The sequence below is a fragment of the Phyllobates terribilis genome, unplaced genomic scaffold, assembly GCF_046119375.1.
Source record: "Phyllobates terribilis strain yellow unplaced genomic scaffold, ASM4611937v1 Scaffold_317__1_contigs__length_2197502, whole genome shotgun sequence".
In the NCBI taxonomy this organism is placed as follows: Eukaryota; Metazoa; Chordata; class Amphibia; order Anura; family Dendrobatidae; genus Phyllobates; species Phyllobates terribilis.
This window is the reverse complement of record NW_027363077.1, coordinates 1012524-2165956: the sequence shown is the minus strand read 5'-3', so window position 1 is coordinate 2165956 and position 1153433 is coordinate 1012524.

Below are 1153433 nucleotides of genomic sequence, written 5' to 3'. Positions count from 1 at the left end.
TGTAGATATGCAGCACAGGGATAGGATAACTCCCCACGGGAAGAGTGTAGCCTCAGAGCAGGTAATAGGATGCTGGGGGTGATGGTGCAGGCCGCAATAATAAAGGTCCAGAGTCTACTTCAAACAGTCCAGGGTCTTTATTGTAGGTGGTACTTATGACTCAACAGGAGTACAGGGTAGGAATGGGCCTGGGTGTCTGAGAACATTCAGGCGAGCCCCACTGGTCAGGGTGAGTGGGTAGGCCTACCGTTCTCTCTGCCCTTGCTGACTATCTCCCCCTTTAGTGGTGTGATAGCCCACGTCCCTGAGCTGGCAGTGTACTACACCTGTATGGCTTGCGACTCGGGCCTTAGGTACCTGTTGCTTCTCTGTGCTGTACCAGTCCCTCTGTGTGGCGGAGCCTCCAGGCTTCTCAGGCCAAGGGACCTAAAATCCCTCGCAGGTAGGTTATCTGCTGCCGGGCTTGCAACCCTGACAGCCTCGGATCCCAGTGTCCGGTTATGTAGTTCTCTCTCTCAGGGTCCCTTCTGCCTTCTTGTTTCTGGAGCCTTTCTACTCCTCTTTCTCTCCACCTTTCTTCCTTCCTTCTCCTTCTCCTCTTCTCCTTCCTGGCCCCGGCCTCTTCTCTAGGCCTGCCTCGTGGAGCTGAGCCCAAGCTGAGCCTCAGCTCCCTGTCAGCCCTCTCTGGCTGAACTTCTTCCCTCTCTGAACTAACCGACTGAACACTCTCCTAAGATGGCCCCCACCTTTTATCTGCTTCACTGTGTCTGAGCTCAGGTGACCTGCAACCAATGAGCTCCTTCCTATGCTCCAGAAACTGTCCCCTTCTGCTCCTGCATCACCGGGTTCTCTCCCCCCTCCCCACTCCAGCCAGGGACATGGTCAGTTGTGCCTGCAATAAATGGGAGCATCTGCGAACTGTCCCCCGGAAATGAGGAGTGTGTGTATGCAGCTAACTGAGCCTTGGTCCATACTCCATCCTTACCTGGGAGTGGAATATCACACCTCTGGTTAAGGTGCAATACCCCTGTAGCGACCGAACCCTCTGGGCGCTACAACTGCATCACTCTCTCATCCTTTGAACAGAACTGACAGCCAGAGAGCAGCAGCAGATTACACTTCTTTAGGGTGTCCCTTTCGTCTGAAGGAAGTGAGAGTGAAATGGCTACTGACTGCGTGATATGAGGTCACTCGAGTCCTGGGAGACTAAGCGCAGACTTGGGTAGAACAGCAACAGCACAAAAGGTGATTATAGCTGTTTTATATGTAGGAAATATTGTGATTGAGAGCTGTTTGAGTAGTGGACAACCCTTTCTATATAGCTGACATTTTATCTCTAACAGTCGCAGTCAGAGCTTCGTTTCGGCCGCAGCTGTTAACCATTTAAATGCCGCTGGCTCCCATTTGCACTCTGGGATGAGGCCGATGAGTTAAAATGAAAGCTGGTGGCATGCTGAAGGTCCCTGTCTCGACTATATTTGAACTGATCTGAATCAGAGCTTTGAAGGAAACTGGTATTTTCACTATATAGCATAATAATGTGGTATTGCACCGTGTCATAGAAAATATTGCAATTTCTGAAGCCACTAGTAAAGGAGCATTCCTTCACCCCTCTCACCTCCTCTTTTGCAATAGGACAAAAGAGGGCAATCTAAGCAGCCCATATGCAGAATGCCCAGTTGACAAGTAGGAAAATTAGATGTAGCTGGATAGTGAACTATGGGGGAAGGCATCGGCGAGATCTTACAATATCCCACCGCTGCCACCAATTTGTCAGGGATTTGCACACACAGACTATCCTGATTACTCACTATGTAGTTACCGGCAAGCAAGCCGTGAGCGTATGGCGTACACGCCTCCGAATTTCAACGCATTGAATGTGTATATGCCCCCAAACGATCATTGCCAGCTTCACGATAACCCAATTAATAGTATTCACTGCCACCACCGATCAGTTCTAAATACAGGCCTGATCGGACTCCTGCTTTCTGGTAGCGTATGGCTTCGGGGGAGGAACGATTACAGAACAGAAGAAACAGGACTAATACATTTTATATTTAATCCAAAAGGAGGCAGGGTTTATGAAAAAATATACAAAGGATTTTACAAAGAGGGACAGTACAATACATATACAGTTACACAAAATAAAAGGTATTAATGGAAGAACTTACTAGACAGATCAGAGACTATTCAATTTACCTGGAGGAGAGGTGCTCCAATGGACTGTTATGGAGCAGGACCTGTGCTTACAAATATGTATCTCACGGCATGAGTATAGACCCATATTCAGCTGGATCTTTTATGCTGAAGGGGTGGCCCTGCCCACACACTCCCCTGTGATGACCTCACGTGGGCTCATCTCTGTCCATCATGGTTTTATGAAATCTATAATTTCTGAAATAACTTCTCACTGGTTGATCACAGAAGTTAGCAAGTGATGCCATCTTTTTTTAATGTGATTTTGCCTTGAGAAGAATATTGAAAATTTAACCCCATGTCAATCATTGTGCCCTGTTTGGCGGGATTATAGAGGTCTACAGCATACAGTTGTAACTGGACACTTCTGCAGCTAAGAAGGGAGGGGGCAGAGAGACAGCGAGTGACAAATGTGTCACAGCAGCTCTCAGCCAAGAAGCTGCCACAGCAAGACCCCCTTTGGACCCCAGCCATGCAGCATGCCCTTTGTGTCAGATACAGTATTCCCATAACTCGGTATTGAATTATAGCATGTCCTAGTTATTCATAATCTAGATTTTCGAGATCCCAAGAGAATGGGAAATGTCACGGTCATAGAAATATTGAGAATCTCTTTCTCCCCCTCCGAAATCCCACTCACTATTCCCTCCTCCCCTATCTACCATTTGTCAAAGGAGCAAGAGCTTACACTCTTCCCAATTGCCCATATGCAAATAGCGGGATCCACCAAGTGTTCAGGCTAATCACCATATAAAATGGAGACAGGAGTGATGAATTGACACCTGGGTGAAAAGGATACAGCTCCTAGAATTCCTTTGAAGCTTAGCTCATCTCCATTTGCACATGTATTCAAGCTGCAGTCTGGTAGGCACTGAAATGAAATATGGAATATCAGAGTTTCTATAACACTGATTGTGATAGGATACATATTTTTAGTGGCAGGGTTAGCTAAGGAACAATATACATATTTTTCCTTATCTGAGAACAGTACGGGTGCGCTATGATGCAAGAAGGCAGGAATGACCAACCGAAGATATGTCATGTCTAGTCTCTAAAGAAAGGTAAATTTGTAATAAGAAATGTGATATTACATGGAAACTTCTGCGATCAACCAGCGAGGAGTTATTGTGGAAGTTAGAGATCTTAATAAAACCATGAAGTGGTGCCAAGCCCACAGTGAAGTCATGACAGGGGAATGTGTGGGCAGGGCCCCTTTCAGCATAAAAGTTCCAGCTGTAGTTGAGAATATAGTCATGCCGGGAATTATATATTTTATAAGCAGAGGTCCCATTGTCTGTGTAGAACTGTACCAATCTGACCTTACACGTCCTCGAGGGGGTGCGGAATGTCATGATGGTGCAAATGACAGATCCGTACCACGTGCTCCGTCTCACGTAATTGTGACGTCAGGCAGGTGGTGGGGTGTGGATTCATCAGTTCCGACAGTGGTAGGATTCTGTGGGGTCCCTCCTGCTGCCAATTTCTTTGCATTGGTGGCAAGCGGTGGGATCAAGATAATAGTGTGTGTGTGTAACGCATACTCAGACACTTAAGATCAGCTCAGCACTAGACAGTCCGAGTGCAAATACTGTAAGGTGTGTGTGGGTGCATCAGGTGGCAGTTCGGTGTCACTGACCATAGAGGATGGCCAGTGGCACCAGGGCCAAAACCAAGGAGATGGCCAATGCACCATATGGTGTTGAGGAGGTGGAAGACCACGTTACTCTAAGAGAAGGGGAGTCCAACTTAGGCCCCCCAGAGAGAGATTCACCAGTGGTCGGTCCCGCAGTGGGCTACCCACCACCTGACCCCCTCATACAAGTTTCCCTAGCGAGTCTCCAGGTTGGAGACAGGGCCACCTATGAGACCCTCATGGCAGAACGTCAGCGGGAGCACGAGCACCAGAAAGATGTGTTCCAGCTCCAACTGCAGGCCCCAGCCAGTCGCAAGTCCCCTGAGATCCGAGTCCCGAAGCTATGGACGAATGACTTCTCCCTTCTGCACAAAGGAGGGGGCTTGGACACTTTCTTGCTGGCATTTGAAAAAAACTGCCATCAGTACCATCTGCCTGAGGAACAGTGGGTCTGGTTCCTAACCCCTCAGCTTAGGGGTAAGGCCCTGGAAATCTTTGGGTACTTGCACAGTGAGACCACCCTGAGCTATGAGGACTTCAAGCAGGCTCTGGTCTGGCAGTACAACTTGACTCCTGAGTCATACCGGAAGAAGCTCCAGAGTATACAGTGGTGTCCTGCAGACTGCTGGGTCGATCACATGTGGGCCCTAATGAGAGCAGTTGATCCTCGTCCCAGAATCTGTCCACTGTTTTGTGTGTGAGTGGGGGTGGTGGGAGGTCCCTTGACAACTTTCAGACTGTTACCATAGGCCACGCCAGAGCAATGGGACTGTGAGACACCGGTGCTGAGATGACCCTTGTGCGGCCCGAACTGGTGTCACCCTAAGATTTGATACCTGATAAAACTTTCGCCGGCTCCGGGATTGGAGGCATCAAGCCGGCGCTGTCCATCGCCAAGGTGTATGTGATCAATTCTGCATGCTGTATGAAGTTGTATTCAAACGTTCAAGTAAAGTTCTTTTTTATAAAATGGAGTGGAAGTTCCCTAATGTGTGTGCGGTGGTTCCTGAGGTGGAAGAACCGAAGACAGCAGAGATCTGCGACCAAAACGTGAGTGTTACACACCACATACAGAGCACAGGAGAATTGGGACATGTGTCTTTATCAGGGAGCCAGAGTGTGGGAACACAGCAGCCCCTCACCACAACTACCACCCTGAGCCCCTCACACCTCTCTCCCCATGGGGGACGAGATCAATCAAGTCAGCTGTGATGAGGCCTCAGAATGTGGCCATACGGCAGGCTGGAGAAATTTGTCCTGTGAGGTTGTTGCAGAGGGGGCAGACAAGGGGCAAACAGCTGCAGAGGGCGGGGCAGTTCCAGGAGAGATAGGGCTCCCAGGTAAGGCCGCATGGTAGGGTTCCTCCACAACCAGGATGTTAGAGGGCCAGGGTAGTCCTTTTAGACCAGATGCTTGGTCAGAAGCAGAGGAGAAACGGGCGCTACCCGCGGTCTCAGCGGCCATAGCCACTGTTACTTGCAGTGGCGGCACCCGGGCCCTAGTGGCCCCTCGGGAGTCCGACGGCTTCTCCCCTTCCGACCAAGTGGCTGCCGGGTCAGACGGAGGCCAGGAGACGTGGCAGGTTTGTCTATTCTGGCCATGTCCAGTCAGGGGTTTCAGGTGGCGTTAGAGACTGACAGCCTGAAGCCTCGTGAGGAGCGGGCGGCACAGCCTCCCTCGAACTCGGTCCTCCAGTGGGTGGTCTGGGACCAAGGATGGCTATACCGGGTAGCAGTCCAGCGAGGCTCACCGGAGGCGTGGCCCAGGGATCGACAGTTAGTGGTACCCTATCCGTTCAGGGTGGAGTTTGTTGCAGATGGCACACGAAATTCCGATGGCTGGACATCTAGGGATCCATAAGACCAAGGCCAGGCTAGCCCAGCATTTCTAATGGCCAAGGTTGGGGGCTGAGGTAACTGTCTACTGCCGTTCGTGTTACACCTGTCAGAGGGTGGGGAAGGTGGGGCGGTGGCCCAAAGCCCCACTGGTAACTCTGCCCATCATCGAAGAGCCTTTCAGGAGGGTGGCTGTGGATTTGGCTGGCCCGATGGCCACTCCCAGCAGCTCAAGGAAACGCTTCATACTGATGGTAGTAGACTATGCCACCCGGTACCCGGAAGCGGTAGCCTTGTCATCCATTCGGGCAGACAAGGTGGCTATCGCCTTACTGAAGATGTTCTCCCGAGTGTGTTTTCCCCAGGAAATGCTCACCGACCGGGGAACCCAGTTCATGTCGCAGCTGATGGAGACCCTCTGTAAGCAAATACAGGTGCAAAATCTGGTGACCAGCCCATACCACCCACAGACCAATGGCCTGTGCGAACTGGCACTCTGAAGCAGATGCTTAAGATGTTGGTTGACTCCTAGGGGCACGACTGGGCGCGGTACCTCCACACCTGCTCCTTGCCTACCGGGAGGTTCCACGGGCCTCAACGGGGTTCTCCCTTTTGAGCTCCTGTACGACTGGCGTGCGCGGGGCGCCTGGCTCTGGTGAAGGAGGTCTGGGAAGGGGACTTGGCCTCCCCTGGAGTGTCAGTCATTGAATGTCTTACGCTTCCATGACAAAATGCAGGCCTTGGCACAGCTGGTGCACGACAATGACGCGAGCCCAGGCCGACCAGAAGTGATAGTACGACCAAAATGCTTGTGAAAGGACCTACCAGCCCTCCATGTGCTCGCCAGAGGTAGCCTGACCGCCATTAGGTACCGAGATGAGATCCTCAGACCCCTTGTGAGACCTTATGCTGGTGCCCTGGGTGAAACCTAATGCAGGACAATGCCAGACCTCATGTGGCTGGAGTGTCAGCAGTTCCTGCAAGATGAAGGCATTGAAGCTATGGACTGGCCTGCTCATTCCCCAGACCGGAATCAGATTGAGCACACCTGGGACATCATGTCTGGCTCCATCCACCAACGTCACGTTGCACCACAGACTGTCCAGGAGTTGGAGGATGCTTTAGTCCAGGTCTGGGAGGAGATCCCACAGGAGACCATCCGCAACCTCATCAGTAGCATGCCCAGGTGTTGTAGGGAGGTCATACAGGCACGTGGAGGCCACACACAATACTGAGCCTCATTTTGACTTGTTTTAAGGACATTACATCAAAGTTGGATCAGCCTGTAGTGTGTTTTTCCACTTTAATTTTGGGGGTGACTCCATATCCAGGCCTCTATTGGTTAATAAATTTGATTTCCATTGATGATTTTTGTGTGATTTTGTTGTCAGCACATTCAACTTTGTACAGAACTAAGTATTCAATGAGAATATTTCATTCATTCAGATCTAGGAGGTGTTATTTGAGTGTCTCCTTTATTTTTTTGAGCAGTGTAGTATAAATATGCTCCAAGATAATTCTGCAGTATTTCACAGTCAAATCCAATGGGAGTAAAATATAAAAAATAACCTTTATTCAATATTTTAAAAAGATATTAAGTGTCCAAAATCCGTGACAAATTTCCTAAAATTATCCTAAACATAGGACTATTGTGTATGGTTTTAATTTATCTCACCGGCTAACCATTTATATATATTGTCTTGTTGGGAGGCCAGGGATTAGTCACAATTCCTAGGGGTATCTCTTTATTTATATGTATAACTCCCTTTTCAATTTAGCCTCTGGCTATTAGAAATCATGCCATCTCATTTCTCCTCATTGTGAGTCTGCAGTCTGATAATGGCATTAATAATATTCATTTTACCATGTCCTGTGCTATTCTCTTCAGAACGGCTTTATAGTGCTGCCGTCATATACCGGTGCGGTGCTTGTTTCTCCTGATCTAGGAGCTTTATATTGAGGTAGCCTGGCTAATCATCTCTTGTAGTACTTTCTATAGAAATGCTCAGCCCTACGCGTTTCATCATTCTTATGAGACTCTCATCAGGGGCTCACAGTCTATGATCTTTTTTTGGTTTGATAGTTTTGTAATAAACTTATCGGCAGGGTTGCCGGCAGCGTCTGGCGGCTAAACCAGCGTGACTTTATAGGAAAGTTGGTGCCCCCTCTTGTGCGCCCCCCCTTCTGTCATCCAATCGAGTGACTCGGGTGCGTTGCAGGCGTATCATGTTTCGATCATATAATCATGCAGGGACTCGTCTCATTCTTCCAGTAGGATCTTTTTCTCACAGATGTCTTGGCTGCACTGCGATCTCACAGTATTAATATGTCTTTTATATCTAGGGAAGGAGACTGGTATATTGCATTGCATCTTATAATGTAGTCTCTACGAGTTTGTTGCGATATGAGTTAATAGTGTTTGTTCGTAGTTTGTCATTTGTTTGGTTTACAGACAGATCTGCCTGTTTCATGTGCTACCTCGTCCCACCTACACTTAGATCGATGCAGAACTTCCTTTCATCGTGACAAATGCCATCTGGCTATGTCACTGCTTCCGCACCAGCAAACGCTTGCGGACGTCTATTTCCTCAAAGTTCATTTCATTTGATCGTATCAATATGTCCATAATAGACATTGGGATGACTTTTATTCTGATTGTATCGATGTATCTGTATTATTAAGTCTTCAGATGAGTATTTTATAATATAAAAACAAAGGAAGAAATTCTGATGAAATTTGTCCTATTGTTATTAAACTTCAATTTGTTCAAGAGGTCATTTTTAGTGTTGAGCGAGCATGCTCGACACTGCTCAGTACTCGCCCGAGCATCTCACTACTCGGGATGTTCGGAGAGCACCGAGCATTTCCGGGTTACTCGGGCGGGAGCTCGGGTCTCCGCCCTGCATATTTGGCGCTCTTTACCGAGCCAATGAACATGCAGGGATTGCCAGCCAGTCACTGTAATGCCGCAGCCATGTTGTTTGTGGGCATTACAGTGATTGGTTGGCCGCATAGCGTCACCTCGAGTATTTAAAACCGGGCGCCGCCATCTTGGAAACAGTCGCTCCGGATCAGACAGTGTAGAGACAGCGCTGCTGATTTAGGGAGAGATATAAACTGCGAAATAGTTAGTGTAGGGTCTGTAAAGGCTGCCAGATCAAACAAACAGTCCTTCTCAGGACTAATATCCATCCCAGATACCAGGCAGGCAGGCTGTATAGGAGACACAGTGGTTATACCAGCAAACGCTGCATTACAGTCCTGTGTGCTCCTGTTGCTGAAATTGCTGGACTTAGCTCCAGGTCTCAGGGGACAGGAAAAATCCTTTTTTTTTTTTTTTTTTCCTCCTTCACACTGTACAAATACCCATCTTATTAACCTTTTGTTCCCCCCCCCCCCCCCCCAAAAAAAAAAAAAAGCGTGTCTGATTTTTCAGACACAAATATATCTGTTGAAAATAGTCAGGTGTAGGCTAGAGAAACAGAAGTGTTGTTTTGCACTTCCACGGTTCAAACCTCTGTATTATCCACTTTGGCCCATTTGTATCTAAAAAAAAAACATGGTTTGAGTGTGTCGCTCACTGTTCAGCCGCAATTATATCTATTTAAAAAAGTCTGGTATACCCCAGTAAACAATAACTGTGGTTTTGCCATCCCACGGTAAAAAATCTCTATTATTCAGGTTTTAGTAGTTTTTACGTAAAGAAAAACAGTAATAGTTTCTCCCTGATTGTTCAGATTGTTTAAAAGAGTCGGGTGTAGGCCAGAGAAATAGAACTGTGGTTTTCCTCTTCCACGGATCTAATCTACTTTTTATTACCCTTTTTCCATTGATAGTGTGAGTGTAAGCTATTTTACTTCCTTTACAATGGGCAAGGCGCGTGGCAAGGGACGTGGAACTGGACGTTCTGGTGATGGTTTGTGCAGAGGACGGGGCCGTGGCCAAGGTGAAAACGTGCCACAACCAACGCCACATCTTCTCGCTCCCACTTCTTGACCGAATTATTAGGGAAGCACAGAACAACACCAGTATTGAGAACTGATCAGTGTGCACAGGTTATTAATTGGATAGCAGATAATACTTCCAGTTACATGGGCACCACCACCTCCGCTCTGTCTTCCACACAGTCAGCTCTTAGTAGCCGTGAGTCTCGACCGCATACTCCTCCTCACCCTGATGCTCCTTCCTCCCACCATGCTGAGTGTCGTCAGACAGCAATTGATCCCACACTTGGACACTCTGAAGAGCTGTTCACTGGTCCATTTCCATATTTGTGCCCCTCGCCTGATAAGCTTGTGGTGGAAGAGGAGATCCCATGTAGCGATGCCCAAATATTTGAACAGCCACGGCCAGAGGAAGTCGACGCTGCCAATTTGTCACAAGAGGTGGACGATGGCGAGACACAATTGCCAGGAAGTGAGGAGGAGCATCGTGGTGCGCAAGTGGAAGAGGAGGAGGTGGTGGATGATCTAGTAACTGACCCAACGTGGCAGGAGGACATGCAGAGTGAGGCCAGCAGCACACAGGGGGAGGGAGGCAGAGTACCTCAACAGGCAGGAAGAAGCAGTGTGGTGGCCGCAGACAGAAGGCGGGCAACCGTTCCCCGTAACACCAACACGAGGGACGTTGCCAGTACAAGCGGTAGGTCTTCCAGAGTCTGGAATTTTTTTAAAGACTCTGCTGATAGCCCCAAAAAGGTCATATGTTCCACCTGCCATGCCAGCATCAGCAGGGGTGACAAAACTACCAGCCTGACCACCACCAGCATGATCAGGCACATGGCAGCAAAGCACCCGACTTTGTGGGGCGAAACCCAGGGTCCACGACCAGTGTCAGCGGGTGTCACCACTGCTTCTTCTACTGTTGTGCGTGCAATAGAACCCCCTGTTGTGTGTGCAAGGCAATCCCTTGTCCACACTGCATGTAAAGATTCCCCCTCCTCTCAGTCTTCACTTGTTATGGCAGTTTCTCAAGAAACAGCATCCACGTCCACGTCCCACCGCAGCGTTCAGTTGTCCATATCCCAGACCTTTGAACGAAAGCGGAAATTCGCAGCTAACGCCCCACAGGCCACAGTCCTAAATTCGCACATTTCACGACTGCTTGCATTGGAAATGCTGCCTTTTAGGCTGGTGGAGATGGAATCCTTCCGCAATCTTATGGCGGTGGCCGTCCCTCGGTACTCGGTCCCCAGCCGACACTATTTTGCCCGGTGTGCCATCCCCGCACTACACAAGCACGTGTCCCAAAGCATCTGCCGTGCCCTCAACAACGCAGTTACTGGGAGAGTCCACCTGACAACAGACACATGAACAAGTGCTTGTGGCCAGGGACAGTACATCTCTCTGACGGCACACTGGGTAAACATAGTGGAAGCCGGGACCCAGTCGGACCTTGGGACGGAACACATCCTTCCCACACCGAGGATTGCGGGCCCTATGTCAGTCATAGTTGCCCCCATAGTTTATAGCTCCTCCTCCTCCTCCATCGCCTCCATCTCCGCCTCCATCTCCTCCTCCATCTCCATCTCCTCCTACTGTTCAGCCTCCTCCTCCATCTCCTCCTCCTCCATCTCCATCTCCTCCTCCTGTTCAGCCTCCTCCTGTTCAGCCTCCTCCTCCATCTCCATCTCCTCCTCCTGTTCAGCCTCCATCTCCATCTCCTCCTCCTCCTCCATCTCCTCTTCCTGTTCAGCCTCCTCCTCCATCTCCGCCTCCTCCTCCTGTTCAGCCTCCTCCTCCATCTCCTCCTCCTGTTCAGTCTCCTCCTCCTGTTCAGCCTCCATCTCCATCTCCTCCTCCTGTTCAGCCTCCATCTCCATCTCCTCCTCCTGTTCAGCCTCCATCTCCATCTCCATCTCCTCCTTCTGTTCAGCCTCCATCTCCATCTCAGATATCACCACATCAGTTACAAGCTGGAAGCACTGCAGTACTGCCTCCGCCAAGTGGCAACAGGCTGTGCTGAAACTCATAAGCTCAGGTGATAAACCTCACACTGCTTGTGAGTTGTGGACAGCTGTGAAAGAGCAGGCAGATCTGTGGCTGAGACTGCTGAACCTACATCCCGGCATGGTCGTGTGTGACAATGGCCGTAACCTGGTGGCGGCTCTGAGGTGAGATCACACACGTACCATGCCTGGCTCATGTGCTTAACCTCGTGGTTCAGCGGTTTCTTAAATCATACCCCGAGTTGCCAGATCTGCTCGTGAAAGTACGCCGCCTGTGAGCTCATTTTTGCAAGTCTGCTACAGCTTCCGCCGCCCTTGCTGTGTTGCAGCAGCGTTTGCAGCTTCCAGCACACCGACTGGTGTGTGATGTCCCACACGTTGGAACTCTACCCTCCACATGTTGCAAAGGATTTGTGAGCAGAAGAGAGCAGTTGTGGTGTACCAGATACAACAAGGCCGTCGATGTTCAGGTCAGACTCCACACATAAGACCTCAGGAGTGGACCTGGATGTCTGACATATGTACCATCCTGACAAACTTTGAGGAGGCCACCAAGATGGTGAGTGGCGATGACGCCATCATTAGTGTCAGCATCCCACTTGTCTGTCTTTTGCAACGCTCTCTGCAGAGAATTAAAGAGGAGGCATTGCAGCCAGAGTATGATGAGATGGATCAAGAAGCCGTAGTGGGCGATTACACACAGCCCAGCCTCATCTCATCCCAACGTGCATTGGGGGACAGAGGGAGAGGAGGAACAGGAGCTGCTATCAAGTGCTGTAGATGGTAGTACCTGTACAAGTGTTATACCGTCGGTTCAGCGTGGGTGGCCTGAGGACAGGGGGGAGGAGGAGAGCATGGTCAGTCGTCATCTTGGTGAGGACAAGGAAATCTTGCCCATTACCAGTCTAGCACGCATGGCTGACTTTATGTTGCGCTGCCTTAACTGTGACCCTCGCGTTGTCAAAATGTTGGGTGACAGTCATTACTGGTTGGTGACACTTGTAGACCCCCGCTACAAGGAGAACTTTCACTGTCTTATTTCTGAGGTGGAGAGGTCTACAAAAATGGGCCTGTACCAGAAGGCCCTTGCTGCAGAACTGTTAAAAAAAAAAAAAAAAAAAAAAAATTCCCATCTGAACACGCTAGCGGCAGAGGTCACAGTTCGTTGACCAACCAAAGCGTACAAGCGAGAGAGAGGCAACTCCAATCTAGTAGAGGCAGGGGAACACTGTCAACGTTCTGGGACAGTTTTCTCAGACCCTGAGGCGTGGGGTACTCTCACAAGGAGTGGAAAGTTTCAAAAGATGGTGAGGAAGTACCTTGCCGACCGTACCAGCGTCCTTCGTGCCTTTTAATTATTGGGTATCCAAGCTGGACACTTGGAATGAACTCACTCTGTACGCCTTGGAGGTCCTGGCCTGCCCTGCCGCTAGCATGTTATTGGAGCTTGTTTTTAGTGCCGCTGGGGGAATTATAACTGATGAGCACACTCTCCTGTCAACTGACAATGCTGACAAGCTGACCCTTATCAAAATGAACAAGGGCTAGATTGGGCCAGACTTCTCATCACCACCAAGTGACAGCAGAGTAACATAAAGTCAAATCCACGGTGTTATTTCGGGAGGTGTATTCCCATGCACCACTTCACACCCACACATGGGTATACGCTTCCTCATTTCGGCTGTTTTATGTTCTTCTCCTTATCCTCAGCCTCCACCACCACTATACCACCAGGGTGACCGTGGTCCGTGTTGCCATTATTGAAAGTTTCTCCGTCCTTATTTTTGTCAGCTTTTGCTTGGAAGGCATAAGCAAAGACTGTGGGAGACCCACTCCCCAATAATGGGAATACTATTTTTAAGATGCTGTACTGTCTGGCTCTTGTAAGGGGCATTAAAAGCATCTTGTTATACCACTCTGACCTCCACGTCTCTTGTAAGGGGCATTAAAACCGTCTTGTTAAGCTACTGGGACCTCCACGAGTCTTTGAACGGGCTCTGCATTTCCTCCTAATTTTTTGAAGCTTTTGCTTGGAAGGCATAAGCAAATACTATGGGAGACCCACTCCCCAATAATGGGACTTATGTTTGTAATATGCTGTACTGCATGGCTCTTGTAAGGGGCATTGCAAGTTCCTCATAATTTTTGGAAAGCCTTCCATTCACTGCTTAGGCTAACAGTGTACAGGAGACCCAGTTGGTATAAATGGAAAAAACTGTTTAGTTAAGGCCCTCTGACCTCCATGTCATTTCCAAGGGGCATTGGAGTGCCTCAAAATTTTTGGTAGGCATTGCACTCACTGTATGCCCTATAACTGTGTAGCCGAACTGCTCCTTTTTGTTACAGAAACATATCCTACAAGACATATGTGGTTGACTGGCCTGATATTGATGTGAATGGTCCCTGTTCCTCCTTCTCCTTTGCCACTACCTCATCCATCATTTTTCACCTGAAGCTTTGTTTTAATGGGAGTCATAGAACTGTGATAGTAGCAGGAAAACATCCAGAAATCCTCGGAGGAGGTAGGATATGCGTCAAAACGCTGACCACCTCAGGCCTAGCCGCTACTACATACATGCGCTTGCATTCCAAGAAAACAAAGCAGATGCTAACTTGTATCATCATCATCATGGTCCTCACCTTGGCACTCTCAACTCCCCTGATGGAGAAGCCAGGGCCCACCAGAGGAGTCTGGTTCTCTGGTGGTCTCGTCCAATGCTGCCCTAAAGCAGGCCGGGCTAAGAAAAGTGTGTGGGGGGAAGTTGACAGGAGAAATGGGGGCGGCTGGGGACCGTTTATGCAAGCAAGCAGTATGGTATTGCAGCCTGGGGGTGGGTGGGTGGCAGGCTGCATACTTGCGCTTGCATTGCAAGGAATGGGAGAGGTACAATTGAACACTGCCCTGGGACAAGGACTTGAACGGGTATAGTTGCAAGTCTGCAACGACAGGTGCAGGGTGGGAGGCATCTTCGCATGTACCATGAACAGGGGTTTGGCATGCACACACTACAGCGGAATAGGCTGTCCTTCCCACTAAATGCACTGGGGAGGGCACAGGTAATGTTTTGGTATACGCGCTTAATCTTATGTATAAGGTACAGAGGGACAAATAGGGGCGGCTGGGGACTGAGTTTGAATACCTCGCTGCCGAAGCAGCCATGAGGTAGTGGCCAGCTTCGGCCTCCTCCAAACTAAAAGGCCCCATTTCAAGTGCAAGCTAGCAGTATGGCATTGCAGCCTGGGGGTGGGTGGGTGGCAGGCTGCACATTTATGCTTGCATTCCAAGAAAACAAAGCAGATGCTAACTTTCATCATCATGCTCCTCACCTTGGCACTCTCAACTCCCCTGATGGAGAAGCCAGGGCCTACCAGAGGAGTCTGGTTCTCTGGTGGTGTCGTCCAATGCTGCCCTAAAGCAGGCTGGGCTAAGAAAAGTGTGTGGGGGGAAGTTGACAGGAGAAATAGGGGCGGCTGGGAACGTTTATGGACACCCGGCTGCCCCCAGGCGGCTGGGGACCGTGTGTGGACACCCGGCCGCGGGGCGGCTGGGGACCCAGTGTGGATGCCCGGCTACCTGGCGGCTGGGGACTGAGTATGGATTCCAGGCCGCCAACGCAGCCATGACGTGGTGGCCAGATTTCGCCTCCATATGCCTAAAAGGCCCAATTTCAAGTGAAAGCAAGCAAGCAGTATGGTATTGCAGCCTGGGGGTGGGTGGGTGGCAGGCTGCATACTTGCGCTTGCATTGCAAGGAATGGGGGAGGTACAATTGAACAATACCCTGGGACAAGAACTTGCACGGGGATAGTTGCAAGTCTGCATCTTCTGACGCGGCAAGGATCATTTCTGATGGGCACACTTTTAGGCAGTGACCTGGGTGTCAGAGATGCTTCCAGGGGTATTCCCCATGCTGTTCCCATGTATTTTCAGCACTGTATGCATGTGTCACACAGCACATGGTCAGATAAGGTTGTAAAATGTTAAAATGACATTTCCCGGTGAATGCATTTGTCACGGTTGAAAGCAATACAAAAGTGCAAAAACTTCTAAAAAAATGCTACTTGTTAACATAGCCCAAGGTGTGGAGGAGTATTTTTTTGGACGGGGTTATTTATTTTACCTTATACACAAGTCTTTACCCTGGAAAGGAAGTTCCTTAACATATTTCACAGGAAAGCAGTTTCAGTTTCATTTTTGAATGTTTTATTGTGAGCCCTTAAAAGTGGCTTAATACCTCTGACCACGTTGTTGACAGCAGTGACCTGGGCATCAGAAATGCTTCCTGGGGCGATCCCCATGCTGTCCCCATGTCATTTGAGCACTGTCACTATCGTTTTGGGCACTTGTTAGGCTTTTAAAAGACGGCCGGGAGTGCCATGCCAAAAATGCTCAGGTCTCCCATAGACTAACATTGGGCTCGTTGCTCGGGTCGAGCACCCGAGTATCACGGCGAGCTCGGCCCGAGATTTGAGCACCCGAGCATTTTAGTGCTCGATCAACACTAGCGTGCACAGCTGCTGGTCCTCAAACCGGGTGGACCAATCGAAGCCCGGCGCGCCGTACACCCACTCAGGTGCCGGAGGTGGAGGCTCCGCGAGGGAACCCAGCAGAAGGTTCCTGACTTCAGTGCCTGGGAGTGGAGGTTCCGGGAGGGCAACAAGTGGAAGGTCCTCAGTCAGTGCCCTGGGGTGGAGGTTCCGGGCTGAGCAGCTGCTCCAGGGAGGGCATGGCGGGGTACGGAGAGTGTTGGTGTAGGAAGCCCAGGAGCAGGTCGGCGCTTGCAGCGTCTGGGACAGGGGATTTCTTCCCACCTGCTCCTGTGCTGCACACGGCCTCCTGGTATTCAGCGGGTTCCGCTGGGTTGCCGCTGCTGGCATCCTGTGCTGCTCTACACCGTGCTGCAAACTTCTCCAACAGCTCGCTCCTCCACTTGGTAACTGCTGCTTGCTGGGCCTGGTCCACTTGTTGGCTCAGCTCCAGAATCTCACTCTGGAGGAACTCCGCGTCCTCCGGGGATAACTTACTGGCTTCTCCCTCCAGGGTGAGGGGGGTCGCTTGCCACGGCAGCAGGCCAGAGGCGGAGGCTTGATCCTGACTTCCGTCCATGTTGTCTGCCGGGTGCGGTCTGTCTAGACCAGGGTTCCCCAACTCCAGTCCTCAAGGCCCACCAACAGGTCATGTTTTCAGGATTTCCTTAGTATTACACAGGTGATAATTGCATCACCTGCACAGGCAATAATTCCATCACCTGTGCAATACTAAGGAAATCCTGAAAACATGACCTGTTGGTGGGCCTTGAGGACTGGAGTTGGGGAACCCTGGTCTAGACTGGTTAAGACCACACCCTGTCTCCATTCCTTCTTTCCTCCTCCTCCTCCTCCTCTTTCGGGGTCGGTCCCATGGCAATCTGCTGTCGGTCACTCCTTGTGACGGCCTCCCTGCCTTGACGGACACATCTATGCGGACAGTCACAGTTGCAAGGGGCAGGGTATGCTTTTGGCGCCATTCTGGGACCCGGCCCACGATGGGAGGTTCCATACTGTTGTCTTTGATCACGCACATAATGGCGCCCGTTCTTCTGGGGCGGGCACCACATCAGTATCATTACACAGTTCTTTAGGCACACTTCACCCACCGATAACGGGTTGGTCACTTATCTTGTTCATGACTCCAGAGCTGACGCGCCCCCTGGCAGCTGGGCCTATGGATGCCGGTATAGGGGATATCACCGTGGCTGGCCCGGTCCGTGACCCAGGGCGGTCAGTAAAAAGGGGAAGATATTGGAGGATCTGGGGAAAGTGTTTGTGACGCCACCTGTGGAAGGCAGCCAAAGGGAGCTGCCGCTGCGGAGCAGTCCTCTGGAGCTGATGTTACGGCAGCAGGGATGGTGTGGCTCTCCACAGGTAGAGCTTGCTCCTGGGCAGTGTAAGGCAGTGAAAGTTGCACTGGGCGTTGTAGTGCAGGGAGGGAAAGATGGCGCAGATAAAGAATGGACTGAGGCAGTGCGATGCAGTCATCCGAGTCTTTTCTCACAGTTCTTATGACAGTTCCATTGGTGCACTGTACAGTTGTCAGCCTCCCCACGTCGCGCTGCGTTCACCAGGCAGGGGTTCAGCACTTCCTCAGGTAGATTAGGAGCACCTGACAGAACTCCACTTTCTGTGTTCCTAGCTAGACAGTCTTCACACTGGGTCTGTCTCCCTCCTGCCCTGTGCTTCCCACTCTCAATCCCATTTGGGTGCTCTGAAGCCCCTCCTGTACGTTGGAGTTCCCGGACCTGCTTGTCCCTCACGGGGATTAGAATGAGGCTTCAGCAACTGACTATATAAGCCAGAAGCCTCCCAGCCAAGACCTGGAGTTACACGGCTGGACCAGGGGTCCGTCCCCTTCCTGCAGCTTACGATCCCTGTCTTCTGACAGATGCGGGGCATACGGGTGCCGTCCTGCACTCGCCGTACCCCCTAGGATCCCTTCCTTAGATCGGAGCCTACTCCTCTGCTCCCCTCCTGGGCCTCTAGCACTGGGCCCTGCTTGTGGAGCAGAGCTCCTAAAGAGACTCTGATCCCTGACTGTTCTCCACTGACTCCTCTACCGAACTCTCCTGCCACCCTAAAATGGCTCCCCTTTATATACCTACTACTATAGTGCTCCCTTAAACTACTTCCTCCACCCACACCCACTACTGGTTCCCCCTACCTCTGGGTTCCCCCTACTCCAGCCTGGGACAGGGCTCAGCAGTTGCGCTCATGCATGTTGCCCCTCCAGCCGGCCTGGAGCAGTGTAGTGTTGAATGCGGGTGTTGGGGTTCTGGGCAGCACTCCCTCCTCACCTGAGAGAAGGAGACTCCACACCTCTGGGTGAGGTGCACTATCTCTGTGGTGACTGAACCATCAGGGGCACCACAATTACAAGTCCCATTGTTTTCTGTTTGATTAAAGTGGGCTAATATCTGGCTAATCTAGCTGCCCTAACAAATGTTCAGTTCAAATACCCGCTCCTTGTTCTCTAGGCACAAATTGCTTAGAGGCAGGCGATTACCCTCCTCCCCACAGAACACATGAGAACTCATCTGTATGTTGGGAGAGATGGCTGCTAGCCAAATAGTGTATGGCCAGGCCACAGCTATGCCACAAGGACTTGGCTGACTCAGTTTCAGTAGAGAGGAGCGGTGTTCGACTCGAACTGTTCGCCAATCTCAACTTCGAGCTGTTTTGGGCGGTGTTCGAGCCGTTCGGCGAACACGAACAATTTGAGAAAAATTCGGCTGTTCGAGGTTATGTTCGATAACTGTTCGTGCACCAAAATCATAACTGGATTTTTTCTCAGTAATGCTGAAAATTAATGTAAATACGCAGTTTGAGTGTACAGCGGGGTGGGGGGAGGGGCAGGGGATGGATCTCTGCATAAATAATGAAGATCTCCATTTTTTTTTCTCTTTCCCGCATTTACAGTAGGGAGGTGCAATCTGTCAGCCTATCAGCAGCGCACACACGGAGCGAACTGCTTTTTTTCACACAAGCAAGGGCATGTCATTGGCAGTGTATGTCACATGTCCTTGCCCTATAAGACCCAGCCATTTTCCCCGTCACCACCATTTTCTCACTGCTGCAGCTGCGTGTTAGACTGCACTGCTGTTGCTGTGTGCGCTATACTTTGTGTTAATTTCAAGCCAATTTTCGCACAAATCTACAGATAGCTTGGGAGTAGGGAATAGTTGTGATTGCAGTCCTTTTGAGGACTAGGTTACATCAGTTCCTATCACTTTTTGCCAGGCAGGTCTGTACTAGTGCTGTGCAAGTTTTTTTCACAGCATTTGGCTAAATCTAGCAAAGCAAATCCTTTTTGGCCTCTTGCAGTGTGTGTTAGTCAGTGGAGTAGCCTATCTGTGTTGCAAGCTACACCACCTGTGTATAGAATGCAAATTTTTTTACTGCACCTAGTGAAGGAAAACCTTTTGGGCATAGCATCATTCTATTAGTCCATCTATACTTACCTACACCAGGTTGGAAATTCAAAATAATTTTTATCTGCATCTTGCTCTGAAAAAAAAATATTTTGGCTTGTAGCAGTGTGTGGGACTTGTTCTATTAGTCCATCTATACTAACCTCCACCAGGTTGCAAATTCAAAATAATTTTTTTCTGCATCTAACCCAGCCAATACTTTTGGGCTAATACCACAGTTTGGCCACTCAGCTCTGCTCGGTTCCCATTCATTGTTTTTGTGCAAACAACTCCAGAGTTGTCAATTAGTTAACCACCAAAATGAGTGGAAAAAGGCCTGCTGCTTGTGGAAAGGGGAATAGGCATGTTGGGAAGGGAAAGAAAGGTTGTATCCATGGGGTAGGTGTTAAAGCAACAGTAACATCTGCTGAAGAAAGACAATCTTCCAGCCAAACTAAGATGTCTACTTCTTTTAGCGGACAATGTGAGAAGATCCCTTTCTTACGGCCACGCCAATCGCTACAAATTCCAGATGAGGCACAAAAACAGCATGTGCTTCAACAGATATCAAGTGCTCCTTTAAGTGGGCTCTCCTCCACCTCAACTTCAACATCACAAATACTCCAGTCCTCAGAGGTGTCACCCCAATCGCACTTGCTTCCTCACAGCTCCCAAGTCTCCAGCTGCCAGTCTTAGTATGGGGTAACACAGATGGTGGAGTCTGCAGAGCTGTTTACTCATACTATAGCCTGGGAATTAGAGGTCGGCTGCAGAGCTTCTGTGAATCCAGACGAGGAAATGATCTGCACTGATGCCCAGAATCTTTGAGTCGGATCCAGGACCAGAGGCAGAAGGTTCTGACCATAATGTAGACCCTCGTTCCCAAACTGTAACTCCTGTTGGTGGAGACAATGAGGAAGATGATGATGAGACTCATATACCTGATTGGAGCGACAACTTTAGTTTTTTGTCAGGGCAGGAAGAGGTTGGCTCTGAGGACGACGGGTGTGATAACACACAGGGTGATGATGATGAGGTTGGAGATCCCACTTACTGTCAACCCACAGTTAGCCAGTCGATGAGGTCAGCAGAGGAGGTGGAGGAGGATGCTAGTGACGACGAGGTCAGGTTGCGCCTTCCTGGACAGACGTAGTACTGGAAGCACGTCAACAACTGCATCCTCAAACACAACTCTGCCTCTGACCACAAGTCGTGGTGGCTCTTCAGGTCGCATGGGTGCTAAGCCTTGCATAGCCTGGGCATTTTTTCAGATCGATAAGGATGACCCAACTTGTGTTATCTGTAACATTTGTCAGCAAAAGCTAAGTAGAGGCCAAAAAATACATAGTTTGAGCACTTCATGCATGAACCGGCACATGGATATGAAGCATAAATTGCAGTGGGAAGCTCACTGTGCTACAATGCGGCCTAGCCGGCCGGGCCAACCGCCGTCTGCCACATCTTGTGCATCCGCGGCCTCTTCATCCTCTGTGACTGGGGGGACAGCAGTCACACCTGTTTTGGGACGCAGACCTGCCACCTCTTTACCTGCAACAGCCAGCGTGATTGGCAGGTCATCATTTTCTTTGGAGGTGGAAACACCAGCTGGTGTTCAGCGCTGTCCGACATCGATAGCACCACCTTTGGATCAAGGCAACCTAACATGTCCGCCTGCATCTTCCTCACGGACCGGCAGTTTGCCGGGGACACCCTTCTCAACCTCGTCTAAGCACAACAGCCAGCCCTCGGTCCCTCAGATGTGGACAAGTAAAAGACCATTTCCTCCTAGCCATGAGAAAGCTAAGAGGTTGAATTTCACCATCTGCAAGCTTTTGGCTACAGAAATGCTGCCTTTCCGCCTGGTGGACACAGAGGATTTTCGAGACCTTATGTCTGTCGCAGTGACCCAGTACCAGATGCCCAGTCGGCACTACTTCTCAAAGAAAGGTGTGCCTGCGCTCCTCCACCAGCATGTTGCACACAACATCACCGCTTCTTTGAGAAACTGTGTGTGACAGGGTGCATTTCACCATAGACACTTGGACGAGTAGGCATGGACAGGGGCGTTACATGTCGCTGACTGGGCTCTGGGTAACTATGGTGACAGCAGGACAAGGGGCTGCTGTCCAAGTCTTGCCGTCCCCATGAGTTGTGCGTCAATCCTCTTTATCTCGAATTTCCTCCACTGCTTCTGCCTCCTCAACCTCCTCTCGGTCCTCCACCTGCACCCAAAGCCTGTCTGGTCATTCCACAAGCTTTCTAACTGCGCAGAAGGGATCCTGCACACCTCCTTACTATGCTGGCAGCAGGGCTCAACGTCATCAGGCGGTTTTTACTTTGAAATGTCTGGGAAATGTGAGTCACACAGCTGAGGAGTTGTGGTCAGCTCTGGAGAACCAATTTCATGAATGGTTGTCTCCACTGGACCTGAAACCAGGGAAAGTCGTGTGCGACAATGCTGCAAACCTGGGTGCGGCCCTTTGCCGAGGCAATGTCACACGCGTGCCTTGTATGGCTCACATGTTGAACCTGGTTGTCGAGCAACTTTTAGCCCACTATCCCGGACTAGATGGCCTTCTGCAGAGGGCACGGTCGCTGTGTGCTCGCTTCCGCCATTCGCATCCCGCAGCTCAGCGACTTACATCTCTACAGAAGTCGTTGGGCCTGCCACTTCACCGGCTAAAATGCGATGTGCCTACCCGGTGGAATTCAACTCTGCACATGTTGCAGCGACTGTGGCAGCACCGACAAGCCCTGGTGCAATACGTTCTGACGTATAGCCTGGGCCAACGAGATCCAGAGGTGGGGCAAATCACGCTGGAGGAGTGGTCTCAGATCAGGGACCTATGCACCCTTCTGCACAGTTTTGAAATGGCGAAGAAGATGTTTAGTGCTGACGATGCCATTATCAGCATGACTATTCCGGTGATTTACATGCTGGAGCACATGTTAAACAGAATTCGGAGTCAGGTGGTGGCAGAAGAGGAGGTGGAGGAAGTAGAGGAGGAGGAGTTGCATGAGGAAGGGCTAACATCTGCAAGGTCCAGATGGTCGGCAGCACCAAGGCGGCAGGCATGTGAGGGTGGGGGAGATGGTTTTACCAGGGCGCATGGTAGCAGCCAAACTAGTGAGGAAGGTGCAGGAGTGGAGGACGAACTGATGGAAGACTCATCAGATGAGGGAGACCTTGATCACATTTCTGTTGTGCGAGGTTGGGGGGAGAGGGCAGAGGAAGGAAGCATGATTGTTACCTCGCCACCAACACAACAGGGACTTGGTGCTCCTGGATGCGCAAGACACATGAGTGCCTTCTTGCTGCACTACCTGCAACATGACCCTCGAATTGTGAGAATTAGAAATAATCCTGACTACTGGGTTGCCACACTCTTAGATCCCCGGTACAAAAGTAAATTTGCAGAAATTATTCCTGCCATAGAAAGAGATGCACGCATGCTGGAGTATCAGCAGAGACTGTTTCAGAATCTTACATGTGCTTTTCCACAAAACACTAGTGGTGCACGTAGTGAGTCTCACAGTTCCAACTTGCCAACCGTGGGACCGTCGAGTGTTCAGCACTCAAAACTTAACATAAACACAGTATCTGCTGGTAACATCAATTTTGCGGAATCATTTCACCACTTTTTTAGCCCATCCTTTGCAAGGCCACAGGAGACAAGAAGTCTGACATAGTCAACGCCTAGAGACGATGGTACAGGAGTATATCCAAGTAAACATTGAAGCCATGACTGTGTCACTGGACCCTTGCTCTTTTTGGGCTTCCAATCTGGATAAATAGCTGGAGCTTGCCACTTACGCCTTGGAGATCTTGTCATGCCCCGCAGCCAGCGTTCTGTCTGAACGTGTGTTCAGCGCTGCTGGTGGTGTGCTGACAGATAAGCGCACGGGGCTCTCCACTGATAATGTAGACAGACTCGCGTTCATAAAGATGAACAAATCATGGATCCGAAACGACTTTTCTACCCCTGTGTCATGCTGGGGAGAGTAAAAGCTTGATGATTTGTTAAAATCACCTCACCAACCGTTATAAGCTTTCAAATTACTAATCATGTTTATCTGTATCTTGGCTGGAAAATAATTTGGGCCTTGTAGCAGTTTGCAGTACTAATTCTATTAGGCCATCTATACTAAGCTCCACCAGCTTTCAAATTACTAATAATTTTTTGCTGCATCTAGCCCGGAAAATAATTTTGGGGCTCCGAGATGCGCAAGACACATGAGTGCCTTCTTGCTGCACTACCTGCAACATGACCCTCAGATTGTCAGAATTCGAAATAATCCTGACTACTGGGTTGCCACACTCTTAGATCCCCCACACTCTACGATCAACCTTTTCATTTTAATAAAGAGCAAAAAAATGGTCATTTTTGAAATTATAAGCATTAGCCGGTTATTACAAACTGTAATCAAACAGTTTTCAGCTCAAAAAACTTTATTCTAGGTGATGTTACATTTGCACATAGGACCCCTTGTTCGAAAGGAGCTTCTGAACTCTCTCGTCCATTGAATTTGTCAGGTTTTGGATGGTTTCTGCTTCAATTGTTTTGCATGAGGACAGAATACCCTCCCAGAGCTGTTGCTTAGATGTGAACTGCCTCCCGCCATTATAGACACTCCTTTTGATGATGCTCCAGAGGTTCTCAATGGGGTTGAGGTCAGGGGAGCATGGGGGTCACACCATAACTTTGTCCCCTTTTATGCCCATATCAGCCAGAGATGCAGATGTTATGTGCAGCATGAGACGGTGCATTATCATGCATGAAAATGATCTTGCTGCGGAATACACGGTTCTTCTTCTTGAACCATAGCAGGAAGTGCTGTTTGAGAAACTCCACATACATTATGGAGTTCATATTTACCCCTTCAGGGATCCTAAAGGGGCCGACAATCTCTCTCCCCATGATTCCAGCCCAAAACATTACTCCACCTCCTCCTTGTTGGTGCCGTAGCAGTGTTTGCATGGGGTGTCCATCAACCAGCCATCCTCCACTCCATCCATCTGGACCATCGAGCGTTGCACGGCACTCATCGGTGAACAAAACAGTTTTGAAGTCAGTCTTCATGTATTGTTTGGCCCACTGTAGCCCTTTCTGCTTGTGTACATTAGATAGAGGAGGTCGACAGGATAACTTACGCACAGCTGCAAACCTCTGAGGACCCTGCATCTTGTTGTTCGGGGGACGTTGGAGGCACCAGCAGCTTCAAAAACTTGTCTGCTGCTATGACAAGGCTTTTTTGCCGCTGCTCTTTTAACCTGACGTAATTGCCTGTAGGAAAGAGTCCTCAATTTTCCCTTATCAGCACGCACACATGTGTACTGTGAATCAGCTTCATACTTTTTGATTATGCGATGATCAGGATGAAGTGTCTTGGCAATGTTGATTGTAGTCATGCCTTGACCTAAACAATCCACAATTTGTTGCTTCTCAGCAGCCGACACATCCTTTTTCTTTCCCATTTTGGCAGAAAATGTAGGCTGCTTAATAATGTGGGACAGCCTTCTTAAGAAGTCTTGCCTTTCATTGGACACCCCTGCCAAACTAATTAGCACAGGTGTCTGCAATTGCTTACAGTGATATAAAGAGCCCTGACACACATCACCATCAATGAGTTTAACTGACAAACAAACAAATTCTTCCCTTATCACTCCTAAACACTTTTTGCATAATAATTTGGAACACCGTGTACATGTGCTTTTCCACAAAACACCAGTGGTTCACGTAGTGAATCTTACAGTTCTAACTTGCCAACCGTGGTCTGTATGGAGTTGTTCAATAAAGGGCCCAAAATTAAGATAACCTAGACGGGAGAGGTCTCTATGAATACGAATTCCTAAGTATTTGATACCCTGTGAGGGACAGGCAAAGGGAAAGTTGGACTGGATGGAATCCTGTATGGATTTGAGGAGAAAGACATCGAGGGCCTCAGACTTCGCTGCATTGATTTTAAAATTTGACCATGTAACAAAGTGATCTATTTCAGCCATAACAGCAGGGATGGATATATGTGATTGAGTGCTATATACTAGGACATCATGAGCAAATGCGGAGCACTTGTACTCTGTGCCTGCCACCTCAATCCACCTAATATTGGGGTTATGGCGAATTGATGAGAGCAGGTGCTCCATCACTAGGATGTATAAGAGAGGGGACAGAGGACATCCCTGCCTTGTCCCATTGGTGATTATGAAAGGTGATGAAAATGTTCCATTCATCTTCAGCCTAGGTGACGTATTGCGATACCGGGCTGTGATTTTGCCTATGAAAGGGTCCCCTAGATCCCTACCCCAAGCTTTTTAAGAAAATAATATATGGCGTACCAGGAGACTCTATGGAATGCTTTCTCAGCATCCAACGAGAGTATCTAATTACAAATTTTTAACTGTATCTAGCCCAGGAAATACTTTGGACCTAGTAGCAGTGTCTGCTAGTCAGCGGATTATCCCAACTGTTAAGCAAGCTGCACCACCTGTAGTTTGGACACTTAATTTTTTCAAAGGAAATGCCTCGGGCCCCCGGGACACTCAGTGAAGAGCATCGGGGAGGCACCCCAAGGCACAGGGCCTGGGACTGGCGGTAGGACGCCTTGCGGTGGACCGCCGAGCTCGATCTTATAAAAGCTTTTTAACTGCAGCAGCTTTAGTGGACGCTACTAGAGCTGGAATTCCCGCGGCTGCTGGCAATCCTTGTAAAAGGATTTAAAGTGTACTCATTCAAATTAGAGAGACAATTTAAATTAAAAAGCTTAGACCTGTCTCCACCGCAGGGGGGCTCGCTCGACCCACCAGCGGACAGGCACCAGTATTGGGAGAGGGTGCTAGCCGTCAGGGTCCACCGCAGCTCTGGCACAAACCCGGCGTCACGGAGGTCGCACGGGCAGGAACGGACTGGCCGTGTTAGCTTCGCATTTTTTTGGCTTTAGAAGGGCATGACATGCCTATATCTGTGTCTCCCCCTCCTTTTACTCCTCCACCTCTTTTCTTTTCGCATGACTATTTGTACTTGTCACTTTTCCATGTGTTAGTTGTGTCTACTGAGCAGTTTGTCAGCTTTTGGACACCTTTTGAAGGTGTTTTCTATGTGTTTTTGTTTGCCTGCCATTGGTTTTAACAGTGTTCGAAGGTGTTCGGCGAACATACGGGTGTTCGACGAACCGAACTCGAACACTACGGGGGTGGCTCAACACTACTTTTCAGATCCTATATGGAGAACCTAATGGTAAACCCTGGATAAATGAAGCTTGTGACCTGGTTCCTGTTCCCCACTAGGTTTCTGGCACTTCTGATAAGACAGACGAGCAGCAGTACCCCGACACTGAGAAGTTTGTTCCCTACAATCCTGCAGGTAACTTTTCCACACTTTGCTGTACCTATTGCCTGCCATTAGCCACTGGCCATTACATTTAATTTTGAGCATCAGAATCAATTCTAATACTTGCATCTGAAGCTGGATGGGGTTAGTGAATTTGTCACCAGGATTTTGCTGCCCCATCTGAGAGCAGGGTGATTTAGGGGCAGAGATCCTGATTACAGTGATGGATCGCTTGGTGCAGTTCAGAGTAAGGCTATGTTCCCATGCTGTGGAAATGAAGCAGAAATTTTCTGCTTCATTTCTGCATGTCCTCTCCCGGATAAACGCATGCGGAATTGCCTTGAGTTTTTAATTGCACTGCAAAGGCAATTCCGCTTGCGGAAACGCAAAATTAATGAGCGTGCTGCGGATTTTTCCCCGCCGGAAAAACGCTGCGGAAAAAAACGCAGCATGGGCATTGAACTTGCGTAATCACATTGGGGACCATGGGGGGCGGATAACATAGCGCTAAAAAAGCCTTTACGCTGCGGAAATTCTGCAGCATATCCTCTTGAAAAACGCTTCGTGGGCACATACTCTGTGTCTGCTGCAGATCTAATTCTCTGAATGCTGGGCTCTGTATAACCCCACCCACACCACTGATAGGCAGAAAGCTACCAATGCACAGTGTACAGAGCTATTCATCAGTTGTGGGGACAGGGTTGGACTACATGGCAGCAGCTTTACTAGTCCTCTGGTGGCAGTCTCCTGCTGGTGGAGGATCACTTATCAAAACTACATCAGTCAGCCCAGAGAGCAACATGTCGTTGGAATTGGGGATCTTTGTCCACACGTTGTGCTGTGCTCAGATCAGGTGGCAATAAACCTAGTGACATTCCCTTTGTCAGGCAAAATGTATTTTTGTCCTAGTTTTAAAAATGTTGAAAGGACAGCCAGAGATGTCTTAAATCTCCGTCCCCTGTTCACTTGGAAGGGACCTCCATAGAACTCTACTCTTGCTTCCCCCAAACAAGGAATTTTTATAACCGCCATAAACCTCAGCCCAGGGCAAGCATACTGGTTTACACTGGATTTCCCCTCCAAAGCCCTATTGTGTAACTGTACAAACTTTTAATGTCAAGTTTAATAATGCACATGACTGTCACAAACACATGGACCACATTTTTGGGATGCTCGCCTTTTTCCAGTTATGATGGTGTATCTTTCATAACTGGGAAACCACCAGAAACCTAGGAAATGGTTTCTGAGCTTCTGAACGTCATAGAAATATTATATTTGATATCAATCTCCGTCAATATTGGTGACGGCAAACTTGCCTTTGGAAGTGCATTGAGGTGAAGGGTGTATTGCTGGAAAAGGGGAAAAAACAAAACAAAACCTCTTTAAATCTCTTAATTTGCGAGTGTGAACGAGCGGAGTGTGACCAGAGCGTAAGTGTGTGACTTATTTTTCAGTGACTTGGATTCAGGAAGTTTGGAAGGCAGGACTTTGGACTGAATTGCTGTCTGTATTTCATTAATTCTTTGCTTTTCTTTTTACTTAACATTCTGTCTATTGCAATCCCCATTAGGAAATGAGCTCCATTATTGACAATGCTATCCAGTGTACATCTTGCCACATGTAGGCAATCCTGAACAGCCGGTCGTGGTTGCTTACTGCTGCGCGAGATGTGAGCACGTTGTGCGTTTGGAAGCCCAGATACTGGATCTAAATGAGCAGCTGGCAACACTGAGATCCATTGACAACATGGAAAGGAGTCTGCTGCTCACTGAGCAGCCGCTCACTGGGGTAGATGTGGGGGAGGGTGGTAGTCTGGAGCTGCAGGACAGTGAGGCCGTTAGTTGGGTGACAGTTAGAAGGGGGGGTAGAGGGAAGAGTGCAAGGGAGGCTAGTCCTGATCTGGCACACCCCAATAAGTTTGCAAAGTTGGCAGATGAGGGGAGTGATGGTACAGGGGTAGCACTGCTGCAGCAAGGCATGTATCCTGAAAGCCGGAGGAGTGTCAGCTCCAGTAAAGAGGGAAATAGGAGAGTAGGGCAGGCCAGGCAGGTGCTGGTAGTGGGCGACTCAATTATTAGGGGAACAGATAGGGCAATCTGTCACAAAGACAGGGATCATCAAACAGTGTGCTGCCTAGCTGGCGCTCAAGTCCGGCACATCGCTGATCGGGTTGACAGATTACTGGGAGGGGCTGGTGAGGACCCAGCGGTCATGGTGCACATTGGCACAAATGACAAAGTTAGAGGTAGGTGGAAGGTCCTTAAAGATGACTTCAGGGAATTAGGCTGCAAGCTGAAAGCAAGGACCTCCAAGGTGGTATTCTCTGAAATACTACCGGTACCACGTGCCACGCCAGAGAGGCAACGGGAGATTAGGGAGATAAATAAGTGGCTCAAGAACTGGTGTAGGAAGGAGGGATTTGAGTTCCTGGAGAACTGGGCCGACTTCTCAGTTGGCTACAGACTCTACGCTAGGGACCGGCTGCACCTTAATGGGGAGGGTGCAGCTGTGCTGGGGGAGAAAATGGCTAGAAGGTTGGAGGAGTGTTTAAACTAGGGATTGGGGGGGGGGTATTCATTTTATAGGTGGGGAAGATAGTGCAGATAGTGACCTGGGCACAAATAAATTGGGGGTGGGGTTAGAACAGCCAATAAAGTAAGAAGGAATAGAGGTACAGAGAGATACATAAAATGCATGTACACTAATGCCAGAAGCCTCACCAACAAAATGGAGGAATTAGAATTAATTTTGTTGGAAAATAATTATGACATGGTAGGAATATCTGAGACGTGGCTGGACGAGAGCCATGACTGGGCAGCTAATTTACAGGGCTATAGTCTGTTTAGAAATGACCGTACAAACAAGCGAGGGGGGGGGGTGTTTATATGTAAAATCATCCTTAAAACCTGTCTTGCGGGAGGATATATGTGAATCTAATGAAAATGTAGAGTCCCTGTGGGTGGAGATAAGGGGAGGGGGAAAAAATAATAAATTACTGATAGGGGTTTGTTATAAGTCTCCAAAAATAATGGAAGTAGCGGAGAATATCCTCGTAAAGCAAATAGATGAAGCAGCGACTCAAGGAGAAGTCATTATTATGGGAGACTTCAACTACCCTGAAATACGTTGGGGGACAGAAACATGTACTTCAAGCAAAGGTAATAGGTTTTGACAACTATGAGAGACAATTACCTTTCACAACTGATTCAGGACCCAACAAGAAGGGGGGCACTGCTAGACCTAATATTAACCAATAGGCCAGACCGCATATCAAATATACGAGTTGGGGGTCACTTGGGTAATAGTGATCACAAAATAATACATTTTCATGTAACCTTTAATAAGATGTGTAGTAGAAGGGTTACAAGGACACTAAACTTCAGGAAGGCTAATTTCCAACGGTTGAGAGATGATCTTAGTGCAATAAACTGGGACGATATCCTGAGACATAAAGCTGCACAAAGCAAATGGGAGACATTTATTAACCTCCTGAATAGGACCTGTGCACAATATATACCCTTTGGGAATAAACATGCTAGAAATGGGAGGAAACCACTATGGCTAAATAGAGCTGTAAGGGGCACAATAAGTGACAAAAAGAAAGCATTTAGAGAACTAAAGCATGTAGGTAGTGATGAGGCATTAAATAAATATAGAAAATTAAATAAATTATGTAAAAAGCAAATCAAGGCGGCAAAGATTGAGGCAGAGAGAATCATTGCCAGAGAAAGTAAAAATAACCCCAAAATATTCTTTAACTACATAAATAGTAAACAACTAAAAAATAATAGTGTTGGCCCCCTTAAAAATAGTCTGGGTGAAATGGTGGATGAGGATGAGGAAAAAGCCAATATGCTAAATGATTTTTTTTTCAACCGTATTTACACAAGAAAATCGCATGACCGAAAACATGATTAGTGATAACAAAAATTCTCCATTAAATGTCACTTGCTTAACCCAGCAGGAAGTACGGCGGCGTCTAAAAATCACTAAAGTTGACAAATCCCCAGGCCCAGGTGGGATACACCCGCGAGTACTGCAGGAATTAAGTAACGTCATAGATAGACCATTATTTTTAATCTTTAAAGATTCAATAATAACAGGGTCCACACGACTGGCGTATAGCAAATGTGGTGCCAATATTCAAAAAGGGGACAAACTGAACTTGGAAATTTATCGGCCAGTAAGCTTAACCTCTACTGTGTGTAAAATCCTGGAGGGTTTCCTAAGAGGTGCTATAATAGAGTATCTGAAGAAGAATAACCTCATGACCCAATATCAACATGGGTTTACGAGGAACCGTTCCTGTCAAACTAATCTGATCAGTTTTTATGAGGAGGCAAGTTCGGGACTGGACCAAGGAAATGCAGTGGATGTTGTGTATATGGACTTTTCAAAAGCTTTTGATACGGTTCCACACAAAAGGTTGATACATAAAATGAGAACAATGGGGATAGGGGAAAATATATGTATGTGGGTTAAGAATTGGCTCAGTGATAGGAAACAAAGGGTGGTTATTAATGGAAAACACTCAGACTGGGTCTCAGTTAACAGTGGGGTACCACAGGGGTCAGAATTGGGCCCCCTTCTTTTTAACATATTTATTAATGACCTTGTAGGGGGCATACAGAGTAATATTTCAATATTTGCAGATGACACTAAACTCTGCAGGGTAATCAATACAGAGGAGGACAATTTTATATTACAGGAGGATCTATGTAAACTAGAAGCTTGGGCTGATAAATGACAAATGAGCTTTAATGGGGATAAATGTAAGGTAATGCACTTGGGCAGAGGAAATAAAATGTATAATTATATGCTTAATTGTAAAACACTGGGCAAAACTGTAACTGAAAAAGACCTGGGTGTATTGGTGGACGACAAGCTCACGTTTAGTGGCCAGTGTCAGGCAGCTGCTGCAAAGGCAAATAAAATAATGGGATGCATTAAAAGAGGCATAGATGCTCATGAGGAGAACATAATTTTACCTCTATACAAGTCACTAGTGCGACCACACTTAGAATACTGTGTACAGTTCTGGTCTCCGGTGTATAAGAAAGACATGGCTGAACTAGAGCGGGTGCAGAGAAGAGCGACCAAGGTTATTAGAGGACTGGGGGGTCTGCAATACCAAGACAGGTTATTACACTTGGGGTTATTTACTGTGGAAAAAAGAAGGCTTAGAGGTGATCTTATTACTATGTACAAGTATATGAGGGGACAGTACAAAGACCTTTCTACTGATCTTTTTACTCTGAGGCCTGAGACGGGGACAAGGGGGCATCTTCTACGTCTGGAGGAAAGAAGGTTTAATCATAATCACAGACGGGGATTCTTTACTGTAAGAGCAGTGAGACTATGGAACTCTCTGCTGCATGATGTTGTAACGAGTGATTCACTTTTTAAATTTAAGAAGGGCATGGATGCCTTTCTTGAAAAGTATAATATTATAGGTTATAAATACTAGATTCCTTGATAGGGCGTTGATCCAGGGAACTAGTCTGATTGTCGTATGGAGTCGAAGGAATTTTTTTCCCCAATGTGGAGCTTAGTGTTTTCCACATGTTTTTTTTTTCCCTTCCTCTGGATCAACATGTTAGGCTATGGGTTGAACTAGATGGACTTAGTCTTCCTTCAACCTTAAAAAAAAAATAAAAAAATGATGTATTCATCTTGGATGTGGGGCTCCCCCATACCAAGATATGGAAGATGAAGGATTTTTATGTCTTGTGCAGCTGGGTGGGTTCACAAAACAGAGCCCCCGCGTGAGGTAAACAACATGGGTGTGTCCTAGTGTTTTGCCTCCTTACTAAAAACCAGAATGTCCATGTTGGCTCATTCCAACCCAGGGACGTCAGATGCAAGCACTCCTCGCTGCATGGAGGAATCACACCTAATTTCCGGGGAGCCGTCCCGCCACAGAATCTGAGACCATCACCTCGTGGCGCAGGTTTTGCTATTATTTACCCCTTTTATTTTAATAACTGTTTTATGCATATATGTAAATTGTCTTTTATAAAATCTTGTATATCTTTTGTAAACACTGCCAACTTTCGGGAGTAAATTATTATTTACCAGCTTCGTTCTTCTTGTCCTATGTCGAGCAAACACGTTCCTCACCCGCTAATTCACGTTACCGAACGGGTACCCGATCCACCTGTTAAGAGATCGGTGGTGGCAGCATACGGTGTATTTATGTGATATTGTGGTTGAGGGTGGTGGGATTGAGGTATATATACGTTCCTGGACGGAACTGGTGGTATATATACGTCCTGTCACATCACGTGCCACAATAGTCGACATAAATGAGAGCAGCTGCGCCCTGTTGCTTATCCTCAGTCAATACCGTGTTTGACCAGCAGGATAAGGGGGCGCCAGAGGGCTGCAAAGTCTGACTAAGTTTTCCTGACACCCTTTAAATGCAGTTTAGGGCCATCTCTGTTGCACTCTTACTCTCTATTAGCTGCAGTGTCCCATCTGCCTAATGCTGCCACAGATCTCATGGCTGCAGTATCCAGATCTTCAGCAACTTGCTGACATCGTGTCAGTTAATCCAATGAGTGTTTGCAGTGACAGCAATGTCTGTTAGCTGGGTTTCTGATGCTGCTCAGTTGTGGAGGAGAGCAGACAGATGTCAGTGTGGTGTTCGGAGGCTCCTGAGGCCCCTGCACATGACTTCATGAGTGCCAGAGATCCAGCATGTGATCTTGTGATCTTGTGGTCTTGGGCTCCAGTATACAGGTGGGACTTTGCAGCTATTTGGGGGGGCGGGGGAGAAGGGCACAACACTGACGTGTGCAGTGAAGGTGGTTAAAGTTCATTGACGCTAGATGACTCATTTTGGTGCGTTGACCCCATAGGCAAACTAGGAATGTCAAAGAACCAATCAAGAACAACCGAACAAAATTGTCAAATTATGCATAAATAGGAAATTAAAAAACCTATAATAAATACACGGTTAAGTAAGACACCCTAGAGACAGGCACTCACACCAATGTACATACAATAGTTAAAATCGAAAAATATAGAATAGATGTATACTACCAGGAGTAGTTCTAGAACCACCCACCAGGGGTAGTTCTAGAAGCGCCCACCAGGAGCAGTATTAGAACCGCACACTAGAAAGTTCTAGAACCGATCATGGCACCAGGGGTAGTTCTAGAACCGCCCTCCAAGGGTAGTTATAGAAGATCACATCGGCATCAGGGGTAGTTCTAGAAGTGCCCACGAGGGGGGTAGTTGTAGAAGTGCCCACGAGGGGGGTAGTTGTAGAAGTGCCCACGAGGGGGGTAGTTGTAGAAGTGCCCACGAGGGGGGTAGTTGTAGAAGTGCCCACGAGGGGGGTAGTTGTAGAAGTGCCCACGAGGGGGGTAGTTGTAGAAGTGCCCACGAGGGGGGTAGTTGTAGAAGTGCCCACGAGGGGGGTAGTTGTAGAAGTGCCCACGAGGGGGGTAGTTGTAGAAGTGCCCACGAGGGGGGTAGTTGTAGAAGTGCCCACGAGGGGGGTAGTTGTAGAAGTGCCCACGAGGGGGGTAGTTGTAGAAGTGCCCACGAGGGGGGTAGTTGTAGAAGTGCCCACGAGGGGGGTAGTTGTAGAAGTGCCCACGAGGGGGGTAGTTGTAGAAGTGCCCACGAGGGGGGTAGTTGTAGAAGTGCCCACGAGGGGGGTAGTTGTAGAAGTGCCCACGAGGGGGGTAGTTGTAGAAGTGCCCACGAGGGGGGTAGTTGTAGAAGTGCCCACGAGGGGGGTAGTTGTAGAAGTGCCCACGAGGGGGGTAGTTGTAGAAGTGCCCACGAGGGGGGTAGTTGTAGAAGTGCCCACGAGGGGGGTAGTTGTAGAAGTGCCCACGAGGGGGGTAGTTGTAGAAGTGCCCACGAGGGGGGTAGTTGTAGAAGTGCCCACGAGGGGGGTAGTTGTAGAAGTGCCCACGAGGGGGGTAGTTGTAGAAGTGCCCACGAGGGGGGTAGTTGTAGAAGTGCCCACGAGGGGGGTAGTTGTAGAAGTGCCCACGAGGGGGGTAGTTGTAGAAGTGCCCACGAGGGGGGTAGTTGTAGAAGTGCCCACGAGGGGGGTAGTTGTAGAAGTGCCCACGAGGGGGGTAGTTGTAGAAGTGCCCACGAGGGGGGTAGTTGTAGAAGTGCCCACGAGGGGGGTAGTTGTAGAAGTGCCCACAGCACTGCGGGTAGTTCTAGAGCTGCACACTAGGAGTAGTTTTAGAAGAGCTCACCGGCACCAGGGGTATTTCTAGAACTGCTCACTAGAGTACTTCTAGAACCACCTACCAGGAGCATTATTAGAACTGGACACTAGTAGAAGTTCTAGAACCACTCACAGCACCAGGGGTAGTTTCAGAACCACCCACCAGGGGTAGTTCTAGAACCGTCCACCGGCACCAGGTGTAGATTTAAAAGCGCCCACCAGGAGCAGTATTAGAACCGCACACTAAAAGAAGTTCTAGAACTGCTCACGGCAACAGGGGTAGTTCTATAACCGCCCACCAGGTGTAGCTCTAGAACCGCCCACAGACACCAGGGGTAGTTCTAGAAGCGCTCTATGGGTAGTTCTAGAACTGCATATTAGCAGTAGTTCTAGAACTGCACATTAGAGGTAGTTCTAGAATCGCCCACCTGCACCGGGGGCAGTTCTAGAACCGCACACGAGGAGTACTTCTAGTAGCGCCCACCAGGGGTAGTTCTAGTAGCGCCCACCAGGGGTAGTTCTAGTAGCGCCCACCAGGGGTAGTTCTAGTAGCGCCCACCAGGGGTAGTTCTAGTAGCGCCCACCAGGGGTAGTTCTAGTAGCGCCCACCAGGGGTAGTTCTAGTAGCGCCCACCAGGGGTAGCTCTAGTAGCGCCCACCAGGGGTAGTTCTAGAAGCGTCCGCCGGGGTTAGGTCTAGAAGCGCCCACCAGGAGCAGTATTAGAACCGCCCACCACGGGTAGTTCTAAAAGCGCCCACCAGGAGCAGTATTAGAACCGCCCTCCAGGGGTAGTTCTAGAAGCGCCCACCTGGAGTCGTTCTAGAAGTGCACTCTGGCACCAGGGATAGTTCTAGAGGCGCCCACCGGCACCAGGGGTAGTTCTAGAACTGCATACTAGGAGTACTTCTAGAACCGCCCACCAGGGTTAGTGCTAAAAGCGCCCACCAGAAGCAGTATTAGAACCGCTCACGGCGCCAGGGGTGGTTCTAGAACTGCCCGCCAGGGGTGGTTCTAGAACTGCCCACCAGCACAATGGGTAGTATTAGAACCACAATCTAGAAGAATTTCTAGAACCGATCATGGCACCAGGGGTAGTTCTAGAAACGCACACCGGCACCAGGGGTACTTCTAGTACTGCACACTAGGAGCACTTCTAGAACCGCCCACCAAGGGTAGGTCTAAAAGCGCCCACTAGGAGCAGTATTAGAACCGCACACTAGAAGTTCTAGAACCGCTCACGGCACTGGGGGTAGTTCTAGAACGGAACACTAAGAGTACTTCTAGAAGCGCCCACAAGATGTAGTTCTAGAAGCGCCCACCTGGAACAGTATTAGAACCGTACACTACACTGCGGGTAGTTCTATGACTGGCCACCAGGGGTAGTTCTATGACTGGCCACCAGGGGTAGTTCTATGACTGGCCACCAGGGGTAGTTCTATGACTGGCCACCAGGGGTAGTTCTATGACTGGCCACCAGGGGTAGTTCTATGACTGGCCACCAGGGGTAGTTCTATGACTGGCCACCAGGGGTAGTTCTAGAAGCACCCATCGGCACCAGTAGTTTCAGAACCACCCACCAGGGGTAGTACTAGAACTGCCCACCAGTACAATGGGTAGTACTAGAACTGCCCACCAGCACAATGGGTAGTACTAGAACTGCCCACCAGTGATAGTATTAGAAGCGCCCACCAGGAGCAGTATTAGAACCGCAATCTAGAAGAAGTTCTACAACCGATCATGGCACCAGGGGTAGTTCTAGTACTGCACACTAGGAGTACTTCTAGAACCGCCCACCAAGGGTAGGTCTAAAAGCGCCCACCAGGAGCAGTATTAGAACTGCACACTAGAAGTTCTAGAACTGCTCACGGCACCAGGGGTAGTTCTATAACCGCCCACCAGATGTAGCTCTAGAACCGCCCACAGACACCAGGTGTAGTTCTAGAACTGCACACTAAGAGTACTTCTAAAAGCGCCCACCAGGGGTAGTTCTAGAAGCGCCCACCGGGCACCAGGGGTATTTCTAGAACTGCTCACTAGAGTACTTCTAGAACCACCTACCAGGAGCATTATTAGAACTGCACACTAGTAGAAGTTCTAGAACCACTCACAGCACCAGGGGTAGTTTCAGAACCACCCACCAGGGGGAAGTTCTAGAACCGTTCACCGACACCAGGTGTAGATCTAGAACCGCCCACCGGCACCAGGGGTAGTTCTAGAACTACATACTAGGAGTACTTCTAGAACCGCCCACCAGGGGAAGTTCTAAAAGCGCCCACCAGGAGCAGTATTAGAACCGCACACTAAAAGAAGTTCTAGAACTGCTCACGGCACCAGGGGTAGTTCTATAACCGCCCACCAGATGTAGCTCTAGAACCGCCCACAGACACCAGGTGTAGTTCTAGAACTGCACACTAAGAGTACTTCTAAAAGCGCCCACCAGGGGTAGTTCTAGAAGCGCCCAGCGGAGGTAGCTTCAGAACCGCTCACCGGCACTAGGTGTAGTTCTAGAAGCACCCCCTAGGGGGAAGTTCTAGAACTGCACACTAGGAGTAATTCTAGAAGAGCCCACCGGCACCAGGGATATTTCTAGAACTGCTCACTAGAGTACTTCTAGAACCACCTACCAGGAGCATTATTAGAACTGCACACTAGTAGAAGTTCTAGAACCACTCACAGCACCAGGGGTAGTTTCAGAACCACCCACCAGGGATAGTTCCAGAAGCACCCTCCGGCACCAGGGGTAGTTCTAGAACTGCATACTAGGAGTACTTCTAGAACCGCCCACCAGGGGAAGTTCTAAAAGCGCCCACCAGGAGCAGTATTAGAACTGCACACTAGAAGAAGTTCTAGAACTGCCCACCAGGACTAGTTCTAGTACCACTCACGGCACCGGGGTAGTTCTAGAACTGCATACTAGGAGTACTTCTAGAAGCACCCACCAGGTGTAGTTCTAGTAGCGCCCACCAGGGGTAGCTCTAGAACCCCCCACGGGCACCAGGGGTAGTTCTAGAACTGCATGTTAGCAGTAGTTCGAGAACTGCACACTAGAGGTAGTACTAGAACCGCCCACCTGCACCAGGGGTAGTTCTAGAACCGCACACTGAGTACTTATAGAAGCACCCACAAGATGTAGTTCTAGAAGCGCCCACCTGGAACAGTATTAGAACCACACACTATGGGTAGTTCTAGAAGCGCCCACCAGGGGTTTTTCTAGAAGCGCCCATCGGCACCAGTAGTTTCAGAACCACCCACCAGGGGTAGTTCTAGAAGTGCCCACCAGCACAATGAGTAGTACTAGAACTGCCCACCAGTGATGGTATTAGAAGCGCAATCTAGAAGAAGTTCTACAACCGATCATGGCACCAGGGGTAGTTCTAGAAGCGCACACCGGCACCAGGGGTAGTTCTAGTACTGCACACTAGGAGTACTTCTAGAACCGCCCACCAAGGGTAGGTCTAAAAGCGCTCACCAGGAGCAGTATTAGAACCGCACACTAGAAGTGCTAGAACCGCTCACGGCACCGGGGGTAGTTCTAGAAGCGCCCATCGGCACCGGGGGTAGTTCTAGAACCGTCCATCGGCACCGGGAGTAGTTCTAGAACTGCACACTAAGAGTACTTCTAGAAGCGCCCAGCGGGGTTAGTTTCAGAACCGCTCACCAGCACTAGGTGTAGTTCTAGAAGCGCCCACCGGGGGTAGTTCTAGAAGCGCCCACCGGGGGTAGTTCTAGAAGCGCCCACCGGGGGTAGTATTAGAACTGCACACTAGAAGTTCTAGAACTGCTCACGGCACTGCGGGTAGTTCTAGAACTGCACACTAGGAGTACTTCTAGAAGCGCCCGTGAGGGGTAGTTCTAGAAGCGCCCATCGGGGGGTAGTTCTAGAAGCTTCCATCGGCAACGGGAGTAGTTCTAGAACTGCACACTAAGAGTACTTCTAGAAGCGCCCACCGGGGGTAGTTTCAGAACCGCTCACCGGCACTAGATGTAGTTCTAGAAGCACCCACGAGGGGTAGTTCTAGAAGCACCCCCAGGGGTAGTTCTAGAGCTGCACACTAGGAGTGGTTCTAGAACCGTCCACCGGCAGCAGGTGTAGATCTAGAACTGCATACTAGGAGTACTTCTAGAACCGCCCACCAGGGGAAGTTCTAAAAGCACCCACCAGGAGCAGTATTAGAACCGCACACTAAAAGAAGTTCTAGAACTGCTCACGGCACCAGGGGTAGTTCTATAACCGCCCACCAGATGTAGCTCTAGAACTGCCCACCAGGAGTAGTTCTAGTACCGCTCACGGCACCGGGAGTAGGTCTAGAACTGCCCACCAGGGGTAGTTCTAAAAGCGCCCACCAGGGGTAGTTCTAGAAGCGCCCACCAGAGGTAGCTTCAGAACCGCTCACCGGCACTAGGTGTAGTTCTCGAAGCGCCCACGAGGGAGTAGTTCTCGAAGCGCCCACGAGGGAGTAGTTCTCGAAGCGCCCACGAGGGAGTAGTTCTCGAAGCGCCCACCGGCACCAGGGGTATTTCTAGAACTGCTCACTAGAGTACTTCTAGAACCACCTACCAGGAGCATTATTAGAACTGCACACTAGTAGAAGTTCTAGAACCACTCACGGCACCAGGGGTAGTTTCAGAACCACCCAACGGCACCAGGGGTAGTTCTAGAACTGCATACTAGGAGTACTTCTAGAACCGCCCACCAGGGGAAGTTCTAAAAGCGCCCACCAGGGGTAGCTCTAGAACCCCCCACGGGCACCAGGGGTAGTTCTAGAACTGCATGTTAGCAGTAGTTCGAGAACTGCACACTAGAGGTAGTACTAGAACCGCCCACCTGCACCAGGGGTAGTTCTAGAACCGCACACTGAGTACATATAGAAGCACCCACAAGATGTAGTTCTAGAAGCGCCCACCTGGAACAGTATTAGAACCGCACACTACACTGCGGGTAGTTCTAGAAGCGCCCACCAGGGGTAGTTCTAGAACTGCATATTAGCAGTAGTTCTAGAACCGCCCACCTGTATCAGGGGTAGTTCTAGAACCGCACACTAAGAGTACTTCTAGAAGCGCCCAAGAGATGTAGTTCTAGAAGCGCCCACCTGGAACAGTATTAGAACCACACACTACACTGCGGGTAGTTCTAGAAGCGCCCGCCAGGGGTAGTTCTAGAAGCGCCCGCCAGGGGTAGCTTTAGAAGCGCCCACCTGGAACAGTATTAGAACCGCACACTACACTGCGGTTAGTTCTAGAAGCGCCCACCAGGGGTAGTTCTAGAAGCGCCCACCAGCACCAGAGGTAGTTCTATGACTGCCCACCAGGGGTATTTCTAGAAGAGTCCATCGGCACCAGTAGTTTCAGAACCACCCACCAGGGGTAGTTCTAGAAGTGCCCACCAGCACAATGAGTAGTACTAGAACTGCCCACCAGTGATAGTATTAGAAGCGCAATCTAGAAGAAGTTCTACAACCGATCATGGCACCAGAGGTAGTTCTAGAAGTGCCCACCAGCACAATGAGTAGTACTAGAACTGCCCACCAGTGATAGTATTAGAAGCGCCCACCAGGAGCAGTATTAGAACCACAATCTAGAAGAAGTTCTACAACCGATCATGGCACCAGGGGTAGTTCTAGAAGCGCACACCGGCACCAGGGGTAGTTCTAGTACTGCACACTAGGAGTACTTCTAGAACCGCCCACCAAGGGTAGGTCTAAAACCGCTCACCAGGAGCAGTATTAGAACCGCTCACGGCACCAGGGGTAGTTCTAGAACGGGACACTAGGAGTACTTCTAGAAGCGCTCACCAGAGGTAGCTCTAGAAGCGCTCATCGGCACCGGGAGTAGTTCTAGAACTGCATACTAGGAGTACTTCTAGAACCGCCCACCAGGGGAAGTTCTAAAGGCGCCCACCAGGGGTAGCTCTAGAACCCCCCACGGGCACCAGGGGTAGTTCTAGAACTGCATACTAGGAGTACTTCTAGAACCGCCCACCAGGGGAAGTTCTAAAGGCGCCCACCAGGAGCAGTATTAGAACCGCACACTAAAAGAAGTTCTAGAACTACTCACGGCACCAGGGGGGTAGTTCTATAACCGCCCACAGACACCAGGTGTAGTTCTAAAACTGCACACTAAGAGGACTTCTAGAAGCGCCCACCGGGGGTAGTTCTAGAAGCGCCCACCGGGGGTAGTTCTAGAAGCGCCCACCGGGGGTAGTTCTAGAAGCGCCCACCGGGGGTAGTTCTAGAAGCGCCCACCGGGGGTAGTTCTAGAAGCGCCCACCGGGGGGGGGGGAGTTCTAGAAGCGCCCACGGGGGGGGGGGTGTGTCCCTGGTGGGCAGACGGGCCCCGATCACCTGTCCCTGGTGGGCAGACGGGCCCCGATCACCTGTCCCTGGTGGGCAGACGGGCCCCGATCACCTGTCCCTGGTGGGCAGACGGGCCCCGATCACCTGTCCCTGGTGGGCAGACGGGCCCCGATCACCTGTCCCTGGTGGGCAGACGGGCCCCGATCACCTGTCCCTGGTGGGCAGACGGGCCCCGATCACCTGTCCCTGGTGGGCAGACGGGCCCCGATCACCTGTCCCTGGTGGGCAGACGGGCCCCGATCACCTGTCCCTGGTGGGCAGACGGGCCCCGATCACCTGTCCCTGGTGGGCAGACGGGCCCCGATCACCTGTCCCTGGTGGGCAGACGGGCCCCGATCACCTGTCCCTGGTGGGCAGACGGGCCCCGATCACCTGTCCCTGGTGGGCAGACGGGCCCCGATCACCTGTCCCTGGTGGGCAGACGGGCCCCGATCACCTGTCCCTGGTGGGCAGACGGGCCCCGATCACCTGTCCCTGGTGGGCAGACGGGCCCCGATCACCTGTCCCTGGTGGGCAGACGGGCCCCGATCACCTGTCCCTGGTGGGCAGACGGGCCCCGATCACCTGTCCCTGGTGGGCAGACGGGCCCCGATCACCTGTCCCTGGTGGGCAGACGGGCCCCGATCACCTGTCCCTGGTGGGCAGACGGGCCCCGATCACCTGTCCCTGGTGGGCAGACGGGCCCCGATCACCTGTCCCTGGTGGGCAGACGGGCCCCGATCACCTGTCCCTGGTGGGCAGACGGGCCCCGATCACCTGTCCCTGGTGGGCAGACGGGCCCCGATCACCTGTCCCTGGTGGGCAGACGGGCCCCGATCACCTGTCCCTGGTGGGCAGACGGGCCCCGATCACCTGTCCCTGGTGGGCAGACGGGCCCCGATCACCTGTCCCTGGTGGGCAGACGGGCCCCGATCACCTGTCCCTGGTGGGCAGACGGGCCCCGATCACCTGTCCCTGGTGGGCAGACGGGCCCCGATCACCTGTCCCTGGTGGGCAGACGGGCCCCGATCACCTGTCCCTGGTGGGCAGACGGGCCCCGATCACCTGTCCCTGGTGGGCAGACGGGCCCCGATCACCTGTCCCTGGTGGGCAGACGGGCCCCGATCACCTGTCCCTGGTGGGCAGACGGGCCCCGATCACCTGTCCCTGGTGGGCAGACGGGCCCCGATCACCTGTCCCTGGTGGGCAGACGGGCCCCGATCACCTGTCCCTGGTGGGCAGACGGGCCCCGATCACCTGTCCCTGGTGGGCAGACGGGCCCCGATCACCTGTCCCTGGTGGGCAGACGGGCCCCGATCACCTGTCCCTGGTGGGCAGACGGGCCCCGATCACCTGTCCCTGGTGGGCAGACGGGCCCCGATCACCTGTCCCTGGTGGGCAGACGGGCCCCGATCACCTGTCCCTGGTGGGCAGACGGGCCCCGATCACCTGTCCCTGGTGGGCAGACGGGCCCCGATCACCTGTCCCTGGTGGGCAGACGGGCCCCGATCACCTGTCCCTGGTGGGCAGACGGGCCCCGATCACCTGTCCCTGGTGGGCAGACGGGCCCCGATCACCTGTCCCTGGTGGGCAGACGGGCCCCGATCACCTGTCCCTGGTGGGCAGACGGGCCCCGATCACCTGTCCCTGGTGGGCAGACGGGCCCCGATCACCTGTCCCTGGTGGGCAGACGGGCCCCGATCACCTGTCCCTGGTGGGCAGACGGGCCCCGATCACCTGTCCCTGGTGGGCAGACGGGCCCCGATCACCTGTCCCTGGTGGGCAGACGGGCCCCGATCACCTGTCCCTGGTGGGCAGACGGGCCCCGATCACCTGTCCCTGGTGGGCAGACGGGCCCCGATCACCTGTCCCTGGTGGGCAGACGGGCCCCGATCACCTGTCCCTGGTGGGCAGACGGGCCCCGATCACCTGTCCCTGGTGGGCAGACGGGCCCCGATCACCTGTCCCTGGTGGGCAGACGGGCCCCGATCACCTGTCCCTGGTGGGCAGACGGGCCCCGATCACCTGTCCCTGGTGGGCAGACGGGCCCCGATCACCTGTCCCTGGTGGGCAGACGGGCCCCGATCACCTGTCCCTGGTGGGCAGACGGGCCCCGATCACCTGTCCCTGGTGGGCAGACGGGCCCCGATCACCTGTCCCTGGTGGGCAGACGGGCCCCGATCACCTGTCCCTGGTGGGCAGACGGGCCCCGATCACCTGTCCCTGGTGGGCAGACGGGCCCCGATCACCTGTCCCTGGTGGGCAGACGGGCCCCGATCACCTGTCCCTGGTGGGCAGACGGGCCCCGATCACCTGTCCCTGGTGGGCAGACGGGCCCCGATCACCTGTCCCTGGTGGGCAGACGGGCCCCGATCACCTGTCCCTGGTGGGCAGACGGGCCCCGATCACCTGTCCCTGGTGGGCAGACGGGCCCCGATCACCTGTCCCTGGTGGGCAGACGGGCCCCGATCACCTGTCCCTGGTGGGCAGACGGGCCCCGATCACCTGTCCCTGGTGGGCAGACGGGCCCCGATCACCTGTCCCTGGTGGGCAGACGGGCCCCGATCACCTGTCCCTGGTGGGCAGACGGGCCCCGATCACCTGTCCCTGGTGGGCAGACGGGCCCCGATCACCTGTCCCTGGTGGGCAGACGGGCCCCGATCACCTGTCCCTGGTGGGCAGACGGGCCCCGATCACCTGTCCCTGGTGGGCAGACGGGCCCCGATCACCTGTCCCTGGTGGGCAGACGGGCCCCGATCACCTGTCCCTGGTGGGCAGACGGGCCCCGATCACCTGTCCCTGGTGGGCAGACGGGCCCCGATCACCTGTCCCTGGTGGGCAGACGGGCCCCGATCACCTGTCCCTGGTGGGCAGACGGGCCCCGATCACCTGTCCCTGGTGGGCAGACGGGCCCCGATCACCTGTCCCTGGTGGGCAGACGGGCCCCGATCACCTGTCCCTGGTGGGCAGACGGGCCCCGATCACCTGTCCCTGGTGGGCAGACGGGCCCCGATCACCTGTCCCTGGTGGGCAGACGGGCCCCGATCACCTGTCCCTGGTGGGCAGACGGGCCCCGATCACCTGTCCCTGGTGGGCAGACGGGCCCCGATCACCTGTCCCTGGTGGGCAGACGGGCCCCGATCACCTGTCCCTGGTGGGCAGACGGGCCCCGATCACCTGTCCCTGGTGGGCAGACGGGCCCCGATCACCTGTCCCTGGTGGGCAGACGGGCCCCGATCACCTGTCCCTGGTGGGCAGACGGGCCCCGATCACCTGTCCCTGGTGGGCAGACGGGCCCCGATCACCTGTCCCTGGTGGGCAGACGGGCCCCGATCACCTGTCCCTGGTGGGCAGACGGGCCCCGATCACCTGTCCCTGGTGGGCAGACGGGCCCCGATCACCTGTCCCTGGTGGGCAGACGGGCCCCGATCACCTGTCCCTGGTGGGCAGACGGGCCCCGATCACCTGTCCCTGGTGGGCAGACGGGCCCCGATCACCTGTCCCTGGTGGGCAGACGGGCCCCGATCACCTGTCCCTGGTGGGCAGACGGGCCCCGATCACCTGTCCCTGGTGGGCAGACGGGCCCCGATCACCTGTCCCTGGTGGGCAGACGGGCCCCGATCACCTGTCCCTGGTGGGCAGACGGGCCCCGATCACCTGTCCCTGGTGGGCAGACGGGCCCCGATCACCTGTCCCTGGTGGGCAGACGGGCCCCGATCACCTGTCCCTGGTGGGCAGACGGGCCCCGATCACCTGTCCCTGGTGGGCAGACGGGCCCCGATCACCTGTCCCTGGTGGGCAGACGGGCCCCGATCACCTGTCCCTGGTGGGCAGACGGGCCCCGATCACCTGTCCCTGGTGGGCAGACGGGCCCCGATCACCTGTCCCTGGTGGGCAGACGGGCCCCGATCACCTGTCCCTGGTGGGCAGACGGGCCCCGATCACCTGTCCCTGGTGGGCAGACGGGCCCCGATCACCTGTCCCTGGTGGGCAGACGGGCCCCGATCACCTGTCCCTGGTGGGCAGACGGGCCCCGATCACCTGTCCCTGGTGGGCAGACGGGCCCCGATCACCTGTCCCTGGTGGGCAGACGGGCCCCGATCACCTGTCCCTGGTGGGCAGACGGGCCCCGATCACCTGTCCCTGGTGGGCAGACGGGCCCCGATCACCTGTCCCTGGTGGGCAGACGGGCCCCGATCACCTGTCCCTGGTGGGCAGACGGGCCCCGATCACCTGTCCCTGGTGGGCAGACGGGCCCCGATCACCTGTCCCTGGTGGGCAGACGGGCCCCGATCACCTGTCCCTGGTGGGCAGACGGGCCCCGATCACCTGTCCCTGGTGGGCAGACGGGCCCCGATCACCTGTCCCTGGTGGGCAGACGGGCCCCGATCACCTGTCCCTGGTGGGCAGACGGGCCCCGATCACCTGTCCCTGGTGGGCAGACGGGCCCCGATCACCTGTCCCTGGTGGGCAGACGGGCCCCGATCACCTGTCCCTGGTGGGCAGACGGGCCCCGATCACCTGTCCCTGGTGGGCAGACGGGCCCCGATCACCTGTCCCTGGTGGGCAGACGGGCCCCGATCACCTGTCCCTGGTGGGCAGACGGGCCCCGATCACCTGTCCCTGGTGGGCAGACGGGCCCCGATCACCTGTCCCTGGTGGGCAGACGGGCCCCGATCACCTGTCCCTGGTGGGCAGACGGGCCCCGATCACCTGTCCCTGGTGGGCAGACGGGCCCCGATCACCTGTCCCTGGTGGGCAGACGGGCCCCGATCACCTGTCCCTGGTGGGCAGACGGGCCCCGATCACCTGTCCCTGGTGGGCAGACGGGCCCCGATCACCTGTCCCTGGTGGGCAGACGGGCCCCGATCACCTGTCCCTGGTGGGCAGACGGGCCCCGATCACCTGTCCCTGGTGGGCAGACGGGCCCCGATCACCTGTCCCTGGTGGGCAGACGGGCCCCGATCACCTGTCCCTGGTGGGCAGACGGGCCCCGATCACCTGTCCCTGGTGGGCAGACGGGCCCCGATCACCTGTCCCTGGTGGGCAGACGGGCCCCGATCACCTGTCCCTGGTGGGCAGACGGGCCCCGATCACCTGTCCCTGGTGGGCAGACGGGCCCCGATCACCTGTCCCTGGTGGGCAGACGGGCCCCGATCACCTGTCCCTGGTGGGCAGACGGGCCCCGATCACCTGTCCCTGGTGGGCAGACGGGCCCCGATCACCTGTCCCTGGTGGGCAGACGGGCCCCGATCACCTGTCCCTGGTGGGCAGACGGGCCCCGATCACCTGTCCCTGGTGGGCAGACGGGCCCCGATCACCTGTCCCTGGTGGGCAGACGGGCCCCGATCACCTGTCCCTGGTGGGCAGACGGGCCCCGATCACCTGTCCCTGGTGGGCAGACGGGCCCCGATCACCTGTCCCTGGTGGGCAGACGGGCCCCGATCACCTGTCCCTGGTGGGCAGACGGGCCCCGATCACCTGTCCCTGGTGGGCAGACGGGCCCCGATCACCTGTCCCTGGTGGGCAGACGGGCCCCGATCACCTGTCCCTGGTGGGCAGACGGGCCCCGATCACCTGTCCCTGGTGGGCAGACGGGCCCCGATCACCTGTCCCTGGTGGGCAGACGGGCCCCGATCACCTGTCCCTGGTGGGCAGACGGGCCCCGATCACCTGTCCCTGGTGGGCAGACGGGCCCCGATCACCTGTCCCTGGTGGGCAGACGGGCCCCGATCACCTGTCCCTGGTGGGCAGACGGGCCCCGATCACCTGTCCCTGGTGGGCAGACGGGCCCCGATCACCTGTCCCTGGTGGGCAGACGGGCCCCGATCACCTGTCCCTGGTGGGCAGACGGGCCCCGATCACCTGTCCCTGGTGGGCAGACGGGCCCCGATCACCTGTCCCTGGTGGGCAGACGGGCCCCGATCACCTGTCCCTGGTGGGCAGACGGGCCCCGATCACCTGTCCCTGGTGGGCAGACGGGCCCCGATCACCTGTCCCTGGTGGGCAGACGGGCCCCGATCACCTGTCCCTGGTGGGCAGACGGGCCCCGATCACCTGTCCCTGGTGGGCAGACGGGCCCCGATCACCTGTCCCTGGTGGGCAGACGGGCCCCGATCACCTGTCCCTGGTGGGCAGACGGGCCCCGATCACCTGTCCCTGGTGGGCAGACGGGCCCCGATCACCTGTCCCTGGTGGGCAGACGGGCCCCGATCACCTGTCCCTGGTGGGCAGACGGGCCCCGATCACCTGTCCCTGGTGGGCAGACGGGCCCCGATCACCTGTCCCTGGTGGGCAGACGGGCCCCGATCACCTGTCCCTGGTGGGCAGACGGGCCCCGATCACCTGTCCCTGGTGGGCAGACGGGCCCCGATCACCTGTCCCTGGTGGGCAGACGGGCCCCGATCACCTGTCCCTGGTGGGCAGACGGGCCCCGATCACCTGTCCCTGGTGGGCAGACGGGCCCCGATCACCTGTCCCTGGTGGGCAGACGGGCCCCGATCACCTGTCCCTGGTGGGCAGACGGGCCCCGATCACCTGTCCCTGGTGGGCAGACGGGCCCCGATCACCTGTCCCTGGTGGGCAGACGGGCCCCGATCACCTGTCCCTGGTGGGCAGACGGGCCCCGATCACCTGTCCCTGGTGGGCAGACGGGCCCCGATCACCTGTCCCTGGTGGGCAGACGGGCCCCGATCACCTGTCCCTGGTGGGCAGACGGGCCCCGATCACCTGTCCCTGGTGGGCAGACGGGCCCCGATCACCTGTCCCTGGTGGGCAGACGGGCCCCGATCACCTGTCCCTGGTGGGCAGACGGGCCCCGATCACCTGTCCCTGGTGGGCAGACGGGCCCCGATCACCTGTCCCTGGTGGGCAGACGGGCCCCGATCACCTGTCCCTGGTGGGCAGACGGGCCCCGATCACCTGTCCCTGGTGGGCAGACGGGCCCCGATCACCTGTCCCTGGTGGGCAGACGGGCCCCGATCACCTGTCCCTGGTGGGCAGACGGGCCCCGATCACCTGTCCCTGGTGGGCAGACGGGCCCCGATCACCTGTCCCTGGTGGGCAGACGGGCCCCGATCACCTGTCCCTGGTGGGCAGACGGGCCCCGATCACCTGTCCCTGGTGGGCAGACGGGCCCCGATCACCTGTCCCTGGTGGGCAGACGGGCCCCGATCACCTGTCCCTGGTGGGCAGACGGGCCCCGATCACCTGTCCCTGGTGGGCAGACGGGCCCCGATCACCTGTCCCTGGTGGGCAGACGGGCCCCGATCACCTGTCCCTGGTGGGCAGACGGGCCCCGATCACCTGTCCCTGGTGGGCAGACGGGCCCCGATCACCTGTCCCTGGTGGGCAGACGGGCCCCGATCACCTGTCCCTGGTGGGCAGACGGGCCCCGATCACCTGTCCCTGGTGGGCAGACGGGCCCCGATCACCTGTCCCTGGTGGGCAGACGGGCCCCGATCACCTGTCCCTGGTGGGCAGACGGGCCCCGATCACCTGTCCCTGGTGGGCAGACGGGCCCCGATCACCTGTCCCTGGTGGGCAGACGGGCCCCGATCACCTGTCCCTGGTGGGCAGACGGGCCCCGATCACCTGTCCCTGGTGGGCAGACGGGCCCCGATCACCTGTCCCTGGTGGGCAGACGGGCCCCGATCACCTGTCCCTGGTGGGCAGACGGGCCCCGATCACCTGTCCCTGGTGGGCAGACGGGCCCCGATCACCTGTCCCTGGTGGGCAGACGGGCCCCGATCACCTGTCCCTGGTGGGCAGACGGGCCCCGATCACCTGTCCCTGGTGGGCAGACGGGCCCCGATCACCTGTCCCTGGTGGGCAGACGGGCCCCGATCACCTGTCCCTGGTGGGCAGACGGGCCCCGATCACCTGTCCCTGGTGGGCAGACGGGCCCCGATCACCTGTCCCTGGTGGGCAGACGGGCCCCGATCACCTGTCCCTGGTGGGCAGACGGGCCCCGATCACCTGTCCCTGGTGGGCAGACGGGCCCCGATCACCTGTCCCTGGTGGGCAGACGGGCCCCGATCACCTGTCCCTGGTGGGCAGACGGGCCCCGATCACCTGTCCCTGGTGGGCAGACGGGCCCCGATCACCTGTCCCTGGTGGGCAGACGGGCCCCGATCACCTGTCCCTGGTGGGCAGACGGGCCCCGATCACCTGTCCCTGGTGGGCAGACGGGCCCCGATCACCTGTCCCTGGTGGGCAGACGGGCCCCGATCACCTGTCCCTGGTGGGCAGACGGGCCCCGATCACCTGTCCCTGGTGGGCAGACGGGCCCCGATCACCTGTCCCTGGTGGGCAGACGGGCCCCGATCACCTGTCCCTGGTGGGCAGACGGGCCCCGATCACCTGTCCCTGGTGGGCAGACGGGCCCCGATCACCTGTCCCTGGTGGGCAGACGGGCCCCGATCACCTGTCCCTGGTGGGCAGACGGGCCCCGATCACCTGTCCCTGGTGGGCAGACGGGCCCCGATCACCTGTCCCTGGTGGGCAGACGGGCCCCGATCACCTGTCCCTGGTGGGCAGACGGGCCCCGATCACCTGTCCCTGGTGGGCAGACGGGCCCCGATCACCTGTCCCTGGTGGGCAGACGGGCCCCGATCACCTGTCCCTGGTGGGCAGACGGGCCCCGATCACCTGTCCCTGGTGGGCAGACGGGCCCCGATCACCTGTCCCTGGTGGGCAGACGGGCCCCGATCACCTGTCCCTGGTGGGCAGACGGGCCCCGATCACCTGTCCCTGGTGGGCAGACGGGCCCCGATCACCTGTCCCTGGTGGGCAGACGGGCCCCGATCACCTGTCCCTGGTGGGCAGACGGGCCCCGATCACCTGTCCCTGGTGGGCAGACGGGCCCCGATCACCTGTCCCTGGTGGGCAGACGGGCCCCGATCACCTGTCCCTGGTGGGCAGACGGGCCCCGATCACCTGTCCCTGGTGGGCAGACGGGCCCCGATCACCTGTCCCTGGTGGGCAGACGGGCCCCGATCACCTGTCCCTGGTGGGCAGACGGGCCCCGATCACCTGTCCCTGGTGGGCAGACGGGCCCCGATCACCTGTCCCTGGTGGGCAGACGGGCCCCGATCACCTGTCCCTGGTGGGCAGACGGGCCCCGATCACCTGTCCCTGGTGGGCAGACGGGCCCCGATCACCTGTCCCTGGTGGGCAGACGGGCCCCGATCACCTGTCCCTGGTGGGCAGACGGGCCCCGATCACCTGTCCCTGGTGGGCAGACGGGCCCCGATCACCTGTCCCTGGTGGGCAGACGGGCCCCGATCACCTGTCCCTGGTGGGCAGACGGGCCCCGATCACCTGTCCCTGGTGGGCAGACGGGCCCCGATCACCTGTCCCTGGTGGGCAGACGGGCCCCGATCACCTGTCCCTGGTGGGCAGACGGGCCCCGATCACCTGTCCCTGGTGGGCAGACGGGCCCCGATCACCTGTCCCTGGTGGGCAGACGGGCCCCGATCACCTGTCCCTGGTGGGCAGACGGGCCCCGATCACCTGTCCCTGGTGGGCAGACGGGCCCCGATCACCTGTCCCTGGTGGGCAGACGGGCCCCGATCACCTGTCCCTGGTGGGCAGACGGGCCCCGATCACCTGTCCCTGGTGGGCAGACGGGCCCCGATCACCTGTCCCTGGTGGGCAGACGGGCCCCGATCACCTGTCCCTGGTGGGCAGACGGGCCCCGATCACCTGTCCCTGGTGGGCAGACGGGCCCCGATCACCTGTCCCTGGTGGGCAGACGGGCCCCGATCACCTGTCCCTGGTGGGCAGACGGGCCCCGATCACCTGTCCTGGTGGGCAGACGGCCCCGATCACCTGTCCCTGGTGGGCAGACGGGCCCCCTACACCTGTCCCTGGGCAGGATCACTGTCCCTGGTGGCAGACGGGCCCGATCACCTGTCCCTGGTGGGCAGACGGCCGCGATCACCTGTCCCTCTGGAGGTCAAGGACGCCCGGGCCCCGTATCACCGTTGCCCCTCCACCTGGTGGGCAGACGTGCGCCCCGCGGAAGTATCATTTAATCCAATCGCCATATAAAACGTTAAATTATTGAACCCATAATATTAGCACCATAACAAGTATTTACCCCTTTAATAACCATATAACATACCCAAATAATGATTTTAAAAAAGAATCAAAATCTTCTATGTTCCCCAAACTTTTGTCAATAAAAACATGAGCTTCACTCACACAAACTAAATCCTCATTTTGCTTTACCAATAGGAAAATATTTGGCCACAGGAAATAGTGGGAAACGAGTTATTTTCTTTGTTGCAAAATGAAACAAAATAAAATGTTTTCACCACTAAGATAAAAACAAACTATACAACTATATATTTATCATAGGTCTGAAATGTGGAGAGAAACAAAATCTGTGTTGGGATGAAATAATGAGATAAAAGCAATTCCACTATTGTCTTTTAAGGATTTGTTTTTAGATTATAATATAATTCTCCAGGTCATTGAGATAACCGCAATACCAAACTCAAGGTGTTTTGTCTCCCACGGTGGTTAAACAACTATGTAACAACACTAAAGAAATTGGTTTGGGTCACCATATTCTGAGACCTTTTACATTTTTTTTTCTATTGATGGACCTTTGTGAGGGCGTGATTTTGCGTAGCTTTTATTGATACAATTTTGGGGTATAGTAAAAGGTTTGCCCAGGTTTGGGGCGCCATCTGCAGTCAGACTTGTGGCTCCTTAAAGTGCACAGTGTGCGAGCGGACAGAATTTCTCTAGTACTGGCGCCGCAAGATTGCAATTTGCATACACTCTATCACGTGCCGACTGGATGTGTTCAGCCTCTCTCAATACAAGTGAATTGATCTGTTTTTGATACCTTTTTGGGTTGCATTAAATGTCATTGCTTTTGATTGTGTTTTTTTTGTGAAGAAGAGCATTTCATTTTATGTTTTGGGGGATATTTTAACATAACGGTTGAAGTATAATTTAAACGTTCATATTTTTCAAAACTTTTTCAATTTTTACTTTATTTTTAAGTTAACTTAGTGGACTTATGTGATCATTTAACCCCTTATACTATATTTTGTAATTTTGTATTATTGCAGTATATGCATGTAGTTTAATTGACATTCTCTTGTGAAGCCGAGCTTTATAGGAGTACTAAGATGGCAGTGATTGAATCCTTCTTTAAGGCCCCTGACTGCCGTGGTAAATCTTCGGCAATCACTTCTATGGGGCGATGGGAAGAGGTACATGAGTGAAGTAGCTACCAGGACACTTAAATGCCTCTGTTAGTGATTAGCCATGGTATTGACTGAACGGCAGCATTTAATGCTCCCTCCCTCCTGCATCTGACACAGCGGGCACGATGACGACACTTCATCGCGCTCCATGCTGTGTCAGATAGTGTAGCTGCTGAGGTGAGTATATGCGCTGCAGAGACTGAAGCAGTGGGGGAACAAGGAGCGGTGAGTATTGTATTTTTCTTAAAAAAAATCAGTGAGTACGTGGTGCCCATAATACTGGAAAACTGTGGGCTGCGTTTTACCCTATGGGGGGTGGGGTTGTGTTTTACCCTATGGGCGGGGGTTTGCGTTTCACCCTATGGGGGGGTTGTATTTCACCCTATGGAGGGGGGGGTTGAGTTTTATCTTATGGGCGGGGGGGTTGAGTTTTACCCTATGGGCGGGTGCATATTACTGTGTGGAGGACCATGGGGAAGTGAATTATGCTCTGTGGAGCACTATAGTGAGTATTTTATTGTATGGAGGATTATGGTGGCGTGTTATACTATGGGGGGCCATTATAATATTTGAAGGGTTGTGTGGGGCCATTATACAGTATGCAAGCAATTATACAGTGTTAAGGTTTGTGTGGGGTCCATCATGCTTGGATTGAAGTGAATATCCAGCTCCAGTAAAAAAACAAATGGATTGCTGTGACACCATTTAGCTGTAGTTGGGGGTTTGGAAGGTGTAGAAAATGTGCAACACCGAACGCGTTTCAAACACTCTGCATGTTCTTAGACTCATATTTTGTGCACCTTCCAAACCCCCAACTACACCTAAATGGTGTCACAACAATGCCATTGTTTCAATCGTTCTTATAAAGACTTTTTTTGTACTGGATTTGGATGCACCTTGCTTCTACATCTGGCAGAGACTGGATCCTGTGCTTCGTTATATGGAACCCACTGGGAATCCTTCAAGGGTGAGCTGAATATTACTCTGACCTATGTGGTGTCCATCATACTGTTTGGAGGGCTAGTGCAGACTATTATACAGTGTGGGGCCATTATACTGTATGTAGGCCCATTACTCTACATGGAGGGCTGTGTGGGGGTCACAGTTGGGGGATTGCTGTGTTGTGGTCACCTTACTTTGCCTTGGGAGTTGAGGGGGGGCATAGTTTGATGACCCTACTGTACATGTGGAGGCTAAGGTAGAGGAATTCACCATGGGGGGTATCATACTGTGTTTGGGGGGCACTTTTGTTGGCAACATACATTATGGTGGCAATGAGAGGGGAATCTAGGACTTCAGCAGGGGGAAAATTACTATGTAAAGGCTGGAAAGTTGTGACACTGACAAATATAATTTTTTTAAAAATATCTTTTGAAGGGGGAGGCCTCAACTCAAACTTCTGCTATGGGCCCGATGATTTCTATGTACGCCCCTGCCCCACAGCATCAATATACGCGCACAGCACTGCTACAGCAATACACAGAATTAACAAAATGAAGGTGAGTGACCCCCTAACCTATTAGCCCCCTGTGCAGCTGCACTGGTTGCACCAATGATATCCACTTAGTCTAGTAAAATCTGTCATCCCTCATCAAAGCTGAGCAACAAACTCTCCTAGTTACCCATAGCAATCAGAGATTAAAAGGGTATTCCCATCTCCAAGATCCTATCCCAATATGTAGTAGGTGTAATAATAATATTAGAAAAAACCTCAATTAGAAATGTAGAATAGTTTTTCTGCTTCGCTGTGTCTTTCCTCATGTGCAGGCATTGCAGGACCTTAGGTATCCATGGTTACGACCACTAGCAACTAGATAACTGGTGGTTGTAAGCATGGATATCTAATATTATTATTATTACACCTACTACATATTGGGAGAGGATTTTGGAGATGGGAATACCCCTTTAATAAAAGCTGAGCTCTGACTGGTTGCTATGGGTAACGAGAATAGTTGTAATGCTGCTACATAATCTCCATAATTTCTCACCTTTCTCATCAGTCAGGTGGATGTGACGGGGTCCTGGGTCTCCTCCTCCGCTTCCATCCGCTCAGTCTTGTCATGGCTCAGTGAAGGCTAAGAAGCGGGTTATTCTGTTCTTCTTGGCTTCTCCTGTCCCTATTCTCCAATCGATTCTTCTTGCCTTCCTTGTGGTTTGTGAGCTCCCGTGTGTCTCCTCTCACCTGCGCTCCTGTGTATATAGGCACCTGCCATTGTGATGTCATCGCTATGTCATAGATTCCACATTCCGGCACCTGCCATTGTGATGTCATCGCTGTCATGGATTCCACATTCCGGCACCTGCCATTGTGATGTCATCGCTATGTCATAGAATCCACATTCCGACACCTGCCATTGTGATGTCATCGCTATGTCGCCATGCTTCCACATGCTGGTATGTGCCTCTGTGATATCACAGCTTTGGCCAATATGGCTGTAGTCCTGGGGCAGCATAAGTCACATGACTGGTACAAGTCGTATGGTTCAGGACATTGCAGTCCAATTGAAGAAATCATTGCTTGATTACAATCCGGTTTTCCACACAATTTACCTCACACACATTATTTACACCAGTGCATTATTAATGGCCGTACAGAACTAGGCCTCAAAAAGGCTGGGTTTATTGAGGTCCTGACAAGACCAGGTAATGAAGGGTTTATTACAGGGTTTGATATGGAGGTTGGATGTGGAACTAGGAATGTGATAGGCTGGTGGTGGAGTTCTAGTGAGATTTATATAATAGGAGGGCAGCCATCTTTGGCGTGACATTCAGCGCTGGCTTCACTTTCCTCTCCTACAGACATCATTGACATCTGGAGGAAGTGGGAGAGCAGCTGCAGCGGTCAATTCCTCCAAAGTACGAGAGAGTGAAGACACCTCTGATTGGCCGCAGGGATCGCGGACCCCGGGAGAGCCAGTGCTGACACTGCTGGAATGGCACAGAGTAGAATAGTTATTATTTTACTGAGGGGAAACAGTGATTGAGAAGTTGTCTGAATAGTGGAAAAGCCTTTTAAGTTTGGGGGTGGCGCGTTCTCATGAAGCCTCAGCACCTCCTGATGGTGTTTAGGTTTTCTACAATAGGGGGCTAGTTAATGTTGTGACTTCGTTGCCACCTGCTGGTCATTCGGTGCAATGCAGCGTTTACTTTATTATTATTATTATTTTTCATTATTGCAGGCTTCATCAGAGGTCGTTAATCCAGAAGATACTTTGCATCAGGTCCTCAGAGTGCCCAGAGTCAGTTAGGATGGACCATTAGTGGGTTGTGGTGATGACCTCCGGTGAGACATGCCAGTTACACGCTTTCACACCTCACGTACGGTGACCTGGGTACATCTTTTAGGCCACCGGGTGTTGCAGTTGGGACCACAGTGTGAGGGGCCTGTAGCAGCATGGTCTGTTAGGGTTGATGATGCAGAAGGATGTGTTGGGACTTGGCCAGTGGCAGCAGAGACTGTTACCAAAAATAGGCTTGTCCGTCTGCAACAAAGTCTGACTTGGGAGCGTGCGTGTATGCTTTCAAGGACCATTAGGGCCTCATTTAAAAAATGGAAGTTAAAAATATTTGGAAAAGGAAAACTGCAGCTATATCTACTTTACTGCCACTTCAGTGTTTCGTCACTGAAATGTGGGAGCAGGGAAAAAGCATAGGGAGGTGGAGGGTGAGCAATGTAGGAGGGACTTTTGGAAATTGGCGACAGGCATCGATTATTCTCAGCAGGGTGCTAGGTGAGCAGAATCCTGAGCACTGTTCAGATCTGTTCTGTAGTGATAAGCTAACGTGCTCCGATAAGGCGTTATCCGAGTATTCTCGGGTGCTAAGAGTATCTTCGGTGTGCTTGAAAAATATGTTTGCGTCACCGCGGCTGCATGTCTCACGGCTGTTAGACCGCCGCAATACATGCAGGGCTTGCCAGTTTGTGTGCAGCCGCGGCGGTGTGAACATATTATTAGAGCACGCAAAAGATAATCTGTTAGCACCCGAGCATGCTCAGATGACACCTTATCCAAGCACGTCTGCGCAACACTACTGTTCTGTTATCTTGATGCCAATTGGGAGGCTTATAGTGTGTATAATAATGATACTGGCCACTGGATGCCATACCATAATGATACTGGCCACTGGATGCCATACCGTAATGATACTGGCCACTGGATGCCATACCGTAATGATACTGGCCACTGGATGCCATACCGTAATGATACTGGCCACTGGATGCCATACCGTAATGATACTGGCCACTGGATGCCATACCGTAATGATACTGGCCACTGGATGCCATACCGTAATGATACTGGCCACTGGATGCCATACCGTAATGATACTGGCCGCTGGATGCCATACCGTAATGATACTGGCCGCTGGATGAGCTTGATAGCAGAAGTCGATGCAGACTTCTGGACAAACCAGGTCTTCATAGGTAATTGAATAAAATGGAGGTTAATTTAGAATAAACTTACAATTAAAAAAGGTATAGATAAGGCTAAGATATAAAAACACTTATACAGAAACCTCTATGAATGAGGAGTGGGTCGGCCTTCTTGTAAGAGGTTGAAGTATTTAAATGTAAATTTCTCTCATGCATGGAGTTTCCACGCACGCCCAGACAATATAATGAAATGACATGGAAATCTGTATTCCAAGCAAAACATCCATATTCACAGGTGATTAGAATGAGAGAAAAATGTATTTTGAATAATAGTTACAGTTCAGAGATGGAGATGAGACATAAATTGTGTATACAGGACCCCTATGAATGAGAGAGGGACCTACTCTGTTACAGAAGAGTGCAGTATCTAAACCAAAGTTCTGGCTCACAGTAACAAAGTTTCCATGCATGTTCAGATTAAACATTACAATTCTTAGTTCTCAAGGATAAGTCTGTTGCAGGAGACCTCCAGACACCTGGTTTCTGTGAGTACATTTTATCTATAGAATAACATGGTACAGAACTTTCTAACAATATCTGCAGGCTCAGCCTCGATTTCCTTTACAGAAACAAAACATGATTTAATAAAGCTAGACTATATCAGACGTATCACAAGTAATAGAACATATTGGAAAATTATGGATTATAATTACTGTATTGATTATTTTCTTTATTAGAAATATTTAAAGTAAAATATAATTAGTTCTTAAGCATAAATCTGACAAGGAGGCTTCCAGGCGGTTTGTTTCTGGAAGAATATCTGATCTATAGAGCAATGTCTTACAGAACCTTCTGACCATATCTGCAAGCTTAGCACAGAGGCAGATCTGTTTCCCGGCACCCGGAGCAGGAATTCAGTTTGGCGCCCCCCACACACACCGCTCATGCAGTTTGAATAGTAGTCATGTGACCGCTCATATACGATTTGCTTTTTGACAGTCACGTGACTAACTACTCTTCCTAATTCTCTCAATTTCAGTCAAAAACTACAGCCCCTATTTCATGAAGAGAAGCAGGATCAAAGGCTAGTTATCACATAACCGTAAGTATGAAAATCACATACGAGTGGTCATGTGGTGTCTGCTGGACCCAGCTAGCCGAGCTGAATCCTGACATTGAGTATATTACACGCTATTAGGATTGGGCATGCTACAGTACTTAATTGTATAATTAAAAGGGTTGTCCAGGTTTGTGATTAAAGTCGGAAGAACTCTAGGTGACTGCAGACTTCTGAATACTCGCAGCGCATGCACTGTACACTTTCACCTTTCCTCCAGTACAGGAGAATCCTGAAAGGTCATGTGCGTGCAAGTATGAGATTTTCATACTTCTGGCCACATTCCAACTAAACGTAACCAGCCTCACTCAAGTAATTTGTATAGAATGAGGCCATGCATGTCTAGTCGGCATGTGATCATGTGTATGCAATTCGCATAATTGTGGTTTCAAGACTTCCTGCTCTCACCACTAGCACCAGAGAATCCTGACCGCATGCAGTGCACATGCGCACGGTGAGAATTCAGAGGTATGCTGTCAGTGATTGCAGACTTTCATCACAAACTTGAACAAACCCTTTAATTTTCCTAAAACAAATAAAAACAGTAACTCTTCTCAGACAGCACAACACTTTATTAACATGGCCATGTATCATGTAATCTTACAAGTTATGGACTGTTCCTTGTGTACAGGATCAGAACCAATAACTGCACAAAAATACATCAATAGAACTACCAGCAGTATGCAGAAATACAGCATCACAACCCTCATCAGTACAGTACAACATCACCAGAACCACCATCAGTACATGTACTGTCTCCTATTTGGTATGCCCTCACACTGTCTCTTCATGTTACCCCTTTCCCCACATTACCCAGTCTCTATTATGTGCCCGCACAAACTTTTCTCCCCCTACTCTGTCTCCTGACACATCCCTCCCTGTTCCTTATATTATTTCCACACACCCATTCCCCCTTGCTCCTCACCCCCGCTCACTATGCTGGGGGTGAGGAAAGGGCAGCAGTGTTTACCTGGCCAGATCTTCAAAGCCAAATGCACTACCAGGATGCAGCAGACCCACATAAAGATGACGGATATGTGTGACGCTGGAAGCCCTACCCTGGGGGATGGGGGACTCGGAGCTGGGTCCTATGTTGTCGATGGGGTGCAGCCGTGGGCCGGACCTGCTCCGTGCCCAGGGCCGTCACATTAAAAAAGGATGGTACGGGCTTAACCGAGTTGAGTGGCTGATCTCGACTACGCCACCTGTGGCGCCTGGTGGAGGTCACCAGCGCTGCTGCAGTCCGCTGAGGCAGGATGTTATGGCAGCCGTCGTTGGTACTACTCCCCCACAGGTGGAGCAGGGCCTCAGGGCAGAGAGACAGGATGGAGGGGGTTGTAGTATAGGAGGTCTGGTGCTGCGTAGTGCGGTGTAATGCAGAATAAAGAGTCCGGAGGCCATAGGGGTTAACTTCCAGGGTTTTTACTCACGGTGGAGATTGCAATTGAAAGGCTTCTCCCTGCTCCTCGCGGAGTTCTGCGGTGACAAGAGACGGGGGGGGTTCCGACAACCTCCGAGTAAGTCCAGTGTTCAATCAGGACCCCGCACCAGAGTGTTCTTAGACTTCAGACAGAGTCCTTTCCTGTCTGTGTGTGTGTGTGTGTGTAGATAGGCTGGGTCTCACTCTGAACTTCACTCAGAAAAAGGGTACGGATGGCATCTCTGCTCCTTCCGTTACCCGGTGGGTTCCTCAGGGCCTACCGGGCTTCCCTGACCAGGACATAGAGTAGCAAGGTCAGGTGTCGGGGGCCGGTACCCCTCTTGCAGCCGGAATCCCTCTGAATAGATCAGGATGGCGAGGACAGGTGGCGTATACCGCTCCGTCTGCATCCCCCCCGGGATCCATTTGCGGTGGAGCTACACTCCTAAGCTCCAGGCCTTCTTGGTCATGGTCCTTGACCGGGCTGAGGCATACATTATCTGCAACCTGCCCCTCGACCCAAGGCCAGGACACGAGGGCCGTGTCTCCATCCGCTGCAGGTCCACACAGGATTCACGCTCAGGGAGGGAAATCACGATCAAAGAACCCAGAACCAAAAATGGCTGTGTATTAAATATGAAATTTAAAGTGTCACTAAAATGTGAATCCTCCACCCTCACCCAGTAATTGGTTCCCCTATCTCTTGGTTCCCCAGTCTCCCAACTTGCAGTAGGGGCAGCACCTAGTGCCGAATAGCCCCCTCTGGTGGGAGAAGTGTGGTGTTGGATGTGGAGCTGGGGTCCTGACCATCGCACTGTTCTTACCTCAAAGGAGGAACACTACACCCCATTAAAGAGGTGCAGCATCCCTGTGGCGGTCGAACCCTCAGGGGCGCCACAGATACACAGGTGCAAAATACTGATGAAACAATCACTCACAACCTACCATTTCATGGAGGGGGTGACTGCCTAGTATTAGAATTGCACAAAGATAGGCTTGTATAGGGTGCTGTTTCCACTAGGGTAGTGCACAGTATCCGGCTTACAGCCTATTAGTTACGCCCATACTATTTGACTAGGCGGGCTGCCTGGTACTATCCAAGTGCACCCCCTAGTACCGGGAAGCCCGCCTAGTCGAATAGTATGGGCGTAACTAATAGGCTGTAAGCCGGATACTGTGCACTACCCTAGTGTGAACAGCACCCTATACAAGCCTATCTTTGTGCAATTCTAATACTAGGCAGTCACCCCCTCCATGAAATTGTAGGTTGTGAGTGATTGTTTCATCAGTATTTTGCACCTGTGTATCCGCCATCTTAAAATGGGAGACCCAAAAAAAAATGACGTGGGTTCCCCCTATTTTAATAGCTAGCAAAGGCTAGGCAGACAGCTGGGGGCTGATATTAATAGCCCAGGAAGGGTGCCATGAATATTGGCCCCCTCCCAGGCTAGAAACACCATCCCTCAGCCGCCCCAGGAATGGCGCATCCATAGGATACGCCAATTCTGGCACTTAGCCTCGCTCTTCCCACTGCCCTGTAGCGGTGGCAGTGGGGTAATAGGGCTGGGGTTGATGTCAGCTTATAATGCCAGCTGACATCAAGCCCAGGTTAGTAATGGAGAGGCGTCTCTAAGACGCGCCCATTACTAACCCCATAGTGAAAGTGAATAAAACACCAACACCCAGAATAAAATCCTTTAATTGAAATAAGCACACAATACTTTAATATCCTAAATTAAACTCTACTTACCATCACGCCCATTCCAGCTGAAGCCAATGTCTCCTGCAATAGAAGTAAAATAATTAACAAACCTCATCTTTACCTTTCCATGGTTCCCACGACGGCTCCAGCTCTGCTACATTGAGATGGCAGGCTGGATCGTAGCAGAATGCTGCCATCCAGCCTGTCATCCCGGAGACACTGAGAAGCCTATCCATAGTAACATGGAAACTACTAAACCAATTTTGACGCCTCACTGTTTTATATAGTATAAATATGCTCCAAGATAATTCTGCAGTATTTCACAGTCAAATCCAATGGGAGTAAAATATAAAAAAATAACCTTTATTCAATATTTTAAAAAGGATTTTTTTTTAAGTGTCCAAAATCCGTGACAAATTTCCTAAAATTATCCTAAACATAGGACTATTGTGTATGGTTTTAATTTATCTCACCGGCTAACCATTTATATATATTGTCTTGTTGGGAGGCCAGGGATTAGTCACAATTCCTAGGGGTATCTCTTTATTTATATTTATAACCCCCTTTTCAATTTAGCCTCTGGCTATTAGAAATCATGCCATCTCATTTCTCCTCATTGTGAGTCTGCAGTCTGATAATGACATTAATAATCTTCATTTTACCATGTCCTGTGCTATTCTCTTCAGAACGGCTTTATAGTGCTGCCGTCGTATACCGGTGCGGTGCTTGTTTCTCCTGATCTAGGAGCTTTATATTGAGGTAGCCTGGCTAATCATCTCTTGTAGTACTTTCTATATAAATGCTCAGCCCTACGCGTTTCATCATTCTTATATGAGACTCTCATGGTCATCAGGGGCTCAGTCTATGATCTTTTTTTGGTTTGATAGTACGATGGTTTTGTAATAAACTTATCGGCAGGGTTGCCGGCAGCGTCTGGCGGCTAAACCAGCGTGACTTTATAGGAAAGTTGGTGCCCCCTCTTGTGCGCCCCCCCTTCTGTCATCCAATCGAGTGACTCGGGTGCGTTGCAGGCGTATCATGTTGCGATCATATAATCGTGCAGGGACTCGTCTCATTCTTCCAGTAGGATCTTTTTCTCACAGAGATGTCTTGGCTGCACTGCGATCTCACAGTATTAATATGTCTTTTATATCTAGGGAAGGAGACTGGTATATTGCATTGCATCTTATAATGTAGTCTCTACGAGTTTGTTGCGATATGAGTTGTTAATAGTGTTTGTTCGTAGTTTGTCATTTGTTTTGTTTACAGACAGATCTGCCTGTTTCATGTGCTACCTCGTCCCACCTACACTTAGATCGATGCAGAACTTCCTTTCATCGTGACAAATGCCATCTGGCTATGTCACTGCTTCCACACCAGCAAACGCTTGCGGACGTCTATTTCCTCAAAGTTCATTTCATTTGATCGTATCAATATGTCCATAATAATAGACATTGGGATGACTTTTATTCTGATTGTATCAGTGTGTCTGATTGTATCGATGTATCTGTATTATTAAGTCTTCAGATGAGTATTTTATAATCTAAAAACAAAGGAAGAAATTCTGATGAAATTTGTCCAATTGTTATCAAAGTTCAATTTGTTCAAGAGGTCATTTTGTGATTTTAAAGTATAATAACTTTAATAGTTTTGGTCCTATAAGGCGCTGATTTGATAGTTATGTGGACCAATATCCATTATAAAGAACATGGACTGGATTCTTCATATTATATTTTAGAGAGTTTTTAGGTCTAGCGAGGTTCAAGAGGTTTCATAGGGGGTGAAAATGTTATTATGTGTCAATGAAACATGAGAAGGACAATGTTTCATTTATGTAGTGTGGGTTATAGGATTTCATTCTATGGATCCATCTACTTTCTTTCTGAAGCAGCAGTTGGTCCCAATTACCTCCTCTCGGGGGGGCGTACTACTTCGATGGCTTGAAAGTATAAAGAAAACGGGTCCAAGGTGTGTTTCTCACGCATGTGTCTCGAGAGCGTTGTGTCCTCCCTACGTCTGACATAACCGATATGGTCCAATATCCGTCTCCGGAACTCTTTTGGTTTTGCCGATGTAGTTCATCGGACTTTGGCGAGTTGCCATATAGATTACTCCTTGCGTCTTGCAGTTTGTGAATTCGTGATTTTGGTCTTCTAGTTTGGTTGTGGCACTGATACATTTCTTGCTTTTACAGATGTATTTGCAGGCTTTGCAGTCACCACATCTATAAGTCCCCGTGGTGTCACTGCTCAGCCACGTTGTTTTGCCCGTGTTGTCCTCCACAAAGTGGCTGCGCACAAGGTGATCTCGAAGGTTCCTGCCTCTCCTGTATGTGACCCTGGGGCTCTCAGGGACCACATCTTGCAGATCTTTATCTGATCTCAAAATTGCCCAAAGATCATAGAGTATGTTAATCACCCCCTGATTTCGGTCGTCGTAGGTTCCTATTAGATGGATCTCATTATCTTGTTGTTCTCGTGCTTTAGGGGTCAATAGAGAATTTCTGTCTCTTGTAAGGGCGTTGGCCTAGCACTTTTTTAGGATATCCCTTTTGTAGGAAGCGTTTTTGTAATTCCCTCGATTTTATCATGTACTCATTCACCGTTGAGCAATTTCTCCTTAGGCGTATATATTGGCTTTTCGGTATTCCTCTACGTAGGGGAGCCGGATGGTAGCTCTGCCAGGATAGTAACCCACTTGTGGCTGTCAGTTTTCAGTGTTGTGGTAACCGGCCTTGGTTGGTATTTATTATTGTAATGTCAAGGAAGTTTAAATTGTGTTTCTGAATCTCACTGGTAAAATACAAGCCTAACTGGTTCTGGTCTCACTGTTGTACTTCAATACATCTACATTTGGCTGTGGAGATCTATGAATGATTACTTGAGTCAGGTAACCTAATGACTAGTAGATTCACAGCCATCTGGATAAAAAATCCTGTTATGTGACGTTGTGCTGCCACCTAGTGGCTTCCCATTCTTTTACATAACCGTCTACACCACAGGTCTCAAACATGCGGCCCGCGGGCCACATGTGCACAAAGGAAGCAGAGGGAACGGAGGACAGGTGAAAGGAATCTTTTTTTTTTTTTTTTTACTTTGTGTGTGAAGAACAGCGCAGAGGACAATTCTACTAGATGGGGACCTGGATGGGGCATATTACTGCAAGATGGGGACCACAAGTATGGGGCATATTACTACAAGATGGGGACCACCAGGATGGGGCATATTACTACAAGATGGGGACCACAAGTATTGGGCATATTACTGCAAGATGGGGACCACCAGGATGGGGCATATTACTACAAGATGGGGACCACCAGGATGGGCCACATTACTGCAAGATGGGGACCACCAGGATGGGGCATATTACTGCAAGATGGGGACCACCAGGATGGGGCATATTACTGCAAGATGGGGACCACCAGGATGGGGCATATTACTGCAAGATGGGGACCACCAGGATGGGGCATATTACTACAAGATGGGGACTACCAGGATGGGCATATTACTGCAAGATGAGGACTACCAGGATGGGCCACATTACTGCAAGATGGGGACCACCAGGATGGGCCACATTACTGCAAGATGGGGGCCACATTACTGCAAGATGGGGACCACCAGGATGGGGCACATTACTGCAAGATGGGGACCACCAGGATGGGCATATTACTGCAAGATGGGGACTACCAGGATGGGCCACATTACTGCAAGATGGGGGCCACATTACTGCAAGATGGGGACCACCAGGATGGGCCACATTACTGCAAGATGGGGACTACCAGGATGGGCCACATTACTGCAAGATGGGGACCACCAGGATGGGCCACATTACTGCAAGATGGGGACCACCAGGATGGGCCACATTACTGCAAGATGGGGGCCACATTACTGCAAGATGGGGACCACCAGGATGGGCCACATTACTGCAAGATGGGGACCACCAGGATGGGCCACATTACTGCAAGATGGGGACCACCAGGATGGGCCACATTACTGCAAGATGGGGACCACCAGGATGGGCCACATTACTGCAAGATGGGGACCACCAGGATGGGCCACATTACTGCAAGATGGGGACCACCAGGATGGGCCACATTACTGCAAGATGGGGACCACCAGGATGGGCCACATTACTGCAAGATGGGGACCACCAGGATGGGCCACATTACTGCAAGATGGGGACCACCAGGATGGGCCACATTACTGCAAGATGGGGACCACCAGGATGGGCCACATTACTGCAAGATGGGGACCACCAGGATGGGCCACATTACTGCAAGATGGGGACCACCAGGATGGGCCACATTACTGCAAGATGGGGACCACCAGGATGGGCCACATTACTGCAAGATGGGGACCACCAGGATGGGCCACATTACTGCAAGATGGGGACCACCAGGATGGGCCACATTACTGCAAGATGGGGACCACCAGGATGGGCCACATTACTGCAAGATGGGGACCACCAGGATGGGCCACATTACTGCAAGATGGGGACCACCAGGATGGGCCACATTACTGCAAGATGGGGACCACCAGGATGGGCCACATTACTGCAAGATGGGGACCACCAGGATGGGCCACATTACTGCAAGATGGGGACCACCAGGATGGGGCATGTTACTACAAGGTGGGGACCAGGATGGGGCAAATTACTAGATGTTTGCCAGAATTACTATATATGGTGCTAATTCTGAAACTATATTACTCTATGTGGCCAAAAGAGGGAAACAAAATTGTAAAAATAAAGCATGAAAAAATATTTTGCCACTAAAAATGCTGCTTTATATATAAACTAAATATATAAACTAAAGTAAACACAAAAAGTGCACATTTATTATCGCCATATCCGTAACGACCCAAGCTATAAAAAAGTAAAATAAACACAGCAAAAATGTTCAGACGGTGTATACAAAAAAAATGGCATCACTAAAAATGTCACTTTGACCTGCAAAGAATGCGGCCCCCCAAATTCCAATTTTTTCCATATGCGGCCCATATACCCAGCCGAGTTTGAGACCCCTGCTCTACACTGTCCGTGTGGAATGTCCATTGGACGCACACATTTTTGGATGTCGTTGTATTTACAATGTGATTGGACATTTTTGCTAATATTTATAAGCTGTATGTAGAAACAGGAGGTCAGTTTTCCTTGTAGGAGTCATAAGTCACTGCAAAAGTCCCTGGCAGGGGGATGAGAGCGGCTGGGTCAGGAGGGGACCCAGCTAATTCTACATAGAGCAGAGAAAAGAGAATAATTAGCCCAGTAGAAAGGTATAATGAGCAGCTGTAAGTGCAGTGCTGTATAATCTGATTACAATATAGTAAGAGGATAAGCTCTGATGGGAGAGGGTCTTTAAGCCGGTCATGTATTGGGTAATGAGTTGGGGTGTCAGTCTCCATCAGTGCTGGCTGAACACTGACTATCCTGCTCAGATTACTACACATGGCGCTGCTCCTCCTCCCTGTAGTATGGGCTCCGCAGGACGGGGCCGAGGCTCCAGATTCTACCTGCACAGCAACAAGGTCCCAACACTTCTACCTCTATAACTTGCCTAATGCAGACGCAAACCTGCAGCCTTTCCACTGAGATCTTGTCGGCCTTCTACACTGCCATGGCTTTGTCTGCACAATGTAGCTTAAAGGGATTGTCCACTTCTTAAGCATCCTAGAAGTCTACAATATAAGGTCGGTATTCCTCTAACCCTCTGCCTTATTTGGCTGCCATTGAAGGCAGTCAGCGAAATGGGTTCAATTTTCTATAGAAGTGGCAGAATTTAACCCCTTCCTGACCATGTTATTTCCCGGCTCTGCATTTTTCTTATTCTTCTAAGAGCAGTAGCTTTATTTTTCTGTCAATACAGCCATATGAGGGTTTTTGTTTTTATGCCGTTCACTGATCAGGTTAATTATTTTTATATTTTGATTGGATAACGCCCATATGTTTTATTTTAAAATGGGTCATAGAGGGGCAGGAGTGATTTGAATGTTCAGATTAAACTTTTTCCTTTTTGTCCCCTTAGGCTGTGTGCCCACGATTCCTTTTTAAGTGTTTCCGCAGCGGCAAAAACGCTGCAGAAATGCTTAAAAAACGCATGGTAGAAGGCCTGCCATGTTCCCCAATGATGATCCGCATGTGCTGTGCACATGCTGTGGAAATTTCCGCTGCGGATTATCATTGAGGAAAAAAAAACAGCACTACCAATTATTTTGCGGAAGTGCTGCGTTTTCGCCACCATTATATAGTAACATAGTTTTTAAGGTTGAAGGAAGACTAAGTCCATCTAGTTCAACCCATAGCCTAACATGTTGATCCAGAGGAAGGCAAAAAAAACCCATGTGGCAAACACCAAGCTCCACATTGGGGAAAAAAATTCCTTCCCGACTCCATACGACAATCAGACTAGTTCCCTGGATCAACGCCCTATCAAGGAATCTAGTATTTATCACCTGCAATATTATACTTTTCAAGAAAGGCATCCATGCCCTTCTTAAATTTTAACAGTGAATCACTCATTACAACATCATGCGGCAGAGAGTTCCATAGTCTCGCTACTCTTACAGTAAAGAATCCGCGTCTGTGATTATGATTAAACCTTCTTTCCTCCAGACGTAGAAGATGCCCCCTTGTCCCCGTCTCAGGCCTCAGAGTAAAAAGATCAGTAGAAAGGTCTTTGTACTGTCCCCTCATATACTTGTACATAGTATTAAGATCACCTCTAAGCATTTCTTTTTTCCACAGTAAATAACCCCAAGTGTAATAACCTGTCTCGGTATTGCAGACCCCCCAGTCCTCTAATAACCTTGGTCGCTCTTCTCTGCACCCGCTCTAGTTCAGCCATGTCTTTCTTATACACCGGAGACCAGAACTGTACACAGTATTCTAAGTGTGGTCGCACTAGTGACTTGTATAGAGGTAAAATTATGTTCTCCTCATGAGCATCTATGCCTCTTTTAATGCATCCCATTATTTTATTTGCCTTTGCAGCAGCTGCCTGACACTGGCCACTAAACGTGAGCTTGTCGTCCACCAATACACCCAGGTCTTTTTCAGTTACAGTTTTGCCCAGTGTTTTACAATTAAGTATATAATTATACATTTTATTTCCTCTGCCCAAGTGCATTACCTTACATTTATCCCCATTAAAGCTCATTTGCCATTTATCAGCCCAAGCTTCTAGTTTACATAGATCCTCCTGTAATATAAAATTGTCCTCCTCTGTATTGATTACCCTGCAGAGTTTAGTGTCATCTGCAAATATTGAAATATTACTCCGTATGCCCCCTACAAGGTCATTAATAAATGTTAAAAAGAAGGGGGCCCAATACTGACCCCTGTGGTACCCCACTGTTAACTGAGACCCAGTCTGAGTGTTTTCCATTAATAACCACCCTTTGTTTCCTATCACTGAGCCAATTCTTAACCCACATACATATATTTTCCCCTATCCCCAATGTTCTCATTTTATGTATCAACCTTTTGTGTGGAACCGTATCAAAAGCTTTTGAAAAGTCCATATACACAACATTCACTGCATTTCCTTGGTCCAGTCCAGAACTTGCCTCCTCATAAAAACTGATCAGATTAGTTTGACAGGAACGGTCCCTCATAAACCCATGTTGATATTGGGTCATGAGGTTATTCTTCTTCAGATACTCTATCATAGCATATCTTAGGAAACCCTCCAGGATTTTACCCACAGTAGAGGTTAAGCTTACTGGCCTATTATTTCCAAGTTCAGTTTTTGTCCCCTTTTTGAATATTGGCACCACATTTGCTATACGCCATTGACTTGCATTAGAACGCATGGACTACGCATCACTGTATTTGTAGATGCGCAATCCACGTGTTCCAATGTGCGGATGGTACCCAGGTCTAGAGGAGAGAAGACTCTCCTCCAGACCCAGGTACCATAGAAACTGTGAAAAAAAGAATAAAATAAAAAATAAATATGATACTTACCTTCTGGCGGCCCCCGTTGCGCTCCTCCTCTCATGCCGGCAAATCGCGATGGACTGAAGGACCTGCGCTGACGTCATATTCTTGTGACTGGTCACGCGACGCTGACGTCGGCAGGTCCTTCAGTGCACTGTACCGCGATCTGCCGGCAGTCAGCACCGAGTGAAGCAAGACTCCGGGGCCCATCACAAGGTAAGTATAGATTTATTTTTTATTTTTTTGACATTCTCTCGGGTCACACTCCATTTGCATGGATTTATATAGTGTGACCAAGTTGACAAGCACTTTCCAAGTGACGCTAAAATCGCTTGAAAAGCGCTTGTCAACCCGCATGCAGAAATGCATGTGAAGAACGCTTCACATCCGCATGTCCCTGGCAGGAAAAACGCATGTACTATCCGCATGTACAATCCGCATGCGTTTTGTCTGCCAGGAGAGATGCAGAAAGGCTCAGGAAAAATCCGGAGCATTTCTGCATCGTGGGCACATAGCCTTAGGGGACGTGAACATGCAATCATCTGGTTTCTTGTGTTATGTACAGCAATACTGCAGTATATAGCCAGCATTCACAGATCTGTCATGACAGGCATGGGTCTTTTCAGCAGACTCCTTCCTGGCAGTGATGGCATCCCACGATCGTGTTACAGGGGCACAGTTGGGCACATGGCATGACTCCCTTCTCAGTTCGCTGTTAATGCTGCTGTCCATCTCTAACAGGTGGAGCTCTGCTCTACATGTGGCTATTAAAGGCAGATGATGGCTAAATATCACAGCCATCATCTTCCAGGCAAGAAGTCAGAGCTGGCATATGATGTAACTGCAAATCATGTTGGTAAGGGGTTAAAGTGCCACTTCAGTGGGGTTTTGACACGTGAAATACTTTTAGTGCAGAAATGACGTAGTCCTTTTGGGCATGAGGGTTGGGTGCTGGGATTACTAGTACACCTGACATCCAGGTGGGCATAATTCTGTTCCTTGTGTATTGGAAGACTTTTGCCTCTGCAGCTTTGGTGTTGGCAATCTTTCACGCCCATTGATGCTCCATATGGTTGGCTCAGGAACCGTCCTCACATGATCTATATTTCCCTAAAGTAAAGTCACTTGTCAAAAGCCACCAGGACAAAGTGCGCGGTTCTGTATCATGTGGGAAAACATCAAGAAAAGCTCTAGGAAATGGCAACAAGCAAGTAATGACCCAGAAGAACGGGCAGCCTCTGAAAGGAGACCGGAAAGTGCCAAAGCCTGCGCCAATTGTTATACAGGTATAATGTATTACCGCAGCTCGGATCATACACCGCTCTTGTGTTCTCCCCTGTACTGATGTACAGACTTGTATCTACATAAAATTTGTTGTGCAATTTCCCCTGGGCACGCAGATACCCCATATGTGGGGAAAAAACACTGTTTGGGCTCACGGCAGGGCTCGGAAGGGAAGGAGCGCCATTTGACTTTTTGATTGTAAAATTTGCTTGAATAATTAGCGGACGCCATATTGTGTTTGGAGAGCCCCTGATGTGCCCAAACATTGGAGCTCCCCCACAAAGTGACCCCATTTTGGAAACTAGACCCCCCAAGGCACCTATCTAGATGCATAGTGAGCAGTTGGAACCCCCAGGTGCTTCACAAATTGATTCGTAAAAATGAAAAAGTGGAAAAAAAATACTTTTCCATTTTTATGAATCAATTTGTGAAGCACCTAGATAGGTGCCTTGGGGGGTCTAGTTTCCAAAATGGGGTCACTTGTGGGGGAGCTCCAATGTTTGGGCACACAGGGACTCTCCAAATGCAACATGGTGTCCGCTAACAATTTGAGCCGACAATTTGTTAGTGGACACAATGTTGCATTTGGAGGTACGACACAGAATTTGATAACATTAGGTCATCATATTGAATAAGTTGTCATTAGTCTTGAGCGCAAGTGCTCGCTACTTGAGTTTGCATCGGGTACTCGGGTATGCACCATGTACTGCGTGTGCTTGAGTGAAATGCTCGAGTCCCCGCCCGGATGTTTCACGGTTATTAGACACCCCAAAAAAAACATGCAGGGATCGCTCGTGCATGGCAGGCAATCCCCGCAAAGTTTTTTGGGCCATGAAGCATATGGGGCGGAGACTCGAGCATGTCACTCAAATACCCACGATACTCAATGCATACCAGAACACCCGATGCAAACTCAAGTAGCGAGCACTTGCGCTCAACACTAGTCGCCATATCGTCATCTTTTTTTCTTACTTTTGAAAAAAATCCCAACCCCATCACAACCCTAACCGTAGCACAACCCTAACCCTAGCACAACTCGAGAGTTTATTTTTTACGCCGTTCCTCATGCGGTATAAGTGATTAGATGACCTTATTCTTCAGGTCGGTGTGATTACAGAGATACCAGAATCATATGGGGTTTTTATGACTGACAGCTGTCACACACTAAAAGACGCATTTTTTGTAAAATCTAGTTTTTGCATCGCCATATTTTGAGAGCTATAATTTTTCCAGATTTTGGCAGACAGTCATTTGACGGCTTTTTTTTTGCGGGATGAGTTGACGTTGTTATTGGTGCCATTTTCAGGCACGTGACATTTTTTGATCGCTTTCTATTCCGATTTTTGGAGGCAGAATAAACAAAAACCAACAATTCAGGAATTGTTTTTTTTGTTTTTTTTTTATTCTGTTCCGTGTGTGGTAAAATTGATAAGGCAACTTTATTCTTCGGGTCAGTACGTTTACAGCGGTACCACATTTATATCGTATTTCTATGTTTTGCACTTTTACATAATAATAAAAGCAATTTTATAGAAAAAATTATTTTTTAGCATAGCTTTATTCTGAGAGCTATAACTTTTTTATTTTTTGGCTGATGGAGCTGTATGGCAGCTTGTTTTTTGCGGGACGAGATGACTTTTTCAGCGGTACCATTTTTATTTATATTTGTCTTTTTGATCGCGTGTTATTCCATTTTTTGTTTGGCGGTATGGTGATAAAGCATTGTTTTTTGCTTCGTTTTTTATTTTTATTTTTTAACGTGTTCACTGAAGGGGTTAACTAGTGGGACAGTTTTATAGGTCTGGTTGTTCCGGACGTGGCGATACCAAATATGTGTACTTTTATTGTTTTTTTTTTTTTTTTTATATATATATAATAATATTCATTGATGGGTACATTATATTTTTATTTTTGGTGGATTATTTTTTTTATTTTTTTATATATATATTTTTACAATTTTTTTTTATTTATTTTTTCACTTTCTGATAGTTTTTATACTTTATTACTTTGTCCCACTATGGGACTTTCACTTTTTTTTCTCTGATCGCCTGCATGGCACAGGAATGCAGCACCATCCCTGTGTCATGCAGGCTGTCAGCGCTGGACAGGGAGAAGATTTTTGGAGATGCACTGCGCATGTCCAAAAAATCTTCCTGCTGTCTGGTGACCCGGATGTTGTCATGACAACATCGGGTCATCATGGCAACATCCTGGAAGCCACGGCAGACAGCGCTGGAAGCCGGAAGAGGAGGTGAGTATCTGCGATCACCTCCCCTTGCCACCGCAATGCTGCGATCGACTTCGATCGCAGCATCGCGGGGGTTAATGTGCTGGGAGCGGTGCGTGACCGCTCCCTGCACATAGTACCGGGTGTCAGCTGTGACAATCAGTTGACACCCGGCGGCGATCGCGCCCGCACAGCCTGTATGCGCGCGCGATCGCCATGACGTACTAATATGGGTCTGGCTCTTAAGTCCCAGGGCACAGACGCGTATTAGTACGTCAAATGTTAAGGGGTTAACAATGCACATGACTGTCACAAACACATGGACCACATTTTTGGGATGCTCACCTTTTTCCAGTTATGATGTATCTTTCATAACTGGGAAACCACCAGAAACCTAGGAAATGGGTTCTGAGCTTCTGAACATCATAGAAATATCAAATTTGATATCAATCTCCGTGAATATTGGTGACGGCAAACATGATGTATCCATCTTGGATGTGGGCCCCCCCATACCAAGATATGGAAGATGAAGGATTTTTATGTCTTGTGCAGCTGGGTGGGTTCACAAAACCGAGCCCCCGTGTGAGGTAAACAACATGGGTGTGTCCTAGTGTTTTGCCTCCTTACTAAAAACCAGAACGTCCATGTTGGCTCATTCCGACCCAGGGACGTCAGATGCAAGCACTCCTAGCTGCGTGGAGGAATCACACCTAATTTCCGGGGAGCCGTCCCCCCCACAGAATCTGAGACCATCACCTCGTGGCGCAGGTTTTGCTATTATTTACCCCTTTTATTTTAATAACTGTTTTGTGCATATATGTAAATTGTCTTTTATAATATCTTGTATATCTTTTGCAAACACTGCCAACTTTCAGGAGTAAATTATTATTTACTAGCTTCGTTCTTCTTGTCCTATGTTGAGCAAACCCGTTCCTCACCCGCTAATTCATGTTACCGAACGGGTACCCGATCCACCTGTTAAGAGATCGGTGGTGGCAGCATACGGTGTATTTATGTGATATTGTGGTTGAGGGTGGTGGGATTGAGGTATATATACGTTCCTGGACGGAACTGGTGGTATATATACATCCTGTCACATCACGTGCCGCAATAGTCGACATAAATGAGAGCAGCTGCGCCCTGTTGCTTATCCTCGGTCAATACCGTGTTTCACCAGCAGGATAAGGGGGTGCCAGAGTGCTGCAAGGTCTGACCAAGTTTTCCTGACAATTGGTGGCAAGCGGTGGGATCATAGGACATTAGTGATCTGGTTTGAGCAATCATTCCTCTCACTAAAAACTTGCACGGTTCTTACCTGGACCCTGCACAAAAGTTTTGAAGATTGAACTCGGTGTTTATTAGATCTGAGACAATACTGTATGTGCAGCAGTCACCCCTACCCTTCTTCGTTTTTTCTTTCTATTTGTATTTTGGTGATTAAGGTCATTGTTGGGGAGTTCTGGTACAGCCAGCAGAAAATGGACACTCTTATTGGAATATGTATAACCAAAGGCATGGACCCCCTCGGCAAAAACAAAGAACAAATGGCTGATGCGCTGGCGCAACTGGAGGCAGAGCAAGCCCTTCTCCAGGGGTCAGCCAAGATATGGACAGTACTGCTGCAGGGGTCCCACCTGTAGACGCATGCCGCGTCAGCGACCAGGGCAGCCTGGACCCTTATCTGCAGATGGCTCTACAGCAACTTCCTGCAGAGGATCATGAAGGACGGCTGAAAGTAATTCAGCAGCACCAGGAGGCTGACGAGCGGAGGCCCAAGCCCAGTCAGAGGCAGAGAGAGCCGAGCGAGAGGCCGAGCGGCAGGCCCAAGCTCAGAAGGCCCATGAACTGCAGATGGCCCAGCTCAGGATCTCACCATCCACCTCACGGAACGGTGAGACCAACAATGCGACCCTGTTTAAACCCCGTCCAGAGCATTTTCCTGTGATGTTAAAGGACAGCGACCTCGACACCTTTCTGAGGGGTTTTGAAAAGACTTGCAGACAGTACCAGCTGCCTGTGGACCAGTGGGCCCGGTACTTAACTGCAGGGCTGCGAGGCAAAGCTCTGGATGTGTTTGTGGCTCTTCCTCAGGGCCTAGATGGGAACTATGATGCCATTAAGCAGGCCCTAATCCAGAGGTTCCAACTGACTCCTGAGGTGTACTGTAAAAAGTTCCGGAACCTCCAACGTGGACCGCACGACAGTTACAGCGATGTGGTGCATGGGCTCAGAACCAACTTCAAGCAGTGGATCCAAGGACTGTCAGCGACCACCTTTGAGCAGTTAAAGGACCTGATGGTGAAAGACCAGTTCCTGCATCTGTGTCCGACTGAGGTAATGGATCGGGAGCCACCAGATGCCAATAAAGCAGCGCAGATCGCAGACACCTACAAGGCCAACCGGAGGTGTGGAAGCCGGGCGTTGCCAGCTGGAAAAGGGGGTAAGCCATCAACCGCCATCCCTGCCCCAGCATCCGACCTTCTGGAGGCCTTGTCCCCGTTACCAACGCCCGGCCTGCATCTGATGCCCGCAAGTGTTATTTCTGCAACCAGACTTGTCATCTCAGCGCCACTTGCCCAGAGAAGCAGAGGAAGAACCCCCCATCCAAGGTCCCAGGGCCTAATGCATCAATTCTTTTGGTGGGTGGGCCGGTTGGGAGGGCCTGTGAAAACTTGCAGTCTGTCACTGTGGTGGATACTGTCACTGTAGGCCTCAAGGACACTGGGGCCGAACGAACCCTCATCCGACCCGAAATGGAGTCCGCTGAAGAGCTTATTCCAGGAAAGACCCTGACTGTCACCGGGATTGGTGGTGTCCGATGCCCCTTGCCCAGGTTTTTATTGATTAGGTTGCGGGGAGTGGGGTGAAGGAAGTGGGAGTATCTGAAAACCTGCCTGCAAATGTTTTGTTGGGATCTGATTTGGGGAGGATATTTGCTTATTATATCCCTGACACCCCTGCCCGATCTGATACAGTTGTTAAGGTTAATGCTGATAATGTGAATGTCAAAGCTTTACCTGATGATGATGCATTTGAAGGTACAGGAGAACTCAGCCATGTCACGCTGCAGGGTGATATTGCTGAAGATCCCCTAGCAGGAGCAAGTGTCAGTGCTATGGGTAATGGAGAGAGGCACGGGGACCATGAAGCAGGTGGTGCTGTGCCAGCGACCAGTGTCACAACAGACGGTGATCTGGCTGATGGTAGCTGCCCCATAAGTAGCACTGCGCCTGAGGTAATGGGGGAGGATGGGGAAGTGGCACGCATAGCCGCGCAGGCTGATGGGACGGTGTTATTCCCCGGGGAGACGGCCTATATAGCCGCTGTTACCCGCAGTCAGAGTGCCCAGAACGCAAGTAACGCCCTGCCTTCTGGACCCTCCTCGGACAGAGGAATAACGGAATCAGTTAGGGACCCAGAGCCGGTCCCAGTGAGGACGTGGCCTTAACCTCACTTCTGGCTTCCTCCAGCCAGGAGTTTCAAGCAGCTCTGCACTCAGATGCTAGCCTAGAGGCGTTAAGGAGCCTCGCTGAGAAACCCACCTCCGAGTCGGATAAGGAGAGGGTATTGTGGGACCATAGGAGGTTGTACTGGGAGACAGTTCCCTGTACACCCCAACAGGAGTGGCTGAGGGGAAGACAGCTGGTCGTCCCCTACCAATTCAGGGGTGAGTTGTTGCAGATCGCCCATGAGATTCCACTTGCTGGACACTTGGGGGTCAGCAAAACCAAGGCCCGGCTGTCTCACTACTTTTATTGGCCCAAAATGAGGACAGATGTGGTGAACTACTGTCACTCCTGTACCACGTGTCAAAGAGTGGGAAAGTCAGGGCCGGTTCCCAATGCCCCTCCTGATATCTTTGCCAGTGATAGAGGAGCCTTTCCAGAGGATTGTTGTGGACATTGTGGGACCACTGGCCATACCCAGCAGCTCTGGAAAACGTTTCATCCTTACTGTGATAGACTATGCTACCCAGTATCCGGAGGCAGTAGCCCTGTCCTCAATTAGGGCGGATAAGGTGTCGGACGCCCTCTTGGCCATCTTTTCGCGAGTAGGCTTCCCCAGTGAGATGCTTACCGACCAGGGGACCCAGTTCATGTGTTGCTTAATGGAGGCCCTATGTAAGAAAATGCAGGTGCAGCATCTGGTATCGAGCACGTATCATCCCCAAACCAATGGTTTGTGTGAGCGATTCAACGGTACCCTCAAACGGTTCTAGGAAGTTTCGCCCCCAGGTACATTTCGTCCCCAGGTACATTTCGCCCCCAGGTACATTTCGCCCCCAGGATGTTTTGCCCCCGGATGTTTTGGCCCCAAATTAGGCAGGGAATTTCGGCCTTGTGTTTTAGCCCTATGACCTCTTTCACAGTAGGCACTTTCCCAAGTGCTAAGCACTGGAAAATTGCTAAGAAGATTGCCAATTTTGAATATATAAGTCAATGGCTGGAAAAGCGAGGTGTTGTTTCGGCCAGCTCTTTTTATTTTATTACAGGAGCTATTTTTGAGCACTTAGCGTTCATCAATAGCCTGTATCTTATGGGTCATTACCGAGAGCGCTCACAAAAGTGCTCTCAAAAATGCTAGTAAAGCACATGCTTTGGAGTTCTAAAACAGTGGCAGCATAAGGGTGCTTTCACACTTCCACTACATATGTACTACAGGCCTCCTGTTCGCTTCTGTAATGCCGCCATTCCGCTAACCTGCAGCGGAATGAAAAGAAGAAAATGCTTTTCTTTTTGTTCTGACACTGATAGCGGAATGCGGTATTACGAAAGCGAACGGGCGGCTGCAGATCGCGGAACCCAGCCGTTCACATCTATGGGCAATGCAAGCAGAATGCCAGCATTCTGCCAGCATTGCCCCGGGGTCAGCTGGATGTCAGATCCAGAGCGGATCGACCTCTGGCGGCCCCAAACACGAGTGTGAAACCACTCTAAAATTACAGTGTGCAAGAGGCCTAAAATCAAAACAATTTTGAACTTTTACCTGACCCAGCACGGGCCTGCTTTGTTGCAAGTTTTGTTGCAGATGTAACAAGTAGCAGGTCAGGTGTCCTGCAAGTTACATTAGACTAGCTTTTATTCCATTTGTACATCAGAATATAGCAGTGTCTGAAATCTCCACAAAGAGAGAAGTGTACTGCCACAAAAAATCAGTCAGCTTCCACAGCAATTCACTTTCTACAACTATGAATTCAGTTCTGTCCAAACGTGGAAGGAGGAAGTTGGTCCATGAGAATCACATTTACTTATTTTCCAAACAAACCGCTGATGATGTCCATTCCATCTGGGTATGTGAAAAACGGTCGACTTGCATGGGACGTGTTTGGACCAATGAAGAATCTGGCAAAGTTGTGAAAGTAGTCAATCTTCACAGTCACGCAGCACCAGCTGCAAGACCTGAAGCAATCCGACTTGTTAATGTGGCAGTCACCAGGGCAAGGACAACACGGGAGACACCACAACAGATTCTCACAGACGTCGTTTCAGGAGCCCATTCTAATGTTGTAGCACTTCTCCCAAGGAAAGCATCACTGAAGAGAACAATACGATTAGCAAGGCAGCTTGGCAATATCCCAAGGTTCCCTCAAACCCTTGATCAACTTGTAATCCCCCAGGAGTTTCAGGAGATCAGTATTGATGGTGTCCAGCAGCAGTACCTTCTGCATGACTCTGGTAAGCTACTTAACTATTTAACATTGTATTAAAACAATTCCATTATGCATAATTTTTTTTTTAAACAAAAATATATCATTTTCCACTGGGACAATATATGTTGTCAAAAAGTATTGGTTGGCCCCTTTACACTAGATTTTGCTTCAGTTATGAAATCAGAAAATCTGGAGCAAAATGTGAGTTTTTAATGTGAGATATGAACAGAGGCTTCTGATTAGGATATTTTATTTTGTGAATTCATCCCAAAATTATCTGTTTGATGCTTGTTACACTTTTTCTGTTATTTCCTCTACTAATACTTTCATTTTAAATTAGGAAATGGACACAGCCGTATGTTGATATATGGAACAAGAGACAATCTCCATCTACTGGCACAAACTAAAGAGTGGTTTGCTGATGGCATGTTTTTCACTACACCAGCCTTGTTTAAGCAGCTTTACACAATCCATGTAGTCCATAGCGGCCTTGTTGTTCCGCTAGTGTGCACCTTGCTGACAGACAAGAGCTGTTCTACATACCAGAGGTTGCTGCAAGAGCTGAAGAACTTGCAGCCTGGACGGCAGCCACACAACCTGATGTTGGATTTTGAACTAGCTGCAATACAGGCATTTGAAAGTGAATTCCCCAACCTTGAGAAGACTGGTTGCTTTTTCCGCCTATCACAGTCGGTTTGGCGTAAAGTTCAAAATGAAGGACTCAAGATGCAATACCAAGGTGACCATGAATTTGCCCGTTGGATACGCATGATACCTGCCCTGGCCTTTATACCACCACAGAATGTTGTGCAATCATTTGAAGAATTGGTGGAAGATCCTGACTTTCCACAAGAAGCAATACCTATCGCCAACTATTTTGAAGACAGCTAATATCGGTCGAATGAATCGCAGAGGACGTCAAGCACCTTTGTTTCCAGTTCAACTCTGGAATGTGTATGAACGAACATTGAATGATCAACAGCGAACAAATAATGATGTCGAAGGATGGCACCGTAGCTTTCGAGAAACATGTGGTACTCTTTTCCAAAATATATACCGGTTCATTAACTGTCTGAAACATCAGCAAGAGCTCCATAGTTTTGAAATTATTCAGATAATAGCAGGAAATCCCATCGCTGCAAGAAACAAAAAGTATGCTGCAATTTCAGCAAGGGTTAAACGTATCGAGCAAGATTTCAATAATAGAAGCGTGATGGATTATCTGAGAGGCATTGCCTACAGCTTTGGATTTTAGTTCATGGTCACATATTGTATGTTTTGAGAGCAGTGTTTTTAGCTGTAAAATCATTCAAGCATTATAACCTGTAATTTGTCTTTTCTCTTTTTCTCTAATCCTTCCCCTCTATACCTTTTTATGTTTCTTGTTACAACAGTTTTGATATATACAGTTAAAGCATAACTCTCCAAAAAACATAAGTTCTGTTATAGTACCTGTGCCCATGATATTCATTTCCAAAGGAGACCTTCCAGCAGCTTCACTTCTGTGTGAAAAGTCTCCTCCAAGTTAAAGCTCCATGTGCTGCAGGATTTCAGTGGTGGCTAAGGAGGTTGTTTCTCCTTAGTAGCAGAACTTGTGGATGGATTCTAGAGGCTGTGGCTGCACAGGAGCATGCAACTACCGTAACAATAGATTCCCTATGATGTATAAAGGGCTGCTGGTTTACAGCCTTCTGCAGAGCCCCCCCCTATGTGTTCCGTCCTGTAACGGCTTTACACAGGCGGGGGGGAGCCCTCCTCTTGTCCAGGACAGAGCACATGAGCGGAGGGTGAAGGGGAGCTTTGCAGAGGGCTGTGAACAAGCAGCCCTGAATGTATCACAGGGAGCCAGGATCCGTTCTGCTACCAAGGGGGCTCGACCTCCTTAGTAACCAATGAAATCCTACTATTTTCCTGTCTGTTTGTAAAATGACTTATCTAGAAAACAATGTTTTAGAATAAAAAAAACTCATTTGATCAGAATTCTATATCTTAGACTCATATGGTGTATTATTAGTGATAAGCGAACCTGCCAAAGTTCAGTTCAGGCAGGTCTTTCCCGTATGCGAAAGATCCAGGAGCAAATTGCTAGAGACAAAACATCCTGGGGGCGAAATGTTCGGGGCGAAATGTTCGGGGCGAAATGTTCGGGGCGAAATGTTCGGGGCGAAATGTTCGGGGCGAAATGTTCGGGGCGAAACATCCTGGGGGCGAACTCCTGGGGGCGAAACATCCTGGGGGCGAACTGTGCGGGGGCGAAATGTACCCGGGGGCGAACTGCTGGGGGCAAAACATCCAATTCCCGGCCCCCACATAGTCCCCCATACAGAATTATGGGCACTACAAAGTCCTCTATAAAATGTAATGGGCCCTACATAGTCCTCTATACAGAATAATGGCCACACATAGTCCTCCATACAGAATAATGGGCCCCACATAAACCTCCATACAGTATAATGGGCCCCATAGATTGTTCCATACTGAAATGGCCCCATAGATTGCTCCATGCTGCATAATGGCCCCATAGATTGCTCCATATTGTATAATAGCCCCTAGATTGCTCCATACTGTAATGGCCCCATAGATTGCTCCATATTGTATAATAGCCCCTAGATTGCTCCATACTGTAATGGCCCCATAGATTGCTCCATACATTAATTGCCTCATAGATTGTTCCATGCAACATAATGGCCTCATAGATTGCTCCATGCTGCATAATGGCCCCATAGATTGCTCCACACTGTAATGGCCCCATACATTGCTCCCTACTGTATAATGGCCCCCTAGATTGCTCCATACTATAATGGCCCCACATGATGCTGCATACTGTATAATGGCCCCATATATAACTCCATACTGTATAATGGCCCCACATGATGCTGCATACTGTATAATGGCCCCATATAGTGCTGCATACTGTATAATGGCCCCATATAGTGCTCCATACTGTATAATGGCCCCATATAGTGCTCCATACTGTATAATGGCCCCATATATTGCTCCATACTGTATAATGGCTCCATAGATTGCTCCATGCTGCATAATGACCCCATAGATTGCTCCATGCTGCATAATGACCCCATAGATTGCTCCATGCTGCATAATGACCACATAGATTGTTCCATGCTGCATAATGGCCCCATAGATTGCTCCATGCTGCATAATGGCCCCATAGATTGCTCCATACTGTATAATGGCTCCATACTGCATAATGGCCCCATAGATTGTTCCATGCTGTAATGGCCCCATAGATTGCTCCATACTGTATAATGGCTCCATAGATTGCTCCATATTGTATAATAGCCCCTAGATTGCTCCATACTGTAATGGCCCCATAGATTGCTCCATACATTAATTGCCTCATAGATTGCTCCATGCTGCATAATGGCCCCATACATTGCTCCCTACTGTATAATGGCCCCTTAGATTGCTCCATACTATAATGGCCCCACATGATGCTGCATACTGTATAATGGCCCCATATATAACTCCATACTGTATAATGGCCCCACATGATGCTGCATACTGTATAATGGCCCCATATATAACTCCATACTGTATAATGGCCCCATATAGTGCTCCATACTGTATAATGGCCCCATAGATTGCTCCATACTGTATAATGGCTCCATAGATTGCTCAATGCTGCATAATGACCCCATAGATTGCTCCATGCTGCATAATGACCCCATAGATTGCTCCATGCTGCATAATGACCCCATAGATTGCTCCATGCTGCATAATGGCCCCATAGATTGCTCCATGCTGCATAATGGCCCCATAGATTGCTCCATACTGTATAATGGCTCCATACTGTATAATGGCCCCATAGATTGCTCCATACTGTATAATGGCCCCATAGATTGCTCCATGCTGTAATGGCCCCATAGATTGCTCCATGCTGTAATGGCCCCATAGATTGCTCCATACTGTATAATGGCCCCATAGATTGCTCCATGCTGTAATGGCCCTATAGCTTGCTCCATGCTGTAATGGCCCTATAGCTTGCTCCATGCTGTAATGGCCCCCTAGATTGCTCCATAAGTATAATGGCCCCCTAGATTGCTCCATAAGTATAATGGCCCCCTAGATTGCTCCATGCTGCATAATGGCCCAATAGATTGCTCCATATTGTATAATAGCCCCATAGATTGCTCCATACTGTAATGGCCCCATAGATTGCTCCATACATTAATTGCCTCATATATTGTTCCATGCAACATAATGGCCTCATAGATTGCTCCATGCTGCATAATGGCCCCATAGATTGCTCCATGCTGCATAATGGCCCCACATGATGCTGCTGCAAACTGTATAATGGCCCCATATATAACTCCATACTGTATAATGCCCCCACATGCTGCTGCATAATGTATAATGGCCCCATATAGTGCTCCATACTGTATAATGGCCTCATATATTGCTCCATACTGTATAGTGGCTCCATACATTGCTCCATGCTGTAATGGCCCCATAGATTGCTCCATGCCGTAATGGCCCTATAGATTGCTCCATAGGTATAATGGCCCCATAGATTGCTCCATGCTGTAATGGCCCCATAGATTGCTCCATGCTGTAATGGCCCCATAGATTGCTCCATGCTGTAATGGCCCCATAGATTGCTCCATGCTGTAATGGTCCCATAGATTGCTCTATACTGTATAATGGCCCCATAGATTGCTCCATGCTGTAATGGCCCTATAGCTTGCTCCATGCTGTAATGGCCCTATAGCTTGCTCCATGCTGTAATGGCCCCCTAGATTGCTCCATAAGTATAATGGCCCCCTAGATTGCTCCATAAGTATAATGGCCCCCTAGATTGCTCCATGCTGCATAATGGCCCAATAGATTGCTCCATATTGTATAATAGCCCCATAGATTGCTCCATACTGTAATGGCCCCATAGATTGCTTCATACATTAATTGCCTCATATATTGTTCCATGCAACATAATGGCCTCATAGATTGCTCCATGCTGCATAATGGCCCCATAGATTGCTCCATGCTGCATAATGGCCCCACATGATGCTGCTGCAAACTGTATAATGGCCCCATATATAACTCCATACTGTATAATGCCCCCACATGCTGCTGAATAATGTATAATGGCCCCATATAGTGCTCCATACTGTATAATGGCCTCATATATTGCTCCATACTGTATAGTGGCTCCATACATTGCTCCATGCTGTAATGGCCCCATAGATTGCTCCATGCCGTAATGGCCCTATAGATTGCTCCATAGGTATAATGGCCCCATAGATTGCTCCATGCTGTAATGGCCCCATAGATTGCTCCATGCTGTAATGGCCCCATAGATTGCTCCATCCTGTAATGGCCCCATAGATTGCTCCATCCTGTAATGGCCCCATAGATAGTTCCATACTGTAATGGCCCCATAGATTACCCCATACTGTATAATGGCCCTATAGATTGCTCCATGCTGTAATGGCCCTATACATTGCTCCATGCTGTGATGGCCCCATAGATTGCTCCATGCTGTGATGGCCCCATAGATTGCTCCATGCTGTGATGGCCCCATAGATTGCTCCATGCTGTAATGGCCCCATAGATTGCTCCATGCTGTAATGGCCCCATAGATTGCTCCATGCTGTAATGGCCCCATAGATTGCTCCATAAGTATAATGGCCCAATAGATTGCTCCATGCTGTAATGGCCCTATAGATTGCTCCATGCTGTAATGGCCCTATAGATTGCTCCATAAGTATAATGGCCCCATAGATTGCAACATGCTGTAATGGCCCCATAGATTGCTCCATACTGTAATGGCCCCATAGATTGCTCCATGCTGTGATGGCCCCATAGATTGCTCCATACTGTATAATGGCCCCATAGATTGCTCCATACTGTATAATGGCCCCATAGATTGCTCCATGCTGTAATGGCCCCATAGATTGCTCCATGCTGTAATGGCCCCATAGATTGCTCCATGCTGTGATGGCCCCATAGATTGCTCCATGCTGTGATGGCCCCATAGATTGCTCCATACTGTATAATGGCCCCATAGCTTGCTCTATGCTGTAATGGCCCTATAGCTTGCTCTATGCTGTAATGGCCCTATAGCTTGCTCCATGCTGTAATGGCCCTATAGCTTGCTCCATGCTGCATAATGGCCCCATGGATTGCTCCATACTGTAATGGCACCATAGATTGCTCCCTACTGTACAATGCCCCCCTAGATTGCTCCATAATATAATGGCCCCATATATTGCTCCATGCTGCATAATGACCCCACATGATGCTGCTGCAAACTGTATAATGGCCCCATATATAACTCCATACTGTATAATGCCCCCACATGCTGCTGCATAATGTATAATGGCCCCATATAGTGCTCCATACTGTATAATGGCCTCATATATTGCTCCATACTGTATAATGGCCCCATATATTGCTCCATACTGTATAGTGGCTCCATACATTGCTCCATGCTGTAATGGCCCTATAGATTGCTCAATGCTATAATGGCCCTATAGATTGCTCCACAAGTATAATGGCCCCATAGATTGCTCCATACTGTATAATGGCCCCATAGATTGCCCCATGCTGTATAATGGTCCCATAGATTGCTCCATGCTGTAATGGTCCCATAGACTGCTCCATACTGTATAATGGCCCCATAGATTGCCCCATGCTGTATAATGGTCCCATAGATTTCTCCCTACTGTATAATGGCCCCATAGATTGCTCCATGCTGTATAATGGCCCCATAGATTGCTCCTTAAGTATAATGGCCCCATAGATTGCCCCATGCTGTAATGGCCCTATAGATTGCTCCTTGCTGTATAATGGCCCCATAGATTGCTCCCTACTGTATAATGGCCCCATAGACTGCTCCATACTGTATAATGGCCCCATATATTGCTCCATGCTGTAATGGCCCCATAGATTGCTTCATACTGCATAATGGCCCCATAGATTGCTCCCTACTGTATAATGGCCCCAAAGATTGTTCCATACTGTATAATGGCCCCATAGATTGCTCCATGTTGTAATGGCCCTATAGATTGCTCCATGCTGTAATGGCCCTATAGATTGCTCTATAAGTATAATGGCCCCATAGATTGCTCCATGCTGTAATTGCGCCATAGATTGCTCCATAAGTATAATGGCCCCATAGATTGCTCCATGCTGTAATGGCCCCATAGATTGCTCCATAAGTATAATGGCCCTATAGATTGCTCCATAAGTATAATGGCCCTATAGATTGCTCCATAAGTATAATGGCCCCATAGATTGCTCCATAAGTATAATGGCCCCATAGATTGCTCCATGCTGTAATGGCCCTATAGATGGCACCATAAGTATAATGGCACCATAGATTGCTCCATGCTGTAATGGCCCTATAGATTACTCCATAAGGATAATGACCCCATAGATTGCTCCATAAGGATAATGACCCCATAGATTGCTCCATGCTGTAAAATGGCCCCATAGATTGCCCCATGCTGTATAATGGCCCCATAGATTGCTCCCTACTGTATAATGGCCCCATAGATTGCTCCATGCTGTATAATGGCCCCATAGATTTCTCCATGCTGTAATGGCCCCATAGATTGCTCCATAAGTATTATGGCCCTATAGATTGCTCCATAAGTATAATGACCCCATAGATTGCTCCATGCTGTATAATGGCCCCATAGATTGCTCCATGCTGTATAATGGCCCCATAGATTGCTCCATGCTGTATAATGGCCCCATAGATTGCTCCATGCTGTATAATGGCCCCATAGATTGCTCCATGCTGTAATGGCCCCATAGATTGCTCCATAAGTATAATGGCCCTATAGATTGCTCCATGCTGTAATGGCCCCATAGATTGCTCCATGCTGTATAATGGCCCCATAGATTGCTCCATACTGTATAATGGCTCCATAGATTGCTCCATGCTGTATAATGGCCCCATAGATTGCTGCATGCTGTAATGGCCCTATAGATTGCTCCATAAGTATAATGGCCCCATAGATTGCTCCATGCTGTAATGGCCCTATAGATTGCTCCATGCTGTATAATGGCCCCATAGATTGCTCAATAAGTATAATGGCCCTATAGATTGCTCCATACTGTATAATTGCCCCATAGATTGCTCCATGCCGTAATGGCCCCATAGATTGCTCCATAAGTATAATGGCCCCATAGATTGCTCCATACTGTATAATGGCTCCATAGATTGCTCCATACTGTATAATGGCTCCATAGATTGCTCCATACTGTATAATGGCCCCATAGATTGCTCCATAAGTATAATGGCCCTATAGATTGCTCCATGAGTCTAATGGCCCTATAGATTGCTCCATGCTTTATAATGGCCCCATAGATTGCCCCATGCTGTACAATGGCCCCATAGATTGCTCCCTGCTGTATAATGGCCCCATAGATTGCTCCATGCTGTATAATGGCCCCATAGATTGCTCCATGCTGTAATGGCCCCATAGATTGCTCCATAAGTATAATGGCCCTATAGATTGCTCCATGCTGTAATGGCCCCATAGATTGCTCCATGCTGTATAATGGCCCCATAGATTGCTCCATACTGTATAATGGCTCCATAGATTGCTCCATGCTGTATAATGGCCCCATAGATTGCTGCATGCTGTAATGACCCTATAGATTGCTCCATAAGTATAATGGCCCCATAGATTGCTCCATGCTGTAATGGCCCTATAGATTGCTCCATGCTGTATAATGGCCCCATAGATTGCGCCATGCTTTATTGGCCCCATAGATTGCTCAATAAGTATAATGGCCCTATAGATTGCTCCATACTGTATAATTGCCCCATAGATTGCTCCATGCCGTAATGGCCCCATAGATTGCGCCATGCTGTAATGGCCCCATAGATTGCTCCATACTGTATAATGGCTCCATAGATTGCTCCATACTGTATAATGGCTCCATAGATTGCTCCATACTGTATAATGGCCCCATAGATTGCTCCATAAGTATAATGGCCCTATAGATTGCTCCATGAGTGTAATGGCCCTATAGATTGCTCCATGCTTTATAATGGCCCCATAGATTGCCCCATGCTGTACAATGGCCCCATAGATTGCTCCCTGCTGTACAATGGCCCCATAGATTGCTCCCTGCTGTATAATGGCCCCATAGATTGCTACATGCTGTAATGGCCCCATAGATTGCTCCATAAGTATAATGGCCCCATAGATTGCTCCCTTCTGCATAATGGCCCCATAGATTGCTCCTTGCTGTAATGGCCCTATAGATTGCTCCATAAGTATAATGGCCCCATAGATTGCTCCATGCTGTAATGGCCCCATAGATTGCTCCATGCTGTAATGGCCCCATAGATTGCTCCATGCTGTAATGGCCCCATAGATTGCCCCATGCTGTATAATGGCCCCATAGATTACCCCATGCTGTATAATGGCCCCATAGATTGCTCCCTACTGTATAATGGCCCCATAGATTGCTCCATGCTGTATAATGGCCCCATAGATTGCGCCATGCTGTAATGGCCCCATAGATTGCTCCATAAGTATAATGGCCCTATAGATTGCTCCATCAGTCTAATGGCCCTATAGATTGCTCCATAAGTATAATGGCCCCATAGATTGCTCCATGCGGTAATGGCACCATAAATTGCGCCATGCTGTAATGGCCCCATAGATTGCCCCATGCTGTATAATGGCCCCATAGATTGCTCCATAAGTATAATGGCCCCATAGATTGCTCCATACTGTATAATGGCCCCATAGATTGCTCCATGCTGTAATGGCCCTATAGATTGCTCCATGCTCCATAATGGCCCTATAGATTGCTCCATACTGTATAATGGCCCCATAGATTGCTCCATAAGTATAATGGCCCTATAGATTGCTCCATAAGTATAATGGCCCTATAGATTGCTCCATAAGTATAATGGCCCTATAGATTGCTCCATAAGTATAATGGCCCTATAGATTGCTCCATAAGTATAATGGAACTATAGATTGCTAAAGTATAATGGCCCCATAGATTGCTCCATGCTGTAATGGCCCTAAAGATTGCTCCATAAGTATAATGGCCCCATAGATTGCTCCATGCTGTATAATGGCTCCATAGATTGCTCCATGCTGTATAATGGCCCCATAGATTGCTGCATGCTGTAATGGCCCTATAGATTGCTCCATAAGTATAATGGCCCCATAGATTGCTCCCTAAGTATAATGGCCCCATAGATTGCTCCCTACTGTATAATGGCCCCATAGATAGCTCCATGCTGTAATGACCCTATAGATTGCTCCATAAGTATAATGGCCCCATAGATTGCTCCATGCTGTAATGGCCCTATAGATTGCTCCATAAGGATAATGGCCCCATAGATTGCTCCATGCTGTATAATGGCCCCATAGATTAACCCATGCTGTATAATGGCCCCATAGATTGCTCCCTACTGTATAATGGCCCTATAGATTGCTCCATTCTGTATAATGGCCCCATAGATTGCGCCATGCTGTAATGGCCCCATAGATTGCTCCATAAGTATAATGGCCCTATAGATTGCTCCATGAGTCTAATGGCCCTATAGATTGCTCCATACTGTATAATGGCCCCATAGATTGCTCCATGCGGTAATGGCCCCATAGATTGCTCCATAAGTATAATGGCCCCATAGATTGCTCCATAAGTATAATGGCCCCATAGATTGCTCCATAAGTATAATGGCCCCATAGATTGCTCCATGCTGTAATGGCCCTATAGATTGCTCCATAAGTATAATGGCCCCCTAGATTGCTCCATGCTGTATAATGGCCCCATAGATTGCGCCATGCTGTAATGGCCCCATAGATTGCTCCATAAGTATAATAGCCCCATAGATTGCTCCATGCGGTAATGGCCCCATAGATTGCGCCATGCTGTAATGGCCCCATAGATTGCTCCATAAGTATAATGGCCCCATAGATTGCTCCATGCTGTAATGGCGCTATAGATTGCTCCATAAATATAATGGGCCCATAGATTGCTCCATGCTGTATAATGGCCCCATAGATTGCTCCATGCTGTATAATGGCCCCATAGATTGCTCCATGCTGTAATGGCCCCATAGATTGCTCCATAAGTATAATGGCCCCATAGATTGCTCCATACTGTATAATGGCTCCATAGATTGCTCCATACTGTATAATGGCCCCATAGATTGCTCCGTAAGTATAATGGCCCTATAGATTGCTCCAAAAGTATAATGGCTGCATAGATTACTCCATGCTGTAATGGCCCTATAGATTGCTCCATGCTTTATAATGGCCCCATAGATTGCCCCATGCTGTATAATGGCCCCATAGATTGCTCCCTGCTGTATAATGGCCCCATAGATTGCTACATGCTTTAATGGCCCTATAGATTGCTCCATAAGTATAATGGCCCCATAGATTGCTCCCTTCTGTATAATGGCCCCATAGATTGCTCCATAAGTATAATGGCCCCATAGATTGCTCCATGCTGTAATGGCCCCATAGATTGCTCCATGCTGTAATGGCCCCATAGATTGCTCCATGCTGTATAATGGCCCCATAGATTACCCCATGCTGTATAATGGCCCCATAGATTGCTCCCTACTGTATAATGGCCCCATAGATTGCTCCATGCTGTATAATGGCCCCATAGATTGCGCCATGCTGTAATGGCCCCATAGATTGCTCCATAAGTATAATGGCCCTATAGATTGCTCCATGAGTCTAATGGCCCTATAGATTGCTCCATAAGTATAATGGCCCCATAGATTGCTCCATGCGGTAATGGCACCATAAATTGCGCCATGCTGTAATGGCCCCATAGATTGCTCCATAAGTATAATGGCCCCATAGATTGCTCCATAAGTATAATGGCCCTATAGATTGCTCCAAAAGTATAATGGCTGCATAGATTACTCCATGCTGTAATGGCCCTATAGATTGCTCCATGCTTTATAATGGCCCCATAGATTGCCCCATGCTGTATAATGGCCCCATAGATTGCTCCATAAGTATAATGGCCCCATAGATTGCTCCATACTGTATAATGGCCCCATAGATTGCTCCATGCTGTAATGGCCCTATAGATTGCTCCATGCTCCATGATGGCCCTATAGATTGCTCCATACTGTATAATGGCCCCATAGATTGCTCCATAAGTATAATGGCCCTATAGATTGCTCCATAAGTATAATGGCCCTATAGATTGCTCCATAAGTATAATGGCCCTATAGATTGCTCCATAAGTATAATGGCCCTATAGATTGCTCCATAAGTATAATGGCCCTATAGATTGCTCCATAAGTATAATGGCCCTATAGATTGCTCCATAAGTATAATGGCCCTATAGATTGCTCCATAAGTATAATGGCCCTATAGATTGCTCCATAAGTATAATGGAACTATAGATTGCTCCATGCTGTAATGGCCCTAAAGATTGCTCCATAAGTATAATGGCCCCATAGATTGCTCCATGCTGTATAATGGCTCCATAGATTGCTCCATGCTGTATAATGGCCCCATAGATTGCTGCATGCTGTAATGGCCCTATAGATTGCTCCATAAGTATAATGGCCCCATAGATTGCTCCCTACTGTATAATGGCCCCATAGATTGCTCCAAAAGTATAATGGCTGCATAGATTACTCCATGCTGTAATGGCCCTATAGATTGCTCCATGCTTTATAATGGCCCCATAGATTGCCCCATGCTGTATAATGGCCCCATAGATTGCTCCATAAGTATAATGGCCCCATAGATTGCTCCATACTGTATAATGGCCCCATAGATTGCTCCATGCTGTAATGGCCCTATAGATTGCTCCATGCTCCATAATGGCCCTATAGATTGCTCCATACTGTATAATGGCCCCATAGATTGCTCCATAAGTATAATGGCCCTATAGATTGCTCCATAAGTATAATGGCCCTATAGATTGCTCCATAAGTATAATGGCCCTATAGATTGCTCCATAAGTATAATGGCCCTATAGATTGCTCCATAAGTATAATGGCCCTATAGATTGCTCCATAAGTATAATGGAACTATAGATTGCTCCATGCTGTAATGGCCCTAAAGATTGCTCCATAAGTATAATGGCCCCATAGATTGCTCCATGCTGTATAATGGCTCCATAGATTGCTCCATGCTGTATAATGGCCCCATAGATTGCTGCATGCTGTAATGGCCCTATAGATTGCTCCATAAGTATAATGGCCCCATAGATTGCTCCCTACTGTATAATGGCCCCATAGATTGCTCCAAAAGTATAATGGCTGCATAGATTACTCCATGCTGTAATGGCCCTATAGATTGCTCCATGCTTTATAATGGCCCCATAGATTGCCCCATGCTGTATAATGGCCCCATAGATTGCTCCATACTGTATAATGGCCCCATAGATTGCTCCATACTGTATAATGGCCCCATAGATTGCTCCATGCTGTAATGGCCCTATAGATTGCTCCATGCTCCATAATGGCCCTATAGATTGCTCCATACTGTATAATGGCCCCATAGATTGCTCCATAAGTATAATGGCCCTATAGATTGCTCCATAAGTATAATGGCCCTATAGATTGCTCCATAAGTATAATGGCCCTATAGATTGCTCCATAAGTATAATGGCCCTATAGATTGCTCCATAAGTATAATGGCCCTATAGATTGCTCCATAAGTATAATGGAACTATAGATTGCTCCATGCTGTAATGGCCCTAAAGATTGCTCCATAAGTATAATGGCCCCATAGATTGCTCCATGCTGTATAATGGCTCCATAGATTGCTCCATGCTGTATAATGGCCCCATAGATTGCTGCATGCTGTAATGGCCCTATAGATTGCTCCATAAGTATAATGGCCCCATAGATTGCTCCCTACTGTATAATGGCCCCATAGATAGCTCCATGCTGTAATGGCCCTATAGATTGCTCCATAAGTATAATGGCCCCATAGATTGCTCCATGCTGTAATGGCCCTATAGATTGCTCCATAAGGATAATGGCCCCATAGATTGCTCCATGCTGTATAATGGCCCCATAGATTAACCCATGCTGTATAATGGCCCCATAGATTGCTCCCTACTGTATAATGGCCCTATAGATTGCTCCATTCTGTATAATGGCCCCATAGATTGCGCCATGCTGTAATGGCCCCATAGATTGCTCCATAAGTATAATGGCCCCATAGATTGCTCCATGCTGTAATGGCCCTATAGATTGCTCCATAAGGATAATGGCCCCATAGATTGCTCCATGCTGTATAATGGCCCCATAGATTAACCCATGCTGTATAATGGCCCCATAGATTGCTCCCTGCTGTATAATGGCCCCATAGATTGCTCCATGCTGTATAATGGCCCCATAGATTGCTCCTTGCTGTAATGGCCCCATAGATTGCTCCATAAGTATAATGGCCCCATAGATTGCTCCATGCTGTAATGGCCCTATAGATTGCTCCATAAGGATAATGGCCCCATAGATTGATCCATGCTGTATAATGGCCCCATAGATTGCTCCCTACTGTATAATGGCCCCATAGATTGCTCCTTACTGTATAATGACCCCATAGATTTCTCCATGCTGTATAATGGCCCCATAGATTGCGCCATGCTGTAATGGCCCTATAGATTGCTCCATAAGTATAATGGCCCCATAGATTGCTCCATGCTGTAATGGCCCTATAGATTGCTCCATAAGGATAATGGCCCCATAGATTGCTCCATGCTGTATAATGGCCCCATAGATTAACCCATGCTGTATAATGGCCCCATAGATTGCTCCCTACTGTATAATGGCCCTATAGATTGCTCCATTCTGTATAATGGCCCCATAGATTGCGCCATGCTGTAATGGCCCCATAGATTGCTCCATAAGTATAATGGCCCCATAGATTGCTCCATGCTGTAATGGCCCTATAGATTGCTCCATAAGGATAATGGCCCCATAGATTGCTCCATGCTGTATAATGGCCCCATAGATTAACCCATGCTGTATAATGGCCCCATAGATTGCTCCCTGCTGTATAATGGCCCCATAGATTGCTCCATGCTGTATAATGGCCCCATAGATTGCTCCTTGCTGTAATGGCCCCATAGATTGCTCCATAAGTATAATGGCCCCATAGATTGCTCCATGCTGTAATGGCCCTATAGATTGCTCCATAAGGATAATGGCCCCATAGATTGATCCATGCTGTATAATGGCCCCATAGATTGCTCCCTACTGTATAATGGCCCCATAGATTGCTCCTTACTGTATAATGACCCCATAGATTTCTCCATGCTGTATAATGGCCCCATAGATTGCGCCATGCTGTAATGGCCCCATAGATTGCTCCATAAGTAAAATGGCCCTATAGATTGCTCCATAAGTATAATGGCCCTATCGATTGCTCCATAAGTATAATGGCCCCATAGATTGCTCCATGCTGCATAATGGCCCCATAGATTGCTCCATGCTGCATAATGGTCCCATAGATTGCTCCATGCTGCATAATGGTCCCATAGATTGCTCCATGCTGCATAATGGTCCCATAGATTGCTCCATACTGTATAATGGTCCCATAGATTTCTCCATGCTGTAATGGCCCTATAGATTGCTCCATAAGTGTAATGGCCCTAAAGATTCCTCCATGCTGTATAATGGCCCCATAGATTGCTCCATGCTGTAATGGCCCTATAGATTGCTCCATGCTGTATAATGGCCCCATAGATTGCCCTATGCTGTATAATGGCCCCATAGATTGCTCCATGCTGTATAATGGCCCCATAGATTGCTCCATGCTGTAATGGTCCCATAGATTGTTCCATAAGTATAATGGCCCCATAGATTGCTCCATGCTGTAATGGCCCTATAGATTGCTCCATGCTGCATAATGGCCCCATAGATTGCTCCAAGCTGCATAATGGCCCCATAGATTGCTCCATACTGCATAATGGCTCCATAGATTGCTCCATACTGTATGATGGCCCCATAGATTGCTCCATAAGTATAATGGCCCCATAGATTGCTCCATTAGTATAATGGCCGCATAGATTGCTCCATGCTGTAATGGTCTCATAGATTGCTCCATGCTGTAATGTCCCCATAGATTGCTCCATGCTGTAATGGCCCTATAGATTGCTCCATAAGTATAATGGCCCCATAGATTGCTCCATGCTGTATAATGGCCCCATAGATTGCCCCATGCTGTATAATGGCCCCATAGATTGACCCCTGCTGTATAATGGCCCCATAGATTGTTCCATGCAGTATAATGGCCCCATAGATTGGTCCATGCTGTAATGGCCCTATAAATTGCTCCATGCTGCATAATGGCCCCATAGATTGCTCCATGCTGCATAATGGCCCTATAGATTGCTCCATACTGTATAATGGCCCCATAGATTGCTCCATAAGTATAATGACCCTATAGATTGCTCCATAAGTATAATGATCCTATAGATTGATCCATAAGTATAATGGCCCTATAGATTGATCCATAAGTATAATGGCCCTATAAATTGCTCCATAAGTATAATGGCCCCATAGATTACTCCATGCTGTATAATGGCCCCATAGATTGCTCCATGCTGTAATGGCCCTATAGATTGCTCCATAAGTATAATGGCCCCAAAGATTGCTCCATGCTGTAATGGCCCCATAGATTGCTCCATGCTGTATAATGGCCCCATAGATTGCTCCATACTGTATAATGGCCCCATAGATTGCTCCATGCTGTAATGGCCCCATAGATTGCTCCATGCTGTAATGGCCCCATAGATTGCTCCATGCTGTAATGGCCCTATACATTGCTCCATGCTGTAATGGCCCTATAGATTGCTCCATGCTGTATAATGGCCCCATAGATTGCTCCATACTGTATAATGGCCCCATAGATTGCTCCATGCTGTAATGGCCCCATAGATTGCTCCATGCTGTAATGGCCCCATAGATTGCTCCATGCTGTAATGGCCCTATACATTGCTCCATGCTGTAATGGCCCCATAGATTGCTCCACGCTGTAATGGTCCCATAGAGTGCTCAATAAGTATAATGGCCCCATAGATTGCTCCATGCTGTAATGGCCCTATAGATTGCTCCATGCTGCATAATGGCCCCATAGATTGCTCCATACTGCATAATGGCTCCATAGATTGCTTCATACTGTATAATGGCCCCATAGATTTCTCCATAAGTATAATGGCCCTATAGATTGCTCCATAATTATAATGGCCCTATAGATTGCTCCATAATTATAATGGCCCTATAGATTGCTCCATGCTGTAATGGCCCTATAGATTGCTCCATGCTGTAATGGCCGCATAGATTGCTCCATGCTGTAATGGCCGCATAGATTGCTCCATGCTGTAATGGCCCCATAGATTGCTCCATGCTGTAATGGCGCTATAGATTGCTCCATAAGTATAATGGCCCCATAGATTGCTCCATGATGTAATGGCCCTATAGATTGCTCCATAAGTATAATGGCCCCATAGATTGCTCCATGCTGAATAATGGCCCCATAGATTGCCCCATGCTGTATAATGGCCCCATAGATTGCTCCATAAGTATAATGGCCCCATAGATTGCTCCATGCTGAATAATGGCCCCATAGATTGCCCCATGCTGTATAATGGCCCCATAGATTGCTCCATGCTGAATAATGGCCCCATAGATTGTTCCATGCTGTATAATGGCCCCATAGATTGCTCCATAAGTATAATGGCCCCATAGATTGCTCCATAAGTATAATGGCCCCATAGATTGCTCCATGCTGTAATGGCCCTATAGATTGCTCCATGCTCCATAATGGCCCCATAGATTGCTCCATAAGTATAATGGCTCCACAGATTGCTCCATGCTGTATAATGGCCCCATAGATTGCTGCATGCTGTAATGGCCCTATAGATTGCTCCATAAGTATAATGGCCCCATAGATTGCTCCCTACTGTATAATGGCCCCATAGATTGCTCCATGCTGTAATGGCCCCATGTAACGGGTCTGGGAGGCGGAACCTCTGAGCTACTATACAAGGGGGCGGTCCTTGTAAGGGAGCTGGTGGCGACCAGGCAGGCAGTCACAGCAGGTGACCGGGACAGTCTCTGGGTGTACGGGCAGGAGGTCACGGCAAGTGACCGGGACAGTCTTTGGAAGAACGGGCTGGAGGTCACGGCAAGTGACCGGGGCAGTCTCTGGGTGAACGGGCTGGAGGTCACGGCAAGTGACCGGGGCAGTCTCTGGGTGAACGGGCTGGTACGACCTGTGATGGCTGAACCTCCAGGTAGGCTAGCAAGGCAGATGGAGGATGTGTGCTCCCAGGTGAGCAAGCGAGAGTCTCTGGAATAGCAGGTGGTCACAGCACGTGACAGCGAAGCCTCCAGGTAGGCAAGCAAGGCAGATGGAGGATGTGTGCTCCCAGGTGAGCAAGCGAGAGTCTCTGGAATAGCAGGTGGTCACAGCACGTGACGGCGAAGCCTCCAGGTAGGCAAGCAGGCAGGTAGCAGATGTGCGCTCCAAGGTGAGCGGGCAAGAGTCTCTGGAATAGCTGGTGGTCACAGCACGTGACGGCGGAGCCTCCGGGCAGGCAAGCAGGCAGGTAGCGGAGAAGCGCTCCCAGGTGAGCGGGCAAGAGTCTCTGGAATAGCTGGTGGTCACAGCACGTGACGGCGGAGCCTCCGGGCAGGCAAGCAGGCAGGTAGCGGAGGAGCGCTCCCAGGTGAGCGGGCAAGCTGGTCCATAGACAGACTGACAGGAGTAGAAAGGCAGACCGTCGGACCTCAGTCTAGCAAGCAGGCAGGTAGCTGATGTGCGCTCCCAGGTGAGCGGGCAAGCTGGTCCTTAGACAGACTGACAGGAGTTGTAAGGCAGACCGTCGGACCTCAGGCTAGCAAGCAGGTAGCAGGAATAACTGGCAGGAAACAGACAGCAAACTGGCAGGACTCTGGCAGGAATCAGGCAGGTAACTGGCAGGTAACTGGCAACGGGACCTGAGGGCTGAAGCAGAGTAGAACAGTGCAACAACATTGCTCGGGCACCTCCATTTTGGAGGAGGTGCCTTATATATGGTGAAGTCCTCCGGCCATTGGCCGGGGACTCCTTAGGACGGCGCGCGCGGCCCCTTTAAGAGGGAGGGAGAGCGCGCGCGCGCGCCCTAAGCACAGTTGCCGGGAAGGAGCGCGCGCTGCCAGCAGAGCGGGAGGAGGACGCCGGGCACGGAGCAGGGAGGTGAGGGGAACAGCGTCCCTGCCTAGCAGAGGGCAGGGACGTCGGCGCTACACCCCATAGATTGCTCCATAAGTATAATGGCCCCATAGATTGCTCCATAAGTATAATGGCCCCATAGATTGCTCCATGCTCTAATGGCCCTATAGATTGCTCCATAATGATAATGGCCCCATAGATTGCTCCACGCGGTAATGGCCCCATAAATTGCTCCATGCTGTAATGGCCCTATAGATTGCTCCATGCTGTATAATGGACCCATAGATTGCTCCATGCTGTATAATGGCCCCATAGATTGCTCCATGCTGTATAATGGCCCCATAGATTGCTCCATAAGTATAATGGCCCCATAGATTGCTCCATGCTGTAATGGCCCTATAGATTGCGCCATGCTGCATAATGGCCAAATAGATTGCTCCATACTGCATAATGGCTCCATAGATTGCTCCATACTGTGTAATGGCCCCATAGATTTCTCCATGCTGTAATGGTCCTATAGATTGCTCCATAAGTGTAATGGCCCTATAGATTGCTCCATGCTGTATAATGGCCCCATAGATTGCCCCATGCTGTATAATGGCCCCATAGATTGCTCCATGCTGTATAATGGCCCCATAGATTGCTCCATGCTGTAATGGTCCCATAGATTGCTCCATAAGTATAATGGCCCCATAGATTGCTCCATGCTGTAATGGCCCCATAGATTGCTCCATACTGCATAATGGCTCCATAGATTGCTCCATACTGTATGATGGCCCCATAGATTTCTCCATAAGTATAATTGCCCCATAGATTGCTCCATAAGTATAATGGCCCTATAGATTGCTCCATTAGTATAATAGCCGCATAGATTGCTCCATGCTGTAATGGCCCCATAGATTGCTCCATGCTGTAATGGCCCTATAGATTGCTCCATAAGTATAATGGCCCCATAGATTGCTCCATGACGTAATGGCCCTATAGATTGCTCCATGCTGTATAATGGCCCCATAGATTGCTCCATGCTGTATAATGGCCCCATAGATTGGCCCATGCTGTATAATGACCCCATAGATTGTTCCATGCTGTATAATGGCCCCATAGATTGTTCCATGCTGTATAATGGCCCCATAGATTGCTCCATAAGTATAATGGCCCCATAGATTGCTCCATGCTGTAATGGCCCTATAAATTGCTCCATGCTGTAATGGCCCTATAAATTGCTCCATGCTTCATAATGGCCCCATAGATTGCTCCATGCTGCATAATGGCTCCATAGATTGCTCCATACTGTATAATGGCCCCATAGATTGCTCCATAAGTATAATGACCCTATAGATTGCTCCATAAGTATAATGGCCCTATAGATTGCTCCATAAGTATAATGGCCCCATAGATTGATCCATGCTGTAATGGCCCCATAGATTGCTCCATAAGTATAATGGCCCCATAGATTGCTCCATGCTGTAAAATGGCCCCATAGATTGCTCTATGCTGTAATGGCCCTATAGATTGCTCCATAAGTATAATGGCCCCATAGATTGCTCCATGCTGTATAATGGCCCCATAGATTGCTCCATAAGTATAATGGCCCTATAGATTGCTCCATAATGGCCCCATAGATTGCTCCATACTGCATAATGGCTCCATAGATTGCTCCATACTGTATAATGGCCCTATAGATTGCTCCATAATTATAATGGCCCTATAGATTGCTCCATGCTGTAATGGCCGCATAGATTGCTCCATGCTGTAATGGCCCCATAGATTGCTCCATGCTGTAATGGCGCTATAGATTGCTCCATAAGTATAATGGCCCCATAGATTGCTCCATGATGTAATGGCCCTATAGATTGCTCCATAAGTATAATGGCCCCATAGATTGCTCCATGCTGAATAATGGCCCCATAGATTGCCCCATGCTGTATAATGGCCCCCTAGATTGCTCCCTGCTGTATAATGGCCCCATAGATTGTTCCATGCTGTATAATGGCCCCATAGATTGCTCCATAAGTATAATGGCCCCATAGATTGCTCCATGCTGTAATGGCCCTATAGATTGCTCCATGCTCCATAATGGCCCCATAGATTGCTCCATAAGTATAATGGCTCCACAGATTGCTCCATGCTGTATAATGGCCCCATAGATTGCTGCATGCTGTAATGGCCCTATAGATTGCTCCATAAGTATAATGGCCCCATAGATTGCTCGCTACTGTATAATGGCCCCATAGATTGCTCCATGCTGTAATGGCCCTATAAATTGCTCCATAAGTATAATGGCCCCATAGATTGCTCCCTACTGTATAATGGCCCCATAGATTGCTCCATGCTGTAATGGCCCCATAGATTGCTCCATAAGTATAATGGCCCCATAGATTGCTCCTTGCTGTAATGGCCCTATAGATTGCTCCATGCTGTAATGGCCCTATAGATTGCTCCATAAGGATAATGGCCCCATAGATTGCTCCACGCGGTAATGACCCCATAAATTGCTCCATGCTGTAATGGCCCTATAGATTGCTCCATGCTGTATAATGGCCCCATAGATTGCTCCATGCTGTATAATGGCCCCATAGATTGGCCCATGCTGTATAATGGCCCCATAGATTGACCCCTGCTGTATAATGGCCCCATAGATTGTTCCATGCTGTATAATGGCCCCATAGATTGCTCCATAAGTATAATGGCCCCATAGATTGCTCCATGCTGTAATGGCCATATAAATTGCTCCATGCTTCATAATGGCCCCATAGATTGCTCCATGCTGCATGATGGCTCCATAGATTGCTCCATACTGTATAATGGCCCCATAGATTGCTCCATAAGTATAATGACCCTATAGATTGCTCCATAAGTATAATGGCCCTATAGATTGCTCCATAAGTATAATGGCCCCATAGATTGCTCTATGCTGTAATGGCCCTATAGATTGCTCCATAAGTATAATGGCCCCATAGATTGCTCCATGCTGTATAATGGCCCCATAGATTGCTCCATAAGTATAATGGCCCTATAGATTGCTCCATAATGGCCCCATAGATTGCTCCATACTGCATAATGGCTCCATAGATTGCTCCATACTGTATAATGTCCCTATAGATTGCTCCATAAGTATAATGGCCCTATAGATTGCTCCATAAGTATAATGGCCCCATAGATTGCTCCATGCTGTATAATGGCCCCATAGATTGGCTCCATGCTGTAATAGTCCTATAGATTGCTCCATAAGTATAATGGCCCCATAGATTGCTCCATGCTGTATAATGGCCCCATAGATTGCTCCATGCTGTATAATGGCCCCATAGATTGCTCCATGCTGTATAATGGCCCCATAGATTGCTCCATGCTGTATAATGGCCCCATAGATTTCTCCATACTGTATAATGGCCCCATAGATTGCTGCATGCTGTAATGGCCCTATAGATTGCTCCCTACTGTATAATGGCCCCATAGATTGCTCCCTACTGTATAATGGCCCCATAGATTGCTCCATGCTGTATTATGGCCCCATAGATTGCTCCATGTTGTAATGGCTCCATAGATTGCTCCATAAGTATAATGGCCCCATAGATTGCTCCATGTTGTAATGGCTCCATAGATTGCTCCATAAGGATAATGGCCCCATAGATTGCTCCATGCTGTATAATGGACCCATAGATTGCTCGATGCTGTATAATGGCCCCATAGATTGCTCCATGCTGTAATGGCCCTATAGATTGCTCCATAAGTATAAAGGTCCCATAGATTGCTCCATGCTGTATAATGGCCCCATTGATTGCCCCATGCTGTATAATGGTCCCATAGATTGCTCCCTACTGTATAATGGCCCCAAAGATTGCTCCATAAGTATAATGGCCCTATAGATTGCTCCATAAGTATAATGGCCCCATAGATTGCTCCATAAGTATAATGGCCCCATAGATTGCTCCATGCGGTAATGGCCCCATAGATTGCTCCATGCTGTAATGGCCCCATAGATTGCTCCATAAGTATAATGGCCCCATAGATTGCTCCATGCTGTAATGGCCCCATAGATTTCTCCATAAGTATAATGGCCCCATAGATTGCTCCATGCTGTAATGGCCCTATAGATTGCTCCATAAGTATAATGGGCCCATAGATTGCTCCATGCTGTATAATGGCATCATAGATTGCTCCATGCTGTTTAATGGCCCCATAGATTGCTCCATGCTGTATAATGGCCCCATAGATTGCTCCATGCTGTATAATGGCCCCATAGATTGCTCCATGCTGTATAATGGCCCCATAGATTGCTCCATGCTGTATAATGGCCCCATAGATTTCTCCATACTGTATAATGGCCCCATAGATTGCTGCATGCTGTAATGGCCCTATAGATTGCTCCCTACTGTATAATGGCCCCATAGATTGCTCCCTACTGTATAATGGCCCCATAGATTGCTCCATGCTGTATTATGGCCCCATAGATTGCTCCATGTTGTAATGGCTCCATAGATTGCTCCATAAGTATAATGGCCCCATAGATTGCTCCATGTTGTAATGGCTCCATAGATTGCTCCATAAGGATAATGGCCCCATAGATTGCTCCATGCTGTATAATGGACCCATAGATTGCTCGATGCTGTATAATGGCCCCATAGATTGCTCCATGCTGTAATGGCCCTATAGATTGCTCCATAAGTATAAAGGTCCCATAGATTGCTCCATGCTGTATAATGGCCCCATTGATTGCCCCATGCTGTATAATGGTCCCATAGATTGCTCCCTACTGTATAATGGCCCCATAGATTGCTCCATAAGTATAATGGCCCTATAGATTGCTCCATAAGTATAATGGCCCCATAGATTGCTCCATAAGTATAATGGCCCCATAGATTGCTCCATGCGGTAATGGCCCCATAGATTGCTCCATGCTGTAATGGCCCCATAGATTGCTCCATAAGTATAATGGCCCCATAGATTGCTCCATGCTGTAATGGCCCCATAGATTTCTCCATAAGTATAATGGCCCCATAGATTGCTCCATGCTGTAATGGCCCTATAGATTGCTCCATAAGTATAACGGGCCCATAGATTGCTCCATGCTGTATAATGGCATCATAGATTGCTCCATGCTGTTTAATGGCCCCATAGATTGATCCATGCTGTAATAGCACCATGGATTGCTCCATAAGTATAATGGCCCCATAGATTGCTCCATGCTGTAATGGCCCTATACATTGCTCCATGCTGTAATGGCCCTATAGATTGCTCCATGCTGTATAATGGCCCCATAGATTGCTCCATGCTGTAATGGCCCTATAGATTGCTCCATTAGTCTAATGGCCCCATAGATTGCTTCATGCTGTATAATAGCCCCATAGATTGCTCCCTACTGTATAATGGCCCCATAGATTGCTCCATGCTGTATAATGGCCCCATAGATTGCTCCATGCTGTATAATGGCCCCATAGATTGCTTCATAAGTATAATGGCCACATAGATTGTTCCATGCTGTAATGGCCCTATAAATTGCTCCATGCTGCATAATGGCCCCATAGATTGCTCCATACTGTATAATGGCTCCATAGATTGCTCCATACTGTATAATGGCCCCATAGTTTGCTCCATAAGTATAATGGCCCTATAGATTGCTCCATAAGTATAATGGCCCTATAGATTGCTCCATAAGTATAATGGCCCTATAGATTGCTCCATAAGTATAATGGCCCTATAGATTGCTCCATAAGTATAATGGCCTCATAGATTGCTCCATGCGGTAATGGCCCCATAGATTGCTCCATGCTGTAATGGCCCCATAGATTGCTCCATAAGTATAATGGCCCCATAGATTGCTCCATGATGTAATGGCCCTATAGATTACTCTATAAGTATAATGTCCACATAGATTGCTCCATGCTGTAATGGCCCTATAGATTGCTCCACAAGTATAATGGCCCCATAGATTGCTCCATGCTGTAATGGCCCCATAGATTGCTCCATGCTGTATAATGGCCCCATAGATTGCTCCATGCTGTATAGTGGCCCCATAGATTGCCCCATGCTGTATAATGGCCCCATAGATTGCTCCCTACTGTATAATGGCCCCATAGACTGCTCCATACTGTATAATGGCCTCATATATTGCTCCATGCTGTAATGGCCCTATAGATTGCTCCATAAGTATAATGGCCCCATAGATTGCTCCATCCTGTAATGGCCCCATAGATTGCTCCATGCTGTATAATGGCCCCATAGATTGCCCCATGCTGGATAATGGCCCCATATATTGCTCCCTACTGTATAATGGCCCCATAGACTGCTCCATACTGTATAATGGCCCCATATATTGCTGCATGCTGTAATGGCCCTATAGATTGCTCCATGCTGTAATGGCCCCATAGTTTGCTTCATACTGTATAATGGCCCCATAGATTGCTCCATGCTGTAATGGTCCCATAGATTGCTCCATGCTGTAATGGTCCCATAGATTGCTCCATGCTGTAATGGTCCCATAGATTGCTCCATGCTGTAATGGTCCCATAGATTGCTCCATGCTGTAATGGCCCCATAGATTGCTCCATGCTGTAATGGCCCCATAGATTGCTCCATGCTGTAATGGCCCCATAGATTGCTCCATGCTGTAATGGCCCCATAGATTGCTCCATGCTGTAATGGCCCCCATAGATTGCTCCATGCCGTATTATGGCCCCATAGATTGCTCCATGCTGTAATGGCCCCATAGATTGCTCCATGCTGTATAATGGCCCCATAGATTGCTCCATGCTGTATAATGGCCCCATAGATTGCCCCATGCTGTATAATGGCCCCATAGATTGCTCCCTACTGTATAATGGCCCCATAGACTGCTCCATACTGTATAATGGCCTCATATATTGCTCCATGCTGTAATGGCCCTATAGATTACTCCATAAGTATAATGGCCCCATAGATTGCTCCATCCTGTAATGGCCCCATAGATTGCTCCATGCTGTATAATGGCCCCATAGATTGCCCCATGCTGTATAATGGCCCCATATATTGCTCCCTACTGTATAATGGCCCCATAGACTGCTCCATACTGTATAATGGCCCCATATATTGCTGCATGCTGTAATGGCCCTATAGATTGCTCCATGCTGTAATGGCCCCATAGTTTGCTTCATACTGTATAATGGCCCCATAGATTGCTCCATGCTGTAATGGTCCCATAGATTGCTCCATGCTGTAATGGTCCCATAGATTGCTCCATGCTGTAATGGTCCCATAGATTGCTCCATGCTGTAATGGTCCCATAGATTGCTCCATGCTGTAATGGCCCCATAGATTGCTCCATGCTGTAATGGCCCCATAGATTGCTCCATGCTGTAATGGCCCCATAGATTGCTCCATGCTGTAATGGCCCCATAGATTGCTCCATGCTGTAATGGCCCCCATAGATTGCTCCATGCCGTATTATGGCCCCATAGATTGCTCCATGCTGTAATGGCCCTATAGATTTCTCCATAAGTATAATGGCCCCATAGATTGCTCCATGATGTAATGGCCCTATAGATTGCTCCATAAGTATAATGGCCCCATAGATTGCTCCATGCTGTATAATGGCCCCATAGATTGCCCAATGCTGTATAATGACCCCATAGATTGCCCAATGCTGTATAATGGCCCCATAGATTGCTCCATGCTGTATAATGGCCCCATAGATTGCTCCATAAGTAGAATGGCCCCATAGATTGCTCCATAAGTAGAATGGTCCCATAGATTGCTCCATAAGTAGAATGGCCCCATAGATTGCTCCATAAGTAGAATGGCCCCATAGATTGCTCCATGCTGTACTGGCCCTATAGATTGCTCCATGCTGTACTGGCCCTATAGATTGCTCCATGCTGTATAATGGCCCTATAGATTGCTCCATGATGTATAATGGCCCTATAGATTGCTCCATGCTGTATAATGGCCCCATAGTTTGCTCCATGCTGTAATGGCCCCATAGATTGCTCCATGCTGTAATGGCCCCATAGATTGCTCCATAAGTAGAATGGCCCCATAGATTGCTCCATGCTGTAAAATGGCCCCATAGATTGCTCCATAAGTAGAATGGCCCCATAGATTGCTCCATGCTGTAATGGCCCCATAGATTGCTCCATGCTGTAATGGCCCCATAGATTGCTCCATGCTGTATAATGGCCCCATAGATTGCTCCATGCTGTATAATGGCCCCATAGATTGCTCCATGCTGTATAATGGCCCCATAGATTGCTCCATGCTGTAGAATGGCCCCATAGATTGCTCCATAAGTAGAATGGCCCCATAGATTGCTCCATAAGTAGAATGGCCCCATAGATTGCTCCATAAGTAGAATGGCCCCATAGATTGCTCCATAAGTAGAATGGCCCCATAGATTTCTCCATGCTGTACTGGCCCTATAGGTTGCTCCATGCTGTATAATGGCCCTATAGATTGCTCCATGCTGTATAATGGCCCTATAGATTGCTCCATGCTGTATAATGGCCCCATAGTTTGCTCCATGCTGTAATGGCCCCATAGATTGCTCCATGCTGTAATGGCCCCATAGATTGCTCCATAAGTAGAATGGCTCCATAGATTGCTCCATGCTGTATAATGGCCCCATAGATTGCCCCATGCTGTATAATGGCCCCATAGATTGCTCCATGCTGTATAATGGCCCCATAGATTGCTCCATGCTGTATAATGGCCCCATAGATTGCTCCATGCTGTATAGTGGCCCCATAGATTGCTCCATGCTGTATAATGGCCCCATAGATTGCTCCACGCTGTAATGGTCCCATAGATTGCTCCATAAGTATAATGGCCCCATAGATTGCTCCATGCTGTAATGGCCCTATAGATTGCTCCATGCTGCATAATGGCCCCATAGATTGCTCCATACTGCATAATGGACCCATAGATTGCTCCATACTGCATAATGGCTCCATAGATTGCTCCATACTGCATAATGGCTCCATAGATTGCTCCATAAGTATAATGGCCCTATAGATTGCTCCATAAGTATAATGGCCCCATAGATTGCTCCATGCTGTAATGGCCCCATAGATTGCTCCATGCTGTAATGGCCCCATAGATTGCTCCATGCTGTAATGGCCCTATAGATTGCTCCATAAGTATAATGGCCCCATAGATTGCTCCATGCTGAATAATGGCCCCATAGATTGCCCCATGCTGTATAATGGCCCCCTAGATTGCCTCATGCTGTATAATGGCCCCCTAGATTGCTCACTGCTGTATAATGGCCCCATAGATTGTTCCATGCTGTATAATGGCCCCATAGATTGCTGTATAATGGCCCCATAGATGGCTCCATAAGTATAATGGCCCCATAGATTGCTCCATGCTCCATAATGGCCCCATAGATTGCTCCATAAGTATAATGGCTCCACAGATTGCCCCATGCTGTATAATGGCCCCATAGATTGCTCCATGCTGTATAATGGCCCCATAGATTGCTCCATGCTGTAATGGCCCTATAGATTGCTCCATAAGTATAATGGCCCCATAGATTGCTCCCTACTGTATAATGGCCCCATAGATTGCTCCCTACTGTATAATGGCCCCATAGATTGCTCCCTACTGTATAATGACCCCATAGATTGCTCCATGCTGTATAATGGCCCCATAGATTGTGCCATGCTGTAATGGCCCCATAGATTGCTCCATAAGTATAATGGCCCTATAGATTGCTCCATAAGTATAATGGCCCCATAGATTGTCCCATGCTGTAATGGCCCTATAGATTGCTCCATGCTCCATAATGGCCCCATAGATTGCTCCATAAGTATAATGGCTCCACAGATTGCCCCATGCTGTATAATGGCCCCATAGATTGCTCCCTACTGTATAATGGCCCCATAGATTGCTCCATGCTGTCATGGCCCTATAGATTGCTCCATAAGTATAATGGCCCCATAGATTGCTCCATGCTGTATAATGGCCCCATAGATTGCTCCATGCTGTATAATGTCCCCATAGATTGCTCCATGCTGTAATGGCCCCATAGATTGCGCCATGCTGTAATGGCCCTATAGATTGCTCCATAAGTATAATGGCCCTATAGATTGCTCTATAAGTATAATGGCCCCATAGATTGCTCCACGCGGTAATGGCCCCATAGATTGCACCATGCTGTAATGGCCCTATCGATTGCTCCATAAGTATAATGGCCCCATAGATTGCTCCATGCTGTATAATGGCCAAATAGATAGCTTCATACTGCATAATGGCTCCATAGATTGCTCCATACTGTATAATGGCCCCATAGATTTCTCCATGCTGTCATGGCCCTATAGATTGCTCCATAAGTATAATGGCCCCATAGATTGCCCCATGCTGTATAATGGCCCCATAGATTGCCCCATGCTGTATAATGGCCCCATACATTGCTCCATGCTGTATAATGGCCCCATAGATTGCTCCACGCTGTAATGGTCCCATAGATTGCTCCATAAGTATAATGGCCCCATAGATTGCTCCATGCTGTAATGGCCCTATAGATTGCTCCATGCTGCATAATGGCCCCATAGATTGCTCCATACTGCATAATGGACCCATAGATTGCTCCATACTGCATAATGGCTCCATAGATTGCTCCATACTGCATAATGGCTCCATAGATTGCTCCATAAGTATAATGGCCCTATAGATTGCTCCATAAGTATAATGGCCCCATAGATTGCTCCATGCTGTAATGGCCCCATAGATTGCTCCATGCTGTAATGGCCCCATAGATTGCTCCATGCTGTAATGGCCCTATAGATTGCTCCATAAGTATAATGGCCCCATAGATTGCTCCATGCTGAATAATGGCCCCATAGATTGCCCCATGCTGTATAATGGCCCCCTAGATTGCCCCATGCTGTATAATGGCCCCCTAGATTGCTCACTGCTGTATAATGGCCCCATAGATTGTTCCATGCTGTATAATGGCCCCATAGATTGCTGTATAATGGCCCCATAGATGGCTCCATAAGTATAATGGCCCCATAGATTGCTCCATGCTGTAATGGCCCTATAGATTGCTCCATGCTCCATAATGGCCCCATAGATTGCTCCATAAGTATAATGGCTCCACAGATTGCCCCATGCTGTATAATGGCCCCATAGATTGCTCCATGCTGTATAATGGCCCCATAGATTGCTCCATGCTGTAATGGCCCTATAGATTGCTCCATAAGTATAATGGCCCCATAGATTGCTCCCTACTGTACAATGGCCCCATAGATTGCTCCCTACTGTATAATGGCCCCATAGATTGCTCCCTACTGTATAATGACCCCTTAGATTGCTCCATGCTGTATAATGGCCCCATAGATTGTGCCATGCTGTAATGGCCCCATAGATTGCTCCATAAGTATAATGGCCCTATAGATTGCTCCATAAGTATAATGGCCCCATAGATTGCCCCATGCTGTAATGGCCCTATAGATTGCTCCATGCTCCATAATGGCCCCATAGATTGCTCCATAAGTATAATGGCTCCACAGATTGCCCCATGCTGTATAATGGCCCCATAGATTGCTCCCTACTGTATAATGGCCCCATAGATTGCTCCATGCTGTCATGGCCCTATAGATTGCTCCATAAGTATAATGGCCCCAGAGATTGCTCCATGCTGTATAATGGCCCCATAGATTGGTCCATGCTGTATAATGTCCCCATAGATTGCTCCATGCTGTAATGGCCCCATAGATTGCTCCATAAGTATAATGGTCCCATAGATTGCGCCATGCTGTAATGGCCCTATAGATTGCTCCATAAGTATAATGGCCCTATAGATTGCTCTATAAGTATAATGGCCCCATAGATTGCTCCACGCGGTAATGGCCCCATAGATTGCGCCATGCTGTAATGGCCCTATCGATTGCTCCATAAGTATAATGGCCCCATAGATTGCTCCATGCTGTATAATGGCCAAATAGATAGCTCCATACTGCATAATGGCTCCATAGATTGCTCCATACTGTATAATGGCCCCATAGATTTCTCCATGCTGTCATGGCCCTATAGATTGCTCCATAAGTATAATGGCCCCATAGATTGCCCCATGCTGTATAATGGCCCCATAGATTGCCCCATGCTGTATAATGGCCCCATAGATTGCTCCATGCTGTATAATGGCCCCATAGATTGCTCCACGCTGTAATGGTCCCATAGATTGCTTCATAAGTATAATGGCCCTATAGATTGCTCCATGCTGAATAATGGCCCCATAGATTGCTGTATACTGGCCCCATATATGGCTCCATAAGTATAATGGCCCCATAGATTGCTCCATGCTGTAATGGCCCTATAGATTGCTCCATGCTCCATAATGGCCCCATAGATTGCTCCATAAGTGTAATGGCTCCACAGATTGCTCCATGCTGTATAATGGCCCTATAGATTGCTCCATGCTGTATAATGGCCCCATAGATTGCTCCATGCTGTATAATGGCCCCATAGATTGCGCCATGCTGTATAATGGCCCCATAGATTGCTCCATGCTGTAATGGCCCCATAGATTGCTCCATGCTGTAATGGCCCTATAGATTGCTCCATAAGGATAATGGCCCCATAGATTGCTCCATGCTGTATAATGGCCCCATAGATTGCTCCCTGCTGTATAATGGCCCCATAGATTGCTCCATGCTGTATAATGGCCCCATAGATTGCTCCATGCTGTAATGGCCCCATAGATTGCTCCATGCTGTAATGGCCCTATAGATTGCTCCATAAGGATAATGGCCCCATAGATTGCTCCATGCTGTATAATGGCCCCATAGATTGCTCCCTACTGTATAATGGCCCCATAGATTGCTCCCTACTGTATAATGGCCCCATAGATTGCTCCCTACTGTATAATGACCCCATAGATTGCTCCATGCTGTATAATGGCCCCATAGATTGCTCCATGCTGTAATGGCCCCATAGATTGCTCCATAAGTATAATGGCCCTATAGATTGCTCCATAAGTATAATGGCCCCATAGATTGCTCCACGCGGTAATGGCCCCATAGATTGCCCCATGCTGTAATGGCCCTATAGATTGCTCCATGCTCCATAATGGCCCCATAGATTGCTCCATAAGTATAATGGCTCCACAGATTGCCCCATGCTGTATAATGGCCCCATAGATTGCTCCCTACTGTATAATGGCCCCATAGATTGCTCCATGCTGTAATGGCCCTATAGATTGCTCCATAAGTATAATGGCCCCATAGATTGCTCCATGCTGTATAATGTCCCCATAGATTGCTCCATGCTGTAATGGCCCCATAGATTGCTCCATAAGTATAATGGCCCCATAGATTGCGCCATACTGTAATGGCCCTATAGATTGCTCCATAAGTATAATGGCCCTATAGATTGCTCCATAAGTATAATGGCCCTATAGATTGCTCTATAAGTATAATGGCCCCATAGATTGCTCCACGCGGTAATGGCCCCATAGATTGCGCCATGCTGTAATGGCCCTATCGATTGCTCCATAAGTATAATGGCCCCACAGATTGCTCCATACTGCATAATGGCTCCATAGATTGCTCCATACTGTATAATGGCCCCATAGATTTCTCCATGCTGTAATGGCCCTATAGATTGCTCCATAAGTATAATGGCCCCATAGATTGCCCCATGCTGTATAATGGCCCCATAGATTGCCCCATGCTGTATAATGGCCCCATAGATTGCTCCATGCTGTATAATGGCCCCATAGATTGCTCCACGCTGTAATGGTCCCATAGATTGCTTCATAAGTATAATGGCCCCATAGATTGCTCCATGCTGTAATGGCCCTTTAGATTGCTCCATGCTCCATAATGGCCCCATAGATTGCTCCATAAGTATAATGGCTCCACAGATTGCTCCATAAGTATAATGGCCCTATAGATTGCTCCATAAGTATAATGGCCCCATGGATTGCTCCATGCTGTATAATGGCCCCATAGATTGCGCCATGCTGTAATGGCCCCATAGATTGCTGCATGCTGTATAATGGCCCCATAGATTGCTCCATGCTGTAATGGTCCCATAGATTGCTCCATTATTATAATGGCCCCATAGATTGCTCCATGCTGTAATGGCCCTATACATTGCTCCATACTGTGTAATGGCCCCATAGATTGCTCCATACTGTATAATGGCCCCATAGATTGCTCCATACTGTATAATGGCCCCATAGATTGCTCCATGCTGTATAATGGCCCCATAGATTGCTCCATGCTGTATAATGGCCCCATAGATTGCCCCATGCTGTATAATGGCCACATAGATTGCCCCATGCTGTATAATGGCCCCATAGATTGCTCCATGCTGTAATGGTCCCATAGATTGCTTCATAAGTATAATGGCCCTATAGATTGCTCCATACTGTATAATGGCCCCATAGATTGCTCCATACTGTATAATGGCCCCATAGATTGCTCCATGCTGTATAATGGCCCCATAGATTGCTCCATGCTGTATAATGGCCCCATAGATTGCTCCATGCTGTATAATGGCCCCATAGATTGCTCCACGCTGTAATGGCCCCATAGATTGCTCCATAAGTATAATGGCCCCATAGATTGCTCCATGCTGTAATGGCCCTATAGATTGCTCCATGCTGCATAATGGCCCCATAGATTGCTCCATACTGCATAATGGCCCCATAGATTGCTCCATACTGCATAATGGCCCCATAGATTGCTCCATACTGCATAATGGCTCCATAGATTGCTCCATACTGCATAATGGCTCCGTAGATTGCTCCATAAGTATAATGGCCCTATAGATTGCTCCATAAGTATAATGGCCGCATAGATTGCTCCATGCTGTAATGGCCTCATAGATTGCTCCATGCTGTAATGGCCCCATAGATTGCTCCATGCTGTAATGGCCCTATAGATTGCTCCATAAGTATAATGGCCCCATAGATTGCCCCATGCTGAATAATGGCCCCATAGATTGCCCCATGCTGAAAAAATGGCCCCATAGATTGCCCCATGCTGAATAATGGCCCCATAGATTGCCCCATGCTGTATAATGGCCCCATAGATTGTTCCATGCTGTATAATGGCCCTATAGATTGCTGTATAATGGCCCCATAGATGGCTCCATAAGTATAATGGCCCCATAGATTGCTCCATGCTGTAATGGCCCTATAGATTGCTCCATGCTCCATATTGGCCCCATAGATTGCTCCATAAGTATAATGGCTCCACAGATTGCTCCATGCTGTATAATGGCCTCATAGATTGCTCCATGCTGTAATGGCCCTATAGATTGCTCCATAAGTATAATGGCCCCATAGATTGCTCCATGCTGTATAATGGCCCCATAGATTGCTCCATGCTGTATAATGTCCCCATAGATTGCTCCATGCTGTAATGGCCCCATAGATTGCTCCATAAGTATAATGGCCCCATAGATTGCTCCATAAGTATAATGGCCCTATAGATTGCTCCATAAGTATAATGGCCCTATAGATTGCTCTATAAGTATAATGGCCCCATAGATTGCTCCACGCGGTAATGGCCCCATAGATTGCGCCATGCTGTAATGGCCCTATCGATTGCTCCATAAGTATAATGGCCCCACAGATTGCTCCATACTGCATAATGGCTCCATAGATTGCTCCATACTGTATAATGGCCCCATAGATTTCTCCATGCTGTAATGGCCCTATAGATTGCTCCATAAGTATAATGGCCCCATAGATTGCTCCATGCTGTATAATGGCCCTATAGATTGCTCCATGCTGTATAATGGCCCCATAGCTTGCTCCATGCTGTATAATGGCCCCATAGATTGCTCCATGCTGTATAATGGCCCCATAGAATGCTCCATGCTGTATAATGGCCCCATAGATTGCTCCATGCTGTATAATGGCCCCATAGATTGCTCCATGCTGTATAATGGCCCCATAGATTGCTCCATACTGCATAATGGCTCCATAGATTGCTCCATGCTGTATAATGGCTCCATAGATTGCTCCATGCTGTATAATGGCCCCATAGATTGCTCCATGCTGTATAATGGCCCCATAGATTGCTCCATACTGTATAATGGCCCCATAGATTGCTGCATGCTGTAATGGCCCTATAGATTGCTCCATAAGTATAATGGCCCCATAGATTGCGCCCTACTGTATTATGGCCCCATAGATTGCTCCATGCTGTATTATGGCCCCATAGATTGCTCCATGTTGTAATGGCTCCATAGATTGCTCCATAAGTATAATGGCCCCATAGATTGCTCCATGCTGTAATGGTCCCATATATTGCTCCATAAGTATAAAGGTCCCATAGATTGCTCCATGCTGTATAATGGCCCCATAGATTGCCCAATGCTGTATAATGGCCCCATCGATTGTTCCATGCTGTATAATGGCCCCATAGATTGCTCCATAAGTGTAATGGCCCTATAGATTGCTCCATAAGTATAATGGCCCTATAGATTGCTCCATAAGTATAATGGCCCCATAGATTGCTCCATGGTGTATAATGGCCCTATAGATTGCTCCATGGTGTATAATGGCCCTATAGATTGCTCCATGCTGTATAATGGCCCCATAGATTGCTCCATAAGTATAATGGCCCCATAGATTGCTCCATAAGTATAATGGCCCCATAGATTGCTCCATAAGTATAATGGCCCCATAAATTGCTCCATAAGTATAATGGCCCCATAGATTGCTCCATGGTGTATAATGGCCCCATAGATTGCTCCATGGTGTATAATGGCCCCATAGATTGCTCCATGGTGTATAATGGCCCCATAGATTGCTCCATGCTGTAATGGCCCTATAGATTGCTCCAGAAGTATAATGGCCCTATAGATTGCTCCATAAGTATAATGGCCCCATAGATTGCTCTTTGCTGTAATTGCCCCATAGATTGCTCCCTGCTGCATAATGGCCCCATAGATTGCTCCATGCTGTAATGGCCCCATAGATTGCTCCATGCTGTATAATGGCCCCATAGATTGCTCCATGCTGTATAATGGCCCCATAGATTGCTCCATGCTGTAATGGCCCCATAGATTGCTCCATAAGTAGAATGGCCCCATAGATTGCTCCATGCTGTAATGGCCCCATAGATTGCTCCATAAGTATAATGGCCCTATAGATTGCTCCATAAGTATAATGGCCGCATAGATTGCTCCATGCTGTAATGGCCTCATAGATTGCTCCATGCTGTAATGGTCCCATAGATTGCTCCATGTTGTAATGGCCCTATAGATTGCTCCATAAGTATAATGGCCCCATAGATTGCTCCATGCTGAATAATGGCCCCATAGATTGCCCCATGCTGTATAATGGCCCCCTAGATTGCTCCCTGCTGTATAATGGCCCCATAGATTGTTCCATGCTGTATAATGGCCCCATAGATTGCTGTATAATGGCCCCATAGATGGCTCCATAAGTATAATGGCCCCATAGATTGCTCCATGCTGTAATGGCCCTATAGATTTCTCCATGCTCCATAATGGCCCCATAGATTGCTCCATAAGTATAATGGCCCCATAGATTGCTGCATGCTGTAATGGCCCTATAGATTGCTCCATAAGTATAATGGCCCCATAGATTGCTCCCTACTGTATAATGGCCCCATAGATTGCTCCATGCTGTAATGGCCCTATAGATTGCTCCATAAGTATAATGGCCCCATAGATTGCTCCTTGCTGTATAATGGCCCCATAGATTGCTCCCTGCTGTATAATGGCCCCATAGATTGCTCCCTGCTGTATAATGGCCCCATAGATTGCTCCCTGCTGTATAATGGCCCCATAGATTGCTCCATAAGTATAATGGCCCCATAGATTGCTCCATGCTGTAATGGCCCTATAGATTGCTCCATAAGGATAATGGCCCATAGATTGCTCCCTACTGTATAATGACCCCATAGATTGCTCCATGCTGTATAATGGCCCCATAGATTGTGCCATGCTGTAATGGCCCCATAGATTGCTCCATAATTATAATGGCCCCATAGATTGCTCCACGCAGTAATGGCCCCATAGATTGCCCCATGCTGTAATGGCCCTATCGATTGCTCCATAAGTATAATGGCCCCATAGATTGCTCCATGCTGTATAATGGCCAAATAGATAGCTCCATACTGCATAATGGCTCCATAGATTGCTCCATACTATATAATGGCCCCATAGATTTCTCCATGCTGTAATGGCCCTATAGATTGCTCCATAAGTGTAATGGCCCTAAAGATTGCTCCATGCTGTATAATGGCCCCATAGATTGCTCCATGCTGTAATGGCCCTATAGATTGCTCCATGCTGCATAATGGCCCCATAGATTGCTTCATACTGTATAATTGCCCCATAGATTTCTCCATAAGTATAATGGCCCTATAGATTGCTCCATAATTATAATGGCCCTATAGATTGCTCCATAAGTATAATGGCCGCATAGATTGCTCCATGCTATAATGGCCCCATAGATTGCTCCATGCTGTAATGGCCCTATAGATTGCTCCATAAGTATAATGGCCCCATAGATTGCTCCATGATGTAATGGCCCTATAGATTGCTCCATAAGTATAATGGCCCCATAGATTGCTCCCTACTGTATAATGGCCCCATAGATTGCTCCATGCTGTAATGGCCCCATAGATTGCTCCATAAGTATAATGGCCCCATAGATTGCTCCATGCTGTAATGGCCCCATAGATTGCTCCATAAGTATAATGGCCCTATAGATTGCTCCATAAGTATAATGGCCCCATAGATTGCTCCATGCTGTAATGGCCCCATAGATTGCTCCATAAGGATAATGGCCCCATAGATTGCTCCATGCTGTATAATGGCCCCATAGATTGCTCCATAAGTATAATGGCCCTATAGATTGCTCCATAAGTATAATGGCCCCATAGATTGCTCCACGCGGTAATGGCCCTATAGATTGCTCCATGCTGTATAATGGCCCTATAGATTGCTCCATGCTGTATAATGGCCCCATAGCTTGCTCCATGCTGTATAATGGCCCCATAGATTGCTCCATGCTGTATAATGGCCCCATAGAATGCTCCATGCTGTATAATGGCCCCATAGATTGCTCCATGCTGTATAATGGCCCCATAGATTGCTCCATGCTGTATAATGGCCCCATAGATTGCTCCATACTGCATAATGGCTCCATAGATTGCTCCATGCTGTATAATGGCTCCATAGATTGCTCCATGCTGTATAATGGCCCTATAGATTGCTCCATAAGTATAATGGCCCCATAGATTGCGCCCTACTGTATTATGGCCCCATAGATTGCTCCATGCTGTATTATGGCCCCATAGATTGCTCCATGTTGTAATGGCTCCATAGATTGCTCCATAAGTATAATGGCCCCATAGATTGCTCCATGCTGTAATGGTCCCATATATTGCTCCATAAGTATAAAGGTCCCATAGATTGCTCCATGCTGTATAATGGCCCCATAGATTGCCCAATGCTGTATAATGGCCCCATCGATTGTTCCATGCTGTATAATGGCCCCATAGATTGCTCCATAAGTATAATGGCCCTATAGATTGCTCCATAAGTATAATGGCCCTATAGATTGCTCCATAAGTATAATGGCCCCATAGATTGCTCCATGGTGTATAATGGCCCTATAGATTGCTCCATGGTGTATAATGGCCCTATAGATTGCTCCATGCTGTATAATGGCCCCATAGATTGCTCCATAAGTATAATGGCCCCATAGATTGCTCCATAAGTATAATGGCCCCATAGATTGCTCCATAAGTATAATGGCCCCATAAATTGCTCCATAAGTATAATGGCCCCATAGATTGCTCCATGGTGTATAATGGCCCCATAGATTGCTCCATGGTGTATAATGGCCCCATAGATTGCTCCATGCTGTAATGGCCCTATAGATTGCTCCAGAAGTATAATGGCCCTATAGATTGCTCCATAAGTATAATGGCCCCATAGATTGCTCTTTGCTGTAATTGCCCCATAGATTGCTCCCTGCTGCATAATGGCCCCATAGATTGCTCCATGCTGTAATGGCCCCATAGATTGCTCCATGCTGTATAATGGCCCCATAGATTGCTCCATGCTGTATAATGGCCCCATAGATTGCTCCATGCTGTAATGGCCCCATAGATTGCTCCATAAGTAGAATGGCCCCATAGATTGCTCCATGCTGTAATGGCCCCATAGATTGCTCCATGCTGTAATGGCCCCATAGATTGCTCCATGCTGTAATGGCCCCATAGATTGCTCCATGCTGTATAATGGACCCATAGATTGCTCCCTGCTGTAATGGCCCCACAGATTGCTCCCTGCCGTAATGGCCCCACAGATTGCTCCCTGCTGTAATGGCCCCACAGATTGCTCCCTGCTGTAATGGCCCCATAGATTGCTCCCTGCTGTAATGGCCCCATAGATTGCTCCATGCTGTAATGGCCCCATAGATTGCTCCATGCTGTAATGGCCCCATAGATTGCTCCATGCTGTAATGGCCCCATAGATTGCTCCATGCTGTAATGGCCCCATAGATTGCTCCATGCTGTAATGGCCCCATAGATTGCTCCATGCTGTAATGGCCCCATAGATTGCTCCATGCTGTAATGGCCCCATAGATTGCTCCATGCTGTAATGGCCCCATAGATTGCTCCATGCTGTAATGGCCCCATAGATTGCTCCATGCTGTAATGGCCCCATAGATTGCTCCATGCTGTAATGGCCCCATAGATTGCTCCATGCTGTAATGGCCCCATAGATTGCTCCATGCTGTAATGGCCCCATAGATTGCTCCATGCTGTAATGGCCCCATGGATTGCTCCATGCTGTAATGGCCCCATGGATTGCTCCATGCTGTAATGGCCCTATGGATTGCTCCATAAGTAGAATGGCCCCATAGATTGCTCCATAAGTAGAATGGCCCCATAGATTGCTCCATGCTGTATAATGGCCCCATAGATTGCTCCATGCTGCATAATGGCCCCATAGATTGCTCCATACTGTATAATGGCCCCATAGATTGCTCCATGCTGCATAATGGCCCCATAGATTGCTCCATGCTGCATAATGGCCCCATAGATTGCTCCATGCTGTATAATGGCCCCATAGATTGCTCCATAAGTAGAATGGCCCCATAGATTGCTCCATGCTGTATAATGGCCCCATAGATTGCTCCATGCTGCATAATGGCCCCATAGATTGCTCCATGCTGCATAATGGCCCCATAGATTGCTCCATGCTGCATAATGGCCCCATAGATTGCTCCATGCTGCATAATGGCCCCATAGATTGCTCCATGCTGCATAATGGCCCCATAGATTGCTCCATGCTGTAATGGCCCCATAGATTGCTCCATGCTGTACAATGGCCCCATAGATTGCTCCATGCTGTATAATGGCCCCATAGATTGCTCCATGCTGTAGAATGGCCCCATAGATTGCTCCATGCTGTATAATGGCCCCATAGATTGCTCCATGCTGTAATGGCCCCATAGTTTGCATTATACTTATGGATTGCTAGATAAGACAGAGGGCGCACGGTAGTGACGACAGACTCCGAAGACGCTGAAGACACAGGAGTTGCTGGGAACGGGAGAGGTAAGTATTTGAGGAGGGGGCCCCGATGCCAGCGCGCAGGGTAGGACTGGCCTGGTGTGATAGCGGGAAAAATTCCCGGTGGGCCCCGATGAGAGAGTTGGTAGCGGGGGCTCTTAAAAAGTGCGGGCCCTTTAAAAGCGCAGCCGAAGGAAATGTAGCGTCGCGTGCGGCGCTCATACTATTCAGTGGTGACAGCGGGTGACGCGCATAGTCACATGACTGGGGACGTGTTCTTGGTGGGCGGTGACACGCACCGCGCTCTGCTTTGCCGCTGGTGGCTGGCAGTGGTGTGTTGTCAGGTGACACGCTGACGTCGCGCTCTCCTCTCGCTGCTCCCCTGCCGGCTTTTGATACGCCGACGCCGCGCTCTGCTCTCCAGTCCCGGCTCCTGCTCCCTTGGAATTGGCCTTGTAACACCGGCTCCCGTCCGGGTATGGAACACCGCACCAGCACCGCGCACCGCCCTCTTCTCTCCTGCTCTCTTGCCTTTTAAGCCGGCTCCTGGGCTGAGTATGCGGTGACCAGCACTCTGCTCTCTCACCATAACCCTGGAAACAAGGCTGCAGGTCTGGCTACAGCTCTCCCTGCTTCAACTTCAAGTCAAGTGCAATATCCACGTTTTTCTGGGTGAGTGTTCCCAGCATTGGTCATCATCCATATATGGAGGGGTCGCAGGCTGGTCACATGGGGACATGGATGGGGACATGGGGCTGAAGGGGGGGCTGGTTGGACCCATGGGGACATGGATGGGGACATGGTGCTGAAGGGGGGGCTGGCTGGACCCATGGGGACATGGGGCTGAAGGGGAGGGGGCTGGCTGGACCCATGGGAACATGGATGGGGACATGGGGCTGAAGGGGGGGCTGGCTAGACCCATGGGGACATGGGGCTGAAGGGGAGGGGGCTGGCTGGACCCATGAGGACATGGATGGGGACATGGGGCTGAAGGGGGGGCTGGCTGGACCCATGGGGACATGGGGCTGAAGGGGAGGGGGCTGGCTGGACCCATGGGAACATGGATGGGGACATGGGGCTGAAGGGGGGGCTGGCTAGACCCATGGGGAGACATATGGATGGAGGCACGGGGCTGAAGGGGGGGCTGGCTGGACCCATGGAGACATGGATGGGGACATGGGGCTGAAGGGGAGGGGGCTGGCTGGGCCCATGGGAACATGGATGGGGACATGGGGCTGAAGGGGGGGCTGGCTGGACGCATGGGGGACATATGGATGGAGGCACGGGGCTGAAGGGGGGGCTGGTTGGACCCATGGAGACATGGATGGGGACATGGGGCTGAAGGGGGGGCTGGCTGGACCCATGGGGAGACATATGGATGGAGGCATGGGGCTGAAAGGGGGGGGCTGGTTGGACGCATGGGGAGACATATGGATGGAGGCACGGGGCTGAAGGGGGGGGGCTGGATGGACGCATAAGGGGACACATGGTGGTGAAGGGGGCCAAGTTGGGGACCTGGATGGACACATGGAGGTGAAGGGGGGGCAAGCTGGACACATTGGGACCTGGATAGACACATATAGGTGAAGGGCAGCAAGCTGGACACATGGGGACCTGGATGGACACATGGAGGTGAAGGGCGGCAAGCTGGACACATGGGGTCCTGGATAGATATATGGGGTGGGGTGGGATGCATATATGAGTGGGACAGGATGGATATATGAAGGGGGGCAGGCTGGACACATGGAGACCAGAATGGATATATGGGGGGGGGGTCAGGATGGATAGATGGGGGGCCACGCTGGACAAGGGACTTTATTACTGTTTAGGGGCCAGATTGAGGAACTTTATTAGTTTATGATGGCGAGTGGGGAACATTATTACTTTAGAGTCCAATTAGGGACATTATTACTTCTGTAATATAATTTTATTTTTAGGAAACTGTTTTCCGTAAGAGGGGACAAAAGGGGGGTCCTGTTACTGTGCAGGGCGCCACTATGTCGCTTTATTTCTTCAACTGGTGTAGTGTAGAAGCCTGGGGAAAAGTGGGAATGTGCTCTAAAAGAGATCAGTTATTGATAACTGTGTGTTATTTTCTGCAGAGATGATTCCTGGCTGGAAGAAGTGATGGTGGACTGTGCCAGATGAGGAAAAGCGAAGATGAAGAACTTCACCTAGAGACATCACTGGTGAGTCAGTGTATTACTGTACACTTACACTATATAGTATATACAGAGCTCCTGTGTATGTCACTGGTGACCAGTGTATTACCTATACACTATATACAGAGCTCCTGTGTATAATGTCACTCGTGATAACTGTATTACCTGTACACTACATACAGAGCTCCTGTGTATAATGTCACCGGTGATCACTGTATTACATGTACACTGACACTATATACAGAGATCCTGTTTATAATGTCACTGGGGATCACTGTATTACCTGTACACTGACACTATATACAGAGCTCATATGTATAGTGACAGTGTTGTTAGTATTGTGGTTTGTATTCCTGATCAGTAGTGTATTATTTGGTCACTATATGGTGGTAATATGTGGTCTGGTCATGGTGTGGTGATATTTGTCCCTTTTGTATGTGATATTATTGGTGTTGTTATAGTGGATTATGTTGTGTATGGCGGTCATTTGTTCTCGCTGAGATTAACTAGGAAAAGATTTTTTTCCATGAGGCCACGGCTTCACTATCAGTATTTGGTCAGTATTTTTTCTCAGTAGTGAGAGCCAAAAGCAGGAGTGGGTGATAAATACAGAATTGGTGACTTGTTTCTATTCTACCTTTTCTCTGATTGTTCCTCACCTGGTTTTGGCTCCCACTCCTGAGAAAAAATCCTGACTGAATACTGATAGTGGGGCTGTGGCCTTAGAGATGAAATACTTGGAGCAGAGCGTCAGAGATGCACTCACAGGGGTTCTCCGGGGAGAACAAGTAATCCCCTCTCCACAGGATAAGTGATAACTTATTGATTGGTGGGGGTCTGACTACTGGGACCTGCAGCGATCGGCAGACTGTGGAGCTTTTCTCCCCATTACACTGGAGCTCATGTGCGACTCGACCACTGATCCATTCATTCCCTCAGGGTCTGTGAGCGCTGCTCTTTTTTGGAAGCCCCCAAGAGAAAGAATGAGGCTGTGGTCAGACGTCCCACCTGTCGCTGCATTTTAAATGGGGATAAGTGTCCTGTCAGGGATAAAACTTCCCCATTCTTCCAATCAATAAGTGATCACCTATCCTGTGTAGCCCATGAATCTGTGATGACTTGTTTTAACCAAAGAAGCCCTTTCATGTAAACTACAGAAATTGTCCATCCCTGTTGTAGTCTGTGCAGAGTAGATGTGAGGAGCCGCCGGTCACTGCTCCACTATAACAGGGAGAGCAGAGAAGAGAGATCTGCATATTGCTGGAGGTGGCCCCTAGAGTCAGTGTCCCCTGTGGGCCCCAGACACCCCAGTCCGACCCTGCTGACATCTGATTAAGGCCTAAGGCCCCGTTCACATGTCAGGTTTTAATCAGTGTTTTTTTTCTAATTTTCATCTGATTTTGGTCAGTGTGTCAGTTTTTCTCCTCAGTGGGGCATATTTTTTTATATGTAAAGTAAAAAGCTAAAGGTTTCCTCGCCTCGCTTGCCCGGCCTATAGACACTGGAAAACAAGCAGTACAGGCAACATGGTTGGTTCTGGCCATTTTTCTGACAGACTCGTTGACTTCAATAGATGATCTTTATCTACAAATCGGATGAAAATCGGACCGGTCTCAGTTCTGATTTGCAGATCAATCGTCCACAATAAATAGAGCTGTAAACCTGTCCACGGTCTATAACGGAGCATATTCTACCTGCTAGAGAAATAACCAGACGTGAAAAGAGCCATGTGCTATTCTTACAGGGAAGGGGCCACGATTTTATGTTTTGTATTAATAATTATGTAATCAATTATTTTTAATACAAAATTAAATGTACCACTTTATTAGTTTTTTATTTATTTTTACATTGGCCACTAGGGGCTGCCATTTTTATTTGGGGGGTGTGTAAGAAGCGCTCTTACACACCTCATTTACAGCAGCCCTGGCTATAAGAGACAGTAGTCTGTCACCGACCCTTTCTCTAACATTAGAGGCCGCTCCTCCTGCCTCTAGCTGTGACCTGGGCACGCCCCCTTGGCTGTTCAGGTCGCAGCCGTGGGAGGAGATTGCAGCCATCTTTGTGGAGCCTGCAGTGTAAGCTGTACATTCCCCCTGTCGTCGCACGCACTGCTCAGTCAGAGCATGCCATGACAGGAACTGCCGGGGAGGAAATGCCTAGGAGTGGACGTCCCGAGTGAGTATCTGCAGCGGCGCCGTGCGGTGATCTCAGCCTCTCAGCTGTTATCACCGCCGACATCTTCAGGCAACACAGACACAGCGCTGCGTGGGAACGTGGAAGGTGAGTAGAAGCGTTTTTTTTTTTTTTTTTTTCCCTTCGCATTGAATATATGGGGGCATATACCCACCAGGATGGAGGGGGGGGCATATACCCACCAGGATGGATGGAGGGGGGGGGGGGGCATATACCCACCAGGATGGATGGAGGGGGGGGGCATATACTCACCAGGATGGATGGAGGGGGGGGGGCATATACCCACCAGGATGGATGGAGGGGGGGGCATATACCCACCAGGATGGATGGAGGGGGGGGGCATATACCCACCAGGATGGATGGAGGGGGGGGGCATATACCCACCAGGATGGATGGAGGGGGGGGGCATATACCCACCAGGATGGATGGAGGGGGGGGGCATATACCCACCAGGATGGATGGAGGGGGGGGTATATACCCACCAGGATGGATGGAGGGGGGGGCATATACCCACCAGGATGGATGGAGGGGGGGGCATATACCCACCAGGATGGATGGAGGGGGGGGCATATACCCACCAGGATGGATGGAGGGGGGGGCATATACCCACCAGGATGGATGGAGGGGGGGGCATATACCCACCAGGATGGATGGAGGGGGGCATATACCCACCAGTATGAAGGGGAGGATATATCCACCAGGATGGATGGAGGGGGGCATTTACACCTAACCAGGATGGATGGATGGATGGATGGATGAAGGGGCATATGCATTTACCCAGAATGGATGGATGGAGGGGCATATACATCTACCCAGGATGGATGGGGGGGGTGTGACGCCTAGCTGCGCTTGGTATCACAGATCTTAGCAGGGTGTATTGATGGATTCCTCCACAAGAGGCCCCCATAACCATTCACACATCTCCACCTTCCACCTCAGACCATCAGAGGGAGCCCGTTAGGGATAGATATATAAGGGAAGGTGGAGCCAGGCAGCAGTTAGTCTAGACTGGAGTCGACAGAAAGCAAACCTGTTGAGAGAGTTCCTGCAGTGCAAAAGCCTGAGAGAGGTCAGTCTGCAGTGGAGCACGTTCTAGACTCGGTTGTAGCTCAGAGAGGTGAGCTTTAGGTGTGCCGGCGCCATAAGATCGGTGAAGCGCGGCAAGCTGCCGTTAGTGTGTATAGCCTAGTGAGGGCCCGAGTAGGCCGAAGGCGAGTGGAGAGTTAATACATAGGGGGCAGAGGAGCTTAACTAGCTCACCCCGAAGAAGCAGTTACCGGACATCGGGTCCGAAGCTTACCGGGATCTTCACGACCCAGTAAGATATAACCAGAATCCCTGGAGAACTACAAGTCCCAGTATCGCAAAAGTGCTGATACGTAATAGAGCCAGGAGACACATAGGCCCCTTAAGTCGGGAGCGTGTAATCCAAGAAAAGGCCCTACCACAAGGTCAGCCAGCGCAGGACAGAGACAAAGTTAGGCCTTGCTCCAGGAAGGTCAGAAACTTACTACGCAGAGGCAAGAAACAGGAGGCCCAAAACCCGCTCATTGGGGAGGATCCTGACGTGCACCCTTCACCCTACAGTGCTCTGGGACGTGCCTGAATTTCCATCAGTAAAAGGTACTGAAGTGACAATCGTGTCTGTCCCTGTTCTTGCTCTGACCCGGCTGGGTCTCTCCGTCCTGCTTTCCCCGTCCATACGCTGCCCTGAGGCCTAGCTCCACCTGTGGGAAGCTATACCATCGAGCTGCCTTATCACCGGCCTCAGTGGACTGCGCAGCGCTGGTGATCCTCACCAGAAACCACAGGTGGCGTCACAAACTCTTTTATAAACTTCACAAATCACCAACCCTTTTAAAGGAGCGACCCCAGGGTACGGGCCCGGGAGCCGACCACCGCGACATCCCTAAAGGCCCGGGTACCGAGTCATACCCATTCCCCTGGGCTAGTCAGGGGCATATAAACCTACCCAGCATGGATGGATGGAGGGGCATTTACACCTACCCAGGATGGATGGATGGAGGGGCATTTACACCTACCCAGGATGGATGGATGAAGGGGCATATACACCTACCCAGGATGGATGGATGGAGGGGCATCTACACTTAACCAGGATGGATGGATGGAGGGGGCATCTACACCTAACCAGGTTGGATGGAGTGGCATATACACCTACCAGAATAGACTACCCAGGATGGATGGATGGATGGAGGGGCATCTACACCTAACCAGGATGGATGAATGGAGGGGGCATCTACACCTAACCAGGTTGGATGGAGGGGCATATACACCTACCAGAATAGACTACCCAGGATGGATGGAGGGGCATCTACACCTACCCAGAATGGATGAAGGGGCATATACACCTACCCAGGATGGCTGGAGGGGCATATACAGCTACCCAGGATGGATGGATGGAGGGGCCGATACACCTACCCAGGATGGATGGAGGGGCATATACACCTACCCAGGATGGATGGAGGGGAATATACACCTACCCAGGATGGAAGGGCATATACACCTACCCAGGATGGATGGATGGAGGGGCATATACACCTACCCAGGATGGATGGAGGGGGCATATACACCTACCCAGGATGGATGGATGGATGGAGGGGCCGATACACCTACCCAGGATGGCTGGAGGGGCCGATACACCTACCCAGGATGGATGGAGGGGAATATACACCTACCGAGGATGGATGGATGGAGGGGAATATACACCTACCCAGGATGGAAGGGCATATACACCTACCCAGGATGGATGGATGGAGGGGCATATACACCTACCCAGGATGGATGGAGGGGCATATACACCTACCCAGGATGGATGGATGGAAGAATGGATGGAGGGGTATTCGCATCTACCATGGATCGATGGAGGGGCAACTACACCTACCCAGGATGGATTGATGGATGGAGGGGCATCTACACCTACCCAGAGTGGATGGATGGAGGGGCATCTACGCCTACCCAGAGTGGATGGATGGAGGGGCATTTACACCTACCCAGGATGGATGGATGGATGGATGAAGGGGCATATACACCTACCCAGGATGGATGGATGGATGGAGGGGCATCTACACTTAACCAGGATGGATGGATGGAGGGGCATCTACACCTAACCAGGATGGATGGAGGGGCATATACACCTAGCAGAATAGACTACCCAGGATGGATGGATGGATGGAGGGGCATCTACACCTAACCAGGATGGATGAATGGAGGGGGCATCTACACCTAACCAGGTTGGATGGAGGGGCATATACACCTACCAGAATAGACTACCCAGGATGGATGGAGGGGCATATACACCTACCCAGAATGGATGAAGGGGCATATACACCTACCCAGGATGGCTGGAGGGGCATATACAGCTACTCAGGATGGATGGATGGATGGAGGGGCCGATACACCTACCTAGGATGGATGGAGGGGCCGATACACCTACCTAGGATGAATGGAGGGGCATATACACCTACCCAGGATGGATGGAGGGGCATATACACCTACCCAGGATGGATGGAGGGGCATATACACCTACCCAGGATGGATGGATGGAGGGGCATATACACCTACCCAGGATGGATGGAGGGGCAAATACTCCTACACTGGATGGATGGAGGGGCATATACACCTACCCAGGATGAATGGAGGGGCATATACACCTACCCAGGATGGATGGATGGAAGAATGGATGGAGTGGTATTCGCATCTACCATGGATGGATGGAGGGGCATCTACACCTACCCAGGATGGATTGATGGATGGAGGGGCATCTACACCTACCCAGAGTGGATGGATGGAGGGGCATATACACCTACCAGAATAGACTGCTCAGGATGGATGGATGGATGGAGGGGCATCTATGCTTACCCAGATTGGATGGATGGAGGTGCATATACACCTACCCAGGATGGATGGATGGAGAGGTATCTACGCCTACCCAGGATGGATGGAATGAGGGGCATATACACCTACCCAGAATGGATGGATGGAGGGGCATCTACCCCTACCCACGATGGATGGATGGAGGGGCATCTACACTTACTCAGGATGAATGGATGGATGGAAGGGCATCTACACCTACCCAGGATGGGTGGATGGATGGAGGGGCATCTACACCTACCCAGGATGAATGGATGGATGGAAGGGCATCTACACCTACCCAGGATGGGTGGATGGATGGAGGGGCATCTAGACCTACCCAGGATGTATGGATGGATGGAGGGGCATATACACCTACCCAGAGTGGATGGATGGAGGGGCATATACACCTACCAGGATGGATGGATGGGCATATACACCTACTCAGGATGGATGGATGGAGGGGCATATACACCTACTCAGGATGGATGGATGGAGGGGCATATACAGCTACCCAGGATGGATGGAGGGGCAAATACTCCTACCCAGGATGAATGGAGGGGCATATACACCTACCCAGGATGGATGGAGGAGCATATACACCTACCCAGAATGGATGGATGGAAGGATGGATGGAGTGGTATCTACACCTACTATGGATGGATGGAGGGGCATCTACACCTACCCAGGATGGATTGATGGATGGAGGGGCATCTACACCTACCGAGAATGGACGAATGGAGGGGCATCTACACCTACCGAGAATGGATGGATGGAGGGGCATATGCACCTACCCAGGATGGATGGATAGAGGGGCATATACACCTACCAGAATAGACTGCGCAGGATGGAGGGGCATCTACGCCTACCCAGAATGGATGGATGGATGAAGGGTCATATACACTCACCCAGGATGGATGGATGGAGGGGGAAATACACCTACTCAGGATGGATGGAGGGGCATTTACACCTACCCAGGATGGATGGATGGATGAAGGGGCATATACACCTACCCAGGATGGATGGATGGATGGAGGGGCATCTACACTTAACCAGGATGGATGGATGGAGGGGCATCTACACCTAACCAGGATGGATGGAGGGGCATATACACCTAGCAGAATAGACTACCCAGGATGTATGGATGGATGAAGGGGCATCTACACCTAACCAGGATGGATGAATGGAGGGGGCATCTACACCTATCCAGGTTGGATGGAGGGGCATATACACCTACCAGAATAGACTACCCAGGATGGATGGAGGGGCATCTACACCTACCCAGAATGGATGAAGGGGCATATACACCTACCCAGGATGGCTGGAGGGGCATATACAGCTACTCAGGATGGATGGATGGATGGAGGGGCCGATACACCTACCCAGGATGGATGGAGGGGCATATACACCTACCCAGGATGGATGGATGGGCATATACACCTACCCAGGATGGATGGATGGAGGGGCATATACACCTACCCAGGATGGATGGAGGGGCAAATACTCCTACACTGGATGGATGGAGGGGCATATACACCTACCCAGGATGAATGGAGGGGCATATACACCTACCCAGGATGGATGGATGGAAGAATGGATGGAGGGGTATTCGCATCTACCATGGATGGATGGAGGGGCATCTACACCTACCCAGGATGGATTGATGGATGGAGGGGCATCTACACCTACCCAGAGTGGATGGATGGAGGGGCATATACACCTACCAGAATAGACTGCTCAGGATGGATGGATGGATGGAGGGGCATCTATGCTTACCCAGATTGGATGGATGGAGGTGCATATACACCTACCCAGGATGGATGGATGGAGAGGTATCTACGCCTACCCAGGATGGATGGAATGAGGGGCATATACACCTACCCAGAATGGATGGATGGAGGGGCATCTACCCCTACCCACGATGGATGGATGGAGGGGCATCTACACTTACTCAGGATGAATGGATGGATGGAAGGGCATCTACACCTACCCAGGATGGGTGGATGGATGGAGGGGCATCTACACCTACCCAGGATGAATGGATGGATGGAAGGGCATCTACACCTACCCAGGATGGGTGGATGGATGGAGGGGCATCTACACCTACCCAGGATGGATGGATGGATGGAGGGGCATATACACCTACCAGAATAGACTACCCAGGATGGATGGAGGTGCATCTACGCAAACCCAGAATGGATGGATGAAGGGGCATATACACCTACCCAGATTGGATGGATGGAGGGGCATCTACCCCTACCCACGATGGATGGATGGAGGGGCATCTACACTTACTCAGGATGAATGGATGGATGGAAGGGCATCTACACCTACCCAGGATGGGTGGATGGATGGAGGGGCATCTACACCTACCCAGGATGGATGGATGGATGAAGGGGCAAATACTCCTACCCAGGACGGATGGATGGATGGAGGGGCATATACACCTACCAGAATAGACTACCCAGGATGGATGGAGGTGCATCTACGCAAACCCAGAATGGATGGATGAAGGGGCATATACACCTACCCAGATTGGATGGAGGTGCATATACACCTACCCAGGATGGATGGATGGAAAGGTATCTACGCCTACCCAGGATGGATGGATGGAGGGGCATATACACCTACCCAGAATGGATGGATGGAGGGGCATATACACCTATCCAGGATGGATGGATGGAGGGGCATCTACCCCTACCCAGGATGGATGGATGGAGGGGCATCTACACTTACCCAGGATGAATGGATGGATGGAGGGGCATCTACACCTACCCAGGATGGATGGATGGAGGGGCATCTACACCTACCCAGGATGAATAGATGGAGGGGCATCTACGCCTACCCAGAATGGATGGATGGAGGGGCATACACCTACCCAGGATGGATTAATGGATGGAGAGGCATCTACACCTACCCAGAATGGATGGATGAAGGGGCATATACACCTACCCAGGATGGATGGATGGGCATATACACCTACTCAGGATGGATGGATGGAGGGGCATATACACCTACTCTGGATGGATGGATGGATGGAGGGGCATATACAGCTACCCAGGATGGATGGAGAGGCCGATACACCTACCCAGGATGGATGGAAGGGCTTATTCACCTACCCAGGATGGATGGATGGAGGGGCATATACACCTACCCAGGATGGATGGATGGGGACGCATGGATTCCACTCAGTATCAGCAGATTCTTGACACTAATGTTCAAGAATCAGTGATAAAGTTGAAGTTACGCAGGGGATGGATCTTTCAGCAAGACAATGATCCAAAACACGGCTCCAAATCTACTCAGGCATTCATGCAGAGGAACTATTACAATGTTCTGGAATGGCCATCCCAGTCCCCAGACCTGAATATCATTGAACATCTGTGGGATCATTTGAAGAGGGCTGTCCATGCTCGGCGACCATCAAACTTAACTGAACTGGAATTGTTTTGTAAAGAGGAATGGTCAAAAATACCTTCATCCAGGATCCAGGAACTCATTAAAAGCTACAGGAAGCAACTAGAGGCTGTTATTTTTGCAAAAGGAGGATCTACTAAATATTAATGTCACTTTTCTGGTGAGGTGCCCATACTTATGCACCTGTCAAATTTTGTTTGAATGCAGATTGCACATTTTCTGTTAGTACAATAAACCTCATTTCAAGGCAGAAACATTACTGTGTCCAACAGTTATTACATATATCAAACTGAAATAGCTGTTGCAAAAACACCAATTTTTATAAAACATTAAGCTTAAGATTAATAGGGGTGCCCAAACTTTTTCATATAACTGTATGTTGTAATTATTTTTTTAATATGAACTATTGGCACAATAGTCAATGAATGTGACCTTTTTTCAGTCTCTATAACTATATAATGGAATCTTACTTATGGGCTATCTACTTTGTTTTAGGTTTTAAGCGCCACTTCTCTGACCGGACTTCTGGAAAAACTTCAGGACAGCAATGTGCTTCTGGATAAAATCATGAAAGGGCTGAATGCCTATCTGGAGAAGAAGAGGCTTTTTTCCCACGGTATAGTCCTTTCACTTGTTGCAATGATTCTATATACTCCTTAAAGAATTTTTTTTTTCTTATTTAAACGCATTGAAATCATTTTTGTAATTGGATTTCATTAATAATTTTGCACTGTTTGCCTTCTATTGGCTCTGTGTTGCGCTGGCTATTGGACTTATTTTTAATCTGTCTTTTTTCAGCTCCTCTTAGCCGATTTATGACCACAGATCACATCAAAGCTGAATGTGCAGGAAACAAAAAGCCTAACGGTGCAACATTTTTAATGAAACTGAATTGTCGCAAATACTCGCAATTAAATGGGTATTCCCATCTCCAAGATCCTATCCCAATATGTAGTAGGCGTAGTAATAATAATAATATTAGCAAATACCTCCAATTAGAAGTGTAGTATAGTTCTTCTGATTCGCTATGTCGCTTTCCCCATGTGCAAGGCATTGCAGTAGCTTCGGTATCCATGGTTACGACCACTCATATAGTGACAGTTATTTGCTAGTGGTCGTAACCTAAGCTACTGCAATGCCCTGCACATGGGATAAGCGACAAAGCAAATCAGAAGAACTATACTACACTTCTAATTGGAGGTATTTGCTAATATTATTATTATGACGCCTACTACATATTGGGGTAGAATCCTGGAGATGGGAATACCCATTTCAGTTAAATAAAAAAAGTTCCCAAAACTGGATAGCCCCTTTAAGCTAGCCATACGCATGAGATATGAGATACCCGTGGTCTGAATGGTTATTTGGCTACTTCTCCTGACTCCCACATATTCTGCTGAACAGTCATGTGTTTTTAATGGGGAGAGAGGAGAAAGTCGGTACTGGACACCTCCGGCAGCGGGTTATCTCCCCTGAGAACCAAAAGACCGGGTATTGAAATCCCATCTGCCCGATCCTTCTGGCCCTGACATCCTCTATCGGGGGAGAGTCAGGAGACCCCCATACACATCAGTGGGTAGGCCGGTCCTGCTGCAATCGTCAGGTTTAAACTTTTTTAATCCAATGTGTATGGGGACTGAATCTTTACTTTAAAGCTTTGCTTTTCTATTTTCTCACATAGACACTGATACAAATGGCGCCTGACCCAATACTTTATCATATTGTGCATTTTCGCTTTAGCTTTTTCTTCCTGTCCAACGACGAAATGCTAGAAATTCTCTCTGAGACTAAAGATCCTCTGCGGGTCCAACCACATCTAAAGAAGGGCTTTGAAGGCATCGCAAAGCTGGAGTTCCTTCCTAACCTGGACATCAAAGCCATGTACAGCACCGAGGGGGAACGCGTAGAGCTCATCCAGACCATCTCCACCTCCGAGGCTCGGGGGGCCGTGGAGAAGCGGCTCATCCAAGGGGAAGATGTCATGTTAAGGAGCGTGCATGATGTTATTGCTCGGTCACGAATGGTACGGATCTACCTACAGACCAAAAGCATTAATTGGAACTAATCTAGTACTTTTATATTTGTATAAGATTATTTGGCAGCAGTGAATGATTTGTGGATGATGTATCTCTTGCTATAGAGCCAGGTAGCAGATCTTCTACCTGCAATCGGTAGAAATGAATTTGCTAGATAATACTAGTAAGGTTGTCCCTCTCTTAAATGCTTCTGTCAACGTAATTTAACTTTGTTTTTTAAAAGGCGTACCCTGAGACTGCAAGAAAAGACTGGGTGAGGGAATGGCCGGGACAGGTCGTGCTCTGTGTGTCTCAGATGTTCTGGACAAGTGAAGAGCATGAAGCTATCGGCAGTGGCCCAGAGGTACGGCATAAGCTCCTTTACTGATCAAGGTTGCTTCACTAGAAACAGTCATGGCCGGAAGTGTTGGCACCCTTTAAGTATTTTCCATAAAATTATTGCAATTGCATGTGTATTTTTTGTTATACACATGTTTATTTCCTTTGTGTGTATTGGAACAACACAAAAAAAACTGAGAAAAAAAGGCAAATTGGATATAATTTCACACAAAACCCCAAAAATGGGCCGGACAAAATTGTTGGCATCTTTCCAAAATTGTGGGTAAACAATTTTGTTTCAAGCTTGTGATGCTCATTCAAACTCACCTGTGGCAAGTAACAGGTGTGGGCAATATGAAAATCACACCTGAAACCCGATACAAAGGGGAAAAGTTGACTCACTCTTTGCGTTGTTACGTGCCACACTAAGTAGGGAGAACAGAAAGAGGAAAAGAGAAGTGTCTGAGGACTTGAGAACCAAAATTGTTGACCAATATCATCTTTTTGTGTTGTTCCAATACACACAAATTAAATAAACATGTGAACAACAAAACATGTGTAATTGTAATAATTTTCTGGGAGAAATACATATATATACATTCATAGACAGACTTCATGTGTTCTCCTGCTAATAGACTGTCATATCCAGGGACGCAGCTTATAGGAGTTTCCAGGGGCGGATATACCATTGGTGCAACAGAGGTAAGGGGACCCACATTCACATCAAAAGATGCAAGTAGCTTCTTTCACAGCACGTTATTAGACTGCAAAGAGCCCATGTACTGTTCTTGCCCAGGGGTCTTCTCCTGGGGGTTGCAGTTGTACAGCGGCTCAATATCTTGAAGGTACCCAAAAGGCTCCATAGTATTGTTGGGATTTTGCATTGATTCATGCATCTTGTCTAGAGATGAGCAACTAAATTTGCAGGACCTTGGTCTAAGAGAGCAGGTTAGTAGTCTGTGGCTGTTGGATGGGAGCCTTGCTAACCGCCTCTTACATGCCGGCATCCCTGGCTCCTCTTTTGATTAGCCGGCCAGGCGTGATGTCATTTGTGCCTCACACCACAACTATGACATCGACATCAAAAGAGGAGCCGGAGATGCCGGTTCATGGAGCTCCGGTCCTGCGGCCGTGGAATACTGACCCGACTGTTGGACCAGAGTCCTGCAAATCCATTCGCTCATCTCTACTCTCGTCATATCTGCCAATAAGGGAAGACATTGTATGGGATTTCCCATAATACCAGCATAAAATTAATCCATCGGCATTGAGTTTTCCATGCTGTTTGTAGCAGGGTTTTATAGAGGTACATCTGGGTATTTGGAGCTCTGGGTTCAATCCAGATCTCCAACTTCTATAAAGATATGTTGTAAAATTGTTGTGTACATTATAAAGTGCCTGCATATTGTGGAGTTCTCAATCTAGTCTGCAGCTTATAATCTGTATAGATTTCAGCCCCCTTGCAATATGTATGTTCTATGAATGTTTCTGCAGATGATTTCACCGTTACATCCTTCTTGTAGGGCCTGAAAAACTCCTATGATAATCTGCAGCTCCAGCTAAATGATATTGTGGAGCTTGTGCGAGGAGGCAAATTGTCCCAGCAGACTCGCAGCACATTGGGGGCTCTCGTCACCATAGAGGGGCACGCTCGTGACGTGGGCATGGAAATGATCCAAACAGGTTTGTGCAAACATCATGGCTGGCACCAAACTTTCCAATACCATGTTCTATTTATCATACACTACATGGAGAAAGGCATTGTGCCCCCTCCACATTACACCTACAGGGGCTTTTATGGCCTCCTATTCTAAATCCATATACAGGATGTTAATATGGAGTCCGTCCCTCTACAGATATCACAGCTCAAAATGCAGAGCACCTTCATACATTTCACCCCATTCCTATGTTCTTTCCATATCTATGTTATATTCCCCCCTCTTTTCTTTGAGTTTTCATAGGACACAATTGATCTTGTCACAGTAAAGCAATCTTGGGGTGTACTTACAATGACGTCTATGGGGCAGTAGTCATTTCTGCATATTGAGATGGTGGTCACTATACAGTTATATGAAAAAGTTTGGGCACCCCTATTAATCTTAAGCTTAATGTTTTATAAAAATTGGTGTTTTTGCAACAGCTATTTCAGTTTGATATATGTAATAACTGTTGGACACAGTAATGTTTCTGCCTTGAAATGAGGTTTATTGTACTAACAGAAAATGTGCAATCTGCATTCAAACAAAATTTGACAGGTGCATAAGTATGGGCACCTCACCAGAAAAGTGACATTAATACTTAGTAGATCCTCCTTTTGCAAAAATAACAGCCTCTAGTCGCTTCCTGTAGCTTTTAATGAGTTCCTGGATCCTGGATGAAGGTATTTTTGACCATTCCTCTTTACAAAACAATTCCAGTTCAGTTAAGTTTGATGGTCGCTGAGCATGGACAGCCCTCTTCAAATGATCCCACAGATGTTCAATGATATTCAGGTCTGGGGACTGGGATGGCCATTCCAGAACATTGTAATTGTTCCTCTGCATGAATGCCTGAGTAGATTTGGAGCCGTGTTTTGGATCATTGTCTTGCTGAAAGATCCATCCCCTGCGTAACTTTAACTTTGTCACTGATTCTTGAACATTATTGTCAAGAATCTGCTGATACTGAGTGGAATCCATGCGTCCTTCGACTTTAACAAGATTCCCGGTGCCAGCATTGGCCACACAGCCCCAAAGCACGATGGAACCTCCACCAAATTTTACTGTGGGTAGCAAGTGTTTTTCTTGGAATGCTGTGTTTTTTTGCCGCCATGCATAACGCCTTTTTGTATGACCAAACAACTCAATCTTGGTTTCATCAGTCCACAGGACCTTCTTCCAAAAGGAAATTGGCTTCTCCAAATGTGCTTTTGCATACCTCAGCCGACTGTTTGTGGCGTGCTTGCAGAAACGACTTCTTTCGCATCACTCTCCCATACAGCTTCTCCTTGTGCAAAGTGCGTTGTATAGTTGACCGATGCACAGTGACACCATCTGCAGCAAGTTGATGCTGCAGCTCTCTGGAGGTGGTCTGAGGATTGTCCTTGACTGATCTCACCATTCTTCTTCTCTGCCTTTCTGATGTTTTTCTTGGCCTGCCACTTCTGGCCTTAACAAGAACTGTCCCTGTGTTCTTCCATTTCCTTACTATGTTCCTCACAGTGGAAACTGACAGGTTAAATCTCTGAGACAGCTTTTTGTATCCTTCCCCTGAACAGCTATGTTGAATAATCTTTGTTTTCAGATCATTTGACAGTTGTTTTGAGGAGCCTATGATGCCACTCTTCAGAGGAGATTCAAACAGGAGAACAACTTGCAAGTGGCCACTTTAAGTAGCTTTTCTCATGATTGCATACACCTGGCTATAAACTTCAAAGCTCAATGAGGTTACAAAACCAAAAAAAGTGCTTTAGTAAGTCAGTAAAAAGTAGGTAGGAGTATTTAAAACAAGAAAATGATAAGGGTGCCCATACTTATGCACCTGTCAAATTTTGTTTGAATGCAGATTGCACATTTTCTGTTAGTACAATAAACCTCATTTCAAGGCAGAAACATTACTGTGTCCAACAGTTATTCCATATATCAAACTGAAATAGCTGTTGCAAAAACACCAATTTTTATAAAACAATAAGCTTAAGATTAATAGGGGTGCCCAAACTTTTTCATATAACTGTATAGGAATGTTTTTGCATCTGTATGTGTCGGCATCCCCTGTATATGACTCATTGCCACAATTGATATTCTTTATAGTCAGTGGTTTGGATGGCCTAGGTGCGGTTTGTAATATTTTCTATCAATGGTGTGTGTGCCCTCCTCTGTGCGGTGTCCTTCCATAACCATGGATGTACTAATAAAGGGGTGTTATGTCAATTCCTTTAATGACCTTTTGTTCGGTTTCTTTGTAGGTATTATGTCATTCTCTGAATGGTCAGCCATTCTAAGCCTGAGCAGACATATGGCAATGTAATTGATGTGTGACTGACATTGTTCTTCCCTATGTTGCGGTGACATATTTATGCTGCCATTGTGCAGTATTTGTTCTAATTAATCATCCTAAAGGTGTTTAGTGGGGTTGAGGTTGAGAACGTGTGTGAAACAGTTCTGCTCTTCTATTCCCTTAGGGTTGGAAGCTACAATTGTTTAAAATGTCTTGTGCTGAAGCATTAAGATATCTTTTCACTGGAACTAAGGGGTCTAGACCAACCCCTAAAAACAAGGCCATACCCCCACCAGCAAACTGTACAGCGGGCACAATGCAGTTAATAGGGTAACGTTCTCCTGGCATTCACCAAATCCAGACTCGTCCATCAGATGCCAGTTAGAGAAGTGTGATCCGTCACTGCACAGAACAGGTCTCCTCCAGAGTCCTGTGGTGGTGGCTTCACACCACTCCATCTGACGCTCGGCATCGTGCTTGGTGATGTAAGGCTGCATGCAGCTGCTCGGCCATAAAGCTCCTGGCGGGGGCGCAGTGTTTGTGGTGATGTTGTTACCAATGGAGTCAGGAAAGCGTTCTGCCCTCTGCTCCTCAGCACTCAGTGACCCCGCTCTGTAATGTTCCGGGGTCTCCTGAGTTGCTGCAGTTCCTTCTACTCCTTAATAATATCACTCACATGTGATGGGGGAAGATTTAGGAGGGAAGAAATGTAATATCCAGACTTGTTACCCCGGTGGCTCCTATTACAGGACCGCGCTGGTATCAGAGAGCTCTGCACCACCAGCCGTTCTGTCATATGTTAGTAACAGCACACAGCATGGGAGGGTGGATGTTATACACCGGGGGGCGTGGGGATTGATGTTATACACTGGTGGGGGGCGAGAGTCTTAATGTTATACAAGGCCGAGGGGCCAGATGTTATACCCTAGGGGTACGAGGGGCTAGATGTTATACACTGAGGGGCAAGGGGACGGATATTATACACCAGGGGCGAGGGGACGGATATTATACACCAGGGGCGAGGGGACGGATATTATACACTAGAGCCGAGGGGATTGATGTTATACACTGGGGGTACGAGGGGCTAGATGTTATACAAGTCCGAGGGCTGGATGTTATACACTAAGGGGCGAGGGGACGGATATTATACACCGTGGGCGAGGGGACGGATATTATACACCGTGGGCGAGGGGACGGATATTATACACCGTGGGCGAGGGGACGGATATTATACACCGTGGGCGAGGGGACGGATATTATACACCGTGGGCGAGGGGACGGATATTATACACCGTGGGCGAGGGGACGGATATTATACACCGGGGGGAGGGAGCGAGGGTGCAGATGTTTTACACCGGGGCTGGGGGCCGGATGTTATACCCTGGGGGTCGGATGTTATGCAAAGGAGAGCTTGGGGTTGGATGTTATACAGTGGGGTTGAGGGGATGGATTTTATACACTGGCGGGGGGGCGAGGGGACGGATGTTATACACCAGGGGGAGGGAGCGAGGGGACGGATATTATACATCGTGGGCGAGGGGATGGTTGTTATACACTAGGAGCGAGGGGACGGATATTATACACCGGGGGAGGCGAGAGGCCAGATGTTATACACCAGGGGGATGGAGCGAGGGGACAGATGTTATACACCGGGGCTGGGGGCCGGATGTTATACCCTGGGGGCCGGATGTTATACACCAGGGGGAGGGAGCGAGGGGACAGATGTTATACACCGGGGCTGGGGGCCGGATGTTATACCCTGGGGGTCGGATGTTATGCAAAGGAGGGCTTGGGGTTGGATGTTATACAGTGGGGTTGAGGGGATGGATTTTATACACTGGCGGGGGGGGCAAGGGGACGGATGTTATACTAAACTAGGGGCGAGGGGCGGATGTTATACACCGGGGGAGGCGAGAGGCCGGATTTTATAAACTGGGGGCTGAGAGTCCAGATGTTATACACCGTGGGCAATGGGACTAAATGAAAAAAGCAGAATTCGGTGACTAGGAGTTTTGTCCTATAATGTATGGGCATTTGCCTTCCCTTTAGAAACTCTCCCTTGTGATTCTGCAGTGTCTTAGAGGTTGACTATCTTTTCCTACATTGCTCAGGAGTTTCTCATGAAACAGACTTCCAGTGGCTTGCCCAACTCCGCTATTACTGGGAGAATGAGAATGCGAGAGTGCGAATCATCAACTGCAATGTGAAGTCCGCCTATGAGTACCTGGGCAACTCCCCACGCCTGGTCATCACTCCGCTCACTGACAGATGCTAGCGGACTCTGCTATGATGTGATGGGTTATGCTCAGAAATCTTTTTGACTTTTGTATGATGCATGAAACTTATTAGAAAGTTTATTGATATTTCATACCAGTTCTTTCATGTTTCATTGGTAGATCGGTGCTTTTTATCTAAAACTTGGTGGAGCTCCAGAAGGTCCGGCCGGCACAGGAAAAACTGAGACCACCAAAGATTTGGCCAAGGAGCTGGCCGTGCAGTGTGTGGTCTTTAACTGCTCTGATGGTTTGGACTACATAGCAATGTGAAAGGTACATACAATGTTAAGCTGCTCCATTGCAGATAATAAACTGACTCCAACCGATGTTCTGCTGACATCTTTTGATTGTATAGTACAGACCAAAAGTTTGGACACACCTTCTCACTTAAAGATTTTTCTGTATTTTCATGACTATGAAAATTGTACATTCGCACTGAAGGCATCAAAACTATGAATTAACACATGTGGAATTATATACTTAACAAAAAAGTGTGAAACAACTGAAAATATGTCTTATATTCTTGGTTCTTAAAAGTCGCAGGTTAACAGCAGCTCAGATTAGAGACCAGGTCAATGCCACACAGAGTTCTAGCAGCAGACACATCTCTACAACAACTGTTAAGAGGAGACTTTGTGCAGCAGGCCTTCATGGTAAAATAGCTGCTAGGAAACCACTGCTAAGGACAGGCAACAAGCAGAAGAGACTTGTTTGGGCTAAAGAACACAAGGAATGGACATTAGACCAGTGGAAATCTGTACTTTGGTCTGATGAGTCCAAATTTGAGATCTTTGGTTCCAACCACCGTGTCTTTATGCAACGCAGAAAAGGTGAACGGATGGACTCTACATGCCTGGTTCCCACCGTGAAGCATGAAGGAGGAGGTGTGATGGTGTGGGGGTGCTTTGCTGGTGACACTGTTGGGGATTTATTCAAAATTGAAGGCATACTGAACCAGCATGGCTACCACAGCATCTTGCAGCGGCATACTATTCCATCCGGTCTGCGTTTAGTTGGACCATCATTTATTTTTCAAAAGGACAATGACCCCAACACACCTCCAGGCTGTGTAAGGGCTATTTGACCAAGAAGGAGAGTGATGGGGTGCTACGCCAGATGACCTGGCCTCCACAGTCACCAGACCTGAACCCAATCGAGATGGTTTGGGGTGAGCTGGACCGCAGAGTGAAGGCAAAAGGGCCAACAAGTGCTAAGCATCTCTGGGAACTCCTTCAAGATTGTTGGAAGACCATTTCCGGTGACTACCTCTTGAAGCTCATCAAGAGAATGCCAAGAGTGTGCAAAGCAGTCATCAAAGCCAAAGGTGGCTACTTTGAAGAACCTAGAATATAAGACATATTTTCAGTTGTTTCACACTTTTTTGTTAAGTATATAATTCCACATGTGTTAATTCATAGTTTGATGCCTTCAGTGTGAATGTACAATTTTCATAGTCATGAAAATACAGAAAAATCTTTAAATGAGAAGGTGTGTCCAAACTTTTGGTCTGTATTGGGTATATACTTTTTTTTTTAGTTTTTCCAAGGGCTGGCATCATCGGGAGCATGGGCGTGTTTTGATGAGTTTAACCGTATTGAGCTGGAGGTGTTGTCCGTGGTGGCCCAACAGATTCTCCGCATCCAGAGAGCCATCCAGACCAAGATGGACATGTTCAACTTCGAAGGAACAGATCTGAAGCTTAACCCAAATTGCTTCGTAGCCATTACCATGAATCCTGGCTACGCGGGACGTTCTGAGCTGCCGGATAACCTCAAGGTAAAGAGTCCCAGTGCCTTGCATCGGGTCCTTCCACAACATTTCTATAGGATTAAGCTCAGGACTATGACTCGGCCATTCCAAAACTTTATGTTTATTCAACCATTCTTTTGTAGAACGACTTGTGTCTTTGGGCCATTGTCTTGCTGCATGACCCACGTTTTCTTGAGATTCAGTACATGAACTGATATCCTGATATTTTCCTTTAGCATTTGCTGATAGATTTTAGAATTCATTGTTCCATCAATGATGGCAGCCGTCCTTGGCCAAGTGCAGCAAAACAGGCCCAAAGCATGTTACGATTACCATCTTTGTGTTTCATAGATGATAGGAGGTTCTTATGCTGTAATGCAGTATTTTCTTTCTGCAAACATATAGCTTCTCACTTAAAATCTCTATCTTGGCCTCATCCTTCCACAAAGCATTATTCCAGTTACCTATTGATGTGCCCAGGTGAGTTTTAGCAGTGACATTTTAAATCGCATTGCCTTTCTCCTTGCAATCCTGCCATGCTCACCATTGTTGTTCATTGTCCTTCTGATGGTGGACTCATGAACAATTACATTAGCTAATCTGAGGAGAGGCCTTTAGTTGCTTAGAGGTTACCTTGAGTTCCTTTGTGACCTCACAGACTGATGTAGCTTTAAGTCAAATTTATGCAGTAATACAGAAATTTTTGAGGGGTTCACAAACTTTCAAGTAAATACTACGTTTACAAAAGAAACATAAGATTTCATCAAAGGGATTATTCTCCCCCAAACCTATATGAGATTGTACATTTCCTATGTATAATCACAACACCTGATGCCCTCATTTCTGCAAGCTCCTTAATATTGATGTCCCGTTCTCCTATTTTCCAAAATGGACACAGTAGAGGTGTGGAGAGAGATTTGGAAAGTGTTAAAGGAGTATTCCCATCTCCAAGATTCTATCCCAATATGTAATAGGTGTAATAATAATATTAATAGCAAATGCCTCCAATTGGAAATGTAGTATAATTCTTCTGATTAGCTATGTCGCTTAACCCATGTGCAGGGCATAGCAGTAGCTTAGGTATCAATGGTTACGACCACTAGCAAGTAACTAACTGTTACTATGAGTGCTCGTAACCATGGATACCTAAGCTACTGCAATGTCCTGCACATGGGGGTAAGCAACATAGCTAATCAGAAGAACTATACTACATTTCTAATTGGAGATATTTGCAAACATTATTATTATTATACCTATTACATATTGGGACAGGATCTTGGAGATGGGAATACCCCTTTAACCACACTTTGACTGACTTTCCTCTGATGTGGAATAGACACATCACTTTTAGGTCTGGGGTGGAGGATAGTGTAAATGGGCATAATGGGTTCCCCGGCTCTATGCCTAGTTTACAGTAATTTAGTTTCATTTGTTGACTGACCCATCTGGTTTGCGCATTTCAGCTTCTTTTCCGGACTGTAGCAATGATGGTCCCCAACTATGCTCTGATTGCGGAGATCTGCCTTTATTCTTACGGTTTTCTGCACGCTAAACCTCTCTCGGTGAAGATGGTAATGACTTACCGGCTGTGCTCGGAGCCGCTCTCGTCCCAGTTCCATTATGATTATGGGATGCGTGCAGTAAAGGCTGTGCTGATCGCTGCTGGCAATCTGAAGCTGAAATTCCCCCATGAAAATGAAGATATTCTTGTAAGTTCTGAACTGTTGGTCGCTTTACATCTCGTATAGGATAGCATTACCATCTTACCGAGAAGCATTTGGATCACAAAAATTAGATCTGTATGATTTTATAGTAGCAGACAGAGACTTGCAAATAATTTCTGCACATTACTGTTCCTGGCTTGTTAGATCTCCTCTGTGCAAAAATGTCAAAAGTATAGTTGTTAAACACGTAGCTTGTTCATCTTATGGGACAGTCTTGATTTTTAACTTAAACACATGTATTTTAGGCTAAAAATCATTTTAACAATTGGGTTTTATTAAAAATGTTGCATCGCTTGGCTTTCACCGGCTTTTTGATTCCCTGCACATTCAATTTTGATGAGGTCTGTGGTCATAAATAAACTGAGAGGAGCTCAGAAAAAGACAGATAAAACATTTACAAACTCCGCGTCAGCCAGCAAAAACGAGTTCACTGACAGTATCTCACTTAACTCATTCTGCAGCCGGCAATTAACAGTAACACAAAGGCCACATGTATTCCCTATGGAAAAACAATTCTGCAGCATATTTTAGTGCAACTCAGCAGCGTTCCATTCCTCTTTTATCATTCCTGGAAATGTAGGAATTAATTGAAATCTGTCAATAACGAGTCCCCTACACAGTCTGACAATGTCACCACTGTTTGGGCACAGTCAGATTGTATAGGGTTGTCCCCTATATAGATTATATATACATTATATATCATTTACACATACATTTCCAGGAGGTATAACAGAGGGACGATACAATGTAGAGTTTTAGGAAAAGAGGTTTCATCCTTATTTTTTGGAGAATACTATTCTTTACTAATACAGACATACCACAAGAACTGACGGCTCCTTTGTAATGGGGTTCCTCACTTTTAATATTGTTTCATGTCATATTGTATATGAATTATTTTATCATTTAATCCTTTTTCATTCTATTTAGCTCTTGCGGTCAATTAAGGATGTAAACGAACCCAAATTTTTGTCTCCTGATATTCCTCTGTTCAATGGGATTACCAGTGACCTGTTCCCTGGCATTCAACTTCCGGAAGCCGACTATAAGGTATTAAAATATAATAGTGTCTTAAAGGGGTTTTCCAAGACTTAAAGAGGACTTGTCCCTCGCCATAAATATGTAAATGCCGCTGTTCTCCTGACTCTGGCATTGTTTTTCTTTTCTTCCTGCTCCTCTCCGTTCCTGACATCTGTCACTCTCCTCTAGCCCTTTAAGCCAACTGGGCAAGGCCTTCCTGAAGAATCCCACAGAGAGGACTTGATGACCACGCCCAATTGGCTATTAAAAATTATGAACTAGATTTCTATAAAGAGGCTATATCTCAGGAATGGAGAGGCGCAAAAGAAAAACAACACCGGATTCAGGAGAACAGCGGCATTTACACCAGGTAATAAAATTGCATATTAATGGCAAGTGATAGGTCCTATATAGCTGGCCAGCTATCATTTGGATGACCGTTATCTTTCCCGGCTCCCCCATATTCAGGAATGCTCGCTCCTGTTTTCTCTATGACAGAGTCGCTGCCAGAATCTTATGGCAGCTGCTAATTTCAGGGTCAGAAAGTAAGGATTGGGTGATTAAATTCCAACCGCCCGATTTTTATGTCCCCCAACATAATCTGTCATGAGGCCCCCATACACAGTAGATGGTAGACCAATCCCATTGAAATCACCCGATCCTGATCCACTGCTTTGGAATTGGGTTACATGACCTTGTCACTCATCGTCCGGTCCCATTAGTGCAACCTGGGCAGCTGCACAGGGGCACCAGAGGTAAGGGGGCTCACTTATACCTCCAATGCAGGATGATCTGATGTAGAAAAAAAAATGGTTAAAACATCTGTGAGTGATTTATCACTAGTTTAGTTGTAGGTTATGGAGACATTTTTTTTTAGATGAATGAATCGATTCGCAGGAGACTGATCCAATGGCCAGGTGTCATGGGTGCGTCAGATGTGACAGACAGTCGCCCTGCAGTTGGTTGCAGGAGATCCCTTCGTTTGGCATTACAGACATAGTAACATAGTTTTTAAGGTTGAAGAAAGACTAAGTCCATCTAGTTCAACCCATAGCCTAACATGTTGATCCAGAGAAAGGCAAAAAAAAACCATGTGGCAAACACTAAGCTCCACGTTGGGGGAAAAAAATTCCTTCCCGACTCCATACGACAATCAGACTAGTTCCCTGGATCAACGCCCTATCAAGGAATCTAGTATTTATAACCTGTAATATTATACTTTTCAAGAAAGGCATCCATGCCCTTCTTAAATTTTAACAGTGAATCACTCATTACATCATGCGGCAGAGAGCTCCATAGTCTCACTGCTCTTACAGTAAAGAATCCCCGTCTGTGATTATGATTAAACCTTCTTTCCTCCAGACGTAGAAGATGCCCCCTTGTCCCCGTCTCAGGCCTCAGAGTAAAAAGATCAGTAGAAAGGTCTTTGTACTGTCCCCTCATATACTTGTACATAGTAATAAGATCACCTCTAAGCCTTCTTTTTTCCACAGTAAATAACCCCAAGTGTAATAACCTGTCTTGGTATAGCAGACCCCCCAGTCCTCTAATAACCTTGGTCGCTCTTCTCTGCACCCGCTCTAGTTCAGCTATGTCTTTCTTATACACCGGAGACCAGAACTGTACACAGTATTCTAAGTGTGGTCGCACTAGTGACTTGTATAGAGGTAAAATTATGTTCTCCTCATGAGCAGCTGCCTGACACTGGCCACTAAACGTGAGCTTGTCGTCCACCAATACACCCAGGTCTTTTTCAGTTACAGTTTTGCCCAGTGTTTTACAAAAAATGCATAATTATATGCTTAAATTTCCTCTGCCACATCTTCTTAGCGGTCTCACTGTAGGACCCAGCGGCTACCTCCCTCCTGTTCTAATTGACAATCAGGCCTTGGTGTTTAAATACTTCCTGGTTGCTACACAGAGGTGCCAGTGATATTCACATGACCCCTTGTGAAGGCTTGGAGCAAGTGCAGTTCTTACTTCCTCTCTGGTGCTAAGAGGATGTGTGTGCCATCTTTCTGAAGTCGACTCTAGCTAAGCTACTTCCCCTGTGTCTGTCTCCCCTTGCTGTCTTTAGTTGTCAGTGGGGATCGACTAGTGCTCACCCCCCCTTCCCTATCCAGGGCCAAGCGCTAAGGAAATACAGGGATAGGTTCCTGTGCGGCAATTGGTGAGGAACCAATATAGAGTCGGTAGGGGAGACAGGGTGATTGCAGATCAGCCTAGGAGGTTTCCATTTCCCTCTTTCCCTAGTGTCTGGGCTCCCTTCCCCTCATCCCTTTGTGTCGCACTTTGTCTTTCCTACACTGTGCGTGACATCAGGTCAGTGGTGGGCACTGAATGAGACCCCTGAGAGCCACCTTATTTCTTCCTGCCCCCCGGCTCTTCTTCACATTAGCCGGCCTGGCATGACGTTATGGTTGCAGCATGATGTACACCAGGCCATATAATCAGAAGAGGAGCCGGGGATGCCGGCAGCTAAGAGGCGGCTCTCAGGGGTCCCGTCCAGCGGCCACAAAATGCTGATCTGGGTCCTGAAAATGTATTCTCCCACCTCTAATTGGATCCACTGTAAACAGACTGATGAAATATTTTACCTTCCTTTTGCTCAGGATTTCCTTGAATGCGCACAGGAGAGCTGTGCTGGACACAACATCCAGCCCGAGAAGGTCTTCCTGGAGGACATGATCCAGACGTATGAGATGATGATTGTCAGACACGGGTAAGCTGCAACTACAGAAGTCCATGGGACGGGGGATTTATTCTTCGCTGTTTCCATTTTATACAATGGACCATGCTGCATTTTGTTCATCCCGTACAGTTTTATGTTGGTTGGAGAGCCGTTCTCTGGAAAAACGAAGGTCCTCCACGTCCTCGCTGATACGCTGTCTCTTATGAATGAGCGAGGGTGCGAAGAAGAAAAAGTGATTTACCGGACAGTGAACCCTAAAGCCATCACCATGGGGCAGCTGTTCGGGCAGTTTGATCCAGTGTCACATGAGGTTCGTCTATGATTGGAATTATTGTTTATAATACTAATATCTTTGCTGAAAATGGGAAAATCTCCCCTTTTATGGCTTATGGACATGGTAGAAGGGGTTCCTTCAGAGACATAGACCCCAGCCATACATTGCCGGGCAATCATTTTTATTATGACTTACTCCCTGTTTGCACAAAAATTTTATTTTCCTCATCAGACATGGAAGCAACAAGTTGTATTATTTATGCCAGAAATTAGCATAAATTTGCATACTTCCAGCCACATTCTGACTAGACTGTGTCTGGCCTCACTCAATACACTTGCTTTGAGTGAGGTCACGCACTTCTAGTTGGCATGTGACCGCATATATGCAAATCACTTACTTGCGGTCTCTCCCGGTGCCGGCACATTCACTTCAATAGGGGCCACGTGTAGTCAATACATGTGTATCATCAATATCATAATCCCAGGCGTTCCCTTTAATAATCCTTTCAATTGTGGGATTGTATTGGATTTTATGGGAAGAGCAATTTTATTGATGCCTCTCTTCATTTGCAGTGTACCGATGGGATAGTCGCTAATACTTTCCGGGAGTTTGCGTTATCTGAGACCCCGGAAAGAAAATGGGTTATCTTTGATGGACCTATTGATACGCTAGGGTTAGAAAGTATGAACACAGTCCTAGATGATAATAAAAAGGTAACTCTCTATTTTACTTTGTGAAAACTTTTTTTTTTAAATTTAACCACTTCCCGACCGCCCACTGTAGATAAACATCGGCGCTGCCAGGGCTCTGTGCAGCGCAGACGCTTAAAAACGGTGGGTGGTCCCGCAGTGCTCAGCACCCCGAGGGTCCTGCAAGCGCTACGGGTGCGGTGCAGAGCGATAGCTCTGACAGGGAACATGATCGGGACCTGATTGGATCAGGTCCCAGTGATGTTAACCCTTTGCTGTCTTCTATATGCCGCGATCTATAGTGATCGCGGCATATAGAAGACAGCAGGAGGAGAAGGGGGTCTTCTACTTACCTCTCCGACGACCCCTGATACCTTCCAGGACCTGACGTTGCTATGGCAGCTGGAGGTCACATGACCGCCTCCAGATCTGCCATATATGGTGTCCTGCCAGGCTCAGCCTGCAGCTGAAGCCTGGCAGGAGACTCTGACTGTGAAACAGTCAGCAAAGATCTCATGTAATGTAATATATGTCTATTACATTACATGAGATCAGTGATCAGAAAAATAAAAATTAATGTCCCATACAGGTACTAAGTAAAAATGTAAAAAAAAAGTAACAAAAAATGTTTTCAAACTACTAAAAAAAAAAAAATCACAAAATAAATAAATAAAATATTAAACCGATAAATCCGTATATTTATGCAAAAACAAAAAAAGTACACATTTGGTATCGCTGCATCTGAAACAACCCGAGCTATAAAACTGTCACACTAATTAACTCTTTCTGTGCACAACGTAATAAAAATAAATAAAAAACAGAGCATGACACATGACTGTCGGCCCAAATATGGAAAAATTATAGCTCTCAAAATATGGCGACGCAAAAACTAGATTTTACAAAAAAAAGCGTCTTTTAGTGTGTTACAGCTGTCAGTCATAAAAACCCGATATAAATCTGGTATCTCTGTAATCGCACCGACCCGAAGAATAAAGTAATCTCATCACTTATACCGCATGAGGAACGGCGTAAAAAATAAATAAAACCAATTCTTCACCTGCTACTGATTTGTTTATTATGTCTCCCAATTTGCTCACCACACATCTAGATAAGTTCCCTAAGGGGTCTAGTTTCCAAAATGGTGTCACTTGTGGGGGGTTTCCACTGTTTAGGCACATCAGGGACTCCCCAAATGCGACATGGCGTCCGCTAATTATTCAAACAAATTTTACATTCAAAAAGTCAAATGGCGCTCCTTCCCTTCCGAACCCTGCAGTGTACCCAAATAGTGGTTTTCCCCCACATATGGGGTATCGGCATACTCAGGAGAAATTACACAGCAAATTTAATGGTGCAAATTCTCCTGTTATCCTTATGATAATGCAAAATTAGGGGATGAAAAACATTTTTTGTGGGAAAAATGTGAAAATTTTATTTTTACGGCTCAATATTATAAACTTCTGTGAAGCACCTGGGGGTGCAAGGTGCTCACCACACATCTAGATAAGTTCCCTAAGGGGTCTAGTTTCCAAAATAATGGCACTTGTGGGGGGGTTTCCATTGTATAGGCACATCAGGGGCTCCCCAAATGCAACATGGCGTCTGCTAATTATTCAAGCAAATTTTACATTCAAAAAGTCTAATGGCGCTCGTTCCCTTCCGAACCCTGCAGTGTGCCCAAACAGTGGTTTTCCCTCACATATGGGGTATCAGCGCGCTCAAGAGAAATTGCACAAAAAATTTAGGGGTTCATTTTTTCCTGTTACCCTTGCAAAAATATAAAAAAAATTGGGTCTAAAGTAATATTTTTGTGAAAAAAGTAAAATGTTAATTTTTTTCTTCCACATTCCAAAAATTCCTGTGAAGCACCTGAAGGGTTAATAAAGTTCTTGAATGTGGTTTTGAGCACCTTGAGGGGTGCAGTTTTTAGAATGGTGTCACTTTTGGGTATTTTCTGTCATATAGACCCCTCAAAGTGACTTCAAATATGATGTGGTCCCTAAAAAAATGTTTTTGTAAATTTTTTTGGAAAAATGAGAAATCGCTGGTCAACTTTTAACCCTTATAGCTCCCTAACGAAAAAAAATGTTGGTTCCAAAATTGTGCTGATGTAAAGTAGACATGTGGGAAATGTTATTTATTAACTATTTTGTGTGACATATCTCTCTGATTTAAGGGCATGAAAATTCAAAGTTTGAAAATTGCAAAATTTTCAACATTTTCGCCAAATTTCCGATTTTTTTCACAAATAAACGCAAGTGATATCGAAGAAATTTTACCACTATCATGAAGTACAATATGTCACGAAAAAACAGTCTCAGAATCAGCGGGATCCGTTGAAGCGTTCCAGAGTAATTACTTCATAAATTGACAGTGGTCAGAATTGAAAAAATTGGCCCGGTCGCTAAGGCAAAAACAGGCTCTGGCGCAAAGTGGTTAAACAATTCTCGACTGCCCATATGATGATGCCATGTGTTTGGAAGCTTCTAATAGTTTTTTGGGCAACATCTGAGTTAATTAGAGACACACCTGTGGATGTATTTTAATGCACACCTGAAACACACTGCTTCTTTGTGTAGCATCATGGGAAAGTGTAAATAAATCAGCCAAGATATCAGGAAGAGAATTGTGGACTTGCACAAGTCTGGCTCATCCTTGGGTACAATTTCAAGATATCTGAAGGTGCCTCGTTCATCTGTACAAACAATTATATGCAAGTACAAACAAGATTGGAATGTCCAGCCTGTAGCGCTGGCGTCCCTGCCCTCTGCTAGGCAGGGACGCTGCTCCCCTCACCGCTCTGCTCCGTGCCCGGCGTCCTCTCCCCGCTCTGCTGTCAGCGCGCGCTCCCGCCCGGCGTCCTCTCCCCGCTCTGCTGTCAGCGCGCGCTCCGTCCCGGCGTCCTCCTCCTGCTCTGCTCTCGGCGCGCGCTCCTTCCCGGCCCCTGTGCTTAGGGCGCGCGCGCGCGCGCTCCCCTCCTCTTAAAGGGGCCGCGCGCGCCGCCCTAAAGAGTCCCCGGCCAATGGCCGGAGGACTTCATCATATAAAAGGCACCTCCTCCAAAATGGAGGTGCCCGAGCAATGTTGTTTGCACCTGTGTCTCACCTGTGCTTCAGCCCTCAGGTCCCGTTGCCAGTTACCTGCCAGTTACCTGCCAGTTACCTGCCAGTTACCTGCCAGTTACCTGCCAGTTACCTGCCAGTTACCTGCCAGTTTCCTGCCAGTTTCCTGCTAGTTACCTGCCTGATTCCTGCCTGAATACTTGTTACCTGCCTGCCTGCCTGAGGTCCGACGGTCTGCCTTACAACTCCGGTCAGTCTGTCTAAGGACCAACTTGTCCGCTCACCTGGGAGCGCACATCAGCTACCTGCCTGCTTGCCTGAGGTCCGACGGTCTGCCTTACTACTCCGGTCAGTCTGTCTATGGACCAGCTTGCCCGCTCACCTGGGAGCGCTTCTCCGTTACCTGCCTGCTTGCCAGCCCGGAGGCTCCGTTGTCACGTGCTGTGACCACCAGCTATCTCAGAGACTCTTGCCCGCTCACCTGGGAGCGCATCTCCGTTACCTGCCTGCCTGCCAGCCCGGAGGCTCCGCCGTCACGTGCCGTGACCACCTGCTATTCCAGAGACTCTCGCTTGCTCACCTGGGAGCACCCATCTACCATCTGCCTGCTAGCCTACCCGGAGGCTCTGCCATCACAGGTCGTACCTACCCCTTTCCCAGAGACTGCCCTGATCACTTGCCGTATCTCCCTGTCCGTTCACCCAGAGACTGCCCTGATCACTTGCCGTATCTCCCTGTCCGTTCATCCAGAGACTGCCACCCGCTCCCTTACAAGGGCCGCCCCCTTGTATAGTAGCTCAGAGGTTCCGCCTCCCGGACCCGTTACACAGCCATCATACCACTCAGGAAAGAGACGGGTTCTGTGTCCCAGAGATGAACGTGCTTTGGTCCGACATGTGCATATCAACCCCAGGACAAAAGCAAAAGACCTTGTGAAGAGGATGGCAGAAGCTAGTAAGATTGTCAGAGTGACAATTCACAGTGAAACGAGTACTGTATCAACATGGGCTGAAAGACCACTCTGCCAGGAAGAAGCCATTACTCCAAAAGAAACATAACAAATCCAGATTAATGTTTGCAAATGCACACAGGAACAAAGACCTTAATTTTTGGAGACATGTCCTGTGGTCTGATGAAACTAGAATTGAACTTTTTGTGCATAATGACCATCGTTAAGTTTGGAGGAAAAAGGGAGAAGCTTAGAAGCCTAAGAACACCATCCCAACTGTGAAACACGGGGGTGGCAGCATCATGTTTTGGGGTTGCTTTGCTGCAAGAGGGACTTGGTCCACATCACAAAATACGTAGTTGACTTCATGAGAAAAGAAGATTGTTGTCAATACTGAAGCAACATCTCAAGACATCAGCCAGGAAGATAAAGCTTGAGCAGAAATGGGTCCTCCAAATGAGCAATGACCGGAAGCATACTGCCAAAATGGTAACAAAGTGGCTTAACCCCTTCGTGACCAAACCAATTTTTTTAAATCTGACCAGTGTCACTTTATGTAGTAATAACTCTGGAATAACATATCCCATAGCTTTTGAGACTGTTTTTTGTGACACATGATACTTTATAATAATGGTAAATTTAGGCTGATATGGTTTGTGTTTATTTATAAAAATATCAGAAACTTGGCAAAAATGTCTTAAAAATTGCACTTTTCAAACTATGATTGATTATGCCTTTAATCCCAATAGTCATACCACACAAAAACAGTACTAAATAACATTTCCCTCATGTCTGCTTTACATCAGCACCATTTGTAAAATGTTGTTTTATTTTATTAGCATTTTAGAAGATTTAAAAATGTAGCAGTTATTTTTCATTTTTTTCAAGGAAATTTACAAAACTTCTTTTTATAGGGACTTGTTCAGTTTTGAAGTGACTTTGAGGCTGCGTGCCCACTGTGCGTTTTTCAAGCGTTTTTGCTGCGGAATTTTCGAAGCGAAAATGCTTAAATGCTTGGTAATGCGTGCCCCATGGTCCTCAATGATAACCCGCATGTGCTGTGTGTTGGTATATGCAACAGTTGTGGACTTCTTTGTTTGTGTGAAGGAGGACTTTATGCTGATCTGACAGTAGATGGCGATGTTGTGTAAAGTTTCCTTGTTTACTGTATTGTAAAAGAAAAAAGTCTCTCTTGTATTTTCTATTTTGTTCTTACTTCCTGGTGCAGTACTGTGTAACTGTGCGTTTTTTCCTTTACCTCATGTTCTGAGAAGTAAAAGCTTGTTATCCCCTGTAATCTGCTCTGTGAAGTTTTATACTGCAACTGTGGGTATCCAGAAGCTGTGCAACACTGTGCACATGCTGCGGAAATTTACGCTGCGGATTATCATTGCGGAAAAATCTGAAGCATATCCATTAATTTTGCGGAAACGCGGCATAATTCCCGCCATTGACTTCCATTGAATTGCATAATTTCTTAATGACTACATGTACACATGTGGATATTAAGTGATTCAATGTGTGGTTGGTACCCAGGTCTGGAGAAGAGGAGACTCTCCTCCAGACCCGGGTACCATAGTACCTGTAGATAAAAAAGAATAAAATAAAAAATAACATTATACTTACCTTCTCATGGCCCCCGGTCTCCTGTATGGTGCGTCCGGTGTCTTCGGCGGCTCGTGGTGGTGTAAAAGGACCTTCCATGATGTCATTTAGTCATGTGACAGGTCACGTGACCATTGATGTCGGAGGTCGCTTGACCTGTCACATGACTAAATGACGTCATGGAAAGTCCTTTTACACCATCGCGAGCCGCCCAAGACACCGGACGCACCGGAGAAGGAGACCGGGGGCTATCGGAAGGCGAGTAGAATGTTTTTTTTGTTTACCATTTTTATTCTTTTTTTTAACTATTAACTTGGTCACACTATATAAATCCATGCCGGTTGCATGGATTTATATAGTGTGACCAAGTTGTCAAGCACTTTTCCAACTGATGCTAAAATCGCTTGGAAAAGCACTTGACAACCCGCATGCAAAAACACTTGACAAACGCTTCTACCTGGCGGGAAAAACGCATGTAAAATCCGCATGCATTTTTCCTGCCAGGGAGATACAGAAAAAATCTGGAGCATTTTTGCTTCGTGGGCACTTAGCCTGCGAGTCTTATATGTTGGAAACCACCCAAAAGTGTTACCATTTTAACCCCTTTAAAGCCCATGACGTACTAATACGCGTCTGTGCCCTGGGCTTTAAGAGCCTGACCCGTATTAGTACGTCACCGCGATCGCGCACACAGGCGATCGCCGCCGGGTGTCAGCTGATTGTCACAGCTGACACCCGGTACTATGTGCAGGGAGTGGTTCCGCACCGCTCCCAGCACATTAACCCCCGCAATGCTGCGATCGAAGTCGATCGCAGCATTGCGGAGGCAAGGGGAGGTGATCGGTATACTCACCTCCTCTTCCGGCCTCCAGCGCTGTCTGCCGCGGCTTCCCGGGTGTTGCCATGACTACTCGATGTCGTCATGACAACATCCGGGTCACCAGACAGCAGTAAGATTGTTTGGACATGCGCAGTGCATCTCCAAACTATCTTCTCCCTGTCCAGCGCTGACAGCCTGCATGGCACAGGGATGGTGCTCCATCCCTATGCTGTGCAGGCGATCAGAATAAAAAAAGTGAAAGTCCCACAGTGGGACAAAGTAAAAAAGTGTAAAAACTCCCAGAAAGTGAAAAAAAAAAAAAAATGTAAAAATATAAAAAAAAAATAATCCACTAAAAATAAAAATATAATGTACCCATCAATAAATATTATTATGAAAAAACAAACAAACAATAAAAGTACACATGTTTGGTATCGCCGCGTCCGTAACGACCTGGACTATAAAACTGTTCCACTAGTTAACCCCTTCAGTGAACACGGTAAAAAATAAAAATAAAAAACAAAGCAAAAAACAATGCTTTATCATCATACCGCCATGCAAAAAATGGAATAACACGCGATCAAACAGACTAATATAAATAAAAATGGTACCGCTGAAAACGTCATCTCGTCCCACAAAAAGCAAGCTGCCATACAGATCCATCATCCGAAAAATCAAAAAGTTACAGCTCTCAGAATAAAGCAATGCAAAAAAATATTTTTTTTTATAAAATAGCTTTTATTGTGTAAAAGCGCCAAAACATAAAAAACAATATAAATGTGGTACCACTGTAAACGTACTGACCCGAAGAATAAAGCTACCTTATCAATTTTACCACACCCGGAGCAGAATAAAAAAAAACAAAAAAAAAATTCCTGAATTGTTGGTTTTTGTTTATTCTGTCACCCAAAAGCTGGAATAGAAAGCGATCAAAAAATGTCACATGCCTGAAAATGGCACCAATAAAAACGCCAACTCATCCCGCAAAAAACAAGCCGTCACATGACTGTCGGCCAAAATATGGCAATGCAAAAACTAGATTTTACAAAATGTGTCTTTTAGTGTGTGACAGCTGTCAATCATAAAAACCCAATATGATTCTGGTATCGCTGTAATCTCATCACTTATACCGCACGAGGAACGGCGTAAAAAATAAACGTATAAAGTATTTTTTTTTCCACTTTTTCATTTTTACGAATCAATTAGTGAAGCACCTGAGGGTTCCAAGTGCTCACTATGCATCTAGATAGGTGCCTTGGGGGGTCTAGTTTCCAAAATGGGGTCACTTGTGGGGGAGCTCCAATGTTTAGGCACACAGGGGCTCTCCAAACGCAACATGGTGTCCGCTAACAATTTGAGCCGATTTTCCATTCAATTTGTTAGAGGACACCATGTTGCGTTTGAAGAGCCCCTGATGTGCCTAAACAGTGGAGCTACCCCACAAGTGACCCCATTTTGGAAACTAGACCCCCCAAGGCACCTATCTAGATGCATAGTGAGCACTTGGAACCCTCAGGTGCTTCACAAATTGATTTGTTAAAATGAAAAAGTGGAAAAAAAAAAACTTTTTCATTTTTACGAATCAATTTGTGAAGCACCTAGGGGGTGAGAAGCTTGTGGGAGGAAATCCCAAATGTTTCACCCAAGTCATTCACTTTAAGGACAATGGTACCAAATACTATTGAAATGGATGGAAAGTTTTGACTTTGTTTTAAGCATTTTTATTACTTACTGCATTCTCGCTCTCTCATTATTCTGGCATTTGGCAAATATTACAAATGATGGTAATCCTAATTGACCTAAAACAGGAAAGGTTTATTCTGATTTCATGTCAGATATTGAGAGAAACATGCATATACTGTATGTCTTTTTATATAGTGTATGGAAACTTCTGGTTTCAACTGTATATGAGATATTGAAATTTAATTGGTCATATTGTAATTTATTTTGAATGAAGTAAGTGAATTCCCACATTAATTTGACATTATATAATAATTTATATAACATTTAAATAAATCTCAGTGATTTCAACAATACAACAGGATGTTATTTTCTTATAATAAAAAAATTAAAATACAAAATTAACACCACAATAGAATTTTTAATATTGATTACTTTATCTGTTTCATTTATGTCTCAGTGTTTGAAAAAGGCCTTTTGCATAAGGCTGAAACGTTACATTGAATTTTGGGATTTCTTTATGAAATAAAGAATTGCATTATCATTATGAATATTTGAGTGCCGAGTATCTATATATACACTGGCATGCCAGGCATGTCAATCTCCACAAGGAGAAAAATGACCCTTTAGATCCCAGTGAGAAGCCTCTTATACAGTCAAATCGGATCTCATGCTTTGTACTGACGAGGAGCAATACCCTGAAACACCGTGGCTGCAAATTGAGATTCTGGTTTGCCTTTTATCCCAAGTCATGTGACAAGGCTCGTTAAAGGGTCGATATTGACTTTTAGGATTGCTACTTCCAATAGACTTGTCACTTATCTCACTTTTAGCAAATCAGAATATACCGTAGATCATATATAATAGAAATAATCATTATCCACTGTCTGTCTTTCCAAAAGTGATAATAGGAAGTGCAGCCATATCGGTTGTGACCTTTGAATTAATTTCTCAGAAACAGACAGTGAACAGTCATTTTGTCAGGATGTTATATCAATGACTAAGTCATTAGTTTCCAAGAAGCTGCTTTAAAATTGACAAACTACTTCTTCCTATTTTTGCAGCGGTGCAATATTGCCATCTTATTAGAGAAGAGCAGTTAAAGAGAATGTGTTATCAAACAATAACCAATTGTTTAAATTACCTTTTTACATGAAATTTATTATTTTTTTTTACTTTTTTTTCACTATAGTAACCATCTAAACTAAAAAAACACACCCACAGATCCTGCAATTATCACCCTGGCCAAAATTAGTTTCATATTTCCTGTTGTATGCAGAAGATTTTTCAGCAGTTTTATTATCATCAGTGAAAATGACAATGAAAGATGACACCTCTATATAAAGCAGATAAAGTAGCCACCATTCACAAGAAATGATAGTCACAGCTCACCTCCTCACCCTTCCTTCACAATGAGTCTATTCTTAGGACTAGTGGCCAGTGTGAAAATTGTAAGACTTCAGGATTGTTTTTTTTTGATTGTGATGTTAAAAAGTGAAAATCTAAAAAAAATGACATTTAAAGTAAATTTAATGTAATCCCTTCTCACCATGGACAGTTTTAGTTTTTGGGCTTTTTCTTTGTTCCTCGCCTTCTTTCTCCCCTTTCGTGTGACATAGCTGTATGAGGGCTGGTTTTTTACCCTACAATATACTGGAAAACTGGAACAAAAATTCCAAGCGAAGTTAAATGGGATTGCGTTTTTCATTGTATTTGGGTTTTGTTTCTAAGGTTTCATTGTGCAGTGAAAATGACCTGTGAACATGATTCTTCACGTCGAGCAAACTTGAAAAACCAGATATCAAACTTGTATAGTTTTATTTTGATGGTGAAAATATTTCAGAGATTCGGTCGATAGAGCTTTATGAGGGCTTGTTAATTGCTGAGGTTTTCATTAATAACATTTTTTGGGTTATATACGATGTTTCAATCCCACTTTTTCATGTACCAACATGGCAGCCATGGGGGCGGTCAGCAGGCTCATGGTTGCCACTGAAATCCATAAGCAGCACTTTCACTTAGTGAAGGGGGGTGGAAGGCAACATCCCATGGGCATCCAAAATGGTGAACCTCTGGGACATCGCACCTTAACTACCATGGTCAGGGATTTACTGCAGCATGTAAGGGGTTAACAGCAGCAACCAGAGCTGCTCTAATAGCGGCTTTTACAGACAAATACCGGCAGTATAACACAGCTGGAATCTGCAGGTATATTGCGGGTTGAGTTGCAGAGTCCACTCCACACACTCGCACTATACATGTAGGGCAGATAGGGGTTAAACAACAGAGGACACGTTCCTTTTAAGCACTTAAGAATGTATTTATTTTTTACTTTGCAGATAGTATACTGGCATATGCTTTGTACTTAAAAGGAATGTCTGCATTAGTTAATGTCTTTTTGTTAGAAGGGCCCCAATATGCTGACTAAAGGATGATCTGTTGCTGGCAATCTCGGCGATAAGCCATTTGTTGAAAAATCTGGCAACAAGCATTTAATTCTCCTGCACTGCCACCAAAGGAAACAGGAGGTACTGCACAGTATCCAGTGAAATCAATAAGCTGACTATGTAATGAATGAAGTACTGGGACCTTCAAAGTGGGAATGACTCCATGTAACTGCTCTCTAGTCTGCATAAAATGGGTTCAGGTTTACAACGGAGAATCCCCACTATTAACCTGTATAGTGCCCCAAGTATGTGCAAGTGGTTTCTAAACCAGACAACCTCATTAAGTCTCATAACACCTTTGTCAATAAACAGGTATTCTCAAGTTACTAAGTTGCTTTAATTAGTTAAACAGCATGAAAATACACAAGTTTGCCACTGACTTGCTTTTTCTATCTGCTGTCATTCTCCTGCAATGAGAGCTTTTATCTTACATAGTGTAAAGCTCATTTCCTTGGAGTTCAGCCACTAGTAGACCTTGGTAGAGAGTGTGCAGTAGTCACATTCCAGGAGAAAAGTTAATTCCTAACATACCGTTATCTCTGTCCAGCCCATTCATTTCTATACACCAGTTAGCTGCTCCCTGCCTTCTCCCTTTAGGCTTTTGACGAGATGCTCTTATCCATCCTGTAGAATCACAATTCCTGCACCCAGTATCTAGGCTCTCACTGTCTGTGGCTGTGTGCTTGCTCATCAGAGCTATCACTCAGGGAGAAGAGCCCGTCCTGCCAGAAATCAGGAAGTAAGGAGACTGCACAGCTCTGAGCTGCTCAAGAGATCACTTATGAAAACTCCTTTTAGGCATCAAACATTTCCTTTGTTCAAATAGAAAGAATATAGATCTACATATTTTAGAATGTGTATGAACTACATGTCTGAAATAAAAATAAATGATTCTAAATAATATATATATATATATATATTTATATATATATATAGTACAGACCAAAAGTTTGGATACACCTTCTCATTTAAAGATTGTTCTGTATTTTCATGACTATGAAAATTGTACATTCACACTAAAGGCATCAAAACTATGAATTAACACAGGTGGAATTATATACTTAACACAAAAAATTTGGGAAACAACTGAAAATATGTCTTATATTCTAGGTTCTTCAAAGTAGCCACCTTTAGCTTTGATAACTGATTTGCACACTTTTGGCATTCTCTTGATGAGCTTCAAGAGGTAGTCACTGGAAATGGTCTTCCAACAATCTTGAAGGAGTTCCAAGAGATGCTTAGCACTTGTTGGCCCTTTTGCCTTCACTCTGCGGTCCAGCTCACCCCAAACCATCTCGATTGGGTTCAGGTCTGGTGACTGTGGAGGCCAGGTCATCTGGCGTAGCACCCCATCACTCTCATTTTGGTCAAATAGCCCTTACACAGCCTGGAGGTGTGTTTGGGGTCATTGTCTTGTTCAAAAATAAATGATGGTCCAACTGAACGCAAACCGGATGGAATAGCATGCCGCTGCAAGATGCTGTGGTAGCCATGCTGGTTCAGTATGCCTTCAATTTTGAATAAATCCCCAACAGTGTCACCAGCAAAGCACCCCACACCATCACACCTCCTCCTCCATGCTTCACGGTGGGAACCAGGCATGTAGAGTCCATCCGTTCACCTTTTCTGCGTCGCACAAAGACACGGTGGTTGGAACCAAAGATCTCAAATTTAGACTTATCAGACCAAAGCACAGATTTCCACTGGTCTAATGTCCATTCCTTGTGTTCTTTAGCCCAAACAAGTCTCTTCTGCTTGTTGCCTGTCCTTAGCAGTGGTTTCCTAGCAGCTATTTTACCATGAAGGCCTGCTGCACAAAGTCTCCTCTTAACAGTTGTTGTAGAGATGTGTCTGCTGCTAGAACTCTGAGGAAGCCATACGGCGAGAGCGTGGGTTCGGGGATAGGCTGACGACCTGGTGCGGGCTGCACACACATGGGTATGCATTGTTTCTGACTGTTTCTCTGACTCTCTACTTTTTGAGGAAGCTCCTCTTATATTCATGCTTTTATGGCATGCCTAATACATTCTTTACTGAGGGCTCCCATGTATAGGTATCTCACCTGTCATTAGTGGCACATTATTGCAGGGACTGTGATTATACAATCTACTGGGTAATCTATTGCATAGAGCTTTTGCATGGAACATTGAATGGATTACTACTATTATTATTTATTTTTCTTTGCGCAAGACACCTGCACTTTATGATTCATTGGGGAGATTATTACATGGACCTCTGCACGTAATATTGTATGGACTACCAATATATGTTTAACCCCCCCCTTCCCCTTTTTTTTCTCTCTGCAAAGTGCCTGCTATAAGTACTGCCCCATTTTTGTCCAATAAATGCAGCTGATCTCTGCGACCTGTGTATGTGCTGTGCGCCTGGGCACTTCAGCCCTCACTGGGTACCCATCTTTACATCTTAAACTGTATGTTAAATTATGTATGCAAGTTTTTAAGAAATTGAATTAATAAAAATTGTTTTTTATCGCTAAACTCAATGTCCTTCTCTCTTTCTGCTAGAACTCTGTGTGGCATTGACCTAGTCTCTAATCTGAGCTGCTATTAACCTGCGATTTCTGAGGCTGGTGACTCGGATAAACTTATCCTCAGAAGCAGAGGTGACTCTTGGTCTTCCTTTCTTGGGGCGGTCCTCATGTGAGCCAGTTTCTTTGTAGCGCTTGATGGTTTTTGCAACTTCACTTGGGGACACTTTCAAAGTTTGCCCAATTTTTCGGACTGACTGACATTTATTTCTTAAAGTAATGATGGCCACTCGTTTTTCTTTAATTAGCTGCTTTTTTCTTGCCATAATACAAATTCTAACAGTCTATTCAGTAGGACTCTCAGCTGTGTATCCACCTGACTTCTGCACAACTGATGCTCCCAACCTAATTTATAAGGCAAGAAATTCCACTTATTAAACCTGACAGGGCACACCTGTGAAGTGAAAACCATTTCCGGTGACTACTTCTTAAAGCTCATCAAGAGAATGCCAAGAGTGTGCAAAGCAGTCATCAAAGCAAAAGGTGGCTACTTTGAAGAACCTAGAATATAAGACATATTTTCAGTTGTTTCACACTTTTTTGTTAAGTATATAATCCTACATGTGTTAATTCATAGTTTTGATGCCTTCAGTCCAAAATTTATCCAAAATTAATGGGTATGCTTCAGATTTTTCCGCAATGATAATCCACAGCGTAAATTTCCGCAGCATGTGCACAGTGTTGCACAGCTTCTGGATACCCACAGTTGCAGTATAAAACTTCACAAAGCAGATTACATGGGATAACAAGCTTTTACTTCTCAGAACATGAGGTAAAGGAAAAAACGCACAGTCACACAGTACTGCATCAGGAAGTAAGAACAAAATAGAAAATACAAGAGAGACTTTTTTTCTTTCACAATACAGTAAACAAGGAAACTTTACACAACATCGCCATCTACTGTCAGATCAGCATAAAGTCCTCCTTCACACAAACAAAGAAGTCCACAACTGTTGCATATACCAACACACAGCACATGCGGGTTATCATTGAGGACCATGGGGCACGCATTACCAAGCGTTTAAGCGTTTTCGCTTCGAAAATTCCGCAGCAAAAACGCTTGAAAAACGCACAGTGGGCACGCAGCCTCAAAGTCACTTCAAAACTGAACAAGTCCCTATAAAAATAAGTTTTGTAAATTTCCTTGAAAAAAATGAAAAATAACTGCTACATTTTTAAATCTTCTAAAATGCTAACAAAATAAAACAACATTTTACAAATGGTGCTGATGTAAAGCAGACATGAGGGAAATGTTATTTATTACTGTTTTTGTGTGGTATGACTATTGGGATTAAAGGCATAATCAATCAAAGTTTGAAAAGTGCAATTTTTAAAACATTTTTGCCAAGTTTCTGATATTTTTATAAATAAACGCAAACCATATCAGCCTAAATTTACCATTATTATAAAGTATCATGCATCACAAAAAACAGTCTCGAAAGCTATGGGATATGTTAAAGCATTCCAGAGTTATTACTATATAAAGTGACACTGGTCAGATTTAAAAAAAATTGGTTTTGTCATGAAGGGGTTAAGCCACTTTGTTACCATTTTGGCAGTATGCTTCGGGTCATTGTCCATTTGGAGGACCTATTTCTGCTCAAGCTTTAACTTCCTGGCTGATATCTTGAGATGTTGCTTCAGTATTGCCACATAATCTTCTTTTCTCATGAATCCATCTATTTTGTGATGTGCACCAAGTCCCTCTTGCAGCAAAGCAACCCCACAACATGATGCTGCCGCCCCCGTGTTTCACAGTTGGAATGGTGTTCTTAGGCTTCTAAGCTTCTCCCTTTTTCCTCTAAACTTAACGATGGTCATTATGCACAAAAAGTTAAATTCTAGTTTCATCAGACCACAGGACATGTCTCCAAAAATTAAGGTCTTAGTTCCTGTGTGCATTTGCAAACATTAATCTGGCTTTTTTATGTTTCTTTTGGAGTAATGGCTTCTTCCTGGCAGAGTGGTCTTTCAGCCCATGTTGATACAGTACTCGTTTCACTGTGAATTGTCACTCTGACAATCTTACTAGCTTCTGCCATCCTCTTCACAAGGTCTTTTGCTTTTGTCCTGGGGTTGATATGCACATGTCGGACCAAAGCACGTTCATCTCTGGGACACAGAACCCGTCTCCTTCCTGAGTGGTATGATGGCTGGATATTCCAATCTTGTTTGTACTTGCATATAATTGTTTGTACAGATGAACGAGGCACCTTCAGATATCTTGAAATTGTACCTAAGGATAAGCCAGACTTGTGCAAGTCTACAATTCTCTTCCTGACATCTTGGCTGATTTCTTTACACTTTCCCATGATGCTACACATAGAAGCAGTGTGTTTCAGGTGTGCATTAAAATACATCCACAGGTGTGTCTCTAATTGACTCAGATGTTGCCCAAAAAACTATTAGAAGCTTCCAAACACATGGCATCATAATATGGGCAGTCCAGAATTGTTTAAATACATAGTAATCTTAGTGTATGTAAACTTTTGACTTTGCAGTAAGTAATAAAAATGCCTTAAAACATTATCTCTCTCATTATTCTGGCATTTGGCAAATATTAAAAATGATGGTAATCCTAATTGACCTAAAACGGGAAAGGTTTATACTTATTTCATGTCAGATATTGAGAAAAACATGCATATGTGTCTTTTTATATAGTGTATGTAAACTTCTGGTTTCAACTGTATATATGTATATATGTGCACATCTCATTGCTATAGCAAATCAGTGGGAGTCATCAACAGTGATAAAGTAATAGAAAAAAGGAAGAAAATTGAATCCTTAGAGGAAAAGTAAGATAATTTGTCTAAAAAATGCCAGTGTAAGGAGGCGCATAAGCTCCCCGGGGAGCCATTGCATGGTTTATAAGCCTCCTTACTCTGGCATTTCACTCTCCTCACTGGGATCTAAGGGGTAAAGTTTTTCCTTCTGAAGTCTCTCACACAGCTAAATCAGATCTCATGCTTTGCACTGCTGAGGGGCAACACCCTGAAACACCATGGCTGCAAATTGAGATTCTAGTTTGCCATTTATCCTAAATCATGTGGCAAGGCTTGTTAAAAGGTTGATATTGACTTTTAGGATTGCTACTTCTAATAGGTGGCACTGAAAGAGGCAGTTTGCAAGTTTTAGGTGGAATTTCTCTTCAATAAAAATACTTTTTGATTACACCAGTGATTTTTTTCCTTTCTCTACAGACTGGACCAGTCATTGGGGAAGCCCTCACTGTTTCTTTCTGGATAGATTCCACTTCCTACCAGTATGAAATGGAATAAATGCTATGTTTTAGAGAAATTAACAATAGTAATGGTAATAATCTGACACCATATGATGGCAAATCCAAGCAATATGCCGTCATTTGTAACAATGGGAAAGCCTTTTTTTTAAGAGGTTGTCCAGAATAAGGATGCCATATTTCATCGCTTTGTGGAAGAATAGGTAAATCGTTTCTCATGTTATATTCTCTGAACTGTAAATCGTAAACGGTTTCACAAATTTGGTTGAATGCCAGTAGACCCAAAAAATGCTAATTTCTAATAGTAAATTTAAAAATGACTTTTTGTTACTTTTATTTATTTCCAGATAAAGTGAAAGATCGAGGCTCTAATACAATTGGGTCAAGATTGAACCGTGTCGAGGACAAGGTAAGAAAATAAGATAAAACCATATATATTTATATTATGCACAGCTACTACTTACACATACACACATGGAGTACAGGATATACAGACAATTACCACATACTACATACAGAAGATTTCTCACTCTCTGAAAAAGTGTAAAATACATAATGGTGCATCCAGACACCAATTCTACAGCGCTGCTCACACACTGCAGAGAGTCTAAATACCTGTGGTCATCTGTGACTTGCACACACAAGTTAAGGTGGCCACACACAATAACTAAAGTTGATTGCTGGTTCGGCCGTCCACTACCTCTCCCAACTCTCATACACGAGAAGGTTTGGCTTGGTTAAATGTTCATGTGTTTTCAAAGTGGAGAACTGTGAAAATCACTGCCAAACGGCTCTGGCAGCAGCTTATCACCTGAATAACAAAAGGGTCGGGCATTAAGGGTCAGGCAGTTTGAATTTTACCTCCTCTGACCTCATCTGTCAGGGAAGAGTCTGGATGTCCCCTTAGACTATTAGCTTAGTCTATTGTGTATGGAGGCTTAAAGGGGTTTTCCATTACTCAGACAACTCCTTCTCAATCCATATGTGTGTCCCCCAGTAAAATAATAACACCTATACTCACCTCCAGTGCCAGCACTATTCCAGCGGTGTCTGCACTGGCTCTCCTGGGGATTGCGTGTGTCATGGGTGTGTCAGAAGTGACAGACAGTCATCCTGCAGTTGGTTGCAGGAGATCTCTTCGTTTGGCCTTACAGACAACTTCTTAGAATATGTATCTCTACGACCCAGCGGCTAGCTTCCTCTGGCTAATTAACGCCCTGGCCTGGATGTATAAATACCTGTTATGAGCCAGAGGGAGGTGCCAGCGATATTCATTACCCCTTGTGAAGGCTTGAGCAAGAGCAGTACTTCTTCCTCTCTGGTGCTAGAGAACGTGTGCGCATTTGTCTGGAGTCGACTAAAGCTAAGCGATTTTCCCTTGTTTGTCCCCCCTTGTTGTCTTTAGTGTTCAGTGGGGATCAACTAGTGCTTTCTGTTCCCTAGCCTGAGCCTAATGGCAGGGAAAGACAGGCTGAGGTACGCGTGCGGCGATTGGTGAAGAACCAATAAAGGGACATTAGTGGAGACAGGGTGACACTAGATCAGCCTAGGAGTTCTCCACTCCCCACTTTCCCTAGTCTGGGTCCCCTTTCCCTTTTCCCTTTGTGTTGCACTTAGTCTTTCCCACACCTTGCGTGACAGCATGACATTACATCTCATGATTCCTAGGGGCAATCAGCGCTGACTTTACTCTCCCCACCTTTGGCCAACTTGCATACATCCAGAGGAAGTGAGAGCTGTTGCTGCTCTTACTTCCTCCGGATGTACAGGTATGTGCTATAACTGGAGGCAGGGAGAGTGAAGCCAGCGCTGATTGGCAGCAGGGATCACTTGACATAACAATGTCACGTGATCCCAAGGAGAGCCAATGCCGACACGGCTGGAACACTGGAGGGGAGTATAGGTGTTATTATTTTACTGAGGGCAAAAATATATTTATGGAGAAGGAGATGTCCGAGTAGTAGAAAACCCCTTTAAGTGTTGGCTACTACTTTCATGGATGTGGACAGAAAGCTCTTTCTGAGTTCATTAAGTAGTTCAATCTGACAAAGGTTTCCAATAGAGTTGGTGCGAGTCAATTCGCAGGACCCAGTCCATCAGCCACATCCATAATCTGTGACGGCTGCATCGGAGCCCTGAGAACCACCTCCTACATCCCGGCATCCACAGCTATTCTACTGATTAGCCGGCCTGATGCAATGTCACATATGCATCATGCTGTAACCATAAAGATGCAGCTAATCAGAAGAGAAGCAGGGAATCTTGGAAGGTAGAAGGCAGGTCTTGAGGCTCCTGTCCAGCATCCAAACATTACTGACGTGGCTGATGGACCGAGTGCTGCGAAAAGAATCGCACCAACTATAGTTTTCAATTAAAACAACAATGTCTAAATGGCTAACCAATATTGCATTAAAGGATCTATCTACTTTATTTCTCCCCAAAACTGTGCCTCTCTTGTCCATGGGGTGTGTCTGGTATTGCAACTCAGCGCCCCATTGATTTGGTTAGGGATAAGCTACAATATCAGGCAGCGCTCATGGGTAGTGTGAAATGTGTATGGAGTGTGGTCTGTATCTATGCTATTCTCTTTGTTTGAATTTTTTTTATACATTTGTAGGTAACTCAAATGGATCATAAACTCAATCTCATAACCGATATGATTCACCACCTGATAGCAAACCAACAAAGCGGTCAGTCTACCAACAGAACACCGCACCGGAGCAACTCTCTGAACGACGGGAGCAGCCTCTCCAGTACTCTGCCTACCTACCAACAGTTAACAGTGCCAAGACGAAACCAAGATAATGCATCTTGATGAACAAACACAAACTAGTTCTTCTACTGTCCTCAATGCAGATATTCATTATTTTAATGAATGCATTTATAAGCAGAAAGTAAAATGAATGATGAAATTAGACTGAGTATCGAGTAAGTGTGTAACACTGTAAAGGACGTCTTGTCTATTCTCTGTAGATCCTATCAGGGTTCATTGAAGGTTTCTTAGAGGAAGGGACATGGAACATATGTGTATTGCTCCATGTAGAAACATGCAAGAAAGCATCTGATACATTGATGAATCCTTTCTCAGGAAGATTGTAGCTCATCGGCCTGTGGGATCGTAAATCGCTACGGGTCGTGCTGTAAAACTGGCAATACAACTGAACAATTACCCTGATTTTTTTATTGTATTAAAATACACTTTTTACATTGATTTTCAATTTTTGGGGGGACTAAAATGAAAATTATTTTGAGAAAAATAGAAATAAATATTGTACTGTAGAAAATTACACTTCTTTTTTTTTACAATGTATTTTTGGTAAAAATGGTATTAACCCCTTAAGCCCCGCGGGTGGTTTGCACGTTAATGACCGGGCCAATTTTTACAATTCTGACCACTGTCACTTTATGAGGTAATTACTCTGGAACGCTTCAACGGATCCCCCTGATTCTGAGACTGTTTTTTCGTGACATATTGTACTTCATGATTGTGGAAAAATTTCTTCGATATCACTTGCGTTTATTTGTGAAAAAAACGGAAATTTGGCGAAAATTTAGCAATTTTCAAAATTTGAATTTTTAAGCCCTGAAATCAGAGAGATATGTCACACAAAAGAGTTAATAAATAACATTTCCCACATGTCTACTTTACATCAGCACAATTTTGGAACCAAAATTTTTTTTTGTTAGGGAGCTATAAGGGTTTAAAGTTGACCAGCGATTTCTCATTTTTCCAACAAAATTTACAAAACCATTTTTTTAGGGACCACATCACATTTGAAGTCACTTTGAGAGGTCTATATGACAGAAAATACCCAAAAGTGACACCATTCTAAAAACTGCACCCCTCAAGGTGCTCAAAACCACATTCAAGAACTTTATTAACCCTTCAGGTGCTTCATAGGAATTTTTTGAATGTGGAAGAAAAAAATGAACATTTAACTTTTTTCACAAAAATGTTACTTTAGACCCAATTTTTTTTTATTTTCACAGGGGTAACAAGAAAAAATGGACCGCAAAATGTGTTGTGCAATTTCCCCTGGGCACGCAGATACCCAATATTTGGGTAAAAAACACTGTTTGGGCGCACTGTAGGGCTTGGAAGGGAAGGAGCGCCATTTGACTTTTTGATTGTAAAATTTGCTTGAATAATTAGCGGACACCATGTTGCGTTTAGAGAGCCCCTGTGTGCCCAAACATTGGAGCTCCCCCACAAGTGACCCCATTTTGGAAACTAGACCCCACAAGGCACCTATCTAGATGCATAGTGAGCAGTTGCAACCCCCAGGTGCTTCACAAATTGATTCGTAAAAATGAAAGTGAAAAAAAAACCACTTTTTCATTTTTACGAATCAATTTGTGAAGCACCTAGGGGTTCCAAGTGCTCACTATGCATCTAGATAGGTGCCTTGGGGGGTCTAGTTTCCAAAATGGGGTCACTTGTGCGGGAGCTCCAATGTTTGGGCACACAGGGACTCTCTAAATGCAACATGGTATCCGCTAACAAATTGAATGGAAAATCGGCTCAAATTGTTAGCGGACACCACATTGCGTTTGGAGAGCCCCTCTGTGCCCAAACTTTGGAGCTCCACACAAGTGAGCCCATTTTGGAAACTAGACCCCCCAAGGCACCTTTCTAGATGCATAGTGAGCACTTGGAACCCCCAGGTGCTTCACAAATTGATTCGTAATAATGAAAAAGTGAAAAAAAAAACACTTTCATTTTTACGAATCAATTTGTGAAGCACCTAGGGGTTCCAAGTGCTCACTATGCATCTAGATAGGTGCCTTGGGGGGTCTAGTTTCCAAAATGGGGTCACTTGTGGGGGAGCTCCAATGTTTGGGCACACAGGGACTCTCTAAATGCAACATGATATCCGCTAACAATTTGAGCCGACAATTTGTTAGCGGCTATCATGTTGCATTTGGAGAGTCCCTGTGTGCCCAAACATTGGAGCTCCCCCACAAGTGACCCCATTTTGGAAACTAGACCCCCCAAGGCACCTATCTAGATTCATAGTGAGCACTTGGAACCGCAGGTGCTTCACAAATTGATTCATAAAAATGAAAAAGTGTTTTTTTTTTCATTTTTACGAATCAATTTGTGAAGCACCTGGGGATTCCAAGTGCTCACTATGCATCTAGATAGGTGCCTTGGGGGGTCTAGTTTCCAAAATGGGGTCACTTGTGGGGGAGCTCCAATGTTTGGGCACACAGGGGCTCTCCAAACGCAACATGGCGTCCGCTAACAATTTGAGCCGATTTTCCATTCACTTTGTTAGCGGACACCATGTCGCGTTTGGAGAGCCCGTGATGTGCCTAAACAGTGGAGCTCCCCCACAAGTGTCCCCATTTTGGAAACTATACCCCTCAAGGATTTTATTAAGGTGTATAGTGAACATTTTGAACCCAGAGGTACGGCACAGAATTTGTTTACATTAGGTCATCATATTGAATAAGTTGTCATTATTCTTGAGCGCAAGTGCTCGCTACTTGAGTTTGCATCGGGTACTCAGGTATGCACCATGTACAGCGTGTGCTCGAGTGACATGCTCGAGTCCCTGCTCCGCATGTTTCACGGTTATTAGACACCCAAAAAAAAACATGCGGGGATCGCTCGTGCATGGCAGGCAATCCCCGTAAAGTTTTTTGGCCGCGAAGCATATGGGGCAGAGACTCGAGCATGTCACTCAAATACCCACGATACTCAATGCATACCAGAGCACCCGATGCAAACTCAAGTAGCGAGCACTTGCTCTCAACACTAGTCGCCATATCGTCATCTTTTTTTCTTACTTTTGAAAAAAATCCCAACCCCAGCCCTAGCCCCAGCACAACCCTAGCCCAATCCTAACCCAAGAGTTTATTTTTGACGCTGTTCCTTGTGCGGTATAAGTGATTAGACGACTTTATTCTTCGGGTCGGTGTGATTATAGCAATGCCAGAATCATATGGGGTTTTTATGACTGACAGCTGTCACACACTAAAAGACGCATTTTTTGTAAAATCTAGTTTTTGCATCGCCATATTTTGAGAGCTATAATTTTTCCAGATTTTGGCAGACAGTCATGTGACGGCTCGTTTTTTGCGGGATGACTTGACGTTGTTATTGGTGCCATTTTCAGGCACGTGACATTTTTTGATCGCTTTCTATTCCGATTTTTGGGAGGCAGAATAAACAAAAACCAACAATTCAGGAATTGTTTTTTATTTATTTTTTTATTCTGTTCCGCGTGCGGTAAAATTGATGAGGTAGCTTTATTCTTCGGGTCAGTACGTTTACAGCGGTACCACATTTGTATCATTTTTCTATGTTTTGGCGCTTATACACAATAAAAGCTATTTTATAGAAAAAAATATTTTTTAGTATCGTTTTATTCTGAGAGCTAGAACTTTTTTATTTTTCGGCTGATGGAGCTGTATGGCGGCTTGTTTTTTGCGGGACGAGCTGACGTTTTCAGTGGTATCATTTTTATTTATATGCGTCTTTTTGATCGCGTGTTATTCCACTTTTTATTTGGCGGTATGGTGATAAAGCATTGTTTTTTGCTTCGTTTTTTTTTTTTTTTTTTTTTTACCGTGTTCACTGAAGGGGTTAACTAGTGGGACAACTTTATAGGTCAGGTTTTTCCGGACGCGGCGATACCAAATATGTGTACTTTTATTGTTTTTTTTTTATTTTTTTTATAATAATTATTGATGGGTACATTATATTTTTATTTTTGGTGTATTATTTTTTTTATTTTTTTATAATATTTTTGCACTTTTTTTTTTTTTTTTTTTTCCACTTTCACACAGTTTATACACTTTATTACTTTGTCCCACTCTGGGACTTTCACTTTTTTTTTTCTGATCGCCTGCATGGCACAGGAATGGAGCACCATCCCCATGCCATGAAGGCTGTCAGAAGTGCACAGTGTGAAGATTGCTTGGAGATGCACTGCGCATGTCCAAGCAATCTTCCTGCTCTCTGGTGACCCGGATGTTGTCATGACGACATCGGGTCGTCATGGCAACACCCGGGAAGCCTTTGCAGACTGCGCTGGAAGCCGGAAGAGGAGGTGAGTATCGCCGATCACCTCCCCTTGCCCCCGCAATGCCGCGATCGACTTCTATCGCAGCATCGCGGGGGTTAATGTGCTGGGAGCGGTGCAGGACCGCTCCCTGCACATAGTACCGGGTGTCAGCTGTGACAATCAGCTGACACCCGGCGGCGATCGCGCCCGCACAACCTGTGTGCGTGCGCGATCGCGATGACGTACTAATACGGGTCTGGCTCTTAAGTCCCAGGGCACAGACGTGTATTAGTACGTCAGATGTTATTAAGGGGTTAAAGAGTTAATTTTTCTTTGATTTCTGATCACAATTTTTTTTTTATGGAATATTTTTTGACATCTGATCAAATGTATTGTATTTTCTCAAAAATGTTGATATTTGCACATTGATTGGTTTAAAGCAGTGATGGCGAATCTTTTAGAGACCGAGTGCCCAAACTGCAATCCAAAACCCAATTATTTATCGCCAAGTGCCAACACGGCAATTTAACCTAAATATTGAGGTTTTACTGATACAAACAACTGATACCTCTGATCCTGTCTGTGGCTGCTCTATGCTGCCCTCGTCTGCTCTTTGTAAGAGACTGCAGAAATAAAGAATGTGCTCACCAACATCCTGGTATATATGCTGGCCCTCCCCTCAATCCTGGTATATATGCTGGCCCTCCCCTCAATCCTGGTATATATGCTGGCCCTCCCCTCAATCCTGGTATATATGCTGGCCCTCCCCTCAATCCTGGTATATATGCTGTCCCCCCCCCTCAATCCTGGTATATATGCTGGCCCTCCCCTCAATCCTGGTATATATGCTGACTCCCCCCTCAATCCTGGTATATATGCTGGCCCTCCCCTCAATCCTGGTATATATGCTGGCCCTCCCCTCAATCCTGGTATATATGCTGGCCCTCCCCTCAATCCTGGTATATATGCTGGCCCTCCCCTCAATCCTGGTATATATGCTGGCCCTCCCCTCAATCCTGGTATATATGCTGGCCCTCCCCTCAATCCTGGTATATATGCTGGCCCTCCCCTCAATCCTGGTATATATGCTGGCCCTCCCCTCAATCCTGGTATATATGCTGGCCCTCCCCTCAATCCTGGTATATATGCTGGCCCTCCCCTCAATCCTGGTATATTTGCTGGCCCTCCCCTCAATCCTGGTATATATGCTGGCCCTCCCTTCAATCCTGGTGTATATGCTGGCCCTCCCCTCAATCCTGGTGTATATGCTGGCCCTCCCCTCAATCCTGGTATATATGTAGGCCCTCCCCTCATCCTGGTATATATGCTGGCCCTCCCCTCAATCCTGGTATATATATCCTGGCCCTCCCCTCAATCCTGGTATATATGCTGGCCCTCCCCTCAATCCTGGTATATATGCTCCCTCAACCCCCCCCCCAGTCACTGTGCATCACATATTAAAAAAAAACCATAAACCCTCCTCCTCACCTTCCTTCTTCTCCCGCGCAGCGTCCTCTCCTGTAGTCGGCACATCTAGCTGAAGTGTATTGCAGCGCACGTACTAGCCAGCCCTCTGATTGGCCAGCCGATGTCATGCTGGCCTCTGATTGGCCGGCAGCCGCTTCTGATTGTCCGGAAGCCGCTAGCCTGTGATTGGCCGGCCAACGTCATGCTGGTCTCTGATTGGCCAGAAGCCGCAGGCCTCTGATTGTCTGGCCGAATTCATGCTGGCCTCTGATTGGCCGTCAGCCGCTGGCCTCTGTTGGCTGGCCAACGTCATGCTGGCCTCTGATTAGCCGGCAGCTGCTGGCCTCTGATTGGCTGGCAGCGTGTATTGCAGCGCACGGGCCTGGCTAGTTCGTGCGCTGCAATACACTTCAGCTCGATGTGTTTCCGTCCGAGAGAGATCACACATCTAGCTGCAGTAGTGGAGCTGGTGCCAGCACTCGGCGGCTCAGAGTTCTCCCCGCCGGCCCGATCCAGTAGCGCTAGTGCTGCGGCCATGGTGCCCACCAGGAGGGCTCTGCTGCCCCCTCTGCACGCTGCCATAGGTTCCCAGCACTGGTGTAAAGCATTTCTTCTTTTACAGCTGACGACCCAAAATTGGTGATTTTCGGAAAAAAAAAAAAAAAAAAATGGCCAGTCTGCATTATATATGGTGGAAGTGAGAATCTATCATCTGGATAAGGGGGTGGTCTTCACAGAGGGGTCTATGGAGAGATGTCACTTTATAAGGAGCACATAGCATGGAATACCGGGGGGAAGCCTTCTGGCTCCTTATGTTGCTCCAGTCCGGAATGCTCCACTATGGTCCATCCTTCTATAGTTCTTCTCTTACACTTTCTGCTGGTCGGTATATGGACGTATTCGCTCTATGCTGACAGGCGCTCCCTTAGTATAGCCCATGTAATGCACGGCACCACAATGTTGTAGGTTCTGACTACTGTGTAAAAAAACACCACCCAGAGACCGGCCAAAATCTTATAGTCTGGGTGTGAATACGCTGTAGGTAGAGCTACACTTTTGTTGTGGAAATTTTGGTCATTTTATTTACCTTTTTGCATTTACCCGAATGAGGCTTGTGAGAAATCCTTAAATATGCTGCAGATTTCTCCTGTATGATGCTGACCAATCATAAGCAAGCAGCAACACTCAAAGAAAAGAAGAACACGCCCCCACCATAGCTCAAAGCGGGTTTCTTAGGGTATAAAGCTACGTTCTCACTATGAGTTTTTAGTGAGTTTTTTCGCTGTATATTTTAGAAATAATGCAAGTAACCTATCTTAATGGGTGCAGAAATTCTGCAACATCAAAAACTCACCAAAAGCTCAACGTGGGAACCTAGCCTAAGATGTATAATGATGGAGAGTCCTGATCTCCTGGTCTAACCTTCTGCATGATTAGAAAGCAGAGGTAACAGCTCTTAGACAAGGAAGGAGCCGCACAGCTGAGTTTCTCTGTGTCACATTACAAACCCTTTTATTGACTCTCCTGATTATGGAGTGTGCCAGTATCACACTTATGTCTTCTGTGCTCAAGCAACTTGTATTCTCTCTGCAGTGATATTAGGCTGTTATTACACCTCACACAGGAGCAGTGTGTTCTGGGTTACTTCTATGGTGAAATGCAATGACAGTCTGCTCTAATCTCACTGCAGAATGAGTACAAGTTGAGCACAACGGATCTAAGTGTGATACTGACACTGTGCTCTCATTTCTGGACAGGTAGTATGAGAGTGCCATAAGAGGAGGAAAGCTGTTAGAAAGTTTGTAATGTTGCACAATTAAACTCTCTTGTGCTGCCCCTTCACCCACAGAGACCTTAACTGAAAGGTATTAGTCAGTTGTGTGCTCTAATCATGCAGGAGGTTAGCCCAGGAGACCAGGTCTGTATCCTTACATCTTAGACACTGAGAAATCTGCTCTAAGCTATGGTGGGGATGTGATCATCTTTCTTTTCAGTGTTGTCGTCTGCTTATAATTGGTCAGCATCATGCAGGGAGAAGAATTTCGCACCCCCAGTGAAAACTCTGATAACATCTACTTGGACTTAATTTTTTTAACTCATTAGGCGCCAAATACTTTCATTGCTAATATCTCCGCAAATGAAAGATAAAATAGAAAAAAAAAAACATGAAAAATTTGGTGACAGGTCCTCTTTAGGATAAGACAACCCCTTTAAATGTAAGAATTGAATTTTAGTCGAAAAAATGTATGCAACAAAAATGCCACATGTGATTTGATCCAAAAACATGCTGCATTTCAGGATGAGAGAAGCAAGTATTTGCATAATAAAGTTGAAAAGGGGTGTTCACTGTTATGATATTTATCACTTATACTTAGGATGGACCACCAAGATCAGATTGGTAGAGTTCCAACACTCTGCCACCCCATTGATTCCATGCTGGAGCTAGTAACAGCTGATTGGTGGTGTTAGGATTTGGACATCTATCAATCTGATACTACTGACTTATATTGATGCCTTCTCCTAATTGATAAGTGGTAGCATACCCCCTTAAAACAATACGTAGTTTTTATTTAGTTGTAAGATGAAAGTGACTCTACACATTAAGGCGTGTCATGGTCTGAGCACAAAATGATTCTAAGATTAGTTGCTGGCCTCTTGACCCGAACTTAAGGCCATGTTCATACATTCAGTAATTTGGTCAGTATTTCACCTCAGTATTAGGAAGCCAAAACCAGGAGTGGAACAATTAGAGGAAAAGTATAATAGAAACACGTCACTGATGAAACTTACTGAACGTGTGAAGGTGCCTAATAGAGACGCTGTGGAGAAGGACAGGAGCGCACACAAAATAGGGCAATAGCGTCTGATAAGGGGTCGGGATAATTGATGGCAGCGCTCACCTAGAGGTGTTGTGTGCAGTCACCACAGCTATAATGGTGTAGAAAGCCGCTGCTGCCCTGTGGCTGGAGGAAAGGTTCTTCAAGAGGTGGAATGGCAAAAATGGAAGCTGGCACATTTAGGTGGGCCGTGCTGCGGGAGTCAAGAGCTTGTTTTTTTTATACCTTGAGAAAGGCCCTGGTCCATTGCAGAAACGCATTGATATTAATAAAAAACGTTTGGGAATCCCAAGGCTCTTCATTCCCACAGTGCAGCCCACCTAAACGTGCCAGCTTCCATTTCTGCCAATGTGGCCTAATAGACGTATATGAGGCTGTCAAAGATCGGGGCAGGAGACTCGCAAACAGCTTGTGCATCACGATCTATGACACACAGATGTGTGAATACGCCATTACTCTCATATAAGATTACCTGCATCAAGTTTCAAAGGAGCAATTGTAACCCTCTTTCAATTATTTAACCCCTTAAGCCCCGCGGGTGGTTTGCACGTTAATGACCGGGCCAATTTTTACAATTCTGACCACTGTCACTTTATGAGGTAATTACTCTGGAACGCTTCAACGGATCCCCCTGATTCTGAGATTGTTTTTTCGTGACATATTGTACTTCATGATTGTGGAAAAATTTCTTCGATATCACTTGCGTTTATTTGTGAAAAAAACGGAAATTTGGCGAAAATTTTGCAATTTTCAAAATTTGAATTTTTAAGCCCTGAAATCAGAGAGATATGTCACACAAAAGAGTTAATAAATAACATTTCCCACATGTCTACTTTATATCAGCACAATTTTGGAACCAAAATTTTTTTTGTTAGGGAGCTATAAGGGTTAAAAGTTGACCAGCGATTTCTCATTTTTCCAACAAAATTTACAAAACCATTTTTTTAGGGACCATATCACATTTGAAGTCACTTGGAGAGGTCTTTATGACAGAAAATACCCAAAAGTGACACCATTCTAAAAACTGCACCCCTCAAGGTGCTCAAAACCACATTCAAGAACTTTATTAACCCTTCAGGTGCTTCACAGGAATTTTTTGAATGTGGAAGAAAAAAATGAACATTTAACTTTTTTCACAAAAATGTTACTTTAGACCCAATTTTTTTTATTTTCACAGGGGTAACAAGAAAAAATGGACCCCAAAATTTGTTGTGCAATTTCCCCTGGGCACGCAGATACCCAATATTTGGGGAAAAAACACTGTTTGGGCGCACGGCAGGGCTCGGAAGGGAAGGAGCGCCATTTGACTTTTTGATTGTAAAATTTGCTTGAATAATTAGCGGACGCCATGTTGTGTTTGCGCCGACAATTTGTTAGCGGATATCATGTTGCATTTGGGCAATTCATAGTGAGCACTTGGAACCCCAGGTGCTTCACAAATTGATTCATAAAAATGAAAAAGTGTTTTTTTTTTCACTTTTTCATTTTTACGAATCAATTTGTGAAGCACCTGGGGGTTCCAACTGCTCACTATGCATCTAGATAGGTGCCTTGGGGGGTCTAGTTTCCAAAATGGGGTCACTTGTGCGGGAGCTCCAATGTTTGGGCACACAGGGACTCGCTAAATGCAACATGGTATCCGCTAACAAATTGAATGGAAAATCGGCTCAAATTGTTAGCGGACACCACATTGCGTTTGGAGAACCCCTCTGTGCCCAAACTTTGGAGCTCCCCCACAAGTGTCCCCATTTTGGAAACTAGACCCCCCAAGGCACCTTTCTAGATGCATAGTGAGCACTTGGTACCCCCAGTTGCTTCACAAATTGATTCGTAAAAATGAAAAAGTGAAAAAAAAAACAATTTTTCATTTTTATGAATCAATTTGTGAAACACCTGGGGTTCCAAGTGCTCACTGTGCATCTAGATAGGTGCCTTGGGGGGTCTAGTTTCCAAAATGGGGTCACATGTGGGGGAGCTCCAATGTTTGGGCACACAGGGGCTCTCCAAACACAACATGGCGTCCGCTAACAATTTGAGCCGATTTTCCATTCAATTTGTTAGCAGACACCATGTCGCGATGGGAGAGCCCGTGATGTGCCTAAACAGTGGAGCGCCCCCACAAGTGTCCCCATTTTGGAAACTATACCCCTCAAGGATTTTATTAAGGTGTATAGTGAACATTTTGAACCCAGAGGTACGGCACAGAATTTGTTTACATTAGGTCATCATATTGAATAAGTTGTCATTATTCTTGAGCGCAAGTGCTCGCTACTTGAGTTTGCATCGGGTACTCAGGTATGCACCATGTACAGCGTGTGCTCGAGTGACATGCTCGAGTCCCTGCTCCGCATGTTTCACGGTTATTAGACACCCAAAAAAAAACATGCGGGGATCGCTCGTGCATGGCAGGCAATCCCCGTAAAGTTTTTTGGCTGCGAAGCATATGGGGCAGAGACTCGAGCATGTCACTCAAATACCCACGATACTCAATGCATACCAGAGCACCCGATGCAAACTCAAGTAGCGAGCACTTGCTCTCAACACTAGTCGCCATATCGTCATCTTTTTTTCTTACTTTTGAAAAAAGTCCTAACCCTAGCACAACCCTAGCCCTAGCACAACCCTAGCCCCAGCACAACCCTAGCCCCAAACCCAGCCCTAACCCTAGCCCAATCCTAACCCAAGAGTTTATTTTTGACGCCGTTCCTTGTGCGGTATAAGTGATTAGACGACTTTATTCTTCGGGTCGGTGTGATTACAGCAATGCCAGAATCATATGGGGTTTTTATGACTGACAGCTGTCACACACTAAAAGACGCATTTTTTGTAAAATCTAGTTTTTGCATCGCCATATTTTGAGAGCTATAATTTTTCCAGATTTTGGCAGACAGTCATGTGACGGCTCGTTTTTTGCGGGATGACTTGACGTTGTTATTGGTGCCATTTTCAGGCACGTGACATTTTTTGATCGCTTTCTATTCCGATTTTTGGGAGGCAGAATAAACAAAAACCAACAATTCAGGAATTGTTTTTTATTTATTTTTTTATTCTGTTCCGCGTGTGGTAAAATTGATGAGGTAGCTTTATTCTTCGGGTCAGTACGTTTACAGCGGTACCACATTTGTATCATTTTTCTATGTTTTGGCGCTTATACACAATAAAAGCTATTTTATAGAAAAAAATATTTTTTAGCATCGCTTTATTCTGAGAGCTATAACTTTTTTATTTTTCGGCTGATGGAGCTGTATGACAGCTTGTTTTTTGCGGGACGAGATGACGTTTTCAGCGGTATCATTTTTATTTATATGCGTCATTTTCATCGCGTGTTATTCCACTTTTTGTTTGGCGGTATGGTGATAAAGCATTGTTTTTTGCTTCCTTTTTTATTTTATTTTTTTTTTTACCGTGTTCACTGAAGGGGTTAACTAGTGGGACAGTTTTATAGGTCAGGTTGTTCCGGACGCGGAGATACCAAATATGTGTACTTTTATTGTTTTTTTTTTTTTATAATAATATTTATTGATGGGTACATTATATTTTTATTTTTGGTGTATTATTTTTTTTATTTTTTTATAATATTTTTGCACATTTTTTTTTTTTTTTCACACAGTTTATACACTTTATTACTTTGTCCCACTCTGGGACTTTCACTTCTTTTTTTCTGATCGCCTGCATGGCACAGGAATGAAGCACCATCCCTATGCCATGAAGGCTGTCAGAAGTGCACAGTGTGAAGATTGCTTGGAGATGCACTGCGCATGCCCAAGCAATCTTCCTGCTCTCTGGTGACCCGGATGTTGTCATGACGACATCGGGTCGTCATGGCAACACCCGGGAAGCCTTTGCAGACTGCGCTGGAAGCCGGAAGAGGAGGTGAGTATCGCCGATCACCTCCCCTTGCCCCCGCAATGCCGCGATCGACTTCGATCGCAGCATCGCGGGGGTTAATGTGCTGGGAGCGGTGCAGGACCGCTCCCTGCACATAGTACCGGGTGTCAGCTGTGACAATCAGCTGACACCCGGTACTATCAGCTGACACCCGGCGGCGATCGCGCCCGCACAGCCTGTGTGCGCGCGCGATCGCCATGACGTACTAATACGGGTCTGGCTCTTAAGTCCCAGGGCACAGACGCGTATTAGTACGTCAGATGTTATTAAGGGGTTAAAGGGATTTTTCCACAAACAAAATTCATTTTAATCAATAGATCTTGGAATAATAATAAGTTCCACAATTGGATGTGTTTAAATAAAATGTTCCTGTGCTGAGATAATCTTAGAAATATGCCCCTGCTGTGTACTGTGTAATGTCTGACCGTACAGGAACATGGTCTGAACATACCTCATCTCCTGGACGGGGAGGATGCAAAAGAGTATACAGACATTACAGCCAGGGATCACAGCCGATTCTTTATGTGAGGTAAAACAAGTTTTTAAACAGGCAGGGAAATGTTTTACCTCACAGAATCAGCTGCCATCCTGTGGTGTCCTGTCTGTATACTCTTTCGCTTCCTCCCATGGCCAGCTGTGTTATGTGCAGACCATGTTCACTCCAGTGGGAGTCTGTTTATGACACGACACAGTAAAAGTGCAGTCATCAGTAATGATGTCAGGTACAAAGCTATTATAGTAAGGCCCAGTGTAGTGTGGAAGTCCAATGTGACACTGAAGATGTCCGCCTAGAGATAGATGCTAGTTATTGAGCTGCAGCTGTTGATCCATGTAACGCATAGGTTCACCTTTATACACCATTTCACCCGTTTACCCAGATCATCAATCTTCAGAACGTCTTCAAATGTAGCATAAGTTTGTAAAAAATGATTCTGTACTTGTATCATAGCTCAAAGCTGCATTCACACTGAATTACTACTGAATGTAAAGGTGTGGGATGACACATGATTAGCTACAGCTTAGTTCTGCTGTACTGCTTTTTGTAGGGTCCTGTCCTGTGCTCCGGCCCTCCGTCTGTAGCTCCATTATGCATTCATTTGCTTTTCATGGCAAAAAAGGTGCAGCATGCAGCGCTATTCCTTACCATCCATACAATGCAGACCTCGAAGACCACTCAGCGGCTTGCGTCAATGGGATCCAGGGGTGCCATATGGCAATGGATCCTCAGGGATCCAGCATTGAATTTTATTTCCCCTAATAACTGACTTAATGATGCCCCTTCTAACACATCAGATGACTGTATGATGCCAAGAATACAAATAAAGTAAAGAGCATAATTGCTGTCCAGACACTGAACAAGCAGGCTATGCAGTAAAATTAAGAATGATCAATGGAGATATGGAAGAGAATAAGGTATAACTCAGGGCTAGTGCAAGACAAGCAATTCTATCTAGTAACAAAGTTGCTCAATTTATTATGTAGATTATAAATGGATGTAATATAAAATTGTTTTGCGGATGAATCGCTGCTCTGAGTGTTAGGTTTTCAAAGTGGTAAAAGGGTTTATCTGCCAGTAATGATATTTACCTGGGGACATCCACCTATTGGAGACAGGCCATTAAAACTGGCCAAACTTTCTCCTTACTTTCTTGGCCACTGAGGGGCTTTTTGGACAGCAAATGGTTGATAAGTGTTGGTAAGAGTTTTCGAAGTATCTACTATATAATTGTCTTATCCCGTCTGTCTGTCTGTCTGTCTGTCTGTCTGTCCAGGAAATCCCGCGTCGCTCATTGGTCCGGCAGCGGCCAATCAGCGCCGCGGGATTTCAGAAAAAAGATGGCGGCCGTTAGCGGCTCTTCTGCGGGACGGAGCTCAGCGGCGTTGCAGCCGGGAGATGAGCGCCGGTACCAGCAGGAGGACTCCGACCGCCGGACCCATCTGCGGGACGGAGATGCAGCCTTGAGATGAGCGGCGCGAGGCGCTCATGTCTCGGCCGGCAGCAGCGGAAGGACCGCCAGCGTCGCTGACATCCATGCGGAAGGGAGGACCGGGGAGCGGCGCTGCGGGTCGGGATACTTCTGCTGCGCCCGCTCATGTCCCGGGTTCTCGCAGCGGAAGTAGCCGCACAGGCAGCGCCGCTACCCGGCCCTCACCAAGACGATTCGATGATTGGTCGCGGTCTTCGAACCCGACCAATCACTGATCTTAGCGCAAAAGTTAAATACCGCTGTGCTGATTGGTCACCGATTTGGGCGCGAAATTTAAATATCGGCCGCAACCAATCAGCACAGTAGTGGTTAACTTTAGCCGCAAGATCAGTGATTGGTCGCGGGCCAAGACCGCGACCAATCACCGATTTGTGCGGCACATTTAAATAGCGGCTGCGACCAGTTGGATGTCAGCGCCGCTCCCCGGTCCTCCCTTCACACCCTTGCCGCATGGATGTCAGCGGCGCTGCCTGTGCGGATACTTCCGCTGCGAGAACACGGGACATGAGCGGGTGCTCGCAGCAGAAGTATCCCGACCCGCAGCGCCGCTCCCCGGTCCTCCCTTCACACCCTAGCCGCTGATGTCCCCACAGTATCAGCATGGTGTTACAAAGGTCCGGACATTTGTGTTAAAAATCGCTGATTGGTCGCTGGCGCTGCCCGCGACCAATCACCGATTTGGGCTCCACATTTAAACACCGCTGTACTGATTGGTCGCGGACGCTATTTAAATGTGCGCCAAAATCGGTGATTGGTCACGCCCAGCGTCGGCGACCAATCAGCACAGCGGTGTTTAAATGTGGAGCCAAGATAGGTGATTGGTCGCGGCCGATATTTAAATTTGGCGCCCAAATCGGTGATTGGTCGCGGGCAGCGCCAGCGACCAATCAACGATTTTTAACACAAATGTCCGGACCTTTCTAACACCATGCGGATACTGTGGAGAGATCAGCGGCTGGGGTGTGAAGGGAAGACCGGGGAGTGGCGCTGCGGGTCGGGATACTTCTGCTGCGAGCAGTCGCTCATGTCCCGGGTTCTCGCAGCGGAAGTAGCCGCACAGGCAGCGGCGCTCCCCGGTCCTCATTAATACGATTCCGCTCCCTGCTCCTCACCAATACGATTCGCTGATTGGTCGCGCTCTCCGCAGGCGACCAATCAGTGATCTTGGCGCTAAAGTTAAACACCGCTCTGCTGATTGGTCGCGGCCGCTGCCCGCAACCAATCACCGATTTGGGCGCCACATTTAAATAGCGGCCGCGACCAATCACTGATCTTGCCGCCACATTTAAACACTGCTGTGCTAATTGGTCGTGGACGCCAGCCGCGACCAATCAGCGAGATTGGCGCCAAATTTAAACAACGCTCTGCTGATTGGTCGCGGACACCAGACGCGTCCAATCAGCGAGATTGGCGCCAAATTTAAACAACGCTCTGCTGATTGATCGCGGTCGCTGGCCGAGATCAATCAGCAGTATTGGCGCCAAATTTAAACAACGCTCTGCTGATTGATCGCGGTCGCTGGCCGAGATCAATCAGCAGTATTGGCGCCAAATTTAAACACCGCTCTGATGATTGGTCCCCGCCGGCGACCAATCAGCGATTTTGGCGCCAAATTTAAACCCCGCTCTGCATCGCTTTGCTGATTGGTCGCGGCCGGCGACCGCGACCAATCAGCAGTATTGACGCCAAATTTAAACACCTCTTTGCTGATTGGTCGCGGTCGCGACTAATCAGCGATTTTGGTGCCAAATTTAAACACGCTCTCCATTCCTCACTAACACGGTTCGCTGATTGGTCGCGGCCGCCGCCCGCGACCAATCAGCGATTTTGGCACCAAATTTAAACAATGCTCTGCTGATTGGTCGCGGTCGCCGGCCTCGACCAATCAGCAGAGCGATGTAGAGCGGGGTTTAAATTTGGCCCCAAAGTCGCTGATTGGTTGCGACCAATCAGCGATTTTGGTGCCAAATTTAAACCCCGCTCTGTATCGCTCTGCTGATTGGTCGCGGTCGCTGGCCGAGATCAATCAGCAGTATTGGCGCCAAATTTAAACACCGCTCTGATGATTGGTCGCCGGCGGGGACCAATCAGCGATTTTGGCGCCAAATTTAAACCCCGCTCTGCATCGCTTTGCTGATTGGTCGCGGTCGGCGGCCGCGACCAATCAGCAGTATTGGCGTCAAATTTAAACACCGCTCTGCTGATTGGTCGCGACTAATTTAAATTTAAACACGCTCTCCAGTCCTCACTAACACGGTTCGCAGATTGGTCGCGGCTGCCGCCCGCAACCAATCACCGATATTGCCGCCAAATTTAAACACCGCTTTGCTGATTGGTCGCGGTTGCTTAACGCGACCAATCAGCGATTTGGGCGCCAAATTTAAACACCTCTCTGCTAATTGCGCCCCGTCGGCCGCTTACCTATTATAGAATACCCGATGGGTTCGAATCGGGTCACCATCTAGTATATGTCATAAGTGTCTATGGTTGGAGAACCCCTTTAAAGAAAAACATTGGTCAACAATTTTAGGAATTGTAAGGAAGGTTAGAAGATGTTTGGCTACGGTCACAGTCTGGCGGTTTCACATTTTATATAATTTAGGCTTTGCATGTGTTAGTTCACTATATCGCACCTCTGATCTCTCTATTGGACCATGTAAAACATAAAAAACCTATTGACAGGAGAAAGGATCTGCAGGATCGGTGATGGTAGTTACTGGGAACCCCACCAATCACTAGAGTGGGGATCCCTATCCTCTCTTATGGAGGAAATAGTATGGAGCCGTTGCCAGGCATGCGCACTGCCACACTCCATTCAGTGTCTATGGGACTGATGGGGACAGCCGACAACATCAGCAGCCGCGTATATATATATATATATATATATACACAGTACAGACCAAAAGTTTGGACACACCTTCTCATTTAAAGATTTTTCTGTATTTTCATGACTATGAAAATTGTACATTCACACTGAAGGCATCAAAACTATGAATTAACACATGTGGAATTATATACTTAACAAAAAAGTGTGAAACAACTGAAATTATGTCTTATATTATAGGTTTTTCAAAGTAACCACCTTTTGCTTTGATGACTGCTTTGCACACTCTTGGCATTCTCTTGATGAGCTTCAAGAGGTAGTCACCGGAAATGGTTTTCACTTCACAGGTGTGCCCTGTCAGGTTTAATAAGCGGGATTTCTTGCCTTATAAATGTGGGACCATCAGTTGTGTTGTGCAGAAGTCTGGTGGATACATAGCTGATAGTCCTACTGAATAGACTGTTAGAATTTGTATTATGGCAAGAAAAAAGCAGCTAAGTAAAGAAAAACGAGTGGCCATCATTACTTTAAGAAATGAAGGTCAGTCAGTGCGAAAAATTGGGAAAACTTTGAAAGTGTCCCCAAGTGCAGTTGCAAAAACCGTCAAGTGCTACAAAGAAACTGGCTCGCATGAGGACCGCCCCAGAAAAGGAAGACCAAGAGTCACCTCTGCTTCTGAGGATAAGTTTATCCGAGTCACCAGCCTCAGAAATCGCAGGTTAACATCAACTCAGATTAGAGACCAGGTCAATGCCACACAGAGTTCTAGCAGCAGACACATCTCTTCAACAACTGTTAAGAGGAGACTTTGTGCAGCAGGCCTTCATGGTAAAATAGCTGCTAGGAAACCATTGCGAAGGACAGGCAACAAGCAGAAGAGACTTGTTTGGGCTAAAGAACACAAGCAATGGACATTAGACCAGTGGAAATCTGTGCTTTGGTCTGAGCCGTGTTAATAATATGATCCCACCAATAGTGACTCTGTATGGCCAATTTGACAATAAACTGTGTTGGTATTGTACTTTTTATTTTTCATCACTAGATGGCAGTGCAGCAGTGTAAATGTGTGAGAGAATGGGATGATGGCGCCATTACTGATCATTATGTAAAATCAGGAGCTGACCTTCTTTATTGGTAAATCACGATGTAATTCAGGTTAATGATTCTTATGATTTTGCTAATAAAAACACTATTGCATTGTACACGTGTCGTTGTGTGATTGATCTAGATCCCAGCAGCCTCAATTGTCCGCTATTATTGAGAAGTCTTGGCTGCTAGATATGGCAGGAGGGGGGTCGGCCGCCACCAGCACCTATTTCAGTTAGAGGTGCATGCAAGGACACACATTCAGCTGAAATGTATTGAGACGCAGAGACCATCTGTGTCCCTGCACCGCAATACACCCTGCCAGCCAATCAGAGGCCGGCTGTTGACGTTGGTGTGCCAGTCACAGGCGGCACATGACCGTGACGTCATGCACCATGCCAGCAAGACGAAGTTAGATGCCAGTTCCTTCAAGTGCTATAGAAGAATACGCTGCGAGTTGTGGGAGTGGAGGAAGGGAAGAAGAATTTATTTATTTTTAAATGTATTGGAGAAGAACAGCAAACACTATTAATGGAAGGGGCACAGGATGGGGAACATTATACCAGGAAGGGTACAATACGAAAGCACAGCAACACACTGCAAGGGACAATACATATGCAGACACTGAGAACATAAGAGCTAAACTGCATTATTGCTAAATAAAATGTACTTACAAAAAATGAAGGATCTTAGCGCACAAATTGGCCAATTCATGTATGCCCATCAACCACGACAAGGTAGCCTCCGCATGATGGTTAACTAACCTCTTAAACATGCCTCTCTTGGGCTATAAGCCTACAATATTAATGGGCAAACATGCCTCTCTTGGGATAGAAACCTACAAATTTAAGTGGGCAGGTAGAATCCAACACTAATTAAAAGCACCCTTGGGCTGATGGGTGCTTATACCAGGAAGGGTTCCAGGATGGAGTGCATTATACCAGAAAGGGTTCCAGGATGGAGTGCATTATACCAGGAAGGGTCCCAGGATGGAGTGCATTATACCAGGAAGGGTCCCAGGATGGAGTGCATTATACCAAGAAGGGTCCCAGGATGGGGAACATTATACCAGGAAAGGGCCCAGGATGGGGGACATTATACCAGGAATGTGCTCAGGATGGGGGACATTATACCAGGAATGTGCTCAGAATGGGGTACATTATACCAGGAATGTGCTCAGAATGGGGTACATTATACCAGGAAGATGCCCAGGATGGAGTGCATTATACCAGGAGGTGCTCAGGAAGGGTAACATTATACCAGGAAGGTGCCAAGGATGTAGTGCATTATACCAGGAAGGTGCTCATGATGTAGTGCATTATAACAGGAAGGTGCTCAGGATGTAGTGCATTATACCAGGAAGGTGCTCAGGATGGGGAGCATTATACCAGGAAAGGGCGCAGAATAGAGCACATTATACAAGGAAGAGGCCCAAGATGTACAGTTGAAACCAGAAGTTTACATACAGTATATAAAAAGACACATATGCATGTTTTTCTCAATATCTGACATGAAATCAGAATAAACCTTTCCCGTTTTTTTAAATGCCTTAATACATTCTCTCTCTCCTTATTCTGGCATTTGGCAAATATTAAAAATTATAGTAATCCTAATTGACCTAAAACGGGAAAGGGCATCAGCGTTCCCATGTAACTTCCCAGGCCTATGCTCTATGTGAAAGTTGAAGTCCTGAAGAGCTAGGAACCATCTAGTTACCCTGGCATTGTTACCCCTCTTTTCCCTCAACCATCTCAACGGGGCATGGTCTGACAACGGGCACAGGACAGTGTATGGAACTATGCTTTAAACCTGCAGGAGGCGCTGAGGGCCATCAAACAGGTAGACCCTGACAGTGTGCGTGATGAAAACAGACTGTTAACTGAGCAGTTTATTGAGGGTTTACTGTCCAGCGCCCACCGAACCCAGCTGCGCATAGTGGCTCTGCAAAACCCTGACTTAGACTTTGCTAAGTTTAAGGACAGGGCCATCTGGGTGCTACGAGAACCAGCACCAGGTGGCGCTACAGCTCACCGCCGCCCAGATATCACCTACCACCAGGAGGTGGCACCCTTTTCCCCGAAGCCTGTAGGAGCTGATGCGCAAACTCTGGACAGTGCCCCGTCAACAGACCTGCACCATCAGGTCCAAGAGCTAACTAAAAGTGTAGCAGCACTAACCAAAACTGTACAGTCTTTGCAGGTGTATCCCAAAGGAAAGATCCAGCTGGCTTCCAGTCCGGAGGACACCCCGTGGCGCCAACAGAAGAGGATTCCACCATCCAGAGGGAGGAACAGCGACCGCTACGACCAGGACGGACAACCCATCTGCCGCCGCTGCAACCAGCCAGGACATTATGCAAGGTACTGTCATTTAAACGAGCAAAACCTGGGGCAGAGGGCCAACCCCCAGGCATAAGACCACCAGGCCCATCAAGCTGGCGAGACAAATATGTGGGAGGACGACCGGTCCTACCTATCGTGCTGGACGGCTTTCCAATGAGCGCGTTGCTGCACACTGGATCCCAAGTGACCACCATCCCCTACATTCTTTACTGTACTGACTCTGATATTACCCGCCATCCAGATGAACATTTGAGCATTTATGCCAGCAATGGTCAACCCGTACCTCAGGTGGGGTTCAAAGAAGTGACCATAAAGTTGGCAAAGTGGAACTGCCAGCACAAGGACTGATTATTGTCGACATTGATCGCCGAGAAAGTCATCCCATGATAACCATGGGCACTAATGTCATTGAAAATTGTCTTGCAGAGATAATTGTCTTGTTACAGCAGGTTGCGGAGACCGCCAGATCCAGCCAGCAGCCGGTTCTACAAAGAGAGATCAGAGCCCTGATGAAAAGACAACAGGTAGAACTGTCTGGTGGTGAAATTGGCAGTGTCAGGATGAGTGACCCATTCCCTATTGCCATGCCCCTAAGAAGTGAAATTATGATATAGTGCCGGGCAGCTATTGGTCTAAGGGGTAGAGATTACCAGGCCATGGTAGAGCCCGTCTACTCTGACAGTAGGCCCACCATTTTGACAGCCCGGGGGGTGGTTGATGTCCGCCATGGGAGGGTACCCGTCCGCATCCTAAACATTGGGGAGAGAGAAGTCCATTTGCCCCGGTATGCCACTCTAGCCAAACAGTTCACTGTCAACCAGAATTCTATAAAGACAGTGGAACCCTTGCCTCCATCCCAACAGGCAGAGGATAACGGCTCCAAGGAACAAATGGAGGACTGGTGCCAGAAGCTGCATGTGGGCACTGACTCCACCTCTCCACACTGAAAACAAGGAGTGTACCGGGTGGTACAGGAATACAAAAGGGTCTTCTGTAAACATCCACTTGACTTCGGGCAGGTAAAAGGGGTTCAACACCATATCCCCACGGGAGACCATCCACCCATTAAAGAAAGGTACCGGCCTGTACCCCCTGCACACTACCAAAATGCCAAAGGGATGTTGCGAGAAATGAAGGAGGCTGGGGTAATAAGAGACAGTTGTAGCCCCTGGGCAGCTCCATTAGTTCTTGTAAAGAAAAAGGATGGCGCTATGAGAATGTGTGTAGACTACAGGAAAATCAACCGCATAACACACAAAGATGCATACCCGTTACCCAGAATAGAGGAATCACTAGCTGCATTAAAGTCTGCTAACTATTTCTCCACTTTGGCTCTTACTAGTGGGTATTGGCAGGTTCCTGTAGCAGAGGTGGATAAGGAAAAGACCGCATTCACCTCCCTGATGGGCCTCAGCGAGTTCAACTGCATGCCATTCTGGCTCTGCAACGCCCCAGGAACCTTCCAGCGGTTGATGGAGTGCTATCTGGGACATAAGAATTTCGAGACAGTCCTGCTGTACCTGGATGACGTCATTGTATACTCCCAGACGTATGAGAACCATCTGAAGCACCTGGCGGAAGTGTTTGACTCACTGGCTGGCTTTGGTCTAAAGGTGAAGCCCTCAAAATGTCATCTGCTGAAGCCCAAGGTACAGTACCTGAGGCACGGGGTGAGCGCTGACGGTGTAGCTCCAGATCCCGATAAAATCACAGTAATCAAGGACTGGCCAAGACCCTCCACCGTAAAGGAAGTGCGGCAGTTCCTCGGGTTGGTAGGCTACTACCGAAGATTTATTCCAGGCCTCACCAAGATGGCAGCACCCATGCTGGACCTCCTGATAGGCCAGTCCAGGAAGGCCAAAAACCAGAAGCCGCCATTCAAATGGGACAAGCTGGAAGATGAGTCCTTCCACCAGCTGAAAATGGCCTTCACGGGGGACGAGATCCTGGCTTACCCTGATTATGGCCAGCCATTCATCCTCCACACGGACGCGAGCAACGTGGGACTGGGAGCGGTGCTGTCCCAGATCCAGCAGGGCAGAGAACGGGTAATCACTTATGCCAGCAGGAAGCTCCGGCCCTCAGAAAGGAACCCTGAAAATTACAGCTCCTTCAAGCTAGAGTTCCTCGCAGTGGTATGGGCAGTGACAAAGCGCTTTAAACATTACCTTGCCTCTTCCAAGTTCACCGTATTCACAGACAAAAACCCGCTGACACACCTGGACACTGCGAAACTTGGTGCCCTGGAGCAGAGATGGATGGCCCGACCCTCCAATTATGAGTTCACCATCAAGTACCGGGCTGGGCGCAAGAATGCCAATGCAGATGCACTGTCCAGGATGCCTAACTTGCCAGATGGGGGAGAAGACCCAGAAGAACTGGAAGAGATAGAAATCCCCGCTTTCCACCATCATGGGATAACTCAGTGCTCCCACTGTGTGAAAGACAGGTACTCTTCCACCAAAGAGGCCACGTTCAATCCCTTGCCCCACCACGGCTGGGCAGAAACACAAGACAGTGACCCGGCCGTCCACCTAGTCAAAGAGTTGCTGACACGAGCCAACTCATACCCTGACCCAGATGCTCCAGAGGAGACCAAACAGCTGTGGAAAGAGAAGAGTCAGCTGTTCATCTATGAAGGGAAGCTGTGTCGAAGAACTGTCAACTCCCAGACGCATGAGCTGGTCTGGCAGGTGGTAGTCCCGAGGCGGGACGCGTCTATGGTCTTGGAAGTGTACCACGATGGAGCAGGACACTTCGGATGGAAAAAGCTGGAAGTCCTGCTGCGTGAACGGTTCTATTGGGTCGGCATGAGAGGAGCAATCGAGAGGTGGCGTTGAGACTGCGGACCGTGCAACCTGAGAAGGAAAGACCGTGACAGCCAGGGCGCTCCCCTGCAGCCCATCATCACCAAGCAGCCGCTCGAACTGGTAGCCCTAGACCATGTGAAGCTGTCCCCAAGCAGGTCAGGCTATGTCTACGCTCTCACCATCGTAGATCACTACTCCCGGTTTCTGGTAGTAGTGCCAGTCAAGGACCAAACAGCTCAGACAGCAGCCAGAGCTTTCCAACAGCACTTCTGCCGCCCGCATGGTTACCCAGAACGTTTGCTAACTGACCAAGGTCCGGCCTTCGAAGCGGAGGTATTCCAGGAGTTCTGCAACCTGTACGGCTGCAAGAAGATCAGGACAACGCCTTATCACCCCCAGACCAACAGGATGTGTGAAAAGATGAACCAGGTGGTGATAGACCTACTGAAGACATTGCCCCTGGAGGAATGCAGTCTGTGGCCAGAAAAGTTGCTAGACCTAGTGGACCTCTACAATCATATCCCAGTGAATTCCACCAACTGCACACCAGCTTACCTGATGAGAGCGAGACCTGGTAAGCTGCCCATCGATCTGGATATGGGAGTTCTGACACCAGAGGACGCCTCACCAGACGCAGATTGGGACACTGAGCGGCAACAGCAATACTGCAAGGTACAGGAAAGTGTTGAAAGAAGTCAGTTCCAAGCAAGAGAAAGGCAAGAGAGGACTTACAATCAACATGCACCTGCTGCCCCCTTGTCTCCTGGAGAGCAAGTCCTAAAGAGGAAGAGGCGACTCCACAAGTTGGATGACCAGTGGGAAAAAGAGCCGTACACCATTCTACCATCAAGTCATGATAATACCAAGGTGTGCGTCATAAGTAAGGACGGAGGTGAGACAACAGCAACAGTTTCCAGAGACCACCTGAAGAAATGTCCCGAGCAGCTACAGCATGCTGAAGAAGGCCAAGATATCCCTCAACCCGCAGAGGAAGTGTAAGAAATGGTCAGCACGGTACTCAGAGAATTTCCCCGGTCATGGACACAAGTGAATAATGCCATTGTTGTGCCTGTCCTTACATTTCTCCAACCAGCACCTCAAGCACCTACAGAAGTCTCAGTAGAGTTGGAAGAACCATTGGCCCCGGAGACAGAAGATTCCTCATCAGCAGACCAGGAGAATCTACCCTCTGCTAGTAGCGAGCCTGTCGTACCCACAGTAAGCCAAAGGATCCGTAGGAAGCTGCCCAACCTACCAGTGACACCTCAAAATACCAGTAGTGCAGGTCACACAGTGCCCACCACACCAGGGGTAGGGGGGACCAGAGTGGAACACAGACAGACAGTGTGTTGCGCAGGTCCACCAGAATCACCAGAGGTCAAAATCCTGCTCGTTGTAAAATTTAAATGTAACTATAACTGTAATGTTGAATTGTTTTGTGTGTGTATTGAATATGCTTTTCCAGTTACCCTACAGGGTCCAAAAAGACTTTCAGGTTATGGACAATGAATAACCAAAAACTCTGCCTGTAAATAGTTGCACCTGTAAAGTGCCCCTTTGGTGCCAGACCACAGAACAAAAACCCGTGGAGGTGGCTGAAGATGTGGTAAAACTCCGGATCATCAATGCCCTGTAGCCCCCCTAGGGCCTACGTTGAGGGTTTGGGACAGGTCCCTCTGATTGCACCTTGTTTCAGTGAAATGGACACCTGGTTTCGGATGATACCGTGACCTTTAAAGACTCTAATGGTTGTAAATATGTTAATGTATTGTTACCTGTTGCATTTTTGCAAAATATGTTCAGTCCCGGAGCACTGAAATTTACTAGGGTGGAATGTGGCACCCCAGAGGGTCTGGTTGCCACAGTGGTAGTAATACCATGTCTGGGAGCAAAACAGGAGTTTCCTGGTCAGGGAACGCACTACATGCAACACCTCCTGCTCCAGACCAGAAAAGGGGAGGATCCTGCCCTATATAACTGGATCTGGAGGCGGGGTTAGTCAGTCTAGTGAGAGTCTAGTTCAGTGTCAGGAGTCAGTTAGGACTAAGGAGCAAGGAGCTGAGGACTGGAGCTGTGCAGAGCTCGTCCTGGCCAGTGGATACAGAAGACCTGACACCGGAGTCCGAGGCTGTGAGGATTGTATATCCAGCAGCAGAAACCGCAAGGCAGGAGATTGCAGGTCTCCTGGCTGACAGAAGCCCGGAGGCTCAGCCACACGAAAGGACCAGTACCACCACAGAGGAGCGAGGAATACACGGGATCCGAGTCGCCAGCCATACGGGTGAGCAGCACGTTACACTCAGGGACGTGGGCTACAGCACGACTATAAGCGGGATAGCCAAAAGAGTACAGTCGGAACGGCAGGCCTACAACTCCACCTGGCCAGGGGATTCTAGGATTGCTCCCAGACTGACCAGGCCCTCATCCCTAGCAAGTACTCCCGTTGGGGCCTATATAATTACCACCAGTAAAGACCCTAGGACTGCACTGCAAAGACTCCGTGTTATTATTACTGATCCAGGCACTATCACCACCATCATCCATACACGCTGCCCTGAAGCTACACTCTTCCTGTGAGGAGTTACACTACCTTGCTGCGCATACCACCAGCTTCAGCGGACTGCCCTGCAGCGGCGGTTACCAATAACCGCAATCCACAGGTGGCGTAGTCAGACTATCAATAACTGAGACACATAGATTACCCTGGTTTGACCGCCCTGGGTCACGGACCGGGTCGCTGCCACAGTGACTACAACCCCTAGCATCTACAGGCCCGGCTCCGGGTCTCCCCACGGCCCAGGGGGCGCGTCATTTATGTCACTTAATTGTGTGCCAGGCAGTGGAGCTGCTGAGGCCAAGCAGACATGCTGCACAGACCGGAGCAGTGGGGGAACGGGGAGAGGTGAGTATTGTATTTATTTTTTTACATCATTGAGAACATGGTGGTCACAAGGCTGGAGGGCTATGGGGGGTGCATTATAGTATATGTACTCTATGGGGCAGCATTATACTCTATGGGGGCTGCATTGTACTGTATTGAGGACTATGGGGAGTGCATTGTACTATATGAGGGCTGCATTATACAGTATTGAGAACTATAGAGAGTACATTATACTGTATAGAGGATTATGGGGCACATTATACTATATGGAGGACTATGGGGCATATTGTACTTAAGGAGCACAATGCTGCCTATTCATGGAGTGATTGGATTGTTTATGCCAAAACAAAGCTCATTGTTCTCAGCAGCACATCGTTTGGTGTAATCTGCAGATATACTGCTAATAAAATGATACTGTAAGGGGACAGATTGATCTACCAGTGACTGTTCTGTCCCCATCATTCTTCCTCAGCCGGTGTAAAGAACCCGGGAAACAAGCGTCGAATGACTTCAATATTGTCGATTGCGCTCGTTTAATGGCCTGAACTCAGCGCATGTAAATACAACCAAAATATTTCTGTGTGATGGTGCAATATGTGAGCATTTGGGGCCCCACTATCTCTAAAACAGGCCCCGAGTACAACCAAAGCTAGTCCATACATAGCCCATTCAAAAAGTGTGAAAATATATGTATATGTGGCACCCCAGGGGGTCTGGTTGCCACAGTGGTAGAAATACCATATCTGAGAGCGAGCATGGGTTTTCCTGGTCAGGAGCACATTTGCATGCAACGCTTCCTGCCCCAGTCCAGGGAGGGGAGGAACCTGCCATTTATAAACTGGATCTGGGGCGGGGTTAGTTAGTTAGTTCCAGAGAGAGGGACAGAGCAGCAAGGAGCCCTGTAGGAGACAGGAGCTGAGAGACAGGGACTGGAGCAGCAGAGCTCGTCCTGGCCGAAGACGCAGAGAACCGGACACCGGAGTCCGAGGCTGTGAGGATATTCAAATCCAGCAGCAGAAACCACCTGGCAGGGGATTTCAGGTCCTCTGGCCGTAGAAAGCCCGGAGGCTCAGTCACACGCAAGGGACCGGCACCGCCATCGAGGAGCGGAAGGAACCAAAGGCCCAAAGTCACCAGCCATACGGGTGAGCACCACACGGTACACTCAGGGACGTGGGTTACTACACGACTAGAGCAAGGTAGCCAGGAAGAGTGCAGTCAGACGGGAAGGCCTACACCTCCACCTGGCCAGGGGGATTCTTGTTCGCTCACAGACTGACCAGGCCTCTAATGCTAGCCAGTACTCCCAGCAGGGTCTCCTTCATCACCAACAGTAAAGACCCTGAACTGCACTGCATGGACTTTGAGTCATTTCTGCTGCGCCTATGCACCACAACCCTCACCATCTACACACGCTGCCCTGAGGCTATACTCCTCCCGTGGGGAGTTATACTACCCCCTGCTGCGCACACAACATCAGCCTCAGCGGTCTGCCCCGCAGCGGCGGTTCTCAGTGACCGCAATCCACAGGTGGCGTAGTCGGACATTTCAACATTAAAAACCAAGTAAACAGATCCTCCACTGGTTTGACCACCCTGAGCCACGGGACCGGGTCGCCGCCACGGAGACTACAACCCCTGACATCACACAGAGACCCGGCTCCGGGTATTCCCACACACATGGCCCAGGGGGCGCATCAACTTTGGCGTAGTCGGCAGGATCTCGTGCCCGCAACCACCGGGTACTGCGTGCCTGAAGAAAGACTGTGATACTTACCGTGGTGAAGTTTCCCGCCATCCGCAGACGTTTTACCGCCATCCGCAGCCATTTTCCCGCTATTGGGCGCCATTTTTGGGACGCCGCGCGGGAAGAAGAGGGGCGTGGACGCCAAAAGCGCGCAAGAGCTGAAGCCCCGCCTTACGTACTGACACTGCGCAAGTTCCTGGAAGGAGGCCAGCGGACACCGACGTCACCAGTGCGCGACGCAAGGTCCTCGACCCCGACGATCGCCTGCGGAGCCGCGGCCTACGAGAAGAAGCAATGGAAGGTAGGCCATGGTTAACTAGGGGGGAGGAAGACACCAGGAATGGAGGGAGCTCCTACCGCCAGCGCGGCTGCTGCCGCAGTGATGCCGTTCACGATGCCGTATATCCCTGGAGCGGCATGGTTACCCCAGTACTCAGGGGAGTCGCATACCCTGAGCAACTTTAAAGAAAGACTGTATAGCCTATTCAAAGTATACCCCCTGTCCGAGGAACATAAAGTAAGCATCCTGATAGGTCAGTTAATTGGAGCAGCCCAAAGAGAAGTGAAGTCCTGGTCAGCCAGGGAAAAGGGGACTGTAAAGGAAATACTGGCACTTTTGATACCCGCACCTCAGCAGAGATCAAGCTAAAATTTTATAGATGCAAACAGCGGGCACAAGACAGTATACGGTACTATGCTTTGAATTTGCAGGAGGCCCTGAGAGCCATTAAGTAGGCAGACCCTGACAGCGTGCGGAATGAGGATAAGCTGTTGACTGAACAGTTCATTGAGGGTCTACTGTCCAGCGCCCACCGAACCCAGTTGCGTGTAATGTCCTTGCAGAACCTTGATTTGGACTTTGCGCAGTTTAAAGACAGGGCCATCCGGGTGCTCCGAGAACCGGCACCAGGTGGCGCTGTAACCCACAGGCGCCCTGCTATCACCTATCACCAGGAGGCGGCACCCTTGCCTGCAGAGCCTGTGGGAGCTGATGCACAGGCTTTGGACAAAGCCCCGGCTGTAGACCTGCACCATCAGGTCCAAGATCTGACCAAAAGCGTTGCCGCGCTAACAAGAACTGTGCAGTCTTTACAGGTGTCTTCCCCAGGAAAGATCCAGCTGGCTTCCAGTCCGGAGGATGTCCCTTGGAGCCAACGGAGGAGGATCCCATCGTTCAGAGGAAGGCCCAGCGACCGCTCTGATCAGGACGGACAACCCATCTGCCGTCGCTGCAACCAACCAGGACATATGGCAAGGTACTGTCATTTAAATGGGCCCGACCTGGGGCAGAGGACCGACCCCCAGGCATAAGATCATCAGGCCCATCGAGCTGGCATGATAAGTACGTAGGGGGACGACCGGTCTTGCCTGTGGTGCTGGATGGCATTCCTATGAGTGCACTACTGAACACCGGGTCACAGGTAACCACCATCCCCTATGTGCTCTTTAAGCGGTACTGGAATGACTCAGATATTACCCGCTACCCAGATGACGATTTGAGCATCATCGCAAGCCATGGTCAGCCCGTGCCGCAGGTGGGATTCAAGGAAGTGACCATAAAGATTGGTAAAAGAACTGCCAGCGCAAGGACTGATTATTGTGGACATTGACCGTCGTGAAAGCCACCCTAAGATAACCTTGGGTACTAATGTTATTGAAAATTGTCTTGCAGAGATAATTGTCATATTACAGCAGGTTGCGGTGAACGCCAGCTCCAGCCAGTAGCATGTCCCACAAAAAGAGATCAGAGCCCTGATGAAAAGGCAGCAGGTAGAACTGTCTGGTGGTGAGATTGGTAGTGTAAGGATGAGTGACCCGTTCCCTATCGCCATGCCCCCAAAGAGTGAGATGATGATCTGGTGCCGGACTGCAATCGGGTTAAGAGGAAGGGACTACCAAGCCATGGTAGAACCCGTCTACTCAGACAGTAGGCCCACCATTTTGACGGCACGGGGGGTGGTCGATGTATGCCATGGGAGGGTACCCGTCCGCATCCTAAACATTGGGGAAAGAGAAGTATACTTGCCCCGGTATGCCACTCTAGCCAAATTGTTCACCGTTAACCAAAACTCCATAAAGGCCGTGGAACCCTTGCCTCCATCTCAACTAGAGGAGGGTAACGGCTCCAAGAAACGAATGGAGGACTGGTGTCAGAAGCTGCATGTGGGCACCGACTCCACTCCCTCACACCAAAAACAGGGAGTCTACCGGGTGGTGCAGGAGTGCGAAAGAGTCTTTAGCAAACACCCGCTAGACTTTGGGCAAGTAAAGGGGGTAGAACACCACATCCCCACAGGAGACCATCCACCCATAAAGGAAAGATACCGACCTGTACCCCCTGCACACTATCAGAATACCAAGGGGATGTTGCGAGACATGAAGGAGGCTGGGGTAATCAGGGACAGCTGTAGCCCCTGGGCAGCTCCACTAGTTCTTGTGAAAAAGAAAGATGGCACCATGAGAATGTGTGTAGATTACAGAAAGGTCAACCGTATCACACACAAAGATGCGTACCCGTTACCTAGGATAGAGGAATCTTTAGCTGCATTAAAGTCTGCTAACTTCTTCTCCACTTTGGATCTTACTAGCGGGTACTGGCAGGTTCCTGTAGCAGAGGCAGACAAGGAGAAGACCGCGTTCACCACCCCGATGGTTCTCAGCGAATTCAACTGTATGCCATTCGGGCTCTGCAACGCACCAGGAACCTTCCAGCGGTTGATGGAGTGCTGCCTGGGGCACAGGAATTTCGAGACGGTCCTGCTATACCTGGACGATATCATCGTGTATTCCAAAACATATGAGGACCATCTGAAACACCTGGCAGAGATGTTTGACGCCCTGGCAGGCTACGGCCTAAAGGTGAAACCCTCCAAGTGTCATCTACTGAAACCAAAACTACAGTACCTGGGACACATGGTGAGTGCTGACGGAGTAACTCCAGACCCTGATAAAATTACAGTGATTAAGGACTGGCCAAGACCCTCCAGCATAAAGGAAGTGCGGCAGTTCCTCGGGTTGGTAGGCTACTACCGAAGATTCATCCCCGGGTTCACCAAAATGGCAGCCCCTATGCAAAACCTCCTGTTGGGTCAGTCAAAGACCAAGAATCAGAAGCCACCCTTCAAATGGGACAAGCTGGAGGATGAGTCTTTCCGCCAGCTGAAGATGGCCCTCACGGGGGATGAGGTCCTGGCTTACCCTGATTACGGCCAGCCTTTCATCCACCACACGGACGCGAGCAACATCGGACTAGGGGCGGTGCTGTCCCAGATCCAACAGGGCAGAGAACGGGTAATTGCTTATGCCAGCAGGAAGCTCCGGGCTACAGAGAGAAACCCCGAAAATTATAGCTCCTTCAAGCTAGAGTTCCTGGCAGTGGTGTGGGCAGTTACAGAACGCTTTAAACATTACCTTGCCTCTTCCAAGTTCACCGTGTACACGGACAACAACCCGTTGACACACCTGGACACTGCGAAACTTGGTGCCCTGGAGCAGAGATGGATGGCCCGCCTATCCAACTATGAATTTACAATCAAATACCAGATGGGACGCACAAATGCCAACGCAGACGCCCTGTCCAGGATGGCGAACTTGCCGGACGGAGGGGAAGATCCAGAAGAACTGGAAGAGATTGAACTCCCTGCGTTCCACCGTCATGAGATTACCCAGTGTTCCCACTATGTAAGGGACAAGCACTCTGCCACGTTCAATCCCTTACCACACTACAGCTGGGCGGAGACGCAAGACAGTGACCCAGCCGTCCGCCTGGTAAAAGAGATGCTGACACAGGCTGATGCCCGCCTTGACCCAGACGCTCCGGAAGAGACCAAACAGCTGTGGAAGGAGAAGAGTAAACTGCTTCTCTACAAGGGGAAGCTGTGCCGGAGAATTGTTAACTCCCGGACACATGAGCTGACCTGGCAGGTAGTGGTCCCGAGACGAGACGCGGCTATGGTCCTGGAGGCATACCACGACGGAGCAGGTCACTTTGGATGGAAGAAGTTGGAGTTCCTGTTGCGTGAACGGTTCTTCTGGGTAGGCATGAGAGGGGCCATTGAGAGATGGTGCAGAGACTGCGGCCCGTGCAACCTGAGAAGAAAGGACTGTGCCAGCCAGAAGACTCCCCTGCAGCCCATCATCACCAAGGAGCCACTAGAACTGGTAGCCCTGGACCATGTGAAGCTGGCTCCAAGTAGGTCCGGGTACGTCTACGCTCTCACCATCGTAGACCACTACTCCCAGTTCCTGGTGATTGTCCCTGTCAAGGACTTAACAGCTCAGACAGCAGCTAGAGCCTTCCAGCAGCACTTCTGCCATCCACACGGGTATCCAGAGCAAGTGTTGACTGACCAAGGTCCAGCTTTCGAAGCGGAGGTCTTCTAGGAGTTCTGCAACCTCTATGGCTGCAAGAAGATAAGGACAACGCCCTATCACCCCCAAACCAACGAATTGTGTGAGAAGATGAACCAGGTGGTGATAGACTTGCTGAAAACGTTGCCCCTGGAAGAACGCAGTCTGTGTCCTGAAAAACTGCCTGATCTGGTGGACTTGTATAACCACATCCCAGTAAATTCCACCAACTGCACCCCGGCTTACCTAATGAGAGCAAGACCTGGTAAGCTGCTTATTGACCTGGATATGGGAGTCCTGACACCCGAGGATACATCGCCAGAGGCAGACTGGGATACAGAACGGCAGCAGCAGTACCGGAAAGTGCAGGAGAGTGTTGAGAGAAGTTTGTCTCAAGCAAGAGAAAGGCAAGAGAGGACTTACAACCAGCATGCTCCCGCTGTTCCCCTGGCACCTGGAGAGCAGGTCTTGAAGAGGAAGAGGCGGCTCCATAAGTTGGATGACCAGTGGGAGAAAGACCCGTACACAGTACTGCCCTCAAGTCATGAAAACCCGAAAGTATGCGTTATCAGTAAGGATGGAGGAGAGACCACAGCCACTGTCTCTAGAGACCACCTGAAGAAGTGTCCCGAGCAGCTGTAAAGCACTGATGAAGACCAAGATAGCCCTCAACCCGCAGAGGAAAGGGAAGAAATGGTCAGTACAGTACTCGGAGAATTTCCCCGGTCCTGGACACAAATTAACAACGCTATTGTGGTACCCGTCCTTACCTTTCTCCAGCCAGCCCCTCAAGGGCCTACAGAAGAGCAAGTAGTATTGGAAGAGCAACCGGCCCCGGAGGCAGAGGATTCCATACCAGCAGCCCAGGAGAATCAACCCTCTGCTAGTAGTGAGCCTGCTGTGCCCGTGGTAAGCCAAAGAGTACGCAGAAAGCTGCCCAACCGACCCGTAACATCTCCAAACACCTGTAGTGCAGACACTAGCGAGCCCACTACACAAGGGGTGGAAACAGGGGACCCAGAAATAACACCATCAGATAGTGTGTTACGTAGGTCAACAAGGAGCACTAGAGGTCAGAAGCCCGCTCGCTGGAGAATCTAGGAGAAATGATATATACCTGTATATTGCAAATGTTGTAATGTTTTATGTTTGTTACCTCAATACTGATTATGTTTCTCAAGTTACCCGACAGGGTCTATGGACGGACAGGTTATGGACAATGAATAACCGGAACAGTACCTTGTAAATAGTTGCACCTGTTAAGTGCCCCTTTTGGGCCAGACCACAGAACAAAAACCTGTGGAGGTGGCTGAAGACGTGGTCCAACGCCGGATCATCGATGCCCTGTAGCCGCCCCAGGGCCTACGTGGAGGGTTTGGGACAGGTCCCTCAAAATGCATCTTGGGTGACATGGACACCTGGTTACGGAAGCGCCGTGACCTATCAGGACTGAACTCCTTGTACATATATTGTTGTGTTATTGTTTATACCCTGTTATGTGTGTTTTCAAAAAAAAAAAGTGTTTAGTCCCGGAGTACTAAAGTTTACTAGGGGGGAATGTGGCACCCCAGGGGGTCTGGTTGCCACAGTGGTAGAAATACCATGTCTGAGAGCGAGCATGGGTTTTCCTGGTCAGGAGCACATTTGCATGCAACGCCTCCGGCCCCAGTCCAGGGAGGGGAGGAACCTACCCTTTATAAACTGGATCTGGGGCGAGGTTAGCTAGTTAGTTCCAGAGAGAGGGATAGAGCAGCAAGCAGCCCTGTAGGAGACAGGAGCTGAAAGCCAGGGACTGGAGCAGCAGAGCTCGTCCTGGCAGAAGACGCAGAGAACCGGACACCGGAGTCCGAGGCTGTGAGGATATTCACATCCAGCAGCACAAACAACCTGGCAGGGGATTTCAGGTCCTCTGGCCGCAGAAAGCCCGGAGGCTCAGTCACACGCAAGGGACCGGCACCGCCATCGAGGAGCGGAAGGAACCAAAGGCCCCAAGTCACCAGCCATACGGGTGAGCACCACACGGTACACTCACGGACGTGGGCTACTACACGACTACAGCAAGGTAGCCAGGAAGAGTGCAGTTAGACGGGAAGGCCTACACCTCCACCTGGCCAGGGGGATTCTTGTTTGCTCACAGACTGACCAGGCCTCTAATGTTAGCCAGTACTCCCAGCAGGGTCTCCTTCATCACCAACAGTAAAGACCCTGAACTGCACTGCATGGACTTTGAGTCATTTCTGCTGCGCCTATGCACCACAACCCTCACCATCTACACATGCTGCCCTGAGGCTATACTCCTCCCGTGGGGAGTTATACTACCCCCTGCTGCGCACACAACATCAGCCTCAGCGGTGTGCCCTGCAGCGGCGGTTCTCAGTGATCGCAATCCACGGGTGGCGTAGTCGGACATTTCAACATTAAAAACCTAGTAAACAGATCCGCCACTGGTTTGACCACCCTGAGCCACGGGACCGGGTCGCCGCCACGGAGACTACAACCCCTGACATCACACAGAGACCCGGCTCCGGGTATTCCCACACACATGGCCCAGGGGGCGCGTCATATATAAAGGCATATACGACTAGTAATGCTAACTGTAGAATACCATGCTACAAACATAACAAATGCTAATAAATGTACAGAAAAAGTAATGGATGATACATCAAGCTCATGTGTAGAAATGAAGCCTACCTAGTGATGTCCGGAGCCTCTCCGTAGACTTCAATAGGCAGCTTCTATTGTATTCCTCACTGAGTTATCAGTCTGTCTTGTCTTAAGCTTGATGGATTTTACCTATTCTTCAGAGGACGCTACATTCACAAATCCTTGTCTATTTCTATATCCTTGTAAAACAGAACCTTTTTCTCCCATGTGTCTCCGCATTGTCTCCATTTTATATCCGTGTTGTATAGATATATTTTTTCCTCATACATTTGTAAAAACTGGAGCAGGTAGACAGTCTGAACTTTTATTTATCCATTGATTATTAATGGATCTATTAAAAATGGATGAAACACTGATGGAGCACTAAAGGAAAAGAAAAGTCTTCAGTGCTTCATCCGTTGTACATGGATTTCCTTAGACTTTAATGGCTGAGTCTGATCTGCAAAATGAATGAGAATAGAACCTGCTCTGAGTCTCACGGATTAGACACGGAACTGTTATTAAAAAACAGACGGCACATGGACTAGTGCAATAAATGTCATGCCACGTTCACACATTCAGTATTTGGTCAGTATTTTACATCAGTATGTGTAAGGCAAAACCAGGAGTGGGTGATAAATGCAGAAATGGTGACGTGTTTCTATTATACTTTTCCTCTGATTGTTCCTCACCTGGTTTGGACTTAGAAATACTGAGGTAAAATACTGACCAAATACTGAACGTGTGAATATGGCCTGAAAGTGGTGGTCTGATATTTCATTAAATTAACCTGGTGTCTACAGCTCCGACTAGTGATGTAGAGGTGAATGAATCTCACTTTGCATTCCTATGAGAGTCACATCAAGGCTCATTATATAGAGAAATTGTCTTCCACACCGCGTATAAGATCCTGTAGGATTCTGAGAGTCAGAAGTAACGTGGGACGACCGAAAGACCAGAATGGAGTGGACAGCTCCCCAACAAAGCGATTGATAAAACTGATTTCCCCTATGAGCAAAGGAGCATTGCTTTAATCACAGCTATGGTTGAAAAAACCCAGTAAACAGTCTTCATTTTTCTCTTCTTCGCAAAAAAGCCTTTAAATTTGACAAGTCAATGATTTCCATTGTACTGACTGCAATAGTGTATGGCACTATTCCTGCAAGAGGATCCAAACTGAACCACCAGTGCAGGCCCGGGACAAGGGGTAGGCACCCGCCTAGGACGCTACCTCTCTGAGGGGGGAGCAGTTTAAGAAAAAAAATTGACATTATTGAACGCCTGCAGTCAACTGGCACCTTCCTCCTTCCGCAAACATTCAGCATACTGACAGCCGGTACACAGGAACAAAGGTGAGCGGAGTCAGTGGGTCACTAACACCGCTCAGCGCCTGCGACCCAGTTCTCATTCCCTCTCTGCATTGAAATGCATTTGTGTCTTTAAGACAATGTGAACGCTGCCCCCAGGACAGGAGCTGAGGAGCTGTAATCAGGTCGATGTTCTGGCGGTAATTCCCGGAATACGTAGGCTATGGACAGTCTGCCCCCTGTTAGAGGATGGCGCCACACAGGAATACGGCAGTAGAACAACCATCGGTTTTGTTACAAGCTGCATCTATTGTATCTCATTAATTGAAACCAAACGGCCCCCATTATAATTAAGCTATATTAGTTTCCATGACTATTCTTGGGTCTGACATTGTAAAGGAAGTGCTCATCAGAGCTTGTTACCTGATGGATCAGACGAGGAAGTTAGAGGTCCAGTTACCATAGTTTCTCACCTATTCCTTTTCTTGGGGGGGAAGCCATTTGCGTCATCTGCCTAAGGCAGCAAAATACCTTATCATGATATTAATAAAAATACCAAAAAGCATGTCTGTAATATAACCAAAAGCAACATAGATGTTTTATATATTTATTTTTATGCATAAAAGTTGTTAATATTATGCAAATATATAAAAAGAAAGTGTGTAGATACAGTCACTTTCTGTGGAAAGGAGCAGATGATGATGATTCCGCTCCTCAGGCCTCGGCCACTTCTACCGCTTTTGGACATCCAGGTCTGGATCACACATGAGAGAGGAGAAGAGCAGGAATGTGTGACTTGTGATCTGTGTAGTTGGAGTTTTCCTGGATTCCTACAGCATCGCGATCAGCCAAATGGCCTTCTGTCTGACCATGGTCAGGAAGGTGAAGGAGCAGCCGCTTCCTTCTGTCTGACCATGGCCTGGTAGAGGAAGGAGCAGCCGCTTCCTTCTGTCTGTACAAGACCAAGTAGGAGAAGGAGCAGCCGCTTCCTTTGTCTGTACATGGCCAAGTAGGAGAAGGAGCAGCCGCTTCCTTCTGTCTGTACATGGCCAAGTAGGAGAAGGAGCAGCCGCTTCTTTCTTTATGTCCATATCTTGTAGTCGTCTCCTTACCACCACATTGTAGATGAGTCGTCCAGATGGTGACATAACAAGTATGGCTGAAAGAAGTCCTTCAATTTCAGCCTTTAATTACTTGCTATGTTGATCCAGAGGAAGGCGAAAAATAACCCTGAGGACTCGTTGTTGCATCATCCTCATATCAAGGGAAAAAAATTCCTTCCTGACCCCAAATTTGGCGATCGGAATAAATCCCTGGATGTTTGGTGCTCAAATCTACTTGGATGTTATGTGGTGGAAGCTCGGTAGGTTTGTCACAGTCCGGTAAATAAGAAAGTCCAGTGTAATTGTCTCATCCGATTAATGTAAATCTTCATTCCTGGATGTTACTGGAATGGGGCTGATTTTTATCAGCCTAATACTCCTGCTGTAAGAAGAGAAATATACACGTCTGAGAATCAGCCCCTCACATACAGTATATACAGTACTAGGGGGATATAGCGATAAGGTGTATAGTGGGTGTGTTACTGGGTAGTGATAACACTTTGGATGTCTGTATGTGCTGTACTTACATAGTAATATGGGAATGGTGGGTCGGCTCTGCCGGACTCCACATCGCTCCAGTCTATAGAATAGAAAAACGGATGTGATCTGATGGACGATGTAATGGCAGATCGGGCAGATGGAGTTTTGCAGAGGAGCTAGAAAATGAAAACAAAGCATTAGTCATTATATTATGTATTATTACTGATAAATTATTGCACAATGTCTATGGACTGTCCATATCTTATCTTCTATATCTTCTTGTAATCCCCCATTATCATTGTCCATCTGATCTTACTCACTCGTTTTATGATATCCATGGTATGACAGCAGATCCCAGGTGGAAAAGAAGGGATGTCGTCATACAGAGACTGGTGGTATTCGTCCATTGTGCCTCTGGTATAGAATGGCCAGTCACCTACAGTCATCATATATAAGATGACGCCAAAGGAAAAGGAGTCTGCCAGATGGTTGTATCCTTCACCGTCCATTACCTATGGGAACATGAGATTGGAAAGAATCTGAATATACCGGGAAGGGGATTTACACACAGAGACTATGAGGACCGGTCTGTGATTAGATATGAGCAGAATACATTGGGATCAGATTATCCCTCAATCCTACTATCGACATCAATCACACAGAGATGTTCCTTACCTCGGGCGCTATGTAACCCTTAGTGCCAGCAGTATATTCCACTATGTCACCCTCAAATACATTCATGGCTGCTAAGCCAAAGTCTGATATTTTGATGTGTCCGGTGTCTTGGAGGAGGATGTTCTCTGGCTTCAGGTCACTGCAGGGAGAAGGAGCAGACACTGATTGTGAGGACAATTCATGGAAAGAACTTTCTACAATAGATATGTAAGGAGACAACAGAGAGTCACAGGTGACAGATTTATGAAGGTGAAATGATTACCTATGTATGACGCCGCGTTCATGCAGGAACTGGAGTCCGCACACCATCTCTGCCGCAAAGAGTCTGTGGAGTAGAAAGGATGGATCAGTGGTTACATGCACAATCATACAGAGAACATGAGGAGATCACACACGTGTCCTTTTCACATCATTAGCTTCTCCTGTTGTCATTGTCCATTGATCTAAGACTACAATGTGCCGGCAGCGGATTATTCACATTCAGTACCGGACATTTACCTTATTGTCTTTGTGTTAAACATCATTGAATCTTTCATGTGACCAAACAGGTCTCCTCCGACCATATAGTCCATGGCTATTTCATACTCCGTAGGTGTTTCCCTAAACGCCCGCATAGTCATTAGGTAGGGGCACCCGGCAGCCATTCTCAGGACTTCTAGCTCTGTAGAGATTAAGTCCTCACAAGAACTTTTGTCCATGATTTTGATGGCCAGCAGTCCTTCACTGACTGGATCTGATGCCAAGATGACCTGGAGAAAAATCACAACAGATCAGACCAAACTCTCATCTATTACTGTGTAGTAGTTCACTAGTTAATCCCAATTATCATTACATATGAGCATCCTGTAATGAATATGTACATCTCTCCTGTGTATCTGGTGCAGGATACATTGGGAACACGGACAATATAAATTGACACTTACTTTTCCATAGTTTCCTTTTCCAAGAACTTTCCAGAACTCGAGATTGGAAAAGTCTATAGGTTGGTCTGTGTGGACCAGTTCTCTTGGGTCAGAAATCTGTAAACTGGCATCATCAAGGCTTTGTGCCGGTATGTCCGTTGTGTCGTAGGGCGTCTTATCGATTCCATCTGCTGAGATGATATAAAAAATTTGAACCCCTTAGTGAACACATTATTGGAAATGAATACCTGAGCCTGCAGAAAGCCCCTGTCTTTTCCTCTTCGTGTTAAGACCAGCCTGGCTTTCATATGAGATTTTTAATTTAGCGATATACAGTTCTATCACAGTATCTAGTAGAAGCGATCAGAAAATCGCAGGTTCAAGTCCCCAAAGGAGACTAAAGAAAAGAAGTAACAAAAAAAAGTAAAAAAAATAATAAAATGTAAAAAAAATACTTCCCCATTAAGAATAATAATAATAATAATAGTAATAATTTGAATATCTAGTATAACCACATCCGGAACATTAATTAACCCAAACAGTAAACACTGAAATGAGAAAATAAATGTAAAGACCAGAATAGGGTTTTTGTGAGGGCGCAGTATACATCTAATAAATTGTAATAAAAGATATCACAATGTCTTGTCTACCCGAGAAAGTTATCTATAAAAGCTACAACTTGTCACGCAAAAAAAACCAAATCAAGTCCTCGCACAGCTCCATCCAGCTATCAAAATCCAAAAGATATAATGTCTCAGAATATAGGGACACAAACCAATTTATTTTTTATAAAATTCCTAATTTTCTTCTACCAGTTCAGTGAATTATAACCCCTATGCCTGTTCAGCATTATCATAGCTGTAACTGACATGGAGAATCATTCTGTCAGGTCATTTTTACCACTCAATGAACATCTAGAAAAAAAACAATGGCGGAATCACTTTTTCATTTTGAATTTTTTTTCCCCATTTTCCAGAACATTGAATGGTAAAATAAATAATCTTCAAAACTACAGCTCGCCCACTAAAAAATCAAGTCCACATACAGCTACATTGGGAGACAAATTAAAAAATAAATTTGTATGGGTTTTCGAAGGAGGAAGGAAAAAACAACGAAATGTTACCCGGTCAAGAAGGGGTTAACAAATATAGCTAAAAGAAAATATTATAATTTTAAATAGAATTATGCAAATGAGCAGGAAATGTCTAATATTTGGGCTCTCATTTATCAAAACTGTCCAATAATAAAAATGTCCCTGTTGTCCATAGCAACGAATCACAGCATAGATTCCATCTCTTAACATTCTATGGAACAATGAAAGCTGCATTGTGATTGGTTGCTATGGGCAACAAGGACAGTTTTTCTGCACTTTTGATAATTGATGCCAGTACATAATATTAGGAGTATAATCCTCCTCACCCCCAGTCTCATTACACTGAGCAGATCCATCTTACCTGGTCCATCTGTATCCAGTGATGTGTTTGGTGGAGAAACACTCAGCTGTTTGTTCTCTGGGATGGAGATGTTTTCAGCTGATGACCTCGACCTCCGTAATGCACCATTCCCATTTATAATGGGTTTAGCGTAGATGAGACGTCTTCTACATTGGACAACCCAGTCTCTGCTGTTCCTGATCCTCTTCTGGGCTGCTGCTCTTTGTAGTTTCGGTGCCTCCAGACTTTCAGATCTGGAGGATGTGACTTGTCTTGGTGTCTCTTGGAGAACCTCTTCCAGCTCTAACTCTGCGCTGATGTTTCTCCTCTTATTGAGGATGGCTTCTTTGTTTCTCCTCCGTATTTCAGGGACCAGATCTCTGAGTTTTTTCAAGGAGATAAGTATGGCCCTCTGAAGCTCAGCGGAGGCTGCAGAGTGAGACTCCGTGAGGGTCTCCATTTTCCTTCTCTCTGTAAGGATCTCATGTCTTTTGGTCTTTCTCATTTTGTCTAGAATTTGACGTTTGGACTCCATTTTTGAGGCGTCAGTGTCAATGTCCGGTAGTATAAAGTCTTTTCGCCCTAAAGCGAACAATAGTACCTGCTCTTCATTTATTCCTCTCTTCTCTCTGAGAACCCGATCTCTTTGGGCTCTTCTGTAATTATCCATTTTAAAATCAATTTTTGCTTCGTTTGTCACAAAAAACAAAAGGGGCTGCCTCACCCTTGGGAGTCTGTAAGGCAGTGGTTTCCCTTAGGACGGAACACTGGGATATAGAATGCAGTGATGTCATCACATCACTTGTGACATCATTTTTATTCTAATGTCACAATGATAGATAGATAGATATCAAATTTGAAGGATGGGGAACCAAACTTTTGCAGATGTATACATACAGTATACAGATATACACGGAGTGCACAATTTGTATTTTTAATGATTCATTTTAGTATTGAACAACTACAGTGCTGCTGGTTAATCATAAAGGTTAATAAAATCCGAAACCTGAATATTTACAAAAATAAAAGTGAAGTTTTGTCTTTCTTAGGCCACATTCACACATTCGGTATTTGCTCAGTATTTTGCATCAGTATCTGTAAGCTAAAACCAGGAGTGGAAGAATCAGAGTTAAAGTATAATAGAAACACGTGACTACTTCTGTATTTATCACCCACTCCTGGTTTTAACTTACAAATACTGATGTAAAATACTGACCAAATACTGAATGTGTGAATGTGGCCTTAGGGGAATATCTCTGTGTGCAGAACTGTTAATCAAAGAAATCAAAATGTTAAAAAATACATTTCTGACATTTAAAAAAATATATCTGTGATCATGACGGTGTATGGCCCAAATCGTTCTCCTGAAACCATCCCTCATATTAATTATTTTCTTTCTCCCCAAGCAGTGTCTCATACCACTTAGCTTATAATAAATGATACACAGGAGACTTTCTTTTTTGGATATAATTTGCCATATCGGCCATTTATTAACAAACAACAATAACCAATGAAAGAATTGGTGGAGGTCCTTGGGGCTACAAGATCCGGCACATGTAGAACAAAGCATTTTTCCATAGAATTATTTTACTCTCAGCCGTGACCCCAAGCTCAAGGGCACCACTCCACAATCAGTGGTAAAGGAAACACCACCACTGGCTCCAAGAGTACACCCCTGTCCAGAGCCCCACTAAGTGCCAGATCAGCCAATTAGTAATTCCATCCTGAAGGGAGCCATCTCTGTAAATTCCCACCCATAAAAAATTCCACCAACCCCAAAGACCCCCCCTGTAATGCACACGCCCGGGCTGAGCGGCGTGTGCGTGTGATTCCACTGGACCATGCCGGAGAGTGAATGCCTGGAGGGGCGTAACTAGGTATTCACCCGATCCGACCAGGGTCGCACGACGGCATAAGACGCCAGTGCACCAAGGAGGAACCGAGCAGAGGGACCAGGTGCTACTCCAGGACAGACCCCGGACACGGCTGTTGACCCACACAGGGGAATACAGGAACAGACTGGTTAGGCTGGCACACAGACTGGTGGGAATAGGCAGGCACGACTGGTATGCAGGCAGGCGGGTATGCAGGCAGGGGGGTACAGGCAAGCACGGCTAGAGTGCAGACAGGAAGGCACTAGCAGGTAGGAACACAGGCGGGATAGGACCCAGTACACACTGGGACTCTGGAACAGAACCACAGATGTGGCGGACAAACACAGCAGAGTGAGGCCGCCCAGAGAGGAGAGCGAGAGCAGGGCAGGACGAGACCGCCCGGAGCGGTGAGCAAGAGCAGGGCAGGACGAGACCGCCTGGAGAGGTGAGCAAGAGCAGGGCAGGACGAGACCTCCTGGAGAGGTGAGCAAGAGCAGGGCAGGACGAGACCGCCTGGAGAGGTGAGCAAGAGCAGGGCAGGACGAGACCGCCTGGAGCGGTGAGCAAGAGCAGGGCAGGACGAGACCGCCTGGAGCGGTGAGCAAGAGCAGGGCAGGACGAGACCGCCTGGAGAGGTGAGCAAGAGCAGGGCAGGACGAGACCGCCTGGAGAGGTGAGCAAGAGCAGGGCAGGACAAGACCGCCTGGAGAGGTGAGCAAGAGCAGGGCAGGACGAGACCGCCTGGAGCGGTGAGCAAGAGCAGGGCAGGACGAGACCGCCTGGAGCGGTGAGCAAGAACAGAGCAGGACGAGACCGCCTGGAGCGGTGAGCAAGAGCAGAGCAGGACGAGACCGCCTGGAGCGGTGAGCAAGAGCAGAGCAGGACGAGACCGCCTGGAGCGGTGAGCAAGAGCAGAGCAGGACGAGACCGCCTGGAGCGGTGAGCAAGAGCAGAGCAGGACGAGACTGCCTGGAGCGGTGAGCAAGAGCAGAGCAGGACGAGACTGCCGGAGCAGTGAGCAAAGGAGTCAGAGCAGAGCGAGACTGAGCAGGGGGAACAGGGCTCTGTTCACACGGAACAGACAGGAAGGGAAAGGCAGAGCCAGACACCCACAAGGTACCTGCAGTGAAGCAGCGAGTGGACCACAAACACACAAACGGGAGTACAGAGACAACAAGCAGGAGTTAGGTACGAGTTCAGACTCTGCAGAAAAAGGAAAGGAACGGACATAGAGGCAAAACAGGTAAAGGATAGGAGAGAGTTCAGACTGGAACTGAGTGTGCGGAAGAGACCGACACTGCAGCGGGATACAGGAGCGGGTCTGGGAATACGGCCCCCAGAGAGGCGGGACGAACAGGCAAGGAGCGTGTTCAGACAGGACAGACAAGATACAGGAGCAGGTCTAGGTAATCGGCCCCTAGAAGGCAGGAGGAACAGGCTAGGAGCGTGTTCAGACAGGACAGACAAGATACAGGAGCGGGTCTAGGTAATCGGCCCCTAGAAGGCGGGAGGAACAGGCTAGGAGCGTGTTCAGACAGGCCTGGAAATACAGCCTCCAGGATAGGCAGGCAAGAGAACACAGAACGGGACCTGGCACCTTCAGAGTGAAAGCACACACTGAATGAAACACAATGCTCAGGCGGGGATTGATTGGAGCAGCTGGGTTATATACCAGGTGACAGACAGCAATAGGCTGAGGACGCACAAGGGGTGTGACCCACAGCAGGTACAAAAAGCAGGAAGTGATCGGGCGCCGCCCTTAAGCAGCAGAAACAGACACAAACAGACAGCATGGAGGGAAGCCAGAGAGACATTCTGGACTGGAGATCAAGTGCGCGCTCTTGCACAGTGGGAGATGGACCACCATGCAAGGGCGCCGCCAGGTATGTTACACCCCCTACTGCCCCAGCCACTGTGACTCACAGTAAAAATTTATAACCTTCATCATAAGCCCGAGTCATAAAACATAACAATATACAGTACAGACCAAAAGTTTGGACACACCTTCTCATTTAAAGATTTTTCTGTATTTTCATGACTGTGAAAATTGTACATTCACACTGAAGGCATCAAAACTATGAATTAACACATGTGGAATTAAATAGTTAACAAAAAAGTGTGGAACAACTGAAAATATATCTTATAGTCTAGGTTCTTCAAAGTAGCCACCTTTTGCTTTGATGACTGCTTTGCACAATCTGGGCATTCTCTTGATGAGCTTCAAGAGGTAGTCACCGGAAATGGTCTTCCAACAATCTTGAAGGAGTTCCCAGAGATGCTTAGCTCTTGTTGGCCCTTTTGCCTTCACTCTGCGATCCAGCTCACCCCAAATCATCTCGATTGGGTACAGGTCTGGTGACTGCGGAGGCCAGGTCATCTGGCGTAGCACCCCATCACTCTCCTTCTTGGTCAAATAGCCCTTACACAGCCTGGAGGTGTGTTTGGGGTCATTGTCCTGTTGAAAAATAAATGATGGTCCAACTAAACGCAAACCGGATGGAATAGCATGCCGCTGCAAGACGCTGTGGTAGCCATGCTGGTTCAGTATGCCTTCAATTTTGAATAAATCCCCAACAGTGTCACCAACAAAGCACCCCCACACCATCACACCTCCTCCTCCATGCTTCACGGTGGGAACCAGGCATGTAGAGTCCATCCGTTCACCTTTCCACTGGTCTAATGTCCATTCCTTGTGTTCTTTAGCCCAAACAAGTCTCTTCTGCTTGTTGCCTGTCCTTAGCAGTGGTTTCCTAGCAGCTATTTTACCATGAAGGCCTGCTGCACAAAGTCTCCTCTTAACAGTTGTTGTAGAGATGTGTCTGCTGCTAGAACTCTGTATGGCATTGACCTGGTCTCTAATCTGAGCTGCTGTTAACCGGAGATTTCTGAGGCTGGTGACTCGGATAAACTTATCCTCAGAAGCAGAGGTGACTCTTGGTCTTCCTTTCCTGGGGCGGTCCTCATGTGAGCCAGTTTCTTTGTAGCGCTTGATGGTTACTGCAACTGCACTTGGGGACACTTTCTAAGTTTTCCCAATTTTTCGCACTGACTGACCTTCATTTTTTAAAGTAATGATGGCCACTCGTTTTTCTTTACTTAGCTGCTTTTTTCTTGCCATAATACAAATTCTTACAGTCTATTCAGTAGGACTATCAGCTGTGTCTCCACCTGCCTTCTGCACAACACAACTGTTGGTCCCAACCCCATTTATAAGGCAAGAAATCCCACTTATTAAACCTGACAGGGGACGTCTGTGAAGTGAAAACCATTTCCAGTGACTACCTCTTGAAGCTCATCAAGAGAATGCCAAGAGTATGCAAAGCAGTCATCAAAGCAAAAGGTGGCTACTTTGAAGAACCTAGAATTTAAGACATATTTTCAGTTGTTTCACACTTTTTTGTTAAGTATATAATTCCACATGTGTTATTTCATAGTTTTGATGTCTTCAGTGTGAATGTACAATTTTCATCGTCATGAAAATACAGTAAAATCTTTAAATGAGAAGGTGTGTCCAAACTTTTGGTCTGTACTATATATTTCCATTAGATATCTCTAAATTCCCTGAAAAAAGAGGGTGTGCAGGTGAGACTTTTCCCATTGCTGTCCCCACAGGAATGGCCCCTTTTCCCACACTTTTCCTTTTATACTCCCTTTTACTATCCCCACCCACTCCCTATTGATCCAATCCCATAGACCCCATTCAAACTTTATTTTTCTCTCCTGGCCCAATCACCGTCATGTGGGCCTCTGCTTATAAGTACGGCTCTGGCCCCTTTAATATAGCCGCCCTTCTGTTCACTACCAGTCATAAGCCGCCCATCCATGGAGTCTGTTGCAATCATCCTTTTCGGTAACACCAACCACAGCCTCCCAGACCCCGGCATTGGATGCATCGATACATAATGATTTAAAGATTCACAATTGGATTCAGGTCTGGGCATGAGTGGACGCAGACAATTCCACCTGTTTTGGAAGTGGTAGTGGCCCCTCTTACCTTTTGGACCCCTGTGTAGCTACACAAGTTGTACCCGGTTTGCACCTGGGTCTGGGGAAAGTGAGCTCATCAATGTTTTCATCATCCAGGAACTGCCTTCCCAGTATGGCACATGAGGAAGGGTATTGTCCTGCACTAGGAGGAACCAACGGTCCACTGCACCACGGTAAGGTCTGACATTGGCTCTAAGGATTTCATCCGTGTACCTAACAGCAGTCAGGTTGCCGTTGGCTATCACATGGTGCCCATCATGCTGGGTGACGGTGCAGACTGAATAACATTCACCACGGCATCTCCAGACTTTCACATCTATCACTTGCTCAATGTGAACCTGCTATCACCTGTACAGAGAACGTAGGACCTGACAATTCTGGTGTTCTCAGGTGTATGCCAATTGAGTTGCAAGGTGCTGAGCTGTGAGTAAGGTCCTATTACAGGACGTCGGGCCCTCATACCGCGCTCATGGAGTCTGTTTCTGACAATTTTGGGTGTAATGTGCTTCTGGTTATGTTGTAGGGCCTTTGCAGTCCTCCTGTTCATCCTTACACAAAGGAGCAGATATTGGTCCTGATGTTCAGTTGATGCTCTTCTACAGTTCTGCTCCATAAATTTAGAAGCTGCTTAAGGGGTGCACGTGTGTGGGGTGCATGTGTAGCACCCCTGAGGGTTCGGTCGCCACAGAGGTACTGCATCTCACCCAGAAGTGTGGTATCTCACCCTCAGGCAAGGAAGGAGTACAGCTCAGGACCCTAACACCTGCATTCATTACACCACACTTCAGAGGGCAGGGCGAGATTGCTCCTACAGGAGAGCACAATCCCTGGACCCTGGCTGGAGTGGGGGGGGGGGGCTAGTAAGGGGGAACCATGTAGTGGGTGTGGGTGGAGGACGTAGTTAAGGGGAGCACATAGAAGAAAGATATAAAATAGTGAAGCCATCTTAGAAAGTCAGTTCAGTCAGAGGAGGAGAGTGGAAGGTGCAGGGGCTCTGTAGGAGCTCTGCTCCAGAGACGGGCCTAATCAGTGAGGCTCAAGGTTGAAGAGAAGGAGAGAAGAGAGTAGATGGAGCAGAAAGGCTCCAGGAACAGAAGAGAGGACCCCAGGGGTACGGGCAATGCGAGAAGCCACCCGTGCGCCCGAATCTACCGGGAGGTTGAGGGGTCAGGCTGCACACAGGGAACCGGTCCCTCAACTAGTAGAAGATTGCACATCTCAGCTAGAAACCGGAGGCTGCAGAACTTTATGTCCTGTAGCCAACATTCCATACCAGTCTCACCAGGAAGGTAGCTATATAGGACCCAGGGGATGGAGCAGACGTTGCCCGCCAAGGCCCGCAGGTACTAGACTGGAACACTTGGTATGAGGTTCAAGGAGACAGCCAGAGAGAAGACACAGAAGGGGGTCCTGCTGTGTACTCCGGAGCTATCTGAGGGTGGACTGAGCCCCTCACTGAGTAAGCGCAGCACGACGAGGGAGATTGCTTTGGCGCCTGTAATCTGGACTGCAACAACTGTGAGTAAAGACCCTGGGACGGCACTATCTTGTCTCTGTGTTTCTTGCTGCGCCATCAACCCCTGCACTTCAACGCCCAGCACAACCTGCAACATCATCTACACTGCCCTGGAGCTAGCTCTTCCTGTGGAGAGCCGCACCATCCCTGCTGCAGTAACATCAGCTTCAGAGGACTGCTCTGCAGCGGCGGCTCCCGTTAGACGCATTCCACAGGTGGCATCATGAACTCTATAAAAACTCTATAAATCCCCTATACATAACCCCTTTTATTGACCGCTCTGGGTCACGGACCGGGTCACCGCCACTGAGATATTCCCCCAGCATCTACCGGCCCGGCACCGGGTACCCCACGACCCAGGGGGCGCGTCACATGCACGTGTCTTGCGCTGAATGTCATCGGCGCCAAGTGTGGGCAGTTATTACATTTGGCAGTTAGTCATTGCAGGAGTCAGGTAACCACACTTTATACCCTCTTTAACTATGCACTGAAAGATAGTACACATTCACAATAAGCAATATTTCTATGTGTTTTCACTCTCTCCCCTATAGTCCTCTACTTTCTACTAACCCCCTTAATACCTACACCTCGTAATGAACTGTTCATCTCTCCCCCCATCCTACCCCTTCAATTCACCTCCTCTTCAGAATTCTTCTTTAATATTCAATCCTCTGTCTCCAAACACAGACAGCCACTTCATGCTCTCTCCTGCTCCCACCTACTAACATTTTCTCTTCTCCTCTTCACTGCTGGCGATATCTCTCCAAATCCTGGCTTTCCTCACCACATCCCCACAGTCACTTCTACCTCCTACCCACAACCTACCACAAATTTCCATAACCTCTCTAACCTTATACCCATCCGTCCAGCCCCCGCTTCCCCAGTCCCACTAACAGGAGCTCTCTGGACGCTCGCTCTGTCTGCTACAAACTTTCCTACATCCATGATCTTTTCATTACTAACAAACTCTCCTTCCTCGGCATCACAGAAACCTGGCTCACCCCCTCTGACACAGGTTCTCCAGCTGCACTTTCCTATGGTGGATCCCATCTTTCCCACACTCCAGCGGCAATCATGGCTGAGGAATTGGTATCCTCCTGTCAGATAACTGCTCCTTCTCCCCAATTCCACTGTCGCCCTCTGTTACTTTCCCCTCTTTCGAGGCGCACTGTTTACACATCTACTCCCCCTCCAACCTCCAACTGGCTGTCATTTCCAGGGCCAGCCACCAATTTCTTCGACCACTTCACCACCTGGCTGCTTCACTTCCTTTCCGCTGACATCCCCACTATCATCATGGGTGAATTCAACATCCCCATTGACACTTCCCACTCATCTGTCTCTAAGCTTCTATCCCTCACTTCCTCCTTCCTCCTCAATGGTCTTCCGCAGCCACCCAAAAAGATGGCCACACACTGAACCTCATCTTCATCCGCCTCTGTTCCTTATCTAACCTCTCCAACTCACCTCTCCCTCTATCTGACCACAACCTACTAACATTCTCTTCCCTCTCCTCTCCAGGTGCACAATCCCCACTTGACAAACTTGCATACCCTTGCAGAAATCTCAAACACCTTGACCTACACTCACTCTCTTAATCCCTTCTCCCTCTTACAGACATAAGTTCCTTACACAATGCAGATGTTGCTGCTGCTTCATATAGCACCACAACAGCTACAGCTCTAAATTCGGTCACCCCCCTTACATATAACAAAGCTCGCACAATCAACAGGCAACCCTGGCACACCAGCCTGAAAAGAACTGAGACTGACCTCCAGGGTTGCTGAGCAGAAATGGGAAAAGTCCCACTCCAACGAGCACTCTATCGCATTCAAACAGTCCTTCACTACTTTCAAGTCCACACTCACTGCAGCAAAACAAACCTACTTCTCATCTCTCATAACTTCCCTGTCACACAACCCTAAACAGCTATTCAACACTTTCAATTCTCTCCTCCGCCCCCCATCGCCTCCTCCCTCTACTTTCATCTCAGCCGAGGACTTTGCCTCATTCTTCAAGCAGAAGATTGATACCATCAGACAAAGCTTTTTCCTAAAGTCCCCACAGCCCCTCCTCATATCTACTCAATCCTCCTCCTCCAAAACCAGCTTCTCCGCCAGTTCGGAAGATCAACTTTCCTCCTTACTCTCTAAGTCACACCTCACCACCTGTGAACTTGACCCTATCCCATTCCACCTCATCCCTAATCTTACAGTCTTCATCCCAACTCTAACCCACCTCTTCAACCTGTCACTAACAACTGGTGTCTTCCCCTCATGTTTCAAACATGCCTCCATCACACCCATCCTCAAAAAACCCTCCCTTGACCCATCCTCTCTGACTAGCTATCGCCCCATATCACTTCTCCCCTATGCCTCAAAACTACTGGAACAACACGTCCATTTTGAACTGTCCTCCCACCTCTCCTCCTGCTCCCTCTTTGACCGCTTACAATCTGGCTTCCAACCGCACCATTCTACTGAAACTACCCTGACTAAAGTCACCAACGACCTACTAACCGCCAAATCCAAGCGACACTATTCTGTCCTTCTCCTCCTGGAACTGTCATCTGCCCTTGACACAGTGGACCATTCCCTATTACTACAGACTCTCTCATCTCTTGGTATCAAAGACTTGGCCCTATCTTGGATCCAGTCATACTTAACAGACAGAACCTTCAGTGTTTCTCACTCACACACCACCTCCTCATCTCGCACCCTATCTGTCGGTGTTCCCCAAGGTTCAGTCATAGGACCCCTGCTCTTCTCCATCTACACCCTCGGCCTGGGACAGCTCATAGAGTCCCACGGCTTTCAGTATCATCTCTATGCTAACGACACACAGATGTACCTCTCTGGACCTGATATCACCTCCTTACTAACCAGAACCCCACAATGTCTGTTCGCTATCTCATCCTTCTTCTCTGCTAGATTTCTAAAACTTAACATGGATAAAACAGAATTCATCATCTTTCCCCCATTTCACTCAGCCCCCCCATCTGACTTTGGTGCCACAGACCCATATGGGTGCATGGATGGACTTCTCCACAAGAGGCCCTCACTACATTCACACACCTCCACCTTCCACCTCATACCAGCAGAGGGAGCCCTGATAGGGACATATAAAGGGAAGGTGGAGCCAGGCAGCTCAGTTGGTTAGTCAGAGTTAGTTAGTCAGAGTCAGTCTGAGTTTAGTCAGTGAATCATAGAATCATAGAATCATAGAATGGTAGAGTTGGAAGGGACCTCCTGGGTCATCTGGTCCAACCCCCTGCTCAAAGCAGGATTCACTAGATCATCTCAGACAGATGTCTGTCCAGCCTCTGTTTGAAGACGTCCATTGAAGGGGAACTCACCACCACAGTGCTCAGAGCAGAACAGAGCAGTCAGACAGAGAGAGTCTGAGAGCGTGCCGATGCTCAGAGGGCGGTGAAGACGCAGCACGTCAGCTGCCGAGTAGTGACGTCCCCGAGTGTGGCCGACGGCGAGGAAGAAAGGAGAGTGGAACCAAGGGGGCAGAGGAGCATTGTAAGCTCACCCCGTTATACATACCGGACTCTGGGTCCGTGCCTACAGGGACTCTTTACACCCAGTAGGGTCAACCGGAATCCCAGGAGGACTACAAGTCCCTGGCAAAACTTGAAAGCTAGACACACACAGGACCAGGAACCACGAAGGCCCCGACATCCAGGGAAAGTGGTTACCAACCGGAGGTCCTACTTCTGAGCAACAGGTGAAGTAACACATAATCTAGGCCCAGTTGCAGGCTGGCCAGGAGCATACACAGAGGCAAACACGGATCAGGAGGCCGCCTTATACCCGCTCACTGGGGCGAAGTCCTGAAGTGCACCTATCCTATGGAGTACCCTGGACCATACCTAACAATTGCATGAGTAAAGGTAACGAAGCAAATTCCCTGTCTCTGTCCGTTACTCCTACTGCGCCATCGTTCCCCCTGCATCACAACGCCCAGCGCAACCTGCATTGCTTACACTGCCCTGAGGCCTGCTCCACCTGTGGGGAGCCGTTCCATCTCTAGGTGCCCTAACATCTGCCTCAGAGGACTGTTGCAGTGCTGGTGATCCTCACCAGGTACCACAGGTGGCATTGTGGCGCCCCTGAGGGTTCGGTCGCCACAGAGATACTGCACCTCACCCAGAGGTGTGGTGTCTTCCTTCTCTCAGGTAAGATAGGTGTGCTGCACGGAACCCCAAACACCCACATCCAACACTACACCACTCCAGGCCAGCAGGAGGAGCAAGACGCAATGTAGTTTCTGCTGAGCCCCGACCCTGGCTGGAGTAGGGGGGAATCCAAAGGTAGGGGGAACCAGTAGTGGATGTGGGTGGAGGAAGCAGATACAGGAAGCACTTATACAGTAGGTATATAATAGGAAGCCATATTTGGAGTTGAGGCCAGTTAGTGAAGACTGTCTGGGAGCAGAGGCTCAGTCAGAACTCTGTTCCGCAAGTTAGGGCTCAGGATAGAGGCTCCGGAGTGGAGCAGGGAGTAGGCTCCATTCTCCAAAAAGGATCCCAGGTGGTACGGCGCGTGCAGGACGGCACCCGTACGCCCCGCTCCTGCCAGGTGTCAGGAGGGATCGGTTTGCTTCATTCTAATCCCCAGGGGGTCAGGTTGGTCCCGGATCCGATGTACAGGAAGGACTTCAGCATACCCCAGCGGGATTGAGAGTGGGCAGCGTAGGGCAGCGGTGAGAAGGACCAAGTGTAAAGATGGTCAAAGTAGGGTTCTGCCAGGCACTCCTAAGCTGCTTGAGGAAGGACTGAACCCCTGCCTGGTGAATGCAGCGCGACGCGGGAGGCCTTCACCTGTAAAGTGCACTTGTGAATTGCCTAAGAACTGTAAGTAAAACCTTGGACGACTGCATCGAACAGCCTCTGTCTGTTTCTTCACCGGCGCCATTTTCCATCACCGCACTACAACGCCCAGTGCACCATTCATCTATTTACACTGCCCTGAGGCCCGCTCCGCCTCTGGGGAGCTGTACCATCTTTAGCTGCCTTGACATCTGTCTCAGAGGATCGTCACCAGACACCACAGGTGGCGTCACGAACTCTCTGAACTTCTACTAATAATTGATACCCCTTTGAGCACTGACCGCCCTGGGCCAGTCACCGTGATAACCCTGGCGATCAGCTGCAGGCCCCCGGGGGCGAGTCAGCGTCACAAAATGTCCCTAACAATTATATCCCCTTTTTGCACTGACCGCCCTGGGTCACGAACCGGGCCAGCCACCGTGATATCCCCCCTGCAAGCAGCCATAAGGCCCGGCTGCCGAGTACCCCATGGCCCTGGGGGCGAGTCATATCCATCAAAATCAATGGCTGTCCACTTTCCCCAGTCCCATAAGCTCGCTGCCTCAGGGTAACCCTGGACTCTAACCTCTCCTTCAAACCACATATCAAAGCCCTTTCCTCTTCCTGCCGACTCCAACTCAAAAACATCTCTCGGATCCGCATATTCCTCAACCATGAATCTGCAAAAACACTAGTGCACGCCCTCATCATCTCCCGCCTCGACTACTACAAAATCCTGCTCTGTGGCCTCCCCGCTAACACTCCCGTACCCCTCCAATCTATCCTAAACTCTGCTGCCCGACTAATCCACCTGCCTCCCGCCTACTCCCCAGCCTCTCCTCTCTGTCAAATGCTTCACTGACTCCTCATTGCCCAGAGACTCCAGTTCAAAACCCTAACCGTGGCATACAAAGCCATCCACAACCTTTCTCCTCCATACTTCTGTGACCTAGTCTCCCGGTACACACCTACACGCAACCTACGATCCTCACAAGATCTCCTTCTCTACTCCCCTCTTATCTTTTCTTCTCACAATCGCATACAAGATTTCTCCCGTGTAACCCCCCTACTCTGGAACTCTCTACCCCAAAGCATCAGACTCTTGCCTACTGAGGAAACCTTCTAAAGGAACCTGAAAACCCACCTCTTCCGAAAAGCCTACAACCTGCAGTAATCATTGCTCCACCACACCGCTGCATGACCAGCTCTACCCTCACCTACTGTATCCTCACCCATCCCTTGAAGATTGTGAGACATCGCAGGTAGGGTCCTCTCTCCTCCAGTACCAGTTTGCCATTGTGTTTTTGTTCAAGATTTTTGCAATTGTGTTTGCTATGTATACCCCCTTTTTCACATGAAAAGTGCCAAATAATAATAATAATAATGTGCCACAGACAGTGTCCTGGAATCTCCTCCATGCTCTGGAGACTGTGCTGAAAGACATGGCAAACCTCTTTGTTATCCTTTAGGCACTGGACAACCTGTGCAACCTGAATGGGCTGCAGATACCGCCTTATGATAGCAGTATTTACAAGAACTCATGCAAAATGCAAAACTAGATACTATAATACCATTCCCTTTTTGGGGGCTGTCTTATTTTTGTCTCTCTGCTTCAAATTTCACAAAAAATTGGATTTTCCAGAACCCAAATTTTTGCAATTCAATGCTCATTAGGCATCAAGAGACATCATGACATCACTGGGTGACGCTCAACAGGACGTCATTTAAGTCCCAGTGAGCACTGGAGGTTCTGAAGAGTGAAGTCAGATGGGAGAAAGGGAGTAAGCGAGCCAGCGGAGGACTGGGCAGAGACAGGAGAGGTGCAACATAAGTATATTGTACTTCTTTTATAACCTGTCTGTTTATTGTGCCCTGCATTCTGGAGAGACCTCAGAGAGAAATAGAAAGATTTTGTTACATGCACACCGCTAGGTTTAGATAGGGGCGAGACAGGTTTCATGAATTCTTTGGAATCCTTGGGGAACTGTTTACTCAGGGCGACCATAGACCATGTGCTGCAGCTTCTCTCAGTCATACAGGGGTACTTGCCCTCAGGCACAGACATGTAACTGGATTCACTTGCTGACCAGACACATTTGACACGAGTCCTCATGAACAGTTAAACAGTTGCATTTAATGAAGCCGCATGTGACGCGCCCCCTGGGCCTTGGGGTACCCGGTGCCGGGCCGGTAGATGCTGGGGGATGTCACAGTGGTGGTGACGCGGTCCGTGACCCAGGGCGGTCAATAAAAGGGGTTTATTTATAGGGGATTTATAGTGTTTGTATAAAGTTTGTTACGCCACCTGTGGTATGCGGCTACAGGAAGCCGCCGCTGCGGAGCAGGTCCTCTGGAGCTGATGTTAGTGCAGCAGGGATGGTGTGGCTCTCCACAGGTAGAGCTAGCTCCAGGGCAGTGTGGATGTTATAGGTGGTGCTGGGCGTTGTAGTGCAGGGATTGATGGCGCAGCAATAATCAGTCCACAACTTAATGACGGTTTCCTCTTATCTTTACTGCTGGTGAGTAGACAAGCCGGGACTAGGGTACTGGCTAAAAGTGGAAGTCCGGGCAGCCTGGAAGCAAGTAAAGAATCCTCCTTTCCAGGTGAAGTTGGAGGCCTTCCCTTTCCAATAAACTCTTTGGCCCTGCTGCTTGTAGCTGTGCGGTGGCCCTCGTCCCTGAGTGCAACGGTTCTGTGCTCACCCGTATGGCAGGCAGCTCGGGCCTTGCTGGTGCGTCGCTCCCACGTGGCGGTGCTGGGCCCTGCAGTGCTGCTGAGCCTCCGGCCGTCTGATGGGGCCAGGAGACCTACAATCTCTTGCCCTCCGGTTTCTGCTGCTGGGCCTTCAGTGCCCCACAGCCTCGGACTCCGGTGTCCGGTTCTTCTGTGCTGGTCCTTCTGGGGTGAGCTGCCGTGCAGCTCCAGTCCCCAGCTCCTCTCTCTTCGATGTCCTGACTTCAACTCCTCACACTAAGTCTCACTAACCCCGCCTCCAGATCCCAGTTGCCAAGTGGAGGAACTCCCCTTGCTGGTCTTGAGCCAGGAAAGTGTTGCATGCTTAGCAAAACCTGATTAGGGGACCCCTGCTTACTTCCAGGCATGGCATAACCTCTTGTGAGGGAGGCAATGCCACTGTGGCAACCGGACCCCTGGGGTGCCATATTCCCCCCTAGTTAACTTCACTACTCCTGGACTGAGGATACCTTTAAAATTAACAATTAACAATTCAAACAGGTTACAACAGTCAAAAATTACAAAAACCCAACAAAATTTGAAAGCAGTCACTACAGCGCTTAGTCTTTACGCCACAATCCTGGTAACTGTAATTTGGCTGGTGGGAACTGCATCAACCCACTTTGTGTGTCGTCCCTGGGCATGGCTTCGGGGCACTCTTTCGTTGGGCCTGGTCTTCAGCCACACCTGCGGTTTATTTTCTAGGCCTGTTAGTAACTATATCCAACATTGTCCTGACCACACCTAGTCCTGTGGTCCAATTGTCCATAAATTTAACAAATATACTTTTCCATTTTATTTAACGGGTACAACTATATACAACATACACTTTTATTCTCTTACACTTTAGTTTCTGCAGCGGGCATGGAGCTGACCTTTTGAACGTCTCTGGTGTTAAGACTCCCATGTCTAAGTCGATGGGTAGCTTACCAGGTCTTGCTCTCATCAGGTAAGCGGATGTACAGTTGGTGGAGTTCACCGGGATGTGATTATATAGGTCCACCAAATCTGGTAACTTCTCTGGCCACAGGCTACATTCTTCAAGGGGCAACATCTTCAACAGGTCTATCACCACCTGGTTCATCTTTTTACACAACCCGTTAGTCTGGGGATGATACGGCGTCGTTCTGATTTTCTTGCAGCCGTACAAGTTACAGAATTCCTGGAACACATCTGTTTCAAAGGCTAGTCCTTGGTCGGTAAGTACCCGTTCAGGGTAACTGTGCGGGCGACAAAAGTGCTGTTGGAACGCTTTGGCTTCCATCTGAGCCGTCTGGTCTTTCACTGGCACTACTACCAAGAACCGGGAGTAGTGGTCTACTATGGTGAAAGCATAGACATAGCCTGACCGGCTTGGGGCTAGCTTCACGTGGTCCAAGGCTACCAGTTCAAGTGGCTGTTTGCTGATTATGGGCTGCAGGGGAGCCCTCTTGCTGTCACGGTCTTTTCGTCTCAGGTTGCATGGACCACATTCTCGACACCATTTCTTAATTCCTTTCCTCATGCCAGCCCAGTAGAATCTCTCACGTAGCAGGACTTCCAACTTCTTCCACCCGAAGTGTCCTGCTCCATCGTGGTACGCTTCTACGACCATTAACGCATCCCGCCTCGGGACTACCACCTGCCAGACCAGTTCATGTGTCCGAGAGTTGATGCTTCTTCGACACAGCTTTCCTTCGTAGATGAACAGTTTGCCCTTCTCCTTCCACATCTGTTGGGTCTCCTGTGGAGCATCTGGATCAGGGTGCGAGTCAGCTTGCATCAGCAACTCCTTGACTAGGCGGACAGCGGGTCGCTATCCTGCGTCTCTGCCCATCCATGGTGGGGCAATGGGTTGAACATGGCCTCTCTGTTGGCGGGGCGCTTGTCCCTCACACAGTGGGAGCACTGGGTCACCACATGACGATAGAAAGCGGGTATCTCTATCTCCTCCAGCTCTTCTGGGTCTTCTCCCCCATCTGGCAAGTTGGGCATCCTGGACATCGCATCAGCATTTGCATTTTTTTGCCCCGCCCGATACTTGATGGTAAACTCGTAGTTAGACAGTCGGGCCATCCATCGTTGTTCTAGGGCACCAAGCTTCGCAGTCTCCAGGTGCGTCAGCGGGTTGTTATCTGTGAAGACTGTAAATCTGGAGGAGGCGAGATAGTGTTTGAAGCGCTCTGTTACAGCCCAGACTATGGCGAGAAACTCCAACTTGAAGGAACTGTAGTTGTCGGGGTTCCTTTCCGTGGGCCAGAGCTTCCTGCTGGCATATGCAATCACTCGCTCTCTGCCTTGCTGTACCTGGGACAGCACCGCTCCCAATCCCACGTTGCTGGCATCGGTATGAAATATAAAGGGTTGGCCATAGTCGGGGTAGGCCAGGACTTCGTCTCCGGTCAGAGCCATCTTCAGTCGGGTGAAAGATTCGTCTTCTGGTTTATCCCATTTGAACGGAGGTTTCGGGTTCTTGGCCTTCTTGGACTGGCCTACCAGGAGGTCCTGCATGGGTGCTGCTATCTTGGTGAAACCCTTGATAAATCTTCTGTAGTAGCCTACCAGCCCGAGGAACTGCCGCACTTCCTTGATAGTGGAGGGTCTGGGCCAGTCCTTGATTACGGTGACTTTTTTAGGGTCTGGCACTACACCTTCGGCGCTTACCACATGACCTAGGTACTGCACCTTGGGCTTCAACAGGTGGCATTTGGACGGCTTTACCTTCAGCCCAAAACCAGATAGGGCTTCGAACACCTCGGCCAGGTGCTCCAGGTGGTCTTCATATGTCTTTGAGTAGACAATTACGTCGTCCAGGTAGAGCAGGACAGTTTCGAAGTTCTTGTGTCCTAGGCAGAACTCCATTAACCGCTGGAAGGTTCCTGGGGCGTTGCAGAGCCAGAATGGCATGCAGTTGAACTCGCTGAGGCCCATTGGCGTGGTAAACGCAGTCTTTTCTTTGTCCGCCTCTGCCACAGGAACCTGCCAGTACCCACTGGTGAGATCCAAAGTGGAGAAATAATTAGCAGATCTTAGTGCAGCTAATGACTCCTCAATTCTGGGTAATGGGTAGGCATCATTATGTGTAATGCGGTTAATTTGCCTGTAATCAACACACATCCTCATGGTACCATCCTTCTTTCTAACGAGAACTAATGGAGCTGCCCAGGGGCTACAACTATCTCTGATCACCCCAGCCTCCTTCATCTCCTGCAACATTCCTTTGGCACATTGATAGTGAGCTGGGGGTACAGGCTAGTACACGAGTCCTCATGAACAGTTGAACAGTTGCATTTAATGAAGCCACATGTGACGCGCCCACTGGGCCTTGGGGTACCCGGTGCCGGGCCGATAGATGCTGGGGGATGTCACAGTGGCGGAGACCCGGTCCGTGACCAAGGGTGGTCAATAAAAGGGGTTTATTTATAGGGGATTTATAGTGTTTGTATAAAGTTTGTGACGCCACCTGTGGTATGCGGCTACAGGGAGCCGCCGCTGCGGAGCAGGTCCTCTGGAGCTGATGTTAGTGCAGCAGGCATTGTGTGGCTCTCCACGGGTAGAGCTTAGCTCCAGGGCAGTGTGGATGTTATAGGTGGTGCTGGGCATTGTAGTGCAGGGGTTGATGGCACAGCAATAATCAGTCCACAACTTAATGACGGTTTCCTCTTATCTTTACTGGTGGTGAGTAGACAAGCCTGGACTAGGGTACTGGCTAGAAGTGGAAGTCCGGGCAGCCTGGAAGCAAGTAAAGAATCCTCCTTGCCAGGTGAAGTTGGAGGCCTTCCCTTTCCACTAAACTCTATGGCCCTGCTGCTTGTAGCTGTGCGGTGGCCCTCGTTCCTGAGTGCAACGGTTCTGTGCTCACCCGTATGGCAGGCAGCTCGGGCCTTGCTGGTGCGTCGCTCCCACGTGGCGGTGCTGGGCCCTGTAGTGCTGCTGAGCCTCCGGGCGTCTGATGGGGCCAGGAGACCTGCAATCTCCTGCCCTCCGGTTTCTGCTGCTGGGCCTTCAGTGCCCCACAGCCTCGGACTCTGGTGTCCGGTTCTTCTGTGCCGTTCCTTCTTGGGCGAGCTGCCGCGCAGCTCCAGTCCCCAGCTCCTCTCTCTTCGATGTCCTGACTTCAACTCCTCACACTAAGACTCACTAACCCCGCCTCCAGATCCCAGTTGCCAAGGGTAGGAGCTCCCCTTGCTGGTCTGGAGCCAGGAAAGTGTTGCGTGCTTAGCAAAACCTGATTAGGGGACCCCTACTTACTTCCAGGCACGGCATCACCTCTTGTGAGGGAGGCAATGCCACTGTGGCAACCGGACCCCTGGGGTGCCACACATGGCCAGTGCAATTTAAGTCTCTTGAGCAACAGGCTCCAGTAACAAACAGTTTCATCTTAAAGGCACATTAACAAACAGTCTTTCTTACTAGCACAGTACATCACAGATCAAGTCTCTTTAGCAGCACACTTCTATGCCCCATAACAGTAATGATCCCACCAGCAGTCCCCGGTCCACTGTGTCATAGGCTTTAGCCTCTAGTGCAGTGAGGTACGAAGGATGGTTAGAACGCAAGGATGAGTCCAGTCCTCAGATGTGGTGTTCAATCCTTGCTTCTGCTAAACAACAGTTAACTCCTTTCTCCACTACTTTCTCTTGTAGATACCACTAGCAATTAAAAGGCAGTCACAGTGGGAGAGTCCCAGAACCCTGATCAGCCTGGTGAAGAGGTCTGTATCTTTTAAAGGGTTTGTCCACTACTTTCATATTGATGCCTTATTTGTAGAATAGGGCATCAATGTATGATCGTCTGGGGTCCTGCACCCGACACCCCTGCCGATCGGCTGTTATTGGTGGCGGCAGCCGCCGGCAGGAAGTGCTTACCTGGCCATCAAGTTACAGTGGCCAGTGCTTGTTACTGCACATCTGCCTCCTATTCAATTCAATGGGAGGTGGATGTGCAGTATCCCGCGGCGGCCACTACAGATGGACGGCCAAGCACCGCAGGTAAGCACTTCTGGCCGGCGGCGGCACCGATGACAGCTGATCAGCAGGGGTGCCGGGTACGGCATCACGGACGATCATACATTGATGACCTATCTTTTGGATAGGGCATCAATGTGAAAGTAGTGGACAACTTCTTTAAGCTCGCTCTCCAGCTCAGAACTGACACTAACCAGTCTCACTGGGGCAGGCCTGACCACTCCCCTTAGCTGCACCTTGTTAACCCCCCTAGTTGCTGGATGCTTAAAGCGCACCTGCCAGCAGGATTGTGCTTAGTAAATTACATAGACTGACAGGTGGACTCCGTTACACTGAGTAAAATGATACCTTTCATGATGAAATCCGTCCAGCGGTTCTTTTGTAATCTTTATTTACAGTTCTGCCATAATGATATGCATGTGCTCTGGTGCTCTCATTATGTATTCATGTATTCCTATCTCTGGCCTCTGACAGGTCACTGTGCTTTCAGTGACCTGCCTACTATTTTAAATACTGACTGTGTAATTTCCCTGCCCATGTGAAATTTACATATCCCAAAATGGCAGCCCGATGCCCGCGCAGTAGCATCTTTCGGTTGCCGAGAGATGCTACTGCGCACATGCAGCGCCATATTTCTGCACCCACGCTCTTTTTCCAAAAGCAAAATGGTGCTTGTGCGTGCGCAGTAGTATCTCTTGGCAACCGAAAGTTGCTACAGCGCATGCCTGGGTGTTGGGCGGACATTTTGGGATATGTAGATTTCACATGGGCAGAGAAATTACACAGTGTAGCGCCGGCGTCCCTGCCCTCTGCTAGGCAGGGACGCTGTTCCCCTCACCTCCCTGCTCCGTGCCCGGCGTCCTCCTCCTGCTCTGCTGGCAGCGCGCGCTCCTTCCCGGCCACTGTGCTTAGGGCGCGCGCGCTCTCCCTCCCTCTTAAAGGGGCCGCGCGCGCCGTCCTAAGGAGTCCCCGGCCAATGGCCGGAGGGCTTCACCATATATAAGGCACCTCCTCCAAAATGGAGGTGCCAGAGCAATGTTGTTGCACTGTTTACTACTCTGCTTCAGCCCTCAGGTCCCGTTGCCAGTTACCTGCCAGTTACCTGCCAGATTCCTGCCTGATTATCTGCTACCTGCCTGCTAGTCTGAGGTCTGACGGTCTGCCTTACTACTCCTGTCAGTCTGTCTAAGGACCAGTCTGTCCGCTCACCTGGGAGCGCACATCAGCCACCTGCCTGCTTGCCCGAGGTCCGACGGTCTGCCTTCCAACTCCTGTCAGTCTGTCTATGGACCAGCTTGCCCGCTCACCTGGGAGCACACACCTGCTACCTGCCTGCTAGTCTACCTGGAGGCTCCGCCGTCACGTGCTGTGACCACCTGCCTGTCCAGTGACTCCTGCTCGCTCACCTGTGAGCGCTCATCTGTTGCCTGTCTGCTAGCCTACCTGGAGGCTCTGCCATCACGTGCTGTGACCACCCGCCTGTCCAGAGACTTCTGCCCGCTCACCTGGGAGCGCTCATCTGCCGCCTGTCTGTTGGTCTTCCTGGAGGCTCCGCCGTCACATGCTGTGACCACCCGTTCATCCAGAGACTCTCGCCTGCTCACCTGGGAGCCCACGTCTATCATCAGCCGCCACAGGTCGTACCAACCCTTTACCTAGAGACTGCCCCGGTCACTTGCCGTGACCATCTGCCCGTTCATCCAGAGACTGCCCCGGTCACTTGCCGTGACCTCCAGCCCGTTCACTCAGAGACTGTCCCGGTCACCTGCTGTGACCTCCTGCCCGTTTTCCCTGGTCGCCACCCGCTCCCTTACAAGGACTGCCCCCTTGTATAGTAGCTCAGAGGTTCCACCTCCCAGACCCGTTACAGTTTGCTCGGGCCATGGAACCCGGTGGCACCCAAGCTCCCTCGCTCTCGGACCTGTGTCATGAACTGTCCCATCAAAGGTCCCAACAGGAGTCCATCCTGGGTCACCTGCGGAATGTCAATACTCGCCTGGACACTCTGACTGCTCCACCAGCAACCCCCGCCAGTGCCATGTCTCGCAATCCGGCAGCTCCGCTGCCCACTAATACCATGGTATCCTACCCCGGACCCCGGCTTTCTGCACCTCCTCGCTTCGGAGGCGACTCCGCCCAGGCTCGGGGCTTCATAAATCAGTGCACCCTGCACTTTGAGCTATTGTCCTACCAGTTTAACTCCGACCGGGCCAAAATTGCATTCATCATGTCCCATCTCACCGGGGAGGCCCTGGCCTGGCTAAATCCTCTATGGGAGAGAGGAGACCCCCTGGTGTCCAACTTGCCTGCTTTTCTCACGGCTTTCCGGAAAGTCTTCGACGAACCCGGACGGAAGACCTCATCCGCATCATCACTGCTACGCCTCCGTCAGGGAAGTCTCACCGTGGGCCAATATGCCATACGGTTCCGTACCCTTGCCTCGGAGCTGGCCTGGGATAACGACGCTCTGGTATCCGTCTTCTGGGAGGGTCTGTCCGGCCGTATTAAAGATGAACTTGCCGGTCGGGACATTCCTACCACTCTCGATGACCTAATAACTCTTGCCACCCGGATTGACCTACGGTTCCAGGAGCGTGCCAAAGAGGTCACCCGTGAGAGGAGGTTACCATGTCTAGCTCCTACTTTTCAGAAACCCGTCACTCCCTCCGTCTCTACCCAGGTACACTCTCCTGAGTCTATGCAGGTCGACCAGACCAAGATGGTCAAAACCCGTCAGGACTTACGCCGTGCCGAGGGGAGCTGCTTCTACTGTGGCAGTAAGGAGCACCGGATCCGTGCCTGCCCGGAGAGGTCGGGAAACGCCTGTGTCTAGGTTCGCTCAGAGAGGTCAACCTAGACAAGAATAAATCCTCTCCATCTCTGCTGCTGTCAGTCTCAATCGTCTGCGGGGAGAACCGTTATTTCGAACTAGCCCAACTTGACTCTGGAGCAGCCGGGAATCTAATTTCACAGTCCCTGGTAGAGAAATACCGCATCCCCACCAAACCTCTGGCTGTACCCTTGTCTGTTGCTGCCGTGGATGGGGGCCTCTTACCACGCCCCATCCAACTCATCACCGAATCCATTACTCTGCAGGTGGGAATGCTGCATTCTGAGAGTATCTCCTTTCATGTTCTGCCTGGACTCTCTCACGCCCTCTTGCTAGGCCTACCTTGGCTCCAGAGACATGCACCCGTGCTTGACTGGCAGACCGGAGAGGTCCTTCGCTGGGGACAGGACTGCCATAAGACCTGTCTGGTTCCCGTCCATCCCGTCCGTCCTTCTCCTACCCCAGCTAATCTACCTGGACTTCCGATTCCTTATTGGTCTTATGCTGATGTCTTTAATAAAAAGGAAGCAGAGACACTACCTCCTCATAGACCATACGACTGTCCTATCGACCTGTTACCTGGTACTACTCCTCCCCGTGGGCGTATTTATCCTTTATCCGCTGCTGAGACCCGGTCGATGTCCGAATATATTGAGGAGAATCTGGCCAGGGGATTCATCCGGAAATCTACCTCCCCGGTGGGAGCAGGCTTCTTTTTCGTCAAAAAGAAGGACGGCTCTCTCCGTCCCTGTATAGACTATAGAGGCCTTAACCAGATAACGGTGAAGAATAAGTACCCCCTTCCGCTCATTCCGGAGTTATTTGATCGTCTGAGGGGGGCTAGAATCTTCACCAAACTGGACCTCCGTGGGGCGTACAACCTGGTTCGTATCCGTCAGGGGGATGAATGGAAGACGGCATTCAACACCCGGGACGGCCACTATGAATATCTGGTAATGCCCTTTGGTCTCTGTAACGCTCCTGCCGTCTTTCAAGAGTTGGTCAATGACATCTTCCGGGACCTTCTCTACTCCTGCGTAGTGGTGTACCTGGACGACATCTTGGTCTTCTCTCCGGATCTCCAGACTCACCGGAGGGACGTTCGTCAGGTCCTGCTCAGGCTCAGGCAGAATCATCTCTTCGCTAAATACGAGAAGTGCCTCTTTGAGCAGACCTCGCTTCCGTTTTTGGGCTACATTATTTCTCAGACCGGCCTACGAATGGATCCAGAGAAACTGTCTGCCATCGAGAAATGGCCTCGACCGGAGGGGTTGAAGGCCATTCAGCGATTTCTGGGCTTCGCCAACTACTACCGCCTCTTCATACCACACTTCTCTTCCCGGACTGCCCCAATTTCCGCGCTCACCCGTAAGGGTACTAATCCCAAAGAGTGGCCGCCCGAAGCAGAGGAGGCCTTTCTTTCCCTAAAACAGGCCTTCTCTTCCGCCCCGGTGCTGCATCGCCCGGACAGCAACAAGCAGTTCTTCCTGGAAGTTGACGCCGCCTCCACTGGAGCCGGAGCGGTACTTACTCAAAAATCATCTTCCGGGAGAATGGTAACTTGTGGCTTCTTCTCCAAACTCTTCTCCTCTTCTGAGCGCAACTATTCCATAGTAGACCGAGAGTTATTGGCCATCAAACTGGCATTGGAGGAGTGGCGTTACCTACTCGAGGGGGCTCTTCACCCGGTAATAATTTACACTGACCACAAGAACTTGGCTTACCTCCAGCATGCCCAGAGACTTAACCCGCGCCAAGCCCGGTGGTCCTTGTTTTTTGCTCGCTTTGATTTTGTTCTTCATTTTCGCCCGGCTGACAAAAACGTCAAAGCAGATGCCTTGTCCCAATCCTTTCTGGTGTCCGATCTCGAGGAAGAACCTAAACATATCATCGATCCCGCCAGAGTAATGCAGGTGGCTCCCGTGAGTCTAAATCGTCTCCCTCCCGGTAAGACGTTCGTATCAGTACCTGATCGGGAGAATATCCTACACTGGGGTCACTCGTCTAAACTAGCTGGCCACGCCGGTCAGAAAAAGACCCTCCAGCTTATTGCCCGGCACTACTGGTGGCCTACCCTGCACAAGGACGTAATAGACTTTGTTTCTGCCTGTGTGTCCTGCGCCCGCAACAAAGTCCCGAGACACCTGCCAGCCGGTCGCCTTCTTCCGCTTCCTGTGCCTGCTGCCCCCTGGCAGCATATTGCTATGGACTTCATAACTGATCTCCCCATCTCTGCCGGTTGTACGGTCATTTGGGTGGTCGCTGAACGCTTTTCCAAGATGGCTCACTTTATTCCCCTGCCTGGCCTCCCGTCTGCACCCGAGCTGGCTAAAGACTTTATCCGCCACATCTTCCGTCTTCATGGCCTGCCCCTCCACATCGTGTCGGATCATGGGGTACAGTTCACCTCTCGTTTCTGGAGAGCCACTTGTAAACTGCTAGACGTCACCCTGGACTTCTCTTCCGCTTACCACCCACAGTCCAATGGTCAAGTGGAGCGGATCAATCAGAACCTGACCAGTTACCTCCGGCACTTCGTTAATGCCCATCATTCTGACTGGGTGGATCTCCTACCATGGGCCGAGTTCTCCTATAACAATCACGAGAGCGAATCCTCCTCCAAATCCCCGTTTTTTGTAGTCTTCGGTCAGCATCCTCGGATTCCTTTTCCTGTCTCCACCTCTGTGGACAACCCGGCTGCGGAATCTCTCGTTAGCAAATTTTCCTCCATTTGGGAGAGTACCCGATCCGCACTCCTTCAGTCGTCCGAACGGATGAAAAGACACGCTGACAAAAAACGCCTGGATCCTCCACAATTTCGTCCTGGAGATAAAGTCTGGCTCTCTTCTAAATATGTCCGACTCAAGATACCTTCGTACAAGTTAGGGCCTCGGTTCATCGGTCCTCTGGAGGTCATCAGTCAGATCAACCCGGTGGCCTATAAATTAAAACTCCCAGCCAACTTACGGATCCCTAACTCCTTCCATGTATCTCTCCTCAAACCTGTGGTACTTAACTCTTTTTCCAAGTCTACAGGTACGCCTCCTGCTCCGGTTTCTGCTGAGGACGAGTTTGAGGTAGAGAACATTCTTGCCACCAAAAGGGTAAGAGGAAAGACCTTTTTTCTAGTAGATTGGAGGGGGTTTGGTCCTGAGGAGAGAACGTGGGAGCCCCGGGAGAACATCCATGCCCCTCTTATCCTAGCTAAATTTCTGTCTGGCCTAAAAAAGGGGGGGCCTAAAGGGGGGGGGTACTGTAGCGCCGGCGTCCCTGCCCTCTGCTAGGCAGGGACGCTGTTCCCCTCACCTCCCTGCTCCGTGCCCGGCGTCCTCCTCCCGCTCTGCTGGCAGCGCGCGCTCCTTCCCGGCCACTGTGCTTAGGGCGTGCGCGCTCTCCCTCCCTCTTAAAGGGGCCGCGCGTGCCGTCCTAAGGAGTCCCCGGCCAATGGCCGGAGGGCTTCACCATATATAAGGCACCTCCTCCAAAATGGAGGTGCCCGAGCAATGTTGTTGCACTGTTTACTACTCTGCTTCAGCCCTCAGGTCCCGTTGCCAGTTACCTGCCAGTTACCTGCCAGATTCCTGCCTGATTATCTGCTACCTGCCTGCTAGTCTGAGGTCCGACGGTCTGCCTTACTACTCCTGTCAGTCTGTCTAAGGACCAGTCTGTCCGCTCACCTGGGAGCGCACATCAGCCACCTGCCTGCTTGCCCGAGGTCCGACGGTCTGCCTTCCAACTCCTGTCAGTCTGTCTATGGACCAGCTTGCCCGCTCACCTGGGAGCACACACCTGTTACCTGCCTGCTAGTCTACCTGGAGGCTCCGCCGTCACGTGCTGTGACCACCTGCCTGTCCAGTGACTCCTGCTCGCTCACCTGGGAGCGCTCATCTGTTGCCTGTCTGCTAGTCTACCTGGAGGCTCTGCCGTCACGTGCTGTGACCACCCGCCTGTCCAGAGACTTCTGCCCGCTCACCTGGGAGCGCTCATCTGCCGCCTGTCTGTTGGTCTTCCTGGAGGCTCCGCCGTCACATGCTGTGACCACCCGTTCATCCAGAGACTCTCGCCTGCTCACCTGGGAGCCCACGTCTATCATCAGCCGCCACAGGTCGTACCAACCCTTTACCTAGAGACTGCCCCGGTCACTTGCCGTGACCATCTGCCCGTTCATCCAGAGACTGCCCCGGTCACTTGCCGTGACCTCCAGCCCGTTCACTCAGAGACTGTCCCGGTCACCTGCTGTGACCTCCTGCCCGTCTTCCCTGGTCGCCACCCGCTCCCTTACAAGGACTGCCCCCTTGTATAGTAGCTCAGAGGTTCCGCCTCACAGACCCGTTACACACAGCCAGTATTTAAAATAGTAGGCAGGTCATTGAAAGCACAGAGACTTGTCAGAGGCCAGAGATAGGAATACATGAATACAAAAGCAGAGCACCAGAGCACATGCATATCATTATGGCAGAACTGAAACTAAAGATTATAAAAGAACCACTGGACGGATTTCATAATCAAAGGTATCATTGGCACCCACCTGACAGTGTATGTAGTTTACTAAGCACAATTCTGCTGACAGGTACGCTTATCAACACCTTATGTAATATCTACCTGTCACACTCTTCCCTCCTTTTTGAATGTCGTCCTCGACATTTGCCTTCTACCTGGTTACCTTAACCAGCCTCTTGGAGTTGTGGTAGTTCTCCCCTAACTATCCTCAGATAGTGTTCCCCCAATACTGCCTCTTTACTTAAAGGTGAGTTGGTAGTTAGGCACTATGGACCCCTTTAAGCAATTTACACATACAGCACACTTACCCTATCTACATCTCTTGTCAATCGGTCTCCTGCAAGAAATACACAGATTTAACCACAATTTTAACCAACAACTATTCTTCAGCTGGAGCTTTTTGCTCGTCTTCAACCGGCTCTCCCTAACTACCACTCAACATTTTTCAAATTCAAGTGCAAAAATGTTAAATATAGCATAGTCTTTGTAAAATATTTGGCATGAAATAGAACACATATATTCAACACAACCCATTTTCTTGAGAGAGTGTGCCACTTTAAGAACACAGTCCTTTGTTTCTTAAGGCACGGGGTCCTCGGTCCTTCTAGGTAAGGACCCTGGAACAGGCAAGGGAGACAGTCCTTTAAAACGGGGGCAGAAACAATGTCCGTTTCTTGTAAACATCTAAGGCACAGTCCATAAAGTGAAATTTGGAAAACAGTTCCTGGACAGGATACGGCACAGTCCATAAGTTGAGAGTGAAGACTCCCCAACTCGCTTGAGGTGCCCGCATATCCAGCAGAAAAGGACACAACAGGTGCAAATAAAAAAAATAAGGCAAAACCAAAAATAAATATCAACTTGTCCAGCTACTACCGTAGTTTTTAATATACCATAGGCCTATCCGGCCTTAACAGGAAAGTAGTAGCGGTCCTTCTACTGTGGTCACAGTCTCTGGTGGCTTTACCAGTCTTCAAGGAAAGAACACGTCACATTACCTAGGCAGAGATGAGGAACTATCACTGGAACACGGCGTGCAACCAACACAACTCGGTGATTTTTTTTCTTTTTGAGAGAGAGCAACACTGTCCTAGTCCTTTTTATTCTTTGGTTGGCACCAGTCCACAGTAAATGGACACTGCGCGGCATTGATAGTGGGGAGTTGAACTGATGCTGGGAGGGGTTCCTCTCTTGCCACCCCAGCAGAAGTGGCCCCCTCCTTGGTTGTGGCCTGAGGGACAGGTTTGCTCTCCCAGTTGGGACGAATCCTGAAGCGGGGCCCAGTAGAGATGGGGAAGAGTCCTCTCATTTGACACGAAGCTCTTGGTTCTTCTGCATCTGCCCAATCCTCGGGGTGGTACTACTCCATTTCAACTATGCGGGAGACTGAAATGGCGTACCAGCCCCGAGGTCCCCACATCTTTAAGAATCTGACCTTGTCTCCTGGCCAGAGACTCCGGGTCCGTCCTAGGGCATAATCCCTCTCCACCGACCTCCTGTTGACAAATATGTCCAGGCGAAGCCAAATCCCTTTAGCTGATAAAAATTTATGACCGTACCTCTGATCATCCGATCCTCCAGGCAGTCCCTTCCCGGGTACTCTCTCCACTCCTGGGCACACTCCTCCATCCGTCTCTTCTCCTGGATGATCTTTTCTTTCCATGCAGCCAGGCGTTGTTGGAAGTTGTATTCTTCCTGTTCTTCTTTGGAGATGATGGGCACAGGAACAGACCTTTCAGCCTGGCCAGGCTGAGCAACAACATCGGCAGGTGGTGGGATAGGTGCCCCTGGTGGAGTAGGTGGTAGGGTAGGTACTGGTTTCCTGGTGTTGATAGGCAAGGGGAACGCATATGACTCCTGTTTCCTCCAGGCCCCCATCCTTTCACCTCCTCTGGCTATCCAGGCTATATCATGTATTTCCCGGATCCATCCCCTCACTCCCCCATACTTGGGATTCACACAGTAGGCCCTAGGGGGTGAGAATGGACCCCGCGGAGGTGGCAGTTTGGTCATCCACTGCTCTCCAGGTAATGCTAACAGAGAGTAATCCTCTTCCTCCGCTGGCGGCTATACGACCGGTCCCTGCTTGGTGGTGACCATCATATGGGTATGGAATGAGGCCGGGGGTTCCCTCACCCTTGCGCTGGGTGAGTGGCGGTCCCCGAGCGGATCATCACTACTGGTATCAGTTGGAGAGCGGGGGCTAGTGACTCACCGGCAGGAACACAGAGCGCCGCCATCTTCCTTCCGGTCCCGCTGTGCACGCTGGTCCCGATCAGAAGTCCCGTCCCTCTCTCGAGAGCGGAGGTCGGGGCGGACGTCACGGCCCCAGTGGTGGCTTCCAGTGCGGTGGGCCGGGTCACGGTCAGGGTACCTGTGGGCAGCAGGTCCTCCGGTGAGTCCGGTACTGGTCGGAATGGTTCTGGAACGAGCAGCGGTCCTTCAGGTGGGTCCGGTGCTGGGCAGGATTACGCGGTGGCCTGCGGCGGGATGACAGCCGGGGCTCCGGACATCGGCTCACGGTCCACAGTTGGTGGTGGGATGGGCACAGGGTCTGACGGCAGACCTCGGGGTCCCAACTCCTGCCTTCGGGCTGCCTCCGGATTCTGATGAGGCGGTGCGGCCGTGCCCTGGCCTGGCTGGGTATTGCCCGGTACCTCGCAGTTGTGGGTGAGGTGATGAAGGGCTGCGTCCTCCCCTGCTTCTCTTCTTGCTGCAGACTGCTGGGACATAGCACACCTTCCTAGCTCCGACATACTGGCAGGCACTATGACTCGCACTCTCCTCTCCTTTTCACTCCTGACCAGAATGGAGTTCTTCTGGCCAGAAGAGCTCCAGCTCACTCTTACTCCTCCTCCTCTGGGACAGTACCTCACTGGCCATTGGTCCAACATGCTGGTGGTTGGGGTGTCTTTTCTCTGAGGCCAGCCTTCCCCAGCTTGTTCCACTGCAGGAGGTTTGGCCCTGTTTGGCGCTCTTTTATCATATACTCCTACAAGATGGGATGTCCTTCTTCTTCCCCACTGTGCTTTTAACAAAAACAGACACCATTTTAACTGTACAACATGTGTCAAGTCTTGCATTTTGCAGGTGCCTGTTTCTCTGTATTTTATCTCCTTATTTCTTCCCAGTCATCACTGGCTGTCTTCCCTTTTCACTGGTATACCAGGGTTGAATTGAGGTGCTTTGCTGCTATGTTTTTCCAGACACTTTGCCTCTTCTTCCTCCTATACGCTAATTCCCGCTCAGGAATCCCCGTACGGGCCACCAATGTTACGTGCACACCGCAAGGTTTAGATAGCGGAGAGACAGGTTCATGAATTCTTTGGAATCCTGGGCGAACCGTTACTCAGGGTGACCATATACTGCAGTTTCTCTCAGTCATACAGGGGCATTGACCCTCAGGCACAGACATATAGCTGGATTCACTTGCTGACCAGACACATTTGACACGAGTCCTCATGAACAGTCGCATTTAATGAAGCCGCACGGCCAGTGCAATTTAAGTCCCTTGAGCAACAGGCTCCAGTAACAAATAGTTTCTTCTTAAAAGCAGATTAATAAACAGTCTTTCTTACTAGTACAGTACAGCACAGATCAAGTCTTTTTAGTAGCACACTTCTATACTCCCACAACAGCAATGCTCCCACCAGCATTCCCCGGTCCACAGTGTCACAGGCTTTACCTTCTAGTGCTGTGAGGTACGATGGGGCGATTAGAATGGAAGGATGAGTCCAGTCCTCAGATGTGGTGTTCAATCCTTGCTTTTGCTAAACAACAGTTTACTCCTTTCTCCACTACTTTCTACTATAGATACCACTAGCAACTAAATGGCAGTCACAGTGGGAGAGTCCCAGTATCCTCATCAGCCTGATGAAGAGGTCGGCATCCTTAAGGATATGTGCCCACGATGCCCAGCTCGCGGTACACTACACCGAAGGACCTGCCGTCACATGACTATGATGTCAGCGCAGGTCCTTCAGTCCACCGCGATCTGCCGGCAAGTGAAGACGATCGCAGCGGGGGCCATCAGAAGGTAAGTATAATATATATTTTATTCTTTCTTTTACAGGTTCTATGGTACCTGGGTCTGGAGGAGAGTCTCCTGTCCTCCAGACCCTGGTACCATCCGCACACTGAAACGTTTGGATTCCGCATCTACTGATGTAGTGATGCGGATTCCATGCGTTCCAATGAAAGTCAGTGGCGACAAAAACGCTGTGCTTCCGCAAAATATTTGGTAGTGCTGCGTTTTTTCCCACAATGATAACCCGCAGCGGAAATTTCCGCAGCATGTGCAAAGCACATGCGGATTACCATTGGGGAACATGGCAGGCTTTCTACCATGCATTTTTGCTGCGTTTTTGCTGCTGCGGAAACGCTTAAAAAACGCATCGTGGGCACACAGCCTTAAGCTGGCTCTCCAGCTCAGAACTGACACTACCCAGTCTCACTGGGGCAGGCCTGACCACTCACCTTAGCTGCACCCTGTTAACCCCCCTAGTTGCTGGATGCTTAACAACATCTTATGTAACATCTACCCATCACAAGTTTACCAGTAATTCAATTTGCGTTGAATACATTTGCCGCAAATCACATTTTCTGGCCGAATTCAAGTGAATTTGTCTCATTGAATTTTAGCAGTTTGACGCATCTCTAGTAGAGAGATAAATAGACACTCAGACATGAAGTACAGACAGATAGATGATAATGGATAGATGGATATTTTCTTTGTTTTTGCAACTACCTTTTAATAGTTTCCTACAACTCTACTGTAGTTCTAATACAGTATAATATCCTCAAAGCCCCCAATACTCAGTATAATGCTCTCTACACCAGGATGTCCGCATAGTTCCCATATCTATATATATAATCGTCTTATCCCGTCTGTCTGTCTGTCTGTCCAGGAAATCCCGCGTCGCTCATTGGTCCGGCAGCGGCCAATCAGCGCCGGGGGATTTCTAAAAAAAGATGGCGGCCGTTAGCGGCTCATCTGCGGGACGGAGCTGAGCGGCGATGCAGCCGGGAGATGAGCGCCGCGAGGCGCTCATCTCCCGGCCGGTATCAGCGGAAGGACTGCCGGCGCCGCTGACCTCCATGCGGAAGGGAGGACCGGGGAGCGGCGCTGCGGGTCGGGATACTTCTGCTGCGAGCGCCCGCGATGTCCCGGGTTCTCGCAGCGTAAGTAGTCGCACAGGCAGCGCCGCTCCCCGGTCCTCACCAAGACGATTCGATGATTGGTCGCGGTCTTCGGACCCGACCAATCACTGATCTTAGCGCAAAACTTAAACACCGCTGTGCTGATTGGTCGCCGACGCTGGCCGCGACCAATCACCGATTTGGGCGTCAAATTTAAATATCGGCCGCAACCAATCACCACAGCGGTGTTTAAATGTGGAGCCAAGATCGGTGATTGGTCGGTGCCTATATTTAAATTTGACGCCAAAATCGGTGATTGGTCGCGGCCGATATTTAAATTTGGCGCCCAAATCGGTGATTGGTCGCGGTCAGCGTCCGCGACCAATCAGCACTAGAGTGTTTAACTTTGGCGCCAAGATCAGTCATTGGTCGTGGGCCAAGACAGCGACCAATCACCGATTTGTGCTGCAATTTTAAATAGCGTCCGCGACCAATTGGATGTCAGCAACCACCGGCCGCGACCAATCTGCGCTTTTTGTGCCAAATTTAAACACCGCTCTGCTGATTGGTCGCAGCCGGCGACCAATCAGCGATTTTGGCGCCAAATTTAAACCCCGCTCTGCATCGCTCTGCTGATTGGTCGCCGGCCGCGACCAATCAGCACTATTGTCGCCAAATTTAAACACCTCTTTGCTGATTGGTCGCGGTCGCGACTAATCAGCGATTTTGGTGCCAAATTTAAACACCGCACTGCTGATTGGTCGCGGTCGCTGGCCTCGACCAATCAGCGATTTTGGCGCCAAATTTAAACAACACTCTGCTGTTTGGTCGCGGCCGGCGACCAATCAGCGATTTTGGCGCCAAATTTAAACCCCGCTCTGCTGATTGGTCGCGACTAATCAGCGATTTTGGTGCCAAATGTAAACACGCTCTCCAGTCCTCACTAACATGGTTCGCTGATTGGTCGCGGCCGCCGCCCGCGACCAATCATCGATATTGCCGCCAAATTTAAACACCGCTTTGCTGATTGGTCGCGGTTGCCGAACGCGACCAATCAGCGATTTTGGCCCCAAATTTAAACACAGCTCTGCTGATTGCGCCCGGTCGGCCGCATACCTATTCTAGAATACCCGATGCATTAGAATCGGGCCACCATCTAGTATACACTATAATGGCCCACATCTCCTGTGTACACAGTATAATACTCCTCACACTGTATGATAGTCAACTATACTAGTACTAACATTGTGTACTGCCCACAAAGCCCCCAATTCTAGCCGCAGAAGGCTTATTACGATCTGACTTTACAGGACGCAAAGGAATACGCCAAATTAAAAACCAAAATATTGGCACGCTCAGGAGTGACTATGTCTGTCAGAGCACAAAGGGTCCACCACTGGGCGTATGCTGGCGACAGATCTCCACGTGCAGACCTGGTTTGCCCAAGGTGACCCTCGGACGCAGACAATCTCGTAGGTCTGGTAGAAAGATACCAAGTGGTCGAAAAATCCCTGGGGAAACCCGACATAGCCACCTACCCTTACTGGAGTGCCCAAAAGGGGATGGGTTCACCATGGAAGGGATTCAGAGCTACAACTGATGGCATTCCATTTCCACTGATGAGACTGCAAGGTCTGTTGTGAAGGATGTGATTTGTTGGCGATGTCGCAGTCCGGGACACGTAGCCGCCCAGTGTCATACATCTGCTGAGCCTAGGCAGATGATGTTCATACTATGCTTACCCAACATGCAGTGTGGACTGTCGACACGGCGAGGGGCCGCAGGGGTGTGCCATGTCCGTTAATGGAGTGATGGGCTGTTGGACTCCAGGAGTCTGGTGACCTTGATCAGGGATAGTGTTCTGGTTCTCATTTCCACTGTCGAAAGTAAGTTCCTGGCCAAGTGGCAGGGCCCATATGAGGTGGTGGAGAAACTCAGTTAAGTGAACTCCGAGTCCACCAGCATGGCTGAAGAAAGCCGCACCAAGTATACCATGTGAACTTGCTCAAGCTGTGGCGGAATCGGGAGCCTGTGGAAACTCCTTGCCTGGGAGCCGCTCCCGAAGGCAAGGTGGAAGAGGTCACTATTTCAGAGACTCTATTGCCAGCCCAGAAGCAAGAGTGTCGAGAACTACTACAGTGAAATCGGGAGCTGTTCTCAGAGTTGCCGGAGCATACTCAGGTGGTAGAGCATGACGAGTTAACGGAACCACATGTAAGAGTGAATCTGAAGCCGTATCGGGTTCCGGAAGCACGCCGGGAAATGATCTCGGCCGAGGTGAAAAGGAGGTTAGACCTCGATGTGATAGAGGAGTCAAAGAGTGGGTGGTCGAGCCCAATCGTCCTCGTACCAAAACCCAACGGAGAGTGGAGGTTTTGTAATGACTAGCGCCGGCTGAATGAGGTGTCCAAGTGTGATGCGTACCCGATGCCCCGCGTTGACGAACTCATCGAAAAGCTTGGACCGGCGAGATACATCACCACTCTCGACCTGACGAAGGGCTATCGGCAGATCCCCATGTCCCAGGTGGCCAAGGAGAAGACGGTTTTCTCTACACCCAGATGGGTGCTTTCAATACACTTGGATGCCATTCGGGTTACAGGGGGCCTCAGCCACCTTCCAGAGGGCTATGGATCGGATCATAGCCCCACATAAGAAGTATGCCGCAGCCTACCTTGACGACATTGTAGTTTTTAGCCCAGACTTTAGACCTAAATTACAGCCCATTCTGGATGCTCTAAGGAAGGCGGGATTTGCAATAAATCTGAAAAAATGCACCTTTGGAAAAGAGGAGGCCAAGTACTTGGGCTATGTCGTCGGGAGAGGCGAAATAAAGCCGCAAGTTAATAAAGTGGAGGCAATCCAGACCTGCCCGCAACTGCTCTCCAAGAAGCAAGTGAGAGCATTCCTGGGAATGGTGGGATATTACCGGCAGTTTAACCCAAATTTTGCCATGATGGCTGCACCACTGACGGATCTCCTAAAAGGCACCAGGTCAACCATGGGGAAGTGGACGGAGAAAACAGAGACCACATTCCTACTGTTGAAGTCAGCACTGTGTAAACAACCGGTCCTGATCGCACCAGACTTTAACCCCTTTACGACATAGGGCATATTAGTACGTATCTGTTCCCTGGGCCTTATGGACCAGATACGTATTAATACGCCCTATCTTTAATGCGGCACCGCGACCGAAGTCGCGGTGATAGCATTAAAATTCCGGTGCCATCTTACCTTAGGGTAGATGGCGCCAGCATCTTGGGGGTGTCGCCGCCCCTTCACACCCACGATCGCTGTGATTGGCTGTTCAATTCTGAACAGCCAATCACAGCATTTCTCACTGTTTCCGGCAATCAGATTGCCGGAAACAGTGATGTGCAGCCTAGGATCAGTGCTCCTAAGAGCACTGATCCTAGGCTGTTGCCTAGTAACCCTGCTTGTCACCTCCCCATGACCCCCTGTGATGTCAAATAAGCCCCAGCCAGGTCTGATTGGAGCGATCGATGATGACATCGATCGCTCCAATCAGAGTACCTGAACACAGGTGACAGGGCGGTCACAGGGCGATGACCGGCTTGTGACCTGCCTGTCACCTCTTTGTGACCCCCTGTGATGCTGCCCAGGCCCCTGCCATCTCTGATTGGTGCGATCGATGTCATCATCGATCGCACCAATCAGAGTACCTGACCGGGAGGTGACCGGGTGGTGACCAGCCGGTGACCTGCCTGTCACCACCCTGTCACCCCCCTGTGACCGCCCTGCAGATCCTCACACTTGGTGAGGATTTCTACAGAGCGGTCACGTCTGATCTGCGCTGTGCTGGGCCTTGTAGTGCCACAGAATCTTCTGTTACACTACAAGACCTTTCTCCTACCTGCTCCAGTCGCTGCTGCTGCTCCGGCATCCTGCTGCGGTCTCCAGGGTCCTGGATCTCCAGCTCCGGCATCCTGCTGCTGTCTCCAGGTTGCTGGGTCTCCAGCTTCGGCATCCTGCTGCTGTCTCCAGGGTCCTGGGTCTCCAGCTCCTTATCCAGCTGCTGCGGATCCTGCTCCAGAGCCTCTTCCAGAACCTGCTGCTGATCCTGCTGAAAGAAGAACAGAGAAGACTTTGGTAAGTCCATCTCTGTTCTCCCCTCATCCACCCCTCTCCCCCCTCCTCCTCTCCCCCCCTCCTTTTACCCCCAATCCTCCCCCCCCCCAGTTTTTTTTTTTTTACGTGCGTCCTGCAGAGGCCGAGCGCTGAGCAGTGTCTACGTCACTGATCAACATCCATGCTCGCTGCTTTTCAGGACATTTTCTTGCCCCTGTCAATTCTCCCCCCCACACCTTTGCACCACATCCACGCACACACTCAGCAGCTGCCGAGAGTTGATAGGTGACATAGTTCACCGATCCGCACTCGTGCTCGCTGTTTGCACCACCTACGATAGTTCCTTTTTTTCTCTTTTTTTTTTCAGAAAAAAAAAATTCACACCAAGCACACTGACACACACACACTCTAAATAAAGTACTGACACACACGCACCACATACACGAGAAAAAAAAATGTCCGGCTCATCCCAAACTTGCTATTCAGCGGAGGAGGCATACGCTATTGTTGCCTCCGACACTGAGACTGACAGCGAGGGTGAGGATCCCACATTTCTTTACTTTTCCGACGCCTCATCGTCCTCCTCTTCCTCCTCTTCTTCCTCCTCTTCCTCCTCAGGTGCTGCTGGACCGCCCCGCAGTCGTCGCAGGAGAGAAGATGTTCCAGCGCCCCCCACTATTGACCCCATATGGACCTCGCCCCCCGAAAATGTTGAGCCACTGATTCCTGATTTCGTGGCGGAATCAGGAATCAAGTTTGACACCACCGGCCTGACAGAAATAGACTTTTTCAAAGTCTTTTTCTCTGAGGACTTTATAAACCTCATGGTGGGCCAAACTAATTTGTATGCTCATCAATTTTTGGAACAAAACCCCTCTTCATCATTTTCTAACTGGTCTCCTGTAGACGCAGAAGAAATGATGAAGTTTTGGGGCCTGGTCCTTCATATGGGGATCCTGAAAAAAACAGAGTTTCGGCAATACTGGAGTGTTGACGTTTTGTATAACACTCCAGTGTTCCGAATGGTCATGACCCAGACACGTTTTGAGGCCATCCGCAAGTTCTTGCATTACCAAGATAATGCAATGTGTCCTGCATGCGATGACCCAAACTTTGATCGTCTTTTCAAAGTTCGGCCGGTCATCGAGCACTTCAACAAGTTTGGTGAAGTGCACGTGCCCCAAAGGGACATCTGCATGGATGAGTCCTTAATTTCTTTTAAGGGGCGGCTTGGATTCCGGCAGTACCTGCCCAGTAAAAGGTCCAGGTACGGGATCAAGCTGTATAAACTTTGGGGGAGTACCTCAGGGTACACTCACAAGTTTAGAGTTTATGAAGGGAAGGACTCCTGGATTGAACCCCCTGAATGCCCCCCTGTTCTGGGAGTGAGTGGGAAAATTGTGTGGGACTTGGTGCACCCACTGCTGGATAAAGGTTATCACCTGTACGTGGATAACTTTTATACAAGTAACCCGCTCTTCAAGTCCCTCTCTGCGCGACATACCGCAGCTTGCGGTACTGTCCGCAAAAATCAGAAAGGCCTTCCAAAGGCGCTAATTGGGCAGCTGCTCAGAAGGGGTGAGAGCAGAGCCCAATGTAGCGACCACCTGTTGGTGGTCAAGTACAAGGACAAGAGGGATGTCCTTCTCTTGACCACCATACATGGTGATGGCAGCACCCTCAGCACTGTAAGAGGTTCCACTACACAGGTCGCCAAACCAGACTGTGTAGTGGGGTACAACAAGTACATGGGGGGAGTTGATCTCTCCGATCAAGTCCTCCAGCCGTACAGTGCTTTGAGAAAGGCCAAGGTATGGTATAAGAAGCCGGCCGTGCACATTGTTCAGATGGCAATGCACAACGCTTTCCTTCAGTCAAAATGTGCAGGCCAGACTTCTACGTCGTACCTTCACTTCCAGGAGACAGTTATCAAGGCCCTGATATTTGGCAGTGGTGGTGGAGCGGGCCCCTCTACTTCTGGAACTGAAGGACCTAGAATTGTACCTGGCCAGCATTTCCTGGGGCAGATCCCTCACAGCGGAAAAAAAGGTAAGTCACAAAAGAAGTGCCGAGTGTGTTACCGAAGGGGAATACGCAAGGACACCATTTACCAATGTGACACCTGCCTCGACAAACCTGGCCTCTGCATGAAAGACTGCTTCAAAAGGTACCATACTTCCATGGACTATTGAATTAATTTCTGATGTATGACAACCTGACGAACACTACACAGCTGACGTAATGTTCGTCAGGTTGTCATACTTCAGTTGTGTAGTTTTTGTCAGGTTGTCCTACACAACTGGCGTATAACACTACATTATAAAATTGACAAATCAGGTATCTGTTCCAAAAAGGGGGCACTTGTTGGGCATTTCCACTGTTTAGGCACATCAGGGGCTCTGAGAAAGTGACATGACGCCCGCAGACCATTCCATCAAAGTCTGCATTCCATAGCGTCACTCCTTCCCTTCCGAGCCCTGACATGCGCCCAAACAGTAGTTTTCTCCAACACATAGGGTATCAGCGTACTCAGAAGAAATTGCACAACAACTTTTGGGATCCAATCTCTCCTAGTACCCTTGTGAAAATAAAAATATTGCGGCTAAAAGAGCATTTTTGTGGAAAAAAATAATATTTTTTTTCACGGCTCTACGTCATAAACCTTTGCAAAACACTTGGGGGTTCAAAGTGCTCACCACACATCTAGATAAGTTCCCTGAGGGGTCTAGTTTCCAAAATGGGGTCACTTGTGGGGGAGATCCAATGTTTAGGCACACAGGGGCTCTCCAAATGCGACATGGTGTCCGCTAACAAGTTGAAACCATGTTGCGTTTGGAGAGCCCCTGTGTGCCTAAACATTGGAGTTCCCCCACAAGTGACCCCATTTTGGAAACTAGACCCCCCAAGGCACCTATCTAGAAGCATATTGAGCACTTGGAACCCCCAGGTGCTTCACAAATTAATCCGTAAAAATAAAAAAGTGTTTTTTTTTCCACTTTTTCATTTTTACGAATCAATTTGTGAAGCACCTGGGGGTTCCAAGTGCTCACTATGCATCTAGAAAGGTGCCTTGTGGGGTCTAGTTTCCAAAATGGGTTCACTTATGGGGGAGCCCCAATGTTTAGGCACACAGGGGCTCTCCAAACGCGACATGGCGTCCGCTAATTATTCAAGCAAATATTCCAATCAAAAAGTCAAATGGCGCTCCTTCCCTTCCAAGCCCTGCCGTGCGCCCAAACAGTATTTTTTCCCCACATATGGGGTATCTGCGTGCCCAGGGGAAATTGCACAACAAATTTTGGGGTCCATTTTTTCTTGTTACCCCTGCAAAAATAAAAAAAATTGGGTCTTATCTAACATTTTTGTGAAAAAAGTTAAATGTTCATTTCTTTCTTCCACATTCCAAAAATTCCTGTGAAGCACCTGAAGGGTTAATAAAGTTCTTGAATGTGGTATTGAGCACCTTGAGGGGTGCAGTTTAAAGAATGGTGTCACTTTTGGGTATTTTCTGTCATAAAGACCTCTCAAAGTGACTTCAAATGTGATGTGGTCCCTAAAAAAATGGTTTTGTAAATTTTGTTGGAAAAATGAGAAATCGCTGGTCAACTTTTAACCCTTATAGCTCCCTAACAAAAAAAAAATGTGGTTCCAAAATTGTGCTGATGTAAAGTAGACATGTGGGAAATGTTACTTATTAACTATTTTGTGTGACATATCTCTCTGATTTAAGGGCATAAAAATTCAAATTTTGAAAATTGCAAAATTTTCAACATTTTCGCCAAATTTCCATTTTTTTCACAAACGCAAGTGATATCGAAGAAATTTTACCACAATCATGAAGTACAATATATCACGAAAAAAGAATCTCAGAATCAGGGGGATCCATTTAAGTTTTCCAGAGTAATTACCTCATAAAGTGACAGTGGTCAGAATTGTAAAAATTGGCCTGGTCATTAACGTGCAAATCACCCTCGGGGGTAAAGGGGTTAAGAAAGAGTTTGTGGTCCAGACAGACGCTTCAGAGCTTGGTCTAGGAGCTGTACTCTCTCAAGAGATAAATGGATAAATGGGGAAGAACATCCCATTCTCTATCTGAGCCGGAAGCTGTCCTCCAGCGAGAAAAACTACGCAATAGTAGAAAAGGAGTGTTTAGCCATAAAGTGGGCCGTAGATACATTAAGATACTACCTACTAGGCCGGAAGTTTAAGTTGGTGTCAGACCATGCCCTGTTGAGATGGTTGAGGGAAAAGAGGGGTAACAATGCCAGGGTAACTAGATGGTTCCTAGCTCTTCAGGACTTCAACTTTCACGTAGAGCATAGGCCTGGGAAGTTACATGGGAATGCTGATGCCCTTTCCCGTTTTAGGTCAATTAGGATTACCATAATTTTTAATATTTGCCAAATGCCAGAATAAGGAGAGAGAGAATGTATTAAGGCATTTAAAAAAACAGGAAAGGTTTATTCTGATTTCATGTCAGATATTGAGAAAAACATGCATATGTGTCTTTTTATATACTGTATGTAAACTTCTGGTTTCAACTGTACATCTTGGGCCTCTTCCTTGTATAATGTGCTCTATTCTGCGCCCTTTCCTGGTATAATGTTCCCCATCCTGAGCACCTTCCTGGTATAATGCACTACATCCTTGGCACCTTCCTGGTATAATGTTACCCTTCCTGAGCACCTTCCTGGTATAATGCACTCCATCCTGGGCATCTTCCTGGTATAATGTACCCCATTCTGAGCACATTCCTGGTATAATGTCCCCCATCATGAGCACATTCCTGGTATAATGTCCCCCATCATGAGCACATTCCTGGTATAATGTCCCCCATCCTGAGCCCTTTCCTGGTATAATGTTCCCCATCCTGGGACCCTTCCTGGTATAATGCACTCCATCCTGGGACTCTTCCTGGTATAAGCACCCATCAACCCAAGGGTGCTTTTAATTAGTGTTGGTTTCTACCTGCCCACTTAAATTTGTAGGTTTCTCTCCTAAGAGAGGCATGTTTGCCCATTTATATTGTAGGCTTATAGCCCAAGAGAGGCATGTTTAAGAGGTTAGTTACCCATCATGAGGAGGCTACCTTGTCGTGGTTGATGGGCATACATGAATTGGCCAATTTGTGCGCTAAGATCCTTCATTTTTTGTAAGTACATTTTATTTAGCAATAATGCAGTTTAGCTCTTATGTTCTCAGTGTCTGCATATGTATTGTCCCTTGCAGTGTGTTGCTGTGCTTTCTTATTGTACCCTTCCTGGTATAATGTCCCCCATCCTGTGCCCCTTCCATTAATAATGTTTGCTGTTCTTCTCCAATACATTTAAAAATAAATAAATTCTTCTTCTTCCCTTCCTCCACTCCCACAACTCGCAGCGTATTCTTCTATAGCACTTGAAGGAACTGGCATCTAACTTCGTCTTGCTGGCATGGTGCATGACGTTACGGTCATGTCCCGCCTGTGACTGGCACACCAACGTCAACAGCCGGCCTCTGATTGGCTGGCAGGGTGTATTGCGGTGCAGGGACACAGAGGGTCTCTGCGTCTCAATACATTTCAGCTGAATGTGTGTCCTTGCATGCACCTCTAACTGAAATAGGTGCTGGTGGCGGCCGACCCCCCTCCTGCACGGGTCCGGTCGCACCCTCTGTGACCGATGTCGTTCCGCTCCTGGAAGGGATATGCTGATGTTTACTATTGGATTCTATCATGTATGTGAGAATAAAAGGCTTCTTGAGATTGATGACACTGCCATATCTAGCAGCCAAGACTTCTCAATAATAGCGGACAATTGAGGCTGCTGGGATCTAGATCAATCACACAACGACACGTGTACAATGCAATAGTGTTTTTATTAGCAAAATCATAAGAATCATTAACCTTAATTACATCGTGATTTACCAATAAAGAAGGTCAGCTCCTGATTTTACATAATGGAACATAATAGAAAAATTGTAAAATCCAGGATCTGGAGCATTTATTCAAGATTAATAGATTATTATTAAGTAAGTAAAATTGTGAAGGCTCTGGCTTATTCACGGATAATAACGGACTTTGAAGTGAAAAAACAAGATATATATGATGTTTAAGTCCTGGAATTCGGAGATGTCCACATGTGTAATGGAGGCCTCCACCATCCCGGTGCCTAAACTGTAAACAGGAAAATTATGTGCAAATTAATCAATATGGCAAAAGTCTGAAATATTCTATCTGCTGACAAGAGCGGTTTATCTCCAGTTTACCCAATACAGAGAAAATGCCGCCAGTGATCAATAATGGCGCCATCATCCCATTCTCTCACACATTTACACTGCTGCACTGCCATCTAGTGATGAAAGAAAAAAAGTACAATACCAACACAGTTTATTGTCAAATTGGCCATACAGAGTCACTATTGGTGGGATCATATTATTAACACGGCTCATTATAGACTGCAAGTTATTTACAAGTTAATGAACTTTACAGAATATAATAACTAAACTATTGTACATGGCTTTATCAGTGAAGAAGGGTCCTTGTACATACCTCACAAATAAGAAAGAGAGCCAGTGTATAGTGCTGGGACCCTAATCTCACCTGCTCCTTTATATGTGCTCACACAGAAATATTCTCCTAATGAAGCCATGCTGGTTCAGTATGCCTTCAATTTTGAATAAATCCCCAACAGTGTCACCAGCAAAGCACCCCCACACCATCACACCTCCTCCTCCATGCTTCACGGTGGGAACCAGGCATGTAGAGTCCATCCGTTCACCTTTTCTGCGTCGCATAAAGACACGGTGGTTGGAACCAAAGATCTCAAATTTGGACTCATCAGACCAAAGCACAGATTTCCACTGGTCTAATGTCCATTCCTTGTGTTCTTTAGCCCAAACAAGTCTCTTCTGCTTGTTGCCTGTCCTTAGCAGTGGTTTCCTAGCAGCTATTTTACCATGAAGGCCTGCTGCACAAAGTCTCCTCTTAACAGTTGTTGTAGAGATGTGTCTCTGCTAGAACTCTGTGTGGCATTGACCTAGTCTCTAATCTGAGCTGCTGTTAACCTGCGATTTCTGTGGCTGGTGACTCGGATAAACTTATCCTAAGAAGCAGAGGTGACTCTTGGTCTTCCTTTCCTGGGGCGGTCCTCATGTGAGCCAGTTTCTTTGTAGCGCTTGATGGTTTCTGCAACTGCACTTGGGGACACTTTCAAAGTTTTCCCAATTTTTCGGACTGACTGACCTTTATTTCTTAAAGTAATGATGGCCACTCGTTTTTCTTTACTTAGAATTTGTATTATGGCAAGAAAAAAGCAGCTAACAGTCTATTCAGTAGGACTATCAGCTGTGTATCCATCAGACTTCTGCACAACACAACTGATGGTCCCAACCCCATTTATAAGGCAAGAAATCCCACTTATTAAACCTGACAGGGCACACCTGTGAAGTGAAAACCATTTCCGGTGACTACCTCTTGAAGCTCATCAAGAGAATGCCAAGAGTGTGCAAAGCAGTCATCAAAGCAAAAGGTGGTTACTTTGAAGAACCTAGAATATAAGACATAATTTCAGTTGTTTCACACTTTTTTGTTAAGTATATAATTCCACATGTGTTAATTCATAGTTTTGATGCCTTTTGTCCAAACTTTTGGTCTGTACTGTATATATATCAGCAGCCGCGTATATATATATATATATATATATATATATATATATATATATACATATATATATATATACACGCGGCTGCTGATGTTCTCGGCTGTCCCCATCAGTCCCATAGACACTGAATGGAGTGTGGCAGTGCGCATGCCTGGCAACGGCTCCATACTATTTCCTCCATAAGAGAGGATAGGGATCCCCACTCTAGTGATTGGTGGGGTTCTCAGTAACTACCATCACCGATCCTGCAGATCCTTTCTCCTGTCAATAGGTTTTTTATGTTTTACATGGTCCAATAGAGAGATCAGAGGTGCGATATAGTGAACTAACACATGCAAAGCCTAAATTATATAAAACGTGAAACCACCAGACCGTGACCGTAGCCAAACATCTTCTAACCTTCCTTACAATTCCTAAAATTGTTGACCAATGTTTTTCTTTAAAGGGGTTCTCCAACCATAGACACTTATGACATATATACTTCGAAAACTCTTACCAACACTTATCAACCATTTGCAGTCCAAAAAGACCCACAGTGGCCAAGAAAGTAAGGAGAAAGTTTGGCCAGTTTTAATGGCCTGTCTCCAATAGGTGGATGTCCCCAGGTAAATATCATTACTGGCAGATAAACCCTTTTACCACTTTGAAAATCTAACACTCAGAGCAGCGATTCATCCGCAAAACAATTTTATATTACATCCATTTATAATCTACATAATAAATTGAGCAACTTTGTTACTAGATAGAATTGCTTGTCTTGCCCTGGCCCTGAGTTATACCTTATTCTCTTCCATATCTCCATTGATCATTCTTAATTTTACTGCATAGCCTGCTTGTTCAGTGTCTGGACATCAATTATGCTCTTTACTTTATTTGTATTCTTGGCATCATACAGTCATCTGATGTGTTAGAAGGGGCATCATTAAGTCAGTTATTAGTGGAAATAAAATTCAATGCTGGATCCCTGCGGATCCATTGCCATATGGCACCCCTGGATCCCATTGACGCAAGCCGCTGAGTGGTCTTCGAGGTCTGCATTGTTTGGATGGTAAGGAATAGCGCTGCATGCTGCACCTTTTTTGCCATGAAAAGCAAATGAATGCATAATGGAGCTACAGACGGAGGGCCGGAGCACAGAACAGGACCCTACAAAAAGCAGTACAGCAGAACTAAGCTGTAGCTAATCATGTGTCACCCCACACCTTTACATTCAGTAGTAATTCAGTGTGAATGCAGCTTTGAGCTATGATACAAGTACAGAATCATTTTTTTACAAACTTATGCTACATTTGAAGACGTTCTGAAGATTGATGATCTGGGTAAACGGGTGAAATGGTGTATAAAGGTGAACCTATGCGTTACATGGATCACCAGCTGCAGCTCAATAACTAGCATCTATCTCTAGGCGGACATCTTCAGTGTCACATTGGACTTCCACACTACACTGGGCCTTACTATAATAGCTTTGTACCTGACATCATTACTGATGACTGCACTTTTACTGTGTCGTGTCATAAACAGACTCCCACTGGAGCGAACATGGTCTGCACATAACACAGCTGGCCATGGGAGGAAGCGAAAGAGTATACAGACAGGACACCACAGGATGGCAGCTGATTCTGTGAGGTAAAACATTTCCCTGCCTGTTTAAAAACTTGTTTTACCTCACATAAAGAATCGGCTGTGATCCCCGGCTGTAATGTCTGTATACTCTCTTGCATCCTCCCCGTCCAGGAGATGTGGTATGTTCAGACCATGTTCCTGTATGGTCAGACATTACACAGTACACAGCGGGGGCATATTTCTAAGATTATCTCAGCACAGGAACATTTTATTTAAACACATCCAATTGTGGAACTTATTATTATTCCAAGATCTATTGATTAAAATGAATTTTGTTTGTGGGAAAATGCCTTTAAATAATTGAAAGAGGGTTACAATTGCTCCTTTGAAACTTGATGCAGGTAATCTTATATGAGAGTAATGGCGTATTCACACATCTGTGTGTCATAGATCGTGATGCACAAGCTGTTTGCGAGTCTCCTGCCCCGATCTTTGACAGCCTCATATACGTCTATTAGGCCACATTGGCAGAAATGGAAGCTGGCACGTTTAGGTGGGCTGCACTGTGGGAATGAAGAGCCTTGGGATTCCCAAACGTTTTTTATTAATATCAATGCGTTTCTGCAATGGACCAGGGCCTTTCTCAAGGTATAAAAAAAAAACAAGCTCTTCACTCCCGCAGCACGGCCCACCTAAATGTGCCAGCTTCCATTTTTGCCATTCCACCTCTTGAAGAACCTTTCCTGCAGCCACAGGGCAGCAGCGGCTTTCTACACCATTATAGCTGTGGTGACTGCACACAACACCTCTAGGTGAGCGCTGCCATCAATTATCCCGACCCCTTATCAGACGCTATTGCCCTATTTTGTGTGCGCTCCTGTCCTTCTCCACAGCGTCTCTATTAGGCACCTTCACACGTTCAGTAAGTTTCATCAGTGACGTGTTTCTATTATACTTTTCCTCTAATTGTTCCACTCCTGGTTTTGGCTTCCTAATACTGAGGTAAAATACTGACCAAATTACTGAATGTATGAACATGGCCTTAAGCTCTTAAGTTCGGGTCAAGAGGCCAGCAACTAATCTTAGAATCATTTTGTGCTCAGACCATGACACGCCTTAATGTGTAGAGTCACTTTCATCTTACAACTAAATAAAAACTACGTATTGTTTTAAAGGGGTATGCTACCACTTATCAATTAGGAGAAGGCATCAATATAAGTCAGTAGTATCAGATTGATAGGTGTCCAAATCCTAACACCACCAATCAGCTGTTACCAGCTCCAGCATGGAATCAATGGGGTGGCAGAGTGTTGGAACTCTACCAATCTGATCTTGGTGGTCCATCCTAAGTATAAGTGATCAATATCATAACAGTCAACACCCCTTTTAACTTTTTTTTTGCAAATACTTGCTTCTCTCATCCTGAAATGCAGCATGTTTTTGGATCAAATCACATGTGGCATTTTTGTTGCATACATTTTTTCGACTAAAATTCAATTCTTACATTTAAAGGGGTTGTCTTATCCTAAAGAGGACCTGTCACCAAATTTTTCATGTTTTTTTTTTCTATTTTATCTTTCATTTGCGGAGATATTAGCAATGAAAGTATTTGGCGCCTAATGAGTTAAAAAAAATTAAGTCCAAGTAGATGTTATCAGAGTTTTCACTAGGGGTGCGAAATTCTTCTCCCTGCATGATGCTGACCAATTATAAGCAGACGACAACACTGAAAAGAAAGATGATCACATCCCCACCATAGCTTAGAGCAGATTTCTCAGTGTCTAAGATGTAAGGATACAGACCTGGTCTCCTGGGCTAACCTCCTGCATGATTAGAGCACACAACTGACTAATACCTTTCAGTTAAGGTCTCTGTGGGTGAAGGGGCAGCACAAGAGAGTTTAGTTGTGCAACATTACAAACCTTTCTAACAGCTTTCCTCCTCTTATGGCACTCTCACCTCTGCTGTACTGCGCCTATCCCAAACTGCCTGTCCAGAAATGAGAGCACAGTGTCAGTATCACACTTACATCCGTTGTGCTCAACTTGTACTCATTCTGCAGTGAGATTAGAGCAGACTGTCATTACATTTCACCATAGAAGTAACCCAGAACACACTGCTCCTGTGTGAGTGTAATAACAGCCTAATATCACTGCAGAAAGAATACAAGTTGCTTTAGCACAGAAGACATAAGTGTGATACTGACACACTCCATAATCAGGAGTCAATAAAAGTGTTTGCAATGTGACACAGAGAAACTCAGCTGTGCGGCTCCTTCCTTGTCTAAGAGCTGTTATCTCTGCTTTCTAATCATGCAGAAGGTTAGACCAGGAGATCAGGACTCTCCATCATTATACATCTTAGGCTAGGTTCCCACGATGAGCTTTTGGTGAGTTTTTGATGTTGCAGAATTTCTGCACCCATTAAGATAGGTTACTTGCATTATTTCTAAAATATGCAGCGTAAAAACTCACTAAAAACTCATTGTGAGAACGTAGCTTTATACCCTAAGAAACCCGCTTTGAGCTATGGTGGGGGCGTGTTCTTCTTTTCTTTGAGTGTTGCTGCTTGCTTATGATTGGTCAGCATCATACAGGAGAAATCTGCAGCATATTTAAGGATTTCTCACAAGCCTCATTTGGGTAAATGCAAAAAGGTAAATAAAATGACCAAAATTTTCACAACAAAAGTGTAGCTATACCTACAGCGTATTCACACCCAGACTATAAGATTATGGCCGGTCTCTGGGTGGTTGTTTTTTTTACACAGTAGTCAGAACCTACAACATTGTGGTGCCGTGCATTACATGGGCTATACTAAGGGAGTGCCTGTCAGCATAGAGCGAATACGTCCATATACCGACCAGCAGAAAGTGTAAGAGAAGAACTATAGAAGGATGGACCATAGTGGAGCATTCCGGACTGGAGCAACATAAGGAGCCAAAAGGCTTCCCCCCGGTATTCCATGCTATGTGCTTCTTATAAAGTGACATCTCTCCATAGACCCCTCTGTGAAGACCACCCCCTTATCCAGATGATAGATTCTCACTTCCACCATATATAATGCAGACTGGCCATTTTTTTTTTTTTTTTTCAGAAAATCACCAATTTTGAGTCGTCAGCTGTAAAAGAAGAAATGCTTTACACCAGTGCTGGGAACCTATGGCAGCGTGCAGAGGGGGCAGCAGAGCCCTCCTGGTGGGCACCATGGCCGCAGCACTAGCGCTACTGGATCGGGCCGGCGGGGGAGAACTCTGAGCCGCCGAGTGCCGGCACCAGCTCCGCTACTGCAGCTAGATGTGCGATCTCTCGGACGGAAACGCATCTAGCTGAAGTGTATTGCAGCGCACGAACTTGCCAGGCCCGTGAGCTGCAATACACGCTGCCGGCCAATCAGAGGCCAGCGGCTGCCGGCCAATCAGAGGCCAGCATGACGTCGGCCGGTCAATCAGAGGCCAGCATGAATTCGGCCGGACAATCAGAGGCTAGCGGCTTCCGGACAATCAGAAGCGGCTGCCGGCCAATCAGAGGCCAGCATGACATCGGCTGGCCAATCAGAGGCCAGCGGCCGCTGGCCTCTGATTGGCCGGCAGCGTGTACTGCAGCGCGCACGGGCCTGGCAAGTACGTGCGCTGCAATACACTTCAGCTAGATGTGCCGACTACAGGAGAGGACGCTGCGCGGAAGAAGGAAGGTGAGGAGGAGGGTTTATTATGTGTTTTTTTTTTTTTTTTAATATGGGATGCACAGTGGCTGGGGGGGGGGGGAGCATGTATACCAGGATTGAGGGGAGGGCAACATATATACCAGGATTGAGGGGAGGGCCAGCATATATACCAGGATTGAGGGGGGGCAGCATATATACCAGGATTGAGGGGAGGGCCAGCATATATACCAGGATTGAGGGGAGGGCCAGCATATATACCAGGATTGAGGGGAGGGCCAGCATATATACCAGGATTGAGGGGGGGGGGCAGCATATATACCAGGATTGAGGGGGGGGCAGCATATATACCAGGATTGAGGGGGGGGCCAGCATATATACCAGGATTGAGGGGAGGGCCAGCATATATACCAGGATTGAGGGGAGGGCCAGCATATATACCAGGATTGAGGGGAGGACCAGCATATATACCAGGATTGAGTGGAGGACCAGCATATATACCAGGATTGAGTGGAGGGCCAGCATATATACCAGGTTTGAGAGGAGGGCCAGCATATATGCCAGGATTGAGGGGAGGGCCAGCATATATACCAGGATTGAGGGGAGGGCCAGCATATATACCAGGATTGAGGGGAGGGCCAGCATATATACCAGGATTGAGGGTAGGGCCAGCATATATACCAGGATTGAGGGGAGGACCAGCATATATACCAGGATGTGGGTGAGCACATTCTTTATTTCTGCAGTCTCTTACCCCTGCTCCTGTCTGTGGCTGCTCTATGCTGCCCTTGTCTGCTCTTTTTATCAGTTGTTTGTATCAGTAAAACCTCAATATTTAGGATAAATTGCCGTGTTGGCACTTGGCGATAAATAAGTGGGTTTTGGATTGCAGTTTGGGCACTCGGTCTCTAAAAGATTCGCCATCACTGCTTTAAACCAATCAATGTGCAAATATCAACATTTTTGAGAAAATACAATACATTTGATCAGATGTCAAAAAATATTCCAGAAAAAAAAAATTGTGATCAGAAATCATAAAGAAAAATTAACTCTTTAATACCATTTTTACCAAAAATACATTGTAAAAAAAAAGAAGTGTAATTTTCTACAGTACAATATTTATTTTTATTTTTCTCAAATGAATTTTCATTTTAGGCCCCCCAAAAATTGAAAATCAATGTAAAAAGTGTATTTTAATACAATAAAAAAAATCAGGGTAATTGTTCAGTTGTATTGCCAGTTTTACAGCACGACCCGTAGCGATTTACGATCCCACAGGCCGATGAGCTACAATCTTCCTGAGAAAGGATTCATCAATGTATCAGATGCTTTCTTGCATGTTTCTACATGGAGCAATACACATATGTTCCATGTCCCTTCCTCTAAGAAACCTTCAATGAACCCTGATAGGATCTACAGAGAATAGACAAGACGTCCTTTACAGTGTTACACACTTACTCGATACTCAGTCTAATTTCATCATTCATTTTACTTTCTGCTTATAAATGCATTCATTAAAATAATGAATATCTGCATTGAGGACAGTAGAAGAACTAGTTTGTGTTTGTTCATCAAGATGCATTATCTTGGTTTCGTCTTGGCACTGTTGACTGTTGGTAGGTAGGCAGAGTACTGGAGAGGTTGCTCCCGTCGTTCAGAGAGTTGCTCCGGTGCGGTGTTCTGTTGGTAGACTGACCGCTTTGTTGGTTTGCTATCAGGTGGTGAATCATATCGGTTATGAGATTGAGTTTATGATCCATTTGAGTTACCTACAAATATATAAAAAAAAATTCAAACAAAGAGAATAGCATAGATACTGTCACGCTGTCTCTGTATACTGGAGGTAGGGGGCCTAAGCTGACCCTAAGCTGGGGCCCTGACTAATCCCTCAACCTGGAGGTACTGTTAAAGGTACAGAGGTCCAGGCAGCCAGCGTAACCCCTACCTCCTGAAGATCCCTGCACCTCAGTAATCTAGTCCTGAGAAGGACCCCGATCACAACCAAAGGGAACAAGAAATAATATGCCCAAACACAGTATTTAGACGAACGAGACAGTACAAGGGAAAAACCAAAACCACCTTGCATACAAACAACTTCTCAACTACAACAGAGGGAAAACCAAAGGGAAAGGAGATAAATGATAAAGCGAGGAAAGGGAAAAAACACTTCCAAGTACACTTATCTCAGCAACTCCAAACACCACGATCCGCTCTGTCAGTCTGAATGAAATGCTTTCACCGACACCTCCCAGACAGACCAGCAGGTATATGAAGGAGTCTCACTACAGAAGTATTGATTGCAGCTGGGCGAGGCTGGACCTCATCTAGCCCAGAGAGAGAGAGAGAATTAACTCCCTCACTGCCGAGAAACACAAAGCACCAACAAGTCAGCTGCGAGAAGTCAGGCTGTGTACTCGTGACGATCTTCGTGGCAACACACCCGTGACAGATACAGACCACACTCCATACACATTTCACACTACCCATGAGCGCTGCCTGATATTGTAGCTTATCCCTAACCAAATCAATGGGGCGCTGAGTTGCAATACCAGACACACCCCATGGACAAGAGAGGCACAGTTTTGGGGAGAAATAAAGTAGATAGATCCTTTAATGCAATATTGGTTAGCCATTTAGACATTGTTGTTTTAATTGAAAACTATAGTTGGTGCGATTCTTTTCGCAGCACTGGGTCCATCAGCCACATCAGTAATCTTTGGATGCTGGACAGGAGCCTCAAGACCTGCCTTCTACCTTCCAAGATTCCCTGCTTCTCTTCTGATTAGCTGCATCTTTATGGTTACAGCATGATGCATATGTGACATTGCATCAGGCCGGCTAATCAGTAGAACAGCTGTGGATGCCGGGATGTAGGAGGTGGTTCTCAGGGCTCCGATGCAGCCGTCACAGATTATGGATGTGGCTGATGGACTGGGTCCTGCGAATTGACTCGCACCAACTCTATTGGAAACCTTTGTCAGATTGAACTACTTAATGAACTCAGAAAGAGCTTTCTGTCCACATCCATGAAAGTAGTAGCCAACACTTAAAGGGGTTTTCTACTACTCGGACATCTCCTTCTCCATATATATATTTTTGCCCTCAGTAAAATAATAACACCTATACTCCCTTCCAGTGTTCCAGCCGTGTCGGCATTGGCTCTCCTTGGGATCACGTGACATTGTTATGTCAAGTGATCCCTGCTGCCAATCAGCGCTGGCTTCACTCTTCCTGCCTCCAGTTATAGCACATACCTGTACATCCGGAGGAAGTAAGGGCAGCAACATCTCTCACTTCCTCTGGATGTATGCAAGTTGGCCAAAGGCGGGGAGAGTAAAGTCAGCACTGATTGCCCCTAGGAATCATGAGACATAATGTCATGCTGTCACGCAAGGTGTGGGAAAGACTAAGTGCAACACAAAGGGAAAACGGAAAGAGAACCCAGACTAGGGAAAGTGGGGAGTGGAGAACTCCTAGGCTGATCTAGTGTCACCCTGTCTCCACTAATGTCCCTTTATTGGTTCTTCACCAATCGCCGCACGCATACCTCAGCCTGTCTATCCCTGGCATTAGGCTCAGGCTAGGGAACAGAAAGGATGAGCACTAGTTGATCCCCACTGAACACTAAAGACAACAAGGGGGGACAAACAAGGGAAAATCGCTTAGCTTTACTCGACTCCAGACAAATGCGCACACATTCTCTAGTACCAGAGAGATAGAAGTACTGCTCTTGCTCAAGCCTTCACAAGGGGCAATGAATATCGCTGGCACCTCCCTCTGGCTCACAACAGGTATTTATACATCCAGGCCAGGGTGTTAATTAGCCCGAGGAAGCTAGCCCCTGGGTCCTAGAGATACATATTCTAAGAAGTTGTCTGTAAGGCCAAATGAAGAGATCTCCTGCAACCAACTGCAGGATGACTGTCTGTCACTTCTGACACACCCATGACACACGCAATCCCCAGGAGAGCCAGTGCAGACACCGCTGGAATAGTGCTGGCACTGGAGGTGAGTATAGGTGTTATTATTTTACTGGGGGACACACATATGGATTGAGAAGGTGTTGTCTGAGTAATGGAAAACCCCTTTAAGCCTCCATACACAATAGACTAAGCTAATAGTCTAAGGGGACATCCAGACTCTTCCCTGATAGATGAGGTCAGAGGAGGTAAAATTCAAACTGCCTGACCCTTAATGCCCGACCCTTTTGTTATTCAGGTGATAAGCTGCTGCCAGAGCCGTTTGGCAGTGATTTTCACAGTTCTCCACTTTGAAAACACATGAACATTTAACCAAGCCAAACCTTCTCGTGTATGAGAGTTGGGAGAGGTAGTGGACGGCCGAACCAGCAATCAACGTTCAGTTATTGTGTGTGGCCACCTTAACTTGTGTGTGCAAGTCACAGATGACCACAGGTATTTAGACTCTTTGCAGTGTATGAGCAGCGCTGTAGAATTGGTGTCTGGATGCACCATTATGTATTTTACACTTTTTCAGAGAGTGAGAAATATTCTGTATGTAGTATGTGGTAATTGTCTGTATATCCTGTACTCCATGTGTGTATGTGTAAGTAGTAGCTGTGCATAATATAAATATATATGGTTTTATCTTATTTTCTTACCTTGTCCTCGACACGGTTCAATCTTGACCCAATTGTATTAGAGCCTCGATCTTTCACTTTATCTGGAAATAAATAAAAGTAAAAAAAAGTCATTTTTAAATTTGCTATTAGAAATTAGCATTTTTTTGGGTCCACTGGCATTCAACCAAATTTGTGCAACTGTTTATGATTTACAGTTCAGAGAATATAACATGAGAAACGATTTACCTATTTTTCCACAAAGCGATGAAATATGGCATCCTTATTCTGGACAACCTCTTAAAAAAAGGCTTTCCCATTGTTACAAATGACGGCATGTTGCTTGGATTTGCTATCATATGGTGTCAGATTATTACCATTACTATTGTTAATTTCTCTAAAACATAGCATTTATTCCATTTCATAGTGGTAGGAAGTGGAATCTATCCAGAAAGAAACAGTGAGGGCTTCCCCAATGACTGGTCCAGTCTGTAAGAAACTAGAATCTCAATTTGCAGCCATGGTGTTTCGGGGTGTTGCCCCTCAGCAGTGCAAAGCATGAGATCTGATTTAGCTGTGTGAGAGACTTCAGAAGGAAAAACTTTACCCCTTAGATCCCAGTGAGGAGAGTGAAATGCCAGAGTAAGGAGGCTTATAAACCATGCAATGGCTCCCCGGGGAGCTTACGAGCCTCCTTACACTGGCATTTTTTAGACAAATCATCTTACTTTTCCTCTAAGGATTCAATTTTCTTCCTTTTTTTCTATTATTTTATCACTGTTGATGACTCCCACTGATTTGCTATAGCAATGAGATGTGCACATATATACAGTTGAAACCAGAAGTTTACATACACTATATAAAAAGACACATATGCATGTTTTTCTCAAAATCTGACATGAAATAAGAATAAACCTTTCCCGTTTTAGGTCAATTAGGATTACCATCATTTTTAATATTTGCCAAATGTTAGAATAATAAGAAAGATAATGTTTTAACCACTTCGCTCCAGAGCCTGTTTTTGCCTTCGTGACCGGGCCAATTTTTTCAATTCTGACCACTGTCACTTTATGAAGTAATTACTCTGGAACACTTCAACGGATTCCCCTGATTCTGAGATTGTTTTTTCGTGACATATTGTACTTCATGATAGTGGTAAAATTTCTTTGATATCACTTGCGTTTATTTGTGAAAAAATCGGAAATTTGGCAAAAATTTTGAAAATTTTGCAATTTTCAAACTTTGAATTTTCATGCCCTTAAATCAGAGAGATATGTCACACAAAATAGTTAATAAATAACATTTCCACATGTCTACTTTACATCAGCACAATTTTGGAACCAAAATTGTTTTTTTGTTAGGGAGCTATAAGGGTTAAAAGTTGACCAGCGATTTCTCATTTTTCCAACAAAATTTACAAAAACATTTTTTTAGGGACCATATCATATTTGAAGTCACTTTGAGGGGTCTTTATGACAGAAAATACCCAAAAGTGACACCATTCTAAAAACTGCACCCCTCAAGGTGCTCAAAACCACATTCAAGAACTTTATTAACCCTTCAGGTGCTTCACAGGAATTTTTGGAATGTGGAAGAAAAAAATTAACATTTAACTTTTTTCACAAAAATGTTACTTTAGACCTAATTTTTTTTATTTTCACAGGGGTAACAGGAAAAAATGGACCCCAAAATTTTTTGTGCAATTTCCATGAGCGCGCTGATACCCCATATGTGAGGGAAAACCACTGTTTGGGCGCACTGCAGGGCTCGGAAGGGAAGGAGCGCCATTAGACTTTTTGAATGTAAAATTTGTCTGAATAATTAGCAGACGCCATGTTGCGTTTGGAGAGCCCCTGATGTTCCTAAACAGTGGAAACCTCCCACAAGTGACACCATTTTGGAAACTAGACCCCTTAGGGAACATATCTAGATGTGAGGTGAGCACCTTGAACCCCAAGGTGCTTCACAGAAGTTTATAATATTGAGCTGTAAAAATAAAATTTTCACATTTTTCCCACAAAAACGTTTTATATCCCTTAATTTTGCATTATCATAAGGGTAATAGGATAAATTGCACCATGAAATTTATTGTGCAGTTTCTCCTGAACACGCCGATACCCCATATGTGGAGGCAAACCACTGTTTGGGCGCACGGCAGGGTTTGAAAGGGAAGGAGCTCCATTTGACTTTTTGAATGTAAAATTTGTTTGAATAATTAGCGGACGCCATGTTGCATTTGGGGAGCCCCTGATGTGCCTAAACAGTGGAAACCCCCCACAAGTGACACCATTTTGGATACTAGACCCCTTAGGGAACTTATCTAGATGTGTGGTGAGCACCTTGAACCCCAAGGTGCTTCACAGAAGTTTATAATATTGAGCTGTAAAAATAAAATTTTCACATTTTTCCCACAAAACCGTTTTTCATCCCTTAATTTTGCATTATCATAAGGGTAATAGGATAAATTGCACCATGAAATTTGTTGTGCAATTTCTCCTGAACACGCCGATACCCCATATGTGGAGGCAAATTACTGTTTGGGCGCATGGCAGGGTTTGAAAGGGAAGGAGCGCCATTTGACTTTTTGAATGGAAAATTTGTTTGAATAATTAGCAGACGCCATGTCGCATTTGGGGGGCCCCTAATGTGCCTAAACAGTGGAAACCCCCCACAAGTGCCACCATTTTGGAAACTAGACCCCTTAGGAAACTTATCTAGATGTGTGGTGAGCACCTTGCACCCCAAGTGCTTTACAGAAGTTTATAATATTGAGCCGTAAAAATACAATTTTCCCACAAAAAATGTTTTTCATTCCCTAATTTTGCATTATCATAAGGGTAACAGGATAAATTGCACCATGAAATTTGTTGTGCAATTTCTCCTGAGTACGCCGATACCCCATATGTGGGGGAAAAGCACTGCTTTGGTGTACGGCAGGGTTCGGAAGAGAAAGGAGCGCTATGTTGGCTGGGATAGGTGGCAGACACCATGTCACATTTGAAGAGTCGCTGACATGCCTAAACAGCAGAAACCCCCACAAGTGACCCCGTTTTGTAAACTACATCTCTCAAGGAATTCATCTAGGGAAGTAGTGAGTATTTTTTAATTTTTAAATTCATACCATTGGGCAGTGAAAAAAGCATAATTATATTTTTACCACAAAAAAATGTTTTACCCTCAGATTTTACATTTTCACACAGGGCAATGGGTAAAAATGGTGCCGAAATGTGTCACACAATTTCTACTAAAAGTGGCAATACCCCATATGTGGCTGTATTGTACCGCTCAGCCATACGGCGAGATCTGGGGGGACGGAGTGCTATTTGACAATTGGAGAACAAATTATTGTAGAATAGGCATTTGAATTTGGGAGCACAACATTTTCTGAATTTCTTTTGGGGGGCAAGGGCCATTTCGCTTTTCCAGAGCCTTTCTGCTACCAGTAACTTGGAAGTCCCTTATATTTTTAACAGATGACGGACCTGAGTGGGGACTAGCTTTTTTGAGGACTGAGTTGAAGCTTTTATTGGGAACATTTTACGTAACATTTATCCGGCGCTCTAGGCTGAGCACTTACATCGGGGTTTCCATCTAAATTTCCAAGTGATGTAATTCAGATGAAACCCCTGCGGGATCCATTCACTATAATGAGGCAGCAGAGTTACTCTGGACTCCGTCTGGCCTCTGTTTAGCGGTGTCCTTTTTTTCAGAAGTGCACAAAACTGTGGCCAACCGCACTTTTATGCACGCTTAAAACAAATGACACCGTGGGATCCCAGGCCAGACGGCATCCACAGTGGCCTATATCTGCCTCATTAGAGGGAATCTTCCGTCATGGGTTTTGTCTGAATCACGTATTTCAGAGATTTACACGGAAACTCTTGTGTAAGCGCTCAGCGCAGAGCGCAGGATAAATGTGGGCAGAGCCTTACTGCGATCTTTGGGAGACATAATAAACAAATCAGTAGCAGGTGAAGAATTGGTTTTATTTATTTTTTACTCCTTTCCTCGTGTGATATAACTGATTAGATTACTTTATTCTTCGGGTCGGTGTGATTACAGCGATACCAGAATCATATCGGGTTTTTATGATTGACAGCTGTCACAGACTAAAAGACGCTTTTTTTTGCAAAATCTAGTTTTTGCATCACCATATTTTGAGAGCTATAATTTTTCCATATTTTGGCTGACAGAGTCATGTGATGGCTTGTTTTTTGCGGGACGAGTTGACATTTTTATTGGTACCATTTTTGGGTACGTGACATTTTTTGATCGCTTTCTATTCCGTTTTTTGGGAGGTAAAATTAACAAAAACCAACAATTCAGGAATTGTTTTTTGAGGGTTTTTTTTTATGCCGTTCTGCGTGTGGTAAAAGTGATCAGGCAGCGTTATTCTTCGGGTCAGTACATTTACAGCGATGCTACACTTACTGTATTTTTTTTATTTTTTGGCGCTTTTACACAATAAAACAATTTTATAGAAAAAAATATTTTTTTTGCATTGCTTTATTCTGAGCGCTATAACTTTTTTATTTTTCGGCTGATGGAGCTGTATGGCGGCTTTTTTTTTGCGGAACAAAATGACGTTTTCAGCGGTACCATTTTTATTTCTATTTTGCTTTTTGATCGCATTTTTTTCCACTTTTTGTTTGGCGATATGATGAAAAAGCATATTTTTTTGCCCCGTTTTTTATTTATTTTTATTACGGTGTGCACAGAAGGAGTTAATTAGTGTGACACTTTTATAGCTTGGGTTGTTTTGGACGCGGTGATACCAAATATGTGTACTTTTTTTGGTTTTGTAAAAATATACAGATTTATTGGTTTAATATTTTATTTATTTTTTATTTATTTTGTGATTTTTTTTTAACAGTTTAAAAACTTTTTTTTTACTTTTTTTTACATTTTTACTTAGTCCCTGTATGGGACATTAATTTTTATTTTTCTGATCACTGATCTCATGTAATGTAATAGACATGTATTACATTACATGAGATCTTTGCTGACTGTTTCACACCGTGTCTCCTGCCAGGCTTCAGCTGCAGGCTGAGCCAGGCAGGACACCATATATGGCAGATCTGGAGGTGATCATGTGACCTCCAGCTGCCATAGCTACCCCAGGTCCTGGAAGGTATCAGGGGTCGTCGGAGAGGTAAGTAAGACGACCCCCTCTCCTCTGTCTATCTTCTATATGCCGCGATCACTATAGATCGCGGCATATAGAACATAGCAAAGGGTTAACATCACTGGGACCTGATCCAATCAGGTCCCGATGATGTCCCCTGTCAGAGCTAACGCTCTGCACCGGAATCGCAGCGCTTGCAGGACCCTGGGGGTCCTGAGCGCTGCGAGACCACCCACCGTTTTTAAACGTCGGCGCTGCACAGAGCCCAGCAAGTGCCGACGTTTATCTACAGTGGGCGGTCGGGAACCGGTTAAATAATTTGCCTGCTCCAGTGGTTTTGGGGTTACCTTGGTTAAAATTGCACAATCCTGTACTGGACTGGTCTACCAATGAAATTAAGTCTTGGAGTCCTAAGTGTTATGATAGATGTTGTAACGGTCGCATTGCTGCTGTGGAAAGAGGGGAATTACCTGTACCTATTCAGGATTTTTGGAAGGTTTTTTCAGAGGAGGAGTTGCAAGTTTTGCCTCCTCATAGGGACTATGATTGTACTATTGAGTTTGTCCCTGGAGCAACTCTTCCCAAGAGTCGCTTATTTAATCTTACTATCCCTGAGAGAAAGGCCTTGGAGGAATACATACAGACAAGCTTGGCCGCCGGTCACATTAGACCTTCTAAGTCACCTGTGGTTGTTGGATTTTTTTTTGGAAAAAAAAAGGACGGCGGTTTAAGTCCATGTCTGGACTTTCGCGAAATTAATAAAATTACAGTACGCAATTCCTACCCACTGCCATTAATTCCTGACTTGTTCAACCAGTTAGTGGGGGCCAAGTGGTTCTCTAAGATTGATCTCCGGGGGGCATACAATTTGTTACGTATGAAGGAAGGTGATGAGTGGAAAACTGCTTTTAACACTCCAGTGGGTCATTTTGAGAATCTGGTTATGCCCTTTGGTCTTACCAACGCACCAGCTTTTTTTCAGAACCTTATTAATGACATCCTAAGACCGTTGATCGGTAAGAATGTGGTGTTGTATTTGGATGACATTTTGATTTTTGCGCCGGATCTGGAGTCTCATTGGCAGAGCGCACGTGAGGTATTGCAGTTGTTAAGCGACAATTCACTTTTTGCTAAGCTGGAGAAATGTGAGTTCGCTGTGCAGAGAATTAGTTTTTTGGGCTACATTATCTCCAGTGAGGGCTTTGAGATGGATCCGGTGAAGGTTCAGGCGGTGCAGGAATGGCCTAGGCCTATTAGTTTGAAACTAATACAGAGATTTTTGGGTTTCGCCAATTATTGCAGAAAATTCATTAAGAATTTTTCTATAATTGTTAAGCCGCTGACCGATCTCACCAGGAAAGGTGCGAATACGGTTCAGTGGACTACTGAGGCAATTGAAGCTTTTGTGTATCTCAAGGAGAGGTTCAGTTCTGCCCCCATCCTTATGCAGCCTGATGAGACCAAGCCTTTTTTGGTCGAGGTTGATGCTTCTTCGGTGGGGGTCGGTGCTGTTTTGTCTCAGGAAAACAAGGATGGAGTACATCCCTGTGCTTTTTTTTTCAAAAAAATTTTCTGAGACCGAACTTAATTACGATGTCGGTAATCGGGAATTGCTGGCGATTAAACTCGCATTTGAACATTGGCGTCATCTCTTGGAAGGTGCTAAATTTACCATTCAGGTTTTTACTGATCATAAGAATCTGATCTATCTTGATGCTGCCAAGCGCTTGAATGCCCGTCAAGCTAGGTGGGCACTTTTTTTTTTCGCGGTTTAATTTTTCTGTTACTTACATCCCGTGTACCAAGAATGTAAAAGCTGATGCTTTATCTCGCAGTTTTTCTCCCATGGTTGGTACCGAGGAGGAGGAGAGCATTTTACAGGAAGGTGTTGTGATAGCAGCATTGGACTCCGTTTTGGAAGATGGGATTCTGAAAGCCCAGGAGGATGCCCCATCTAACACTCCCCATGGAAGGTTGTTTGTGCCTAGGAACTTTATGAGAGATTTATTTGTGGAGTGTCATAAGTCTCGGTTGGCAGGTCATCCAGGAATTTCGGAGACTAAGAGACTTGTAGGTCGCAGTTTTTGGTGGCCTGGGTGGCAGAAGGAAGTCATTAAGTGGGTGCGTCAATGTACTGTGTGTGCTAGATCTAAGTCTTCATATGCTCCTGCTGCGGGGTTGCTTTGCCCTCTGGAGGTTCCTAGTGCTCCTTGGACGCATCTTGCTATGGATTTTATTACTGACCTTCCTGCCTCTGAGGGTTTCACTGTTATCTGGGTGGTCGTGGACCGTTTTAGCAAGATGTGTCACTTGGTTCCCTTCATCAAACTGCCCTGCGCCAGGACACTCGCTAAGGCTTTTGTTAAAGAAATTGTCAGGCTCCATGGCGTTCCTTCCGACATTGTTTCCGATAGGGGACCTCAGTTCGTGGCTCGTTTTTGGCGTGCCTTTTGTGACAGGTTGGGAGTCCATTTGTCATTTTCGTCTGGTTATCATCCTGAGTCTAATGGACAGACAGAAAGAAAGAACCAGGATGTTGAACAGTTTTTGCGTTGTTTTGTGGCTGACAATCAAGAGGGGTGGTCTGAGTTTCTGCCACTGGCTGAATTTGCTCTTAACAACCATACATCCTCTTCTGCTGGGTGTTCTCCTTTTTTTTGTTGTACTGGGAGACATCCGTCGTTTGGGTCATTCTCCAAATTGGTATCGGCTGTGCCGGAGGAGGAGAATTTTTCCGATGATTTGGAGAGAGTTTGGACTGATGTACGTCGTAACCTTCAAGAGGCCAACAAAAAATCCAAGAGGTACTTTGACAGGAAACGTCAAGAGGTTTTGTTTACTGTTAGTGACATGGTTTGGTTGTCCTCTAGGAATCTGCGGTTGAGGATTCCTTCTAAGAAATTGGGCCCGAAGTTTGTAGGTCCGTTTAAGGTGCTTCAGGTAGTTAACCAATCTGCTGTTAGGTTGGAGGTTCCTACCTCCTGGAAGATTAATCCGGTGTTTCATGTTTACTTATTGAAAAAAGCTGATGTTTCTGATAGGGACGCCACTGTCTCTGTTCCTCCGGTGGAGGAAGAAGGTGAATATGAAATTTCTCGCATTCTTAATTCTAGATGGCATAGAGGGAGATTGCAGTATCTCGTCGCTTGGAAGGGTTTCGGTCCCGAGGATAACTCCTGGGTAAGGGCGGATGATGTCTCTGCTCCTAGACTTGTCGGAGCGTTTCACAGGAGGTTTCCTGATAGACCTGGGCCTGGAGGATCCGGAGGATCCTCATTGAAGAGGGGGTACTGTTAGAACCCTCCTGTTAGTTTTTTCTATTTTGCTGGTCACATGACTTTTTGCCTATATAATCCAGCTCCGCCCTCCTGGCCTTGCAGGACTTCAGTGTTACATTTACTCTTAAGCTAGCCAGGTGCCTTGTACCTTACTCTGTAGTTTGCTTGGTCTTTTGACCACTAGTACTTCTGTTTGTTTGTTTGTCTTTGCTCTGCTGCAATTTCTGCTAGGAGGTGTCCAACTATATCCCAGTCCTTAGTTCTTGTAGGGACCCCTCCCTTATATCTATAGGTCAGCTTTCGGACTAGCCGAGGACTTAGGCGGGTCTGTTCACAAGGAACAGGTCCCCCGCTGCATCGTAGGGAATCAGCTTAGTCCTATGGTAGGGACAGTTTTCCTTTCTTTCCTTAGTGTTTGTAGCAGTTCATAACAGCTCCCTGCATTCCACCGGTATGGGGCCACTCAATATTCCCACCGCGTGAAGGAGGAAGACTTAACAACCATCATGATCAATCCCCTACCTCACCACAGCTGGGCCAAGACCCAAGATAGTGACCCTGCAGTCCGCATGGTGAAAGACCTGCTGACCCGAGAAGACGTCCGTCTAGATCCGGATGCCCCAGAGGAAGCCAAGCAGCTATGGAAAGAGAAGAGCAGGCTGTTCCTCTATGAAGGTAAGCTGTGCAGAAGACTCGTCAACCACCGGACGCACGAGCTGACCTGGCAAGTCGTCCCAAGGCGAGATGCAGCTATGGTCCTGGAGGCTTACCACGACAGAGCGGGGCACTTCGGCTGGAAGAAACTGGAGTTTCTGCTAAGAGGACGGTTCTTCTGGATCAGCATGAGAGGGGCTGTAGAGAAGTGGTGCAGAGACTGTGGCCCTTGTAATCTAAGGAGGAAGGACCGCACCAGCCAGAAGACACCATTGAGGCCCATCGTCACCAAGCAGCCTCTTGAGCTGGTAGCTCTGGACCACGTCAAATTGGCTCCAAGCCGGTCAGGATACGTTTATGCCCTGACAATCATGGACCACTATTCCCGATTTCTAGTGGTGGTCCCGGTAAAAGACTTGACAGCTCAAACGGCGGCCAGAGCCTTCCAGCAAACCTTCTGCCACCCACACGGGTATCCAGAACAGGTCCTGACAGACCAAGGTCCTGCATTCGAGGCCAAAATCTTCCAAGAGTTCTGCAACCTCTATGGCTGTAAGAAGATTCGGACAACGCCTTACCACCCACAAACCAACGGGATGTGTGAGAAAATGAACAATATAGTCATTGATCTCATGAAGACGTTGCCCCTGGAGGAATGCAGCCTGTGGCCAGAAAAACTGCCGGACCTGATAGACTTATACAACCATATCCCGGTGAATGCTACAAACTGCACCCCGGCTTACCTGATGAGAGCCAGACCAGGTAAGCTGCCCATAGACCTGGAGATGGGAGTCCTAACACCCAAGGACACCTCCCCAGATGCGGACTGGGATACGGAAAGGCGACTGCAGTACAAGAAGGTACAGGAGAGTGTGGAGAAGAGCCTGGCCCAGGCGAGACAAAAGCAAGAGAGGCTCTTCAACCAACACGTCCCTGCTTGTCCCCTGGAACCTGGTGAGCAGGTTCTGAAGCGAAAGAAAAGGCTACACAAGCTGGATGACCAGTGGGAAAGGGAACCCTACACAGTACTGCAGTCTGATCACGACAACCCGAAGGTGTGCGTGGTCACTAAGGATGGAGGAGAAACCACTAGTACCGTCTCCAGAGACCACCTAAAAATGTGCCCCGAGCAACTCCGTAGTGCAGAAGAGGATCAAAGTGACCTTGAACCCGCAGAGGACAAGGAAGAAATGATCAGCACCATTCTCGGAGAATTCCCTCAGTCCTGGACTCGAATAAACGGTGCCATAGTGGTACCCGTCCTGCATTTCCTGCAACCGGCTCAGCAACAACCTACACCAGAGCAGGAAGGTGGAGAAGAACAAGCAGTTCCAGAGGCAGAAGGGCCTGTACCAGCAGCCCAGGAGAGTCAACCCTCTGCTGACAGTGAGCCTGCCATGCCTGCGGTAAGCCAGAGGACCCGCAGACAGCTGCCTGCCCTGCCTGTAAGTTTAGCCAGTGACTGCACCCCGAGCGCTAGTGAGAAAAACCAGGTTAGACCACCACCAGACAGTGGGTTACGTAGGTCAACCCGAAGCACTAAGGGGCAAATGCCAGCTCGCTGGAAGATCTAAGTGGATAATGTATGTATTTAATGTGTTATGTTGTACCATGGTTATTAATTATGTTTTTCTAGTTTTTCTAGCTCATGGACTGACAGGTTATGGACGATGAATAACCGGAACTATCATGTAGATAGTTGCAGTTGGTGCCTCTTGCGAAGACGGCCACGGAAGAAAAACCTGTCTGGCGTGGCCCCGTGTGGTCCAAAGTAGGTCGTTTTGCCTTGCAGCCACGCCCAACGTTTGGGGTTTGCTTTGGACAGGTCCCCACATCGCTCAAAGACTTCGCCTTGTTGGGTGAAATGGACACCCGGTCGCGGAAGCGCCGTTTCCTTAAGGACAAAATGCACTTGTACATATGTTATGTTGTTGTTTATAACCTATATTTGTGTTTCCTGTTAGTCCCGGAGTACTAAGTTTTACTAGGGGGGAATGTGTCACCCTGGCCTGGATGCCACAAATGTATAATAAAGCTGTGTCTGAGAGCAAGGGGGAGGTTCTCTGGTCAGGGACCATTAGCATGCAGCACCTCCTGTCCCAAGTCAGTAGGGGGAGCAGGCTGACCCTATAAAAGCTGGAACTGGGGGCAGGGTTAGAGAGTTCTGGACGACCTGTCTCTGGAGTGAGAGGTGTCCCAGAGAAGGGAGAGCCAGTTCAGCTGAAGCTGAGGAGGTCGTGTGGCAGTAGAGGAGCCACGAGCCAGGGACGGAAGGCGAGGAAAGCCTGTCCTGGCTGAGAGAGAAACTGATCTACCGGACTTGGTGTCCGAGGCTGTTAGGAATCCAAGTCCTACAGCAAATAACCAGCCCGCAGGGGACTGTATGTTCCTTGGCCTAAGAAGCCCGGAGGTTCCGCCACAGCAGAAGGGACCAGCAAAGCTGCACCAGGCCAAGAGTAGAAAGGGACCCAAGTTGCAAGCCATACGGGCGAGAAGACACGGTGAGCTCAGGAACGTGGGCTGTTACACCACAAGGAGGGAAATAGCCAGAAAGAGCGCAGAGAGCATGGTAGGCCTTCACCCTCACCCTGACCAGGGCCAGCTTCCCACTTGTTCTCAGACATCCAGGCCCCCTCCTAGCCGGGACTGTTTTTGGGTCGTCTCACCTGTTCTAATAAAGACCCTGAACTGTTTAAGAGGCCTCCGTTTCCTGGCTATTGCGGTCAGAATCATCCCCTCCATCATCCATCTATATACTGCCCTGGGGCCACACTCCTCCCGTGGGGAGTTATACTACTTAGTGCTGCACACCTACATCTGCCCCAGCGGTCTGCACTGCAGCGGCGGTTAACCCTGACCGCAATCCACGGGTGGCGTAGTCGGACATTTAAAACCCTACAAATAGACTGCCACAACATTTGGTATGACCACCCTGAGCCATGGACCGGGTTGCCACTACTACCCCCATTATTGCCCTATTGCCCGGTTCCGGGTAACCCACGGCCCAGGGGGCGAGTCATATCCATAAGATAGGGCATCAATGTATGATCGGCCGGGGTCCTGCACGCAGCACCCCTGCCGATCAGAAGTTATCGGTGCTGGCGGCGGCGGCCACTGGCCGGAAGTACTTGCCTGCGGTGTTTGGCCATCCATCTGTAGTGGCCGCCGCGGGGTACTGCACATCCGCCTCCCATTCAATTGAATGGCAGTTTGATGTGCACTAACAAGTGCCGACCACTACAACATGGCGACCAGTCACCGGAAGGTAAGCACTTCCGGCCGGCGGCCACCGCCGGCACCGATAACAGCTGATGGCGGGGGTGCTGTGTGCGGGACCCCGGGCAAACATAAATTGATGCCCTATCCTATGGATAGGGCATCAATGTGAAAGTAGTGGACAACCCCTTTAAAGCACAGTGGCCATGAGGTTTCTATAAAATCCCATCCACTTTGCTTGAACTGCAAAACACTCTGTTTTTGCCACAGCAAATAAATATTGTCAAAAACAAACCGAAAGCTCATTGTGGGAACATAACCCACAAGAGTACTATGGGGCCTGTGACTTCCTCCTCTATCATTCTTCCTCAGCGTCTGACGTCTCAGCACAGCGGGCCTGATGACATCACTACATGGCACCCACTGCCCTGAGATGTGCAGGCGCTTCAGAATGCTTGCTGCATAGATCGGAGCAGCGGGGAACAAGGAGGAGAGGTGAGTATTTTTTTTTTTAAATCAATGAGCACATTTTGGTAGTCATAGTAATGTATAGAGGACCATGGGGAATTCATTATACTGTATGGAGGACGATGGAGGTGCATTATACTATATGGAGGACTATGGGGAGTGTATTATACTATATGGAGGACTATGGGTAGTGCATTATACTGTATGGAGGGCTATGGGTAGTGCATTATACAATATGGAGGACTATGGAAGTGCATTATACTACATTGAGGACTATGGGGAGTGCATTACACTACGTGGAGGACTATGGGAGTGCATTATACTATGTGGAGGACTATGGGGAGTGCATTATACTATATGGCGGAATATAGGGTGCATTATACTATATAGAGGTCTATGTGGAGTGCATTATACAGTATGGAGGACTATGTGGATTGCACTATACTATATGCAGGACTATGTATGTGCGTTTTTACCTGCAGATTTTCGGCATCTAATGAAAATCTATGGGGAAAATCCACACATAAAACTCAGCATACTCACAAGAGAAATTGACATGATGTGGATTTGATACACACACCGCAGCTCAGTTTACGCTGAATAAAATTAAAGCACAGTGGCCATGAGGTTTCTATAAATTCCATCCACTTTGCTTGAATTGTAAAACACTCAGTTTTTGCCACAGAAAATAATTAGTGTCAAAAGCAAACCAAAAGCTCATTGTTGGAACATAGGCCACGCGAGTACTATGGGGCCTGTGACTTCCTACTTCGTCATTCTTCCTCAGCATCTGACGTCTCAGTACAGCGGGCCCTATGACATCATTACATGGCATCCACTGCCCTGAGATGTGCAAGCACTTCAGAATGCTTGCTGCATAGACCTGAGCAGCGGAGAACATGGAGGAGAGGTGAGTATTTTTTTTTTAAATCAATGAACACATTGTGGTGGTCATAGTACTGTATAGAGGACTATGAGGAGTGCATTATACTGTATGGACTATATAGGACCATGGGGAGTGCATTATACTATATGGAGGACTATGGGGAGTGTGTTATACTATATGGAGGACTATGGGAGTGCATTATACTATATGGCGGATTATGGGGAGTGCATTATACTACATGGAGGACTATCGGCAGTGCCATATACTGTATAGAGGACTATGGGGAGTGTATTATACTATATGGAGGACTATGAGGAGTGCATCTTACTGTATGGAGCACTATGAGGAGTGCATTTTACTATATGGCGGAGTGCATTATGCTATATGGAGGACTATGGAGAGTGCATTATGCTATATGGAGAACAATGGGGAGTGCATTATACTATATGGAGGATTATGGGAAGTGCATTATAGTATATGGAGGAATATGGGGTGCATTATACTGTATGGAGGACTGTGTGGATTGCATTATACTATATGCAGGACTATGGGGAGTGCATTATACTATATGGAAGACTATGGGGAGTGCATGATACTATATGGAGGACTATAGGGTTCAGCACACTATATAAAAGATTATGATTTTGCATTATACAATATGGAGGAATATGGGGCCCATTATAGTATATAGAGGGCTATGTGGGGGCTATTATAATATTTCGAGGGCTATGTGGGAGCCTTTATACTTTGTGGAGGGCTATGTGAGGGCCAATATACTGTATGCAAGCAATTATACAGTGTGAAGGTTTGAGTGGGGACCATCATACCATGTGGAGGGCCGTGGGGGTCATTGCACTGTTTGGTTGTACTGTTTGGAGAGCTAGTGGGGGCCATTATACAGCATGGCGAGGTGTGGGGCCATTATACTGTATGATGACCTATTATACTTTATAGAGGGCCGTGTGGGGGCCAAAGCTGGGGAATCACACTGTGTCAGGGTCACCATACTTTGCCGGGGGAGTTGAAGTCGAGTACAGTAGGGTCATCATTATGTGCATGTCCAGGGTACTGTGAAAGAATTCACATACTGTGTTTGTTGGGCACTTTTGTTGGTATCATACTTTAAACATGCAATGAAAGAGGAATCTGGGGCTTCAGTAGGAGGAAAATTACTTTCTAAAGGCTGGAAAGTTGTGAGATATGCTCTTCTGTGACCCCGTCGAATGTTATTTTTTTTGTTGGGTGGGGGGCAACTAGCACTTCTGCTATGGGATCCCATGATTTCTATGTACACCCATGTCTATGGGCCTGTTTACATGCCAGTGTATTTTCACAGTCTTGGGGCTCATTCACCTGTTAGTTTCTGTGCTATTTTTTATTTTTTTCACAGGTAGCATGTGTACCTATGACAGTCTATGGGGATGCTCACATGCCCATGATTTTTCATTGAGATATGTTTTATATTGATTCAAGTGTCAGATCAAATTCATCAATGAAAGTGTCCGGGTCTGTTAAAAGATGGGCCAGAACTCGGATGAAGTTTGTCCGTTTTTGACTGACCGATGGGAAAAGTACTGATGTAATTCTGACCAACCTAAGGTAAAAATCACTGATTAAACTCGCTCCATTTTTCTCGTACATGAAAAAACCTGATGTCTGAATGAGGCCTAAGTGGTCCACACAAAATTATATACAGTATCACCAATGCAAGTCTATTAGGCCGCAAAAAATGTGGACAGCATTTGGATGTCATCTGTGTGCCAGTCATGAAATGGACTGTTGGTTATGAGAAGGGGGAGAAACATTCATCAGTTTTATTTTCAGCTGACAAAAGCTAATGAACCCTGACCAAACTGTGATGAAACTGATAAAAAACACTCATCATACTTACACCATTTTTGTGAGTAGAAGACATATCACTGTTGTATAATTCAGCACTTTACACACTACAGGGTTAACCCAACAGATTAGCTATGTAGCATCCAGAAGGCGGGAGGAGAAGAGTTAATATAAAGCTCAGTCCCAGGTTTGCCTTTAGAGTAATTAGCTTGGAGGAGCAGAGCAGCATGGAGCAGGGTGATGGCTCCACATTCCCTCTTATCCCTCAAGGAGGAGGATAGGAATTTGTCCTGATCCTCCTCTGCTGCAGCCGGCTGTGCAGGATGGGAAAGCATGAAGATGATGGGAATGTGCACTACACGGAAGGAAGATGTGTAAGGTAACTGGAACAATGAGGCCCACAGGGGAGTTATTGCCCTGTATGGAGGGGAACGTACTATAGGTAAAACTGCCACCAATGGATAATGACCGATCAGTAAAGATGAGCAAGACTTTTGAAACTTACATTTGCAGAGTTTTCCCAGGAAATTCCATTCTCTGCAAATGTCTTCCAAAGCCTCTACTTGCCCTGAAAAACATGTATGACGCCATTCCCTTTTTTCCTTAACACACTAATCCCCTTCACTGCATTGATGTCGCCCTCTCTCTCTGTCTGTTTTCTATCATGTTTCATGGCTTTCTCTCCCTATTTCTATGGCTAGGCTGTGAGCTGTGATGTACTTTTCTCTATCCAGGTTCACCACAAAATGGCTGCTTCCTTTCCTGCTTCTGCTTTTATACTTGCTATAATAGTCCTTCTTAATTGTCTGAGCTATACTATGTTAGGCCTCATTCACATGTGCAGGGTTTAAACCTGTACGTGAAAAAATGGTACCAGTGTCCTCAGTTTTCGATCAGTGTTTTTCACCGATGGATAAAGAAATTACAAAGCTTCTCCTATACAATGTTAAACTTGTACAGGACACTGATGGCACACTGACCGACCCATAGACCACTATTGGACCTCTGTGTCATCCATGCTGCCGGAAAAAAAATGGACATGGCTCTGTGTGTTCTGTATGGACACAAGGGGTGTGTAAAAACACTGGTGTGTGAATAGCGCCATACATTGAGTACACGTTCTATCCATTAAAACTGCTACAACTCGTGCGTGCAATGCAGATGAGACCTAATATGATGGCAGCAAGGCATTCTGGGAAAGCCCGTCTTCTCTGACTGATGCAATCTTCTGCAATGTCTCAAAAGGTGACATTCATTTTAGGCACAAAAATTCAACATGAATTTGATTCCCGTTGAATGGATTCGCTCAGATCTAGTCATCAGAAAATGTTTAAATTAGTTTGTTTTCCGTGTGTTTTTTTAATGTTTTCATACTTTCTTCTCACAATCTTGCAGTTCTCACACTGGCCACCAGGGCTATTTTAGACACTTACTTCTGTCCTTTCTGGAAGAATTTTCAGCAAAGCTTTTTATCAGAGGCCGGATTACAATGACCGGTAACATACAGCTGATAACGCAGGTTCCACCAATCACAGTTGATGTCACACCTGACCTTACTCCCCTCCCCTTCACCCAATGATCTTTGTACAAGCTCATTGGACGCTTCAATGCAAAACAGAGGCCCTGACTTCAGACCAGTGGTGTTCATGCTAATCTTGATGAGGTCGGTGTGCTAGAGTCATGCAGAGGTCAATGAATCAGGACTATCAGAGAACTAGCGAGCGCCTTGTGTGTCTCCATGTGTGCCTTGCCAATAATCTTACTCCAGTCAGTGACTGGAGTAAGATATGTCGCACAGAGAATGCCACAGCTTATAAAATTTTGCTGGTGCCCACTTTATCAGGGCTGGGTGAAAATGGAGTGTGAACGCTAAAAAGTCACAATTTCAGCCCAGCTTCGAGTTGCGCTAAAACTTTGTGACTTTTCAAAGCTTTTTACACTAGTATTCTGGCTTTGAATGAGGCCCATAGTGTCTAAGTGAGTTGATTGCTGTTAATGTAGATTTCCTGAAAGAACAGGACATATGAACATAGAATAGCCTCAGGGGTCAGTGTAAAAAATTCTAAGATTTCTAATTTTAAATATAAATTTTGATATGGGAAAATATTGCCAATTTTTTTGAATGCATTTAAAGAGAACTTTTTTTTATGATGCCTCCCCTTTAATTTTGCTTATGAAAATTTGGAGCTCTGAATCTGAAAAACTGAGCACCAACTACTATGAGGATTTACTGTTAGAAATGAATGAAAGGCAGATAAATTCAGAATAACATTTAATGTTTTATATGAATTTGACCCCTTTGCATATATGGGCGTAACTGTACGTCCGCGCTGAGGTGAACGCATGTGGAGGCGGCTCAGGAGCTGAACTCCTTCCACACGTGTCTGATGCAGACTGAAATAAAGGGGTTGTCCATTACTCAGACAACCCCTTCTTAATTACGGTTTCAATCATGTGAAATAGCAGCTATGCTCTCCTCTGGTGCGGGCGCCATTCCAGTGATGTCGGCGTCTGGTCTCCTGGAGCATGCATGACATATCACGGGAACCCTGCAGCCGACGCCATTCCAGTGATGTCGGCGTCTGGTCTCCTGGAGCATGCATGACATATCACGGGAACCATGCAGCCGACGCCATTCCAGTGATGTCTATGTCTGGTCTCCTGGAGCATGCATGACATATCACGGGAACCCTGCAGCCGACGCCATTCCAGTGATGTCTGTGTCTGGTCTCCTGGAGCATGCATGACATATCACGGGAACCCTGCAGCCAACGCCATTCCAGTGATGTCTGTGTCTGGTCTCCTGGGGCATGTGTAGCACCCCGAGGGTTCGGTTGCTACAGGGGTATTGCACCTCAACCAGAGGTGTGATATTCCACTCCCAGGTAAGGATGGAGTGTGGACCAGGGCTCAGTTAGCTGCACACGCACACACTCCCCATTTCTGGGGGAAAGCTCGATGGTGCTCCCATTTTTGCAGGCACAACTGACCATGTCCCTGGCTGGAGTGGGGAGGGGGTAGAGAACCCAGTGGTGTAGGAGCAGAAGGGGACGGTTTCTGGAGCATAGGAAGGAGCGCATTGGGTGCAGGTCACCTGAGCTCAGCACAGAGAAGCAGATATAAGGTGGGAGCCATCTCAAGTCTAGGAGAATAGTAGGAGTAGTAAGAGAGAGAGCTGACAGGGAGCAGCAGCTCAGCCTGAGCTCAGCTCCATGAGGCAGGCCTAGAGAGAAGGCCGGGGCCAGAGAGAAGAAGAGAAGAAGGAAGGAAGGAGAAGAGACAGAGGAGTGGAAGGGCTCCAGAAACAAGAAGGCAGGAGGGATCCTAAGAGTGCAGAACGGCCAGCAACCATTGCAAACCCCATTATACCGGGTGAAAGGGTCAGGCCGTGGAAAGGTACCGGATCCCTAAGTTGGTGGAGGCGAATCTACCCTCAGCCAAGAACCGGAGGTTGTGACCATTTATTGGTGCGACCCCCCGCTAAACCTGCTAGGGAGGCACCATATAGGATAGCGGGAAGTGAAGGCCAATGCTTACCCGACACGGTCCGCGGTAGCCGGACAGAAGTCAGGACACTGGTGGGGCACGAGAGGCCAGAGAAAGGACAGAAGGGGGTCCTGTGCCATACTCCTGAATTGCCTGGGGGTTGACCGAGCTCCTCACCTGGTGGACACAGCACGGCTCGGGCAGTCCTTGCTGACAGAAGTGACTTGGATATCAACTGTGAGTAAAACACCCTGGACTGCATCATTGGACTCTGTGTCATTTATGCTGCGCCTGCACCATCACCCCCAGCATTCACTTTCACTGCCCTGAGGCTACACTTTTCCCATGGGGAGTTATCCTATCCCTGTGCTGCACACTAATACCAGCCTCAGCGGTCTGCCTCGCAGCGGCGGTTATCTCTGACCGCAATCCACGGGTGGCGTAGTCGGACATTCACAAAACTATAAATAGACTGCCACAGCATTTGGTCTGACCACCCTGAGCCACGGGATCGGGTTGCCACTACTACCCCCATCAGCACCGTACACTAGAAGGCCTAGTTCCGGGTACCCCACGGCTCAGGGGGCGAGTCACATGCATGACTAATCATAGGATCCCTGCAGCCAATCAGTGACTGTGACTCACCCCCTGGGCCATGGGGCACTTGGAACCGGGCTTCAGTGTGATGATGGGGGTAGTAGTGGCAACCTGATCCCGTGGCTCAGGGTGGTCAGACCAAATGTTGTGACAATCTATTTGTAGGGTTTTGAATGTCAGACTACGCCACCCGTGGATTGCGGTCAGGGAGGACCGCCGCTGCAAGGCAGACCGCTGAGGCTGATGTAGATATGCAGCACAGGGATAGGATAACTCCCCACGGGAAGAGTGTAGCCTCAGAGCAGGTAATAGGATGCTGGGGGTGATGGTGCAGGCCGCAATAATAAAGGTCCAGAGTCTACTTCAAACAGTCCAGGGTCTTTATTGTAGGTGGTACTTATGACCCAACAGGAGTACAGGGTAGGAATGGGCCTGGGTGTCTGAGAACATTCAGGCGAGCCCCACTGGTCAGGGTGAGTGGGTAGGCCTACCGTTCTCTCTGCCCTTGCTGACTATCTCCCCCTTTAGTGGTGTGATAGCCCACGTCCCTGAGCTGGCAGTGTACTACACCTGTATGGCTTGCGACTCGGGCCTTAGGTACCTGTTGCTTCTCTGTGCTGTACCAGTCCCTCTGTGTGGCGGAGCCTCCAGGCTTCTCAGGCCAAGGGACCTAAAATCCCTCGCAGGTAGGTTATCTGCTGCCGGGCTTGCAACCCTGACAGCCTCGGATCCCAGTGTCCGGTTATGTAGTTCTCTCTCTCAGGGTCCCTTCTGCCTTCTTGTTTCTGGAGCCTTTCTACTCCTCTTTCTCTCCACCTTTCTTCCTTCCTTCTCCTTCTCCTCTTCTCCTTCCTGGCCCCGGCCTCTTCTCTAGGCCTGCCTCGTGGAGCTGAGCCCAAGCTGAGCCTCAGCTCCCTGTCAGCCCTCTCTGGCTGAACTTCTTCCCTCTCTGAACTAACCGACTGAACACTCTCCTAAGATGGCCCCCACCTTTTATCTGCTTCACTGTGTCTGAGCTCAGGTGACCTGCAACCAATGAGCTCCTTCCTATGCTCCAGAAACTGTCCCCTTCTGCTCCTGCATCACCGGGTTCTCTCCCCCCTCCCCACTCCAGCCAGGGACATGGTCAGTTGTGCCTGCAATAAATGGGAGCATCTGCGAACTGTCCCCCGGAAATGAGGAGTGTGTGTATGCAGCTAACTGAGCCTTGGTCCATACTCCATTCTTACCTGGGAGTGGAATATCACACCTCTGGTTAAGGTGCAATACCCCTGTAGCAACCGAACCCTCTGGGCGCTACAACTGCATCACTCTCTCATCCTTTGAACAGAACTGACAGCCAGAGAGCAGCAGCAGATTACACTTCTTTAGGGTGTCCCTTTCGTCTGAAGGAAGTGAGAGTGAAATGGCTACTGACTGCGTGATATGAGGTCACTCGAGTCCTGGGAGACTAAGCGCAGACTTGGGTAGAACAGCAACAGCACAAAAGGTGATTATAGCTGTTTTATATGTAGGAAATATTGTGATTGAGAGCTGTTTGAGTAGTGGACAACCCTTTCTATATAGCTGACATTTTATCTCTAACAGTCGCAGTCAGAGCTTCGTTTCGGCCGCAGCTGTTAACCATTTAAATGCCGCTGGCTCCCACTGGCGCTCTGGGATGAGGCCGATGAGTTAAAATGAAAGCTGGTGGCATGCTGAAGGTCCCTGTCTCGACTATATTTGAACTGATCTGAATCAGAGCTTTGAAGGAAACTGGTATTTTCACTATATAGCATAATAATGTGGTATTGCACCGTGTCATAGAAAATATTGCAATTTCTGAAGCCACTAGTAAAGGAGCATTCCTTCACCCCTCTCACCTCCTCTTTTGCAATAGGACAAAAGAGGGCAATCTAAGCAGCCCATATGCAGAATACCCAGTTGACAAATTAGATGTAGCTGGATAGTGAACTATGGGGGAAGGCATCGGCGAGATCTTACAATATCCCACCGCTGCCACCAATTTGTCAGGGATTTGCACACACAGACTATCCTGATTACTCACTATGTAGTTACCGGCAAGCAAGCCGTGAGCGTATGGCGTACACGCCTCCGAATTTCAACGCATTGAATGTGTATATGCCCCCAAACGATCATTGCCAGCTTCACGATAACCCAATTAATAGTATTCACTGCCACCACCGATCAGTTCTAAATACAGGCCTGATCGGACTCCTGCTTTCTGGTAGCGTATGGCTTCGGGGGAGGAACGATTACAGAACAGAAGAAACAGGACTAATACATTTTATATTTAATCCAAAAGGAGGCAGGGTTTATGAAAAAATATACAAAGGATTTTACAAAGAGGGACAGTACAATACATATACAGTTACACAAAATAAAAGGTATTAATGGAAGAACTTACTAGACAGATCAGAGACTATTCAATTTACCTGGAGGAGAGGTGCTCCAATGGACTGTTATGGAGCAGGACCTGTGCTTACAAATATGTATCTCACGGCATGAGTATAGACCCATATTCAGCTGGATCTTTTATGCTGAAGGGGTGGCCCTGCCCACACACTCCCCTGTGATGACCTCACGTGGGCTCATCTCTGTCCATCATGGTTTTATGAAATCTATAATTTCTGAAATAACTTCTCACTGGTTGATCACAGAAGTTAGCAAGTGATGCCATCTTTTTTTAATGTGATTTTGCCTTGAGAAGAATATTGAAAATTTAACCCCATGTCAATCATTGTGCCCTGTTTGGCGGGATTATAGAGGTCTACAGCATACAGTTGTAACTGGACACTTCTGCAGCTAAGAAGGGAGGGGGCAGAGAGACAGCGAGTGACAAATGTGTCACAGCAGCTCTCAGCCAAGAAGCTGCCACAGCAAGACCCCCTTTGGACCCCAGCCATGCAGCATGCCCTTTGTGTCAGATACAGTATTCCCATAACTCGGTATTGAATTATAGCATGTCCTAGTTATTCATAATCTAGATTTTCGAGATCCCAAGAGAATGGGAAATGTCACGGTCATAGAAATATTGAGAATCTCTTTCTCCCCCTCCGAAATCCCACTCACTATTCCCTCCTCCCCTATCTACCATTTGTCAAAGGAGCAAGAGCTTACACTCTTCCCAATTGCCCATATGCAAATAGCGGGATCCACCAAGTGTTCAGGCTAATCACCATATAAAATGGAGACAGGAGTGATGAATTGACACCTGGGTGAAAAGGATACAGCTCCTAGAATTCCTTTGAAGCTTAGCTCATCTCCATTTGCACATGTATTCAAGCTGCAGTCTGGTAGGCACTGAAATGAAATATGGAATATCAGAGTTTCTATAACACTGATTGTGATAGGATACATATTTTTAGTGGCAGGGTTAGCTAAGGAACAATATACATATTTTTCCTTATCTGAGAACAGTACGGGTGCGCTATGATGCAAGAAGGCAGGAATGACCAACCGAAGATATGTCATGTCTAGTCTCTAAAGAAAGGTAAATTTGTAATAAGAAATGTGATATTACATGGAAACTTCTGCGATCAACCAGCGAGGAGTTATTGTGGAAGTTAGAGATCTTAATAAAACCATGAAGTGGTGCCAAGCCCACAGTGAAGTCATGACAGGGGAATGTGTGGGCAGGACCCCTTTCAGCATAAAAGTTCCAGCTGTAGTTGAGAATATAGTCATGCCGGGAATTATATATTTTATAAGCAGAGGTCCCATTGTCTGTGTAGAACTGTACCAATCTGACCTTACACGTCCTCGAGGGGGTGCGGAATGTCATGATGGTGCAAATGACAGATCCGTACCACGTGCTCCGTCTCACGTAATTGTGACGTCAGGCAGGTGGTGGGGTGTGGATTCATCAGTTCCGACAGTGGTAGGATTCTGTGGGGTCCCTCCTGCTGCCAATTTCTTTGCATTGGTGGCAAGCGGTGGGATCAAGATAATAGTGTGTGTGTGTAACGCATACTCAGACACTTAAGATCAGCTCAGCACTAGACAGTCCGAGTGCAAATACTGTAAGGTGTGTGTGGGTGCATCAGGTGGCAGTTCGGTGTCACTGACCATAGAGGATGGCCAGTGGCACCAGGGCCAAAACCAAGGAGATGGCCAATGCACCATATGGTGTTGAGGAGGTGGAAGACCACGTTACTCTAAGAGAAGGGGAGTCCAACTTAGGCCCCCCAGAGAGAGATTCACCAGTGGTCGGTCCCGCAGTGGGCTACCCACCACCTGACCCCCTCATACAAGTTTCCCTAGCGAGTCTCCAGGTTGGAGACAGGGCCACCTATGAGACCCTCATGGCAGAACGTCAGCGGGAGCACGAGCACCAGAAAGATGTGTTCCAGCTCCAACTGCAGGCCCCAGCCAGTCGCAAGTCCCCTGAGATCCGAGTCCCGAAGCTATGGACGAATGACTTCTCCCTTCTGCACAAAGGAGGGGGCTTGGACACTTTCTTGCTGGCATTTGAAAAAAACTGCCATCAGTACCATCTGCCTGAGGAACAGTGGGTCCGGTTCCTAACCCCTCAGCTTAGGGGTAAGGCCCTGGAAATCTTTGGGTACTTGCACAGTGAGACCACCCTGAGCTATGAGGACTTCAAGCAGGCTCTGGTCTGGCAGTACAACTTGACTCCTGAGTCATACCGGAAGAAGCTCCAGAGTATGCAGTGGTGTCCTGCAGACTGCTGGGTCGATCACATGTGGGCCCTAATGAGAGCAGTTGATCCTCGTCCCAGAATCTGTCCACTGTTTTGTGTGTGAGTGGGGGTGGTGGGAGGTCCCTTGACAACTTTCAGACTGTTAACATAGGCCACGCCAGAGCAATGGGACTGTGAGACACCGGTGCTGAGATGACCCTTGTGCGGCCCGAACTGGTGTCACCCTAGGATTTGATACCTGATAAAACTTTCGCCGGCTCCGGGATTGGAGGCATCAAGCCGGCGCTGTCCATCGCCAAGGTGTATGTGATCAATTCTGCATGCTGTATGAAGTTGTATTCAAACGTTCAAGTAAAGTTCTTTTTTATAAAATGGAGTGGAAGTTCCCTAATGTGTGTGCGGTGGTTCCTGAGGTGGAAGAACCGAAGACAGCAGAGATCTGCGACCAAAACGTGAGTGTTACACACCACATACAGAGCACAGGAGAATTGGGACATGTGTCTTTATCAGGGAGCCAGAGTGTGGGAACACAGCAGCCCCTCACCACAACTACCACCCTGAGTCCCTAACACCTCTCTACCCATGGGGGACAAGATCAATCAAGTCAGCTGTGATGAGGCCTCAGAATGTGGCCATACGGCAGGCTGGAGAAATTTGTCCTGTGAGGTTGTTGCAGAGGGGGCAGACAAGGGGCAAACAGCTGCAGAGGGGGAGCATGCCATGGAGGGCGGGGCAGTTCCAGGAGAGATAGGGCTCCCAGGTAAGGCCGCATGGTGGGGTTCCTCCACAGTCAGGATGTTAGAGGGCCAGGGTAGTCCTTTTAGACCAGATGCTTGGTCAGAAGCAGAGGAGAAACGGGCGCTACCCGTGGTCTCAGCGGCCGTAGCCACTGTTGCTTGCAGTGGCGGCACCCGGGCCCTAGTGGCCCCTCGGGAGTCCGACGGCTTCTCCCTTTCCGACCAAGTGGCTGCCGGGTCAGACGGAGGCCAGGAGACGTGGCAGGTTTGTCTATTCTGGCCATGTCCAGTCAGGGGTTTCAGGTGGCGTTAGAGACTGACAGCCTGAAGCCTCGTGAGGAGCGGGCGGCACAGCCTCCCTCGAACTCGGTCCTCCAGTGGGTGGTCTGGGACCAAGGATGGCTATACCGGGTAGCAGTCCAGCGAGGCTCACCGGAGGCGTGGCCCAGGGATCGACAGTTAGTGGTACCCTATCCGTTCAGGGTGGAGTTTGTTGCAGATGGCACACGAAATTCCGATGGCTGGACATCTAGGGATCCATAAGACCAAGGCCAGGCTAGCCCAGCATTTCTAATGGCCAAGGTTGGGGGCTGAGGTAACTGTCTACTGCCGTTCGTGTTACACCTGTCAGAGGGTGGGGAAGGTGGGGCGGTGGCCCAAAGCCCCACTGGTAACTCTGCCCATCGAAGAGCCTTTCAGGAGGGTGGCTGTGGATTTGGCTGGCCCGATGGCCACTCCCAGCAGCTCAAGGAAACGCTTCATACTGATGGTAGTAGACTATGCCACCCGGTACCCGGAAGCGGTAGCCTTGTCATCCATTCGGGCAGACAAGGTGGCTATCGCCTTACTGAAGATGTTCTCCCGAGTGTGTTTTCCCCAGGAAATGCTCACCGACCGGGGAACCCAGTTCATGTCGCAGCTGATGGAGACCCTCTGTAAGCAAATACAGGTGCAAAATCTGGTGACCAGCCCATACCACCCACAGACCAATGGCTTGTGCGAACTGGCACTCTGAAGCAGATGCTTAAGATGTTGGTTGACTCCTAGGGGCACGACTGGGCGCGGTACCTCCCACACCTGCTCCTTGCCTACCGGGAGGTTCCACGGGCCTCAACGGGGTTCTCCCTTTTGAGCTCCTGTACGACTGGCGTGCGCGGGGCGCCTGGCTCTGGTGAAGGAGGTCTGGGAAGGGGACTTGGCCTCCCCTGGAGTGTCAGTCATTGAATGTCTTACGCTTCCATGACAAAATGCAGGCCTTGGCACAGCTGGTGCACGACAATGACGCGAGCCCAGGCCGACCAGCAGTGATAGTACGACCAAAATGCTTGTGAAAGGACCTACCAGCCCTCCATGTGCTCGCCAGAGGTAGCCTGACCGCCATTAGGTACCGAGATGAGATCCTCAGACCCCTTGTGAGACCTTATGCTGGTGCCCTGGGTGAAACCTAATGCAGGACAATGCCAGACCTCATGTGGCTGGAGTGTCAGCAGTTCCTGCAAGATGAAGGCATTGAAGCTATGGACTGGCCCGCTCATTCCCCAGACCGGAATCAGATTGAGCACATCTGGGACATCATGTCTGGCTCCATCCACCAACGTCACGTTGCACCACAGACTGTCCAGGAGTTGGAGGATGCTTTAGTCCAGGTCTGGGAGGAGATCCCACAGGAGACCATCCGCAACCTCATCAGTAGCATGCCCAGGCGTTGTAGGGAGGTCATACAGGCACCTGGAGGCCACACACAATACTGAGCCTCATTTTGACTTGTTTTAAGGACATTACATCAAAGTTGGATCAGCCTGTAGTGTGTTTTTCCACTTTAATTTTGGGGGTGACTCCATATCCAGGCCTCTATTGGTTAATAAATTTGATTTCCATTGATGATTTTTGTGTGATTTTGTTGTCAGCACATTCAACTTTGTACAGAACTAAGTATTCAATGAGAATATTTCATTCATTCAGATCTAGGAGGTGTTATTTGAGTGTCTCCTTTATTTTTTTGAGCAGTGTAGTATAAATATGCTCCAAGATAATTCTGCAGTATTTCACAGTCAAATCCAATGGGAGTAAAATATAAAAAATAACCTTTATTCAATATTTTAAAAAGATTTTAAGTGTCCAAAATCCGTCACAAATTTCCTAAAATTATCCTAAACATAGGACTATTGTGAATGGTTTTAATTTATCTCACCGGCTAACCATTTATATATATTGTCTTGTTGGGAGGCCAGGGATTAGTCACCATTCCTAGGGGTATCTCTTTATTTATATGTATAACTCCCTTTTCAATTTAGCCTCTGGCTATTAGAAATCATGCCATCTCATTTCTCCTCATTGTGAGTCTGCAGTCTGATAATGGCATTAATAATATTCATTTTACCATGTCCTGTGCTATTCTCTTCAGAACGGCTTTATAGTGCTGCCGTCATATACCGGTGCGGTGCTTGTTTCTCCTGATCTAGGAGCTTTATATTGAGGTAGCCTGGCTAATCATCTCTTGTAGGACTTTCTATAGAAATGCTCAGCCCTACGCGTTTCATCATTCTTATATGAGACTCTCATGGTCATCAGGGGCTCACAGTCTATGATCTTTTTTGGTTTGATAGTACGATAGTTTTGTAATAAACTTATCGGCAGGGTTGCCGGCAGCGTCTGGCGGCTAAACCAGCGTGACTTTATAGGAAAGTTGGTGCCCCCTCTTGTGCGCCCCCCCTTCTGTCATCCAATCGAGTGACTCGGGTGCGTTGCAGGCGTATTATGTTCCGATCATATAATCATGCAGGGACTCGTCTCATTCTTCCAGTAGGATCTTTTCTCACAGAGATGTCTTGGCTGCACTGCGATCTCACAGTATTAATATGTCTTTTATATCTAGGGAAGGAGACTGGTATATTGCATTGCATCTTATAATGTCGTCTCTACGAGTTTGTTGCGATATGAGTTGTTAATAGTGTTTGTTCGTAGTTTGTCATTTGTTTGGTTTACAGACAGATCTGCCTGTTTCATGTGCTACCTCGTCCCACCTACACTTACATCGATGCAGAACTTCCTTTCATGGTGACAAATGCCATCTGGCTATGTCACTGCTTCCGCACCAGCAAACGCTTGCGGACGTCTCTTTCCTCAAAGTTCATTTCATTTGATCGTATCAATGTGTCCATAATAGACATTGGGTTGACTTTTATTCTGATTGTATCGATGTATCTGTATTATTAAGTCTTCAGATGAGTATTTTATAATATAAAAACAAAGGAAGAAATTCTGATGAAATTTGTCCTATTGTTATTAAACTTCAATTTGTTCAAGAGGTCATTTTTAGTGTTGAGCGAGCATGCTCGACACTGCTCAGTACTCGCCCGAGCATCTCACTACTCGGGATGTTCGGCGAGCACCGAGCATTTCCGGGTTACTCGGGCGGGAGCTCGGGTCTCCGCCCTGTATGTTTGGCGCTCTTTACAGAGCCAATGAACATGCAGGGATTGCCAGCCAGTCACTGTAATGCCGCAGCCATGTTGTTTGTGGGCATTACAGTGATTGGTTGGCCGCACAGCGTCACCTCGAGTATTTAAAACCGGGCGCCGCCATCTTGGACACAGTCACTCCGGATCAGACAGTGTAGAGACAGCGCTGCTGATTTAGGGAGAGATATAAACTGCGAAATAGTTAGTGTAGGGTCTGTAAAGGCTGCCAGATCAAACAAACAGTCCTTCTCAGGACTAATATCCATCCCAGATACCAGGCAGGCAGGCTGTATAGGAGACACAGTGGTTATACCAGCAAACGCTGCATTACAGTCCTGTGTGCTCCTGTTGCTGAAATTGCTGGACTTAGCTCCAGGTCTCAGGGGACAGGAAAAATCCTTTTTTTTTTTTTTTTTTTTTCCTCCTTCACACTGTACAAATACCCATCTTATTAACCTTTTGTCCCCCCCCCCCCCCAAAAAAAAAGCGTGTCTGATTTTTCAGACACAAATATATCTGTTGAAAATAGTCAGGTGTAGGCTAGAGAAACAGAAGTGTTGTTTTGCACTTCCACGGTTCAAACCTCTGTATTATCCACTTTGGCCCATTTGTATCTAAAAAAAAACATGGTTTGAGTGTGTCGCTCACTGTTCAGCCGCAATTATATCTATTTAAAAAAGTCTGGTATACCCCAGTAAACAATAACTGTGGTTTTGCCATCCCACGGTAAAAAATCTCTATTCAGGTTTTAGTAGTTTTTACGTAAAGAAAAACAGTAATAGTTTCTCCCTGATTGTTCAGATTGTTTAAAAGAGTCGGGTGTAGGCCAGAGAAATAGAACTGTGGTTTTCCTCTTCCACGGATCTAATCTACTTTTTATTACCCTTTTTCCATTGATAGTGTGAGTGTAAGCTATTTTACTTCCTTTACAATGGGCAAGGCGCGTGGCAAGGGACGTGGAACTGGACGTTCTGGTGATGGTTTGTGCAGAGGACGGGGCCGTGGCCAAGGTGAAAACGTGCCACAACCAACGCCACATCTTCTCGCTCCCACTTCTTGACCGAATTATTAGGGAAGCACAGAACAACACCAGTATTGAGAACTGATCAGTGTGCACAGGTTATTAATTGGATAGCAGATAATACTTCCAGTTACATGGGCACCACCACCTCCGCTCTGTCTTCCACACGGTCAGCTCTTAGTAGCCGTGAGTCTCGACCGCATACTCCTCCTCACCCTGATGCTCCTTCCTCCCACCATGCTGAGTGTCGTCAGACAGCAATTGATCCCACACTTGGACACTCTGAAGAGCTGTTCACTGGTCCATTTCCATATTTGTGCCCCTCGCCTGATACGCTTGTGGTGGAAGAGGAGATCCCATGTAGCAATGCCCAAATATTTGAACAGCCACGGCCAGAGGAAGTCGACGCTGCCAATTTGTCACAAGAGGTGGACGATGGCGAGACACAATTGCCAGGAAGTGAGGAGGAGCATCGTGGTGCGCAAGTGGAAGAGGAGGAGGTGGTGGATGATCTAGTAACTGACCCAACGTGGCAGGAGGACATGCAGAGTGAGGCCAGCAGCACACAGGGGGAGGGAGGCAGAGTACCTCAACAGGCAGGAAGAAGCAGTGTGGTGGCCGCAGACAGAAGGCGGGCAACCGTTCCCCGTAACACCAACACGAGGGACGTTGCCAGTACAAGCGGTAGGTCTTCCAGAGTCTGGAATTTTTTTAAAGACTCTGCTGATAGCCCCAAAAAGGTCATATGTTCCACCTGCCATGCCAGCATCAGCAGGGGTGACAAAACTACCAGCCTGACCACCACCAGCATGATCAGGCACATGGCAGCAAAGCACCCGACTTTGTGGGGCGAAACCCAGGGTCCACGACCAGTGTCAGCGGGTGTCACCACTGCTTCTTCTACTGTTGTGCGTGCAATAGAACCCCCTGTTGTGTGTGCAAGGCAATCCCTTGTCCATACTGCATGTAAAGATTCCCCCTCCTCTCAGTCTTCACTTGTTATGGCAGTTTCTCAAGAAACAGCATCCACGTCCACGTCCCACCGCAGCGTTCAGTTGTCCATATCCCAGACCTTTGAACGAAAGCGGAAATTCGCAGCTAACGCCCCACAGGCCACAGTCCTAAATTCGCACATTTCACGACTGCTTGCATTGGAAATGCTGCCTTTTAGGCTGGTGGAGATGGAATCCTTCCGCAATCTTATGGCGGTGGCCGTCCCTCGGTACTCGGTCCCCAGCCGACACTATTTTGCCCGGTGTGCCATCCCCGCACTACACAAGCACGTGTCCCAAAGCATCTGCCGTGCCCTCAACAACGCAGTTACTGGGAGAGTCCACCTGACAACAGACACATGAACAAGTGCTTGTGGCCAGGGACAGTACATCTCTCTGACGGCACACTGGGTAAACATAGTGGAAGCCGGGACCCAGTCGGACCTTGGGACGGAACACATCCTCCCCACACCGAGGATTGCGGGCCCTATGTCAGTCATAGTTGCCCCCATAGTTTATAGCTCCTCCTCCTCCTCCATCTCCGCCTCCATCTCCTCCTCCATCTCCGCCTCCATCTCCTCCTCCTGTTCAGCCTCCTCCTCCATCTCCTCCTCCTCCATCTCCATCTCCTCCTCCTGTTCAGCCTCCTCCTCCTGTTCAGCCTCCTCCTCCATCTCCTCCTGTTCAGCCTCCTCCTCCATCTCCATCTCCTCCTCCTGTTCAGCCTCCATCTCCATCTCCTCCTCCTCCTCCATCTCCTCTTCCTGTTCAGCCTCCTCCTCCATCTCCATCTCCTCCTCCTGTTCAGCCTCCGCCTCCTCCTCCTCCTCCTGTTCAGCCTCCTCCTCCATCTCCTCCTCCTGTTCAGCCTCCATCTCCTCCTCCTGTTCAGCCTCCATCTCCTCCTCCTGTTCAGCCTCCATCTCCTCCTCCTGTTCAGCCTCCATCTCCATCTCCTCCTCCTGTTCAGCCTCCATCTCCATCTCCTCCTCCTGTTCAGCCTCCATCTCCATCTCCATCTCCTCCTTCTGTTCAGCCTCCATCTCCATCTCCATCTCCTCCTTCTGTTCAGCCTCCATCTCCATCTCAGATATCACCACATCAGTTACAAGCTGGAAGCACTGCAGTACTGCCTCCGCCAAGTGGCAACAGGCTGTGCTGAAACTCATAAGCTCAGGTGATAAACCTCACACTGCTTGTGAGTTGTGGACAGCTGTGAAAGAGCAGGCAGATCTGTGGCTGAGACTGCTGAACCTACATCCCGGCATGGTCGTGTGTGACAATGGCCGTAACCTGGTGGCGGCTCTGAGGTGAGATCACACACGTACCATGCCTGGCTCATGTGCTTAACCTCGTGGTTCAGCGGTTTCTTAAATCATACCCCGAGTTGCCAGATCTGCTCGTGAAAGTACGCCGCCTGTCAGCTCATTTTCGCAAGTCTGCTACAGCTTCCGCCGCCCTTGCTGTGTTGCAGCAGCGTTTGCAGCTTCCAGCACACCGACTGGTGTGTGATGTCCCCACACGTTGGAACTCTACCCTCCACATGTTGCAAAGGATTTGTGAGCAGAAGAGAGCAGTTGTGGTGTACCAGATACAACAAGGCCGTCGATGTTCAGGTCAGACTCCACACATAAGACCTCAGGAGTGGACCTGGATGTCTGACATATGTACCATCCTGACAAACTTTGAGGAGGCCACCAAGATGGTGAGTGGCGATGACGCCATCATTAGTGTCAGCATCCCACTTGTCTGTCTTTTGCAACGCTCTCTGCAGAGAATTAAAGAGGAGGCATTGCAGCCAGAGTATGATGAGATGGATCAAGAAGCCGTAGTGGGCGATTACACACAGCCCAGCCTCATCTCATCCCAACGTGCATTGGGGGACAGAGGGAGAGGAGGAACAGGAGCTGCTATCAAGTGCTGTAGATGGTAGTACCTGTACAAGTGTTATACCGTCGGTTCAGCGTGGGTGGCCTGAGGACAGGGGGGAGGAGGAGAGCATGGTCAGTCGTCATCTTGGTGAGGACAAGGAAATCTTGCCCATTACCAGTCTAGCACGCATGGCTGACTTTATGTTGCGCTGCCTTAACTGTGACCCTCGCGTTGTCAAAATGTTGGGTGACAGTCATTACTGGTTGGTGACACTTGTAGACCCCCGCTACAAGGAGAACTTTCACGGTCTTATTTCTGAGGTGGAGAGGTCTACAAAAATGGGCCTGTACCAGAAGGCCCTTGCTGCAGAACTGTTAAAAAAAAATTCCCATCTGAACACGCTAGCGGCAGAGGTCACAGTTCGTTGACCAACCAAAGCGTACAAGCGAGAGAGAGGCAACTCCAATCTAGTAGAGGCAGGGGAACACTGTCAACGTTCTGGGACAGTTTTCTCAGACCCTGAGGCATGGGGTACTCTCACAAGGAGTGGAAAGTTTCAAAAGATGGTGAGGGAGTACCTTGCCGACCGTACCAGCGTCCTTCGTGCCTTTTAATTATTGGGTATCCAAGCTGGACACTTGGAATGAACTCGCTCTGTACGCCTTGGAGGTCCTGGCCTGCCCTGCCGCTAGCATGTTATTGGAGCTTGTTTTTAGTGCCGCTGGGGGAATTATAACTGATGAGCACACTCTCCTGTCAACTAACAATGCTGACAAGCTGACCCTTATCAAAATGAACAAGGGCTAGATTGGGCCAGACTTCTCATCACCACCAAATGACAGCAGAGTAACATAAAGTCAAATCCACGGTGTTATTTCGGGAGGTGTATTCCCATGCACCACTTCACACCCACACATGGGTATATGCTTCCTCATTTCGGCTGTTTTATGTTCTTCTCCTTATCCTCAGCCTCCACCACCACTATACCACCAGGGTGACCGTGGTCCGTGTTGCCATTATTGAAAGTTTCTCCGTCCTTATTTTTGTCAGCTTTTGCTTGGAAGGCATAAGCAAAGACTGTGGGAGACCCACTCCCCAATAATGGGAATACTATTTTTAAGATGCTATACTGTCTGGCTCTTGTAAGGGGCATTAAAAGCATCTTGTTATACCACTCTAACCTCCACGTCTCTTCTGAGGGGCATTAATAGCGTCTTGTTATACCACTCTGACCTCCACGTCTCTTGTAAGGGGCATTAAAACCGTCTTGTTAAGCTACTGGGACCTCCACGAGTCTTTGAACGGGCTCTGCATTTCCTCCTAATTTTTTGAAGCTTTTGCTTGGAAGGCATAAGCAAATACTATGGGAGACCCACTCCCCAATAATGGGACTTATGTTTGTAATATGCTGTACTGCATGGCTCTTGTAAGGGGCATTGCAAGTTCCTCATAATTTTTGGAAAGCCTTCCATTCACTGCTTAGGCTAACAGTGTACAGGAGACCCAGTTGGTATAAATGGAAAAAACTGTTTAGTTAAGGCCCTCTGACCTCCATGTCATTTCCAAGGGGCATTGGAGTGCCTCAAAATTTTTGGTAGGCATTGCACTCACTGTATGCCCTATAACTGTGTAGCCGAACTGCTCCTTTTTGTTACAGAAACATATCCTACAAGACATATGTGGTTGACTGGCCTGATATTGATGTGAATGGTCCCTGTTCCTCCTTCTCCTTTGCCACTACCTCATCCATCATTTTTCACCTGAAGCTTTGTTTTAATGGGAGTCATAGAACTGTGATAGTAGCAGGAAAACATCCAGAAATCCTCGGAGGAGGTAGGATATGCGCCAAAACGCTGACCACCTCAGGCCTAGCCGCTACTACATACATGCGCTTGCATTCCAAGAAAACAAAGCAGATGCTAACTTGTATCATCATCATCATGGTCCTCACCTTGGCACTCTCAACTCCCCTGATGGAGAAGCCAGGGCCCACCAGAGGAGTCTGGTTCTCTGGTGGTCTCGTCCAATGCTGCCCTAAAGCAGGCCGGGCTAAGAAAAGTGTGTGGGGGGAAGTTGACAGGAGAAATGGGGGCGGCTGGGGACCGTTTATGCAAGCAAGCAGTATGGTATTGCAGCCTGGGGGTGGGTGGGTGGCAGGCTGCATACTTGCGCTTGCATTGCAAGGAATGGGGGAGGTACAATTGAACAATACCCTGGGACAAGAACTTGCACGGGGATAGTTGCAAGTCTGCATCTTCTGACGCGGCAAGGATCATTTCTGATGGGCACACTTTTAGGCAGTGACCTGGGTGTCAGAGATGCTTCCAGGGGTATTCCCCATGCTGTTCCCATGTATTTTCAGCACTGTATGCATGTGTCACACAGCACATGGTCAGATAAGGTTGTAAAATGTTAAAATGACATTTCCCGGTGAATGCATTTGTCACGGTTGAAAGCAATACAAAAGTGCAAAAACTTCTAAAAAAATGCTACTTGTTAACATAGCCCAAGGTGTGGAGGAGTATTTTTTTGGGGGGGTTATTTATTTTACCTTATACACAAGTCTTTACCCTGGAAAGGAAGTTCCTTAACATATTTCACAGGAAAGCAGTTTCAGTTTCATTTTTGAATGTTTTATTGTGAGCCCTTAAAAGTGGCTTAATACCTCTGACCACGTTGTTGACAGCAGTGACCTGGGCATCAGAAATGCTTCCTGGGGCGATCCCCATGCTGTCCCCATGTCATTTGAGCTCTGTCACTATCGTTTTGGGCACTTGTTAGGCTTTTAAAAGACGGCCGGGAGTGCCATGCCAAAAATGCTCAGGTCTCCCATAGACTAACATTGGGCTCGTTGCTCGGGTCGAGCACCCGAGTATCACGGCGAGCTCGGCCCGAGATTTGAGCACCCGAGCATTTTAGTGCTCGATCAACACTATCGTGCACGGCTGCTGGTCCTCAAACCGGGTGGACCAATCGAAGCCCGGCGCGCCGTACACCCACTCAGGTGCCGGAGGTGGAGGCTCCGCGAGGGAACCCAGCAGAAGGTTCCTGACTTCAGTGCCTGGGAGTGGAGGTTCCGGGAGGGCAACAAGTGGAAGGTCCTCAGTCAGTGCCCTGGGGTGGAGGTTCCGGGCTGAGCAGCTGCTCCAGGGAGGGCATGGCGGGGTACGGAGAGTGTTGGTGTAGGAAGCCCAGGAGCAGGTCGGCGCTTGCAGCGTCTGGGACAGGGGATTTCTTCCCACCTGCTCCTGTGCTGCACACGGCCTCCTGGTATTCAGCGGGTTCCGCTGGGTTGCCGCTGCTGGCATCCTGTGCTGCTCTACACCGTGCTGCAAACTTCTCCAACAGCTCGCTCCTCCACTTGGTAACTGCTGCTTGCTGGGCCTGGTCCACTTGTTGGCTCAGCTCCAGAATCTCACTCTGGAGGAACTCCGCGTCCTCCGGGGATAACTTACTGGCTTCTCCCTCCAGGGTGAGGGGGGTCGCTTGCCACGGCAGCAGGCCAGAGGCGGAGGCTTGATCCTGACTTCCGTCCATGTTGTCTGCCGGGTGCGGTCTGTCTAGACCAGGGTTCCCCAACTCCAGTCCTCAAGGCCCACCAACAGGTCATGTTTTCAGGATTTCCTTAGTATTACACAGGTGATAATTGCATCACCTGCACAGGCAATAATTCCATCACCTGTGCAATACTAAGGAAATCCTGAAAACATGACCTGTTGGTGGGCCTTGAGGACTGGAGTTGGGGAACCCTGGTCTAGACTGGTTAAGACCACACCCTGTCTCCATTCCTTCTTTCCTCCTCCTCCTCCTCTTTCGGGGTCGGTCCCATGGCAATCTGCTGTCGGTCACTCCTTGTGACGGCCTCCCTGCCTTGACGGACACATCTATGCGGACAGTCACAGTTGCAAGGGGCAGGGTATGCTTTTGGCGCCATTCTGGGACCCGGCCCACGATGGGAGGTTCCATACTGTTGTCTTTGATCACGCACATAATGGCGCCCGTTCTTCTGGGGCGGGCACCACATCAGTATCATTACACAGTTCTTTAGGCACACTTCACCCACCGATAACGGGTTGGTCACTTATCTTGTTCATGACTCCAGAGCTGACGCGCCCCCTGGCAGCTGGGCCTATGGATGCCGGTATAGGGGATATCACCGTGGCTGGCCCGGTCCGTGACCCAGGGCGGTCAGTAAAAAGGGGAAGATATTGGAGGATCTGGGGAAAGTGTTTGTGACGCCACCTGTGGAAGGCAGCCAAAGGGAGCTGCCGCTGCGGAGCAGTCCTCTGGAGCTGATGTTACGGCAGCAGGGATGGTGTGGCTCTCCACAGGTAGAGCTTGCTCCTGGGCAGTGTAAGGCAGTGAAAGTTGCACTGGGCGTTGTAGTGCAGGGAGGGAAAGATGGCGCAGATAAAGAATGGACTGAGGCAGTGCGATGCAGTCATCCGAGTCTTTTCTCACAGTTCTTATGACAGTTCCATTGGTGCACTGTACAGTTGTCAGCCTCCCCACGTCGCGCTGCGTTCACCAGGCAGGGGTTCAGCACTTCCTCAGGTAGATTAGGAGCACCTGACAGAACTCCACTTTCTGTGTTCCTAGCTAGACAGTCTTCACACTGGGTCTGTCTCCCTCCTGCCCTGTGCTTCCCACTCTCAATCCCATTTGGGTGCTCTGAAGCCCCTCCTGTACGTTGGCGTTCCCGGACCTGCTTGTCCCTCACGGGGATTAGAATGAGGCTTCAGCAACTGACTATATAAGCCAGAAGCCTCCCAGCCAAGACCTGGAGTTACACGGCTGGACCAGGGGTCCGTCCCCTTCCTGCGGCTTACGATCCCTGTCTTCTGACAGATGCGGGGCATACGGGTGCCGTCCTGCACTCGCCGTACCCCCTAGGATCCCTTCCTTAGATCGGAGCCTACTCCTCTGCTCCCCTCCTGGGCCTCTAGCACTGGGCCCTGCTTGTGGAGCAGAGCTCCTAAAGAGACTCTGATCCCTGACTGTTCTCCACTGACTCCTCTACCGAACTCTCCTGCCACCCTAAAATGGCTCCCCTTTATATACCTACTACTATAGTGCTCCCTTAAACTACTTCCTCCACCCACACCCACTACTGGTTCCCCCTACCTCTGGGTTCCCCCTACTCCAGCCTGGGACAGGGCTCAGCAGTTGCGCTCATGCATGTTGCCCCTCCAGCCGGCCTGGAGCAGTGTAGTGTTGAATGCGGGTGTTGGGGTTCTGGGCAGCACTCCCTCCTCACCTGAGAGAAGGAGACTCCACACCTCTGGGTGAGGTGCACTATCTCTGTGGTGACTGAACCATCAGGGGCACCACAATTACAAGTCCCATTGTTTTCTGTTTGATTAAAGTGGGCTAATATCTGGCTAATCTAGCTGCCCTAACAAATGTTCAGTTCAAATACCCGCTCCTTGTTCTCTAGGCACAAATTGCTTAGAGGCAGGCGATTACCCTCCTCCCCACAGAACACATGAGAACTCATCTGTATGTTGGGAGAGATGGCTGCTAGCCAAATAGTGTATGGCCAGGCCACAGCTATGCCACAAGGACTTGGCTGACTCAGTTTCAGTAGAGAGGAGCGGTGTTCGACTCGAACTGTTCGCCAATCTCAACTTCGAGCTGTTTTGGGCGGTGTTCGAGCCGTTCGGCGAACACGAACAATTTGAGAAAAATTCGGCTGTTCGAGGTTATGTTCGATAACTGTTCGTGCACCAAAATCATAACTGGATTTTTTCTCAGTAATGCTGAAAATTAATGTAAATACGCAGTTTGAGTGTACAGCGGGGTGGGGGGAGGGGCAGGGGATGGATCTCTGCATAAATAATGAAGATCTCCATTTTTTTTTCTCTTTCCCGCATTTACAGTAGGGAGGTGCAATCTGTCAGCCTATCAGCAGCGCACACACGGAGCGAACTGCTTTTTTTCACACAAGCAAGGGCATGTCATTGGCAGTGTATGTCACATGTCCTTGCCCTATAAGACCCAGCCATTTTCCCCGTCACCACCATTTTCTCACTGCTGCAGCTGCGTGTTAGACTGCACTGCTGTTGCTGTGTGCGCTATACTTTGTGTTAATTTCAAGCCAATTTTCGCACAAATCTACAGATAGCTTGGGAGTAGGGAATAGTTGTGATTGCAGTCCTTTTGAGGACTAGGTTACATCAGTTCCTATCACTTTTTGCCAGGCAGGTCTGTGCCAGTGCTGTGCAAGTTTTTTTCACAGCATTTGGCTAAATCTAGCAAAGCAAATCCTTTTTGGCCTCTTGCAGTGTGTGTTAGTCAGTGGAGTAGCCTATCTGTGTTGCAAGCTACACCACCTGTGTATAGAATGCAAATTTTTTTACTGCACCTAGTGAAGGAAAACCTTTTGGGCATAGCATCATTCTATTAGTCCATCTATACTTACCTACACCAGGTTGGAAATTCAAAATAATTTTTATCTGCATCTTGCTCTGAAAAAAAAAATATTTTGGCTTGTAGCAGTGTGTGGGACTTGTTCTATTAGTCCATCTATACTAACCTCCACCAGGTTGCAAATTCAAAATAATTTTTTTCTGCATCTAACCCAGCCAATACTTTTGGGCTAATACCACAGTTTGGCCACTCAGCTCTGCTCGGTTCCCATTCATTGTTTTTGTGCAAACAACTCCAGAGTTGTCAACTAGTTAACCACCAAAATGAGTGGAAAAAGGCCTGCTGCTTGTGGAAAGGGGAATAGGCATGTTGGGAAGGGAAAGAAAGGTTGTATCCATGGGGTAGGTGTTAAAGCAACAGTAACATCTGCTGAAGAAAGACAATCTTCCAGCCAAACTAAGATGTCTACTTCTTTTAGCGGACAATGTGAGAAGATCCCTTTCTTACGGCCACGCCAATCGCTACAAATTCCAGATGAGGCACAAAAACAGCATGTGCTTCAACAGATATCAAGTGCTCCTTTAAGTGGGCTCTCCTCCACCTCAACTTCAACATCACAAATACTCCAGTCCTCAGAGGTGTCACCCCAATCGCACTTGCTTCCTCACAGCTCCCAAGTCTCCAGCTGCCCGTCTTAGTATGGGGTAACACAGATGGTGGAGTCTGCAGAGCTGTTTACTCATACTATAGCCTGGGAATCAGAGGTCGGCTCCAGAGCTTCTGTGAATCCAGACGAGGAAATGATCTGCACTGATGCCCAGAATCTTTGAGTCGGATCCAGGACCAGAGGCAGAAGGTTCTGACCATAATGTAGACCCTCGTTCCCAAACTGTAACTCCTGTTGGTGGAGACAATGAGGAAGATGATGATGAGACTCATATACCTGATTGGAGCGACAACTTTAGTTTTTTGTCAGGGCAGGAAGTGGTTGGCTCTGAGGACGACTGGTGTGATAACACACAGGGTGATGATGATGAGGTTGGAGATCCCACTTACTGTCAACCCACAGTTAGCCAGTCGATGAGGTCAGCAGAGGAGGTGGAGGAGGATGCTAGTGACGACGAGGTCAGGTTGCGCCTTCCTGGACAGACGTAGTACTGGAAGCACGTCAACAACTGCATCCTCAAACACAACTCTGCCTCTGACCACAAGTCGTGGTGGCTCTTCAGGTCGCATGGGTGCTAAGCCTTGCATAGCCTGGGCATTTTTTCAGATCGATAAGGATGACAAAACTTGTGTTATCTGTAACATTTGTCAGCAAAAGCTAAGTAGAGGCCAAAAAATACATAGTTTGAGCACTTCATGCATGAACCGGCACATGGATATGAAGCATAAATTGCAGTGGGAAGCTCACTGTGCTACAATGCGGCCTAGCCGGCCGGGCCAACCGCCGTCTGCCACATCTTGTGCATCCGCGGCCTCTTCATCCTCTGTGACTGGGGGGACAGCAGTCACACCTGTTTTGGGACGCAGACCTGCCACCTCTTTACCTGCAACAGCCAGCGTGATTGGCAGGTCATCATTTTCTTTGGAGGTGGAAACACCAGCTGGTGTTCAGCGCTGTCCGACATCGATAGCACCACCTTTGGATCAAGGCAACCTAACATGTCCGCCTGCATCTTCCTCACGGACCGGCAGTTTGCCGGAGACACCCTTCTCAACCTAGTCGAAGCACAACAGCCAGCCCTCGGTCCCTCAGATGTGGACAAGTAAAAGACCATTTCCTCCTAGCCATGAGAAAGCGAAGAGGTTGAATTTCACCATCTGCAAGCTTTTGGCTACAGAAATGCTGCCTTTCCGCCTGGTGGACACAGAGTATTTTCGAGACCTTATGTCTGTCGCAGTGACCCAGTACCAGATGCCCAGTCGGCACTACTTCTCAAAGAAAGGTGTGCCTGCGCTCCTCCACCAGCATGTCGCACACAACATCACCGCTTCTTTGAGAAACTGTGTGTGTGACAGGGTGCATTTCACCATAGACACTTGGACGAGTAGGCATGGACAGGGGCGTTACATGTCGCTGACTGGGCTCTGGGTAACTATGGTGACAGCAGGACAAGGGGCTGCTGTCCAAGTCTTGCCGTCCCCATGAGTTGTGCGTCAATCCTCTTTATCTCGAATTTCCTCCACTGCTTCTGCCTCCTCAACCTCCTCTCGGTCCTCCACCTGCACCCAAAGCCTGTCTGGTCATTCCACAAGCTTTCTAACTGCGCAGAAGGGATCCTGCACACCTCCTTACTATGCTGGCAGCAGGGCTCAACGTCATCAGGCGGTTTTTACTTTGAAATGTCTGGGAAATGTGAGTCACACAGCTGAGGAGTTGTGGTCAGCTCTGGAGAACCAATTTCATGAATGGTTGTCTCCACTGGACCTGAAACCAGGGAAAGTCGTGTGCGACAATGCTGCAAACCTGGGTGCGGCCCTTTGCCGAGGCAATGTCACACGCGTGCCTTGTATGGCTCACATGTTGAACCTGGTTGTCGAGCAACTTTTAGCCCACTATCCCGGACTAGATGGCCTTCTGCAGAGGGCACGGTCACTGTGTGCTCGCTTCCGCCATTCGCATCCCGCAGCTCAGCGACTTACATCTCTACAGAAGTCGTTGGGCCTGCCACTTCACCGGCTAAAATGCGATGTGCCTACCCGGTGGAATTCAACTCTGCACATGTTGCAGCGACTGTGGCAGCACCGACAAGCCCTGGTGCAATACGTTCTGACGTATAGCCTGGGCCAACGAGATCCAGAGGTGGGGCAAATCACGCTGGAGGAGTGGTCTCAGATCAGGGACCTATGCACCCTTCTGCACAGTTTTGAAATGGCGAAGAAGATGTTTAGTGCAGACGATGCCATTATCAGCATGACTATTCCGGTGATTTACATGCTGGAGCACATGTTAAACAGAATTCGGAGTCAGGTGGTGGCAGAAGAGGAGGTGGAGGAAGTAGAGGAGGAGGAGTTGCATGAGGAAGCGCTAACATCTGCAAGGTCCAGATGGTCGGCAGCACCAAGGCGGCAGGCATGTGAGGGTGGGGGAGATGGTTTTACCAGGGCGCATGGTAGCAGCCAAACTAGTGAGGAAGGTGCAGGAGTGGAGGACGAACTGATGGAAGACTCATCAGATGAGGGAGACCTTGATCACATTTCTGTTGTGCGAGGTTGGGGGGAGAGGGCAGAGGAAGGAAGCATGATTGTTACCTCGCCACCAACACAACAGGGACTTGGTGCTCCTGGATGCGCAAGACACATGAGTGCCTTCTTGCTGCACTACCTGCAACATGACCCTCGAATTGTGAGAATTAGAAATAATCCTGACTACTGGGTTGCCACACTCTTAGATCCCCGGTACAAAAGTAAATTTGCAGAAAGAGATGCACGCATGCTGGAGTATCAGCAGAGACTGTTTCAGAATCTTACATGTGCTTTTCCACAAAACACTAGTGGTGCACGTAGTGAGTCTCACAGTTCCAACTTGCCAACCGTGGGACCGTCGAGTGTTCAGCACTCAAAACTTAACATAAACACAGTATCTGCTGGTAACATCAATTTTGCGGAATCATTTCACCACTTTTTTAGCCCATCCTTTGCAAGGCCACAGGAGACAAGAAGTCTGACATAGTCAACGCCTAGAGACGATGGTACAGGAGTATATCCAAGTAAACATTGAAGCCATGACTGTGTCACTGGACCCTTGCTCTTTTTGGGCTTCCAATCTGGATAAATAGCCGGAGCTTGCCACTTACGCCTTGGAGATCTTGTCATGCCCCGCAGCCAGCGTTCTGTCTGAACGCGTGTTCAGCGCTGCTGGTGGTGTGCTGACAGATAAGCGCACGGGGCTCTCCACTGATAATGTAGACAGACTCACGTTCATAAAGATGAACAAATCATGGATCCAAAACGACTTTTCTACCCCTGTGTCATGCTGGGGAGAGTAAAAGCTTGATGATTTGTTAAAATCACCTCACCAACCGTTATAAGCTTTCAAATTACTAATCATGTTTATCTGTATCTTGGCTGGAAAATAATTTGGGCCTTGTAGCAGTTTGCAGTACTAATTCTATTAGGCCATCTATACTAAGCTCCACCAGCTTTCAAATTACTAATAATTTTTTGCTGCATCTAGCCCGGAAAATAATTTTGGGGCTCCGAGATGCGCAAGACACATGAGTGCCTTCTTGCTGCACTACCTGCAACATGACCCTCAGATTGTCAGAATTCGAAATAATCCTGACTACTGGGTTGCCACACTCTTAGATCCCCCACACTCTACGATCAACCTTTTCATTTTAATAAAGAGCAAAAAAATGGTCATTTTTGAAATTATAAGCATTAGCCGGTTATTACAAACTGTAATCAAACAGTTTTCAGCTCAAAAAACTTTATTCTAGGTGATGTTACATTTGTACATAGGACCCCTTGTTCGAAAGGAGCTTCTGAACTCTCTCGTCCATTGAATTTGTCAGGTTTTGGATGGTTTCTGCTTCAATTGTTTTGCATGAGGACAGAATACCCTCCCAGAGCTGTTGCTTAGATGTGAACTGCCTCCCGCCATTATAGACACTCCTTTTGATGATGCTCCAGAGGTTCTCAATGGGGTTGAGGTCAGGGGAGCATGGGGGTCACACCATAACTTTGTCCCCTTTTATGCCCATATCAGCCAGAGATGCAGATGTTATGTGCAGCATGAGACGGTGCATTATCATGCATGAAAATGATCTTGCTGCGGAATACACGGTTCTTCTTCTTGAACCATAGCAGGAAGTGCTGTTTGAGAAACTCCACATACATTATGGAGTTCATATTTACCCCTTCAGGGATCCTAAAGGGGCCGACAATCTCTCTCCCCATGATTCCAGCCCAAAACATTACTCCACCTCCTCCTTGTTGGTGCCGTAGCAGTGTTTGCATGGGGTGTCCATCAACCAGCCATCCTCCACTCCATCCATCTGGACCATCGAGCGTTGCACGGCACTCATCGGTGAACAAAACAGTTTTGAAGTCAGTCTTCATGTATTGTTTGGCCCACTGTAGCCCTTTCTGCTTGTGTACATTAGATAGAGGAGGTCGACAGGATAACTTACGCACAGCTGCAAACCTCTGAGGACCCTGCATCTTGTTGTTCGGGGGACGTTGGAGGCACCAGCAGCTTCAAAAACTTGTCTGCTGCTATGACAAGGCTTTTTTGCCGCTGCTCTTTTAACCTGACGTAATTGCCTGTAGGAAAGAGTCCTCAATTTTCCCTTATCAGCACGCACACATGTGTACTGTGAATCAGCTACATACTTCTTGATTATGCGATGATCAGGATGAAGTGTCTTGGCAATGTTGATTGTAGTCATGCCTTGACCTAAACAATCCACAATTTGTTGCTTCTCAGCAGCCGACACATCCTTTTTCTTTCCCATTTTGGCAGAAAATGTAGGCTGCTTAATAATGTGGGACAGCCTTCTTAAGAAGTCTTGCCTTTCATTGGACACCCCTGCCAAACTAATTAGCACAGGTGTCTGCAATTGCTTACAGTGATATAAAGAGCCCTGACACACATCACCATCAATGAGTTTAACTGACAAACAAATTCTTCCCTTATCACTCCTAAACACTTTTTGCATAATAATTTGGAACACAGTGTACATGTGCTTTTCCACAAAACACCAGTGGTTCACGTAGTGAATCTTACAGTTCTAACTTGCCAACCGTGGTCTGTATGGAGTTGTTCAATAAAGGGCCCAAAATTAAGATAACATAGACGGGAGAGGTCTCTATGAATACGAATTCCTAAGTATTTGATACCCTGTGAGGGACAGGCAAAGGGAAAGTTGGACTGGATGGAATCCTGTATGGATTTGAGGAGGGAGACATCGAGGGCCTCAGACTTCGCTGCATTGATTTTAAAATTTGACCATGTAACAAAGTGATCTATTTCAGCCATAACAGCAGGGATGGATATATGTGATTGAGTGCTATATACTAGGACATCATGAGCAAATGCAGAGCACTTGTACTCTGTGCCTGCCACCTCAATCCACCTAATATTGGGGTTATGGCGAATTGATGAGAGCAGGTGCTCCATCACTAGGATGTATAAGAGAGGGGACAGAGGACATCCCTGCCTTGTCCCATTGGTGATTATGAAAGGTGATGAAAATGTTCCATTCATCTTCAGCCTAGGTGACGTATTGCGATACCGGGCTGTGATTTTGCCTATGAAAGGGTCCCCTAGATCCCTACCCCAAGCTTTTTAAGAAAATAATATATGGCGTGCCAGGAGACTCTATGGAATGCTTTCTCAGCATCCAACGAGAGTATCTAATTACAAATTTTTAACTGTATCTAGCCCAGGAAATACTTTGGACCTAGTAGCAGTGTCTGCTAGTCAGCGGATTATCCCAACTGTTAAGCAAGCTGCACCACCTGTAGTTTGGACACTTAATTTTTTCAAAGGAAATGCCTCGGGCCCCCGGGACACTCAGTGAAGAGCATCGGGGAGGCACCCCAAGGCACAGGGCCTGGGACTGGCGGTAGGACGCCTTGCGGTGGACCGCCGAGCTCGATCTTATAAAAGCTTTTTAACTGCAGCAGCTTTAGTGGACGCTACTAGAGCTGGAATTCCCGCGGCTGCTGGCATCAGACTTGCCCTCCAATAGATCCTTGTAAAAGGATTTAAAGTGTACTCATTCAAATTAGAGAGACAATTTAAATTAAAAAGCTTAGACCTGCCTCCACCGCAGGGGGGCTCGCTCGACCCACCAGCGGACAGGCACCAGTATTGGGAGAGGGTGCTAGCCGTCAGGGTCCACCGCAGCTCTGGCACAAACCCGGCGTCACGGAGGTCGCACGGGCAGGAACGGACTGGCCGTGTTAGCTTCGCATTTTTTTGGCTTTAGAAGGGCATGACATGCCTATATCTGTGTCTCCCCCTCCTTTTACTCCTCCACCTCTTTTCTTTTCGCATGACTATTTGTACTTGTCACTTTTCCATGTGTTAGTTGTGTCTACTGAGCAGTTTGTCAGCTTTTGGACACCTTTTGAAGGTGTTTTCTATGTGTTTTTGTTTGCCTGCCATTGGTTTTAACAGTGTTCGAAGGTGTTCGGCGAACATACGGGTGTTCGACGAACCGAACTCGAACACTACGGGGGTGGCTCAACACTACTTTTCAGATCCTATATGGAGAACCTAATGGTAAACCCTGGATAAATGAAGCTTGTGACCTGGTTCCTGTTCCCCACTAGGTTTCTGGCACTTCTGATAAGACAGACGAGCAGCAGTACCCCGACACTGAGAAGTTTGTTCCCTACAATCCTGCAGGTAACTTTTCCACACTTTGCTGTACCTATTGCCTGCCATTAGCCACTGGCCATTACATTTAATTTTGAGCATCAGAATCAATTCTAATACTTGCATCTGAAGCTGGATGGGGTTAGTGAATTTGTCACCAGGATTTTGCTGCCCCATCTGAGAGCAGGGTGATTTAGGGGCAGAGACCCTGATTACAGTGATGGATCGCTTGGTGCAGTTCAGAGTAAGGCTATGTTCCCATGCTGTGGAAATGAAGCAGAAATTTTCTGCTTCATTTCTGCATGTCCTCTCCCGGATAAACGCATGCGGAATTGCCTTGAGTTTTTAATTGCACTGCAAAGGCAATTCCGCTTGCGGAAACGCAAAATTAATGAGCGTGCTGCGGATTTTTCCCCGCCGGAAAAACGCTGCGGAAAAAAACGCAGCATGGGCATTGAACTTGCGTAATCACATTGGGGACCATGGGGGGGCGGATAACATAGCGCTAAAAAAGCCTTTACGCTGCGGAAATTCTGCAGCATATCCTCTTGAAAAACGCTTCGTGGGCACATACTCTGTGTCTGCTGCAGATCTAATTCTCTGAATGCTGGGCTCTGTATAACCCCACCCACACCACTGATAGGCAGAAAGCTACCAATGCACAGTGTACAGAGCTATTCATCAGTTGTGGGGACAGGGTTGGACTACATGGCAGCAGCTTTACTAGTCCTCTGGTGGCAGTCTCCTGCTGGTGGAGGATCACTTATCAAAACTACATCAGTCAGCCCAGAGAGCAACATGTCGTTGGAATTGGGGATCTTTGTCCACACGTTGTGCTGTGCTCAGATCAGGTGGCAATAAACCTAGTGACATTCCCTTTGTCAGGCAAAATGTATTTTTGTCCTAGTTTTAAAAATGTTGAAAGGACAGCCAGAGATGTCTTAAATCTCCGTCCCCTGTTCACTTGGAAGGGACCTCCATAGAACTCTACTCTTGCTTCCCCCAAACAAGGAATTTTTATAACCGCCATAAACCTCAGCCCAGGGCAAGCATACTGGTTTACACTGGATTTCCCCTCCAAAGCCCTATTGTGTAACTGTACAAACTTTTAATGTCAAGTTTAATAATGCACATGACTGTCACAAACACATGGACCACATTTTTGGGATGCTCGCCTTTTTCCAGTTATGATGGTGTATCTTTCATAACTGGGAAACCACCAGAAACCTAGGAAATGGTTTCTGAGCTTCTGAACGTCATAGAAATATTATATTTGATATCAATCTCCGTCAATATTGGTGACGGCAAACTTGCCTTTGGAAGTGCATTGAGGTGAAGGGTGTATTGCTGGAAAAGGGGAAAAAACAAAACCTCTTTAAATCTCTTAATTTGCGAGTGTGAACGAGCGGAGTGTGACCAGAGCGTAAGTGCGAACGAAAGTAAGTGTGTGACTTATTTTTCAGTGACTTGGATTCAGGAAGTTTGGAAGGCAGGACTTTGGACTGAATTGCTGTCTGTATTTCATTAATTCTTTGCTTTTCTTTTTACTTAACATTCTGTCTATTGCAATCCCCATTAGGAAATGAGCTCCATTATTGACAATGCTATCCAGTGTACATCTTGCCACATGTAGGCAATCCTGAACAGCCGGTCGTGGTTGCTTACTGCTGCGCGAGATGTGAGCACGTTGTGCATTGGAAGCCCAGATACTGGATCTAAATGAGCAGCTGGCAACACTGAGATCCATTGACAACATGGAAAGGAGTCTGCTGCTCACTGAGCAGCCGCTCACTGGGGTAGATGTGGGGGAGGGTGGTAGTCTGGAGCTGCAGGACAGTGAGGCCGTTAGTTGGGTGACAGTTAGAAGGGGGGGTAGAGGGAAGAGTGCAAGGGAGGCTAGTCCTGATCTGGCACACCCCAATAAGTTTGCAAAGTTGGCAGATGAGGGGAGTGATGGTACAGGGGTAGCACTGCTGCAGCAAGGCATGTATCCTGAAAGCCGGAGGAGTGTCAGCTCCAGTAAAGAGGGAAATAGGAGAGTAGGGCAGGCCAGGCAGGTGCTGGTAGTGGGCGACTCAATTATTAGGGGAACAGATAGGGCAATCTGTCACAAAGACAGGGATCATCAAACAGTGTGCTGCCTAGCTGGCGCTCAAGTCCGGCACATCGCTGATCGGGTTGACAGATTACTGGGAGGGGCTGGTGAGGACCCAGCGGTCATGGTGCACATTGGCACAAATGACAAAGTTAGAGGTAGGTGGAAGGTCCTTAAAGATGACTTCAGGGAATTAGGCTGCAAGCTGAAAGCAAGGACCTCCAAGGTGGTATTCTCTGAAATACTACCGGTACCACGTGCCACGCCAGAGAGGCAACGGGAGATTAGGGAGATAAATAAGTGGCTCAAGAACTGGTGTAGGAAGGAGGGATTTGAGTTCCTGGAGAACTGGGCCGACTTCTCAGTTGGCTACAGACTCTACGCTAGGGACCGACTGCACCTTAATGGGGAGGGTGCAGCTGTGCTGGGGGAGAAAATGGCTAGAAGGTTGGAGGAGTGTTTAAACTAGGGATTGGGGGGGGTATTCATTTTATAGGTGGGGAAGATAGTGCAGATAGTGACCTGGGCACAAATAAATTGGGGGTGGGGTTAGAACAGCCAATAAAGTAAGAAGGAATAGAGGTACAGAGAGATACATAAAATGCATGTACACTAATGCCAGAAGCCTCACCAACAAAATGGAGGAATTAGAATTAATTTTGTTGGAAAATAATTATGACATGGTAGGAATATCTGAGACGTGGCTGGACGAGAGCCATGACTGGGCAGCTAATTTACAGGGCTATAGTCTGTTTAGAAATGACCGTACAAACAAGCGAGGGGGGGGGGGTGTTTATATGTAAAATCATCCTTAAAACCTGTCTTGCGGGAGGATATATGTGAATCTAATGAAAATGTAGAGTCCCTGTGGGTGGAGATAAGGGGAGGGGGAAAAAATAATAAATTACTGATAGGGGTTTGTTATAAGTCTCCAAAAATAATGGAAGTAGCGGAGAATATCCTCGTAAAGCAAATAGATGAAGCAGCGACTCAAGGAGAAGTCATTATTATGGGAGACTTCAACTACCCTGAAATACGTTGGGGGACAGAAACATGTACTTCAAGCAAAGGTAATAGGTTTTGACAACTATGAGAGACAATTACCTTTCACAACTGATTCAGGACCCAACAAGAAGGGGGGCACTGCTAGACCTAATATTAACCAATAGGCCAGACCGCATATCAAATATACGAGTTGGGGGTCACTTGGGTAATAGTGATCACAAAATAATACATTTTCATGTAACCTTTAATAAGATGTGTAGTAGAAGGGTTACAAGGACACTAAACTTCAGGAAGGCTAATTTCCAACAGTTGAGAGATGATCTTAGTGCAATAAACTGGGACGATATCCTGAGACATAAAGCTGCACAAAGCAAATGGGAGACATTTATTAACATCCTGAATAGGACCTGTGCACAATATATACCCTTTGGGAATAAACATGCTAGAAATGGGAGGAAACCACTATGGCTAAATAGAGCTGTAAGGGGCACAATAAGTGACAAAAAGAAAGCATTTAGAGAACTAAAGCATGTAGGTAGTGATGAGGCATTAAATAAATATAGAAAATTAAATAAATTATGTAAAAAGCAAATCAAGGCGGCAAAGATTGAGGCAGAGAGAATCATTGCCAGAGAAAGTAAAAATAACCCCAAAATATTCTTTAACTACATAAATAGTAAACAACTAAAAAATAATAGTGTTGGCCCCCTTAAAAATAGTCTGGGTGAAATGGTGGATGAGGATGAGGAAAAAGCCAATATGCTAAATGATTTTTTTTTCAACCGTATTTACACAAGAAAATCGCATGACCGAAAACATGATTAGTGATAACAAAAATTCTCCATTAAATGTCACTTGCTTAACCCAGCAGGAAGTACGGCGGCGTCTAAAAATCACTAAAGTTGACAAATCCCCAGGCCCAGGTGGGATACACCCGCGAGTACTGCAGGAATTAAGTAACGTCATAGATAGACCATTATTTTTAATCTTTAAAGATTCAATAATAACAGGGTCCACACGACTGGCGTATAGCAAATGTGGTGCCAATATTCAAAAAGGGGACAAACTGAACTTGGAAATTTATAGGCCAGTAAGCTTAACCTCTACTGTGTGTAAAATCCTGGAGGGTTTCCTAAGAGGTGCTATAATAGAGTATCTGAAGAAGAATAACCTCATGACCCAATATCAACATGGATTTACGAGGAACCGTTCCTGTCAAACTAATCTGATCAGTTTTTATGAGGAGGCAAGTTCGGGACTGGACCAAGGAAATGCAGTGGATGTTGTGTATATGGACTTTTCAAAAGCTTTTGATACGGTTCCACACAAAAGGTTGATACATAAAATGAGAACAATGGGGATAGGGGAAAATATATGTATGTGGGTTAAGAATTGGCTCAGTGATAGGAAACAAAGGGTGGTTATTAATGGAAAACACTCAGACTGGGTCTCAGTTAACAGTGGGGTACCACAGGGGTCAGAATTGGGCCCCCTTCTTTTTAACATATTTATTAATGACCTTGTAGGGGGCATACAGAGTAATATTTCAATATTTGCAGATGACACTAAACTCTGCAGGGTAATCAATACAGAGGAGGACAATTTTATATTACAGGAGGATCTATGTAAACTAGAAGCTTGGGCTGATAAATGACAAATGAGCTTTAATGGGGATAAATGTAAGGTAATGCACTTGGGCAGAGGAAATAAAATGTATAATTATATGCTTAATTGTAAAACACTGGGCAAAACTGTAACTGAAAAAGACCTGGGTGTATTGGTGGACGACAAGCTCACGTTTAGTGGCCAGTGTCAGGCAGCTGCTGCAAAGGCAAATAAAATAATGGGATGCATTAAAAGAGGTATAGATGCTCATGAGGAGAACATAATTTTACCTCTATACAAGTCACTAGTGCGACCACACTTAGAATACTGTGTACAGTTCTGGTCTCCGGTGTATAAGAAAGACATGGCTGAACTAGAGCGGGTGCAGAGAAGAGCGACCAAGGTTATTAGAGGACTGGGGGGTCTGCAATACCAAGACAAGTTATTACACTTGGGGTTATTTACTGTGGAAAAAAGAAGGCTTAGAGGTGATCTTATTACTATGTACAAGTATATGAGGGGACAGTACAAAGACCTTTCTACTGATCTTTTTACTCTGAGGCCTGAGACGGGGACAAGGGGGCATCTTCTACGTCTGGAGGAAAGAAGGTTTAATCATAATCACAGACGGGGATTCTTTACTGTAAGAGCAGTGAGACTATGGAACTCCCTGCTGCATGATGTTGTAACGAGTGATTCACTGTTAAAATTTAAGAAGGGCATGGATGCCTTTCTTGAAAAGTATAATATTATAGGTTATAAATACTAGATTCCTTGATAGGGCGTTGATCCAGGGAACTAGTCTGATTGTCGTATGGAGTCGAAGGAATTTTTTTCCCCAATGTGGAGCTTAGTGTTTTCCACATGGTTTTTTTTTCCCTTCCTCTGGATCAACATGTTAGGCTATGGGTTGAACTAGATGGACTTAGTCTTCCTTCAACCTTAAAAAAAAAAATAAAAAAATGATGTATTCATCTTGGATGTGGGGCTCCCCCATACCAAGATATGGAAGATGAAGGATTTTTATGTCTTGTGCAGCTGGGTGGGTTCACAAAACAGAGCCCCCGCGTGAGGTAAACAACATGGGTGTGTCCTAGTGTTTTGCCTCCTTACTAAAAACCAGAATGTCCATGTTGGCTCATTCCAACCCAGGGACGTCAGATGCAAGCACTCCTCGCTGCATGGAGGAATCACACCTAATTTCCGGGGAGCCGTCCCGCCACAGAATCTGAGACCATCACCTCGTGGCGCAGGTTTTGCTATTATTTACCCCTTTTATTTTAATAACTGTTTTATGCATATATGTAAATTGTCTTTTATAAAATCTTGTATATCTTTTGTAAACACTGCCAACTTTCGGGAGTAAATTATTTACCAGCTTCGTTCTTCTTGTCCTATGTCGAGCAAACACGTTCCTCACCCGCTAATTCACGTTACCTAACGGGTACCCGATCCACCTGTTAAGAGATCGGTGGTGGCAGCATACGGTGTATTTATGTGATATTGTGGTTGAGGGTGGTGGGATTGAGGTATATATACGTTCCTGGACGGAACTGGTGGTATATATACGTCCTGTCACATCACGTGCCACAATAGTCGACATAAATGAGAGCAGCTGCGCCCTGTTGCTTATCCTCAGTCAATACCGTGTTTGACCAGCAGGATAAGGGGGCGCCAGAGGGCTGCAAAGTCTGACTAAGTTTTCCTGACACCCTTTAAATGCAGTTTAGGGCCATCTCTGTTGCACTCTTACTCTCTATTAGCTGCAGTGTCCCATCTGCCTAATGCTGCCACAGATCTCATGGCTGCAGTATCCAGATCTTCAGCAACTTGCTGACATCGTGTCAGTTAATCCAATGAGTGTTTGCAGTGACAGCAATGTCTGTTAGCTGGGTTTCTGATGCTGCTCAGTTGTGGAGGAGAGCAGACAGATGTCAGTGTGGTGTTCGGAGGCTCCTGAGGCCCCTGCACATGACTTCATGAGTGCCAGAGATCCAGCATGTGATCTTGTGATCTTGTGGTCTTGGGCTCCAGTATACAGGTGGGACTTTGCAGCTATTTGGGGGGGCGGGGGAGAAGGGCACAACACTGACGTGTGCAGTGAAGGTGGTTAAAGTTCATTGACGCTAGATGACTCATTTTGGTGCATTGACCCCATAGGCAAACTAGGAATGTCAAAGAACCAATCAAGAACAACCGAACAAAATTGTCAAATTATGCATAAATAGGAAATTAAAAAACCTATAATAAATACACGGTTAAGTAAGACACCCTAGAGACAGGCACTCACACCAATGTACATACAATAGTTAAAATCGAAAAATATAGAATAGATGTATACTACCAGGAGTAGTTCTAGAACCACCCACCAGGGGTAGTTCTAGAAGCGCCCACCAGGAGCAGTATTAGAACCGCACACTAGAAGAAAGTTCTAGAACCGATCATGGCACCAGGGGTAGTTCTAGAACCGCCCACCAAGGGTAGTTATAGAAGATCACATCGGCATTAGGGGTAGTTCTAGAACTGGACACTAGGAGTACTTCTAGAAGTGCCCACGAGGCGTACTTCTAGAAGTGCCCACGAGGGGGGTAGTTGTAGAAGTGCCCACGAGGGGGGTAGTTGTAGAAGTGCCCACGAGGGGGGTAGTTGTAGAAGTGCCCACGAGGGGGGTAGTTGTAGAAGTGCCCACGAGGGGGGTAGTTGTAGAAGTGCCCACGAGGGGGGTAGTTGTAGAAGTGCCCACGAGGGGGGTAGTTGTAGAAGTTCTCACAGCACTGCGGGTAGTTCTAGAGCTGCACACTAGGAGTAGTTTTAGAAGAGCTCACCGGCACCAGGGGTATTTCTAGAACTGCTCACTAGAGTACTTCTAGAACCACCTACCAGGAGCATTATTAGAACTGGACACTAGTAGAAGTTCTAGAACCACTCACAGCACCAGGGGTAGTTCTAGAACCGTCCACCGGCACCAGGTGTAGATTTAAAAGCGCCCACCAGGAGCAGTATTAGAACCGCACACTAAAAGAAGTTCTAGAACTGCTCACGGCAACAGGGGTAGTTCTATAACCGCCCACCAGGTGTAGCTCTAGAACCGCCCACAGACACCAGGGGTAGTTCTAGAAGCGCTCTCTATGGGTAGTTCTAGAACTGCATATTAGCAGTAGTTCTAGAACTGCACATTAGAGGTAGTTCTAGAATCGCCCACCTGCACCGGGGGCAGTTCTAGAACCGCACACGAGGAGTACTTCTAGAAGCGCCCACAAGATGTAGTTCTAGTAGCGCCCACCAGGGGTAGTTCTAGTAGCGCCCACCAGGGGTAGTTCTAGTAGCGCCCACCAGGGGTAGTTCTAGAAGCGTCCGCCGGGGTTAGGTCTAGAAGCGCCCACCAGGAGCAGTATTAGAACCGCCCACCACGGGTAGTTCTAAAAGCGCCCACCAGGAGCAGTATTAGAACCGCCCTCCAGGGGTAGTTCTAGAAGCGCCCACCTGGAGTCGTTCTAGAAGTGCACTCTGGCACCAGGGATAGTTCTAGAGGCGCCCACCGGCACCAGGGGTAGTTCTAGAACTGCATACTAGGAGTACTTCTAGAACCGCCCACCAGGGTTAGTGCTAAAAGCGCCCACCAGAAGCAGTATTAGAACCGCTCACGGCGCCAGGGGTGGTTCTAGAACTGCCCGCCAGGGGTGGTTCTAGAACTGCCCACCAGCACAATGGGTAGTATTAGAACCGCAATCTAGAAGAATTTCTAGAACCGATCATGGCACCAGGGGTAGTTCTAGAAACGCACACCGGCACCAGGGGTACTTCTAGTACTGCACACTAGGAGCACTTCTAGAACCGCCCACCAAGGGTAGGTCTAAAAGCGCCCACTAGGAGCAGTATTAGAACCGCACACTAGAAGTTCTAGAACCGCTCACGGCACTGGGGGTAGTTCTAGAACGGAACACTAAGAGTACTTCTAGAAGCGCCCACAAGATGTAGTTCTAGAAGCGCCCACCTGGAACAGTATTAGAACCGTACACTACACTGCGGGTAGTTCTATGACTGGCCACCAGGGGTAGTTCTATGACTGGCCACCAGGGGTAGTTCTATGACTGGCCACCAGGGGTAGTTCTAGAATCACCCATCGGCACCAGTAGTTTCAGAACCACCCACCAGGGGTAGTACTAGAACTGCCCACCAGCACAATGGGTAGTACTAGAACTGCCCACCAGTGATAGTATTAGAAGCGCCCACCAGGAGCAGTATTAGAACCGCAATCTAGAAGAAGTTCTACAACCGATCATGGCACCAGGGGTAGTTCTAGTACTGCACACTAGGAGTACTTCTAGAACCGCCCACCAGGGGTAGTTCTAGAAGCGCCCATCGGCACCGGGGGTAGTTCTAAAAGTGCCCACCAGGAGCAGTATTAGAACTGCACACTAGAAGTTCTAGAACTGCTCACGGCACCGGGGGTAGTTCTAGAAGCGCCCACCGGGGGTAGTTCTAGAAGCGCCCACCGGGGGTAGTTCTAGAGCTGCACACTAGGAGTGGTTCTAGAAGAGCCCACCGGGCACCAGGGGTATTTCTAGAACTGCTCACTAGAGTACTTCTAGAACCACCTACCAGGAGCATTATTAGAACTGCACACTAGTAGAAGTTCTAGAACCACTCACAGCACCAGGGGTAGTTTCAGAACCACCCACCAGGGGGTAGTTCTAGAACCGTTCACCGACACCAGGTGTAGATCTAGAACCGCCCACCGGCACCAGGGGTGGTTCTAGAACTACATACTAGGAGTACTTCTAGAACCGCCCACCAGGGGAAGTTCTAAAAGCGCCCACCAGGAGCAGTATTAGAACCGCACACTAAAAGAAGTTCTAGAACTGCTCACGGCACCAGGGGTAGTTCTATATCCGCCCACCAGATGTAGCTCTAGAACCGCCCACAGACACCAGGTGTAGTTCTAGAACTGCACACTAAGAGTACTTCTAAAAGCGCCCACCAGGGGTAGTTCTAGAAGCGCCCAGCGGAGGTAGCTTCAGAACCGCTCACCGGCACTAGGTGTAGTTCTAGAAGCACCCCTAGGGGGAAGTTCTAGAACTGCACACTAGGAGTAATTCTAGAAGAGCCCACCGGCACCAGGGATATTTCTAGAACTGCTCACTAGAGTACTTCTAGAACCACCTACCAGGAGCATTATTAGAACTGCACACTAGTAGAAGTTCTAGAACCACTCACAGCACCAGGGGTAGTTCCAGAAGCACCCTCCGGCACCAGGGGTAGTTCTAGAACTGCATACTAGGAGTACTTCTAGAACCGCCCACCAGGGGAAGTTCTAAAAGCGCCCACCAGGAGCAGTATTAGAACTGCACACTAGAAGAAGTTCTAGAACTGCCCACCAGGACTAGTTCTAGTACCACTCACGGCACCGGGGTAGTTCTAGAACTGCATACTAGGAGTACTTCTAGAAGCACCCACCAGGTGTAGTTCTAGTAGCGCCCACCAGGGGTAGCTCTAGAACCCCCCCACGGGCACCAGGGGTAGTTCTAGAACTGCATGTTAGCAGTAGTTCGAGAACTGCACACTAGAGGTAGTACTAGAACCGCCCACCTGCACCAGGGGTAGTTCTAGAACCGCACACTGAGTACTTATAGAAGCACCCACAAGATGTAGTTCTAGAAGCGCCCACCTGGAACAGTATTAGAACCACACACTACGGGTAGTTCTAGAAGCGCCCATCGGCACCAGTAGTTTCAGAACCACCCACCAGGGGTAGTTCTAGAAGTGCCCACCAGCACAATGAGTAGTACTAGAACTGCCCACCAGTGATGGTATTAGAAGCGCAATCTAGAAGAAGTTCTACAACCGATCATGGCACCAGGGGTAGTTCTAGAAGCGCACACCGGCACCAGGGGTAGTTCTAGTACTGCACACTAGGAGTACTTCTAGAACCGCCCACCAAGGGTAGGTCTAAAAGCGCTCACCAGGAGCAGTATTAGAACCGCACACTAGAAGTGCTAGAACCGCTCACGGCACCGGGGGTAGTTCTAGAAGCGCCCATCGGCACCGGGGGTAGTTCTAGAACCGTCCATCGGCACCGGGAGTAGTTCTAGAACTGCACACTAAGAGTACTTCTAGAAGCGCCCAGCGGGGGTAGTTTCAGAACCGCTCACCAGCACTAGGTGTAGTTCTAGAAGCGCCCACCGGGGGTAGTTCTAGAAGCGCCCACCGGGGGTAGTTCTAGAAGCGCCCACCGGGGGTAGTTCTAGAAGCGCCCACCGGGGGTAGTTCTAGAAGCGCCCACCGGGGGTAGTATTAGAACTGCACACTAGAAGTTCTAGAACTGCTCACGGCACTGCGGGTAGTTCTAGAACTGCACACTAGGAGTACTTCTAGAAGCGCCCATCGGGGGGTAGTTCTAGAAGCTTCCATCGGCACCGGGAGTAGTTCTAGAACTGCACACTAAGTACTTCTAGAAGCGCCCACCGGGGGTAGTTTCAGAACCGCTCACCGGCACTAGATGTAGTTCTAGAAGCACCCACGAGGGGTAGTTCTAGAAGCACCCCCAGGGGTAGTTCTAGAGCTGCACACTAGGAGTGGTTCTAGAACCGTCCACCGGCAGCAGGTGTAGATCTAGAACTGCATACTAGGAGTACTTCTAGAACCGCCCACAAGGGGAAGTTCTAAAAGCACCCACCAGGAGCAGTATTAGAACCGCACACTAAAAGAAGTTCTAGAACTGCTCACGGCACCAGGGGTAGTTCTATAACCGCCCACCAGATGTAGCTCTAGAACTGCCCAGACACCAGGTGTAGTTCTAGAACTGCCCACCAGGAGTAGTTCTAGTACCGCTCACGGCACCGGGAGTAGGTCTAGAACTGCCCACCAGGGGTAGTTCTAAAAGCGCCCACCAGGGGTAGTTCTAGAAGCGCCCACCAGAGGTAGCTTCAGAACCGCTCACCGGCACTAGGTGTAGTTCTCGAAGCGCCCACGAGGGAGTAGTTCTCGAAGCGCCCACGAGGGAGTAGTTCTCGAAGCGCCCACGAGGGAGTAGTTCTCGAAGCGCCCACGAGGGAGTAGTTCTCGAAGCGCCCACGAGGGAGTAGTTCTCGAAGCGCCCACGAGGGAGTAGTTCTCGAAGAGCCCACGAGGGAGTAGTTCTCGAAGAGCCCACCGGCACCAGGGGTATTTCTAGAACTGCTCACTAGAGTACTTCTAGAACCACCTACCAGGAGCATTATTAGAACTGCACACTAGTAGAAGTTCTAGAACCACTCACGGCACCAGGGGTAGTTTCAGAACCACCCAACGGCACCAGGGGTAGTTCTAGAACTGCATACTAGGAGTACTTCTAGAACCGCCCACCAGGGGAAGTTCTAAAAGCGCCCACCAGGTGTAGCTCTAGAACCCCCCACGGGCACCAGGGGTAGTTCTAGAACTGCATGTTAGCAGTAGTTCGAGAACTGCACACTAGAGGTAGTACTAGAACCGCCCACCTGCACCAGGGGTAGTTCTAGAACCGCACACTGAGTACATATAGAAGCACCCACAAGATGTAGTTCTAGAAGCGCCCACCTGGAACAGTATTAGAACCGCACACTACACTGCGGGTAGTTCTAGAAGCGCCCACCAGGGGTAGTTCTAGAACTGCATATTAGCAGTAGTTCTAGAACCGCCCACCTGTATCAGGGGTAGTTCTAGAACCGCACACTAAGAGTACTTCTAGAAGCGCCCAAGAGATGTAGTTCTAGAAGCGCCCACCTGGAACAGTATTAGAACCACACACTACACTGCGGGTAGTTCTAGAAGCGCCCGCCAGGGGTAGTTCTAGAAGCGCCCGCCAGGGGTAGCTTTAGAAGCGCCCACCTGGAACAGTATTAGAACCGCACACTACACTGCGGTTAGTTCTAGAAGCGCCCACCAGGGGTAGTTCTAGAAGCGCCCACCAGCACCAGAGGTAGTTCTATGACTGCCCACCAGGGGTATTTCTAGAAGAGTCCATCGGCACAATGAGTAGTACTAGAACTGCCCACCAGTGATAGTATTAGAACCGCAATCTAGAAGAAGTTCTACAACCGATCATGGCACCAGGGGTAGTTCTAGAAGCGCACACCGGCACCAGGGGTAGTTCTAGTACTGCACACTAGGAGTACTTCTAGAACCGCCCACCAAGGGTAGGTCTAAAACCGCTCACCAGGAGCAGTATTAGAACCGCTCACGGCACCAGGGGTAGTTCTAGAACGGGACACTAGGAGTACTTCTAGAAGCGCCCACCAGAGGTAGCTCTAGAAGTGCTCATCGGCACCGGGAGTAGTTCTAGAACTGCACACTAAGAGTACTTCTAGAAGCGCCCAGCGGGGGTAGTTTCAGAACCGCTCACCGGCACTAGGTGTAGTTCTAGAAGCGCCCACGAGGGGTAGTTCTAGAAGCGCCCACGAGGGGTAGTTATAGAAGCGCCCGACGGCACCGGGGGTAGTTCTAAAAGCGCCCACCAGGAGCAGTATTAGAACTGCACACTAGAAGTTCTAGAACTGCTCACGGCACTGCGGGTAGTTCTAGAACTGCACACTAGGAGTACTTCTAGAAGCGCCCGTGAGGGGTAGTTCTAGAAGCGCTCCCAGGGGCAGTTCTAGAGCTGCACACTAGGAGTGGTTCTAGAACCGTCCACCGGCACCAGGTGTAGATCTAGAACTGCCCACCAGGGGTAGTTCTAGAAGCGCCCACCGGCACCAGGGGTAGTTCTAGAACTGCATACTAGGAGTACTTCTAGAACCGCCCACCAGGGGAAGTTCTAAAAGCGCCCACCAGGAGCAGTATTAGAACCGCACACTAAAAGAAGTTCTAGAACTGCTCACGGCACCAGGTGTAGTTCTATAACCGCACACTAAAAGAAGTTCTAGAACTGCTCACGGCACCAGGTGTAGTTCTATAACCGCCCACCAGGGGTAGTTCTAGAACTGCATACTAGGAGTACTTCTAGAACCGCCCACCAGGGGAAGTTCTAAAGGCGCCCACCAGGAGCAGTATTAGAACCGCACACTAAAAGAAGTTCTAGAACTACTCACGGCACCAGGGGTAGTTCTATAACCGCCCACAGACACCAGGTGTAGTTCTAGAACTGCACACTAAGAGGACTTCTAGAAGCGCCCACCGGGGGTAGTTCTAGAAGTGCCCACCGGGGGTAGTTCTAGAAGCGCTCACCGGGGGTAGTTCTAGAAGCGCTCACCGGGGGGGGGGGGGGGGAGTTCTAGAAGCGCCCACCGGGGGGGGGGGGGGGTTTAGTTCTAGAAGCGCCCACGGGGGGGGGGGGGGTTAGTTCTAGAAGCGCCCACGGGGGGGGGGGTAGTTCTAGAAGCGCCCACGGGGGGTAGTTCTAGAAGCGCCCACCGGGGGGGGGGGGAGTTCTAGAAGCGCTCACCGGGGGTAGTTCTAGAAGCGCCCACCGGGGGGGGGGGAGTTCTAGAAGCGCCCACCGGGGGGTAGTTCTAGAAGCGCCCACGCCCACCGGGAGCAGTATTAGAACTGCACACTAGAAGTTCTAGAACTGCTCACGGCACTACGGGTAGTTCTAGAACTGCACACTAGGAGTACTTCTAGAAGCGCCCACCATGTAGACGGGCCCCGATCACCTGTCCCTGGTGGGCAGACGGGCCCCGATCACCTGTCCCTGGTGGGCAGACGGGCCCCGATCACCTGTCCCTGGTGGGCAGACGGGCCCCGATCACCTGTCCCTGGTGGGCAGACGGGCCCCGATCACCTGTCCCTGGTGGGCAGACGGGCCCCGATCACCTGTCCCTGGTGGGCAGACGGGCCCCGATCACCTGTCCCTGGTGGGCAGACGGGCCCCGATCACCTGTCCCCTGGTGGGCAGACGGGCCCCGATCACCTGTCCCTGGTGGGCAGACGGGCCCCGATCACCTGTCCCTGGTGGGCAGACGGGCCCCGATCACCTGTCCCTGGTGGGCAGACGGGCCCCGATCACCTGTCCCTGGTGGGCAGACGGGCCCCGATCACCTGTCCCTGGTGGGCAGACGGGCCCCGATCACCTGTCCCTGGTGGGCAGACGGGCCCCGATCACCTGTCCCTGGTGGGCAGACGGGCCCCGATCACCTGTCCCTGGTGGGCAGACGGGCCCCGATCACCTGTCCCTGGTGGGCAGACGGGCCCCGATCACCTGTCCCTGGTGGGCAGACGGGCCCCGATCACCTGTCCCTGGTGGGCAGACGGGCCCCGATCACCTGTCCCTGGTGGGCAGACGGGCCCCGATCACCTGTCCCTGGTGGGCAGACGGGCCCCGATCACCTGTCCCTGGTGGGCAGACGGGCCCCGATCACCTGTCCCCTGGTGGGCAGACGGGCCCCGATCACCTGTCCCTGGTGGGCAGACGGGCCCCCGATCACCTGTCCCTGGTGGGCAGACGGGCCCCGATCACCTGTCCCTGGTGGGCAGACGGGCCCCGATCACCTGTCCCTGGTGGGCAGACGGGCCCCGATCACCTGTCCCTGGTGGGCAGACGGGCCCCGATCACCTGTCCCTGGTGGGCAGACGGGCCCCGATCACCTGTCCCTGGTGGGCAGACGGGCCCCGATCACCTGTCCCTGGTGGGCAGACGGGCCCCGATCACCTGTCCCTGGTGGGCAGACGGGCCCCGATCACCTGTCCCTGGTGGGCAGACGGGCCCCGATCACCTGTCCCTGGTGGGCAGACGGGCCCCGATCACCTGTCCCTGGTGGGCAGACGGGCCCCGATCACCTGTCCCTGGTGGGCAGACGGGCCCCGATCACCTGTCCCTGGTGGGCAGACGGGCCCCGATCACCTGTCCTGGTGGGCAGACGGGCCCCGATCACCTGTCCCTGGTGGGCAGACGGGCCCCGATCACCTGTCCCTGGTGGGCAGACGGGCCCCGATCACCTGTCCCTGGTGGGCAGACGGGCCCCGATCACCTGTCCCTGGTGGGCAGACGGGCCCCGATCACCTGTCCCTGGTGGGCAGACGGGCCCCGATCACCTGTCCCTGGTGGGCAGACGGGCCCCGATCACCTGTCCCTGGTGGGCAGACGGGCCCCGATCACCTGTCCCTGGTGGGCAGACGGGCCCCGATCACCTGTCCCTGGTGGGCAGACGGGCCCCGATCACCTGTCCCTGGTGGGCAGACGGGCCCCGATCACCTGTCCCTGGTGGGCAGACGGGCCCCGATCACCTGTCCCTGGTGGGCAGACGGGCCCCGATCACCTGTCCCTGGTGGGCAGACGGGCCCCGATCACCTGTCCCTGGTGGGCAGACGGGCCCCGATCACCTGTCCCTGGTGGGCAGACGGGCCCGATCACCTGTCCCTGGTGGGCAGACGGGCCCCGATCACCTGTCCCTGGTGGGCAGACGGGCCCCGATCACCTGTCCCTGGTGGGCAGACGGGCCCCGATCACCTGTCCCTGGTGGGCAGACGGGCCCCGATCACCTGTCCCTGGTGGGCAGACGGGCCCCGATCACCTGTCCCTGGTGGGCAGACGGGCCCCGATCACCTGTCCCTGGTGGGCAGACGGGCCCCGATCACCTGTCCCTGGTGGGCAGACGGGCCCCGATCACCTGTCCCTGGTGGGCAGACGGGCCCCGATCACCTGTCCCTGGTGGGCAGACGGGCCCCGATCACCTGTCCCTGGTGGGCAGACGGGCCCCGATCACCTGTCCCTGGTGGGCAGACGGGCCCCGATCACCTGTCCCTGGTGGGCAGACGGGCCCCGATCACCTGTCCCTGGTGGGCAGACGGGCCCCGATCACCTGTCCCTGGTGGGCAGACGGGCCCCGATCACCTGTCCCTGGTGGCAGACGGGCCCCGATCACCTGTCCCTGGTGGGCAGACGGGCCCCGATCACCTGTCCCTGGTGGGCAGACGGGCCCCGATCACCTGTCCCTGGTGGGCAGACGGGCCCCGATCACCTGTCCCTGGTGGGCAGACGGGCCCCGATCACCTGTCCCTGGTGGGCAGACGGGCCCCGATCACCTGTCCCTGGTGGGCAGACGGGCCCCGATCACCTGTCCCTGGTGGGCAGACGGGCCCCGATCACCTGTCCCTGGTGGGCAGACGGGCCCCGATCACCTGTCCCTGGTGGGCAGACGGGCCCCGATCACCTGTCCCTGGTGGGCAGACGGGCCCCGATCACCTGTCCCTGGTGGGCAGACGGGCCCCGATCACCTGTCCCTGGTGGGCAGACGGGCCCCGATCACCTGTCCCTGGTGGGCAGACGGGCCCCGATCACCTGTCCTGGTGGGCAGACGGGCCCCGATCACCTGTCCCTGGTGGGCAGACGGGCCCCGATCACCTGTCCCTGGTGGGCAGACGGGCCCCGATCACCTGTCCCTGGTGGGCAGACGGGCCCCGATCACCTGTCCCTGGTGGGCAGACGGGCCCCGATCACCTGTCCCTGGTGGGCAGACGGGCCCCGATCACCTGTCCCTGGTGGGCAGACGGCCCCGATCACCTGTCCCTGGTGGGCAGACGGGCCCCGATCACCTGTCCCTGGTGGGCAGACGGGCCCCGATCACCTGTCCCTGGTGGGCAGACGGGCCCCGATCACCTGTCCCTGGTGGGCAGACGGGCCCCGATCACCTGTCCCTGGTGGGCAGACGGGCCCCGATCACCTGTCCCTGGTGGGCAGACGGGCCCCGATCACCTGTCCCTGGTGGGCAGACGGGCCCCGATCACCTGTCCCTGGTGGGCAGACGGGCCCCGATCACCTGTCCCTGGTGGGCAGACGGGCCCCGATCACCTGTCCCTGGTGGGCAGACGGGCCCCGATCACCTGTCCCTGGTGGGCAGACGGGCCCCGATCACCTGTCCCTGGTGGGCAGACGGGCCCCGATCACCTGTCCCTGGGTGGGCAGACGGGCCCCGATCACCTGTCCTGGTGGGCAGACGGGCCCCGATCACCTGTCCCTGGTGGGCAGACGGGCCCCGATCACCTGTCCCTGGTGGGCAGACGGGCCCCGATCACCTGTCCCTGTGGGCAGACGGGCCCCGATCACCTGTCCCTGGTGGGCAGACGGGCCCGATCACCTGTCCCTGGTGGCAGACGGGCCCCGATCACCTGTCCCTGGTGGGCAGACGGGCCCCGATCACCTGTCCCTGGTGGGCAGACGGGCCCCGATCACCTGTCCCTGGTGGGCAGACGGGCCCCGATCACCTGTCCCTGGTGGGCAGACGGGCCCCGATCACCTGTCCCTGGTGGGCAGACGGGCACCGATCACCTGTCCCTGGTGGGCAGACGGGCCCCGATCACCTGTCCCTGGTGGGCAGACGGGCCCCGATCACCTGTCCCTGGTGGGCAGACGGGCCCCGATCACCTGTCCCTGGTGGGCAGACGGGCCCCGATCACCTGTCCCTGGTGGGCAGACGGGCCCCGATCACCTGTCCCTGGTGGGCAGACGGGCCCCGATCACCTGTCCCTGGTGGGCAGACGGGCCCCGATCACCTGTCCCTGGTGGGCAGACGGGCCCCGATCACCTGTCCCTGGTGGGCAGACGGGCCCCGATCACCTGTCCCTGGTGGGCAGACGGGCCCCGATCACCTGTCCCTGGTGGGCAGACGGGCCCCGATCACCTGTCCCTGGTGGGCAGACGGGCCCCGATCACCTGTCCCTGGTGGGCAGACGGGCCCCGATCACCTGTCCCTGGTGGGCAGACGGGCCCCGATCACCTGTCCCTGGTGGGCAGACGGGCCCCGATCACCTGTCCCTGGTGGGCAGACGGGCCCCGATCACCTGTCCCTGGTGGGCAGACGGGCCCGATCACCTGTCCCTGGTGGGCAGACGGGCCCCGATCACCTGTCCCTGGTGGGCAGACGGGCCCCGATCACCTGTCCCTGGTGGGCAGACGGGCCCCGATCACCTGTCCCTGGTGGGCAGACGGGCCCCGATCACCTGTCCCTGGTGGGCAGACGGGCCCCGATCACCTGTCCCTGGTGGGCAGACGGGCCCCGATCACCTGTCCCTGGTGGGCAGACGGGCCCCGATCACCTGTCCCTGGTGGGCAGACGGGCCCCGATCACCTGTCCCTGGTGGGCAGACGGGCCCGATCACCTGTCCCTGGTGGGCAGACGGGCCCGATCACCTGTCCCTGGTGGGCAGACGGGCCCCGATCACCTGTCCCTGGTGGGCAGACGGGCCCCGATCACCTGTCCCTGGTGGCAGACGGGCCCCGATCACCTGTCCCTGGTGGGCAGACGGGCCCCGATCACCTGTCCCTGGTGGGCAGACGGGCCCCGATCACCTGTCCCTGGTGGGCAGACGGCCCCGATCACCTGTCCCTGGTGGGCAGACGGGCCCCGATCACCTGTCCCTGGTGGGCAGACGGGCCCCGATCACCTGTCCCTGGTGGCAGACGGCCCGATCACCTGTCCCTGGGGCAGACGGGCCCCGATCACCTGTCCCTGGTGGGCAGACGGCCCGATCACCTGTCCCTGGTGGGCAGACGGGCCCCGATCACCTGTCCCTGGTGGGCAGACGGGCCCCGATCACCTGTCCCTGGTGGGCAGACGGGCCCCGATCACCTGTCCCTGGTGGGCAGACGGGCCCCGATCACCTGTCCCTGGTGGGCAGACGGGCCCGATCACCTGTCCCTGGTGGGCAGACGGGCCCCGATCACCTGTCCCTGGTGGGCAGACGGGCCCCGATCACCTGTCCCTGGTGGGCAGACGGGCCCCGATCACCTGTCCCTGGTGGGCAGACGGCCCCGATCACCTGTCCCTGGTGGGCAGACGGGCCCCGATCACCTGTCCCTGGTGGGCAGACGGGCCCCGATCACCTGTCCCTGGTGGGCAGACGGGCCCCGATCACCTGTCCCTGGTGGGCAGACGGGCCCCGATCACCTGTCCCTGGTGGGCAGACGGGCCCCGATCACCTGTCCCTGGTGGGCAGACGGCCCCGATCACCTGTCCCTGGTGGGCAGACGGGCCCCGATCACCTGTCCCTGGTGGGCAGACGGGCCCCGATCACCTGTCCCTGGTGGCAGACGGGCCCCGATCACCTGTCCCTGGTGGGCAGACGGGCCCCGATCACCTGTCCCTGGTGGGCAGACGGGCCCCGATCACCTGTCCCTGGTGGGCAGACGGGCCCCGATCACCTGTCCCTGGTGGGCAGACGGGCCCCGATCACCTGTCCCTGGTGGGCAGACGGGCCCCGATCACCTGTCCCTGGTGGGGCAGACGGGCCCCGATCACCTGTCCCTGGTGGGCCAGACGGCCCCGATCACCTGTCCCTGGTGGGCAGACGGGCCCCGATCACCTGTCCCTGGTGGGCAGACGGGCCCCGTTCACCTGTCCCTGGTGGGCAGACGGGCCCCGATCACCTGTCCCTGGTGGGCAGACGGGCCCCGATCACCTGTCCCTGGTGGGCAGACGGGCCCCGATCACCTGTCCCTGGTGGGCAGACGGGCCCCGATCACCTGTCCCTGGTGGGCAGACGGGCCCCGATCACCTGTCCCTGGTGGGCAGACGGGCCCCGATCACCTGTCCCTGGTGGGCAGACGGGCCCCGATCACCTGTCCCTGGTGGGCAGACGGGCCCCGATCACCTGTCCCTGGTGGCAGACGGGCCCCGATCACCTGTCCCTGGTGGGCAGACGGGCCCCGATCACCTGTCCCTGGTGGGCAGACGGGCCCCGATCACCTGTCCCTGGTGGGCAGACGGGCCCCGATCACTGTCCCTGGTGGGCAGACGGGCCCCGATCACCTGTCCCTGGTGGGCAGACGGGCCCCGATCACCTGTCCCTGGTGGGCAGACGGGCCCCCGATCACCTGTCCCTGGTGGGCAGACGGGCCCCGATCACCTGTCCCTGGTGGGCAGACGGGCCCCGATCACCTGTCCCTGGTGGGCAGACGGGCCCCCGATCACCTGTCCCTGGTGGGCAGACGGGCCCCGATCACCTGTCCCTGGTGGGCAGACGGGCCCCGATCACCTGTCCCTGGTGGGCAGACGGGCCCCGATCACCTGTCCCTGGTGGGCAGACGGGCCCCGATCACCTGTCCCTGGTGGGCAGACGGGCCCCGATCACCTGTCCCTGGTGGGCAGACGGGCCCCGATCACCTGTCCCTGGTGGGCAGACGGGCCCCGATCACCTGTCCCTGGTGGGCAGACGGGCCCCGATCACCTGTCCCTGGTGGGCAGACGGGCCCCGATCACCTGTCCCTGGTGGGCAGACGGGCCCGATCACCTGTCCCTGGTGGGCAGACGGGCCCCGATCACCTGTCCCTGGTGGGCAGACGGGCCCCGATCACCTGTCCCTGGTGGGCAGACGGGCCCCGATCACCTGTCCCTGGTGGGCAGACGGGCCCCGATCACCTGTCCCTGGTGGGCAGACGGGCCCCGATCACCTGTCCTGGTGGGCAGACGGGCCCCGATCACCTGTCCCTGGTGGGCAGACGGGCCCCGATCACCTGTCCCTGGTGGGCAGACGGGCCCCGATCACCTCGTCCCTGGTGGGCAGACGGGCCCCGATCACCTGTCCCTGGTGGGCAGACGGGCCCCGATCACCTGTCCCTGGTGGGCAGACGGGCCCCGATCACCTGTCCCTGGTGGGCAGACGGGCCCCGATCACCTGTCCCTGGTGGGCAGACGGGCCCCGATCACCTGTCCCTGGTGGGCAGACGGGCCCCGATCACCTGTCCCTGGTGGGCAGACGGGCCCCGATCACCTGTCCCTGGTGGGCAGACGGGCCCCGATCACCTGTCCCTGGTGGGCAGACGGGCCCCGATCACCTGTCCCTGGTGGGCAGACGGGCCCCGATCACCTGTCCCTGGTGGGCAGACGGGCCCCGATCACCTGTCCCTGGTGGGCAGACGGGCCCCGATCACCTGTCCCTGGTGGGCAGACGGGCCCCGATCACCTGTCCCTGGTGGGCAGACGGGCCCCGATCACCTGTCCCTGGTGGGCAGACGGGCCCCGATCACCTGTCCCTGGTGGGCAGACGGGCCCCGATCACCTTGTCCCTGGTGGGCAGACGGGCCCCGATCACTGTCCCTGGTGGGCAGACGGGCCCCGATCACCTGTCCCTGGTGGGCAGACGGGCCCCGATCACCTGTCCTGGTGGGCAGACGGGCCACCGATCACCTGTCCTGGTGGGCAGACGGGCCCCGATCACCTGTCCCTGGTGGGCAGACGGGCCCCGATCACCTGTCCCTGGTGGGCAGACGGCCCGATCACCTGTCCCTGGTGGGCAACGGGCCCCGATCACCTGTCCTGGTGGGCAGACGGGCCCCGATCACCTGTCCCTGGTGGGCAGACGGGCCCCGATCACCTGTCCCTGGTGGGCAGACGGCCCGATCCACCTGTCCCTGGTGGGCAGACGGGCCCCGATCACCTGTCCCTGGTGGGCAGACGGGCCCCGATCACCTGTCCCTGGTGGGCAGACGGGCCCCGATCACCTGTCCCTGGTGGGCAGACGGGCCCGATCACCTGTCCCTGGTGGGCAGACGGGCCCCGATCACCTGTCCCTGGTGGGCAGACGGGCCCCGCTCACCTGTCCCTGGTGGGCAGACGGGCCCCGATCACCTGTCCCTGGTGGGCAGACGGGCCCCGATCACCTGTCCCTGGTGGGCAGACGGGCCCCGATCACCTGTCCCTGGTGGGCAGACGGGCCCCGATCACCTGTCCCTGGTGGGCAGACGGGCCCCGATCACCTGTCCCTGGTGGGCAGACGGGCCCCGATCACCTGTCCCTGGTGGGCAGACGGGCCCGATCACCTGTCCCTGGTGGGCAGACGGGCCCCGATCACCTGTCCCTGGTGGGCAGACGGGCCCCGATCACCTGTCCCTGGTGGGCAGACGGGCCCCGATCACCTGTCCCTGGTGGGCAGACGGGCCCCGATCACCTGTCCCTGGTGGGCAGACGGGCCCCGATCACCTGTCCCTGGTGGGCAGACGGGCCCCGATCACCTGTCCTGGTGGGCAGACGGGCCCCGATCACCTGTCCCTGGTGGGCAGACGGGCCCCGATCACCTGTCCCTGGTGGGCAGACGGGCCCGATCACCTGTCCCTGGTGGGCAGACGGGCCCCGATCACCTGTCCCTGGTGGGCAGACGGGCCCCGATCACCTGTCCCTGGTGGGCAGACGGGCCCCGATCACCTGTCCTGGTGGGCAGACGGGCCCCGATCACCTGTCCCTGGTGGGCAGACGGGCCCCGATCACCTGTCCCTGGTGGGCAGACGGGCCCCGATCACCTGTCCCTGGTGGGCAGACGGGCCCCGATCACCTGTCCCTGGTGGGCAGACGGGCCCCGATCACCTGTCCCTGGTGGGCAGACGGGCCCCGATCACCTGTCCCTGGTGGGCAGACGGGCCCCGATCACCTGTCCCTGGTGGGCAGACGGGCCCCGATCACCTGTCCCTGGTGGGCAGACGGGCCCCGATCACCTGTCCCTGGTGGGCAGACGGGCCCCGAACACCTGTCCCTGGTGGGCAGACGGGCCCCGATCACCTGTCCCTGGTGGGCAGACGGGCCCCGATCACCTGTCCCTGGTGGGCACGGGCCCCGATCACCTGTCCCTGGTGGGCAGACGGGCCCCGATCACCTGTCCCTGGTGGGCAGACGGGCCCCGATCACCTGTCCCCTGGTGGGCAGACGGGCCCCGATCACCAGTCCCTGGTGGGCAGACGGGCCCCGATCACCTGTCCCTGGTGGGCAGACGGGCCCCGATCACCTGTCCCTGGTGGGCAGACGGGCCCCGATCACCTGTCCCTGGTGGGCAGACGGGCCCCGATCACCTGTCCCTGGTGGGCAGACGGGCCCCGATCACCTGTCCCCTGGTGGGCAGACGGGCCCCGATCACCTGTCCCTGGTGGGCAGACGGGCCCCGATCACCTGTCCCTGGTGGGCAGACGGGCCCCGATCACCTGTCCCTGGTGGGCAGACGGGCCCCGATCACCTGTCCCTGGTGGGCAGACGGGCCCCGATCACCTGTCCCTGGTGGGCAGACGGGCCCCGATCACCTGTCCCTGGTGGGCAGACGGGCCCGATCACCTGTCCCTGGTGGGCAGACGGGCCCCGATCACCTGTCCCTGGTGGGCAGACGGGCCCGATCACCTGTCCCTGGTGGGCAGACGGGCCCCGATCACCTGTCCCTGGTGGGCAGACGGGCCCCGATCACCTGTCCCTGGTGGGCAGACGGGCCCCGATCACCTGTCCCTGGTGGGCAGACGGGCCCGATCACCTGTCCCTGGTGGGCAGACGGGCCCCGATCACCTGTCCCTGGTGGGCAGACGGGCCCCGATCACCTGTCCTGGTGGGCAGACGGGCCCCGATCACCTGTCCCTGGTGGGCAGCCGGGCCCCGATCACCTGTCCCTGGTGGGCAGACGGGCCCCGATCACCTGTCCCTGGTGGGCAGACGGGCCCCGATCACCTGTCCCTGGTGGGCAGACGGGCCCCGATCACCTGTCCCTGGTGGGCAGACGGGCCCCGATCACCTGTCCCTGGTGGGCAGACGGGCCCCGATCACCTGTCCCTGGTGGGCAGACGGGCCCCGATCACCTGTCCCTGGTGGGCAGACGGGCCCCGATCACCTGTCCCTGGTGGGCAGACGGGCCCCGATCACCTGTCCCTGGTGGGCAGACGGGCCCCGATCACCTGTCCCTGGTGGGCAGACGGGCCCCGATCACCTGTCCCTGTGGGCAGACGGGCCCCGATCACCTGTCCCTGGTGGGCAGACGGGCCCCGATCACCTGTCCCTGGTGGGCAGACGGGCCCCGATCACCTGTCCCCTGGTGGGCAGACGGGCCCCGATCACCTGTCCCTGGTGGGCAGACGGGCCCCGATCACCTGTCCCTGGTGGGCAGACGGGCCCCGATCACCCTGTCCCTGGTGGGCAGACGGGCCCCGATCACCTGTCACTGGTGGGCAGACGGGCCCCGATCACCTGTCCCTGGTGGGCAGACGGGCCCCGATCACCTGTCCCTGGTGGGCAGACGGGCCCCGTATCACCTGTCCCTGGTGGGCAGACGGGCCCCGATCACCTGTCCCTGGTGGGCAGACGGGCCCCGATCACCTGTCCCTGGTGGGCAGACGGGCCCCGATCACCTGTCCCTGGTGGGCAGACGGGCCCCGATCACCTGTCCCTGGTGGGCAGACGGGCCCCGATCACCTGTCCCTGGTGGGCAGACGGGCCCCGATCACCTGTCCCTGGTGGGCAGACGGGCCCCGATCACCTGTCCCTGGTGGGCAGACGGGCCCCGATCACCTGTCCCTGGTGGGCAGACGGGCCCCGATCACCTGTCCCTGGTGGGCAGACGGGCCCGATCACCTGTCCCTGGTGGGCAGACGGGCCCCGATCACCTGTCCCTGGTGGGCAGACGGGCCCCGATCACCTGTCCCTGGTGGGCAGACGGGCCCCGATCACCTGTCCCTGGGGGCAGACGGGCCCCCGATCACCTGTCCTGGTGGGCAGACGGGCCCCGATCACCTGTCCCTGGTGGGCAGACGGGCCCCGATCACCTGTCCCTGGTGGGCAGACGGGCCCCGATCACCTGTCCCTGGTGGGCAGACGGGCCCCGATCACCTGTCCCTGGTGGCCAGACGGGCCCCGATCACCTGTCCCTGGTGGGCAGACGGGCCCCGATCACCTGTCCCTGGTGGGCAGACGGGCCCCGATCACCTGTCCCTGGTGGGCAGACGGGCCCCGATCACCTGTCCCTGGTGGGCAGACGGGCCCCGATCACCTGTCCCTGGTGGGCAGACGGGCCCCGATCACCTGTCCCTGGTGGGCAGACGGGCCCCGATCACCTTGCCCCTGGTGGGCAGACGGGCCCCGATCACCTGTCCCTGGTGGGCAGACGGGCCCCGATCACCTGTCCCTGGTGGGCAGACGGGCCCGATCACCTGTCCCTGGTGGGCAGACGGGCCCCGATCACCTGTCCCTGGTGGGCAGACGGGCCCCGATCACCTGTCCCTGGTGGGCAGACGGGCCCCGATCACCTGTCCCTGGTGGGCAGACGGGCCCCGATCACCTGTCCTGGTGGGCAACGGGCCCCGATCAACTGTCCCTGGTGGGCAGACGGGCCCCGATCACCTGTCCCTGGTGGGCAGACGGGCCCCGATCACCTGTCCCTGGTGGGCAGACGGGCCCCGATCACCTGTCCTGGTGGGCAGACGGGCCCCGATCACCTGTCCCTGGTGGGCAGACGGGCCCCGATCACCTGTCCCTGGTGGGCAGACGGGCCCCGATCACCTGTCCCTGGTGGGCAGAAGGGCCCCGATCACCTGTCCCTGGTGGGCAGACGGGCCCCGATCACCTGTCCCTGGTGGGCAGACGGGCCCCGATCACCTGTCCCTGGTGGGCAGACGGGCCCCGATCACCTGTCCCTGGTGGGCAGACGGGCCCCGATCACCTGTCCCTGGTGGGCAGACGGGCCCCGATCACCTGTCCCTGGTGGGCAGACGGGCCCCGATCACCTGTCCCTGGTGGGCAGACGGGCCCCGATCACCTGTCCCTGGTGGGCAGACGGGCCCCGATCACCTGTCCCTGGTGGGCAGACGGGCCCCGATCACCTGTCCCTGGTGGGCAGACGGGCCCCGATCACCTGTCCCTGGTGGGCAGACGGGCCCCGATCACCTGTCCCTGGTGGGCAGACGGGCCCCGATCACCTGTCCCTGGTGGGCAGACGGGCCCCGATCACCTGTCCCTGGTGGGCAGACGGGCCCCGATCACCTGTCCCTGGTGGGCAGACGGGCCCCGATCACCTGTCCCTGGTGGGCAGACGGGCCCCGATCACCTGTCCCTGGTGGGCAGACGGGCCCCGATCACCTGTCCCTGGTGGGCAGACGGGCCCCGATCACCTGTCCCTGGTGGGCAGACGGGCCCCGATCACCTGTCCCTGGTGGGCAGACGGGCCCCGATCACCTGTCCCTGGTGGGCAGACGGGCCCCGATCACCTGTCCCTGGTGGGCAGACGGGCCCCGATCACCTGTCCCTGGTGGAGGCCCGATCACCTGCCCTGTGGGCAGACGGGCCCCGATCACCTGTCCCTGGTGGGCAGACGGGCCCCGATCACCTGTCCCTGGTGGGCAGACGGGCCCCGATCACCTGTCCCTGGTGGGCAGACGGCCCCGATCACCTGTCCCTGGTGGGCAGACGGGCCCCGATCACCTGTCCCCTGGTGGGCAGACGGGCCCCGATCACCTGTCCCTGTGGGCAGACGGGCCCCGATCACCTGTCCCTGGTGGGCAGACGGGCCCCGATCACCTGTCCCTGGTGGGCAGACGGGCCCCGATCACCTTTCCCTGGTGGGCAGACGGGCCCGATCACCTGTCCCTGGTGGGCAGACGGCCCCGATCACCTGTCCCTGGTGGGCAGACGGGCCCGATCACCTGTCCCTGGTGGGCAGACGGGCCCCGATCACCTGTCCCTGGTGGGCAAACGGGCCCCGATCACCTGTCCCTGGTGGGCAGACGGGCCCCGATCACCTGTCCCTGGTGGGCAGACGGGCCCCGATCACCTGTCCCTGGTGGGCAGACGGGCCCCGATCACCTGTCCCTGGTGGGCAGACGGGCCCCGATCACCTTCCCTGGTGGGCAGACGGGCCCCGATCACCTCCCGTCACCTGTCCCTGGTGGGCAGACGGGCCCCGATCACCTGTCCCTGGTGGGCAGACGGCCCCGATCACCTGTCCCTGGTGGGCAGACGGCCCCGATCACCTGTCCCTGGTGGGCAGACGGGCCCCGATCACCTGTCCCTGGTGGGCAGACGGGCCCCGTTCACCTGTCCCTGGTGGGCAGAAGCCCCGATCACCTGTCCCTGGTGGGCAGACGGGCCCCGATCACCTGTCCCTGGTGGGCAGACGGGCCCCGATCACCTGTCCCTGGTGGGCAGACGGCCCCGATCACCTGTCCCTGGTGGGCAGACGGGCCCATCACCTGTCCTGGTGGGCAGACGGCCCCGATCACCTGCCCTGGTGGGCAGACGGGCCCCGATCACCTGTCCCTGGTGGGCAGACGGCCCCCACCTGTCCCTGGTGGGCAGACGGGCCCCGATCACCTGTCCCTGGTGGGCAGACGGGCCCCGAACACCTGTCCCTGTGGGGCAGGGCCCGATCACCTGCCCTGGTGGGCAGACGGGCCCCGATCACCTTCCCTGGTGGGCAGACCGCACTGCTGTGGGCCGACGGGCCCCGATCACTCCTGTCACTGGTGGGCAGACGGCCCCGATAACCTTTCCCTGGTGGGGCAACGGGACCCCGATCCAATTTAAAACGCGGAAGTATCATTTAATCCAATCGCCATATAAAACGTTAAATTATTGAACCCATAATATTAGCACCATAACAAGTATTTACCCCTTTAATAACCATATAACATACCCAAATAATGATTTTAAAAAAGAATCAAAATCTTCTATGTTCCCCAAACTTTTGACAATAAAAACATGAGCTTCACTCACACAAACTAAATCCTCATTTTGCTTTACCAATAGGAAAATATTTGGCCACAGGAAATAGTGGGAAACGAGTTATTTTCTTTGTTGCAAAATGAAACAAAATAAAATGTTTTCACCACTAAGATAAAAACAAACTATACAACTATATATTTATCATAGGTCTGAAATGTGGAGAGAAACAAAATCTGTGTTGGGATGAAATAATGAGATAAAAGCAATTCCACTATTGTCTTTTAAGGATTTGTTTTTAGATTATAATCTAATTCTCCAGGTCATTGAGATAACCGCAATACCAAACTCAAGGTGTTTTATCTCCCACGGTGGTTAAACAACTATGTAACAACACTAAAGAAATTGGTTTGGGTCACCATATTCTGAGACCTTTTACATTTTTTTTTCTGTTGATGGACCTTTGTGAGGGCGTGATTTTGAGTAGCTTTTATTGATACAATTTTGGGGTATATTGAAAGGTTTGCCCAGGTTTGGGGTGCCATCTGCAGTCAGACTTGTGGCTCCTTAAAGTGCACAGTGTGCGAGCGGACAGAATTTCTCTAGTACTGGCGCCGCAAGATTGCAATTTGCATACACGCTATCACGTGCCGACTGGATGTGTTCAGCCTCTCTCAATACAAGTGAATTGATCCGTTTTTGATACCTTTTTGGGTTGCATTAAATGTCATTGCTTTTGATTGTGTTTTTTTGTGAAGAAGAGCATTTCATTTTATGTTTTGGGGGGTATTTTAACATAACGGTTGAAGTATAATTTAAACGTTCATATTTTTCAAAACTTTTTCAATTTTTACTTTATTTTTAAGTTAACTTAGTGGACTTATGTGATCATTTAACCCCTTATACTATATTTTGTAATTTTGTATTATTGCAGTATATGCATGTAGTTTAATTGACATTCTCTTGTGAAGCCAAGCTTTATAGGAGTACTAAGATGGCAGTGATTGAATCCTTCTTTAAGGCCCCTGACTGCCATGGTAAATCTTCGGCAATCACTTCTATGGGGCGATGGGAAGAGGTACATGAGTGAAGTAGCTACCAGGACACTTAAATGCCCCTGTTAGTGATTAGCCATGGTATTGACTGAACGGCAGCATTTAATGCTCCCTCCCTCCTGCATCTGACACAGCGGGCACGATGACGACACTTCACCGCACTCCATGCTGTGTCAGATAGTGTAGCTGCTGAGGTGAGTATATGCGCTGCAGAGACTGAAGCAGTGGGGGAACAAGGAGCGGTGAGTATTGTATTTTTCTTAAAAAAAATCAGTGAGTACGTGGTGCCCATAATACTGGAAAACTGTGGGCTGCGTTTTACCCTATGGGGGGTGGGGTTGTGTTTTACCCTATGGGCGGGGGTTTGCGTTTCACCCTATGGGGGGGTTGTATTTCACCCTATGGAGGGGGGGTTGAGTTTTATCTTATGGGCGGGGGGGTTGAGTTTTACCCTATGGGCGGGTGCATATTACTGTGTGGAGGACCATGGGGAGTGTATTATTCTGTGAGGAGGACCATGGGGAAGTGAATTATGCTCTGTGGAGCACTATAGTGAGTATTTTATTGTATGGAGGATTATGGTGGCGTGTTATACTATGGGGGGCCATTATAATATTTGAAGGGTTGTGTGGGGCCATTATACAGTATGCAAGCAATTATACAGTGTTAAGGTTTGTGTGGGGTCCATCATGCTTGGATTGAAGTGAATATCCAGCTCCAGTAAAAAAACAAATGGATTGCTGTGACACCATTTAGCTGTAGTTGGGGGTTTGGAAGGTGTAGAAAATGTGCAACACCGAACGCGTTTCAAACACTCTGCATGTTCTTAGACTCATATTTTGTGCACCTTCCAAACCCCCAACTACACCTAAATGGTGTGTCACAACAATGCCATTGTTTCAATCGTTCTTATAAAGACTTTTTTTGTACTGGATTTGGATGCACCTTGCTTCTACATCTGGCAGAGACTGGATCCTGTGCTTCGTTATATGGAACCCACTGGGAATCCTTCAAGGGTGAGCTGAATATTACTCTGACCTATGTGGTGTCCATCATACTGTTTGGAGGGCTAGTGCAGACTATTATACAGTGTGGGGCCATTATACTGTATGTAGGCCCATTACTCTACATGGAGGGCTGTGTGGGGGTCACAGTTGGGGGATTGCTGTGTTGTGGTCACCTTACTTTGCCTTGGAAGTTGAGGGGGGGCATAGTTTGATGACCCTACTGTACATGTGGAGGCTAAGGTAGAGGAATTCACCATGGGGGGTATCATACTGTGTTTGGGGGGCACTTTTGTTGGCATCATACGTTATGGTGGCAATGAGAGGGGAATCTAGGACTTCAGCAGGGGGAAAATTACTATGTAAAGGCTGGAAAGTTGTGACACTGACAAATATAATTTTTTTAAAAATATCTTTTGAAGGGGGAGGCCTCAACTCAAACTTCTGCTATGGGCCCAATGATTTCTATGTACGCCCCTGCCCCACAGCATCAATATACACGCACAGCACTGCTACAGCAATACACAGAATTAACAAAATGAAGGTGAGTGACCCCCTAACCTATTAGCCCCCTGTGCAGCTGCACTGGTAGCACCAATGATATCCACTTAGTCTAGTAAAATCTGTCATCCCTCATCAAAGCTGAGCAACAAACTCTCCTAGTTACCCATAGCAATCAGAGATTAAAAGGGTATTCCCATCTCCAAGATCCTATCCCAATATGTAGTAGGTGTAATAATAATATTAGAAAAAACCTCAATTAGAAATGTAGAATAGTTTTTCTGCTTCGCTGTGTCTCTTTCCTCATGTGCAGGCATTGCAGGACCTTAGGTATCCATGGTTACGACCACTAGCAACTAGATAACTGGTGGTTGTAAGCATGGATATCTAATATTATTATTATTACACCTACTACATATTGGGAGAGGATTTTGGAGATGGGAATACCCCTTTAATAAAAGCTGAGCTCTGACTGGTTGCTATGGGTAACGAGAATAGTTGTAATGCTGCTACATAATCTACATAATTTCTCCCCTTTCTCATCAGTCAGGTGGATGTGACGGGGTCCTGGGTCTCCTCCTCCGCTTCCATCCGCTCAGTCTTGTCATGGCTCAGTGAAGGCTAAGAAGCGGGTTATTCTGTTCTTCTTGGCTTCTCCTGTCCCTATTCTCCAATCGATTCTTCTTGCCTTCCTTGTGGTTTGTGAGCTCCCGTGTGTCTCCTCTCACCTGCGCTCCTGTATATATAGGCGCCTGCCATTGTGATGTCATCGCAATGTCATAGATTCCACATTCCGGCACCTGCCATTGTGATGTCATCGCTGTCATGGATTCCACATTCCGGCACCTGCCATTGTGATGTCATCGCTATGTCATAGAATCCACATTCCGACACCTGCCATTGTGATGTCATCGCTATGTCATAGAATCCACATTCCGACACCTGCCATTGTGATGTCATCGCTATGTCATAGATTCCACATTCCGGCACCTGCCATTGTGATGTCATCGCTGTCATAGATTCCACATTCCGGCACCTGCCATTGTGATGTCATCGCTGTCATAGATTCCACATTCCGGCACCTGCCATTGTGATGTCATCGCTATGTCGCCATGCTTCCACATGCTGGTATGTGCCTCTGTGATATCACAGCTTTGGCCAATATGGCTGTAGTCCTGGGGCAGCATAAGTCACATGACTGGTACAAGTCGTATGGTTCAGGACATTGCAGTCCAATTGAAGAAATCATTGCTTGATTACAATCCGGTTTTCCACACCATTTACCTCACACACATTATTTACACCAGTGCATTATTAATGGCCGTACAGAACTAGGCCTCAAAAAGGCTGGGTTTATTGAGGTCCTGACAAGACCAGGTAATGAAGGGTTTATTACAGGGTTTGATATGGAGGTTGGATGTGGAACTAGGAATGTGATAGGCTGGTGGTGGAGTTCTAGTGAGATTTATATAATAGGAGGGCAGCCATCTTTGGCGTGACATTCAGCGCTGGCTTCACTTTCCTCTCCTACAGACATCATTGACATCTGGAGGAAGTGGGAGAGCAGCTGCAGCGGTCAATTCCTCCAAAGTACGAGAGAGTGAAGACACCTCTGATTGGCCGCAGGGATCGCGGACCCCGGGAGAGCCAGTGCTGACACTGCTGGAATGGCACAGAGTAGAATAGTTATTATTTTACTGAGGGGAAACAGTGATTGAGAAGTTGTCTGAATAGTGGAAAAGCCTTTTAAGTTTGGGGGTGGCGCGTTCTCATGAAGCCTCAGCACCTCCTGATGGTGTTTAGGTTTTCTACAATAGGGGGCTAGTTAATGTTGTGACTTCGTTGCCACCTGCTGGTCATTCGGTGCAATGCAGCGTTTACTTTTTTATTATTATTATTTTTCATTATTGCAGACTTCATCAGAGGTCGTTAATCCAGAAGATACTTTGCATCAGGTCCTCAAAATGCCCAGAGTCAGTTAGGATGGACCATTAGTGGGTTGTGGTGATGACCTCCGGTGAGACATGCCAGTTACACGCTTTCACACCTCACGTACGGTGACCTGAGTACATCTTTTAGGCCACCGGGTGTTGCAGTTGGGACCACAGTGTGAGGGGCCTGTAGCAGCATGGTCTGTTAGGGTTGATGATGCAGAAGGATGTGTTGGGACTTGGCCAGTGGCAGCAGAGACTGTTACCAAAAATAGGCTTGTCCGTCTGCAACAAAGTCTGACTTGGGAGCGTGTGTGTATGCTTTCAAGGACCATTAGGGCCTCATTTAAAAAATGGAAGTTAAAAATATTTGGAAAAGGAAAACTGCAGCTATATCTACTTTACTGCCACTTGAGTGTTTTGTCACTGAAATGTGGGAGCAGGGAAAAAGCATAGGGAGGTGGAGGGTGAGCAATGTAGGAGGGACTTTTGGAAATTGGCTACAGGCATTTATTATTCTCGGCAGGGTGCTAGGTGAGGAGAATCCTGAGCACTGTTCAGATCTGTTCTGTAGTGATAAGCTAACGTGCTCCGATAAGGCGTTATCCGAGTATTCTCGGGTGCTAAGAGTATCTTCGGCGTGCTTGAAAAATATGTTTGCGTCACCGCGGCTGCATGTCTCACGGCTGTTAGACCGCCGCAATACATGCAGGGCTTGCCAGTTTGTGTGGAGCCGCGGCGGTGTGAACATATTATTAGAGCACGCAAAAGATAATCTGTTAGCACCCGAGCATGCTCAGATGACACCTTATCCAAGCACGTCTGCGCAACACTACTGTTCTGTTATCTTGATGCCAATTGGGAGGATTATAGTGTGTATAATAATGATACTAGCCACTGGATGCCATACCATAATGATACTGGCCACTGGATGCCATACCATAATGATACTGGCCACTGGATGCCATACCATAATGATACTGGCCACTGGATGCCATACCATAATGATACTGGCCACTGGATGCCATACCGTAATGATACTGGCCACTGGATGCCATACCATAATGATACTGGCCACTGGATGCCATACCATAATGATACTGGCCGCTGGATGCCATACCATAATGATACTGGCCGCTGGATGCCATACCATAATGATACTGGCCGCTGGATGCCATACCATAATGATACTGGCCGCTGGATGCCATACCATAACGATACTGGCCGCTGGATGCCATACCATAACGATACTGGCCGCTGGATGCCATACCATAACGATACTGGCCGCTGGATGCCATACCATAACGATACTGGCCGCTGGATGCCATACCATAACGATACTGGCCGCTGGATGCCATACCATAACGATACTGGCCGCTGGATGCCATACCATAATGATACTGGCCGCTGGATGCCATACCATAACGATACTGGCCGCTGGATGCCATACCATAACGATACTGGCCGCTGGATGCCATACCATAACGATACTGGCCGCTGGATGCCATACCATAACGATACTGGCCGCTGGATGCCATACCATAACGATACTGGCCGCTGGATGCCATACCATAACGATACTGGCCGCTGGATGCCATACCATAACGATACTGGCCGCTGGATGCCATACCATAACGATACTGGCCGCTGGATGCCATACCATAACGATACCGGCCACTGGATGCCATACCATAATGATACTGGCCGCTGGATGCCATACCATAACGATACCGGCCACTGGATGCCATACCATAATGCTACTGGCCGCTGGATGCCATACCATAATGATACCGGCCACTGGATGAGCTTGAGAGCAGAAGTCGGTGCAGACTTCTGGACAAACCAGGTCTTCATAGGTAATTGAATAAAATGGAGGTTAATTTAGAATAAACTTACAATTAAAAAAGGTATAGATAAGGCTAAGATATAAAAACACTTCTACAGAAACCTCTAGGAATGAGGAGTGGGTCGGCCTTCTTGCAAAAGGATGAAATATTTAAATGTAAATTTCTCTCCTGCATGGAGTTTCCACGCACGCCCAGACAATATCATGAAATGACATGGAAATCTGTATTCCAAGCAAAACATCCATATTCACAGGTGATCAGAATGAGAGAAAAATGTATTTTGAATAATAGTTACAGTTCAGAGATGGAGATGAGACATAAATTGTGTATACAGGACCCCTATGAATGAGAGGGACCTACTCTGTTACAGAAGAGTGCAGTATCTAAACCAAAGTTCTGGCTCACAGTAACAAAGTTTCCATGCATGTTCAGATTAAACATTACAATTCTTAGTTCTCAAGGATAAGTCTGTTGCAGGAGACCTCCAGACGCCTGGTTTCTGTGAGTACATTTTATCTATAGAATAACATGGTACAGAACTTTCTAACAATATCTGCAGGCTCAGCCTCGATTTCCTTTACAGAAACAAAACATGATTTAATAAAGCTAGACTATATCAGACGTATCACAAGTAATAGAACATATTGGAATATTATGGATTATAATTACTGTATTGATTATTTTCTTTATTAGAAATATTTAAAGTAAAATATAATTAGTTCTTAAGCATAAATCTGACAAGGAGGCTTCCAGGCGGTTTGTTTCTGGAAGAATATCTGATCTATAGAGCAATGTCTTACAGAACCTTCTGACCATATCTGCAAGCTTAGCACAGAGGCAGATCTGTTTTCCGGCACCCGGAGTAGGAATTCAGTTTGGCGCCCCCCACACACACCGCTCATGCAGTTTGAATAGTAGTCATGTGACCGCTCATATACGATTTGCTTTTTGACAGTCACGTGACTAGCTACTCTTCCTAATTCTCTCAATTTCAGTCAAAAACTACAGCTCCTATTTCATAAAGAGAAGCAGGATTAAAGGCTAGTTATCACATAACCGTAAGTATGAAAATCACATACGAGTGGTCATGTGGTGTCTGCTGGACCCAGCTAGCAGAGCTGAATCCTGACATTGAGTATATTACACGCTCTTAGGATTGGGCATGCTACAGTACTTAATTGTATAATTAAAAGGGTTGTCCAGGTTTGTGATTAAAGTCGGAAGAACTCTAGGTGACTGCAGACTTCTGAATACTCGCAGCGCATGCACTGCACACTTTCACCTTTCCTCCAGTACAGGAGAATCCTGAAAGGTCATGTGCGTGCAAGTATGAGATTTTCATACTTCTGGCCACATTCCAACTAAACGTGACCAGCCTCACTCAAGTAATTTGTATAGAATGAGGCCATGCATGTCAAGTCGGCATGTGATCATGTGTATGCAATTCGCATAATTGTGGTTTCAAGACTTCCTGCTCTCACCACTAGCACCAGAGAATCCTGACCGCATGCAGTGCACATGCACACGGTGAAAATTCAGAGGTGTGCTGTCAGGGATTGCAGACTTTCATCACAAACTTGATCCAACCCTTTAATTTTCCTAAAACAAATAAAAACAGTAACTCTTCTCAGACAGCACAACACTTTATTAACATGGCCATGTATCATGTAATCTTACAAGTTATGGACTGTTCCATGTGTACAGGATCAGAACCAATAGCTGCACAAAAATACATCAATAGAACTACCAGCAGTATGCAGAAATACAGCATCACAACCCTCATCAGTACAGTACAACATCATCAGTACATGTACTGTCTCCTCTTTGGTATGCCCTCACACTGTCTCTTCATGTTAACCCTTTCTCCACATTACCCAGTCTCTATTATGTGCCCGCACAAACTTTTCTCCCCCTACTCTGTCTCCTGACACATTACCCCCCTGTTCCTTATATTTCCACACACACATTCCCCCTTGCTCCTCACCCCCGCTCACTATGCTGGGGGTAAGGAAAGGGCAGCAGTGTTTACCTGGCCTGATCTTCAAAGCCAAATGCACTACTAGGATGCAGCAGGCCCACATAAAGATAGCAGATGTGTGACGCTGGAAGCCCTACCCTGGGGGATGGGGGACTCGGAGCCGGGTCCTATGTTGTCGATGGGGTGCAGCCATGGCCCAGACCCGCTCCGTGCCCAGGGCCGGATACTGTGCACTACCCTAGTGTGAACAGCACCCTATACAAGCCTATCTTTGTGCAATTCTAATACTAGGCAGTCACCCCCTCCATGAAATTGTAGGTTGTGAGTGATTGTTTCATCAGTATTTTGCACCTGTGTATCCGCCATCTTAAAATGGGGGACCCAAAAGAAAATGACGTGGGTTCCCCCTATTTTAATAGCTAGCAAAGGCTAGGCAGACAGCTGGGGGCTGATATTAATAGCCCAGGAAGGGTGCCATGAATATTGGCCGCCTCACAGGCTAGAAACACCAGCCGTCAGCCGCCCGAGAAATGACACATCCATAGGATGCGCCAATTCTGGCACTTAGCCTCGCTCTCCCACTGCCCTGTAGCGGTGGCACTGGAGTAATAGGGCTGGGGTTGATGTCAGCTTATAATGCCAGCTGACATCAAGCCCAGGTTAGTAATGAGGAGGTGTCTATAAGACGCGCCCATTACTAACCCCATAGTGAAAGTGAATAAAACACCAACACCCAGAATAAAATCTTTTAATTGAAATAAACACACAATACTTTAATATCCTAAATTAAACCATACTTACCATCACGCCCATTCCAGCTGAAGCCAATGTCTCCTGCAATAGAAGTAAAATAATTAACAAACCTCATCTTTACCTTTCCATGGTTCCCACGACGGCTCCAGCTCTGCTACATTGAGATGGCAGGCTGGATCGTAGCAGAACGCTGCCATCCAGCCTGCCATGCCGTAGACACTGAGAAGCCTATCCAGAGTAATATGGAAACTACTAAACCAATATTGACCCCTCACTGTTTTATATAGTATAAATATGATCCAAGATAATTCTGCAGTATTTCAGTCAAATCCAATGGGAGTAAAATATAAAAAATAACCTTTATTCAATATTTTAAAAAGGATTTTTTTTTAAGGGTCCAAAATCCGTGACAAATTTCCTAAAATTATCCTAAACATAGGACTATTGTGTATGGTTTTAATTTATCTCACCGGCTAACCATTTATATATATTGTCTTGTTGGGAGGCCAGGGATTAGTCACAATTCCTAGGGGTATCTCTTTATTTATATGTATAACTCCCTTTTCAATTTGGCCTCTGGCTATTAGAAATCATGCCATCTCATTTCTCCTCATTGTGAGTCTGCAGTCTGATAATGGCATTAATAATATTCATTTTACCATGTCCTGTGCTATTCTCTTCAGAACGGCTTTATAGTGCTGCCGTCATATACCGGTGCGGTGCTTGTTTCTCCTGATCTAGGAGCTTTATATTGAGGTAGCCTGGCTAATCATCTCTTGTAGGACTTTCTATAGAAATGCTCAGCCCTACGCGTTTCATCATTCTTATATGAGACTCTCATGGTCATCAGGGGCTCACAGTCTATGATCTTTTTTGGTTTGATAGTACGATAGTTTTGTAATAAACTTATCGGCAGGGTTGCCGGCAGCGTCTGGCGGCTAAACCAGCGTGACTTTATAGGGAAGTTGGTGCCACCTCTTGTGCGCCCCCCCTTCTGTCATCCAATCGAGTGACTCGGGTGCGTTGCAGGCGTATTATGTTGCGATCATATAATCATGCAGGGACTCGTCTCATTCTTCCAGGAGGATCTTTTTCTCACAGAGATGTCTTGGCTGCACTGCGATCTCACAGTATTAATATGTCTTTTATATCTAGGGAAGGAGACTGGTATATTGCATTGCATCTTATAATGTCGTCTCTACGAGTTTGTTGCGATATGAGTTGTTAATAGTGTTTGTTCGTAGTTTGTCATTTGTTTGGTTTACAGACAGATCTGCCTGTTTCATGTGCTACCTCGTCCCACCTACACTTAGATCGATGCAGAACTTCCTTTCATCGTGACAAATGCCATCTGGCTATGTCACTGCTTCCGCACCAGCAAACGCTTGCGGACGTCTATTTCCTCAAAGTTCATTTCATTTGATCGTATCAATATGTCCATAATAATAGACATTGGGATGACTTTTATTCTGATTGTATCAGTGTGTCTGATTGTATCGATGTATCTGTATTATTAAGTCTTCAGATGAGTATTTTATAATATAAAAACAAAGGAAGAAATTCTGATGAAATTTGTCCAATTGTTATTAAACTTCAATTTGTTCAAGAGGTCATTTTGTGATTTTAAAGTATAATAACTTTAATAGTTTTGGTCCTATAAGGCGCTGATTTGATAGTTATGTGGACCAATATCCATTATGAAGAACATGGACTGGATTCTACATATTATATTTTAGAGAGTTTTTAGGTCTAGCGAGGTTCAAGAGGTTTCATAGGGGGTGAAAATGTTATTATGTGTCAATGAAACATGAGAAGGACAATGTTTCATTTATGTAGTGTGGGTTATAGGATTTCATTCTATGGATCCATCTACTTTCTTTCTGAAGCAGCAGTTGGTCCCAATTACCTCCTCTCGGGGGGGCATACTACTTTGATGGCTTGAAAGTATAAAGAAAACGGGTCCAAGGTGTGTTTCTCAAGCATGTGTCTCGAGAGAGTTGTGTCCTCCCTACGTCTGACATAACCGATATGGTGCAATATCCGTCTCCGGAACTCTTTTGGTTTTGCCGATGTAGTTCATCGGACATTGGCAAGTTGCCATATAGATTACTCCTTGCGTCTTGCAGTTTGTGAATTCGTGATTTTGGTCTTCTAGTTTGGTTGTGGCACTGATACATTTCTTGCTTTTACAGATGTATTTGCAGGCTTTGCAGTCACCACATCTATAAGTCCCCGTGGTGTCACTGCTCAGCCACGTTGTTTTGCCGTGTTGTCCTCCACAAAGTGGCTGCGCACAAGGTGATCTCTAAGGTTCCTGCCTCTCCTGTATGTGACCCTGGGGCTCTCAGGGACCACATCTTGCAGATCTTTATCTGATCTCAAAATTGCCCAAAGATCATAGAGTATGTTCATCACCCCCTGATTTCGGTCATCGTAGGTTCCTATTAGATGGATCTCATTATCTTGTTCTCGTGCTTTAGGGGTCAATAGAGAATTTCTGTCTCTTGTAAGGGCGTTGGCCTAGCACTTTTTTAGGATATCCCTTTTGTAGGAAGCGTTTTTGTAATTCCCTCGATTTTATCATGTACTCATTCACCGTTGACCAATTTCTCCTTAGGCGTATATATTGGCTTTTCGGTATTCCTCTACGTAGGGGAGCCGGATGGTAGCTCTGCCAGGATAGTAACCCACTTGTGGCTGTCAGTTTTCAGTGTTGTGGTAACCGGCCTTGGTTGGTATTTATTATTGTAATGTCAAGGAAGTTTAAATTGTGTTTCTGAATCTCACTGGTAAAATACAAGCCTAACTGGTTCTGGTCTCACTGTTCTACTTCAATACATCTACATTTGGCTGTGGAGATCTATGAATGATTACTTGAGTCAGGTAACCTAATGACTAGTAGATTCACAGCCATCTGGATAAAAAATCCTGTTATGTGACGTTGTGCTGCCACCTAGTGGCTTCCCATTCTTTTACATAACCGTCTACACCAGAGGTCTCAAACATGCGGCCCGCGGACCACATGTGCACAAAGGAAGCAGAGGGAACGGAGGACAGGTGAAAGGAATCTTTTTTTTTTTTTTTTTTACTTTTTTATGTGTGTGAAGAACAGCGCAGAGGACAATTCTACTGGATGGGGCATATTACTGCAAGATGAGGACCACCAGGATGGGGCATATTACTACAAGATGGGGACCACCAGGATGGGGCATATTATTGCAAGATGGGGACCACCAGGATGGGGCATATTACTACAAGATGGAGACCACCAGGATGGGGCATATTACTACAAGATGGGGACCACCAGGATGGGGCACATTACTACAAGATGGGGACCACTAGGATGGGGCACATTACTACAAGATGGGGACCACCAGGATGGGGCATATTGCTACAAGATGGGGACCACCAGGATGGGGCATATTGCTACAAGATGGGGACTACCAGGATGGGCATATTACTGCAAGATGAGGACTACCAGGATGGGCCACATTACTGCAAGATGGGGACCACCAGGATGGGCCACATTACTGCAAGATGGGGGCCACATTACTGCAAGATGGGGACCACCAGGATGGACCACATTACTGCAAGATGGGGGCCACATTACTGCAAGATGGGGACCACCAGGATGTGGCACATTACTGCAAGATGGGGACCACAAGGATGGGCATATTACTGCAAGATGGGGACTACCAGGATGGGCCACATTACTGCAAGATGGGGACCACCAGGATGGGCCACATTACTGCAAGATGGGGGCCACATTACTGCAAGATGGGGACCACCAGGATGGGCCACATTACTGCAAGATGGGGACCACCAGGATGGGGCACGTTACTTCAAGATGGGGACCACCAGAATGGGGCATATTACTACAAGGTGGGGACCAGGATGGGGCAAATTACTAGATGTTTGCCAGAATTACTATATATGGTGCTAATTCTGAAACTATATTACTCTATGTGGCCAAAAGAGGGAAACAAAATTGTAAAAATAAAGCATGAAAAAATATTTTGCCACTAAAAATGCTGTTTTATATATAAACTAAAGTAAACACAAAAAGTGCACATTTATTATCGCCACATCCGTAACGACCCAAGCTATAAAAAAATAAAATAAACACAGCAAAAATGTTCAGACGGTGTATACAAAAAAAATGGCATCACTAAAAATGTCACTTTGATCTGCAAAGAATGCGGCCCCCCAAATTCCAATTTTTTCCATATGCGGCCCATATACCCAGCCGAGTTTGAGACCCCTGCTCTACACTGTCCGTGTGGAGTGTCCATTGGACGCACACATTTTTGGATGTCGTTATATTTACAATGTGATTGGACATTTTTGCTAATATTTATAAGCTGTATGTAGAAACAGGAGGTCAGTTTTCCTTGTATGAGTCATAAGTCACTGCAAAAGTCCCTGGCAGGGGGATGAGAGCGGCTGGGTCAGGAGGGGACCCAGCTAATTCTACATAGAGCAGAGAAAAGAGAATAATTAGCCCAGTAGAAAGGTATAATGAGCAGCTGTAAGTACAGTGCTGTATAATCTGATTACAATATGGTAAGAGGATAAGCTCTGATGGGAGAGGTTCTTTAAGCCGGTCATGTATTGGGTAATGAGTTGGGGTGTCAGTCTCCATCAGTGCTGGCTGAACACTGACTATCCTGCTCAGATTACTACACATGGCGCTGCTCCTCCTCCCTGTAGTATGGGCTCCGCAGGACGGTGCCGAGGCTCCAGATTCTACCTGCACAGCAACAAGGTCCCAACACTTCTACCTCTATAACTTGCCTAATGCAGACGCAAACCTGCAGCCTTTCCACTGAGATCTTGTCGGCCTTCTACACTGCCATGGCTTTGTCTGCACAATGTAGCTTAAAGGGAATGTCCACTTCTTAAGCATCCTAGAAGTCTACAATATAAGGTCGGTATTCCTCTAACCCTCTGCCTTATTTGGCTGCCATTGAAGGCAGTCAGCGAAATGGGTTCAATTTTCTATAGAAGTGGCAGAATTTAACCCCTTCCTGACCATGTTATTTCCCGTCTCTGCATTTTTCTTATTCTTCTAAGAGCAGTAGCTTTATTTTTCTGTCCATACAGCCATATGAGGGTTTTTGTTTTTATGCCGTTCACTGATCAGGTTAATTATTTTTATATTTTGATTGGATAACGCCCATATGTTTTATTTTAAAATGGGTCATAGAGGGGCAGGAGTGATTTGAATGTTCAGATTAAACTTTTTCCTTTTTGTCCCCTTAGGCTGTGTGCCCACGATTCCTTTTTAAGCGTTTCCACAGCGGCAAAAACGCTGCAGAAATGCTTAAAAAACGCATGGTAGAAGGCCTGCCATGTTCCCCAATGATGATCCGCATGTGCTGTGCACATGCTGTGGAAATTTCCGCTGCGGATTATCATTGCGGAAAAAAAAACAGCACTACCAATTATTTTGCGGAAGTGCTGCGTTTTCGCCACCATTATATAGTAACATAGTTTTTAAGGTTGAAGGAAGACTAAGTCCATCTAGTTCAACCCATAGCCTAACATGTTGATCCAGAGGAAGGCAAAAAAAACCCATGTGGCAAACACCAAGCTCCACATTGGGGAAAAAAATTCCTTCCCGACTCCATACGACAATCAGACTAGTTCCCTGGATCAACGCCCTATCAAGGAATCTAGTATTTATAACCTGCAATATTGTACTTTTCAAGAAAGGCATCCATGCCCTTCTTAAATTTTAACAGTGAATCACTCGTTACAACATCATGCGGCAGAGAGTTCCATAGTCTCTCTGCTCTTACAGTAAAGAATCCGCGTCTGTGATGATTAAACCTTCTTTCCTCCAGACGTAGAAAATGCCCCCTTGTCCCCGTCTCAGGCCTCAGAGTAAAAAGGTCTTTGTACTGTCCCCTCATATACTTGTACATAGTAATAAGATCACCTCTAAGCCTTCTTTTTTCCACAGTAAATAACCCCAAGTGTAATAACCTGTCTTGGTATAGCAGACCCCCCAGTCCTCTAATAACCTTGGTCGCTCTTCTCTGCACCCGCTCTAGTTCAGCCATGTCTTTCTTATATACCGGAGACCAGAACTGTACACAGTATTCTAAGTGTGGTCACACTAGTGACTTGTATAGAGGTAAAATTATGTTCTCCTCATGAGCATCTATGCCTCTTTTAATGCATCCCATTATTTTATTTGCCTTTGCAGCAGCTGCCTGACACTGGCCACTAAACGTGAGCTTGTCGTCCACCAATACACCCAGGTCTTTTTCAGTTCCAGTTTTGCACAGTGTTTTACAATTAAGTATATAATTATACATTTTATTTCCTCTGCCCAAGTGCATTACCTTACATTTATCCCCATTAAAGCTCATTTGCCATTTATCAGCCCAAGCTTCTAGTTTACATAGATCCTCCTGTAATATAAAATTGTCCTCCTCTGTATTGATTACCCTGCAGAGTTTAGTGTCATCTGCAAATATTGAAATATTACTCTATATGCCCCCTACAAGGTCATTAATAAATGTTAAAAAGAAGGGGGCCCAATACTGACCCCTGTGGTACCCCACTGTTAACTGAGACCCAGTCTGAGTGTTTTCCATTAATAACCACCCTTTGTTTCCTATCACTGAGCCAATTCTTAACCCACATACATATATTTTCCCCTATCCCCAATGTTCTCATTTTATGTATCAACCTTTTGTGTGGAACCGTATCAAAAGCTTTTGAAAAGTCCATATACACAACATTCACTGCATTTCCTTGGTCCAGTCCAGAACTTGCCTCCTCATAAAAACTGATCAGATTAGTTTGACAGGAACGGTCCCTCATAAACCCATGTTGATATTGGGTCATGAGGTTATTCTTCTTCAGATACTCTATCATAGCATATCTTAGGAAACCCTCCAGGATTTTACCCACAGTAGAGGTTAAGCTTACTGGCCTATAATTTCCAAGTTCAGTTTTTGTCCCCTTTTTGAATATTGGCACCACATTTGCTATACGCCATTGACTTGCATTAGAACGCATGGACTACGCATCACTGTATTTGTAGATGCGCAATCCACGTGTTCCAATGTGCGGATGGTACCCAGGTCTAGAGGAGAGGAGACTCTCCTCCAGACCCAGGTACCATAGAAACTGTGAAAAAAAGAATAAAATAAATAAATATGATACTTACCTTCTGGCGGCCCCCGTTGCGCTCCTCCTCTCATGCCGGCAAATCGCGATGGACTGAAGGACCTGCGCTGACGTCATATTCTTGTGACTGGTCACGCGACGCTGACGTCGGCAGGTCCTTCAGTGCACTGTACCGCGATCTGCTGGCAGTCAGCACCGAGTGAAGCAAGACTCCGGGGGCCATCGCAAGGTAAGTATAGATTAATTTTTTATTTTTTTGACATTCTCTCGGGTCACACTCCATTTGCATGGATTTATATAGTGTGACCAAGTTGTCAAGCACTTTCCAAGTGATGCTAAAATCGCTTGAAAAGCGCTTGTCAACCCGCATGCAGAAATGCATGTGAAGAACACTTCACATCCGCATGTACAATCCGCATGTACTATCCGCATGTACAATCCGCATGCGTTTTGTCTGCCAGGAGAGATGCAGAAAGGCTCAGGAAAAATCCGGAGCATTTCTGCATCGTGGGCACATAGCCTTAGGGGACGTGAACATGCAATCATCTGGTTTCTTGTGTTATGTACAGCAATACTGCAGTATATAGCCAGCATTCACAGATCTGTCATGACAGGCATGGGTCTTTTCAGCAGACTCCTTCCTGGCAGTGATTGCATCCCACGATCGTGTTACAGGGGCACAGTTGGGCACATGGCATGACTCCCTTCTCAGTTCGCTGTTAATGCTGCTGTCTATCTCTAACAGGTGGAGCTCTGCTCTACATGTGGCTATTAAAGGCAGATGATGGCTAAATATCACAGCCATCATCTTCCAGGCAAGAAGTCAGAGCTGGCATATGATGTAACTGCAAATCATGTTGGTAAGGGGTTAAAGTGCCACTTCAGTGGGGTTTTGACACGTGAAATACTTTTAGTGCAGAAATGACGTAGTCCTTTTGGGCATGAGGGTTGGGTGCTGGGATTACTAGTATACCTGACATCCAGGTGGGCATAATTCTGTTCCTTGTGTATTGGAAGACTTTTGCCTCTGCAGCTTTGGTGTTGGCAATCTTTCACTTTCATGCCCATTGATGCTCCACATGGTTGGCTCAGGAACCGTCCTCACATGATCTATATTTCCCTAAAGTAAAGTCACTTGTCAAAAGCCACCAGGACAAAGTGCGCGGTTCTGTATCATGTGGGAAAACATCAAGAAAAGCTCTAGGAAATGGCAACAAGCAAGTAATGACCCAGAAGAACGGGCAGCCTCTGAAAGGAGACCGGAAAGTGCCAAAGCCTGCGCCAATTGTTATACAGGTATAATGTATTACCGCAGCTCGGATCATACACCGCTCTTGTGTTCTCCCCTGTACTGATGTACAGACTTGTATCTACATAAAATTTGTTGTGCAATTTCCCCTGGGCACGCAGATACCCCATATGTGGGGAAAAGACACTGTTTGGGCTCACGGCAGGGCTCGGAAGGGAAGGAGCGCCATTTGACTTTTTGATTGTAAAATTTGCTTGAATAATTAGCGGACGCCATATTGTGTTTGGAGAGCCCCTGATGTGCCCAAACATTGGAGCTCCCCCACAAAGTGACCCCATTTTGGAAACTAGACCCCCCAAGGCACCTATCTAGATGCATAGTGAGCAGTTGGAACCCCCAGGTGCTTCACAAATTGATTCGTAAAAATGAAAAAGAGGAAAAAAAATACTTTTCCATTTTTATGAATCAATTTGTGAAGCACCTAAGGGTTCCAAGTGCTCACTATGCATCTAGATAGGTGCCTTGGGGGGTCTAGTTTCCAAAATGGGGTCACTTGTGGGGGAGCTCCAATGTTTGGGCACACAGGGACTCTCCAAATGCAACATGGTGTCCGCTAACAATTTGAGCCGACAATTTGTTAGTGGACACCATGTTGCATTTGGAGGTACGACACAGAATTTGATAACATTAGGTCATCATATTGAATAAGTTGTCATTAGTCTTGAGCGCAAGTGCTCGCTACTTGAGTTTGCATCGGGTACTCAGGTATGCACCATGTACTGCGTGTGCTTGAGTGAAATGCTCGAGTCCCCGCCCGGATGTTTCACGGTTATTAGACACCCAAAAAAAAACATGCAGGGATCGCTCGTGCATGGCAGGCAATCCCCGCAAAGTTTTTTGGGCCGTGAAGCATATGGGGCGGAGACTCGAGCATGTCACTCAAATACCCACGATACTCAATGCATACCAGAACACCCGATGCAAACTCAAGTAGCGAGCACTTGCGCTCAACACTAGTCGCCATATCGTCATCTTTTTTTCTTACTTTTGAAAAAAATCCCAACCCCATCACAACCCTAACCGTAGCACAACCCTAACCCTAGCACAACTCGAGAGTTTATTTTTTACGCCGTTCCTCATGCGGTATAAGTGATTAGATGACCTTATTCTTCAGGTCGGTGTGATTACAGAGATACCAGAATCATATGGGGTTTTTATGACTGACAGCTGTCACACACTAAAAGACGCATTTTTTGTAAAATCTAGTTTTTGCATTGCCATATTTTGAGAGCTATAATTTTTCCAGATTTTGGCAGACAGTCATTTGACGGCTTTTTTTTTGCGGGATGAGTTGACGTTGTTATTGGTGCCATTTTCAGGCACGTGACACTTTTTGATCGCTTTCTATTCCGATTTTTGGAGGCAGAATAAACAAAAAACAACAATTCAGGAATTGTTTTTTTTGTATTCTGTTCCGCGTGTGGTAAAATTGATAAGGCAGCTTAATTCTTCGGGTCAGTACGTTTACAGCGGTACCACATTTATATCGTATTTCTATGTTTTGCACTTTTACATAATAAAAGCAATTTTATAGAAAAAATTATTTTTTAGCATAGCTTTATTCTGAGAGCTATAACTTTTTTATTTTTTGGCTGATGGAGCTGTATGGCAGCTTGTTTTTTGCGGGACGAGATGACTTTTTCAGTGGTACCATTTTTATTTATATTTGTCTTTTTGATCGCGTGTTATTCCATTTTTTGTTTGGCGGTATGGTGATAAAGCATTGTTTTTTGCTTCGTTTTTTATTTTTATTTTTTAACGTGTTCACTGAAGGGGTTAACTAGTGGGACAGTTTTATAGGTCAGGTTGTTCCGGACGTGGCGATACCAAATATGTGTACTTTTATTGTTTTTTTTTTATATAATAATATTCATTGATGGGTACATTATATTTTTATTTTTGGTGGATTATTTTTTATATATATATTTTTACAATTTTTTTTATTTTTTTTTTCACTTTCTGATAGTTTTTATACTTTATTACTTTGTCCCACTATGGGACTTTCACTTTTTTTTCTCTGATCGCCTGCATGGCACAGGAATGCAGCACCATCCCTGTGTCATGCAGGCTGTCAGCGCTGGACAGGGAGAAGATTTTTGGAGATGCACTGCGCATGTCCAAAAAATCTTCCTGCTGTCTGGTGACCCGGATGTTGTCATGACAACATCGGGTCATCATGGCAACATCCTGGAAGCCACGGCAGACAGCGCTGGAAGCCGGAAGAGGAGGTGAGTATCTGCGATCACCTCCCCTTGCCACCGCAATGCTGCGATCGACTTCGATCGCAGCATCGCGGGGGTTAATGTGCTGGGAGCGGTGCGTGACCGCTCCTTGCACATAGTACCGGGTGTCAGCTGTGACAATCAGTTGACACCCGGCGGCGATCGCGCCCGCACAGCCTGTGTGCGCGCGCGATCGCCATGACGTACTAATACGGGTCTGGCTCTTAAGTCCCAGGGCACAGACGCGTATTAGTACGTCAAATGTTAAGGGGTTAACAATGCACATGACTGTCACAAACACATGGACCACATTTTTGGGATGCTCACCTTTTTCCAGTTATGATGTATCTTTCATAACTGGGAAACCACCAGAAACCTAGGAAATGGGTTCTGAGCTTCTGAACATCATAGAAATATCAAATTTGATATCAATCTCCGTGAATATTGGTGACGGCAAACATGATGTATCCATCTTGGATGTGGGCCCCCCCATACCAAGATATGGAAGATGAAGGATTTTTATGTCTTGTGCAGCTGGGTGGGTTCACAAAACCGAGCCCCCGTGTGAGGTAAACAACATGGGTGTGTCCTAGTGTTTTGCCTCCTTACTAAAAACCAGAACGTCCATGTTGGCTCATTCCGACCCAGGGACGTCAGATGCAAGCACTCCTAGCTGCGTGGAGGAATCACACCTAATTTCCGGGGAGCCGTCCCCCCCACAGAATCTGAGACCATCACCTCGTGGCGCAGGTTTTGCTATTATTTACCCCTTTTATTTTAATAACTGTTTTGTGCATATATGTAAATTGTCTTTTATAATATCTTGTATATCTTTTGCAAACACTGCCAACTTTCAGGAGTAAATTATTATTTACTAGCTTCGTTCTTCTTGTCCTATGTTGAGCAAACCCGTTCCTCACCCGCTAATTCACGTTACCGAACGGGTACCCGATCCACCTGGTAAGAGATCGGTGGTGGCAGCATACGGTGTATTTATGTGATATTGTGGTTGAGGGTGGTGGGATTGAGGTATATATACGTTCCTGGACGGAACTGGTGGTATATATACATCCTGTCACATCACGTGCCGCAATAGTCGACATAAATGAGAGCAGCTGCGCCCTGTTGCTTATCCTCGGTCAATACCGTGTTTCACCAGCAGGATAAGGGGGTGCCAGAGTGCTGCAAGGTCTGACCAAGTTTTCCTGACAATTGGTGGCAAGCGGTGGGATCATAGGACATTAGTGATCTGGTTTGAGCAATCATTCCTCTCACTAAAAACTTGCACGGTTCTTACCTGGACCCTGCACAAAAGTTTTGAAGATTGAACTCAGTGTTTATTAGATCTGAGACAATACTGTATGTGCAGCAGTCACCCCTACCCTTCTTCGTTTTTTCTTTCTATTTGTATTTTGGTGATCAAGGTCATTGTTGGGGAGTTCTGGTACAGCCAGCAGAAAATGGACACTCTTATTGGAATATGTATAACCAAAGGCATGGACCCCCTCGGCAAAAACAAAGAACAAATGGCTGCTGCGCTGGCGCAACTGGAGGCAGAGCAAGCCCTTCTCCAGACCTCAGCAGGGCCAGGGGTCAGCCAAGATATGGACAGTACTGCTGCAGGGGTCCCACCTGTAGACGCATGCCGCGTCAGCGACCAGGGCAGCCTGGACCCTTATCTGCAGATGGCTCTACAGCAACTTCCTGCAGAGGATCATGAAGGACGGCTGAAAGTAATTCAGCAGCACCAGGAGGCTGACGAGCGGAGGCCCAAGCCCAGTCAGAGGCAGAGAGAGCCGAGCGAGAGGCCGAGCGGCAGGCCCAAGCTCAGAAGGCCCATGAACTGCAGATGGCCCAGCTCAGGATCTCACCATCCACCTCACGGAACGATGAGACCAACAATGCGACCCTGTTTAAACCCCGTCCAGAGCATTTTCCTGTGATGTTAAAGGACAGCGACCTCGACACCTTTCTGAGGGGTTTTGAAAAGACTTGCAGACAGTACCAGCTGCCTGTGGACCAGTGGGCCAGGTACTTAACTGCAGGGCTGCGAGGTAAAGCTCTGGATGTGTTTGTGGCTCTTCCTCAGGGCCTAGATGGGAACTATGATGCCATTAAGCAGGCCCTAATCCAGAGGTTCCAACTGACTCCTGAGGTGTACTGTAAAAAGTTCCGGAACCTCCAATGTGGACCGCACGACAGTTACAGCGATGTGGTGCATGGGCTCAGAACCAACTTCAAGCAGTGGATCCAAGGACTGTCAGCGACCACCTTTGAGCAGCTAAAGGACCTGATGGTGAAAGACCAGTTCCTGCATCTGTGTCCGACTGAGGTAATGGATCGGGAGCCACCAGATGCCAATAAAGCAGCGCAGATCGCAGACACCTACAAGGCCAACCGGAGGTGCGGAAGCCGGGCGTTGCCAGCTGGAAAGGGGGTAAGCCATCAACCGCCATCCCTGCCCCAGCATCCGAACTTCTGGAGGCCTTGTCCCTGTTACCAACGCCCGGCCTGCATCTGATGCCCGCAAGTGTTATTTCTGCAACCAGACTTGTCATCTCAGCGCCACTTGCCCAGAGAAGCAGAGGAAGAACCCCCCCCATCCAAGGTCCCAGGGCCTAATGCATCAATTCTTTTGGTGGGTGGGCCAGTTGGGAGGGCCTGTGAAAACTTGCAGTCTGTCACTGTGGTGGATACTGTCACTGTAGGCCTCAAGGACACTGGGGCCGAACGAACCCTCATCCGACCCGAAATGGAGTCCGCTGAAGAGCTTATTCCAGGAAAGACCCTGAATGTCAGCGGGATTGGTGGTGTCCGATGCCCCTTGCCCAGGCTTTTATTGATTAGGGTGCGGGGAGTGGGGTGAAGGAAGTGGGAGTATCTGAAAACCTGCCTGCAAATGTTTTGTTGGGATCTGATTTGGGGAGGATATTTGCTTATTATATCCCTGACACCCCTGCCCGATCTGATACAGTTGTTAAGGTTAATGCTGATAATGTGAATGTCAAAGCTTTACCTGATGATGATGTATTTGAAGGTACAGGAGAACTCAGCCATGTCACGCTGCAGGGTGATATTGCTGAAGATCCCCTAGCAGGAGCAAGTGTCAGTGCTATGGGTAATGGAGAGAGGCACGGGGACCATGAAGCAGGTGGTGCTGTGCCAGCGACCAGTGTCACAACAGACGGTGATCTGGCTGATGCTAGCTGCCCCATAAGTAGCACTGCGCCTGAGGTAATGGGGGAGGATGGGGAAGTGGCACGCATAGCCGCGCAGGCTGATGGGACGGTGTTATTCCCCGGGGAGACGGCCTATATAGCCGCTGTTACCCGCAGTCAGAGTGCCCAGAACGCAAGTAACGCCCTGCCTTCTGGACCCTCCTCGGACAGAGGAATAACGGAATCAGTTAGGGACCCAGAGCCGGTCCCAGTGAGGACGTGGCCTTAACCTCACTTCTGGCTTCCTCCAGCCAGGAGTTTCAAGCAGCTCTGCACTCAGATGCTAGCCTAGAGGCGTTAAGGAGCCTCGCTGAGAAACCCACCTCCGAGTCGGATAAGGAGAGGGTATTGTGGGACCATAGGAGGTTGTACTGGGAGACAGTTCCCTGTACACCCCAACAGGAGTGGCTGAGGGGAAGACAGCTGGTCGTCCCCTACCAATTCAGGGGTGAGTTGTTGCAGATCGCCCATGAGATTCCACTTGCTGGACACTTGGGGGTCAGCAAAACCAAGGCCCGGCTGTCTCACTACTTTTATTGGCCCAAAATGAGGACAGATGTGGTGAACTACTGTCACTCCTGTACCACGTGTCAGAGTGGGAAAGTCAGGGCCGGCTCCCAATGCCCCCCCTGATATCTTTGCCAGTGATAGAGGAGCCTTTCCAGAGGATTGTTGTGGACATTGTGGGACCACTGGCCATACCCAGCAGCTCTGGAAAACGTTTCATCCTTACTGTGATAGACTATGCTACCCAGTATCCGGAGGCAGTAGCCCTGTCCTCAATTAGGGCGGATAAGGTGTCGGACGCCCTCTTGGCCATCTTTTCGCGAGTAGGCTTCCCCAGTGAGATGCTTACCGACCAGGGGACCCAGTTCATGTGTTGCTTAATGGAGGCCCTATGTAAGAAAATGCAGGTGCAGCATCTGGTATCGAGCACGTATCATCCCCAAACCAATGGTTTGTGTGAGCGATTCAACGGTACCCTCAAACGGTTCTAGGAAGTTTCGCCCCCAGCAGTTTGCCCCCAGGTACATTTCGCCCCCAGGATGTTTCGCCCCTGCACATTTCGCCCCCAGCATTTTACCCCCAGGATGTTTCGCCCCCGAACATTTCGCCCCCAGCTTTTTGCCCCCAGATGTTTTGGCCCCAAATTAGGCAGGGAATTTCGGCCTTGTGTTTTATGACCTCTTTCACAGTAGGCACTTTCCCAAGTGCTAAGCACTGGAAAATTGCTAAGAAGATTGCCAATTTTGAATATATAAGTCAATGGCTGGAAAAGCGAGGTGTTGTTTCGGCCAGCTCTTTTTATTTTATTACAGGAGCTATTTTTGAACACTTAGCGTTCATCAATAGCCTGTATCTTATGGGTCATTACCGAGAGCGCTCACAAAAGTGCTCTCAAAAATGCTAGTAAAGCACGTGCTTTGGAGTTCTAAAACAGTGGCAGCATAAGGGTGCTTTCACACTTCCACTACATATGTACTACAGGCCTCCCGTTCGCTTCTGTAATGCCGCCGTTCCGCTAACCTGCAGCGGAATGAAAAGAAGAAAATGAAAAGATAGCGGAATGCGGTATTACGAAAGCGAACGGGAGGCTGCAGATCGCGGAACCCAGCCGTTCACATCTATGGGCAATGCAAGCAGAATGCCAGCATTGCCCCGGGGTCAGCTGGATGTCAGATCCAGAGCGGATCGACCTCTGGCGGCCCCAAACACAAGTGTGAAACCACTCTAAAATTACAGTGTGCAAGAGGCCTAAAATCAAAACCATTTTGAACTTTTACCTGACCCAGCACGGGCCTGTTTTGTTGCAGATGTAACAAGTAGCAGGTCATGTGTCCTGCAAGTTACATTAGACTAGCTTTTATTCCATTTGTACATCAGAATATAGCAGTGTCTGAAATCTCCACAAAGAGAGAAGTGTACTGCCACAAAAAATCAGTCCGCTTCCACAGCAATTCACTTTCTACAACTATGAATTCAGTTCTGTCCAAACGTGGAAGGAGGAAGTTGGTCCATGAGAATCACATTTACTTATTTTCCAAACGAACCGCTGATGATGTCCATTCCATCTGGGTATGTGAAAAACGGTCGACTTGCATGGGACGTGTTTGGACCAATGAAGAATCTGGCAAAGTTGTGAAAGTAGTCAATCTTCACAGTCACGCAGCACCAGCTGCAAGACCTGAAGCAATCCGACTTGTTAATGTGGCAGTCACCAGGGCAAGGACAACACGGGAGACACCACAACAGATTCTCACAGACATCGTTTCAGGAGCCCATTCTAATGTTGTAGCACTTCTCCCAAGGAAAGCATCACTGAAGAGAACCATACGATTAGCAAGGCAGCTTGGCAATATTCCAAGGTTCCCTCAAACCCTTGATCAACTTGTTATCCCCCAGGAGTTTCAGGAGATCAGTATTGATGGTGTCCAGCAGCAGTACCTTCTGCATGACTCTGGTAAGCTACTTAACTATTTAACATTGTATTAAAACAATTCCATTATGCATAATTTTTTTTTAAATAAAAATATATCATTTTCCACTGGGACAATATATGTTGTCAAAAAGTATTGGTTGGCCCCTTTACACTAGATTTTGCTTCAGTTATGAAATCAGAAAATCTGGAGCAAAATGTGAGTTTTTAATGTGAGATATGAACAGAGGCTTCTGATTAGGATATTTTTTTTTGTGAATTCATCCCAAAATTATCTGTTTGATGCTTGTTACACTTTTTCTGTTATTTCCTCTACTAATACTTTCATTTTAAATTAGGAAATGGACACAGCCGTATGTTGATATTTGGAACAAGAGACAATCTCCATCTACTGGCACAAACTAAAGAGTGGTTTGCTGATGGCATGTTTTTCACTACACCAGCCTTGTTTAAGCAGCTTTACACAATCCATGTAGTCCATAGCGGCCTTGTTGTTCCGCTAGTGTACACCTTGCTGACAGACAAGAGCTGTTCTACATACCAGAGGTTGCTGCAAGAGCTGAAGAACTTGCAGCCTGGACGGCAGCCAGACAACCTGATGTTGGATTTTGAACTAGCTGCAATACAGGCATTTGAAAGTGAATTCCCCAACCTTGAGAAGACTGGTTGCTTTTTCCACCTATCACAGTCGGTTTGGCGTAAAGTTCAAAATGAAGGACTCAAGATGCAATACCAAGGTGACCATGAATTTGCCCGTTGGATACGCATGATACCTGCCCTGGCCTTTATACCACCACAGAATGTTGTGCAATCATTTGAAGAATTGGTGGAAGATCCTGACTTTCCACAAGAAGCAATACCTATCGCCAACTATTTTGAAGACAGCTAATATCGGTCGAATGAATCGCAGAGGACGTCAAGCACCTTTGTTTCCAGTTCAACTCTGGAATGTGTATGAACGAACATTGAATGATCAACCGCGAACAAATAATGATGTCGAAGGATGGCACCGTAGCTTTCCAGAAACATGTGGTACTCTTTTTCCAAAATATATACCGGTTCATTAACTGTCTGAAACATCAGCAAGAGCTCCATAGTTTTGAAATTATTCAGATAATAGCAGGAAATCCCATCGCTGCAAGAAACAAAAAGTATGCTGCAATTTCAGCAAGGGTTAAACGTATCGAGCAAGATTTCAATAATAGAAGCGTGATGGATTATCTGAGAGGCATTGCCTACAGCTTTGGATTTTAGTTCATGGTCACATATTGTATGTTTTGAGAGCAGTGTTTTTAGCTGTAAAATCATTCAAGCATTATAACCTGTAATTTGTCTTTTCTCTTTTTCTCTAATCCTTCCCCTCTATACCTTTTTATGTTTCTTGTTACAACAGTTTTGATATATACAGTTAAAGCAGAACTCTCCAAAAAACATAAGTTCTGTTATAGTACCTGTGCCCATGATATTCATTTCCAAAGGAGACCTTCCAGCAGCTTCACTTCTGTGTGAAAAGTCTCCTCCAAGTTACAGCTCCATGTGCTGCAGGATTTCAGTGGTGGCTAAGGAGGTTGTTTCTCCTTAGTAGCAGAACTTGTGGATGGATTCTAGAGGCTGTGGCTGCACAGGAGCATGCAACTACCGTAACAATAGATTCCCTATGATGTATAAAGGGCTGCTGGTTTACAGCCTTCTGCAGAGCCCCCCCCTATGTGTTCCATCCTGTAACGGCTTTACACAGGCGGGGGGGAGCCCTCCTCTTGTCCAGGACAGAGCACATGAGCGGAGGGTGAAGGGGAGCTTTGCAGAGGGCTGTGAACAAGCAGCCCTGAATGTATCACAGGGAGCCAGGATCCGTTCTGCTACCAAGGGGGCTCGACCTCCTTAGTAACCAATGAAATCCTACTATTTTCCTGTCTGTTTGTAAAATGACTTATCTAGAAAACAATGTTTTAGAATAAAAAAACTCATTTGATCAGAATTCTATATCTTAGACTCATATGGTGTATTATTAGTGATAAGCGAACCTGCCAAAGTTCAGTTCAGGCAGGTCTTTCCCGTATGCGAAAGATCCAGGAGCAAATTGCTAGAGACAAAACATCCAGGGATGAAATGTTCGGGGCGAAACATCCTGGGGGCGAACTGTGCGGGGGCGAAATGTACCCGGGGGCGAATTGCTGGGGGCGAACTGCTGGGGGCGAAACATCCAATTCCCGGCCCCCACATAGTCCCCCATACAGAATTATGGGCACCACAAAGTCCTCTATAAAATGTAATGGGCCCTACATAGTCCTCTATACAGAATAATGGCCCCACATAGTCCTCCATACAGAATAATGGGCCCCACATAAACCTCCATACAGTATAATGGGCCCCATAGATTGCTCCATGCTGCATAATGGCCCCATAGATTGCTCCATATTGTATAATAGCCCCTAGATTGCTCCATACTGTAATGGCCCCATAGATTGCTCCATATTGTATAATAGCCCCTAGATTGCTCCATACTGTAATGGCCCCATAGATTGCTCCATACATTAATTGCCTCATAGATTGTTCCATGCAACATAATGGCCTCATAGATTGCTCCATGCTGCATAATGGCCCCATAGATTGCTCCACACTGTAATGGCCCCATACATTGCTCCCTACTGTATAATGGCCCCCTAGATTGCTCCATACTATAATGGCCCCACATGATGCTGCATACTGTATAATGGCCCCATATATAACTCCATACTGTATAATGGCCCCATATAGTGCTGCATACTGTATAATGGCCCCATATAGTGCTCCATACTGTATAATGGCCCCATATAGTGCTCCATACTGTATAATGGCCCCATATATTGCTCCATACTGTATAATGGCCCCATATATTGCTCCATACTGTATAATGGCTCCATAGATTGCTCCATGCTGCATAATGACCCCATAGATTGCTCCATGCTGCATAATGGCCCCATGGATTGCTCCATGCTGCATAATGGCCCCATAGATTGCTCCATGCTGCATAATGGCCCCATAGATTGCTCCATACTGTATAATGGCTCCATACTGCATAATGGCCCCATAGATTGTTCCATGCTGTAATGGCTCCATAGATTGCTCCATACTGTATAATGGCTCCATAGATTGCTCCATATTGTATAATAGTCCCTAGATTGCTCCATACTGTAATGGCCCCATAGATTGCTCCATATTGTATAATAGCCCCTAGATTGCTCCATACTGTAATGGCCCCATAGATTGCTCCATACATTAATTGCCTCATAGATTGTTCCATGCAACATAATGGCCTCATAGATTGCTCCATGCTGCATAATGGCCCCATAGATTGCTCCACACTGTAATGGCCCCATACATTGCTCCCTACTGTATAATGGCCCCCTAGATTGCTCCATACTATAATGGCCCCACATGATGCTGCATACTGTATAATGGCCCCATATATAACTCCATACTGTATAATGGCCCCACATGATGCTGCATACTGTATAATGGCCCCATATAGTGCTGCATACTGTATAATGGCCCCATATAGTGCTCCATACTGTATAATGGCCCCATATATTGCTCCATACTGTATAATGGCTCCATAGATTGCTCCATGCTGCATAATGACCCCATAGATTGCTCCATGCTGCATAATGGCCCCATAGATTGCTCCACACTGTAATGGCCCCATACATTGCTCCCTACTGTATAATGGCCCCCTAGATTGCTCCATACTATAATGGCCCCACATGATGCTGCATACTGTATAATGGCCCCATATATAACTCCATACTGTATAATGGCCCCACATGATGCTGCATACTGTATAATGGCCCCATATAGTGCTGCATACTGTATAATGGCCCCATATAGTGCTCCATACTGTATAATGGCCCCATATATTGCTCCATACTGTATAATGGCTCCATAGATTGCTCCATGCTGCATAATGACCCCATAGATTGCTCCATGCTGCATAATGACCCCATAGATTGCTCCATGCTGCATAATGGCCCCATAGATTGCTCCATGCTGCATAATGGCCCCATAGATTGCTCCATACTGTATAATGGCTCCATACTGCATAATGGCCCCATAGATTGCTCCATACTGTATAATGGCCCCATAGATTGCTCCATGCTGTAATGGCCCCATAGATTGCTCCATACTGTATAATGGCCCCATAGATTGCTCCATGCTGTAATGGCCCCATAGATTGCTCCATGCTGTAATGGCCCCATAGATTGCTCCATACTGTATAATGGCCCCATAGATTGCTCCATGCTGTAATGGCCCCATAGATTGCTCCATACTGTATAATGGCCCCATAGATTGCTCCATGCTGTATAATGGCCCCATAGATTGCTCCATGCTGTAATGACCCTATAGCTTGCTCCATGCTGTAATGGCCCCCTAGATTGCTCCATAAGTATAATGGCCCCCTAGATTGCTCCATAAGTATAATGGCCCCCTAGATTGCTCCATGCTGCATAATGGCCCAATAGATTGCTCCATATTGTATAATAGCCCCATAGATTGCTCCATACTGTAATGGCCCCATAGATTGCTCCATACATGAATTGCCTCATATATTGTTCCATGCAACATAATGGCCTCATAGATTGCTCCATGCTGCATAATGGCCCCATAGATTGCTCCATGCTGCATAATGGCCCCATAGATTGCTCCATGCTGCATAATGGCCCCACATGATGCTGCTGCAAACTGTATAATGGCCCCATATATAACTCCATACTGTATAATGCCCCCACATGCTGCTGCATAATGTATAATGGCCCCATATAGTGCTCCATACTGTATAATGGCCTCATATATTGCTCCATACTGTATAGTGGCTCCATACATTGCTCCATGCTGTAATGGCCCCATAGATTGCTCCATGCCGTAATGGCCCTATAGATTGCGCCATACTGTAATGGCCCTATAGATTGCTCCGTGCTGTAATGGCCCCATAGATTGCTCCATGCTGTAATGGCCCCATAGATTGCTCCATGCTGTAATGGCCCCATAGATTGCTCCATGCTGTAATGGCCCCATAGATTGCTCCATAAGTATAATGGCCCCATAGATTGCTCCATGCTGTAATGGCCCTATAGATTGCTCCATGCTGTAATGGCCCTATAGATTGCTCCATAAGTATAATGGCCCCATAGATTGCAACATGCTGTAATGGCCCCATAGATTGCTCCATACTGTAATGGCCCCATAGATTGCTCCATGCTGTAATGGCCCCATAGATTGCTCCATAAGTGTAATGGCCCCATAGATTGCTCCATGCTGTAATGGCCCTATAGATTGCGCCATACTGTATAATGGCCCCATAGATTGCTCCATACTGCATAATGACCCCATAGATTGTTCCATGCTGCATAATGGCCCCATAGATTGCTCCATACTGTATAATGGCCCCATAGATTGCTCCATACTGTATAATGGCCCCATAGACTGCTCCATACTGTATAATGGCCCCATAGATTGTTCCATGCTGTATAATGGCCCCATAGATTGCTCCATGCTGTATAATGGCCCCATAGATTGCTCCATACTGTATAATGGCCCCATAGCTTGCTCTATGCTGTAATGGCCCTATAGCTTGCTCTATGCTGTAATGGCCCTATAGCTTGCTCCATGCTGTAATGGCCCTATAGCTTGCTCCATGCTGCATAATGGCCCCATGGATTGCTCCATACTGTAATGGCACCATAGATTGCTCCCTACTGTACAATGCCCCCCTAGATTGCTCCATAATATAATGGCCCCATATATTGCTCCATGCTGCATAAAGACCCCACATGATGCTGCTGCAAACTGTATAATGGCCCCATATATAACTCCATACTGTATAATGCCCCCACATGCTGCTGCATAATGTATAATGGCCCCATATAGTGCTCCATACTGTATAATGGCCTCACATATTGCTCCATACTGTATAATGGCCCCATATATTGCTCCATACTGTATAGTGGCTCCATACATTGCTCCATGCTGTAATGGCCCTATAGATTGCTCAATGCTATAATGGACCTATAGATTGCTCCACAAGTATAATGGCCCCATAGATTGCTCCATGCTGTAATGGTCCCATAGACTGCTCCATACTGTATAATGGCCCCATATATTGCTCCATGCTGTAATGGCCCTATAGATTGCTCCACAAGTATAATGGCCCCATAGATTGCTCCATGCTGTAATGGTCCCATAGACTGCTCCATACTGTATAATGGCCCCATAGATTGCTCCATGCTGTATAATGGCCCCATAGATTGCCCCATGCTGTATAATGGTCCCATAGATTTCTCCCTACTGTATAATGGCCCCATAGATTGCTCCATGCTGTATAATGGCCCCATATATTGCTCCATGCTGTAATGGCCCCATAGATTGCTCCTTAAGTATAATGGCCCCATAGATTGCCCCATGCTGTAATGGCCCTATAGATTGCTCCATGCTGTATAATGGCCCCATAGATTGCTCCCTACTGTATAATGGCCCCATACACTGCTCCATACTGTATAATGGCCCCATATATTGCTCCATGCTGTAATGGCCCCATAGATTGCTTCATGCTGCATAATGGCCCCATAGATTGCTCCCTACTGTATAATGGCCCCAAAGATTGTTCCATACTGTATAATGGCCCCATAGATTGCTCCATAAGTATAATGGCCCCATAGATTGCTCCATGCTGTAATTGCGCCATAGATTGCTCCATAAGTATAATGGCCCCATAGATTGCTCCATGCTGTAATGGCCCCATAGATTGCTCCATAAGTATAATGGCCCTATAGATTGCTCCATAAGTATAATGGCCCTATAGATTGCTCCATAAGTATAATGGCCCCATAGATTGCTCCATAAGTATAATGGCCCCATAGATTGCTCCATAAGTATAATGGCCCCATAGATTGCTCCATAAGTATAATGGCCCCATAGATTGCTCCATGCTGTAATGGCCCTATAGATGGCACCATAAGTATAATGGCACCATAGATTGCTCCATGCTGTAATGGCCCTATAGATTACTCCATAAGGATAATGACCCCATAGATTGCTCCATAAGGATAATGGCCCCATAGATTGCTCCATGCTGTATAATGGCCCCATAGATTGCCCCATGCTGTATAATGGCCCCATAGATTGCTCCCTACTGTATAATGGCCCCATAGATTGCTCCATGCTGTATAATGGCCCCATAGATTTCTCCATGCTGTAATGGCCCCATAGATTGCTCCATAAGTATAATGGCCCCATAAATTGCTCCATGCTGTATAATGGCCCCATAAATTGCTCCATGCTGTATAATGGCCCCATAGATTGCTCCATGCTGTATAATGGCCCCATAGATTGCTCCATGCTGTATAATGGCCCCATAGATTGCTCCATGCTGTATAATGGCCCCATAGATTGCTCCATGCTGTAATGGCCCCATAGATTGCTCCATGCTGTAATGGCCCCATAGATTGCTCCATGCTGTATAATGGCCCCATAGATTGCTCCATGCTGTATAATGGCCCCATATATTGCTCCATGCTGTAATGGCCCCATAGATTGCTCCTTAAGTTTAATGGCCCCATAGATTGCCCCATGCTGTAATGGCCCTATAGATTGCTCCATGCTGTATAATGGCCCCATAGATTGCTCCATACTGTATAATGGCTCCATAGATTGCTCCATGCTGTATAATGGCCCCATAGATTGCTGCATGCTATAATGGCCCTATAGATTGCTCCATAAGTATAATGGCCCCATAGATTGCTCCATGCTGTAATGGCCCTATAGATTGCTCCATGCTGTATAATGGCCCTATAGATTGCTCCATGCTGTATAATGGCCCCATAGATTGCTCCATGCTGTATAATGGCCCCATAGATTAACCCATGCTGTATAATGGCCTCATAGATTGCTCCCTACTGTATAATGGCCCTATAGATTGCTCCATGCTGTATAATGGCCCCATAGATTGCGCCATGCTTTAATGGCCCCATAGATTGCTCCATCAGTATAATGGCCCCATAGATTGCCCCATGCTGTAATGGCCCTATAGCTTGCTCCATGCTGCATAATGGCCCCATGGATTGCTCCATACTGTAATGGCACCATAGATTGCTCCCTACTGTACAATGCCCCCCTAGATTGCTCCATAATATAATGGCCCCATATATTGCTCCATGCTGCATAAAGACCCCACATGATGCTGCTGCAAACTGTATAATGGCCCCATATATAACTCCATACTGTATAATGCCCCCACATGCTGCTGCATAATGTATAATGGCCCCATATAGTGCTCCATACTGTATAATGGCCTCACATATTGCTCCATACTGTATAATGGCCCCATATATTGCTCCATACTGTATAATGGCCCCATAGATTTCTCCATGCTGTATAATGGCCCCATAGATTGCTCCATGCTGTATAATGGCCCCATATATTGCTCCATGCTGTAATGGCCCCATAGATTGCTCCTTAAGTTTAATGGCCCCATAGATTGCCCCATGCTGTAATGGCCCTATAGATTGCTCCATGCTGTATAATGGCCCCATAGATTGCTCCCTACTGTATAATGGCCCCATAGACTGCTCCATACTGTATAATGGCCCCATATATTGCTCCATGCTGTAATGGCCCCATAGATTGCTTCATGCTGCATAATGGCCCCATAGATTACTCCCTACTGTATAATGGCCCCAAAGATTGTTCCATACTGTATAATGGCCCCATAGATTGCTCCATAAGTATAATGGCCCCATAGATTGCTCCATGCTGTAATTGCGCCATAGATTGCTCCATAAGTATAATGGCCCCATAGATTGCTCCATGCTGTAATGGCCCCATAGATTGCTCCATAAGTATAATGGCCCTATAGATTGCTCCATAAGTATAATGGCCCTATAGATTGCTCCATAAGTATAATGGCCCCATAGATTGCTCCATGCTGTAATGGCCCTATAGATGGCACCATAAGTATAATGGCACCATAGATTGCTCCATGCTGTAATGGCCCTATAGATTACTCCATAAGGATAATGACCCCATAGATTGCTCCATAAGGATAATGGCCCCATAGATTGCTCCATGCTGTATAATGGCCCCATAGATTGCCCCATGCTGTATAATGGCCCCATAGATTGCTCCCTACTGTATAATGGCCCCATAGATTGCTCCATGCTGTATAATGGCCCCATAGATTTCTCCATGCTGTAATGGCCCCATAGATTGCTCCATAAGTATAATGGCCCCATAGATTGCTCCATGCTGTATAATGGCCCCATAGATTGCTCCATGCTGTATAATGGCCCCATAGATTGCTCCATGCTGTATAATGGCCCCATAGATTGCTCCATGCTGTATAATGGCCCCAAAGATTGCTCCATGCTGTAATGGCCCCATAGATTGCTCCATGCTGTAATGGCCCCATAGATTGCTCCATGCTGTATAATGGCCCCATAGATTGCTCCATACTGTATAATGGCTCCATAGATTGCTCCATGCTGTATAATGGCCCCATAGATTGCTGCATGCTTTAATGGCCCTATAGATTGCTCCATAAGTGTAATGGCCCTATAGATTGCTCCATGCTGTATAATGGCCCTATAGATTGCTCCATGCTGTATAATGGCCCTATAGATTGCTCCATGCTGTATAATGGCCCCATAGATTGCTCCATGCTGTAATGGCCCCATAGATTGCTCCATAAGTATAATGGCCCCATAGATTGCTCCATAAGTATAATGGCCCTATAGATTGCTCCAAAAGTATAATGGCTGCATAGATTACTCCATGCTGTAATGGCCCTATAGATTGCTCCATGCTTTATAATGGCCCCATAGATTGCTCCCTGCTGTACAATGGCCCCATAGATTGCTCCCTGCTGTATAATGGCCCCATAGATTGCTGCATGCTGTATAATGGCCCCATAGATTGCTCCCTTCTGTATAATGGCCCCATAGATTGCTCCATGCTGTAATGGCCCTATAGATTGCTCCATAAGTATAATGGCCCCATAGACTGCTCCATGCTGTAATGGCCCCATAGATTGCTCCATGCTGTAATGGCCCCATAGATTGCTCCATGCTGTAATGGCCCCATAGATTGCTCCCTACTGTATAATGGCCCCATAGATTGCTCCATGCTGTATAATGGCCCCATAGATTGCGCCATGCTGTAATGGCCCCATAGATTGCTCCATAAGTATAATGGCCCTATAGATTGCTCCATGAGTCTAATGGCCCTATAGATTGCTCCATAAGTATAATGGTCACATAGATTGCTCCATGCGGTAATGGCACCATAAATTGCGCCATGCTGTAATGGCCCCATAGATTGCTCCATAAGTATAATGGCCCCATAGATTGCTCCATAAGTATAATGGCCCTATAGATTGCTCCAAAAGTATAATGGCTGCATAGATTACTCCATGCTGTAATGGCCCTATAGATTGCTCCATGCTTTATAATGGCCCCATAGATTGCCCCATGCTGTACAATGGCCCCATAGATTGCTCCATAAGTATAATGGCCCCATAGATTGCTCCATACTGTATAATGGCCCCATAGATTGCTCCATGCTGTAATGGCCCCATAGATTGCTCCATGCTGTATAATGGCCCCATAGATTAACCCATGCTGTATAATGGCCCCATAGATTGCTCCATAAGTATAATGGCCCTATAGATTGCTCCATTCTGTATAATGGCCCCATAGATTGCGCCATGCTGTAATGGCCCCATAGATTGCTCCATAAGTATAATGGCCCTATAGATTGCTCCATGAGTCTAATGGCCCTATAGATTGCTCCATACTGTATAATGGCCCCATAGATTGCTCCATGCGGTAATGGCCCCATAGATTGCTCCATAAGTATAATGGCCCCATAGATTGCTCCATGCTGTAATGGCCCCATAGATTGCTCCAGAAGTATAAAGGCCCCATAGATTGCTCCATGCTGTAATGGCCCTATAGATTGCTCCATAAGTATAATGGCCCCATAGATTGCTCCATGCTGTATAATGGCCCCATAGATTGCGCCATGCTGTAATGGCCCCATAGATTGCTCCATAAGTATAATAGCCCCATAGATTGCTCCATGCTGTATAATGGCCCCATAGATTGCGCCATGCTGTAATGGCCCCATAGATTGCTCCATAAGTATAATGGCCCCATAGATTGCTCCATGCTGTAATGGCGCTATAGATTGCTCCATAAATATAATGGGCCCATACATTGCTCCATGCTGTATAATGGCCCCATAGATTGCTCCATGCTGTAATGGCCCTATACATTGCTCCATGCTGTAATGGCCCAATAGATTGCTCCATAAGGATAATGGCCCCATAGATTACCCCATGCTGTATAATGGCCCAATAGATTGCTCCCTACTGTATAATGGCCCCATAGATTGCTCCATGCTGTATAATGGCCCCATAGATTGCGCCATGCTGTAATGGCCCCATAGATTACTCCATAAGTATAATGGCCCTATAGATTGCTCCATGAGTCTAATGGCCCTATAGATTGCTCCATAAGTATAATGGCCCAATAGATTGCTCCATGCGGTAATGGCCCCATAAATTGCGCCATGCTGTAATGGCCCCATAGATTGCTCCATAAGTATAATGGCCCCATAGATTGCTCCATAAGTATAATGGCCCCATAGATTGCTCCATAAGTATAATGGCCCCATAGATTGCTCCATGCTGTATAATGGCCCCATAGATTGCGCCATGCTGTAATGGCCCCATAGATTGCTCCATGCTGTATAATGGCCCCATAGATTGCTCCATGCTGTAATGGCCCTATAGATTGCTCCATGCTGTATAATGGCCCATAGATTGTTCCATGCTGTATAATGGCCCAAAGATTGCTCCATGCTGTATAATGGCCCAAAGATTGCTCCATGCTGTATAATGGCCCCATAGATTGCGCCATGCTGTAATGGCCCCATAGATTGCTCCATAAGTATAATGGCCCCATAGATTGCTCCATGATGTAATGGCCCCATAGATTGCTCCATGATGTAATGGCCCCATAGATTGCTCCATGCTGTATAATGGCCCTATAGATTGCTCCATACTGTATAATGGCCCCATAGATTGCTCCATAAGTATAATGGCCCTATAGATTGCTCCATAATTATAATGGCCCCATAGATTGCTCCATGCTGTATAATGGCCCCATAGATTGCGCCATGCTGTAATGGCCCCATAGATTGCTCCATAAATATAACGGCCCTATAGATTGCTCCATGAGTCTAATGGCCCTATAGATTGCTCCATACTGTATAATGGCCCCATAGATTGCTTCATGCGGTAATGGCCCCATAGATTGCTCCATAAGTATAATGGCCCCATAGATTGCTCCATGCTGTAATGGCCCCATAGATTGCTCCATGCTGTATAATGGCCCCATAGATTGCTCCATGCTGTATAATGGCCCCATAGATTGCTCCATGCTGTATAATGGCCCCATAGATTGCTCCATGCTGTAATGGCCCTAGAGATTGCTCCATGCTGCATAATGGCCCCATAGATTGCTCCATGCTGTAATGGCCCAATAGATTGCTCCATAAGGATAATGGCCCTATAGATTGCTCCATAAGTATAATGGCCCCATAGATTGCTCCATGCTGTATAATGGCCCCATAGATTGCGCCATGCTGTAATGGCCCCATAGATTGCTCCATAAGTATAATGGCCCCATAGATTGCTCCATGCTGTAATGGCGCTATAGATTGCTCCATAAGTATAATGGCCCCATAGATTGCTCCATGCTGTATAATGGCCCCATAGATTGCTCCATGCTGTATAATGGCCCCATAGATTGCTCCATGCTGTATAATGGCCCCATAGATTGCTCCATGCTGTAATGGCCCTATACATTGCTCCATGCTGTAATGGCCCCATAGATTGCTCCATGCTGTAATGGCCCCATAGATTGCTCCATGCTGTATAATGGCCCCATAGATTACCCCATGCTGTATAATGGCCCCATAGATTGCTACCTACTGTATAATGGCCCCATAGATTGCTCCATGCTGTATAATGGCCCCATAGATTGCGCCATGCTGTAATGGCCCCATAGATTGCTCCATAAGTATAATGGCCCTATAGATTGCTCCATGAGTCTAATGGCCCTATAGATTGCTCCATAAGTATAATGGCCCCATAGATTGCTCCATGCGGTAATGGCACCATAAATTGCGCCATGCTGTAATGGCCCCATAGATTGCTCCATAAGTATAATGGCCCCATAGATTGTTCCATAAGTATAATGGCCCTATAGATTGCTCCAAAAGTATAATGGCTGCATAGATTACTCCATGCTGTAATGGCCCTATAGATTGCTCCATGCTTTATAATGGCCCCATAGATTGCCCCATGCTGTACAATGGCCCCATAGATTGCTCCATAAGTATAATGGCCCCATAGATTGCTCCATACTGTATAATGGCCCCATAGATTGCTCCATGCTGTATAATGGCCCCATAGATTGCTCCATGCTGTATAATGGCCCCATAGATTAACCCATGCTGTATAATGGCCCCATAGATTGCTCCATTCTGTATAATGGCCCCATAGATTGCGCCATGCTGTAATGGCCCCATAGATTGCTCCATAAGTATAATGGCCCCATAGATTGCTCCATGCTGTAATGGCCCTATACATTGCTCCATGCTGTAATGTCCCTATAGATAGCTCCATGCTGTATAATGGCCCCATAGATTGCTCCATGCTGTAATGGCCCTATAGATTGCTCAATGCTGTATAATGGCCCCATAGATTGCCCCATGCTGTATAATGGCCCCATAGATTGCCCCATGCTGTATAATGACCCCATAGATTGCCCCATGCTGTATAATGGCCCCATAGATTGCTCCATGCTGTATAATGGCCCCATAGATTGCTCCATGCTGCATAATGGCCCCATAGATTGCTCCATGCTGTAATGGCCCAATAGATTGCTCCATAAGGATAATGGCCCCATAGATTGCTCCATGCTGTATAATGGCCCCATAGATTACCCCATGCTGTATAATGGCCCCATAGATTGCTCCCTACTGTATAATGGCCCCATAGATTGATCCATGCTGTATAATGGCCCTATAGATTGCGCCATGCTGTAATGGCCCCATAGATTACTCCATAAGTATAATGGCCCTATAGATTGCTCCATGAGTCTAATGGCCCTATAGATTGCTCCATAAGTATAATGGCCCAATAGATTGCTCCATGCGGTAATGGCCCCATAAATTGCGCCATGCTGTATAATGGCCCCATAGATTGCTTCATGCTGTAATGGCCCTATAGATTGCTCCATAAGTGTAATGGCCCCATAGATTGCTCCATGCTGTATAATGGCCCCATAGATTGCCCCATGCTGTATAATGGCCCCATAGATTGCTCCATGCTGTATAATGGCCCCATAGATTGCTCCATGCTGTATAATGGCCTCATAGATTGCTCCATGCTGTATAATGGCCCCATAGATTGCTCCACGCTGTAATGGTCCCATAGATTGCTCCATGCTGCATAATGGCCCCATAGCTTGCTCCATGCTGCATAATGGCCCCATAGATTGCTCCATACTGCATAATGGCTCCATAGATTGCTCCATACTGTATAATGGCCCTATAGATTGCTCCATAAGTATAATGACCCTATAGATTGCTCCATGAGTCTAATGGCCCTATAGATTGCTCCATGCGGTAATGGCCCCATAGATTGCGCCATAAGTATAATGGCCCCATAGATTGCTCCATAAGTATAATGGCCCCATAGATTGCTCCATAAGTATAATGGCCCTATAGATTGCTCCATAAGTATAATGGCCCCATAGATTGCTCCATGCTGTATAATGGCCCCATAGATTGCGCCATGCTGTAATGGCCCCATAGATTGTTCCATAAGTATAATGGCCCCATAGATTGCTCCATGCTGTAATGGCCCTATAGATTGCTCCATGCTGTATAATGGCCCCATAGATTGCTCCATGCTGTATAATGGCCCCATAGATTGCTCCATGCTGGATAATGGCCCCATAGATTGCTCCATGCTGTAATGGTCCCATAGATTGCTCCATAAGTATAATGGCCCCATAGATTGCTCCATGCTGTAATGGCCCTATACATTGCTCCATGCTGTAATGTCCCCATAGATTGCTCCATACTGTATAATGGCCCCATAGATTGCTCCATACTGTATAATGGCCCTATAGATTGCTCCATAAGTATAATGGCCCCATAGATTGCTTCATGCTGTAATGGCCCTTTAGATTGCTCCATAAGTGTAATGGCCCTATAGATTGCCCCATGCTGTATAATGGCCCCATAGATTGCCCCATGCTGTATAATGGCCCCATAGATTGCCCCATGCTGTATAATGGCCCCATAGATTGCTCCACGCTGTAATAGTCCCATAGATTGCTCCATAAGTATAATGGCCCCATAGATTGCTCCATGCTGTAATGGCCCTATAGATTGCTCCATGCTGTAATGGCCCTATAGATTGCTCCATGCTGCATAATGGCCCCATAGATTGCTCCATACTGCATAATGGCTCCATAGATTGCTCCATACTGTATAATGGCCCCATAGATTTCTCCATAAGTATAATGGCCCTATAGATTGCTCCATAAGTATAATGGCCGCATAGATTGCTCCATGCTGTAATGGCCTCATAGATTGCTCCATGCTGTAATGGCCCCATAGATTGCTCCATGCTGTAATGGCCCTATAGATTGCTCCATAAGTATAATGGCCCCATAGATTGTTCCATGCTGTATAATGGCCCCATAGATGGCTCCATAAGTATAATGGCTCCACAGATTGCTCCATGCTGTATAAAGGCCCCATAGATTGCTGCATGCTGTAATGGCCCTATAGATTGCTCCATAAGTATAATGGCCCCATAGATTGCTCCATGCTCTATAATGGCCCCATAGATTGCTCCATAAGTATAATGGCCCCATAGATTGCTCCATGCTGTAATGGCCCTATACATTGCTCCATGCTGTAATGGCCCTATAGATTGCTCCATGCTGCATAATGGCCCCATAGATTTCTCCATAATATAATGGCCCCATAGATTTCTCCATAAGTATAATGGCCCTATAGATTGCTCCATAAGTATAATGGCCCTATAGATTGCTCCATAAGTATAATGGCCGCATAGATTGCTCCATGCTGTAATGGCCCTATAGATTGCTCCATAAGTATAATGGCCCCATAGATTGCTCCATGCTGAATAATGGCCCCATAGATTGCCCCATGCTGTATAATGGCCCCCTAGATTGCTCCCTGCTGTATAATGGCCCCATAGATTGTTCCATGCTGTATAATGGCCCCATAGATTGCTGTATACTGGCCCCATAGATGGCTCCATAAGTATAATGGCCCCATAGATTGCTCCATGCTGTAATGGCCCTATAGATTGCTCCATGCTCCATAATGGCCCCATAGATTGCTCCATAAGTATAATGGCTCCACAGATTGCTCCATGCTGTATAATGGCCCCATAGATTGCTGCATGCTGTAATGGCCCTATAGATTGCTCCATAAGTATAATGGCCCCATAGATTGCTCCCTACTGTATAATGGCCCCATAGATTGCTCCATGCTGTAATGGCCCTATAGATTGCTCCATAAGTATAATGGCCCCATAGATTGCTCCCTGCTGTATAATGGCCCCATAGATTGCTCCATGCTGTATAATGGCCCCATAGATTGCTCCATGCTGTAATGGCCCCATAGATTGCTCCATAAGTATAATGGCCCCATAGATTGCTCCATGCTGTAATGGCCCTATAGATTGCTCCGTAAGGATAATGGCCCCATAGATTGATCCATGCTGTATAATGGCCCCATAGATTGCTCCCTACTGTATAATGGCCCCATAGATTGCTCCCTACTGTATAATGGCCCCATAGATTGCTCCCTACGGTATAATGACCCCATAGATTGCTCCATGCTGTATAATGGCCCCATAGATTGCTCCATGCTGTATAATGGCCCCATAGATTGCTCCATAAGTATAATGGCCCTATAGATTGCTCCATAAGTATAATGGCCCTATAGATTGCTCCATAAGTATAATGGCCCTATAGATTGCTCCATAAGTATAATGGCCCCATAGATTGCTCCACGCGGTAATGGCCCCATAGATTGCGCCATGCTGTAATGGCCCCATAGATTGTTCCATAAGTATAATGGCCCTATAGATTGTTCCATAAGTATAATGGCCCTATCGATTGCTCCATAAGTATAATGGTCCCATAGATTGCTCCATGCTGCATAATGGTCCCATAGATTGCTCCATGCTGCATAATGGCCCCATAGATTGCTCCATGCTGTATAATGGCCCCATAGATTGCTCCATGCTGTATAATGGCCCCATAGATTGCTCCATGCTGTAATGGCCCCATAGATTGCTCCATGCTGTATAATGGCCCCATAGATTGCTTCATGCTGTAATGGCCCTATAGATTGCTCCATAAGTGTAATGGCCCCATAGATTGCCCCATGCTGTATAATGGCCCCATAGATTGCCCCATGCTGTATAATGGCCCCATAGATTGCTCCATGCTGTATAATGGCCCCATAGATTGCTCCACGCTGTAATGGTCCCATAGAGTGCTCCATAAGTATAATGGCCCCATAGATTGCTCCATGCTGTAATGGCCCTATAGATTGCACCATGCTGCATAATGGCCCCATAGATTGCTCCATACTGCATAATGGCTCCATAATTATAATGGCCCTATAGATTGCTCCATGCTGTAATGGCCGCATAGATTGCTCCATGCTGTAATGGCAGCATAGATTGCTCCATGCTGTAATGGCGCTATAGATTGCTCCATAAGTATAATGGCCCTATAGATTGCTCCATAGATGTAATGGCCCTATAGATTGCTCCATAAGTATAATGGCCCCATAGATTGCTCCATGCTGAATAATGGCCCCATAGATTGCCCCATGCTGTATAATGGCCCCCTAGATTGCTCCCTGCTGTATAATGGCCCCATAGATTGTTCCATGCTGTATAATGGCCCCATAGATTGCTCCATAAGTATAATGGCCCCATAGATTGCTCCATGCTGTAATGGCCCTATAGATTGCTCCATGCTCCATAATGGCCCCATAGATTGCTCCATAAGTATAATGGCTCCACAGATTGCTCCATGCTGTATAATGGCCCCATAGATTGCTGCATGCTGTAATGGCCCTATAGATTGCTCCATAAGTATAATGGCCCCATAGATTGCTCGCTACTGTATAATGGCCCTATAGATTGCTCCATGCTGTAATGGCCCCATGTAATGGGTCTGGGAGGCGGAACCTCTGAGCTACTATACAAGGGGGCGGTCCTTGTAAGGGAGCGGGTGGCGACCAGGCAGGCAGTCACAGCAGGTGACCGGGACAGTCTCTGGGTGTACGGGCAGGAGGTCACGGCAAGTGACCGGGACAGTCTCTGGGTGAACGGGCTGGAGGTCACGGCAAGTGACCGGGGCAGTCTCTGGCTGAACGGGCTGGAGGTCACGGCAAGTGACCGGGGCAGTCTCTGGGTGAACTGGCTGGTACGACCTGTGATGGCTGAACCTCCAGGTAGGCTAGCAAGGCAGATGGAGGATGTGTGCTCCCAGGTGAGCAAGCGAGAGTCTCTGGAATAGCAGGTGGTCACCGCATGTGACGGCGAAGCCTCCAGGTAGGCAAGCAAGGCAGATGGAGGATGTGTGCTCCCAGGTGAGCAAGCGAGAGTCTCTGGAATAGCAGGTGGTCACAGCACGTGACGGCGAAGCCTCCAGGTAGGCAAGAAGGCAGGTAGCGGAGAAGCGCTCCCAGGTGAGCGGGCAAGAGTCTCTGGAATAGCTGGTGGTCACAGCACGTGACGGCGGAGCCTCCGGGCAGGCAAGCAGGCAGGTAGCGGAGAAGCGCTCCCAGGTAAGCGGGCAAGAGTCTCTGGAATAGCTGGTGGTCACAGCACGTGACGGCGGAGCCTCCGGGCAGGCAAGCAGGCAGGTAGCGGAGGAGCGCTCCCAGGTGAGCGGGCAAGCTGGTCCATAGACAGACTGACAGGAGTAGAAAGGCAGACCGTCGGACCTCAGTCTAGCAAGCAGGCAGGTAGCTGATGTGCGCTCCCAGGTGAGCGGGCAAGCTGGTCCTTAGACAGACTGACAGGAGTTGTAAGGCAGACCGTCGGACCTCAGGCTAGCAAGCAGGTAGCAGGAATAACTGGCAGGAAACAGACAGCAAACTGGCAGGACTCTGGCAGGAATCAGGCAGGTAACTGGCAACGGGACCTGAGGGCTGAAGCAGAGTAGAACAGTGCAACAACATTGCTCGGGCACCTCCATTTTGGAGGAGGTGCCTTATATATGGTGAAGTCCTCCGGCCATTGGCCGGGGACTCCTTAGGACGGCACGCGCGGCCCCTTTAAGTGGGAGGGAGAGCGCGCGCGCCCTAAGCACAGTGGCCGGGAAGGAGCGCGCTCTGCCAGCAGAGCGGGAGGAGGACGCCGGGCACGGAGCAGGGAGGTGAGGGGAACAGCGTCCCTGCCTAGCAGAGGGCAGGGACGCTGGCGCTACAGTACCCCCCCCTTTAGGCCCCCCCTTTTTTAGGCCAGACAGAAATTTAGCAAGGATAAGAGGGGCATGGATGTTCTCCCGGGGCTCCCACGTTCTCTCCTCAGGACCAAACCCCTTCCAATCTACTAGAAAAAAGGTCTTTCCTCTTACCCTTTTGGTGGCAAGAATGTTCTCTACCTCAAACTCGTCCTCAGCAGAAACCGGAGCAGGAGGCGTACCTGTAGACTTGGAAAAAGAGTTAAGTACCACAGGTTTGAGGAGAGATACATGGAAGGAGTTAGGGATCCGTAAGTTGGCCGGGAGTTTCAATTTATAGGCCACCGGGTTGATCTGACTGATGACCTCCAGGGGGCCGATGAACCGAGGCCCTAACTTGTAAGAAGGTATCTTGAGTCGGACATATTTAGATGAGAGCCAGACTTTATCTCCGGGACGAAATTGTGGAGGATCCAGGCGTTTTTTGTCAGCGTGTCTTTTCATCCGTTCGGACGACTGAAGGAGTGCGGATCGGGTACTCTCCCAAATGGAGGAAAATTTGCCAACGAGAGATTCCGCAGCCGGGTTGTCCACAGAGGTGGAGACAGGAGAAGGAATCTGAGGATGCTGACCGAAGACTACAAAAAACGGGGATTTGGAGGAGGATTCGCTCTCGTGATTGTTATAAGAGAACTCGGCCCATGGTAGGAGATCCACCCAGTCTGAATGAAGGGCATTAACAAAGTGCCGGAGGTAACTGGTCAGGTTCTGATTGATCCGCTCCACTTGACCATTGGACTGTGGGTGGTAAGCGGAAGAGAAGTCCAGGGTGACGTCTAGCAGTTTACAAGTGGCTCTCCAGAAGCGTGAGGTGAACTGTACCCCACGATCCGACACGATGTGGAGGGGCAGGCCATGAAGACGGAAGATGTGACGAATAATGTCTTTAGCTAGCTCGGGTGCAGACGGGAGGCCTGGCAGGGGAACGAAATGAGCCATCTTGGAGAAGCGGTCAGCGACCACCCAAATGACCGTACAACCGGCAGAGACTGGGAGGTCTGTTATAAAGTCCATTGCTATATGCTGCCAGGGGGCAGCAGGTACTGGGAGCGGAAGGAGGCGACCGGCTGGCAGATGTCTCGGAACCTTGTTGCGGGCGCAGGACACACAGGCAGAAACAAAGTCTATTACGTCCTTGTGCAGGGTAGGCCACCAGTAGTGCCGGGTAATAAGCTGGAGGGTTTTTTTTTGACCGGCATGGCCAGCCAGTTTAGACGAGTGACCCCAGTGAAGGATCTTCTCCCGATCAGGTACTGATACGAACGTCTTTCCGGGAGGGAGACGATTTAGACTCACGGGAGCCACCTGCATTACTCTGGTGGGATCGATGATGTGTTTCGGATCTTCCTCGAGATCAGACACCAGAAAGGATCGAGACAAGGCGTCCGCCTTGACGTTTTTGTCAGCCGGGCGAAAATGAAGAACAAAATCAAAGCGAGCAAAAAACAAGGACCACCGGGCTTGGCGCGGGTTAAGTCTCTGGGCATGCTGGAGGTAAGCCAAGTTCTTGTGGTCCGTGTAAATTATTACCGGGTGAAGAGCCCCCTCGAGCAGGTAACGCCACTCCTCCAATGCCAGTTTGATGGCCAATAACTCTCGGTCTCCTATGGAATAATTGCGCTCTGAGGAGGAGAAGAGTTTAGAGAAGAAGCCGCAAGTTACCATCCTCCCGGAAGATGATTTTTGAGTAAGTACCGCTCCGGCTCCAGAGAAGGAGGCGTCAACTTCCAGGAAGAACTGCTTGTTGCCGTCCGGGCGATGCAGCACCGGGGCGGAAGAGAAGGCCTGTTTTAAGGAAAGAAAGGCCTCCTCTGCTTCGGGCGGCCACTCTTTGGGATTAGTACCCTTACGGGTGAGCGCGGAAATTGGGGCAGTCCGGGAAGAGAAGTGTGGTATGAAGAGGCGGTAGTAGTTGGCGAAGCCCAGGAACCGCTGAATGGCCTTCAACCCCTCCGGTCGAGGCCATTTCTCGATGGCAGACAGTTTCTCTGGATCCATTCGTAGGCCGGTCTGAGAAATAATGTAGCCCAAAAACGGAAGCGAGGTCTGCTCAAAGAGGCACTTCTCGTATTTAGCGAAGAGGTGATTCTGCCTGAGCCTGAGCAGGACCTGACGAACGTCCCTCCGGTGAGTCTGGAGATCCGGAGAGAAGACCAAGATGTCGTCCAGGTACACCACTACGCAGGAGTAGAGAAGGTCCCGGAAGATGTCATTGACCAACTCTTGAAAGACGGCAGGAGCGTTTCAGAGACCAAAGGGCATTACCAGATATTCATAGTGGCCGTCCCGGGTGTTGAATGCCGTCTTCCATTCATCCCCCTGACGGATACGAACCAGGTTGTACGCCCCACGGAGGTCCAGTTTGGTGAAGATTCTAGCCCCTCTCAGACGATCAAATAACTCCGGAATGAGCGGAAGGGGGTACTTATTCTTCACCGTGATCTGGTTAAGGCCTCTATAGTCTATACAGGGACGGAGAGAGCCGTCCTTCTTTTTTACGAAGAAGCCTGCTCCCGCCGGGGAGGTAGATTTCCGGATGAATCCCCTGGCCAGATTCTCCTCAATATATTCGGACATCGACCGGGTCTCAGCAGCGGATAATGGATAAATACGCCCACGGGGAGGAGTAGTACCGGGTAACAGGTCGATAGGGCAGTCGTATGGTCTATGAGGGGGTAGTGTCTCTGCTTCCTTTTTATTAAAGACATCAGCATAAGACCAATAAGGAATCGGAAGTCCAGGTAGATTAGCTGGGGTAGGAGAAGGACGGACGGGAACCAGACAGGTCTTATGGCAGTCCTGTCCCCAGCGAAGGACTTCTCCGGTCTGCCAGTCAAGCACGGGTGCATGTCTCTGGAGCCAAGGTAGACCTAGCAAGAGGGCGTGAGAGAGTCCAGGCAGAACATGAAAGGAGATACTCTCAGAATGCAGCATTCCCACCTGTAGAGTAATGGATTCGGTGATGAGTTGGATGGGGCGTGGTAAGAGACCCCCATCCACGGCAGCAACAAACAAGGGTACAGCCAGAGGTTTGGTGGGGATGCGGTATTTCTCTACCAGGGACTGTGAAATAAGATTCCCGGCTGCTCCAGAGTCCAGTTGGGCTAGTTCGAAATAACGGTTCTCCCCGCAGACGATTGAAACTGACAGCAGCAGAGATGGAGAGGATTTATTCTTGTCTAGGTCGACCTCTCTGAGCGAACCTAGACACAGGCGTTTCCCGACCTCTCTGGGCAGGCACGGATCCGGTGCTCCTTGCTGCCACAGTAGAAGCAGCTCCCCTCGGCACGGCGTAAGTCCTGACGGGTTTTGACCATCTTGGTCTGGTCGACCTGCATAGACTCAGGAGAGTGTACCTGGGGAGAGATGGAGGGAGTGACGGGTCTCTGAAAGGTAGGAGCTAGACGTGGAAACCTCCTCTCACGGGTGACCTCTTTGGCACGCTCCTGGAACCGTAGGTCAATCCGGGTGGCAAGAGTTATTAGGTCATCGAGAGTGGTAGGAATGTCCCGACCGGCAAGTTCATCTTTAATACGGCCGGACAGACCCTCCCAGAAGACGGATACCAGAGCGTCGTTATCCCAGGCCAGCTCCGAGGCAAGGGTACGGAACCGTATGGCATATTGGCCCACGGTGAGACTTCCCTGACGGAGGCGTAGCAGAGATGATGCGGATGAGGTCTTCCGTCCGGGTTCGTCGAAGACTTTCCGGAAAGCCGTGAGGAAGGCAGGCAAGTCGGACACCAGGGGGTCTCCTCTCTCCCATAGAGGATTGAGCCAGGCCAGGGCCTCCCCGGTGAGATGGGACATGATGAAGGCAATTTTGGCCCGGTCGGAGTTAAACTGGTGGGACAATAGTTCAAAGTGCAGGGTGCACTGATTTATGAAGCCCCGAGCCTGGGCGGAGTCGCCTCCGAAGCGAGGAGGTGCAGAAAGCCGGGGTCCGGGGTAGGATACCATGGTATTGGTGGGCAGCGGAGCTGCCGGGTTGCGAGTCATGGCACTGGCGGTGGTTACTGGTGGAGCAGTCAGAGTATCCAGGCGAGAATTGACATTCCGCAGGTGACCCAGGATGGACTCCTGTTGGGACCTCTGACGGGACAGTTCATGACACAGGTCCGAGAGCGAGGGAGCTTGGGTGCCACCGGGTTCCATGGCCCGAGCAAACTGTAACGGGTCTGGGAGGCGGAACCTCTGAGCTACTATACAAGGGGGCGGTCCTTGTAAGGGAGCGGGTGGCGACCAGGCAGGCAGTCACAGCAGGTGACCGGGACAGTCTCTGGGTGTACGGGCAGGAGGTCACGGCAAGTGACCGGGGCAGTCTCTGGGTGAACGGGCTGGAGGTCACGGCAAGTGACCGGGGCAGTCTCTGGGTGAACGGGCTGGTACGACCTGTGATGGCTGAACCTCCAGGTAGGCTAGCAAGGCAGATGGAGGATGTGTGCTCCCAGGTGAGCAAGCGAGAGTCTCTGGAATAGCAGGTGGTCACAGCACGTGACGGCGAAGCCTCCAGGTAGGCAAGCAAGGCAGATGGAGGATGTGTGCTCCCAGGTGAGCAAGCGAGAGTCTCTGGAATAGCAGGTGGTCACAGCACGTGACGGCGAAGCCTCCAGGTAGGCAAGCAGGCAGGTGTAACGGGTCTGGGAGGCGGAACCTCTGAGCTACTATACAAGGGGGCGGTCCTTGTAAGGGAGCGGGTGGCAATCAGGGATGACGGGCAGGCAGTCACAGCAGGTGACCGGGACAGTCTCTGAGTGGACGGGCTGGAGTTACGGCAAGTGACCGGGGCAGTCTCTGGATGAACGGGCAGGGAGTTACGGCAAGTGACCGGGGCAGTCTCTGGGTAAAGGGTAGGTACGACCTGTGATGGCAGAGCCTCCGGGTAGGCTAGCAGGCAGGTAACAGGTGTGCGCTCCCAGGTGAGCGGGCAGGAGTCTCTGAAAAGGCAGATGGTCACAGCATGTGACGGCGGAGCCTCCAGGTAGGCTAGCAGGCAGGTAACAGGTGTGCGCTCCCAGGTGAGCGGGCAAGCTGGTCCATAGACAGACTGACAGGAGTTGGAAGGCAGACTGTCGGACCTCAGGCTAGCAGGCAGGTGACTGGATATCAGGCAGGAATCTGGCAGGTAACTGGCAGGTAACTGGCAACGGGACCTGAGGGCTGAAGCACAGGTGAGACACAGGTGCAAACAACATTGCTCGGGCACCTCCATTTTGGAGGAGGTGCCCTTTATATGGGAGGTCCTCCGGCAATTGGCCGGGGACTCCTTAGGACGGCGCGCGCGGTCCCTTTAAGAGAGGGGGAGCGCGCGCGCCCTAAGCACACTGCCGGGGAAGGAGCGCGCGCCGGAAGCAGCGGGGAGAGCAGCGCTGGAGGACGCTGCGCCAGGAGCGGGGAGGTGAGAGGGACGGCGTCTCTGCCTAGAACGGGGCAGAGACGCCGATGCTACAGTACCCCCCCCTTTAGGCCCCCTCTTTTTTAGGCCAGAAAGAAATTTTTCAAGGAGAAGCGGGGCGTTGATGTTCTCCCTGGGTTCCCAAGTTCTCTCCTCAGGACCAAACCCCTTCCAATCTACCAGAAAAAAGGTTTTTCCTCTTACCCTCTTGGAGGCCAGAATACTCTCTACCTCAAAGATGTCATCAGCGGAAACCGGAGCAGGAGGGGCACCTGGATTTTTGGAAAAAGAGTTAAAGACAACGGGTTTGAGGAGAGATACGTGGAAGGAGTTGGGGATCCGTAGGGTGGCCGGGAGTTTTAATTTGTAGGCCACAGGGTTAATTTGCCTGAGGACTTCGAAGGGGCCAATGAATCGAGGACCCAACTTGTAGGAGGGTATTTTGAGCCGCACATGTTTGGATGAGAGCCAAACCTTGTCTCCCGGACGGAATTGGGGCGGATCCAGACGTCTCTTATCAGCATATCTCTTCATCCGCTCAGAGGAGAGAAGAAGAGCGGACCTGGTGCTCTCCCAAATAGTAGAAAATTCGCTGACAAGAGACTCCGCAGCAGGGTTGTCCACAGAAACGGAGACAGGAAGTGGAATCCGGGGATGTTGGCCACCAACTATAAAGAACGGGGATTTGGAAGAGGATTCGCTCTCATGGTTGTTATAAGAGAACTCGGCCCACGGTAGAAGATCCACCCAGCCCGAGTGGTGAGCATCCACGAAGTGCCGGAGGTAGCTGGACAAGATCTGATTGATCCGCTCCACTTGACCATTGGACTGAGGGTGGTAAGCGGAGGAGAAATCCAGGGTAATGTCCAGCAGCTTACAAGTGGCTCTCCAGAAACGAGAGGTGAACTGAACCCCACGATCCGACACGATGTGGAGGGGCAGACCATGGAGACGGAAGATGTGGCGGATAAAGTCTTTAGCCAACTCGGGTGCAGACGGAAGACCAGGCAGGGGAATGAAGTGGGCCATCTTAGAAAAACGGTCAGCGACAACCCAAATGACGGTACAACCGGCAGAAACTGGAAGGTCGGTGATAAAGTCCATAGCGATGTGTTGCCAAGGAGCAGCAGGTACGGGAAGGGGCAGGAGATGGCCGGCAGGTAGATGTCGGGGAACTTTGTTACGAGCACAGGATGAACAGGCCGCGACTAAGTCTACCACGTCCTTACGTAGGGTAGGCCACCAGTAATGCCGGGCAATAAGTTGAAAGGTCTTTTTTTGGCCAGCATGGCCAGCTAGTTTAGAAGAATGTCCCTAGCGAAGAACCCTCTCCCGATCTGGCACAGCTATGAACGTCTTACCGGGTGGAAGACGAGTTAGATCCAAGGGAGCCACATTCATCACCTTGGAGGAGTCGATGATGTGCGTAGGTTCCTCCTCTTGATCGGAGGACAGAAAAGACAGAGACAAGGCATCAGCTTTGACGTTCTTGTCCGCCGGACGGAAATGAAGAGTGAAGTCGAAGCGGGCAAAAAACAACGACCACCGGGCCTGGCGAGGATTGAGCCTCTGGGCATTTTGGAGATATGCCAGGTTTTTGTGATCCGTGTAGATAATTACCGGGTAGAGAGCCCCTTCAAGCAGATAGCGCCACTCTCCTAGTGCCAATTTGATGGCTAGCAATTCCCGGTCTCCAATGGAGTAGTTGCGCTCCGACGAGGAGAAGATTTTGGAGAAGAAGCCGCACGTTACCATTCTCCCGGTAGAAGACTTCTGGGTGAGCACCGCTCCGGCTCCGGAGGAGGAAGCATCAACCTCCAGGTAGAATTGTTTATTACAGTCCGGACGGTGCAGGACGGGAGCAGAGGCGAAGGCTTTCTTTAGGGAAAGGAAGGCCTCCTCGGCTTCAGGCGACCATATCCTGGGGTTAGCCCCCTTACGGGTAAGTGCAGATATGGGAGCAGTCCGAGACGAGAAGTGTGGGATGAAAAGACGATAATAATTAGCGAAGCCCAGGAATCGCTGTATCGCCTTCAAACCTTCAGGACGAGGCCATTTTAGAACGGAAGAGAGCTTCTCGGGATCCATTTGCAGACCTGTTTGGGAGATGACATAGCCCAAGAACGGAATGGAGGTCTGATCGAAGAGGCACTTCTCGTATTTGGCGTAAAGGTGGTTCTGCCGAAGCCTAAGCAGGACCTGACGAACATCCCTCCGGTGTGTGGGGAGATCCGGAGAGAAGACCAAGATATCGTCCAGGTATACCACTACGCAGGAGTACAGGAGGTCACGGAAGATGTCATTGACTAGTTCCTGAAAGACCGCGGGAGCATTACAGAGACCGAAGGGCATCACAAGGTACTCGTAGTGACCGTCCCGGGTATTGAATGCCGTCTTCCACTCGTCTCCTTGACGGATACGGACCAGATTATACGCTCCTCGAAGATCCAGCTTGGAGAAGATCCTGGCGCCCTTGAGCCGGTCAAACAATTCGGAGATGAGTGGCAGGGGATATTTGTTTTTTACCGTAATGAGATTGAGTCCTCTGTAGTCAATACAGGGACGTAGCGAGCCGTCTTTCTTTTTGACAAAGAAGAATCCGGCTCCAGCCGGGGAGGTAGATTTTCGGATAAATCCCCTAGCCAGATTCTCTTCAATGTACTCAGACATGGCTCGGGTCTCGGCTGCAGATAACGGGTAGATACGCCCACGGGGAGGAGTGGTGCCAGGTACCAGGTCGATCGGGCAATCGTATGGCCTATGGGGCGGCAACGTCTCAGCTTCCTTCTTACCGAAGACGTCCGCATAGGGCCAGTAGGGAGCCGGGAGACCAGGTAAATTAGCTGGAGTAGGCTGAGGGCGAAGTGGACGGACCGGAACCAGGCAGGTCCTATGGCAGTCAGGACCCCATCGGAGTACTTCACCGGACCGCCAGTTCAATACGGGTTCATGTGTCTGGAGCCAAGGTAGGCCTAGCAACAAGGAGTGAGAAAGTCCGGACAGCACATGGAATGAGATCTCCTCAGAGTGCAGCATTCCCACCTGTAGGGTTATAGGTTCGGTGACGAGCAGGATGGTCTCCGAGAGAAGTCTTCCATCCACGGAAGCAACTGACAATGGCTCCGCCAGGGACTTGGTGGGTATATGGTATCTCTCTACCAGAGACTGGGCGATGAGGTTTCCAGCAGCTCCAGAATCCAGATGGGCGAGTTCGAAGAGACGGTTTTCTCCCCAAGCAATAGAGACCGGTAAGGTCAGAGACGGAGAGGACTTACTTTTGTCTAGGACGACCTCTCCGAGTGGTCCTAGACACTGGCGTTTCCCGGCTTTTCCGGGCAGGAACGGATGAAGTGCTTCTTACTGCCACAATAGAAACAGCTTCCCTCGGCTCGGCGAGATTCTTGGCGAGAACCGACCATCTTGGTCTGGTCGACCTGCATAGGCTCAGGAGAGACGGAGGGAGTGACGGGTTGCTGAAAAGTAGGAGCTAGGCGTGGAAACCTCCTCTCACGGGTGACCTCTTTGGCACGCTCCTGGAACCGCAGGTCAATCCGGGTGGCAAGAGCTATCAGGTCATCGAGGGTGGTAGGAATGTCCCGACCGGCAAGTTCATCTTTAATACGGCCGGACAGACCCTCCCAGAAGACTGAAACCAGAGCGTCATTATCCCAGGCCAGCTCCGAGGCAAGGGTACGGAACCGTATGGCATATTGGCCCACGGTGAGGCTTCCCTGACGGAGGCGTAGCAGTGACGATGCGGATGAGGTCTTCCGTCCGGGTTCGTCGAAGACTTTCCGGAAGGCCGTGAGAAAGGCAGGCAAGTTGGACACCAGGGGGTCTCCTCTCTCCCATAGAGGATTTAGCCAGGCCAGAGCCTCTCCGGTGAGATGGGACATGATGAAGGCAATTTTGGCCCGGTCGGAGTTAAACTGGTGGGACAGGAGTTCAAAGTGCAGGGTGCACTGATTTATGAAGCCCCGAGCCTGAGCGGAGTCGCCTCCGAAGCGAGGAGGTGCAGAAAGCCGGGGTCCGGGGTAGGATACCATAGTGTTGGTGGACAGCGGAGCTGTCGGATTGCGAATCATGGCGCTGGCGGAGCAGTCAGAGTGTCCAGGCGAGAATTGACATTCCGCAGGTGACCCAGGATGGACTCCTGTTGGGACCTCTGACTGGACAGTTCATGACACAGGTCCGAGAGCGAGGGAGCTTGGGTGCCACCGGGTTCCATGGCCCGAGCAAACTGTAACGGGTCTGGGAGGCGGAACCTCTGAGCTACTATACAAGGGGGCGGTCCTTGTAAGGGAGCGGGTGGCGACCAGGCAGGCAGTCACAGCAGGTGACCGGGACAGTCTCTGGGTGTACGGGCAGGAGGTCACGGCAAGTGACCGGGACAGTCTCTGGAAGAACGGGCTGGAGGTCACGGCAAGTGACCGGGGCAGTCTCTGGGTGAACGGGCTGGAGGTCACGGCAAGTGACCGGGGCAGTCTCTGGGTGAACGGGCTGGTACGACCTGTGATGGCTGAACCTCCAGGTAGGCAAGCAAGGCAGATGGAGGATGTGTGCTCCCAGGTGAGCAAGCGAGAGTCTCTGGAATAGCAGGTGGTCACAGCACGTGACGGCGAAGCCTCCAGGTAGGCAAGCAGGCAGGTGTAACGGGTCTGGGAGGCGGAACCTCTGAGCTACTATACAAGGGGGCGGTCCTTGTAAGGGAGCGGGTGGCAATCAGGGATGACGGGCAGGCAGTCACAGCAGGTGACCGGGACAGTCTGAGTGGACGGGCTGGAGTTACGGCAAGTGACCGGGGCAGTCTCTGGATGAACGGGCAGGGAGTTACGGCAAGTGACCGGGGCAGTCTCTGGGTAAAGGGTAGGTACGACCTGTGATGGCAGAGCCTCCGGGTAGGCTAGCAGGCAGATGGTAGATGTGTGCTCCCAGGTGAGCAAGCGAGAGTCTCTGGAATGGTAGGTGGTCACAGCACGTGACGGCGAAGCCTCCAGGTAGGCTAGCAGGCAGGTAACAGGTGTGCGCTCCCAGGTGAGCGGGCAGGAGTCTCTGAAAAGGCAGATGGTCACAGCACGTGACGGCGGAGCCTCCAGGTAGGCAAGCAGGCAGGTAACAGGTGTGCGCTCCCAGGTGAGCGGGCAAGCTGGTCCATAGACAGACTGACAGGAGTTGGAAGGCAGACTGTCGGACCTCAGGCTAGCAGGCAGGTGACTGGATATCAGGCAGGACAAAGGCAGCAAGCTGGCAGGAATCTGGCAGGTAACTGGCAACGGGACCTGAGGGCTGAAGCACAGGTGAGACACAGGTGCAAACAACATTGCTCGGGCACCTCCATTTTGGAGGAGGTGCCCTTTATATGGGAGGTCCTCCGGCAATTGGCCGGGGACTCCTTAGGACGGCGCGCGCGGTCCCTTTAAGAGAGGGGGAGCGCGCGCGCGCCCTAAGCACACTGCCGGGGAAGGAGCGCGCGCCGGAAGCAGCGGGGAGAGCAGCGCTGGAGGACGCCGCGCCAGGAGCGGGGAGGTGAGAGGGACGGCGTCTCTGCCTAGAACGGGGCAGAGACGCCGATGCTACAGCAGGTAGCGGAGAAGCGCTCCCAGGTGAGCGGGCAAGAGTCTCTGGAATAGCTGGTGGTCACAGCACGTGACGGCGGAGCCTCCGGGCAGGCAAGCAGGCAGGTAGCGGAGAAGCGCTCCCAGGTGAGCGGGCAAGAGTCTCTGGAATAGCTGGTGGTCACAGCACGTGACGGCGGAGCCTCCGGGCAGGCAAGCAGGCAGGTAGCGGAGGAGCGCTCCCAGGTGAGCGGGCAAGCTGGTCCATAGACAGACTGACAGGAGTAGAAAGGCAGACCGTCGGACCTCAGTCTAGCAAGCAGGCAGGTAGCTGATGTGCGCTCCCAGGTGAGCGGGCAAGCTGGTCCTTAGACAGACTGACAGGAGTTGTAAGGCAGACCGTCGGACCTCAGGCTAGCAAGCAGGTAGCAGGAATAACTGGCAGGAAACAGACAGCAAACTGGCAGGACTCTGGCAGGAATCAGGCAGGTAACTGGCAGGTAACTGGCAACGGGACCTGAGGGCTGAAGCAGAGTAGAACAGTGCAACAACATTGCTCGGGCACCTCCATTTTGGAGGAGGTGCCTTATATATGGTGAAGTCCTCCGGCCATTGGCCGGGGACTCCTTAGGACGGCACGCGCGGCCCCTTTAAGAGGGAGGGAGAGCGCGCGCGCCCTAAGCACAGTGGCCGGAAAGGAGCGCGCGCTGCCAGCAGAGCGGGAGGAGGACGCCGGGCACGGAGCAGGGAGGTGAGGGGAACAGCGTCCCTGCCTAGCAGAGGGCAGGGACGCCGGCGCTACACCCCATAGATTGCTCCATAAGTATAATGGCCCTATAGATTGCTCCATAAGGATAATGGCCCCATAGATTGCTCCACGCGGCAATGTCCCCATAAATTGCTCCATGCTGTATAATGGCCACATAGATTGCTCCATGCTGTATAATGGCCCCATAGATTGCTCCATAAGTATAATGGCCCCATAGATTGCTCCATGCTGTAATGGCCCTATAGATTGCGCCATGCTGCATAATGGCCAAATAGATTGCTCCATACTGCATAATGGCTCCATAGATTGCTCCATACTGTATAATGGCCCCATAGATTTCTCCATGCTGTAATGGCCCTATAGATTGCTCCATAAGTGTAATGGCCCTATACATTGCTCCATGCTGTATAATGGCCCCATAGATTGCCCCATGCTGTATAATGGCCCCATAGATTGCTCCATGCTGTATAATGGCCCCATAGATTGCTCCATGCTGTATAATGGCCCCATAGATTGCTCCATGCTGTAATGGTCCCATAGATTGCTCCATACTGTATGATGGCCCCATAGATTTCTCCATAAGTATAATGGCCCCATAGATTGCTCCATTAGTATAATGGCTGCATAGATTGCTCCATGCTGTAATGGCCTCATAGATTGCTCCATGCTGTAATGGCCCCATAGATTGCTCCATGCTGTAATGGCCCTATAGATTGCTCCATAAGTATAATGGCCCCATAGATTGCTCCATGATGTAATGGCCCTATAGATTGCTCCATGCTGTATAATGGCCCCATAGATTGGCCCATGCTGTATAATGGCCCCATAGATTGACCCCTGCTGTATAATGGCCCCATAGATTGTTCCATGCTGTATAATGGCCCCATAGATTGCTCCATAAGTATAATGGCCCCATAGATTGCTCCATGCTGTAATGGCCCTATAAATTGCTCCATGCTTCATAATGGCCCCATAGATTGCTCCATGCTGCATAATGGCTCCATAGATTGCTCCATACTGTATAATGGCCCCATAGATTGCTCCATAAGTATAATGACCCTATAGATTGCTCCATAAGTATAATGGCCCTATAGATTGCTCCATAAGTATAATGGCCCCATAGATTGATCCATGCTGTAATGGCCCCATAGATTGCTCCACAAGTATAATGGCCCCATAGATTGCTCCATGCTGTAAAATGGCCCCATAGATTGCTCTATGCTGTAATGGCCCTATAGATTGCTCCATAAGTATAATGGCCCCATAGATTGCTCCATGCTGTATAATGGCCCCATAGATTGCTCCATAAGTATAATGGCCCTATAGATTGCTCCATAATGGCCCCATAGATTGCTCCATACTACATAATGGCTCCATACTGTATAATGTCCCTATAGATTGCTCCATAAGTATAATGGCCCTATAGATTGCTCCATAAGTATAATGGCCCCATAGATTGCTCCATGCTGTATAATGGCCCCATAGATTGGCTCCATGCTGTAATGGTCCCATAGATTGCTCCATAAGTATAATGGCCCCATAGATTGCTCCATGCTGTAATGGCCCTATAGATTGCGCCATGCTGCATAATGGCCAAATAGATTGCTCCATACTGCATAATGGCTCCATAGATTGCTCCATACTGTATAATGGCCCCATAGATTTCTCCATGCTGTAATGGCCCTATAGATTGCTCCATAAGTGTAATGGCCCTATACATTGCTCCATGCTGTATAATGGCCCCATAGATTGCCCCATGCTGTATAATGGCCCCATAGATTGCTCCATGCTGTATAATGGCCCCATAGATTGCTCCATGCTGTATAATGGCCCCATAGATTGCTCCATGCTGTAATGGTCCCATAGATTGCTCCATACTGTATGATGGCCCCATAGATTTCTCCATAAGTATAATGGCCCCATAGATTGCTCCATAAGTATAATGGACCTATAGATTGCTCCATTAGTATAATGGCCGCATAGATTGCTCCATGCTGTAATGGCCTCATAGATTGCTCCATGCTGTAATGGCCCCATAGATTGCTCCATGCTGTAATGGCCCTATAGATTGCTCCATAAGTATAATGGCCCCATAGATTGCTCCATGATGTAATGGCCCTATAGATTGCTCCATGCTGTATAATGGCCCCATAGATTGGCCCATGCTGTATAATGGCCCCATAGATTGACCCCTGCTGTATAATGGCCCCATAGATTGTTCCATGCTGTATAATGGCCCCATAGATTGCTCCATAAGTATAATGGCCCCATAGATTGCTCCATGCTGTAATGGCCCTATAAATTGCTCCATGCTTCATAATGGCCCCATAGATTGCTCCATGCTGCATAATGGCTCCATAGATTGCTCCATACTGTATAATGGCCCCATAGATTGCTCCATAAGTATAATGACCCTATAGATTGCTCCATAAGTATAATGGCCCTATAGATTGCTCCATAAGTATAATGGCCCCATAGATTGATCCATGCTGTAATGGCCCCATAGATTGCTCCATAAGTATAATGGCCCCATAGATTGCTCCATGCTGTAAAATGGCCCCATAGATTGCTCTATGCTGTAATGGCCCTATAGATTGCTCCATAAGTATAATGGCCCCATAGATTGCTCCATGCTGTATAATGGCTCTATAGATTGCTCCATAAGTATAATGGCCCTATAGATTGCTCCATAATGGCCCCATAGATTGCTCCATACTACATAATGGCTCCATACTGTATAATGTCCCTATAGATTGCTCCATAAGTATAATGGCCCTATAGATTGCTCCATAAGTATAATGGCCCCATAGATTGCTCCATGCTGTATAATGGCCCCATAGATTGGCTCCATGCTGTAATGGTCCTATAGATTGCTCCATAAGTATAATGGCCCCATAGATTGCTCCATGCTGTATAATGGCCCCATAGATTGCTCCATGCTGTATAATGGCCCCATAGATTGCTCCATGCTGTATAATGGCCCCATAGATTTCTCCCTACTGTATAATGGCCCCATAGATTGCTCCCTACTGTATAATGGCCCCATAGATTGCTCCATGCTGTATTATGGCCCCATAGATTGCTCCATGTTGTAATGGCTCCATAGATTGCTCCATAAGTATAATGGCTCCATAGATTGCTCCATAAGTATAATGGCCCCATAGATTGCTCCATGTTGTAATGGCTCCATAGATTGCTCCATAAGGATAATGGCCCCATAGATTGCTCCATGCTGTATAATGGACCCATAGATTGCCCCATGCTGTATAATGGTCCCATAGATTGCTCCCTACTGTATAATGGCCCCATAGATTGCTCCATAAGTATAATGGCCCTATAGATTGCTCCATAAGTATAATGGCCCCATAGATTGCTCCATGCGGTAATGGCCCCATAGATTGCTCCATGCTGTAATGGCCCCATAGATTGCTCCATAAGTATAATGGCCCCATAGATTGCTCCATGCTGTAATGGCCCCATAGATTTCTCCATAAGTATAATGGCCCCATAGATTGCTCCATGCTGTAATGGCCCTATAGATTGCTCCATAAGTATAATGGGCCCATAGATTGCTCCATGCTGTATAATGGCATCATAGATTGCTCCATGCTGTTTAATGGCCCCATAGATTGATCCATGCTGTAATAGCACCATAGATTGCTCCATGCTGTAATGGCCCTATACATTGCTCCATGTCGTAATGGCCCTATAGATTGCTCCATGCTGTATAATGGCCCCATAGATTGCTCCATGCTGTAATGGCCCTATACATTGCTCCATGCTGTAATGGCCCTATAGATTGCTCCATGCTGTATAATGGCCCCATAGATTGCTCCATGCTGTATAATAGCCCCATAGATTGCTCCATGCTGTATAATGGCCCCATAGATTGCTCCATGCTGTATAATGGCCCCATAGATTGCTCCATGCTGTATAATGGCCCCATAGATTGCTCCATGCTGTATAATGGCCCCATAGATTGCTCCATGCTGTATAATGGCCCCATAGATTGCTCCATGCTGTATAATGGCCCCATAGATTGCTCCATGCTGTATAATGGCCCCATAGATTGCTCCATAAGTATAATGGCCCCATAGATTGTTCCATGCTGTAATGGCCCTATAAATTGCTCCATGCTGCATAATGGCCCCATAGATTGCTCCATACTGTATAATGGCTCCATAGATTGCTCCATACTGTATAATGGCCCTATAGATTGCTCCATAAGTATAATGGCCCTATAGATTGCTCCATAAGTATAATGGCTCTATAGATTGCTCCATAAGTATAATGGCCTCATAGATTGCTCCATGCGGTAATGGCCCCATAGATTGCTCCATGCTGTAATGGCCCCATAGATTGCTCCATAAGTATAATGGCCCTACAGATTGCTCCATAAGTATAATGGCCCTATAGATTGCTCCATAAGTATAATGGCCCCATAGATTGCTCCATGATGTAATGGCCCTATAGATTGCTCCACAAGTATAATGGCCCCATAGATTGCTCCATGCTGTAATGGTCCCATAGATTGCTCCATGCTGTAATGGCCCCATAGATTGCTCCATGCTGTAATGGCCCCATAGATTGCTCCATGCTGTATAATGGCCCCATAGATTGCTCCATGCTGTATAATGGCCCCATAGATTGCTCCATGCTGTATAATGGCCCCATAGATTGTTCCATGCTGTATAATGGCCCCATAGATTGCTCCATGCTGTAATGGCCCTACAGATTGCTCCATAAGTATAATGGCCCTATAGATTGCTCCATAAGTATAATGGCCCCATAGATTGCTCCATGATGTAATGGCCCCATAGATTGCTCCATGATGTAATGGCCCTATAGATTGCTCCATAAGTATAATGTCCCCATAGATTGCTCCATGCTGTAATGGCCCTATAGATTGCTCCACAAGAATAATGGCCCCATAGATTGCTCCATGCTGTAATGGCCCCATAGATTGCTCCATGCTGTAATGGCCCCATAGATTGTTCCATGCTGTATAATGGCCCCATAGATTGCCCCATGCTGTATAATGGCCCCATAGATTGCTCCCTACTGTATAATGGCCCCATAGACTGCTCCATACTGTATAATGGCCTCATATATTGCTCCATGCTGTAATGGCCCTATAGATTGCTCCATAAGTATAATGGCCCCATAGATTGCTCCATCCTGTAATGGCCCCATAGATTGCCCCATGCTGTATAATGGCCCCATAGATTGCCCCATGCTGTATAATGGCCCCATATATTGCTCCCTACTGTATAATGGCCCCATAGACTGCTCCATACTGTATAATGGCCCCATATATTGCTGCATGCTGTAATGGCCCTATAGATTGCTCCATGCTGTAATGGCCCCATAGTTTGCTTCATACTGTATAATGGCCCCATAGATTGCTCCATGCTGTAATGGTCCCATAGATTGCTCCATGCTGTAATGGTCCCATAGATTGCTCCATGCTGTAATGGCCCCATAGATTGCTCCATGCTGTAATGGCCCCATAGATTGCTCCATGCTGTAATGGCCCCATAGATTGCTCCATGCTGTATAATGGCCCCATAGATTGCTCCATGCTGTATAATGGCCCCATAGATTGCTCCATGCTGTATAATGGCCCCATAGATTGCTCCATGCTGTAATGGCCCCATAGATTGCTCCCTACTGTATAATGGCCCCATAGACTGCTCCATACTGTATAATGGCCTCATATATTGCTCCATGCTGTAATGGCCCTATAGATTGCTCCATAAGTATAATGGCCCCATAGATTGCTCCATCCTGTAATGGCCCCATAGATTGCCCCATGCTGTATAATGGCCCCATAGATTGCCCCATGCTGTATAATGGCCCCATATATTGCTCCCTACTGTATAATGGCCCCATAGACTGCTCCATACTGTATAATGGCCCCATATATTGCTGCATGCTGTAATGGCCCTATAGATTGCTCCATGCTGTAATGGCCCCATAGTTTGCTTCATACTGTATAATGGCCCCATAGATTGCTCCATGCTGTAATGGTCCCATAGATTGCTCCATGCTGTAATGGTCCCATAGATTGCTCCATGCTGTAATGGCCCCATAGATTGCTCCATGCTGTAATGGCCCCATAGATTGCTCCATGCTGTAATGGCCCCATAGATTGCTCCATGCTGTATAATGGCCCCATAGATTGCTCCATGCTGTATAATGGCCCCATAGATTGCTCCATGCTGTATAATGGCCCCATAGATTGCTCCATGCTGTAATGGCCCCATAGATTGCTCCATGCTGTATAATGGCCCCATAGATTGCTCCATGCTGTAATGGCCCCATAGATTGCTCCATGCTGTATAATGGCCCCATAGATTGCTCCATGCTGTAATGGCCCCATAGATTGCTCCATACTGTATAATGGCCCCATAGATTGCTCCATAAGTAGAATGGCCCCATAGATTGCTCCATAAGTAGAATGGCCCCATAGATTGCTCCATGCTGTATAATGGCCCCATAGATTGCTCCATACTGTATAATGGCCCCATAGATTGCTCCATGCTGTATAATGGCCCCATAGATTGCTCCATGCTGTATAATGGCCCCATAGTTTGCATTATACTTATGGATTGCTAGATAAGACAGAGGGCGCACGGTAGTGACGACAGACTCCGAAGACGCTGAAGACACAGGAGTTGCTGGGAACGGGAGAGGTAAGTATTTGAGGAGGGGGCCCCGATGCCAGCGCGCAGGGTAGGACTGGCCTGGTGTGATAGCTGGAAAAATTCCCGGTGGGCCCCGATGAGAGAGTGAGAGAATTGGTAGCGGGGGCTCTTAAAAAGTGCGGGCCCTTTAAAAGCGCAGCCGAAGGAATTGTAGCGTCGCGTGCGGCGCTCATACTATTCAGTGGTGACAGCGGGTGACGCGCATAGTCACATGACTGAGGACGTGTTCTTGGTGGGCGGTGACACGCACCGCGCTCTGCTTTGCCGCTGGTGGCTGGCAGTGGTGTGTTGTCAGGTGACACGCTGACGTCGCGCTCTCCTCTCCCTGCTCCTCTGCCGGCTTTTGATACGCCGACGCCGCGCTCTGCTCTCCAGTCCCGGCTCCTGCTCCCTTGGAATTGGCCTTGTAACACCGGCTCCCGTCCGGGTATGGAACACCGCACCAGCCCCGCGCACCGCCCTCTTCTCTCCTGCTCTCTTGCCTTTTAAGCCGGCTCCTGGGCTGAGTATGCGGTGACCAGCACTCTGCTCTCTCACCATAACCCTGGAAACAAGGCTGCAGGTCTGGCTACAGCTCTCCCTGCTTCAACTTCAAGTCAAGTGCAATATCCACGTTTTTCTGGGTGAGTGTTCCCAGCATTGGTCATCATCCATATATGGAGGGGTCGCAGGCTGGTCACATGGGGACATGGATGGGGACATGGGGCTGAAGGGGGGGCTGGTTGGACCCATGGGGACATGGATGGGGACATGGGTCTGAAGGGGGGGCTGGATGGACCCATGAGGACACGGATGGGGACATGGGGCTGAAGGGGGGGCTGGCTGGACCCATGGGGACATGGGGCTGAAGGGGAGGGGGCTGGCTGGACCCATGGGAACATGGATGGGGACATGGGGCTGAAGGGAGGGCTGGCTAGACCCATGGGGAGACATATGGATGGAGGCACGGGGCTGAAGGGGGGGCTGGCTGGACCCATGGAGACATGGATGGGGACATGGGGCTGAAGGGGAGGGGGCTGGCTGGGCCCACGGGAACATGGATGGGGACATGGGGCTGAAGGGGGGGCTGGCTGGACGCATGGGGGACATATGGATGGAGGCACGGGGCTGAAGGGGGGGCTGGCTGGACCCATGGAGACATGGATGGGGACATGGGGCTGAAGGGGGGGCTGGCTGGACCCATGGGGAGACATATGGATGGAGGCATGGGGCTGAAAGGGGGGGCTGGTTGGACGCATGGGGAGACATATGGATGGAGGCACGGGGCTGAAGGGGGGGGGGCTGGATGGACGCATAAGGGGACACATGGTGGTGAAGGGGGCCAAGTTGGGGACCTGGATGGACACATGGAGGTGAAGGGGGGCAAGCTGGACACATTGGGACCTGGATGGACACATATAGGTGAAGGGCAGCAAGCTGGACACATGGGGACCTGGATGGACACATGGAGGTGAAGGGCGGCAAGCTGGACACATGGGGTCCTGGATAGATATATGGGGTGGGGTTGGATGCATATGAGTGGGACAGGATGGATATATGAAGGGGGGCAGGCTGGACACATGGAGGCCCGGATGGATATATGGGAGGGGCAGGCTGGACACATGGAGACCAGAATGGATATATGGGGGGGGGGGTCAGGATGGATAGATGGGGGGCCACGCTGGACAAGGGACTTTATTACTGTTTAGGGGCCAGATTGAGGAACTTTATTAGTTTATGATGGCGAGTGGGGAACATTATTACTTTAGAGTCCAATTAGGGACATTATTACTTCTGTAATATAATTTTATTTTTAGGAAACTGTTTTCCGTAAGAGGGGACAAAAGGGGGGTCCTGTTACTGTGCAGGGCGCCACTATGTCGCTTTATTTCTTCAACTGGTGTAGTGTAGAAGCCTGGGGAAAAGTGGGAATGTGCTCTAAAAGAGATCAGTTATTGATAACTGTGTGTTATTTTCTGCAGAGATGATTCCTGGCTGGAAGAAGTGATGGTGGACTGTGCCAGATGAGGAAAAGCGAAGATGAAGAACTTCACCTAGAGACATCACTGGTGAGTCAGTGTATTACTGTACACTTACACTATATAGTATATACAGAGCTCCTGTGTATGTCACTGGTGACCAGTGTATTACCTATACACTATATACAGAGCTCCTGTGTATAATGTCACTCGTGATAACTGTATTACCTGTACACTACATACAGAGCTCCTGTGTATAATGTCACCGGTGATCACTGTATTACATGTACACTGACACTACATACAGAGATCCTGTTTATAATGTCACTGGGGATCACTGTATTACCTGTACACTGACACTATATACAGAGCTCATATGTACAGTGACAGTGTTAGTATTGTGGTTTGTATTCCTGATCAGTATTGTATTATTTGGTCACTATGTGGTGGTAATATGTGGTCTGGTCATGGTGTGGTGATATTTGTCCCTTTTGTATGTGATATTATTGGTGTTGTTATAGTGGATTATGTTGTGTATGGCGGTCATTTGTTCTCGCTGAGATTAACTAGGAAAAGATTTTTTTCCATGAGGCCACGGCTTCACTATCAGTATTTGGTCAGTATTTTTTCTCAGTAGTGAGAGCCAAAAGCAGGAGTGGGTGATAAATACAGAATTGGTGACTTGTTTCTATTCTACCTTTTCTCTGATTGTTCCTCACCTGGTTTTGGCTCCCACTCCTGAGAAAAAATCCTGACTGAATACTGATAGTGGGGCTGTGGCCTTAGAGATGAAATACTTGGAGCAGAGCGTCAGAGATGCACTCACAGGGGTTCTCCGGGGAGAACAAGTAATCCCCTCTCCACAGGATAAGTGATAACTTATTGATTGGTGGGGGTCTGACTACTGGGACCTGCAGCGATCGGCAGACTGTGGAGCTTTTCTCCCCATTACACTGGAGCTCATGTGCGACTCGACCACTGATCCATTCATTCCCTCAGGGGCTGTGAGCGCTGCTCTTTTTTGGAAGCCCCCAAGAGAAAGAATGAGGCTGTGGTCAGACGTCCCACCTGTCGCTGCATTTTAAAATGGGGATAAGTGTCCTGTCAGGGATAAAACTTCCCCATTCTTCCAATCAATAAGTGATCACCTATCCTGTGTAGCCCATGAATCTGTGATGACTTGTTTTAACCAAAGAAGCTCTTTCATGCAAACTACAGAAATTGTCCATCCCTGTTGTAGTCTGTGCAGAGTAGATGTGAGGAGCCGCCGGTCACTGCTCCACTATAACAGGGAGAGCAGAGAAGAGAGATCTGCATATTGCTGGAGGTGGCCACTAGAGTCAGTGTCCCCTGTGGGCCCCAGACACCCCAGTCCGACCCTGCTGACATCTGATTAAGGCCCCGTTCACATGTCAGGTTTTAATCAGTGTTTTTTTTCTAATTTTCATCTGATTTTGGTCAGTGTGTCAGTTTTTCTCCTCAGTGGGGCATATTTTTTTATATGTAAAGTAAAAAGCTAAAGGTTTCCTCGCCTCGCTTGCCTGGCCTATAGACACTGCAGAACAAGCAGTACAGGCAACATGGTTGGTTCTGGGCATTTTTTCTGACAGACTCGTTGACTTCAATAGATGATCTTTATCTACAAATCGGATGAAAATCGGACCGGTCTCAGTTCTGATTTGCAGATCAATCGTCCACAATAAATAGAGCTGTAAACCTGTCCACGGTCTATAACGGAGCATATTCTACCTGCTAGAGAAATAACCAGACGTGAAAAGAGCCATGTGCTATTCTTACAGGGAAGGGGCCACGATTTTATGTTTTGTATTAATAATTATGTAATCAATTATTTTTAATACAAAATTAAATGTACCACTTTATTAGTTTTTTATTTATTTTTACATTGGCCACTAGGGGCTGCCATTTTTATTTGGGGGGTGTGTAAGAAGCGCTCTTACACACCTCATTTACGGCAGCCCTGGCCATAAGAGACAGTAGTCTGTCATCGACCCTTTCTCTAACATTAGAGGCCGCTCCTCCTGCCTCTAGCTGTGACCTGGGCACGCCCCCTTGGCTGTTCAGGTCGCAGCCGTGGGAGGAGATTGCAGCCATCTTTGTGGAGCCTGCAGTGTAAGCTGTACATTCCCCCTGTCGTCGCACGCACTGCTCAGTCAGAGCATGCCATGACAGGAACTGCCGGGGAGGAAATGCCTAGGAGTGGACGTCCCGAGTGAGTATCTGCAGCGGCGCCGTGCGGTGATCTCAGCCTCTCAGCTGTTATCACCGCCGACATCTTCAGGCAACACAGACACAGCGCTGCGTGGGAACGTGGAAGGTGAGTAGAAGCGTTTGTTTTGGTTTTTTTCCCTTCGCATTGAATATATGGGGGCATATACCCACCAGGATGGATGGAGGGGGGGGGCATATACCCACCAGGATGGATGGAGGGGGGGGGGCATATACTCACCAGGATGGATGGAGGGGGGGGGGCATATACTCACCAGGATGGATGGAAGGGGGGGGCATATACCCACCAGGATGGATGGAGGGGGGGGGCATATACCCACCAGGATGGATGGAGGGGGGGCATATACCCACCAGGATGGAGGGGGGGGGCATATACCCACCAGGATGGATGGAGGGGGGGGGCATATACCCACCAGGATGGATGGAGGGGGGGGGCATATACCCACCAGGATGAATGGAGGGGGGGCATATACCCACCAGGATGGATGGAGGGGGGGCATATACCCACCAGGATGGATGGAGGGGGGCATATACCCACCAGTATGAAGGGGAGGATATATCCACCAGGATGGATGGATGGAGGGGGGCATATACTCACCAGGATGGATGGAGGGGGGGGCATATACCCACCAGGATGGATGGAGGGGGGGGCATATACCCACCAGGATGGATGGAGGGGGGGGGCATATACCCACCAGGATGGATGGAGGGGGGGGGGGCATATACCCACCAGGATGGATGGAGGGGGGGGGCATATACCCACCAGGATGGATGGAGGGGGGGGCATATACCCACCAGGATGGATGGAGGGGGGGGGCATATACCCACCAGGATGAATGGAGGGGGGGGCATATACCCACCAGGATGGATGGAGGGGGGCATACACCCACCAGTATGAAGGGGAGGATATATCCACCAGGATGGATGGATGGAGGGGGGCATATACTGACCGGGATGGATGGAGGGGCATTTACACCTAACCAGGATGGATGAAGGGGCATATGCATTTACCCAGAATGGATGGATGGAGGGGCATATACATCTACCCAGGATGGATGGGGGGTGTGTGACGCCTAGCTGCGCTTGGTATCACAGATCTTAGCAGGGTGTATTGATGGATTCCTCCACAAGAGGCCCCCATAACCATTCACACATCTCCACCTTCCACCTCAGACCATCAGAGGTAGCCCGTTAGGGATAGATATATAAGGGAAGGTGGAGCCAGGCAGCAGTTAGTCTAGACTGGAGTCGACAGAAAGCAAACCTGTTGAGAGAGTTCCTGCAGTGCAAAAGCCTGAGAGAGGTCAGTCTGCAGTGGAGCACGTTCTAGACTCAGTTGTAGCTCAGAGAGGTGAGCTTTAGGTGTGCCGGCGCCATAAGATCGGTGAAGCGCGGCAAGCTGCCGTTAGTGTGTATAGCCTAGTGAGGGCCCGAGTAGGCCGAAGGCTAGTGGAGAGTTAATACATAGGGGGCAGAGGAGCTTAACTAGCTCACCCCGAAGAAGCAGTTACCGGACATCGGGTCCGAAGCTTACCGGGATCTCCACGACCCAGTAAGATATAACCAGAATCCCTGGAGAACTACAAGTCCCAGTATCGCAAAAGTGCTGATACGTAATAGAGCCAGGAGACACATAGGCCCCTTAAGTCGGGAGCGTGTAATCCAAGAAAAGGCCCTACCACAAGGTCAGCCAGCGCAGGACAGAGACAAAGTTAGGCCTTGCTCCAGGAAGGTCAGAAACTTACTACGCAGAGGCAAGAAACAGGAGGCCCAAAACCCGCTCATTGGGGAGGATCCTGACGTGCACCCTTCACCCTACAGTGCTCTGGGACGTGCCTGAATTTCCATCAGTAAAAGGTACTGAAGTGACAATCGTGTCTGTCCCTGTTCTTGCTCTGACCCGGCTGGGTCTCTCCGTCCTGCTTTCCCCGTCCATACGCTGCCCTGAGGCCTAGCTCCACCTGTGGGAAGCTATACCATCGAGCTGCCTTATCACCGGCCTCAGTGGACTGCGCAGCGCTGGTGATCCTCACCAGAAACCACAGGTGGCGTCACAAACTCTTTTATAAACTTCACAAATCACCAACCCTTTTAAAGGAGCGACCCCAGGGTGCGGGCCCGGGAGCCGACCACCGCGACATCCCTAAAGGCCCGGGTACCGAGTCATACCCATTCCCCTGGGCTAGTCAGGGGCATATAAACCTACCCAGCATGGATGGATGGAGGGGCATTTACACCTACCCAGGATGGATGGATGGAGGGGCATTTACACCTACCCAGGATGGATGGATGGAGGGGCATTTACACCTACCCAGGATGGATGGATGGAGGGGCATCTACACTTAACCAGGATGGATGGATGGAGGGGGCATCTACACCTAACCAGGTTGGATGGAGTGGCATATACACCTACCAGAATAGACTACCCAGGATGGATGGATGGAGGGGCATCTACACCTAACCAGGATGGATGAATGGAGGGGGCATCTACACCTAACCAGGTTGGATGGAGGGGCATATACACCTACCAGAATAGACTACCCAGGATGGATGGAGGGGCATCTACACCTACCCAGAATGGATGAAGGGGCATATACACCTACCCAGGATGGATGGATGGAGGGGCATATACAGCTACCCAGGATGGATGGATGGAGGGGCCGATACACCTACCCAGGATGGATGGAGGGGCATATACACCTACCCAGGATGGATGGAGGGGAATATACACCTACCCAGGATGGAAGGGCATATACACCTACCCAGGATGGATGGATGGAGGGGCATATACACCTACCCAGGATGGATGGAGGGGCAAATACTCCTACACTGGATGGATGGAGGGGGCATATACACCTACCCAGGATGGATGGATGGCTGGAGGGGCCGATACACCTACCCAGGATGGCTGGAGGGGCCGATACACCTACCCAGGATGGATGGATGGAGGGGAATATACACCTACCGAGGATGGATGGATGGAGGGGAATATACACCTACCCAGGATGGAAGGGCATATACACCTACCCAGGATGGATGGATGGATGGAGGGGCATATACACCTACCCAGGATGGATGGAGGGGCAAATACTCCTACACTGGATGGACGGAGGGGCATATACACCTACCCAGGATGGATGGAGGGGCATATACACCTACCCAGGATGGATGGATGGAGGTGTATTCGCATCTACCATGGATGGATGGAGGGGCATCTACACCTACCCAGGATGGATTGATGGATGGAGGGGCATCTACACCTACCCAGAGTGGATGGATGGAGGGGCATCTACACCTACCCAGAGTGGATGGATGGAGGGGCATTTACACCTACCCAGGATGGATGGATGGATGAAGGGGCATATACACCTACCCAGGATGGATGGATGGATGGAGGGGCATCTACACCTAACCAGGATGGATGGAGGGGCATATACACCTAGCAGAATAGACTACCCAGGATGTATGAATGGATGGAGGGGCATCTACACCTAACCAGGTTGGATGGAGGGGCATATACACCTACCCAGAATGGATGAAGGGGCATATACACCTACCCAGGATGGCTGGAGGGGCATATACAGCTACTCAGGATGGATGGATGGATGGAGGGGCCGATACACCTACCCAGGATGGATGGAGGGGCAAATACTCCTACACTGGATGGATGGAGGGGCATATACACCTACCCAGGATGAATGGAGGGGCATATACACCTACCCAGGATGGATGGATGGAAAAATGGATGGAGGGGTATTCGCATCTACCATGGATGGATGGAGGGGCATCTACACCTACCCAGGATGGATTGATGGATGGAGGGGCATCTACACCTACCCAGAGTGGATGGATGGAGGGGCATATACACCTACCAGAATAGACTGCTCAGGATGGATGGATGGATGGAGGGGCATCTATGCTTACCCAGGATGGATGGAATGAGGGGCATATACACCTACCCAGAATGGATGGATGGAGGGGCATCTACCCCTACCCACGATGGATGGATGGAAGGGCATCTACACCTACCCAGGATGGGTGGATGGATGGAGGGGCATCTACACCTACCCAGGATGAATGGATGGATGGAAGGGCATCTACACCTACCCAGGATGGGTGGATGGATGGAGGGGCATCTAGACCTACCCAGGATGTATGGATGGATGGAGGGGCATATACACCTACCCAGAGTGGATGGATGGAGGGGCATATACACCTACCAGGATGGATGGATGGGCATATACACCTACTCAGGATGGATGGATGGAGGGGCATATACACCTACTCAGGATGGATGGATGGAGGGGCATATACAGCTACCCAGGATGGATGGAGAGGCCGATACACCTACCCAGGATGGATGGAAGGGCATATTCACCTACCCAGGATGGATGGATGGAGGGGCATATACACCTACCCACTATGGATGGAGGGGCAAATACTCCTACCCAGGATGAATGGAGGGGCATATACACCTACCCAGGATGGATGGATGGAAGAATGGATGGAGGGGTATTCGCATCTACCATGGTTGGATGGAGGGGCATCTACACCTACCCAGGATGGATTGATGGATGGAGGGGCATCTACACCTACCCAGAGTGGATGGATGGCGGGGCATATACACCTACCAGAATAGACTGCTCAGGATGGATGGAGGGGCATCTATGCTTACCCAGATTGGATGGATGGAGGTGCATATACACCTACCCAGGATGGATGGATAGAGAGGTATCTACGCCTACCCAGGATGGATGGATGGAGGTGCATATACACCTACCCAGAATGGATGGATGGAGGGGCATCTACCCCTACCCACGATGGATGGATGGAGGGGCATCTACACTTACTCAGGATGAATGGATGGATGGAGGGGCATCTACACCTACCCAGGATGGATGGATGGATGAAGGGGCAAATACTCCTACCCAGGATGGATGGATGGATGGAGGGGCATATACACCTACCAGAATAGACTACCCAGGATGGATGGAGGTGCATCTACGCAAACCCAGAATGGATGGATGAAGGGGCATATACACCTACCCAGATTGGATGGATGGAGGGGCATCTACCCCTACCCACGATGGATGGATGGAGGGGCATCTACACTTACTCAGGATGAATGGATGGATGGAAGGGCATCTACACCTACCCAGGATGGGTGGATGGATGGAGGGTCATCTACACCTACCCAGGATGGATGGATGGATGAAGGGGCAAATACTCCTACCCAGGATGGATGGATGGATGGAGGGGCATATACACCTACCAGAATAGACTACCCAGGATGGATGGAGGTGCATCTACGCAAACCCAGAATGGATGGATGAAGGGGCATATACACCTACCCAGATTGGATGGATGGATGGATGGATGGATGGAGGTGCATATACACCTACCCAGGATGGATGGATGGAAAGGTATCTACGCCTACCCAGGATGGATGGATGGATGGAGGGGCATATACACCTACCCAGAATGGATGGATGGAGGGGCATATACACCTACCCAGAATGGATGGATGGAGGGGCATCTACCCCTACCCAGGATGGATGGATGGAGGGGCATCTACCCCTTCCCAGGATGGATGGATGGAGGGGCATCTACACTTACCCAGGATGAATGGATGGATGGAGGGGCATCTACACCTACCCAGGATGGATGGATGGAGGGGCATCTACACCTACCCAGGATGAATAGATGGAGGGGCATCTACGCCTACCCAGAATGGATGGATGGAGGGGCATATACACCTACCCAGGATGGATTGATGGATGGAGAGGCATCTACACCTACCCAGAGTGGATGGATGGAGGGGCATATACACCTACCCAGGATGGATGGATGGGCATATACACCTACTCAGGATGGATGGATGGAGGGGCATATACACCTACTCTGGATGGATGGATGGATGGATGGAGGGAGGGGCATATACACCTACCCAGGATGGATGGAAGGGCATATTCACCTACCCAGGATGGATGGATGGAGGGGCATATACACCTACCCACTATGGATGGAGGGGCAAATACTCCTACCCAGGATGAATGGAGGGGCATATACACCTACCCAGGATGGATGGAGGGGCATATACACCTACCCAGGATGGATGGATGGAGTGGTATCTACACCTACTATGGATGGATGGAGGGGCATCTACACCTACCCAGGATGGATTGATGGATGGAGGGGCATCTACACCTACCGAGAATGGACGAATGGAGGGGCATCTACACCTACCGAGAATGGACGAATGGAGGGGCATCTACACCTACCCAGGATGGATGGATAGAGGGGCATATACACCTACCAGAATAGACTGCGCAGGATGGATGGATGGATGGAGGGGCATCTATGCCTACCCAGAATGGATGGATGGATGAAGGGTCATATACACCTACCCAGGATGGATGGATGGATGGAGGGTGAAATACACCTACCCAGGATGGATGGAGGGGCATATACACCTACCCAGGATGGATGGAGGTGCAAATACTCCTACCCAGGATGGATGGATGGATGGAGGGGCATATACACCTACCAGAATAGACTACCCAGGATGGATGGAGGTGCATCTACGCAAACCCAGAATGGATGGATGGAGGTGCATATACACCTACCCAGGATAGATGGATGGAAAGGTATCTACGCCTACCCAGGATGGATGGATGGATGGAGGGGCATATACACCTACCCAGAATGGATGGATGGAGGGGCATATACACCTACCCAGGATGGATGGATGGAGGGGCATCTACCCCTACCCAGGATGGATGGATGGAGGGGCATCTACACTTGCCCCTCCATCCATCCATTCATCCTGGGTAAGTGTAGATGCCTGTCCATCCATCCATCCTGGGTAGGTGTAGATGCCCCTCCATCCATCCATTTATCCTGGGTATCTACACCTACCCAGGATGGGTGGATGGATGGAGGGGCATCTACACCTACCCAGGATGTATGGATGGATGGAGGGGCATCTACACCTACCCAGGATGGATGGATGGAGGGGCATCTACACCTACCCAGGATGTATGGATGGATGGAGGGGCATCTACACCTACCCAGGATGGATGGATGGAGGGGCATCTACACCTACCCAGGATGAATGGATGGAGGGTCATCTACGCCTACCCAGAATGGATGGATGGAGGGGCATATACCCCTACCCAGGATGGATTGATGGATGGAGGGGCATCTACACCTACCCAGAATGGATGAATGGAGGGGCATCTACACCTACCCAGAATGGATGGATGGAGGGGCATCTATGCCTACCCAGAATGGATGGATGGATGGATGGATGGATGGATGGATGGAGGGGCATATACACCTACCCAGAATGGATGAATGGAGGGGCATATACACCTACCCAGGATGGATGGATGGAGGGGCATCTACTCCTACCCAAGATGGATGGATGGCGGGGCATCTACTCCTACCCAAGATGGATGGATGGCGGGGCATCTACACCTACCCAGGATGGATGGAGAAGCATATACACCTACCCAGGATGGATGGAGGGGCATGTACACCTACCCAGGATGGATGGATGAAGAGGCATCTACACCTACCCAGGATGGATGGATAGCGGGGCATATACACCTACCCAGGATGGATGGATGGGAACGCATGGATTCCACTCAGTATCAGCAGATTCTTGACAATAATGTTCAAGAATCAGTGATAAAGTTGAAGTTACGCAGGGGATCGATCTTTCAGCAAGACAATGATCCAAAACACGGCTCCAAATCTACTCAGGCATTCATACAGAGGAACAATTACAATGTTCTGGAATGGCCATCCCAGTCCCCAGACCTGAATATCATTGAACATCTGTGGGATCATTTGAAGAGGGCTGTCCATGCTCGGCGACCATCAAACTTAACTGAACTGGAATTGTTTTGTAAAGAGGAATGGTCAAAAATACCTTCATCCAGGATCCAGGAACTCATTAAAAGCTACAGGAAGCAACTAGAGGCTGTTATTTTTGCAAAAGGAGGATCTACTAAATATTAATGTCACTTTTCTGGTGAGGTGCCCATACTTATGCACCTGTCAAATTTTGTTTGAATGCAGATTGCACATTTTCTGTTAGTACAATAAACCTCATTTCAAGGCAGAAACATTACTGTGTCCAACAGTTATAACATATATCAAACTGAAATAGCTGTTGCAAAAACACCAATTTTTATAAAACATTAAGCTTAAGATTAATAGGGGTGCCCAAACTTTTTCATATAACTGTATGTTCTAATTATTTTTTTAATATGAACTATTGGCACAATAGTGAATGAATGTGACCTTTTTTCAGTCTCTATAACTATATAATGGAATCTTACTTATGGGCTATCTACTTTGTTTTAGGCTTTAAGCGCCACTTCTCTGACCGGACTTCTGGAAAAACTTCAGGACAGCAATGTGCTTCTGGATAAAATCATGAAAGGGCTGAATGCCTATCTGGAGAAGAAGAGGCTTTTTTCCCACGGTATAGTCCTTTCACTTGTTGCAATGATTCTATATACTCTTTAAATAATTATTTTTTTTCTTATTTAAACGCACTGAAATCATTTTTGTAATTGGATTTCATTAATAATTTTGCACTGTTTGCCTTCTATTGGCTCTGTGCTGCGCTGGCTATTGGACTTATTTTTAATCTGTCTTTTTTCAGCTCCTCTTAGCCGATTTATGACCACAGATCACATCAAAGCTGAATGTGCAGGAAACAAAAAGCCTAACGGTGCAACATTTTTAATGAAACCGAATTGTCGCAAATACTCGCAATTAAATGGGTATTCCCATCTCCAAGATCCTATCCCAATATGTAGTAGGCGTAGTAATAATAATAATATTAGCAAATACCTCCAATTAGAAGTGTAGTATAGTTCTTCTGATTCGCTATGTCGCTTTCCCCATGTGCAAGGCATTGCAGTAGCTTCGGTATCCATGGTTACGACCACTCATATAGTGACAGTTATTTGCTAGTGGTCGTAACCTAAGCTACTGCAATGCCCTGCACATGGGATAAGCGACAAAGCAAATCAGAAGAACTATACTACACTTCTAATTGGAGGTATTTGCTAATATTATTATTATGACGCCTACTACATATTGGGGTAGAATCCTGGAGATGGGAATACCCATTTCAGTTAAATAAAAAAAGTTCCCAAAACTGGATAGCCCCTTTAAGCTAGCCATACGCATCAGATATGAGATACCCGTGGTCTGAATGGTTATTTGGCTACTTCTCCTGACTCCCACATATTCTGCTGAACAGTCATGTGTTTTTAATGGGGAGAGAGGAGAAAGTCGGTACTGGACACCTCCGGCAGCGGGTTATCTCCCCTGAGAACCAAAAGACCGGGTATTGAAATCCCATCTGCCCGATCCTTCTGGCCCTGACATCCTCTATCGGGGGAGAGTCAGGAGACCCCCATACACATCAGTGGGTAGGCCGGTCCTGCTGCAATCGTCAGGTTTAAACTATTTTAATCCAATGTGTATGGGGACTGAATCTTTACTTTAAAGCTTTGCTTTTCTATTTTCTCACAGACACTAATACAAATGGCGCCTGACCCAATACTTTAATGACATTTTAATCATATTGTGCATTTTCGCTTTAACTTTTTCTTCCTGTCCAACGACGAAATGCTAGAAATTCTCTCTGAGACTAAAGATCCTCTGCGGGAACAACCACATCTAAAGAAGGGCTTTGAAGGCATCGCAAAGCTGGAGTTCCTTCCTAACCTGGACATCAAAGCCATGTACAGCACCGAGGGGGAACGCGTAGAGCTCATCCAGACCATCTCCACCTCCGAGGCTCGGGGGGCCGTGGAGAAGTGGCTCATCCAAGGGGAAGATGTCATGTTAAGGAGCGTGCATGATGTTATTGCTCGGTCACGAATGGTACGGATCTACCTACAGACCAAAAGCATTAATTGGAACTAATCTAGTACTTTTATATTTGTATAAGATTATTTGGCGGCAGTGAATGATTTGTGGATGATGTATCTCTTGCAATAGAGCCAGGTAGCAGATCTTCTACCTGCAATCGGTAGAAATGAATTTGCTAGATAATACTAGTAAGGTTGTCCCTCTCTTAAATGCTTCTGTCAATGTAATTTAACTTTGTTTTTTAAAAGGCGTACCCTGAGACTGCAAGAAAAGACTGGGTGAGGGAATGGCCGGGACAGGTCGTGCTCTGTGTGTCTCAGATGTTCTGGACCAGTGAAGGGCATGAAGCTATCGGCAGTGGCCCAGAGGTACGGCATAAGCTCCTTTACTGATCAAGGTTGCTTCACTAGAAACAGTCATGGCCGGAAGTGTTGGCACCCTTGAAGTATTTTCCATAAAATTATTGCAATTGCGTGTGTATTTTTTGTTATACACATGTTTATTTCCTTTGTGTGTATTGGAACAACACAAAAAAACAGAGAAAAAAAGGCAAATTGGATATAATTTCACACAAAACCCCAAAAATGGGCCGGACAAAATTGTTGGCATCTTTCCAAAATTGTGGGAAAACCATTTTGTTTCAAGCTTGTGATGCTCATTCAAACTCACCTGTGGCAAGTAACAGGTGTGGGCAATATGAAAATCACACCTGAAACCCGATACAAAGGGGAAAAGTTGACTCAATCTTTGCGTTGTTACGTGCCACACTAAGTAGGGAGAACAGAAAGAGGAAAAGAGAACTGTCTGAGGACTTGAGAACCAAAATTGTTGACCAATATCTTCTTTTTGTGTTGTTCCAATACACACAAATTAAATAAACATGTGAACAACAAAACATGTGTAATTGTAATAATTTTCTGGGAGAAATACATATATATACATTCATAGACAGACTTCATGTGTTCTCCTGCTAATAGACTGTCATATCCAGGGACGCAGCTTATAGGAGTTTCCAGGGGCGGATATACCATTGGTGCAACAGAGGTAAGGGGACCCACATTCACATCAAAAGATGCAAGTAGCTTATTTCACAGTACGTTATTAGACTGCAAAGAGCCCATGTACTGTTCTTGCCCAGGGGTCTTCTCCTGGGGGTTGCAGTTGTACAGCGGCTCAATATCTTGAAGGTACCCAAAAGGCTCCATAGTATTGTTGGGATTTTGCATTGATTCATGCATCTTGTCTAGAGATGAGCAACTAAATTTGCAGGACCTTGGTCTAAGAGAGCAGGTTAGTAGTCTCTGGCTGTTGGATGGGAGCCTTGCTAACCGCCTCTTACATGCCGGCATCCCTGGCTCCTCTTTTGATTAGCCGGCCAGGCGTGATGTCATTTGTGCCTCACACCACAACTATGACATCGACATCAAAAGAGGAGCCGGAGATGCCGGTTCACGGGGCTCCGGTCCTGGGGCCGTGGAATACTGACCCGACTGTTGGACCAGAGTCCTGCAAATCCATTCGCTCATCTCTACTCTCGTCATATCTACCAATAAGGGAAGACATTGTATGGGATTTCCCATAATACCAGCATAAAATGAATCCATCAGCATTGAGTTTTCCATGCTGTTTGTGGCAGGGTTTTATAGAGGTACATCTGGGTATTTGGGGCTCTGGGTTCAATCCAGATCTCCAACTTCTATAAAGATATGTTGTAAAATTGTTGTGTACATTATAAAGTGCCTGCATATTGTGGAGTTCTCAATCTAGTCTGCAGCTTATAATCTGTATAGATTTCAGCCCCCTTGCAATATGTATGTTCTATGAATGTTTCTGCAGATGATTTCACCGTTACATCCTTCTTGTAGGGCCTGAAAAACTCCTATGATAATCTGCAGCTCCAGCTAAATGATATTGTGGAGCTTGTGCGAGGAGGCAAATTGTCCCAGCAGACTCGCACCACATTGGGGGCTCTCGTCACCATAGAGGGGCACGCTCGTGACGTGGGCATGGAAATGATCCAAACAGGTTTGTGCAAACATCATGGCTGGCACCAAACTTTCCAATACCATGTTCTATTTATCATACACTACATGGAGAAAGGCATTGTGCCCCCTCCACATTACACCTACAGGGGCTTTTATGGCCTCCTATTCTAAATCCATATCCAGGATGTTAATATGGAGTCCGTCCCTCTACAGATATCACAGCTCAATATGCCGAGCACCTTCATACATTTCACCCCATTCCTATGTTCTTTCCATATCTATGTTATATTCCCCCCTCTTTTCTTTGAGTTTTCATAGGACACAATTGATCTTGTCACAGTAAAGCAATCTTGGGGTGTACTTACAATGACGTCTATGGGGCAGTAGTCATTTCTGCATATTGAGATGGTGGTCACTATACAGTTATATGAAAAAGTTTGGGCACCCCTATTAATCTTAAGCTTAATGTTTTATAAAAATTGGTGTTTTTGCAACAGCTGTTTCAGTTTGATATATGTAATAACTGTTGGACACAGTAATGTTTCTGCCTTGAAATGAGGTTTATTGTACTAACAGAAAATGTGCAATCTGCATTCAAACAAAATTTGACAGGTGCATAAGTATGGGCACCTCACCAGAAAAGTGACATTAATACTTAGTAGATCCTCCTTTTGCAAAAATAACAGCCTCTAGTCGCTTCCTGTAGCTTTTAATGAGTTCCTGGATCCTGGATGAAGGTATTTTTGACCATTCCTCTTTACAAAACAATTCCAGTTCAGTTAAGTTTGATGGTCGCTGAGCATGGACAGCCCTCTTCAAATGATCCCACAGATGTTCAATGATATTCAGGTCTGGGGACTGGGATGGCCATTCCAGAACATTGTAATTGTTCCTCTGCATGAATGCCTGAGTAGATTTGGAGCCGTGTTTTGGATCATTGTCTTGCTGAAAGATCCATCCCCTGCGTAACTTCAACTTTGTCACTGATTCTTGAACATTATTGTCAAGAATCTGCTGATACTGAGTGGAATCCATGCGTCCTTCGACTTTAACAAGATTCCCGGTGCCAGCATTGGCCACACAGCCCCAAAGCACGATGGAACCTCCACCAAATTTCACTGTGGGTAGCAAGTGTTTTTCTTGGAATGCTGTGTTTTTTTGCCGCCATGCATAACGCCTTTTTGTATGACCAAACAACTCAATCTTGGTTTCATCAGTCCACAGGACCTTCTTCCAAAAGGAAATTGGCTTCTCCAAATGTGCTTTTGCATACCTCAGCCGACTCTGTTTGTGGCGTGCTTGCAGAAACGACTTCTTTCGCATCACTCTCCCATACAGCTTCTCCTTGTGCAAAGTGCGTTGTATAGTTGACCGATGCACAGTGACACCATCTGCAGCACGTTGATGCTGCAGCTCTCTGGAGGTGGTCTGAGGATTGTCCTTGACTGATCTCACCATTCTTCTTCTCTGCCTTTCTGATGTTTTTCTTGGCCTGCCACTTCTGGCCTTAACAAGAACTGTCCCTGTGTTCTTCCATTTCCTTACTATGTTCCTCACAGTGGAAACTGACAGGTTAAATCTCTGAGACAGCTTTTTGTATCCTTCCCCTGAACAGCTATGTTGAATAATCTTTGTTTTCAGATCATTTGACAGTTGTTTTGAGGAGCCCATGATGCCACTCTTCAGAGGAGATTCAAACAGGAGAACAACTTGCAAGTGGCCACTTTAAGTAGCTTTTCTCATGATTGCATACACCTGGCTATAAACTTCAAAGCTCAATGAGGTTAAAAAACCAAAAAAAGTGCTTTAGTAAGTCAGTAAAAAGTAGGTAGGAGGATTTAAAACAAGAAAATGATAAGGGTGCCCATACTTATGCACCTGTCAAATTTTGTTTGAATGCAGATTGTACATTTTCTGTTAGTACAATAAACCTCATTTCAAGGCAGAAACATTACTGTGTCCAACAGTTATTACATATATCAAACTGAAATAGCTGTTGCAAAAACACCAATTTTTATAAAACAATAAGCTTAAGATTAATAGGGGTGCCCAAACTTTTTCATATAACTGTATAGGAATGTTTTTGCATCTGTAGGTGTCGGCGTCCCCTGTATATGACTCATTGCCACAATTGATATTCTTTATAGTCAGTGGTTTGGATGGCCTAGGTGCGGTTTGTAATATTTTCTATCAATGGTGTGTGTGCCCTCCTCTGTGCGGTGTCCTTCCATAACCATGGATGTACTAATAAAGGGTTTTTATGTCAATTCCTTTAATGGCCTTTTGTTCGGTTTCTTTGTAGGTATTATGTAATTCTCTGAATGGTCAGCCATTCTAAGCCTGAGCAGACATATGGCAATGTAATTGATGTGTGACTGACATTGTTCTTCCCTATGTTGCGGTGACATATTTATGCTGCCATTGTGCAGTATTTGTTCTAATTAATCATCCTAAAGGTGTTTAGTGGGGTTGAGGTTGAGAACGTGTGTGAAACAGTTCTGCTCTTCTATTCCCTTAGGGTTGGAAGCTACAATTGTTTAAAATGTCTTGTGCTGAAGCATTAAGATATCTTTTCACTGGAACTAAGGGGCCTAGACCAACCCCTAAAAACAAGGCCATACCCCCACCAGCAAACTGTACAGCGGGCATAATGCAGTTAATGGGGTAACGTTCTCCTGGCATTCACCAAATCCAGACTCGTCCATCAGATGCCAGATAGAGAAGTGTGATCCGTCACTGCACAGAACAGGTCTCCTCCAGAGTCCTGTGGTGGCGGCTTCACACCACTCCATCTGACGCTCGGCATCGTGCTTGGTGATGTAAGGCTGCATGCAGCTGCTCGGCCATAAAGCTCCTGGCGGGGACGCAGTGTTTGTGGTGATGTTACCAATGGAGTCAGGAAAGCGTTCTGCCCTCTGCTCCTCAGCACTCAGTGACCCCGCTCTGTAATGTTCCGGGGTCTCCTGAGTTGCTGCAGTTCCTTCTACTCCTTAATAATATCACTCACATGTGATGGGGGAAGATTTAGGAGGGAAGAAATGTAATATCCAGACTTGTTACCCCGGTGGCTCCTATTACAGGACCGCGCTGGTATCAGAGAGCTCTGCACCACCAGCCGTTCTGTCATATGTTAGTAACAGCACACAGCATGGGAGGGCGGATGTTATACACCGGGGGGGCGTGGGGATTGATGTTATACACTGGTGGGGGCGAGAGTCTTAATGTTATACAAGGCCGAGGGGCCAGATGTTATACCCTAGGGGTACGAGGGGATTGATGTTATACACTGGGGGTACAAGGGGCTAGATGTTATACAAGTCCGAGGGCTGGATGTTATACACTAAGGGGCGAGGGGACGGATATTATACACCAGGGGCGAGGGGACGGATATTATACACCAGGGGCGAGGGGACGGATATTATACACCAGGGGCGAGGGGACGGATATTATACACCAGGGGCGAGGGGACGGATATTATACACCAGGGGCGAGGGGACGGATATTATACACCAGGGGCGAGGGGACGGATATTATACACCAGGGGCGAGGGGACGGATATTATACACCAGGGGCGAGGGGACGGATATTATACACCAGGGGCGAGGGGACGGATATTATACACCAGGGGCGAGGGGACGGATATTATACACCAGGGGCGAGGGGACGGATATTATACACCAGGGGCGAGGGGACGGATATTATACACCAGGGGCGAGGGGACGGATATTATACACCAGGGGCGAGGGGATGGATTTTATAAACCAGGGGTCAGGGGACGGATATTATACACCGTGGGCGAGGGGATGCTTGTTATACACTGGGAGGGAGGGGACGGATATTATACACCGGGGGCGAGGGGACGGATGTTATACACCGGGGGCGAGGGGACGGATGTTATACACCGGGGGCGAGGGGACGGATGTTATACACCGGGGGCGAGGGGACGGATGTTATACACCGGGGGCGAGGGGACGGATGTTATACACCGGGGGCGAGGGGACGGATGTTATACACCGGGGGCGAGGGGACGGATGTTATACACCGGGGGCGAGGGGACGGATGTTATACACCGGGGGCGAGGGGACGGATGTTATACACCGGGGGCGAGGGGACGGATGTTATGCACCGGGGGCGAGGGGACGGATGTTATGCACCGGGGGCGAGGGGACGGATGTTATGCACCGGGGGCGAGGGGACGGATGTTATGCACCGGGGGCGAGGGGACGGATGTTATGCACCGTGGGCGAGGGGACGGATGTTATGCACCGTGGGCGAGGGGACGGATGTTATGCACCGTGGGCGAGGGGACGGATGTTATGCACCGTGGGCGAGGGGACGGATGTTATGCACCGTGGGCGAGGGGACGGATGTTATGCACCGTGGGCGAGGGGACGGATGTTATGCACCGTGGGCGAGGGGACGGATGTTATGCACCGTGGGCGAGGGGACGGATGTTATGCACCGTGGGCGAGGGGACGGATGTTATGCACCGTGGGCGAGGGGACGGATGTTATGCACCGTGGGCGAGGGGACGGATGTTATGCACCGTGGGCGAGGGGACGGATGTTATGCACCGTGGGCGAGGGGACGGATGTTATGCACCGTGGGCGAGGGGACGGATGTTATGCACCGTGGGCGAGGGGACGGATGTTATGCACCGTGGGCGAGGGGACGGATGTTATGCACCGTGGGCGAGGGGACGGATGTTATGCACCGTGGGCGAGGGGACGGATGTTATGCACCGTGGGCGAGGGGACGGATGTTATGCACCGTGGGCGAGGGGACGGATGTTATGCACCGTGGGCGAGGGGACGGATGTTATGCACCGTGGGCGAGGGGACGGATGTTATGCACCGTGGGCGAGGGGACGGATGTTATGCACCGTGGGCGAGGGGACGGATGTTATGCACCGTGGGCGAGGGGACGGATGTTATGCACCGTGGGCGAGGGGACGGATGTTATGCACCGTGGGCGAGGGGACGGATGTTATGCACCGTGGGCGAGGGGACGGATGTTATGCACCGTGGGCGAGGGGACGGATGTTATGCACCGTGGGCGAGGGGACGGATGTTATGCACCGTGGGCGAGGGGACGGATGTTATGCACCGTGGGCGAGGGGACGGATGTTATGCACCGTGGGCGAGGGGACGGATGTTATGCACCGTGGGCGAGGGGACGGATGTTATGCACCGTGGGCGAGGGGACGGATGTTATGCACCGTGGGCGAGGGGACGGATGTTATGCACCGTGGGCGAGGGGACGGATGTTATGCACCGTGGGCGAGGGGACGGATGTTATGCACCGTGGGCGAGGGGACGGATGTTATGCACCGTGGGCGAGGGGACGGATGTTATGCACCGTGGGCGAGGGGACGGATGTTATGCACCGTGGGCGAGGGGACGGATGTTATGCACCGTGGGCGAGGGGACGGATGTTATGCACCGTGGGCGAGGGGACGGATGTTATGCACCGTGGGCGAGGGGACGGATGTTATGCACCGGGGCGAGGGGACGGATATTATACACCGGGGGGCGAGAGGCCGGATATTATACACCAGGGGGAGGGAGCGAGGGTGCAGATGTTATACACCGGGGCTGGGGGTCGGATGTTATGCAAAGGAGGGCTTGGGGTTGGATGTTATACAGTGGGGTTGAGGGGATGGATTTTATACACTGGCGGGGGGGCGAGGGGACGGATGTTATACACCAGGGGGAGGGAGCGAGGGGACGGATATTATACATCGTGGGCGAGGGGATGGTTGTTATACACTGGGAGCGAGGGGACGGATATTATACACCGGGGGAGGCGAGAGGCCGGATGTTATACACCAGGGGGAGGGAGCGAGGGGACAGATGTTATACACCGGGGCTGGGGGCCAGATGTTATACCCTGGGGGCCGGATGTTATGCAATGGAGGGCTTGGGGTTGGATGTTATACAGTGGGGTTGAGGGGATGGATTTTATACACTGGCGGGGGGGGCAAGGGGACGGATGTTATACTAAACTAGGGGCAAGGGGCGGATGTTATACACCGGGGGAGGCGAGAGGCCGGATTTTATAAACTGGGGGCTGAGAGTCCGGATGTTATACACTGTGGGCAATGGGACTAAATGAAAAACGCAGAATTCGGTGACTAGGAGTTTTGTCCTATAATGTATGGGCATTTGCCTTCCCTTTAGAAACTCTCCCTTGTGATTCTGCAGTGTCTTTGAGGTTGACTATCTTTTCCTACATTGCTCAGGAGTTTCTCATGAAACAGACTTCCAGTGGCTTGCCCAACTCCGCTATTACTGGGAGAATGAGAATGCGAGAGTGCGAATCATCAACTGCAATGTGAAGTCCGCCTATGAGTACCTGGGCAACTCCCCACGCCTGGTCATCACTCCGCTCACTGACAGATGCTAGCGGACTCTGCTATGATGTGATGGGTTATGCTCAGAAATCTTTTTGACTTTTGTATGATGCATGAAACTTATTAGAAAGTTTATTGATATTTCATACCAGTTCTTTCATGTTTCATTGGTAGATCGGTGCTTTTTATCTAAATCTTGGTGGAGCTCCAGAAGGTCCGGCCGGCACAAGAAAAACTGAGACCACCAAAGATTTGGCCAAGGCGCTGGCCGTGCAGTGTGTGGTCTTTAACTGCTCTGATGGTTTGGACTACATAGCAATGTCAAAGGTACATACAATGTTAAGCTGCTCCATTGCAGATAATAAACTGACTCCAACCGATGTTCTGCTGACATCGTTTGATTATATAGTACAGACCAAAAGTTTGGACACACCTTCTCATTTAAAGATTTTTCCGTATTTTCATGACTATGAAAATTGTACATTCGCACTGAAGGCATCAAAACTATGAATTAACACATGTGGAATTATATACTTAACAAAAAAGTGTGAAACAACTGAAAATATGTCTTATATTCTTGGTTCTTAAAAGTCGCAGGTTAACAGCAGCTCAGATTAGAGACCAGGTCAATTCCACACAGAGTTCTAGCAGCAGACACATCTCTACAACAACTGTTAAGAGGAGACTTTGTGCAGCAGGCCTTCATGGTAAAATAGCTGCTAGGAAACCACTGCTAAGGACAGGCAACAAGCAGAAGAGACTTGTTTGGGCTAAAGAACACAAAGAATGGACATTAGACCAGGGGAAATCTGTGCTTTGGTCTGATGAGTCCAAATTTGAGATCTTTGGTTCCAACCACCGTGTCTTTGTGCGACGCAGAAAAGGTGAACTTATGGACTCTACATGCCTGGTTCCCACCGTGAAGCATGGAGGAGGAGGTGTGATGGTGTGGGGGTGCCTTGCTGGTGACACTGTTGGGGATTTATTCAAAATTGAAGGCATACTGAACCAGCATGGCTACCACAGCATCTTGCAGCGGCATGCTATTCCATCCGGTTTGCGTTTAGTTGGACCATCATTTATTTTTCAAAAGGACAATGACCCCAAACACACCTCCAGGCTGTGTAAGGGCTATTTGACCAAGAAGGAGAGTGATGGGGTGCTACGCCAGATGACCTGGCCTCCACAGTCACCAGACCTGAACCCAATCGAGATGGTTTGGGGTGAGCTGGACCGCAGAGTGAAGGCAAAAGGGCCAACAAGTGCTAAGCATCTCTGGGAACTCCTTCAAGATTGTTGGAAGACCATTTCCGGTGACTACCTCTTGAAGCTCATCAAGAGAATGCCAAGAGTGTGCAAAGCAATCATCAAAGCAAAAGGTGGCTACTTTGAAGAACCTAGAATATAAGACATATTTTCAGTTGTTTCACACTTTTTTGTTAAGTATATAATTCCACATGTGTTAATTAATAATTTGATGCCTTCAGTGTGAATGTACAATTTTCATAGTCTTGAAAATACAGAAAATCTTTAAATGAGAAGGTGTGTCCAAACTTTTGGTCTGTATTGGGTATATACTTTTTTTTTAGTTTTTCCAAGGGCTGGCATCATCAGGAGCATGGGCGTGTTTTGATGAGTTTAACCGTATTGAGCTGGAGGTGTTGTCCGTGGTGGCCCAACAGTTTCTTCGCATCCAGAGAGCCATCCAGATGAAGATGGACATGTTCAACTTCGAAGGAACAGAACTGAAGCTTAATCCAAATTACTTCGTAGCCATTACCATGAATCCTGGCTACGCGGGACGTTCTGAGCTGCCGGATAACCTCAAGGTAAAGAGTCCCAGTGCCTTGCATCGGGCCCTTCCACAACATTTCTATAGGATTAAGCTCAGGACTATGATTCGGCCATTCCAAAACTTTATGTTTATTCAACCATTCTTTTGTAGAACGACTTGTGTCTTTGGGCCATTGTCTTGCTGCATGACCCACGTTTTCTTGAGATTCAGTACATGAACTGATATCCTGATATTTTCCTTTAGCATTTGCTGATAGATTTTAGAATTCATTGTTCCATCAATGATGGCAGCCGTCCTTGGCCAAGTGCAGCAAAACAGGCCCAAAGCATTTTACGATTACCATCTTTGTGTTTCATAGATGATAGGAGGTTCTTATGCTGTAATGCAGTATTTTCTTTCTGCAAACATATAGCTTCTCACTTAAAATCTCTATCTTGGCCTCATCCTTCCACAAAGCATTATTCCAGTTACCTATTGATGTGCCCAGGTGAGTTTTAGCAGTGACATTTTAAATCGCATTGCCTTTCTCCTTGCAATCCTGCCATGCTCGCCATTGTTGTTCATTGTCCTTCTGATGGTGGACTCATGAACAATTACATTAGCTAATCTGAGGAGAGGCCTTTAGTTGCTTAGAGGTTACCTTGAGTTCCTTTGTGACCTCACAGACTGATGTAGCTTTAAGTCAAATTTATGCAGTAATACAGAAATTTTTGAGGGGTTCACAAACTTTCAAGTAAATACTAGGTTTACAAAAGAAACATAAGATTTCATCAAAGGGATTATTCTCCCCCAAACCTATATGAGATTGTTCATTTCCTATGTATAATCACAACACCGTATGCCCTCATTTCTGCAAGCTCCTTAATATTGATGTCCCGTTCTCCTATTTTCCAAAATGGACACAGTAGAGGTGTGGAGAGAGATTTGGAAAGTGTTAAAGGAGTATCCCCATCTCCAAGATTCTATCCCAATATGTAATAGGTGTAATAATAATATTAATAGCAAATACCTCCAATTGGAAATGTAGTATAGTTCTTCTGATTAGCTATGTCGCTTAACCCATGTGCAGGGCATAGCAGTAGCTTAGGTATCCATGGTTACGACCACTAGCAAGTAACTTAACTGTTACTATGAGTGCTAGTAACCATGGATACCTAAGCTACTGCAATGTCCTGCACATGGGTTTAAGCAACATAGCTAATCAGAAGAACTATACTACATTTCTAATTGGAGATATTTGCAAACATTATTATTATTATTACACCTATTACATATTGGGACAGGATCTTGGAGATGGGAATACCCCTTTAACCACACTTTGACTGACTTTCCTCTGATGTGGAATAGACACATCACTTTTAGGTCTGGGGTGGAGGATAGTGTAAATGGACATAATGGGTTCCCCGGCTCTATGCCTAGTTTACAGTAATTTAGTTTCATTTGTTGACTGACCCATCTGGTTTGCGCATTTCAGGTTCTTTTCCGGACTGTAGCAATGATGGTCCCCAACTATGCTCTGATTGCGGAGATCTGCCTTTATTCTTACGGTTTTCTGCACGCTAAACCTCTCTCGGTGAAGATGGTAATGACTTACCGGCTGTGCTGGGAGCCGCTCTCGTCCCAGTTCCATTATGATTATGGGATGCGTGCAGTAAAGGCTGTGCTGATCGCTGCTGGCAATCTGAAGCTGAAATTCCCCCATGAAAATGAAGAGATTCTTGTAAGTTCTGAACTGTTGGTCGCTTTACATCTCGTATAGGATAGCATTACCATCTTACCGAGAAGCATTTGGATCACAAAAATTACAGCTGTATGATTTTATAGTAGCAGACAGAGACTTACAAATAATTTCTGCACATTACTGTTCCTGGCTTGTTAGATCTCATCTGTGCAAAAGTGTCAAAACTATAGTTGTTAAACACGTAGCTTGTTCACCTTATGGGACAGTTTTGATTTTTAACTTAAACACATGTATTTTAGGCTAAAAATCATTTTAACAATTGGGTTTTATTAAAAACGTTGCATCGCTTGGCTTTCACCGGCTTTTTGATTCCCTGCACATTCAATTTTGATAAGGTCTGTGGTCATAAATAAACTGAGAGGAGCTCAGAAAAAGACAGATAAAACATTTACAAACTCCCCGTCAGCCAGCAAAAACGAGTTCACTGACAGTATCTCACTTAACTCATTCTGCAGCCGGCAATTAACAGTGCAACACAGAGGCCACATGTATTCCCTATGGAAAAACAATTCTGCAGCATATTTTAGTGCAACTCAGCAGCGTTCCATTCCTCTTTTATCATTCCTGGAAATGTAGGAATTAATTGAAATCTGTCAATAACGAGTACCCTACACAGTCTGACAATGTCACCACTGTTTGGGCACAGTCAGATTGTATAGGGTTGTCCCCTATATAGATTATATATACATTATATATCATTTACACATACATTTCCAGGAGGTATAACAGAGGGACGATACAATGTAGAGTTTTAGGAAAAGAGGTTTCATACTTATTTTTTGGAGAATACTATTCTTTACTAATACAGACATATCACAAGAACTGACTGCTCCTTTGTAATGGGGTTCCTCACTTTTAATATTGTTTCATGTCATATTGTATATGAATTATTTTATCATTTAATCCTTTTTCATTCTATTTAGCTCTTGCGGTCAATTAAGGATGTAAACGAACCCAAATCTTTGTCTCCTGATATTCCTCTGTTCAATGGGATTACCAGCGACCTGTTCCCTGGCATTCAACTTCCGAAAGCCGACTATAAGGTATTAAAATATAATAGTGTCTTAAAGGGGTTTTCCAAGACTTAAAGAGGACTTGTCCCTCGCCATAAATATGTAAATGCCGCTGTTCTCCTGACTCCGGCATTGTTTTTCTTTTCTTCCTGCTCCTCTCCGTTCCTGACATCTGTCACTCTCCTCTAGCCCTTTAAGCCAACTGGGCAAGGCCTTCCTGAAGACTCCCACAGAGAGGACTTGATGACCACGCCCACTTGGCTATTAAAAATTATGAACTAGATTTCTATAAAGAGGCTATATCTCAGGAATGGAGAGGCGCAGGAGCAAAAGAAAAACAACACCGGATTCAGGAGAACAGCGGCATTTACACCAGGTAATAAAATTGCATATTAATGGCAAGTGATAGGTCCTATATAGCTGGCCAGCTATCATTTGGATGACAGTTATCTTTCCCGGCTCCCCCATATTCAGGAATGCTCCCTCCTCTGTTCTCTATGACAGAGTCGCTGCCAGAATCTTATGGCAGCTGCTAATTTCAGGGTCAGAAAGTAAGGATCGGGTGATTAAATTCCAACCGCCCGATTTTTATGTCCCCCAACATAATCTGTCATGAGGCCCCCATACACAGTAGATGGTAGACCAATCCCATTGAAATCACCCGATCCTGATCCACTGCTTTGGAATTGGGTTACATGACCTTGTCACTCATCGTCCGGTCCCATTAGTGCAACCTGGGCAGCTGCACAGGGGCACCAGAGGTAAGGGGGCTCACTTACACCTCCAATGCAGGATGATCTGATGTAGAAAAAAAATAGTTAAAACATCTGTGAGTGATTTATCACTAGTTTAGTTGTAGGTTATGGAGACATTTTTTAAGATGAATGAATCGATTCGCAGGAGACTGATCCAATGGCCAGGTGTCATGGGTGCGTCAGATGTGACAGTCGCCCTGCAGTTGGTTGCAGGAGATCCCTTCGTTTGGCATTACAGACATCTTCTTAGCGGTCTCACTGTAGGACCCAGCGGCTACCTCCCTCCTGCTCTAATTGACAATCAGGCCTGGGTGTTTAAATACTTCCAGGTTGCTACACAGAGGTGCCAGTGATATTCACATGACCCCTTGTGAAGGCTTGGAGCAAGTGCAGTTCTTACTTCCTCTCTGGTGCTAAGAGGATGTGTGTGCCATCTCTCTGAAGTCGACTCAAGCTAAGCTACTTCCCCCGTGTCTGTCTCCCCTTGCTGTCTTTAGTTGTCAGTGGGGATCGACTAGTGCTCACCCCCCCTTCCCTATCCAGGGCCAAACGCTAAGGAAATACAGGGATAGGTTCCTGTGCGGCAGTTGGTGAGGAACCAATATAGAGTCGGTAGGGGAGACAGGGTGATTGCAGATCAGCCTAGGAGGTCTCCATTTCCCCCTTTCCCTAGTGTCTGGGCTCCCTTCCCCTCATCCCTTTGAGTTGCGCTTTGTCTTTCCTACACTGTGCGTGACATCAGGTCAGTGGTGGGCACTGAATGAGACCCCTGAGAGCCACCTTATTTCTTCCTGCCCCCTGGCTCTTCTTCAGATTAGCTGGCCTGGCATGACGTTATGGTTGCAGCATGATGTACACCAGGCCATATAATCAGAAGAGGAGCCGGGGATGCCGGCAGCTAAGAGGCGGCTCTCAGGGGTCCCGTCCAGCGGCCACAGAATACTGATCTGGGTCCTGAAAATGTATTCTCCCACCTCTAATTGGATCCACTGTAAACAGACTGATGAAATATTTTACCTTCCTTTTGCTCAGGATTTACTGGAATGCGCACAGGAGAGCTGTGCTGGACACAACATCCAGCCCGAGAAGGTCTTCCTGGAGGACATGATCCAGACGTATGAGATGATGATTGTCAGACACTGGTAAGCTGGAACTACAGAAGTCCATGGGACGGGGGATTTATTCTTCGCTGTTTCCATTTTATACAATGGACCATGCTGCATTTTGTTCATCCCGTACAGTTTTATGTTGGTTGGAGAGCCGTTCTCTGGAAAAACGAAGGTCCTCCACGTCCTCGCTGATACGCTGTCTCTTATGAGTGAGCGAGGGTGCGAAGAAGAAAAAGTGATTTACCAGACAGTGAACCCTAAAGCCATCACCATGGGGCAGCTGTTCGGGCAGTTTGATCCAGTGTCACATGAGGTTCGTCTATGATTGGAATTATTGTTTATAATACTAATACCTTTGCTGAAAATGGGAATATCTCCCCTTTTATGGCTTATGGACATGGTAGAAGGGGTTCCTTCATAGACATAGACCCCAGCCATACATTGCCGGGCAATCATTTTATTATGACTTACTCTCTGTTTGCACAAAAATTGGAAACTGTTTTATTTTCCCCATCAGACATGGAAACAACAAATTGTATTATTTATGCCAGAAATTAGCATAAGTTTGCATACTTCCAGCCACATTCTGACTAGACTGTGTCTGGCCTCACTCAATACACTTGCTTTGAGTGAGGTCACGCATTTCTAGTTGGCATGTGACCGCATATATGCAAATCACTTACTTGCGGTCTCTCCCAGTGCCGGCACGTTCACTTCAATAGGGGCCACGTGTAGTCAATACATGTGTATCATCAATATCATAATCCCAGGCGTTCCCTTTAATAATCCTTTCAATTGTGGGATTGTATTGGATTTTATGGGAAGAGCAATTTTATTGATGCCTCTCTTCATTTGCAGTGGACCGATGGGATAGTCGCTAATACTTTCCAGGAGTTTGCGTTATCTGAGACCCCGGAAAGAAAATGGGTTATCTTTGATGGACCTATTGATACGCTAGGGATAGAAAGTATGAACACAGTTCTAGATGATAACAAAAAGGTAACTCTCTATTTTACTTTGTGAAAACTTTTTTTTTATTTAACCGCTTCCCGACCGCCCACTGTAGATAAACGTCCACGCTGCCTGGGCTCTGTGGGGCGCGGACGCTTAAAAACGGTGGGTGGTCCCGCAGCACTCAGGACCCCGAGGGTCCTGCAAGCGCTGCGGGTGAGGTGCAGAGCGATAGCTCTGACAGGGACCATCATCGGGACCTGATTTGATCAGGTCCCAGTGATGTTAACCCTTTGCTGTCTTCTATATGCCGCGATGTATAGTGATCGCGGCATATAGAAGACAGCAGGAGGAGAGGGGGTCGTCTACTTACCTCTCCGACGACCCCTGATACCTTCCAGGACCTGGCGTTGCTATGGCAGCTGGAGGTCACATGACCGCCTCCAGATCTGCCATATACGGTGTCCTGCGAGGCTCAGCCTGCAGCTGAAGCCTGACAGGAGACACTGACTGTGAAACAGTCAGCAAAGATCTCACGTAATGTAATATATGTCTATTACATTACATGAGATCAGTGATCAGAAAAATAAAAATTAATGTCCCATGCAGGGACTAAGTAAAAATGTAAAAAAAAGAGTAAAAAAAATGTTTTCAAACTACTAAAAAAAAAATCACAAAATAAATAAAAATAAATAAATAAAATATTAAACTGAAATCCGTATATTTATCCAAAAACAAAAAAAGTACACATATTTGGTATCGCCGCATCCGAAACAACCCGAGCTATAAAACTGTCACACTAATTAACTCCTTCTGTGCACACCGTAATAAAAATAAATAAAAAACAGAGCAAAAAACTATGCTTTTTCCTCATATCGCCAAACAAAAAGTGGAAAAAAATGCGATCAAAAAGCAAAATGGAAATAAAAATGGTAACGCTGAAAACGGCATCTTGTTCCGCAAAAAACAAGCCGCCATAGAGCTCCATCAGCCGAAAAATAAAAAAGTTATAGCTCACAGAATAAAGCAATGCAAAAAAAATATTTTTTCTATAAAATTGTTTTATTGTGTAAAAGAGCCAAAACATAAAAAAATATACAGTAAGTGTAGTATCGCTGTAAACGTACTGACCTGAAGAATAATGCTGCCTCAGCACTTTTACCACACGCAGAACGGCATAAAAATAAAACCTCAAAAAACAATTCCTGAATTGTTGGTTTTTGTTAATTTTACCTCCCAAAAAACGGAATAGAAAGCGATCAAAAAATGTCACGTACCTAAAAATGGTACGAATAAAAATGTGAACTCGTCCCGCAAAAAACAAGCCATCACATGACTCTGTCGACCGAAATATGGAAAAATTATAGCTCTCAAAATATGGCGATGCAAAAACTAGATTTTGCAAAAAAAAGCGTCTTAGTGTGTTACAGCTGTCAATCATAAAAACCCGATATGAATCTGGTATCTCTGTAATCGCACCGACCCGAAGAATAAAGTAATCTCATCACTTATACCGCATGAGGAACGGCGTAAAAAATAAATAAAACCAATTCTTCACCTGCTACTGATTTGTTTATTTTGTCTCCCAATGTGCTCACCACACATCTAGATAAGTTCCCTAAGGGGTCTAGTTTCCAAAATGGTGTCACTTGTGGGGGGTTTCCACTGTTTAGGCACATCAGGGGCTCCCCAAATGCAACATGGCGTCCGCTAATTATTCAAGCAAATTTTACATTCAAAAAGTCAAATGGCGCTTCTTCCTTTCCAAACCCTGCAGTGCGCCCAAACAGTGGTTTTCCCCCACATATGGGGTATCGGCGTGTTCAGGAGAAATTGCACAACAAATTTCATGGTGCAATTTATTCTATTACCCTTATGATAATGCAAAATTAGGGGATGAAAAACATTTTTGTAGGAAAAATGTGAAAATTTTATTTTTACAGCTCAATATTATAAACTTCTGTGAAGCACCTTGGGGTTCAAGGTGCTCACCACACATCTAGATAAGTTCCCTAATGGGTCTAGTTTCCAAAATGGGGTCACTTGTGGGGGGTTTCCACTGTTTAGGCACATCAGGGGCTCCCCAAATGCAACATGGCGTCCGCTAATTATTCAAGCAAATTTTACATTCAAAAAGTCAAATGGCGCTTCTTCCTTTCCAAACCCTGCAGTGCGCCCAAACAGTGGTTTTCCCCCACATATGGGGTATCGGCGTGTTCAGGAGAAATTGCACAACAAATTTCATGGTGCAATTTATTCTATTACCCTTATGATAATGCAAAATTAGGGGATGAAAAACATTTTTGTAGGAAAAATGTGAAAATTTTATTTTTACAGCTCAATATTATAAACTTCTGTGAAGCACCTTGGGGTTCAAGGTGCTCACCACACATCTAGATAAGTTCCCTAATGGGTCTAGTTTCCAAAATGGGGTCACTTGTGGGGGGTTTCCACTGTTTAGGCACATCAGGGGCTCTCCAAACGCAACATGGTGTCTGCTAATTATTCAAACAAATTTTGCATTCAAAAAGTCTAATGGCGCTCCTTCCCTTCCGAACCCTGCAGTGTGCCCAAACAGTGGTTTTCCCTTACATATGGGGTATCAGCGTGCTCAAGCGAAATTGCACAAAAAAAAATGGGGCTCATTTTTTCCTCTTACCCCTGCGAAAATAAAAAAAATTGGGTCTAAAGTAACATATTTGTGAAAAAAGTTAAATGTTAATGTTTTTCTTCCACATTCCAAAAATTCCTGTGAAGCACCTGAAGGGTTAATAAAGTTCTTGAATGTGGTTTTGAGCACCTTGAGGGGTGCAGTTTTTAGAATGGTGTCACTTTTGGGTATTTTCTGTCATAAAGACCCCTCAAAGTGACTTCAAATATGATGTGGTCGCTAAAAAAATGTTTTTGTAAATTTTGTTGGAAAAATGAGAAATCGCTGGTCAACTTTTAACCCTTATAGTTCCCTAACAGAAAAAAAATTTTGGTTTCAAAATTGTGCTGATGTAAAGTAGACATGTGGGAAATGTTATTTATTAACTATTTTGTGTGACATATCTCTCTGATATAAGGGCATGAAAATTCAAATTTGAAAATTGCAAAATTTTCAAAATTTTCGCCAAATTTCCGATTTTTTCACAAATAAACGCAAGTGATATCGAAGAAATTTTACCACTATCATGAAGTACAATATGTCACGAAAAAACTTTCTCAGAATCAGCGGGATCCGTTTAAGCGTTCCAGAGTAATTACTTCATAAATTGACAGTGGTCAGAATTGAAAAAATTGGCCCGGTCAGAAAGGCAAAAACAGGCTCTGGCGCGAAGTGGTTAACCAATTCTCGACTGCTCATATGATGATGCCATGTGTTTGGAAGCTTCTAATAGTTTTTTGTGCAACATCTGAGTTAATTAGAGACACACCTGTGGATGTATTTTAATGCACACCTGAAACACACTGCTTCTTTGTGTAGCATCATGGGAAAGTGTAAATAAATCAGCCAAGATATCAGGAAGAGAATTGTGGACTTGCACAAGTCTGGTTCATCCTTGGGTACAATTTCAAGATATCTGAAGGTGCCTCGTTCATCTGTACAAACAATTATATGTAAGTACAAACAAGATTGGAATGTCCAGCCATTATACCACTCAGGAAGGAGACGGGTTCTGTGTCCCAGAGATGAACGTGCTTTGGTCCGACATGTGCATATCAACCCCAGGACAAAAGCAAAAGACCTTGTGAAGAGGATGGCAAAAGCTAGTAAGATTGTCAGAGTGACAATTCACAGTGAAACGAGTACTGTATCAACATGGGCTGAAAGACCACTCTGCCAGGAAGAAGCCATTACTCCAAAAGAAACATAAAAAATCCAGATTAATGTTTGCAAATGCACACAGGAACAAAGACCTTAATTTTTGGAGACATGTCCTGTGGTCTGATGAAACTAGAACTGAACATTTTGTGCATAATGACCACCGTTAAGTTTGGAGGAACAGCACCATTTGTAAAATGTTTCATTTTATTAGCATTTTAGAAGACTTAAAAATGTAGCAGTTATTTTTCATTTTTTTCAAGGAAATTTACAAAACTTATTTTTATAGGGACCTGTTCAGTTTTGAAGTGACTTTGAGGCTGCGTGCCCACTGTGCGTTTTTCAAGCGTTTTTGCTGCGGAATTTTCAAAGCGAAAACGCTTAAACGCTTGGTAATGCATGCCCCATGGTCCTCAATGATAGCCCGCATGTGCTGTGTGTTGGTATATGCAACAGTTGTGGACTTCTTTGTTTGTGTGAAGGAGGACTTTATGCTGATCTGACAGTAGATGGCGATGTTGTGTAAAGTTTCCTTGTTTACTGTATTGTAAAAGGAAAAAAGTTTCTCTTGTATTTTCTATTTTGTTCTTACTTCCTGGTGCAGTACTGTGTAACTGTGCGTTTTTTCCTTTACCTCATGTTCTGAGAAGTAAAAGCTTGTTATCCCCTGTAATCTGCTCTGTGAAGTTTTATACTGCAACTGTGCGTATCCAGAAGCTGTGCAACACTGTGCACATGCTGTGGAAATTTACGCTGCGGATTATCATTGCGGAAAAATCTGAAGCATATCCATTAATTTTGCGGAAAAGCGGCGTAATTGCCGCCATTGACTTCCATTGAATTGCATAATATCTTAATGACTACATGTACACATGTGGATATTAAGTGATTCAATGTGCAGATGGTACCCAGGTCTGGAGACGAGGAGACTCTCCTCCAGACCCGGGTACCATAGTACCTGTAGTTAAAAAAGAATAAAATAAAAAATAACATTATACTTACCTTCTCATGGCCCCCGGTCTCCTGTATGGTGCGTCCAGTGTCTTCGGCGGCTCGTGGTGGTGTAAAAGGACCTTCCATGACGTCATTTAGTCATGTGACAGGTCACGTGACCGTTGATGTCGGCGGTCGCTTGACCTGTCACATGACTAAATGACGTCATGGAAAGTCCTTTTACACCATCGCGAGCCGCCCAAGACACCGGACGCACCGGAGAAGGAGACCGGGGGCTATCGGAAGGCGAGTAGAATGTTTTTTTTGTTTACCATTTTTATTCTTTTTTTAACTATTAACTTGGTCACACTATATAAATCCATGCCGGTTGCATGGATTTATATAGTGTGACCAATTTGTCAAGCACTTTTCCAAGTGATGCTAAAATCGCTTGGAAAAGCGCTTGACAACCAGCATGCAAAAATGCATGCAAAAACGCTTGACAAACGCTTCTACCTGGCGGGAAAAACGCATGTAAAATCCGCATGCATTTTTCCTGCCAGGGAGATACAGAAAAAATCCGGAGCATTTTTGCTTCGTGGGCACTTAGCCTGCGAGTCTTATATGTTGGAAACCACCCAAAAGTGTTACCATTTTAACCCCTTTAAAGCCCATGACGTACTAATACGCGTCTGTGCCCTGGGCTTTAAGAGCCTGACCCGTATTAGTACGTCATCGCGATCGCGCGCGCACACAGGCTGTGCGGGCGCGATCGCCGCCGGGTGTCAGCTGATTGTCACAGCTGACACCCGGTACTATGTGCAGGTAGCGGTCCCGCACCGCTCCCAGCACATTAACCCCCGCAATGCTGCGATCGAAGTCGATCGCAGCATTGTGGAGGCAAGGGGAGGTGATCGGTATACTCACCTCCTCTTCCGGCCTCCAGCGCTGTCTACCGCGGCTTCCCGGTTGTTGCCATGACTACCCGATATCGTCATGACAACATCCGGGTCACCAGACAGCAGTAAGATTGTGTGGACATGCGCAGTGCATCTCCAAACTATCTTCTCCCTGTCCAGCGCTGACAGCCGGCATGGCACAGGGATGGTGCTCCATCCCTATGCTGTGCAGGCGATCGGAATAAAAAAAGTGAAAGTCCCACAGTGGGACAAAGTGAAAAAGTGTAAAAACTCCCAGAAAGTGGAAAAAATAAAAATAAAAAAAAATTGTAAAAAAAAAAATAAAAAAAAAAAAATAATAATCCACTAAAAATAAAAATATAATGTACCCATCAATAAATATTATGAAAAGACAAACACACAATAAAAGTACACATATTTGGTATCGCCGCGTCCGTAACGACCTGGACTATAAAACTGTTCCACTAGTTAACCCCTTCAGTGAACACGGTAAAAAATAAAAATAAAAAACAAAGCAAAAAACAATGCTTTATCATCATACCGCCTAACAAAAAATGGAATAACACGCGATCAAATAGACGAATATAAATAAAAATAGTACCGATGAAAACGTCATCTCGTCCCGCAAAAAGCAAGCTGCCATACAGCTCCATCATCCGAAAAATCTAAAAGTTACAGCTCTCAGAATAAAGCAATGCAAAAAAATAATTTTTTCTATAAAATAGCTTTTATTGTGTGAAAGCGCCAAAACATAAAAAACTATATAAATGTGGTACCGATGTAAACATACTGACCCGAAAAATAAAGCTACTTTACCAATTTTACCACACCCGGAGCAGAAGAAAAAAAAAAAAAAAAATTCCTGAATTGTTGGTTTTTGTTTATTCTGTCTCCCAAAAGCTGGAATAGAAAGCGATCACATGCCTGAAAATGGCACCAATAACAACGTCAACTCATCCCACAAAAAACAAGCCATCACATGACTCTATCGGCCAAAATATGGCAATGCAAAAACTAGATTTTACAAAATATGTGTCTTTTAGTGTGTGACAGCTGTCAATCATAAAAACCCCATATGATTCTGGTATCACTGTAATCGCACCGACCCGAAGAATAAAGTAATCTCATCACTTATACCGCACGAGGAACGGCGTAAAAAATAAACGCTAGGGCTGGGGTTGGGGTTGTGCTAATGTTAGGGTTGGGGTTGTTCTTTTTACAAAAGTAAAGAAAAAAAAAAAAAGATGACGATATGGCAACTAGCGTTGAGCGCAAGTGCTCGCTACTTGAGTTTGCATCGGGTGCTCGGGTATGCATTGAGTATCGCGGGTGCTCGAGTCTCCGCCCCATATGCTTCGCGGCCAAAAAAACCTCGCGGGGATTGCCTGCCATGCACGAGCGATCCCTGCATGTTTTTTTTTGGGGTGTCTAATAACCGTGAAACATGCGGGCGGGGACTCGAGCATTTCACTTGAGCACCCGTGGTACATGATGCATACCTGAGTACCCGATGCAAACTCCATTATCGAGCACTTGCGCTCAAGAGTAATGACAACTTATTCAATATGATGACCTAATGTTATCAAATTCTGTGTCGTACCTCTGGGTTCAAAATGTTCACTATACCCCTTAATAAAATCCTTGAGGGGTATAGTTTCCAAAATGGGGTCACTTGTGAGGGAGCACCACTGTTTAGGCACATCAGGGGCTCTCCAAACGCAACATGGTGTCCGCTAACAAATTGAATGGAAAATCGGCTCAAATTGTTAGCGGACACTGTTGCATTTGGAGAGCCCCTGATGTGCCTAAACAGTGGAGCTTCCCCACAAGTGACCCCATTTTGGAAACTAGACCCCCCAAGGCACCTATCTAGATGCATATTGAGAACTTGGAACCCCTAGGTGCTTCACAAATTGATTCGTAAAAATGAAAAAGTATTTTTTTTTCCACTTTTTCATTTTTACGAATCAATTTGTGAAGCACCTGAGGATTCCAAGTGCTCACTATGCATCTAGATAGGTGCATTGGGGGGTCTAGTTTCCAAAATGGGGTCACTTGTGGTGGAGCTCCAATGTTTAGGCACACAGGGGCTCTCCAAACGCAACATGGTGTCGGCTAACAATTTGAGCCGATTTTCCATTCAATTTGTTACCGGACACTATGTTGCGTTTGGAGAGCCCCTGATGTGCTAAATAGTGGAGCTCCCCCACATGTGACCCCATTTTGGAAACTAGACCCCCCAAGGCACCTATCTAGATGCATAGTGAGCACTTGGAACCCTCAGGTGCTTCACAAATTGATTCGTAAAAATGAAAAAGTGGAAAAAAAAATACTTGAGGGGTGCAGTTTTTAGAATGGTGTCACTTTTGGGTATTTTCTGTCATAAAGACCTCTCAAAGTGACTTCAAATGTGATGTGGTCCCTAAAAAAATGGTTTTGTAAATTTTGTTGGAAAAATGAGAAATCACTGGTCAACTTTTAACTCTTATAGCTCCCTAACAAAAAAAAATTTTGGTTCCAAAATTGTGCTGATGTAAAGTAGACATGTGGGAAATGTTATTTATTAACTATTTTGTGTGACATATCTCTCTGATTTAAGGGCATAAAAATTCAAATTTTGAAAATTGCAAAATTTTCGCCAAATTTCCGTTTTTTTCACAAATAAACGCAAGTGATATCGAAGAAATTTTACCACAATCATGAAGTACAATATGTCACGAAAAAACAGTCTCAGAATCAGGGGGATCCGTTGAAGCGTTCCAGAGTAATTACCTCATAAAGTGACAGTGGTCAGAATTGAAAAAATTGGCCTGGTCATTAACGTGCAAACCACCTTGGGTTGTAAAGGGGTTAAACACTGCACCCCTCAACGTATTTAACCCCTTAAGCCCCGGAGCATTTTCCGTTTTTGCATTTTCGTTTTTTGCTCCCCTTGTTCCTAGAGTCATAGTGTTTTTATTGTTTGGTCAATATGGCCATGTGAGGGCTTATTTTTTGCGGGACGAGTTGTACATTTCAACGCCATTACTAGTTTTACCATATCGTGTACGGGAAACGGGAAAAAAATTCCAAGTGCGGTGAAATTGCAAAAAAAGTGCAATACCACAGTTGTTTTTTATTTTATTTTTTTACCACGTTCACTGAATGCTAAAACTGACCTACCCTTCTTATTCTACAGGTCATTACGAGTTCGTAGACACCAAACATGTATAGGTTATTGTTTATTTAAGTGGTGAAAAAAAATTCCAAAATTTGATTAAAAAAAATAGCGCCATTTTCTAAGACCCATAGCGTCTCCATTTTTTGGGATCTGGGGCTGGTTGAGGGCTTATGTTTTGCGCACCGAGCTGAAGTTTTTATTGATACCATTTTGGGGTAGATACGATGTTTTGATCGCCCATTATTGCATTTTATTGCAATGTTGCGGGGACCAAAAAACGTAATTCTGGCGTTTCGAATTTTTCTCTCGTTACGCCGTTTACCGATTGGATTAATTCTTTTTTTATATTGATAGATCGGGCGATTCTGAACGCGGCGATACCAAATATGTGTGTGTGGACTTTTTTTATTATTATTTTATTTTGAATGGGGCGAAAGGGGGGTGATTTAAACTTTTATATTTTTTTTATTTTTTTTTATTTTTAAAAACTTTTTTTTTTCACTTTTTGCTTGCTTCAATAGTCTCCATAGGAGACTAGAAGCAGCAACTATCCGATTGTTTCTGCTACATACAGGGGATCAGCAGATCCCCTGCATATAGCAGAATTGGTCCTGTGCTATGAGCGCCGACCACTAGGTGGCGCTCATAGCGACCAGGTCATGACAACCACAGGCGTCTGCTGCAGACCCTGGGTTGTCATGCCCACCCATCGGTGACCCGCGATCACGTGACGGGGTGGGCGGGGCTTAGGACGCGCTTCCAGGAAGCGCGCGTTAAATGCCGCTGTCGGAGATTGACAGCGGCATTTAACATGTTAACAGCCGCTGGTGGATCGCGATTCCACCCGCGGCTGTTGCAGGCACATGTCAGCTGTAATAATCAGCTGACATGTGCTCGGTTCAGTGAGGGCTCAGCGCAGCAGCCCTCACTGAACCGGGGGGGGGGGGGACAAATGTGCGTACTAATATGGCACCCATTGTTAAGGGGTTAAAATTGCTTTCATATAGTTCATTAACCCTTCTGGTTCTTTTCAGGAAGTAATGGAAAGTGGAATGACAAGAATGAAACAGTTTATTTTTACAATCTAGATTTTGATAACTTCTGAACAGGCAATTATAGCCGGCATACTTTAAAGGTAGTTATTTGGCCATGAACTGCCAAGGCAAACATCAGGACCACACAATCAAGATATCAAGGTGCCGATAAAGTTAAAAGGAAGCCCCCACACTGTGTTAACTATTTAGATTCTATAATCACTATTGACAACAGAATCAAAGGGGTTAAACGTCCATGGTCTGTGCCAACACTGATCATGGCTGATGCAGCAAGTTGTCAGCTATAATGTACAGGTGACCGCTACAGGATAGTCACCTGTCGGGGAACGCTAGTCTCTTATATTGCAGACCAGTAAAAAGACGTCTATTGGTCAATAAGGGGTTAAGGATAACAAAGTCAATGTTTTGGAGCGGCCATCACCAAGCCCTGATCTTAGTCCTATTGAAAATGTATGGGCAAAGCTGAAAAGGCCGGTGCGAGCAAGACGACCTACAAACCTGGATCAGTTACACCAGTTGTGTCAGGAGAAATGGGCCCAAATTCCAACCTAAGAGTATGTGCCCACGTAGCGTTTTACAAGCGTATATGCTGCGGACTTTCCTCAGGGTAAACGCTTGTGAAACGCTAGGTAATCTGCCCCCCATGGTCCCCAAGGGGAATCCGCAAGTTCTATGCCCATGCTGCGGATTTTTCCGCAGCGTTTTTGATGCGCGCAATAATCCACAGCATGTCAATTAATTTTGCGTTTCCGCAAGCGGAATTACCTTTGCAATGCAATAAAAAACACAAGGCAATTCCGCATGTGGAAAACGCGCGATAAACGCAGGATAAACCCGCATGGAATTCCGCATGTGGAAAACGCGTGATAAACGCAGGATAAACGAGCGTGGAATTCCGCATGTGGAAAACGCGCGATAAACGCAGGATAAACGAGCGTGGAATTCCGCATGTGGAAAACGCGTGATAAACGCAGGATAAACACGCGTGGAATTCCGCATGTGGAAAACGCGTGATAAACGCAGGATAAACGCGCGTGGAATTCCGCATGTGGAAAACGCGCGATAAACGCAGGATAAACGAGCGTGGAATTCCGCATGTGGAAAACGCGTGATAAACGCAGGATAAACACGCATGGAATTCCGCATGTGGAAAACGCAGGATAAACGCGCGTGGAATTCCACATGTGTTTTTCCGGGAGAGGACATGCGGAAAGCAACGTGGGCACATAGCCTTATATTGTGAGAAGCTTGTGGGAGGAAATCCCAAATGTTTCACCCAAGTCATTCACTTTAAGGACAATGGTACCAAATACTAATGAAATGGATGGAAAGTTTTGACTTTGTTTTAAGCATTTTTATTACTTACTGCATTCTCGCTCTCTCATTATTCTGGCATTTGGCAAATATTACAAATGATGGTAATCCTAATTGACCTAAAACAGGAAAGGTTTATTCTGATTTCATGTCAGATATGGAGAGAAACATGCATATACTGTGTGTCTTTTTATATAGTGTATGGAAACTTCTGGTTTCAACTGTATATGAGATATTGAAATGTAATTGGTCATATTGTAATTTATTTTGAATGAAGTAAGTGAATTCCCACATTAATTTGACATTATATAATAATGTCTTTATATTTAAATAAATCTCAAGTGATTTCAACAATACAACAGGATGTTATTTTCTTATAATAAAAAAATTAAAATAAAAAATTCTATTGTGGTGTTAATTTTGTAATATTGATTTCTTTATCTGTGTCATTTATGTCTCAGTGTTTGAAAAAGGCCTTTTGCATAAGGCTGAAACGTTACATTGAATTTTGGGATTTCTTTATGAAATAAAGAATTGCATTATCATTATGAATATTTGAGTGCCGAGTATCTATATATACACTGGCATGCCAGGCATGTCAATCTCCACAAGGAGAAAAATGACCCTTTAGATCCCAGTGAGAAGCCTCTCATACAGTCAAATCGGATCTCATGCTTTGTACTGACGAGGAGCAATACCCTGAAACACCGTGGCTGCAAATTGAGATTCTGGTTTGGCTTTTATCCCAAGTCATGTGACAAGGCTCGTTAAAGGGTCGATATTGACTTTTAGGATTGCTACTTCCAATAGACTTGTCACTTATCTCACTTTTAGCAAATCAGAATATACCGTAGATCATATATAATAGAAATAATCATTATCCACTGTCTGTCTTTCCAAAACTGATAATAGGAAGTGCAGCCATATCGGTTGTGGCCTTTGAATTAATTTCTCAGAAACAGACAGTGAACAGTCATTTTGTCAGGATGTTATATCAATGACTAAGTCATTAGTTTCCAAGAAGCTGCTTTAAAATTGACAAACTACTTCTTCCTATTTTTGCAGCGGTGCAATATTGCCATCTTATTAGAGAAGAGCAGTTAAAGAGAATGTGTTATCAAAAAATAACCAATTGTTTAAATTACCTTTTTACATGAAATTTATTATTTTTTTTTTACTTTTTTTCACTATAGTAACCATCTAAACTAAAAAAACACACCCACAGATCCTGCAATTATCACCCTGGCCAAAATTAGTTTCATATTTCCTGTTGTATGCAGAAGATTTTTCAGCAGTTTTATTATCATCAGTGAAAATGACAATGAAAGATGACACCTCTATAAAAAGCAGATAAAGTAGCCACCATTCACAAGAAATGATGGTCACAGCTCACCTCCTCACCCTTCCTTCACAATGAGTCTATTCTTAGGACTAGTGGCCAGTGTGAAAATTGTAAGACTTCAGGATTGGCTTTTTTGATTGTGATGTTAAAGAGTGAAAATCTAAAAAAAATGACATTTAAAGTAAATTTAATGTAATCCCTTCTCACCATGGACAGTTTTAGTTTTTGCGCTTTTTCTTTGTTCCTCTCCTTCTTTCTCCCCTTTCGTGTGACATAGCTTTATGAGGGCTTGTTAATTGCTGAGGTTTTCATTAATAACATTTTTTGGGTTATATACGATGTTTCAATCCCACTTTTTCATGTACCAACATGGCAGCCATGGGGACGGTCAGCAGGCTCATGGTTGCCACTGAAATCCATAAGCAGCACTTTCACTTAGTGAAGGGGGGTGGAAGGCAACATCCCATGGGCATCCAAAATGGTGAACCTCTGGGACATCGCACCTTAACTACCACGGTCAGGGATTTACTGCAGCATCTAAGGGGTTAACAGCAGCAACCAGAGCTGCTCTAATAGCGGCTTTTACAGACAAATACCGGCAGTATAACACAGCTGGAATCTGCAGGTATATTGCGGGTGGAGTTGCAGAGTCCACTCCACACACTCGCACCCAACATGCACTATACATGTAGGGCAGATAGGGGTTAAACAACAGAGGACACGTTCCTTTTAAGCACTTAAGAATTTATTTATTTTTTACTTTGCAGATAGTATACTGGCATATGCTTTGTACTTAAAAGGAATGTCTGCATTAGTTAATGTCTTTTTGTTAGAAGGGCCCCAATATGCTGACTAAAGGATGATCTGTTGCTGGCAATCTCAGCGATAAGCCATTTGTTGAAAAATCTGGCAACAAGCATTTAATTCTCCTGCACTGCCACCAAAGGAAACAGGAGGTACTGCACAGTATCCAGTGAAATCAATAAGCTGACTATGTAATGAATGAAGTACTGGGACCTTCAAAGTGGGAATGACTCCATGTAACTGCTCTCTAGTCTGCATAAAATGGGTTCAGGTTTACAACGGAGAATCCCCACTATTAACCTGTATAGTGCCCCAAGTATGTGCAAGTGGTTTCTAAACCAGACAACCTCATTAAGTCTCATAACACCTTTGTCAATAAACAGGTATTACTAAGTTGCTTTAATTAGTTAAACAGCATGAAAATACGCAAGTTTGCCACTGACTTGCTTTTTCTATCTGCTGTCATTCTCCTGCAATGAGAGCTTTTATCTTACATAGTGTAAAGCTCATTTCCATGGAGTTCAGCCACTAGTAGACCTTGGTAGAGAGTGTGCAGTAGTCACATTCCAGGAGAAAAGTTAACTCCTAACATACCGTTATCTCTGTCCAGCCCATTCATTTCTATACACCAGTTAGCTGCTCCCTGCCTTCTCCCTTTAGGCTTTTGACGAGATGCTCTTATCCATCCTGTAGAATCACAATTGCTGCACCCAGTATCTAGGCTCTCATTGTCTGTGGCTGTGTGCTTGCTCAAATACCCTGTTGTCTCTATGTGTAAAAATAGTGATAGTGATAGAGTATATTCCAGAACCAACCACTGATGGCAGAATGTGTTACAGCAGAACTTGTGCTGAGCTTTATAGTTCTAATAATACTACAGCTCTGCTGCTCATCAGAGCTCTCACTCAGGGAGAAGAGCCCGTCCTGCCAGAAATCAGGAAGTAAGGAGACTGCATAGCTCTGAGCTGCTCAAGAGATCACTTATGAAAACTCCTTTTAGGCATCAAACATTTCCTTTGTTCAAATAGAAAGAATCTAGAAATCTGTCTGAAATAAAAATAAATGATTCTAAATAATATATATATATACAGTACAGACCAAAAGTTTGGACACACCTTCTCATTTAAAGATTTTTTGGTATTTTCATGACTATGAAAATTGTACATTCACACTGAAGGCATCAAAACTATGAATTAACACAGGTGGAATTATATACTTAACACAAAAAATTTGGAAAACAACAAGTTAAGGTGGCCACACACAATAACTGAAAGTTGATTGCTGGTTCGGCCGTCCACTACCTCTCCCAACTCTCATACACGAGAAGGTTTGGCTTGGTTAAATGTTCATGTGTTTTCAAAGTGGAGAACTGTGAAAATCACTGCCAAACGGCACTGGCAGCAACTTATCACCTGAATAACAAAAGGGTCGGACATTAAGGGTCAGGCAGTTTGAATTTTACCTCCTCTGACCTCATCTGTCAGGGAAGAGTCTGGATGTCTCCTTAGACTATTAGCTTAGTCTATTGTGTATGGAGGCTTAAAGGGGTTTTCCATTACTCAGACACCTTCTCAATCCATATGTGTGTCCCCCAGTAAAATAATAACACCTATACTCACCTCCAGTGCCAGCACTATTCCAGCGGTGTCTGCACTGGCTATCCTGGGGATTGCGTGTGTCATGGGTGTGTCAGAAGTGACAGACAGTCATCCTGCAGTTGGTTGCAGGAGATCTCTTCATTTGGCCTTACAGACAGCTTCTTAGAATATGTATCTCTATGACCCAGCGGCTAGCTTCCTTCTGGCTAATTAACACCCTGGTCTGGATGTATAAATACCTGTTGTGAGCCAGAGGGAGGTGCCGGCGATATTCATTACCCCTTTTGAAGGCTTGAGCAAGAGCAGTACTTCTTCCTCTCTGGTGCTAGAGAACGTGTGCGCATTTGTCTGGAGTCGAGTAAAGCTAAGCGATTTTCCCTTGTTTGTACCCCCTTGTTGTCTTTAGTGTTCCGTGGGAATCAACTAGTGCTCATCCTTTCTGTTCCCTAGCCTGAGCCTAATGGCAGGGAAAGACAGGCCGAGGTATTCGTGCGGCGATTGGTGAAGAACCAATAAAGGGACATTAGTGGAGACAGGGTGACACTAGATCAGCCTAGGAGTTCTCCACTCCCCACTTTCCCTAGTCTGGGTTCCCTTTCCCTTTTCCCTTTGTGTTGCACTTAGTCTTTCCCACACCTTACGTGACAGCATGACATTATATCTCATGATTCCTAGGGGCAATCAGCGCTGACTTTACTCTCCTCACCTTTGGCCAACTTGCATACATCCAGAGGAAGTGAGAGCTGTTGCTGCTCTTACTTCCTCCGGATGTAAAGGTATGTGCTATAACTGGAGGCAGGAAGAGTGAAGCCAGCGCTGATTGGCAGCAGGGATCACTTGACATAACAATGTCACGTGATCCCAAGGAGAGCCAATGCCGACACGGCTGGAACACTGGAGGGGAGTATAGGTGTTATTATTTTACTGAGGGCAAAAATATATTTATGGAGAAGGAGATGTCCGAGTAGTAGAAAACCCCTTTAACTGTTGGCTACTACTTTGATGGATGTGGACAGAAAGCTCTTTCTGAGTTAAGCAGTTCAATCTGACAAAGGTTTCCAATAGAGTTGGTGCGAGTCAATTCGCAGGACCCAGTCCATCAGCCACATCCATAATCTGTGACCGCTGCATCGGAGCCCTGAGAACCACCTCCTACATCCCGGCATCCACAGCTGTTCTACTGATTAGCCGGCCTGATGCAATGTCACATATGCATCATGCTGTAACCATAAAGATGCAGCTAATCAGAAGAGAAGCAGGGAATCTTGGAAGGTAGAAGGCATGTCTTAAGGCTCCTGTCCAGCATCCAAAGATTACTGACGTGGCCGATGGACCGAGTGCTGCGAAACGAATTGCACCAACTCTAGTTTTCAAATAAAACAACAATGTCTAAATGGCTAACCAATATTGCATTAAAGGATCTATCTACTTTATTTTTCCCCAAAACTGTGCCTCTCTTGTCCATGGGGTGTGTCTGGTATTGCAACTCAGTGCCCCATTGATTTGGTTAGGGATAAGCTACAATATCAGGCAGCGCTCACGGGTAGCGTGAAATGTGTATGGAGTGTGGTCTGTATCTATGCTATTCTCTTTGTTTGAATTTTTTTTTATATATTTGTAGGTAACTCAAATGGATCATAAACTCAATCTCCTAACCGATATGATTCACCACCTGATAGCAAACCAACAAAGCGGTCAGTCTACCAACAGAACACCGCACCGGAGCAACTCTCTGAACGACGGGAGCAGCCTCTCCAGTACTCTGCCTACCTACCAACAGTTACAGTGCCAAGACGAGACCAAGATAATGCATCTTGATGAACAAACACAAACTAGTTCTTCTACTGTCCTCAATGCAGATATTCATTATTTTAATGAATGCATTTATAAGCAGAAAGTAAAATGAATGATGAAATTAGACTGAGTATCGAGTAAGTGTGTAACACTGTAAAGGACGTCTTGTCTATTCTCTGTAGATCCTATCAGGGTTCATTGAAGGTTTCTTAGAGGAAGGGACATGGAACATATGTGTATTGCTCCATGTAGATACATGCAAGAAAGCATCTGATACATTGATGAATCCTTTCTCAGGAAGATTGTAGCTCATCGGCTTGTGGGATCGTAAATCGCTACGGGTCGTGCTGTAAAACTGGCAATACAACTGAACAATTACCCTGATTTTTTTTATTGTATTAAAATACACTTTTTACATTGATTTTCAATTTTTGGGGGCCTAAAATGACAATTCTTTGAGAAAAATAGAAATACAGTTATATGAAAAGTTTGGGCACCCCTATTAATCTTAAGCTTAATGTTTTATAAAAATTGGTGTTTTTGCAACAGCTATTTCAGTTTGATATATGTAATAACTGTTGGACACAGTAATGTTTCTGCCTTGAAATGAGGTTTATTGTACTAACAGAAAATGTGCAATCTGCATTCAAACAAAATTTACCGTGTCCAACAGTTATTACATATATCAAACTGAAATAGCTGTTGCAAAAACACCAATTTTTATAAAACATTAAGTTTAAGATTAATAGGGGTGCCCAAACTTTTTCATATAACTGTAAATATTGTACTGTAGAAAATTACACTTCTTTTTTTTTACAATGTATTTTTGGTAAAAATGGTATTAAAGAGTTATTTTTTCTTTATATTTCTGATCACAATTTTTTTTTATGGAATATTTTTTGACATCTGATCAAATGTATTGTATTTTCTCAAAAATGTTGATATTTGCACATTGATTGGTTTAAAGCAGTGATGGCGAATCTTTTAGAGACCGAGTGCCCAAACTGCAATCCAAAACCCACTTATTTATCGCCAAGTGCCAACACGGCAATTTAACCTAAATATTGAGGTTTTACTGACACAAACAACTGATACAAAGAGCAGACGAGGGCAGCATAGAGTAGCCACAGACAGGAGCAGGGGTAAGAGACTGCAGAAATAAAGAATGTGCTCACCCACATCCTGGTATATATGCTGGCCCTCCCCTCAATCCTGGTATATATGCTGCCCCCCCCCCCCTCAATCCTGGTATATATGCTGGCCCTCCCTTCAATCCTGGTATATATGCTGGCCCTCCCCTCAATCCTGGTATATATGATGGCCCTCCCCTCAATCCTGGTAAATATGCTGGTCCTCCCCTCAATCCTGGTATATATGATGGCCCTCCCCTCAATCCTGGTATATATGCTGGCCCTCCTCTCAATCCTGGTATATATGCTGGCCCTCCTCTCAATCCTGGTATATATGCTGGTCCTCCCCTCAATCCTGGTATATATGCTGGCCCTCCCCTCAATCCTGGTATATATGCTGGCCCTCCCCTCAATCCTGGTATATATGCTGGCCTTCCCCTCAATCCTGGTATATATGCTGGCCCTCCCCTCAATCCTGGTATATATGCTGGCCCTCCCCTCAATCCTGGTATATATGCTGGCTCTCCCCTCAATCCTGGTATATATGCTGGTCCTCCCCTCAATCCTGGTATATATGATGGCCCTCCCCTCAATCCTGGTATATATGCTGGCCCTCCTCTCAATCCTGGTATATATGCTGGCCCTCCCCTCAATCCTGGTATATATGCTGGCCTTCCCCTCAATCCTGGTATATATGCTGGCCCTCCCCTCAATCCTGATATATATGCTGGCCCTCCCCTCAATCCTGGTATATATGCTGGCCCTCCCGTCAATCCTGGTATATATGCTGGCTCTCCCCTCAATCCTGGTATATATGCTGGCCCTCCCCTCAATCCTGGTATATATGCTGGTCCTCCCCTCAATCCTGGTATATATGCTGGCCCTCCCCTCAATCCTGGTATATATGCTGGCCCTCCCCTCAATCCTGGTATATATGCTGGCCCTCCCCTCAATCCTGGTATATATGCTGGCCCTCCCCTCAATCCTGGTATATATGCTGGCCCTCCCCTCAATCCTGGTATATATGCTGCCCCCCCCCTCAATCCTGGTATATATGCTGGCCCTCCCTTCAATCCTGGTATATATGCTGGCCCTCCCCTCAATCCTGGTATATATGCTGCCCCCCCCCCCTCAATCCTGGTATATATGCTGGTCCTCCCCTCAATCCTGGTATATATGCTGGTCCTCCCCTCAATCCTGGTATATATGGTGGTCCTCCCCTCAATCCTGGTATATATGCTCTCCCCCCCTCAGTCCATGCATACATGCTCCCTCTCCTCCCCAGTCACTGTGCATCACATATTAAAAAAAAAAAAAAACACATAATAAACCCTCCTCCTCACCTTCCTTCTCCCGCGCAGCGTCCTCTCCTGTAGTCGGCACATCTAGCTGAAGTGTATTGCCGCGCATGTACTAGCCAGGCCCGTGCGCGCTGCAGTACACGCTGCCGGCAATCAGAGGCCAGCTGCCGCTGGCCTCTGATTGGCCGGCCGACGTCATGCTGGCCTCTGATTAGCCGGCAGCCGCTTCTGATTGTCCGGAAGCCGCTAGCCTGTGATTGGCCGGCCAACGTCATGCTGGTCTCTGATTGGCCGGCCGACGTCATGCTGGCCTCTGATTGGCCGGCAGCCGCTTCTGATTGTCCGGAAGCCGCTAGCCTGTGATTGGCCGGCCAACGTCATGCTGGTCTCTGATTGGCCAGAAGCCGCAGGCCTCTGATTGTCCGGCCGAATTCATGCTGGCCTCTGATTGGCCGGCAGCGTGTATTGCAGCGCTCGGGCCTGGCTAGTTCGTTCGCTGCAATACCCTTCAGCTCGATGTGTTTCCGTCCGAGAGAGATCGCACATCTAGCTGCAGTAGCGGAGCTGGTGCCGGCACTCGGCGGCTCAGAGTTCTCCCCGCCGGCCCGATCCAGTAGCGCTAGTGCTGCGGCCATGGTGCCCCCCAGGAGGGCTCTGCTGCCCCCTCTGCACGCTGCCATAGGTTCCCAGCACTGGTGTAAAGCATTTCTTCTTTTACAGCTGACGACCCAAAATTGGGGATTTTCTGAAAAAAAAAAAAAAATGGCCAGTCTGCATTATATATGGTGGAAGTGAGAATGAATCATCTGGATAAGGGGGTGGTCTTCACAGAGGGGTCTATGGAGAGATGTCACTTTATAAGGAGCACATAGCATGGAATACCAGGGGGAAGCCTTCTGGCTCCTTATGTTGCTCCAGTCCGGAATGCTCCACTATGGTCCATCCTTCTATAATTCTTCTCTTACACTTTCTGCTGCTCGGTATATGGACGTATTCGCTCTATGCTGACAGGCACTCCCTTAGTATAGCCCATGTAATGCACGGCACCACAATGTTGTAGGTTCTGACTACTGTGTAAGAAAACAGCCACCCAGAGACCGGCCATAATCTTATAGTCTGGGTGTGAATACGCTGTAGGTAGAGCTACACTTTTGTTGTGGAAATTTTGGTCATTTTATTTACCTTTTTGCATTTACCCGAATGAGGCTTGTGAGAAATCCTTAAATATGCTGCAGATTTCTCCTGTATGATGCTGACCAATCATAAGCAAGCAGCAACACTCAAAGAAAAGAAGAACACGCCCCCACCATAGCTCAAAGTGGGTTTCTTAGGGTATAAAGACACGTTCTCACAATGAATTTTTAGTGAGTTTTTTCGCTGCATATTTTAGAAATAATGCAAGTAACCTATCTTAATGGGTGCAGAAATTCTACAACATCAAAAACTCACCAAAAGCTCATCGTGGGAACCTAGCCTAAGATGTATAATGATGGAGAGTCCTGATCTCCTGGTCTAACCTTCTGCATGATTAGAAAGCAGAGGTAACAGCTCTAAGACAAGGAAGGAGCCGCACAGCAGAGTTTCTCTGTGTCACATTACAAACCCTTTTATTGACTCTCCTGATTATGGAGTGTGCCAGTATCACACTTATGTCTTCTGTGCTCAAGCAACTTGTATTCTTTCTGCAGTGATATTAGGCTGTTATTACACCTCACACAGGAGCAGTGTGTTCTGGGTTACTTCTATGGTGAAATGTAATGACAGTCTGCTCTAATCTCACTGCAGAATGAGTACAAGTTGAGCACAACGGATCTAAGTGTGACACTGACACTGTGCTCTCATTTCTGGACAGGCAGTTTGGGATAGGCGCAGTACAGCAGAGGTGAGAGTGCCATAAGAGGAGGAAAGCTGTTAGAAAGGTTTGTAATGTTGCACAACTAAACTCTCTTGTGCTGCCCCTTCACCCACAGAGACCTTAACTGAAAGGTATTAGTGAGTTGTGTGCTCTAATCATGCAGGAGGTTAGCCCAGAAGATCAGGTCTGTATCCTTACATCTCAGACACTGAGAAATCTGCTCTAAGCTATGGTGGGGATGTGATCATCTTTCTTTTCAGTGCTGTCGTCTGCTTATAATTGGTCAGCATCATGCAGGGAGAAGAATTTCGCACCCCCAGTGAAAACTCTGATAACATCTACTTGGACTTAATTTTTTTAACTCATTAGGCGCCAAATACTTTCATTGCTAATATCTCCGCAAATGAAAGATAAAATAGAAAAAAAAACATGAAAAATTTGGTGACAGGTCCTCTTTAGGATAAGACAACCCCTTTAAATGTAAGAATTGAATTTTAGTCGAAAAAATGTATGCAACAAAAATGCCACATGTGATTTGATCCAAAAACATGCTGCATTTCAGGATGAGAGAAGCAAGTATTTGCAAAAAAAAGTTAAAAGGGGTGTTCACTGTTATGATATTGATCACTTATACTTAGGATGGACCACCAAGATCAGATTGGTAGAGTTCCAACACTCTGCCACCCCATTGATTCCATGCTGGAGCTGGTAACAGCTGATTGGTGGTGTTAGGATTTGGACACCTATCAATCTGATACTACTGACTTATATTGATGCCTTCTCCTAATTGATAAGTGGTAGCATACCCCTTTAAAACAATACGTAGTTTTTATTTAGTTGTAAGATGAAAGTGACTCTACACATTAAGGCGTGTCATGGTCTGAGCACAAAATGATTCTAAGATTAGTTGCTGGCCTCTTGACCCGAACTTAAGAGCTTAAGGCCATGTTCATACATTCAGTAATTTGGTCAGTATTTTACCTCAGTATTAGGAAGCCAAAACCAGGAGTGGAACAATTAGAGGAAAAGTATAATAGAAACACGTCACTGATGAAACTTACTGAACGTGTGAAGGTGCCTAATAGAGACGCTGTGGAGAAGGACAGGAGCGCACACAAAATAGGGCAATAGCGTCTGATAAGGGGTCGGGATAATTGATGGCAGCGCTCACCTAGAGGTGTTGTGTGCAGTCACCACAGCTATAATGGTGTAGAAAGCCGCTGCTGCCCTGTGGCTGCAGGAAAGGTTCTTCAAGAGGTGGAATGGCAAAAATGGAAGCTGGCACATTTAGGTGGGCTGTGCTGCGGGAGTGAAGAGCTTGTTTTTTTTTTATACCTTGAGAAAGGCCCTGGTCCATTGCAGAAACGCATTGATATTAATAAAAAACGTTTGGGAATCCCAAGGCTCTTCATTCCCACAGTGCAGCCCACCTAAACGTGCCAGCTTCCATTTCTGCCAATGTGGCCTAATAGACATATATGAGGCTGTCAAAGATCGGGGCAGGAGACTCGCAAACAGCTTGTGCATCACGATCTATGACACACAGCTGTGTGAATACGCCATTACTCTCATATAAGATTACCTGCATCAAGTTTCAAAGGAGCAATTGTAACCCTCTTTCAATTATTTAAAGGCATTTTCCCACAAACAAAATTCATTTTAATCAATAGATCTTGGAATAATAATAAGTTCCACAATTGGATGTGTTTAAATAAAATGTTCCTGTGCTGAGATAATCTTAGAAATATGCCCCTGCTGTGTACTGTGTAATGTCTGACCGTACAGGAACATGGTCTGAACATACCACATCTCCTGGACGGGGAGGATGCAAGAGAGTATACAGACATTACAGCCGGGGATCACAGCCGATTCTTTATGTGAGGTAAAACAAGTTTTTAAACAGGCAGGGAAATGTTTTACCTCACAGAATCAGCTGCCATCCTGTGGTGTCCTGTCTGTATACTCTTTCGCTTCCTCCCATGGCCAGCTGTGTTATGTGCAGACCATGTTCGCTCCAGTGGGAGTCTGTTTATGACACGACACAGTAAAAGTGCAGTCATCAGTAATGATGTCAGGTACAAAGCTATTATAGTAAGGCCCAGTGTAGTGTGGAAGTCCAATGTGACACTGAAGATGTCCGCCTAGAGATAGATGCTAGTTATTGAGCTGCAGCTGTTGATCCATGTAACGCATAGGTTCACCTTTATACACCATTTCACCCGTTTACCCAGATCATCAATCTTCAGAACGTCTTCAAATGTAGCATAAGTTTGTAAAAAATGATTCTGTACTTGTATCATAGCTCAAAGCTGCATTCACACTGAATTACTACTGAATGTAAAGGTGTGGGGTGACACATGATTAGCTACAGCTTAGTTCTGCTGTACTGCTTTTTGTAGGGTCCTGTTCTGTGCTCCGGCCCTCCGTCTGTAGCTCCATTATGCATTCATTTGCTTTTCATGGCAAAAAAGGTGCAGCATGCAGCGCTATTCCTTACCATCCAAACAATGCAGACCTCGAAGACCACTCAGCGGCTTGTGTCAATGGGATCCAGGGGTCCCATATGGCAATGGATCCGCAGGGATCCAGCATTGAATTTTATTTCCCCTAATAACTGACTTAATGATGCCCCTTCTAACACATCAGATGACTGTATGATGCCAAGAATACAAATAAAGTAAAGAGCATAATTGCTGTCCAGACACTGAACAAGCAGGCTATGCAGTAAAATTAAGAATGATCAATGTAGATGTGGAAGAGAATAAGGTATAACTCAGGGCCAGTGCAAGACAAGCAATTCTATCTAGTAACAAAGTTGCTCAATTTATTATGTAGATTATAAATGGATGTAATATAAAATTGTTTTGCGGATGAATCGCTGCTCTGAGTGTTAGATTTTCAAAGCGGTAAAAGGGTTTATCTGCCAGTAATGATATTTACCTGGGGACATCCACCTATTGGAGACAGGCCATTAAAACTGGCCAAACTTTCTCCTTACTTTCTTGGCCACTGAGGGGCTTTTTGGACTGCAAATGGTTGATAAGTGTTGGTAAGAGTTTTCGAAGTATCTACTATATAATTGTCTTATCCCGTCTGTCTGTCTGTCTGTCTGTCTATCTGTCTGTCTGTCTGTCTGTCCAGGAAATCCCGCGTCGCTCATTGGTCCGGCAGCGGCCAATCAGCGCCGCGGGATTTCAGAAAAAAGATGGCGGCCGTTAGCGGCTCTTCTGCGGGACGGAGCTCAGCGGCGTTGCAGCCGGGAGATGAGCGCCGCGAGGCGCTCATCTCCAGGCCGGTACCAGCAGGAGGACCCCGACCGCCGGACCCATCTGCGGGACAGAGATGCAGCCGGGAGATGAGCGGCGCGAGGCGCTCATGTCCCGGCCGGCAGCAGCGGAAGGACCGCCGGCGTCGCTGACATCCATGCGGAAGGGAGGACCGGGGAGCGGCGCTGCGGGTCGGGATACTTCTGCTGCGAGCGCCCGCTCATGTCCCGGGTTCTCGCAGCGGAAGTAGCCGCACAGGCAGCGCCGCTGCCCGGTCCTCACCAAGACGATTCGATGATTGGTCGCGGTCTTCGGACCCGACCAATCACTGATCTTAGCGCAAAAGTTAAATACCGCTGTGCTGATTGGTCGCGGACGCTGCCCGCGACCAATCACCGATTTGTGCGGCACATTTAAATAGCGGCCGCGACCAATTGGATGTCAGCGCCGCTCCCCGGTCCTCCCTTCACACCCTTGCCGCATGGATGTCAGCGGCGCTGCCTGTGCGGATACTTCCGCTGCGAGAACCCGGGACATGAGCGGGCGCTCGCAGCAGAAGTATCCCGACGCGCAGCGCCACTCCCCGGTCCTCCCTTCACACCCTAGCCGCTGATGTCCCCACAGTATCCGCATGGTGTTACAAAGATCCGGACATTTGTGTTAAAAATCGCTGATTGGTCGCTGGCGGTGCCCGCGACCAATCACCGATTTGGGCGCCAAATTTAAATATCGGCCGCGACCAATCACCGATCTTGGCTCCACATTTAAACACCGCTGTACTGATTGGTCGCAGCCGCTATTTAAATGTGGCGTCCAAATCGGTGATTGGTCGCGGGCAGTGGCCGCGAGCAATCAGCAGAGCGGTGTTTAACTTTAGCGCCAAGATCACTGATTGGTCGCGTGCGGAGAGCGCGACCAATCAGCGAATCGTATTGGTGAGGAGCGGGGAGCGGAATCGTATTAGTGAGCACCGGGGAGCGCCGCTGCCTGTGCGGATACTTCCACTGCGAGAAGCCTGGAGATGAGCGACTGCTCGCAGCAGAAGTATCCCGACGCGCAGCGCCGCTCCCCGGTCCTCCCTTCACACCATAGCCGCTGATGTCCCCACAGTATCCGCATGGTGTTCCAAAGATCCGGACATTTGTGTTAAAAATCGCTGATTGGTCGCTGGCGCTGCCCGCGACCAATCACCGATTTGGGCGCCAAATTTAAATATCGGCCGCGACCAATCACCGATCTTGGCTCCACATTTAAACACCGCTGTACTGATTGGTCGCGGACGCTATTTAAATGTGCGCCAAAATCGGTGATTGGTCGCGCCCAGCGTCAGCGACCAATCAGCAAAGCGGTGTTTAAATGTGGAGCCAAGATCGGTGATTGGTCGCGGCCGATATTTAAATTTGGCGCCCAAATCGGTGATTGGTCGCGGGCAGCGCCAGCGACCAATCAGCGATTTTTAACACAAATGTCCGGACCTTTGTAACACCATGCGGATACTGTGGGGAGATCAGCGGCTAGGGTGTGAAGGGAAGACCGGGGAGTGGCGCTGCGGGTCGGGATACTTCTGCTGCGAGCAGTCGCTCATGTCCCGGGTTTTCGCAGCGGAAGTAGCCGCACAGGCAGCGGCGCTCCCCGGTCCTCACTAATACGATTCCGCTCCCTGCTCCTCACCAATACGATTCGCTGATTGGTCGCGCTCTCCGCACGCGACCAATCAGTGATCTTGGCGCTAAAGTTAAACACCGCTCTGCTGATTGGTCGCTGGCGCAGCCCGCGACCAATCACCGATTTGGGCGCCAAATTTAAATATCGGCCGCGACCAATCACCGATCTTAGCTCCACATTTAAACACCGCTGTACTGATTGGTCGCGGACGCTGTTTAAATGTGCGCCAAAATCGGTGATTGGTCGCGCCCAGCGTCGGCAACCAATCAGCACAGCGGTGTTTAAATGTGGAGCCAAGATCGGTGATTGGTCGCGGCCGATATTTAAATTTGGCGCCCAAATCGGTGATTGGTCGCGGGCAGCGCCAGCGACCAATCAACGATTTTTAACACAAATGTCCGGACCTTTGTAACACCATGCGGATACTGTGGGGAGATCAGCGGCTAGGGTGTGAAGGGAAGACCGGGGAGCGGCGCTGCGGGTCGGGATACTTCTGCTGCGAGCAGTCGCTCATGTCCCGGGTTCTCGCAGCGGAAGTAGCCGCACAGGCAGCGGCGCTCCCCGGTCCTCACTAATACGATTCCGCTCCCTGCTCCTCACCAATACGATTCGCTGATTGGTCGCGCTCTCCGCACGCGACCAATCAGTGATCTTGGCGCTAAAGTTAAACACCGCTCTGCTGATTGGTCGCGGCCGCTGCCCGCGACCAATCACCGATTTGGGCGCCACATTTAAATAGCGGCCGCGACCAATCACTGATCTTGCCGCCACATTTAAACACTGCTGTTCTAATTGGTCGCGGATGCCAGCCGCGACCAATCAGCGAGCTTGGCGCCAAATTTAAACAACGCTCTGCTGATTGGTCGCGGACACCAGACGCGTCCAATCAGCGAGATTAGCGCCAAATTTAAACAACGCTCTGCTGATTGATCGTGGTCGCTGGCCGAGATCAATCAGCAGTATTGGCGCAAAATTTAAACAACGCTCTGCTGATTGGTCGCGGTCGCGACCAATCAGCGATTTTGGTGCCAAATTTAAACCCCGCTCTGTATCGCTCTGCTGATTGGTCGCGGTCGGCGGCCGTGACTAATCAGCAGTATTGGCGCCAAATTTAAACACCGCTCTGCTGATTGGTCGCGACTAATTTAAATTTAAACACGCTCTCCAGTCCTCACTAACACGGTTCGCAGATTGGTCGCGGCCGCCGCCCGCGACCAATCACCGATATTGCTGCCAAATTTAAACACCGCTTTGCTGATTGGTCGCAGTTGCCTAACGCGACCAATCAGCGATTTGGGCGCCAAATTTAAACGCCTCTCTGCTAATTGCGCCCCGTCGGCCGCTTACCTATTCTAGAATACCCGATGCGTTCGAATCGGGCCACCATCTAGTATATGTCATAAGTGTCTATGGTTGGAGAACCCCTTTAAAGAAAAACATTGGTCAACAACTTTAGGAATTGTAAGGAAGGTTAGAAGATGTTTGGCTACGGTCACAGTCTGGTGGTTTCACATTTTATATAATTTAGGCTTTGCATGTGTTAGTTCACTATATCGCACCTCTGATCTCTCTATTGGACCATGTAAAACATAAAAAACCTAATGACAGAAGAAAGGATCTGCAGGATCGGTGATGGTAGTTACTGGAAACCCCACCAATCACTAGAGTGGGGATCCCTATCCTCTCTTATGGAGGAAATAGTATGGAGCCGTTGCCAGGCATGCGCACTGCCACACTCCATTCAGTGTCTATGGGACTGATGGGGACAGCCGAGAACATCAGCAGCCGCGTATATATATATATGTATACACAGTACAGACCAAAAGTTTGGACACACCTTCTCATTTAAAGATTTTTCTGTATTTTAATGACTATGAAAATTGTACATTCACACTGAAGGCATCAAAACTATGAATTAACACATGTGGAATTATATACTTAACAAAAATGGTGAAACAACTGAAATTATGTCTTATATTATAGGTTTTTCAAAGTAACCACCTTTTGCTTTGATGACTGCTTTGCACACTCTTGGCATTCTCTTGATGAGCTTCAAGAGGTAGTCACCGGAAATGGTTTTCACTTCACAAGGTGTGCCCTGTCAGGTTTAATAAGCGGGATTTCTTGCCTTATAAATGTGGGACCATCAGTTGTGTTGTGCAGAAGTCTGGTGGATACATAGCTGATAGTCCTACTGAATAGACTGTTAGAATTTGTATTATGGCAAGAAAAAAGCAGCTAAGTAAAGAAAAACGAGTGGCCATCATTACTTTAAGAAATGAAGGTCAGTCAGTGCGAAAAATTGGGAAAACTTTGAAAGTGTCCCCAAGTGCAGTTGCAAAAACCATGAAGTGCTACAAAGAAACTGGCTCACATGAGGACCGCCCCAGGAAAGGAAGACCAAGAGTCACCTCTGCTTCTGAGGATAAGTTTATCCGAATCACCAGCCTCAGAAATCGCAGGTTAACATCAACTCAGATTAGAGACCAGGTCAATGCCACACAGAGTTCTAGCAGCAGACACATCTCTACAACAACTGTTAAGAGGAGACTTTGTGCAGCAGGCCTTCATGGTAAAATAGCTGCTAGGAAACCACTGCTAAGGACAGGCAACAAGCAGAAGAGACTTGTTTGGGCTAAAGAACACAAGGAATGGACATTAGACCAGTGGAAATCTGTGCTTTGGTCTGATGAGTCGAAATTTGAGATCTTTTGTTCCAACCACCGTGTCATTAACTTGTTAATAACCTGCAGTCTATATTGAGCCGTGTTAATAATATGATCCCACCAATAGTGACTCTGTATGGCCAATTTGACAATAAACTGTGTTGGTATTGTACTTTTTATTTTTCATCACTAGATGGCAGTGCAGCAGTGTAAATGTGTGAGAGAATGGGATGATGGCGCCATTACTGATCATTATGTAAAATCAGGAGCTGACCTTCTTTATTAGTAAATTACAATGTAATTCAGGTTAATGATTCTTATGATTTTGCTAATAAAAACACTATTGCATTGTACACGTGTCGTTGTGTGATTGATCTAGATCCCAGCAGCCTCAATTGTCCGCTATTATTGAGAAGTCTTGGCTGCTAGATATGGCAGTGTCATCAATCTCAAGAAGCCTTTTATTCTCACATACATGATAGAATCCAATAGTAAACATCAGCATATCCCTTCCAGGAGCGGAACGACATCGGTCACAGAGGGTGCGACCGGGCCCGTGCAGGAGGGGGGTCGGCCGCCACCAGCACCTATTTCAGTTAGAGGTGCATGCAAGGACACACATTCAGCTGAAATGTATTGAGACGCAGAGACCCTCTGTGTCCCTGCACCGCAATACACCCTGCCAGCCAATCAGAGGCCGGCTGTTGACGTTGGTGTGCCAGTCACAGGCGGCACATGACCGTGACGTCATGCACCATGCCAGCAAGACGAAGTTAGATGCCAGTTCCTTCAAGTGCTATAGAAGAATACGCTGCGAGTTGTGGGAGTGGAGGAAGGGAAGAAGAATAATTTATTTATTTTTAAATGTATTGGAGAAGAACAGCAAACATTATTAATGGAAGGGGCATAGGATGGGGGACATTATACCAGGAAGGGTACAATAAGAAAGCACAGCAACACACTGCAAGGGACAATACATATGCAGACACTGAGAACATAAGAGCTAAACTGCATTATTGCTAAATAAAATGTACTTACAAAAAATGAAGGCTCTTAGCGCACAAATTGGCCAATTCATGTATGCCCATCAACCACGACAAGGTAGCCTCCGCATGATGGTTAACTAACCTCTTAAACATGCCTCTCTTGGGCTATAAGCCTACAATATAAATGGGCAAACATGCCTCTCTTGGGATAGAAACCTACAAATTTAAGTGGGCAGGTAGAATCCAACACTAATTAAAAGCACCCTTGGGCTGATGGGTGCTTATACCAGGAAGGGTCCCAGGATGGAGTGCATTATACCAGGAAGGGTCCCAGGATGGAGTGCATTATACCAGGAAGGGTCCCAGGATGGAGTGCATTATACCAGGAAGAGTCCCAGGATGGAGTGCATTATACCAAAAAGGGTCCCAGGATGGGGAACATTATACCAGGAAAGGGCCCAGGATGGGGGACATTATACCAGGAATGTGCTCAGGATGGGGGACATTATACCAGGAATGTGCTCAGAATGGGGTACATTATACCAGTAATGTGCTCAGAATGGGGTACATTATATCAGGAAGATGCCCAGGATGGAGTGCATTATACCAGGAGGTGCTCAGGAAGGGTAACATTATACCAGAAAGGTGCCAAGGATGTAGTGCATTATACCAGGAAGGTGCTTAGGATGTAGTGCATTATACCAGGAGGTGCTCAGGAAGGGTAACATTATACCAGGAAGGTGCCAAGGATGTAGTGCATTATACCAGGAAGGTGCTCATGATGTAGTGCATTATACCAGGAAGGTGCTCAGGATGGGGAACATTATACCAGGAAAGGGCGCAGAATAGAGCACATTATACAAGGAAGAGGCCCAAGATGTACAGTTGAAACCAGAAGTTTACATACAGTATATAAAAAGACACATATGCATGTTTTTCTCAATATCTGACATGAAATCAGAATAAACCTTTCCCGTTTTTTTAAATGCCTTAATACATTCTCTCTCTCCTTATTCTGGCATTTGGCAAATATTAAAAATTATGGTAATCCTAATTGACCTAAAACGGGAAAGGGCATCAGCGTTCCCATGTAACTTCCCAGGCCTATGCTCTACATGAAAGTTGAAGTCCTGAAGAGCTAGGAACCATCTAGTTACCCTGGCATTATTACCCCTCTTTTCCCTCAACCATCTCAACGGGGCATGGTCTGACAACGGGCACAGGACAGTGTATGGAACTATGCTTTAAACCTGCAGGAGGCGCTGAGGGCCATCAAACAGGTAGACCCTGACAGTGTGCGTGATGAAAACAGACTGTTAACTGAGCAGTTTATTGAGGGTTTACTGCCCAGCGCCCACCGAACCCAGCTGCGCATAGTGGCTCTGCAAAACCCTGACTTAGACTTTGCTAAGTTTAAGGACAAGACCCTCCACCGTAAAGGAAGTGCGGCAGTTCCTCGGGTTGGTAGGCTACTACCGAAGATTTATTCCAGGCCTCACCAAGATGGCAGCACCCATGCTGGACCTCCTGATAGGCCAGTCCAGGAAGGCCAAAAACCAGAAGCCGCCATTCAAATGGGACAAGCTGGAAGATGAGTCCTTCCACCAGCTGAAAATGGCCCTCACGGGGGACGAGATCCTGGCTTACCCTGATTATGGCCAGCCCTTCATCCTCCACACGGACGCGAGCAACGTGGGACTGGGAGCGGTGCTGTCCCAGATTCAGCAGGGCAGAGAACGGGTAATCACTTATGCCAGCAGGAAGCTCCGGCCCTCAGAAAGGAACCCTGAAAATTACAGCTCCTTCAAGCTAGAGTTCCTCGCAGTGGTATGGGCAGTGACAAAGCGCTTTAAACATTACCTCGCCTCTTCCAAGTTCACCGTATTCACAGACAAAAACCCGCTGACACACCTGGACACTGCGAAACTTGGTGCCCTGGAGCAGAGATGGATGGCCCGACTCTCCAATTATGAGTTCACCTTCAAGTACCGGGCTGGGCGCAAGAATGCCAATGCAAATGCACTGTCCAGGATGCCTAACTTGCCAGATGGGGGAGAAGACCCAGAAGAACTGGAAGAGATAGAAATCCCCGCTTTCCACCGTCATGGGATAACTCAGTGCTCCCACTGTGTGAAAGACAGGTACTCTTCCACCAAAGAGGCCACGTTCAATCCCTTGCCCCACCACGGCTGGGCTGAAACACAAGACAGTGACCCGGCCGTCCACCTAGTCAAAGAGTTGCTGACACAAGCCGACTCATACCCTGACCCAGATGCTCCAGAGGAGACCAAACAGCTGTGGAAAGAGAAGAGTAAGCTGTTCATCTATGAAGGGAAGCTGTGTCGAAGAACTGTCAACTCCCAGACGCATGAGCTGGTCTGGCAGGTGGTAGTCCCGAGGCGGGACGCGTCTATGGTCTTGGAAGTGTACCACGATGGAGCAGGACACTTCGGATGGAAAAAGCTGGAAGTCCTGCTGCGTGAACGGTTCTATTGGGTCGGCATGAGAGGAGCAATCGAGAGGTGGTGTCGAGACTGCGGACCGTGCAACCTGAGAAGGAAAGACCGTGACAGCCAGAGGGCTCCCCTGCAGCCCATCATCACCAAGCAGCCGCTCAAACTGGTAGCCCTAGACCATGTGAAGCTGTCCCCAAGCAGGTCAGGCTATGTCTACGCTCTCACCATCGTAGACCACTACTCCCGGTTTCTGGTAGTAGTGCCAGTCAAGGACCAAACAGCTCAGACAGCAGCCAGAGCTTTCCAACAGCACTTCTGCCGCCCGCATAGTTACCCAGAACGTGTGCTAACTGACCAAGGTCCGGCCTTCGAAGCGGAGGTATTCCAGGAGTTCTGCAACCTGTACGGCTGCAAGAAGATCAGGACAACGCCTTATCACCCCCAGACCAACAGGATGTGTGAAAAGATGAACCAGGTGGTGATAGACCTACTGAAAACATTGCCCCTGGAGGAAAGCAGTCTGTGGCCAGAAAAGTTGCTAGACCTAGTGGACCTCTACAATCATATCCCAGTGAATTCCACCAACTGCACACCAGCTTACCTGATGAGAGCGAGACCTGGTAAGCTGCCCATCGATCTGGATATGGGAGTTCTGACACCAGAGGACGCCTCACCAGACGCAGATTGGGACACTGAGCGGCAACAGCAATACCGCAAGGTACAGGAAAGTGTTGAAAGAAGTCTGTTCCAAGCAAGAGAAAGGCAAGAGAGGACTTACAATCAACATGCACCTGCTGCCCCCTTGTCACCTGGAGAGCAAGTCCTAAAGAGGAAGAGGCGACTCCACAAGTTGGATGACCAGTGGGAAAAAGAGCCGTACACCATTCTACCATCAAGTCATGATAATACCAAGGTGAGCCTCATAAGTAAGGACGGAGGTGAGACAACAGCAACAGTTTCCAGTTTCCAGAGACCACCTGAAGAAATGTCCCGAGCAGCTACAGCATGCTGAAGAAGGCCAAGATATCCCTCAACCCGCAGAGGAAGTGTAAGAAATGGTCAGCACGGTACTCGGAGAATTTCCCCGGTCATGGACACAAGTGAATAATGCCATTGTTGTGCCTGTCCTTACATTTCTCCAACCAGCACCTCAAGCACCTACAGAAGTCTCAGTAGAGTTGGAAGAACCATTGGCCCCGGAGACAGAAGATTCCTCATCAGCAGACCAGGAGAATCTACCCTCTGCTAGTAGCGAGCCTGTCGTACCCACGGTAAGCCAAAGGATCTGTAGGAAGCTGCCCAACCTACCAGTGACACCTCAAAATACCAGTAGTGCAGGTCACACAGTGCCCACCACACCAGGGGTAGGGAAAAGGGACCAGAGTGGAACACAGACAGACAGTGTGTTACGCAGGTCCATCAGAATCACCAGAGGTCAAATTCCTGCTCGTTGGAAAATTTAAATGTAACTATAACTGTAATGTTGAATTGTTTTGTGTGTGTATTGAATATGTTTTTCCAGTTACCCTACAGGGTCCAAAAAGACTTTCAGGTTATGGACAATGAATAACCAAAAACTCTGCCTGTAAATAGTTGCACCTGTAAAGTGCCCCTTTGGTGCCAGACCACAGAACAAAAACCCGTGGAGGTGGCTGAAGATGTGGTCCAACTCCGGATCATCAATGCCCTGTAGCCACCCTAGGGCCTACGTTGAGGGTTTGGGACAGGTCCCTCTGATTGCACCTTGTTTCAGTGAAATGGACACCTGGTTGCGGATGATACCGTGACCTTTAAAGACTCTAATGGTTGTAAATATGTTAATGTATTGTTACCTGTTGTATTTTTGCAAAATATGTTCAGTCCCGGAGTACTGAAATTTACTAGGGTGGAATGTGGCACCCCAGAGGGTCTGGTTGCCACAGTGGTAGTAATACCATGTCTGGGAGCAAAACAGGAGTTTCCTGGTCAGGGAACACACTACATGCAACACCTCCTGCTCCAGACCAGAAAAGGGGAGGATCCTGCCCTATATAACTGGATCTGGAGACGGGGTTAGTCAGTCTAGTGAGAGTCTAGTTCAGTGTGAGGAGTCAGTTAGGACTAAGGAACAAGGAGCTGAGGACTGGAGCTGTGCAGAGCTCATCCTGGCCAGTGGATACAGAAGACCTGACACCGGAGTCCGAGGCTGTGAGGATTGTATATCCAGCAGCAGAAACCGCAAGGCAGGAGATTGCAGGTCTCCTGGCTGACAGAAGCCCGGAGGCTCAGCCACACGAAAGGACCAGTACCACCACAGAGGAGCGAGGAATACACGGGATCCGAGTCGCCAGCCATACGGGTGAGCAGCACGTTACACTCAGGGACGTGGGCTACAACACGACTATAAGCGGGATAGCCAAAAGAGTACAGTCGGAACGGCAGGCTTACAACTCCACCTGGCCAGGGGATTCTAGGATTGCTCCCAGACTGACCAGGCCCTCATCCCTAGCAAGTACTCCTGTTGGGGCCTATATAATTACCACCAGTAAAGACCCTAGGACTGCACTGCAAAGACTCCGTGTTATTATTACTGATCCAGGCACTATCACCACCATCATCCATACACGCTGCCCTGAAGCTACACTCTTCCTGTGAGGAGTTACACTACCTTGCTGCGCATACCACCAGCTTCAGCGGACTGCCCTGCAGCGGCGGTTACCAATAACCGCAATCCACAGGTGGCATAGTCAGACTATCAATAACTGAGACACATAGATTACCCTGGTTTGACCGCCCTGGGTCACGGACCGGGTCGCTGCCACAGTGACTATAACTCCCAGCATCTACAGGCCCGGCTCCGGGTCTCCCCACGGCCCAGGGGGCACGTCATTTATGTCACTTAATTGTGTGCCAGGCAGTGGAGCTGCTGAGGCCAAGCAGACATGCTGCACAGACCGGAGCAGTGGGGGAATGGGGAGAGGTGAGTATTGTATTTATTTTTTTACATCATTGAGAACATGGTGGTCACAAGGCTGGAGGGCTATGGGGGGTGCATTATAGTATATGTACTCTATGGGGCAGCATTATACTCTATGGGGGCCGCATTGTACTGTATTGAGGACTATGGGGAGTGCATTGTACTATATGAGGGCTGCATTATACAGTATTGAGAACTATGGAGAGTACATTATACTGTATGGAGGATTATGGGGCACATTATACTATATGGAGGACTATGGGGCATATTGTACTTAAGGAGCACAATGCTGCCTATTCATCGAGTGATTGGATTGTTTACGCCAAAACAAAGCTCATTGTTCTCAGCAGCACATCGTTTGGTGTAATCTGCAGATATACTGCTAATAAAATGATACTGTAAGGGGACAGATTGATCTACTAGTGACTGTTCTGTCCCCATCATTCTTCCTCAGCCGGTGTAAAGAACCCGGGAAACAAGCGTCGAATGACTTCAATATTGTCGATCGCGCTAGTTTAATGGCCTGAACTCAGCGCATGTAAATACAACCAAAATATTTCTGTGTGATGGTGCAATATGTGAGCATTTGGGGCCCCACTATCTCTGAAACAGGCCCTGAGTACAACCAAAGCTAGTCCATACATAGCCCATTCAAAAAGTGTAAAAATATATGTATATGTGGCACCCCAGGGGGTCTGGTTGCCACAGTGGTAGAAATACCATATCTGAGAGCGAGCATGGGTTTTCCTGGTCAGGAGCACATTTGCATGCAACGCTTCCTGCCCCAGTCCAGGGAGGGGAGGAACCTGCCATTTATAAACTGGATCTAGGGCGGGGTTAGTTAGTTCGTTCCAGAGAGAGGGACAGAGCAGCAAGGAGCCCTGTAGGAGACAGGAGCTGAGAGCCAGGGACTGGAGCAGCAGAGCTCGTCCTGGCAGAAGACGCAGAGAACCGGACACCAGAGTCCGAGGCTGTGAGGATATTCACATCCAGCAGCAGAAACCACCTGGCAGGGGATTTCAGGTCCTCTGGTCGTAGAAAGCCTGGAGGCTCAGTCACATGCAAGGGACCGGCACCGCCATCGAGGAGCGGAAGGAACCAAAGGCCCCAAGTCACCAGCCATACGGGTGAGCACCACACGGTACACTCAGGGACGTGGGCTACTACACGACTAGAGCAAGGTAGCCAGGAAGAGTGCAGTCAGACGTGAAGGCCTACACCTCCACCTGGCCAGGGGGATTCTTGTTCGCTCACAGACTGACCAGGCCTCTAATGCTAGCCAGTACTCCCAGCAGGGTCTCCTTCATCACCAACAGTAAAGACCCTGAACTACACTGCATGGACTTTGAGTCATTTCTGCTGCGCCTATGCACCACAACCCTCACCATCTACACACGCTGCCCTGAGGCTATACTCCTCCCGTGGGGAGTTATACTACCCCCTGCTGCGCACACAACATCAGCCTCAGCGGTCTGCCCCGCAGCGGCGGTTCTCAGTGACCGCAATCCACGGGTGGCGAAGTCGGACATTTCAACATTAAAAATCAAGTAAACAGATCCGCCACTGGTTTGACCACCCTGAGCCACGGGACCGGGTCGCCGCCACGGAGACTACAACCCCTGACATCACACAGAGACCCGACTCCGGGTATTCCCACACACACGGCCCAGGGGGCGCATCAACTTTGGCGTAGTCGGCAGGATCTCGTGCCCGCAACCACCGGGTACTGCGTGCCTGAAGAAAGACTGTGATACTTACCGTGGTGAAGTTTCCCGCCATCCGCAAACGTTTTCCCACCATCCGCAGCCATTTTCCCGCTATTGGGCGCCATTTTTGGGATGCCGCGTGGGAAGAAGAGGGGAGTGGACGCCAAAAGCACGCAAGAGCTGAAGCCCCGCCTTACGTACTGACACTGCGCAAGGTCCTGGAAGGAGCCCAGCGGACGCCGACGTCACCAGCGCGCGACGCAAGGTCCTCGACCCCGACGATCGCCTGCGGAGCCGCGGCCTACGAGAAGAAGCAATGGAAGGTAGGCCACGGTTAACTAGGGGGGAGGAAGACACCAGGAATGGAGGGAGCTCCTACCGCCAGCGCGGCTGCTGCCGCAGTGATGCCGTTCACGATGCCGTATATGCCTGGAGCGGCATGGTTACCCCAGTACTCAGGGGAGTCGCATACCCTGAGCAACTTTAAAGAAAGACTGTATAGCCTATTCAAAGTATACCCCCTGTCCGAGGAACATAAAGTGAGCATCCTGATAGGTCAGTTAATTGGAGCAGCCCAAAGAGAAGTGAAGTCCTGGTCAGCCAGGGAAAAGGGGACTGTAAAGGAAATACTGGCACTTTTGATACCGCACCTCAGCAGAGATCAAGCTAAAATTTTATGGATGCAAACAGCGGGCACAAGACAGTATACGGTACTATGCTTTGAATTTGCAGGAGGCCCTGAGAGCCATTAAGTAGGCAGACCCTGACAGCGTGCGGAATGAGGATAAGCTGTTGACTGAACAGTTCATTGAGGGTCTACTGTCCAGCGCCCACCGAACCCAGTTGCGTGTAATGTCCTTGCAGAACCTTGATTTGGACTTTGCGCAGTTTAAAGACAGGGCCATCCGGGTGCTCCGAGAACCGGCACCAGGTGGCGCTGTAACCCACAGGCGCCCTGCTATCACCTATCACCAGGAGGCGGCACCCTTGCCTGCAGAGCCTGTGGGAGCTGATGCACAGGCTTTGGACAAAGCCCCGCTGTAGACCTGCACCATCAGGTCCAAGATCTGACCAAAAGCGTTGCCGCGCTAACAAGAACTGTGCAGTCTTTACAGGTGTCTTCCCCAGGAAAGATCCAGCTGGCTTCCAGTCCGGAGGACGTCCCTTGGAGCCAACGGAGGAGGATCCCATCGTTCAGAGGAAGGCCCAGCGACCGCTATGACCAGGACGGACAACCCATCTGCCGCCACTGCAACCAACCAGGACATATGGCAAAGTACTGTCATTTAAACGGGCCCGACCTGGGGCAGAGGACCGACCCCCAGGCATAAGATCATCAGGCCCATCGAGCTGGCATGATAAGTACGTAGGGGGACGACCGGTCTTGCCTGTGGTGCTGGATGGCATTCCTATGAGTGCACTACTGAACACCGGGTCACAGGTAACCACCATCCCCTATGTGCTCTTTAAGCGGTACTGGAATGACTCAGATATTACCCGCTACCCAGATGACGATTTGAGCATCATCGCAAGACATGGTCAGCCCGTGCCGCAGGTGGGATTCAAGGAGGTGACCATAAAGATTGGTAAAGTTGAACTGCCAGCGCAAGGACTGATTATTGTGGACATTGACCGTCGTGAAAGCCACCCTAAGATAACCTTGGGTACTAATGTTATTGAAAATTGTCTTGCAGAGATAATTGTCATATTACAGCAGGTTGCGGTGAACGCCAGCTCCAGCCAGTAGCATGTCCCACAAAAAGTGATCAGAGCCCTGATGAAAAGGCAGCAGGTAGAACTGTCTGGTGGTGAGATTGGTAGTGTAAGGATGAGTGACCCGTTCCCTATCGCCATGCCCCCAAAGAGTGAGATGATGATCTGGTGCCGAACTGCAATCGGGTTAAGAGGAAGGGACTACCAAGCCATGGTAGAACCCGTCTACTCAGACAGTAGGCCCACCATTTTGACGGCACGGGGGGTGGTCGATGTATGCCATGGGAGGGTACCCGTCCGCATCCTAAACATTGGGGAAAGAGAAGTATACTTGCCCCAGTATGCCACTCTAGCCAAATTGTTCACCGTTAACCAAAACTCCATAAAGGCCATGGAACCCTTGCCTCCATCTCAACTAGAGGAGGGTAACGGCTCCAAGAAACGAATGGAGGACTGGTGTCAGAAGCTGCATGTGGGCACCGGCTCCACTCCCTCACACCAAAAACAGGGAGTCTACCGGGTGGTGCAGGAGTACGAAAGAGTCTTTAGCAAACACCCGCTAGACTTTGGGCAAGAAAAGGGGGTAGAACACCACATCCCCACAGGAGACCATCCACCCATAAAGGAAAGATACCGACCTGTACCCCCTGCACACTATCAGAATACCAAGGGGATGTTGCGAGACATGAAGGAGGCTGGGGTAATCAGGGACAGCTGTAGCCCCTGGGCAGCTCCACTAGTTCTTGTGAAAAAGAAAGATGGCACCATGAGAATGTGTGTAGATTACAGAAAGGTCAACCGTATCACACACAAAGATGCGTACCCGTTACCTAGGATAGAGGAATCTTTAGCTGCATTAAAGTCTGCTAACTTCTTCTCCACTTTGGATCTTACTAGCGGGTACTGGCAGGTTCCTGTAGCAGAGGCAGACAAGGAGAAGACCGCGTTCACCACCCCGATGGTTCTCAGCGAATTCAACTGTATGCCATTCGGGCTCTGCAACGCACCAGGAACCTTCCAGCGGTTGATGGAGTGCTGCCTGGGGCACAGGAATTTCGAGACGGTCCTGCTATACCTGGACGATGTCATCGTGTATTCCAAAACATATGAGGACCATCTGAAACACCTGGCAGAGGTGTTTGACGCCCTGGCAGGCTACGGCCTAAAGGTGAAACCCTCCAAGTGTCATCTACTGAAACCAAAAGTACAGTACCTGGGACACATGGTGAGTGCTGATGGAATAGCTCCAGACCCTGATAAAATTACAGTGATTAAGGACTGGCCAAGACCCTCCAGCATAAAGGAAGTGCGGCAGTTCCTCGAAGATTCATCCCCGGGTTCACCAAAATGGCAGCCCCTATGCAAAACCTCCTGTTGGGTCAGTCAAAGACCAAGAATCAGAAGCCACCCTTCAAATGGGACAAGCTGGAGGATGAGTCTTTCCGCCAGCTGAAGATGGCCCTCACGGGGGATGAGGTCCTGGCTTACCCTGATTACGGCCAGCCTTTCATCCACCACACGGACGCGAGCAACATCGGGCTAGGGGCGGTGCTGTCCCAGATCCAACAGGGCAGAGAACGGGTAATTGCTTATGCCGGCAGGAAGCTCCGGGCTACAGAGAGAAACCCCGAAAATTATAGCTCCTTCAAGCTAGAGTTCCTGGCAGTGGTGTGGGCAGTTACAGAACACTTTAAACATTACCTTGCCTCTTCCAAGTTCACCGTGTACACGGACAACAACCCGTTGACACACCTGGACACTGCGAAACTTGGTGCCCTGGAGCAGAGATGGATGGCCCGCCTATCCAACTATGAATTTACAATCAAATACCAGGTGGGACGCACAAATGCCAACACAGACGCCCTGTCCAGGATGCCGAACTTGCCGGACGGAGGGGAAGATCCAGAAGAACTGGAAGAGATTGAACTCCCTGCGTTCCACCGTCATGAGATTACCCAGTGTTCCCACTGTGTAAGGGACAAGCACTCTGCCACGTTCAATCCCTTACCCCACTACAGCTGGGCGGAGACGCAATACAGTGACCCAGCCGTCCGCCTGGTAAAAGAGATGCTGACACAGGCTGATGCCCGCCTTGACCCAGACGCTCCGGAAGAGACCAAACAGCTGTGGAAGGAGAAGAGTAAACTGCTTCTCTACAAGGGGAAGCTGTGCCGGAGAATTGTTAACTCCCGGACACATGAGCTGACCTGGCAGGTAGTGGTCCCGAGACGAGACGCGGCTATGGTCCTGGAGGCATACCACGACGGAGCAGGACACTTTGGATGGAAGAAGTTGGAGTTCCTGTTGCGTGAACGGTTCTTCTGGGTAGGCATGAGAGGGGCCATTGAGAGAAGGTGCAGAGACTGTGGCCCGTGCAACCTGAGAAGAAAGGACCGTGCCAGCCAGAAGACTCCCCTGCAGCCCATCATCACCAAGGAGCCCCTAGAACTGGTAGCCCTGGACCATGTGAAGCTGGCTCCAAGTAGGTCCAGGTACGTCTACGCTCTCATCATCGTAGACCACTACTCCCAGTTCCTGGTGGTTGTCCCTGTCAAGGACTTAACAGCTCAGACAGCAGCTAGAGCCTTCCAGCAGCACTTCTGCCATCCACACGGGTATCCAGAGCAAGTGTTGACGGACCAAGGTCCAGCCTTCGAAGCGGAGGTCTTCCAGGAGTTCTGCAACCTCTATGGCTGCAAGAAGATAAGGACAACGCCCTATCACCCCCAAACCAACGAATTGTGTGAGAAGATGAACCAGGTGGTGATAGACTTGCTGAAAACGTTGCCCCTGGAAGAACGCAGTCTGTGTCCTGAAAAACTGCCTGATCTGGTGGACTTGTATAACCACATCCCAGTAAATTCCACCAACTGCACCCCGGCTTACCTAATGAGAGCAAGACCTGGTAAGCTGCTTATTGACCTGGATATGGGAGTCCTGACACCCGAGGATACCTCGCCAGAGGCAGACTGGGATACAGAACGGCAGCAGCAGTACCGGAAAGTGCAGGAGAGTGTTGAGAGAAGTTTGTCTCAAGCAAGAGAAAGGCAAGAGAGGACTTACAACCAGCATGCTCCCGCTGTTCCCCTGGCACCTGGAGAGCAGGTCTTGAAGAGGAAGAGGCGGCTCCATAAGTTGGATGACCAGTGGGAGAAAGACCCGTACACAGTACTGCCCTCAAGTCATGAAAACCCGAAAGTATGCGTTATCAGTAAGGATGGAGGAGAGACCACAGCCACTGTCTCTAGAGACCACCTGAAGAAGTGTCCCGAGCAGCTGCAAAGCACTGATGAAGACCAAGATAGCCCTCAACCCGCAGAGGAAAGGGAAGAAATGGTCAGTACAGTACTCGGAGAATTTCCCCGGTCCTGGACACAAATTAACAACGCTATTGTGGTACCCGTCCTTACCTTTCTCCAGCCAGCCCCTCAAGGGCCTACAGAAGAGCAAGTAGTATTGGAAGAGCAACCGGCCCTGGAGGCAGAGGATTCCCTACCAGCAGCCCAGGAGAATCAACCCTCTGCTAGTAGTGAGCCTGCCGTGCCCGTGGTAAGCCAAAGAGTACGCAGAAAGCTGCCCAACCGACCCGTAACATCTCCAAACACCTGTAGTGCAGACACTAGCGAGCCCACTACACAAGGGGTGGAAACAGGGGACCCAGAAAGAACACCATCAGATAGTGTGTTACGTAGGTCAACAAGGAGCACTAGAGGTCAGAAGCCCTCTCGCTGGAGAATCTAGGAGAAATTATATATACCTGTATATTGCAAATGTTGTAATGTTTTATGTTTGTTACCTCAATACTGATTATGTTTCTCAAGTTACCCGACAGGGTCTATGGACGGACAGGTTATGGACAATGAATAACCGGAACTGTACCTTGTAAATAGTTGCACCTGTTAAGTGCCCCTTTTGGGCCAGACCACAGAACAAAAACCCGTGGAGGTGGCTGAAGACGTGGTCCAACGCCGGATCATCGATGCCCTGTAGCCACCCCAGGGCCTACGTGGAGGGTTTGGGACGGGTCCCTCAAAATGCATCTTGGGTGACACGGACACCTGGTTACGGAAGCGCCGTGACCTATCAAGACTGAACTCCTTGTACATATATTGTTGTGTTATTGTTTATACCCTGTTATGTGTGTTTTTAAAAAAAAAAGTGTTTAGTCCCGGAGTACTAAAGTTTACTAGGGGGGAATGTGGCACCCCAGGGGGTCTGGTTGCCACAGTGGTAGAAATACCATGTCTGAGAGCGAGCATGGGTTTTCCTGGTCAGGAGCACATTTGCATGCAACGCCTCCGGCCCCAGTCCAGGGAGGGGAGGAACCTACCCTTTATAAACTGGATCTAGGGCGAGGTTAACTAGTTAGCTCCAGAGAGAGGGATAGAGCAGCAAGCAGCCCTGTAGGAGACAGGAGCTGAGAGCCAGGGACTGGAGCAGCAGAGCTCGTCCTGGCAGAAGACGCAGAGAACCGGACACCGGAGTCCGAGGCTGTGAGGATATTCACATCCAGCAGCAGAAACCACCTGGCAGGGGATTTCAGGTCCTCTGGCCGTAGAAAGCCCGGAGGCTCAGTCACATGCAAGGGACCGGCACCGCCATCGAGGAGCGGAAGGATCCAAAGGCCCCAAGTCACCAGCCATACGGGTGAGCACCACACGGTACACTCACGGATGTGGGCTACTACACGACTACAGCAAGGTAGCCAGGAAGAGTGCAGTTAGACGGGAAGGTCTACACCTCCACCTGGCCAGGGGGATTCTTGTTCGCTCACAGACTGACCAGGCCTCTAATGTTAGCCAGTACTCCCAGCAGGGTCTCCTTCATCACCAACAGTAAAGACCCTGAACTGCACTGCATGGACTTTGAGTCATTTCTGCTGCGCCTATGCACCACAACCCTCACCATCTACACATGCTGCCCTGAGGCTATACTCCTCCCGTGGGGAGTTATACTACCCTCTGCTGCGCACACAACATCAGCCTCAGCGGTGTGCCCTGCAGCGGCGGTTCTCAGTGATCGCAATCCACGGGTGGCGTAGTCGGACATTTCAACATTAAAAACCTAGTAAACAGATCCGCCACTGGTTTGACCACCCTGAGCCACGGGACCGGGTCGCCGCCACGGAGACTACAACCGCTGACATCACACAGAGACCCGGCTCCGGGTATTCCCACACACACGGCCCAGGGGGCGCGTCATATATAAAGGCATATACGACTAGTAATGCTAACTGTAGAATACCATGCTACAAACATAACAAATGCTAATAAATGTACAGAAAAAGTAATGGATGATACATCAAGCTCATGTGTAGAAATGAAGCCTACCTAGTGATGTCCGGAGCCTCTCCGTAGACTTCAATAGGCAGCTTCTATTGTATTCCTCACTGAGTTATCAGTCTGTCTTGTCTTTAGCTTGATGGATTTTACCTATTCTTCAGAGGACGCTACATTCACAAATCCTTGTCTATTTCTATATCCTTGTAAAACAGAACCTTTTTCTCCAATGTGTCTCCGCATTGTCTCCATTTTATATCCGTGTTGTATAGATATATTTTTTCCTCATACATTTGCAAAAACTGAAGCAGGTAGACAGTCTGAACTTTTATTTATCCATTGACTATTAATGGATCTATTAAAAATGGATGAAACACTGATGGAGCACTAAAGGAAAAGAAAAGTCTTCAGTGCTTCATCCGTTGTACATGGATTTCCTTAGACTTTAATGGCTGAGTCTGATCTGCAAAATGAATGAGAATAGAACCTGCTCTGAGTCTCACGGATTAGACACGGAACTGTTATTAAAAAACAGACGGCACATGGACTAGTGCAATAAATGTCATGCCACGTTCACACATTCAGTATTTGGTCAGTATTTTACATCAGTATGTGTAAGGCAAAACCAGGAGTGGGTGATAACTGCAGAAATGGTGACGTGTTTCTATTATACTTTTCCTTTGATTGTTCCTCACCTGGTTTGGACTTAGAAATACTGAGGTAAAATACTGACCAAATACTGAACGTGTGAATATGGCCTGAAAGTGGTGGTCTGATATTTCATTAAATTAACCTGGTGTCTACAGCTCTGACTAGTGATGTAGAGGTGAATGAATCTCACTTTGCATTCTTGTGAGAGTCACATTAAGGCTCATTATATAGAGAAATTGTCTTCCACACCGCGTATAAGATCCTGTAGGATTCTGAGAGTCAGAAGTAACGTGGGACGACCGAAAGACCAGAATGGAGTGGACAGCTCCCCAACAAACCGATTGATAAAACTGATTTCCCCTATGAGCAAAGGAGCATTGCTTTAATCACAGCTATGGTTGAAAAAACCCAGTAAACAGTCTTCATTTTTCTCTTCTTCGCAAAAAAGCCTTTAAATTTGACAAGTCAATGATTTCCATTGTACTGACTGCAATAGTGTATGGCACTATTCCTGCAAGAGGATCCAAGCTGAACCACCAGTGCAGGCCCGGGACAAGGGGTAGGCACCCGCCTAGGACGCTACCTCTCTGAGGGGGGAGCAGTTTAAGAAAAAAAATTGACATTATTGAACGCCTGCAGTCAACTGGCACCTTCCTCCTGCCGCAAACATTCAGCATGCTGACAGCCGGTACACAGGAACAAAGGTGAGAGGAGTCAGTGGGTCACTAACACCGCTCAACGTCTGCGCCCCGGTTCTCATTCCCTCTCTGCATTGAAATGCATTTGTGTCTTTAAGACAATGTGAACGCTGCCCCCAGGACAGGAGCAGAGGAGCTGTAATCAGGTCGATGTTCTGGCGGTAATTCCCGCAATACGCAGGGTATGGACAGTCTGCCCCCTGTTAGAGGATGGCGCCACACAGGAATACGGCAGTAGAACAACCATCGGTTTTGTTACAAGCGGCATCTATTGTATCTCATTAATTGAAACCAAACGGCCCCCATTATAATTAAGCTATATTAGTTTCCATGACTATTCTTGGGTCTGACATTGTAAAGGAAGTGCTCATCAGAGCTTGTTACCTGATGGATCAGACGAGGAAGTTAGAGGTCCAGTTACCATAGAGTCTCACCTATTCCTTTTCTTGGGGGGGAAGCCATTTGCGTCATCTGCCTAAGGCAGCAAAATACCTTATCATGATATTAATAAAAATACCAAAAAGCATGTCTGTAATATAACCAAAAGCAACATAGATGTTTTATATATTTATTTTTATGCATAAAAGTTGTTAATATTATGCAAATATATAAAAAGAAAGTGTGTAGATATAGTCACTTTCTGTGGAAAGGAGCAGATGATGATGATTCCGCTCCTCAGGCCTCGGCTTACACTTTTGCCGCTTTTGGACATCCAGGTCTGGATCACACATGAGAGAGGAGAAGAGCAGGAATGTGTGACTTGTGATCTGTGTAGTTGGAGTTTTCCTGGATTCCTACAGCATCGCGATCAGCCAAATGGCCTTCTGTCTGACCATGGTCAGGAAGGTGAAGGAGCAGCCGCTTCCTTCTGTCTGACCATGGCCTGGTAGAGGAAGGAGAAGCCGCTTCCTTCTGTCTGTACATGGCCAAGTAGGAGAAGGAGCAGCCGCTTCCTTCTTTATGTCCATATCTTGTAGTCGTCTCCTTACCACCACATTGTAGATGAGTCGTCCAGATGGTGACATAACAAGTATGGCTGAAAGAAGTCCTTCAATTTCAGCCTTTAATTACTTGCTATGTTGATCCAGAGGAAGGCGAAAAATAACCCTGAGGACTCGTTGTTGCATCATCCTCATATCAAGGGAAAAAAATTCCTTCCTGACCCCAAATATGGCGATCGGAATAAATCCCTGGATGTTTGGTGCTCAAATCTACTTGGATGTTATGTGGTGGAAGCTTGGTAGGTTTGTCACAGTCCGGTAAATAAGAAAGTCCAGTGTAATTGTCTCATCCGATTAATGTAAATCTTCATTCCTGGATGTTACTGGAATGGGGCTGATTTTTATCAGCCTAATACTCCTGCTGGAAGAAGAGAAATATACACGTCTGAGAATCAGCCCCTCACATACAGTATATACAGTACTAGGGGGATATAGCGATAAGGTGTATAGTGGGTAAGTGTGTTACTGGGTAGTGATAACACTTTGGATGTCTGTATGTGTTGTACTTACATAGTAATATGGGAATGGTGGGTCGGCTCTGCCGGACTCCACATCGCTCCAGTCTATAGAATAGAAAAACGGATGCGATCTGATGGATGATGTAATGGCAGATCGGGCAGATGGAGTTTTGCAGAGGAGCTAGAAAATGAAAACAAAGCATTAGTCATTATATTATGTATTATTACTGATAAATTATTACACAATGTCTATGGACTGTCCATATCTTATCTTCTATATCTTCTTGTAATTCCCCTTTATCATTGTCCATCTGATCTTACTCACCCGTTTTATGATATCCATGGCATGACAGCATATCCCAGGTGGAAAAGAAGGGATGTCGTCATACAGAGACTGGTGGTATTCGTCCATTGTGCCTCTGGTATAGAATGGCCAGTCACCTACAGTCATCATATATAAGATAACGCCAAAGGAAAAGGAGTCTGCCAGATGGTTGTATCCTTCACCGTCCATTACCTATGGGAACATGAGATTGGAGAGAATCTGAATATACCGGGAAGGGGATTTACACACAGAGACTATGAGGACCGGTCTGTGATTAGATATGAGCAGGATACATTGGGATCAGATTATCCCTCAATCCTACTATCGACATCAATCACACAGAGATGTTCCTTACCTCGGGCGCTATGTAACCCTTAGTGCCAGCAGTATATTCCACTATGTCACCCTCAAACACATTCATGGCTGCTAAGCCAAAGTCTGAGATTTTGATGTGTCCGGTGTCTTGGAGGAGGATGTTCTCTGGCTTCAGGTCACTGCAGGGAGAAGGAGCAGACACTGATTGTGAGGACAATTCATGGAAAGAACTTTCTACAATAGATATGTAAGGAGACAACAGAGAGTCACAAGTGACAGATTTATGAAGGTGAAATGATTACCTATGTATGATGCCGCGTTCATGCAGGAACTGGAGTCCGCACACCATCTCTGCCGCAAAGAGTCTGTGGAGTAGAAAGGATGGATCAGTGGTTACATGCACAATCATACAGAGAACATGAGGAGATCACACACGTGTCCTTTTCACATCATTAGTTTCTCTTGTTGTCGTTGTCCATTGATCTAAGACTACAATGTGCCGGCAGCGGATTATTCACATTCAGTACCGGACATTTACCTTATTGTCTTTGTGTTAAACATCATTGAATCTTTCATGTGGCCAAACAGGTCTCCTCCAGCCATATAGTCCATGGCTATTTCATACTCCGTAGGTGTTTCCCTAAACGCCCGCATAGTCATTAGGTAGGGGCACCCGGCAGCCATTCTTAGGACTTCTAGCTCTGTAGAGATTAAGTCCTCACAAGAACTTTTGTCCATGATTTTGATGGCCAGCAGTCCTTCACTGACTGGATCTGATGCCAAGACGACCTGGAGAAAAATCACAACAGATCAGACCAAACTCTCATCTATTACTGTGTAGTAGTTCACTAGTTAATCCCAATTATCATTACATATGAGCATCCTGTAATGAATATGTACATCTCTCCTGTGTATCTGGTGCAGGATACATTGGGGAACACGGACAATATAAATTGACACTTACTTTTCCATAGTTTCCTTTTCCAAGAACTTTCCAGAACTCGAGATTGGAAAAGTCTATAGGTTGGTCAGTGTGGACCAGTTCTCTTGGGTCAGAAATCTGTAAACTGGCATCATCAAGGCTTTGTGCCGGTATGTCCGTTGTGTCGTAGGGCGTCTTATCGATTCCATCTGCTGAGATGATATAAAAAATTTGAACCCCTTAGTGAACACATTATTGGAAATGACTACCTCAGCCTGCTGAAAGCCCCTGTCTTTTCCTCTTCCTGTTAAGACCAGCCTGGCTTTCATATGAGATTTTTAATTTAGCTATATACAGTTCTATCACAGTATCTAGTAGAAGCGATCAGAATATCGCAGGTTCAAGTCCCCAAAGGAGACTAAAGAAAAGAAGTAACAAAAAAAAGTAAAAAAAATAATAAAATGTAAAAAAAATACTTCCCCATTAATAATAATAATAATAATAATAATAATAATAATTTGAATATCTAGTATAACCACATCCGGAACATTAATTAACCCAAACAGTAAACACTGAAATGAGAAAATAAATGTAAAGACCAGAATAGTGTTTTTGTGAGGGCGCAGTATACATCTAATAAATTGTAATAAAAGATATCACAATGTCTTGTCTACCCGAGAAAGTTATCTATAAAAGCTACAACTTGTCCCGCAAAAAAACCCAAATCAAGTCCTCGCACAGCTCCATCCAGCTATCAAAATCCAAAAGATACAATGTCTCAGAATATAGGGACACAAACCAATTTATTTTTTATAAAATTCCTAATTTTCTTCTACCAGTTCAGTGAATTATAACCCCTATGTCTGTTCAGCATTATCATAGCTGTAACTGACATGGAGAATCATTTTGTCAGGTCATTTTTACCATTCAATGAACACAGTAAAGAAAACAATGGCGGAATCACTTTTTTCCACAATTTTACCACATTTTGAATCTTTTTCAAGAATATTGAATAGTAAAATAAATAATGTTCAAAACTACAGCTCGTCCACTAAAAAATCAAGTCCGCATACAGCTACATTGGGAGACAAATTAAAAAATAAATAGTTATGGGTTTTCGAAGGAGGAAGGAAAAAACAACGAAAGGTTACCCGGTCAAGAAGGGGTTAACAAATATAACTAAAAGAAAATATTATAATTTTAAATAGAATTATGTAAATGAGCAGGAAATGTCTAATATTTGGGCTCTCATTTATCAAAACTGTCCAATAGTAAAAATGTCCCTGTTGTCCATAGCAACAAATCACAGCATAGATTCCATCTCTTAACATTCTATGGAACAATGAAAGCTGCATTGTGATTGGTTGCTATGGGCAACAAGGACAGTTTTTCTGCACTTTTGATAATTGATGCCAGTACATAATATTAGGAGTATAATCCCCGTCACCCCCAGTCTTATTACACTGAGCAGATCCATCTTACCTGGTCCATCTGTATCCAGTGATGTGTTTGGTGGAGAAACACTCAGCTGTTTGTTCTCTGGGATGGAGATGTTTTCAGCTGATGACCTCGACCTCCGTAATGCACCATTCCCATTTATAATGGGTTTAGCGTAGATGAGACGTCTTCTACATTGGACAACCCAGTCTCTGCTGTTCCTGATCCTCTTCTGGGCTGCCACTCTTTGTAGTTTCGGTGCCTCCAGACTTTCAGATCTGGAGGATGTCACTTGTCTCGGTGTCTCTTGGAGAACCTCTTCCAGCTCTAACTCTGCGCTGATGTTTCTCCTCTTATTGAGGATGGCATCTTTGTTTCTCCTCCGTATTTCAGGGACCAGATCTCCGAGTTTTATCAAGGAGATAAGAATGGCCCTCTGAAGCTCAGCGGAGGTTGCAGAGTGAGACTCCGTGAGGGTCTCCATTTTCCTTCTCTCTGTAAGGATCTCATGTCTTTTGGTCTTTCTCATTTTGTCTAGAATTTGACGTTTGGACGCCATTTTTGAGGCGTCAGTGTCAATGTCCGGTAGTATAAAGTCTTTTCGCCCTAAAGCGAACAATATTACCTGCTCTTCATTTATTCCTCTCCTCTCACTGAGAACCCGATCTCTATGGGCTCTTCTTCTCTCTTTATCCATTTTAAAATCAATTTTTGCTTCGTTTGTCACGAAAAACAAAAGGGGCTGCCTCACCCTTGGGAGTCTGGAAGGCAGTGGTTTCCCTTAGGACGGAACACTGGGATATAGAATGTGGTGATGTCATCACATCACTTGTGACATCATTTTTATTCTAATGTCAAAATGATAGATAGATAGATATCAAATTTGAAGGATGGGGAACCAAACTTTTGCAGATGTATACATACAGTATACAGATATACACGGAGTGCACAATTTGTATTTTTAATGATTAATTTTAGTATTGAACAACTACAGTGCTGCTGGTTAATCATAAAGGTTAATAAAATCCGAAACCTGAATATTTACAAAAATAAAAGTGAGGTATTTGGTCAGTATTTTGCATCAGTATCTGTAAGCCAAAACCAGGAGTGGAAGAATCAGAGTTAAAGTATAATAGAAACACGTGACTACTTCTGTATTTATCACCCACTCCTGGTTTTAACTTACAAATACTGATGTAAAATACTGACCAAATACTGAATGTGTGAATGTGGCCTTAGGGGAATATCTCTGTGTGCAGAACTGTTAATCAAAGAAATCAAAATGTTAAAAAATATATTTCTGACATTTAAAAAAATATATCTGTGATCATGACGGTGTATGGCACAAATCGTTCTCCTGAAACCATCCCTCATATTAATTATTTTCTTTCTCCCCAAGCAGTGTCTCATACCACTTAACTTATAATAAATGATACACAGGAGACTTTTTTTTTGGATATAATTTGCCATATCGGCCATTTATTAACAAACAACAATAACCAATGAAAGAATTGGCGGAGGTCCTTGGGGCTACAAGATCCGGCACATGTAGAACAAGGCATTTTTCCATAGAATTATTTTACTCTCAGCCGTAACCCCAAGCTCGAGGGCACCACACCACAATCAGTGGTAAAGGAAACACCACCACTGGCTCCAAGAGTACACCCCAGTCCAGAGCCCCACTAAGTGCCAGATCAGCCAATTAGTAATTCCATCCTGAAGGGAACCATCTCTGTAAATTCCCACCCATAAAAAATTCCACCAACCCCAAAGACACCCCCTACTGCCCCAGCCACTGTGACTCACAGTAAAAATTTATAACCTTCATCATAAGCCCGAGCCATAAAACATAACAATATACAGTACAGACCAAAAGTTTGGACACACCTTCTCATTTAAAGATTTTTCTGTATTTTCATGACTATGAAAATTGTACATTCACACTGAAGGCATCAAAACTATGAATTAACACATGTGGAATTAAATAGTTAACAAAAAAGTGTGGAACAACTGAAAATATATCTTATATTCTAGGTTCTTCAAAGTAGCCACCTTTTGCTTTGATGACTGCTTTGCACACTCTTGGCATTCTCTTGATGAGCTTCAAGAGGTAGTCACCGGAAATAGTCTTCCAACAATCTTGAAGGAGTTCCCAGAGATGCTTAGTGTAACGGGTCTGGGAGGCGGAACCTCTGAGCAACTATACAAGGGGGCGGTCCTTGTAAGGAAGCGGGTGGCTCCCAGGGAAGACGGGCAGGTAGTCACGGCAAGTGGCAGTGACAGTCTCTGGGTAGAAGGGCAGGTAGTCACGGCAAGTGACAGGGACAGTCTCTGGGTAGAAGGGCAGGTAGTCACAGCAAGTGACAGGGACAGTCTCAGGGTAGACTAGCAGACAGGTAGCAGGTGGACGCTCCCAGGTGAGCGGGCAAGAGTCTCTGGACGGGCAGGTGGTCACAGCAAGTGAAGGCAGAGCCTCCAGGTAGGCTAGCAGGCAGGTAGCAGGTGAGCGCTCCCAGGTGAGCGGGCAAGAGTCTCTGGACTGGCAGGTGGTCACGGCAAGTGACGGCAGAGCCTCCAGGTAGGCTAGCAGGCAGGTAGCAGGTGAGCGCTCCCAGGTGAGCGGGCAAGAGTCTCTGGACTGGCAGGTGGTCACGGCAAGTGACGGCAGAGCCTCCAGGTAGGCTAGCAGGCAGGTAGCAGGTGAGCGCTCCCTGGTGAGCGGGCAGGCTGGTCCATAGACAGACTGACAGGTGTCGGAAGGCAGACCGTCGGACCGCAGGCTTGCAAGCAGGTAAGCGGATATCAGGCAGGTATCAAGCAGGAATCTGGCAGGTGACTGGCAGGTAACTGGTAACGGGACCTGAGGGCTGAAGCAGAGTGAAGGCTTTGCAACAACATTGCTCGGGCACCTCCATTTTGGAGGAGGTGCCTTATATATGGTGAGGTCCTCCGGCCATTGTCCGGGGACTCCTTAGGACGGTCCGCGTGGCCCCTTTAAGAGAGGGGGAGCGCGCGCGCGCGCGCCCTAAGCACTGTTGCCGGGAAGCAGTGCGCGCTGCCAGCAGAGCGGGAGGAGGACGCCAGGCACGGAGCGGAGAGGTGAGGGGAACAGCGTCCCTGCCTAGCAGGCGGCAGGGACGCCGACGCTACACTTAGCACTTGTTGGCCCTTTTGCCTTCACTCTGCGGTCCAGCTCACCCCAAATCATCTCGATTGGGTACAGGTCTGGTGACTGCGGAGGCCAGGTCATCTGGCGTAGCACCCCATCACTCTCCTTCTTGGTCAAATAGCCCTTACACAGAATGGAGGTGTGTTTGGGGTCATTGTCCTGTTAAAAAATAAATGATGGTCCAACTAAACGCAAACCGGATGGAATAGCATGCCGCTGCAAGACGCTGTGGTAACCATGCTGGTTCAGTATGCCTTCAATTTTGAATAAATCCCCAACAGTGTCACCAACAAAGCACCCCCACACCATCACACCTCCTCCTCCATGCTTCACGGTGGGAACCAGGCATGTAGAGTCCATCCGTTCACCTTTCCACTGGTCTAATGTCCATTCCTTGTGTTCTTTAGCCCAAACAAGTCTCTTCTGCTTGTTGCCTGTCCTTAGCAGTGGTTTCCTAGCAGCTATTTTACCATGAAGGCCTGCTGTACAAAGTCTCCTCTTAACAGTTGTTGTAGAGATGTGTCTGCTGCTAGAACTCTGTATGGCATTGACCTGGTCTCTAATCTGAGCTGCTATTAACCGGAGATTTCTGAGGCTGGTGACTCGGATAAACTTATCCTCAGAAGCAGAGGTGACTCTTGGTCTTCCTTTCCTGGGGCGGTCCTCATGTGAGCCAGTTTCTTTGTAGCGCTTGATGGTTACTGCAACTGCACTTGGGGACACTTTCTAAGTTTTCCCAATTTTTCGCACTGATTGACCTTCATTTTTTAAAGTAATGATGGCCACTCGTTTTTCTTTACTTAGCTGCTTTTTTCTTGCCATAATACAAATTCTTACAGTCTATTCAGTAGGACTATCAGCTGTGTCTCCACCTGACTTCTGCACAACACAACTGATGGTCCCAACCCCATTTATAAGGCAAGAAATCCCACTTATTAAACCTGACAGGGGACATCTGTGAAGTGAAAACCATTTTCAGTGACTACCTCTTGAAGCTCATCAAGAGAATGCCAAGAGTATGCAAAGCAGTCATCAAAGCAAAAGGTGGCTACTTTGAAGAACCTAGAATATAAGACATATTTTCAGTTGTTTCACACTTTTTTGTTAAGTATATAATTCCACATGTGTTATTTCATAGTTTTGATGTCTTCAGTGTGAATGTACAATTTTCATCGTCATGAAAATACAGTAAAATCTTTAAATGAGAAGGTGTGTCCAAACTTTTGGTTTGTACTATATATTTCCATTAGATATCTCTAAATTCCCTGAAAAAAGAGGGTGTGCAGGTGAGACTTTTCCCATTGCTGTCCCCACAGGAATGGCCCCTTTTCCCACACTTTTCCTTTTATACTCCCTTTTACTATCCCCTCCCACTCCCTATTGATCCAATCCCATAGACCCCATTCAAACTTTATTTTTCTCTCCTGGCCCAATCACCGTCATGTGGGCCTCTGCTTATAAGTACGGCTCTGGCCCCTTTAATATAGCCGCCCTTCTGTTCACTACCAGTCATAAGCCGCCCATCCATGGAGTCTGTTGCAATCATCCTTTTCGGTAACACCAACCACAGCCTCCCAGACCCCGGCATTGGATGCATTGATACATAATGATTTAAAGATTCACAATTGGATTCAGGTCTGGGCATGAGTGGACACAGACAATTCCACCTGTTTTGGAAGTGGTAGTGGCCCCTCTTACCTTTTGGACCCCTGTGTAGCTACACAAGTTGTACCAGGTTTGCACCTGGGTCTGGGAAAAGTGAGCTCATCAATGTTTTCATCATCCAGGAACTGCCTTCCCAGTATGGCACATGAGGAAGGGTATTGTCCTGCACTAGGAGGAACCAACGGTCCACTGCACCACAGTAAGGTCTGACATTGGCTCTAAGGATTTCATCCGTGTACCTAACAGCAGTCAGGTTGCCATTGGCTATCACATGGTGCCCATCATGCTGGGTGACGGTGCAGACTGAATAACATTCACCACGGCGTCTCCAGACTTTCACATCTATCACATGCTCAATGTGAACCTGCTATCACCTGTACAGAGACTGTAGGACCTGACAATTCTGGTGTTCTCAGGTGTATGCCAATTGAGTTGCAAGGTGCTGAGCTGTGAGTAAGGTCCTATTACAGGACGTCGGGCCCTCATACCGCCCTCATGGAGTCTGTTTCTGACAATTTTGGGTGTAACGTGCTTCTGGTTATGTTGTAGGGCCTTTGCAGTCCTCCTGTTCATCCTTACACAAAGGAGCAGATATTGGTCCTGATGTTCAGTTGATGCTCTTCTACAGTTCTGCTCCATAAATTTAGAAGCTGCTTAAGGGGTGCACGCGTGTGGGGTGCATGTGTAGCGCCCCTGAGGGTTCGGTCGCCACAGAGGTACTGCATCTCACCCAGAAGTGTGGTATCTCACCCTCAGGCAAGGAAGGAGTACAGCTCAGGACCCTAACACCTGCATTCATTACACCACACTTCAGACGGCAGGGCGAGATTGCTCCTACAGGAGAGCACAATCCCTGGAACCTGGCTGGAGTGGGGGGGGGGCCTAGTAAGGGGGAACCATGTAGTTGGTGTGGGTGGAGGATGTAGTTAAGGGGAGCACATAGAAGAAAGATATAAAATAGTGAAGCCATCTTAGAAAGTCAGTTCAGTCAGAGGAGGAGAGTGGAAGGTGCAGGGGCTCTGTAGGAGCTCTGCTCCAGAGACGGGCCTAATCAGTGAGGCCCAAGGTTGAAGAGAAGGAGAGAAGAGAGTAGATGGAGCAGAAAGGCTCCAGGAACAGAAGAGAGGACCCCAGGGGTACGGGCAATGCGAGAAGCCACCCGTGCGCCCGAATCTACCGGGAGGTGGAGGGGTCAGGCTGCACACAGGGAACCGGTCCCTCAACTAGTAGAAGATTGCACGTCTCAGCTAGAAACCGGAGGCTGCAGAACTTTATGTCATGTAGCCAACATCCCATACCAGTCTCACCAGGAAGGTAGCTATATAGGACCCAGGAGATGGAGCAGACGTTGCCCGCCAAGGCCCGCAGGTACTAGACTGGAACACTTGGTATGAGGTTCAGGGAGACAGCCAGAGAGAAGACACAGAAGGGGGTCCTGCTGTGTACTCCGGAGCTATCTGAGGGTGGACTGAGCCCCTCACTGAGTAAGCACGACGAGGGAGATTGCTTTGGCGCCTGTAATCTGGACTGCAACAACTGTGAGTAAAGACCCTGGGACTGCACTATCTTGTCTCTGTGTTTCTTGCTGCGCCATCAACCCCTGCACTTCAACGCCCAGCACAACCTGCAACATCATCTACACTGCCCTGGAGCTAGCTCTTCATGTGGAGAGCCACACCATCCCTGCTGCAGTAACATCAGCTTCAGAGGACTGCTCTGCAGCGGCGGCTCCCGTTAGACGCATTCCACAGGTGGCATCATGAACTCTATAAAAACTCTATAAATCTCCTATACATAACCCCTTTTATTGACCGCTCTGGGTCATGGACCGGGTCACCGCAACTGAGATATTCCCCCAGCATCTACCGGCCCGGCACCGGGTACCCCACGACCCAGGGGGCGCGTCACATGCACGTGTCTTGCGCTGAATGTCATCGGCGCCAAGTGTGGGCAGTTATTACATTTGGCAGTTAGTCATTGCAGGAGTCAGGTAACCACACTTTATACTCTCTTTAACTATGCACTGAAAGATAGTACACATTCACAATAAGCAATGTTTCTATGTGTTTTCACTCTCTCCCCTATAGTCCTCTACTTTCTACTAACCCCCCTAATACCTACACCTCGTAATGAACTGTTCATCTCTCCCCCCATCCTACCCCTTCAATTCACCTCCTCTTCAGAATTCTTCTTTAATATTCAATCCTCTGTCTCCAAAGACAGACAGCCACTTCATGCTCTCTCATGCTCCCACCTACTAACATTTTCTCTTCTCCTCTTCACTGCTGGCGATATCTCTCCAAATCCTGGCCTTCCTCACCACATCCCCACAGTCACTTCTACCTCCTACCCACAACCTACTACAAATTTCCATAACCTCTCTAACCTTATACCCATCCGCCCAGCCCCCGCTTCCCCAGTCCCACTAACAGGAGCTCTCTGGACGCTCGCTCTGTCTGCTACAAACTTTCCTACATCCATGATCTTTTCATTACTAACAAACTCTCCTTCCTCGGCATCACAGAAACCTGGCTCACCCCCTCTGACACAGGTTCTCCAGCTGCACTTTCCTATGGTGGATCCCATCTTTCCCACACTCCAGCGGCAAGCATGGCGGAGGAATTGGTATCCTCCTGTCAGATAACTGCTCCTTCTCCCCAATTCCACTGTCGCCCTCTGTTACTTTCCCCTCTTTTGAGGCGCACTGTTTACACATCTACTCCCCCTCCAACCTCCAACTGGCTGTCATTTCCAGGGCCAGCCACCAATTTCTTCGACCATTTCACCACCTGGCTGCTTCACTTCCTTTCCGCTGACATCTCCACTATCATCATGGGTGAATTCAACATCCCCATTGACACTTCCCACTCATCTGTCTCTAAGCTTCTATCCCTCACTTCCTCCTTCCTCCTCAATGGTCTTCCGCAGCCACCCAAAAAGATGGCCACACACTGAACCTCATCTTCATCCGCCTCTGTTCCTTATCTAACCTCTCCAACTCACCTCTCCCTCTATCTGACCACAACCTACTAACATTCTCTTCCCTCTCCTCTCCAGGTGCACAATCCCCACTTGACAAACTTGCATACCCTTGCAGAAATCTCAAACACCTTGACCTACATTCACTCTCTTAATCCCTTCTCTCTCTTACAGACATAAGTTCCTTACACAATGCAGATGCTGCTGCTGCTTCATATAGCACCACAACAGCTACAGCTCTAAATTCGGTCACCCCCCTTACATATAACAAAGCTCGCGCAATCAACAGGCAATCCTGGCACACCAGCCTGAAAAGAACTGAGACTGACCTCCAGGGTTGCTGAGCAGAAATGGGAAAAGTCCCACTCCAACGAGCGCTCTATCGCATTCAAACAGTCCTTCACTACTTTCAAGTCCACACTCACTGCAGCAAAACAAACCTACTTCTCATCTCTCATAACTTCCCTGTCACACAACCCTAAACAGCTATTCAACACTTTCAATTCTCTCCTCCGCCCCCCATCCCCTCCTCCCTCTACTTTCATCTCAGCCGAGGACTTTGCCTCATTCTTCAAGCAGAAGATTGATACCATCAGACAAAGCTTTTTCCTAAAGTCCCCACAGCCCCTCCTCATATCTACTCAATCCTCCTCCTCCAAAACCAGCTTCTCCGCCAGTTCGGAAGATCAACTTTCCTCCTTACTCTCTAAGTCACACCTCACCACCTGTGAACTTGACCCTATCCCATTCCACCTCATCCCTAACCTTACAGTCTTCATCCCAACTCTAACCCACCTCTTCAACCTGTCACTAACAACTGGTGCCTTCCCCTCATGTTTCAAACATGCCTCCATCACACCCATCCTTAAAAAACCCTCCCTTGACCCATCCTCTCTGACTAGCTATCGCCCCATATCACTTCTCCCCTATGCCTCAAAACTACTGGAACAGCACGTCCATTTTGAACTGTCCTCCCACCTCTCCTCCTGCTCCCTCTTTGACCGCTTACAATCTGGCTTACAACCGCACCATTCTACTGAAACTACCCTGACTAAAGTCACCAACGACCTACTAACCGCCAAATCCAAGCGACACTATTCTGTCCTTTTCCTCCTGGAACTGTCATCTGCCCTTGACACAGTGGACCATTCCCTATTACTACAGACTCTCTCATCTCTTGGTATCAAAGACTTGGCCCTATCTTGGATCTAGTCATACTTAACAGACAGAACCTTCAGTGTTTCTCACTCACACACCACCTCCTCATCTCGCACCCTATCTGTCGGTGTTCCCCAAGGTTCAGTCATAGGACCCCTGCTCCTCTCCATCTACACCCTCGGCCTGGGACAGCTCATAGAGTCCCACGGCTTTCAGTATCATCTCTATGCTAACGACACACAGATGTACCTCTCTGGACCTGGTATCACCTCCTTACTAACCAGAACCCCACAATGTCTGTTCGCTATCTCATCCTTCTTCTCTGCTAGATTTCTAAAACTTAACATGGATAAAACAGAATTCATCATCTTTCCCCCATTTCACTCAGCCCCCCATCTGACTTTGGTGCCACAGACCCATATGGGTGCATGGATGGACTTCTCCACAAGAGGCCCTCACTACATTCACACACCTCCACCTTCCACCTCATACCAGCAGAGGGAGCCCTGATAGGGACATATAAAGGGAAGGTGGAGCCAGGCAGCTCAGTTGGTTAGTCAGAGTTAGTTAGTCAGAGTCAGTCTGAGTTTAGTCAGTGCTCAGAGCAGAACAGAGCAGTTAGACAGAGAGAGTCTGAGAGCGTGCCGATGCTCAGAGAGCGGTGAAGACGCAACACGTCAGCTGCCGAGTAGTGACGTCCCCGAGTGTGGCCGACGGCGAGGAGGAAAGGAGAGTGGAACCAAGGGGGCAGAGGAGCATAGTAAGCTCACCCCGTTATACATACCGGACTCCGGGTCCGTGCCTACAGGGACCCTTTACACCCAGTAGGGTCAACCGGAATCCCAGGAGGACTACAAGTCCCTGGCAAAACTTGAAAGCTAGACACACACAGGACCAGGAACCACGAAGGCCCCGACGTCCAGGGAAAGTGGTTACCAACCGGAGGTCCTACTTCTGAGCAACAGGTGAAGTAACACATAATCTAGGCCCAGTTGCAGGCTGGCCAGGAGCATACACAGAGGCAAACACGGATCAGGAGGCCGCCTTATACCCGCTCACTGGGGCGAAGTCCTGAAGTGCACCTATCCTATGGAGTACCCTGGACCATACCTAACAATTGCATGAGTAAAGGTAACAAAGCAAATTCCCTGTCTCTGTCCGTTACTCCTACTGCGCCATCGTTCCCCCTGCACCACAACGCCCAGTGCAACCTGCATCGTTTACACTGCCCTGAGGCCTGCTCTACCTGTCGGGAGCCGTTCCATCTCTAGCTGCCCTAACATCTGCCTCAGAGGACTGTTGCAGTGCTGGTGATCCTCACCAGTTACCACAGGTGGCATTGTGGCGCCCCTGAGGGTTCGGTCGCCACAGAGATACTGCACCTCACCCAGAGGTGTGGTGTCTTCCTTCTCTCAGGTAAGATAGGTGTGCTGCACGGAACCCCAAACACCCACATCCAACACTACACCACTCCAGGCCAGCAGGAGGAGCAAGTTGCAATGTAGTTTCTGCTGAGCCCCGACCCTGGCTGGAGTAGGGGGGAATCCAAAGGTAGGGGGAACCAGTAGTGGGTGTGGGTGGAGGAAGCAGATACAGGAAGCACTTATACAGTAGGTATATAATAGGAAGCCATATTTGGAGTTGAGGCCAGTTAGTGAAGACTGTCTGGGAGCAGAGGCTCAGTCAGAACTCTGTTCCGCAAGTTAGGGCTCAGGATAGAGGCCCCGGAGTGGAGCAGGGAGTAGGCTCCATTCTCCAAAAAGGATCCCAGGGGGTACGGCGCGTGCAGGACGGCACCCGTACGCCCCGCTCCTGCCAGGTGTCAGGAGGGATCGGTTTGCTTCATTCTAATCCCCAGGGGGTCAGGTTGATCCCGGATCCGATGTACAGCAAGGACTTCAGCATACCCCAGCGGAATTGAGAGTGGGCAGCGTAGGGCAGCGGTGAGAACGACCAAGTGTAAAGATGGTCAAAGTAGGAACACGAGAAAGTGGGGTTCTGCCAGGCACTCCTAAGCTGCTTAAGGAAGGACTGAACCCCTGCCTGGTGAACGCAGCGCGACGCGGGAGGCCTTCACCTGTAAAGTGCACTTGTGAATTGCCTAAGAACTGTAAGTAAAACCTTGGACGACTGCATCGAACAGCCTCTGTCTGTTTCTTCACCGGCGCCATTTTCCATCACCGCACTACAACGCCCAGTGCACCATTCATCTATTTACACTGCCCTGAGGCCCGCTCCGCCTCTGGGGAGCTCTACCATCTTTAGCTGCCTTGACATCTGTCTCAGAGGACCTTCACCAGACACCACAGGTGGCGTCACGAACTCTCTGAACTTCTACTAATAATTGATACCCCTTTGAGCACTGACCGCCCTGGGCCAGACACCGTGATAACCCTGGCGATCAGCTGCAGGCCCCCGGGGGCGAGTCAGCGTCACAAAATGTCCCTAACAATTATATCCCCTTTTTGCACTGACCGCCCTGGGTCACGAACCGGGCCAGCCACCGTGATATCCCCCCTGCAAGCAGCCATAAGGCCCAGCTGCCGAGTACCCCATGGCCCTGGGGGCGAGTCATATCCATCAAAATCAATGGCTGTCCACTTTCCCCAGTCCCATAAGCTCGCTGCCTCAGGGTAACCCTGGACTCTAACCTCTCCTTCAAACCACATATCAAAGCCCTTTCCTCTTCCTGCCGACTCCAACTCAAAAACATCTCCCGGATCCGCATATTCCTCAACCATGAATCTGCAAAAACACTAGTGCACGCCCTCATCATCTCCCGCCTCAACTACTACAAAATCCTGCTCTGTGGCCTCCCCGCTAACACTCCCGTACCCCTCCAATCTATCCTAAACTCTGCTGCCCGACTAATCCACCTGCCTCCCGCCTACTCCCCAGCCTCTCCTCTCTGTCAAATGCTTCACTGACTCCTCATTGCCCAGAGACTCCAGTTCAAAACCCTAACCGTGGCATACAAAGCCATCCACAACCTTTCTCCTCCATACTTCTGTGACCTAGTCTCCCGGTACACACCTACACGCAACCTACGATCCTCACAAGATCTCCTTCTCTACTCCCCTCTTATCTTTTCTTCTCACAATCGCATACAAGATTTCTCCCGTGTATCCCCCCTACTCTGGAACTCTCTACCCCAAAGCATCAGACTCTTGCCTACTGAGGAAACCTTCTAAAGGAACCTGAAAACCCACCTCTTCCGAAAAGCCTACAACCTGCAGTAATCATTGCTCCACCACACCGCTGCATGACCAGCTCTACCCTCACCTACTGTATCCTCACCCATCCCTTGAAGATTGTGAGACATCGCAGGTAGGGTCCTCTCTCCTCCAGTACCAGTTTGCCATTGCGTTTTTGTTCAAGATTTTTGCAATTGTGTTTGCTATGTATACCCCCTTTTTCACATGAAAAGTGCCAAATAATAATAATAATAATGTGCCACAGACAGTGTCCTGGAATCTCCTCCATGCTCTGGAGACTGTGCTGAAAGACATGGCAAACCTCTTTGTTATCCTTTAGGCACTGGACAACCTGTGCAACCTGAATGGGCTGCAGATACCGCCTTATGATAGCAGTATTTACAAGAACTCATGCAAAATGCAAAACTAGATACTATAATACCATTCCCTTTTTGGGGGCTGTCTTATTTTTGTCTCTCTGCTTCAAATTTCACAAAAAATTGGATTTTCCAGAACCCAAATTTTTGGAATTCAATGCTCATTAGGCATCAAGAGACATCATGACATCACTGGGTGATGCTCAACAGGACGTCATTTAAGTCCCAGTGAGCACTGGAGGTTCTGAAGAGTGAAGTCAGATGGGAGAAAGGGAGTAAGCGAGCCAGCGGAGGACTGGGCAGAGACAGGAGAGGTGCAACATAAGTATATTGTACTTCTTTTATAACCTGTCTGTTTATTGTGCCCTGCATTCTGGAGAGACCTCAGAGAGAAATAGAAAGATTTTGTTACATGCACACCGCTAGGTTTAGATAGGGGCGAGACAGGTTTCATGAATTCTTTGGAATCCTTGGGGAACTGTTTACTCAGGGCGACCATAGACCATGTGCTGCAGCTTCTCTCAGTCATACAGGGGTACTTGCCCTCAGGCACAGACATGTAACTGGATTCACTTGCTGACCAGACACATTTGACACGAGTCCTCATGAACAGTTAAACAGTTGCATTTAATGAAGCCGCATGTGACGCGCCCCCTGGGCCTTGGGGTACCCGGTGCCGGGCCGGTAGATGCTGGGGGATGTCACAGTGGTGGTGACTCGGTCCGTGACCCAGGGCGGTCAATAAAAGGGGTTTATTTATAGGGGATTTATAGTGTTTGTATAAAGTTTGTGACGCCACCTGTAGTATGCGGCTACAGGAAGCCGCCGCTGCGGAGCAGGTCCTCTGGAGCTGATGTTAGTGCAGCAGGGATGGTGTGGCTCTGCACAGGTAGAGCTAGCTCCAGGGCAGTGTGGATGTTATAGGTGCTGCTGGGCGTTGTAGTGCAGGGATTGATGGCACAGCAATAATCAGTCCACAACTTAATTGTTAGCAGAGTATTAATCCGCGTGACATCCAGAGTTTAGAACACAGAATGTAGGTTTATTCATATCCAGCATAGGCACAGCATGGAGTCTGGTGCTACAGCAGCATGAGGAGAAACAAAACATATAACAACAATACAGGAAGAGAAGGAGGGGGCATCCTGTCTGTGTGAGTTTTTTTTTTTTTAAAACACAACTTTGTTAACAACCTCACAATATGCACAACATATGAAACAGCACACAGTAGTTGTTGCAATACACATACAGATTAATATGTATTATTCTAACACCCCCACTCAACAACTACTTATCCTCTTAGTCCCATTGTGGTTCTCAATTCTTGGAACGTAGCTCGTGGCAATGGCTTTGTCATAATGTCAGCTACCATCTTATCAGTTTCACAATAGACAAACTGAATTATGCCACGATCTATCAAATCACGTAGATGATGATGTCTGACGTCAATGTGCTTGGTTCTAGCACTGATCTTTTCACTGCATGCAAGTTTAATGCATCCTTGGTTGTCCTCATAAATTACAGTCGGCTGAGTTGACGGTTTGCCAAGATCGTCCATCAATTGTCTTAGCCAAACAACCTCCTGGCTTGCATAGGCTGCGGACACATACTCCGCTTCTGTAGATGACAAGGCAACAGACACTTGTTTCCTACTAGACCAGGAGATTGAACTTTCTCCAACTTTAAACAAGTATCCACTTGTGGATTTACGATCACGCGAATCACCAGCCCAATCTGCATCTACATAGCCGGTAAGTTCTAGATCTCCTGCTGCAGATAGTTTTAAATTTACATCTTGCGTTTCTTTCAAATATCGGAGAAGTCTCTTAACAGCATTCCAGTCTCTTTGGCGCGGTTTTTCCACATATCTGCAAAGGATTCCAACTGTTGTTGTGATATCCGGTCGAGTCATAGTTGATATGTATAGAAGTGCCCCCACTGCCTGACGATATTTCTCATTGTTAGGCAACAGGTCATCTTCTCCTTCCAGCTTCAGGTAGGATGGTTCCATCGGGGTTGATATACCTTTGGCCTCTGACATTTTAAACTGATTCAGAATCAAATTAATTTTTGCACTTTGGTTTAGAAGAAAACTTCCATCTTCCTCTCTCTGGATTTGGATTCCTAGATAATATGTCACACTTCCAAGGTCTTTTGTTTCAAAGTGCTGATTCAGAATTTCAGTCATTTTTCCAATTTCTGCGTCGTCTTGATGAACAACAATCACGTCGTCCACATATAAGAGAATATACATCCACTTTCCATCTGTATATTTTGTGTATAAGCACGGATCTGCTTGACCTCTTTTAAATCCTTCTTCCAACAAGACTTTATTCATCTTGGTGTTCCATGCTCTTGCTGATTGCTTAAGACCATAGAGAGATTTTTGTAGTTTGCAAACAAGATTCTCTTCACCTCCTTTTACATAACCTTCAGGTTGAGTCATGTATAAGTCCTCCTCAATGTCACCATTTAAAAAGGCAGTTTTTATATCCAAATGTCTGACATACATCTTTTGTACAGCAGCTACAGCTAACAAAGCTCTGAACGTGGTCTGTTTAGCGACTGGAGCAAATGTAGCATCGTAATCTTCGCCATACTTTTGAGAATATCCTTTTGCGACCAACCTTGCTTTGAATCTGTGGACTTTACCTTCAGAGTCATATTTGGTTTTGAAGACCCACTTGCACTTGATTGCCTTTTTGCCCTGTGGTAGCTTGGTGAGTTTCCAAGTTTGGAGTTGATGAAGCGATTTGATTTCCTCATTAGCGGCATCGATCCACTTTGTTCTTTCATGGACAGGTAGTGCTTGCATTTCATCCCATGACAGCGGCTCTGATTCAGGTAGTGTCTTGACAATGTAGGATAGACGTTTAGCTGGTATACCTTTGTTTGATCTTGACGATCTCCTGATTTCAGATTCACCTGATTTTTCTGTTGTTCCTTCATTAGTTGAAGAATCCAGCCAGACCTCTACATCCTCTTTGTTGCTGTCTTGTAATTGTGACTTCAGCTGGACTACTGGCGTGATGTCACAAAACTTAGGTGATACAAAGTTTTCATCAATCACTACATCTCTACTTATTGTGACCTTGTTTGTTTCTGGGTGTAGAATATTATAACCTTTCTGGGTTTCGCTGTAGCCTACCAGGATACCTTCCTTAGCGTGAGATTCCCACTTAGTTCGCTTTTCTTTGGGAACATGTACAAATGCTTTACTTCCGAATATTCTTATGTGATGTAGTTTTGGCTTTCTGCTATTCCATTGCTCAAATGGAGTTTTCTCTGTAGCTTTACCTGGTAGTCTGTTCTGAAGATAGCAAGCTGTCATGATTGCTTCACCCCAATATGCTGTGGGCAGATTTGCATCAAATAACATGCTTCTTCCACTTTCACATAGTGTTCGGTTCCTTCTTTCCGCGACACCATTTTGCTCTGGGTTGTACGGTACAGTGGTCTGAAATAGGATTCCATTTTTCTTTAAAATGCTCTGTGTCTCATTACTTGTATATTCAGTCCCATTATCTGCACGTAGAATCTTTGGCATTCTTCCAAATTTATTATATACTTCAGCTAGGTATATTTCAAGTTTCTCTGGAACTTCCTTCTTGCTGTGAAGCAGGTGGACAACTGTATATCTTGAATGATCATCAATAAATGTGAGAAAATATCTCTTCTTCCCTGGAGTCAGAGTGCTCATTGGACCACAGACATCTGTGTGTATTAAATCTAGTGGATGTGCTGTTGTTGTACTAATTCTCTTAGGAAAAGCTTTCCTAGACATTTTCCCTTTGATGCAGCTAGTACACTTCATTGTCTGGTTACATAGATCAATTGTAATATCCTCAGCTAGTTGCTTTTGGACTAACTTTCTTATTGCTTCTGGGTCTCTGTGTGCCAGACGCCTATGCCACACATGTATACAGTTTTTATGCTCTTCTTGTTGCGCTGTATACACACACTCTTTGCATTTCAGCTGATAAAGTTCATCTGTGATGTTTCCCTCTGCTAGTGAGTGGCCTTCCTTTGAGATGATGCAGTTATCATGCTTAAATGTAACTTCATTTCCTTGTTTTGTGAGTTTCTTCACAGATAGTAGATTACTTTCAAGACTAGGCACATACAGCACATCCTTTACTGGGATCTTCATGCTTTGTGTTGGTGAGATTTGACAATCAATATAACCATCTCCTATGCCTTCTGAAGTCATGTACTGACCATTAGCCATAATCACTTTCTCTGATTTACTTTGGTCAAGCTTAGAAAAGAAGTCTCTGTTATTAGTCATGTGACTAGTTGCTCCAGAGTCTATACACCATGCATGCTTTGATGTATTTGCACTGACAGTAAATGCAGTTTCAGTATTCACAGAATCATTTTCTCCAGATACAGCACTTTTAACCCTTTGATGACTGCTTTGCTTTTTCAGCTGATTCATTCTAGCTTTCCAGACTCTGCAGTCAGCTTTCAAATGTCCTGATTTCTTGCAAACAAAACATTCACGTGTTTCTTTTGTGTGCTTCCTGTTATCAGTTAGGTTTTGTGTCTGTAAAGCAGATTCTGTGCTGCATATCCTACTGTTTATACCTTCTGCCTTTCGCTTATATTCATCTATGAGCTTCCTCCTGACATACTCCAGTGTAAGCTCATCATCTGGACGTGCATCTAGTGCGGTTACAAGCGTATCATAGCTCTCTGGAAGGCCACTAAGCAGTAATGCGGCCACATGAAAGTCCTTTAGATCTTCCCCAATGCCTCTCAGGCGTTCTACAACTTCCAGAACACTTCTTATGTAATCCTGCATATCATGGCCTTTCTGTAGCTTAGACTGGTACAGCTTTCTCATGAGATAGAGCTTATTGCTTAAATTTATCCTCTCATGTACCTTTTGCAACTGCTCCCACATTTCCTTTGCAGTATTACATTTACACACATGCACAATCTGGTCATCATCTATACTGAGTGATATGGTACTTTGTGCTTTCTGATCCATCTCTGTCCACTCCTGTGGCACTGGGTCAGGTTTAGGCTCCTGTGTGTATTTCCACGTACCTTCTCTTATCAGCAGCATTTTCACTTTGAATTTCCAGGATTGATAATTCTGGTTAGTGAGACTTGGCACTGTAAATTTCATGGAGCTGCTGCTGGTGGCCATCTTTGCTTCTTCTCAGTTTGCTGTCTTTCTTTCTTTTCTTTCCTCTGTGTTCTGGGGATCTGTGACTCTGGGAACTCTGGGGACTCTGGTACATCTGGTACATCTGGGCCCATAACCTGTTAGCAGAGTATTAATCCGCGTGACATCCAGAGTTTAGAACACAGAATGTAGGTTTATTCATATCCAGCATAGGCACAGCATGGAGTCTGGTGTTACTGCAGCATGAGGAGAAACAAAACATATATCAACAATACAGGAAGAGAAGGAGGGGGCATCCTGTCTGTGTGAGTTTTTTTTTTTTTAAAACACAACTTTGTTAACAACCTCACAATATGCACAACATATGAAACAGCACACAGTAGTTGTTGCAATACACATACAGATTAATATGTATTATTCCAACATTAATGACGGTTTCCTCTTATCTTTACTGCTGGTGAGTAGACAAGCCGGGACTAGGGTACTGGCTAAAAGTGGAAGTCCGGGCAGCCTGGAAGCAAGTAAAGAATCCTCCTTGCCAGGTGAAGTTGGAGGCCTTCCCTTTCCAATAAACTCTTTGGCCCTGCTGCTTGTAGCTGTGCGGTGGCCCTCGTCCCTGAGTGCAACGGTTCTGTGCTCGCCCGTATGGCAGGCAGCTCGGGCCTTGCTGGTGCGTCGCTCCCACGTGGCGGTGCTGGGCCCTGCAGTGCTGCTGAGCCTCTGGCCGTCTGATGGGGCCAGGAGACCTGCAATCTCCTGCCCTCCGGTTTCTGCTGCTGGGCCTTCAGTGCCCCACAGCCTCGGACTCCGGTGTCCGGTTCTTCTGTGCTGGTCCTTCTGGGGTGAGCTGCCGTGCAGCTCCAGTCCCCAGCTCCTCTCTCTTCGACGTCCTGACTTCAACTCCTCACACTAAGTCTCACTAACCCCGCCTCCAGATCCCAGTTGCCAAGTGGAGGAACTCCCCTTGCTGGTCTTGAGCCAGGAAAGTGTTGCATGCTTAGCAAAACCTGATTAGGGGACCCCTGCTTACTTCCAGGCATGGCATAACCTCTTGTGAGGGAGGCAATGCCACTGTGGCAACCGGACCCCTGGGGTGCCACACATGGCCAGTGCAATTTAAGTCTCTTGAGCAACAGGCTCCAGTAACAAACAGTTTCATCTTAAAGGCACATTAACAAACAGTCTTTCTTACTAGCACAGTACATCACAGATCAAGTCTCTTTAGCAGCACATTTCTATGCCTCATAACAGTAATGATCCCACCAGCAGTCCCCGGTCCACTGTGTCATAGGCTTTAGCCTCTAGTGCAGTGAGGTATGAGGGATGGTTAGAACGCAAGGATGAGTCCAGTCCTCAGATGTGGTGTTCAGTCCTTGCTTCTGCTAAACAACAGTTAACTCCTTTCTCCACTACTTTCTCTTGTAGATACCACTAGCAATTAAAAGGCAGTCACAGTGGGAGAGTCCCAGAACCCTCATCAGCCTGGTGAAGAGGTCTGTATCTTTTAAAGGGTTTGTCCACTACTTTCATATTGATGCCTTATCTGTAGAATAGGGCATCAATGTATGATCGTCTGGGGTCCTGCACCCGACACCCCTGCCGATCGGCTGTTATTGGTGGCGGCAGCCGCCGGCAGGAAGTGCTTACCTGGCCATCAAGTTACAGTGGCCAGTGCTTGTTACTGCACATCTGCCTTCTATTCAATTCAATGGGAGGTGGATGTGCAGTATCCCGCGGCAGCCACTACAGATGGACAGCCAAGCACCGCAGGTAAGCACTTCTGGCCGGTGGCGGCACCGATGACAGCTGATCAGCAGGGGTGCCGGGTATGGCATCACGGCCGATCATACATTGATGACCTATCTTTTGGATAGGGCATCAATGTGAAAGTAGTGGACAACTTCTTTAAGCTGGCTCTCCAGCTCAGAACTGACACTACCCAGTCTCACTGGGGCAGGCCTGACCACTCCCCTTAGCTGCACCCTGTTAACCCCCCTAGTTGCTGGATGCTTAAAGCGCACCTGCCAGCAGGATTGTGCTTAGTAAATTACATAGACTGACAGGTGGACACCGTTACACTGAGTAAAATGATACCTTTCATGATGAAATCCGTCCAGCGGTTCTTTTATAATCTTTATTTTCAGTTCTGCCATAATGATATGCATGTGCTCTGGTGCTCTCATTATGTATTCATGTATTCCTATCTCTGGCCTCTGACAGGTCACTGTGCTTTCAGTGACCTGCCTACTATTTTAAATACTGACTGTGTAATTTCCCTGCCCATGTGAAATTTACATATCCCAAAATGGCCGCCCGATGCCCGCGCAGTAGCATCTTTCGGTTGCCGAGAGATGCTACTGCGCACATGCGGCACAATATTTCTGCACCCACGCTCTTTTTCCAAAAGCAAAATGGTGCTTGTTCGTGCGCAGTAGTATCTCTTGGCAACCGAAAGTTGCTACAGCGCATGCGTGGGTGTTGGGCGGACATTTTGGGATATGTAGATTTCACATGGGCAGAGAAATTACACAGCCAGTATTTAAAATAGTAGGCAGGTCATTGAAAGCACAGAGACTTGTCAGAGGCCAGAGATAGGAATACATGAATACAGAAGCAGAGCACCAGAGCACATGCATATCATTATGGCAGAACTGAAACTAAAGATTATAAAAGAACCACTGGACGGATTTCATCAGCTAAAGGTCGGAATGGTTCTGGAACGAGCAGCGGTCCTTCAGGTGGGTCCGGTGCTGGGCAGGATTACGCGGTGGCCTGCGGCGGGATGACAGCCGGGGCTCCGGACATCGGCTCACGGTCCACAGTTGGTGGTGGGATGGGCACAGGGTCTGACGGCAGACCTCGGGGTCCCAACTCCTGCCTTCGGGCTGCCTCCGGATTCTGATGAGGCGGTGCGGCCGTGCCCTGGCCTGGCTGGGTATTGCCCGGTACCTCGCGGTTGTGGGTGAGGTGATGAAGGGCTGCGTCCTCCCCTGCTTCTCTTCTTGCTGCAGACTGCTGGTGACGCGCCCCCTGGGCCATATTCTTTAGGGGAATACCCGGAGCCGGATCAGATGGGAGTTGTAGTCTTCCGAGTGGCTGTGACCCGGTCCGTGCCCAGGGTGTCAAACTCAGTTGTATGTGGCAGTCCTACAGATGTTATAAGTTCTTTATTGTCGACTACGCCACCCGTTGTGTTGCGGTCACTATGGCCGCCGCTGCAGCAGGGTCCGCTGAGGCTGATGGTGTAGGTGCAGCTTTTGGTGGTATAACCCCCAACGGGTGGGGTATAGCCTCAGGGGGTCAGGTGCAGAGGATGGGGGTTGTGGTGGTGCAGCATAGATGTTAAAGGAAGACAGAGTCGGGTTGTGCAGTTTAGGGTATTTACTCACTGCTGATGTTCCGGTCACTCCAGCTTCAAGTGACCACCCGAGCCGTGCTGCGTCCACCAGGTCCTGGATCCAGTCAACCCCCAAACAAGTCCGGAGCGTGACCCTGAGCTCTCCTTCTGTCCTTTCCTCTGGCCGTCCCCACTATTGATCCACCCAGGTCCAGCTCCCTCGGGCCTTCTGTTGGGTGACCCTTGGCCTTGGGTTCCCTGACCCTCCACGTGGTATGCCTTCGTGGTGGATGTGGTGGGTGGCCGTGGCAGACGCTGCCCACGGCCTCCGGTCTCTGGCTGGGGTGTGTTTTTGCCCCCCACCAGCTTGGGTTCCGGTACCCTGATGCCGACTCTTCACCCGTGGATTGAATTTGGGTTCTCAGAGTCCTCTCTTTGTCCCCTCTCTGGGTCTTTCCTTCTTTCTCCTCTCTCTCTCTCTCTAGGGCTGCTCTGCTCCTCTTCCTCTGGCTCCTCACAGACTGACTGACTGTGGCTGACTGACCCTGTTCTTTGATGGTGCCCACCTTATATACACCCTCTATGTGTGAGCTCAGGTGACCAGCACCCAATGAGCTCCTATCTTTACCCAGGCTGCTCCCCCTATCTGCCCCTACACTACTTGGGATGTACCACCCCCCTCCCACTCCAGCCAGGAACAGACTCGGTCGTACCTGCACATTTCTAAGTGGGAGTACCGTCGGTCTGCTCCTCGGAAATGGGATGTGTGTAGTGCATGCAGCCTACCGAGCTCAGTTCCACACTCCATCCTTACCCGGGAGTGGAATATCACACCTCTGGGTTGAGGTGCAATACCCCTGTAGCAGCCGAATCCTCAGGGTGCTACATTCCCCCCTGGTAAATCACAGCACGTCCTCGGGCTGTAAGACATAAACACCAAACATACATTTTTTTTTCATAAACATATAAAACATATTAAACAACATATCTTAGCAGATAAAACATCCTCGTCGCCTCAGGCTCCTCCTCCGGTCACTGTGCAACATGTGACCGGGTAAAGCGCGACAGTCTCTCTGGAAAACTGGTTTTCCCTATAAAACCGGTAGGGGGCGCTTTAGGACGCGCAACTATATACAAGGGATATGGCCGCTCTCAGTCCTCGGCCAGGTATTGGGGAGGAATGACCGTTCTCAGTCCTCGGTCAGTGGGATTTAAGGGAAATACGGGTAAACAGTTCACACTTGCTGGTCCCAACGGGGACTATTTTTAGCAACAGCAACAGTTTCAGTTTCAGTTTATGGTGCCCCGACGGGCAACTATATACAGCTCCTGCTTCGCTGTACTTAACGACGGCGTCCTCCTGCTCTTTCTTTATTGTTACCTTTGGCTCTAGTTTCAGACCCGTCCGGGTCCTCTTGTTCTTCCTCCTCACACCGCAGCTCTTCCTCCGTCAGACGATGCACATGGAGGGCGTAGGGTCCTTTGGCACACTTGTGCCGGGTGAAGGTGACCTCGTCCCCGATGTAAAGGTCACGACCTCTGTGTCCCTCCGGTAGGTGGGACTCAACGTCTCTCCTGGTCACGAAGACGTCGCCTAGGGTGCGGTGGTCTCGGATGAAGCCCCACCCATGCTGCATGTTAAACTTTATCACAGTCCCGTTGGTGCGGGGACTATGCGCTGCACGGGGGTCTCTCCTGGCCCGGCTCTTCTGCTCCGCGCTCCTTACTTGAGCTTGCTGTTCCCGGACCCGCCTCTCTCTCCGCTCCCTCTCAAAGTCCTCGAGCTGTTGGCGGCAGCACTCAGCACGCTCCGCTGCAGCTGCCCGAGTCTCTTGAGTGAACCCCATGAGATCTTCTCCGGTGGGGTCCCACTCGAACTGCACTTCTGCTAGCGGGGGCGAGATCCTCTTTACGGGCTTTGGAGCCGGGATCAAGGGTTCATCCAGGGGTCTCTCTCTCCGGAGTCGGGGATGGTGGAACTCCGGTGGCCAAATAAATGGCTGCCCATCCGGGCACGTATGCTGGGCGTACAGGTCCTCTCCCAGATGCGGCACTTTTGGTCTTATGGGCGCGGTGGTGTTAGCGCCCGGGTTGCCCGGGCCTTGCGGCCAGGCCTGGGGTATCTGGAAGGTAAAGGGCACCGTAAGGACGGCGGCGCCCTGGGCTACTTGGCCCTGCGACCAGGCCGGGGGCTCCGCGGAGGTAGGGGGCGCTGTTGGTATTGCGGCGCCCGGGGGTACTAGGCCTTGCGACCAGGCTGGTGGTACTTCCTGCTTGGTCACGCTCGGGGTCGAGGCGTGTGACGTCACAGGGGTCGCGGCTCCCGTTTGAGGCCTAGTCTGCGGCGGTGACGTTGCAGCGACGGGCACGGCAGGATAGACTTCGGGCTCTGCGACGGGGAGCTGGGGCAGGTACGCGGTTTCCCGGTTTGGGGTATAGACGTCCCCTTTACCTGCCTCCACTCGTTCGGCTCCCTTCTCGGCGCCGTCTCCGGCCTTCAGTCCTCCCGCGCCATCCTCAGAGGTGGTCTGTCTCCTCGTCTCGGGTGGCGTGCTCCGCTGACAGGTCTCGGTCTGCTGGGCCAACTCACGGCTCCACTCCGCCAACGTCTCTCGCTGCACCCGGGCCATCCTCCTTGCGAGGCCCTCCAGAGCGGTCTGTGCACACTCCCGATCTCGGGGGAGCTGTGCTAGGACCTCCACTAGGCCTAGTGGGGTCGTTGCTTCCAGCAGGCTCCTGACCAACGGGTCGGTGCTGCTCTGCTCTCCTCCTGTTGTCTCCAGCAGGCTCCTGGCCAGCGGGCCGGTGCTGCTCTGCTCTCCCTCCTCTGTTTCTAGCAGGCTCCTGGCCAACGGGCCGGTGCTGCTCTGCTTTCTCGCCATCTCCGGGTAAGCTCCTCCGATCTTCTTCTCCCGGCTTCTTGCCTCCGGGTGCGCTCGCTCCAGACTGCTCCAGGCGACACCCATCTTTTTTCTCTCCTTTCGTCTCCTCCCCCTTCGAGGGCGGTCCCGGGGCCACTTGGTGACTGTCAGCTCCAGGGGCTGTTCTTTCACGCTGACAGACACCTCTAGCATCACAGTCTCTGTTGGTGGGGGCGGTTTCCACTTTTGGCGCCATTTTCGGTCCTGGCCCACGATGGGAGGTGGCCTCTCGCCATCCTTTGGCACGCCCATAATGGCGTCCGCTCTTCCAAGGCGGGAAACCTTTGGAAATGGCGGGAATCGCTTCCCAGTGGCGGGAAACTCTGCAGATGGCGGGAAAAAGCTGTTAATGGCGGACAACCGGCGGGAATCGACCTGTGATGGAGTCCGATGGCATGGACCCTCCGGAACCGACAGGAGACTTCTTTTTGAGGTAAATTCGTTCTTTTCTTCAGGCACGCAGTACCCGGGTGTTGCGGGCACGTAATCCTGCCGACTACGCCAAAGCTGACGCGCCCCCTGGGCCATATTCTTTAGGGGAATACCCGGAGCCGGATCAGATGGGAGTTGTAGTCTTCCGAGTGGCTGTGACCCGGTCCGTGCCCAGGGTGTCAAACTCAGTTGTATGTGGCAGTCCTACAGATGTTATAAGTTCTTTATTGTCGACTACGCCACCCGTTGTGTTGCGGTCACTATGGCCGCCGCTGCAGCAGGGTCCGCTGAGGCTGATGGTGTAGGTGCAGCTTTTGGTGGTATAACCCCCAACGGGTGGGGTATAGCCTCAGGGGGTCAGGTGCAGAGGATGGGGGTTGTGGTGGTGCAGCATAGATGTTAAAGGAAGACAGAGTCGGGTTGTGCAGTTTAGGGTATTTACTCACTGCTGATGTTCCGGTCACTCCAGCTTCAAGTGACCACCCGAGCCGTGCTGCGTCCACCAGGTCCTGGATCCAGTCAACCCCCAAACAAGTCCGGAGCGTGACCCTGAGCTCTCCTTCTGTCCTTTCCTCTGGCCGTCCCCACTATTGATCCACCCAGGTCCAGCTCCCTCGGGCCTTCTGTTGGGTGACCCTTGGCCTTGGGTTCCCTGACCCTCCACGTGGTATGCCTTCGTGGTGGATGTGGTGGGTGGCCGTGGCAGACGCTGCCCACGGCCTCCGGTCTCTGGCTGGGGTGTGTTTTTGCCCCCCACCAGCTTGGGTTCCGGTACCCTGATGCCGACTCTTCACCCGTGGATTGAATTTGGGTTCTCAGAGTCCTCTCTTTGTCCCCTCTCTGGGTCTTTCCTTCTTTCTCCTCTCTCTCTCTCTCTAGGGCTGCTCTGCTCCTCTTCCTCTGGCTCCTCACAGACTGACTGACTGTGGCTGACTGACCCTGTTCTTTGATGGTGCCCACCTTATATACACCCTCTATGTGTGAGCTCAGGTGACCAGCACCCAATGAGCTCCTATCTTTACCCAGGCTGCTCCCCCTATCTGCCCCTACACTACTTGGGATGTACCACCCCCCTCCCACTCCAGCCAGGAACAGACTCGGTCGTACCTGCACATTTCTAAGTGGGAGTACCGTCGGTCTGCTCCTCGGAAATGGGATGTGTGTAGTGCATGCAGCCTACCGAGCTCAGTTCCACACTCCATCCTTACCCGGGAGTGGAATATCACACCTCTGGGTTGAGGTGCAATACCCCTGTAGCAGCCGAATCCTCAGGGTGCTACACTGGGACATAGCACACCTTCCTAGCTCCGACATACTGGCAGGCACTATGACTCGCACTCTCCTCTCCTTTTCACTCCTGACCAGAATGGAGTTCTTCTGGCCAGAAGAGCTCCAGCTCACTCTTACTCCTCCTCCTCTGGGACAGTACCTCACTGGCCATTGGTCCAACATGCTGGTGGTTGGGGTGTCTTTTCTCTGAGGCCAGCCTTCCCCGGCTTGTTCCACTGCAGGAGGTTTGGCCCTGTTTGGCGCTCTTTTATCATATACTCCTACAAGATGGGATGTCCTTCTTCTTCCCCACTGTGCTTTTAACAAAAACAGACACCATTTTAACTGTACAACATGTGTCAAGTCTTGCATTTTGCAGGTGCCTGTTTCTCTGTATTTTATCTCCTTATTTCTTCCCAGTCATCACTGGCTGTCTTCCCTTTTCACTGGTATACCAGGGTTGAATTGAGGTGCTGTGCTGCTATGTTTTTCCAGACACTTTGCCTCTTCTCCCTCCTATACGCTAATTCCCGCTCAGGACTCCCCGTACGGGCCACCAATGTTACGTGCACACCGCTAGGTTTAGATAGCGGAGAGACAGGTTCATGAATTCTTTGGAATCCTGGGCGAACCGTTACTCAGGGTGACCATATACTGCAGTTTCTCTCAGTCATACAGGGGCATTGACCCTCAGGCACAGACATATAGCTGGATTCACTTGCTGACCAGACACATTTGACATGAGTCCTCATGAACAGTCGCATTTAATGAAGCCGCACGGCCAGTGCAATTTAAGTCCCTTGAGCAACAGGCTCCAGTAACAAATAGTTTCTTCTTAAAAGCACATTAATAAACAGTCTTTCTTACTAGTACAGTGCAGCACAGATCAAGTCTCTTTAGTAGCACACTTCTATACTCCCACAACAGCAATGCTCCCACCAGCAGTCCACGGTCCACAGTGTCACAGGCTTTACCTTCTAGTGTTGTGAGGTACGATGGGGCGATTAGAATGGAAGGATGAGTCCAGTCCTCAGATGTGGTGTTCAATCCTTGCTTTTGCTAAACAACAGTTAACTCCTTTCTCCACTACTTTCTACTATAGATACCACTAGCAACTAAATGGCAGTCACAGTGGGAGAGTCCCAGTATCCTCATCAGCCTGATGAAGAGGTCTGCATCCTTAAGGATATGTGCCCACGATGCCCAGCTCGCGGTACACTACACCGAAGGACCTGCCGTCACATGACTATGATGTCAGCGCAGGTCCTTCAGTCCACCGCGATCTGCCGGCAAGTGAAGACGATCGCAGCGGGGGCCATCAGAAGGTAAGTATAATATATATTTTATTCTTTCTTTTACAGGTTCTATGGTACCTGGGTCTGGAGGAGAGTCTCCTGTCCTCCAGACCCTGGTACCATCCGCACACTGAAACGTTTGGACTCCGCATCTACAGATGTAGTGATGCGGATTCCATGCGTTCCAATGAAAGTCAGTGGCGGCAAAAACGCTGTGCTTCCGCAAAATATTTGGTAGTGCTGCGTTTTTTCCCACAATGATAACCCGCAGTGGAAATTTCCGCAGCATGTGCAAAGCACATGCGGATTACCATTGGGGAACATGGCAGGCTTTCTACCATACATTTTTGCAGCGTTTTTGCCGCTGCGGAAACGCTTAAAAAACGCATCGTGGGCACACAGCCTTAAGCTGGCTCACCAGCTCAGAACTGACACTACCCAGTCTCACTGGGGCAGGCCTGACCACTCACCTTAGCTGCACCCTGTTAACCACCCTAGTTGCTGGATGCTTAACAACATCTTATGTAACATCTACCCATCACAAGTTTACCAGTAATTCAATTTGCGTTGAATACATTTGCCGCAAATCACATTTTCTGGCCGAATTCAAGTGAATTTGTCTCATTGAATTTTAGCAGTTTGACGCATCTCTAGTAGAGAGATAAATAGACACTCAGACATGAAGTACAGACAGATAGATGATAATAGATAGATGGATAGATGGATATTTTCTTTGTTTTTGCAACTACCTTTTAATAGTTTCCTACAACTCTACTGTAGTTCTAATACAGTATAATATCCTCAAAGCCCCCAATACTCAGTATAATGCTCTCTACACCAGGATGTCCGCATAGCTCCCATATCTATATATATAATCGTCTTATCCCGTCTGTCTGTCTGTCTGTCCAGGAAATCCCGCGTCACTCATTGGTCCGGCAGCGGCCAATCAGCGCCGGGGGATTTCTAAAAAAAGATGGCGGCCGTTAGCGGCTCATCTGCGGGACGGAGCTGAGCGGCGATGCAGCCGGGAGATGAGCACCGCGAGGCGCTCATCTCCCGGCCGGCAACAGCAGAAGGAACCCGACCGCCGGACCCATCTGCGGGACGGAGATGCAGCCGGGAGATGAGCGGCGCGAGGCGCTCATCTCCCGGCCGGTATCAGCGGAAGGACCGCCGGCGCCGCTCCCCTCCATGTGGAAGGGAGGACCGGGGAGCGGCGCTGCGGGTCGGGATACTTCTGCTGCGAGCGCCCGCGATGTCCCGGGTTCTCGCAGCGTAAGTAGCCGCACAGGCAGCGCCGCTCCCCGGTCCTCACCAAGACGATTCGATGATTGGTCGCGGTCTTCGGCCCTGACCAATCACTGATCTTAGCGCAAAACTTAAACACAGCTGTGCTGATTGGTCGCCGACGCTGGCCGCGACCAATCACCGATTTGGGCGCCAAATTTAAATATCGGCCGCGACCAATCACCACAGCGGTGTATAAATGTGGAGCCAAGATCGGTGATTGGTCGCGGCCGATATTTAAATTTTGGCGCCCAAATCCGTGATTGGTCGCAGTCAGCGTCCGCAACGAATCAGCACAATAGTGTTTAACTTTGACGCCAAGATCAGTCATTGGCCGCGGGCCAAGACAGCGACCAATCACCGATTTGTGCGGCAATTTTAAATAGCGTCCGCGACCAATTGGATGTCAGCAACCACCGGCCGCGACCAATCTGCGCTTTTTGTGCCAAATTTAAACACTGCTCTGCTGATTGGTCGCAGCCGGCGACCAATCAGCGATTTTGGCGCCAAATTTAAACCCCGCTCTGCATCGCTCTGCTGATTGGTCGCGGTCGCCGGCCGCGACAAATCAGCACTATTGTCGCCAAATTTAAACACCTCTTTGCTGATTGGTCGCGGTCGCGACTAATCAGCGATTTTGGTGCCAAATTTAAACACCGCACTGCTGATTGGTCGCGGCCGCCATCCGCGACCAATCAGCGAGATTGGCGCCAAATTTAAACAACGCTCTGCTGATTGGTCGCGGCCGGCGACCAATCAGCGATTTTGGCGCCAAATTTAAACCCCGCTCTGCATCGCTCTGCTGATTGGTCAAATTTAAACAACATTCTGCTGTTTGGTCGCGGCCGGCGACCAATCAGCAGTATTGGCGCCAAATTTAAACACCGCTCTGCTGATTGGTCGCGACTAATCATCGATATTGCCGCCAAATTTAAACACCGCTTTGCTGATTGGTCACGGTTGCCGAACGCGACCAATCAGCGATTTTGGCCCCAAATTTAAACACAGCTCTGCTGATTGCGCCTGGTCGGCCGCATACCTATTCTAGAATACCCGATGCATTAGAATCGGGCCACCATCTAGTATACACTATAATGGCCCACATCTCCTGTGTACACAGTATAATACTCCTCACACTGTATGATAGCCAACTATACTAGTACTAACATTGTGTACTGCCCACAAAGCCCCCAATTCTAGCCGCAGAAGGCTTATTACGATCTGACTTTACAGGACGCAAAGGAATACGCCAAATTAAAAACCAAAATATTGGCACGCTCAGGAGTGACTATGTCTGTCAGAGCACAAAGGGTCCACCACTGGGCGTATGCTGGCGACAGATCTCCACGCTCATAGATGTTCGACTTGTTACATCTTGTACAAAAATGTCTGCAGCCAGTGTCTTCCTCTCCTGCCCAGATGGTTGAGCGTGTGGTGATGGACAGGTTCATCCATTCCCTAACCAGGCCGATGCAGACCTAGTTTGCCCAAGGTGACCCTCGGACGCAGACAATCTCGTAGGTCTGGTAGAAAGATACCAAGTGGTCGAAAAATCCCTGGGGAAACCCGACATAGCCACCTACCCTTACTGGAGTGCCCAAAAGGGGATAGGTTCACCATGGAAGGGATTCAGAGCTACAACTGATGGCATTCCATTTCCACTGAAGAGACTGCAAGGTCTGTTGTGAAGGATGTGATTTGTTGGCGATGTCGCAGTCCGGGACACGTAGCCGCCCAGTGTCATACATCTGCTGAGCCTAGGCAGATGATGTTCATACTATGCTTACCCAACATGCAGTGTGGACTGTCGACACGGCGAGGGGCCGCAGGGGTGTGCCATGTCCGTTAATGGAGTGATGGGCTGTTGGACTCCAGGAGTCTGGTGACCTTGATCAGGGATAGTGTTCTGGTTCTCATTTCCACTGTCGAAAGTAAGTTCCTGGCCAAGTGGCAGGGCCCATATGAGGTGGTGGAGAAACTCAGTTAAGTGAACTCCGAGTCCACCAGCATGGCTGAAGAAAGCCGCACCAAGTATACCATGTGAACTTGCTCAAGCTGTGGCGGAACCGGGAGCCTGTGGAAACTCCTTGCCTGGGAGCCGCTCCCGAAGGCAAGGTGGAAGAGGTCACTATTTCAGAGACTCTATTGCCAGCCCAGAAGCAAGAGTGTCGAGAACTACTACAGTGGAATCGGGAGCTGTTCTCAGAGTTGCCGGAGCATACTCAGGTGGTAGAGCATGACGAGTTAACAGAACCACATGTAAGAGTGAATCTGAAGCCGTATCAGGTTCCGGAAGCACGCCGGGAAATGATCTCGGCTGAGGTGAAAAGGAGGTTAGACCTCGATGTGATAGAGGAGTCAAAGAGTGGGTGGTCGAGCCCAATCGTCCTCGTACCAAAACCCAACGGAGAGTGGAGGTTTTGTAATGACTACCGCAGGCTGAATGAGGTGTCCAAGTGTGATGCGTACCCGATGCCCCGCGTTGAAGAACTCATCGAAAGGCTTGGACCGGCGAGATACATCACCACTCTCGACCTGACGAAGGGCTATCGGCAGATCCCCATGTCCCAGGTGACCAAGGAGAAGACGGTTTTCTCTACACCCAGATGTGTGCTTTCAATACACTTGGATGCCATTTGGGTTACAGGGGGCCTCAGCCACCTTCCAGAGGGCTATGGATTGGATCATAGCCCCACATAAGAAGTATGCCGCAGCCTACCTTGACGACATTGTAGTTTTTAGCCCAGACTTTAGAACTAAACTACAGCCCATTCTGGATGCTCTAAGGAAGGCGGGATTTGCAATAAATCTGAAAAAATGCACCTTTGGAAAAGAGGAGGCCAAGTACTTGGGCTATGTCATCGGGAGAGGCGAAATAAAGCCGCAAGTTAATAAAGTGGAGGCAATCCAGACCTGCCCGCAACTGCTCTCCAAGAAGCAAGTGAGAGCATTCCTGGGAATGGTGGGATATTACCGGCAGTTTAACCCAAATTTTTCCATGATGGCTGCACCACTGACGGATCTCCTAAAAGGCACCAGGTCAACCATGGGGAAGTGGACGGAGAAAACAGAGACCACGTTCCAACTGTTGAAGTCAGCACTGTGTAAACAACCGGTCCTGGTCGCACCAGACTTTAACCCCTTTACGACATAGGGCGTATTAGTACGTATCTGTGCCCTGGGCCTTATGGACCAGATGCGTATTAATACGCCCTATCTTTAATGCGGCACCGCGACTGAAGTCGCGGTGATAGCATTAAAATTCCGGTGCCATCTTACCTTAGGGTAGATGGCGCCAGCATCTTGGGGGTGTCGCCGCCCCTTCACACCCACGATCGCTGTGATTGGCTGTTCAATTCTGAACAGCCAATCACAGCATTTCTCACTGTTTCCGGCAATCAGATTGCCGGAAACAGTGATGTGCAGCCTAGGGTCGGTGCTCCTAAGAGCACTGATCCTAGGCTGTTGCCTAGTAACCCTGCCTGTCACCTCCCCATGACCCCCTGTGATGTCAAATAAGCCCCAGCCAGGTCTGATTGGAGCGATCGATAATGACATCGATCGCTCCAATCAGAGTACCTGAACACAGGTGACAGGGCAGTCACAGGGCGATGACCGGCTTGTGACCTGTGACCTGCCTGTCACCTCTTTGTGACCCCCTGTGATGCTGCCCAGGCCCCTGCCATCTCTGATTGGTGCGATCGATGTCATCATCGATCGCACCAATCAGAGTACCTGACCGGGAGGTGACCGGGTGGTGACCAGCCGGTGACCTGCCTGTCACCACCCTATCACCCCCCTGTGACCGCCCTGCAGATCCTCACACTTGGTGAGGATTTCTACAGAGCGGTCACGTCTGATCTGCGCTGTGCTGGGCCTTGTAGTGCCACAGAATCTTCTGTTACACTACAAGACCTTTCTCCTACCTGCTCCAGTCGCTGCTGCTGCTCCGGCATCCTGCTGCGGTCTCCAGGGTCCTGGATCTCCTGCTCCGGCATCCTGCTGCTGTCTCCAGGTTGCTGGGTCTCCAGCTTCGGCGTCCTGCTGCTGTCTCCAGGGTCCTGGGTCTCCAGCTCCTTATCCAGCTGCTGCGGATCCTGCTCCAGAGCCCCTTCCAGAACCTGCAGCTGATCCTGCTGAAAGAAGAAGAGAGAAGACTTTGGTAAGTCCATCTCTGTTCTCCCCTCATTCACCCCTCTCTCCCCCTCCTCCTCTCCCCACCTCCTTTTACCCCCAATCCTCCTCCCCCCCAGTTTTTTTTTTTACGTGCGTCCTGCAGCGGCTGAGCGCTGAGCAGTGTCTATGTCACTGATCAACGTCCGTGCTCGCTGCTTTTCAGGACTTTTTCTTGCCCCTGTCAATTCCCCCCCACCCACCTTTGCACCACATCCGCGCACACACCCATCAGCTGCCGAGAGTTGATAGGTGACATAGTTCACCGATTCGCACTCGTGCTCGCTGTTTGCACCACCTACGGTAGTTCCTTTTTTTCTCTTTTTTTTTCAGAAAAAAAAAATTCACACCAAGCACACTGACACACACACACTCTAAATAAAGTACTGACACACATGCACCACATACACGAGAAAAAAAAAATGTCCGGCTCATCCCAAACTTGCTATTCAGCGGAGGAGGCATACGCTATTGTTGCCTCCGACACTGAGGCTGACAGCGAGGGCGAGGATCCCACATTTCTTTACTTTTCCGACGCCTCATCGTCCTCCTCTTCCTCCTCTTCTTCCTCCTCTTCCTCCTCAGGTGCTGCTGGACCGCCCCGCAGTCGTCGCAGGAGAGATGTTCCAGCGCCCCCCACTACTGACCCCATATGGACCTCGCCCCCCGAAAATGTTGAGCCACTGATTCCTGATTTCGTGGCGGAATCAGGAATCAAGTTTGACACCACCGGCCTCACAGAAATAGACTTTTTCAAAGTCTTTTTGTCTGAGGATTTTATAAACCTCATGGTGGGCCAAACTAATTTGTATGCTCATCAATTTTTAAAACAAAACCCCTCTTCATCATTTTCTAACTGGTCTCCTGTAGACGCAGAAGAAATGATGAAGTTTTGGGGCCTGGTCCTTCATATGGGGATCCTGAAAAAAACAGAGGTTCGGCAATACTGGAGTGTTGACGTTTTGTATAACACTCCAGTGTTCCGAATGGTCATGACCCAGACATGTTTTGAGGCCATCCGCAAGTTCTTGCATTACCAAGATAATGCAATGTGTCCTGCATGCGATGACCCAAACTTTGATCGTCTTTTCAAAGTTCGGCCGGTCATCGAGCACTTCAACAAGTTTGGTGAAGTGCACGTGCCCCAAAGGGACATCTGCGTGGATGAGTCCTTAATTTCTTTTAAGGGGCGGCTTGGATTCCGGCAGTACCTGCCCAGTAAAAGGTCCAGGTACGGGATCAAGCTGTATAAACTTTGGGGGAGTACCTCAGGGTACACTCACAAGTTTAGAGTTTATGAAGGGAAGGACTCCTGGATTGAACCCCCTGAATGCCCCCCTGTTCTGGGAGTGAGTGGGAAAATTGTGTGGAACTTGGTGCACCCACTGCTGGATAAAGGTTATCACCTGTACGTGGATAACTTTTATACAAGTAACCCGCTCTTCAAGTCCCTCTCTGCGCGACATACCGCAGCTTCCGGTACTGTCCGCAAAAATCAGAAAGGCCTCCCAAAGGCGCTAATTGGGCAGCTGCTCAGAAGGGGTGAGAGCAGAGCCCAATGTAGTGACCACCTGTTGGTGGTCAAGTACAAGGACAAGAGGGATGTCCTTCTCTTGACCACCATACATGGTGATGGCAGCACCCTCAGCACTGTAAGAGGCTCCACTACACAGGTCGCCAAACCAGACTGTGTAGTGGGGTACAACAAGTACATGGGGGGAGTTGATCTCTCCGATCAAGTCCTCCAGCCGTACAGTGCTTTGAGAAAGGCCAAGGTATGGTATAAGAAGCCGGCCGTGCACATTGTTCAGATGGCAATGCACAACGCTTTCCTTCTATCAAAATGTGCAGGCCAGACTTCTACGTCGTACCTTCACTTCCAGGAGACAGTTATCAAGGCCCTGATATTTGGCAGTGGTGGTGGAGCGGGCCCCTCTACTTCTAGAACTGAAGGACCTAGAATTATACCTGGCCAGCATTTCCTGGGGCAGATCCCTCACAGCGAAAAAAAAGGTAAGTCACAAAAGAAGTGCCGAGTGTGTTACCGAAGGGGAATACGCAAGGACACCATTTACCAATGTGACACCTGCCCCGACAAACCTGGCCTCTGCATGAAAGACTGCTTCAAAAGGTACCATACTTCCATGGACTATTGAATTAATTTCTGATGTATGACAACCTGACAAACACTACACAGCTGACGTAATGTTCGTCAGGTTGTCATACTTCAGTTGTGTAGTGTTTGTCAGGTTGTCCTACACAACTGGCGTATAACACTACATTATAAAATTGACAAATCAGGTATCTTCCAAAAAGGGGGCATTTGTTGGGCATTTCCACTGTTTAGGCACATCAGGGGCTCTGAGAACGTGACATGACGCCCGCAGACCATTCCATCAAAGTCTGCATTCCAAAGCGTTACTCCTTCCCTTCCGAGCCCTGACATGCGCCCAAACAGTAGTTTTCTCCAATACATGGGGTATCAGCGTACTCAGAAGAAATTGCACAACAACTTTTGGGATCCAATCTCTCCTAGTACCCTTGTGAAAATAAAAATATTGCGGCTAAAAGAGCATTTTTGTGGGAAAAAAAAATATTTTTTTTCACGGCTCTACGTCATAAACCTTTGCCAAACACTTGGGGGTTCAAAGTGCTCACCATACATCTAGATAAGTTCCCTGAGGGGTCTAGTTTCCAAAATGGGGTCACTTGTGGGGGAGATCCAATGTTTAGGCACACAGGGGCTCTCCAAACGCGACATGGTGTCCGCTAACAAGTTGAAACCATGTCGCGTTTGGAGAGCCCCTGTGTGCCTAAACATTGGAGTTCCCCCACAAGTGACCCCATTTTGGAAACTAGACCCCCCAAGGCACCTACCTAGATGCATATTGAGCACTTGGAACCCCCAGGTGCTTCACAAATTAATCCGTAAAAATAAAAAAGTGTTTTTTATTCCACTTTTTCATTTTTACGAATCAATTTGTGAAGCACCTGGGGATTCCAAGTGCTCACTATGCATCTAGATAGGTGCCTTGTGGGGTCTAGTTTCCAAAATGGGTTCACTTATGGGGGAGCCCCAATGTTTAGGCACACAGGGGCTCTCCAAACGTGACATGGCGTCCACTAATTATTCAAGCAAATATTCCAATCAAAAAGTCAAATGGCGCTCCTTCCCTTCCAAGCCCTGCCGTGCGCCCAAACAGTGTTTTTTCCCCACATATGGGGTATCTGCGTGCCCAGGGGAAATTGCACAACAAATTTTGGGGTCCATTTTTTCTTGTTACCCCTGCAAAAATAAAAAAAATTGGGTCTAAACTAACATTCCAAAAATTCCTGTGAAGCACTTGAAGGGTTAATAAAGTTCTTGAATGTGGTATTGAGCACCTTGAGGGGTGCAGTTTTTAGAATGGTGTCACTTTTGGGTATTTTCTGTCATAAAGACCTCTCAAAGTGACTTCAAATGTGATGTGGTCCCTAAAAAAATGGTTTTGTAAATTTTGTTGGAAAAATGAGAAATCACTGGTCAATTTTAACCCTTATAGCTCCCTAACAAAAAAAAAATTTGGTTCCAAAATTGTGCTGATGTAAAGTAGACATGTGGGAAATGTTACTTATTAACTATTTTGTGTGACACATCTCTCTGATTTAAGGGCATAAAAATTAAAATTTTGAAAATTGCAAAATTTTCAAAATTTTCGCCAAATTTCCATTTTTTTCACAAATAAACGCAAGTGATATCGAAGAAATTTTACTACAATCATGAAGTACAATATGTCACGAAAAAAGAGTCTCAGAATCAGGGGGATCCATTTAAGTTTTCCAGAGTAATTACCTCATAAAGTGACAGTGGTCAGAATTGTAAAAATTGGCCTGGTCATTAACGTGCAAATCACCCTCGGGGGTAAAGGGGTTAAGAAAGAGTTTGTGGTCCAGACAGACGCTTCAGAGCTTGGTCTAGGAGCTGTTCTCTCTCAAGAGATAAATGGATAAATGGGGAAGAACATCCCATTCTCTATCTGAGCCGGAAGCTGTCCTCCTGCGAGAAAAACTACGCAATAGTAGAAAAGGAGTGTTTAGCCATAAAGTGGGCCTTAGATACATTAAGATACTACCTACTAGGCTGGAAGTTTAAGTTGGTGTCAGACCATGCCCCGTTGAGATGGTTGAGGGAAAAGAGGGGTAACAATGCCAGGGTAACTAGATGGTTCCTAGCTCTTCAGGACTTCAACTTTCACGTAGAGCATAGGCCTGGGAAGTTACATGGGAACGCTGATGCCCTTTCCCGTTTTAGATCAATTAGGATTACCATAATTTTTAATATTTGCCAAATGCCAGAATAAGGAGAGAGAGAATGTATTAAGGCATTTAAAAAAACGGGAAAGGTTTATTCTGATTTCATGTCAGATATTGAGAAAAACATGCATATGTGTCTTTTTATATACTGTATGTAAACTTCTGGTTTCAACTGTACATCTTGGGCCTCTTCCTTGTATAATGTGCTCTATTCTGCGCCCTTTCCTGGTATAATGTTCCCCATCCTGAGCACCTTCCTGGTATAATGCACTACATCATGAGCACCTTCCTGGTATAATGCACTCCATCCTGGGCATCTTCCTGGAATAATGTACCCAATTCTCAGCACATTCCTGGTATAATGTACCCCATTCTGAGCACATTCCTGGTATAATGTCCCCCATCATGAGCACATTCCTGGTATAATGTCCCCCATCCTGAGCCCTTTCCTGGTATAATGTTCCCCATCCTGGGACCCTTCCTGGTATAATGCACTCCATCCTGGGACCCTTCCTGGTATAAGCACCCATCAGCCCACGGGTGCTTTTAATTAGTGTTGGTTTCTACCTGCCCACTTAAATTTGTAGGTTTCTATCCCAAGAGAGGCATGTTTGCCCATTTATATTGCAGGCTTATAGCCCAAGAGAGGCATGTTTAAGAGGTTAGTTACCCATCATGTGGAGGCTACCTTGTCGTGGTTGATGGGCATACATGAATTGGCCAATTTGTGCGCTAAGAGCCTTCATTTTTTGTAAGTACATTTTATTTAGCAATAATGCAGTTTAGCTCTTATGTTCTCAGTGTCAGCATATGTATTGTCCCTTGCAGTGTTTTGCTGTGCTTTCTTATTGTACCCTTCCTGGTATAATGTCCCCCATCCTGTGCCCCTTCCATTAATAATGTTTCCTGTTCTTCTCCAATACATTTAAAAATAAATAAATTATTATTCTTCCCTTCCTCCACTCCCACAACTCGCAGCGTATTCTTCTATAGCACTTGAAGGAACTGGCATCTAACTTCGTCTTGCTGGCATGGTGCATTACGTCATGGTCATGTGCCGCCTGTGACTGGCACACCAACGTCAACAGCCGGCCTCTGATTGGCTGGCAGGGTGTATTGCGGTGCAGGGATACAGATGGTCTCTGCGTCTCAATACATTTCAGCTGAATGTGTGTCCTTGCATGCACCTCTAACTGAAATAGGTGCTGGTGGCGGCCGACCCCCCTCCTGCACGGGCCCGGTCGCACCCTCTGTGACCGATGTCGTTCCGCTCCTGGAAGGGATATGCTGATGTTTACTATTGGATTCTATCATGTATGTGAGAATAAAAGGCTTCTTGAGATTGATGACACTGCCATATCTAGCAGCCAAGACTTCTCAATAATAGCGGACAATTGAGGCTGCTGGGATCTAGGTCAATCACACAACGACACGTGTACAATGCAATAGTGTTTTTATTAGCAAAATCATAAGAATCATTAACCTGAATTACATCGTGATTTACCAATAAAGAAGGTCAGCTCCTGATTTTACATAATGGAACATAATAGCCAAATTGTAAAATCCAGGATCTGGAGCATTTATTCAAGATTAATAGATTATTATTAAGTAAGTAAAATTGTGAAGGCTCCGGCTTATTTACAGATAATAATGGACTTTGAAGTGAAAAAAACAAGATATATATGATGTTTAAGTCCTGGAATTCGGAGATGTCCACATGTGTAATGGAGGCCTCCACCATCCAGGTGCCTAAACTGTAAACAGGAAAATTATGTGCAAATTAATCAATATGGCAAAAGTCTGAAATATTCTATCTGCTGACAAGAGCGGTTTATCTCCAGTTTACCCAATACAGAGAAAATGCCGCCAGTGATCAATAATGGCGCCATCATCCCATTCTCTCACACATTTACACTGCTGCACTGCCATCTAGTGATGAAAAAAAAAAGTACTATACCAACACAGTTTATTGTCACTATTGGTGGGATCATATTATTAACACGGCTCATTATAGACTGCAGGTTATTTACAAGTTAATGAACGTTACAGAATATAATAACTAAACTATTGTACATGGCTTTATCAGTGAAGAAGGGTCCTTGTACATACCTCACAAATAAGAAAGAGAGCGAGTGTATAGTGCTGGGACCCTAATCTCACCTGCTCCTTTATATGTGCTCACACAGAAATATTCTCCTAATGAAGCCATGCTGGTTCAGTATGCCTTCAATTTTGAATAAATCCCCAACAGTGTCACCAGCAAAGCACCCCCACACCATCACACCTCCTCCTCCATGCTTCACGGTGGGAACCAGGCATGTAGAGTCCATAAGTTCACCTTTTCTGCGTCACATAAAGACACGGTGGTTGGAACCAAAGATCTCAAATTTAGACTCATCAGACCAAAGCACAGATTTCCACTGGTCTAATGTCCATTCCTTGTGTTCTTTAGCCCAAACAAGTCTCTTCTGCTTGTTGCCTGTCATTAGCAGTGGTTTCCTAGCAGCTATTTTACCATGAAGGCCTGCTGCACAAAGTCTCCTCTTAACAGTTGTTGTAGAGATGTGTCTGCTGCTAGAACTCTGTGTGGCATTGACCTGGTCTCTAATCTGAGGTGCTGTTAACCTGCAATTTCTGTGGCTGGTGACTCGGATAAACTTATCCTCAGAAGCAGAGGTGACTCTTAGTCTTCCTTTCCTGGGGCGATCCTCATGTGAGCCAGTTTCTTTGTAGCACTTGATGGTTTTTGCAACTGCACTTGGGGACACTTTCAAAGTTTTCCCAATTTTTCAAACTGACTGACCTTCATTTCTTAAAGTAATGATGGCCACTCGTTTTTCTTTACTTAGCTGCTTTTTTCTTGCCATAATACAAATTCTAACAGTCTATTCAGTAGGACTATCAGCTGTGTATCCACCAGACTTCTGCACAACACAACTGATGGTTCCAACCCCATTTATAAGGCAAGAAATCCCACTTACTGAACCTGACAGGGCACACCTGTGAAGTGAAAACCATTTCCGGTAACTACCTCTTGAAGCTCATCAAGAGAATGCCAAGAGTGTGCAAAGCAGTCATCAAAGCAAAAGGTGGTTACTATGAAAAACCTATAATATAAGACATAATTTCAGTTGTTTCCCACTTTTTTGTTAAGTATATAATTCCATGTGTTAATTCATAGTTTTGATGCCTTCAGTGTGAATGTACAATTTTCATAGTCATGAAAATACAGAAAAATCTTTAAATGAGAAGGTATGTCCAAACATTTGGTCTGTACTGTATATACATCAGCAGCCGCGTACATATACATATATATATATATATATATATATATATATATACGCGGCTGCTGATGTTCTCGGCTGTCCCCATCAGTCCCATAGACACTGAATGGAGTGTGGCAGTGAGCATGCCTGGCAACGGCTCCATACTATTTCCTCCATAAGAGAGGATAGGGATCCCCACTGTAGTGATTGGTGGGGTTCCCAGTAACTACCATCACCGATCCTGCAGATCCTTTCTCCTGTCAATAGGTTTTTTATGTTTTACATGGTCCAATAGAGAGATCAGAGGTGCGATATAGTGAACTAACACATGCAAAGCCTAAATTATATAAAATGTGAAACCACCAGACTGTGACCGTAGCCAAACATCTTCTAACCTTCCTTACAATTCCTAAAATTGTTGACCAATGTTTTTCTTTAAAGGGGTTCTCCAACCATAGACACTTATGACATATATACTTCAAAAACTCTTACCAACACTTATCAACCATTTGCAGTCCAAAAAGCCCCTCAGTGGCCAAGAAAGTAAGGAGAAAGTTTGGCCAGTTTTAATGGCCTGTCTCCAATAGGTGGATGTCCCCAGGTAAATATCATTACTGGCAGATAAACCTTTTTACCACTTTGAAAATCTAACACTCAGAGCAGCGATTCATCCGCAAAACAATTTTATATTACATCCATTTATAATCTACATAATAAATTGAGCAACTTTGTTACTAGATAGAATTGCTTGTCTTGCACTGGCCCTGAGTTATACCTTATTCTCTTCCACATCTACATTGATCATTCTTAATTTTACGGCATAGCCTGCTTGTTCAGTGTCTGGACAGCAATTATGCTCTTTACTTTATTTGTATTCTTGGCATCATACAGTCATCTGATGTGTTAGAAGGGGCATCATTAAGTCAGTTATTAGGGGAAATAAAATTCAATGCTGGATCCCTGTGGATCCATTGCCATATGGCACCCCTGGATCCCATTGACGCAAGCCGCTGAGTGGTCTTCGAGGTCTGCATTGTTTGGATGGTAGGAATAGCGCTGCATGCTGCACCTTTTTTGCCATGAAAAGCAAATGAATGCATAATGGACCTCCCATGAACACAGCTGGCCATGGGAGGAAGCAAAAGAGTATACAGACAGGACACCACAGGATGGCAGCTGATTCTGTGAGGTAAAACATTTCCCTGCCTGTTTAAAAACTTGTTTTACCTCACATAAAGAATCGGCTGTGATCCCCTGCTGTAATGTCTGTATACTCTCTTGCATCCTCCCCGTCCAGGAGATGTGGTATGTTCAGACCATGTTCCTGTATGGTCAGACGTTACACAGTACACAGCGGGGGCATATTTCTAAGATTATCTCAGCACAGGAACATTTTATTTAAACACATCCAATTGTGGAACTTATTATTATTCCAAGATCTATTGATTAAAATGAATTTTGTTTGTGGGAAAATGCCTTTAACCCCTTAATAACATCTGACGTACTAATACGCGTCTGTGCCCTGGGACTTAAGAGCCAGACCCGTATTAGTACGTCATGGCGATCGCGCGCGCACACAGGCTGTGCGGGCGCGATCGCCGCCGGGTGTCAGCTGATTGTCACAGCTGACACCCGGTACTATGTGCAGGGAGCGGTCACGCACCGCTCCCAGCACATTAACCCCCGCGATGCTGCGATCGAAGTCGATCGAAGTCGATCGCGGCATTGCGGGGGCAAGGGGAGGTGATCGCCGATACTCACCTCCTCTTCCGGCTTCCAGCGCAGTCTGCAAAGGCTTCCCGGGTGTTGCCATGACGACCCGATGTCGTCATGACAACATCCGGGTCACCAGAGAGCAGGAAGATTGCTTGGACATGCGCAGTGCATCTCCAAGCAATCTTCACACTGTGCACTTCTGACAGCCTTCATGGCATAGGGATGGTGCTCCATTCCTGTGCCATGCAGGCGATCAGAAAAAAAAAAGTGAAAGTCCCAGAGTGGGACAAAGTAATAAAGTGTATAAACTGTGTGAAAGTGGAAAAAAAAAAAAAAAAAAAATGTGCAAAAATATTATAAAAAAATAAAAAAATAATACACCAAAAATAAAAATATAATGTACCCATCAATAAATATTATTATAAAAAAAATAAAAAAAAAACAATAAAAGTACACATATTTGGTATCGCCGCGTCCGGAACAACCTGACCTATAAAACTGTCCCACTAGTTAACCCCTTCAGTGAACACGGTAAAAAAAAAAAAAAAAAAACAAGCAAAAAACAATGCTTTATCACCATACCGCCAAACAAAAAGTGGAATAACACGCGATCAAAAAGACGCATATAAATAAAAATGATACCGCTGAAAACGTCATCTCGTCCCGCAAAAAACAAGCCGCCATATAGCTCCATCAGCCGAAAAATAAAAAAGTTATAGCTCTCAGAATAAAGCGATACTAAAAAATATTTTTTTCTATAAAATAGCTTTTATTGTGTATAAGCGCCAAAACATAGAAAAATTATACAAATGTGGTACCGCTGTAAACGTACTGACCCGAAGAGTAAAGCTGCCTCATCAATTTTACCACACGCGGAACAGAATAAAAAAAAAAAAAAAAAAACAATTCCTGAATTGTTGGTTTTTGTTTATTCTGCCTCCCAAAAATCGGAATAGAAAGCGATCAAAAAATGTCACGTGCCTGAAAATGGCACCAATAACAACGTCAAGTCATCCCGCAAAAAACGAGCCGTCACATGACTGTCTGCCAAAATTTGGAAAAATTATAGCTCTCAAAATATGGCGATGCAAAAACTAGATTTTACAAAAAATGCGTCTTTTAGTGTGTGACAGCTGTCAGTCATAAAAACCCCATATGATTCTGGCATTGCTGTAATCACACCGACCCGAAGAATAAAGTCGTCTAATCACTTATACCGCACAAGGAACGGCGTCAAAAATAAACTCTTGAGTTAGGATTGGGCTAGGGTTAGGGCTGGGTTTGGGGCTAGGGTTGTGCTGGGGCTAGGGTTGTGCTGGGGCTAGGGTTGTGCTGGGGCTAGGGTTGTGCTGGGGCTAGGGTTGTGCTGGGGCTAGGGTTGTGCTAGGGTTAGGGCTGGGGTTGGGATTTTTTTCAAAAGTAAGAAAAAAAGATGACGATATGGCGACTAGTGTTGAGAGCAAGTGCTCGCTACTTGAGTTTGCATCGGGTGCTCTGGTATGCATTTAGTATCGTGGGTATTTGAGTGACATGCTCGAGTCTCTGCCCCATATGCTTCGCGGCCAAAAAACTTTACGGGGATTGCCTGCCATGCACGAGCGATCCCCGCATGTTTTTTTTTGGGTGTCTAATAACCGTGAAACATGCGGAGCAGGGACTCGAGCATGTCACTCGAGCACACGCTGTACATGGTGCATACCTGAGTACCCGATGCAAACTCAAGTAGCGAGCACTTGCGCTCAAGAATAATGAAAACTTATTCAATATGATGACCTAATGTAAACAAATAATGTGCCGTACCTCTGGGTTCAAAATGTTCACTATACACCTTAATAAAATCTTTGAGGGGTATAGTTTCCAAAATGGGGACACTTGTGGGGGAGCTCCACTGTTTAGGCACATCACGGGCTCTCCAAACGCGACATGGTGTCCGCTAACAAATTGAATGGAAAATCGGCTCAAATTGTTAGCGGACGCCATGTTGCGTTTGGAGAGCCCCTGTGTGTCCAAACATTGGAGCTCCCCCACAAGTGACCCCATTTTGGAAACTAGACCCCCCAAGGCACCTATCTAGATGCATAGTGAGCACTTAGAACCCCCAGGTGCTTCACAAATTGATTCGTAAAAATGAAAAAGTGAAAATAAAACACTTTTTCATTTTTATGAATCAATTTGTGAAGCACCTGGGGTTCCAAGTGCTCACTATGAATCTAGATAGGTGCCTTGGGGGGTCTAGTTTCCAAAATGGGGTCACTTGTGGGGGAGCTCCAATGTTTGGGCACACAGGGACTCTCTAAATGCAACATGGTATCCGCTAACAAATTGAATGGAAAATCGGCTCAAATTGTTAGCGGACACCACATTGCGTTTGGAGAGCCCCTCTGTGCCCAAACTTTGGAGCTCCCCCACAAGTGACCCCATTTTGGAAACTAGACCCCCCAAGGCACCTTTCTAGATGCATAGTGAGCACTTGGAACCCCCAGGTGCTTCACAAATTGATTCGTAAAAATGAAAAAGTGAAAAAAAAAACACTTTTTCATTTTTATGAATCAATTTGTGAAGCACCTGGGGTTCCAAGTGCTCACTATGAATCTAGATAGGTGCCTTGGGGGGTCTAGTTTCCAAAATGGGGTCACTTGTGGGGGAGCTCCAATGTTTGAGCACACAGGGACTCTCCAAATGCAACATGATATCCGCTAACAAATTGTCGGCTCAAATTGTTAGCGGATATCATGTTGCATTTGGAGAGTCCCTGTGTGCCCAAACATTGGAGCTCCTCCACAAGTGACCCCATTTTGGAAACTAGACCCCCCAAGGCACCTATCTAGATGCATAGTGAGCACTTGGAACCCCTAGGTGCTTCACAAATTAATTCGTAAAAATGAAAAAGTGTTTTTTTTTTCACTTTTTCATTATTACGAATCAATTTGTGAAGCAGCTGGGGGTTCCAAGTGCTCACTATGCATCTAGAAAGGTGCCTTGGGGGGTCTAGTTTCCAAAATGGGGTCACTTGTGGGGGAGCTCCAAAGTTTGGGCACAGAGGGGCTCTCCAAACGCAATGTGGCGTCCGCTAACAATTTGAGCCGATTTTCCATTCAATTTGTTAGCGGATACCATGTTGCATTTAGAGAGTCCCTGTGTGCCCAAACATTGGAGCTCCCCCACAAGTGACCCCATTTTGGAAACTAGACCCCCCAAGGCACCTATCTAGATGCATAGTGAGCACTTGGAACCCCTAGGTGCTTCACAAATTGATTCGTAAAAATGAAAAAGTGTTTTTTTTTTCACTTTTTCATTATTACGAATCAATTTGTGAAGCACCTGGGGGTTCCAAGTGCTCACTATGCATCTAGAAAGGTGCCTTGGGGGGTCTAGTTTCCAAAATGGGGTCACTTGTGGGGGAGCTCCAAAGTTTGGGCACAGAGAAGCTCTCCAAACGCAATGTGGTGTCCGCTAACAATTTGAGCCGATTTTCCATTCAATTTGTTAGCGGATACCATGTTGCATTTAGAGAGTCCCTGTGTGCCCAAACATTGGAGCTCTCCCACAAGTGACCCCATTTTGGAAACTAGACCCCCCAAGGCACCTATCTAGATGCATAGTGAGCAGTTGGAACCCCCAGGTGCTTCACAAATTGATTCATAAAAATGAAAAAGTGTTTTTTTTTTCACTTTTTCATTGTTACGAATCAATTTGTGAAGCACCTGGGGGTTCCAAGTGCTCACTATGCATCTAGATAGGTGCCTTGGGGGGTCTAGTTTCCAAAATGGGGTCACTTGTGGGGGAGCTCCAATGTTTGGGCACACAGCAGCTCTCCAAACGCAACATGGTGTCGCTAACAATTTGAGCCAATTTTGCGTTAAATTTGTTAGCGGACACCATGTTGCATTTAGAGAGCCGCTGTGTGCCCAAATATTGGAGCTCCCCCACAAGTGACCCCATTTTGGAAACTAGACCACCCAAGGCACCTATCTAGATGCATACTGAGCACTTGGAACCCTCAGGTGCTTCACAAATTGATTCATACAAATGAAAAAGTGTTTTTTTTTTCACTTTTTCATTGTTACGAATCAATTTGTGAAGCACCTGGGGGTTCCAAGTGCTCACTATGCATCTAGATAGGTGCCTTGGGGGGTCTAGTTTCCAAAATGGGGTCACTTGTGGGGGAGCTCCAATGTTTGGGCACACAGGGACTCTCTAAATGCAACATGGTGTCCTCTAACAAATTTAACGGAAAATCGGCTCAAATTGTTAGCGACACCATGTTGCGTTTGGAGAGCCGCTGTGTGCCCAAACATTGGAGCTCCCCCACAAGTTACCCCATTTTGGAAACTAGACCCCCCAAGGCACCTATCTAGATGCATTGTGAGCACTTGGAACACTCAGGTGCTTCACAAATTGATTCATAAAAATGAAAAAGTGTTTTTTTTTTTCACTTTTTCATTGTTACGAATCAATTTGTGAAGCACCTGGGGGTTCCAAGTGCTCACTATGCATCTAGAAAGGTGCCTTGGGGGGGTCTAGTTTCCAAAATGGGGTCACTTGTGGGGGAGCTCCAAAGTTTGGGCACACATGGGCTCTCCAAACACAACATGGCGTCCGCTAATTATTCAAGCAAATTTTACAATCAAAAAGTCAAATAGCGCTCCTTCCCTTCCGAGCCCTGCCGTGCGCCCAAACAGTATTTTTTCCCCAAATATTGGGTATCTGCGTGCCCAGGGGAAATTGCACAACAAATTTTGGGGTCCATTTTTTCTTGTTACCCCTGTGAAAATAAAAAAAATTGGGTCTAAATTAACATTTTTGTGAAAAAAGTTAAATGTTCATTTTTTTCTTCCACATTCAAAAAATTCCTGTGAAGCACCTGAAGGGTTAATAAAGTTCTTGAATGTGGTTTTGAGCACCTTGAGGGGTGCAGTTTTTAGAATGGTGTCACTTTTGGGTATTTTCTGTCATAAAGACCTCTCAAAGTGACTTCAAATGTGATGTGGTCCCTAAAAAAATGGTTTTGTAAATTTTGTTGGAAAAATGAGAAATCGCTGGTCAACTTTTAACCCTTATAGCTCCCTAACAAAAAAAAATTTTGGTTCCAAAATTGTGCTGATGTAAAGTAGACATGTGGGAAATGTTATTTATTAACTCTTTTGTGTGACATATCGCTCTGATTTCAGGGCTTAAAAATTCAAATTTTGAAAATTGCAAAATTTTCAAAATTTTCGCCAAATTTCCGTTTTTTTCACAAATAAACGCAAGTGATATCGAAGAAATTTTTCCACAATCATGAAGTACAATATGTCACGAAAAAACAATCTCAGAATCAGGGGGATCCGTTGAAGCGTTCGAGAGTAATTACCTCATAAAGTGACAGTGGTCAGAATTGTAAAAATTGGCCCGGTCATTAACGTGCAAACCACCCGCGGGGCTTAAGGGGTTAAATAATTGAAAGAGGGTTACAATTGCTCCTTTGAAACTTGATGCAGGTAATCTTATATGAGAGTAATGGCGTATTCACACATCTGTGTGTCATAGATCGTGATGCACAAGCTGTTTGCGAGTCTCCTGCCCCGATCTTTGACAGCCTCATATACGTCTATTAGGCCACATTGGCAGAAATGGAAGCTGGCACGTTTAGGTGGGCTGCACTGTGGGAATGAAGAGCCTTGGGATTCCCAAACGTTTTTTATTAATATCAATGCGTTTCTGCAATGGACCAGGGCCTTTCTCAAGGTATAAAAAAAACAAGCTCTTGACTCCCGCAGCACAGCCCACCTAAATGTGCCAGCTTCCATTTTTGCCATTCCACCTCTTGAAGAACCTTTCCTCCAGCCACAGGGCAGCAGCGGCTTTCTACACCATTATAGCTGTGGTGACTGCACACAACACCTCTAGGTGAGCGCTGCCATCAATTATCCCGACCCCTTATCAGACGCTATTGCCCTATTTTGTGTGCGCTCCTGTCCTTCTCCACAGCGTCTCTATTAGGCACCTTCACACGTTCAGTAAGTTTCATCAGTGACGTGTTTCTATTATACTTTTCCTCTAATTGTTCCACTCCTGGTTTTGGCTTCCTAATACTGAGGTAAAATACTGACCAAATTACTGAATGTATGAACATGGCCTTAAGCTCTTAAGTTCGGGTCAAGAGGCCAGCAACTAATCTTAGAGTCATTTTGTGCTCAGACCATGACACGCCTTAATGTGTAGAGTCACTTTCATCTTACAACTAAATAAAAACTACGTATTGTTTTAAAGGGGTATGCTACCACTTATCAATTAGGAGAAGGCATCAATATAAGTCAGTAGTATCAGATTGATAGGTGTCCAAATCCTAACACCACCAATCAGCTGTTACCAGCTCCAGCATGGAATCAATGGGGTGGTAGAGTGTTGGAACTCTACCAATCTGATCTTGGTGGTCCATCCTAAGTATAAGTGATCAATATCATAACAGTGAACACCCCTTTTAACTTTTTTTTGCAAATACTTGCTTCTCTCATCCTGAAATGCAGCATGTTTTTGGATCAAATCACATGTGGCATTTTTGTTGCATACATTTTTTTGACTAAAATTCAATTCTTACATTTAAACGGGTTGTCTTATCCTAAAGAGGACCTGTCACCAAATTTTTCATGTTTTTTTTTCTATTTTATCTTTCATTTGCGGAGATATTAGCAATGAAAGTATTTGGCGCCTAATGAGTTAAAAAAATTAAGTCCAAGTAGATGTTATCAGAGTTTTCACTGGGGGTGCGAAATTCTTCTCCCTGCATGATGCTGACCAATTATAAGCAGACGACAACACTGAAAAGAAAGATGATCACATCCCCACCATAGCTTAGAGCAGATTTCTCAGTGTCTAAGATGTAAGGATACAGACCTGATCTCCTGGGCTAACCTCCTGCATGATTAGAGCACACAACTGACTAATACCTTTCAGTTAAGGTCTCTGTGGGTGAAGGGGCAGCACAAGAGAGTTTAGTTGTGCAACATTACAAACCTTTCTAACAGCTCTCCTCCTCTTATGGTACTCTCACCTCTGCTGTACTGCGCCTATCCCACACTGCCTGTCCAGAAATGAGAGCACAGCGTCAGTATCACACTTAGATCCGTTGTGCTCAACTTGTACTCATTCTGCAGTGAGATTAGAGCAGACTGTCATTACATTTCACCATAGAAGTAACCCAGAACACACTGCTCCTGTGTGAGGTGTAATAACAGGCTAATATCACTGCAGAGAGAATACAAGTTGCTTGAGCACAGAAGACATAAGTGTGATACTGGCACACTCCATAATCAGGAGAGTCAATAAAAGGGTTTGTAATGTGACACAGAGAAACTCAGCTGTGCGGCTCCTTCCTTGTCTAAGAGCTGTTATCTCTGCTTTCTAATCATGCAGAAGGTTAGACCAGGAGATCAGGACTCTCCATCATTATACATCTTAGGCTAGGTTCCCACGATGAGCTTTTGGTGAGTTTTTGATGTTGCAGAATTTCTGCACCCATTAAGATAGGTTACTTGCATTATTTCTAAAATATGCAGCGAAAAAACTCACTAAAAACTCATTGTGAGAACGTAGCTTTATACCCTAAGAAACCCGCTTTGAGCTATGGTGGGGGCGTGTTCTTCTTTTCTTTGAGTGTTGCTGCTGGCTTATGATTGGTCAGCATCATACAGGAGAAATCTGCAGCATATTTAAGGATTTATCACAAGCCTCATTCGGGTAAATGCAAAAAGGTAAATAAAATTACCAAAATCTCCACAACAAAAGTGTAGCTCTACCTACAGCGTATTCACACCCAGACTATAAGATTATGGCCGGTCTCTGGGTGGGTGTTTTTTTTACACAGTAGTCAGAACCTACAACATTGTGGTGCCGTGCATTACATGGGCTATACTAAGGGAGTGCCTGTCAGCCTAGAGCGAATACGTCCATATAGCGACCAGCAGAAAGTGTAAGAGAAGAACTATAGAAGGATGGACCATAGTGGAGCATTCCGGACTGGTGCAACATAAGGAGCCAGAAGGCTTCCCCCCGGTATTCCATGCTATGTGCTCCTTATAAAGTGACGTCTCTCCATAGACCCCTCTGTGAAGACCACCCCCTTATCCAGATGATACATTCTCACTTCCACCATATATAATGCAGACTGGACATTTTATTTTTTTTCAGAAAATCCCCAATTTTGGGTCGTCAGCTGTAAAAGAAGAAATGCTTTACACCAGTGCTGGGAACCTATGGCAGCGTGCAGAGGGGGCAGCAGAGCCCTCCTGATGGGCACCATGGCCGCAGCACTAGCGCTACTGGATCGGGCCGGCGGGGGAGAACTCTGAGCTGCCGAGTGCCGGCACCAGCTCCGCTACTGCAGCTAGATGTGCGATCTCTCTCGGACGGAAACACATCGTGCTGAAGTGTATTGCCGCGCACGAACTAGCCAGGCCCGTGCGCTGCAATACACGCTGCCGGCCAATCAAAGGCCAGCGGCTTCCGGCCAATCAGAGGCCAGCTTGACGTCGGCCGGTCAATCAGAGGCCAGCAGCTTCCGGTCAATCAGAGGCCAGCATGACGTCGGCCGGTCAATCAGAGACCAGCGTCTGTCGGCCAATCAGAGGCCAGCATGACGTCGGCCGGTCAATCAGAGGCCAGCGGCTTCCGGTCAATCAGAGGCCAGCATGACGTCGGCCGGTCAATCAGAGACCAGCGTCTGTCGGCCAATCAGAGGACAGCATGACGTCGGCCGGTCAATCAGAGGCAAGCGGCTTCCGGTCATTCAGAGGCCAGCATGACGTCGGCCGGCCAACAGAGGCCAGCGGCTGCCGTCCAAACAGGGGCCAGCATGAATTCGGCCGGACAATCAGAGGCTAGCGGCTTCCGGACAATCAGAAGCAGCTGCCGGCCAATCAGAGGCCAGCATGACGTCGGCTGGCCAATCAGAGGCCAGCGGCCGCTTGCCTCTGATTGGCAGGCAGCGTGTACTGCAGCGCGCACGGGCCTGGCTAGTACGTGCGCTGCAATGCACTTCAGCTAGATATGCCGACTACAGGAGAGGATGCTGCGCGGGAGAAGAAGGAAGGTGAGGAGGAGGGTTTATTATGTGGTTTTTTTTTTTTAATATGCGATGCACAGTGGCTGGGGGGGAGAGGGAGCATGTATGCAAGGACTGAGGGGGGGAGCATATATACCAGGATTGAGGGGAGGGCCAGCATATATACCAGGATTGAGGGGAGGGCCAGCATATATACCAGGATTGAGGGGAGGGCCAGCATATATACCAGGATTGAGGGGAGGGCCAGCATATATACCAGGATTAAGGGGAGGGCCAGCATATATACCAGGATTGAGGGGAGGGCCAGCATATATACCAGGGTTGAGGGGAGGGCCAGCATTTATACCAGGATTGAGGGGAGGGCCAGCATATATACCAGGATTGAGGGGAGGGCCAGCATATATACCAGGATTGAGGGGAGGGCCAGCATATATACCAGGATTAAGGGGAGGGCCAGCATATATACCAGGATTGAGGGGGGGAGCATATATACCAGGATTGAGGGGAGGGCCAGCATATCTACCAGGATAGAGGGGAGGGCCAGCATATACACCAGGATTGAGGGGAGGGCCAGCATATATACCAGGAGTGAGGGGAGGGCCAGCATATATACAAGGATTGAGGGGAGGGCCATCATATATACCAGGATTGAGGGGAGGGCCAGCATATATACCATGATTGAGGGGCGGGCCAGCATATATACCAGGATTGAGGGGAGGGCCAGCATATATACCAGGATTGAGGGGAAGGTCAGCATGTATACCAGGATTGAGGGGAAGGCCAGCATATATACCAGGATTGAGGGGAGGGCCAGCATATATACCAGGATTGAGGGGAGGGCCAGCATATATACCAGGATTGAGGGGGGGCAGCATATATACCAGGATTGAGGGGAGGGCCAGCATATATACCAGGATTGAGGGGAGGGCCAGCATATATACCAGGATTGAGGGGAGGGCCAGCATATATACCAGGATTGAGGGGAGGGCCAGCATATATACCAGGATTGAGGGGAAGGCCAGCATGTATACCAGGATTGAGGGGAAGGCCAGCATATATACCAGGATTGAGGGGAGGGCCAGCATATATAACAGGATTGAGGGGAGGGCCAGCATATATACCAGGATTGAGGGGAGGGCCAGCATTTATACCAGGATTGAGGGGAAGGCCAGCATATAAACCAGGATTGAGGGGAGGGCCAGCATGTATACCAGGATTGAGGGGAAGGCCAGCATTTATACTAGGATTGAGGGGAGGGCCAGCATATATACCAGGATTAAGGGGAGGGCCAGCATATATACCAGGATTGAGGGGGGAGCATATATACCAGGATTGAGTTGAGGGCCAGCATATCTACCAGGATTGAGGGGAGGGCCAGCATATACACCAGGATTGAGGGGAGGGCCAGCATATATACCAGGAGTGAGGGGAGGACGAGCATATATACCAGGATTGAGGGGAGGGCCATCATATATATCAGGATTGAGGGGAGGGCCAGCATATATACCAGGATTGAGGGGAGGGCCAGCATATATACCAGGATTGAGGGGAGGGCCAGCATATATACTAGGATTGAGGGGAGGGCCAGCATATATACCAGGATTGATGGCAGGGCCAGCATATATACCAGGATTGAGGGGAGGGCCAGCATATATACCAGGATTGAAGGGAGGGCCAGCATATATACCAGGATTGGGGGGAGGGCCAGCATATATACCAGGATTGAGGGGAGGGCCAGCATATATACCAGGATTGAGGGGAGGGCCAGCATATATACCAGGATTGAGGGGAGGGCCAGCATATATACCAGGATTGAGGGGAGGGCCAGTATATATACCAGGATTGAGGGGGGGCAGCATATATACCAGGATTGAGGGGAGGGCCAGCATATATACCAGGATTGAGGGGAGGGCCAGCATATATACCAGGATTGAGGGGAGGGCCAGCATATATACCAGGATTGAGGGGAGGGCCAGCATATATACCAGGATTCAGGGGAAGTCCAGCATGTATACCAGGATTGAGGGGAAGGCCAGCATATATACCAGGATTGAGGGGAGGGCCAGCATATATACCAGGATTGAGGGGAGGGCCAGCATATATACCAGGATTGAGGGGAGGGCCAGCATTTATACCAGGATTGAGGGGAAGGCCAGCATATATACCAGGATTGAGGGGAGGGCCAGCATGTATACCAGGATTGAGGGGAAGGCCAGCATTTATACCAGGATTGAGGGGAGGGCCAGCATATATACCAGGATTAAGGGGAGGGCCAGCATATATACCAGGATTGAGGGGGGAGCATATATACCAGGATTGAGGGGAGGGCCAGCATATCTACCAGGATTGAGGGGAGGGCCAGCATATATACTAGGATTGAGGGGAGGGCCAGCATATATACCAGGATTGAGGGGAGGACCAGCATATATACCAGGATTGAGGGGAGGGCCAGCATATATACTAGGATTGAGGGGAGGGCCAGCATATATACCAGAATTGAGGGGGGGGCCAGCATATATACCAGGATTGAGGGGAGGGCCAGCACATATACCAGGATTGAGGGGAGGGCCAGCATATATACCAGGATTGAGGGGAGGGCCAGCATATATACCAGGATTGAGGGGAGGGCCAGCATATATACCAGGATTGAGGGGAGGGCCAGCATTTATACCAGGATTGAGGGGAGGGCCAGCATATATACCAGGATTGAGGGGAGGGCCAGCATATATACCAGGATTGAGGGGGGGAGCATATATACCAGGATTGAAGGGAGGGCCAGCATATCTACCAGGATTGAGGGGAGGGCCAGCATATATACCAGGATTGAGGGGAGGGCCAGCATATATACCAGGAGTGAGGGGAGGGCCAGCATATATACCAGGATTGAGGGGAAGTCCATCATATATACCAGGATTGAGGGGAGGGCCATCATATATACCAGGATTGAGGGGAGGGCCAGCATATATACCAGGATTGAGGGGAGGGCCAGCATATATACCAGGATTGAGAGGAGGGCCAGCATATATACCAGGATTGATGGGAGGGCCGGCATATATACCAGGATTGAGGGGAGGGCCAGCATATATGCCAGGATTGAGGGGAGAGCCAGCATATGTACCAGGATTGAGGGGAGGGCCAGCATATATACCAGGATTGAGGGGAGGGCCAGCATATATACCAGGATTGAGGGAGGGCCAGCATATATGCCAGGATTGAGGGGAGGGCCAGCATATATATCGGGATTGAGGGGAGGGCCAGCATATATACCAGTATTGAGTGGAGGACCAGCATATATACCAGGATTGAGGGGAGGGCCAGCATATATACCAGGATTGAGGGGAGGACCAGCATATATACCAGGATTGAGGGGAGGGCCAGCATATATACCAGGATTGATGGGGGGGCCAGCATATATACCAGGATTGAGGGGAGGGCCAGCACATATACCAGGATTGAGGGGAGGGCCAGCATATATACCAGGATTGAGGGAAGGGCCAGCACATATACCAGGATTGAGGGGAGGGCCAGCATATATACCAGGATGGGGGTGAGCACATTCTTTATTTCTGCAGTCTCTTACCCCTGCTCCTGTCTGTGGCTGCTCTATGCTGCCCTCGCTTCCTCTTTGTATCCGTTGTTTGTATCAGTAAAACCTCATTATTTAGGATAAATTGCCGTGTTGGCACTTGGCGATAAATAAGTGGGTTTTGGATTGCAGTTTGGGCACTCGGTCTCTAAAAGATTCGCCATCACTGCTTTAAACCAATCAATGTGCAAATATCAACATTTTTGAGAAAATACAATACATTTGATCAGATGTCAAAAAATTTTCCAGAAAAAAAAAAATTGTGATCAGAAATCATAAAGAAAAATTAACTCTTTAATACCATTTTTACCAAAAATACATTGTAAAAAAAAGAAGTGTAATTTTCTACAGTACAATATTTATTTCTATTTTTCTCAAAAGAATTTTCATTTTAGGCCCCCCAAAAATTGAAAATCAATGTAAAAAGTGTATTTTAATACAATAAAAAAAATCAGGGTAATTGTTCAGTTGTATTGCCAGTTTTACAGCACGACCCATAGCGATTTACCATCCCACCGGCCGATGAGCTACAATCTTCCTGAGAAAGGATTCATCAATGTATCAGATGCTTTCTTGCATGTTTCTACATGGAGCAATACACATATGTTCCATGTCCCTTCCTCTAAGAAACCTTCAATGAACCCTGATAGGATCTACAGAGAATAGACAAGACGTCCTTTACAGTGTTACACACTTACTCGATACTCAGTCTAATTTCATCATTCATTTTACTTTCTGCTTATAAATGCATTCATTAAAATAATGAATATCTGCATTGAGGACAGTAGAAGAACTAGTTTGTGTTTGTTCATCAAGATGCATTATCTTGGTCTCGTCTTGGCACTGTAACTGTTGGTAGGTAGGCAGAGTACTGGAGAGGTTGCTCCCGTCGTTCAGAGAGTTGCTCCGGTGCGGTGTTCTGTTGGTAGACTGACTGCTTTGTTGGTTTGCTATCAGGTGGTGAATCATATCGGTTATGAGATTGAGTTTATGATCCATTTGAGTTACCTACAAATGTATAAAAAAAAATTCAAACAAAGAGAATAGCATAGATACAGACCACACTCCATACACATTTCACACTACCCATGAGCGCTGCCTGATATTGTAGCTTATCCCTAACCAAATCAATGGGGCACTGAGTTGCAATACCAGACACACCCCATGGACTAGAGAGGCACAGTTTTGGGGAGAAATAAAGTAGATAGATCCTTTAATGCAATATTGGTTAGCCATTTAGACATTGTTGTTTTATTTGAAAACTATAGTTGGTGCGATTCGTTTCGCAGCACTTGGTCCATCGGCCACGTCAGTAATCTTTGGATGCTGGACAGGAGCCTCAAGACCTGCCTTCTACCTTCCAAGATTCCCTGCTTCTCTTCTGATTAGCTGCATCTTTATGGTTACAGCATGATGCATATGTGACATTGCATCAGGCCGGCTAATCAGTAGAACAGCTGTGGATGCCGGGATGTAGGAGGTGGTTCTCAGGGCTCCGATGCAGCGGTCACAGATTATGGATGTGGCTGATGGACTGGGTCCTGCGAATTGACTCGCACCAACTCTATTGGAAACCTTTGTCAGATTGAACTGTTTAACTCAGAAAGAGCTTTCTGTCCACATCCATCAAAGTAGTAGCCAACAGTTAAAGGGGTTTTCTACTACTCGGACATCTCCTTCTCCATAAATATATTTTTGCCCTCAGTAAAATAATAACACCTATACTCCCCTCCAGTGTTCCAGCCGTGTCGGCATTGGCTCTCCTTGGGATCACGTGACATTGTTATGTCAAGTGATCCCTGCTGCCAATCAGCGCTGGCTTCACTCTTCCTGCCTCCAGTTATAGCACATACCTGTACATCCGGAGGAAGTAAGAGCAGCAACAGCTCTCACTTCCTCTGGATGTATGCAAGTTGGCTAAAGGTGGGGAGAGTAAAGTCAGCGCTGATTGCCCCTAGGAATCATGAGATATAATGTCATGCTGTCAAGTAAGGTGTGGGAAAGACTAAGTGCAACACAAAGGGAAAAGGGAAAGGGAACCCAGACTAGGGAAAGTGGGGAGTGGAGAACTCCTAGGCTGATCTAGTGTCACCCTGTCTCCAATAATGTCCCTTTATTGGTTCTTCACCAATCGCCGCACGCGTATCTCCGCCTGTCTTTCCCTGCCATTAGGCTCAGGCTAGGGAACAGAAAGGATGAGCACTAGTTGATCCCCACTGAACACTAAAGACAACAAGGGGGGACAAACAAGGGAAAATCGCTTAGCTTTAGTCGACTCCAGACAAATGCGCACACGTTCTCTAGCACAGGAGAGGAAGAAGTACTGCTCTTGCTCGCTCAAGCCTTCACAAGGGGTAATGAATATCGCCGGCACCTCCCTCTGGCTCACAACAGGTATTTATACATCCAGGCCAGGGTGTTAATTAGCCAGAAGGAAGCTAGCCGCTGGGTCGTAGAGATACATATTCTAAGAAGTTGTCTGTAAGGCCAAATGAAGAGATCTCCTGCAACCAACTGCAGGATGACTGTCTGTCACTTCTGACACACCCATGACACACGCAATTCCCAGGAGAGCCAGTGCAGACACCGCTGGAATAGTGCTGGCACTGGAGGTGAGTATAGGTGTTATTATTTTACTGGGCGACACACATATGGATTGAGAAGGTGTTGTCTGAGTAATGGAAAACCCTTTTAAGCCTCCATACACAATAGACTAAGCTAATAGTCCAAGGGGACATCCAGACTCTTCCCTGACAGATGAGGTCAGAGGAGATAAAATTCAAACTGCCTGACCCTTAATGCCCGACCCTTTTGTTATTCAGGTGATAAGCTGCTGCCAGAGCCGTTTGGCAGTGATTTTCACAGTTCTCCACTTTGAAAACACATGAACATTTAACCAAGCCAAACCTTCTCGTGTATGAGAGTTGGGAGAGGTAGTGGACGGCCGAACCAGCAATCAACTTTCAGTTATTGTGTGTGGCCACCTTAACTTGTTGTTTCCCAAATTTTTTGTGTTAAGTATATAATTCCACCTGTGTTAATTCATAGTTTTGATGCCTTCAGTGTGAATGTACAATTTTCATAGTCATGAAAATACAGAAAAATCTTTAAATGAGAAGGTGTGTCCAAACTTTTGGTCTGTACTGTATGTATGTATATATATATATATATATATATATATATATATATATATATATGTGTGTGTGTATATATATATATATATATATATATATATTATTTAGAATCATTTATTTTTATTTCAGACATGTAGTTCATACACATTCTAAAATATGTAGATCTATATTCTTTCTATTTGAACAAAGGAAATGTTTGATGCCTAAAAGGAGTTTTAATAAGTGATCTCTTGAGCTGCTCAGGATGGATAAGAGCCAGGGGCGGACACAGACTGTAGTGGGCCCCTGTGCAAGAAATTTTGGGGGGCCCCCCCTGCCCTTCATAAGGCAACAAAGTTATGTAAACATAACCCCCCATGTGCATCTCTCACCCCCCCATGTGCAGCTCTCATCCCCCCCATGTGCATCTCTCATCCCCCCCATGTGCATCTCTCATCCCCCCCATGTGCATCTCTCATCCCCCCCATGTGCATCTCTCATCCCCCCCATGTGCATCTCTCATCCCCCCCATGTGCATCTCTCACCCCCCCATGTGCATCTCTCACCCCCCCATGTGCATCTCTCACCCCCCCATGTGCATCTCTCACCCCCCCCATGTGCATCTCTCACCCCCCCCATGTGCATCTCTCATCCCCCCCCATGTGCATCTCTCATCCCCCCCCATGTGCATCTCTCATCCCCCCCCATGTGCATCTCTGATCCCCCCCACTCCTAGTTAATTAATTGTATTTAAAAAAAATAAAACTTGTTATACTTACCCCCATGCAATCCCTGCAGAATCCTGGCGCTCGTCCACGTCGCTGCCACCAGGTTCTCCTGACGTTCGGCCATGTGACGGCGCCACATACATAGCCATCAGCTTTTGTTTTGGCCAAAAGATTTTTAAAGCCGCCACCACGATAAGGTAGACTCTTCTGGGCGGGCCCTACTCTAACCTATTAAAATTTTCTTAAAATATCCAATACTCTTTTTAGATATATTTTTATTTAGTTTTCTTTAAGGGAATGTGTCATATACATTTTTTTTTTAAATGACCAATAATACCACATACAGGGAATACCGCCACACCATGACCAGACCACATATTACCACAACATAGTGACCGAATAATACCACACAGAAGGGAGAAAAACTGCCACACCATGACCAGACCACATATTACCACTACATTACTAATATTACCACCACATTACTAATATTACCATAAGTGTCATTATACACGGGAGCTCTATACATGGTATGTATAACGTAAGTGTCCAGGTAATCTAGTGATCACCAGTGAAATTATACACAGGAGCTCTGTATATAGTGTCAATGTACAGGTAATACAGTGACATTATACACAGGAGCTCTGTATATAGTGTACAGGTAATACAGTGATCATCAGTGACATTATACACAGGAGCTCTGTATATAGTGTCAGTGTACAGGTAATACAGGGATCACCAGTGACATTATACACAGGAGCTCTGTATATAGTGTCAGTGTACAGGTAATACAGTGATCACCAGTGAAATTATACACAGGAGCTCTGTATATAGTGTCAGTGTACAGGTAATACAGTGATCACCAGTGACATTATACACAGGAGCTCTGTATATAGTGTCAGTGTACAGGTAATACAGTGATCACCAGTGACATTATACACAGTGTACATGTAATAGACTAACTCACCGGTGACGTCTCTAGGTGAAGTCCTTCATCTTCGCTTTTCTCCTTCATCCAGCACAGACCGCCATCACGTCTTCCAGCCAGGACTCGTCTCTGCATAAAATAACACAGTTATCTAGAGCACATTCCCCAACTTCTACATTACGCAGCTGAATACAGACGTGCATCCACCATCAATATATGGTTAGTTATTAGGCAACCTACCATTCCAAATATAAATTGTAATCCACCACTGTGCCCCCATTAACTGTAAATAGGCACTTAATATATAATTTAATTAGAACCTCTACTCTTTCCGCCAATTTGTTACCAGTCACACTCCTGCATCCGCAACGCCCCCTACTCTATACTTCCTGCTCCCCGCATTCAATATTTACATGCACCCCCTGCCCCAATTCATTATATCATGTCCGTGCTCTCACCACCCCATCATCATTTATCATTTACTCTCCCCCACCCCACATTCGTTATGTGCAGCTCATTATCCCCCTACTCCCAATTCCCCCATGTGCAGCTCTCAAACCCCCCCATGTGCAGCTCTCATCCCCCTCCATGTGCCCCTCTCTCACCCCCTCCCCCCCACATGTGCCCCTCTCTCATCCCCCTCCCCCACATGTGCCCCTCTCTCATCCCCCTCCCCCACATGTGCCCCTCTCTCATCCCCCTCCACCACATGTGCACCTCTCTCATCTCCCCCCACATGTGCATCTCCCATCCCCCCCCCACACATGTGCATCTCCCATCTCCCCCCCCCACACATGTGCATCTCCCATCTCCCCCCCACACATGTGCATCTCCCATCTCCCCCCCCACACACGTGCATTTCCCCCCCACACATGTGCATCTCCCATCTCCCCCCCCACACACGTGCATCTCCCATCTCCCCCCCCCACACACATGTGCATCTCCCATCCTCCCCCCCACATGTGCATCTCCCATCCCCCCCCACATGTGCATCTGCCACCCCCCCCCACACACACATGTGCATCTCCCATCCCCCCCACACACACATGTGCATCTCCCATCCCCCCCACACACACATGTGCATCTCCCATCCCCCCCACACACACATGTGCATCTCCCATCTCCCCCCCCTACACACATGTGCATCTCCCATCTCCCCCCCCTACACACATGTGCATCTCCCATCTCCCCCCCCTACACACATGTGCATCTCCCATCTCCCCCCCTACACACATGTGCATCTCCCATCTCCCCCCCCCACACACATGTGCATCTCCCATCTCCCCCCCCCACATACATGTGCATCTTCCATCTCCCCCCCCACATACATGTGCATCTTCCATCTCCCCCCCACACACGTGCATCTCCCATCTCCCCCCCCCACACACATGTGCATCTCCCATCTCCCCCCCCACACACACACATGTGCATCTCCCATCTCCCCCCCCACACACACACATGTGCATCTCCCATCTCCCCCCCCCACACACATGTGCATCTCCCATCTCCCCCCCCACACACACACACATGTGCATCTCCCATCTCCCCCCCACACACACACATGTGCATCTCCCATCTCCCATCTCCCCCCCCCCACACACACATACACACACACATGTGCTTCTCCCATCTCTCCACTCCTAGTTAATTGTATTTTAAAAAAAATAAAACTTGTTATACTTACCCCCATGCGATCCCTGCAGAATCCTGGCGCTCGTCCAAATCGCTGACAGCAGGTTCTCCTGACTTCCGGCCATGTGACGGCACCGTCACATGACCGGAAGTCAGGGGAATCATGAAGGCGCTGCTGCAACAGCGCAGCTCAGCGCTGAAATGTCCCGGACCCGGCGCATAGCATGGGGCCGGGGGCCCCATGAGGAGAGAGACGCACAAGAGGGGGGCCCCCGAGGGGGCCCCTACCGGCCGGGCCCCATACTGGAGTCAGGGCAGTCATGCCCTGATGGCGGCCCTGCTGGAGGCTGGAGGGGCCCCCTCTCCCTCGGGGCCCCCGTTCAATGAACCGGCTGCACGGGCGGTAGTTCCGCCCCTGATAAGAGCATCTCGTCAAAAGCCTAAAGGGAGAAGGCAGGGAGCAGCTAACTGATGTATAGAAATGAATGGGCTGGACAGAGATAACGGTATGTTAGGAGTTAACTTTTCTCCTGGAATGTGACTACTGCACACTCTCTACCAAGGTCTACTAGTGGCTGAACTCCATGGAAATGAGCTTTACACTATGTAAGATAAAAGCTCTCATTGCAGGAGAATGACAGCAGATAGAAAAAGCAAGTCAGTTGCAAACTTTAGTATTGTCATGCTGTTTAACTAATTAAAGCAACTTAGTAATTTGAGAATACCTGTTTATTGACAAAGGTGTTATGAGACTTAATGAGGTTGTCTGGTTTAGAAACCACTTGCACATACTTGGGGCACTATACAGGTTAATAGTGGGGATTCTCCGTTGTAAACCTGAACCCATTTTATGCAGACTAGAGAGCAGTTACATGGAGTCATTCCCACTTTGAAGGTCCCAGTACTTCATTCATTACATAGTCAGCTTATTGATTTCACTGGATACTGTGCAGTACCTCCTGTTTCCTTTGGTGGCAGTGCAGGAGAATTAAATGCTTGTTGCCAGATTTTTCAACAAATGGCTTATTGCTGAGATTGCCAGCAACAGATCATCCTTTAGTCAGCATATTGGGGCCCTTCTAACAAAAAGACATTAACTAATGCAGACATTCCCTTTAAGTACAAAGCATATGCCAGTATACTATCTGCAAAGTAAAAAATAAATACATTCTTAAATGCTTAATCCCATTTAACTTCGCTTGGAATTTTTGTTCCAGTTTTCCAGTATATTGTAGGGTAAAAAACCAGCCCTCATACAGCTATGTCACATGAAAGGGGAGAAAGAAGGAGAGGAACAAAGAAAAAGCACAAAAACTAAAACTGTCCATGGTGAGAAGGGATTACATTAAATTTACTTTAAATGTCATTTTTTTTAGATTTTCACTTTTTAACATCACAATCAAAAAAAACCAATCCTGAAGTCTTACAATTTTCACACTGGCCACTAGTCCTAAGAATAGACTCATTGTGAAGGAAGGGTGAGGAGGTGAGCTGTGACTATCATTTATTGTGAATGGTGGCTACTTTATCTGCTTTATATAGAGGTGTCATCTTTCATTGTCATTTTCAGTCATGATAATAAAACTGCTGAAAAATCTTCTGCATACAACAGGAAATATGAAACTAATTTTGGCCAGGGTGATAATTGCAAGATCTGTGGGTGTGTTTTTTTAGTTTAGATGGTTACTATAGTAAAAAAAAAGTAAAAAAAAAATAATAAATTTCATGTAAAAAGGTAATTTAAACAATTGGTTATTTTTTGATAACACATTCTCTTTAACTGCTCTTCTCTAATAAGATGGCAATATTGCACCGCTGCAAAAATAGGAAGAAGTAGTTTGTCAATTTTAAAGCAGCTTCTTGGAAACTAATGACTTAGTCATTGATATAACATCCTGACAAAATGACTGTTCACTGTCTGTTTCTGAGAAATGAATTCAAAGCTCACAACCGATATGGCTGCACTTCCTATTATCACTTTTGGAAAAACAGACAGTGGATAATGATTATTTCTATTATATATGATCTACGGTATATTCTGATTTGCTAAAAGTGAGATAAGTGACAAGTCTATTGGAAGTAGCAATCCTAAAAGTCAATATCGACCCTTTAACGAGCCTTGTCACATGACTTGGGATAAAAGCCAAACCAGAATCTCAATTTGCAGCCACGGTGTTTCAGGGTATTGCTCCTCGTCAGTACAAAGCATGAGATCCGATTTGACTGTATGAGAGGCTTCTCACTGGGATCTAAAGGGTCATTTTTCTCCTTGTGGAGATTGACATGCCTGGCATGCCAGTGTATATATAGATACTCGGCACTCAAATATTCATAATGATAATGCAATTCTTTATTTCATAAAGAAATCCCAAAATTCAATGTAACGTTTCAGCCTTATGCAAAAGGCCTTTTTCAAACACTGAGACATAAATGAAACAGATAAAGAAATCAATATTACAAAATTAACACCACAATAGAATTTTTTATTTTAATTTTTTTATTATAAGAAAATAACATCCTGTTGTATTGTTGAAATCACTTGAGATTTATTTAAATATAAAGACATTATTATATAATGTCAAATTAATGTGGGAATTCACTTACTTCATTCAAAATAAATGACAATATGACCAATTACATTTCAATATCTCATATACAGTTGAAACCAGAAGTTTCCATACACTATATAAAAAGACATACAGTATATGCATGTTTCTCTCCATATCTGACATGAAATCAGAATAAACCTTTCCTGTTTTAGGTCAATTAGGATTACCATCATTTGTAATATTTGCCAAATGCCAGAATAATGAGAGAGCGAGAATGCAGTAAGTAATAAAAATGCTTAAAACAAAGTCAAAACTTTCCATCCATTTCATTAGTATTTGGTACCATTGTCCTTAAAGTGAATGACTTGGGTGAAACATTTGGGATTTCCTCCCACAAGCTTCTCACAATATAAGGCTATGTGCCCACGTTGCTTTCCGCATGTCCTCTCCCGGAAAAACGCATGTGGAATTCCACGCGCATTTATCCTGCGTTTATCGCGCGTTTTCCACATGCGGAATTCCACGCGCGTTTATCCTGCGTTTATCGCGCGTTTTCCACATGCGGAATTCCACGCACGTTTATCCTGCGTTTATCACGCGTTTTCCACATGCGGAATTACCTTGCGTTTTTTATTGCATTACAAAGGCAATTCCGCTTGTGGAAACGCAAAATTAATTGACATGCTGTGGATTATTGCGCGCATCAAAAACGCTGCGGAAAAATCCGCAGCATGGGCATAGAACTTGCGGATTCCCCTTGGGGACCATGGGGGGCAGATTACCTAGCGTTTCACAAGCGTTTACGCTGAGGAAAGTCCGCAGCATATACGCTTGTAAAACGCTACGTGGGCACATACTCTTAGGTCGGAATTTGGGCCCATTTCTCCTGACACAACTGGTGTAACTGATCCAGGTTTGTAGGTCGTCTTGCTCGCAGCCTTTTCAGCTTTGCCCATACATTTTCAATAGGACTAAGATCAGGGCTTGGTGATGGCCACTCCAAAACATTGACTTTGTTATCCTTAACCCCTTATTGACCAATAGACGTCTTTTTACTGATCTGCAGTATAAGAGGCTAGCGTTCCCCGACAGGTGACTATCCTGTAGCTGTCACCTGTACATTATAGCTGACAACTTGCTGCATCAGCCATGATCAGTGTTGGCACAGACCATGGACGTTTAACCCCTTTGATTCTGTTGTCAATAGTGATTATAGAATCTAAATAGTTAACACAGTGTGGGGGCTTCCTTTTAACTTTATCGGCACCTTGATATCTTGATTGTGTGGTCCTGATGTTTGCCTTGGCAGCTCATGGCCAAATAACTACCTTTAAAGTATGCCGGCTATAATTGCCTGTTCAGAAGTTATCAAAATCTAGATTGTAAAAATAAACTTTTTCATTCTTGTCATTCCACTTTCCATTACTTCCTGAAAAGAACCAGAAGGGTTAATGAACTATATGAAAGCAATTTTAACCCCTTAACAACGGGTGCCGTATTAGTACGCACATTTGGCCTCCCCCCCCGGTTCAGTGAGGGCTGCTGCGCTGAGCCCTCACTGAACCGAACACATGTCAGCTGATTATTACAGCTGACATGTGCCCGCAACAGCCCCGGGTGTAATCGCGATCCACCCGCGGCTGTTAACATGTTAAATGCCGCTGTCAATCTCCGACAGCGTCATTTAACGCGTGCTTCCTGGAAGCGCGTCCTAAGCCCCGCCCACCGGCGACCCCGTCACGTGATCGCGGGTCACCGATGGGTGGGCATGACAACCCAGGGTCTGCAGCAGTGGTCGGCGCTCATAGCACAGGACCAATTCTGCTATATGCAGGGGATCTGCTGATCCCCTGTATGTCGCAGACACAATCGGATAGTTGCTGCTTCTAGTCTCCTATGGAGACTATTGAAGCAAGCAAAAAGTGAAAAAAAAAAGTTTTTAAAAATAAAAAAAAATTAAAAAAATATAAAAGTTTAAATCACCCCCCTTTCGCCCCATTCAAAATAAAATAATAATAAAAAAAATCCACACACTCATATTTGGTATCGCCGCGTTCAGAATCGCCCGATCTATCAATATAAAAAAAGAATTAATCCGATCAGTAAACGGCGTAACGAGAAAAAAATTCTAAACGCCAGAATTACGTTTTTTGGTCCCCGCAACATTGCAATAAAATGCAATAACGGGCGATCAAAACATCGTATCTACCCCAAAATGTTAGCAATAAAAACTTCAGCTCGGTGCACAAAAAATAAGCCCTCACCCAGCCCCAGATCACGAAAAATGGAGACGCTACGGGTCTTAGAAAATGGCGCTATTTTTTTTTAACAAATTGTGGAATTTTTTTTCACCACTTAAATAAACAATAACCTATACATGTTTGGTGTCTACGAACTCGTAATGACCTGTAGAATAAGAAGGGCAGGTCAGTTTTAGCATTCAGTGAACGTGGTAAAAAAAATAAATAAAAAACAACTGTGGTATTGCACTTTTTTTGCAATTTCACCGCACTTGGAATTTTTTCCCGTTTTCCCGTACACGATATGGTAAAACTAGTAATGGCGTTGAAAAGTACAACTCGTCCCGTAAAAAATAAGCCCTCACATGGCCATATTGACCAAAAAATAAAAACACTATGACTCTAGGAACAAGGGGAGCAAAAAACGAAAATGCAAAAACGGAAAATGCTCCGGGGCTTAAGGGGTTAAATACGTTGAGGGGTGCAGTGTTTAACCCCTTTACAACCCAAGGTGGTTTGCACGTTAATGACCAGGCCAATTTTTTCAATTCTGACCACTGTCACTTTATGAGGTAATTACTCTGGAACGCTTCAACGGATCCCCCTGATTCTGAGACTGTTTTTTCGTGACATATTGTACTTCATGATTGTGGTAAAATTTCTTCGATATCACTTGCGTTTATTTGTGAAAAAAATGGAAATTTGGTGAAAATTTTGAAAATTTAGCAATTTTCAAAATTTGAATTTTTATGTCCTTAAATCAGAGAGATATGTCACACAAAAGAGTTAATAAATAACATTTCCCACATGTCTACTTTACATCAGCACAATTTTGGAACCAAAATTTTTTTTTGTTAGGGAGCTATAAGGGTTAAAAGTTAACCAGCGATTTCTCATTTTTCCAACAAAATTTACAAAACCATTTTTTTAGGGACCCCATCACATTTGAAGTCACTTTGAGGGGTCTTTATGACAGAAAATACCCAAAAGTGACACCATTCTAAAAACTGCACCCCTCAAGGTGCTCAAAACCACATTCAAGAACTTTATTAACCCTTCAGATGCTTCACAGGAATTTTTGGAATGTGTAAGAAAAAAATGAACATTTAACTTTTTTCACAAAAATGTTACTTTAGACCCAATTTTTTTTATTTTCGCAGGGGTAACAGGAAAAAATGGACCCCAAAATTTGTTGTGCAATTTGCCCTGGGCACGCAGATACCCCATATGGGGGGAAAAACCACTGTTTGGGCGCACGGCAGGGCTCGGAAGGGAAGGAGCGCCATTTGACTTTTTGATTGTAAAATTTGCTTGAATAATTAGCGGACGCCATGTTGCGTTTGGGGAGCCCCTGATATGCCTAAACAGTGGAAACCCCCCACAAGTGACACCATTTTGGAAACTATACCCCTCAAGGATTTTATTAAGGTGTATAGTGAACATTTTGAACCCAGAGGTACGACACAGAATTTGATAACATTAGGTCATCATATTGAATAAGTTGTCATTACTCTTGAGCGCAAGTGCTCGCTACTTGAGTTTGCATCGGGTACTCAGGTATGCACCATGTATCACGGGTGCTCAAGTGAAATGCTCGAGTCCCCGCCCGCATGTTTCACGGTTATTAGACCCCCCAAAAAAAACATGCGGGGATCGCTCGTGCATGGCAGGCAATCCCCGCGAGGTTTTTTTGGCCGCGAAGCATATGGGGCGGAGACTCGAGCACCCGTGATACTCAATGCATACCCGAGCACCCGATGCAAACTCAAGTAGCGAGCACTTGCGCTCAACACTAGTTGCCATATCGTCATCTTTTTTTTTTTTCTTTTTCTTTACTTTTGAAAAAAAAAAAAACCCCAACCCTAACATTAGCACAACCCCAACCCCAGCCCTAGCGTTTATTTTTTACGCCGTTCCTCGTGCGGTATAAGTGATGAGATTACTTTATTCTTCAGGTCGGTGTGATTACAGCGATACCAGAATCATATTGGGTTTTTATGATTGACAGCTGTCACACACTAAAAGACACATATTTTGTAAAATCTAGTTTTTGCATTGCCATATTTTGGCAGACAGTCATGTGACGGCTTGTTTTTTGCGGGATGAGTTGACGTTTTTATTGGTGCCATTTTCAGGCATGTGACATTTTTTGATCGCTTTCTATTCCAGCTTTTGGGAGACAGAATAAACAAAAACCAACAATTCAGGAATTGTTTTTTTTGTTTTTTTTTATTCTGCTCCGGGTGTGGTAGAATTGATAAGGTAACTTTATTCTTCGGGTCAGTACGTTTACAGCGGTACCACATTTATATCGTTTTTTATGTTTTGGCGCTTTTACACAACAAAAGCTATTTTATAGAAAAAAATATTTTTTTGCATTGCTTTATTCTGAGAGCTGTAACTTTTTGATTTTTCGGCTGATGGAGCTGTATGGCGGCCTTTTTTTTGCGGGACGAGATGACGTTTTCAGCGGTACCATTTTTATTTATATTCGTCTTTTTGATCGCGTGTTATTCCATTTTTTGTTTGGCGGTATGATGATAAAGCATTGTTTTTTGCTTTGTTTTTTATTTTTACCGTGTTCACTGAAGGAGTTAACTAGTGAAACAGTTTTATAGGCCAGGTCGTTACGGACGCGGCGATACCAAATATGTGTACTTTGATTGTTTTTTTTGGTTTTTTTTCATAATATTTATTGATGGGTACATTATATTTTTATTTTTAGTGGATTATTTTTTTTTATTTTTTTTATATATTTTTTTTCACTTTCTGGGAGTTTTTACACTTTTTTACTTTGTCCCACTGTGGGACTTTCACTTTTTTTATTCTGATCGCCTGCGCAGCATAGGGATGGAGCACCATCCCTGTGCCATGCAGGCTGTCAGCGCTGGACAGGGAGAAGATAGTTTGGAGATGCACTGCACATGTCCAAACAATCTTACTGCTGTCTGGTGACCCGTATGTTGTCATGACGACATTGGGTCGTCATGGCAACAACCGGGAAGCCGCGGCAGACAGCGCTGGAGGCCGGAAGAGGAGGTGAGTATACTGATCACCTCCCCTTGCCTCCGCAATGCTGCGATCGACTTCGATCGCAGCATTGCGGGGGTTAATGTGCTGGGAGCGGTGCGGGACCGCTCCCTGCACATAGTACCGGGTGTCAGCTGTGACAAACAGCTGACACCCGGCGGCGATCGTGCCCGCACAGCCTGTGTGCGCGCGCGATCGCGATGACGTACTAATACGGATCAGGCTCTTAAAGCCCAGGGCATAGACGCGTATTAGTACGTCATGGGCTTTAAAGGGGTTAAAATGGTAACACTTTTGGGTGGTTTCCAACATATAAGACTCGCAGGCTAAGTGCCCACGAAGCAAAAATGCTCCAGATTTTTTCTGTATCTCCCTGGCAGGAAAAATGCATGCGGATTTTACATGCGTTTTTTCCCGCCAGGTTGAATCGTTTGTCAAGCGTTTTTGCATGCATTTTTGCATGCGGGTTATCAAGCGCTTTTCCAAGCGATTTTAGCATCACTTGGAAAAGTGCTTGACAACTTGGTCACACTATATAAATCCATGCAACCGGTATGGATTTATATAGTGTGACCAAGTTAATAGTTAAAAAAAGAATAAAAATGGTAAAAAAAAAAAACATTCTACTCGCCTTCCGATGGCCCCCGGTCTCCTTCTCCGGTGCGTCCGGTGTCTTGGGCGGCTCGCGATGGTGTAAAAGGACTTTCCATGACGTCATTTAGTCATGTGACAGGTCAAGCGACGGCCGACATCAGCGGTAACGGGACCTGTCACATGACTAAATGACGTCATGGAAGGTCCTTTTACATCACCACGAGCCGCCGAAGACACCGGACGCACCATACAGGAGACCGGGGGCCATGAGAAGGTAAGTATAATGTTATTTTTTATTTTATTCTTTTTTAACTACAGGTACTATGGTACCCGGGTCTGGAGGAGAGTCTCCTCTTCTCCAGACCCGGGTACCATCCCCACATTGAATTACTTAATATCCACATGTGTACATGTAGTCATTAAGATATTATGCAATTCAATGGAAGTCAATGGCGGCAATTACGCCGCGTTTCCGCAAAATTAATGGATATGCTTCAGATTTTTCCGCAATGATAATCCGCAGCGTAAATTTCCGCAGCATGTGCACAGTGTTGCATAGCTTCTGGATACCGACAGTTGCAGTATAAAACTTCACAGAGCAGATTACAGGGGATAACAAGCTTTTACTTCTCAGAACATGAGGTAAAGGAAAAAACGCAGTCACACAGTACTGCATCAGGAAGTAAGAACAAAATAGAAAATACAAGAGAGACTTTTTTTCTTTTACAATACAGTAAACAAGGAAACTTTACACAACATCGCCATCTACTGTCAGATCAGCATAAAGTCCTCCTTCACACAAACAAAGAAGTCCACAACTGTTGCATATACCAACACACAGCACATGCGGGTTACCATTGAGGACCATGGGGCACGCATTACCAAGTGTTTAAGCGTTTTCGCTTCGAAAATTCCGCAGCAAAAACGCTTGAAAAACGCACAGTGGGCACGCAGCCTCAAAGTCACTTCAAAACTGAACAGGTCCCTATAAAAATAAGTTTTGTAAATTTCCTTGAAAAAAATGAAAAATAACTGCTACATTTTTAAATCTTCTAAAATGCTAATAAAATAAAACAACATTTTACAAATGGTGCTGATGTAAAGCAGACATGAGGGAAATGTTATTTATTACTGTTTTTGTGTGGTATGACTATTGGGATTAAAGGCATAATCAATCAAAGTTTGAAAAGTGCAATTTTTAAGACATTTTTGCCAAGTTTCTGATATTTTTATAAATAAACGCAAACCATATCAGCCTAAATTTACCATTATTATAAAGTATCATGTGTCACAAAAAACAGTCTCAAAAGCTATGGGATATGTTATTCCAGAGTTATTACTACATAAAGTGACACTGGTCAGATTTAAAAAAATTGGTTTGGTCATGAAGGGGTTAAGCCACTTTGTTACCATTTTGGCAGTATGCTTCGGGTCATTGTCCATTTGGAGGACCTATTTCTGCTCAAGCTTTAACTTCCTGGCTGATGTCTTGAGATGTTGCTTCAGTATTGCCACATAATCTTCTTTTCTCATGAAGCCACCTACGGCTTCTAAGCTTCTCCCTTTTTCCTCCAAACTTAACGATGGTCATTATGCACAAAAAGTTCAATTCTAGTTTCATCAGACCACAGGACATGTCTCCAAAAAGGTCTTTGTTCCTGTGTGCATTTGCAAACATTAATCTGGATTTTTTATGTTTCTTTTGGAGTAATGGCTTCTTCCTGGCTGAGTGGTCTTTCAGCCCATGTTGATACAGTACTCGTTTCACTGTGAATTGTCACTCTGACAATCTTACTAGCTTCTGCCATCCTCTTCACAAGGTCTTTTGCTTTTGTCCTGGGGTTGATATGCACATGTCGGACCAAAGCACGTTCATCTCTGGGACACAGAACCCATCTCCTTCCTGAGTGGTATGATGGCTGGACATTCCAATCTTGTTTGTACTTGCATATAATTGTTTGTACAGATGAACGAGGCACCTTCAGATATCTTGAAATTGTACCCAAGGATGAGCCAGAATTGTGCAAGCCCACGATTCTCTTCCTGATATCTTGGCTGATTTATTTACACTTTCCCATTATGCTACACAAAGAAGCAGTGTGTTTCAGGTATGCATTAAAATACATCCACAGGTGTGTCTCTAATTAACTCTAATTGCCTTCGTGACCGGGCCAATTTTTTCAATTCTGACCACTGTCAATTTATGAAGTAATTACTCTGGAACGCTTCAACGGATCCCGCTGATTCTGAGACTGTTTTTTCGTGACATATTGTACTTCATGACAGTGGTAAAATTTCTTCGATATCACTTGCGTTTATTTGTGTAAAAATCAGAAATTTGGCGAAAATTTTGAAAATTTTGCAATTTTCAAACTTTGAATTTTCATGCCCTTAAATCAGAGAGATATGCCACACAAAATAGTTAATAAATAACATTTCCCACATGTCTACTTTACATCAGCACAATTTTGGAACCAAAATTTTTTTTTGTTAGGGAGCTATAAGGGTTAAAAGTTGACCAGCGATTTCTCATTTTTCCAAAATTTACAAAACCATTTTTTTAGGGACCACATCATATTTGAAGTCACTTTGAGGGGTCTTTATGACAGAAAATACCCAAAAGTGACACCATTCTAAAAACTGCACCCCTCAAGGTGCTCAAAACCACATTTAAGAACTTTATTAACCCTTCAGGTGCTTCACAGGAGTTTTTGGAATGTGGAAGAAAAAAATTAACATTTAACTTTTTTCACAAAAATGTTACTTTAGACCCAATTTTTTTTATTTTCGCAGGGGTAACAGGAAAAAATGAACCCCAAAATTTTTTGTGTAATTTCTCTTGAGCGTGCTGATACCCCATATGTGAGGGAAAACCACTGTTTGGGCGCACTGCAGGGTTCGGAAGGGAAGGAGTGCCATTAGACTTTTTGAATGCAAAATGTATTTGAATAATTAGCAGACACCATGTTGCGTTTGGAGAGCTCCTGATGTGCCTAAACAGTGGAAACTCCCCACAAGTGACACCATTTTGGAAACTAGACCCCTTAGGGAACTTATCTAGATGTGTGGTGAGCACCAAGGTGCTTCACAGAAGTTTATAATATTGAGCTGTAAAAATAAAATTTTCACATTTTTCCTACAAAAATGTTTTTCATCCCCTAATTTTGCATTATTATAAGGGTAATAGAATAAATTGCACCATGAAATTTGTTGTGCAGTTTCTCCTGAACACGCCGATACCCCATATGTGGAGGAAAACCACTGTTTGGGCGCACGGCAGGGTTTGGAAGGGAAGGAGCGCCATTTGACTTTTTGAATGTAAAATTTGCTTGAATAATTAGCGGACACCATGTTGCATTTGGGGAGCCCCTGATGTGCCTAAACAGTGGAAACCCCCCACAAGTGACACCATTTTGGAAACTAGACCCCTTAAGGAACTTATCTAGATGTGTGGTGAGCACGTTGGGAGACATAATAAACAAATCAGTAGCAGGTGAAGAATTGGTTTTATTTATTTTTTACGCCGTTCCTCGTGCGGTATAAGTGATGAGATTACTTTATTCTTTGAGTCGGTGCGATTACAGAGATACCAGATTCATATCGGGTTTTTATGATTGACAGCTGTCACACACTAAGAGACGCTTTTTTTTGCAAAATCTAGTTTTTGCATCGCCATATTTTGAGAGCTATAATTTTTCCATATTTTTGCCGACAGACTCATGTGATGGCTTGTTTTTTACGGGACGAGTTCACATTTTCATTGCTACCATTTTTGGGTACGTGACATTTTTTGATCGCTTTCTATTCCGTTTTTTGAGAGGTAAAATTAACAAAAACCAACAATTCAGGAATTGTTTTTTGAGGGTTTTTTTATGCCGTTCTGCGTGTGGTAAAAGTGATAAGGCAGCATTATTCTTCAGGTCAGTATGTTTACAGCGATACTACACTTACTGTATATTTTTTTATGTTTTGGCGCTTTTACACAATAAAACAATTTTATAGAAAAAATTTTTTTTTTTCATTGCTTTATTCTGAGAGCTATAACTTTTTTATTTTTCGGCTGATGGAGCTCTATGGCGGTTTTTTTTTTGCGGAACAAGATGACGTTTTCAGCGTTACCATTTTTATTTCCATTTTGCTTTTTGATCGCATTTTTTTCCACTTTTTGTTTGGCGATATGAGGAAAAAGCATAGTTTTTTGCTCCGTTTTTTATTTATTTTTATTATGGTGTGCACAGAAGGAGTTAATTAGTGTGACAGTTTTATAGCTCGGGTTGTTTCGGATGCGGCGATACCAAATATGTGTACTTTTTTTGTTTTTGCATAAATATACGGATTTATCGGTTTAATATTTTATTTATTTATTTATTTTGTGATTTTTTTTTAGTAGTTTGAAAACATTTTTTTTTACTTTTTTTACATTTTTACTTAGTCTCTGTATGGTACATTAATTTTTATTTTTCTGATCACTGATCTCATGTAATGTAATAGACATATATTACATTACATGAGATCTTTGCTGACTGTTTCACAGTCAGTGTCTCCTGCCAGGCTTCAGCTGCAGGCTGAGCCTGGCAGGACACCGTATATGGCAGATCTGGAGGCGGTCATGTGACCTCCAGCTGCCATAGCAACGCCAGGTCCTGGAAGGTATCAGGGGTCGTCGGAGAGGTAAGTAGACGACCCCCTCTCCTCCTGCTGTCTTCTATATGCCGCGATCACTATAGATCGCGGCATATAGAAGACAGCAAAGGGTTAACATCACTGGGACCTGATCCAATGATGCATTAGAATCGGGCCACCATCTAGTAAACAATAATTTCAATCATAGACGAACCTCATGTGACACTGGATCAAACTGCCCGAACAGCTGCCCCATGGTGATGGCTTTAGGGTTCACTGTCCGGTAAATCACTTTTTCTTCTTCGCACCCTCGCTCATTCATAAGAGACAGCGTATCAGCGAGGACGTGGAGGACCTTCGTTTTTCCAGAGAACGGCTCTCCAACCAACATACAACTGTACGGGATAAACAAAATGCAGCATGGTCCATTGTATAAAATGGAAACAGCGAATAATAAATCCCCCGTCCCATGGACTTCTGTAGTTCCAGCTTACCCGTGTCTGACAATCATCATCTCATACGTCTGGATCATTTCCTCCAGGAAGACCTTCTCGGGTTGGATGTTGTGTCCAGCACAGCTCTCCTGTGCGCATTCCAGTAAATCCTGAGCAAAAGGAAGGTAAAATATTTTATCAGTCTGTTTACAGTGGATCCAATTAGAGGTGGGAGAATACATTTTCAGGACCCAGATCAGTATTCTGTGGCCGCTGGACGGGACCCCTGAGAGCCGCCTCCTAGCTGCCGGCATCCCCGGCTCCTCTTCTGAATATATGGCCTGGTGTACATCATGCTGCAACCATAACGTCATGCCAGGCAGGCTAATCTGAAGAAGAGCCAGGGGGCAGAAAGAAATAAGGTGGCTCTCAGGGGTCTCATTCAGTGCCCACCACTGACCTGATGTCACGCACAGTGTAGGAAAGACAAAGTGCGACACAAAGGGATGAGGGGAAGGGAGCCCAGATACTAGGGAAAGGGGGAAATGGAAACCTCCTAGGCTGATCTGCAATCACCCTGTCTCCCCTACCCACTCTATATTGATTCCTCACCAATTGCCGCACAGGAACCTATCCCTGTATTTCCTTAGCGCTTGACCCTGGATAGGGAAGGGGGGTGAGCACTATTCGATCCCCACTGACAACTAAAGACAGCAAGGGGAGACAGACACAGGGGAAGTAGCTTAGCTTGAGTCGACTTCAGAGAGATGGCACACACATCCTCTTAGCACCAGAGAGGAAGTAAGAGCTGCACTTGCTCCAAGCCTTCACAAGGGGTCATGTGACTGTCTGTCACATCTGACGCACCCATGACACCTGGCCATTGGATCAGTCTCCTGCGAATCGATTCATTCATCTAAAAAAAAATGTCTCCATAACCTACAACTAAACTAGCGATAAATCACTCACAGATGTTTTAACCATTTGTTTTCTACATCAGATCATCCTGCATTGGAGGTATAAGTGAGCCCCCTTATCTCTGGTGCCCCTGTGCAGCTGCCCAGGTTGCACTAATGGGACCGGACGATGAGTGACAAGGTCATGTAACCCAATTCCAAAGCAGTGGATCAGGATCGGGTGATTTCAATGGGATTGGTCTACCATCTACTGTGTATGGGGGCCTCATGACAGATTATGTTGGGGGACATAAAAATCGGGCGGATGGAATTTAATCACCCGATCCTTACTTTCTGACCCTGAAATTAGCAGCTGCCATAAGATCCTGGCAGCGACTCTGTCATAGAGAAAACAGGAGCGAGCATTGCTGAATATGGGGGAGTCGGGAAAGATAACTGTCATCCAAATGATAGCTGGCCAGCTATATAGGACCTATCACTTGCCATTAATATGCAATTTTATTACCTGGTGTAAATGCCGCTGTTCTCCTAAATCCGGTGTTGTTTTTCTTTTGCTCCTGCGCCTCTCCATTCCTGAGATATAGCCTCTTTATAGAAATCTAGTTCATAATTTTTAATAGCCAAGTGGGCGTGGTCATCAAGTCCTCTCTGTGGGAGTCTTCAGGAAGGCCTTGCCCAGTTGGCTTAAAGGGCTAGAGGAGAGTGACAGATGTCAGGAACGGAGAGGAGCAGGAAGAAAAGAAAAACAATGCCGGAGTCAGGAGAACAGCGGCATTTCCATATTTATGGCGAGGGACAAGTCCTCTTTAAGTCTTGGAAAACCCCTTTAAGACACTATTATATTTTAATACCTTATAGTCGGCTTTCGGAAGTTGAATGCCAGGGAACAGGTCGCTGGTAATCCCATTGAACAGAGGAATATCAGGAGACAAAAATTTGCGTTTGTTTACATCCTTAATTGACCGCAAGAGCTAAATAGAATGAAAAAGGATTAAATGATAAAATAATTCATATACAATATGACATGAAACAATATTAAAAGTGAGGAACCCCATTACAAAGGAGCAGTCAGCTCTTGTGGTATGTCTGTATTAGTAAAGAATAGTATTCTCCAAAAAATAAGGATGAAACCTCTTTTCCTAAAACTCTACATTGTATCGTCCCTCTGTTATACCTCCTGGAAATGTATGTGTAAATGATATATAATGTATATATAATCTATATAGGGGACAACCCTATACAATCTGACTGTGCCCAAACAGTGGTGACATTGTCAGACTGTGTAGGGGACTCGTTATTGACAGATTTCAATTAATTCCTACATTTCCAGGAATGATAAAAGAGGAATGGAACGCTGCTGAGTTGCACTAAAATATGCTGCAGAATTGTTTTTCCATAGGGAATACATGTGGCCTCTGTGTTGCACTGTTAATTGCCGGCTGCAGAATGAGTTAAGTGAGATACTGTCAGTGAACTCGTTTTTGCTGGCTGACGGGGAGTTTGTAAATGTTTAGAGGTTTAGCGTGCAGAAAACCGTAAGAATAAAGGCAGATCTCCGCAATCAGAGCATAGTTGGGGACCATCATTGCTACAGTCCGGAAAAGAACCTGAAATGCGCAAACCAGATGGGTCAGTCAACAAATGAAACTAAATTACTGTAAACTAGGCATAGAGCCGGGGAACCCATTATGTCCATTTACACTATCCTCCACCCCAGACCTAAAAGTGATGTGTCTATTCCACATCAGAGGAAAGTCAGTCAAAGTGTGGTTAAAGGGGTATTCCCATCTCCAAGATCCTATCCCAATATGTAATAGGTATAATAATAATGTTTGCAAATATCTCCAATTAGAAATGTAGTATAGTTTTTCTGATTAGCTATATTTCTTACCCCCATGTGCAGGAAATTGCAGTAGCTTAGGTATCCATGGTATCCATGGTTACGACCACTCATAGTAACAGTTAGTTACTTGCTAGTGGTCGTAACCATGGATACCTAAGCTACTGCTATGCCCTGCACATGGGTTAAGCAACATAGCTAATCAGAAGAACTATACTACATTTCCAATTGGAGGTATTTGCTATTAATATTATTATTACACCTATTACATATTGGGATAGAATCTTGGAGATGGGAATACTCCTTTAACACTTTCCAAATCTCTCTCCACACCTCTACTGTGTCCATTTTGGAAAATAGGAGAATGGGACATCAATATTAAGGAGCTTGCAGAAATGAGGGCATCCGGTGTTGTGATTATACATAGGAAATGTACAATCTCATATAGGTTTGGGGGAGAATAATCCCTTTGATGAAATCTTATGTTTCTTTTGTAAACCTAGTATTTACTTGAAAGTTTGTGAACCCCTCAAAAATTTCTGTATTACTGCATAAATTTGACTTAACCGCTTCGCGACGGCCCACTGTAGATAAACGTCGGTGCTGCCTGGGCTCTGTGCAGCGCCGACGTTTAAAAACGGTGGGTGGTCCCGCAGCGCTCAGGACCCTGAGGGTCCTGCAAGCGCTGCGGGAGCGGTGCAGAGCGATAGCTCTGACAGGGAACATCATCGGGACCTGATTGGATCAGGTCCCAGTGATGTTAATGACGCGCCCCCTGGGCCTGTGTTGTGCAGGGACGCGATACCCGTTTGTGGCGGGTTGGTCTCGATCCTGCCGACTACGCCAAAGTTGACGCGCCCCCTGGGCCTGTGTTGTGCAGTGGAACCCGGAACCGGGCCTGTTGTAGAATGCTGGGGGTTGTAGTCTCCGTGTGGCGGTGACCCGGTCCGTGCCCAGGGTGGTCAAACCAGTGGCAGTCTTAATGTGTAGCAAATGTCCGACTACGCCACCCGTGGATTGCGGTCAGTGGGGACCGCCGCCGCGCTGCAGACCGCTGAGGCTGATGTTGTTTGCGCAGCTGAGTATGGGATAACTCCCCACGGGAGAAGTATTGCCTCAGGGCAGCTAATGTGAGAGATGATGGGAGTGATGGTGTGAGCGTCCCAGTGCTAATGGTGCTGGTGCGGCGAGGAACCACAGAGACGTGCGGTTGTAGTTTTCAATGCTTTACTCACAGTTGTTGTTCATGTCAATGCGGCAGGCGATGACTGCCCGAGCCGCGCTGCGTCCACCAGGCAAGGGGCTCGGTCAACTCCCAGGTAATTCCAGAGTGTGGTTCAGAGCTCCCTTCTCTACCTTTTTCTGGGCGTCCCCACCAGTGACCCACCTTTGTCCAGCTTCCTCGGGCCTTCTGTTGGCGAAACCTCTCCCGGTTTCCCTGACCCTATACGGTATGCCTTTCTGGTGGATGTAGTGAGGGGTCGCACCAAGATGTGGTAACAACCTCCGGTCTTTGGCTGAGGACTCTGTTGCCTCCACCAATTTGGGTTCCTGTACCCTGTTCTGCCAACCCTTCACCCTGTATCTCCTCTGGGCATATGGGGTTCCTTCGGTCCTCGTGTCTCTGGGCCTTTCTCTGTGTTCCTTGCTTCCTTTCTCCTCTGTTCCAGTTCCTTTCTTACTTTCCTTTCCTTCTCCTCTCTCTTTCTGCTGTTTGTGGCCTCCACTCCAGGCCTGCCTCTGGAGCTGGGCCCAGACTGAGCCACAGCTCCCTGTCAGCCCTCTCTGGCTGAACTCCTCGGGCTGGAAAAGAGCAAAACAATTTAAACATACAAATTTTTAGAATGCATTCGTATATAAGACAATAACTATAAACCCATCCCTTTATGGGAGGCACTTTTCTCTTTTAACGTTGCTGGTACTCTTTTTCTTTTCTTTAACATTCTTCTGTCACTAGCTATGGTCAAAACTACCGGAACTCTTTTAGCATATAAAACATCACATGAAACATTTGCATTATTATTCTAGCAGCATATAAAACTTTTCAATATAAAACTTTTTCAAGTAGAACATTCTTGAGCTCTGGCCGCTGTGCAACTTGCGACCAGGAAAAGGTGCAACAGTCCATTTAATCTGCCTTGAGGTAGACGTTGCGGTTTTTGTATAAAACCAGTAGGGGGCGCTTTAGGAAGCGCAACTATATACAAGGGTGGCCGCTCTCAGTCCTCGACCAGTGGGGATAGGGGAATGGCTGCTCACAGTCCTCAGCCTGGTTAGGGATTAGGGGCACACAGATAACAGTCCTTTAACAGTTCCACATTAGTTCCAACGGGGACCACACTCCACTCAGCAACAGTTTCTATACCCTTACGGGTAACTATATACAGTTCCATTTTACCGTTTACTGGTAACGGTATCCTCCTGATGCTCCTTCCTCATAGTCTTCAGATCTGTCCGGATCCTCAGGGTAGTCCATGTCTGGGCGGTACCTCAGCTCCTCCTCTGTTAGACGGTGGACATGGAGGGCATACAGTCCCTTGGTGCCCTTGTGTAGCAGGCCTTGCGGCGGGGCCTGGAGAGAGCCGCTGTTGACGACGCCCGGGATCAGAGGGTGCGACTTTGGGCCTTTGCGCTGGCTGGTGGTGGCAGCGACCAGGGCTGGAGGGCTCGGCAGCAGGGCTTGTTGCGGGGTCTGGAGCAGGTCGGTGTTTGCAGCGCCCGGGATCGGCGGCTCCACCAGGGGGCTCGGGAGCAGGCTGACGCTGGCAGCGTCCGGGACAGGGAGACTCCTCTTACCTGCTCCCACGACCACTCCTGCATCACGCGTCTTCTCCTGGCGCTGGTCGGGGCCCGCGACGGCTTGGGCACTGCCGATGCTGGGCAGCTTGGTCTGCTGCCGGTCCACCATCTTGCTCTCCGTTCCTGGTGTCCTCCTCCCCCCTGGTGGACCGTGGCCTACCTTGCGTTGATCTTCCTCCGTAGGCCGCGGCTCCGCAGTCGATCGTCGGGGTTGAGGACCTTGCGTCGCGCTCCTGTGACGTCAGCGTCGCTCTCTCTCCCTTTCTGGACCTTACGCAGCGTTGGTGCGTGGGGCGGAGCTTCAGATCTCGCGCGCTTTCGGCGTCCACGCCCCTCTTCTTCCCGCGCGGCATCCCGAAGATGGCGCCCGATGGCGGGAAAACGACTGCGGATGGCGGGAAGACGGTGGGAAACGACCCAAGATGGCGTCCGATGGCGGGAAACGGTCCAAGATAGCGTCTGATGGCGGGAATCTGCTCCGGATGGCGGGAAACTTCGGGAAATGGCGGGAGACTTCTTTTCCAGGTACATGTACAATTTTCTTCAGGCACGCGATACCCGTTTGTGGCGGGTTGGTCTCGATCCTGCCGACTACGCCAAAGTTGACGCGCCCCCTGGGCCTGTGTTGTGCAGGGGAACCCGGAACCGGGCCTGTTGTAGAATGCTGGGGGTTGTAGTCTCCGTGTGGCGGTGACCCGGTCCGTGCCCAGGGTGGTCAAACCAGTGGCAGTCTTAATGTATAGCAAATGTCCGACTACGCCACCCGTGGATTGCGGTCAGTGGGGACCGCCGCCGTGCTGCAGACCGCTGAGGCTGATGTTGTTTTCGCAACTGAGTATGGGATAACTCCCCACGGGAGAAGTATTGCCTCAGGGCAGCTAATGTGAGAGATGATGGGAGTGATGGTGTGAGCGTCCCAGTGCTAATGGTGCTGGTGCGGCGTGGAACCACAGAGATGTGCGGTTGCAGTTTTCAATGCTTTACTCACAGTTGTTGTTCATGTCAATGCTGCAGGCGATGACTGCCCGAGCCGTGCTGCGTCCACCAGGCAAGGGACTCTGTCAACTCCCAGGTAATTCCAGAGTGTGGTTCAGAGCTCCCTTCTCTACCTTTCTCTGGCCGTCCCCACCAGTGACCCACCTTTGTCCAGCTTCCTCGGGCCTTCTGTTGGCGAAACCTCTCCCGGTTTCCCTGACCCTATACGGTATGCCTTTCTGGTGGATGTAGTGAGGGGTCGCACCAAGATGTGGTAACAACCTCCGGTCTTTGGCTGAGGAATCTGTTGCCTCCACCAATTTGGGTTGCGGTACCCTGTTCTGCCAACCCTTCACCCTGTATCTCCTCTGGGCATATGGGGTTCCTTCGGTCCTCGTGTCTCTGGGCCTTTCTCTGTGTTCCTTGCTTCCTTTCTCCTCTGTTCCAGTTCCTTTCTTACTTTCCTTTCCTTCTCTTCTCTCTTTCTGCTGTTTCTGGCCTCCACTCCAGGCCTGCCTCTGGAGCTGGGCCCAGACTGAGCCACAGCTCCCTGTCAGCCCTCTCTGGCTGAACTCCTGTCTTCTTCTCCTCCTCTCTGAACTAAACCGGACTGAACTCGACTCTGTTCTAAGATGGTGCCCACCTTATATACCTCCTTCTGACACCCGAGCCCAGGTGACTAGCAACCAATGGGCTCCTACCTATGCCCAGAGACCCACCCCTATCTGCTCCTACACCACTGGGTATTCCACCCCCTCCCCACTCCAGCCAGGGACAGATGCTGTCGTGCCTGCGCTTCTATCTTGTGGGAGCACCGTTGAGCTGTCCCTCGGAAATGGGGTGTGTGTGGTGCATGCAGCTACTGAGTCCTGGTCCACAATCCATCCTTACCCGGGAGTGGAATATCACACCTCTGGTTTGAGGTGCAATACCCCTGTAGCAGCCGAGCCCTCGGGGTGCTACATTAACCCTTTGCTGTCGTCTATATGCCGCGATCTATAGTGATCGCGGCATATAGAAGACAGCAGGAGGAGAGGGGGTCGTATACTTACCTCTCCGAAGACCCCTGATACTTCCAGGACCTGACGTTGCTATGGCAGCTGGAGGTCACAGGACCGCCTCCAAATCTGCCATATATGGTGTCCTGCCTGACTCAGCCTGCAGCAGAAGCCTGGCAGGAGACACTGACTGTGAAACAGTCAGCAGAGATCTCATGTAATGTAATATATGTCTATTACATTACATGAGATCAGTGATCAGAAAAATAAAAATTAATGTCCCATACAGGGACTAAGTAAAAATGTAAAAAAAAAGTAAAAAAAATGTTTTGAAATTGTTAAAAAAAAAATCACAAAATAAATAAAAATAAATAAATAAAATATTAAACCGATAAATCCGTATATTTATGCAAAAACAAAAAAAGTACACATATTTGGTATCGCCGTGTCCGAAACAACCCGAGCTATAAAACTGTCACACTAATTAACTCCTTCTATGCACACCGTAATTAAAAATAAATAAAAAACGGAGCAAAAAACTATGCTTTTTCCTCATATCGCCAAACAAAAAGTGGAAAAAAAATGCGATCAAAAAGCAAAATGGAAATAAAAATGGTACCGCTGAAAACGTCATCTTGTTCCACAAAAAAAAAGCCGCCATACAGCTCCATTAGCCGAAAAATAAAAAAGTTATAGCGCTCAGAATAAAGTGATGCAAAAAAAATATTTTTTCTATAAAATTGTTTTATTGTGTAAAAGCGCCAAAACATAAAAAAATATACAGTACGTGTAGTATCGCTGTAAACGTACTGACCCGAAGAATAATGCTGCCTTATCACTTTTACCACACGCAGAACGGCATAAAAAAACCCTCAAAAAACAATGAATTGTTGGTTTTTGTTAATTTTACCTCCCAAAAAATGGAATAGAAAGTGATCAAAAAATGTCACGTTCCCAAAAATGGTAGCAATAAAAATGTCAACTCGTCCCGCAAAAAACAAGCCGTCACATGACTCTGTCAGCCGAAATATGGAAAAATGATAGCTCTCAAAATATGGCGATGCAAAAACTAGATTTTGCAAAAAAAAGCGTCTTTTAGTGTGTGACAGCTGTCAATCATAAAAACCCGATATAAATCTGGTATCTCTGTAATCGCACCGACCCGAAGAATAAAGTAATCTCATCACTTATACCGCAGGAGAAACGGCGTAAAAAATAAATAAAACCAATTCTTCACCTGCTACTGATTTGTTTATTATGTCTCCCAATGTGCTCACCACACATCTAGATAAGTTCCCTAAGGGGTCTAGTTTACATAATGGTGTCACTTGTGGGGGGTTTCCACTGTTTAGGCACATTAGGGGCTCCCCAAATGCGACATGGCGTCCGCTAATTATTCAAACAAATTTTACATTCAAAAAGTCAAATGGCGCTCCTTCCCTTCCGAACCCTGCAGTGTACCCAAATAGTGGTTTTCCCCCACATATGGGGTATCGGCGTACTCAGGAGAAATTGCACAGCAAATTTAATGGTGCAATTTCTCCTGTTACCCTTATGATAATGCAAAATTAGGGGATGAAAAACATTTTTTGTGGGAAAAATGTGAAAATTTTATTTTTACGGCTCAATATTATAAACTTCTGTGAAGCACCTGGGGGTGCAAGGTGCTCACCACACATCTAGATAAGTTCCCTAAGGGGTCTAGTTTCCAAAATGGGGTCACATGTGGGGGGTTTCCACTGTTTAGGCGCATTAGGGGCTCTCCAAAAGCAACATGGTGTCTGTTAATTATTCAAGCAAATTTTACATTCAAAAAGTCAAATGGCACGCCTTCCCTTCCAAGCCCTGCCGTGCGCCAAACAGTGGTTTTCCCCCACATATGGGGTATCAGCGTGCTCAGGAGGAATTGCACAAACAATTGCATGGAGCAATTTCTCCTGTTACCCTTATGAAAATGCAAAATTGGAGTCTGAAAAACATTTTTGTTGCAAAAATGTGAAAATTTTATTTTTACGGCTCAATGTTCCATACTTCTGTGAAGCACCTGGGGGTTCAAGGTGCTCACCACACATCTAGATAAGTTCCCTGAGGGGTCTAGTTTACAAAATGGTTTCACTTGTGGGGGGTTTCCACTGTTTAGGCGCATCAGGGGCTCCCCAAACGCAACATGGCGTCTGCTAATTATTCAAGCAAATTTTACATTCAAAAAGTCAAATGGTGCTCCTTCCCTTCCGAACCCTGCCGTGCGCCCAAACAGTGGTTTTCCCTCACATATGGGGCATCAGCGCGCTCAAGAGAAATTGCACAAAAAATGTTGGGGTTCATTTTTTCCTGTTACCCCTGCGAAAATAACAAAAATTGGGTCTAAAGTAACATTTTTGTGAAAAAAGTTAAATGTTAATTTTTTTCTTCCACATTCCAAAAATTCCTGTGAAGCACCTGAAGGATTAATAAAGTTCATCAATGTGGTCTTGAGCACCTTGAGGGGTGCAGTTTTTAGAATGGTGTCACTTTTGGGTATTTTCTGTCATAAAGACCCCTCAAAGTGACTTCAAATATGATGTGGTCCCTAAAAAAATGTTTTTTAAACTTTGTTGGAAAAATGAGAAATCGCTGGTCAACTTTTAACCCTTATAGCTCCCTAACAAAAAAAAATTGGGGTTCCAAAATTGTGCTGATGTAAAGTAGACATGTGGGAAATGTTATTTATTAACTATTTTGTGCAACGTATCTCTCTGATTTAAGGGCATGAAAATTCAAAGTTTGAAAATTGCAAAATTTTCAAAATTTTCGCCAAATTTCCGATTTTTTCACAAATAAATGCAAGTGATATCGATGAAATTTTACCACTATCATGAAGTACAATATGTCACAAAAAAACATTCTCAGAATCAGGGGAATCCGTTGAAGCGTTCCAGAGTAATTACCTCATAAAGTGACAGTGGTCAGAATTGAAAAAATTGGCCCGGTCACGAAGGCAAAAACAGGCTCTGGCGCGAAGTGGTTAAAGCTACATCAGTCTGTGAGGTCACAAAGGAACTCAAGGTAACCTCTAAGCAACTAAGGGCCTCTCCTCATATTAGCTAATGTAATTGTTCATGAGTCCACCATCAGAAGGACAATGAACAACAATGGCGAGCATGGCAGGATTGCAAGGAGAAAGGCAATGCGATTTAAAATGTCACTGCTAAAACTCACCTGGGCACATCAATAGGTAACTGGAATAATGCTTTGTGGAAGGATGAGGCCAAGATAGAGATTTTAAGTGAGAAGCTATATGCTTGCAGAAAGAAAATACTGCATTACAGCATAAGAACCTCCTATCATCTATGAAACACAAAGATGGTAATCGTAACATGCTTTGGGCCTGTTTTGCTGCACTTGGCCAAGGACGGCTGCCATCATTGATGGAACAATGAATTCTAAAATCTATCAGCAAATGCTAAAGGAAAATATCAGGATATCAGTTCATGTACTGAATCTCAAGAAAACGTGGGTCATGCAGCAAGACAATGGCCCAAAGACACAAGTCATTCTACAAAAGAATAGTTGAATAAACATAAAGTTTTGGAATGGCCGAGTCATAGTCCTGAGCTTAATCCTATAGAAATGTTGTGGAAGGACCCGATGCAAGGCACTGGGACTCTTTACCTTGAGGTTATCGGGCAGCTCAGAACGTCCCGCGTAGCCAGGATTCATGGTAATGGCTACGAAGCAATTTGGGTTAAGCTTCAGTTCTGTTCCTTCGAAGTTCAACATGTCCATCTTCGTCTGGATTGCTCTCTGGATGCGGAGAATCTGTTGGGCCACCACGGACAACACCTCCAGCTCAATACGGTTAAACTCATCAAAACACGCCCATTCTCCCGATGATGCCAGCCCTTTGAAAAACTAAAAAAAAGTATATACAGTACAGCCAAAAGTTTGGACACACCTTCTCACTTAAAGATTTTCTGTATTTTCATGACTATGAAAATTGTACATTCACACTGAAGGCATCAAACTATGAATTAATACATGTGGAAAAATATATACTTAACAAAAAAGTGTGAAACAACTGAAAATATGTCTTATATTCTAGGTTCTTCAAAGTAGCCACCTTTCGCTTTGATGACCGCTTTGCACACTCTTGGCATTCTCTTGATGAGCTTCAAGAGGTAGTCACCGGAAATGGTCTTCCAACAATCTTGAAGGAGTTCCCAGAGATGCTTAGCACTTGTTGGCCCTTTTGCCTTCACTCTGCGGTCCAGCTCACCCCAAACCATCTCGATTGGGTTCAGGTCTGGTGACTGTGGAGGCCAGGTCATCTGGCGTAGCACCCCATCACTCTCCTTCTTGGTCAAATAGCCCTTACACAGCCTGGAGGTGTGTTGGGGTCATTGTCCTTTTGAAAAATAAATGATGGTCCAACTAAACGCAAACCGGATGGAATAGCTTGCCGCTGCAAGATGCTGTGGTAGCCATGCTGGTTCAGTATGCCTTCAATTTTGAATAAATCCCCAACAGTGTCACCAGCAAAGCACCCCCACACCATCACACCTCCTCCTCCATGCTTCACGGTGGGAACCAGGCATGTAGAGTCCATCCGTTCACCTTTTCTGCGTCGCACAAAGACACGGTGGCTGGAACCAAAGATCTCAAATTTGGACTCATCAGACCAAAGCACAGATTTCCACTAGTCTAATGTCCATTCTTTGTGTTCTTTAGCCCAAACAAGTCTCTTCTGCTTGTTGCCTGTCCTTAGCAGTGGTTTCCTAGCAGCTATTTTACCATGAAGGCCTGCTGCACAAAGTCTCCTCTTAACAGTTGTTGTAGAGATGTGTCTGCTGATAGAACTCTGTGTGGCATTGACCTGGTCTCTAATCTGAGCTGCTGTTAACCTGCGACTTTTAAGAACCCAGAATATAAGACATATTTTCTGTTTCACACTTTTTTGTTAAGTATATAAATTCCACATGTGTTAATTCATAGTTTTGATGCCTTCAGTGCGAATTTACAATTTTCTTAGTCATGAAAATGCAGAAAAATCTTTAAATGAGAAGGTGTGTCCAAACTTTTGTTCTGTACTATATAATCAAAAGGTGTCAGCAGAACATCGGTTGGAGTCAGTTTATTATCTGCAATGGAGCAGCTTAACATTGTATGTACCTTTGACATTGCTATGTAATCCAAACCATCAGAGCAGTTAAAGACCACACACTGCACGGCCAGCGCCTTGGCCAAATCTTTGGTGGTCTCAGTTTTTCCTGTGCCGGCCGGACCTTCTGGAGCTCCACCAAGATTTAGATAAAAAGCACCGATCTACCAATGAAACATGAATGAACTGGTATGAAATATCAATAAACTTTCTAATAAGTTTCATGCATCATACAAAAGTCAAAAAAATTTCTGAGCATAACCCATCACATCATAGCAGAGTCCGCTAGCATCTGTCAGTGAGCGGAGTGATGACCAGGCGTGGGGAGTTGCCCAGGTACTCATAGGCGGACTTCACATTGCAGTTGATGATTCGCACTCTCGCATTCTCATTCTCCCAGTAATAGCGGAGTTGGGCAAGCCACTGGAAGTCTGTTTCATGAGAAACTCCTGAGCAATGTAGGAAAAGATAGTCAACCTCTAAGACACTGCAGAATCACAAGGGAGAGTTTCTAAAGGGAAGGCAAATGCCCATACATTATAGGACAAAACTCCTAGTCACCGAATTCTGCTTTTACATTTAGTCCCATTGCCCACGGTGTATAACATCCGGACTCTCAGCCCCCAGTTTATAAAATCCGGCCTCTCGCCTCCCCCGGGGTATAACATCCGCCCCTCGCCCCTAGTTTAGTATAACATCCGTCCCCTCGCCCCACCGCCAGTGTATAAAATCCATCCCCTCAACCCCACTGTATAACATCCAACCCCAAGCCCTCCTTTGCATAACATCCGACCCCCAGGGTATAACATCCGGCCCCCAGCCCCAGTGTATAACATCTGTACCCTCGCTCCCTCCCTCTGGTGTATAACATCCGGCCTCTCGCCCCCCTGGTGTATAATATCCGTCCCCTCGCTCCCAGTGTATAACAACCATCCCCTCGCCCACGGTGTATAATATCCGTCCCCTCACCCCTGGTGTATAATATCCATCCCCTCGCCCCTGGTGTATAATATCCGTCCCCTCGCCCCGGTGTATAATATCTGTCCCCTCGTCCCTGGTGTATAATATCCGTCCCCTTGCCCCTCAGTGTATAACATCCAGCCCTCGGACATGTATAACATCTAGCCCCTCATACCCCTAGGGTATAACATCTGGCCCCTCGGCCTTGTATAACATTAAGACTCTCGCCCCCACCAGTGTATAACATCAATCCCCACGCCCCCCGGTGTATAACATCCGCCCTCCCATGCTGTGTGCTGTTACTAACATATGACAGAACGGCTGGTGGTGCAGAGCTCTCTGATACCAGCGCGGTCCTGTAATAGGAGCCACCGGCGTAACAAGTCTGGATATTAAATTTCTCCCCTCCTAAATCTTCCCCCATCACAAGTGAGTGATATTATTAAGGAGTAGAAGGAACTGCAGCAACTCAGGAGACCCCGGAACATTACAGAGCGGGGTCACTGAGTGCTGAGGAGCAGAGGGCAGAACGCTTTCCTGACTCCATTGGTAACAACATCACCACAAACACTGCGTCCCCGCCAGGAGCTTTATGGCTGAGCAGCTGCATGCAGCCTTACATCACCAAGCACGATGCCGAGCGTCAGATGGAGTGGTGTGAAGCCGCCACCACAGGACTCTGGAGGAGACCTGTTCTGTGCAGTGACGGATCACACTTCTCTATCTGGCATCTGATGGACGAGTCTGGATTTGGTGAATGCCAGGAGAACGTTACCCTATTAACTGCATTGTGCCCGCTGAACAGTTTGCTGGTGGGGGTATGGCCTTGTTTTTAGGGGTTGGTCTAGGCCCCTTAGTTCCAGTGAAAAGATATCTTAATGCTTCAGCACAAGACATTTTAAACAATTGTAGCTTCCAACCCTAAGGGAATAGAAGAGCAGAACTGTTTCACACACGTTCTCAACCTCAACCCCACTAAACACCTTTAGGATGATTAATTAGAAAAAATACTGCACAATGGCAGCATAAATATGTCACCGCAACATAGGGAAGAACAATGTCAGTCACACATCAATTACATTGCCATATGTCTGCTCAGGCTTAGAATGGCTGACCATTCAGAGAATTACATAATACCTACAAAGAAACCGAACAAAAGGTCATTAAAGGAATTGACATAACACCCCTTTATTAGTACATCCATGGTTATGGAAGGACACCGCACAGAGGAGGGCACACACACCATTGATAGAAAATATTACAAACCGCACCTAGGCCATCCAAAACACTGACTATAAAGAATATCAATTGTGGCAATGAGTCATATACAGGGGACGCCGACACATACAGATGCCAAAACATTCCTATATAGGGACCACCATCTCAATATGCAGAAATGACTACTGCCCCATAGACGTCATTGTAAGTACACCCCAAGATTGCTTTACTGTGACAAGATCAATTGTGTCCTATGAAAACTCAAAGAAAAGAGGGGGGAATATAACATAGATATGGAAAGAACATAGGAATGGGGTGAAATGTATGAAGGTGCTCTGCATATTGAGCTGTGATATCTGTAGAGGGACGGACTCCATATTAACATCCTGTATATGGATTTAGAATAGGGGGCCATAAAAGCCCCTGTAGGTGTAATGTGGAGGGGGCACAATACCTTTCTCCATGTAGTGTATGATAAATAGAACATGGTATTGGAAAGTTTGGTGCCAGCCATGATGTTTGCACAAACCTGTTTGGATCATTTCCATGCCCACGTCACGAGCGTGCCCCTCTATGGTGACGAGAGCCCCCAATGTGCTGCGAGTCTGCTGGGACAATTTGCCTCCTCGCACAAGCTCCACAATATCATTTAGCTGGAGCTGCAGATTATCATAGGAGTTTTTCAGGCCCTACAAGAAGGATGTAACGGTGAAATCATCTGCAGAAACATTCATAGAACATACATATTGCAAGGGGGCTGAAATCTATACAGATTATAAGCTGCAGACTAGATTGAGAACTCCACAATATGCAGGCACTTTATAATGTACACAACAATTTTACAACATATCTTTATAGAAGTTGGAGATCTGGATTGAACCCAGAGCCCCAAATACCCAGATGTACCTCTATAAAACCCTGCCACAAACAGCATGGAAAACTCAATGCAGATGGATTCATTTTATGCTGGTATTATGGGAAATCCCATACAATGTCTTCCCTTATTGGTAGATATGACGAGAGTAGAGATGAGCGAATGGATTTGCAGGACTCTGGTCCAACAGTCGGGTCAGTATTCCACGGCCGCAGGACCGGAGCCCCATGAACCGGCATCTCCGGCTCCTCTTTTGATGTCGATGTCATAGTTGTGGTGTGAGGCACAAATGACATCACGCCTGGCCGGCTAATCAAAAGAGGAGCCAGGGATGCCGGCATGTAAGAGGCGGTTAGCAAGGCTCCCATCCAACAGCCACAGACTACTAACCTGCTCTCTTAGACCAAGGTCCTGCAAATTTAGTTGCTCATCTCTAGACAAGATGCATGAATCTATGCAAAATCCCAACAATACTATGGAGCCTTTTGGGTACCTTCAAGATACTGAGCCGCTGTACAACTGCAACCCCCAGGAGAAGACCCCTGGGCAAGAACAGTACATGGACTCTTTGCAGTCTAATAAAGTACTGTGAAAGAAGCTACTTGCATCTTTTGATGTGAATGTGGGTCCCCTTACCTCTGTTGCACCAATGGTATATCCGCCCCTGGAAACTCCTATAAGCTGCGTCCCTGGGTATGACAGTCTATTAGCAGGAGAACACATGAAGTCTGTCTATGAATGTATATATATGTATTTCTCCCAGAAAATTATTACAATTACACATGTTTTGTTGTTCACATGTTTATTTAATTTGTGTGTATTGGAACAACACAAAAAGAAGATATTGGTCAACAATTTTGGTTCTCAAGTCCTCAGACAGTTCTCTTTTCCTCTTTCTGTTCTCCCTGCTTAGTGTGGCACGTAACAACGCAAAGATTGAGTCAACTTTTCCCCTTTGCATCGTTTTTCAGGTGTGATTTTCATATTGCCCACACCTTTTACTTGCCACAGGTGAGTTTGAACGAGCATCACATGCTTGAAACAAAATTGTTTACCCACAATTTTGGAAAGATGCCTACAATTTTGTCCGGCCCATTTTTGGGGTTTTGTGTGAAATGATATCCAATTTGCCTTTTTTTTCTCTGTTTTTTTTTTTTGTTGTTCCAATACACACAAAGGAAATAAACATGTGTATAACAAAAAATACACATGCAATTGCAATAATTTTATGGAAAAATACTTCAAGGGAGCCAACACTTCCGGCCATGACTTTATAGTGAAGCCACCTTGATCAGTAAAGGAGCTTATGCCGTACCTCTGGGCCACTGCCGATAGCTTCATGCACTTCACTTGTCCAGAACATCTGAGACACACAGAGCACGACCTGTCCCGGCCATTCCCTCACCCAGTCTTTTCTTGCAGTCTCAGGGTATGCCTTTAAAAAAACAAAGTTAAATTACGTTGACAGAAGCATTTAAGAGAGGGACAACCTTACTAGTATTATCTAGCAAATTCATTTCTACCGATTGCTGGTAGAAGATCTGCTACCTGGCTCTATAGCAAGAGATACATCATCCACAAATCATTCACTGCTGCCAAATAATCTTATACAAATATAAAAGTACTAGATTAGTACCAATTAATGCTTTTGGTCTGTTGGTAGATCCGTACCATTCGTGACTGAGCAATAACATCATGCACGCTCCTTAACATGACATCTTCCCCTTGGATGAGCCACTTCTCCACGGCCCCCCGAGCCTCGGAGGTGGAGATGGTCTGGATGAGCTCTACGCGTTCCCCCTCGGTGCTGTACATGGCTTTGATGTCCAGGTTAGGAAGGAACTCCAGCTTTGCGATGCCTTCAAAGCCCTTCTTTAGATGTGGTTGGACCCGCAGAGGATCTTTAGTCTCAGATAGAATTTCTAGCATTTCGTCGTTGGACAGGAAGAAAAAGCTAAAGCGAAAATGCACAATATGATAAAGATGTCATTAAAGTATTGGGTCAGGCGCCATTTGTATTAGTGTCTGTGAGAAAATAGAAAAGCAAAGCTTTAAAGTAAAGATTCAGTCCCCGTACACATTGGATTAAAATAGTTTAAACCTGACGATTGCAGCAGGACCGGCCTACCCACTGATGTGTATGGGGGTCTCCTGACTCTCCCCCGATAGAGGATGTCAGGGCCAGAAGGATCGGGCAGATGGGATTTCAATACCCGGTCTTTTGGTTCTCAGGGGAGATAACCCGCTGCCGGAGGTGTCCAGTACCGACTTTCTCCTCTCTCCCCATTAAAAACACATGACTGTTCAGCAGAATATGTGGGAGTCAGGAGAAGTAGCCAAATAACCATTCAGACGACGGGTATCTCATATCTCATGCGTATGGCTAGCTTAAAGGGGCTATCCATCTTTGGGAACTTTTTTTATTTAACTGAAATGGGTATTCCCATCTCCAGGATTCTACCCCAATATGTAGTAGGTGTAATAATAATAATATTAGCAAATACCTCCAATTAGAAGTGTAGTATAGTTCTTCTGATTTGCTTTGTCGCTTACCCCATGTGCAGGGCATTGCAGTAGCTTAGGTTACGACCACTAGCAAATAACTGTCACTATATGAGTGGTCGTAACCATGGATACCGAAGCTGGGGAAAGCGACATAGCGAATCAGAAGAATTATACTACATTTCTAATTGGAGGTATTTGCTAATATTATTATTATTACTACGCCTACTACATATTGGGATAGGATCTTGGAGATGGGAATACCTATTTAATTGCGAGTATTTGCGACAATTCAGTTTCATTAAAAATGTTGCACCGTTCGGCTTTTTGTTTCCTGTACATTCAGCTTTGATGTGATCTGTGGTCATAAATCGGCTAAGAGGAGCTGAAAAAAGACAGATTAAAAATAAGTCCAATAGCCAGCGCAACACAGAGCCAATAGAAGGCAAACAGTGCAAAATTATTAATGAAATCCAATTACAAAAATGATTTCAATGGTTTAAATAAGAAAAAATAAATTTCTTTAAGTAGTATATAGAATCATTGCAACAAGTGAAAGGACTATACCGTGGGAAAAAAGCCTCTTCTTCTCCAGATAGGCATTCAGCCCTTTCATGATTTTATCCAGAAGCACATTGCTGTCCTGAAGTTTTTCCAGAAGTCCGGTCAGAGAAGTGGCGCTTAAAGCCTAAAACAAAGTAGATAGCCCATAAGTAAGATTCCATTATATAGTTATAGAGACTGAAAAAAGGTCACATTCATTGACTATTGTGCCAATAGTTCATATTAAAAAAAAAATTAGAACCTATTTGGATAGAAAATAGAAGATGCGGGAGGCTGGAGTCCAGGCAGTGCGGAGCCCCATAACCCAGGATCCTTGTGATGGAAGCATCAGGACACGGACTCTTGGAAAACATCAATCCTGGATGCAAGATGACCGTGCTTTCTTGTATCAGTCCACCATGAAGCATCCATTTACCTTCGGGTCTTTAACGCAATGTTTCATGATCTCTCTCCAGTTTCTGTCCACAGTCTGGAATAAGCGTCCTTCTTCAGGCATTTGCTGCATGATGTCCTCAGAAGAGAAGATGGGGTCTAGATAAAGCCACTGGGCCGGCACCTTCAGCCATTCATCAATGGTTTCCTGCATCCTTATCAGTCGTTCCTCCCATTGCTTAAAGGAGGAGAGCAAAAAGTTAATTACACATAAAATGAAAATGATAGAAAAAATGCTATCATTTTAGAAGATAAATTATCAATGGATATTCATTCTGAATTGTTGGACATTTGTAGGGAAAGTTTGGTGAGACTCCTTGACACCATCCCCTTTACATGTAAGCTGGAGCCGCATGTAACTTTAGCCTCGGAAATCCTAATGAAACCTTAGCTTCTGCTAATAAGCAAGTGAACATTTTATACCTTGATTTCTTTCTCATAGGGCTTGATGAAAGGCGATCCCCTCATTGTCTGAGTCTTCACAATTTGCTCATCCAGACTGGTTTGGATTTCATCCACTGCTGATAGAATAGAAACGCCAGATTATCGATAGGGACTGGTATTAAAGGATATGGAGTCCCACATTTCTTCCATGGTATGCATCGCTTTCTCCAGGGAAAACTCCTAATAAGAAAACACAGAAACTTTTCACTAGTAGCTGATTCCTCTTTGTTCCGACAAGGATGGGGGGGAGCACATACAAGGATGGGGGGCAGCATATATGCAAGGATGGGAGAGCAGCATATATACAAGGATAGGGAAGCAGCATATATACAAGGATGGGGGAGAAGCATATATACAAGGATGGGGAAGCAGGATATATACAAGGAAGGGGGAGCAGCATATATACAAGGATGGGAGAGCAGCATATATACAAGGATAGGGAAGCAGCATATATACAAGGATGGGGGAGAAGCATATATACAAGGATGGGGAAGCAGCATATATACAAGGATGGGGGAGCAGCATATATACAAGGATGGGGGGGAGCACATACAAGGATGGGGGGCAGCATATATACAAGGATGGGGAAGCAGGATATATACAAGGATGGTGGGGAGCACATACAAGGATGGGGGGCAGCATATATACAAGGATGAGCAAACATATACCAGGATGGAAGGGGGAGCATATTTTTTCTTTCTGCAGTCTCATACCCCTGCTGCTGTTTGTGGCTGCTTTCGGTTCCCCTCGCCTGCTCTATGTATGAGTTGTTTTTCTAAACTAGAACCTCAGTATTCTGGTTAAATGACCGTGTTGGCACTATGGGATAAATAAGTAAGTTTTGGGTTGCAGTTTGGGCTCTCGGTCTGTAAAAGGTTCGCCATCACTGACCTAGGATATTTCGGAGATATTGTCACTGCAGTATTCAGGTGTCACCATCTAGAGGTCGAAATGCAAATTACTACATGGATTCTTAAATTAAGAAATAGGGAGTCACATAGCAAGAGTGATTTGTATCATACTATCAAAAAATACTGCATCTTTTTGTAAAAGCATCTCATATACAGTACTGTGCAAAATTATTAGGCAGGTGTGGAAAATATGCCGCAGAGTAAAAAGCTTTAAAAATAGAAGTGATAATAGTTTATTTTTAAGAACAGTTATTAGGCTATGTTCACATGCTGCATTTTTTCAACCCTTTGCATAAATAATAATCTTTCTAATAATAATAATCTGTTTATTTATATAGCACCAACATATTCTGCAGCTCTTTACAATTCAGACAATTTACAGACATTCTGGGCGCTGTCCCCATCAGGGCTCACAATCTACATTCCCTATCAGTATGTCTGATACAAATGGAAGCAAGGGGACCCTCTGGGTTCTGTTATAGGGCGGAAAATAATACTCCAATATCTGCAGCGGATTTTTCTGCTGCAATTACTGAACATGTGCACATACCCTTATGACGTTTCTTTATATTTTAGTGGTTAAAAAAAAAATCAGAACCTTAAATTGTTTGTCTCTCCATATTCTGAGACCTGCAGCTTTTCGCTCATGGAGCTGAGTGAGGTCTTGGTTATTTTTCGCTGGGAGCTGATGCTTTTAACCCCTTCACCACCTTGGGTTTTTCCTTTTTTGCGTTTTCGTTTTTTGCTCCCCTTCTTCCCAGAGCCATAACTTTTTTTTTTCTTCTTCATGTTTAACATATTGTCTGAATAATTTAATATTTCGATAGATCGGACTTTTTAGTCATGACGATATCAATTTTTTTTTTTACATTTTTCCATTTTTGAATGGGGACAAAGGAGGTGCAGTTTTTTATACATTTTTATTTTTTAAATGGAACCTATCATGTGAAAAAACGCTATCAACCTGCAGATGTGGGGTTACTCTGAACTTGCTCGGCGCCCGCACTTTGAGCACCGCTGCCAGGAGGAAGCTTTATTCCTCCCGGCACTGGTGTAACCGCACCCCCCGGTATTGGTTGACAGCAGCTCAGCAGTACGACCGGACGACAGTCAGTGCTGGAGGCGCCACTCTCTATGTACAGAGCAGTGACTGAACCCGCGCCACCGCACCTATGACTGGAAGCTGACCGCTGCCAGGAGGAATACACATAATTTCCTCCCGGCAGCGGGGCTCTAAATGCCAGGGCCAGACAGGTTCAGAACGCTATTAACCTGCAGATTAACCCTGTTTTTTCACGTGACAGGTTCCCATCTTTTTATTTCTACTTTTTTTGTACCACTAGGGGATCTCAACCTGCAATTGTTCGATTGCTTACACTATACTTACCGGCTGCCATGGTAATGTGGCGACCCTGTGGGTCCAGTTGCCACAGAGGTACTGCATCTCACCCAGAGGTGTGGTACTCCACACTCAGGTATGGACGGAGTACTACCCGGGACCCACATACCCACATCCAATACTCTCCACTACAGTAGGGAAGGGAAGATTGATCCTAAGGGAGAGCAGTCCCTGGTCCCTAGCTGGAGGGTGGAACCAGGTAGAGGAGGTGGGTGGAGGAAGAAGTTCAGGGGAGCACAGACAGAAAGAGTATAAGAGACAAGGGGAACCATCTAGAAGCGGACAGTACAGAGAGAAGCTCAGTTGGGAGTGGGAGCTCAGGAGGAGCTCCGCTCAGGAGAGCAAGGAAGGAGAGAGAGGAGTCGGACCTAGTAAGAGAGGCCCAGGAAGAGAGTGAGAGAAGACGGGAGCAGGGAGAGAAAGGCTCCAGAGACAGAGGGGATCCCAGGGGCACGGTGAGTGCAGAAAGCCACCCATGCGCCCGAATTCATGCTGACGTGGAGGGATCAGGCCGCAGAGGGGTACCGGCCCCAGACTAGTGGAGAACAATCAGGCTCAGCTAGCCAACCAGAGGCTGCAGCATTTGCAAGGTGTTGCAGCCAAAATACACAATTATATCGCTGAAAAGGTGGCCACATAGGGTACAGGAGATTGCAAGTTGCCCGACAAGGCCCGAGGCCACTGGCTTGGGACACTGATTGTGAGGCGCAGGGTAGGAGGGTGAGAACCAGCGCCGTGAGACGACCAGGAAAGGTACATAGAACGGGGTCCCGTCCAAGTGCTCCTGAGGTACCTTAGAGTTTGCAGGATCACTACCCCGGAGGACACAGGGCGACGTGGGAAGTTGCATACTGGTGACTGTAACCTGAGGAACTTAACAACTGTGAGTAAAACCTGAAGACTGCACCCCACTGCGTCCTTGAATAATTGCTGCGCCATCACCTGCATTACACCGCACCAACAACATCTACCTTCAAAATTCATCTTATTCTGCCCTGGGGCTATGCTCTGCCTGTGGAGAGCTGAACCAACTCTGCTGCGTCACCTTCAGCTCCAGTGGATCTGCACCACAGCGGCGGCCCCATATAGCCGCATACCACAGGTGGCGTCACAAACATTATCTCTAAAAAACTTTATTCCCCTTTTACTTTTCCTTTAATTTGACCACCCAGGGCCACGGACCGGGTCACTGCCACCGTGACATCCCCAGCACCAACCGGCCCAGCTACCGAGTACCCCACAGCCCCAGGGGGCGCGTCAGTAACCCATCAGCTCCCTGCAATCGCCATTCAGTGATTGACAAAGGCATTTAGATGGATAAACCTCAGCGATCGGAGCGAGCTCTGGTTGCTGCAGTTTTTGGCTGTGTAGCACAGCCGGCATCTGCTACATATGATGTGAGATCTACTACTGAGTCGGTTTCATACAGGCCTTAGAGACCTGGGACAAAACTACATCATGGGTTAAAGGGAACCTGTCTTGTAAAATAACACTTAACCTGCAGATATGGGATATGGGGTAAATCTGCAAGTAATAGCATTGTGACACTGTGCGGTGCCTGCACTGAGAGCCCCGCTGCCAGGAGGAAATTAACTTTATGTCACCCAGCAGCCTCTCTCTGTCAGTCACAGGGGCGGCGCCTGCGCGGTTTCAATCACCGCTCTGTGTATAGTGAGCGGCAGCTGTAGAAAACCCAATATCCAAATGCCACCTTATGGGAATCTGAAGTTCTGTATTCTCATCCATTAGTCAGAATGGAGGCGACCACCAAACAGCGTCTCCTGCCCTGGAGGACCCAACACTTCCATGATTTCCAGGTACAGCCCAGTGATTACAGAGAATCATGTGTAATACTTCATTTCTCCTTTGGAGGCGCTGTAGGGAAATTCAGCACCTGCTGCCGGGTACTCGCTTACTGCAGAAGAGATCAGTTTGGTCTTTATCCGCAGCACATTGGGGTTTCACCTCTGACCCATATGGAGAAACCTTACATGAGACCGTACGACCCCATCAAGACTTAGGGGTGAAACCCACATTCACTACATGGATGACAGATGGAATAAAGACAAGAACAACGATGTAGGGGGTAAACGAAAGATTTTATTTATAGATGGGGTTATTATATGTTATAGTATCATGTATATGTGTAAATTATTCTTCTATCAGAATAATCCTATTTATGGGCCGCGTTGATCCAGAGGAAGGCGAAAACCCCCTGTGAGGAATAAGCCAATTGTCCTCATATCAGGGGGGAAAATTCCTTCCTGACCCCAAATATGGCGATCAGAATAAATCCCAGGATCAAGGGCTGAGACCGAAATTAAATGAATTTCTAAAAAATGTATTAAACTATTTATCTTTTCCTTATTTAAGTTCAGAGCTACGGTATATATTATACATTATCTGAAAATCTGCCTATACTTTAAAATGTTTTTATGTATTTATAATAAGCCATTAATCTGGGAATTACTTATATAACTGTCAGTTTATATCTATTTAAGGCCGTGTTGATCCAGAAGAAGGTGAAAAATTCCTTCCTGATCCCAAATATGATGATCGGGATGAATCCCAGGATCAAGGGCTCATAGCTAATGTGTGATACGTAAGTGTACATTTTTTATTTAAATATTTAATTATTTTCAATTTTTGGACTAATTTATTTTTATATTTATTTTAACTAATTTTTCTTAGGGTATGTGCACACGATGCAGAAATGCTCAGGATTTTTTCCTCAGCGTTTCTGCATCTCTCTGGCAGGAAAAAACGCATGCGGATTGTACATGCAGTTTCCTGCCAGGGACATGCGGAAATGAAGCGGTCTTCACTTTCATTTCCGCATGCGGATTGACAAGCGCTTCCCAAGCGATTTTAGCATCACTTGGAAAGTGCTTGTCAACTTCACACTATATAAATCCATGCAGCCGGCATGGATTTATATAGTGTGTGATGTCAAAAAATAAAAAATAAATCTATACGTTACCCTCTGATGGCCCCCGGTGTCCTGCTTCATCGGTCCCGGCTGCCGGCAGTGAAGACTGTAGGACCTTCCGACGTCAGCGTCACGTGACCCGTCACATGACTCTGATGTCAGCGAAGGTCCTTCATTCAACCGCGAAGTGCGCGGGAAGCCGGCAGGACGCAGCGCGGGCCGTCAGAAGGTGAGAATAATAATATGTATTTTTTATTTTATTCTTTTTTTTTTAATGGTACCTGGGTCTGGATGAGAGTCCTCTCATCCACACCCGGGTACCATCTGCACATTAGACCGCATGAAAAGCGCATCAACATATACAGTGATGCGGATTCCATGCGGTCTAATGCAAGTCAATGGCGGCAAAAGAGCAGCGTTTCCGCAAAATTAATTGACATGCTGCGGATTTTTGACCGCAGCGTTTACGCTGCGGAAAAATCCGCATCATGGGCACAGCACATGCAGATTTCAATTGGGGAACATTGCTGCCCTTCTACCATGCGTTTTTCATGCTTTTCCGCGGCGTTTACGCAACTGCAAAAACGCCGCGGAAACGCACGAAAAACGCATCGTGTGAACTCAGCCTTAAACCAAAAAATAAATTATTTTTTTAGATATTTTTTCATTATAAATATAAGAACCTACTTATTTCTTCTATTTTACTAAACCTATCTATGGGCCGTGTTGATCCAGAGGAAGGCGAAAACCCCACGTGAGAAATGGGCCAATTATTCTCATGACGGGGGAAAAATTCCTTCCTGACCCCAAATATGGCGATCAGATTAAATCCCAGGATCAAAGGCTCGTACCTCCCTGTGTGTAATGGAAGTGAGATTTTTTAAAAATATATTTACATTTTTTAATTGTTATATATTTAGACTAAAAATGTTTTTGGTTTGTGTAAAATAAACTATTTTTGAATTTTATTTTTTTAAACTTATTTTTTTGCACTACTTATGTGTGAATCTACTTATTGATATATTACTAAACCTATTTAAGGCCGTGTAGATCCAGAGGAAGGCGAAAACCCCCTATGAGGAATGGGCCAATTATCCTCATATTAGGGGGGAAAATTCCTTCCTGACCCCAAATATGGCGATCAGATTAAATCCCAGGATCAAAAGCCGAAATCTCTATCTACGTCCTATGTGTCTATGTGTGTGTGCCTATATCTGTAGTGTAGTGTAGGGTCTACACCTATCATGTACTGTGGATGTGACGGATGATGGGTGCAGTACTTACCCGGCCTGCGCTGAGGTAAGTTCAGGGATAATGGCCTATATTATACTATTGTTCCTGAACTCACCAAATGGAAACTTAGCACAGGCCGCTCCTGGGGCGCAGAAGACCTTCGGGCTGGAGGGATCTCAGATGCCAGCCATGGATTGGAGGAGGCCAAGTCAAGGGCCTGGTGCAGCGACACGATGGCAGTGGTCCGACATGAAGGTGTTAATGAGAGACATGATGTTCTAGGGCAGCCGAGGTGACAAACAGCAGCAGAGACGTGAGGTACGGGTCAGGAGGCAAGAAGTTCTGGGCAGTTGGCACGGGTTCATCCTGCAAGACATAAGGAGGAAGACATTTCAATAACTTCTATCTCCTGGATCTTCTGTTATCTTAGAGGAATGGTCATTATAATGAACCATTCCCCTATGTAACATCAGATATAATGTACACATCTAATGATCGGTGTCCTGTGTGTACAGCGGTGTACAGCGGTCACTCACCAGATGGTCGTGGATTCTTTACAGCCGAGATATTCTCATCCACCTAAGAATGACAGAGACATAGTCATTGACAGAAACAGTGGGAGAAGACAAAGATGGTCATAATGGCCACAAGGTGAGAAGAACATTTGATGGAATTTATCCTCACAGAGGATGATCTTACCGGGCCCAGCTTGATGACACATAATTGAATCCGGCCACGGGGTTAAAGGCTTTCTTATCCTCCGGCCACTGCAGATGATGGTTCTCCAGAACTGGCCTGAATGGTATAAATGGCGGCTTTGCTCTCCTTTTCTCTAGATCCTCCCAGCCGATGTTGGTAAAGAATGGATGCTCTCTGATGTTCCCGCACACATCCAAGCGCTTCTCAGGATTTTTGCACAGCAGCTTCTTGATAAGATCTTTCAAGTCAGCATCAAGCCAAGATGGAATTTCAGGCTCTCCTCTGGTTATTTCTGTGTAAGCCATTTTGCTGACGGAGCCGGTGTAAAATGGGGAGCGTCCTGTTGCCATCTTGGACACCACAATCCCCAGGCTCCACCAATCCACTGCTGTGCCATATCCTTTTTTGAGAAGCACCTCAGGGGCCATGAAGTGGAAAGTGCCCGTCACTCCAGAGATGTTATTGGAGGAGGTGACCCCATCTTGGGCAAGCCCCAGGTCAACTACACGGATGTGGCCATCGGCATCCAACATGATGTTTACTGGCTTAATATCTCTGCAATGAAATAAGAAAATATAATAAGAAATCTACCCCATGATACAGGAGATGGAAAATGGGTCACTGCAAGATCAGGTGGACTAGGCAGACAGGAGCCCAGGAAAGTTGGGGGCAATTTTTTGAGCATGTAAAGGGGACAGAGAGAAGGAGGAAAGTTGTGCTTACCGGTGGACGATGTTGTGTCCGTGGAGGAACTGGAGACCACATACAATCTCTTCTGTGTAGAATCTGATGGAGAGAACAGAGTGTAGTATCAATGTCATCGCTGATACCTCCTTCTCTCCTGGGCTACATGACCTGCCAGTCCTCTCCCAGCTACATCTCCACCTCTGCTTTTATTTTCACCCCTCTGCTCTCTTTTTCGCATATCTTCCTCATACTCACCTTACGCTGTCGATGTTCAGGCAGCCGCACATGTCAATCAAAGCCTCAAGGCTGCCACCGGACAGATACTCCGTGATGAAATACGCCAGCTTCCGAGACTGCTGTGCGGCATAGAGGTGACATAAGAATGGGCAGTCTCGGGCCGCCAGGAGTATCCGCCGCTCTCTCATAAGGATGTTTTCCTTCACCTTCTTTTTCTTGATCATTTTTACAGCCATAAAGATGTTTCGGCTGGGGACTGATGTCAGGACCACCTGAAGAAAGAAATAGGGAATGCTTAGAAAATGTGTATGGAAGGTGGAGAACAGCTGGTTTATCACTGCACAAGAAACGGGTGGGCTGAGTGGTGTGTGAGTCTGATGGTAATGGGGTGCCCCTGAGGGTTCTGTCGCCACAGGGATACTGCATCTCTTTAATGAGGTGTGGTATCTCCTCTCCGAGGTAAGGATGGAGCACCTGTCAGGACCCCACCTCTGCATTCAACACTACACCTCTCCCACCTGTAGGGTTCTTATATGCACCAGGGTGCTGCCCCAGCCAGGATAAGAGGAGATGGGGGGGGGGACCAAAGATAGGGGGAACCTAGTAGTGGGTGAGGATGGAGGACACACCAGGAGATTACACTTGCTAATACATATTTAATAAACAGCCATCTTAGGTTCAAGGTCTTTTCATTGTGATCTTCATCGCTGAACTTGGCTTTCTGCTAGAACCTGCAGCTGTTGAAGATACACGGTCCTCGTACTCTGGCCTTGAGGCGAGGAGCGGGTTAGAGTTAACGGCTGTCTCTACCCGGTCAAGGTCCCTACCTAAGAAGGCCTGGAGGGGAGCGGAGGAGTAAAGCTCCACAGGCAAAAGGATCCCAGGGAATTCGGACGGAGCGGTTTACGCCACCTGTACTCTTCATTCTGGCCTAGTCAGAGGGACTCCTGCTGCAAGAGGGAACCGGCCCCCGTTATCTGACTTTGTTACTTCACGTCCTAGTCAGAAAAGCTCCGGAGGCTTGGTGGATCCCACCGGGTAACAGACGGAGCGGAGTCGCCACCCGTACCCTTGTTCTGTGAGTAACCAGAGGGAGACCCAGCCTTACTACACGCACCACACACGAACAGGAGAGGACCTAGTGGGAGTTTCTAGGAACACTCTGGTGCTGGGGTTCCTGATTGATGCACCCGAACTACCCGGAGAGTGCCGAACCCCCTTTCCTGGTGGCCGCAGCGCAGCGTGAGGAGCAAGGAGAAGCCTTGGAGCTGACCATTGACAACATGAGTAAAGCTTGGAAGACTGCATACATTGCCTCCAGTCCTTTATTCTAGCGCGACACCACACCACAACATACAACCCACTACTACTCTCCTGATCCCTCTTCGCTGCCCTGAGGCCCTGCTCCGCCTGTGGGGAGTAGTACCATCTGCTGCTGCCACGACATCCCGCCTCAGAGGACTGCTGCAGCGCTGTTGCCAATCACCGGACACCACAGGTGGCGTAGTCGAGCACCTTTCCATCATCCCTCCTAGCCCGTATTTTGATGTGAAAACCCTGGGCACGGACCGGGCCTAGGTCACAACTGCATCCACCCTACACGGAGGCCCAGCTCCGAGTACCCCAACTCTCAGGGTGGGCTAGCGAGCGAGTCCCCGTGAGGGGAGGCGTCACAGTAACCTGGACCTTATAGCTGAGCAAAGCTAATCTATCGGCATAATGCACTATCTGCTCCATGAATGCTCTATGGAGAGGTCTTAAAGGGTATTCCATTATCACCATATGGGAACAAATAGGACAAACACTGGATGGCACTTTGAGCTGGTTGGAGTCAGTATTGGTCTTATATCAATGTGCAACTGATTTAAAGTTTACTGAAACATAGAGGGCAATGTATATATTGTATCCTGATAGGAGCATATATGTGTGGCGCCCCATAGGTACTGCATCTCACCCAGAGGTGTGGTATCCCACTCTCAGGTAAGGATGGAGTACTGCCTGGGACCCACACACTTGCATCCATTACACTCCACTTCAGAGGGAAGGGCGAGATTGCTCCTAAGGGAGAGCACAGTCCCTGGTCTCTAGCTGGAGGGTGGAACCATGTAGTGGGTGTGGGTGGAAGAAGTAGTTTAGGGGAGCACTTCAGTAGGTGTATAAAAAGGGGAGTCATCTTGAGAGAGTGTGGTCAGTCTGAGAGAGAGAGAGTTGGGAGCAGGAGCTCTGGAGGAGCTCTGCTCAGGAGGAGAGGAGGAAGGAGCGGGCCTAGTCTGGGAGGCCCAGGAGAACAGACTGAGAGAGAGGACGGGAGCAGAGGGAAGGCTCCAAGAGGAACAGAGGGGATCCCAGGGGCACGGGAAGTGCGGATGCCACCCGTGCGCCCCAATCTACCAGGACATGGAGGGATCAGGCCGCAGAGGGGACCGGCCCCTAACTAGTGGAGAACTACAAATCTCAGCTAGAAACCAGAGGCTGCTGTACTTGCAAGGTTTAGCTGCCAACCACCACAATTACATCGCCAAAAAGGTGGTCACAGAAGGTCCAGGGGACTGCAGGTCGCCCGACAAGATCCGAGGCTACCGGCTTGGGGCACTGATTGTGAGGCGCAGGGCAGGAGGGTGAGAGCCAGTGCAGGAAGACGACCGAGGAAGGCACGTAGAACGGGGTCCCGTTTAAGTACTCCGTTTAAGTACTCCTGAAAAAGGAAGGCACATAGAACTGGGTCCCATTTTAGTACTCCGCTTAAGTACTCCTGAAAGAGGGATTGCTGAACCCCTTCCTTGGTGAACGCAGGACGACGTGGGTGGTTATAAGCTGGCAGTTGTAACCAGGAGCAGCGTGATAACTGAGTAAAATCGGAAGACTGCACCCCACTGTGTCCTTGAATAACCATCACCAGCCCTGCACTACACAGCACCAGCAACATCTACCTCATAAAATCACTATATCCTGCCCTGGAGCATAGCTCTACCTGTGGAGAGCTGAACCAACTCTGCTGCATCACCATTAGCTCCAAGGGATCTGCACCGCTGCGGCGGCTCCATATAGCCGCATATGACAGGTTGCGTCATGAACATTAAACTATAAAAACTATAATCCCCTTTTATTGACCGCCCTGGGTCACGGACCGGGTCACTGCCACTGTGACATCCCCTGCACCGACCGGCCCGGCACCGTGCACCCCAGGGCCCAGGGGGCGCGTCATATGGACCAGGACATGGACGGAAATAAACCTTGTCCCCCCAACTCCCCACAGATGTGATCCCGGAGATCAGCTCTTCAATGAATCAGAATACCCATTTATAGAATAGATGAGCTAATATGTGAAATAATCATGGGCTCAGGGGAGCGTCTGGATGTTTTTTCAGTCATCCCATAGAAAAGCACTTCAATGAATATATATCTACAGAACAGGGCCAACCCCAGGTTTTCATGGGCACCGGGTGAAAAAGTCTAAGTGGGCCCCTTTAACACATACCACCATTCATAATGCACAGATACGGCAGAGAAATATAGGTATAGTACAATGCCAAAGATTTCACTTACATGAGTGATATCTATTGTAAATTCTACAATAACTCAAAACAGGTGAATCCTCGCAACGCACAGTGCAGACTGGACAGTATAGAACTCCATACAGTATTATAGGCACCACATAGTCCTTCATACGGTATTATGGAACCAACATAGTCCTCCCATACAGTATTATGGGCACCACATAGTCCTCCATACAGAATAATGGGACCCACGTAGTCTTCCATACAGTATTATAGGCACCACATAGTCCTCCATACAGTATAATGGCCCCACATAGTCCTCCATACAGTATTATGGGCACCACATAGTCCTCCATACAGAATAATGGGCCCCACGTAGTCCTCCATACAGTATTATAGGCACCACATAGTCCTCCATACAGTATAATGGCCCCACATAGTCCTCCATACAGTATTATGGGCACCACATAGTCCTCCATACAGTATTATGGGCACCACATAGTCCTCCATACAGAATGATGGGCCCCATATAATGCTCCATACAGAATAATGGGTACCATATATTGCTCCATACAGTATGGGCCAAATATAATACTCCATATAGAATGGGCACCATGTAATGCTCCATACATAATGGGCCCCATATTTTGCTCCATACATAAAAAAAATCAAATACTCACCTCTCCTCGCTGGCCGCTGCTCTGCTTCGGACTCCTCAGTGTTAGCGTCTTCTGGCTCTGAGCATTTCTCAGTACAGAGGGTGCTTCTGTAGTGACGTCATCGCTCCCTCTGTCCTATGACAATGTGGCGCCCCTGAGGGTTCGACTGCCACAGGGATACTGCACTTCTTTAATGGAGTGTAGTGTTCCTCCTCTGAGGTAAGAACAGTGTGATGGTCAGGACCCCACCTCCACATCCAACACCACACTTCTCCCACCAGAGGGGGCTAGAATGCACTAGGTGCTGCCCTCTTGGGTACTCGGGAGACTGGGGAACCAAGAGATAGGGGAACCATTTAGTGGGTGAGGGTGGAGGACTCACATTTTAGTGACAATAATTCATATTTATTACACAGCCATCTTGGTCATTGGTCGTCGTCTTTTGGCAGTCTGTCCTTTGCAATGGTTCTTTGACTGTCCTCTACTGTGATCTCCCACCCTGAGCGTGGATCCTGTGTGGACCTGCAGCGGATGGAGACACAGCTCTCGTACCTTGGCCTTGGGTCGAGGGGCAGGTTGCAGATAATGTATGTCTCAACCCGGTCAAGGACCATGACCAAGAAGGCCCGGAGCTTAAGAGTGTAGCTCCACCGCAAATGGATCCCAGGGAGGATGCAGACGGAGCGGTGTACGCCACCTGTCCTCGCTATGCTGATCTATTCAGAGGGATTCCGGCTGCAAGAGGGGTACCGACACCCGACCTTGCTACTCCACGTCCTCGTCGGGAAAGCCCGGTAGGCCCTGAGGATCTCACCGGGTAATGGAAGGAGTGAAGCTGCCACCCGTACCCTGTTTCTGAGAGGAGTTCAGAGGGAGACCTGGCCTATCTACACACGCAGACAGGAATGGACCCAGTCTGAAGTCTAGGAACACTCTGGTGCGGTGTCCTGATTAAACACTTGTATTACTCGGAGGTGGTTGGACCCTCGTTCCTGGTGACCGCAGAACTTCGCGAGGAGCAGGGAGAAGCCTTGCAGCTGTACTCTTCAACGTGAGTAAAAACCCTGGAAGCTAACCCCTATGGCCTCCGGACTCTTTATTCTGCACTACTCCGCACTACGCGGCACAAGAACTCCTAGACTACTACCCCCTCCATCCTGTCTCTCTGCCCTGAGGCCCTGCTCCGCCTGTGGGGAGTAGTAACAACGACGGCTGCCGTAACATCCCGCCTCAAAGGACTGCAGCAGCGCTGGTGGCCTTCACCAGGTGGCGTAGTGGAGATCAGCCACTCAACCCGGATAAGCCCGTACCATCCCTTTTTAATGTGACAGCCCTGGGCACGGAGAGGGTCCGGGCCACGGCTGCACCCCAACTACAACATAGGACCCGGCTCCGAGTCCCCCATCTCCCAGGGTAGGGCTTCCGTGAGGCGTCACAACATCACAGAGTCAGAAGACGCCGAAGACACCGGAGCTGTGGTGGAACAGGGAGAGGTAAGTATTGCAAGTGCCGGGGCCCTGAGCAAGCGGGGGGGCCCTCTCACAGGCTTTGGCACCAAACTCCGCTTACTCACAGGCAGGGGCGGGCTGGGCCTGGGGGAAGAGGGGCAAATGCCCCCCGGGCCAGTTCCCCAGCAGAGGCTTTGAGCCGTCGGCTGCCAAGAAGACAGCGCCAGCACTTTAATTGTATATAAGTGCTGGTCCGGCCATCCCTGTATTGCCGGCTGTGTGACCCTATCTCTTGAACTCACTAGCACGCCGGCCTGCTGGGTCTTCACCGGAGAGAGGTCAGCAGGGGCCAGGGCAGGAGGTCAGGACTGGATCCTGAGTGTCTTGTGTCAGCGATGCTCTGAGGTCTCATGAGTTATTACTGCAGCTTCATCAGGTCGCGCTGTCTGTAGCCAGATCTGCAGGAAAGTCCCAGAGCCACTGCAGACTGTATACATACTCCAACACTGACTGCTCCTGAGCCTGGATCCAGGACATCATACATTATATATACTGCTATACATGATAATATGTGATGTTCTGTAGCCAGGTCCAGGTGTAATCAGTAAGGGTGTATTCACACTGCGTTCTGGCGCTCGTTCATTGGTCCCGCTGGGGCCTACTTCCGAATCCCCAGCAAAACGTGATTCGGGCGTATGCGCCGACGGGGCTTTTGACTATAATGGTGGCGACAGAAGAGCGAACATGTGCTCTGACAAGGGTCATTTTTGGACATGTGCCTCTACTGGAGACGGACACTCAGAAGCACGTGTTACTGTCTGCCTCCAGTAGGCATACGAGCCCAAAAATGATGCACGGTGGGGATGTGGGAGGGGGGAGGTTCAGTCATAAGCCCCAAAGGAAACAGCAAACTTGTGCCAGAACACAGTGTGAATGCACCCCACATATAACACTGTGTATGTGTGCACATAATTTAGAACATCAGTACATATATTAGCATACTAGATGGTGGCCCGAATCTAACGCATCGGGTATTCTAGAACATGTATGTGGCCGACCAGGCGCAATAAGCAGAGCAGTGTTTAGATTTGGCGCCAAAATCGCGGATAGGTCGTGGCCCCGGCCGCGACCAATCAGCAGAGCGGTGTTTAAATTTGGTGCCAATATCGCTGATTGGTCGCGACCGCGACCAATCAACAGAGCGGTGTTTAAACTTGGCGCCAATCAGCAGAGCGGTGTTTAAATTTGGCGCCAATCAGCAGAGCGGTGTTTAAATTTGGCGCCAATCAGCAGAGCGGTCTTTAAATATGGCGTCGGCCGCAAACAATCAACGAACCGTATTACTGAGGACCAGGCAGCGGCGCCGTCCCTCCCTTCACACTTGCATCTGATGGTATATACAGGATAGTATGTGACTGCTGTATATTATACTATGTGTACAGACATCTGATGATATATACAGGATAGTATGTGACTGACTGCTGTATATTATACTATGAGTACAGACATCTGATAATAAACACAGTCACATACTATCCTGTATATACCATCAGATGTCTGTACGCATAGTATAATATACAGCAGTCACATACTATCCTGTATATACCATCAGATGTCTGTACACATAGTACAATATACAGCAGTCATATACTATCCTGTGTATATCATCATATGTCTGTACACATAGTATAATATACAGCAGTCAGTCACATACTATCCTGTATATATCATCAGATGTCTGTACACATAGTATAATATACAGCAGTCACATACTTTCCTGTATATACCATCAGATGTCTGTACACATAGTATAATATACAGCAGTAACATATTATCCTGTATATACCATCAGATGTCTGTACACATAGTATAATATACAGCAGTCACATACTTTCCTGTATATACCATCAGATGTCTGTACACATAGTATAATATACAGCAGTGACATATTATCCTGTATATACCATCAGATGTCTGTACACATAGTATAATATACAGCAGTCACATACTATCCAGTATATACCATCAGATGTCTGTACACATAGTATAATATACAGCAGTCACATACTATCCTGTATATACCATCAGATGTCTGTACACATAGTATAATATACAGCAGTCACATACTATCCTGTATATACCATCTGATGTCTGTACACATAGTATAATATACAGCAGTCACATACTATCCTGTATATACCATCAGATGTCTGTACACATAGTATAATATACAGCAGTCACATATTATCCTGTATATACCATCAGATGTCTGTACACATAGTATAATATACAGCAGTCACATACTATCCTGTATATACCATCAGATGTCTGTACACATTGTTTAATATACAGCAGTCACATACTATCCTGTATATACCATCAGATGTCTGTACACATAGTATAATATACAGCAGTCACATACTATCCTGTATATACCATCAGATGTCTGTACGCATAGTATAATATACAGCAGTCACATACTATCCTGTATATACCATCAGATGTCTGTACACATCTACTATATAATTGTCTTATCCCGTCTGTCTGTCTGTCCTGGAAATCCCGCGTCGCTCATTAGTCCGGCAGCGGCCAATCAGTGCCGCGGGATTTCTGAAAAAAGATGTTGGCCGTTAGCGGCTCATCTGGCGAACGGAGGTCAGTGGCGATGCAGCCGGGAGATGAGCGGCGCTAGCAGCACAACTACCCCGACCGGCGCCGCTGACCTCCATGCGGCTAACGTCGGAAGATCAGCGGCTTGGCCCGCTGATCTCCCGACAGCAAGTGTGAACGGAGGACCGGGTAGCGGCGCCGCCGGTCGGGATGCTTCTGCTGCGAGCAACCGCTCATCTCCCGGCTTCTCACAGCAGAAGGAGCCGCACAGGCAGCGCCGCTCCCCGGTCCTCGCTAATACGGAGCCGCACAAGCAGCGCCGCTCCCGGGCCCACACTAATACGACGCTGATTGGTCGCGGTGGCCGGCCGCGACCAATCAGCGAGATGGGCGGCAAATTTAAACGCCGCTCTGCTGATTGGTCGCGGTGGCCGGCCGACCGCGACCAATCAGCGAGATGGGCGGCAAATTTAAACGCCGCTCTGCTGATTGGTCGCGGTGGCCGGCCGACCGCGACCAATCAGCGAGATGGGCGGCAAATTTAAACGCCGCTCTGCTGATTGGTCGCGGTGGCCGGTCGCGACCAATCAGCGAGATGGGCGGCAAATTTAAACGCCGCTTTGCTGATTGGTCGCGGTGGCCGGCCGACCGCGACCAATCAGCGAGATGGGCGGCAAATTTAAACGCTGCTTTGCTGATTGGTCGCGGTGGCCGGCCGACCGCGACCAATCAGCGAGATGGGCGGCAAATTTAAACGCCACTCTGCTGATTGGTCGCGGTGGCCGGCCGCGACCAATCAACGAGATGGGCGGCAAATTTAAACGCCGCTCTGCTGATTGGTCGCGGTGGCCGGCCGCGACCAATCAGCGAGATAGGCGGCAAATTTAAACGCCGCTCTGCTGATTGATCGCGGCCGGCCACCGCGACCAATGAGCGAGATGGGCGGCAAATTTAAATGTCACTCTGCTGATTGGTCGCGGTGGCCGGCCGGCTGCGACCAATCAGCGAGATGGTCGGCAAATTTAAACGCCTCTGTGTTGATTGGTCGCGGTGGCCGGCCAGCCGCGACCAATCAGCGAGATGGGCGGCAAATTTAAACGCCGCTCTGCTGATTGGTCGCGGTGGCTGGCCGGCCGCGACCAATCAGCGAGATGGGCGGCAAATTTAAACGCCGCTGTGCTGATTGGTCGCGGCCGGCTACCGCGACCAATCAGCGAGATGGGCGGCAAATTTAAACGCCGCTCTGCTGATTGGTCACGGCCGGCCACCGCGACCAATCAGCGAGATGGGCGGCAAATTTAAACGCCGCTGTGCTGATTGGTCGCGGTGGCTAGCCGCGACCAATCAGCGAGATGGGCGGCAAATTTAAACGCCGCTCTGCTCATTGGTCGCGGTGGCCGGCCGCGACCAATCAGCGAGATGGCCGGCAAATTTAAACGCCGCTCTGCTCATTGGTCGCGGTGGCCGGCCGCGACCAATCAGCGAGATGGGCGGCACATTTAAATGCCGCTCTGCTGATTGGTCGCGGTGGCCGGCTGCGACTAATCAGCGAGATGGGCGGCAAATCTAAACGCCGCTCTGTTGATTGGTCGCGGTGGCCGACCACGACCAATCAGCGAGATTGGCGCCAAATGTAAACACCGCTGTGCTGATTGGTCGCGGCCGCCAGCCGCGACCAATCAGCGAGATTGGCGCCAAACTTAAACAACGCTCTGCTGATTGGTCGCGGCAGCCGGCGACCGCTACCAATCAGCGATTTTGGCGCCAAATTTAAACACCGCTCTGCTCATTGGTCCCAGCCGCCGGCCGACCGAGACCAATCAGCGAGATTGCCGGCAAATTTAAACAACGCTCTGCTGATTGGTCGATTTTATCACCAAATTTAAACAAGCTCTCCGGTCATCACTAACACAGTTCGCTGATTGGTCGCGGCCGCCACCAGTGACCAATCACCGATATTGCCGCCAAATTTAAACACCGTTTTGCTGATTAGTCGCGGTTGCCGGCCGCGACCAATCAGCGATTTTGGCGCCAAATTTAAACAACGTTCTGCTGATTGCGCCTGGTCGGCCGCATACCTATTCTAGAATACCCGATGCGTTAGAATCGGGCCACCATCTAGTAGTATAATATACAGCAGTCACATACTAACCTGTATATACCATCAGATGTCTGTACTCATAGTATAATATACAGCAGTCACATACTATCCTGTATATACCATCAGATGTCTGTACACATAGTATAATATACAGCAGTCACATACTATCCTGTATATACCATCAGATGTCTGTACACATAGTATAATATACTGCAGTCACATACTATCCGGTATATACCATCAGATGTCTGTACACATAGTATAATATACAGCAGTCACACACTATCCTGTATATACCATCTGATGTCTGTACACATAGTATAATATACAGCAGTCACATACTATCCTGTATATACCATCTGATTTCTGTACACATGGTATAATATACAGCAGTCACATACTATCCTGTATATACCATCTGATGTCTGTACACATAGTATAATATACAGCAGTCACATACTATCCTGTATATACCATCAGATGTCTGTACTCATAGTATAATATACAGCAGTCACATACTATCCTGTATATACCATCAGATGTCTGTACACATAGTATAATACACAACAGTCACATACTATCCTGTATATACCATCTGATGTCTGTACACATGGTATAATATACAGCAGTCACATACTATCCTGTATATACCATCTGATGTCTGTACACATAGTATAATATACAGCAGTCACATACTATCCTGTATATACCATCAGATGTCTGTACTCATAGTATAATATACAGCAGTCACATACTATCCTGTATATACCAGCAGATGTCTATACAACAGTATAATACACAGCAGTCACATATTATCCTGTATATACCATCAGATGTCTATACACATAGTATAATATACAGCAGTCACATATTATCCTGTATATACCATCAGATGTCTGTACACATGGTATAATATACAGCAGTCACATACTATCCTGTATATACCATCAGATGTCTGTACACATAGTATAATATACAGCAGTCACATATTATCCTGTATATAACATCAGATGTCTGTACACATAGTATAATGTACAGCAGTCACATACTATCCTGTATATACCATCAGATGTCTGTACGCATAGTATAATATACAGCAGTCACATACTATCCTGTATATACCATCAGATGTCTGTACGCATAGTATAATATACAGCAGTCACATACTATCCTGTATATACCATCAGATGTCTGTACGCATAGTATAATATACAGCAGTCACATACTATCCCGTATATACCATCTGATGTCTGTACACATGGTATAATATACAGCAGTCACATACTATCCTGTATATACATCAGATGTCTGTACGCATAGTATAATATACAGCAGTCACATACTATCCTGTATATACCATCTGATGTCTGTACGCATAGTATAATATACAGCAGTCACATACTATCCTGTATATACCATCAGATGTCTGTACGCATAGTATAATATACAGCAGTCACATACTATCCTGTATATACCATCTGATGTCTGTACACATGGTATAATATACAGCAGTCACATACTATCCTGTATATACCATCTGATGTCTGTACACATGGTATAATATACAGCAGTCACATACTATCCTGTATGTACCATCAGATGTCTGTACTCATAGTATAATATACAGCAGTCACATACTATCCTGTATATACCATCAGATGTCTGTACACATAGTATAATATACAGCAGTCACATACTATCCTGTATGTACCATCAGATGTCTGTACTCATAGTATAATATACAGCAGTCACATACTATCCTGTATATACCATCTGATGTCTGTACACATGGTATAATATACAGCAGTCACATACTATCCTGTATGTACCATCAGATGTCTGTACTCATAGTATAATATACAGCAGTCACATACTATCCTGTATATACCATCTGATGTCTGTACACATGGTATAATATACAGCAGTCACATACTATCCTGTATGTACCATCAGATGTCTGTACTCATAGTATAATATACAGCAGTCACATACTATCCTGTATGTACCATCAGATGTCTGTACTCATAGTATAATATACAGCAGTCACATACTATCCTGTATATACCATCAGATGTCTGTACGCATAGTATAATATAGAGCAGTCACATACTATCCTGTATATACCATCTGATGTCTGTACACATGGTATAATATACAGCAGTCACATACTATCCTGTATATACCATCTGATGTCTGTACACATGGTATAATATACAGCAGTCACATACTATCCTGTATGTACCATCAGATGTCTGTACTCATAGTATAATATACAGCAGTCACATACTATCCTGTATATACCATCAGATGTCTGTACACATAGTATAATATACAGCAGTCACATATTATCCTGTATATACCATCTGATGTCTGTACACATGGTATAATATACAGCAGTCACATACTATCCTGTATATACCATCAGATGTCTGTACTCATAGTATAATATACAGCAGTCACATACTATCCTGTATATACCATCAGATGTCTGTACACATAGTATAATATACAGCAGTCACATACTATCCTGTATATACCATCTGATGTCTGTACACATGGTATAATATACAGCAGTCACATATTATCCTGTATGTACCATCAGATGTCTGTACTCATAGTATAATATACAGCAGTCACATACTATCCTGTATATACCATCAGATGTCTGTACACATAGTATAACATACAGCAGTCACATACTATCCTGTATATACCATCAGATGTCTGTACACATAGTATAATATACAGCAGCTCATCTCACGGCTGCTAGCAGCATAAGTACCCCGACCTGCAGCGCCGCTGACCCCCATGCGGCTACCGTCAGGAGATCAGAACCTTGGCCCGCTAATCTCCCAACGGCAAGTGTGAAGGGAGGGACGGCGCCGCTGCCTGGTCCTCAGTAATACTGTTCGCTGATTGTTCGCAGCCGGCGCCAAATTTAAACACTGCTCTGCTGATTGTCGCCAAATTTAAACACCGCTCTGCTGATTGGCGCCAAGTTTAAGCACCGCTCTGCTGATTAGCGCCAAGTTTAAACACCGCTCTGCTGATTGGTCGCGGTCGCGACCAATCAGCGATATTGGCGCCAAATTTAAACACCGCTCTGCTGATTGGTTGCGGCCGGGGGCCGTACGCCTACTGGATGCAGACAGTAACACGTGCTTCTGAGTGTCCGTATCCAGTAGAGGCACATGTCCAAAAATTACCCTTGTCAGAGCACACATTCGCTCTTCTGTCGCCACCATTATAGTCAAAATCCCCGTCGGCACATACGCCCTAATCACGTTTTGCTGGGAATTCGGAAGTAGGCCCCAGCGGGACCAATGAACGAGTGCCAGAACGCAGTGTGAATACACCCTTACTGATTACACCTGGACCTGGCTACAGAACATCACATATTATCATGTATAGCAGTATATATAGTGTATGATGTCCTGGATCCAGGCTCAGGAGCAGTCAGTGTTGGAGTAGGTATATGTGACACCCCAGGGGTCTGGTTGCCACAGTGATAGAGATATTATGTCTGAGAGCAGGTGGGAGGTCCTTTGGTCAGGGATCCTGTGCATGCCACACCTCCTGCCCAGTCTTGGGAGGGGAAGAACTTCCCCTGTATAAACCCGGGGCTGAGGCAGGGTGAGTCAGACAAGGAGAGTGGAGAAGAGAAGCAGCATAGGAAACAGCAGAGTTACAAGGAGTCAGGGGCTGGCAGCTACAGAGCTCGCCCTGACTAAGAAGATTCTTTACCGGACCCGGAGTCCGAGGCTGTGGGGACTAACTCCTACCCAGCAGCAGAATCCGTCGGGCAGGGGATTTCAGGTCCTCTGGCCCAGAAGCCTGAAGGCACGGTCACACGCGTGGGACCAGCACCGCCATCGTGGAGCGGAAGCCATTAGAAGGCCCCGAGTCACCGGCCATACGGGTGAGCACCACACGGTACACTCAGGGACGTGGGCTACTTACATCAGCTTCTAGCAAGGTAGCCAGAAGAGTACAGTCAGTTTGGGAGGCCTACAACTACGCCTGGCCAGGGGAGATCCCATCTGCTCAAAGACTGACCAGGCCCCGTTTGCTAGCAAGTACTCCGGGAGGGTCTGTCGTTGTTACCAGTAAAGACCCTGAACTACACCGTACCGTCTCTGAGTGGTTCCTGCTACCCCCATCATCCACGTCGGCTGCCCTGAGGCCATACCCCTCCCGTTGGGGGTTATACTATCACGCTGCACAATCCTACCACCGGCCTCAGCGGTCTGCCCTGCAGCAGCAGCTTCCTGGCTGCACTCAACGGGTGGCGTAGTCATCAACTATTTACTACTAATAGACTGCCGTCTAGTTTGACTCCCTGGGCACGGACCGGGTCACCGCCACGAGATTACAACCCTCCACGGATCCGGCTCCGGGTAAGCTCCCGCGTGCGCACCGCAGCGTGACACAGGCCCAGGGGCGCGTCAACTTTGGCGTAGTCGGCAGGATTTCGTGCCCGCAACCACCGGGTACTGCGTGCCTGAAAAGCAAAGACTGTTCAAACTTACCAGTGGTGAAGGTTTCCCGCCATCCGGCGCCATCTTCTACCTTCTTCCCGCCATCCGCGAAGTTTTCCCGCCATCCGGCGCCATCTTCGACCTTCTTCCCGCCATCCGTGGAGTTTTCCCGCCATTGGACGCCATCTTGAGGACGCCGCGCGGGAAGAAGAGGGGCGTGGACTCCGAAAGCGCGCGAGAACTGAAGCCCCGCCTCACGTCCGGACGTTGCGTAAGGTCCTGGAAGGAGCCCAGCAGACGCCGACGTCACAGGAGCGCGACGGAAGGTCCTCAACCCTGACGATCCACTGCGGAGCCGCGGCCTACGGAAGAGGATCATCGCAAGGTAGGCCACGGTCCACTAGGGGGGAGGAAGATGTCGGATACGGAGGAGAGCTTCACTGCCTCAACCCCCGCCAGCGCTACCGCTGCTGCAGTTATGCCCTTCACCATGCCCTATATCCCGGGAGCAGCTTGGCTACCCCAGTACTCAGGGGAGTCACATACCCTGCATGAGTTTAGAGAAAAGCTGGATAGCCTCTTCCAGGTGTACCCCCTCACAGAAGAGCAAAAAGTGAGCATCCTGGTGGCCCAACTAACCGGGGCAGCCAAAAGGGAAGTAAAATCCTGGCCACCTGGGAGGAAGACTGTCGCAGGGATACTAACCTTACGTTGCGTAAGGTCCTGGAAGGAGCCCAGCAGACGCCGACGTCACAGGAGCGCGACGGAAGGTCCTCAACCCTGACGATCCACTGCGGAGCCGCGGCCTACGGAAGAGGATCATCGCAAGGTAGGCCACGGTCCACTAGGGGGGAGGAAGATGTCGGATACGGAGGAGAGCTTCACTGCCTCAACCCCCGCCAGCGCTACCGCTGCTGCAGTTATGCCCTTCACCATGCCCTATATCCCGGGAGCAGCTTGGCTACCCCAGTACTCAGGGGAGTCACATACCCTGCATGAGTTTAGAGAAAAGCTGGATAGCCTCTTCCAGGTGTACCCCCTCACAGAAGAGCAAAAAGTGAGCATCCTGGTGGCCCAACTAACCGGGGCAGCCAAAAGGGAAGTAAAATCCTGGCCACCTGGGAGGAAGACTGTCGCAGGGATACTAACCCGGCTGAAGGACACCTTTGATACCCGCACCTCAGCCGAGATTAAGCTTAGATTCTACGGGTGCAAGCAGCGAGCGCATGAGAGTATAAGGGACTATGCACTAAACCTACAAGAGGCCCTGAGGGCCATAAAGCAGACCGACCCTGATGGGGTGGGAAACGAGGACAGGCTGTTGACTGAACAATTTATAGAGGGTTTATATTGCAATGCCCACCGAACCCAGTTGCGGGCAATGGCCTTACAGGATCCCCATCTGGACTTTGCACAGTTCAAGGACAGAGCCATCCGGGTGCTCCGAGAACCGGCACCAGGTGGCGTTGTGACCCACAGACGCCCCACTACCACTTACTACCAGGAGGCGGCGCCCTTGTCAGCAGGGCCTGTGGGAGCTGATGCGCAGGCTTTGGACAATGACCCGGCTCCAGACCTACACCATCAGGTCCAAGAGCTAGCTAAGAGCGTTGCTGCGCTAACCCGAACTGTGCAGTCTTTACAGGTTTCCACCCCAGGGAAGATCCAGCTGGCATCCGGACCGGAGGACATCCCGTGGCGTCGACCAAGGAGGACCCCACCGGCCAGAGGAAGACCCAGTGACCGATACAGTGAGGACGGACGACCCATCTGCCGCCGCTGCAATCAACCCGGACATATGGCAAGGTACTGTTCTTTAAACGGGCACAACCTGGGGTAGAGGGCCAACCCCCAGGAAAAAGATCACCAGGCCCATCGAACTGGCGCGACAGATATGTGGGAGGATGTCCAGTCTTGCCTGTGGTACTGGATGGCATTCCCATGAGTGCCCTACTGGACACCGGGTCACAGGTCACCACCATCCCGTACGTGCTCTTCAAGCAGTACTGGAATGACTCGGATATTACCCGCTACCCCGACGACGACTTGAGTATCATCGCCAGCAATGGTCAGCCCGTGCCACAGATCGGATTTAAAGAGGTGACCATCAAAATTGGTAGAGTCGAACTGGCCGCACAGGGACTGATCATTGTAGATATCGATAAACATGAGAGTCACCCAAAAATAACTCTAGGAACTAATGTAATTGAAAATTGTCTTGCAGAGGTGATTTTCCTTTTACAGCAGGTTGCCAAGAATGCCAGCTCCGGCGAGCAGCGGGTGCTCCAGAAAGAGATCCGGGCACTGATGCAACGGCAACAAGTGGAACTCTCCGGCGGTGAGATTGGTAGCGTAAGAATGTGTGACCCTTTTCCTTTTGCCATGCCCCCAAAAAGTGAAATGATGATTTGGTGCCGGGCAGCTATTGGTCTGAGAGGTAGAGATTACCAGGCAATGGTAGAACCAGTTTACTCAGACAGTAGGCCCACCATTTTGACAGCACGGGGGGTGGTCAATGTACGCCATGGGAGGGTGCCCATTCGCATAATAAATATCGGGGAGAGGGAAGTGTACCTGCCCCGGTATGCCACGCTAGCCAAATTATATACCACTAATCAAAGTTCTATACAATCTGTGGAACCCTTGCCTCCATCTCACCCGGAGGAAGGTAACGGCTCTAAGAAAGACATGGAGGACTGGTGTCAGCAACTACATTTGGGTACTGACTCCACTCCCTCACATCAGAAACAAGGAGTCTATCGGGTGGTTCAAGAGTATGAGAGAGTGTTTAGTAAACACCCGTTAGACTTCGGGCGAGTCAAGGGGGTAGAACATCGCATCCCCACGGGAGATCATCCTCCCATAAAAGAGAGGTATCGACCCGTACCCCCTGCACATTACCAACACGCCAAGGGGATGCTTAGAGATATGAAGGAGGCTGGGGTAATCCGGGATAGTTGTAGCCCCTGGGCAGCCCCATTAGTTTTAGTCAAAAAGAAAGACAACACCATGAGGATGTGTGTAGATTACCGGAAAATCAACCGTATCACACACAAGGATGCGTACCCCTTACCAAGGATAGAGGAGTCATTGGCTGCTTTAAGATCTGCTAACTTCTTCTCTACCTTGGATCTCACTAGCGGGTACTGGCAGGTTCCTGTAGCAGAGGCGGACCGGGAGAAGACCGCATTCACCACCCCGATGGGACTTAGCGAGTTCACCTGCATGCCGTTCGGACTCTGCAACGCACCAGGAACCTTCCAACGCCTAATGGAGTGTTGTCTGGGCCACAGAAACTTCGAGACGGTCCTATTGTACCTGGACGATGTCATCGTATATTCCAAGACGTATGAGGACCACCTGAAACACCTGGCGGAAGTGTTCGAGGCTCTGGCGAGTTACGGCCTAAAGGTGAAACCCTCCAAGTGTCACCTCCTGAAACCAAAGGTGCAGTACCTGGGACACGTGGTGAGCGCTGACGGAGTGGCTCCCGACCCCGATAAGATCACCGCAATTAAGGGATGGCCAAGCCCCTCCAGCGTAAAAGAAGTGCGGCAGTTCCTCGGGTTGGTAGGCTACTACCGAAGGTTTATTCCCGGTTTCACCAAAAAGGCAGCACCTATGCAGGACCTCCTGATAGGCCAGTCCCGGAAGGCCAAGAACCAGAAGCCGCCCTTCAAATGGGAAGAGCTGGAAGAAGAGTCCTTCCGCCAGCTGAAGATGGCCCTCACGGGGGACGAAATCCTGGCGTACCCGGATTATAGCCAGCCCTTTATCCTCTACACCGACGCCAGTAACATCGGGCTAGGAGCCGTACTGTCCCAGATCCAGCAGGGGAAGGAACGAGTAATCGCCTACGCCAGCCGAAAACTGCGACCCACCGAAAGGAACCCCGAGAATTACAGCTCATTTAAGTTAGAGTTCCTGGCCGTAGTATGGGCAATCACTGAGCGCTTTAAGCATTACCTCGCTTCTTCCCGGTTCACCGTGTACACGGATAACAACCCGCTGACACACCTGGACACGGCAAGACTCGGTGCCCTGGAGCAGAGGTGGATGGCCCGTCTGTCCAACTACGAGTTCACAATTAAATACCGGGCAGGACGCTCCAATACCAACGCGGACGCCCTGTCCAGGATGCCCAACCTGCCGGACGGAGGAGAAGATCCGGAGGGACTGGAAGAAGTTGAACTCCCTGCGTTCCACCGTCATGGGACTATTCAGTATTCCCACCGGGTAAGGAGTAAGCAGGCTGCTACGTTGAACCCCTTACCCCACTACAACTGGGCGGAAACGCAAGACAGCGACCCTGCCGTCCGACTGGTGAAGGAGATGCTGACTCGGCCGGAGGCTCGCCTTGAACCAGACGCTCCGGAGGAAGCCAAACAACTATGGGCAGAGAAGAGTCGACTGTTCCTTTACAAAGGGAAGTTGTGCCGCAGAATGGTTAACTCCCGGACGCATGAATTACTCTGGCAAGTAGTGGTGCCACGAAGAGACGCAGCCATGGTGATGGAGGCATACCACGACGGAGCTGGACACTTTGGGTGGAAAAAGCTGGAGTTCCTGCTGCGCGAGCGGTTCCACTGGGTAGGCATGAGGGGAACCATCGAGAAGTGGTGCAGAGATTGTGGCCCGTGCAACCTGAGAAGGAAGGACCGAGCCAGCCAGAAGACTCCCCTGCAGTCCATCGTCACCCGGCAACCGTTGGAACTGGTAGCCTTGGATCATGTAAAACTGACCCCAAGCAGAAGTGGCTACGTCTACGCGTTAACCATCGTGGATCATTACTCCCGGTTCTTGGTTGTCGTCCCCGTCAAGGACTTAACGGCTCAAACAGCAGCTAGAGCCTTCCAGCAGCACTTCTGCCGTCCACACGGGTACCCGGACCAAGTGCTGACGGACCAGGGACCTGCCTTTGAAGCGTAGGTCTTTCAGGAATTCTGCAATCTGTATGGCTGCCGGAAGATAAGGACGACACCCTACCATCCGCAGACTAATGGACTTTGTGAAAAAATGAACCAGGTGGTAATGGATCTTCTAAAAACGTTGCCCCTGGAAGAACGCAGTCTGTGGCCTGAAAAGTTGCCCGATCTGGTGGACCTATACAACCACATCCCGGTAGGTTCCACCAACTGTACCCCGGCTTACCTAATGAGGGCAAGACCTGGTAAGTTACCTGTTGACCTGGAAATGGGAGTCCTGACCCCCGAGGACACTTCACCAGAAACAGACTGGGACACAGAGAGGCAGCAGCAGTACCGGAGAGTACAGGAGAGCGTGGAGCGAAGTCTCTGTCAGGCTAGGGAAAGACAAGAGAAAACTTACAACCAGTATGCTCCCGCTGTTCCCCTGGTACCCGGAGAGCAGGTCTTGAAGAGGAAGAGACGGCTCCACAAGTTGGACGACCAGTGGGAGAAGGACCCGTACACCGTACTGCCCTCAAGCCACGAGAACCCGAAGGTCTGTACCATCAGTAAAGACGGAGGGGAAACCACAGCCATTGTATCCCGGGACCACCTGAAGAAGTGTCCCGAACAACTGAGGAACCCTGAAGAGGAACAAGAAGACCATCGACCCGTGGAAGAAAGGGAAGATATGGTTAGTACCGTGCTCGGGGACTTTCCTCAGTCTTGGACTCAAGTCAATGGTGCAGTTGTGGTACCCGTACTCACCTTCCTCCAACCATCATCCCAAGAACCTACGGAGCAACGGGTAGAGCTGGAAGAACAGCCGGTCCAGGAGGCAGAAGACTCCACACAAGCAGAACAGGAGAATCAACCCTCTGCTTATAGTGAGCCTGCCGTACCCCTAGTGAGACAAAGAGCCGGTAGACAGCTACCCAGTTTACCCTTGACAGCTCCTACACCCTGTAGTTCAGGGCCAGACAGTCAGCTCCGTAGGTCCACTCGGGCCACTAGAGGCCAGTTACCCGCACGCTGGAGAATTTAAAGTGTATAAATTGTTTTATCTATGTTTTTCTGTGTCTTGTTGCTTGTGTATAATTTTGTGTTTCTAGTTATTTTTAGGAAACCTTGGTGGATTTACCGGGAATCCTTGTATATAGTTGGAGCGTAACCCAGGATGGACTAGAGACTGTTAAGGACTCGGGGTAGGACAGACCCCTACCTGGTTACGTCTCCCTGTGTTGGTGAAATGGACACCTTTGCTTTTCTTCAAAGACTGCATCCGGTTGCGGACACGCCGTAACCATCTTATGTGTTTTTCTTATAGTATTGTTATTGTTATACTTTGTTATGTTTTTCTAAATGTGTTTAGTCCCGGAGTACTAAATTTCACTAGGGGGGAATGTGACACCCCAGGGGTCTGGTTGCCACAGTGATAGAGATATTATGTCTGAGAGCAGGTGGGAGGTCCTTTGGTCAGGGATCCTGTGCATGCCACACCTCCTGCCCAGTCTTGGGAGGGGAAGAACTTCCCCTGTATAAACCCGGGGCTGAGGCAGGGTGAGTCAGACAAGGAGAGTGGAGAAGAGAAGCAGCATAGGAAACAGCAGAGTTACAAGGAGTCAGGGGCTGGCAGCTACAGAGCTCGCCCTGACTAAGAAGATTCTTTACCGGACCCGGAGTCCGAGGCTGTGGGGACTAACTCCTACCCAGCAGCAGAATCCGTCGGGCAGGGGATTTCAGGTCCTCTGGCCCAGAAGCCTGAAGGCACGGTCACACGCGTGGGACCAGCACCGCCATCGTGGAGCGGAAGCCATTAGAAGGCCCCGAGTCACCGGCCATACGGGTGAGCACCACACGGTACACTCAGGGACGTGGGCTACTTACATCAGCTTCTAGCAAGGTAGCTAGAAGAGTACAGTCAGTTTGGGAGGCCTACAACTACGCCTGGCCAGGGGAGATCCCATCTGCTCAAAGACTGACCAGGCCCCGTTTGCTAGCAAGTACTCCGGGAGGGTCTGTCGTTGTTACCAGTAAAGACCCTGAACTACACCGTACCGTCTCTGAGTGGTTCCTGCTACCCCCATCATCCACGTCGGCTGCCCTGAGGCCATACCCCTCCCGTTGGGGGTTATACTATCACGCTGCACAATCCTACCACCGGCCTCAGCGGTCTGCCCTGCAGCAGCAGCTTCCTGGCTGCACTCAACGGGTGGCGTAGTCATCAACTATTTACTACTAATAGACTGCCGTCTAGTTTGACTCCCTGGGCACGGACCGGGTCACCGCCACGAGATTACAACCCTCCACGGATCCGGCTCCGGGTAAGCTCCCGCGTGCGCACCGCAGCGCGACACAGGCCCAGGGGCGCGTCATATACAGTCTGCAGTGGCTCTGGGACTTTCCTGCAGATCTGGCTACAGACAGCGTGACCTGATGAAGCTGCAGTAATAACTCATGAGACCTCAGAGCATCGCTGACACAAGACACTCAGAATCCAGCCCTGACCTCCTGCCCTGGCCCCTGCTGACCTCTCTCCGGTGAAGACCCAGCAGGCCGGCTTGCTAGTGAGTTCAAGAGATAGGGTCACACAGCCGGACATACAGGGATGGCCGGACCAGCACTTATATACAATTAAAGTGCTGGCTGCTGTCTTCTTGGCAGCCGACAGCTCAAAGTCTCTGCTGGGGAACTGGCCCGGGGGGCATTTGCCCCTCTTCCCCCTGGCCCAGCCCGCCCCTGCCTGTGAGTAAGCGGAGTTTGATGCCAGAGCCCGTGAGAGGGCCCCCCTGCTTGCTCAGGGCCCCGGCACTTGCAATACTTACGTCTCCCTGTTCCACCACAGCTCCGGTGTCTTCGGCGTCTTCTGACTCTGTGATGTTGTGACGCCTCACGAAAGCCTTACTCTGGGAGATGGTGGACTCGGAGCCGGGTCCTATGTTGTAGATGGGGTGCAGCCGTGGCCCGGACCCGCTCCGTGCCCAGGGCCGTCACATTAAAAAGGGATGGTACGGGCTTATCCGGGTTGAGTGGCTGATCTCCACTACGCCACCTGTGGCACCTGGTGAAGGCCACCAGCGCTGCTGCAGTCCACTGAGGCGGGATGTTACAGCAGCCGTCGTTGTTACTACTCGCCACAGGCGGAGCAGGACCTCAGGGCAGAGAGACAGGATGGAGGGGGTAGTAGTCTAGGAGTTCTTGTGCCGCGTAGTGCGGAGTAGTGCAGAATAAAGAGTCCGGAGGCCATAGGGGTTAACTTCCAGGGTTTTTACTCACGTTGAAGAGTACAGCTGCAAGGCCTCTCCCTGCTCCTCGCGGAGTTCTGCGGTCACCAGGAACGAGGGTTCAACCACCTCCGAGTAATACAAGTGTTTAATCAGGACCCCGCACCAGAGTGTTCCTAGACTTCAGACTGGGTCCATTCCTGTCTGCGTGTGTAGATAGGCCAGGTCTCCCTCTGAACTCCTCTCAGAAACAGGGTACGGGTGGCAGCTTCGCTCCTTCCATTACCCGGTGGGATCTTCAGGGCCTACCGAGCTTTCCCGACCAGGACGTGGAGTAGCAAGGTCGGGTGTCGGTACCCCTCTTGGAGCCAGAATCCCTCTGAATAGATCAGCATAGCGAGGACAGGTAGCGTACACCGCTCCGTCTGCATCCTCCCTGGGATCCATTTGCGGTGGAGCTACACTCTTAAGCTCCGGGCCTTCTTGGTCATGGTCCTTGACCGGGTTGAGACATACATTATATGCAACCTGCCCCTCGACCCAAGGCCAAGGTACGAGGGCTGAGTCTCCATCCGCTGCAGGTCCACACAGGATCCACGCTCAGGGTGGGAGATCACAGTAGAGGACAGTCAAAGAACCATTGCAAAGGACAGACTGCCAAAAGACGACGACCAATGACCAAGATGGCTGTGTATTTAATATGAATTATTGTCACTAAAATGTGAGTCCTCCACCCTCACCCAATAAATGGTTCCCCTATCTCTTGGTTCCCCAGTCTCCCGAGTACCCAAGAGGGCAGCACCTAGTGCATTCTAGCCCCCTCTGGTGGGAGAAGTGTGGTGTTGGATGTGGAGGTGGGGTCCTGACCATCACACTGTTCTTACCTCAGAGGAGGAACACTACACTCCATTAAAGAAGTGCAGTATCACTGTGGCGGTCGAACCCTCAGGGGCGCCACATTGTCATAGGACAGAGGGAGCGATGACGTCACTACAGAAGCACCCTCTGTACTGAGAAGTGCTCAGAGCCAGAAGATGCTAACACTGAGGAGTCCGAAGCAGAGCAGCGGCCAGCGAGGAGAGGTGAGTATTTGATTTTTTATTATGTATGGAGCAAAATATGGGGCCCATTATGTATGGAGCATTACATGGTGCCCATTCTATATGGCGTATTATATTGGACCCATACTGTATGGAGCAATATATGGTACCCATTATTCTGTATGGAGCATTATATGGGACCCATCATTCTGTATGGAGGACTATGTGGTGCCCATAATACTGTATGGAGGACTATGTGGTACCCATAATACTGTATGGAGGACTATGTGGGGCCATTATACTGTATGGAGGACTACGTGGGGCCCATTATTCTGTATGGAGGACTATGTGGTGCCCATAATACTGTATAGAGGACTATATTGGGTCCATAATACTGTATGAAGGACTATGTGGTGCCTATAATACTGTATGGAGTTCTATACTGTCCGGTCTGCACTGTGCGTTGCGAGGATTCTCCGGTTTCTGAGTTATTGTAGAATTTACAATAGATATCACTCATGTAAGTGAAATCTTTGACATTGTACTATACCTATATTTCTCTGCCGTATCTGTGCATCATGAATGGTGGTATGTGTTAAAGGGGCCCTCTGAGACTTTTTCACCCGGTGCCCATGAAAACCTGGGGTTGGCCCTGTTCTGTAGATATATATTCATTGAAGTGCTCTTCTATGGGATGACTGAAAAAACATCCAGACGCTCCCCTGAGCCCATGATTATTTCACATATTAGCTCATCTATTCTATAAATGGGTATTCTGATTCATTGAAGAGCTGATCTCCGGGATCACATCTGTGGGGAGTTGGGGGGACAAGGTTCATTTCCGTCCATGCCCTGGTCCATATGACGCGCCCCCTGGGCCGTGGGGTGCTCGGTGCTGGGCCGGTCGGTGCAGGGGATGTCACAGTGGCAGTGACCCGGTCCGTGACTCAGGCGGGCAATAAAAGGGGATTATAGTTTTTATAGTTTAATGTTCATGACGCAAACTGTGGTATGCAGCTATATGGAGTCGCCGCTGCGGTGCAGATCCCTTGGAGCTAATGGTGATGCAGCAGAGTTAGTTCAGCTCTCCACAGGTAGAGCTATTCTCCAGGGCAGGATATAGTGATTTTATGAGGTAGATGTTGCTGGTTCTGTGTAGTGCAGGGCTGGTGATGGTTATTCAAGGACACAGTGGGGCGCAGTCTTCAGATTTTACTTAAACGGAGTACTTAAAAGGGACCCCGTTCTATGTGCCTTCCTCGGTCGTCTTCCTGCACTGGCTCTCACCCTCCTGCCCTGCGCCTCCCAATCAGTGCCCCAAGCCGGTAGCCTCGGATCTTGTCGGGCAACCTGCAGTCCCCTGGACCTTCTGTGACCACCTTTTCGGCGATGTAATTGTGGTGGTTGGCAGCTGCACCTTGCAAGTACAGCAGCCTCTGGTTTCTAGCTGAGATTTGTAGTTCTCCACTAGTTAGGGGCCGGTCGCCTCTGCGGCCTGATCCCTCCACGTCCTGGTAGATTCGGGCGCGCGGGTGGCATCCGCACTTCCCGTGCCCCTGGGATCCCCTCTGTTCCTCTTGGAGCCTTCCCTCTGCCCCATCCTCTCTCTCAGTCTGTTCTCCTGGGCCTCCCAGACTAGGCCTGCTCCTTCCTCCTCTCCTCCTGAGCAGAGCTCCTGCTCCCAACTATCTCTCTCACAGACTGACCACACTCTCTCAAGATGGCTCCCCTTTTTATACACCTACTGAAGTGCTCCCCTAAACTACTTCTTCCACCCACACCCACTACGTGGTTCCACCCTCCAGCTAGAGACCAGGGACTGTGCTCTCCCTTAGGAGCAATCTCGCCCTTCCCTCTGAAGTGGAGTGTAATGGATGCAAGTGTGTGGGTCCCGGGCAGTACTCCATCCTTACCTGAGAGTGGGATACCACACCTCTGGGTGAGATGCAGTACCTATGGGGCGCCACACATATATGCTCCTATCAGGATACAATATATACATTGCCCTCTATGTTTCAGTAAACTTTAAATCAGTTGCACATTGATATAAGACCAATACTGACTCCAACCAGCTCAAAGTGGCATCCAGTGTTTGTCCTATTTGTTCCCATATGGTGATAATGGAATACCCTTTAAGACCTCTCCATAGAGCATTCATGGAGCAGATAGTGCATTATGCCGATAGATTAGCTTTGCTCAGCTATAAGGTCCAGGTTACTGTGACGCCACCCCTCACGGGGACTCGCTCGCTAGCCCACCCTGAGAGTTGGGGTACTCGGAGCCGGGCCTCCGTGTAGGGTTGATGCAGTCGTGACCTAGGCCCGGTCCGTGCCCAGGGTTGTCACATAAAAATACGGGCCAGGAAGGATGATGGAAAGGTGCTCGACTACGCCACCTGTGGTGTCCGGTGATTGCCAACAGCGCTGCAGCAGTCCCCTGAGGCGGTATGTCGTGGCAGCAGCAGATGGTACTACTCCCCACAGGCGGAGAAGGGCCTCAGGGCAGCGAAGAGGGATCAGGAGAGTAGTAGTGGGTTGTATGTTGTGGTGTGGTGTCGCGCTAGAATAAAGGACTGGAGGCAATGGATGCAGTCTTCCAAGCTTTACTCACGTTGTCAATGGTCAGCTGCAAGGCTTCTCCTTGCTCCTCACGGCGCGCTGCGGCCACCAGGAAAGGGGGTTCGGCACTCTCCGGGTAGTTCGGGTGCATCAATCAGGAACCCCAGCACCAGAGTGTTCCTAGAAACTCCCACTAGTTCCTCTCCTGTTCGTGTGTGGTGCGTGTAGTAAGGCTGGGTCTCCCTCTGGTTACTCACAGAACAAGGGTACGGGTGGCGACTCCGCTCCGTCTGTTACCCGGTGGGATCCACCAAGCCTCCGGAGCTTTTCTGACTAGGACATGAAGTAACAAAGTCAGATAATGGGGGCCGGTCCCCTCTTGCAGCAGGAGTCCCTCTGACTAGGCCAGAATGAAGAGTACAGGTGGCGTAAACCGCTCCGTCCGAATTCCCTGGGATCCTTTTGCCTGTGGAGCTTTACTCCTCCATTCCCCTCCAGGCCTTCTTAAGTAGGGACCTTGACCGGGTAGAGACAGCCGTTAACTCTAACCCGCTCCTCGCCTCAAGGCCAGAGTACGAGGACCGTGTATCTTCAACAGCTGCAGGTTCTAACAGAAAGCCAAGTTCAGCGATGAAGATCACAATCAAAAGACCTTGAACCTAAGATGGCTGTTTATTAAATATGTATTAGCAAGTGTAATCTCCTGGTGTGTCCTCCACCCTCACCCACTACTAGGTTCCCCCTATCTTTGGTTCCCCCCCATCTCCTCTTATCCCGGCTGGGGCAGCACCCTGGTGCATATAAGCCCCCTACAGGTGGGAGAGGTGTAGTGTTGAATGCAGAGGTGGGGTCCTGACAGGTGCTCCATCCTTACCTCGGAGAGGAGATACCACACCTCATTAAAGAGATGCAGTATCCCTGTGGCGACAGAACCCTCAGGGGCGCTCCATTACCATCAGACTCACACACCGCTCAGCCCACCCGTTTCTTGTGCAGTGATAAACCAGCTGTTCTCCACCTCCCATACACATTTTCTAAGCATTCCCTATTTCTTTCTTCAGGTGGTCCTGACATCAGTCCCCAGCCGAAACATCTTTATGGCTGTAAAATGATCAAGAAAAAGAAGGTGAAGGAAAACATCCTTATGAGAGAGCGGCGGATACTCCTGCACCCCGAGACTGCCCATTCTTATGTCACCTCTATGCCGCACAGCAGTCTCGGAAGCTGGCGTATTTCATCACGGAGTATCTGTCCGGCGGCAGCCTCGAGGCTTTGATTGACATGTGCGGCTGCCTGAACATCGACAGCGTAAGGTGAGTATGAGGAAGATATACGAAAAAGAGAGCAGAGGGGTGAAAATAAAAGCAGAGGTGGAGATGTAGCTGGGAGAGGACTGGCAGGTCATGTAGCCCAGGAGGGAAGGACGTATCTGCGATGACATTAATACTACACTCTGTTCTCTCCATCAGATTCTACACAGCAGAGATTGTATGTGGTCTCCAGTTCCTCCACGGACACAACATCGTCCACCGGTAAGCACAACTTTCCTCCTTCTCTCTGTCCCCTCTACATGCTCAAAAAATTGCCCCCAACTTTCCTGGGCTCCTGTCTGCCTAGTCCACCTGATCTTGCAGTGACCCATTTTCCATCTCCTGTATCATGGGGTAGATTTCTTATTATGTTTTCTTATTTCATTGCAGAGATATTAAGCCAGTAAACATCATGTTGGATGCCGATGTCCACATCCGTGTAGTTGACCTGGGGCTCGCCCAAGATGGGGTCACCTCCTCCAATAACATCTCTGGAGTGACGGGCACTTTCCACTTCATGGCCCCTGAGGTGCTTCTCAAAAAAGGATATGGCACAGCAGTGGATTGGTGGAGCCTGGGGATTGTGGTGTCCAAGATGGCAACAGGGCGCTCCCCATTTTACACCGGCTCCGTCAGCAAAATGGCTTACACAGCGATAACCAGAGGAGAGCCTGAAATTCCATCTTGGCTTGATGCTGACTTCAAAGATCTTATCAAGAAGCTGCTGTGCAAAAATCCTGAGAAACGATTGGATGTGTGCGGGAGCATCAGAGAGCATCCATTCTTTACCAACATCGGCTGGGAGGATCTAGAGAAAAGGAGAGCAAAGCCGCCATTTATACCATTCAGGCCAGTTCTGGAGAACCATCATCTGCAGTGGCCGGAGGATAAGAAAGCCTTTAACCCCGTGGCCGGATTCAATTATGTGTCATCAAGCTGGGCCCGGTAAGATCATCCTCTGTGAGGATAAATCCCATCAAATGTTCTTCTCATCTTGTGGCCATTATGACCATCTTTGTCTTCTCCCACTGTTTCTGTCAATGACTATGTCTCTGTCATTCTTAGGTGGATGAGAATATCTGGGCTGTGAAAGAATCCACGACCATCTGGTGAGTGACCGCTGTACAAACAGGACACCGATCATTAGATGTGTACATTATATCTGATGTTACATAGGGGAATGGTTCATTATAATGACCATTCCTCTAAGATAACAGAAGATCCAGGAGATAGAAGTTATTGAAATGTCTTCCTCCTTATGTCTTGCAGGATGAACCCGTGCCAACTGCCCAGAACTTCTTGCCTCCTGACCCGTACCTCACGTCTCTGCTGCTGTTTGTCACCTCGGCTGCCCTAGAACATCATGTCTCTCATTAACACCTTCATGTCGGACCACTGCCATCGTGTCGCTGCACCAGGCCCTTGACTTGGCCTCCTCCAATCCATGGCTGGCATCTGAGATCCCTCCAGCCTGAAGGTCTTCTGCGCCCCAGGAGCGGCCTGTGCTAAGTTTCCATCTGGTGAGTTCAGGAACAATAGTATAATATAGGCCATTATCCCTGAACTTACCTCAGCGCAGGCCGGGTAAGTACTGCACCCATCATCCGTCACATCCACAGTACATGATAGGTGTAGACCCTACACTACACTACAGGTATAGGCACACACACATAGACACATAGGACGTAGATAGAGATTTCGGCTTTTGATCCTGGGATTTAATCTGATTGCCATATTTGGGGTCAGGAAGGAATTTTCCCCCCTAATATGAGGATAATTGGCCCATTCCTCATAGGGGGGTTTTCGCCTTCCTCTGGATCTACACGGCCTTAAATAGGTTTAGTAATATATCAATAAGTAGATTCACACATAAGTAGTGCAAAAAAATAAGTTTAAAAAAATAAAATTCAAAAATAGTTTATTTTACACAAACCAAAAACATTTTTAGTCTAAATATATAACAATTAAAAAATGTAAATATATTTTTAAAAAATCTCACTTCCATTACACACAGGGAGGTACGAGCCTTTGATCCTGGGATTTAATCTGATCGCCATATTTGGGGTCAGGAAGGAATTTTTCCCCCGTCATGAGAATAATTGGCCCATTTCTCACGTGGGGTTTTCGCCTTCCTCTAGATCAACACGGCCCATAGATAGGTTTAGTAAAATAGAAGAAATAAGTAGGTTCTTATATTTATAATGAAAAAATATCTAAAAAAACAATTTATTTTTTGGTTTAAGAAAAATTAGTTAAAATAAATATAAAAATAAATTAGCCCAAAAATTGAAAATAATTGAATATTTAAATAAAAAATGTACACTTACGTATTACACATTAGCTATGAGCCCTTGATCCTGGGATTCATCCCGATCGTCATATTTGGGATCAGGAAGGAATTTTTCACCTTCTTCTGGATCAACACGGCCTTAAATAGATATAAACTGACAGTTATATAAGTAATTCCCATATTAGTGGCTTATTATAAATACATAAAAACATTTTAAAGTATAGGCAGATTTTCAGATAATGTATAATATATACCGTAGCTCTGAACTTAAATAAGGAAAAGATAAATAGTTTAATACATTTTTTAGAAATTAATTTATTTTCGGTCTCAGCCCTTGATCCTGGGATTTATTCTGATCGCCATATTTGGGGTCAGGAAGGAATTTTTCCCCCTGATATGAGGACAATTGGCTTATTCCTCACAGGGGGTTTTCGCCTTCCTCTGGATCAACGCGGCCCATAAATAGGATTATTCTGATAGAAGAATAATTTACACATATACATGATACTATAACATATAATAACCCCATCTATAAATAAAATCTTTCGTTTACCCCCTACATCGTTGTTCTTGTCTTTATTCCATCGGTCGTCCATGTAGTGAATGTGGGTTTCGCCCCTGAGTCTTGATGGGGTCGTACGGTCTCATGTAAGGTTTCTTCATATGGGTCAGAGGTGAAACCCCAATGTGCTGCGGATAAAGACCAAACTGATCCCTTCTGCAGTAAGCGAGTACCCGGCAGCAGGTGCTGAATTTCCCTACAGCGCCTCCAAAGGAGAAATGAAGTATTACAAGTGATTCTCTGTAATCACTGGGCTGTACCTGGAAATCATGGAAGTGTTGGGTCCTCCAGGGCAGGAGACGCTGTTTGGTGGTCGTTTTCATTCTGACTAATGGATGAGAATACAGAACTTCAGATTCCCATAAAGTGGCATTTGGATATTGGGTTTTCTACAGCTGCCGCTCACTATACACAGAGCGGTGATTGAAACCGCGCAGGCGCCGCCCCTGTGACTGACAGAGAGAGGCTGCTGGGTGACATAAAGTTAATTTCCTCCTGGCAGCGGGGCTCTCAGTGCAGGCACCGCACAGTGTCACAATGCTATTACTTGCAGATTTACCCCATATCCCATATCTGCAGGTTAATAGTGTTATTTTACATGACAGGTTCCCTTTAACCCATGATGTAGTTTTGTCCCAGGTCTCTAAGGCCTGTAAGAAACCAACTCAGTAGTAGAGCTCACATCATATGTAGCAGATGCCGGCTGTGCTACACAGCGAAAAACTGCCTGTAACTGCAGCAACCGGAGCTCGCTCCGATCGCTGAGGTTTATCCATCTAAATGCCTTTGTCAATCACTGAATGGCGATTGCAGGGAGCTGATGGGTTACTGATGCGCCCCCTGGGGCTGTGGGGTACTCGGTAGCTGGGCCGGTTGGTGCTGGGGATGTCACGGTGGCAGTGACCCGGTCCGTGGCCCTGGGTGGTCAAATTAAAGGAAAAGTAAAAGGGGAATAAAGTTTTTTAGAGATAATGTTTGTGACGCCACCTGTGGTATGCGGCTATATGGGGCCGCTGCTGTGGTGCAGATCCACTGGAGCTGAAGGTGACGCAGCAGAGTTGGTTCAGCTCTCCACAGGCAGAGCTAAGCCCCAGGGCAGAATAATATGAATTTTGAAGGTAGATGTTGTTGGTGCGGTGTAATGCAGGTGATGGTGCAGCAATTATTCAAGGACACAGTGGGGTGCAGTCTTCAAGTTTTACTCACAGTTGTTAAGTTCCTCAGGTTACAGTCACCAGTGTGCAACTTCCCATGTCGCCCTGTGTCCTCCGGGGTAGTGATCCTGAAAACTCTAAGGTACCTCAGGAGCACTTGGATGGGACCCCATTCTATGTACCTTTCCTGGTCGTCTCACAGCGCTAGTTCTCACCATCCTACCCTGCGCCTCACGATCAGTGTCCCAAGCCAGTGGCCTCGGGCCTTGTTGGGTGACATGCAATCTCCTGTACCCTATGTGGCCACCTTTTCAGCGATATAATTGTGAATTTTGGCTGCAACACCTTGCAAATGCTGCAGCCTCCGGTTGGCTAGCTGAACCTGGTTGTTCTCCACTAGTCTGGGGCTGGTACCCCTCTGCGGCGTGATCCCTCCACGTCAGCATGAATTCGGACGCACGGGTGGCTTCCTGCGCTCACCGTGCCCCTGGGATCCCCTCTGTCTCTGGAGCCTTTCTCTCGCTGCTCCCGTCTTCTCTCACTCTCCTCCTGGGCCTCCCTTACTAGGTCTGACTCCTCTCTCTCCTTCCTTGCTCTCCTGAGCGGAGCTCCTCCTGAGCTCCCACTCCCAACTGAGCTCCTCTCTGTACTTTCCGCTTCTAGATGGTTCCCCTTGTCTTTTATACTCTTTCTGTCTGTGCTCCCCTGAACTTCTTCCTCCACCCACCTCCTGTACCTAGTTCCACCCTCCAGCTAGGGACCAGGGACTGCTCTCCCTTAGGATCAATCTTCCCTTCCCTACTGTAGTGGAGAGTATTGGATGTGGGTGTGTGGGTCCCGGGTAGTACTCCGTCCTTACCTGAGTGTGGAGTACCACACCTCAGAGGTGAGATGCAGTACCTCTGTGGCAACTGGACCCGCAGGGGCGCCACATTACCATGGCAGCCGGTAAGTTTAGTGTAAGCAATCGAACAATTGCAGGTTGAGATCCCCTAGTGGTACAAAAAAAGTAGAAATAAAAAAATGGGAACCTGTCACGTGAAAAAACAGGGTTAATCTGCAGGTTAATAGCGTTCTGAACCTGTCTGGCCCTGGCACTTAGAGCCCCGCTGCCGGGAGGAAATTATGTGTATTCCTCCTGGCAGTGGTCAGCTTCCAGTCATAGGTGCGGTGGTGCGGGTACAGTCACTGCTCTGTACATAGAGAGTGGCGCCTCCAGCACTGACTGTCGTCCGGTCGTACTGCTGAGCTGCTGTCAATCAATGCCGGGGGGTGCGGTAACACCAATGGCGGGAGGAATAAAGCTTCCTCCTGGCAGCGGGGCTCAAACTGCGGGCGCCGAGCAAGTTCAGAGTAACCCCACATCTGCAGGTTGATAGCGTTTTTTCACATGATAGGTTCCATTTAAAAAATAAAACTGTATAAAAAACTGCACCTCCTTTGTCCCCATTCAAAAATGGAAAAATGTAAAAATAAAATTGATATCGTCATGACTAAAAAAGTCCGATCTATCGAAATATTAAATTATTCAGACAATATGTTAAACATGAAGAAGGAAAAAGAAAAAAGTTATGGCTCTGGGAAGAAGGGGAGCAAAAAACAAAAATGGAAAAACCCAAGGTGGTGAAGGGGTTAAAAGCATCAGCTCCCAGTGAAAAATAACCAAGACCTCACTCAGCTCCATGAGCGAAAAGATGCAGGTCTCAGAATATGGAGGAACAAACAATTTAAGGGTCTGAATTTTTTTTTAACCACTAAAATATAAAGAAACGTCATAAGGGTATGTGCACATGTTCAGTAATTGCAGCAGAAAAACCCACTGCAAATATTGGAGTATTATTTTCCATCCTATAACAGAACCCAGAGGGTCCCCTTGCTTCCATTTGTATCAGACATACTGATAGGGAATGTAGATTGTGAGCCCTGATGGGGACAGCGCCCAGAATGTCTGTAAATTGTCTGAATTGTAAAGAGCTGCAGAATATGTTGGCGCTATATAAATAAAAAGATTATTATTATTAGAAAGATTATTAGTTATTCAAAGGGTTGAAAAAACGCAGCATGTGAACATAGCCTAATAACTGTTCTTAAAAATAAACTATTATCACTTCTATTTTTAAAGCTTTTTACTCTGCGGCATATTTTTCACACCTGCCTAAAACTTTTTCACAGTACTGTATATGAGATGCTTTTACAAAAAGATGCAGTATTTTTTGATAGTATGATACAAATCACTCTTGCTCTGTGACTCCCTATTTCTTAATTTAAGAATCCATGTAGTAATTTGCATTTCGACCTCTAGATGGTGACACCTGAATACTGCATTGACAATATCTCCAAAATATCCTAGGTCGGTGATGGCGAACCTTTTACGGACCGAGAACCCAAACTGCAACCCAAAACCCACTTATTTATCCCATAGTGCCAACACGGTCATTTAACCAGAATACTGAGGTTTTAGCTTAGAAAAACAACTCATACATAGAGCAGACGAGGGGAACCGAAAGCAGCCACAAACAGCAGCAGGGGTATGAGACTGCAGATAGAAAAAATATGCTCCCCCTTCCATCCTGGTATATGTTTGCTCATCCTTGTATATATGCTGCCCCCCATGCTTGTATGTGCTCCCCCCCATCCTTGTATATATCCTGCTTCCCCATCCTTGTATATATGCTGCCCCCCATCCTTGTATGTGCTCCCCCCATCCTTGTATTTATGCTGCTCCCCCATCCTTGTATATATGCTGCTTCCCCATCCTTGTATATATGCTGCTCCCTATCCTTGTATATATGCTGCTCTCCCATCCTTGTATATATGCTGCTCCCGCATCCTTGTATATATCCTGCTTCCCCATCCTTGTATATATGCTGCCCCCCATCCTTGTATGTGCTCCCCCCCATCCTTGTATATATCCTGCTTCCCCATCCTTGTATATATGCTGCTCCCCCATCCTTGTATATATGCTGCCCCCATGCTTGTATGTGCTCCCCCCCATCCTTGTATATATCCTGCTTCCCCATCCTTGTATATATGCTGCCCCCCATCCTTGTATGTGCTCCCCCCATCCTTGTATTTATGCTGCTCCCCCATCCTTGTATATATGCTGCTTCCCCATCCTTGTATATATGCTGCTCCCTATCCTTGTATATATGCTGCTCTCCCATCCTTGTATATATGCTGCTCCCGCATCCTTGTATATATCCTGCTTCCCCATCCTTGTATATATGCTGCCCCCCATCCTTGTATGTGCTCCCCCCCATCCTTGTATATATCCTGCTTCCCCATCCTTGTATATATGCTGCTCCCCCATCCTTGTATGTGCTCTCCCCCATCCTTGTATAGATGCTGCTCCCCCATCCTTGTATATATGCTGCTCCCCCATCCTTGTATATATCCTGCTTCCCCATCCTTGTATATATGCTGCCCCCCATCCTTGTATGTGCTCCCCCCATCCTTGTATATATCCTGCTTCCCCATCCTTGTATATATGATGCTCCCCGTCCTTGTATATATGCTGCTCCCCATCCTTGTATGTGCTGCCCCCCATCCTTGTATATATGCTGCTCCCCCATCCTTGTATATATGATGCTCCCCCATCCTTGTATATATGCTGCTCCCCCATCCTTGTATATATCCTGCTTCCCCATCCTTGTATATATGCTGCCCCCCATCCTTGTATGTGCTCCCCCCATACTTGTATATATGCTGCCCCCCAGCCTTGTATATATGCTGCTCCCCCATCCTTGTATATATGCTGCTCCCCCATCCTTGTATATATGCTGCCCCCTATCCTTGTATATATGCTGCTCCCCTATCCTTGTATATATGCTGCTCCCCCATCCTTGTATATATGCTGCTCCCCCATCCTTGTATATATGCTGCTCCCCCATCCTTGTATATATGCTGCCCCCCATCCTTCTATATATGCTTCTCCCCCATCCTTGTCGGAACAAAGAGGAATCTGCTACTAGTGAAAAGTTTCTGTGTTTTCTTATTAGAAGTTTTCCCTGTAGAAAGCGATGCATACCATGGAAGAAATGTGGGACTCCATATCCTTTAATACCAGTCCCTATCGAGAATCTGGCGTTTCTATTCTATCAGCAGTGGATGAAATCCAAACCACTCTGGATGAGCAAATTGTGAAGACTCAGACAATGAGGGGATCGCCTTTCATCAAGCCCTATGAGAAAGAAATCAAGGTATAAAATATTCACTTGCTTATTAGCAGAAGCTAAGGTTTCATTAGGATCTCCGAGGCTAAAGTTACATGCGGCTCCAGCTTACATGTAAAGGGGATGGTATCAAGGAGTCTCACCAAACTTTCCCTACAAATGTCCAATTCAGAATTCATATCCATTGATAATTTATCTTCTAAAATGATAGCATTTTTTCTATCATTTTCATTTTATGTGTAATTATCTTTTTGCTCTCCTCCTTTAAGCAATGGGAGGAACGACTGATAAGGATCCAGGAAACCATTGATGAATGGCTGAAGGTGCCGGCCCAGTGGCTTTATCTAGACCCCATCTTCTCTTCTGAGGACATCATGCAGCAAATGCCTGAAGGACGCTTATTCCAGACTGTGGACAGAAACTGGAGAGAGATCATGAAACATTGCGCTAAAGACCCGAAGGTAAATGGATGCTTCATGGTGGACTGATACAAGAAAGCACGGTCATCTTGCATCCAGGATTGATGTTTTCCAAGAGTTCGTGTCCTGATGCTTCCATCACAAGGATCCCGGGTTATGGGGCTCCGCACTGCCTGGACTCCAGCCTCCCGCATCTTCTATTTTCTATCCAAATAGGTTCTAATTTTTTTTTAATATGAACTATTGGCACAATAGTCAATGAATGTGACCTTTTTTCAGTCTCTATAACTATATAATGGAATCTTACTTATGGGCTATCTACTTTGTTTTAGGTTTTAAGCGCCACTTCTCTGACCGGACTTCTGGAGAAACTTCAGGACAGCAATGTGCTTCTGGATAAAATCATGAAAGGGCTGAATGCCTATCTGGAGAAGAAGAGGCTTTTTTCCCACGGTATAGTCCTTTCACTTGTTGCAATGATTCTATATACTACTTAAAGAAAAAAATTTTTTCTTATTTAAACCATTGAAATCATTTTTGTAATTGGATTTCATTAATAATTTTGCACTGTTTGCCTTCTATTGGCTCTGTGTTGCGCTGGCTATTGGACTTATTTTTAATGTCTTTTTTCAGCTCCTCTTAGCCGATTTATGACCACAGATCACATCAAAGCTGAATGTGCAGGAAACAAAAAGCCTAACGGTGCAACATTTTTAATGAAACTGAATTGTCGCAAATACTCACAATTAAATGGGTATTCCCATCTCCAAGATCCTATCCCAATATGTAGTAGGCGTAGTAATAATAATAATATTAGCAAATACCTCCAATTAGAAGTGTAGTATAGTTCTTCTGATTCGCTATGTCGCTTTCCCCAGCTTCGGTGTCCATGGTTACGACCACTCATATAGTGACAGTTATTTGCTAGTGGTCGTAACCTAAGCTACTGCAATGCCCTGCACATGGGGTAAGCGACAAAGCAAATCAGAAGAACTATACTACACTTCTAATTGGAGGTATTTGCTAATATTATTATTATTACACCTACTACATATTGGGATAGAATCTTGGAGATGGGAATACCCATTTCAGTTAAATAAAAAAAGTTTCCAAAGCTGGATAGCCCCTTTAAGCTAGCCATACGCATGAGATATGAGATACCCGTCGTCTGAATGGTTATTTGGCTACTTCTCCTGACTCCCACATATTCTGCTGAACAGTCATGTGTTTTTAATGGGGAGAGAGGAGAAAGTCGGTACTGGACACCTCCGGCAGCGGGTTATCTCCCCTGAGAACCAAAAGACCGGGTATTGAAATCCCATCTGCCCGATCCTTCTGGCCCTGACATCCTCTATCGGGGGAGAGTCAGGAGACCCCCATACACATCAGTGGGTAGGCCGGTCCTGCTGCAATCGTCAGGTTTAAACTATTTTAATCCAATGTGTATGGGGACTGAATCTTTACTTTAAAGCTTTGCTTTTCTATTTTCTCACAGACACTAATACAAATGGCGCCTGACCCAATACTTTAATGACATTTTTATCATATTGTGCATTTTCGCTTTAGTTTTTTCTTCCTGTCCAACGACGAAATGCTAGAAATTCTCTCTGAGACTAAAGATCCTCTGCGGGTCCAACCACATCTAAAGAAGGGCTTTGAAGGCATCGCAAAGCTGGAGTTCCTTCCTAACCTGGACATCAAAGCCATGTACAGCACCGAGGGGGAACGCGTAGAGCTCATCCAGACCATCTCCACCTCCGAGGCTCGGGGGGCCGTGGAGAAGTGGCTCATCCAAGGGGAAGATGTCATGTTAAGGAGCGTGCATGATGTTATTGCTCGGTCACGAATGGTACGGATCTACCTACAGACCAAAAGCATTAATTGGAACTAATCTAGTACTTTTATATTTGTATAAGATTATTTGGCGGCAGTGAATGATTTGTGGATGATGTATCTCTTGCAATAGAGCCAGGTAGCAGATCTTCTACCTGAAATCGGTAGAAATGAATTTGCTAGATAATACTAGTAAGGTTGTCCCTCTCTTAAATGCTTCTGTCAACGTAATTTAACTTTGTTTTTTAAAGGCATACCCTGAGACTGCAAGAAAAGACTGGGTGAGGGAATGGCCGGGACAGGTCGTGCTCTGTGTGTCTCAGATGTTCTGGACAAGTGAAGTGCATGAAGCTATCGGCAGTGGCCCAGAGGTACGGCATAAGCTCCTTTACTGATCAAGGTTGCTTCACTAGAAACAGTCATGGCCGGAAGTGTTGGCACCCTTGAAGTATTTTTCCATAAAATTATTGCAATTGCATGTGTATTTTTTGTTATACACATGTTTATTTCCTTTGTGTGTATTGGAACAACACAAAAAAACAGAGAAAAAAGGCAAATTGGGTATAATTTCACACAAAACCCCAAAAATGGGCCGGACAAAATTGTTGGCATCTTTCCAAAATTGTGGGTAAACAATTTTGTTTCAAGCATGTGATGCTCGTTCAAACTCACCTGTGGCAAGTAAAAGGTGTGGGCAATATGAAAATCACACCTGAAAAACGATGCAAAGGGGAAAAGTTGACTCAATCTTTGCGTTGTTACGTGCCACACTAAGCAGGGAGAACAGAAAGAGGAAAAGAGAACTGTCTGTGGACTTGAGAACCAAAATTGTTGACCAATATCTTCTTTTTGTGTTGTTCCAATACACACAAATTAAATAAACATGTGAACAACAAAACATGTGTAATTGTAATAATTTTCTGGGAGAAATACATATATATACATTCATAGACAGACTTCATGTGTTCTCCTGCTAATAGACTGTCATACCCAGGGACGCAGCTCATAGGAGTTTCCAGGGGCGGATATACCATTGGTGCAACAGAGGTAAGGGGACCCACATTCACATCAAAAGATCCAAGCAGCTTCTTTCACAGTACGTTATTAGACTGCAAAGAGCCCATGTACTGTTCTTGCCCAGGGGTCTTCTCCTGGGGGTTGCAGTTGTACAGCGGCTCAATATCTTGAAGGTACCCAAAAGGCTCCATAGTATTGTTGGGATTTTGCATTGATTCATGCATCTTGTCTAGAGATGAGCAAATAAATTTGCAGGACCTTGGTCTAAGAGAGCAGGTTAGTAGTCTGTGGCTGTTGGATGGGAGCCTTGCTAACCGCCTCTTACATGCCGGCATCCCTGGCTCCTCTTTTGATTAGCCGGCCAGGCGTGATGTCATTTGTGCCTCACACCACAACTATGACATCGACATCAAAAGAGGAGCCGGAGATGCCGGTTCACGGGGCTCCGGTCCTGCGGCCGTGGAATACTGACCCGACTGTTGGACCAGAGTCCTGCAAATCCATTCGCTCATCTCTACTCTCGTCATATCTACCAATAAGGGAAGACATTGTATGGGATTTCCCATAATACCAGCATAAAATGAATCCATCTGCATTGAGTTTTCCATGCTGTTTGTGGCAGGGTTTTATAGAGGTACATCTGGGTATTTGGAGCTCTGGGTTCAATCCAGATCTCCAACTTCTATAAAGATATGTTGTAAAATTGTTATGTACATTAAAAAGTGCCTGCATATTGTGGAGTTCTCCATCTAGTCTGCAGCTTATAATCTGTATAGATTTCAGCCCCCTTGCAATATGTATGTTCTATGAATGTTTCTGCAGATGATTTCACCGTTACATCCTTCTTGTAGGGCCTGAAAAACTCCTATGATAATCTGCAGCTCCAGCTAAATGATATTGTGGAGCTTGTGCGAGGAGGCAAATTGTCCCAGCAGACTCGCAGCACATTGGGGGCTCTCGTCACCATAGAGGGGCACGCTCGTGACGTGGGCATGGAAATGATCCAAACAGGTTTGTACAAACATCATGGCTGGCACCAAACTTTCCAATACCATGTTCTATTTATCATACACTACATGGAGAAAGGTATTGTGCCCCCTCCACATTACACCTACAGGGGCTTTTATGGCCCCCTATTCTAAATCCATATCCAGGATGTTAATATGGAGTCCGTCCCTCTACAGATATCACAGCTCAATATGCCGAGCACCTTCATACATTTCACCCCATTCCTATCTTCTTTCCATATCTATGTTATATTCCCCCCTCTTTTCTTTGAGTTTTCATAGGACACAATTGATCTTGTCACAGTAAAGCAATCTTGGGGTGTACTTACAATGACGTCTATGGGGCAGTAGTCATTTCTGCATATTGAGATGGTGGTCCCTATATAGGAATGTTTTGGCATCTGTAGGTGTCGGCGTCCCCTGTATATGACTCATTGCCACAATTGATATTCTTTATAGTCAGTGGTTTGGATGGCCTAGGTGCGGTGTGTAATATTTTCTATCAATGGTGTGTGTGCCCTCCTCTGTGCGGTGTCCTTCCATAACCATGGATGTACTAATAAAGGGGTTTTATGTCAATTCCTTTAATGGCCTTTTGTTCGGTTTCTTTGTAGGTATTATGTAATTCTCTGAATGGTCAGCCATTCTAAGCCTGAGCAGACATATGGCAATGTAATTGATGTGTGACTGACATTGTTCTTCCCTATGTTGCGGTGACATATTTATGCTGCCATTGTGCAGTATTTGTTCTAATTAATCATCCTAAAGGTGTTTAGTGGGGTTGAGGTTGAGAACGTGTGTGAAACAGTTCTGCTCTTCTATTCCCTTAGGGTTGGAAGCTACAATTGTTTAAAACATCTTGTGCTGAAGCATTAAGATATCTTTTCACTGGAACTAAGGGGCCTAGACCAACCCCTAAAAACAAGGCCATACCCCCACCAGCAAACTGTACAGCGGGCACAATGCAGTTAATAGGGTAACGTTCTCCTGGCATTCACCAAATCCAGACTCGTCCATCAGATGCCAGATAGAGAAGTGTGATCCGTCACTGCACAGAACAGGTCTCCTCCAGAGTCCTGTGGTGGCGGCTTCACACCACTCCATCCGACGCTCGGCATTGTCCTTGGTGATGTAAGGCTGCATGCAGCTGCTCGGCCATAAAGCTCCTGGCGGGGACGCAGTGTTTGTGGTGATGTTGTTACCAAAGGAGATCTGGACTCTGCAGTTATGGAGTCAGGAGAGCGTTCTGCCCTCTGCTCCTCAGCACTCAGTGACCCCGCTCTGTAATGTTCCGGGGTCTCCTGAGTTGCTGTAGTTCCTTCCACTCCTTAATAATATCACTCACATGTGATGGGGGAAGATTTAGGAGGGAAGAAATGTAATATCCAGACTTGTTACCTCGGTGGCTCCTATTACAGGACCGCGCTGGTATCAGAGGGCTCTGGATCACCAGCCGTTCTGTCATATGTTAGTAACAGCACACAGCATGGGAGGGCGGATGTTATACACCGGGGGGCGTGGGGATTGATGTTATACACTGGTGGGGGGCGAGAGTCTTAATGTTATACAAGGCCGAGGGGCCAGATGTTATACCCTAGGGGTACGAGGGGCTAGATGTTATACATGTCCGAGGGTTGGATGTTATACACTGAGGGGCAAGGGGATGGATATTATACACCAGGGGCGAGGGGACGGATATTATACACCGGGGAGAGGGTACGGATATTATACACCAGGGGCGAGGGGATGAATATTATACACCAGGGGCGAGGGGACGGATATTATACACCGGGGGCGAGGGGACGGATATTATACACCAGGGGCGAGGGGATGAATATTATACACCAGGGGCGAGGGGATTGATGTTATACACCAGGGGCGAGGGGACGGATATTATACAGCAGGGGCGAGGGGACGGATATTATACACCAGGGGCGAGGGGACGGATATTATACACCGTGGGCGAGGGGATGGTTGTTATACACTGGGAGCGAGGGGACGGATATTATACACCGGGGGGCGAGAGGCCGGATGTTATACACCGTGGGCGAGGGGATGGTTGTTATACACTGGGAGCGAGGGGACGGATATTATACCCCGGGGGAGGCGAGAGGCCGGATGTTATACACCAGGGGGAGGGAGCGAGGGGACAGATGTTATACACCGGGGCTGGGGGCCGGATGTTATACCCTGGGGGTCGGATGTTATGCAAAGGAGGGCTTGGGGTTGGATGTTATACAGTGTTGTTGAGGGGATAGATTTTATACACTGGCGGGGGGGCGAGGGGACGGATGTTATACTAAACTAGGGGCGAGGGTCGGATGTTATGCATCGGGGGAGGCGAGAGGCCGGATTTTATAAACTGGGGGCTGAGAGTCCGGATGTTATACACCGTGGGCAATGGGACTAAATGTAAAAGCAGAATTCGGTGACTAGGAGTTTTGTCCTATAATGTATGTGCATTTGCCTTCCCTTTAGAAACTCTCCCTTGTGATTCTGCAGTGTCTTAGAGGTTGACTATCTTTTCCTACATTGCTCAGGAGTTTCTCATGAAACAGACTTCCAGTGGCTTGCCCAACTCCGCTATTACTGGGAGAATGAGAATGCGAGAGTGCGAATCATCAACTGCAATGTGAAGTCCGCCTATGAGTACCTGGGCAACTCCCCACGCCTGGTCATCACTCCGCTCACTGACAGATGCTAGCGGACTCTGCTATGATGTGATGGGTTATGCTCAGAAATCTTTTTGACTTTTGTATGATGCATGAAACTTATTAGAAAGTTTATTGATATTTCATACCAGTTCTTTCATGTTTCATTGGTAGATCGGTGCTTTTTATCTAAATCTTGGTGGAGCTCCAGAAGGTCCGGCCGGCACAGGAAAAACCGAGACCACCAAAGATTTGGCCAAGGCGCTGGCCGTGCAGTGTGTGGTCTTTAACTGCTCTGATGGTTTGGACTACATAGCAATGTCAAAGGTACATACAATGTTAAGCTGCTCCATTGCAGATAATAAACTGACTCCAACCGATGTTCTGCTGACATGTTTTGATTATATAGTACAGACCAAAAGTTTGGACACATCTTCTCATTTAAAGATTTTTCTGTATTTTCATGACTATGAAAATTGTACATTCGCACTGAAGGCATCAAAACTATGAATTAACACATGTGGAATTATATACTTAACAAAAAAGTGTGGAACAACTGAAAATATGTCTTATATTCTAGGTTCTTCAAAGTAGCCACCTTTTGCTTTGATGACCGCTTTGCACACTCTTGGCATTCTCTTGATGAGCTTCAAGAGGTAGTCACTGGAAATGGTCTTCCAACAATCTTGAAGGAGTTCCCAGAGATGCTTAGCATTTGTTGGCTCTTTTGCCTTCACTCTGCGGTCCAGCTCACCCCAAACCATCTCGATTGGGTTCAGGTCTGGTGACTGTGGAGGCCAGGTCATCTGGCGTAGCACCCCATCACTCTCCTTCTTGGTCAAATAGCCCTTTCACAGCCTGGAGGTGTGTTTGGGGTCATTGTCCTGTTGAAAAATAAATGATGGTCCAACTAAACGCAAACCGGATGGAATAGCATGCCGCTGCAAGATGCTGTGGTAGCCATGCTGGTTCAGTATGCCTTCAATTTTGAATAAATCCCCAACAGTGTCACCAGCAAATCACCCCCACACCATCACACCTCCTCCTCCTCCATGCTTCACGGTGGGAACCAGGCATGTAGAGTCCATCTGTTCACCTTTTCTGCGTCGCACAAAGACACGGTGGCTGGAACCAAAGATCTCAAATTTGGACTCATCAGACCAAAGCACAGATTTCCACTGGTCTAATGTCCATTGACGCGCCCCTGGGCCTGTGCTGAGTAGCGTTGCGCACGCGGGAGCCTACCCGGAGCCGGATCTGATAGGGGTAGTAGTCTCGTGGCGGTGACCCGGTCCGTGCCCAGGGAGTCAAGCTGAGTGGCAGTATATTAGCAGTAGATGTAGGACGACTACGCCACCCGTTCAATGCAGCTATGGAGCTGCCGCTGCAGGGCAGACCGCTGAGGCCGGTGGAAGGATGGTGCAGCGTGGATGGTATAACCCCCAACGGGAGGGGTATGGCCTCAGGGCAGCCGACGTGGATGATGGGGGTAGTAGGAACCACTCAGAGACGATGCGGTGTAGTTCAGGGTCTTTAATGGTGACAAAGATAGACCCTCCCGGAGTACTGGCTAGCGGTCGGGGCCTGGTCAGTCCTTGAGCAGATGGGATCCCCCTTGGCCAGGCGGAGTTGTAGGCCTCCCCAACTAATTGTACTCTTCTGGCTTCCTTGCTAGAGGCGGGTAAAGGTAGCCCACGTCCCTGAGTGTACCGTGTGGTGCTCACCCGTATGGCCGGTGACTCGGGGCCTTCTAGTGGCTTCCGCTCCACGACGGCGGTGCTGGTCCCACGCGTGTGACCGTGCCTCCGGGTTTCTTGGCCGGAGGACCTGAAATCCCCTGCCGGGCGGTTTCTGCTGCTGGGTCTGGGTTAATCCCCACAGCCTCGGACTCCGGGTCCGGTGGTAACTCTTCAATCAGGGCGAGCTCTTCAGCTGCCAGCCCCTGATTCCTTTTAGCACTGCTCCCACTGAGCTCCTGATCTTTCTTTCCTAAGCTGCTCCTCTTCTTCTCTCTACTCTTCTCACTAACCCTGCCTCAGCCCCAGCTTTATATAGGGGAAGTTCTTCCCCTCCCAGGACTGGGCAGGAGGTGTGGCATGCATAGGATTCCTGACCAAGAGACCTCCCACCTGCTCTCAGACATAACATTGCTATTACTGTGGAGACCAGACCCCTGGGGTGCCACATTCCCCCCTAGTGAAAGTTAGTACTCCGGGACTAAACATACTTTTGTAAACATAACAAGGTGCAAACAATAACATTCTAATGGAGACAACACATAAGGTGGTCACGGCGTGTCCGCAACCGGGTGTAACTTTTGAGGAAAACAAGGTTGTCCATTTCACCAACACAGGGAGACGTAACCAGGTAGGGGTCTGTCCTGCCCCGAGTCCTTAACAGTCTTTTAGTCCGTCCTGGGTTACGCTCCAACTATATGCACAAAGGATTCCCGGTAAATCCACCAAAGACTCCTATAAATAACTAGAAACACATAATTATACACAAGCAACAATAAACAGGTAAACATTAATAAAATAGCTTGAACATTTAGATCCTCCACCGTATGGGCAGCTGGCCTCTAGTGACCCTAGTGGACCTACGGAGCTGGTTGATTGGTCCTGAGCTACAGGGTATAGGAGCTGTCAAGGGTAAACTGGGCAGCCGTCTACGGACTCTTTGGCTCACTAGGGGTATGGCAGGCTCACTATAAGCAGAGGGTTGATTTTCCTGGTCTGCTTGTGTGGGGCCTTCTGCCTCCTGGACCGGCTGTTCTTCCAGTTCTACCTGTGTCTCCGTAGGCACTTGGGATGCTGGTTGGAGGAACGTGAGGACGGGTACCACAACAGCACCATTGACTTGAGTCCAAGACCGAGGGAAGTCTCCGAGCACAGTACTAACCATATCTTCCCTTTCCTCTACGGGTCGAGGGTCCTCTTGTTCCTCTTCAGGGTTCCGTAGCTGTTCGGGACACTTCTTTAGGTGATCCCGGGATACAATGGCTGTGGTTTCCCCTCCGTCTTTACTGATTGTACAGACCTTTGGGTTGTCGTGGCTTGAGGGCAGTACGGTGTACGGGTCCTTCTCCCATTGGTCGTCCAACTTGTGGAGCCGTCTTTTCCTCTTCAAGACCTGCTCTCCGGGCACCAGGGGAACAGCGGGAGCATACTGGTTGTAAGTTTTCTCTTGTCTTTCCCTAGCTTGACAGAGACTACGCTGCACGCTCTCCTGTACTTTTCGGTATTGCTGCTGCCTCTCTGTGTCCCAGTTGGCTTCTGGTGAAGTGTCCTCGGGTGTCAGGACTCCCATTTCCAGATCAACAGGAAGCTTACCAGGTCTTGCCCTCATTAGGTAACCCGGGGTACAGTTGGTGGAACCTACAGGGATGTGGTTGTATAGGTCCATCAGGTCGGGCAGCTTCTCAGGCCACAGACTGCGTTCCTCCAGGGGCAATGTTTTCAGGAGATCTATGACCACCTGGTTCATTTTCTCACAAAGTCCATTAGTTTGCGGGTGATAGGGTGTTGTTCTTATCTTCCGGCATCCATACAGGGTGCAGAACTCCTGGAAGACCTCCGCTTCAAAGGCAGTCCCCTGGTCCGTCAGCACCTGCTCCGGGTATCCATGCGGACGGCAGAAGTGCTGCTGGAAGGCTCTAGCTGCTGTGTGAGCCGTTAAGTCCTTGACGGGGACGACAACCAAGAACCGGGAGTAGTGATCCACGATGGTTAACGCGTAGACGTAGCCACTTCTGCTTGGGGTCAGTTTTACATGATCCAAGGCTACCAGTTCCAACGGCTGTCTGGTGATGATGGACCGCAGGGGAGTCTTCTGGCTGGCACGGTCCCTCCTTCTTAAGTTGCATGGGCCACAGTCTCTGCACCACCTCTCGATGGTTCCTCTCATGCCTACCCAATGGAACCGCCCGCGCAGCAGGAACTCCAGCTTCTTCCATCCGAAATGCCCAGCTCCGTCGTGGTATGCCTCCATCACCATAGCTGCGTCTCTTCATGGCACCACTACTTGCCAGATTAGTTCATGCGTCCGGGAGTTAACCATTCTGCGGCACAACTTTCCCTTGTAAAGGAACAGTCGACTCTTCTCAGCCCACAGTTGCTTGGCTTCCTCCGGAGCGTCTGGGTCAAGGCGTGCATCTGGCCGAGTCAGCATCTCCTTTACCAGACGGACGGCAGGGTCACTGTCTTGCGTCTCCACCCAGTTGTAATGAGGTAAGGGGTTGAACGTAGCGGTTTGCTTACTTCTTACACGGTGGGAATACTGGATAGTCCCATGACGGTGGAACGCGGGGAGCTCAACTTCTTCCAGTTCCTCTGAATCTTCCCCTACGTCCGGTAGGTTTGGCATCCTGGACAGGGCGTGTGCGTTGGTATTGGAGCGTCCTGCCCGGTATTTGATTGTAAACTCATAGTTGGACAAGCGGGCCATCCATCTCTGCTCTAGGGCACCGAGTCTTGCAGTGTCCAGGTGTGTCAACGGGTTGTTATCCGTGTACACGGTGAACCGGGAAGAAGCGAGGTAGTGCTTAAAGCGTTCGGTGACTGCCCACACCACTGCCAGGAACTCTAGCTTAAATGAGCTGTAATTCTCAGGGTTTCTTTCGGTGGGTCGCAGTTTTCGGCTGGCGTAAGCAATTACCCGTTCTTTCCCCTGCTGGATCTGGGATAGTACGGCTCCTAACCCGATGTTACTGGCGTCGGTGTAGAGGATAAAGGGCTGGCTGTAATCCGGGTACGCCAGGATTTCATCCCCCGTGAGGGCCATCTTCAGCTGGCGGAAGGACTCTTCTTCCAACTTCTCCCATCTGAAGGGCGGCTTCTGGTTCTTGGCCTTCCTGGACTGGCCTATCAGGAGGTCCTGCATAGGAGCTGCCTTTTTGGTGAAACCGGGTATGAACCTTCGGTAGTAGCCTACCAACCCGAGGAACTGCCTCACTTCCTTTACGCTGGAGGGGCTTGGCCATTCCTTAATTGCGGTGATCTTATCAGGGTCGGGAGCCACTCCGTCAGCACTCACCACGTGTCCCAGGTACTGCACCTTTGGCTTCAGGAGGTGACACTTGGAAGGTTTCACCTTTAGGCCGTAACTTGCCAGAGCTTCAAACACTTCCGCCAGGTGCTTCAGGTGGTCCTCGTAGGTCTTGGAGTAGACGATGACATCGTCCAGGTATAACAGGACCGTCTCAAAGTTCCGGTGTCCCAGACAGCACTCCATCAATCGCTGGAAGGTTCCTGGTGCGTTGCAGAGTCCAAACGGCATGCAGGTAAACTCGCTAAGTCCCATCGGGGTGGTGAATGCGGTCTTCTCCCGATCCGCCTCTGCTACAGGAACCTGCCAGTACCCGCTAGTGAGATCCAAGGTGGAGAAGAAGTTAGCAGATTTTAAAGCAGCCAAAGACTCCTCTATTCTTGGTAAGGGGTACGCATCTTTGTGTGTGATACGGTTAATTTTCCGGTAATCTACACACATTCTCATGGTGTTGTCTTTCTTTTTGACCAAGACTAGTGGAGCTGCCCAGGGGCTACAGCTATCCCTGATTACCCCAGCCTCCTTCATGTCTCTAAGCATCCCCTTGGCGTGTTGGTAGTGTGCAGGGGGTACGGGCCGATACCTCTCTTTTATGGGAGGATGGTCTCCCGTGGGGATGTGGTGTTCTACCCCCTTGACTCGCCCGAAGTCTAACGGGTGTTTACTAAACACTCTCTCGTACTCTTGAACCACCCGGTAGACTCCCTGTTTCTGGTGGGAGGGAGTGGAGTCAGTACCCAAATGTAGTTGCTGACACCAATCCTCCATTATTTTCTCAGAGCCGTTACCTTCCTCCGGATGAGATGGAGGCAAGGGTTCCACAGACTGTATAGAATTTTGGTTGATAGTATATAATTTGGCTAGCGTAGCATACCGGGGCAGGTATACTTCCCTTTTCCCAATATTTATTATGCGAACGGGTACCCTCCCATGGCGTACATCAACTACCCCCCGGGCTGTCAAAATGGTGGGCCTACTGTCTGAGTAGACTGGCTCTACAATGGCCTGGTAATCTCTACCTCTCAGACCAATAGCTGCCCGGCACCAAATCATCATTTCACTTTTCGGGGGTATGGCAATAGGGAAAGGGTCACACATTCTTACGCTACCAATCTCACCGCCGGAGAGTTCCACTTGTTGCCGTCGCATCAGTGCCCGGATCTCTTTCTGGAGCACTCGCTGCTGGCCGGAGCTGGCGTTCTTGGCAACCTGCTGTAAAATGAAAATCACCTCTGCAAGACAATTTTCAATCACATTAGTTCCTAGAGTTATCTTTGGGTGACTCTCGCGCTTGTCAATGTCCACAATGATCAGTCCCTGTGCTGCCAGTTCGACTCTACCGATTTTAATGGTCATCTCTTTAAATCCGATCTGCGGCACGGGTTGACCATTGCTGGCAATGATACTCAAGTCGTCGTCAGGGTAGCGGGTTATATCCGAGTCATTCCAGTACTGCTTGAAGAGCACGTACGGGATGGTGGTGACCTGTGACCCGGTGTCCAGTAGGGCACTCATAGGAATGCCATCCAGTACCACAGGCAAGACTGGACGTCCTCCCACATATTTGTCGCGCCAGCTCGATGGGCCTGGTGATCTTTTTCCTGGGGGTTGGCCCTCTACCCCAGGTTGTGCCAGTTTAAAGGACAGTACCTTGCCATATGTCCGGGTTGATTGCAGCGGCGGCAGATGGGTTGTCCGTCCTCGTTGTATCGGTCGCTGGGTCTTCCTCTGGCCGGTGGGGTCCTCCTTGGTCGACGCCACGGGATGTCCTCCGGTCCGGATGCCAGCTGGATCTTCCCTGGAGTGGAAACCTGTAAAGACTGTACAGTTCGGGTTAGCGCAGCAACGCTTTTAGCTAGCTCTTGGACCTGATGGTGCAGGTCTGGAGCCGGGTCATTGTTCAAAGCCTGCGCATCAGCCCCCACAGGCCCTGCCGACAAGGGCGCCGCCTCCTGGTGGTAAGTGATAGCTGGGCGCCTGTGGGTCACAACGCCACCCGGTGCCGGTTCTCGGAGCACCCGGATGGCTCTGTCCTTGAACTGTGCAAAGTCCAGATGAGGATCCTGTAAGGCTATGGCCCGCAACTAGGTTCGGTGGACATTGCAATATAGTCCCTCTATAAATTGTTCGGTCAACAGCCTGTCCTCGTTTCCCACGCTGTCGGGGTCGGTCTGCTTAATGGCTCTCAGGGCCTCTTGTAGGTTTAGTGCATAGTCCCTTATACTCTCATGTGCTCGCTGCTTGCACCCATAGAATTTAAGCTTAATCTCGGCTGAGGTGCGGGTATCAAAGGTGTCCCTCAGCCGGGTTAGTATCCCCGCGACAGTCCTCCTCCCAGGTGGCCAGGACTTTACCTCCCTTTGGGCTGCCCCGGTTAGTTGGGCCACCAGGATGCTCACTTTTTGCTCTTCTGTGAGGGGGTACACCTGGAAGAGGCTATCCAGCTTTTCTCTAAAGTCATTCAGGGTATGTGACTCCCCTGAGTATTGGGGTAGCCAGGCTGCTCCCGGGATATAGGGCATGGTAAAAGGCATGACTGCAGCAGCGCTGGCGCTGGCGGGGGTTGAGGCAGTGAAGCTCTCCTCCGTATCCGACATCTTCCTCCCCCCTAGTGGACCGTGGCCTACCTTGCGATGATCCTCTTCCGTAGGCCGCGGCTCCGCAGTGGATCGTCAGGGTTGAGGACCTTCCGTCGCGCTCCTGTGACGTCAGCGTCTGCTGGGCTCCTTCCAGGACCTTACGCGACGTCTGGACGTGAGGCGGGGCTTCAGTTCTCGCGCGCTTTTGGAGTCCACGCCCCTCTTCTTCCCGCGTGGCGTCTTCAAGATGGCGTCCAACGGCGGGAAAACTCCACGGAAGGCGGGAAGAAGGCTGAAAATGGCGCCGGATGGCGGGAATCTTCACCGATGGCGGGAAGAAGGCTGAAGATGGCGCCGGATGGCGGGAATCTTTGCGGATGGCGGGAAGAAGGCTGAAGATGGCGCCGGATGGCGGGAATCTTCACCACAGGTTAGTTTAAAAGTCTCTTTTTCAGGCACGCAGTACCCGGCGGTTGCGGGCACGTAATCCTGCCGACTACGCCAAAAGCTGACGCGCCCCTGGGCCTGTGCTGAGTAGCGTTGCGCACGCGGGAGCCTACCCGGAGCCGGATCTGATAGGGGTAGTAGTCTCGTGGCGGTGACCCGGTCCGTGCCCAGGGAGTCAAGCTGAGTGGCAGTATATTAGCAGTAGATGTAGGACGACTACGCCACCCGTTCAATGCAGCTATGGAGCTGCCGCTGCAGGGCAGACCGCTGAGGCCGGTGGAAGGATGGTGCAGCGTGGATGGTATAACCCCCAACGGGAGGGGTATGGCCTCAGGGCAGCCGACGTGGATGATGGGGGTAGTAGGAACCACTCAGAGACGATGCGGTGTAGTTCAGGGTCTTTACTGGTGACAAAGATAGACCCTCCCGGAGTACTGGCTAGCGGTCGGGGCCTGGTCAGTCCTTGAGCAGATGGGATCCCCCTTGGCCAGGCGGAGTTGTAGGCCTCCCCAACTAATTGTACTCTTCTGGCTTCCTTGCTAGAGGCGGGTAAAGGTAGCCCACGTCCCTGAGTGTACCGTGTGGTGCTCACCCGTATGGCCGGTGACTCGGGGCCTTCTAGTGGCTTCCGCTCCACGACGGCGGTGCTGGTCCCACGCGTGTGACCGTGCCTTCGGGTTTCTTGGCCAGAGGACCTGAAATCCCCTGCCGGGCGGTTTCTGCTGCTGGGTCTGGGTTAATCCCCACAGCCTTGGACTCCGGGTCCGGTGGTAACTCTTCAATCAGGGCGAGCTCTTCAGCTGCCAGCCCCTGATTCCTTTTAGCACTGCTCCCACTGAGCTCCTGATCTTTCTTTCCTAAGCTGCTCCTCTTCTTCTCTCTACTCTTCTCACTAACCCTGCCTCAGCCCCAGCTTTATATAGGGGAAGTTCTTCCCCTCCCAGGACTGGGCAGGAGGTGTGGCATGCATAGGATTCCTGACCAAGAGACCTCCCACCTGCTCTCAGACATAACATTGCTATTACTGTGGAGACCAGACCCCTGGGGTGCCACATCCATTCCTTGTGTTCTTTAGCCCAAACAAGTCTCTTCTGCTTGTTGCCTGTCCTTAGCAGTGGTTTCCTAGCAGCTATTTTACCATGAAGGCCTGCTGCACAAAGTCTCCTCTTAACAGTTGTTGAAGAGATGTGTCTTCTGCTAGAACTCTGTGTGGCATTGACCTGGTCTCTAATCTGAGCTGCGACTTTTAAGAACCAAGAATATAAGACATATTTTCAGTTGTTTCACACTTTTTTGTTAAGTATATATTTTTCCACGTGTTAATTAATAATTTGATGCCTTCAGTGTGAATGTACAATTTTCATAGTCATGAAAATACAGAAAATCTTTAAATGAGGTGTGTCCAAACTTTTGGTCTGTATTGTATATATTTTTTTTAGTTTTTCAAAGGGCTGGCATCATGGGGAGCATGGGCGTGTTTTGATGAGTTTAACCGTATTGAGCTGGAGGTGTTGTCCGTGGTGGCCCAACAGTTTCTTCGCATCCAGAGAGCCATCCAGATGAAGATGGACATGTTCAACTTCGAAGGAACAGAACTGAAGCTTAACCCAAATTGCTTCGTAGCCATTACCATGAATCCTGGCTCCGCGGGACCTTCTGAGCTGCCGGATAACCTCAAGGTAAAGAGTCCCAGTGCCTTGCATCGGGTCCTTCCACAACATTTCTATAGGATTAAGCTCAGGACTATGACTCGGTCATTCCAAAACTTTATGTTTATTCAACCATTCTTTTGTAGAACGACTTGTGTCTTTGGGCCATTGTCTTGCTGCATGACCCACGTTTTCTTGAGATTCAGTACATGAACTGATATCCTGATATTTTCCTTTAGCATTTGCTGATAGATTTTAGAATTCATTGTTCCATCAATGATGGCAGCTGTCCTTGGCCAAGTGCAGCAAAACAGGCCCAAAGCATGTTACGATTACCATCTTTGTGTTTCATAGATGATAGGAGGTTCTTATGCTGTAATGCAGTATTTTCTTTCTGCAAACATATAGCTTCTCACTTAAAATCTCTATCTTGGCCTCATCCTTCCACAAAGCATTATTCCAGTTACCTATTGATGTGCCCAGGTGAGTTTTAGCAGTGACATTTTAAATCGCATTGCCTTTCTCCTTGCAATCCTGCCATGCTCGCCATTGTTGTTCATTGTCCTTCTGATGGTGGACTCATGAACAATTACATTAGCTAATGTGAGGAGAGGCCTTTAGTTGCTTAGAGGTTACCTTGAGTTCCTTTGTGACCTCACAGACTGATGTAGCTTTAAGTCAAATTTAGCAGTAATACAGAAATTTTTGAGGGGTTCACAAACTTTCAAGTAAATACTAGGTTTACAAAAGAAACATAAGATTTCATCAAAGGGATTATTCTCCCCCAAACCTATATGAGATTGTACATTTCCTATGTATAATCACAACACCTGATGCCCTCATTTCTGCAAGCTCCTTAATATTGATGTCCCATTCTCCTATTTTCCAAAATGGACACAGTAGAGGTGTGGAGAGAGATTTGGAAAGTGTTAAAGGAGTATTCCCATCTCCAAGATTCTATCCCAATATGTAATAGGTGTAATAATAATATTAATAGCAAATACCTCCAATTGGAAATGTAGTATAGTTCTTCTGATTAGCTATGTTGCTTAACCCATGTGCAGGGCATAGCAGTAGCTTAGGTATCCATGGTTACGACCACTAGCAAGTAACTAACTGTTACTATGAGTGGTCGTAACCATGGATACCTAAGCTACTGCAATGTCCTGCACATGGGGGTAAGAAACATAGCTAATCAGAAGAACTATACTACATTTCTAATTGGAGATATTTGCAAAGATTATTATTATTATACCTATTACATATTGGGACAGGATCTTGGAGATGGGAATACCCCTTTAACCACACTTTGACTGACTTTCCTCTGATGTGGAATAGACACATCACTTTTAGGTCTGGGGTGGAGGATAGTGTAAATGGACATAATGGGTTCCCCGGCTCTCTGCCTAGTTTACAGTAATTTAGTTTCATTTGTTGACTGACCCATCTGGTTTGCGCATTTCAGGCTCTTTTCTGGACTGTAGCAATGATGGTCCCCAGCTATGCTCTGATTGTGGAGATCTGCCTTTATTCTTACGGTTTTCTGCACCTCTCTCGGTGAAGATGGTAATGACTTACCGGCTGTGCTCGGAGCCGCTCTCGTCCCAGTTCCATTATGATTATGGGATGCGTGCAGTAAAGGCTGTGCTGATCGCTGCTGGCAATCTGAAGCTGAAATTCCCCCATGAAAATGAAGATATTCTTGTAAGTTCTGAACTGTTGGTCGCTTTACATCTCGTATAGGATAGCATTACCATCTTACCGAGAAGCATTTGGATCACAAAAATTACAGCTGTATGATTTTATAGTAGCAGACAGAGACTTGCAAATAATTTCTGCACATTACTGTTCCTGGCTTGTTAGATCTCATCTGTGCAAAAATGTCAAAACTATAGTTGTTAAACACGTAGCTTGTTCATCTTATGGGACAGTTTTGATTTTTAACTTAAACACATGTATTTTAGGCTAAAAATCATTTTAACAATTGGGTTTTATTAAAAATGTTGCATCGCTTGGCTTTCACCGGCTTTTTGATTCCCTGCACATTCAATTTTGATAAGGTCTGTGGTCATAAATAAACTGAGAGGAGCTCAGAAAAAGACAGATAAAACATTTACAAACTCCCCGTCAGCCAGCAAAAACGAGTTCACTGACAGTATCTCACTTAACTCATTCTGCAGCCGGCAATTAACAGTAACACAGAGGCCACATGTATTCCCTATGGAAAAACAATTCTGCAGCATATTTTAGTGCAACTCAGCAGCGTTCCATTCCTCTTTTATCATTCCTGGAAATGTAGGAATTAATTGAAATCTGTCAATAACGAGTCCCCTACACAGTCTGACAATGTCACCACTGTTTGGGCACAGTCAGATTGTATAGGGTTGTCCCCTATATAGATTATATATACATTATATATCATTTACACATACATTTCCAGGAGGTATAACAGAGGGACGATACAATGTAGAGTTTTAGGAAAAGAGGTTTCATACTTATTTTTTGGAGAATACTATTCTTTACTAATACAGACATACCACAAGAACTGACTGCTCCTTTGTAATGGGGTTCTTCACTTTTAATATTGTTTCATGTCATATTGTATATGAATTATTTTATCATTTAATCCTTTTTCATTCTATTTAGCTCTTGCGGTCAATTAAGGATGTAAACGAACCCAAATTTTTGTCTCATGATATTCCTCTGTTCAATGGGATTACCAGCGACCTGTTCCCTGGCATTCAACTTCCGAAAGCCGACTATAAGGTATTAAAATATAATAGTGTCTTAAAGGGGTTTTCCAAGACTTAAAGAGGACTTGTCCCTCGCCATAAATATGTAAATGCCGCTGTTCTCCTGACTCTGGCATTGTTTTTCTTTTCTTCCTGCTCCTCTCCGTTCCTGACATCTGTCACTCTCCTCTAGCCCTTTAAGCCAACTGGGCAAGGCCTTCCTGAAGACTCCCACAGAGAGGACTTGATGACCACGCCCACTTGACTATTAAAAATTATGAACTAGATTTCTATAAAGAGGCTATATCTCAGGAATGGAGAGGCGCAGGAGCAAAAGAAAAACAACACCGGATTCAGGAGAACAGCGGCATTTACACCAGGTAATAAAATTGCATATTAACGGCAAGTGATAGGTCCTATATAGCGGGCCAGCTATCATTTGGATGACAGTTATCTTTCCCAGCTCCCCCATATTCAGGAATGCTCGCTCCTGTTTTCTCTATGACAGAGTCGCTGCCAGAATCTTATGGCAGCTGCTAATTTCAGGGTCAGAAAGTAAGGATCGGGTGATTAAATTCCAACCGCCCGATTTTTATGTCCCCCAACATAATCTGTAATGAGGCCCCCATACACAGTAGATGGTAGACCAATCCCATTGAAATCACCCGATCCTGATCCACTGCTTTGGAATTGGGTTACATAACCTTGTCACTCATCGTCCGGTCCCATTAGTGCAACCTGGGCAGCAGCACAGGGGCACCAGAGATAAGGGGGCTCACTTACACCTCCAATGCAGGATGATCTGATGTAGAAAAAAAAATGGTTAAAACATCTGTGAGTGATTTATCGCTAGTTTAGTTGTAGGTTATGCAGACATTTTTTTTTAGATGAATGAATCGATTTGCAGGAGACTGATCCAATGGCCAGGTGTCATGGGTGCGTCAGATGTGACAGACAGTCGCCCTGCAGTTGGTTGCAGGAGATCCCTTCGTTTGGCATTACAGACATCTTCTTAGCGGTCTCACTGTAGGACCCAGCGGCTACCTCCCTCCTGTTCTAATTGACAATCAGGCCTGGGTGTTTAAATACTTCCTGGTTGCTACACAGAGGTGCCAGTGATATTCACATGACCCCTTGTGAAGGCTTGGAGCAAGTGCAGTTCTTACTTCCTCTCTGGTGCTAAGAGGATGTGTGTGCCATCTCTCTGAAGTCGACTCAAGCTAAGCTACTTCCCCTGTGTCTGTCTGCCCTTGCTGTCTTTAGTTGTCAGTGGGGATCGACTAGTGCTCACCCCCCCTTCCCTATCCAGGGCCAAACGCTAAGGAAATACAGGGATAGGTTCCTGTGCGGCAATTGGTGAGGAACCAATATAGAGTCAGTAGGGGAGACAGGGTGATTGCAGGTCAGTCTAGGAGGTCTCCATTTCCCCCTTTCCCTAGTGTCTGGGCTCCCTTCCCCTCATCCCTTTGTGTCGCACTTTGTCTTTCCTACAGTGTGCGTGACATCAAGTCAGTGGTGGGCACTGAATGAGACCCCTGAGAGCCACCTTATTTCTTCCTGCCCCCCGGCTCTTCTTCAGATTAGCCGGCCTGGCATGACATTATGGTTGCAGCATGATGTACACCAGGCCATATAATCAGAAGAGGAGCCGGGGATGCCGGCAGCTCTCAGGGGTCCCGTCCAGCGGCCACAGAATACTGATCTGGGTCCTGAAAATGTATTCTCCCACCTCTAATTGGATCCACTGTAAACAGACTGATGAAATATTTTACCTTCCTTTTGCTCAGGATTTACTGGAATGCGCACAGGAGAGCTGTGCTGGACACAACATCCAGCCCGAGAAGGTCTTCCTGGAGAACATGATCCAGACGTATGAGATGATGATTGTCAGACACGGGTAAGCTGTAACTACAGAAGTCCATGGGACGGGGGATTTATTCTTCGCTGTTTCCATTTTATACAATGGACCATGCTGCATTTTGTTCATCCCGTACAGTTTTATGTTGGTTGGAGAGCCGTTCTCTGGAAAAACGAAGGTCCTCCACGTCCTCGCTGATACGCTGTCTCTTATGAGTGAGCGAGGGTGCGAAGAAGAAAAAGTGATTTACCGGACAGTGAACCCTAAAGCCATCACCATGGGGCAGCTGTTCGGGCAGTTTGATCCAGTGTCACATGAGGTTCGTCTATGATTGGAATTATTGTTTATAATACTAATATCTTTGCTGAAAATGGGAAACTCTCCCCTTTTATGGCTTATGGACATGGTAGAAGGGGTTCCTTCAGAGACATAGACCCCAGCCATACATTGCCGGGCAATCATTTTATTATGACTTACTCCCTGTTTGCACAAAAATTGGAAACTGTTTTATTTTCCCCATCAGACATGGAAACAACAAATTGTATTATTTATGCCAGAAATTAGCATAAATTTGCATACTTCCAGCCACATTCTGACTAGACTGTGTCTGGCCTCACTCAATACACTTGCTTTGAGTGAGGTCACGCACTTCTAGTTGGCATGTGACCGCATATATGCAAATCACTTACTTGTGGTCTCTCCCGGTGCCGGCACATTCACTTCAATAGGGGCCACGTGTAGTCAATACATGTGTATCATCAATATCATAATCCCAGGCATTCCTTTAATAATCCTTTCAATTGTGGGATTGTATTGGATTTCATGGGAAGAGTAATTTTATTGATGCCTCTCTTCATTTGCAGTGGACCGATGGGATAGTCGCTAATACTTCCCGAGAGTTTCTGAGACCCCGTAAAGAAAATGGGTTATCTTTGATGGACCTATTGATACGCTAGGGATAGAAAGTATGAACACAGTCCTAGATGATAATAAAAAGGTAACTCTCTATTTTACTTTGTGAAAACTTTTTTTTTTTTATTTAACCGCTTCCCGACCGCCCACTGTAGATAAACGTCCGGGCTGCCTGGGCTCTGTGCAGCGCGGACGCTTAAAAACGGTGGGTGGTCCCGCAGCGCTCAGGACCCCGAGGGTACTGCAAGCGCTAAGGGTGCGGTGCAGAGCGATAGCTCTGACAGGGAACATCATCGGGACCTGATTGGATCAGGTCCCAGTGATGTTAACCCTTTGCTGTCTTCTATATGCCGTGATCTATAGTGATCGCGGCATATAGAAGACAGCAGGAGGAGAGGGGGTCGTCTACTTACCTCTCCAACGACCCCTGATACCTTCCAGGACCTGGCGTTGCTATAGCAGCTGGAGGTCACATGACCGCCTCCAGATCTGCCATATACGGTGTCCTGCGAGGCTCAGCCTGCAGCTGAAGCCTGGCAGGAGACACTGACTGTGAAACAGTCAGCAAAGATCTCATGTAATGTAATATATGTCTATTACAATATATGAGATCAGTGATCAGAAAAATAAAAATTAATGTCCCATACAGGGACTAAGTAAAAATGTAAAAAAAAAGTAAAAAAAATGTTTTCAAACTACTAAAAAAATCAAAATAAATAAAAATAAATAAATAAAATATTAAGCCAATAAATCCGTATATTTATGCAAAAACAAAAAAAGTACACATATTTGGTATCGCCGCATCCGAAACAACCCGAGCTATAAAACTGTCACACTAATTAACTCCTTCTGTGCACACCGTAATAAAAATAAATAAAAAACGGAGCAAAAAATGATGCTTTTTCCTCATATCGCCAAACAAAAAGTGAAAAAAAATGCGATTGAAAAGCAAAATGGAAATAAAAATGGTACTGCTGAAAACATCATCTTGTTCCGCAAAAAACAAGCCGCCATACAGCTCCATCAGCCAAAAAATAAAAAATTTATAGCTCTCAGAATAAAGCAATGCAAAAAAAATATTTTTTCTATAAAATTGTTTTATTGTGTAAAAGCGCCAAAACATAAAAAAATATACAGTAAGTGTAGTATCGCTGTAAATGTACTGACCTGAAGAATAATGCTGCCTCATCACTTTTACCACACGCAGAACGGCATAAAAAAAACAATTCCTGAATTGTTGGTTTTTGTTAATTTTACCTCCCAAAAAACGGAATAGAAAGCGATCAAAAAATGTCACGTACCCAAAAATGGTACGAATAAAAATGTCAACTCGTCCCGCAAAAAACAAGCTGTCACATGACTCTGTCGGCCGAAATATGGAAAAATTATAGCTCTCAAAATATGGCGACACAAACACTAGATTTTACAAAAAAAAGCGTCTTTTAGTGTGTGACAGCTGTCAATCATAAAAACCCGATATGAATCTGGTATCTCTGTAATCGCACCGACCCGAAGAATAAAGTAATCTCTTCACTTATACCGCATGAGGAACGGCGTAAAAAATAAATAAAACCAATTCTTCACCTGCTACTGATTTGTTTATTATGTCTCCCAATGTGCTCACCACACATCTAGATAAGTTCCCTAAGGGGTCTAGTTTCCAAAATGGTGTCACTTGTGGGGAGTTTCCACTGTTTAGGCACATCAGGGGCCCCCCCAAATGCAACATGGCGTCCGCTAATTATTCAAACAAATTTTACATTCAAAAAGTCTAATGGCGCTCCTTCCCTTCCGAACCCTGCAGTGCGCCCAAACAGTGGTTTTCCCCACATATGGGGTATCAGCGCGCTCAAGACAAATTGCACAAAAAAATTTGGGGTTCAATTTTTTCTGTTACCCCTGCGAAAATAAAAAAAATTGCGTCTAAAGTAACATTTTTGTGAAAAAAGTTAAATGTTCATTTTTTTCTTCCACGTTCCAAAAATTCCTGTGAAGCACCTGAAGGGTTAATAAAGTTCTTGAATGTGATTTTGAGTACCTTGAGGGGTGTAGTTTTTAGAATGGTGTCACTTTTTGGGTATTTTCTGTCATAAAGACCCCTCAAAGTGACTTCAAATATGATGTGGTCCCTAAAAAAAATGGTTTTGTAAATTTTGTTGGAAAAATGAGAAATCGCTGGTCAAGTTTTAACCCTTATAGCTCCCTAACAAAAAAAAATGTTGGTTCCAAAATTGTGCTGATGTAAAGTAGACATGTGGGAAATGTTATTTATTAACTATTTTGTGTGACATATCTCTCTGATTTAAGGGCATGAAAATTCAAATTTGAAAATTGCAAAATTTTCAAAATTTTCGATTTTTTCACAAGTAAACGCAAGTGACATCGAAGAAATTTTACCACTATCATGAAGTACAATATGTCACGAAAAAACATTCTTAGAATCAGGGGGATCCGTTGAAGTGTTCCAGAGTAATTACTTCATAAATTGACAGTGGTCAGAATTGAAAAAATTGGCCCGGTCACGAAGGCAAAAGCAGGCTCTGGCGCGAAGTGGTTAAACTATTCCCGACTGCCCATATTATGATGCCATGTGTTTGGAAGCTTCTAATAGTTTTTTGGGCAACATCTGAGTTAATTAGAGACACACCTGTGGATGTATTTTAATGCACACCTGAAACACACTGCTTCTTTGTGTAGCATCATGGGAAAGTGTAAATAAATCAGCCAAGATATCAGGAAGAGAATTGTGGACTTGCACAAGTCTGGCTCATCCTTGGGTACAATTTCAAGATATCTGAAGGTGCCTCGTTCATCTGTACAAACAAGATTGGAATGTCCAGCCATCATACCACTCAGGAAGGAGACGGGTTCTCTGTCCCAGAGATGAACGTGCTTTGGTCCGACATGTGCATATCAACCCCAGGACAAAAGCAAAAGACCTTGTGAAGAGGATGGCAGAAGGTAGTAAGATTGTCAGAGTGACAATTCACAGTGAAACGAGTACTGTATCAACATGGGCTGAAAGACCACTCTGCCAGGAAGAAGCCATTACTCCAAAAGAAACATAAAAAATCCAGATTAATGTTTGCAAATGCACACAGGAACAAAGACCTTAATTTTTGGAGACATGTCCTGTGGTCTGATGAAACTAGAATTGAACTTTTTGTGCATAATGACCATCGTTAAGTTTGGAGGAAAAAGGGAGAAGCTTAGAAGCCTAAGAACACCATACGAACTGTGAAACACGGGGGTGGCAGCATCATGTTGTGGGGTTGCTTTGCTGCAAGAGGGACTTGGTGCACATCACAAAATCCGTAGGTGGCTTCATGAGAAAAGAAGATTATGTGGCAATACTGAAGCAACATCTCAAGACATCAGCCAGGAAGTTAAAGCTTGAGCAGAAATAGGTCCTCCAAATGGACAATGACCCGAAGCATACTGCCAAAATGGTAACAAAGTGGCTTAACCCCTTCGTGACCAAACCAATTTTTTTAAATCTGACCAGTGTCACTTTATGTAGTAATAACTCTGGAATAACATATCCCATAGCTTTTGAGACTGTTTTTTGTGACACATGATACTTTATAATAATGGTAAATTTAGGCTGATATGGTTTGCGTTTATTTATAAAAATATCAGAAACTTGGCAAAAATGTCTTAAAAATTGCACTTTTCAAACTATGATTGATTATGCCTTTAATCCCAATAGTCATACCACACAAAAACAGTAATAAATAACATTTCCCTCATGTCTGCTTTACATCAGCACCATTTGTAAAATGTTGTTTTATTTTATTAGCATTTTAGAAGATTTAAAAATGTAGCAGTTATTTTTCATTTTTTTCAAGGAAATTTACAAAACTTATTTTTATAGGGACCTGTTCAGTTTTGAAGTGACTTTGAGGCTGCGTGCCCACTGTGCGTTTTTCAAGCGTTTTTGCTGTGGAATTTTCAAAGCGAAAACGCTTAAACGCTTGGTAATGCGTGCCCCATGGTCCTCAATGATAACCCGCATGTGCGGTGTGTTGGTATATGTTGGTATATGCAACATTATACTTACCTTCTCATGGCCCCTGGTCTCCTGTATGATGCGTCCGGTGTCTTCGGCAGCTCGTGGTGGTGTAAAAGGACCTTCCATGACGTCATTTAGTCATGTGACAGGTCACGTGACCGCTGATGTCGGGGGTCGCTTGACCTGTCACATGACTAAATGACGTCATGGAAAGTCCTTTTACACCATCGCGAGCCGCCCAAGACACCGGACGCACCGGAGAAGGAGACCGGGGGCCATCGGAAGGCGAGTAGAATGTTTTTTTTGTTTACCATTTTTATTCTTTTTTTAACTATTAACTTGGTCACACTATATAAATCCATGCCGGTTGCATGGTTTTATATAGTGTGACCAAGTTGTCAAGCACTTTTCCAAGTGATGCTAAAATCGCTTGGAAAAGCGCTTGACAACCCGCATGCAAAAATGCATGCAAAAACGCTTGACAAACGCTTCTACCTGGCGGGAAAAACGCGTGTAAAATCCGCATGCATTTTTCCTGCCAGGGAGATACAGAAAAAATCTGGAGCATTTTTGCTTCGTGGGCACTTAGCCTGCGAGTCTTATATGTTGGAAACCACCCAAAAGTGTTACCATTTTAACCCCTTTAAAGCCCATGACGTACTAATACGCATCTGTGCCCTGAGCTTTAAGAGCCTGACCTGTATTAGTACGTCATCACGATAGCGCGCGCACACAGGCTGTGCGGGCGCGATCGCCGCCGGGTGTCAGCTGATTGTCACAGCTGACACCCGGTACTATGTGCAGGGAGCGGTCCCGCACCTCTCCCAGCACATTAACCCCCGCAATGCTGCGATCGACGTTGATCGCAGCATTGCGGAGGCAAGGGGAGGTGATCAGTATACTCACCTCCTCTTCCGGCCTCCAGCGCTGTCTGCCGCGGCTTCCCGGTTGTTGCCATGACGACCCGATGTCGTCATGACAACATCCGGGTCACCAGACAGCAGTAAGATTGTTTGGACATGTGCAGTGCATCTCCAAACTATCTTCTCCCTGTCCAGCGCTGACAGCCTGCATGGCACAGGGATGGTGCTCCATCCCTATGCTGTGCAGGCGATCAGAATAAAAAAAGTGAAAGTCCCACAGTGGGACAAAGTAAAAAAAGTGTAAAAACTCCCAGAAAGTGAAAAAAATAATTGAAAAAAAACTGTAAAAATCTAAAAAAAAAATAAAAAAAAATAATCCACTAAAAATATAATGTACCCATCAATAAATATTATTATGAAAAAAAAACAAAAAAAACAATCAAAGTACACATATTTGGTATCGCCGCGTCCGTAACGACCTGGCCTATAAAACTGTTCCACTAGTTAACTCCTTCAGTGAACACGGTAAAAATAAAAAACAAAGCAAAAAACAATGCTTTATCATCATACCGCCAAACAAAAAATTTAATAACACGCGATCAAAAAGACGAATATAAATAAAAATGGTTCCGCTGAAAACGTCATTTCGTCCCGCAAAAAACAAGCGGCCATACAGCTCCATCATCCGAAAAATCAAAAAGTTACAGCTCTCAGAATAAAGCAATGCAAAAAAATATTTTTTTCTATAAAATAGCTTTTATTGTGTAAAAGCGCCAAAACATAAAAAACTATATAAATGTGGTACTGCTGTAAACGTACTGACCCAAAGAATAAAGCTACCTTATCAATTCTACCACACCTGGAGCAGAATAAAAAAAAAAAAAAACAATTCCTGAATTGTTGGTTTTCGTTTATTCTGCCTCCCAAAAGCTGGAATAGAAAGCGATCAAAAAATGTCACATGCCTGAAAATGGCACCAATAAAAGCATCAACTCATCCCGCAAAAAACAAGCCGTCACATGACTGTCGGCCAAAATATGGCAATGCAAAAACTAGATTTTACAAAATATGTGTCTTTTAGTGTGTGACAGCTGTCAATCATAAAAACTTAATATGAATCTGGTATCGCTGTAATCGCACCGACCCGAAGAATAAAGTAATCTCATCACTTATACCGCACGAGGAACGGCGTAAAAAATAAACGCTAGGGTTGGGGTTGTGCTAATGTTAGGGTTGGGGTTGTTTTTTTTTTCAAAAGTAAAGAAAAAAAAGATGACGATATGGCAACTAGTGTTGAGCGCAAGTGCTCGCTACTTGAGTTTGCATCGGGTGCTCGAGTCTCCGCCCCATATGCTTCGCGGCCAAAAAAACCTCGCGGGGATTGCCTGCCATGCACGAGCGATCCCCGCATGTTTTTTTTGGGGGGTCTAATAACCGTGAAACATGCAGGCGGGGACTCGAGTATTTCACTTGAGCACCTGTGATACATGGTGCATACCTGAGTACCCGATGCAAACTCAAGTAGCGAGCACTTGCGCTCAAGAGTAATGACAACTTATTCAATATGATGACCTAATGTTATCAAATTCTGTGTCGTACCTCTGGGTTCAAAATGTTCACTATACACCTTAATAAAATCCTTGAGGGGTATAGTTTCCAAAATGGGGTCACTTGTGGGGGAGCTCCACTGTTTAGGCACATCAGGGGCTCTCCAAACGCAACATGGCGTCCGCTAATTATTCAAGCAAATTTTACAATCAAAAACTCAAATGGCGCTCCTTCCCTTCCAAGCCCTGCCGTGCGCCCAAACAGTGGTTTTTCCCCACATATGGGGTATCTGCGTGCCCAGGGCAAATTGCGCAACAAATTTTGGGGTCCATTTTTTCTTCTTACCCCTGCGAAAATAAAAAAAATTGGGTCTAAAGTAACATTTTTGTGAAAAAAGTTAAATGTTCATTTTTTTCTTCCACATTCCAAAAATTCCTGTGAAGCACCTGAAGGGTTAATAAAGTTCTTGAATGTGGTTTTGAGCACCTTGAGGGGTGCAGTTTTTAGAATGGTGTCACTTTTGGGTATTTTCTGTCATAAAGACCCCTCAAAGTGACTTCAAATGTGATGTGGTCCCTAAAAAAATGGTTTTGTAAATTTTGTTGGAAAAATGAGAAATCGCTGGTCAACTTTTAACCCTTATAGCTCCCTAACAAAAAAAAAAATTTTGGTTCCAAAATTGTGCTGATGTAAAGTAGACATGTGGGAAATGTTATTTATTAACTCTTTTGTGTGACACATCTCTCTGATTTAAGGGCATAAAAATTCAAATTTTGAAAATTGCTAAATTTTCAAAATTTTCGCCAAATTTCCGTTTTTTTCACAAATAAACGCAAGTGATATCGAAGAAATTTTACCACAATCATGAAGTACAATATGTCACGAAAAAAGAATCTCAGAATCAGGGGGATCCGTTGAAGCGTTCCAGAGTAATTACCTCATAAAGTGACAGTGGTCAGAATTGTAAAAATTGGCCTGGTCATTAACGTGCAAACCACCTTGGGTTGTAAAGGGGTTAAACACTGCACCCCTCAACGTATTTAACCCCTTAAGCCCCGGAGCATTTTCCGTTTTTGCATTTTCGTTTTTTGCTCCCCTTGTTCCTAGAGTCATAGTGTTTTTATTGTTTGGTCAATATGGCCATGTGAGGGCTTATTTTTTGCGGGACGAGTTGTACATTTCAACGCCATTACTAGTTTTACCATATCGTGTACGGTAAAACGGGAAAAAAATTCCAAGTGCGGTGAAATTGCAAAAAAAGTGCAATACCACAGTTGTTTTTTATTTTTTTTTTTATCATGTTCACTGACTGCTAAAACTGACCTACCCTTCTTATTCTACAGGTCGTTACGAGTTCGTAGACACCAAACATGTATAGGTTATTGTTTATTTAAGTGGTGAAACAAAATTCCAAAATTTGGTTAAAAAAAAAATAAAAAAATAGCGCCATTTTCTAAGACCCGTAGCGTCTCCATTTTTTGGGATCTGGGGCTGGGTGATGGCTTATTTTTTGCGCACCGAGCTGAAGTTTTTATTGATACCATTTTGGGGTAGATACGATGTTTTGATCGCCCATTATTGCATTTTATTGCAATGTTGCGGGGACCAAAAAACATAATTCTGGCGTTTAGAATTTTTCTCTCGTTACGCCGTTTACTGATCGGATTAATTCTTTTTTTATATTGATAGATCGGGCGATTCTGAATGCGGCGATACCAAATATGTGTGTGTGGATTTTTTTTATTATTATTTTATTTTGAATGGGGCGAAAGGGGGGTGATTTAAACTTTTATATTTTTTTAATTTTTTTTTATTTTTAAAAACTTTTTTTTTTCACTTTTTGCATGCTTCAATAGTCTCCATAGGAGACTAGAAGCAGCAACTATCCGATTGTTTCTGCTACATACTGGGGATCAGCAGATCCCCTGCATATAGCAGAATTGGTCCTGTGCTATGAGCGCCGACCACTAGGTGGCGCTCATAGCGACCAGATCATGACAACCACAGGCGTCCGCTGCAGACCCTGGGTTGTCATGCCCACCCATCGGTGACCCGCGATCACCTGACGGGGTCGCCGGTGGGCGGGGCTTAGGACGCGCTTCCAGGAAGCGCGCGTTAAATGCCGCTGTCGGAGATTGACAGCGGCATTTAACATGTTAACAGCTGCGAGTGGATCGCGATTCCACCCGCTGACATGTGCTCGGTTCAGTGAGGGCTCAGCGCAGCAGCCCTCACTGAACCGGGGGGAGGCCAAATGTGTGTACTAATTCGGCACCCGTTAAGGGGTTAAAATTGCTTTCATATAGTTCATTAACCCTTCTGGTTCTTTTCAGGAAGTAATGGAAAGTGGAATGACAAGAATGAAAAAGTTTATTTTTACAATCTAGATTTTGATAACTTCTGAACAGGCAATTATAGCCGGCATACTTTAGAGGTAGTTATTTGGCCATGAGCTGCCAAGGCAAACATCAGGACCACACAATCAAGATATCAAGGTGCCGATAAAGTTAAAAAGAAGCCCCCACACTGTGTTAACTATTTAGATTCTATAATCACTATTGACAACAGAATCGAAGGGGTTAAACGTCCATGGTCTGTGCCAACACTGATCATGGCTGATGCAGCAAGTTGTCAGCTATAATGTACAGGTGACAGCTACAGGATAGTCACCTGTCGGGGAACGCTAGTCTCTTATACTGCAGATCAGTAAAAAGACGTCTATTGGTCAATAAGGGGTTAAGGATAACAAAGTCAATGTTTTGGAGCGGCCATCACCAAGCCCTGATCTTAGTCCTATTGAAAATGTATGGGCAAAGCTGAAAAGGCCGGTGCGAGCAAGACGACCTACAAACCTGGATCAGTTACACCAGTTGTGTCAGGAGAAATGGGCCCAAATTCCGACCTAAGAGTATGTGCCCACGTAGCGTTTTACAAGCGTATATGCTGCGGACTTTCCTCAGGGTAAACGCTTGTGAAACGCTAGGTAATCTGCCCCCCATGGTCCCCAAGGGGAATCCACAAGTTCTATGCCCATGCTGCGGATTTTTCCGCAGCGTTTTTGATGCGCGCAATAATCCACAGCATGTCGATTAATTTTGCGTTTCCGCAAGCGGAATTACCTTTGCAATGCAATAAAAAACGCAAGGCAATTCCGCATGTGGAAAACGCGCGATAAACGCAGGATAAACGCGCGTGGAATTCCGCATGTGGAAAACGCGCGATAAACGCAGGATAAACGCGCGTGGAATTCCGCATGTGGAAAACGCGCGATAAACGCAGGATAAACGCGCGTGGAATTCCGCATGTGGAAAACGCGCAATAAATGCAGGATAAACCCGCGTGGAATTCCGCATGTGTTTTTCCGGGAGAGGACGTGCGGAAATGAAGCAGAAATTTTCTGCTTCATTTCCGCAACGTGGGCACATAGCCTTATATTGTGAGAAGCTTGTGGGAGGAAATCCCAAATGTTTCACCCAAGTCATTCACTTTAAGGACAATGGTACCAAATACTAATGAAATGGATGGAAAGTTTAGACTTTGTTTTAAGCATTTTTATTACTTACTGCATTCTCGCTCTCTCATTATTCTGGCATTTGGCAAATATTACAAATGATGGTAATCCTAATTGACCTAAAACAGGAAAGGTTTATTCTGATTTCATGTCAGATATGGAGAGAAACATGCAGATACTGTATGTCTTTTTATATAGTGTATGGAAACTTCTGGTTTCAACTGTATATGAGATATTGAAATGTAATTGGTCATATTGTCATTTATTTTGAATGAAGTAAGTGAATTCCCACATTAATTTGACATTATATAATAATGTCTTTATATTTAAATAAATCTCAAGTGATTTCAACAATACAACAGGATGTTATTTTCTTATAATAAAAAAATTAAAATAAAAAATTCTATTGTGGTGTTAATTTTGTAATATTGATTTCTTTATCTGTTTCATTTATGTCTCAGTGTTTGAAAAAGGCCTTTTGCATAAGGCTGAAACGTTACATTGAATTTTGGGATTTCTTTATGAAATAAAGAATTGCATTATCATTCTGAATATTTGAGTGCCGAGTATCTATATATACACTGGCATGCCAGGCATGTCAATCTCCACAAGGAGAAAAATGACCCTTTAGATCCCAGTGAGAAGCCTCTCATACAGTCAAATCGGATCTCATGCTTTGTACTGACGAGGAGCAATACCCTGAAACACCGTGGCTGCAAATTGAGATTCTGGTTTGGCTTTTCTCCCAAGTCATGTGACAAGGCTCGTTAAAGGGTCGATATTGACTTTTAGGATTGCTACTTCCAATAGACTTGTCACTTATCTCACTTTTAGCAAATCAGAATATACCGTAGATCTTATATAATAGAAATAATCATTATCCACTGTCTGTCTTTCCAAAAGTGATAATAGGAAGTGCAGCCATATCGGTTGTGGCCTTTGAATTAATTTCTCAGAAACAGACAGTGAACAGTCATTTTGTCAGGATGTTGTATCAATGACTAAGTCATTCGTTTCCAAGAAGCTGCTTTAAAATTGACAAACTACTTCTTCCTATTTTTGCAGCGGTGCAATATTGCCATCTTATTAGAGAAGAGCAGTTAAAGAGAATGTGTTATCAAAAAATAACCAATTGTTTAAATTACCTTTTTACATGAAATGTATTATTTTTTTTTTACTTTTTTTCCACTATAGTAACCATCTAAACTAAAAAACACACCCACAGATCCTGCAATTATCACCCTGGCCAAAATTAGTTTCATATTTCCTGTTGTATGCAGAAGAATTTTCAGCAGTTTTATTATCATGACTGAAAATGACAATGAAAGATGACACCTCTATATAAAGCAGATAAAGTAGCCACCATTCACATTAAATGATAGTCACAGCTCACCTCCTCACCCTTCCTTCACAATGAGTCTATTCTTAGGACTAGTGGCCAGTGTGAAAATTGTAAGACTTCAGGATTGGTTTTTTTGATTGTGATGTTAAAAAGTGAAAAGCTAAAAAAAATGACATTTAAAGTAAATTTTATGTAATCCCTTCTCACCATGGACAGTTTTAGTTTTTGCGCTTTTTCTTTGTTCCTCTCCTTCTTTCTCCCCTCTCGTGTGACATAGCTGTATGAGGGCTGGTTTTTTACCCTACAATATACTGGAAAACTGGAACAAAAATTCCAAGCGAAGTTAAATGGGATTAAGCACTTAAGAATGTATTTATTTTTTACTTTGCAGATAGTATACTGGCATATGCTTTGTACTTAAAGGGAATGTCTGCATTAGTTAATGTCTTTTTGTTAGAAGGGCCCCAATATGCTGACTAAAGGATGATCTGTTGCTGGCAATCTCAGCGATAAGCCATTTGTTGAAAAATCTGGCAACAAGCATTTAATTCTCCTGCACTGCCACCAAAGGAAACAGGAGGTACTGCACAGTATCCAGTGAAATCAATAAGCTGACTATGTAATGAATGAAGTACTGGGACCTTCAAAGTGGGAATGACTCCATGTAACTGCTCTCTAGTCTGCATAAAATGGGTTCAGGTTTACAACGGAGAATCCCCACTATTAACCTGTATAGTGCCCCAAGTATGTGCAAGTGGTTTCTAAACCAGACAACCTCATTAAGTCTCATAACACCTTTGTCAATAAACAGGTATTCTCAAATTACTAAGTTGCTTTAATTAGTTAAACAGCATGAAAATACGCAAGTTTGCCACTGACTTGCTTTTTCTATCTGCTGTCATTCTCCTGCAATGAGAACTTTTATCTTACATAGTGTAAAGCTCATTTCCATGGAGTTCAGCCACTAGTAGACCTTGGTAGAGAGTGTGCAGTAGTCACATTCCAGGAGAAAAGTTAACTCCTAACATACCGTTATCTCTGTCCAGCCCATTCATTTCTATACATCAGTTAGCTGCTCCCTGCCTTCTCCCTTTAGGCTTTTGACGAGATGCTCTTATCCATCCTGAGCAGCTCAAGAGATCACTTATTAAAACTCCTTTTAGGCATCAAACATTTCCTTTGTTCAAATAGAAAGAATATAGATCTACATATTTTAGAATGTGTATGAACTACATGTCTGAAATAAAAATAAATGATTCTAAATAATATATATATATATATATATATATATATATATATACATACAGTACAGACCAAAAGTTTGGACACACCTTCTCATTTAAAGATTTTTCTGTATTTTCATGACTATGAAAATTGTACATTCACACTGAAGGCATCAAAACTATGAATTAACACAGGTGGAATTATATACTTAACACAAAAAATTTGGGAAACAACAAGTTAAGGTGGCCATACACAATAACTGAAAGTTGATTGCTGGTTCGGCCGTCCACTACCTCTCCCAACTCTCATACACGAGAAGGTTTGGCTTGGTTAAATGTTCATGTGTTTTCAAAGTGGAGAACTGTGAAAATCACTGCCAAACGGCTCTGGCAGCAGCTTATCACCTGAATAACAAAAGGGTCAGGCATTAAGGGTCAGGCAGTTTGAATTTTACCTCCTCTGACCTCATCTGTCAGGGAAGAGTCTGGATGTCCCCTTGGACTATTAGCTTAGTCTATTGTGTATGGAGGCTTAAAAGGGTTTTCCATTACTCAGACAACACTTTCTCAATCCATATGTGTGTCCCCCAGTAAAATAATAACACCTATACTCACCTCCAGTGCCAGCACTATTCCAGCGGTGTCTGCACTGGCTCTCCTGGGGATTGCGTGTGTTATGGGTGTGTCAGAAGTGACAGACAGTCATCCTGCAGTTGGTTGCAGGAGATCTCTTCATTTGGCCTTACAGACAACTTCTTAGAATATGTATCTCTACGACCCAGCGGCTAGCTTCCTTCTGGCTAATTAACACCCTGGCCTGGATGTATAAATACCTGTTGTGAGCCAGAGGGAGGTGCCGGCGATATTCATTACCCCTTGTGAAGGCTTGAGCGAGCAAGAGCAGTACTTCTTCCTCTCCTGTGCTAGAGAACGTGTGCGCATTTGTCTGGAGTCGACTAAAGCTAAGCGATTTTCCCTTGTTTGTCCCCCCTTGTTGTCTTTAGTGTTCAGTGGGGATCAACTAGTGCTCATCCTTTCTGTTCCCTAGCCTGAGCCTAATGGCAGGGAAAGACAGGCGGAGATACGCGTGCGGCGATTGGTGAAGAACCAATAAAGGGACATTATTGGAGACAGGGTGACACTAGATCAGCCTAGGAGTTCTCCACTCCCCACTTTCCCTAGTCTGGGTTCCCTTTCCCTTTTCCCTTTGTGTTGCACTTAGTCTTTCCCACACCTTACTTGACAGCATGACATTATATCTCATGATTCCTAGGGGCAATCAGCGCTGACTTTACTCTCCCCACCATTAGCCAACTTGCATACATCCAGAGGAAGTGAGAGCTGTTGCTGCTCTTACTTCCTCCGGATGTACAGGTATGTGCTATAACTGGAGGTGTAGCACCCTGAGGACTCGGCTGCTACAGGGGTATTACACCTCAAGCCAGAGGTGTGGTATTCCACTCCCGGGTAAGGATGGAGTGTGGAACTGAGCTAGTAGGCTGCATGCACTACATACATCCCATTTCCGGGGGACAGAACGACGGTACTCCCACCAGTATATGTGCAGGGACGACTGCGTCTGTCCCTGGCTGGAGTGGAAGGGGGGTGGAACATCCCAGTAGTGTAGGGGCAGATAGGGGGAGTAGTCTGGGTAAAGATAGGAGCTCATTGGGTGCTGGTCACCTGAGCTCACACATAGAGGGAGTATATAAGGTGGGCACCATCTTAGAACAGGGTCAGTCAGTCAGTGAGAGTTTAGCCTGAGGAGCAGAGCAGAGGAGCTCAGCCAGGAGGGCTGACAGGGAGCTGTGGCTCCGGCTGGGCCCAGCTCCAGAACAGAGCCTGCTGAGAGAGAGAGAGAGGAGTGAGAAGGACCCAGAGAGGAAACAAGAAGGAACCCCAAGATCCCAGAATAAGGACAGAAGGGTGAAGGGTTGGCGCACAAGGGTACCGGAACCCAAGCTGGCAGAGGCCAAAACGAACTTTAACCAGGAACCGGAGGTTGTGGGCAGGATCTGCCACGACCTTCACCAAATCCACTAGAAAGGCACACCGAGCATAGGGTCAGGGAGCCCAGAGGAGGCTTGACCACCAAGAGACCCGAGGGAGCCGGCCAAAAGTGGATCCCTGGTGGGAACGGCCAGAGGAAGGGAGAGTCAGAAAGGAGCTCAGGACCACGCTCCAGAATTGCCTGGGGGTTGGCCGAGTCCAGGACCTGGTGGACACAGCACGGCTCGGGTGGTCACTCAAGGCCAGAGTGACCAAAAGAACACCAGTAAGTAAAAGCCCTGAACTGCATCTCCTGACTCTGAGTCTTCCCTTCTGCATCTTCACAACCCCCATCATCTACACCTTCTGCCCTGAGGCCATACCCCTCCCGTTGGGGGTTATACCATCACTGCTGCACATATACCACCGGCCTCAGTGGACTGCTCTGCAGCGGCGGCTTCAAAGCCGCACTCAACGGGTGGCGTAGTCGACAATCAAGTTAACATCTGTTGCCATAGACTGCCACTTAGTTTGACACCCTGGGCACGGACCGGGTCACCGCCACAAGGACTACTACCCCCATCGAGATCCGGCTCCGGGTATCCCCTACAGCACTGGCCCAGGGGGCGCGTCAGAGGCAGGAAGAGTGAAGCCAGCGCTGATTGGCAGCAGGGATCACTTGACATAACAATGTCACGTGATCCCAAGGAGAGCCAATGCCGACACGGCTGGAACACTGGAGGGGAGTATAGGTGTTATTATTTTACTGAGGGCAAAAATTTATTTATGGAGAAGGAGATGTCCGAGTAGTAGAAAACCCCTTTAACTGTTGGCTACTACTTTGATGGATGTGGACAGAAAGCTCTTTCTGAGTTAAGCAGTTCAATCTGACAAAGGTTTCCAATAGAGTTGGTGCGAGTCAATTCGCAGGACCCAGTCCATCAGCCACATCCATAATCTGTGACCGCTGCATCGGAGCCCTGAGAACCACCTCCTACATCCCGACATCCACAGCTGTTCTACTGATTAGCCGGCCTGATGCAATGTCACATATGCATCATGCTGTAACCATAAAGATGCAGCTAATCAGAAGAGAAGCAGGGAATCTTGGAAGGTAGAAGGCAGGTCTTGAGGCTCCTGTCCAGCATCCAAAGATTACTGACGTGGCCGATGGACCAAGTGCTGCGAAACGAATCGCACCAACTATAGTTTTCAAATAAAACAACAATGTCTAAATGGCTAACCAATATTGCATTAAAGGATCTATCTACTTTATTTCTCCCCAAAACTGTGCCTCTCTAGTCCATGGGGTGTGTCTGGTATTGCAACTCAGTGCCCCATTGATTTGGTTAGGGATAAGCTACAATATCAGGCAGCGCTCACGGGTAGTGTGAAATGTGTATGGAGTGTGGTCTGTATCTATGCTATTCTCTTTGTTTGAATTTTTTTTTTATACATTTGTAGGTAACTCAAATGGATCATAAACTCAATCTCATAACCGATATGATTCACCACCTGATAGCAAACCAACAAAGCGGTCAGTCTACCAACAGAACACCGCACCGGAGCAACTCTCTGAACGACGGGAGCAACCTCTCCAGTACTCTGCCTACCTACCAACAGTTACAGTGCCAAGACGAAACCAAGATAATGCATCTTGATGAACAAACACAAACTAGTTCTTCTACTGTCCTCAATGCAGATATTCATTATTTTAATGAATGCATTTATAAGCAGAAAGTAAAATGAATGATGAAATTAGACTGAGTATCGAGTAAGTGTGTAACACTGTAAAGGACGTCTTGTCTATTCTCTGTAGATCCTATCAGGGTTCATTGAAGGTTTCTTAGAGGAAGGGACATGGAACATATGTGTATTGCTCCATGTAGATACATGCAAGAAAGCATCTGATACATTGATGAATCCTTTCTCAGGAAGATTGTAGCTCATCGGCCTGTGGGATCGTAAATCGCTACGGGTCGTGCTGTAAAACTGGCAATACAACTGAACAATTACCCTGATTTTTTTTATTGTATTAAAATACACTTTTTACATTGATTTTCAATTGTTGGGGGGCCTAAAATGAAAATTCTTTTGAGAAAAATAGAAATAAATATTGTACTGTAGAAAATTACACTTCTTTTTTTACAATGTATTTTTGGTAAAAATGGTATTAAAGAGTTAATTTTTCTTTATGATTTCTGATCACAATTTTTTTTTTTCTGGAAAATTTTTTGACATCTGATCAAATGTATTGTATTTTCTCAAAAATGTTGATATTTGCACATTGATTGGTTTAAAGCAGTGATGGCAAATCTTTTAGAGACCGAGTGCCCAAACTGCAATCCAAAACCCACTTATTTATCGCCAAGTGCCAACACGGCAATTTATCCTAAATATTGAGGTTTTACTGATACAAACAACTGATACAAAGAGCAGACGAGGGCAGCATAGAGCAGCCACAAAGAGGAGCAGGGGTAAGAGACTGCAGAAATAAAGAATGTGCTCACCCCCATCCTGGTATATATGCTGGCCCTCCCCTCAATCCTGGTATATGTGCTGGCCCTTCCCTCAATCCTGGTATATATGCTGGCCCTCCCCTCAATCCTGGTATATGTGCTGGCCCTCCCCTCAATCCTGGTATATATGCTGGCCCCCCCTCAATCCTGGTATATAAGCTGGCCCTCCCCTCAATCCTGGTATATATGCTGGTCCTCCCCTCAATCCTGGTATATATGCTGGTCCTCCACTCAATACTGGTATATATGCTGGCCCTCCCCTCAATCCTGGTATATATGCTGGCCCTCCCCTCAATCCTGGCATATATGCTGGCCCTCCCCTCAATCCTGGTATATATGCTGGCCCTCCCCTCAATACTGGTATATATGCTGGACCTCCCCTCAATCCTGGTATATATGCTGGCCCTCCCCTCAATCCTGGCATATATGCTGGCCCTCCCCTCAATCCTGGTATATATGCTGGCCCTCCCATCAATCTTGGTATATATGCTGGCCCTCCTCTCAATCCTGGTATATATGCTGGCCCTCCCCTCAATCCTGGTACATATGCTGGCCCTCCCCTCAATCCTGGTATATATGCTGGCCCTCCCATCAATCTTGGTATATATGCTGGCCCTCCTCTCAATCCTGGTATATATGCTGGCCCTCCCCTCAATCCTGGTACATATGCTGGCCCTCCCCTCAATCCTGGTATATATGCTGGCCCTCCCCTCAATCCTGGTATATATGCTGGCCTTCCCCTCAATCCTGGTATATATGCTGGCCCTCCCCTCACTCCTGGTATATATGCTGGCCCTCCCCTCAATCCTGGTATATATGCTGGCCCTCCCCTCAATCCTGGTAGATATGCTGGCCCTCCCCTCAATCCTGGTATATATGCTCCCCCCCTCAATCCTGATATATATGCTGGCCCTCCCCTCAATCCTGGTATATATGCTGGCCCTCCCCTCAATCCTGGTATAAATACTGGCCCTCCCCTCAATCCTGGTATATATGCTGGCCCTCCCCTCAATCCTGGTATATATGCTGGCCCTCCCCCCAATCCTGGTATATATGCTGGCCCTCCCTTCAATCCTGGTATATATGCTGGCCCTCCCCTCAATCCTGGTATATATGCTGGCCCTCCCCTCAATCCTGGTATATATGCTGGCCCTCCCCTCAATCCTGGTATATATGCTGGCCCTCCCCTCAATCCTGGTATATATGCTGGCCCTCCCCTCAATCCTGGTATATATGCTGGCCCTCCCCTCAATCCTGGTATATATGCTGGCCCTCCCCTCAATCCTGGTAGATATGCTGGCCCTCCCCTCAATCCTGGTATATATGCTCCCCCCCTCAATCCTGATATATATGCTGGCCCTCCCCTCAATCCTGGTATATATGCTGGCCCTCCCCTCAATCCTGGTATAAATGCTGGACCTCCCCTCAATCCTGGTATATATGCTGGCCCTCCCCTCAATCCTGGTATATATGCTGGCCCTCCCCCCAATCCTGGTATATATGCTGGCCCTCCCTTCAATCCTGGTATATATGCTGGCCCTCCCCTCAATCCTGGTATATATGCTGGCCCTCCCCTCAATCCTGGTATATATGCTGGCCCTCCCCTCAATCCTGGTATATATGCTGGCCCTCCCCTCAATCCTGGTATATATGCTGGCCCTCCCCTCAATCCTGGTATATATGCTGGCCCTCCCCTCAATCCTGGTATATATGCTGGCCCTCCCCTCAATCCTGGTATATATGCTGGCCCTCCCCTCAATCCTGGTATATATGCTGGCCCTCCCCTCACTCCTGGTATATATGCTGGCCCTCCCCTCAATCCTGATATATATGCTGGCCCTCCCCTCAATCCTGGTATATATGCTGGCCCTCCCCTCAATCCTGGTATATATGCTCCCCCCCTCAATCCTGGTATATATGCTGGCCCTCCCCTTAATCCTGGTATATATGCTGGCCCTCTCCTCAATCCTGGTATATATGCTGGCCCTCCCCTCAATCCTGGTATAAATGCTGGCCCTCCCCTCAATCCTGGTATATATGCTGGTCCTCCCCTCAATCCTGGTATATATGCTGGCCTTCCCCTCAATCCTGGTATACAGGCTGGCCTTCCCCTCAATCCTGGTATATATGCTGGCCCTCCCCTCAATCCTGGTATATATGCTGGCCCTCCCCTCAATCCTGGTATATATGCTGGCCCTCCCCTCAATCCTGGTATATATGCTGGCCCTCCCCTCAATCCTGGTATATATGCTGCCCCCCCTCAATCCTGGTATATATGCCGGCCCTCCCCTCAATCCTGGTATATATGCTGGCCCTCCCCTCAATCCTGGTATACATGCTGTCCTTCCCCTCAATCCTGGTATATATGCTGGCCCTCCCCTCAATCCTGGTATATATGCTGGCCCTCCCCTCAATCCTGGTATATATGCTGGCCCTCCCCTCAATCCTGGTATATATGCTGGCCCTCCCCTCAATCCTGGTATATATGCTGGCCCTCCCCTCAATCCTGGTATATATGCTGGCCCTCCCCTCAATCCTGGTATATATGCTGGCCCTCCCCTCAATCCTGGTAGATATGCTGGCCCTCCCCTCAATCCTGGTAGATATGCTGGCCCTCCCCTCAATCCTGGTATATATGCTCCCCCCCTCAATCCTGGTATATATGCTGGCCCTCCCCTTAATCCTGGTATATATGCTGGCCCTCCCCTTAATCCTGGTATATATGCTGGCCCTCCCCTCAATTCTGGTATATATGCTGGCCCTCCCCTCAATCCTGGTATAAATGCTGGCCCTCCCCTCAACCCTGGTATATATGCTGGCCCTCCCCTCAATCCTGGTATATATGCTGGTCCTCCCCTCAATCCTGGTATATATGCTGGCCATCCCCTCAATCCTGGTATACATGCTGGCCCTCCCCTCAATCCTGGTATATATGCTGGCCTTCCCCTCAATCCTGGTATAAATGCTGGCCCTCCCCTCAATCCTGGTATATATGCTGGCCCTCCCCTCAATCCTGGTATATTTGCTGGCCCTCCCCTCAATCCTGGTATATATGCTGGCCTTCCCCTCAATCCTGGTATACATGCTGGCCTTCCCCTCAATCCTGGTATATATGCTGGCCCTCCCCTCAATCCTGGTATATATGCTGGCCCTCCCCTCAATCCTGGTATATATGCTGGCCCTCCCCTCAATCCTGGTATATATGCTGCCCCCCCTCAATCCTGGTATATATGCCGGCCCTCCCCTCAATCCTGGTATATATGCTGGCCCTCCCCTCAATCCTGGTATACATGCTGTCCTTCCCCTCAATCCTGGTATATATGCTGGCCCTCCCCTCAATCCTGGTATATATGCTGGCCCTCCCCTCAATCCTGGTATATATGCTGGCCCTCCCCTCAATCCTGGTATATATGCTGGCCCTCCCCTCAATCCTGGTATATATGCTGGCCCTCCCCTCAATCCTGGTATATATGCTGGCCCTCCCCTCAATCCTGGTATATATGCTGGCCCTCCCCTCAATCCTGGTAGATATGCTGGCCCTCCCCTCAATCCTGGTATATATGCTGGCCCTCCCCTCAATCCTGGTATATATGCTCCCCCCCTCAATCCTGGTATATATGCTGGCCCTCCCCTTAATCCTGGTATATATGCTGGCCCTCCCCTTAATCCTGGTATATATGCTGGCCCTCCCCTCAATTCTGGTATATATGCTGGCCCTCCCCTCAATCCTGGTATAAATGCTGGCCCTCCCCTCAACCCTGGTATATATGCTGGCCCTCCCCTCAATCCTGGTATATATGCTGGTCCTCCCCTCAATCCTGGTATATATGCTGGCCATCCCCTCAATCCTGGTATACATGCTGGCCCTCCCCTCAATCCTGGTATATATGCTGGCCTTCCCCTCAATCCTGGTATAAATGCTGGCCCTCCCCTCAATCCTGGTATATATGCTGGCCCTCCCCTCAATCCTGGTATATTTGCTGGCCCTCCCCTCAATCCTGGTATATATGCTGGCCTTCCCCTCAATCCTGGTATACATGCTGGCCTTCCCCTCAATCCTGGTATATATGCTGGCCCTCCCCTCAATCCTGGTATATATGCTGGCCCTCCCCTCAATCCTGGTATACATGCTCCCTCTCCTCCCCCCCAGTCACTGTGCATCGCATATTAAAAAAAAAAAACACATAATAAACCCTCCTCCTCACCTTCCTTCTTCTCCCGCGCAGCGTCCTCTCCTGTAGTCGGCACATCTAGCTGAAGTGTATTGCTGCGCACGTACTAGCCAGGCCCGTGCGCGCTGCAGTACACGCTGCCGGCCAATCAGAGGCAAGCGGCCGCTGGCCTCTGATTGGCCAGCCGACGTCATGCTGGCCTCTGATTGGCCGGCAGCCTCTTCTGATTGTCCGGAAGCTGCTAGCCTCTGATTGTCCGGCCGAATTCATGCTGGCCCCTGATTGACCGGAAGCCGCTGGCCTCTGTTGGCCGGCCGACGTCATGCTGGCCTCTGATTGACCGGAAGCCGCTTGCCTCTGATTGACCGGCCGCCGTCATGCTGTCCTCTGATTGGCCGACAGACGCTGGTCTCTGATTGACCGGCTGACGTCATGCTGGCCTCTGATTGACCGGAAGCCGCTTGCCTCTGATTGACCGGCCGACGTCATGCTGTCCTCTGATTGGCCGACAGACGCTGGTCTCTGATTGACCGGCCGACGTCATGCTGGCCTCTGATTGACCGGAAGCCGCTGGCCTCTGATTGACCGGCCGACGTCATGCTGGCCTCTGATTGGCCGGAAGCCGCTGGCCTCTGATTGGCCGGCAGCGTGTATTGCAGCGCACGGGCCTGGCTAGTTCGTGCGCTGCAATACACTTCAGCTCGATGTGTTTCCGTCCGAGAGAGATCGCACATCTAGCTGCAGTAGCGGAGCTGGTGCCGGCATTCGGCGGCTCAGAGTTCTCCCCGCCGGCCCGATCCAGTAGCGCTAGTGCTGCGGCCATGGTGCCCACCAGGAGGGCTCTGCTGCCCCCTCTGCATGCTGCCATAGGTTCCCAGCACTGGTGTAAAGCATTTCTTCTTTTACAGCTGACGACCCAAAATTGGTGATTTTCTGAAAAAAAAAAAAGGCCAGTCTGCATTATATATGGTGGAAGTGAGAATGTATCATCTGGATAAGGGGGTGGTCTTCACAGAGGGGTCTATGGAGAGATGTCTCTTTATAAGGAGCACATAGCATGGAATACCGGGGGGAAGCCTTCTGGCTCCTTATGTTGCTCCAGTCCGGAATGCTCCACTATGGTCCATCCTTCTATAGTTCTTCTCTTACACTTTCTGCTGGTCGGTATATGGACGTATTCGCTCTATGCTGACAGGCGCTCCCTTAGTATAGCCCATGTAATGCACGGCACCACAATGTTGTAGGTTCTGACTACTGTGTAAAAAAACACCCACCCAGAGACCGGCCATAATCTTATAGTCTGGGTGTGAATACGCTGTAGGTAGAGCTACACTTTTGTTGTGGAGATTTTGGTAATTTTATTTACCTTTTTGCATTTACCCGAATGAGGCTTGTGAGAAATCCTTAAATATGCTGCAGATTTCCCCTGTATGATGCTGACCAATCATAAGCAAGCAGCAACACTCAAAGAAAAGAAGAACACGCCCCCACCATAGCTCAAAGCGGGTTTCTTAGGGTATAAAGCTACGTTCTCACAATGAGTTTTTAGTGAGTTTTTTCGCTGCATATTTTAGAAATAATGCAAGTAACCTATCTTAATGGGTGCAGAAATTCTGCAACATCAAAAACTCACCAAAAGCTCATCGTGGGAACCTAGCCTAAGATGTATAATGATGGAGAGTCCTGATCTCCTGGTCTAACCTTCTGCATGATTAGAAAGCAGAGATAACAGCTCTAAGACAAGGAAGGAGCCGCACAGCTGAGTTTCTCTGTGTCACATTACAAACCCTTTTATTGACTCTCCTGATTATGGAGTGTGCCAGTATCACACTTATGTCTTCTGTGCTCAAGCAACTTGTATTCTCTCTGCAGTGATATTAGCCTGTTATTACACCTCACACAGGAGCAGTGTGTTCTGGGTTACTTCTATGGTGAAATGTAATGACAGTCTGCTCTAATCTCACTGCAGAATGAGTACAAGTTGAGCACAACGGATCTAAGTGTGATACTGATGCTGTGCTCTCATTTCTGGACAGGCAGTTTGGGATAGGCGCAGTAAAGGTGAGAGTACCATAAGAGGAGGAAAGCTGTTAGAAAGGTTTGTAATGTTGCACAACTAAACTCTCTTGTGCTGCCCCTTCACCCACAGAGACCTTAACTGAAAGGTATTAGTTAGTTGTGTGCTCTAATCATGCAGGAGGTTAGCCCAGGAGACCAGGTCTGTATCCTTACATCTTAGACACTGAGAAATTTGCTCTAAGCTATGGTGGGGATGTGATCATCTTTCTTTTCAGTGCTGTCGTCTGCTTATAATTGGTCAGCATCATGCAGGGAGAAGAATTTTGCACCCCCAGTGAAAACTCTGATAACATCTACTTGGACTTAATTTTTTTAACTCATTAGGCGCCAAATACTTTCATTGCTAATATCTCCGCAAATGAAAGATAAAATAGAAAAAAAAACATGAAAAATTTGGTGACAGGTCCTCTTTAGGATAAGACAACCCCTTTAAATGTAAGAATTGAATTTTAGTCAAAAAAATGTATGCAACAAAAATGCCACATGTGATTTGATCCAAAAACATGCTGCATTTCAGGATGAGAGAAGCAAGTATTTGCAAAAAAAAGTTAAAAGAGGTGTTCACTGTTATGATATTGATCACTTATACTTAGGATGGACCACCAAGATCAGATTGGTAGAGTTCCAACACTCTGCCACCCCATTGATTCCATGCTGGAGCTGGTAACAGCTGATTGGTGGTGTTAGGATTTGGACACCTATCAATCTGATACTACTGACTTATATTGATGCCTTCTCCTAATTGATAAGTGGTAGCATGCCCCCTTAAAACAATACGTAGTTTTTATTTAGTTGTAAGATGAAAGTGACTCTACACATTAAGGCGTGTCATGGTCTGAGCACAAAGTGATTCAAAGATTAGTTGCTGGCCTCTTGACCCGAACTTAAGAGCTTAAGGCCATGTTCATACATTCAGTAATTTGGTCAGTATTTTACCTCAGTATTAGGAAGCCAAAACCAGGAGTGGAACAATTAGAGGAAAAGTATAATAGAAACACGTCACTGATGAAACTTACTGAACGTGTGAAGGTGGCCTAATAGAGACGCTGTGGAGAAGGACAGGAGCGCACACAAAATAGGGCAATAGCGTCTGATAAGGGGTCGGGATAATTGATGGCAGCGCTCACCTAGAGGTGTTGTGTGCAGTCACCACAGCTATAATGGTGTAGAAAGCCGCTGCTGCCCTGTGGCTGGAGGAAAGGTTCTTCAAGAGGTGGAATGGCAAAAATGGAAGCTGGCACATTTAGGTGGGCCGTGCTGCGGGAGTCAAGAGCTTGTTTTTTTATACCTTGAGAAAGGCCCTGGTCCATTGCAGAAACGCATTGATATTAATAAAAAACGTTTGGGAATCCCAAGGCTCTTCATTCCCACAGTGCAGCCCACCTAAACGTGCCAGCTTCCATTTCTGCCAATGTGGCCTAATAGATGTATATGAGGCTGTCAAAGTTCGGGGCAGGAGACTCGCAAACAGCTTGTGCATCACGATCTATGACACACAGATGTGTGAATACGCCATTACTCTCATATAAGATTACCTGCATCAAGTTTCAAAGGAGCAATTGTAACCCTCTTTCAATTATTTAAAGGCATTTTCCCACAAACAAAATTCATTTTAATCAATAGATCTTGGAATAATAATAAGTTCCACAATTGGATGTGTTTAAATAAAATGTTCCTGTGCTGAGATAATCTTAGAAATATGCCCCTGCTGTGTACTGTGTAATGTCTGACCATACAGGAACATGGTCTGAACATACCACATCTCCTGGACGGGGAGGATGCAAAAGAGTATACAGACATTACAGCAGGGGATCACAGCCGATTCTTTATATGAGGTAAAACAAGTTTTTAAACAGGCAGGGAAATGTTTTACCTCACAGAATCAGCTGCCATCCTGTGCTGTCCTGTCTGTATACTCTTTTGCTTCCTCCCATGGCCAGCTGTGTTCATGGGAGGTCCATTATGCATTCATTTGCTTTTCATGGCAAAAAAGGTGCAGCATGCAGCGCTATTCCTTACCATCCAAACAATGCAGACCTCGAAGACCACTCAGCGGCTTGCGTCAATGGGATCCAGGGGTGCCATATGGCAATGGATCCGCAGGGATCCAGCATTGAATTTTATTTCCACTAATAACTGACTTAATGATGCCCCTTCTAACACATCAGATGACTGTATGATGCCAAGAATACAAATAAAGTAAAGAGCATAATTGCTGTCCAGACACTGAACAAGCAGGCTATGCAGTAAAATTAAGAATGATCAATGTAGATGTGGAAGAGAATAAGGTATAACTCAGGGCCAGTGCAAGACAAGCAATTCTATCTAGTAACAAAGTTGCTCAATTTATTATGTAGATTATAAATGGATGTAATTGTAGCACCCTGAGGATTCGGCTGCTACAGGGGTATTACACCTCAAGCCAGAGGTGTGGTATTCCACTCCCGGGTAAGGATGGAGTGTGGAACTGAGCTAGTAGGCTGCATGCACTACATACATCCCATTTCCGGGGGACAGAACGACGGTACTCCCACCAGTATATGTGCAGGTACGACAGCGTCTGTCCCTGGCTGGAGTGGGAGGGGGGTGGAACATCCCAGTAGTGTAGGGGCAGATAGGGGGAGTAGTCTGGGTAAAGATAGGAGCTCATTGGGTGCTGGTCACCTGAGCTCACACATAGAGGGAGTATATAAGGTGGGCACCATCTTAGAACAGGGTCAGTCAGTCAGTGAGTCTTTAGCCTGAGGAGCAGAGCAGAGGAGCTCAGCCAGGAGGGCTGACAGGGAGCTGTGGCTCCGGCTGGGCCCAGCTCCAGAGCAGAGCCTGCAGAGAGAGAGAGAGGAGTGAGAAGGACCCAGAGAGGAAACAAGAAGGAACCCCAAGATCCCAGAATAAGGACAGAAGGGTGAAGGGTTGGCGCACAAGGGTACCGGAACCCAAGCTGGCAGAGGCCAAAACGAACCTTAACCAGGAACCGGAGGTTGTGGGCAGAATCTGCCACGACCCTCACCAAATCCACTAGAAAGGCACACCGAGCATAGGGTCAGGGAGCCCAGAGGAGGCTTGACCACCAAGAGACCCGAGGGAGCCGGCCAAAACTGGATCCCTGGTGGGAATGGCCAGAGGAAGGGAGAGTCAGAAAGGAGCTCAGGACCACGCTCCAGAATTGCCTGGGGGTTGGCCGAGTCCAGGACCTGGTGGACACAGCACGGCTCGGGTGGTCACTCAAGGCCAGAGTGACCAAAAGAACACCAGTAAGTAAAAGCCCTGAACTGCATCTCCTGACTCTGAGTCTTCCCTTCTGCATCTTCACAACCCCCATCATCTACACCTTCTGCCCTGAGGCCATACCCCTCCCATTGGGGGTTATACCATCACTGCTGCACATATACCACCGGCCTCAGTGGACTGCTCTGCAGCGGCGGCTTCAAAGCCGCACTCAACGGGTGGCGTAGTCGACAATCAAGTTAACATCTGTTGCCATAGACTGCCACTTAGTTTGACACCCTGGGCACGGACCGGGTCACCGCCACAAGGACTACTACCCCCATCGAGATCCGGCTCCGGGTATCCCCTACAGCACTGGCCCAGGGGGCGCGTCAACTTTTGGCGTAGTCGGCAGGATTTCGTGCCCGCAACCACCGGGTACTGCGTGCCTGAAAAAGAGACTTTTAAAACTTACCATCCGTGAAGTTTTCCCGCCATCGGTGAAGATTCCCGCCATCCGGCGCCATCTTCAGCCTTCTTCCCGCCATCGGTGAAGATTCCCGCCATCCACGAAGTTTCCCGCCACTGGGAGACGATTCCTGCCATTTCAGAAGATTTCCCGCCCTGGCAGAGCGGACGCCATTATGGGCGTGCCGGAGGGTGGCAAGAGGCCACCTCCCATCGTGGGCCAGGTCAAGGAATGGCGCCAAAAGCGGAAACCGCCCCCACCAGCAGAGACTGTGATGTTAGAGATGTCCATCAGCGTGAGGGGACTGCCCCTGGAACTGACAATCACCAAGTTACCCCAGGACCGCCCTCAGTATGGGCGGATACAAAACAAAAGAGAGAAGATGGGAGCAGCCTGGAGGAGTCTGGAGGAGCCGTACCCGGAGATGGAGGGAGAGGCAGGCAGCACCGACCCAGTGGTCAGGAGCCTGTTGCAAGCGACAACCCCAGAAGGCCTGGTGGAGATCCTGGCGCAGCTCCCCAGAGATCGGGAGCATGCACGGACCGCACTGGAGGGCTTGGCTCAGAGGATGGCCCGAGTGCAGCGGGACGTACTGGCCGCATGGAGCAGAGAGATGGCCCAGCAGGCTGGAACCCGCCAGCGGAGCACACCACCTGCAACGAGGAGCACGCCTGCCCCTGAAGAGGATGCAGAAGGGACGGAGGCCGGAGACGACGCCGCAGAGGGAGCTGAAGAGACGGAGGCAAGTAAAGGGGACGTCACTACCCCAAGCCCAGCCACCGTAAGCCTACCCCCGCTCCCCGTCGCAGAGCCCGAAGTCCCACTGATCGTGCCCGTTGCCGCACCGCTACCGCTCCAGACTAGGCCCCAAGCAGGAGCCGCGACCACGCCCCCTGTGACGTCACGCGCCTCAACCCTGAGCGCGGCCAAGCAGGAGACGCCACCGGCCTGGTCGCAAGGCCGAGTACCCCCGGGTGCCGCAGTACCAACAGCGCCCTCTACCTCCACTGAGCCACCGGCCTGGTCGCTGGGCCAAGTAACCCCGGGCGCCGCCGTCTTCACGGTGCATTTTACATTCAGGGTGCCCCAAGCCTGGTCGCAAGGCCTGGTGAACCCGGGCGCCGCCACCAAAACAGCGCCCTCAACGTCCACAGCGCCACACCTGGGTGAAAACCTATTTGCCCAGCACACATGCCCGGATGGGCAGCCCTTTGTGTGGCCACCGGAGTTCCACCATCCCCGACTCCGGAAAGAAAGACCTCTGGATGAGCCCCTGATCCCGGCTCCGGCGCCCGTCAAGATGACCCCGCTCTCGTTAGAGGAGGCGCAGTTTGAGTGGGACCCCGCAGGAGGAGACCTCATCGGGTTCACTCAAGAAACCCGGGCGGCTGCAGCGGAGCGTGCAGAGTGCTGCCGCCAGCAGTTGGAAGCCTTTGACCGAGAAAGAAGAGAGAGGCGGGTCCGCGAGCAGCGGCTGCAAATAAAAAGTGCAGAACAGAAGAGCCGGACCAGGAGGAACCCCCGTGCAGCCCACGGTCCCCGTGCCACCGGGACTGTAATTAAATTCCAGTTGCAGCACGGTTGGGGCTTCATTCGAGATCATCACACCCCCGGCGACGTCTTCGTGACCAGAAGAGATGTCGAGTCCCACCTACCGGAGGGACACAGAGGTCGTGATCTTTACCTGGGTGATGAGGTCACCTTCACCCGGCACCAATGTGCCAAAGGACCCTATGCCCTTCATGTGCACCGACTGACAGAGAAAGAGCTGAGGTGTCAGGAGGAGCAAGAGGACCCGGACGGGTCTGAAGAATACACGGAGGAAGGAGCTGGAGGACGTCACTACTAAAGTACAGTAGGAGCACTGTAAATAGTTACCCGTGAAGGTACAATAACTGTTACCATTATAGTCCCCGTTGGGACCAGTGAACTGTTCCAGTGTGTCCCATCTCCCCACAGGCTGAGGACTGTGAGCAGCCATCCCTAATCCCACTGGCCGAGGACTGAGAGCGGCCATACCTTCCCTTGTATATAGTTGCGCTTTCTAAGGCGCCCCCTACCGGTTTTATAGGAAACTGTTGTTTTTACTACAAGAGACTGTTGCACTTTACCCGGTCACAAGTTGCACCGTGGCCGGAGGAACAAGAATGTTTACTATGAAAAGTTTTATATGAAAAGTTTTATATGAAAAGTTTTATGCTGATGATATATATATAATGTTTTATATGTTTATGATGTTTTTGAAAGAAAATTTGTATGTTTGTGGATGTTTTTATTCTTTTACAGCCCGAGGACGTGCTGTGATTTACCAGGGGGGAATGTAGCACCCTGAGGATTCGGCTGCTACAGGGGTATTACACCTCAAGCCAGAGGTGTGGTATTCCACTCCCGGGTAAGGATGGAGTGTGGAACTGAGCTAGTAGGCTGCATGCACTACATACATCCCATTTCCGGGGGACAGAACGACGGTACTCCCACCAGTATATGTGCAGGTACGACAGCGTCTGTCCCTGGCTGGAGTGGGAGGGGGGTGGAACATCCCAGTAGTGTAGGGGCAGATAGGGGGAGTAGTCTGGGTAAAGATAGGAGCTCATTGGGTGCTGGTCACCTGAGCTCACACATAGAGGGAGTATATAAGGTGGGCACCATCTTAGAACAGGGTCAGTCAGTCAGTGAGTCTTTAGCCTGAGGAGCAGAGCAGAGGAGCTCAGCAAGGAGGGCTGACAGGGAGCTGTGGCTCCGGCTGGGCCCAGCTCCAGAGCAGAGCCTGCAGAGAGAGAGAGAGGAGTGAGAAGGACCCAGAGAGGAAACAAGAAGGAACCCCAAGATCCCAGAATAAGGACAGAAGGGTGAAGGGTTGGCGCACAAGGGTACCGGAACCCAAGCTGGCAGAGGCCAAAACGAACCTTAACCAGGAACCGGAGGTTGTGGGCAGGATCTGCCACGACCCTCACCAAATCCACTAGAAAGGCACACCGAGCATAGGGTCAGGGAGCCCAGAGGAGGCTTGACCACCAAGAGACCCGAGGGAGCCGGCCAAAAGTGGATCCCTGGTGGGAATGGCCAGAGGAAGGGAGAGTCAGAAAGGAGCTCAGGACCACGCTCCAGAATTGCCTGGGGGTTGGCCGAGTCCAGGACCTGGTGGACGCAGCACGGCTCGGGTGGTCACTCAAGGCCAGAGTGACCAAAAGAACACCAGTAAGTAAAAGCCCTGAACTGCATCTCCTGACTCTGAGTCTTCCCTTCTGCATCTTCACAACCCCCATCATCTACACCTTCTGCCCTGAGGCCATACCCCTCCCGTTGGGGGTTATACCATCACTGCTGCACATATACCACCGGCCTCAGTGGACTGCTCTGCAGCGGCGGCTTCAAAGCCGCACTCAACGGGTGGCGTAGTCGACAATCAAGTTAACATCTGTTGCCATAGACTGCCACTTAGTTTGACACCCTGGGCACGGACCGGGTCACCGCCACAAGGACTACTACCCCCATCGAGATCCGGCTCCGGGTATCCCCTACAGCACTGGCCCAGGGGGCGCGTCATAATATAAAATTGTTTTGCGGATGAATCGCTGCTCTGAGTGTTAGGTTTTCAAAGTGGTAAAAGGGTTTATCTGCCAGTAATGATATTTACCTGGGGACATCCACCTATTGGAGACAGGCCCTTAAAACTGGCCAAACTTTCTCCTTACTTTCTTGGCCACTGAGGGGCTTTTTGGACTGCAAATGGTTGATAAGTGTTGGTAAGAGTTTTTGAAGTATATATGTCATAAGTGTCTATGGTTGGAGAACCCCTTTAAAGAAAAACATTGGTCAACAATTTTAGGAATTGTAAGGAAGGTTAGAAGATGTTTGGCTACAGTAACAGTCTGGTGGTTTCACATTTTATATAATTTAGGCTTTGCATGTGTTAGTTCACTATATCGCACCTCTGATCTCTCTATTGGACCATGTAAAACATAAAAAACCTATTGACAGGAGAAAGGATCTGCAGGATCGGTGATGGTAGTTACTGGGAACCCCACCAATCACTAGAGTGGGGATCCCTATCCTCTCTTATGGAGGAAATAGTATGGAGCCGTTGCCAGGCATGCTCACTGCCACACTCCATTCAGTGTCTATGGGACTGATGGGGACAGCCGAGAACATCAGCAGCCACGTATATATATATGTATATATATATATATATATATATATATATATATATATATACGCGGCTGCTGATGTATATACAGTACAGACCAAAAGTTTGGACACACCTTCTCATTTAAAGATTTTTCTGTATTTTCATGACTATGAAAATTGTACATTCACACTGAAGGCATCAAAACTATGAATTAACACATGGAATTATATACTTAACAAAAAAGTGGGAAACAACTGAAATTATGTCTTATATTATAGGTTTTTCATAGTAACCACCTTTTGATTTGATGACTGCTTTGCACACTCTTGGCATTCTCTTGATGAGCTTCAAGAGGTAGTTGGGGTTGGGACCATCAGTTGTGTTGTGCAGAAGTCTGGTGGATACACAGCTGATAGTCCTACTGAATAGACTGTTAGAATTTGTATTATGGCAAGAAAAAAGCAGCTAAGTAAAGAAAAACGAGTGGCCATCATTACTTTAAGAAATGAAGGTCAGTCAGTTTGAAAAATTGGGAAAACTTTGAAAGTGTCCCCAAGTGCAGTTGCAAAAACCATCAAGTGCTACAAAGAAACTGGCTCACATGAGGATCGCCCCAGGAAAGGAAGACCAAGAGTCACCTCTGCTTCTGAGGATAAGTTTATCCGAGTCACCAGCCACAGAAATTGCAGGTTAACAGCAGCTCAGATTAGAGACTAGATCAATGCCACACAGAGTTCTAGCAGCAGACACATCTCTACAACAACTATTAAGAGGAGACTTTGTGCAGCAGGCCTTCATGGTAAAATAGCTGCTAGGAAACCACTGCTAAGGACAGGCAACAAGCAGAAGAGACTTGTTTGGGCTAAAGAACACAAGGAATGGACATTAGACCAGTGGAAATCTGTGCTTTGGTCTGATGAGTCTAAATTTGAGATCTTTGGTTCCAACCACCGTGTCTTTATGCGACGCAGAAAAGGTGAACTTATGGACTCTACATGCCTGGTTACCACCGTGAAGCATGGAGGAGGAGGTGTGATGGTGTGGGGGTGCTTTGCTGGTGACACTGTTGGGGATTTATTCAAAATTGAAGGCATACTGAACCAGCATGGCTTCATTAGGAGAATATTTCTGTGTGAGCACATATAAACGAGCAGGTGAGATTAGGGTCCCAGCACTATACACTCGCTCTCTTTCTTATTTGTGAGGTATGTACAAGGACCCTTCTTCACTGATAAAGCCATGTACAATAGTTTAGTTATTATATTCTGTAACGTTCATTAACTTGTAAATAACCTGCAGTCTATAATGAGCCGTGTTAATAATATGATCCCACCAATAGTGACAATAAACTGTGTTGGTATAGTACTTTTTTTTTCATCACTAGATGGCAGTGCAGCAGTGTAAATGTGTGAGAGAATGGGATGATGGCGCCATTACTGATCACTGGCGGCATTTTCTCTGTATTGGGTAAACTGGAGATAAACCGCTCTTGTCAGCAGATAGAATATTTCAGACTTTTGCCATATTGATTAATTTGCACATAATTTTCCTGTTTACAGTTTAGGCACCTGGATGGTGGAGGCCTCCATTACACATGTGGACATCTCCGAATTCCAGGACTTAAACATCATATATATCTTGTTTTTTCACTTCAAAGTCCATTATTATCTGTAAATAAGCCGGAGCCTTCACAATTTTACTTACTTAATAATAATCTATTAATCTTGAATAAATGCTCCAGATCCTGGATTTTACAATTTGGCTATTATGTTCCATTATGTAAAATCAGGAGCTGACCTTCTTTATTGGTAAATCACGATGTAATTCAGGTTAATGATTCTTATGATTTTGCTAATAAAAACACTATTGCATTGTACACGTGTCGTTGTGTGATTGATCTAGATCCCAGCAGCCTCAATTGTCCGCTATTATTGAGAAGTCTTGGCTGCTAGATATGGCAGTGTCATCAATCTCAAGAAGCCTTTTATTCTCACATACATGATAGAATCCAATAGTAAACATCAGCATATCCCTTCCAGGAGCGGAACGACATCGGTCACAGAGGGTGCGACCGGGCCCGTGCAGGAGGGGGGTCGGCCGCCACCAGCACCTATTTCAGTTAGAGGTGCATGCAAGGACACACATTCAGCTGAAATGTATTGAGACGCAGAGACCATCTGTGTCCCTGCACCGCAATACACCCTGCCAGCCAATCAGAGGCCGGCTGTTGACGTTGGTGTGCCAGTCACAGGCGGCACATGACCGTGACGTAATGCACCATGCCAGCAAGACGAAGTTAGATGCCAGTTCCTTCAAGTGCTATAGAAGAATACGCTGCGAGTTGTGGAAGTGGAGGAAGGGAAGAAGAATAATTTATTTATTTTTAAATGTATTGGAGAAGAACAGGAAACATTATTAATGGAAGGGGCACAGGATGGGGGGCATTATACCAGGAAGGGTACAATAAGAAAGCACAGCAACACACTGCAAGGGACAATACATATGCTGACACTGAGAACATAAGAGCTAAACTGCATTATTGCTAAATAAAATGTACTTACAAAAAATGAAGGCTCTTAGCGCACAAATTGGCCAATTCATGTATGCCCATCAACCACGACAAGGTAGCCTCCACATGATGGGTAACTAACCTCTTAAACATGCCTCTCTTGGGCTATAAGCCTACAATATAAATGGGCAAACATGCCTCTCTTAGGAGAGAAACCTACAAATTTAAGTGGGCAGGTAGAAACCAACACTAATTAAAAGCACCCGTGGGCTGATGGGTGCTTATACCAGGAAGGGTCCCAGGATGGAGTGCATTATACCAGGAAGGGTCCCAGGATGGGGAACATTATACCAGGAAAGGGCTCAGGATGGGGGACATTATACCAGGAATGTGCTCATGATGGGGGACATTATACCAGGAATGTGCTCAGAATGGGGTACATTATACCAGGAATGTGCTGAGAATTGGGTACATTATTCCAGGAAGATGCCCAGGATGGAGTGCATTATACCAGGAGGTGCTCATGATGTAGTGTATTATACCAGGAAGGTGCTCAGGATGGGGAACATTATACCAGGAAAGGGCGCAGAATAGAGCACATTATACAAGGAAGAGGCTCAAGATGTACAGTTGAAACCAGAAGTTTACATACAGTATATAAAAAGACACATATGCATGTTTTTCTCAATATCTGACATGAAATCAGAATAAACCTTTCCCGTTTTTTTAAATGCCTTAATACATTCTCTCTCTCCTTATTCTGGCATTTGGCAAATATTAAAAATTATGGTAATCCTAATTGACCTAAAACGGGAAAGGGCATCAGCGTTCCCATGTAACTTCCCAGGCCTATGCTCTACGTGAAAGTTGAAGTCCTGAAGAGCTAGGAACCATCTAGTTACCCTGGCATTGTTACCCCTCTTTTCCCTCAACCATCTCAACAGGGCATGGTCTGACACCAACTTAAACTTCCGGCCTAGTAGGTAGTATCTTAATGTATCTACGGCCCACTTTATGGCTAAACACTCCTTTTCTACTATTGCGTAGTTTTTCTCGCAGGAGGACAGCTTCCGGCTCAGATAGAGAATGGGATGTTCTTCCCCATTTATCCATTTATCTCTTGAGAGAGTACAGCTCCTAGACCAAGCTCTGAAGCGTCTGTCTGGACCACAAACTCTTTCTTAACCCCTTTACCCCCGAGGGTGATTTCCACGTTAATGACCAGGCCAATTTTTACAATTCTGACCACTGTCACTTTATGAGGTAATTACTCTGGAAAACTTAAATGGATCCCCCTGATTCTGAGACTCTTTTTTCGTGACATATTGTACTTCATGAATGTAGTAAAATTTCTTCGATATCACTTGCGTTTATTTGTGAAAAAAATGGAAATTTGGCAAAAATTTTGAAAATTTTGCAATTTTCAAAATTTTAATTTTTATGCCCTTAAATCAGAGAGATGTGTCACACAAAATAGTTAATAAGTAACATTTCCCACATGTCTACTTTACATCAGCACAATTTTGGAACCAAATTTTTTTTTTGTTAGGTAGCTATAAGGGTTAAAAGTTGACCAGTGATTTCTCATTTTTCCAACAAAATTTACAAAACCATTTTTTTAGGGACCACATCACATTTGAAGTCACTTTGAGAGGTCTTTATGACAGAAAATACCCAAAAGTGACACCATTCTAAAAACTGCACCCCTCAAGGTGCTCAATACCACATTCAAGAACTTTATTAACCCTTCAAGTGCTTCACAGGAATTTTTGGAATGTGGAAGAAAAAAATGAACATTTAACTTTTTTCACAAAAATGTTAGTTTAGACCCAATTTTTTTTATTTTTGCAGGGGTAAGAAGAAAAAATGGACCCCAAAATTTGTTGTGCAATTTTCCCTGGGCACGCAGATACCCCATATGTGGGGAAAAAACACTGTTTGGGCGCACGGCAGGGCTTGGAAGGGAAGGAGCGCCATTTGACTTTTTGATTGGAATATTTGCTTGAATAATTAGTGGACGCCATGTCGCGTTTGGAGAGCCCCTGTGTGCCTAAACATTGGGGCTCCCCCATAAGTGAACCCATTTTGGAAACTAGACCCCACAAGGCACCTATCTAGATGCATAGTGAGCACTTGGAATCCCCAGGTACTTCACAAATTGATTCGTAAAAATGAAAAAGTGGAAAAAAAAACACTTTTTTATTTTTACGGATTAATTTGTGAAGCACCTGGGGTCACTTGTGGGGGAACTCCAATGTTTAGGCACACAGGGGCTCTCCAAACGCGACATGGTTTCAACTTGTTAGTGGACACCATGTCGCGTTTGGAGAGCCCCTGTGTGCCTAAACATTGGATCTCCCCCACAAGTGACCCCATTTTGGAAACTAGACCCCTCAGGGAACTTATCTAGATGTGTGGTGAGCACTTTGAACCCCCAAGTGTTTGGCAAAGGTTTATGACGTAGAGCCGTGAAAAAAAATATTTTTTTTCCCACAAAAATGCTCTTTTAGCCGCAATATTTTTATTTTCACAAGGGTACTAGGAGAGATTGGATCCCAAAAGTTGTTGTGCAATTTCTTCTGAGTACGCTGATACCCCATGTATTGGAGAAAAACTACTGTTTGGGCGCATGTCAGGGCTCGGAAGGGAAGGAGTAACGCTTTGAAATGCAGACTTTGATGGAATGGTCTGCGGGCGTCATGTCACGTTCTCAGAGCCCCTGATGTGCCTAAACAGTGGAAATGCCCAACAAGTGCCCCCTTTTTGGAAGATACCTGATTTGTCAATTTTATAATGTAGTGTTATACGCCAGTTGTGTAGGACAACCTGACAAACACTACACAACTGAAGTATGACAACCTGACGAACATTACGTCAGCTGTGTAGTGTTTGTCAGATTGTCATACATCAGAAATTAATTCAATAGTCCATGGAAGTATGGTACCTTTTGAAGCAGTCTTTCATGCAGAGGCCAGGTTTGTCGGGGCAGGTGTCACATTGGTAAATGGTGTCCTTGCGTATTCCCCTTCGGTAACACACTTGGCACTTCTTTTGTGACTTACCTTTTTTTCCGCTGTGAGGGATCTGCCCCAGGAAATGCTGGCCAGGTACAATTCTAGGTCCTTCAGTTCTAGAAGTAGAGGGGCCCGCTCCACCACCACTGCCAAATATCAGGGCCTTGATAACTGTCTCCTGGAAGTGAAGGTACGACGTAGAAGTCTGGTCTGCACATTTTGACAGAAGGAAAGCGTTGTGCATTGCCATCTGAACAATGTGCACGGCCGGCTTCTTATACCATATCTTGGCCTTTCTCAAAGCACTGTACGGCTGGAGGACTTGATCGGAGAGATCAACTCCCCTCATGTACTTGTTGTACCCCACTACACAGTCTGGTTTGGCGACCTGTGTAGTGGAGCCTCTTACAGTGCTGAGGGTGCTGCCATCACCATGTATGGTGGTCAAGAGAAGGACATCCCTCTTGTCCTTGTACTTGACCACCAACAGGTGGTCGCTACATTGGGCTCTGCTCTCACCCCTTCTGAGCAGCTGCCCAATTAGCGCCTTTGGGAGGCCTTTCTGATTTTTGCGGACAGTACCGCAAGCTGCGGTATGTCGCGCAGAGAGGGACTTGAAGAGCGGGTTACTTGTATAAAAGTTATCCACGTACAGGTGATAACCTTTATCCAGCAGTGGGTGCACCAAGTTCCACACAATTTTCCCACTCACTCCCAGAACAGGGGGGCATTCAGGGGGTTCAATCCAGGAGTCCTTCCCTTCATAAACTCTAAACTTGTGAGTGTACCCTGAGGTACTCCCCCAAAGTTTATACAGCTTGATCCCGTACCTGGACCTTTTACTGGGCAGGTACTGCCGGAATTCAAGCCGCCCCTTAAAAGAAATTAAGGACTCATCCACGCAGATGTCCCTTTGGGGCACGTGCACTTCACCAAACTTGTTGAAGTGCTCGATGACCGGCCGAACTTTGAAAAGACGATCAAAGTTTGGGTCATCGCATGCAGGACACATTGCATTATCTTGGTAATGCAAGAACTTGCGGATGGCCTCAAAACGTGTCTGGGTCATGACCATTCGGAACACTGGAGTGTTATACAAAACGTCAACACTCCAGTATTGCCGAACCTCTGTTTTTTTTCAGGATCCCCATATGAAGGACCAGGCCCCAAAACTTCATCATTTCTTCTGCGTCTACAGGAGACCAGTTAGAAAATGATGAAGAGGGGTTTTGTTCCAAAAATTGATGAGCATACAAATTAGTTTGGCCCACCATGAGGTTTATAAAATCCTCAGAGAAAAAGACTTTGAAAAAGTCTATTTCTGTGAGGCCGGTGGTGTCAAACTTGATTCCTGATTCCGCCACGAAATCAGGAATCAGTGGCTTAACATTTTCGGGGGGCGAGGTCCATATGGGGTCAGTAGTGGGGGGCGCTGGAACATCTTCTCTCCTGCGACGACTGCGGGGCGGTCCAGCAGCACCTGAGGAGGAAGAGGAGGAAGAAGAGGAGGAAGAGGAGGATGATGAGGCGTCGGAAAAGTAAAGAAATGTGGGATCCTCGCCCTCGCTGTCAGTCTCAGTGTCGGAGGCAACAATAGCGTATGCCTCCTCCCCTGAATAGCAAGTTTGGGATGAGCCGGACATTTTTTTTTTCTCGTGTATGTGGTGCGTGTGTGTCAGTACTTTATTTAGAGTGTGTGTGTGTCAGTGTGCTTGGTGTGAATTTTTTTTTTCTGAAAAAAAAAAGAGAAAAAAAGGAACTACCGTAGGTGGTGCAAACAGCGAGCACGAGTGCGGATCGGTGAACTATGTCACCTATCAACTCTCGGCAGCTGATGGGTGTGTGCGCGGATGTGGTGCAAAGGTGGGGGGGGGGGAATTGACAGGGGCAAGAAAAAGTCCTGAAAAGCAGCGAGCACGGACGTTGATCAGTGACATAGACACTGCTCAGCGCTCGGCCGCTGCAGGACGCACGTAAAAAAAAAAACTGGGGGGGAGGAGGATTGGGGGTAAAAGGAGGTGGGGAGAGGAGGGGGGGGAGGGGTGAATGAGGGGAGAACAGAGATGGACTTACCAAAGTCTTCTCTGTTCTTCTTTCAGCAGGATCAGCTGCAGGTTCTGGAAGAGGCTCTGGAGCAGGATCCGCAGCAGCTGGATAAGGAGCTGGAGACCCAGGACCCTGGAGACAGCAGCAGGACGCCGAAGCTGGAGACCCAGCAACCTGGAGACAGCAGCAGGATGCCGGAGCAGGAGATCCAGGACCCTGGAGACCGCAGCAGGATGCCGGAGCAGCAGCAGCGACTGGTGCAGGTAGGAGAAAGGTCTTGTAGTGTAACAGAAGATTCTGTGGCACTACAAGGCCCAGCACAGCGCAGATCAGACGTGACCGCTCTGTAGAAATCCTCACCAAGTGTGAGGATCTGCAGGGCGGTCACAGGGGGGTGACAGGGTGGTGACAGGCAGGTCACCGGCTGGTCACCACCCGGTCACCTCCCGGTCAGGTACTCTGATTGGTGCGATCGATGATGACATCGATCGCACCAATCAGAGATGGCAGGGGCCTGGGCAGCATCACAGGGGGTCACAAAGAGGTGACAGGCAGGTCACAGGTCACAAGCCGGTCATCGCCCTGTGACCGCCCTGTCACCTGTGTTCAGGTACTCTGATTGGAGCGATCGATGTCATCATCGATCGCTCCAATCAGACCTGGCTGGGGCTTATTTGACATCACAGGGGGTCATGGGGAGGTGACAGGCAGGGTTACTAGGCAACAGCCTAGGATCAGTGCTCTTAGGCGCACCGACCCTAGGCTGCACATCACTGTTTCCGGCAATCTGATTGCCGGAAACAGTGAGAAATGCTGTGATTGGCTGTTCAGAATTGAACAGCCAATCACAGCGATTGTGGGTGTGAAGGGGCGGCGACACCCCCAAGATGCTGGCGCCATCTACCCTAAGGTAAGATGGCACCGGAATTTTAATGCTATCACCGCGACTTCGGTCGCGGTGCCGCATTAAAGATAGGGCGTATTAATACGTATCTGGTCCATAAGGCCCAGGGCACAGATACGTACTAATACGCCCTATGTCGTAAAGGGGTTAAAGTCTGGTGCGACCAGGACCGGTTGTTTACACAGTGCTGACTTCAACAGTTGGAATGTGGTCTCTGTTTTCTCCGTCCACTTCCCCATGGTTGACCTGGTGCCTTTTAGGAGATCCGTCAGTGGTGCAGCCATCATGGCAAAATTTGGGTTAAACTGCCGGTAATATCCCACCATTCCCAGGAATGCTCTCACTTGCTTCTTGGAGAGCAGTTGCGGGCAGGTCTGGATTGCCTCCACTTTATTAACTTGCGGCTTTATTTCGCCTCTCCCGACGACATAGCCCAAGTACTTGGCCTCCTCTTTTCCAAAGGTGCATTTTTTCAGATTTATTGCAAATCGCGCCTTCCTTAGAGCATCCAGAATGGGCTGTAGTTTAGTTCTAAAGTCTGGGCTAAAAACTACAATGTCGTCAAGGTAGGCTGCGGCATACTTCTTATGTGGGGCTATGATCCGATCCATAGCCCTCTGGAAGGTGGCTGAGGCCCCCTGTAACCCAAATGGCATCCAAGTGTATTGAAAGCACCCATTTGGGTGTAGAGAAAACCGTCTTCTCCTTGGCCACCTGGGACATGGGGATCTGCCGATAGCCCTTCGTCAGGTCGAGAGTGGTGATGTATCTCGCCGGTCCAAGCCTTTCGATGAGTTCGTCAACGCGGGGCATCGGGTACGCATCACACTTGGACACCTCATTCAGCCTGCGGTAGTCATTACAAAACCTCCACTCTCCGTTGGGTTTTGGTACGAGGACGATTGGGCTCGACCACCCACTCTTTGACTCCTCTATCACATCGAGGTCTAACCTCCTTTTCACCTCGGCTGAGATCATTTCCCGGCGTGCTTCCGGAACCTGATACGGCTTCAGATTCACTCTTACATGTGGTTCTGTTAACTCGTCATGCTCTACCACCTGAGTATGCTCCGGCAACTCTGAGAACAGCTCCCGATTCCACTGTAGTAGTTCTCGACACTCTTGCTTCTGGGCTGGCAATAGAGTCTCTGAAATAGTGACCTCTTCCCCCTTGCCTTCGGGAGCGGCTCCCAGGCAAGGAGTTTCCACAGGCTCCCGGTTCCGCCACAGCTTGAGCAAGTTCACATGGTATACTTGGTGCGGCTTTCTTCAGCCATGCTGGTGGACTCGGAGTTCACTTAACTGAGTTTCTCCACCACCTCATATGGGCCCTGCCACTTGGCCAGGAACTTACTTTCGACAGTGGAAATGAGAACCAGAACACTATCCCTGATCAAGGTCACCAGACTCCTGGAGTCCAACAGCCCATCACTCCATTAACAGACATGGCACACCCCTGCGGCCCCTCGCCGTGTCGACAGTCCACACTGCATGTTGGGTAAGCATAGTATGAACATCATCTGCCTAGGCTCAGCAGATGTATGACACTGGGCGGCTACGTGTCCCGGACTGCGACATCGCCAACAAATCACATCCTTCACAACAGACCTTGCAGTCTCTTCAGTGGAAATGGAATGCCATCAGTTGTAGCTCTGAATCCCTTCCATGGTGAACCTATCCCCTTTTGGGCACTCCAGTAAGGGTAGGTGGCTATGTCGGGTTTCCCCAGGGATTTTTCGACCACTTGGTATCTTTCTACCAGACCTACGAGATTGTCTGCGTCCGAGGGTCACCTTGGGCAAACCAGGTCTGCATCGGCCTGGTTAGGGAATGGATGAACCTGTCCATCACCACATGCTCAACCATCTGGGCAGGAGAGGAAGACACTGGCTGCAGCCATTTTTGTAGAAGATGTAACAAGTCGAACATCTATGAGCGTGGAGATCTGTCGCCAGCATACGCCCCGTGGTGGACCCTTTGTGCTCTGACAGACATAGTCACTCCTGAGCGTGCCAATATTTTGGTTTTTAATTTGGCGTATTCCTTTGCGTCCTGTAAAGTCAGATCGTAATAAGCCTTCTGCGGCTAGAATTGGGGGCTTTGTGGGCAGTACACAATGTTAGTACTAGTATAGTTGGCTATCATACAGTGTGAGGAGTATTATACTGTGTACACAGGAGATGTGGGCCATTATAGTGTATACTAGATGGTGGCCCGATTCTAATGCATCGGGTATTCTAGAATAGGTATGCGGCCGACCAGGCGCAATCAGCAGAGCTGTGTTTAAATTTGGGGCCAAAATCGCTGATTGGTCGCGTTCGGCAACCGCGACCAATCAGCAAAGCGGTGTTTAAATTTGGCGGCAATATCGATGATTAGTCGCGACCAATCAGCAGAGCGGTGTTTAAATTTGGCGCCAATACTGCTGATTGGTCGCCGGCCGCGACCAAACAGCAGAATGTTGTTTAAATTTGACCAATCAGCAGAGCGATGCAGAGCGGGGTTTAAATTTGGCGCCAAAATCGCTGATTGGTCGCCGGCTGCGACCAATCAGCAGAGCAGTGTATAAATTTGGCACAAAAAGCGCAGATTGGTCGCGGACGGTGGTTGCTGACATCCAATTGGTCGCGGACGCTATTTAAAATTGCCGCACAAATCGGTGATTGGTCGCTGTCTTGGCCCGCGACCAATGACTGATCTTGGCGCCAAAGTTAAACACTATTGTGCTGATTCGTCGCGGACGCTGACTGCGACCAATCACCGATTTGGGCGCCAAAATTTAAATATCGGCCGCGACCAATCACCGATCTTGGCTCCACATTTAAACACCGCTGTGGTGATTGGTCGCGGCCGATATTTAAATTTGGCGCCCAAATCGGTGATTGGTCGCGGCCAGCGTCGGCGACCAATCAGCACAGCGGTGTTTAAGTTTTGCGCTAAGATCAGTGATTGGTCGGGTCCGAAGACCGCGACCAATCATCGAATCGTCTTGGTGAGGACCGGGGAGCGGCGCTGCCTGTGCGGCTACTTACGCTGCGAGAACCCGGGACATCGCGGGCGCTCGCAGCAGAAGTATCCCGACCCGCAGCGCCGCTCCCCGGTCCTCCCTTCCACATGGAGGTCAGCGGCGCCGGCGGTCCTTCCGCTGATACCGGCCGGGAGATGAGCGCCTCGCGCCGCTCATCTCCCGGCTGCATCTCCGTCCCGCAGATGGGTCCGGCGGTCGGGTTCCTTCTGCTGTTGCCGGCCGGGAGATGAGCGCCTCGCGGTGCTCATCTCCCGGCTGCATCGCCGCTCAGCTCCGTCCCGCAGATGAGCCACTAACGGCCGCCATCTTTTTTTAGAAATCCCCCGGCGCTGATTGGCTGCTGCCGGACCAATGAGCGACGCGGGATTTCCTGGACAGACAGACAGACAGACAGACGGGATAAGACGATTATATATATAGATATGGGAGCTATGCAGACATCCTGGTGTAGAGAGCATTATACTGAGTATTGGGGGCTTTGAGGATATTATACTGTATTAGAACTACAGTAGAGTTGTAGGAAACTATTAAAAGGTAGTTGCAAAAACAAAGAAAATATCCATCTATCCATCTATCTATTATCATCTATCTGTCTGTACTTCATGTCTGAGTGTCTATTTATCTCTCTACTAGAGATGCGTCAAACTGCTAAAATTCAATGAGACAAATTCACTTGAATTCGGCCAGAAAATGTGATTTGCGGCAAATGTATTCAACGCAAATTGAATTACTGGTAAACTTGTGATGGGTAGATGTTACATAAGATGTTGTTAAGCATCCAGCAACTAGGGTGGTTAACAGGGTGCAGCTAAGGTGAGTGGTCAGGCCTGCCCCAGTGAGACTGGGTAGTGTCAGTTCTGAGCTGGTGAGCCAGCTTAAGGCTGTGTGCCCACGATGCGTTTTTTAAGCGTTTCCGCAGCGGCAAAAACGCTGCAAAAATGCATGGTAGAAAGCCTGCCATGTTCCCCAATGGTAATCCGCATGTGCTTTGCACATGCTGCGGAAATTTCCGCTGCGGGTTATCATTGTGGGAAAAAACGCAGCACTACCAAATATTTTGCGGAAGCACAGCGTTTTTGCCGCCACTGACTTTCATTGGAACGCATGGAATCCGCATCACTACATCTGTAGATGCGGAGTCCAAACGTTTCAGTGTGCGGATGGTACCAGGGTCTGGAGGACAGGAGACTCTCCTCCAGACCCAGGTACCATAGAACCTGTAAAAGAAAGAATAAAATATATATTATACTTACCTTCTGATGGCCCCCGCTGCGATCGTCTTCACTTGCCGGCAGATCGCGGTGGACTGAAGGACCTGCGCTGACATCATAGTCATGTGACGGCAGGTCCTTCGGTGTAGTGTACCGCGAGCTGGGCATCGTGGGCACATATCCTTAAGGATGCAGACCTCTTCATCAGGCTGATGAGGATACTGGGACTCTCCCACTGTGACTGCCATTTAGTTGCTAGTGGTATCTATAGTAGAAAGTAGTGGAGAAAGGAGTTAACTGTTGTTTAGCAAAAGCAAGGATTGAACACCACATCTGAGGACTGGACTCATCCTTCCATTCTAATCGCCCCATCGTACCTCACAGCACTAGAAGGTAAAGCCTGTGACACTGTGGACCGTGGACTGCTGGTGGGAGCATTGCTGTTGTGGGAGTATAGAAGTGTGCTACTAAAGAGACTTGATCTGTGCTGTACTGTACTAGTAAGAAAGACTGTTTATTAATGTGCTTTTAAGAAGAAACTATTTGTTACTGGAGCCTGTTGCTCAAGGGACTTAAATTGCACTGGCCGTGCGGCTTCATTAAATGCGACTGTTCATGAGGACTCGTGTCAAATGTGTCTGGTCAGCAAGTGAATCCAGCTATATGTCTGTGCCTGAGGGTCAATGCCCCTGTATGACTGAGAGAAACTGCAGTATATGGTCACCCTGAGTAACGGTTCGCCCAGGATTCCAAAGAATTCATGAACCTGTAACCACGTAACATTGGTGGCCCGTACGGGGATTCCTGAGCGGGAATTAGCGTATAGGAGGGAGAAGAGGCAAAGTGTCTGGAAAAACATAGCAGCAAAGCACCTCAGTTCAACCCTGGTATACCAGTGAAAAGGGAAGACAGCCAGTGATGACTGGGAAGAAATAAGGAGATAAAATACAGAGAAACAGGCACCTGCAAAATGCAAGACTTGACACATGTTGTACAGTTAAAATGGTGTCTGTTTTTGTTAAAAGCACAGTGGGGAAGAAGAAGGACATACCATCTTGTAGGAGTATATGATAAAAGAGCGCCAAACAGGGCCAAACCTCCTGCAGTGGAACAAGCTGGGGAAGGCTGGCCTCAGAGAAAAGACACCCCAACCACCAGCATGTTGGACCAATGGCCAGTGAGGTACTGTCCCAGAGGAGGAGGAGTAAGAGTGAGCTGGAGCTCTTCTGGCCAGAAGAACTCCATTCTGGTCAGGAGTGAAAAGGAGAGGAGAGTGCGAGTCATAGTGCCTGCCAGTATGTCGGAGCTAGGAAGGTGTGCTATGTCCCAGCAGTCTGCAGCAAGAAGAGAAGCAGGGGAGGACGCAGCCCTTCATCACCTCACCCACAACCGCGAGGTACCGGGCAATACCCAGCCAGGCCAGGGCACGGCCGCACCACCTCATCAGAATCCGGAGGCAGCCCGAAGGCAGGAGTTGGGACCCCGAGGTCTGCCGTCGGACCCTGTGCCCATCCCACCACCAACTGTGGACCGTGAGCCGATGTCCGGAGCCCCGGCTGTCATCCCGCCGCAGGCCACCGCGTAATCTTGCCCAGCACCGGACCCACCTGAAGGACCGCTGCTCGTTCCAGAACCATTCCGACCAGTACCGGACTCACCGGAGGACCTGCTGCCCACAGGTACCCTGACCGTGACCCGGCCCACCGCACTGGAAGCCACCACTGGGGCCGTGACGTCCGCCCCGACCTCCGCTCTCGAGAGAGGGACGGGACTTCTGATCGGGACCAGCGTGCACCGCAGGACCGGAAGGAAGATGGCGGCGCTCTGTGTTCCTGCCGGTGAGTCACTAGCCCCCGCTCTCCAACTGATACCAGTAGTGATGATCCGCTCGGAGACCGCCACTCACCCAGCGCAAGGGTGAGGGAACCCCCGGCCTCATTCCATACCCATATGATGGTCACCACCAAGCAGGGACCGGTCGTAAAGCCGCTAGCGGAGGAAGAGGAGTTGGATTACTCTCTGTTAGCATTACCTGGAGAGCAGTGGATGACCAAACTGCCACCTCCACGGGGTCCATTCTCACCCCCTAGGGCCTACTGTGTGAATCCCAAGTATGGTGGAGTGAGGGGATGGATCCGGGAAATACATGATATAGCCTGGATAGCCAGAGGAGGTGAAAGGATGGGGGCCTGGAGGAAACAGGAGTCATATACGTTCCCCTTGCCTATCAACACCAGGAAACCAGTACCTACCCTACCACCTACTCCACCGGGGGCACCTATCCCACCACCTGCCGATGTTGTTGCTCAGCCTGGCCAGGCTGAAAGGTCTGTTCCTGTGCCCATCATCTCCAAAGAAGAACAGGAAGAATACAACTTCCAACAACGGCTGGCTGCATGGAAAGAAAAGATCATCCAGGAGAAGAGACGGATGGAGGAGTGTGCCCAGGAGTGGAGAGAGTACCCGGGAAGGGACTGCCTGGAGGATCGGATGATCAGAGGTACGGTCATAAATTTTTATCAGCTAAAGGGATTTGGCTTCGCCTGGACATATTTGTCAACAGGAGGTCGGTGGAGAGGGATTATGCCCTAGGACGGACCCGGAGTCTCTGGCCAGGAGACAAGGTCAGATTCTTAAAGATGTGGGGACCTCGGGGCTGGTACGCCATTTCAGTCTCCCGCATAGTTGAAATGGAGTAGTACCACCCCGAGGATTGGGCAGATGCAGAAGAACCAAGAGCTTCGTGTCAAATGAGAGGATTCTTCCCCATCTCTACTGGGCCCCGCTTCAGGATTCGTCCCAACTGGGAGAGCAAACCTGTCCCACAGGCCACAACCAAGGAGGGGGCCACTTCTGCTGGGGTGGCAAGAGAGGAACCCCTCCCAGCATCAGTTCAACTCCCCACTATCAATGCCGCGCAGTGTCCATTTACTGTGGACTGGTGCCAACCAAAGAATAAAAAGGACTAGGACAGTGTTGCTCTCTCTCAAAAAGAAAAAAAATCACCGAGTTGTGTTGGTTGCACGCCGTGTTCCAGTGATAGTTCCTCATCTCTGCCTAGGTAATGTGATGTGTTCTTTCCTTGAAGGCTGGTAAAGCCACCAGAGACTGTGACCACAGTAGAAGGACCGTTACTGCTTTCCTGTTAAGGCCGGATAGGCCTATGGTATATTAAAAACTACGGTAGTAGCTGAAGAAGTTGATATTTATTTTTGGTTTTGCCTTATTTTTTTTATTTGCACCTGTTGTGTCCTTTTCTGCTGGATATGCGGGCACCTCAAGTGAGTTGGGGAGTCTTCACTCTCAACTTATGGACTGTGCCGTATCCTGTCCAGGAACTGTTTTCCAAATTTCACTTTATGGACTGTGCCTTAGATGTTTACAAGAAACGGACATTGTTTCTGCCCCCGTTTTAAAGGACTGTCTCCCTTGCCTGTTCCAGGGTCCTTACCTAGAAGGACCAAGGACCCCGTGCCTTAAGAAACAAAGGACTGTGTTCTTGAAGTGGCACACTCTCTCAAGAAAATGGGTTGTGTTGAATATATGTGTTCTATTTCATGCCAAATATTTTACAAAGACTATGCTATATTTAACATTTTTGCACTTGAATTTGAAAAATGTTTAGTGGTAGTTAGGGAGAGCCGGTTGAAGACGAGCAAAAAGCTCCAGCTGAAGAATAGTTGTTGGTTAAAATTGTGGTTAAATCTGTGTATTTCTTGCAGGAGACCGATTGACAAGAGATGTAGATAGGGTAAGTGTGCTGTATGTGTAAATTGCTTAAAGGGGTCCATAGTGCCTAACTACCAACTCACCTTTAAGTAAAGAGGCAGTATTGGGGGAACACTATCTGAGGATAGTTAGGGGAGAACTACCACAACTCCAAGAGGCTGGTTAAGGTAACCAGGTAGAAGGCAAACGTCGAGGACGACATTCAAAAAAGGAGGGAAGAGTGTGACAGGTAGATATTACATAAGGTGTTGATAAGCGTACCTGTCAGCAGAATTGTGCTTAGTAAACTACATACACTGTCAGGTGGGTGCCAATGATACCTTTGATTATGAAATCCGTCCAGTGGTTCTTTTATAATCTTTAGTTTCAGTTCTGCCATAATGATATGCATGTGCTCTGGTGCTCTGCTTCTGTATTCATGTATTCCTATCTCTGGCCTCTGACAAGTCTCTGTGATTTCAATGACCTGCCTACTATTTTAAATACTGGCTGTGTAATTTCTCTGCCCATGTGAAATCTACATATCCCAAAATGTCCGCCCAACACCCACGCATGCGCTGTAGCAACTTTCGGTTGCCAAGAGATACTACTGCGCACGCACAAGCACCATTTTGCTTTTGGAAAAAGAGCGTGGGTGCAGAAATATGGTGCCGCATGTGCGCAGTAGCATCTCTCGGCAACCGAAAGATGCTACTGCGCGGGCATCGGGCGGCCATTTTGGGATATGTAAATTTCACATGGGCAGGGAAATTACACAGTCAGTATTTAAAATAGTAGGCAGGTCACTGAAAGCACAGTGACCTGTCAGAGGCCAGAGATAGGAATACATGAATACATAATGAGAGCACCAGAGCACATGCATATCATTATGGCAGAACTGAAAATAAAGATTATAAAAGAACCGCTGGATGGATTTCATCATGAAAGGTATCATTTTACTCAGTGTAACGGTGTCCACCTGTCAGTCTATGTAATTTACTAAGCACAATCCTGCTGGCAGGTGCGCTTTAAGCATCCAGCAACTAGGGGGGTTAACAGGGTGCAGCTAAGGGGAGTGGTCAGGCCTGCCCCAGTGAGACTGGGTAGTGTCAGTTCTGAGCTGGAGAGCCAGCTTAAAGAAGTTGTCCACTACTTTCACATTGATGCCCTATCCAAAAGATAGGTCATCAATGTATGATCGGCCGTGATGCCATACCCGGCACCCCTGCTGATCAGCTGTCATCGGTGCCGCCGCCGGCCAGAAGTGCTTACCTGCGGTGCTTGGCCGTCCATCTGTAGTGGCCGCCGCGGGATACTGCACATCCACCTCCCATTGAATTGAATAGAAGGCAGATGTGCAGTAACAAGCACTGGCCACTGTAACTTGATGGCCAGGTAAGCACTTCCTGCCGGCGGCTGCCGCCACCAATAACAGCCGATCGGCAGGGGTGTGGGGTGCAGGACCCCAGACGATCATACATTGATGCCCTATTCTACAGATAAGGCATCAATATGAAAGTAGTGGACAAACCCTTTAAAAGATACAGACCTCTTCACCAGGCTGATGAGGGTTCTGGGACTCTCCCACTGTGACTGCCTTTTAATTGCTAGTGGTATCTACAAGAGAAAGTAGTGGAGAAAGGAGTTAACTGTTGTTTAGCAGAAGCAAGGATTGAACACCACATCTGAGGACTGGACTCATCCTTGCGTTCTAACCATCCCTCGTACCTCACTGCACTAGAGGCTAAAGCCTATGACACAGTGGACCGGGGACTGCTGGTGGGATCATTACTGTTATGGGGCATAGAAGTGTGCTGCTAAAGAGACTTGATCTGTGATGTACTGTGCTAGTAAGAAAGACTGTTTGTTAATGTGCCTTTATGATGAAACTGTTTGTTACTGGAGCCTGTTGCTCAAGAGACTTAAATTGCACTGGCCATGTGTGGCACCCCAGGGGTCCGGTTGCCACAGTGGCATTGCCTCCCTCACAAGAGGTGATGCCATGCCTGGAAGTAAGTAGGGGTCCCCTAATCAGGTTTTGCTAAGCACGCAACACGTTCCTGGCTCCAGACCAGCAAGGGGAGCTCCTCCCCTTGGCAACTGGGATCTGGAGGCGGGGTTAGTGAGACTTAGTGTGAGGAGTTGAAGTCAGGACATCGAAGAGAGAGGAGCTGGGGACTGGAGCTGCGCGGCAGCTCACCCCAGAAGGACCGTCACAGAAGAACCGGACACCAGAGTCCGAGGCTGTGGGGCACTGAAGGCCCAGCAGCAGAAACCGGAGGGCAGGAGATTGCAGGTCTCCTGGCCCCATCAGACGCCCGGAGGCTCAGCAGCACTGCAGGGCCCAGCACCGCCACATGGGAGCGATGCACCATCAAGGCCCGAGCTGCCTGCCATACGGGTGAGCACAGAACCGTTGCACTCAGGGACGAGGGCCACCGCACAGCTACAAGCAGCAGGGCCATAGAGTTTAGTGGAAAGGGAAGGCCTCCAACTTCACCTGGCAAGGAGGATTCTTTACTTGCTTCCAGGCTGCCCGGACTTCCACTTCTAGCCAGTACCCTAGTCCAGGCTTGTCTACTCACCACTAGTAAAGATAAGAGGAACCGTCATTAAGTTGTGGACTGATTATTGCTGTGCCATCAACCCCTGCACTACAATGCCCAGCACCACCTATAACATCCACACTGCCCTGGAGCTAAGCTCTACCCGTGGAGAGCCACACAATCCCTGCTGCACTAACATCAGCTCCAGAGGACCTGCTCCGCAGCGGCGGCTCCCTGTAGCCGCATACCACAGGTGGCGTCACAAACTTTATACAAACACTATAAATCCCCTATAAATAAACCCCTTTTATTGACCACCCTGGGTCACGGACCGGGTCTCCGCCACTGTGACATCCCCCAGCATCTACCGGCCCGGCGCCAGGTACCCCAAGGCCCAGTGGGCGCGTCACATGTGGCTTCATTAAATGCAACTGTTCAACTGTTCATGAGGACTCGTGTACTGGCCTGTACCCCCAGCTCACTATCAATGTGCCAAAGGAATGTTGCAGGAGATGAAGGAGGCTGGGGTGATCAGAGATAGTTGTAGCCCCTGGGCAGCTCCATTAGTTCTCGTTAGAAAGAAGGATGGTACCATGAGGATGTGTGCTGATTACAGGCAAATTAACCACATTACACATAATGATGCCTACCCATTACCCAGAATTGAGGAGTCATTAGCTGCACTAAGATCTGCTAATTATTTCTCCACTTTGGATCTCACCAGTGGGTACTCGCAGGTTCCTGTGGCAGAGGCGGACAAAGAAAAGACTGCGTTTACCACGCCAATGGGCCTCAGCGAGTTCAACTGCATGCCATTCGGGCTCTGCAACGCCCCAGGAACCTTCCAGCGGTTAATGGAGTTCTGCCTAGGACACAAGAACTTCGAAACTGTCCTGCTCTACCTGGACGACGTAATTGTCTACTCAAAGACATATGAAGACCACCTGGAGCACCTGGCCGAGGTGTTCGAAGCCCTATCTGGTTTTGGGCTGAAGGTAAAGCCGTCCAAATGCCACCTGTTGAAGCCCAAGGTGCAGTACCTAGGTCATGTGGTAAGCGCCGAAGGTGTAGCGCCAGACCCTGAAAAAGTCACCGTAATCAAGGACTGGCCAAGACCCTCCACTATCAAGGAAGTGCGGCAGTTTCTCGGGCTGGTAGGCTACTACAGAAGATTTATCAAGGGTTTCACCAAGATAGCAGCACCCATGCAGGACCTCCTGGTAGGCCAGTCCAAGAAGGCCAAGAACCCGAAACCTCCGTTCAAATGGGATAAACCAGAAGACGAATCTTTCACCAGACTGAAGATGGCTCTGACCGGAGATGAAGTCCTGCCCTACCCCGACTATGGCCAACCCTTTATATTTCATACCGATGCCAGCAACGTGGGATTGGGAGCGGTGCTGTCCCAGGTACAGCAAGGCAGAGAGCAAGTGATTGCATACGCCAGCAGGAAGCTCTGGCCCACGGAAAGGAACCCCGACAACTACAGTTCCTTCAAGTTGGAGTTTCTCGCCATAGTCTGGGCTGTAACAGAGCGCTTCAAACACTATCTCGCCTCCTCCAGATTTACAGTCTTCACAGATAACAACCCGCTGACGCACCTGGAGACTGCGAAGCTTGGTGCCCTAGAACAACGATGGATGGCCCGACTGTCTAACTACGAGTTTACCATCAAGTATCGGGCGGGGCAAAAAAATGCAAATGCTGATGCGATGTCCAGGATGCCCAACTTGCCAGATGGGGGAGAAGACCCAGAAGAGCTGGAGGAGATAGAGATACCCGCTTTCTATCGTCATGGGGTGACCCAGTGCTCCCACTGTGTGAGGGACAAGCGCCCCGCCAACAGAGAGGCCATGTTCAACCCATTGCCCCACCATGGATGGACAGAGACGCAGGATAGCGACCCGCTGTCCGCCTAGTCAAGGAGTTGCTGATGCAAGCTGACTCGCACCCTGATCCAGATGCTCCACAGGAGACCCAACAGTTGTGGAAGGAGAAGGGCAAACTGTTCATCTACGAAGGAAAGCTGTGTCGAAGAAGCATCAACTCCCGGACACATGAACTGGTCTGGCAGGTGGTAGTCCCGAGGCGGATGCGTTAATGGTCGTAGAAGCGTACCACGATGGAGCAGGACACTTCGGGTGGAAGAAGTTGGAAGTCCTGCTACGTGAGAAATTCTACTGGGCTGGCATGAGGAAAGGAATTAAGAGATGGTGTCGAGAATGTGGTCCATGCAACCTGAGACGAAAAGACCGTGACAGCAAGAGGGCTCCCCTGCAGCCCATAATCAGCAAACAGCCACTTGAACTGGTAGCCTTGGACCACGTGAAGCTAGCCCCAAGCCGGTCAGGCTATGTCTACGCTTTCACCATAGTAGACCACTACTCCCGGTTCTTGGTAGTAGTGCCAGTGAAAGACCAGACGGCTCAGACGGAAGCCAAAGCGTTCCAACTGCACTTTTGTCACCCGCACGGTTACCCTGAACGGGTACTTACCGACCAAGGTCCAGCCTTTGAAGCAGAAGTGTTCCAGGAATTCTGTAACTTGTACGGCTGCAAGAAAATCAGAACGACGCCGTATCATCCCCAGACTAACGGGTTGTGTAAAAAGATGAACCAGGTGGTGATAGACCTGTTGAAGATGTTGCCCCTTGAAGAACGTAGCCTGTGGCCAGAGAAGTTGCCAGATTTGGTGGACCTATATAATCACATCCCGGTGAACTCCACCAACTGTACATCCGCTTACCTGATGAGAGCAAGACCTGGTAAGCTACCCATCGACTTAGACATGGGAGTCTTAACACCAGAGACGACATCACCAGATGTGGATTGGGATACCGAGTGGCAGCAGCAATACCGCAAGGTGCAAGAGTGTGTTGAGAGAAGTTTGTTCCAGGTGAGACAGAAGCAAGAGAAAACTTATAATTAGCACGCACCTGCCGTTCCCTTGTCACCTGGAGAACAGGTACTTAAGAGAAAGAGATGACTCCACAAATTAGATGACCAGTGGGAGGTAGAGCCATACACAGTCCTACCCTCCAATTACGATAACATCAAAGTGTGCCTCATCAGTAAGGATGGAGGGGAAACTTCAGCGGCAGTCTCAAGAGATCACTTGAAGATATGTCCTGAACAGTTGAAACACACAGAAGAAGATCAAGACAACACTCAGCCCACAGAAGGAGTGGAGGAAGCGGTCCAAACAGTACTCGGAGAACTTCCCCGGTCTTGGATGCAGGTGAACAGTGCAATTATAGTACCGGTCCTTACCTTTCTCCAAGCGGCCTCACCGGAAGTTGCAGAAGTTCCAGAACAGCTGGAAGACCAGTCGGTCCCAGAGACAGAAGTTTCATCATCAGCAGACCAGGAGAATCTACCCTCTGCTAGCAGTGAACCTGTCGTACCCAGGGTGAGCCAAAGAATTCGTAGGAGATTACCCAGCTTACTTGTGTTACCTCAAACTACCCGTAGGGTAGTTCACACAGAACCCACCACACCAGGGGTAGACACTAGGGACCAGGGTAGAGTAGTGACAACTAACGTACTACGTAGATCGACCAGAAGTTCAAAAGGTCAGCTCCATGCCCGCTGCAGAAACTAAAGTGTAAGAGAATAAAAGTGTATGTTGTATATAGTTGTACCCGTTAAATAAAATGGAAAAGTATATTTGTTAAATTTATGGACAATTGGACCACAGGACTAGGTGTGGTCAGGACAATGTTGGATATAGTTACTAACAGGCCTAGAAAATAAACCGCAGGCGTGGCTGAAGACCAGGCCCAACGAAAGAGTGCCCCGAAGCCATGCCCATGGACGACACACAAAGTGGGTTGATGCAGTTCCCACCAGCCAAATTACAGTTACCAGGATTGTGGCGTAAAGACTAAGCGCCGTAGTGACTGCTTTCAAATTTTGTTGGGTTTTTGTAATCTTTGACTGTTGTAACCTGTTTGAATTGTTAATTGTTAATTTTAAAGGTATCCTCAGTCCAGGAGTAGTGAAGTTAACTAGGGGGGAATGTGGCACCCCAGGGGTCCGGTTGCCACAGTGGCATTGCCTCCCTCACAAGAGGTTATGCCATGCCTGGAAGTAAGCAGGGGTCCCCTAATCAGGTTTTGCTAAGCATGCAACACTTTCCTGGCTCAAGACCAGCAAGGGGAGTTCCTCCACTTGGCAACTGGGATCTGGAGGCGGGGTTAGTGAGACTTAGTGTGAAGAGTTGAAGTCAGGACGTCGAAGAGAGAGGAGCTGGGGACTGGAGCTGCACGGCAGCTCACCCCAGAAGGACCAGCACAGAAGAACCGGACACCGGAGTCCGAGGCTGTGGGGCACTGAAGGCCCAGCAGCAGAAACCGGAGGGCAGGAGATTGCAGGTCTCCTGGCCCCATCAGACGGCCAGAGGCTCAGCAGCACTGCAGGGCCCAGCACCGCCACGTGGGAGCGACGCACCAGCAAGGCCCGAGCTGCCTGCCATACGGGTGAGCACAGAACCGTTGCACTCAGGGACGAGGGCCACCGCACAGCTACAAGCAGCAGGGCCAAAGAGTTTATTGGAAAGGGAAGGCCTCCAACTTCACCTGGCAAGGAGGATTCTTTACTTGCTTCCAGGCTGCCCGGACTTCCACTTTTAGCCAGTACCCTAGTCCCGGCTTGTCTACTCACCAGCAGTAAAGATAAGAGGAAACCGTCATTAATGTTGGAATAATACATATTAATCTGTATGTGTATTGCAACAACTACTGTGTGCTGTTTCATATGTTGTGCATATTGTGAGGTTGTTAACAAAGTTGTGTTTTAAAAAAAAAAAAAACTCACACAGACAGGATGCCCCCTCCTTCTCTTCCTGTATTGTTGATATATGTTTTGTTTCTCCTCATGCTGCAGTAACACCAGACTCCATGCTGTGCCTATGCTGGATATGAATAAACCTACATTCTGTGTTCTAAACTCTGGATGTCACGCGGATTAATACTCTGCTAACAGGTTATGGGCCCAGATGTACCAGATGTACCAGAGTCCCCAGAGTTCCCAGAGTCACAGATCCCCAGAACACAGAGGAAAGAAAAGAAAGAAAGACAGCAAACTGAGAAGAAGCAAAGATGGCCACCAGCAGCAGCTCCATGAAATTTACAGTGCCAAGTCTCACTAACCAGAATTATCAATCCTGGAAATTCAAAGTGAAAATGCTGCTGATAAGAGAAGGTACGTGGAAATACACACAGGAGCCTATACCTGACCCAGTGCCACAGGAGTGGACAGAGATGGATCAGAAAGCACAAAGTACCATATCACTCAGTATAGATGATGACCAGATTGTGCATGTGTGTAAATGTAATACTGCAAAGGAAATGTGGGAGCAGTTGCAAAAGGTACATGAGAGGATAAATTTAAGCAATAAGCTCTATCTCATGAGAAAGCTGTACCAGTCTAAGCTACAGAAAGGCCATGATATGCAGGATTACATAAGAAGTGTTCTGGAAGTTGTAGAACGCCTGAGAGGCATTGGGGAAGATCTAAAGGACTTTCATGTGGCCGCATTACTGCTTAGTGACCTTCCAGAGAGCTATGATACGCTTGTAACCGCACTAGATGCGCGTCCAGATGATGAGCTTACACTGGAGTATGTCAGGAGGAAGCTCATAGATGAATGTAAGCGAAAGGCAGAAGGTATAAACAGTAGGATATGCAGCACAGAATCTGCTTTACAGACACAAAACCTAACTGATAACAGGAAGCACACAAAAGAAACACGTGAATGTTTTGTTTGCAAGAAATCAGGACATTTGAAAGCTGACTGCAGAGTCTGGAAAGCTAGAATGAATCAGCTGAAAAAGCAAAGCAGTCATCAAAGGGTTAAAAGTGCTGTATCTGGAGAAAATGATTCTGTGAATACTGAAAATGCATTTACTGTCAGTGCAAATACATCAAAGCATGCATGGTGTATAGACTCTGGAGCAACTAGTCACATGACTAATAACAGAGACTTCTTTTCTAAGCTTGACCAAAGTAAATCAGAGAAAGTGATTATGGCTAATGGTCAGTACATGACTTCAGAAGGCATAGGAGATGGTTATATTGATTGTCAAATCTCACCAACACAAAGCAGGAAGATCCCAGTAAAGGATGTGCTGTATGTGCCTAGTCTTGAAAGTAATCTACTATCTGTGAAGAAACTCACAAAACAAGGAAATGAAGTTACATTTAAGCATGATAACTGCATCATCTCAAAGGAAGGCCACTCACTAGCAGAGGGAAACATCACAGATGAACTTTATCAGCTGAAATGCAAAGAGTGTGTGTATACAGCGCAACAAGAAGAGCATAAAAACTGTATACATGTGTGGCATAGGCGTCTGGCACACAGAGACCCAGAAGCAATAAGAAAGTTAGTCCAAAAGCAACTAGCTGAGGATATTACAATTGATCTATGTAACCAGACAATGAAGTGTACTAGCTGCATCAAAGGGAAAATGTCTAGGAAAGCTTTTCCTAAGAGAATTAGTACAACAACAGCACAGCCACTAGATTTAATACACACAGATGTCTGTGGTCCAATGAGCACTCTGACTCCAGGGAAGAAGAGATATTTTCTCACATTTATTGATGATCATTCAAGATATACAGTTGTCCACCTGCTTCACAGCAAGAAGGAAGTTCCAGAGAAACTTGAAATATACCTAGCTGAAGTATATAATAAATTTGGAAGAATGCCAAAGATTCTACGTGCAGATAATGGGACTGAATATACAAGTAATGAGACACAGAGCATTTTAAAGAAAAATGGAATCCTATTTCAGACCACTGTACTGTACAACCCAGAGCAAAATGGTGTCGCGGAAGGAAGGAACCGAACACTATGTGAAAGTGGAAGAAGCATGTTATTTGATGCAAATCTGCCCACAGCATATTGGGGTGAAGCAATCATGACAGCTTGCTATCTTCAGAACAGACTACCAGGTAAAGCTACAGAGAAAACTCCATTTGAGCAATGGAATAGCAGAAAGCCAAAACTACATCACATAAGAATATTCGGAAGTAAAGCATTTGTACATGTTCCCAAAGAAAAGCGAACTAAGTGGGAATCTCACGCTAAGGAAGGTATCCTGGTAGGCTACAGCGAAACCCAGAAAGGTTATAGGATTCTACACCCAGAAACAAACAAGGTCACAATAAGTAGAGATGTAGTGATTGATGAAAACTTTGTATCACCTAAGTTTTGTGACATCACGCCAGTAGTCCAGCTGAAGTCACAATTACAAGACAGCAACAAAGAGGATGTAGAGGTCTGGCTGGATTCTTCAACTAATGAAGGAACAACAGAAAAATCAGGTGAATCTGAAATCAGGAGATCGTCAAGATCAAACAAAGGTATACCAGCTAAACATCTATCCTACATTGTCAAGACACTACCTGAATCAGAGCCGCAGTCATGGGATGAAATGCAAGCACTACCTGTCCATGAAAGAACAAAGTGGATCGATGCCGCTAATGAGGAAATCAAATCGCTTCATCAACTCCAAACTTGGAAACTCACCAAGCTACCACAGGGCAAAAAGGCAATCAAGTGCAAGTGGGTCTTCAAAACCAAATATGACTCTGAAGGTAAAGTCCACAGATTCAAAGCAAGGTTGGTCGCAAAAGGATATTCTCAAAAGTATGGCGAAGATTACGATGCTACATTTGCTCCAGTCGCTAAACAGACCACGTTCAGAGCTTTGTTAGCTGTAGCTGCTGTACAAAAGATGTATGTCAGACATTTGGATATAAAAACTGCCTTTTTAAATGGTGACATTGAGGAGGACTTATACATGACTCAACCTGAAGGTTATGTAAAAGGAGGTGAAGAGAATCTTGTTTGCAAACTACAAAAATCTCTCTATGGTCTTAAGCAATCAGCAAGAGCATGGAACACCAAGATGAATAAAGTCTTGTTGGAAGAAGGATTTAAAAGAGGTCAAGCAGATCCGTGCTTATACACAAAATATACAGATGGAAAGTGGATGTATATTCTCTTATATGTGGACGACGTGATTGTTGTTCATCAAGACGATGCAGAAATTGGAAAAATGACTGAAATTCTGAATCAGCACTTTGAAACAAAAGACCTTGGAAGTGTGACATATTATCTAGGAATCCAAATCCAGAGAGAGGAAGATGGAAGTTTTCTTCTAAACCAAAGTGCAAAAATTAATTTGATTCTGAATCAGTTTAAAATGTCAGAGGCCAAAGGTATATCAACCCCAATGGAACCATCCTACCTGAAGCTGGAAGGAGAAGATGACCTGTTGCCTAACAATGAGAAATATCGTCAGGCAGTGGGGGCACTTCTATACATATCAACTATGACTGGACCGGATATCACAACAACAGTTGGAATCCTTTGCAGATATGTGGAAAAACCGCGCCAAAGAGACTGGAATGCTGTTAAGAGACTTCTCCGATATTTGAAAGAAACGCAAGATGTAAATTTAAAACTATCTGCAGCAGGAGATCTAGAACTTACCGGCTATGTAGATGCGGATTGGGCTGGTGATTCGCGTGATCGTAAATCCACAAGTGGATACTTGTTTAAAGTTGGAGAAAGTTCAATCTCCTGGTCTAGTAGGAAACAAGTGTCTGTTGCCTTGTCATCTACAGAAGCGGAGTATGTGTCCGCAGCCTATGCAAGCCAGGAGGTTGTTTGGCTAAGACAATTGATGGACGATCTTGGCAAACCGTCAACTCAGCCGACTGTAATTTATGCTCCAGAGGACCTGCTCCGCAGCGGCGGCTTCCTGTAGCCGCATACTACAGGTGGCGTCACAAACTTTATACAAACACTATAAATCCCCTATAAATAAACCCCTTTTATTGACCGCCCTGGGTCACGGACCGAGTCACCACCACTGTGACATCCCCCAGCATCTACCGGCCCGGCACCGGGTACCCCAAGGCCCAGGGGGCGCGTCACATGCGGCTTCATTAAATGCAACTGTTTAACTGTTCATGAGGACTCGTGTCAAATGTGTCTGGTCAGCAAGTGAATCCAGTTACATGTCTGTGCCTGAGGGCAAGTACCCCTGTATGACTGAGAGAAGCTGCAGCACATGGTCTATGGTCGCCCTGAGTAAACAGTTCCCCAAGGATTCCAAAGAATTCATGAAACCTGTCTCGCCCCTATCTAAACCTAGCGGTGTGCATGTAACAAAATCTTTCTATTTCTCTCTGAGGTCTCTCCAGAATGCAGGGCACAATAAACAGACAGGTTATAAAAGAAGTACAATATACTTATGTTGCACCTCTCCTGTCTCTGCCCAGTCCTCCGCTGGCTCGCTTACTCCCTTTCTCCCATCTGACTTCACTCTTCAGAACCTCCAGTGCTCACTGGGACTTAAATGACGTCCTGTTGAGCATCACCCAGTGATGTCATGATGTCTCTTGATGCCTAATGAGCATTGAATTGCAAAAATTTGGGTTCTGGAAAATCCAATTTTTTGTGAAATTTGAAGCAGAGAGACAAAAATAACACAGCCCCCAAAAAGGGAATGGTATTATAGTATCTAGTTTTGCATTTTGCATGAGTTCTTGTAAATACTGCTATCATAAGGCGGTATCTGCAGCCCATTCAGGTTGCACAGGTTGTCCAGTGCCTAAAGGATAGCAAAGAGGTTTGCCATGTCTTTCAGCACAGTCTCCAGAGCATGGAGGAGATTCCAGGACACTGTCTGTGGCACATTATTATTATTATTATTTGGCACTTTTCATGTGAAAAAGGGGGTATACATAGCAAACACAATTGCAAAAATCTTGAACAAAAACGCAATGGCAAACTGGTACTGGAGGAGAGAGGACCCTACCTGCGATGTCTCACAATCTTCAAGGGATGGGTGAGGATACAGTAGGTGAGGGTAGAGCTGGTCATGCAGCGGTGTGGTGGAGCAATGATTACTGCAGGTTGTAGGCTTTTCGGAAGAGGTGGGTTTTCAGGTTCCTTTAGAAGGTTTCCTCAGTAGGCAAGAGTCTGATGCTTTGGGGTAGAGAGTTCCAGAGTAGGGGGGATACACGGGAGAAATCTTGTATGCGATTGTGAGAAGAAAAGATAAGAGGGGAGTAGAGAAGGAGATCTTGTGAGGATCGTAGGTTGCGTGTAGGTGTGTACCGGGAGACTAGGTCACAGAAGTATGGAGGAGAAAGGTTGTGGATGGCTTTGTATGCCACGGTTAGGGTTTTGAACTGGAGTCTCTGGGCAATGAGGAGTCAGTGAAGCATTTGACAGAGAGGAGAGGCTGGGGAGTAGGCGGGAGGCAGGTGGATTAGTCGGGCAGCAGAGTTTAGGATAGATTGGAGGGGTACGGGAGTGTTAGCGGGGAGGCCACAGAGCAGGATTTTGTAGTAGTCGAGGCGGGAGATGATGAGGGCGTGCACTAGTGTTTTTGCAGATTCATGGTTGAGGAATATGCGGATCCGGGAGATGTTTTTGAGTTGGAGTCGGCAGGAAGAGGAAAGGGCTTTGATATGTGGTTTGAAGGAGAGGTTAGAGTCCAGGGTTACCCTGAGGCAGCGAGCTTATGGGACTGGGGAAAGTGGACAGCCATTGATTTTGATGGATATGACTCGCCCCCAGGGCCATGGGGTACTCGGCAGCTGGGCCTTATGGCTGCTTGCAGGGGGGATATCACGGTGGCTGGCCCGGTTCGTGACCCAGGGCGGTCAGTGCAAAAAGGGGATATAATTGTTAGGGACATTTTGTGACGCTGACTTGCCCCCGGGGGCCTGCAGCTGATCGCCAGGGTTATCACGGTGGCTGGCCCAGGGCGGTCAGTGCTCAAAGGGGTATCAATTATTAGTAGAAGTTCAGAGAGTTCGTGACGCCACCTGTGGTGTCTGGTGAAGGTCCTCTGAGACAGATGTCAAGGCAGCTAAAGATGGTAGAGCTCCCCAGAGGCGGAGCGGGCCTCAGGGCAGTGTAAATAGATGAATGGTGCACTGGGCGTTGTAGTGCGGTGATGGAAAATGGCGCCGGTGAAGAAACAGACAGAGGCTGTTCAATGCAGTCGTCCAAGGTTTTACTTACAGTTCTTAGGCAATTCACAAGTGCACTTTACAGGTGAAGGCCTCCCGCGTCGCGCTGCGTTCACCAGGCAGGGGTTCAGTCCTTCCTTAAGCAGCTTAGGAGTGCCTGGCAGAACCCCACTTTCTCGTGTTCCTACTTTGACCATCTTTACACTTGGTCGTTCTCACCGCTGCCCTACGCTGCCCACTCTCAATCCCGCTGGGGTATGCTGAAGTCCTTGCTGTACATCGGATCCGGGACCAACCTGACCCCCTGGGGATTAGAATGAAGCAAACCGATCCCTCCTGACACCTGGCAGGAGCGGGGCATACGGGTGCCGTCCTGCACGCGCCGTACCCCCTGGGATCCTTTTTGGAGAATGGAGCCTACTCCCTGCTCCACTCCGGGGCCTCTATCCTGAGCCCTAACTTGCGGAACAGAGTTCTGACTGAGCCTCTGCTCCCAGACAGTCTTCACTAACTGGCCTCAACTCCAAATATGGCTTCCTATTATATACCTACTGTATAAGTGCTTCCTGTATCTGCTTCCTCCACCCACACCCACTACTGGTTCCCCCTACCTTTGGATTCCCCCCTACTCCAGCCAGGGTCGGGGCTCAGCAGAAACTACATTGCAACTTGCTCCTCCTGCTGGCCTGGAGTGGTGTAGTGTTGGATGTGGGTGTTTGGGGTTCTGTGCAGCACACCTATCTTACCTGAGAGAAGGAAGACACCACACCTCTGGGTGAGGTGCAGTATCTCTGTGGCGACCGAACCCTCAGGGGCGCCACAATGCCACCTGTGGTACCTGGTGAGGATCACCAGCACTGCAACAGTCCTCTGAGGCAGATGTTAGGGCAGCTAGAGATGGAACGGCTCCCGACAGGTAGAGCAGGCCTCAGGGCAGTGTAAACGATGCAGGTTGCGCTGGGCGTTGTGGTGCAGGGGGAACGATGGCGCAGTAGGAGTAACGGACAGAGACAGGGAATTTGCTTTGTTACCTTTACTCATGCAATTGTTAGGTATGGTCCAGGGTACTCCATAGGATAGGTGCACTTCAGGACTTCGCCCCAGTGAGCGGGTATAAGGCGGCCTCCTGATCCATGTTTGCCTCTGTGTATGCTCCTGGCCAGCCTGCAACTGGGCCTAGATTATGTGTTACTTCACCTGTTGTTCAGAAGTAGGACCTCCGGTTGGTAACCACTTTCCCTGGACGTCGGGGCCTTCGTGGTTCCTGGTCCTGTGTGTGTCTAGCTTTCAAGTTTTGCCAGGGACTTGTAGTCCTCCTGGGATTCCGGTTGACCCTACTGGGTGTAAAGGGTCCCTGTAGGCACGGACCCGGAGTCCGGTATGTATAACGGGGTGAGCTTACTATGCTCCTCTGCCCCCTTGGTTCCACTCTCCTTTCCTCCTCGCCGTCGGCCACACTCGGGGACGTCACTACTCGGCAGCTGACGTGTTGCATCTTCACCGCTCTCTGAGCATCGGCACGCTCTCAGACTCTCTCTGTCTGACTGCTCTGTTCTGCTCTGAGCACTGACTAAACTCAGACTGACTCTGACTAACTAACTCTGACTAACCAACTGAGCTGCCTGGCTCCACCTTCCCTTTATATGTCCCTATCAGGGCTCCCTCTGCTGGTATGAGGTGGAAGGTGGAGGTGTGTGAATGTAGTGAGGGCCTCTTGTGGAGAAGTCCATCCATGCACCCATATGGGTCTGTGGCACCAAAGTCAGATGGGGGGGCTGAGTGAAATGGGGGAAAGATGATGAATTCTGTTTTATCCATGTTAAGTTTTAGAAATCTAGCAGAGAAGAAGGATGAGATAGCGAACAGACATTGTGGGGTTCTGGTTAGTAAGGAGGTGATACCAGGTCCAGAGAGGTACATCTGTGTGTCGTTAGCATAGAGATGATACTGAAAGCCATGGGACTCTATGAGCTGTCCCAGGCCGAGGGTGTAGAGGGAGAAGAGCAGGGGTCCTATGACTGAACCTTGGGGAACACCGACAGATAGGGTGCGAGATGAGGAGGTGGTGTGTGAGTGAGAAACACTGAAGGTTCTGTCTGTTAAGTATGACTAGATCCAAGATAGGGCCAAGTCTTTGATACCAAGAGATGAGAGAGTCTGTAGTAATAGGGAATGGTCCACTGTGTCAAGGGCAGATGACAGTTCCAGGAGGAGAAGGACAGAATAGTGTCGCTTGGATTTGGCGGTTAGTAGGTCGTTGGTGACTTTAGTCAGGGTAGTTTCAGTAGAATGGTGCGGTTGGAAGCCAGATTGTAAGCGGTCAAAGAGGGAGCAGGAGGAGAGGTGGGAGGACAGTTCAAAATGGACGTGCTGTTCCAGTAGTTTTGAGGCATAGGGGAGAAGTGATATGGGGCGATAGCTAGTCAGAGAGGATGGGTCAAGGGAGGGTTTTTTAAGGATGGGTGTGATGGAGGCATGTTTGAAACATGAGGGGAAGGCACCAGTTGTTAGTGACAGGTTGAAGAGGTGGGTTAGAGTTGGGATGAAGACTGTAAGGTTAGGGATGAGGTGGAATGGGATAGGGTCAAGTTCACAGGTGGTGAGGTGTGACTTAGAGAGTAAGGAGGAAAGTTGATCTTCCGAACTGGCGGAGAAGCTGGTTTTGGAGGAGGAGGATTGAGTAGATATGAGGAGGGGCTGTGGGGACTTTAGGAAAAAGCTTTGTCTGATGGTATCAATCTTCTGCTTGAAGAATGAGGCAAAGTCCTCGGCTGAGATGAAAGTAGAGGGAGGAGGCGATGGGGGGCGGAGGAGAGAATTGAAAGTGTTGAATAGCTGTTTAGGTTGTGTGACAGGGAAGTTATGAGAGATGAGAAGTAGGTTTGTTTTGCTGCAGTGAGTGTGGACTTGAAAGTAGTGAAGGACTGTTTGAATGCGATAGAGTGCTCGTTGGAGTGGGACTTTTCCCATTTCTGCTCAGCAACCCTGGAGGTCAGTCTCAGTTCTTTTCAGGCTGGTGTGCCAGGATTGCCTGTTGATTGCGCAAGCTTTGTTATATGTAAGGGGGGTGACCGAATTTAGAGCTGTAGCTGTTGTGGTGCTATATGAAGCAGCAGCAGCATCTGCATTGTGTAAGGAACTTATGTCTGTAAGAGGGAGAAGGGATTAAGAGAGTGAGTGTAGGTCAAGGTGTTTGAGATTTCTGCAAGGGTATGCAAGTTTGTCAAGTGGGGATTGTGCACCTGGAGAGGAGAGGGAAGAGAATGTTAGTAGGTTGTGGTCAGATAGAGGGAGAGGTGAGTTGGAGAGGTTAGATAAGGAACAGAGGCGGATGAAGATGAGGTTCAGTGTGTGGCCATCTTTTTGGGTGGCTGCGGAAGACCATTGAGGAGGAAGGAGGAAGTGAGGGATAAAAGCTTAGAGACAGATGAGTGGGAAGTGTCAATGGGGATGTTGAATTCACCCATGATGATAGTGGAGATGTCAGCGGAAAGGAAGTGAAGCAGCCAGGTGGTGAAGTGGTCGAAGAAATTGGTGGCTGGCCCTGGAAATGACAGCCAGTTGGAGGTTGGAGGGGGAGTAGATGTGTAAACAGTGCGCCTCAAAAGAGGGGAAAGTAACAGAGGGCGACAGTGGAATTGGGGAGAAGGAGCAGTTATCTGACAGGAGGATACCAATTCCTCCGCCATGCTTGCCGCTGGAGTGTGGGAAAGATGGGATCCACCATAGGAAAGTGCAGCTGGAGAACCTGTGTCAGAGGGGGTGAGCCAGGTTTCTGTGATGCCGAGGAAGGAGAGTTTGTTAGTAATGAAAAGATCATGGATGTAGGAAAGTTTGTAGCAGACAGAGCGAGCGTCCAGAGAGCTCCTGTTAGTGGGACTGGGGAAGCGGGGGCTGGGCGGATGGGTATAAGGTTAGAGAGGTTATGGAGATTTGTAGTAGGTTGTGGGTAGGAGGTAGAAGTGACTGTGGGGATGTGGTGAGGAAGGCCAGGATTTGGAGAGATATCGCCAGCAGTGAAGAGGAGAAGAGAAAATGTTAGTAGGTGGGAGCATGAGAGAGCATGAAGTGGCTGTCTGTGTTTGGAGACAGAGGATTGAATATTAAAGAAGAATTCTGAAGAGGAGGTGAATTGAAGGGGTAGGATGGGGGGAGAGATGAACAGTTCATTACGAGGTGTAGGTATTAGGGGGGTTAGTAGACAGTAGAGGACTATAGGGGAGAGAGTGAAAACACATAGAAACATTGCTTATTGTGAATGTGTACTATCTTTCAGTGCATAGTTAAAGAGAGTATAAAGTGTGGTTACCTGACTCCTGCAATGACTAACTGCCAAATGTAATAACTGCCCACACTTGGCGCCGATGACATTCAGCGCAAGACACGTGCATGTGACGCGCCCCCTGGGTCGTGGGGTACCCGGTGCCGGGCCGGTAGATGCTGGGGGAATATCTCAGTGGCGGTGACCCGGTCCGTGACCCAGAGTGGTCAATAAAAGGGGTTATGTATAGGGGATTTATAGAGTTTTTATAGAGTTCATGATGCCACCTGTGGAATGCGTCTAACGGGAGCCGCCGCTGCAGAGCAGTCCTCTGAAGCTGATGTTACTGCAGCAGGGATGGTGTGGCTCTCCACAGGAAGAGCTAGCTCCAGGGCAGTGTAGATGATGTTGCAGGTTGTGCTGGGCGTTGAAGTGCAGGGGTTGATGGCGCAGCAAGAAACACAGAGACAAGATAGTGCAGTCCCAGGGTCTTTACTCACAGTTGTTGCAGTCCAGATTACAGGCGCCAAAGCAATCTCCCTCGTCGTGCTTACTCAGTGAGGGGCTCAGTCCACCCTCAGATAGCTCCGGAGTACACAGCAGGACCCCCTTCTGTGTCTTCTCTCTGGCTGTCTCCCTGAACCTCATACCAAGTGTTCCAGTCTAGTACCTGCGGGCCTTGGCGGGCAACGTCTGCTCCATCCCCTGGGTCCTATATAGCTACCTTCCTGGTGAGACTGGTATGGGATGTTGGCTACATGACATAAAGTTCTGCAGCCTCCGGTTTCTAGCTGAGACGTGCAATCTTCTACTAGTTGAGGGACCGGTTCCCTGTGTGCAGCCTGACCCCTCCACCTCCCGGTAGATTCGGGCGCACGGGTGGCTTCTCGCATTGCCCGTACCCCTGGGGTCCTCTCTTCTGTTCCTGGAGCCTTTCTGCTCCATCTACTCTCTTCTCTCCTTCTCTTCAACCTTGGGCCTCACTGATTAGGCCCGTCTCTGGAGCAGAGCTCCTACAGAGCCCCTGCACCTTCCACTCTCCTCCTCTGACTGAACTGACTTTCTAAGATGGCTTCACTATTTTATATCTTTCTTCTATGTGCTCCCCTTAACTACGTCCTCCACCCACACCCACTACATGGTTCCCCCTTACTAGCACGCCCCCCCCCCCACTCCAGCCAGGTTCCAGGGATTGTTCTCTCCTGTAGGAGCAATCTCGCCCTGCCCTCTGAAGTGTGGTGTAATGAATGCAGGTGTTAGGGTCCTGAGCTGTACTCCTTCCTTGCCTGAGGGTGAGATACCACACTTCTGGGTGAGATGCAGTACCTCTGTGGCGACCGAACCCTCAGGGGCGCTACACATGCACCCCACACGCGTGCACCCCTTAAGCAGCTTCTAAATTTATGGAGCAGAACTGTAGAAGAGCATCAACTGAACATCAGGACCAATATCTGCTCCTTTGTGTAAGGATGAACAGGAGGACTGCAAAGGCCCTACAACATAACCAGAAGCACGTTACACCCAAAATTGTCAGAAACAGACTCCATGAGGGCGGTATGAGGCCCGACGTCCTGTAATAGGACCTTACTCACAGCTCAGCACCTTGCAACTCAATTGGCATACACCTGAGAACATCAGAATTGTCAGGTCCTACGGTCTCTGTACAGGTGATAGCAGGTTCACATTGAGCATGTGATAGATGTGAAAGTCTGGAGACGCCGTGGTGAATGTTATTCAGTCTGCACCGTCACCCAGCATGATGGGCACCATGTGATAGCCAACGGCAACCTGACTGCTGTTAGGTACACGGATGAAATCCTTAGAGCCAATGTCAGACCTTACTGTGGTGCAGTGGACCGTTGGTTCCTCCTAGTGCAGGACAATACCCTTCCTCATGTGCCATACTGGGAAGGCAGTTCCTGGATGATGAAAACATTGATGAGCTCACTTTCCCCAGACCCAGGTGCAAACCTGGTACAACTTGTGTAGCTACACAGGGGTCCAAAAGGTAAGAGGGGCCACTACCACTTCCAAAACAGGTGGAATTGTCTGTGTCCAATCATGCCCAGACCTGAATCCAATTGTGAATCTTTAAATCATTATGTATCAATGCATCCAATGCCGGGGTCTGGGAGGCTGTGGTTGGTGTTACCGAAAAGGATGATTGCAACAGACTCCATGGATGGGCGGCTTATGACTGGTAGTGAACAGAAGGGCGGCTATATTAAAGGGGCCAGAGCCGTACTTATAAGCAGAGGCCCACATGACGGTGATTGGGCCAGGAGAGAAAAATAAAGTTTGAATGGGGTCTATGGGATTGGATCAATAGGGAGTGGGAGGGGATAGTAAAAGGGAGTATAAAAGGAAAAGTGTGGGAAAAGGAGCCATTCCTGTGGGGACAGCAATGCGAAAAGTCTCACCTGCACACCCTCTTTTTTCAGGGAATTTAGAGATATCTAATGGAAATATATAGTACAAACCAAAAGTTTGGACACACCTTCTCATTTAAAGATTTTACTGTATTTTCATGACGATGAAAATTGTACATTCACACTGAAGACATCAAAACTATGAAATAACACATGTGGAATTATATACTTAACAAAAAAGTGTGAAACAACTGAAAATATGTCTTATATTCTAGGTTCTTCAAAGTAGCCACCTTTTGCTTTGATGACTGCTTTGCATACTCTTGGCATTCTCTTGATGAGCTTCAAGAGGTAGTCACTGAAAATGGTTTTCACTTCACAGATGTCCCCTGTCCGGTTTAATAAGTGGGATTTCTTGCCTTATAAATGGGGTTGGGACCATCAGTTGTGTTGTGCAGAAGTCAGGTGGAGACACAGCTGATAGTCCTACTGAATAGACTGTAAGAATTTGTATTATGGCAAGAAAAAAGCAGCTAAGTAAAGAAAAACGAGTGGCCATCATTACTTTAAAAAATGAAGGTCAGTCAGTGCGAAAAATTGGGAAAACTTAGAAAGTGTCCCCAAGTGCAGTTGCAGTAACCATCAAGCGCTACAAAGAAACTGGCTCACATGAGGACCGCCCCAGGAAAGGAAGACCAAGAGTCACCTCTGCTTCTGAGGATAAGTTTATCCGAGTCACCAGCCTCAGAAATCTCCGGTTAACAGCAGCTCAGATTAGAGACCAGGTCAATGCCATACAGAGTTCTAGCAGCAGACACATCTCTACAACAACTGTTAAGAGGAGACTTTGTACAGCAGGCCTTCATGGTAAAATAGCTGCTAGGAAACCACTGCTAAGGACAGGCAACAAGCAGAAGAGACTTGTTTGGGCTAAAGAACACAAGGAATGGACATTAGACCAGTGGAAAGGTGAACGGATGGACTCTACATGCCTGGTTCCCACCGTGAAGCATGGAGGAGGAGGTGTGATGGTGTGGGGGTGCTTTGTTGGTGACACTGTTGGGGATTTATTCAAAATTGAAGGCATACTGAACCAGCATGGTTACCACAGCGTCTTGCAGCGGCATGCTATTCCATCCGGTTTGCGTTTAGTTGGACCATCATTTATTTTTTAACAGGACAATGACCCCAAACACACCTCCAGGCTGTGTAAGGGCTATTTGACCAAGAAGGAGAGTGATGGGGTGCTACGCCAGATGACCTGGCCTCCGCAGTCACCAGACCTGTACCCAATCGAGATGATTTGGGGTGAGCTGGACCGCAGAGTGAAGGCAAAAGGGCCAACAAGTGCTAAGTGTAGCGTCGGCGTCCCTGCCGCCTGCTAGGCAGGGACGCTGTTCCCCTCACCTCTCCGCTCCGTGCCTGGCGTCCTCCTCCCGCTCTGCTGGCAGCGCGCGCTGCTTCCCGGCAACTGTGCTTAGGGCGCTCCCCCTCTCTTAAAGGGGCCGCGCGGACCGTCCTAAGGAGTCCCCGGCCAATGGCCGGAGGACCTCACCATATATAAGGCACCTCCTCCAAAGTGGAGGTGCCCGAGCAATGTTGTTGCAAAGCCTTCACTCTGCTTCAGCCCTCAGGTCCCGTTACCAGTTACCTGCCAGTCACCTGCCAGATTCCTGCTTGATACCTGCCTGATATCCGCTTACCTGCTTGCAAGCCTGCGGTCCGACGGTCTGCCTTCCGACACCTGTCAGTCTGTCTATGGACCAGCCTGCCCGCTCACCAGGGAGCGCTCACCTGCTACCTGCCTGCTAGCCTACCTGGAGGCTCTGCCGTCACTTGCCGTGACCACCTGCCAGTCCAGAGACTCTTGCCCGCTCACCTGGGAGCGCTCACCTGCTACCTGCCTGCTAGCCTACCTGGAGGCTCTGCCGTCACTTGCCGTGACCACCTGCCAGTCCAGAGACTCTTGCCCGCTCACCTGGGAGCGCTCACCTGCTACCTGCCTGCTAGCCTACCTGGAGGCTCTGCCTTCACTTGCTGTGACCACCTGCCCGTCCAGAGACTCTTGCCCGCTCACCTGGGAGAGTCCACCTGCTACCTGTCTGCTAGTCTACCCTGAGACTGTCCCTGTCACTTGCTGTGACTACCTGCCCTTCTACCCAGAGACTATCCCTGTCACTTGCCGTGACTACCTGCCCTTCTACCCAGAGACTGTCACTGCCACTTGCCGTGACTACCTGCCCGTCTTCCCTGGGAGCCACCCGCTTCCTTACAAGGACCGCCGCCTTGTATAGTTGCTCAGAGGTTCCGCCTCCCAGACCCGTTACACTAAGCATCTCTGGGAACTCCTTCAAGATTGTTGGAAGACTATTTCCGGTGACTACCTCTTGAAGCTCATCAAGAGAATGCCAAGAGTGTGCAAAGCAGTCATCAAAGCAAAAGGTGGCTACTTTGAAGAACCTAGAATATAAGATATATTTTCAGTTGTTCCACACTTTTTTGTTAACTATTTAATTCCACATGTGTTTGACGCGCCCCTGGGCCTGTGTCGCGCTGCGTTGCGCACGCGGGAGCTTACCCGGAGCCGGATCTCTTGAGGGTTGTAGTCTCGTGGCGGTGACCCGGTCCGTGCCCAGGGAGTCAGACTAAGTGGCGCTGTATCAGCGGTAGATGTTGGACGACTACGCCACCCGTTGAGTACAGCTAAGGAGCTGCTGCTGCAGGGCAGACCGCTGAGGCCGGTGGTAGAATTGTGCAGCGTGATAGTATAACCCCCAACGGGAGGGGTATGGCCTCAGGGCAGCCGACGTGGATGATGGGGGTAGCAGGAACCACTCAGAGACGGTACGGTGTAGTTCAGGGTCTTTACTGGTGACAACGATAGACCCTCCCGGAGTACTGGCTAGCGATTGGGGCCTGGTCAGTCCTTGAGCAGATGGGATCTCCCCTGGCCAGGCGGAGTTGTAGGCCTCCCAAACTAACTGTACTCTTCTGGCTACCTTGCTAGAGGCGGTATAAGTAGCCCACGTCCCTGAGTGTACCGTGTGGTGCTCACCCGTATGGCCGGTGACTCGGGGCCTTCTAGTAGCTTCCGCTCCACGACGGCGGTGCTGGTCCCATGCGTGTGACCGTGCCTTCGGGCTTCTTGGCCAGAGGACCTGAAATCCCCTGCCTGACGGATTCTGCTGCTGGGTAGGAGTTAGTCCCCACAGCCTCGGACTCCGGGTCCGGTAAGAAATCTTCTCAGTCAGGGCGAGCTCTGCAGCTGCCAGCCCCTGACTCCTTGTAACACTGCTCCCACAGAGCTCCTGATGTTTCTTCCCATAGCTGCCTCTCTTCTCTGTCTCTACTTCTGGCATGGCCCAGGAGCTGGGCCCAGCCGGAGCCACAGCTCCCTGTCAGCCCTCTTGGCTGCACTCTCCCTCTGAACTCTCTAACCCTGCCTCAGCCCCAGGTTTATATAGGGGAAGTTCTTCCCCTCCCAGGACTGGGCAGGAGGTGTGGCATGCACAGGATCCCTGACCAAGAGACCTCCCACCTGCTCTCAGACATAACATTGCTGTTACTGTGGAAACCAGACCCCTGGGGTGCCACATTCCCCCCTAGTGAAATTTAGTACTCCGGGACTAAACATATTTTAGAAAAACATAACAAGGTATAAACAATAATGATAAAATAAGAAAAACACATAAAGATGGTTACGGCGTGTCCGCAACCGGGTGCAGTCTTTGAAGAAAAGCAAGGTGTCCATTTCACCAAAACAGGGAGACGTAACCAGGTAGGGGTCTGTCCTGCCCCGAGTCCTTAACAGTCTTTAGTCCATTCCTAGGTTACGCTCCAACCATGTACAAGGATTCCCGGTAAATCCACCAAGGACTCCTATAAATTACTAGAAACACATAATTATTTACAGGATATGGCCGCTCTCAGTCCTCGGCCAGTGGGGATAAGGATTGGCTGCTCACAGTCCTCAGCCTGGTAAGGGATAGGGGATGGCTGCTCACAGTCCTCAGCCTGGTAAGGGATAGGGACACACGGGGAACAATTCACTAATCCCAACGGGGACCATATTTTAATTAGCAGCAGTCCTTGTACCCTTACGGGTAACTATTTACAGCTCTTTATTCCCGCTACTTCCCTTCAGTAGCTATGTCCTCTTTGTGCTCCCTCCTGAGGGCAGTCCTCAGACCCGTCCGGGTCCTCTTGGCTTTCCTCGTATTGGTAGTACTGCAGCTCCTCCTCGGTTAGCTGGGTTAGTATCCCTGCGACAGTCCTCCTCCCAGGTGGCCAGGACTTTACCTCCCTTTGGGCTGCCCCGGTTAATTGGGCCACCAGGATGCTCACTTTTTGCTCCTCTGTGAGGGGGTACACCTGGAAGAGGCTATCCAGCTTTTCTCTAAAGTCATGCAGGGTATGTGACTCCCCTGAGTACTGGGGTAGCCAGGCTGCCCCCGGGATATAGGGCATGGTGAAAGGCATGACCGCAACAGCGGTGGCGCTGGCGGGGGTTGAAGCGGTGAAGCTCTCCTCCGTATCCGACATCCTTCTCCCCCCTAGTGGACCGTGGCCTACCTTGCGATGATCCTCTTCCGTAGGCCGCGGCTCCGCAGTGGATCGTCAGGGTTGAGGACCTTCCGTCGCGCTCCTGTGACGTCGGCGTCTGCTGGGCTCCTTCCAGGACCTTACGCAACGTCCGGACGTGAGGCGGGGCTTCAGTTCTCGCGCGCTTTCGGAGTCCACGCCCCTCTTCTTCCCGCGCGGCGTCCTCAAGATGGCGTCCAATGGCGGGAAAACTCCACGTATGGCGGGAAGAAGGCTGAAGATGGCGCCGGATGGCGGGAAAACTCCACCGATGGCGGGAATCTTCACCACAGGTAAGTTTGAACAGTCTTTTTCAGGCACGCAGTACCCGGTGGTTGCGGGCACGAAATCCTGCCGACTACGCCAAAAGTTGACGCGCCCCTGGGCCTGTGTCGCGCTGCGTTGCGCACGCGGGAGCTTACCCGGAGCCGGATCTCTTGAGGGTTGTAGTCTCGTGGCGGTGACCCGGTCCATGCCCAGGGAGTCAGACTAAGTGGCGCTGTATCAGCGGTAGATGTTGGACGACTATGCCACCCGTTGAGTACAGCTAAGGAGCTGCTGCTGCAGGGCAGACCGCTGAGGCCGGTGGTAGAATTGTGCAGCGTGATAGTATAACCCCCAACGGGAGGGGTATGGCCTCAGGGCAGCCGACGTGGATGATGGGGGTAGCAGGAACCACTCAGAGACGGTACGGTGTAGTTCAGGGTCTTTACTGGTGACAACGATAGACCCTCCCGGAGTACTGGCTAGCGATTGGGGCCTGGTCAGTCCTTGAGCAGATGGGATCTCCCCTGGCCAGGCGGAGTTGTAGGCCTCCCAAACTAACTGTACTCTTCTGGCTACCTTGCTAGAGGCGGTATAAGTAGCCCACGTCCCTGAGTGTACCGTGTGGTGCTCACCCGTATGGCCGGTGACTCGGGGCCTTCTAGTAGCTTCCGCTCCACGACGGCGGTGCTGGTCCCATGCGTGTGACCGTGCCTTCGGGCTTCTTGGCCAGAGGACCTGAAATCCCCTGCCTGACGGATTCTGCTGCTGGGTAGGAGTTAGTCCCCACAGCCTCGGACTCCGGGTCCGGTAAGAAATCTTCTCAGTCAGGGCGAGCTCTGCAGCTGCCAGCCCCTGACTCCTTGTAACACTGCTCCCACAGAGCTCCTGATGTTTCTTCCCATAGCTGCCTCTCTTCTCTGTCTCTACTTCTGGCATGGCCCAGGAGCTGGGCCCAGCCGGAGCCACAGCTCCCTGTCAGCCCTCCTGGCTGCACTCTCCCTCTGAACTCTCTAACCCTGCCTCAGCCCCAGGTTTATATAGGGGAAGTTCTTCCCCTCCCAGGACTGGGCAGGAGGTGTGGCATGCACAGGATCCCTGACCAAGAGACCTCCCACCTGCTCTCAGACATAACATTGCTGTTACTGTGGAAACCAGACCCCTGGGGTGCCACATGTTAATTCATAGTTTTGATGCCTTCAGTGTGAATGTACAATTTTCACGGTCATGAAAATACAGAAAAATCTTTAAATGAGAAGGTGTGTCCAAACTTTTGGTCTGTACTGTATATTGTTATGTTTTATGGCTCGGGCTTATGATGAAGGTTATAAATTTTTACTGTGAGTCACAGTGGCTGGGGCAGTAGGGGGTGTCTTTGGGGTTGGTGGAATTTTTTATGGGTGGCAATTTACAGAGATGGTTCCCTTCAGGATGGAAATACTAATTGGCTGATCTGGCACTTAGTGGGGCTCTGGACTGGGGTGTACTCTTGGAGCCAGTGGTGGTGTTTCCTTTACCACTGATTGTGGTGTGGTGCCCTCGAGCTTGGGGTTACGGCTGAGAGTAAAATAATTCTATGGAAAAATGCTTTGTTCTACATGTGCCGGATCTTGTAGCCCCAAGGACCTTCGCCAATTCTTTCATTGGTTATTGTTGTTTGTTAATAAATGGCCGATATGGCAAATTATATCCAAAAAAAAAGTCTCCTGTGTATCATTTATTATAAGTTAAGTGGTATGAGACACTGCTTGGGGAGAAAGAAAATATTTAATATGAGGGATGGTTTCAGGAGAACGATTTGTGCCATACACCGTCATGATCACAGATATATTTTTTTAAATGTCAGAAATGTATTTTTTAACATGCAAAATACTGACCAAATACCGAATGTGTGAATGTGGCCTAAGAAAGACAAAACCTCACTTTTATTTTTGTAAATATTCAGGTTTCGGATTTTATTAACCTTTATGATTAACCAGCAGCACTGTAGTTGTTCAATACTAAAATTAATCATTAAAAATACAAATTGTGCACTCCGTGTATATCTGTATACTGTATGTATACATCTGCAAAAGTTTGGTTCCCCATCCTTCAAATTTGATATCTATCTATATATCATTGTGACATTAGAATAAAAATGATGTCACAAGTGATGTGATGACATCACCACATTCTATATCCCAGTGTTCCGTCCTAAGGGAAACCACTGCCTTACAGACTCCCAAGGGTGAGGCAGCCCCTTTTGTTTTTCGTGACAAACGAAGCAAAAATTGATTTTAAAATGGATAATTACAGAAGAGCCCAAAGAGATCGGGTTCTCAGAGAGAAGAGAGGAATAAATGAAGAGCAGGTACTATTGTTCGCTTTAGGGCGAAAAGACTTTATACTACCGGACATTGACACTGACGCCTCAAAAATGGCGTCCAAACGTCAAATTCTAGACAAAATGAGAAAGACCAAAAGACATGAGATCCTTACAGAGAGAAGGAAAATGGAGACCCTCACGGAGTCTCACTCTGCAGCCTCCGCTGAGCTTCAGAAGGCCATTCTTATCTCCTTGAAAAAACTCGGAGATCTGGTCCCTGAAATACGGAGGAGAAACAAAGAAGCCATCCTCAATAAGAGGAGAAACATCAGCGCAGAGTTAGAGCTGGAAGAGGTTCTCCAAGAGACACCGAGACAAGTGACATCCTCCAGATCTGAAAGTCTGGAGGCACCGAAACTACAAAGAGTGGCAGCCCAGAAGAGGATCAGGAACAGCAGAGACTGGGTTGTCCAATGTAGAAGACGTCTCATCTACGCTAAATCCATTATAAATGGGAATGGTGCATTACGGAGGTCGAGGTCATCAGCTGAAAACATCTCCATCCCAGAGAACAAACAGCTGAGTGTTTCTCCACCAAACACATCACTGGATACAGATGGACCAGGTAAGATGGATCTGCTCAGTGTAATAAGACTGGGGGTGAGGAGGATTATACTCCTAATATTATGTACTGGCATCAATTATCAAAAGTGCAGAAAAACTGTCCGTGTTGCCCATAGCAACCAATCACAATGCGGCTTTCATTGTTCCATAGAATGTTAAGAGATGGAATCTATGCTGTGATTCGTTGCTATGGACAATAGGTCATTTTTATTATTGGACAGTTTTGATAAATGAGAGCCCAAATATTAGACATTTCCTGCTCATTTACATAATTCTATTTAAAATTATAATATTTTCTTTTAGTTATATTTGTTAACCCCTTCTTGACCGGGTAACCTTTCGTTGTTTTTTCCTTCCTCCTTCGAAAACCCATAACTATTTATTTTTTAATTTGTCTCCCAATGTAGCTGTATGTGGACTTGATTTTTTAGTGGACGAGCTGTAGTTTTGAACATTATTTATTTTACTATTCAATGTTCTTGAAAAAGATTCAAAATGTGGTAAAATTGTGGAAAAAAGTGATTCCGCCATTGTTTTTTTTTACTGTGTTCATTGAGTGGTAAAAATGACCTGACAGAATGATTCTCCATGTCAGTTACAACTATGATAATGCTGAACAGGCATAGGGGTTATAATTCACTGAACTGGTAGAAGAAAATTAGGAATTTTATAAAAAATAAATTGGTTTGTGTCCCTATATTCTGAGACATTATATCTTTTGGATTTTGATAGCTGGATGGAGCTGTGCGAGGACGTGATTTGTTTTTTTTTTGCGTGACAAGTTGTAGCTTTTATAGATAACTTTCTCGGGTAGACAAGACATTGTGATATCTTTTATTACAATTTATTAGATGTATACTGCGCCCTCACAAAAACACTATTCTGGTCTTTACATTTATTTTCTCATTTCAGTGTTTACTGTTTGGGTAAATTAATGTTCCGGATGTGGTTATACTAGATATTCAAATTATTACTATTATTATTATTATCATTATTATTATTAATGGGGAAGTATTTTTTTTACATTTTATTATTTTTTTTAACTTTTTTTTGTTACTTCTTTTCTTTATTCTCCTTTGGGGACTTGAACCTGCGATATTCTGATCGCTTCTACTAGATACTGTGATAGAACTGTATATAGCTAAATTAAAAATCTCATATGAAAGCCAGGCTGGTCTTAACAGGAAGAGGAAAAGACAGGGGCTTTCAGCAGGCTGATGTAGTTATTTCCAATAATGTGTTCACTAAGGGGTTCAAATTTTTTATATCATCTCAGCAGATGGAATCGATAAGACGCCCTACGACACAACGGACATACCGGCACAAAGCCTTGATGATGCCAGTTTACAGATTTCTGACCCAAGAGAACTGGTCCACACAGACCAACCTATAGACTTTTCCAATCTCGAGTTCTGGAAAGTTCTTGGAAAAGGAAACTATGGAAAAGTAAGTGTCAATTTATATTGTCCGTGTTCCCCAATGTATCCTGCACCAGATACACAGGAGAGATGTACATATTCATTACAGGATGCTCATATGTAATGATAATTGGGATTAACTAGTGAACTACTACACAGTAATAGATGAGAGTTTGGTCTGATCTGTTGTGATTTTTCTCCAGGTCGTCTTGGCATCAGATCCAGTCAGTGAAGGGCTGCTGGCCATCAAAATCATGGACAAAAGTTCTTGTGAGGACTTAATCTCTACAGAGCTAGAAGTCCTGAGAATGGCTGCCGGGTGCCCCTACCTAATGACTATGCGGGCGTTTAGGGAAACACCTACGGAGTATGAAATAGCCATGGACTATATGGCTGGAGGAGACCTGTTTGGCCACATGAAAGATTCAATGATGTTTAACACAAAGACAATAAGGTAAATGTCCGGTACTGAATGTGAATAATCCGCTGCCTGCACATTGTAGTCTTAGATCAATGGACAACGACAACAGGAGAAACTAATGATGTGAAAAGGACACGTGTGTGATCTCCTCATGTTCTCTGTATGATTGTGCATGTAACCACTGATCCATCCTTTCTACTCCACAGACTCTTTGCGGCAGAGATGGTGTGCGGACTCCAGTTCCTGCATGAACGCGGCGTCATACATAGGTAATCATTTCACCTTCATAAATCTGTCACCTGTGACTCTCTGTTGTCTCCTTACATATCTATTGTAGAAAGTTCTTTCCATGAATTGTCCTCACAATCAGTGTCTGCTCCTTCTCCCTGCAGTGACCTGAAGCCAGAGAACATCCTCCTCCAAGACACCGGACACATCAAAATCTCAGACTTTGGCTTAGCAGCCATGTATGTATTTGAGGGTGACATAGTGGAATATACTGCTGGCACTAAGGGTTACATAGCGCCCGAGGTAAGGAACATCTCTGTGTGATTGATGTCGATAGTAGGATTGAGGGATAATCTGATCCCAATGTATTCTGCTCATATCTAATCACAGACCGGTCCTCATAGTCTCTGTGTGTAAATCCCCTTCCCGGTATATTCAGATTCTCTCCAATCTCATGTTCCCATAGGTAATGGACGGTGAAGGATACAACCATCTGGCAGACTCCTTTTCCTTTGGCGTAATCTTATATATGATGACTGTAGGTGACTGGCCATTCTATACCAGAGGCACAATGGACGAATACCACCAGTCTCTGTATGACGACATCCCTTCTTTTCCACCTGGGATCTGCTGTCATGCCATGGATATCATAAAACGGGTGAGTAAGATCAGATGGACAATGATAATGGGGGATTACAAGAAGATATAGAAGATAAGATATGGACAGTCCATAGACATTGTGTAATAATTTATCAGTAATAATACATAATATAATGACTAATGCTTTGTTTTCATTTTCTAGCTCCTCTGCAAAACTCCATCTGCCCGATCTGCCATTACATCATCCATCAGATCGCATCCGTTTTTCTATTCTATAGACTGGAGCGATGTGGAGTCCGGCAGAGCCGACCCACCATTCCCATATTACTATGTAAGTACAGCACATACAGACATCCAAAGTGTTATCACTACCCAGTAACACACTTACCCACTATACACCTTATCACTATATCCCCCTAGTACTGTATATACTGTATGTGAGGGGCTGATTCTCAGACGTGTATATTTCTCTTCTTCCAGCAGGAGTATTAGGCTGATAAAAATCAGCCCCATTCCAGTAACATCCAGGAATGAAGATTTACATTAATCGGATGAGACAATTACACTGGACTTTCTTATTTACCGGACTGTGACAAACCTACCGAGCTTCCACCACATAACATCCAAGTAGATTTGAGACCACACATCCAGGGATTTATTCCGATCGCCATATTTGGGGTCAGGAAGGAATTTTTTCCCTTGATATGAGGATGATCCAACAACGAGTCCTCAGGGTTATTTTTCGCCTTCCTCTGGATCAACATAGCAAGTAATTAAGGGCTGAAATTGAAGGATTTCTTTCAGCCATACTTGTTATGTCACCATCTGGACGACTCATCTACAATGTGGTGGTAAGGAGACGACTACAAGATATGGACATAAAGAAGGAAGCGGCTGCTCCTTCTCCTACTTGGCCATGTACAGACAGAAGGAAGCGGCTGCTCCTTCCTCTACCAGGCCATGGTCAGACAGAAGGAAGCGGCTGCTCCTTCTCCTACTTGGCCATGTACAGACAAAGGAGGCGGCTGCTCCTTCTCCTACTTGGTCTTGTGCAGAAAGAAGGAAGCGGCTGCTCCTTCATCTACCAGGCCATGGTCAGACAGAAGGAAGCGGCTGCTCCTTCCTCTACCAGGCCATGGTCAGACAGAAGGAAGCGGCTGCTCCTTCCTCTACCAGGCCATGGTCAGACAGAAGGAAGCGGCTGCTCCTTCACCTTCCTGACCATGGTCAGACAGAAGGCCATATGGCTAATCGCGATGCTGAAGGAATCCAGGAAAACTCCAACTATACAGATCACAAGTCACACATTCCTGCTCTTCTCCTCTCTCATGTGTGATCCAGACCTGGATGTCCAAAAGCGGCAGAAGTGTAAGCCGAGGCCTGAGGAGCGGAATCATCATCATCTGCTCCTTTCCACAGAAAGTGACTATATCTACACACTTTCTTTTTATATATTTGCATAATATTAACAACTTTTATGCATAAAAATAAATATATAAAACATCTATGTTGCTTTTGGTTATATTACTGACATGCTTTTTGGTATTTTTATTAATATCATGATAAGGTATTTTGCTGCCTTAGGCAGATGACGCAAATGGCTCCCCCCCCCCAAGAAAAGGAATAGGTGAGAAACTATGGTAACTGGACCTCTAACTTCCTCGTCTGATCCATCAGGTAACAAGCTCTGATGACCACTTCCTTTACAATGTCAGACCCAAGAATAGTCATGGAAACTAATATAGCTTAATTATAATGGGGGCCGTTTGGTTTCAATTAATGAGATACAATAGATGCAGCTTGTAACAAAACCGATGGTTGTTCTACTGCCGTATTCCTGTGTGGCGCCATCCTCTAACAGGGGGCAGACTGTCCATACCCTGCGTATTGCGGGAATTACCGCCAGAACATCAACCTGATTACAGCTCCTCTGCTCCTGTCCTGGGGGCAGCGTTCACATTGTCTTAAAGACACAAATGCATTTCAATGCAGAGAGGGAATGAGAACCAGGGCGCAGGCGTTGAGCGGTGTTAGTGACCCACTGACTCCGCTCACCTTTGTTCCTGTGTACCGGCTGTCAGCATGCTGAATGTTTGCGGCAGGAGGAAGGTGCCAGTTGACTGCAGGCGTTCAATAATGTCAATTTTTTTTCTTAAACTGCTCCCACCTCAGAGAGGTAGCGCCCTAGGCGGGTGCCTACCCCTTGTCCCGGGCCTGCACTGGTGGTTCAGTTTGGATCCTCTTGCAGGAATAGTGCCATACACTATTGCAGTCAGTACAATGGAAATCATTGACTTGTCAAATTTAAAGGCTTTTTTGTGCAGAAGAGAAAAAATAAAAATGTGATTAAAGCAATGCTCCTTTGCTCATAGGGGAAATCAGTTTTATCAATCGCTTTGTTGGGGAGCTGTCCACTCCATTCTGGTCTTTCGGTCGTCCCACGTTACTTCTGACTCTCAGAATCCTACAGGATCTTATACACGATGTGGAAGACAATTTCTCTATATAATGAGCCTTGATGTGACTCTCATAGGAATGCAAAGTGAGATTCATTCACCTCTACATCACTAGTCAGAGCTGTAGACACCAGGTTAATTTAATGAAATATCAGACCACCACTTTCAGGCCATATTCACACGTTCAATATTTGGTCAGTATTTTACCTCAGTATTTCTAAGCCCAAACCAGGTGAGGAACAATCAGAGGAAAAGTATAATAGAAACACGTCACCACTTCTGCATTTATCACCCACTCCTGGTTTTGCCTTACACATACTGATGTAAAATACTGACCAAATACTGAATGTGTGAACGTGGCATGACATTTATTACACTAGTCCATGTGCCGTCTGTTTTTTAATAACAGTTCCGTGTGTCTAATCCGTGAGACTCAGAGCAGGTTCTATTCTCATTCATTTTGCAGATCAGACTCAGCCATTAAAGTCTAAGGAAATCCATGTACAACGGATGAAGCACTGAAGACTTTTCTTTTCCTTTAGTGCTCCATCAGTTGTTTCATCCATTTTTAATAGATCCATTAATAGTCAATGGATAAATAAAAGTTCAGACAGTCTACCTGCTTCAGTTTTTACAAATGTATGAGGAAAAAATATATCTATACAACACGGATATAAAATGGAGACAATGCGGAGACACATGGGAGAAAAAGGTTCTGTTTTACAAGGATATAGAAATAGACAAGGATTTGTGAATGTAGCGTCCTCTGAAGAATAGGTAAAATCCATCAAGCTAAAGACAAGACAGACTGATAACTCAGTGAGGAATACAATAGAAGCTGCCTATTGAAGTCTATGGAGAGGCTCCGGACATCACTAGGTAGGCTTCATTTATGAGCTTGATGCATCATCCATTACTTTTTCTGTACATTTATTAGCATTTGTTATGTTTGTAGCATGGTATTCTACAGTTAGCATTACTAGTCGTATATGCCTTTATATATGACGCGCCCCCTGGGCCGTGTGTGTGGGAATACCCGGAGCCGGGTCTCTGTGTGATGTCAGGGGTTGTAGTCTCCGTGGCGGCGACCCGGTCCCGTGGCTCAGGGTGGTCAAACCAGTGGCGGATCTGTTTACTTGGTTTTTAATGTTGAAATGTCCGACTACGCCACCCGTGGATTGAGGTCACTGAGAACCGCCGCTGCGGGGCAGACCGCTGAGGCTGATGTGTGCGCAGCAGGGGGTAGTATAACTCCCCACGGGAGGAGTATAGCCTCAGGGCAGCATGTGTAGATGGTGAGGGTTGTGGTGCATAGGCGCAGCAGAAATGACTCAAAGTCCGTGCAGTGCAGTTCAGGGTCTTTACTGTTGGTGATGAAGGAGACCCTGCTGGGAGTACTGGCTAACATTAGAGGTCTGGTCAGTCTGTGAGCGAATAAGAATCCCCCTGGCCAGGTGGAGGTGTAGGCTTTCCCATCTGACTGCACTCTTCCTGGCTACCTTGCTGTAGTCGTGTAGTAGCCCACATCCCTGAGTGTACCGTGTGGTGCTCACCCGTATGGCTGGTGACTTGCGGCCTTTGGTTCCTTCCGCTCCTCGATGGCGGTGCCGGTCCCTTGCGTGTGACTGAGCCTCCGGGCTTTCTACGGCCAGAGGACCTGAAATCCCCTGCCAGGTGGTTACTGCTGCTGCATGTGAATATCCTCACAGCCTCGGACTCCGGTGTCAGGTTCTCTGCGTCTTCTGCCAGGACGAGCTCTGCTGCTCCAGTCCCTGGCTCTCAGCTCCTGTCTCCTACAGGGCTCCTTGCTGCTCTATCCCTCTCTCTGGAACTAACTAACTAACCTCGCCCCAGATCCAGTTTATAAAGGGCAGGTTCCTCCCCTCCCTGGACTGGGGCAGGAGGCGTTGCATGCAAATGTGCTCCTGACCAGGAAAACCCATGATCGCTCTCAGACATGGTATTTCTACCACTGTGGCAACCAGACCCCCTGGGGTGCCACATTCCCCCCTAGTAAACTTTAGTACTCCGGGACTAAACACCTTTTTTTTTTGAAAACACACATAACAGGGTATAAACAATAACACAACAATATATGTACAAGGAGTTCAGTCTTGATAGGTCACGGCGCTTCCGTAACCAGGTGTCCATGTCACCCAAGATGCATTTTGAGGGACCCGTCCCAAACCCTCCACGTAGGCCCTGGGGTGGCTACAGGGCATCGATGATCCGGTGTTGGACCACGTCTTCAGCCACCTCCACGGGTTTTTGTTCTGTGGTCTGGCACAAAAGGGGCACTTAACAGGTGCAACTATTTACAAGGTACAGTTCCGGTTATTCATTGTCCATAACCTGTCCGTCCATAGACCCTGTCGGGTAACTTGAGAAACATAATCAGTATTCAGGTAACAAACATAAAACATTACAACATTTGCAATATACAGGTATATATCATTTCTCCTAGATTCTCCAGCGAGCTGGCTTCTGACCTCTAGTGCTCCTTGTGGACCTACGTAACACACTATCTGGTGGTGTTCTTTCTGGGTCCCCTGTTTCCACCCCTTATGTAGTGGGCTCGCTAGTGTCTGCAGTACAGGTGTTTGGAGATGTTAGGGTCGGTTGGGCAGCTTTCTGCGTACTCTTTGGCTTACCACGGGCACGGCAGGCTCACTACTAGCAGAGGGTTGATTCTCCTGGGCTGCTGGTATGGAATCCTCTGCCTCCGGGGCCGGTTGCTCTTCCAACACTACTTGCTCTTCTGTAGGCCCTTGAGGGGCTGGCTGGAGAAAGGTAAGGACGGGTACCACAATAGCGTTGTTAATTTGTGTCCAGTACCGGGGAAATTCTCCGAGTACTGTACTGACCATTTCTTCCCTTTCCTCTGCGGGTTGAGGGCTATCTTAGTCTTATTCAGTGCTTTGCAGCTGCTCGGCACACTTCTTCAGGTGGTCTCTAGAGACAGTGGCTGTGTTCTCTCCTCCATCCTTACTGATAACGCATACTTTTGGGTTTTCATGACTTGAGGGCAGTACTGTGTACGGGTCTTTCTCCCACTGGTCATCCAACTTATGGAGCCGCCTCTTCCTCTTCAAGACCTGCTCTCCAGGTGCCAGGGGAACAGAGGGAGCATGCTGGTTGTAAGTCCTCTCTTGCCTTTCTCTTGCTTGAGACAAACTTCTCTCAACACTCTCCTGCACTTTCCGGTACTGCTGCTGCCATTCTGTATCCCAGTCTGCCTCTGGCGAGGTGTCCTCGGGTCTCAGAACTCCCATATCCAGGTCAATAGGCAGCTTACCAGGTCTTGCTCTCATTAGGTAAGCCGGGGTGCAGTTGGTGGAATTTACTGGGATGTGGTTATACAAGTCCACCAGATCAGGCAGTTTTTCAGGCCACAGACTGCGTTCTTCCAGGGGCAACATTTTCAGCAAGTCTATCACCACCTGGTTCATCTTCTCGCACAATTCGTTGGTTTGGGGGTGATAGGGCATTGTCCTTATCTTCTTGCAGCCATAGAGGTTGCAGAACTCCTGGAAGACCTCCGCTTCGAAGGCTGGACCTTGGTCAGTCAACACTTGCTCCGGATACCCGTGTGGATGGCAGAAGTGCTGCTGGAAGGCTCTAGCTGCTGTCTGAGCTGTTAAGTCCTTGACAGGGACCACCACTAGGAACTGGGAGTAGTGGTCTACGATGGTGAGGGCGTAGACGTACCCGGACCTACTTGGAGCCAGCTTCACATGGTCCAGGGCTACCAGTTCTAGTGGCTGCTTGGTGATGATGGGCTGCAGGGGAGTCTTCTGGCTGGCACGGTCCTTTCTTCTCAGGTTGCACGGGCCGCAGTCTCTGCACCATCTCTCAATGGCCCCTCTCATGCCTACCCAGAAGAACCGTTCACGCAACAGGAACTCCAACTTCTTCCATCCAAAGTGCCCTGCTCCGTCGTGGTATGCCTCCAGGACCATAGCCGCGTCTCGTCTCGGGACCCCTACCTGCCAGGTCAGCTCATGTGTCTGGGAGTTAACAATTCTCCGGCACAGCTTCCCCTTGTTGAGAAACAGTTTACTCTTCTCCTTCCACAGCTGTTTGGTCTCTTCCGGAGCGTCTGGGTCAAGGCGGGCATCAGCCTGTGTCAGCATCTCTTTTACCAGGCGGACGGCTGGGTCACTGTCTTGCGTCTCCGCCCAGCTGTAGTGGGGTAAGGGATTGAACAGAGTGCTTGTCCCTTACACAGTGGGAACACTGGGTAATCTCGTGACGGTGGAACGCAGGGAGTTCAATCTCTTCCAGTTCTTCTGGATCTTCCCCTCCGTCTGGCAAGTTCGGCATCCTGGACAGGGTGTCTGCGTTGGCATTTGTGCGTCCCGCCTGGTATTTGATGGTAAATTCATAGTTGGATAGGCGGGCCATCCATCTCTGCTCCAGGGCACCAAGTTTCGCAGTATCCAGGTGTGTCAACGGGTTGTTGTCGGTGTACACGGTGAACTTGGAAGAGGCAAGGTAATGTTTAAAGCGTTCTGTAACTGCCCACACCACTGCCAGGAACTCTAGCTTGAAGGAGCTATAATTTTCGGGGTTTCTCTCTGTTGGCCGGAGTTTCCTGCTGGCATAAGCGATTACCCGTTCTCTGCCCTGTTGGATCTGGGACAGCACCGCCCCTAGCCAGATGTTTCTCGTGTCCGTGTGGAGGATGAAAGGCTGGCCGTAATCAGGGTAAGCCAGGACCTCATCCCCCGTGAGGGCCATCTTCAGCTGGCGGAAAGACTCATCCTCCAGCTTGTCCCATTTGAAGGGTGGCTTCTGATTCTTGGTCTTTGACTGACCCAACAGGAGGTTTTGCATAGGGGCTGCCATTTTGGTGAACCCGGGGATGAATCTTCGGTAGTAGCCTACCAACCCGAGGAACTGCCGCACTTCCTTTATGCTGGAGGGTCTTGGCCAGTCCTTAATCACTGTAATTTTATCAGGGTCTGGAGCTACTCCGTCAGCACTCACCACGTGTCCCAGGTACTGTACTTTTGGTTTCAGTAGATGACACATGGAGGGTTTCACCTTTAGGCCGTAGCCTGCCAGGGCGTCAAACACCTCTGCCAGGTGTTTCAGATGGTCCTCATATGTTTTGGAATACACGATGACATCGTCCAGGTATAGCAGGACCGTCTCGAAATTCCTGTGCCCCAGGCAGCACTCCATCAACCGCTGGAAGGTTCCTGGTGCGTTGCAGAGCCCGAACGGCATACAGTTGAATTCGCTGAGAACCATCGGGGTGGTGAACGCGGTCTTCTCCTTGTCTGCCTCTGCTACAAGAACCTGCCAGTACCCGCTAGTAAGATCCAAAGTGGAGAAGAAGTTAGCAGACTTTAATGCAGCTAAAGATTCCTCTATCCTAGGTAACGGTACGCATCTTTGTGTGTGATACGGTTGACCTTTCTGTAATCTACACAAATTCTCATGGTGCCATCTTTCTTTTTCACAAGAACTAGTGGAGCTGCCCAGGGGCTACAGCTGTCCCTGATTACCCCAGCCTCCTTCATGTCTCGCAACATCCCCTTGGCATTCTGATAGTGTGCAGGGGGTACAGGTCGGTATCTTTCCTTTATGGGTGGATGGTCTCCTGTGGGGATGTGGTGTTCTACCCCCCTTTACTTGCCCAAAGTCTAGCGGGTGTTTGCTAAAGACTCTTTCGTACTCCTGCACCACCCGTAGACTCCCTGTTTTTGGTGTGAGGGAGTGGAGTCGGTGCCCACATGCAGCTTCTGACACCAGGCCTCCATTCGTTTCTTGGAGCCGTTACCCTCCTCTAGTTGAGATGGAGGCAAGGGTTTCACGGCCTTTATGGAGTTTTGGTTAACGGTGAACAATTTGGCTAGAGTGGCATACCGGGGCAAGTATACTTCTCTTTCCCCAATGTTTAGGATGCGGATGGGTACCCTCCCATGGCGTACATCGACCACCCCCCGTGCCGTCAAAATGGTGGGCCTACTGTCTGAGTAGACGGGTTCTACCATGGCTTGGTAGTCCCTTCCTCTTAACCCGATTGCAGTCCGGCACCAGATCATCATCTCACTCTTTGGGGGCATGGCGATAGGGAACAGGTCACTCATCCTTACACTACCAATCTCACCACCAGACAGTTCTACCTGCTGCCTTTTCATCAGGGCTCTGATCTCTTTTTGTGGGACACGCTACTGGTTGGAGCTGGCGTTCACCGCAACCTGCTGTAATATGAGAATTATCTCTGCAAGACAATTTTCAATAACATTAGTACCCAAGGTTATCTTAGGGTGGCTTTCACGACGGTCAATGTCCACAATAATCAGTCCTTGCGCTGGCAGTTCAACTTTACCAATCTTTATGGTCACCTCCTTGAATCCCACCTGCGGCACGGGCTGACCATGGCTTGCGATGATGCTCAAATCGTCATCTGGGTAGCGGGTAATATCTGAGTCATTCCAGTACCGCTTAAAGAGCACATAGGGGATGGTGGTTACCTGTGACCCGGTGTCCAGTAGTGCACTCATAGGAATGCCATCCAGCACCACAGGCAAGACCGGTCATCCCCCTATGTACTTATCATGCCAGCTCGATGGGCCTGATGATCTTATGCCTGGGGGTCAGCCCTCTGCCCCAGGTCGGGCCCATTTAAATGACAGTACCTTGCCATATGTCCTGGTTGGTTGCAGTGGCGGCAGATGGGTTGTCAGTCCTGGTCATAGCGGTCGCTGGGCCTTCCTCTGGACGATGGGATCCTCCTCCGTTGGCTCCAAGGGACGTCCTCCGGACTGGAAGCCAGCTGGATCTTTCCTGGGGAAGACACCTGTAAAGACTGCACAGTTCTGGTTAGCGCGGCAACGCTTTTGGTCAGTTCTTGGACCTAATGGTGCAGGTCTACAGCCGGGGCTTTGTCCAAAGCCTGTGCATCAGCTCCCACAGGCTCTGCAGGCAAGAGCGCCGCCTCCTGGTGATAGGTGATAGCAGGGCGCCTGTGGGTTACAGCGCAAAGTCCAAATCAAGGTTCTGCAAGGCCATTACACGCAACTGGGTTCGGTGGGCGCTGGACAGTAGACCCTCAATGAACTGTTCAGTCAACAGCTTATCCTCATTGCGCACGCTGTCAGGGTCTGCCTACTTAATGGCTCTCAGGGCCTCCTGCAAATTCATAGCATAGTCCCGTATACTGTCTTGTGCCCGCTGTTTGCATCCATAAAATTTTAGCTTGATCTCTGCTGAGGTGCGGGTATCAAAAGTGTCCTTTAGACGGGCCAGTATTTCCTTTACAGTCCCCTTTTCCCTGGCTGACCAGGACTTCACTTCTCTTTGGGCTGCTCCAATTAACTGACCTATCAGGATGCTCACTTTATGTTCCTCGGACAGGGGGGTATACTTTGAATAGGCTATACAGTCTTTCTTTAAAGTTGCTCAGGGTATGCGACTCCCCTGAGTACTGGGGTAACCATGACGCTCCAGGGATATACGGCATCGTGAACGGCATCACTGCGGCAGCAGCCGCGCTGGCGGTGGGAGCTCCCTCCATTCCTGGTGTCTTCCTCCCCCCTAGTTAACCGTGGCCTACCTTCCATTGCTTCTTCTCATAGGCCGCGGCTCCGCAGGCGATCGTCGGGGTCGAGGACCTTGCGTCGCGCGTTGGTGACGTTGGCGTCCGCTGGGCTCCTTCCAGGACCTTGCGCAGTGTCAGGACGTAAGGCGGGGCTTCAGCTCTTTCGCGCTTTTGGCGTCCACGCCCCTCTTCTTCCCACGCGGCGTCCCAAAAATGGCGCCCAATAGCGGGAAAATGGCTGCGGATGGTGGGAAAACATCTGCGGATGGCGGGAAACTTCACCACGGTAAGTATCACAGTCTTTCTTCAGGCACGCAGTACCCGGTGGTTGCGGGCACGAGATCCTGCCGACTACGCCAAAGTTGATGCGCCCCCTGGGCCGTGTGTGTGGGAATACCCAGAGCCGGGTTTCTGTGTGATGTCAGGGGTTGTAGTCTCCATGGCGGCGAGCCGGTACCGTGGCTCAGGGTGGTCAAACCAGTGGTGGATCTGTTTACTTGGTTTTTAATGTTGAAATGTCCGACTACGCCACCCGTGGATTGCGGTCACTGAGAACCGCCGCTGCGGGGCAGACCGCTGAGGCTGATGTTGTGTGCGCAGCAGGGGGTAGTATAACTCCCCACGGGAGGAGTATAGCCTCAGGGCAGCGTGTGTAGATGGTGAGGGTTGTGGTGCATAGGCGCAGCAGAAATGACTCAAAGTCCGTGCAGTGTAGTTCAGGGTCTTTACTGTTGGTGATGAAGGAGACCCTGCTGGGAGTACTGGCTAACATTAGAGGCCTGGTCAGTCTGTGAGCGAACAAGAATCCCCCTGGCCAGTTGGAGGTGTAGGCCTTCCCGTCTGACTGCACTCTTCCTGGCTACCTTGCTCTAGTCGTGTAGTAGCCCACGTCCCTGAGTGTACCATGTGGTGCTCACCCGTATGGCTGGTGACTTGGGGCCTTTGGTTTCTTCCGCTCCTCGATGGCGGTGCCGGTCCCTTGCGTGTGACTGAGCCTCCGGACTTTCTACGGCCAGAGGACCTGAAATCCCCTGCCAGGTGATTTCTGCTGCTGGATGTGAATATCCTCACAGCCTCGGACTCCGGTGTCCGGTTCTCTGCGTCTTCTGCCAGGACGAGCTCTGCTGTTCCAGTCCCTGGCTCTCAGCTCCTGTCCCTCTCTCTGGAACTAACTAACTAACCCCGCCCCAGTTCCAGTTTATAAATGGCAGGTTCCTCCCCTCCCTGGACTGGGGCAGGAAGCGTTGCATGCAAATGTGCTCCTGACCAGGAAAACCCATGCTCGCTCTCAGATATGGTATTTCCACTGTAGTAACCAGACCCCCTGGGGTGCCACATATACATATATTTTCACACTTTTTGAATGGGCTATGTATGGACTAGCTTTGGTTGTACTCAGGGCCTGTTTTAGAGATAGTGGGGCCCCAAATGCTAACATATTGCACCATCACACAGAAATATTTTGGTTGTATTTACATGCGCTGAGTTCAGGCCATTAAACGTCCGCGATCGACAATATTGAAGTCATTCGACGCTTGTTTCCCGGCTTCTTTACACCGGCTGAGGAAGAATGATGGGGACAGAACAGTCACTAGTAGATCAATCTGTCCCCCTACAGCAGGGGTCTCAAACTCGGCTGGGTATATGGGCCGCACATGGAAAAAATTTGAATTTGGGGGACCGCATTCTTTGTTCAATGTGACATTTTTAGTGATACCATTTTTTTTGTATACACCTTTTGAACATTTTTGCCGTGTTTATTTTTTTATGGCTTGGGTCGTTATGGATGTGACGAAAATAAACGTGCACTTTTTTGTGTTTACTTTAGTTTACATATAAAATAGCATTTTTAGTGCCCAATATTTTTTCATGCTTTATTTTATTTTTTATTTTTTTACAATTTTATTTCCCCCAATTGGCCACATACAGTAATATTGTCTTACAATTAGCATCATATAGTAATAATGGAAAACATCTTGTAGTAATGTTCCCCATCCAAGTCCCCATCTTGTACTAATGTGCCCCATCCAGGTCCCTATCCTGTGGCTATGTGCCCCATCCAGGTCCCCATCCTGTGGCAACGTTCCCCATCCTGGCGCCCATCTTGTACTAATGTGCCTCATCCAGGTCCCCATCTTGGGGCTATGTGCCCCATCCAGGTCCCCATCCTGTGGCAATGTTCCCCATCCAGGTCCCCATCTTGTGGCTCTGGTCCCCATCTTGTGGCTCTGGTCCCCATCTTGTGGCTCTGTGCCCCATCCAGGTCCCCATCTTGTGGCTCTGTGCCCCATCCAGGTCCCCATCTTGTGGCTATGTGCCCCATCCAGGTCCCCATCCTGTGGCAACGTTCCCCATCCTGGCGCCCATCTTGTACTAATGTGCCTCATCCAGGTCCCCATCTTGGGGCTATGTGCCCCATCCAGGTCCCCATCCTGTGGCTATGTGCCCCATCCAGGTCCCCATCCTGTGGCAACGTTCCCCATCCTGGCGCCCATCTTGTACTAATGTGCCTCATCCAGGTCCCCATCTTAGGCCTATGTGCCCCATCCAGGTCCCCATCCTGTGGCAATGTTCCCCATCCAGGTCCCCATCTTGTGGCTCTGGTCCCCATCTTGTGGCTCTGTGCCCCATCCAGGTCCCCATCTTGTGGCTCTGTGCCCCATCCAGGTCCCCATCTTGTGGCTATGTGCCCCATCCAGGTCCCCATCCTGTGGCAACGTTCCCCATCCTGGCGCCCATCTTGTACTAATGTGCCTCATCCAGGTCCCCATCTTGGGGCTATGTGCCCCATCCAGGTCCCCATCCTGTGGCAATGTTCCCCATCCAGGTCCCCATCTTGTGGCTCTGGTCCCCATCTTGTGGCTCTGGTCCCCATCTTGTGGCTCTGTGCCCCATCCAGGTCCCCATTATGTGCCCCATCCAGGTCCACATCTTGAGGCTATGTGCCCCATCCAGGTCCCCATCCTGTGGCTATGTGCCCCATCCAGGTCCCCTCTTGTGGCTATGTGCCCCACCCAGGTCCCCTCTTGTGGCTCTGTGCCCCATCCCGGTCCCCATGTTGTGGCTCTGTGCCCCCTGTGCTGTTCTTCACACATATAAAATAGAAAAAAAAAAAGATGATTCTCACCTGTCCTCCGTTCCCTCGGCGGCCTTCCTGCAGATGTGGCCCGCAGGCACCACAGAGTCCGACCCCTTGACGATCCCGACCTGGTCCAGGAGGAGCCGCCGACAGCAGCGCTGCATTGCCGCACAGAGACTGTCTCCCAGCACAGCATTTTCAATGTCAGCCGCCGGCCAATCAGAGGCCAGCAGCTGACATCTGCATATGGCAATGACATCATACTCGCTGCGCCGACACGCAGATATCAGCTGCTGGCCTCTGATTGGCCAGCGGCTGGCATTGGAAATGCAGTGCTGGGAAACAGTCTCTGTGTGGCAATTCAGCGCTGCTGTCGGCGGCTCCTCCTGGACCAGGTCGGGATCATCAAGGGGTCTGTGCCTGCGGGCCGCATAAAGCAGCCTCAGGGGCCGCATGCGGCCCGCGGGCCGCGTGTTTGAGACCCCTGCCCTACAGTATCATTTTATTAGCAGTACATCTGCAGTTTTCACTGGGCGATGTGCTGCTGAGAACAATGAGCTTTGTTTTGGCATAAACAATCCAATCACTCGATGAATAGGCAGCATTGTGCTCCTTAAGTACAATATGCCCCATAGTCCTCCATATAGTATAATGTGCCCCATAATCCTCCATAGAGTATAATGTACTCTCCATAGTTCTCAATACTGTATAATGCAGCCCTCATATAGTACAATGCACTCCCCATAGTCCTCAATACAGTACAATGCAGCCCCCATAGAGTATAATGCTGCCCCATAGAGTACATATACTATAATGCACCCCCCATAGCCCTCCAGCCTTGTGACCACCATGTTCTCAATGATGTAAAAAAATAAATACAATACTCACCTCTCCCCGTTCCCCCACTGCTCCGATCTGTGCAGCATGTCTGCTTGGCCTCAGCAGCTCCAATGCCTGGCACACAATTAAGTGACATAAATGACGCGCCCCCTGGGCCGTGGGGAGACCCGGAGCCGGGCCTGTAGATGCTGGGGGTTGTAGTCACTGTGGCAGCGACCCGGTCCGTGACCCAGGGCGGTCAAACCAGGGTAGTCTATGTGTCTCAGTTATTGATAGTCTGACTATGCCACCTGTGGATTGCGGTTATTGGTAACTGCCGCTGCAGGGCAGTCCGCTGAAGCTGGTGGTATGCGCAGCAAGGTAGTGTAACTCCTCACAGGAAGAGTGTAGCTTCAGGGCAGCGTGTATGGATGATGGTGGTAATAGTGCCTGGATCAGTAATAATAACACGGAGTCTTTGCAGTGCAGTCCTAGGGTCTTTACTGGTGGTAATTATATAGGCCCCAACGGGAGTACTTGCTAGGGATGAGGGCCTGGTCAGTCTGGGAGCAATCCTAGAATCCCCTGGCCAGGTGGAGTTGTAGGCCTGCCGTTCCGACTGTACTCTTTTGGCTATCCCGCTTATAGTCGTGTTGTAGCCCACGTCCCTGAGTGTAACGTGCTGCTCACCCGTATGGCTGGCGACTCGGATCCCGTGTATTCCTTGCTCCTCTGTGGCGGTACTGGTCCTTTCGTGTGGCTGAGCCTCCGGGCTTCTGTGAGCCAGGAGACCTGCAATCTCCTGCCTTGCGGTTTCTGCTGCTGGATATACAATCCTCACAGCCTCGGACTCCGGTGTCAGGTCTTCTGTATCCACTGGCCAGGACGAGCTCTGCACAGCTCCAGTCCTCAGCTCCTTGCTCCTTAGTCCTAACTGACTCCTGACACTGAACTAGACTCTCACTAGACTGACTAACCCCGCCTCCAGATCCAGTTATATAGGGCAGGATCCTCCCCTTTTCTGGTCTGGAGCAGGAGGTGTTGCTTGTAGTGTGTTCCCTGACCAGGAAATTCCTGTTTTGATCCCAGACATGGTATTACTACCACTGTGGCAACCAGACCCTCTGGGGTGCCACATTCCACCCTAGTAAATTTCAGTACTCCGGGACTGAACATATTTTGCAAAAATACAACAAGTAACAATACATTAACATATTTACAACCATTAGAGTCTTTAAAGGTCACGGTATCATCCGCAACCAGGTGTCCATTTCACTGAAACAAGGTGCAATCTGAGGGACCCGTCCCAAACCCTCAACGTAGGCCCTAGGGTGGCTACAGGGCATTGATGATCCGGAGTTGGACCACATCTTCAGCCACCTCCACGGGTTTTTGTTCTGTGGTCTGGCACAAAAGGGGCACTTTACAGGTGCAACTATTTACAGGCAGAGTTTTTGGTTATTCATTGTCCATAACCTGAAAGTCTTTTTGGACCCTGTAGGGTAACTGGAAAAACATATTCATTACACACACAAAACAATTCAACATTACAGTTATAGTTATAGTTACATTTAAATTTTCCAACGAGCAGGAATTTGACCTCTGGTGATTCTGGTGGACCTGCGTAACACACTGTCTGTCTGTGTTCCACTCTGGTCCCCTTTCCCTACCCCTGGTGTGGTGGGCACTGTTTGACCTGCACTACTGGTATTTTGAGGTGTCACTGGTAGGTTGGGCAGCTTCCTACGGATCCTTTGGCTTACTGTGGGTACGACAGGCTCGCTACTAGCAGAGGGTAGATTCTCCTGGTCTGCTGATGAGGAATCTTCTGTCTCCGGGGCCAATGGTTCTTCCAACTCTACTGAGACTTCTGTAGGTGCTTGAGGGGCTGGTTGGAGAAATGTAAGGACAGGCACAACAATGGCATTATTCACTTGTGTCCATGACCGGGGAAATTCTCCGAGTACCGTGCTGACCAATTCTTCCACTTCCTCTGCGGGTTGAGGGATATCTTGGCCTTCTTCGGCGTGCTGTAGCTGCTCGGGACATTTCTTCAGGTGGTCTCTGGAAACTGTTGCTGTTGTCTCACCTCCTTCCTTACTTATGAGGCACACCTTGGTGTTATCATGACTTGATGGTAGAATGGTGTACGGCTCTTTTTCCCACTGGTCATCCAACTTGTGGAGTCGCCTCTTCCTCTTTAGGAATTGCTCTCCAGGTGACAAGGGGGCAACAGGTGCATGTTGATTGTAAGTCCTCTCTTGCCTTTCTCTTGCTTGGAACAGACTTCTTTCAACACTTTCCTGTACCTTGCGGTATTGCTGTTGCCGCTCAGTGTCCCAATCTGTGTCTGGTGAGGCGTCCTCTGGTGTCAGAACTCCCATATCCAGATCGATGGGCAGCTTACCAGGTCTCGCTCTCATCAGGTAAGCTGGTGTGCAGTTGGTGGAATTCACTGGGATATGATTGTAGAGGTCCACTAGGTCTGGCAACTTTTCTGGCCACAGACTGCGTTCCTCCAGGGGAAATGTCTTCAGTAGGTCTATCACCACCTGGTTCATCTTTTCACACATCCTGTTGGTCTGGGGGTGATAAGGCGTTGTCCTGATCTTCTTGCAGCCGTACAGGTTGCAGAACTCCTGGAAAACCTCCACTTCGAAGGCCGGACCTTGTTCAGTTAGCACACGTTCTGGGTAACCATGCGGGTGGCAGAAGTGCTGTTGGAAAGCTCTGGCTGCTGTCTGAGCTGTTTGGTCCTTGACTGGCACTACTACCAGAAACTGGGAGTAGTGGTCTACGATGGTGAGAGCGTAGACATAGCCTGACCTGCTTGGGGACAGCTTCACATGGTCTAGGGCTACCAGTTTGAGAGGCTGCTTGGTGATAATGGGCTGCAGGGGAGCCCTCTGGCTGTCACGGTCTTTCCTTCTCAGGTTGCACGGTCCGCAGTCTCGACACCACCTCTCCATTGCTCCTCTCATGCCGACCCAATAGAACCGTTCACGCAGCAGGACTTCCAGCTTTTTCCATCCGAAGTGTCCTGCTCCATCGTGGTACGCTTCCAAGACCATAGACGCGTCCCGCCTCGGGACTACCACCTACCAGACCAGCTCATGCGTCCGGGAGTTGACAGTTCTTCGACACAGCTTCCCTTCATAGATGAACAGCTTACTCTTCTCTTTCCACAGCTGTTTGGTCTCCTCTGGAGCATCTGGGTCAGGGTATGAGTCAGCTCGTGTCAGCAACTCTTTGACTAGGTGGACGGCCGGGTCACTGTCTTGTGTTTCTGCCCAGCCTTGGTGGGGCAAGGGATTGAACGTGGCCTATTTGGTGGAAGAGTACCTGTCTTTCACACAGTGGGAGCACTGAGTTATCCCATGATGGTGGAAAGCGGGGATTTCTATCTCTTCCAGTTCTTCTGGGTCTTCTCCCCCATCTGGCAAGTTAGGCATCCTGGACAGTACATCTGCATTGGCATTCTTGCGCCCAGCCCGGTACTTGATGGTGAACTCATAATTGGAGAGTCGGGCCATCCATCTCTGCTCCAGGGCACCAAGTTTCGCAGTGTCCAGGTGTGTCAGAATGTTTTTGTCTGTGAATACAGTGAACTTGAAGAGGCGAGGTAATGTTTAAAGCGCTTTGTCACTGCCCATACCACTGCGAGGAACTCTAGCTTGAAGGAGCTGTAATTTTCAGGGTTCCTTTCTGTGGGCCGGAGCTTCCTGCTGGCATAAGCGATTACCCGTTCTCTGCCCTGCTGGATCTGGGACAGCACCGCTCCCAGTCCCACGTTGCCCGCGTCCGTGTGGAGGATGAAGGGCTGGCCATAATCAGGGTAAGCCAGGATCTCGTCCCCCGTGAGGGCCATTTTCAGCTGGTGGAAGGACTCATCTTCCAGCTTGTCCCATTTGAATGGCGGCTTCTGGTTTTTGGCCTTCCTGGACTGGCCTATCAGGAGGTCCAGCATGGGTGCCGCCATCTTGGTGAGGCCTGGAATAAATCTTCGGTAGTAGCCTACCAACCCGAGGAACTGCTGCACTTCCTTTACGGTGGAGGGTCTTGGCCAGTCCTTGATTACTGTGATTTTATCGGGATCTGGAGCTACACCGTCAGCGCTCACCCCGTGCCTCAGGTACTGTACCTTGGGCTTCAGCAGATGACATTTTGAGGGCTTCACCTTTAGACCAAAGCCAGCCAGGGAGTCAAACACTTCCGCCAGGTGCTTCAGATGGTCCTCATACGTCTGGGAGTATACAATGACGTCATCCAGGTACAGCAGGACTGTCTCGAAATTCTTATGTCCCAGACAGCACTCCATCAACCGCTGGAAGGTTCCTGGGGCGTTGCAGAGCCAGAATGGCATGCAGTTGAACTCGCTGAGGCCCATCAGGGAGGTGAATGCGGTCTTTTCCTTATCCGCCTCTGCTACAGGAACCTGCCAATACCCACTAGTAAGATCCAAAGTGGAGAAATAGTTAGCAGACTTTAATGCAGCTAGTGATTCCTCTATTCTGGGTAACGGGTATGCATCTTTGTGTATTATGCGGTTGATTTTACTGTAGTCTACACACATTCTCATAGTGCCATCCTTTTTCTTTACAAGAACTAATGGAGCTGCCCAGGGGCTACAACTGTCTCTTATTACCCCAGCCTCCTTCATTTCTCGCAACATCCCTTTGGCATTTTGGTAGTGTGCAGGGGGTACAGGCCAGTACCTTTCTTTAATGGATGGATGGTCTCCCGTGGGGATATGGTGTTGAACCCCTTTTACCTGCCCGAAGTCAAGTGGATGTTTACTGAAGACCCTTTCGTATTCCAGTACCACCCGGTACACTCCTTGTTTTCGGTGTGGAGAGGTGGAGTCAGTGCCCACATGCAGCTTCTGGCACCAGTCCTCCATTTGTTCCTTGGAGCCGTTATCCTCTGCCTGTTGGGATGGAGACAAGGGTTCCACTGTCTTTATAGAATTCTGGTTGACAGTGAACTGTTTGGCTAGAGTGGCATACCGGGGCAAATGGACTTCTCTCTCACCAATGTTTAGGATGCGAACGGGTACCCTCCCATGGCGGACATCAACCACCCTCTGGGCTGTCAAAATGGTGGGCCTACTGTCAGAGTAGACGGGCTCTACCATGGCCTGGTAATCTCTACCCCTTAGACCAATAGCTGCCCGGCACCATATCATAATTTCACTTCTTGGGGGCATGGCAATAGGAAATGGGTCACTCATCCTGACACTGCCAATTTCACCACCAGACAGTTCTACCTGTTGTCTTTTCATCAGGGCTCTGATCTCTCTTTGTAGAACCGGCTGCTGGCTGGATCTGGCGGTCTCCGCAACCTGCTGTAACAAGACAATTATCTCTGCAAGACAATTTTCAATGACATTAGTGCCCAAGGTTATCATGGGATGACTTTCTCAGCGATCAATGTCGACAATAATCAGTCCTTGTGCTGGCAGTTCCACTTTTCCAACTTTATGGTCACTTCTTTGAACCCCACCTGAGGTACGGGTTGACCATTGCTGGCATAAATACTCAAATGTTCATCTGGATGGCGGGTAATATCAGAGTCAGTCCAGTATAGAATGTAGGGGATGGTGGTCACTTGGGATCCAGTGTCCAGCAACGCGCTCATTGGAAAGCCGTCCAGCACGACAGGTAGGACCGGTCGTCCTCCCACATATTTGTCTCGCCAGCTTGATGGGCCTGGTGGTCTTATGCCTGGGGGTTGGCCCTCTGCCCCAGGTTTTGCTTGTTTAAATGACAGTACCTTGCATAATGTCCTGGCTGGTTGCAGCGGCGGCAGATGGGTTGTCCGTCCTGGTCGTAGCGGTCGCTGTTCCTTCCTCTGGATGGTGGAATCCTCTTCTGTTGGCGCCACGGGATGTCCTCCGGACTGGAAGCCAGCTGGATCTTTCCTTTGGGATACACCTGCAAGGACTGTACAGTTTTGGTTAGTGCTGCTACACTTTTAGTTAGCTCTTGGACCTGATGGTGCAGGTCTGTTGACGGGGCACTGTCCAGAGTTTGTGCATCAGCTCCTACAGGCTTCGGGGAAAAGGGTGCCACCTCCTGGTGGTAGGTGATATCTGGGCGGCGGTGAGCTGTAGCGCCACCTGGTGCTGGTTCTCGTAGCACCCAGATGGCCCTGTCCTTAAACTTAGCAAAGTCTAAGTCAGGGTTTTGCAGAGCCACTATGCGCAGCTGGGTTCGGTGGGCGCTGGACAGTAAACCCTCAATAAACTGCTCAGTTAACAGTCTGTTTTCATCACGCACACTGTCAGGGTCTACCTGTTTGATGGCCCTCAGCGCCTCCTGCAGGTTTAAAGCATAGTTCCATACACTGTCCTGTGCCCGTTGTCAGACCATGCCCCGTTGAGATGGTTGAGGGAAAAGAGGGGTAACAATGCCAAGGTAACTAGATGGTTCCTAGCTCTTCAGGACTTCAACTTTCACGTAGACCATAGGCCTGGGAAGTTACATGGGAACGCTGATGTGTAGCACCCCGAGGGCTCGGCTGCTACAGGGGTATTGCACCTCGAACCAGAGGTGTGGTATTCCACTCCCGGGTAAGGATGGAGTGTGGACTAGAACTCAGTTAGCTGCATGCACCACATACATCCCATTTCCGGGGGACAGATCAACGGTACTCCCACCAGATAGATGTGCAGGTACGACAGCGTCTGTCCCTGGCTGGAGTGGGAGGGGGGGAGGAATATCCCAGTGGTGCAGGAGCAGAGAGGGGAGGGACTCTGGGCATAGGAAGGAGCCCATTGGTGGCTAGTCACCTTGGCTCGGGTGTCAGAGGGAGTATAAAAGGTGGGCACCATCTTAGGAGTTCAGTTGAGTCAGACAGAAAAAGAGGAGAAGAGTAGTGACAGGGAGCAGCAGCCCTGTCTGGGTGCTGCTCCTGAAGGGAGCAAGAGAGAGAAAGACAAGAGGAAAGGAACAAGGAACAAGGAAGGAATGGAACCTGGAGAAAGGCCCAGAGACATGAAGGAAGAGGGAACCCGAACACGCTAGGAGTCAGCGGGTGAAGGGTTGGCAGATCAGGGTACCGGATCCCGAACTGGTGGAGGCCACTTATCCTCAGCCAGGAACCGGAGGTCGTGGCCACGTCTTGGCGCGACCACTCACTACACTCACCACGAAGGCACGCCACATAGGGTCAGGGAAACCGGAGATAGGTTTCGCCACCAGAAGGCCCGAGGAAGCTGGACATGGGTGGGTCCCTAGTGGGGACGGCCAGAGAAAGGAACGGAGAAAGGAGTTCAAGGTCACACTCTGGAACTGCCTGGGGGTTGGTCGAGCCCCGTACCTGGTGGACGCAGCACGGCTCGGGTCGTCATCACCTGCAGGACTGACACTGATAACATCTGTGAGTAAAGCATTGAAAACTGCAATCAGTCTCTGTGTTCCATCGCACTACCAGCACTAAAGGTACCGGGACGCCCTTTCTATCACTCCCTTCACCTGCACCAGCTGCCCTGAGGCCATACCTCTCCCGTTGGGGGTTATACCACCATTGCTGCACACATACCACCAGCCTCAGCGGACTGTTCTGCAGCGGCGGCCTTGCGACCGCAAATCAACGGGTGGCGTAGTCGACACTTAAACAACATCTACAAAGACTGCCACACACTTAGTTTGACCACCCTGGGCACGGACCGGGTCCCCGCCACTCGGAGACTACTACCCCCATCGGATCCGGCTCCGGGTATTCCCCCGCGCACACGTGCGCCACACTACAGCACTGGCCCAGGGGGCGCGTCAGATGCCCTTTCCCGTTTTAGGTCAATTAGGATTACCATAATTTTTAATATTTGCCAAATGCCAGAATAAGGAGAGAGAGAATGTATTAAGGCATTTAAAAAAACGGGAAAGGTTTATTCTGATTTCATGTCAGATATTGAGAAAAACATGCATATGTGTCTTTTTATATAGTGTATGTAAACTTCTGGTTTCAACTGTACATCTTGGGCCTCTTCCTTGTATAATGTGCTCTATTCTGCGCCCTTTCCTGGTATTATGCTCCCCATCCTGAGCACCTTCCTGGTATAATGCACTACATCCTGAGCACCTTCCTGGTATAATGCACTACATCCTGAGCACCTTCCTGGTATAATGCACTACATCCTTGGCACCTTCCTGGTATAATGTTACCCTTCCTGAGCACCTCCTGGTATAATGCACTCCATCCTGGGCATCTTCCTGGTATAATGTACCCCATTCTGAGCACATTCCTGGTATAATGTACCCCATTCTGAGCACATTCCTGGTATAATGTCCCCCATCCTGAGCACATTCCTGATATAATGTCCCCCATCCTGAGCCCTTTCCTGGTATAATGTCCCCCATCCTGAGCACATTCCTGGTATAATGTCCCCCATCCTGAGCCCTTTCCTGGTATAATGCACTCCATCCTGGGACCCTTCCTGGTATAATGCACTCCATCCTGGGACCCTTCCTGGTATAATGCACTCCATCCTGGGACCCTTCCTGGTATAATGCACTCCATCCTGGGACCCTTCCTGGTATAATGCACTCCATCCTGGGACCCTTCCTGGTATAATGCACTCCATCCTGGGACCCTTCCTGGTATAAGCACCCATCAGCCCAAGGGTGCTTTTAATTAGTGTTGGTTTCTACCTGCCCACTTAAATTTGTAGGTTTCTCTCCTAAGAGAGGCATGTTTGCCCATTTATATTGTAGGCTTATAGCCCAAGAGAGACATGTTTAAGAGGTTAGTTACCCATCATGTGGAGGCTACCTTGTCGTGGTTGATGGGCATACATGAATTGGCCAATTTGTGCGCTAAGAGCCTTCATTTTTTGTAAGTACATTTTATTTAGCAATAATGCAGTTTAGCTCTTATGTTCTCAGTGTCAGCATATGTATTGTCCCTTGCAGTGTGTTGCTGTGCTTTCTTATTGTACTCTTCCTGGTATAATGTCCCCCATCCTGTGCCCCTTCCATTAATAATGTTTGCTGTTCTTCTCCAATACATTTAAAAATAAATAAATTATTCTTCTTCCCTTCCTCCACTCCCACAACTCGCAGCGTATTCTTCTATAGCACTTGAAGGAACTGGCATCTAACTTCGTCTTGCTGGCATGGTGCATGACGTCACGGTCATGTGCCGCCTGCGACTGGCACACCAACGTCAACAGCCGGCCTCTGATTGGCTGGCAGGGTGTATTGCGGTGCAGGGACACAGATGGTCTCTGCGTCTCACTACATTTCAGCTGAATGTGTGTCCTTGCATGCACCTCTAACTGAAATAGGTGCTGGTGGCGGCCGACCCCCCTCCTGCACGGGCCCGGTCGCACCCTCTGTGACCGATGTCGTTCCGCTCCTGGAAGGGATATGCTGATGTTTACTATTGGATTCTATCATGTATGTGAGAATAAAAGGCTTCTTGAGATTGATGACACTGCCATATCTAGCAGTCAAGACTTCTCAATAATAGCGGACAATTGAGGCTGCTGGGATCTAGATCAATCACACAACGACACGTGTACAATGCAATAGTGTTTTTATTAGCAAAATCATAAGAATCATTAACCTGAATTACATCGTAATTTACTAATAAAGAAGGTCAGCTCCTGATTTTACATAATGATCAGTAATGGCGCCATCATCCCATTCTCTCACACATTTACACTGCTGCACTGCCATCTAGTGATGAAAGATAAAAAGTACAATACCAACACAGTTTATTGTCAAATTGGCCATACAGAGTCACTATTGGTGGGATCATATTATTAACACGGCTCATTATAGACTGCAGGTTATTAACAAGTTAATGGCACGGTGGTTGGAACAAAAGATCTCAAATTTGGACTCATCAGACCAAAGCACAGATTTCCACTGGTCTAATGTCCATTCCTTGTCTTCTTTAGCCCAAACAAGTCTCTTCTGCTTGTTGCCTGTCCTTAGCAGTGGTTTCCTAGCAGCTATTTTACCATGAAGGCCTGCTGCACAAAGTCTCCTCTTAACAGTTGTTGAAGAGATGTACAGCGGTGCTTAAATGTGGAGCCAAGATCGGTGATTGGTCACAGCCGATATTTAAATTTGGCGCCCAAATCGGTGATTGGTCGCGGGCAGCGCCAGCGACCAATCAGCGATTTTTAACACAAATGTCCGGACCTTTGTAACACCATGCTGATACTGTGGGGACATCAGCGGCTAGGGTGTGAAGGGAGGACCGGAGAGCGGCGCTGCGCGTCGGGATACTTCTGCTGCGAGCAGTCGCTCATCTCCAGGCTTCTCGCAGTGGAAGTATCCGCACAGGCAGCGGCGCTCCCCGGTGCTCACTAATACGATTCCGCTCCCTGCTCCTCACCAATACGATTCGCTGATTGGTCGCGCTCTCCGCACGCGACCAATCAGTGATCTTGGCGCTAAAGTTAAACACCGCTCAGCTGATTGGTCGCGGCCGCTGCCCGCGACCAATCACCGATTTGGGCGCCACATTTAAATAGCGGCTGCGACCAATCAGTACAGCGGTATTTAAATGTGGAGCCAAGATCGGTGATTGGTCGCGGCCGATATTTAAATTTGGCGCCCAAATCGGTGATTGGTCGCGGGCACCGCCAGGGACCAATCAGCAATTTTTAACACAAATGTCCGGATCTTTGTAACACCATGCGGATACTGTGGGGACATCAGCGGCTAGGGTGTGAAGGGAGGACCGGGGAGCGGCGCTGCGCGTCGGGATACTTCTGCTGCGAGCGCCCGCTCATGTCCCGGGTTCTCGCAGTGGAAGTATCCGCACAGGCAGCGCCGCTGACATCCATGGGGCAAGGGTGTGAAGGGAGGACCGGGGAGCGGCGCTGACATCCAATTGGTCGCGGCCGCTATTTAAATGTGCCGCACAAATCGGTGATTGGTCGCGGTCTTGGCCCGCGACCAATCACTGATCTGGCTAAAGTTAACCACTACTGTGCTGATTGGTCGCGGCCGATATTTAAATTTGGCGCCCAAATCGGTGATTGGTCGCGGGCAGCGTCCGCGACCAATCAGCACAGTGGTATTTAACTTTTGCGCTAAGATCAGTGATTGGTCGGGTCCGAAGACCGCGACCAATCATCGAATCGTATTGGTGAGGACCGGGCAGCGGCGCTGCCTGTGCGGCTACTTCCGCTGCGAGAACCCGGGACATGAGCGGGCGCTCGCAGCAGAAGTATCCCGACCCGCAGCGCCGCTCCCCGGTTCTCCCTTCCGCATGGATGTCAGCGACGCCGGCGGTCCTTCCGCTGCTGCCGGCCGGGACATGAGCGCCTCGCGCTGCTCATCTCCCGGCTGCATCTCCGTCCCGCAGATGGGTCCGGCGGTCGGGGTCCTCCTGCTGGTACCGGCCGGGAGATGAGCGCCTCGCGGCGCTCATCTCCCGGCTGCAACGCCGCTGAGCTCCGTCCCGCAGAAGAGCCGCTAACGGCCGCCATCTTTTTTCTGAAATCCCGCGGCGCTGATTGGCCGCTGCCGGACCAATGAGCGACGCGGGATTTCCTGGACAGACAGACAGACAGACAGACAGATAGACAGACAGACAGACAGACAGACGGGATAAGACAATTATATAGTAGATACTTCGAAAACTCTTACCAACACTTATCAACCATTTGCAGTCCAAAAAGCCCGTCAGTGGCCAAGAAAGTAAGGAGAAAGTTTGGCCAGTTTTAATGGCCTGTCTCCAATAGGTGGATGTCCCCAGGTAAATATCATTACTGGCAGATAAACCCTTTTACCACTTTGAAAATCTAACACTCAGAGCAGCGATTCATCCGCAAAACAATTTTATATTACATCCATTTATAATCTACATAATAAATTGAGCAACTTTGTTACTAGATAGAATTGCTTGTCTTGCACTGGCCCTGAGTTATACCTTATTCTCTTCCATATCTCCATTGATCATTCTTAATTTTACTGCATAGCCTGCTTGTTCAGTGTCTGGACAGCAATTATGCTCTTTACTTTATTTGTATTCTTGGCATCATACAGTCATCTGATGTGTTAGAAGGGGCATCATTAAGTCAGTTATTCGGGGAAATAAAATTCAATGCTGGATCCCTGCGGATCCATTGCCATATGGCACCCCTGGATCCCATTGCCGCAAGCCGCTGAGTGGTCTTCGAGGTCTGTATTGTTTGGATGGTAAGGAATAGCGCTGCATGCTGCACCTTTTTTGCCATGAAAAGCAAATGAATGCATAATGGACCTACAGACGGAGGGCCGGAGCACAGAACAGGACCCTACAAAAAGCAGTACAGCAGAACTAAGCTGTAGCTAATCATGTGTCATCCCACACCTTTACATTCAGTAGTAATTCAGTGTGAATGCAGCTTTGAGCTATGATACAAGTACAGAATCATTTTTACAAACTTATGCTACATTTGAAGACGTTCTGAAGATTGATGATCTGGGTAAACGGGTGAAATGGTGTATAAAGGTGAACCTATGCGTCACATGGATCAACAGCTGCAGCTCAATAACTAGCATCTATCTCTAGGCGGACATCTTCAGTGTCACATTGGACTTCCACACTACACTGGGCCTTACTATAATAGCTTTGTACCTGACATCATTACTGATGACTGCACTTTTACTGTGTCGTGTCATAAACAGACTCCCACTGGAGCGAACATGGTCTGCACATAACACAGCTGGCCATGGGAGGAAGCAAAAGAGTATACAGATGTAGCACCCTGAGGACTCGGCTGCTACAGGGGTATTGCACCTCAAACCAGAGGTGTGGTATTCCACTCCCGGGTAAGGATGGAGTGTGGAACTGAGCTAGAAGGCTGCATGCACTACATACATCCCATTTCCGGGGGACAGAACAACGGTACTCCCACCAGTATATGTGCAGGTACGACAGCGTCTGTCCCTGGCTGGAGTGGGAGGGGGGTGGAACATCCCAGTAGTGTAGGGGCAGATAGGGGGAGTAGTCTGGGTAAATGTAGGAGCTCATTGGGTGCTGGTCACCTGAGCTCACACATAGAGGGAGTATATAAGGTGGGCACCATCTTAGGACAGGGTCAGTCAGTCAGTCAGTCAGTGAGTCAGCAGTAACTCCGGGAGAGGAGAAGGAAGAGGGACCCAGAGGCGCAGGACGAGAGGGGACCCCAAGATCCCAGAATAAGGACAAAAGGGTGAAGGGTCGGCAAAAGGGTACCGGATCCCAAGCTGGCGGAGGCCAAAGCAAACCTTAGCCAGGAACCGGAGGTCGTGGGCAAGATTTGCCACGACCCTCACCAAATCCACCAGAATGGCACACCGAGCATAGGGTCAGGGAAGCCAGAGAAGGTTCAACCACCAAGAGACCCGAGGGAGCCGGACATAGGTGGATCCCTGGTGAGAACGGCCAGAGAGAGAGAGAGAAGAAGGGAGCTCAGGACCATACTCAGGAATTGCCCGGGAGTTGACCGAGTCCCGCACCTGGTGGACGCAGCACGGCTTGGGTGGTCACTGCTGTACAGAGTGACCCGAGCAACACCAGTGAGTAAAAACCCTGAAACTGCATTTCATGCCTCTGAGTCTCCTTGCTGCACCTTCACAACCACCATCCTCCACGTCTGACCCCCTGAGGCTATACCCCTCCCGTTGGGGGTTATACTACCACAGCTGCACACACACCACCAGCCTCAGCGGACCATCCTTTTGACCGCAAATCAACGGGTGGCGTAGTCGACACTGAGAACATCTGCAAGGACTGCCGCACACTGAGTTTGACACCCTGGGCACGGACCGGGTCACAGCCACTCGGAGACTACAACCCCCATCTGATCCGGCTCCGGGTATCCCTAACAACATGGCCCAGGGGGCGCGTCACAGACAGGACACCACAGGATGGCAGCTGATTCTGTGAGGTAAAACATTTCCCTGCCTGTTTAAAAACTTGTTTTACCTCACATAAAGAATCGGCTGTGATCCCCTGCTGTAATGTCTGTATACTCTTTTGCATCCTCCTCGTCCAGGAGATGTGGTATGTTCAGACCATGTTCCTGTATGGTCAGACATTACACAGTACACAGCAGGGGCATATTTCTAAGATTATCTCAGCACAGGAACATTTTATTTAAACACATCCAATTGTGGAACTTATTATTATTCCAAGATCTATTGATTAAAATGAATTTTGTTTGTGGGAAAATGCCTTTAAATAATTGAAAGAGGGTTACAATTGCTCCTTTGAAACTTGATGCAGGTAATCTTATATGAGAGTAATGGCGTATTCACACATCTGTGTGTCATAGATCGTGATGCACAAGCTGTTTGCGAGTCTCCTGCCCCGATCTTTGACAGCCTCATATACGTCTATTAGGCCACATTGTCAGAAATGGAAGCTGGCACGTTTAGGTGGGCTGCACTGTGGGAATGAAGAGCCTTGGGATTCCCAAACGTTTTTTATTAATATCAATGCGTTTCTGCAATGGACCAGGGCCTTTCTCAAGGTATAAAAAAAAACAAGCTCTTCACTCCCGCAGCACGGCCCACCTAAATGTGCCAGCTTCCATTTTTGCCATTCCACCTCTTGAAGAACCTTTCCTCCAGCCACAGGGCAGCAGCGGCTTTCTACACCATTATAGCTGCGGTGACTGCACACAACACCTCTAGGTGAGCGCTGCCATCAATTATCCCGACCCCTTATCAGACGCTATTGCCCTATTTTGTGTGCGCTCCTGTCCTTCTCCACAACGTCTCTATTAGGCACCTTCACACGTTCAGTAAGTTTCATCAGTGACGTGTTTCTATTATACTTTTCCTCTAATTGTTCCACTCCTGGTTTTGGCTTCCTAATACTGAGGTAAAATACTGACCAAATTACTGAATGTATGAACATGGCCTTAAGCTCTTAACTTCGGGTCAAGAGGCCAGCAACTAATCTTAGAATCATTTTGTGCTCAGACCATGACACGCCTTAATGTGTAGAGTCACTTTCATCTTACAACTAAATAAAAACTACGTATTGTTTTAAGGGGGCATGCTACCACTTATCAATTAGGAGAAGGCATCAATATAAGTCAGTAGTATCAGATTGATAGGTGTCCAAATCCTAACACCACCAATCAGCTGTTACCAGCTCCAGCATGGAATCAATGGGGTGGCAGAGTGTTGGAACTCTACCAATCTGATCTTGGTGGTCCATCCTAAGTATAAGTGATCAATATCATAACAGTGAACACCCCTTTTAACTTTTTTTTGCAAATACTTGCTTCTCTCATCCTGAAATGCAGCATGTTTTTGGATCAAATCACATGTGGCATTTTTGTTGCATACATTTTTTCGACTAAAATTCAATTCTTACATTTAAAGGGGTTGTCTTATCCTAAAGAGGACCTGTCACCAAATTTTTCATGTTTTTTTTTTCTATTTTATCTTTCATTTGCGGAGATATTAGCAATGAAAGTATTTGGCACCTAATGAGTTAAAAAAAATTAAGTCCAAGTAGATGTTATCAGAGTTTTCACTGGGGGTGCAAAATTCTTCTCCCTGCATGATGCTGACCAATTATAAGCAGACGACAACACTGAAAAGAAAGATGATCACATCCCCACCATAGCTTAGAGCAGATTTCTCAGTGTCTGAGATGTAAGGATACAGACCTGATCTTCTGGGCTAACCTCCTGCATGAGTAGAGCACACAACTGACTAATACCTTTCAGTTAAGGTCTCTATGGGTGAAAGGGCATCACAAGAGAGTTTAGTTGTGCAACATTACAAACCTTTCTAACAGCTCTCCTCCTCTTATGGCACTCTCACCTCTGCTGTACTGCGCCTCTCTCATACTACCTGTCCAGAAATGAGAGCACAGCGTCAGTATCACACTTAGATCCGTTGTGCTCAACTTGTACTGATTCTGCAGTGAGATTAGAGGAGACTGTCATTACATTTCACCATAGAAGTAACCCAGAACACACTGCTCCTGTGTGAGGTGTAATAACAGCCTAATATCACTGCAGAGAGAATACAAGTTGCTTGAGTACAAAAGACATAAGTGTGATACTGACACACTCCATAATCAGGAGAGTCAATAAAAGGGTTTGTAATGTGACACAGAGAAACTCAGCTGTGTGGCTCCTTCCTTGTCTAAGAGCTGTTATCTCTGCTTTCTAATCATGCAGAAGGTTAGACCAGGAGATCAGGACTCGCCATCATTATACATCTTAGGCTAGGTTCCCACGATGAGCTTTTGGAGAGTTTTTGATGTTGCAGAATTTCTGCACCCATTAAGATAGGTTACTTGCATTATTTCTAAAATATGCAGCGTAAAAACTCACTAAAAACTCATTGTGAGAACGTAGCTTTATACCCTAAGAAACCCGCTTTGAGCTATGGTGGGGGCGTGTTCTTCTTTTCTTTGAGTGTTGCTGCTTGCTTATGATTGGTCAGCATCATACAGGAGAAATCTGCAGCATATTTAAGGATTTCTCACAAGCCTCATTCGGGTAAATGCAAAAAGGTAAATAAAATTACCAAAATTTCCACAACAAAAGTGTAGCTATACCTACAGCGTATTCACACCCAGACTATAAGATTATGGCCTGTCTCTGGGTGTTTTTTTTTTTTTACACAGTAGTCAGAACCTGCAAAATTGTGGTGCTGTGCATTACATGAGCTATACTAAGGGAGTGCCTGTTAGCATAGAGCTAATACGTCCATATATCGACCAGCAGAAATTGTAAAAGAAGAACTATAGAAGGATAGACTATAGTGGATCATTCCGGATTGGTACAACATAAGTAGCCAAAAGGCTTCACCCCGGTATTCCATGCTATGTGCTTCTTATAAAGTGAAATCTCTCCATAGACCGCCTCTGTGAAGACCACCCCCTTATCCAGATGATAGATTTTCAGTTCCACCATATATAATGCATACTGGCCATTTTTTTTTTTTCAGAAAATCACCAATTTTGGGTCGTCAGCTGTACAAGAAGAAATGCTTTAAACCAGTGCTGGCGAACCTATGGCACGCATGCAGAGGGGGCAGGCAGAGCCCTCCTGGTGGGCACGCGCGCCATGGCCGCAGCATTAGCGCTACTGGATCGGGCCCGGCGGGGGAGAACTCTGAGCCCGCTGAGTGCCGACACCAGCTTCGCTACTGCAACTAGATGTGCGTTCTTTCTCGGACGGAAACACATCGAGCTGAAGTGTATTGCAGCGCACGAACTTGCCAGACCCGTGCGCTGCAATACACGCTGCCGGTCAATCAGAGGCCAGCGGCTGCTGGCCTCTGAGGCCGGCCGACGTCATGCTGGCCTCTGATTGACCGAAAGCCGCTAGCCTCTGATTGGCCGGCCAACGTCATGCTGGTCTCTGATTGGCCAGAAGCCGCAGGTCTCTGTTGGCCAGCCGACGTCATGCTGGCTTCTGATTGGCCGGAAGCCGCTGGCCTCTGATTGGCCGTCAGCCGCTGGCCTCTAATTGGCCGGCCGACGTCATGCTCGCCTCTAATTGGCCGGAAGCCACTGGCCTCTGATTGGCCGGCCGACGTCTTGCTGGCCTCTGATTGCCAGGCAGCCGCTGGCCTCTGATTGACCGGCTGATGTCATGCTGGCCTCTGATTGGCCGGCAGCCCCAGGCCTCTGATTGGCTGGCCGACGTCATTCTGGGTTCTGATTGGCCGGAAGCCGCTGGCCTTTAATTGGCCGTCCGACGTCATGCTGGTCTCTGATTGGCCGGAAGCCGCTGGCCTCTGATTGGCCGGCAGCCGCTGGCCTCTAATTGGCCGGCCGACGTCATGTTGGCCTCTGATTGGTCGGCAGCCGCTGATTGGCCGGCCGAAGTCAAGCTCGCCTCTGATTGGCCGGCAGCCGCTGGCCTCTCATTGGCCGGCCGCCGCTGGCTTCTGATTATCCAGCCGCCGCTGGCCTCTGATTGGCCAGCAGCATGTATTGCAGCGCACGATGCAGTACCTCTGTGGCGACCGAACCCTCAGGGGCGCCACGCATGCACCCCACACACGTGCACTCCTTAAGCAGCTTCTAAATTTATGGAGCAGAACTGTAGAAGAGCATCAACCGAACATCAGGACCAATATCTGCTCCTTTGTGTAAGGATGAACAGGAGGACTGCAAAGGCCCTACAACATAACCAGAAGCACGTTACACCCAAAATTGTCAGAAGCAGACTCCATGATGGCGGTATGAGGGCCCGACGTCCTGTAATAGGACCTTACTCACAGCTCAGCACCTTGCATCTCAATTGGCATACACCTGAGAACACCAGAATTATCAGGTCCTACGTTCTCTGTACAGGTGACAGCAGGTTCACATTGAGCAAGTGATAGATGTGAAAGTCTGGAGACGCCGTGGTGAATGTTATTCAGTCTGCACCGCCACCCAGCATGATGGGCACCATGTGATAGCCAACGGCAACCTGACTGCTGTTAGGTACACGGATGAAATCCTTAGAGCCAATGTCAGAACTTACCCTGGTGCAGTGGACCCTTGGTTCCTCCTAGTGCAGGACAATACCCTTCCTCATGTGCCATACTGGGAAGGCAGTTCCTGGATGATGAAAACATTGATGAGCTCACTTTCCCCAGACCCAGGTGCAAACCTGGTACAACTTGTGTAGCTACACAGGGGTCCAAAAGGTAAGAGTGGCCACTACCACTTCCAAAACAGGTGGAATTGTCTGTGTCCACTCATGCCCAGACCTGAATCCAATTGTGAATCTTTAAATCATTATGTATCAATGCATCCAATGCCGGGGTCTGGGAGGCTGTGGTTGGTGTTACCGAAAAGGATGATTGCAACAGACTTCATGGATGGGCGGCTTATGACTGGTAGTGAACAGAAGGGCGGCTATATTAAAGGGGCCAGAGCCGTACTTATAAGCAGAGGCCCACATGACGGTGATTGGGCCAGGAGAGGAAAATAAAGTTTGAATGGGGTCTATGGGATTGGATCAATAGGGAGTGGGAGGGGATAGTAAAAGGGGGTATAAAAGGAAAGTGTGGGAAAAGGGGCCATTCCTGTGGGGAGAGCAATGGGAAAAGTCTCACCTGCACACCCTCTTTTTTCAGGGAATTTAGAGATGTCTAATGGAAATATATACAGTACAGACCAAAAGTTTGGACACACCTTCTCATTTAAAGATTTTACTGTATTTTCATGACGATGAAAATTGTACATTCACACTGAAGACATCAAAACTATGAAATAACACATGTGGAATTATATACTTAACAAAAAAGTGTGAAACAACTGAAAATATGTCTTATATTCTAGGTTCTTCAAAGTAGCCACCTTTTGCTTTGATGACTGCTTTGCATACTCTTGGCATTCTCTTGATGAGCTTCAAGATGTAGTCACCGGAAATGGTTTTCACTTCACAGATGTCCCCTGTCAGGTTTAATAAGTGGGATTTCTTACCTTGTAAATGGGGTTGGGACCATCAGTTGTGTTGTGCAGAAGTCAGGTGGAGACACAGCTGATAGTCCTACTGAATAGACTGTAAGAATTTGTATTATGGCAAGAAAAAAGCAGCTAAGTTAAGAAAAACGAGTGGCCATCATTACTTTAAGAAATGAAGGTCAGTCAGTGCGAAAAATTGGGAAAACTTTGAAAGTGTCCTCAAGTGCAGTTGCAATAACCATCAAGCGATACAAAGAAACTGGCTCACATGAGGACCGCCCCAGGAAAGGAAGACCAAGAGTCACCTCTGCTTCTGAGGATAAGTTTATCCGAGTCACCAGCCTCAGAAATCTCAGGTTAACAGCAGCTCAGATTAGAGACCAGGTCAATGCCATACAGAGTTCTAGCAGCAGACACATCTCTACAACAACTGTTAAGAGGAGACTTTGTACAGCAGGCCTTCATGGTAAAATAGCTGCTAGGAAACCACTGCTAAGGACAGGCAACAAGCAGAAGAGACTTGTTTGGGCTAAAGAACACAAGGAATGGACATTAGACCAGTGGAAAGGTGAACGGATGGACTCTACATGCCTGGTTCCCACCGTGAAGCATGGAGGAGGAGGTGTGATGGTGTGGGGGTGCTTTGTTGGTGACACTGTTGGGGATTTATTCAAAATTGAAGGCATACTGAACCAGCATGGCTACCACAGCGTCTTGCAGCGGCATGCTATTCCATCCGGTTTGCGTTTAGTTGGACCATCATTTATTTTTCAACAGGACAATGACCCCAAACACACCTCCAGGCTGTGTAAGGGCTATTTGACCAAGAAGGAGAGTGATGGGGTGCTACGCCAGATGACCTGGCCTCCGCAGTCACCAGGCCTGTACCCAATCGAGATGATTTGGGGTGAGCTGGACCGCAGAGTGAAGGCAAAAGGGCCAACAAGTGCTAAGCATCTCTGGGATCTCCTTCAAGATTGTTGGAAGACTATTTCCGGTGAGTACCTCTTGAAGCTCATCAAGAGAATGCCAAGAGTGTGCAAAGCAGTCATCAAAGCAAAAGGTGGCTACTTTGAAGAACCTCGAATATAAGACATATTTTCAGTTGTTCCACACTTTTTTGTTAAGTATATAATTCCACATGTGTTAATTCATAGTTTTGATGCCTTCAGTGTGAATGTACAATTTTCATAGTCATGAAAATACAGAAAAATCTTTAAATGAGAAGGTGTGTCCAAACTTTTGGTCTGTACTGTATATTGTTATGTTTTATGGCTCGGGCTTATGATGAAGGTTATAAATTTTTACTGTGAGTCACAGTGGCTGGGGCAGTAGGGGGTGTCTTTGGGGTTGGTGGAATTTTTTATGGGTGGGAATTTACAGAGATGGTTCCCTTCAGGATGGAATTACTAATTGGCTGATCTGGCACTTAGTGGGGCTCTGGACTGGGGTGTACTCTTGGAGCCAGTGGTGGTGTTTCCTTTACCACTGATTGTGGTGTGGTGCCCTTGAGCTTGGGGTTACGGCTGAGGGTAAAATAATTCTATGGAAAAATGCTTTGTTCTACATGTGCCGGATCTTGTAGCCCCAAGGACCTCCGCCAATTCTTTCATTGGTTATTGTTGTTTGTCAATAAATGGCCGATATGGCAAATTATATCCAAAAAAGAAAGTCTCCTGTGTATCATTTATTATAAGTTAAGTGGTATGAGACACTGCTTGGGGAGAAAGAAAATAATTAATATGAGGGATGGTTTCAGGAGAACGATTTGTGCCATACACCGTCATGATCACAGATATATTTTCTTAAATGTCAGAAATGTATTTTTTAACATTTTGATTTCTTTGATTAACAGTTCTGCACACAGAGATATTCCCCTAAGGCCACATTCACACATTCAGTATTTGGTCAGTATTTTACATCAGTATTTGTAAGTTAAAACCAGGAGTGGGTGATAAATACAGAAGTAGTCACGTGTTTCTATTATACTTTAACTCTTATTCTTCCACTCCTGGTTTTGGCTTACAGATACTGATGCAAAATACTGACCAAATACCAAATGTGTGAATGTGGCCTAAGAAAGACAAAACCTCACTTTTATTTTTGCAAATATTCAGGTTTCGGATTTTATTAACCTTTATGATTAACCAGCAGCACTGTAGTTGTTCAATAATAAAATTAATCATTAAAAATACAAAATGTGCACCCCGTGTATATCTGTATATTGTATGTATACATCTGCAAAAGTTTGGTTCCCCATCCTTCAAATTTGATATCTATCTATCTATCTATCTATCTATCTATCTATCTATCTATCTATCTATCTATCTATCATTGTGACATTAGAATAAAAATGATGTCACAAGTGATGTGATGACATCACCGCATTCTATATCCCAGTGTTCCGTCCTAAGGGAAACCACTGCCTTACAGACTCCCAAGGGTGAGGCAGCCCCTTTTGTTTTTCGTGACAAACGAAGCAAAAATTGATTTTAAAATGGATAATTACAGAAGAGCCCAAAGAGATCGGGTTCTCAGAGAGAAGAGAGGAATAAATGAAGAGCAGGTACTATTGTTCGCTTTAGGGCGAAAAGACTTTATACTACCGGACATTGACACTGACGCCTCAAAAAAGGCGTCAAAACGTCAAATTCTAGACAAAATGAGAAAGACCAAAAGACATGAGATCCTTACAGAGAGAAGGAAAATGGAGACCCTCACGGAGTCTCACTCTGCAGCCTCCGCTGAGCTTCAGAAGGCCATTCTTATCTCCTTGAAAAAACTCGGAGATCTGGTCCCTGAAATACGGAGGAGAAACAAAGAAGCCATCCTCAATAAGAGGAGAAACATCAGCGCAGAGTTAGAGCTGGAAGAGGTTCTCCAAGAGACACCGAGACAAGTGACATCCTCCAGATCTGAAAGTCTGGAGGCACCGAAACTACAAAGAGTGGCAGCCCAGAAGAGGATCAGGAACAGCAGAGACTGGGTTGTCCAATGTAGAAGACGTCTCATCTATGCCAACCCCATTATAAATGGGAATGGTGCATTGCGGAGGTCGAGGTCATCAGCTGAAAACATCTCCATCCCAGAGAACAAACAGCTGAGTGTTTCTCCACCAAACACATCACTGGATACAGATGGACCAGGTAAGATGGATCTGCTCAGTGTAATAAGACTGGGGGTGAGGAGGATTATACTCCTAATATTATGTACTGGCATCAATTATCAAAAGTGCAGAAAAACTGTCCTTGTTGCCCATAGCAACCAATCACAATGCAGCTTTCATTGTTCCATAGAATGTTAAGAGATGGAATCTATGCTGTGATTCGTTGCTATGGGCAACAGGGACAGTTTTATTATTGGACAGTTTTGATAAATGAGAGCCCAAATATTAGACATTTCCTGCTCATTTACATAATTGTATTTAAAATTATAATATTTTCTTTTAGCTATATTTGTTAACCCCTTCTTGACCGGGTAACATTTCGTTGTTTTTTCCTTCCTCCTTCGAAAACCCATAACTATTTATTTTTTAATTTGTCTCCCAATGTAGCTGTATGTGGACTTGATTTTTTAGTGGACGAGCTGTAGTTTTGAACATTATTTATTTTACTATTCAATGTTCTGGAAAATGGGGAAAAAGATTCAAAATGTGGTAAAATTGTGGAAAAAAAGTGATTCCGCCATTGTTTTTTTTCTAGATGTTCATTGAGTGGTAAAAATGACCTGACAGAATGATTCTCCATGTCAGTTACAACTATGATAATGCTGAACAGGCTTAGGGGTTATAATTCACTGAACTGGTAGAAGAAAATTAGGAATTTTATAAAAAATAAATTGGTTTGTGTCCCTATATTCTGAGACATTATATCTTTGGATTTTGATAGCTGGATGGAGCTGTGCGAGGACTTGATTTGTTTTTTTTTGCGTGACAAGTTGTAGCTTTTATAGATAACTTTCTCGGGTAGACAAGACATTGTGATATCTTTTATTACAATTTATTAGATGTATACTGCGCCCTCACAAAAACCCTATTCTGGTCTTTACATTTATTTTCTCCTTTCAGTGTTTACTGTTTGGGTTAATTAATGTTCCGGATGTGGTTATACTAGATATTCAAATTATTACTATTATTATTATTATTATTATTATTATTAATGGGGAAGTATTTTTTTTACATTTTATTATTTTTTTAACTTTTTTTTGTTACTTCTTTTCTTTATTCTCCTTTGGGGACTTGAACCTGCGATTTTCTGATCGCTTCTACTAGACACTGTGACAGAACTGTATATAGCTAAATTAACATTCTCATATGAAATTAAGCCAGGCTGGTCTTAACAGGAGGAGGAAAAGACAGGGGCTTTCTGCAGGCTCAGGTAGTCATTTCCAATAATGTGTTCACTAAGGGGTTCAAATTTTTTATATCATCTCAGCAGATGGAATCGATAAGGCGCCCTACGACACAACGGACATGCCGGCACAAGGCCTTGATGATGCCAGTTTCCAGATTTCTGACCAAAGAGAACTGGTCCACACAGTCCAACCTATAGACTTTTCCAATCTCGAGTTCTGGAAAGTTCTTGGAAAAGGAAACTATGGAAAAGTAAGTGTCAATTTATATTTGTCCGTGTTCCCCATTGTATCCTGCACCAGATGCACAGGAGAGATGTACATATTCATTACAGGATGCTCATATGTAATGATAATTGGGATAAACTAGTGAACTACTACACAGTAGTAGATGAGAGTTTGGTCTGATCTGTTGTGATTTTTCTCCAGGTTGTCTTGGCATCAGATCCAGTCAGTGAAGGGCTGCTGGCCATCAAAATCATGGACAAAAGTTCTTGTGAGGACTTAATCTCTACAGAGCTAGAAGTCCTGAGAATGGCTGCCGGATGCCCCTACCTAATGACTATGCGGACGTTTAGGGAAACACCTACGGAGTATGAAATAGCCATGGACTATATGGTCGGCGGAGACCTGTTTGGCCACATGAAAGATTCAATGATGTTTAACACAAAGACAATAAGGTAAATGTCTTGTACTGAATGTTAGTAATCCGCTGCCGGCACATTGTAGTCTTAGATCAATGGACAACGACAACAGGAGAAACTAATGATGTGAAAAGGACACGTGTGTGATCTCCTCATGTTCTCTGTATGATTGTGCATGTAACCACTGATCCATCCTTTCTACTCCACAGACTCTTTGCGGCAGAGATGGTGTGCGGACTCCAGTTCCTGCATGAACGCGGCGTCATACATAGGTAATCATTTCACCTTCATAAATCTGTCACCTGTGACTCTTTGTTGTCTCCTTACATATCTATTGTAGAAAGTTCTTTCCATGAATTGTCCTCACAATCAGTATCTGATCCTTCTCCCTGCAGTGACCTGAAGCCAGAGAACATCCTCCTTCAAGACACCGGACACATCAAAATCTCAGACTTTGGCTTAGCAGCCACGAATGTGTTTGAGGGTGACATAGTGGAATATACTACTGGCACTAAGGGTTACATAGCGCCCGAGGTAAGGAACATCTCTGTGTGATTGATGTCGATAGTAGGATTGAGGGATAATCTGATCCCAATGTATTCTGCTCATATCTAATCACAGACAGGTCCTCATAGTCTCTGTGTGTAAATCCCCTTCCCGGTATATTCAGATTCTCTCCAATCTCATGTTCCCATAGGTAATGGACGGTGAAGGATACAACCATCTGGCAGACTCCTTTTCCTTTGGCGTCATCTTATATATGATGACTGTAGGTGACTGGCCATTCTATACCAGAGGCACAATGGACGAATACCACCAGTCTCTGTATGACGACATCCCTTCTTTTCCACCTGGGATCTGCTGTCATACCATGGATATCATAAAACGGGTGAGTAAGATCAGATGGACAATGATAATAGGGGATTACAAGAAGATATAGAAGATAAGATATGTACAGTCCATAGACATTGTGTAATAATTTATCAGTAATAATACATAATATAATGACTAATGCTTTGTTTTCATTTTCTAGCTTCTCTGCAAAACTCCATCTGCCCGATCTGCCATTACATCGTCCATCAGATCACATCCGTTTTTCTATTCTATAGACTGGAGCGATGTGGAGTCCCGCAGATCCGACCCACCATTCCCATATTACTATGTAAGTACAGCACATACAGACATCCAAAGTGTTATCACTACCCAGTAACACACTTACCCACTATACACCTTATCGCTATATCCCCCTAGTACTGTATATGCTGTATGTGAGGGGCTGATTCTCAGACGTGTATATTTCTCTTCTTCCAGCAGGAGTATTAGGCTGATAAAAATCAGCCCCATTCCAGTAACATCCAGGAATGAAGATTTACATTAATCGGATGAGACAATTACACTGGACTTTCTTATTTACCGGACTGTGACAAACCTACCGAGCTTCCACCACATAACATCCAAGTAGATTTGAGACCACACATCCAGGGATTTATTCCGATCGCCATATTTGGGGTCAGGAAGGAATTTTTTCCCTTGATATGAGGATGATCCAACAACGAGTCCTCAGGGTTATTTTTCGCCTTCCTCTGGATCAACATAGCAAGTAATTAAGGGCTGAAATTGAAGGATTTCTTTCAGCCATACTTGTTATGTCACCATCTGGACGACTCATCTACAATGTGGTGGTAAGGAGACGACTACAAGATATGGACATAAAGAAGGAAGCGGCTGCTCCTTCTCCTACTTGGCCATGTACAGACAGAAGGAAGCGGCTGCTCCTTCCTCTACCAGGCCATGGTCAGACAGAAGGAAGCGGCTGCTCCTTCTCCTACTTGGCCATGTGCAGACAAAGGAGGCGGCTGCTCCTTCTCCTACTTGGTCTTGTGCAGAAAGAAGGAAGCGGCTACTCCTTCATCTACCAGGCCATGGTCAGACAGAAGGAAGCGGCTGCTCCTTCCTCTACCAGGCCATGGTCAGACAGAAGGAAGCGGCTGCTCCTTCACCTTCCTGACCATGGTCAGACAGAAGGCCATATGGCTAATCGCGATGCTGAAGGAATCCAGGAAAACTCCAACTATACAGATCACAAGTCACACATTCCTGCTCTTCTCCTCTCTCATGTGTGATCCAGACCTGGATGTCCAAAAGCGGCAGAAGTGTAAGCCGAGGCCTGAGGAGCGGAATCATCATCATCTGCTCCTTTCCACAGAAAGTGACTATATCTACACACTTTCTTTTTATATATTTGCATAATATTAACAACTTTTATGCATAAAAATAAATATATAAAACATCTATGTTGCTTTTGGTTATATTACTGACATGCTTTTTGGTATTTTTATTAATATCATGATAAGGTATTTTGCTGCCTTAGGCAGATGACGCAAATGGCTCCCCCCCCCCAAGAAAAGGAATAGGTGAGAAACTATGGTAACTGGACCTCTAACTTCCTCGTCTGATCCATCAGGTAACAAGCTCTGATGAGCACTCCCTTTACAATGTCAGACCCAAGAATAGTCATGGAAACTAATATAGCTTAATTATAATGGGGGCCGTTTGGTTTCAATTAATGAGATACAATAGATGCAGCTTGTAACAAAACCGATGGTTCTTCTACTGCCGTATTCCTGTGTGGCGCCATCCTCTAACAGGGGGCAGACTGTCCATACACTGCGTATTGCGGGAATTACCGCCAGAACATCGACCTGATTACAGCTCCTCTGCTCCTGTCCTGGGGGCAGCGTTCACATTGTCTTAAAGACACAAATGCATTTCAATGCAGAGAGGGAATGAGAACAGGGGCGCAGGCGTTGAGCGGTGTTAGTGACCCACTGACTCCGCTCACCTTTGTTCCTGTGTACCGGCTGTCAGCATGCTGAATGTTTGCGGCAGGAGGAAGGTGCCAGTTGACTGCAGGCGTTCAATAATGACAATTTTTTTTCTTAAACTGCTCCCACCTCAGAGAGGTAGCGCCCTAGGCGGGTGCCTACCCCTTGTCCCGGGCCTGCACTGGTGGTTCAGTTTGGATCCTCTTGCAGGAATAGTGCCATACACTATTGCAGTCAGTACAATGGAAATCATTGACTTGTCAAATATAAAGGCTTTTTTGTGCAGAAGAGAAAAAATAAAAATGTGATTAAAGCAATGCTCCTTTGCTCATAGGGGAAATCAGTTTTATCAATCGCTTTGTTGGGGAGCTGTCCACTCCATTCTGGTCTTTCGGTCGTCCCACGTTACTTCTGACTCTCAGAATCCTACAGGATCTTATACGCGGTGTGGAAGACAATTTCTCTATATAATGAGCCTTGATGTGACTCTCATAGGAATGCAAAGTGAGATTCATTCACCTCTACATCACTAGTCAGAGCTGTAGACACCAGGTTAATTTAATGAAATATCAGACCACCACTTTCAGGCCATATTCACACGTTCAATATTTGGTCAGTATTTTACCTCAGTATTTCTAAGCCCAAACCAGGTGAGGAACAATCAGAGGAAAAGTATAATAGAAACACGTCACCACTTCTGCATTTATCACCCACTCCTGGTTTTGCCTTACACATACTGATGTAAAATACTGACCAAATACTGAATGTGTGAACGTGGCATGACATTTATTACACTAGTCCATGTGCCGTCTGTTTTTTAATAACAGTTCCGTGTGTCTAATCCGTGAGACTCAGAGCAGGTTCTATTCTCATTCATTTTGCAGATCAGACTCAGCCATTAAAGTCTAAGGAAATCCATGTACAACGGATGAAGCACTGAAGACTTTTCTTTTCCTTTAGTGCTTCATCAGTTGTTTCATCCATTTTTAATAGATCCATTAATAGTCAATGGATAAATAAAAGTTCAGACAGTCTACCTGCTTCAGTTTTTACAAATGTATGAGGAAAAAATATATCTATACAACACGGATATAAAATAGAGACAATGCGGAGACACATGGGAGAAAAAGGTTCTGTTTTACAAGGATATAGAAATAGACAAGGATTTGTGAATGTAGCGTCCTCTGAAGAATAGGTAAAATCCATCAAGCTAAAGACAAGACAGACTGATAACTCAGTGAGGAATACAATAGAAGCTGCCTATTGAAGTCTATGGAGAGGCTCCGGACATCACTAGGTAGGCTTCATTTCTACACATGAGCTTTATGCATCATCCATTACTTTTTCTGTACATTTATTAGCATTTGTTATGTTTGTAGCATGGTATTCTACAGTTAGCATTACTAGTCGTATATGCCTTTATATATGACGCGCCCCCTGGGCCGTGTGTGTGGGAATACCCGGAGCCGGGTCTCTGTGTGATGTCAGGGGTTGTAGTCTCCGTGGCGGCGACCCGGTCCCGTGGCTCAGGGTGGTCAAACCAGTGGCGGATCTGTTTACTTGGTTTTTAATGTTGAAATGTCCGACTACGCCACCCGTGGATTGCGGTCACTGAGAACCGCCGCTGCGGGGCAGACCGCTGAGGCTGATGTTGTGTGCGCAGCAGGGGGTAGTATAACTCCCCACGGGAGGAGTATAGCCTCAGGGCAGCATGTGTAGATGGTGAGGGTTGTGGTGCATAGGCGCAGCAGAAATGACTCAAAGTCCGTGCAGTGCAGTTCAGGGTCTTTACTGTTGGTGATGAAGGAGACCCTGCTGGGAGTACTGGCTAACAATAGAGGTCTGGTCAGTTTGTGAGCGAATAAGAATCCCCCTGGCCAGGTGGAGGTGTAGGCTTTCCCATCTGACTGCACTCTTCCTGGCTACCTTGCTGTAGTCGTGTAGTAGCCCACATCCCTGAGTGTACCGTGTGGTGCTCACCCGTATGGCTGGTGACTTGCGGCCTTTGGTTCCTTCCGCTCCTCGATGGCGGTGCCGGTCCCTTGCGTGTGACTGAGCCTCCGGGCTTTCTACGGCCAGAGGACCTGAAATCCCCTGCCAGGTGGTTACTGCTGCTGGATGTGAATATCCTCACAGCCTCGGACTCCGGTGTCAGGTTCTCTGCGTCTTCTGCCAGGACGAGCTCTGCTGCTCCAGTCCCTGGCTCTCAGCTCCTGTCTCCTACAGGGCTCCTTGCTGCTCTATCCCTCTCTCTGGAACTAACTAACTAACCTCGCCCCAGATCCAGTTTATAAAGGGCAGGTTCCTCCCCTCCCTGGACTGGGGCAGGAGGCGTTGCATGCAAATGTGCTCCTGACCAGGAAAACCCATGATCGCTCTCAGACATGGTATTTCTACCACTGTGGCAACCAGACCCCCTGGGGTGCCACATTCCCCCCTAGTAAACTTTAGTACTCCGGGACTAAACACCTTTTTTTTTTGAAAACACACATAACAGGGTATAAACAATAACACAACAATATATGTACAAGGAGTTCAGTCTTGATAGGTCACGGCGCTTCCGTAACCAGGTGTCCATGTCACCCAAGATGCATTTTGAGGGACCCGTCCCAAACCCTCCACGTAGGCCCTGGGGTGGCTACAGGGCATCGATGATCCGGTGTTGGACCACGTCTTCAGCCACCTCCACGAGTTTTTGTTCTGTGGTCTGGCACAAAAGGGGCACTTAACAGGTGCAACTATTTACAAGGTACAGTTCCGGTTATTCATTGTCCATAACCTGTCCGTCCATAGACCCTGTCGGGTAACTTGAGAAACATAATCAGTATTCAGGTAACAAACATAAAACATTACAACATTTGCAATATACAGGTATATATCATTTCTCCTAGATTCTCCAGCGAGCTGGCTTCTGACCTCTAGTGCTCCTTGTGGACCTACGTAACACACTATCTGGTGGTGTTCTTTCTGGGTCCCCTGTTTCCACCCCTTATGTAGTGGGCTCGCTAGTGTCTGCAGTACAGGTGTTTGGAGATGTTAGGGTCGGTTGGGCAGCTTTCTGCGTACTCTTTGGCTTATCACGGGCACGGCAGGCTCACTACTAGCAGAGGGTTGATTCTCCTGGGCTGCTGGTATGGAATCCTCTGCCTCCGGGGCCGGTTGCTCTTCCAACACTACTTGCTCTTCTGTAGGCCCTTGAGGGGCTGGCTGGAGAAAGGTAAGGACGGGTACCACAATAGCGTTGTTAATTTGTGTCCAGTACCGGGGAAATTCTCCGAGTACTGTACTGACCATTTCTTCCCTTTCCTCTGCGGGTTGAGGGCTATCTTAGTCTTATTCAGTGCTTTGCAGCTGCTCGGGACACTTCTTCAGGTGGTCTCTAGAGACAGTGGCTGTGGTCTCTCCTCCATCCTTACTGATAACGCATACTTTTGGGTTTTCATGACTTGAGGGCAGTACTGTGTACGGGTCTTTCTCCCACTGGTCATCCAACTTATGGAGCCGCCTCTTCCTCTTCAAGACCTGCTCTCCAGGTGCCAGGGGAACAGAGGGAGCATGCTGGTTGTAAGTCCTCTCTTGCCTTTCTCTTGCTTGAGACAAACTTCTCTCAACACTCTCCTGCACTTTCCGGTACTGCTGCTGCCATTCTGTATCCCAGTCTGCCTCTGGCGAGGTGTCCTCGGGTCTCAGAACTCCCATATCCAAGTCAATAGGCAGCTTACCAGGTCTTGCTCTCATTAGGTAAGCCGGGGTGCAGTTGGTGGAATTTACTGGGATGTGGTTATACAAGTCCACCAGATCAGGCAGTTTTTCAGGCCACAGACTGCGTTCTTCCAGGGGCAACATTTTCAGCAAGTCTATCACCACCTGGTTCATCTTCTCGCACAATTCGTTGGTTTGGGGGTGATAGGGCATTGTCCTTATCTTCTTGCAGCCATAGAGGTTGCAGAACTCCTGGAAGACCTCCGCTTCGAAGGCTGGACCTTGGTCAGTCAACACTTGCTCCGGATACCCGTGTGGATGGCAGAAGTGCTGCTGGAAGGCTCTAGCTGCTGTCTGAGCTGTTAAGTCCTTGACAGGGACCACCACCAGGAACTGGGAGTAGTGGTCTACGATGGTGAGGGCGTAGACGTACCCGGACCTACTTGGAGCCAGCTTCACATGGTCCAGGGCTACCAGTTCTAGTGGCTGCTTGGTGATGATGGGCTGCAGGGGAGTCTTCTGGCTGGCACATTCCTTTCTTCTCAGGTTGCACGGGCCGCAGTCTCTGCACCATCTCTCAATGGCCCCTCTCATGCCTACCCAGAAGAACCGTTCACGCAACAGGAACTCCAACTTCTTCCATCCAAAGTGCCCTGCTCCGTCGTGGTATGCCTCCAGGACCATAGCCGCGTCTCGTCTCGGGACCCCTACCTGCCAGGTCAGCTCATGTGTCTGGGAGTTAACAATTCTCCGGCACAGCTTCCCCTTGTTGAGAAACAGTTTACTCTTCTCCTTCCACAGCTGTTTGGTCTCTTCCGGACCGTCTGGGTCAAGGCGGGCATCAGCCTGTGTCAGCATCTCTTTTACCAGGCGGACGGCTGGGTCACTGTCTTGCGTCTCCGCCCAGCTGTAGTGGGGTAAGGGATTGAACAGAGTGCTTGTCCCTTACACAGTGGGAACACTGGGTAATCTCGTGACGGTGGAACGCAGGGAGTTCAATCTCTTCCAGTTCTTCTGGATCTTCCCCTCCGTCCGGCAAGTTCGGCATCCTGGACAGGGTGTCTGCGTTGGCATTTGTGCGTCCCGCCTGGTATTTGATGGTAAATTCATAGTTGGATAGGCGGGCCATCCATCTCTGCTCCAGGGCACCAAGTTTCGCAGTATCCAGGTGTGTCAACGGGTTGTTGTCGGTGTACACGGTGAACTTGGAAGAGGCAAGGTAATGTTTAAAGCGTTCTGTAACTGCCCACACCACTGCCAGGAACTCTAGCTTGAAGGAGCTATAATTTTCGGGGTTTCTCTCTGTTGGCCGGAGTTTCCTGCTGGCATAAGCGATTACCCGTTCTCTGCCCTGTTGGATCTGGGACAGCACCGCCCCTAACCCGATGTTGCTCGTGTCCGTGTGGAGGATGAAAGGCTGGCCGTAATCAGGGTAAGCCAGGACCTCATCCCCCGTGAGGGCCATCTTCAGCTGGCGGAAAGACTCATCCTCCAGCTTGTCCCATTTGAAGGGTGGCTTCTGATTCTTGGTCTTTGACTGACCCAACAGGAGGTTTTGCATAGGGGCTGCCATTTTGGTGAACCCGGGGATGAATCTTTGGTAGTAGCCTACCAACCCGAGGAACTGCCGCACTTCCTTTATGCTGGAGGGTCTTGGCCAGTCCTTAATCACTGTAATTTTATCAGGGTCTGGAGCTACTCCGTCAGCACTCACCACGTGTCCCAGGTACTGTACTTTTGGTTTCAGTAGATGACACATGGAGGGTTTCACCTTTAGGCCGTAGCCTGCCAGGGCGTCAAACACCTCTGCCAGGTGTTTCAGATGGTCCTCATATGTTTTGGAATACACGATGACATCGTCCAGGTATAGCAGGACCGTCTCGAAATTCCTGTGCCCCAGGCAGCACTCCATCAACCGCTGGAAGGTTCCTGGTGCGTTGCAGAGCCCGAACGGCATACAGTTGAATTCGCTGAGAACCATCGGGGTGGTGAACGCGGTCTTCTCCTTGTCTGCCTCTGCTACAAGAACCTGCCAGTACCCGCTAGTAAGATCCAAAGTGGAGAAGAAGTTAGCAGACTTTAATGCAGCTAAAGATTCCTCTATCCTAGGTAACGGGTACGCATCTTTGTGTGTGATACGGTTGACCTTTCTGTAATCTACACAAATTCTCATGGTGCCATCTTTCTTTTTCACAAGAACTAGTGGAGCTGCCCAGGGGCTACAGCTGTCCCTGATTACCCCAGCCTCCTTCATGTCTCGCAACATCCCCTTGGCATTCTGATAGTGTGCAGGGGGTACAGGTCGGTATCTTTCCTTTATGGGTGGATGGTCTCCTGTGGGGATGTGGTGTTCTACCCCCCTTTACTTGCCCAAAGTCTAGCGGGTGTTTGCTAAAGACTCTTTCGTACTCCTGCACCACCCGGTAGACTCCCTGTTTTTGGTGTGAGGGAGTGGAGTCGGTGCCCACATGCAGCTTCTGACACCAGTCCTCCATTCGTTTCTTGGAGCCGTTACCCTCCTCTAGTTGAGATGGAGGCAAGGGTTTCACGGCCTTTATGGAGTTTTGGTTAACGGTGAACAATTTGGCTAGAGTGGCATACCGGGGCAAGTATACGTCTCTTTCCCCAATGTTTAGGATACGGATGGGTACCCTCCCATGGCGTACATCGACCACCCCCCGTGCCGTCAAAATGGTGGGCCTACTGTCTGAGTAGACGGGTTCTACCATGGCTTGGTAGTCCCTTCCTCTTAACCCGATTGCAGTCCGGCACCAGATCATCATCTCACTCTTTGGGGGCATGGCGATAGGGAACAGGTCACTCATCCTTACACTACCAATCTCACCACCAGACAGTTCTACCTGCTGCCTTTTCATCAGGGCTCTGATCTCTTTTTGTGGGACACGCTATTGGCTGGAGCTGGCGTTCACCGCAACCTGCTGTAATATGAGAATTATCTCTGCAAGACAATTTTCAATAACATTAGTACCCAAGGTTATCTTAGGGTGGCTTTCACGACGGTCAATGTCCACAATAATTAGTCCTTGCGCTGGCAGTTCAACTTTACCAATCTTTATGGTCACCTCCTTGAATCCCACCTGCGGCACGGGCTGACCATGGCTTGCGATGATGCTCAAATCGTCATCTGGGTAGCGGGTAATATCTGAGTCATTCCAGTACCGCTTAAAGAGCACATAGGGGATGGTGGTTACCTGTGACCCGGTGTCCAGTAGTGCACTCATAGGAATGCCATCCAGCACCACAGGCAAGACCGGTCGTCCCCCTATGTACTTATCATGCCAGCTCGATGGGCCTGATGATCTTATGCCTGGGGGTCAGCCCTCTGCCCCAGGTCGGGCCCATTTAAATGACAGTACCTTGCCATATGTCCTGGTTGGTTGCAGTGGCGGCAGATGGGTTGTCAGTCCTGGTCATAGCGGTCGCTGGGCCTTCCTCTGGACGATGGGATCCTCCTCCGTTGGCTCCAAGGGACGTCCTCCGGACTGGAAGCCAGCTGGATCTTTCCTGGGGAAGACACCTGTAAAGACTGCACAGTTCTGGTTAGCGCGGCAACGCTTTTGGTCAGTTCTTGGACCTAATGGTGCAGGTCTACAGCCAGGGCTTTGTCCAAAGCCTGTGCATCAGCTCCCACAGGCTCTGCAGGCAAGGGCGCCGCCTCCTGGTGATAGGTGATAGCAGGGCGCCTGTGGGTTACAGCGCAAAGTCCAAATCAAGGTTCTGCAAGGCCATTACACGCAACTGGGTTCGGTGGGCGCTGGACAGTAGACCCTCAATGAACTGTTCAGTCAACAGCTTATCCTCATTGCGCACGCTGTCAGGGTCTGCCTACTTAATGGCTCTCAGGGCCTCCTGCAAATTCATAGCATAGTCCCGTATACTGTCTTGTGCCCGCTGTTTGCATCCATAAAATTTTAGCTTGATCTCTGCTGAGGTGCGGGTATCAAAAGTGTCCTTTAGACGGGCCAGTATTTCCTTTACAGTCCCCTTTTCCCTGGCTGACCAGGACTTCACTTCTCTTTGGGCTGCTCCAATTAACTGACCTATCAGGATGCTCACTTTATGTTCCTCGGACAGGGGGGTATACTTTGAATAGGCTATACAGTCTTTCTTTAAAGTTGCTCAGGGTATGCGACTCCCCTGAGTACTGGGGTAACCATGACGCTCCAGGGATATACGGCATCGTGAACGGCATCACTGCGGCAGCAGCCGCGCTGGCGGTGGGAGCTCCCTCCATTCCTGGTGTCTTCCTCCCCCCTAGTTAACCGTGGCCTACCTTCCATTGCTTCTTCTCATAGGCCGCGGCTCCGCAGGCGATCGTCGGGGTCGAGGACCTTGCGTCGCGCGTTGGTGACGTCGGCGTCCGCTGGGCTCCTTCCAGGACCTTGCGCAGTGTCAGGACGTAAGGCGGGGCTTCAGCTCTTTCGCGCTTTTGGCGTCCACGCCCCTCTTCTTCCCACGCGGCATCCCAAAAATGGCGCCCAATAGCGGGAAAATGGCTGCGGATGGCGGGAAAACATCTGCGGATGGCGGGAAACTTCACCACGATAAGTATCACAGTCTTTCTTCAGGCACGCAGTACCCGGTGGTTGCGGGCACGAGATCCTGCCGACTACGCCAAAGTTGATGCGCCCCCTGGGCCGTGTGTGTGGGAATACCCAGAGCCGGGTTTCTGTGTGATGTCAGGGGTTGTAGTCTCCATGGCGGCGAGCCGGTACCGTGGCTCAGGGTGGTCAAACCAGTGGTGGATCTGTTTACTTGGTTTTTAATGTTGAAATGTCCGACTACGCCACCCGTGGATTGCGGTCACTGAGAACCGCCGCTGCGGGGCAGACCGCTGAGGCTGATGTTGTGTGCGCAGCAGGGGGTAGTATAACTCCCCACGGGAGGAGTATAGCCTCAGGGCAGCGTGTGTAGATGGTGAGGGTTGTGGTGCATAGGCGCAGCAGAAATGACTCAAAGTCCGTGCAGTGTAGTTCAGGGTCTTTACTGTTGGTGATGAAGGAGACCCTGCTGGGAGTACTGGCTAACATTAGAGGCCTGGTCAGTCTGTGAGCGAACAAGAATCCCCCTGGCCAGTTGGAGGTGTAGGCCTTCCCGTCTGACTGCACTCTTCCTGGCTACCTTGCTGTAGTCGTGTAGTAGCCCACGTCCCTGAGTGTACCGTGTGGTGCTCACCCGTATGGCTGGTGACTTGGGGCCTTTGGTTTCTTCCGCTCCTCGATGGCGGTGCCGGTCCCTTGCGTGTGACTGAGCCTCCGGACTTTCTACGGCCAGAGGACCTGAAATCCCCTGCCAGGTGATTTCTGCTGCTGGATGTGAATATCCTCACAGCCTCGGACTCCGGTGTCCGGTTCTCTGCGTCTTCTGCCAGGACGAGCTCTGCTGTTCCAGTCCCTGGCTCTCAGCTCCTGTCCCTCTCTCTGGAACTAACTAACTAACCCCGCCCCAGTTCCAGTTTATAAATGGCAGGTTCCTCTCCTCCCTGGACTGGGGCAGGAAGCGTTGCATGCAAATGTGCTCCTGACCAGGAAAACCCATGCTCGTTCTCAGATATGGTATTTCTACTGTAGTAACCAGACCCCCTGGGGTGCCACATATACATATATTTTCACACTTTTTGAATGGGCTATGTATGGACTAGCTTTGGTTGTACTCAGGGCCTGTTTTAGAGATAGTGGGGCCCCAAATGCTAACATATTGCACCATCACACAGAAATATTTTGGTTGTATTTACATGCGCTGAGTACAGGCCATTAAACGTCCGCGATCGTTCGACGTTTGTTTCCCGGCTTCTTTACACCGGCTGAGGAAGAATGATGGGGACAGAACAGTCACTAGTAGATCAATCTGTCCCCCTACAGCAGGGGTCTCAAACTCGGCTGGGTATATGGGCCGCACATGGAAAAAATTTGAATTTGGGGGGCCGCATTCTTTGTTCAATGTGACATTTTAGTGATACCATTTTTTTTGTATACACCTTTTGAACATTTTTGCCGTGTTTATTTTTTTATGGCTTGGGTCGTTATGGATGTGGCGATAATAAACGTGCACTTTTTTGTGTTTACTTTAGTTTACATATAAAATAGCATTTTTAGTGCCCAATATTTTTTCATGCTTTATTTTATTTTTTATTTTTTTACAATTTTATTTCCCCCAATTGGCCACATACAGTAATATTGTCTTACAATTAGCATCATATAGTAATAATGGAAAACATCTTGTAGTAATGTTCCCCATCCAAGTCCCCATCTTGTACTAATGTGCCCCATCCAGGTCCCCATCCTGTGGCTATGTGCCCCATCCAGGTCCCCATCCTGTGGCAACGTTCCCCATCCTGGCGCCCATCTTGTACTAATGTGCCTCATCCAGGTCCCCATCTTGGGGCTATGTGCCCCATCCAGGTCCCCATCCTGTGGCAATGTTCCCCATCCAGGTCCCCATCTTGTGGCTCTGGTCCCCATCTTGTGGCTCTGGTCCCCATCTTGTGGCTCTGTGCCCCATCCAGGTCCCCATCTTGTGGCTCTGTGCCCCATCCAGGTCCCCATCTTGTGGCTATGTGCCCCATCCAGGTCCCCATCCTGTGGCAACGTTCCCCATCCTGGCGCCCATCTTGTACTAATGTGCCTCATCCAGGTCCCCATCTTGGGGCTATGTGCCCCATCCAGGTCCCCATCCTGTGGCTATGTGCCCCATCCAGGTCCCCATCCTGTGGCAAGGTTCCCCATCCTGGCGCCCATCTTGTACTAATGTGCCTCATCCAGGTCCCCATCTTAGGCCTATGTGCCCCATCCAGGTCCCCATCCTGTGGCAATGTTCCCCATCCAGGTCCCCATCTTGTGGCTCTGGTCCCCATCTTGTGGCTCTGTGCCCCATCCAGGTCCCCATCTTGTGGCTCTGTGCCCCATCCAGGTCCCCATCTTGTGGCTATGTGCCCCATCCAGGTCCCCATCCTGTGGCAACGTTCCCCATCCTGGCGCCCATCTTGTACTAATGTGCCTCATCCAGGTCCCCATCTTGGGGCTATGTGCCCCATCCAGGTCCCCATCCTGTGGCAATGTTCCCCATCCAGGTCCCCATCTTGTGGCTCTGGTCCCCATCTTGTGGCTCTGGTCCCCATCTTGTGGCTCTGTGCCCCATCCAGGTCCCCATTATGTGCCCCATCCAGGTCCACATCTTGAGGCTATGTGCCCCATCCAGGTCCCCATCCTGTGGCTATGTGCCCCATCCAGGTCCCCTCTTGTGGCTATGTGCCCCACCCAGGTCCCCTCTTGTGGCTCTGTGCCCCATCCCGGTCCCCATGTTGTGGCTCTGTGCCCCCTGTGCTGTTCTTCACACATATAAAATAGAAAAAAAAAAAGATGATTCTCACCTGTCCTCCGTTCCCTCGGCGGCCTTCCTGCAGATGTGGCCCGCAGGCACCACAGAGTCCGACCCCTTGACGATCCCGACCTGGTCCAGGAGGAGCCGCCGACAGCAGCGCTGCATTGCCGCACAGAGACTGTCTCCCAGCACAGCATTTTCAATGTCAGCCGCCGGCCAATCAGAGGCCAGCAGCTGACATCTGCATATGGCAATGACATCATACTCGCTGCGCCGACACGCAGATATCAGCTGCTGGCCTCTGATTGGCCAGCGGCTGGCATTGGAAATGCAGTGCTGGGAAACAGTCTCTGTGTGGCAATTCAGCGCTGCTGTCGGCGGCTCCTCCTGGACCAGGTCAGGATCATCAAGGGGTCTGTGCCTGCGGGCCGCATAAAGCAGCCTCAGGGGCCGCATGCGTCCCGCGGGCCGCGTGTTTGAGACCCCTGCCCTACAGTATCATTTTATTAGCAGTACATCTGCAGTTTTCACTGGGCGATGTGCTGCTGAGAACAATGAGCTTTGTTTTGGCATAAACAATCCAATCACTCCATGAATAGGCAGCATTGTGCTCCTTAAGTACAATATGCCCCATAGTCCTCCATATAGTATAATGTGCCCCATAATCCTCCATAGAGTATAATGTACTCTCCATAGTTCTCAATACTGTATAATGCAGCCCTCATATAGTACAATGCACTCCCCATAGTCCTCAATACAGTACAATGCAGCCCCCATAGAGTATAATGCTGCCCCATAGAGTACATATACTATAATGCACCCCCCATAGCCCTCCAGCCTTGTGACCACCATGTTCTCAATGATGTAAAAAAATAAATACAATACTCACCTCTCCCCGTTCCCCCACTGCTCCGATCTGTGCAGCATGTCTGCTTGGCCTCAGCAGCTCCACTGCCTGGCACACAATTAAGTGACATAAATGACGCGCCCCCTGGGCCGTGGGGAGACCCGGAGCCGGGCCTGTAGATGCTGGGGGTTGTAGTCACTGTGGCAGCGACCCGGTCCGTGACCCAGGGCGGTCAAACCAGGGTAGTCTATGTGTCTCAGTTATTGATAGTCTGACTATGCCACCTGTGGATTGCGGTTATTGGTAACTGCCGCTGCAGGGCAGTCCGCTGAAGCTGGTGGTATGCGCAGCAAGGTAGTGTAACTCCTCACAGGAAGAGTGTAGCTTCAGGGCAGCGTGTATGGATGATGGTGGTAATAGTGCCTGGATCAGTAATAATAACACGGAGTCTTTGCAGTGCAGTCCTAGGGTCTTTACTGGTGGTAATTATATAGGCCCCAACGGGAGTACTTGCTAGGGATGAGGGCCTGGTCAGTCTGGGAGCAATCCTAGAATCCCCTGGCCAGGTGGAGTTGTAGGCCTGCCGTTCCGACTGTACTCTTTTGGCTATCCCGCTTATAGTCGTGTTGTAGCCCACGTCCCTGAGTGTAACGTGCTGCTCACCCGTATGGCTGGCGACTCGGATCCCGTGTATTCCTTGCTCCTCTGTGGCGGTACTGGTCCTTTCGTGTGGCTGAGCCTCCGGGCTTCTGTGAGCCAGGAGACCTGCAATCTCCTGCCTTGCGGTTTCTGCTGCTGGATATACAATCCTCACAGCCTCGGACTCCGGTGTCAGGTCTTCTGTATCCACTGGCCAGGACGAGCTCTGCACAGCTCCAGTCCTCAGCTCCTTGCTCCTTAGTCCTAACTGACTCCTGACACTGAACTAGACTCTCACTAGACTGACTAACCCCGCCTCCAGATCCAGTTATATAGGGCAGGATCCTCCCCTTTTCTGGTCTGGAGCAGGAGGTGTTGCTTGTAGTGTGTTCCCTGACCAGGAAATTCCTGTTTTGATCCCAGACATGGTATTACTACCACTGTGGCAACCAGACCCTCTGGGGTGCCACATTCCACCCTAGTAAATTTCAGTACTCCGGGACTGAACATATTTTGCAAAAATACAACAAGTAACAATACATTAACATATTTACAACCATTAGAGTCTTTAAAGGTCACGGTATCATCCGCAACCAGGTGTCCATTTCACTGAAACAAGGTGCAATCTGAGGGACCCGTCCCAAACCCTCAACGTAGGCCCTAGGGTGGCTACAGGGCATTGATGATCCGGAGTTGGACCACATCTTCAGCCACCTCCACGGGTTTTTGTTCTGTGGTCTGGCACAAAAGGGGCACTTTACAGGTGCAACTATTTACAGGCAGAGTTTTTGGTTATTCATTGTCCATAACCTGAAAGTCTTTTTGGACCCTGTAGGGTAACTGGAAAAACATATTCATTACACACACAAAACAATTCAACATTACAGTTATAGTTATAGTTACATTTAAATTTTCCAACGAGCAGGAATTTGACCTCTGGTGATTCTGGTGGACCTGCGTAACACACTGTCTGTCTGTGTTCCACTCTGGTCCCCTTTCCCTACCCCTGGTGTGGTGGGCACTGTTTGACCTGCACTACTGGTATTTTGAGGTGTCACTGGTAGGTTGGGCAGCTTCCTACGGATCCTTTGGCTTACTGTGGGTACGACAGGCTCGCTACTAGCAGAGGGTAGATTCTCCTGGTCTGCTGATGAGGAATCTTCTGTCTCCGGGGCCAATGGTTCTTCCAACTCTACTGAGACTTCTGTAGGTGCTTGAGGGGCTGGTTGGAGAAATGTAAGGACAGGCACAACAATGGCATTATTCACTTGTGTCCATGACCGGGGAAATTCTCCGAGTACCGTGCTGACCAATTCTTCCACTTCCTCTGCGGGTTGAGGGATATCTTGGCCTTCTTCGGCGTGCTGTAGCTGCTCGGGACATTTCTTCAGGTGGTCTCTGGAAACTGTTGCTGTTGTCTCACCTCCGTCCTTACTTATGAGGCACACCTTGGTGTTATCATGACTTGATGGTAGAATGGTGTACGGCTCTTTTTCCCACTGGTCATCCAACTTGTGGAGTCGCCTCTTCCTCTTTAGGAATTGCTCTCCAGGTGACAAGGGGGCAACAGGTGCATGTTGATTGTAAGTCCTCTCTTGCCTTTCTCTTGCTTGGAACAGACTTCTTTCAACACTTTCCTGTACCTTGCGGTATTGCTGTTGCCGCTCAGTGTCCCAATCTGTGTCTGGTGAGGCGTCCTCTGGTGTCAGAACTCCCATATCCAGATCGATGGGCAGCTTACCAGGTCTCGCTCTCATCAGGTAAGCTGGTGTGCAGTTGGTGGAATTCACTGGGATATGATTGTAGAGGTCCACTAGGTCTGGCAACTTTTCTGGCCACAGACTGCGTTCCTCCAGGGGAAATGTCTTCAGTAGGTCTATCACCACCTGGTTCATCTTTTCACACATCCTGTTGGTCTGGGGGTGATAAGGCGTTGTCCTGATCTTCTTGCCGTACAGGTTGCAGAACTCCTGGAATACCTCCGCTTCGAAGGCCGGACCTTGGTCAGTTAGCACACGTTCTGGGTAACCATGCGGGTGGCAGAAGTGCTGTTGGAAAGCTCTGGCTGCTGTCTGAGCTGTTTGGTCCTTGACTGGCACTACTACCAGAAACCGGGAGTAGTGGTCTACGATGGTGAGAGCGTAGACATAGCCTGACCTGCTTGGGGACAGCTTCACATGGTCTAGGGCTACCAGTTTGAGCGGCTGCTTGGTGATAATGGGCTGCAGGGGAGCCCTCTGGCTGTCACGGTCTTTCCTTCTCAGGTTGCACGGTCCGCAGTCTCGACACCACCTCTCCATTGCTCCTCTCATGCCGACCCAATAGAACCGTTCACGCAGCAGGACTTCCAGCTTTTTCCATCCGAAGTGTCCTGCTCCATCGTGGTACGCTTCCAAGACCATAGACGCGTCCCGCCTCGGGACTACCACCTACCAGACCAGCTCATGCGTCCGGGAGTTGACAGTTCTTCGACACAGCTTCCCTTCATAGATGAACAGCTTACTCTTCTCTTTCCACAGCTGTTTGGTCTCCTCTGGAGCATCTGGGTCAGGGTATGAGTCAGCTCGTGTCAGCAACTCTTTGACTAGGTGGACGGCCGGGTCACTGTCTTGTGTTTCTGCCCAGCCTTGGTGGGGCAAGGGATTGAACATGGCCTATTTGGTGGAAGAGTACCTGTCTTTCACACAGTGGGATCACTGAGTTATCCCATGACGGTGGAAAGCGGGGATTTCTATCTCTTCCAGTTCTTCTGGGTCTTCTCCCCCATCTGGCAAGTTAGGCATCCTGGACAGTACATCTGCATTGGCATTCTTGCGCCCAGCCCGGTACTTGATGGTGAACTCATAATTGGAGAGTCGGGCCATCCATCTCTGCTCCAGGGCACCAAGTTTCGCAGTGTCCAGGTGTGTCAGAATGTTTTTGTCTGTGAATACAGTGAACTTGAAGAGGCGAGGTAATGTTTAAAGCGCTTTGTCACTGCCCATACCACTGCGAGGAACTCTAGCTTGAAGGAGCTGTAATTTTCAGGGTTCCTTTCTGTGGGCCGGAGCTTCCTGCTGGCATAAGCGATTACCCGTTCTCTGCCCTGCTGGATCTGGGACAGCACCGCTCCCAGTCCCACGTTGCCCGCGTCCGTGTGGAGGATGAAGGGCTGGCCATAATCAGGGTAAGCCAGGATCTCGTCCCCCGTGAGGGCCATTTTCAGCTGGTGGAAGGACTCATCTTCCAGCTTGTCCCATTTGAATGGCGGCTTCTGGTTTTTGGCCTTCCTGGACTGGCCTATCAGGAGGTCCAGCATGGGTGCCGCCATCTTGGTGAGGCCTGGAATAAATCTTCGGTAGTAGCCTACCAACCCGAGGAACTGCCGCACTTCCTTTACGGTGGAGGGTCTTGGCCAGTCCTTGATTACTGTGATTTTATCGGGATCTGGAGCTACACCGTCAGCGCTCACCCCGTGCCTCAGGTACTGTACCTTGGGCTTCAGCAGATGACATTTTGAGGGCTTCACCTTTAGACCAAAGCCAGCCAGGGAGTCAAACACTTCCGCCAGGTGCTTCAGATGGTCCTCATACGTCTGGGAGTATACAATGACGTCATCCAGGTACAGCAGGACTGTCTCGAAATTCTTATGTCCCAGACAGCACTCCATCAACCGCTGGAAGGTTCCTGGGGCGTTGCAGAGCCAGAATGGCATGCAGTTGAACTCGCTGAGGCCCATCAGGGAGGTGAATGCGGTCTTTTCCTTATCCGCTTCTGTTACAGGAACCTGCCAATACCCACTAGTAAGATCCAAAGTGGAGAAATAGTTAGCAGACTTTAATGCAGCTAGTGATTCCTCTATTCTGGGTAACGGGTATGCATCTTTGTGTATTATGCGGTTGATTTTACTGTAGTCTACACACATTCTCATAGTGCCATCCTTTTTCTTTACAAGAACTAATGGAGCTGCCCAGGGGCTACAACTGTCTCTTATTACCCCAGCCTCCTTCATTTCTCGCAACATCCCTTTGGCATTTTGGTAGTGTGCAGGGGGTACAGGCCAGTACCTTTCTTTAATGGATGGATGGTCTCCCGTGGGGATATGGTGTTGAACCCCTTTTACCTGCCCGAAGTCAAGTGGATGTTTACTGAAGACCCTTTCGTATTCCAGTACCACCCGGTACACTCCTTGTTTTCGGTGTGGAGAGGTGGAGTCAGTGCCCACATGCAGCTTCTGGCACCAGTCCTCCATTTGTTCCTTGGAGCCGTTATCCTCTGCCTGTTGGGATGGAGACAAGGGTTCCACTGTCTTTATAGAATTCTGGTTGACAGTGAACTGTTTGGCTAGAGTGGCATACCGGGGCAAATGGACTTCTCTCTCCCCAATGTTTAGGATGCGGACGGGTACCCTCCCATGGCGGACATCAACCACCCTCTGGGCTGTCAAAATGGTGGGCCTACTGTCAGAGTAGACGGGCTCTACCATGGCCTGGTAATCTCTACCCCTTAGACCAATAGCTGCCCGGCACCATATCATAATTTCACTTCTTGGGGGCATGGCAATAGGAAATGGGTCACTCATCCTGACACTGCCAATTTCACCACCAGACAGTTCTACCTGTTGTCTTTTCATCAGGGCTCTGATCTCTCTTTGTAGAACCGGCTGCTGGCTGGATCTGGCGGTCTCCGCAACCTGCTGTAACAAGACAATTATCTCTGCAAGACAATTTTCAATGACATTAGTGCCCAAGGTTATCATGGGATGACTTTCTCAGCGATCAATGTCGACAATAATCAGTCCTTGTGCTGGCAGTTCCACTTTGCCAACTTTATGGTCACTTCTTTGAACCCCACCTGAGGTACTGGTTGACCATTGCTGGCATAAATACTCAAATGTTCATCTGGATGGCGGGTAATATCAGAGTCAGTCCAGTACCGTTTGAAAAGAATGTAGGGGATGGTGGTCACTTGGGATCCAGTGTACAGCAACGCGCTCATTGGAAAGCCGTCCAGCACGACAGGTAGGACCGGTCGTCCTCCCACATATTTGTCTCGCCAGCTTGATGGGCCTGGTGGTCTTATGCCTGGGGGTTGGCCCTCTGCCCCAGGTTTTGCTCGTTTAAATGACAGTACCTTGCATAATGTCCTGGCTGATTGCAGCGGCGGCAGATGGGTTGTCCGTCCTGGTCGTAGCGATCGCTGTTCCTCCCTCTGGATGGTGGAATCCTCTTCTGTTGGCGCCACGGGATGTCCTCCGGACTGGAAGCCAGCTGGATCTTTCCTTTGGGATACACCTGCAAGGACTGTACAGTTTTGGTTAGTGCTGCTACACTTTTAGTTAGCTCTTGGACCTGATGGTGCAGGTCTGTTGACGGGGCACTGTCCAGAGTTTGCGCATCAGCTCCTACAGGCTTCGGGGAAAAGGGTGCCACCTCCTGGTGGTAGGTGATATCTGGGCGGCGGTGAGCTGTAGCGCCACCTGGTGCTGGTTCTCGTAGCACCCGGATGGCCCTGTCCTTAAACTTAGCAAAGTCTAAGTCAGGGTTTTGCAGAGCCACTATGCCTAGCTGGGTTCGGTGGGCGCTGGATAGTAAACCCTCAATAAACTGCTCAGTTAACAGTCTGTTTTCATCACGCACACTGTCAGGGTCTACCTGTTTGATGGCCCTCAGCGCCTCCTGCAGGTTTAAAGCATAGTTCCGTACACTGTCCTGTGCCCGTTGTCAGACCATGCCCCGTTGAGATGGTTGAGGGAAAAGAGGGGTAACAATGCCAGGGTAACTAGATGGTTCCTAGCTCTTCAGGACTTCAACTTTCACGTAGAGCATAGGCCTGGGAAGTTACATGGGAACGCTGATGCCCTTTCCCGTTTTAGGTCAATTAGGATTACCATAATTTTTAATATCTGCCAAATGCCAGAATAAGGAGAGAGAGAATGTATTAAGGCATTTAAAAAAACGGGAAAGGTTTATTCTGATTTCATGTCAGATATTGAGAAAAACATGCATATGTGTCTTTTTATATAGTGTATGTAAACTTCTGGTTTCAACTGTACATCTTGGGCCTCTTCCTTGTATAATGTGCTCTATTCTGTGCCCTTTCCTGGTATTACAGTTATATGAAAAAGTTTGGGCACCCCTATTAATCTTAAGCTTAATGTTTTCTTAAAATTGGTGTTTTTGCAACAGCTATTTCAGTTTGATATATGTAATAACTGTTGGACACAGTAATGTTTCTGCCTTGAAATGAGGTTTATTGTACCAACAGAAAATGTGCAATCTGCATTCAAACAAAATTTGACAGGTGCATAAGTATGGGACCCTTATCATTTTCTTGTTTTAAATACTCCTACCTACTTTTTACTGACTTACTAAAGCACTTTTTTTGGTTTTGTAACCTCATTGAGCTTTGAACTTCATAGCCAGGTGTATGCAATCATGAGAAAAGCTACTTAAAGTGGCCACTTGCAAGTTGTTCTCCTGTTTGAATCTCCTCTGAAGAGTGGCATCATGGGCTCCTCAAAACCACTGTCAAATGATCTGAAAACAAAGATTATTCAACATAGTTGTTCAGGGGAAGGATACAAAAAGCTGTCTCAGAGATTTAACCTGTCAGTTTCCACTGTGAGGAACATAGTAAGGAAATGGAAGAACACAGGGACAGTTCTTGTTAAGGCCAGAAGTGGCAGGCCAGAAAGGCAGAGAAGAAGAATGGTTAGATCAGTCAAGGACAATCTTCAGACCACCTCCAGAGAGCTGCAGCATCAACTTGCTGCAGATGGTGACACTGTGCATCGGTCAACTATACAACGCACTTTGCACAAGGAGAAGCTGTATGGGAGAGTGATGCGAAAGAAGCCGTTTCTGCAAGCACGCCACAAACAGAGTCAGCTGAGGTATGCAAAAGCACATTTGGAGAAGCCAATTTCTTTTTGGAAGAAGGTCTTGTGGACTGAGGAAACCAAGATTGAGTTGTTTGGTCATACAAAAAGGCGTTATGCATGGCGGCAAAAAAACACAGCATTCCAAGAAAAACACTTGCTACCCACAGTAAAATTTGGTGGAGGTTCCATCTTGCTTTGGGGCTGTGTGGCCAATGCCGGCACCGGGAATCTTGTTAAAGTTGAGGGACGCATGGATTCCACTCAGTATCAGCAGATTCTTGACAATAATGTTCAAGAATCAGTGATAAAGTTGAAGTTACGCAGGGGATGGATCTTTCAGCAAGACAATGATCCAAAACACGGCTCCAAATCTACTCAGGCATTCATGCAGAGGAACAATTACAATGTTCTGGAATGGCCATCCCAGTCCCCAGACCTGAATATCATTGAACATCTGTGGGATCATTTGAAGAGGGCTGTCCATGCTCGGCGACCATCAAACTTAACTGAACTGGAAATGTTTTGTAAAGAGGAATGGTCAAAAATACCTTCATCCAGGATCCAGGAACTCATTAAAAGCTACAGGAAGCGACTAGAGGCTGTTATTTTTGCAAAAGGAGGATCTACTAAATATTAATGTCACTTTTCTGGTGAGGTGGCCATACTTATGCACCTGTCAAATTTTGTTTGAATGCAGATTGCACATTTTCTGTTAGTACAATAAACCTCATTTCAAGGCAGAAACATTACTGTGTCCAACAGTTATTACATATATCAAACTGAAATAGCTGTTGCAAAAACACCAATTTTAAGAAAACATTAAGCTTAAGATTAATAGGGGTTCCCCAAACTTTTTCATATAACTGTATGTTCCCCATCCTGAGCACCTTCCTGGTATAATACACTACATCCTGAGCACCTTCCTGGTATAATGCACTACATCCTGGGCATCATCCTGGTATAATGTACCCCATTCTGAGCACATTCCTGGTATATTGTACCCCATTCTGAGCACATTCCTGGTATAATGTCCCCCATCCTGAGCACATTCCTGGTATAATGTCCCTCATCCTGAGCCCTTTCCTGGTATAATGCACTCCATCCTGGGCATCATCCTGGTATAATGTACCCCATTCTGAGCACATTCCTGGTATATTGTACCCCATTCTGAGCACATTCCTGGTATAATGTCCCCCATCCTGAGCACATTCCTGGTATAATGTCCCTCATCCTGAGCCCTTTCCTGGTATAATGCACTCCATCCTGGGCATCATCCTGGTATAATGTACCCCATTCTGAGCACATTCCTGGTATAATGTACCCCATTCTGAGCACATTCCTGGTATAATGTCCCTCATCCTGAGCCCTTTCCTGGTATAATGTTCCCCATCCTGGGACCCTTCTTGGTATAATGCACTCCATCCTGGGACCCTTCCTGGTATAATGCACTCCATCCTGGGACCCTTCCTGGTATAATGCACTCCATCCTGGGACCCTTCCTGGTATAAGCACCCATCAGCCCAAGGGTGCTTTTAATTAGTGTTGGTTTCTACCTGCCCACTTAAATTTGTAGGTTTCTATCCCAAGAGAGGCATGTTTGCCCATTTATATTGTAGCCTTATAGCCCAAGAGCGGCATGTTTAAGAGGTTAGTTAACAATCATGCGGAGGCTACCTTGTCGTGGTTGATGGGCATACATGAATTGGCCAATTTGTGCGCTAAGAGCCTTCATTTTTTGTAAGTACATTTTATTTAGCAATAATGCAGTTTAGCTCTTATGTTCTCAGTGTCTCCATATGTATTGGCCCTTGCAGTGTGTTGCTGTGCTTTCTTATTGTACCCTTCCCGGTATAATGTCCCCCATCCTGTGCCCCTTCCATTAATAATGTTTGCTGTTCTTCTCCAATACATTTAAAAATAAATAAATTATTCTTCTTCCCTTCCTCCACTCCCACAACTCGCAGCATATTCTTCTATAGCACTTGAAGGAACTGGCATCTAACTTCGTCTTGCTGGCATGGTGCATGACGTCACGGTCATGTGCCGCCTGTGACTGGCACACCAACGTCAACAGCCGGCCTCTGATTGGCTGGCAGGGTGTATTGCGGTGCAGGGACACAGATGGTCTCTGCGTCTCAATACATTTCAGCTGAATGTGTGTCCTTGCATGCACCTCTAACTGAAATAGGTGCTGGTGGCGGCCGACCCCCCTCCTGCACGGGCCCGGTCGCACCCTCTGTGACCGATGTCGTTCCGCTCCTGGAAGGGATATGCTGATGTTTACTATTGGATTCTATCATGTATGTGAGAATAAAAGGCTTCTTGAGATTGATGACACTGCCATATCTAGCAGCCAAGACTTCTCAATAATAGCGGACAATTGAGGCTGCTGGGATCTAGATCAATCACACAACGACACGTGTACAATGCAATAGTGTTTTTATTAGCAAAATCATAAGAATCATTAACCTGAATTACATCGTGATTTACCAATAAAGAAGGTCAGCTCCTGATTTTACATAATGATCAGTAATGGCGCCATCATCCCATTCTCTCACACATTTACACTGCTGCACTGCCATCTAGTGATGAAAAATAAAAAGTACAATACCAACACAGTTTATTGTCAAATTGGCCATACAGAGTCACTATTGGTGGGATCATATTATTAACACGGCTCATTATAGACTGCAGGTTATTAACAAGTTAATGACACGGTGGTTGGAACCAAAGATCTCAAATTTCGACTCATCAGACCAAAGCACAGATTTCCACTGGTCTAATGTCCATTCCTTGTGTTCTTTAGCCCAAACAAGTTTCTTCTGCTTTTTGCCTGTCCTTAGCAGTGGTTTCCTAGCAGCTATTTTACCATGAAGGCCTGCTGCACAAAGTCTCCTCTTAACAGTTGTTGAAGAGATGTGTCTGCTGCTAGAACTCTGTGTGGCATTGACCTGGTCTCTAATCTGAGTTGATGTTAACCTGCGATTTCTGGGGCTGGTGACTCGGATAAACTTATCCTCAGAAGCAGAGGTGACTCTTGGTCTTCCTTTCCTGGGGCGGTCCTCATGTGAGCCAGTTTCTTTGTAGCACTTGATGGTTTTTGCAACTGCACTTGGGGACACTTTCAAAGTTTTCCCAATTTTTCGGACTGACTGACCTTCATTTCTTAAAGTAATGATGGCCACTCGTTTTTCTTTACTTAGCTGCTTTTTTCTTGCCATAATACAAATTCTAACAGCCTATTCAGTAGGACTATCAGCTATGTATCCACCAGACTTCTGCACAACACAACTGATGGTCCCAACCCCATTTATAAGGCAAGAAATCCCACTTATTAAACCTGACAGGGCACACCTGTGAAGTGAAAACCATTTCCGGTGACTACCTCTTGAAGCTCATCAAGAGAATGCCAAGAGTGTGCAAAGCAGTCATCAAAGCAAAAGGTGGTTACTTTGAAAAACCTATAATATAAGACATAATTTCAGTTGTTTCACACTTTTTTGTTAAGTATATAATTCCACATGTGTTAATTCATAGTTTTGATGCCTTCAGTGTGAATGTACAATTTTCATAGTCATGAAAATACAGAAAAATCTTTAAATGAGAAGGTGTGTCCAAACTTTTGGTCTGTACTGTGTATGTATATATATATATATATATATATATATATATATATATATATATATATATATATACACATACGCGGCTGCTGATGTTCTCGGCTGTCCCCATCAGTCCCATAGACACTGAATGGAGTGTGGCAGTGCGCATGCCTGGCAACGGCTCCATACTATTTCCTCCATAAGAGAGGATAGGGATCCCCACTCTAGTGATTGGTGGGGTTCCCAGTAACTACCATCACCGATCCTGCAGATCCTTTCTCCTGTCAATAGGTTTTTTATGTTTTACATGGTCCAATAGAGAGATCAGAGGTGCGATATAGTGAACTAACACATGCAAAGCCTAAATTATATAAAATGTGAAACCACCAGACTGTTACCGTAGCCAAACATCTTCTAACCTTCCTTACAATTCCTAAAATTGTTGACCAATGTTTTTCTTTAAAGGGGTTCTCCAACCATAGACACTTATGACATATATACTTCAAAAACTCTTACCAACACTTATCAACCATTTGCAGTCCAAAAAGACCCACAGTGGCCAAGAAAGTAAGGAGAAAGTTTGGCCAGTTTTAATGGCCTGTCTCCAATAGGTGGATGTCCCCAGGTAAATATCATTACTGGCAGATAAACCCTTTTACCACTTTGAAAATCTAACACTAAGAGCAGCGAATCATCCGCAAAACAATTTTATATTACATCCATTTATAATCTACATAATAAATTGAGCAACTTTGTTACTAGATAGAATTGCTTGTCTTGCACTGGCCCTGAGTTATACCTTATTCTCTGCCACATCTACATTGATCATTCTTAATTTTACTGCATAGCCTGCTTGTTCAGTGTCTGGACAGCAATTATGCTCTTCACTTTATTTGTATTCTTGGCATCATACAGTCATCTGATGTGTTAGAAGGGGCATCATTAAGTCAGTTATTAGGGGAAATAAAATTCAATGCTGGATCCCTGCGGATCCATTGCCATATGGCACCCCTGGATCCCATTGACGCGAGCCGCTGAGTGGTCTTCGAGGTCTGCATTGTTTGGATGGTAGGAATAGCGCTGCATGCTGCACCTTTTTTGCCATGAAAAGCAAATGAATGCATAATGGAGCTACAGACGGAGGGCCGGAGCACAGAACAGGACCCTACAAAAAGCAGTACAGCAGAACTAAGCTGTAGCTAATCATGTGTCACCCCACACCTTTACATTCAGTAGTAATTCAGTGTGAATGCAGCTTTGAGCTATGATACAAGTACAGAATCATTTTTTTACAAACTTATGCTACATTTGAAGACGTTCTGAAGATTGATGATCTGGGTAAACGGGTGAAATGGTGTATAAAGGTGAACCTATGCGTCACATGGATCAACAGCTGCAGCTCAATAACTAGCATCTATCTCTAGGCGGACATCTTCAGTGTCACATTGGACTTCCACACTACACTGGGCCTTACTATAATAGCTTTGTACCTGACATCATTACTGATGACTGCACTTTTACTGTGTCGTGTCATAAACAGACTCCCACTGGAGCGAACATGGTCTGCACATAACACAGCTGGCCATGGGAGGAAGCGAAAGAGTATACAGACAGGACAGCACAGGATGGCAGCTGATTCTGTGAGGTAAAACATTTCCCTGCCTGTTTAAAAACTTGTTTTACCTCACATAAAGAATCGGCTGTGATCCCCGGCTGTAATGTCTGTATACTCTTTTGCATCCTCCCCGTCCAGGAGATGTGGTATGTTCAGACCATGTTCCTGTATGGTCAGACATTACACAGTACACAGCAAGGGCATATTTCTAAGATTATCTCAGCACAGGAACATTTTATTTAAACTCATCCAATTGTGGAACTTATTATTATTCCAAGATCTATTGATTAAAATGAATTTTGTTTGTGGGAAAATGCCTTTAAATAATTGAAAGAGGGTTACAATTGCTCCTTTGAAACTTGATGCAGGTAATCTTATATGAGAGTAATGGCGTATTCACACATCTGTGTGTCATAGATCGTGATGCACAAGCTGTTTGCGAGTCTCCTGCCCCGATCTTTGACAGCCTCATATACGTCTATTAGGCCACATTGGCAGAAATGGAAGCTGGCACGTTTAGGTGGGCTGCACTGTGGGAATGAAGAGCCTTGGGATTCCCAAACGTTTTTTATTAATATCAATGCGTTTCTGCAATGGACCAGGGCCTTTCTCAAGGTATAAAAAAAACAAGCTCTTGACTCCCGCAGCACAGCCCACCTAAATGTGCCAGCTTCCATTTTTGCCATTCCACCTCTTGAAGAACCTTTCCTCCAGCCACAGGGCAGCAGCGGCTTTCTACACCATTATAGCTGCGGTGACTGCACACAACACCTCTAGGTGAGCGCTGCCATCAATTATCCCGACCCCTTATCAGACGCTATTGCCCTATTTTGTGAGCGCTCCTGTCCTTCTCCACAGCGTCTCTATTAGGCACCTTCACACGTTCAGTAAGTTTCATCAGTGACGTGTTTCTATTATACTTTTCCTCTAATTGTTCCACTCCTGGTTTTGGCTTCCTAATACTGAGGTAAAATACTGACCAAATTACTGAATGTATGAACATGGCCTTAAGCTCTTAAGTTCGGGTCAAGAGGCCAGCAACTAATCTTAGAATCATTTTGTGCTCAGACCATGACACGCCTTAATGTGTAGAGTCACTTTCATCTTACAACTAAATAAAAACTACGTATTGTTTTAAAGGGGTATGCTACCACTTATCAATTAGGAGAAGGCATCAATATAAGTCAGTAGTATCAGATTGATAGGTGTCCAAATCCTAACACCACCAATCAGCTGTTACCAGCTCCAGCATGGAATCAATGGGGTGGCAGAGTGTTGGAACTCTACCAATCTGATCTTGGTGGTCCATCCTAAGTATAAGTGATCAATATCATAACAGTCAACACCCCTTTTAACTTTTTTTTGCAAATACTTGCTTCTCTCATCCTGAAATGCAGCATGTTTTTGGATCAAATCACATGTGGCATTTTTGTTGCATACATTTTTTCGACTAAAATTCAATTCTTACATTTAAAGGGGTTGTCTTATCCTAAAGAGGACCTGTCACCAAATTTTTCATGTTTTTTTTTTCTATTTTATCTTTCATTTGCGGAGATATTAGCAATGAAAGTATTTGGCGCCTAATGAGTTAAAAAAAATTAAGTCCAAGTAGATGTTATCAGAGTTTTCACTGGGGGTGCGAAATTCTTCTCCCTGCATGATGCTGACCAATTATAAGCAGACGACAACACTGAAAAGAAAGATGATCACATCCCCACCATAGCTTAGAGCAGATTTCTCAGTGTCTAAGATGTAAGGATACAGACCTGGTCTCCTGGGCTAACCTCCTGCATGATTAGAGCACACAACTGACTAATACCTTTCAGTTAAGGTCTCTGTGGGTGAAGGGGCAGCACAAGAGAGTTTAGTTGTGCAACATTACAAACCTTTCTAACAGCTTTCCTCCTCTTATGGCACTCTCACCTCTGCTGTACTGCGCCTATCCCAAACTGCCTGTCCAGAAATGAGAGCACAGTGTCAGTATCACACTTAGATCCGTTGTGCTCAACTTGTACTCATTCTGCAGTGAGATTAGAGCAGACTGTCATTACATTTCACCATAGAAGTAACCCAGAACACACTGCTCCTGTGTGAGGTGTAATAACAGCCTAATATCACTGCAGAAAGAATACAAGTTGCTTTAGCACAGAAGACATAAGTGTGATACTGGCACACTCCATAATCAGGAGTCAATAAAAGGGTTTGTAATGTGACACAGAGAAACTCAGCTGTGCAGCTCCTTCCTTGTCTAAGAGCTGTTATCTCTGCTTTCTAATCATGCAGAAGGTTAGACCAGGAGATCAGGACTCTCCATCATTATACATCTTAGGCTAGGTTCCCACGATGAGCTTTTGGTGAGTTTTTGATGTTGCAGAATTTCTGCACCCATTAAGATAGGTTACTTGCATTATTTCTAAAATATGCAGCGTAAAAACTCACTAAAAACTCATTGTGAGAACGTAGCTTTATACCCTAAGAAACCCGCTTTGAGCTATGGTGGGGGCGTGTTCTTCTTTTCTTTGAGTGTTGCTGCTTGCTTATGATTGGTCAGCATCATACAGGGGAAATCTGCAGCATATTTAAGGATTTCTCACAAGCCTCATTTGGGTAAATGCAAAAAGGTAAATAAAATGACCAAAATTTCCACAACAAAAGTGTAGCTATACCTGCAGCGTATTCACACCCAGACTATAAGATTATGGCCGGTCTCTGGGTGGTTGTTTTTTTTACACAGTAGTCAGAACCTACAACATTGTGGTGCCGTGCATTACATGGGCTATACTAAGGGAGCGCCTGTCAGCATAGAGCGAATACGTCCATATACCGACCAGCAGAAAGTGTAAGAGAAGAACTATAGAAGGATGGACCATAGTGGAGCATTCCGGACTGAAGCAACATAAGGAGCCAAAAGGCTTCCCCCCGGTATTCCATGCTATGTGCTCCTTATAAAGTGACATCTCTCCATAGACCCCTCTGTGAAGACCACCCCCTTATCCAGATGATAGATTCTCACTTCCACCATATATAATGCATACTGGCCATTTTTTTTTTTTTTTTTTTCAGAAAATCACCAATTTTGGGTCGTCAGCTGTAAAAGAAGAAATGCTTTACACCAGTGCTGGGAACCTATGGCAGCGTGCAGAGGGGGCAGCAGAGCCCTCCTGGTGGGCACCATGGCCGCAGCACTAGCGCTACTGGATCGGGCCGGCGGGGGAGAACTCTGAGCCGCCGAGTGCCGGCACCAGCTCCGCTACTGCAGCTAGATGTGCGATCTCTCTCGGACGGAAACGCATCTAGCTGAAGTGTATTGCAGCGCACGAACTTGCCAGGCCCGTGAGCTGCAATACACGCTGCCGGCCAATCAGAGGCCAGCGGCTGCCGGCCAATCAGAGGCCAGCATGACGTCGGCCGGTCAATCAGAGGCCAGCGGCTTCCGGTCAGAGGCCAGCATGAATTCGGCCGGACAATCAGAGGCTAGCGGCTTCCGGACAATCAGAAGCGGCTGCCGGCCAATCAGAGGCCAGCATGACATCGGCTGGCCAATCAGTGGCCAGCGGCCGCTGGCCTCTGATTGGCCGGCAGCGTGTACTGCAGCGCGCACGGGCCTGGCTAGTACGTGCGCTGCAATACACTTCAGCTAGATGTGCCGACTACAGGAGAGGACGCTGCGCTGGAGAAGAAGGAAGGTGAGGAGGAGGGTTTATTATGTGTTTTTTTTTTTTTTTTTATATATATGGGATGCACAGTGGCTGGGGGGGGGGGAGGGAGCATGTATACCAGGATTGAGGGGAGGGCAACATATATACCAGGGTTGAGGGGAGGGCCAGCATATATACCAGGGTTGAGGGGAGGGCCAGCATATATACCAGGATTGAGGGGAGGGCCAGCATATAAACCAGGATTGAGGGGAGGGCCAGCATATAAACCAGGATTGAGGGGAGGGCCAGCATATAAACCAGGATTGAGGGGAGGGCCAGCATATATACTAGGATTGAGGGGAGGGCCAGCATATATACCAGGATTGAGGGGGGGGGCAGCATATATACCAGGATTGAGGGGAGGGCCAGCATATATACCAGGATTGAGGGGAGGGCCAGCATATATACCAGGATTGAGGGGAGGGCCAGCATATATACCAGGATTGAGGGGGGGCCAGCATATATACCAGGATTGAGGGGAGGGCCAGCATATATACCAGGATTGAGAGGAGGGCCAGCATATATGCCAGGATTGAGGGGAGGGCCAGCATATATACCAGGATTGAGGGGAGGGCCAGCATATATACCATGATTGAGGGGAGGGCCAGCATATATACCATGATTGAGGGGAGGGCCAGCATATATACCAGGATTGAGGGGAGGGCCAGCATATATACCAGGATTGAGGGGAGGGCAGCATATATACCAGGATTGAGGGGAGGGCCAGCATATATACCAGGATTGAGGGGAGGGCCAGCATATATACCAGGATTGAGGGGAGGGCCAGCATATATACCAGGATTGAGGGGAGGGCCAGCATATATACCAGGATTGAGGGGAGTGCCAGCATATATACCAGGATTGAGGGGAGTGCCAGCATATATACCAGGATTGAGGGGAGGGCCAGCATATATACCAGGATTGAGGGTAGGGCCAGCATATATACCAGGATGTGGGTGAGCACATTCTTTATTTCTGCAGTCTCTTACCCCTGCTCCTGTCTGTGGCTGCTCTATGCTGCCCACGTCTGCTCTTTGTATCAGTTGTTTGTATCAGTAAAACCTCAATATTTAGGATAAATTGCCGTGTTGGCACTTGGTGATAAATTAGTGGGTTTTGGATTGCAGTTTGGGCACTCGGTCTCTAAAAGATTCGCCATCACTGCTTTAAACCAATCAATGTGCAAATATCAACATTTTTGAGAAAATACAATACATTTGATCAGATGTCAAAAAATATTCCAGAAAAAAAAAATTGTGATCAGAAATCATAAAGAAAAATTAACTCTTTAATACCATTTTTACCAAAAATACATTGTAAAAAAAAAAGAAGTGTAATTTTCTACAGTACAATATTTATTTCTATTTTTCTCAAAAGAATTTTCATTTTAGTCCCCCCAAAAATTGAAAATCAATGTAAAAAGTGTATTTTAATACAATAAAAAAAATCAGGGTAATTGTTCAGTTGTATTGCCAGTTTTACAGCACGACCCGTAGCGATTTACGATCCCACAGGCCGATGAGCTACAATCTTCCTGAGAAAGGATTCATCAATGTATCAGATGCTTTCTTGCATGTTTCTACATGGAGCAATACACATATGTTCCATGTCCCTTCCTCTAAGAAACCTTCAATGAACCCTGATAGGATCTACAGAGAATAGAAAAGACGTCCTTTACAGTGTTACACACTTACTCCATACTCAGTCTAATTTCATCATTCATTTTACTTTCTGCTTATAAATGCATTCATTAAAATAATGAATATCTGCATTGAGGACAGTAGAAGAACTAGTTTGTGTTTGTTCATCAAGATGCATTATCTTGGTCTCGTCTTGGCACTGTTAACTGTTGGTAGGTAGGCAGAGTACTGGAGAGGTTGCTCCCGTCGTTCAGAGAGTTGCTCCGGTGCGGTGTTCTGTTGGTAGACTGACCGCTTTGTTGGTTTGCTATCAGGTGGTGAATCATATCGGTTATGAGATTGAGTTTATGATCCATTTGAGTTACCTACAAATATATAAAAAAAAACTTCAAACAAAGAGAATAGCATAGATACAGACCACACTCCATACACATTTTACACTACCCATGAGCGCTGCCTGATATTGTAGCTTATCCCTAACCAAATCAATGGGGCGCTGAGTTGCAATACCAGACACAGCCCATGGACAAGAGAGGCACAGTTTTGGGGAGAAATAAAGTAGATCGATCCCTTAATGCAATATTGGTTAGCCATTTAGACATTGTTGTTTTAATTGAAATCTATAGTTGGTGCGATTCGTTTCGCAGCACTCGGTCCATCGGCCACGTCAGTAATCTTTGGATGCTGGACAGGAGCCTCAAGACCTGCCTTCTACCTTCCAAGATTCCCTGCTTCTCTTCTGATTAGCTGCATCTTTATGGTTACAGCATGATGCATATGTGACATTGCATCAGGCCGGCTAATCAGTAGAACAGCAGTGGATGCCGGGATGTAGGAGGTGGTTCTCAGGGCTCCGATGCAGCGGTCACAGATTATGGATGTGGCTGATGGACTGGGTCCTGCGAATTGACTCGCACCAACTCTATTGGAAACCTTTGTCAGATTGAACTACTTAATGAACTCAGAAAGAGCTTTCTGTCCACATCCATGAAAGTAGTAGCCAACACTTAAAGGGGTTTTCTACTACTCGGACATCTCCTTCTCCATATATATATTTTTGCCCTCAGTAAAATAATAACACCTATACTCCCCTCCAGTGTTCCAGCCATGTCGGCATTGGCTCTCCTTGGAATCACGTGACATTGTTATGTCAAGTGATCCCTGCTGCCAATCAGCGCTGGCTTCACTCTTCCTGCCTCCAGTTATAGCACATACCTGTACATCCGGAGGAAGTAAGACCAGCAACATCTCTCACTTCCTCTGGATGTAAGCAAGTTGACCAAAGGCGGGGAGAGTAAAGTCAGCACTGATTGCCCCTAGGAATCATGAGACATAATGTCATGCTGTCACGCAAGGTGTGGGAAAGACTAAGTGCAACACAAAGGGAAAACGGAAAGGGAACCCAGACTAGGGAAAGTGGGGAGTGGAGAACTCCTAGGCTGAACTAGTGTCACCCTGTCTCCACTAATGTCCCTTTATTGGTTCTTCACCAATCGCCGCACGCGTACCTCAGCCTGTCTATCCCTGGCATTAGGCTCAGGCTAGGGAACAGAAAGGATGAGCACTAGTTGATCCCCACTGAACACTAAAGACAACAATGGGGGACAAACAAGGGAAAATCGCTTAGCTTTACTCGACTCCAGACAAATGCGCACACGTTCTCTAGCATCAGAGAGGAAGAAGTACTGCTCTTGCTCAAGCCTTCACAAGGGGCAATGAATATCGCTGGCACCTCCCTCTGGCTCACAACAGGTATTTATACATCCAGGCCAGGGTGTTAATTAGCCAGAGGAAGCTAGCCCCTGGGTCCTAGAGATACATATTCTAAGAAGTTGTCTGTAAGGCCAAATGAAGAGATCTCCTGCAACCAACTGCAGGATGACTGTCTGTCACTTCTGACACACCCATGACACATGCAATCCCCAGGAGAGCCAGTGCAGACACCGCTGGAATAGTGCTGGCACTGGAGGTGAGTATAGGTGTTATTATTTTACTGGGGGACACACATATGGATTGAGATGTAGTTGTCTGAGTAATGGAAAACCCCTTTAAGCCTCCATACACAATAGACTAAGCTAATAGTCTAAGGAGACATCCAGACTCTTCCCTGACAGATGAGGTCAGAGGAGGTAAAATTCAAACTGCCTGACCCTTAATGCCTGACCCTTTTGTTATTCAGGTGATAAGCTGCTGCCAGAGCCGTTTGGCAGTGATTTTCACAGTTCTCCACTTTGAAAACACATGAACATTTAACCAAGCCAAACCTTCTCGTGTATGAGAGTTGGGAGAGGTAGTGGACGGCCGAACCAACAATCAACTTTAGTTATTGTGTGTGGCCACCTTAACTTGTGTGTGCAAGTCACAGATGACCACAGGTATTTAGACTCTTTGCAGTGTGTGAGCAGCGCTGTAGAATTGGTGTCTGGATGCACCATTATGTATTTTACACTTTTTCAGAGAGTGAGGAATCTTCTGTATGTAGTATGTGGTAATTGTCTGTATATCCTGTACTCCATGTGTGTATGTGTAAGTAGTAGCTGTGCATAATATAAATATATATGGTTTTATCTTATTTTCTTACCTTGTCCTCGACACGGTTCAATCTTGACCCAATTGTATTAGTGCCTCGATCTTTCACTTTATCTGGAAATAAATAAAAGTAAAAAAAAGTCATTTTTAAATTTACTATTAGAAATTAGCATTTTTTGGGTCCACTGGCATTCAACCAAATTTGTGAAACCGTTTACGATTTACAGTTCAGAGAATATAACATGAGAAACGATTTACCTATTCTTCCACAAAGCGATGAAATATGGCATCCTTATTCTGGACAACCTCTTAAAAAAAAGGCTTTCCCATTGTTACAAATGACGGCGTATTGCTTGGATTTGCCATCATATGGTGTCAGATTATTACCATTACTATTGTTAATTTCTCTAAAACATAGCATTTATTCCATTTCATAGTGGTAGGAAGTGGAATCTATCCAGAAAGAAACAGCGAGGGCTTCCCCAATGACTGGTCCAGTCTGTAAGAAAGGAAAAAAATCACTGGTGTAATCAAAAAGTATTTTTATTGAAGAGAAATTAATCCTAAAACTTGCAAACTGTCTCTTCCAGTGCAACCTATTAGAAGTAGCAATCCTAAAAGTCAATATCAACCTTTTAACAAGCCTTGCCACATGATTTAGGATAAATGGCAAACTAGAATGTCAATTTGCAGCCATGGTGTTTCGGGGTGTTGCCCCTCAGCAGTGCAAAGCATGAGATCTGATTTAGCTGTGTGAGAGACTTCAGAAGGAAAAACTTTACCCCTTAGATCCCAGTGAGGAGAGTGAAATGCCAGAGTAAGGAGGCTTATAAACCATGCAATGGCTCCCCGGGGAGCTTATGAGCCTCCTTACACTGGCATTTTTTAGACAAATTATCTTACTTTTCCTCTAAGGATTCAATTTTCTTCCTTTTTTCTATTACTTTATCACTGTTGATGACTCCCACTGATTTGCTATAGCAATGAGATGTGCACATATATACATATATACAGTTGAAACCAGAAGTTTACATACACTATATAAAAAGACACATATGCATGTTTTTCTCAATATCTGACATGAAATAAGTATAAACCTTTCCCGTTTTAGGTCAATTAGGATTACCATCATTTTTAATATTTGCCAAATGCCAGAATAATGAGAGAGATAATGTTTTAAGGCATTTTTATTACTTACTGCAAAGTCAAAAGTTTACATACACTAAGATTACTATGTATTTAAACAATTCTGGACTGCCCATATGATGATGCCATGTGTTGGGAAGCTTCTAATAGTTTTTTGGGCAACATCTGAGTCAATTAGAGACACACCTGTGGATGTATTTTAATGCACACCTGAAACACACTGCTTCTATGTGTAGCATCATGGGAAAGTGTAAAGAAATCAGCCAAGATATCAGGAAGAGAATTGTAGACTTGCACAAGTCTGGCTTATCCTTAGGTACAATTTCAAGATATCTGAAGGTGCCTCGTTCATCTGTACAAACAATTATATGCAAGTACAAACAAGATTGGAATGTCCAGCCATCATACCACTCAGGAAAGAGACGGGTTCTGTGTCCCAGAGATGAACGTGCTTTGGTCCGACATGTGCATATCAACCCCAGGACAAAAGCAAAAGACCTTGTGAAGAGGATGGCAGAAGCTAGTAAGATTGGCAGAGTGACAATTCACAGTGAAACGAGTACTGTATCAACATGGGCTGAAAGACCACTCTGCCAGGAAGAAGCCATTACTCCAAAAGAAACATAAAAAAGCCAGATTAATGTTTGCAAATGCACACAGGAACTCAGACCTTAATTTTTGGAGACATGTCCTGTGGTCTGATGAAACTAGAATTTAACTTTTTGTGCATAATGACCATCGTTAAGTTTAGAGGAAAAAGGGAGAAGCTTAGAAGCCTAAGAACACCATTCCAACTGTGAAACACGGGGGCGGCAGCATCATGTTGTGGGGTTGCTTTGCTGCAAGAGGGACTTGGTGCACATCACAAAATAGATGGCTTCATGAGAAAAGAAGATTATGTGGCAATACTGAAGGAACATCTCAAGATATCAGCCAGGAAGTTAAAGCTTGAGCAGAAATAGGTCCTCCAAATGGACAATGACCCGAAGCATACTGCCAAAATGGTAACAAAGTGGCTTAACCCCTTCATGACCAAACCAATTTTTTTTAAATCTGACCAGTGTCACTTTATATAGTAATAACTCTGGAATGCTTCAACATATCCCATAGCTTTCGAGACTATTATAAAGTATCATGCATCACAAAAAACAATGGTAAATTTAGGCTGATATGGTTTGCGTTTATTTATAAAAATATCAGAAACTTGGCAAATATGTTTTAAAAATTGCACTTTTCAAACTTTGATTGATTATGCCTTTAATCCCAATAGTCATACCACACAAAAACAGTACTAAATAACATTTCCCTCATGTCTGCTTTACATCAGCACCATTTGTAAAATGTTGTTTTATTTTGTTAGCATTTTAGAAGATTTAAAAATGTAGCAGTTATTTTTCATTTTTTTCAAGGAAATTTACAAAACTTATTTTTATAGGGACCTGTTCAGTTTTGAAGTGACTTTGAGGCTGCGTGCCCACTGTGCGTTTTTCAAGCGTTTTTGCTGCGGAATTTTCGAAGCGAAAACGCTTAAACGCTTGGTAATGCGTGCCCCATGGTCCTCACTGATAACCCGCATGTGCTGTGTGTTGGTATATGCAACAGTTGTGGACTTCTTTGTTTGTGTGAAGGAGGACTTTATGCTGATCTGACAGTAGATGGCGATGTTGTGTAAAGTTTCCTTGTTTACTGTATTGTGAAAGAAAAAAAGTCTCTCTTGTATTTTCTATTTTGTTCTTACTTCCTGATGCAGTACTGTGTGACTGTGCGTTTTTTCCTTTACCTCATGTTCTGAGAAGTAAAAGCTTGTTATCCCATGTAATCTGCTTTGTGAAGTTTTATACTGCAACTGTGGGTATCCAGAAGCTGTGCAACACTGTGCACATGCAGCGGAAATTTACGCTGTGGATTATCATTGCGGAAAAATCTGAAGCATACCCATTAATTTTGGATAAATTTTGGACTGAAGGCATCAAAACTATGAATTAACACATGTGGAATTATATACTTAACAAAAAAGTGTGAAACAACTGAAAATATGTCTTATATTCTAGGTTCTTCAAAGTAGCCACCTTTTGCTTTGATGACTGCTTTGCACACTCTTGGCATTCTCTTGATGAGCTTTAAGAAGTAGTCACCGGAAATGGTTTTCACTTCACAGGTGTGCCCTGTCAGGTTTAATAAGTGGGATTTCTTGCCTTATAAATTAGGTTGGGAGCATCAGTTGTGCAGAAGTCAGGTGGATACACAGCTGATAGTCCTACTGAATAGACTGTTAGAATTTGTATTATGGCAAGAAAAAAGCAGCTAAGTAAAGAAAAACGAGTGGCCATCATTACTTTAAGAAATAAATGTCAGTCAGTCCGAAAAATTGGGCAAACTTTGAAAGTGTCCCCAAGTGAAGTTGCAAAAACCATCAAGCGCTACAAAGAAACTGTCTCACATGAGGACCGCCCCAAGAAAGGAAGACCAAGAGTCACCTCTGCTTCTGAGGATAAGTTTATCCGAGTCACCAGCCTCAGAAATCGTAGGTTAACAGCAGCTCAGATTAGAGACCAGGTCAATGCCACACAGAGTTCTAGCAGAAAGAGAGGAGGACATTGAGTTTAGCGATAAAAAACATAATTTTTATTAATTCAATTTCTTAAAAACTTGCATACATAATTTAACATACAGTTTAAGATGTAAAGATGGGTACCCAGTGAGGGCTGAAGTGCCCAGTCACACAGCACATACACAGGTCGCAGAGATCAGCTGCATTTATTGGACAAAAATGGGGCAGTACTTATACCAGGCACTTTGCAGAGAGAAAAAAAAGGGGAAGGGGGGGGTTAAACATATATTGGTAGTCCATACAATATTACGTGCAGAGGTCCATGTAATAATCTCCCCAATGAATCATAAAGTGCAGGTGTCTTGCGCAAAGAAAAATAAATAATAATAGTAGTAATCCATTCAATGTTCCATGCAAAAGCTCTATGCAATAGATTACCCAGTAGATTGTATAATCACAGTCCCTGCAATAATGTGCCACTAATGACAGGTGAGATACCTATACATGGGAGCCCTCAGTAAAGAATGTATTAGGCATGCCATAAAAGCATGAATATAAGAGGAGCTTCCCCAAAAAGTAGAGAGTCAGAGAAACAGTCAGAAACAATGCATACCCATGTGTGTGCAGCCCGCACCAGGTCGTCAGCCTATCCCCGAACCCACGCTCTCGCCGTATGGCTTCCTCAGAGTTCTAGCAGCAGAAACATCTCTACAACAACTGTTAAGAGGAGACTTTGTGCAGCAGGCCTTCATGGTAAAATAGCTGCTAGGAAACCACTGCTAAGGACAGGCAACAAGCAGAAGAGACTTGTTTGGGCTAAAGAACACAAGGAATGGACATTAGACCAGGGGAAATCTGTGCTTTGGTCTGATGAGTCCAAATTTGAGATCTTTGGTTCCAACCACCGTGTCTTTGTGCGACGCAGAAAAGGTGAACGGATGGACTCTACATGCCTGGTTCCCACCGTGAAGCATGGAGGAGGAGGTGTGATGGTGTGGGGGTGCTTTGCTGGTGACACTGTTGGGGATTTATTCAAAACTGAAGGCATACTGAAACAGCATGGCTACCACAGCATCTTGCAGCGGCATGCTATTCCATCCGGTTTGCGTTCAGTTGGACCATCATTTATTTTTGAACAAGACAATGACCCCAAACACACCTCCAGGCTGTGTAAGGGCTATTTGACCAAACTGAGAGTGATGGGGTGCTACGCCAGATGACCTGGCCTCCACAGTCACCAGACCTGAACCCAATCGAGATGGTTTGGGGTGAGCTGGACTGCAGAGTGAAGGCAAAAGGGCCAACAAGTGCTAAGCATCTCTTGGAACTCCTTCAAGATTGTTGGAAGACCATTTCCAGTGACTACCTCTTGAAGCTCATCAAGAGAATGCCAAAAGTGTGCAAATCAGTTATCAAAGCTAAAGGTGGCTACTTTGAAGAACCTAGAATATAAGACATATTTTCAGTTGTTTCCCAAATTTTTTGTGTTAAGTATATAATTCCACCTGTGTTAATTCATAGTTTTGATGCCTTCAGTGTGAATGTACAATTTTCATAGTCATGAAAATACAGAACAATCTTTAAATGAGGTGTGTCCAAACTTTTGGTCTGTACTGTATATATGTATATATATTATTTAGAATCATTTATTTTTATTTCAGACATGTAGTTCATACACATTCTAAAATATGTAGATCTATATTCTTTCTATTTGAACAAAGGAAATGTTTGATGCCTAAAAGGAGTTTTCATAAGTGATCTCTTGAGCAGCTCAGAGCTATGCAGTCTCCTTACTTCCTGATTTCTGGCAGGACGGGCTCTTCTCCCAGAGTGATAGCTCTGATGAGCAAGCACACAGCCACAGACAGTGAGAGCCTAGATACTGGGTGCAGGAATTGTGATTCTACAGGATGGATAAGAGCATCTCGTCAAAAGCCTAAAGGGAGAAGGCAGGGAGCAGCTAACTGGTGTATAGAAATGAATGGGCTGGACAGAGATAACGGTATGTTAGGAATTAACTTTTCTCCTGGAATGTGACTACTGCACACTCTCCAGCCACTAGCAGACCTTGGTAAACTCCAAGGAAATGAGCTTTACACTATGTAAGATAAAAGCTCTCATTGCAGGAGAATGACAGCAGATAGAAAAAGCAAGTCAGTGGCAAACTTGTGTATTTTCATGCTGTTTAACTAATTAAAGCAACTTAGTAATTTGAGAATACCTGTTTATTGACAAAGGTGTTATGAGACTTAATGAGGTTGTCTGGTTTAGAAACCACTTGCACATACTTGGGGCACTATACAGGTTAATAGTGGGGATTCTCCGTTGTAAACCTGAACCCATTTTATGCAGACTAGAGAGCAGTTACATGGAGTCATTCCCACTTTGAAGGTCCCAGTACTTCATTCATTACATAGCTTATTGATTTCACTGGATACTGTGCAGTACCTCCTGTTTCCTTTGGTGGCAGTGCAGGAGAATTAAATGCTTGTTGCCAGATTTTTCAACAAATGGCTTATCGCTGAGATTGCCAGCAACAGATCATCCTTTAGTCAGCATATTGGGGCCCTTCTAACAAAAAGACATTAACTAATGCAGACATTCCTTTTAAGTACAGAGCATATGTCAGTATACTATCTGCAAAGTAAAAAATAAATAAATTCTTAAGTGCTTAAAAGGAACGTGTCCTCTGTTGTTTAACCCCTATCTGCCCTACATGTATAGTGCATGTTGGGTGCGAGTGTGTGGAGTGGACTCTGCAACTCCACCCGCAATACACCTGCAGATTCCAGCTGTGTTATACTGCCGGTATTTGTCTGTAAAAGCCGCTATTAGAGCAGCTCTGGTTGCTGCTGTTAACCCCTTAGATGCTGCAGTAAATCCCTGACCGTGGTAGTTAAGGTGCGATGTCCCAGAGGTTCACCATTTTGGATGCCCATGGGATGTTGCCTTCCACCCCCCTTCACTAAGTGAAAGTGCTGCTTATGGATTTCAGTGGCAACCATGAGCCTGCTGACCGCCCCCATGGCTGCCATGTTGGTACATGAAAAAGTGGGATTGAAACATCGTATATAACCCAAAAAATGTTATTAATGAAAACCTCAGCAATTAACAAGCCCTCATAAAGCTCTATCGACCGAATCGCTGAAATATTTTCACCATCAAAATAAAACTATACAAGTTTGATATCTGGTTTTTCAAGTTTGCTCGACATGAAGAATCATGTTCACAGGTCATTTTCACTGCACAATGAAACCTTAGAAACAAAACCCAAAAACAATGAAAAACGCAATCCCATTTAACTTCGCTTGGAATTTTTGTTCCAGTTTTCCAGTATATTGTAGGGTAAAAAAAACAGCCCTCATACAGCTATGTCACACGAAAGGGGAGAAAGAAGGCGAGGAACAAAGAAAAAGCACAAAAACTAAAACTGTCCATGGTGAGAAGGGATTACATTCAATTTACTTTAAATGTCATTTTTTTTAGATTTTCACTTTTTAACATCACAATCAAAAAAAACCAATCCTGAAGTCTTACAATTTTCACACTGGCCACTAGTCCTAAGAATAGACTCATTGTGAAGGAAGGGTGAGGAGGTGAGCTGTGACTATCATTTATTGTGAATGGTGGCTACTTTATCTGCTTTATATAGAGGTGTCATCTTTCATTGTCATTTTCAGTCATGATAATAAAACTGCTGAAAAATCTTCTGCATACAACAGGAAATATGAAACTAATTTTGGCCAGGGTGATAATTGCAGGATCTGTGGGTGTGTTTTTTTAGTTTAGATGGTTACTATAGTGAAAAAAAAGTAAAAAAAAATAATACATTTCATGTTAAAAGGTAATTTAAACAATTGGTTATTGTTTGATAACACATTCTCTTTAACTGCTCTTCTCTAATAAGATGGCAATATTGCACCGCTGCAAAAATAGGAAGAAGTAGTTTGTCAATTTTAAAGCAGCTTCTTGGAAACTAATGACTTAGTCATTGATATAACATCCTGACAAAATGACTGTTCACTGTCTGTTTCTGAGAAATTAATTCAAAGGCCACAACCGATATGGCTGCACTTCCTATTATCACTTTTGGAAAGACAGACAGTGGATAATGATTATTTCTATTATATATGATCTACGGTATATTCTGATTTGCTAAAAGTGAGATAAGTGACAAGTCTATTGGAAGTAGCAATCCTAAAAGTCAATATCGACCCTTTAACGAGCCTTGTCACATGACTTGGGATAAAAGCCAAACCAGAATCTCAATTTGCAGCCACGGTGTTTCAGGGTATTGCTCCTCGTCAGTACAAAGCATGAGATCCGATTTGACTGTATGAGAGGCTTCTCACTGGGATCTAAAGGGTCATTTTTCTCCTTGTGGAGATTGACATGCCTGGCATGCCAGTGTATATATAGATACTCGGCACTCAAATATTCAGAATGATAATGCAATTCTTTATTTCATAAAGAAATCCCAAAATTCAATGTAACGTTTCAGCCTTATGCAAAAGGCCTTTTTCAAACACTGAGACATAAATGAAACAGATAAAGAAATCAATATTACAAAATTAACACCACAATAGAATTTTTTATTTTAATTTTTTTATTATAAGAAAATAACATCCTGTTGTATTGTTGAAATCACTTGAGATTTATTTAAATATAAAGACATTATTATATAATGTCAAATTAATGTGGGAATTCACTTACTTCATTCAAAATAAATTACAATATGACCAATTACATTTCAATATCTCATATACAGTTGAAACCAGAAGTTTCCATACACTATATAAAAAGACATACAGTATCTGCATGTTTCTCTCCATATCTGACATGAAATCAGAATAAACCTTTCCTGTTTTAGGTCAATTAGGATTACCATCATTTGTAATATTTGCCAAATGCCAGAATAATGAGAGAGCGAGAATGCAGTAAGTAATAAAAATGCTTAAAACAAAGTCAAAACTTTCCATCCATTTCATTAGTATTTGGAACCATTGTCCTTAAAGTGAATGACTTGGGTGAAACATTTGGGATTTCCTCCCACAAGCTTCTCACAATATAAGGCTATGTGCCCACGCTGCTTTCCGCATGTCCTCTCCCGGAAAAACGCATGCGGAATTCCACGCGCGTTTATCGCGCGTTTTCCACATGCGGAATTCCACGCGCGTTTATCCTGCGTTTATCGCGCGTTTTCCACATGCGGAATTGCCTTGCGTTTTTTATTGCATTGCAAAGGTAATTCCGCTTGCGGAAACGCAAAATTAATTGACATGCTGTGGATTATTGCGCGCATCAAAAACGCTGCGGAAATATCCGCAGCATGGGCATAGAACTTGCGGATTCCCCTTGGGGACCATGGGGGGCAGATTACCTAGCGTTTCACAAGCGTTTACCCTGAGGAAAGTCCGCAGCATATACGCTTGTAAAACGCTACGTGGGCACATACTCTTAGGTCAGAATTTGGGCCCATTTCTCCTGACACAACTGGTGTAGCTGATCCAGGTTTGTAGGTCGTCTTGCTCGCACCGGCCTTTTCAGCTTTGCCCATACATTTTCAATAGGACTAAGATCAGGGCTTGGTGATGGCCGCTCCAAAACATTGACTTTGTTATCCTTAACCCCTTATTGACCAATAGACGTCTTTTTACTGATCTGCAATATAAGAGACTAGCGTTCCCCGACAGGTGACTATCCTGTAGCGGTCACCTGTACATTATAGCTGACAACTTGCTGCATCAGCCATGATCAGTGTTGGCACAGACCATGGACGTTTAACCCCTTCGATTCTGTTGTCAATAGTGATTATAGAATCTAAATAGTTAACAGTGTAGGGGCTTCCTTTTAACTTTATCGGCACCTTGATATCTTGATTGTGTGGTCCTGATGTTTGCCTTGGCAGTTCATGGCCAAATAACTACCTTTAAAGTATGCCGGCTATAATTGCCTGTTCAGAAGTTATCAAAATCTAGATTGTAAAAATAAACTGTTTCATTCTTGTCATTCCACTTTCCATTACTTCCTGGAAAGAACCAGAAGGGTTAATGAACTATATGAAAGCAATTTTAAATACGTTGAGGGGTGCAGTGTTTAACCCCTTTACCCCCGAGGGTGGTTTGCACGTTAATGACCAGGCCAATTTTTACAATTCTGACCACTGTCACTTTATGAGGTAATTACTCTGGAACGCTTCAACGGATCCCCCTGATTCTGAGATTGTTTTTTCGTGACATATTGTACTTCATGATTGTGGTAAAATTTCTTCGATATCACTTGCGTTTATTTTTGAAAAATACGAAAATTTTGAAAATTTTGCAATTTTCAAAATTTTAATTTTTATGCCCTTAAATCAGAGATATGTCACACAAAAGAGTTAATAAATAACATTTCCCACATGTCTACTTTACATCAGCACAATTTTGGAACCAAAATTGTTTTTTGTTAGGGAGCTATAAGGGTTAAAAGTTGACCAGCGATTTCTCATTTTTCCAACAAAATTTACAAAACCATTTTTTTAGGGACCACATCACATTTGAAGTCACTTTGAGAGGTCTATATGACAGAAAATACCCAAAAGTGACACCATTCTAAAAACTGCACCCCTCAAGGTGCTCAAAACCACATTCAAGAACTTTATTAACCCTTCAGGTGCTTCACAGGAATTTTTGGAATGTGGAAGAAAAAAATGAACATTTAACTTTTTTCACAAAAATGTTACTTTAGACCCAATAATTTTATTTTCGCAGGGGTAACAGGAAAAAATGGACCCCAAAATTTGTTGTGCAATTTCCCCTGGGCACGCAGATACCCCATATGTGGGGAAAAACCACTGATTGGGCGCACGGCAGGGCTCGGAAGGGAAGAGGCGCCATTTGACTTTTTGATTGTAAAATTTGCTTGAATAATTAGCGGACGCCATGTTGCGTTTGGAGAGTCCCTAATGTGCCTAAACAGTGGAGCTCCCCCACAAGTGACCCCATTTTGGAAACTAGACCCCTTAGGGAACTTATCTAGATGTGTGGTGAGCACCTTGCACCCCCAGGTGCTTCACAGAAGTTTATAATATTGAGCCGTAAAAATAAAATTTTCACATTTTTCCCACAAAAAATGTTTTTCATCCCCTAATTTTGCATTATCATAAGGATAACAGGAAAAATTGCACCATTAAATTTGCTGTGCAATTTCTCCTGAGTATGCCGATACCCCATATGTGGGGGAAAACCACTATTTGGGTACACTGCAGGGTTCGGAAGGGAAGGAGCGCCATTTGACTTTTTGAATGTAAAATTTGTTTGAATAATTAGCGGACGCCATGTCGCATTTGGGGAGTCCCTGATGTGCCTAAACAGTGGAAACCCCCCACAAGTGACACCATTTTGGAAACTAGACCCCTTAGGGAACTTATCTAGATGTGTGGTGAGCACATTGGGAGACATAATAAACAAATCAGTAGCAGGTGAAGAATTGGTTTTATTTATTTTTTACGCCGTTCCTCGTGCGGTATAAGTGAAGAGATTACTTTATTCTTCGGGTCGGTGCGATTACAGAGATACCAGATTTATATCGGGTTTTTATGACTGACAGCTGTAACACACTAAAAGACGCTTTTTTTTGTAAAATCTAGTTTTTGCGTCGCCATATTTTGAGAGCTATAATTTTTCCATATTTGGGCCGACAGTCATGTGTCATGCTCCGTTTTTTATTTATTTTTATTACGTTGTGCACAGAAGGAGTTAATTAGTGTGACAGTTTTATAGCTCGGGTTGTTTCAGATGCAGCGATACCAAATATGTGTACTTTTTTTGTTTTTGCATAAATATACGGATTTATCGGTTTAATATTTTATTTATTTATTTTGTGATTTTTTTTTTTTAGTAGTTTGAAAACATTTTTTGTTACTTTTTTTTTACATTTTTACTTAGTACCTGTATGGGACATTAATTTTTATTTTTCTGATCACTGATCTCATGTAATGTAATAAACATATATTACATTACATGAGATCTTTGCTGACTGTTTCACAGTCAGAGTCTCCTGCCAGGCTTCAGCTGCAGGCTGAGCCTGGCAGGACACCATATATGGCAGATCTGGAGGCGGTCATGTGACCTCCAGCTGCCATAGCAACGTCAGGTCCTGGAAGGTATCAGGGGTCGTCGGAGAGGTAAGTAGAAGACCCCCTTCTCCTCCTGCTGTCTTCTATATGCCGCGATCACTATAGATCGCGGCATATAGAAGACAGCAAAGGGTTAACATCACTGGGACCTGATCCAATCAGGTCCCGATCATGTTCCCTGTCAGAGCTATCGCTCTGCACCGCACCCGTAGCGCTTGCAGGACCCTCGGGGTGCTGAGCGCTGCGGGACCACCCACCGTTTTTAAGCGTCCGCGCTGCACAGAGCCCTGGCAGCGCCGACGTTTATCTACAGTGGGTGGTCGGGAAGTGGTTAAATTTAAAAAAAAAAGTTTTCACAAAGTAAAATAGAGAGTTACCTTTTTATTATCATCTAGGACTGTGTTCATACTTTCTATCCCTAGCGTATCAATAGGTCCATCAAAGATAACCCATTTTCTTTCCGGGGTCTCAGATAACGCAAACTCCCGGAAAGTATTAGCGACTATCCCATCGGTCCACTGCAAATGAAGAGAGGCATCAATAAAATTGCTCTTCCCATAAAATCCAATACAATCCCACAATTGAAAGGATTATTAAAGGGAACGCCTGGGATTATGATATTGATGATACACATGTATTGACTACACGTGGCCCCTATTGAAGTGAACGTGCCGGCACCGGAAGAGACCGCAAGTAAGTGATTTGCATATATGCGGTCACATGCCAACTAGAAGTGCGTGACCTCACTCAAAGCAAGTGTATTGAGTGAGGCCAGACACAGTCTAGTCAGAATGTGGCTGGAAGTATGCAAATTTATGCTAATTTCTGGCATAAATAATACAATTTGTTGCTTCCATGTCTGATGAGGAAAATAAAATTTTTGTGCAAACAGGGAGTAAGTCATAATAAAATGATTGCCCGGCAATGTATGGCTGGGGTCTATGTCTCTGAAGGAACCCCTTCTACCATGTCCATAAGCCATAAAAGGGGAGATTTTCCCATTTTCAGCAAAGATATTAGTATTATAAACAATAATTCCAATCATAGACGAACCTCATGTGACACTGGATCAAACTGCCCGAACAGCTGCCCCATGGTGATGGCTTTAGGGTTCACTGTCCGGTAAATCACTTTCTTCTTCGCACCCTCGCTCATTCATAAGAGACAGCGTATCAGCGAGGACGTGGAGGACCTTCGTTTTTCCAGAGAACGGCTCTCCAACCAACATAAAACTGTACGGGATAAACAAAATGCAGCATGGTCCATTGTATAAAATGGAAACAGCGAAGAATAAATCCCCCGTCCCATGGACTTCTGTAGTTCCAGCTTACCCGTGTCTGACAATCATCATCTCATACGTCTGGATCATGTTCTCCAGGAAGACCTTCTCGGGCTGGATGTTGTGTCCAGCACAGCTCTCCTGTGCGCATTCAAGGAAATCCTGAGCAAAAGGAAGGTAAAATATTTCATCAGTCTGTTTACAGTGGATCCAATTAGAGGTGGGAGAATACATTTTCAGGACCCAGATCAGTATTCTGTGGCCGCTGGACGGGACCTCTGAGAGCCGCCTCTTAGCTGCCGGCATCTCCGGCTCCTCTTCTGATTATATGGCCTGGTGTACATCATGCTGCAACCATAATGTCATGGCAGGCCGGCTAATCTGAAGAAGAGCCGGGGGGCAGGAAGAAATAAGGTGGCTCTCAGGGGTCTCATTCAGTGCCCACCACTGACCTGATGTCACGCACAGTGTAGGAATACAAAGTACGACACAAAGGGATGAGGGGAAGGGAGCCCAGACACTAGGGAAAGGGGGAAATGGAGACCTCCTAGGCTGATCTGCAATCACCCTGTCTCCCCTACCGACTCTATATTGGTTCCTCACCAATTGCCGCACAGGAACCTATCCCTGTATTTCCTTAGCGCTTGGCCCTGGATAGGGAAGGGGGGGTGAGCACTAGTCGATCCCCACTGACAACTAAAGACAGCAAGGGGAGACAGACACAGGGGAAGTAGCTTAGCTTGAGTCGACTTCAGAGAGATGGCACACACATCCTCTTAGCACCAGAGAGGAAGTAAGAGCTGCACTTGCTCCAAGCCTTCACAAGGGGACATGTGAATATCACTGGCACCTCTGTGTAGCAACCAGGAAGTATTTAAACACCCAGGCCTGATTGTCAATTAGAGCAGGAGGGAGGTAGCCGCTGGGTCCTACAGTGAGATCGCTAAGAAGATGTCTGTAATGCCAAACGAAGGGATCTCCTGCAACCAACTGCAGCGTGACTGTCTGTCACATCTGACGCACCCATGACACCTGGCCATTGGATTAGTCTCCTGCGAATCGATTCATTCATCTAAAAAAAAATTCTCCATAACCTACAACTAAACTAGTGATAAATCACTCACAGATGTTTTAACCATTTTTTTTTCTACATCAGATCATCTTGCATTGGAGGTATAAGTGAGCCCCCTTACCTCTGGTGCCCCTGTGCAGCTGCCCAGGTTGCACTAATGGGACCGGACGATGAGTGACAAGGTCATGTAACCCAATTCCAAAGCAGTGGATCAGGATCGGGTGATTTCAATGGGATTGGTCTACCATCTACTGTGTATGGGGGCCTCATGACAGATTATGTTGGGGGACATAAAAATCGGGCGGTTGGAATTTAATCACCCGATCCTTACTTTCTGACCCTGAAATTAGCAGCTGCCATAAGATTCTGGCAGCGACTCGGTCATAGAGAAAACAGGAGCGAGCATTCCTGAATATGGGGGAGCCGGGAAAGATAACGGTCATCCAAATGATAGCTGGCCAGCTATATAGGACCTATCACTTGCCATTAATATGCAATTTTATTACCTGGTGTAAATGCCGCTGTTCTCCTGAATCCGGTGTTGTTTTTCTTTTGCTCCTGCGCCTCTCCATTCCTGAGATATAGCCTCTTTATAGAAATCTAGTTCATAATTTTAATAGCCAAGTGGGCGTGGTCATCAAGTCCTCTCTGTGGGAGTCTTCAGGAAGGCCTTGCCCAGTTGGCTTAAAGGGCTAGAGGAGAGTGACAGATGTCAGGAACGGAGAGGAGCAGGAAGAAAAGAAAAACAATGCCGGAGTCAGGAGAACAGCGGCATTTACATATTTATGGCGAGGGACAAGTCCTCTTTAAGTCTTGGAAAACCCCTTTAAGACACTATTATATTTTAATACCTTATAGTCGGCTTTCGGAAGTTGAATGCCAGGGAACAGGTCACTGGTAATCCCATTGAACAGAGGAATATCAGGAGACAAAGATTTGGGTTCGTTTACATCCTTAATTGACCGCAAGAGCTAAATAGAATGAAAAAGGATTAAATGATAAAATAATTCATATACAATATGACATGAAACAATATTAAAAGTGAGGAACCCCATTACAAAGGAGCCGTCAGTTCTTGTGGTATGTCTGTATTAGTAAAGAATAGGATTCTCCAAAAAATAAGTATGAAACCTCTTTTCCTAAAACTCTACATTGTATCGTCCCTGTGTTATACCTCCTGGAAATGTATGTGTAAATGATATATAATGTATATATAATCTATATAGGGGACAACCCTATACAATCTGACTGTGCCCAAACAGTGGTGACATTGTCAGACTGTGTAGGGTACTCGTTATTGACAGATTTCAATTAATTCCTACATTTCCAGGAATGATAAAAGAGGAATGGAACGCTGCTGAGTTGCACTAAAATATGCTGCAGAATTGTTTTTCCATAGGGAATACATGTGGCCTCTGTGTTGCACTGTTAATTGCCGGCTGCAGAATGAGTTAAGTGAGATACTGTCAGTGAACTCGTTTTTGCTGGCTGACGGGGAGTTTGTAAATGTTTTATCTGTCTTTTTCTGAGCTCCTCTCAGTTTATTTATGACCACAGACCTCATCAAAATTGAATGTGCAGGGAATCAAAAAGCCGGTGAAAGCCAAGCGATGCAACGTTTTTAATAAAACCCAATTGTTAGAATGATTTTTAGCCTAAAATACATGTGTTTAAGTTAAAAATCAAAACTGTCCCATAAGATGAACAAGCTACGTGTTTAACAACTATAGTTTTGACACTTTTGCACAGATGAGATCTAACAAGCCAGGAACAGTAATGTGCAGAAATTATTTGCAAGTCTCTGTCTGCTACTATAAAATCATACAGCTCTAATTTTTGTGATCCAAATGCTTCTCGGTAAGATGGTAATGCTATCCTATACGAGATGTAAAGCGACCAACAGTTCAGAACTTACAAGAATCTCTTCATTTTCATGGGGGAATTTCAGCTTCAGATTGCCAGCAGCGGTCAGCACAGCCTTTACTGCACGCATCCCATAATCATAATGAAACTGGGACGAGAGCGGCTCCGAGCACAGCCGGTAAGTCATTACCATCTTCACCGAGAGAGGTTTAGCGTGCAGAAAACCGTAAGAATAAAGGCAGATCTCCGCAATCAGAGCATAGTTGGGGACCATCATTGCTACAGTCCGGAAAAGAACCTGAAATGCGCAAACCAGATGGGTCAGTCAACAAATGAAACTAAATTACTGTAAACTAGGCATAGAGCCGGGGAACCCATTATGTCCATTTACACTATCCTCCACCCCAGACCTAAAAGTGATGTGTCTATTCCACATCAGAGGAAAGTCAGTCAAAGTGTGGTTAAAGGGGTATTCCCATCTCCAAGATCCTGTCCCAATATGTAATAGGTGTAATAATAATAATGTTTGCAAATATCTCCAATTAGAAATGTAGTATAGTTCTTCTGATTAGCTATGTTGCTTACCCCCATGTGCAGGACATTGCAGTAGCTTAGGTATCCATGGTTACGAGCACTCATAGTAACAGTTAGTTACTTGCTAGTGGTCGTAACCATGGATACCTAAGCTACTGCTATGCCCTGCACATGGGTTAAGCAACATAGCTAATCAGAAGAACTATACTACATTTCCAATTGGAGGTATTTGCTATTAATATTATTATTACACCTATTACATATTGGGATAGAATCTTGGAGATGGGGATACTCCTTTAACACTTTCCAAATCTCTCTCCACACCTCTACTGTGTCCATTTTGGAAAATAGGAGAACGGGACATCAATATTAAGGAGCTTGCAGAAATGAGGGCATCAGGTGTTGTGATTATACATAGGAAATGTACAATCTCATATAGGTTTGGGGGAGAATAATCCCTTTGATGAAATCTTATGTTTCTTTTGTAAACCTAGTATTTACTTGAAAGTTTGTGAACCCCTCAAAAATTTCTGTATTACTGCATAAATTTGACTTAAAGCTACATCAGTCTGTGAGGTCACAAAGGAACTCAAGGTAACCTCTAAGCAACTAAAGGCCTCTCCTCAGATTAGCTAATGTAATTGTTCATGAGTCCACCATCAGAAGGACAATGAACAACAATGGCGAGCATGGCAGGATTGCAAGGAGAAAGGCAATGCGATTTAAAAGGTCACTGCTAAAACTCACCTGGGCACATCAATAGGTAACTGGAATAATGCTTTGTGGAAGGATGAGGCCAAGATAGAGATTTTAAGTGAGAAGCTATATGTTTGCAGAAAGAAAATACTGCATTACAGCATAAGAACCTCCTATCATCTATGAAACACAAAGATGGTAATCGTAACATGCTTTGGGCCTGTTTTGCTGCACTTGGCCAAGGACGGCTGCCATCATTGATGGAACAATGAATTCTAAAATCTATCAGCAAATGCTAAAGGAAAATATCAGGATATCAGTTCATGTACTGAATCTCAAGAAAACGTGGGTCATGCAGCAAGACAATGGCCCAAAGACACAAGTCGTTCTACAAAAGAATGGTTGAATAAACATAAAGTTTTGGAATGGCCGAGTCATAGTCCTGAGCTTAATCCTATAGAAATGTTGTGGAAGGACCCGATGCAAGGCACTGGGACTCTTTACCTTGAGGTTATCCGGCAGCTCAGAACGTCCCGCGTAGCCAGGATTCATGGTAATGGCTACGAAGCAATTTGGGTTAAACTTCAGTTCTGTTCCTTCGAAGTTGAACATGTCCATCTTCGTCTGGATGGCTCTCTGGATGCGGAGAATCTGTTGGGCCACCACGGACAACACCTCCAGCTCAATACGGTTAAACTCATCAAAACACGCCCATGCTCCCGATGATGCCAGCCCTTGGAAAAACTAAAAAAAAGTATATACAGTACAGACCAAAAGTTTGGACACACCTTCTCATTTAAAGATTTTTCTGTATTTTCATGACTATGAAAATTGTACATTCACACTGAAGGCATCAAATTATTAATTAACACATGTGGAATTATATACTTAACAAAAAAGTGTGAAACAACTGAAAATATGTCTTATATTCTAGGTTCTTCAAAGTAGCCACCTTTTGCTTTGATGACTGCTTTGCACACTCTTGGCATTCTCTTGATGAGCTTCAAGAGGTAGTCACCGGAAATGGTCTTCCAACAATCTTGAAGGAGTTCCCAGAGATGCTTAGCACTTGTTGGCCCTTTTGCCTTCACTCTGCGGTCCAGCTCACCCCAAACCATCTCGATTGGGTTCAGGTCTGGTGACTGTGGAGGCCAGGTCATCTGGCGTAGCCCCCCATCACTCTCCTTCTTGGTCAAATAGCCCTTACACAGCCTGGAGGTGTGTTGGGGTCATTGTCCTTTTGAAAAATAAATGATGGTCCAACTAAACGCAGACCGGATGGAATAGCATGCCGCTGCAAGATGCTGTGGTAGCCATGCTGGTTCAGTATGCCTTCAATTTTGAATAAATCCCAAACAGTGTCACCAGCAAAGCACCCCCACACCATCACACCTCCTCCTCCATGCTTCACGGTGGGAACCAGGCATGTAGAGTCCATCCGTTCACCTTTTCTGCGTCGCACAAAGACACGGTGGTTGGAACCAAAGATCTCAAATTTGGACTCATCAGACCAAAGCACAGATTTCCACTGGTCTAATGTCCATTCCTTGTGTTCTTTAGCCCAAACAAGTCTCTTCTGCTTGTTGCCTGTCCTTAGCAGTGGTTTCCTAGCAGCTATTTTACCATGAAGGCCTGCTGCACAAAGTCTCCTCTTAACAGTTGTTGTAGAGATGTGTCTGCCGCTAGAACTCTGTGTGGCATTGACCTGGTCTCTAATCTGAGCTGCTGTTAACCAGCGACTTTTAAGAACCAAGAATATAAGACATATTTTCAGTTGTTTCACACTTTTTTGTTAAGTATATAATTCCACATGTGTTAATTCATAGTTTTGATGCCTTCAGTGCGAATGTACAATTTTCACAGTCATGAAAATACACAAAAATCTTTAAATGAGAAGGTGTGTCCAAACTTTTGGTCTGTACTATATAATCAAAACATGTCAGCAGAACATCGGTTGGAGTCAGTTTATTATCTGCAATGGAGCAGCTTAACATTGTATGTACCTTTGACATTGCTATGTAGTCCAAACCATCAGAGCAGTTAAAGACCACACACTGCACGGCCAGCGCCTTGGCCAAATCTTTGGTGGTCTCAGTTTTTCCTGTGCCGGCCGGACCTTCTGGAGCTCCACCAAGATTTAGATAAAAAGCACCGATCTACCAATGAAACATGAAAGAACTGGTATGAAATATCAATAAACTTTCTAATAAGTTTCATGCATCATACAAAAGTCAAAAAGATTTCTGAGCATAACCCATCACATCATAGCAGAGTCCGCTAGCACCTGTCAGTGAGCGGAGTGATGACCAGGCGTGGGGAGTTGCCCAGGTACTCATAGGCGGACTTCACATTGCAGTTGATGATTCGCACTCTCGCATTCTCATTCTCCCAGTAATAGCGGAGTTGGGCAAGCCACTGGAAGTCTGTTCATGAGAAACTCCTGAGCAATGTAGGAAAAGATAGTCAACCTCTAAGACACTGCAGAATCACAAGGGAGAGTTTCTAAAGGGAAGGCAAATGCCCATACATTATAGGACAAAACTCCTAGTCACCGAATTCTGCTTTTTTCATTTAGTCCCATTGCCCACGGTGTATAACATCCGGACTCTCAGCCCCCAGTTTATAAAATCCGGCCTCTCGCCTCCCCCGGTGTATAACATCCGCCCCTTGCCCCTAGTTTAGTATAACATCCGTCCCCTTGCCCCCCCCGCCAGTGTATAAAATCCATCCCCTCAACCCCACTGTATAACATCCAACCCCAAGCCATCCATTGCATAACATCCGGCCCCCAGGGTATAACATCTGGCCCCCAGCCCCAGTGTATAACATCTGTCCCCTCGCTCCCTCCCCCTGGTGTATAACATCCGGCCTCTCGCCTCCCCCGGTGTATAATATCCGTCCCCTCGCTCCTAGTGTATAACAACCATCCCCTCGCCCACGATGTATAATATCCGTCCCCTCGCTCCCTCCCCCTGGTGTATAAAATCCATCCCCTCAACCCCACTGTATAACATCCAACCCCAAGCCCTCCTTTGCATAACATCCGACCCCCAGGGTATAACATCCGGCCCCCAGCCCCGGTGTATAACATCTGCACCCTCGCTCCCTCCCCCTGGTGTATAACATCCGGCCTCTCGCCCCCCGGTGTATAACAACCGTCCCCTCGCTCCCGGTGTATAATATCCGTCCCCTCGCCCACGGTGTATAATATCCGTCCCCTCGCCCACGGTGTATAATATCCGTCCCCTCGCCCACGGTGTATAATATCCGTCCCCTCGCCCACGGTGTATAATATCCGTCCCCTCGCCCACGGTGTATAATATCCGTCCCCTCGCCCACGGTGTATAATATCCGTCCCCTCGCCCACGGTGTATAATATCCGTCCCCTCGCCCACGGTGTATAACATCCGTCCCCTCGCCCACGGTGTATAACATCCGTCCCCTCGCCCACGGTGTATAACATCCGTCCCCTCGCCCACGGTGTATAACATCCGTCCCCTCGCCCACGGTGTATAACATCCGTCCCCTCGCCCACGGTGTATAACAACCGTCCCCTGGCCCACGGTGTATAACAACCGTCCCCTCGCCCACGGTGTATAACATCCGTCCCCTCGCCCACGGTGTATAACATCCGTCCCCTCGCCCACGGTGTATAACATCCGTCCCCTCGCCCACGGTGTATAACATCCGTCCCCTCGCCCACGGTGTATAACATCCGTCCCCTCGCCCACGGTGTATAACATCCGTCCCCTCGCCCACGGTGTATAACATCCGTCCCCTCGCCCACGGTGTATAACATCCGTCCCCTCGCCCACGGTGTATAATATCCGTCCCCTCGCCCACGGTGTATAATATCCGTCCCCTCGCCCACGGTGTATAATATCCGTCCCCTCGCCCACGGTGTATAATATCCGTCCCCTCGCCCACGGTGTATAATATCCGTCCCCTCGCCCACGGTGTATAATATCCGTCCCCTCGCCCACGGTGTATAATATCCGTCCCCTCGCCCACGGTGTATAATATCCGTCCCCTCGCCCACGGTGTATAATATCCGTCCCCTCGCCCACGGTGTATAATATCCGTCCCCTCGCCCACGGTGTATAATATCCGTCCCCTCGCCCACGGTGTATAATATCCGTCCCCTCGCCCACGGTGTATAATATCCGTCCCCTCGCCCACGGTGTATAATATCCGTCCCCTCGCCCACGGTGTATAATATCCGTCCCCTCGCCCACGGTGTATAATATCCGTCCCCTCGCCCACGGTGTATAATATCCGTCCCCTCGCCCACGGTGTATAATATCCGTCCCCTCGCCCACGGTGTATAATATCCGTCCCCTCGCCCACGGTGTATAATATCCGTCCCCTCGCCCACGGTGTATAATATCCGTCCCCTCGCCCACGGTGTATAATATCCGTCCCCTCGCCCACGGTGTATAATATCCGTCCCCTCACCCCGGTGTATAATATCCGTCCCCTCGCCCCTTAGTGTATAACATCCAGCCCTCGGACTTGTATAACATCTAGCCCCTTGTACCCCCAGTGTATAACATCAATCCCCTCGGCTCTGGTGTATAATATCCGTCCCCTTGCCCCTCAGTGTATAACATCTAGCCCCTCGTACCCCTAGGGTATAACATCTGGCCCCTCGGCCTTGTATAACATTAAGACTCTCGCCCCCACCAGTGTATAACATCAATCCCCACGCCCCCCGGTGTATAACATCCGCCCTCCCATGCTGTGTGCTGTTACTAACATATGACAGAACGGCTGGTGGTGCAGAGCTCTCTGATACCAGCGCGGTCCTGTAATAGGAGCCACCGGGGTAACAAGTCTGGATATTACATTTCTTCCCTCCTAAATCTTCCCCCATCACATGTGAGTGATATTATTAAGGAGTAGAAGGAACTGCAGCAACTCAGGAGACCCCGGAACATTACAGAGCGGGGTCACTGAGTGCTGAGGAGCAGAGGGCAGAACGCTTTCCTGACTCCATTGGTAACATCACCACAAACACTGCGCCCCCGCCAGGAGCTTCATGGCCGAGCAGCTGCATGCAGCCTTACATCACCAAGCATGATGCCGAGCGTCAGATGGAGTGGTGTGAAGCCGCCACCACAGGACTCTGGAGGAGACCTGTTCTGTGCAGTGACGGATCACACTTCTCTATCTGGCATCTGATGGACGAGTCTGGATTTGGTGAATGCCAGGAGAACGTTACCCTATTAACTGCATTGTGCCCGCTGTACAGTTTGCTGGTGGGGGTATGGCCTTGTTTTTAGGGGTTGGTCTAGGCCCCTTAGTTCCAGTGAAAAGATATCTTAATGCGTCAGCACAAGACATTTTAAACAATTGTAGCTTCCAACCCTAAGGGAATAGAAGAGCAGAACTGTTTCACACACGTTCTCAACCTCAACCCCACTAAACACCTTTAGGATGATTCATTAGAACAAATACTGCACAATGGCAGCATAAATATGTCACCGCAACATAGGGAAGAACAATGTCAGTCACACATCAATTACATTGCCATATGTCTGCTCAGGCTTAGAATGGCTGACCATTCAGAGAATTACATAATACCTACAAAGAAACCGAACAAAAGGTCATTAAAGGAATTGACATAAAAACCCTTTATTAGTACATCCATGGTTATGGAAGGACACCGCACAGAGGAGGGCACACACCCCATTGATAGAAAATATTACAAACCGCACCTAGGCCATCCAAAACACTGACTATAAAGAATATCAATTGTGGCAATGAGTCATATACAGGGGACGCCGACACATACAGATGCCAAAACATTCCTATACAGTTATATGAAAAAGTTTGGGCACCCCTATTAATCTTAAGCTTATTGTTTTATAAAAATTGGTGTTTTTGCAACAGCTATTTCAGTTTGATATATGTAATAACTGTTGGACACAGTAATGTTTCTGCCTTGAAATGAGGTTTATTGTACTAACAGAAAATGTGCAATCTGCATTCAAACAAAATTTGACAGGTGCATAAGTATGGGCACCCTTATCATTTTCTTGTTTTAAATACTCCTACCTACTTTTTACTGACTTACTAAAGCACTTTTTTTGGTTTTGTAACCTCATTGAGCTTTGAAGTTTATAGCCAGGTGTATGCAATCATGAGAAAAGCTACTTAAAGTGGCCACTTGCAAGTTGTTCTCCTGTTTGAATCTCCTCTGAAGAGTGGCATCATAGGCTCCTCAAAACAACTGTCAAATGATCTGAAAACAAAGATTATTCAACATAGCTGTTCAGGGGAAGGATACAAAAAGCGGTCTCAGAGATTTAACTTGTCAGTTTCCACTGTGAGGAACATAGTAAGGAAATGGAAGAACACAGGGACAGTTCTTGTTAAGGCCAGAAGTGGCAGGCCAAGAAAAACATCAGAAAGGCAGAGAAGAAGAATGGTGAGATCAGTCAAGGACAATCCTCAGACCACCTCCAGAGAGCTGCAGCATCAACTTGCTGCAGATGGTGTCACTGTGCATCGGTCAACTATACAACGCACTTTGCACAAGGAGAAGCTGTATGGGAGAGTGATGCGAAAGAAGTCGTTTCTGCAAGCACGCCACAAACAGAGTCGGCTGAGGTATGCAAAAGCACATTTGGAGAAGCCAATTTCCTTTTGGAAGAAGGTCCTGTGGACTGATGAAACCAAGATTGAGTTGTTTGGTCATACAAAAAGGCATTATGCATGGCGGCAAAAAAACACAGCATTCCAAGAAAAACACTTGCTACCCACAGTAAAATTTGGTGGAGGTTCCATCATGCTTTGGGGCTGTGTGGCCAATGCCGGCACCGGGAATCTTGTTAAAGTCGAAGGACGCATGGATTCCACTCAGTATCAGCAGATTCTTGACAATAATGTTCAAGAATCAGTGACAAAGTTGAAGTTACGCAGGGGATGGATCTTTCAGCAAGACAATGATCCAAAACACCGCTCTAAATCTACTCAGGCATTCATGCAGAGGAACAATTACAATGTTCTGGAATGGCCATCCCAGTCCCCAGACCTGAATATCATTGAACATCTGTGGGATCATTTGAAGAGGGCTGTCCATGCTCGGCGACCATCAAACTTAACTGAACTGGAATTGCTTTGTAAAGAGGAATGGTCAAAAATACCTTCATCTAGGATCCAGGATCTCATTAAAAGCTACAGGAAGCGACTAGAGGCTGTTATTTTTGCAAAAGGAGGTTCTACTAAGTATTAATGTCACTTTTCTGGTGAGGTGCCCATACTTATGCACCTGTCAAATTTTGTTTGAATGCAGATTGCACATTTTCTGTTAGTACAATAAACCTCATTTCAAGGCAGAAACATTACTGTGTCCAACAGTTATTACATATATCAAACTGAAATAGCTGTTGCAAAAACACCAATTTTTATAAAACATTAAGCTTAAGATTAATAGGGGTGCCCAAACTTTTTCATATAACTGTATAGTGACCACCATCTCAATAGGCATAAATGACTACTGCCCCATAGACGTCATTGTAAGTACACCCCAAGATTGCTTTACTGTGACAAGATCAATTGTGTCCTATGAAAACTCAAAGAAAAGAGGGGGGGGATATAACATAGATATGGAAAGAAGATAGGAATGAGGTGAAATGTATGAAGGTGCTCTGCATATTGAGCTGTGATATCTGTAGAGGGACGGACTCCATATTAACATCCTGTATATGGATTTAGAATAGGAGGCCATAAAAGCCCCTGTAGGTGTAATGTGGAGGGGGCACAATGCCTTTCTCCATGTAGTGTATGATAAATAGAACATGGTATTGGAAAGTTTGGTGCCAGCCATGATGTTTGCACAAACCTGTTTGGATCATTTCCATGCCCACGTCACGAGCGTGCCCCTCTATGGTGACGAGAGCCCCCAATGTGCTGCGAGTCTGCTGGGACAATTTGCCTCCTCGCACAAGCTCCACAATATCATTTAGCTGGAGCTGCAGATTATCATAGGAGTTTTTCAGGCCCTACAAGAAGGATGTAACGGTGAAATCATCTGCAGAAACATTCATAGAACATACATATTGCAAGGGGGCTGAAATCTATACAGATTATAAGCTGCAGACTAGATGGAGAACTCCACAATATGCAGGCACTTTATAATGTACACAACAATTTTACAACATATCTTTATAGAAGTTGGAGATCTGGATTGAACCCAGAGCCCCAAATACCCAGATGTACCTCTATAAAACCCTGCCACAAACAGCATGGAAAACTCAATGCAGATGGATTCATTTTATGCTGGTATTATGGGAAATCCCATACAATGTCTTCCCTTATTGGTAGATATGACGAGAGTAGAGATGAGCGAATGGATTTGCAGGACTCTGGTCCAACAGTCGGGTCAGTATTCCACAGCCGCAGGACCGGAGCTCCATGAAACGGCATCTCCGGCTCCTCTTTTGATGTCGATGTCATAGTTGTGGTGTGAGGCACAAATGACATCACGCCTGGCCGGCTAATCAAAAGAGGAGCCAGGGATGCCGGCATGTAAGAGGCGGTTAGCAAGGCTCCCATCCAACAGCCACAGACTACTAACCTGCTCTCTTAGACCAAGGTCCTGCAAATTTAGTTGCTCATCTCTAGACAAGATGCATGAATCAATGCAAAATACCAACAATACTATGGAGCCTTTTGGGTACCTTCAAGATATTGAGCCGCTGTACAACTGCAACCCCCAGGAGAAGACCCCTGGGCAAGAACAGTACATGGGCTCTTTGCAGTCTAATAACGTGCTGTGAAAGAAGCTACTTGCATCTTTTGATGTGAATGTGGGTCCCCTTACCTCTGTTGCACCAATGGTATATCCGCCCCTGGAAACTCCTATAAGCTGCGTCCCTGGGTATGACAGTCTATTAGCAGGAGAACACATGAAGTCTGTCTATGAATGTATATATATGTATTTCTCCCAGAAAATTATTACAATTACACATGTTTTGTTGTTCACATGTTTATTTAATTTGTGTGTATTGGAACAACACAAAAAGAAGATATTGGTCAACAATTTTGGTTCTCAAGTCCTCAGACAGTTCTCTTTTCCTCTTTCTGTTCTCCCTACTTAGTGTGGCAGGTAACAACGCAAAGATTGAGTCAACTTTTCCCCTTTGTATCGGGTTTCAGGTGTGATTTTCATATTGCCCACACCTGTTACTTGCCACAGGTGAGTTTGAACGAGCATCACAAGCTTGAAACAAAATTGTTTACCCACAATTTTGGAAAGATGCCAACAATTTTGTCCGGCCCATTTTTGGGGTTTTGTGTGAAATTATATCCAATTTGCCTTTTTTTCTCTGTTTTTTTTGTGTTGTTCCAATACACACAAAGGAAATAAACATGTGTATAACAAAAAATACACATGCAATTGCAATAATTTTATGAAAAATACTTCAAGGGTGCCAACACTTCCGGCCATGACTGTTTCTAGTGAAGCCACCTTGATCAGTAAAGGAGCTTATGCCGTACCTCTGGGCCACTGCCGATAGCTTCATGCCCTTCACTGGTCCAGAACATCTGAGACACACAGAGCACGACCTGTCCCAGCCATTCCCTCACCCAGTCTTTTCTTGCAGTCTCAGGGTACGCCTTTTAAAAAACAAAGTTAAATTACGTTGACAGAAGCATTTAAGAGAGGGACAACCTTACTAGTATTATCTAGCAAATTCATTTCTACCGATTGCAGGTAGAAGATCTGCTACCTGGCTCTATAGCAAGAGATACATCATCCACAAATCATTCACTGCCGCCAAATAATCTTATACAAATATAAAAGTACTAGATTAGTTCCAATTAATGCTTTTGGTCTGTAGGTAGATCCGTACCATTCGTGACCGAGCAATAACATCATGCACGCTCCTTAACATGACATCTTCCCCTTGGATGAGCCACTTCTCCACGGCCCCCCGAGCCTCGGAGGTGGAGATGGTCTGGATGAGCTCTACGCGTTCCCCCTCGGTGCTGTACATGGCTTTGATGTCCAGGTTAGGAAGGAACTCCAGCTTTGCGATGCCTTCAAAGCCCTTCTTTAGATGTGGTTGGACCCGCAGAGGATCTTTAGTCTCAGAGAGAATTTCTAGCATTTCGTCGTTGGACAGGAAGAAAAAGCTAAAGCGAAAATGCACAATATGATAAAGATGTCATTAAAGTATTGGGTCAGGCGCCATTTGTATTAGTGTCTATGTGAGAAAATAGAAAAGCAAAGCTTTAAAGTAAAGATTCAGTCCCCATACACATTGGATTAAAATAGTTTAAACCTGACGATTGCAGCAGGACCGGCCTACCCACTGATGTGTATGGGGGTCTCCTGACTCTCCCCCGATAGAGGATGTCAGGGCCAGAAGGATCGGGCAGATGGGATTTCAATACCCGGTCTTTTGGTTCTCAGGGGAGATAACCCGCTGCCGGAGGTGTCCAGTACTGACTTTCTCCTCTCTCCCCATTAAAAACACATGACTGTTCAGCAGAATATGTGGGAGTCAGAAGAAATAGCCAAATAACCATTCAGACCACGGGTATCTCATATCTGATGCGTATGTCTAGCTTAAAGGGGCTATCCAGTTTTGGGAACTTTTTTTTATTTAACTGAAATGTGTATTCCCATCTCCAGGATTCTACCCCAATATGTAGTAGGCGTCATAATAATATTAGCAAATACCTCCAATTAGAAGTGTAGTATAGTTCTTCTGATTTGCTTTGTCGCTTACCCCATGTGCAGGGCATTGCAGTAGCTTAGGTTACGACCACTAGCAAATAACTGTCACTATATGAGTGGTCGTAACCATGGATACCGAAGCTACTGCAATGCCTTGCACATGGGGAAAGCGACATAGCGAATCAGAAGAACTATACTACACTTCTAATTGGAGGTATTTGCTAATATTATTATTACTACGCCTACTACATATTGGGATAGGATCTTGGAGATGGGAATACCCATTTAATTGCGAGTATTTGCGACAATTCAGTTTCATTAAAAATGTTGCACCGTTAGGCTTTTTGTTTCCTGCACATTCAGCTTTGATGTGATCTGTGGTCATAAATCGGCTAAGAGGAGCTGAAAAAAGACAGATTAAAAATAAGTCCAATAGCCAGCGCAACACAGAGCCAATAGAAGGCAAACAGTGCAAAATTATTAATGAAATCCAATTACAAAAATGATTTCAATGCGTTTAAATAAGAAAAAAAAAAATTTCTTTAAGGAGTATATAGAATCATTGCAACAAGTGAAAGGACTATACCGTGGGAAAAAAGCCTCTTCTTCTCCAGATAGGCATTCAGCCCTTTCATGATTTTATCCAGAAGCACATTGCTGTCCTGAAGTTTTTCCAGAAGTCCGGTCAGAGAAGTGGCGCTTAAAACCTAAAACAAAGTAGATAGCCCATAAGTAAGATTCCATTATATAGTTATAGAGACTGAAAAAAGGTCACATTCATTGACTATTGTGCCAATAGTTCATATTAAAAAAATAATTAGAACATACAGTTATATGAAAAAGTTTGGGCACCCCTATTAATCTTAAGCTTAATGTTTTATAAAAATTGGTGTTTTTGCAACAGCTATTTCAGTTTGATACATGTTATAACTGTTGGACACAGTAATGTTTCTGCCTTGAAATGAGGTTTATTGTACTAACAGAAAATGTGCAATCTGCATTCAAACAAAATTTGACAGGTGCATAAGTATGGGCACCTCACCAGAAAAGTGACATTAATATTTAGTAGATCCTCCTTTTGCAAAAATAACAGCCTCTAGTTGCTTCCTGTAGCTTTTAATGATTTCCTGGATCCTGGATGAAGGTATTTTTGACCATTCCTCTTTACAAAACAATTCCAGTTCAGTTAAGTTTGATGGTCGCCGAGCATGGACAGCCCTCTTCAAATGATCCCACAGATGTTCAATGATATTCAGGTCTGGGGACTGGGATGGCCATTCCAGAACATTGTAATTGTTCCTCTGTATGAATGCCTGAGTAGATTTGGAGCCGTGTTTTGGATCATTGTCTTGCTGAAAGATCCATCCCCTGCGTAACTTCAACTTTATCACTGATTCTTGAACATTATTGTCAAGAATCTGCTGATACTGAGTGGAATCCATGCGTCCCCATCCGTCCATCCTGGATAGGTGTATATGCCCCGCCATCCATCCATCCTGGGTAGGTGTAGATGCCTCTCCATCCATCCATCCTGGGTAGGTATACATGCCCCTCCATCCATCCTGGGTAGGTGTATATGCTTCTCCATCCATCCTGGGTAGGTGTATATGCCCCGCCATCCATCCATCTTGGGTAGGAGTAGATGCCCCTCCATCCATCCATCCTGGGTAGGAGTAGATGCCCCTCCATCCATCCATACTGGGTAGGTGTAGATGCCCCTCCATCCATCCTGGGTAGGTGTATATGGTCCTCCATCCATCCATTCTGGGTAGGTGTATATGCCCCTCCATTCATCCATTCTGGGTAGGTGTATATGCCCCTCCATCCATCCATTCTGGGTAGGCGTAGATGCCCCTCCATTCATCCATTCTGGGTAGGTGTATATGCCCCTCCATCCATTCTGGGTAGGCGTAGATGCCCCTCCATCCATCCATTCTGGGTAGGTGTAGATGCCCCTCCATCCATCAATCCATCCTGGGTAGGGGTATATGCCCTCCATCCATCCATTCTGGGTAGGCGTAGATGACCCTCCATCCATTCATCCTGGGTAGGTGTAGATGCCCCTCCATCCATCCATCCCGGGTAAGGTGTAGATGCCCCTCCATCCATCCATCCTGGGTAGGTGTAGATGCCCCTCCATCCATCCATCCTGGGTAGGTGTAGATGCCCCTCCATCCATCTATACATCCTGGGTAGGTGTAGATGCCCCTCCATCCATCCACCCATCCTGGGTAGGTGTAGATACCCAGGATGAATGGATGGATGGATGGAGGGGCATCTACACCTACCCAGGATGGATGGATGGATGGAGGGGCATCTACACTTACCCAGGATGAATGGATGGATGGAGGGGCAAGTGTAGATGCCCCTCCATCCATCCATCCTGGGTAGGGGTAGATGCCCCTCCATCCATCCATCCTGGGTAGGGGTAGATGCCCCTCCATCCATCCATCCTGGGTAGGTGTATATGCCCCTCCCTCCATCCATCCATTCTGGGTAGGTGTATATGCCCCTCCATCCATCCATGCTGGGTAGGCGTAGATACCTTTCCATCCATCCATCCTGGGTAGGTGTATATGCACCTCCATCCATCCATCCATCCATCCATGCATCCATCCAATCTGGGTAGGTGTATATGCCCCTTCATCCATCCATTCTGGGTTTGCGTAGATGCACCTCCATCCATCCTGGGTAGTCTATTCTGGTAGGTGTATATGCCCCTCCATCCATCCATCCATCCTGGGTAGGAGTATTTGCACCTCCATCCATCCTGGGTAGGTGTATATGACCCTTCATCCATTCATCCATTCTGGGTAGGCGTAGATGCCCCTCCATTCATCCATTCTGGGTAGGTGTATATGCCCCTCCATCCATTCTGGGTAGGCGTAGATGCCCCTCCATCCATCCATTCTGGGTAGGTGTAGATGCCCCTCCATCCATCAATCCATCCTGGGTAGGGGTATATGCCCTCCATCCATCCATTCTGGGTAGGCGTAGATGACCCTCCATCCATTCATCCTGGGTAGGTGTAGATGCCCCTCCATCCATCCATCCCGGGTAAGGTGTAGATGCCCCTCCATCCATCCATCCTGGGTAGGTGTAGATGCCCCTCCATCCATCCATCCTGGGTAGGTGTAGATGCCCCTCCATCCATCTATACATCCTGGGTAGGTGTAGATGCCCCTCCATCCATCCACCCATCCTGGGTAGGTGTAGATACCCAGGATGAATGGATGGATGGATGGAGGGGCATCTACACCTACCCAGGATGGATGGATGGATGGAGGGGCATCTACACTTACCCAGGATGAATGGATGGATGGAGGGGCAAGTGTAGATGCCCCTCCATCCATCCATCCTGGGTAGGGGTAGATGCCCCTCCATCCATCCATCCTGGGTAGGGGTAGATGCCCCTCCATCCATCCATCCTGGGTAGGTGTATATGCCCCTCCCTCCATCCATCCATTCTGGGTAGGTGTATATGCCCCTCCATCCATCCATGCTGGGTAGGCGTAGATACCTTTCCATCCATCCATCCTGGGTAGGTGTATATGCACCTCCATCCATCCATCCATCCATCCATGCATCCATCCAATCTGGGTAGGTGTATATGCCCCTTCATCCATCCATTCTGGGTTTGCGTAGATGCACCTCCATCCATCCTGGGTAGTCTATTCTGGTAGGTGTATATGCCCCTCCATCCATCCATCCATCCTGGGTAGGAGTATTTGCACCTCCATCCATCCTGGGTAGGTGTATATGACCCTTCATCCATTCATCCATTCTGGGTAGGCGTAGATGCCCCTCCATCCATCCATCCATCCTGCGCAGTCTATTCTGGTAGGTGTATATGCCCCACTATCCATCCATCCTGGGTAGGTGTATATGCCCCTCCATCCATCCATCCTGGGTAGGTGTATATGCCCCTCCCTCCATCCATCCATTCTGGGTAGGTGTATATGCCCCTCCATCCATCCATCCATGCTGGGTAGGCGTAGATACCTTTCCATCCATCCATCCTGGGTAGGTGTATATGCACCTCCATCCATCCATCCATCCATCCATCCATGCATGCATCCATCCAATCTGGGTAGGTGTATATGCCCCTTCATCCATCCATTCTGGGTTTGCGTAGATGCACCTCCATCCATCCTGGGTAGTCTATTCTGGTAGGTGTATATGCCCCTCCATCCATCCATCCATCCTGGGTAGGAGTATTTGCACCTCCATCCATCCTGGGTAGGTGTATATGACCCTTCATCCATCCATCCATTCTGGGTAGGCGTAGATGCCCCTCCATCCATCCATCCATCCTGCGCAGTCTATTCTGGTAGGTGTATATGCCCCACTATCCATCCATCCTGGGTAGGTGTATATGCCCCTCCATCCATCCATTCTCGGTAGGTGTAGATGCCCCTCCATTCGTCCATTCTCGGTAGGTGTAGATGCCCCTCCATTCGTCCATTCTCGGTAGGTGTAGATGCCCCTCCATCCATCAATCCATCCTGGGTAGGTGTAGATGCCCCTCCATCCATCCATAGTAGGTGTAGATACCACTCCATCCATCCATTCTGGGTAGGTGTTTATGCCCCTCCATCCATCCTGGGTAGGTGTATATGCCCCTCCATTCATCCTGGGTAGGAGTATTTGCCCCTCCATCCATAGTGGGTAGGTGTATATGCCCCTCCATCCATCCATCCTGGGTAGGTGAATATGCCCTTCCATCCATCCTGGGTAGGTGTATCGGCCTCTCCATCCATCCTGGGTAGCTGTATATGCCCCTTTATCCATCCATCCAGAGTAGGTGTATATGCCCCTCCATCCATCCATCCTGAGTAGGTGTATATGCCCCTCCATCCATCCTGGGTAGGTGTATATGCCCCTCCATCCATCAATCCATCCTGGGTAGGTGTATATGCCCCTCCATCCATCCATTCTGGGTAGGCGTAGATGCCCCTCCATCTATTCATCCTGGGTAGGTGTAGATGCCCCTCCATCCATCCATCCATCCTGGGTAGGTGTAGATGCCCCTCCATCCATCCATACATCCTGGGTAGGTCTAGATGCCCCTCCATCCATCCATACATCCTGGGTAGGTCTAGATGCCCCTCCATCCATCCACCCATCCTGGGTAGGTGTAGATGCCCTTCCATCCATCCATTCATCCTGGGTAAGTGTAGATGCCCCTCCATCCATCCATCCTGGGTAGGGGTAGATGCCCCTCCATCCATCCATTCTGGGTAGGTGTATATGCCCCTCCATCCATCCATTCTGGGTAGGTGTATATGCCCCTCCATCCATCCATCCTGGGTAGGCGTAGATACCTTTCCATCCATCCATCCTGGGTAGGTGTATATGCACCTCCATCCATCCATCCATCCATCCATCCAATCTGGGTAGGTGTATATGCCCCTTCATCCATCCATTCTGGGTTTGCGTAGATGCACCTCCATCCATCCTGGGTAGTCTATTCTGGTAGGTGTATATGCCCCTCCATCCATCCATCCATCCATCCTGGGTAGGAGTATTTGCCCCTCCATCCATCCTGGGTAGGTGTATATGCCCCTCCATCCATCCTGAGTAGGTGTATTTCCCCCTCCATCCATCCATCCTGGGTGAGTGTATATGACCCTTCATCCATCCATCCATTCTGGGTAGGCGTAGATGCCCCTCCATCCATCCATCCTGCGCAGTCTATTCTGGTAGGTGTATATGCCCCTCTATCCATCCATCCTGGGTAGGTGTATATGCCCCTCCATCCATCCATTCTCGGTAGGTGTAGATGCCCCTCCATTCGTCCATTCTCGGTAGGTGTAGATGCCCCTCCATCCATCAATCCATCCTGGGTAGGTGTAGATGCCCCTCCATCCATCCATAGAAGGTGTAGATACCACTCCATCCATCCATCCTGCGCAGTCTATTCTGGTAGGTGTATATGCCCCTCCATCCATCCATTCTCGGTAGGTGTATATGCCCCTCCATCCATCCATCCTGGGTAGGTGAATATGCCCTTCCATCCATCCTGGGTAGGTGTATCGGCCTCTCCATCCATCCTGGGTAGGTGTATATGCCCCTCCATCCATCCATCCTGAGTAGGTGTATATGCCCCTCCATCCATCGTGGGTAGGGGTAGATGCCCCTCCATCCATCCATACATCCTGGGTAGGTCTAGATGCCCCTCCATCCATCCACCCATCCTGGGTAGGTGTAGATGCCCTTCCATCCATCCATTCATCCTGCGTAAGTGTAGATGCCCCTCCATCCATCGTGGGTAGGGGTAGATGCCCCTCCATCCATCCATTCTGGGTAGGTGTATATGCCCCTCATTCCATCCATCCTGGGTAGGTGTAGATACCTCTCCATCCATCCATCCTGGGTAGGTGTATATGCACCTCCATCCATCCATCCATCCAAACTGGGTAAGCATAGATGCCCCTCCATCCATCCATCCATCCTGAGCAGTCTATTCTGGTAGGTGTATATGCCCCTCCATCCATCCACTCTGGGTAGGTGTAGATGCCCCTCCATCCATCCATGGTAGATGCGAATACCCCTCCATCCATCCTGGGTAGGTGTATATGCCCCTCCATCCATCCTGGGTAGGTGTATATGCCCCTCCATCCATCCTGGGTAGGAGTATTTGCCCCTCCATCCATCCTGGGTAGGTGTATATGCCCCTCCATCCATCCATCCTAGGTAGGTGTATATGCCCATCCATCCATCCTGGGTAGGTGTATATGCCCCTCCATCCATCCTGGGTAGGTGTAAATGCCCCTCCATCCATCCATCCTGGTTAAGTGTAGATGCCCCTCCATCCATCCATCCATCCTGGGTAGGTGTATATGCCCCTTCATCCATCCATCCATCCTGGGTAGGTGTAAATGCCCCTCCATCCAGCCATCCTGGCTAGGTGTAAATGCCCCTCCATCCATCCACTCTGGGTAGGTGTAGATGCCCCTCCATCCATCAATCCATCCTGGGTAGGTGTAGATGCCCCTCCATCCATCCATGGTAGATGCGAATACCCCTCCATCCATTCTTCCATCCATCCATCCTGGGTAGGTGTATATGCCCCTCCATCCATCCATCCTGGGTAGGTGTATATGCCCCTCCGTCCATCCAGTGTAGGAGTATTTGCCCCTCCATCCATCCTGGGTAGGTGTATATGCCCCTCCATCCATCCATCCTGGGTAGGTGTATATGCCCTTCCATCCTGGGTAGGTGTATATTCCCCTCCATCCATCCATCCTGGGTAGGTGTATCGGCCCCTCCATCCATCCTGGGTAGCTGTATATGCCCCTCCAGCCATCCATCCATCCTGGGTAGGTGTATATGCCCCCTCCATCCATCAAGTGTAGGAGTATTTGCCCCTCCATCCATCCTGGGTAGGTGTAGATGCCCCTCCATCCATCCTGGGTAGTCTATTCTGGTAGGTGTATATGCCCCTCCATCCAACCTGGTTAGGTGTAGATGCCCCCTCCATTCATCCATCCTGGTTAGGTGTAGATGCCCCTCCATCCATCCATCCTGGGTAGTCTATTCTGGTAGGTGTATATGCCCCTCCATCCAACCTGGTTAGGTGTAGATGCCCCCTCCATCCATCCATCCTGGGTAGGTGTATATGCCCCTTCATTCATCCATCCATCCTGGGTAGGTGTAAATGCCCCTCCATCCATCCATCCTGGGTAGGTGTAAATGCCCCTCCATCCATCCATGCTGGGTAGGTTTATATGCCCCTGACTAGCCCAGGGGAATGGGTATGACTCGGTACCCGGGCCTTTAGGGATGTCGCGGTGGTCGGCTCCCGGGCCTGTACCCTGGGGTCGCTCCTTTAAAAGGGTTGGTGATTTGTGAAGTTTATAAAAGAGTTTGTGACGCCACCTGTGGTTTCTGGTGAGGATCACCAGCACTGCGCAGTCCACTGAGGCCGGTGATAAGGCAGCTCGATGGTATAGCTTCCCACAGGTGGAGCTAGGCCTCAGGGCAGCGTATGGACGGGGAAAGCAGGACGGAGAGACCCAGCCGGGTCAGAGCAAGAACAGGGACAGGGACAGACACGATTGTCACTTCAGTACCTTTTACTGATGGAAATTCAGGCACGTCCCAGAGCACTGTAGGGTGAAGGGTGCACGTCAGGATCCTCCCCAATGAGCGGGTTTTGGGCCTCCTGTTTCTTGCCTCTGCGTAGTAAGTTTCTGACCTTCCTGGAGCAAGGCCTAACTTTGTCTCTGTCCTGCGCTGGCTGACCTTCTGGTAGGGCCTTTTCTTGGATTACACGCTCCCGACTTAAGGGGCCTATGTGTCTCCTGGCTCTATTACGTATCAGCACTTTTGCAATACTGGGACTTGTAGTTCTCCAGGGATTCTGGTTATATCTTACTGGGTCGTGGAGATCCCGGTAAGCTTCGGACCCGATGTCCGGTAACTGCTTCTTCGGGGTGAGCTAGTTAAGCTCCTCTGCCCCCTATGTATTAACTCTCCACTCGCCTTCGGCCTACTCGGGCCCTCACTAGGCTATACACACTAACGGCAGCTTGCGGCGCTTCACCGATCTTATGGCGCCGGCACACCTAAAGCTCACCTCTCTGAGCTACAACTGAGTCTAGAACGTGCTCCACTGCAGACTGACCTCTCTCAGGCTTTTGCACTGCAGGAGCTCTCTCAACAGGTTTGCTTTCTGTCGACTCCAGTCTAGACTAACTGCTGCCTGGCTCCACCTTCCCTTATATATCTATCCCTAACGGGCTCCCTCTGATGGTCTGAGGTGGAAGGTGGAGATGTGTGAATGGTTATGGGGGCCTCTTGTGGAGGAATCCATCAATACACCCTGCTAGGATCTGTGATACCAAGCGCAGCTAGGCGTCACACACCCCCATCCATCCTCGGTAGATGTATATGCCCCTCCATCCATCCCGGTAAGTATATGCCCCCCTCCATCCATCCTGGTGGGTATATGCCCCCCCACTCCATCCATCCTGGTGGGTATATGCCCCCCCCCTACATCCATCCTGGTGGGTATATGCCCCCCCTCCATCCTGGTGGGTATATGCCCCCCCTCCATCCTGGTGGGTATATGCCCCCCCCTCCATCCTGGTGGGTATATGCCCCCCCCCTCCATCCTGGTGGGTATATGCCCCCCCCCTCCATCCATCCTGGTGGGTATATGCCCCCCCCCCTCCATCCATCCTGGTGGGTATATGCCCCCCCCCTCCATCCATCCTGGTGGGTATATGCCCCCCCCCTCATCCATCCTGGTGGGTATATGCCCCCCCCCCTCCATCCATCCTGGTGGGTATATGCCCCCCCCTCCATCCATCCTGGTGGGTATATGCCCCCCCCTCCATCCATCCTGGTGGGTATATGCCCCCCCCCTCCATCCATCCTGGTGGGTATATGCCCCCCCCCCCCTCCATCCATCCTGGTGGGTATATGCCCCCCCCCCCTCCATCCATCCTGGTGGGTATATGCCCCCCCCTCCATCCATCCTGGTGGGTATATGCCTCCTCCTCCATCCTGGTGGGTATATGCCCCCATATATTCAATGCGAAGGGAAAAAAAACAAAATAAACGCTTCTACTCACCTTCCACGTTCCCACGCAGCGCTGTGTCTGTGTTGCCTGAAGATGTCGGCGGTGATAACAGCTGAGAGGCTGAGATCACCGCACGGCGCCGCTGCAGATACTCACTCGGGACGTCCACTCCTAGGCATTTCCTCCCCGGCAGTTCCTGTCATGGCATGCTCTGACTGAGCAGTGCGTGCGACGACAGGGGGAATGTACAGCTTACACTGCAGGCTCCACAAAGATGGCTGAAATCTCCTCCCACGGCTGCGACCTGAACAGCCAAGGGGGCGTGCCCAGGTCACAGCTAAAGGCAGGAGGAGCGGCCTCTAATGTTAGAGAAAGGGTCGGTGACAGACTACTGTCTCTTATGGCCAGGGCTGCCGTAAATGAGGTGTGTAAGAGCGCTTCTTACACACCCCCCCAAATAAAAATGGCAGCCCCTAGTGGCCAATGTAAAAATAAATAAAAAACTAATAAAGTGGTACATTTAATTTTGTATTAAAAATAATTGATTACATAATTATTAATACAAAACATAAAATCGTGGCCCCTTCCCTGTAAGAATAGCACATGGCTCTTTTCACGTCTGGTTATTTCTCTAACAGGTAGAATATGCTCCGTTATAGACCGGGGACAGGTTTACAGCTCTATTTATTGTGGACGATTGATCTGCAAATCAGAACTGAGACCGGTCCGATTTTCATCCGATTTGTAGATAAAGATCATCTATTGAAGTCAACGAGTCTGTCAGAAAAATGGACAGAACCAACCATGTTGCCTGTACTGCTTGTTTTCCAGTGTCTATAGGCCGGGCAAGCGAGGCGAGGAAACCTTTAGCTTTTTACTTTACATATAAAAAAATATGCCCCACTGAGGAGAAAAACTGACACTGACCAAAATCAGATGAAAATTAGAAAAAAAACACTGATTAAAACCTGACATGTGAACGGGGCCTTAGGCCTTAATCAGATGTCAGCAGGGTCGGACTGGGGTGTCTGGGGCCCACAGGGGACACTGACTCTAGGGGCCACCTCCAGCAATATGCAGATCTCTCTTCTCTGCTCTCCCTGTTATAGTGGAGCAGTGACCGGCGGCTCCTCACATCTACTCTGCACAGACTACAACAGGGATGGACAATTTCTGTAGTTTGCATGAAAGGGCTTCTTTGGTTAAAACAAGTCATCACAGATTCATGGGCTACACAGGATAGGTGATCACTTATTGATTGGAAGAATGGGGAAGTTTTATCCCTGACAGGACACTTATCCCCATTTAAAATGCAGCGACAGGTGGGACGTCTGACCACAGCCTCATTCTTTCTCTTGGGGGCTTCCAAAAAAGAGCAGCGCTCGCAGCCTCTGAGGGAATGAATGGATCAGTGGTCGAGTCGCACATGAGCTCCAGTGTAATGGGGAGAAAAGCTCCACAGTCTGCCGATCGCTGCAGGTCCCAGCAGTCAGACCCCCACCAATCAATAAGTTATCACTTATCCTGTGGAGAGGGGATTACTTGTTCTCCCCGGAGAACCCCTGTGAGTGCATCTCTGACGCTCTGCTCCAAGTATTTCATCTCTAAGGCCACAGCCCCACTATCAGTATTCAGTCAGGATTTTTTCTCAGGAGTGGGAGCCAAAACCAGGTGAGGAACAATCAGAGAAAAGGTAGAATAGAAACAAGTCACCAATTCTGGATTTATCACCCACTCCTGCTTTTGGCTCTCACTACTGAGAAAAAATACTGACCAAATACTGATAGTGAAGCCGTGGCCTCATGGAAAAAAATCTTTTCCTAGGTAATCTCAGCGAGAACAAATGACCGCCATACACAACATAATCCACTATAACAACACCAATAATATCACATACAAAAGGGACAAATATCACCACACCATGACCAGACCACATATTACCACAACATAGTGACCAAATAATACAATACTGATCAGGAATACAAACCACAATACTAACACTGTCACTATACATATGAGCTCTGTATATAGTGTCAGTGTACAGGTAATACAGTGATCCCCAGTGACAATATAAACAGGATCTCTGTATATAGTGTCAGTGTACATGTAATACAGTGATCACCGGTGACATTATACACAGGAGCTCTGTATGTAGTGTACAGGTAATACAGTTATCACGAGTGACATTATACACAGGAGCTCTGTATATAGTGTATAGGTAATACACTGGTCACCAGTGACATACACAGGAGCTCTGTATATACTATATAGTGTAAGTGTACAGTAATACACTGACTCACCAGTGATGTCTCTAGGTGAAGTTCTTCATCTTCGCTTTTCCTCATCTGGCACAGTCCACCATCACTTCTTCCAGCCAGGAATCATCTCTGCAGAAAATAACACACAGTTATCAATAACTGATCTCTTTTAGAGCACATTCCCACTTTTCCCCAGGCTTCTACACTACACCAGTTGAAGAAATAAAGCGACATAGTGGCGCCCTGCACAGTAACAGGACCCCCCTTTTGTCCCCTCTTACGGAAAACAGTTTCCTAAAAATAAAATTATATTACAGAAGTAATAATGTCCCTAATTGGACTCTAAAGTAATAATGTTCCCCACTCGCCATCATAAACTAATAAAGTTCCTCAATCTGGCCCCTAAACAGTAATAAAGTCCCTTGTCCAGCGTGGCCCCCCATCTATCCATCCTGACCCCCCCCCCCATGTATTCATTCTGGTCTCCATGTGTCCAGCCTGCCTCTCCCATATATCCATCCGGGCCTCCATGTGTCCAGCCTGCCCCCCTTCATATATCCATCCTGTCCCACTCATATATGCATCCCACCCCACCTCATATATCTATCCAGGACCCCATGTGTCCAGCTTGCCGCCCTTCACCTCCATGTGTCCATCCAGGTCCCCATGTGTCCAGCTTGCTGCCCTTCACCTCCATGTGTCCATCCAGGTCCCAATGTGTCCAGCTTGCCCCCCTTCACCTCCATGTGTCCATCCAGGTCCCCAACTTGGCCCCCTTCACCACCATGTGTCCCCTTATGCGTCCAACCAGCCCCCCCCTTTCAGCCCCATGCCTCCATCCATATGTCTCCCCATGGCTCCAGCCAGCCCCCCCTTCAGCCCCGTGCCTCCATCCATATGTCTCCCATGCGTCCAGCCAGCCCCCCTTCAGCCCCATGTCCCCATGGGTCCAGCCAGCCCCCCCTTCAGCCCCATGTCCCCATCCATATCCCCATGGGTCCAGCCAGCCCCCCCTTCAGCCCCATATCCCCATCCATGTCCCCATGGATCCAGCCAGCCAGCCCCATGTCCCCATGGGTCCAGTCAGCCCCCCCCCCTTCAGCCCCATGTCCCCATGGGTCTAGCCAGCCCCCCTTCAGCCCCATGTCCCCATCCATGTTCCCATGGGCCCAGCCAGCCCCCTCCCCTTCAGCCCCATGTCCCCATGGGTCCAGCCAGCCCCCCCTTCAGCCCCATGTCCCCATCCATGTCCTCATGGGTCCATCCAGCCCCCCCTTCAGACCCATGTCCCCATCCATGTCCCCATGGGTCCAACCAGCCCCCCCTTCAGACCCATGTCCCCATCCATGTCCCCATGTGACCAGCCTGCGACCCCTCCATATATGGATGATGACCAATGCTGGGAACACTCACCCAGAAAAACGTGGATATTGCACTTGACTTGAAGTTGAAGCAGGGAGAGCTGTAGCCAGACCTGCAGCCTTGTTTCCAGGGTGATGGTGAGAGAGCAGAGTGCTGGTCACCGCATACTCAGCCCAGGAGCCGGCTTAAAAGGCAAGAGAGCAGGAGAGAAGAGGGCGGTGCGCGGTGCTGGTGCGGTGTTCCATACCCGGACGGGAGCCGGTGTTACAAGGCCAATTCCAAGGGAGCAGGAGCCGGGACTGGAGAGCAGAGCGCGGCGTCGGCGTATCAAAAGCCGGCAGGGGAGCAGCGAGAGGAGAGCGCGACGTCGCGTGTCACCTGACAACACACCACTGCCAGCCACCAGCGGCAAAGCAGAGCGCGGTGCGTGTCACCGCCCACCAAGAACACGTCCTCAGTCATGTGACTATGCGCGTCACCCGCTGTCACCACTGAATAGTATGAGCGCCGCACGCGACGCTACATTTCCTTCGGCTGCGCTTTTAAAGGGCCCGCACTTTTTAAGAGCCTCCGCTACCAATTCTCTCACTCTCTCATCGGGGCCCACCGGGAATTTTTCCAGCTATCACACAAGGCCAGTCCTACCTTGCGCGCTGGCATCGGGGCCCCCTCCTCAAATACTTACCTCTCCCGTTCCCAGCAACTCCTGTGTCTTCAGCGTCTTCGGAGTCTGTCGTCACTACCGTGCGCCCTCTGTCTTATCTAGCAATCCATAAGTATAATGCAAACTATTGGGCCATTATACAGCATGGAGCAATCTATAGGGCCATTATACAGCATGGAGCAATCTATGGGGCCATTACACAGCATGGAGCAATCTATGGGGCCATTACACAGCATGGAGCAATCTATGGGGCCATTATACAGCATGGAGCAATCTATGGGGCCATTATACAGCATGGAGCAATCTATGGGGCCATTATACAGCATGGAGCAATCTATGGGGCCATTATACAGCATGGAGCAATCTATGGGGCCATTATACAGCATGGAGCAATCTATGGGGCCATTATACAGCATGGAGCAATCTATGGGGCCATTATACAGCATGGAGCAATCTATGGGGCCATTACACTTATGGAGCAATCTATGGGGCCATTACACTTATGGAGCAATCTATGGGGCCATTACAGCATGGAGCAATCTATGGGGCCATTACAGCATGGAGCAATCTATGGGGCCATTACAGCATGGAGCAATCTATGGGGCCATTACAGCATGGAGCAATCTATGGGGCCATTACAGCATGGAGCAATCTATGGGGCCATTACAGCATGGAGCAATCTATGGGGCCATTACAGCATGGAGCAATCTATGGGGCCATTACAGCAGGGAGCAATCTATGGGGCCATTACAGCAGGGAGCAATCTATGGGGCCATTACAGCAGGGAGCAATTTATGGGGCCATTACAGCAGGGAGCAATCTATGGGGCCATTACAGCAGGGAGCAATCTATGGGTCCATTCTACTTATGGAGCAATCTATGGGGCCATTACAGCATGGAGCAATCTATGGGGCCATTATACAGCATGGAGCAATCTATGGGGCCATTATACAGCATGGAGCAATCTATGGGGCCATTATAAAGCATGGAGCAATCTATGGGGCCATTATACAGCATGGAGCAATCTATGGGGCCATTATACAGCATGGAGCAATCTATGGGGCCATTATACAGCATGGAGCAATCTATGGGGCCATTATACAGCATGGAGCAATCTATGGGGCCATTATACAGCATGGAGCAATCTATGGGGCCATTATACAGCATGGAGCAATCTATGGGGCCATTATACAGCATGGAGCAATCTATGGGGCCATTATACAGCATGGAGCAATCTATGGGGCCATTATACAGCATGGAGCAATCCATGGGGCCATTATACAGCATGGAGCAATCTATGGGGCCATTATACAGCATGGAGCAATCTATGGGGCCATTATACAGCATGGAGCAATCTATGGGGCCATTATACAGCATGGAGCAATCTATGGGGCCATTATACAGCATGGAGCAATCTATGGGGCCATTATACAGTAGGGAGCAATCTATGGGGCCATTATACTTATGAAGCAATCTATAGGGCCATTATACTTATGGAGCAATCTATGGGGCCATTATACAGCATGGAGCAATCTATGAGGCCATTACAGCATGGAGCAATCTATGGGGCCATTATACAGCATGGAGCAATCTATGGGGCCATTATACTTATGGAGCAATCTGTGGGGCCATTACAGCATGGAGCAATCTATGGGGCCATTATACAGCATGGAGCAATCTATGGGGCCATTATACAGCATGGAGCAATCTATGGGGCCATTATACAGCATGGAGCAATCTATGGGGCCATTACAGCAGGGAGCAATCTATGGGGCCATTACAGCAGGGAGCAATCTATGGGTCCATTCTACTTATGGAGCAATCTATGGGGCCATTACAGCATGGAGCAATCTATGGGGCCATTATACAGCATGGAGCAATCTATGGGGCCATTATACAGCATGGAGCAATCTATGGGGCCATTATACAGCATGGAGCAATCTATGGGGCCATTATACAGCATGGAGCAATCTATGGGGCCATTATACAGCATGGAGCAATCTATGGGGCCATTATACAGCATGGAGCAATCTATGGGGCCATTATACAGCATGGAGCAATCTATGGGGCCATTATACAGCATGGAGCAATCTATGGGGCCATTATACAGCATGGAGCAATCTATGGGGCCATTATACAGCATGGAGCAATCTATGGGGCCATTATACAGCATGGAGCAATCTATGGGGCCATTACAGCATGGAGCAATCTATGGGGCCATTATACAGCATGGAGCAATCTATGGGGCCATTATACAGCATGGAGCAATCTATGGGGCCATTATACAGTAGGGAGCAATCTATGGGGCCATTATACAGCATGGAGCAATCTATGGGGCCATTATACAGTAGGGAGCAATCTATGGGGCCATTATACTTATGAAGCAATCTATAGGGCCATTATACTTATGGAGCAATCTATAGGGTCATTATACAGTATGGAGCAACCTATGGGGCCATTACAGCATGGAGCAATCTATGGAGCCATTATGCAGCATGGAGCAATCTATAGGGCCATTATACAGCATGGAGCAATCTATGGAGCCATTATACAGCATGGAGCAATCTATGGGGCCATTATACTTATGGAGCAATCTATGGGGCCATTATACAGCATGGAGCAATCTATGAGGCCATTATACAGCATGGAGCAATCTATGGGGCCATTATACTTATGGAGCAATCTGTGGGGCCATTACAGCATGGAGCAATCTATGGGGCCATTATACAGCATGGAGCAATCTATGGGGCCATTACAGCATAGAGCAATCTATGGGGCCATTATACTTATGGAGCAATCTATAGGGCCATTACAGCATGGAGCAATCTATGGGGCCATTATACTTATGAAGCAATCTATAGGGCCATTACAGCATGGAGCAATCTATAGGGCCATTATACACCATGGAGCAATCTATGGGGCCATTATACTTATGGAGCAATCTATGGGGACATTATACTTATGGACCAATCTATAGGGCCATTATACTTATGGAGCAATCTATGGGACCATTATACAGTATGGAGCAATCTATGGAACCATTATGCAGTATGGAGCAATCTATGGGGCCATTATGCAGCATGGAGGAATCTATAGGGCCATTACAGCAAGGAGCAATCTATGGGGCCATTATACTTCTGGAGCAATCTATGGGGCCATTATACTTCTGGAGCAATCTATAGGGCCATTACAGCATGGAGCAATCTATGGGGCCATTATACACCATGGAGCAATCTATGGGGCCATTATACAGCATGGAGCAATCTATGGGGCCATTATACAGCATGGAGCAATCTATGGGGCCATTATACTTATGAAGCAATCTATAGGGCCATTATACTTATGGAGCAATCTATAGGGTCATTATACAGTATGGAGCAACCTATGGGGCCATTACAGCATGGAGCAATCTATGGAGCCATTATGCAGCATGGAGCAATCTATGGAGCCATTATACAGCATGGAGCAATCTATGGGGCCATTAAGCAGCATGGAGCAATCTATGGGGCCATTAAGCAGCATGGAGCAATCTATGGGGCCATTATACTTATGAAGCAATCTATGGAACCATTATGCAGTATGGAGCAATCTATGGGGCCATTATGCAGCATGGAGGAATCTATAGGGCCATTACAGCAAGGAGCAATCTATGGGGCCATTATACTTCTGGAGCAATCTATAGGGCCATTACAGCATGGAGCAATCTGTGGGGCCATTACAGCATGGAGCAATCTATGGGGCCATTATACTTATGAAGCAATCTATGGGGCCATTATACAGCATGGAGTAATCTATGGGGCCATTATACTTATGGAGCAATCTATAGGGCCATTACAGCATGGAGCAATATATGGGGCCATTATACAGTATGGAGCAGTCTATGGGGCCATTATACAGTAGGGAGAAATCTATGGGGCCATTATACAGCATGGGGCAATCTATGGGGCCATTATACAGCATGGAGCAATCTATGGGGCCATTATACTTGTGGAGCAATCTATAGGGCCATTACAGCATGGAGCAATCTATGGGGCCATTATACAGCATGGAGCAAGCTATGGGGCCATTATACAGCATGGAGCAATCTATGGGGCCATTATACAGCATGGAGCAATCTATGGGGCCATTATACTTATGGAGCAATCTATGGGGCCATTATACTTATGGAGCAATCTGTAGGGCCATTATACTTATGGAGCAATCTATGAGGCCATTATACTTATGGAGCAATCTATAGGGCCATTATACAGTATGAAGCAATCTATGGAGCCATTATGCAGTATGGAGCAATCTATGGGGCCATTATGCAGCATGGAGCAATTTATAGGGCCATTACAGCATGGAACAATCTATGGGGCCATTATACTTATGGAGCAATCTATGGGGCCATTATACAGCATGGAGCAATCTATGGGGCCATTATACAGTAGGGAGCAATCTATGGGGCCATTATACAGTAGGGAGCAATCTATGGGGCCATTATACAGTAGGGAGCAATCTATGGGGCCATTATACAGCATAGAGCAATCTATGGGGCCATTAGACTAATGGAGCAATCTATAGGGCCATTACAGCATGGAGCAATCTATGGGGCCATTATACAGCATGGAGCAATCTATAGGGCCATTACGACATGGAGCAATGTATAGGGCCATTACAGCATGGAGCAATCTATGGGGCCATTATACTTATGGAGCAATCTATGGTGCTATTACAGCATGGAGCAATCTATGGGGCCATTAAACAGCATGGAGCAATCTATGATGCCATTATACAGCATGGAGCAATCTATGGGCCCATTATACTTATGGAGCAATCTATGGGCCCATTATACTTATGGAGCAATCTATGGGCCCATTATACTTATGGAGCAATCTATAGGGCCTTTACAGCATGGAGCAATCTATGGGGCCATTATACTTATGGAGCAATCTATGGGGCCATTGCAGCATGGAGCAATCTATGGGGCCATTGCAGCATGGAGCAATCTATGGGGCCATTATACTTATGGAGCAATCTATGGGGCCATTATACGCATGGAGCAATCTATGGGGCCATTACCGCATGGAGCAATCTATGGGGCCATTACCGCATGGAGCAATCTATGGGGCCATTACCGCATGGAGCAATCTATGGGGCCATTACCGCATGGAGCAATCTATGGGGCCATTACCGCATGGAGCAATCTATGGGGCCATTGCCGCATGGAGCAATCTATGGGGCCATTACCGCATGGAGCAATCTATGGGGCCATTACCGCATGGAGCAATCTATGGGGCCATTACCGCATGGAGCAATCTATGGGGCCATTATACTTATGGAGCAATCTATGGGGCCATTATACTTATGGAGCAATCTATGGGGCCATTACCGCATGGAGCAATCTATGGGGCCATTACCGCATGGAGCAATCTATGGGGCCATTTCCGCATGGAGCAATCTATGGGGCCATTACCGCATGGAGCAATCTATGGGGCCATTACCGCATGGAGCAATCTATGGGGCCATTATACTTATGGAGCAATCTATAGGGCCATTATACTTATGGAGCAATCTATGGGGCCATTATACAGTAGGGAGCAATCTATGGGGCCATTATACAGCATGGAGCAATCTATGGGACCTTTATACAGCATGGAGCAATCTATGGGACCTTTATACAGCATGGAGCAATCTATGGGGCCATTATCCTTATGGAGCAATCTATAGGGCCATTACAGCATGGAACAATCTATGGGGCCATTACAGCATGGAGCAATCTATGGAGCCATTATGCAGCATGGAACAATCTATGGAGCCATTACAACATGGAGCAATCTATGGGGCCATAATACAGCATGGAGCAATCTATGGGGCCATTATACAGTAGGGAGCAATCTATGGGGCCATTATACTTATGGAGCAATCTATAGGGCCATTACAGCATGCAGCAATCTATGGGGCCATTATACAGCATGGAGCAATCTATGGGGCCATTACAGCATGGAGCAATCTATGGGGCCATTATACAGCATGGAGCAATCTATGGGGCCATTATACAGCATGGAGCAATCTATGGGGCCATTATACAGTAGGGAGCAATCTATGGGGCCATTATACAGCATGGAGCAATCTATGGGGCCATTATACAGTAGGGAGCAATCTATGGGGCCATTATACTTATGAAGCAATCTATAGGGCCATTATACTTATGGAGCAATCTATAGGGTCATTATACAGTATGGAGCAACCTATGGGGCCATTACAGCATGGAGCAATCTATGGAGCCATTATGCAGCATGGAGCAATCTATAGGGCCATTATACAGCATGGAGCAATCTATGGAGCCATTATACAGCATGGAGCAATCTATGGGGCCATTATACTTATGGAGCAATCTATGGGGCCATTATACAGCATGGAGCAATCTATGAGGCCATTATACAGCATGGAGCAATCTATGGGGCCATTATACTTATGGAGCAATCTGTGGGGCCATTACAGCATGGAGCAATCTATGGGGCCATTATACAGCATGGAGCAATCTATGGGGCCATTACAGCATAGAGCAATCTATGGGGCCATTATACTTATGGAGCAATCTATAGGGCCATTACAGCATGGAGCAATCTATGGGGCCATTATACTTATGAAGCAATCTATAGGGCCATTACAGCATGGAGCAATCTATAGGGCCATTATACACCATGGAGCAATCTATGGGGCCATTATACTTATGGAGCAATCTATGGGGACATTATACTTATGGACCAATCTATAGGGCCATTATACTTATGGAGCAATCTATGGGACCATTATACAGTATGGAGCAATCTATGGAACCATTATGCAGTATGGAGCAATCTATGGGGCCATTATGCAGCATGGAGGAATCTATAGGGCCATTACAGCAAGGAGCAATCTATGGGGCCATTATACTTCTGGAGCAATCTATGGGGCCATTATACTTCTGGAGCAATCTATAGGGCCATTACAGCATGGAGCAATCTATGGGGCCATTATACACCATGGAGCAATCTATGGGGCCATTATACAGCATGGAGCAATCTATGGGGCCATTATACAGCATGGAGCAATCTATGGGGCCATTATACTTATGAAGCAATCTATAGGGCCATTATACTTATGGAGCAATCTATAGGGTCATTATACAGTATGGAGCAACCTATGGGGCCATTACAGCATGGAGCAATCTATGGAGCCATTATGCAGCATGGAGCAATCTATGGAGCCATTATACAGCATGGAGCAATCTATGGGGCCATTAAGCAGCATGGAGCAATCTATGGGGCCATTAAGCAGCATGGAGCAATCTATGGGGCCATTATACTTATGAAGCAATCTATGGAACCATTATGCAGTATGGAGCAATCTATGGGGCCATTATGCAGCATGGAGGAATCTATAGGGCCATTACAGCAAGGAGCAATCTATGGGGCCATTATACTTCTGGAGCAATCTATAGGGCCATTACAGCATGGAGCAATCTGTGGGGCCATTACAGCATGGAGCAATCTATGGGGCCATTATACTTATGAAGCAATCTATGGGGCCATTATACAGCATGGAGTAATCTATGGGGCCATTATACTTATGGAGCAATCTATAGGGCCATTACAGCATGGAGCAATATATGGGGCCATTATACAGTATGGAGCAGTCTATGGGGCCATTATACAGTAGGGAGAAATCTATGGGGCCATTATACAGCATGGGGCAATCTATGGGGCCATTATACAGCATGGGGCAATCTATGGGGCCATTACAGCATGGAGCAATCTATGGGGCCATTATACTTGTGGAGCAATCTATAGGGCCATTACAGCATGGAGCAATCTATGGGGCCATTATACAGCATGGAGCAAGCTATGGGGCCATTATACAGCATGGAGCAATCTATGGGGCCATTATACAGCATGGAGCAATCTATGGGGCCATTATACTTATGGAGCAATCTATGGGGCCATTATACTTATGGAGCAATCTGTAGGGCCATTATACTTATGGAGCAATCTATGAGGCCATTATACTTATGGAGCAATCTATAGGGCCATTATACAGTATGAAGCAATCTATGGAGCCATTATGCAGTATGGAGCAATCTATGGGGCCATTATGCAGCATGGAGCAATTTATAGGGCCATTACAGCATGGAACAATCTATGGGGCCATTATACTTATGGAGCAATCTATGGGGCCATTATACAGCATGGAGCAATCTATGGGGCCATTATACAGCAGGGAGCAATCTATGGGGCCATTATACAGTAGGGAGCAATCTATGGGGCCATTATACAGTAGGGAGCAATCTATGGGGCCATTATACAGCATAGAGCAATCTATGGGGCCATTAGACTAATGGAGCAATCTATAGGGCCATTACAGCATGGAGCAATCTATGGGGCCATTATACAGCATGGAGCAATCTATAGGGCCATTACGACATGGAGCAATGTATAGGGCCATTACAGCATGGAGCAATCTATGGGGCCATTATACTTATGGAGCAATCTATGGTGCTATTACAGCATGGAGCAATCTATGGGGCCATTAAACAGCATGGAGCAATCTATGATGCCATTATACAGCATGGAGCAATCTATGGGCCCATTATACTTATGGAGCAATCTATGGGCCCATTATACTTATGGAGCAATCTATGGGCCCATTATACTTATGGAGCAATCTATAGGGCCTTTACAGCATGGAGCAATCTATGGGGCCATTATACTTATGGAGCAATCTATGGGGCCATTGCAGCATGGAGCAATCTATGGGGCCATTGCAGCATGGAGCAATCTATGGGGCCATTATACTTATGGAGCAATCTATGGGGCCATTATACGCATGGAGCAATCTATGGGGCCATTACCGCATGGAGCAATCTATGGGGCCATTACCGCATGGAGCAATCTATGGGGCCATTACCGCATGGAGCAATCTATGGGGCCATTACCGCATGGAGCAATCTATGGGGCCATTACCGCATGGAGCAATCTATGGGGCCATTACCGCATGGAGCAATCTATGGGGCCATTGCCGCATGGAGCAATCTATGGGGCCATTACCGCATGGAGCAATCTATGGGGCCATTACCGCATGGAGCAATCTATGGGGCCATTACCGCATGGAGCAATCTATGGGGCCATTATACTTATGGAGCAATCTATGGGGCCATTATACTTATGGAGCAATCTATGGGGCCATTACCGCATGGAGCAATCTATGGGGCCATTACCGCATGGAGCAATCTATGGGGCCATTTCCGCATGGAGCAATCTATGGGGCCATTACCGCATGGAGCAATCTATGGGGCCATTACCGCATGGAGCAATCTATGGGGCCATTATACTTATGGAGCAATCTATAGGGCCATTATACTTATGGAGCAATCTATGGGGCCATTATACAGTAGGGAGCAATCTATGGGGCCATTATACAGCATGGAGCAATCTATGGGACCTTTATACAGCATGGAGCAATCTATGGGACCTTTATACAGCATGGAGCAATCTATGGGGCCATTATCCTTATGGAGCAATCTATAGGGCCATTACAGCATGGAACAATCTATGGGGCCATTACAGCATGGAGCAATCTATGGAGCCATTATGCAGCATGGAACAATCTATGGAGCCATTACAACATGGAGCAATCTATGGGGCCATAATACAGCATGGAGCAATCTATGGGGCCATTATACAGTAGGGAGCAATCTATGGGGCCATTATACTTATGGAGCAATCTATAGGGCCATTACAGCATGCAGCAATCTATGGGGCCATTATACAGTATGGAGCAATCTATGGGGCCATTATACAGCATGGAGCAATCTATGGGGCCATTATACTTATGGAGCAATCTATAGGACCATTACAGCATGGAGCCAATCTATGGAGCCATTATACAGCATGGAGCAATCTATGGGGTTATTATACTTATAGAGCAATCTATAGGGCCATTATACTTATGGAGCAATCTACAGGGACATTATACAGTACGGAGCAATCTATGGAGCCATTATGCAGTATGGAGCAATCTATGGGGCCATTATGGAGCATGGAGCAATCTATAGGGCCATTATACTTATGGAGCAATCTATCGGGCCATTACAGCATGGAGCAATCTATGGGGCCATTATACAGCATGGAGCAATCTATAGGGCCATTACAGCATAGAGCAATCTATGCGGCCATTATACAGCATGGAGCAATCTATGGGGCCATTATACAGCATGGAGCAATCTATGGGGCCATTATACAGCATGGAGCAATCTATGGGGCCATTATACAGCATGGAGCAATCTATGGGGCCATTATACAGCATGGAGCAATCTATAGGGTCATTATACTTATGGAGCAATCTATGGGGCCATTATACAGTATGGAGCAATCTATGGAGCCATTATGCAGCATGGAGCAATTTATAGGGCCATTACAGCATGGAGCAATCTATGGGGCCATTATACTTATGGAGCAATCTATGGGGCCATTATACAGCATGGAACAATCTATGGGGCCATTACAGCATGGAACAATCTATGGGGCCATTACAGCATGGAACAATCTATGGAGCCATTATGCAGCATGGAGCAATCTATAGGGCCATTATACAGCATGGAGCAATCTATGGAGCCATTATACAGTATGGAGCAATCTATGGGGCCATTATACAGCATGGAGCAATCTATGGGGCCATTACAGCACGGAGCAATCTATGGGGCCATTATGCAGCATGGAGCAATCTATGGGGCCATTATGCAGCATGGAGCAATCTATGGGGCCATTATGCAGCATGGAGCAATCTATGGGGCCATTATACTTATGGAGCAATCTATAGGGCCATTGCAGCATGGAGCAATCTATGGGGCCATTATACTTATGGAGCAATCTATAGGGCCATTACAGCATGGAGCAATCTATGGGGCCATTATACACCATGGAGCAATCTATGGGGCCATTATACTTATGGAGCAATCTATGGGGACATTATACTTATGGACCAATCTATAGGGCCATTATATTTATGGAGCAATCTATGGAACCATTATGCAGTATGAAGCAATCTATGGGGCCATTATGCAGCATGGAGGAATCTATAGGGCCATTACAGCAAGGAGCAATCTATGGGGCCATTATACTTCTGGAGCAATCTATGGGGCCATTATACTTCTGGAGCAATCTATAGGGCCATTACAGCATGGAGCAATCTATGGGGCCATTATACAGCATGGAGCAATCTATGGGGCCATTATACAGCATGGAGCAATCTATGGGGCCATTATACAGCATGGAGCAATCTATGGGGCCATTATACAGCATGGAGCAATCTATGGGGCCATTATACTTATGGAGCAATCTATAGGGTCATTATACAGTATGGAGCAACCTATGGGGCCATTACAGCATGGAGCAATCTATGGAGCCATTATGCAGCATGGAGCAATCTATAGGGCCATTATACAGCATGGAGCAATCTATGGGGCCATTAAGCAGCATGGAGCAATCTATAGGGCCATTACAGCATGGAGCAATCTGTGGGGCCATTACAGCATGGAGCAATCTATGCGGCCATTATACAGCATGGAGCAATCTATGGGGCCATTATACAGCATGGAGCAATCTATAGGGCCATTACAGCATAGAGCAATCTATGCGGCCATTATACAGCATGGAGCAATCTATGGGGCCATTATACAGCATGGAGCAATCTATGGGGCCATTATACAGCATGGAGCAATCTATGGGGCCATTATACAGCATGGAGGAATCTATGGGGCCATTACAGCAAGGAGCAATCTATAGGGCCATTATACTTATGAAGCAATCTATGGGGCCATTATACAGCATGGAGCAATCTATGGGGCCATTATACTTATGGAGCAATCTATAGGGCCATTACAGCATGAAGCAATATATGGGGCCATTATACAGCATGGGGCAATCTATGGGGCCATTATACAGCATGGAGCAATCTATGGGGCCATTATACAGCATGGAGCTATCTATGGGGCCATTACAGCATGGAGCAATCTATGGGGCCATTATACTTGTGGAGCAATCTATAGGGCCATTACAGCATGGAGCAATCTATGGGGCCATTATACAGCATGGAGCAATCTATGGGGCCATTATACAGCATGGAGCAATCTATGGGGCCATTACATCATGGAGCAATCTATGAGGCCATTATACTTATGGAGCAATCTATGGGGCCATTATACTTATGGAGCAATCTGTAGGGCCATTATACTTATGGAGCAATCTATGGGGCCATTACCGCATGGAGCAATCTATGAGGCCATTATACTTATGGAGCAATCTATAGGGCCATTATACTTATGGAGCAATCTATGGGGCCATTATACAGTATGAAGCAATCTATGGAGCCATTATACAGTATGGAGCAATCTATGGGGCCATTATGCAGCATGGAGCAATTTATAGGGCCATTACAGCATGGAACAATCTATGGGGCCATTATACTTATGGAGCAATCTATGGGGCCATTATACAGCATGGAGCAATCTATGGGGCCATTATACAGTAGGGAGCAATCTATGGGGCCATTATACAGTAGGGAGCAATCTATGGGGCCATTATACAGTAGGGAGCAATCTATGGGGCCATTATACAGCATAGAGCAATCTATGGGGCCATTAGACTAATGGAGCAATCTATAGGGCCATTACAGCATGCAGCAATCTATGAGGCCATTATACAGCATGGGGCAATCTATGGGGCCATTATACAGCATGGAGCAATGTATAGGGCCATTACAGCATGGAGCAATCTATGGGGCCATTATACAGCAGGGAGCAATCTATAGGGCCAATACGACATGGAGCAATGTATAGGGCCATTACAGCATGGAGCAATCTATGGGGCCATTATACTTATGGAGCAATCTATGGTGCTACTACAGCATGGAGCAATCTATGGGGCCATTAAACAGCATGGAGCAATCTATGATGCCATTATACAGCATGGAGCAATCTATGGGCCCATTATACTTATGGAGCAATCTATAGGGCCATTACAGCATGGAGCAATCTATGGGGCCATTATACTTATGGAGCAATCTATGGGGCCATTACCGCATGGAGCAATCTATGGGGCCATTACCGCATGGAGCAATCTATGGGGCCATTACCGCATGGAGCAATCTATGGGGCCATTACCGCATGGAGCAATCTATGGGGCCATTACCGCATGGAGCAATCTATGGGGCCATTACCGCATGGAGCAATCTATGGGGCCATTACCGCATGGAGCAATCTATGGGGCCATTACCGCATGGAGCAATCTATGGGGCCATTACCGCATGGAGCAATCTATGGGGCCATTACCGCATGGAGCAATCTATGGGGCCATTACCGCATGGAGCAATCTATGGGGCCATTACCGCATGGAGCAATCTATGGGGCCATTACCGCATGGAGCAATCTATGCGGCCATTATACTTATGGAGCAATCTATGGGGCCATTATACTTATGGAGCAATCTATGGGGCCATTATACTTATGGAGCAATCTATGGGGCCATTATACTTATGGAGCAATCTATAGGGCCATTATACTTATGGAGCAATCTATAGGGCCATTATACAGTAGGGAGCAATCTATGGGGCCATTATACAGCATGGAGCAATCTATGGGACCTTTATACAGCATGGAGCAATCTATGGGACCTTTATACAGCATGGAGCAATCTATGGGGCCATTATCCTTATGGAGCAATCTATAGGGCCATTACAGCATGGAGCAATCTATGGGGCCATTATACAGTAGGGAGCAATCTATGGGGCCATTATACAGTAGGGAACAATCTATAGGACCATTACAGCATGCAGCAATCTATGGGGCCATTATACAGTATGGAGCAATCTATGGGGCCATTATACAGCATGGAGCAATCTATGGGGCCATTATACAGCATGGAGCAATCTATAGGACCATTACAGCATGGAGCCAATCTATGGGGCCATTATACAGCATGGAGCAATCTATGGGGCCATTATACTTATGGAGCAATCTACAGGGACATTATACAGTATGGAGCAATCTATGGAGCCATTATGCAGTATGGAGCAATCTATGGGGCCATTATACTTATGGAGCAATCTATGGGGCCATTACAGCATGGAGCAATCTATGGGGCCATTATACAGCATGGAGCAATCTATAGGGCCATTACAGCATAGAGCAATCTATGGGGCCATTATACAGCATGGAGCAATCTATGGGGCCATTATACAGCATGGAGCAATCTATGGGGCCATTATACAGCATGGAGCAATCTATGGGGCCATTATACAGCATGGAGCAATCTATGGGGCCATTATACAGCATGGAGCAATCTATGGGGCCATTATACAGCATGGAGCAATCTATGGGGCCATTATACTTACGGAGCAATCTATGGGGCCATTATACAGTATGGAGCAATCTATGGAGCCATTATGCAGCATGGAGCAATTTATAGGGCCATTACAGCATGGAGCAATCTATGGGGCCATTATACTTATGGAGCAATCTATGGGGCCATTATACAGCATGGAACAATCTATGGGGCCATTACAACATGGAGCAATCTATGGAGCCATTATGCAGCATGGAGCAATCTATAGGGCCATTATACAGCATGGAGCAATCTATGGAGCCATTATACAGCATGGAGCAATCTATGGGGCCATTAAGCAGCATGGAGCAATCTATAGGGCCATTACAGCATGGAGCAATCTATGGGGCCATTACAGCATGGAGCAATCTATGGGGCCATTATACTTATGGAGCAATCTATGGGGCCATTATGCAGCATGGAGCAATCTATGGGGCCATTATGCAGCATGGAGCAATCTATGGGGCCATTACAGCATAGAGCAATCTATGGGGCCATTATACTTATGGAGCAATCTATAGGGCCATTACAGCATGGAGCAATCTATGGGGCCATTATACACCATGGAGCAATCTATGGGGCCATTATACTTATGGAGCAATCTATGGGGCCATTATACTTATGGAGCAATCTGTAGGGCCATTATACTTATGGAGCAATCTATGGGGCCATTACCGCATGGAGCAATCTATGAGGCCATTATACTTATGGAGCAATCTATAGGGCCATTATACTTATGGAGCAATCTATGGGGCCATTATACAGTATGAAGCAATCTATGGAGCCATTATACAGTATGGAGCAATCTATGGGGCCATTATGCAGCATGGAGCAATTTATAGGGCCATTACAGCATGGAACAATCTATGGGGCCATTATACAGCATGGAGCAATCTATGGGGCCATTATACAGCAGGGAGCAATCTATGGGGCCATTATACAGTATGGAGCAATCTATGGGGCCATTATACAGTAGGGAGCAATCTATGGAGCCATTATACAACATAGAGCAATCTATAGGGCCATTACAGCATGGAGCAATCTATGGGGCCATTATACAGCATGGAGCAATCTATAGGGCCATTACGACATGGAGCAATGTATAGGGCCATTACAGCATGGAGCAATCTATGGGGCCATTATACTTATGGAGCAATCTATGGGGCCATTAAACAGCATGGAGCAATCTATGATGCCATTAAACAGCATGGAGCAATCTATGGGCCCATTATACTTATGGAGCAATCTATGGGCCCATTATACTTATGGAGCAATCTATGGGCCCATTATACTTATGGAGCAATCTATGGGCCCATTATACTTATGGAGCAATCTATGGGCCCATTATACTTATGGAGCAATCTATGGGCCCATTATACTTATGGAGAAATCTATGGGGCCATTGCAGCATGGAGCAATCTATGGGGCCATTATACTTATGGAGCAATCTATGGGGCCATTACCGCATGGAGCAATCTATGGGGCCATTACCGCATGGAGCAATCTATGGGGCCATTACCGCATGGAGCAATCTATGGGGCCATTACCGCATGGAGCAATCTATGGGGCCATTACCGCATGGAGCAATCTATGGGGCCATTACCGCATGGAGCAATCTATGGGGCCATTACCGCATGGAGCAATCTATGGGGCCATTACCGCATGGAGCAATCTATGGGGCCATTACCGCATGGAGCAATCTATGGGGCCATTACCGCATGGAGCAATCTATGGGGCCATTATACTTATGGAGCAATCTATGGGGCCATTATACTTATGGAGCAATCTATAGGGCCATTATACTTATGGAGCAATCTATAGGGCCATTATACAGTAGGGAGCAATCTATGGGGCCATTATACAGCATGGAGCAATCTATGGGACCATTATACAGAATGGAGCAATCTATGGACCTTTATACAGCATGGAGCAATCTATGGGGCCATTATCCTTATGGAGCAATCTATAGGGCCATTACAGCATGGAGCAATCTATGGGGCCATTATACTTATGGAGCAATCTATAGGGCCATTATACAGTATGGAGCAATCTATGGAGCCATTATGCAGCATGGAGCAATCTATGGGGCCATTATGCAGCATGGAGCAATTTATAGGGCCATTACAGCATGGAGCAATCTATGGGGCCATTATACTTATGAAGCAATCTATGGGGCCATTATACAGTATGGAGCAATCTATGGAGCCATTATGCAGCATGGAGCAATCTATGGGGCCATTATGCAGCATGGAGCAATTTATAGGGCCATTAGAGCATGGAGCAGTCTATGGGGCCATTATACTTATGGAGCAATCTATGGGGCCATTATACAGCATGGAACAATCTATGGGGCCATTACAGCATGGAGCAATCTATGGAGCCATTATGCAGCATGGAGCAATCTATAGGGCCATTATACAGCATGGAGCAATCTATGGAGCCATTATACAGTATGGAGCAATCTATGGGGCCATTAAGCAGCATGGAGCAATCTATAGGGCCATTACAGCATGGAGCAATCTATGGGGCCATTACAGCATGGAGCAATCTATGGGGCCATTATACTTATGGAGCAAATCTATAGGGCCATTGCAGCATGGGGCAATCTATAGGGCCATTATACTTATGGAGCAATCTATAGGGCCATTACAGCATGGAGCAATCTATGGGGCCATTATACACCATGGAGCAATCTATGGGGCCATTATACTTATGGAGCAATCTATGGGGACATTATACTTATGGACCAATCTATAGGGCCATTATACTTATGGAGCAATCTATGGGGCCATTATACAGTATGGAGCAATCTATGGAACCATTATGCAGTATAGAGCAATCTATTGGGCCATTATGCCGCATGGAGGAATCTATGGGGCCATTATACTTCTGGAGCAATCTATGGGGCCATTATACTTCTGGAGCAATCTATAGGGCCATTACAGCATGGAGCAATCTATGGGGCCATTATACAGCATGGAGCAATCTATGGGGCCATTATACAGCATGGAGCAATCTATGGGGCCATTATACAGCATGGAGCAATCTATGGGGCCATTATACAGCATGGAGCAATCTATGGGGCCATTATACTTATGAAGCAATCTATAGGGCCATTATACTTATGGAGCAATCTATAGGGTCATTATACAGTATGGAGCAACCTATGGGGCCATTACAGCATGGAGCAATCTATGGAGCCATTATGCAGCATGAAGCAATCTATAGGGCCATTATACAGCATGGAGCAATCTATGGAGCCATTATACAGTATGGAGCAATCTATGGGGCCATTAAGCAGCATGGAGCAATCTATAGGGCCATTACAGCATGGAGTTATCTGTGGGGCCATTACAGCATGGAGCAATCTATGGGGCCATTATACAGCATGGAGCAATCTATGGGGCCATTATACAGCATGGAGCAATCTATGGGGCCATTATACTTATGGAGCAATCTATAGGGCCATTACAGCATGGAGCAATATATGGGGCCATTATACAGTATGGAGCAGTCTATGGGGCCATTATACAGTAGGGAGAAATCTATGGGGCCATTATACAGCATGGGGCAATCTATGGGGCCATTATACAGCATGGGGCAATCTATGGGGCCATTATACAGCATGGAGCAATCTATGGGGCCATTACAGCATGGAGCAATCTATGGGGCCATTATACTTGTGGAGCAATCTATAGGGCCATTACAGCATGGAGCAATCTATGGGGCCATTATACTTATGGAGCAATCTATAGGGCCATTACAGCATGGAGCAATCTATGGGGCCATTATACACCATGGAGCAATCTATGGGGCCATTATACTTATGGAGCAATCTATGGGGCCATTATACTTATGGAGCAATCTATGGGGCCATTATACTTATGGAGCAATCTATGGGGCCATTATACAGTATGGAGCAATCTATGGAACCATTATGCAGTATGGAGCAATCTATGGGGCCATTATGCAGCATGGAGGAATCTATAGGGCCATTACAGCAAGGAGCAATCTATGGGGCCATTATACTTCTGGAGCAATCTATGGGGCCATTATACTTCTGGAGCAATCTATAGGGCCATTACAGCATGGAGCAATCTATGGGGCCATTATACAGCATGGAGAAATCTATGGGGCCATTATACAGCATGGAGCAATCTATGGGGCCATTATACAGCATGGAGCAATCTATGGGGCCATTATACAGCATGGAGCAATCTATGGGGCCATTATACTTATGAAGCAATCTATAGGGCCATTATACTTATGGAGCAACCTATGGGGCCATTACAGCATGGAGCAATCTATGGATCCATTATGCAGCATGGAGCAATCTATAGGGCCATTACAGCATGGAGCAATCTGTGGGGCCATTACAGCATGGAGCAATCTATGGGGCCATTATACTTATGAAGCAATCTATGGGGCCATTATACAGAATGGAGCAATCTATGGGGCCATTATACTTATGGAGCAATCTATAGGGCCATTACAGCATGGAGCAATATATGGGGCCATTATACAGTATGGAGCAGTCTATGGGGCCATTATACAGTAGGGAGAAATCTATGGGGCCATTATACAGCATGGGGCAATCTATGGGGCCATTATACAGCATGGGGCAATCTATGGGGCCATTATACAGCATGGAGCAATCTATGGGGCCATTACAGCATGGAGCAATCTATGGGGCCATTATACTTGTGGAGCAATCTATAGGGCCATTATACTTATGGAGCAATCTATGGGGCCATTATACTTATGGAGCAATCTGTAGGGCCATTATACTTATGGAGCAATCTATGGGGCCATTACCGCATGGAGCAATCTATGAGGCCATTATACTTATGGAGCAATCTATAGGGCCATTATACTTATGGAGCAATCTATGGGGCCATTATACAGTATGAAGCAATCTATGGAGCCATTATACAGTATGGAGCAATCTATGGGGCCATTATGCAGCATGGAGCAATTTATAGGGCCATTACAGCATGGAACAATCTATGGGGCCATTATACTTATGGAGCAATCTATGGGGCCATTATACAGCATGGAGCAATCTATGGGGCCATTATACAGTAGGGAGCAATCTATGGGGCCATTATACAGTAGGGAGCAATCTATGGGGCCATTATACAGTAGGGAGCAATCTATGGGGCCATTATACAGCATAGAGCAATCTATGGGGCCATTAGACTAATGGAGCAATCTATAGGGCCATTACAGCATGGAGCAATCTATGGGGCCATTATACAGCATGGAGCAATGTATAGGGCCATTACAGCATGGAGCAATCTATGGGGCCATTATACAGCATGGAGCAATCTATAGGGCCATTACGACATGTAGCAATGTATAGGGCCATTACAGCATGGAGCAATCTATGGGGCCATTATACTTATGGAGCAATCTATGATGCCATTAAACAGCATGGAGCAATCTATGATGCCATTATACAGCATGGAGCAATCTATGGGCCCATTATACTTATGGAGCAATCTATAGGGCCATTACAGCATGGAGCAATCTATGTGGCCATTATACTTATGGAGAAATCTATGGGGCCATTGCAGCATGGAGCAATCTATGGGGCCATTATACTTATGGAGCAATCTATGGGGCCATTACCGCATGGAGCAATCTATGGGGCCATTACCGCATGGAGCAATCTATGGGGCGATTATACTTATGGAGCAATCTATGGGGCCATTATACTTATGGAGCAATCTATGGGGCCATTATACTTATGGAGCAATCTATGGGGCCATTATACTTATGGAGCAATCTATAGGGCCATTATACTTATGGAGCAATCTATGGGGCCATTATACAGTAGGGAGCAATCTATGGGACCATTATACAGCATGGGGCAATCAATGGGACCTTTATACTTTTGGAGTAATCTATAGGGCCATTACAGCATGGAGCAATCTATGGGTCCATTATACAGCATGGAGCAATCTATGGGACCATTATCCTTATGGAGCAATCTATAGGGCCATTACAGCATGGAGCAATCTATGGGGCCATTATACTTATGGAGCAATCTATGGAGCCATTACAACATGGAGCAATCTATGGGGCCATAATACAGCATGGAGCAATCTATGGGGCCATTATACAGTAGGGAGCAATCTATGGGGCCATTATACTTATGGAGCAATCTATAGGGCCATTACAGCATGGAGCAATCTATGGGGCCATTATACTTATGGAGCAATCTATGGAGCCATTACAACATGGAGCAATCTATGGGGCCATAATACAGCATGGAGCAATCTATGGGGCCATTATACAGTAGGGAGCAATCTATGGGGCCATTATACTTATGGAGCAATCTATAGGGCCATTACAGCATGCAGCAATCTATGGGGCCATTATACAGTATGGAGCAATCTATGGGGCCATTATACAGCATGGAGCAATCTATGGGGCCATTATACAGCATGGAGCAATCTATGGGGCCATTATACTTATGGAGCAATCTATAGGACCATTACAGCATGGAGCCAATCTATGGGGCCATTATACAGCATGGAGCAATCTATGGGGCCATTATCCTTATGGAGCAATCTATAGGGCCATTATACTTATGGAGCAATCTATAGGGACATTATACAGTATGGAGCAATCTATGGAGCCATTATGCAGTATGGAGCAATCTATGGGGCCATTATGGAGCATGGAGCAATCTATGGGGCCATTATACAGCATGGAGCAATCTATAGGGCCATTACAGCATAGAGCAATCTATGGGGCCATTATACAGCATGGAGCAATCTATGGGGCCATTACAGCATGGAGCAATCTGTGGGGCCATTATACTTATGGAGGAATCTATGGGGCCATTACAGCATGGAGCAATCTATGGGGCCATTATACAGCATGGAGCAATCTATAGGGCCATTACAGCATAGAGCAATCTATGGGGCCATTATACAGCATGGAGCAATCTATGGGGCCATTACAGCATGGAGCAATCTATGGGGCCATTACAGCATGGAGCAATCTGTGGGGCCATTATACTTATGGAGCAATCTATGGGGCCATTACAGCATGGAGCAATCTGTGGGGCCATTATACTTATGGAGCAATCTATAGGGTCATTATACTTATGGAGCAATCTATGGGGCCATTATACAGTATGGAGCAATCTATGGAGCCATTATGCAGCATGGAGCAATCTATGGGGCCATTATGCAGCATGGAGCAATTTATAGGGCCATTACAGCATGGAGCAATCTATGGGGCCATTATACTTATGGAGCAATCTATGGGGCCATTATACAGCATGGAACAATCTATGGGGCCATTATACAGCATGGAACAATCTATTGAGCCATTATACAGCATGGGACAATCTATGGGGCCATTATACAGCATGGAGCAATCTATGGGGCCATTATACTTATGGAGCAATCTATAGGGCAATTACATCATGGAGCAATCTATGGGGCCATTATACTTATGGAGCAATCTATAGGGCCATTACAGCATGGAGCAATCTATGAGGCCATTACAGCATGGAGCAATCTATGCGGCCATTATACTAATGGTGCAATCTATAGGGCCATTATACTTATGGAGCAATCTATGGGGCCATTATACTTATGGAGCAATCTATGGGGCCATTATGCAGTATGGAGCAATCTATGGAGCCATTATGCAGCATGGAGCAATCTATAGGGCCATTACAGCATGGAGCAATCTATGGGGCCATTATACTTATGGAGCAATCTATGGGACCATTACAGCATGGAGCAATCTATGGGGCCATTATACAGTATGGAGCAATCTATGGAGCCATTATGCAGTATGGAGCAATCTATTTGGCCATTATGCAGCATGGAGCAATCTATTTGGCCATTATGCAGCATGGAGCAATCTATAGGGCCATTACAGCATGGAGCAATCTATGGGGCCATTATACTTATGGAGCAATCTATGGGGCCATTATACAGCATGGAACAATCTATGGGGCCATTATACAGCAGGGGTCAATCTATGGAGCCATTATACAGCATGGGGCAATCTATGGAGCCATTATACAGCATGGAGCAATCTATGGGGCCATTATACAGCATGGAGCAATCTATGGGGCCATTATACAGCATGGAGCAATCTATGGGGCCATTATACAGCATGGAGCATTGTATAGGGCCATTACAGCATAGAGCAATTTATGGGGCCATTACCGCGTGGAGCAATCCATGGGGCCATTATACTTATGGAGCAATCTATAGGGCCATTATACTTATGGAGCAGTCTATAGGGCCATTATACTTATGGAGCAATCTATAGGGCCATTATACTTATGGAGCAATCTATGGGGCCATTATACAGTAGGGAGCAATCTATGGGGCCATTATACACTAGGGAGCAATCTATGGGGCCATTATACAGCATGGAGCAATCTATGGGGCCATTATCCTTATGGAGAAATCTATAGGGCCATTACAGCATGGAGCAATCTATGGGGCCATTATACTTATGGAGCAATCTATGGGGCCATTACAGCATGGAGCAATCTATGGGGCCATTATACAGTAGGGAGCAATCTATGGGGCCATTATACTTATGGAGCAATCTATAGGGCCATTACAGCATGGAGCAATCTACGGGGCCATTATACAGTAGCGAGCAATCTATGGGGCCATTATACTTTTGGAGCAATCTATAGGGCCATTACAGAATGCAGCAATCTATGGGGCCATTATACAGTATGGAGCAATCTGTGGAGCCATTATACTTATTCAGCAATCTATGGGGCCATTATGGAGCATGGAGAAATCTATGGGGCCATTATACTTATGGAGCAATCTATGGGGCCATTATACAGCAATCTATGGGGCCATTATACAGCAGGGAGCAATCTAGGGGGCCATTATACAGCAGGGAGCAATCTATGGGGCCATTATTCAGCATGGGGCAATCTATGGGGCCATTATTCAGCATGGAGCAATCTATAGGGCCATTACATCATGGAGCAATCTATAGGGCCATTATACTTTTGGAGCAATCTATAGGGCCATTACAGCATGGAGCAATCTATGGGGCCATTACAGCATGGAGCAATCTATGCGGCCATTATACTTATGGAGCAATCTATAGGGCCATTATAATTATGGAGCAATCTATGGGGCCATTATACAGTATGAAGCAATCTATGGAGCCATTATGCAGTATGGAGCAATCTATGGGGCCATTATGCAGCATGGAGCAATCTATGGGGCCATTATACAGCATGGGGCAATCTATGGGGCCATTATACAGCATGGGGCAATCTATGGGGCCATTATACAGCATGGGGCAATCTATGGGGCCATTATAAAGCATGGGGCAATCTATGGGGCCATTATACAGCATGGAGCAATCTATGGGGCCATTATACTTATGGAGCAATCTATGGGGCCATTATACAGTATGGAGCAATCTATGGAGCCATTATGCAGTATGGAGCAGTCTATGGGGCCATTATGCAGCATGGAGCAATCTATAGGGCCATTACAGCATGGAGCAATCTATAGGGCCATTATACTTATGGAGCAATCTATGGGACCATTACAGCGTGGAGCAATCTATGGGACCATTATACAGCATGGAGCAATCTATGGGGCCATTATACAGCATGGAGCAATCTATGGGGCCATTATACTTATGGAGCAATCTATGGGGCCATTATACAGTATGGAGCAATCTATGGAGCCATTATGCAGTATGGAGCAGTCTATGGGGCCATTATGCAGCATGGAGCAATCTATGGGGCCATTACAGCATGGCACAATCTATGGGGCCATTATACTTATGGAGCAATCTATGGGACCATTACAGCATGGAGCAATCTATGGGGCCATTATACAGCATGGAGCAATCTATGGGGCCATTATACAGCATGGAGCAATCTATGGGCCCATTATACTTATGGAGCAATCTATGGGGCCATTACAGCATGGCACAATCTATGGGGCCATTATACAGCATGGAGCAATCTATGGGGCCATTATACTTATGGAGCAATCTATAGGGCCATTATACTTATGGAGCAATCTATGGGGCCATTATACTTATGGAGCAATCTATGGGGCCATTACAGCATGGCGCAATCTATGGGGCCATTACCGCGTGGAGCAATCTATGGGGCCATTATACTTATGGAGCAATCTATAGGGCCATTAGACTCATGGAGCAATCTATAGGGTCATTATACTTATGGAGCAATCTATAGGGCCATTAGACTCATGGAGCAATCTATAGGGCCATTATACTTATGGAGAAATCTATGGGGCCATTATACAGTATGGAGCCATTATGCAGTATGGAGCAGTCTATGGGGCCATTATGCAGCATGGAGCAATCTATAGGGCCATTACAGCATGGAGCAATCTATAGGGCCATTATACTTATGGAGCAATCTATGGGACCATTACAGCGTGGAGCAATCTATGGGGCCATTATACAGCATGGAGCAATCTATGGGGCCATTATACAGCATGGGGCAATCTATGGGGCCATTATACAGCATGGGGCAATCTATGGGGCCATTACACTTATGGAGCAATCTATAGGGCCATTACAGCATGAAGCAATCTATGGGGCCATTATACAGCATGGAGCAATCTATGGGGCCATTATACTTATGGAGCAATCTATAGGGCCATTATACAGTATGGAGCAATCTATGGGGCCATTATACAGTATGGAGCAATCTATAGGGCCATTACATCATGGAGCAATCTATGGGGCCATTATACTTATGGAGCAATCTATGGGGCCATTATACAGCATGGAGCAATCTTTGGGCCATTATACAGCATGGAGCAATCTATGGGACCATTACAGCATGGAGCAATCTATAGGGCCATTACAGCATGGAGCAATCTATGGGGCCATTATACAGCATGGAGCAATCTATGGGGCCATTATATAGTAGGGAGCAATCTATGGGGCCATTATACAGCATTGGGTAATCTATGGGGCCATTATACAGCATGGAGCAATCTATGGGGCCATTATACAGCATGGAGCAATCTATGGGGCCATTATCCTTATGGAGCAACCTATTGGGCCATTACAGCATGGAGCAATCTATGGGGCCATTATACTTATGGAGCCATCTATGGGGCCATTATACAGCAATCTATGGGGCCATTATACAGCATGGAACAATCTATGGGGCCATTATACAGCAGGGAGCAATCTAGGGGGCCATTATACAGCATGGGGCAATCTATGGGGCCATTATTCAGCATGGAGCAATCTATGGGGCCATTATACTTATGGAGCAATCTATGGGGCCATTACAGCATGGAGCAATCTATGGGGCCATTACAGCATGGAGCAATCTATGGGGCCATTACAGCATGGAGCAATCTATGGGGCCATTATACAGTATGGAGCAATCTATGGAGCCATTATGCAGTATGGAGCAATCTATGGGGCCATTATGCAGCATGGAGCAATCTATAGGGCCATTACAGCTTGGAGCAATCTATGGGGCCATTATACTTATGGAGCAATCTATGGGACCATTACAGCGTGGAGCAATCTATGGGGCCATTATACAGAGTGGAGCAATCTATGGGGCCATTATACAGAGTGGAGCAATCTATGGGGCCATTATACAGCATGGAGCAATCTATGGGGCCATTATACAGCATGGAGCAATCTATGGGGCAATTATACTTATGAAGCAATCTATAGGGCCATTACAGCATGCAGCAATCTATGGGGCCATTATACAGCATGGAGCAATCTGTGGAGCCATTATACTTATGGAGCAATCTATGGGGCCATTATGGAGCATGGAGCAATCTATAGGGCCATTACAGCATGGAGCAATCTATGGGGCCATTATACTTATGGAGCCATCTATGGGGCCATTATACAGCAATCTATGGGGCCATTATACAGCATGGAACAATCTATGGGGCCATTATACAGCAGGGAGCAATCTATGGGGCCATTATACAGCAGGGAGCAATCTATGGAGCCGTTATGCAGTATGGAGCAATCTATGGGGCCATTATGCAGCATGGAGCAATCTATAGGGCCATTACAGCATGGAGCAATCTATGGGGCCATTATACTTATGGAGCAATCTATGGGGCCATTATACTTATGGAGCAATCTATGGGGCCATTATACTTATGGAGCAATCTATGGGGCCATTATACTTATGGAGCAATCTATGGGGCCATTATACTTATGGAGCAATCTATGGGGCCATTATACTTATGGAGCAATCTATGGGGCCATTATACAGCATGAAGCAATCTATGGGGCCATTATACAGCATGTAGCAATCTATGGGGCCATTATACAGCATGGAGCAATCTATGGGGCCATTATACAGCATGGAGCAATCTATGGGGCCATTATACAGCATGGAGCAATCTATGGGGCCATTACACTTATGGAGCAATCTAAAGGGCCATTACAGCATGAAGCAATCTATGGGGCCATTATACAGCATGGAGCAATCTATGGGGCCATTATACTTATGGAGCAATCTATAGGGCCATTATACTTATGGAGCAATCTATGGGGCCATTATACAGTATGGAGCAATCTATGGGGCCATTATACAGTATGGAGCAATCTATGGGGCCATTATACAGTATGGAGCAATCTATGGGGCCATTACAGCATGGAGCAATCTATAGGGCCATTACAGCATGGAGCAATCTATGGGGCCATTATACTTATGGAGCAATCTATGGGGCCATTACAGCATGGCGCAATCTATGGGGCCATTATACAGCATGGAGCAATCTATGGGGCCATTATACTTATGGAGCAATCTGTGGAGCCATTATACTTATGGAGCAATCTATGGGGCCATTATGGAGCATGGAGCAATCTATAGGGCCATTACAGCATGGAGCAATCTATGGGGCCATTATACTTATGGAGCCATCTATGGGGCCAGTATACAGCAATCTATAGGGCCATTACAGCATGGAGCAATCTATGGGGCCATTACAGCATGGAGCAATCTATGCGGCCATTATACTTATGGAGCAATCTATGCGGCCATTATACTTATGGATCAATCTATAGGGCCATTATACTTATGGAGCAATCTATAGGGCCATTATACTTATGGAGCAATCTATAGGGCCATTATGCAGCATGGAGCAATCTATAGGGCCATTACAGCATGGAGCAATCTATGGGGCTATTACAGCATGGAGCAATCTATGGGGCCATTATACTTATGGAGCAGTCTATGGGACCATTACAGCGTGGAGCAATCTATGGGGCCATTATACAGCATGGAGCAATCTATGGGGCCATTATACAGCATGGAGCAATCTATGGGGCCATTATACAGCATGGGGCAATCTATGGGGCCATTATACAGCATGGGGCAATCTATGGGGCCATTATACAGCATGGGGCAATCTATGGGGCCATTATACAGCATGGGGCAATCTATGGGGCCATTATAAAGCATGGGGCAATCTATGGGGCCATTATACAGCATGGAGCAATCTATGGGGCCATTATACAGCATGGAGCAATCTATGGGGCCATTATACAGTATGGAGCAATCTATGGGGCCATTATACAGTATGGAGCAATCTATGGGGCCATTATACAGTATGGAGCAATCTATGGGGCCATTACAGCATGGAGCAATGTATAGGGCCATTACAGCATGGAGCAATCTATGGGGCCATTATACAGCATGAAACAATCTATGGGGCCATTATACAGCAGGGAGCAATCTAGGGGGCCATTATACAGCATGGGGCAATCTATGGGGCCATTATTCAGCATGGAGCAATCTATGGGGCCATTATACTTATGGAGCAATCTATGGGACCATTACAGCATGGAGCAATCTATGGGGCCATTATACAGCATGGAGCAATCTATGGGGCCATTATACAGCATGGAGCAATCTATGGGCCCATTATACTTATGGAGCAATCTATAGGGTCATTACAGCATGGAGCAATCTATGGGGCCATTATACTTATGGAGCAATCTATGGGGCCATTACAGCATGGCGCAATCTATGGGGCCATTATACAGCATGGAGCAATCTATGGGGCCATTATACTTATGGAGCAATCTATAGGGCCATTATACTTATGGAGCAATCTATGGGGCCATTATACTTATGGAGCAATCTATGGGGCCATTACAGCATGGCGCAATCTATGGGGCCATTACAGCATGGAGCAATCTATGGGGCCATTATACTTATGGAGAAATCTATGGGGCCATTATACAGTATGGAGCAATCTATGGAGCCATTATGCAGTATGGAGCAATCTATGGAGCCATTATGCAGCATGGAGCAATCTATAGGGCCATTACAGCATGGAGCAATATATAGGGCCATTATACTTATGGAGCAATCTATGGGACCATTACAGCGTGGAGCAATCTATGGGGCCATTATACAGCATGGAGCAATCTATGGGGCCATTATACAGCATGGGGCAATCTATGGGGCCATTATACAGCATGGGGCAATCTATGGGGCCATTACACTTATGGAGCAATCTATAGGGCCATTACAGCATGAAGCAATCTATGGGGCCATTATACAGCATGGAGCAATCTATGGGGCCATTATACTTATGGAGCAATCTATAGGGCCATTATACTTATGGAGCAATCTATGGGGCCATTATACAGTATGGAGCAATCTATAGGGCCATTACATCATGGAGCACTCTATGGGGCCATTATACTTATGGAGCACTCTATGGGGCCATTATACAGCATGGAGCAATCTATGGGGCCATTATACAGCATGGCGCAATCTATGGGGCCATTATACAGCATGGAGCAATCTATGGGGCCATTATACAGCATGGAGCAATCTATGGGACCATTACAGCATGGAGCAATATATAGAGCCATTACAGCATGGAGCAATCTATGGGGCCATTATACTTATGGAGCAATCTATGGGGCCATTACAGCATGGCGCAATCTATGGGGCCATTATACAGCATGGAGCAATCTATAGGGCCATTATACTTATGGAGCAATCTATTGGGCCATTATACTTATGGAGCAATCTATGGGGCCATTACAGCATGGCGCAATTTATGGGGCCATTACCGCATGGAGCAATCTATGGGGCCATTATACTTATGGAGCAATCTATGGGGCCATTACAGCATGGCGCAATCTATGGGGCCATTATACAGCATGGAGCAATCTATGGGGCCATTATATAGTAGGGAGCAATCTATGGGGCCATTATACAGCATTGGGTAATCTATGGGGCCATTATCCAGCATGGAGCAATCTATGGGGCCATTATACAGCATGGAGCAATCTATGGGGCCATTATACAGCATGGAGCAATCTATGGGGCCATTATACAGCATGGAGCAATCTATGGGGCCATTACAGCATGGAGCAATCTATGTGGCCATTATACTTATGGAGCAATCTATAGGGCCATTACAGCATGGAGCAATCTATGGGGCCATTATACAGCAGGGAGCAATCTATGTGGCCATTATACAGAAGGGAGCAATCTATGGGGACATTATACTTATGGAGCAATCTATAGGGCCATTACAGCATGCAGCAATCTATGGGGCCATTATACAGCAGGGAGCAATCTATGGGGCCATTATACAGCAGGGAGCAATCTATGGGGCCATTATACAGCATGGAGCAATCTATGGGACCATTACAGCATGGAGCAATATATAGGGCCATTACAGCATGGAGCAATCTATGGGGCCATTATACTTATGGAGCAATCTATGGGGCCATTACAGCATGGCGCAATCTATGGGGCCATTATACAGCATGGAGCAATCTATAGGGCCATTATACTTATGGAGCAATCTATGGGGCCATTATACTTATGGAGCAATCTATGGGGCCATTACAGCATGGCGCAATTTATGGGGCCATTACCGCATGGAGCAATCTATGGGGCCATTATACTTATGGAGCAATCTATGGGGCCATTACAGCATGGCGCAATCTATGGGGCCATTATACAGCATGGAGCAATCTATGGGGCCATTATATAGTAGGGAGCAATCTATGGGGCCATTATACAGCATTGGGTAATCTATGGGGCCATTATCCAGCATGGAGCAATCTATGGGGCCATTATACAGCATGGAGCAATCTATGGGGCCATTATACAGCATGGAGCAATCTATGGGGCCATTATACAGCATGGAGCAATCTATGGGGCCATTACAGCATGGAGCAATCTATGGGGCCATTATACTTATGGAGCAATCTATAGGGCCATTACAGCATGGAGCAATCTATGGGGCCATTATACAGCAGGGAGCAATCTATGTGGCCATTATACAGAAGGGAGCAATCTATGGGGCCATTATACTTATGGAGCAATCTATAGGGCCATTACAGCATGCAGCAATCTATGGGGCCATTATACAGCAGGGAGCAATCTATGGGGCCATTATACAGCAGGGAGCAATCTATGGGGCCATTATACAGCAGGGAGCAATCTATGGGGCCATTATAAAGCATGGAGCAATCTATAGGGCCATTACAGCATGGAGTAATCTATGCAGCCATTATACTTTTGGAGCAATCTATAGGGCCATTATACGTATGGAGCAATCTATAGGGCTATTATGCAGTATGGAGCAATCTATGGGGCCATTATACTTATGGAGCAATCTATGGGGCCATTATACAGCATGGGGCAATCTATGGGGCCATTATACAGCATGGGGCAATCTATGGGGCCATTATACAGCATGGAGCAATCTATGGGGCCATTATACAGCATGGAGCAATGTATAGGGCCATTACAGCATGGAGCAATCTATGGGACCATTACAGCATGGAGCAATCTATGGGGCCATTATACAGCATGGAGCAATCTATGGGGCCATTATACAGCATGGAGCAATCTATGGGGCCATTATACAGCATGGAGCAATCTATGGGGCCATTATACAGCATGGAGCAATCTATGGGGCCATTATACAGCATGGAGCAATCTATGGGCCCATTATATTTATGGAGCAATCTATAGCGCCATTACAGCATGGAGCAATCTATGGGGCCATTATACTTATGGAGCAATCTATAGCGCCATTACAGCATGGAGCAATCTATGGGGCCATTACAGCATGGCGCAATCTATGGGGCCATTACCGCATGGCGCAATCTATGGGGCTATTATACTTATGGAGCAATCTATGGGGCTATTATACTTATGGAGCAATCTATGGGGCTATTACAGCATGGCGCAATCTATGGGGCCATTATACAGCATGGAGCAATCTATGGGGCCATTATACTTATGGAGCAATCTATAGGGCCGTTACAGCATGCAGCAATCTATGGGGCCATTATACTTATGGAGCAATCTATAGGGCCATTATACTTATGGAGCAATCTATAGGGCCATTCTACTTATGGAGCAATCTATGGGGCCATTACAGCATGGCGCAATCTATGGGGCCATTATACAGCATGGAGCAATCTATGGGGCCATTATACAGTAGGGAGCAAACTATGGGGCCATTATACAGCATGGGGTAATCTATGGGGCCATTATACAGCATGGAGCAATCTATGGGGCCATTACAGCATGGTGCAATCTATGGGGCCATTATACTTATGGAGCAATCTATGGGGCCATTACAGCATGGAGCAATCTATGGGGCCATTATACAGCATGGAGCAATCTATGGGGCCATTATACAGCATGGGGCAATCTATGGGGCCATTATACAGCAGGGAGCAATCTATGGGGCCATTACAGCATGGAGAAATCTATGGGGCCATTATACAGCATGGAGCAATCTATGGGGCCATTATACAGTAGGGATCAATCTATGGGGCCATTATACAGCATGAGGCAATCTATGGGGCCATTATACAGCATGGAGCAATCTATGGGGCCATTATCCTTATGGAGCAATCTATAGGGCCATTACAGCATGGAGCAATCTATGGTGCCATTATACTTATGGTGCCATCTATAGGGCCATTACAGCATGGAGCAATCTATGGGGCCATTATACAGCATGGAGCAATCTATGGGGCCATTATACTTATGGAGCAATCTATGGGGCCATTATACTTATGGAGCAATCTATAGGGCCATTATACTTATGGAGCAATCTATAGGGCCATTATACTTATGGAGCAATCTATGGGGCCATTATACTTATGGAGCAATCTATGGGGCCATTACAGCATGGAGCAATCTATGGGGCCATTATACTTATGGAGCAATCTATGGGGCAATTACAGCATGGAGCAATCTATGGGGCCATTATACTTATGGAGCAATCTATAGGGCCATTACAGCATGCAGCAATCTATGGGGCCATTATACAGCAGGGAGCAATCTATGGGGCCATTATACAGCAGGGAGCAATCTATGGGGCCATTATACAGCAGGGAGCAATCTATGGGGCCATTATACAGCAGGGAGCAATCTATGGGGCCATTATAAAGCATGGAGCAATCTATAGGGCCATTACAGCATGGAGCAATCTATGGGGCCATTATACAGTATGGAGCAATCTTTGGGGCCATTATGCAGCATGAAGCAATCTTTGGGGCCATTATGCAGCATGAAGCAATCTATGGGGCCATTACAGCATGGAGCAATATATGGGGCCATTACACAGTATGGAGCAGTCTATGGGGCCATTATACAGTAGGGAGCAATCTATGGGGCCATTATACAGCATGGGGCAATCTACGGGGCCATTATACAGCATGGAGCAATCTATGGTGCCATTATACTTATGGAGCAATCTATAGGGCCATTTCAGCATGGAGCAATCTATGGGGCCATTATACTTATGGAGCAATCTGTAGGGCCATTATACTTATGGAGCAATCTATGGGGCCATTACAGCATGGAGCAATCTATGGGGCCATTACAGCATGGAGCAATCTATGGAGCCATTACGGCATGGAGCAATCTATGGGGCCATTATACTTATGGAGCAATCTATGGGGCCATTACAGCATGGAGCAATATATGGGGCCATTATACAGCATGGAGCAATCTATGGGGCCATTATACAGCATGAAGCAATCTATAGGGCCACTATACTTATGGAGCAATCTATAGGGCCATTATACTTATGGAGCAATCTATAGGGCCATTATACTTATGGAGCAATCTATAGGGCCATTACAGCATGGGGCAATCTATGGGGCCATTCTACTTATGGAGCAATCTATGGGGCCATTACAGCATGGAGCAATATATGGGGCCATTATACAGCATGGAGCAATCTATGGGGCCATTATACAGCATGGAGCAATCTATGGGGCCATTATACAGTAGGGAGAAATCTATGGGACCATTATACAGCATGGGGCAATCTATGGGGCCATTATACAGCATGGAGCAATCTATGGGGCCATTATACAGTATGGAGCAATCTATGGGGCCATTATACAGCATGGAGCAGTCTATGGGGCCATTACAGCATGGAGCAATCTATGGGGCCATTATACTTGTTCAAGAGAGGCCTGGACGCCTTTCTTGAGAACAATAAAATTACATCTTATGCTTAGTTAATTAATCCAGGGATTTAATCTGACTGCCAGATTGGTGTCGGGAAGTGAATTTTTCCTCAATGATGTAAATTGGCCTATACCGCATGTTTTTTTGTTGCCTTCCCCTGGATCAACGCTGCGGAATAGCTGCAGTGCACAAGAAATAGGCTGAACTGGATGGGCGATTGTCTTTTTTCGGCCTTATAAACTATGAAACTTGTGGAGCAATATATGGGGCCATTATACAGTATGGAGCAGTCTATGGGGCCATTATTCAAGAGGGAGCAATCTATGGGGTCATTACACAGTATGGGGTAATCTATGGGGCCATTACTGTATGGAACAATCTATGGGGCCATTACAGGATGGAGCAATCTATGGGGCCAGTATACTTATGGAGCAATCTATAGGGCCATTACAGCATGGAGCAATCTATAGGGCCATTACAGCATGGAGCAATCTATAGGGCCATTACAGCATGGAGCAATCTATAGGGCCATTACAGCATGGAGCAATCTATAGGGCCATTACAGCATGGAGCAATCTATAGGGCCATTACAGCATGGAGCAATCTATAGGGTCATTACAGCATGGAGCAATGTATGGAGCCACTATACAGTATGGAGCAATATATGGGGCCATTATACAGTATGGAGCAATATATGAGGCCATTATACAGTATGGAGCACTATATGGGGCCATTATACATTATGCAGCAGCATGTGGGGGCATTATACAGTATGGAGTTATATATGGGGCCATTATACAGTTTGCAGCAGTATCATGTGGGGCCATTATGCAGCATGGAGCAATCTATGGGGCCATTATATTATGGAGCAATCTATGGGGCCATTATATTATGGAGCAATCTAGGGGGGCATTGTACAGTAGGGAGCAATCCATGGTGCCATTACAGTATGGAGCAATCCATGGTGCCATTACAGTATGGAGCAATCTATGGGGCCATTATACAGTATGGAGCAATCTATGGGGCCATTATACAGTATGGAGCAATCTATGGGGCCATTATACAGTATGGAGCAATCTATGGGGCCATTATACAGTATGGAGCAATCTATGGGGCCCATTATACTGTATGGAGGTTTATGAGGGGCCCATTACATTTTATAGAGGACTTTGTGGTGCCCATAATTCTGTATGGAGGACTATGTGGGGTCGGGAATTGGATGGTTCGCCCCCGCACAGTTCGCCCCCGCACAGTTCGCCCCCAGGATGTTTCGCCCCCAGGATGTTTCGCCCCCAGGATGTTTCGCCCCCAGGATGTTTCGCCCCCAGGATGTTTCGCCCCCAGGATGTTTCGCCCCCAGGATGTTTCGCCCCCAGGATGTTTCGCCCAGAACATTTCATCCCTGGATGTTTTGTCTCTAGCAATTTGCTCCTGGATCTTTCGCATACGGGAAAGACCTGCCTGAACTGAACTTTGGCAGGTTCGCTTATCACTAATAATACACCATATGAGTCTAAGATATAGAATTCTGATCAAATGAGTTTTTTTTATTCTAAAACATTGTTTTCTAGATAAGTCATTTTACAAACAGACAGGAAAATAGTAGGATTTCATTGGTTACTAAGGAGGTCGTGCCCCCTTGGTAGCAGAACGGATCCTGGCTCCCTGTGATAAATTCAGGGCTGCTTGTTCACAGCCCTCTGCAAAGCTCCCCTTCACCCTCCGCTCATGTGCTCTGTCCTGGACAAGAGGAGGGCTCCCCCCCGCCTGTGTAAAGCCGTTACAGGACGGAACACATAGGGGGGGGCTCTGCAGAAGACTGTAAACCAGCAGCCCTTTATACATCATAGGGAATCTATTGTTACGGTAGTTGCATGCTCCTGTGCAGCCACAGCCTCTAGAATCCATCCACAAGTTCTGCTACTAAGGAGAAACAACCTCCTTAGCCACCACTGAAATCCTGCAGCACATGGAGCTTTAACTTGGAGGAGACTTTTCACACAGAAGTGAAGCTGCTGGAAGGTCTCCTTTGGAAATGAATATCATGGGCACAGGTACTATAACAGAACTTATGTTTTTTGGAGAGTTATGCTTTAACTGTATATATCAAAACTGTTGTAACAAGAAACATAAAAAGGTATAGAGGGGAAGGATTAGAGAAAAAGAGAAAAGACAAATTACAGGTTATAATGCTTGAATGATTTTACAGCTAAAAACACTGCTCTCAAAACATACAATATGTGACCATGAACTAAAATCCAAAGCTGTAGGCAATGCCTCTCAGATAATCCATCACGCTTCTATTATTGAAATCTTGCTCGATACGTTTAACCCTTGCTGAAATTGCAGCATACTTTTTGTTTCTTGCAGCGATGGGATTTCCTGCTATTATCTGAATAATTTCAAAACTATGGAGCTCTTGCTGATGTTTCAGACAGTTAATGAACCGGTATATATTTTGGAAAAGAGTACCACATGTTTCTCGAAAGCTACGGTGCCATCCTTCGACATCATTATTTGTTCGCTGTTGATCATTCAATGTTCGTTCATACACATTCCAGAGTTGAACTGGAAACAAAGGTGCTTGACGTCCTCTGCGATTCATTCGACCGATATTAGCCGTCTTCAAAATAGTTGGCGATAGGTATTGCTTCTCGTGGAAAGTCAGGATCTTCCACCAATTCTTCAAATGATTGCACAACATTCTGTGGTGGTATAAAGGCCAGGGCAGGTATCATGCGTATCCAACGGGCAAATTCATGGTCACCTTGGTATTGCATCTTGAGTCCTTCATTTTGAACTTTACGCCAAACCGACTGTGATAGGTGGAAAAAGCAACCAGTCTTCTCAAGGTTGGGGAATTCACTTTCAAATGCCTGTATTGCAGCTAGTTCAAAATCCAACATCAGGTTGTCTGGCTGCCGTCCAGGCTGCAAGTTCTTCAGCTCTTGCAGCAACCTCTGGTATGTAGAACAGCTCTTGTCTGTCAGCAAGGTGCACACTAGCGGAACAACAAGGCCGCTATGGACTACATGGATTGTGTAAAGCTGCTTAAACAAGGCTGGTGTAGTGAAAAACATGCCATCAGCAAACCACTCTTTAGTTTGTGCCAGTAGATGGAGATTGTCTCTTGTTCCATATATCAACATACGGCTGTGTCCATTTCCTAATTTAAAATGAAAGTATTAGTAGAGGAAATAACAGAAAAAGTGTAACAAGCATCAGACAGATAATTTTGGGATGAATTCACAAAAAAAAATATCCTAATCAGAAGCCTCTGTTCATATCTCACATTAAAAACTCACATTTTGCTCCAGATTTTCTGATTTCATAACTGAAGCAAAATCTAGTGTAAAGGGGCCAACCAATACTTTTTGACAACATATTGTCCCAGTGGAAAATGATATATTTTTGTTTAAAAAAAAAATTATGCATAATGGAATTGTTTTAATACAATGTTAAATAGTTAAGTAGCTTACCAGAGTCATGCAGAAGGTACTGCTGCTGGACACCATCAATACTGATCTCCTGAAACTCCTGGGGGATAACAAGTTGATCAAGGGTTTGAGGGAACCTTGGGATATTGCTAAGCTGCCTTGCTAATCGTATTGTTCTCTTCAGTGATGCTTTCCTTGGGAGAAGTGCTACAACATTAGAATGGGCTCCTGAAACGACGTCTGTGAGAATCTGTTGTGGTGTCTCCTGTGTTGTCCTTGCCCTGGTGACTGCCACCTGGTGCTGCGTGACTGTGAAGATTGACTACTTTCACAACTTTGCCAGATTCTTCATTGGTCCAAACACGTCCCATGCAAGTCGACCGTTTTTCACATACCCAGATGGAATGGACATCATCAGCAGTTCGTTTGGAAAATAAGTAAATGTGATTCTCATGGACCAACTTCCTCCTTCCACGTTTGGACAGAACTGAATTCATAGTTGTAGAAAGTGAATTGCTGTGGAAGCTGACTGATTTTTTGTGGCAGTACACTTCTCTCTTTGTGGAGATTTCAGACACTGCTATATTCTGATGTACAAATGGAATAAAAGCTAGTCTAATGTAACTTGCAGGACACCTGACCTGCTACTTGTTACATCTGCAACAAAACTTGCAACAAAGCAGGCCCGTGCTGGGTCAGGTAAAAGTTGAAAATTGTTTTGATTTTAGGCCTCTTGCACACTGTAATTTTAGAGTGGTTTCACACTTGTGTTTGGGGCCGCCAGAGGTCGATCCGCTCTGGATCTGACATCCAGCTGACCCCGGGGCAATGCTGGCAGAATGCTGGCATTCTGCTTGCATTGCCCATAGATGTGAACGGCTGGGTTCCGCGATCTGCAGCCGCCCGTTCGCTTTCGTAATACCGCATTCCGCTATCAGTGTCAGAACAAAAAGAAAAGCATTTTCTTCTTTTCATTCCGCTGCAGGTTAGCGGAACGGCGGCATTACAGAAGCGAACGGGAGGCCTGTAGTACATATGTAGTGGAAGTGTGAAAGCACCCTTATGCTGCCACTGTTTTAGAACTCCAAAGCACGTGCTTTACTAGCATTTTTGAGGGCACTTTTGTGAGCGCTCTCGGTAATGACCCATAAGATACAGGCTATTGATGAACGCTAAGTGCTCAAAAATAGCTCCTGTAATAAAATAAAAAGAGCTGGCCAAAACAACACCTCGCTTTTCCAGCCATTGACTTATATATTCAAAATTGGCAATCTTCTTAGCAATTTTCCAGTGCTTAGCACTTGGGAAAGTGCCTACTGTGAAAGAGGTCATAGGGCTAAAACACAAGGCCGAAATTCCCTGCCTAATTTGGGGCCAAAACATCTGGGGGCAAAAAGCTGGGGGCGAAATGTTCGGGGGCGAAACATCCTGGGGGTAAAATGCTGGGGGCGAAATGTGCGGGGGCTAAACATCCTGGGGGCGAAATGTGCGGGGGCGAAACATCCTGGGGGCGAAATGTGCGGGGGCGAAACATCCTGGGGGCGAAATGTACCTGGGGGCAAACTGCTGGGGGCGAAACTTCCTAGAACCGTTTGAGGGTACCGTTGAATCGCTCACACAAACCATTGGTTTGGGGATGATACGTGCTCGATACCAGATGCTGCACCTGCATTTTCTTACATAGGGCCTCCATTAAGCAACACATGAACTGGGTCCCCTGGTCGGTAAGCATCTCACTGGGGAAGCCTACTCACGAAAAGATGGCCAAGAGGGCGTCCGACACCTTATCCGCCCTAATTGAGGACAGGGCTACTGCCTCCGGATACTGGGTAGCATAGTCTATCACAGTAAGGATGAAACGTTTTCCAGAGCTGCTGGGTATGGCCAGTGGTCCCACAATGTCCACAACAATCCTCTGGAAAGGCTCCTCTATCACTGGCAAAGATATCAGGGGGGGCATTGGGAGCCGGCCCCGACTTTCCCACTCTGACACGTGGTACAGGAGTGACAGTAGTTCACCACATCTGTCCTCATTTTGGGCCAATAAAAGTAGTGAGACAGCCGGGCCTTGGTTTTGCTGACCCCCAAGTGTCCAGCAAGTGGAATCTCATGGGCGATCTGCAACAACTCACCCCTGAATTGGTAGGGGACGACCAGCTGTCTTCCCCTCAGCCACTCCTGTTGGGGTGTACAGGGAACTGTCTCCCAGTACAACCTCCTATGGTCCCACAATACCCTCTCCTTATCCGACTCGGAGGTGGGTTTCTCAGTGAGGCTCCTTAACGCCTCTAGGCTAGCATCTGAGTGCAGAGCTGCTTGAAACTCCTGGGTGGAGGAAGCCAGAAGTGAGGTTAAGGCCAAGTCCTCACTGGGACCGGCTCTGGGTCCCTAACTGATTCCGTTATTCCTCTGTCCGAGGAGGGTCCAGAAGGCAGGGCGTTACTTGCGTTCTGGGCACTCTGACTGCGGGTAACAGCGGCTATATAGGCCGTCTCCCCGGGGAATAACACCGTCCCATCAGCCTGCGCGGCTATGCGTGCCACTTCCCCATCCTCCCCCATTACCTCAGGCGCAGTGCTACTTATGGGGCAGCTACCATCAGCCAGATCACCGTCTGTTGTGACACTGGTCGCTGGCACAGCACCACCTGCTTCATGGTCCCCGTGCCTCTCTCCATTACCCATAGCACTGACACTTGCTCCTGCTAGGGGATCTTCAGCAATATCACTCTGCAGCGTGACATGGCTGAGTTCTCCTGTACCTTCAAATACATCATCATCAGGTAAAGCTTTGACATTCACATTATCAGCATTAACCGTAACAACTGTATCAGATCGGGCAGGGGTGTCAGGGATATAATAAGCAAATATCCTCCCCAAATCAGATCCCAACAAAACATTTGCAGGCAGGTTTTCAGATACTCCCACTTCCTTCACCCCACTCCCCGCACCCTAATCAATAAAAACCTGGGCAAGGGGCATCGGACACCACCAATCCCGGTGACAGTCAGGGTCTTTCCTGGAATAAGCTCTTCAGCGGACTCCATTTCGGGTCGGATGAGGGTTCGTTCGGCCCCAGTGTCCTTGAGGCCTACAGTCACAGTATCCACCACAGTGACAGACTGCAAGTTTTCACAGGCCCTCCCAACCGGCCCACCCACCAAAAGAATTGATGCATTAGGCCCTGGGACCTTGGATGGGGGGTTCTTCCTCTGCTTCTCTGGGCAAGTGGCGCTGAGATGACAAGTCTGGTTGCAGAAATAACACTTGCGGGCATCAGATGCAGGCCTAGCGTTGGTAACGGGGACAAGGCCTCCAGAAGGTCGGATGCTGGGGCAGGGATGGCGGTTGATGGCTTACCTCCTTTCCAGCTGGCAACGCCCGGCTTCCGCACCTCCGGTTGGCCTTGTAGGTGTCTGCGATCTGCGCTGCTTTATTGGCATCTGGTGGCTCCCGATCCATTACCTCAGTCGGACACAGATGCAGGAACTGGTCTTTCACCATCAGGTCCTTTAACTGCTCAAAGGTGGTCGCTGACAGTCCTTGGATCCACTGCTTGAAGTTGGTTCTGAGCCCATGCACCACATCGCTGTAACTGTCGTGCGGTCCACGTTGGAGGTTACGGAACTTTTTACAGTACACCTCAGGAAAGTTGGAACCTCTTGATTAGGGCCTGCTTAATGGCATCATAGTTCCCATCTAGGCCCTGAGGAAGAGCCACAAACACATACAGAGCTTTGCCTCGCAGCCCTGCAGTTAAGTACCGGGCCCACTGGTCCACAGGCAGCTGGTACTGTCTGCAAGTCTTTTCAAAACCCCTCAGAAAGATGTCGAGGTCGCTGTCCTTTAACATCACAGGAAAATGCTCTGGACGGGGTTTAAACAGGGTCGCATTGTTGGTCTCACCGTTCCGTGAGGTGGATGGTGAGATCCTGAGCTGGGCCATCTGCAGTTCATGGGCCTTCTGAGCTTGGGCCTGCCGCTCGGCCTCTCGCTCGGCTCTCTCTGCCTCTGACTGGGCTTGGGCCTCCGCTCGTCAGCCTCCTGGTGCTGCTGAATTACTTTCAGCCGTCCTTCATGATCCTCTGCAGGAAGTTGCTGTAGAGCCATCTGCAGATAAGGGTCCAGGCTGCCCTGGTCGCTGACGCGGCATGCGTCTACAGGTGGGACCCCTGCAGCAGTACTGTCCATATCTTGGCTGACCCCTGGCCCTGCTGAGGTCTGGAGAAGGGCTTGCTCTGCCTCCAGTTGCGCCAGCGCAGCAGCCATTTGTTCTTTGTTTTTGCCGAGGGGGTCCATGCCTTTGGTTATACATATTCCAATAAGAGTGTCCATTTTCTGCTGGCTGTACCAGAACTCCCCAACAATGACCTTGATCACCAAAATACAAATAGAAAGAAAAAACGAAGAAGGGTAGGGGTGACTGCTGCACATACAGTATTGTCTCAGATCTAATAAACACTGAGTTCAATCTTCAAAACTTTTGTGCAGGGTCCAGGTAAGAACCGTGCAAGTTTTTAGTGAGAGGAATGATTGCTCAAACCAGATCACTAATGTCCTATGATCCCACCGCTTGCCACCAATTGTCAGGAAAACTTGGTCAGACCTTGCAGCACTCTGGCACCCCCTTATCCTGCTGGTGAAACACGGTATTGACCGAGAATAAGCAACAGGGCGCAGCTGCTCTCATTTATGTCGACTATTGCGGCACGTGATGTGACAGGATGTATATATACCACCAGTTCCGTCCAGGAACGTATATATACACCTCAATCCCACCACCCTCAACCACAATATCACATAAATACACCGTATGCTGCCACCACCGATCTCTTAACAGGTGGATCGGGTACCCGTTCGGTAACGTGAATTAGCGGGTGAGGAACGGGTTTGCTCACCATAGGACAAGAAGAACGAAGCTAGTAAATAATAATTTACTCCTGAAAGTTGGCAGTGTTTGCAAAAGATATACAAGATATTATAAAAGACAATTTACATATATGCACAAAACAGTTATTAAAATAAAAGGGGTAAATAGCAAAACCTGCGCCACGAGGTGATGGTCTCAGATTCTGTGGGGGGGACAGCTCCCCGGAAATTAGGTGTGATTCCTCCACGCAGCTAGGAGTGCTTGCATCTGACGTCCCTGGGTCGGAATGAGCCAACATGGACGTTCTGGTTTTTAGTAAGGAGGCAAAACACTAGGACACACCCATGTTGTTTACCTCACACGGGGGCTCGGTTTTGTGAACCCACCCAGCTGCACAAGACATAATCCTTCATCTTCCATATCTTGGTATGGGGGGGCCCACATCCAAGATGGATACATCATGTTTGCCGTCACCAATATTCACGGAGATTGATATCAAATTTGATATTTCTATGATGTTCAGAAGCTCAGAACCCATTTCCTAGGTTTCTGGTGGTTTCCCAGTTATGAAAGATACATCATAACTGGAAAAAGGTGAGCATCCCAAAAATGTGGTCCATGTGTTTGTGACAGTCATGTGCATTGTTAACCCCTTAACATTTGACGTACTAATACGCGTCTGTGCCCTGGGACTTAAGAGCCAGACCCGTATTAGTACGTCATGGCGATCGCGCGCGCATACAGGCTGTGCGGGCGCGATCGCCGCCGGGTGTCAACTGATTGTCACAGCTGACACCCGGTACTATGTGCAGGGAGCGGTCACGCACCGCTCCCAGCACATTAACCCCCGCGATGCTGCGATCGAAGTCGATCGCAGCATTGCGGTGGCAAGGGGAGGTGATCGCAGATACTCACCTCCTCTTCCGGCTTCCAGCGCTGTCTGCCGTGGCTTCCAGGATGTTGCCATGATGACCCGATGTTGTCATGACAACATCCGGGTCACCAGACAGCAGGAAGATTTTTTGGACATGCGCAGTGCATCTCCAAAAATCTTCTCCCTGTCCAGCGCTGACAGCCTGCATGACACAGGGATGGTGCTGCATTCCTGTGCCATGCAGGCGATCAGAGAAAAAAAAGTGAAAGTCCCATAGTGGGACAAAGTAATAAAGTATAAAAACTATCAGAAAGTGAAAAAAATAAATAAAAAAAATTGAAAAAATATATATATAAAAAAATAAAAAAAAAATAATCCACCAAAAATAAAAATATAATGTACCCATCAATGAATATTATTATATATAAAAAAAAAAAAAAAACAATAAAAGTACACATATTTGGTATCGCCACGTCCGGAACAACCAGACCTATAAAACTGTCCCACTAGTTAACCCCTTCAGTGAACACGTTAAAAAATAAAAATAAAAAACGAAGCAAAAAACAATGCTTTATCACCATACCGCCAAACAAAAAATGGAATAACACGCGATCAAAAAGACAAATATAAATAAAAATGGTACCGCTGAAAAAGTCATCTCGTCCCGCAAAAAACAAGCTGCCATACAGCTCCATCAGCCAAAAAAATAAAAAAGTTATAGCTCTCAGAATAAAGCTATGCTAAAAAATAATTTTTTCTATAAAATTGCTTTTATTATGTAAAAGTGCAAAACATAGAAATACGATATAAATGTGGTACCGCTGTAAACGTACTGACCCGAAGAATAAAGCTGCCTTATCAATTTTACCACACGCGGAACAGAATAAACAAAAAAAACAATTCCTGAATTGTTATTTTTTGATCGCTTTCTATTCCGATTTTTGGAGGCAGAATAAACAAAAAAAACAATTCCTGAATTGTTGTTTTTTGTTTATTCTGCCTCCAAAAATCGGAATAGAAAGCGATCAAAAAATGTCACGTGCCTGAAAATGGCACCAATAACAACGTCAACTCATCCCGCAAAAAAAAAGCCGTCAAATGACTGTCTGCCAAAATCTGGAAAAATTATAGCTCTCAAAATATGGCGATGCAAAAACTAGATTTTACAAAAAATGCGTCTTTTAGTGTGTGACAGCTGTCAGTCATAAAAACCCCATATGATTCTGGTATCCCTGTAATCACACCGACCTGAAGAATAAGGTCATCTAATCACTTATACCGCATGAGGAACGGCGTAAAAAATAAACTCTCGAGTTGTGCTAGGGTTAGGGTTGTGCTACGGTTAGGGTTGTGCTACGGTTAGGGTTGTGATGGGGTTGGGATTTTTTTCAAAAGTAAGAAAAAAAGATGACGATATGGCGACTAGTGTTGAGCGCAAGTGCTCGCTACTTGAGTTTGCATCGGGTGTTCTGGTATGCATTGAGTATCGTGGGTATTTGAGTGACATGCTCGAGTCTCCGCCCCATATGCTTCACGGCCCAAAAAACTTTGCGGGGATTGCCTGCCATGCACGAGCGATCCCTGCATGTTTTTTTTTGGGTGTCTAATAACCGTGAAACATCCGGGCGGGGACTCGAGCATTTCACTCAAGCACACGCAGTACATGGTGCATACCTGAGTACCCGATGCAAACTCAAGTAGCGAGCACTTGCGCTCAAGACTAATGACAACTTATTCAATATGATGACCTAATGTTATCAAATTCTGTGTCGTACCTCCAAATGCAACATGGTGTCCACTAACAAATTGTCGGCTCAAATTGTTAGCGGACACCATGTTGCATTTGGAGAGTCCCTGTGTGCCCAAACATTGGAGCTCCCCCACAAGTGACCCCATTTTGGAAACTAGACCCCCCAAGGCACCTATCTAGATGCATAGTGAGCACTTGGAACCCTTAGGTGCTTCACAAATTGATTCATAAAAATGGAAAAGTATTTTTTTTCCACTTTTTCATTTTTACGAATCAATTTGTGAAGCACCTGGGGGTTCCAACTGCTCACTATGCATCTAGATAGGTGCCTTGGGGGGTCTAGTTTCCAAAATGGGGTCACTTTGTGGGGGAGCTCCAATGTTTGGGCACATCAGGGGCTCTCCAAACACAATATGGCGTCCGCTAATTATTCAAGCAAATTTTACAATCAAAAAGTCAAATGGCGCTCCTTCCCTTCCGAGCCCTGCCGTGAGCCCAAACAGTGTTTTTTCCCCACATATGGGGTATCTGCGTGCCCAGGGGAAATTGCACAACAAATTTTATGTAGATACAAGTCTGTACATCAGTACAGGGGAGAACACAAGAGCGGTGTATGATCCGAGCTGCGGTAATACATTATACCTGTATAACAATTGGCGCAGGCTTTGGCACTTTCCGGTCTCCTTTCAGAGGCTGCCCGTTCTTCTGGGTCATTACTTGCTTGTTGCCATTTCTTAGAGCTTTTCTTGATGTTTTCCCACATGATACAGAACCGCACACTTTGTCCTGGTGGCTTTTGACAAGTGACTTTACTTTAGGGAAATATAGATCATGTGAGGACGGTTCCTGAGCCAACCATGTGGAGCATCAATGGGCATGAAAGTGAAAGATTGCCAACACCAAAGCTGCAGAGGCAAAAGTCTTCCAATACACAAGAAACAGAATTATGCCCACCTGGATGTCAGGTGTACTAGTAATCCCAGCACCCAACCCTCATGCCCAAAAGGACTACGTCATTTCTGCACTAAAAGTATTTCACGTGTCAAAACCCCACTGAAGTGGCACTTTAACCCCTTACCAACATGATTTGCAGTTACATCATATGCCAGCTCTGACTTCTTGCCTGGAAGATGATGGCTGTGATATTTAGCCATCATCTGCCTTTAATAGCCACATGTAGAGCAGAGCTCCACCTGTTAGAGATGGACAGCAGCATTAACAGCGAACTGAGAAGGGAGTCATGCCATGTGCCCAACTGTGCCCCTGTAACACGATCGTGGGATGCCATCACTGCCAGGAAGGAGTCTGCTGAAAAGACCCATGCCTGTCATGACAGATCTGTGAATGCTGGCTATATACTGCAGTATTGCTGTACATAACACAAGAAACCAGATGATTGCATGTTCAAGTCCCCTAAGGCTATGTGCCCACGATGCAGAAATGCTCCGGATTTTTCCTGAGCCTTTCTGCATCTCTCCTGGAAGACAAAACGCATGCGGATTGTACATGCGGATAGTACATGCGGATTGTACATGCGTTTTTCCTGCCAGGGACATGCGGATGTGAAGCGTTCTTCACATGCATTTCTGCATGCGGGTTGACAAGCGCTTTTCAAGCGATTTTAGCATCACTTGGAAAGTGCTTGTCAACTTGGTCACACTATATAAATCCATGCAAATGGAGTGTGACCCGAGAGAATGTCAAAAAAATAAAAAATAAATCTCTACTTACCTTGCGATGGCCCCCGGAGTCTTGCTTCACTCGGTGCTGACTGCCGGCAGATCGCGGTACAGTGCACTGAAGGACCTGCCGACGTCAGCGTCGCGTGACCAGTCACAAGAATATGACGTCAGCGCAGGTCCTTCAGTCCATCGCGATTTGCCGGCATGAGAGGAGGGGCGCAACGGGGGCCGCCAGAAGGTAAGTATCATATTTATTTTTTATTTTATTCTTTTTTTCACAGTTTCTATGGTACCTGGGTCTGGAGGAGAGTCTCCTCTCCTCTAGACCTGGGTACCATCCGCACATTGGAACACGTGGATTGCGCATCTACAAATACAGTGATGCGTAGTCCATGCGTTCTAATGCAAGTCAAAGGCGTATAGCAAATGTGGTGCCAATATTCAAAAAGGGGACAAAAACTGAACTTGGAAATTATAGGCCAGTAAGCTTAACCTCTACTGTGGGTAAAATCCTGGAGGGTTTCCTAAGATATGCTATGATAGAGTATCTGAAGAAGAATAACCTCATGACCCAATATCAACATGGGTTTATGAGGGACCGTTCCTGTCAAACTAATCTGATCAGTTTTTATGAGGAGGCAAGTTCTGGACTGGACCAAGGAAATGCAGTGAATGTTGTGTATATGGACTTTTCAAAAGCTTTTGATACGGTTCCACACAAAAGGTTGATACATAAAATGAGAACATTGGGGATAGGGGAAAATATATGTATGTGGGTTAAGAATTGGCTCAGTGATAGGAAACAAAGGGTGGTTATTAATGGAAAACACTCAGACTGGGTCTCAGTTAACAGTGGGGTACCACAGGGGTCAGTATTGGGCCCCCTTCTTTTTAACATTTATTAATGACCTTGTAGGGGGCATATAGAGTAATATTTCAATATTTGCAGATGACACTAAACTCTGCAGGGTAATCAATACAGAGGAGGACAATTTTATATTACAGGAGGATCTATGTAAACTAGAAGCTTGGGCTGATAAATGGCAAATGAGCTTTAATGGGGATAAATGTAAGGTAATGCACTTGGGCAGAGGAAATAAAATGTATAATTATATACTTAATTGTAAAACACTGTGCAAAACTGGAACTGAAAAAGACCTGGGTGTATTGGTGGACGACAAGCTCACGTTTAGTGGCCAGTGTCAGGCAGCTGCTGCAAAGGCAAATAAAATAATGGGATGCATTAAAAGAGGCATAGATGCTCATGAGGAGAACATAATTTTACCTCTATACAAGTCACTAGTGCGACCACACTTAGAATACTGTGTACTGGTCTCCGGTATATAAGAAAGACATGGCTGAACTAGAGCGGGTGCAGAGAAGAGCGACCAAGGTTATTAGAGGACTGGGGGGTCTGCTATACCAAGACAAGTTATTACACTTGGGGTTATTTACTGTGGAAAAAAGAAGGCTTAGAGGTGATCTTATTACTATGTACAAGTATATGAGGGGACAGTACAAAGACCTTTCTACTGATCTTTTTACTCTGAGGCCTGAGACGGGGACAAGGGGGCATCTTCTACGTCTGGAGGAAAGAAGGTTTAATCATAATCACAGACGGGGATTCTTTACTGTAAGAGCAGCGAGACTATGGAACTCTCTGCCGCATGATGTTGTAATGAGTGATTCACTGTTAAAATTTAAGAAGGGCATGGATGCCTTTCTTGAAAAGTATAATATTGCAGGTTATAAATACTAGATTCCTTGATAGGGCGTTGATCCAGGGAACTAGTCTGATTGTCGTATGGAGTCGGGAAGGAATTTTTTTCCCCAATGTGGAGCTTGGTGTTTGCCACATGGTTTTTTTTTGCCTTCCTCTGGATCAACATGTTAGGCTATGGGTTGAACTAGATGGACTTAGTCTTCCTTCAACCTTAAAAACTATGTTACTATATAATGGTGGCGAAAACGCAGCACTTCCGCAAAATAATTGGTAGTGCTGTTTTTTTTTCCGCAATGATAATCCGCAGCGGAAATTTCCACAGCATGTGCACAGCACATGCGGATCATCATTGGGGAACATGGCAGGCCTTCTACCATGCGTTTTTTAAGCATTTCTGCAGCGTTTTTGCCGCTGCGGAAACACTTAAAAAGGAATCGTGGGCACACAGCCTAAGGGGACAAAAAGGAAAAAGTTTAATCTGAATATTCAAATCACTCCTGCCCCTCTATGACCCATTTTAAAATAAAACATATGGGCGTTATCCAATCAAAATATAAAAATAATTAACCTGATCAGTGAACGGCATAAAAACAAAAACCCTCATATGGCTGTATTGACAGAAAAATAAAGCTACTGCTCTTAGAAGAATAAGAAAAATGCAGAGCCGGGAAATAACATGGTCAGGAAGGGGTTAAATTCTGCCACTTCTATAGAAAATTGAACCCATTTCGCTGACTGCCTTCAATGGCAGCCAAATAAGGCAGAGGGTTAGAGGAATACCGACCTTATATTGTAGACTTCTAGGATGCTTAAGAAGTGGACAATCCCTTTAAGCTACATTGTGCAGACAAAGCCATGGCAGTGTAGAAGGCCGACAAGATCTCAGTGGAAAGGCTGCAGGTTTGCGTCTGCATTAGGCAAGTTATAGAGGTAGAAGTGTTGGGACCTTGTTGCTGTGCAGGTAGAATCTGGAGCCTCGGCACCGTCCTGCGGAGCCCATACTACAGGGAGGAGGAGCAGCGCCATGTGTAGTAATCTGAGCAGGATAGTCAGTGTTCAGCCAGCACTGATGGAGACTGACACCCCAACTCATTACCCAATACATGACCGGCTTAAAGACCCTCTCCCATCAGAGCTTATCCTCTTACTATATTGTAATCAGATTATACAGCACTGCACTTACAGCTGCTCATTATACCTTTCTACTGGGCTAATTATTCTCTTTTCTCTGCTCTATGTAGAATTAGCTGGGTCCCCTCCTGACCCAGCCGCTCTCATCCCCCTGCCAGGGACTTTTGCAGTGACTTATGACTCATACAAGGAAAACTGACCTCCTGTTTCTACATACAGCTTATAAATATTAGCAAAAATGTCCAATCACATTGTAAATATAACGACATCCAAAAATGTGTGCGTCCAATGGACATTCCACACGGACAGTGTAGAGCAGGGGTCTCAAACTCGGCTGGGTATATGGGCTGCATATGGAAAAAATTGGAATTTGGGGGGCCGCATTCTTTGCACGTCAAAGTGACATTTTTAGTGATGCCATTTTTTTTGTATACACCGTCTGAACATTTTTGCTGTGTTTATTTTATTTTTTTATAGCTTGGGTCGTTACGGATATGGCGATAATAAATGTGCACTTTGTGTTTACTTTAGTTTATATATTTAGTTTATATATAAAGCAGCATTTTTAGTGGCAAAATATTTTTTCATGCTTTATTTTTATTTTTACAATTTTGTTTCCCTCTTTTGGCCACATAGAGTAATATTGTTTCAGAATTAGCACCATATATAGTAATTCTGGCAAACATCTAGTAATTTGCCCCATCCTGGTCCCCACCTTGCAGTAATGTGGCCCATCCTGGTGGTCCCCACCTTGCAGTAATGTGGCCCATCCTGGTGGTCCCCACCTTGCAGTAATGTGGCCCATCCTGGTGGTCCCCACCTTGCAGTAATGTGGCCCATCCTGGTGGTCCCCACCTTGCAGTAATGTGGCCCATCCTGGTGGTCCCCACCTTGCAGTAATGTGGCCCATCCTGGTGGTCCCCACCTTGCAGTAATGTGGCCCATCCTGGTGGTCCCCACCTTGCAGTAATGTGGCCCATCCTGGTGGTCCCCATCTTGCAGTAATGTGGCCCATCCTGGTGGTCCCCATCTTGCAGTAATGTGGCCCATCCTGGTGGTCCCCATCTTGCAGTAATGTGGCCCATCCTGGTGGTCCCCATCTTGCAGTAATGTGGCCCATCCTGGTGGTCCCCATCTTGCAGTAATGTGGCCCATCCTGGTGGTCCCCATCTTGCAGTAATGTGGCCCATCCTGGTGGTCCCCATCTTGCAGTAATGTGGCCCATCCTGGTGGTCCCCATCTTGCAGTAATGTGGCCCATCCTGGTGGTCCCCATCTTGCAGTAATGTGGCCCATCCTGGTGGTCCCCATCTTGCAGTAATGTGGCCCATCCTGGTAGTCCCCATCTTGCAGTAATATGCCCCATCCTGGTGGTCCCCATCTTGTAGTAATGTGCCCCATTCTTGTCCCCACCTTGTAGTAATGTGCCCCATCCTAGTGGTCCCCATCTTGTAGTAATATGCCCCATCCTGGTGGTCTCCATCTTGTAGTAATATGCCCCATCCTGGTGGTCCCCATCTTGCAGTAATATGCCCCATCCTGGTGGTCCCCATCTTGTAGTAATATGCCCCATCCTGGTGGTCCCCATCTTGCAGTAATATGCCCCATCCTGGTGGTCCCCATCTTGTAGTAATATGCCCCATCCTGGTGGTCCCCATCTTGCAGTAATATGCCCCATCCTGGTGGTCCCCATCTTGCAGTAATATGCCCCATACTTGTGGTCCCCATCTAGTAGAATTGTCCTCTGCGTTGTTCTTCACACACATAAAGTAAAAAAAAAAAAAAAGATTCCTTTCACCTGTCCTCCGTTCCCTCTGCTTCCTTTGTGCACATGTGGCCCGCGGGCCCCCTGTTTGAGACCTGTGGTGTAGACTGTTATGTAAAAGAATGGGAAGCCACTAGGTGGCAGCACAAGGTCACATAACAGGATTTTTTATCCAGATGGCTGTGAATCTACTAGTCATTAGGTTACCTGACTCAAGTAATCATTCATAGATCTCCACAGCCAAATGTAGATGTATTGAAGTAGAACAGTGAGAGCAGAACCAGTTAGGCTTGTATTTTACCAGTGAGATTCAAAAACACAATTTAAACTTCCTTGACATTACAATAATAAATACCAACCAAGGCCGGTTACCACAACACTGAAAACTGACAGCCACAAGTGGGTTACTATCCTGGCAGAGCTACCATCCGGCTCCCCTACGTAGAGGAATACCGAAAAGCCAATATATACGCCTAAGGAGAAATTGCTCAACGGTGAATGAGTACATGATAAAATCGAGGGAATTACAAAAACGCTTCCTACAAAAGGGATATCCTAAAAAAGTGCTAGGCCAACGCCCTTACAAGAGACAGAAATTCTCTATTGACCCCTAAAGCACGAGAACAACAAGATAATGAGATCCATCTAATAGGAACCTACGACGACCGAAATCAGGGGGTGATGAACATACTCCATGATCTTTGGGCAATTTTGAGATCAGATAAAGATCTGCAAGATGTGGTCCCTGAGAGCCCCAGGGTCACATACAGGAGAGGCAGGAACCTTAGAGATCACCTTGTGCGCAGCCACTTTGTGGAGGACAACACGGGCAAAACAACGTGGCTGAGCAGTGACACCACGGGGACTTATAGATGTGGTGACTGCAAAGCCTGCAAATACATCTGTAAAAGCAAGAAATGTATCAGTGCCACAACCAGACTAGAAGACCAAAATCACGAATTCACAAACTGCAAGACGCAAGGAGTAATCTATATGGCAACTTGCCAATGTCCGATGAACTACATCGGCAAAACCAAAGAGTTCCGGAGACGGATATTGCACCATATCGGTTATGTCAGACGTAGGGAGGACACAACTCTCTCGAGACACATGCTTGAGAAACACACCTTGGACCCGTTTTCTTTATACTTTCAAGCCATTGAAGTAGTACGCCCCCCCGAGAGGAGGTAATTGGGACCAACTGCTGCTTCAGAAAGAAAGTAGATGGATCCATAGAATGAAATCCTATAACCCACACTACATAAATGAAACATTGTCCTTCTCATGTTTCATTGACACATAATAACATTTTCACCCCCTATGAAACCTCTTGAACCTCGCTAGACCTAAAACCTCTCTAAAATATAATATGTAGAATCCAGTCCATGTTCTTCATAATGGATATTGGTCCACATAACTATCAAATCAGCGCCTTATAGGACCAAAACTATTAAAGTTATTATACTTTAAAATCACAAAATGACCTCTTGAACAAATTGAACTTTGATAACAATTGGACAAATTTCATCAGAATTTCTTCCTTTGTTTTTAGATTATAAAATACTCATCTGAAGACTTAATAATACAGATACATCGATACAATCAGACACACTGATACAATCAGAATAAAAGTCATCCCAATGTCTATTATTATGGACATATTGATACGATCAAATGAAATGAACTTTGAGGAAATAGACGTCCGCAAGCGTTTGCTGGTGCGGAAGCAGTGACATAGCCAGATGGCATTTGTCACGATGAAAGGAAGTTCTGCATCGATGTAAGTGTAGGTGGGACGAGGTAGCACATGAAACAGGCAGATCTGTCTGTAAACCAAACAAATGACAAACTACGAACAAACACTATTAACAACTCATATCGCAACAAACTCGTAGAGACGACATTATAAGATGCAATGCAATATACCAGTCTCCTTCCCTAGATATAAAAGACATATTAATACTGTGAGATCGCAGTGCAGCCAAGACATCTCTGTGAGAAAAAGATCCTACTGGAAGAATGAGACGAGTCCCTGCATGATTATATGATCGCAACATGATACGCCTGCAACGCACCCGAGTCACTCGATTGGATGACAGAAGGGGGGGCGCACAAGAGGTGGCACCAACTTTCCTATAAAGTCACGCTGGTTTAGCCGCCAGACGCTGCTGGCAACCCTGCCGATAAGTTTATTACAAAACCATCGTACTATCAAACCAAAAAAGATCATAGACTGTGAGCCCCTGATGACCATGAGAGTCTCATATAAGAATGATGAAACGCGTAGGGCTGAGCATTTCTATAGAAAGTACTACAAGAGATGATTAGCCAGGCTACCTCAATATAAAGCTCCTAGATCAGGAGAAACAAGCACCGCACCGGTATATGACGGCAGCACTATAAAGCCGTTCTGAAGAGAATAGCACAGGACATGGTAAAATGAAGATTATTAATGCCATTATCAGACTGCAGACTCACAATGAGGAGAAATGAGATGGCATGATTTCTAATAGCCAGAGGCTAAATTGAAAAGGGAGTTATAAATATAAATAAAGAGATACCCCTAGGAATTGTGACTAATCCCTGGCCTCCCAACAAGACCATATATATAAATGGTTAGCCGGTGAGATAAATTAAAACCATACACAATAGTCCTATGTTTAGGATAATTTTAGGAAATTTGTCACGGATTTTGGACACTTAAAAAAAAATCCTTTTTAAAATATTGAATAAAGGTTATTTTTTATATTTTACTCCCATTGGATTTGACTGAAATACTGCAGAATTATCTTGGAGCATATTTATACTATATAAAACAGTGAGGGGTCAATATTGGTTTAGTAGTTTCCATATTACTCTGGATAGGCTTCTCAGTGTCTGCGGCATGGCAGGCTGGATGGCAGCGTTCTGCTACGATCCAGCCTGCCATCTCAATGTAGCAGAGCTGGAGCCGTCGTGGGAACCATGGAAAGGTAAAGATGAGGTTTGTTAATTATTTTACTTCTATTGCAGGAGACATTGGCTTCAGCTGGAATGGGCGTGATGGTAAGTATGGTTTAATTTAGGATATTAAAGTATTGTGTGCTTATTTCAATTAAAGGATTTTATTCTGGGTGTTGGTGTTTTATTCACTTTCACTATGGGGTTAGTAATGGGCACGTCTTATAGACACCTCCTCATTACTAACCTGGGCTTGATGTCAGCTGGCATTATAAGCTGACATCAACCCCAGCCCTATTACTCCAGTGCCACCGCTACAGGGCAGTGGGAGAGCGAGGCTAAGTGCCAGAATTGGCGTATCCTATGGATGTGTCATTTCTCGGGCGGCTGACGGCTGGTGTTTCTAGCCTGTGAGGCGGACAATATTCATGGCACCCTTCCTGGGCTATTAATATCAGCCCCCAGCTGTCTGCCTAGCCTTTGCTAGCTATTAAAATAGGGGGAACCCACGTCATTTTTTTTTGGGTCCCCCATTTTAAGATGGCGGATACACAGGTGCAAAATACTGATGAAACAATCACTCACAACCTACAATTTCATGGAGGGGGTGACTGCCTAGTATTAGAATTGCACAAAGATAGGCTTGTATAGGGTGCTGTTCACACTAGGGTAGTGCACAGTATCCGGCCCTGGGCACGGAGCGGGTCTGGGCCATGGCTGCACCCTATCGACAACATAGGACCCGGCTCCGAGTCCCCCATCCCCCAGGGTAGGGCTTCCAGCGTCACACATCTGCTATCTTTATGTGGGCCTGCTGCATCCTAGTAGTGCATTTGGCTTTGAAGATCAGGCCAGGTAAACACTGCTGCCCTTTCCTTACCCCCAGCATAGTGAGCGGGGGTGAGGAGCAAGGGGGAATGTGTGTGTGGAAATATAAGGAACAGGGGGGTAATGTGTCAGGAGACAGAGTAGGGGGGAGAAAAGTTTGTGCGGGCACATAATAGAGACTGGGTAATGTGGAGAAAGGGTTAACATGAAGAGACAGTGTGAGGGCATACCAAAGAGGAGACAGAACATGTACTGATGGTGGTTCTGGTGATGTTGTACTGTACTGATGAGGGTTGTGATGCTGTATTTCTGCATACTGCTGGTAGTTCTATTGATGTATTTTTGTGCAGCTATTGGTTCTGATCCTGTACACATGGAACAGTCCATAACTTGTAAGATTACATGATACATGGCCATGTTAATAAAGTGTTGTGCTGTCTGAGAAGAGTTACTGTTTTTATTTGTTTTAGGAAAATTAAAGGGTTAGATCAAGTTTGTGATGAAAGTCTGCAATCACTGACAGCATACCTCTGAATTTTCACCGTGTGCATGTGCACTGCATGCGGTCAGGATTCTCTGGTGCTAGTGGTGAGAGCAGGAAGTCTTGAAACCACAATTATGCGAATTGCATACACATGATCACATGCCGACTAGACATGCGTGGCCTCATTCTATACAAATTACTTGAGTGAGGCTGGTCACGTTTAGTTGGAATGTGGCCAGAAGTATGAAAATCTCATACTTGCACGCACATGACCTTTCAGGATTCTCCTGTACTGGAGGAAAGGTGAAAGTGTGCAGTGCATGCGCTGCGAGTATTCAGAAGTCTGCAGTCACCTAGAGTTCTTCCGACTTTAATCACAAACCTGGACAACCCTTTTAATTATACAATTAAGTACTGTAGCATGCCCAATCCTAAGAGCGTGTAATATACTCAATGTCAGGATTCAGCTCTGCTAGCTGGGTCCAGCAGACACCACATGACCACTCGTATGTGATTTTCATACTTACGGTTATGTGACAACTAGCCTTTAATCCTGCTTCTCTTTATGAAATAGGAGCTGTAGTTTTTGACTGAAATTGAGAGAATTAGGAAGAGTAGCTAGTCACGTGACTGTCAAAAAGCAAATCGTATATGAGCGGTCACATGACTACTATTCAAACTGCATGAGCGGTGTGTGTGGGGGGCGCCAAACTGAATTCCTGCTCCGGGTGCCGGAAAACAGATCTGCCTCTGTGCTAAGCTTGCAGATATGGTCAGAAGGTTCTGTAAGACATTGCTCTATAGATCAGATATTCTTCCAGAAAAAAACCGCCTGGAAGCCTCCTTGTCAGATTTATGCTTAAGAACTAATTATATTTTACTTTAAATATTTCTAATAAAGAAAATAATCAATACAGTAATTATAATCCATAATATTCCAATATGTTATATTACTTGTGATACGTCTGATATAGTCTAGCTTTATTAAATCATGTTTTGTTTCTGTAAAGGAAATCGAGGCTGAGCCTGCAGATATTGTTAGAAAGTTCTGTACCATGTTATTCTATAGATAAAATGTACTCACAGAAACCAGGCGTCTGGAGGTCTCCTGCAACAGACTTATCCTTGAGAACTAAGAATTGTAATGTTTAATCTGAACATGCATGGAAACTTTGTTACTGTGAGCCAGAACTTTGGTTTAGATACTGCACTCTTCTGTAACAGAGTAGGTCCCTCTCTCATTCATAGGGGTCCTGTATACACAATTTATGTCTCATCTCCATCTCTGAACTGTAACTATTATTCAAATTACATTTTTCTCTCATTCTGATCACCTGTGAATATGGATGTTTTGCTTGGAATACAGATTTCCATGTCATTTCATTATATTGTCTGGGCGTGCGTGGAAACTCCATGCAGGAGAGAAATTTACATTTAAATATTTCATCCTTTTGCAAGAAGGCCGACCCACTGCTCATTCATAGAGGTTTCTGTATAAGTGTTTTTATATCTTAGCCTTATCTATACCTTTTTTAATTGTAAGTTTATTCTAAATTAACCTCCATTTTATTCAATTACCTATGAAGACCTGGTTTGTCCAGAAGTCTGCACCGACTTCTGCTCTCAAGCTCATCCAGTGGCCAGTATCATTATGGTATGGCATCCAGCGGCCAGTATCGTTATGGTATGGCATCCAGCGGCCAGTATCGTTATGGTATGGCATCCAGCGGCCAGTATCGTTATGGTATGGCATCCAGCGGCCAGTATCGTTATGGTATGGCATCCAGTGGCCAGTATCATTATGGTATGGCATCCAGCGGCCAGTATCATTATGGTATGGCATCCAGCGGCCAGTATCATTATGGTATGGCATCCAGTGGCCAGTATCATTATGGTATGGCATCCAGCGGCCAGTATCATTATGGTATGGCATCCAGTGGCCAGTATCATTATGGTATGGCATCCAGTGGCCAGTATCATTATGGTATGGCATCCAGTGGCCAGTATCATTATGGTATGGCATCCAGTGGCCAGTATCATTATGGTATGGCATCCAGTGGCCAGTATCATTATGGTATGGCATCCAGTGGCCAGTATCATTATGGTATGGCATCCAGTGGCCAGTATCATTATGGTATGGCATCCAGTGGCCAGTATCATTATGGTATGGCATCCAGTGGCCAGTATCATTATGGTATGGCATCCAGTGGCCAGTATCATTATGGTATGGCATCCAGTGGCCAGTATCATTATGGTATGGCATCCAGTGGCCAGTATCATTATGGTACGGCATCCAGTGGCCAGTATCATTATGGTACGGCATCCAGTGGCCAGTATCATTATGGTACGGCATCCAGTGGCCAGTATCATTATGGTATGGCATCCAGTGGCCAGTATCATTATGGTATGGCATCCAGTGGCCAGTATCATTATGGTACGGCATCCAGTGGCCAGTATCATTATGGTACGGCATCCAGTGGCCAGTATCATTATGGTATGGCATCCAGTGGCCAGTATCATTATGGTACGGCATCCAGTGGCCAGTATCATTATGGTATGGCATCCAGTAGCCAGTATCATTATTATACACACTATAATCCTCCCAATTGGCATCAAGATAACAGAACAGTAGTGTTGCGCAGACGTGCTTGGATAAGGTGTCATCTGAGCATGCTCGGGTGCTAACAGATTATCTTTTGCGTGCTCTAATAATATGTTCACACCGCCGCGGCTCCACACAAACTGGCAAGCCCTGCATGTATTGCGGCGGTCTAACAGCCGTGAGACATGCAGCCACGGTGACGCAAACATTTTTCAAGCACGCCGAAGATACTCTTAGCACCCGAGAATACTCGGATAACGCCTTATCGGAGCACGTTAGCTTATCACTACAGAACAGATCTGAACAGTGCTCAGGATTCTCCTCACCTAGCACCCTGCCGAGAATAATAAATGCCTGTAGCCAATTTCCAAAAGTCCCTCCTACATTGCTCACCCTCCACCTCCCTATGCTTTTTCCCTGCTCCCACATTTCAGTGACGAAACACTCAAGTGGCAGTAAAGTAGATATAGCTGCAGTTTTCCTTTTCCAAATATTTTTAACTTCCATTTTTTAAATGAGGCCCTAATGGTCCTTGAAAGCATACACACACGCTCCCAAGTCAGACTTTGTTGCAGACGGACAAGCCTATTTTTGGTAACAGTCTCTGCTGCCACTGGCCAAGTCCCAACACATCCTTCTGCATCATCAACCCTAACAGACCATGCTGCTACAGGCCCCTCACACTGTGGTCCCAACTGCAACACCCGGTGGCCTAAAAGATGTACCCAGGTTACCGTACGTGAGGTGTGAAAGCGTGTAACTGGCATGTCTCACCGGAGGTCATCACCACAACCCACTAATCGTCCATCCTAACTGACTCTGGGCACTCTGAGGACCTGATGCAAAGTATCTTCTGGATTAACGACCTCTGATGAAGTCTGCAATAATGAAAAATAATAATAATAAAAAAGTAAACGCTGCATTGCACCGAATGACCAGCAGGTGGCAACGAAGTCACAACATTAACTAGCCCCCTATTGTAGAAAACCTAAACACCATCAGGAGGTGCTGAGGCTTCATGAGAACGCGCCACCCCCAAACTTAAAAGGCTTTTCCACTATTCAGACAACTTCTCAATCACTGTTTCCCCTGAGTAAAATAATAACTATTCTACTCTGTGCCATTCCAGCAGTGTCAGCACTGGCTCTCCCGGGGTCCGCGATCCCTGCGGCCAATCAGAGGTGTCTTCACTCTCTCGTACTTTGGAGGAATTGACCGCTGCAGCTGCTCTCCCACTTCCTCCAGATGTCAATGATGTCTGTAGGAGAGGAAAGTGAAGCCAGCGCTGAATGTGACGCCAAAGATGGCTGCCCTCCTATTATATAAATCTCACTAGAACTCCACCACCAGCCTATCACATTCCTAGTTCCACATCCAACCTCCATATCAAACCCTGTAATAAACCCTTCATTACCTGGTCTTGTCAGGACCTCAATAAACCCAGCCTTTTTGAGGCCTAGTTCTGTACGGCCATTAATAATGCACTGGTGTAAATAATGTGTGTGAGGTAAATTGTGTGGAAAACCGGATTGTAATCAAGCAATGATTTCTTCAATTGGACTGCAATGTCCTGAACCATACGACTTGTACCAGTCATGTGACTTATGCTGCCCCAGGACTACAGCCATATTGGCCAAAGCTGTGATATCACAGAGGCACATACCAGCATGTGGAAGCATGGCGACATAGCGATGACATCACAATGGCAGGTGTCGGAATGTGGATTCTATGACATAGCGATGACATCACAATGGCAGGTGCCGGAATGTGGAATCTATGACATAGCGATGACATCACAATGGCAGGTGCCGGAATGTGGAATCTATGACATAGCGATGACATCACAATGGCAGGCGCCTATATACACAGGAGCGCAGGTGAGAGGAGACACACGGGAGCTCACAAACCACAAGGAAGGCAAGAAGAATCGATTGGAGAATAGGGACAGGAGAAGCCAAGAAGAACAGAATAACCCGCTTCTTAGCCTTCACTGAGCCATGACGAGACTGAGCGGATGGAAGCGGAGGAGGAGACCCAGGACCCCGTCACATCCACCTGACTGATGAGAAAGGTGAGAAATTATGTAGATTATGTAGCAGCATTACAACTATTCTTGTTACCCATAGCAACCAGTCAGAGCTCAGCTTTTATTAAAGGGGTATTCCCATCTCCAAAATCCTCTCCCAATATGTAGTAGGTGTAATAATAATAATATTAGATATCCATGCTTACAACCACCAGTTATCTAGTTGCTAGTGGTCGTAACCATGGATACCTAAGGTCCTGCAATGCCTGCACATGAGGAAAGAGACACAGCGAAGCAGAAAAACTATTCTACATTTCTAATTGAGGTTTTTCTAATATTATTATTACACCTACTACATATTGGGATAGGATCTTGGAGATGGGAATACCCTTTTAATCTCTGATTGCTATGGGTAACTAGGAGAGTTTGTTGCTCAGCTTTGATGAGGGATGACAGATTTTACTAGACTAAGTGGATATCATTGGTGCTACCAGTGCAGCTGCACAGGGGGCTAATAGGTTAGGGGGTCACTCACCTTCATTTTGTTGATTCTGTGTATTGCTGTAGCAGTGCTGTGCGCGTATATTGATGCTGTGGGGCAGGGGCGTACATAGAAATCATCGGGCCCATAGCAGAAGTTTGAGTTGAGGCCTCCCCCTTCAAAAGATATTTTTAAAAAAATTATATTTGTCAGTGTCACAACTTTCCAGCCTTTACATAGTAATTTTCCCCCTGCTGAAGTCCTAGATTCCCCTCTCATTGCCACCATAACGTATGATGCCAACAAAAGTGCCCCCCAAACACAGTATGATACCCCCCATGGTGAATTCCTCTACCTTAGCCTCCACATGTACAGTAGGGTCATCAAACTATGCCCCCCCTCAACTCCCAAGGCAAAGTAAGGTGACCACAACACAGCAATCCCCCAACTGTGACCCCCACACAGCCCTCCATGTAGAGTAATGGGCCTACATACAGTATAATGGCCCCACACTGTATAATAGTCTGCACTAGCCCTCCAAACAGTATGATGGACACCACATAGGTCAGAGTAATATTCAGCTCACCCTTGAAGGATTCCCAGTGGGTTCCATATAACGAAGCACAGGATCCAGACTCCGCCAGATGTAGAAGCAAGGTGCATCCAAATCCAGTACAAAAAAAGTCTTTATAAGAACGATTGAAACAATGGCATTGTTGTGACACACCATTTAGGTGTAGTTGGGGGTTTGGAAGGTGCACAAAATATGAGTCTAAGAACATGCAGAGTGTTTGAAACGCGTTCGGTGTTGCACATTTTCTACACCTTCCAAACCCCCAACTACAGCTAAATGGTGTCACAACAATCCATTTGTTTTTTTACTGGAGCTGGATATTCACTTCAATCCAAGCATGATGGACCCCACACAAACCTTAACACTGTATAATTGCTTGCATACTGTATAATGGCCCCACACAACCCTTCAAATATTATAATGGCCCCCCATAGTATAACACGCCACCATAATCCTCCATACAATAAAATACTCACTATAGTCCTCCACAGAGCATAATTCACTTCCCCATGGTCCTCCTCACAGAATAATACACTCCCCATGGTCCTCCACACAGTAATATGCACCCCCCCATAGGGTGAAACGCAAACCCCCGCCCATAGGGTAAAACGCAGCCCACAGTTTTCCAGTATTATGGGCACCACGTACTCACTGATTTTTTTTTAAGAAAAATACAATACTCACCGCTCCTTGTTCCCCCACTGCTTCAGTCTCTGCAGCGCATATACTCACCTCAGCAGCTACACTATCTGACACAGCATGGAGTGCGATGAAGTGTCGTCATCGTGCCCGCTGTGTCAGATGCAGGAGGGAGGGAGCATTAAATGATGCCGTTCAGTCAATACCATGGCTAATCACTAACAGAGGCATTTAAGTGTCCTGGTAGCTACTTCACTCATGTACCTCTTCCCATCGCTCCATAGAAGTGATTGCCGAAGATTTACCATGGCAGTCAGGGGCCTTAAAGAAGGATTCAATCACTGCCATCTTAGTACTCCTATAAAGCTCGGCTTCACAAGAGAATGTCAATTAAACTACATGCATATACTGCAATAATACAAAATTACAAAATATAGTATAAGGGGTTAAATGATCACATAAGTCCACTAAGTTAACTTAAAAATAAAGTAAAAATTGAAAAAGTTTTGAAAAATATGAACGTTTAAATTATACTTCAACCGTTATGTTAAAATACCCCCCAAAACATAAAATGAAATGCTCTTCTTCACAAAAAAAACACAATCAAAAGCAATGACATTTAATGCAACCCAAAAAGGTATCAAAAACGGATCAATTCACTTGTATTGAGAGAGGCCGAACACATCCAGTCGGCACGTGATAGCGTGTATGCAAATTGCAATCTTGCGGCGCCAGTACTAGAGAAATTCTGTCCGCTCGCACACTGTGCACTTTAAGGAGCCACAAGTCTGACTGCAGATGGCGCCCCAAACCTGGGCAAACCTTTTAATATACCCCAAAATTGTATCAATAAAAGCTACGCAAAATCACGCCCTCACAAAGGTCCATCAACAGAAAAAAAAATGTAAAAGGTCTCAGAATATGGTGACCCAAACCAATTTCTTTAGTGTTGTTACATAGTTGTTTAACCACCGTGGGAGATAACCACAATACCAAACTCAAGGTGTTTTATCTCAATGACCTGGAGAATTATATTATAATCTAAAAACAAATCCTTAAAAGACAATAGTGGAATTGCTTTTATCTCATTATTTCATCCCAACACAGATTTTGTTTCTCTCCACATTTCAGACATATGATAAATATATAGTTGTATAGTTTGTTTTTATCTTAGTGGTGAAAACATTTTATTTTGTTTCATTTTGCAACAAAGAAAATAACTCGTTTCCCACTATTTTCTGTGGCCAAATATTTTCCTATTGGTAAAGCAAAATGCGGATTTAGTTTGTGTGAGTGAAGCTCATGTTTTTATTGACAAAAGTTTGGAGAACAAAGAAGATTTTGATTCTTTTTTAAAATCATTATTTGGGTATGTTATATGGTTATTAAAGGGGTAAATACTTGTTATGGTGCTAATATTATGGGTTCAATAATTTAACGTTTTATATGGCGAATTGATTAAATGCTACTTCCGCGTCTTAAATTTTTATACCTTTGAAATGTGATCGGGGCCCGTCTGCCCACCGGGACAGGTGATCGGGGCCCGTCTGCCCACCGGGACAGGTGATCGGGGCCCGTCTGCCCACCGGGACAGGTGATCGGGGCCCGTCTGCCCACCGGGACAGGTGATCGGGGCCCGTCTGCCCACCGGGACAGGTGATCGGGGCCCGTCTGCCCACCGGGACAGGTGATCGGGGCCCGTCTGCCCACCGGGACAGGTGATCGGGGCCCGTCTGCCCACCGGGACAGGTGATCGGGGCCCGTCTGCCCACCGGGACAGGTGATCGGGGCCCGTCTGCCCACCGGGACAGGTGATCGGGGCCCGTCTGCCCACCGGGACAGGTGATCGGGGCCCGTCTGCCCACCGGGACAGGTGATCGGGGCCCGTCTGCCCACCGGGACAGGTGATCGGGGCCCGTCTGCCCACCGGGACAGGTGATCGGGGCCCGTCTGCCCACCGGGACAGGTGATCGGGGCCCGTCTGCCCACCGGGACAGGTGATCGGGGCCCGTCTGCCCACCGGGACAGGTGATCGGGGCCCGTCTGCCCACCGGGACAGGTGATCGGGGCCCGTCTGCCCACCGGGACAGGTGATCGGGGCCCGTCTGCCCACCGGGACAGGTGATCGGGGCCCGTCTGCCCACCGGGACAGGTGATCGGGGCCCGTCTGCCCACCGGGACAGGTGATCGGGGCCCGTCTGCCCACCGGGACAGGTGATCGGGGCCCGTCTGCCCACCGGGACAGGTGATCGGGGCCCGTCTGCCCACCGGGACAGGTGATCGGGGCCCGTCTGCCCACCGGGACAGGTGATCGGGGCCCGTCTGCCCACCGGGACAGGTGATCGGGGCCCGTCTGCCCACCGGGACAGGTGATCGGGGCCCGTCTGCCCACCGGGACAGGTGATCGGGGCCCGTCTGCCCACCGGGACAGGTGATCGGGGCCCGTCTGCCCACCGGGACAGGTGATCGGGGCCCGTCTGCCCACCGGGACAGGTGATCGGGGCCCGTCTGCCCACCGGGACAGGTGATCGGGGCCCGTCTGCCCACCGGGACAGGTGATCGGGGCCCGTCTGCCCACCGGGACAGGTGATCGGGGCCCGTCTGCCCACCGGGACAGGTGATCGGGGCCCGTCTGCCCACCGGGACAGGTGATCGGGGCCCGTCTGCCCACCGGGACAGGTGATCGGGGCCCGTCTGCCCACCGGGACAGGTGATCGGGGCCCGTCTGCCCACCGGGACAGGTGATCGGGGCCCGTCTGCCCACCGGGACAGGTGATCGGGGCCCGTCTGCCCACCGGGACAGGTGATCGGGGCCCGTCTGCCCACCGGGACAGGTGATCGGGGCCCGTCTGCCCACCGGGACAGGTGATCGGGGCCCGTCTGCCCACCGGGACAGGTGATCGGGGCCCGTCTGCCCACCGGGACAGGTGATCGGGGCCCGTCTGCCCACCGGGACAGGTGATCGGGGCCCGTCTGCCCACCGGGACAGGTGATCGGGGCCCGTCTGCCCACCGGGACAGGTGATCGGGGCCCGTCTGCCCACCGGGACAGGTGATCGGGGCCCGTCTGCCCACCGGGACAGGTGATCGGGGCCCGTCTGCCCACCGGGACAGGTGATCGGGGCCCGTCTGCCCACCGGGACAGGTGATCGGGGCCCGTCTGCCCACCGGGACAGGTGATCGGGGCCCGTCTGCCCACCGGGACAGGTGATCGGGGCCCGTCTGCCCACCGGGACAGGTGATCGGGGCCCGTCTGCCCACCGGGACAGGTGATCGGGGCCCGTCTGCCCACCGGGACAGGTGATCGGGGCCCGTCTGCCCACCGGGACAGGTGATCGGGGCCCGTCTGCCCACCGGGACAGGTGATCGGGGCCCGTCTGCCCACCGGGACAGGTGATCGGGGCCCGTCTGCCCACCGGGACAGGTGATCGGGGCCCGTCTGCCCACCGGGACAGGTGATCGGGGCCCGTCTGCCCACCGGGACAGGTGATCGGGGCCCGTCTGCCCACCGGGACAGGTGATCGGGGCCCGTCTGCCCACCGGGACAGGTGATCGGGGCCCGTCTGCCCACCGGGACAGGTGATCGGGGCCCGTCTGCCCACCGGGACAGGTGATCGGGGCCCGTCTGCCCACCGGGACAGGTGATCGGGGCCCGTCTGCCCACCGGGACAGGTGATCGGGGCCCGTCTGCCCACCGGGACAGGTGATCGGGGCCCGTCTGCCCACCGGGACAGGTGATCGGGGCCCGTCTGCCCACCGGGACAGGTGATCGGGGCCCGTCTGCCCACCGGGACAGGTGATCGGGGCCCGTCTGCCCACCGGGACAGGTGATCGGGGCCCGTCTGCCCACCGGGACAGGTGATCGGGGCCCGTCTGCCCACCGGGACAGGTGATCGGGGCCCGTCTGCCCACCGGGACAGGTGATCGGGGCCCGTCTACATGGTGGGCGCTTCTAGAACTACCCCTCGTGGGCGCTTCTAGAACTACCCCTCGTGGGCGCTTCTAGAACTACCCCTCGTGGGCGCTTCTAGAACTACCCCTCGTGGGCGCTTCTAGAACTACCCCTCGTGGGCGCTTCTAGAACTACCCCTCGTGGGCGCTTCTAGAACTACCCCTCGTGGGCGCTTCTAGAACTACCCCTCGTGGGCGCTTCTAGAACTACCCCTCGTGGGCGCTTCTAGAACTACCCCTCGTGGGCGCTTCTAGAACTACCCCTCGTGGGCGCTTCTAGAACTACATCTAGTGCCGGTGAGCGGTTCTGAAACTACCCCCGGTGGGCGCTTCTAGAAGTACTCTTAGTGTGCAGTTCTAGAACTACTCCCGGTGCCGATGGAAGCTTCTAGAACTACCCCCGGTGGGCGCTTCTAGAACTACCCCCGGTGGGCGCTTCTAGAACTACCCCCGGTGGGCGCTTTTAGAAGTACTCTTAGTGTGCAGTTCTAGAACTACACCTGGTGTCTGTGGGTGGTTCTAGAGCTACATCTGGTGGGCGGTTATAGAACTACCCCTGGTGCCGTGAGCAGTTCTAGAACTACCCCTGGTGCCGGTGGGTACTTCTGGAACTACCCCTGGTGGGTGGTTCTGAAACTACCCCTGGTGCCGTGAGTGGTTCTAGAACTTCAACTAGTGTGCAGTTCTAATAATGCTCCTGGTAGGTGGTTCTAGAAGTACTCTAGTGAGCAGTTCTAGAAATACCCCTGGTGCCGGTGGGCTCTTCTAGAACTATCCCTCGTGGGCGCTTCTAGAACTACACATAGTGCCGGTGAGCGGTTCTGAAGCTACCTCTGGTGGGCGCTTTTAGAAGTACTCTTAGTGTGCAGTTCTAGACCTACTCCTGGTGGGCGGTTATAGAACTACACCTGGTGCCGTGAGCTGTTCTAGAACTTCTTTTAGTGTGCGGTTCTAATACTGCTCCTGGTGGGCGCTTTTAGAACTTCCCCTGGTGGGCGGTTCTAGAAGTACTCCTAGTATGCAGTTCTAGAACTACCCCTGGTGGGCGGTTCTAGATCTACACCTGGTGCCGGTGGACGGTTCTAGAACCACTCCTAGTGTGCAGCTCTAGAACTGCCCCTGGGAGCGCTTCTAGAACTACCCCTCACGGGCGCTTCTAGAAGTACTCCTAGTGTGCAGTTCTAGAACTACCCGCAGTGCCGTGAGCAGTTCTAGAACTTCTAGTGTGCAGTTCTAATACTGCTCCTGGTGGGCACTTTTAGAACTACCGCCGGTGCCGTCGGGCGCTTCTAGAACTACCCCTAGTGCCGGTGAGTGGTTCTGAAACTACCCCCGCTGGGCGCTTCTAGAAGTACTCCTAGTGTCCCGTTCTAGAACTACCCCTGGTGCCGTGAGCAGTTCTAATACTGCTCCTGGTGAGCGGTTTTAGACCTACCCTTGGTGGGCGGTTCTAGAAGTACTCCTAGTGTGCAGTACTAGAACTACCCCTGGTGCCGGTGTGCGCTTCTAGAACTACCCCTGGTGCCATGATCGGTTGTAGAACTTCTTCTAGATTGCGGTTCTAATACTGCTCCTGGTGGGCGCTTCTAATACTATCACTGGTGGGCAGTTCTAGTACTACTCATTGTGCTGGTGGGCACTTCTAGAACTACCCCTGGTGGGTGGTTCTGAAACTACTGGTGCCGATGGACTCTTCTAGAAATACCCCTGGTGGGCAGTCATAGAACTACCTCTGGTGCTGGTGGGCGCTTCTAGAACTACCCCTGGTGGGCGCTTCTAGAACTAACCGCAGTGTAGTGTGCGGTTCTAATACTGTTCCAGGTGGGCGCTTCTAGAGCTACCCCTGGCGGGCGCTTCTAGAACTACCCGCAGTGTAGTGTGTGGTTCTAATACTGTTCCAGGTGGGCGCTTCTAGAACTACATCTCTTGGGCGCTTCTAGAAGTACTCTTAGTGTGCGGTTCTAGAACTACCCCTGATACAGGTGGGCGGTTCTAGAACTACTGCTAATATGCAGTTCTAGAACTACCCCTGGTGGGCGCTTCTAGAACTACCCGCAGTGTAGTGTGTGGTTCTAATACTGTTCCAGGTGGGCGCTTCTAGAACTACATCTTGTGGGTGCTTCTATATGTACTCAGTGTGCGGTTCTAGAACTACCCCTGGTGCAGGTGGGCGGTTCTAGTACTACCTCTAGTGTGCAGTTCTCGAACTACTGCTAACATGCAGTTCTAGAACTACCCCTGGTGCCCGTGGGGGGTTCTAGAGCTACCCCTGGTGGGCGGTTCTAGAAGTACTCCTAGTATGCAGTTCTAGAACTACCCCTGGTGCCGTTGGGTGGTTCTGAAACTACCCCTGGTGCCGTTGGGTGGTTCTAGAACTTCAACTAGTGAGCAGTTCTAGAAATACCCCTGGTGCCGGTGGGCTCTTCTAGAAATACCCCTGGTGCCGGTGGGCTCTTCTAGAACTACTCCCTCGTGGGCGCTTCTAGAACTACTCCCTCGTGGGCGCTTCTAGAACTACTCCCTCGTGGGCGCTTCTAGAACTACTCCCTCGTGGGCGCTTCTAGAACTACTCCTAGTGCCGGTGAGCGGTTCTGAAGCTACCTCTGGTGGGCGCTTCTAGAACTACCCCTGGTGGGCGCTTTTAGAACTACCCCTGGTGGGCACTTTTAGACCTACTCCCGGTGCCGTGAGCGGTACTAGAACTACTCCTGGTGAGCAGTTCTAGAACTACACCTGGTGTCTGGGCAGTTCTAGAGCTACATCTGGTGGGTGGTTATAGAACTACCCCTGGTGCCGTGAGCAGTTCTAGAACTTCTTTTAGTGTGCGGTTCTAATACTGCTCCTGGTGGGTGCTTTTAGAACTTCCCCTGGTGGGCGGTTCTAGAAGTACTCCTAGTATGCAGTTCTAGATCTACACCTGCTGCCGGTGGACGGTTCTAGAACCACTCCTAGTGTGCAGCTCTAGAACTACCCCTGGGGGTGCTTCTAGAACTACCCCTCGTGGGTGCTTCTAGAACTACATCTAGTGCCGGTGATCGGTTCTGAAACTACCCCTGGTGGGCGCTTCTAGAAGTACTCTTAGTGTGCATTTCTAGAACTACTCCCGGTGCCGATGGAAGCTTCTAGAACTACCCCCCAATGGGCGCTTCTAGAACTACCCCCGGTGGGCGCTTCTAGAACTACCCCCGGTGGGCGCTTCTAGAACTACCCCCGGTGGGCGCTTCTAGAACTACCCCCGGTGGGCGCTTCTAGAAGTACTCTTAGTGTGCAGTTCTAGAACTACACCTGGTGTCTGTGGGTGGTTCTAGAGCTACATCTGGTGGGCGGTTATAGAACTACCCCTGGTGCCGTGAGCAGTTCTAGAACTACCCCTGGTGCCGGTGGGTACTTCTGGAACTACCCCTGGTGGGTGGTTCTGAAACTACCCCTGGTGCCGTGAGTGGTTCTAGAACTTCAACTAGTGTGCAGTTCTAATAATGCTCCTGGTAGGTGGTTCTAGAAGTACTCTAGTGAGCAGTTCTAGAAATAACCCTGGTGCCGGTGGGCTCTTCTAGAACTATCCCTCGTGGGCGCTTCTAGAACTATCCCTCGTGGGCGCTTCTAGAACTACACATAGTGCCGGTGAGCGGTTCTGAAGCTACCTCTGGTGGGCGCTTCTAGAACTACCCCTGGTGGGCGCTTTTAGAAGTACTCTTAGTGTGCAGTTCTAGACCTACTCCTGGTGGGCGGTTATAGAACTACACCTGGTGCCGTGAGCAGTTCTAGAACTACCCCTGGTGCCGGTGGGCGGTTCTAGATCTACACCTGGTGCCGGTGGGCGGTTCTAGAACCACTCCTAGTGTGCAGCTCTAGAACTGCCCCTGGGAGCGCTTCTAGAACTACCCCTCACGGGCGCTTCTAGAAGTACTCCTAGTGTGCAGTTCTAGAACTACCCGCAGTGCCGTGAGCAGTTCTAGAACTTCTAGTGTGCAGTTCTAATACTGCTCCTGGTGGGCGCTTTTAGAACTACCCCCGGTGCCGTCGGGCGCTTCTAGAACTACCCCTAGTGCCGGTGAGTGGTTCTGAAACTACCCCCGCTGGGCGCTTCTAGAAGTACTCTTAGTGTGCAGTTCTAGAACTACCCCCGGTGCCGATGAGCGCTTTTAGACCTACCCTTGGTGGGCGGTTCTAGAAGTACTCCTAGTGTGCAGTACTAGAACTACCCCTGGTGCCGGTGTGCGCTTCTAGAACTACCCCTGGTGCCATGATCGGTTGTAGAACTTCTTCTAGATTGCGGTTCTAATACTGCTCCTGGTGGGCGCTTCTAATACTATCACTGGTGGGCAGTTCTAGTACTACTCATTGTGCTGGTGGGCACTTCTAGAACTACCCCTGGTGGGTGGTTCTGAAACTACTGGTGCCGATGGACTCTTCTAGAAATACCCCTGGTGGGCAGTCATAGAACTACCTCTGGTGCTGGTGGGCGCTTCTAGAACTAACCGCAGTGTAGTGTGCGGTTCTAATACTGTTCCAGGTGGGCGCTTCTAGAGCTACCCCTGGCGGGCGCTTCTAGAACTACCCGCAGTGTAGTGTGTGGTTCTAATACTGTTCCAGGTGGGCGCTTCTAGAACTACATCTCTTGGGCGCTTCTAGAAGTACTCTTAGTGTGCGGTTCTAGAACTACCCCTGATACAGGTGGGCGGTTCTAGAACTACTGCTAATATGCAGTTCTAGAACTACCCCTGGTGGGCGCTTCTAGAACTACCCGCAGTGTAGTGTGCGGTTCTAATACTGTTCCAGGTGGGCGCTTCTAGAACTACATCTTGTGGGTGCTTCTATAGGTACTCAGTGTGCGGTTCTAGAACTACCCCTGGTGCAGGTGGGCGGTTCTAGTACTACCTCTAGTGTGCAGTTCTCGAACTACTGCTAACATGCAGTTCTAGAACTACCCCTGGTGCCCGTGGGGGGTTCTAGAGCTACCCCTGGTGGGCGCTTTTAGAACTTCCCCTGGTGGGCGGTTCTAGAAGTACTCCTAGTATGCAGTTCTAGAAATACCCCTGGTGCCGGTGGGCTCTTCTAGAACTACTCCCTCGTGGGCGCTTCGAGAACTACACCTAGTGCCGGTGAGCGGTTCTGAAGCTACCTCTGGTGGGCGCTTCTAGAACTACCCCTGGTGGGCGCTTTTAGAACTACCCCTGGTGGGCAGTTCTAGACCTACTCCCGGTGCCGTGAGCGGTACTAGAACTACTCCTGGTGGGCAGTTCTAGAGCTACATCTGGTGGGCGATTATAGAACTACCCCTGGTGCCGTGAGCAGTTCTAGAACTTCTTTTAGTGTGCGGTTCTAATACTGCTCCTGGTGGGTGCTTTTAGAACTTCCCCTGGTGGGCGGTTCTAGAAGTACTCCTAGTATGCAGTTCTAGATCTACACCTGCTGCCGGTGGACGGTTCTAGAACCACTCCTAGTGTGCAGCTCTAAAACTACCCCTGGGGGTGCTTCTAGAACTACATCTGGTGCCGGTGAGCGGTTCTGAAACTACCCCCGGTGGGCGCTTCTAGAACTACCCCTGGTGGGCACTTCTAGAGCTACCCCTGGTGCCGTGAGCGGTTCTAGCACTTCTAGTGTGCGGTTCTAATACTGCTCCTGGTGAGCGCTTTTAGACCTACCCTTGGTGGGCGGTTCTAGAAGTACTCCTAGTGTGCAGTACTAGAACTACCCCTGGTGCCGGTGTGCACTTCTAGAACTACCCCTGGTGCCAAGATCGGTTGTAGAACTTCTTCTAGATTGCGCTTCTAATACTATCACTGGTGGGCAGTTCTAGTACTACTCATTGTGCTGGTGGGCGCTTCTAGAACTACCCGTAGTGTGTGGTTCCAATACTGTTCCAGGTGGGCGCTTCTAGAACTACATCTTGTGGGTGCTTCTATAAGTACTCAGTGTGCGGTTCTAGAACTACCCCTGGTGCAGGTGGGCGGTTCTAGTACTACCTCTAGTGTGCAGTTCTCGAACTACTGCTAACATGCAGTTCTAGAACTACCCCTGGTGCCCGTGGGGGGTTCTAGAGCTACCCCTGGTGGGCGCTACTAGAACTACACCTGGTGGGTGCTTCTAGAAGTACTCCGTGTGCAGTTCTAGAACTACCCCGGTGCAGTGAGCGGTACTAGAACTAGTCCTGGTGGGCAGTTCTAGAACTTCTTTTAGTGTGCGGTTCTAATACTGCTCCTGGTGGGCGCTTTTAGAACTTCCCCTGGTGGGCGGTTCTAGAAGTACTCCTAGTATGCAGTTCTAGAACTACCCCTGGTGCCGGAGGGTGCTTCTGGAACTACCCCTGGTGGGTGGTTCTGAAACTACCCCTGGTGCTGTGAGTGGTTCTAGAACTTCTACTAGTGTGCAGTTCTAATAATGCTCCTGGTAGGTGGTTCTAGAAGTACTCTAGTGAGCAGTTCTAGAAATATCCCTGGTGCTGGTGGGCTCTTCTAGAACTACTCCTAGTGTGCAGTTCTAGAACTTCCCCCTAGGGGGTGCTTCTAGAACTACACCTAGTGCCGGTGAGCGGTTCTGAAGCTACCTCCGGTGGGCGCTTCTAGAACTACCCCTGGTGGGCGCTTTTAGAAGTACTCTTAGTGTGCAGTTCTAGAACTACACCTGGTGTCTGTGGGCGGTTCTAGAGCTACATCTGGTGGGCGGTTATAGAACTACCCCTGGTGCCGTGAGCAGTTCTAGAACTTCTTTTAGTGTGCGGTTCTAATACTGCTCCTGGTGGGCGCTTTTAGAACTTCCCCTGGTGGGCGGTTCTAGAAGTACTCCTAGTATGCAGTTCTAGAACTACCCCTGGTGCCGGTGGGCGGTTCTAGATCTACACCTGGTGTCTGTGAACGGTTCTAGAACTACCCCCTGGTGGGTGGTTCTGAAACTACCCCTGGTGCTGTGAGTGGTTCTAGAACTTCTACTAGTGTGCAGTTCTAATAATGCTCCTGGTAGGTGGTTCTAGAAGTACTCTAGTGAGCAGTTCTAGAAATACCCCTGGTGCCGGTGGGCTCTTCTAGAACCACTCATAGTGTGCAGCTCTAGAACTACCCCCGGTGGGCGCTTCTAGAACTACCCCTCACGGGCGCTTCTAGAAGTACTCCTAGTGTGCAGTTCTAGAACTACCCGCAGTGCCGTGAGCAGTTCTAGAACTTCTAGTGTGCAGTTCTAATACTGCTCCTGGTGGGCACTTTTAGAACTACCGCCGGTGCCGATGGGCGCTTCTAGAACTACCCCTGGTGGGCGCTTTTAGACCTACCCTTGGTGGGCGGTTCTAGAAGTACTCCTAGTGTGCAGTACTAGAACTACCCCTGGTGCCATGATCGGTTGTAGAACTTCTTCTAGATTGCGGTTCTAATACTGCTCCTGGTGGGCGCTTCTAATACTATCACTGGTGGGCAGTTCTAGTACTACCCATTGTGCTGGTGGGCAGTTCTAGTACTACCCATTGTACTGGTGGGCAGTTCTAGTACTACCCCTGGTGGGTGGTTCTGAAACTACTGGTGCCGATGGGCGCTTCTAGAACTACCCCTGGTGGCCAGTCATAGAACTACCCCTGGTGGCCAGTCATAGAACTACCCGCAGTGTAGTGTACGGTTCTAATACTGTTCCAGGTGGGCGCTTCTAGAACTACATCTTGTGGGCGCTTCTAGAAGTACTCTTAGTGTTCCGTTCTAGAACTACCCCCAGTGCCGTGAGCGGTTCTAGAACTTCTAGTGTGCGGTTCTAATACTGCTCCTAGTGGGCGCTTTTAGACCTACCCTTGGTGGGCGGTTCTAGAAGTGCTCCTAGTGTGCAGTACTAGAAGTACCCCTGGTGTCTGTGTGCGTTTCTAGAACTACCCCTGGTGCCATGATCGGTTCTAGAAATTCTTCTAGATTGCGGCTCTAATACTACCCATTGTGCTGGTGGGCAGTTCTAGAACCACCCCTGGCGGGCAGTTCTAGAACCACCCCTGGCGGGCAGTTCTAGAACTACACCTGGTGCCATGAGCGGTTCTAATACTGCTTCTGGTGGGCGCTTTTAGCACTAACCCTGGTGGGCGGTTCTAGAAGTACTCCTAGTATGCAGTTCTAGAACTACCCCTGGTGCCGGTGGGCGCTTCTAGAACTATCCCTGGTGCCAGAGTGCACTTCTAGAACTACCCCTGGAGGGCGGTTCTAATACTGCTCCTGGTGGGCGATTATAAAACTACCCGCAGTGTAGTGTGCGTTTCTAATACTGTTCCATGTGGGCGCTTCTGGAACTACATCTTGTGGGCGCTTCTGGAACTACATCTTGTGGGCACTTCTAGAAGTACTCTTAGTGTGCAGTTCTCGAACTACTGCTAATATGCAGTTCTAGAACTACCCCTGGTGCCCGTGGGGGGGTGCTAGAGCTACCCCTGGTGGGCGCTGCTAGAACTACCCCTGGTGCCCGTGGGGGGGTGCTAGAGCTACCCCTGGTGGGGGGTGCTAGAGCTACCCCTGGTGGGCGCTGCTAGAACTACCCCTGGTGGGCGCTACTAGAACTACCCCTGGTGGGCGCTACTAGAACTACCCCTGGTGGGCGCTACTAGAACTACCCCTGGTGGGCGCTACTAGAACTACCCCTGGTGGGCGCTACTAGAACTACCCCTGGTGGGCGCTACTAGAACTACCCCTGGTGGGCGCTACTAGAACTACCCCTGGTGGGCGCTACTAGAACTACCCCTGGTGGGCGCTACTAGAACTACCCCTGGTGGGCGCTACTAGAACTACCCCTGGAGGGCGGTTCTAATACTGCTCCTGGTGGGCGATTATAAAACTACCCGCAGTGTAGTGTGCGTTTCTAATACTGTTCCATGTGGGCGCTTCTGGAACTACATCTTGTGGGCGCTTCTGGAACTACATCTTGTGGGCACTTCTAGAAGTACTCTTAGTGTGCAGTTCTCGAACTACTGCTAATATGCAGTTCTAGAACTACCCCTGGTGCCCGTGGGGGGGTGCTAGAGCTACCCCTGGTGGGCGCTGCTAGAACTACCCCTGGTGCCCGTGGGGGGGTGCTAGAGCTACCCCTGGTGGGGGGTGCTAGAGCTACCCCTGGTGGGCGCTGCTAGAACTACCCCTGGTGGGCGCTACTAGAACTACCCCTGGTGGGCGCTACTAGAACTACCCCTGGTGGGCGCTACTAGAACTACCCCTGGTGGGCGCTACTAGAACTACCCCTGGTGGGCGCTACTAGAACTACCCCTGGTGGGCGCTACTAGAACTACCCCTGGTGGGCGCTACTAGAACTACCCCTGGTGGGCGCTACTAGAACTACCCCTGGTGGGCGCTACTAGAACTACCCCTGGTGGGCGCTACTAGAACTACCCCTGGTGGACGCTACTAGAACTACCCCTGGTGGGCGCTACTAGAACTACCCCTGGAGGGCGGTTCTAATACTGCTCCTGGTGGGCGATTATAAAACTACCCGCAGTGTAGTGTGCGTTTCTAATACTGTTCCATGTGGGCGCTTCTGGAACTACATCTTGTGGGCGCTTCTGGAACTACATCTTGTGGGCACTTCTAGAAGTACTCTTAGTGTGCAGTTCTCGAACTACTGCTAATATGCAGTTCTAGAACTACCCCTGGTGCCCGTGGGGGGGTGCTAGAGCTACCCCTGGTGGGCGCTGCTAGAACTACCCCTGGTGCCCGTGGGGGGGTGCTAGAGCTACCCCTGGTGGGGGGTGCTAGAGCTACCCCTGGTGGGCGCTGCTAGAACTACCCCTGGTGGGCGCTACTAGAACTACCCCTGGTGGGCGCTACTAGAACTACCCCTGGTGGGCGCTACTAGAACTACCCCTGGTGGGCGCTACTAGAACTACCCCTGGTGGGCGCTACTAGAACTACCCCTGGTGGGCGCTACTAGAACTACCCCTGGTGGGCGCTACTAGAACTACCCCTGGTGGGCGCTACTAGAACTACCCCTGGTGGGCGCTACTAGAACTACCCCTGGTGGGCGCTACTAGAACTACCCCTGGTGGACGCTACTAGAACTACCCCTGGTGGACGCTACTAGAACTACCCCTGGTGGACGCTACTAGAACTACCCCTGGTGGGCGCTACTAGAACTACATCTTGTGGGCGGTTCTAGAATTGCCCCCGGTGCAGGTGGGCGATTCTAGAACTACCTCTAATGTGCAGTTCTAGAACTACTGCTAATATGCAGTTCTAGAACTACCCCTTGTGCCTGTGGGGGTTCTAGAACTACCCATAGAGAGCGCTTCTAGAACTACCCCTGGTGTCTGTGGGCGGTTCTAGAGCTACACCTGGTGGGCGGTTATAGAACTACCCCTGTTGCCGTGAGCAGTTCTAGAACTTTTTAGTGTGCGGTTCTAATACTGCTCCTGGTGGGCGCTTTTAAATCTACACCTGGTGCCGGTGGACGGTTCTAGAACTACCCCTGGTGGGTGGTTCTGAAACTACCCCTGGTGCTGTGAGTGGTTCTAGAACTTCTACTAGTGTGCAGTTCTAATAATGCTCCTGGTAGGTGGTTCTAGAAGTACTCTAGTGAGCAGTTCTAGAAATACCCCTGGTGCCGGTGAGCTCTTCTAAAACTACTCCTAGTGTGCAGCTCTAGAGCTACCCCTGGGGGTGCTTCTAGAACTACACCTAGTGCCGGTGAGCGGTTCTGAAACTACCCCTGATGGGCGCTTCTAGAGGTACTCTTAGTGTGCAGTTCTAGACCTACTCCCGGTGCCGATGGACGGTTCTAGAACTACCCCCGGGTTGCCATCGGGCGCTTCTAGAGCTACACCCGGTGTGCAGTTCTAGAACTACCCGCAGTGCTGTGAGCAGTTCTAGAACTTCTAGTGTGCGGTTCTAATACTGCTCCTGGTGGGCGTTTATAGAACAACCCCCGGTGCCGATGGGCGTTTGTAAAACTACTCCCGGTGCCGTGAGCGGTTCTAGAACTTCTAGTGTGCGGTTCTAATACTGCTCCTGGTGGGTGCTTCCAGAACCACCCCCTGGTGCCGTGAGTAGTTCCAAAACTACCCCTGGTGGGCAGTTCCAAAACTACCCCTGGTGGGCAGTTCCAAAACTACCCTCGTTGCTGGTGTACGGTTCTAGAAATACTCCTGGTGCCGGTGGGCACTTCTAGAACTACCCCTCGTGGGCACTTCTAGAAGTACTCCTAGTGTCCAGTTCTAGAACTACCCCTGATGCCGATGTGATCTTCTATAACTACCCTTGGAGGGCGGTTCTAGAACTACCCCTGGTGCCATGATCGGTTCTAGAACTTTCTTCTAGTGTGTGGTTCTAATACTGCTCCTGGTGGGCGCTTCTAGAACTACTCCTGGTAGTATACATCTATTCTATATTTTTCGATTTTAACTATTGTATGTACATTGGTGTGAGTGCCTGTCTCTAGGGTGTCTTACTTAACCGTGTATTTATTATACGTTTTTTAATTTCCTATTTATGCATAATTTGACAATTTTGTTCGGTTGTTCTTGATTGGTTCTTTGACATTCCTAGTTTGCCTATGGGGTCAATGCACCAAAATGAGTCATCTAGCGTCAATGAACTTTAACCACCTTCACTGCACACGTCAGTGTTGTGCCCTTCTCCCCCGCCCCCCCAAATAGCTGCAAAGTCCCACCTGTATACTGGAGCCCAAGACCACAAGATCACAAGATCACATGCTGGATCTCTGGCACTCATGAGGTCATGTGCAGGGGCCTCAGGAGCCTCCGAACACCACACTGACATCTGTCTGCTCTCCTCCACAACTGAGCAGCATCAGAAACCCAGCTAACAGACATTGCTGTCACTGCAAACACTCATTGGATTAACTGACACGATGTCAGCAAGTTGCTGAAGATCTGGATACTGCAGCCATGAGATCTGTGGCAGCATTAGGCAGATGGGACACTGCAGCTAATAGAGAGTAAGAGTGCAACAGAGATGGCCCTAAACTGCATTTAAAGGGTGTCAGGAAAACTTAGTCAGACTTTGCAGCCCTCTGGCGCACCCTTATCCTGCTGGTCAAACACGGTATTGACTGAGGATAAGCAACAGGGCGCAGCTGCTCTCATTTATGTCGACTATTGTGGCACGTGATGTGACAGGACGTATATATACCACCAGTTCCGTCCAGGAACGTATATATACCTCAATCCCACCACCCTCAACCACAATATCACATAAATACACCGTATGCTGCCACCACCGATCTCTTAACAGGTGGATCGGGTACCAGTTAGGTAACGTGAATTAGCGGGTGAGGAACGTGTTTGCTCGACATAGGACAAGAAGAACGAAGCTGGTAAATAATAATTTACTCCCGAAAGTTGGCAGTGTTTACAAAAGATATACAAGATTTTATAAAAGACAATTTACATATATGCATAAAACAGTTATTAAAATAAAAGGGGTAAATAATAGCAAAACCTGCGCCACGAGGTGATGGTCTCAGATTCTGTGGCGGGACGGCTCCCCGGAAATTAGGTGTGATTCCTCCACGCAGCGAGGAGTGCTTGCATCTGACGTCCCTGGGTTGGAATGAGCCAACATGGACATTCTGGTTTTTAGTAAGGAGGCAAAACACTAGGACACACCCATGTTTACCTCACACGGGGGCTCTGTTTTGTGAACCCACCCAGCTGCACAAGACATAAAAATCCTTCATCTTCCATATCTTGGTATGGGGGAGCCCCACATCCAAGATGAATACATCATTTTTTTATTTTTTTTTTAAGGTTGAAGGAAGACTAAGTCCATCTAGTTCAACCCATAGCCTAACATGTTGATCCAGAAGAAGGAAAAAAAAAAAAAACATGTGGAAAACACTAAGCTCCACATTGGGGAAAAAAATTCCTTCTCGACTCCATACGACAATCAGACTAGTTCCCTGGATCAACGCCCTATCAAGGAATCTAGTATTTATAACCTATAATATTATACTTTTCAAGAAAGGCATCCATGCCCTTCTTAAATTTAAAAAGTGAATCACTCGTTACAACATCATGCAGCAGAGAGTTCCATAGTCTCACTGCTCTTACAGTAAAGAATCCCCGTCTGTGATTATGATTAAACCTTCTTTCCTCCAGACGTAGAAGATGTCCCCTTGTCCCCGTCTCAGGCCTCAGAGTAAAAAGATCAGTAGAAAGGTCTTTGTACTGTCCCCTCATATACTTGTACATAGTAATAAGATCACCTCTAAGCCTTCTTTTTCCGCAGTAAATAACCCCAAGTGTAATAACTTGTCTTGGTATTGCAGACCCCCCAGTCCTCTAATAACCTTAGTCGCTCTTCTCTGCACTCGCTCTAGTTCAGCTATGTCTTTCTTATACACCGGAGACCAGAACTGTACACAGTATTCTAAGTGTGGTCGCACTAGTGACTTGTATAGAGGTAAAATTATGTTCTCCTCATGAGCATCTATGCCTCTTTTAATGCATCCCATTATTTTATTTGCCTTTGCAGCAGCTGCCCGACACTGGCCACTAAACGTGAGCTTGTCGTCCACCAATACACCCAGGTCTTTTTCAGTTACAGTTTTGCCCAGTGTTTTACAATTAAGCATATAATTATACATTTTATTTCCTCTGCCCAAGTGCATTACCTTACATTTATCCCCATTAAAGCTCGTTTGCCATTTATCAGCCCAAGCTTCTAGTTTACATAGATCCTCCTGTAATATAAAATTGTCCTCCTCTGTATTGATTACCCTGCAGAGTTTAGTGTCATCTGCAAATATTGAAATATTACTCTGTATGCCCCCTACAAGGTCATTAATAAATATGTTAAAAAGAAGGGGGCCCAATACTGACCCCTGTGGTACCCCACTGTTAACTGAGACCCAGTCTGAGTGTTTTCCATTAATAACCACCCTTTGTTTCCCATCACTGAGCCAATTCTTAACCCACATACATATATTTTCCCCTATCCCCATTGTTCTCATTTTATGTATCAACCTTTTGTGTGGAACCGTATCAAAAGCTTTTGAAGAGTCCATATACACAACATCCACTGCATTTCCTTGGTCCAGTCCCGAACTTGCCTCCTCATAAAAACTGATCAGATTAGTTTGACAGGAACGGTTCCTCGTAAATCCATGTTGATATTGGGTCATGAGGTTATTCTTCTTCAGATACTCTATTATAGCACCTCTTAGGAAACCCTCCAGGATTTTACACACAGTAGAGGTTAAGCTTACTGGCCTATAAATTTCCAAGTTCAGTTTGTCCCCTTTTTGAATATTGGCACCACATTTCCTATACGCCAGTCGTGTGGACCCTGTTATTATTGAATCTTTAAAGATTAAAAATAATTGTCTATGACGTTACTTAATTCCTGCAGTACTCGCGGGTGTATCCCACCTGGGCCCGGGGATTTGTCAACTTTAGTGATTTTTAGACGCCGCCGTACTTCCTGCTGGGTTAAGCAAGTGACATTTAATGGAGAATTTTTGTTATCACTAATCAGGTTTTCTGTCATGCGATTTTCTTGTGTAAATACGGTTGAAAAAAAAAATCATTTAGCATATTGGCTTTTTCCTCATCCTCATCCACCATTTCACCCAGACTATTTTTAAGGGGGCCAACACTATTATTTTTTAGTTGTTTACTATTTATGTAGTTAAAGAATATTTTGGGGTTATTTTTACTTTCTCAGGCAATGATTCTCTCTGCCTCAATCTTTGCCGCCTTGATTTGCTTTTTACATAATTTATTTAATTTTCTATATTTATTTAATGCCTCATCACTACCTACATGCTTTAGTTCTCTAAATGCTTTCTTTTTGTCACTTATTGCGCCCCTTACAGCTCTATTTAGCCATAGTGGTTTCCTCCCATTTCTAGCATGTTTATTCCCAAAGGGTATATATTGTGCACAGGTCCTATTCAGGATGTTAATAAATGTCTCCCATTTGCTTTGTGCAGCTTTATGTCTCAGGATATCGTCCCAGTTTATTGCGCTAAGATCATCTCTCAACCGTTGGAAACTAGCCTTCCTGAAGTTTAGTGTCCTTGTAACCCTTCTACTACACATCTTATTAAAGGTTACATGAAAATGTATTATTTTGTGATCACTATTACCCAAGTGACCCCCAACTCGTATATTTGATATGCGGTCTGGCCTATTGGTTAATATTAGGTCTAGCAGTGCCCCCCTTCTTGTTGGGTCCTGAACCAGTTGTGAAAGGTAATTGTCTCTCATAGTTGTCAAAATCTATTACCTTTGCTTGAACTACATGTTTCTGTCCCCCAACGTATTTCAGGGTAGTTGAAGTCTCCCACAATAATGACTTCTCCTTGAGTCGCTGCTTCATCTATTTGCTTTACGAGGATATTTTCCGCTACTTCCATTATTTTTGGAGACTTATAACAAACCCCTATCAGTAATTTATTATTTTTTCCCCCTCCCCTTATCTCCACCCACAGGGACTCTACATTTTCATTAGATTCACATATATCCTCCCGCAAGACAGGTTTTAAGGATGATTTTACATATAAACACCCCCCCCCCTCGCTTGTTTGTACGGTCATTTCTGAACAGACTATAGCCCTGTAAATTAGCTGCCCAGTCATGGCTCTCGTCCAGCCACGTCTCCGATATTCCTACCATGTCATAATTATTTTCCAACAAAATTAATTCTAATTCCTCCATTTTGTTGGTGAGGCTTCTGGCATTAGTGTACATGCATTTTATGTATCTCTCTGTACCTCTATTCCTTCTTACTTTATTGGCTGTTCTAACCCCACCCCCAATTTATTTGTGCCCAGGTCACTATCTGCACTATCTTCCCCACCTATAAAATGAATACCCCCCCCCCCAATCCCTAGTTTAAACACTCCTCCAACCTTCTAGCCATTTTCTCCCCCAGCACAGCTGCACCCTCCCCATTAAGGTGCAGTCGGTCCCTAGCGTAGAGTCTGTAGCCAACTGAGAAGTCGGCCCAGTTCTCCAGGAACTCAAATCCCTCCTTCCTACACCAGTTCTTGAGCCATTTATTTATCTCCCTAATCTCCCGTTGCCTCTCTGGCGTGGCACGTGGTACCGGTAGTATTTCAGAGAATACCACCTTGGAGGTCCTTGCTTTCAGCTTGCAGCCTAATTCCCTGAAGTCATCTTTAAGGACCTTCCACCTACCTCTAACTTTGTCATTTGTGCCAATGTGCACCATGACCGCTGGGTCCTCACCAGCCCCTCCCAGTAATCTGTCAACCCGATCAGCGATGTGCCGGACTTGAGCGCCAGCTAGGCAGCACACTGTTTGATGATCCCTGTCTTTGCGACAGATTGCCCTATCTGTTCCCCTAATAATTGAGTCGCCCACTACCAGCACCTGCCTGGCCTGCCCTACTCTCCTATTTCCCTCTTTACTGGAGCTGACACTCCTCCGGCTTTCAGGATACATGCCTTGCTGCAGCAGTGCTACCCCTGTACCATCACTCCCCTCATCTGCCAACTTTGCAAACTTATTGGGGTGTGCCAGATCAGGACTAGCCTCCCTTGCACTCTTCCCTCTACCCCCCCTTCTAACTGTCACCCAACTAACGGCCTCACTGTCCTGCAGCTCCAGACTACCACCCTCCCCCACATCTACCCCAGTGAGCGGCTGCTCAGCGAGCAGCAGACTCCTTTCCATGTTGTCAATGGATCTCAGTGTTGCCAGCTGCTCATTTAGGTCCAGTATCTGGGCTTCCAAACGCACAACGTGCTCACATCTCGCGCAGCAGTAAGCAACCACGACCGGCTGTTCAGGATTGCATACATGTGGCAAGATGTACACTGGATAGCATTGTCAATAATGGAGCTCATTTCCTAATGGGGATTGCAATAGACAGAATGTTAAGTAAAAAGAAAAGCAAAGAATTAATGAAATACAGACAGCAATTCAGTCCAAAGTCCTCCCTTCCAAACTTCCTGAATCCAAGTCACTGAAAAATAAGTCACACACTTACGCTCTGGTCACACTCCGCTCGTTCACACTCGCAAATTAAGAGATTTAAAGAGGTTTTGTTTTGTTTTTTCCCCTTTTCCAGCAATACACCCTTCACCTCAATGCACTTCCAAAGGCAAGTTTGCCGTCACCAATATTGACGGAGATTGATACCAAATATAATATTTCTATGACGTTCAGAAGCTCAGAAACCATTTCCTAGGTTTCTGGTGGTTTCCCAGTTATGAAAGATACACCATCATAACTGGAAAAAGGCGAGCATCCCAAAAATGTGGTCCATGTGTTTGTGACAGTCATGTGCATTATTAAACTTGACATTAAAAGTTTGTACAGTTACACAATAGAGCTTTGGAGGGGAAATCCAGTGTAAACCAGTATGCTTGCCCTGGGCTGAGGTTTATGGCGGTTATAAAAATTCCTTGTTTGGGGGAAGCAAGAGTAGAGTTCTATGGAGGTCCCTTCCAAGTGAACAGGGGACGGAGATTTAAGACATCTCTGGCTGTCCTTTCAACATTTTTAAAACTAGGACAAAAATACATTTTGCCTGACAAAGGGAATGTCACTAGGTTTATTGCCACCTGATCTGAGCACAGCACAACGTGTGGACAAAGATCCCCAATTCCAGCGACGTGTTGCTCTCTGGGCTGACTGATGTAGTTTTGATAAGTGATCCTCCACCAGCAGGAGACTGCCACCAGAGGACTAGTAAAGCTGCTGCCATGTAGTCCAACCCTGTCCCCACAACTGATGAATAGCTCTGTACACTGTGCATTGGTAGCTTTCTGCCTATCAGTGGTGTGGGTGGGGTTATACAGAGCCCAGCATTCAGAGAATTAGATCTGCAGCAGACACAGTTAGAGTATGTGCCCACGAAGCGTTTTTCAAGAGGATATGCTGCAGAATTTCCGCAGCGTAAAGGCTTTTTTAGCGCTATGTTATCCGCCCCCCATGGTCCCCAATGTGATTACGCAAGTTCAATGCCCATGCTGCGTTTTTTTCCGCAGCGTTTTTCCGGCGGGGAAAAATCCGCAGCACGCTCATTAATTTTGCGTTTCCGCAAGCGGAATTGCCTTTGCAGTGCAATTAAAAACTCAAGGCAATTCCGCATGCGTTTATCCGGGAGAGGACATGCAGAAATGAAGCAGAAAATTTCTGCTTCATTTCCACAGCATGGGAACATAGCCTTACTCTGAACTGCACCAAGCGATCCATCACTGTAATCAGGGTCTCTGCTCCTAAATCACCCTGCTCTCAGATGGGGCAGCAAAATCCTGGTGACAAATTCACTAACCCCATCCAGCTTCAGATGCAAGTATTAGAATTGATTCTGATGCTCAAAATTAAATGTAATGGCCAGTGGCTAATGGCAGGCAATAGGTACAGCAAAGTGTGGAAAAGTTACCTGCAGGATTGTAGGGAACAAACTTCTCAGTGTCAGGGTACTGCTGCTCGTCTGTCTTATCAGAAGTGCCAGAAACCTAGTGGGGAACAGGAACCAGGTCACAAGCTTCATTTATCCAGGGTTTACCATTAGGTTCTCCATATAGGATCTGAAAAGTAGTGTTGAGCCACCCCCGTAGTGTTCGAGTTCGGTTCGTCGAACACCCGTATGTTCGCCGAACACCTTCGAACACTTAAAACCAATGGCAGGCAAACAAAAACACAAAAGGTGTCCAAAAGCTGACAAACTGCTCAGTAGACACAACTAACACATGGAAAAGTGACAAGTACAAATAGTCATGCGAAAAGAAAAGAGGTGGAGGAGTAAAAGGAGGGGGAGACACCGATATAGGCATGTCATGCCCTTCTAAAACCCCAAAAATGCGAAGCTAACACGGCCAGTCCGTTCCTGCCCGTGCGACCTCCGTGTCGCCGGGTTTGTGCCAGAGCTGCGGTGGACCCTGACGGCTAGCACCCTCTCCCAATACTGGTGCCTGTCCGCTGGTGGGTCGAGCGAGCCCCCCTGCGGTGGAGGCAGGTCTAAGCTTTTTAATTTAAATTGTCTCTCTAATTTGAATGAGTACACTTTAAATCCTTTTACAAGGATCTATTGGAGGGCAAGTCTGATGCCAGCAGCCGCGGGAATTCCAGCTCTAGTAGCGTCCACTAAAGCTGCTGCAGTTAAAAAGCTTTTATAATATCGAGCTCGGCGGTCCACCGCAAGGCGTCCTACCGCCAGTCCCAGGCCCTGTGCCTTGGGGTGCCTCCCCGATGCTCTTCACTGAGTGTCCCGGGGGCCCGATGCATTTCCTTTGAAAAAATTAAGCGTCCAAACTACAGGTGGTGCAGCTTGCTTAACAGTTGGGATAATCCGCTGACTAGCAGACACTGCTACTAGGTCCAAAGTATTTCCTGGGCTAGATACAGTTAAAAATTTGTAATTAGATACTCTCGTTGGATGCTGAGAAAGCATTCCATAGAGTCTCCTGGCACGCCATATATTATTCTCTTAAAAAGCTTGGGGTAGGGATCTAGGGGACCCTTTCATAGGCAAAATCACAGCCCGGTATCGCAATACGTCACCTAGGCTGAAGATGAATGGAACATTTTCATCACCTTTCATAATCACCAATGGGACAAGGCAGGGATGTCCTCTGTCCCCTCTCTTATACATCCTAGTGATGGAGCACCTGCTCTCATCAATTCGCCATAACCCCAATATTAGGTGGATTGAGGTGGCAGGCACAGAGTACAAGTGCTCTGCATTTGCTCATGATGTCCTAGTATATAGCACTCAATCACATATATCCATCCCTGCTGTTATGGCTGAAATAGATCACTTTGTTACATGGTCAAATTTTAAAATCAATGCAGCGAAGTCTGAGGCCCTCGATGTCTCCCTCCTCAAATCCATACAGGATTCCATCCAGTCCAACTTTCCCTTTGCCTGGCCCTCACAGGGTATCAAATACTTAGGAATTCGTATTCATAGAGACCTCTCCCGTCTATGTTATCTTAATTTTGGGCCCTTTATTGAACAACTCCATACAGACCACGGTTGGCAAGTTAGAACTGTAAGATTCACTACGTGAACCACTGGTGTTTTGTGGAAAAGCACATGTACCCTGTGTTCCAAATTATTATGCAAAAAGTGTTTAGGAGTGATAAGGGAAGAATTTGTTTGTCAGTTAAACTCATTGATGGTGATGTGTGTCAGGGCTCTTTATATCACTGTAAGCAATTGCAGACACCTGTGCTAATTAGTTTGGCAGGGGTGTCCAATGAAAGGCAAGACTACTTAAGAAGGCTGTCCCACATTATTAAGCAGCCTACATTTTCTGCCAAAATGGGAAAGAAAAAGGATGTGTCGGCTGCTGAGAAGCAACAAATTGTGGATTGTTTAGGTCAAGGCATGACTACAATCAACATTGCCAAGACACTTCATCCTGATCATCGCATAATCAAGAAGTATGTAGCTGATTCACAGTACACATGTGTGCGTGCTGATAAGGGAAAATTGAGGACTCTTTCCTACAGGCAATTACGTCAGGTTAAAAGAGCAGCGGCAAAAAAGCCTTGTCATAGCAGCAGACAAGTTTTTGAAGCTGCTGGTGCCTCCAACGTCCCCCGAACAACAAGATGCAGGGTCCTTCAGAGGTTTGCAGCTGTGCGCAAGTTATCCTGTCGACCTCCTCTATCTAATGTACACAAGCAGAAAGGGCTGCAGTGGGCCAAACAATACATGAAGACTGACTTCAAAACTGTTTTGTTCACCGATGAGTGCCGTGCAACGCTCGATGGTCCAGATGGATGGAGTGGAGGATGGCTGGTTGATGGACACCCCATGCAAACACGGCTACGGCGCCAACAAGGAGGAGGTGGAGTAATGTTTTGGGCTGGAATCATGGGGAGAGAGATTGTCGGCCCCTTTAGGATCCCTGAAGGGGTAAATATGAACTCCATAATGTATGTGGAGTTTCTCAAACAGCACTTCCTGCCATGGTTCAAGAAGAAGAACCGTGTATTCCGCAGCAAGATCATTTTCATGCATGATAATGCACAGTCTCATGCTGCACATAACATCTGCATCTCTGGCTGATATGGGCATAAAAGGGGACAAACTTATGGTGTGACCCCCATGCTCCCCTGACCTCAACCCCATTGAGAACCTCTGGAGCATCATCAAAAGGAGTGCCTATGATGGCGGGAGGCAGTTCACATCTAAGCAACAGCTCTGGGAGGGTATTCTGTCCTCATGCAAAACAATTGAAGCAGAAACCATCCAAAACCTGACAAATTCAATGGACGAGAGAGTTCAGAAGCTCCTTTCGAACAAGGGGTCCTATGTGCAAATGTAACATCACCTAGAATAAAGTTTTTTGAGCTGAAAACTGTTTGATTACAGTTTGTAATAACCGGCTAATGCTTATAATTTCAAAAATGACCATTTTTTTGCTCTTTATTAAAATGAAAAAGGTTGATCGTAGAGTGTGGGGGATCTAAGAGTGTGGCAACCCAGTAGTCAGGATTATTTCGAATTCTGACAATCTGAGGGTCATGTTGCAGGTAGTGCAGCAAGAAGGCACTCATGTGTCTTGCGCATCTCGGAGCCCCAAAATTATTTTCCGGGCTAGATGCAGCAAAAAATTATTATTAATTTGAAAGCTGGTGGAGTTTAGTATAGATGGTCTAATAGAATCAGTGCTGTAAACTGCTACAAGGCCCAAATTATTTTCCAGCCAAGATACAGATAAACATGATTAGTAATTTGAAAGCTTATAACGGTTGGTGAGGTGATTTTAACAAATCATCAAGCTTTTACTCTCCCCAGCATGACACAGGGGTAGAAAAGTCGTTTCGGATCCATGATTTGTTCATCTTTATGAACGTGAATCTGTCTACATTATCAGTGGAGAGCCCCGTGCGCTTATCTGTCAGCACACCACCAGCAGCGCTGAACACACGTTCAGACAGAACGCTGGCTGCGGGGCATGACAAGATCTCCAAGGCGTAAGTGGCAAGCTCCGGCTATTTATCCAGATTGGAAGCCCAAAAAGAGCAAGGGTCCAGTGACACAGTCATGGCTTCAATGTTTACTTGGAGATACTCCTGTACCATCGTCTCTAGGCGTTGACCATGTCAGACTTCTTGTCTCCTGTGGCCTTGCAAAGGATGGGCTAAAAAAGTGGTGAAATGATTCCGCAAAATTGATGTTACCAGCAGATACTGTGTTTATGTTAAGTTTTGAGTGCTGAACACTCGACGGTCCCACGGTTGGCAAGTTGGAACTGTGAGACTCACTACGTGCACCACTAGTGTTTTGTGGAAAAGCACATGTAAGATTCTGAAACAGTCTCTGCTGATACTCCAGCATGCGTGCATCTCTTTCTATGGCAGGAATAATTTCTGCAAATTTACTTTTGTACCGGGGATCTAAGAGTGTGGCAACCCAGTAGTCAGGATTATTTCTAATTCTCACAATTCGAGGGTCATGTTGCAGGTAGTGCAGCAAGAAGGCACTCATGTGTCTTGCGCACCCAGGAGCACCAAGTCCCTGTTGTGTTGGTGGCGAGGTAACAATCATGCTTCCTTCCTCTGCCCTCTCCCCCCAACCTCGCACAACAGAAATGTGATCAAGGTCTCCCTCATCTGATGAGTCTTCCATCAGTTCGTCCTCCACTCCTGCACCTTCCTCACTAGTTTGGCTGCTACCATGCGCCCTGGTAAAACCATCTCCCCCACCCTCACATGCCTGCCGCCTTGGTGCTGCCGACCATCTGGACCTTGCAGATGTTAGCCCTTCCTCATGCAACTCCTCCTCCTCTACTTCCTCCACCTCCTCTTCTGCCACCACCTGACTCCGAATTCTGTTTAACATGTGCTCCAGCATGTAAATCACCGGAATAGTCATGCTGATAATGGCATCGTCAGCAATAAACATCTTCGCCATTTCAAAACTGTGCAGAAGGGTGCATAGGTCCCTGATCTGAGACCACTCCTCCAGCGTGATTTGCCCCACCTCTGGATCTCGTTGGCCCAGGCTATACGTCAGAACGTATTGCACCAGGGCTTGTCGGTGCTGCCACAGTCGCTGCAACATGTGCAGAGTTGAATTCCACCGGGTAGGCACATCGCATTTTAGCCGGTGAAGTGGCAGGCCCAACGACTTCTGTAGAGATGTAAGTCGCTGAGCTGCGGGATGCGAATGGCGGAAGTGAGCACACAGCGACCGTGCCCTCTGCAGAAGGCCATCTAGTCCGGGATAGTGGGCTAAAAGTTGCTCGACAACCAGGTTCAACATGTGAGCCATACAAGGCACGCGTGTGACATTGCCTCGGCAAAGGGCCGCACCCAGGTTTGCAGCATTGTCGCACACGACTTTCCCTGGTTTCAGGTCCAGTGGAGACAACCATTCATGAAATTGGTTCTCCAGAGCTGACCACAACTCCTCAGCTGTGTGACTCACATTTCCCAGACATTTCAAAGTAAAAACCGCCTGATGACGTTGAGCCCTGCTGCCAGCATAGTAAGGAGGTGTGCAGGATCCCTTCTGCGCAGTTAGAAAGCTTGTGGAATGACCAGACAGGCTTTGGGTGCAGGTGGAGGACCGAGAGGAGGTTGAGGAGGCAGAAGCAGTGGAGGAAATTCGAGATAAAGAGGATTGACGCACAACTCATGGGGGCGGCAAGACTTGGACAGCAGCCCCTTGTCCTGCTGTCACCATAGTTACCCAGAGCCCAGTCAGCAACATGTAACGCCCCTGTCCATGCCTACTCGTCCAAGTGTCTATGGTGAAATGCACCCTGTCACACACACAGTTTCTCAAAGAAGCTGTGATGTTGTGTGCGACATGCTGGTGGAGGAGTGCAGGCACACCTTTCTTTGAGAAGTAGTGCCGACTGGGCATCTGGTACTGGGTCACTGCGACAGACATAAGGTCTCGAAAATCCTCTGTCCACCAGGCGGAAAGGCAGCATTTCTGTAGCCAAAAGCTTGCAGATGGTGAAATTCAACCTCTTAGCTTTCTCATGGCTAGGAGGAAATGGTCTTTTACTTGTCCACATCTGAGGGACTGAGGGCTGGCTGTTGTGCTTAGACGAGGTTGAGAAGGGTGTCCCCGGCAAACTGCCGGTCCGTGAGGAAGATGCAGGCGGACATGTTAGGTTGCCTTGATCCAAAGGTGGTGCTATCGATGTCGGACAGCGCTGAACACCAGCTGGTGTTTCCACCTCCAAAGAAAATGATGACCTGCCAATCACGCTGGCTGTTGCAGGTAAAGAGGTGGCAGGTCTGCGTCCCAAAACAGGTGTGACTGCTGTCCCCCCAGTCACAGAGGATGAAGAGGCCGCGGATGCACAAGATGTGGCAGACGGCGGTTGGCCCGGCCGGCTAGGCCGCATTGTAGCACAGTGAGCTTCCCACTGCAATTTATGCTTCATATCCATGTGCCGGTTCATGCATGAAGTGCTCAAACTATGTATTTTTTGGCCTCTACTTAGCTTTTGCTGACAAATGTTACAGATAACACAAGTTGGGTCATCCTTATCGATCTGAAAAAATGCCCAGGCTATGCAAGGCTTAGCACCCATGCGACCTGAAGAGCCACCACGACTTGTGGTCAGAGGCAGAGTTGTGTTTGAGGATGCAGTTGTTGACGTGCTTCCAGTACTACGTCTGTCCAGGAAGGCGCAACCTGACCTCGTCGTCACTAGCATCCTCCTCCACCTCCTCTGCTGACCTCAGACTGGCTAACTGTGGGTTGACAGTAAGTGGGATCTCCAACCTCATCATCATCACCACCCTGTGTGTTATCACACCCGTCGTCCTCAGAGCCAACCTCTTCCTGCCCTGACAAAAAACTAAAGTTGTCGCTCCAATCAGGTATACGAGTCTCATCATCGTCTTCCTCATTGTCTCCACCAACAGGAGTTACAGTTTGGGAACGAGGGTCTACATTATGGTCAGAACCTTCTGCCTCTGGTCCTGGATCCGACTCAAAGATTCTGGGCATCAGTGCAGATCATTTCCTCGTCTGGATTCACAGAAGCTCTGGAGCCGACCTCTGATTCCCAGGCTATAGTATGAGTAAACAGCTCTGCAGACTCCACCATCTGTGTTACCCCATATTAAGACGGGCAGCTGGAGACTTGGGAGCTGTGAGGAAGCAAGTGCGATTGGGGTGACACCTCTGAGGACTGGAGTATTTGTGATGTTGAAGTTGAGGTGGAGGAGAGCCCACTTGAAGGAGCACTTGATATCCGTTGAAGCACCTGCTGTTTTTGTGCCTCATCTGGAATTTGTAGCGATTGGCGTGGCCGTAAGAAAGGGATCTTCTCACATTGTCCGCTAAAAGAAGTAGACATCTTAGTTTGGCTGGAAGATGGTCTTTCTTATGCAGATGTTACTGTTACTTTAACACCTACCCCATGGATACAACCTTTCTTTCCCTTCCCAACATGCCTATTCCCCTTTCCACAAGCAGCAGGCCTTTTTCCACTCATTTTGGTGATTAACTAATTGACAACTCTGGAGTTGTTTGCACAAAAAACAATGAATGGGAACCGAGCAGAGCTGAGTGGCCAAACTGTGGTATTAGCCCAAAAGTATTGGCTGGGTTAGATGCAGAAAAAAATTATTTTGAATTTGCAACCTGGTGGAGGTTAGTATAGATGGACTAATAGAACAAGTCCCACACGCTGCTACAAGCCGAAGCCAAACATTTTTTTCAGAGCTAGATGCAGATAAAAATTATTTTGAATTTCCAACCTGGTGTAGGTAAGTATAGATGGACTAATAGAATGATGCTATGCCCAAAAGGTTTTCCTTCACTAGGTGCAGTAAAAAAATTTGCATTCCATACACAGGTGGTGTAGCTTGCAACACAGATAGGCTACTCCACTGACTAACACACTGCAAGAGGCCAAAAAGGATTTGCTTTGCTAGATTTAGCCAAATGCTGTGAAAAAAACTTGCACAGCACTAGTACAGACCTGCCTGGCAAAAAGTGATAGGAACTGATGTAACCTAGTCCTCAAAAGGACTGCAATCACAACTATTCCCTACTCCCAAGCTATCTGTAGATTTGTGCGAAAATTGGCTTGAATTTAACACAAAGTATAGCGCACACAGCAACAGCAGTGCCGTCTAACACGCAGCTGCAGCAGTGAGAAAATGGTGGTGACGGGGAAAATGGCTGGGTCTTCTAGGGCAAGGACAGGTGACATACACTGCCAATGACACATGCCCTTGCTTGTGTGAAAAAAAGCAGTTCGCTCCGTGTGCGCTGCTGATCGGCTGACAGATTCCCGCATTTACAGTAGGGAGGTGCAAAGAGAAAAAAAAATGGAGATCTTCATTATTTATGCAGAGATCCATCCCCTGCCCCTCCCCCCACCCCGCTGTACACTCAAACTGCGTATTAACATTAATTTTCAGCATTACTGAGAAAAAATCCAGTTATGATTTTGGTGCACGAACAGTTATCGAACATAACCTCGAACAGCCGAATTTTTCTCAAATTGTTCGTGTTCGCCGAACGGCTCGAACACCGCCCAAAACAGCTCGAAGTTGAGATTGGCGAACAGTTCGAGTCGAACACCGCTCCTCTCTACTGAAAAGGAGTCAGCCAAGTCCTTGTGGCATAGCTGTGGCCTGGCCATACACTATTTGGCTAGCAGCCATCTCTCCCAACATACAGATGAATTCTCATGTGTTCTGTGGGGAGGAGGGTAATCGCCTGCCTCTAAGCAATTTGTGCCTAGAGAACAAGGAGCGGGTATTTGAACTGAACATTTGTTAGGGCAGCTAGATTAGCCATATATTAGCCCACTTTAATCAAACAGAAAACAATGGGACTTGTAATTGTGGTGCCCCTGATGGTTCAGTCACCACAGAGATAGTGCACCTCACCCAGAGGTGTGGAGTCTCCTTCTCTCAGGTGAGGAGTGTTAGAACCTTGCTCTTAGGTTTTTTCCTTTGCTGGTCACATGACCTTGTTGGCCTATATTATCCTGCTCCGCCCTTCTGGCTTTGCTGGACTTCATTGTATAACTACTTTCTAGCTAGCCTGTGCTCTGTATCTAACTCTGTTAGTTTGCTTGGTCTACAGACTTCTATGTTCTATATATTTTGTTTGTTCGTCTGTCTGCTACTATTTCTGTTAGGAGGTGTCCCATTTTCCTCCCAGTCCTTAGTACTTGTAGGAATTCCTTCCCCACATCTATAGGTCTCCGTACAGACTAGCTTAGGACTTTAGCAGGTCTGATCGCAGGATCAGGTTCCCTGTTACATCGTAGGGATTCAGCTGAGTTCTATTGTAGGGACAGATCTCCTCTCTTTCCTTAGCTCTGGTAGCAGAACATAACAGTAAGTCCAGCCTGCAAATTCTCTAAGGAAAGATTTTTCTGTTCCATCATGGTGTCGGTTCAGGATTTGGCTAAACACCTGCAGGGACTCTCTCTGGAGGTGGCCGAGCTCCGTCAGCACGTGAGTAACTGTCCTGGAGCACATTTCTTGGAGCCTAAGGTATGTTTGCCGGATTTATTTTTTGGTGAACACCGAGAAATTTTTTCATTTAAAAATGCTTGCTTATTGTATTTTCGTTTGAGACCCAAGTCCTCTGGGGATGAATCCCAGCGCATAGGGTTCATAATGTCACTTTTGCGCAAAGAGCCTCAGGAGTGGGCCTTTTCTTTGCAACCTAGTGATACATGCTTCAGATCAGTGGATAGTTTTTTTTCTGCTTTGGGACTATTATATGATGATCCTGACCGTGTCGCATCAGCTGAGACTGAGTTGAGACGTTTGAAACAGGGATTAGGTAATGTGGAAAAATATTGTACTCATTTCCGTCGTTGGTCTACTCAAACAGGGTGGAACGATTCTGCTCTGAAAAGTCTATTTCTTGCTGGGCTCAATGAAAGGGTTAAAGACCTGCTAATTGCTTATCCTACACCTGAAGATTTGCAACAGGCTATGCAATTAGCTATACGGGTGGATAGGAGACTGCGTGCAAGGGTTAATGAGAGCAAATCCTCTGCTATGTCAGTTTCTGGTTATGAGAATGTGTGTACTAACAGTGGTGAACCGATGGAGATTGGATCGGTGGCACCTCGCTCTCAAGAAAAAGACCGTCGATTTTCTGAATGCTTGTGTTTCTATTGCGGAAAATCTGGTCATTTGATTAAAGGCTGTGAGCTTCGTATGAAGAAAGAAAAAAAAATGGTCAGTCATGCCCGTATTGCCTGTTTAAATTCCAAGGGTGTATTTTTAGCTGCTTCCACGATTGCTCAGGAAAAATTAATGGCATTTCGGGTGTTTGTTGATTGTGGGTCTACTCTGAATGTAATTGATGGGGGATTCTTGGAAAGACTCAATTTAAAACCCGAACCTTTATCATCCCCCATTGCTGTGGTTTCTGTGGATGGTTCCCCTTTGAAGAATATTACTCTCAAGGTCTGTGAATTTCCTCTCACTATTAATGGTGTTCACCATGAGAAATTGGATTTGGTAGCTTTGAATAACTTGCCTTCTCCAGTAATATTGGGATTGCCCTGGTTAAAATTTCACAATCCTGTACTGGATTGGTGTACCAGTGAAATTAAATCCTGGAGCCATAAATGTTATGACAAGTGTTGTAACGGGCGTATTGCAGCTTTGGATAGGGGAGAATTGCCTGTTCCTATTCAGGATTTTTGGAGAGTTTTTTCTGAGAAGGAATCGCAGGTTTTGCCTCCCCATAGAGACTATGATTGTTCTATTGAATTTGTCCCTGGAGCGACTCTTCCTAAAAGTCGTTTATTTAACCTTACTATTCCTGAGAGGAAGGCTTTGGAGGAATACATACAGACAAGTTTGGCCGCCGGTCACATTAGGCCCTCTAAGTCTCCTGTGGCGGTTGGATTTTGTTTTGTAAAAAAAAAGGACGGCGGTTTACGTCCTTGTCTGGATTTTCGTGAGATTAACAAAATTACGGTACGCAATCCTTACCCACTGCCATTGATTCCTGATCTGTTTAACCAGTTAATGGGGGCCAAGTGGTTCTCTAAAATTGACCTTAAGGGGGCATACAATCTGTTGCGCATGAAGGAGGGTGATGAATGGAAGACTGCTTTTAACACTCCTGTGGGTCATTTTGAGAACCTGGTTATGCCTTTTGGTCTTACTAATGCTCCTGCATTTTTTCAGAATCTTATTAATGACATCCTTAGACCTTTGATCGGCAAAAATGTGGTTGTGTATTTGGATGACATTTTGATTTATTCGCCGGATCTGGAGTCTCATTGGCGGAGCGTACGTGAGGTATTACAGTTATTAATGGACAATTCGCTTTTTGCTAAGCTGGAGAAATGTGAGTTCGCTGTACAGAGAATCAGTTTTTTGGGTTACATTATCTCCAGCGAAGGTTTTGAGATGGACCCGGTTAAAGTTCAAGCTGTACAGGAATGGCCTAGGCCTATTGGTTTGAAATCGATACAGAGGTTTTTGGGTTTCGCCAATTACAGAAAATTCATAAAAAATTTTTTCTAGTATTGTCAAACCTCTGACCGATCTCACCAGGAAAGGTGCTGATGCGGTTCAGTGGTCTTCTGAGGCCATTGAAGCTTTTGTGTATCTCAAGGAGAGGTTCACCTCTGCTCCCATCCTTATGCAGCCTGATGTGACTAAGCCGTTTTTGGTTGAGGTTGATGCTTCCTCTGTGGGGGTTGGCGCAGTATTGTCTCAGGATAACGGGGATGGATTACATCCCTGTGCCTTTTTTTCAAAAAAATTTTCGGAGACTGAACTGAATTACGATATTGGTAATCGGGAATTATTGGCTATTAAACTCGCATTTGAACACTGGCGCCACTTCTTGGAAGGTGCGGAATTTCCCGTTCAGGTTCTTACGGATCATAAAAATCTGATATATCTTGATGCTGCCAAGCGCCTGAATGCCCGTCAGGCTAGGTGGGCACTGTTTTTCTCGCGGTTTAATTTCTCCGTTACTTACATCCCTGGTACTAAGAAAGTTAAGGCGGATGCCTTGTCTCGCAGTTTTTCTCCCATAGTCGGTGCTGAGAAAGAGGAGAACATTTTACAAAAAGGTGTTGTGATAGCTGCTTTGGACTCCGTTTTGGAAGATGAGATTCTTAAAGCACAGGAGAATGCCCCATCTGGTTGTTTGTGCCTGGGACCTTTAGGAGAGATTTGTTTGTTGAGTGTCACGAATCTCGGTTGGCAGGTCATCCCGGAATCGGAGACCAAGAGACTGGTGGGTCGCAGTTTTTGGTGGCCTGGATGGCAGAAGGAAGTCATTAAGTGGGTGCGTCAATGTACTATATGTGCTAGATCTAAGTCCTCACATACTCCTGCTGCGGGGTTGCTTTGTCCTTTGGAGGTTCCCAGTGCTCCTTGGACACATTTGGCTATGGACTTTATAACTGACCTTCCCCCCTCTGAGGGTTTTACTGTCATCTGGGTGGTCGTGGACAGTTTTAGCAAGATGTGTCACTTGGTTCCCTTCGTCAAACTGCCCTGCGCTAAAACTCTCGCTAAGGCCTTTGTCAAGGAAATTGTCAGACTTCATGGCGTTCCTACTGACATTGTTTCTGATAGGGGTCCTCAGTTCGTGGCTCGTTTTTGGCGTGCCTTTTGTGACAGGTTGGGAGTTCATTTGTCGTTCCAGGATGTTGAGCAGTTCTTGCGTTGTTTTGTGGCAGACAATCAAGAGGGGTGGTCTGAGTTTCTGCCACTTGCTGAATTTGCTCTGAACAATCATACATCTTCTTCTGCTGGTTGTTCGCCTTTTTTTTGTTGTTCTGGGAGACATCCGTCGTTTGGGTCGTTCTCCAAGTTGGGATCTGCCGTGCCTGAGGAGGAGAATTTTTCCGGTGATTTGGAGAGAGTTTGGACGGATGTGCGTGGTAATCTTCAGGAGGCCAACAGAAAATCTAAAGACTACTTTGATAGGAAACGACAGGAGGTTTTGTTCGCTGTTGGTGACATGGTCTGGTTGTCCTCTAGGAATCTGCGGTTGAGGATTCCTTCTAAGAAATTGGGTCCCAAGTTTGTAGGGCCCTTTAAGGTGCTCCAGGTTGTCAACCAATCTGCTGTTAGGTTGGAGGTTCCTACCTCCTGGAGAATTAATCCGGTATTTCATGTCTCTCTGTTAAAAAAAGCTGTTGTGTCGGATGGTGACGCCTCTGCCTCTGTTCCTCCGGTGGTGGAGGACGGGGAATATGAAATTTCTCGCATCCTTAACTCTAGACGGTATAGAGGTAGCTTGCAGTATCTTGTGGCCTGGAAAGGTTTCGGACCCGAGGATAACTCTTGGGTGAGGTCAGATGATGTTTCCGCGTCCAGACTTATCAGAGCGTTTCACAGGAGATTTCCTGATAAGCCTGGTCCTAGGGGATCCGGAGGATCCTCTTAGAAGGGGGGGTACTGTTAGAACCTTGCTCTTAGGTTTTTTCCTTTGCTGGTCACATGACCTTGTTGGCCTATATTATCCTGCTCCGCCCTTCTGGCTTTGCTGGACTTCATTGTATAACTACTTTCTAGCTAGCCTGTGCTCTGTATCTAACTGTTAGTTTGCTTGGTCTATGGACCTCTATGTTCTATATATTTTGTTTGTTCGTCTGTCTGCTACTATTTCTGTTAGGAGGTGTCCCATTTTCCTCCCAGTCCTTAGTACTTGTAGGGATTCCTTCCCCACATCTATAGGTCTCCGTACAGACTAGCTTAGGACTTTAGCAGGTCTGATTGCAGGATCAGGTTCCCTGTTACATCGTAGGGATTCAGCTGAGTTCTATCGTAGGGACAGATCTCCTCTCTTTCCTTAGCTCTGGTAGCAGAACATAACAAGGAGGGAGTGCTGCCCAGAACCCCAACACCCGCATTCAACACTACACTGCTCCAGGCCGGCTGGAGGGGCAACATGCATGAGCGCAACTGCTGAGCCCTGTCCCAGGCTGGAGTAGGGGGAACCCAGAGGTAGGGGGAACCAGTAGTGGGTGTGGGTGGAGGAAGTAGTTTAAGGGAGCACTATAGTAGTAGGTATATAAAGGGGAGCCATTTTAGGGTGGCAGGAGAGTTCGGTAGAGGAGTCAGTGGAGAACAGTCAGGGATCAGAGTCTCTTTAGGAGCTCTGCTCCACAAGCAGGGCCCAGTGCTAGAGGCCCAGGAGGGGAGCAGAGGAGTAGGCTCCGATCTAAGGAAGGGATCCTAGCGGGTACGGCGAGTGCAGGACGGCACCCGTATGCCCCGCATCTGTCAGAAGACAGGGATCGTAAGCCGCATGAAGGGGACGGACCCCTGGTCCAGCCGTGTAACTCCAGGTCTTGGCTGGGAGGCTTCTGGCTTATATAGTCAGTTGCTGAAGCCTCATTCTAATCCCCGTGAGGGACAAGCAGGTCCGGGAACTCCAACGTACAGGAGGGGCTTCAGAGCACCCAAATGGGATTGAGAGTGGGAAGCACAGGGCAGGAGGGAGACAGACCCAGTGTGAAGACTGTCTAGCTAGGAACACAGAAAGTGGAGTTCTGTCAGGTGCTCCTAATCTACCTGAGGAAGTGCTGAACCCCTGCCTGGTGAACGCAGCGCGACGTGGGGAGGCTGACAACTGTACAGTGCACCAATGGAACTGTCATAAGAACTGTGAGAAAAGACTCGGATGACTGCATCGCACTGCCTCCGTCCATTCTTTATCTGCGCCATCTTTCCCTCCCTGCACTACAACGCCCAGTGCAACTTTCACTGCCTTACACTGCCCAGGAGCAAGCTCTACCTGTGGAGAGCCACACCATCCCTGCTGCCGTAACATCAGCTCCAGAGGACTGCTCCGCAGCGGCAGCTCCCTTTGGCTGCATTCCACAGGTGGCGTCACAAACACTTTCCCCAGATCCTCCAATATCTTCCCCTTTTTACTGACCGCCCTGGGTCACGGACCGGGCCAGCCACGGTGATATCCCCTATACCGGCATCCATAGGCCCAGCTGCCAGGGGGCGCGTCAGCTCTGGAGTCATGAACAAGATAAGTGACCAACCCGTTATCGGTGGGTGAAGTGTGCCTAAAAAACTGTGTAATGATACTGAATGTGGTGCCCGCCCCAGAAGAACGGGCGCCATTATGTGCGTGATCAAAGACAACAGTATGGAACCTCCCATCGTGGGCCGGGTCCCAGAATGGCGCCAAAAGCATACCCTGCCCCTTGCAACTGTGACTGTCCGCATAGATGTGTCCGTCAAGGCAGGGAGGCCGTCACAAGGAGTGACCGACAGCAGATTGCCATGGGACCGCCCCCGAAAGAGGAGGAGGAGGAGGAGGAGGAAAGAAGGAATGGAGACAGGGTGTGGTCTTAACCAGTCTAGACAGACCGCACCCGGCAGACAACATGGACGGAAGTCAGGATCAAGCCTCCGCCTCTGGCCTGCTGCCGTGGCAAGCGACCCCCCTCACCCCGGAGGGAGAAGCCAGTAAGTTATCCCCGGAGGACGCGGAGTTCCTCCAGAGTGAGATTCTGGAGCTGAGCCAACAAGTGGACCGGGCCCAGCAAGCAGCAGTTACCAAGTGGAGGAGCGAGCTGTTGGAGAAGTTTGCAGCACGGTGTAGAGCAGCACAGGATGGCAGCAGCGGCAACCCAGCGGAACTCGCTGAATACCAGGAGGCCGCGTGCAGCACAGGAGCAGGTGGGAAGAAATCCCCTGTCCCGGGCGCTGCAAGCGCCGACCTGCTCCTGGGCTTCCTACACCAACACTCTCCGTACCCCGCCATGCCCTCCCTGGAGCAGCTGCTCAGCCCGGAACCTCCACCCCCGGGCACTGACTGAGGACCTTCCACTTGTTGCCCTCCCGGAACCTCCACTCCCGGGCACTGAAGTCAGGAACCTTCTGCTGGGTTCCCTCGCGGAGCCTCCACCTCCGGCACCTGAGTGGGTGTACGGCGCGCCGGGCTTCGATTGGTCCACCCGGTTTGAGGACCAGCAGCCGTGCACGCTAGTGTTGATCGAGCACTAACATGCTCGGGTGCTCAAATCTCGGGCCGAGCTGGCCGTGATACTCGGGTGCTCGACCCGAGCAACGAGCCCAATGTTAGTCTATGGGAGACCTGAGCATTTTTGGCGCGGCACTGACGGCAGTCTTTTAAAACATTCAAAAATGAAACTGAAACTGCTTTCCTGTGAAATATGTTAAGGAACTTCCTTTCCAGGGTAAAGACTTGTGTATAAGGTAAAATAAATAACCCCCCCCAAAAAATACTCCTCCACACCTTGGGCTATGTTAACAAGTAGCATTTTTTAGACGTTTTTGCACTTTTGTATTGCTTTCAACCGTGACAAATGCATTCACCGGGAAATGTCATTTTAACATTTTACAACCTTATCTGACCATGTGCTGTGTGACACATGCATACAGTGCTGAAAATACATGGGAACAGCATGGGGAATACCCCTGGAAGCATCTCTGACACCCAGGTCACTGCCTAAAAGTGTGCCCATCAGAAATGATCCTTGCCGCGTCAGAAGATGCAGACTTGCAACTATCCCCGTGCAAGTTCTTGTCCCAGGGTATTGTTCAATTGTACCTCCCCCATTCCTTGCAATGCAAGCGCAAGTATGCAGCCTGCCACCCACCCACCCCCAGGCTGCAATACCATACTGCTTGCTTGCTTTCACTTGAAATTGGGCCTTTTAGGCATATGGAGGCGAAATCTGGCCACCACGTCATGGCTGCGTTGGCGGCCTGGAATCCATACTCCGTCCCCAGCCGCCAGGTAGCCGGGCATCCACACTGGGTCCCCAGCCGCCCCACGGCCGGGTGTCCACACACGGTCCCCAGCCGCCTGGGGGCAGCCAGGTGTCCATAAACGTTCCCCAGCCGCCCCTATTTCTCCTGTCAACTTCCCCCCACACACTTTTCTTAGCCCAGCCTGCTTTAGGGCAGCATTGGACGAGACCACCAGAGAACCAGACTCCTCTGGTAGGCCCTGGCTTCTCCATCAGGGGAGTTGAGAGTGCCAAGGTGAGGAGCATGATGATGATGAAAGTTAGCATCTGCTTTGTTTTCTTGGAATGCAAGCATAAGTGTGCAGCCTGCCACCCACCCACCCCCAGGCTGCAATGCCATACTGCTAGCTTGCACTTGAAATGGGGCCTTTTAGTTTGGAGGAGGCCGAATCTGGCCACTACCTCATGGCTGCTTCGGCAGCGAGGTATTCAAACTCAGTCCCCAGCCGCCCCTATTTGTCCCTCTGTGCCTTATACATAAGATTAAGCGCGTATACCAAAACATTACCTGTGCCCTCCCCAGTGCATTTAGTGGGAAGGACAGCCTATTCCGCTGTAGTGTGTGCATGCCAAACCCCTGTTCATAGTACATGCGAAGATGCCTCCCACCCTGCACCTGTCGTTGCAGACTTGCAACTATACCCGTTCAAGTCCTTGTCCCAGGGCAGTGTTCAATTGTACCTCTCCCATTCCTTGCAATGCAAGCGCAAGTATGCAACCTGCCACCCACCCACCCCCAGGCTGCAATACCATACTGCTTGCTTGCATAAACGGTCCCCAGCCGCCCCTATTTCTCCTGTCAACTTCCCCCCACACACTTTTCTTAGCCCGGCCTGCTTTAGGGCAGCATTGGACGAGACCACCAGAGAACCAGACTCCTCTGGTGGGCCCTGGCTTCTCCATCAGGGGAGTTGAGAGTGCCAAGGTGAGGACCATGATGATGATGATACAAGTTAGCATCTGCTTTGTTTTCTTGGAATGCAAGCGCATGTATGTAGTAGCGGCTAGGCCTGAGGTGGTCAGCGTTTTGGCGCATATCCTACCTCCTCCGAGGATTTCTGGATGTTTTCCTGCTACTATCACAGTTCTATGACTCCCATTAAAACAAAGCTTCAGGTGATAAATGATGGATGAGGTAGTGGCAAAGGAGAAGGAGCAGGAGGAACAGGGACCATTCACATCAATATCAGGCCAGTCAACCACATATGTCTTGTAGGATATGTTTCTGTAACAAAAAGGAGCAGTTCGGCTACACAGTTATAGGGCATACAGTGAGTGCAATGCCTACCAAAAATTTTGAGGCACTCCAATGCCCCTTGGAAATGACATGGAGGTCAGAGGGCCTTAACTAAACAGTTTTTTCCATTTATACCAACTGGGTCTCCTGTACACTGTTAGCCTAAGCAGTGAATGGAAGGCTTTCCAAAAATTATGAGGAACTTGCAATGCCCCTTACAAGAGCCATGCAGCACAGCATATTACAAACATAAGTCCCATTATTGGGGAGTGGGTCTCCCATAGTATTTGCTTATGCCTTCCAAGCAAAAGCTTCAAAAAATTAGGAGGAAATGCAGAGCCCGTTCAAAGACTCGTGGAGGTCCCAGTAGCTTAACAAGAAGGTTTTAATGCCCCTCAGAAGAGACGTGGAGGTTAGAGTGGTATAACAAGATGCTTTTAATGCCCCTTACAAGAGCCAGACAGTACAGCATCTTAAAAATAGTATTCCCATTATTGGGGAGTGGGTCTCCCACAGTCTTTGCTTATGCCTTCCAAGCAAAAGCTGACAAAAATAAGGACGGAGGAACTTGCAATAATGGCAACACGGACCACGGTCACCCTGGTGGTATAGTGGTGGTGGAGGCTGAGGATAAGGAGAAGAACATAAAACAGCCGAAATGAGGAAGCGTATACCCATGTGTGGGTGTGAAGTGGTGCATGGGAATACACCTCCCGAAATAACACCGTGGATTTGACTTTATGTTACTCTGCTGTCATTTGGTGGTGATGAGAAGTCTGGCCCAATCTAGCCCTTGTTCATTTTGATAAGGGTCAGCTTGTCAGCATTGTCAGTTGACAGGAGAGTGTGCTCATCAGTTATAATTACCCCAGCGGCACTAAAAACAAGCTCCAATAACATGCTAGCGGCAGGGCAGGCCAGGACCTCCAAGGCGTACAGAGCGAGTTCATTCCAAGTGTCCAGCTTGGATACCCAATAATTAAAAGGCACGAAGGACGCTGGTACGGTCGGCAAGGTACTCCCTCACCATCTTTTGAAACTTTCCACTCCTTGTGAGAGTACCCCACGCCTCAGGGTCTGAGAAAACTGTCCCAGAACGTTGACAGTGTTCCCCTGCCTCTACTAGATTGGAGTTGCCTCTCTCTCGCTTGTACGCTTTGGTTGGTGAACGAACTGTGACCTCTGCTGCTAGCGTGTTCAGATGGGAATTTTTTTTTTTTTTTAACAGTTCTGCAGCAAGGGCCTTCTGGTACAGGCCCATTTTTGTAGACCTCTCCACCTCAGAAATAAGACAGTGAAAGTTCTCCTTGTAGCGGGGGTCTACAAGTGTCACCAACCAGTAATGACTGTCACCCAACATTTTGACAACGCGAGGGTCACAGTTAAGGCAGCGCAACATAAAGTCAGCCATGCGTGCTAGACTGGTAATGGGCAAGATTTCCTTGTCCTCACCAAGATGACGACTGACCATACTCTCCTCCTCCCCCCTGTCCTCAGGCCACCCACGCTGAACCGACGGTATAACACTTGTACAGGTACTACCATCTACAGCGCTTGATAGCAGCTCCTGTTCCTCCTCTCCCTCTGTCCCCCAATGCACGTTGGGATGAGATGAGGCTGGGCTGTGTGTAATCGCCCACTACGGCTTCTTGATCCATCTCATCATACTCTGGCTGCAATGCCTCCTCTTTAATTCTCTGCAGAGAGCGTTGCAAAAGACAGACAAGTGGGATGCTGACACTAATGATGGCGTCATCGCCACTCACCATCTTGGTGGCCTCCTCAAAGTTTGTCAGGATGGTACATATGTCAGACATCCAGGTCCACTCCTGAGGTCTTATGTGTGGAGTCTGACCTGAACATCGACGGCCTTGTTGTATCTGGTGCACCACAACTGCTCTCTTCTGCTCACAAATCCTTTGCAACATGTGGAGGGTAGAGTTCCAACGTGTGGGGACATCACACACCAGTCGGTGTGCTGGAAGCTGCAAACGCTGCTGCAACACAGCAAGGGCGGCGGAAGCTGTAGCAGACTTGCGAAAATGAGCTGACAGGCGGCGTACTTTCACGAGCAGATCTGGCAACTCGGGGTATGATTTAAGAAACCGCTGAACCACGAGGTTAAGCACATGAGCCAGGCATGGTACGTGTGTGATCTCACCTCAGAGCCGCCACCAGGTTACGGCCATTGTCACACACGACCATGCCGGGATGTAGGTTCAGCAGTCTCAGCCACAGATCTGCCTGCTCTTTCACAGCTGTCCACAACTCACAAGCAGTGTGAGGTTTATCACCTGAGCTTATGAGTTTCAGCACAGCCTGTTGCCACTTGGCGGAGGCAGTACTGCAGTGCTTCCAGCTTGTAACTGATGTGGTGATATCTGAGATGGAGATGGAGGCTGAACAGGAGAAGGAGATGGAGATGGAGGCTGAACAGGAGGAGGAGATGGAGATGGAGGCTGAACAGGAGGAGGAGATGGAGATGGAGACTGAACAGGAGGAGGAGATGGAGATGGAGACTGAACAGGAGGAGGAGATGGAGATGGAGACTGAACAGGAGGAGGAGATGGAGACGGAGACTGAACAGGAGGAGGAGGAGCTGGAGATGGAGGAGGAGGTTGAACAGGAGGAGGAGCTGGAGATGGAGGAGGAGGCTGAACAGGAGGAGGAGATGGAGATGGAGGCTGAACAGGAGGAGGAGATGGAGGCGGAGGAGATGGAGGAGGAGGCTGAACAGGAGGAGGAGATGGAGATGGAGGAGGAGGAGGAGATGGAGGAGGAGGCTGAACAGGAGGAGGAGATGGAGGAGGAGGCTGAACAGGAGGAGGAGATGGAGGAGATGGAGAAGGAGGCTGAACAGGAGGAGGAGATGGAGAAGGAGGCTGAACAGGAGGAGGAGATGGAGATGGAGGAGGAGATGGAGGCGGAGGAGGAGATGGAGGAGGAGGAGGAGCTATACACTATGGGGGCAACTATGACTGACATAGGGCCCGCAATCCTCGGTGTGGGGAGGATGTGTTCCGTCCCAAGGTCCGACTGGGTCCCGGCTTCCACTATGTTTACCCAGTGTGCCGTCAGAGATGTACTGTCCCTGGCCACAAGCACTTGTTCATGTGTCTGTTGTCAGGTGGACTCTCCCAGTAACTGCATTGTTGAGGGCACGGCAGATGCTTTGGGACACGCGCTTGTGTAGTGCGGGGATGGCACACCGGGCAAAATAGTGTCGGCTGGGGACCGAGTACCGAGGGACGGCCACCGCCATAAGATTGCGGAAGGATTCCGTCTCCACCAGCCTAAAAGGCAGCATTTCCAACGCAAGCAGTCGTGAAATGTGCGAATTTAGGACTGTGGCCTGTGGGGCGTTAGCTGCGAATTTCCGCTTTCGTTCAAAGGTCTGGGATATGGACAACTGAACGCTGCGGTGGGACGTGGACGTGGATGCTGTTTCTTGAGAAACTGCCATAACAAGTGAAGACTGAGAGGAGGGGGAATCTTTACATGCAGTATGGACAAGGGATTGCCTTGCACACACAACAGGGGGTTCTATTGCACGCACAACAGTGGAAGAAGCAGTGGTGACACCCGCTGACACTGGTCGTGGACCCTGGGTTTCGCCCCACAGAGTCGGGTGCTTTGCTGCCATGTGCCTGATCATGCTGGTGGTGGTCAGGCTGGTAGTTTTGTCACCCCTGCTGATGCTGGCATGGCAGGTGGAACATATGACCTTTTTGGGGCTATCAGCAGAGTCTTTAAAAAAATTCCAGACTCTGGAAGACCTACCGCTTGTACTGGCAACGTCCCTCGTGTTGGTGTTACGGGGAACGGTTGCCCGCCTTCTGTCTGCGGCCACCACACTGCTTCTTCCTGCCTGTTGAGGTACTCTGCCTCCCTCCCCCTGTGTGCTGCTGGCCTCACTCTGCATGTCCTCCTGCCACATTGGGTCAGTTACTAGATCATCCACCACCTCCTCCTCTTCCACTTGCGCACCACGATGCTCCTCCTCACTTCCTGGCAATTGTGTCTCGCCATCGTCCACCTCTTGTGACAAATTGGCAGCGTCGACTTCCTCTGGCCGTGGCTGTTCAAATATTTGGGCATCGCTACATGGGATCTCCTCTTCCACCACAAGCTTATCAGGCGAGGGGCACAAATATGGAAATGGACCAGTGAACAGCTCTTCAGAGTGTCCAAGTGTGGGATCAATTGCTGTCTGACGACACTCAGCATGGTGGGAGGAAGGAGCATCAGGGTGAGGAGGAGTATGCGGTCGAGACTCACGGCTACTAAGAGCTGACCGTGTGGAAGACAGAGCGGAGGTGGTGGTGCCCATGTAACTGGAAGTATTATCTGCTATCCAATTAATAACCTGTGCACACTGATCAGTTCTCAATACTGGTGTTGTTCTGTGCTTCCCTAATAATTCGGTCAAGAAGTGGGAGCGAGAAGATGTGGCGTTGGTTGTGGCACGTTTTCACCTTGGCCACGGCCCCGTCCTCTGCACGAACCATCACCAGAACGTCCAGTTCCACGTCCCTTGCCACGCGCCTTGCCTATTGTAAAGGAAGTAAAATAGCTTACACTCACACTATCAATGGAAAAAGGGTAATAAAAAGTAGATTAGATCCGTGGAAGAGGAAAACCACAGTTCTATTTCTCTGGCCTACACCCGACTCTTTTAAACAATCTGAACAATCAGGGAGAAACTATTACTGTTTTTCTTTACGTAAAAACTACTAAAACCTGAATAATAGAGATTTTTTAGCGTGGGATGGCAAAACCACAGTTATTGTTTACTGGGGTATACCATACTTTTTTAAATAGATATAATTGCGGCTGAACAGTGAGCGACACACTCAAACCTTTTTTTTTTTTTTTTTTAGATACAAATGGGCCAAAGTGGATAATACAGAGGTTTGAACCGTGGAAGTGCAAAACACTTCTGTTTCTCTAGCCTACACCTGACTATTTTCAACAGATATATTTGTGTCTGAAAAATCAGACACGCTTTTTTTTTGGGGGGGGGGGGGGGGACAAAAGGTTAATAAGATGGGTATTTGTACAGTGTGAAGGAGGAAAAAAAAAAAAAAAGGATTTTTCCTGTCCCCTGAGACCTGGAGCTAAGTCCAGCAATTTCAGCAACAGGAGCACACAGGACTGTAATGCAGCGTTTGCTGGTATAACCACTGTCTCCTATACAGCCTGCCTGCCTGGTATCTGGGATGGATATTAGTCCTGAGAAGGACTGTTTGTTTGCTTTTGCTGGCTTTACAGACCCTACACTAACTATTTCGCAGTTTATATCTCTCCCTAAATCAGCAGCGCTGTCTCTGCACTGTCTGATCCGGAGCGACTGTTTCCAAGATGGCGGCGCCCGGTTTTAAATACTCGAGGTGACGCTATGCGGCCAACCAATCACTGTAATGCCCACAAACAACATGGCTGTGGCATTACAGTGACTGGCTGGCAATCCCTGCATGTTCATTGGCTCGGTAAAGAGCGCCAGACATACAGGGCGGAGACCCGAGCTCCCGCCCGAGTAACCCGGAAATGCTCAGTGCTCGCCGAACATCCCGAGTAGTGAGATGCTCGGGCGAGTACTGAGCAGTGTCGAGCATGCTCGCTCAACACTAAAAATGACCTCTTGAACAAATTGAAGTTTAATAACAATAGGACAAATTTCATCAGAATTTCTTCCTTTGTTTTTATATTATAAAATACTCATCTGAAGACTTAATAATCCAGATACATGGATACAATCAGACACACTGATACAATCAGAATAAAAGTCATCCCAATGTCTATTATGGACATATTGATACGATCAAATGAAATGAACTTTGAGGAAATAGACGTCCGCAAGCGTTTGCTGGTGCGGAAGCAGTGACATAGCCAGATGGCATTTGTCACGATGAAAGGAAGTTCTGCATCGATGTAAGTGTAGGTGGGACGAGGTAGCACATGAAACAGGCAGATCTGTCTGTAAACCAAACAAATGACAAACTGCGAACAAACACTATTAACAACTCATATCGCAACAAACTCGTAGAGACTACATTATAAGATGCAATGCAATATACCAGTCTCCTTCCCTAGATATAAAAGACATATTAATACTGTGAGATCGCAGTGCAGCCAAGACATCTCTGAGAAAAAGATCCTCCTGGAAGAATGAGACGAGTCCCTGCATGATTATATGATCGAAACATGATACGCCTGCAACGCACCCTAGTCACTCGATTGGATGACAGAAGGGGGGGCGCACAAGAGGGGGCACCAACTTTCCTATAAAGTCACGCTGGTTTAGCTGCCAGACGCTGCCGGCAACCCTGCCGATAAGTTTATTAGAAAACCATCGTACTATCAAACCAAAAAAGATCATAGACTGTGAGCCCCTGATGACCATGAGAGTCTCAGAAGAATGATGAAACGCGTAGGGCTGAGCATTTCTATAGAAAGTCCTACAAGAGATGATTAGCCAGGCTACCTCAATATAAAGCTCCTAGATCAGGAGAAACAAGCACCGCACCGGTATATGACGGCAGCACTATAAAGCCGTTCTGAAGAGAATAGCACAGGACATGGTAAAATGAATATTATTAATGCCATTATCAGACTGCAGACTCACAATGAGGAGAAATGAGATGGCATGATTTCTAATAGCCAGAGGCTAAATGGAAAAGGGAGTTATAAATATAAATAAAGAGATACCCCTAGGAATTGTGACTAATCCCTGGCCTCCCAACAAGACAATATATATATAAATGGTTAGCCGGTGAGATAAATTAAAACCATTCACGATAGTCCTATGTTTAGGATAATTTTAGGAAATTTGTGACGGATTTTGGACACTTAAAAAAATCTTTAAAATATTGAATAAAGGTTATTTTTTATATTTTACACCCATTGGATTTGACTGTGAAATACTGCAGAATTATCTTGGAGCATATTTATACTACACTGCTCAAAAAAATAAAGGGAACACTCAAATAACACCTCCTAGATCTGAATGAATGAAATATTCTCATTGAATACTTAGTTCTGTACAAAGTTGAATGTGCTGACAACAAAATCACACAAAAATCATCAATGGAAATCAAATTTATTAACCAATAGAGGCCTGGATATGGAGTCACCCCCAAAATTAAAGTGGAAAAACACACTACAGGCTGATCCAACTTTGATGTAATGTCCTTAAAACAAGTCAAAATGAGGCTCAGTATTGTGTGTGGCCTCCACGTGCCTGTATGACCTCCCTACAACGCCTGGGCATGCTACTGATGAGGTTGCGGATGGTCTCCTGTGGGATCTCCTCCCAGACCTGGACTAAAGCATCCTCCAACTCCTGGACAGTCTGTGGTGCAACGTGACGTTGGTGGATGGAGCCAGACATGATGTCCCAGATGTGCTCAATCTGATTCCGGTCTGGGGAATGAGCGGGCCAGTCCATAGCTTCAATGCCTTCATCTTGCAGGAACTGCTGACACTCCAGCCACATGAGGTCTGGCATTGTCCTGCATTAGGTTTCACCCAGGGCACCAGCATAAGGTCTCACAAGGGGTCTGAGGATATCATCTCGGTACCTAATGGCGGTCAGGCTACCTCTGGCGAGCACATGGAGGGCTGGTAGGTCCTTTCACAAGCATTTTGGTCATACTATTGCTTCTGGTCGGCCTGGGCTCGCGTCATTGTCATGCACCAGCTGTGCCAAGGCCTGCATTTTGTCATGGAAGCGTAAGACATTCAATGACTGACACTCCAGGGGAGGCCAAGTCCCCTTCCCAGACCTCCTTCACCAGAGCCAGGCGCCCCGCGCACACCAGTCGTACAGGAGCTCAAAAGGGAGAACCCCGTTGAGGCCCGTGGAACCTCTCGGTAGGCAGGGAGCAGGTGTGGGAGGTACCGCGCCCAGTCGTGCCCCTAGGAGTCAACCAACATCTTAAGCATCTGCTTCAGAGTGCCAGTTCGCACAGGCCATTGGTCTGTGGGTGGTATGGGCTGGTCACCAGATTTTGCACCTGTATTTGCTTACAGAGGGTCTCCATCAGCTGCGACATGAACTGGGTTCCCCGGTCGGTGAGCATTTCCTGGGGAAAACACACTCGGGAGAACATCTTCAGTAAGGCGATAGCCACCTTGTCTGCCCGAATGGATGACAAGGCTACCGCTTCTGGGTACCGGGTGGCATAGTCTACTACCATCAGTATGAAGCGTTTCCTGGAGCTGCTGGGAGTGGCCATCGGGCCAGCCAAATCCACAGCCACCCTCCTGAAAGGCTCTTCGATGATGGGCAGAGTTACCAGTGGGGCTTTGGGCCACCGCCCCACCTTCCCCACCCTCTGACAGGTGTAACACGAACGGCAGTAGACAGTTACCTCAGCCCCCAACCTTGGCCATTAGAAATGCTGGGCTAGCCTGGCCTTGGTCTTATGGATCCCTAGATGTCCAGCCATCGGAATTTCGTGTGCCATCTGCAACAAACTCCACCCTGAACGGATAGGGTACCACTAACTGTCGATCCCTGGGCCACGCCTCCGGTGAGCCTCGCTGGACTGTTACCCGGTATAGCCATCCTTGGTCCCAGACCACCCACTGGAGGACCGAGTTCGAGGGAGGCTGTGCCGCCCGCTCCTCACGAGGCTTCAGGCTGTCAGTCTCTAACGCCACCTGAAACCCCTGACTGGACATGGCCAGAATAGACAAACCTGCCACGTCTCCTGGCCTCCGTCTGACCCGGCAGCCACTTGGTCGGAAGGGGAGAAGCCGTCGGACTCCCGAGGGGCCACTAGGGCCCGGGTGCCGCCACTGCAAGCAACAGTGGCTACGGCCGCTGAGACCGCGGGTAGCGCCAGTTTCTCCTCTGCTTCTGACCAAGCATCTGGTCTAAAAGGACTACCCTGGCCCTCTAACATCCTGGTTGTGGAGGAACCCTACCATGCGGCCTTACCTGGGAGCCCTATCTCTCCTGGAACTGCCCCGCCCTCCATGGCATGCTCCCCCTCTGCAGCTGTTTGCCCCTTATCTGCCCCCTCTGCAACAACCTCACAGGACACATTTCTCCAGCCTGCCGTATGGCCACATTCTGAGGCCTCATCACAGCTGACTTGATTGATCTCGTCCCCCATGGGGAGAGAGGTGTTAGGGGCTCAGGGTGGTAGTTGTGGTGAGGGGCTGCTGTGTTCCCACACTCTGGCTCCCTGATAAAGACACATGTCCCAATTCTCCTGTGCTCTGTATGTGGTGTGTAACACTCACGTTTTGGTCGCAGATCTCTGCTGTCTTCGGTTCTTCCACCTCAGGAACCACCGCACACACATTAGGGAACTTCCACTCCATTTTATAAAAAAGAACTTTACTTGAACGTTTGAATACAACTTCATACAGCATTGATCACATACACCTTGGCGATGGACAGCGCCGGCTTGATGCCTCCAATCCCGGAGCCGGCGAAAGTTTTATCAGGTATCAAATCCTAGGGTGACACCAGTTCGGGCCGCACAAGGGTCATCTCAGCACCGGTGTCTCACAGTCCCATTGCTCTGGCGTGGCCTATGGTAACAGTCTGAAAGTTGTCAAGGGACCTCCCACCACCCCCACTCACACACAAAACAGTGGACAGATTCTGGGACGAGGATCAACTGCTCTCATTAGGGCCCACATGTGATAGACCCAGCAGGACACCACTGCATACTCTGGAGCTTCTTCTGGTATGACTCAGGAGTCAAGTTGTACTGCCAGACCAGAGCCTGCTTGAAGTCCTCATAGCTCAGGGTGGTCTCACTGTGCAAGTACCCAAAGATTTCCAGGGCCTTACCCCTAAGCTGAGGGGTTAGGAACCGGACCCACTGTTCCTCAGGCAGATGGTACTGATGGCAGTTTTTTTCAAATGCCAGCAAGAAAGTGTCCAAGCCCCCTCCTTTGTGCAGAAGGGAGAAGTCATTCGTCCATAGCTTCGGGACTCGGATCTCAGGTGACTTGCGACTGGCTGGGGCCTGCAGTTGGAGCTGGAACACATCTTTCTGGTGCTCGTGCTCCCGCTGACGTTCTGCCATGAGGGTCTCATAGGTGGCCCTGTCTCCAACCTGGAGACTCGCTAGGGAAACTTGTATGAGGGGGTCAGGTGGTGGGTAGCCCACTGCGGGACCGACCACTGGTGAATCTCTCTCTGGGGGGCCTAAGTTGGACTCTCCTTCTCTTAGAGTAACATGGTCTTCCAACCTCCTCAACACCATATGGTGCATTGGCCATCTCCTTGGTTTTGGCCCTGGTGCCACTGGCCATCCTTGCACTCTATGGTCAGTGACACCGAACTGCCACCTGATGCACCCACACACACCTTACAGTATTTGCACTCGGACTGTCTAGTGCTGAGCTGATCTTAAGTGTCTGAGTATGCGTTACACACACACACTATTATCTTGATCCCACCGCTTGCCACCAATGCAAAGAAATTGGCAGCAGGAGGGACCCCGCAGAATCCTACCACTGCCGGAACTGATGAATCCACACCCCACCACCTGCCTGACGTCACAATTACGTGAGACGGAGCACGTGGTACGGATCTGTCATTTGCACCATCGTGACATTCCGCACCCCCTCGAGGACGTGTAAGGTCAGATTGGTACAGTTCTACACAGACAATGGGACCTCTGCTTATAAAATATATAATTCCCGGCATGACTATATTCTCAACTACAGCTGGAACTTTTATGCTGAAAGAGGCCCTGCCCACACATTCCCCTGTCATGACTTCACTGTGGGCTTGGCACCACTTCATGGTTTTATTAAGATCTCTAACTTCCACAATAACTCCTCGCTGGTTGATCGCAGAAGTTTCCATGTAATATCACATTTCTTATTACAAATTTACCTTTCTTTAGAGACTAGACATGACATATCTTCGGTTGGTCATTCCTGCCTTCTTGCATCATAGCGCACCCGTACTGTTCTCAGATAAAGAAAAATATGTATATTGTTCCTTAGCTAACCCTGCCACTAAAAATATGTATCCTATCACAATCAGTGTTATAGAAACTCTGATATTCCATATTTCATTTCAGTGCCTACCAGACTGCAGCTTGAATACATGTGCAAATGGAGATGAGCTAAGCTTCAAAGGAATTCTAGGAGCTGTATCCTTTTCACCCAGGTGTCAATTCATCACTCCTGTCTCCATTTTATATGGTGATTAGCCTGAACACTTGGTGGATCCCGCTATTTGCATATGGGCAATTGGGAAGAGTGTAAGCTCTTGCTCCTTTGACAAATGGTAGATAGGGGAGGAGGGAAGAGTGAGTGGGATTTCGGAGGGGGAGAAAGATTCTCAATATTTCTATGACCGTGACATTTCCCATTCTCTTGGGATCTTGAAAATCTAGATTATGAATAACTAGGACATGCTATAATTCAATACCGAGTTATGGGAATACTGTATCTGACACAAAGGGCATGCTGCATGGCTGGGGTCCAAAGGGGGTCTTGCTGTGGCAGCTTCTTGGCTGAGAGCTGCTGTGAGACATTTGTCACTCGCTGCCTCTCTGCCCCCTCCCTTCTTAGCTGCAGAAGTGTCCAGTTACAACTGTATGCTGTAGACCTCTATAATCCCGCCAAACAGGGCACAATGATTGACATGGGGTTAAATTTTCAATATTCTTCTCAAGGCAAAAATCACATTAAAAAAAGATGGCATCACTTGCTAACTTCTGTGATCAACCAGTGAGAAGTTATTGCAGAAATTATAGATTTCATAAAACCATGATGGACAGAGATGAGCCCACGTGAGGTCATCACAGGGGAGTGTGTGGGCAGGGCCACCCCTTCAGCATAAAAGATCCAGCTGAATATTGGTCTATACTCATGCCGTGAGATACATATTTGTAAGCACAGGTCCTGCTCCATAACAGTCCATTGGAGCACCTCTCCTCCAGGTAAATTGAATAGTCTCTGATCTGTCTAGTAAGTTCTTCCATTAATACCTTTTATTTTGTGTAACTGTACATGTATTGTACTGTCCCTCTTTGTAAAATCCTTTGTATATTTTTTCATAAACCCTGCCTCCCTTTGGATTAAATATAAAATGTATTAGTCCTGTTTCTTCTGTTCTGTAATCGTTCCTCCCCCGAAGCCATACGCTACCAGAAAGCAGGAGTCCGATCAGGCCTGTATTTAGAACTGATCGGTGGTGGCAGTGAATACTATTAATTGGGTTATCGTGAAGCTGGCAATGATCGTATGGGGGCATATACACATTCAATGCGTTGAAATTCGGAGGCGTGTACGCCATACGCTCACGGCTTGCTTGCCGGTAACTACATAGTGAGTAATCAGGATAGTCTGTGTGTGCAAATCCCTGACAAATTGGTGGCAGCGGTGGGATATTGTAAGATCTCGCCGATGCCTTCCCCCATAGTTCACTATCCAGCTACATCTAATTTTCCTACTTGTCAACTGGGCATTCTGCATATGGGCTGCTTAGATTGCCCTCTTTTGTCCTATTGCAAAAGAGGAGGTGAGAGGGGTGAAGGAATGCTCCTTTACTAGTGGCTTCAGAAATTGCAATATTTTCTATGACACGGTGCAATACCACATTATTATGCTATATAGTGAAAATACCAGTTTCCTTCAAAGCTCTGATTCAGATCAGTTCAAATATAGTCGAGACAGGGACCTTCAGCATGCCACCAGCTTTCATTTTAACTCATCGGCCTCATCCCAGAGTGCAAATGGGAGCCAGCGGCATTTAAATGGTTAACAGCTGCGGCCGAAACGAAGCTCTGACTGCGACTGTTAGAGATAAAATGTCAGCTATATAGAAAGGGTTGTCCACTACTCAAACAGCTCTCAATCACAATATTTCCTACATATAAAACAGCTATAATCACCTTTTGTGCTGTTGCTGTTCTACCCAAGTCTGCGCTTAGTCTCCCAGGACTCGAGTGACCTCATATCACGCAGTCAGTAGCCATTTCACTCTCACTTCCTTCAGACGAAAGGGACACCCTAAAGAAGTGTAATCTGCTGCTGCTCTCTGGCTGTCAGTTCTGTTCAAAGGATGAGAGAGTGATGCAGTTGTAGCGCCCAGAGGGTTCGGTCGCTACAGGGGTATTGCACCTTAACCAGAGGTGTGATATTCCACTCCCAGGTAAGGATGGAGTATGGACCAAGGCTCAGTTAGCTGCATACACACACTCCTCATTTCCGGGGGACAGTTCGCAGATGCTCCCAATTATTGCAGGCACAACTGACCATGTCCCTGGCTGGAGTGGGGAGGGGGGAGAGAACCCGGTGATGCAGGAGCAGAAGGGGACGGTTTCTGGAGCATAGGAAGGAGCTCATTGGTTGCAGGTCACCTGAGCTCAGACACAGTGAAGCAGATAAAAGGTGGGGGCCATCTTAGGAGAGTGTTCAGTCGGTTGGTTCAGAGAGGGAAGAAGTTCAGCCAGAGAGGGCTGACAGGGAGCTGAGGCTCAGCTTGGGCTCAGCTCCACGAGGCAGGCCTAGAGAAGAGGCCGGGGCCAGGAAGGAGAAGGGGAGAAGGAGAAGGAAGGTGGAGAGAAAGAGGAGTAGAAAGGCTCCAGAAACAAGAAGGCAGAAGGGACCCTGAGAGAGAGAACTACATAACCGGACACTGGGATCCGAGGCTGTCAGGATTGCAAGCCCGGCAGCAGATAACCTACCTGCGAGGGATTTTAGATCCCTGGGCCTGAGAAGCCTGGAGGCTCCGCCACACAGAGGGACTGGTACAGCACAGAGAAGCAACAGGTACCTAAGGCCCGAGTCGCAAGCCATACAGGCGTAGTACACGGCCAGCTCAGGGACGTGGGCTATCACACCACTAAAGGGGGAGATAGTCAGCAAGGGCAGAGAGAACGGTAGGCCTACCCACTCACCCTGACCAGTGGGGCTCACCTGAATGTTCTCAGACACCCAGGCCCATTCCTACCCTGTACTCCTGTTGGGTCATAAGTACCACCTTCAATAAAGACCCTGGACTGTTTGAAGTAGACTCTGGACCTTTATTATTGCGGCCTGCACCATCACCCCCAGCATCCTATTACCTGCTCTGAGGCTACACTCTTCCCGTGGGGAGTTATCCTATCCCTGTGCTGCATATCTACATCAGCCTCAGCGGTCTGCCTTGCAGCGGCGGTCCTCCCTGACCGCAATCCACGGGTGGCGTAGTCTGACATTCAAAACCCTACAAATAGATTGTCACAACATTTGGTCTGACCACCCTGAGCCACGGGATCAGGTTGCCACTACTACCCCCATCATCACACTGAAGCCCGGTTCCAAGTGCCCCACGGCCCAGGGGGTGAGTCACAGTCACTGATTGGCTGCAGGGATCCTATGATTAGTCATGCATGTGACTCGCCCCCTGAGCCGTGGGGTACCCGGAACTAGGCCTTCTAGTGTACGGTGCTGATGGGGGTAGTAGTGGCAACCCGATCCCGTGGCTCAGGGTGGTCAGACCAAATGCTGTGGCAGTCTATTTATAGTTTTGTGAATGTCCGACTACGCCACCCGTGGATTGCGGTCAGAGATAACCGCCGCTGCGAGGCAGACCGCTGAGGCTGGTATTAGTGTGCAGCACAGGGATAGGATAACTCCCCATGGGAAAAGTGTAGCCTCAAGGCAGTGAAAGTGAATGCTGGGCGTGATGGTGCAGGCGCAGCATAAATGACACAGAGTCCAATGATGCAGTCCAGGGTGTTTTACTCACAGTTGATATCCAAGTCACTTCTGTCAGCAAGGACTGCCCGAGCCGTGCTGTGTCCACCAGGTGAGGAGCTCGGTCAACCCCCAGGCAATTCAGGAGTATGGCACAGGACCCCCTTCTGTCCTTTCTCTGGCCTCTCGTGCCCCACCAGTGTCCTGACTTCTGTCCGGCTACCGCGGACCGTGTCGGGTAAGCATTGGCCTTCACTTCCCGCTATCCTATATGGTGCCTCCCTAGCAGGTTTAGCGGGGGGGGGTCGCACCAATAAATGGTCACAACCTCCGGTTCTTGGCTGAGGGTAGATTCGCCTCCACCAACTTAGGGATCCGGTACCTTTCCACGGCCTGACCCTTTCACCCGGTATAATGGGGTTTGCAATGGTTGCTGGCCGTTCTGCACTCTTAGGATCCCTCCTGCCTTCTTGTTTCTGGAGCCCTTCCACTCCTCTGTCTCTTCTCCTTCCTTCCTTCTTCTCTTCTTCTCTCTGGCCCCGGCCTTCTCTCTAGGCCTGCCTCATGGAGCTGAGCTCAGGCTGAGCTGCTGCTCCCTGTCAGCTCTCTCTATTACTACTCCTACTATTCTCCTAGACTTGAGATGGCTCCCACCTTATATCTGCTTCTCTGTGCTGAGCTCAGGTGACCTGCACCCAATGCGCTCCTTCCTATGCTCCAGAAACAGTCCCCTTCTGCTCCTACACCACTGGGTTCTCTACCCCCTCCCCACTCCAGCCAAGGACATGGTCAGTTGTGCCTGCAAAAATGGGAGCACCATCGAGCTTTCCCCCGGAAATGGGGAGTGTGTGCGTGTGCAGCTAACTGAGCCCTGGTCCACACTCCATCCTTACCTGGGAGTGGAATATCACACCTCTGGTTGAGGTGCAATACCCCTGTAGCAACCGAACCCTCAGGGTGCTACACATGCCCCAGGAGACCAGACACAGACATCACTGGAATGGCGTTGGCTGCAGGGTTCCCGTGATATGTCATGCATGCTCCAGGAGACCAGACGCCGACATCACTGGAATGGCGCCCGCACCAGAGGAGAGCATAGCTGCTATTTCACATGATTGAAACCGTAATTAAGAAGGGGTTGTCTGAGTAATGGACAACCCCTTTATTTCAGTCTGCATCAGACACGTGTGGAAGGAGTTCAGCTCCTGAGCCGCCTCCACATGCGTTCACCTCAGCGCGGACGTACAGTTACGCCCATATATGCAAAGGGGTCAAATTCATATAAAACATTAAATGTTATTCTGAATTTATCTGCCTTTCATTCATTTCTAACAGTAAATCCTCATAGTAGTTGGTGCTCAGTTTTTCAGATTCAGAGCTCCAAATTTTCATAAGCAAAATTAAAGGGGAGGCATCATAAAAAAAGTTTACTTTAAATGCATTCAAAAAAGTTGGCAATATTTTCCCATATCAAAATTTATATTTAAAATTAGAAATCTTAGAATTTTTTACACTGACCCCTGAGGCTATTCTATGTTCATATGTCCTGTTCTTTCAGGAAATCTACATTAACAGCAATAAACTCACTTAGACACTAAGGGCCTCATTCAAAGCCAGAATACTAGTGTAAAAAGCTTTGAAAAGTCACAAAGTTTTAGCACAACTCGAAGCTGGACTGAAATTGTGACTTTTTAGCGTTCACACTCCATTTTCACCCAGCCCTGATAAAGTGGGCACCAGCAAAATTTTATAAGCTGTGGCATTCTCTGTGCGACATATCTTACTCCAGTCACTGACTGGAGTAAGATTATTGGCAAGGCACACATGGAGACACACAAGGCGCTCGCTAGTTCTCGGATAGTCCTGATTCATTGACCTCTGCATGACTCTAGCACACCGACCTCATCAAGATTAGCATGAACACCACCGGTCTGAAGTCAGGGCCTCTGTTTTGCATTGAAGCGTCCAATGAGCTTGTACAAAGATCATTGGGTGAAGGGGAGTAAGGTCAGGTGTGACATCAACTGTGATTGGTGGAACCTGCGTTATCAGCTGTATGTTACCGGTCATTGTAATCCGGCCTCTGATAAAAAGCTTTGCTGAAAATTCTTCCAGAAAGGACAGAAGTAAATGTCTAAAATAGCCCTGGTGGCCAGTGTGAAAACTGCAAGATTGTGAGAAGAAAGTATGAAAACATTAAAAAAAACACACAGAAAACAAACTAATTGAAACATTTTCTGATGACTAGATCTGAGCGAATCCATTCAACGGGAATCAAGTTCATGTTGAATTTTTGTGCCTAAAATGAATGTCACCTTTTGAGACATTGCAGAAGATTGCATCAGTCAGAGAAGACGGGCTTTCCCAGAATGCCTTGCTGCCATCATATTAGGTCTCATCTGCATTGCACGCACGAGTTGTAGCAGTTTTAATGGATAGAACGTGTACTCAATGTATGGTGCTATTCACACACCAGTGTTTTTACACACCCCTTGTGTCCATACAGAACACACAGAGCCATGTCCATTTTTTTTCCGGCAGCACGGATGACACAGAGGTCCAATAGTGGTCTATGGGTCTGTCAGTGTGCCATCAGTGTCCTGTACAAGTTTAACATTGTATAGGAGAAGCTTTGTAATTTCTTTATCCATCGGTGAAAAACACTGATCGAAAACTGAGGACACCGGTACCATTTTTTCACGTACAGGTTTAAACCCTGCACATGTGAATGAGGCCTAACATAGTATAGCTCAGACAATTAAGAAGGACTATTATAGCAAGTATAAAAGCAGAAGCAGGAAAGGAAGCAGCCATTTTGTGGTGAACCTGGATAGAGAAAAGTACATCACAGCTCACAGCCTAGCCATAGAAATAGGGAGAGAAAGCCATGAAACATGATAGAAAACAGACAGACAGAGAGGGCGACATCAATGCAGTGAAGGGGATTAGTGTGTTAAGGAAAAAAGGGAATGGCGTCATACATGTTTTTCAGGGCAAGTAGAGGCTTTGGAAGACATTTGCAGAGAATGGAATTTCCTGGGAAAACTCTGCAAATGTAAGTTTCAAAAGTCTTGCTCATCTTTACTGATCGGTCATTATCCATTGGTGGCAGTTTTACCTATAGTATGTTCCCCTCCATACAGGGCAATAACTCCCCTGTGGGCCTCATTGTTCCAGTTACCTTACACATCTTCCTTCCGTGTAGTGCACATTCCCATCATCTTCATGCTTTCCCATCCTGCACAGCCGGCTGCAGCGGAGGAGGATCAGGACAAATTCCTATCCTCCTCCTTGAGGGATAAGAGGGAATGTGGAGCCATCACCCTGCTCCATGCTGCTCTACTCCTCCAAGCTAATTACTCTAAATGCAAAACCTGTGACTGAGCTTTATATTAACTCTTCTCCTCCCGCCTTCTGGATGCTACATAGCTAATCTGTTGGGTTAACCCTGTAGTGTGTAAAGTGCTGAATTATACAACAGTGATATGTCTTCTACTCACAAAAATGGTGTAAGTGTGATGAGTGTTTTTGATCAGTTTCATCACAGTTTGGTCAGGGTTCATTAGCTTTTCTCAGCTGAAAATAAAACTGATGAATGTTTCTCCCCCTTCTCATAACCAACAGTCCATTTCATGACTGGCACACAGATGACATCCAAATGCTGTCCACATTTTTTGCGGCCTAATAGACTTGCATTGGTGATACTGTATATAATTTTGTGTGGACCACTTAGGCCTCATTCAGACATCAGGTTTTTTCATGTACGAGAAAAATGGAGCGAGTTTAATCAGTGATTTTTACCTTAGGTTGGTCAGAATTACATCAGTACTTTTCCCATCGGTCAGTCAAAAACGGACAAACTTCATCCGAGTTCTGGCCCATCTTTTAACAGACCCGGACACTTTCATTGATGAATTTGATCTGACACTTGAATCAATATAAAACATATCTCAATGAAAAATCATGGGCATGTGAGCATCCCCATAGACTGTCATAGGTACACATGCTACCTGTGAAAAAAATAAAAAATAGCACAGAAACTAACAGGTGAATGAGCCCCAAGACTGTGAAAATACACTGGCATGTAAACAGGCCCATAGACATGGGTGTACATAGAAATCATGGGATCCCATAGCAGAAGTGCTAGTTGCCCCCCACCCAACAAAAAAAATAACATTCGACGGGGTCACAGAAGAGCATATCTCACAACTTTCCAGCCTTTAGAAAGTAATTTTCCTCCTACTGAAGCCCCAGATTCCTCTTTCATTGCATGTTTAAAGTATGATACCAACAAAAGTGCCCAACAAACACAGTATGTGAATTCTTTCACAGTACCCTGGACATGCACATAATGATGACCCTACTGTACTCGACTTCAACTCCCCCGGCAAAGTATGGTGACCGTGACACAGTGTGATCCCCCAGCTTTGGCCCCCACACAGCCCTCTATAAAGTATAATAGGTCATCATACAGTATAATGGCCCCACACCTCACCATGCTGTATAATGGCCCCCACTAGCTCTCCAAACAGTACAACCAAACAGTGCAATGACCCCCACGGCCCTCCACATGGTATGATGGTCCCCACTCAAACCTTCACACTGTATAATTGCTTGCATACAGTATATTGGCCCTCACATAGCCCTCCACAAAGTATAAAGGCTCCCACATAGCCCTTGAAATTTTATAATAGCCCCCACATAGCCCTCTATATACTATAATGGGCCCCATATTCCTCCATATTGTATAATGCAAAATCATAGTCTTTTATATAGTGTGCTGAACCCTATAGTCCTCCATATAGTATCATGCACTCCCCATAGTCTTCCATATAGTATAATGCACTCCCCATAGTCCTGCATATAGTATAATGCAATCCACATAGTCCTCCATACAGTATAATGCACCCCATATTCCTCCATATACTATAATGCACTTCCCATAATCCTCCATATACTATAATGCACTCCCCATTGTTCTCCATATAGCATAATGCACTCTCCATAGTCCTCCATATAGCATAATGCACTCCTCCATATAGTAAAATGCACTCCTCATAGTGCTCCATACAGTAAGATGCACTCCTCATAGTCCTCCATATAGTATAATACACTCCCCATAGTCCTCCATACAGTATATGGCACTGCCGATAGTCCTCCATGTAGTATAATGCACTCCCCATAATCCGCCATATAGTATAATGCACTCCCATAGTCCTCCATATAGTATAACACACTCCCCATAGTCCTCCATATAGTATAATGCACTCCCCATGGTCCTATATAGTCCATACAGTATAATGCACTCCTCATAGTCCTCTATACAGTACTATGACCACCACAATGTGTTCATTGATTTAAAAAAAAAATACTCACCTCTCCTCCATGTTCTCCGCTGCTCAGGTCTATGCAGCAAGCATTCTGAAGTGCTTGCACATCTCAGGGCAGTGGATGCCATGTAATGATGTCATAGGGCCCGCTGTACTGAGACGTCAGATGCTGAGGAAGAATGACGAAGTAGGAAGTCACAGGCCCCATAGTACTCGCGTGGCCTATGTTCCAACAATGAGCTTTTGGTTTGCTTTTGACACTAATTGTTTTCTGTGGCAAAAACTGAGTGTTTTACAATTCAAGCAAAGTGGATGGAATTTATAAAAACCTCATGGCCACTGTGCTTTAATTTTATTCAGCGTAAACTGAGCTGCGGTGTGTGTATCAAATCCACATCATGTCAATTTCTCTTGTGAGTATGCTGAGTTTTATGTGTGGATTTTCCCCATAGATTTTCATTAGATGCCGAAAATCTGCAGGTAAAAACGCACATACATAGTCCTGCATATAGTATAGTGCAATCCACATAGTCCTCCATACTGTATAATGCACTCCACATAGACCTCTATATAGTATAATGCACCCCATATTCCGCCATATAGTATAATGCACTCCCCATAGTCCTCCACATAGTATAATGCACTCCCATAGTCCTCCACGTAGTGTAATGCACTCCCCATAGTCCTCAATGTAGTATAATGCACTTCCATAGTCCTCCATATTGTATAATGCACTACCCATAGCCCTCCATACAGTATAATGCACTACCCATAGTCCTCCATATAGTATAATACACTCCCCATAGTCCTCCATATAGTATAATGCACCTCCATCGTCCTCCATACAGTATAATGAATTCCCCATGGTCCTCTATACATTACTATGACTACCAAAATGTGCTCATTGATTTAAAAAAAAAAAATACTCACCTCTCCTCCTTGTTCCCCGCTGCTCCGGTCTATGCAGCAAGCATTCTGAAGCGCCTGCACATCTCAGGGCAGTGGGTGCCATGTAGTGATGTCATCAGGCCCGCTGTGCTGAGACGTCAGACGCTGAGGAAGAATGATAGAGGAGGAAGTCACAGGCCCCATAGTACTCTTGTGGGTTATGTTCCCACAATGAGCTTTCGGTTTGTTTTTGACAATATTTATTTGCTGTGGCAAAAACAGAGTGTTTTGCAGTTCAAGCAAAGTGGATGGGATTTTATAGAAACCTCATGGCCACTGTGCTTTAAAGGGGTTGTCCACTACTTTCACATTGATGCCATATCCATAGGATAGGGCATCAATTTATGTTTGCCCGGGGTCCCGCACACAGCACCCCCGCCATCAGCTGTTATCGGTGCCGGCGGTGGCCGCCGGCCGGAAGTGCTTACCTTCCGGTGACTGGTCGCCATGTTGTAGTGGTCGGCACTTGTTAGTGCACATCAAACTGCCATTCAATTGAATGGGAGGCGGATGTGCAGTACCCCGCGGCGGCCACTACAGATGGATGGCCAAACACCGCAGGCAAGTACTTCCGGCCGGTGGCCGCCGCCGCCAGCACCGATAACTTCTGATCGGCAGGGGTGCTGCGTGCAGGACCCCGGCCGATCATACATTGATGCCCTATCTTATGGATATGACTCGCCCCCTGGGCCGTGGGTTACCCGGAACCGGGCAATAGGGCAATAATGGGGGTAGTAGTGGCAACCCGGTCCATGGCTCAGGGTGGTCATACCAAATGTTGTGGCAGTCTATTTGTAGGGTTTTAAATGTCCGACTACGCCACCCGTGGATTGCGGTCAGGGTTAACCGCCGCTGCAGTGCAGACCGCTGGGGCAGATGTAGGTGTGCAGCACTAAGTAGTATAACTCCCCACGGGAGGAGTGTGGCCCCAGGGCAGTATATAGATGGATGATGGAGGGGATGATTCTGACCGCAATAGCCAGGAAACGGAGGCCTCTTAAACAGTTCAGGGTCTTTATTAGAACAGGTGAGACGACCCAAAAACAGTCCCGGCTAGGAGGGGGCCTGGATGTCTGAGAACAAGTGGGAAGCTGGCCCTGGTCAGGGTGAGGGTGAAGGCCTACCATGCTCTCTGCGCTCTTTCTGGCTATTTCCCTCCTTGTGGTGTAACAGCCCACGTTCCTGAGCTCACCGTGTCTTCTCGCCCGTATGGCTTGCAACTTGGGTCCCTTTCTACTCTTGGCCTGGGGCAGCTTTGCTGGTCCCTTCTGCTGTGGCGGAACCTCCGGGCTTCTTAGGCCAAGGAACATACAGTCCCCTGCAGGCTGGTTATTTGCTGTAGGACTTGGATTCCTAACAGCCTCGGACACCACGTCCGGTAGATCAGTTTCTCTCTCAGCCAGGACAGGCTCTCCTCGCCTTCCGTCCCTGGCTCGTGGCTCCTCTACTGCCACACGACCTCCTCAGCTTCAGCTGAACTGGCTCTCCCTTCTCTGGGACACCTCTCACTCCAGAGACAGGTCGTCCAGAACTCTCTAACCCTGCCCCCAGTTCCAGCTTTTATAGGGTCAGCCTGCTCCCCCTACTGACTTGGGACAGGAGGTGCTGCATGCTAATGGTCCCTGACTGGAGAACCTCCCCCTTGCTCTCAGACACAGCTTTATTATACATTTGTGGCATCCAGGCCAGGGTGACACATTCCCCCCTAGTAAAACTTAGTACTCCGGGACTAACAGGAAACACAAATATAGGTTATAAACAACAACATAACATATGTACAAGTGCATTTTGTCCTTAAGGAAACGGCGCTTCCGCGACCGGGTATCCATTTCACCCAACAAGGCGAAGTCTTTGAGCGATGTGGGGACCTGTCCAAAGCAAACCCCAAACGTTGGGCGTGGCTGCAAGGCAAAACTACCTACTTTGGACCACACGGGGCCACGCCAGACAGGTTTTTCTTCCGTGGCCGTCTTCGCAAGAGGCACCAACTGCAACTATCTACATGATAGTTCCGGTTATTCATCGTCCATAACCTGTCAGTCCATGAGCTAGAAAAACTAGAAAAACATAATTAATAACCAGGGTACAACATAACACATTAAATACATACATTATCCACTTAGATCTTCCAGCGAGCTGGCATTTGCCCCTTAGTGCTTCGGGTTGACCTACGTAACCCACTGTCTGGTGGTGGTCTAACCTGGTTTTTCTCACTAGCGCTCGGGGTGCAGTCACTGGCTAAACTTACAGGCAGGGCAGGCAGCTGTCTGCGGGTCCTCTGGCTTACCGCAGGCATGGCAGGCTCACTGTCAGCAGAGGGTTGACTCTCCTGGGCTGCTGGTACAGGCCCTTCTGCCTCTGGAACTGCTTGTTCTTCTCCACCTTCCTGCTCTGGTGTAGGTTGTTGCTGAGCCGGTTGCAGGAAATGCAGGACGGGTACCACTATGGCACCGTTTATTCGAGTCCAGGACTGAGGGAATTCTCCGAGAATGGTGCTGATCATTTCTTCCTTGTCCTCTGCGGGTTCAAGGTCACTTTGATCCTCTTCTGCACTACGGAGTTGCTCGGGGCACATTTTTAGGTGGTCTCTGGAGACGGTACTAGTGGTTTCTCCTCCATCCTTAGTGACCACGCACACCTTCGGGTTGTCGTGATCAGACTGCAGTACTGTGTAGGGTTCCCTTTCCCACTGGTCATCCAGCTTGTGTAGCCTTCTCTTTCGCTTCAGAACCTGCTCACCAGGTTCCAGGGGACAAGCAGGGACGTGTTGGTTGAAGAGCCTCTCTTGCTTTTGTCTCGCCTGGGCCAGGCTCTTCTCCACACTCTCCTGTACCTTCTTGTACTGCAGTCGCCTTTCCGTATCCCAGTCCGCATCTGGGGAGGTGTCCTTGGGTGTTAGGACTCCCATCTCCAGGTCTATGGGCAGCTTACCTGGTCTGGCTCTCATCAGGTAAGCCGGGGTGCAGTTTGTAGCATTCACCGGGATATGGTTGTATAAGTCTATCAGGTCCGGCAGTTTTTCTGGCCACAGGCTGCATTCCTCCAGGGGCAACGTCTTCATGAGATCAATGACTATATTGTTCATTTTCTTACACATCCCGTTGGTTTGTGGGTGGTAAGGCGTTTTCCGAATCTTCTTACAGCCATAGAGGTTGCAGAACTCTTGGAAGATTTTGGCCTCGAATGCAGGACCTTGGTCTGTCAGGACCTGTTCTGGATACCCGTGTGGGTGGCAGAAGGTTTGCTGGAAGGCTCTGGCCGCCGTTTGAGCTGTCAAGTCTTTTACCGGGACCACCACTAGAAATCGGGAATAGTGGTCCATGATTGTCAGGGCATAAACGTATCCTGACCGGCTTGGAGCCAATTTGACGTGGTCCAGAGCTACCAGCTCAAGAGGCTGCTTGGTGACGATGGGCCTCAAGGGTGTCTTCTGGCTGGTGCGGTCCTTCCTCCTTAGATTACAAGGGCCACAGTCTCTGCACCACTTCTCTACAGCCCCTCTCATGCTGATCCAGAAGAACCGTCCTCTTAGCAGGAACTCCAGTTTCTTCCAGCCGAAGTGCCCCGCTCTGTCATGGTAAGCCTCCAGGACCACAGCTGCATCTCGCCTTGGGACGACTTGCCAGGTCAGCTCGTGCGTCCGGTGGTTGACGAGTCTTCTGCACAGCTTACCTTCATAGAGGAACAGCCTGCTCTTCTCTTTCCATAGCTGCTTGGCTTCCTCTGGGGCATCCGGATCTAGACGGACGTCTTCTCGGGTCAGCAGGTCTTTCACCATGCGGACTGCAGGGTCACTATCTTGGGTCTTGGCCCAGCTGTGGTGAGGTAGGGGATTGATCATGATGGTTGTTAAGTCTTCCTCCTTCACGCGGTGGGAATATTGAGTGGCCCCATACCGGTGGAATGCAGGGAGCTGTTATGAACTGCTACAAACACTAAGGAAAGAAAGGAAAACTGTCCCTACCATAGGACTAAGCTGATTCCCTACGATGCAGCGGGGGACCTGTTCCTTGTGAACAGACCCGCCTAAGTCCTCGGCTAGTCCGAACGCTGACCTATAGATATAAGGGAGGGGTCCCTACAAGAACTAAGGACTGGGATATAGTTGGACACCTCCTAGCATAAATTGTAGCAGAGCAAAGACAAACAAACAAACAGAAGTACTAGTGGTCAAAAGACCAAGCAAAATACAGAGTAAGGTACAAGGCACCTGGCTAGCTTAAGAGTAAATGTAACACTGAAGTCCTGCAAGGCCAGGAGGGCGGAGCTGGATAATATAGGCAAAAAGTCATGTGACCAGCAAAATAGAACCCTCCTGTTAGTTTTTTCTAACAGTACCCCCTCTTCAATGAGGATCCTCCGGATCCTCCAGGCCCAGGTCTATCAGGAAACCTCCTGTGAAACGCTCCGACAAGTCTAGGAGCAGAGACATCATCCGCCCTTACCCAGGAGTTATCCTCGGGACCGAAACCCTTCCAAGCGACGAGATACTGCAATCTCCCTCTATGCCATCTAGAATTAAGAATGCGAGAAATTTCATATTCACCTTCTTCCTCCACCGGAGGAACAGAGACAGTGGCGTCCCTATCAGAAACATCAGCTTTTTTCAATAAGGAAACATGAAACACCGGATTAATCTTCCAGGAGGTAGGAACCTCCAACCTAACAGCAGATTGGTTAACTACCTGAAGCACCTTAAACGGACCTACAAACTTCGGGCCCAATTTCTTAGAAGGAATCCTCAACCGCAGATTCCTAGAGGACAACCAAACCATGTCACCAACAGTAAACAAAACCTCTTGACGTTTCCTGTCAAAGTACCTCTTGGATTTTTTGTTGGCCTCTTGAAGGTTACGACGTACATCAGTCCAAACTCTCTCCAAATCATCGGAAAAATTCTCCTCCTCCGGCACAGCCGATACCAATTTGGAGAATGACCCAAACGACGGATGTCTCCCAGTACAACAAAAAAAAGGAGAACACCCAGCAGAAGAGGATGTATGGTTGTTAAGAGCAAATTCAGCCAGTGGCAGAAACTCAGACCACCCCTCTTGATTGTCAGCCACAAAACAACGCAAAAACTGTTCAACATCCTGGTTCTTTCTTTCTGTCTGTCCATTAGACTCAGGATGATAACCAGACGAAAATGACAAATGGACTCCCAACCTGTCACAAAAGGCACGCCAAAAACGAGCCACGAACTGAGGTCCCCTATCGGAAACAATGTCGGAAGGAACGCCATGGAGCCTGACAATTTCTTTAACAAAAGCCTTAGCGAGTGTCCTGGCGCAGGGCAGTTTGATGAAGGGAACCAAGTGACACATCTTGCTAAAACGGTCCACGACCACCCAGATAACAGTGAAACCCTCAGAGGCAGGAAGGTCAGTAATAAAATCCATAGCAAGATGCGTCCAAGGAGCACTAGGAACCTCCAGAGGGCAAAGCAACCCCGCAGCAGGAGCATGTGAAGACTTAGATCTAGCACACACAGTACATTGACGCACCCACTTAATGACTTCCTTCTGCCACCCAGGCCACCAAAAACTGCGACCTACAAGTCTCTTAGTCTCCGAAATTCCTGGATGACCTGCCAACCGAGACTTATGACACTCCACAAACAAATCTCTCATAAAGTTCCTAGGCACAAACAACCTTCCATGGGGAGTGTTAGATGGGGCATCCTCCTGGGCTTTCAGAATCCCATCTTCCAAAACGGAGTCCAATGCTGCTATCACAACACCTTCCTGTAAAATGCTCTCCTCCTCCTCGGTACCAACCATGGGAGAAAAACTGCGAGATAAAGCATCAGCTTTTACATTCTTGGTACACGGGATGTAAGTAACAGAAAAATTAAACCGCGAAAAAAAAAGTGCCCACCTAGCTTGACGGGCATTCAAGCGCTTGGCAGCATCAAGATAGATCAGATTCTTACGATCAGTAAAAACCTGAATGGTAAATTTAGCACCTTCCAAGAGATGACGCCAATGTTCAAATGCGAGTTTAATTGCCAGCAATTCCCGATTACCGACATCGTAATTAAGTTCGGTCTCAGAAAATTTTTTTGAAAAAAAAAGCACAGGGATGTACTCCATCCTTGTTTTCCTGAGACAAAACAGCACCGACCCCCACCGAAGAAGCATCAACCTCGACCAAAAAAGGCTTGGTCTCATCAGGCTGCATAAGGATGGGGGCAGAACTGAACCTCTCCTTGAGATACACAAAAGCTTCAATGGCCTCAGTAGTCCACTGAACCGTATTCGCACCTTTCCTGGTGAGATCGGTCAGCGGCTTAACAATTATAGAAAAATTCTTATTGAATTTTCTGCAATAATTGGCGAAACCCAAAAATCTCTGTATTGGTTTCAAACTAATAGGTCTAGGCCATTCCTGCACCGCCTGAACCTTCACCGGATCCATCTCAAAGCCCTCACTGGAGATAATGTAGCCCAAAAAACTAATTCTCTGCACAGCGAACTCACATTTCTCCAGCTTAGCAAAAAGTGAATTGTCGCTTAACAACTGCAATACCTCACGTGCGCTCTGCCAATGAGACTCCAGATCCGGCGCAAAAATCAAAATGTCATCCAAATACAACACCACATTCTTACCGATCAACGGTCTTAGGATGTCATTAATAAGGTTCTGAAAAAAAGCTGGTGCGTTGGTAAGACCAAAGGGCATAACCAGATTCTCAAAATGACCCACTGGAGTGTTAAAAGCAGTTTTCCACTCATCACCTTCCTTCATACGTAACAAATTGTATGCCCCCCGGAGATCAATCTTAGAGAACCACTTGGCCCCCACTAACTGGTTGAACAAGTCAGGAATTAATGGCAGTGGGTAGGAATTGCGTACTGTAATTTTATTAATTTCGCGAAAGTCCAGACATGGACTTAAACCACCGTCCTTTTTTTTTCCAAAAAAAAATCCAACAACCACAGGTGACTTAGAAGGTCTAATGTGACCGGCGGCCAAGCTTGTCTGTATGTATTCCTCCAAGGCCTTTCTCTCAGGGATAGTAAGATTAAATAAGCGACTCTTGGGAAGAGTTGCTCCAGGGACAAACTCAATAGTACAATCATAGTCCCTATGAGGAGGCAAAACTTGCAACTCCTCCTCTGAAAAAACCTTCCAAAAATCCTGAATAGGTACAGGTAATTCCCCTCTTTCCAAAGCAGCAATGCGACCGTTACAACATCTATCATAACACTTAGGACTCCAAGACTTAATTTCATTGGTAGACCAGTCCAGTACAGGATTGTGCAATTTTAACCAAGGTAACCCCAAAACCACTGGAGCAGGCAAATTATTTAACCGGTTCCCGACCGCCCACTGTAGATAAACGTCGGCGCTTGCTGGGCTCTGTGCAGCGCCGACGTTTAAAAACGGTGGGTGGTCTCGCAGCGCTCAGGACCCCCAGGGTCCTGCAAGCGCTGCGATTCCGGTGCAGAGCGTTAGCTCTGACAGGGGACATCATCGGGACCTGATTGGATCAGGTCCCAGTGATGTTAACCCTTTGCTATGTTCTATATGCCGCGATCTATAGTGATCGCGGCATATAGAAGATAGACAGAGGAGAGGGGGTCGTCTTACTTACCTCTCCGACGACCCCTGATACCTTCCAGGACCTGGGGTAGCTATGGCAGCTGGAGGTCACATGACCAACTCCAGATCTGCCATATATGGTGTCCTGCCTGGCTCAGCCTGCAGCTGAAGCCTGGCAGGAGACACGGTGTGAAACAGTCAGCAAAGATCTCATGTAATGTAATACATGTCTATTACATTACATGAGATCAGTGATCAGAAAAATAAAAATTAATGTCCCATACTGGGACTAAGTAAAAATGTAAAAAAAAGTTAAAAAAAAGTTTTTAAACTGTTAAAAAAAAATCACAAAATAAATAAAATATTAAACCAATAAATCCGTATATTTTTACAAAACCAAAAAAAGTACACATATTTGGTATCACCGCGTCCGAAACAACCCAAGCTATAAAAGTGTCACACTAATTAACTCCTTCTGTGCACACCGTAATAAAAATAAATAAAAAACGGGGCAAAAAAATATGCTTTTTCATCATATCGCCAAACAAAAAGTGGAAAAAAATGCGATCAAAAAGCAAATTAGAAATAAAAATGGTACCGCTGAAAACGTCATCTTGTTCCGCAAAAAAAAAGCTGCCATACAGCTCCATCAGCCGAAAAATAAAAAAGTTATAGCGCTCAGAATAAAGCAATGCAAAAAAAATATTTTTTTCTATAAAATTGTTTTATTGTGTAAAAGCGCCAAAAAATAAAAAAAATACAGTAAGTGTAGCATCGCTGTAAATGTACTGACCCGAAGAATAACGCTGCCTGATCACTTTTACCACACGCAGAACGGCATAAAAAAAACCCCTCAAAAAACAATTCCTGAATTGTTGGTTTTTGTTAATTTTACCTCCCAAAAAACGGAATAGAAAGCGATCAAAAAATGTCACGTACCCAAAAATGGTACCAATAAAAATGTCAACTCGTCCCGCAAAAAACAAGCCATCACATAACTCTGTCAGCCAAAATATGGAAAAATTATAGCTCTCAAAATATGGTGATGCAAAAACTAGATTTTGCAAAAAAAAGCGTCTTTTAGTCTGTGACAGCTGTCAATCATAAAAACCCGATATGATTCTGGTATCGCTGTAATCACACCGACCCGAAGAATAAAGTAATCTAATCAGTTATATCACACGAGGAAAGGAGTAAAAAATAAATAAAACCAATTCTTCACCGGCTACTGATTTGTTTATTATGTCTCCCAAAGATCGCAGTAAGGCTCTGCCCACATTTATCCTGCGCTCTGCGCTGAGCGCTTACACAAGAGTTTCCGTGTAAATCTCTGAAATACGTGATTCAGACAAAACCCATGACGGAAGATTCCCTCTAATGAGGCAGATATAGGCCACTGTGGATGCCGTCTGGCCTGGGATCCCACGGTGTCATTTGTTTTAGGCGTGCATAAAAGTGCGGTTGGCCACAGTTTTGTGCACTTCTGAAAAAAAGGACACCGCTAAACAGAGGCCAGACGGAGTCCAGAGTAACTCTGCTGCCTCATTATAGTGAATGGATCCCGCAGGGGTTTCATCTGAATTACATCACTTGGAAATTTAGATGGAAACCCCGATGTAAGTGCTCAGCCTAGAGCGCCGGATAAATGTTACGTAAAATGTTCCCAATAAAAGCTTCAACTCAGTCCTCAAAAAAAGCTAGTCCCCACTCAGGTCCGTCATCTGTTAAAAATATAAGGGACTTCCAAGTTACTGGTAGCAGAAAGGCTCTGGAAAAGCGAAATGGCCCTTGCCCCCCAAAAGAAATTCAGAAAATGTTGTGCTCCCAAATTCAAATGCCTATTCTACAATAATTTGTTCTCCAATTGTCAAATAGCACTCCGTCCCCCCAGATCTCGCCGTATGGCTGAGCGGTACAATACAGCCACATATGGGGTATTGCCACTTTTAGAAGTAATTGTGTGACACATTTCGGCACCATTTTTACCCATTGCCCTGTGTGAAAATGTAAAATCTGAGGGTAAAACATTTTTTTGTGGTAAAAATATAATTATGCTTTTTTCACTGCCCAATGGTATAAATTTAAAAATTAAAAAATACTCACTACTTCCCTAGATGAATTCCTTGAGAGATGTAGTTTACAAAACGGGGTCACTTGTGGGGGTTTCTGCTGTTTAGGCATGTCAGCGACTCTTCAAATGTGACATGGTGTCTGCCACCTATCCCAGCCAACATAGCGCTCCTTTCTCTTCCGAACCCTGCCGTACACCAAAGCAGTGCTTTTCCCCCACATATGGGGTATCGGCGTACTCAGGAGAAATTGCACAACAAATTTCATGGTGCAATTTATCCTGTTACCCTTATGATAATGCAAAATTAGGGAATGAAAAACATTTTTTCTGGGAAAATTGTATTTTTACGGCTCAATATTATAAACTTCTGTGAAGCACTTGGGGTGCAAGGTGCTCACCACACATCTAGATAAGTTTCCTAAGGGGTCTAGTTTCCAAAATGGTGGCACTTGTGGGGGGTTTCCACTGTTTAGGCACATTAGGGGCCCCCCAAATGCGACATGGCGTCTGCTAATTATTCAAACAAATTTTCCATTCAAAAAGTCAAATGGCGCTCCTTCCCTTTCAAACCCTGCCATGCGCCCAAACAGTAATTTGCCTCCACATATGGGGTATCGGCGTGTTCAGGAGAAATTGCACAACAAATTTCATGGTGCAATTTATCCTATTACCCTTATGATAATGCAAAATTAAGGGATGAAAAACGGTTTTGTGGGAAAAATGTGAAAATTTTATTTTTACAGCTCAATATTATAAACTTCTGTGAAGCACCTTGGGGTTCAAGGTGCTCACCACACATCTAGATAAGTTCCCTAAGGGGTCTAGTATCCAAAATGGTGTCACTTGTGGGAGGTTTCCACTGTTTAGGCACATCAGGGGCTCCCCAAATGCAACATGGCGTCCGCTAATTATTCAAACAAATTTTACATTCAAAAAGTCAAATGGAGCTCCTTCCCTTTCAAACCCTGCCGTGCGCCCAAACAGTGGTTTGCCTCCACATATGGGGTATCGGCGTGTTCAGGAGAAACTGCACAATAAATTTCATGGTGCAATTTATCCTATTACCCTTATGATAATGCAAAATTAAGGGATATAAAACGTTTTTGTGGGAAAAATGTGAACATTTTAGTTTTACAGCTCAATATTATAAACTTCTGTGAAGCACCTTGGGGTTCAAGGTGCTCACCTCACATCTAGATATGTTCCCTAAGGGGTCTAGTTTCCAAAATGGTGTCACTTGTGGGAGGTTTCCACTGTTTAGGAACATCAGGGGCTCTCCAAACGCAACATGGCGTCTGCTAATTACTCAGACAAATTTTACATTCAAAAAGTCTAATGGCGCTCCTTCCCTTCCGAGCCCTGCAGTGCGCCCAAACAGTGGTTTTCCCTCACATATGGGGTATCAGCGCGCTCAAGAGAAATTGCACAAAAAATTTTGGGGTCCATTTTTTCCTGTTACCCCTGTGAAAATAAAAAAAAATTAGGTCTAAAGTAACATTTTTGTGAAAAAAGTTAAATGTTAATTTTTTTCTTCCACATTCCAAAAATTCCTGTGAAGCACCTGAAGGGTTAATAAAGTTCTTGAATGTGGTTTTGAGCACCTTGAGGGGTGCAGTTTTTAGAATGGTGTCACTTTTGGGTATTTTCTGTCATAAAGACCCCTCAAAGTGACTTCAAATATGATATGGTCCCTAAAAAAATGTTTTTGTAAATTTTGTTGGAAAAATGAGAAATCGCTGGTCAAAGTTTAACCCTTATAGCTCCCTAACAAAAAAAAAATTTTGGTTCCAAAATTGTGCTGATGTAAAGTAGACATGTGGGAAATGTTATTTATTAACTATTTTGTGTGACATATCTCTCTGATTTAAGGGCATGAAAATTCAAAGTTTGAAAATTGCAAAATTTTCAAAATTTTTGCCAAATTTCCGATTTTTTCACAAATTAACGCAAGTGATATCAAAGAAATTTTACCACTATCATGAAGTACAATATGTCACGAAAAAACAATCTCAGAATCAGGGGAATCCGTTGAAGCGTTCCAGAGTAATTACTTCATAAAGTGACAGTGGTCAGAATTGAAAAAATTGGCCCGGTCACGAAGGCAAAAACAGGCTCTGGAGCGAAGTGGTTAAAACATTATCTTTCTTATTATTCTAACATTTGGCAAATATTAAAAATTATGGTAATCCTAATTGACCTAAAACGGGAAAGGTTTATTCTTATTTCATGTCAGATTTTGAGAAAAACATGCATATGTGTCTTTTTATATAGTGTATGTAAACTTCTGGTTTCAACTGTATATATGTACAGTACAGACCAAAAGTTTGGACACACCTTCTCATTTAAAGATTTTTCTGTATTTTCATAACTATGAAAATTGTACATTCACACTGAAGGCATCAAAACTATGAATTAACACATGTGGAATTATATACTTAACAAAAAAGTGTGAAACAACTGAATATATGTCTTATATTCTAGGCTCTTCAAAGTAGCCACCTTTTGCTTTGATGACTGCTTTGCACACTCTTGGCATTCTCTTGATGAGCTTCAAGAGGTAGTCACCGGAAATGGTCTTCCAACAATCTTGAAGGAGTTCCCAGAGATGCTTAGCACTTGTTGGCCCTTTTGCTTTCACTCTGCGGTCCAGCTCACCCCAAACCATCTCGATTGGGACTGCGGAGGCCAGGTCATCTGGTGTAGCACTCCATCACTCTCCATCTTGGTCAAATAGCCCTTACACAGCCTGGAGGTGTGTTTGGGGTCATTGTCCTGTTGAAAAATAAATGATGGTCCAACTAAATGCAAACCGGATGGAAAAGCATGCCGCTGCAAGATGCTGTGGTAGCCATTCTGTTTCAGTATGCCTTCAGTTTTGAATAAATCCCCAACAGTGTCACCAGCAAAGCACCACCACTTCATCACACCTCCTCCTCCATGCTTCACAGTGGGAACCAGGCATGTAGAGTCCATCCGTTCACCTTTTCTGCGTCGCAGAAAGACACGGTGGTTGGAACCAAAGATCTCAAATTTGGACTCATTAGACCAAAACACAGATTTCCACTGGTCTAATGTCCATTCCTTGTGTTCTTTAGCCCAAACAAGTCTCTTCTGCTTGTTGCCTGTCCTTAGCAGTGGTTTCCTAGCAGCTATTTTACCATGAAGGCCTGCTGCACAAAGTCTCCTCTTAACAGTTGTTGTAGAGATGTGTCTGCTGCTAGAACTCTGTGTGGCATTGACCTGGTCTCTAATCTGAGCTGCTGTTAACCTGCGATTTCTGAGGGTGGTGACTCGAATAAACTTATCCTCAGAAGCAGAGGTGACTCTTGGTCTTCCTTTCCTGGGGCGGTCCTCATGTGAGCCAGTTTCTTTGTAGCGCTTGATGGTTTTTGCAACCGCACTTGGGGACACTATCAAAGTTCGCCCAATTTTTCGCACTGACTGACCTTCATTTCTTAAAAGTAATGATGGCCCCTTGTTTTTCTTTACTTAGCTGTTTTTTTCGTGCCATAATACAAATTCTAACAGTCTATTCAGTAGGACTATCAGCTGTGCATCCACCAGACTTCTGCACAACACAACTGATGGTCCCATCCCCATTTATAAGGCAAGAAATCCCACTTATTAAACCTGACAGGGCACACCTGTGAAGTGAAAACTATTTCCGGTGACTACCTCTTGAAGCTCATCAAGAGAATGCCAAGAGTGTGCAAAGCAGTCATCAAAGCAAAGGTGGCTGCTTTGAAGAACCTAGAATATAAGACATATTTTCAGTTGTTTCACACTTTTTTGTTAAGTATATAATTCCACATGTGTTAATTCATAGTTTTGATGCCTTCAGTGTGAATGTACAATTTTCATAGTCATGAAAATACAGAAAAATCTTTAAATGAGAAGGTGTGTCCAAACTTTTGGTCTGTACTGTATATATGTGCACATCTCATTGCTATAGCAAATCAGTGGGAGTCATCAACAGTGATAAAATAATAGAAAAAAAGGAAGAAAATTGAATCCTTAGAGGAAAAGTAAGATGATTTGTCTAAAAAATGCCAGTGTAAGGAGGCTCGTAAGCTCCCCGGGGAGCCATTGCATGGTTTATAAGCCTCCTTACTCTAGCATTTCACTCTCCTCACTAGGATCTAAGGGGTAAAGTTTTTCCTTCTGAAGTCTCTCACACAGCTAAATCAGATCTCATGCTTTGCACTGCTGAGGGGCAACACCCCGAAACACCATGGCTGCAAATTGAGATTCTAGTTTCTTACAGACTGGACCAGTCATTGGGGAAGCCCTCACTGTTTCTTTCTGGATAGATTCCACTTCCTACCACTATGAAATGGAATAAATGCTATGTTTTAGAGAAATTAACAATAGTAATGGTAATAATCTGACACCATATGATAGCAAATCCAAGCAACATGCCGTCATTTGTAACAATGGGAAAGCCTTTTTTAAGAGGTTGTCCAGAATAAGGATGCCATATTTCATCGCTTTGTGGAAGAATAGGTAAATCGTTTCTCATGTTATATTCTCTGAACTGTAAATCATAAACGGTTTCACAAATTTGGTTGAATGCCAGTGGACCCAAAAAATGCTAATTTCTAATAGTAAATTTAAAAATGACTTTTTTTTACTTTTATTTATTTCCAGATAAAGTGAAAGATCGAGGCTCTAATACAATTGGGTCAAGATTGAACCGTGTCGAGGACAAGGTAAGAAAATAAGATAAAACCATATATATTTATATTATGCACAGCTACTACTTACACATACACACATGGAGTACAGGATATACAGACAATTACCACATACTACATACAGAATATTCCTCACTCTCTGAAAAAGTGTAAAATACATAATGGTGCATCCAGACACCAATTCTACAGCGCTGCTCATACACTGCAGAGAGTCTAAATACCTGTGGTCATCTGTGACTTGCACATACAAGTTAAGGTGGCCACACACAATAACTGAACGTTGATTGCTGGTTCGGCCGTCCACTACCTCTCCCAACTCTCATACACGAGAAGGTTTGGCTTGGTTAAATGTTCATGTGTTTTCAAAGTGGAGAACTGTGAAAATCACTGCCAAACGGCTCTGGCAGCAGCTTATCACCTGAATAACAAAAGGGTCAGGCATTAAGGGTCAGGCAGTTTGAATTTTACCTCCTCTGACCTCATCTGTCAGGGAAGAGTCTGGATGTCCCCTTAGACTATTAGCTTAGTCTATTGTGTATGGAGGCTTAAAGGGGTTTTCCATTACTCAGACAACTCCTTCTCAATCCATATGTGTGTCCCCCAGTAAAATAATAACACCTATACTCACCTCCAGTGCTAGCACTATTCCAGCGGTGTCTGCACTGGCTCTCCTGGAGATTGCGTGTGTCATGGGTGTGTCAGAAGTGACAGACAGTCATCCTGCAGTTGGTTGCAGGAGATCTCTTCATTTGGCCTTACAGACAACTTCTTAGAATATGTATCTCTAGGACCCAGGGGCTAGCTTCCTCGGGCTAATTAACACCCTGGCCTGGATGTATAAATACCTGTTGTGAGCCAGAGGGAGGTGCCAGCGATATTCATTGCCCCTTGTGAAGGCTTGAGCAAGAGCAGTACTTCTATCTCTCTGGTGCTAGAGAACGTGTGCGCATTTGTCTGGAGTCGAGTAAAGCTAAGCGATTTTCCCTTGTTTATCCCCCCTTGTTGTCTTTAGTGTTCAGTGGGGATCAACTAGTGCTCATCCTTTCTGTTCCCTAGCCTGAGCCTAATGCCAGGGATAGACAGGCTGAGGTATGCGTGCGGCGATTGGTGAAGAACCAATAAAGGGACATTAGTGGAGACAGGGTGACACTAGATCAGCCTAGGAGTTCTCCACTCCCCACTTTCCCTAGTCTGGGTTCCCTTTCCGTTTTCCCTTTGTGTTGCACTTAGTCTTTCCCACACCTTGCGTGACAGCATGACATTATGTCTCATGATTCCTAGGGGCAATCAGTGCTGACTTTACTCTCCCCGCCTTTGGCCAACTTGCATACATCCAGAGGAAGTGAGAGATGTTGCTGCTCTTACTTCCTCCGGATGTACAGGTATGTGCTATAACTGGAGGCAGGAAGAGTGAAGCCAGCGCTGATTGGCAGCAGGGATCACTTGACATAACAATGTCACGTGATCCCAAGGAGAGCCAATGCCGACACGGCTGGAACACTGGAAGGGAATATAGGTGTTATTATTTTACTGAGGGCAAAAATATATATATGGAGAAGGAGATGTCCGAGTAGTAGAAAACCCCTTTAAGTGTTGGCTACTACTTTCATGGATGTGGACAGAAAGCTCTTTCTGAGTTCATTAAGTAGTTCAATCTGACAAAGGTTTCCAATAGAGTTGGTGCGAGTCAATTCGCAGGACCCAGTCCATCAGCCACATCCATAATCTGTGACGGCTGCATCGGAGCCCTGAGAACCACCTCCTACATCCCGGCATCCACAGCTGTTCTACTGATTAGCCGGCCTGATGCAATGTCACATATGCATCATGCTGTAACCATAAAGATGCAGCTAATCAGAAGAGAAGCAGGGAATCTTGGAAGGTAGAAGGCAGGTCTTGAGGCTCCTGTCCAGCATCCAAAGATTACTGACGTGGCTGATGGACCCAGTGCTGCGAAAAGAATCGCACCAACTATAGTTTTCAATTAAAACAACAATGTCTAAATGGCTAACCAATATTGCATTAAAGGATCTATCTACTTTATTTCTCCCCAAAACTGTGCCTCTCTTGTCCATGGGGTGTGTCTGGTATTGCAACTCAGTGCCCCATTGATTTGGTTAGGGATAAGCTACAATATCAGGCAGCGCTCATGGGTAGTGTAAAATGTGTATGGAGTGTGGTCTGTATCTATGCTATTTTCTTTGTTTGAATTTTTTTTTATATATTTGTAGGTAACTCAAATGGATCATAAACTCAATCTCATAACCGATATGATTCACCACCTGATAGCAAACCAACAAAGCGGTCAGTCTACCAACAGAACACCGCATCGGAGCAACTCTCTGAATGACGGGAGCAACCTCTCCAGTACTCTGCCTACCTACCAACAGTTACAGTGCCAAGACGAGACCAAGATAATGCATCTTGATGAACAAACACAAACTAGTTCTTCTACTGTCCTCAATGCAGATATTCATTATTTTAATGAATGCATTTATAAGCAGAAAGTAAAATGAATGATGAAATTAGACTGAGTATGGAGTAAGTGTGTAACACTGTAAAGGACGTCTTGTCTATTCTCTGTAGATCCTATCAGGGTTCATTGAAGGTTTCTTAGAGGAAGGGACATGGAACATATGTGTATTGCTCCATGTAGAAACATGCAAGAAAGCATCTGATACATTGATGAATCCTTTCTCAGGAAGATTGTAGCTCATCGGCCTGTGGGATCGTAAATCGCTACGGGTCGTGCTGTAAAACTGGCAATACAACTGAACAATTACCCTGATTTTTTTTATTGTATTAAAATACACTTTTTACATTGATTTTCAATTTTTGGGGGGCCTAAAATGAAAATTCATTTGAGAAAAATAGAAATAAATATTGTACTGTAGAAAATTACACTTCTTTTTTTTACAATGTATTTTTGGTAAAAATGGTATTAAAGAGTTAATTTTTCTTTATGATTTCTGATCACAATTTTTTTTTTCAGGAATATTTTTTGACATCTGATCAAATGTATTGTATTTTCTCAAAAATGTTGATATTTGCACATTGATTGGTTTAAAACAGTGATGGCGAATCTTTTAGAGACCGAGTGCCCAAACTGCAATCCAAAACCCACTTATTTATCGCCAAGTGCCAACACGGCAATTTATCCTAAATATTGAGGTTTTACTGATACAAACAACTGATACAAAGAGCAGGCGAGGGCAGCATAGAGCAGCCACAGACAGGAGCAGGGGTAAGAGACTGCAGAAATAAAGAATGTGCTCACCCACATCCTGGTGTATAAGCTGGCCCTCCCCTCAATCCTGGTATATATGCTGGCCCTCCCCTCAATCCTGGTATATATGCTGGCCCTCCCCTCAATCCTGGTATATATGCTGGCCCTCCCCTCAATCCTGGTATATATGCTGGCCCTCCCCTCAATCCTGGTATATGTGCTGGCCCTCCCCTCAATCCTGGTATATATGCTGCCCCCCCCTCAATCCTGGTATATATGCTGGCCCTCCCCTCAATCGTGGTATATATGCCCCCCCCCTCAATCCTGGTATATATGCTGGCCCTCCCTTCAATCCTGGTATATATGTTGCCCCTCCCCTCAATCCTGGTATATATGCTGCCCCTCCCCTCAATCCTGGTATATATGCTGCCCCCCCTCAATCCTGGTATATATGCTGGCCCTTCCCTCAATCCTGGTATATATGGTGGGCCTCCCCTCAATCCTGGTATATATGCCGGCCCTCCCTTCAATCCTGGTATATATGCTGGCCCTCCCCTCAATCCTGGTATATATGCTGGCCCTCCCCTGAATCCTGGTATATATGCTGGCCCTCCCTTCAATCCTGGTATATATGCTGGCCCTCCCCTCAATCCTGGTATATATGCTGGCCCTCCCTTCAATCCTGGTATATATGCTGGCCCTCTCTTCAATCCTGGTATATATGCTGGCCCTCTCTTCAATCCTAGTATATATGCTGGCCCTCTCCTCAATCCTGGTATATATGCTGCCCCTCCCCTCAATCCTGGTATATATGCTGCCCCCCCCCTCAATCCTGGTATATATGCTGGCCCTCCCCTCAATCCTGGTATATATGCTGGCCCTCTCCTCAATCCTGGTATATATGCTGCCCTCCTCTCAATCCTGGTATATATGCTGCCCTCCCCTCAATCCTGGTATATATGCTGGCCCTCCCTTCAATCCTGGTATATATGCTGGCCCTCTCTTCAATCCTGGTATATATGCTGGCCCTCTCCTTAATCCTGGAATATATGCTGGCCCTCCCCTCAATCCTGGTATATATGCTGACCCTCCCCTCAATCCTGGTATAAATGCTGGCCCTCCCCTCAATCCTGGTATATATGCTGCCCTCCCCTCAATCCTGGTATATATGCTGGCCCTCTCCTCAATCCTGGTATATATGCTGGCCCTCCCCTCAATCCTGGTATATATGCTGCCCTCCCCTCAATCCTGGGATATATGCTGGCCCTCCCCTCAATCCTGGTGTATATGCTGGCCCTCCCCTCAATCCTGGTATATATGCTGACCCTCCCCTCAATCCTGGTATATATGCTGGCCCTCCCTTCAATCCTGGTATATATGCTGGCCCTCTCCTCAATCCTGGTATATATGCTGGCCCTCCCCTCAATCCTGGTATATATGCTGGCCCTCCCCTCAATCCTGGTATATATACTGGCCCCTCCCCTCAATCCTGGTATATATGATGGCCCTCCCCTCAATCCTAGTAAATATGCTGGCCCTCCCCTCAATCCTGGTATATATGCCCCCCCCCTCAATCCTGGGATATATGCTGGCCCTCCCCTCAATCCTGGTGTATATGCTGGCCCTCCCCTCAATCCTGGTATATATGCTGGCCCTCCCCTCAATCCTGGTATATATGCTGGCCCTCCCTTCAATCCTGGTATATATGCTGGCCCTCTCCTCAATCCTGGTATATATGCCTGGCCCTCCCCTCAATCCTGGTATAAATGCTGGCCCTCCCCTTAATCCTGGTATATATGCTGGCCCTCCCCTCAATCCTGGTATATATGCTGGCCCTCCCCTCAATCCTGGTATATATGCTGCCCTCCCCTCAATCCTGGTATATATGCTGCCCTCCCCTCAATCCTGGTATATATGCTGGCCCTCCCCTCAATCCTGGTGTATATGCTGGCCCTCCCCTCAATCCTGGTATATATGCTGGCCCTCCCTCAATCCTGGTATATATGCTGGCCCTCCCTTCAATCCTGGTATATATGCTGGCCCTCCCCTCAATCCTGGTATATATGCTGGCCCTCCCCTCAATCCTGGTATATATGCTGGCCCTCCCTCAATCCTGGTATAAATGCTGGCCCTCCCCTCAATCCTGGTATATATGCTGCCCTCCCCTCAATCCTGGTATATATGCTGGCCCTCCCCTCAATCCTGGTATATATGCTGGCCCTCCCCTCAATCCTGGTATATATGCTGGCCCTCCCTCAATACTGGTATATATGCTGGCCCTCCCCTCATTCCTGGTATATATGCTGGCCCTCCCCTCAATACTGGTATATATGCTGGCCCTCCCCTCAATCCTGGTATATATTCTGGCCCTCCCCTCAATCCTCGTATATATGCTGGCCCTCCCCTCAATCCTCGTATATATGCTGGCCCTCCCCTCAATCCTGGTATATATGCTGGCCCTCCCCTCAATCCTGGTATATATGCTGGCCCTCCCCTCAATCCTCGTATATATGCTGGCCCTCCCCTCAATCCTGGTATATTGCTGGCCCTCTCCTCAATCCTGGTATATATGCTGCCCTCCTCTCAATCCTGGTATATCTGCTGCCCCTCCCCTCAATCCTGGTATATATGCTGGCCCTCCCCTCAATCCTGGTATATATGCTGGCCCTCCCCTCAATCCTGGTATATATGCTTGCCCCTCCCCTCAATCCTGGTATATATGCTGGCCCTCCCCTCAATCCTGGTATATATTCTGGCCCTCCCCTCAATCCTCGTATATATGCTGGCCCTCCCCTCAATCCTCGTATATATGCTGGCCCTCCCCTCAATCCTGGTATATATGCTGGCCCTCCCCTCAATCCTGGTATATATGCTGGCCCTCCCCTCAATCCTCGTATATATGCTGGCCCTCCCCTCAATCCTGGTATATATGCTGGCCCTCTCCTCAATCCTGGTATATATGCTGCCCTCCTCTCAATCCTGGTATATCTGCTGCCCTCCCCTCAATCCTGGTATATATGCTGGCCCTCCCCTCAATCCTGGTATATATGCTGGCCCTCCCCTCAATCCTGGTATATATGCTGGCCCTCCCTCAATCCTGGTATATATGCTGGCCCTCCCTTCAATCCTGGTATATATGCTGGCCCTCTCTTCAATCCTGGTATATATGCTGGCCCTCTCCTTAATCCTGGAATATATGCTGGCCCTCCCCTCAATCCTGGTATATATGCTGACCCTCCCCTCAATCCTGGTATAAATGCTGGCCCTCCCCTCAATCCTGGTATATATGCTGCCCTCCCCTCAATCCTGGTATATATGCTGGCCCTCTCCTCAATCCTGGTATATATGCTGGCCCTCCCCTCAATCCTGGTATATATGCTGCCCTCCCCTCAATCCTGGGATATATGCTGGCCCTCCCCTCAATCCTGGTGTATATGCTGGCCCTCCCCTCAATCCTGGTATATATGCTGACCCTCCCCTCAATCCTGGTATATATGCTGGCCCTCCCTTCAATCCTGGTATATATGCTGGCCCTCTCCTCAATCCTGGTATATATGCTGGCCCTCCCCTCAATCCTGGTATATATGCTGGCCCTCCCCTCAATCCTGGTATATATACTGGCCCTCCCCTCAATCCTGGTATATATGATGGCCCTCCCCTCAATCCTAGTAAATATGCTGGCCCTCCCCTCAATCCTGGTATATATGCCCCCCCCTCAATCCTGGGATATATGCTGGCCCTCCCCTCAATCCTGGTGTATATGCTGGCCCTCCCCTCAATCCTGGTATATATGCTGGCCCTCCCCTCAATCCTGGTATATATGCTGGCCCTCCCTTCAATCCTGGTATATATGCTGGCCCTCTCCTCAATCCTGGTATATATGCTGGCCCTCCCCTCAATCCTGGTATAAATGCTGGCCCTCCCCTTAATCCTGGTATATATGCTGGCCCTCCCCTCAATCCTGGTATATATGCTGGCCCTCCCCTCAATCCTGGTATATATGCTGCCCTCCCCTCAATCCTGGTATATATGCTGCCCTCCCCTCAATCCTGGTATATATGCTGGCCCTCCCCTCAATCCTGGTGTATATGCTGGCCCTCCCCTCAATCCTGGTATATATGCTGGCCCTCCCCTCAATCCTGGTATATATGCTGGCCCTCCCTTCAATCCTGGTATATATGCTGGCCCTCCCCTCAATCCTGGTATATATGCTGGCCCTCCCCTCAATCCTGGTATAAATGCTGGCCCTCCCCTCAATCCTGGTATAAATGCTGCCCTCCCCTCAATCCTGGTATATATGCTGGCCCTCCCCTCAATCCTGGTATATATGCTGGCCCTCCCCTCAATCCTGGTATATATGCTGGCCCTCCCCTCAATACTGGTATATATGCTGGCCCTCCCCTCATTCCTGGTATATATGCTGGCCCTCCCCTCAATACTGGTATATATGCTGGCCCTCCCCTCAATCCTGGTATATATTCTGGCCCTCCCCTCAATCCTCGTATATATGCTGGCCCTCCCCTCAATCCTCGTATATATGCTGGCCCTCCCCTCAATCCTGGTATATATGCTGGCCCTCCCCTCAATCCTGGTATATATGCTGGCCCTCCCCTCAATCCTCGTATATATGCTGGCCCTCCCCTCAATCCTGGTATATATGCTCCCCCCCTCAATCCTTGTATATATGCTGGCCCTCCCCTCAATCCTGGTATATATGCTGGCCCTCTCCTCAATCCTGGTATATATGCTGCCCTCCTCTCAATCCTGGTATATCTGCTGCCCTCCCCTCAATCCTGGTATATATGCTGGCCCTCCCCTCAATCCTGGTATATATGCTGGCCCTCCCCTCAATCCTGGTATATATGCTGGCCCTCCCCTCAATCCTGGTATATATGCTGGCCCTCCCCTCAATCCTGGTATATATGCTCCTCTCCCCCCCCCCCAGCCATTGTGCATCCCATATTAAAAAAAAAAAAAAACACATAATAAACCCTCCTCCTCACCTTCCTTCTTCTCCCGCGCAGCGTCCTCTCCTGTAGTCGGCACATCTAGCTGAAGTGTATTGCTGCGCACGTACTAGCCAGGTCCGTGCGCGCTGCAGTACACGCTGCCGGCCAATCAGAGGCCAGCGGCCGATGGCCTCTGATTGGCCAGCCGACGTCATGCTGGCCTCTGATTCGCCGGCAGCCGCTTCTGATTGTCCGGAAGTCGCTAGCCTCTGATTGGCCGGCCAACGTCATGCTGGTCTCTGATTGGCCAGAAGCCGCAGGCCTCTGATTGGCCGGCCGAATTCATGCTGGCCTCTGATTGGAAGGAAGCCGCTGGCCTCTGATTGGCCGGCTGACGTCATGCTGGCCTCTGATTGGCCGGCAGACGCTGGCCTCTGATTGACCGGTCGACGTCATGCTGGCCTCTGATTGACCGGCCGACGTCATGCTGGCCTCTGATTGGCCGGCAGCCGCTGGCCTCTGATTGGCCGGCAGCGTGTATTGCAGCGCTCGGGCCTGGCTAGTTCGTGCGCTGCAATACACTTCAGCTCGATGTGTTTCCGTCCGAGAGAGATCGCACATCTAGCTGCAGTAGCGGAGCTGGTGCCGGCACTCGGCGGCTCAGAGTTCTCCCCGCCGGCCCGATCCAGTAGCGCTAGTGCTGCGGCCATGGTGCCCCCCAGGAGGGCTCTGCTGCCCCCTCTGCACGCTGCCATAGGTTCCCAGCACTGGTGTAAAGCATTTCTTCTTCTACAGCTGACGACCCAAAATTGGTGATTTTCTGAAAAAATAAAATAAAATGTCCAGTCTGCATTATATATGGTGGAAGTGAGAATGTATCATCTGGATAAGGGGGTGGTCTTCACAGAGGGGTCTATGGAGAGATGTCACTTTATAAGGAGCACATAGCATGGAATACCGGGGGGAAGCCTTCTGGCTCCTTATGTTGCTCCAGTCCGGAATGCTCCACTATGGTCCATCCTTCTATAGTTCTTCTCTTACACTTTCTGCTGGTCGGTATATGGACGTATTCGCTCTATGCTGACAGGCGCTCCCTTAGTATAGCTCATGTAATGCACGGCACCACAATGTTGTAGGTTCTGACTACTGTGTAAAAAAACACCCACCCAGAGACCTGCCATAATCTTATAGTCTGGGTGTGAATACGCTGTAGGTAGAGCTACACTTTTGTTGTGGAAATTTTGGTAATTTTATTTACCTTCTTGCATTTAGGCTATGTGCCCACGATGCAGAAATGAAGCAGAAAATTTCTGCAGCATTTCTGCATCTCCCTGGCAGAAAAAACGCATGCAGATTGACAAGCGCTTTCCAGGCGATTTTAGCATCACATGGAAAGTGCTTGACAACTAGGTCACACTGTATAAATCCATGCAAACAGCATGGATTTATATAGTGTGAACCGTAAAAATGAAAACAAATAAAGCTATACTCACCCCTGATGCCCGACGTGGCTGCAGCGCTCGTTCCTGTCTGGTTCCTGGATGCCGGCATATCGCGAGACAGAGCGGTGAAGGGCCTGCGGTCACATGACTGTGACGTCACCGCAGGTCCTCAAGCGATGCCGGCATTCAGAGAGAAGCCGCCGGACAGGTGAATATAAACTTTATTTGTTTTTTTATTCTTTTTTTACAGGTACAAAGGTACAATGGTACCCAGGTCTGGAGGATTGTCTTCTTTCCTCCAGAACTGGGTACCATCCGCACATAGAGACGCATAGAAGCCGCTTGTAAAAATGTACAGTCGCGGTTTCTATGCGTCTCAATGCAAGTCAATGGCGGGAGTTCCGCTGCGCTTCTGCAAAATTAAATGACATGCTGCGGATTTTTGCATAGAACATGCGGAATCCCCTTGGGGACCATGGGGTGCGGATTACCTAGCGTTTCACAAGCGAAATTCCGCAGCATAAACGCTTGAAAAACGCTACGTGGGCACTCAGCCTTACCCGAATGAGGCTTGTGAGAAATCCTTAAATATGCAGCAGATTTCTCCTGTATGATGCTGACCAATCATAAGCAAGCAGCAACACTCAAAGAAAAGAAGAACACGCCCCCACCATAGATCAAAGCGGGTTTCTTAGGGTATAAAGCTACGTTCTCACTATGAGTTTTCAGTGAGTTTTTACGCTGCATATTTTAGAAATAATGCAAGTAACCTATCTTAATGGGTGCAGAAATTCTGCAACATCAAAAACTCACCAAAAGCTCATCGTGGGAACCTAGCCTAAGATGTGTAATGATGGAGAGTCCTGATCTCCTGGTCTACCCTTCTGCATGATTAGAAAGCAGAGGTAACAGCTCTTAGACAAGGAAGGAGCCGCACAGCTGAGTTTCTCTGTGTCACATTACAAACCCTTTTATTGACTCTCCTGATTATGGAGTGTGCCAGTATCACACTTATGTCTTCTGTGCTCAAGCAACTTGTATTCTTTCTGCAGTGATATTAGGCTGTTATTACACCTCACACAGGAGCAGTGTGTTCTGGGTTACTTCTATGGTGAAATGTAATGACAGTCTGCTCTAATCTCACTGCAGAATGAGTACAAGTTGAGCACAACGGATCTAAGTGTGATACTGACACTGTGCTCTCATTTCTGGACAGGCAGTTTGGGATAGGCGCAGAACAGCAGAGGTGAGAGTGCCATAAGAGGAGGAAAGCTGTTAGAAAGGTTTGTAATGTTGCACAACTAAACTCTCTTGTGCTGCCCCTTCACCCACAGAGACCTTAACTGAAAGGTATTAGTCAGTTGTGTGCTCTAATCATGCAGGAGGTTAGCCCAGGAGACCAGGTCTGTATCCTTACATCTTAGACACTGAGAAATCTGCTCTAAGCTATGGTGGGGATGTGATCATCTTTCTTTTCAGTGTTGTCGTCTGCTTATAATTGGTCAGCATCATGCAGGGAGAAGAATTTCGCACCCCCAGTGAAAACTCTGATAACATCTACTTGGACTTAATTTTTTTTAACTCATTAGGCGCCAAATACTTTCATTGCTAATATCTCTGCAAATGAAAGATAAAATAGAAAGAGCATGGATGAGATACCAGGACACTGTGTGTGGCACGTTATTATTATTATTTATTATTCTAGCTCCATTTATTCCATGGTGCTTTACATGTGAAAAAGGGGTTATACATAGCAAACACAATTGCAAAAATCTTGAACAAAAACGCAATGGCAAACTGGTACTGGAGGAGAGATAACCGTACCTGCGATGTCTCACAATCTTCAAGGGATGGGTGAGGATACAGTAGGTGAGGGTAGAGCTGGTCATGCAGCGGTGTGGTGGAGCAATGATTACTGCAGGTTGTAGGCTTTTCGGAAGAGGTGGGTTTTCAGGTTCCTTTAGAAGGTTTCCACGGTAGGCGAGAGTCTGATGTTTTGGGGTAGAGAGTTCTAGAGTAGGGGGGATGCACGGGAGAAATCTTGTATGCAATTGTGAGAAGAAACGATAAGAGGGGAGTAGAGAAGGAGATCTTGTGAGGATCGTAGGTTGCGTGTAGGTGTGTACCGGGAGACTAGGTCACAGATGTATGGAGGAGACAGGTAGTGGATGGCTTGGTATGCCACGGTTAGGGTTTTGAACTGGAGTCTCTGGGCAATGGGGAGTCAGTGAAGCATTTGACAGAGAGGAGAGGCCGGGGAGTAGGCGGAAGGCAGGTGGATTAGTCGGGCAGCAGAGTTTAGGATAGATTGGAGGGGTACGGGAGTGTTAGCGGGGAGGCCACAGAGCAGGAGGTTGTAGTAGTCGAGGCGGGAGATGATGAGGGCGTGCACTAGTGTTTTTGCAGATTCATGGTTGAGGAATATGCGGATCCATGTTTTTGAGTTGGAGTCGGCAGGAGGAGGAAAGGGCTTTGATATGTGGCTTGAAGGAGAGGTTAGAGTCCAGGGTTACTCTGATGCAGCGAGCTTGTGGGACTGGGGAAAGTGGACAGCCATTGATTTTGATGGATAGGTCAGATGGGGAGGCTGAGTGAAATGGGGGAAAGATGATGAATTCTGTTTTATCCATGTTAAGTTTTAGAAATCTAGCAGAGAAGAAGGATGAGATAGCGAACAGACATTTTGGGGTTCTGGTTAGTAAGGAGGTGATATCAGGTCCAGAGAGGTAAATCTGTGTGTCGTTAGCATAGAGATGATACTGAAAGCCGTGGGACTCTATGAGCTGTCCCAGGCCGAAGGTTTAGATGGAGAAGAGCAGGGGTCCTATGACTTAACCTTGGGGAACACTGACAGATAGGATGCGAGATGAGGAGGTGGTGTGTGAGTGAGAAACACTGAAGGTTCTGTCTGTTAAGTATGAGTAGATCCAAGATTATTATGATCTGCAACATAAACTAGGGAAAGAAGGGGAGAGCTGTCCCCACAGTAAGACTAAGCTGAGTCCCTACGTTGTAGCAGGCAACCTGTTCCTTGTGAACAGACCCGCCTTCGTCCTCGGCTAGTCTGAACGGAGACCTATAGAGAAAGGAAGGGGTCCCTAAAAGAACTAAGGACTGGGACAAAAATGGGACACCTCCTAACAGAAGTTGTTGCAGAGCAAAAGAAAAACTGACAAAAGTACTAGAGGTCCAGAGGACCAAGCAAACTAGAGATAGATAGGCACAAAAGCACCTGGCTAGAAAGACAGTCTAAACAACACTGAAGTCTAGCTGTTAGAACCTTGCTGTTAGGTTTTTTTTCCTTTGCTGGTCACATGACCTTGTTGGCCTATTTAATCCTGCTCCGCCCTTCTGGCTTTGCTGGACTTCATTGTATATCTTTTTTCTAGCTAGCCTGTGCTCTGTATCTAACTCTGTTAGTTTGCTTGGTCTACGGACCTCTATGTTCTATCTATTTTGTTTGTTCGTCTGTCTGCTACTATTTCTGTTAGGAGGTGTCCCATATTCCTCCCAGTCCTTAGTACTTGTAGGGATTCCCTCCCCAAATCTATAGGTCTCCGTACAGACTAGATTAGGACTTTAGCAGGTCTGATCGCAGGATCAGGTTCCCTGTTACATCGTAGGGATTCAGTTGAGTCTTATAGTAGGGACAGATCTCCTCTCTTTCCTTAGCTTTGGTAGCAGAACATAACAGTAAGTCCAGCCAGTAAATTCTCTAAGGAAAGATTTTTTTTTGTTCCATCATGGTGTCGGTTCAGGATTTGGCTAAACACCTGCAGGGACTCTCTCTGGAAGTGGCCGAGCTCCGTCAGCACGTGAGTAACTGTCCTGGAGCACATTTCTTGGAGCCTAAGGTATGTTTGCCGGATTTATTTTTTGGTGAACATCGAGAATTTTTTTCATTTAAAAATGCTTGCTTATTGTATTTTCGTTTGAGACCCAAGTCCTCTGGGGATGAATCCCAGCGCGTAGGGTTCATAATGTCACTTTTGCGCAAAGAGCCTCAGGAGTGGGCCTTTTCTTTGCAACCTAGTGATACATGCTTCAGATCAGTGGATAGTTTTTTTTCTGCTTTAGGACTATTATATGATGATCCTGACCGTGTCGCATCAGCTGAGACTGAGTTGAGACGTTTAAAACAAGGATCAGGTAATATGGAAAAATATTGTACACATTTTCGTCGTTGGTCCACTCAAACAGGGTGGAACGATTCTGCTCTGAAAAGTCTATTTCTTGCTGGGCTCAGTGAAAAGGTTAAAGACCTGCTAATTGCTTATCCTACACCTGAGGATTTGCAACAGGCTATGCAATTAGCTATACGGGTGGATAGTAGACTGCGTGCAAGGGTTAATGAGAGCAAATCCTCTGCTATGTCAGTTTCTGGTTATGATAATGTGTGTACTAACAGTGGTGAACCGATGGAGATTGGATCGGTGGCACCTCGCTCTCAAGAAAAACACCGTCGTTTTTCAGAAGGCTTGTGTTTCTATTGCGGGAAATCTGGTCATTTGATTAAAGGCTGTGAGCTTCGTATGAAGAAAGAAAAAAAAATGGTCAGTCACGCCCGTATTGCCTGTTTAAATTCCAAGGGTATATTTTTAGCTGCTTCCACGATTGCTCAGGAAAAATTAATGGAATTTCGGGTGTTTGTTGATTGCGGGTCTACACTGAATGTTATTGATGGGGGATTCGTGGAAAAACTCAATTTAAAACCTGAACCTTTATCATCCCCTATTGCTATGGTTTCTGTGGATGGCTCCCCTTTGAAGAATATTACTCTCAAGGTCAGTGAATTTCCTCTCACTATTAATGGTGTTCACCATGAGAAATTGGATTTGGTAGTGTTGAATAACTTGCCTTCTCCAGTAATATTGGGATTGCCCTGGTTAAAATTTCACAATCCTGTACTGGATTGGTCTACCAGTGAAATTAAATCCTGGAGCCATAAATGTTATGACAAGTGTTGTAACGGGCGTATTGCAGCTTTGGATAGGGGAGAATTACCTGTTCCTATTCAGGATTTTTGGAGAGTTTTTTCTGAGAAAGAATCGCAGGTTTTGCCTCCCCATAGAGACTATGATTGTTCTATTGAATTTGTCCCTGGAGCGACTCTTCCTAAAAGTCGTTTATTTAACCTTACTATTCCTGAGAGGAAGGCTTTGGAGGAATACATACAGACAAGTTTGGCCGCCGGTCACATTAGGCCCTCTAAGTCTCCTGTGGCGGTTGGATTTTTTTTTGTAAAAAAAAAAGGACGGCGGTTTACGTCCTTGTCTGGATTTTCGTGAGATTAACAAAATTACGGTACGCAATCCTTACCCACTGCCATTGATTCCTGATCTGTTTAACCAGTTATTGGGGGCCAAGTGGTTCTCTAAAATTGACCTTAAGGGGGCATACAATCTGTTGCGCATGAAGGAGGGTGACGAATGGAAGACTGCTTTTAACACTCCTGTGGGTCATTTTGAGAATCTGGTTATGCCTTTTGGTCTTACTAATGCTCCTGCATTTTTTCAGAATCTGATTAATGACATCCTTAGACCTTTGATCGGTAAAAATGTGGTTGTGTATTTGGATGACATTTTGATTTATTCGCCAGATCTGGAGTCTCATTGGCGGAGCGTACGTGAGGTATTACAGTTATTAATGGACAATTCGCTTTTTGCTAAGCTGGAGAAATGTGAGTTCGCTGTACAGAGAATTAGTTTTTTGGGCTACATTATCTCCAGCAAAGGTTTTGAGATGGATCCGGTTAAGGTTCAGGCTGTGCAGGAATGGCCTAGGCCTATTGGTTTGAAATCGATACAGAGGTTTTTGGGTTTCGCCAATTACTATAGAAAATTCATAAAAAATTTTTCTAGTATTGTCAAACCTCTGACTGATCTCACTAGGAAAGGTGCTGATGCGGTTCAGTGGTCTTCTAAGGCCATTGAAGCTTTTGTGTATCTCAAGGAGAGGTTCACCTCTGCTCCCATCCTTATGCAGCCTGATGTTACTAGGCCGTTTTTGGTTGAGGTTGATGCTTCCTCTGTGGGGGTTGGCGTAGTATTGTCTCAGGATAACGGGGATGGATTACATCCCTGTGCATTTTTTTCAAAAAATTTTTCGGAGACTGAATTGAATTACGATATTGGTAATAGGGAATTATTGGCTATTAAACTCGCATTTGAACACTGGCGCCACTTCTTGGAAGGTGCGGAATTTCCCGTTCAGGTTCTTACGGATCATAAAAATCTGATATATCTTGACGCTGCCAAGCGCCTGAATGCCCGTCAGGCTAGGTGGGCACTGTTTTTCTCGCGGTTTAATTTCTCCGTTACTTACATCCCTGGTACTAAGAATGTTAAGGCGGATGCCTTGTCTCGCAGTTTTTCTCCCATAGTCGGTGCTGAGAAAGAGGAAAACATTTTACAAGAAGGTGTTGTGATAGCTGCTTTAGACTCCGTTTTGGAAGATGAGATTCTTAAAGCTCAGGAGAATGCCCCATCTAACACTCCTCATGGGAGGTTGTTTGTGCCTGGGACCTTTAGGAGAGATTTGTTTGTTGAGTGTCACGAATCTCGGTTGGCAGGTCATCCCGGAATCTCTGAGACCAAGAGACTGGTGGGTCGCAGTTTTTGGTGGCCTGGATGGCAGAAGGAAGTCATTAAGTGGGTGCGCCAATGTACTATATGTGCTAGATCTAAGTCCTCACATACTCCTGCTGCGGGGTTGCTTTGTCCTTTGGAGGTCCCCAGTGCTCCTTGGACACATTTGGCTATGGACTTTATAACTGACCTTCCCTCCTCTGAGGGTTTTACTGTCATCTGGGTGGTCGTGGACCGTTTTAGCAAAATGTGTCACTTGGTTCCCTTCGTCAAACTGCCCTGCGCTAAAACTCTCGCTAAGGCCTTTGTCAAGGAAATTGTCAGACTTCATGGCGTTCCTACTGACATTGTTTCTGATAGGGGTCCTCAGTTCGTGGCTCGTTTTTGGCGTGCCTTTTGTGACAGGTTGGGAATTCATTTGTCGTTTTCGTCCGGATATCATCCTGAATCTAATGGCCAGACAGAAAGGAAAAACCAGGATGTTGAGCAGTTCTTGCGTTGTTTTGTGGCAGACAATCAAGAGGGGTGGTCTGAGTTTCTGCCACTTGCCGAATTTGCTCTGAACAATCATACATCTTCTTCTGCTGGTTGTTCGCCTTTTTTTTGTTGTTCTGGGAGACATCCGTCGTTTGGGTCGTTCTCCAAGTTGGGATCTGCCGTGCCTGAGGAGGAGAATTTTTCCGGTGATTTGGAAAGAGTTTGGACGGATGTGCGTGGTAATCTTCAGGAGGCCAACAGAAAATCTAAAGACTACTTTGATAGGAAACGACAGGAGGTTTTGTTCGCTGTTGGTGACATGGTTTGGTTGTCCTCTAGGAATCTGCGGTTGAGGATTCCTTCTAAGAAATTGGGTCCCAAGTTTGTAGGGCCCTTTAAGGTGCTTCAGGTTGTCAACCAATCTGCTGTTAGGTTGGAGGTTCCTACCTCCTGGAGAATTAATCCGGTCTTTCATGTCTCTCTGTTAAAAAAAGCTGTTGTGTCGGATGGTGACGCCTCTGCCTCTGTTCCTCCGGTGGTGGAGGACGGGGAATATGAAATTTCTCGCATCCTTGACTCTAGACGGTATAGAGGTAGTTTGCAGTATCTTGTGGCCTGGAAAGGTTTCGGACCCGAGGATAACTCTTGGGTGAGGTCAGATGATGTTTCCGCGTCCAGACTTATCAGAGCGTTTCACAGGAGATTTCCTGATAAGCCTGGTCCTAGGGGATCCGGAGGATCCTCTTAGAAGGGGGGGTACTGTTAGAACCTTGCTGTTAGGTTTTTTTTCCTTTGCTGGTCACATGACCTTGTTGGCCTATTTAATCCTGCTCCGCCCTTCTGGCTTTGCTGGACTTCATTGTATATCTTTTTTCTAGCTAGCCTGTGCTCTGTATCTAACTCTGTTAGTTTGCTTGGTCTACGGACCTCTATGTTCTATCTATTTTGTTTGTTCGTCTGTCTGCTACTATTTCTGTTAGGAGGTGTCCCATATTCCTCCCAGTCCTTAGTACTTGTAGGGATTCCCTCCCCAAATCTATAGGTCTCCGTACAGACTAGATTAGGACTTTAGCAGGTCTGATCGCAGGATCAGGTTCCCTGTTACATCGTAGGGATTCAGTTGAGTCTTATAGTAGGGACAGATCTCCTCTCTTTCCTTAGCTTTGGTAGCAGAACATAACACTAGCAAGGCCAGAAGGGTGGAGCTGGAATAAATAGGAAGATGGTCACGTGACCGCAAAACACAAGATAGAAACAAAAACAAACAGGAGGGTTCTAACAGTACCCCCTCTTTTATGAGGATCCTCCGGATCCTCCAGGCCCAGGCCTATCTGGAAATCTCCTGTGGAAAGCTCTGACAAGTCTAGGGGCAGAGACATCATCCGCCTTAACCCAGGAGTTATTCCTCGGGACCGAAACCTTTCCAAGCGACGAGATACTGCAATCTCCCTCTATCCTCTCTGGAATTCAGGATACGAGAAATTTCATATTCGCCGTCTTCCACCACCGGAGGAACTGTGACAGTGGCCTCCCTATCCGATACATCAGCCTTTTTCAACAAGGAAACATGAAACACAGGATTAATCTTCCAGGAGGAGGGAACCTCCAACCTAACAGTAGACTGGTTAACCACCTGAAGCACCTTAAAAGGCCCCACAAACTTCGGACCCAATTTTTTAGAGGAAATCCTCAATCGCAGATTCTTTGAGGACAACCAAACCATGTCACCCACAGTAAACAAAACCTCTTTACATTTCCTGTTAAAATACTTCTTGGACTTTTTGTTAGCCTCTTGAAGGTTACAACGTACATTAGTCCAAACTCTCTCCAAGTCACCGGAAAAATTCTACTCCTCCGGCACCGCCGACCGCAATTTGGAGAACGAACCAAAAGACGGATGTCTCCCAGTACAACAAAAAAAGAACACCCAGCAGAGGAGGATGTATGGTTGTTAAGAGCAAATTCTGCGAGTGGCAGAAACTCAGACCACCCCTCTTGATAGTCTGCCACAAATCAACGCAAAAACTGTTCCACATCCTGGTTCTTTCTTTCAGTCTGTCCATTAGACTCAGGATGATAACCAGACGAAAATGACAAATGGACTCCCAACCTGTCACAAAAAGCACGCCAAAAGCGAGCCACAAACTGAGGTCTCCTATCAGAAACAATGTTGGTGGGAACGCCATGGTGCCTGACAATTTCCTTAACAAACGCCTTAGCGAGTGTCTTAGCGCAGGGTAGCTTAATGAATGGAACCAAATGACACATCTTGCTAAAACGGTCCACGACCACCCAGATGTCAGTGAAACCCTCGGACACAGGAAGGTCAGTAATAAAATCCATTGCCAAATGCGTCCAAGGCGCACTAGGAACCTCCAGAGGTCAAAGCAACCCCGCAGCAGGGGTATGGGAAGCTTTTGACCTAGCACACACCGTACACTGACACACCCACTTGATGACTTCCTTCTGCCACCCGGGCCACCAAAAACTGCGACTGATAAGTCTCTTAGTCCCAGAAATTCCTGGATGACCTGCCAACCGAGACTCATGATACCCCACAAACAAATCTCTCCTAGAGGTTCTAGGCACAAACAATCTCCCATGAGGAGTGTTAGATGGGGCATCCTCTTGGGCTTTCAGAATCCCTTCTTCCAAAACAGAGTCTAATGCTGCTACCACAACTCCTTCCTGTAAAATGCTCTCCTCCTCCTCGGTACCAACCATGGGGGAAAAGCTGCGAGATAAAGCATCGGCTTTAACATTCCTAGTACCAGGGATATAGGTAACAGAAAAATTAAACCGAGAAAAAAAAAGTGCCCACCTAGCTTGACGGGCATTCAAGCGTTTGGCAGCATCCAGATAGATCAAATTCTTATGATCTGTGAAAACCTGAACAGGAAATTTAGCACTTTCCAAGAAATGATGCCAATGTTCAAACGCAAGTTTAATAGCCAACAATTCCCGATTACCAACATCGTAATTAAGTTTGGTTTCTGAAAATTTTTTTGAAAAAAAATCACAGGGATGTACTCCATCCTTGTTCTCCTGAGACAAAACTGCACCGACCCCCACCGAAGAAGCATCAACCTCGACCAAAAAAGGCTTGGTCTCATCAGGCTGCATAAGGATAGGGGCAGAACTGAACCTCTCCTTGAGATACACAAAAGCTTCAATGGCCTCAGTAGTCCACTGGACCGTATTCGCACCTTTCCTGGTGAGATCAGTCAGTGGCTTAACAATTATAGAAAAATTCTTAATGAATTTCCTGTAATAATTGGCGAAACCCAAAAATCTCTGTATCGATTTCAAACCAATAGGCCTAGGCCATTCCTGCACAGCCTGAACTTTCACCGGGTCCATCTCAAAGCCCTAGCTGGAGATAATGTAGCCCAAAAAACTAATTCTCTGCACAGCGAACTCACATTTCTCCAGCTTAGCAAAAAGTGAATTATCACTCAATAACTGCAACACCTCACGTACGCTCTGCCAATGGGAATCCAGATCTGGTGAATAAATCAGAATGTCATCCAAATACACAACCACATTCTTGCCAATCAAAGGTCTCAGGATGTCATTAATAAGGTTCTGAAAAAACGCGGGTGCATTGGTAAGACCGAAGGGCATCACCAGATTCACAAAATGACCTACCGGAGTGTTAAAAGCAGTTTTCCATTCATCACCCTCCTTCATTCGTAACAAATTGTATGCCCCCCGGAGATCAATTTTATAGAACCACTTGGTCCCCACTAACTGGTTAAACAAGTCTGGAATTAACGGCAATGGGTAGGAATTGCGTACGGTAATCTTATTAATTTCACGAAAGTCCAGACATGGACGTAAACCACCGTCTTTTTTTTTAACAAAGAAAAATCCAACGGCCACAGGCGACTTAGAAGGTCTAATGTGACCAGCAGCCAAGCTCGTCTGTATGTATTCCTCCAAGGCCTTTCTTTCAGGGATAGTCAGATTTAATAAGCGACTCTTGGGAAGAGTAGCTCCAGAAACAAACTCAATGGTGCAATCATAGTCCCTATGAGGAGGTAAAACTTGCGACTCCTCCTCTGAAAAAACCTTCCAAAAATCCTGAATAGGTACAGATAATTCCCCTTTTTCCACAGCCGCAATGCGACCATTACAACATTTATCATAGCACTTAGGACTCCAAGACTTAATCTCATTAGTAGACCAGTCCAGTAAAGGATTGTGCAGTTTTAACCAAGGCAAACCTGCACATGCAGATTTCAATTGGGGAACATTGCTGCCCTTCTACCATGCGTTTTTCATGCGTTTCCGCGGCGTTTACGCAACTGCAAAAACGCCGCGGAAACGCATGAAAAACGCATCGTGTGAACTCAGCCTCAGGCTATGTGCCCACGTTGCAGAAATGAAGCAGAAAATTTCTGCTTCATTTCTGCAAGTCCTCTCCCGGAAAAACGCATGCGGAATTCCGCACGCGTTTATCGCGCGTTTTTCATGCGTTTATCTCGCGTTTTCCACATGCGGAATTGCCTTGCGTTTTTAATGCATTGCACAAGGCTTGCTTGCGGAAACGCAAAATTAATTGACATGCTGCGGATTTTTGAACGCAGCATAAAAGCTGCGGAAAAATCCGCAGCATGTGCATAGAACTTGCGGAATCCCCTTGGGGACCATGGGGTGCGGATTACCATGCGTTTTACAAGCATTTCCGCTGTGGAAATTCCGCATCAAAAACGCTTGTAATCCGCAACGTGGGCACGCAGCCTAAAAGCAAAAGTATAAATACTAATTATTTATCAAAGCTGGACAAAATCTAGAAACCATATAATAAAACTGGCATAAAATATAGTGCTGAACAAGAGTTTAGGGAGAGATGTACAACTGGCACTGGCCTTTAAAAGGGATTGTGTAATCGCACAAAACTAGCAAAAATGTAAAGTGCCTGTAAAACAAGGAACGTGCAATTTACCTCTTAGTAAAAATCCTATTCTTTCTCAAGAACGGGAGGAATTTTAATTTCATGATTTTTTTTTTAATCAAATAATTTTTATTGAAAAACTCCAAATACAAATTTTCCATCTTTCAAATAACATACATGACATAGTAATTCCATAGTATAAAACATGAACAAAGTATCTGAACTTCAATTTCCTAACCCACCCTAAACCCAAATCCCAACACTCCAGAGAGAACCATTTTAGAGCAGTTCTAGAATAACGGACTACAGCATTCGTAGAAGGGGAAGAAGATAAAAAAGTGACTAACAAAGGGATAGCAGCGTTTTAATTTTATCATTTACTGCTTGATGCCTGAGCCGGGAAGTGCACGCTTGAAAACTGTTGCAGGCTGCTGTAATCACAGGACACAAGCAAACAGCATGGCATTTCCTATCAGCAGGGAGGAAGTAAAGGGAACAGTAATGAAAGTCTCCTCCTACTCCGCTCCATAATGAAATGAACAGTGTGCATCCTACAAATGCGATGCATACAGCAAACAATTCATTTTCCATACACAGGTTTTGAGTTGACCACTGGATATATACATGTGTATAACTAATTACCAGAACTGGAAATCGAAAAAAAAGACGAGCAAGTTTGGGGTGAATCCTGCCTTCATTACTGCACAGCCGCTCATAGAGGGATCGGTACTAGGAACAGCAGCAGTGCCGGCGATGTTCACAGATTTACCTGCTGCGGGACTGAAGGAGTCTGATAGTGTTCGGCTCTAAGCTTTTTACCTTGTTTACGACAGGAATAATTGAAAGCTGTGCTTCAAAGGCGAGGAAGAAGTTGGTCACTGTCTGCGCTTGAATACCCTTAAGGGGGGAAAAAAATATATATATACATATATACAAATACTGAAACATCTAAATGCATTAGAACATCAAACCTGGTGAAGCGGTAAATGACTTGTCCTCCAGGGATACAGGCTACTGTCATTCAGTAATTATTTAATAGGAATTTTACATTTTATGTGATCACCACGCTAGAATGTAAATGATGAAAACACAACACAACTCCTCACCATATGAAGATATTTTGTGTTTTAGGCTATGTGCCCACGATGCAGAAATGAAGCAGAAAATTTCTGCAGCATTTCTGCATCTCCCTGGCAGAAAAAAACGCATGCAGATTGTGCATGCGTTTTTCCTGCAGAATACATGCGGATCCACATGCGGATTCACATGCATTTCCGCATGCAGATTGACAAGCACTTTCCAGGCGATTAGCATCACTTGGAAAGTGCTTGACAACTAGGTCACACTGTATAAATCCATGGAAACAGCATGGATTTATACAGTGTGAACCGCAAAAATTAAAACAAATAAAGCTATACTCACCCCCGAGGCCCCGGCGTGGCTGCAGCTCTGCTTCCTGGCTGGTTCCCGGCTGCCGGCATATCGCGAGACAGAGCGGTGAAGGACCTGCGGTCACATGACTGTGACGTCACCGAAGGTCCTTCAGCGCTGCTGGCATTCAGAGAGAAGACGCCGGACAGGTGAATATAAACTTTATTTGTTATTTTATTCTTTTTTTTACAGGTACAATGGTACCCAGGTCTGGATCAGAGTCTCCTCTCCTCCAGAACTGGGTACCATCCGCACTTAGAGACGCATAGAAGCCGCTTGTAAAAATGTACAGTCACGGTTTCTGTGCGTCTCAATGCAAGTCAATGGCGGGAATTCCGCTGCGCTTCCGCAAAATTAAATGACATGCTGCGGATTTTTGTACGCAGCATAAACGCTGCGGAAAAATCCACAGCATGTGCATAGAACATGCGGAATCCCCTTGGGGACCATGGGGTGCGGATTACCTAGCGTTTTACAAGCGTTTCCGCTGCGGAAATTCCGCAGCATAAACGCTTGAAAAACACTACGTGGGCACACAGCCTTATAGAACAGCATTTCTGTGGAATAACACGACTGATTTACTGTGTATGCACCATAGCCTTCATTTGATGTCACTTACTGTCACCTGTCACCTTGCCCCAACTCTGCAATCCCCAATATCAGTCCATGACCTCAATGGGGTCACTATAAAATTCTAAAGAGGACTGGTCATGTCTCTATTAGAAAATAGATAAACTTAGGATAGAAACAATATGAGCATATACCCTGCTATAAGTAAGTAAAAAGCAATAGTGAATATATATAATATAGGGTACTTAGTAAACATGGTTTTTGATTTAAAAAAAAGCCATCCCACCCACACCAAGGTGTACCCAGTCAGTTATGTGAAATATATAATAAAATACACTTTAGTACAATATTAGTGTTTTGTCCCTTTAAATCTGCTGCTACTTCTGTCACCATGGTAACTGCATTCATACTCGGCCAATAGGATTGCTCGGTTTGAATTTGGAAAAAAAAAAAAAAGTCCTATATCGTCAGTTTGTTCCTTCTCATCTGAGTGTGAAGACAGACACCTGCGATCAGCGAGAGATTATAGGTATAAGACGTGATATAATATAACGGACGGAGCCACATCCCATCACACGCACTCAGCGACCACAACTGACAGGAGTCAGCACATTTACCAGACAATAAGTTATTATTCCCCAACACATAATACGCTGAGACACCAGTGGGGGGCGCCGCACTCGTTACATCTCCCATCTGGATGGATCCAGCGACGAGATCCTGATATTTACCCCCAGCTGCGCTCCTCCATAGGGAATGGCCCAGATGCATGCAGAACGGACCGAAGTGTAATACTGCTAGAACTCTGCATGATATCACATCCTCCATATATACCACATAATAAAGGGGTGCTCCCACTGGGACAGGTCATCACCTATCCAGAGATCAGTGATAACTTGTTCCAACTAGACATCCCCTTTAATGGAAGAGATCACATCTCTAACAGTCAATACGCTATTCATTCCCAATCTTCCCTGGCCCCAGTAATGCCCCTGAGTATATCGCCAATATGAGCCAATCATCAAACCCTCTGCTGACTGTTCCCGATGTTTTATAGAGTTTGGAGACGTTGCTACAAGAGAAGATATCAGCGGACACCATGGGGGTGGAGTATTCTGCCAGCGATGGAGCAGGTAGTATCCACCAGTCTGTGATATCTGACCTTCCTCCATATTCTGCTCTTACATGCGTTTCTTCAGCTTTACCCCTTCCCGACATAACCAATTTATGTTTTTTTTCTGTTTTTTCCTCCGCTTTTTCCAACTTTTCTAACTTTTTGATATCTGTCCACATAGTGTGAGGTCTTGTTATTTTGTAGGATGAGCTGTCCTTATAAATGACACCATTCATTTACCACATAGTCCTAGAAAACGGGAAAAACATTCCAAGTGCAGTAAAAGTGCGAAAAAAAAAGCCTGACATTGTTTTTCTGGGAACGGTTTTAACGGCGCACATTGTGTGGTAAAAATGACCTGGTAATAGGATCCTACTCCTCAGTGTGATTACAGCAAGACCAAACTTCTCCAATAGTTTTGGCAAAAGAAAAAAACTTTTTTTTGATGCTGTCACCATTTTTTCTGAGACCCGAAACATTTTCAGTTTCCGGGTTGATGGAGCTGTGTGGGGGCTTATTTTTTGAAGGGCAAGAGGAGTTTATTGATAACATTTTGGGACACATATGTCATGGTCATCGCTTCTTACAGGATTTTCTGCAGTATTGAGGCGAACGAAAAAATGCAATTTTGTCTTTTTGAACTTTTTTCTGTGTTCACTGATCGTTTTTTTTTTATATTTTGATAGATTGTATTTCTCTGAAAGAGACCAAACCACAAAATGTGTATATTTTTATTATCTTTATTTTTAGTGGGAGGTGAGTTGAACGTGTGGGGTTTTAATAAATATATATATACTTTTTTTCACTGTATTTGTATACGTCATCTGATTGCTTGTGCTATATACAGCGATACCACAGTAATGCTCCATATAGCAAAACCACGGTCTTCTTTACAGCCCAAATGAAGCTTTATGATGACAGGCACGGAGGCTTCAGCAGACCCCCGGATGTCATAGCAGTCCATCGGCGCCCTATGATCGCGTCACAGGAGCGCCGGTGGGCGTATGGAACGACGCGTCCCAATGCTGGCGCACTGTTAATGCTGCTGTTAGAGATTGACAGCAGCACTGAACAGGTTAACAGTGGTGGGCAGATCTTCGCTCCACTCGCAGCTGTTAGAGGCAGGTCCTGGTTGTTTGTCACAGCCATTATCTGCCATGTACGGGGCGAGCTGACCCTGCTCCATACACCCGCTACTGACTTATACCATACATGTACGGCAGATGTTGGTAAGGAGTTAAAGCGGTTGTCCAGCTTTGGGGCCATTTTTTTTACTTTAATGCAAGTATTTGGGGCTAAAATCTATTTCTGTAATTGAGTTTCATTAAAAATGTTGCCTTCTGTAGCATCTGTGCTGCACTGTCTATTGCTGGCTGCAAAATTAGCTAACTGAGAATCTATCAGTGAGCTCCTTAGTCTTAAGGGAGAGTTTGTAGATCTTTAATCTGTTTTTTTTTCCTGAGTGCCTATTAGCTGATCTATGCCCAAAGAAAACACAAAACTTGAATGTGCAGGGAAACAATAAGTCTGTAATAGTCGGTGTAAAACACTTAATGAAACCTAAATGTAAAAAATTACTTTTAGTAGTAAATACATGACATGAGAAAATATACACTGCTCAAAAAAATAAAGGGAACACTTAAACAACAGAATATAACTCCAAGTAAATCAAACTTCTGTGAAATCAAACTGTCCACTTAGGAAGCAACACTGATTGACAATCAATTTCACATGCTGTTGTGCAAATGGAAGACAATAGATGGAAATTATTGGCAATTATCAAGACACACTCAATAAAGGAGTGGTTCTGCAGGTGGAGACCACAGACCACATCTCAGTACCAATTCTTTCTGGCTGATGTTTTGGTCACTTTTGAATGTTGGTTGTGCTTTCACACTCGTGGTAGCATGAGACGGACTCTACAACCCACAGAAGTTGCTCAGGTAGTGCAGCTCATCCAGGATGGCACATCATTGCGAGCTGTGGCAAGAAGGTTTGCTGCGTCTGTCAGCGTAGTGTCCAGAGGCTGGAGGCGCTACCAGGAGACAGGCCAGTACACCAGGAGACGTGGAGGGGGCCATAGCAGGGCAACAACCCAGCAGCAGGACCCCTACCTCTGCCTTTGTGCAAGGAGGAACAGGAGGAGCACTTCCAGAGCCATGCAAAATGACCTCCAGCAGGCCACAAATGTGCATGTGTCTGCATAAACGGTTAGAAACCGACTCCATGAGAGTGGGATGAGGGCCAGACGTCCACAGATGGGGGTTGTGCCCAATGCCAGACCTCATGTGGCTGGAGTATGTCAGCAGTTCCTGCAAGATGAAGGCATTGAAGCTATGGACTAGCCCACCCGTTCCCCAGACCTGAATCCCATTGAGCACATCTGGGACATCATGTCTCACTCCATCCACCAACGTCACGTAGCACCACAGACTGTCCAGGAGTTGGTGGATGCTTTAGTCCAGGTCTGGGAGGAGATCCCACAGGAGACCATCCGCAACCTCATCAGGAGCATGTCCAGGCGTTGTAGGGAGGTTATACAGGCACGTGGAGGCCACACACAATACTGAGCCTCATTTTGACTTGTTTTAAGGACATTACATCAAAGTTGGATCAGCCTGTAGTGTGTTTTTCCACTTTAATTTTGGGGGTGACTCCGAATCCAGGCCTCCATTGGTTAATAAATTTGATTTCCATTGATGATTTTTGTGTGATTTTGTTGTCAACACATTCAACTTTGTACAGAACAAAGTATTCAATGAGAATATTTCATTCATTCAGATCTAGGATGTGTTATTTGAGTGTTCCCTTTATTTTTTTGAGCAGTGTGTATATATAATATAAATAATTACTGCAGCTTTAATGCTATTTATTACGTCTCAGGAGGAGGACGGAAGAGGAAGAGGACGGAAGAGGCGGAGGACGGAAGAGATGGAGGACGGAAGAGGCGGAGGACGGAAGAGGAGGAGGACAGAAGAGGAGGAGGACGGAAAAGGAGGAGGACGGAAGAGGAGGAGGATGGAAGAGAAGGAGGACGGAAGAGGCGGAGGACGGAAGAGGCGGAGGATGGAAGAGGCAGAGGACAGAAGAGGCGGAGGACGGAAGAGGCGGAGGACGGAAGAGAAGGAGGACGGAAGAGGAGGAGGACGGAAGATGAGGAGGACCGAAGAGGAGGAGGACGTAAGAGGAAGAGGACGGAAGAGGAAGAGGACGAAAGAGGCGGAGGACAGAAAAGGCGGAGGACGGAAGAGGCGGAGGACAGAAGAGGCGGAGGACGGAAGAGGCGGAGGACAGAAGAGGAGGAGGACGGAAGAGAAGGAGGACGGAAGAGGAGGAGGACAGAAGAGGAGGAGGACAGAAGAGGAGGAGGACGGAAGAGGAAGAGGACGGAAGAGGAGGAGGACGAAAGTGGAGGAGGATGGAAGAGGAGGAGGACAGAATAGGAGGAGGAGGACAGAACTGCACCTTAAGATCCCTAGGGGGAAAGGGATGGTAGTAATATAGTGGTAGTATATCCGTATTAGTGTAATATGAGTAATAATACTAGTGATAATAGTAAGAAAGTAATAAAATAACAGTAGTAATAGTAGTAGGTAGAATAGCAGTGTGATCCAGGGTCCTAGGACTGATCGCCTTTTCTCGGGGTCAAGAAGGAATTTTTCCCCTGTGACACAAATTGGCTGAAGGTGTCCTGGGGTTTTTGCCTTCTTCTGGATCAACACTGTAGGTATAGGGCAGTATTAGTAGTGATAGGAAAGAAGAATAATACTGTAATAAGATAGCACAATGTAATAATAACCATATCAAATAGATTTATAAAAACAAATTAAAATAACTCCAGTAGTACAATAATTAGTGTAATATTATATAACTTGTAATAACATTAATAGGTTTGATCCAGGGTCCTAGGACTGATCGCCTTTTCCCGGGGTCAAGAAGGAATTTTTCCCCTGTGACACAAATTGGCTGAAGGTGTCCTGGGGTTTTTGCCTTCTTCTGGATCAACACTGTAGGTATAGGGCAGTATTAGTAGTGAAAGGAAAGAAGAATAATACTGTAATAAGATAGCACAATGTAATAATAACCATATCAAATAGATTTATAAAAACAAATTAAAATAACTCCAGTAGTACAATAATTAGTGTAATATTATATAACTTGTAATAACATTATTAGGTTTGATCCAGGGTCCTAGGACTGATCGCCTTTTCCCGGGGTCAAGAAGGAATTTTTCCCCTGTGACACAAATTGGCTGAAGGTGTCCTGGGGTTTTTGCCTTCTTCTGGATCAACAGCTTTAGGCATAGGGATTTTAGTAATACCATTATTAGAATCACAAGATTAATAAAAAAAAATTAGAATTACATTTTTTTAATTCGTTTTATAACAGTTACAATTAATTGCATTAATGCAATAATAATAAATAGTAAAAATGGTGGTAATAATAATAATACAAAAAACTAGTCCCAGTTAGTAAGTTAGTGTAATGTTAGTGTAGGGACCCATCTGAAGAGGTCGCCTTGACGTTGGCAGATGGGCTCGCACAATTTGCTCAAAATGTGCGCTAAGAACCTCATATTTCTATGTACAGGAGATCTAGCAGTAATACCATTCAGGAGATATGTGTACACACATTTTGTTATATACTTTTGTGCAGCACACAGGGCAGGTATACAGGTACAGGGCGAGAGTGTTACAGTGATATTATAACTCGGCCTTAAGGATAAAATGCTGATAACTACAGATCCTGGAAACACATTCGAAACTAGACCTTGTAAGTAACTGGTTCCCAGCTAGTGGTAAATATGTACAGGCAGTCCGGTACCAAGACCTGCTCTATAGGACACATTATCATCAGGCAGGTCCTTACAAGATCTGCGGCAGAAGTGTGGCTGTGTAACACAGTCCTGCTCCTGCCTCAGCTGCCCACAGTGGAGCCAACCTTGATCCTGGCAGCTTAATCCATTGTATGACACAGTAGGGGGCTTCCACAGCATTTAGGCACTTTAGACAGGAGAGGGAGGCATGATCATGGTGCCAATGAGTTTCTATGGCAGCTGAGATCTAACAATGGACCCCATGACGGCCATTTTACTGCTCCTATTAGACCCCGGCTGAGGAAAGGTCTATGAGGACACCGGTCAGACTTATGGCGCCTGCTCTGCACTTATTAGAAATACCTAGGGCTGATTAGTTTGCCATTTGTAAATCTGATCCAGCAGCGTTGGGCTGCCACTGACGTGATCAGGGCTATTGAGCTCCTAGATTGGGCAGAGGAGCTCAGTATTCAGCAGGAGCTGGCCGAGGAGAGCAGAGCAACTTGCATGGGGCTGCTGCACAAGAAGCAACTCACAAGGTGGAGATTTACCCGGAGACGCTGTGCTCGGGCTGTGATCTGCCGTGCAGGCTGCATAGTAGATGCCTCGAAGGACCCGAACTTCACCCCTAACAGGCACAGCAGAGCTCGGACGGCTGCAAGTGAACAGAGAGCGGCTGATTAGTAACTGCTGCGTCCCCTGCAGCTCAGATAAGAGCCGCACAGAGCGGGGGTTCAGTAATGATGAATATTGGAAGTGTCCGCCCCTCACATGCCCTAAATGCGGCCTCCAGAGGTAAAGTTTCCCCTGTAACCAGCGCCTCCTCCCACCTTCTCTGCTGGCATGCTCCATTACTTAAAGGGGATGTCTGTAGAAAACAATTATCACTTATCCACAGGCTCGGTGATCACTTACTGATCGTGGGGTCTGACCGCTGCGAGCCATCGTCTGATCGGGAAGGAGTGGAAAGTCAGGGATCAACTGCTGCTCCATTCATTCTCTATGGGGCTCCGGAAAAGCCGAGCTCAGCGCTTGAATGCCACATAGGGAATGAATGGAGCGGATCCTGGAGTAATAACATGCCCTCCTCTCCTCAGCTTTCTGTCTGTGTAAGTGGCTCAGCCCTTGTCTCCCCTTCTGCTCCGGCTTCTGTGCTGGTCCTTGTGAGGAAGAGGAAACCCTCTGCCCTTCTGCTCCGGCTTCTGTGCTGGTCCCTGTGAGGAAGAGGAAACCCTCTGCCCTTCTGCTCTCAGTCCTCTGCGACTTTTCACAATCGCTCAGTGCACCCATTATATGTAATAAGGATCATTCTTCATCCCTTGTCCAGCTTTCATCCCCCCCAGTCTGACCAGCGGACAAGATAATAAACATGTGAGTGGAAGGTTCACAATTATTAGATGTGTTGTGAAAAGTCTCCACAGCATTATCCGGAGTGAACTGCAGGGTGACCGCTTGTGAAACCAGCACAAAATCCAGCGGACAGCGCTTCCCTGTCCCCCGCCGGTCTCCGTATCCTGGCATTCAGCTATTCCATTTGGTGCTTATTCTGGAAGGAAAACAAAAATATGATGTTCTTACACAGACGCCTGAAGACGCAGCTTTTCATCATCCATGTTGGGCTGTTGTATGACGTGTGGATTACTCTGCTTGCTGGATTCTTGCATTACCACAAACACTGCCTTTATTTTGTGATTTCTGTGCCGCTTCCCACTTCTATTGGCACTGTGATATATCAGCACGTGAGGGCTGCCACAATCATGTGTCAATAGGTTATTGCTGGAGCCTGTGATATAGAGACCATCCTGGACCAGGGAAGACTTGGTACAGAAGCACCTAGAGAGGGGGGTACAGGGGCTTCATTTCAATTTTAAACTTAGCTGGATTGTGTTTAGCTACAAGAATGGAAAGTAAAATAATAAAATCTTAATTTTTTTTTTCTATTTGGCAAAATCGTCCATCAGAGGTTTGGCCACTACCGAAAAGTTTTTGATGAACTTACAGTAGTAGCTGGCGAAACCCAAAAAACTTTGTAATGCCTTTAAGTCTTGAATATAATACCAATCCAGTACCGTCCGGACTTTGGCCAGATCCATGCAAAAACGGTGAATGATAAGAACTAACCCTGAATGGAGAACATACATTTCTCTGGTTTGACAAATAATTTATTATCTTTGAGTATCTGTAAGACCTGCCTGATATGTACCTGATGTGACTGGAGGTAAGTAAATTAATATGTCATCAAGATTGGTTTGTTGTGATCTACCTGCCAGATGACTAAAAATGTCACTAACAGTGTTGAAAGAAAGCGGGAGCATTAGTCAACCCAAATGCCATCACAAGCTTTTCATAGTGCCCCTCAGGAGTATTGAAGGCCATCTTCCACTCATCTCCTCAATGTGAATGAGATTATAAGCCCCCCTGAGGTCTAGTTTAATGAAATTGTAGGAGCCAAAGTTTTTTCTAAAGAGGTCGGGGATGAGAGGGAGAGGATATGCATCCCAGACCGTGATCCGATTAAACTCGCGAAAATCAAGGCGGGGGCGCAACCCCCAGTCTTTTTTTTTTACAAATAAAAACCCCACTGCAACGGGAGATGAAGAACGTCTTATAGGGTCCAATGGTAGACTGACTGACCATTCTGTTCTGAACTGCCACCCTAAGATGGCTTCCCATTATATACCTACTGTATAAGTGCTCCCTCTAACGGCTTCCTCCACCCACACCCACTACTGGTTCCCCCTACCTTTGGGTTCCCCCCACTCCAGCCAGGGACAGGGCTCAGCAGCTGCACTCTGCATGTTGGATGCAGGTGTTTTGGGGGGTTCTGTGCAGCACTCCCATCTTACCTGAGTGAAGGGAGACACCACACCTCTGGGTGAGGTGCAGTACCACTGTGGCGACTGAACACTCAGGGGCGCCACATTCCCCCCCCCCCGGTAAAACACAGCACGTCCGCGGGCTGGAACAGAGCAAAACCAGTCATAACTGACATGCAAAATTTTTAAGATGCATCAGCATATTTGACCATAAAACAACATTTCTTCCCTTTATGGGAGGCACATTTCTTTTAACGTTACTGGTTACATTATAAAACATCATAAGAGTATTGTCATATAAAACAATTTTCAAGACAGTTCCAGCACCAGGGTGCAACAGTAGCAGCATGAGGGACCCGTCCACAAACCCTCAACGTAGGCCCTAGGCATGGCTGCAGGGCATAGACGATCCAATCCTGGACCTCGTCTTCCGCCACGCCAAACGGGTTTTTGTTCTGAGGTATATTTGTAATTATAAAACCAATAGGATGCACTTTAAGAAGTGCTAAACTATGTACAATGTCAACGTCCGGCTTCTCACAGTCCTCAGCCTGTCAGTCTCTGTACCCTGATGGGTAACTGGGTAGCAAACATGAAGTCAACTGCACCCTTCCGGGCAACTTATGTACAGTCCAGTTAACTAAAACAGTTTAACAGTGGGGCCCCCTCCGGGGGAACCCCTGGTTTCTGCAGGCTGACCCAGCCTGGTCATCAGCCTCAGGCTGCAGGGGGACCAGGGATGGAGCAGCGCCAGCCGCATTTGGGACAGGGACATCACTCCGACCTGCTCCCGCGACTGCGTCAGCTCGGCCTGACACCTCCCGGTCTTTACGCAGCTTCTCTCCACCACCTCTCCTCTTTCGGGGGCGGTCCCATGGCACTTTGCTGTCGGTCACTCCCTGTGTCGGCCTCCCCGCTTTGACGGACACATCTATGCGGACAGTCACTGTTGCAAGGGGCAGGGCCTGCTTTTGGAGCCATTCTGAGACCCGGCCCACGACGGGAGGTTCCTTTCTGTTGTTCTTTAGCACGCACATAATGACGCCCGTTCTTCTGGGGCGGGCGCCACATTCAAGGCAGAAAACACTTCTTTAGGCGCACATTACCCGCAGATGGCAGGCTGGTCACGTATCCTGTTCGTGACGCCAAGTGGTGACTCGCTGCCCCCTGGGCCGCGGGGCACATGGCAGCCGGGCCGTATGGCTGCTTTGGGGAATATCACAGTGGCTGGCCCGGGGCGGTCAGTGCAAAAGGGATTATTTATAGGATTTGTCGTGAAGCCACCTGTGGTGTCTGGTGAGGATCACCAGCGCTGCAACAGTCCTCTGAGGCAGATGTTAGGGCAGCTAGAGATGGAACGGCTCCCCACAGGTGGAGCGGGCCTCAGGGCAGTGTAAATAGATGGAGGGTGCGCTGGGCGTTGTAGTGCAGGGAGGGAAATGGCACCAGTGAAGGAATAGACGGAGGCAACTCAGTGCAGTCGTCCAAGATTTTAATTCACAGTTCTTCAGGAAACACAAAAGTGCAAGTTACAGGTGAAGGCCTCCCACGTTGCGCCGTGTTCACCCTGGCAGGGGTTCAATCCTTCCTCAGGAAGTTTAGGAATGCTTGGCAGAACCCCACTTTCTCGTGTTCCTACTTTGACCGTCTTCACACTAGGTCCTTCTCCCTGCTGCCCTGCGCTGCCCACTCTCAATCCCGCTCGGGTATGCTGAAGTCCTTCCTGTACGTCGGATCCGGGACCAACCTGACCCCCTGGAGATTAGAATGGGGCAACCGGTCCCTCTGTCTTCTGACAGATGCGGGGCGTATGGGTGCTGTCCTGCACGCGCCGTACCCCTGGGATCCCTTCTTAGAATGGAGCCTACTCCCTTCTCCCCTCCGGGGCCTCTATCCCGGGCCCTTCTTGTGGAGCAGAGCTCCTGCTGAGCCTCTGCTCCCAGACAGTCCTCACTGACCGTCTGTACTGTACTGACTGACCATTCTGTTCTGAACTGCCACCCTAAGATTGCTTCCCATTATATACCTACTGTGTGCTCCTTCTAACTGCTTCCTCCACCCACACCCACTACTGGTTCCCCCTACCTTTGGGTTTCCCCCACTCCAGCCAGGGACAGGGCTCAGCAGCTGCGCTCTGCATGTTGCCCTTCCAGCCGGTCTGAAGCAGTGTAATGTTGGATGCAGGTGTTTTGGGGGGTTCTCTGCAGCACTCCCATCTTACCTGAGTGAAGGGAGACACCACACCTCTGGGTGAGGTGCAGTACCTCTGTGGCGACTGAACCCTCAGGGGCGCCACATGCCCACGATGCAGAAATGCTCCGGATTTTTCCTGAGTGTTTCTGCATCTCCCTGGCAAAAAAAACGCATGCAGATTTTACATGCGTTTTTCCTGCCAGGGACAAACGTAAGTGAAGCGTTTTTCACATGCATGTCCGCATGCGGGTTGTCAACTGCTTTCCAAGTGATTTTAGCATCACTTTCCTGCTTGACAACTTGGTCACGCTATATAAATCCTTGCAACCGACCAAGTTAATAGTTGAAAAAAAGAATAAAAATGGTAAAAAAAGAAAAATAGAATTAGACTTACCGGTAATTCTGTTTCTAAGACCCTCCACGACAGCACACCTGGAGGTAGCCTCCCCATCCTAATTAGGGACAGGAAAACAAGATGTTAAATAGCCCCTCCCTGCTACAATCCCCAGTGTTTTCAAAGGACCACACAGTATGAATGCTCTAAATATTTATTAACACTAAGGATTTTTCCAATCAATAAAGAGATGGAGGGAACTACCCATGCTGTTGTGGAGGGTCTTAGAAACCGAATTACTGGTAAGTCTAATTCTATTTTCTCCAATCCCCTCCATGACAGCACACCTGGAGTAATACCAAAGAATGAATTTTAGGGAGCGACAACAGCCTGAAGGACTTTCCTTCCAAATGCTAAGTCTCTATTAGATATTACATCTAGTCTATAATGTTTAGCAAAGGTATGGACAGACGACCATGTAGCTGCCCTGCAAATCTGCTCAATGGATGCACTAGCTTTTTCCGCCCAGGAGACCCACATAGCTCTAGTAGAAAGAGCTTTCAAGGATTTCAGAGGAGGCAAATCTTGAACTATGTATGTTTCACAAATTGCTTTCTTAATCCAATTTGCTAGCATATTTTTGCAATTTTCTTTCCTTTATTGGGGCTTCCATATTGGACAAATAGGTTCTGATCCTTCCTCCAGGTTTCAGTCTGCCTCAAATAGCGGATTATAGTCCTTCTTACATCCAACGCGTGGAATTCTTCTTCCTTGCTATTTGATGGATTTTGACAGAATGACGGAAGAATTATTGGCTGAGACATATGAAAATTAGACGACACTTTAGGTAGAAAAGAAGGATCCAACTGGAGGATGATCCTGTCCTCCAAAATACGACAATAAGTCTCTCTGATAGACAGGGCTTGGATTTCACTCACTCTTCTGGCTGTAGTCAGAGCTATAAGCAATGCCGCTTTCCAAGACAATTTGTCTATGTGTGCCTCGGCTATTGGCTCGAAAGGATGCATAGTTAGGCCTCTAAGAACTACGTTGAGATCCCAAGGTGGAACTATTTTAGCTCTTGTTGGATTAATCCAAGAAGCAGCTATCATGAACCTCTTAATCCATCTGTTTTGGGCCAAATCAGCATTAAAATAGGAACTTAAAGGCGAGACTTGGACCTTCAGCGTGCTTGGTCTTAATCCTTTAGACAGACCGTTCTGTAGGAAATCCAAGATTCTGGCCACGTCAGGCCGAAAGGGATCTAATGGACGAGGCTCATACCATAGCTTGAAAGCTTTCTAGATTTTTCCATAGATGGAAATTGTGACTGTTTTTCTGCTTTTCTGCAGTGTATGTGACTCGCCCCCAGGGGTGTCGCGGGGCACCCGGCAGCCGGGCCTAAGACTGCCTGCGGGGATTATCGCGGTGGCTGGCCCAGGGCGGTCAGTGCCAAATGGAATTATTTGTAGGGAATTTGTTGTGACGCCACCTGTGGTGTCTGGTGAGGATCACCAGCGCTGCAACAGTCCTCTGAGGCAGATGTCAGGACAGCTTGAGATGGAACGGCTCCCCACAGGTGGAGCAGGCCTCAGGGCAGTATAAATGATGCAGGTTGCGCTGAGCATTGTGGTGCAGGGAAAGCGATGGCACAGCAGGAGTAACGGACAGAGACAGGGGATTTGCTTCATTTCCTTTACTGGTACAGCTGTTAGGTACGGTCCAGGGTACTCCAGATGAAGGGCGCACTTTTGGACTTCTCCCCAGGGAGCAGGTATAGGGCCTCCTGATCCGTGTCTGTCCCTATGTATGCTCCTGGCCAGCCTGCAACTGGGCCTAGCTTATGTGTCCTGCTTTTACTTCACCAGATGCTCAGAAATAGGACCTCTGGTTGGTAACCACTTTCCCTGGACGTCGGGGCCTTCGTGGTTCCTGATCCTGTGTGTGTCTAGCCTTCAGGTTTGTCAGGGACTTGTAGTCCTCCTGGGATTCCGGTTATCCCCACTGGGTGTAAAGGGTCCCTGTAGGCACGGATCCGGTGTCCGGTAGATATAATGGGGTGAGCTTATTGTGCTCCTCTGCCCCCTTGGTTTCACTCCCCTTTTTCTCCTTGCCGTCGGCCACACTCGGGCCCTCACTACTAGGCAGCTGACGTGCTGCGTCTTCACCGCTATCTGAGTGTCGGCACGCTCTCAGGCTCTCTCTCAGCCTGCCTGCTCTGCTCTGACTCTGAGCACTCACTAATCAACTGAGCTGCCTGGCTCCACCTTCCCTATATATATCCCTATCTGGGCTCCCTCTGCTGGTATGAGTTGGAAGGTAGAGGTGTTTGTATCTAGTGAGGGCCTCTTGTGGAGAAATCCATCCATGCACCCTTCTGGGTTCTGTGGCACCAATGCACAGCAGGGCGCCACATTTGGATCACCTGTACTGAGAAGCCTCTGGCTTTTCAGAGGGTGGTCTCAGAAGCCAAGCTGCTAGAGCCAAATTCTGAGGGGCCGGATGGAAAATCTGGCCCTAATGCAGCAGATCGTGGATTCGAGGAAGCATCAATGGATCATCCATTCTTAGACTGCTCAGTGTTCCGAACCATGCTCTTTTTGGCCACATTGGAGCTATTAGGATAGTCTTGAGCCCTTCCGACCTGATTTTTTGTAAAGTCCTTGGTATTAACAGAATCAGGGGAAAAGCATTAGCGAGCCCAACTTTCCAAGGGTGAGCGAATGCATCTATCCCTGTTGCTGAATCCTCGGGTTTCAAAGAGAAAAAGGCTCTTACTTTTGCGTTTTCCTGGTTCGCAAACAGGTCCACATCTGGGTATTCCCACTTTTGAACAATCATCTGAAATATCTTCGAGTTCATGCTCCACTCCCCTGGATGAATGTATTTTCTGCTCAGAAGATCTGCATGATAGCTGTCGGAGCCCCTCAGATGCAGAGCCGATAAGGATAGTAGATTATGCTCCGCCCAGTGGAAGATCCTTTCGGAGATCATCTGTAACCTCCTGTTTCTTGTACTTCCCTGATGTCTCAAGTGGGCTATAGTTGTCATATTGTCCGAGTAGACTCTGACATTCGACCCCTGAAGCACAGTAGTGGCTGCCCATAGGGTTTCTTCCACCACTTTCATTTCTCTTAAGTTTGAGTACTGCTCTGCTATTTCTTGCGACCAGACCCCTTGGAAGGCCACGTGGGAGACTACTGCTCCCCATCCTCTTTTGCTTGCGTCTGTTTTGACGGATAACAAGGGAAGTTGAATCCATGCTGAACTTTTCTCCAGATTTCCTGGACAGAGCCACCAATTTAAAGATGCTTTCACCTTCTCTGGCAGATGAATTCTGTTGGAGAGGGAACTTGGAGATCTGTCCCAACAGGAAAGGAGGTCATGGACCCGAGGACGGACATGGCGAATCTTAATGACACTCCTCTCTGGTTCTTTAGTGCATAAACTTTCGACCTCAACTGAATCTGCTTCTCTTTTGGCAGAAAAGAGGCTTGTTGCTGAGAATCCAGGAGAATTCCCAAGGAGGTCTTCCTGGTGGAGGGAATCAGATCTGACTTTTGGTAGTTTATCAACCATCCCAAGGATTCCAGGATCTGGAGGGTCATCTGGAGGTCTCTTTCCAAACTTGAAACCGAGGGAACCATCACCAAAAAATTGTCTAAATATGGGACGATGCAGATATTCAGTTTCCTTAGATAAACCTACTACCTCTGCCATGATCTTTGTAAACAGGCGGGGTGCTGACGAAATGCCGAAGGGGAGTACATTGAATTGAAAATGAAGTACCTCTCGGTTCTGAGTTACAGCAAATCTGAGAAATTTTCTGTAATCCGGATGAATTGGCACGTGGTAGTAAGCCTCTGGCTGGTCTACTGTTGCCACGACAAATCCTTTTCCAATCAATAAGCTGCCATTGAGGAAGGAAGCTCGCAATTCTGCCTCCTACCTTCTTGGCGTCATTGTCTGTCCTGCCTAGAACCTTGAAAGATATTCCTACCTCTTCCCCCTTTTGTGTAACTCCAGCGACCAGTTTTACCCTTGCCTCTGTACTGAAATGCTTGCTGCTGTTGTTGTTGAGGGAGAAGAAATGGTCTCTTTCTGAAACTTTTTGGATTCTTTGGCTCTGGCAGAGACTTCTTCTTGTCGGATGCTTTCTCCAACAACTCGTCTAGCACCGCCCCAAACATATACTCTCCTTTAAATGGAATGGAACAAAGCTTAGATTTTGATGCGTTGCCCCCACTCCACATCTTCAACCACAGAGCTCTTCTCATAGAATTTGATAATGCTGCCGATCTTGCCGCAATCTTGACCGACTCCGCCAAGGCATCCACTAGGAATCCAGTGGCCTTCTGCAGAAAAGGAAGAGATGCTAGGAGGTCCTCTTGAGTGGTACCTTTCCAGAGATGTTCCTCTAGTTGTTGGAGCCAGAGGAACATGGAACGAGCTACACAAGTTGAAGCGATATTAGTCTTCAGTGAAGCCGCCGATGTTTCCCATGCCTTCCTTAGAAGGCTGTCCATCTTCCTATCCATAGGATTTTTGAGCTGTGACGAGTCTTCAAAGGGAAGGGTTGTTTTCTTCGCAACCCTTGCCACCTGTACATCAACCTTCGGGACTTCCATCCATAGCTTAGCCGCCTTTTCATCTAGAGGGAATCTATCCTTCATTTCTCCTGCCATACTAAGCCTTTTCTCAGGTGACTCCCATTCATCCAAAATAAGACTCCAAATGTTGTCATGCACAGGGAACACTACCTTCTTCTTGGATTTCAGACCGCCAAACATTTCATCCTGAACTGTACGGGTTTCCTTCTCCTCTTCCACCTGCATCGTGTCTCTCACCTGCGACAACAATTCCTTCATATTCTCAGACGAAAAGTAATATTTCCTATCTTCCTCATGATCTTCACTTAGGACCCCTTCTTCCGGTTCCTCCATAGACCCTAATTCTGAATCAGAGGTCTCCCTAACCGTATATTTTCTCCTTTTGGGGGGAGATGGACCTTCAGCTCTGGCTTGTGAGAAGGAGGCTAGGGAAGATTGTATTTCCTGCCGAACCATTCCCCTGACTTCTTCCATAAGGGAAGGCTGTTCTTCCTTCACAATGTTGTCAGTGCATTTCCAGCATAGGGGTTTCTTATGCCCTGAAGCCAGCTTTTTTATACAGATGGCACATTTGCAAACTGTAGTGCTTTCTCCCACTGTCGGTGCCGGATCCTTGTCTCCCTAAATTAAAAATAAAAAAAGGGGAGATTTAAAATATATTTAGGATCCTGCTCAAAAGAGAGTGGGGAATAACCTAGGACCTAGTACTTACTGGGGCCGGGTTAGCGCTGGGCTCTGCAGACGCAGGCTTTGGAACAGCACCCTCCATAGTAGCAGAGTATTCTGTCCTACCTTAATGGAGTCTTCTCATCTGGGTCTTTTATAGGGGAGACCGAGATCCAGTGCCAAATTTTCACCTATCTGGTGAAGGATCCTCATTTTCAGGGCAAACCGCGGCTTCTCCTTTTGAATTTCCCGCCGCGGCCCCATGCGTTCCACGGTGGAACGCACCAGAAGTGACGTCCCGCTGGCCAAAAGCCTGACTTCCGGCACGCCGCCATGGAGGACAGAGGAGACTCCGGCCGGGGAGCTACAGGAGGCCCCCAGCCCCCAAAACCCTACTCGGCTTTACACGCAGGCGAGTGTGTGTGTGGGGGGTCCCGCTCTCAAGGAGACACGGGAGCTGCAAAGGAAGGAAGGTCGGAGGCGATCGCTCCCTGCAGCCCAGCAGGTAAATTTAATAGGGCCCTGCTTGCCGGCTGCAGGCACCCCAGGTAACCTCTTCATCCCATAGGGACAGGAAAACACTGGGGATTGTAGCGGGAAGGGGCTATTTAACCTCTTGTTTTCCTGTCCCTAATTAGGATAGGGAGGCTACCTCCAGGTGTGCTGTCATGGAGGGGATTGGAGAAAATAACATTATACTTACCTTCTGATGGCCCCCGGTCTTTTCTCCACTGCGTCCGGTCTCTTGTACGGCTCGCGTTGGTGTGAAAGGACCTTCCATGACATCATTTAGTTATGTGACAGGTCACGCGACCGCCGTGACCAGTTGAACATCCGCAACAAGACCACAGAGAAACAAATCAAGAAGAAACGTCACACTCACCGGAGTGTTGATCAGGTTCAGGAGATACTTCTTTCCCTCGTAAGTGTAAAACAGAGACGCAGTCAGGGCCTTCACCGTAATCCCGCACTCCCTCTCCACCTGCAGCTTGTCCAGAACTTGCTTATTGGAGGAGGCTTTTGGCATACAACCTGAGGGAAGGAGCGAGACACCAGAATCCACACTGTTAGATCGTAGTGGCAGTGTCTCCCTCCATACTAGTCTGTCAATGGTAGCTTGTTTCTGTGTTTTATATATGTATTTTAGGTGTGTAAACCCTCTTCATGTGTACAGCAGCCTGGAATGAACGCTGCTTAAAAAATAAATAATAGAGTAAGGCCTCATTCAGACTTTCATCAGCTTTGTTTTGCATCCGAGAAGCTCTAAACTTTGATTTGGATCAAAGTCCGACAGGTCAACGTGTTTCAGTGAAAAATACGCGGTCCGCAGAAATATGTGAACAGCCCTAGACTATAATAGATATGAGCTCTGTGAAAAACATGGATCGAGCTCGTACGAAATCCAACATTTCATTCTATAAATCTACATAAATTAAGTAACGTGCCAAATTGCTTTTTTTTTGGTTTATGTTTTGTTTATGTACGGAGGGAAAGTTCCCAGTGCTAGTGTCTAGCTCACTGATTTTCCTTGCTTGGTGCCTGACGTCCCAAAAAACTGACAGTGAGCTATCAATCAAGATAAAGAGGCTGGTGCTGGGCAGGGAAGCAACCTTGGAAGGCTGAGGCTTGGTTAGTGCTCCGTTACACCCAGAGCACTCAGAAATGCAGCAACAGATAAAAGATATAGAAGTGTCTATGGATTTAGCTTTCCAAATCCTGCATGGTCATGAATGGGAATTGGAGGGAGGGGTATATCTGATGGATACCCTTAAATTGTTAATTGGCAATTGCAGTTCACATAGTTGCATATTACTTAATCATTAGAGCTACAAAAATTTGCACTTCAAGCACCAGTAAAACAGTGGCCAAAAAAGATTCCTTAGAGGCATCTGGTCACTATTAGTGATGATCGAGCGTGTTCTATCAACCCCTTCGGCGAGCACGCTCAGGTGCTCGCCGAGTATTTTGGCATGCTCGGCATTTCTTTTAAGGTCGCCGTGCCTGCAAGTGTCACGGCTGTTAGCGTGCTCGCTGAATGGGTTCATAGAACACGCTCAATCATCACTAGTCACTATACATTAGTATACAATAAAAAAACACATATCACATAGTGAATAACACAGACACTATTCAATACAGCAGGGTTGAGGTGTACTTTGTGGGACAAAATTACAGCATTTTTGAAAGACGCCATTCACTTTACTGTGCAACATATAGAAAAAAAAGGACAATGAATTCCAAATAAAGTGAAATGGTGCAGAAGAAAACGAAAACATTTTACTGCTTTTAAAAAATTCTAAACTTTGCAAACAAATTGTTTGGCTTGTGTTTCAATTTTCTAAGACCGTTTTTAATACCATTTTGGGGTACAACTTTTTGATTGCTCCATCAAATGTATAGTCGTAAGTTACTTACCGGTAACGGGATTTTTCAGAGACAGCACCACGAGAGAGGGGATCCGCCCATCAAGGAGAGGAAACCTACAGGCTTAAAATGGTGCCACCTCTCTCCCGCCTCAGTTGGGATTACAGAGCATTGAGAGGACTGCCAGGTTAATAAACACAGCAAACAATCACAAAATTGCCATACCAGACGACACCTATTGAGTGTGATATTATAATAAAAGGGGAGTGTTCCCACAAACGTGAAAGGAGGAAATATAAGGGTGCTGTCATGGTCTCCGAAAAATTCCATTACCGGTATGTAATTTAAGATTTTATCGGTCGACCATGACAGCACCACGAGAGAATTACAGAGATGAAGTAATCTATTGAAGGACCACAGCCTGGAACACTCTTCTCCCAAAGGTGAGGTCAGCCGATACACCCATATCTAACCTATCGTGTCTATGGAATGTAGAGGGACAGGACCAGGTAGCAGCCTTACATATGTCTTCTATCGAGACACCTGTCTTCTCAGCCCAGGAGGGGTGGGGTGGGATGAGCCTTCAGCCCTTCTGGCACTTCCTCGCCGCTAGATGTACAGACCAAAAGTTTGGACACATCTTCTCATTTAAAGATTCTTCTGTATTTTCATGACTATGAAAATTGTACATTCACACTGAAGACATCAAAACTATGAATTAACACATGTGGAATTATATACTTAACAAAAAAGTGTGAAACAGCTGAAAATATGTCTTATATTCTAGGTTCTTCAAAGTAGCCACCTTTTGCTTTGATGACTGCTTTGCACACTCTTAGCATTCTCTTGGTGAGCTTCAAGAGGTAGTCACCGGAAATTGTTTTCACTTCACAGGTATGCCTTGTCAGGTTTAATAAGTGGGATTTCTTGCCTTATAAATGGGGTTGGGACCATCAGTTGTGTTGTGCAGAAGTCTGGTGGATACACAGCTGATAGTCCTACTGAACAGACTGTTAGAATTTGTATTATGGCAAGAAAAAAGCAGCTAAGTAAAGAAAAACGAGTGGCCATCATTACTTTAAGAAATGAAGGTCAGTCAGTCCGAAAAATTGGGAAAACTTTGAAAGTGTCCCCAAGTGCAGTTGCAAAAACCATCAAGCGCTACAAAGAAACTGGCTCACATGAGGACCGCCCCAGGAAAGGAAGACCAAGAGTCACCTCTGCTTCTGAGGATAAGTTTATCCGAGTCACCAGCTTCAGAAATCGCAGTTTAACAGCAGCTCAGATTAGAGACCAGTTCAATGCCACACAGAGTTCTAGCAGCAGACACATCTCTTCAACAACTGTTAAGAGGAGACTTTGTGCAGCAGACCTTCATGGTAAAATAGCTGCTAGGATACCACTGCTAAGGACGGGCAACAAGCAGAAGAGACTTGTTTGGGCTAAAGAACACAAGGAATGGACATTAGACCAGTGGAAATCTGTGCTTTGGTCTGATGAGTCCAAATTTGAGATCTTTGGTTCCAACCACCGTGTCTTTGTGCGACGCAGAAAAGGTGAACGGATGGACTCTACATGCCTGGTTCCCACCGTGAAGCATGGAGGAGGAGGTGTGATGGTGTGGGGGTGCTTTGCTGGTGACACGGTTGGGGATTTATTCAAAATTGAAGGCATACTGAACCAGCATGGCTACCACAGCATCTTGCAGCGGCATGCTATTCCATCTGGTTTGCGTTTAGTTGGACCATCATTTATTTTTCAACAGGACAATGACCCCAAACACACCTCCAGGCTGTGTAAGGGCTATTTGACCAAGAAGGAGAGTGATGGGGTGCTACGCCAGATAACCTGGCCTTCACAGTCACCAGACCTGAACCCAGTTGTTTCACACTTTTTTGTTAAATATATAATTCCACATGTGTTAATTCATAGTTTTGATGCCTTCAGTGTGAATGTACAATTTCCATAGTCAAGAAAATACAGAAAAATCTTTAAATGCGAAGGTGTGTCCAAACTTTTGGTCTATACTGTATATGATAGAGAAATGGCCTCCTAATTCCATCTAGCTATGGTGGACTTCGTGACCTTAGACCGCTCCTAGCCCCTTGGTAGGATATAAACAACGAGTTATCTTTCCTAAAGCTTTTGGTAACTGAATGGTACCTAACCACACATCTCCTCACTTCTAACGTATGTAACTCCACCTCTTTCTGGTTACTAGGATGTGGACAAAAGGAGGGTAGGAGGACTTCCTGAAGTCTGTGGAAACGAGTAGCTACCTTAGGGAGAGAGAGTGATTTTTAGACCAGATCCTGCCTATCATCCAGAATTTGAGTAAACGGCGAGGCCATAGACAGGGTCTGGATGTCACTAATGCTCCTGGCCGAGGTTAAAGATATTAAAGCGGTCTTAAGAGAGAGGGATTTAAGGGTTGCTGACTATTAGCTCAAAAGGCGAGCTAGTCAAGGCCTTTAGAACCAAATTTAAATCCCAGGGAACCAAGCTGCTTTTAATAATGAGTCTAGATCTAAAAGCTGCCTTAATGAACCGAGAAACCCAGTAGCTACAAGCTACATCACAGCTATATAGGGTACCCAAGGCAGAAATCTGTACTTTAAGGGTGCTGGTGGATAACCCTAGTTCAAGACCTTTTTGTAAAAACTCCAAAGATTTGTCCTATTGGCACCCCTTCCCCATCAACCCCAGAACCAGAGAAAGACAAAAACTTTCTCCAACTTGTGGCATAAATCTGGGTTGTAACAGGTTTTCTCCTGTGCAGGATGGTTACTAGACCTTTGGAAAAACCTTTCTGATTTGGCAGTGTCCTTTCAAGTTCCACACCGTCAAGTGGAGGCCAGTTGTTTGAGGATGGAATATCGGACCCCGGAGAAGGAGATATGGAATCTCTGGAAGAACCCAAGGATCAGAGATGGACATGTTCCTCAGGCATGAGAACCAGGGCCTCCTGGGCCAAAAGGGTGCGATCAGCAGAACCCTGGCCTTCTCCTCCCTGATCTTTCTTATTACCATGAGAAGAACAGCCAACCAGGGGGGGAGGAGTCATACGCCAGGCTGAAATACCAACGTATCAGGAAAGCGTCCACAGCTAGAGGATTTAGGGAACACAAGATCTTTGTCTTCCGATTTAGTTTTGTGGCAAACGGATCTACCTGACCGGAGGCCCCCCCATCTTCGGCTATTTAGGTAAAAATTCCTTGATTTAGTTCCCATTCCCCTTGCATCAGAGGATAGCAGCTTAGGAAATCTGCTCTCATGTTTTCTTTTTCCATTATATGGAGGGCCATCAGGGAAAGGAGGTGACTTTCTGTAATCTGGAAGAGATGATCTGTCACTCTCATCAGCGATCTTGACCATGTATCCCCCTGGTGGTTCACATATGCTACCGCAACTAGATTATCCAAGAGGATCTTTACATTCTGGCCCTGAAGGAAAGGTAAGAAATTATTCACCGCCTTGTCTACCGCCAGAAGTTCTTTTGAATTGGAGGAGAGACCCTTTTCAATATCTGACCAGGTCCCCTGGGCTACCATATCTCCCAGATGGGCTCCCCACCCTCTCGGACTCGCATCTGTGGTAATTGTTCTAGTGACCCTAAGTACCCAGGGAACCCCTCGAGATAGGTTAGGCTCATCCTGCCACCACTATAAAGATTTTACTGACCGGGGTGATAAGGACATCTTCCAAGTGCCCCTTAAGAGAAACTTCATTATGTAGCACATCCCACTGTAGAACTGTGGCGCCCCTGAAGGTTCGACCGCCACAGGGATGCTGCACTTCTGTAATGGAGTGTAGTGTTCCTCCTCCGAGGAAAGAACAGCGTGATGGTCGGGACCCAACCTTTGCATCCAACACCACATTTCTCCACCAGGGGGACTAGTATGCACCAGGTGCTGCCCTCCTGGTTACAGGGAGACTGGGGAACCAAGAGTGAGGGGAACCAGTTAGTGGGTGAGGGTTGAGGACTTACAATTTAGTGACACTTTAAATTTCATATTTAATAAAAAGCCATCTTTGGTTTTGGTCTTTGTGCTGTTAATTACTGTGAGGTATTGTGATCTCCCACCCTGAACGTGGATCCTGTGTGGACCTGCAGTGGATGGAGACACAGCCCTCATACCCCAGCCTTGGGACGGGGGGCAGGTTGCAGACGAGGAATGTCTCAACCCGGTCAAGGACCACGACCAAGAAGGCCCGGAGCTTAAGAGTGTAGCTCCACAGCTAATGGATCCCGGGGAGGATGCAGACGGAGCAGTGTACGCCACCTGTCCTCACCATCTGATATATTCAGAGGGAGTCCGGCTGCAAGAGGGGTACCGGCCCCGACACCCGACCTTGCTTCTCCATGTCCTGGTTGGTAAAGCCTGGTAGGCCCAGAGGATCCCATCGGATATCGGAAGGAGCGGAGCTGCCACCCGTGCCCTTGTTCTGAGAGGAGTTCAGAGGGAGACCCTGCCTATCTACACACACAGACAGGAGAGGATACGGTCTGTAGTTCAGGAACACTCTGGTGCGGGGTCCCGATTGAATGCTGGACTTGCTCGGAGGTTGTCGGACCCCCATCCCTGGTGACTGCAGGACTCCGTGGGGATCAGGGAGTCGCCTTCCTTCTGCCATCTCTAATGTGAGTAAAGTCTTGGAAGTTCACCCCTATGGCCTCCGGACTGTTTATTCTGCGCTACACCGCGCGACGTGGCATCCGTTCTTCCTCCACTACTACCCCCTCCATCCTTCCTGTCCCTCTGCCCTGAGGCCTTGCTCCGCCTGTGGGGAGTAGTAATAACTCTGGCCGCCGTAACACTATGCCTCAGCGGACTGCAGCGGCGCTGGTGGCCTTCACCAGGTGCCACAGGTGGCGTAGTCGTAAATCAGCCACTCAACCCGGATAAGCCCACACCATCTCTTTTAATGTGACGGCCCTGAGCACGGGTCGGGTCCGGGCCACGGCTGCACCCCATCTCTCCATCACAGGACCCGACTCCGAGTCCCCCATCTCCCAGGGTAAAGAAAAGGGCTTTTTCGAGTAAGAGACGTCACGCTATCACTTGTGGGGGGTTTCTGCTGTTTTCGCATGTCAGGGGCTCTCCAAATGTGATATGGCATCCACTTTTTTCATATGGCATTTTGTTTTCATAATGGCATTACGGCATTCATTTTAATATGGTGATATGGCATTCAGTCTTTTTGCGTTCAAAAAGTCGAAACGGTGCTCCTTCCCTTCCGAGCCCTGTCATGTGCCCAAACAATAGTTTTCCCCCACATATGGGGTATCAACATGCTCAGTAGAAATTACACAACAAATTTTGTGGTTCATTTTATCTTGTTACCCTTGTGAAAATAAAAAAATTGGGGCTATAGTAAAATTTTTGTGAAAAAAAGTAAAATGTTAATTTTTCTTTCCACATTGCTTTAGTTCCTTTTGGGTATTTTCTGTCATAAAGGCCCCTCAAAGTCACTTCAAATGTGATGTGGTCCCTAAAAAAATGGTTTTGTAAATTTTGTTGGAAAAATTAGAAATCGCTGGTCAACTTTTAAACCTTCTAACTTCCTAACAAAAAAAATGTTTTAAAAATTGTGCTGATGTAAAGTAAACATATGAGAAATGTTATTTATTAACTATTTTGTGTGACATAACTCTCTGGAATTAAAAGTTTGAAAATTGCAAAATTATCAAAATTTTCACCAAATTGTCGTATCAAAATTGGTTACCACTATCATGAAGTACAATATGTCACTAAACACAATCTCAGAATCAGTGGGATCCATTGTAAAATAAGAAGAAAATAATAAAATCCTTATACTCACATGTCCTATGTGTCCCTAGCTGTAATTCTCTGACCGCTGACGCTGAGGAGCCGAGGAGAATGAGCCGCTCCGGCGAGCGGGCCCCGAAGCTGAGCTCAGGAGCGGTGTCCTGTCACTCAGTGAGCGCAGCTTCGGGGCCACTATCCGGGGAACACTTAGGACCATAGGCAGATTATAATGAGGGCAATCTGGGCTACCGCCCGGGGCCCCGGGGCTCCGGGGAGCCCCGGGGGGTCCATGGCCAAGCTTAAAGGATCCCTCACTTTACACACTTAACGTCTTTTATCCATTGTTAAAAAGCGTCATAGATTTCAAGCTTTTTTCATAGTGTTTTTCACCCTTGAATTTGTTCCAGAAAATGAAGTATTGCTCCTGGAAAATTAATGTAATTACACATGTGTTGGTATAGATATGTTTATTTCATTTGTATGTAATGGAACAACACAAAAAAACAAACAAAAAAGGCAAATTGGACATAATTTCACACAAAACTCCCAAAATGGGCCAAACCAAAATGTTGGCACTTTTCCAAAGTTGTAGGTAAACAACTTTGTTTCAAGCATATGATGCTCATTCAAACTCACCTGTGGCAAGTAACAGGTTTGAGCAATATGAAATCATACCTGAAACCAGATAAAAAGGTGAGAAATTTACATATTCTTTGCATTGTATGACTTTGTGTGCCAAACTAAGCATGGAGAACACAAAGAGGAGAAGAGAACTGTCTGAGGAGTTGAGAACCAAAATTGTTGAAAAATATCAACAATCTCAAGGTTACAAATTAATCTCCAGAGATCTTGATGTTCCTTTGTCCATGGTGCGCAACATTATCAAGAAGTTTACAACCCATGGCACTGTAGCTAATCTCTCTGGATGTGGACAGCCGAGAAAAATTGATGAAAGGTTGCAACGCAGGATAGTCCAAATGGTGGATAAGCAACCCCAATCAAGTTCCAAAGATATTCAAGCTGTCCTGCATGCTCAGGGTGCATCAGTGTCAGCGTGAACTATATGTAGTCTTTTGAATGAAATGAATCACCATGGCAGGAGACCCAGGAGGACCCCACTGCTGACATAGATACATAAAAAAGCTAGACTACAATTTACCAATATGTGCGTGAGTAAGCCTAAATCCTTTTGGGAAATCATCTTGTGGACAGATGAAACCAAGATAGAGCTTTTTGGTGAAGCACATCATTCTACTGTTTACCAAAAATGGAATGAGGACTGCAAAGAAAAGAACACAGTACCTACAGTCATATATGGTGGAGGTTCAAAGATGTTTTGGGGTTGTTTTGTTGCCTCTGGCACTCATTGCTTTGACTGCGTGCAAAGCATCATGAAATCTGAAGATTACCAAAGGATTTTGGGTCACAATGTAGTGTCTATTGTCAGAAAGCTGGGTTTGCGTCCTAGGTCATGGGACTTCGAGCAGGACAATTACCCCAAACATATTTCAAGAAGCACCAAGAAATGGATGGGAACAAAGTGCTGGAGAGTTCTGAAGTGGCAGCAATGAGTCCGGATCTAAATCCTTTTGAACACCTGTGGATTTAGATCCGGACTCATTGCTTAGTCCGGATCTAAATTGCTCTTAAAATTGCTTTTGGGAGGAGACACACTTCACATATGGGAGACCTGGGACAGTTTGCAAAAGAAGAGTGGTCTACATACTTTTATATATATATATATATATATATATATATATATATATATATATATATATATGTATAATACTTGACACCTAATGGGAGCCAAAGGCCAAAGAAGGGGGCATTGTCCTAAGTAGGGGCCACAGAGGGAGACATTATTTTAATTGGGGTCCAAGGAGGGGGACATTATTTTAAATGGGGGCCCCAAGAGGGGACATTATTGTAAATTTTGTCTAAAAAGGGGGGCATCATACCATGGGAGCAAAAGGGGAACATTATGATAAATGGTGGCCAAAGAAGGGGACTTTATTCTAAATGAGGACCAAAAAGAGAGACATTGTACTACAGGGGGCCAAAGAGAGTTATATATAATAATATTTTTTATTTAATTTCTATATTTAGTAGAGACATGTACAAACTGAATAAGACAATACAGATTATCACATAATTCATGACATACTAAGAGGAGTGAAGGCCCTGCTAACAAGCTTACAGTCTATGAAGATATAGGAGTGACACAAAAGATAAAAAGGTGCTTGTCATGTATGGTCCGGCCATGATTATTATAAACAGGGGAATTCAAATACCATTACATGAACCAGTCATCAGCCAGAATCTGTATAAGTACAGATACAAGGAGCTGTAGAGTGCATGGAGGCTGTGGATACAGATGAGTGAAGGGACCAGATTCTGGAGAAAATTAAGGAAGGGAGAACAGGGCATAGTTAGATTAACCATATTCTGTGGGATAGTGCATTCCAGAGAACTGCTGCAGCACAAGAGAAGTCCTGAAGATGGGGGTAGAAGGTTTTGATTACAGAGGATGCTAGTCTTAGGTAGATAGTTGATTTTACATTTCTGGATTCTGTAGATTTGTGATTTGTATTAAACAAAAAAAAAAAACAACAACAATCCGAGGTGTCAGTATTCTTTAATGAGGACATAGCCCTCATGGTTTGTAATTCCAGTGTGTGATGATTAAATAAATGTTGTGATTAAGGTGCAGTTACTGCAGTATATCACAGATCAATTAATCCACAGTCACACTAGCTATGTATACGGATGTCCCCCAGGCCGATACCCCAGCAGTTGTTTCGGGATGCCTTGGCTTCTGCTGCTTTAGAAGATGCAGGTCATCCTTGTACATTTATCTGTATAGAAATAAATGGTTCGAGGCATGGTCATTAATTTTCCACAAAGCACTCTGCTACTATGCAAGCCAAATAATTTGTCCCTTTTTCCTTTCTGTTAAATTTGGGAATTATACAATAGATAACAGTCACATATTATCCTGTATATGATATCTGACTTCTGTAATCACTGTATACCATATACCAGTCATATATTATCCTGTATACTGCAGGTGCTATACTATGTGTATAGACATCAGATGATATATAGACTCCTTCATCATATCCTATGAGCTTTATTTATTGTTGTGGAGTTCAATTGTTTCCCATGGTATTTAATGGGTATTTTTAGAAATTACTTTTGTTATGTTTTTATATTTATTTTTAATAAAGGCATTTTTTTATTGCTTCAGTTGTACGTTGTTATTGTGGCTACTAGAATGGGAGTAACACTCAATCAGGTCAAAGAAGTATAGATGCACAAGTTTGATAAAAAGATTTGGAACTTTTATTGAATTATTTAAAAGAAATTTATAAAACACACATAAAGGGGAAGTGAACCAATGAAGGTGCCTGCAGTGCTAGTAACAAGGGTAGTCAATCATTTATTCTGTTTAACAAGACTTACAAAAGGAGATCATATCAATGAACCCAGTGATAAATACATGAAGAATTAAATAAATAAATAAGTAAAAGGATCAGTATCCAAAATTCATTCATCTAGTAAGCATTAGTGGATAACAAGTACATACCTTAAAGTATCCAGCATAGATAAATGTAGTCAAAATGCCATGAAAGTATATATCTATAAATATGTCAATAGGTCATATAGAGAGAAGCCATAAAGCCCACAAGTGGTAGACAAGTGTCAATATAGGGCAAAGTCAATCATGGCCCACAAAATACAGATGGTATCAGCAAGCATAGAGATAAACAGATGGAATCATCAGGCATAGAGATAAACAGAATGTAAATAAAGACAATACAACCTTTCAACTGCAGGTAAGGACAGCTGTATTGTCTTTATTTACATTTTGTTTATCTCTATGCCTGATGATTCCATCTGTTTATTTCTATGCTTGGTGATACCATCTGTATTTTGTGGGCCAAACTGCACATTAATCACAACATTTATTTAATCATCACACACTGGAATTACAAACCATGAGGGCTATGTCCTCATTAAAGAATACTGATGTAGCACCCTGAGGATTCGGCTGCTACAGGGGTATTGCACCTCACTCCAGAGGTGTGGTATTCCACTCCCGGGTAAGGATGGAGTGTGGAACTGAGCTCAGTAGGCTGCATGCACTACATACATCCCATTTCCGGGGGACAGATCAACGGTACTCCCACCAGTTTATGTGCAGGTACGACAGCGTCTGTCCCTGGCTGGAGTGGGAGGGGGGTGGAACATCCCAGTAGTGTAGGGGCAGATAGGGGGAGTAGTCTGGGTAAAGCTAGGAGCTCATTGGGTGCTGGTCACCTGAGCTCACACATAGAGGGAGTATATATGGTGGGCACCATCTTAGGACAGGGTCTTTTTAGCCTGAGGAGCAGAGCAGAGGAGCTCAGCCAGGAGGGCTGACAGGGAGCTGTGGCTCCGGCTGGGCTCAGCTCCAGAGCAGAGCCTGCAGAGAGAGAGAGAGGAGTGATAAGGACCCAGAGAGGAAACAAGAAGGAACCCCAAGATCCCAGAATAAGGACAGAAGGGTGAAGGGTTGGCGGACAAGGGTACCGGGTCCCAAGCTGGCGGAGGCCCAAAACGAACCTTAGCCAGGAACCGGAGGTCGTGGGCAGGATCTGCCACGACCCTCACCAAATCCACTAGAAAGGCACACCGAGCATAGGGTCTCGGAGCCCAGAGGAGGCTTGACCACCAAGAGACCCAAGGGAGCCGGCCAAAAGTGGATCCCTGGTGGGAACGGCCAGAGGAAGGGAGAGTCAGAAAGGAGCTCAGGACCACGCTCCGGAATTGTCTGGGGGTTGGCCGAGTCCAGGACCTGGTGGACGCAGCACGGCTCGGGTGGTCGCTCAAGGCCAGAGTGACCAAGAGAACACCAGTAAGTAAAAACCCTGAACTGCATCTCCTGACTCTGAATCTTCTTTTTGCATCATCACAACCCCCATCATCTACACCTGCTGCCCTGAGGCCATACCCCTCCCGTTGGGGGTTATACCATCACTGCTGCACATATACCACCGGCCTCAGTGGACTGCTCTGCAGCGGCGGCTTCAAAGCCGCACTCAACGGGTGGCGTAGTCGACAATCAAGTTAACATCTACTGCCATAGACTGCCACTTAGTTTGACACCCTGGGCACGGACCGGGTCACCGCCACAAGGACTACTACCCCCATCGAGATCCGGCTCCGGGTATCCCCTACAGCACTGGCCCAGGGGGCGCGTCACTGACACCTCGGATTGTTGTTGTTTTTTTTTTGTTTAATACAAATCACAAATCTACAGAATCCAGAAATGTAAAATCAACTATCTACCTAAGACTAGCATCCTCTGTAATCAAAACCTTCTACCCCCATCTTCAGGACTTCTCTTGTGCTGCAGCAGTTCTCTGGAATGCACTATCCCACAGAATATGGTTAATCTAACTATGCCCTGTTCTCCCTTCCTTAATTTTCTCCAGAATCTGGTCCCTTCACTCATCTGTATCCACAGCCTCCATGCACTCTACAGCTCCTTGTATCTGTACTTATACAGATTCTGGCTGATGACTGGTTCATGTAATGGTATTTGAATTCCCCTGTTTATAATAATCATGGCCGGACCATACATGACAAGCACCTTTTTATCTTTTGTGTCACTCCTATATCTTCATAGACTGTAAGCTTGTTAGCAGGGCCTTCACTCCTCTTAGTATGTCATGAATTATGTGATAATCTGTATTGTCTTATTCAGTTTGTACATGTCTCTACTAAATATAGAAATTAAATAAAAAATATTATTATATATAACTCTCTTTGGCCCCCTGTAGTACAATGTCTCTCTTTTTGGTCCTCATTTAGAATAAAGTCCCCTTCTTTGGCCACCATTTATCATAATGTTCCCCTTTTGCTCCCATGGTATGATGCCCCCCTTTTTAGACAAAATTTACAATAATGTCCCCTCTTGGGGCCCCCATTTAAAATAATGTCCCCCTCCTTGGACCCCAATTAAAATAATGTCTCCCTCTGTGGCCCCTACTTAGGACAATGCCCCCTTCTTTGGCCTTTGGCTCCCATTAGGTGTCAAGTATTATACATATATATATATATATATATATATATATATATATGTATATATATATATATATATATATATATATATAAAAGTATGTAGACCACTCTTCTTTTGCAAACTGTCCCAGGTCTCCCATATGTGAAGTGTGTCTCCTCCCAAGAGCAATTTTAAGAGCAATTTAGATCCGGACTAAGCAATGAGTCCGGATCTAAATCCACAGGTGTTCAAAAGGATTTAGATCCGGACTCATTGCTGCCACTTCAGAACTCTCCAGCACTTTGTTCCCATCCATTTCTTGGTGCTTCTTGAAATATGTTTGGGGTAATTGACTGCTCGAAGTCCCATGACCTAGGACGCAAACCCAGCTTTCTGACAATAGACACTACATTGTGACCCAAAATCCTTTGGTAATCTTCAGATTTCATGATGCTTTGCACGCAGTCAAAGCAATGAGTGCCAGAGGCAACAAAACAACCCCAAAACATCTTTGAACCTCCACCATATATGACTGTAGGTACTGTGTTCTTTTCTTTGCAGTCCTCATTCCATTTTTGGTAAACAGTAGAATGATGTGCTTCACCAAAAAGCTCTATCTTGGTTTCATCTGTCCACAAGATGATTTCCCAAAAGGATTTAGGCTTACTTACGCACATATTGGTAAATTGTAGTCTAGCTTTTTTATGTATCTATGTCAGCAGTGGGGTCCTCCTGGGTCTCCTGCCATGGTGATTCATTTCATTCAAAAGACTACATATAGTTCACGCTGACACTGATGCACCCTGAGCATGCAGGACAGCTTGAATATCTTTGGAACTTGATTGGGGTTGCTTATCCACCATTTGGACTATCCTGCGTTGCAACCTTTCATCAATTTTTCTCGGCTGTCCACATCCAGAGAGATTAGCTACAGTGCCATGGGTTGTAAACTTCTTGATAATGTTGCGCACCATGGACAAAGGAACATCAAGATCTCTGGAGATTAATTTGTAACCTTGAGATTGTTGATATTTTTCAACAATTTTGGTTCTCAACGCCTCAGACAGTTCTCTTCTCCTCTTTGTGTTCTCCATGCTTAGTTTGGCACACACAGTCATACAATGCAAAGAATATGTAAATTTCTCACCTTTTTATCTGGTTTCAGGTATGATTTCATATTGCTCAAACCTGTTACTTGCCACAGGTGAGTTTGAATGAGCATCATATGCTTGAAACAAAGTTGTTTACCTACAACTTTGGAAAAGTGCCAACATTTTGGTTTGGCCCATTTTGGGAGTTTTGTGTGAAATTATGTCCAATTTGCCTTTTTTGTTTGTTTTTTTGTGTTGTTCCATTACATACAAATGAAATAAACATATCTATACCAACACATGTGTAATTACATTAATTTTCCAGGAGCAATACTTCATTTTCTGGAACAAATTCAAGGGTGAAAAACACTATGAAAAAAGCTTGAAATCTATGACGCTTTTTAACAATGGATAAAAGATGTTAAGTGTGTAAAGTGAGGGATCCTTTAAGCTTGGCCATGGACCCCCCGGGGCTCCCCGGAGCCCCGGGGCCCCGGGCGGTAGCCCAGATTGCCCTCATTATAATCTGCCTATGGTCCTAAGTGTTCCCCGGATAGTGGCCCCGGAGCTGCGCTCACTGAGTGACAGGACACCGCTCCTGAGCTCAGCTTCGGGGCCCGCTCGCCGAAGCGGCTCATTCTCCTCGGCTCCTCAGCGTCAGCGGTCAGAGAATTACAGCTAGGGACACATAGGACATGTGAGTATAAGGATTTTATTATTTTCTTCTTATTTTACAATGGATCCCACTGATTCTGAGATTGTGTTTAGTGACATATTGTACTTCATGATAGTGGTAACCAATTTTGATACGACAATTTGGTGAAAATTTTGATAATTTTGCAATTTTCAAACTTTTAATTCCAGAGAGTTATGTCACACAAAATAGTTAATAAATAACATTTCTCATATGTTTACTTTACATCAGCACAATTTTTAAAACATTTTTTTTGTTAGGAAGTTAGAAGGTTTAAAAGTTGACCAGCGATTTCTAATTTTTCCAACAAAATTTACAAAACCATTTTTTTAGGGACCACATCACATTTGAAGTGACTTTGAGGGGCCTTTATGACAGAAAATACCCAAAAGGAACTAAAGCAATGTGGAAAGAAAAATTAACATTTTACTTTTTTTCACAAAAATTTTACTATAGCCCCAATTTTTTTATTTTCACAAGGGTAACAAGATAAAATGAACCACAAAATTTGTTGTGTAATTTCTACTGAGCATGTTGATACCCCATATGTGGGGGAAAACTATTGTTTGGGCACATGACAGGGCTCGGAAGGGAAGGAGCACCGTTTCGACTTTTTGAACGCAAAAAAGACTGAATGCCATATCACCATATTAAAATGAATGCCGTAATGCCATTATGAAAACAAAATGCCATATGAAAAAAGTGGATGCCATATCACATTTGGAGAGCCCCTGACATGCGAAAACAGCAGAAACCCCCCACAAGTGATAGCGTGACGTCTCTTACTCGAAAAAGCCCTTTTCTTTACCCTGGGAGATGGGGGACTCGGAGTCGGGTCCTGTGATGGAGAGATGGGGTGCAGCCGTGGCCCGGACCCGACCCGTGCTCAGGGCCGTCACATTAAAAGAGATGGTGTGGGCTTATCCGGGTTGAGTGGCTGATTTACGACTACGCCACCTGTGGCATCTGGTGAAGGCCACCAGCGCCGCTGCAGTCCGCTGAGGCATAGTGTTACGGCGGCCAGAGTTATTACTACTCCCCACAGGCGGAGCAAGGCCTCAGGGCAGAGGGACAGGAAGGATGGAGGGGGTAGTAGTGGAGGAAGAACGGATGCCACGTCGCGCGGTGTAGCGCAGAATAAACAGTCCAGAGGCCATAGGGGTGAACTGCCAAGGCTTTACTCACATTAGAGATGGCAGAAGGAAGGCGACTCCCTGATCCTCACGGAGTCCTGCAGTCACCAGGGATGGGGGTCCAACAACCTCCGAGCAAGTCCAGCATTCAATCGGGACCCCGCACCAGAGTGTTCCTGAACTACAGACCGTATCCTCTCCTGTCTGTGTGTGTAGATAGGCCGGGTCTCCCTCTGAACTCCTCTCAGAACAAGGGCACGGGTGGCAGCTCCGCTCCTTCCGATACCCGATGGGATCCTCTGGGCCTACCAGGCTTTACCAACCAGGACATGGAGAAGCAAGGTCGGGTGTCGGGGCCGGTACCCCTCTTGCAGCCGGACTCCCTCTGAATATATCAGATGGTGAGGACAGGTGGCGTACACTGCTCCGTCTGCATCCTCCCCGGGATCCATTAGCTGTGGAGCTACACTCTTAAGCTCCGGGCCTTCTTGGTCGTGGTCCTTGACCGGGTTGAGACATTCCTCGTCTGCAACCTGCCCCCCGTCTCAAGGCTGGGGTATCAGGGCTGTGTCTCCATCCACTGCAGGTCCACACAGGATCCACGTTCAGGGTGGGAGATCACAATACCTCACAGTAATTAACAGCACAAAGACCAAAACCAAAGATGGCTTTTTATTAAATATGAAATTTAAAGTGTCACTAAATTGTAAGTCCTCAACCCTCACCCACTAACTGGTTCCCCTCACTCTTGGTTCCCCAGTCTCCCTGTAACCAGGAGGGCAGCACCTGGTACATACTAGCCCCCCTGGTGGAGAAATGTGGCGTTGGATGCAAAGGTTGGGTCCCGACCATCACGCTGTTCTTACCTCGGAGGAGGAACACTACACTCCATTACAGAAGTGCAGCATCCCTGTGGCGGTCGAACCTTCAGGGGCGCCACAGTTCTACAGTGGGATGTGCTACATAATGAAGTTTCTCTTAAGGGGCACTTGGAAGATGTCCTTATCACCCCGGTCAGTAAAATCTTTATAGTGGTGGCAGGATGAGCCTAACCTATCTCGAGGGGTTCCCTGGGTACTTAGGGTCACTAGAACAATTACCACAGATGCGAGTCCGAGAGGGTGGGGAGCCCATCTGGGAGATATGGTAGCCCAGGGGACCTGGTCAGATATTGAAAAGGGTCTCTCCTCCAATTCAAAAGAACTTCTGGCGGTAGACAAGGCGGTGAATAATTTCTTACCTTTCCTTCAGGGCCAGAATGTAAAGATCCTCTTGGATAATCTAGTTGCGGTAGCATATGTGAACCACCAGGGGGATACATGGTCAAGATCGCTGATGAGAGTGACAGATCATCTCTTCCAGATTACAGAAAGTCACCTCCTTTCCCTGATGGCCCTCCATTTAATGGAAAAAGAAAACATGAGAGCAGATTTCCTAAGCTGCTATCCTCTGATGCAAGGGGAATGGGAACTAAATCAAGGAATTTTTACCCAAATAGCCGAAGATGGGGGGGCCTCCGGTCAGGTAGATCCGTTTGCCACAAAACTAAATCGGAAGACAAAGATCTTGTGTTCCCTAAATCCTCTAGCTGTGGACGCTTTCCTGATACGTTGGTATTTCAGCCTGGCGTATGACTCCTCCCCCCCCTGGTTGGCTGTTCTTCTCATGGTAATAAGAAAGATCAGGGAGGAGAAGGCCAGGGTTCTGCTGATCGCACCCTTTTGGCCCAGGAGGCCCTGGTTCTCATGCCTGAGGAACATGTCCATCTCTGATCCTTGGGTTCTTCCAGAGATTCCATATCTCCTTCTCCAGGGTCCGATATTCCATCCTCAAGCAACTGGCCTCCACTTGACGGTGTGGAACTTGAAAGGACACTGCCAAATCAGAAAGGTTTTTCCAAAGGTCTAGTAACCATCCTGCACAGGAGAAAACCTGTTACAACCCAGATTTATGCCACAAGTTGGAGAAAGTTTTTGTCTTTCTCTGGTTCTGGGGTTGATGGGGAAGGGGTGCCAATAGGACAAATCTTTGGAGTTTTTACAAAAAGGTCTTGAACTAGGGTTATCCACCAGCACCCTTAAAGTACAGATTTCTGCCTTGGGTACCCTATATAGCTGTGATGTAGCTTGTAGCTACTGGGTTTCTCGGTTCATTAAGGCAGCTTTTAGATCTAGACTCATTATTAAAAGCAGCTTGGTTCCCTGGGATTTAAATTTGGTTCTAAAGGCCTTGACTAGCTCGCCTTTTGAGCTAATAGTCAGCAACCCTTAAATCCCTCTCTCTTAAGACCGCTTTAATATCTTTAACCTCGGCCAGGAGCATTAGTGACATCCAGACCCTGTCTATGGCCTCGCCGTTTACTCAAATTCTGGATGATAGGCAGGATCTGGTCTAAAAATCACTCTCTCTCCCTAAGGTAGCTACTCGTTTCCACAGACTTCAGGAAGTCCTCCTACCCTCCTTTTGTCCACATCCTAGTAACCAGAAAGAGGTGGAGTTACATACGTTAGAAGTGAGGAGATGTGTGGTTAGGTACCATTCAGTTACCAAAAGCTTTAGGAAAGATAACTCGTTGTTTATATCCTACCAAGGGGCTAGGAACGGTCTAAGGTCACGAAGTCCACCATAGCTAGATGGAATTAGGAGGCCATTTCTCTATCATATACAGTATAGACCAAAAGTTTGGACACACCTTCGCATTTAAAGATTTTTCTGTATTTTCTTGACTATGGAAATTGTACATTCACACTGAAGGCATCAAAACTATGAATTAACACATGTGGAATTATATATTTAACAAAAAAGTGTGAAACAACTGGGTTCAGGTCTGGTGACTGTGAAGGCCAGGTTATCTGGCGTAGCACCCCATCACTCTCCTTTTTGGTCAAATAGCCCTTACACAGCCTGGAGGTGTGTTTGGGGTCATTGTCCTGTTGAAAAATAAATGATGGTCCAACTAAACGCAAACCAGGTGGAATAGCATGCCGCTGCAAGATGCTGTGGTAGCCATGCTGGTTCAGTATGCCTTCAATTTTGAATAAATCCCCAACCGTGTCACCAGCAAAGCACCCCCACACCATCACACCTCCTCCTCCATGCTTCACGGTGGGAACCAGGCATGTAGAGTCCATCCGTTCACCTTTTCTGCGTCGCACAAAGACACGGTGGTTGGAACCAAAGATCTCAAATTTGGACTCATCAGACCAAAGCACAGATTTCCACTGGTCTAATGTCCATTCCTTGTGTTCTTTAGCCCAAACAAGTCTCTTCTGCTTGTTGCCCGTCCTTAGCAGTGGTTTCCTAGCAGCTATTTTACCATGAAGGTCTGCTGCACAAAGTCTCCTCTTAACAGTTGTTGAAGAGATGTGTCTGCTGCTAGAACTCTGTGTGGCATTGAACTGGTCTCTAATCTGAGCTGCTGTTAAACTGCGATTTCTGAAGCTGGTGACTCGGATAAACTTATCCTCAGAAGCAGAGGTGACTCTTGGTCTTCCTTTCCTGGGGCGGTCCTCATGTGAGCCAGTTTCTTTGTAGCGCTTGATGGCTTTTGCAACTGCACTTGGGGACACTTTCAAAGTTTTCCCAATTTTTCGGACTGACTGACCTTCATTTCTTAAAGTAATGATGGCCACTCGTTTTTCTTTACTTAGCTGCTTTTTTCTTGCCATAATACAAATTCTAACAGTCTGTTCAGTAGGACTATCAGCTGTGTATCCACCAGACTTCTGCACAACACAACTGATGGTCCCAACCCCATTTATAAGGCAAGAAATCCCACTTATTAAACCTGACAAGGCATACCTGTGAAGTGAAAACAATTTCCGGTGACTACCTCTTGAAGCTCATCAAGAGAATGCTAAGAGTGTGCAAAGCAGTCATCAAAGCAAAAGGTGGCTACTTTGAAGAACCTAGAATATAAGACATATTTTCAGCTGTTTCACACTTTTTTGTTAAGTATATAATTCCACATGTGTTAATTCATAGTTTTGATGTCTTCAGTGTGAATGTACAATTTTCATAGTCATGAAAATACAGAAGAATCTTTAAATGAGAAGATGTGTCCAAACTTTTGGTCTGTACATCTAGCGGCGAGGAAGTGCCAGAAGGGCTGAAGGCTCATCCCACCCCACCCCTCCTGGGCTGAGAAGACAGGTGTCTCGATAGAAGACATATGTAAGGCTGCTACCTGGTCCTGTCCCTCTACATTCCATAGACACGATAGGTTAGATATAGGTGTATCGGCTGACCTCACCTTTGGGAGAAGAGTGTTCCAGGCTGTGGTCCTTCAATAGATTACTTCATCTCTGTAATTCTCTCGTGGTGCTGTCATGGTCGACCGATAAAATCTTAAATTACATACCGGTAATGGAATTTTTCGGAGACCATGACAGCACCCTTATATTTCCTCCTTTCACGTTTGTGGGAACACTCCCCTTTTATTAATTATAATATCACACTCAATAGGTGTCGTCTGGTATGGCAATTTTGTGATTGTTTGCTGTGTTTATTAACCTGGCAGTCCTCTCAATGCTCTGTAATCCCAACTGAGGCGGGAGAGAGGTGGCACCATTTTAAGCCTGTATGTTTCCTCTCCTTGGTGGGCGGATCCCCTCTCTCGTGGTGCTGTCTCTGAAAAATCCTGTTACCGGTAAGTAACTTACGACTATACATTTGATGGAGCAATCAAAAAGTTGTACCCCAAAATGGTATTAAAAACGGTCTTAGAAAATTGAAACACAAGCCAAACAATTTGCTTGCAAAGTTTAGAATTTTTTAAAAGCAGTAAAATGTTTTCGTTTTCTTCTGTACCATTTCACTTTATTTGGAATTCATTGCCCTTTTTTTTCTATATGTTGCACAGTAAAGTGAATGGCGTCTTTCAAAAATGCTGTAATTTTGTCCCACAAAGTACACCTCAACCCTGCTGTATTGAATAGTGTCTGTGTTATTCACTATGTGATATGTGTTTTTTTATTGTATACTAATGTATAGTGACTAGTGATGATTGAGCGTGTTCTATGAACCCATTCAGCGAGCACGCTAACAGCCGTGACACTTGCAGGCACGGCGACCTTAAAAGAAATGCCGAGCATGCCAAAATACTCGGCGAGCACCTGAGCATGCTCGCCGAAGGGGTTGATAGAACACGCTCGATCATCACTAATAGTGACCAGATGCCTCTAAGGAATCTTTTTTGGCCTCTGTTTTACTGGTGCTTGAAGTGCAAATTTTTGTAGCTCTAATGATTAAGTAATATGCAACTATGGGATGAAGAGGTTACCTGGGGTGCCTGCAGCCGGCAAGCAGGGCCCTATTAAATTTACCTGCCGGGCTGCAGGGAGCGATCGCCTCCGACCTTCCTTCCTTTGCAGCTCCCGTGTCTCCTTGAGAGCGGGACCCCCCACACACACACTCGCCTGCGTCTAAAGCCGAGTAGGGTTTTGGGGGCTGGGGGCCTCCTTAAGCTCCCCGGCCGGAGTCTCCTCTGTCCTCCATGGCGGCGTGCCGGAAGTCAGGCTTTTGGCCAGCGGGACGTCACTTCTGGTGCGTTCCACCGTGGAACGCATGGGGCCGCGGCGGGAAATTCAAAAGGAGAAGCCGCGGTTTGCCCTGAAAATGAGGATCCTTCACCAGATAGGTGAAAATTTGGCACTGGATCTCGGTCTCCCCTATAAAAGACCCAGATGAGAAGACTCCATTAAGGTAGGACAGAATATTCTGCTACTATGGAGGGTGCTGTTCCAAAGCCTGCGTCTGCAGAGCCCAGCGCTAACCTGGCCCCAGTAAGTACTAGGTCCTAGGTTATTCCCCACTCTCTTTTGAGCAGGATCCTAAATATATTTTAAATCTCCCCTTTTTTTATTTTTAATTTAGGGAGACAAGGATCCGGCACCGACAGTGGGAGAAAGCACTACAGTTTGCAAATGTGCCACCTGTATAAAAAAGCTGGCTTCAGGGCATAAGAAACCCCTATGCTGGAAATGCACTGACAACATTGTGAAGGAAGAACAGCCTTCCCTTATGGAAGAAGTCAGGGGAATGGTTTGGCAGGAAATACAATCTTCCCTAGCCTCCTTCTCACAAGCCAGAGCTGAAGGTCCATCTCCCCCCAAAAGGAGAAAATATACGGTTAGGGAGACCTCTGATTCAGAATTAGGGTCTATGGAGGAACCGGAAGAAGGGGTCCTAAGTGAAGATCATGAGGAAGATAGGAAATATTACTTTTCGTCTGAGAATATGGAGGAATTGTTGTCGCAGGTGAGAGACACGATGCAGGTGGAAGAGGAGAAGGAAACCCGTACAGTTCAGGATGAAATGTTTGGCGGTCTGAAATCCAAGAAGAAGGTAGTGTTCCCTGTGCATGACAACATTTGGAGTCTTATTTTGGATGAATGGGAGTCACCTGAGAAAAGGCTTAGTATGGCAGGAGAAATGAAGGATAGATTCCCTCTAGATGAAAAGGCGGCTAAGCTATGGATGGAAGTCCCGAAGGTTGATGTACAGGTGGCAAGGGTTGCGAAGAAAACAACCCTTCCCTTTGAAGACTCATCACAGCTCAAAAATCCTATGGATAGGAAGATGGACAGCCTTCTAAGGAAGGCATGGGAAACATCGGCGGCTTCACTGAAGACTAATATCGCTTCAACTTGTGTAGCTCATTCCATGTTCCTCTGGCTCCAACAACTAGAGGAACATCTCTGGAAAGGTACCACTCAAGAGGACCTCCTAGCATCTCTTCCTTTTCTGCAGAAGGCCACTGGATTCCTAGCGGATGCCTTGGCGGAGTCGGTCAAGATTGCGGCAAGATCGGCAGCATTATCAAATTCTATGAGAAGAGCTCTGTGGTTGAAGATGTGGAGTGGGGACAACGCATCAAAATCTAAGCTTTGTTCCATTCCATTTAAAGGAGAGTATATGTTTGGGGCGGTGCTAGACGAGTTGTTGGAGAAAGCATCCGACAAGAAGAAGTCTCTGCCAGAGCCAAAGAATCCAAAAAGTTTCAGAAAGAGACCATTTCTTCTCCCTCAACAACAACAGCAGCAAGCATTTCAGTACAGAGGCAAGGGTAAAACTGGTCGCTGGAGTTACACAAAAGGGGGAAGAGGCAGGAATATCTTTCAAGGTTCTAGGCAGGACAGACAATGACGCCAAGAAGGTAGGAGGCAGAATTGCGAGCTTCCTTCCTCAATGGCAGCTTATTGATTGGAAAAGGATTTGTCGTGGCAACAGTAGACCAGCCAGAGGCTTACTACCACGTGCCAATTCATCCGGATTACAGAAAATTTCTCAGATTTGCTGTAACTCAGAACCGAGAGGTACTTCATTTTCAATTCAATGTACTCCCCTTCGGCATTTCGTCAGCACCCCGCCTGTTTACAAAGATCATGGCAGAGGTAGTAGGTTTATCTAAGGAAACTGAATATCTGCATCGTCCCATATTTAGACAATTTTTTGGTGATGGTTCCCTCGGTTTCAAGTTTGGAAAGAGACCTCCAGGTGACCCTCCAGATCCTGGAATCCTTGGGATGGTTGATAAACTACCAAAAGTCAGATCTGATTCCCTCCACCAGGAAGACCTCCTTGGGAATTCTCCTGGATTCTCAGCAACAAGCCTTTTTTCTGCCAAAAGAGAAGCAGATTCAGTTGAGGTCGAAAGTTTATGCACTAAAGAACCAGAGAGGAGTGTCATTAAAATTCGCCATGTCCGTCCTCGGGTCCATGACCTCATTTATTTAGGCGGTACCTTGGGCTCAAGCGCATTCAAGGGTCCTTCAAAACTACATCCTTTCCTGTTGGGACAGATCTCCAAGTTCCCTCTCCAACAGAATTCATCTGCCAGAGAAGGTGAAAGCATCTTTAAATTGGTGGCTCTGTCCAGGAAATCTGGAGAAAAGTTCAGCATGGATTCAACTTCCCTTGTTATCCGTCAAAACAGACGCAAGCAAAAGAGGATGGGGAGCAGTAGTCTCCCACGTGGCCTTCCAAGGGGTCTGGTCGCAAGAAATAGCAGAGCAGTACTCAAACTTAAGAGAAATGAAAGTGGTGGAAGAAACCCTATGGGCAGCCACTACTGTGCTTCAGGGGTCGAATGTCAGAGTCTACTCGGACAATATGACAACTATAGCCCACTTGAGACATCAGGGAAGTACAAGAAACAGGAGGTTACAGATGATCTCCGAAAGGATCTTCCACTGGGCGGAGCATAATCTACTATCCTTATCGGCTCTGCATCTGAGGGGCTCCGACAACTATCATGCAGATCTTCTGAGCAGAAAATACATTCATCCAGGGGAGTGGAGCATGAACTCGAAGATATTTCAGATGATTGTTCAAAAGTGGGAATACCCAGATGTGGACCTGTTTGCGAACCAGGAAAACGCAAAAGTAAGAGCCTTTTTCTCTTTGAAACCCGAGGATTCAGCAACAGGGATAGATGCATTCGCTCACCCTTGGAAAGTTGGGCTCGCTAATGCTTTTCCCCTGATTCTGTTAATACCAAGGACTTTACAAAAAATCAGGTCGGAAGGGCTCAAGACTATCCTAATAGCTCCAATGTGGCCAAAAAGAGCATGGTTCGGAACATTGAGCAGTCTAAGAATGGATGATCCATTGATGCTTCCTCGAATCCACGATCTGCTGCATTAGGGCCAGATTTTCCATCCGGCCCCTCAGAATTTGGCTCTAGCAGCTTGGCTTCTGAGACCACCCTCTGAAAAGCCAGAGGCTTCTCAGTACAGGTGATCCAAATGTGGCGCCCTGCTGTGCATTGGTGCCACAGAACCCAGAAGGGTGCATGGATGGATTTCTCCACAAGAGGCCCTCACTAGATACAAACACCTCTACCTTCCAACTCATACCAGCAGAGGGAGCCCAGATAGGGATATATATAGGGAAGGTGGAGCCAGGCAGCTCAGTTGATTAGTGAGTGCTCAGAGTCAGAGCAGAGCAGGCAGGCTGAGAGAGAGCCTGAGAGCGTGCCGACACTCAGATAGCAGTGAAGACGCAGCACGTCAGCTGCCTAGTAGTGAGGGCCCCGAGTGTGGCCGACGGCAAGGAGAAAAAGGGGAGTGAAACCAAGGGGGCAGAGGAGCACAATAAGCTCACCCCATTATATCTACCGGACACCGGATCCGCGCCTACAGGGACCCTTTACACCCAGTGGGGTTAACCGGAATCCCAGGAGGACTACAAGTCCCTGACAAACCTGAAGGCTAGACACACACAGGATCAGGAACCACGAAGGCCCCGACGTCCAGGGAAAGTGGTTACCAACCAGAGGTCCTATTTCTGAGCATCTGGTGAAGTAAAAGCAGGACACATAAGCTAGGCCCAGTTGCAGGCTGGCCAGGAGCATACATAGGGACAGACACGGATCAGGAGGCCCTATACCTGCTCCCTGGGGAGAAGTCCAAAAGTGCGCCCTTCATCTGGAGTACCCTGGACCATACCTAACAGCTGTACCAGTAAAGGAAATGAAGCAAATCCCCTGTCTCTGTCCGTTACTCCTGCTGTGCCATCGCTTTCCCTGCACCACAATGTTCAGCGCAACCTGCATCATTTATACTGCCCTGAGGCCTGCTTCACCTGTGGGGAGCCGTTCCATCTCAAGCTGTCCTGACATCTGCCTCAGAGGACTGTTGCAGCGCTGGTGATCCTCACCAGACACCACAGGTGGCGTCACAACAAATTCCCTACAAATAATTCCTTTTGGCACTGACCTCCCTGGGCCAGCCACCGCGATAATCCCCGCAGGCAGTCTTAGGCCCGGCTGCCGGGTGACCCGCGACACCCCTGGGGGCGAGTCACATACACTGCAGAAAAGCAGAAAACCAGTCACAATTTCCATCTATGGAAAAATCTAGAAAGCTTTCAAGCTATGGTATGAGCCTCGTCCATTAGATCCCTTTCGGCCTGACGTGGCCAGAATCTTGGATTTCCTACAGAACGGTCTGTCTAAAGGATTAAGACCAAGCACGCTGAAGGTCCAAGTCTCGCCTTTAAGTTCCTATTTTGATGCTGATTTGGCCCAAAACAGATGGATTAAGAGGTTCATGATAGCTGCTTCTTGGATTAATCCAACAAGAGCTAAAATAGTTCCACCTTGGGATCTCAACGTAGTTCTTAGAGGCCTAACTATGCATCCTTTCGAGCCAATAGCCGAGGCACACATAGACAAATTGTCTTGGAAAGCGGCATTGCTTATAGCTCTGACTACAGCCAGAAGAGTGAGTGAAATCCAAGCCCTGTCTATCAGAGAGACTTATTGTCATATTTTGGAGGACAGGATCATCCTCCAGTTGGATCCTTCTTTTCTACCTAAAGTGTCGTCTAATTTTCATATGTCTCAGCCAATAATTCTTCCGTCATTCTGTCAAAATCCATCAAATAGCAAGGAAGAAGAATTCCACGCGTCGGATGTAAGAAGGACTATAATCCGCTATTTGAGGCAGACTGAAACCTGGAGGAAGGATCAGAACCTATTTGTCCAATATGGAAGCCCCAATAAAGGAAAGAAAATTGCAAAAATATGCTAGCAAATTGGATTAAGAAAGCAATTTGTGAAACATACATAGTTCAAGATTTGCCTCCTCTGAAATCCTTGAAAGCTCTTTCTACTAGAGCTATGTGGGTCTCCTGGGCGGAAAAAGCTAGTGCATCCATTGAGCAGATTTGCAGGGCAGCTACATGGTCGTCTGTCCATACCTTTGCTAAACATTATAGACTAGATGTAATATCTAATAGAGACTTAGCATTTGGAAGGAAAGTCCTTCAGGCTGTTGTCGCTCCCTAAAATTCATTCTTTTGTATTACTCCAGGTGTGCTGTCATGGAGGGGATTGGAGAAAATAGAATTAGACTTACCAGTAATTCGGTTTCTAAGACCCTCCACAACAGCATGGGTAGTTCCCTCCATCTCTTTGATTGGAAAAATCCTTAGTGTTAATAAATATTTAGAGCATTCATACTGTGTGGTCCTTTGAAAACACTGGGGATTGTAGCAGGGAGGGGCTATTTAACATCTTGTTTTCCTGTCCCTAATTAGGATGGGGAGGCTACCTCCAGGTGTGCTGTCGTGGAGGGTCTTAGAAACAGAATTACCGGTAAGTCTAATTCTATTTTTTTTTTTTTACCATTTTTATTCTTTTTTTCAACTATTAACTTGTTCACACTATATAAATACATGCCGGTTGCAAGGATTTATATAGTGTGACCAAGTTGTCAAGCACTTTCCAAGTGATGCTAAAATCGGTTGGAAAGCGGTTGACAACCCGCATGCGGACATGCATGTGAAAAATGCTTCACTTACGTTTGTCCCTGGCAGGAAAAACGCATGTAAAATCTGCATGCGTTTTTTCTGCCAGGGAGATGCAGAAACACTCAGGAAAAATCCGGAGCATTTCTGCATCGTGGGCATGTGGCGCCCCTGAGGGTTCAGTCGCCACAGAGGTACTGCACCTCACCCAGAGGTGTGGTGTCTCTGACTCACCCCCTGGGCCATGTTGTGCAGCGTTGCGCATGCGGGGAATACCTGGAGCCGGATCCGATAGGGGTAGTAGTCCTCGTGGCGGTGACCCGGTCCGTGCCCAGGGTGTCAAACTAAGTGGCGGTGCTTGGCATAAGATGTTGTTTTGTTCGACTACGCCACCCGTTGATTGCGGCTATGAAGCCGCCGCTGCAGGGCAGACCGCTGAGGCCGGTGGTACGGTGGTGCAGCGTGGATGGTATAACCCCCAACGGGAGGGGTATAGCCTCAGGGCAGCTGGAAAGGCAGGGAGGAATGATGGTGGTAGTGGTAGTGTGGCAAGGAATCACTGAGACGTGCGGTTGCAGTTTTCACAGCTTTACTCACAGTTCTTTATCAGGTCACTTGTGCGCAGTAAGGACCACCCGAGCCGTGCTGCGCCCACCAGGTGAGGGACTCGGCTAACTCCCAGGCAATTCCGGAGCGTGGTCCAGGGCTCCCCTCTCTTCCTTTCTACTGGCCGTCCCCACCAGGGACCCACCTTTGTCCGGCTCCCTCGGGCCTTCTGGTGGTGAAACCTTTCCCGGCTCCCCTGACCCTATACGTGGTATGCCTTCCTGGTGGATATGGTGAGGGGTCGCGCCAAGGCTTGACCACGACCTCCGGTTCCTGGCTGAGGATAATTGGCCTCCACCAGTTTGGGATCCGGTACCCTGTTCTGCCAACCCTTCACCCGTTAACTCGTGGGATCTCAGGGTTCCCTCTCTTCTTGCGTCTCTGGGCCTTTCCTGGTGTTCCTGTTCCTCCTTCTTCTTCTTTCTCTCTCTCTCTCTCTGCCTCAGGCCTCCTCTCCAGGCCTGGCTCTGGAGCTGGGCCCAGACTGAGCCACAGCTCCCTGTCAGCCCTCTCTGGCTGAGCTCCTCTCCTCATCTCCTCCTGCCTGAACTCTCTAATCCAAGATGGTGCCCACCTTTTATACTCCCTTCTGACACCCGAGCCCAGGTGACCAGCACCCAATGGGCTCCTACCTATGCCCAGAGTCCCTCCCCTCTCTGCTCCTACACCACTGGGATGTTCCTCCCCCCTCCCCACTCCAGCCAGGGACAGAAGCTGTCGTACCTGCACATCTATCTGGTGGGAGTACCGTTGGTCTGTCCCCCGGAAATGGGGTGAGTGTAGTGCATGCAGCTAACTGAGCTATGTTCCACACTCCATCCTTACCCGGGAGTGGAATATCACACCTCTGGTTCGAGGTGCAATACCCCTGTAGCAGCCGAGTCCTCGGGGTGCTACATCTCCCTTCACTCAGGTAAGATGGGAGTGCTGCAGAGAACCCCCCAAAACACCTGCATCCAACATTACACTGCTTCAGACCGGCTGGAAGGGCAACATGCAGAGCGCAGCTGCTGATCCCTGTCCCTGGCTGGAGTGGGGGAAACCCAAAGGTAGGGGGAACCAGTAGTGGGTGTGGGTGGAGGAAGCAGTTAGAAGGAGCACACAGTAGGTATATAATGGGAAGCAATCTTAGGGTGGCAGTTCAGAACAGAATGGTCAGTCAGTACAGTACAGACGGTCAGTGAGGACTGTCTGGGAGCAGAGGCTCAGCAGGAGCTCTGCTCCACAAGAAGGGCCCGGGATAGAGGCCCCGGAGGGGAGAAGGGAGTAGGCTCCATTCTAAGAAGGAATCCCAGGGGTACGGCGCGTGCAGCACAGCACCCATACGCCCCGCATCTGTCAGAAGACAGAGGGATCGGTTGCCCCATTCTAATCTCCAGGGGGTCAGGTTGGTCCCGGATCCGACGTACAGGAAGGACTTCAGCATACCCGAGCGGGATTGAGAGTGGGCAGCGCAGGGCAGCAGGGAGAAGGACCTAGTGTGAAGACGGTCAAAGTAGGAACACGAGAAAGTGGGGTTCTGCCAAGCATTCCTAAACTTCCTGAGGAAGGATTGAACCCCTGCCAGGGTGAACACGGCGCAACGTGGGAGGCCTTCACCTGTAACTTGCACTTTTGTGTTTCCTGAAGAACTGTGAATTAAAATCTTGGACGACTGCACTGAGTTGCCTCCGTCTATTCCTTCACTGGTGCCATTTCCCTCCCTGCACTACAACGCCCAGCGCACCCTCCATCTATTTACACTGCCCTGAGGCCCGCTCCACCTGTGGGGAGCCGTTCCATCTCTAGCTGCCCTAACATCTGCCTCAGAGGACTGTTGCAGCGCTGGTGATCCTCACCAGACACCACAGGTGGCTTCACGACAAATCCTATAAATAATCCCTTTTGCACTGACCGCCCCGGGCCAGCCACCGTGATATTCCCCAAAGCAGCCATACGGCCCGGCTGCCGTGTGCCCCGCGGCCCAGGGGGCAGCGAGTCACCACTTGGCGTCACGAACAGGATACGTGACCAGCCTGCCATCTGCGGGTAATGTGCGCCTAAAGAAGTGTTTTCTGCCTTGAATGTGGCGCCCGCCCCAGAAGAACGGGCGCCATTATGTGCGTGCTAAAGAACAACAGAATGGAACCTCCCGTCGTGGGCCGGGTCCCAGAATGGCTCCAAAAGCAGGCCCTGCCCCTTGCAACAGTGACTGTCCGCATAGATGTGTCCGTCAAAGCGGGGAGGCCGACACAGGGAGTGACCGACAGCAAAGTGCCATGGGACCGCCCCCGAAAGAGGAGAGGCGGTGGAGAGAAGCTGCGTAAAGACCGGGAGGTGTCAGGCCGAGCTGACGCAGTCGCGGGAGCAGGTCGGAGTGATGTCCCTGTCCCAAATGCGGCTGGCGCTGCTCCATCCCTGGTCCCCCTGCAGCCTGAGGCTGATGACCAGGCTGGGTCAGCCTGCAGAAACCAGGGGTTCCCCCGGAGGGGGCCCCACTGTCAAACTGTTTTAGTTAACTGGACTGTACATAAGTTGCCCGGAAGGGTGCAGTTGACTTCATGTTTGCTACCCAGTTACCCGTCAGGGTACAGAGACTGACAGGCTGAGGACTGTGAGAAGCCGGACGTTGACATTGTACATAGTTTAGCACTTCTTAAAGTGCATCCTATTGGTTTTATAATTACAAATATACCTCAGAACAAAAACCCGTTTGGCGTGGCGGAAGACGAGGTCCAGGATTGGATCGTCTATGCCCTGCAGCCATGCCCAGGGCCTACGTTGAGGGTTTGTGGACGGGTCCCTCATGCTGCTACTGTTGCACCCTGGTGCTGGAACTGTCTTGAAAATTGTTTTATATGACAATACTCTTATGATGTTTTATAATGTAACCAGTAACGTTAAAAGAAATGTGCCTCCCATAAAGGGAAGAAATGTTGTTTTATGGTCAAATATGCTGATGCATCTTAAAAATTTTGCATGTCAGTTATGCCTGGTTTTGCTCTGTTCCAGCCCGTGAACGTGCTGTGTTTTACCGGGGGGGGGGAATGTGGCGCCCCTGAGTGTTCAGTCGCCACAGTGGTACTGCACCTCACCCAGAGGTGTGGTGTCTCCCTTCACTCAGGTAAGATGGGAGTGCTGCACAGAACGCGCGCATTTTGAAGCTTTTTTTTTAAGCTTTTTTCACTGTTTTCAGAACATTAACAGTAAGAACATGGAAGAGTCCAGGAGCCATTTGGTGAGCTGCATATCCTGCTACTTGTTCACAGACTTGCCAGTGGAAAAGCCAAACTTCACATGCCAGAAATGCAAGCTTGTGTCCCTGTTGGAGGAAAAGTTGCGAAATCTAGAAGAGAGGTTAACTACCTTGAAAATCATTAAGGAAGGTGAAGAGTTCTTAGACAGAGCAGAATTATCTCTTCATGATTCAGAAAGAGAAGAAATTCGAACTGCACCTGACGAAACAGAGGAATGGAAGCATGTGACCCAGAGAAGCAGGAGGATCGAGAGGCAGTCAGCACCCATACTGCTCAGGAACCAGTACCAGGCTCTCACGCAGGAGAACCATGAAGAAATACAGCAAAATAAGACTTTGCCAGCAACGAATAACCTTGTAAGCCCTCAGAATCCTCCTGGATGGAGAAAGAAGAATGTTGTGAAGAAAAAACGGAGAGTGGTGGTCATGGGGGATTCCCTGTTAAGAGGAACAGAGGCAGCTATCTGCAGACCAGACATAACCTCAAGAGAAATGTGCTGTCTTCCAGGAGCAAAAATTAAAGATGTGTCTGACAGGATATCAAGACTCTTCAGACCTACAGATCACTACCCATTCCTGCTAATACATGTGGGGACAAATGACACCGCAAGAAAGGACCTAGAAACCATCTGCAGTGACTTTGAAGACTTAGGCAAGAAAGTGAAAGAATTGGGAGCGCAGGTGGTCTTCTCATCCATCATCCCAGTGGATGGCCATGGAACAATGAGGTGGAATAAGATTCTACAGGTGAACAACTGGCTACGTCGATGGTGCCGTCAACAAGGATTTGGATTTCTGGATCACGGAATGAATTACCTATACGATGGACTACTTGCTAGAGATGGGGTGCACCTTACGAAGACTGGAAAACATGTATTTGGAAGTCGCCTTGCTACACTCATCAGAAGAGCTTTAAACTAGAACAATGTGGGAAGGGAAGCAAAAGGCCAGAAAAAGCCATACAGCTGACAAATACTATTGAGATCTCTGCTACTGGAAGTGGAAAGGAAGAACAAAGACAAAACAATTTAAATAATAAAAATATGGGAGGAAGAGAAACCAATCACAAACTAAAATGTTTTTATACAAATGCACAAAGCATGGGCAACAAACAAGGAGAATTGGAACTACTAACGCAGGAAAAGGAATATGATGTCATTGGAATCACTGAAACTTGGTGGGACGATACACATGATTGGAATAAAAGGCTAAAAGGATACAACTTATTTGCAAGAAACAGACTTGATAAACGAGGAGGAGGTGTCGCATTGTATGTTAGAAAAGCGTATATCTGCACAGAGATTGAAGCTTCAGAGACTGAGAGTTCTGTGGAAGCTGTTTGGGTAAGAATACAAGGAGAGAACAACGGAAAGGACACCATTGTAGGCATTTACTACAGGCCACCTGGGCAAGCTGAAGATATGGATGAACTCTTTATGTATCAAATGACCAAGTTCTCCAAAAAATATGACGTAGTGGTCATGGGAGATTTCAACTATCCAGACATTTGTTGGGAATCTCTCTCAAGTAAAACTAACAGGTCAAGCAAATTCTTATCCTCTCTTGCTGACAACTTTATCTTCCAAAAGGTAGGGGAGAAAACAAGGGGATCTGCTACTTTGGATCTAATCCTTATAAACAGGGAGGAAATGGTTGAGGAGGTAAAGGTGGCTGGGACGCTAGGAGGCAGCGATCATGCTATTATAGAATTTTGGATAACTAGAGGAGGAAGACATGTGAAGACTCAAACTTCAAGGTTAGATTTTAGAAAGGCAGATTTTAAGAGACTCAGAAAGAGAATAGGAGGGATCCAATGGCTGGATGTCCTTAAGGACAAAAATGTCCAGGAAGGATGGGAAATTTTTAAAAATGAGATTCTCAAAGCACAATCGTTAACAATCCCGAAAAGTAGGAAGAATGGGAAGCATTTAAGGAAACCAGGATGGATGAACACAGAACTTAAACACATGCTAAAAAGAAAGAAAGAAATGTTTATTAAATGGAAAGAGGGAGGCATATCTAAAGAAGATTATAATGCAGTCTGCAGATCCTGCAGGGCACGTATCAGGTTAGCTAAAGCTGACAATGAATTAAGGCTTGCAAGAGATGTCAAAAGCAATAAAAAAGGATTTTGGGGGTATGTCAAAAGTAAAAGAAAAGTCAAAGATGCTATAGGATTTTTACAGGATGAAAATGGAGAAATGGTAAGAGAGGATGTTGAGAAGGCCGAACTTTTTAATTCCTATTTTGCATCTGTTTTCTCTCAGAAAGAAAATGAAACATCAACTGATCTTCACTGTCCTTTTAAAGGAATAGAGGAATCCAAGTTATCTGTAAACAGAAAGATTGTGAGGGAATATTTAGCTAACATAAATGAGTTCAAGTCTCCAGGTCCAGATGAATTACACCCCAGAGTACTGAAGGAGATCATAGAAGAAATTTTAGAACCACTCTCCATAATCTTTGAAAATTCTTGGAGAACAGGAGAAGTCCCAGAAGACTGGAGAAGAGCAAATGTTGTTCCTATCTTCAAAAAGGGGAAGAAGGTGGACCCAGGGAACTATAGGCCGGTGAGTCTGACTTCTATACCAGGAAAGATCTTTGAACAAATTATTAAACAACATGTATGTAAGTACATGGATAAGAATGAAGTGATTAACCAGAGTCAGCATGGGTTTGTAACTAACAAGTCATGTCAGACTAACTTAATTTCCTTCTATGACAGAATCACTGACTGGGTGGATCAGGGAAATGCTGTAGATATAGTATATCTTGACTTCAGCAAAGCATTTGACAAAGTATCTCACACCATCCTTATTGAAAAAATGACCAAGTATGCAATGGACCAGGCAACTGTTAGGTGGATTCATAACTGGCTTAGTGATCGGACTCAAAGGGTGGTTGTAAATGGCTTCACATCCAGCTGGATGAATGTCTCAAGTGGGGTACCACAGGGCTCCGTCCTGGGACCTGTATTGTTCAACATCTTTATCAATGATTTAGATGAAGGAATTGAGGGTAAACTGATTAAATTTGCTGATGACACAAAGCTAGGAGGGATAGCTAATACTAGAGAAGAGAGAGAGAGGATTCAAAAAGACCTAAATAAACTTGAGCAGTGGGCAGCAACCAACAGAATGGTTTTTAACAGGGAAAAATGCAAAGTACTACATCTGGGCAATAAAAATGAAAAAAGCATATACAGAATGGGAGGAATAGAGCTAAGCAACAGTACATGTGAAAAAGACTTAGGTATACTAATAGATCATAGACTGAACATGAGTCAACAGTGTGATGCAGCAGCAAAAAAGGCAAATACAATTCTGGGATGTATTAACAGAAGCATACAGTCTAGATCACATGAAGTCATTATCGGTCTTTACTCCTCTTTGGTCAGACCTCATCTGGAATACTGTGTACAGTTTTGGGCACCACATTTTAAAAAAGACATAGACAAACTGGAGCAAGTTCAGAGAAGAGCGACCAGAATGGTGACTGGTCTGCAAACCATGTCCTATGAGGAACGGTTGCAGGATTTGGGAATGTTTAGCTTGCAAAAAAGAAGACTGAGAGGAGACTTAATAGCTGTCTACAAATATGTCAAGGGCTGTCACATTGTAGAAGGATCATCTTTATTCTCATTTGCACAAGGAAAGACTAGAAGCAATGGGATGAAACTAAATGGGAGGAGACACAGATTAGATATTAGAAAAAACTTTTTAACAGTTAGGGTGATTAATGAGTGGAACAGGCTGCCACGAGAGGTGGTGAGTTCCCCTTCAATGGAAGTCTTCAAACAGAAGCTGGACAGACATCTGTCTGAGATGATTTAGTGAATCCTGCTTTGAGCAGGGGGTTGGACCAGATGACCCAGGAGGTCCCTTCCAACTCTACCATTCTATGATTCTATGATTCTATGATTCTAACCCCCCAAAACACCTGCATCCAACATGCAGAGTGCAGCTGCTGAGCCCTGTCCCTGGCTGGAGTGGGGGGAACCCAAAGGTAGGGGGAACCAGTAGTGGGTGTGGGTGGAGGAAGCCGTTAGAGGGAGCACTTATACAGTAGGTATATAATGGGAAGCCATCTTAGGGTGGCAGTTCAGAACAGAATGGTCAGTCAGTCTACCATTGGGCCCTATAAGACGTTCTTCATCTCCCGTTGCAGTGGGGTTTTTATTTGTCAAAAAAAAAGACTGGGGGTTGCGCCCCCGCCTTGATTTTCGCGAGTTTAATCGGATCACGGTCTGGGATGCATATCCTCTCCCTCTCATCCCCGACCTCTTTAGAAAAAAATTTGGCTCCTACGATTTGATTAAACTAGACCTCAGGGGGGCTTATAATCTCATTCACATTGAGGAGATGAGTGGAAGATGGCCTTCAATACTCCTGAGGGGCACTATGAAAAGCTTGTGATGGCATTTGGGTTGACTAGTGCTCCCGCTTTCTTTCAACACTGTTAGTGACATTTTTAGTCATCTGGCAGGTAGATCACAACAAACCAATCTTGATGACATATTAATTTACTTACCTCCAGTCACATCAGGTACATATCAGGCAGGTCTTACAGATACTCAAAGATAATAAATTATTTGTCAAACCAGAGAAATGTATGTTCTCCATTCAGGGTTAGTTCTTATCATTCACCGTTTTTGCATGGATCTGGCCAAAGTCCGGACGGTACTGGATTGGTATTATATTCAAGACTTAAAGGCATTACAAAGTTTTTTGGGTTTCGCCAGCTACTACTGTAAGTTCATCAAAAACTTTTCGGTAGTGGCCAAACCTCTGATGGACGATTTTGCCAAATAGAAAAAAAAAATTAAGATTTTATTATTTTACTTTCCATTCTTGTAGCTAAACACAATCCAGCTAAGTTTAAAATTGAAATGAAGCCCCTGTACCCCCCTCTCTAGGTGCTTCTGTACCAAGTCTTCCCTGGTCCAGGATGGTCTCTATATCACAGGCTCCAGCAATAACCTATTGACACATGATTGTGGCAGCCCTCACGTGCTGATATATCACAGTGCCAATAGAAGTGGGAAGCGGCACAGAAATCACAAAATAAAGGCAGTGTTTGTGGTAATGCAAGAATCCAGCAAGCAGAGTAATCCACACGTCATACAACAGCCCAACATGGATGATGAAAAGCTGCGTCTTCAGGCGTCTGTGTAAGAACATCACATTTTTGTTTTCCTTCCAGAATAAGCACCAAATGGAATAGCTGAATGCCAGGATACGGAGACCGGCGGGGGACAGGGAAGCGCTGTCCGCTGGATTTTGTGCTGGTTTCACAAGCGGTCACCCTGCAGTTTTCTCCGGATAATGCTGTGGAGACTTTTCACAACACATCTAATAATTGTGAACCTTCCACTCACATGTTTATTATCTTGTCCGCTGGTCAGACTGGGGGGGATGAAAGCTGGACAAGGGATGAAGAATGATCCTTATTACATATAATGGGTGCACTGAGCGATTGTGAAAAGTCGCAGAGGACTGAGAGCAGAAGGGCAGAGGGTTTCCTCTTCCTCACAGGGACCAGCACAGAAGCCGGAGCAGAAGGGCAGAGGGTTTCCTCTTCCTCACAAGGACCAGCACAGAAGCCGGAGCAGAAGGGGAGACAAGGGCTGAGCCACTTACACAGACAGAAAGCTGAGGAGAGGAGGGCATGTTATTACTCCAGGATCCGCTCCATTCATTCCCTATGTGGCATTCAAGCGCTGAGCTCGGCTTTTCCGGAGCCCCATAGAGAATGAATGGAGCAGCAGTTGATCCCTGACTTTCCACTCCTTCCCGATCAGACGATGGCTCGCAGCGGTCAGACCCCACGATCAGTAAGTGATCACTGAGCCTGTGGATAAGTGATAACTTGTTTTCTACAGACATCCCCTTTAAGTAATGGAGCATGCCAGCAGAGAAGGTGGGAGGAGGCGCTGGTTACAGGGGAAACTTTACCTCTGGAGGCCGCATTTAGGGCATGTGAGGGGCGGACACTTCCCATATTCATCATTACTGAACCCCCGCTCTGTGCGGCTCTTATCTGAGCTGCAGGAGACGCAGCAGTTACTAATCAGCCGCTCTCTGTTCACTTGCAGCCGTCCGAGCTCTGCTGTGCCTGTTAGGGGTGAAGTTCGGGTCCTTCGAGGCATCTACTATGCAGCCTGCACAGCAGATCACAGCCCGAGCACAGCGTCTCCGGGTAAATCTCCACCTTGTGAGTTGCTTCTTGTGCAGCAGCCCCATGCAAGTTGCTCTGCTCTCCTCGGCCAGCTCCTGCTGAATACTGAGCTCCTCTGCCCAATCTAGGAGCTCAATAGCCCTGATCACGTAAGTGGTAGCCCAGCGCTGCTGGATCAGATTTACAAATGGCAAACTAATCAGCCCTAGGTATTTCTAATATGTGCAGAGCAGGCGACATAAGTCTGACCGGTGTCCTCATAGACCTTTCCTCAGCCGGGGTCTAATAGGAGCAGTAAAATGGCCATCATGGGGTCCATTGTTAGATCTCAGCTGCCATAGAAACTCATTTGCACCATGATCATGCCTCCCTCTCCTGTCTAAAGTGCCTAAATGCTGTAGAAGCCCCCTACTGTGTCATACAATGGATTAAGCTGCCAGGATCAAGGTTGGCTCCACTGTGGGCAGCTGAGGCAGGAGCAGGACTGTGTTATACAGCCACACTTCTGCCGCAGATCTTGTAAGGACCTGCCTGATGATAATGTGTCCTATAGAGCAGGTCTTGGTACCGGACTGCCCTGTACATATTTACCACTAGCTGGGAACCAGTTACTTACAAGGTCTAGTTTCGAATGTGTTTCCAGGATCTGTAGTTATCAGCATTTTATCCTTAAGGCTGAGTTATAATATCACTGTAACACTCTCGCCCTGTACCTGTATACCTGCCCTGTGTGCTGCACAAAAGTATATAACAAAATGTGTGTACACAGATATCTATCTCCTAAATGGTATTGCTGCTAGATCTCCTGTACATAGAAATATGAGGTTCTTAGCGCACATTTTGAGCAAATTGTGCGAGCCCATCTGCCAACGTCAAGGCGCCCTCTTCAGATGGGTCCCTACACTAACATTACACTAACTTACTAACTGGAACTAGTTTTTTGTATTATTATTATTACCACCATTTTTACTATTTATTATTATTGCATTAATGCAATTAATTGTAACTGTTATAAAACAAATTAAAAAAATGTAATTCTAATTTTTTTTTATTAATCTTGTGATTCTAATAATGGTATTACTAAAATCCCTATGCCTAAAGCTGTTGATCCAGAAGAAGGCAAAAACCCCAGGACACCTTCAGCCAATTTGTGTCACAGGGGAAAAATTCCTTCTTGACCCCGGGAAAAGGCGATCAGTCCTAGGACCCTGGATCAAACCTAATAATGTTATTACAAGTTATATAATATTACACTAATTATTGTACTACTGGAGTTATTTTAATTTGTTTTTATAAATCTATTTGATATGGTTATTATTACATTGTGCTATCTTATTACAGTATTATTCTTCTTTCCTTTCACTACTAATACTGCCCTATACCTACAGTGTTGATCCAGAAGAAGGCAAAAACCCCAGGACACCTTCAGCCAATTTGTGTCACAGGGGAAAAATTCCTTCTTGACCCCGGGAAAAGGCGATCAGTCCTAGGACCCTGGATCAAACCTATTAATGTTATTACAAGTTATATAATATTACACTAATTATTGTACTACTGGAGTTATTTTAATTTGTTTTTATAAATCTATTTGATATGGTTATTATTACATTGTGCTATCTTATTACAGTATTATTCTTCTTTCCTATCACTACTAATACTGCCCTATACCTACAGTGTTGATCCAGAAGAAGGCAAAAACCCCAGGACACCTTCAGCCAATTTGTGTCACAGGGGAAAAATTCCTTCTTGACCCCGAGAAAAGGCGATCAGTCCTAGGACCCTGGATCACACTGCTATTCTACCTACTACTATTACTACTGTTATTTTATTACTTTGTTACTATTATCACTAGTATTATTACTCATATTACACTAATACGGATATACTACCACTATATTACTACCATCCCTTTCCCCCTAGGGATCTTAAGGTGCAGTTCTGTCCTCCTCCTCCTATTCTGTCCTCCTCCTCTTCCATCCTCCTCCACTTTCGTCCTCCTCCTCTTCCGTCCTCTTCCTCTTCCGTCCTCCTCCTCTTCTGTCCTCCTCCTCTTCCGTCCTCCTCCTCTTCCGTCCTCCTTCTCTTCCGTCCTCCTCCTCTTCTGTCCTCCGCCTCTTCCGTCCTCCGCCTCTTCTGTCCTCCGCCTCTTCCGTCCTCCGCCTTTTCTGTCCTCCGCCTCTTTCGTCCTCTTCCTCTTCCGTCCTCTTCCTCTTACGTCCTCCTCCTCTTCGGTCCTCCTCATCTTCCATCCTCCTCCTCTTCCGTCCTCCTTCTCTTCCGTCCTCCGCCTCTTCCGTCCTCCGCCTCTTCTGTCCTCTGCCTCTTCCATCCTCCGCCTCTTCCGTCCTCCGCCTCTTCCGTCCTCCTTCTCTTCCATCCTCCTCCTCTTCCGTCCTCCTCCTTTTCCGTCCTCCTCCTCTTCTGTCCTCCTCCTCTTCCGTCCTCCGCCTCTTCCGTCCTCCATCTCTTCCGTCCTCCGCCTCTTCCGTCCTCTTCCTCTTCCGTCCTCCTCCTGAGACGTAATAAATAGCATTAAAGCTGCAGTAATTATTTATATTATATATACACACTGCTCAAAAAAATAAAGGGAACACTCAAATAACACATCCTAGATCTGAATGAATGAAATATTCTCATTGAATACTTTGTTCTGTACAAAGTTGAATGTGTTGACAACAAAATCACACAAAAATCATCAATGGAAATCAAATTTATTAACCAATGGAGGCCTGGATTCGGAGTCACCCCCAAAATTAAAGTGGAAAAACACACTACAGGCTGATCCAACTTTGATGTAATGTCCTTAAAACAAGTCAAAATGAGGCTCAGTATTGTGTGTGGCCTCCATGTGCCTGTATAACCTCCCTACAACGCCTGGACATGCTCCTGATGAGGTTGCGGATGGTCTCCTGTGGGATCTCCTCCCAGACCTGGACTAAAGCATCCACCAACTCCTGGACAGTCTGTGGTGCAATGTGACGTTGGTGGATGGAGTGAGACATGATGTCCCAGATGTGCTCAATGGGATTCAGGTCTGGGGAACGGGCGGGCTAGTCCATAGCTTCAATGCCTTCATCTTGCAGGAACTGCTGACATACTCCAGCCACATGAGGTCTGGCACTGGGCACAACCCCCATCTGTGGACGTCTGGCCCTCATCCCACTCTCATGGAGTCGGTTTCTAACCGTTTATGCAGACACATGCACATTTGTGGCCTGCTGGAGGTCATTTTGCATGGCTCTGGAAGTGCTCCTCCTGTTCCTCCTTGCACAAAGGCAGAGGTAGGGGTCCTGCTGCTGGGTTGTTGCCCTCCTATGGCCCCCTCCACGTCTCCTGGTGTACTGGCCTGTCTCCTGGTAGCGCCTCCAGCCTCTGGACACTACGCTGACAGACGCAGCAAACCTTCTTGCCACAGCTCGCAATGATGTGCCATCCTGGATGAGCTGCACTACCTGAGCAACTTCTGTGGGTTGTAGAGTCCGTCTCATGCTACCACGAGTGTGAAAGCACAACCAACATTCAAAAGTGACCAAAACATCAGCCAGAAAGCATTGGTACTGAGATGTGGTCTGTGGTCTCCACCTGCAGAACCACTCCTTTATTGAGTGTGTCTTGATAATTGCCAATAATTTCCATCTATTGTCTTCCATTTGCACAACAGCATGTGAAATTGATTGTCAATCAGTGTTGCTTCCTAAGTGGACAGTTTGATTTCACAGAAGTTTGATTTACTTGGAGTTATATTCTGTTGTTTAAGTGTTCCCTTTATTTTTTTGAGCAGTGTATATTTTCTCATGTCATGTATTTACTACTAAAAGTAATTTTTTACATTTAGGTTTCATTAAGTGTTTTACACCGACTATTACAGACTTATTGTTTCCCTGCACATTCAAGTTTTGTGTTTTCTTTGGGCATAGATCAGCTAATAGGCACTCAGGAAAAAAAAACAGATTAAAGATCTACAAACTCTCCCTTAAGACTAAGGAGCTCACTGATAGATTCTCAGTTAGCTAATTTTGCAGCCAGCAATAGACAGTGCAGCACAGATGCTACAGAAGGCAACATTTTTAATGAAACTCAATTACTGAAATCGATTTTAGCCCCAAATACTTGCATTAAAGTAAAAAAAATGGCCCCAAAGCTGGACAACCGCTTTAACTCCTTACCAACATCTGCCGTACATGTATGGTATAAGTCAGTAGCGGGTGTATGGAGCAGGGTCAGCTCGCCCCGTACATGGCAGATAATGGCTGTGACAAACAACCAGGACCTGCCTCTAACAGCTGCGAGTGGAGCGAAGATCTGCCCACCACTGTTAACCTGTTCAGTGCTGCTGTCAATCTCTAACAGCAGCATTAACAGCGCGCCAGCATTGGGACGCGTCGTTCCATACGCCCACCGGCGCTCCTGTGACGCGATCATAGGGCGCCGATGGACTGCTATGACATCCGGGGGTCTGCTGAAGCCTCCGTGTCTGTCATCATAACGCTTCATTTGGGCTGTAAAGAAGACCGTGGTTTTGCTATATGGAGCATTACTGTGGTATCGCTGTATATAGCACAAGCAATCAGATGATGTATACAAATACAGTGAAAAAAAGTATATATATATTTATTAAAACCCCACACGTTCAACTCACCTCCCACTAAAAATAAAGATAATAAAAATATACACATTTTGTGGTATGGTCTCTTTCAGAGAAATACAATCTATCAAAATATAAAAAAAAAAACGATCAGTGAACACAGAAAAAAATTCAAAAAGACAAAATTGCATTTTTTCGTTCGCCTCAATACTGCAGAAAATCCTGTAAGAAGCGATGACCATGACATATGTGTCCCAAAATGTTATCAATAAAGTCCTCTTGCCCTTCAAAAAATAAGCCCCCACACAGCTCCATCAACCCGGAAACTGAAAATGTTTCGGGTCTCAGAAAAAATGGTGACAGCATCAAAAAAAAGTTTTTTTCTTTTGCCAAAACTATTGGAGAAGTTTGGTCTTGCTGTAATCACACTGAGGAGTAGGATCCTATTACCAGGTCATTTTTACCACACAATGTGCGCCGTTAAAACCGTTCCCAGAAAAACAATGTCAGGCTTTTTTTTTCGCACTTTTACTGCACTTGAAATGTTTTTCCCGTTTTCTAGGACTATGTGGTAAATGAATGGTGTCATTTATAAGGACAGCTCATCCTACAAAATAACAAGACCTCACACTATGTGGACAGATATCAAAAAGTTATAAAAGTTGGAAAAAGCGGAGGAAAAAACAGAAAAAAAACATAAATTGGTTATGTCGGGAAGGGGTAAAGCTGAAGAAACGCATGTAAGAGCAGAATATGGAGGAAGGTCAGATATCACAGACTGGTGGATACTACCTGCTCCATCGCTGGCAGAATACTCCACCCCCATGGTGTCCGCTGATATCTTCTCTTGTAGCAACGTCTCCAAACTCTATAAAACATCGGGAACAGTCAGCAGAGGGTTTGATGATTGGCTCATATTGGCGATATACTCAGGGGCATTACTGGGGCCAGGGAAGATTGGGAATGAATAGCGTATTGACTGTTAGAGATGTGATCTCTTCCATTAAAGGGGATGTCTAGTTGGAACAAGTTATCACTGATCTCTGGATAGGTGATGACCTGTCCCAGTGGGAGCACCCCTTTATTATGTGGTATATATGGAGGATGTGATATCATGCAGAGTTCTAGCAGTATTACACTTCGGTCCGTTCTGCGTGCATCTGGGCCATTCCCTATGGAGGAGCAGAGCTGGGGGGAAATATCAGGATCTCGTCGCTGGATCCATCCAGATGGGAGATGTAACGAGTGCGGCGCCCCCCACTGGTGTCTCAGCGTATCATGTGTTGGGGAATAATAACTTATTGTCTGGTAAATGTGCTGATTCCTGTGAGTTGTGGTCGCTGAGTGCGTGTGATGGGATGTGGCTCCGTCCGTTATATTATATCACGTCTTATACCTATAATCTCTCGCTGATCGCAGGTGTCTGTCTTCACACTCAGATGAGAAGGAACAAACTGACGATATAGGACTTTTTTTTTTTTCCCAAATTCAAACCGAGCAATCCTATTGGCTGAGTATGAATGCAGTTACCATGGTGACAGAAGTAGCAGCAGATTTAAAGGGACAAAACACTAATATTGTACTAAAGTGTATTTTATTATATATTTCACATAGCTGACTGGGTACACCTTGGTGTGGGTGGGATGGCTTTTTTTAAATCAAAAACCACGTTTACTAAGTACCCTATATTATATATATTCACTATTGCTTTTTACTTACTTATAGCAGGGTATATGCTCATATTGTTTCTATCCTAAGTTTATCTATTTTCTAATAAAGACATGACCAGTCCCCTTTAGAATTTTATAGTGACCCCATTGAGGTCATGGACTGATATTGGGGATTGCAGAGTTGGGGCAAGGTGACAGGTGACAGTAAGTGACATCAAATGAAGGCTATGGTGCATACACAGTAAATCAGTCGTGTTATTCCACAGAAATGCTGTTCTATAAAACACAAAATATCTTCATATGGTGAGGAGTTGTGTTGTGTTTTCATCATTTACATTCTAGCGTGGTGATCACATAAAATGTAAAATTCCTATGAAATAATTACTGAATGAGAGTAGCCTGTATCCCTGGAGGACAAGTCATTTACCGCTTCACCAGGTTTGATGTTCTAATGCATTTAGATGTTTCAGTATTTGTATATATGTATATATATATTTTTTCCCCCCTTAAGGGTATTCAAGCGCAGACGGTGACCAACTTCTTCCTCGCCTTTGAAGCACAGCTTTCAATTATTCCTGTCGTAAACAAGGTAAAAAGCTTAGAGCCGAACACTATCAGACTCCTTCAGTCCCGCAGCAGGTAAATCTGTGAACATCGCCGGCACTCCTGCTGTTCCTAGTACCGATCCCTCTATGAGCGGCTGTGCAGTAATGAAGGCAGGATTCACCCAAACTTGCTCGTCTTTTTTTTCGATTTCCAGTTCTGGTAATTAGTTATACACATGTGTATATCCAGTGGTCAACTCACAACCTGTGTATGGAAAATGAATTGTTTGCTGTATGCATCGCATTTGTAGGATGCACACTGTTCATTTCATTATGGAGCGGAGTAGGAGGAGACTTTCATTACTGTTCCCTTTACTTCCTCCCTGCTGATAGGAAATGCCATGCTGTTTGCTTGTGTCCTGTGATTACAGCAGCCTGCAACAGTTTTCAAGCGTGCACTTCCCGGCTCAGGCATCAAGCAGTAAATGATAAAATTAAAACGCTGCTATCCCTTTGTTAGTCACTTTTTTATCTTCTTCCCCTTCTACGAATGCTGTAGTCCGTTATTCTAGAACTGCTCTGAAAATGGTTCTCTCTGGAGTGTTGGGATTTGGGTTTAGGGTGGGTTAGGGAATTGAAGTTCAGATACTTTGTTCATGTTTTATACTATGGAATTACTATGTCATGTATGTTATTGGAAAGATGGAAAATTTGTATTTGGAGTTTTTCAATAAAAATAATTTGATTAAAAAAAATTATGAAATTAAAATTCCTCCCGTTCTTGAGAAAGAATAGGATTTTTACTAAGAGGTAAATTGCACGTTCCTTGTTTTACAGGCACTTTACATTTTTGCTAGTTTTGTGCGATTACACAATCCCTTTCAAAGGCCAGTGCCAGTTGTACATCTCTCCCTAAACTCTTGTTCAGCACTATATTTTATGCCAGTTTTATTATATGGTTTCTAGATTTTGTCCAGCTTTGATAAATAATTAGTATTTATACTTTTGCCTTTAGATAGACTTGAAGAATGCAGATCCGGAGAGGGTGGAGAAACAAATTGAGAAGATGGTTGACATTTCCGCTAGTGACTGTATCCGGGTACAATGCGCTCCAGATCAAAATCATTCCTGTAGGCAAATTTAACTTCGCTGTCTGTACCTTGTCTTTTTTTTTTTTTCTACAAAATTTGGCTGGAAAAGGGGCAATGTAGCGAGGAATTCACATCAATTTTTGGTGTTAAAAAAACACGAAACTATTTTGTGACGCATCATTTTTGCGAAAAAATGTGCAGCTTCCTATTTTACAGCACTCTTGCAACTTTTAGAAATTGGGCTTGGAAAGCTACACAGGTCTAAGAACGACTGGTGACGTTAAAAGTGGATAAAGATACACGGTGGCTCAGTGGATAAAGATACACGGTGGCTCAGTGGTTAGCATTGGTGCTTTGCAGCACTGGGATCCTGGTTTCAAATCCCACCAAGGATAACATCTGCAAGAAGTTTGTATGTTCTCCCCATGTTTGCGTCGGTTTCCTCCCACACTCCAAAGACATACTGATAGGGAATGTAGATTGTGAGCCCCAATGGGGATAGCAATGATAATGTCTGTAAAGCGCATCGGAATAGGTTGATGCTATATAAGTGAGTAAAATGAATAAATAAAGATGGAAGTGCTGCATAAACATTTATCAAACATCGTGCAACTCTTTGATACATTTGGCACAATAATGGTAACACAACCACAAGCAAAACTGACCTGAGGAAGTCCCTTTATGATACATTTTTCGGAAAGAATTTGAAAGATTTAAAGCGTTAGAAATGAACAAGATTATCCAATATCACAGAAAAAGGAAAAGTCTCCAGATGTTTTTATGCCGGATGCCGGTATGTGTCCATACCTAAAGAAGAGCTGTCAGAAGAATGGGTAAGGAATCCTTTAGTAAACATAAATATCCATAGGGGATTTGAGTGTTAAAAAAAAAAGATCATCTGAAAGATTTTGTGATCTGCGTTTACATGTGTAGCGTCGGCGTCCCTGCCTCCTGCTAGGCAGGGACGCTGTTCCCCTCACCTCTCCGCTCCGTGCCCGGCGTCTTCCTCCCGCTCTGCTGGCAGCGCGCGCTGCTTCCCGGCCACGGTGCTTAGGGCGCGCGCGGGCGCGCTCCCCCTCTCTTAAAGGGGCCGCGTGCGTCGTCCTAAGGAGTCCCCGGCCAATGGCCGGAGGACTTCACCATATATAAGGTACCTCCTCCAAAATGGAGGTGCCCGAGCAATGTTGTTGCAAAGCCTTCACTCTGCTTCAGCCCTCAGGTCCCGTTACCAGTTACCTGCCAGATTCCTGCTTGTTACCTGCCAGTCACCTGCCAGATTCCTGCTTGTTACCTGCCAGTCACCTGCCAGATTCCTGCTTGATACCTGCCTGATATCCGCTTACCTGCTTGCAAGACTGCGGTCCGACGGTCTGCCTTCCGACACCTGTCAGTCTGTCTATGGACCAGCCTGCCCGCTCACCTGGGAGCGCTCACCTGCTACCTGCCTGCTAGCCTACCTGGAGGCTCTGCCGTCACTTGCCGTGACCACCTGCCTGTCCAGAAACTCTTGCCCGCTCACCTGGGAGCGCTCACCTGCTACCTGCCTGCTAGCCTACCTGGAGGCTCTGCCGTCACTTGCCGTGACCACCTGCCGGTCCAGAGACTCTTGCCCGCTCAACTGGGAGCGTCCACCTGCTACCTGTCTGCTAGTCTACCTGGAGGCTCTGCCGTCACTTGCCGTGACCACCTGCCTGTCCAGAGACTCTTGCCCGCTCAACTGGGAGCGTCCACCTGCTACCTGTCTGCTAGTCTACCTGGAGGCTCTGCCGTCACTTGCCGTGACCACCTGCCCATCCAGAGACTCTTGCCCGCTCACCTGGGAGCATCCACCTGCTACCTGTCTGCTAGTCTACCTGGAGGTTCTGCCGTCACTTGCCGTGACCACCTGCCTGTCCAGAGACTCTCGCCTGCTCACCTGGGAGCGCTCACCAGCCACCTGCCTGCTGTCCTTCTACCCAGAGACTGTCCCTGTCACTTGCCGTGACTACCTGCCCTTCTACCCAGAGACTGTCCCTGTCACTTGCCGTGACTACCTGCCCTTCTACCCAGAGACTGTCCCTGTCACTTGCCGTGACTACCTGCCCTTCTACCCAGAGACTGTCCCTGTCACTTGCTGTGACTACCTGCCCGTCTTCCCTGGGAGCCACCCGCTTCCTTACAAGGACCGCCCCATTGTATAGTTGCTCAGAGGTTCCACCTCCCAGACCCGTTACAGTTTGCTCGGGCCATGGAACCCGGTGGCACCCAAGCTCCCTCGCTCTCGGACCTATGTCATGAACTTTCCCGTCAGAGGTCCCAACAGGAGTCCATCCCGAGTCACCTACGTGGTGTTAACTCCCGCCTGGACACATTGACTACCTCTTCGGGAGCTGCCTCCACTCGCACACTTACTACCCCGGCACCGCCGCAGCCCATCAACACCATGGCATCTCTTCCCGGTCCCCGCCTCTCCGCCCCTCCTCGCTTTGGCGGAGATCCCAGCCAGGCACAGGGCTTCATTAACCAGTGCACTCTGCACTTCGAACTGTTGACACACCAGTTTTCCAGCGACCGAGCCAGAGTAGCCTTCATCATGTCCCATCTCACGGGAGAGGCACTGGCTTGGCTAAATCCTCTATGGGAGAGAGGAGACCCCCTGGTGTCCAACCTGCCAGCCTTTCTCATGGCCTTCCGGAAAGTCTTCGACGAACCAGAACGGAAGACCTCATCCGCATCATCTCTGCTACGCCTCCGTCAAGGAAATCTCTCCGTGGGCCAATACGCCATACGGTTCCGTACCCTTGCTTCGGAGCTGGCCTGGGATAACGACGCCCTGGTGTCTGTCTTTTGGGAGGGTCTGTCCGGCCGTATTAAAGATGAACTCGCCGGTCGGGACATTCCTACCACTCTCGACGACTTAATAACACTTGCCACCCGGATTGACATCCGGTTCCAGGAGCGCGCCAAAGAGGTCACCCGTGAGAGGAGGTTTCCACGTCTAGCCCCTACCTTCCAGAAACCTGTCACTTCTCCCGTTACTACCCAGGCGCACTCACCTGAGCCTATGCAGGTCGACCAGACCAAGATGGTCAAAACCCGTCAAGAGTTACGCCGAGCCGAGAGGAGCTGCTTCTACTGTGGCAGTAAGTTGCACCGGATCCGTTCCTGCCCGGAGAGGTCGGGAAACGCCTGTGTCTAGGATCGCTCAGAGAGGTCGTCCTAGACAAGAGTAAACCCTCTCCATCTCTGTTGCTGTCGGTCTCTATCATCTGCGGGGAGAACCGTTATTTTGAACTAGCCCAACTTGACTCTGGAGCTGCCGGAAATCTCATTTCTCAGTCTCTGGTAGAGAAATACCGCATTCCCACCAAACCTCTAGCTGCACCCTTATCTGTCGCTGCCGTGGATGGGGGCCTCTTACCACATCCCATCCAACTCATCACCGAATCCATAACCCTGCAGGTGGGAATGCTGCACTCTGAGAGCATCTTCTTTCATGTTCTGCCTGGACTCTCTCACGCCCTCTTATTAGGCCTACCTTGGCTTCAGAGACATGCACCCGTGCTTGATTGGCAGACCGGAGAAGTCCTTCGCTGGGGACAGGACTGCCATAAGACTTGCTTAGTTCCCGTCCATCCTGTCCGTCCTTCTCCTACTCCAGCCAATCTACCTGGTCTTCCGGCTCCTTATTGGTCGTATGCGGACGTCTTTAATAAAAAGGAGGCAGAGACATTACCCCCTCATAGACCATACGACTGCCGAATCGACCTGATGCCCGGCGCTACTCCTCCCCGTGGGCGCATTTACCCTTTGTCCGCTGCTGAGACCCGATCCATGTCAGAATATATTGAGGAGAATCTGGCCCGGGGATTCATCCGGAAATCTAATTCCCCGGCGGGAGCAGGCTTCTTCTTCATCAAAAAGGACAGCTCACTCCGTCCCTGTATAGACTATAGAGGCCTTAACCAGATCACGGTGAAGAATAAATACCCCCTTCCGCTCATTCCGGAATTATTTGACCGTCTGAGGGGGGCTAGAATCTTCACCAAGCTGGACCTCCGTGGGGCGTATAACCTGGTCCGTATCCGTCAGGGGGATGAATGGAAGACGGCATTCAACACCCGGGACGGCCACTATGAATACCTGTTAATGCCCTTCGGTCTCTGTAACGCTCCCGCCGTCTTTCAAGAGTTGGTCAATGACATCTTCTGGGACCTTCTCTACTCCTGCGTAGTGGTGTACCTGGACGACATCTTGGTCTTCTCTCCGGATCTCCCCACACACCGGGGGGATGTTCGTCAGGTTCTGCTCAGGCTCAGGCAGAACCACCTCTAAGCTAAATATGAGAAGTGCCTCTTTGAGCAGACCTCGCTTCCGTTTCTGGGCTACATAATCTCTCAGACCGGCCTACAAATGGATCCTGAGAAACTGTCTGCCATCCAGAAGTGGCCCGACCAGAGGGGTTGAAAGCTATTCAGCGGTTCCTGGGTTTCGCCAACTACTACCGCCTCTTCATACCGCACTTCTCTTCCTGGACTGCCCCAATCTCTGCGCTCACCAGTAAGGGCACTAATTACAGAAAATGGCCGCCCGAAGCAGAGGAAGCCTTTCTTTCCTTAAAACAGGCTTTCTCTTCCGCCCCGGTGCTGCATCGTCCGGACGGCAACAAACAATTCTTCCTGGAAGTTGACGCCTCCTCCTCTGGAGCCGGAGCGGTACTTACCCAAAAGTCGCCTTCCGGAAGAATGGTAACTTGCGGCTTCTTCTCCAAACTCTTCTCCTCTTCTGAGCGCAATTATTCTATAGGAGATCGAGAGTTATTGGCCATTAAGCTGGCACTGGAGGAGTGGCATTACCTGCTCGAGGGGGCTCTTCACCCGGTAATTATTTACACGGACCACAAGAACTTGGCTTACCTCCAGAGCGCCCAGAGACTTAACCCGCGCTAAGCCCGGTGGTCCTTGTTTTTTGCCCGCTTTGATTTCGTTCTTCATTTTCGCCCGGCAGACAAAAACATCAAAGCTGACGCCTTGTCCCGATCCTTCCTGGTGTCTGACCTAGAGGAGGAACCGAAGCACATCATTGATCCCGCCAGAGTAATGCAGGTGGCTCCCGTGAATCTAAATCGTCTCCGTCCCGGTAAGACGTTCGTAACAGTACCTGATCGGAAGAAGGTCCTACTCTGGGGTCACTCATCTAAGCTAGCTGGCCACGCCGGTCAGAAAAAGACCCTCCAGCTTATTACCCGGCATTACTGGTGGCCTACCCTGCACAAGGATGTAATAGACTTTGTTTCAGCCTGTGTGTCCTGCGCCCGCAACAAAGTTTCGAGACACCTGCCAGCCGGTCGCCTCCTTCCTCTTCCAGTACCTGCTGCCTGGTGGCAGCATATAGCTATGGACTTTATAACGGATCTCCCTGTCTCTGCCGGTTGTACGGTCATTTGGGTGGTCGCTGACCGCTTTTCCAAGATGGCGCACTTCATTCCCCTGCCGGGTCTCCCGTCTGCACCCGAACTGGCTAAAGACTTTATCCGCCACATCTTCCGTCTCCATGGCCTGCCCCTCCACATCGTGTCGGATCGTGGGGTTCAGTTCACCTCACGCTTCTGGAGAGCCACATGTAAGCTGCTTGACGTTACCCTGGACTTCTCCACTTATCACCCACAGTCCAATGGCCAAGTGGAGCGGATCAATCAGATCCTGACCAGTTACCTCCGGCACTTCGTTAATGCCCACCATTCGGACTGGGTGGATCTCCTACCATGGGCTGAATTCTCTTACAATAATCACGAGAGCGAATCTTCCTCCAAATCCCCGTTTTTTGTAGTCTTCGGTCAGCATCCTCGGATCCCATTTCCCGTCTCCACCTCGGTGGACAATCCGGCTGCGGAATCTCTCATTAGCAAATTCTCCTCCATTTGGGAGAGTACCCGATCCGCACTCCTTCAGTCGTCCGAGCGGATGAAAAAACACGCTGACAAAAAACGACTGGATCCTCCACAATTCCGTCCTGGAGATAAAGTCTGGCTCTCGTCCAAGTATGTCCGGCTCAAGATTCCCTCCTACAAGTTAGGGCCTCGGTTCATCGGCCCACTGGAAGTTATCAAACAAATCAATCCGGTGGCCTATAAATTGAAACTCCCGGCCAACTTACGGATCCCTAACTCCTTCCATGTATCTCTCCTCAAACCCGTGGTACTTAACTCTTTTTCCAAGTCTACAGGTACGCCCCCTGCTCCGGTTTCCGCTGAGAACGAGTTTGAGGTAGAGAACATTCTGGCCACCAAATGGGTAAGAGGAAAAACCTTTTTTCTGGTAGATTGGAAGGGGTTTGGTCCTGAGGAGAGAACGTGGGAGCCCCGGGAGAACATCCATGCCCCTCTCATCCTTGATAAATATCTCTCTGGCTTAAAAAAGGGGGGGCCTAAAGGGGGGGTACTGTAGCGTTGGCGTCCCTGCCTCCTGCTAGGCAGGGATGCTGTTCCCCTCACCTCTCCGCTCCGTGCCCGGCGTCTTCCTCCCGCTCTGCTGGCAGCGCGCGCTGCTTCCCGGCCACGGTGCTTAGTGCGCGCGCGGGCGCGCTCCCCCTCTCTTAAAGGGGCCGCACGCGTCGTCCTAAGGAGTCCCCGGCCAATGGCCGGAGGACTTCACCATATATAAGGCACCTCCTCCAAAATGGAGGTGCCCGAGCAATGTTGTTGCAAAGCCTTCACTCTGCTTCAGCCGTCAGGTCCCGTTACCAGTTACCTGCCAGTCACCTGCCAGATTCCTGCTTGTTACCTGCCAGTCACCTGCCAGATTCCTGCTTGTTACCTGCCAGTCACCTGCCAGATTCCTGCTGGATACCTGCCTGATATCCGCTTACCTGCTTGCAAGCCTGCGGTCCGACGGTCTGCCTTCCGACACCTGTCAGTCTGTCTATGGACCAGCCTGCCCGCTCACCTGGGAGCGCTCACCTACTACCTGCCTGCTAGCCTACCTGGAGGCTCTGCCGTCACTTGCCGTGACCACATGCCTGTCCAGAGACTCTTGCCCGCTCACCTGGGAGCATCCACCTGCTACCTGTCTGCTAGTCTACCTGGAGGTTCTGCCGTCACTTGCCGTGACCACCTGCCTGTCCAGAGACTCTCGCCTGCTCACCTGGGAGCGCTCACCAGCCACCTGCCTGCTGTCCTTCTACCCAGAGACTGTCCCTGTCACTTGCCGTGACTACCTGCCCTTCTACCCAGAGACTGTCCCTGTCACTTGCCGTGACTACCTGCCCTTCTACCCAGAGACTGTCCCTGTCACTTGCTGTGACTACCTGCCCGTCTTCCCTGGGAGCCACCCGCTTCCTTACAAGGACCGCCCCCTTGTATAGTTGCTCAGAGGTTCCACCTCCCAAACCCCATTACAACATGATTGTAATAACATTACAGCCCCATTCAGACTTACAGGTTTTACCCATGAGAAACTGAGCAGAACAATATACAGGTTTGTGGGAGAAGATTCAATATAAATTGTAATTCATTCATTAGATTTGAGAGTCCTCAGTGGTTGATACCTTTAATGGCTAACTGAAAAGATGGTAACAAATTGCAAGCTTTCCAAACTGCTCAGGCCTCTTCATCAGGCAGACCTGAGTAGTCTGGAAAGCTTGCAATTTGTTACCATCTTTTCAGTTAGCCATTAAAAGGTATCAACCACTGAGGACTCTCACATCTAAATACTCTTCTATCTACTGGCTAACACAGTACAAAGATAGATATTTTTCCTGTATCAATTTATTCAGTGGAATCCTGCTGTTTGTATAGATGAGTCCAGTGGGCGGTCATGCTAGTGATTGACAGCTATCTTTGCCTGCATGGTCATACAGGGAACTGTCAATCACTTAGGACCGCCCACTGGACTAGTGTACATACTGCAGGACTTTCTCTGCATAAAATGCAAGTCTTACTGACTCTCTTCCCACAGATATGTCTATCAGTCTGATCAACTTCTCTGCTCTACAACATCCCCCTACAGATCTTATACCATTTCAACATGACAGGTTCCTTTAATCACCTGCAGATGACATAAGTAGCCATGTTCTGTGTGGCTTACGGAGGGGCTTGATTGCTTGTCAGCTTCAAACAGGTTTCATTTCTTGTGATTCATTGGAGCCGAGGTCTAAACTGTATTAAGAAATTAATTTCTCTGTTTATTTCTATTAGATCTCGGCGAAACTTGGAACAAATGTGGAAAGTGTTCTTCAAGAAGTTGTCAGGAGGCTTCCACCGTGAGTATGGACTAATGCGGCTCTATCCATCTTCTCTTTATTAAAGGGAACCTGTCACCTTGAAAAATGCTATGTACCTGCAGGTATAGGGTTAATCTGCAGATAAATATTGTTACAATGTTGCCCGGCCGCCTTATTGATAATGCAGGTACCGGGAGAAAATTAACTTCTTTCCTCCCTGCAGCCGCCGGCCTTCACTCATCGTTGTGCACGGAGCGACTACAGTCTTGGATCACAGCACCGCTCACTATATCGGAGGTGACGGCTGTAAACCTGGCCCGGATTTTGATTGACAGCTTGCTCTGCACAGATGCGCTGCAGAACCACTTACAATCTGAGTGAAGGAGAGTAGTATGTTCACAGATAGAGAATATGGCTCATTCACGTGCGGATCTGCTCCACGTCCGATTACATATTTGTGGGAGAAACCCTAGTGGCAGCCTCATATTTCTGACATGGATCCTCTAGCACTATTTGTGAAACTGCGACTCCCAGCATAACTTGATGAGAGACCGTCAGCCTGCTGGGATCTGTAGTTTCACAAGCTGCGGACCTCCGCTCACTCCAGCACTGGTCGGCATTTTCAGCACGTGAACGTACGCCATGCTTTCCGGAGACACAAGGGTGTAGATAACTTTATCAAACCCTTGACTGTAAGTTTGCTGAACCCTAAGTGGATTCGATTGTTCCCACAGTTTCAGTTTTGGACCATTTAAGGGGAATTTACAGGGTTCTGGCCACTGACCAGGGGGATCAGTATCCCTGTATGTCTTTGTATATACTTGATAAAGACCTATAACAGGTCGAAACGTTATGTGATGGCAGAATAAACTTTGTCTTTTGGAATTCATCACCCCGGACTGAACGCGGTTTACTTACCTTTATATCCCTTAACAGGATGTCTTATTTTTGTGTTTTAGTCCCAAGATTGAAAAGGGCAGCCCTCTTAAAGCCCTGCTGTTTGACTCAACGTTTGATCACTACAGAGGCGTGGTAGCCAGCATCGCCCTGTGTGGAGGTGACGTGTATAAAGGCAATAAATCGTGTCTGCCCACTCTGGCAAGTGCTATGAAGTCAATGAGGTTGGCATACTGACCCCAGAGGAAGTACCAGCTGAAAAACTAAGTTTTTTTTAATAATCTTATTAGCCTTTCCCTCTGTCTTCACCAATCAGCCCTCTGTATTGATGATCAGATCAAAGATCTAGACAGGGATTGTCTCACGCTGCATCTCCTTCCTGATTGTATCACTGAGAAGACAGATGCTGCCCCATCCCATTCTCCAAGAAATGCAGAACCCAATGCATCTGCTGTCCGTGATCCGCTTATTGTCAGAGGACATCATTAGGGACTGCATTTTCTCATTGCTTAAGAAATTGTTGGGGGATCCTGCTAATTGCTGAATAATAAAACTGCAGCACCGCTTCATTTAAGGCAGTGTTTCCCAAACTCCAGTCCTCATGGCCCCCAACAGGTCAGGTTTTCAGGATTTCCTCAGTATTACACATGTGATGAAAGTATCATCAAGGAATCAGGAATTCTCTCACCTGTGCAATACTATAGAAATCCTGAAGACATGACCTGTGGGGGGCCGTGGGGACTGGAGTTTGGGAAACACTGATTTTAAAGGGACTGTCAGCACAGAATGACTGTTGAAACCAAGTACAAGCGCTCCATGGATCACGGCGTGGGCCAATCATTTATATACACCTTCCCACCTGCTTGTTTTACCTCTGTCTCCTTCCTTCTCTGGTTCTATGAAGCCAGAGCTGTCAATCAAAGAAGAGGAGGGTGTGGATAGAGGGAAAACAAGCAGGTGGGAAGGTGTATATAAATGATTGGCCCCGAAGCACCGAGAGTTGGGACTTAGTTTGAACAGTCATTCTGTGCTGACAGTCCCTTTAGGTGGACGAGATCCAGATGCAGCTCATTTCACCGCGTAAGGTTGTTTACCCACTATGCGCTCTCCAGACTCTGTCTCGTCTGTCGCATGAGCTCAGTGTGAACCTGCTTTCATCTATGAAGAGCACAGGGCGCCAGTGGCGACTTTGCCAATCCTGGTGTTCTGTGGAAAATGCCAAGTGTCCTTCACGGTGTTGGGCTGTGAGCACCACCCCTATCTGTGGACGTTGGGCCCTCATGGAGTCTGTTTCAAACCGTTGGTGCAGACACATGCACATTTGTGGCCTGCTGGAGGTCATTTTGAAGGACTCTGGCAGTGCTCCTCCTGTTCCTCCTTGCACAAAGGCGGAGGTAGCGGTCCTGCTGCTGGGTTGTTGCCCTCCTACGGCCCCCTCCACGTCTCCTGGTGTACTGGCCTGTCTCCTGGCAGCGCCTCCAGGCTCTGGACACTACGCTGACAGATGCAGCAAACCTTCTTGCCACAGCTTGCATTGATGTGCCATGTTGGATGAGCTGCACTACCTGAGCAACTTCTGTGGGTTGTAGAGTCCGTCTCATGCTACCACGAGTGTGAAAGTACAACCAACATTCAAAAGTGACCAAAACATCAGCCAGAAAGCATTGGTACTGAGATGTGATCTGTGGTCCCCACCTGCAGAACCACTCCTTTATTGAGGGTGTCTTAATAATTGCCAATAATTTCCATCTATTGTGTATTCCATTTGCACAACAGCATGTGAAATTGATTGTCAATCAGTGTTGCTTCCTAAGTGGACAGTTTGATTTCACAGAAGTTTGATTTACTTGGAGTTATATTCAGTTGTTTAAGTGCTCCCTTTATATTTTTGAGCAGTTTACTTTTTCCCCACTGTATATAGAGAAGATGCACAGCCCAAAAAGGGTGTTCTGTGTACCTATGTTCCCTGGAACTTGTAGGGTCTTATTTGTGGACCTAGGAAGGGAAAATATTAAAAAATCCCCAAATCACCTCCCAAACCAGTGCCCTCTTATACTCATTGTTGTGTATCCCGCCATTATTCTGACATCAACATCAGGCAGGGGTGTCATGTGAGCACTACTTCTTCTGGCTTAGATGAAATATGAATGCTGCAACCAATCAGAAGCTGCAACACTCATGCGTTGCCCCCACCGGTTGTTAACCTCATGTAACCAGTGGGGTATGCAGCGCTGGTCTGGAGATATCAATTTCTTTTAGTTTTCTCACCTCCCTTGGCCCATCAATAGTTGGTGTCTAGTAGTGGATAACCCAATTAAAGGGTTATTTCCCTCTCAGATATATCCACCGAAGAAGCCATAAATGGCTAATAGATGTTGGCTCCACCTCTGTAGCCCCCCGCAGCTATCGAGATAAGGCTGTATCTCTAGTTAATATGAACATAGAAGTGGCTGTGCATGATAGGCTTTCTCCATTCACTTCTATGGAGGTTCAGAATAATACAAAGGGTTGTAGATGTGTTAATAAAGACTACAATGGAAGTCTACTAACAATACACGGGCACTGATTCCTTGTGGGCACCTGAGATCAGCCACTGAAGCTGTAGGGGGGCAGTGTTAGCTTATATATGCACATTTATATGGAGGGTGTTTGTACATATCCCTATGGACCTGTCCCACATCTATGGATTATTATACATAAATGAACACTGTCCCATTGTGCAGCAAAGGTCTATACAATAAACTGTGTACACCGCAGTCTAATGAGGATAATAGAACTGTACTGGTTATTGTATCATTATGGGATCTAATTGATGGCTGTCGTAGCGCAGTGTTTTAATAATTAATTTACTACATCTTTTTACAGAAAACCACATTGGCAGCACGGCATATACAGTAAAATGTTACATGCATATCACATCAAGTGAAAAATCCCCATGGAAATGCCTCTACTAAAGCACGCTGCTATAAGAAACACTCTGTAAAGTAAGTCCACGCTGCAGCATGAATATAACGGGCGAACTAGAAAACAGGTTTGGCAAAAAAATGTATCCATCAGATAGATGTCAACTGTATACTTTTATAATATAGATCTGGACAGGGGTATATATAGCATAGACAGGATTGGGTTTATTAAGGATTGCATTCATACGACAACCCTACAAGGGAACCTGTCACGTGAAAGAAAGTCTATTAACCTGCAGATATGCAGTTAATCTGCAGGTTAATGGTCAAATGTATATAGAGGTCTCAAAAAGTCAGAAATCATAAAGGGATCTAATAATAAAATGTAACCTTTATTTATACAATGCTAAAAAGACATAAATATGATCTAGGACATAAACAAAAACTGCACCCAAAACGTGAAAATATATGAAAGAAAAATATTATTTTTAAAACCAATTCAAATTGCTGTATGTGAACCTCTCTGATGACCCTCAAATGCTCCCATGAAGGGAGGAAAAAAAGCCCCATGTTTACGAAGTTGGTGAAATGACGTTGAAGGGAAAGGATCTAGGCAGAGGTCCTGGACCCATGGATGAATGGCCTATGGAGTTTGAAGATCGGTTGATCACTAGGCTGGATAAATATGCTACAGTTGTGGAATCTGTCGTCTGGATTTGATGAACTTTCTTAAGGACTGTTGCTACTGGATACCTGTGTCTCTATTGTTTTATCTTGTCGTCTGGAGGAGCGAGGAATGTGAATACAAACTATACTGGTTGGCGATACGAAATCTGTGAGCCAACCAAAAGTGGTGAAATAGTGAGTATCGCCTGGTACAAAGGCAGTTGAACTACCGCCCCAGGAAGGGTATCTTGTGCACTGGGGGCAATGTATTTTGGCCATTTACCTAGAGTTGTAGTAAAACCTTGGATGTAAGAGATAAACTATTGTTGCATCATTAACTTGTCTAGGTGATTATTGCAACCCACAACCTCAGATCTTCACATACAGGATTAGAAAAACATTATTGTTTTCTTTCAAAAGCAATATCACATCTGTCCATAGATTGTGACTGGCACTGGACTTCAGCTTTACTGAAATAAATGGAGCTGAGCTGCAATACCACACTGAACCTGTAGACAGGTTGTGGTGCTGTTTTTAGACAAAAAAACACAAGTTTCTAATCATGGACAACACCTTTGAAGACTTAGGCTGCGTGCTCACCAGGGCTGTGGAGTCGGTAAGCCACAGTTGCGACTCCGACTCCTGGATTTTATCAGGTTCCGACTCCTACTCCGGCTCCGACTCCTTCATAAATGGCCAATTCGTAACAATAAATTTACTGTTGTAAAATATTAACATCGTGCTTATTCAGTTTCTCACCATCATATAAGTAATCAGACCACTTAGAGCAAAAACTATATTTATTAGAATACAATTAGAATATAGCAAATAACTTTTATAAACTTTTCTAAACTCTAGTAAGTAAATATGCAATAAACACTATTATGCAGTTAATAAGAAGAAATCTATAAATTTGTCCTCAGAAAAAGTATTGCCTCTGTCAGATCCTCCTTCATGGATGCCCTCAAATCTGATCTAATTATTTTGAGAGCAGAGAACAACCTCTCTACACTAACTTGGGTTGGTTTCAAAGCAGTAACCACTCGGGCAACATCTCTGACAATGTCAGGATACAGAGGAATCGCTTGTTTCACTGTTATTTTTGATGAACGGTCAAATTTCTCAATTTCTTTTAGTGCACATGAAAAATTCTGCTGAAATGTACTGGCTGTGTTCTTTGATGGGGATGACTCTTCTTCTATGCGGGAACGCTTTGCACGGTCCTTGTGATTCAAATATTTTTCGAAATTAAATTCTTCATCAGTTGATGATGAGGGTGAAGATGTGGCAGGACGACCAAACTCTTCTTGTTCCTCCTGACTGTTCTGCAACCCTTTCATCCTTACTGCTATTTCAAACAGAGCTTCTTTTCCTTTAGTTAGCTGTTGATCATCTAGAAGAATCCGATGCATTGGGTCTACATAAACAGCTGCCAAAAGAATGGTGTTTTGTAATAGTAGCCCCTCTCTCCTTTCATTGATGTAGCAATGCCACTTGCAATTAACCCTCCTCTTTGGGACAGGCGAAACATCAGGTTCTTCCACTCCTTTAAGAAAATACCTGGAGTTAAGTCCTCTGCTTGTCATTTTTTAATCACTGTAAATGGGTGCTCTAGCAATTTTTCCAGCTCAGTCACCTGATTCCACTGACTTTCATTTAGCGTCAGTTGAGGGTTAGCCATGTCTACAAGAAAGGTTTTCAGTTCAACCAAGCGCTGAATCATTAAGTAAGTACTGCCCCATCGTGTGGCTTGATCAATAATTGCCCCTTTTCCAGCACGTCTCTTCAAAATTGAGTCAACTTTAGGGGTTCTGGCAACAGTAGCCAATTTTCTCCCCTTGCCAATCAGTGCAGCAGCATGTCCTTCTTGCAGACTGTCTCTTATAGCCAGCTGTAGCGTATGCACAACACAGCGCATGTGATGAATGAAAGAACATATTGACACAGTTTCAACAAGATCATCTAAACTATCATGTTGCTGTTCATCTGAAGCAACTTCAGTTTGCTCCTCAGTTACAATACTGTGTTCCTCTATTTCAAACATTTCTGTGTCTGTGGACCCAGAATGTTCTTCTAGCTGCTGGTCACCATCATTACTCTCATTCATTAGCTTAATAGTACTTATCATATTTGAAGCATTGTCAGTTACGACAGAAAGAACTTGCTCGTTTTTAAGTTCATAGTCTTGCAGAACCTTTTCCACCAAGACCTGGAGAAACTCACTGGTGTGATGAGCTTTGGTGTCTTTTACTGCCAATGTCTTGGTAACTATTTCATTTTTGTCACAAACAAATCGGACATTGATGGCAAAATAGTTTACTCTGTGACGTGTGCAGGCATCCATTTTAAGAAGCAGAAAGCGTCCCTTGAGAGTTTTTTTAAGTTCTTCCTTTTGTTTAAAAGCTTCTTCGATTACTAATTTTCTAATACTCTCTCTCTCCAGAGAAACACCAAGCTTGCGGGCCATTTCCACATTCAGACACATAAAAGCTGGTCGTGAAAATAATGAAATAGGCACACTATCCTTTACAACAAGCTCTATGATCTGTTTTTTAAATGTATCTACTGTCATTGTCACAGTAACTTTTTCACTGACAAAATATCTTGCAAATGATGGCTGCAAAGTTCTCTGCTCCTTTGTTTGGCTGGAAGAGCTGGGCACTGGTTCATTGGTTTGGATGCAGTCTCTCTCATTCACTGCTTTCAGTACTTCTGGATGAAATCGCTGTAAATGTCTCTTTAGATTAGAAGCTCTGGTAGGAGCATTTTAATCTTTGCCTGAATATGCACTGATCTTGGCTTCACAGCATTTGTTTTCGTCTGGATCATTTGTCATACACTGACAGACATAATGTTTTCTATCTTGAGTGATGGTGAAATGTTCAAATACAGCTGATTTAATGTGACACTTCTTTGACATTCTCAGGTTTTTAATTCTGCGTTTCACAATCCAAATGACAATTGTTTTTCCTAAAAACAATGGTACAAAATTATTGCCAGGTCGTACAACTGATATAGTGGTCAGTAATACTGTTATTCCTCATGTACTCACAGTTAACTGATGCAAAGTTTGTTGAAAGGATAATACTTCTTACAGTCTTCCTCTTCTGAGTAGCAGCTGTGAGATGCTTGGAAGACGCACACCTAGTAAACATCTAGTCTAGAGGAGGAGCTTTACTACTAAGAATTTGCAACACATTTTCACTTTCAGTTTCATACATTGTAAGTAGGGGGGTTGTGGCAGCATGAGGTTAACCAAGTATAAGATTAGATAAGGGCAGTGGAGAACAGTGACAAAGAAGTAAGAAATGTCTCTATCTCCAGCAGAACTGCTTATCACTGTTGTTCATAGTTTGATAGAACATATATATTTGAGTAACATTTATAAAATTCATATGAAAGTTCAATTATGAAATATTAATACATTTTTTTTAAAGCTGGAGTCGGTACATTTCTACCGACTCAGACTCCAACCAAAACTAACTCCGACTCCACGACTCCGACTCCACAGCCCTGGATGTAACAGCAGAATAGTGAGTGCAGCTCTGGAGGTGACAGGAGGATAAGACATAATGTAACAGCAGAATAGTGACAGCAGCTCTGGAGGTGGCTGGAGGATAAGACCTGAAGTAACTGCAGAATAGTGAGTGCAGCTCTGGAGGTGACTGGAGGATAAGACACAATGTAACAGCAGAATGGTGAGTGCAGCTCTGGAGGTGACTGGAGGATAAGACACGAAGTAACAGGAGAATAGTGACTGCACCTCTGGAGGTGACTGGAGGATAAGACTAGAGATGAGCGGTGTTCGACTAGAACTGTTCGCCAATCTCAAATTCGAGCTGTTTTGGGCGGTGTTCGAGTTGTTCGACGAACCCGAACGATTTGCAAAAAATTCGGCTGTTCGAGGTTATGTTCGATAACTGTTCGTGCACCAAAAGCGTGTCCTGCATGTCTGGCGCTATTTAGAGCACCAATCATGCAGGGATTGTCTGCCACTCACTGTAATGCCACAGCCATGGTGGTTGTGGCATTACAGTGATTGCCCAAATCGATGGGAACAGTGCCAACAGTGAAACATGAAAAGCCGGCAATTCAGCAGCGGCATACACCGGTACCCGACAATTTAGAACCGAAAGAATAGAGCTTCACACATAGATTAGATAGATATAAACATGTCAGCCACATATATACGAAGTACAGTGAAAGTGCTGCTTACTGTACTTGTCATTTAGCGTAAAGGATTTATCAAAAAAAATAATAGTGTTTTCATGCACCGTCTCTTTAAAAAAGCCGGCCGGCAATTCAGCAGCGGTACCCGACAATTTAGAATAGAAGGAATAGAGAATCACACATAGATTAGATAGATAGAAACATGTCAGTCACATATATATGAAGTACAGTGACAGTGTTGCTTACTGTACTTGTCATTTAGTGTAAAGGATTTATTAAAAAAAATAATAGTGTTTTCATGCACCGTCTCTTTAAGAAAGCCGGCCGGCAATTCAGCATCTGTACCCGACAATTTATAACAGACAGAATAGAGCTTCACACATAGATTAGATAGATAGAAACATGTCAGTCACATATATATGAAGTACAGTGATAGTGTTGGTTACTGTACTTGTCATTTAGTATTAAAATAAAGGATTTATTATTAAAAAAATTGGCGTGGGGTTCCCCTTAATTTTAGGCTCTAGCGGAGGTTAAGCAGACAGCTGGGGCAGATGTTTGAAGCCTGGGAAGGGGGTAATACCCACGGAGCTTCCCAGGCTACTAATATCAGCCCCCAGCTGAATACATAGCCTTTACTAGCTATTAAAATGGGGGACCCCCCCAAATAAAATGACGTGGGGTTCCCCCTAATTTAATAGCTAGCAAAGGCTAGGCAGACAGCTGGGGGCTGATATTAATAGCCCAGGAAGGGAGCCATGAATATTGGCCCCCTCCCAGGCTAGAAACACCAGCCGTCCCAGAAATGGCGCATTCATAGGATGCGCCAATTCTGGCACTTAGCCTCGCTCTTCCACGCTGCCCTGGTGCGGTGGCAGGGGGTAATAGGGTTGGGGTTGATATCAGCTTATAATGCCAGCTGACATCAAGCCCAGGTTAGTAATGGAGAGGCGTCTATAAGACACCCCCATTACTAACCCCATAGTCAAAGTTAAAAAAAACACAAACACCCAGAATAAAGTCCTTTAATTGAAATAAAGACACAATTCTTTATTGTTCTAAATTAAACCATACTTACCGTCACGCCCATTCCAGCTGAAGCCAACGATCACCTGTAATAAAAATAAAATAATAAACCAACCTCATCCTTACCTTTCCATGGTTCCCACGACAGCTTCAGCTCTGCTACATCGAGATGACAGGCTGGACCGCAGCAGAACGCTGCCATCCAGCCTGTCATCCCGCAGACACTGAGAAGAGCAGGCTTGCTTGCGCTCCAGATTGTCTCTCTGTGACGGCATAAAGATGAGCCGAGGTCATGTCCAATGAACTCGGCTCACCTCATGCACGTCACTTACAGCGTGGGAGAATTCTCACGCTGAAGCGCTGAGTGCAGGAGAATTTTCCCACGCTGTCAGTGAGGTGCATGAGGTGAGCTGAGTTCATTGGACATGAGCTCACCTCATGCACGTCACTGACAGCGTGGGAGAATTCTCCTGCACTCAGCACTTCAGCGTGAGAATTTTCCCACGCTGTCAGTGACGTGCATGAGGTGAGCCGAGTTCATTGGACATGACCTCGGCTCATCTGGATGCCGTCACAGCGAGACACTGAGGAGCGCAAGCATGCCTGCTCTTCTCAGTGTCTGCGGCATGACAGGCTGGATGGCAGCGTTCTGCTGCGGTCCAGCCTGTCATCTCGATGTAGCAGAGCTGAAGCTGTCGTGGGAGCCATGGAAAGGTAAGGATGAGGTTGGTTTATTATTTTTCTTTTATTGCAGGAGATCGTTGGCTTCAGCTGGAATGGGCGTGATGGTAAGTATAGTTTAATTTAGAACAATAAAGAATTGTGTGTTTATTTCAATTAAAGGACTTTATTCTGGGTGTTGTGTTTTTTTTAAATACTTTACTAGAAATTCATGGCGGTCATGTCTAATACTGGCGTGACCCCATGAAATTTGGGCTTGGGGCCAGCTGATAATACCAAGCTGGCCCTAACCCCTTTATTACCCAGTGAGCCACCGCACCAGGGCCCTGGATGAGTTGGGTACAGCGCCAGAAGATGGCACTTCTATGAACGCGCCATTTTCCGGGGTGGCTGCGGACTGCAATTTGCAGCGGGGGGGGCCCAGAAAGCTTGGGTCTCCCTGCGCTGCAGATTCCAGCCCCCAGCTGCCTAGTTGTACCTGGCTGGACACAAAAATAGGGCAAAGCTCCACATATTTTTTTTTTTTTTTTATTATTTCATGAAATTCATGAAATAATTAAGAAAAAAAGGGCTTCCCTATATTGTTGTGTCCGGCCAGGTACAAATAGGCAGCTGGTGGATGGGGGCAGCCCATTCCTGCCTGCTGTACCTGGCTGGACACAAATATAGTGCGAAGCCCCACTTCAATTTTTTTAAATTATTTCAGGAAATTCATGAAATAATTTAAAAAAAATTGACGTGGGGCTTCGCACTATATTTGTGTCCAGCCAGGTACAGCAGGCGGGAACGGGCTGCCCCCAACCACCAGCTGCCTATTTGTACCTGGCCGGACACAACAATATAGGGAAGCCCTTTTTTTCTTAATTATTTCATGAAATAATTTAAAGAAAATTGACGTGGGGCTTCGCCCTGTTTTTGTGTCCAGCCAGGTACAACTATGCAGCTGGGGGCTGGAATCCGCAGCGCAGGGAGGCCCAAGCTTTCTGGGCCCCCCCCGCTACAAATTGCAGTCCGCAGCCGCCCCGGAAAATGGCGCGTTCATAGAAGCGCCATCTTCTGGCGCTGTACCCAACTCATCCAGGGCCCTGATGCGGTGGCTCACTGGGTAATAAAGGGGTTAGGGCCAGCTTGGCATTATCAGCTGGCCCTAAGCCCAAAATTCATGGGGTCACGCCAATATTAGACATGACCACCATGAATTTCTAGTAAAGTATTTAAAAAAAACACAAACACCCAGAAAAAAGTCCTTTAATTGAAATAAACACACAATTCTTTATTGTTCTAAATTAAACCATACTTACCATCACGCCCATTCCAGCTGAAGCCAACGATCTCCTGAAATAAAAGAAAAATAATAAAGCAACATCATCCTTACCTTTCCATGGTTCCCATGACAGCTTCAGCTCTGCTACATCGAGATGACAGGCTGGACCGCAGCAGAACGCTGCCATCCAGCCTGTCATCCCGCAGACACTGAGAAGCGCAGGCTTGCTTGCGCTCCACAGTGTCTCTCTGTGAGGGCATCCAGATGAGCCGAGTTAATGTCCAATGAACTCGGCTCACCTCATGCACGTCACTGACAGCGTGGGAAAATTCTCCTGCACTCAGCGCTTCAGCGTGGGAGAATTCTCACGTTGAAGCGCTGAGTGCAGGAGAATTCTCCCACGCTGTCAGTGACGTGCAGGAGGTGAGCTGAGTTCATTGGACATGAGCTCACCTTATGCACGTCACTGACAGCGTGGGAGAATTCTCCTGCACTCAGCGCTTCAGCGTGAGAATTTTCCCACGCTGTCAGTGACGTGCATGAGGTGCGCCGAGTTCATTGGACATGAACTCGTCTCATCTTTATGCCGTCACAGCCAGACACTGCAGAGCGCAAGCATGCCTGCGCTTCTCAGTGTCTGCGGGATGACAGGCTGGATGGCAGCGTTCTGCTGCGGTCCAGCCTGTCATCTCGATGTAGCAGAGCTGAAGCTGTCGTGGGAACCATGGAAAGGTAAGGATGATGTTGCTTTATTATTTTTCTTTTATTGCAGGAGATCGTTGGCTTCAGCTGGAATAGGCGTGATGGTAAGTATGGTTTAATTTAGAACAATAAAGGATTGTGTCTTTATTTCAATTAAAGGACTTTATTCTGGGTGTTTGTGTTTTCTTTTAACTTTGACTATGGGGTTAGTAATGGGGGTGTCTTATAGACGCCTCTCCATTACTAACCTGGGCTTGATGTCAGCTGGCATTATAAGCTGACATCAACCCCAGCCCTATTACCCCCTGCCACCGCACCAGGGCAGCGTGGAAGAGCGAGGCTAAGTGCCAGAATTGGCGCATCCTATGAATGTGCCATTTCTGGGGCGGTTGACGGCTGGTGTTTCTAGCCTGGGAGGGGGCCAATATTCATGGCTCCCTTCCTGGGCTATTAATATCAGCCCCCAGCTGTCTGCCTAGCCTTTGCTAGCTATTAAAATAGGGGGGACCCCACGTCATTTTTTTGGGGGGGTCCCCCATTTTAATAGCTAGTAAAGGCTATGTATTCAGCTGGGGGCTGATATTAGTAGCCTGGGAAGCTCCGTGGGTATTACCCCCTTCCCAGGCTTCAAACATCTGCCCCAGCCGTCTGCTTAACCTCCGCTAGAGACTAAAATTAAGGGGAACCCCACGCCAATTTTTTTTAATAATAAATCCTTTATTTTAATACTAAATGACAAGTACAGTAACCAACACTATCACTGTACTTCATATATATGTGACTGACATGTTTCTATCTATCTAATCTATGTGTGATGCTCTATTCCTTCTATTCTAAATTGTCGGGTACAGATGCTGAATTGCCGGCCGGCTTTTTTAAAGAGACGGTGCATGAAAACACTATTATATTTTTTAATAAATCCTTTACACTAAATGACAAGTACAGTAAGCAACACTGTCACTGTACTTCATATATATGTGACTGACATGTTTCTATCTATCTAACCTATGTGTGAGGCTCTATTCCTTCTTGTCTAAATTGTCGGGTACCGCTGCTGAATTGCCGGCCGGCTTTTTTAAAGAAAGCGTCTTCTGAGCAGTTTGTCAGCTTTTGGACACCTTTGAAGGTGTTTTCTATGTGTTTCTATGTGTTTTTGTTTGCCTGCCATTGGTTTTAACGGTGTTCGACGGTGTTCTAAGGTGTTCGACGAACAGTTCGACGAACAGTTCCTCGAACATCCCGGTGTTCGACGAACCGAACCCGAACACTACGGGGGTGGCTCAACACTAGATAAGACATGATGTAACAACAGAATAGAGATTGCAGCTCTGGAGGTGACTGGAGGATGAGACACGATGTAACAGCAGAATAGTGAGTGCAGCTCTGGAGGTGACTGGAGGATAAGACGTAATGTAACAGAAGAATAGTGAGTGCAGCTCTTGAGGTGACTGGAGGATAAGACACGATGTAACAGCAGAATAGTGACTGCAGCTCTGGAGGTGGCTGGAGGATAACACACGATGTAACAGCAGAATAGTGAGTGCAGCTCTGGAGGTGGCTGGAGGATAACACACGATGTAACTGCAGAATAGTGACTGCAGCTCTGGAGGTGTCTGGAGGATAAGACACGATGTAACAGCAGAATAGTGACTGTAGCTCTGGAGGTGACTGCAGGATAAAACATGATGTAACAGCAGAATAGAGACTGCAGCTCTGGAGGTGACTGGAGGATAAGACATGATGTAACAGCAGAATAGTGAGTGCAGCTCTTGGGGTGACTGGAGGATAAGACACGATGTAACAGCAGAATAGTGACTACAGATCTGGAGTTGACTGGAGGATAAGACATGATGTAACAGCAGAATAGTAACTGCAGCTCTGGAGGTGACTGGAGGATAAGACACGATGTAACAGCAGAATAGCGAGTGCAGCTCTGGAAGTAACTGGAGGATAACACACGATGTTACAGCAGAATAGTGAGTGCAGCTCTGGAGGTGACTGGAGGATAAGACACTATGTAACAGCAGAATAGTGAGTGCAGCTCTGGAGGTGACTGGAGGATAGGACACAATGTAACAGCAGAATACTGAGTGCAGCTCTGGAGGTGACTGGAGGACAAGACACGATGTAACAGCAGAAAAGTGACTGCAGCTCTGGAGGTGACTTGAGGATAAGACATGATGTTACAGCAGAATAGAGACTGCAGCTCTGGAGGTGACTGCAGGTTAAGACATGATGTAACAGCAGAATAGTGAGTGCAGCTCTGGAGGTGACTGGAGGAAAAGACATGATGTAACAGCGGAATAGTGACTGCAGCTCTGGAGGTGACTGGAGGATAAGACATAATGTAACAGCAGAATAGTGAGTGCAGTTCTGAAGGTGACTGGAGGATAAGACATGATGTAACAGCAGAATAGTGACGACAGCTCTGGAGGTAACTGGAGGATAAGACACGATGTAATAGCAGAACAGTGAGTGCAGCTCTGGAGGTTGCTGGAGGATAAGACACGATGTAACAGCAGAATAGTGACTGCAGCTCTGGAGGTGACTGGAGGATAAGACATGATGTAATAGCAGAATAGTGACTGCAGCTCTGGAGGTGACTGGAGGATAAGACCTGATGTAACAGCAGAATAGTGACTGCAGCTCTGGAGGTGACTGGAGGATAAGACACGATGTAACAGCAGAATAGTGAGTGCAGCTCTGGAGGTGACTGGAGGATAAGACACGAAGTAAAAGCAGAATACTGAGTGCAGCTCTGGAGGTGACTGGAGGATAAGATGTCATGTAACAGCAGAATAGTGAAGGCAGCTCTGGAGGTGACTGGAGGATAAGACACTATGTAACAGCAGAAAAGTGAGTGCAGTTCTGGAGGTGGCTGGAGGATAAGACACGATGTAACAGCAGAATAGTGACTGCAGCTCTGGAGGTGACTTGAGGATAAGACATGATGAAACAGCAGAATAGTAACGGCAGCTCTGGAGATGACTGGAGGATAAGACACGATGTAACAGCAGAATACTGAGTGCAGATCTGGAGGTGGCTGGAGGATAAGACCTGATGTAACAGCAGAATAGTGATTACAGCTCTGGAGGTGACTGGAGGATAAGACCTCATGTAACAGCAGAATACTGAGTGCAGATCTGGAGGTGGCTGGAGGATAAGACCTGATGTAACAGCAGAACAGTGAGTGCAGCTCTGGAGGTGACTGCAGGATAAGACATGATGTAACAGCAGAATAGTAACTGCAGGTCTGGAGGTGACTGGAGGATAAGACACGATGTAAGAGCAGAATAGTGAGTGCACCTGTGGAAGTAACTGGAGGATAAGACATGATGTAACATCAGAATAGTGACTGCAGCTCTGGAGGTAACTGGAGGATAAAACATAATGTAACAGCAGAATAGTGACAGCAGCTCTGGAGGTGACTGAAAGATAAGACATGATGTAACAGCAGAATAGTGACTGCAGCTTTTGAGGTGACTGGAGGATAAGACCTGATGTAATAGCAGAACAGTGATTGCATCTCTGGAGGCGACTGGAGGATAAGACCTGATGTAACAGCAGAATAGAGACTGCAGCTCTGGAGGTGACTGGAGGATAAGACCTGATGTAACAGCAGAATAATGACCACAGCTCTGGAGGTGAGTGGAGGATAAGACACGATGTAACAGCAGAATAGTGAGTGCAGCTCTGGAGGTAACTGGAGGATAAGACATGATGTAACAGCAGAATAGTAACTGCAGCTCTGGAGGTAATTGGAGGATAAGACATAATGTAACAGCAGAATAGTGACAGCAGCTCTGGAGGTGGCTGGAGGATAAGATCTGATTTAACTGCAGAATAGTGAGTTCAGCTCTGGAGGTGACTGGAGGATAAGACACAGTGAAACAGCAGAATGGTGAGTGCAGCTCTGGAGGAGACTGGAGGATAAGACCTGATGTAACTGCAGAATAGTGAGTGCAGCTCTGGAGGTGACTGGAGGATAAGACATAATTTAACAGCAGAAAAGTGAGTGCAGCTCTGGAGGTGATTGGAGGATAAGGTGTGATGTAACAGCAGAATAGTGACAGCAGCTCTGGAGGTGAATGGAGGATAAGACCTGATGTAACAGCAGAATAGAGACTACAGCTCTGGAGTTGACTGGAGGATAAGACACGAAGTAACAGCAGAATAGTGACTGCAGCTCTGGAGGGGACAGGAGGATAAGACACGAAGTAACAGCAGAATAGTGACTGCAGCTCTGGAGGTGACAGGAGGATAAGACATGATGTAACAACAGAATAGTTATTGCAGCTCTGGAGGTGACTGGAGGATGAGATACGATGTAACAGCAGAATAGTGAGTGCAGCTCTGGAGGTGACTGGCAGATAAAACATGATGTTACAGCAGAATAGTGATTGCAGTTCTGGAGGTGAATGGAGGATAAGACCTGATGTAACAGCAGAATAGAGACTACAGCTCTTGAGGTGACTGGAGGATAAGACACGATGTAACAGCAGAATAGTGAGGGCAGCTCTTGAGGTGACTGGAGGATAAGACACGATGTAACAGCAGAAAAGTGAGGGCAGCTCTTGAGGAGACTGGAGGATAAGACACGATGTAACAGCAGAAAAGTGAGTGCAGCTCTGGAGATGCCTGGAGGATAAGACACGATGTAACAGCAGAATAGTGAGTGCAGCTCTGGAGGTGGCTGGAGGATAAGACACGATGTAACAGCAGAAAAGTGACTGCAGCTCTGGAGGTGACTGGAGGATAGGACATGATGTTATAGGAGAATAGAGACTGCAGCTCTCGAGGTGACTGCAGGCTAAGACATGATGTAACAGCAGAATAGAGACTGCAGCTCTGTAGGTGACTGGAGAAGACATGATGTAACAGCAGAATAGTGAGTGCAGCTCTTGGGGTGACTGGAGGATAAGACACGATGTAACAGCAGAATAGTGACTACAGCTCTGGAGTTGACTGGAGGATAAGACATGATGTAACAACAGAATAGTAACTGCAGCTCTGGAGGTGACTGGAGGATAAGACATAATGTAACAGCAGAATAGTGACCGCAGGTCTGGAGGTGTCTGGAGGATAAGACATGATGTAACAGCAAAATAGTGACTACAGCTCTGGAGTTGACTGGAGGATAAGACATGATGTAACAACAGAATAGTAACTGCAGCTCTGAAGGTGACTGGAGGATAAGACACAATATAACAGTAGAATGGTAAGTGCAGCTCTGGAGGTGACTGGAGGTTAAGACACGATGTTACAGCAGAATAGTGACTGCAGCTCTACATGAGACTGGAGGATAAGACACGATGTAACAGCAGAACAGTGAGTGCAGCTCTGGAGGTGACTGGAGGATAAGACACGATGTAACAGCAGAACAGTGACTGCAGCACTGGAGGATAAGACACGATGTAACAGCGGAATAGTGAATGCAGCTCTGGAGGCGACTAGAGGATAGGACACGATGTAACAGCAGAACGGTGATTGCATCTCTGGAGCTGAATGGAGGATAAGACTGGATGTAACAGCAGAAAAGTGACTGCAGCTCTGGAGGTGACTGGAGGATAAGATATGATGTTACAGGAGAATAGAGACTGCAGCTCTGGAGGTGACTGCATGATAAAACATGATGTAATAGCAGAATAGTGACTACAGCTCTGGAGTTGACTGGAGGATAAGACATGATGTAACAGCAGAATAGTGACCGCAGGTCTGGAGGTGGCTGGTGGATAAGACATGATGTTACAGCAGAATAGTGAGTGCAGCTCTGGAGGTGGCTGGTGGATAAGACATGATGTTACAGCAGAATAGTGAGTGCAGCACTTGAGGTGACAGGAGGATAAGACCTGATGTAACAGCAGAATAGTGAGTGCAGCTCTGGAGGTGACTGGAGGATAAGACCTGATATAACAGCAGAATAGTGACTGCAGCTCTGGAGGTGACTGGAGGATAAGACACGATGTAACAGCAGAACAGTGAGTGCAGCTCTGTAGGTGACTGGAGGATAAAACACGATGTAACAACAGAACAGTGACTGCAGCTCTGGAGGTGACTGGAGGATAAGACACGATGTAACAACAGAACAGTGACTGCAGCTCTGGAGGTGACTGGAGGATAAGACAGGAAGTAACAGCAGAATACTGAGTGCAGCTCTGGAGGTGACTGCAGGATAAGATGTCATGTAACAGCAGAATAGTGAATGCAGCTCTGGAGGTGACTGGAGGATAAGACACGATGTAACAGCAGAATAGTGAGTGCAGCTCTGGAGGTGGCTGGAGGATAAGACACGATGTAAAAGCAGAAAAGTGACTGCAGCTCTGGAGGTGACTGGAGGATAAGACATGATGTTACAGGAGAATAGTGACTGCAGCTCTGGAGGTGACTGGAGGATAAGACACGATGTAACAGCAGAAAAGTGACTGCAGCTCTGCAGGTGACTGGAGGATAAGAGATGTTGTAACAGAAGAATAGTGAGTGCAGCTCTGGAGGTGACTGGAGGATAAGACATGATGTAACAGCAGAATAGTAACAGCAGCTCTGGAGGTGACTGGAGGATAAGACACGATGTAACAGCAGAATAGTGACTGAAGCTCTGGAGGTGACTGGAGGATAAGACACGATGTAACAGCAGAATAGTGAGTGCAGATCTGGAGGTGGCTGGAGGATAAGACCTGATGTAACAGCAGAATAGTGATTACAGCTCTGGAGGTGACTGGAGGATAAGACCTGATGTAACAGCAGAATAGTGAGCGCAGACCTGGAGGTGGCTGGAGGATAAGACACGATGTAACAGCAGAAGAGTGACTGCAGCTCGGGAGGTGACTGGAGGATAAGTCCTGATGTAACAGCAGAACAGTGATTGCATCTCTGGAGGTGAATGGAGGATAAGACAGGATGTAACAGCAGAATAGAGACTGCAGCTCTGGAGGTGACTGGAGGATAAGACACGATGTAACAGCAGAATAGTGAGTGCAGCTCTGGAAGTAACTGGAGGATAAGACATGATGTAACATCAGAATAGTGACTGCAGCTCTGGAGGTGACTGGAGGATAAGACACAATGTAACAGAAGAATGGTAATTGCAGATCTGGAGGTGACTGGACGATAAGACACGAGGTTACAGCAGAATAGTGAGTGCAGCTCTGGAGGTGACTGGAGGATAAGACCTGATGTAACAGAATAGTGACTGCAGCTCTGGAGGTGACTGGAGGATAAGACACGATGTAACAGCAGAACAATGAGTGCAGCTCTGGAGGTGACTGGAGGATAAGACACGATGTAACAGCAGAACAGCGACTGCAGCTCTGGAGGAGACTGGAGGATAAGACACGATGTAACAGCAGAATAGTGAGTGCAGATCTGGAGGTGACTGGAAGATAAGACACGAAGTAACAGCAGATACTGAGTGCAGCTCTGGAGGTGACTGGAGGATAAGACCTGATGTAACAGCAGAATAGTGACTACAGCTCTGGAGTTGACTGGAGGATAAGACATGATGTAACAGCAGAATAGTGACTACAGCTCTGGAGGTGACTGGAGGATAAGACATAATGTAACAGCAGAATAGTGACCGCAGGTCTGGAGGTGACTGCAGGATAAGACATGGTGTAACAGCAGAATAGAGACTGCAGCTCTGGAGTTGACTGGAGGATAAGATATGATGTAACAGAAGAAAAGTGATTGCAGCACTTGAGGTGACTGGAGGATAAGACATGATGTAACAGCAGAATAGAGACTGCAGCTCTGGAGGTGACTGGAGGATAAGACCGGATGTAACAGCAGAATAGTGAGTGCAGCTCTGGAGGTGACTGGAGGATAAGACACGATGTTACAGCAGAATAGTGCGTGCAGCTCTAGAGGTGACTGGAGGATAAGACCTGATATAACAGCAGAATAGTGACTGCAGCTCTGGAGGTGACTGGAGGATAAGACACGATGTAACAGTAGAACACTGAGTGCAGCTCTGGAGGTGACTGGAGGATAAGACACGATGTAACAACAGAACAGTGACTGCAGCTCTGGAGGTGACTGGAGGATAAGACACGAAGTAACAGCAGAAAACTGAGTGCAGCTCTGGAGGTGACTGGAGGATAAGATGTCATGTAACAGCAGAATAGTGAATGCAGCTCTGGAGGTGACTGGAGGATAAGACACGATGTAAGTGCAGAATAGTGAGTGCAGCTCTGGAGGTGGCTGGAGGATAAGACACGATGTAAAAGCAGAAAAGTGACTGCAGCTCTGGAGGTGACTGGAGGATAAGACACGATGTAACAGCAGAAAAGTGACTGCAGCTCTGCAGGTGACTGGAGGATAAGAGATGATGTAACAGCAGAATAGTGAGTGCAGTTCTGGAGGTGACTGGAGGATAAGACATGATGTAACAGCAGAATAGTAACAGCAGCTCTGGAGGTGACTGGAGGATAAGACACGATGTAACAGCAGAATAGTGACTGAAGCTCTGGAGGTGACTGGAGAATAAGACACGATGTAACAGCAGAATAGTGAGTGCAGATCTGGAGGTGGCTGGAGGATAAGACCTGATGTAACAGCAGAATAGTGATTACAGCTCTGGAGGTGACTGGAGGATAAGACCTGATGTAACAGCAGAATAGTGAGCGCAGATCTGGAGGTGGCTGGAGGATAAGACACGATGTAACAGCAGAATAGTGACTGAAGCTCAGGAGGTGACTGGAGGATAAGACACGATGTAACAGCAGAATAGTGAGTGCAGATCTGGAGGAGACTGGAGGATAAGACTTGATGTAACAGCAGAATAGTGATTACAGCTCTGGAGGTGACTGGAGGATAAGACACGATGTAACAGCAGAAGAGTGACTGCAGCTCTGGAGGTGACTGGAAGATAAGACCTGATGTAACAGCAGAATAGTGAGTGTAGCTCTGAAGGTGACTGGACGATAAGACTTGATGTAACAGCAGAATAGTGACCGCAGCTCTTGAGGTGACTGGAGAATAAGACGCGATGTAACAGCAGAATAGTGAGTGCAGCTCGGGAGGTGACTGGAGGATAAGTCCTGATGTAACAGCAGAACAGTGATTGCATCTCTGGAGGTGAATGAAGGATAAGACACGATGTAACAGCAGAATAGTGACTGCAGCTATGGAGGTAGCTGGAGGATAAGACACGATATAACAGCGGAATAGTGACTGCAGCTCTGGAGGCGACTAAAGGATATGACATGATGTACAGCAGAAAAGAGACTACTGCTCTGGAGGGGACTAAAGGATATGACATGATGTACAGCAGAATAGTGACTACAGCTCTGGAGGTAACTGGAGGATAAGACATAATGTAACAGCAGAATAGTGAGAGCAGCTCTGAAGGTGACTGGAGGATAAGACAAGATGTAACAGCAGAATAGTGACGACAGCTCTGGAGGTGACTGGAGGATAAGACTCGATGTAACAGCAGAACAGTGAGTGGATCTCTGGATATGACTGGAGGATAAGACACGATGTAACAGCAGAACAGTGAGTGGAGATCTGGAGGTGGCTGGAGGATAAGACATGAATTAACAGCAGAATAGTGACTGCAGCTTTTGAGGTGACTGGAGGATAAGACCTGATGTAACAGCAGAACAGTGAGTGGATCTCTGGATATGACTGGAGGATAAGACACGATGTAACTGCAGAATAGTGAGTCCAGATCTGGAGGTGACTGGATGATAAGACCTGATGTAACTGCAGAATAGTGAGTGCAGCTCTGGAGGTGAATGGAGGATAAGACCTGATGTAATAGCAGAACAGTGACTGCAGCTCTGGAGTTGACTGGAGGATAAGACACGATGTAACAGCAGAATAGAGACTGCAGCTCTGGAGGTGACTGGAGGATAAGACCTGATGTAACAGCAGAATAGTGACTACAGCTCTGGAGATGATTGGAGTATAAGACCTGATGTAACAGCAGAATAGTGACTGCAGCTCTGAAGGTGGCTGGAGGATAAGACACGTTGTAACAGCAGAATAGTGACTGCAGCTCTGGAGGTGAGTGGAAAATAAGACATGACGTAACAGCAGAATAGTGACTACAGCTCTGGAGAAAACTGGAGGATAAGACCTGATGTAACAGCAGAATAGTGACCACAGCTCTGGAGGTGAGTGGAGGATAAGACAGGATGCAGCAGCAGAATAGTGTCTGCAGCTCTGGAGGTGACTGGAGGATGACACACGATGTAACAGCAGAATAGTGAGTGCAGCTCTGAAGGTGATTGGAGGATAAGACATGATGTAACAGCAGAATAGTGACTGCAGCTCTGGAGGTGACTGGAGGATGACACACGATGTAACAGCAGAATAGTGAGTGCAGCTCTGAAGGTGACTGGAGGATAAGACATGATTTAACAGCAGAATAGTGAGTGCAGCTCTGGAGGTGACTGGCAGATAAAACATGATGTTACAGCAGAAATGTGACTGCAGCTCTGGAGGTGAATGGAGGATAAGACCTGATGTAACAGCAGAATAGAGACTACAGCTCTGGAGGTGACTGGAGGATAAGACACGATGTAACAGCAGAATAGTGAGTGCAGCTCTTAAGGTGACTGGAGGATAAGACATGATGTAACAGCAGAATAGTAACAGCAGCTCTGGAGGTGACTGGAGGATAAGACACGATGTAACAGCAGAATAGTGACTGAAGCTCTGGAGGTGACTGGAGGATAAGACACGATGTAACAGCAGAATAGTGAGTGCAGATCTGGAGGTGGCTGGAGGATAAGACCTGATGTAACAGCAGAATAGTGAGTGCAGCTCTGAAGTTGACTGGAGGATAAGACATGATGTAACAACAGAATAGTAACTGCAGCTCTGGAGGTGTCTGGAGGATAAGACATGATGTAACAGCAAAATAGTGACTACAGCTCTGGGGGTGACTGGAGGATAAGAGACAATGTAACAGCAGAATAGTGAGTGCAGCTCTGGAGGTGACTGGAGGATAAGACCTGATGTAACAGCAGAATAGTGAGTGCAGCTCTGGAGGTGACTGGAGGATAAGACACGATGTAACAGCAGAATAGTGACTGCAGCTCTGGAGGTGAATGGAGGATAAGACAGGATGTAACAGCAGAATAGAGACTGCAGCTCCGGAGGTGACTGGAGGATAAGACCTGATGTAACAGCAGAAGAGAGACTGCAGCTCTGGAGGTGACTGGAGGATAAGACCTGATGTAACAGCAGAATAGTGACTGCAGCTCTGGAGCTGACTGGAGGATAAGACCTGATGTAACAGCAGAATAGTGACTGCAGCTCTGGAGGTGACTGGAGGATAAGACCTGATGTAACAGCAGAATAGTGAGTGCAGCTCTGGAGGTGACTGGAGGATAAGCCATGTTGTAACAGCAGAATAGTGACTGCAGCTCTGGAGGTAACTGGAGGATAAGACACGATGTAACAGCAGAATAGTTACTGCAGCTCTGGAGGTGACTGGAGGATAAGACATGATGTAAGAGCAGAATAGAGAATGCAGCTCTGGAGGTGACTGGAGGATAAGAGATGATGTAACAGCAGAATAGTAACGGCAGCTCTGGAGGTGACTGGAGGATAAGACACGATATAACAGCAGAATAGTGACTGAAGCTCTGGAGGTGGCTGGAGGATAAGACACGATGTAACAGCTGAACAGTAACTGCAGCTCTGGAGGTGACTGGAGGATAAGACACGATGAAACAGCAGAATAGTGAGTGCAGCTCTGGAAGTAACTGGAGGATAAGACATGATGTAACAGCAGAATAGTAACTGCAGCTCTGGAGGTAATTGGAGGATAAGACATAATGTAACAGCAGAATAGTGACAGCAGCTCTGGAGGTGGCTGGAGGATAAGACCTGATTTTACTGCAGAATAGTGAGAGCAGCTCTGGAGGTGACTGGAGGATAAGACACAATGTAACAGCAGAATGGTGAGTACAGCTCTGGAAGTGACTGGAGGATAAGACACGATGTAACTGCAGAATAGTGAGTCCAGATCTGGAGGTGACTGGATGATAAGACCTGATGTAACTGCAGAATAGTGAGTGCAGCTCTGGAGGTGAATGGAGGATAAGACCTGATGTAACAGCAGAATAGAGACTGCAGCTCTGGAGTTGACTGGAGGATAAGACACGATGTAACAACAGAATAGTGAGTGCAGCTCTGGAGGTGACTGGAGGATAAGACATGAAGTAACAGCAGAATAGTGACTGCAGCTCTAGAGGTGACAGGAGGATAAGACATGATGTAACAACAGAATAGTGAGTGCAGCTCTGGAGGTGACTGGAGGATAAGACATGATGTAACAGCAGAATAGTGACTGCACCTCTGGAGGTGACTGGAGGATAAGACATGATGTAACAACAGAATAGTTATTGCAGCTCTGGAGGTGACTGGAGGAAGAGACACGATGTTACAGCAGAATAGTGAGTGCAGCTCTGGAGGTGAATGGAGGATAAGAACGGATGTAACAGCAGAATAGAGACTACAGCTCTTGAGGTGACTGGAGTATAAGACACGATGTAACAGCAGAATAGTGAGTGCAGCTCTGGAGGTGGCTGGAGGATAAGACACGATGTAACAGCAGAAAAGTGACTGCAGCTCTGGATGTGACTGCAGGATAAGACATGATTTAACAGCAGAATAGAGACTTCAGCTCTGTAGGTGACTGGAGGAGAAGACATGATGTAACAGCAGAATAGTGAGTGCAGCTCTTGGGGTGACTGGAGGATAAGACACGATGTAACAGCAGAATAGTAACTACAGCTCTGGAGTTGACTGGAGGATAAGACATGATGTAACAGCAGAATAGTGACTGCAGCTCTGGAGGTGACTGGAGGATAAGACACGATGTAACAGCAGAAAAGTGACTGCAGCTCTGGAGGTGACTGGAGGATAAGACACGATGTAACAGCAAAATAGTGACTACAGCTCTGGAGGTGACTGGAGAATAAGACACAATGTAACAGCAGAATAGTGACTGCAGCTCTGCAGATGACTGGAGGATAAGACATGATGTAATAGCAGAACAGTGAATGCAGCTGTGGAGGTGACTGGAGTATAAGACACGATGTAACAGCAGAATAGTGACAGCAGCTCTGGAGGTAACTGGAGTATAAGACACGATGTAACAGCAGAATAGTGACTGCAGCTCTGGAGGTGAATGGAGGATAAGACAGGATGTAACAGCAGAATAGAGAGTGCAGCTCCGGAGGCGACTGGAGGATAAGACCTGATGTAACAGCAGAATAGAGACTGCAGCTCTGGAGGTGACTGGAGGATAAGACCTGATGTAACAGCAGAATAGTGACTGCAGCTCTGGAGGTGACTGGAGGATAAGACCTGATGTAACAGCAGAATAGTGACTGCAGCTCTGGAGGTGACTGGAGGATAAGACCTGATGTAACAGCAGAATAGTGAGTGCAGCTCTGGAGGTGACTGGAGGATAAGCCATGTTGTAACAGCAGAATAGTGACTGCAGCTCTGGAGGTAACTGGAGGATAAGACACGATGTAATAGCAGAATAGTTACTGCAGCTCTGGAGGTGACTGGAGGATAAGACATGATGTAAGAGCAGAATAGAGAATGCAGCTCTGGAGGTGACTGGAGGATAAGAGATGATGTAACAGCAGAATATTAAGTGCAGCTCTGGAGGTGACTGGAGGATAAGACATGATGTAACAGCAGAATAGTAACGGCAGCTCTGGAGGTGACTGGAGGATAAGACACGATGTAACAGCAGAATAGTGACTGAAGCTCTGGAGGTGGCTGGAGGATAAGACACGATGTAACACCTGAACAGTAACTGCAGCTCTGGAGGTGACTGGAGGATAAGACACGATGAAACAGCAGAATAGTGAGTGCAGCTCTGGAAGTAACTGGAGGATAAGACATGATGTAACAGCAGAATAGTGACAGCAGCTCTGGAGGTGGCTGGAGGATAAGACCTGATTTTACAGCAGAATAGTGAGTGCAGATCTGGAGGTGACTGGAGGATAAGACACGAAGTAACAGTAGAATACTTAGTGCAGCTCTGGAGGTGACTGGAGGATAAGATGTCATGTAACAGTAGAATAGTGAATGCAGCTCTGGAGGTGACTGGAGGATAAAACACGATGTAACAGCAGAATAGTGACTGCAGCTCTGGAGGTGACTGGAGGATAAGACACAATGTAACAGCAGAATAGTGACTGCAGCTCTGGAGGTGACTGGAGGATAAGACACGATGTAACAGTAGAAAAGTGACTGCAGCTCTGGAGGTGACTGGAGGATAAGACACGATGTAACAGCAAAATAGTGACTACAGCTCTGGAGGTGACTGGAGAATAAGACACAATGTAACAGCAGAATAGTGACTGCAGCTCTGCAGATGACTGGAGGATAAGACATGATGTAACAGCAGAACAGTGAGTGCAGCTCTGGAGGTGACTGGAGGATAAGACACGACGTAACAGCAGAATAGTGAGTGCAGCTCTGTAGGAGGCTGGAGGATAAGACACGATGTAACAGCAGAAAAGTGACTGGAGCTCTGGAGGTGACTGGAGGATAGGACACGATGTAACAGCAGAATAGTGAGTGCAGATCTGGAGGTGACAGGAGGATAAGACACGAAGTAACAGCAGAATACTTAGTGCAGCTCTGGAGGTGACTGGAGGATAAGATGTCATGTAACAGTAGAATAGTGAATGCAGCTCTGGAGGTGACTGGAGGATAAGACACGATGTAACAGCAGAATAGTAACTGCAGCTCTGGAGGTAATTGGAGGATAAGACATAATGTAACAGCAGAATAGTGACAGCTCTGGAGGTGGCTGGAGGATAAGATGTCATGTAACAGCAGAACAGTGAGTGCAGCTCTGGAGGTGACTGGAGGATAAGACACGATGTAACAGCAGAACAGTGACTGCAGCACTGGAGGATAAGACACGATGTAACAGCAGAATAGTGAGTGCAGCTCTGGAGGTGACTGGAGGATAAGACACGATGTAACAGCAGAATAGTGAGTGCAGCTCTGGAGGTGACTGGAGGATAAGATGTCATGTAACAGTAGAATAGTGAATGCAGCTCTGGAGGTGACTGGAGGATAAGACACGATGTAACAGCAGAATAGTAACTGCAGCTCTGGAGGTGACTGGAGGATAAGACAATGTAAAAGCAGAATAGTGAGTGCAGGTCTGGAGGTGACTGGAGGATAAGACATGAAGTAACAACAGAATAGTGAGTGCAGCTCTGGAGGTGACTGGAGGATAAGACATGATGTAACAGCAGAATAGTGACTGCACGTCTGGAGGTGACTGGAGGATAAGACATGATGTAACAACAGAATAGTTATTGCAGCTCTGGAGGTGACTGGAGGATGAGACACGATGTAACAGCAGAACAGTGATGCAGCTCTGGAGGTGACTGGAGGATAGGACACGATGTAACAGCAGAACAGTGACTGCAGCACTGGAGGATAAGACAAGATGTAACAGCAGAATAGTGAGTGCAGCTCTGGAGGTGACTGGAGGATAAGACATGATGTAACAGCAGAATAGTGAGTGCAGATCTGGAGGTGACTGGAGGATAAGACACGAAGTAACAGTAGAATACTTAGTGCAGCTCTGGAGGTGACTGGAGGATAAGATGTCATGTAACAGTAGAATAGTGAATGCAGCTCTGGAGGTGACTGGAGGATAAAACACGATGTAACAGCAGAATAGTGACTGCAGCTCTGGAGGTGACTGGAGGATAAGACACGATGTAACAGCAGAATAGAGATTGCAGCTCTGGAGGTGACTGGAGGATAAGACATGATGTAACAGCAGAATAGTAACGGCAGCTCTGGAGGTGACTGGAGGCTAAAACACGATGTAACAGAAGAATAGTGACTGAAGCTCTGGAGGTGACGGGAGGATAAGACACGATGTAACAGCAGAATAGTGAGTGCAGATCTGGAGGTGACTGGAGGATAAGACACGATGTAACAGCAGAATAGTGAGTGCAGATCTGGAGGTGACTGGAGGATAAGAAACGATGTAACAGCAGAATGGTAAGTGCAGCTCTGGAGGTGACTGGAGGATAAGACACGATGTTACAGCAGAATAGTGACTGCAGCTCTGCAGGTGACTGGAGGATAAGACACGATGTAACAGCAGAACAGTGAGTGCAGCTCTGGAGGTGACTGGAGGATAAGACACGATGTAACAGCAGAACAGTGACTGCAGCACTGGAGGATAAGACACGATGTAACAGCAGAATAGTGACTGCAGCTCTGCAGGAGACTGGAGGATAAGACACGATGTAACAGCAGAACAGTGAGTGCAGCTCTGGAGGTGACTGGAGGATAGGACACGATGTAAAAGCAGAATAGTGAGTGCAGATCTGGAGGTGACTGGAGGATAAGACACGATGTAACAGCAGAACAGTGAGTGCAGCTCTGGAGGTGACTGGAGGATAGGACACGATGTAACAGCAGAATAGTGACTGCAGCTCTGGAGGTGACTGGAGGATAAGATGTCATGTAACAGTAGAATAGTGAATGCAGCTCTGGAGGTGACTGGAGGATAGGACACGATGTAACAGCAGAAAAGTGACTGCAGATCTGGAGGTGACTAGAGGATAAGACATGATTTAACAGCGGAATAGTAACTGCAGCTCTGGAGGTAATTGGAGGATAAGACATAATGCAACAGCAGAATAGTGGCAGCAGCTCTGGAGGTGGCTGGAGGATAAGATATGATGTAACAGCAGAGTAGTGACTGCAGCTCTGGAGGTGACTGGAAGATAAGACACGATGTAACAGCAGAATAGTGACAGCAGATCTGGAGGTAACTGGAGGATAAGACATAATGTAACAGCAGAATAGTGGGTGCAGCTATTGAGGTGACTGGAGGATAAGACACGATGTAACAGCAGAATAGTGGGTGCAGCTCTGGAGGTGACTGGAGGATAAGACACGATGTAACAGCAGAATAGTGACTGCAGCTCTGGAGGTGACTGGAAGATAAGACACGATGTAACGGCAGAATAGTGAGTGTAGCTCTGGAGGTGACTGGAGGATAAGACATGATGTAAAAGCAGAATAGTAAGTGCAGCTCTAGAGGTGGCTGGCGGATAAGACACGATGTAACAGCAGCATAGTGAGTGCAGCTCTGGAGGTGACTGGAGGATAAGTCAATGTAACAGCAGAGTAGTGACTGCAGCTCTGGAGGTAACTGGAGGATAAGACACGATGTAACAGCAGAATAGTGACTGCAGCTCTGGAGGTGACTAGAGGATAAGACAGGATGTAACAGCAGAATAGTGAATGCAGCTCTGGAGGTAACTGGAGGATAAGACATGATGTAACAGCAGAATAGTGACTGCAGCTCTGGAGGTAACTGAAGGATAAGACATGATGTAAGAGCAGAATAGTGACTGCAGCTCTGGAGGTGGCTTGAGGATAAGATCTGATGTAATAGCAGAATAGTGACTGCAGCTCTGGAGGTGGCTGGAGGATAAGACACGATGTAACAGCAGAATAGTGAATGCAGCTCTGGAGGTGACTGGCGGATAAGACCTGATGTAACAGCAGAATAGTGACTGCAGCTGTGGAGGTGGCTGGAGGATAAGACACGATGTAACAGCAGAATAGTGAGTGCAGCTCTGGAGGTGACTGGAGGATAAGACCTGATGTAACAGCAGAATAGTGACTGCAGCTGTGGAGGTGGCTGGAGGATAAGACACGATGTAACAGCAAAATAGAGACTGCAGCTCTGGAGGTGACTGGAAGATAAGACACGATGTAACAGCAGAATAGTGAGTGCAGGTTTGGAGGTGACTGGAGGATAAGACATGATGTAACAGCAGAGTAGTGACTGCAGCTCTGGAGGTGACTGGAGGATAAGACATGATGTAACAGCAGAATTGTGACAGCAGGTCAAGAGGTGTCTGGAGGATAAGACATGATGTAACAGCAGTATATTAAGTGCAGCTCTGGAGGTGACTGGAGGTTAAGACACGATGTTACAGCACAATAGTGACTGCAGCTCTGGAGGTGACTGGAGGATAAGACACGATGTAACAGCAAAATAGTGACTACAGCTCTGGAGGTGACTGGAGGATAAGACACAATGTAACAACAGTATGTTAAGTGCAGCTCTGGAGGTGACTGGAGGATAAGACCTGATGTAACAGCAGAATAGTGACTGCAGCTGTGGAGGTGACTGGAGGATAAGACACGATGTAACAGCAGAATAGTGAGTGCAGCTCTAGAGGTGGCTGGCGGATAAGACACGATGTAACAGCAGAATAGTGTGTGCAGCTCTGGAGTTGGCTGGCGTATAAGACACATTGTAACAGCAGAATAGTGAGTGCAGCTCTGGAGGTGACTGGAGGATAAGACATGATGTAACAGCAGAATAGCGACTACAGCTCTGGAGATGACTGGAGGATAAGACATGATGTAACAGCAGAGTAGTGACTGCAGCTCTGGAGGTGACTGGAGGATAAGACATGATGTAACAGCAGAATAGTGACTACAGCTCTCTGGATAAGACACAAGGTAACAGCAGTATGGTAAGTGCAGCTCTAGAGGTGATTGGAGGTTAAGACACGATGTTACAGCAGAATAGTGAGTGCAGCTCTTGAGGTGACTGGAGGATAAGACCTGATGTAACAGCAGAATAGTGACTGCAGCTCTGGATGTGACTGGAGGATAAGACACGATGTAACAGCAGAATAGTGACTGCAGCTCTGGAGGTGACTGGAGGATAAGACACGATGTAACAGCAGAAGAGTGAATGCAGCTCTGGAGGATTAGACATGATGTAAAAGCAGAATAGTGATTTCAGCTCTGGAGGTGACTGGAGGATAAGACAAGATGTAACAGCAGAATAGTGAGTGCAGCTCTGGAAGTTACTGGAGGATAAGACACGATGTTACAGCAAAATAGTGACTGCAGCTCTGGAGGTGACTGGAGGATAAGACCTGATGTAACAGCAGAATAGAGACTGCAGCTCTGGAGGTAACTGGAGGATAAGACATAATGTAACAGCAGAATAGTGTTTGCAGCTCTGGAGGTGACTGGAGGATAAAACACGTAACAGCAGAATAGTGATTACAGCTCTGGAGGTGACTGGAGGATAAGACACGATGTAACAGCAGAATAGTGACTGCAGCTCTGGAGGTGACTGGAGGATAAGACACGATGTAACAGCAGAATAGTGACTGCAGCTCTGGAGGTGACTGGAGGATAAGACTTGATGTAACAGCAGAAGAGTGACTGCAGCTCTGGAGGTGACTGGAGGATAAGACACGATGTAACAGCAGAATAGTGACTGCAGCTCTGGAGGTGGCTGGAGGATAAGACAGGTTGCAACAGCAGAAGAGTGACTGCAGCTCTGGAGGTGACTGGAGGATAAGACATGATGTAAAAGAAGAATACTGAGTGCAGCTTTGGAGGTGACTGGAGGATAAGACAAGATGTAACAGCAGAATAGTGACTGCAGCTCTGGAGATGACTGGAGGATAAGACATAGTGTAACAGCAGCTCTGGAGGTGACAGGAGGATAAGACACGATGTAACAGCAGAATAGTAAGTGCAGCACTTGAGGTGACTGGAGGATAAGACACGATGTAACAGCAGAACAGTGACTGCAGCTCTGGAGGTGACTGGAGGATAAGACATGATGTAACAGCAGAATAGTGAGTGTAGCTCTGGAGGTGACTGGAGGATAAGACACGATGTAACAGCAGAATAGTGACTGCAGCTCTGGAGGTAACTGGAGGATAAGACACGATGTAACAGCTGAAAATTGACTGCAGCTCTTGAGGTGACTGGAGGATAAGACACGATATAACAGCTGAAAAGCGACTGCAGCTCTGGAGGTGACTGGAGAATAAGACTTGATGTAATAGCAGAATAGAAACTACAGCTCTGGAGGTGACTGGAGGATAAGACCTGATGTAACAGCAGAATAGTGATTGTAGCTCCGGAGGTGACAGGAGGATAAGACACGATGAAACAGCAGAATATTGAGTGCAGCTCTGGAGGTGACTGGCGGATAAAACATGATATAACAGCAGAATAGTGAGTGCAGCTGTGGAGGTGACTGGAGGATAATACATGGTGTAACAGCAGAATAGTGACTACAGCTCTGGAGGTGACTGGAGGCTAAGATATGATGTAACAGCAGAATAGTGAGTGCAGCTCTGGAGGTGACTGGAGCATAAGACGTGTTGCAACAACAGAATAGTGACTGCAGCTCTGGAGGTGACTGGAGGATAAGATACGATGTAACAGTAGAATAGTGACTACAGCTCTGGAGGTAACTGGAGGATAAGACATGAAATAATAGTAGAATAGTGACTGCAGCTCTTGAGGTGACTGGAGGATAAGACACGAACTAACAGCAGAATAGTCACTGCAGCTCTGGAGGTGACTGGAGGATAAGACCTGATGTAACAGCAGAATGGTGAGTGCAGCTCTGGAGGTGACTGGAGGATAAAACATGATGTAACAGCAGAATAGTGACTGCAGCTCTGGAGGTGACTGGAGGATAAGACACGATGTAACAGCAGAAAAGTGACTGCAGCTCTGAAGGTGACTGGAGAATAAGATATGATGTAACAGCAGAATAGTGATTGCAGCTCTGGAGGTGACAGGAGGATAGGACACGATGTAACAGCAGAAAAATGACTGCAGCTCTGAAGGTGACTGGAGAATAAGATATGATGTAACAGCAGAATAGTGAGTGCAGCTCTGGAGGTGACTGGCGGATAAAAATGATATAACAGCAGAATAGTGAGTGCAGCTGTGGAGGTGACTGGAGCATAAGACATGTTGTAAGAACAGAATAGTGACTGCAGCTCTGGAGGTGACTGGAGGATAATACATGGTGTAACAGCAGAATAGTGACTACAGCTCTGGAGGTGACTGGATGATAATACATAATGTAACAGCAGAATAGTGACTGCAGCTCTGGAGGTGTCTGTAGGATAAGACACGATGTAACAGCAGAATAGTGAGTGCAGCTCTGGAGGTAACTGGAGGATAAAACATGAAATAATAGCAGAATAGTGAGTGCAGCTCTGGATGTGACTGGAGGATAAGACACGATGTACCAGCAGAAAATTGAGTGCAGCTTTGGAGGTGGCTGGAGGATAAGACACGATGTAACAGCAGAATAGTGACTGAAGCTCTGGAGATGAATGGAGGATAAGACATGGTCTAACAGCAGCTCTGGAGGTGACAGGAGGATAAGACATAATGTAACAGCAGAATAGTGAGTGCAGCTCTGGAAGTGACAGGAGGATAAGACACGATGTAACAGCAGAATAGTGAGTGCAGCTCTGGAGGTGACTGGAGGATAAGACACGATGTAACAGTAGAATAGAGACTGCAGCTCTGGAGGTGACTGGAGGATAAGACATGATGTAACAGCAGAAAAGAGACTGCAGCTCTGGAGGTGACTGGAGGATAAGACACGATGTAATAGCAGAATAGTGACTACAGCTCTGGAGGTGACTGGTGGATAAGACACGATGTAACAGCAGAATAGTGACTGCAGCTCTGGAGGAAACTGGAGGATAAGACATGATCTAACAGCAGAATAGTGACTGCAGCTCTGGAGGTGACTGGAGGATAAGGCCTGATGTAACAGCAGAATAGAGACTACAGCTCCGGAGGTGACTGGAGGATAAGACACGATGTAACAGCAGAATAGTGACTGCAGCTCTGGAGGTGTCTGAAGGATAAGACACGATGTAACAGCAGAATAGTGAGTGCAGCTCTGGAGGTGTCTGAAGGATAAGACACGATGTAACAGCAGAATAGTGAGTGCAGCTCTGGAGGAGTCTGGAGGTTAAGACACTATGTAACAGCAGAACAGTGACTACAGCTCTTGAGGTGACTGGAGGATAAGACACGAACTAACAGCAGAATAGTGACTGCAGCTCTGGAGGTGACTGGAGGAGAAGACACGATGTAACTGCAGAATAGTGACTGCAGCTCTGGAGGTGACTGGAGGATAAGACACGATGTAACAGCAGAATAGTGAGTGCAGCTCTGGAGGTGACTGGAGGATAAGACATGAAGTAACAGCATAATAGTGAGTGCAGCTCTGGAGGTAACTGGAGGACAAGACACGATATAACAGCAGAATATTGACTGCAGCTCTTGAGGTGACTGGAGGATAAGACACGATGTAATAGCAGAATAGTGACTGCAGCTCTGGAGGTAACTGGAGGACAAGACATGATGTAACAGCAGAATAGAGAGTGCAGATCTGCAGGTGACTGGAGGATAAGACCTGATGTATCAGCAGAATAGAAACTACAGCTCTGTGGGTGACTGGAGGATAAGACACGATGTAACAGCAGAATGGTGACTGCAGCTCTGGAGGTGACTGGACGATAAGAGCTGATGTAACATCAGAATAGTAACTGCAGCTCTGGCGGTGACTGGAGGATAAGACATAATATCACAGCAGAATAGTGAGTGCAGCTCTGTAGGTGACTGGAGGATAAGACACGATGTAACAGTAGAATAGTGAGTGCAGCTCTGGAGGTGAGTGGAGGATAAGAGCTGATGTAACATCAGAATAGTGACTGCAGCTCTGGAGGTGACTGGAGGATAAGACACGATCTAACAGCAGAATAATGACTGCAGCTCTGGAGGATAACACCTGATGTAACACCAGAATAGTGACTGCAGCTCTGGAGGTGACTGGAAGATAGGACATGATGTAACAGCAGAATAGTGATTGCAGCTCTGGAGGTGACTGGAGGATAAGACATGATGTAACAGCAGAATAATGACTGCAGCTGTGGAGGTGACTGGAAGATAGGTCATAATGTAACAGCAGAATAGTGACTGCAGCTCTGGAGGTGACTGGAGGATAAGACACGATGTAACAGCAGAATAGTGAGTGCAGCTCTGGAGGTAACTGGAGGACAAGACACGATGTAACAGCAGAATAGTGACTGCAGCTCTTGAGGTGACTGGAGGATAAGACACGATGTAATAGCAGAATATTGACTGCAGCTCTGGAGGTGACTGGAGGATAAGACATGATGTAACAGCAGAATAGTGACTGCAGCTGTGGAGGTGACTGGAAGATAGGTCATAATGTAACAGCAGAATAGTGACTACAGCTCTGGAGGTGACTGGAGGATAAGACACAATGTAACAGCAGAATGGTGAGTGCAGCTCTGGAGGTGACTGGAGGATAAGACACGATGTAACAGCAGAATAGTGACTGCAGCTCTGGAGGTGACTGGAGGATAAGACACGATGTAACAGCAGAATAGTGACTGCAGCTCTGGAGTTTACTGGAGGATAAGACACGATGTAACATCAGAATAGTGACTGCAGCTCTGGAGGTGACTGGTAGATAGGACATGAATTAACAGTAGAATAGGGAGTGCAGCTCTAGAGGTGATTGGAGGATAAGACCTGATGTAACAGCAGAATAGTGACTGCAGCTCTGGAGTTGACTGGAGGATAAGACATGATGTAACAGCAGAATAGTGACTACAGCTCTGGAGGTGAATGGAGGATAAGACACGATGTAACAGCAGAATAGTGACTGCAGCTCTGGAGTTTACTGGAGTATAAGACACGATGTAACAGCAGAATAGTGAGTGCAGCTCTGGAGGTGACTGGAGGATAAGACATGAAGTAACAGCATAATAGTGAGTGCAGCTCTGGAGCTAACTGGAGGACAAGACACGATGTAACAGCAGAATAGTGACTGCAGCTCTTGAGGTGACAGGATAAGACACGATGTAACGGCAGAACAGTGACTACAGCTCGGGAGGTGACTGGCGGATAAAACATGATGTAACAGCAAAATAGTGACTGCAGCTCTGGAGGTGACTGAAGGATAAGACACGATTTAACAGCAGAATAGTGACTGCAGCTCTGGAAATGACTGGAGGACAAGACACGATGTAACAGCAGAATAGTGACTGCAGCTCTTGAGGTGACTGGAGGATAAGACACGATGTAATAGCAGAATATTGACTGCAGCTCTGGAGGTGACTGGAGGATAAGACATGATGTAACAGCAGAATAGTGACTGCAGCTGTGGAGGTGACTGGAAGATAGGTCATAATGTAACAGCAGAATAGTGACTACAGCTCTGGAGGTGACTGGAGGATAAGACACAATGTAACAGCAGAATGGTGAGTGCAGCTCTGGAGGTGACTGGAGGATAAGACACGATGTAACAGCAGAATAGTGACTGCAGCTCTGGAGGTGACTGGAGGATAAGACACGATGTAACAGCAGAATAGTGACTGCAGCTCTGGAGTTTACTGGAGGATAAGACACGATGTAACATCAGAATAGTGACTGCAGCTCTGGAGGTGACTGGTAGATAGGACATGAATTAACAGTAGAATAGGGAGTGCAGCTCTAGAGGTGATTGGAGGATAAGACCTGATGTAACAGCAGAATAGTGACTGCAGCTCTGGAGTTGACTGGAGGATAAGACATGATGTAACAGCAGAATAGTGACTACAGCTCTGGAGGTGAATGGAGGATAAGACACGATGTAACAGCAGAATAGTGACTGCAGCTCTGGAGTTTACTGGAGTATAAGACACGATGTAACAGCAGAATAGTGAGTGCAGCTCTGGAGGTGACTGGAGGATAAGACATGAAGTAACAGCATAATAGTGAGTGCAGCTCTGGAGCTAACTGGAGGACAAGACACGATGTAACAGCAGAATAGTGACTGCAGCTCTTGAGGTGACAGGATAAGACACGATGTAACGGCAGAACAGTGACTACAGCTCGGGAGGTGACTGGCGGATAAAACATGATGTAACAGCAAAATAGTGACTGCAGCTCTGGAGGTGACTGAAGGATAAGACACGATTTAACAGCAGAATAGTGACTGCAGCTCTGGAAATGACTGGAGGATAAGAGCTGATGTAATAGTAGAATAGAAACTGCAGCTCTGGAGGTGACTGGAAGATAGGACATGATGTTACAGCAGAATAGTGATTGCAGCTCTGGAGGTGACTGGAGGATAAGACATGATGTAATAGCAGAATAATGACTGCAGCTGTGGAGGTGACTGGAAGATTGGTCATAATGTAAAAGCAGAATAGTGACTGTAGCTCTGGAGGTGACTGGAGGATAAGACATGATGTAACAGTAGAATAGTGACTGCAGCTCTGGAGGTGGCTGGAGTGTAAGACATGATGTAACAGCAGAATAGTGAGTGCAGCTCTGGAGGTGACTGGTAGATAGGAGATGATGTAACAGCAGAATAGTGAGTGCAGCTCTGGAGGTGATTGGAGGATAAGACCTGATGTAACAGCAGAATAGTGACTGCAGCTCTGGAGTTTACTGGAGGATAAGACACTATGTAACAGCAGAATAGTGACTGCAGCTCTTGAGGTAACTGGAGGACAAGACACGATGTAACAGCAGAATAGTGACTACAGCTCGGGATGTGACTGGAGGATAAGACACGATGTAACAGCAGAATAGCGAGTGCAGCTCTGGAGGTGACTGGAGCATAAGACCTGATTTTACAGCAGAATAGTGACTGCAGCTCTGGAGGTGACTGGAGGATAAGACATGATGTAACAGCAGAATAGTGACTGCAGCTCTGGAGGTGTCTGGAGTGTAAGACATGATGTAACAGCAGAATAGTGACTACAGCTCTGAAGGTGACTGGAGGATAAGACAATGTAACAGCAGAATGGAGAGTGCAGCTCTGGAGGTGACTGGAGGATAAGACACGATGTAACAGCAGAATAGCGAGTGCAGCTCTGGAGGTGACTGGAGCATAAGACCTGATTTTACAGCAGAATAGTGACTGCAGCTCTGGAGGTGACTGGAGGATAAGACACGATGTAACAGCAGAATAGTGACTTCAGCTCTGGAGTTTACTGGAGGATAAGACACGATGTAACAGCAGAATAGCGAGTGCAGCTCTGGAGGTGACTGGAGCATAAGACCTGATTTTACAGCAGAATAGTGACTGCAGCTCTGGAGGTGACTGGAGGATAAGACACGATGTAACAGCAGAATAGTGACTTCAGCTCTGGAGTTTACTGGAGGATAAGACACGATGTAACAGCAGAATAGTGAGTGCAGCTCTGGAGGTGAATGCAGGATAAGACACGATGTAACAGCAGAATAATGATACAGCCCCATCCTGCAGTATATCTCCCCTCCCACCTATATACAGCCCCATCCTGTAGTATATCCCGCCTGTCATCAATATACAGCCCCATCCTGCAGTATATCATACCTCTCACCTATATACAGCCCCATCCTGCAGTATATCCCACCTCTCACCTATATACAGCCCCATCCTGTAGTATATCCCACCTCTCACCTATATACCGTCCCATCCTGTAGTATATCCCACCTCTCACCTATATACAGCCCCATCCTGCAGTATATCCCACCTCTCACCTATATACAGCCCCATCCTGCAGTATATCCCCACCTCTCACCTATATACAGCCCCATCATTCAGTATATCCCACCTCTCACCTATATACAGCCCCATCATTCAGTATATCCCACCTCTCACCTATATACAGCCCCAGCCTGCAGTATATCCCACGTCTCACCTATATACAGCCCCATCCTGCAGTATATCCCACCTCTCACCTATATACAGCCCCAGCCTGTAGTATATCTCACCTCTCACCTATATACAGCCCCAGCCTGTAGTATATCCCACCTCTCACCGATATACAGCCCCATGCTGCAGTATATCCCACCTCTCACCTATATACAGCCCCATGCTGCAGTATATCCCACCTCTCACCTATATACAGCCCCATCCTGCAGTATATCCCACCTCTCACCTATATACAGCCCCATCCTGTAGTATATCCCACCTCTCACCTATATACAGCCCCATCCTGTAGTATATCCCACCTCTCACCTATATACAGCCCCATCCTGTAGTATATCTCACCTCTCACCTATATACAGCCCCATCCTGCAGTATATCCCACCTCTCACCTATATACAGCCCCATCCTGTAGTATATCCCACCTCTCACCTATATACAGCCCCATCCTGCAGTATATCCCACCTCTCACCTATATACAGCCCCATCCTGCAGTATATCCCACCTCTCACCTATATACAGCCCCATCCTGCAGTATATTCCACCTCTCACCTATATACAGCCCCATCCTGCAGTATATCCCACCTCTCACCTATATACCGTCCCATCCTGCAGTATATCCCCCCTCTCATCTATGTACAGCCCCAGCCTGTAGTATATCCCACGTCTCACCTATATAAAGCCCCATCCTGCAGTATATCCCACCTCTCATCTATATACCGTCCCATCCTGCAGTATATCCCACCTCTCACCTATATACAGCCCCAACCTGTAGTATATCCCACCTCTCACCTATATACAGCCCCAGCCTGTAGTATATCCCACCTTTCACCTATATACCGTCCCATCCTGCAGTATATCCCCCCTCTCATCTATATACAGCCCCAGCCTGTAGTATATCCCACCTCTCACCTATATACAGCCCCATCCTGTAGTATATCCCACCTCTCATCTATATACAGCCCCATCCTGCAGTATATCCCCCCTCTCACCTATATACAGCCCCATCCTGTAGTATATCCCACCTCTCATCTATATACAGCCCCATCCTGCAGTATATCCCCCCTCTCACCTATATACAGCCCCAGCCTGTAGTATATCCCACCTCTCACCTATATACAGCCCCAGCTTGTAGTATATCCCACCTCTCATCTATATACAGCCCCATCCTGCAGTATATCTCACCTCTCACCTATATACAGTCCCATCCTGCAGTATATCCCCCCTCTCATCTATATACAACCCCATCCTGCAGTATATTCCCCCTCTCATCTATATACAGCCCCAGCCTGTAATATATCCCACCTCTCATCTGTATACCGTCCCATCCTGCAGTATATCCCACCTCTCACCTATATACAGCCCCAGCCTGTAGTATATCTCACCTCTCACCTATATACAGCCCCATCCTGCAGTATATCCCCCCTCTCATCTATATACAACCCCATCCTGCAGTATATCCCCCCTCTCATCTATATACAGCCCCAGCCTGTAGTATATCCCACGTCTCACCTATATACAGCCCCATCCTGCAGTATATCCCACCTCTCACCTATATACAGCCCCAGCCTGTAGTATATCCCACCTCTCACCGATATACAGCCCCATGCTGCAGTATATCCCACCTCTCACCGATATACAGCCCCATGCTGCAGTATATCCCACCTCTCACCTATATACAGCCCCATGCTGCAGTATATCCCACCTCTCACCTATATACAGCCCCATCCTGCAGTATATCCCACCTCTCACCTATATACAGCCCCATCCTGTAGTATATCCCACCTCTCACCTATATACAGCCCCATCCTGTAGTATATCCCACCTCTCACCTATATACAGCCCCATCCTGTAGTATATCCCACCTCTCACCTATATACAGCCCCATCCTGTAGTATATCCCACCTCTCACCTATATACAGCCCCATCCTGTAGTATATCTCACCTCTCACCTATATACAGCCCCATCCTGCAGTATATCCCACCTCTCACCTATATACAGCCCCATCCTGTAGTATATCCCACCTCTCACCTATATACAGCCCCATCCTGTAGTATATCCCACCTCTCACCTATATACAGCCCCATCCTGCAGTATATCCCACCTCTCACCTATATACAGCCCCATCCTGCAGTATATTCCACCTCTCACCTATATACCGTCCCATCCTGCAGTATATCCCCCCTCTCACCTATATTCAGCCCCATCCTGTAGTATATCCCACCTCTCATCTATATACAGCACCATCCTGCAGTATATCACCCCTCTCACCTATATACAGCCCCAGCCTGTAGTATATCCCACCTCTCACCTATATACAGCCCCAGCTTGTAGTATATCCCACCTCTCATCTATATACAGCCCCATCCTGCAGTATATCTCACCTCTCACCTATATACAGTCCCATCCTGCAGTATATCCCCCTCTCATCTATATACAACCCCATCCTGCAGTATATCCCCCCTCTCATCTATATACAGCCCCAGCCTGTAGTATATCCCACCTCTCATCTATATACCGTCCCATCCTGCAGTATATCCCCCTCTCATCTATATACAACCCCATCCTGCAGTATATCCCCCCTCTCATCTATATACAGCCCCAGCCTGCAGTATATCCCACCTCTCATCTATATACCGTCCCATCCTGCAGTATATCCCCCCTCTCAGACCCTCTATATAGCTCTGTATAATGCAGCCCCATATAGTATAATGCAGCCCCATAGTCTTAAATGTAATTTAATGGCCACAACAATGTCCTAAAAAAATAAAATACAATACTCACCTCTCCTCCGCGGTCGCCGCAGCTTGTGTTCTATGCGTCGCACCTCCCAGCGTAGAGGACGCTACGTATTGACGTCATCGTACTGAGACGTTAGACGCTGAGATAGAACGATGGGGGAGGGAGCGTCAGCTGTGACGTAACGTTTCGTCCTCCATCGCTTTCAAGTGTATCTGCAGATGTCGCCTATACAGTGACCCTGCGGAGGGGCCCCCAGCTCAAAGGGCCCAATAGAGACAAAGCCGCACAGTTTAACCTTTTCAGCTCCGGGTGGCCCCTCAGAGCGCGGGGCCCGGGGCGGTCACAGTCTTTGCCCCCGGTAGCTGCGCTACTACATCACTTCAGCCTGCAGGACCGGGCTCCTCGTAGTGACCTGCGGACTGTGCTGCGGCCTCCGTGTATGAGCTCCGCACTGTGGGAAGCTCTGCCGCCTGGTGACGTTATCCCTCAGAAGAGCTGCTCCATTATACAGGTCTGTGAGGAGCAGGAGAGGATTGTCAGCCGGACACAGAGCAGCTACAGCACAGGGACAGGTGTGATGGGTGAGCTGCTGGGGAAGGTGATGGCAGGTGACTGGTGCCACAACACTGACCACACAGTGACAGCTCTCCCGGCTAACAGTGCTCAAGGCACAAGCTCCACCCCCGGTCCATGCCCCACCTCTGCCCCACCCCCGGTCCATGCCCCCACCCCCGGTCCATGCCCCCACCCTCGGTCCATGCCCCCACCTCTGCCCCACCCCCGGTCCATGCCCCACCTCTGCCCCACCCCCGGTCCATGCCCCACCTCTGCCCCACCCCCGGTCCATGCCCCCCCTCTGCCCCACCCCCGGTCCATGCCCCACCTCTGCCCCACCCCCGGTCCATGCCCCCCCTCTGCCCCACCCCCGGTCCATGCCCCCCCTCTGCCCCACCCCCGGTCCATGCCCCCCCTCTGCCCCACCCCCGGTCCATGCCTCCACCTCTGCCCCACCCCTGGTCCATGCCCCACCTCTGCCCCACCCCCGGTCCATGCCCCACCTCTGCCCCACCCCCGGTCCATGCCCCACCTCTGCCCCACCCTCGGTCCATGCCCCCACCCCTGGTCCATGCCCCACCCCTGGTCCATGCCCCACTCCCGGTCCATGCCCCACCTCTGCCCCACCCCTGGTCCATGCCCCCACCTCTACCCCACTCCAGGTCCATGCCCCCACCTCTACCCCACTCCCGGTCCATGCCCCACCTCTGCCCCACCCCCGGTCCATGCCCCCACCTCTGCCCCACTCCCGGTCCATGCCCCACCTCTGCCCCACCCCCGGTCCATGCCCCACCTCGCCCTACCCCCGGTCATACCCCACCTCTCCCCACCCCCGGTCCATGCCCCCACCTTAGAATAGATATCTCAATGTGATTTTTTTCAGTGTCATTTTGATGTTAAAGCCTAGAAAAAAAAAACAGATTAATCCTGGAAAGAGCATTGCCCCCTGTCATTCTAACTTCCCAGCTGTGCGATAAAAGGTGGAGATGAATGGAGAGCACAGATCAATATTGTGCGATGTGTCCAAGCATCATTAAACTCATCTAAATGCCATCTATTTCATTAAAGGGAAACGTCCTAGCTGCTATGTAAACTGCCCCTATAGTGTTGGTAGTGATGCAATGTACATCACTAACACACTTTTTTCATTATAATTGGTGCAACTATGATGAGTGTATAGCTCTTCATATACTTACTAGCTATTGAACCCGTTCTACGTCCAGGTGGCGAGCATTTTTATTGGTATATGGTCTCCCATGCTGGTATGTGCTGCCCCCCTCCTTGTATTTGTGCTGCCCCCATCCTGTCCCCACCATCCAATCCTGGTATGCGTGGCACCCCTCACCCCCAATCCTGGTATGCGTGGCACCCCTCACCCCCAATCCTGGTATGCGTGGCACCCCTCACACCCAATCCTGGTATGCGTGGCACCCCTCACCCCCAATCCTGGTATGCGTGGCACCCCTCACCCCCAATCCTGGTATGCGTGGCACCCCTCACCCCTATCCTGGTGTGTATGGTATCCCTCATCCTGGTATGCATGGCACCCTATCCCTCACTCCCAATCCCGGTATGTGTGGCTCCCCTCACTCCCAATCCCGGTATGCGTGTCACCCCTCATCCCGGTATGTGTGGCTCCCCTCACTCCCAATCCCGGTATGCGTGGCACCCCTCACCCCAATCCCGGTATGCGTGGCACCCCTCATCCTTATCCTGGTGTGTATGGTATCCCTCATCCTGGTATGCATGGCACCCCATCACTATCCTGGTGTGTATGGTATCCCTCATCCTGGTATGCATGGCACCCCATCCCTCATCCCCAATCCCGGTATGCATGGCACCCCTCATCCCCAATCCCAGTATGCCTGGCACCCCTCATCCCCCCAATCCCGGTATGCGTGGCACCCCTCATCCCTATCCTGGTGTGTATGGTATCCCTCATCCTGGTATGCATGGCACCCTATCCCTCACTCCCAATCCCAGTATGCGTGGCACCCCTCACCCCCAATCCCGGTATGCGTGGCACCCCCAATCCCGGTATGCGTGGCTCCCCTCACCCCCAATTCTGGTATGCGTGGCACCCCTCACCCCCAATCCCGGTATGCATGGCACCCCTCATCCTTATCCTGGTGTGTATGGTATCCCTCATCCTGGTATGCATGGTACCCCATCCTTATCCAGGTGTGTATGGTATCCCTCATCCTGGTATGCATGGCACCCCATCCCTCATTCCCAATCCCGGTATGCGTGGCACCCCTCATCCCCAATCCCGGTATGCATGGCACCCCTCATCCCCAATCCCAGTATGCCTGGCACCCCTCACCCCCAATCCCGGTATGTGTGGCACCCCATCCCTCATTCCCAATCCCGGTATGCGTGGCACCCCTCATCCCCAATCCCGGTATGCATGGCACCCCTCATCCCCAATCCCAGTATGCCTGGCACCCCTCACCCCCCAATCCTGGTATGCGTGGCACCCCTCACCCCCCAATCCTAGTATGCGTGGTACCCCTCACCCCCCAATCATGGTATGCGTGGTACCCCTCACCCCCAATCCTGGTATGCGTGGTACCACTCACCCCCAATACTGGTATGTGTGGTACCCCTCACCCCCAATCCCGGTATGCGTGGTACCCCTCACCCCCAATCCTGTTATGTGTGGTACCCCTCACCCCCCAATCCTGTTATGTGTGGTACCTCTCACCCCCCAATCCTGTTATGTGCATGGTCCCCTCACTCCTTTCACACTGTACACACATACGAAAAAAATAAACAGTTATACTCACCTTTCTTCTCTGTGCTCCAGCGCTGCTGTGTCCTCTTCTGCCGGAGGCCGGGGGAGGAGTGCGGCGCCGGAGCACCACGCTGTCCGGCGCCATTTTGCTGAAGACACATAAATGTGTCTTCAGTAAAATGGCGCCGGATAGCGCTATGTGCACGCGCCGGTCCGACGCCTTCACTCCGCCCCCGGTCTCCAGCGAAGAGAGGCGCCGCGGCAACGCTCCTCCCGGTCAGGTAAGTATGGCGCCGGAGATCACAGTATGCGTTCAGTGTCTACGCATCCCGCGCAATCTCCGGCGCCATACACCTCTTACCTGTAATGGCTGGATGCCTGCTCCTCTCTGGAGCCAGACTGCGCGTCACACATGCGCAGTCTATAGAGGCTTCGGACAGAAACACGCATCCCCTGTTATATTATAGATACCCTAGCTGCTTGTTCAGTCATAGGGGTGTGATCCTCACATTCAGTCATGGGTGGCGCCGCCCAGGTGTTTGAATTTTGCTCCCGGCGAGCGCTGAAGTTATGGGACACTTGTGCAGTATGACACAGCTGACAGCAAAGCTTCCAATGCTGGGAGCCGCACATGCGCTGTGACGAGCGGCTCCCCGCATGTGTGCAGTGAGGCTGTGTACTTTCCAGCTTCACTGTGTGCGGCCGGAGCCGCTCGTCACAGCGCATGCGCGGCTCCCAGCGCTACAAGCTTTGCTGTCAGCTGTGTCATACTGCACAAGCGTCCCATAACTTCAGCGCTCACCGGGAGCAAAATTCAAACACCTGGGCGGCGCCACCTATGGCTGAATGTGAGGATCACACCCCTATGACTGAACGAGTAGGTAGGGTATAAGTATATAAAGTGCTATACACTCATTATAGTTGCACCAATTATAATGAAAAAAGTGTGTTAGTGATGTACATTGCATCACTACCAACGCTATGAGGGCAGTTTACATAGTAACTAGGATGTGACAGGTTCCCTTTAACATGACAACATGTCAGTTCAGAGTCTTCATAAATGCCTGCTCCAGGAATCTTTTTTTTCCAGCCCCCATCTGGGCTCATCATCTATAATGTTGATAATTTACCTTTATCATAAAATCTTTTCCCGCACCTTGGAATCTCACTATTTCCCGATGCATTGGCTCTTTGCTTCTCATTGTCTCCTGTGTTGCAGTTTATTTCTTCTACTGAATTCTGAGTTTGGAGCAGGATGGAATAAAATATAGATTCAGGTTCCCCAAGGGGGTGGGCTGCAAGTAATAGATAACTTCAGAGCAGACACGAAATAAAAGCGCAGTGAGCCGTACTTCGAGTTCTTGACAATTTCTGCTCATCAGTCTGACTGATGAGAATGGAGGAGTAGGAGTTATCTGAATGTATAATCCTTTTTACTTAGAGACTTGTGTTTTTGAAATTTCTCGATAGGCTGGAAACTGAGCGTTATTAGATTTTCTCTCAGTGAATTAATGGCTGGAATAATGTTATTACCTTACAAAAAGGAGTAGTATTGAAGTTCTTTCTGCTTGCATTCATCATGGTTGTATATTACTGCGGTATTTTATTGCTATTTTTAGTTGAGTTATATTAATCACACTAAAATTTATTAAAGAGAATCTGTAACCACCTGCATGATGTAGAGGCAGAGACCATGATTACAGGGATGTATCACTTACTTTACTGGGTGCTGCAGTATTGATTAAAAACAGTTTTATCTGCCACAGATCTAAGAGATCTCTGAATTCTGAGATCTAGATAGCTCCGCCCTCACACCACTGAGCTGCCAATCAGTGATGGAGGCGGGGTTGGACTACCTAGCATCAGGCCAAGTAGTCCTGATAATCTGCTGCTAATAAAACAGTATTTTTTTCAAAACTACATTAACCCCTTAAGGACGGAGACAATTATGTCCTTAATGATCAGGCCAATTTTTACAATTCTGTCCACTGTCACTTTATGAGGTAATAACTCTGGATCGCTTCAACGGATCCCCCTGATTCTGAGACTGTCCTTTCGTGACATATTGCACTCCATGTTAGTGATAAAATTTCTTCGATATCACTTGCATTTATTTGTGAAAAAAATCAGAAATTTGATGAAAATTTTGAAAATTTCACAATTTTCAAAATTTTAATTTCCATGCCCTTAAATCAGATATACAATACAGACCAAAAGTTTGGACACACCTTCTCATTTAAAGATTTTTCTGTATTTTCATGACTATGAAAATTGTACATTCACATTGAAGGCATCAAAACTGTGAATTAACACACGTGGAATTATATGCTTTGCACACTCTTGGCATTCTCTTGATGAGCTTCAAGAGGTAGTCACCGGAAATGGTCTTCCAACAATCTTGAAGGAGTTCCCAGAGATGCTTAGCACTTGTTGGCCCTTTTGCCTTCACTCTGCGGTCCAGCTCACCCCAAACCATCTCGATTGGGTTCAGGTCTGGTGACTGTGGAGGCCAGGTCATCTGGCGTAGCACCCCATCACTCTCCCTCTTGGTCAAATAGCCCTTACACAGCCTGGAGGTGTGTTTGGGGTCATTGTCCTGTTGAAAAATAAATGATGGTCCAACTAAACGCAAACCGGATGGAATAGCATGCCGCTGCAAGATGCTGTGGTAGCCATGCTGGTTCAGTATGCCTTCAGTTTTGAATAAATCCCCAACAGTGTCACCAGCAAAGCACCCCCACACCATCACACCTCCTCCTCCATGCTTCACGGTGGTAACCAGGCATGTAGAGTCCATCCGTTCACCTTTTCTGCGTCGCACAAAGACACGGTGGTTGGAACCAAAGATCTCAAATTTGGACTCATCAGACCAAAGCACAGATTTCCACTGGTCTAATGTCCATTCTTTGTGTTCTTTAGCCCAAACAAGTCTCTTCTGCTTGTTGCCTGTCCTTAGCAGTGGTTTCCTAGCAGCTATTTTACCATGAAGGCCTGCTGCACAAAGTCTCCTCTTAACAGTTGTTGAAGAGATGTGTCTGCTGCTAGAACTCTGTGTGGCATTGACCTAGTCTATAATCTGAGCTGCTTTTAACCTGCGATTTCTGAGACTGGTGACTCGGATAAACTTATCCTCAGAAGCAGAGGTGACTCTTGGTCTTCTTTTCCTGGGGCGGTCCTCATGTGAGCCAGTTTCTTTGTAGTGCTTGATGGTTTTTGCAACTGCACTTGGGGACACTTTCAAAGTTTTCCCAATTTTTCGCACTGACTGACCTTCATTTCTTAAAGTAATGATGGCCACTCGTTTTTCTCTACTTAGCTGCTTTTTTCTTGCCATAGAACAGTCTATTCAGTAGGACTATCAGCTGTGTATCCACCAGACTTCTGCACAACACAACTGATGGTCCCAACCCCATTTATAAGGCAAGAAATCCCACTTATTAAACCTGACAGGGCACACCTGTGAAGTGAAAACCATTTCCGGTGACTACCTCTTGAAGCTCATCAAGAGAATGCCAAGAGTGAGCAAAGCAGTCATCAAAGCAAAAGGTGGCTACTTTGAAGAACCTAGAATATAAGACATATTTTCAGTTGTTTCACACTTTTTTGTTAAGTATATAATTCCACATGTGTTAATTCATAGTTTTGATGCCTTCAGTGTGAATGTACAATTTTCGTAGTCATGAAAATACAGAAAAATCTTTAAATGAGAAGGTGTGTCCAAACTTTTGGTCTGCACTGTATATATGCAGTATATATCTAACACATATATTTAAATGCAACCAAGGGAACACATAAAAGTGTGGTATAGAAGTAACGGAGTATAAGGTATTTGTATAGCCTAGAGTAAAAATGTCACACTGTAATCTGTGTAATGTATGTGGGATGATGATGATGGCAGCCTAGACAGTCTGAGAAGTTCAGAAAAAAGGGGAGAAATAAAACCGACCAAAAAAGTCTAGATACAAAGTAGAAATATAGTGTAAAGTTTATTGTAAAATCAAGGAGGTAACATTCGCATAACAAGGAAGGGGTGCACGTGCAAAGTACAGGATGGGCCATTTATATGGAAACACCTATATAAAATGGGAATGCTTGGTGATGTCAACTTCCTGCTTTTGGCACATTAGTATATGGGAGGGGGAAAAGTTTTCCAGATGGGTGGTGACCATGGCGGCCATTTTGAAGTCGGCCATTTTGGATCCAACTTTATTTTTTTCAATAGGAATAGGGTCATGTAACACATCAAACTTATTCAGAATTTCATAAGAAAAACAATGGTGTACTTGTTTTTAACATAACTTTATTCTTTCATGAGTTTTTTACAAGTTTATGACCACTGATAAAATGTGTTCAAAGTGCTGCCCATTGTGTTGGATTGTCAATGCAACCCTCTTCTCCCACTTTTGACACACTGATAGCAACACCGCAGAAGAAATGCCAGCGCAGGCTTCCAGTATCCGTTGTTTCAGATGCTGCACATCTCGTATCCTCACAGCATAGACAATTGGCTTCAGATGACCCCAAAGATAAAATTCTAAGGGGGTCAGATTGGGAGACCTTGGTGGCCATTCAACTGGCCCACGCCGACCAATCCACTTTCCAGGAAACTGTTCATGTAGGAATGCTCGCACCTGACACCCATAATGTGGTGGTGACCATCTTGTTGGGAAAACTCAGGGAACGTGCCATCTTCAGTGCATAAAGAGGGCAACACGTCATCATGTAGCAATTTCAGATATCCAGTGGCACAAGTTTTCTTGTGTTTGCAATGTGTTACATATATATGTATGTGTGTACTTATATGCATGTGTGTGTATATATACTGTATATATATATATATATATATATATATATATATATATATATATATATATATATATATATATACATACCAAAAACTCCAAAAATTGAGACAGGGCATATGTTGTCATACGTGCAATGCATAGATGTGCAGTGACACTGTGGCCATTTGACAAGCAGAACGTGAGATAAAAACAAAATGAGCAAATATCCTGTAGTAAGTAAGTAAATAAGAATAATACATGTAAATAACATAGGGCATAGGGTGCTTAGCTGCCACTGGCTAAATAAAAAACGTAAAAGCCATCCCATCATGACACGTCACATACTTATATATATATACATACACATACACATATATATATATATATATATATATATATATATATATATATATATATATAGGTACCCCAAAAAATGAGAATTATTTATTTTTTATTTAACATAACATCTTGAAAACATTAGTCCTCTTCAAAAATCCTGTCCATTAGATGATTTTCACTTGTTCCAACGGGTTTTCCAGAGTTTGAAACATTTTTTATCTTCTTCTGAACTAATGCTGTTAAATGCCTCCAGCTATTTTCTGTTAACCTCTTTTTTGTCCTGAAAACGCTTCCCTTTTAGTTTTTCTTCATCTTTGGGAATAATAAGAAGTCGCAGGGGGGTATGTCGGGTGAGAAGTCATTGTTATGCCGTTTTTGCTAAATCCTGGTTGATTTTCTGCGCTGTGTGGGAAGGGGTGTTATCATGATGATGCCAGTCCCCCGATCGCCACAGTTCAGGTAGTTTTTTTCTCACTGCCTCTCTCAATGTGGGCGTGTATGTATCCGCCCTCGGGATACAACTCATGCGATACACATGTCCCTCTCCTCCTCTCCCCGTGTATGGGTATAACACACTGATACATCACTTACATCGTCATTTCTGGTCTCATGACTTCCGGTCCGGACTGGCTGTGGAACACTGATCATCACCGGCAACCGTTTACCTCTAATTATGGTTATGATAAAATACATTGAACATTCATGGAGAAACATATTCCCCACGAAGTCTTGTGGGTCACGGCAATACGCGTAGGGTTCTCCCTGCATCCCCTCTGACACCACAACCCCTCTTTGCACATACTGACAGCAATGGGTAATATTCTACCACCTCATTACATGCACCTTTTCATGCAGTCTCTGGCGTGAGATGGCTCTATGCTTGGATTTTACCGTTCTTTTTTTATTATGACCCACTAGAACAGCTACATTCAACTGTGTAAAGTGTTTGACATCATAGGCATTTCTATATACCTCTCCCAGAGCAACCCATTTTTGCATGTTCATGTATGCTATTGCCTCCTGCCTTTGGTTATCTGCTAGGAATATATTTAGGACGTCTTTTTGTTATATTTGTATGTACTGACTTTATTCTACATACAATAGATATTTGTACGTATTGGGAACTGTATATGATGACACTACCTTGTGTAGTATCTTCCCACTTTCATGATGGCCTTCTTTCCCTTGTTCATTAACTGTCTGGGTTTCTGTATTGTATTTGGGATTTACCATTGCTAGTGTGGATTTGGCTATAGATTGTGCATCTTGGGGTCTGTATGCTTATTATTTACTATTATTGATGACTAGTGTCATGTGGGAAACAGTTGTATACCATGTCTATGGTTTTTAAATGCTTTTAATAGTGTGCTTATGTTCAATAAACTTTTTGCGATTTTTCTATTGGAGGTGTGCATGTACTTATGTAGTGCCTTTTGTAATGCCTTCAAATCCTCCAGATGATCCCATTCCAATACCGCCCGGACTTTTGCTGGATCCATGCGAAAACCGGTGGAGGACAACACATATCCTAGGAAAGGCATCTCCTCAACTGAGAACTTACACTTCTCAGGCTTAATATATAATTTTTTGTCTCGAAGAATATGTAAAACCTGCCTGACGTGAACCTGGTGCGACTCAAGGTCAGGAGAATAAATTAGTATGTCATCCAGATAGGCAGATTCGTGGTTATCTATCAGATGACTAAAAATGTAGTTTATGAAGTTTTGAAAGACAGCTTGTGCCTTTGTCAACCCAAAGGGCATCACCAGATTCTCATAGTGTCCCTCAGGCGTGTTAAACACTTTTTTCCACTCATCCCCCTCTTTAATTCGGACAAGATTATACGCCCCCCTAAGGCCCATCTTAGAGATCCATTTTGCCCCTTCAATTTGATTGAAGAGGTCAGGAATGAGAGGAAGCGGATAAGGATCACTGACAAGTTCAAGGAAATCCAGGTAAGGGCGTAACCCCCCCATCTTTTTTCTTTACAAAAAAGAAACCAGCGCAATGGGGAAGAGGATGGTCTGATATGACCTTTAGTCAGGCTTTCCGTGATTTAGTTTTTCATGGCCTGCCTCTCCGAACCAGATATGTTATAGCAGTGGTCCCCAACCTTTTTTGCACCAGGGACCGGCTTGAAGCAAGATCATTTTTCCATGGCCCAGCAAGGAGGGGGTGGGGTGGGCGGGGCTTTGGTCATATGGGGGCGGGGTAATGGAGGGATTTGGAGTTTAGTGCATACTTATCATATAGTGTAGACCAGGTCCCCGCCAGGAGCTATGCCAGGAGCCCCACATAATGTGCTGTGCCAGGAGCCGCATCACTGAGGCCCCATCACGCCCTGCAGCAGGACAGGGCAGCTGTCCTGACAGCTGCTGTTCAGCTGCACTTACTTCATCCCAGGGGCGGACACAGACTGTAGTGGGCCCCTGTGCAAGAAATTTTGGGGGGCCCCCCCCGCCCTTCATAAGGCAACAAAGTTATGTAAACATAACCCCCCCATGTGCATCTCTCACCCCCCCATGTGCAGCTCACCCCCGTGCATCTCTCATCCCCCTCCGTGCATCTCTCATCCCCCTCCGTGCATCTCTCATCCCCCTCCGTGCATCTCTCATCCACCCCCCGTGCATCTCTCATCCCCTCCGTGCATCTCTCATCCCCTCCGTGCATCTCTCATCCCCCCCGTGCATCTCTCACCCCCCCCGTGCATCTCTCACCCCCCCCGTGCATCTCTCACCCCCCCGTGCATCTCTCATCCACCCCCCGTGCATCTCTCATCCCCCCCGTGCATCTCTCATCCACCCCCCGTGCATCTCTCATCCACCCCCCGTGCATCTCTCATCCCCCCCGTGCATCTCTCATCCCCCCCGTGCATCTCTCATCCACCCCCCCGTGCATCTCTCATCCCCCCCGTGCATCTCTCACCCCCCCGTGCATCTCTCACCCCCCGTGCATCTCTCATCTCTCCCCTCCCTCCCATGTGCATCTCTCATCTCTCCCCTCCCCCCATGTGCATCTCTCATCTCTCCCCTCCCTCCCATGTGCATCTCTCATCTCTCCCCTCCCCCCCATGTGGATCTCTCATCTCTCCCCTCCCCCATGTGCATCTCTCATCTCTCCCTTCCCCCCCATGTGGATCTCTCATCTCTCCCCTCCCCCATGTGCATCTCTCCCCTCCCCCCCATGTGGATCTCTCATCTCTCCCCTCCCCCATGTGCATCTCTCATCTCTCCCCTCCCCCCATGTGCATCTCCCATTCCCCCCACTCCTAGTTAATTGTATTTAAAAAAAAATAAAACTTGTTATACTTACCCCCATGCGATCCCTGCAGAATCCTGGCGCTCGTCCAAATCGCTGACACCAGGTTCTCCTGACTTCCGGCCATGTGACGGCGCCGTCACATGACCGGAAGTCAGGGGAATCATGAAGGTGCTGCCGCAGCAGCGCAGCGCTAAGATGTCCCGGACCCGGCGCTTAGCATGCGGCCGGGGGCCCCATGAGGAGAGAGACGCACAAGAGGGGGGCTCCGAGGGAGCTCCTACCGGCCGGGCCCCATACTGGAGTCAGGGCAGTCATGCCCTGATGGCGGCCCTGCTGGAGGCTGGAGGGGCCCCCTCTCCCCGCGGACCGGCTGAAAAACCCCAACGGCCCGGTCCTGGTCCGCGGACCGGCGGTTGGGGACCTCTGTGTTATAGAGTCTGCTCTTTGGCAGCTTGGCCCCCGGAATGAGATTTATAGTGCTATCATAAGGACGATCGGGAGGGAGTTTTTGGCACCCCTGCTCCGAGAACTCTTCCCCAAAATCTGACAGGTAATTAGGCACAGACCGGGTATCCACCCTTGCCAACTGGGTACCCAAGCAGTGCTCTTGACAATACCCACTCCATTTAACAATCTCCTGAGTCTGCCAATCAACAACAGGTTTGTGCACGGTGAGCCAAGGGAGTCCCAGTACTACAAGTGAGGGCAGACCCTCTAGCACATAGCAGTCTAACACGTCAGTGTGCATAGCCCCCACCTGAAGCCACACGTCACAGATGACTTGAGTAAAGTGCCCTTGTCTCAAGGGGGTGGAGTCAATGGCGACAATGTGAATGGGTCTGGACAGTGGATGTGGGACGGGGACTTGGACCTGGACGAACCTAGAGTCGATCAAATTTAACACGGCCCCACTGTCCAGAAAGGCCCACACCTCCGCCTTAACTCCACCCACATGAACCACGGCTGGTAGAAAAAATTGTGTCTTACCCATGGAGGTGATGAATACACCCAGGTTGCTAACCTCCCAGCAACCTGGGCTATCAGGCTTCTCCGGTGGTTGCTTACACTGGGAAGGACACATGCCTACGAAATGTCCCCTTTTCCCACAAAAGGAACACACTCCCCCTTACGACTGACTACAGTCAATTTGCCAGCGGAGGATGCCGCTCCCACCTGCATGAGATTCACAGTTGGCTCAACGCTGACTTCCTGTGACCCCGGATCCCCCACACACCTATGTCTCTGGCGAAGACGGCAGTCAACCCGGATCGCCAGAGACATGGCTGTCTCAAGGAAGTCTGGAGTCTCATACAGGGCCAAGGCATCCTTCACACTTACTGAAAGCCCCTCACAAAAGAGACTACCAAGTGGGGGTCGTTCCACATGGTATCCGTGGCCCACTTCCGAAACTTGGAGCAATATTCCTCCGCCGGCCGATCTCCTTGCTGAAGTTGGTGCAGTGTGGACTCCGCTAAGGAGACACGATCGGGGTCATAATATATATGGCCTAGAGTCCGCAAAAACCCCTCCACCGTCTGGAGCGACGGTGAATCAGGAGTGAGATTATTATGCCCACATGTTGCTCCTCTGAATCTGAGGAAACGGAATGTAGCCTGAAGTACAGTTCACAGGCCTCTCTAAAGACCACAAAGTTGTCCCGCCCCCCAGAGAACCTGTCAGGCAATGCAACCTTGGGCTCCACTATGGTTTGTCTGAGAGACGAGACACCCACACCCGATGTATTAAGGGACCGCAAAACCACTGTGCTTAAATCCGCCACCTCCAGACTGAGCTGCTGCAATTGCCCCGTCAGAGCAGTAAAAGGATCCATAATGGAGCAGAAAAAGCGGTTATGGTCAGAGATAATGTCACAACACAGCTGTCGGGTGACTAGAGATCAGGGGCTCCTACCCTGACCCTAACACTACAGGTTGCTCTAGCTCACCCTATTCCCCAGGATACCTCTGAAGGTGAGGATGCCAGGGCCTCCGCCAGGGGCGGACTGGCCCACCGGAGGATCGGGAAAACCCCCGGTGGGCCCCGAGTCCCAATGGCCACGCCCCCAAGCTCCACCCCCTATCCTTCATGGGCCCTGAACAGAGGGCCCCCCGGTTCGCTAATCATATCGGTAGCACTGCCGATATGATTAGTGATGGGCTCTCTACAGCGGCAAAGCAGGGAGAGCGATCTCCCTGCTGCCGCAGTGCCCCTCTGCCTCCTCTGCGCAGCGCGACACTGCCAGCGCGTGCACAGGAGGTCAGTCTCAGGGCGATGACGTCATCGCCCTGGGACTGCTTCCTGTGCGATGATGTCATCGCCCTGGGACTGCTTCCTGTGGAGGACGGACCCGGCGTCGCCCCAGGCAACTCGGCACGCGAGTATGAAACGCGGGGGGGGGGAGAACCCCTGGCCGAGGCTGGCAGTAAATACTACTGGGCAATGGGCATGATTATCATCATGCCCATTGCCCAGCATGTCCTGCTGCCAGCCTCTGGTTACTGGTACTATGCCCAGCAGCATGTACTACCACCAGTGGCTGGCAGAACATGCTGGGTGGGCATGATAGTACCACGGAGGCTGACAGGACATACTAGGCATGAATCATGCCTAGTATGTCCTGTCAGCCTCTGTGGTACTATCATGCCCAGCATGTCCTGCCAGCCACTGGTGGTACCATCATGCATGCCCATTGCCCATTTTGTTTTTTATTAAAGATGGAGTCCCTACATGTGTTTTATTTTTATTAAAACATTTTTTTCTCTGTGTTGTGTTTTTTTTCTGTTTACTAGAAATTCATTGTGGCCATGTCTAATTTGGCTTGACGCCATGAATTTCAGGCTGTTGGAAGAGCTGGATAAAGTGCCTGGAAATGGCGCTACGATGAATGCGCCAATTCCAGGGGTGGCTGCGGGCTGCCGTTTTCAGCATGGGGGCCCAGAATGCTTGGGCCTTACCATGCTGAGAATCCCAGCCCCCCTGGTTTTACCTGGCTGGCGATCAAAATATGGTGGGCGCCCACGCATTTTTTTTATTGTTATTTTTTTAAATAATTAAAAAAAAAAAACATTGGCCTTTCCAGACTTTTGATCAGCAGCCACGGTAAAGCCAGGCAGCCAGAGGTGGCAGCCCGTAGCTGTCTGCTTTATCTGCGCTGAGAATCAAAAATTCTGCGGAGCGCTATGTCATTTTTGTTTTATTATTTATTTATTTTCACACTTCTATATGTGTGACAGTCCCAACAGCCAATCACAGACGCTGACACAGAGAATGGGCATCGTGATTGGCTGCTTGAGTAACCTGAAAGCAGCCCATACATAGTACCATACTAGAATATATGGGCTAATTGTACATTAGTCGAACAGTCAATCACAGAGGCCCATCCTCTTTGACAGCATCTGCGATTGGCTGTTGGGTCTGTCACATATAGAAGTGTGAAAAGAAATTTTTAAAAACGATGTAGCGCTCCGCAGAATTTTTGATTCTCACCGCAGATAAAGCAGACAACTACGGCCTGCCACCCCCAGCTGCCTGGCTTTACCTTGGCTGGCGATCAAAAGACAGAGAAGCCGAATATTTGTTTTAAACGTATTTAATATTTAAAAAAAAAAAAAATGCGTGGGCTCCCGCCATATGTTGATCGCCAGCCAGATAAAACAAGGCAGCTGGGGGCTGGGATTCGCAGCATGGCATGGTAAGGCCCAAGCGTTCTTGGCCCCCCACGCTGAAAATCGCAGCCCGCAGCCACCCCTGAAAATGGCGCATTCATCCTAGCACCATTTCCACATGCTTTACCTGGCTATTCCAGCGGCCCTGGTGGGAGTGGCACCCTGGGTAATAATAGGGTTAGTACCAGGCCAGCTTTGTATTATCAGCTGGTACTAAGCCCAAAATTCATGGTGTCACGCCAAATTAGACATAGCCACCATGAATTTCTAGTAAACAGAAAAAAAAAAAGACAGAATTTTTTTTCTTATTAAAAATAAAACACATTTAGGGACTCCATCTTTAATAAACAAAAATCCTCACTCCAACGTAATCCATAGGTCTTCTGTCTTCAGCTCTGCTACATCTTTGCCATCAGACAAATATGTCTGCTGACAGAGATGAGCAGGCACAGAATGACACTGGAGCTCTGTTACTGTGTAGTGCGGCACTAGGTTGCTTTTCTTGTCATTTCATGCAGTGTAGAAATCTTGGGAAAAGTGTGGATTGTGCTCTGGAAGTGATCAGTTATAGCTATAGTTATTTTCTGCAGAGATAAGTCCTGCATAGAAGATGTGATATATTGGTCTGCGGCAGATAAAGAACTTGTGAGTATGTGTATTACCTATACACGCACACTGACACTATATACAGAGCTCCTGTGTGTAATGTCACTGGTGATCACTGTATTACCTATACACACACACTGACACTATATACAGAGATCCTGTGTGTAATGTCACTGGTGAGTATGTGTATTACCTATACACGCACACTGACACTATATACAGAGCTCCTGTGTGTAATGTCACTGGTGATCACTGTATTACCTGTACACTGACACTATATACAGAGCTCCTGTGTGTAATGTCACTGGTGATCACTGTATTACCTATACACACACACTGACACTATATACAGAGCTCCTGTGTATAATGTCACTGGTGATCACTGTATTACCTATACACACACACTGACACTATATACAGAGCTCCTGTGTGTAATGTCACTGGTGATCACTGTATTACCTGTACACTATATACAGAGCTCCTGTGTATAATGTCACTGGTGATCACTGTATAACCTGTACACTGACCCAATATACAGAGCTTTTTTACATTTTTATTATTTTAGCATTATTTGTCACTATGTGGTGGCATTATGTGCTTTGGTCATGGTGTGGTGGTATTTGTGCCTTGTATGTGGCATTATTTGGGCACTATGTGGTGGTAATATGTGATCTGGTCACGGTGTGGTAGTATTTCTGCCTTCTATCTGGTAATATTGGTCTTGGTAGAGTGGATTGTGGTTGGTCATTTGTTTTATCTGATATCAATTAGGGGAAACCTCTTTATTTCCAACAGATATTAAATACTTGGATGTTTAACCCCTCCCTGTCCTGTAACTATTACACAGCAGCAGAGATGCAGTTACAGAGGTTCACCAGAGAAAGCAAGTTGGCATTTGGTGAGATTTTCACCTCTGTATTTATAAGAAAAAAACAGAAGTGGGTGAGAAATGCATAAAACATTACCTCGGATTGCTCCACGCCTGGTTTTGTCTTATAAATACTGAGGTAAAAATCTCACCAAATACTCAAAGTGCCACAATCTTCTGACAGTGCGGATTCCACCAATAAATAAGTGATCACCTTCCCAACCTGTGCATCGCTGATAACTTGTTTTCACCAATAAAAACCCTTTAATGCAAACTACAGTAATTGAACATCGCAGTTCTGGTGAGGGCACAGTGATGGGCAGGAGCCGCCAATATAATGGGTATAACGGCTAACCGGTATTTTCAAATAGCTGAAGGGTGGGTTGGCCTGGGTGGGCCCCAGACACTCCAGTCCGGCGCTGGCCTCCGCCTTCGCCCTAACTCCTGCCTTAGCCCTCCTTCTGTTCTCCGCCACCTGGGGAAGAGTGGCGCTACTGTGCACTGTACTACACCAACCCGACAAACAGGGCTACAAAGACGGGTTAATAGAAAACTCCAGGCATACGAAATATTCACTCACATATTACAGAGGGAAACACCAGGGTGTGAAGGTAGGGGGAATAAACCAAAATGGAGAAGGATAAGGAATTACACGCATACAAACCAGACACCAGTCACAAGTAATTCCTCCAACACTCCTTCTCATAAGAAACTCCTCTCCCTCCTCTGACATAGATTAGTATCAGAGCCCAGATTATAAAGGGAAAAGGAGTGGCTAACCGAGCTCAGCTGTGAGCACAGGGAAATCCAACATGGCCGCTTAACCCCTGTTCAGCCAGAATAAATACACACAATTAAAATGACAGAGAAGTGCTTTGTCTCAGAGCCGGAGTAGGAGCAATATGACGCTTAGGTCTCCTGGCTCCAAACTGTCGTGGTAACCGTGTGACAAAATCATTTTTCGCATGATTATTAACTGCTTTGTTTATTTCTTCCTGTCCATCCCCCAATGCTGCGCAGAGATTTGTGGAAGAAGTATCATAGAACCTGCAATTATCAGGTGACAAAACCTTTCCCAGTCCAGCACAGAAGGGGGTGTGCGTGCATTTGCCAGTGTATGCATGTGCCTCTGTCTGCAAAAAATCAATTTTGCCATGATTATTAACTCCATTATTTTTTCCTTCCTGACCCTCCCCCAATGCTGCATGGAGATTTGTGGACTATGTATCATAGGACCTGCAATTATCAAGTGAGAAAATATTTGAAGGTCCAGCACAGAAGGTGGGTGTGCGTACATGTGCCTGTGTCTGCAAAATATTATTGTTATTAGGGTCAGGAAGAAAGAAACAATGTAGTTAGTAATCTTCTGCAAAACTGATTTTTTGTAGACACAGGTGTTAAGATGAATAAATTAAGTTGTTTATGAAATTAATTATTGCCTTTATATGAGTCAGTAGAGATGCTAGAAAGTGCTGTGAGACAAGATGGCGCCTGCACTCAGGACCAAGCCCTGGAAAGCAAGATATCTCGTGCTGGAAGTCTACGCAATGCAAAGACCATATATGGACTATCCAATGGAAAAGGACATGACAATCAGCTAGCTACGCCTTAGTATGCGATGATATAAAATGCCCCTTGCTTGTGTCGCAATAAAGATTTGACGCACCTACTCTGTCAAGAGAGGAGCTGCACCTGACTGTGTCTGGTTTTATTTCTTCTGCGCATGCACTTTATTTAAACCGGAGCAGGCAATCGAGCGTCCTGATATAGGACCACCCTAACATTCTAGGCGCCCAACGTGGGGCCACCAGCAGGGGGCGCCCCAACTCCAGCAACCGAAGGAGATGCCGCGGGACACATCGGCGAGGCTTGATACGGAGACTGATCACCTCCAAAGGAACACATTTTTTGGATATTCTATCTCTCAATGTTAAAATTACCCTACCCTTAAAATTATAGACTGTTCATGTCTTTGTAAGTGGGCAAACTTACAAAAACAGCAAGGTATCAAATACTTATTTCCCCCACTGTGTATGTATATACACTCCTCAAAAAAATAAAGGGAACACTTAAGCATCAGAATATAAATCCAAGTAAATCAAACTTCTGTGAAAGCAAACTGTCCACTTAGGAAGCAACACTGATTGACAATCACTTTCACATGCTGTTGTACAAATGGAAGACAATAGATGGAAATTATTGGCAATTATCAAGACACACTCAATAAAGGAGTGGTTCTACAGGTGAGGACCACAGACCACATCTCAGTACCAATGCTTTCTGGCTGATGTTTTGGTCACTTTTGAATGTTGGTTGTACTTTCACACTCATGGTAGCATGAGACGGACTCTACAACCCACAGAAGTTGCTCAGATAGTGCAGCTCATCCAGGATGGCACATCAATGCGAGATGTGGCAAGAAGGTTTGCTGTGTCTGTCAGCGTAGTGTCCAGAGGCTGGAGGCGCTATCAGGAGACAGGCCAGTACACCAGGAGACGTGGAGGAGGCCGTAGAAGGGCAACAAACCAGCAGCAGGATCGCTACCTCCACCTTTGTGCAAGGAGGAACAGGAGGAGCACGGCCAGAGCCCTGCAAAATGACCTCCAGCAGGCCACAAATGTGCATGTGTCTGCACAAGCTGTTAAAAACCGACTCTATGAGGGTGGTATGGGGGCCCAACGTCCACAGATGGGGGTTGTGCTCACAGCCCAACACCGTGCAGGACGCTTGGCATTTGCCACAGAGCAACAGGATTGGCAAAGTCGCCACTAGTGCCATGTGCTCTTCACAGATGAAAGCAGGTTCACACTGAGCACATGTGACAGAGTCTGGAGACGCCGTGGAGAGCGATCTGCTGCATGCAACATCCTTCAGCATGACCGGTTTGGCAGTGGGTTAGTAATGGTGTGGGGTGGCATTTCTTTGGAGGGCCGCAGAGCCCTCCATGTTCTCGCCAGAGGTAGCCTGACTGCCATTAGGTACCGAGATGAGATCCTTAGACCCCTTGTGAGACCATATGCTGGTGTGGTTGGCCCTGGGTTCCTCCTAATGCAGGACAATACCAGACCTCATGTGGCTGGAGTGTGTCAGCAGTTCCTGCAAGATGAAGGCATTGAAGCTATGGACTGGCCCGCCCGTTCCCCAGACCTGAATCCGATTGAGCACATCTGGAACATCATGTCTCGCTCGATCCACCAACGTCACATTGCTAGTGTTGAGCGAGCACTAAAATGCTCGGGTGCTTGAAGCTCGGGCCGAGCTCGCCGTGATACTCGGGTGCTCGACCCGAGCAACTAGCCCAATGTTAGTCTATGGGAGACCCGAGCATTTTTGCGGCGGCTCCCCCGGCAGTCTTTTAAAAGCCTAACAAGTGCCCAAAACGATAGTGACAGTGCTGAAATGACATGGGGACAGCATGGGGATCGCCCCAGGAAGCATTTCTGACCCCCAGGTCACTGCTGTCAGCAACGTGGTCAGAGATATTAAGCCACTGTTAAGGGCTCACAATAAAACGTTCAAAAACGAAACTGAAGTGCTTTCCTGTGAAATATGTTAAGGAAGTTCCTTTCCAGGGTAAAGACTTGTGTATAAGGTAAAATAAATAACCCCAAATAAAATACTCCTCCACACCTTGGGCTATGTTCACAAGTAGCATTTTTTATGCGTTTTTACACTTTTGTATTGCTTTCAACCGTGACAAATGCATTCACCGGGAAATGCCATTTTAACATTTTACAACCTTATCTGGCCATGTGCTGTGTGACACATGCATACAGTGCTGAAAAGACATGGGAACAGCATGGGGAAGACCCCTGGAAGCATCTCTGACACCCAGGTCACTGCCTAAATGTGTGCCCATCAGAAGTCATCCTTGCCGCATCAGAAGATACAGACTTGCAGCTATCCCCGTGCAAGTTCTTGTCCCAGGGCAGTGCTCAATTGTACCTCCCCCATTCCTTGCGATGCAAGCACAAATATGCAGCCAACCACCCACCCTCCCCCAGGCTGCAATACCATACTGCTTGCTTGCACTTGAAATTGGGCCTTTTAGGCATGTGGAGGCGGAATCTGGCCACCACGTCATGGCTGCGTTGGTGGCCTGGTATCCATACTCAGTCCCCGGCGGCCGGGTGTCCACACTCGGTCCCCAGCCGTAAGGGGGCGGCCAGGTGTCCATACTCGGTCCCCAGCCGCCCCGCGGCCAGGTGTCCACACACGGTCCCCAGCCGCCTGGGGGCAGCCGAGTGTCCATAAACGGTCCCCAGCCGCCCCTATTTCTCCTTGGAACATCCCCCACACACTTTTCTCCGGTGGGCCCTGGCTTCTCCATCAGGGGAGTTGAGAGTGCCAAGGTGAGGAGCATGATGATGATGATAGAAGTTAGCATCTGCTTTGTTTTCTTGGAATGCAAGCGTAAGTGTGCAGCCTGCCACCCACCCACCCCCAGGCTGCAATACCATACTGCTTGCTTGCACTTGAAATTGGGCCTTTTAGGCATGTGGAGGCGGAATCTGGCCACCACGTCATGGCTGCGTTGGCTGCCTGGTATCCATACTCAGTCCCCAGCCGCCCGGCGGCCGGGTGTCCACACTCGGTCCCCAGCCGCAAGGGGGTGGCCGGGTGTCCACACACGGTCCCCAGCCGCCTAGGGGCAGCCGGGTGTCCATAAATGGTCCCCAGCCGCCCCTATTTCTCCTTGGAACATCCCCACACACACTTTTCTTAGCCCGGCCTGCTTTAGGGCAGCATTGGACGAGCCCACCAGAGAACCAGACTCCTCCGGTGGGCCCTGGCTTCTCCATCAGGGGAGTTGAGAGTGCCAAGGTGAGGACCATGATGATGATGATAGAAGTTAGCATCTGCTTTGTTTTCTTGGAATGCAAGCGCATGTATGTAGTAGCGGCTAGGCCTGAGGTGGTCAGCATTTTGGCGCATATCCTACCTCCTCCGTGGATTGCTGGATGTTTTCCTGCTACTATTCCAGTTCTATGACTCCCGTTAAAACAAAGCTTCAGGTGATAAATGATGGATGAGGTAGTGGCAAAGGAGAAAGAGCAGGAGGAACAGGGACCATTCACATCAATATCAGGCCAGTCAACCACATATGTCTTGTAGGATATGTTTCTGTAACAAAAGGAGCCGTTCGGCTACACAGTTATAGGGCATACAGTGAGTGCAATGCCTACCAAAAATTTTGAGGCACTCCAATGCCCCTTGGAAATGACATGGAGGTCAGAGAACGTTAACTAAACCTTTTTTTCCATTTATAGCAACTGGGTCTCCTGTACACTGTTGGCCTAAGCAGTGAATGGAAGGCTTTCCAAAAATTATGAGGAACTGCAATGCCCCTTGAAACAGACGTGGATTACAGCGTACTAAAAACTTTCTACCCATTATTGGGGAGTGGGTCTCCCTTAGTTTTCGCCTTTGCATTGAAAAGCAAAAGCTGACTAAAATTAGGAGGAAATGCAATGCCCGTTGGAAGAGTCGTGGAGTTAGAGGTACTTAAAAACAACATTTCAATGCCCCTTGGAAGAGCTGTGGAGTTCAGTGTGGCTTAAGAAGACGCTTTTAATGCCCCTTTGAAGAGACGTGGAGGTCACAGTAGCTTAACAAGACGGTTTTAATGCCCCTCGGAAAAGACGTGGAGGTCCCAGTAGCTTAACAAGACGGTTTGAATGCCCCTTGGAAGAGACATGGAGGTCACAGTAGCTTAACAAGACGGTTTTAATGCCCCTCGGAAAAGTGGTGGAGGTCGCAGTAGCTTAATTAGACTGTTTTAATGCCCCTTACAAGAGCCATACAGTACAGCATCTTAAAAACATTATTCCCATGATTGGGGAGTGTGTCTCCCATAGTATTTGCTTATGCCTTCCAAGCAAAAGCTGCCAAAAATTAGGACGGAGGAACTTGCAATGCCCCTTACAAGAGCCATGCAGTACAGCATATTACAAACATTCCCTCCTCCTCCTCCCCTCTGTCCTCAGGCCACCCACGGTGACCCGACGGTATGAGAGTTGTACAGGTACTACCGTTTACAGCGCATGATACAAGCTCCTGTTCTTCCTCCTCCTCCTCCTCTCCCTCATTGTCCCCCAATGCACGTTGGGATGAGATGAGGCTGGGCTGTGTGTAATCGTCCGCTACGGCTTCTTGATCCATCTCATCATACTCTGGCTGCAATGCCTCCTCTTTAATTCTCTGCAGAGAGCGTTGCAAAAGACAGACAAGTGGAATGCTGACACTAATGATGGCGTCATCGCCACTCACCATCTGGGTGGACTCCTCAAAGTTTGTCAAGATGGTACAGATGTCAGACATCTAGGTCCACTCCTGAGGTCTTATGTGTGGAGTCTGACCTGAATATCGACTGCCTTGTTGCAGGTGGTACTCCACAACTGCTCTCTTCTGCTCACAAATCCTTTGCAACATGTGGAGGGTAGAGTTCCAACGTGTGGGGACATCACACACCAGTCGGTGTGAGGGAAGCTACAATCGTTGCTGCAACACAGCAAGGGCGGCGGAAGCTGTAGCCGACTTGAGAAAATGAGCTGACAGGCGGCGTACTTTTGATGAGCAGATCTGGCAACTCGGGGTACGATTTAAGAAACTGCTGAACCACGAGGTTAAGCACATGAGCCAGGCATGGTACGTGTGTGATCTCGCCTCAGAGCCGCCACCAGGTTACGGCCATTGTCACACCCGACCATGCCTGGATGTAGGTTCAGCGGTCTCAGCCACAGATCTGCCTGCTCTTTCACAGCTGTCCACAACTCACAAGCAGTGTGAGGTTTCTCACCTAAGCTTATGAGTTTCAGCACAGCCTGTTGCCGCTTGGGGGAGGCAGTACTGCAGTGCTTCCAGCTTGTAACTGATGTGGTGATATCTGAGATGGAGGCTGAACATGAGGAGGAGGAAGATGATGCGCAGGAGCTGTACACTGTGGGGGCAACTCTGACTGACATAAGGCCCGCAATCCTTGGTGTAGGGAGGATGTGTTCCGTCCAAAGGTCCTACTGGATCCCGGCTTCCACTATGTTTACCCAGTGTGCCGTCAGGGAGATGTACCGTCCCTGGCCACAAGCACTTGTCCACGTGTCTGTTGTCAGGTGGACTCTCCCAGAAACTGCTTTGTTGAGGGCACGGCAGTTGTTTTGGGACACGTGCTTGTGTAGTCCGGGGATGGCACACCGGGCAAAATAGTGTCGGCTGGGGACCGAGTACCGAGGGACGGCCACCGCCATAAGGTGACGGAAGGATTCCGTCTCCACCAGCCTAAAAGGCAGCATTTCCAACGCAAGCAGTCGTGAAATGTGCGAATTTAGGACTGTGGCCTGTGGGGCGTTAGCTGCGAATTTCCGCTTTCATTCAAAGGTCTGGGATATGGACAATTGAACGCTGCGGTGGGACGTGGACGTTGATGCTGTTTCTTGAGAAACTGCCATAACAAGTGAAGACTGAGAGGAGGGGGCATCTTTACATGCAGTATGGACAGGGGATTGCCTTGCACACACAACAGGGGGTTCTATTGGATGCACAACAGCGGAAGAAGCAGTGGTGACACCTGCTGACCCTGGTCGTGGACCCTGGGGTTCGCCCCACAAAGTCGGGTGCTTTGCTGCCATGTGCCTGATCATGGTGGTGGTGGTCAGGCTGGTAGTTTTGTCACCCCTGCTGATGCTGGCATGGCAGGTGGTACAAATGGCCCTTTTGGGGTTATCAGCAGAGTCTTTAAAAAAATTCCAGACTCTGGAAGACCTACCGCTTGTACTGCCAACGTCCCTCGTGTTGGTGTTACGAGGAACTGTTGCCCGCCTTCAGTCTGCGGCCACCACATTGCTTCTTCCTGTCTGTTGGGGTACACTGCCTCCCTCCCCCTTAGTGCTACTGGCGTCACTCAGCATGTCCTCCTGCCACGTTGGGTCAGTTACTAGATCATCCACCACCTCCTCCTCTTCCACTTGCGCACCACGATCCTCCTCCTCACTTCCTGGCAATTGTGTCTCATCATCGTCCACCTCTTGTGACAAATTGCCAGCGTCGACTTCCTGTGGCCGTGGCTGTTCAAATATTTGGGCATCGCTACATGGGATCTCCTCTTCCACCACTTCAAGTGGAGCAGGCGAGGGGCACAAATCTGGAAATGACCAGTGAACAGCTCTTCAGAGTGTCCAAGTGTGGGATCAGTTACTGTCTGACGACACTCGGCATGGTGGGGGGAAGGAGCATCAGGGTGAGGAGGAGTATGCGGTCAAGACTCACGGCTACTAAGAGTCGACCGTGTGGAAGACAGGCCGGAGGTGGTGGTGCCCAGGTAACTGGAAGTATTATCTGTTATCCTATTAATAACCTGTTCACACTGATCAGTTCGCAATACTGGTGTTGTTCTGTGCTTCCCTAGTAATTCGGTCAAGAAGTGGGAGCAAGAAGATGTGGCTGTTGGTTGTGGCACATTTTCACCTTGGCCACGGCCCCGTCCTCTGCACGCACCATCACCAGAACGTCCACTTCCACGTCCCTTGCCACGTGCCTTGCCCATTGTAAAGGAAGCAAAATAGCTTACACTCGCACTATCAATGGAACAAGGGTAATAAAAAGTAGATTAGAACCGGGGAAGAGGAAAACCACAGTTCTTTCTCTGGCCTACACCCGACTCTTTTAAACAATCTGAACAATCAGGGAGAAACTATTACTGTTTTTCTTTACGGAAAAAATACCAAATGCTGAATAATAGAGATTTCTTACCGTGGAACAGCAAAACCACAGTTATAATTTACTGGTGTATACCAGACTTTTTTAAATACATATATTTGCGGCTGAACAGTGAGCGATACACTCAAACTGTTTTTTTTAGATACAAATGGCCCAAAAGTGGATAATACAGAGGTTTGAACCGTGGAACTGCAAAACCACACTTGTATTTCTCGGGCCTACACCAAACTATTTTCAACAGATATATTTATGTCTGAACAATCAGGAGACACTATTATTTATTTTTTACGGCAAAAATTGCGAAAAGCAGGATAATACAGAGATTTGACCTGTGGAACTGCAAAACCACACTTGTATTTCTCGGGCCTACACCAGACTATTTTCAACAGATATATTTGTGTCTGAACAATCAGGAGACACTATTATTTATTTTTTACGGCAAAAAATGCCAAAAGCAGGATAATAGAGATTTTTTACCGTGGAACAGCAAAACCACAGTTATAATTTACTGGTGTATACCAGACTTTTTTAAATATATATATTTGCGGCTGAACAGTGAGTGACACACTCAAACTGTTTTTGTTAGATACAAATGGCCCAAAAGTGGTTTGAACCGTGGAACTGTAAAACCACACTTGTATTTCTCGGGCCTACACCAGACTATCTTCAACAGATATATTTGTGTCTGAACAATCAGGGAGACACTATTATTTTTTTTTTTACGGCAAAAAATGCCAAAAGCAGGATAATAGAGATTTTTTACCGTGGAACAGCAAAACCACACTTCTGTCTCTCTGGCCTACACCAGACTATTTTCAACAGATATATTTGTGTCTGAAAAATCAGAGAGACACTATTATTTTTTTTTTTACGGCAAAAAATGCCAAAAGCAGAATAATAGAGATTTTTTACCGTGGAACAGCAAAACCACACTGCTGTCTCTCTGGCCTACACCAGACTATTTTCAACAGATATATTTGTGTCTGAAAAATCAGGGAGACACTATTATTATTTTTTTTACGGCAAAAAATGCCAAAAGCAGGATAATAGAGATTTTTTACCGTGGAACAGCAAAACCACACTTCTGTCTCTCTGGCCTACACCAGACTATTTTCAACAGATATATTTGTGTCTGAAAAATCAGGGAGACACTGTTATTTTTTTTTTTACGGCAAAAAATGCCTAAAGCAGGATAATAGAGATTTTTTACCGTGGAACAGCAAAACCATACTTCTGTCTCTCTGGCCTACACCAGACTATTTTCAACAGATATATTTGTGTCTGAAAAATCAGGGAGACACTATTATTTTTTTTTTACGGCAAAAAATGCCAAAAGCAGGATAATAGAGATTTTTTACCGTGGAACAGCAAAACCACACTGCTGTCTCTCTGGCCTACACCAGACTATTTTCAACAGATATATTTGTGTCTGAAAAATCAGGGAGACACTATTATTTTTTTTTTTTACGGCAAAAAATGCCTAAAGCAGGATAATAGAGATTTTTTGCCGTGGAACAGCAAAACCACACTTCTGTCTCTCTTGCCTACACCAGACTATTTTCAACAGATATATTTGTGTCTGAAAAATCAGGGAGACACTATTATTTTTTTTTTACGGCAAAAAATGCCAAAAGCAGGATAATAGAGATTTTTTACCGTGGAACAGCAAAACCACAGTTATAATTTTCTGGTGTATACCAGACTTTTTAAAATATATATATTTGTGGCTGAACAGTGAGCGACACACTCAAACTGTTTTTTTAGATACAAATGGCCCATGGAACTGCAAAACCACACTTCTATTTCTCTGACCTACACCAGACTATTTTCAACAGATATATTTGTGTCTGAAAAATCAGAGACACGCTTTTTTTTGGGGGGGGGGGGGGGCACCAAAAGGTTAATAAGACGGGTATTTGTACAGTGTGAAGGAGGAAAAAAAAAGAGGATTTAGATGAAAAAAAAAGGATTTTTCCTGGCCCCCGAGACCTGGAGCTAAGTCCAGCAATTTCAGCAACAGGAGCACACAGGACTGTACTGCAGCATTTGCTGGTATAACCACTGTGTCTCCTATACAGCCTGCCTGCCTGCCTGATATCTGGGATGGATATTAATCCTTAGAAGGACTGTTTGTTTGATCTGGCAGCCTTTACAGACCCTACACTAACTATTTTGCAGGATATATCTCTCCCTAAATCAACAGCGCTGTCCCTACACTGTCTGTTCTGGAGCGACTGTGTCCAAGATGGCGGCGCCCAGTTTTAAATACTCGAGGTGATGCTGTGCGGCCAGCCAATCACTGTAATGCCCACAAACAACATGGCTGCGGCATTAAAGTGACTGGCTGGCAATCCCTGCATGTTCATTGGCTCTGTAAAGAGCGCCAAACATGCAGGGCGGAGACCCGAGCTCCCGCCCGAGTAACCCGGAAATGCTCTGTGCTCGCTGAACATCCCGAGTAGCGTGATGCTCGGGCGAGTACCGAGCAGTGTCGAGCATGCTCGCTCAATACTACACATTGCACCACAAACTGTCCAGGAGTTGGCGGATGCTTTAGTCCAGGTCTGGGAGGAGATCCCACAGGAGACCATCCACAACCTCATCAGTAGCATGCCCAGGCGTTGTAGGGAGGTCATACAGGCACGTGGAGGCCACACACAATACTGAGCCTCATTTTGACTTGTTTTAAGGACATTACATAAAAGTACGATCAGCCTGTAGTGTGTTTTTCCACTTTAATTTTGGGGGTGACTCCAAATCCAGGCCTCCATTGGTTAATAAATTTGATTTCCATTGATGATTTTTGTGTGATTTTGTTGTCAGCACATTCAACTTTGTACAGAACAAAGTATTCAATGAGAATATTTCATTCATTCAGATCTAGGATGTGTTATTTGAGTGTTCCCTTTATTTTTTTGAGCAGTGTATATACACAGTGTGTCTATCTGTGTCTGCGTGTGACAGCTGAGTGTGTGTACACTTTATGGAACATAATACTATGTTGTGATTGGGGTCTGTGGGGCATCATACAGTGTGTGGGCATTGTTAGGGCTGTATACTATGTGTGAGAAGCTGTTTGGTATCATGCAGTGTTGTGGGCACTATTGGGGCCATATACTATGTGTGGAGGGCTGAGGGGGCATCATAAAGTGTTGTGGGCAAAGTTGGAGCTGTATACTATATGTGGGGGGTTTCAGGGGCATCATACAGAGTTGTTTGCACTGTTGGGGCTGTGGCGCCCCTGAGGTTTCGGTCGCCACAGAGGTATTGCATCTCATCCAGATGTGTGGTACTTCACTCTCAGGTAAGGAAGGAGTATGGCTCAGGATCCTAACACCAGCATTCGCTACACCACATTTCCGGGGGACAGGGCAAGATTGCTCCTACGGGAGACCACAGTCCCTGATCCCTGGCTGGAGTGGGGGGAACCACCTAGAGAGGGGGAACCATGTAGTGGATGGGGTGAAGGACGCAGATCCTGGGAACACTTGAGTGGGAGCAGTATAAAATAGGGTCACCATCTTAGAGAGTTCAGTCAGAGGAGGAGAAGTGAAGGAGCAGAGGCTCTGCATGAGCTCTGCTCCAGAGGTGGGCCTAGCCTGTGAGGCCCAGGACTGAAGGAGAGAAGAGAGGAGTGGGAGCAGGAAGGCTCCAGGAACTGAAGGGACCCTAGGGGTACGGGCCGTGCAGAAGGCCACCCGTACACCCGCTGCTACCAGGAGGTAGAGGGGTCAGGCCAGATAAGGGGAACCGGTCCCTCAACTAGCAGAGAAACAGCAAGGCTCAACTAGAAACCGGAAGCTGCAGCACTTTATGTACCGTAAGCCAAAAGTCCACACCAGTCTCACTAAGAAGGTAGCCACATAGGACCCAGGGGACGGAACACACGTCGCCCGCCAAGGCCCGAGGGTACCGGATAGAAGTGTCACTGAGTGTGAGATGCAGGGAGAAGGCCAGAGAAAAGACACACAGAGGAGGATCCTGCTAAATACTCCGGAGTTACCTGGGGGTCGGCTGAACCCCTCACTGAGTGAGCACAGAACAACGAGGGCCGTTACATGGGTCCCTGTAACCAGAACTGCAATAACTGTGAGTAAAGACCTTGGGACTGCATCACACGGACTCTGTTTTCATTACTGACTCCTTGCCCTACAATCACCATCATCCACTCACACTGCCCTGAAGCTACACTCTTCCTGTGGGGAGTTATACCACATGTGCTCCCAAACCATCAGCTTCAGAGGACTGTTCCGCAGCGGCGGCCTCATTGGCCGCACTCCACAGGTGGCGTAGTCGGACATTATAAAACCCCTACACACAAATACTACCCTTAGATTGACTGCCCTGGGTCACGGACCGGGTCACCGCCACAGTGACTACAACCCCCAGCGTCTACCGGCCCGGCTCCGTGTACCCCACGGCCCAGGGGGCACGTCAACTTTGGCGTAGTCGGCAGGATATGAGCCCACCCGTTATCACCGGGTATCGCGCGCCTAAAGACTGTGTTTTCTACTAAATGTGGCGCCCGCCCCAGAAGAACGGGCGCCATTATGTGCGTGCTAAAAGACGACAAGAAACCACCTCCCATCGTGGGCCAGGTCCCAGAATGGTGCCAGAAGCGGAGCCCGCCCCAAACAGCAGTGGTCATGTATGCAAGTGTGTCCATCAAGGTGGGGGGGCTGACCCTGAAAGTAACCGACAGCAGATTGCCATGGGACTGCAACAAACTGCCCTGGGACCGCCCCCAAAAGGGGAGAGGAGAGAAGAAAACTGGGAGACAGGGCGTGGTCTGGATCAGTCTAGACAGACCGCACCCTGTAGGGAAGATGGAGGACGGCAGCACAAGAGCCCCAGTCAGCGGCCTGCTGCAGGCCGCAGCACCCTACACCTTGGAGGAGCTAGTGGCTAAGCTGCCCCAGGAGGACTCGGAGTTCCTCCGCTCTGGGATGGAAGACCAGGGCCGGAGGATGGAGAGGGCCTAGCGAGACGCCATCACCGGGTGGAGACGGGAGATGGAACAGCGGATGGCGAACCGGCAGCCGACGACGCTACCAAGCACCGGCGGTGCCCCAGCCTTAGCGGAGCCTGACCAGCGCCAGGAGGCGACACGTGACGCAGGAGCGGCCGCGGGAGCAGGTAGGAGGAGTTTCCCTGTCCCGGGCGCTACCAACACCAGCCCGCTCCTGACCCCGCAGCAAGGCTCCCAGCCAAGCCCTCCAGCCCCGGGCGCCACCAGCGACGGCCCGCTCCTAGGCCCCCAGCCAAGCCCTCCAGCCCCGGGTGCCGCCAGCGTCGACCTGCTCCTGGGCCCACTGGTGGAGCTGCTGACCCCAGGCGCCACCAGTGGCGGCCCGCACCTGACCCCGCTGCAAGGTCCACAAGTCCCGGGCGCGCCTGCCCTGCCTGCCCCGCAATCCCAGACACCGCCACCTCCGGGCACCGGCACAGCCAGCCAGCTTCTGGGTCCCCTGCAGGAACCAACTCCCCCACCAGCCAAGTGGGTATACAGACGTCGCCGGTGGGACTGGTCCACGGAGGTGGAGCACCAGCGGCCCTCGCTCCTACCCGCTCCGCAGCCTGCCGCCATCTCCCGGTTGCCGGAAGACGAGGCCCAGTTTGAGTGGGATCACTCTGGGGAGGACCTGATGGGGTTGTCCCAGGAGACCAGGGCAGCCGCAGCCCGTCGCAAAGAGTTGTGCCACCAGCAGCTGGTCCAATTTGAAAAAGAGCGCAGATCACGGCGCGTGCGGTGGGAGAAATTAGAGGCCCAGAATATGCAGGAAAAGACCCGGGCCTGCCAGGCCAACAAAGCCACCCACGGTCCCAAGGAAGAAGGGACCGTAGTTAAATTCAATTTGGATGCCAGGTGGGGATTCATCCGGGACCCACACACAGACATTGATCTGTTCGTCAACAGGAGGGACGTGGAGTCCCACCTAATAGCAGGTCACCCTGATAGGGACCTCTACCCCGGAGACATCGTGACCTATACCCGTCACAAAGGAGTCAGAGGCTGTTACGCCTTTAATGTCCACAAGGTGGTAGAAGAGCACGGCTTCTACCAGTATGAAGCTGAAGACCTGGCTGGGTCAGCTTGTGATGAACTAGAGCCTCCCTGGAGGGAGCAATACTACTAAGGACTGCCAGTAGTAATCAGTACCCGTACAGCAGCATAGACGCTGCAGGTTCACCGTTTGTGTTTTTACTAGGTTGTTTAGTTACCCGTAAAGGGTCCAGAGACTAACCGGCTGAGGACTGGGAGCAGCCGCTTCTTGTAAATAGTTGCACCTCTTGAGGTGCCCCTTATTGGTTTTATAAGAACTACAACGAGTGACCTCAGAACAAAAACCCGTTGTAGGTGACCGAAGACAAGGTCCAGCATCTGGATCGTCTAAGCCCTGCAGCCACCCCAGGGCCTCCGTTGAGGGTTTGGGACGGGTCCGTCATATTCATGTTTGCAAGTTTGCACTTTATCGAAAAATGGACACCTGGTTGCAGACATTACTGTGACCGGTTGACCAAAAGTTTTACTTGAAAATGTGTTGATATGAAGAATGTTTATATTAAAAATGTCTTATATGTGTGAAGAAATATTTTATAAGTGTGAAGAGAAATGTCCTTTAAAAAGTATCCATAATGTTATATAATGTGATGCATCCAAAAATTTGCATGTCCTAATTTACCCTGTCTTTTGCTCTGTTCCAGCCCGCGGATGTGCTGTGTTTTACCAGGGGGGTGTGTGGCGCCCCTGAGGGTTCGGTCGCCACAGAGGTATTGCATCTCACCCAGAGGTGTGGTATCTCACTCCCATGTAAGGAAAGAGTACAGCTCAGGACCCTAACACCAGCATTCACTACACCACATTTCCGGGGGACAGGGCGAGATTGTGTTATGTTCTGCTACCAAAGCTAAGGAAAGAGAGGAGATCTGTCCCTACTATAAGACTCAGCTGAATCCCTACGATGTAACAGGGAACCTGATCCTGCGATCAGACCTGCTAAAGTCCTAATCTAGTCTGTACGGAGACCTATAGATTTGGGGAGGGAATCCCTACAAGTACTAAGGACTGGGAGGAATAAGGGACACCTCCTAACAGAAATAGCAGCAGACAGACGAACAAACAAAATAGATAGAACCTAGAGGTCCGTAGACCAAGCAAACTAACAGAGTTAGATACAGAGCACAGGCTAGCTAGAAAGTAGATATACAATGAAGTCCAGCAAAGCCAGAAGGGCGGAGCAGGATTAAATAGGCCAACAAGGTCATGTGACCAGCAAAGGAAAAAAAACCTAACAGCAAGGTTCTAACAGTACCCCCCCTTCTAAGAGGATCCTCCGGATCCCCTAGGACCAGGCTTATCAGGAAATCTCCTGTGAAACGCTCTGATAAGTCTGGACGCGGAAACATCATCTGACCTCACCCAAGAGTTATCCTCGGGTCCGAAACCTTTCCAGGCCACAAGATACTGCAAACTACCTCTATACCGTCTAGAGTCAAGGATGCGAGAAATTTCATATTCCCCGTCCTCCACCACCGGAGGAACAGAGGCAGAGGCGTCACCATCCGACACAACAGCTTTTTTTAACAGAGAGACATGAAAGACCGGATTAATTCTCCAGGAGGTAGGAACCTCCAACCTAACAGCAGATTGGTTGACAACCTGAAGCACCTTAAAGGGCCCTACAAACTTGGGACCCAATTTCTTAGAAGGAATCCTCAACCGCAGATTCCTAGAGGACAACCAAACCATGTCACCAACAGCGAACAAAACCTCCTGTCGTTTCCTATCAAAGTAGTCTTTAGATTTTCTGTTGGCCTCCTGAAGATTACCACGCACATCCGTCCAAACTCTTTCCAAATCACCGGAAAAATTCTCCTCCTCAGGCACGGCAGATCCCAACTTGGAGAACGACCCAAACGACGGATGTCTCCCAGAACAACAAAAAAAAGGCGAACAACCAGCAGAAGAAGATGTATGATTGTTCAGAGCAAATTCGGCAAGTGGCAGAAACTCAGACCACCCCTCTTGATTGTCTGCCACAAAACAACGCAAGAACTGCTCAACATCCTGGTTTTTCCTTTCTGTCTGGCCATTAGATTCAGGATGATATCCGGACGAAAACGACAAATGAATTCCCAACCTGTCACAAAAGGCACGCCAAAAACGAGCCACGAACTGAGGACCCCTATCAGAAACAATGTCAGTAGGAACGCCATGAAGTCTGACAATTTCCTTGACAAAGGCCTTAGCGAGAGTTTTAGCGCAGGGCAGTTTGACGAAGGGAACCAAGTGACACATCTTGCTAAAACGGTCCACGACCACCCAGATGACAGTAAAACCCTCAGAGGGGGGAAGGTCAGTTATAAAGTCCATAGCCAAATGTGTCCAAGGAGCACTGGGGACCTCCAAAGGACAAAGCAACCCCGCAGCAGGAGTATGTGAGGACTTAGATCTAGCACATATAGTACATTGGCGCACCCACTTAATGACTTCCTTCTGCCATCCAGGCCACCAAAAACTGCGACCCACCAGTCTCTTGGTCTCAGAGATTCCGGGATGACCTGCCAACCGAGATTCGTGACACTCAACAAACAAATCTCTCCTAAAGGTCCCAGGCACAAACAACCTCCCATGAGGAGTGTTAGATGGGGCATTCTCCTGAGCTTTAAGAATCTCATCTTCCAAAACGGAGTCTAAAACAGCTATCACAACACCTTCTTGTAAAATGTTTTCCTCTTTCTCAGCACCGACTATGGGAGAAAAACTGCGAGACAAGGCATCCGCCTTAACATTCTTAGTACCAGGGATGTAAGTAACGGAGAAATTAAACCGCGAGAAAAACAGTGCCCACCTAGCCTGACGGGCATTCAGGCGCTTGGCAGCGTCAAGATATATCAGATTTTTATGATCCGTAAGAACCTGAACGGGAAATTCCGCACCTTCCAAGAAGTGGCGCCAGTGTTCAAATGCGAGTTTAATAGCCAATAATTCCCGATTACCAATATCGTAATTCAATTCAGTCTCCGAAAATTTTTTTGAAAAAAATGCACAGGGATGTAATCCATCCCCGTTATCCTGAGACAATACTGCGCCAACCCCCACAGAGGAAGCATCAACCTCAACCAAAAACGGCCTAGTAACATCAGGCTGCATAAGGATGGGAGCAGAGGTGAACCTCTCCTTGAGATACACAAAAGCTTCAATGGCCTCAGAAGACCACTGAACCGCATCAGCACCTTTCCTGGTGAGATCAGTCAGAGGTTTGACAATACTAGAAAAATTTTTTATGAATTTTCTATAGTAATTGGCGAAACCCAAAAACCTCTGTATTGATTTCAAACCAATAGGCCTAGGCCATTCCTGCACAGCCTGAACCTTAACCGGATCCATCTCAAAACCTTTGCTGGAGATAATGTAGCCCAAAAAACTAATTCTCTGTACAGCGAACTCACATTTCTCCAGCTTAGCAAAAAGCGAATTGTCCATTAATAACTGTAATACCTCACGCACGCTCCGCCAATGAGACTCCAGATCTGGCGAATAAATCAAAATGTCATCCAAATACACAACCACATTTTTACCGATCAAAGGTCTAAGGATGTCATTAATCAGATTCTGAAAAAATGCAGGAGCATTAGTAAGACCAAAAGGCATAACCAGATTCTCAAAATGACCCACAGGAGTGTTAAAAGCAGTCTTCCATTCATCACCCTCCTTCATGCGCAACAGATTGTATGCCCCCTTAAGGTCAATTTTAGAGAACCACTTGGCCCCCAATAACTGGTTAAACAGATCAGGAATCAATGGCAGTGGGTAAGGATTGCGTACCGTAATTTTGTTAATCTCACGAAAATCCAGACAAGGACGTAAACCGCCGTCCTTTTTTTTTACAAAAAAAAATCCAACCGCCACAGGAGACTTAGAGGGCCTAATGTGACCGGCGGCCAAACTTGTCTGTATGTATTCCTCCAAAGCCTTCCTCTCAGGAATAGTAAGGTTAAATAAACGACTTTTAGGAAGAGTCGCTCCAGGGACAAATTCAATAGAACAATCATAGTCTCTATGGGGAGGCAAAACCTGCGATTCTTTCTCAGAAAAAACTCTCCAAAAATCCTGAATAGGAACAGGCAATTCTCCCCTATCCAAAGCTGCAATACGCCCGTTACAACACTTGTCATAACATTTATGGCTCCAGGATTTAATTTCACTGGTAGACCAATCCAGTACAGGATTGTGAAATTTTAACCAGGGCAAACCCAATATTACTGGAGAAGGCAAGTTATTCAACACTACCAAATCCAATTTCTCATGGTGAACACCATTAATAGTGAGAGGAAATTCACTGACCTTGAGAGTAATATTCTTCAAAGGGGAGCCATCCACAGAAACCACAGCAATGGGGGATGATAAAGGTTCAGGTTTTAAATTGAGTTTTTCCACGAATCCCCCATCAATAACATTCAGTGTAGACCCGCAATCAACAAACACCTGAAATTCCATTAATTTTTCCTGAGCAATCGTGGAAGCAGCTAAAAATATACCCTTGGAATTTAAACAGGCAATACGGGCGTGACTGACCATTTTTTTTTCTTTCTTCATACGAAGCTCACAGCCTTTAATCAAATGACCAGATTTTCCACAATAGAAACACAAGCCTTCTGAAAAACGACGGTGTTTTTCTTGAGAGCGAGGTGCCACCGATCCAATCTCCATCGGTTCACCACTGTTAGTACACACATTATCATAACCAGAAACTGACATAGCAGAGGATTTGCTCTCATTAACCCTAGCACGCAGTCTTCTGTCCACCCGTATAGCTAATTGCATAGCCTGTTGCAAATCCTCAGGTGTAGGATAAGCAATTAGCAGGTCTTTAACCTTTTCACTGAGCCCAGCAAGAAATAGACTTTTCAGAGCAGAATCGTTCCACCCTGTTTGAGTGGACCAACGACGAAAATGTGTACAATATTTTTCCATATTACCTGATCCTTGTTTTAAACGTCTCAACTCAGTCTCAGCTGATGCCACACGGTCAGGATCATCATATAATAGTCCTAAAGCAGAAAAAAAACTATCCACTGATCTGAAGCATGTATCACTAGGTTGCAAAGAAAAGGCCCACTCCTGAGGCTCTTTGCGCAAAAGTGACATTATGAACCCTACGCGCTGGGATTCATCCCCAGAGGACTTGGGTCTCAAACGAAAATACAATAAGCAAGCATTTTTAAATGAAAAAAATTCTCGATGTTCACCAAAAAATAAATCCGGCAAACATACCTTAGGCTCCAAGAAATATGCTCCAGGACAGTTACTCACGTGCTGACGGAGCTCGGCCACTTCCAGAGAGAGTCCCTGCAGGTGTTTAGCCAAATCCTGAACCGACACCATGATGGAACAAAAAAAAATCTTTCCTTAGAGAATTTACAGGCTGGACTTACTGTTATGTTCTGCTACCAAAGCTAAGGAAAGAGAGGAGATCTGTCCCTACTATAAGACTCAGCTGAATCCCTACGATGTAACAGGGAACCTGATCCTGCGATCAGACCTGCTAAAGTCCTAATCTAGTCTGTACGGAGACCTATAGATTTGGGGAGGGAATCCCTACAAGTACTAAGGACTGGGAGGAATAAGGGACACCTCCTAACAGAAATAGCAGCAGACAGACGAACAAACAAAATAGATAGAACCTAGAGGTCCGTAGACCAAGCAAACTAACAGAGTTAGATACAGAGCACAGGCTAGCTAGAAAGTAGATATACAATGAAGTCCAGCAAAGCCAGAAGGGCGGAGCAGGATTAAATAGGCCAACAAGGTCATGTGACCAGCAAAGGAAAAAAAACCTAACAGCAAGGTTCTAACAGATTGCTCCTACGGGAGAGCACAGTCCCTGGTCCCTGGCTGCAGTGGGGGGAACCACCTAGAGAGGGGGAACTATGTAGTGGATGGGGTGGAGGACATAGATACTGGGAGCACATGTGTAGGAGGTATAAAAGTAAGGAACCATCTTGGTTCAGACAGAAGAGCAGGTGGAGTTCCAGTCAGACAGACTGAGGAGAAGTCAGGGAGCAGAGGCTCTGTATGAGCTCTGCTCCAAAGGCGGGCCAAGTCAGGAGGCCTGAGCCTGAGAGAGGAGAGGGAGCAGGACGGCTCCAGGAATGAGGAGTGAATGGACCCTAGGGGTACAGGCCGTGCAGCAAGCCACCCGTACCAGGAGGTAGAGGGGTCAGGCCAGAACAGGGAACCGGGTCCTTCAACTAGTAGAGAAACAGCAAATGCTTAACTAGGAACCGGAGGCTGCAGCATTTCAAGTACTGCAGACCACAAGTCCACACCAGTACACTAAGAAGGTATCAGCACAGGACCCAGGGGACAGAACACACGTCGCCCGCCAAGGCCCGAGGGTACCGGATAGAAGTGGCGCTGTGTGTGAGGTGCAGGAAGAGGCCAGAGGAAGGTACACAGAAGAATAAGTGCTCTGGAAATACCTGAGGGTGGACTGAACCCCTCACTGAGTACGCACAGCACGACGGTGGAAGATTGCTTGGTACCTGTAATCTGAACTACAACAACAGTGAGTAAAGACCCTGGGACTGCACTATCCTGTCTCTGTGTTCCTTGCGGCGCCAGCACTCATAGCACTAGAACGCCCTGCACAATCACCACCATCATCCAAGCACGCTGCCCTGAAGCTACACTCCTCCTGTGGGGAGTCACATCACCTTGCTGCACATACCACCAGCTTCAGCGGACTGCTCCGCAGTGGCGGTTACCAATGACCGCAATCCACAGGTGGCTTAGTCGGACATTAACATTTGTACATATAGACTACCCCCTTGGTTTGACCGCCCTGGGTCACGGACCGGGTCACCACCACGGTGACTACAACCCCCAGCATCTACAAGGCCTGGCTCCGGGTATCCCCATGGCTCAGGGGGCGCGTCATCATGGCCAGGTATTTTTGACAAGGAAGGAAAAGTTTTCAAAGATGGTCAAGCAATACCTGGCCGACCAAACCAGCTTATTTGTTAATTCCTCTGCGACCTTCAGCTATTGGGTCTCAAAGCTGGACACCTGGCATGAGCTGTCCCTCTATGCCTTGGAGGTGTTGTGCTGCACTGCCGCTAGGGTCTTGTCTCAGCAGATTTTTAGTGCCAAAGGGGGGTCATAACGGACAGGCGCTTTCTCCTGCAACAGAAAGGCTGACTGATAACAATGAACAAAGCATGGATTATACCAGGCTTTTACACACCACCTGATGACAGCAGCATATAAAGTGTTTTTAATGTTCTATATTTGAATGAGGCCTGCCAGTTGTTGCCTTCTAGGGTCTATGGATGACCTTACTTATAATTTGTTCCTGCCTTTGTACTTGTGCAAAGCCTTTATGAATGTAGGAGTACCACAACTACACTTTGTTCACAATATTTGAATGAGGCACTACAGTTGGTGCCTTCAAGAGTATATGGATAACCCTGCTTGTAATTTTTGGCAGGATTTGCACTTAGTGCATAGCCTTTTTGCGTCTAGGAGTACCACTACATGACAATTTGAACAGAATGTGTATGAGACCCTCCTTTATGTCTAATACAGGGTGTATCCGAGTCGATAATTTTTGGCAGTTCGTGCTTCCTTCATAAATTACACTGAAGTTTACTATTTTTTCATAAAAAAAACAATTTTAGTTTACTTAAATTATAATTTTTTTAAAATGCTTTTTAAATTTTGCCTTATATACAAGTTATTATACAGGAAACATATTTCTTAACATTTTTTTTCATCTAAAATGCAATTTATCGTTGATTTGGAATGTTTTATTGTCAGTCCTTAAAGTGGAGTAAAAGTGTGAAACCATTGTTCTCAGCTGTGATCTGGGAGTCAGAGATGCTTCCAGGGGTCTTCCCCATGCTGTTCTCCTTCCATTCAGCACCTTTCTCATCCATTTGCACATTTTCTCTGCCCCCCAGACCTCCTTGTAGGGTCTGCCGGAAAAATGCTCAGATTTCTCATTGACTCCCATTATACTCGTTACTCGAAACGAGCACCCGAGCATTAGGAATTGTTTGGTCCCAGTAAGGAGCATTTTAGTTACTCGTGCGTGCGTCCTGCAGTCACCGAGCACTGATCAGTGACACAAATCACTAATCAGCACTCGTGCTCGCTGTTTTCCAGTAATTTTTTTTCCTCTAATCCCCAACCTCCACCCTTCCTTTACACCACTTCCGTGCATGCGTCCTGCAGCCGCCGAGCCGCTGATCAGACGCACATCACTAATTGGAACCAATGCTCACATTTGGCTAGGACTTTTTTCTTTCCTTTCTATTTTTTTTATCCTCTTTTTTCACCAGATCTGTGTATGCGTCCTACAGCCATTGAGCGCTGATCGGCATCCGATTATTTATTTTTTTTGTGTGTGATAAAACAATTAAAAAAAATTAGAGTAATTAATAGGACTAGAATAGGGACAGTAAAAATATACACGGTGTGGTAGCCTTTTTATACATGGTGTGGTAGGTCGACTTGCTCGGCCGCTTCCGGAAGTAGACTCAGGAACCAGGTTTTCTCTGCAGGCGTTATTATATGGCATAATGCTGTCACATCAGGTGTTAGTGCAATACAGAGGGAAAAGGGAAAGGGAGCCCAGACACTAGGGAAAGGGGGAAGTGGAGACCTCCTAGTCTAGTCTAGCATCACTGTTTCTCAACTACCGCCCCTATATTGACTCTTCAGCAATCGCTGCACGTGTGCCTCGCCCTACTTTCCCTCATGTATGGCTACGGCTAGGGATGGAAAGAGATGAGCACTAGTCAACCGCCACTAAACACTATAGACAACAAGGGAAGACAAAACGGGGAAATTGCTTAGCTTTAGATCAGTTCAAATATACACACGGCCTCAAGCTCCAGAAAGGACTAAGTGCTGCTCCTGATAAGCCTCACAAGTGGAAATGAATATAGCCGGCGACTCCCTCTCAGACACACCAGGTATATATATGACACGCCCCCTGGGCCGCGCGCGTGTGGGGAAACCCGGAACCGGACTCATTGCGGATGCTGGGGGTTGTAGTCTTCGTGCGGCGGGGACCCGGTCCCGTGGCTCAGGGTGGTCAACTCAAATGGCAGTCTATTTGTGTGGTTTTTATGATATTAAATGTTCGACTACGCCACCCGTGGATTGCGGTCAGGATGAACCGCTGCCGCAGGGCAGACCGCTGAGGCTGGTGTTGTGAGTGCAGCAGAGTGTAGTACAACTCCCCACGGGAGGAGTGTAGTCTCAGGGCAGTGTATGCGGAGGATGGGAGTGATGGTGCAGGAGTAGCAGTGACGACACAGAGTCAGTGATGCAGTCCAGGGTCTTTACTCACAGTTCTTATTATCCAGACCACTTCTGCAGGTAACGGCTGCCTACGTCGTACTGTGCTCACCAGCCTCTGCTCCCACCTCCTGCTCCCTCTTCTTCTGTCACTGAATTGTCTTCTCTTTTAGTGCTTGCTGGGCCTCACAGGCTAGGCCCGCCTCCGGAGCAGAGCTCCACAGAGGCCCTGCTCTGTCACTTCCTCTCTCAGACTGAACACTGATCTAAGATGGTGCCCACCTTTTATACCTCCCTCTAGGTGCACCCAGGAACTACCTCCTCCCTGCTCCTGCACTACAGGGTTCCCACTTCCTCGGTGTTCCCTCTCCCCACTCCAGCCAGGGACAGGGACTGTCGTGCTCTACTTGGAGCATATCGGTCGCCCTGCCCCCTGGAAATGTGGTGTAATGCATGCAGGTTTCAGGGTCCTGATCCACACTGCATCCATACCTGAGAGTGAGATATCGCACATCTGGCTGAGATGCAATACCTCTGTAGCAACCGAGCCCTCGGGGTGGTACATATACACCCAGGCCAGAGAGATAATTAGCAAGAGAGAGGTAGCCACTTGGTCCTAAAGACAGCTTCTTATCTACAATCTTATCTTATCTGTAATGCCAAACGTAGAGATCTCCTGCAACCCACTGCAGGGCGACTGTTTGTCACCTTTGACACACTTGCGATAGTAGCCCCCCCTCTACGAGTGGCCTCAGGACCGGGTTTCTCAGGAAAAGAGGTGTGGAATGAGCTAACCAATCTGGGAACGTTCATCTCTGATGCTGAAACCCACATCCTCTCCTCTGGACTATGGCCTTTTCAGTGCACCAAGTATTGTAAAGAACGACATTTGAGATGAGAATCTACAATCCTCAAAATCTGGAACTCCAGATTACCATCAACCAGTACTGGGGGCGGTGGTAGACTTGAGGGTTCAAGAGGTTCCACATACCTTTTGAGTAAGGATATGTGGAACACATTGTGGACCTTTAAGGGCCTGAGGAAGTTCAAGATGAAACGCTGCTGGGTTAATGACGGTGGTTATTTTATAGGGCTTATTAGCCTAGGTCCCAGCTTCCAAGAAGGAACTTTTAATCTTATATTCGTGGTAGACAACCACACAAAATCATTCACATTCAGGTCCAGACCTGGCAAGCGTTTTCTGTCGGCCATACGTTTATACCTGTTTCACATGGTCTTTAAGTTTCAAAGAACACCCTGCCATATGGAGGAGAGCAATGATGTAAACCGTTCCTCCTCAGAAACTCATGAAGCTCTTCCCCCACTGAAGGTACCAAACTGTGGATGATAACCATATGTACCGAAGAACGGTGACCTGCCAGTGGATTCTTGACGATGATTATTGATGGCAAATTCTGCTGGCGGTAAGTAGGATGCCCAATCCTCCTGATTTTCGGAAACGAAACACCTGAGGTATGTCTCCAAGTTCTGATTGACACGCTCGGTCTGACCATTCGACTGAGGGTAGAAGGCAGATGAAAAGGACTGCTGCACCCCCAGTCGAGAACAGAATGCCTTCCAGAACTTGGAAACAAACTGGGTCCCCTGATCAGACACCACATCGGAGAGAACCCCGTGAAGCTTCACAATATAATTTATGAACACCTGAGCAAGTGTCTTGGCATTGGGAAGTGCAGGTAATGCGACAAAGTGAACCATTTTACTGAACCTATCTACTACCACCAAAACCACCGTATCACCTGCAGAAACCGGTAGGTCAGTAATAAAATGCATGGACAAGTGTGTCCATGACCTACTAGGGATAAGTAGCGGAAGAAGAGTACCAGATGGAGGGGTATACGAAACCTTAGAACGCGCGCAAATACTACAAGCAGCTAAGTGTTCAATTGGATCCCGATGCAACCCCAGCCACCAAAAACGACGAGAGAGGAGGTCCGCAGTTGCCTTACCACCTGGATGCTCAGCAAGCACAGAGTTATGATGTTCCTTGATTACTTTGCGGCGCAGGTCAGATGGTACAAATAACTTTCCTGAAGGGCAGAAGGCAGGGGCGTCCCCCTGAGCCTCCAACACCTCACCGTCCAGTTCAGGATAAAGAGCGAAAATGACTACCCCTTTCTGTAATATCAGGGCAGGGTTCTCATGGTCACCACCACCAGGGAAGCTCCGGGACAAAGCATCAGCCTTGACTTTTTTGACCCCTGGACGAAGAGTGACAACAAAATTGAACCCAGGGTTGAGACATTTAGCTGACTGGAGATATGACGGGTTCTTATGGTCAGTAATAACAGTAATAGGATGGACAGCCTCCTCCAACTAATGTCGACATTACTTGAACGCCAATTTGATCGCCAAAAGTTCACTATTACCCATGTCATAATTTCTCTCTGCTGAAGACAATTTTTTAGAAAAGAAGGCGCATGGATGCCATTTACCAGGGGATGAACCCTGAAACAACACAGCCCCAACCCCAACATCAGAAGCATCAACCTCCACATTAAAGGGTTGAGAAACATCGGGTTGACTGAGTATACATGCAGTGGCAAAATGGTTCTTTAAGGAAGAAAAAGCCTGGAGGGAAGAATCAGGAAGAGGGTTTGGATCATGGATGGTAATTTGATGTAATTCCCGGAAATCTAAACAGGGACGTAGACCGCCATCTTTTTTCTTCACAAAGAAGAACCCTGCCGCCACTAGCGAAGATGAGGGTCTGATATATCCCTTCTCCAGACAAAGGAAAAAAAATTACAGCTTTTTTTTTTTTTCTTTTCAAAACGTGCTCGGCCGGCTGTAATGTCACGCCAGGAGTTAGTGCAACACAAAGGGAAAAGGGAAAGGAGGAAGTAGAGACCTCCTAGTATGGTCTAACGTCACCCTGTCTTAACTACCGTACCTATATTGCCTCTTCAGCAATCACCGTATGCGTGCCTCGCCCTACTTTCCCTGGCGTACGGCTACGGCTAGGGATGGAAGGAGATGAGAACTAGTCAACCTCCACTAAACACTATAGACAACAAGAGAAGACAAAACAGGGGAAAATTGCTTAGCTTTAGATGATTTCAAATATACACATGGCCTCAAGCTCCAGAAAGGATGAAGTGCTGCTCCTGATAAGCCTCACAAGTAGAAATGAATATAGCCGGCGACTCCCTCTCAGACACACCAGGTATATATACACCCAGGCCAGAGAGCTAATTAGCAAGAGAGAGGTAGCTACTTGGTCCTAAAGACAGCCTCTTATCTAAGAAGCTGTCTGCAATGCCAAACGTAGATGTCTCCTGCAACCCACTGTAGGGCGACTGTCTGTCACCTCTGACACACCCGTGACAAAAGCTCTGCAACTCCAGCAAAGATAAACACAGCCTTACTAGCAAAACAACATAACAAAAGATAAACAATAGCACAGTCCATATGTGTATGTGCCGTTCACCCACACAGGTTATGTCCACCTTTCAGCTCTGTCCTGAGCTATGGCTGTCCAGCCTGGAGACCTTGCCTCTCCAAACACAACACAAAGAAAAAAAAACAGGACTGAACATTTAAAGCTTGCTCAGCCACACCCTGAGGAGGAGGTATGGGGAATGACTTCCCTCACATCTCTACATCATTCCCATAAAACCACACCCTTTAAAAGAGGTAACCCACAGCATATAACATGCTGGCAGAGATTCAGTAGGTCTCAGTTCACACAGGAGAGAATCCTGAGTGACACATACCTCCCCTCGCATATAATACCAGTGACTCTGTCACATATCCCCCCCCCTCTGCCAAAAGCCGGGGGGCACCTTCAGTCACCCAGCAGGGAATTCTGGAGAGGGCAGTAGCATTAGCGTGTAACTTCGCAGGTCTATGCTCCATGTGAAAATTAAAGTCTTTGAGACCTAAGAACCACCTAGTTGCTCAGGCATTCTTACCCTTCTTTTCCCTCAACCATCTCAAAGGGGCATAGTCTGACACCAATTTAAACTTTTGGCCAAGTAGGTAATATCTTAGCATGTGTATGGCTCATTTTATGGCTAAGCATTCTTTCTTCACAATGGCATAATTTTTCTCACAGGATGAGAGCTTCCGGCTCATATACAGGATGGGATGCTCTTCCTCATTTATCTCCTGTGACGGCACGGCTCCTAGGCCAACTTCTGAGTCATCTGTCTGGAGCACAAACTCTTTAGTAAAGTCTGGTGCAACCAGGACCGGCTGCTTACAGAGTGCCAGCTTCAGCTGTTGGAACGTCATCTCGGTTTCAACCGTCCATTTCGCCCTCGTTGATTTTGTGCCTTTCAGAAGGTCCGTCAGTGGTGCGGCAATCATAGAAAAATTTGGGCCAAACCGACGGTAATATCCCACGATTCCAAGAAACGCTCTCACATGCTTCTTGGAGAGTGGTTGCAGCCAGTTCTGAATTGCCTCGTTCTTATTGACCTGTGGCTTAATTTCGCCTCTCCCAACTACGTAGCTTAAGTACTTGGCCTCCTTTTTTTGCTATTTTCTGTAAAGTAGTTAAAAATTATATACATTTCTCTTCATGTTTTGAATTAGAAAACAGTGTGTAATGTTCCCAATGCTGGAAATAAAAACTAGTATAAAGATTTTGTGCTTAACTCATGTTTTTGGACACACTGCTATTGTTTTGAACATTACTGTATTAAAACGAAATCTGTGTTCTAAAAGCCAAGTAGCGCTCCTTCCTATCCAACCCCTGCTGTGTGCTCAAACATTAGTGTACAACCACATATGGGGTATCACTGTGATCGGTAAAAATTGCATAACAAATTATGGGGTCCATTTTCTCCTATTAACGCTTGTGTAAATTATAAATTTGGTGCTAAAACAGTATTTTAGTATAAAAAAATAATTTTTTGTTCTCACATCTGGAAGTTATAAAGTTTTGTGAATCACCTGTAAGTTAAAAATGCTCAATACATCCCTAGATAAATTCCTTGAGGGGGTTAGTTTCCAAAATTGGGTCACTTGTGGTGGCTTCTGCTGTTTTTGCATGTCAGGGGCTTTCCAAAATTCGACATGGCATTCACAATATATTCCAGACCAATAGCTCTCTTTCCTTTCCTAGTCCTGCCATGTGCCCAAATAGAAGTTTTTGATCATCGCGTTATTTTTTAACCTATTGTCCATTGTGAAAATAATCAATTTGGGGCTAAAACGTCATTTTTGTGAAATAAATGACAATTTTCAATATGACGACCTAATGTTAACAAATTATGTGTAGTACCTGTGGTTTACAAATGCTCACTATACATAACCCTGGATAAAATCCTTGAGGGGTGTAGTTTTCAAAATGGGGTAACTTGAGGGGGGATTTCCACTGCTTAGGCACATCAGGGGCTCTCCAAACACGACATGACACCCGCAGACCATTCCATCAAAGTCTGCTTTCCAAAACGTCACTCCTTCCTTTCCGAACCCTGCCATGTGCCCAAAAAATAGTTTTCCCCTACATATGAGATATCGGCGTACTCAGGAGCAGTTGCACAACAAATTTTTGGGTCCATTTTCTCCCATTGCCCTTGTGGGAAAAAAATTTGGGGCTAAAAGTATATTTTTGTGGTAAAAAATAGATTTTTTTTAATTTTCACGGCTCTGCGTTATAAACTTTTGTGAAGCACCTGGGCGTTCAAGGTGCTCACCAGGCATCTACATGCATTCCTTGAGAGGTCTAGTTACCAAAATCGTGTCACTTGTAGGGGTTTTCACTGTTTAGGCACATATGGGGCTCTCCAAACGACATGGCGTCTGCTCTCGATTCCAGCTATGTTTGCATTCAAAAAGACATTATGCTCCTTCCCTTCTGAACCCTGCCGTGTGCCCAATCAGTAGTTTTATCCCACATATAGGGTATTGGCATACTCAGGACCAATTACACAACAATTTTTGGTGTCCATTTCTCCTGTTACCCTTGTGAAAATAAAAAAAATGGGGCTAAAGTAAAATTTTTGTGGAAAAAATGTTCATTTTTTCCTTGCCATTGCTTTAGTTCCTGTGAAGCACATGAAAGGTTAATAAACTTTTTGAATGTGGTTTTGAGGAATTAAGGGGTGCAATTTTTAGAATAGTATCCCTTTTGGATATTTTGTGTCATATATGCCCCCCAAAGTCAATTCAAATGTGATGTGGTCCCTAAAAAAAATATTTAGTAAATTTTGTTGTAAAAATGAGAAATCACTGGTCAAATCTTGACCCTTATAACTTCCTAACAGAAAAAACGATGTTTCAAAAATGACGCAGATGTATAGTAAGCATGTGGGAAATGTTATTTATTAACTATTTTGTGCGACATGACACTCTGATTTAAGGGCGTAAGAACTAAAAGGTTGAAAATTGTGAAATTTTAAAAATTTTCGCCAAATTTCCGATATTTTCACAAATAATTGAAAGCCATATTGAAAAATTGTTACCACTATTATGAAGTACAATATGTCATGAAAAAAACAGTCTCAAAATCAGTGGGATCCGTTGAAGCGTTAAAGAGTTATTACCACATAAATTGACATTGGTCAAACTTCAAAAATTTGGGCAGGTCATTAAGGTCAAAATTGGCTTGGTCACTAAGGAGTTAAGGAAGATTTGGCGGTATGAAACATGTTGTTGTTTTGCTTTAATAATAATAATCTTTATTTATATAGCGCCAACATATTCCTCAGCGCTTTACAATTCAGGTTCATATACAACAGTCATAAGTAACATAGCTAAAGATAATACAATAATTACAGCAAAACTAATGAGGACCCTGCTGGTAAGAGCTTACAATCTATAATGAGGTGGGGGGACACAAAGTACAGGGGCTTATTTACAATGATGGTCCGCCATCTTGAGGGGATGAGGGAGAGATAAAGGCTGCAGGAGCTGTCACCAGCCAGGATTTGTAGTGGTTTTGGGTGCGGTGGAGTGACTTATGTTTGGAGAAATAATGAATGGGCTATAAATATATAAAAGGACTTTGATTAAGGAGCGTGATAGGCCGCCCTAAACAGATGTGGTTTTAGGGAGCACCTATCTTCGAGGAGTTAAGACTAAATGAACAGGTCACCAGCCAATATCTGTACATATGTACAGATATTAAGTGCTACTAAGTGCTGGGGGCAAAACTTAGATTAGTGACATGACTTGATAGTCTTGCTAAAAATTATCTGTTTTTAGTGCACACTTAAATCCATAGACAGTAGGAATGAACCTGATGCACTCCTGAGAGCTGGTGCAGCACAGAAAAAGTCATGGACGTGAGAGTGGGAGGTCCTGATTATGGAGGATATTAGTCTTTGCTCATTGGAGTGGAGATATGGTAGTAGACGGACATATGGGAGGAGTTGTAGAACAGTGCAGCACTGTGGAGAGCTTTGTGGGAGAGTGCAATGACTGGTACTGTGGAGGCGCCGGTGTAGCTGCTGGACAGAAATATGAGCCTGGCTGCTGCATTCAGAATAATGACAAATGCATTTAGTGTTAAGAAGCACAATTAGTGAGTTACAATTAGTTGTGAACTCAAGATGAAAAAAAATCAGAGCAACAGTAACAGCTTTTATTTTTATTTTTTTATTATTAATAATAGGATAGAAGGTTAAGACATGAACAAAACCATGAATATTATTAATAGATGAAATCATAGTCATGAACACAGCTGGGGTCAGATACCAGGTGATCAGTAAAAGCCAAGTCAGGCGAGTAGTATGAATACCGCGGAGCCTGATGATAGAGGCAAAACATATCCGGGTAAAGATGTTCCAGTGAGAAGGCCACAGGAAGCTGGTGAAGGTCCTTCTATACAGGTTCAGCAGTGATGGTGGATCTGCTGCATTTCTGGGCGCTAGATGCGGAGGTTTTCAGTCTTTTAAATGATGCTGGGGGAACAGTGACAACATGCACATATCCGAGCAGCCCTGGACAATCCACGCCGGCAGGATGATAAGATCCGGCGG